The following is a 1,153,433-nucleotide window of genomic DNA, read 5'->3' as shown; positions in this document are numbered from 1 at the left end:
CTATACTCATTGGAATTCAGAAGAATGAGGGGAGATCTTATAGAAGCATATAAGATTATGAAGGAATAGATAAGATAGAAGCAGGGAAGTTGTTTCCACTGGCGGGTGAAACTAGAACTAGGGGGCATGGCCTCAAAATAAAGGGAAGCAGATTTAGGACTGAGTTGAGGAGGAACTTCTTCACACAAAGGGTTGTGAATCTGTGGAATTCCCTGCCCAGTGAAGCAGTTGAGGCTACCTCATTGAATGTTTTTAAGGCAAGGATAGATACATTTTTGAACAGTAAAGGAATTAAGGGTTATGGTGAGCGGGCAGGTAAGTGGAGCTGAGTCCACAAAAAGATCAGCCATGATCTTATTGAATGGCGGAGCAGGCTCGAGGGGCCAGATGGCCTACTCCTACTCCTAGTTCTTATGTTCTTATGTTCTTAATTGGGGTAAGAATGGATCTGGGTTGAATAAACTGGAGTCAAAGCTTGGCAGGAAAAATAATAGCTGAACAATGGAGAAAATAGTTCAGGCGCAGTCAAAGTATATTCCCTCGAAAGGGAAAGGTGGGGCTAACAAATGCAGAGCTCACTGGATGACCAGAGAGGTAGAAAGAAAGTTATGGAAGGTAGAAAGTACAATTGAGAAACAGGCTTAATCTAGAAAGCTCAGAGCGAACATCAGAAAGCAAATAAGAGAAGCAATGATTGGGACGTGTGAACCAACACTTCCAGATCCATTGCCAGATTTGATTGGTTCACTTAAAGCATTATTGGTCCTGCTCTCCTTTGCTAAAACCATTCACGATTCAAAGATAATCCTGGAATGCCAAGATAATTCCAAGTATCTCTTCTCCACTTCAAGCTGGCTTCTTAAACTACCCTCCTGTGCCTTTTCCATTCCCACCTCCAACATCAAGCACAAGGAGCTCACAAGTATCAAAACCATGCCTTCAGCTATGCTTGCTGTCACAATCCTGGACCAGATCCCCTCCAAGTTTAGTTATTATCCAGCTAGCGACCAATAACTTTTGTTTAAAGTAGTCAAAGTTTGCAATCACAGGTACTTACTAAAAGAACAAAGCCATAGGATTACAGTTTTTTTGAACAAACAAAATAAACTTTACAAAGTCAGAAAAATAAAGTAATTTACAATATCTATCCTTTATTCTCACATTCAGAGTTAACATGATGTACATGTGACTGAACAGATAACCTGTGGTTAAACACATTACACAGCACAATAAATGGTAGATGAGACCATGATTCCACAGATTTCTCAGCAAGATGTCAATGTGCAAAGAACAAAGAACAAAGAACAGTACAGCACAGGAAACAGGCCCTTCGGCCCTCCAAGCCTGTGCCGCTCCTTGGTCCAACTAGACCAATCGTTTGTATCCCTCCATTCCCAGGCTGCTCATGTGACTATCCAGGTAAGTCTTAAACGATGTCAGCGTGCCTGCCTCCACCACCCTACTTGGCAGCGCATTCCAGGCCCCCACCACCCTCTGTGTAAAAAACGTCCCTCTGATGTCTGAGTTATACTTCGCCCCTCTCAGCTTGAGCCCGTGACCCCTCGTGATCGTCACCTCCGACCTGGGAAAAAGCTTCCCACTGTTCACCCTATCTATACCCTTCATAATCTTGTATACCTCTATTAGATCTCCCCTCATTCTCCGTCTTTCCAAGGAGAACAACCCCAGTCTATCCAATCTCTCCTCATAGCTAAGACCCTCCATACCAGGCAACATCCTGGTAAACCTTCTCTGCACTCTCTCCAATGCCTCCACGTCCTTCTGGTAGTGCGGCGACCAGAACTGGACGCAGTACTCCAAATGTGGCCTAACCAGCGTTCTATACAGCTGCATCATCAGACTCCAGCTTTTATACTCTATACCCCGTCCTATAAAGGCAAGCATACCATATGCCTTCTTCACCACCTTCTCCACCTGTGTTGCCACCTTCAAGGATTTGTGGACTTGCACACCTAGGTCCCTCTGTGTTTCTATACTCCTGATGACTCTGCCATTTATTGTATAACTCCTCCCTACATTATTTCTTCCAAAATGCATCACTTTGCATTTATCCGGATTAAATTCCATCTGCCACCTCTCCGCCCAATTTTCCAGCCTATCTATATCCTGCTGTATTGCCCGACAATGCTCTTCGCTATCCGCAATTCCAGCCATCTTCGTGTCATCCGCAAACTTGCTGATTACACCAGTTACACCTTCTTCCAAATCATTTATATATATCACAAATAGCAGAGGTCCCAGTACAGAGCCCTGCGGAACACCACTGGTCACAGACCTCCAGCCGGAAAAAGACCCTTCGACCACTACCCTCTGTCTCCTAAGGCCAAGCCAGTTCTCCACCCATCGAGCCACTTCTCCTTGTATCCCATGAGCCTTAACCTTCTTAACCAACCTGCCATGTGGGACTTTGTCAAATGCCTTACTGAAATCCATGTAGACGACATCCACGGCCCTTCCTTCATCAACCGTTTTTGTCACTTCCTCAAAAAACTCCACCAAATTTGTAAGGCACGACCTCCCTCTTACAAAACCATGCTGTCTGTCACTAATGAGATTGTTCCGTTCTAAATGCACATACATCCTGTCTCTAAGAATCCTCTCCAACAACTTCCCTACCACGGACGTCAAGCTCACTGGCCTATAATTTCCTGGGTTATCCCTGCTACCCTTCTTAAACAACGGGACCACATTCGCTATCCTCCAATCCTCAGGGACCTCACCCGTGTCCAAAGAAGCGACAAAGATTTCCGTCAGAGGCCCAGCAATTTCACCACTCGTCTCCCTGAGCAGTCGAGGATAGATGCCATCAGGCCCTGGGGCTTTGCCAGTTTTAATGTTCCCTAAAAAACCTAACACTTCCTCTCTTGTAATGGAGATTTTCTCTAACGGGTCAACACCTCCCTCCGAGACACTCCCGGTTAACACGCCCCTCTCCTTCGTGAATACCGATGCAAAGTATTCATTTAGGATCTCCCCTATTCCCTTGGGTTCTAAGCATAATTCCCCTCCTTTGTCCCTGAGAGGTCCGATTTTCTCCCTGACAACTCTTTTGTTCCTAACGTATGAATAGAATGCCTTAGGATTCTCCTTAATCCTGCCTGCCAAGAACATCTCGTGACCTCTTTTTGCCCTTCTAACTCCCCGTTTGAGATCTTTCCTACTCTCTCTGTATTCCTCCAGAGCTCCATCTGTTTTTAGTTGCCTGGACTTAACGTACGCCTCCCTTTTCATTTTAATCAGATCCTCAATTTGAGTTACACAATCTGGTTAAAACTCTGTCTTCCTCACAAGGGATTTCAAGTCTTTACTTTCGAAGATCTAACATCTGAATTCCTTTCAAGGTTGCTTTGACTCGGAACGCTTCACTGACTGCTTACCTCCCAATAGTTCAACCTGTTCTGCTGAGACTTTGTTCCAGAGGTCTCGCAAAGGTGCATTCCCACTACTAATTAGCAGCACATTCAAGTTCTTTCATAGACCGTTAGGCTCACTAAGCTGACACCACTCTTGGGTTCCTGTCTTCTGGCTGCACTGAGCTATAAATGTCTTCCCAGGTTTCTTCTGAGGCCTAACCTTCCCCAGCACAGAACTAGCAAACCTTCACTATCTTCTCAGCTTTTCACAATATCTCCTGAGCCCTGGCTGCCTGGATACTGCTAATCACAGCACCTCCACCATCTCTAGCCACTTCTTCTTACTACTCAACACACCCAGTCATGTGGGCTTTCTTGAGCCCCAGCATTTGACTGTTCCAAGCTATTTATGTCTCCCAAGGCTCCTTCTAAATCTTAGCATCGTGCAACCACCAAATAGCCCCCAGGGCTTTTTCTAAGACCCTATTTCATACAGCTACCAAATGGCTCCCAGGGTTTCACTGCCCCCAAACCCAGCCCTTCAGATCTAACTACAGCACTTTAGCTGCATGGAATATCGTACCTTGCTCCTGACCCTCGAACTGACTAACACTTGAACTGATCTAGGCAACCCATCAAATCATACCAAGAGGGTCACACGCTGGTTACTGGATCAAATGTAACAGGTATTGGAATATCCAAGGCCTTATATACTACAATACCCATAGGTACTATCTTACAAAGAACACATGGACAAAAAATAATTAATTCCATGACACTGCTGCTTCCTTCCTTTCCCCTAAACAACCAGGCCGGACCTTCTTTAAGGTTCACTGCTGTCCTGGAACAGAACTCCAACTTCCTCTAAATTCCATCCCATTTTAAACCCTGCCTTTTCTGAGCTCATGTTGTCCACTTCTTGTTTCTGCTAACTAATTCCCACCAAATTGCTGAGCACTAAACCTCCCTTCCTGCTACCTTGTTAGTTTATACAGTTAATGGTTCTTTCTCCTCAAGTATCGTCCCTCTCCTTTAGATCTGCTTTTATAACTCCTTTCTTCAAATAACCAACCCTTGACCTCACTGTCCTTAAAAACTATCACCCTGTCTGCAACCTTCCTTTCCTCTCCAAAGACCTCAACCTCAAATCCATTTCCATTTTTTCTGCAATTCCAAGTTTACAATCAGAATTCTTCCCCCAACACAATACTAAAACCATCTTTATCAAAGTCACAGAATGCTTTCTTTGTGAATGTGAGGGTACTTCCTGTGGTGAACCATCGTTGGTTCCCACCAGGTAGTACTGAGCCAGGGTCTGGCCAGTACTATGAGTCTGTATATATGTTACTGTTGGGGTTAGGGTTGGGCTGTTCTACCTGTATTATAGTTATTATGGTACATCCCAGTCAGGCTCCGCCTCCTGGGAGAGGTATAAAGGTCACTGCTCTGTCTGGGATCCCTCAGTCTGGGATCATGTACTATATATGGTAGCTTCATTGTAATAGTAAATAAAAGCCTTTATTTCCTTGAGCATCTCTAGCCTTGTGAGTTATATCGCGCATCACTTCCTAATCTTCCTAACCTGACCATGGCATCCTGCTCCAATGTCTCTGCTCCATCACCCAGCAATGTGTCCAATGGCTCTTGCTTGGTTCCATCATATTTATTGAATTATAGCCAGAGAATCACCTGCTTCATTTCTCACTCCAGCACTGTTGCCGCTGGTGGCCCCCACGGATCTATCCTTGGCCCTTTATGTTTCTCTTCTACATGCTGCCTTTTGGTGATATCATCAGGTTCCACATGTATACTGATGACACTCTATCTTATCTCTACTTCTCTTGACCCCTCTGATTTGTAACATTGCTTGTCCAGCACCAGGGGCAGCACAATGGCATAGTGGTTAGCACTGCTGCCTCACAGCGCCAGGGACACGGGTTCAATTCCAGTGTTGGGTCACTGCCTGTGTGGAGTTTGCACATTGTCCCCGTGTCTGCATGGGTTTCCTCTGGGTACTCTGGTTTCCTCCCACAGTCCAAATTTGTGTGGGATTGGCAATGATAAATTGCCCCTTAATGTCAGCGGGATTAAGAGGGTAAATATGGGGCATTACGGGGATAGGACAGGACCTGGGTGAGATTGTTGTTGGTGCAGGCTCAATGGGCAAAATGGCTTCCTTCTGCACTGTAGGTTCTATGATTCTATGATTAGTAGACATTTCTGCCAACAAATATTGGAAAGATTGAAGGCATCTATTTTGGTCCCTGCCTCAAATTCCAATTTCTAAATATTGTTTCCATCCCTCTCCTTGACAACAGTCTGAAGTTGACGCAGACTGTTCACAAACCTGGAGTTGTCTTTCACCCCGATACAAGCTTCAGATCGCATATCCGTGTCATTACCTAGACTGCTTACTTCCATCTCTGCAACATAGCTGGACTTTGACTCTGCTTCAGTTTGTCTGCTGCTGGAATCCTCACCCATTGTCTGAAGAAAAAATTGTGAGGAAGGCAAATGGCAGACGCATGGGAACATGACCACCTGGATGTTCTCCTCCAAGTCATTCACCATTTTGACTTGGAAATATATCGCTGTTCCTTCACTGCCGCTGAGTCAAAATCCTGGAACTCCCTCTTCAACAGCGCTGTGGGTGTACGTACACCATGGGAACTGCCACAGTTCAAGAAGAAAGCTCACCATCACCTTCTCAATTAAGGCAATTAGGGATGGGCAATAAATGCTGGCCTAGTCAGCGACGCCTACCCCCCCCCATAAATTAATTTTAAAAAGCAAACTAATTCAAGTACTCTTTAGTTGCTCATAAGTGAGACTTGATTTAGGACTTACCTTTAGGTAGAACACAATGTATGAATAGATATGAGATAATGATATTCACGTTCGCTACATAAATGCCAACATTAGAATAATTAAAACATTTCAACAATTATGTATGTGAGAATTTGGCAATAAGATTTTTGCTATCCTCCTATTCCCACTTTTTTAAAGTAACTCTTTGTAAGCAGAAAATGATGGACATTAAAATGCCAGCCTGCAAAATACTGAATTAATACAACTTTACCTTGCCTTCTAAACTGAACCACAGCAACATCCAGGAGCCATCAACAAAGGCCCAGAAACCTAACATTATCTTTTTCTGCAGATTGTGTGTACTTCTTGTTGTCAACAGTTCAATGGTAAAGATTTTAAAAATACAGTCAACTTTATTTGATTCAGTTTTTTAATGCCATTACATAAATGGAAAATAAGTCCGCCAAATGAACACTGATTGAATTCTTATTTTGCCATTCTATTCCATCCCCATTGATTTTCATTCATCCCTTTGAGACATCTCTCTACATAAAAAACGTTTCCTGTTATTCGGCTGTTTATTCCACTTAGTGCTGGAATAGACTTCCAGGAGGTACCCGTCTGCCCGCTTGTGCATGAAAAATTACCCAGTCATTATTTACTAGCATTAAAAAAAACATAGTTTCCTTGCATCCTGTGTGGTGCATTCAGTTCTGGGGAACATACATCAGGGTAATTTGTCGTCTAACCCTAACCCTAATGTAAAAGTATTTCATCTAAATGACATATTACTGTTTCCTTTTTGAAGTCTGAGACATTGTCCATTGGAATATTTCTGGAGCAGATGCAGTTCAAAATGGTAATCCATTAAAGCAATAATGATCAAATTATATTAAAGAAATGGTCAGCAGTCTGGATTCTTTGTCCAGAGGCAAAAACCAAAATCCACTGTTTGCATTTGTGTAATTTGTATCCAGTAGGGCAGTTTTAGTGAGTTAGCAAGATTGTCATCCACTGATGCCATTGGGTGGATCTCACGTCCACTGATTTGTCTAATTGAGTCAAGTCCACACAGATTCTAACTGAGCCATTTGGTTTTGAGATTGTGACCATTTTGTTGATATGGTTAACTCTTTGCTGTTACCCAATTGCAGCCTTGACTTCATCCAAATGCGGGTGAGGGGCCTTGCTCAGTGTGAAGAGGCAAATTGGTTCAACATCAGCTCTGAGTGTAACATGGCGTTTGGTTTTCAGTTTTCCCAAGCCTGTGAATAACCTTGAAAATTCATTCCTGAATGTTCTACCATGTTCCTCATCAGCGACTTCATCAACTTTATGCACTCTCACCTTTCCTTCTCTATGCATGGTATGCTTTGTATAGCGTGCAAGAAACAATACTTTTCACTGTATACTAATACATGTGACAATAATAAATCAAATCAAATCAGATCAGAGAGCTTCCTGCTCATTGCCAGTTCCTCCATGAATTCCTTTGGTTTGAAGATTGAAGTGGATGGTGTTACACTGGAACAAATCGATAGGTTTAGAGGCAGACAATGAGAGAAGATGGCAGATATGAAGTCGAAGTCAGAAAAAGGATTGAGATAACCAAAAGTAATTTTGTGAAGGTGGAGGATGTGTTAGCAACAGCAAACCTCCAGCTTTTAACAAGGAAAAACACTCATAAGATACTGCATTCTATCCACTTTCATGTATGCCTCAGAAATCTGGGCGACAAGTAAAGATCTGTGAAAGAAAATAGAGGCCTTTGAAATGTAGATGCTGAAAATTCCATACGCAGACAGGACAAATGAAGAGGCGCTTGGAATTGCAAGAGCAAAAAGAACTCTAAGAGCAGAAGGAAAATGCCAATAATTCAACCATTTGATCAAAGCTGAGAAGCTACAGAGATCTCTTCTGGAGGATAAAGCACAGGACAGCAGAAAGAGGTGCTGACCAAGGAGTAGTTGGATGACAGAAATTACAGAGCAGTTGGAAACGAGCTATAGTGGACGTGTGAGGATGATGAATGGCAGATAAATGTGACAGACCATGACAGCAGATCTCCTGGTGGGAGTCGCTGCAAGCAGCAGCAGCAGCAGCAGCAGAAATAACCAACTATTGCGTAGTTTAATTTATTTCAGGAGAGTAAGGTTCAGTGTCTTCAATCTAAAACATTTCAACCTGCTTCTAAAAAACGTTCAGTGTTTCTAAAACTGTACAAAGTGGAGGTTGCTTTGTCTGAATGATTAATTACCAATTCTAGTGAAGTTTGAATGTCCATTCAGTGAGATCATATATGTTTGGTCCACCAGTAAATGTAATCTTTTCAGAAAATATATGTATATTATTTTATAGACTAGAATATTGAATGCATCCCATTGCATGAATAGAATTTTCTTTTATTATTTTCTTTATTCAAAGTTAGTTCTATAGTTTCAAATAGTCATTGAAATAAAAATGCAAGGGCTAATTCATTCTCCGAGCAATGGATTTGCATCTGCTGGGGTTACATCTATAAATATTTGGAAAATTGTGACAAGTGCATGCCCAATACTGAGGGACAAGATTTATGAGCATTTGAGAGGTTTAGTGTGCTCACGAATACACAGCATGGCTTTGTCAAAGGCAGATCGTGCCTTACGAGCCTGGTGGAGTTCTTCAAAAATGTGACTAAACACATTGACGAAGGGAAAGCGGTAGATGTGGTTTATATGGATTTTAGCAAGGCGTTCGATAAGGTCCCCTATGCAAGGCTTCTAGAAAAAGTGAAAGGGCATGGGATCCAAGGGGCTGCTGCCCTGTGGATTCAGAACTGGCTTGCCCAAAGGAGGCAGAGAGTGGGTATAGATGGGTCTTTTTCTAAATGGAGGTCGGTCACCAGTGGTGTGCCCCAGGGATCTGTTCTGGGACCCTTGCTGTTTGTCATTTTCATAAATGACCTGGATGAGGAAGTGGAGGGATGGGTTGGTAAGTTTGCCGACGACACGAAGGTTGGTGGGGTTGTGGATAGTCTGGAGGGATGTCAGAAGTTACAGCGGGACATAGATAGGATGCAAGACTGGGCGGAGAAGTGGCAGATGGACTTCAACCCAGATAAATGCGTAGTGGTCCACTTTGGCAGGTCAAATGGGATGAAGGAGTACAATATAAAGGGAAAGACTCTTAGTACTGTAGAGGATCAGAAGGACCTCGGGGTCCGGGTCCATGGGACTCTAAAATCAGCCCCGCAAGTGGAGGAGGTGGTTAAGAAGGTGTATGGTGTGCTGGCCTTTATCAATCGAGGGATTGAGTTTAGGAGTCTGGGGATTATGATGCAGCTATATAAGATCCTCGTCAGACCCCACTTGGAGTACTGTGCTCAGTTCTGGTCGCCTCATTACAGGAAGGATGTGGAAAAGATTGAAAGGGTGCAGAGGAGATTTACAAGGATGTTGCCTGGATTAAGTGGCATGCCTTATGAGGATAGGCTGAGGGAGCTCGGTCTTTTCTCCTTGGAGAGATGTAGGATGAGTGGAGACCTAATAGAGGTATATAGGATGTTGAGAGGCATAGATCGGGTGGACTCTCAGAGGCTTTTTCCCAGGCTGGAAATGGCTGCTACGAGAGGACACAGGTTTAAGGTGCTGGGGGGTAGGTACAGGGGAAATATTAGGGGGAAGTTTTTCACACAGAGGGTGGTGGGCGAGTGGAATCGGCTGCCGTCAGTGGTGGTGGAGGCAAACTCAATAGGGTCTTTTAAGAGACTCCTGGATGAGTACATGGGACTTAATAGGATGGAGAGTTATAGGTAGGTCTAGAAGGTAGGGCTATGTTCGGCACAACTTGTGGGGCCGAAGGGCCTGTTTTGTGCTGTAGTTTTTCTATGTTTCTATGTTTCAAATTCACTCTTGTTCCAAACAGGAACAAAAATGGAACTCAGTGGGATGGTGTTGATTACAGAACATGTCTGTTAAAGAAGTCTTTGTAATCTTCGGCATGTTAGCAACACTTGTATCTATATACATATGTACAGTGAAAAGAATAGGCAAGGCGCTATCTCCATGTCTAGATCTTTACACCAACAGCACACTGACCCTCGGTCAGTGTCATGTGTTTTCGTACACCTCTGTGTGATCAGCACTGTACTCAGTCACACCTTAACCATTTATGTGCCAGACTCTTATTCTACATCTCCCCCCCCAAGTCCTCATCCCATAGATATGGAGTTACACTAGTTTACTTCATGTCTCACATTGTTACTGGTCTTTGGCATTTACCTTGCTATTACTGTCGGCACGGTGGCATAGTGGTTAGCACTGCTGCCTCACAGTGCCAGGGACCCGGGTTCGATTCCCAGCTTGGGTCACTGTCTGTCTGGAGTCTGCACATTCCCCCCGTGTTTGCGTGGGTTTCCTCCGGGTGCTCTGGTTTCCTCTCACAGTCTGAAAGACATGTTGGTTAGGTGCATTGGCCATGTCAAATTCTCCCTCAGTGTACCTGAACAGGTGCCGGAATGTGGTGGCTAGGAGATTTTCACAGTAACTTCATTGCAGTGTTAATGTAAGCCTACCTGTGACACTAATAAATAAACTTAAACCTTAATGCTATTACTATTCCAACATTCTCACTGGCCCATCTCTTTCCTTTAAGTCCGTTCGAGGTTCAGGTAATTGGTGGCTTTATAAAACTTTCCATACCTCGTTTGCTATTCTGTCAGTGAAGTGTTGGTTTCGATTGGTTCCGATTCCTGTTTTTGATTTGGAGCTTGGAGAGGCATTTGAGCCTCATCACTAATAGCCCTCCGCCGTGTGGTGGAAAGAGCCAGTCTAGCGACTGGGCAGAGACCCCGTTTAGTCAGGCTATGCCCGCTGCTGTGCCAAACTGGAAGGACTGGGGCTGGTCCTCATTTCATCAGAGGACCATTGCTTGTTTCCCAAGGTCTGGCATCTAGTCCTTAGCACCCCATGCAGATGTGGCAAGATAGATCAATTTGACAGACCATGACATACAGACCTCAACCTGAACCTTTACAAAACTCTGGTCATGCTTCAGCTGCAGTATTGCGTACAATACGATGTCAAGACCTTGGCAAGAGTACAGAGGATGTTTGCCAAGATAAAAACATGAATGAGGAGAGATTGAAGAACCATAAAATTCTTACAGAAGGAGACCATTCAGCCCATCAAATCTCCACCTACTCTCCAAAAGGGAATCTTACCCAATCCCACCCTCCTGTGCCATCCCCATAAGCCCCCTGCATTTACCATGGCTACTCCACCTAATCTGCAGATTTTTGGACACCAAAGGAGCAATTTAGCATGGCAATCCACCTAACCCACACGTCTTTGACCTGTGGGAGTAAACCGGAGCACCCGGAGGAAACCCATGCAGACATGGGGAGCACATGCAAACTCCACACAGTCAGTCATCCAAGGCCAGAATCTAACTTAGGTCACTGGTGCTTTGAGGCAGCAGTGCTAACCACTGTGCCATCCCAAGCTGAGACTGTTCTTAGAGCAGTGGCGTTTAAAGGGTGACCTAACAGGGCTATTCAAAATTATGGGGAGTTCAGACAGAGCAAGTAGAATTCTCCAATCTCGCCCACAGCTGAGATTCTCCAGTCCCACTGGAGATTTGGTTGAGTGCGAAATTCTCCATTCTCACTGGCACCAGTGGCGGGGCATCAGAGAATTCAAGTCACTATTTCTCTGGTAAGTGGGTCAGTAAACAAAGGTCATAAATTTAAAATAATCAGCAAAGGATCTAGAGGTGAATTGTCTTCACACATAAGGCTGATGGAACACACGAACTAAAGGAGCATTGAAATCAGATTCTATCAGAACTTTTAAAAGGCAATTGGACATATTATTGAAGATGGCTGACCTGCGAGTTAGGGGAAAAAGCTGGGATGGAGGACTACATTAGACCTGATAGAGATCTACAAAATTATGAGAGGCATAGACAGGGTGGATGTGTCAATTACAAGGGGGCACAGGTTCAATGTGAGAGGGGAAAAGTTTAAGGGAGATGTGCGGGGGAGGTTTTTCATGCAGAGATGGTGGGTGCCTGGAATGCGCTGCCAGAGGAGGTAGTGGAAGCAAGCACATTAGCAACATTTAAGAGGCATCTGGATGGGTACAGGAATAGGGAGGGAATAGAGGGATACGGACTGAGTAAGGGCAGAAGGTTTTTTTTCAGTTTAGTTAGGGCATTATGATCGGAACAGGCTTGGAGGGCCGAAGGACCTGTTCCTGTGCTGTACTGTTCTTTATTCTTTGTTCTTTGCTTGCTCCTTCAAAAAGCCATCCGAGGTATGATGCTGTAAAATTTCATAAAGAATGCCAAAATTTAACCATAAGTTCCAAAATTATTCATGTCAACACAAAAGAAGGAACTAGCAATTATTTAAAACCATCAACACTCCTCAGTATGGATAATTGCATTTCACAACTGAGACATTGCATTTGAAGTAAAGCTGCTGTTATTACAGAGACCAACAAGAGACAATGGGGCTCATCTCACAATTTAATAGCAAATGTGGAATAAATTTTGCGATACATCAACAAGACGTTATTAGCTAAAGCAGCAAGGGATGTATTTCAGCGCCATAAAAAAATTCAACAAATAAAACCTACCGTATTTCATGATCTCTCAGCATCAAGCAGACCATGTACTTCCTTTCAAGCAAATTAAATTTTCAGCTCCAAGTCACTAATCTTATTTTAAGTAGTAAATATTCTCATTACTGAAAATCAGATTAACAACAATCAAGTGAACGTTTCAAGTTTCCACTCCAGTAGTGCAGAATTTTGCAAAGCAGAGCTGCCAATTTGAATGAGTAAACGTTCATTGAAAATTAAATGTGATGAATCACTCAGGATAAGTGTTTAAATCTTTTGCAGTATAAAGGCAAATAGGGTAGTGGGCTGTATTGTCAAGGCAATTAATGCAAATGAAAAGAATTTTGGATTATTACCATATAAGATGTTGATTGGGTATCTTCTGGTGTATGTTTTGCAGTTCTGGGGACTAAGGTAATTGCCCATGAGAGGACACATTGATAAGCAGCAATGGTGGCATAGTGGCAATATCACTGGGCTGGTGATCCCAGGGCCTGGGAAAAGGAGTTCAAATCCCACCAACGCAGCTGGTAGAATTCTAATTCAATTAATAAGCTGGGATTGAAAAGCTAATCTCAGGAATGGTGACTGTGAAACTATTGTCGGTTGTCGTAAAAACCCACTTGATGCTCTAAAACACTTGGAAGGAAATTTGCTGTCCTTACCTCCTCTGGCCTATACATGACTCCAGACCCCCAATGATGTGGTTGACTCTTTACTGCCCTCTGAAATTGTGTGGCAAGCCACTCTATTCAAGGGCAATTTGGGATAGGCAACAAATGCTGGCCTTGCCAGTGACGCCCACATCAAATGAAAGAAAAAAAAAGGCAATTTTCAGGTATTAGTAATCTGAGTTCCAAGGGAAGGTTTAGAAAGTTTGGCATGGTCAATTTGATCGAATTAAGTTTCACCATTGTGGAGAGTTTTCCACTGTTTATCAGGCAAATAGTGCCCAAGAGTTTGAATATTAGTGAGTGCAAGTTAAATAGAGGGAAGGGGGGAGCTAGAAGACAAAACCTTTTTACAGAAACTAGCTTGCTGAATATGTTATAAAGGAAGGCATCAGAAGTCATGTGAATGATATAAATAGGTCCAAAAGGGAAGTGGACATGTTTCTGAATTAAAGCTTGAGATACATTTTGAAAAGATGGCTGCTGGAAAGTGAGTTCATTGAAAAGGGTCTGCAGTTACGGGGGTTTATTTTCATCTTCACCGTCTGGCTTGTAATTGGCAGGATTCAGTCAAAAACCAACCCATTAAGTTATAGAATCAACTTGATTTTCAATCAGTTGAGATTGTTTTTTTTTGACTGGCAGAGATTCATGTCTCTCTATTTCATTGCCTTTTCTGCTTAGACTGGAGTCAAAGTCGGGCAATGGAAATGTCAGATTCAAGTATTTTACAGCCATACACAATTACTAAATCAGCACCAAGATAAAAACAAATTACTGTGGATGCTGGAATCTGGAACAAAAACAGAAAATGTTGGAAAATCTCAGCAGGTCTCACAGCATCTATGGAGAGAGAGCAGTTTCCAGTCTGGATTCAGGTCATCCAGACACAAAACATTAACTTCGTTCTCTCTCCACTGATGCTGTCAGACCTGCTGAGATTTTCCAACAAACCTTGGTCAGAAGATACCAATTTCCCAAGTTATAAATTACAACTGAATGCTTATTTTCCCCCTATTTCTTCCTCTCTTTCTCCATTTCTGTTCCTTTTATTCCTCCATGGGATATGGATCTCACTGACAAGTCTGGCATTAGTTGCCAAACTGAATGGTTTGTTTGTCCCTTTTCAGACGGCAGTTAAAATTCAAACACATAGCTGTGGGTCTGAAGTCACGTGTAGGCCACACCAGGTAACAATAGCATATTTCCTCCCTTAAAGGAGTCAGTGAACCAGTTGGAGTTTTACAACAAGCAATGATAGTTTGATGGCGCTATTGATGAAATTGGCTTTCAATTCCAATTAACTGAATTTTTATTAATTCATTGCATTTAAGTTCCACCAGCTGCTCTGGTGGGGTTTGAACACATGTCGTCAGGACATTACTACTATGCCACCACCTTGCCTGCCCCCTGTTTGCTTGCTGCTTGTGTCTCTTTACGTTTCTCATCTCCTGTTCAGGTGCTCTTTTACACCAAATTTGCCATTTCAGAGATTATTCTGTAATTACTATTGAATATAATTGAAAATCTAATTTTAATCAGTTCGGACAAAACCCCATGCTTGGGCTTTCTGACTGAGGTGTGGGGGGAGAGTGGGGGGAGGGGAGGTTGTCAGTTGCTTAAGGTGGGCTCTTCAAAATTATTTAGGCTTCTCCTGGGCCCTTTGGAAAATAGTGCTCTGAAAGTTCCAGTACAGGCCCCTCAATGTCATACCTTCCAAGCCCCTATTTGCACTGAGTAGTGAAAAACATGGGATGGCACAGTGGTTAGCACTGCTGCCTCACAGCACCAGGGACCCAGGTTCAATTCTGATCTTGGGTGACTGACTGTGTGGAGTTTGTGCGTTTTCCCCATGTCTACATGAGTTTCCTCTGGGTGCTCCAGTTTCTTCCCACAGTCCAAAGATGTGTGGGTTAAGTTGATTGGCCATGCTAAATTGCCCCTTTGTGTCAGGGAAATTAGCAGGATATATGTGATGTTGCAGGGATAGGGCCTGGGTGGGATTGTTGTCGGTGCAGACTCGATGGGTCAAATGGTCTCCTTCTGCCATGTAGGCATTCTATGACGAAATGGCCCTATCAGCAACCCCTGTGCCTAGAGTTCCATCAATGCAAATCACTGTGATGTTTTAAGCCAGGCCTGGGCCTGGGACCCTTCAGAGGAGTGGAATTGCAAACACATTTCCGTCCATTCTTGATCATCAGAAAGCTATTGGGACTGGAGCCAGAAAGTGGAGCAGCTTCAAAAATATCTTTCCAACACTGCTAACTTCATATTTTTTCTTCATACACTTTAAAGCTGCATCAGCAGTTAATTCAACATCAACCAATATCACTTAATGGCAAGTTGACAACAATTGCCCAGTTTGAGCTGTCAAGCCAAGAATTCTGCTCCTGTCTTTCACAAACCAGTCAAGTATATACACTCCCTTATTCTACTAAGACACTGCAGGAAGAACAACTCATAAATCAACAAAAGTGTTTGCCTCACTGTTGCTCCAATGTTTGTGTTTTTGTCTTGTATAGTATATTCAGTCACTCAGTCACTTATACATTCTTACAATCAGTAAAAGCAAACATTTACAGTTTTACAGTAAAATAACCACTGTGTCCTTTCGCATCGTTTCAGTGAGACCAACACAGATAAATACAATTTGAAAGCCACCAGAATTTAGAAATTTGCCATTTTTAGCATCCTTCCATCTATGTAAGATGAGGGAATTATAGCAAAGGATCCATTTCAGTTGGGGTGTCTTCCTATGGCGCGCCTTTGCTGATAGTTGAAGAGGCCAGTCCTTGAGATGCAAGTTCTGCCACAAATGCCCCATGTAAAACCCATGCCTCAGTACCAAAGTACCTCATTAAGCCCCTGTCAAATTGCAAAATCCTCCTAAGTGCCCTATTTCAGCACTAACTCACCCCAACAGCCCTTCACCATACCAGCAAAGTCTCACCTCAGTACTAGATCCCTTAATAAACCTCTCAACTCCAAGTCCCCCCGAACAATCCCCACCTCACCACAGTACTCAATCCTCCAAATATAATTCCTCATCACAGCAAGATTCCCCAATATTAAAGACCCTCGATATGGACTCACTGACTCAGTGCTAAAACCAGGTCAGGAAACATGCAGCCTCTGTATAGTAGCTGGTCCCTTTAAGAGGTGATGCGGAGATGCCGGCGTTGGACTGGGGTAAACACAGTAAGAAGTCTGACAACACCAGGTTAAAGTCCAACAGGTTTATTTGGTAGCACAAGCCACTTTAAGGGGTGTACAGGGGGAGGGTTATGTGACTGAGGCGCGTTATCACACACGAGGCTTGAGATGCTCAGGAAATAAAGGCTTTTATTTGCTGTTACAACGAAGCTACTAATTATATACACGATCCCAGACTGAGGGGTCCCAGACAGAGCAGTGACCTTTATACCTCTCCCAGGAGGCGGAGCCCGACTGGGATGTACCACAATAACTATAATACAAGGTGTAACAGCCCAACCCTAACCCCAACAGCAACAAGTAGAACAACCCATCCCTAATCCCAACAGCAACATATATATATATACTTGTAGTACTGGCCAGACCCTGGCTCAGTACTACCTAGTGGGAACCAACGATGGTTCACCACATTCACCCCTCCTTTGAAGACAAAGGCCGGCGGGGTACAAAAAAACCAGAATAATTTGTCATCAGTCTAAAAGTTCAGACGGTCAGGGGGACCGCACCGTCGTTGTGACCTCCTCAATACCGGCGATGACACCAGAGTAGGCACTCGCGGTGGCGTTCTCCCCAAGGCGATGTCCAACTGTTCCTCCACAGTCTCACGGGCCGGTTGACCCCGAGGTGATGGTAATCCGTTGAGTTCCGACACGCCCTGAAGTGGCGACCATCCTCTGGACTCAGGCAAGCTGTACACGGGAGTAAAAGGGTTAAGTAATGGTCCCAATGCTGCCCGCGCCGTGTCCGGAGGGGAAACAATAGTTATGGGGTTTCTAACAGGGGGTATGGGAGCGACAGGGGTTTCTACGTCCCCTGCTGGCGCCAGATCTCGGATCGAGACTGTGTCCTCTCGCCCGTCAGGGTATGCCACATAGGCATACTGAGGGTTGGCGTGGAGGAGATGGACCTGTTCGACTAAAGGGTCGGACTTGCGGGCCCTAACATGTCGCCGCAGGAGGACAGGTCCTGAGTACGTCAACCAAGACAGTAATGAGGTCCCAGAGGAAGACTTCCGAGGGAATGAAAACAGCCTCTCATGGGGAGTAGCGTTGGTTGCCGTACACAGGAGTGAGCGTATGGAATGGAGCGCATCAGGGAGCACCTCTTGCCAACGGGAGACTGGAAGGCTTTTTGACTTCAACGCCAGTAAGACAGCCTTCCAGACTGTAGCATTCTCACGTTCCACCTGTCCGTTACCCCTAGGGTTGTCGCTCGTGGTTCTACTAGAGGCAATCCCGTATGAGAGCAGGTATTGCCTCAAGTCATCGCTCATGAACGATGAGCCCCTGTCGCTGTGAATGTAGCTGGGGTACCCGAACAGGGTGAAAAGATCACGGAATGCCGTGATAACCGTGGCAGCGGATGTATCAGAGCAGGGAATAACAAAAGGGAATCTCGAGTACTCATCAATGATGTTGAGGAAGTACACATTCCGATCTGTTGAAGGAAGGGGGCCCTTAAAGTCGACACTCAGTCTTTCGAAAGGACGAGTGGCCTTGACTAATTGTGCCCGGTCAGGTCGGTAAAAGTGCGGTTTGCATTCCGCGCATACCCGACAGCTTCTTGTTATGGACCTGACATCCTCCACCGAGTAGGGCAGATTGCGGGCTTTTATAAAGTGGTAGAGCCGAGTGACCCCAGGATGGCATAGGTCATTATGGAGAGCCTGCAAATGGTCCTCCTGTATACTGGCGCTGTTCCACGCGAGAGGGCATCCGAGGGCTCATTGAGTTTCCCTGGATGATACATGATGTCATAGTTATAGGTGGAGAGTTCTATTCTCCACTGCAAGATCTTGTCGTTCTTGATCTTGCCCCTCAGCGTGTTATTAAACATGGACGCCACGGACCGCTGGTCCGTGATCAGGGTGAACCGTTTTCCCGCCAAGTAATGGCGCCAGTGCCTGACGGCCTCCACAATGGCCTGGGCCTCCTTTTCCACCGCTGAATGCCGAATTTCGGGGCCTTGGAGGGTGCGGGAAAAAAAGGCGACGGGCCTACCCGCCTGGTTAAGTGTGGCGGCCAGGGCGAAATCAGATGCATCGCTCTCCACCTGAAAGGGGATGGACTCATCAACAGCATGCATCGTAGCTTTCGCGATGTCGGCTTTTAGTTTATCAAAGGCCAATCGAGCCTCTGGTGTTAGGGGAAAAGAAATGGACTTGATGAGCGGACGGGCTTTGTCCGCGTAATTGGGAACCCACTGTGCATAATAAGAGAAGAAGCCTAAGCATCTTCTCAGTGCTTTTGCACTAGTGGGCAGGGGAAGTTCAAAGAGGGGACGCATACGGTCTGGATCAGGACCAATGACCCTGTTTTCCACCATGTATCCGAGGATGGCTAAACGGCGCGTACGAAACACACACTTCTCCCTGTTGTAGGTCAGGTTCAGGCGAGATGCAGTGCGTAGGAAATTCAGGAGATTCGTGTCGTGGTCCTGCTGGTCATGGCCGCAGATGGTGACATTATCCAGGTATGGGAAGGTAGCCCGCAGCCCGTTCTGGTCCACCATTCGGTCCATAGCACGCTGGAAGACCGAGACCCCATTGGTGACACCAAAGGGAACCCTGAGAAAGTGATACAAGCGACCATCCGCCTCAAAAGCCGTGTATTGTCGGTCCTCTGGGCGAATGGGGAGTTGGTGGTAGGCAGACTTGAGATCTATGGTGGAGAACACCCGGTACTGCGCAATCTGATTGACCATGTCAGATATGCGCGGGAGGGGATACGCATCCAGCTGCGTGTATCTATTAATGGTCTGACTATAGTCAATGACCATCCGGGGTTTGTTCCCACTCTTGACCACCACGACCTGCGCTCTCCACGGACTAGCTCTAGGTTGTATGATCCTTTCCTTGAGGAGCCGCTGAACTTCAGATGAATGAAGATCCGATCCTCATCGCTGTAACGCCTTCTCTTAGTCGCAATGGGCTTGCAGCCTGGCACAAGATTCTGGAACAGGGAGGGTGTGGTAATCTTCAGCGTCGAGAGGCTACAGGCGGGGCGCGTTGGGCAATTTGGAGGCTGCTGTTCTCCCACTGAAAGCGGAGGGAGTGGCCCACCGTACTGTAGGGTTACACTCCTCAAGTGGACCATGAAGTTTAGTCCGAGAAGTATTGGCGTGCAAAAGTGCGGCAACACCAGGAGCTTGAAACGCTCGTAAACCGTGCCTTGCACCGTTAAAGTTACCACGCAACTCCCTAGCACAGTGACAGACCGGGACCTTGATGCCATAGAAATTGTCTGTTTGACAGGTTGAACCCGGAGTCCACACCGCTTCACAGCGTCTGGGTGGATAAAACTCTCAGTGCTCCCGCTTGTCAAACAGACAATAAATCAAGTGGTCGTTTACCTGAATGTCCATCATAGACTTGTCAAGTCTATGAGGCTTGGCCTGGTCCAGGATGATCGACGCCACCGTTGGTTCATGAGCGCCACTGCAGGCAGCTGAGATTGACGAGGATGACCCCTGCTGGTCGTTCGCGGTCGGTGCCGACCAACATGGCCACTCCCATAGGTCGCACGTGGGTGATGGCGCCAAACTCAGCGACCCCTGGTGGTCACACACCTCCGACTCCGTCGACCGTAATGGCGTCGTCCTAGCCTCGTATGTGGACGAAACCCTCGACGATGCCGACGACGAAGAACTGGGCTCCGAGGAATCGCAGGCCGCACTGCTGTTCCAAGAAGCAGGTTTAGATCGGCATACTTTCGAATAGTGCCCCTTCTTACCGCAGGCGGAGCACAACACAGCTTTAGCGGGACACCGTTGCCGAGTATGCTTCGTTACAGAAGTAACACCGCGGAGCTGCTGCCGTCATCACGCCCGAGTGTGGGCACGCCATCACGCAGCTTTTCGAACCCGAGGGACGAGGAGGGATCAGCGACTGCTCCTGCCACGTTGTCTCCACGTGGTCTTCAGGATACAATACTAGGCTTTTGGAGGCCGTCTCCAACATATCCGCTAGTTCTTTTGCCTTAGTGAGGTCAAGATTACCTTTCTCCAGTAGTCTGAGTCGGATGTAAGATGATCCGATTCCTGCCACAAACGCATCTCGAGCGAGGTCGTTCATATTCTGATCTGCCGACACTGCTTTGCAGTTACAGCCCCTGGCTAGCTGTAGGAGCTCGTTCGCGTATTCTTCCGTCGTTTCGCCGGACTGCCGTCGTCGAGTGGCTAAGAGGTATCGAGCATGCATTTCGTTTGGCGGTTTAATGTAACACTTCTTAAGAAGCTCGAGGGCCTTTGTGTAGTCGGTGGCCACACGGATCGCGAGGTATACGGTGTCGCTTACCCTCACATGGAGGACCCGGCGTCTGTCATCGTCTGTGGTGACCGCTGCGGAGGCTGCCAGGTAGTCCTCAAAACATTTCAACCAGTGGTCGAAGGTGTTAGAGGCGCCCGCCGCACGTGGATCCAGTGTAAGACATTCAGGTTTCAATATCTGCTCCATACTCTCTGTATCGTTTTTTTTTCTTTCGACGAGAGTTTACTTAACAGCAAATAAAATTGATGCGCGTTATCACACACGAGGCTTGAGATGCTCAGGAAATAAAGGCTTTTATTTGCTGTTACAACGAAGCTACTAATTATATACACGATCCCAGACTGAGGGGTCCCAGACAGAGCAGTGACCTTTATACCTCTCCCAGGAGGCGGAGCCCGACTGGGATGTACCACAATAACTATAATACAAGGTGTAACAGCCCAACCCTAACCCCACCAGCAACAAGTAGAACAACCCATCCCTAACCCCAACAGCAACATATATACATACTTGTAGTACTGGCCAGACCCTGGCTCAGTACTATCTAGTGGGAACCAACAATGGTTCACCACAGTGACACAATGGAGACTGAGCACAGGGATCTCAGTGCAGAGCACGTGTTTTTGCTTTTGCGACCAGATTGGAACCTAGAGCTGGAAGTGAGATCATCGTAAAAGTACTCTGTGTATATATGTGTTTATAAATAAACCGTTATAGTTTGTTATACTGGTGGTTGCCAATCCTTGCAACTTCTACACTCTGGTTAATCAGCGAGGCCACAGGGTGGCCTGAGCTGGATCCCCAGTGTCAGAGGAGCAACTCCTGCATTGTTAGAGGGAAAAGCCCTCCCTCCCAGACTCCAAACAGCAGATCCCAGGGCAAATCCAACACTTCTAGTCGGCCCTGTGCTCAAGCCTAACACTGTGCCGTACCGTTGAATTCTACCCCCCCACCCAACCCCCACCAGGAAAACCCCATTTAAAAGTAGCACTCCCTCCCTCTAGTCAACCATTCCACTCTCCATCTCTCTCTCTCTCCTGCACACCACCTCTCTCCCACTCACTACCTTTCTCCCACTCACCGACCCTTCTGTTTGTTGCCTCTCTTCTGCTCAATGTTCTCTCCTTGTCAACTCTCCTGTCACCTCTTCCCTCCTGCACATCAGCCCTCCCACTCACTGACTCTCCTAAAACATTTTGCATTATTTTTATTTTGCCTTTGGCACTCAAATTAGCAAGCCAGGCATCAGTAATTTGTTTAATAATCCCACCTACTATAAAACCATAAGATAGAGGAGCAGAATTAGGCTATTAGGCCCATTGGGTCTGCTCCGCCATTCAATCATGGCTGATAAGTTTATCAACCCCATTCCCCCCCCCACCCTCCCCCACCCCCGTAACCTTTGATCCCCTTACCAATCAGGAACAGGGGGTTACGGGGATAGGGCCTGGGTGGGATTGTGGTCAGTGCAGACCCGATGGGGCGAATGGCCTCCTCCTGCACTGTAGGATTCTATGATCCATGATTAGAACCTATCTATCTCTTGTCTTAAATAAAGAACAAAGAACAAAGAACAGTACAGCACAGGAAACAGGCCCTTTGGCCCTCGAAGCCTGTGCCGCTCATTGGTCCAACGAGACCATTCGTTTGTATCCCTCCATTCCCAGATTGCTCATGTGACTATCCAGGTAAGTCTTAAACGATGCCAGCGTGTCTGCCTCCACCACCCTACTTGGCAGCGCATTCCAGGCTCCCACCACTCTCTGTGTAAAAAACGTCCCTCTGAGTTATACCTCGCCCCTCTCACCTTGAGCCCGTGACCCCTCGTGATTGTCACCTCCGACCTGGGAAAAAGCTTCCCACTGTTCACCCTATCTATACCCTTCATAATTTTGTACACCTCTATTAGGGCTCCCCTCATCCTCCGTCTTTCCAGGAAGAACAAGCCCAGTTTACCCAATCTCTCCTCATAGCTAAGACCCTCCATACCAGGCAACATCCTGGTAAACCTTCTCTGCACTCTCTCTGAAACCTCCACGCCCTTCTGGTAGTGCGGCGACCAGAACTGGACGCAGTACTCCAAATGTGGCCTAACCAGTGTTCTATACAGCTGCAACATCAGACTCCAGTTTTTATACTCTATACCCCGTCCTATAAAGGCAAGCATACCATTTGCCTTCTTCACCACCTTCTCCACCTGTGCTGCCACCTTCAAGGATTTGTGGACTTGCACATCTAGGTCCCTCTGTGTTTCTATACTCTTGATGGCTCTGCCATTTATTGTATAACTCCCCCCTACATTAGTTCTTCCAAAATGCATCACTTCGCATTTATCTGGATTAAATTCCATCTGCCATTTCTCCGCCCAATTTTCCAGCCTATCTAAATCCTGCTGTATTGTCCGACAATGTTCATCGCTATCCGCAAGTCCAGCCATCTTCGTGTCATCCGCAAACTTGCTGATAACACCAGTTACACCTTCTTCCAAATCATTTATATATATCACAAATAGCAGAGGTCCCAGTACAGAGCCCTGCGGAACACCACTGGTCACAGACCTCCAGCCGGAAAAAGACCCTTCGACTGTTACCCTCTGTCTCCTGTGGCCAAACCAGTTTTCTACCCATCTCGCCACCTCTCCTTGTATCCCACTCAGTGACCTGAGTGACCAATACACTCAATGGCCTGGCCTCCACAGCTTTCGGTGGCAATGAATTCCATAGATTCACCACCCTCTGGCTGAAGAAATTTCTCCTCATCTCGGCTCTAAAGGGTTGCCCTTTATTCTGAGGCTGTGCCCTCGGATCCTAGTCTCACCACTAATGCAGTCACTCCGATCAGTGTTCTCCACTATTTGTGCTTTTCCTTTTGGAAATGAGTCTCCAGCAGTAAAATCAAGGAACGACAATGTACAGTTTTCCTCACGTGCAAAAGACATCTCATAATGAGAAAAAGGAGAGCGTGGAAATCAAACATGGGGAAAAGAGAGATAGACCGAGAGGCCGGATCGGGAACTGAAAACACAATGGATGAGAACTTTGAGGAGATTTTTCAACACTGCGAGGTGGTAAGGAAGAATGGAAGTGATAGAAAATTCCAGATATTAGGATCTTTAATAAGTGCCAATTGTAGAGCTGAGGAAGATGTGATGTGAAGAAATTGGTCGTTAAATTAATATTTTAAAAATGGGAGGAATTAAAACCATTAATGTTTGATTTGCTTTCATTCTTAGACACCACGATGGCACCGGAGCGAGGCAACTGCTTCTGAGCTGTCCCCAGCACATCCCCTAATTCTATCTTTTAAACTCTTATTCTATGCTTTTAAAACTGTACTCTAACTCTAATGTAGACCTGAGCAGGGGTTTGAGAGGGATGGGAAATTTGAAAATAGCAATGCTTAAACTGTGAAGGTGTTTGAAGAGGGTGGGACTGGATGAGGGAAGCTTTGGCTTTTGGGTGGCTGGTTGCTCACACTGTCCACAATTTTGAAGCTATTAAATTCTCCCAATGAGTTGAACACTCTCCAGATTGAAGACAGTAGGTGGGATTTTATGGCCTCGCCTCGTCCCAAAACCGTAAAACCCTGCCTGAGGTCAACGGACTTTTCCACGGACCCCTTCTGGCCCGCTCTGATACCCGCAGCGGGTGGGCAGGCTGGTAAAATTGCAGCCAGTATATCAGGCCACATCAGGGTGGTGGTGACTAGGAATGGTCGGGCTCCTGTGATGACAATTTTTCCGAACACCGTGAATAGCTGGTTTTTGAAATAATTGAACACTAGCCTTTAGGAGACCTTTACTCTTCCATTGCCCATGCAACTAGTTAGATGTGCACTGCACAGGATCCAAGCAGTTCATATTTCAAATGGTAAGCTTTGTCCTATTTATGTCATAAGATCCCAATTTCCATTATTAAAGAAGGATTGCCTTGGAGGGTCAGTTGGAAGCACCTATCAGAATAGAAGTGACCTTATCACCATTGTTAATGGAGTGATTTAGTTAATAGCCCCCTGTTGAAGCTATTACTGTCCTGCAACATCCCATAATTTCAGCAAGGGCACTGAGAATCCATGCCAATGGTAATGAGGACATAAACTGTGGCATTTTAATGAGCAGAAGCTTGTGAAAGGTTGATGTGGGAGTCCAGATCATGGAATCATAGAATCCTACAATGTAGAAGGAAGCTAATCGGTCCATCGAGTCTGCACTGACAATGATCCCACCCAGACCCGATCCCCGTAACCACACACATTTACCCTGCTAACCTCTCTGATACTAAGGGGCAATTGAGGATGGACAATTAACCTAACCCACACATCTTTGCATTGTGGGAGGAAACCGGAGCACCCGGAGGAAACCCACGCAGGCACGGGAAGAACGTGCAAACTCCACACAGACAGTGACCCGAAGCCGGAATTGAACCCAAGTCCCTGGCGCTGTGAGGCAGCAGTGCTAACCACTGTGCCACCATGCCACCCTATTAGATAGAATTAAGTTAGAGAAATCAAGTATTAATTTGATAGATGCATGAAATATATATTTTTATTTTTCATTCTTGTTTAGGATATGTGTGTTATGGGCAGGTATGAAAGAGAAGTCATGTGTTAGAGTGGCAGACTTTCATTCCCAGAATGACAGTGAATGTCTTTTTAATGGCTATCTGAAGGCTTTGCTAGTTATTTTTCCAGGTCAAGTGAACAAATTAGCAGATTACCATACTACCAGTTAAACATGTGACCTCTGGCTGCCAGTCCTTTTGTCATCCTTCGGGATGTGGGCATCACTGGCAAGACAATTATTTATTGCCATTTATTTTTTATTACTGTGGTGTGGATGTTACTTGCCTTCCTGTCTGTCTCATTACCTGAAGAACTACAAACTCCAAACTAAGTGTAGGTGATGGAGTGATAGAATGATGAGTTGGATTGCCCTACTTTTTGTAGTAAGAAGTTTAACAACACCAGGTTAAAGTCCAACAGGTTTATTTGGTAGCAAAAGCCACAAGCTTTCGGAGCCTTAAGCTCCTTCTTCAGGTGAGTGAAGAAGGGGCTTAAGGCTCCGAAAGCTTGTGGCTTTTGCTACCAAATAAACCTGTTGGACTTTAACCTGGTGTTGTTAAACTTCTTACTGTGTTTACCCCAGTCCAACGCCGGCATCTCCACATCGTGACTATTTTTTGTAGACACGGCTTGGCTGAGCAATTTTCTGTACTCTATAAGGACGGCATGGTGGCACAGTGGTTAGCACTGCTGCTTCACAGTGTCAGGGACCTGGGTTCAATTCCAGCCTCGGGTCACTGTCTGTGTGGAGTCTGCACATTCTCACCGTGTCTGTGTGGGTTTCTGCTGGGTGATCCAGTTTCCTCCCACAGTCCAAAGGTGTGTGGATTAGGTGGATTGGCCATGCTAAATTGCCCCTTAGTGTCAGGGGGATTAGCAGGGTAAATATGTGGTGTTACAGAGATAAGGCCTGGGTGGGATTGTTGTTGGTGCAGGTCCGATGGGCTGAATGGCCTCCTTGTGCACTGTAGGGATTCTATGATTCTATATTGTTGGGCAAATGCCAGTGCTGTAGCTGTTACTAGAACAGCTCTGTCAGATGTACAGTTACTTCTAAAGCAGAGGAGATAAGGAGAAGGCTGATAAAGATTTAAAGAAATTGGCAAAACAATAAAAGTGATATGAGGAAAAAACTTCTCCACACAGTGAGCAGTTATGGCCTGGAAGAATTGATTGAGAGTATGCTGAAAGCATGTTCAATTGGAGCATTCGAAAGGCAATTAGCCTGTAACAATTTGGTGAATTTGTGAAGAAAGAGGAGAGGGAATTTGGGGGTAAACTAGCAAGGAATATAAAACATATTGTAAAAGCTTCTGTAGGTATGTAAAAAGAAAGCAATTAGTGAAAGTACAAGTGGGTCCCTTAGAGGCAACGATAGGAGAAATTATAACTGGGCATAAGAAAATGGCAGAGACATTAAGTGTCTGTAATCACAGTAGAAGACAAAAAAACTTTCTGGAAATAGTGGGGAATCAAGAATCTGTGAAAATGAGGAGCTTAGGGATATTATTAATGGTATAGAAATTATACTGAGGAAAAGTATGGGGCTTAAAATCGACAAATCTCCTGGACCTGCATCCTAGAAGAGGTAGCTGCAGAGATAGTGAATGCATTGGTTTTCATCTTCCAGGATTCCCTGGATTCTACAATTGTCCCCATTGATTGGAAGGTAGGAAATGTAAGCCCAGTATTCGAGAAGAGAGGGAGTGAGAAAATAGGGAACACTGGGCTCATTAACCTGGCATCAATGTAGGGAAAATATAAAATCTATTCTTCGGAACATAACAGTGAACTTAGAGAATGATAATATGATGATGCAGGGCCAACATGGGTTTATGAAAGGGAATTGCATTCGACAAATGTTTCAGAGTTTCTTGAGCTTAGGTAAGGGGGGAATCGATCCATGTAATGTATTTGGATTCTCAAAAGACATTTGATATGGGGAGACACAAGAGGCAGAATTTTTCCGTCCCGACCACCACGGGAATTGTAGCAGGTGGGGGTGGATCATGCAAAGGTCCGTTGACCTTGGGCGGAATTTTCCGGTCTTGGGGCGAGCGCTGTCAGAAATCCTGCCCAAGATGTTATTACACCAAGTTAAGGCTCCTGGATTGTTGTAACATATTTGCATGGATTGAGGATTAATTAACAGAGAAAACAGAGAGGAGAATCGGCGCTTGCCATCCTTTCTGATTCTCAGAAGCCGACTGCCATTTAACGCTCACCTATGTGTTGATTGGCAGTGGACAGGACTTTCATCCGCCATTGGAAGGAAGTCTCGTCCGTGAAGGTTGTCCGACCAGTCTGGGCGCAGTGCTGCTGTGGCCAGAAGAGGTACTGCAGTACTCAATAAAAGCAAATTACTGCAGATGCTGGAATCTGAAACCAAAAGAGAAAATTCTGGAAAAATCTCAGCAGGTCTGACAGCATCTGTAGGGAGAGAAAAATGTCCTCATCTGGACTTGAAATGTCAGCTCTTTTTTCTCTCCTTACAGATGCTGCCAGACCTGCTGAGATTTTCCAGCATTTTATGCTTTGGTTACTGCAGTGCTCTGCCTGGGACTAGGATCTGGGACGTCCTCAAGGTAAGTCCCAGAGGTCCTGGGGACGGGTAGGTAGCGGGTGAACTGGGGAGTTGGGAGGGGGACAGTTGCAGTTTTGGGGGTAGGACAGAGGGGAAGGGAGAGTTGGAGATCCAAAGTCCAAGGGGGAAGGGTGCCCCAATCTGAAGGGGCCACTTAAGGGCCTTAATAGGTGAAAGGTCAGGTTTCCTGCCTGGGACCCTGCTTTCCCAACCATGAAACTTTCTGGATTGGGGCGGGAGGGATCCTGGGGAGAATCCCATCCATACAATTTTATGTTCCCCCACTGGCGTCAGAACCGTCTTGGGGGAAGTATAAAATTCTGCCCTGTGAGAGTAGGAATACAGTAAGAAGTCTCACAACACTAGGTTAAAGTCTAACAGGTTTATTTGGTAGCACAAGCCACAAGCTTTTGGAGCGCTGCTCCTTCATCAGGTGACTCACCTGATGAAGGAGCAGCGCTCCGAAAGCTTGTGGCTTGTGCTACCAAATAAACCTGTTGGACTTTAACCTGGTGTTGTGAGACATCTTACTGTGCTTACCCCAGTCCAACACTGGCATCTCCACATCAGAGTAGGAATAAACAGGTCATTTTTGAGTTGGCAGGCTATAACTAACTGAGTACTGCAAGAACAGCCCTTAGATCTCAGCTATTCATAATCTATATTAATGATTTAAATGAAGGGACTGAATCTAATTTATCCAAGATTGCTGACAATAGAAAGTTAGATGGGAAAGTAAGCTTTGAAGAGAATGTGAAGAAGATACAAAGGGATGCAGTGAGGTTAAATAAGTGTGCAAGAACATGGTGAATGGAACATTATGTGGAGAAGGTCGAAGTTTTCTAATTTGGAAGGAAAACTTGAAAATCAGAATATGTTTAAATGGTGAGAAACTGGGAAATGTTGGTATTGAGAGGGATTTCAGTATCCTTGACATAAATCATAGAAAGGTACAACAAACAACTAAGAAGGTAATTTAGCCCTTATCCCTTATTATAGAGTTATTATTATTATTATTGTAATACAATAATTGCTTTTACTGCAATTGTACAGTGCCTTGGTGAAATCACAGCTGGAGTACTGTGTGTAATTTTGGTCTCCTTACCTAAGGAATAGTAACAAGTCTCACAACACCAGGTTAAAGTCCAACAGGTTTATTTGGTATCACGAGCTTTCGGAGCACTGCTCCTTCATCAGGTGAGTGCTCTTGTCCAGAAACAGCATCCAAAAATGCCACAAAGCCAAGATACTTGGGGACCTCTGACACAAAGTTTGGACTTATCTTTTGATGTCTCCCTGACCATTACTCTTTGATCCAAAAAGGGGATGCAGATCCAAGGACAAAAAGAGCTTCTTTGGTGATCACCCAGTATAGCTGAAGGAAAATTAGGCTAAAAGCCTTGTAGATCTCCTCGCATTTCTGTCCATGACTGTCCAAAGCTAGTGCATACTTCGAGTTAAAATGTCATTCCCCACCCATCCTCAGGGGTAGCTCTGAAAATTTTGGCACAATGGAGAAAAGAAGGCACACACAGACTAAAGGATGGCAGAAGAAAATTAGCCATGATTATTTTACTACCCCACAAATAAAATGTATTTATTAGTCACAAATAGGCTTACATTAACACTGCAATGAAGTTATTGTGAAAATCCACTCGTCACCACACTCTGGCACCTGCTCGGGTACACTGAGGAGAAATTGGCATGGCCAATGCACCTAACCAGCACATCTTTCGGTCTGTGAGAAGAAACCAAAGCAAATCCACACAGACACAGGGAGAACGTGCAGACTCCACACAGACAGTGACCCAAGCCGGGAATTGAACCCAGGTCCCTGGCGCTGTGAGGCAGCAGTGCTAACCACTGTGCTATCATGCCGCCTCAGTCTGCCATTTGTAAATTTTTCCTGAATGTATGCTTCAAAAGACATTCCTCATATTCCATGCTCCTGTTCTCACTACTCTGCTCTTTGCACAATAAATTCAAATCTGTTCTCATATTTTTGCCAGAAATTATCATCAAACATCATCTGTAAATGTGAAGCACTTGCTTAAAAACTTGGATGATAGATTAGCTGCTGTGCAGATTGGGGCAGGCACCAGTCCAAGTTGCATATGAGTTTAGAATCATTGTGCATTTTGCCTTGGATTTCTGTGATAAAATTTCTCCTTGGCCAGCCTTTGATTGAAACCCAAGTATTATTTTACTTGCCACATAGCTCTTGGCAAAAGAACAAAAGATCTGTCACCACCTGGATGACCATTGGTGATTAACCCCAGCCCTTCATTTTGCTTTTAATGTTGATTAATAAATGACTCAGATGGGCAATAATCGATTTCCTCTGCCAAATGGACATACATCTGCTTCATAACTTTGACCACAATTAAGAGCAATACTGAACAGTTGCATTAACGTCCAATGCATTCTCAAGTGGGGCATGCACCCAATATATTAATTGGCACTTTCCTTTTCCCTGGGTTGGTCAGGGGTTTTCTGTTTCATGAGTTCCCAGCCTGTGTTTTTTCTTCTAATCATTTTAATGGGTGGGATCTTGCAGAATGGTGAGAATGGGAGCAGAAAAATTTGGCTGTTGACGAACTTGTTGACCATTTCTAGCATTTTCAGCCTTTTACTCCCTTTCCACTGGAACTGCTGTGAAAAAGTACAGTCAAATAGTGTCAGCAACATCCTGAAATAAAGGCAGAATACCGCAGATGATGGATATCTGAAATAAAAATGGAAAATGATGGATAAACTTAACAGGTCGGGAATCCACATTGGATTTCAAAACGCTGTCGGTGGAATTTTACAGCTCGCTCATCCTGAAACCGTAAAATCCCGCCTGAAGTCAATGGACCTTTCCATTGTCCGTCCCTCGCCCGCTCCGATTCCCGTGGCGGGCGAGGGACGGTAAAATTTCAGATAAAAGCAAATTACTGCGGATGCTGGAATCTGAAACCAAAAGAGAAAATGCTGGAAAATCTCAGCAGGTCTGGCAGCATCTGTAAGGAGAGAAAAGAGCTGATGTTTCGAGTCCAGATGACCCTTTGTCAAAGCTTTGACAAAGGGTCATCTGGACTCAAAACATCACCCGGTAAAATTCCAGCCTGTTTCTCTCTCTACAGATGCTGCCAAACCTGCTGAGTTTTCGCAGCATTTCTTGTTTTTATTTCAGTAACATCCTGGCCCATGTTGCTCACAAATATTATAATTTTATGTTTTAGTTATCAATTTTGGGTTTTAATGTACAGTTTTAAATTACAACTGGCAGAATCTTATTTTTCATACAACCTATTCCAAATCGCAAACAGGAATAGAAATGACACAACATGGGCTGAATTTCACCTGGTAGCTCTGCTTTTTGTGGGGGCGGCGGGCGGCGGGGCGGGGCGGGGGGGGGGTGCAGGAGAACATTACGTAAATTTGGGTAGACGCCTATCCCACCACCATCCTGCCCACCACCACCAAACACTCCCCCACAATTCAGGGGTGGGCAGAAATGGGCTGGTGCTGAAATTGGCAGCCCACCTGCCATATTTAACTGAGCAATTAAGGGTCAATTAAGATTGTTATCAAATGAGTTGACCCTGAAACCGTCGCCGCACTACCAGAAGGACGTGGAGGCTTTAGAGAGAGTGCAGAGAAGGTTTACCAGGATGTTGCCTGGTATGGAGGGTCTTAGCTATGAGGAGAGATTGGGTAAACTGGGGTTGTTCTCCTTGGAAAGACGGAGAATGAGGGGAGATCTAATAGAGGTGTACAAGATTATGAAGGGTATAGATAGGGTGAACAGTGGGAAGATTTTTCCCAGGTCGGAGGTGACGATCACGAGGGGTCACGGGCTCAAGGTGAGAGGGGCGAAGTATAACTCAGATATCAGAGGGACATTTTTTACACAGAGGGTGGTGGGGGCCTGGAATGCGCTGCCAAGTAGGGTGGTGGAGGCAGGCACGCTGACATCGTTTAAGACTTACCTGGATAGTCACATGAGCAGCCTGGGAATGGAGGGATACAAACGATTGGTCTAGTTGGACCAAGGAGCGGCACAGGCTTGGCGGGCCGAAGGGCCTGTTTCCTGTGCTGTACTGTTCTTTTGTTCTTTGATGATATGCTTCCCCCATTATAAAACGTTTGGTATGCACAGCCGGGCAGGGGTAGGAATACATTTTTAAAAATTAAATGTTAGAAGGGTGAGGAGTCATGTTGAGATTTTCCACCAGCCTGGTGGGCCTGGTGAGGGGGGCTGCAGGCTAAATTTAGGAGGATGGGAGTGAGTAGGACACAGGGGTGTGGAGGAGCAGCTTGCCGGAGGTGGGAGTGGGGTGCTCCTTTGGGCACAGGCCCCTCAGCCTACAAACAGGGTGCCAGGTGCCATGTGGCATGGACAGTTCCTGCCGTTGGTAACATATCAGTGATGGATGGAGGAGGCTCTTAAGTGGTTGTTAATTGGCCACTTAAGGGCATCAATTGCTTGAAGGGCGGGTGGACCGTCTGATGCCTCCCCTGCTGCTGGTAAAACACCAGCGGAGGCAGATGGATGATGGGCACAGTGCCACCACTAGGACACCTAATGTTACAGACTCCCTCCCTGCCTACCAGCTTGCCATAGAACCATAGAACCATAGAAAATTACAGCTCAGAAACAGGCCTTTTGGCCCTTCTTGTCTGTGCCGAACCATTTTATGCCTAGTCCCACTGACCTGCACTTGGACCATATCCCTCCACACCCCTCTCATCCATGAACCCGTCCAAGTTTTTCTTAAATGTTAAAAGTTTACGCATTTACCACTTTATCCGGCAGCTCATTCCACACTCCCACCACTCTTTGCGTGAAGAAGCCCCCCCTAATATTCCCTTTAAACTTTTCTCCTTTCACCCTTAACCCATGCCCTCTGGTTTTTTTCTCCCCGAGCCTCAGCGGAAAAAGCCTGCTTGCATTCACTCTATCTATACCCATCAAAATCTTATACACCTCTATCAAATCTCCCCTCAATCTTCTACGCTCCAGGGAATAAAGTCCCAACCTATTCAATCTCTCTCTGTAACTCAGCTTCTCAAGTCCCGGCAACATCCTTGTGAACCTTCTCTGCACTCTTTCAATCTTATTTACATCCTTCCTGTAACTAGGTGACCAAAACTGTACACAATACTCCAAATTCGGCCTCACCAATGCCTTATATAACCTTACCATAACACTCCAACTTTTATACTCGATACTCCGATTTATAAAGGCCAATGTACCAAAGGCACTCTTTACGACCCTATCCACCTGTGACGTCACTTTTAGGGAATTCTGTACCTGTATTCCCAGATCCCTCTGTTCAACTGCGCTGTAAAATTTCTAACTGCTTTGGATGATGGTAAAACCTGCAATAGGTTTCTTATGCCTTCTGCAACACATGAAAGTACCTTCTTGTCATACGTTTGAAACAACACACTTATTGTCACTCAAGAGAAAGAAAATGGGTGTTGGCAGCAATGTTTAATTATCTTCACAATGAGATTCATAAATCTTTAATAAAGGAAGCGCTGGCATCGGTAAAGTTTAAGTTTAGTTATAGAGGCTGACATTCCCAACACAGCCTTGGAGACTTTTCCAATTCATGCTCACAGTGATGCAAGTAATGTGCCACAGGTGAGAATGATTTGTATATTCACGTGTCATCAATATATTCGGAAATGGCATTGTGTCGTCAAAAACAAATAAGAGTTTTCCAAATAATTCAGTATAATAAATCATCTGAAATCAACAGTGACACTTGTATGAAAATAATAAATAAATAATTTTTCTGCTGATATTCCACAGAGAGTTCACAATTTCAATATTCTTGCAGGTTATTAGAGCCTCCATAAAAATGTTATGACAAAACATCTTCTGATAGTATATTTTGTTTAAATACAAGTTAAGCACTTAAGTGGATTGAAGTGATCAGTGATAAGTGTAAACCTGCAGGAAAGAGGGAAAATGGGAATTCTTTCTGAGGGAAATATTGGAAGCTAATTGGATGCATCCTGTTGTATTATCAGTATTGTTTATCCCATTCTGCTTCTGATAGCGAGAAGCATTTTAACACATGCACAGCACAGCATGTGAAACCCTCCAGTCCTCAATCCTGTAGAGGTTCATACATTTTTAATATCAGTAGCGCTTGTGAAATAAAGGGCAAGTTTTCATCTGGAAGTTGTCTATTTTATTAATCCCTTTTGAGTACGAAGTTATTCAATTCAATCAGCTAATGGGTCTTAGCTCAGACCGTAACTACTGTAAAATGACTTACAAGTGTTTAATACGTAACCTCTCACCAATGCCTTGGCTAAAATTCCTATTAAAATTTACAAGGGCACCAGTTTTGCTCAGGACATATTTTGTACTTCTCAGGCCAAGTGTGATTTCTACAGTTTAATGTTAAGGATATTCTAGTCCCTGCATGTCCACAAAGCCACTGCCCTGCATGATGTTATTATTGTGTGTATAATAGCCACTTGTAAACAGTTTTCCTTCAGTTATTTTTCCAGTCTGCAATCACAAAATGTGCAATTGTATTCACAGTGCTGCTGCAATGGAGCCCAGCACCTGATTAAAACACCCTTTGAAAACAAAGAGTTGGAAACTAGAAAAAGAGAAAATACACATACAAGGGACGGTATTTTATGACCCTGTAAAATTCAATGAGCCATCGAAACGTCTACTGATTTGGGTGTGTCTGAAAAATCCCACCGGCATGAGGACTGGAAAATCTCGTCGCCACGAGGACTGGAAATTCCTGCCATGGAGGACTGGCAAATCCTGCCGGTGAGCGGACTGGAAAATTCCGCCGCCACGAGGACTGGAAAATCCCACTGCCAGGAGGACTGGAAAATCCCACCGGCATGAAGACTGGAAAATCCTGCCGGAATGAAGGCTAGAAAATCCCACTGGAGAGGACTGGAAAATACCACCTAAGGATGGAGAGAGGGAAACAGAAAGATCTAGAGATTAAGAGAGGAACAAAAATTCAATTCCAGGCACAATGGCCATTTGTTTTTTTTATCTTTTGCAAACAATGCCGCAGGAAATTATCTGATATAAGATTATACAAAACAATGTGACCAGATGACAAATTGTGCTGAAAATAATCAGACACAGTTTGTGACATTCTACTTTCAAGGGGCACGGAATTTTAAACAAGGTTTGAAGAAATCTGACGCTGACGATTCCCTGACTTGAAGGCATGCTGAAAAGTTCACACAAAGGAAAAATAAAATTGTTGGTTGACGGGTTCCAGGTCCTAAAGCTGATGCAAATCTCAGAAGATATAAACAATCGATTTGATTGTGGAGGAGGGGAGGAAGGATTGCAGGATAAAATTTGAAACACCTTGGGGACCATTTTCTCACAGCAGTGCCTGTGGTTTGACCTACAACACACATCTTCCTTCAGTGCACACCTTCTTGGTTAAGTGTGCACTCGGAACAGTTGCCTCAAGGCTGATGAAGCCTCTGATCACTAATTAAATTGGCTCCAAAGACTCACTAAAGAAGATCAAGCATGTGACTTTGCTGGTCAGTGCTACAGTTACTGATCTCTCAACTGACAATATTTTTTACAGACATTATCTGCGTCGTTCGGAGAATGAGTGTTGCGCACCTTATTGGAGACTTCATGGAAGTCCATAGGAAAAGGGGAATGTTTGGTCATGGGAAATGTGGGTGTCTCCCTGGGTCTGGGAGAGGCAGGGGAGGAGGACCTGAAGCCAGGCAGAGCAGCACCAGCTGCTGGAGGAGATAGAGAGGAGGGAGAGGAAGGCTCCAGACTTGTGGTGACTTTTTCAGCCTCCACAATCTGGCGATCATGAGACCTAAGCCGTTATTGTACTGGGGTCAGACTTATGAGCCGCTGGAGGACGAGGTTGAGGAGGAGGTGGAGGAGGATGAGGATGAGGTCGAGGAAGAAGAAGTTGAGGAGAAGGGAGAAATATGAGAGTAATCAGGGCAGCACTAGAGGGCTCCAGGTAAACCATCCTCACATGAGAGAGGCAATCGCTGCCGCCTAATGAAAGATTGCTTTTGAGTTAAGTCCTCCAGTTAAGTCCTCTACCAGCAGATTACAGAGCATGCTCCCATGTGTCTTACCTTTCACAATTGAGGATCCAATAAGAAGTCTGTCTACTGTGCCCAATCCTTCCAATCTCATCTCCATGAAGGACACAATAAAAACACTCCCAATTCCACTATTACTCACGTATACTGAGTTTCTATCTAGAGAAATAAAACAATGGAATGTAAAATAACAGAGCATTTACAAATATCAACCAATTAGTGGCAGTCTCTTGAGTGCTCTTTCCTACTCCGATGCTTCAATGAAGAGCAAAACGCAAGTGGCAGCTGCACACTGGGAGGTTGGCAGCTGAGGTGAGTTCAGATCCTGCAATTCCCTCCTGTTAACAGCTCTGTGGGTGTACATACTTCACCTGAATTGTAGTGGTTGAAGAAAGCAGTTTACCATCACCTTCTCAAAGGTATTTAGGGATGAGCAACAAATATTGATCTTGTCAGTGACAACTCTGTCTCATGCTTGAACAATCTGGGGCTGCCTGGCTGACAGACAGTGGTGGAGTGGCAGGGGATGGAGCAGGACTGCTACCATCCAGAGAGAGGCCAGTATGTTCCATGATTCATACCTCATTATCTCTCTGGACAACTATTCAGCCTTCCCAGTGATATCCTGGGGGACATACCTGAGAGTTGAGACATTCTGTAAGCCATTTTCAAATGAAGAGCCCATAGCCACCATGCCAGCTGTCTGAGGCTCACTGCAGCCCTTGGCCATTCCATAGAAACTCATTCACAAGCTGTTTGAAATTCCATGGAAGCTGCTACGACTGCAGTAGAAGCTGCAACCTCACTCATTAGACACTTGCTGGGATTTGTCCATCTCTCCACATTGGAGAGGATGGTGATTAGACTCCTTCTTAAACCACAGGTCAAGCTGGAGACGGGGCTCCTCCACCCCCCCAAACCACAATCTATAAACTTTCAGGCAGACTCTTCATTGCATCTCCTCTTCCTTCTGGTATTACCCTCTGGGAGGGCATTGACGACCATAGACTCACATTGGATTTGTCCATTATTATGTTTGGCAAAGTACTGCAGTGTTTTTATTTGTTCATGGGATGTGGGCGTCACTATTTGGCCAGCATTTATTGCCCAACCCTGAGAATTTTTAAGAGTTAACCACATTGCTGTGGATCTGGAGTCACATGTAAGGCAGACCAAATAAGGACAACAGATTTCCTTCCCTAACAGACATCAGTGAACCAGATGGGCTTTTACAACAATCGGAAATGCTTTCTTGGTCATCAGTAGATTCTTAATTCCAGACTTATATTTAATTCAAATTTCACCATCTGACAAGGTGGGATTCAAACCCTGGGTCCCTGGATTACTATTCCAATGACTATACCGCTACACCAGTCCAGATTCAAGGCATCATACCAACACTACTGGCCTGTGTGGGCACCTATTTCCAGGCAGGTCAGGTGAGTGAGGAAGGTCTCCACCTTCCCACCCACCAGCTGGCATCAGGACATCATGCCTGGAGGACAGCGAGCAGGGAGTCTTCATCGAAACACAGGATAGTTCTGGACCTTCTTCTCTGCTTCTCCTGGTACTCCCTTGTCTCGGATATCAATGGAAGAAAATGAACTGAGCAGCTGTTCACTTTTCAGATCTTTATATCTTGTAGATGATCAGAATTCATGCCATCTGTGTTCACTGGCAAAAACACTGAATTCTCAGCCTCAGCAGAATTTGACATATTTTTCAGAGTAGTAAGACTTACCTCAGACAATGCCTGATAATCTTGCTGAATACAAAATCTTCCTTCTGGTCATGACCTTGTGAAAATTGCTGGGTCACTTCACAGTGCCTGTGTCAGGTGCCCTTATAAATGAGTTGCCATGACCTCCTTCTGGGTCACGGCCTTTGGTTTTGACCACTGGACATCCCGCCCTCTATCTCTGATTGGGCAGCGGTGGGGGGAAGGTGGGGAGGGGAGGGTTTGACAATCCAGCATCTCGTAACACTGTGGCCATTAATTAGTATATTGCCATTTTATATGATGTGCTATGATGATGAGGGGTTGGGAGCTGGCAATCCACCCACTTTCATGTGCAAGTCCTGCCCATCAAAATGCATTGTATTATTCAGCCACCTGTTCTAACAAAGCCTCTCGGTTATGCATGACGCTGATTCCTGAGCTAGTGCCTATGACAATGTAGTGACTGATGAGGTTCCATCTCTCTTATTGTGGACTTGTCTCAGGATTCCTTTGTTTCTTTCTCTTGCTGGAGGCAATGGTCTTTCATTCAAAAGACTTAGATTTACATCACTATTTACAAGGTGTGTAATAACAGGCACACCTTGTAAATAGAACATCAGGTCATAGAAACTGTTACATTCTTTAAGATATTTATCATTTTTCTCAGTGAGTGACATCAGTATGAAATTGTTCCTTGCACACATGCTTAGTAGCCACCACTAGAGTAAACCCTTTAATCTACATCTCCCCCCGAGTCATTGTTGCATGTTATTACACACATATCTTCCCCCAAAGTCTCTGCTTTTAAACCACTTTGGTGGTTTCTCCCGCCTTCCTGAATGAGTGTGGAACTCTGTCTGCGATAGTTGGGGATCCATTTGCACTGAGGTTGGTTTCTGGGAGTTGTCACACCTGGTTTCCATCATCTGTGAATCTGTAGGTGTGGCGTTCACCTGAGGTTCAGGTATACGGCTCATCCTGTTAATGGTTTTCTGTGCATTGAAATCAGGGCAGCTCTGTTTCTTTGAATGGTTCCTGACCAGATATGATCTTGGTTGCTGTAGTTTCTCTGTCACGGTACCTTCTTTCTGCTGGTCTCTGATCCATACCCTCTCTCCTCTTATGAGAGAGAGGAAAAGTTGTGAGGCCTGTGTCTGGTTCAAAGTACGGGCTTGCATTTCTCTGTAAATTTCTTTCTTTTTTCTCGCCTGATTATGGTCTTTCACCATGACATTTGGTACCAACATGTGGGGAAGGAAAGCCAGATGGGTTTTTAGCCTTCATCCCATCAGAAATTCGCATGGGGCAAAACCATTCTGCAATGGCGTAAAGCAAACACAGAGCACAACAAACTCAAGGTTGTCATTCTCCTTTAGTAAGTCATTCACAGTGTGTACATCTCACTCCACTTCTCTGTTAGACTGAGGCTGCTTCAGCAAACTTGTGACTTTTAATTTAATTTGATTTGATTTGATTTATTATTGTCACGTGCATTGGTATGCAGTGAAAAGTATTGTTTCTTGCACGCTATACAGACAAAGCATACCGTACATAGAGAAGGAAAGGAGCGAGTGAAGAATGTAGTGTTACAATCATAACTAGGGTGTAGAGAAAGATCAACTTAATGCGAGATAGGTCCAGTCAAAAGTCTGATGGCAGCAGGGATGAAACTGTTCTTGAGTTGGTTGATACGTGTCCTCACCTTCCCGACAGAAGAAGGTGGAAGAGAGAATGTCTGGGGTGCATGGGGTTTTTAATTATGCCATATGCTTTTCCGATATGCATGAATCCGTTTGACTCTGCAAAGGTTTGGAAACACTCATTGGTAAATTCTGGCCCATTGTCAGAGGTATCTGGAATGCTATGTGTAATGAACATCCTGTTCAAGGAGGCAATTATACAGCTTCAGAGGTGAAGCCATGTGGCTTTTGCACCTCTATCCAATGGGGGTAATAGTCCACAATTACGAGAAATATTTTCCCTTTATATTCAAACAATTCCATGCCAAGGTATTCCCGAGGCCAGGGTGGGAAGGAGGAGGGCAAAAGTGACTCTTTTTGTTGCTGTCTATGAATGGTGCAAGTGACCAGTTGGAGACCATCTTTTTGATAGAGTGTGAAGCACCTGACCACCATATGAACTGTTGTGCTCTGGTTTGACACTTGATAATACCAAAATGTCCTTGGTGAATCTTCCAGGCGGAAAGCTTGCAGTACTCCCTATCTTTCATCATATACCCAGAGGTCACCTACAACTAATGTGGTGACATTGTTCAAGGTGTTGCCTCAATCTCAAGACGGGCTTCTTGGAATGTATGTGGCCGTCCATCCAGGCAGTATGTGTGAATCTGAATGCACTCTTCATCTTGTCTCTGGGCCTCATGAAATTGTTGATACTTCTGGTCTGTTGCCAACAAATATTGAGCAGTCAGGGCTGTGAAAGCTTCAAAATCTTCAATTAAAGTTTTATCTTGTACTGGGTAATTGACAGGTATCCTTGACAGAGTGTCAGCTGGAGTCTGATACTTGTACATATGCCAGAATAAAGTCAGATCGCACTTAATCTGAGTCATTGAATCCTCTCCAGCAACTTCATGATTTCTTTTGTGTTCAGCAAGGGTACAAGCAACTTATGGTCAGTCTCGGCTGCAGGCAAAGCATGAAATCAAGGAATTTCTTGCACATTCAAGTCACTGTGAGAGCTTCTTTTTCTACAACAGCATTGTGCGGTTCAGTCCCAGTTGATGACCTGGAGGCATGGTGAACAGATCTTGGTTTGCTCTCACTTTGGACCAGGAATATCACTGTTCCCAGGCTGCATCCGCTGCAACAATCATGGGAACTTCAGGATCGAAGTAGCCGAGGACCTCTGAGGATGTTAGCGTTGTTTTGATTTCTTCAAGTGACTGCTGCTGATGCTCAGTCCAGCACAAAGCCTGGTCCTGTTGTAAAGAATGTCTGAGGGGTTAATTTATCTGGACTAGGGGTGAGGTAAGAATTTACCTAATTGGTTGACCACGCCCATAAACTTTTGTAGCTTGGTTTTGGAAATTCCTTTATTGCTTTTGTTTTCAATTACAAGGTAATTGCTTGTATAAAATGACTTAGGAACTTTGGTTCCGTATTCCAGTTGCTTGTATAAAATGCCTTAGGAACTTTAGTTCCAGTAGTTCCAGTTGCTTGCATAAAATGACTAGGAAGTTTACTGTGGGGCAAGAAAACTCACATTTGTCATTCAGTATTAAGCCAGCCTCTTGCAGTAAGTCCTCTCTGATCCATATTTCTTATGTTCTTCTTTCATTGAGCTATGGATCAACATGTTGTCCATGTGGCATATGACAGCTTCCATGTCCTCCAGTATGTTGGACATTGTTGAAAAATCTCTGGGACAGATATGATGCCAATTGGCAGACAGTTAAAACAGTACCGTCCAAAGGGCATTATGGAAGTGATTAGGAGTTTTGACTCCTGATCCTGTGGAAGCTGCCAGAATCTTCTTTCGGCATCATGTTTGGGGAAGACTGTACATTTTGCAAGTTTGGCCAAGTTCCCATCTACCGGTGGCATTGAATGGATTTCTTTCTCCACCATCTTGTTGAAGTATATCAAGTCGACACAGATTTGAGTAGAGCCATTAGATTTTCAGACTAGTACTACACCAGAACAGCAATTGGTTGGTGCAGTGACTGGTGAAATGACACCCTATTGAAGCTTCACCTCTATCTCGCTCCTGACTCTTTTCAGAATGGGTGTGGAACCTTCTTTAATGTAAATAGACAAATGGGTTTAGCATCTGTTTTCAGTGTAATGTGGGATATGGCCTTCAGTTTACCTAAGTCTTTGTAAAATGTGGGGAATTCCAGATGTTGTATCCAGAATCACAGAATTGGTACAGTGCAGAATGAGGCCATTTGGCCCATCATGTCTGCATTGGCTCTCCAAATAAGCATTATGACTTAGTGCCATTCTCTTGCCTTTTCCTTGTACCCTTGCACATTGTTTCTATTCAAATAATCATCTCCTACCCTCTTGAATGCCTCGATTGGACCTGCCTCCATCACGCATTCAGACAGTGCATTCCAGAACCACTCGTGTAAGAAAGTTTTTTCTCACATCGCAATTGATTCTTTTGCAAATCACTTTACATGTGTCGTCTTGTTTTTGATCCTTTTACAAGCAGAATAGCGTCTCCTATCTACTCTGTCCAGCCCCCTCATGATTTTGAACATCTCTATCAAATATCCTTTTAGCCTTCTCTCAAAGGACAAGAGTCCCAACCTCTCCAATTTATTGTCAAAACTGAAGTTTCTCATCCCTGGAACCATTCTTGTAAACCTCTTCTGCACTCTCTCCAGTGACTTTGCACCTGTCCTGTAGTGTAGTGTCCAGAAGAGTACACAATACACAATCCAGTTTGAATTTAGGAGGAAGCTCATTTACTTCAATGTCAACACTCCAATAGCAGCTCTTATTTTCCTTCATTTCCCCAAGGAAGAGAATTCCCTGGTTATTACGATTTTGAATTTCTTGAATGGGGATTCTTCTAACAGAATTCTCCTTCTGTCTTCTAACAGAATTCTCCTTCTGTCTTCTAACAGAATTCTCCTTCTGTCTTCTAACAGAATTCTCCTTCTGTCTTCTAACAGGATTCTCCTTCTGTCTTCTAACAGAATTCTCCTTCTGTCTTCTAACAGAATTCTCCTTCTGTCTTCTAACAGGATTCTCCTTCTGTCCTCTAACAGGATTCTCCTTCTGTCCTCTAACAGGATTCTCCTTCTGTCCTCTAACAGGATTCTCCTTCTGTCCTCTAACAGGATTCTCCTTCTGTCTTATAAACACAGATTTCCTGGAAAGGCAGATCTATTTAAAATGGCTAATCTTGCCACAGCCACAGCACTGCACAATTTGGGCCAGGCATTCTGTGGACCTTCTTCCTGCCACGGCAGCAACATTCTGCAGTTTTACAGCCCACAAACTGAATTGGCGGGATTTTCCAGCCGCCCTCGCCCTGAAACTGGAAAGTCCCGCCTGACGTCAATGGACCGATGTCAATGGTCCGACGTCAATGGACCACGATTCCCGTGGCAGGCAGAATGGGAAAATTCTCCCCAATAGCTTAATTCAGCCGTTCCTGCAGGAATTCCCTCGCATTTCTTTCAAATATCTTATTCTCTACCTCCCCTTTCGATCTGTCTAGCCAAATGTACAACTACATTTGAAGTTACATTTTCTCAAGATTGTTAGAAGTCAGCGCGGTTTTGAGCTGAAACACCAACTGTCTCTGATCAGGTCACCTTTTAATGGTCCATGCTGAGAATTTTTGGCTCAGAACAACTTGTTGAAGAATGGATCAATCCCTTCACTCTCATTTTGACTGCATCAGTTAAATTTTGCCATCCCTATCACAATATTTTTCTGAAGACTGAAATATGAGCCAAAGGCTGTGACAACATCCTTGTTACTTACTTCAGCCCATCTGGTGAGCATGTCATTTGAGATATTCCTGACAACATATAGCAAACAGCTAACTTAGTCTTTGTTATCTTTATCATAGAATCCTGCACGCAGAAGGAAGCCATCTGGCCCATCGAGTCTGCACTGATCCCACCAGATCCTATCCCCATGACCCCATGCATTTACCCTAGCTAGTCCCCCAGGCACTAAAGGGCAATTTAGCATAGCCAACGCACCTAACCCGCACATCTTTGTATAGTGGGGGGAAACCGGAGCACCCAGAGGAAACCCACACAGACACAAGGAGAACGTGCAGACTCCGGACAGACAGTGACCCAAGATGGGAATTGAACCTGGGTCCCTTGTGCTGTGAGGCAGCAGTGCTTACCACTGTGCCACCGTGTTGCCTTTACTCGCAAGATGGAGAGCGTTGCAATACCCGGTGAAACATCTTTACCAATTGTTGCCATTGCTAAGCCTGTCTGGAGCCTTCAATACTTTGAAATGCTTCTGGTCGGGGTAAAGTAGTAGACATTTCTCATTTGGGTGATGGTTCTGGTTCCCCATATTACTTGCCTTCCTAGTCATTGGGGTGCTCTTGTGTTTTTTTTTTTCATTTCTGGCGTGGTTGTTGCGTTGGCGTGCTCTACCTGCTGCTCTGTAAAGTTGCTGTGTTTCTCTACGGGTGCAGTCACTGTTGTCACCATCTGCTATTGTGTGTTTGCCTTGGGATTCCTTGGTTTCTTACTCTAGAAAAGATTCTGCTGGAGTCAATGGTTTTCCATTCAAAATACCTTTATTTACATCACTATCTATTTACAAGGTTAGACGATCATAACATGGCTACAGCTAGGGTTACTCTCTGAGGTGCTTTGTACTCATCTTCTCCCAGTGAGTGGCATCACTATTATATAGCTCCTTATGTACATACTCAGTAGCTATCATTAGAGTTAACCCTTTATTCTACACTATCTTCTTCAAACTACATCTCCTCCTCCTCCTTCTGCTCTTCTAATAGGGCAAGATGGCTCATCCTCCTCTTAAAGTTAGGTTTAAGCTTACATTAACACTGCAATGAAGTTACTGTGAAAATGTCCTCGTTGCCATACCCCGGCACCTGTTCGGGAGAGTTTAGCACGGCCAATGCACCTAACTAGAATGTCTTTTGGACTGTGAGAGCTAGTTACTCCAGGATGTGAGGTGGACCTAGTTCCTGAAAGCCTGCCATGATAAAGCTAGAAAGGTTAGGGTGCAGTTTGTGTGTTCAAGAAAGGTTGTATGTGATAAAATATTTGGAGTTTGAGAGTGTGAATAGCTTTTGGTGGTTTAGGAATCAGGGATAGCATCTAAGAAAACTAGAATTGCCACATATCTCTGGGGATATACTTCTGTCTGCCACTCCTGTCCTGATTACCACCAGCACTGCCTCCTCAGGCGAAGTTCTATCATGCAGTCCTGCCTACCTTCTCCTGGTCAGGTCCTGTGAATGCCTTTTATGTGCATCTTGTCCTGGAAGAGAAAACGTGGTTGCTATGAATGATGCGGATGTGTGTGATGATATGTGCCTGCATACATTATAATGTATGTAACGACAGGTGTGTGTGTGTGTGCACGTGCATGTGCAGTGTCCATTATGTGCAGTGTGCATGTGCTGTGTGTGCTCACATGTGTTTGATGCCTCACATTGAAGAAGAGCCTTAAGCTGTATCTCACGTGTGAGTAATGCCTGTGTAAGAAGCAATAATGTGGGGTACTTGAATAGTAATGTACGTACATGGCAGCTACAGTATGTTTAGGCCTTAATGCTGATGATGGTGCAATTCTTGAGAAATTGCACCATCGGGTACACTGAGGGAGAATTCAGCGTGGCCAGTGCACCTAACCAGCACGTCTTTCGGACTGTGGGAGCTAGTCCTCCAGGACATGAGATAGAATCTTTTCTTGACCACTTATCTCAAATCATTATACTTTTTGCAACGTTGGAGCCATATCCTAGGGGCAGATCTCTTAGGTGCGACTTCCATAGTGAACTCCTTCAACATCTGCCACATCATCTGGCTCTGTGACCTCCTTCTATCATGCAAGTCCACCGGAACATCCAGTTCTGAGAACATCTCTCCCATGGTCTCTGGGCCAACCTGAATCATGCCATTGTCTGTTAGCCTGCCGGTGCCACATCACCAGTCGAAGCACGTGCATGGAGACTAAGTATAATATTCCAGGACAATCACCCATAATCAGCATTTAGGTGTTAAATTCAGGAGTCTATTTTAGGACTTTGAGCATGTTTAAATCATGGAAATCTGCAATTATCCCCAAAACTGCGGGTTAAAACCAAACTTACAGACAGGCACATCTTATGAGCATTGAATCCAGCATACGCATTTCACCCTTTCCACAATATAAACCTGCACATATTCAAGCGAGACACAGGATTTAAATCTGTTTATTCTATCAGGCAGCGGCTAAATGGAATGGAATAAGTGGCCTACACTGTGCGAATGAGCTCTTTCAATAAGTATTTTGTTGAAAAGGATATCAAAAATGTCAAAATAATTATAGTTGTATTGTTCAAATGATCAGATACCCATGGAACATATCATCCCTGTGTAGCTGAGATGTGAAAGAATTATTAGAACATAAGAACATTAAAGAAAATGGGAGCAGGAGTCGGCCATTTGGACCCCCGAGTCATCTCCACCATTCAGTAAGACCATGACTGATTTGATTGTGGCCTAAACTCTACTTTCCTGCCTGCCGCCCATAACCTTTGATTTTCTTGGAGGTCAAAAATCTGTTTAACTCAATTTTAAATATATTCAATGACTCAGCCTTCACTGCTATGAACATACATACATATGTTTTAAAGTTTGAAGTTTATTTGTTAGTGCCACAAGTTGGCTTACATTAACACTGCAGTAAAGTTACTGTGAAATTTCCCTGGTCGCCACACTCCGACGCCTGGTCAGGAACACTGAGGGAGAATTTAGCATGGCCAATGCATCTAACCAGCATGTCTTTTGGACAGGGGGATGAAACCAGAGCACTCAGAGGAAACCCATGCAGACATAGGGAGAACATGCAAACTCCACATAGACAGTGACCCAAGCTGGGAATCAAACCTGGATCCCTGGCGCTGTGAGGCAGCAGTGCTAACCATTGTGCCACCATGCCGCCCCTATTAACATACGATTTCAGAGGAGGAGTAGATAATTCAGCCCCTCATGCCTGCCTGCCATTCAATGAGAGAATGAGTTATCCCTTGTCTTTGGCAAGTTGAATAGCAGAGATTTAAGGTTGGATAAATAATCTGGAGTTTTCTTGATTCCATCTGAGAATTCCAACGCATTTAGGCATAGCATATAAGGCAGCATGCATTCAAATAATCACACCTGCAGTTTGCAAAACTCTTTGTATGCTCCACCTGCTTGTTTCTCGCAGGACAGGATAATATGAAACTTTTTATGTGTAACCAGAGCCTCAGTGACATCCTGCTATTGTGGCTGCAGCAGTTAGCAGATTTCATTCGTATTATAAGACCATAAGACATAGGAGCGGAAGTAAGGCCATTCGGCCCATCGAGTCCACTCCACCATTCAATCATGGTTGATTTCAACTCCATTTACCCGCTCTCTCCCCATAGCCCTTAATTCCTCGAGAAATCAAGAATTTATCAATTTCTGTCTTGAAGACGCTCAACGTCTCGGCCTCCACAGCCCTCTGTGGCAATGAATTCCACAGACCTACCACCCTCTGGCTGAAGAAATTTCTCCTCATCTCTGTTCTAAAGTGACTCCCTTTTATTCTAAGGCTGTGCCCCCGCGTCCTAGTCTCCCCTGCTAATGGAAACAACTTCCCTACGTCCATCCTATCTAAGCCGTTCATTATCTTGTAAGTTTCTATTAGATCTCCCCTCAACCTCCTAAACTCCAATGAATATAATCCCACGATCCTCAGACGTTCATCGTATGTCAGGCCTACCATTCCTGGGATCATCCGTGTGAATCTCCGCTGGACCCGCTCCAGTGCCAGTATGTCCTTCCTGAGGTGTGGGGCCCAAAATTGCTCACAGTACTCCAAATGGGGCCTAACCAGTGCTTTATAAAGCCTCAGAAGTACATCCCTGCTTTTGTATTCCAAGCATCTTGAGATAAATGACAACATTACATTTGCTTTCTTAATTACAGACTCAACCTGCAAGTTTACCTTTAGAGAATCCTGGACTAGGACTCCCAAGTCCCTTTGCACTTTAGCATTATGAATTTTGTCACCGTTTAGAAAATAGTCCATGCCTCTATTCTTTTTTCCAAAGTGCAAGACCTCGCACTTGCCCACGTTGAATTTCATCAGCCACTTCTTGGACCACTCTCCTAAACTGTCTAAATCTTTCTGCAGCCTCCCCACCTCCTCAATACTACCTGCCCCTCCACCTATCTTTGTATCATCGGCAAACCTGGCCAGAATGCCCCCAGTCCCGTCATCTAGATCGTTAATATATAAAGAGAACAGCTGTGGCCCCAACACTGAACCCTGCGGGACACCACTTGTCACTGGTTGCCATTCTGAGAAAGAACCTTTTATCCCAACTCTCTGCCTTCTGTCTGACCGCCAATCGTCAATCCATGTTAGTACCTTGCCTCGAATACCATGGGCCCTTATTTTACTCAGCAGTCTCCCGTAATCTCTTTTATGAAGTTAACGTGATTTATGCATTTGTCCTCGCTGAAGTTGAGGTCAGAGATTTTCCCGCTCAAGACCTTCAACAGATATGGCTACCTGTGATACGCTATCAATTAGGCAAAAGACTACTTGTGTGCCAATACAACTGTAGGCTTTTATTCATTACAGAACCAGTGTGGTGAATCATAGTTGGTTACAACTATGAGTACTGAACCATAGATGGTCAGCACTATGGGTATTTGTAGATATGTTACTGTTGTCACTGTTGGGGTTAGGGTTGGGCTGTTCTACCTGTTGATGATGATGACCCCTGCTGGTCATCTGCGGTCGGTGCCGACCAAAATGGCTGCGCCCTGGATCGCACGTGGTCGGTGGCGCTAAAAGTGGCGGCCCCTGCAGGTCGCACATGCCTTGCGTCTTCGTCGTCAGGAATGGCGGCGCTCTGGAATCGCACGTGGTGGAAGACCTCGAAGAAGCTGGAGACAAGGAGACAGGCTCTGGAGAATCACACGCCGTGCTGCTATGCTTGGAGGGTGGTTTGGCCCTGCAGACTTTGGCATAATGCCCTTTCTTTCCACACGCAGAGCAAAATACCGTTCTAGCTGGACATTGCTGCCGAGGGTGTTTCGCCAATCCACAGAAGTAACACCGCGGGCCTCCTGGAGCTGCCGCCGTCGTCAGGTCCGAGGTTGAAAGCACAATCGCGCAGTTTTTCGGAGCCGCTGGGTAAAGTTGAGTCGGTGGCTGTACTTGCCACGATGTTCCCACGTGGTCGGTGGGGTACGTTTCTAGACTTCTGGAGGCCGTTTCCATTGTGTCAGCCAATTCCACCGTCTTAGCGAGGTCTAGGTTACCTTGCTCTAGCAGCCGAAGGCGAATATGCGATGAGCCGATTCCTGCCACGAACGCATCTCGGATCAAGTCGTTCGTATACTGGGCCGCCGACACTGGCTTGCAGTTGCAGGCTCTGGCTAGCTGCTGAAGTTCGCACAGGTACTGTTCTGTCGTTTCACCGGGCTGCCGCTGTCGAGTGGCTAGAAGGTGTCGAGCATGGATCTCGTTTGGCGGTTCGTTGTACAGTTTCTTAAGTAGTTCGATGGCCCCTTTGTAGTCTTGGGCATCGCGGATTGATGAGTATACGGTGTCGCTTACCCTCGCGTGGAGGACCCGCAGTCTATCGGCGTCGTTTTGAATGGCTGTTGAGGCATCGATGTAGTCTTGAAAACACTTTAACCAATGGTCGAAAGTGTTCGACGCTCCTGCCGCACGTGGATCTAAAGTAAGCCGATCGGGTTTCAACATTTGCTCCATGTTTTTTTTTACCAAAATTTTGTTAGTAATAAAATTGACGCGCGATTAAATCACTCGGGAGGCTGGATTGTACCCGGGAAATAAAGGCTTTTATTACTAACAAGAATGGAGCACACTATATACAATACAATCCCAGACTAAAGGGTCACCAGGCAGTGCAGTGACCTTTATACTCCTCCAGGTAGGCGGAGCCAACTGGAGTGTACCACAGAACAATATCAACAGGTAGAACAGCCCAACCCTAACCCCAACAGTGACAACAGTAACATATCTACAAATACCCATAGTGCTGACCATCTATGGTTCAGTACTCATAGTGGTAACCAACTATGGTTCACCACAACCAGGAGCACATCCCAACAGATAACCGACCTGAACTGAACAATGGGGAGGAAACAGCCACCTTTATACTAGGTGACAAGGGGAGGAGCCGGCAGGGGATGTGTCCAGGCATGACAAACACACAACGGTGGTCCAGGCAGGACAAAGGCGCAACTGTAGTCCACCACATTCACCCCTCCTTTAAAAAAAAACACGGGGCGAAGCGGAAACAATATCACAAGTCCAGACGATCTGGTGGCTTGATCCGCCGTCGCGATCGTCGTAGGGCAGGTTGCAGAGTCGTCCGAGCAGAGAGCGGTGTCAGCCCAGGCTCCATGCACTGAGCGTCGAGAGGAGGCGCCAGGTGGTGTGAGGCGGACCCATCCGTCGTCCCGTCCAGTAGTCGGGTACTGCGTGGCGACGGCACCGGCGACTCAAGCGAGCTGTACATAGGGGTGAGAGAAGTGAGCTGTGGCCTTGGTGGTGTATGGAGAACAGAGGGAACTGGGGCTGGGGGTGGAGGGACGTAGTGGGCTCTGGGCGCACAACATAGGAGGCTGGGACTGAAGGGGGGAGGGGCGTAGCGGTCTCTGGGCGCACAACACAAGGGACTGGGACAGTGGGGCGGAGGGACATGGTGGCCTCAGGGGCACCTGCGGGTGCCAAGTCATGGACAGAGACTGTGTCCTCCCGCCCATCAGGGTACGCTACATAAGCGTATTGAGGATTAGCATGTAGCAATTGGACCTTCTCGACCAAGGGGTCTGCCTTATGGGTCCGGACATGTTTCCGATGCAGAACGGGCCCAGGGGACATCAGCCAAGCAGGGAGCGAGGTACCCGAGGAGGACTTTCTGGGGAAAGTGAACATCCGCTCGTGAGGGGTCGTATTGGCCGTTGTACACAAGAGTGACCTAATTGAATGTAATGCGTCCGGGAGGACATCTTGCCAATGGCTGACTGGAAGGCCCCTAGACTGTAGCGCTAATAGAACAGCCTTCCAGACAGTTGCGTTCTCCCGCTCTACTTGACCATTGCCCCTGGGGTTATAGCTAGTGGTGCGGCTGGAGGCAATGCCTTTGGCGAGCAGGTACTGCCTCAGCTCGTCGCTCATGAATGAGGACCCACGGTCGCTATGAACATAGGATGGACAACCGAACAGGGTGAAGAGCGTGTTGAGGGTCCGAATCACCGTGGCCGAGGTCATGTCCGGTCAGGGGAAGGCAAAAGGGAAACGCGAATACTCATCGATGACATTCAGAAAATAAATATTGCGGTTAGAGGAAGGGAGGGGGCCTTTAAAATCAATGCTGAGGCGCTCAAACGCGTGAGTAGCCTTTATAAGGTGCGCCCCACCTGGCCGATAGAACTGCGGCTTGCACTCTGCGCAGACCCTGCATTGCCTGGTAACCAACTGGACTTCCTCGAGGGAGTAGGGCAGGTTACGGGCTTTGACAAAGTGGAAAAATCTGGTGACACCCGGGTGACAGAGATCGTTATGGAGGGACTGTCGCTGAACCAGTTGGGCGCTGGCACATGTTCCACGGGACAGGGCGTCTGGGGGCTCATTGAGCTTCCCAGGCCGGTACATGATGTCATATCTATAGGTGGAGAGTTCAATCCTCCACCGCAAGATCTTGTCATTTTTGATCTTGCCCCTCTGCCTGGTGTTGAACAGAAAGGCAACGAACCGCTGGTCCGTAATTAAGGTGAACCATTGGCCCACAAGGTAATGGCGCCAGTGCCGGATGGCTTCCACGATGGCCTGGGCCTCCTTCTCAACCGAGGAGTGTCGAATCTCAGGGCCCTGTAGGGTCCGGGAAGAAAAGGCCACCGGACGGCCCCTTTGGTTAAGGGTGGCGGCTAGAGCAAAGTCAGACGCATCACTTTCCACTTGGAATGGGATGGATTCATCCACAGCATGCATCGCGGCCTTCGCAATGTCCGCTTTGATGTCGTCGAAGGCCAGACGGGCCTCCTCCGCCAGGGGAAAAGAGGTCGATTTGAGAAGCAGACGGGCCTTATCAGCGTAACGGGGAACCCACTGGGCATAGTAGGGGAAGAAGCCCAGGCATCTCCTCAGTGCTTTGAGAGTAGTAGGGAGGGGAAGCTGCATAAGGGGACGCATACGGGCTGGATCGGGACCAAGGACACCATTTTCCACCACGTACCCAAGGATAGCGAGGCGGTGTGTCCGAAAGACACACTTTGCCTCGTTATATGTCAAATTCAGGAGAATGGCCGTACGGAGGAATTTTTGTAGGTTGGCATCGTGGTCCTGCAGGTCATGGCCGCAGATGGTGACATTATCCAGATACGGGAAAGTGGCCCATAGCCCGTGCTGGTCCACCATTTGATCCATGGCCCGCTGGAAAACTAAGACCCCATTGGTGACACCAAAAGGGACTCGGAGGAACTGGTAGAGGCGACCGTCCGCCTCAAAGGCAGTATATGGGTGATCCTCCGAGCAGATAGGGAGCTGGTGGTAAGCCGATTTTAAATCAATCGTAGAGAAAACCCTATAGTGCGCGATGCGGTTGACTGTGTCCGAGATGTGGGGAAGAGGGTACACATCTAGTTGCGTATACCTGTTTATGGTCTGGCTGTAGTCAATCACCATGCGGTGTTTCTCCCCCGATTTAACTACGACCACCTGCGCCCTCCAGGGGCTGGTGCTGGCCTGGATAATCCCCTCCTTGAGCAAACGTTGTACTTCGGACCGAATGAAGGCCCGGTCTTCCGCACTATAGCACCTACTTTTGGTGGCTATAGGCCTGCAATCCAGGGTGAGATTATCGAATAAAGTGGGGGGGGGGGGGTAATCTTGAGGGTCGAGAGACTGCAGGTGGTGCGCGGGGGGTGGTGCAGTGACGGCGCCTTGCAGACAGAGAGCGGGGGATAAGGGCCATCATACTGCAGGGTGACGCTCCTATGATGGGTGAGGAAATCTAACCCCAGCAGTACAGCTGCACAGAGTCGCGGCAGCACGAGGAGCTGAAAACGCTCGTAGACTGTGCCCTGTACCGTCAGAGTCACCACACAGCACCCAAGGACCTCCACTGAGTGAGAATCCAAAGCCATGGAGATTGTCCGTCTCCAGGGCCGCACGGGAAGGGCATATCGACGCACTGTGCGAGGGTGTATAAAACTCTCTGTGCTCCCGCAGTCGAACAGACAGGTTTCTGCATGGTCGTTTACCTTAATCCCCATCATCGACTTGGAGAGTTGGTGAGGCTGAGATTGGTCCAGACGAATCGATGCAACCGTTGAATCCAGTAAGTATTCATATTCGTCCGCCTCTGATGATGTCACGGATGAAGGTAAACAGGGATTCAGCCATCATGGCCGCTTGCTGGAGATCCAGGCCACCCTGTTCAAGCAGGCGCTGCCGAATGTAAGTAGACTCAAAGCCCGTGACGTAGGCGTCCCGGATCAAGTCCTCCGTGTTCTGAGCGGCTGAAACAGCCTTACAGTCGCAAGCTCGAGCTAGAACTCGCAGGGCGCGCAGAAATTGGGTGCACGATTCTCCTGGCTGCTGCTTGCGAGTAGCCAAGAGATGTCTGGCGTAGACCACGTTAGGGCTCTTTCGAAACTGCTCTTTTAAGAGTTCTATAGCGTCCACGTATGTAGTAGCATCCCGGAATATACCGTAGACTGCATCGCTTACCCGGGCGCGGAGCACGTGGAGCTTATCGCCATCGGAGTCGACGACCACAGAGGCGTTGATGAAGGCTTCAAAGCAGTCCAGCCAATGGTCAAATTTATCAGAAACTCCGACCTCTTGAGGGTCCAATGTTCACTTGTCAGGCTTTAAAAGCTGCTCCATGTCGGTCAAATGTAATGAATAAAATTGATGCGCTATCAATTAGGCAAAAGACCCGCATGTGTGACCCGGGACCCGGGATGTGTGCCAATACAACTGTAGGGTTTTATTCATTACAGAACCAGGAGCACATCCCAACAGATAACCGACCCGAACTGAACAAGGGGGAGGAAACAGCTACCATTATACTAGGTGACAAGAGGAGGAGCTGGCAGGGGATGTGTCCAGGCATGACAAACACACAACGGTGGTCCAGGCAGGACAAAGGCGCAACTGAAGTCCATCACAAACTGTTGAGTTCCCTTCTCTCCCCTCCTCTTCCAGCAGCATATCCCACTCTGTGTGACCTCTCCATTCTTCTAATCACATTCAATTTCCAGAATAAGCCCTGCCAGCCCACTCATTTCTGGATGCATTTTTTTTTGCATAAGCATTTAGATAAATAGAAAAGTATTTAATCAGCAGCCAGACCCAATTGACTATTGAAACTTTAAACAAACACAGAAAGCTCTAACAACTCATGCAGTTGCTGGAAAAAAATGATCCACTCTTTAACTAACTAAACCAACTTGATCCTTTTAAATAGCACCTTTATTTTGTTTAACATTGTGTTCAGCTTAGCAAGGATAAGACAGGGTAGGTCTGGAGTATGAATGTTGGAAAATCACAGCACTGACATTAAGTTAATATTGCCTACTATCCCCCCCTCAGTGTTGATCTGCCTGCTCTGAATCAGGCCAGCAATTGCTAATTGGACATACATAAAACACTTTACCAATGTTTGAATAGATACCTTTGCATATTTTGGCTTGTGATACACACCTAATGAGATGCTCAGATATAGTTTGACCTTGGATGTCAATGTATGCAAATAATGGCTTGTCATTCATACACAACATGGAATATCATGTCAGAAGTGAGTTGCTGATATTTGAGAGGATTTTGACAGTCTCTGGATTGAGACATATCAGCTGTAAAGCAGCCAGAAAATGTGCAAAATGAGACACAACTCCTCAAGTGCTACAGGGAGTTGTGAGGAAAGGAAGGCCTGAAAAGATCATGGACACATCTATTGTTTTGTTGGGTACAGAAGGTTGATATGACCTCCCTCAAGAGCTTCTTATACAAATGGGACAAGGGTCATTATTCCAAAAGATGAGAAAAGAGATGCTGAAGCACATCCATACAAACCATTAAGGGATCAAGCCTAGTCAGAGAATGACAAGAGAAGTGCTTGACAGGCCAAGCATGAACAAAAAGATTAGGCACTGCATCTAATGCAGTGCTTATAATGAACAATAAGTTAAAGAGCCATTCTTGTTTCATGACATCCCAGACAGACCATGGATGGAGTTTCAAGTAAACCTCTCCACTGTCAATGGAATGGATTATCTCAACATGGCTGATTACTATTCAGACTACTTGAAGCTAGATGAGCTGATGTCGACAACAACCAGTGAGATGGTGGAATATCTGAAAACACATTTCAGTCATTGTGGCATTTCTGACATTGTGATGAGTGGCAATGGTCCTCAGTTCACAAATGAAGAATTTAGACACTACACAACATCGCCATTCTATTCCCAGTCAAGTGGAAAGACTGGGGCAGTGAAGAAAATGGCCAAAAGGATCATCAAAAAATCTAGTAGATGCAGAACAAATGTGTAAAAGAAAATCACAGAGTGGAGAAACACACTGACTGGCGGTATCAAAAGTAGTCCAGTCCAGCAACTAATGAAACATTGTATGCTTTCAACAGCTAAGAAAACTACTAAAGCCAGAAATAGTAATGAGAATGAGTGACAAGCTCAAAGAGCGAAACAGCAGAAAGTTAACTTGATAAAGCTGCCAAACTGTTGCCAGAGATGAGGGTTGGAGATCTGGTCAGAGCGCAAACATCCAACACCCTGAAGAAATATCAACCACTTCACAATTTGGACCGGGAGAAGTTGTCACCTTGAGCTGATTATATCACTGGTTTTCCAGCAAGTTAAAAAAACAGGGTGCAACTATTTGCACATGATATGGTTTAGAATTAGGATCATATCAATTCACTCCAAGATGATCTTCTGGAATTACATAAAGGACAGGACTAATGGGAGTTGGCATTCAATGCCAAAAATGCAATGTCATACAATACTTGAATTGTTACCAGGGTTCACACTTGAATAGAATAAATAATGATGCTGGCAAAGATATAGGATTATAAAATCCTTTAACTAATTTTAGTGATCTATGTTTCAAAATTATAAGTATATGGATAGCACATGATAGTTGATAAACAGTCCAAAAGATGTGCTGGTTAGGTACATTGGCCATGCTAAATTCTCCCTCAGTGTACCCAAACAGGCGCAGGAGTGTGGCGACTAGGGGATTTTCACAGTAATTTCATTGCAGTGTTAATGTAAGCCTACTTGTGACCCTAATAAACAAACTAAACTAAACTACAGTGGAGAAGAGGCCATTCGATCCATCAAGTCAGCACTGACACTACAAGTGCCAGAGTAATTTCCCGTCAACCCTGCCCTATAACTCCACACATTAAAATGGCTGATCCATCTAACCTACACGTCTTGGGACACTAAGCGGCAATTCAGCATGGCCAATCCACCCAACCTGCACATCTTTTTAATGTGGGAGGAAACCAGAGCACCCAGAGAAAACCCAAGCAGACAAGGGGAGAATGTGCAAACTCCATACAGACAGTCACCCAAGGTTGGAATTGAACCCTGGTCCCTGGAGCTGTGAGGCAGCAGTGCTAACCACTGTGCCACTGTGCCAATGATTAATTGCATGAAGGACACACAGTGTCATCAATGAGATAATGGGATGCAAAAATCAAGCTGTAGTTAGAACTTTTTCTGAAACAGTAACAATTCTCAAAACACTTATAAAACAATGTTGCAAAATAAACTTGTAATAAAAATAAATTTGGGACAATTTGAACTATGTCGACTTCCTAAAGAACACTTAGGGATTAGAATTTTGCTTCCAATTTTCTTCAATATTTGTACAATTCACTTTTCTTTCTCCAAAGACAAATGGTGGAATTTTCCCATCCTGCCCACCACAGGAATTGTAGCGGGCCGGACACGGAACATTCAAAGGTCTTTTGATGTGTGGTGGGATTTTCCAGTCTTGGGGCGAGGGCAGCCGGAAAATCTCACCCCGGGAGATTCAATGGCCCAGCCAGAGGTCACTTAACTTTCAGCAGAACCGGATGATCCCGCCCAAAAAACTTTGAAAACTAAAAGCAAATTACTGCCGATGCTGGAATTTGAAACCAAAAGAGAAAATGCTGGAAAGTCTCAGCAGGTCTGGCAGCATCTGTAAGGAGAGAAAAGAGCTGACGTTTCGAGTCCAGGTGACCAGCTTTGACAAAGGGTCATCTGGATTCGGAATAGCAGCTCTTTTCTCTCCTTACAGATGCTGCCAAACCTGCTGAGATTTTCCAAACTTTGAAAAATGTTGGGTCACTTAAAACGCTGAAACTTTAGGCTTCAAAACATAACTAATTACAGCTCTCCTACTAGAGTGGTCCTGTTTCAGAGAACTTACCTTCTAACAGATTGACTTCAAGTGTTCAAATATTTCACTCTCACCCTTTAGGCTTTGTAGTGACATTTACCTTTTAGTGGTCAAAGGCAAAATAATTATGAGTATCTTCATGTAATGTGCAGTGTGTTTCTGACTCATTAACTGTACATTTTTATTAGTTGGCAGCTACAAAGATGACTTGAAGGGTTCAATTCTGAAGTCTGTTGCTATCCTTCTTCAGCCACTTCTGTTAATTAGCTATGATCAACATTACAATTTGACTCCCCCAGTTTTCATATTTACATTGGTTGTATCTTTGCCTTCTTCACAGCTATGCTGGTTTCATGAGCTCTGAGATATATTGCACACATTGGGGCACTATATAAAGTCAATGGAAAGTAAAAAGACTCATTATGCATTCTTGGCTTAGAGACCAGAAATCCATTATTGAACTGAAACACCTGAGTCCCAAGACAAACAGTGCTTGATCGACATCTCTGAATCTCTGATCTCTTCTGCCACAGCAAGCCTTCTTTGCATTTACCCTTGCTGAGCACAGAAGATCATTGAACCTTCGGAGGCACTGAAGCCACGTGCAGTGCACCACATTGTGCCCACTGACCTGGGTGCTAATCTCTGGTCAAGCTTCCTTGGTTAAATGGGGCAGTCTTCTCTTGCCATTCCTGGGCATCAGTATTTCCAGCCTGGCATTGACCTCCTCTACCAGAACCCTCAGGCACCCATCTGAATAATGGGAGATGTCCAGCAACATACCCTCCCATTTTCCATGCCCACCAAGTGCTGAGGAAAAGACCACTCTAAATTCTATCTTCAATGGCTTCAGAAAACTCACTCTACCTACCCCACATCCCCTGGCTGCTGTTTGGGTGCTGTCAGCAGTGTTGTTAAACTTCCCCTGGGGTCTGCATTAAACACTGCTCTGACTCATTCCCAAACCGGCAGCACTGTCAGCCCAACTGGGAGATGCGTTTCAAGCTGGCTGGGCCTTAATTGGCGTGATATTCCGTGGAGAACATGATCTTGACCGAGAGTGTGTTCTACATCTGTTTCATGATAGAATCCTTGCAGTCCAGAAGAGGCCATTCGGCCCATCGAGTCTGCACCATCTCTCTGACATAGTATCATACCCAGGCTCCGTAACCCCACACATTTACCATGGCTAATCCCATTTCATCTACACTTATTGGGATACTAAGGGGCAATTTAGCGTGGTCAGTCCACCTCACTTGCACATCTCTGGATTATGGGAGGAAACCCGCAGACACAGGGAGAACGTGCAGACTCTGCACAAACAGTGACCCAGGAATTGAACCCGGGTCCCTGGAGCCACTGTGCAACGCCAACGTGGAGCGCATGCCAAATTTAAGACCCAACATCGTTTCTCGCAGGAATCTCACTATAAATTTAAAGTCCACTCTCATCTCAGTTTAAGGCTCTATCTGAAAAGGAGCACCTTCCATAATGCAACATTCCTTCAATGCCAGCCTAGACTGTTCCCTCACAGTGGGCATCATTGCTTCTGCAACTCAGCCAAAAGTGGTGCCAATTATGTCCAACTAATATTTCAATCCCATTTTAGGACATTATCTCGAATATATTGCTAAATGTGTGCAGCATTCCAAGGTCATTCGCTGGAATAAACCAAGATGGGCATTAAGGAGGAAATAGGAATTGAGTTCTCCTGGAGCCTCATCCAACACCACCAACATCCATACCCTCCTTGACTGTCTATTTGTTCTTGCAGTCTGCAAAATGGCTGCTGAAGCTATTTCCAGATTTCAAGGATTGCACAACTTAAAAGTCATTCATTGAGAAATGTTTCTTCAGGATCTGCTGAATACATTGCGACTTCCACAGGGGTGAGTAAGGGGAAGTGTAGAATTGTGCTGAAACAAGAGGATAAAAGCATGGTAATACAGTGGAACCCCGATTTAACATGCCCCGATTTAGCGCGAGTTCGGATATAACGCGATGGTGTCACTGGACCCTTTTTTTTCCACTAATAATTGGCAAATTTAGCGCGGCCCCGATTTAGCACAACCCCACTTTTTTCGTGACCCCTCTTTTATGGACTCCAACCATCGTGTTATAACGGGGCCGCACTGTAATATGCAGCTATTATTCCATTAAGTCACAAAGAACAGTTGCAAACACAGCAAAACATATCTTATTCTTTATAAGTACACTTTTGTCCCCTTTTCTCACGAATTTATGCCTTCCCTGACTCTCAAGCAGGAATTGACTCTTTTCTAAGATATATACTGTCCGATACCTCACCAAATGAAGGTAGCTATTTTTTTTCGCTTTGTGGTCAGGGTCACGCCAAGGCCAGTTAAAGCACCAGTACCTACATCACGCTGAATTAATACAGAATGGAGTTGAACTTGGGACCCATTCAACTTGGAACACTAGGTGCAGAGTTCAGGGGTCAAGGCCAACAGCAAATCATCATCCCCCCCATACTCCCTCACCTCCCAAATCCCCACCCCCACAGCTGCTACCCCCAACAATGAGAGGCTTGCAAAATTGCAATTCCCATTCTCTAAAGTCCAAGTAATTTAACAGTCTGTTGGCACAGTCATACATCTGTTTGATGTTGAATTGCATAAAACTGAACTATTTTCTTTACACATGTAACCTGGGAACAGTATTAAATATTTGAAAGGACAGAAGTAGATCGCAGATCCATAAAGAAAAATCAGTGAAAGTTCAATGCTTCATTAACCTTTTGTATAAACATTGCAATGCAATAATAGTTTTCAATCTAGTTGTCAAATGGTCTGTAAATTAAGAAATCAAACTCTAATAGACATATGACTGGAAAAGAGATTCTCATACAAGTCTTTAATGTCCTTTTTGCAGTTTTAGCTGCAGGCATCTTCTAGCTGAATGCACAGCTGGTGTTAAAGTCTTAGGAGAATTACAAAGTACATGTAATGCAACCTATCTTTTACTTCTCAGGGAAACCTTTGAAGACTCGTTTCACAAAATGATTTCTTTTAATCAGGTCCCTGGTCCAACATTTAAAAATACAAAGGTTTTGGTGTCTAATAGCCAGATTACAAGGATTAGTAATGTAGCACACACACACAGACACAAAGTGATTTGGCAATTGTGTTCATTTCGGATTGTGTTGACCTAACGTGATGTACAGGTTATGAAGGAAAAGAAAGCAGCGTGTCTGCCGATTCAAAGAAACAGTTATGTGGAATATTAGAGACAATAATGTGGTACCCAAATCATCACACATCTCCAGAAGTGGAATTCATTTTAGTCAAGCTGATTGGAAGAGAAAGGATTTTAATAGCATCCAAATAAACCTCGGCTGGAATGATATGAATTATTGCAAATTGCAACACATTCTTTATCTCCTTGTTTTCAATTATTTCCCATATTTGTACATGCTAGTTGCTTGCAATAAACCATTGACCGCCTGAAAAGGCCTTGGAACAAATATCTGAGTTTCAGGCACATTTCCTCACAGAAATCAGAGTAGTACCTGAAATTGCCAAGTCACATAGATACTATTGATCACTTTGATGGCTATAAATTACCAATTTTCTTTTGTCCATGTGCGGGGAAAAGGCTTGAACACAAGCACATTGATTGAAACCATTAATATTTTTGGATTACCCAGTGCCAGCCAGGCTATAAAAAGTGAAGAAAGTTTGATGGTGGCACGACTAACTGTGTAGGCCTGGTTTGAAATTGATTTCTGAGTGTTTGTAATAAATATTACTTCCAGTGCAGTTGTCAAAGGCAGAACCATTCAATGTTCACAATGGAGCTAGGAGCATAAAGTACAAAGACATCACAATGTTATGAAAGTGTACAAATTAGTTTTCAGCTTCTGAACTGTAGTGTTGAAAATAATACTAATATTACAGTAAAATTACTGTTATGATCCTGGCCCAGACCCCCATGTTTTTGGTAAGATTCAGTTTAATGCTTTGTTTAAAGTAGACAAAGTTTGAGATTCAAAATACTTGCTCAAATAATAAAGCCACAATATTCCATGGGTTTGAACAAAGAAAAATAGACTTTACTCTCCAAGGTCAGAAAGAAAAAAACAATCTACAACATCTATCTTATACTCTAAAATTCAGGGTGAATATGAGGTACATTTGAATTAATAGGCAAACACACCACACTGCACAATAAATGGCAGATGTGACCAAGACAGATTCCATGGATTTCTAACTAACCCACCGCACAGCAGTAAATACTGTAAGTCAACGAATCTTATTGAAGCTTTGTCTCTAACTTAAAGGATTCCTTTCTTCACCTTCAAAGAACTTGCGTTGGAAGTCCTTCCAAAAAGTGCTCCAACTTGGATGGTCTCAAGGCTTGTAGGGTCTCAATCTCATCTCCTGACACTCAGTTCTTCTAGATTCTTGGATATGCACTCAAACACTAAGTCACAAATACAACTTTAAATCTTCAGCTGTGCTGAGCAAAATACTGCGGCTCCAAAGGTGTACCTTTGCCCCAATGGCTCTCAATATGGAGTCACCAACTTTTTGCTGTCTTTTTGATCACCAGGGTTTCTTCTGAGCCCTCTTCAATCACCAGAGTTTGTTTTGACTCCCTTGCTATTTAAAGTATGCCAAGTCTCTTTTCTCGAGAGTTTTGAAGAATGAGAGGTGATCTAACCTACAAAATACTTAAAGGAATAGACAGGGTAGATATGGGTAAGACAGTTCCCCTGTTTGAGGAGTCCAGAACTCAGAGGCACAATTGCAAAATAAGCGGGAAGCCATTTATGACTGAATTAAGAAAAAAATATTTAATCAGAGGGTTGTGAATCTTTGAAATTCTCTACCCCAGAGGACACTGAAACTCAGTCTTTGGACCCTATTTTACTATTTGATTCTAAGTGCTAGGCAGACTTGAAACTGGGAGTGTTTCAGATCCGACTTTTAGACCTGTTTTGAGGCACCCCCATATGCACTCTGCCTGAAAAAATATCAGCAATACCGAATCATGCTTCACAAGCCTGTGGGTGCAGCTTAACGCACCCAAAACACTGCAGCTCTGAATGGCGCCTCCAACTGCGCATGCGCAGAAAAACAATGATAGAATGAGGCTCCCCTGCCACATCTCTCCCGGGCCAGATAATGCCTCCCCTTGGCCCACAAAGATATTGCCCCACCCACACAACATTACTGACCCCTTTATCCCCCCATTCCCTCCACCACACAGACCGATTGCAGGCCCTTCCCCCTTCCCCCACACCGCTCTCAGGCAGAGTGGCAGTGGACCCCAATTTCTCCCCCCATGATCTCAGGCAGAGTGGCAGTAGGCCCCCCTTCCCCTCCACTGATCTCAGGCAGACTGACAGTGGACCCCCCTTCCCCCTCACCAATCTCAGGCAGAGTGGCAGCGGACCCCCCCCCCCCCACCGATCTCAAGCTGAGAGCCGTTGGATGCTAGGCACCTACCCCCTCACTAACTGGAGCACCTGAATCGGACTTCTGTGCAGTCTGTCTGTTTTGCGCCGATTCTGGATGGGCGAATGCAGTGATAAAAGGGAAAGTGCCGGTATGGTTGGGCATGCAGCTCATTAAGTCAATTTAAATGCATGCACATATTCCCGATGGCAAATGGTCCCAATCGTGGCCATTTCCGGGCTTTCGTAAAGGGGGAACCGGTGCAGAGATGGACGTGGATCGTGCAACTCACCTCACGCCTGACTTTACCAAGTTTCCACGCCCAAAAACGGGTGCGACTTGATGGTAAAATCAGGCCCATTGAGTGTGTTTAAAGCAGCGATTGACAGATTTTTAAATACCAATAATATAAAAGAATATGGTATTAGAGTTTGGATCAGAAACCCCAAGATATATTATGAAATTAACTAGACCCCAACTATTTGCTATTTTGGCATTACTGTGAGGATATGATGTTTTATTCCACTGTTCGACTGACAAACTGGGAAGCTTTTATCAAAACAAACTTTATTTAACAATACAGTATTACTATAACAAATGAATTAGCTTGACATTTAACATTTGTATAATGTTTAAACATGACATCGTAATTTTTAACTGCTAACCTATCCCTACGAATTCCAATTCAAGCAATATTCTTCTTACAGACTTAAAACCCCTGTTAAAATCAGTTAGTACACACGTGCTTGTAATTATATTGCCAGTCCTAGAGTTCTCAGTGCACTTCTGGAAAAAGAGACAGAGAGACATGTCTTGCTTCTTTCAGAACCAAGCAGAAACTAACTTTTAAAACATTGTCTCTCCTACAAGCTTAGCTCTGCCCATTAGTACATGACACTGTCCCTGTCAATTAACCTAATCAAATCCTGCTCTGAAACCCCAGAGAAACCTAAGTAAACACAAATGCATTAACAAACACATCCCTAGCTAAAATCAGTCATTATCCTGCATTTTCAACATTTGAGTTGCCTGCTGCCCAGACAAATCGACACCTTGTAAAAAAGAGTTGACTGACAAGAAACATGAAAAAAATACATTTTTTAAAGGCACAGTATCATCACAATGGAAGTATACTCCAGTGAGAGCACAGCAGGGAATCAGAAGCAGAGCAGTCAATGTATTAATGTGTGGCATGATAGATAAACACAAATAGGCCCCACCTACAAGGAAGTGGAAAGGAAGCAATAGGAGTGGAAGGAAATATGCGTTTCTAATGGTCCTATTAAATTTAATACAGAACCTGATTTAAATATCTGGACTTTGTTTCCTAGTCAGATTGAGCCACTAGCTGGCTGTCAGGTGGGAAGGCCGGCAGCACCAGGTCAGAACTGGAGAGAGGAGTGGAGGGAAAGAGGGACTAAATATGGGTCAGTTACATTGGAGTTTGAGGTTTAGTGAATTGGATAGATTGGTGACAGAGCAGGAGAGTGAAAAAGGGGAGTGGTAGGAGCGGTAACCAATGATAGATCACTAGGACTAGGCGGGACCTATGGGATGGGTGAGATTATTGCCCATCTGATCATCTAGACTGCTTGGATAGTCATGCCAGTGAAATTATGGCCCTGTCACTGATTTGATTTGATTTGATTTATTATTGTCACATGTATTAGTATACAGTGAAAATTATTGTTTCTTGCATGGGAAACAGACAAAAAGTACCATTCATAGAGAGGAAAGGAACCAAAGGAAGTAGGAGAGATCCTAAACGAATACTTTGCATCAGTATTCACAAAGGAGAGGGACATGTTGACTGGTAGTGTCTCAGAGAGATGTGTTGACCCGTTCGAAAAAATCGCAATTACAAGGGAGGAAGTGTTAGGTATTTTAGGAAACATTAAGACAGACAAATCCCCAGGGCCGGATGGCATCTATCCTAGACTCCTCAGGGAGGTGAGAGATGCAATTGCTGGGCTCTAACATAAATCTTTGTCTCTTCACTGGACACAGGTGAGGTCCCAGAGGATTGGAGGACAGCAAATGTGGTCCCGTTATTTAAGAAGGGTAGCAAGGATAACCCGGGTAATTATAGGCCGGTGAGCTTGATGTCCATGGTAGGGAAGTTGTTGGAGAAGATTCTTAGACTTAGGGTATATGTGCATCTAGAACTGAATAATCTCATTAGCGATAGACAGCATGGTTTTGTACGAGGGAGGTCATGCCTCACAAATTTGGTTGAGTTTTTTGAGGAGGTGACAAAAACGATTGACGAAGGAAGGGCCGTGGATGTCGTCTATATGGATTTTAGTAAAGCGTTTGACAAGGTCCCTCATGGCAGGCTGGTGCAAAAGGTTAAATCTCATGGGATAAAAGGTGAGCTAGCTAGATGGGTGGAGAACTGGCTTAGCCATAGAAAGAAGTTTAACAACACCAGGTTAAAGTCCAACAGGTTTATTTGGTAGCAAAAGCCACACAAGCTTTCGGAGCTGCAAGCCCCTTTTTCAGGTGAGTGGGAATTCTGTTCACAAACAGAGCATAACGGCATCTCCACATCATGATTAGCCATAGAAGACAGAGGATAGCAGTGGAGGGGTCTTTTTCTGGTTGGAGGTCTGTGACTAGTGGTGTTCCGCAGGGCTCTGTACTGGGACCTCTGCTGTTTGTGATATATATAAATGATTTGGAGGAAGACGTAGCTGGTGTGATCAGTAAGATTGCGGACGATACAAAGATTGCTGGAGTTGCGGATAGTGATGAACATTGTCAGTGAATACAGCAGGATATAGATAGGCTGGAACATTGGGCGGAGAATTGGCAGATGGAATTTAATCCAGATAAATGCGAAGTGATGCATTTCGGTAGATCTAATGTAAGGGGGAGCTATACAATAAATGGCAGAACCATCAGGAGTATAGACACACAGAGGGACCTGGGTGTACAAGTCCACAGATCCTTAAAGGTGGCAGCACAGATGGAGAGAGTGGTGAAGAAGGCATATGGCATGCTTGCCTTTATTGGACGGGATATAGAATATAAAAGTTGGCATATGATGTTGCAGCTGTATAGAATGATGGTGAGGCCACATTTGGAATATTGCGTTCAGTTCTGGTTGCCACACTACCAGAAGGACGTGGAGGCTTTGGAGAGAGTACAGAGAAGGTTTACCAGGATGTTGCCTGGTATGGAGGGTCTTAGCTATGAGGAGAGATTGGGTAAACTGGGGTTGTTCTCGAACATAGAACATAGAACATTACAGCGCAGTACAGGCCCTTCGGCCCTCGATGTTGCGCCGACCAGTGGAACCAATCTAAAGCCCATCTAATCTACACTATTCCAATATCATCCATATGTTTATCCAAGAACCATTTGAATGCTCTTAATGTTGACGAGTCCACTACTGCTGCAGGCAGGGCATTCCACGCCCTTACTACTCTCTGAGTAAAGAACCTACCTCTAACATCTGTCCTATATCTCTCACCCCTCAATTTAAAGCTATGTCCCCTCGTGCTAGCCATCACCATCCGAGGAAAAAGGCTCTCACTATCCACCCTATCTAATCCTCTGATCATCTTGTATGTCTCTATTAAGTCACCTCTTAACCTTCTTCTCTCTAACGAAAACAACCTCAAGCCCCTCAGCCTTTCCTCATATGATTTTCCCACCATACCAGGCAACATCCTGGCAAATCTCCTCTGCATACTTTCCAACACTTCCACATCTTTCCTATAATACGGCGACCAGAACTGTACGCAATACTCCAAATGCGGCCGCACCAGAGTTTTGTACAGTTGCAGCATGACCTCCTGGCTCCGAAACTCAATCCCTCTACCAATAAAAGCTAACACACCGTACACCTTCTTAACAACCCTATCAACCTGGGTGCCAACTTTCAGGGATCTATGCACATGGACACCCAGATCCCTCTGTTCATCCACACGACCAAGTATCTTACCATTAGCCCTGTTACTCCTTCCAAAGTGAATCACCTCACTCTTTTCCGCATGAAACTCCATTTGCCACCTCTCAGCCCAGCTCTGCAGCTTATCTATGTCCCTCTGTAACCTGCCACTTCCCTCCACACTGTCTGCAACTCCACCGACTTTAGTGTCATCCACAAATTTACTAATCCATCCTTCCATGCCCTCATCCAGGTCATTAATAAAAATGACAAACAGCAGTGGCCCCAAAACAGATCCTTGCGGTACACCACTAGTAACTGAACTCCAGGATGAATATTTCCCATCAACCACCACCCTCTGTTTTCTTACAGCTAGCCAATTCCTGATCCAAACCATTAAATCACCCTCAATCCCATGTGTCCGTATTTTCTGCAAAAGCTTACCATGGGGAACCTTATCAAACGCTTTGCTGAAATCCATATACACCACATCAACCGCTTTACCCTCATCCACTTCTTTGGTCACCTTCTCAAAGAACTCAATAAGGTTTGTGAGGCACGACCTACCCTTCACAAAACTGTGCTGACTATCCCTAATCAAATTATTCTTTTCTCGGTGATTTTAAATCCTATCTCTTATAATCCTTTCCAATACTTTGCCCACAAGAGAAGTAAGGCTTACCGGTCTGTAATTACCAGGGTTGTCTCTACTCCCCTTCTTGAACAAGGGGACAACATTTGCTATCCTCCAGTCTTCTGGCACTGTTCCTGTAGACAATGACAACACAAAGATCAAAGCCAAAGGCTCTGCAATCTCCTCCCTAGCCTCCCAGAGAATCCTAGGATAAATCCCATCTGGCCCAGGGGACTTATCTATTTTTACCCTTTCCAGAATTGCTAACATCTCCTCCTTTTGAACATCAATCCCATCCAGTCCAACAGCCTGCATCTCAGTACTCCCCTCGACAACACTGTCTCTCTCCAGTGTGAATACCAACGAAAAATATTCATTTAGTGCCTCTCCTATCTCTTCAGACTCTACGCACAACTTCCCACTCCTGTCCTTGACTGGCCCTAATCTTACCCTAGTCATTCTTTTACTCCTAACATACTCATAGAAAGCTTTAGGGTTTTCCTTGATCCTACCTGCCAAAGACTTCTCATATCCCCTCCTGGCTCTTCTTAACTCTTCTTTAGGTCCTTCCTGGCTAACTTGTAACTCTCAAGTGCCCTAACTGAGCCTTCACGTCTCATCTTAACATAAGTCTCCTTCTTCCTCTTCACAAGAGATTCAACCTCCTTAGTAAACCACGGTTCCCTCACACGTCTGCTTCCTCCCTGCCTGACAGATACATATTTATCAAGGACGTGTAGTAGCTGTTCCTTGAACAAGTTCCACATTACAATTGTGCCCATCCCCTGCAGTTTCCTTCCCCAATCTATGCCAGCTAAATCTCGCCTAATCACATCATAATTTCCTTTCCCCCAGCTATAACTCTTGCCCTTTGGTATATACCTATCCTTTTCCATTGCTAAGGTAAACGTAATCGAATTGTGGTCACTGTCGCCAAAGTGCTCACTTACCTCCAAATCTAACACCTGACCTGGTTCATTACCCAGTACCAAATCCAATGTGGCCTCGCCTCTTGTTGGTCTATCTACATACTGCATCAGGAAGCCTTCCTGCACACATTGGACAAAAACCGACCCCTCTAAAGTACTCGAACTATAGCTTTTCCAGTCAATATTTGTAAAGTTAAAGTCCCCCAGTACAACTACCTTGTTACTTTCACTCCTATCCAGAATCATCTTTGCAATCGTTTCCTCTACATCTCTGGAGCTTTTCGGAGGTCTATAAAAAACTCCCAACAGGGTGACCTCTCCTTTCCTGTTTCTAACCTCAGCCCAAACTACCTCAGTAGACGAGTCCTCATCAAATGTCCTTTCTGCCACCGTAATACTGTCCTTGACTAACAATGCCACACCTCCCCCTCTTTTGCCACCTTCCCTGCACTTACTGAAACATCTAAACCCTGGAACCTGCAACAACCATTCCTGTCCCTGCTCTATCCATGTCTCCGAGATGGCCACAACATCGAAGTCCCAGGTACCATCCCATGCTGCAAGCTCACCCACCTTATTCTGGATGCTCTTGGCATTGAAGTATACACACTTCAAACCGCCTTCCTGCCTGCCAGTACACTCCTGCGACTCTGAAACCTCATCCATGACCTCACTACTCTCAACCTCCTGTACACCGGAGCTATAATTCAGGTACCCACCCCCCTGCTGAATTAGTTTAAACCCTCCCGAAGAGCATTAGCAAATTTCCCCCCCCAAGATATTGGTACCCCTCTGGTTCAAGTGCAGACCATCCTGTTTGTAGAGGTCCCACCTACCCCAGAAAGAGCCCCAGTTGTCCAGGTACACCAGCGAGTTCACACCAGGGAGAGACCGTTCACCTGCTCTGAGTGTGGGAAAGCTTTTGCTACTTCATCTGACCTGCTGAGACATGAGCGAGTTCACACAAGGGAGAGGCCATTCAGCTGTCTAGAGTGTGAAATGAGATTTAATCGATTATCTCACTCCCTCCTGCACCATCCCTGTAACCACGTGTTCAAATGCTCTCTCTCCCTATTCCTCTCCTCACTATCATGTGGCACGGGTAACAAACCAGAGATAACAACTTTGTTTGTTCTAGCCCTAAGCTTCCACCCTAATTCTCTGAATTTCTGCCTTACATCCCCATCCCTTTTCCTACCTATGTCTTGAGTGCCTATGTGAACCACAACTTGGGGCTGGTCCCCCTCCCCCTTAAGGATTTCTTCCTGGAAAGATGGAAGATGAGGGGTGACCTAATAGAGGTGTATAAAATTATGAAGGGCATAGACAGAGTGAACAGTGGGAAGCTTTTTCCCAGGTCGGAGGTGACGAACACAAGGGGTCACGGGTTCAAGGTGAGGGGGGCAAGGTTCAACACAGATGTCAGGGGGACGTATTTTACACAGAGGGTGGTGGGGGCCTGGAATGCACTGCCAATGCAAGGTGATTGAGGCGGACATGCTGGGATCGTTTAAGACTCATCTAGATAACCACATGAACAGACTGGGAATAGAGGGATACAAAAGAATGGTCTAGTTGGGCACATGAGCGGTGCAGGCTTGGAGGGCCGAAGGGCCTGTTCCTGTGCTGTATTGTTCTTTGTTCTTTGAAAGGGGAGAGTGCAGAATGTAGTGTTATAGTCATAGTCTGGAGAGCAGGTTGTCGCACATTCCCTGAACCTGCTTCTGTTACAACAGGAAGTGTGTTTGAAGTCAGAATTCCCCCGATTATTTAGCCCCTCTCTATATACCCCTTGCTTCCATCCCCAACCCACCACCCACACTGCCTACCCTGGGAGTTGAAACTCATGATGTGGAGATGCCGGCGTTGGACTGGGGTGAACACAGTAAGAGTTTTAGCAACACCAGGTTAAAGTCCAACAGGTTTATTTGGTAGCAAATACCATTAGCTTTCGGAGCGCTGCTCCTTCGTCAGATGGAGTGGAAATGTGCTCTCAAACAGGGCACAGAGACACAAAATCAAATTACAGAATACTGATTAGAATGCGAATCCCTACAACCAGCCAGATCTTAAAGATACAGATAGTGTGGGTCGAGGGAGCATTAAGCACAGGTTAAAGAGATGTGTATTGTCTCCAGACAGGACAGCCTGCAAGTCCAGGAGGCAAGCTGTGGGGGTTACTGATAATGTGACATAAATCCAACATCCCGGTTTAGGCCGTCCTCATGTGTGCAGAACTTGGCTATCAGTTTCTGCTCAGCGACTCTGCGCTGTCGTGTGTCGTGAAGGCCGCCTTGGAGAACATTCTAATCAGTATTCTGTAACTTGATTTTTGTGTCTCTGTGCCCTGTTTGAGAGCAGATTTCCACTCCATCTGACGAAGGAGCAGCGCTCCGAAAGCTAATGGTATTTGCTACCAAATAAACCTGTTGGACTTTAACCTGGTGTTGTTAAAACTCTTACTGAGTTGAAACTCAGCCACGCTTAGCAAAATTAGGAATAAGTGATTCAGGACTCAAAGATACATCAAGTAATGCTCAAGTAATAAGCACCTTACCGTGTCATATGATAAGACAGGCAGCTTTTTCATCACTCAGTGTGTGTTAATAAGCCCATCATATTTCCAACTTTGGCACTTACTTTTCTAAAGTTCGTTTCCTCCTTTCATCCTTCATCCTTACCAAACTTTCCTGAACAACAGCAGTTCATCTTCCACTTAAGTGAATTAAAGTTTGTTCTTTAGCTCTCCTCGCGTTGTGTGTTCTTGAAGAGTGGATGTTGTTCCGCCTTGCTCAGTGGGAATTACTGCGGTACCCTCGGAATCATGCTGGGATGCTGGCTCCTCATGACTAATTTTACTATTCATGTTTTGAACCTTGCAGATACATTTTCTGCAAGTTTTCTTTTTAAATTAATCTCTGTGGGGAATAAAGTTTCTGCCTTTCTTTATGCTAATATGAAAAGCAGGTTCCACTCAGCAGGTACTGAGAGACTTCAATCAGGCAATTTCAAACAAAATGCTTAAAGCTGATCATTTGTGGAGCTTTTCCAATGCCTGTGAATTAAGGCAAAGGAATTATTTCAGAAGGTTGCAAAAAAATTCCCAGCATTTTATCCTGTGCCCATCAGCCTGAAGTGCTTCTGTTTTGGCAACAAATGGCTTAATGATTTTTTTCTGATCAACTAGGGATTGGTTATATTTATTCTTCTGCAGCTTTAAATCACTAATTAAAGTATTAATCTTAAAAAGAAATTGGCAGTTTCTGAATGGGAAGATTTGTGTATATAAATATTACTCCTGTAACCTAGTTATATTGATTAGAAGTGTTTAAAATAAGAATAGTCAGATTCCCCACAGCACTGAATTGCTTTTAATTTAGTTGAATATTAATGGAAATGCAAGTTTCACACATTAAACAACTTAGAAAATCTAAACATCAAAACAACACATTGGTACAATTGAATTAATTGTGCAATTCGTATTGTGAATATTAACTAAAGTAACAAAGTCAATACAGTAGCGGTAGAAGTACTATTAATTCAGCAAATCTGTAATCACCAATGATTTTAAAGGGAACGAGGTTATGAAAATTAACTACTTGCTGTCTCAGGAGGAGTAACGGTGACGCATCTGATGTCCTAATTTCCTAGAACATTGGTGTCGTTCAACATTATGGCTGTTAAAATGAATTCAGCCTCCAGTAAATTATGGGATATTTACTGATATATCTTTGCTATGACTGTCTGCAACTTCACTCCAAATTTATTTTTATACTGTAATGTCGCCTTCATGAAATAAGATTGCCTTCAGTGCCTTCAGCTGCCAGAGACAACACTGTAATACAAATGGCCTGATGCATTTGCCATTCAATGTGGTGCAACCTTTCTGGAATTTAGATCTAATCCTGCTTGAAGCAGAGTTCCCACCTTCTCACTGGAAAATAAAGCATTGAAACTTACTGGAGTGAGGCTTTAGAACAGGAAAAGAGCTACGTTCAGGAAATCCAGAAATGTGGGTTCCCCATACATCATGGAGCTTCAGGGCAGATGTGATTGATTTTCCTCAACTAGCAGGCTCTAGACAAAGCTCGAGGCAAAGTCACAACCAAGGACCAAGTAAATTTAGTGATGGTGGGAGGAGAGATCTCAAAGCAGTGCAGGGTGTGTTGGTGTGGTGGGGGCAGGGAAGCTGACAGATCATGGTGTCAGTCATGATGGGGTGGATGGGGGTGGGGAGGAGGGCTCAAGAGAAGATCAGGGGTTCTGTGATCGTGGATGTTCACTGATTTGGGGAAAGGTTATGGAAATGAGCAGAGGGTATATAGCTTTGCTTGTTGGACCTGGAGGAAACATTTGTTCTCCTGGACTACAAGCAGTACTGCAAAGTACTTGACGCTTACGGGTCAAAGCCTTTTTGCTTCCTCTTACTTGTCAGGTTTTTCAAGGGCTGGGAAACCAGGATCAATGTGGCTTAATAATTTGATCATCAAGTCCTGGAGTGAGACTCAGACCCAGATCTTCTAGTTCAGAGGCCCACAGCGCCACAAGACCTCTCCTCAAACTCAGGCTACAGATTCACAAATCATTGAAAACAAGAATACAAGCTAACAAGGCCTTTAAAAGTAAAAATGACGCACTGATAGTCATTTCTAGAAAAATTGAATTGAAAATGAGAGAAGCTATGTTCAAGGTACACAACACTGTGTATACTACTAATCTTATACAAAAGTCAGAAAATAAGAGAATGTGGAAGAAAAATTCAGATGATACCAGAACTGAGAGAGTACAACTATCAGGCAAGATGAAGAGACTCGAATTCCTTCCTCTAAAGAATGAGAAGACTGAGAGGTTATCCAACAGCAGTTCTTAAATTATGAAGTGGGTCAATAGGAAAAATCTAGAGAAAATGGCCGGTATTTTATGACCTCGCTCAGACGAGGCTTATAAAATCCCGCCCGAGGCCAATGAAGAATTCCGTTCCGTGAGCTGCACCCGCCCCGATTCCGGGACGGGCATGGCGGTAAAATTCCAGCCAATGTTTCCATTTATGGGGAGCCCAAAACTAATGGTCATCAATCCAGGAAAATCACATATAAATCAAGGAAGGAATTGAGGGGTAACTTTGTCACTTAGTGAAATGGGTGTTTGAGGGGGAAGCTAGATAACTAAAGAGGGAGAAAGGGAGAGAAGGACATGCGAACAGGGTTAGATGAAGAGAAGTAGAATGAAGCTTATGAGCAACATAAATATTGGCATAGACCTGAAGGAGGAAATTTTCCAGAAAACCATATTTGTATCATCAAATATATTTTTATTGGACTAATTGGCACCACTCATAACGGGCCAACAATGCAGAGGGGCACCCCCGGATGGATATTCGATCGGGTCTCCCCCTGCACAGCTGAGAGACTCACGAATTTCAGAAACTACGGAAGATCCCTAATCTGCCTAGCAACAGCGCATAGCTGCATTTTAAACTGGCCAAGGAAGATCAAGATCCCTATGAAACGAGACAGAGAGTGGGTTATCAAAACCAAGCTATCACTGAAATATTACCAATTCGGCCAAGGCAGACATAAAAATCTGATAAACTAAGAGATAAGGATAAAAGGTTAAGAATGAAATACCCCAGACATCCAACAGGACAGGATGACATTAACACTCAATCTCACAAGCAGGAAACACAGACACGGAACAATAGGACCAATTTAAATAAGAGGACACATAGAGATAGTAATGGGAAACGCATTTAGACACCGGGGCAGGACCAAGTAATCCCATTAACACGAACACACACCATACAAATGCTAATCCATGAAACTTCCTAGGGACTTTTGAAACTGACAGACCACTTTATACATTGTGTAAAAAAGGGCATAATCAAATGTTCCCGCGCGAATTTTGGATCCCTATAAAGATCCAGAGCTGATGTGATTTAATTGAGATCAACGTGGCCAAGCCACTGTTTCTGAGCTGGCTACGGGGGTCTCCCTGGGATCCCAGTAATTGTACAATAAAGACACGCTTTGAACCTTGATTTGCGACTCAACTTCTATTCTGCACTGGTAAGGGATATTTCCCTACAACAAAATGGCGTAGTCACGGCAGGATTTGATATCTGACTTCTGACTGATGGCCACAGTTTGAAAGTCGGAATCAAATTTAAACGAATCTGATACAAATCCAGAGCAGTCAAAGGCGAGTGCAGGTCTCCGTTCAAAGTGAGGTACCTTTAAGGGTTAGGGTTTGTCTGTTTTAAGTATTGTTGTCTTGTAGAACTGTATAATCTTGCCTAAGTTTTTAAATTGAAACAGAAGTCCGCACTAAAGAGGTACAGGTCAGAACGACCGCGTGGAAGAAGGTAAGTAACTTTTAACTTTAATAGGAGTAAAGGACCAGAGGTAAAGATAACAGGTTTTGGGCTATTTGATAACAGGAATTAAGACTAATATAAAGATAAGTACCGCATGCAGAACTAATTGGTGTAACTAACCCAGGATTGTAAATGAAACCACTGTCTGTGCCAAGGCAATAGGACAAGGGAGTGCTTGACTCAAGGTGCCCTACCCTAAACTGGACGTTAAGAGGAGAAATCTCCCACGCTAAGGTTGGGTTTTGAAGCGGGCGCTAAGAGGCACAGGCACTCAGGGTGCAAGGCACGGACAGTGTAAATCGGGTAACAACACAGACTCTGAAGGGACGAACAACCTCAGAGTCGATACAGTTACTAACTATAACAGGGGCTTTGATAACAGAATACATGTGTGTAAGTGTTGAGGAAAAGGGGACCCGATCCATCCTGACCAAGAGACACGACGACGGAGGATCCATTAGGGACCCGGGCGGAGTTTGATAACCTTGTTCGTCTGTAGGGAACACCACAGCCCATAGCAGGATACCCGGTTTTGGGGTAACGGATCAACCCTGCTAGTGGGGGTGGTGGCCGAGCGGGAGGCGTTGTACTTAGAGGGGCTGGGAACAGGGGCGGACAAACCCACTAAACAACCAGCACACATCCCAATAAGACAACACAAAATAGTCCAAGCGTGAGGTGTCAGGAATAGTTGGGGGAGCCCAGGGGAAAGAGACCCACTGGAACCTCACTACGAGAACCTACAGCAATACAGACGGTGCTGGGGCAGTATCAGTGACAGGAGATAAGGGAGAGAGTTGAGGTACTTTTACTGTAGCAGCCAGCATACGGGGGTTGCAGGACTGCTAGACAGAAAAATGGCAGACCACGTTGTTAAGGGAGAAACTGCAGTAGCTCTCATTTTGAAGTATCTGTTAGCCAGAGAAGCGATTGTTGCAAAGATGAAACGGAATGGGTGGAACGCATCACAAACTTTAGAAGATCAAAGAAAGTGGGTAGACGGAGTTAAACGGGACAAAACAAAAGTAATGGGAGTAATATTAGTGACCCAGTTAGCTGGACTAATTGAGGAAGTAAATGCCTCTATGGAGGAGAGACACAAAGAGACAGAGCAAATTAAAGTATTACAGGAGAGAGTGAGGGAATTAGAATACAGAAACCACACTGCGGAGATAACGCAGAGATCAGAGGAAACGGACCCTCGGCGCCCATACGAGTCAGTGCAGAAACATACAGCCACTCCAGCATCAAAAGAAAACATAGACAATTATAATCTAGCGCCAGTCACGAGAGGAGGGACGTTAGCACAACCAAAGGCAACCTATAAGCCTTTTACGCCAGGGGAAAGGCAGCAGATGGATAGGAGAGATCTTAGTTTTTGTATTTCAGTGTGTTTGTGAGATCTGGTAGCTTGTCGAATGTAGGTGGTTGTTGTTGTAATTAGATTGAGAGCAGGGAGCTCTTTGTTCCTGTGGAATGTTTGCTACAGGCAGTGGGTGCAGTACATTGCACCTTGGTTTAGCCTCAGGGGGGCTGGGAGAGTGTTAAAACTGTAAAGATTCAAGTGATAGGATTTCTTGAATTTACTTCTGCTTTGAGTCAATTACAGTTTGGAAGAAAGAAGAATAAAAGCGATTGTCTTAATCAATGTTCAGTATTCTCTTTGAATGTTTTACACTCATCCCAGTCTGAAATGATAAGTTTGAATGAAAAAGGATGTACTGTGGAATGACTTTTGGAAGCTTCCATGTGTGTGTCTGTGTGTGTTTAAACAAAGTGGTTGCGTGGATGCTTTGTTGTTGTTTGTTTTAATGTTAAGAAAGGATTTAAACCTTGGAAGGAAGCATGTGCTCTTTCCTTTGTCTTGAAGTAGAAATTATAAGAGTTAGTTGAGGAGTTAAGAGAAGAAAATAAGTTATTTTGTGGAAAGGTAGAAAAGCAGGAACAAAAGACTGAGGTCTATGAATCAGTTTAAAGTGTATCAAGTCAGTGAAATACAGTATTAATCGCAGAATATCGCGATTTGCGAACGTCAGATAGTTTAGTATTCTGAACTAGTTAAAATTATGTACTGCCGTCGGAATTTCATGAGCCATCAAGGTTCAAGGTTTGCCAAATATAAAAGCACTGCAAAGCTTAAAACCTAGCCAGTTAAGAAACCAAAATGTTCCTAATCAAATAACTGGTATGTATTGTACCTGCTTTGATTTTGATTCGGCGCCTGTTACTTTTCCTAGAGTGCGGGGGTTTCGATCTGGAGCTCAGTTTAAAAAAAGAAACGGCTTAAATTAAAAGGGTTTGGATATCACGGGTACGATGTGTAAAGTGGTATGATACAACTGCCGCTTGATTATTTTTATTATACAGTATAGCACTGCCATATAGACACAAGAATAACATCAAATCCTGAAAAGCCTTAACCAACTTTGTATGATATATTCATATACTATATTGAATATTGATAAAGACATAATTATTTTGTGAAGTACTGTGGTGCGGCACTTGCACGCAAACAAATGATCAAATTAGAGATAGTGTAAGAGTACATCATATAAAGATCGGAGCTGTATGGCATGTGATTTTAATGGGGAAAGCGATGTCTTTTGATAAGATTACAGACAAATGAATGGATGTCCAATTGCAGCCAAAAAAGGCCAGTACAAAGTGTTATTTAATTCACACTAAGCTTGCTATGGATGGGGGATGCCAATTCAAGTTGATTCGGACCAGGGAACACATTTCACAGGAAAGGTTCTGAAAAACATTTGCCAACTATTAGGAATAAAACAAAAATTTCACATCCCCTATCACCCACAAAGTTCCGGGATGGTGGAGAGGATGAATCGGACTCTAAAAATAACAATGGCAAAAGCAATGCAATCCTCAGGTAGAAATTGGACAGAAGTCCTACCTGCAGTTCTGATGAGGCTTAGGGCGACCACAAATCGAACTACCGGCTTGACTCCATACGAGCTGATGACCGGGCGAGCAATGCACTTACCCGAAAACATTATTACAGGCTGGACAGATGTGGGTCCGATAAAAGATAGGATCCGACAATACATCCGAGACCTTAGCACCCAATTGAAGGGGATGCGCCGGTCCGTAATTTCTAATCAGGCACAGGTCGACGCAGAGGGGGACTCAGAAATATTACCAGAAGTCCCAAAAGCCGGGAGCCGGGTATTAACAAAAGTGCTTCCTGCAAAACCAGGATTTGCCCCAAGATGGCACGGACCTTACGAGGTCATTATTAGCGGAGATACCTGTGCCTGTATAGATATAAGGGGACAAGGGGTCTGGAAACACTGGACCCAATTGAAACTATATGAGGACAAATGAACTAAAAGATACCGTTTTGCTCATTCAACTTCCACAGGAACCAGGACCAGATCTACTATCAAGACGTCGGAACCAACTACTTTTAATTTAATTGCCTGTTTATTTTCTGTATATACTGTAATTGTAAAATACTGTTGAAAAAAAAAAAGAGCGATATGGGAACAGGGACATATCTGATAATAACCCTGACCATTGTAAATACACTCCAACATATGGGGGTTAGGGGAGCAGAACCACCAATCATGGAAGGAAACCTATTCCTGAAAACACACATCCAGATCTATGGGAATAGGACCGCTTGTTACCCCTCAGCGCGATCAGTAAACTCCCTATTCATCGCCACACCAGGGTGGCTCCCACAAGAGTTATTCACTATTGACACATCGGGGGCACCCTGCAAAGAACATATTGGGTACTTTAAGCAAGGGATACAAGGAAGGTGTGTAGAGCTCACTGAGCCGGGAATTCTAAGGGGGACGGGACCCCAACCGGAGGAGACACATGGGAACTACCCACAATGTTTTAAGGGAGAGGGATGGGGGTGCGTGCATGCCTTTGTCCCTAAAAATGATTCATGCGCTGAGGCACATTGTGCTCTCCAGGAGTGCCGGGTCCGGGAAGGACACTTCACTTGTGACTGCAAGCAACAAAAATGCATTGCAGTCACCGCGGGTAGGCAGCTTATGTGTGGCAAGTGCAACAGCACCCACGTAAGCTCAGCCTCAGGGACATATCCATTTGATTCTCACCAAGAGGTACAATCAAGTGGACAGTCCAGGGGGAGGGAAGGTTCCACAAGATGGGGCCATGCGGTCAAACGACCCCGGGGTAATGCATGTCATCGGGTTAAAGACGGGTACGTGTTTTTATTTAAAAATGTATATATGACGGCCACAGACAGGCCTCCAAGGTTCTTTTCCGTAGGGACAATCAGACCTCTCACGGTTCCATGCCCAAGTGAAGGGCATGTCCAGAAACGCATAGTGACCAGGGCCATCAGCGCAGAATTTTGCTCCGACTGGCAGGCCCCTGTCACACTAGGGTCTTCTTTAGGATATGGATTTCTGGGGACACTATCCCTGGGAGGCGCCGCAGGGGTGATCAGTGCCAGTAATAGGAACTTCTTCATATGTGGACTGACCATTTTAGGAAACAACACCCTACAAGCATTAGGCGCAATTGACCAAGAACTCGCAGAACTCAGACTATACACACAACAAACGAGATATGCGGTGGACTATCAGCTAGCCAGACAAGGGGGGGTATGCACCATCATCAAGGAAAAATGCATCACATACGTACACGACAAGACACTAAACATAACAGCAGCCATGTCCGGGATACAAAAGCAATTGGATAACTTTAAACAGGGGTTAACAGGGACTGATGGGTGGTTAGGATGGCTGTTTAACACAGTTTGGGGAGCATATATTATGAAGGGATTAATCCTAGTGGTAGCCATCCTGTTCACACTCTGCCTTGGCCTAACCTGTATTAAAGTGATATGTGCAAATATTACATCAAGAATGCTACCCACTGCCAGTATCCAGATGCAAGAACTTAACAACGACCCAGAAGAGGAGGAACAACGGCAAGGACAACAGCTGTACAAATCACAGTTCCTCTGAAGGTCGTCCATGGGGGGTCAGCCATGAATGGCACCCCCTGGACGAGAGGAGGGACTGAAGGAGGAAATTTTCCAGAAAACCATATTTGTATCATCAAATATATTTTTATTGGACTAATTGGCACCACTCATAACGGGCCAACAATGCAGAGGGGCACCCCCGGATGGATATTCGATCGGGTCTCCCCCTGCACAGCTGAGAGACTCACGAATTTCAGAAACTACGGAAGATCCCTAATCTGCCTAGCAACAGCGCATAGCTGCATTTTAAACTGGCCAAGGAAGATCAAGATCCCTATGAAACGAGACAGAGAGTGGGTTATCAAAACCAAGCTATCACTGAAATATTACCAATTCGGCCAAGGCAGACATAAAAATCTGATAAACTAAGAGATAAGGATAAAAGGTTAAGAATGAAATACCCCAGACATCCAACAGGACAGGATGACATTAACACTCAATCTCACAAGCAGGAAACACAGACACGGAACAATAGGACCAATTTAAATAAGAGGACACATAGAGATAGTAATGGGAAACGCATTTAGACACCGGGGCAGGACCAAGTAATCCCATTAACACGAACACACACCATACAAATGCTAATCCATGAAACTTCCTAGGGACTTTTGAAACTGACAGACCACTTTATACATTGTGTAAAAAAGGGCATAATCAAATGTTCCCGCGCGAATTTTGGATCCCTATAAAGATCCAGAGCTGATGTGATTTAATTGAGATCAACGTGGCCAAGCCACTGTTTCTGAGCTGGCTACGGGGGTCTCCCTGGGATCCCAGTAATTGTACAATAAAGACACGCTTTGAACCTTGATTTGCGACTCAACTTCTATTCTGCACTGGTAAGGGATATTTCCCTACAACAGACCAATTGGATTGAATGGATTGTTTTTGTGCTCTAAATCTATGTAGAGTGCCGTCTGGAACAAATATGTACATAATTCAGTGATAGCATTGCAATTAGGTCAATTGGGTGAACTCAAAATTAATGCATGGACATTAAGTATGAAGTCACATTTATGACAACTATATTTGTGACGGTTGACTGTGGATAGTTCCTTGTTCTTATAAGTCCACTTACAGTATAGCCAAGGGGATTTTTGCACAGCAGAAACTAGTACATATTGATAGACCAGCATTGCAAACAGGATATTAGGGCACTTTCTTGCAGCAAATTGTAATGTGCTGCTACTGCTACAAACATTGAAATATTCATGCCTACAAGTTTTCATTAATTCTCACTACAAATATTAACCAATAGGCACATTAAAAATAAATAATTGTTTCAGGGAAATAGACCTCCAGATTAGCTTTATTTACTATCTCCATTTCAACTCACTGGAAGGCTATTAAATCAGTATAAAAAGTGTGCCCTGGCATCCGAGTTTATTTCTGCCATGTAAAGATATTATTAGATTACTAAGAACATGAAAGAAGCTTGTTGCATTTATCATCCTGTCCTTTTAAATTCATAAATAATTCTGTGAAAGCACAGATCTTTGGGTTTGCATCACTTTCATAGCATGTGGGTTGAATACCAAGTCTCAATAAGCCATTGTCAGTCCTTGTCTTGGGAAAAATATGAGAATATTAATGCAAAACACATGCCTTTTAAAGGTTTACACCAAACAAGCAAAAACCTGAAGCTCTAAGGAGTCATACCACTGTGCTTGCTGACCTACAGTGGCTTCCAGATAAGCAATGCCTTGATTTTAAAATTTTCATTCTTGTTTATAAATTCCTCCATTATTCTCCCTATCTCTGTAATCTTGTCCAGGCCCAAAAACCTCTGCGATATCTGTACTTTTCTAATTCTGGCCTTTTGAACATGTCACCTTTGGTGGCTGTGTTTTCAGATGCCAAGGCCTGAAGCTCTGGAATTCCCTCCCTAAACCTCTTTGAATCTCAACCTCTCTTTCCTCCTCTAAGACATTCCTTAAACCCTACCTTTTCAACCAAACCTTCGGTCATATGCCCTAATTGCTCCTTATGCGGTTCAGAGTTGAGTTTTGTTTTATAATGCTCCTGTGAAGAGCCCTGGGATGTTTTATTACATTCAAGATGTTATATAAATAAAAGTTATTGTTGTTTATCCAAATCAATTAAAGAGCAGGATATTGTACCACTGTCTGGTTTATTAGCTTATTAGTCTACAAAAGTAGGAACAATGACATGATACTGTACCAGAAATCTCACAGTGGTTAGCACTGCTGCCTCACAGCGCCAAGAACCCGGGTTCAATTCCCGGTTTGGGTTACTGTCTGCATGTTCTCCCCATGTTTGTGTCCATTTTCTCTGGGTGCTCCGGTTCCCTCCCACAGTCCAAAAGACATGCTGCTTAGGTGCATTGGCCATGCTAAATTTTCCCTCCGTGTGTCCGAACAGGCGCTAGAGTGTGGAGACTAGGGGATTTTCACAGTAACTTCATTGCAGTGTTAATGTAAGCTACTTGTGACACTAATAAATAAAAAGAAAGACAGCAATTGATGTAATTTAGATGTGGAAGTTAAAACCTTGCTGCATAGATGAATTTATAGAAAGTGTTTTATTTTAAGCAATGGAAGCTGTGCTGTGTGACCTTCATAATTAGAGATTTCAATTGCAATTGTGTAAAGAAACCCAGTTGTTTACGCAAAACTGGCCTACAATTCCAATAACAAAAGACAGTTATTTATTTGATTAAAAATGGAACCTACTTAATTAACATGAGCTGTTGCAGTTCACTCACATTTAAACCACTTTGTTTACTATTTGTTCCACATCCAATGTTGCAGTTCATCTAAATTTGATGAAAGAAATCAGTTACAAATAAATTGAAATGATAACTATAGTATTAAACTGTACTTTAGTTGTAATCAATTCAATTTATTTGCTCATGCTTTCTTTCAACAAATTTAGTATCAAACTGTATTTATATAATGCTCCTCGTGACACTGCACATTTTGAGAGAAATGCTTGGAGAGTCTGAGCATTAGGCCAGAATAAACGGTATGGGGGCTAGAATTGAGAATATGACAAAGGCATTCAAAATTCTGAAGAAAGAGGGTGAGTGGGCGGTAAGGCAAAGTTTGAGTTTTCCAAACCACGGTGATGTAATATTTGATGGTAGCATCGGGGAGCAGACTGACCAGCCTGCTATTCCACCTGAGGATTATGAACATATGAACAAACAAATTAGGAGCAGGAGTTGGCCATGTGGTCCCTTGAGCCTGCTTCGCCACGCAATAAGATCATGGCTAATCTACTTATGAACACAACTCGACATTCCTGCCTACGCCCAATATCGATTGACTCCCTTGGCAAGAATCTACCTCTGCCTTCAAAATATTCATGATGTGGAGATGCCGGCGTTGGACTGGGGTAGGCACAGTAAGAAGTCTCACAACACCAGGTTAAAGTCCAACAGGTTTATTTGGTAGCAAATACCAGAAGCTTTCGGAGTACAGCTCCTTCGTCAGATGGAGTGGATATCTGTTCTCAAACAGTGCAAACAGACACAGAAATCAAATTACAGAATACTAATTAGAATGCAAATCTCTACAGCCAGCCAGGTGTTAAATGTACAGACAATGTGGGTGGAGGGAGCATTCAACACAGGTTAAAGAGATGTGTATTGTCTCCAGACAGAACAGCTAGTTAAATTCTGCAAGTCCAGGATGCAAGCTGTGGGGGTTACTGATAATGTGACATAAATCCAACATCCCGGTTTAGGCCGTCCTCATGTGTGCGGAACTTGGCTATCAGTTTCTGCTCAACGACTCTGCGCTGTCATGTGTCGTGAAGGCCACCTTGGAGAACGCTTACCTGAAGATCCAAGGATCTTGAAGATCACGGGCATTCAGCCTTGGATCTTCAGGTAAGCGCTCTCCAAGGCGGCCTTCACGACACACGACAGCGCAGAGTCACTGAGCAGAAACTGATAGCCAAGTTCCGCACACATGAGGACGGCCTAAACCGGGATGTTGGATTTATGTCACATTATCAGTAACCCCCACAGCTTGCCTCCTGGACTTGCAGAATTTAACTAGCTGTTCTGTCTGGAGACAATACACATCTCTTTAACCTGTGTTGAATGCTCCCTCCACCCACATTGTCTGTACATTTAAGACCTGGCTGGCTGTAGAGATTTGCATTCTAATCAGTATTCTGTCATTTGATTTCTGTGTCTGTTTGCACTGTTTGAGAACAGATATGCACTCCATCTGACGAAGGAGCTGTGCTCCGAAAGCTTATGGTATTTGCTACCAAATAAACCTGTTGGACTTTAACCTGGTGTTGTGAGACTTCTTACTGTTCAAAATATTCAGCAACCCTACCTCCAAAACCCTCTGGGGAAGAGAGTTCCAAAGACTCACGACCCCGAGAGAAAAACATTCTCCTCATCTCTATCTTAAATGGGAAACCCTTGATTTTTAAACTGTGTCCCCTAGTTCTGAGAAGATCTCCTGATGCAGACTGCTGTTGTTCATCCGCTACTGTAAAGTCCACTTGTAACTCCCCGCGTACCTAAGAAGAATCTAATGGAGATTCCAGGTGCCTCATTCTTTGCTCACATTAGTAATGTGATGGTTTGCAGGTCTGCATGTATCGCCAGTACCTCCTGAATGTGATGCTGGTTCTGGCCTTCCATACGAGTTGCCAATATCACAATGGAGGAAATAGCACATGCAGAAAGAGGGAGATCACTTTGTTCATGCCTTGGATGGACTCCTTCACTGTCCTTGCCAGGGTATGCATACCCGCTGGAAGCTCTACCAGATCTTCACACACCTCCCACTGTACGTTCACCACTTGTCACCTTGGGGATACCTCCAGAGTCTTATTACCAACCTGGGCTCAGAATTAATGTGCACTCCCACACTCTGAGTATTAGATGCTTTGGTTTTCACTGCCTCCAGCAGCTGCTCCAGCTCTTGTGTTGTGCAGAGATTAAACCAATTGGTGCTTCCCTTTCAGCCAACACTCGCAATCCAAAATCAAGTGAGTACCTGAGCTGGTGGAAGATGCAGACCAAGGATGGGACGGTGCATCCTCAGGGTAGCCTCCTGTTCCACAAAGATTGATGTCTGCCTCTCAGGGATGGTGGCTGCTGGGGATGATGGCTGACCTGTTGGAGAAGCCAGAGAGATGTTCAAAAAGAGATTGCTGTATTGCAAGCAGACACCTTCACTATTTAACGCTTGACACAGAGTGATGCCCTCCCTGCCTTCCACTTTCGCAGCAATAATCCCTCAGATTTTCACCTGCCACCTCAAACTCCACCCTTTCCGGGGCCAGCGAATCAATACCCCTAGTGACTGGCCAGCTGCAAGGTGTCCTCCTCCACCTGAGTCATCACTGCCCCATCAGTCTACTCTCAATCCTCAGCACAGTGATGGGAGGTGTCATTGACAGTGTTATCAAGCAGCACATACGTAGCAGTAGGCTGTTCACTGGCACTCAGTTTGTGTTCCACTAAGACAACTCAGTTGCAGACCTCATTCCAAACATGGGCAAAAGAGCTAAATTCAAGAGTGAGGTGAAAATGACTGTCCTTGACAAAAAGTAGCATTTGACTGTATGTGATAGTAAGGAGCCCCATCAAAACTGGAGTCAATGGAAATCAGGGTGAAAAACCTTCTTTGGTTGGAGTCATACCTGGTACAAAGAAAGATTGTTGTGGTTGTTGGAAGTCAATCAGCTCGGTCCCGGAACATCACTGCAGGAGTCCCTCAGGGTAGCTTCCTAGACCCAACCATCTTCAATTGCTTCATCAATGACCTGCCCTCCAACATAAGGTCAGAAATGGGAATGTTCACAATGATTGCACAATATTCAGTACCCTTCACTACTCCTCAGCAGCCCTCCTGAAGCAGTCCGTTTCAGTATGGAGCAAGACCTGGACAAAATTCAGGCTTGTGCTGATAAGTGGCAAGTAATATTTGTGCCACACAAGTGCCAGGCAATAACCATCTATCCATCTTTCCTTGTCATTCAATGGCATTACTATCACTGAATCCCCGACTATCAATATGCCAGGGAGTTGCTATTGACCAGAAACTGAGCTCAACCAGACATAAATACTGTGACTGCTAAAATAGATCAGTGTCTCGGAATGCTATGGCGAATAATTCACATCCTGACTCCCCAAATCCTGTCCACCATCTGCATGGAACAAGTCAGGAATGTGATGGAATACTCTCCACTTGCCTGGATGAGCGCAACTCCACAAGACTCAAGAATCTCGACACCATCCAGAGCAAATCAGCCCGCTTGATTGGCAGCCCTTCCACAAACCTTCACTCTCTCCACTACCGACACACAGTAGCAGCAGTGAGTACTATCTACAAGGTGCACTGTAGCAACTGACCAAGGCTCCTTACAAAGCGCCTTCCAAACCCACAACCACGAGCATCTAGAAGGACAAGGGCAACAGAGACATGGGAACACCACCACCCAGAGGTTCCCCTCCAAGCCACACACCATCCCGACTTGGAAATATATTACTCTCCTTTGCTGGGTCAAATCCTGGAATTTGCTCCCTTACAGCACCATGCGTGCACCTACACTAGAGAACGGCAACTGTTTGAGAAGGCAGCTCACCACCACCTTCAATTAGGGAAGGGTAATAAATGCTGTCCTAGCCGATGAAGCCCACATCCCAGGCCTGAATAACAAAAATTATAATAGTGGATTGAAAATCCCTCAGAATACAGTTTCAATCAGTTCATAGAATCATAGAATCCCTACAGTGCAGAAAGAGGGCCATTCGGTCCATCGAGTCTGCACTGACCACAATCCCACCCAGCCCTATTCCCGTAACCCCACATATTTACCCTGTTAAGCCCCTGACACTAGGGTCAATTTAGCATGGTCAATCAACCTAACCCGCACATCATTGGACAGCTAATGTTTGAATTTTCCCACTGACGTTGAAAACAGTATATACTAACCATACGCTGCTTGGGGCTGTTTTAAAATCGGTTATGTGATCTCAGGTGTTATAATTGAAATATTTGGGATTTACTGTCATAGTTTATGACATTATTGAAATCCTGTCATCAAGTTACAGCCTCGTAAAATAATGCAGGCAACTGTTATTTTATAAGATTTATGGTCAAATCAAGAATTTATGGTCAAATCAAGCCTCTCGGTTCAGATCCACGGTCATAAGTAACATCGAAGTGTAAATGGTGGAGATGCTGTTTGCCATTATGTTTCCAGTGGGCCCATAATTTCCTGGCATGGCTGTTAAATTCCTGAGTGCCGAGGGGTTTCCTCAAGATCTCACTCCACAGCCAGGTTTCAGGGAACACAAATCTTTATTCCGTCTACTCGCTCCATATTCCAAATGACAACCGCCCTCTCAGGGTGGTTCCCTGCCAGCTCACTCTCCACCCTGGGTCACATGACCTGTTCCCTTAAAGTGGCTACGCCCCAACATACATAACAATAGTAATGCTTTAGACTCTATGGGCCCTATTTTACCATTTTGATTCTAAATGCTGGGTGGACTTGAAACTGGGAGTGTTTCAGATCCGACTTTTAGACCCGTTCTCAGATGCCCCCATGCGCACTCTGCCTGAAAAAGTAGCAGCGATTCGGAATCGCACTGCACAAGCCTATGGGCGGGGCAAGACTTAATGCGCCCGAAATGCTGCAGCTCCGATCGGAGCCACAAACTGCACATTCGCCCTCCTGCCATATCGCTCCTGGGCTGGATAATGCTTCCCCCTGGCCCCCACAGACATTGCCCCACTCCCACAACATTAATGATGCCCTCATCCACCCAGTCCCCCGCTACCCAGACAGATTGTGGCCTCCTGCCCCCCCCCTCCCACCCACCCCCCGCTGATCACACGCAGAGTGACAGTGGACCCCCCTGCCCACCCTCCCACCGATCTGAGTGGAGCCATTTGATCCACCTCCCTCTCCCCCCCCCACCACCGACCTGAGTCAGAAGCCATCTGACCCCCTCCCTCCCCTCCACCGATCTGAGTGGAGCCATCTGACCCACCTCCCTCCCTCCCTCCCCCACTACTGATCTGAGTCAGAGAGTCAACTGACCCACCTCCCTCCCCACTCCCCCACCCCACCGATCTGAGTCAGTGAGCCGCCGGAAGCTCGGAACTTACCTCCTCAGAAGCTGGAGCGCCCGAATCGGACCTTTGCGGACCATGTCTGTTTCGTGCCGAATCTGGACGGGTGAACGTAGTGGTAAAGGGGGAAGTGCCGGTAAGTTTGGGAGTCCAGCCCATTAAGTCAATTTAAAAGCATGCAAATGAATGCCAGTTTCGGGTGCAGTCCCGACGGCGGCAATTTTCAGGCCTTGGTAAAGGGGGAACTGGCGCGGACGTGGGCGCGGATCACACTACTCGCCTCACGCCCGACTTTACCAAGTTTTCGCACCCGAAAACGGGCGCAGCTTGATGATAAAATCGGGCCCTATGTAAGAGTTTGTACTAATAAAACTGGCCTTATCAGCACTGTGTTCCCACTCGTGATAAGGATTGTAACATAACAGCAGTTTATTTTTGATACCAAATATTTGTAAGCAGAGGATGAGTGGAATTGTAAAAAGTGGCATGAATTGGTCCAGGCTGGAGTGAGAAAATAATGGCATTTTACACATTTTTACAAGGAACACTTGAGTGCTGTTAAATTTATTGCATGCGGATCTTAAACTTCGTAGACTTAAACTTAGATTTATGCTTGTACAGAAACTCTGTGAAACAAGTCGACTAAAAAAGATTTTTTTTTAACCTAAAAACAGATATAAACAAACAAAATTGTTTTAAATATTTAAATTTTCATTCATGGGCTGTGGCATTGCTGGCAAGGCCAGCATTTATTGCACAATCCTAAATGTCCTTCATTAGATGGTGGTGAGCTACCTTCTTGAATCACCACAGTCCTTGTGGTGTAGGTACACCTATGGTGCCATTGGGGGGTGGAGGGAATGCATTCTAGGATTTTAACTCAGCGACCATGAAGGAACGGTGATATAGTTCCAAGTCAGGATGGTGCGTGATTTGCAAGGGAACTTGCAAATGGTAGTGTACCCACGTACCTGCTGCCCTTATTCTTCTAGATGTTAGAAGTTGCAAGATTGGAAAGTGCTGCTGAAAGAGGCTTGGCAAGTTGCTGCTGTGCTTCTTATAGTACTCATTTTGGTGATGGATGGAGTGAATGTTTAAGTTGGTGAATCAAATGGGCAACTTTGTCCTGCATGGGATCAAGCTACTTGAATGTTATTGGAGAAGCACTCATCCAGACAAGTGGAGAGTATTCCATCACACTCCTGACTTGTGCTTTGTCGATGGTGGACAGGCTTTGAGGAGTCAGAGTTGAGTTACTCCCTGCAGAGTTGTCCTCTGCAGGGCCGGCATGGTGGACTTTGGTTAGCACTGCTGCCTCACATCGCCAGGGACCCAGGTTTGATTCCTGGCTCAGGTCACTGTCTGTGAGGAGACTGCATGTTCTCCTTGTGCCTGCGTGGGTTTCCTCTGGATACACCGGTTTCCTCCCACAGTCCGAAAGACATGCTGGTTAGGTGGATTGGCCACGCTAAATTCTCCCTCAGTGTACCCGAACAGGCGCTGGATGTGGTGGCTAGGGGATTTTCACAGTAACTTAATTGCAGTGTAAATGTAAGCCTACTTGTAACACTAATAAATAAACTTTACTTTAGAATCCCCAACCTCTGATTTGCTTTTGTCGTGTATGGCTGGTCGAGTTAAGGCTCTCATCAATAATGATTCCTAGGGTGTTGATGGTGACGGATTCAGTAATGGTAATGATGTTGAATGTTAAAGGAAGATGCATAAATTCTTTCTAGTTGAAGATGGTCAGTGCCTGGCAGTTGTGTGGTGCAAATGTTAATTGCCACTTATCAGCCTAAGCCAGAATGTTGTCCAGGTCTTGCTGCATTTGGACAGAGAATGTTTTATTATCTGTGGAGTCACAAACAGGACTGAATACTGTGCAATCATTGGTGAACATCCCCACTTCTGAGGGGGAAGGTCATTGACGAAGCAATTGAAATGATTACCCTTCGACCTTGAGAATATCCTGCAGTGATGTCCAAGGGTTGGCCTAAACAACCACAAGAATCTTCCTTAGTGCTCGATTTAATTCCATTAAGAGGACAGCATTCACTCCATTCCCATTGACTTCAGTTTTATTCCACTCCCTTATTGGCACACTCAGTCAAATTCTGCCTTGATTTCAGGAACAATCACTCCTGCCTCACTCTGGAATGTAGCTCTTTGTCCATGTTTGCCCCAAGGCTGTAAAGTAGCCGAGAGCTGAGAGGCTCTGATGAAACCATAACTGAGCATTAGACCGATGGATTGGTAATTGGCTGGTTTGGATTTGCCCTGCCTTTTGTGGACACAACATACCGGCTCTATTCTTCACACTGTCGAGTCAATGCCAATGTTGCAACTGAAATGGAAGAGTTTTACTAGAGGCACGGCTGGTTTTGGAGCACAGGTGTTCAGTGCCTCAGCTGAGATGTGTCAGGGCCCAAAGCCTTGGGTGTGCCAAGTGCACTGAGCTGTATTTTTTGATATCACATGGAGTGCATCAAATTGGCTGAAGACTGATATCTGCGGTGTAGGGGAACTCAGGAAGAAATTGAGATGGATTATCTACTTGGCACTTCTGACTGAAAATGGATGCAAACAATTCTGTCTTGCTTTTTTACTAACATGTTGTCTTCCACCATCATTGGGAATATGAATGTTCCCATTAGTTGTTTTGTTGCTCTGCACATTCATTCCTGATCTTCCAATTGTAAGAAATCAGAGCAGGAGTAGGCCATTCAGCCAATCAAGCCTGTTCTGCCATTCAATAAGATCATGGCTGATCTGATTGTGGCCAACATTTTCTTGCCTGTCCCCCCGAACCCTTGACTCCCTTGTAAATCAAAAATCTATCAAACTCAACTTTGAACATATTCAATGACCCAAACTCCTGCTTTCTGCGGAAGAGAATTCCAAAGACTAACAATGTTAAGAAATGGAATAGGAAAGAAATGTCTCCTCATCTCTGTTCTGACTGGGAGACCTATTATCTTTAAACTGTATCCCCTTGTTCCAGATACCCCCATAAGAGGAATCATCCTCTTACCATCTAACTTGCCAAGCCCCCTCAGAATTTTATGTTTCAGTAAGATTACCTTTCATTTTTCTGATGAGTTTAGAGAACCTACTCAGCTCTCTGTGTAGATGTGTAAACACTCCAAGTAAACACTCTCTGGACTGCTTCCAATGCAAGTATATCCCTCCTTAAGTAAATAGACCAAATCTGTACACATTCCTCCAAGTCTGGTCTCATCAATATCCTGTACAATTATAGCAAGACTTGCCTACTTTTATACTTCATCACCTTTGCAATAAAGGTCAACATTTAATGTGCCTTCCTAATTATTTGCTGTACCTGCATGTGAAGTTTTTGTGATTCATGTACAAGGACATCAGATTCCTCTGTACTGCAGCATTTTGCAGTTTCTCCCCATTTAAATAATATTCAGCTTACTCATTCTTCCTGCCGAAGTGGACAACCTCACATTTTCCCATATTATACTCAATGTGCAAATTTTTTGTCTACTCACCTAACCTATCTATAAACCTTTATGGACTCTCCTCAAAACTTGCTTTCCTATCTACCTTTGTATCATCTGCAAATTTGGCTACAATATTCCAATCGTTAGTGCTTGCCAACATGAAAACGATCCATTTGTTACCACTCTCCTTTTCCTGTTAGTTAGTCAATCTTCTCTCCATGCTATATCACCGGCAACATCATGAGCTCTTATCTTGTGCAATAATTCTGTTTATTTGGCAGAATGTGTCAGGACTGCAGAAGGTAATCTGTTGGTTGTGGAGTTCTTTAGCTCTGTTGATAGCATGTTGCTTCTTCTGTTTAACATGCATGTAGTCCTATGTTGGAGCTTCACCAGGCTGTTTACCTCATTCTTGGGTATGCCAAGTACTTCTCAGGCCATATTCTGCACTCCTCATTGAACCATGGTTGGTCCTTTGGCTTGATGGTAATGATAATGTGTGTGATATTCTGGTGATGAGGTTACAGGTTGTGTTTGAGTACAATTTTGCTGCTGCTGATGACCCTCAGTACTTCATGAATATGCAGCTTTGAACTGCTAGATGTGATCTGAATCTATCCCATTTAGCATGATGGTGGTGTCACCCAACACAATAGAGGGTGACCTCAGGGTGAGTACAGGACTTAATCTCCCCAAGGACTGTGCAGTGGTCATTCCTACTCATGCATTGATGGGTCTGCAACAGTTAAATTTATTAGGACAAGACCAAATTGGATTTTCCTTGCAATTCTCTCACCACCTGCCAAAGGCCCATTCTGACAGATATGTCCTCCATGATGTGACCGCCTCAATCAGTAGCGGTGCTACCAAGTCATTTGTGGTGTTAGGCTGTCACCCACAGCATATTCTTTGCCCTTGTCCCTCTTCCAGATGCATTGAACATGGATGAGTAGTGGTTCATTATCTGAGGGAGGGTAGTAAGAGATAACCAGCAGGAGGTTTCCTTGTCCATGTTTGAAATGATGCTATGGAACTTCATAGGGTCCATATACAATGTTGAGGACAGCCAAGGCCACTCTCTCCTGATTATACAATGTGGTGTTGCCACCTCGGTGGGTCTACCCTACCACTGGGACAGGATATACCCAGGGATAGTGACGGAGAAATTTGGGGCATTGCCTAGATTGTATTATTTGGTGAGCATGACTATGTTAGGCTGTTGTTTAATTGACTCATCTTTTGGACAGCTCTCCCAATCTTGACACAAGGCCCCAGATGTTAATGAGAAGGAATTTGTAGAGTCAATTGGGCTGTGTATGCTTTGTCATGTCCAATGCCTATAGACAAAGACTCGTGGTTCATTTAAAAAAAAAATCCTTAATTGAGTTTTCTTAAAGGCTGTTGAGAGTTTCAATCTCCAAAGGGCATTCTAGAATTGAGATTGGAAAGCCTCATATTCAAGGCCCAGCCTAGTTTCTAGTTCTACAATGCAGTTCCAGACAAAGTTATAGTGGGAGTCTGCTGCAACAGGAATGGGTTTTGGGGGATTATCACTTTCATTCTCACGATAAATGATGGCGGCATTACTAATGCGCTAGTGCTCATGACTAAGTGTATATTCCTATTATGCCATTTACTTAAATAACATAGATGTAGGAGTACCATTGGCTATAATTGAGAAATGGCTGCTTGGTTTTAAGAAAAAGGCTGCTCTGTCAAATCCTTCAATCAAACTGTCTACCTTCAATTATAGCTTCTGTACTCCCACACATCCATTATTACTATAGTCAGTTACATTTTTATTAACAAATGTTGACAGTTTCATTGTTAAAAGCAATAGCTAGTTCTCAGTTGAAGGTCAATGCTGTTGGAACTACTCAGAGGCAGTTAAGAAATGTCAGAGAACTGTTATTTAGCTGACTCATGGGCAGGATTTCGAGGTCAGTGGTGAATGCACAGCATCATTATGCTTGCAGCTGCCCACACACTTTTAGTGCGGCAACTTAGAGTAATTGAAGAGCATTTTAAATGTCGCACCCTCTGCAGGAGATCAGAAGTGGATACAGGGGTAAGAGTGCGCAGGGGTTAAAATATCATAAAATGCTGACATGATTCTTCTGACTGTTGTATTTGACCGGTGTGCATTGCGAGGTGTGCAGGAATCCCCTTGATGCAGGATGGGTCAGCAATGCAAAGTGACTGAGATTTAACCCAGCATTCTTGCTTTAATATGGGTTTCCCAGGCTGTCAGAGTTAACAAGGCGAGAACATGGCAAGGCTTTACAGGACATGCGAGAAAGCTTGTGCATAACAGGACAGCCGGTTCCTTACTTGAGTGAAAGGCTTTTGTTTATGGGACTTGTTCTGAGCTTTCATTGCTTTGAAGGTTTCCAACATTTTAGTGGTCACTTCTGCCACCTTGGACATTTCTGACTTTAATCTGCGCTTCCTCACTGTCAGCCTTTGGGAGCAGCTGTAGCTCTATCTGGAACTCACATCCGAGAAACAAGAGGAGCAGCAACATCAACACCCCAAGCAGCAGGAGCAACCAGTCTTCTCCTCAGCCACCTGCCCTCAACAGAACAGCGGAGATGGGTGCAGAGCTCCAGCTCGAAGGAGGAGATATTGGAGCTTAGACTGAAGATCAGCTTTTAAACCTCACAACAGCAGGCAGAAAATGACGAATGGAAGGAGCCCAAGGCGAAGATAAGACCATGGTCACCTTTACAGCCACAGGAGATACTGTTCTCACTCTGCTCCAAGGCTGTGCTTCCGCCTGCAACAGGTGACAGATTTCAATAAGCTGTGAGTTCTCGGTATTATTTGAACTTAAATTCTACTCGTGTTCATTTGAGACTTTAACCATTTAGACAACAGGTGTCAGTTTGGTGAAGTAACTTAGGAAATCTTTAATAAGTTGTAGATACCTACTAAAGACAGGGCAGGACTTCACTTTTGCTTTCCGGTTCGGCCTTGGGACACAGGTTGAGCGAGACTGGAAAGTCCCGTCCGACATTTTCATTGCCCACTCCAATTCTGTGGCAGGTGGGGCGGTAGAATTCCAGCATCGATCTCTATTCTCTCTCTGTAACTTCTGCTTCCCTCTGGACAGCTGTCACTTACAGCACAACTTGCTCAGTGAAAGCTTCTACTTATTAACTCATTCTTAGCCACAATCCACTGCATGATCAATGATGTTATTGGATTCTGATTGGTCTAAATGAGGCAAGGCTATTTTTAATTGGCTTAATAGGTGCGTGATCAATCTGTGATTGGTCTAGGTGGGCATGATCAGCTTCTAATTGGTTTCTCGAGGTTAATGATTATCTATTAATATCATTTCCCACAGTCCCCTGACTGGCCCTCTAATGTGTCAATTACTTGTGGGACCATCCCTCTCATTAAAGTTTGTTTCTGTTACTTCTTGGTAAGATAAAATAATGTTTTCATATCTTCCTTGCCCGTTTGTTCAGGATGGTGGAAATGTGCTGTCATGCCCCCATGATTGATATCTTGAGCTCATCGTCTCAACATCTCATTTAATTGGTATTAAATCAAACCCCTATCAGTGACTTTATCTTTTGGGCAGGTTATTTGCAAGTTGCTGTCGCTTCTCTCTGTTGTTACTTGGAATGAGTTATTTGACTTTTAAAACAAAGAATAAAATGGTAAAGTTGCTTATAACTTTAAAACTAAGAAAGAAATTTAGAAAGTACTGATATGAAATATTATGCATAGAATGTACATGAGAATAGTTTTTATGTCTGCTTTTACTTGAGATAAATCAGCATGCAATGTCTAAGAACATGGATTGAGATGTCTAATTGATCCGTTGGACTGAATTAAAACAGATGCTGGGAAAGCTGGTGGTGATTGTCGGGGGTGGGGTGGGGGAGAGAAGGAATGTCGGCGGTTATTGTCTGGAGGTGGGAGAAGGAGGGAATGCCGGCGGTTATTGTCAGGAGGTGGGAGAAGGAGGGAATGCCGGTGGTGATTGTCGAGGGGTGGGAGAGGGAGGGAATGCTGGCGATTATTGTCGGGGTGTGGGTGGAGGGAGGGAGGGAATACCAGTGGTGATTGTCGAGGGAGGGAATGTCAGCGGTTATTGTCAGGGGGTGGGAGAGGGAGGGAATGCCGGTGGTGATTGTCAGGGAGTGGAGGAGGGAGGTAATGCTGGCCGTTATTGTCAGGGAGTGGAGGAGGGAGGGAATGTCAGTGGTGATTGTCGGGGGTGGGGGAGGGAGAGAATGCTGGTGGTTATTTTTGGGGAGGGGATGGATTTTTGGGGAGGAGCTGGTTCTTCGGTGCAGAGGGAATACTGAGGAAGGTAGATGGCTCCATATCAGTAATCATTCAACCTTGAAATATTACATCACTGCCTTAAGGCCATATGTTCTTTGTCCCTTTGAGTCAAGTTTGAGTATGATGCCAAGACCACATCATGTGATGAGCTTGTGCCCCAGAATTCAACATGAAACCATATTGGATTGACATACTTCGATTGTGCACAAACTAAACTAAAACTAATCATTAATCATCAGGTTTCCTATAAAGTGCCTCCTTTGTGTAACAGAGGTATCACCTAAACCATTCTTCACTGTAATGGAAGTGGAAAGCTTGTTCTGTGAAGAGCCTGGGGATACGTCCTCCTGGGAGAGCTCTTCTATCCTTCCTCCTCCTCCCCCTGCAAACAACCTGTCCTCTTTTCTGTGTTGTCTCACATTTCCTGACATGCTGTAGACCAAGGAGGATAGAACATACAGCACCCATGGGTGGGGGCAAGTGGTCTGAGCAGAACAAAGGTCTTATCACATGCTGCACCACTCCTGTAGACTATGGTAATACTCAACTAGCAGCACCCCAAACACTTCCACTAACTCAACAACAGCTAGCAGAAACCAGCAGCAACTACCCTGAATGTGATCTTTTTAACTAGCTCTGCTGCGTGCTCTTTCCTACGCTGAACACGTGTTAAGATATGGTGTTAGCTGAAGCATTCAGGTCAAAAATGGCAGTGCAGGCACCAGGTCAACGTTATATTTTGGAAAGTCTTTAAAGAGTGGAACTGCATACCACTCACTGCCCTGCTGAAATGAATGATTTGTGCTCACGGGAAGAAAAGCAAAAAACAACTGGAACGACTCAGCAAGAACTGTGGAGAAACAAAACAAGAGTTAGCATTTCAGGTCACGGACCATTCTCTTTTTTGTAATGCAGGGCATCAGAAGAGTCAAAGAATCCCTACCGTGCAGAAGGGGGTCATTTGGTCTATCGAGTCTGCACCGACCACAATCCTACCCAGCCTCTATCCCCGTTACCCGACTTATTTACTCTACTAACCCCTGACACTAGGGTCAATTTAGCATAGCCAATCAACCTAACCCGCACATCTTTGGACTGTGGGAGGAAATCGGAGCACCTGGAGGAAACCCACGCAGACACGGGGAGAACGTGCAGACTCTACACAGACAGTGACCCAAGCCAGAAATTGAACCAAGGTCCCTGGCACAGTGAGGTAGCATTGCTAACCACTGTGCCACCGTGCCGCCCTAAAGTCACATATAGGTGGGAAGTGACTGGACAAAGGAAGATGGAACAGAGTCAAGGTAGGAAAAAATAAGTTCAATAAAGCAGGAACAGGATAATACATTGGGTGTTCCAGGACAGCCCTGCTGTGGATGTTGGGAAGGAGGTAGAAGCAGGCTGTTAGGGTCGGGGGATGATGAAGTGAGAGATTGTGGAGGAAAAGATTGGCAGAGGCGATAAGGGCAGTGACGGTCCTGGAAACAATGCTTTGAAGTTCAGTGGTGCAAGTATGTTTCCTGGGGAAGTAGGATTAAGCGTCAGAGAGTTGGTGCTCAGCCACTGTCAGGCAGTGGTCAATTGGGCAGGCAACAACAACACCACCCTTGTCATCAGGTTTGATATTGATGTCAGGATGAGACCTCAGCAAGCAGAGTGCATCAAGTTCAGCGAGAAACAGGTTAGAGTGAGTGAAGGGAGTAGAGAAATCAAGATGGTCGATGTCATACCAACAATTCTCAAATTAAAGATCAAAAGCAGTTAAGAGACCAGAGGACAGGCTCCAGGTGGAGAGATAATACATGAGATGGGTGAAGGGCTTGCTGATTGGGGGGAGGACTTCTGGGCAAAGAAGTGAGCAGGGCGGCTCATTGACCTGAAACTTGTGTCCCTCTCCATAGGTGCTGTGTTACCTGCTGAATCTTTTCAGCATTTTTCTGGATTAGAATTCCTGCATTCAGGAATTCTCCGAAAGTATGCTTTCCCTGCTTTACAGGTGATTCCCAAATTTTTGGAAGGCATTTTTCATTCTTTGAACTTTGTCCAATTTGATCCAGGCTTGCAGGCAGCTCCAAATCCCTTTCAGTGGGCACCAGAGACAGGTCTCTGCCCAGCAGCCATGCAATAAGGCTGGGCGGCTTTTAATGTGCTGCAGGGGCAAAGTTTCTACTGGGGGGTGGTGGGGGGAACTGACCTGAGACATGGAATGGAGCTGCACAGCAAGGGCTCCACTGGGGGATAGAGGGTAAAAGTGGGGAAGGATGCACTCAAACACATAACTGGGGGCATTGGGGCATTAAGGATCTATCTTCAGTGGCAGGATGGGGAACGAGTCAGTTACAAAAGGACACAAGTGACTTTGGGCCAGAATGGGAATATTGCTCAGTGAAGAAATGCTTCGATGGTGAACTTGCAAAGTCTGTCCTTGCCACTGTCCAGCCAGCGGGAGGGCATGTCAGTCCAGTTTCAGTCATGCCCAGGATGTTGTGCACAGTACGTTGTCATAATATCACACACACTAGATCAGGGGTTTCTGGCAGCATACTGGGCTGTAGATAGTATGCTTTGTTAGGGAAGGCATCTGCAGCCTTTAGATAGGGAAAAGGTATTTTGGGGATATTAAAGGCTGTTGGGGCAGGGCTACATGTCAGATTGTGCAAGTGTCCCCAAGATGGGGAGGAGTGAAGTCTACATAGGCACATCTACCTCACCATGTTCCAGGGTAACAAAAGGATATCCACCACAATAATGATGGGATCAGGGAATATAGGGAAAGGAGTTGGGAAAATCAAATTTGCAGAGGTAGCCATGAGGAAGAATTCATAGCATGTATTCAAGACAGTTTCCTAGAACCATATGTTGTGGATTCAAACAGGGATCAGGCTATCTTGGACTTAGTAATGTGTAATGAGGCATGTTTAATAAAAAAATCTCAGAGTAAAAGATCCCTTAGGAAATAGTGACCATAACATGATAGAATAACTTGGAAAATCAGAAATGCGTTTGCCAGCCAGGAGTGTATACGAGCTCTGAGTATGAGCTCATAGCATGAAAACCTTGCTGGATGACAGAGAGCACATGGAGTTGCACAATATATGGCCCTTCTCCATGTGTAAGCGCATCTCTCATTGGACATTACATATTCACCTTTCAAGAAATGCAGTCAAGATTGAAAAACACCTCTTGCACAACCAAGAATGAGCATAACATGACCCTGCAAAGCATGTGAACAAGCACACTTACCAATAAGATGAAGGCATCAACAATGTTGAGAATAATCTGAAAAAGGGACATTCACTGTGGTAATATACAAACACACTCATAGACAAGAGACCGGTGATAATGATATCTGTGATAAGTGGAGGCAGGCATTACAGTAACATGCCTGATTGACAGCAACACAGCTCATCAGAAAAAGGAAGCATACACAAGAGGAGATATGAAATGAATGTGATTCTATTGTTGTGAGAACTCATTCCACCATTGTGCTTCTAAATTTTTCTAATATTCCTAATCGCACTGCTACATCTGGATGCATTCCGACATCCTCAGCAGAGATGGGGCCAGTCTGCTGACAGCTAGGCCCTGTTGCCTATGATGACTTTGGTGAGTATCCTTTGGAAGGCTGAGGTCTGGAGGTCCCCAGCCTGCTTTGGATTTCGTGCTGTGTGTCAGGTAGACCATACAATCACAACCCCATCCCATGATTACCCATCCAAGCTCTCATTTCCCGACTAATGACGGCCTCCCCACGCCCGCTACTACCCTCCACCTCCCATGACCACTCAACTACCCCCCCACTGGCCTGATCACCCAACCCTCCTGGCCCCCAAACTAGTTCCGACCACCCTGCCACCATTACCCATCCTGCCGACTACCCAACCCCCGAGACCCGCCTCATTCACCTGCCTTCCTCACTTACCTTCTCTCCTATGAAAGTGGCTGGGACCTTTAAATTTACCAGTTTTATGGCAGCTAGAAAGGGGTTGTGACAGCACATTCTCAGACGCTGCAGCACTGCACAGAAAGGACTCCAGGAGTAGTCGTGCTTTACATTTCTCAGTCTCGGAAGTGCAGGCAAGAAATAGACAGTTCCAGGCTAGAGTAAATACAAAAGAACGGAGTGGTAATCCAACAGTGATTCCCACTCCATGGAAGATTTGGCCCATGGTTTCCCAACCATCAATGTGATGTTAGTGTCCCTTTAAGAAAGGGTTTTTTTTAAAACATGATTTCTGTAGCTCTCACAGTTTCAGTGATGTCATTGTCGTTGGCTTGATTACGATGAGTCCTTTTATTGCTTCCTAAATAGTTTAAATGGGTTTGTTTGTGTTTACTCTGGGATTAGTTTTATGATCCTGCATTGTTAGGAGAAAAGGTCATGTGTTTTTGGACAGTTTTTTTTCCTTTCCAGTGAGTTTATGGTTTCAGTTTTGTAAGTTAACCAACATTACTAAAATAGATGATCTGATTATTTATTCCATTGCTGTTTATGAGATTTCGTGCGCAGATTGTCTACTCCATTTTCCTATACTACAATGGTGACAGCGCTTTAGATATATTTCATTGCATATGACACACTTGTTGATTATTATCAGGGTTTTTGATATAATGATTTGGAACAGTGTGGTGAACCATCGTTGGTTCCCATTGGATAGTACTGAGCCAGGACTGGCCAGTACTACAAGGATGTATATATGTTACTGTTGGATTGTACTACTGTTGCTGTTGGGTTAGGGTGGGGTTGTTACACCTGTGTTTGTTACTGTTGTGGCACATCCCAGTCGGGCTCCGCCTCCTGGGAGAGGTATAAGAGTCCCTGCTCTGGCCGGGACCCCTTCAGTCTGGGATAGTGTACTTAAGTTCTGATAGCTTTATTAATAGTTAATAAAAGCCTTCATTTACTGAAGCTTCGAGCCTCGTGTCTAAATTGATGTGCATCAAACAGGTTTGGCCAAATGGTTTCTGGAGCCTGCTTTTCCATTCAGTAAAATCATGGTTGATCTCAGAGCTTAATTTCACCTTCGGATATTCCTTCACTCCCCTTGAGATCAAAGGTCCTCCAACTGAGCATCCACAGTCCCCTGGAGTCAAAAATTCACAATGCCCTGAGTAAAGACATTCCTCCATTTCTCAGTCTTAACTGATCAACCCCTTATCCTGATTTCCCCCCAATCCTCTTCCTGCACCCAGTGGTCCTTTCAGACAGACTTCTGCCTATTTCCCATAGCTAGTATCACTAGTCTGTCACTAGGGTTTTATAGCTCGAGGGCACCACTCCACACCAAGCATGGTTGACTAGGTTTCTCTCCCACTCTTACTGCCAACCATTGGCATGTTTGGAAGGATTTGCAGCTTGACACTCAACCTGTTTGACCGCGTATGAACTCACCTTCATTGACCATCAAGTCCTGGGGTGGGATTCGAACCTAGAGCTTCTGGCTCAGAGGCAGAGATGCTACCCACTGTGCCACACGACCTCTTCCCTTTATCCTGACACTATCCCCATAAGTCTAGATTCTCAAGTCAGGGGAAACAATCTTTCAGCATCTACCCTGCCAAGTGCTCTCAGAATCTTCCATGTGAGCCATTTTTTAAAAATCCCAATCTGACGCAATGAGAAGATCCAAAAAAAATTTCTTTCAAATGGATTCAGAGGCTGGAATGAAAAGGAGACCACCAGACTTGGCCTAGTCTTTCAAAAGTGCTAAATTATAATCTTCCATCAGCTAATTAAAACAATACACTGCATCCAACGCAACTAACATGGCTGGTCCTATTTTGAAAATGTCTTAGGAGCCCAGTGAAATGTTATAGACTCTCACCTGAGACAAATCCTTTGGAACACTCCCTTTCCTGCAAGAATATCAATACCCTGTACACTATGCTCACTTCAAATACAGGAAAGCTGATTGTGACTCAGGAATAAAACATCAGTGGTTATCTCACAAGAATGGCAAGCAATGGATTTCAGCAAAGCCTTTGACAAGGTCCCACATGGGAGACTTGTAAAGAAGGTAAATGCACATGGGATACAGGATAACCTGATAAAATGGATTCAAAATTGGCCCAGTTGTAGGAGACATGGTGATGACAGATGGCTGCTTTAGAGACTGGAATGATGTGGAGATGCTGGCGTTGGACTGGGGTAAACACAGTAAGAAGTTTAACAACACCAGATTAAAGTCCAACAGGTTTATTTGGGAGCAAATGCCACCAGCATTCGGAGCGCTGCCCCTTCGTCAGGTGGAGTCGAGAAATGCTCACAAACAGCAGTATTGTTTCCAGACAATACACATCTCTTTAACCTGTGCTTAATGCTCCCTCCATTCACATTGTTTGTACCTTTAAGACTTGATTATCTGTAAAGACTGCATTCCAATCATTATTCTGTAAATTGAGTTTGTGTCTCTGTATGCCCTGTTTGTGAGCATTTCTCCACTCCACCTGACGAAGGGGCAGCGCTCCGAAAGCTAGTGGCATTTGCTACCAAATAAACCTGTTGGACTTTAACCTGGTGTTGTTAAACTTCTTACTTAGAGACTGGAAGCCAGTGTCCAGTGGTGTACCACAGGGATCTGTGTTGGGCCTCCTGTTATTCGTCATTTATATAAATGACATAGATGACTACGTGGGGGGTAGGATTAGTAAGTTTGCGGATGACACAAAGATTGGCCGGGTGGTTAAGCGGAGTGTCTTGGGCTACGAGAAGATATAGACGGAATGGTCAAATAAGCAGATAAGTGGCAGATTGAATTTAACCCTAAAAAGTGTGATGTGTTACACTTTGGAAGGAGTAATTTGACAAGGAAGTACTCAATGAATGGTAGGACACTAGGAAGTTCTGTTGAACAAAGGGGCCTTGGCATGTTTGTCCACAGATCTCTGAAGGCAGAAAGGCAGGTTACTAGGTGTGGTGAACCATAGATGGTTACCACTATGGGTACTGAACCATAGATGGGTATCACTATGGGTACTTGTACATATGTTACTCTTGTTACTGTTGGGGTTAGGGTTGGGATGTTTCACCTGTTAGCATTGTTCTGTGGTACACTCCGTTTGGCTCCGCCTTCTTATAGGAGTATAAAGGTCACTGCCACTTCCTAGTGACCCTTTAGTCTGGGATAGTATTGTTAAGCAGTGTGCTCTATTCTTGTTGCGAATAAAAGCCTTTATTTCCCGAGTACGATCTAGCCTCTCGAGTGAATTAATCACGCATCAATTTTATTCGCAACAAATTTTGTTCAAAAAAAATGGAGCAGATGCTTAAACCCGATTGGCTAACCTTGGATCCGCGTGTCGCGGGAGCGTCGAACACTTTCGACCACTGGTTGAAGTGTTTCCAGGATTACATCGACGCCTCGACAGCAGTCCAGACTGACGCCGATAGATTGCGGGTCCTCCACGCAAGGGTGAGCGACACTGTGTATGCAACAATCCGTGATTCCCAAGATTACAAAGAGGCCATCGAATGACTCAAAAAGCTGTACCATAAACCGCCAAACGAAATCCATGTTCGTCACCTACGAGCCACTCGACGGCAGCAGCCCGGCGAAACGACGGGACAGTACCTGCGCGAACTTCAGCAGCTCGCCAGAGCCTGCAATTGCAAGCCAGTGTCGGCTACTCAATACACTAACGATCTGATCCGAGATGCGTCCGTGGCGGGAATCGGCTCATCCTATATTCGCCTGCGGCTGCTAGAGCAGGGTAACTTGGACCTGGCCAAGATGGTAGAATTGGCTGATGCGATGGAAACGGCCTCCAGAAGTCTTGAAAACTACCCCACCGACCACGTGGGAACATTGTGGCAAGTGCAGCCACCACCTCAACTGTACCCGGCGGCGCCTCGGAACTGTGCGATCATGCTCTCGACGTCAGACCTGATGGCTGCGGCAGCTCCAGGAGGCCCATGGTGCTATTTCTGTGGATTGGCGAAGCACCCTCGTCAGAGGTGTCCGGCCAGGACGGTATTTTGCTTCGCTTGTGGGAAGAAAGGGCACGATGCAAAAGTGTGCCGAGCAAAGCCCCCTTCCAAGCCAAGCAGTGGTGCGTGTGACTCCCCAGGATCCGTCTCCTCGTCTCCGGCCTCGTCGATGTCTTCCACCACGTGCGATTCACGGGCGCTGCCATTTCTGATGACGACGACGCAAGACATGTGCGACCTGCGGGTGCCGCCGTTTTCAACGCCATCGACCACGTGCGATTCGTGGGCGCAGCCATTTTGGTCGACACCGGCCACAGAAGACCAGCAGGGGTCCTCATTGTCGACTATCTCAGCTGCCTGCAGTTACACTCGGGATCCAACAGTGGCGTCAATCATCCTGGACCAGGCCAAGCCTCACAGACTCGACAAGTCCATGATGGACATAGAGGTAAACGGGCACCTGACACATTGTCTGTTTGACAGCGGGGCACGGAGAGTTTCATCCATCCGGATACCATGAAACGGTGCGCTCTCCGCGTGCAAACTGTCAGGCAGACAATCTCTATGGCGTCGAGGTCCCGATCTGTTATTGTTCTTGGGAGCTGTGTGGTAACCTTAATGGTGCGGGGCACATTTTTTGAGAACTTCAGCCTCCTCGTGTTACCGCACCTTTGCGCTCCGGTACTCCTGGGGCTAGACTTTATGGTCCACCTGAAGAGTGTGACCCTGCAGTACGATGGGCCACTCCCTCCACTTTCAGTGGGTGAACAGCAGCCTCCAAATTGTCCAGCGCGCTCCACGTGCAGTCTCTCGACACTCAAAAGTACCCCGCCTTCCTTATTTGAAAATCTCGTGCCAGGCTGCAAGCCCATCGCAACTAAGAGCAGGCGTTACAGCGCTGAGGATCGGATCTTTATTCGATCTGAGGTTCAGTGGCTCCTTAGGGAAGGGGTCATCCAACATAGCACTAGCCCATGGAGAGCACAAGTCGTGGTGGTCAAGACTGGAGACAAGCCCCGGATGGCCATAGACTATAGTCAGACCATTAATAGGTACACGCAGCTGGACGCGTATCCTCTCCCGCGCATATCTGACATCGTCAACCAGATTGCGCAGTACCGGGTGTTCTCCACCATCGACTTGAAGTCAGCCTACCACCAGCTCCCCATTTGCCCAGAGGACCGAAAATACACGGCCTTTGAGGCGGATGGCCGTCTCTACCACTTCTTAAGAGTCCCTTTCGGCGTCACTAATGGGGTCTCGGTCTTCCAGCGGGAGATGGACCGAATGGTGGACCAAAACAGGCTACGGGCTACCTTCCCGTACCTGGACAACGTCACTATCTGCGGCCATGACCAGCAGGACCACGACGCCAACCTCCAGAAGTTTTTACGCACTGCGTCTCTCCTGAACCTGACCTATAACAGGGAGAAGTGCGTATTCAGCAAGCACCGCCTAGCAATCCTCAGATACGTGGTGGAAAACGGGGTCATCGGCCCCGATCCAGACCATATGCGTCCCCTCCTTGAACTTCCCGTACCCACTAGCATCAAAGCACTGAGAAGATGCTTAGGTTTCTTTTCGTATTATGCACAGTGGGTTCCCAATTACGCGGACAAAGCCCGTCCGCTCATAAAGTCTACCTCTTTTCCCCTGACAGCAGAGGCTCACCTAGCCTTTGAAGGGATAAAAGCCGACATCGCGAAAGCCACGATGCACGCTGTCGATGAGTCCATCCCCTTCCAGGTGGAGAGTGATGCATCTGATTTCGCCCTGGCCGCCACACTTAACCAGGCGAGCAGGCCCGTCGCCTTTTTCTCTCACACCCTCCAAGGCCCTGAAATTCGGCACTCCTCTGTGGAAAAAGAGGCTCAGGCCATTGTGGAGGCCGTACGGCATTGGCGCCATTATTTGGCTGGAAAACGATTTACCCTGCTCACGGACCAGCGGTCCGTGGCCTTCATGTTCAACAAAAAGTTCTATATAAGTCAGTTAGTTGGGAGGTTAGTCCTCTTGTTGCTGTGGAGAAAGGCAGAGCTGTGACTGGTGACAGGATTTTTGGGGTAAGAATTAGTTTTAAGTACTTTTCCGCGGGTGTTATTTATTTATTTAATTTAGTTTTAAATTTTGGCGCGCAACCGGCAGTGGCCGCGGGGTTTACTGGGAAGGGTCTCTTGAGTTTTTTTTTTAGTGCACAGGAGGTTTAAAAGGCAGGTCCCACTATCTAGCGGGCAGCGTTGGGAGCGGGCAGCGGAGTGAGACGGAGCTGAGTGAGAACTGAGGGGCTTCGGCTCATCGGGCTTAGGCAGAAAGGGCGAGCAGGGGTGAGTTTCTTATTTTTAAAAAAAATTTATTTATAAGTTACTTTTCTCCGGGTACCTTGGTAGAAATAATTTGGAACAGAGAGGAATAATCTTCATTCACTTTTTTCCCTGTGTTTAAAAGGGCAATTATGACTGTCAGGCCAGTATGTTGTTCCCAATGTAGGATGTGGGAGGTCCTGGAGGCTCCTAGCCTCCCAGACGACCATATCTGTGCTGGGTGTGTTGAGCTGCGGTTCCTAAGGGACCATGTTAGGGAACTGGAATTGCAGCTCGAGGACCTTCGCCGGGTTAGGGATAGTGAGGAGGTCATTGACAGGAGCTATCGGCAGGTGGTCACACCGGGACCACGGGAGGAGGGTAACTGGGTAACAGTGAGGAAGGAGAAAGCTCGGGTGATGGTGAGCACCCCGGTGGATGTGCCCCTTAATAATAAGTACTCCTGTCTGAGTACTACTGGGGTGGACAGCCCACCTGGGGGAAGCAGCGGTGGCAGTGTCTCTGGAGCTGAGCCTGGCCCAGTAGTGCAAAGGGGTAAGGAAAGGAGGGTAGTGCTAATTGGGGACTCTACGGTGAGGGGGTCAGATAGGCGTTTTTGCGGACAAAGACGGGACTCTCGGATGGTGGTTTGCCTCCCTGGTGCAGGGGTCCGGGATGTCTCTGGTCGAGTCCCAGAAATCCTGAAGGGGGAGGGAGAGGAGCCCAAGGTCGTGATGCATATAGGTACTGCTGACATAGGTAGGAAGAGGGAAGGGGTCATGAAAAGAGAATATAGGGAGTTGGGTAGACAGCTGAGAAAGAGGAATGCAAAGGTAGTAATCTCGGGATTGCTGCCTGGGCCGCGGGAGAGTGAGAACAGGAATCGGTGGAGAATTAATGCGTGGCTGAGGGACTGGAGCAAGGGACAAGGATTTGGGTACTTGGATCATTGGGACCTCTTTAGGGGCAGGTGTGACCTGTTTAAAAAAGACGGGTGGCACTTGAATCCCAGGGGGACCAATATCCTGGCGGGAAGGTTGGCTAAGGCTACTGGTGAGACTTTAAACTAGAAAGGTTGGGGGGAGGGAATCGAAATGAGGGGACTGAGAGCGAGGAGGTTAGCTCGCAAATAGATAAGGAATGTAGACAGGGTAAGAGGGAGGTTAGACGAGTGAGGGAGAAGGGAAGTGCTCAGGCTGAAGGTCTGAGATGTGTCTATTTTAATGCCAGGAGTGTAGTGAATAAAGTGGATGAGCTTGGAGCGTGGATTGCTGCTTCGAATTGTGATGTGGTGGCCATTACGGAGACTTGGATGTCTCAGGGACAGGACTGGGTGCTTCAGGTGCCGGGTTTTAGATGTTTCAGGAAGGACAGGGAGGGAGGCAAGAGAGGGGGGGGGAGTGGCACTGTTGATCAGGGATAGTGTCACGGCTGTAGAGAAGGTGGACGCCGTGGAGGGACTGACTACGGAATCTCTGTGGGTGGAGGTTAGGAACAGGAAGGGGTCGGTAACTTTGCTGGGTGTTTTCTATAGGCCGCCCAATAGTAACAGAGATGTTGAGGGGCAGATGGGGAAACAGATCCTGGAGAGATGTAGGAATAACAGAGTTGTCGTGATGGGAGATTTTAATTTCCCAAACATAGATTGGAATATCCCTAGGGCTAGGGGTTTGGATGGAGAGGAGTTTGTTAGGTGTGTCCAGGAGAGTTTCCTGACACAGTATGTGGATAGGCCTACTAGAGGAGAGGCTGTTCTTGATCTGGTGCTGGCTAATGAACCTGGACAGGTGGAGGATCTCTCGGTGGGTGAGCATCTTGGGGATAGCGATCATAATTCTATCTCCTTCACGATAGCATTGGAAAGAGATAGGGTCAGGCAGGCTAGGAAAGTGTTTCTCTGGAGTAAAGGGAAATACAGTGTCATCAGGGAGGAAATTAGACGGGTAAATTGGAAGGAGGCATTCTTGGGGAAAAGTACCGAAGGAAAGTGGAGGATTTTCAAGGAATGTTTGTCTGGAGCTCTGCATGACAACGTTCCGATGAGACAGGGGTGTGTTGGTAGGGTACGGGAACCGTGGTGCACGAAGGTTGTGATGAACCTGGTGAATAAGAAAAGAGAGGCGTACAGAAGGTTCAGAGAGCTAGGAGGTGTTAAGGATTTAGAGGAGTATACGCGATGTAGGAAGGAGCTTAAGAAGGAAATTAGGAGAGCGAGAAGGGGTCATGAGAAGACCTTGGCGGGTAAGATTAAGGAGAATCCCAAGGCTTTCTACAAATATGTCAAGAGTAAAAGGATGAGATGTGAAGGCATAGGACCCTTAAAAGGTGAAGGGGGAAAAGTTTGTGCGGAACCGTTAGAAATGGCGGAGGTGCTTAATGAATACTTTACCTCGGTATTCACGGTGGAAAGGGATCTGGGTGGTTGTACTGCTGGATTGCGGAGGACAGAAAGGATCGAGCATGTGGACATAAAGAAAGAGGATGTGTTGGAACTATTGAATGGCATCAAGGTTGGTAAGTCGCCGGGACCGGATGGGATGTACCCCAGGTTACTGTGGGAGGCGAGGGAGGAGATTGCGGAGCCTTTGGCGATGATCTTTGCATCGTCGATGGAGACGGGAGAGGTTCCGGAGGATTGGAGGATTGCGGATGTGGTCCCTATATTCAAGAAAGGGAACAGGGACAGCCCGGGAAATTACCGACCGGTGAGTCTAACCTCAGTGGTTGGTAAGTTGATGGAGAGGATCCTGAGAGACAGGATTTATGATCATCTAGAGAAGTTTAGTATGATCAAAAGTAGTCAGCACGGCTTTGTCAGGGGCAGGTCGTGCCTTACGAGCCTGGTTGAGTTCTTTGAAAATGTGACCAAGCACATTGACGAAGGAAGAGCGGTGGATGTGGTCTATATGGACTTCAGCAAAGCGTTCGATAAGGTCCCCCATGCAAGACTTCTTGAGAAAGTGAGAGGGCATGGGATCCAAGGGGCTGTTGCCTTGTGGATCCAGAACTGGCTTGCCTGCAGAAGGCAGAGAGTGGCTGTGGAGGGGTCTTTCTCTGCATGGAGGTCAGTGACCAGTGGAGTGCCCCAGGGATCTGTTCTGGGACCCTTGCTGTTTGTCATTTTCATAAATGACCTGGATGAGGAAGTGGAGGGATGGGTTGGTAAGTTTGCTGACGACACCAAGGTAGGTGGTGTTGTGGATAGTTTGGAGGGATGTCAGAAGTTGCAGCGAGACATAGATAGAATGCAAGACTGGGCGGAGAAGTGGCAGATGGACTTCAACCCGGATAAGTGTGTAGTGATCCATTTTGGCAGATCCAATGGGATGGAGCAGCAGTATAAAATGAAGGGTACCATTCTTAGCAGTGTAGAGGATCAGAAGGACCTTGGGGTCCGGGTCCATAGGACTCTTAAATCGGCCTCGCAGGTGGAGGATGCGGTCAAGAAGGCATATGGCGTACTAGCCTTCATTAATCGAGGGATTGAGTTTAGGAGTCGGGAGATAATGCTGCAGCTTTATAGGACCCTGGTTAGACCCCACTTGGAGTACTGCGCGCAGTTCTGGTCACCTCATTACAGGAAAGATGTTGAAGCCATTGAAAGGGTGCAGAGGAGATTTACAAGGATGTTGCCTGGATTGGGGGGCATGCCTTATGAGGATAGGTTGAGGGAGCTTGGTCTCTTCTCCCTGGAGAGACGAAGGATGAGAGGTGACCTGATAGAGGTTTACAAGATGTTGAGGGGTCTGGATAGGGTGGACTCTCAGAGGCTATTTCCAAGGGCTGAAATGGTTGCTACGAGAGGACACAGGTTTAAGGTGCTGGGGGGTAGGTACAGGGGGGATGTCAGGGGTAAGTTTTTCACTCAGAGGGTGGTGGGTGAGTGGAATCGGCTGACGTCGGTGGTGGTGGAGGCAAACTCGTTGGGGTCTTTTAAGAGACTTCTGGATGAGTACATGGGATTTAATGGGATTGAGGGCTATAGATAGGCCTAGAGGTGGGGATGTGATCGGCGCAACTTGTGGGCCGAAGGGCCTGTTTGTGCTGTGGCTTTCTATGTTCTATGTTCTAACAACACGTTAAGGGGAAAAATTAAGAATGATAAAATCTTGAGGTGGAGAATCGAACTCTCCACCTACAACTATGATATCATGTACCGTCCGGGGAAGCTCAATGAGTCCTCAGATGTGCACACTCCTCCCCAGTGTGCAGGAGGACTGGCTACAGGCCCTCCACAATGATCTCTGCCATCCGGGGATCACTCGGCTCTTCCATTTTGTAAAGGCCCGGAATCTGCCCTACTCCATAGACAATGTCAGGTCAATAACTCGGAGCTGCCAGGTATGTGCAGAGTGCAAGCCGCACTTCTACCGGCCTGACAGGGCACACCTCATTAAGGCCACTCGCCCTTTTGAACGATTTCAAGGGCCCCCTTCCTTCGACAGATCGGAATGTGTATTTCCTCAACGTGGTTGATGAGTACTCCCGATTCCCCTTTGCCATTCCCTGTTCAGACATGCCCGCTGCCACGGTCATCAAAGCCCTGCGGGATCTCTTTACCCTGTTCGGCTACCCCAGTTATATCCACAGTGATAGGGGTTCGTCGTTTATGAGCGACAACTTGAGGCAATACCTGCTCTCGAAAGGAATTGCCTCAAGTAGGACTACGAGTTACAACCCCAGGGGTAACGGGCAGGTCGAAAGAGAAAACGCTACAGTCTGGAAGGCTGTCTTACTAGCGTTAAGGTCTAGGGGTCTTCCAGTCTCCCGTTGGCAAGAGGTACTTTCTGATGCGTTCCATTCAATCCGGTCCCTCCTGTGTACGGCAACCAATGCTACCCCACATGAGCGGTTGTTTACCTTCCCTAGGAAGTCTTCCTCTGGGACCTCACTGCCGTCTTGGTTGACGTACTCAGGACCTGTCCTCCTGCGGCGGCATGTTAGGGCCCGCACGTCCGACCCTTTGGTTGAACAGGTCCATCTCCTCCACGCCAACCCTCAATATGCCTATGTGGCATATCCTGACAGGTGAGAGGACACGGTCTCTATCAGAGATCTGGCGCCTGCAGGGGACCTGGAAACCCCCGTCACTCCCGCATCCCTGGTTAGGATTCCTTTGCCCATTCTCTCCCCTCCTGACACGGCGCGGGCAGCATCGGGGCCTCCACTTAATCCTCTTACTCCCGTGTACAGCTTGCCTGAGTCCAGGAGATTGTCGCCACCTCGAGGTCCACAGGTGCGTGAGGAACTGGAGGAGTCACTGGACACCACCTTGGAGAGAGGGACACCACGGTCACCAGAACCGGCACTGGCGCCAGTGCTGCGCAGGTCGCAGAGACGGTGCGGACCTCTGATACAGCTGAACTTGTGAACATATGGACAATTCGTATTGTTTTTTTTACCCCACCGGCCTTTGTTTTTAAAGGAGGGGTGAATGTGGTGAACCATAGATGGTTACCACTATGGGTACTGAACCATAGATGGTTATCACTATGGGTACTTGTACATATGTTACTCTTGTTACTGTTGGGGTTAGGGTTGGGATGTTTCACCTGTTAGCATTGTTCTGTGGTACACTCCGTTTGGCTAAGCCTTCTTATAGGAGTATAAAGGTCACTACCACTTCCTAGTGACCCTCAGTCTGGGATAGTATTGTTAAGCAGTGTGCTCTATTCTTGTTGCGAATAAAAGCCTTTATTTCCCGAGTACGATCTAGCCTCTCGAGTGAATTAATCGCGCATCACTAGGGTAGTGAAAAAGGCATATGGGACATTGCCTTTATCAATCGTGGCATAGATAACAAAAGCAGAGGCATCATGTTGGAGTTGTATAGAACTTTGGTGCGGCCACAGCTAGAGTACTGTGTGCAGTTCTAGTAGCCACATTATAGTAAGGATGTGAATGCACTGGAGGGGGTGAAGAGGAGATTCACCAGGATGATGCCTGGGATGGAAGATTTAAGTTATAAAGAGAGGTTGGATAGGCTTGGTTTGATTTCGTTGGAGCAGAGAAGACTGAGGGTCAACCTGATCGAGGTGTACAAGATTATGAGGGACATGGAGTGGATAAGGAGCTTAAGTTCCTCTTAGTTGAAGGGTCAGTCATGAGGGGACATAGGCTCAAGGTGAGGGGCAGGAGGATTAGGGGTGATGGAATGAAAAACCTTTTTATCCAGAGGGTGGTGACAGTCTGGAATGCGCTGCCCAGGATGGTGGTAAAGGTGAATTGCCTTATATCCTTTAAAAAGTATCTGGATGAGCATTTGGCACGTCATAACATTCAGGGCTATGGGCAAGTGCTGGCAGATGGGATTAGGTGGGAGTTCAGGTGTTTCTAGTGTGTCGGTGTGGACTCGATGGGCCGAAGGGCCTCTTCTGCACTGTATGATTCTATGATTCAATCTGGATGTGAACCCTCAGCACCAATATCAGCAGCACCATGCATAAGGGCCAACACAGGATTGTACACTATACACACCATACCTCACACAAACTTCACAAATTTCATCTTATTGAATCATCACAGAATCATCACAGAATCCCTACAGTGCAGAAGGAGGCCAGTCGGCCCAAGGAGACTGCACCGATAACAATCCTACCTAGGCCCTATTCCCATAACCCCACATATTTACCCTGCTAATCCCTCTAACCTACGCATCCAGGAGCAACTTAGCATGGCTAATGCACCTAACCCACACATCTTTGAACTGTGAGAGGAAACAGGAGCACCCAGAGGAAAAGCCACGCAGACACAGGGAGAACATACAAACTCCACATGGACAGTGACCCAAGCTGGGAATCGAACCCAGGTCCCTGGGGCTGTGAGGCAGCAATGCTAACCCCTGTGCCACCCGAATGACGGTTCTTGGGGCTATGGCAGAAAGGGAAGACATCCACACACATTTTATTTTTGGTAGCTCAAAGACCATGACAGGTTTTACTCTCCCAACCTTTACAGCCCAGTGCCCTCTTGACCAATTCATTTGAAGGAGAGCCTTAATGTAGATGAACTAACCTCCCCCTGTTAGCTGCAATAAGGTACATTCCACCTGCATTCATGTTCAGCCCTCACACTAACAAAAGAAACCCATGTGACATAACTCAATCCAAATTAATGAAGTTTCTACTCAGAACTTGGGAAAAAAAACATGCATTTTTGGAATTACTTGCACAGCCCCAGTGAAAGACCCCTCTGACTTTTCAGGAGGAGAAAGCAGCAGCAGTAATAAATCACCCCTCGGCAGTCAAATACAATGACCCCACCAACTTAAATATCAGCAGGAACATTAAGTGCCAGAGGTGACACATCAGTGTTTAACTGAATTGACTTTACATTATTGTGCAAGGTCAGTTCACTATACCTTCAGATTGTGGCACCAGATTACATTGTCCACTTCACAGTTTCTAGTAATAATACTGAAGAGTAGAAGTAACTTTGCCACCTTAGGTGGAGGAAGATGGAATTCTAAAACAGAAAATGCTGGAAAATCTCAGAAGCAGGTGCGGAGTGAGAATAAAGCCAACAATTCAAGTCTGATCCCACAGCTGCTGTCAGGCCTGCTGAGATTTTCCAGCATTTTCTGTTTTTGTTTCAGATTCCAGCATCCGCAATATTTTGCTTTTATCTTAAGACGGAATTTTACCTGCTCAGCTTTTTCTGCTTTTTAATTGGCTCTACATTCTATGTATAGAAAAAAGTATTAGATACCATCAGAGAATGCAAAATGCTGCAAGATACACAAGGGACATCATTAAGTAGGCAGCTGAGACCATGCACTCTTGTGCAATGACTACCTAAGTTATCTCATGCTAGAGAAACATCTCATTCAAAGTAATTGACAGAACATCTGATCTTCCTCTTTGAATAGTAAGGAGTTAGAGTCAGAGGATGTGCTCTGGGAGAATACTCACTTGCCATTATACAGACACCTTTAAAGGTGTATGCTCCCTTCCAACAATGTTCATCGTTAGTTTTAACATTACTCAGATTGTTTTGGAGCTTTTCTGAAAGAAAAGGCTAAGCAATGTTAAATTTATTTGAAGTAAATTGTAGATATTAAGAAGATATTGAAATCACAAAGTGAACACTGTGATCTCAGGAGAAAATAGATCTGGTCATTTTGTTAAGCCTTTTATCTTCTTATCTTACACACTGTGGCGAATTATAACTCACAAGAAGGTTGGTTCTGAGTGAGATGCTAAAACTTAAAAACATCTCAAAAGCAAACTTGACTCATCTCTAACCTCCCATTTTTGGGTTTTGCAAAGGCAGGGCAAGGGAGCCAGGAAGCAGGTTAGTCATTTTAATAACGCAGTGACAAATTTAATCTTGTTTTCAAGTTTAATCCTGGCCAGTTGAAATGTGGCGAGGGCAGCTTCAGGGAGAAGGTAAGCGAATTTAGCATACTGCTCGCAGTCCAAGAGGCATTGAAGTGCTGTCAACCCCCCTCACACTTGGCCATTTTCCTTGGATCAGACCCCTGCTCTCATCTCAACCATTCAAAGATGCAGCAGAGCCAGGATTTCGGCCTCTCCCTGGTGTGGAGATTCAGACACCTGCAGGATCAGGCTGCCTCGTGGAGTCAAAGATCAGACTCCCCCTCCACCCTCCTACCAGCTCCCGCACTCTCCAACTGCACCCTCCCTACCTGGGTGCTCTTTGCCAACTGGAATCCAAGCCTAATAATCAGCCTAACATCCATGATGTGGAGATGCTGGCGTAGGACTGGGATGGGCACAGTAAGAAGTCTCACAACACCAGGTTAAAGTCCAACAGGTTTATTTGGAATCACGAGCTTTCGGAGCATTGCTCCTTCATCAGGTGAGTGTTGACTCGCCTGATGAAGGGGCAGCGCTCTGAAAGCTTGTGCTATCAAATAAACTTGTTGAACTTCAACCTGGTGTTGTGAGACTCCTTATTGTGCCTAGCACCCAGACAGAGCTCCTGGCAAAAAACAAAATATCCATGTTGTGTAGACAAGACAATGCTTGTGAGTTTTAGACTTTTCACAGGGAGGCAGCCTATCACATCCACACCAGAATCCAATTTAAATACACTTCACTAATGGGTCAGGCGAATAGATGGGAAATATTCAATAGCTTTTTAATGGAGAAAGATCATTTTCTTATTTAACTTGTCAGGAGATTGCTCATCTATAATAAAGGATAGAATGACTGAAAACCTTAAAATAATTCAGCTGATCTGAGAGCCAATATGAATTTCTAAATGTAGGTTATGCCTGGCGAATTGATTGAATTTTTTGAAGAGGTGATTGATATGCACAGGGGAATATCTGGACTTCCAGGCCTGGTTTTTCACTCCCGGTTTGGAAGATAACTCAGATTCGCAAGCCCAATCCAGGAGAAAGTGGCCTGGAAGGATGGATTTTTGTTCCAGAGTGGCAGGGTTCCCTGGGAATCAGACCAGATGACCCTGGAATGAGTACAGAGGATGCCGGGCATGGATGTGCGGGTTAGGTTGATTGGCCATGCTAAAATTGCCCTTAGTGTCCTGAGATGCATAGGTTAGTGGGACTAGTGGGTAAATATGTAGGGATATGAGGGTAGGGCCTGGGTGGGATTGTGGTCGGTGCAGACTCGATGGGCCGAATGGCCTCTTTCTGTGCTGTAGGATTTCTATGATTCTAAAGGCCAACATTCCATTTGCCTTCTTGATCACCTGCTGCACCTGCAAACTGAGTTTTTGCGATTCATGCACAAGGACCCCCAGGTCCCTCTGCACAGTAGCATGTTGTAATTTTTCACCATTTAAATAATAGTCTATTTTACTATTATTCCTTCCAAAGTGGATAACCTCACACTTGTCAACGTTATACTCCATCTGCCAGATCCTCGCCCACTCACTTAGCCTATCCAAATCTCTCTGCAGACTTTCCATATCCTCCACGCAATTCGCTTTCTCACTCATCTTTGTGTCATCTGCAAACTTTGTTACCCTACACTCGGTCCCCTCCTCCAGATCGTCTATGTATATGGTAAACAGTTGAGGCCCCAGCACCGATCCCTGTGGCACGCCACTAGTCACCAACTGCCAACCAGAAAGGCACCCATTTATTCCAACTCTCTGCTTCCTGTTAGATAGCCAATCCTCAATCCACGCTAACACTTTACCCCCAACTCCGTGTACCCTAATCTTCTGCAGCAACCTTTTGTGAGGCACCTTATCGAACGCCTTCTGGAAATCCAAAAACACCACATCCACCGGTTCCCCTCTGTCAACTGCACTCGTTACATCTTCATAAAAATCCAGTAAATTCGTCAAACACGACTTTCCCTTCATGAATCCATGCTGCGTCTGCTTGATCGAACCATTTTTTTCCAGGTGTCCTGCTATTTCTTCTTTAATGATGGATTCCAGCAATTTCGCAACTACGGACGTTACCTATGAAAGATACCTTTCGTACCAAAAGCATGCATCAACGGAGGCAGCTACTAATTTATATTTCTTTTGTAAAATCACTCAGAGAAACATGAGATTATAAAGGACACTTGGAAGATAAAAGTACATGTTGTTAAAGTGCCAATTTAGGTGTGAAAGTGCTAAGCGAAAGGAAGCAAAGAGTGGAATGAATGTTCTTCGGATTGGACAGAAGCATGCAGTCGGGAGAAGTGTGCATAGAGTAGAATCACAGAATCCCTACAGTGCAAAAGGAGGCCATTTGGCCTATCAAGCCTGCACCGACAACAATCCCACCCAGGCCAAATTCTCCGCCCTCGCTTGCAGCTGCAGCGAGGTGTGAACAGCCAGTAAGATCACGCCCCCAATCCCGAGATGACTAGACACACATCCACTTCTTCAGCAGAGTGCCCTAGATATGCCACACAACCTGCTGCTGTCTGCCTTCAGAGTTGTCCTCTTACTAGGATCATCTGCTTCTTCAGGTACCAGGCAATCCCTCCTGGTGTGCATCATATGCTTAGGGGCATGAGTGCAAGCTGAGGACACCATGGGTCACCAATAAACATTACACACATTCAAAACCAGAGTCTACGGCTGGCAAGGGCTCCGGTGTACTCGTCCCATTACAGCAAACTCCTATGTACACTTAAAAAATACACCATTAAGAACCATTAAGTTACACCTCATTCAACAAGTTTGTAACTTATTTAAGGAGATTATAGTAAAACCATCAGTAAGTGAGAAAGTTCTTGTCGATTCAATTGGTTTCCATTTTTTATAGCTTGGGGTGCCTCATTAGTGAATCCTTTGGAGAAGCATTGAATCACTGACAACCTCTGGATTTGTAGGTAATTGCACTCATTTGTGGACTCGGGATGTTGCTGTCTGTTTCAGTGGAGTAGTGGAAGTGAACGCTGACAGTCTCATTGTCATTACTGCCATGGCAGTTTTCCCAACTCCACCAGTGACGGGCATTGTCGTGGACGGGACAGGAAAATCTGGAGAGCAGCCAAAGGTCAATTGACTTTTGATGCAGAGCTTCTGCCCAACCTCGAAATACAAATTGTGTGCCAAGGTCGAGGCTTCTCTCCACCAGGAATTCCTTGCTGAATCCCAGTCAGGATTGGACAGTTTATCAATCTGTTTTCATACAAGTCTATAGCTTGCTGAGGGAACATCCAGTATTAGGGTATAGGAGAAGCTGGCCAAGCATGATTCCATAAAGGTGACGATCGAGAAGTTATTTCCAACATTGGCTCTTGGATGGTAATATGTTAGGGTGGCACGGCGGCACAGTGGTTAGCATTGCTGCCTCACTGTGCCAGGGACTCAGGTTCAATTCCAGCCTTGGGTCACTGTCTGTGTGGAGTTTGCACACTCTCCCCGTGTCTGGATGGGTTTCCTCCGGGTCCTCTGGTTTCATCCCACAGCAAATGTGCAGGTTAGATTGATTAGTCATGATAAATTGACCTTACGTGTCCAAAGATGTGCAGATTAGGTTGATTGGCTATGCTAAATTGTCCTAAGTGTCAGAGGAATTAGCAGGTAAATGCGTAGGGTTACGGAGTTAGGGTAGGGTAAGATTGTTGTTGGTGCAGGCTCGATGGGCTGAATAGCCTCCTTCTGCATTGTAGGGATTCTATGATTTCAATATCTGTCTTTTATAGAGTCAATGTTTGAAAGCAATGGAATAAAAATTGGGCAAAGGGTGGACAATCTGTTCTGTCGTATTGCTGCCCAGGTAGTAAAGTCAAAAATTACTCCCAGCTATGTAACACAAAACAAAGGTCAAGACAACCATCTCAACCATGATTGGAGAAACCGGAGTATGACTCTCTTCTTCTGCAAAGGTACTCCTTGGGGAAATTCATTAATTGAGTGGCATGGACAAACATACCATCTGAGACTTGCAATTGTTCACCCCTCATCTGGAGAGTCAGTGGATATTGCTGGTTCCTCCATGAAGGATCTGCGTACAAGTTCACAACAGCCATTACCTTGACAGCTACCTATCCTGCATTTATTTTCCAGATCTGCTTTCAGGATTGGTCATTTTTACAACAGTTATCTTTAGGACTCATAGGGCATGATATTCCCAAGTTCATGCTGCCAATGGGGAACAAACTTGCAAAGTATAAGTAAAAGTTTAAAGTTTATTTATCGGTGTCACAAGTAGGCTGACATTAACACTGCAATGAAGTTACTATGAAAATCCCCTAGTCGCCACACTCCGGCACCTGTTCGGGGACAGTGAGGAAGAATTTAGCATGGCCAATGCACTTAACCGTCACATCTTTCAGACTGTGCAAGGAAACCGGAGGAAACCCACACAGACACAGGGAGAAGGTGCAGACTCTGCACAGACAGCGATCCGAGGCCAGGAATCGAACCCAGGCCCCTGGCGCTATGAGGCAGCAGTGCTAACCACTGTGCCATCGTGCCACCCACAGTAATGATAAGTAATGGTCAAGGGGAAGATATAACTGATTCCCAATGTGCTCATATAGCATTTTCCTCCTCGAACTTCTTCTCCTGAAACTACAAATGGTTGGAAAAGATTTTCTGCAGCTGCTGTTTCTCATAAAATTGCATCTACTCTTCGAACGTATTTCCTTTTTCATTAGAAACACTGAGAAGAGGAAATCTTTCTGAGAGCATTTTAAAATGTCTGTGCAATTTGCAACTGTAATAAATTTAATGGAAGCCTCCTACATAATGGACGTATAATTGGAACATTATGATGTCATGAAAATCATCATGGCACCTTTGTCAGTTCAGAAAGTGTTCCTGTGCTTTGCTTTCACTTGTGAAATGGAACTGAAAATGTCACATCTGGTTAAAGTGAATTCAGCCTGATGCCTTCTAATAATCTCCCTTAGGCTGTATATTATTTATTCACTTCACAGCTCATCTTAGTTAGTATAAGTCTTGACAGTTGCATAATACAGATAATAAGTATGCATCTACAAAGTGCAAGATGATTCATCCTGTCATAATGAAGAATTTGGGCCAGTTGCAAGATCTTTTCTGTAAAATATACACAGCAGCAGTTGCATTCTTCCTTTAATATCAGTAATTCCATATAGATCCAAAGTATCCTCTGCATACTATCTTGTAGCTAGAATAGCTTCTTGTGAATTAAGATGTGTTTAAAGCATTGTTATGATGGGTCAGAATTTCCACCACTTGTAAGATTGGTGACATGCACTGTAAATGTTGCTATCTTGCGCGTCATTCTGTTGTGAACTTCCTTCAATATTGGCCAGATTTGTGATTTGAATATATTGCAGACAGCAGGGGTGGGAATCAGAATCCTTTCAGCAAGCAATCAATGTGGTCTCAGGAATTAAATACAATGAATTGATCACAACACCTGCCACATAAACTCTTATTCTCATTTCATAAGAAACTTAATTCCTGTTTGTAATTAACCCAACAGTCGAAATTTTCCAGCTGTTCCCATCAGTAGGATATCCTGTCACCAGCCAATAGTGGGCCGTCTCTGAAAAACATGGTGCAGGGGTGAGGTGGGGGGAATATGGCGGGGGAGCTGGTGGGGGCAGAGGGAGAATTTTTATTCATTCATGGGACATGGGCGTCACTGGCTGGCCAGTATTTATTGCCCATTCCTAGTTGCCTGAGGGCAGTTGAGAGTCAACCACATTGCTGTGGCTCTGGAGTCACATGAAGGCCAGACCAGGTAAGAATGGCAGATTTCCTTCCCTAAAGGACATTAGTGAACCAGATGGGTTTTTCCGACAATCGACAAAGGTTTCAAGGTTAGCAGTAGATTCTTAATTCCAGATATTTTTTATTGAATTCAAATTCCACCATCTGCCATGGTGGGATTCGAATCCGGGTCCCCAGAACATTAGTTGAGTTTCTGGATTAATAGTCTAGCAATAATATCACTACGCCATTGCCTTCCCTTGGTTTGGTTTAATGGTTAGCTGATCTAACCATAGTAACATTTCTGAAATTCAAACCCAATTTGTTAGTCCCCTTCTGGACTCATTTTAACCAGATTCTCAAATGGCAAACAATAGGGTGCAGCATGTTTGGTGACTGTTTTACTTTCTAGTTTTGCTGATGAACTCACCTGACTGTAAAATTGAAGCTCAAGGAATAAGATCTTAGATGGGATTTTCCATCCCCGCCGCCACACGGTGTGTTTTGCAGCAGTGGAAGTGGCCCACCATCAGCTGGTGATGGGATCTTCCGCTCCCACTGCTGTCAACGGGGTTTCCCGTTGTTCGCACTCTCTGCTGCAACGGAATCCATGGCGGGAGCTCACCTTCGACAGGAATGGACGATTCCACTGCCAGGAATGGTTGGAAAATCCTGCCTCTTATTTTTCAGTTAAATATTTTACAGCCCTTCAGATTCAACATTGACTTCAACACTTGTAGATGGCACCCGTGGTGATTTCCGTGCTTTTGCATCTCCGCTGGATCCATCCTTTGTTTCTTAACTTATGCCATTACCATGTCCTTTTGTCTTGCACCCTCACCCCTTTTGTCATTTCATCACTGCTATCTTCCATCCTTTCATAGAGTCATAGAGTCAGAGAGTCATAGAGGTTTACAGCATGGAAACAGGCCCTTCAGCCCAACTTGTCCATGCCACCCTTTTTTTCTTAAACCCCTAAGCTCGTCCCAATTGCCCACATTTGGCCCATATCCCTCTATACCCATCTTACCCATGTAACTGTCTAAATGCTTTTTAAAAGACAAAATTGTACCCGCCTCTACTACTCCCTCTGGCAGTTCGTTCCAGACACTCACCACACTCTGTGTGAACAAATTGCCCCTCTGGATACTTTTGTATCTCTCCCCTCTCACCTTAAACCTATGCGCTCTAGTTTTGGACTCCTCTACCTTTGGGAAAAGATATTGACTATCTAGCTGATCTGTGCCCCTCATTATTTTATAGACCTCTATAAGATCACCCCTCAGCTCCGGAGAAAAAAGTCCCAGTCTATCCAACCTCTCCTTTATAACTCAAACCATCAAGTCCCGGTAGCATCCTAGTAAATCTCTTCTGCATTCTTTCTAGTTTAATAATATCCTTTCTATAATAAGGAGACCAGAACTGTACACAGTATTCCAAGTGTGGCCTTACCAATGTATTGTACAACTTCAACAAGATGTCCCAACTCCTGTATTCAATGTTCTGACTGATGATACCAAGCATGCTGAATGCCTTCTTCACCACTCTGTCCACCTGTGACTCCACTTCAAGGAGCTATGAACATGTACCCCTAGATCTCTTTGTTCTGTAACTCTCCCCAATGCCCTACTTAATTGAGTAAGTCCTGCCCTGGTTCAATCTACCAAAATGCATCACCTCGCATTTATCTAAATTAAACTCCATCTGCCATTCGTCAGCCCACTGGCCCAATTGACCAAGATCCCGTTGCAATCGGAGATAACCTTCTTCACTGTCCACTATGCCACCAATCTTGGTGTCATCTGCAAACTTGCTAACCATGCTTCCTATATTATCCAAATCATTAATATAAATGACTATCATAGACTTTCGCGTTTGTTCTTTTCTCCCATGCCCCACTTTCTCTGTCTCTGTCTTGCTTATAACCTGTTATAGCTGTAACTTTCTCATGTCTGTTCTCTTGATAGTATTTTGCTTTAGTTATACTGGTAGCTGCTGTTTTGGATGTGTCCTCTTCTTATCAGGCAGTCCCTCAAGATTAGGAATGACTTGCCTCCGCTCCGATCCATGAGCTCTAGAATGATAAGTCCAATGCGCGATCTACAGATTCTGCCACATGCAGGGCAAGTGATCCAGAGAACGGGAGAGAGAGGTGCACAAAGTGCAAAACACCAGGATCCGGGGAAGCCTGGCCTTGTTGTCATAAATTAAGTACTTGCCACTGTCCAGATTAAGCAGCCAGACCTTCAGACCCAGGGATCTGGCTTTAAGGAAATCAGGACAGTCAGACCAGTTTTGCCGGCAGTTGCTGCACTGCTGTTTCCAATCTTCGGACAGCTTTTTGGTTCCATTCTTTTTTTAAAGCTCACTAGACAACCATGAAGCTGTCCAGAGCTCAGTCGCAGCCTGAAATAATACCTTATAAATGCACAGAGCTGATGCTTGAAATAGTGAGGGCTGATGACAGAGGCAAATAACATCACTGGGAGTAAATTCAACACAAGGTGTAAAACAAACATCCTGAGCTTGCCATTACGAGGTGAGTTCGGATGAAACTGGGTCCTCCATTCCTCTTAGTCACAAATTCATAGATTATTTATAATTCCAACACAAACAAGAACTACAACTGCTATGTACAGGCCCGTCATTTCTGAAATAGATTCCACTTACACACACACAAAACCAGATTCTTATTAATATATACTTGACACAAACATTACCCGAGTAAAGTTTTTATAAATTCCAGTCCATATGTTCTTCAAAGTTGAAAAATAGGCAAAGAATTAATCAGAAATTGAAGAGAAGCATCTGTTGACCTGTGCTGGACAATTACAAGCACTGCTGGAGAGATTCTTTAATCTGACTTCAGTTAGTGGAATTACAGCTCTAGGCAAAAATGACTATGTTAAGTCCAAGGCTTTGGCCAGGACTGAATCCTTCAGCTGAAGAGTAACAGAAAAAATAAAAATAATTTGCATTTATATAGAACTTAAACAAGTCTTCACAATATCCCAAAATGCTTTATCATCAGCGAATTGTTTCTGAAGTGCTCCCTGTAGTAAGGTAGGTGAACCAGGGGCAGACAGTTGTAAATTGCACAGAAAGTAACTGAATGATTGATCAGAAGATCAGTTTTTGGTAGTGTTGGTTGATGCAGAAATATGATGCAGAACACTGGAAATGGTGTAATTGAACCTTATGTCCACATGAGCTGACGTGTAGAGGCCCAGATTTTCATCCCTGCGTCTGGTTCATCAAGTCATGAGATATCCTGGCTTGGCACCCAAAGCAAGGATTTTCAGTCTAATGGGGGTGCCGGCGGTGGTGGTGGTGGGAGGGTGGGGGGGGCGTGAAGGGCTGAAAAAGGAGTTTGGGGGGGGGCAGTCCCAGAGCAAATGGGGAGGCTGCTGGGTGTGGAGGTGAGCTAGGCACAAGACCTGCCTTTGTGCTATGACACAGTGTTTCAATAAACAATAAATAATAATATAGGTGGCACAGTGGCACAATGGTTAGCATTGCTGCCTCACAGCGCCAGGGTCCTGGGTTCGAATCCTGGCTTGGGTCACGGTCTGTCTGGAGTTTGCATGTTCTCCCCGTGTCTGTGTGGGTTTCCTCCCACAGTCCAAAGATGTTCAGGTTAGGCGGATTGGCCATGATAAATTGACTCTTAGTGCCAGGGGGATTAGCAGGGTAAATACATGGGGTTACGGGGATAGGGCCTGGGTGGGATTGTGGTCAGTGCTGACTTGATGGGCCAAATGGCCCCCTTCTGTATTGTAGGGATTCTATGATTCTATGAAATAAAAAAATCCCTCCAACCCTGACCTGTCTTATCCTCACACATTCCTAATCCTCATTGAGGCTAACCTATGACAACGTATACCCACCACCCTTTTACTTTACCCCTCCATGCGAACACATTTAATATTCTTGGACATTTTTTTCAACAGCTTTGACACTTCTTGGATGACTTTGACAGCTGGACGGTTCTTTAACAGTTCATTGACAGCTGGACAGTTCATTGACAGTTGGACAGCTCTTTAACATTTCCTTAACTGCTGGATGATTCATTGATAGCTGGACAGCTCTTTAACAATTCCTTGGAAGCTTGACATTTCTTTGACACTTGGACAGCTGTTTGACATCTTGACAGCCGCAATGAGTTCGTGCATTAAAAGTTGCACAATCATGTTCACTTTCAACAATTCCAAAGGGTACCTTACCTCTCTCAAAGCTGTCTCAGGACCCTATCTAAGGGGTACCTTACCTCTCTAAAGGGTTACACTGGTGATACAAATGCATCCAACATGTTCAGACTTCCTCTTACCTGTTCTAATTTGCACACTTCAGATTCAATACTCCTGTTCTTTCAAACTCCCATTTCACTGGAGACAGCTTCTGATTTAAATGACCAGCTGCCTCCACGAATTGTGCATGTGTGCACCCCATTCTGACTCCAATCCTTCTCCCACAAATATGGGAAAAGCCATATTTGAGGCAGAACTTGGAAATTTCAGCCATTTCTGGAATTTCTCACACGGCAGAGAGGCTTTCCGTTATGGGTGAAAATGTATGCTTGAGTCTCCACCTAACATCTCATCCAAAATACGGCATTTCTAATAAGGCAACACTCCCTGGGACCCAAATCCGTAACCATCAGACCCAGTGGGGAATGGTACTGTAGCTGTAGCAATTCAACCCAATGGATATTAAAAGCTGGCAAGATTAACCATCTTATCATGAAATATGTAATTTTAAATAATTCTAATTTGTTCAACATGTTGCTTTGGATCTTAGAAATTTCAAATAGTAACAAATAATATTTGAGTCAATCAACTGATCACCTTTATTTTCCTCCTATTATTGGCACGTTCTCTTGACTGGCAGTCCTGGCTTGACAGTTTTTCCTAAATATTTAGCCAACTTGCATTAGTTATTTTCTAGCTGGTTACCTTGCTTTATATTTGCCCATTGGTCTGTAAAGATCATCAAGTACTACACTTAATTTTGCATATGAAAAAGGAATGAACAAGTTATATTGTATGAACTGATCTGCACGTACGAAGCTCTCACGTTATCTTCCCTTGAAATTGCTAAGGCCTGTTGAATGCAAACTAATGGGGAAGCCAAGGAAACTAGACAAGACTTTGCATTCAGTGCACAAGTTAGTCATTACTGCAGATTATTTAAGCACAGAAACCCTCCCTCCTGCTCTGGAGACATAGGGTGGGATTTTCTGGCCACGCTCGTCCAAGTCCGGGAAATCCTGCCTGAGGCCAATGGACCTTTCCGTGGTCCATGTCTTTCCCGTTACAATTCCTGTGGTGGACGGAATGTGAAAATTCCATCCAGAATCTTTTCACTGGCCTCCATGCAGGAGCCTTTCAGCTGCACTGAACAACTTGCAACAACATCTTCTGGGAGGCCATGGAGATGAAACTGAAAATGAAAGAATAGGAGGGAAAATGAAAGAATTGGTGGCACAATGGCAAAGTGGTTTGCAATGCTGCCTCACAGCGCCAGGGACCCAGGTCCAATTCTGGCCTTTGGTGATTGCCTGTGTGGAGTTTGCACGTTCTCCCTGTGCCTGCATGGGTTTCATCCGGGTGCTCTGGTTTCCTCCCACAGTCCAATGATGTTCAGGTTTGATGGATTGGCCATGCTAAATTTCTCTTAGCTTCAGGGAGATTAGCAGGGTCAATATGTGGGGATATGGAGATAGGGCCTGGGTGGAGTTGTTGTCAGCGCAGGCTCAATGGGCCGAATGGCCTCATTCTTCACCATAGGGATTCTATGATTCTATGAGGGAGTGTCTGTTGGTACGGAAGATGGAGCATGCCTGGGGGAACCATAGCTTAGCCTCGCGCCAGACCAGAGCTGGAACTTGTCTTCTATGATGCTGATTTATCTTGAGCAAGCTAAGTGAGTGCTGTGCCATTGTGTTTTGGGAGGGTGGCGGCAGCTGAGGAAGCAACATGTTAATGTAGTAGGGAAAATGCTGGAATCCATTATTAAAGAGGAGATAGCAGGGCATCTGGATAGAAATGGTTCGATCAATCAGACGCAGCATAGATTCATGAGGGGAAAGTCGTGCTTGACGAACATGTTGGATTTTTATGAAGATGTGACTAGGGCGGTTGATGGAGGAGAACCGGTGGATGCGGTGTTTTTGGATTTCCAAAAGGCGTTTGATAAGGTGCCCCATAAAAGGCTGCTGAAGAAGATTAGGGCACACGGAGTTGGGGGTCGTGTGTTAAAGTGGATTGGGGACTGGCTATCCGACAGGAAGCAAAGAGTCGGAATAAATGGGTGTTTTTCCGGTTGGAGGAAGGTAACTAGTGGCGTGCCGCAGGGATCGGTACTCGGGCCGCAACTATTTACCATTTATATAGATGATCTGGAGGAGGGGACGGAGTGTAGGGTAACGAAGTTTGCAGACGACACAAAGATAAGTGGAAAATTCAAAACCGGAAGTCAGGCCAGGAGAGGCCAGGGGAAGTTTTTGGAGGGTTTAAAAAGGGCTTACCTTGGAGGTTCAGCTTCATTGTTCCCAGGAGCAGGCTGAGGGTAAGAGAGTGGGTTTTCTGACTGTAATTAATTATTTATTTTTTCAGTTAATTTTGGGTTTAAAATCGGAGGTTTTTTTCAAAACCGGAAGTGAGGCCAGGGGAAGTTTTTGGAGGGTTTAAAAGTGCACCAAAGTATACAGCGGGCAGCATCGTAGCGGGCAGCAGAGTGAGTGGGAAGTTGAGTGAGCTGTCAGGGCTTTGGCTCACAGGGCTTGGACGAGCAGGGGTGAGTTTTTGTTTCCTTACACTCTTATTAACTTTTCACTGTCTTACTTGACATAAAGTGTCCAGTATGAGTGTGAAACCAGTGTGTTGTTCCCAGTGTAGGATGTGGGAGGTCCTGGAGGCATCTTGCCTCCCGGACATCCACATCTGTGAGGGGTGTGTCGAGCTGCGGTTCCTGAGGGACCGTGTTAGGGAGCTGGAACTGCAGCTCGAGGATCTTAGGCTGATGAGGGAGAATGAGGAGGTGATAGACAAGAGCTATCATCAGGTGGTCACACCAGGGCCACGGGAGGAGGCCAAGTGGGTGACGGCCAGGAAGGGTAAGGCTAGGGTGGTTGAGAGCACCCCGGTGGATTTGCCCCTGCACAACAAGTACTCCTGCTTGAGTACTGCTGGGGGGGACAGCCCGCCTGGGGGAAGCAGCAGTGGCCGTGTCTCCGCAGTGGAGTCCAGCCCTGTAACTCAGAGGGCTAAGGAAAAGAGGAGGAAGGCGGTATTAATCGGGGACTCGATGGTGAAGGGGACAGACAGGCGTTTCTGCGGAGGTAGGCGGGATTCTCGCATGGTGGTCTGCCTCCTTGGGGCCGGGATCCAGGATGTCGCTAGTCGCGTCCCGGAAATCCTGAGGTGGGAGGGAGAGGAGCCTGAGGTAGCGGTACATATTGGTACCGCTGGTGTGGGTAGGAAGGGAGAAGGGGTCATGAAGAGGGAGTACAGGGAATTAGGGAGACAGCTGAGAAAGAGGAAAGCAAAGGTAGTAATCTCAGGATTACTGCCTGTGCCACGGGAAGGTGAGGGCAGGAATGGAGTGAGGTGGAGAATGAATGTGTGGCTGAGGGACTGGTGCAGGGGGCAGGGATTCAGGTTCCTGGACCATTGGGACCACTTTAGGGGCAGGGGTGATCTGTATACAAAAAACGGGTGGAACTTGAATCACACGGGGACCAATATCCTGGCAGGTAGGTTGGCTAAGGCTACTGGGGAGAATTTAAACTAGATAGGTTGGGGGGAGGGGAGCTAGAAGAGTTGACTAGGATCAAGGAACTAATTGATGGGGGGGAGGATGCAGGTGTAAGGGGAATTACAAAATTAATGGTAGAGGAGAGGGTGCAAGTGAATGAAGGCGGTAATTTAGATAAGGGAGTAGAGGGAGACGGTGTTCGCGACTCATCAAAGCGGGTTCAGATAAAAGCTGGAATAAGGACACTTTGCCTGAATGCACGAAGCATTCGGAACAAGGTGAATGAGTTGATGATGCAAATCAGCACAAGTGGGTACGATCTGGTGGCCATTACAGAAACGTGGCTGAAAGGTGACCAGGACTGGGAGATGAATATCCAGGGGTATCAGGCGTTTAGGAAGAATAGACAGGAAGGAAAAGGTGGTGGGGTCGCGCTATTAATAAGAGATAATATCAGGGTAGTACTGAGGGATGACATAGGCTCTGAGGAACAAAACGTGGAATCATTATGGGTAGAGATGAGGAATAGTAGAGGGAGAAAGACACTAGTAGGTGTGGTATATAGGCCCCCAAATAAGAATGTTGAGGTAGGGAGGGCTATAAACAAGCAGATAAGGGATGCGTGTAAAAACGGAACGGCAATAATCATGGGGGACTTCAACATGCACATTGACTGGCAGACTCAAGTCGGTAAGGGTGGAATGGAGGAAGAGTTCTTAGAATGCTGTCGGGATAGTTTCCTTGAACAGCATGTTACGGAACCGACGAGGGAACGAGCTATTTTGGATCTGGTATTGTGTAACGAGGTAGGTAGAATTAAGGATCTTATTGTGAAGGACCCTCTTGGGTCTAGTGACCACAATATGGTCGAATTTCTGATTCAGATGGAAGAGGAGAAAGTTTGGTCTCAAACCAGTGTCCTCTGTTTGAACAGAGGGAAATATGATAGGATGAGGGATGAATTGGCTAAGGTAGACTGGGAGAGCAGGCTGGCAGGTAGGATAGCTGAGGAACAGTGGAGGATTTTTAAGGAGATCCTTTTCAGTTCTCAGCAAAAATATATTCCAGCAAAAAACAAGGATTGTAAGAAAAGGGAGAACCAGCCGTGGATAACGAAGGAAATAAAGGAGAGTATTAAAATAAAAACAGCTGCGTACAGAGTGGCCAAAAATAGTGGAGAAACAAGTGATTGGGAAAAATTTAAGAAACAACAAAGAGAGACTAAGAAAGCGATAAAGAAAGGAAGGATAGACTATGAAGCTAGGCTAGCAATTAATATAAAAAATGATAGTAAAAGTTTTTATAAATATATAAAAAGGAATAGAGTGGCTAGAGTGAATGTTGGACCCTTGGAGGACGAGAGGGGGGAGTTAATAGTGGGAAATGAGGATATGGCTGAGTCTTTAAATAAGTTTTTTGTGTCGGTCTTCACGGTGGAGGACACAAATAGTTTGCCAAATATTAACGATAGAGGGTTGGCAGCAGGAGAAATACTTAATACGATTAATGTTACCAGAGAGGCAGTGCTGGGTAGACTAATGGGACTGAAGGTGGACAAGTCCCCGGGTCCGGATGGAATGCATCCCAGGGTATTGAAAGAAATGTCAGAGGTAATAGTGGAGGCGTTAGTGATTATTTATCAAAACTCGTTGCATTCTGGGGTAGTGCCGGTTGATTGGAAAACGGCTAATGTTACGCCGCTGTTTAAAAAAGGAAGGAGACAAAAGGCGGGTAACTATAGGCCGGTCAGCTTAACGTCTGTAGTAGGGAAAATGCTGGAATCCATTATTAAAGAGGAGATAGCAGGGCATCTGGATAGAAATGGTTCGATCAATCAGACGCACCATTGATTCATGAGGGGAAAGTCGTGCTTGACGAACATGTTGGGTTTTTATGAAGATGTGACGAGGGCGGTTGATGGAGGAGAACCGGTGGATGCGGTGTTTTTGGATTTCCAAAAGGCGTTTGATAAGGTGCCCCATAAAAGGCTGCTGAAGAAGATTAGGGCACACGGAGTTGGGGGTAGTGTGTTAAAGTGGATTGGGGACTGGCTATCCGACAGGAAGCAAAGAGTCGGAATAAATGGGTGTTTTTCCGGTTGGAGGAAGGTAACTAGTGGCGTGCCGCAGGGATCGGTACTCGGGCCGCAACTGTTTACCATTTATATAGATGATCTGGAGGAGGGGATGGAGTGTAGGGTAACGAAGTTTGCAGACGACACAAAGATAAGTGGAAAAGTGAATCGTGTGGAGGACGGAGAAGATCTGCAGAGAGATTTGGACAGGCTGAGTGAGTGGGCGAGGATATGGCAAATGGAGTATAACGTTGAGAAATGCGAGGTTATACACTTTGGAGGAAATAATAACAAATGGGATTACTATCTCAATGGAAACAAATTAAAACATGCTACCGTGCAAAGGGACCTGGGGGTCCTTGTGCATGAGACGCAAAAGCCCAGTCTGCAGGTACAACAGGTGATCAAGAAGGCAAATGGGATGTTGGCCTATATTGCGAGGGGGATAGAATATAAAAGCAGGGATGTCTTGATGCACCTGTACAGGGCATTGGTGAGGCCGCAGCTGGAATACTGTGTGCAGTATTGGTCCCCTTATATGAGGAAGGATATATTGGCACTGGAGGGAGTGCAGAGAAGGTTCACCAGGTTGATACTGGAGATGAGGGGTTTGGATTATGAGGAGAGGCTGAGGAGATTGGGTTTGTACTCGTTGGAGTTTAGAAGGATGAGGGGGGATCTTATGGAGACTTATAAGATAATGCGGGGGCTGGATAGGGTGGAGGCGGAGAGATTCTTTCCACTTAGTAAGGAAGTTAAAACTAGAGGACACAGCCTCAAAATAAAGGGGGGTCGGTTTAAGACAGAGTTGAGGAGGAACTTCTTCTCCCAGAGGGTGATGAATCTCTGGAATTCTCTGCCCACTGAGGTGGTGGAGGCTACCTCGCTGAATATGTTTAAAGCGCGGATGGATGGATTCCTGATCGGTAAGGGAATTAAGGGTTATGGGGATCAGGCGGGTAAGTGGTACTGATCCACGTCAGATCAGCCATGATCTTATTGAATGGCGGGGCAGGCTCGAGGGGCTAGATGGCCTACTCCTGCTCCTATTTCTTATGTTCTTATGTTCTTATGAAAAGTGAATCGTGTGGAGGACGGAGAAGATCTGCAGAGAGATTTGGACAGGCTGAGTGAGTGGGCGAGGATATGGCAAATGGAGTATAACGTTGATAAATGCGAGGTTATACACTTTGGAGGAAATAATAACAAATGGGATTACTATCTCAATGGAAACAAATTAAAACATGCTACCGTGCAAAGGGACCTGGGGGTCCTTGTGCATGAGACGCAAAAGCCCAGTCTGCAGGTACAACAGGTGGTCAAGAAGGCAAATGGGATGTTGGCCTATATCGCGAGGGGGATAGAATATAAAAGCTGGGATGTCTTGATGCACCTGTACAGGGCATTGGTGAGGCCGCAGCTGGAATACTGTGTGCAGTATTGGTCCCCTTATATGAGGAAGGATATATTGGCATTGGAGGGAGTGCAGAGAAGGTTCACCAGGTTGATACTGGAGATGAGGGGTTTGGATTATGAGGAGAGGCTGAGGAGATTGGGTTTGTACTCGTTGGAGTTTAGAAGGATGAGGGGGGATCTTATGGAGACTTATAAGATAATGCGGGGGCTGGATAGGGTGGAGGCGGAGAGATTCTTTCCACTTAGTAAGGAAGTTAAAACTAGAGGACACAGCCTCAAAATAAAGGGGGGTCGGTTTAAGACAGAGTTGAGGAGGAACTTCTTCTCCCAGAGGGTGGTGAATCTCTGGAATTCTCTGCCCACTGAGGTGGTGGAGGCTACCTCGCTGAATATGTTTAAAGCGCGGATGGATGGATTCCTGATCGGTAAGGGAATTAAGGGTTATGGGGATCAGGCAGGTAAGTGGTACTGATCCACGTCAGATCAGCCATGATCTTATTGAATGGCGGGGCAGGCTCGAGGGGCTAGATGGCCTACTCCTGCTCCTATTTCTTATGTTCTTATGTTCTTATGTGACCATCCCTCCTCCTCCTCCCCTCCCTGCCTCCATCCCTTCTACAATTCTCCAACAAGAAACAATGCGAGTTGCAGGATGGAGACAGTCTTTCCTTCCTATACAGAACAGGTAGTCAGAATATATAAAACAAAAGCTGAAAAGTTTTCTTACAGTCTGGGTTACAAGTATTGAACCTTTTCCCCAAATATGAATTTACTGTCATCATGAACATATGGCGCAATGTGCCGAACACATTAATGAGGCAGTCTCAAATTAGTGTTATCATCTGTACAGTGTTTAAATAATGGAATATTTTCCTGTCAAATTAACAACATTGCACAATACTGTTAAAATAAACTTTGTACTTTCTGGTTTGTTTACTAGTCATGATGTGGAGATGCCGGCGTTGGACTGGGGTAAGCACAGTAAGAAGTCTCACAACACCAGGTTAAAGTCCAACAGGTTTATTTGGTAGCAAATACCATAAGCTTTCGGAGCACAGCTCCTTCATCAGATGGAGTGGATATCTGTTCTCCAACAGTGCACAGACACAGAAATCAAGATCCAGAATACTAATTAGAATGCAAATCTCTACAGCCAGCCAGGTCTTAAAGGTACAGACAATGTGGGTGGAGGGAGCATTCAACACAGGTTAAAGAGATGTGTATTGTCTCCAGACAGAACAACTAGTGAGATTCTGCAAGATCAGGGGGAAAGCTGTGGGGGTTACTGATAATGTGACATAAATCCAACATCCCGGTTTAGGCCGTCCTCATGTGTGCGGAACCTGGCTATCAGTTTCTGCTCAGCGACTCTGCGCTGTCGTGTGTCGTGAAGGCCGCCTTGGAGAACGCTTACCTGAAGATCCAAGGCTGAATGCCCGTGACTGCTGAAGTGCTCCCCCACAGGAAGAGAACAGTTTTGCCTGGTGATTGTCGAGCAGTGTTCATTCATCTGTTGTCGTAGCGTCTGCATGGTTTCCCCAATGTACCATTAGTCACAGTGGGATCACCTATAGGGCGCACACAAACTAACACTGTATTATATCATTGATGCTGTTAGTATTAATGATCCATACTGCATATTGGATGATATTTGTAACCCTTTCCCTATGACAACATCAATTTAGCAGGATCTGAGATTTTGTTGGTGAATTGATTGGTGAATCTTGAAAGGAGAAAATAATAAATTGCATAATTGAGGGGGAGGAGTAAAGTGGCAGCGGGTGGGGGGGGAATGATGGAATAATGTGCCTCGAAACAGGAGGACAAGAACCAGCCAATGTTTCTCCCCCTGACCCTGAATGAAGGGTCAGCCAATAAGTGTTTGGAGGTTTGTGTGTTTTCTCTGCATGCTCCTGACAATATCTCTCAATGTGCTTGGCGTGTTCTTGAATGAACTTCTCACATTCATCAGTGACCTCAGCCACTCTGTTAGGCAAATCATTTATGAGAGAGCAGTAGATGTTGCTTATGCAGTCGTGTCGCATTGCCTTGGGAATCTGAATCATGCCACACACATTATCACCAATAAAGACTGACCTCAACCACACCACCCTATTGTTGACTACACGGCTGTGATGTCCTTTGGTTCCAGCCAAATATGAAGCATGACAATGCAATGTGTCCTCCAAAGGAGGACGTGCCAACAAATGTCCATATTGCACACAATGGACAAGTGAACAAAATAAAAATAAAACCCGCTGCAAATATTCAGCAGGTCAGACAGCATCTATGGAGAGAAAGCCTCAGGCCCTAACTTACTCAGAGGAGCAACCAGTGATGTCGGATTGCCACTTCATACCCACTTACCTGCCACATATTTCTTCAGTGCCTGTCTCACCAGACCGTCCTGACTCAGGCCAGGTGATGAGCAGACAGTGAGATGGATAGCTGGGTCCAATATCGGAGTCCAAAAGATTCGCGACAAAGGAGCACAGGCCCCTTTTATTATGGCCAGTGTCATAATGAGGGAGAAAGCCAAAGATGAATATGGGGAGCAACCTTAAAAATGCACGGGAGTTCTCCAAAGATGTGCGGTGGGGGGAAGGGGGCGGGGGTGGAATTTGCAGGGGATACTCCTTCAGAGGTTTCCAGGTAATTTTGTTTTATTAATTCATGGACACTGGCTTTGCTGGCTGGCCAGCATTTATTGCCCATTCCTAATTGCCCTTGAGAAGGTGATGGTGAGCTGCCTTCTTGAATCGCTGCAGTCCATGTTCTGTGGGTTGATCCACAATGCTGTTAGGGAGGGAATTCAAGGGTTTTGACCCAGCAGCTGTGAAGGAACAACAATCTATTTCCAAGTCAGGATGGTGAGTGGCTTGGAGGGGAACTTGGTGGTGTTCCCATGTATCTGCTGCCCTTGTCCTTCTAAGTGGAAGTGGTCATGGGTTTGAAGGTGCTGTCTAAGGATCTTTGGTGAATTGCCGCAGTGCATCTTGTAGGTAGTACACACTGCTGCTACTGAGTGTCAGTGGTGTAGGGAGTGGCTGTTTGTGGATGTGGTGCCAATCAAGCAGGGTGCCCTGTCCTGAATGGTGTCAAACTTCTTGAGTGTTGTTGGAGCTGCACTCATCCAGGCAAGTGAGGAGTATTCCATCACACTCCTGACTTGTGCCTTGTAGATGGTGGACAAGCTTTGGGGAATCAGGAGGTGAGTTACTTGCCACAGTATTCCTAGCCTCTGACCTGCTCCTGTAGCCACTGTGTTTATGTGGCGAGTCCAGTTGAGTTTCTGGTCAATGGTAACCCCAAGGATGTTGACGGTGGGGGATTCAGTGATGGTAACACCATTGAATGTCAAGGGGCGGTGGTTAGAGTGTCTCTTATTGGTGATGGTCATTGCCTGGCATTTGTGTGGTGCAAATGTTACTTGCTACCTGTCAGCCCAACCCTCGATGTTGTCCAGATCTTGTTGCATTTGAACATGGACTGCTTCAGGAGTCGCGAATGGTGCTGAACATTGTGCATTCATCGGCGAACATCCTGACTTCTGACCTCATGATGGGGGGAAGATCATTGATGAAGCAGCTGAAGGTGGTTGGGCCTAAGACACTCCCTGAGGGACTCCTGCAGAGATGTTCTGGAGTTGAGCTGACTGCCCCTCCACAACCATCTTCCTATGTACCAGGTATGAACCCAACCAGTGGAGAGTTTGTCATCTGATACCTATTAATTCCAGGCTAGGACTCCTTGATGCCACACTTGGTCATATGAGGCCTTGATGTCAAGAGCTGTCAGTCTCGCCTCACCTCTGGAATTCAGCTCTTTTGTCCATGTTTGAACCAAAGCTGTAATGAGGTCAAAAGTTGAGTGACCCTGGCGAAACCCAAACTGGGCGTCACTGAACAGGTTATTGCTGAGCAGGTGCTGCTTGATAGCACTGTTGATGACCCCTTCCATCACTTTACTGATGATCGAGAGTAGACTGATTGGGTGGTAATTGGGTAGATTGGATTTGTCCTGCTTCTTGTGTACAGGACATACCTGAGCAATTTTCCACATTGTCGGGTTGATGCGGGTGTTGTAACTGTACTGGAAGAGCTTGGCTAGGGGAGCGGCATGTTCTGGAGCACAGATCTCTAGTACTATTACCGGAATTTTATCAGGGCCCATTGCCTTTGCAGTGTCCAGTGCCTCAAACCATTTCTTGATATCACGTGGAGTGAATCGAATTGGCTGGAGACTGGCATCTGAGATGCTGGGGACCACTGGAGGAGGCCGAGATGGATCATCCACTTGGCACTTCTGGGTGAAGATTGCTGCGAATGCTTCAGCCTTATCTTTTCCACTGATTCCACAGAAGCAACAATTTCACTTGGACAATTGCCCTGTACTGAGAACCAACCGAAACTGCGATTTAAATCAGCGACTTCAGATGGATCTGATTGGGTTACATCAAGGTTTACCCAGAAACAATTACAATGATTTAAGCCCATTTTAACTTCAGGATAACTATTGTACTGACCTGGACTAACCCCCTAGGGATTCCCCTAACACCCCCCTCCCCACCCTCTAACTATACACCCTCAGCAGACTCCCACTCCCCCAGAGTCTCCCTACACTGGCCCAACGATCTCCTCGACAGGACTCACCTCATGTCCTCAATCCTCTCGGGGTTATCCCCGCCTATTGACTACACCCCCACGAGACTCTCTGACCCAACCTAACACCCCCAGCAGTCACTCCCTCAATCCCTAACTACTTCCTGACATGGTATTCCCCCCAACATCCTCCCCGACCCCTTCCACCACCCTCACTGTGAGACCCAACACCCCACGCCCCGGCACCTGGCGAGTTGCGATCCTGCCCCCTCAGGGATAGCACTGTAAAAGTGGGGTGTGGCCTCCTCTACTTTGACTCTGCTGGACTTGGACGCCAGGCCCCAGGGCTGTGCTGCACTGCCTGGCCTTGCCTGGTCTGAGATGGAAGGTTAGGGCAAATGGGGATTGAAAAAAATTGAGGTAAGTAATTGGGCACAGAGTGACAATCTGACACTGATTTCCACGCTGAGGAAATTCAGGCCCTATATTTAGACCCTGTTTGAGAATGCATGTGTCCTGAAGGATTGGAAAGTTGCCCATTTCCTCAAGGGAGCCTGGGATAACCTGTATAATTATAGGCCTATGGTATGGAATATGTTATATTCTTATTAATTAAATATAAAATAAATATTTTGATGAAGAGCAAATAATTAGAGGCAGCCAACATGGACTTTATGTGGTCATTATCCTAGCTGGTCCCCCTGACACAAAGAGGCGATTTTACATGGCCAATCCACCTAACCCGCACATCTTTGGACTGTGGGAGGAAACCGGAGCATCCGGAGGAAACCCATGCAGACACAGGGAGAATGTTCAAACTCCACACAGACAGTGCCCCTACTTCTGAGCCAGAAGATCCAGGTTTGAGTCCCACCCCAGGACTTGATGACCAAGGAAGATGTATCCATAGCGTGTCCAAATGTGTTGAGTGTCAACCTGCAAAACCCTTAGAAGATGCCAATGGCAGGCGGTAAGAGTGTGAGGCATTCCTGGCCAGCCAACGTTGATGCAGAATGCCTCGCTTCAAGCTATAAGCCTCTGGCAACAAGGTAGTGAGCTGTTCCTGGAAAAACGCACTATGGAATCAGATGAAAGCGTGCCTCGTGCACCACTAGGTGCGGGAAGAAAAACAAATCAACAAACAGAACATGGACTTTGAAAACAAAAAAAATGGAAGCTCGACCTGGGACAGTTCTCTGAGATGACAAATATGGCAATATGGGGAGATGCAATTCATATTTGGAAATCCATTTTCAAAGAGCAGGATTCTTCTCCCTCTCCACTATGTGTCTTGTAGCAGCGGGAGGTTATGCACCACTCACTGGTGACGGGATCTTACGGTCCTGGTGTTGTCAATAAGGTTTCCTGTTGAACGCACCCCTCGCTGCCGGGAAATCCGCAACAGGGATGTGCCTTGGGTGTAGCCATAAGATTCCGCTGGTGCAGATGGCAACAAGATTTTGGCGAATGTGTCACATCGGAGAAGATTGTAAATGATCAAAGGGGCAGAGAATCACATAAAAACATACAAAATAGGAGCAGAAGGAGGCCATTCGGCCCATCGAGTCTGCACCGATCACAATCCTACCCTATCCTCATAACCCCATGCATTTATCCTCGCTAGTCCCCCTGACACGAAGGGGCAATTTTGGCATGGCCAATCCATCTAACCCGCACATCTTTGGACTGTGGGAGGAAACCGGAGCACCCAGAGGAAACTCATGCAGACACAGGGAAAACATGCAAACTCCACACAGACAATGACCGAAGCAGGGAATTGAACCTGGGTCCCTGGCGCTGTGAGGCAGCAGTGCCACTGTGCTGCCCCGAGCATTCATTATGATCCCGGCTGATCATCCAACTCAATAGCCTGATCCCAACTTCCCCCCCATATCCTTTTATACCTTTCACTCCAACTGCTTCTTGAAAATATTCAATGTTTCGGTCTCAACTAATTCAGTGAAAGATAACAAATAAGGTCAAAATCTGATTAGAAAGGAGATGCAGAGTAGGATTACATTTCTCACAGTGGTTAGAAGCGGGTAGTGTGGCCCCATGGAGTTCTGCTCTGGTTTGCTTGTTAGCTATAGTTTAGTTGGTAGCCAACTCTATGTGAATGAGAAGCTTGTGGGTTTCAGTTCCAGTCCAGACACTAGAACATTAAAATTTATCTTGACATTCTACCGCAGGACTGTCAGCTGTTATGTCTTTTGGATGAAATGTTAAACCGAAAGCTCTGCCTGCACTCTAAAGTGAGCACAAAAGATTCCACAGCACTCCCCAGTGTCCTTGCACATATTTATCCCTCAATCAACATTACTAAAAAGTGGATTATATGATCATTATCACATTGCTGTTTGTGATTACATGAATTGGCTACTGCATTTCCTATGTTACAGCAATGGCTCCATTTCAACAAGTAGCTCATTGGCTGTAAAGAGATTTGGGATGTCCTGAGGTTATGAAAAGCACAATCTAGTTTGTTTTCCCTTTTTCAGTTTACGGTACACATCACTGATTTAGATACAGGGCTAGAAGGAGTGTCCAAATTTCAGACAATACTAAAATAAGAGGCATAGTAGTAAACAGCTCCAGGAGCAAAGGAAACTGCAAAGGGATATTAACAAGATAAGATAATGGATAAAAAGGAAGTAAATGGAATTCATTGACAGTAAATGTAATAATTGCAGCTTTTGGGAAACAAAAGCCAATAGCTATACTTTGAAAAGAGTTGAGAGGCTGAGCAATGTGGAGCAGCAAATTGATAAGGTTATTAAAAAATCTAATGGAGTAGCGGCTTTTGCAATAACAAGGACAAAACATAAAAGCCGAATTCCTTTGGTGACTACACTTCAAACAGACTTTAATAGATGAACCTTTGGCTGTGATTCAGTTGCTAGCACTCCTGGCTCTGGGTCAGAAAGTTCGAGGTTCAAGTCCCACTCCTGACCTTGTATGGGGGAAAGGTTTGAGGTGTTGGGGGTAGATTGAGGAGAGGTTTGTGGGGTGTTGGTAGAGAGGTTGGTAGGGGGAGGTTGGGATATTGTTTGTGAGTTGGGGGAGGTTTGAGTGAGAGGTTGGATGGTGGTTTGGCAGAGTTGGCAGAGATTGGTATGGGGATTGACGGGAGGTTGGTGGGGGGTTGGTGGAGAAGTTGGAGGGGGTTTGGTAGGGGGAGGTTGAGGTATTGTTTGTGATTGGGGGGAGGTTTGAGTGAGAGGTTGGATGGAGGCTTGGCGGAGGTTGGCAGAGATTGGTATGGGGATTGGCGGGAAGTTGGTGGGGGGGTTGATGGCGAGCTTGGAGGAGTTTGGTAGGGAGAGGTTGGGGGATTGGAGGAAAGTTTGAGGGAGAGATTGGGGAAAGAGTTGGATTGAAGTTGGTTGGGGGGGTTATTCGGGGGAGTTTGGAAGCAGAAGTTGGGGCGGATTGAGTGAGTTTGAGGAAGATTTGGGGGGAATGTGAACATATTCACCTGGCATTGATCAAAGAACAAATGTTTAGCTGCAAGAATGGCCCACGATTAGTGTGGTTTAAAGGGCAAACACCCAGATTTCTGATGGGTAATTTAGAATAGCTTCTGTTATACAAATACGCTGGAGTGTTTTTGGCGGTGTTGTGTTAAGCTGTAGGGTTTGGCAGAGAGTGTTGCTGCATCTTCACAAGGAGGGTAAAGGACATGGTGACATGTCCATTCACATGCTGCAACAGATATTGTATGGGTGCTCTGGGTCTGCAGGGTGACAGGGAGATCAAGCAGAGGGTGTGGAGAAGGCAAGCTCTGCAACATGCCCTCTGCCAACTTGGAGCCTGATTCCTCCATGTTCACTGACAGCAGCAGACCAGCCAGTGCATCCAACATCTCGTTGTGCAAGTCTATCAGCAAACCCTTGTACACTGCCTCAGAACTCCTCATCTGATTCTCTTGGAGCAGAACTCATTTGCAGTCTTGCCCTTCAGTAAGAGGGCACACTCTTGGCACACAAACCATCTACTCCCTTCAACCTACCTGCAATTTACACATGTCAAGTGACTCATCCTGTGCTGATCCCAACTCTGAATATCCTCCAAGGTACAGACAGTGACAGTATCTGAGTCGATGTCTGTGAATTTCAGGTCAAGTGACAGCATATCTTTTCATCAGGGCTTTGCTTTTGCTCTTGGTCTTTGTTCTTGGGCTTCTGTGGTTCAACAGGTGGATGTTAATGGATGTCGGAATGGAGCAAATCAGAAGGGAAAGGCTGAGGTGGAGAAGGTGGATGGCTAGCACAGTGGTTAGCACTGCTGTCTCACATGCTTGGAATTTGCATGTTTTCCCTGTGTCTGCGTGGGTTTCCTCCAGGTGCTCCGGTTTCCTCCCACAGTCTAAAGATGTGCGGGTTAGGTGGATTAGCCAAGGTAAATGTGCAGGGTTACAGGGATGGGGTGAGGGGTTGGGCCTGGGTAAGTCGCTCTTTTAGAGAGTCGGTGCAGACTCGAAGGACTGAATGGCCTTCTTCTGCACTGTAAGGTTTCTATGGTTCTATTGTTCTATGGTTCTATGGGTTGGAAACCAAGATGTCCATGGTCACAGCATCAGTGGCATTTCATGGCAGATAGCAGGTTGGGAGTGAGCTGGGAGATGAGAAGGGCGTAAGACAGGAACATGCATAATGTTCAAAGTTCACAGCAATGCTGACCGTTGCAGGCTCTGTCACAGCTGGCTCCATGACCCTGAGAACTTTTGTGGGGCTCAGGAAAGCAAGCATCATGGCCACCCCAGTGGTTCTGCTGTGCTGCTTTCTAGTGTGTCTCACTTTGTCTTCCAAGTTACAGAGCAGTGACTGTGTTTCCGTAAGACCATAAGATATTGGAGTAGAATTAGGCCACTCAGCCCATCGAGTCTGCTCCGCCATTCAATCATGGCTGATTTTTTTCTCATCCCCATTCTCCTGCCTTTTCCCCATAACCCCTGATCCCCTTATCCATCAAGAACCTATCTATCTCTGTCTTAAACACACTCATGACCTAGCTCCACAGCCTTCTGTGGCAAAGAGTTCCACAGATTCACCACTCTCTGGCTGAAGAAATTCCTCCTCATCTCTGTTTCAAAAGATCGTTCCTTTAGCCTGAGGTTGTGCCCTCTGGTTCTAGTTTTTCCTCCTAGTGGAAACATCCTCTCCATGTCCACTCTATCCAGGCCTCGCAGTGTCCTGTAAGTTACAATAAGATCCCCCCCTCATCTTTCTAAACTCCAATGAGTACAGACCCAGAGTCCTCGACCATTCCTCATACGACAAGCTCTTCATTCCAGGGATCATTCTTGTGAACCTCCTCTGGACCCTTTCCAAGGCCAGCACATCCTTCCTTAGATATGGGGTCTAAAACTGCTCACAATACTCCAAATGGGGTCTGACCAGAGCCTTAAACAACCTCAGAAGTACATCCCTGCTCTTGTATTCTAGCCCTCTCGACATGAATGCTAACATTGCATTTGCCTTCCTAACTGCCGACTGACCCTGCACGTTAACCTTAAGAGAACCTTGAACAATGACTCTCAAGTTCCTTTGTGTTTCTGATTTCCTAAGCATTTTCCCATTTAGGAATTAGTCTATGCCTCCATTTCACTCTTTGGGTGTTGTACCTGTTGCAGCTGAACAGCAGGAGATGCGAGGAAGCAGTGGGATCGGGTGTGAGATTGCCAGCATTGAAAGGTTTGTGACAGCAAAATGGAGTAGCTGGATGTTAGGCAGGAGAGCTAGGGTCTGCCATGGCAGTGCAACATCGAGCAGCCTGAGAAGCTGCTGGAGCGATGTCAGGTGAAGACGCATTTATGAGCTTTATCACAAATGTGAAATCATTAGACTTCCTATGGCACTGCCAGGTCTTCAGTGGCAGACACCTGAACCTGCTGGCCATCTGCTCTCAATCCTTTCTGAGGATTGTCCTTGAAAGCTTCTTGACATTTTGGCACTACTCTTTTCCGTCTTTCTTGCCGCTAACCTCTGCTACAGAGGCATCCAGCATCAGCAGCACGGTTGCAGCAGTAATTAACACTGTTGCCTCACAGCGCCAAGGACCCAGGTTCGATTCCGGCCTTGGTCACTGTCTCCAGGTGCTCTGGTTTCCTCCCACAGTCCAAAGATGTGCAGATTAGGTGCATTGGCCATACTGAATTGCCCCTTAGTATCAGGGGATTAGTAAATAGGTGGGGTTATGGGAATAGGGCTTGGATGGGATTGTGGTCGATGGGCCGAATGGCCTCCTTCTGCACTGTAGAATTTTATAATAATTGAATTTGGAGCTCTCTCTTTGCCTTGTTTAGTATTGCAGCAATAACATTGAGCAGCAGCCTCCAATAATTCATTGCATCTCTCTTAAAGAAGGAAACATTGGCTGCATCACACACTATCAGGACATACTGCTTGGTCCCCTCCTGAGTGCTCAGGCAGCAAGCAGCATGGGCCTCCTTTGGAACCAAATCAGGACAATGAGGAGACAACACCAAATTTGCATACTACCTACCATCACCCCGATGGGCAGAAAGAGGTTGTGACCTCGCGCCTAAAAGGTAACATGGACCAATTTTTAAGCCCAAAGTTTTTCTGGTCCATATAATTCATCTAAGCACTGTATGAAATAAATTATTGGAGAGACTCAGTCACATATCTTGAAAAGCCCCAGTGACACATGTTAAGTCTTCCTATCATCAAAGGTTGGTTATATTAGCTAACTTAGGCACACAACTTATTTGAGTAATTTTCCAACTACATACTGATGATGGTGAAATCACATAGAAACTCCATAGAGCACATCAAAAAATATCTCCATTAAGTGAACAACTTTTATGCTTGTTTACCTTGCACAGCAGTTATCTCAATGTATAAATCTCGACAGCTCACTGCAAAGCGAGTTGGCAAATTCTGTGTTGAGCTAAAATAGTAGAAAATTTATGAGATGTTTAAGCGATTGTATCTCAAGGTCACCTGCAAAGCTTCCATGAAGATATTGGAGCTTTACAGTAAGTCTGCATTGTACTTTTCATCTGCACTTGTGTTCACCTTTACTCCTGAGAACCGCATGAGCAATCGTGTCTGCAATTTTACCGTCAGATTTGATACTGCGCTCATGCCCTGAACAGTGATGGCGCTAGATTCATTTAGATAATGAATAAAGTTTTTTTCTGCCCTACATGATGGCTGGGATTGAAATTGTATACATTGCTGCAGAAGTGAGAACTCAAGTTAGATAATGAATAACAGTTCTGTGCCTCTGGGAGAGATAGGTAATTTGTGCACTCAGAATTCAATCTCCTGTTGCAAGCTCAATGCAGACAGCATCTAAAAGTCAAACTAAGAACCAACCACATACACATAGGATATCTAACAGTCCTGGCAATATTATGTACTGTTACAGCCAGAGGGCTATGAAGTGCCATCTGGAATACCTGATAAAATGATACATCATTTCTGAGACCTAATTTCTAAAGTGACTACTGGGGATAGCTGACAAAGCCTTGGCTCAGATTTTGGAATCAGTCTCGCTTAAGCTAGCTCAGACTCAGACCCATAACTAAAAAATTTGCATTCTAAAGCTAAAGGCAGCATTAGCAATGGTCTATAGTGAAAATGTGTGTCTCAGTCTCAAGTTATTTTCAGATAGAAATGAATGATCTTGCTGCTATCGCAGAAATAATTTGCATAAACAGATCAAATTCTCTCAATTACAGATTAACGTTTTCATTAAAATAGCAGAGAAATTTCATGCAAGCACATTAATCTGATCACTATGAATGTCACATTTCAACCCATTAATGAGGTTGCCATTTGCTGATGTGCACATTTGTGTGGTCACAACAATATGTAACCCTAGACATGCTAACAAAGCTAGAGGGTAAACACATGGTCCTCTCAGAAAAAACATACATCTGCTACTATACTAGTGGAAATGTACATGCAAATATCATCACAGTCAGTACGGTCTTAGAACTCTCAGCAGAAACAAATGCATTGTTTTTAGGTGTCAGCCATGGCTTTTACTCCAGAGTGAAGACATTACGGGCTCAGGTCCAATTCCAGGGCCTTGAGCACATAATCCAGGCTGACACTCCAAGTGAAGCAATGAATGACTGCTGAACTATCGGAGGTGCTTTTGGATGCAGCATAAAACTGAAGACTTGGGCTGGAATTCTTTTGGCTGTCCATGCCCCGTTGCCGTTGTAAGCGAGGATGGAGAATATGGTGCTCAAGACAAATCTCCGCTCACTGCAGCGGGACGGGAGAATCCCGCTGGCGTGAATGGCTGGGAAAATTCTGGCCCCCCTACCCCACCAGGGGTGGTTCACTCCAGCGGGGTTCACTCCTGCTCCCCACTAATGGGGAATAGGTGGCTGACTTGATCAATTGGGCCAGTGGGCTGACGAATGGCAGGTGGAGTTTAATTTAGACAAATGCGAGGCGATGCATTTTGGTAGATTGAACCAGGGCAGGACTTACTCAGTTAATGGTAGGGCATTGGGGAGAGTTACAAAACAAAGAGATCTAGGGGTACATGTTCGTAGCTCCTTGAAAGTGGAGTCACAGGTGGACAGAGTGATGAAGAAGGCATTCAGCACGCTTGGTTTCATCGGTCAGAACATTGAATACAGGAGTTGGGACGTCTTGTTGAAGTTGTACAATACATTGGTAAGGCTACACTTGGAATACTGTGTGCAGTTCTGGTCACCCTATTATATATTATTAAACTAGAAAGACTGCAGAAAAGATTTACGAGGATGCTACCAGGACTTGATGGATTGAGTTATAAGGAGAGGCTGGATAGACAGGGACTTTTTTCTCTGGAGCGTAGGAGGCTGAGGGGTGATCTTACAGAGGTCTATAAAATAATGAGGGGCACAGATCAGCTAGATAATCAATATCTTTTCCCAAAGGTAGGGGAGTTTAAAATTAGAGGGCATAGGTTTAAGGTGAGAGGGGAGAGATACAAAAGAGTCCAGAGGGGCAATTTCTTCACACAGAGAGTGGTGAGTATCTGGAACAAGCTGCCTGAGGTAATAGTAGAGGCGGGTACAATTTTGTCTTTTAAAAAGCATTTAGATAGTTACATGAGTAAGATGGTATAGAGGGATATGGGCCAAATGCGGGCAATTGAGATTAGCTTAGTGGTTTAAAAAACAAAAGGGCGGCATGGACAAATTGGGCCGAAGGGCCTGTTTCCATGCTGTAAACCTCTATGACTTTAATGGAGGGAACAGAGGCCAACTTGGCACCCCCAGAAGGTAGTGGGTAAAGGGGGTGCCCCCTTGGCAGTGCCAGCTTGGCTCCTGGCACTGCCTAAGGGGCAAACTGGCAATGCCCAAGGGTACCTCAGCACTGGATGGCAGGCATTGGGGCATGCCATGGGGGTGGGGCTAGAGGGGGGTTGAGCAGTGTGGGGGGGGGGGGGTGCATTCCTGCTGCCACTCTGCAAAAGGATCATGGGCAGAGGAAAGGAAGGGGGTGATTGGGGCTGGCCATCCGGGTGGCAGGGTGGTCGGGACTCCTGGCGGGGGGTGGAAGATTGGGGTTCGCGGGGAGAGGGGTAGGAAGACATGGGGGCTTGCCCAGAGAGATCTGGGTAGCCAGCGATCAGGAGGTGGGGGCTCAGAGGGGCAGCGATGCAGCATCACGGGGCTGGCCAGCGATCGAGTGGCCGGCAGTGCGGGGCTACTGCGCATGTGCTGATCTCCACTCTGACAGTGGCCCGCTCAGCGCTATGCTGTCAGCCTCTCCAGCGGGAATAGGCCTCGCCCACTGATTTTCGGTGTGAATCCCACTAGGGCACTCTGTGGTGCACAGAAAATCCCGCTGAAATAATCGATGGGAGTTACGCGAGCTTTCATGCAAATTCGGCACTTAGAATTTTTTTGGGACAATCGCCCCATGTTATATAAATGCAAGTCTTGGAGCTCAACACTCCAGCCAATTTCCTCTCTTAAGCTTGCACAGTCGAACATGTTTTCAGCTGCAGGAAGGACCCCACCATCAGGTCTATTTCAAAGGATGGAACTGGTGTCCAACCCCATTAACATACTTGTGGACCCAAGAGGATGCAATACCTGATGATGCTCCCTTAAGAAATGTATGCTGGCTTTCCTTCATTCAATTCCTTTGTTTATTTTATTTGTGTCATAATTAGGCTTACATAGTGAAGTTACATAGTGAAAATTCCCTAGTATGTGACTCACAGAAGCACTTAGAGGAAAGTGAGGTGGCAGTAAACACCCACCCATATCTCATCTGCACTACCTGTTTCCGAGTGTAGGGGTAGGCCCCATCCCGCTTAATGGAGGGATCCCTGGACATCCTATGGCACTGCTTCAGGACTGGAAACCTGTTGCTATGGTTCCATTTCCTCTTCAAGGTGCCAGGGGATGGAGTAATAAAGAGAAACATTTTTCATGCAAACACGTACAAAGAGTTCTTATTATCCACCTATGCAGTGCAGTGAATGGCATTGTAGGTGGTTGTAAGCAGCACAGAAATTGGAGTTATTATTTTGTGACTGCTACTGTGGGTTGATGCAGTTTTAAAAGCAATTGAGTGGACCAGAGCTTCATTAATTAGGTTGGCAAACAGTTCTTGCAATGGGAAAACTCATCAAATGATAAAAGAACAAAAACAATGACTACCTGTAATTAGCTTTTACCCAGCTAGTTTGTGGGGAATATTAGAATAGCAAGCAATCCAGTACAGTTTGAATTTTAAAAATACAGCTCTGACTGCCAGTAGCTACGAGGCACCATTATTATGGCCCAGAGGCTGCACTTTGCGTGCAGTAGGACCACTTATATTCTGGCAAAATATGTGCTAAAAATGTCAAGGGTCACACTGATAGAAGTGTAATCTGGCACTTTAGACCATTTCAACGGTAAATATGTGCCATTTATCTCACGTTGCTCCCAGTTAAAATAGCAGAGGAGTTCCAGCTCTTTTATCATCAACACAACTTGTACTGCTCTCAGTATAATTGTATATAAGTGTGCATTGCCACAACTGTGTAGCTGTGATATCATAGATTTTGTACATAAAAACGAATCTTTTTAAAAAAAACTCACAAGAGACAAAAGTCACCTGACCTTTTACAACGACAATAGGTGGGCTTTTCTGCTCTCGCCCCATGTCCCCCACACCATGTTTTCCGACAGGAGAGGCAACTCAGCATTGGCCACCAGTGGAATCTTCTGGTCCTGTCAATGTCTATAGTGCTTTGCGTTGCTCACCCATCACAGGGGGATCACCATCAAGGGAAGCAGAAGATGCCACCGGCGGGAAAGACTGGAATGGACGGCATAGTGGCACAGTGGTTAGCACTGCTGCCTCACAGCGCCAGGGACCAAGGTTTGATTCCCGGCTTGGATCATTGTCTGTGTGGAGTTTGCACGTTCTCCCTGTGTCTGTGTGGGTTTCCTCTGGGTGCTCCGGTTTCCTCCCACAGTCCAAACGACGTGCTGGTTAGGTACATTGGCCATGCTAAATATCCCTCGGTGTACCTGAACAGGCACCAGAGTGTGGCGACTCAGAGATTTTCACAGTAACTTCATTGCAATGTTAATGTAAGCCTACTTGTGACACTAATAAATAAAAAAAATCCCACCCAATGTTTGTGACGTTTCTAGAAGGCTGCAAGAGGATTGCAAATAGAAACACCCAGACATGTGAAGACATTTGAAATTTAATGTGCATTTCCACAAGGGTCAACAGAAACACATTGACACTGACTTGCCTGGAAGGATGAGAAACTTTTTTTTTATCTCCCCAAACCTGGAAGAATGAGAGCCATTCAAGTTAATGGCAAAGAAATTTAAAAAGTCAATTATCTCGGCTAAAAGACCTGGGCTGACCCAATATCTCAGATGAAAGTATAATTTGACAGTTTGGAATAACAGCCATTTTCAGTTTTGAACTGTATAAAAAGTTTGACTGAGTACAACCTTTTTGTGCAGAATCCTAGCAAAACCTTGGAGAGGCTTCATGCAAGAGGTGGCACGATGGCTCAGAGGTCAGCACTGCTGTCTCACAATGCCAGGGACCCGGTTTCAATTCCAGCCTCGGGTCACTGTCTGTGCAGAGTTTGCATGTTCTCCCCGTGTCTGTGTGGGTTTCCTCCAGGTGCTCTGGTTTCCTCCCATACAGCAAAGATGTGCGGGTTAGGTTGATTGACCATGGTAAATTGAGCCTTAGTGTCAGGGGGTTAGCAGGGTAAACAAGTGGGCTAATGGGGATTGTGATCAGTGCTGATTCGATGGGCCAAATGGCCTCTTTCTGCACTATAGAGATTCTATGCTTCTAAGAGGGTTCTTGGCCAATGGAGGCCAAAGTATTGTTCTTTTGAAAGAGTCCAGGCAATCTGCAAATGCTGTAACCACAGAATTATAGAAGAATAAATCGCCCTCTCTCTTTCCCAAAAACGTGCTGAATCCATCTGAAAAGACAAATGCTGACTAATTGACTACAGAAGCCATCACAGCTGCTGAACCACAAGTCTTTAACTGCAACATTTCACTCCCGACAAATAACACTTTAACTTTATTATATTTACTTAAATATCTTACAGCAGTAGTTTAGTAATAAAAGCAATTTTATCTTGTGTTACACTAAAGCTTTGCTGCTAGTTATTTTTAAATTGAGCCACGCCCAAGTTAAAAGCGGGTTGCATTACAAACATACAAATTCCTAGTTCACAGACCGCTTTGAGGAAACGCCTTTTTCATGGTTGTGCCAACATACTTTGTGTCCTCTGCACATATGACATAATTAATTTGCAACAATTACTATGGGATACAACTATAATGCGACTTGTCTCGTGCGTTCTCTAATTAAATCTTCAATTTTGAAGAACTTTGGTGGTTAAGTTCAACAAAGGAATGACAAAGGATGGCACTGGATCAGTTGGCTATTATGCCCCCTGTCAGTTTTTCTTTCATTGTGTGATGATGATGATGGAGAAGAAAATAAACCACAGAACTGCACAAAATATTGAACTTTAAAAAAGACCTGAGCTTTAATTTTATAAAGGCAAACAAACCCAAAGATAGCTGAAAGGGTATATACAAACCATTTGCTGAATTACTCTATACTATTTCTTCAAAGGCCAATGAACCACCCCCCTTACCCCCCCACACTAGGGGGAATGGGGTGGTCGTATCAATTGACCAGAGTGCCTTTGCATTCATTACAACTGTGCCTGTGGAAATAATGCTCAGAATTTCGCTCTGAATCAACTGTTCAGTAAATCACAAAGTGAAAAAGAGGATTACTCTCAGACAAAAAATTGACACCAAGTCACATAAGGAGATCGAAAAGACAAACAAGAGTTTGAGGCAAGTTTTGAGGAGTCTATCAAAGGAGGGGAGAGAGATAGACTGCGGAATTTTATGGCTCCGTCGCAGGAGTGGCACTGGAAAATACAGCAAGCTGTTCAAAAGTCCATTGACTTCGACAGGAGCGGAAAATCCTACCAGCGCAAAATTCCATCCAGATAGCCGGGAAAGGTTCAGAGAGGGAATTCCAGTACTTAGGTCTGAAGCAGCTTAAGGCATAGCCGCCAGAGTGGGTTAAAGGAAATTGATGGATTGAAATCCGTCGCTCGGTCACTCATGTGAAGCGCGTACCTTTCCTAGTCCCAACTGCAACAAGTTGACCAAGGACTTTTTCAGAATGGCAATGCTCCTATAATATAAAAGAAGCATAAAAACACTCGTTTGGATTTAATTCCAAGATCTGAATTCAATTCAAGTCCAGTCCACCAAACTAGGAGCCAGAAGTAAAATATAGCAGTGGTTATTTGTAATGCAATTATGATTATAACTCACAGCTCTCCAAGAACAGCTACATGTATCAGCGGTCTGCATGCAAATAAAATGGGGCCAAGGACAAGTACGTCCCAGCTTTGGATTCAAAGTAAAACACAAAGCCATTTTGATAACAATTGGATTTCACAGCTTGACTCCAAAATAGTTCCCTTCAGGCAGCCTGTTCTTTTACTGTGATCAAAGGAAAAGTTTGATTGCTATCAGAGCAAGCTCACTATTGGTTATCAGTTGAAATGCTCCTATTATTTCTTCGATCATATAAAGAAGAGAAGAGGAGCCAAATGTATCATAGTAGCTTTGAACTAAGGAACAAATCCTCTCCAGGAGGATTATTTACCTGCGGCGGATCAGCATTCTCCTCTTCTACCTGGAACGAATACAAATTTCAGTCTCCACATGGGTTGCCAGTCACACAAGCTTGTAGAATTTGTTATAATATCTTACAACGGCTGCATCACTGGCACTCTGGTCAGCCTCAGCGGAAAGAAGTATTTCTGTTGCCAACAATAAGGATAAGTCAACTTTAAAGTGAACATGCCACATTTAGATACGTTGAAATTTGATTTTTACTCTTACATAGAATCATAGAATCTATAGTGCAAAAGGAGGGCATTTGGCCCGTCAGGTCTACACTGACCACAATCCCATCCAAGCCCATTCCCGTAATCCCTCACATTTACCCTGCCAATCCTCCTGACACTAATGGGCAATTTAGCATGGCCAATCCATCTAACCCGCACATCTTTGGACTGTGGGAGGAAACCGGAGACCCGGAGGAAACCCACGCGGACAGGGGGAGAATGTGCAGATTCCGCACAGACAGTGACCCGAGGCCGGAATTGAACCCGGGTCTCTGGTGCTGTGAGGCAGCTGTGCTAACCACTGTGCCACCGTGCCGCCCCATTCACATGGCAGCGAGAAGTCAATTAGAGCAGGATTCTAGAGGGGCGATTTTGAGCCCACACTCTCTGTCTGTGGGAATGGTGGCGCATGCTCAAAATCCGGGAAGCGCAATTCGCACCGGTGAGTTTCTGAATTCCGATCTTCCAGTCCCCTCGCCAGTAGAGTGGTGTGAAACATTCCGCGGGACTGCAGAAAAACCATTTTAATACAATAGCATGTCATTAATGAGCACTCTCTCCAGGACTTTCCCCTTTCTATTTAGCGGGCGCTGGTGCGACATCACACTGCTGCCATTTACAGCAGCTCCACATAAGCATGAACCTGACACCTTCACCTCCAAGGGGGATATCAGAGGTGAGTGCTCAGGCGGCCTAAATCCTCCAGGGAGTTCACTGCGCAGGGGGCATTGGAGAGGATGCAGGGGACACAGATAAGTGCAACTCAGGGCTGGAGGAGGGGTTCCCACAATCACCATATCAGGGAGAGGGGTCACAGGGATCACTTACAGGCCATTCCTTCCCTTCATTTCGGGGTTTCCTTTGCTTTAAATGGGTTGTGAAGGCCGATATGCATGCAACGCTTCCCGTGTCCTCCTTCCTGAGTTCCTGTCCATATCACAGCTGAGAGTGTCCTTCTTTAATGGAGGTTGGCAAGAGGGTGGGAGGGTTTGAAAACAAGGGGCTCAGCATTGGGGAGATTGTGAGTTACCCAGATGGAGTCCTATGACAGGCCAGGTTGTCAGAGCAGAGTGGGGGATTCAGGAATGGGCTGCGCCTCCCCTCATGCGGCCTGAAGGGCCTCGCATTCGGGGGAGAATGACTGCAGGGTGATTGTATAGCTCAATGTATAGCTCGTCTGTGACCACACAATGCTATTCATGCTGGTGAATAAGGGGTGCCCACTCCAGAGGTGGCCGATGGCACCAGTGCAGAGACCACAAACACCAGCTGACATTCATTATAATGAGGCTAACGCTTCAATGCGCGTGCTGGTCAGGCAGGTGATTGACCTGCTGAAGATACACTTCTGGTGCCTGGATCGGGTGGAGGGTGCCTTACAATATCACCCCCAAGGGTCTCCAGCATCATTGTTGTCTGCTGTGCTCTCCACAATTTGGATGCCACCAATACCCACAGTGGAGTGTAACTACTGCAGCAGCACAAGCAATGACCATGGTCTCCATCCTACCCACTATCCTACCAGTGTTGCCCTCGGTGCACTGGCATACTAGCACCTCAGATTGAATGTGGACGGATTCTTCTATCGTACACAGGAATCTGTTGAATGCAGCTGACAACCCTGCCTGATATTGCCATGTCTGTTGACTCTGCTCCAATATCTGCTTTAAGACCAAGTCCACAGTTGCATCATTTGACTGGGACTCAGCAGAAGCCTGGCTTCCAGCTGCTCTCTGAGTGTCAGCAACCTTGGATGTCCCTGCCTCCTCCTGCTGTGGACCAGAATCTATGCTGTGTTCACTGGATTGTGACACCAAAGCTGCTGTAAATCTAGGTCCCACCATGTTGTGTGTCTGCACTAATGGAGGGTGTGTGTGAGCACTATGATGGTTCCTCAAAATCCTCATCTGAGGTGTTTTCAGGGCTGCAAATGAGGGACTAGCTCCAAGTGCCCCTCCCCGGGCACTTGTCTGGGGGCATATGAAAGAGACTCGAAATAATTAGTGCATGGCAATACACTCCAATACATAACATCACATTCAGAATCTTGCTGTCTGAAGGATCAGCTGGTGTAGTTGGGTCCTCATTTGGGTGTGCACTGCCAACCTCACCATCACCACAGACATGGGTCTGGCCCTCTGTGCCCAGCTTTCCTGCATGCAGCTCATACTGGATGAGCGCCCAGATCTCTGGCATCCCACCTGGTCTGGGGCCTCTCCCTTTTGTGATGTGCAAGCTTGGTCTCCACAAAGACAGAGGGGGAATGTGTGATCAAGAAGCATGCCAGGGTAGATGATAGGGATGCCTGCCTTGTGTGGGTGCTGAATAGAGCCATGTGAATTGCACAGGATGTGAGCCTAGATGGAGATGTCAGGGTGTGTGTGGGAGAGTGAGTGACAGTGTCCATTGTGCTGGTAGTGTGTGAGATTCCTGTGGACAATCATCCCACAAATATGTGAGGGGCTCTGAGAGTTTGAGCTGAGAGGGCTGAGATGGTTGCATTACTCTGGCTGTGTGAATGAGATCATTCATCCATTTGTGGCACTCGCTGTTCTCCTCCGGACTCACTGTCACAGACACCACCTCCCAAGCCAAGTTAATGTTGGTCCTCTGCCGGCCATCCCCAGGGTAGGGAAGATCACGGCCAATCTCAACAGTGTTCAGGATATAACACAGCGAGGCATCAATGAGCTTGGGGGCTTCACACTTCCTGTTTTTGGGGGCCATCTCCTGCCAGGAGCAGGCCTGGGCTGTAGACATTGAAAGTTCTGTGTGAAGGTGTGATTTCAATATGGCGCCCTGGGTGAAGATCTGCTGAAGCTATGGCAGGACGGGTGAATCACGGTCCACCCACCAGCAGAACAGCAGGTGCCTAGCTGATGTTTATTTAATGAGGCAAAAGGCAGACAATCAGGCACAAAAATACACCTTGGTGGTAAGTCAATTTTCCCGCTTAGTGCATACTTAGTACCTGGAGGGGAAAAACACGCCCAAATTTCAGCAGGTCTGGAAGCATCTGTGGAGAGAGAAACAGAATGAGTCCAATATGACTCCTCTTCAGGACTGAAGACAGGTAGAGAGGTGATAGATATTATGTTGTTGAAAATGAGGCGAGTGGGGTCATATCGATCAAAAGGGAAGTAAAGTAAAAGTAGTTTATTTATTAGTCACAAGTAGGCTTACATTCACACTGCAAAGAAGTTACTGTGAAAATCCCTTAGTTGCCACACTCCAGTGCCTGTTTGGGTACACTGAGGGAGAATTTAGCATGGCCAATGCACCTAACCAGCAAGTCTTTTGGACTGTGGGAGGAAACCGGAGCACCCAGAAGAAACCCACGCAGACACGGGGAGAACATGCAGACTCCACACAGACAGTGACCCAAGCTGGTTATCAATCCCGGGCCCCTGGTGCTGTGAGGCAGCAGTGCTAACCACTGTGTCACCATGAAGCTCAAGGATATGTGGGGGGGAGGGGGGGTGCAAAGGGGGATGTTTAATTACCAAAGATGTCAAGGAATGCCAGGCAAAGGGAGTTATAATGATGGTAATAAACAATATAGTGCTCAGAGGAGGTGTTAATAGCAAAAAATTCAAAATGGAGGATAGAGTTCATGGCCTGAAGTTGTTGAACTCAATGTTGAGTGCAGAAGGCTGTGAAGTGCCTAATCGGAAGATGAGGCGCTGTTCCCCCAGCTTGCACTGGACCTCACTGGAACATTGCAGCAGGACAAGGGCAGAAATATGAGCATGAGAGCAAAATGGTGGATTAAAATGGCAAGCAACCGGAAGGTCAGGGTCACTCTTGTGGACTGTGTGGAAATGTTCTGCAAAGCAGTCACTCAGTCTGTTTTTAGTCTCCCCAGTGTCGAGGTGACTGCACTGTGAGGAATGAATGCAGCAGATTAAATTAAAAGAAGTAAAAGTGAAACATTGCTTCACCTGCAAGGAGATTCTGTGTCCTTGGACTGTGAGGGGAGAGGAGGTAAAGGGGCAGATGTTACACCATGTGTGGTGATGGGAAGATGGTGTGGGAAGGGGACAAGCTGTTGGGTGTGATAGAGGAGTGGACCAGGTGGAGTCCTTGGCTCAGGAACAAACAAATATCGGAAGCACTGTAGTGGAAGGTAGCATCATCGGAACATGTGTGACAGAGATAGAGTATCTGGAAGAACGGAATGGAGTCCTTACCAGAAGCAGGAGGGTGAGGAAGTGCACTCGAGGTAGCTGTGGGAGTCGGTTAATTACAGTCTATTCCCAGAAACGGAGGCAGAGAAGTCAAGGAAGGGAAGGGATGTGTTAAAGATGGACTGTGTGCAGGTGGGTGAAGAAAAAGTGATGATTTTTTCCCCCAGTTAAGGGGAAGAGCAGCAAGTGACACCGACACTGTCTTTGGTGTGAGAGGGGACCTGAGTAGGACTGTAATAGTAAACTAAAACCAAAATACCGCGGATGCTGAAGATTTGATGAATAAAATGATCATAGAATCATTGAGTGCAGAAGGAGGTCATTCAGCCCATCAAGTCTGTACTGACCACAATTCCCCCTCCCCGCCAGCCCTATCCCCATAACCCCATGCATTTACCCTAGCTAGTTCCCCTGACACTAAAGGGCAATTTAGCGTGGCCAATCCACCTAACCTGCACATCTTTGGGCTGTGGGAGGAAACCGGAGCACCCAGAGGAGACCCACACAGACACGGGGAGAACATGCAAACTCCACACAGACAGTGACCTAAGCTGGGAATCATGGTCCATGGTGCTGTGAGGCAGCAGTGCTAACCACTGTACCAATGTGCCATCCAAATGGCCCATTTAATCGTGGAAGAGGCCCAGTCTCCCTGTGATGGTTTAACCTCCCTTGATTAAGGCAGAGGATGGCAGGGGTTGGTATGGGGTTTGTGGCTGCCCCTGGTGGGATATCAAATAGGCTCATTAATGAGCCAGTTGACACCCATTATCCCTGAGCCACTGCAAGTTATTACTAGCTCAGAAATTAAATGGAGGCATATGGCTTTTCCACCATACAGGAGGCAAATGGTAAAGCCCCAGCATTTGGCATTTTGTGCCTGATTTAAGGACCCAGCATCAGGAAGGGGTGAGGGCCCCTAAAATGCACACCCCTGTCCTTGCCTCCGACACACCAGCTCCTTTCTCCCATGACTCCTATCCCGTGACCCCCATCTTGCCCTCAATGACCTCAGGTCAGGGATCCCATGATGATCTTGGACCTCTGATAAGTGCATTGCTGCCAACTACCATCATTCCCGCTACCGGCAATGGACACTGGGCAGCCACTGATTGACCGGCCGTTCTTGGCAGGCAGGGCTTCCCTACTAGGGACCTCAATCATAGGACAGGCTCAGTGACTACTTAAGTGGCTGAAGGGCATTTGATTCTATCAGACTTCCCCCACAGAAATGACGGGGGTTCCCTGCCAGTCTCCCCACTGAGGTCCCCATATCCTGACAAATAAAATATTTTACAATATTTTAATAGCACTCCTCATATGAAAGAACGTACTCAAAACATTCAACTTTAAGGAAACAGTACAGTGGATGATAAACAGAAAGGGGGGGGGGGGGCGGAAACCAGAAGTGGAAGGCTCAGCAGGGAGAAAGGAAATGGGTTTGATTCCCAGCTTGTGTCACTCTGTGTGGAGTTTGAACATTCTCCCCGTGTCTGCGTGGGTTTCCTCCGGGTGCTCCGGTTTCCTCCCACAGTCCAAAGTTGTGCAGGTTAGGAGCATTGGCCATGCTAAATTCTCCCTCAGTGTCCCAGGATGCATGTCTTGGGGGGATTAGTGGGGTAAACATGTGGGGTTATAGGGATACCGCCTGGGTAGGATGCTCTTGAAGAGTCGGTGCAAACCCAATGGGCCGAGTGGTCTCCTTCTGCACTGTAGGGATTCTGTGAACCCAGTTCTATATTTAAAAACATATTAAAGGAAAGGGATTCTGAGGGAAAAACGGATTTCAGAAGGCTTTATTGAAATAGGAAGAAAGGTAGCCAGGTTAGCACTGCTGCCTCACAGCGCCAGGGACCCGGGTTCGATTCTGGCTTCAGGTCACTGTCTGTGTGGAGTCTGCATGTTCTCCCCGTGTCTGCGTGGATTTCCTCCCGGTGCTCTGGTTTCCTCCCACAATCTGCAGATGTGCAGGTTAGGTGGATTGGCCATGCTAAATTGCCCTTTGGTGTCCCAAGATGTGTAGGTTAGTGGGGTTATGGGAATGCGACCAGGGTAGGATGCTCTGTCAGAGAGTTGGTGCAGACTCGATGGGTCTAATAGCCTGCTTCTGTCCTGTAAGGATTATATATGAAAGTGGAACTAGTCCAGTGAGTTCCACTGGAAAAGAACATAATATAACAAGAAAAAGACTTACATTTATATAATTATTTTGATGATATCATGATGTGAGGTACGTTTGAAGCATAGGCTAAGGGGAAAGAATCACTGAAGATCCTGCATGTCTGCTGCTAGGCTAAGCTTCTGAATCCACAAAGGTATTCATAATTAGGATGTCTGTTTAAAACAGACATTTTATTATTTTATTTTCAATGCATTCAACTGTTGTAGAGTTACAGCTATTGAATGATGCTTTAACTATGAAGTTAAGTCCCATAGGCTACTCTCCCCTCTCAGTGAGCTGACTGGTGGTAATTTAGCCTGAGGGTAAGATTGAGAAGTTGGGGCCTTCATGAATAACCACAGTCAGCATGGGAATCCAACCCACGCTGTTGGCATCACTCATCATCACAAGCCAGCCGTCCAACCAACTGCACTAACCAGATATGCCTGAAGAGTTTGATATTACTTACCCTTTTCTTTCTCTCAAAGCATTCTGGTGTAACTTTGCATCCTATATATTATTTGTTTTCTATCTTACATGTTTGTTTATTAGTGTCATAAGTAGACTTACATTAACACAGCAATGAAGTTACTGTGAAAATCCTCCAGTCACCACACTTCGGCGCCTGTTCGGATACACTGAGGGAGAATTTGCATGGCCAATGCACCTAAACAGCCCGTCTTTCGGACTGTGGGGGGAAATCAGAGCATCCAGAGAAACCCATGCAGACATGGGGAGAACATGCAAACTCCACACAGACAGTGACCCAAGCTGTGAATCGAACCCAGGTCCCTGGCACTGTGAGGCAGCAGTGCTAACCACTGTGCCACCATGCCGCCCCTGCCTGCCTGCTGCACTTTCTTTTGCATTCTCACATGGAGAGGCTGCGGAGGTAGCAACAAGTGCCATTGAGATCTGAAGTGGATGATTTAACAACCGAAACTCAACTACCCATAATCATTGGGAGACAGACCTTATGATATCCATTCTTTTCAATGCTGCATGCTCTAGTTCAGTTGGAGTGGGACGGGCCAGCCACTCACAAGTAATGTGATGAATTTCCATTAATACCCACTTGAAGTTGGTCCCGATGACATGACAAAATATGGTGAACGAGTATCAAAGTTGGGGGTGTCTCTGAGGTCAAAGGTCAATGTACCATAAAATGAAAGCTCAGGGGAAAACACAAACGTAATGTTAGTGGAACTCTGTGGATGAATAAAGATGTAAGGATGTAAGAATTAGGGATTAGGAAAGAGATACTGTATATATTAAGACACAGGCAACAGGGGAGTTTCAGGTAAAGAGAGATTACAAAGAAAATAGGAGAGAAATAAAAAAAGTTAGGAAGGCAAAGAGGAAATATGAAGTTAAGCTATCAAGGAAGATAAAACGAAAAAGTAAAATATTTTACAGACACATCAATATTAAAGGAAAGCTTTGATGGGAATAGGATCATTAAGGAATAGATAGGATAATACCACAGGTAATGATAGAAAAGTGGCAGAAATAGTGAATAATTATTTTGCCTTAATATTTACCATGGAGATAGGACAGGTAGACATGAAATTGAATGATGACATTAATAATGAGATGTCTACATTTTAAAAAATGTGATGTATTGGATAAACTAAACAAACTCAGAGAGGATAAGGCCTTTTTGTCTTGTGGTTCCGAGTAGTTTGAAATAATCACAGCTTTAGACACAAATGATTGGATTTTGATCACAGAAAGGCAAGTAAAATCCAACGAGTGACCTCCTGTTATCTATCTGCCCGCCTGTCTGAAGTTTTTCTGTGGGAGAGGTGTCACACAGCCTGTTCCCTTGAGCTTATTGAAGCCGTAAGTAGCTATTAATTGGTCAATTCAGGACCTCGTCCCATTCTGTGTGGGAAGCCTGGGAGTTTTAGCTATTTGGGCTGACATTAGGAAAGTGGGTTGGGGGAGAGTGGAGACACCCTTTGAGGGTCCATAGGAGGCAGCCCCCAGGGACTTTCTGCCTGGCCTCTTGAAACTGGCCTCCCAGCATCCCCGCGCTGAGACCCCCAATTCCAGAGTTACCTGGGTGTCTTGGCATGGTGGGACTTCCTATAGTCACAGCAATGGCCATTGGCCCTGCTTGGTGCGGCTTGGACAGCAGAGCTGCTGGTCATTCAATTAGCTAGCAGCTTGTTAAGGTGGGACTTCCAACTGAGAGAGGGATAGGAGTCTCACCCTAAAGCAATGACTGCCACTTCCAGTGTTAAATTGCTCTGGGCAGCCATTGGGATCATGGATAGACTTCCTCATAACCTTATAGCCAGGGAAGTGGGGATCACATCGCCCAACAAAATCCAGACCAAATGCTGGAGATATATTCCTCAGATCTCACCATGTGGAGTGGGCTGATACATTGGCCCATAACTTCTTCCCAGCAGCCAGAAACAGGAGAATTCCTTTCGAAGTTACCTGCATTCAAAATTGCCAATCTAACTCCCGATGGGAGCAGCAGCCTTTGGCCTTCAGTGGGACAATCTCCTCAGCCCCAGTATGGCAAAGGAGGATTCTAGCCACATTCCCTAATGACGGGGAGCAGATTGAGGATGCTTGTGAGATCACATTGTGAAACAACAGTTTTAATGTGAAGACAGAGAGGTCAAAAGGATTCCCTGATATTATTAATCTATGTTGATTTTTAAAATTGATTTTAAAATTGATTTTTGCAATTTCTTTTAAGCAAGAAACTAGGATTTAAACTAGTTTGGCAGGGGGGTGGGATCCAAAGCAGTAGGGAGGCAGAAGAGAAGTTTGAGGACAGCACAGAAGTTAAAGAGAGCACATTAATTAGTAAAGGCAGTGTCAGTAATCCTAGTACCAGACAGATCAGACAAAAGCAAGACAGAGAGCAAGGGAAGTCCAGATTAAACTGCATTTATTTCAATGCGAGGCCTGACGGGCAAGGCAGATGAACTCAGGGCATTGATGGACACGTGGGACTGGGATATTATAACAATTACTGAAACATGGCTAAGGGAGGGACAGGACTGGCAGCTTAATGTTCCAGGGTACAGATGCTATAGGAAAGATAGAACAGGAGGTAAGAGAGGAGGGGGAGTTGCACTTTTGATTAGGGAAAGCATCACGGCCGTACTGAGAGGGGATATATCCGAGGGTTCGGCCGCTGAGTCTATATGGGTAGAACTGAGAAATAAGAAGGGGGAAATCACTTTGATTGGGTTGTACTATAGGCCCCCAAATAGTCAGCGGGAAATTGAGGAGCAAATATGTAAGGAGATTACAGATAGCTCCAAGAAAAATAGGGTGGTAATAGTCGGAGATTTTAATTTTCCCAACATTGACTGGGACAGCCATAGTATTAGAGGGTTGGGTGGAGAGAAATTTGTTGAGTGTATTCAGGAGGAATTTCTCATTCAGTATGTGGATGGCCCGACTAGAGAGGGGGCAAAACTTGACCTCCTCTTGGGAAATAAGGAAGGGCAGGTGACAGAAGTGTTAGTGAGGGATCACTTTGGGACCAGTGACCATAATTCTATTAGTTTTAAGATAGTTATGGAGAATGATAGGTCTGGCCCAAAAATTAATATTCTAAATTGGGGCAAGGCCAATTTTGATGGTATCAGGCAGGAACTTTCAAAAATTAATTGGGGGAGTCTGTGGGAAGGAAAAGGGACGTCTGGTAAGTGGCGTGCTTTCAAAAGTGTGTTAACCAGGGTTCAGGGTAAATACATTCCTCTTAGAGTGAAGGGCAAGGCTGGCAGAAGTCGGGAATCCTGGATGACTCAGGATATTGAGGCCCTGGTCAAGAAGAAGAAAGAGGCACATGACATGCATAGGCAGCTGGGATCAAATGAATCTCTTGAAGAGTATATGGGGTGTCGGAGTAGAGTTAAGAGAGAAAACAGGAGGGCAAAAAGGGGACACAAAATTGTTTTGGCAGTTAAGGCAAAGGAGAATCCAAAGAGCTTCTACAAATACATAAAGGGCAAAAGAGTAACAAGGGAGAGAGTAGGGCCTCTTAAGGTTCAACAAGGTCATCTATGTGCGGATCCACAAGAGATGGGTGAGATCCTAAATGAATATTTCTCATCAGTATTTACTGTTGAGAAAAGCATGGATGTTAGGGAACTTGGGGAATTAAATATTGATGTCTTGAGGAGTGTACATATTACAGAGAAGGAGGTGCTGGAAGTCTTAAAGCGCATCAAGGTAGATAAACCTGCGGGACCTGATGAGGTATATCCCAGGACGTTGTGGGAGGCTAGGGAGGAAATTGCGGGTCCCCTAGCTGAGATATTTGAATCATCGATAGTCACGGGTGAGGTGCCTGAAGATTGGAGAGTGGCAAATGTTGTGCCTTTGTTTAAAAAGGGCTGCAGGGAAAAGCCTGGGAACTACAGGCCAGTTAGCCTCACATCTGTGGTGGGTAAATTGTTGGAAGGTATTTTGAGAGACAGGATCTACAGGCATTTAGAGATGCAAGGACTGATTAGGGACAGTCAGCATGGCTTTGTGAGTGGAAAATCATGTCTCACAAATTTAATCAAGTTTTTGAGGAGATAACCAAGAAGGTAGATGAGGGCAGTGCAGTTGATGTTGTCTACATGGACTTTAGCAAGGCCTTTGACAAGGTACCGCATGGTAGGTTGTTGCATAAAGTTAAATCTCACGGGATCCAGGGTGAGGTATCTAAATGGATACAAAATTGGCTTCTTGACAAAAGCCAGAGGGTGGTTATAGAGAGTTGTTTTTCAAACTGGAGGCCTGTGACCAGCGGTGTGCCTCAGGGATCAGTGCTGGGCCCACTGTTATTTGTCATTTATATTAATGATTTGGATGAGAATATAGGGGGCATGGTTAGTAAGTTTGCAGATGACACCAAGATTGGTGGCATGGTGGACAGTGAGGAAGGTTATCTCCAATTGCAGCAGGATCTTGATCAATTGGGCCAGTGGGCTGACGAATGGCAGATGGAGTTTAATTTAGACAAATGCGAGGTAATGCATTTTGGTAGATTGAACCAGGGCAGGACTTACTCAGTTAATGGTAGGGCGTTGGGGAGAGTTACAGAACAAAGAGATCAAGGGGTACATGTTCATAGCTCCTTGAAAGTGGAGTCACAGGTGGACAGAGTGATGAAGAAGGCATTCGGCATGCTTGGTTTCATCGGTCAGAACATTGAATACAGGAGTTGGGACGTCTTGTTGAAGTTGTACAAGACATTGGTAAGGCCACACTTGGACCACTGTGTGCAATTCTGGTCACCCTATTACAGAAAGGATATTATTAAACTAGAAAGAGTGCAGAAAAGATTTACTAGGATGCTACCGGGACTTGATGGATTGAGTTATAAGGAGAGGCTGAATAGACTGGGACTTTTTCCTCTGGTGTGTAGGAGGCTGAGGGGTGGTCTTATAGAGGTCTATAAAATAATGAGGGGCAAAGACAAGGTAGATAGTCAATATCTTTTCCCAAATGTAGGTGAGTCTAAAACTAGAGGGCATAGGTTTAAGGTGAGAGGGGAGAGATACAAAAGTGTCCAGAGGGGCAATTTTTTCACACAGAGGGTGGGGAGTGTCTGGAACAAGCTGCCAGAGGTAGTAGTAGAGGCGGGTACAATTTTATCTTTTAAAAAGCATTTAGATAGTTACATGGGTACGATGGGTATAGAGGGATATGGGCCAAATGCGGGCAATTGGGATTAGTTTAGGTGTTTAAAAAAAAAATAGGACGGCATGGACAAGTTGGGCCGAAGGGCCTGTTTCCATGCTGTAAACCTTTATGACTCTATGACTCTAATTAATCCTATTATTATTGACTCATTTAAAGTGTAATTTTTAATTTGATTTTTATGATTAAAGATGATTATTATTTGATATGTACAAATGAACATAGGTTTTGGTAATTGTTTTAAATCTATGAAACTACTATTTAAATCCACATTATATTATTATATAACTTTACATTTTTCATTCTTATAAGTGTTTGTATGTTTTATTTTAGAATATGGAAACTGAAAATGTAATTGGGAAGGAGGGAGTTCGGGATGTCTCGGACCATGAATTGGATACCTTATTGCATGAGGTTGAGCAAAGGGGAGTTCACATTTTGGGCCGTGGAAAATCTAAACCGCCGTGTGTTCATCATTCTTCTGCCTTGTTTACTTCCATTATGTTATTCATTTATAATGATCTCATTTTAAAATGTGTTTTAATGTTTCAATAAAGCATTTGTATAATTTCATGTAAAATTTCATGAAAAACATTTATTAAAAACAAAGCTATAAATACAAAACGTTGATACCTGGTTAACATTTAACTGAACAATTAAACTTAGCAGCTGCAGAATGACATTTTGTTTAATGACCTCATCTTTTCCAAATTTATTGCAATACAATATATTTTTTCACTTTAAGACAAAGATCAATATTTATTTTTAACTTTAACACAACAGCTCTGTTGTCTTTGTGTAAATAAGGAGGTAAGGGAGGGAGGGATGTAAGAAGGGGCATGGCAGGGAGCGGAAGGGAAGGGGAGCAGAGGCGAAGGGAAGAGTGGGGAATGGAGGAGTGGGGACAGGAGGGGAAAAGAAGGGAAGGGAGCTGGAAGGGAGGGGAGGTGGAAGGGAGGGGAGGTGGAAGGGAGGGGAGGTGGAAGGGAGGGGAGGTGGAAGGGAGGGGAGGTGGAAGGGAGGGGAGGTGGAAGGGAAGAGAAGGGAAGAGGAGGGTTTGAACATATTAATTGTACATGTTACATGTAGCCTGACTTTTCTCTCATGATCTCTGCGCCCACATCAAAGCTTCGAAAGAACTTCAGTGATTTTAAGAAGCCAAGCTAACAGTGTGATGTACCAGTGGTGGTGGAACATGATTCCAGATTTTCAATCTGCACTGGATTCTGCAATACCTGTCCAAGAGATAGTTCACATCAGCTTACAGGAGACTTGCAGAAGTCAAATAAGGCATTAAAATTTCCTAAAACATTTGATGTAATCACTGAGGCTTGTAAGGATCAACATTACATCAGGGAGGCTCTTAAACAACACAGTTTAAAATACATTGCAAAATCCAAATGTACCTTCACGGAAGCTTATTATATACACTCAAAACCCACACTATCCATTATAGTTCCTAATATGACAAACTAAAGTCTAAAAATAATTTAAAATCTCTCTTTCACTATATGTACTTTTTAAACATTATAAACACAAAAGGTTAGCCCACTTAAGAAATCCTCTCAGATGTGTCTCGTGCCTCTGCTCGCTGATTCTAGAGGAAGAAAAATGTGCAAATAATCAGGCGTAAATACTTACTCAACATCAGGGCAAGCAGGCCAAGTTAGAGCCGTCGCGTTTATTTACATTTATCTGCTTCAACGCAGCACTTGCAGGAAAAGTTAGGATTGGAAGTTTGAATCTAGAGCATGTCCATGTGTCGGGACTTCTGTATTGTCCTGACGCGCATGTGCCGCGTACAATCTCCATATGCCAGAATTTGGTATGGAAGGTACGGCCCATTAGTTCTCAATAGCCTAACTGTAGTGCAGTCATGAGTGATTGGCACCCTACATATACATGTACACACAGGCATTATAATATTGTTCCTAAATCATAGGGGAATAATATAGCCCTTGTCCAGGTGGATTGAATTAACATATTTTAAAAGAATCTAGGGAAGCGTTAGCAGAGGCACTACTACTTATATTCAATACAACATCAAAAAGAGGAGTATTGCCAGAGGGCACCCAGATAGCTCATGTTATTCTTATATTGAAGAAGGAGTCTGAACATTTCCAGGGAATTATAGAACTCTACAGGAAAAGTAATGAAATCCTTACTAAAGAAGAGAATAGAAGAACATCTCGAAATAAGAAGTTTAATAATGAATAGTCAGCATGAATTTCAAAAGGGAAAATTTTACTTTATCAATCTTCCTTACTTTATAGAGGAGATAACATAGAAATCATAGAATCATAGAAACCCTACAGCACCGAAAGAGGCCATTCGGCCCATCGAGTCTGCACCGACCACAATCCCACCCAGGCCCTACCCCCATATCCCTACATATTTTACCCACTAATCCCTCTAACCTACGCATCTCAGGTCACTAAGGGCAATTTTAGCATGGCCAATCAACCTAACCGAAAAACCCAAAAAACCTAACCTAACAGAAAAATAGACAATGATAATGCCATTGTAATTTATATGGACTTTCAAAAGATGCCCCATAACAGACGGATGAGTGAGGCCAGAAAATGTGTAGTCAAGGGACAACTGGCAGAATGGCTTGTTAGCTGGCTTCAAGAGAGAAAGCAGAGAGTGGGAGTAAAGAGTTAGTTATTCTGGGTAGAAGAAGGTGGGAGGTAGTGTTCCACAAGGAACAGTGTAGGAATGGTGGACCACCTCTGCCAGGCCCTGCAGGATCTGGCACCACATGGAATGAGAGGACACCCACTACCTGTGGCCCTTAAACTCACAACCGCTCTGAATTTCTCTGTGAGTGACTAATTCCAGAGCAGCACGGGTGACCTGTGTGGCATCTCCCAGTCGAGTGCAGAGACGATTTACAAGAATTATGCCAGAACTGAGTGGGTTTATATATCAGGAAAGGGTTGACAGGCTGGGTCTCATTGCGCTTGGAAAAGGCTCAGCGGTAACCTATTAGAGGTCTTTAAAATTATGAAAGGTTTTGGCAGAGGGATACAGAGAGTATGGCTGGAATTTTACCTTTAAAATTATGAAAGATTTTGGTAGAGTGGATACAGAAAGTATGCTCGGAATGTTACCGACATGCCTGCCCAGATTCCAGGGCAGGCGAGGCTCAGAGAACAGCATTCTCTGTTAGCCTCGGGCGGGATCATCGTATGAACCTCGGGCGGACGTGCCGGTAAAACTTCCACGCTATGTTTCCTCTTGTCAGGAAGAGCATAAATAGAGACTATCAATATAAGAAAGCCACCAAGAAATCCAGTAGGGAATTCAGAAAAAATGTTTTCACCCAAATCATAGAATCCCTACACTGCCAAAGGAGGCCATTCAGCCCATTGAGTCTGCACCAACTCTCCGATACAGCATTTACACAAGCCAATCCCTGTAATTGCACATATTTACCCTGCTAATCCCCCTAACCTACACATCATGGGACACTAAATGGCAATTTAACATGGCCAATCCAGCTAACCTGTGTATCTTTGGAGTGTGGGAGGAAACCGGAGTACCCGGAGGAAACCCACGCAGACACGAGGAGAGTCCCTAAAACAGAGATGGTAATGGAACAAAGAAACAAAAGATTAGTCCAGGAAAGGTGTAAATGACAATAGCAGAATCGTTAAAGCTGCTTTCTGAAAAACAAAATGGTGGCAGTGTTTCTGATCTGAAATTATTGAGCTCAGTGTTTAACGTCTGGAGGTTGGAATGTGCCAAATCGAAAGATGAATATGCAGCTCCAGTATTCAGGCTTATATTGAGTTTCATTGGAACAGGGTTGTGGACTAAGGATAGAGAGGTGTGGGTTGGATACCAACAACTGATTCCTTCCTATCTCCTCTCCTTTCTCTTACTCCATTGCTTATTCCAATCTCACCCATTGCCATGTTGTCATTAACCCCATTGACTTCCCCTTGATCAGTCCCAAGCAATTATTCCTCAGCAACAGCCTGAGCTTCATCCTCTAATGCCTCTACCTCCATACGTTTCAAGTTCCGCACAACACAACACACGTCCTCTTTCATTGCCTCCATCCCAATAATTTATCGGGAAGCTTCCCTCACACAGCTGATCCTTGTCCTGTTCCCAGCTGGAACCCTCCAGCTGGCCGATTACTTCCTCCAGATCTTTTAATTTTAATTTCTCTGTTCCCCTCACCAGCCCGAATCCATTTCCTCTGAATTTTCAGTGCTCCATTCCCACAGGTTCAAAACTAACATTAAACAGTGACAAGACTGACACTGCCTTCACAGGCTGGACACTGACTCTCTGACATCTCCTCCTACCGCCCTTTGAGCAGGACCATTATTTTCAATGACTTCATCTCCTCTGAAGATCCTCCTTCTGCAGTCTCTAACCTCCGAGCCCTGCAATACAGCATAACTTGCTTCAACGTCACTCCCGTGATCCACAAACAGGGCAGCTCCAGTAGACACTTGGGTCGGAATTTAACCGGTGCGCCCGCCACGGGAATCAGAGTGGGCGAGGGGTGGAATATGGAAAGGTCCGTTGACCTCGGGCGGGATTTTACTGTTTCGGGATGAGTGAGGCTATAAAATCTCACCCTTGGTTTCAGCCTGTGATTGCCCCCAGAACTGATTCCTTCTTAGCTCAAACAGCTTTTTTTATCCTCAGGTCCAATATCTTCCCACTTACATCTGCCACTCTTGCACACTCCACCACTGCAGCAGTTCCCTGGTCCTAACCATCTTCTTTTCACCAAGGACATTCATCCCCCACCAGGACCAGCCTGAATGTCAAATGTTTTACAATTGGGCTCCCCAACTTGATAATTTCTTCACAGTTATTGATAAAGCACTAATGCAGTGCAATCGATCCATCTTCATTATATAAGTTTGTTCTTTCAACTGCAGAAGTCTTGCACCAAGGTCTCCACTGCAGCTGTTTGCCTCACAGTGTTGACCTGGTTATATTGGAGTGTCTGCACTATCTTGACAGACAGAAGATGGTAGGACTCCTCCATTCAGTCTCAATCCAAGGAGTATAGCTGACATCCCTTCTTGATGTTCCTGACTTTGCCTTTGCAGCTCAAGCAACTGAGGCATTACCGAGTCCAGACTGACAGCTGACTGGGACTCAGCAGATTCCTAACCTCCAGCAATCTGCTGTCACATCCCTGCCTCCGCTTGCTGTGGATCAGATAGAGTGAGATGCTCACCAATCTGTAACTCTGAGGCTTCTCTGAAACTTGGTCCCACCGAAGTGTGTGTCTCTACACTGGAGGATATGAGTCAAATCTGTGACAGTTTCTCAATGTTCACATCTGAGAATATTCTTGACTGTTGTCGGAACCCTCTTTGGACTCGCTTGGCTGTTCCCCTGATGTGCTGATGAGAGAAGGGAAATTTCATTAGCATCTGGCAAGGGCCTTCACATACGGGAGACATGACTCATGTCAGTTTTGTGTGATGAATGATGCTGTACTGGATCCTCACTTGTTTTATCACTGCCCACCTCACCACTGGCACAGGAGCAGTCGACTTCTTCCCTGGCCAGCTGGAGGGCTCTCTCCTCGAAGTTGGAGAGGATTTTTAAACTCAGGCGTTCCTCCGCCTGTCTGGAATCCCTCCCTCTTATTATGTGCCAGCTTGTCCTGCATGGAAACAGATGGAGAGAATGTAAACAGGACATGTACTGGGGCAGATGATAAGGGTGCCTGGCATGTGGGGTGATGAGTGGTAGCAGCGAGATGCTGAGGAGACAACCCACAAGGGAGATGAAGATGTGTGTGGGAGAGCGAGTGCCGGTGTCCCTTGAGCTGGCAGTGGGTGATTTCCCTGTGGATGTGCATGCGAGTGTGTGCATTGAAAGTGATGAGAAAGGTAACTTACTGTGGCAGAATAGAGGAGTCCATTCATCCTTTTCCAGCACTAGATACCAGTCCAATGCAACACATTGACACTGACCACTGCAGCCACCATCTCTCATGCTGGGCTGGTGTCCCAGGTAGCTGGTCTCCACCCTGTGTGAGGTTGGAGAACATCACGCTGCTTCTCCACAGCATCCAGCAGTTTGTTGAGGGAGGCAGAGAACCTGGGGGCAGAATTCCTTGCAGCCATGAGTAGGTGTGGACCAAGCAAAGGCAGTTCGTGAGCGCTGGTGTCTTAAAGTGGAGCGCCTCTTGATCGGCAGAACAGACAAATCAGAGGAGGTATGCCATGGAGCCAGCGTGAAACCCAAAACCTGACATTTTTTTTTCTAAGGGGTGGCACAGTGGCACAGTGGATAGTGCTGCTTCCTCACAGCGCCAGGAACCCTGGATCAATTCCGGCCTTGGGTGACTGTCTATGTGAAGATTACACGTTCTTTCTCAGTCCATGTGTGTTTCCTCCAGATACCCCAGTTTTCTCCCACACTCCAAAGATTTATAGGTTATGGGAATTAATGAAGTAAATATGTGGGGTCATGGAGATAGGGCTTGGGTAAGATGTACTTTCGGAGAGTCGGCACAGACTAGATGGGCCGAATGGCCTTCTTCTGCATTGTAGGGATTGTATGATAATGTCGCGGAAACCCGCCAGTGGGCTAAACGCCAATTTTCCCACCTGCCATCAAACTTTGTTTAAAGTTTAAAGTTTACTTATTATTGTCACAAGTAGGCTTACATTAACACTGCAATGAAGTTACTGTGAAAATCCCCCAGTTGTCATACTCCGGCGCCTGTTCGGATATACTGAGGGAGAATTTAGCATGGCCAATGCACCTAACGTCTTTCAAACTGTGGGAAGAAACCGGAGCACCCAGAGGAAACTCACGCAGACATGGGGAGAATGTGCAGACTCCACACAGACAGTGACCCAAGCCGGGAATCGAACCTGGGTTCCTGGTGCTGTCAGGCAGCAGTGCTAACCACTGTGCCACTGTGCCGCCCAAAATGTAGGGAACATATGCCAAATATAGGGAAATTTCCACTCTTGGTTTCTCACTTCACACATAATCCTGACCTGCTGAATATTTCCAGCATTTCCTGTTTTAATTTTATATCATAGGATGACAAACCTCATTTGGGCAATCTGTGACTTTGCCCAAGAGAACTGAAAAATAATTTACCATTGCCACAGAATAGCTGACAACGTGCTACATGTTATTTCCCAATCAATGGGACAGGCAGGTGACCTGCATCTGACTTCTGTCAAAGTAACTCAGAAGGTACTAGATAACAGATGATTTTGAATTCCTTCAGCGCAAATGAAATCGCAGCAGCATTTCTGGGTCCCCTTATCTGAATGACCTAAATACCATGAATGCAACACAAAATAACCGCGTTCAGTGAAGCACAAATGAGATCACACATCATTAATGTTGGAAAATAATATTTCTGTAACGCTTTCGCAAGAATATTATCAATGCAGTCAGTTATTTTGCTGCAAATTTAGGAAAAGCTATAGGCTAGATGTTGCTCTCAACAACATTTTTTTGCTAAAGTTGAACTCACTTTAGACTATGGGGTTTTGTATGGAGGTGTACCAAGAGCCAATAGGGGATCTGAGATCTATGCGAACAGGGTTAAAAACTGTGCCTCTCCTTAACCAATCACATTGGAGAATTGCTACTGAGCAGTGCTAAGTCTGAATCAACAGGTGTCATGATGGAGGTGAAAGCATTTCATGTTTCTTTTTTAAAATTAGATCTCCAAAAATAATTAACATCTGAGGGAATGAGAACCCATACTTGTAAATGTTAACTTTCAGAGTGGTCATTTGGCAGCAATTAAGACTTAACACACTGCTAAAAGGGAAAATGGAAAAGCTTTATTTTTTTTTCTGGCAAATTTTGTTCATAGCATCTTTCCTGATTGTAATGTATTTGAACAGGGTGCCAGACAGCAAAATGCCATTTTTAGGAAGATTTTCAAGGAACATTGCACTTTGACGGAAACTTCTGGATTTTAGCTGAGGCCAGATATAGAATCATAGAAATCATAGAAACCCAACAGTACAGAAAGAGGCCATTCGGCCCATCGAGTCTGCACCGACCACAATCCCACCCAGGCCCTACCCCCATATCCCTACATAGTTACCCACTAATCCCTCTAACTGACGCATCTCAGGACACTAAGGTCAATTTAGCATGGCCAATCAACCTAACCCGCACATCTTTGGACTGTGGGAGGAAACCGGAGCACCCGGAGGAAACCCACGCAGACACGAGGAGAATGTGCAAACTCCACACAGACAGTGACCCAAGCCAGGAATCCAACCCAGGTCCCTGGAGCTGTAGAGCAGCAGTGCTAACCACTGTGCTACCGTGCTGCCCCATATTGCTATTGGATTTCTACACAAACACCATGAGCAGGTTATCATTTTTACAGCAAAATCCAACCGATTATTTTCTTGAGCTTGTTATTGTCAAAATATAAAATATAGGATTGAATCACCATGACGTTTCTCCCTCTCATCCACATCAACTTCAGTTCCTGAGGGAATTCACCCCAGCCCCCCCATAAAGTAAGTGATATTTGTTCAAAATAAAACACATTGTACCTCCAAAAACATAATGCAATCTATGGGTGGAACCAATGGGTTCAATAGCAGACAGTTGGGGTGGTGGGGGTGGGTGAGGGGGTGTGGGAGGGGACAACTCAACAGTAGTCCAAGAATAAGTTTTACATGGCTTGAATTTTCAGTGGGATTTTCCACTGGTACGTGCCACGACGGATCAAGAAACCCACTGGAAGCCAACATAAAACTGATCAGTATCCCACTACTGGGATGCAAATGAAGGCCCGACTGGAATCTTCCATCCATGTCCATGTCACCAATAGAAAACATACCAGTCCAGATTAGGTCTGGTACAACATGATATGTAGAAGTTAAAACTTAGCTAGAAAATGCCTGGGGCTGCCTTCGAAGTTGGGGATGGAGGCCACCAGCAATCCTGAACCACAGCAGTGGGTGGGAGGGAGCATCTATCAGGTGAATCTTCCAGATTCAGTGTCATTGAGGAGGTCCATCTTCCAGCCTCAGAGTGTTCCTGGATTTCCATCTGCTTTCTTTGAAGCTGGATCAGTGGTGTGGTGCGCCTTTTAAATATGGCAGGACTCACACCATCATGTACGCCATGCCACGGAATATGCTCTTAAACTCCCTGTTGCATAACTGAGGTTAGAGCTAGAAGATATGCCATGGTTATCTCTCGGCCTCTGCTGTGGGAAACATTCCCCATTCCTGCTCCCACCACGGAACCTAGTCCCAGATGGGAGAATTCCGCTGTATCGCAATTTGTGGAAGAGGCAATTTTCAGTAACTTTTGAGGTGGCTCAGACCATAATTCAACAAGAGGCCTGAACAGTTTGTGTCCTGACCTCAATGAGGAAATCGCACTCATGTTTGCACATGGTTGAGTTTCCACCAGCTTTTTCCATGGCCATGTATCAAAGAAGAAGGCGTTAGGGTCAGAATTTCCCCAAGGTAGATGTTTCCACATCCTTGGCTCATAAAGAGCTCAGAATAAGACAGGACCACTGTGGTAACGTGGCCCCATCTGAAAGGTAACCCTTTGTGGGCCACGCTATTGGGCCGGACCCTATGGAGAAGCCGCGTAGGAAGCCGAACCAATTGGAAGTGAGGGCGTGCATCCTGGGACGGGGAGGACATTTAGTTGGAGCTGTGAGGAAAAGAGAGTAGATTTGTGTATTAATTCTGTCAAACACTTGTCTTGTATATATTACATTAGTTTAATAAGTCCTTTGTTGTTGGAGCCATATCGAGTCACCTCCAAATTCTACAACTAAAACAAGAAAGTAGACAACTTCTGTTAAATTCTGAGCAATTAACTTGTGCTAGTTGAACATTGCAGTTGAGAGTTTTTCTCTGTGACAGCTATACCGCTGTAGAATTAGTCTTCTGTCGATCCAACAGATGTGCCAGTGACCCTGATGAATGTTCGGGGATCAGTTTAACGATATAATTAAATGTTTAATTTAATAATCAGTTCAATAATATTTTGGGAGCTGGCATTGGGAAGCTGACAGGGAAAAACAAAACAACCCCTACTGTGACAGAACTCTCCTGCTTGCATCAATTTAATGGGGCCAGTTTTCTCTTGGTCAGGAAATATGTTCTCTGGCAGATCCTGTGTGATGGACTGCATCACTCATAGTGGGCCTTTACATTTCTAAAATGTCTGCATTAACAATCTCAGTTGTTTACCTATGTCCCTTATAAATACATCCTACAGTGATAATGACATAACAGGCGGAATTTTACCACCTCACCCCTCCCATCAATGGATGGAGTGAGTCGCTAAAATCGTGCGAGAGCCGAGAAGTCAGGAGCGTGCCCGATTTCTCAGCTCTCGCGATCTCACTGCAGACGGATTTCTGGAGAGGTCAACCACTCGTCCATTTCCGGCGAGAAGCTGAATAACTGATTTAAATTTATTTTAATCTTTATTTACATGGCATCAGTGAGCCCAGCTCTCAATCGTCCAGGCTCACTTGCCTTTATGGCCTCGCTGGGAGAGGTTCTCACCGGCGAGGAAAACACCTGCTCCCCATGAATGGGGAACAATCATATTGGCCTTGCCGGTAGAGCCAGAGGTCATTGAGGCACCCCCGGGGAGGCCGAGGTCAAAGGCCAGCCTGCATCTTAGCAATGCACACCGGGCACCATGGCACTGCCCACCAGTGCCAGGGGGGCAGAGCCTTTGGGGGCGGGGCCTATGGGTGTGGGGCTTGAACGGGACAGAGACTGGAGGGGGCGAGGACAGGCTTGATTGGGGAGGGAGGGAGACCCTACTGCCGCTCTGCAGCTCCGATCAGTGGGGTGAGGGAGGGGGAGCCTGCTGCCACTCTGCCTGCGATTGGTGGGGTGAGGGAGGTCTATATCAGATTGCTGGGGGAGAGGGGAGCACAATCGGTCTGGACGGCATGGAGGGCAGAAGGGGCTACATTTCCAGACAGTGTGGGGCTCGTGATCAGCCTCGGGCCCCAGCAATTGCAGGAGGTTTGGTTGAGGCCAGCTGCAACAGCAGAGGCCTGACAGCTCTCTCTCTCTCTGTGTCAGACCGGTGCTGTTGCTATGGTGAATTAAGCCCCACCCACTGCCTGTAGTAGCTAGAAATTGTCTAGCTCATTTTTACATGCACCATGTGCACAAGATTGGGTGTAAAAACTCACCCAAAAAAACATCTGCAATTTACCCACTTTCACACTAGCTGGACACTTAGAATTATCCTCATAAAATTCAGCCCAATATGTTATTTACAATGCCACTCCGTCATTACTGCCTTACGTGGGTAGCATGGTGGCACAGTAGTTAGCGCTGCTGTCTCACAGCGCCAGGAACCCAGGTTCGATTCCTGGCTTGGGTGACTGTCTGTGTGGAGTCTGCGTGTTCTCCCCTTGTCTGTGTGGATTTCCCCTGGGTACTCCGGTTTCCTCTCAAAGTCCGAAAGATGTGTTGGTTAGGTACCCCGAACAGGCGCCCGAGTGTGGCGACTAGGGGATTTTCACCGTAACTGCATTGCAGTGTTAATGTTAGCCTACTTGTGACACTGATAAATAAAGTTAAAAGTACTGAGTTACACCCATCCCTTTCTGGGCTGGCATTTCGGCATCCAGCAAAAATGGTATTGAACATGGGAGGGGCCGTGTGAGCTCCCCTCACCTGATGAAGGAGCAGCGCTCCGAAAGTTTGTGATTCCAAATAAACTCGTTGGATTTTAACCTGGTGTTGTGAGACTTCTTACTGTGCTCACCCCAAATCCAACACTGGCATCTCAACATCATGACTCCTAGGATATAAAGCTAAAGGTTTATAAAGCCCTCACTCATTAATACAGCATCTGAACTCAGGAGCATCACAGTCAAAAACAACTTGAAATACAACCTCAGGAATGTGTCACTCTAACTTTTGCTTCTAACTGTTATAAAATCAATCTGCACCCGACACATATGGGCTGTTCCCAGAGGAAGTGGAGGAATACTAGAAGCAGTTCTGATGATGTCAACAAAGGCTGTTTTCATCTAATTTTAAAAGAAACATCTGGCTGTGTCTGTGCAGTTGCTGAAACAAAACCACAGGGCAACACAAAAGCAGAGTAAACTGGGGAAAATAGCTCCATTTAAATGTTTCTTCAAAAATACACCCCCAAAAAATTGGTACAAAATAAGGAATATGAAAAATTATAAAATAATGCAAGTGATATTTTCTCAAATGATTGTGAGAAATTCAGCTTACATCGGGAAGAAGCTGTCGAAGTGCAAAGGGATGTGAGTATCTATGTAGACAAGGCACTAAAACAAGTCCACAGCCGTGACTTATGGTGCAGAATTTTCTCAAAAATGACTAACCATGAAATCTTACCAAAATATGGCAGAGTGTTGGTCCTGGCACGGAAAACAGAGGGAGGAATCTTTCGGCTGCTCATGCCGGCAGGATCTTATGGTCCTGCTGCAATGAACGGAGATTTGGCTGGGTGTCAAATTCTCCAGCCTCGCTGCAGAGGCATGGGATGTGAACGGCCGTTTAGATCACCTCCTCCCACACAGCCCCATAGATATCAGACCGCCCCCTCCCCTATCATCAGTGGCATTACAACCCCCCCACACCAATACGGGTCGCCGGCATTGGGGCAGCAGGACCTCATGATGTGTCCCCTTGTGGACTCCTGACATGCCCCCTCCCCTGTCATGACATCTCCCACCCCTGCATGGCAACCCACTTAATGACTTCCCGCTTGCAGAGCCCCCCCCCCACCTTGCATAGACCCCACGCACAACCTCCTTCTTCCATAGCCACCTGTGCACGACACCCCCTTGCATAGTGCCACTCAACAATCCCCCCCTTTCAGAGCTCGCCCTGCCAACCACCCTCTTTGCAGAGCTCCCTCCCCTGCAAAAGCACCCCCCCCCCCCCGTCATCATGCATACCCCCTGTCCTGGCCCCATCCCAACTCAGGCTGCACCCCCACTCAGGCCATACCCCCACTCAGGCCCTGTTCCCTTGGCAGTGCCCTGGCACACTTATGTTGCCCAACCTGGCATTGCCAGGGTGCCAGGTAGTCACTGCCAGGATGCCCAATTGGCAATGACCGGTCATGCCCCCAGAGGCTTCAATAGCCTCCGATCCCCCCAGCATGGCCATGACGTCTGGTCTTCGCTATTACAAGCAGTAGTGATTCTCGCTGCATGGCGTCTCACCGGTGAGGTGGGAAGCATCTGAAGGTCGGAAGCAGCCATCCCTGACACGCTAATGGCGTTTAAATGTGGGTAATCTTAAGCTAACAAGCTTTGCGCTCTTTCTGAGAACAAAACCATTCTCACTGGCAAAACAGGGCCGGGTAGAGTAAAAAACCTTTACCCTTGCACGCTATCTTCTCAGATCGCCATGCTGATCAACCAGCCCTGCAAGCCGGTGAGACTGTCTCCCTTATCTAGAATACCTTGGAGCAGCACAGTGGCACAGTGGTTAGCACTGCTGCCTCACAGTGCCAGGGACCCGGGTTCAATTCCGGCCTCGGGTCACTGTCTATGTGAAGTTTGCACATTCTCCCCGTGTCTGCGTGGGTTTCCTCCGGGTGCTCCAGTTTCCTCCTACACTCCAAAGATGTGCAAGTTAGGTGGATTGTCCATACTAAATTGATCCTTAGTGTCAGGGGGATTAGCAGAGTGAATACGGGTTATGGGGAAAGGGCCTGGGTGGGATGGTTGTTGGTGCAGGCTTGATGGGCCAAATGGCCTCGTTCTGCACTGAAGGGATCCTATGATTCTATGATTTACTTTGATCGGTATTGGACATCGAAGCACAGATTCAGAGGAATGATAACTGAATATACAGGGATAAATTATGAAGACAGGTTGCATAAACTTGGCTGTATTTCCTTGAATTTAAAAGGCTGAAGGGGAAGCTAATTGAAGTAGTTAAAATGATGAAGAGATCCGATTCCAGAGCTCACAATCTTAAAGGAAACAGCTTGTAATCCAGGAAGAATTCCTGACATTAGTTATTTTTTACTTTTAAACTCACCTTTTCACAAGCAGAAGCTCACTCATGCAGCTGGTTCTCCTGGATGATAGGTGTTGACACACCAATCAAATTCAGTAGTTTGTGTACAGAAATGTCAGGAGTAATTCTGGGTTACTGGTACTACCTATCTTGACAGCAGTAGCCATGGACACTGCTTCCAAAATGAATGAGCCCCCAATGGTTACAGCACAGAGAATTCCTGACAGTGCAGATCAGGATCACATGTGTAGGCTGCAGGCCTCCTGTATAACATGCAGCTTGACAACTAGTTCATCAGTTGATGCCTACCATTATTACTTCAGCTAAGAGAACAATTAAGACACTTCCACGAGTAATATATTGCAGTGAATTGATCACAAGGGATTATTTAAAACTCTTTAGGAAAACAGACTGTAAACTCCTGTAAGATGCTTTTGATTAGGGCAGAATCTTCCATTTTGGAGATTAAGTGCGGTGGCAGGCAGGATTCCTACTGGGTGGCAGGCTGGGTAAACATGCATGACCTCCCTCTTTTCAGATTATTAATGATCATAGAATCCCTACAGTATAGAAGGAGGCCATTTGGCCCATCGAGTCTGGAGCGACCACAATCCCACCCAGGCCCTATTCCCGTAACCTCACACATTTACCCTGCTAATCCCCCTGAGACTAATTTAGCATGGCCAATCAACCTAACCCGCACATCTTTGGAGTGTGGGAGGAAACCGGAGCACCCGAAGGAAACCCACGCAGGCACAGGGAGAAAGTACAAACACCACACAGACAGTGACCCGAGGCCGGAATTGAACCTGGGTCCCTGGCACGGTGAGGCAGCAGTGCTAAGCACTGTGCCACCATGCTGCTCCTAAAACTTTAAACTTGCCCCATCTTTGGGATTGGGGCTCTATTGGGATTTGAACCCGGGTCGCTGGGTTCCCAGACCAATACATTCCCCCTGTGCCAATGCCTCTGCACAGTTATGCGAGGAACTCGGCAAATTTCATGCTGGGACAGGCAGGAAATCGCATACCCTGCTGTTAACTCAAGGGGTTCAGGGTCCTGGCATCAGATTTGAATGGCACCTGGACAGATATTCACTCCCTGCAGGTCAGGAACCCTGCATTACTCCTCAAGAGTTCTTGCAGCCGCTGCTCATACTGGTGAAGTTACCAGATGTGAGCCAACCATTTCCTGGGACATACAAGGTGCCTCCAGCATTGCCTTATGTACATCTCTAGATAAGAACACCGCCTGCGATACACCCATTGTTGGGTGACTGCTCACTATTGCAGTGGTCCATGTTCACCAGCCTCTTGATCTTATTGAAGCCCCATTGTCTCTTGCTGCTCAGGCCATTGCTCTTCACAGCCCTGTGCTAACCAGCGACGGGCCCACCATCTCCTCATCTGGATGACAGCCATTACCAAGGCAGGCTTCCCTGTAGTCTGCATCACCAAGGTCTTGGTGGATGCATAAACTGAAATAAATGAGTACATCCTCTACTGGTTTCCTTCCATCTCAAAGCCAAGAGGCTAGGCCCTTCGGTATCCTTCATCTAGATAATGCATCCCCAACTCACCCCTTCCAGGTAAAGGATATCCTGGAGGACCAGAGAGGGATGTTCCTCCTGAATGCATATGGGGACATGATTCTTTGACTAAGGTGGTGAGAGTTATGTCCAAGAAGTCTCACATGGACACTTATCTCCACTACCCTCAAAACTCTACAGAGAGAGACCATTGCATTGGCACCATAGAAAGACTCAGCGCATGATCCTGTGTCAGCCATGACCATTCACCCAGGAGGATGGAGGTTTGAATTCATAAGTTGGCTGCCATCCAGCAGTCATGCCTCTTGGAGGCATCCACCACCCTCCATCCATCTCAGTATCTTAATATAGCTGATGGCAAATGGCACAGAATGATCAGCAGCTCCAGACCTTGCTGGGAGAACACAACTGCATCTTTGACATCTAGTTGCCTCAATTATTAGTGTGTTCTTTTTGTTGGCCCCTTGTGCTGACTTTGAACTCAACCCACCCGAAAAATTCCTGTTCCCACTTCAAGAATTCACATGTCCCAAGCAACTGTGTTGTCAAGAACAGCCTTGAGATAATGGTGTGTGTAAGTCTTCAGACAGGCTCCACCAAATTCTACCTTCCCCCTTTCAACCATGAACTTCCACCCATCACCATCGACCCACCCAATATCAGCATTCCTCTCCCTTCTGTCATCCTTGAACCTCCCCCTGTTATCCTGGACCCTATCACAATTCACCTCCACATGCCTTCCTTCTCCTCAGAGCCGACACCCGTTGCCATCCCCATGCCCAGCCTGACCCTGCCCCCTCCCATTATCCGAGCCACCTATCTTAGTCCGCCTACATGACCATCTGATGAGACCTTCATCTACTAGACTCTCACCCTGAACCTACCACCCTCCCTTCTCTGTCTCTCACTGTCCCTCCTACCAGCAGTACCCTGAGTTCTCTCACAGGACCCCACTGCCAACACCACTGACCCCACCTTCAAGACAATTCCGCCCCCCACCCCCCCGCCACCCCCCCCCCACCCCCGCCATCCCCAGACACTCTCCTCACCCTTCCCCTGTAAACCTACCTCCCCTGTCCAGCCTGGCGCAGCTTATGATACAAGCACCCAAAATCATTGTAATGAAGTTCCTAAAGGCAGGTGAAAGTCTAACATACCTCCAAATCATTGCTGAAGTGAAGTTCGCCAGGTCCACATCGCCTATGCACAGTGAGGAACATTGGAGTGGGAACATTATTCTGGTGAGTTGGCCTTTTAATGAGCATTCATGATATGTAAATTAATATGTGGTTCCCGACATAGATCAACAGGAAACCCGACCCACCTTTAACCCAAACCAATTTGCTGCCAGCGGGAAATTGATTTTTTTCATCAAACCAAACTTAGTGCCCTGATTCTTACTGCCAACAGGAGTGGAAAATTCCATCATAAATGTTCTTCTTCACGAAATAATATTATGTAAGTTTGAATCTATCCGGTAGTTTATCATTCCTTTATTTGCAAAGACGTGAAGCAGCATGTGCACTGTTTTGGCTAATTTTCCATAGTTCCCATGAATTGCTCTCCGTGGTTGTAGAAGGTAATGGGGAAATGCCCACAGTAAGTTATTATCATTATTCAATGCATTTTGCAGATTTTAGTGGGCATTTTAAACAAGCAGAAAATGGTGCTCAAACATTTCAGATAAACCTCCCAGTAAACCAAGCTCCCTATTGGTAGCAGAATGTCCAACATTACTCCCATTCGCTTTTCAAATGCAGTCACTGATGTTGCGTAGGGACAGATACTGCACGGTCCCACAAACAAGAAATAAAATAAATGACCAGATAACCTGTTGGTTTTAAGTGGTTGTGGTCATTATTAAATGAATGGCACTGCACTTAGATGATGTGATGCAGAAAAACAACAGTGAAAAGTCAATCAGATTTGTGTAATGTCATTGTCCAAATTAAAAGTCTTCCTATGCTCATTTTCAGCTGGAAAGATTATCATCTTGATAGCTGAAAGTAAAGGGCGGGTGGTGGGGGTGGGGGTGGGGGGGGGGGGTAGTTGGGGGGGGTGGTGCAGGGAATCAATGCCAATCTCTTACTAAATAATAGCAAGAACTTTAAGGCATAGTTATCCTCTATGGTGTAACCATTCATTTTCAGGAAGTAACAATTTTGGGCGGAATTTTATGAATTTCTTTGGGCGAGTTGCAAATCACAATCTTAGTGCAAAAAAAGAGTCAGGATCCAATTCTTGCTAGTAGCGGGGGAGGAACAAGCAAAGCCTAATCTCGCCAGTGAAGCTGGCTGCTGATCTCTCGGGGGCCCATTGCGCAGGCACCCAGATCTTCCAGTGTACTGGGAGATATCCTGCTCCCCTCCCACACGGACACCGGGACCCCTCCCTAGTGGGCAGTGCCAGTTTGGCTGGTGGGCACTGCCAGGCTGGCACTGCCCAAGCTGCACTGCCTGGACCTGCCCCTGACCATCTGTAATCTGCAGTGGCATACATTCCCACTGGGAGGCCATCACATCTGGTCTCCACCGATGGAGACCAGCTGTCCAGGATTCACTGATGACACTAAAATGATGTAACTAATATTTAAATCTATTTTGCTGATGAAATCAGCTTTGCGCCCAGAAAGGGTACAACGTTTTTTCAATCAGCAAAACCTTGCCAGTACAATCAGGAGAGGCAAGAAAACGGGTACCAGCTCGATTTTAAGCCTCTCACCCTGTCGCCAATCGAGCAGCATGGCAAACCAATAAGATCACACCTTTTATGTTTTCTAGGAGCCCCTATTCTCAACACAAACATATTTGAGTTGCAACCTGTGATATTTAAAAGAGATTACCTTTAATTGTTCATCTATGCAATTGTAGCAGACACAATGGAGGGTCAAGATAAGAGCAGATTACTGTGGATGCTGAAGTCTGAAACCAAAAGAGAAAATGCTGGAAAATCTCAGCAGGTTTGGTAGCATCTGTAAGGAGAGAAAAGAGCTGACGTTTCGAGTCTAGATGACCATTTGTCAAAGTCTCACAATGGAGTGTGAATTGTGCATCTGGAGTAACCAGCTAAATACATACCTGATGCATTTCAGATTCAGTGGAGTTCAGCTAGAGTTGGGTTAGGTTAGGAAGCGCCTGCCAGTGAGAGTTGGATTAATGAGTGTAATGTATTTACCTTCTTCCCTCATTCCTTCCCCTGCTCCCTACCTGTACACCAATCCACACAACCACTAATAGTGCTCTGTTAACTGAAAATTTGCTCTTTCTTAATTCAACTAACTCAATTGGTCTGATTGTAAAGTATTTTTTTAAATCTTTCCTCTTCCCACCCACAGCTGCATTTTTTTATGTTTCATGATTTTCTTAAATGTAAGATTTAACAGTTCTAGCAAGAAAAGATTTTTCTCTCGCACTAACTTTCAGAAACAAGAATCTTGTCAAAAAATGGCAAAGTTTCAGGATCTGACTGAAAACCGGAATGTTTCTCTCCAGGGAAACAAGCAGGTTTTGTCAAAAGAACAGGAAGCATTTTTCATGCTGTAATTTTGAGGGGTGGGGCCTGAACATAAAGTAAAGTTTAAAGTTTATTTATTAGTCAAAAGTAGGCTTACATTAGCACTGCAATGAAATTATTGTGAAAATCCCCTAGCCGGTAAAGCTGCTGTACTGAGATCGGGGCGCTATTTTTAAAGAGTATCCCAATCAGACTAATAAATAACCTTCCCCACCCCACCACTGAAATGTCAGAGGCTCCCACCCCCATCCCCGATCAACACCGGCAGCTCTCTTCCCACGCCCCCAACAGTCATCGCCTGGGTGCCAACCTGGCACACCGACCTTGATGTGGAGATGCCGGCGTTGGACTGGGGTAAGCACAGTAAGAAGTCTCACAACACCAGGTTAAAGTCCAACAGGTTTATTTGGTAGCAAATACCATAAGCTTATGGTATTTGTTACCAAATAAACCTGTTGGACTTTAACCTGGTGTTGTGAGACTTCTTACACCGACCTTTGCCAGGAGGCAGTGCCAGGGCATTGTCTAACAGTGTCCTCTGCCCCGGGGGCTATACACATGCTTGCACCCCTGGGGGGATCCCGACAACAGTTTCATGTCTGGGTGAATATGTTGTAAACCTCGCCGATGTGACATTAAGGGGTACAAAAGTTTAGTGAAGGGGGAAGATTTTGATTTGATTTATTATTGTCCATAAGACCATAAGACATAGGAGCAGAATTAGGTCACTGTCTGCTCCGCCATTCAATCATGGCTGATGTTTTTCTCATCTCCATTCTCCTGCCTTTCCCCATAACCCCAGATCCCCTTATTAATCAAGAACCTATCTATCTCTGTCTTAAAGATACTCAATGCCCTAACCTCTACAGCCTTCTGTGGTAAAGAGTTCCACAGATTCATCACTCTCTGGCTGAAGAAGTTTCTCCTCATCTCTGTTTTAAAGGATCGTCCCTTTAGCCTGAGGTTGTGCCCTCTGGTTCTAGTTTTTCTACTAGTGGAGACACCCTCTCCATGCTCACTCTATGCAGGCCTCGCAGTATTCTGTAAGTTTCAATAAGATCCCCCCTCATCCTTCCGAACTCCAAATTGTACAGACTCAGAGTCCTCAAGCGTTCCTCATACGACAAGTTCTTCATTCCAGCGATCATTCTTGTGAACCTCCTCTGGACCCTTTCCAAGACCAGCATATCCTTCCTTAGGTATGGGGCCCAAAACTGCTCACAATACTCCAAATGGGGTCTGACCAGAGTCTAATACAGCCTCAGATGTCACATGTGAAAAGTATTGTTTCTTGCAGACAAAGCATACCATTCATAGAGAAGGAGAGGAGAGAGTGCAAAATGTAGTGTTACACTCATAACTAGGGTGTGGAGAAAGATCAACTTAGTGCGAGGTAGGTCCATTCAAAAGTCTGATGGCAGTAGGGAAGAAGCTGTTCTTGATTCGATTGGTACGTGACCTCAGACTTGATCTGGCAAGGGGTGTGTTTAATGGCATTCAAATTTATTTAGAATCATAGAATCCCTACAATGCAGAAGGAAGCTATTCAGCCCATCGAGTCTGCACCGACAACAATTCCACCCAGGCTCTATCCCCATAACCCCACATATTTACCATGCTAATCCTCCGACACTAAGGGTCAATTTAGCATGGCCAATCAACCTAACCCGCACATCTTTGGACTGTGGGAGGAAACCGGAGCACCCGGAGGAAACCCACACAGACATGGGGAGAATGTGCAAACTCCACACAGACAGCGACCAAGGCCGGAATTGAACCCGGGTCCCTGGTGCTGTGAGGCAGCAGTGCTAGCCACTGTGCCACCGTGCCGCCCATCCATTTAAAATTTAAGTGGATGTAAATCAGGTTCTCACCCATCATGCCTGTGAACCTGACCATGCAGCCGGCGAGGGGGTGGCAGAAATCGCTATCTTGCTGGTGAGATTCAGGATTTCCGGGTTTTGTTGGATCTGCCAATCCCACAGAGTGCGGCCTCAAGATCTCCCTTGTATTTTTCGAATGGGAGTATTTTCAACCATACTACTCACTTTTGCTCTTTTGTTAAATCTAATGGAAGAGGAAGATATGGACCTAAATCTCACAACTTAACAATCTTTGCTCCTTTGTTTCATGTTTCTTTTCTAAAAATAGTATTAAAAACTGTCAGCTGGAATCAAGGTTTATGCAGCTCTCTCATGCGTTTTATCCTACCTAACCGTGTGCTCATGAAGATTTTATTTCAAGAAGCTGTTTGTTTCTTGTAAATGATCTTTTCTTCACTCTGACGCCGACGTCACAACTGATTATGTTCCCTTGCTCTCCCAGACGCAGCTCTGGAGCTGATTTGTGGGCAGAGATATCACCCTCACAGGGATGAGGGGAAAGGTCACTCTTTTGCATTGAGCCAGTCTTGAGCAGGGAATATAAAAATTAATTCACACGGGAACATTGGATCTCTTCCATGAAAATGTCAGTAGCCTTTAATCATCACAGACATCCGTATTCAATTGAGTGTGAGTAGATAAAGCAGGAATTTAAGCCAAGTCTTCTGTGTGAATTGTTTTGGACAAATGAAATGTAGCAAAGAAAGATGATCCCTGGAGCAATATATTTCAGGTGCCAGAATGCATATTGAATATCTGCTTTCACTCTGCCTCAGCTACTTATAATTTGGTTTGTACCATCACACAAACTCTTACTGGAACACCGAACAATGACTACTCTTCATTGCTCACACCCAAAATTGACAATGCTTGTTGAGTGACCTACATAGATCTTCAGCAAGCCAACCTGACATTATTCATTCTGAATACATTTTGTTTTACTTCCATAGCTTCAGGTAAGAATTAAAGTCAAATGGCAGCCACAGCGATATTTGATGACTATTTGAATCATCAGTAGAAACTAAAGTGTAAATTAAAGATTTTGTCTGTTTAAAATCCTTGTATGATACACCACAGAAGGTGGACATTTGTGCGAGAATTTTACCGCCTTGCCCACCCGAGGCTCGAAATTCCTGCCTGAGGCCAATGGAGAATGTCGTTCTGCGACCTTCCTCCAGCCCGGAATTGAGGCAGGTGGGCCGGTAAAATTCCAGCATTGATCCACCTTGCCCATGCTGTCTCTTTGAAAGGTTCATCCAATTTTTGCCATTCCCATGTCCTTTCCTCATTCTCCTGCAAATTTTCAATTTCAAGTATGTATCTAACTTCCTGTTGAAAGTTATTATTTAATCTGCTTCCACCACCCTTTCAACCAATGCATTCAAGTCCATGTCAGTTCATTGCGTAAAAGAAATCGCTCCTCATCTTGTGTCTAGTGCTTTTGCCAATCACCTTAAATCTGTGTACGCAGGTTACTGACCTTAAAACAAAATAAGTTAATACCTCAGTTAAAAATGGCAAGAAATTTTACGACAAAAGCATTAAGCAATCATACAATAACATTGATGATAGTCATTTTCAAGCTGAATTGTCCAAATATAAACTTGGATGTCTGCTTCTTTCCCAATCCTGATCCATTTCCTTGGGATGGGCTCATCAGAGATGCATATGACAGGATTCCCACAACCTAGAGGGAATCCACGAGCGCTAGGCTGCAAATACAATGGGAATGCAGCACCAGACCTGTCAGCAAAGGATTCAGAAGCACCCCAAATATATCATCAGTATTCCCACTGAAAACTCTGGATGAAATTGTATCCTTCAGCAGCTCGACACTGGTTCTGACAGGGAGGGAGAAGCTAGAGTGTCCTATCCCTCTACTGGGAGCTGCAGGGCCTGCTGCCAATTTCATTTGATGACTCTGTGAAACTGCAATAAGTGGAGTGGGCAAGAATGAAGCTTCCAGCTCTTGTGTTTCATCCCTTCTCTCCACGGTCAATGTGAATGAATGCATCTGCATGTCACACCTCAGACCCACCTCTCACACTGCTCAATGCACCACATGCCCATCATTCACTGGCACCGCTCCCTGACACTCACCTTTAGGATCCATATATTGCACCTCACCCTCACCAATCTTCCAATCATGTCAGCAGCGCACACACCTTGACCCACCTCTGTTAATATGCAGCTATTGAGCTATGGAAAGCAAGCACTTTGACACACATACCCTGCCTCCCCTTAGGCCCCGCCCCTCTCCTTAGATTCCACCCTTTGGACAGTGCCAAGGTGCCTGGTGGGCACTGCCAAGGTGCCAAGCTGGCACTGCCAAGGTACCAGGCTGGCATTGCCAGGCTGGCACTGGCAAAGGGGCACTGCCCACCTCTGTGCCTGACCACCTGGGGGGGGGGCTTCAATGCCCTCCAGTCCCACCATCACATCTGCTTCCCATTGGGAGGGGAATATATGTGATCCTCGCCGGTGGAAGTCCTCACCGGCAAGACCATTAAGGCAAGTGAGCCCAGACGATTGCGACCCTGCCTCATTAATAATATTAAAATTAGAGAATGAATAGTTAAATCAGCTTTGTGCCCTTCCCAGTTACAAGCCTGATTACACCTCTAGGGCCAATAATATTGCAAGAGGCAAGAAACCGGACACGGATCTGGTTTTTTGCCTCTCCCATGATCTTACCGGCTCTCCACGCCAATCGCAGTCACTGATGTTTTGATCTTTCATACATACATGTGAGCTACAGAACTGGTGAAGGACCAGCATGTGTGAATCCTACTCAATGCCTTTGAGAAGATGGTTCATTGAATCCTAGGGCCACAAATCGTTTTAAGGGAAGATAAATTACAGGAATTCTTTATGTTATCCAAAAGCAGGAATGCTCATCACTGAGCTGGAGAGCCCAATCAGATTTATGGTTGCCCAAATCCCAAAGTGAAACTTGGGACAAGCTATCGCAACAATTAGTATTTTATAATGAGAAAGTATCAGCACTGAAGTCAGGAGCAAAAATTTCAAACCACTTCTGGAGATAGTAAGCATTAAATTTAAAATTAAAAAAAAACTTAACAGACACAAGATTACATTGACACAGTTAACTGTAGCTCTACAATCACTTTCCAAACAGATTTCTGCTTCATTGAACTCAAAGCTAAACATCCCTTTTTGCCAATAGTTCTCATAGATTTCCTCTATTAAAAAATACCACAAATATCCACTGCTGCTACAAGGTCTCTGAGGACGGTTAGAAGTTGCTTTCTTCACAGGTCTGTTTTCAGCACACATGCTCATCAAGATCTCATGACCGCACCCACTATACAGCCTTCAATATCTCTTTAAATATGTTTCTTTCCTTTTCATCATTAACTCTATTGTTTTTACTTTCCTTTGAAAATCACTTTTCCCAGGATGTACGGATCTTTAATGGCTACTAGTTTTGGGAAAAAATAAATTTAATACTTCACCTTGTCACAGAATCACAGAATACCACAGTGCAGAAGAGGCCCTTCGGCCCATCGAGTCTGCACCAACATATGAAAGGTCCTGACCTGCCCACTTAATCCCACTTGCCAGCACTTGGTTTATAGCCTTGAATGTTATGGCATGCATCATCGAGGTACTTTTTAAAGGATGTGAGGCATCCTGCCTCCACCACCCTCACCAGGCACTGCATTCCAGACCGTCACCACTCTCTGCATTTACGATCTATACCAATTGCACATTTTCCTTACAAAAAACAATATAATTAACTTTTAGTCACCTCCCTTAACTTCCTAATGCAAATTTCCATTCATGATGCTCCCTGGTATTTCATCTTAGCCTTGCTCATCTCCTTCAAATTTCACACCTAACCACTTTTTGTTATGTTTAACCTTGCAGTCTAACTATCTCCTATCTAACTAAATTAGTCACACACTTACACAAACCTGTTTCACACAATACCACAGTGATGTTAGGAAAATATTGAAAAATATATTTTCTGTCACATCGCAACTTATTTACAAAGTGGAACATAGAACATAGAACATAGAACACTACAGCGCAGTACAGGCCCTTCGGCCCTCGATGTTGCGCCGACCAGTGGAACCAATCTAAAGCCCCTCTAATCTACACTATTCCAATATCATCCATATGTTTATCCAAGAACCATTTGAATGCTCTTAATGTTGACGAGTCCACTACTGCTGCAGGCAGGGCATTCCACGCCCTTACTACTCTCTGAGTAAAGAACCTACCTCTAACATCTGTCCTATATCTCTCACCCCTCAATTTAAAGCTATGTCCCCTTGTGCTCGCCATCACTATCCGAGGAAAAAGGCTCTCACTATCCACCCTATCTAATCTATCTGAGTAATCTAACTGGAGTAGCTAAACAACCAGCACAAACCAGATAAATTCAAGAGAGAATTTTCAAAACAATTCACAGGTCTGGGGTAGATGCAAATGATTTAACATATTACCTTAAAGCTAAATTCTGAGCCAATGTGTTCGTTTACCAAAGACACACCCACTCTTGGAAAAGGTGAGACAAGAGATTGAACATGTGTCAAGTGGTGATATCGCCGGTAGTACAATCCACTTGTCGGTGCTTCAGCACGTGCCTGTACCCAAGTGTCTCACTACATATTTGTGTGGACCTCACACAGTTGAACAAGGCAGTTGAAAGGGAGATCCAGCCAAAGCCATGAAAGCTTGACAAAGCTTACAAGAAACTCGGTTTTCCCTAAACTGATTGCAAACAGTAGATTCTGGTAGCTACAGTTAGTAAGAAGTCTCACAACACCAGGTTAAAGTCCAACAGGTTTATCTGGTAGCAAAAGCCACTAGCTTTCGGAGCGCTGCTCCTTCGTCAGGTGAGTGGGAGTTCTGTTCACAAACAGGGCATATAAAGACACAAACTCAATTTACAGAATAATGATTGGAATGCGAGTCTTTACAGGTAATCAAGTCTTAAAGGTACAGACAATATGAGTGGAGAGAGCATTAAGCACAGGTTAAAGAGATGTGTATTGTCTCCAGACAGGACAGTTAGTGAGATTTTGCAAGTCCAGGCAGGCTGTGGGGGTTACAGATAGTGTGACATGAACCCAAGATCCCAGTTGAGGCCATCCTCATGTGTGCGGAACTTGGCTATCAGTCTCTGCTCAGCGACTCTGTGTTGTCATGTGTCGTGAAGGCCGCCTTGGAGAACGCTTACCCGAAGATCAGAAGCCGAATGCCCGTGACCGCTGAAGTGTTCCCCAACAGGAAGAGAACACTCTTGCCTGGTGATTGTCGAGCAGTGTTCATTCATCCATTGTCATAGTGTCTGCATGGTCTCCCCAATATACTATGCCTCGGGACATCCTTTCCTGCAGCGTTTCAGGTAGACAACGTTGGCCGAGTTGCAAGAGTCGGTACCGTGTACCTGGTAGATGGTGTTCTCATGTGAGATGATGGCATCCGTGTCAATGATCCGTCACGTCTTGCAGAGGTTGCTGTGGCAGGGTTGTGTGATGTCGTGGTCACTGTTCTCCTGCAGGCTGGGTAGTTTGCTGCGGACAATGGTCTGTTTGAGGTTGTGCGGTTGTTTGAAGGCAAGAAGTGGGGGTGTGGGGATGGCCTTGGCGAGATGTTCGTCTTCATCAATGACATGTTGAAGGCTCCGGAGAAGTTGTCGTAGCTTCTCTGCTCCGGGGAAGTACTGGACGATGAAAGGTACTCTGTCCACCATGTCCTGGGTTTGTCTTCTGAGGAGGTCAGTGCGGTTTTTCGCTCTGGCACGTTGGAACTGTCGATCGCTGTGTCGAGCGCCATATCCTGTTCTTATGAGGGCATCTTTCAGCGTCTGGAGGTGTCTGTTGCGATCCTCCTCATCCAAGCAGATCCTGTGTATACGGAGGGCTTGTCCGTAGGGGATGGCTTCTTTAACGTGTGTAGGGTGGAAGCTGGAGAAGTGGAGCATCGTGAGGTTATCCGTGGGCTTGTGGTACAGTGAAGTGCTGAGGTGATCGTCCTTAATGGAGATGCGTGTGTCCAAGAATGCGACCGATTCCGAAGAGTAATCCATGGTGAGTCTGATGGTGGGATGGAACTTGTTGATGTCATCATATAGTTGTTTCAGTGATTGTTCACCATGAGTCCAAAGGAAGAAAATGTCATCGATGTATCTAGTGTATAGCATCGGTTGAAGGTCCTGTGCGGTGAAGAGGTCTTGTTCGAACCTGTGCATGAAGATGTTGGCATATTAAGGTGTGAATTTGGTCCCCATGGCTGTTACGTGTGTCTGGATGAAGAACTGGTTGTTGAAGGTGAAGACATTGTGGTCCAGGATGAAGCGGATGAGTTGTAAAATTGCATCTGGAAACTGGCAGTTGTCGGCGTTGAGTACTGAGGCAGTTGCAGCAAGGCCATCGTCGTGGGGGATGCTGGTGTAGAGTGCCGAGACATCCATTGTGACGAGGAGTGCTCCTGGTTCAACTGCTCCATGTGTGCTGAGTTTCAGTAGGAAGTCCGTAGTGTCGCGACAAAAGCTGGGGGTTCTTTGCATAGTGGGTTTCAGGATGCCCTCGACGTAGCTGGAGAGGTCTCATTGCCCGATACGATGGGACGGCCGGGTATGTTTGCCTTGTGTATCTTCGGGAGGCAGTAGAGATTTCCAACGCGGGGAGTACGTGGGATGAGAGCACGGAGGGTGCTCTGAAGGTCCGGATCAAAGGTCTTGATCAGTCTGTTGAGTTGACGGGTGTGTTCTTTGGTCGGATCTGCGTGTAACTGTCTGTAGTGTTCTCCGTTGTTCAGTTGTCGGTACACTTCTTTGCAGTAATCTGTTCTGTTCAGTATGATGATGGCCCCTCCTTTGTCTGCTGGTTTGATGACAATGTTGCGTTGGTCTTGAGAGCGCCGATGGCGTTACGTTGTGCTTGGGTGATGTTCAGGGCTGTCTTGTGAGTGCGGCTGATGAATCTGGTGTTGACGCACCTCCTGATGGCTTGGGCATACATGTCAAGTCGAGGGCAGCGGCCTTCCGGAGGAGTCCAATTCGACTCTTTCATCTTCGGTTGCTGCACTGCGGATCTCTCTGTCGGCTGTTCCGGTTCATTGGCTGTCTCATTGTGTTCGCTGTTGGCCTCTTTGGATTTGTGGAAGAACTCCCGCAGCCTCAACTCATTGATCGACAGTTCCAACGCGCCACAGCGAAAAACCACACCGACCTCCTCAGAAGACCGAAAGAGCTACAGTTAGACCAGGAATCAAAATTGCTAATTGCATTCATTACACATCAGTCATCTACAATTTGGAATCACCTCAGTACCTGAGATTATTCAAAGTGACACGATTGGCATTTTGGAAGGACTGGAAGGAGGCATCTATCATATGGATGATATTCTCATTCATGGATCCCAGGGTATTATGCCAGGATACGAACAGTTTTACAATGGTTGCAGGCCTTACACTCAATCATGTATGCGAGTTCTCTAAATCCACAGTCAACTTCTTAGGCCATATTGTTCACAGTGTCCAGGTGGCACTGCTGCTTCACAGCACCAGGGACCCGGGTTCAATTCCGGTCTTGGGTCACTGTCTGTGTGGAGTTTGCACATTCTCCCGTGTCTGCGTGGGTTTCCTCCGGATGCTCCAGTTTCCACTCACAATCCAAAGAATATGCAGGTTAGGTGGATTGGCCATGCCTAATTGCCTCAAAAATGTGGAGGTTAGGGGGATTAGCGGGATAAATGTGTGGGGTTATGGGGATAGGGCAGGGGCTGGTCCTTTGTAAGATGCTTCGTCAGAGAGTTGATGTAGACTCGATGGGCTGAATGGCCTTTTTCTGCACTGTAGGGACTCTATGATTCTGGAAAACCTCATTCAGCAAGGATTTTTCACTACCCTTTATGTTAATGTTTCATGGGCATTGTCAATCAGGTGGGTAAGTTCTTGCCCAATCTTGTATACATCAACGGACCACCATGACAACTCCTGAAAAAGGACCAATTCTGGTATTTTTGGCCCATTACAACCCAGACCCAGCCACCATAGTCCTGGCTGAGACATCATCCATCGGACTAGGCATCATATTGTTCCAAACTTAGGGCATCAGGGCTCACGGACCTATTCTGCCTCACAGGCACTGACAGATACAGGGCAGTGGTTATGCTGTCACTGAAAATGAGGCCCTGGCAGTCACCGGAAGTGAAAAGTTTTCAGATAACATCCTGGGACTCAAGTTTTCTATCAAAATGGATCATAAGCCATTTGGCACCCCATTTAATAATAAAGAATTAGAGACAATACCATCCTAAGTTTAAAGGTTTCAATTACAGTTCATATAATTTGACACCACAACTAAATATGTCCAAAGCGAACAAGAAATCACAGATGAAGTTTTGTCCCACTTTCCTGTGGGGATTTGATTGATTTGATTTATTATTGTCACATGTATTAGTATACAGTGAAAAGTATTGTTTCTTGCGCGCCGTACAGACAAAGCATATCGTTCCTAAAGAAGAAAAGGAGACAGTGCAGAATGTAGTATTACAGTTATAGCGAGGAGAGGTAGGTCCATTCCAAAGTCTGATGGCAGCAGGGAAGAAGCTGTTCTTGAGTCGGTTGGTACGTGTCCTCAAACTTTTGTATCTTTTTCCTGATGAAAGAAGGTGGAAGAGAGAATGTCCGGTGTGCGTGGGGTCCTTAACAATGCTGCATAATTAAACCTGGACAGAACAATGACTCAGCGATGGTGACAGTAACATTGTGCTTGGAGGAGTAGTTGGGAATGGGGGGGATACGGGAAAATAGGATGGGAGAATAGTTAATGAGTAGAATGAAAGACCTCGGGGGAAATGTAGTATAAACGGTTGATGGCTATTCTGCTAATAGCTAGTATACATCATCAGTGACATCTGATCACATGTGACCAGAGCTCAGAGAGAGATGTTTGTGTAAGAAACCTCGTGCTTATCTATCTCTGCACATGGCTGTATATAATTAATAAATATTTGAAAATTCCTTGAGACTTTGTGCCCAGCAGTCTATGTTAAACACACCCTGGGACTGTTCACGATGATACTTCAGACTGAAGGGCCGGATGTGCCATTGTTGCTTCTGGTGCCGAGGGTAATGCTAGGTGGCCTGTCCTGTTCCATTACTTTTTGGCCTCGATGTACTTTTGATACAACTGAGTGGCTTTCTAGGCCATTTCATTTATTTATTTATTCGTGTCACAATTAAGCTTACATTGACACTGCAATGAAGTAACTGTGAAAATCCCTAGTCGCCACTCTCCGGCGCATGGTCGGATACACTGAGGGAGAATTTAGCACGGCCAATGCACCTAACCAGCACGTCCTCCAGTCTTTGTGAGGAAACCGGAGCATCCGGAGTAAACCCACGCAGTTACGGGGAGAACGTGCAGATTCCGCACAGTGACCCAAGCCGGGAATCGAACTCGGGTCGCTGGTGCTGTGAGGCAGCAATGCTAACAACAATGCCACCATGCCACCCATGGAAATTTCAGAAAATATTTGAGAATCAATCATATTGCTACTGATCTGGTAAGGGTGGCAGATTTCTTCTCTGAAAGGGTGTTAGTGAACCAGGTGGATTTGTAATGAAAATCACTGAATATTGCATGGCCTTCGTTACTGGGGCTAGCTTTGAATTGCAGCTTTATTAATTAATTGAATTGAAAATCCATCAGCTGCCATTGTGGGACTTGAACCTAATTACTAGTTAGGTGACATTACCACTAAGTCGCCACCTCCTCCTAGAACATGGGGAAAGGGAAGCCATTGCGTCAGAACACCAGCACCTGTAAGTGGAACTATAATGCTGTTTCTCCACTGTCATTGGGTCAGCATTCTGGAACCCTATACCATACAGACTACAGTGGTTCAAGGACATGGCTCAAGGGTAATCAGGAATGAGCAATAAATGTTGACTTTGCCAGCGATGCTCACATCCCTGAACAAATTAAAAATAAATAAATAAATTGACCCAGAACAGGGCCTATCTTCTTTCACAATGTCTGTTGTTTCAGGATTGGGTAATGAAGACACTACCTGTAATTATGCCAGCCAAATTTAATCTGATGGCATTGCATAATTCTGTTTGGGTCATCGCACTTCCAATGTCATTAGATGCGTGCAAGAGAAGCACCTGCTTATGCCACCCAGCTTCACTGGCGTCATATGCCACGTGGAGGTGGCCAGCAGCATATTGCATGCATGAGAAGTAGGTTTTCGCAATGCCACCAGAAGCTACATTCTGCAACTAAATTTCACACCCCATTTATTTGTCTGACTGCTTATGCACTGTCAGATGGAAGCAAATCTGGCTGGGATCACAGCAAGCCGTGCCTTGAGCGTTTCCTGTTAGCTGTTAGCAAGTCACTTTCTCTTGTGGTTTCACACTTGAATGATAGAACATAAACTAACTGTAAAATAGGTAATTCTAGTTAGAAGTGTAAACATAAACATGAGCACAAAATGCAGCTCAGTGTTGAAGAATTCCAGGCATAATTAAGAAAGCAAATTAATTTTCAATACAGTTTCAATGTGCAGTGGGCATTGTACAGGAGATGGTGGATGGTGGGTGATGTGGGTTGACAGCAAGCCGTTCATAAAATGTGGTAGGCGGTAGGTGATTAGGGCAATGAGTGGTAGGCAGTGAGTGGTGGCCATGGGCAGTGAGCAGTGGGCAGAGTGGTGGGCAGTAAGTGGTGACCATGGGCAGTGAATGGTGGGCTGTGAACAGTGAGTGGTGGGCAATGAATGATGAGTGATGGGCAGTGGACAGTGAGCAATGAGTGGTTGGAAGCATGTGTTGGGCAGTGAATGGTAAGTGATGGTGGTGGCCAGTGAGTCGTAGGTGGTGAATGGTGAGTGATGGACAGTTGGCAGTGAGTGGTGGGCAGTGGGCAGTGAGTGATGGAAGGTAGGCAGTGAGTGGTGGGGAGTGGACTGTAATTGGCGAGTAGCGGGTGGCAGATGGTGATCAGGGGATGATTAACAGTGGGCAGTTTTGGCGAGTAGTGCACAGTGAGTGGTAGGCAATCAATGATGGTGGTGCACAGTGAGTGGTGGACAGTGAGTGGTGGTGCTGGGCATTGGGCAGTGGGTGATGTGTGGAGGGCAGTGGTTAGCGGATAGTGGATATTGTGGAATGGGCAATGCAGAGAGGCAGTGTGGGTCTGCAGTGGATAGTGGGCATAGGCCAGTGTGTATTGGGCGGTGGGTGATATGTGTTGGGCAGTAGCTATTTCCAGCACTGATGGACAGCTCACAGTTTGAGTGGGCAGGTTACCTGACATACATGTAGAGTGAACTTGTATCTCCTAAAGCAATAATACCTTTTCATTAATCATGCTTATGAAACACAACTTCTCATGTTTTCCAGTGCATCCTATTTTTGTGATGCTGCTGTGAAATTGTAAATGGAGGAGGTCCGGACCAGGAAGGAAGTTTTCTGTGGTTTGAATGTCAGATAGTCACTTAAACAAAATCTCAGCCAATAGGCGTGGAAGACCATGGTTGAGCTGTGAATGCAGACAGCATATTTCCAAAGTTCTGACTGCTGTGCCAAAAGATTCAATGACCTTACATGGGCAGGAGAGATGAAGATGATTTATTTACCTGTCCTTCATTCTAAATGAAGACTTGCAATAACACACTTTAGCTCCTGTGTTTCAAATCCATCCCTCTCCCTCTGCACATGCTCCCCCTCTAATCACAATGCAGCATTGCACCCACATTTTTCAGCATAGAATCGACAGTGCCTTTAGACAGGAACAAACAACGTTCTGTTTTTACAACAACGTTAATACAGCTTACTGCTGTGTCAACTCCTTGCTCACAATTGTCTTTCTGTGTTGTTTACAACTTGCTGCTTCATTCTCTCAACAGGCACTTGGGCGGCACGGTGGCACAATGGTTAGCACTGCTGCCTCACTGCGCCAGGGACTCGGGTTCGATAATGGCCTTGGGTGGACACATATCTGTGGGACCGCAGGAGAAGGGTGAGGTTTCCAATGAATATTTCTCCTCTGTTTTTACCATGGAGAAAGACATGAAGACTTGGGAACCTGGGAAAGTTAGTGGCGATATATTGGGGGCAGTTCACATTACAGTAGAGAAGGTGATGGACGTATTAAAATGTATGAAGGTGGATGAATCTCCTGGCCCTGACCAGGTATATCCAAGAACACTGCGTGAGGCTAGAGAAGAAATTGCGGGAGCCCTGGCTGAAATATTTGCATCATCGCTAGCCACGGTTGAGGTACCAGTAGACTGGAGGGTAGCAAATGTTGTGCCCTTATTTAAGAAGGGCTGCAAAGGAAAACCTGGGAATTATAGATCAGTAAGCCTAATATCTGTGGTGGATAAGTTACCAGAGAGGATTCTGAGGGATAAGATATATAGGCATTTGGAGAGACAGGGTTTGATTAGGAGTAGTCAGCACAGCTTTGTGCATGGGAGGTCCTGCCTTACAAATTTGTTCAAGTTCTTTGATGAAGTGACCAGGAAGGTTGATGAGGCCAGGGTGGTAGACGTAGTCTATATGGACTTCAGTCAGGCCTTTGATAAAGTTCCACATGGTAGGCTGCTCTGCAAGGTGGAATCCAGAAGAGCTGGCAAAATGGATATACAGTTAGTTTGATGGTAGGAAGCAGAGGGTTATGATGGAAGGATGCTTGTTGGACTGAAGGCCTGTGACTAGTGGTGTGCCTCAGGGGTCAGTGCTGGGCCCATTGCTGTTTGTTATCTATACCAACGATTTGGATGAGAATGTACAAGGCATGATCCGTAAGTTTGCAGATGACATTAAAATAGGTGGTGTTGTAGGCATTGAGGAAGGTTATCAAAAATTGCAACAGGATCTTGGTCAGCTGGGGAAATGGGCTGAGAAATGGCAAATGGAGTTCAATACAGATAAGTGTGAGGTGTTGCATTTTGGAAAGTCAAATCAAGGTAGGACTTTCATGATGAATGGTAGGACTTTAGGAGTATTGTGGAACAGAGGGACCTTGGAGTTTAAGTGCACGGTTCTCAAAAGATGGAGTGGCAGGTAGATCGGGCAGTGAAGGAGGCTTTTGGCATGCTGGCCTTCATCAGTCAGGGCATTGAGTATAGAAGTTGGGAAGTTATGTTGCAGTTGTACGGGACATTTGTGAGTCCACACCTGGAGTATTGTGTTCAGTTTTGGTGGCCTTGCTATAGGAAAGATGTTATTAAAGTGGAGACAGTGCAGAAGAGATTTATAAGGATGTTGCCAGGGCTCAAGGGACTGAGTTATGGGGAAATTTTGGACAGGCTAGGACTTTTTTCTTTGGAGTGTAGGAGACTGAGGGGTGATCTTATAGAGGTGTATGAGATCATAAGAGGCATGGATAGGGTGAATGCACTTAGGCTTTTTCCCAGGGTTTTTCCCAGGGTTCGAGAACTAGAGGGCATGGGTTTAAGTTCAGAGAGGAAAGAATTAATGGGAACCTGAGGAGCAACTTTTTTACACAAAGTGTGGTATGTATTTGGAATGAGCTGCCAGAGGAACTAGTTGAGGGAGGGACATTGACAACATTTAAAAGGCATTTGGACAGCTACATGGATAGGAAAGGTTTAGAGGGATATGGGACAAATGCAGGTAAATGGGGTTAGCTTGGATGGGCTTTTTGGTTGACATGGACCAGTTAGGGCCGAAGCCCTGTCTCTGTGCCATAGATTCTATGAATCCAAATTCCACCGTGGTGGGATTCGAACCTGAGTCCCCAGAACATTAGCTGAGTTTCTGGATTAATAGTCTAGTGGTATTACCACTCGGCCATCACCTCCCCACATTACACTGTGTTCCTCTCCTGCACTTCTCAGTGCCCTACCATTAATTCTGTATTTCCCTGCCCTTTGCAAGTGCATTACCTAACATTTCTCCAGACTGAATTCCATTTGTATCTTTCCTGCAAATCGAGTTCATTATAATCTTCCTGCAATCTGAGGCATTCTTCCTCACTATCAAACGCACAGCTAGCTTTTGTATGATAAAAATATAGAAGCCTAGAAAATTGATAGCACCAAAGGAATCCATTTGGACCGACACGTCTGCACAGGTCAAAAAAGCTTGACTCCATTTTGCAGCTCTTGGTCTGCAACTATGCTAACTACACATGGATGTTGAAGCATTTTTAACATGCATGAACATCTCTGCATCTATCAGCCTTTCTGGCAGTGAGTTCCAGATACCTCTTGGTGTTGAAATTATTTCTCCATTTCCATCCATTTCTTCTAGCAATTATTTTAATCACCCTTGATTATTGACTTCTTTAATGAAAATAGGTCCTTCCAACCCATTCAAAAAATACTCCAGAGGCTCGAAATCTGAAATCTAACAGAAATGGTGCAAATTATCAGCAGGTCTGTCAACTTCTGTGGAGAGAAAGATTTAAGGTTTCAAGTCAATGACGTTTCATCAGAACAACAAAACCTTTTCTTTCCACACGACGTTCCCAGCTGATTCAATTCTTCCACACAGCTAGAACCCTCTATTATTGACAGCATTTTCATAATCCTCCTCTGTACTCTCCCTCTCTTTTGTGATCACATTTTTCCTGTAATGCACTGTGCAGAATTGTATGTATTACTCAAGCTGGTGTGAAAGTTGTGCTTTATATAGTCTGAGCACAAGCTCACTGCTCTTATACTCCATGCCTCGGTCTATGTGATCTGCTAACACCTTAATCATGTTCCCTGTATTTAAGTCTGAATCACTGATAATTATCACGAAAAGCTGGGGACCTAGGAGTGAGCACTGCTGAACCTCACCAGAAACAACCTTTCAATCTCATAAACACGCATTGACTGCCACTGGATTTATTTTGGATCCAACTTGCCATTTCTCCCTGATTCCCACAAGCTTTTATTTTTCTGAGCCTGACCAGTCTGCCATATGGGACCTTGCCAAAACCCTTGCTAACATCTATATGGGCTGCATCAAGCTTGCTACCCTCTTGGACTGGGCGGGTTTGGGTAGGTTAGGAGAGGGGTGGAGGGGAAGGGGTGGGTTTATTGGATGAAACAGGAAGCAATGAAGGGGGACCATCAACAAAGGGCAGCCCCTGAAGAGCGATCCTCCTCCTTCCTTCCCACCCTTGAAGCATTTGATTTTAAAATTCAGGCTTCCCACTTGTGTCCTACTGCCATGCCAAATGCTTCATGACATGTGCAGCATATTATCAGGGTCAATTAGCTTGATAACAGGCCTACTTGGCCCTTGATTCTTCATTTTAATTTGCCAAATTCAATGCCTGCCCGGCGAGTATTTATATGGCTAGCCCAGTTCAGTTTCTGATCAATTGTAACTCCCCAGGATGTTAACAGTGGGGGATTCAGTGATGGAAATGCCATTGAATGTCAAGGGGCAATGGCTACATTTTCTGTTGTTGGAGATGATCATTGCCTGGCACTTGTGTGACGTGGATGCTACTTTCCACTTGTCAGCCAAACCCAGGATATTGTCCAGGTCTTGTTGCATTTGATCATGGACTGCTTCAGTATCTGAAGAGTCGCAAATGGTGCTGAACATTGTGCAATCATCAGTGAATATCCCCACTTATGATGGAAGGAAGGTCATTGACGAAGCAGCTGAAGATGGTTGGGTTTAGGACACTGCCCTGAGGAACTCCTGCAGCGATATCCTGTACCTGCTGCCTTGATGTCAAACGCAGTCACTCTTACCTCAGCCCATCTCATCTCAGCTCTTGCCACAGCTGTGATTGTTCTTCATCCTGTTAATGTACAATTCATCTGACTTGAACAGGTACAACTTCTGCCACAACCAGTCTGAATTTCTCAGAAATATAAAGGTCTCCCTCTTACATAGGGGGGAGGCGGGGGGGGGGGGGGGGGGGGGGGGAGGGATTCTCCAGCCCTGCAGGAATGGTGCTGGCCTGGAGAATCGGGTGTCAGCAGAAACAGCTGCAGGCAAGTTCAAAAACAGCTCAGTGCTTTTCAGTCCCTCTCTTGTGGAAACATTGCGGTTAGGACAATTGGGGGCTGGGGTACTTGAGATGCATTCAACCATGAAGGGATAGATCAACAAACAACCTATCTGCATGCTGTTTAAAAACCATTAACCTGTCAGTCAAAAGAGAGTTTAAAGAACTGGACTGACATTGAATGGAAACAAGGCTTTTCAAAGGGTCTAAAGGGATGTCAGAGGCTTACAGCTTTCTATGAAGGCTCAGAGACTTGAAATAAATTCTGTGTTAGTAGAATGGGGCTGACCACCCCTGCCCCCCACCCCCCTCCCCCCGCCCCTGCCATGAAAGTGACTGACTTCTATCAGTCAGAAAACTTGATCGGGGTCTTCTCATAAATGCATCTTTTTAAAGAGAGAAAAGGCAATCCCTTCTACTGAATGGAGTGCTTCTGGTGGGGGTGGGGGTAACTGAGGGGGGGGCTTGAGGGAGTCGGGAGGGTGGAGTTGAGGGGAGGCTGAGCAGGAGCTGAGAGGTGGGGCTGAGAGGGGCTTGAGGGAGTCTAAGAGGGGGCTGAGGGGGTGGGGGGGGGGGGGGGGGCGGTTTCTGAGTGGATGTGACTGATGGGGACCTGAGGGGGAGAAGGGTTCGGTTGCATGGAAAATAAGAAAATCAAAATTAAGGTAGGAGTGTAAGTGATGAGGAAGATTGTTACCAGAAAATAAAATGTGTTAACGTCATTTTGCAACAAAGAGTTATACAAGAGTAGAGAAAGTTAATAATAGAACAAACTTAAAGGCTTTGTATCTGAATTCATGAAGGATTTGGAGCAAAGTTAATGAGTTAACAGCTCAAATAAAGACAAAGGAAAATGATTTGGTGGCAATTGCTAAGACATGATTACAAGGAGACCAGGTCTGGGAATTGAATATCCAAGGGTATTTCGGAAGGATAAGGATGAGGGTGAGAAACTGGAATCCCACACTCGCATTTTGTAGTTAAACAAGGTAATCACACAGACATGAGGACAGACTTGGCCCTAGTGGACTGGGCAGGAAGGCTAAAAGGTAGGCAGTTCTTTAAAGAACTATTCAATTCCTCCCAACAAAAATATATTCTAGAGAGGAAGAAAGATTGTAAGAGGGGAAAAACATCCATGGCTAAGCAAGGAAGTTAAAGGCAACATAAAGACAAAACTAAAGCATGCCATATTGCAAAGGCCAGTGGCAGACTGGAAAAATGGGAAACTTTTAAAGATCAACAAAGAGTTACTAAAAAAGTGATAAAAAAAGGTAAAGGTCAATTATGAAAGAAAACTAGTGTAAAATATAAAAAAAGATGTCAAAATCTTATATAAATATATAAAAGGGAAGAGAGTAGCTAAAGTGAATGGTGGTCCCTTGGAGGATGAGACTGGAGAGTTAACAATGGAGAACACAGAAATGGCAGAGACACTAAATCAGTATTTTGTTTTCAGAATTGAGGACATTAGTACCATCCCAATAGTGACAGGTATTGCAGAGGAAATGGAAAGGGAGGAACTTAGAACAATCATCATCAATAGGGAAATAGTACTCAACGAACTATCAGGATTGAAGTTAGACAAATCCTCAGGGCCAGATGGCCTACATCCTCGGGTATTAAAGGAAGTGGCAGTAGAGATAGTGGATCCACTGGTTATAATATTCTAAAATTCCCTGGATGCGGGAAAGGTTCCAGTGGATTGGAATTCAAAATGGGAGAGAGGCAGAAAGTAGGAAACCACAGACCAGTTAGCTTAATATCTGTTGTTGGGAAATTGTTAGAATCCATTATTAAGGAAGTAATAACAGGACATTTGGAAAGTCAAAATGCAATACATCAGGGTCAGCATGGTTTTATGAAGGGTAAATTCTGTTTGAATAATTTGCTAGTGTTTTTCAAAGACATACCAAGCCAAGTAGATGATGGGGGTCCTGTAAATGAAGTATATCTGGAAGGCATTTGATAAGGTGCCGCACAAATGTTTAAGGTTACATGGGGTTAAGGGTATTTTATTAGCTTGAATAGAAGACTGACTGATTCACAGAAGGCAGAGAATTGGAAAAAATGAGTTCTTTTCTGGTTGGCAAAATGTAACTAGCGGGGTGCCACAAGGTTTGGTCCTCAGACCCCAACTGTTCACAATCTATATTAATGATTTGGATACTGGGATAATAGGTACTATAGCCAAATTTGCAGATGACACTAAAATAGGTGGGATACTAAGTTGCAATGAAAACATGAGAAATTTACAAATGGACGTAGGTAGTTTAGATGAATGGGACAAAATGTGACAGACGGAGTTTGGGTGGCTAAGTGTGAGGTTATCCATTTTGTCAGAAAAATGGAAAGGCTACTTTGGGGTGCTTCAGTACAGAGGAATCTGGGTGTCCTTGTGCATAAGTCACAGAAAACTGGTTTTGCAGGTACAGCAGGTAATAAGGAAAGCAAATGGAATTTTGGCATTTATAACTAAACGATTAGAGAGTTGCTGCAGAAGTGTCGCATGGATGGTCCATCTCGGCCTCCTGCAGTGGTCCTGAGCATCTCAGATGCCCGTCTCCAGCCAATTCGATTCACTCCACATGATACCAAGAAACGGTTGGAGGCACTGGATACTGCAAAGGCAATGGGACCTGATAACATTCTGGCAATAATACTGAAGACTTGTGCTCCAGAACTTGCCACTCCCCTAGCCAAGTTCTTCCAGTGCAGTTACAACACTGGCATCTACCCAACAATGTGGACAATGTGGTACGTCTTGTACACAAAAAGCAGGACAAATTCAACACGGCAATTACCGCCCAATCAGTCTACTCTCGGTCATCAGTAAAGTGATGGAAGGAGTCATCAACAGTTCTATCAAGCAGCATCTGCTCAGCAATAACCTGCTCAGTGATGCCCAGTTTGGGTTCCGCCAGGGTCACTCAGCTCCTGACCTCATTACAGCCTTGGTTCAAACATGGACAAAAGGTCCAGAGGTGAGGTGAGAGTGACAACCCTTGGCATCAAGGCCTCATTCAACTGAGTATGGCATCAAGGAGCCCTAGCGAAACTGGAATCAATGGATATCGGGGACAAATTCTCCACTGGTTGGAGTCATACCTGGTACATAGGATGATGGTTGTGGTTGTGGAGGGTCAGTCATCTCAGCTCCAGGACATCTGTGCAGGAGTCCCTCAGGGTAGTGTCATAGAGTCATAGAGGTTTACAGCATGGAAACAGGCCCTTCGGCCCAGCTTGTCCATGCCGCCCTTTTTTTTAAAACCCCTAAACTAATCCCAATTGCCCACATTTGGCCCATATCCCTCCATACCCATCGTACCCATGTAACTATCTAAATGCTTTTTAAAAGATAAAATTGTACCCGCCTCTACTACTACCTCTGGCAGCTTGTTCCAGACACTCACCACCCTCTGTGTGAAAAAATTGCCCCTCTGGACACTTTTGTATCTCTCCCCTCTCACCTTAAACCTATGCCTTCTAGTTTTAGACTCCCCTACATTTGGGAAAATATATTGACTATCTACCTTGTCTATGCCCCTCATTATTTTATAGACCTCTATAAGATCACCCCTCAGCCTCCTACGCTCCAGAGAAAAAAGTCCCAGTCTATTCAGCCTCTCCTTATAACTCAATCCATCAAGTCCCGGTAGCATCCTAGTAAATCTTTTCTGCACTCTTTCTAGTTTAATAATATCCTTTCTATAATAGGGTGACCAGAATTGCACACAGTATTCCAAGTGTGGCCTTACCAATGTCTTGTACAACTTCAACAAGACATCCCAACTCCTGTATTCAATGTTCTGACTGATGAAACCAAGCATGCTGAATGCCTTCTTCGCCACTTTGTCCAGCTGTGACTCCACTTTCAAGGAGCGATGAACATGTACCCCTCGATCTCTTTGTTCTGTAAGTCTCCCCAATGCCTTACCATTAACTGAGAAAGTCCTGCCCTGGTTCAATCTACCAAAATGCATTACCTCGCATTTGTCTAAATTAAATTCCATCTGCCATTCGTCAGCCCACTGGCCCAATTGATCAAGATCCCGCTGCAATTGGAGATAACCTTCCTCACTGTCCACCATGCCACCAGTCTTGGTGTCATCTGCAAACTTACTAACCATGCCTCCTATATTCTCATCCAAATCATTAATATAAATGACAAATAACAGTGGACACAGCACTGATCCCTGAGGCACACCGCTGGTCACAGGCCTCCAGTTTGAAAAACAACTCTCTACAACCACCCTCTGGCTTCTGTCAAGAAGCCAATTTTGTATCCATTTAGTCACCTGGATCCTGTGAGATTTAACTTTATGCAACAACCTACCATGCGGTACCTTGTCAAAGGCCTTGCTAAAGTCCATGTAGACAACATCAACTGCACTGCCCTCATCTACCTTCTTGGTTACCCCTTCAAAAAACTCAATCAAATTTGTGAGACACGATTTTCCACTCGGCCTAGGCCTAGTCCTAGGCCCAACAATCTTCAGCTGCTTCATCACTGACCTTCCCTCTGGCATAAGGTCAGAAGTGGGAATGTTCACCGATGATTGCACAATGTTCAGCACCATTTGCGACTCCTCAGATGCTGAAGCAGTTCATGTTCAAATGCAACAAGATCTGGACAATACCCAGGCTTGGGTAGACAAACGGCAAGTAACATGCGCGCCACACAAATACCAGGCAATGACCATCACCAATAAGAGACATTCTAACCCACCGCCCCTTGACATTCAATGGTGTAACCATCACTGAATCCCCCACTGTCAACATCCTTGGGGTTACCATTAATCAGAAACTCAACTGGACTCACCACATAAACACAGTGGCGACAAGAGCAGGTCGGAGGTTAGGAATACCGCGGTGAGTTACTCACCAAAGCCTATCCACCATCTACAAGGCACATGTCAGGAGTGTGATGGAATACTCCCCAGTTGTCTGGATGGGTGCAGCTCCAACAAAACTCAAGAAGCTTGACACCATCCAGGACAAAGCAGCCTGCTTGATTGGCACCACATCTACTAACATTTAATCCCTCCACTACTGACGCTCAGTAGCAGCAGTGTGTACTATCTACAAGATGCACTACAGCAATTGACCAAAGTTCCTTAGACAGCACCTTCCAAATCCACGACCACTTTTGTCTAGAAGGACAAGGGCAGCAGATAAATGGGAACACCACCACCTGCAAGTTTCCCTCCAAGCCACTCACCATCCTGACTTGGAAATATATCGCCGCTCCTTCACAGTCGCTGGGTCAAAATCCTAGAATTCCCTCCCTAACAGCACTGTGGGTCAATCCACAGAACATGGACTGCAGCAATTCAATAAGGCAGCTCACCAGCACCTTCTCAAGGGCAACTAGGGATGGGTAATAAATGCTGGCCAGCCAGCGATGCCCATGCTCCACGAATGAATTTTAAAAATCTATACAAGGCATTGATGAGACCGCACCTGGAATATTCTGTACAGTTTTGGTCCCTTTTTCTGAGGAAGGATGTAGTGCCATTAGAGGCAGTTCAGTGGAGGTTCGCTAGATTGATTTTAGAGATGAGGGGTTTGTCTTATGAAGAGAGATTGAGCAGTTTATGTCTAAACTCTCTAAAGTTTAGAAGAATGAGAGAGAATATCTAATAAAAGGTATTGACAAAGTAAACATGGAGAGGATGTTTCCTCTTGTAGGGCAATCTAGCACAAGACATCATAGTTTTAGGCTAAGGGGGTAGTAGGATTAAAACAGAGATGAGGAGAAACTATTTCTCTCGACGGATGGTGAACCTATGGAATTCACTACCCCAGAGTGCAGTGGATGCCAGGACATTGAGTAAATTTAAAGAGGAGATAGACAGATTTTTAATTAATAATGGGTTGAAGGGTTATGGAGAACGGGCAGGAAAGTGGAGTTGGGACTGAGACAAGATCAGCCATGATCGTATTGAATAGCGGAGCAGGCTCGAGGGGCTGAATTGCCTACTCCTCCTAGTTCGTATGTTCTTGTGTCCTAGACAGTGATATGGACTCAAATTGTTAACTCTGTTTCTCTTTCCGCTGGTGCTGCCAGACCTGCTGAGTTTTTTCCAGCACTTTCCTTCTTCAACTGAAGACTGCCATTGTTGAAGAAAAACATTACTGTTTACTCACCTCATTCATTTATCTTCAGAGCTCCTTATGTGTGCTCTCTGTGTCTTCATTTTTAATTCCACTTTTATCAGAATTCTGAGAATTCTCTAATGTTTGTTCCTCAATCACTTGGCGCTCTGCACCAACTGATGATTCTCACTCACTGGCGCTACCTTTTAAATACAGATGTCTCCTCTTCATGCTGATGGGAGACTCACTGCCGTTCCATTGTATAGCAAGCCAAGGAGGGTTCTTAGTTCAGAAATGAGTTGCCAGAGGCATAAAAAAGATTTCTTATTGAGGGGAGACTGCTTCAAATTCCATGGAGCCCTCGGCTTAAAAATAGGTTATATGTTTGTGCACATCTAATTGAGAAGTTAGAATTTTAGAAATAGTGGTGGCTATTTTGACAGGAGGGTAAAAGCAGAAGATAAATGGATGCAAGGCTAATAAGACATGCCTGTTTGATAGTCAGAGTTTAATGTTCTAACTGATTACAGGAATGCATGGCACCTACACTGTTAAAGAAGTTTATTTTAGTTTATTTTTCATTAGTGTCACAAGTCGGTTACATTAACATTGCAATGAAGTTACTGTGAAAATCCCCTAGTCGCCTGGGTACACTGAGGGAGAATTTAGCATGGCCAATGCACCTAACCTACACGTCTTTCAGACTGTAGGAGGAAACCGAAGTACCTGGAGGGAACCCACACAGACACAGGGAGAACGTGCAGACTCTGCACAGACAGTGACCCAAGCAGGGAATTGAACCCGGGTCTCAGGCATTGTGAGGCAGCAGTGCTACCACTGTGCCACCATATATTATGGCTGCTGGGATCATTCCAAATAGTATTGCATCAACAAAGAACAGAAGAATAAAGGCTGTCCTCCACAGAGAGCCAGGGAATGCTCTAAAGACCATGGGGACATAGAGATGGTGTGATCAGGAAGTGAATGCAGCACTGCAGTTTAATGATCTCTCACAAGTAGTCAATGGCATGGAATGTACCTTCAAATGATGTATCCCACCAACTGCACCACTAGGCTCAGGCAAACTAAACTCACCCAGACATTGGAGAAAGATGATGAAGACATGGTCACTCGATCACACTTTGAACAACTGGCATATGATTGCCTGGCTCATCCTAATGAGGAATCATAAGACCATAAGACATGAGACATAGGAGCAGAATTAGGCCACTTGGCCCATCGAGTCTGCTCCGTCATTCAATCATGGCTGATATTTGTCTCATCTCCTTTCCCCTGCCTTTTCCCCATAACCACTGACCCCCTCATTAATCAACAACCTACCTCTCTCTGTCTTAAAGACACTCAATGACCTGGCCTCCACAGCCTTCTGCGGCAAAGAGTTCCACAGATTCACCTCTCTCTGGCTGAAGAAATTCCTCCTCATCTCTGTTTTAAAGGATCATCCCTTTTGCCTGAGGTTGTGCCCTATGGTCCTAGTTTTTCCTACTTGTGGAAACATCCTCTCCACATCCACTCTATCCAGGCCTCGTAGTATCCTTTAATTTCAATAAAATTCCCCCTCATCCTTCTAAACTCCAATGATTACAGACCCAGAGTCCTCAACCGCTCCTCATATGACAAACTCTTCATTCCAGGGATCATTCTTGTGAACCTCCTCTGGACCCTTTCAAAGGCCAGTATATCCTTCCTTAGAAATAGGCAGCATGGTAGCACAGTGGTTAGCACTGCTGTTTCACAGCTCCAGGGACCTGGGTTGGATTCCCAGCTTGGGTCACTGTCTGTGTGGAGTTTGCACATTCTCCTCGTGTCTACGTGGGTTTCCTCCGGGTGCTCCAGTTTCCTCCCACAGTCCAAAGATGTGCAGATTAGGTTGATTGGCCATGATAAAATTGCCCTTAGTATCCTGAGATGCGTAGGTTAGAGGGATTAGTGGGTCAATATGTGGGGATATGGGGGTAGGGCCTGGGTGGGATTGTGGTCGGTGCAGACTCGACGGGCCAAATGGCCTCTTTCTGTACTGTAGGGTTTCTATGATTCTATGAAATGGGGCCCAAAACTGCTCACAATACTCCAAATGGGGCCTGGCCAGAGCCTTATACAACCTCAGAAGTACAGCCCTCTCGACATGAATGCTAACATTGCATTTGTCTTCCTAACTGCCGATTGAACCTTAAGAGAATCTTGAACAAGTACCTTTGTGTTTCTGATTTGCTAAGTATTTTCCCATTTAGAAAGTAGTCTATGAAAATAGTCTAGGCCCCCATTTCTTCTTCCAAAGTGAATAACCTCACACTTTTCCACATTATATTCCATCTGCCACTTCTTTGCCCACTCTCCTAACCTGTCCAAGTCCTTCTGCAGCCCCCCTGCTTCCTCAGTACTACCTCTCCCTCTACATATCTTTGTATCATCTGCAAACTTAGCAACAATGCCTTCAGTTCTTTCTTCCAAATCATGAATGTATATTGTGAAAAGTTGCATTCCACTGTTGTCAGTGGATGGGCTCCGACAGTTGAGGCAACAGACAAGGTCACTGAGGGATTCTACATCAGCCTTGAGAAATCCCTTTAAGCCCCAGCCAGCCGATCCTTGTCAGAGACTTCAACAGAGGTGGTGGGAAGCACAGAAATCTCTGAAATGGTAGGATTGGCGAGGAAGGATTATGGCAAACAAAATGTCTAGAACATGACCTTGTCATAACCACACCTCGGGCTGCTGTTCTCGCTGCATCCTGAGATCCACGCTCAGTGCTATACGCCGCAACATACACACCCTCGGAGATATCTCTCTCCAGCAGCACCGACTCACTCTTTCTCAAAGCTGTCCTGGTCCCCAGTTTCACTTCATTCTTTGTCTCATCCAAAGCATTAACAAGAAGTATTTTCTCTTTCTTTTAGGTGTTAAGGGACACAAGCTCACAAAGGGTCATCTAGACTTGAAACGTTGGTTCTATTTTCTCCCCACAGATGCTGTCAGACCTGCTGAGATTTTCCAGCATTTTCTGTTTTTGTTTCAGATTCCAGCATCCACAGTATCTTGTTTTTATCATAACCACATCTTGTTCCTCCAGTGAGACAAGCACGAGACCGCATGATGACACCCATGGTCAAAATACTGGTGTATGCTCAACTAAAGCAATGTTTGAGCAAGGGATTGCAAAGATGTCCACACCACCCGAGCAATGAGAGATACCTACGACTGCTGGACAGATCTCTACCTCCTCCACTCTCGCACCTTTATCAGTCTGGCACCCAAACAATGAAGACAACAGAAGAAATGCCTGAAGAAAATTAACGTCAAAGGCCTTAAAGATCTCATCAAGGTGGCATCGGTAGTTTCTTCAGGGCTGTCAAGATGATCTGTGGCCCAAGCACCCAAGGACCCACCCTATTAAGACTCAAGCATGAGGGGAGCTTATGAAGGACAGTGTGGCAATCCATGCTCACTGGAGAGGACATTTGGAAAAATTCCCCAAGCGAGACTCTGTCTTTGACTTGGACACACTGGCTCAGGACCCTGCCCAGCTCAGTTTTGGCACCACCCTGTTTCACAGCGACGCTGAAAAAGCCATTTGACAACTGAATGCCTCTGGAGCTGACAGAATGTCTGCAGAAATTCTGAAGCACAACAAAAATACACCCTGAAATGGTTGAAACAACCTCATAGTCCTCAGCTGGAAAGAGGAGTGCATGCTGGAGGATCTCAAGGATGCTGTGATTGTGACTATATTGAAGAAAGGAGAGAAGTCTCACTGGGGTAACTGCAGATCAGTGTCCCTGTTGCCTGCCTTAGGGAAGATCATTGCGAGGATCCTCTTCAATCCTCTCCTTGCTATGACCGAAGAGCTTCTTGCAGAATCACAATGACGTTTTCCCCCATCAAGAGAAACCATTGGCAGGATCTTCACTGCACAGTAAATTTAAGAAAAATGCAAGGTCCATCACCAATCATTGTTGGACAGGACATGTTGTTTGTATGCCTGACACCAGACTCCCGAACAACTGCTCTATACAGAACTTGATCCATGCAGGTGATTCTCAGGGAGGTAGCAAAAATGCTTTGGAGATCTTCTCAAAGCATCCCTGAAAAAGTCAAACATCCCCAGCAATGCATGGGAGTTACTGGCTTGTCATTGACCAAAATGTAGAAGGTTCATTCAGGGAGGCACCAAAACAAATTAAGAGACTTTGTTGGGAACATGCAAATGCAAAGTCAAGGCATTAAAGATAGTACAGAAACCTTCCAACACCCCATCTCCAAGCACCATTTGCCCCATATGGGGCAGAGTCTGCAGATCCTGCAGTGGACTTATCCGCCATCTCAGAACCCATTGAACCAGAGTGGAAGCAGGTTATCCTTGATCCCGAGGGACTGCTTATAATTAATGTAATAAATGTGTGTGGCAGTATGGATGTACAATATAAGCGCCCGCAGGACAAAGTGCGGGTTCTATTAGATGGTCATAGAGAGATCACAAACCCCTACCCATTCAAAGGATAAAGCTGTAATTGGTGATGAACTCTCCCTTGTAAGAGGGTCAATCAAAAACATTTCCAAGTTCTTCACGGCAATCAACCCAGCCTGGAATGCCCAATGGGCCACATTGCCATTTCAACAATGACCGAAAGGCCAGCTTCTTCCTGCTGTCCACATCGTGAGACAAAAATGGAGTGGGAATCCTTGACATATTAGTAGGTGAAACTATTGACACAACATCAGAATATTAAGGACCCTGAATGAGGCAAATGAAGTGACTGCTTCAGACTCAACAAAATAGGCAATGGGTGCTGTTCAGGTCTCAAACTCGAGCCTTTCCTATCTGCATGATTTTTCTGTCCCTCAATTTGCCTGATTGATGCTGGCAGTTCACTTTTTACCCTAAGGACATTCCGGACCATTAGCAGAGTTCAACTTGTCTGTATCAATATAAATGTTTGTTACAACATGTCGTATGCAATTTTAATATATTAACTATAATGTAGCTCTTTATGAGACCTTAATTCAAAACTTTCTGCATAACAGGAAGTAAATTCCACAAAATGATATTTCAATTAATGCATAAGTATTCAAATTACAATGACTTAATGTTACTTAAACTCTTCTTTAATTTGCAGTGATAAGTCTTCTTTTTGCACACTGATGATTTTAATTATGCTTAATTTAGATACACGAGATCATAATTGAATCCAACATCAAATGATTTTATTTTTGTTATAGATCATTGTCATGGTTAATTGGTTGAAATAGCCAAGAAGTTCATCATTACAGGATAGCTCTAAGGACATCCTTGGAATATTAAACATCATAAAGAGTGAACAGAGAAATGCAATTTCTACAATTGAATGTTATTCAGTAATGATTTATGGAAATTGGATGATGTTGCTAAAAATGTATTACACTTTCACACGACACTAGATTTAAAGTAAGACAGTGAAATTTGACTCCTCTAATTAGAATAAATAAAATTGGATGGGATAAATTCTCCTGCTGTTCATCTGTATCTTCGGTAGAAGTATAATAGAAATCCCTGGAGAAAGGTGTAAGGATGTTACATTAACCTCCATCATTTCTTGGGTGTCATGGAAAGACAGGGCATGGATTTCCTGTAGGACTTTCTAATTGCAGGAATCTTCTAGAACCAATCATTTCTGTGGAGCAAAATACAACATCAGGATTAATTTGAACAATTTAGAGTCCAGTGACAATTCAATCATTCAAGGAATCTTGCGTGGCTAGCTGATTACATTATAAAGCTGCAAAAATATTTTTAAGCATATTCTTTATCTGAAGTTTTGGGTAGGCCGTTGACTGTTTCAATCAATTGGGGCGGCACGGTGGCACAGTGGTTAGAACTGCTGCCTCACAACGCCAGGTACTCGTGCTCAATTCCCAGCCTGGGTCACTGTCTGTGTTGAATTTGCACATTCTTCCCATGTCTGTGTGGATTGCCTCTGGGTGCTCCGGTTTCCTCTCACAGTCCAAAGATGTGCGGGTTAGGTGGATGGGCCATGCTAAATTGACCTTGGCATCAGGGGGACTAGCTAGGATAAAAGCATGGGGTTATGGGGATAGGGCCTGGGGGGGAGTGTGGTTGGTGCAAACTCAATGGGCCGAATAGCCTCCTTCTGCACTGTAGGATTCTATGATTCTAATCAAGCTTCCAGCATGATCCAGAGAGAAAATCAGGGCATTTCTATAAATGACTGAAGGTTATTAGAGGGTGAATCATTCCATACTGCAATCTCCTATTCCTACTGGCCAGCTCAGAAGGAGCACTGACAGAGGGCTGTCATTCATTGTGTTTCTGCTTCTCCTCAAGGGAATAGACTATGGTACAGGTGACAAATCTCCAAGGAATTAAAGAGACAAAAAGTTTAATTTAAAAATATATATAAATATGGTCGATTGGTTGTGTAGAATTTGAGTATTGCTAGAAATAAAATGACCTGTTGAAGCTTTTCATCTTGCACTCATCAGGACACTTTGCAAGAATACCATTAAAAGATGAAAAGGACAATTTATACTGTACAAGAAGAGCGTTCTGATTGTTGGCAAGTGGATTCTGCTTAGATGAGACATTGCCATAGAGAATGCATCGGTTGATGGTGGCTGACATCAAGACTTGGCCACCACATGTAGCTCCTGGCTAGCATTGCCATCTTCGAAATTCCAGGGTGGCCATGGTGTAATTCAGTAAGCTTTGGGCAAAGCCCAGGGGGATGGGCAACTATGCGGGAACCCCCAGAGGATGATGTCATCCTCAACACTGAGCTTGTCTTTCTTTGTCAGATAAGGTTTTAGTGCATCTGAAGGCTGTCCTCTAAATCCCCCATGTAATATTGTGTTTTAATTTAGACAAGACTAGATCCTGTTGCGTCCAGGTCTTGATTTCCCTTCTTGACACTGGTAAGATGTGCAAAAAATTGAGGCTCATCACAATCTTTTCCACAGCTGGTAATGAAGCCGGACTTATGGACAATGGCAGATGACTCAGTGCATTAGTGTTAGCGATCTGGTTCCCAAGGACAAGAGTTGCCGTTTAATGCTGTTGAAAGCCTCCAGCTGAGGTGCCCTCCCCCCGCACCTCCACGCACCCCCTTCCCCCCACCCCCCCCCCCCCCCCCAACCCCAGACCACCTTTGATGTTTCCATAGTAGGGTATGCAATGGGGTCAGCAAAGAAGATAAATTAGGAATAAACTTTCCAGAATAATTCACTAACCCCGGGAAGGACTTCAATTCCATGGGGTTCCTTGGTGTTGATGCCTCCTTAATGGCCGTCATCTTGTCTTCCACTGGATAAAGGACATGCCATCCATCTGATATCTCAAATAGGTCACGGTACTTGTTTGGAAGACACACTTTTTCATTTTTAGGCATACCCAGACCTCCAAGAATCACCGTAAGTCCTCTTTCAGGTTTGCTAGGTGTTGGCGTTTCAATGTTCCTGTGACCAAGACATTGTCCAGGTACACCGCTACCTGAGGTAACCCTTGGAATATGTTCCCTATGATTGTTGAAAAATGGCGCATGTAGACAAGACTCCAAAGGTTAGGCAAGTATACTCATATATGCCTTTATACCTATTAATTGTCACATTTTTCCAGAAAGGGTCACCAAATTCAAGTTGTAGATACACATGGCTCATGTCCAACTTAGAAAATGCTTGACTACCATTTAACCTAACGTACAGGACTTCAACCTGGGCATGGGGTATCTGTCAAGTTTAGAAACCGGATTGACAGTAAGTTTATAGTCTCCACAAAGTCGAACCGACTTATCCAGCTTGAGGACAGGAACAACAGGCACAGCCCACTCTGCAAATTGTACCCAGCTTTTCCAGTCGTTTAAATTCCAACTCTACTTTTTCCAATAGGGAGTATGGAACTGGTCGTGCTCTTAAATACTTAGGCACAGCATCGGGGTTGATGCAGATTTTAGCTCTGGCTTCCTTTATTTCTCTCAGCCATCCTTGAAAACTTCAGGGTGCTTATTGGGAACTTTGTCCAGTCCCTCCACACCCAGCCTGAAGATCTCCAGCAAGTTCAGTCTGATGTGCTGGAGCCAATCTCTCCCCGTAAGGCTAGGTCCTTGTCCCCATACAATGATGGAGTGCAAGCTGGCTGACTGTTGCCTGTAAGTCACTGTGGCCACCATGGTGCCCTTTATCTGTAACAGTTCCCCCATGTTGGTGGCCAGCCTGACCTTTGGGTTTTCCGAATTCCAGCCTGGAGGCGATTAAAAGTCTGCCCCATATCCATTTCCATTTTTAATGGGTGATCATTTACTAACAACTGCATCGTTATGGCGGCAACCTTTGTTGTGGAAATGTAATTTGATTGCATTGTCCCTGTTCCTAGTAGTGGACAAACAAGGTACGGTGCAGTACTGGCTTTGGCCTCTTTTCAAAATAGCATGCGTTTGGACTGTCCATATATTCTTGTCTCAGTTGTGGTCTTCTGCAGCACTTGCAATAGTACATTGTCTGGCATCTACAACCTTCTGGAATATCCCCCCTATGAACCTGTCCCTGTCCTTCCTAGACTGCCTGGTGATGCAACTTGGGCTCCACTGTTGCAGGGGATTCTTTGTTTATTCTACTGATACCATTGCTCTCAGTTGAGGGTTGGACGTTGCATGAAGTCCCTCCTTGCAATTGGAGGACACTGCCATCTGATGTCCCCTGTAGTTCCTAAGCTTCTTTCTCTGCATTCTCCAATGATAGGGCTATTTCAATGGCCTTCTTTAGATCCAAATTGGGCTCTGCCAATAATTTGTTTTGGACTGTCATATTGCTAATTTGATCGACCAGTCTAACTTGCAACATGTCGTTCAGGGGTGGCCTGAGTTCAAAGTGCTTTGCCAATTTTCATAACATGGTCAGAAATGTAGTGACAGATTTCCCAGGGATTCGCCCTGCCATGTTAAAGTGGCATCCCTGGACTATTATGGAGGGTTTCGGGTCATAATATCCTTTAACCAAGTCCACCAATTCATTAAATCTTTTGGAGTCAGGAGCCTCCGGGTAGGCAAACCTTTTATTACATTGAAGGTCGGGACCCCGCAGGCCATCAACAAGACCGCTTCTGCTTCTCATCCCCACAATATTGTTGGCCCAAAAAAGGTAACGCATGCACTCTGCCCAGTCTTCTATGCTTGCATCCTAGGCTTCAAGTTTACCAAAGAGAGGCATTTCTCTTACTGGAGGATTATAGGTCTCGACACTAAAGATTAACATAGAAACATAGAAAACAGGACAGGAGGAGGCCATTCAGTCCTTTGAGCATGCTCCACCATTCTTTATGATCATGGCTGATCATCCAACTCAATAGCTTGATCCCACCTTCCCCCCACATATCCTTTGATCCCCTTCGCCTTAAGTGCTATACCTAACTGCTTCTTGAAAACATTCAAAGTTTTGGACTCAATTGCTCTCTGTGGTAGTGAATTCCACTCTCTGGGTGAAGAAATATCTCCTCATCTCTGTCCTAAACCATCTACCCTGTACCCTCAGGCTGTGACCCCTGGTTCTGGACATCCCAACCATCAGGAATATCCTTCTTACATCTACTCTGTCTAGTCCTGTTAGAATTTTATAAGTTTCTATGAGATTCTCCTCTCATTCTTCTGAATTCCAGCAAATACAATTTAATTGACTAAATCTCTCCTCATGCATCAGTTCTGCCATTCCAGGAACCAGTCTAGCAAACTCTCTGCACTCCCTCTAGAGCAAGAACATCGTTTCATAGATAAGGAGACCAAAACTGCACACAATCTTCTAGGTGTGGTCTCACCAAGGCCCTGTATAACTGCATCAAGACATCCCAGCTCCTGTATTCAAATCCTCTCACTATGAAGGCCAACATACCATTTGCCTTTTTTACTGCCTGCTGCACCTGCATGCTTACCTTCAGCGACTGGTGTACGAGGACACCCAGGTCTCGTTGCACACTCACCCCTCCTAATTTATGGCCATCCTGATAGTAATCTGCCTTCCTGCTTTTGCTACTAAAGTGGATAACCTCACATTTATCCACATTATATTTCATCAGCCAATCATTTGCCCACTCACTAAACTTGTCCAAATCACACTGAAGGATCTCTGAATCCTCCTCACAGCTCACCATCCCACCCAGCTTTGTGTCATCTGCAAATTTGGAGATATTACATTTAGTTCCCTCATCTAAATCATTAATATATCTCGGCGGTCTGGAGCGAAGAACAAAACTTTTTTTATTCCTTGTCACCAACTTAATAATCTCACTGAGACCAGTCTTCTGTCACCATCACCCTTTATTTACAACGTGCATGAAGTGCAGCTTGGTGGCTTCAGTGTATAGGTCAAACTCCAAAGTCTTTGGACTGCCTACCTGAGAGGAGCCAGCTGGTTTTAAACCCGCCCACTGCTCCTTCCCTGTTCGGAGAGTCTCCACTCGCTTAAATGGGGAGCTCGTATGACCATGGAGGCGGTGTATTGACGGCCTCCATGGTCATCATAATAGCTTTGCTGAGACCAATGTTCTTCACCTTACATGTATACATGATTGTTCTCAGGAGTCAGAAGAGGAGGGTCGAAACTGATTTTGGGCAGTGGTTCAAAGCAGCGATAACAAATGAGCAGCCTGTTGCACAACCTATCCAATGCTAACTTGACTTAAGCTCAGGTTAGTTCAGTTCTGTTTTCTTGTCTTCCCCCAACTTCCTCAATCATTCACAATTACACATAGAATAAAAAACCTTCATGGACAAGCCTAAATTCTTCCTTATGATGACAATGCCACCATAAATATGATAAGGCAGGACCTTCACCCTCCTGACTGGCGCACTGCTGAATTCTGAAAATTGTCTGGGGTCAGTCCAATTTCAACAATTTAAGGAGCTATCCTCCGAGCCAGGGAAAGTGTCTGACTTCTGATATTTCCAACTGCAGTCCTCGAAATTGATTGTTCCATGATCAATTACAGTCCCCGTTGACCTTAAAGAATTTAAAAGGCCTTGCTAGCCCTTGCAATGTTGAATGTGTGTTCTGGAAAGTGCCTGTTATTTTCAGCATTGCTATTGTGCTAGTAACCAAAATGTGATGGATGAGATCTGTCGTCAACACCCCATTAGTTCAGGACCTCTTTTTTAGACATGATACCGTAAAATCAATATATCCCAGTGAAAGAGTGAGGATCTGGAGCAGCATATAGCCACCCAATTCTATAGGCTTGTCTACCCAAATTACACATGAAAATTTAAGCAACTACGAATCAAAATTCTCCCTGCAGAATTCTGTAATGCAAGCTCACTTTGAAGGTATCTGTTGAAGTCAGCATTTCAACTGATATCCTTCTTCTGTCATTAAAGGCCTGACAGTGTAGCTTTCCAGCATTGCTGGGGTCCACAAGACAATACTGCCTAGTACTAGGCTTGTCTTTCCCTACAGTTGCAAGCACCAGCGAGCGCACACACGCACACGCTTGCACACACATGCATACGCACACACAAACACACGCAGACACTCATCATCCTTCTGGATCCTTCCAGGGATCTTCTGGAGACATTTGTAGGAACTCACCAAAATAAAAGCCAAATACTGTGGATGCTGCAAATCTTTAAAAAAATGCTGGAAAAACACAGCAGGTCTGGCAGCGTTTGTGATGAGAGAAAGAGATCTTAGTCTCACTGAATCTACTGATGTATTGCCAACTTTACCTTCTTTCGTCCGTGAAGAATCTTCCACAGAGAATGCCTTGCCTGAGTCCAGGTCAGAGTTCATAGAGGATCATCCTGCTAAAGAAGTGGTACTTTCCCAGGGTGAATGTCAATTGGCAGCCATATTTCAGTCCCAGCTGAAAGTCGTCTTCCCTTCGGAGCTGAAATTAAACCAGTATTTATGTTTACCTTTTAGCTTCAAGTATTTGTTTAACTTGTAAGTCTCATCCAGCGGCCTATGTAGGAGGAGAGAAGCTATCTACTGGCAGCAGCTGAAAGAGTTAATTCATTACTGGCTCAAAATGGTCTCCGCTGTACCTGGGTTTAGCTCGTCCCTTTGCTCAGAACAGACACACTGGGCGGTATTTCCCATCCCGTCCACCACCGGAATCGTAGCGGGCAGGAGTGGACCTTGTAAAAGTCCGTTGACCTCGGGCGGGATTTTCCAGTCTTGCGGCGAACCCGGCCAGAAAATCTCGCCCTCTGTGTGCAACCAGCACCGAGTGAAGCTTTGGATGGAGTGTGGAAGTTTGATGAGAAGAGGGAGTTTGGTGAAGGGGGTAGGGTTGTATCCCTTTGCTTTTCTAACTTTTTCACCCTGTAGGAGTTGGTTTCTGCTGTCCTACACGGGAGGAGATGATCTGCTGGTGAGAATCCAGTGAATATCTAATAAGTGATCAAGGACTGTTTTCCGTAGGTTTAAATTTGTCCTTCAGTTTGTGATAAGATTAATTAATGTCTAAAAGAAAATAAATAATTGAATGAAATAATTAAATGATTAGTCAAAGATCATAAATATGGCAGGATAGGTGATGTGTCAAGGCTGAAACATGTGGGTGTTCATAAATACTGCTGTTATCCAGGGCAAGGATATCTGCAGGAAGGGTCTGAGGCTTGAGGAGCTTCGACTCAGAGTCATTGAGCTGGAGGTTGAGCTGCAGACACTGCGACACATCAGAGAGGGAGAGAGATACCTGAACGCTTTGTTTCAAGAAGCAGTCACACTCCTTAATATAGAATCTTCCAGTTTGGAAAGTAGTCAAGGACAGGAGGGTGTGACTGAAGCTGAGGCAGGTAAGGGGGCCAAAGGGCAGCAGTGTCAGCCTCTGCAATTGTCCAACAGGCTTGAGGTTCTCTCAGCTTGTTTGGATGAGAATGGGGGCTGCAGGATAGATGACCATGGCATTGTGGTACAGGAAGCTATTCAAGTGGGGGAAGCACATAAGAATGTAGTGGTAGTAGGGGACAGTATAGTGAGGGGGATTGACACTATTCTCTGTAGCAAGAAGAGGCAGTCCTGATGGCTGTATTGTCTGCCCAGTGCCAGCGTTCAGGACATCTGCTCCAGGCTGGAAAAGAGTTTGCAGTGGGAGGGGGAGGATCCCATTGTGGTGGTCCATGTAGATACCAACGATATAGGCAGAATGAGAAAAGAGATTCTTCATAGAGAGTGTGAGGAGCTTCTTCATAGAGAGTGTGACTAAGCAACAGAACCTCCAAGGTTATAATCTCTGGATTATTACCTGAGCCGAATGCAAATTGGCATAGGGTACATAAAATTAGAGAGATGAATATGTGGCTCAAAGGCTTGTGTAGGAGAAGTGGCTTTTGGTTTGTGGGGCACTGATATCAGTACTGGGAAAAGTGCAGGCTGTACCGGTTGGACATCTGGCTGGGACGAGTGTTCTTGCAAACCACATATCTAGGGAAGTAGAGAGGGCTTTAAAGGGAGTGGGGGGATGGTTCTGTACAGGGGATATGTAGTTTTACACAGCAAAAGGACATGGCAACATTACAAGGCAACATTTACGTAATGATACCCAGAGTGTGACAGGAAGGGTCATGCAGCTCAAAACGCCATTCGGTGGCTACAGTGTATGGGTCCCCAAAGTCTTTTGACCGCCAGCCTGGGTGGAGCCAGCTGGTTTTAAACCCTCTGCTGCTCCTTCCATATTGGGCGAGCCTCCAGTCACCTAATAGGGCTGCTTGTCTTCTGCAAGGCTCACGGGGAGATCTACTGACCATACCCCATGGCCATCATAACATGATCCTTTGAGACAGATCTGTGCAATCGAATAAAGCTCTCCAGCCCTGGTGCACCTGCTTCATTGACCTTCCAATTTACCTAGCCCCAGTTAGAATGAAACCTGTGACATGGGGAATTCCTAGACTTCACCCTTTGATGGAACCAGAGTTCTGCTGAAATCCAAATGATCCCTTCAAGTATTGAACTTGTTCTGCTGGTCATCTTTTTTAAAAGGGAAAGATCGAATTAATCCAAGAAATTGGAGATCAGTTATTTTAACATCTGGAGTTGGGAAACCCTTTCACGGGGCTGGAAATTCATGTGCTCCAACTTTAGATGTGGGGCCTATGAATTGTGATATGCCCTTGCCCATTCAGATAGAGGTGGACATCATGCAAATTTTGAGTACACATCTCACCTGAATAACTGGCGATGGCTCGTATGCGTCCAGAGCTGTTCTCAGCTTCCAAACAATACCGGTGAGTTCTGTACAATGCATGGAGTCACTGGCTGGACCTTCTGAACCCACTGACGGTGCATCCCACTGCAGGTTTCCTGCCAATGAGATGTGAATTCAACCAGAAACCCTGTTGACAACAGCAGGGACCAGAAGATCCCACCGCTGACCAACAGCAGGCCTCCTCTTCTGCCACAAAACACATCGTGGGTTGCATGGAAAATCCTGCCACCTGTGTCTTTCGATCTTGGGTTTATGTCACACTATCTGTAACCCCCACAGCTTGCCTCCTGGACTTGCAGAATCTCACTGGCTGTCCTGTCTGGAGACAATACACATTTCCTTAACCCTGTGCCTAATGCTCCCTCCACTCTCATTGTCTGTATCTTTAAATGTAGCTGTAAAGATTCGCATTCTAATAAGTATTCTGTAACTTGATTTTGTGTCTCTGTATGCCCTGTTTGAGAGCAGATATCCACTCCATCTGACGAAGGAGCAGCGCTCCGAAAGCTAATGGCATTTGCTACCAAATAAACCTGTTGGACTTCAACCTGGTGTTGTTAAAACTCTTACTGTCTTTCCTGAGCAACATAGCAGAGTAATCTGTTGGAGGACAAATTGTTGGACTGTGGTACCACTCTTGGCAGCTCTGTGAGCTGGAATGGAAGCAAGCAGGTCTTGCATGAGAGCAGACTGAACTTGGATGGCAGCATGACAGAGTTCTGAGCTGTGAATGCAGCACCCCGACATTAGGTGGCATCTGCTTTGTGTTCCAATGGGAGCTGACATCAGCATCAGGCACTGCATGATGAATGGGTTTGCAAGTGTGTTCATCGGAGTTGGCCACCTCTTCCATGCTGAAAAGGATGGACTCCAAACACATTGGAGAGCATTGTGCCAAATTGATGCTGTACTGCCCATGCTCCTTGACAATGCAGGCTTTCTGGCAGACTTCCCAATGCGTCAAGCTTTTGATTGTACATACCCGTCAGCCTTTTTTTGTAGCCTAACTAATTGGAGTGTTCATCAGAGTCCTCTGCAACAGAATTCATGTACGGCCTCACCCTCCAGTGGGTTGGTACTTGCAAGAACCTTGCTCTCATGCATGGTGCCTGACTATGTGCAGGTCCTGCCTCTGTGCTAAACTCATGCAGTGCCAATATCTGAGCTGGTTTCTATTCAAGGTTTCTATTCATCATCAATATCTTGCTGCTCTTCCACTTATTGGCTGCTTGGCTATCTGACAGTTCTTCAGTGTCTGAAAGCATCCAATTAAGAAATGGGTGAAAGGTTATTCGGGTCAGCGGGGATGTGAGGTTGAAGCTAGAATCAGGTTAGCTTATTTTCTACATACATCTTCTCATCCTTTCTCTACATATCCCTCTATTCCTTTCACCATTAGAAAATAAAAGGCCTACTCCTTTTTTTAATTTTCTATGTTTCTATGAATCTACTAGTTTCCTCATTAGTGCATCTAATTTCAACTATTTCCTGTGAAATTTCACATTAGAACCACTCTCTGGATAAATTAATCCCTCAATTTCATTTTGGGTTTCTCAGTGACTATCTTATATTTACGAATCCTAGTTTTGGTGTGTCTCCCACAATTAGAAACATCTTAAAGATCTCTATTAGGTCACCCACCCGTCTTTTTTCTCGAGAAAGGAAACTCGATCCATCAAATCTTTCCTGACAGGAACAAGTTTTCCGTTCCGGCGTCGTTCTCATGAATATTTTCCCCAAGCTCCACAGTGTCTCTATATCTTTTTATAATCTGGAGGCCAGAATCATGCACAGCAATCAAAGTGAGATTTAAACTGAGTTCTAAACTCATTTTAGATCATTTTGCTGCTTTTTAATTCTGTTCATTTAGAAATAAACGTGAGTGTCTGGTTTTTATTTGTAATGGCCTTATTATAATCTGCATTGTTATGTTTAGTCATTTGTATCCCTCCATCCTTTCGATTGTCTATCCCGTTTAGACTTATTTTAAAGAGGATGTGGGCTCCTTCTACTTCCTACCAAAAAATAACACTTATCTGTATTGAAATTCATTCACTAATCACATGCCTATTCTGCAAGTTTATTAATGTCTCCTCATATTTTGTCACAGTCATCCTCAGTATTAACAGTACCTCAAATTTGGTGCCAGCTGCAAACTTTGAAATTGTGGTCTTTTAAATCTTATCGATTTATCAATCTTAGTTATATCCAAGGGGAAGCACAGCAAGAGGAAGGAAGGAAGACTTAATTCTATATTTATGGTCCCTTACCCCATCAAAAATGTCTCTGAGTGCTTTACATAAAATGCATTACTTTGAAATGCAGTAATTGCTGTTATAAAGGTAAAAGCATGAGGCACTGAACACTTATGATTAATGGGTAGCATTGGCATGATTGATGAGGAGTCAGTATATACAGAACGATATCCAGGTAGTTTTGCAGTGGGACAGACCTCCACCTACCTGTGGCTTTCTCAACTTTTCTCAACAAGATCATATTGTTTATGAAGGGTGAGGAGATAGTGGTAAAGTTATTGGTTTATTGCTGCTGAGAAGGAGACATGGAGCTTTCCGCTGCAGAGTTTAAAATGCTGCAACCGATACTTTAAAGAACAAAGAACAGTACAGCACAGGAAACAGGCCCTTCGGCCCTCCAAGCCTGAGCCGCTCATTGGTCCAACTAGACCATTCGTTTGTATCCCTCCATTCCCAGACTGCTCATGTGACAATCCAGGTAAGTCTTAAACGATGCCAGCGTGTCTACCTCCACCACCTTACTTGGCAGCGTGTGAAGCAGCTGAAAAGAACGACTAAGACTGAGGATGGAGTTGTATTGGTGGGTTTGGGGCAAGGGGAGACAGTAAACATCCAACCGTACAGAACAATTGTCATCACCATACTCCTGTACTGCAGTGAGGTCTGGACTTTGTATCAGGGACACATAAGAAAACTAGAGAAATTCCATCAGCAATGTCTCTGCTGCATCCTTCGGACTCAATGGGAGTCTATTGCACACACACCAGTGTCCTTCTCGAAGGTCTTTGCTGTCATAAGTTGTGGAACGTGAAGCCAGTACAATTAATCACTGTTGGATTGCCTCATCAGCGGTGACCTTCTGAGAGAAATGGCTGCCCAGATATGGGAAGTGCTCAACATATTCCAGAGTTTCTCCTTCAAGATATATGAAAGGTGGAATATTTGGCTGGCCAGGTGTGAGTTGATATGTGAAGTTTGTTTTGGCTACATTCATGGACAGGCCAAGTTTCTTCTGTGCAGAATTGAAAAGCTTGCGAATGGCTTGCAAATGTGGTGCAGATTGGGCAACCAGACTGCAATCATCAACACAGTATAGAACATGTATGTCTACGTTTAGTTCTGGCATGGAGGTAACTAATGCAACTAATGTTTTTCATCCAGATGGTATTTAATACTGTGACCAGAGGGCAGTTAATTTTTGGTGAGATGAGTAGCTTTGAGGTAAAATCCTGCAAAATCAACTTCAATGGACTGATCACTGTGTCCAGATGGCTGAAAATTGCTTCCCCCACCCGGTCTTGTTTTCTCAATGGCCCACAGAAGGACAAAGAAAACACTTGAGGGACATTCTGAGGCTCTGCATGAAGCACAGTGGCATTGACATTAATGACTGGGAGAAGTTTGCTGTAATCGTTCTGAATGAGGAAAACTTGTCCATCCAGCAGCATCGTGTTTTGAATCCTAGTCTCTTCATGATGACGAAGAGCGATGGCGGAGAAGGAAAGAAAAGGATAGATCCTGTCTTCGGATCCCACTACCTCATGTGATGACTTGCCCCATGTGTCCAAAGATCTGAGTTCACTCAGGGCAGAAACCTGCGACCTGAGTAGACATCATCCTCAAATCGAGGGGCAGCCGCTGACAATCAGTTTTTACATGTATCTTGATGACACCCAGTTCTACCTCAACAGCACCTCTCTTGACCCCTCCAATGTTGATAAATTATAAATCTCTCGATCCAATATTCAGTACTGAACCAGCAGAAATTTCCTCCAATTAATTATTGGCAAGAATCAAGCCATTGTTTTCGGTCCGTACTCCAAACTCCATTGCCTAACCCCTGACTCCATTCCAGACCCAGGCTGAGATTAACTGGACTATTCACAACCTTGGTGTCATATCTGGCAACTTAATGAGGTTCTGAGCAGTATAAATACCTACTTCCACCACAAATAAATTGCCTGGCTTTGCTCCTGCCTCAGCCTATCTGCTTATGAAGTCCTCATTCATAATTCAGTTATCTCTAGATTTGTCTATTCCAATAAATTCCTGGTTGCTCTCCCATATTCTATCTCTTGTATATACGAGGCCACCAGAATTCTACTGTCTGCATCCCTGTTCACGGTCATTCGTCCATCATGTGCTTGCTGACTTTCACCGGATCCCAGTCAAGCAATGTCTTGATTTTAAAATGCTCATCCTTAATTTCAAATCCCTCCATGGCCCCGCTCCTCTATGGTCTGAATTTCACAGCTGTCGAGTGTGTGTATTCAGCGGGGCCAGAAGCTGTTGTGGAATCTGTTCCTGGGTGACATCACACTAGGGAGCCAATAAAGACCCACCCAGTGTGAAACATGTCCTTTGTTTGGCCTGGGTGAGAGTTTGTTGGCTGCTGAATCCAATGGGGTTCTAACGGGGAGATTTAAAAAGCACAGAGGCATCTCCCAGAGGATTCCCAGGAGTTGGGGAGAAACCTCAGAGGAAATTTGTTGACTTTCCAGTTCACAGGAGTCATGGCGTCAGCTCCTGGTGGACATGCCGGATTAGAGGGCAAGCCAGTGGGCACTTAGCACCCCATTTTTCTTGTGAGTGCCTGGACATTCTGGTGGAGAGGGTACTGCCAGGTGGGACATATTAATGCCAAGGGATGGGAAGTGGAGGCCGCCATACTCACCAAGAAGACTTGGTCAGAGGTGACAACCCAAGTCAGCGGGATTGATGTAGTATGCCCCACATGGTCCAGTGGCGCAAAGGGATCTTATGAAGATGTTATCGATCGTCTGTGTTCGACAAGGGTGAGTACCAAGTTGACATGGTACCATCCGAAGGTAAGGCACGGCCACCCTTCAACACGTGGCGGTCGGGGATATAAGAGTGTGTGTACTGGAACCTGTACTGGACAAGGCTGGGAGATCTGCCCACTTGGCCTGAGTGCATTGAAGGATGAGATTTTCTACTCTGATCTGCCCTGCAACCCAGCTCTCAAAGTTAAGCAGGGTTTACAGTCATCGACGCTGCTTGCACATTTAGTTCCAACTGAACCATTGGTGGTTACATGTGATGCATCACCTTAGCATGGAAGCAATATTGTTCCACAAGATGTCAAAAGGCCAACTGCATTTGCATCAAGAACATTATCAGATTCAGAAAAAGGTATCTTCAGATAGACGAGAAAAGTCTGGCAGTAATTTATGTGGTGAAAAAGTTTCATCTATATATACATAGGGTAAACATTTCACCATAGTATCAGACCACAAGCCCTTGTTGGGTTTATTCCAAGAAGATGAACTCGTGCCACCAATCACTTCTGCGAGGGTATAGAGATGGACTCTATTGCTAGTTACTTAGTTACTCTTTCTGGCATCGTCCAAGAATACAAATATCAAATGTGGAAGTGCTGAGCTGCTTACCTCTCCCACAAACAATACCTTCACCACTGGTACCACAAGGAATTGCGTTGGCGCTACACTGATAGAGATTTTGCTGGTCTCAGCAAATCACATAATGGGCCAAAAGAGGCCCAGGATTATCAAAAATTAAGATAATGGTGAGGATGATATAAGTTGGAGCAAGGTAAGTCTTACCAACAGCATAGGATGGAGATGTGAGGATGGTGTGTTATTATGAAGGACTCGTGTTATAACGCCATCTGAAGGACAATGGATTGTATTACAGTAATTACATGACACACCCAGGACAAAACAGGATGAAAGCGCTTAGCCGAAGTTATGTTTGGTGGCCGGGTACCGATTTAACAAGCATGTAGATCATTTGAAGAAGACAGTTGGGCCTGATACTGGGGATCAACAGATACCTCCTGTGGTTGACTTGTGTTCAGCAGTTGCTGATACACTGTTATAAGTGTGGAACCGGGGCAATCAACGGTTTCTGAAACAGAGGAGGCAGTAACTACCGAAGAGGATCTCAAACCCGGACTGATGAGTTTACCTTTTGTAACAGCCTGCTCAGATGCCTTACCCACTGAAGATCAGAGTACTGAACTGAGACATTCCTCCAGAGTCCGGGAAGCTCCTGACAGACTGAATTTGTAATGGGTTTCCTGATGGTATCCCTCACGTTGTGCTGAGTTGGGCATGCCTATGTTTAATGGCATTCCTTTTGTTTTGTTCATAGGTGAGCTCAGAAGTTAGGGGAGGAATGTGTGTTGTAGCGTGGCCCCTTTAAGGGGGCAATCCTGAGGGCCACTTGATTGGGCCGGACCCTATGGAGAGTTAGTGTGGGGAGTAGAGCCAATCGGGTACATGGGCACGTTTCCTGGGTCGGGGAGGGTGCTTAGTTGGAGCTGGGGAGCAGAAGAATGTAGACGTGTATTACAGTTCTGTCAGACCATTGCTTATACATCATATCGACGTTGCTCGTAACAAACCCTTCTTAAATTGAAGTCACAATGAGTCGCCTTCAAAGTTATTACAAACTGGAAGAAAGTGATCTGAGTCAGAAACTGGTAAAAATATTTAGTGAGCGTGTACATGCGGAAGTCTACCTTCCTCAACTTTCCAGTATTGTTAGTAGGCTGTTAATCATGGCTGCCCACTCACACTATTAGTAAACTGTTGTTGGTGCAATAAAAATAGCATTAGTTCCATCGCCTTTTAATTGTTTTTCTGTGATCACAAAGATACACAAGGGAAAGAAATAGCACGGATCTCTGATGAATTTAGCAACTGTTCTTCCCCACAGAGCTCCACAGGTGTCGCTTTATTTAGCTTTATTCAAGTTTCACTGCAGTCATGTTGATCTAAATAAGACACCAAAAAAAGTTAATTGCTACAATTTTAAGTGTATTCAACCTGTGACCATTTCCTATAAACTAAATTCAACATAGCTGTTCCACATCATTACATGGGGTGGGGGGAGGTTAATGCCCAAACATAGGCGTGAATTGGTTTGGCTGTGCCAAAGTAGAAAAGGTTTCAAACCAGGTCCAACCTGTCTCAGATTAGCACGCACAACTGAGGCAGGACTGGGGACGGGTTTTCTTTTTTTGTCTCTATTTATTCATGGAATGTGGGCGTCACTGAATGGGCCAGCATTTATTGTCCATCCCTAATTCCCTGATATGGCAATTGAGAGTCAGCAACATTGCTGCGGGTCTGGATTAACATGTAGGCCAGACCAGGTAAGGATGGCAGATTTCCTTCGCCAAAGGATATTAGTGAACCAGATGGGTTTTATAATAATCGACAATAGTTTCATGGCCATCATTAGACTTTTAATTCCAGGTGTTTATTAAATTCAAATTTCACCATCTCACATGGTGGGGTTTGAACCTGGCTACCCAGAGCAGTACCCTGGTGGCTGGATTACCAAACCAACACCACCTCTGTGAGGTCATGTCCATCTTCAAATCAACGTGCTTTCCTGCACTGGCAAAGAAGGCATTGTTGGCCAGCAAGATGCAATTGTGCAGCCAAAAGTGAAGAGGTTCAAGGCCATGGTGAGTTTAACAACTATTGGCAGGGCGTGGTGACCAGTGGCTCAAGTTGTAAGTTCTTCAGTAACGAGGGCATAGATGTCAGTGACCATCTGCATGGAGGGTCGCAAGATGGAATTCTCCACCTTGAGAATAAGTGTGGTGGTGGACGACTCCAGTGGCACCTTTCCTGCTGACCAGAATAGCGGGACCCCATGCCAGATTCACTAGACTGTGCAGGATGTCAGCAACCCAGAAAAGGGAAAAGGTTAGCAGCCTCAAGAGGAAGTCTGTACCTCAATTCAACTGCCTTGCCCCGAGTCCAAAATCTGCATGGTGCCCGTGCCCTATTTGGATCTCTACATCTGGAGTCTTCATACATCCCCTTCCAGTAAACTATGCAATATCTCTTTGACTTCCTTGTTTGGGAGCCTTCCATGCAGCCTTGTCAGGGTCCAGCTTCCCTCCCCTCGATCTTTCCTCTGCTTCCTATTGTTTGTCTCCTCCATCCACCTCCTTGCCTCTCTGCATGCCATCATGAGCCCTTGCCCTCCCCCTTTCCAACCCCCTCCCCCACCCCCCCTGTTCCTTGCACAGCCCTCCTTCCACATTACTCACCCTTGTTTTCATTCATGGCTCCTGCCTCTCTTTCCTCTTCCAGACCCATCTGCGGTTGTGTCTTTCTTGCGAAGATTGCTGTCCTTCATCACCTCTGAGCTCAAAATCAGAGAGTTGTGCTCCCAATTCTGGTTACAGCCTTCCTTTTAGGCAGGTGGTTATCCTACTCGGATTTGCCCTTCGGCCCCCAGGATGCCAGGGGAGTGACGATCCCATTTGATGTCCAATTGCTAGGCCCTGAGCAAAGAAAAGGGCAGCTCCTCACAAAATGTCCCCACTTTGCCCTGTTGATTCTCTATGGGGCTGGGGTGATGTCCTGTGGTATCCTCAGTGTGCATACCCAACTGCCCTCAGCCGATCAGAAACTGACAGCTTTTAAAACCCACGTACCCCTTCAAATATTCCATCATCCCCCTCCACTCAGCTCTTAATGAGCTTTTCAATTGGTTTCATTGGCCTCAATTGAATGGAGAATGAGTTTCCTATCTGCTCCCACCTCTACCCTGGCCATGATTGGCATCTCCAGAATTGGTGCCTTGAAATTCATACATCACATGGTGCCAGTATTTTCAAGGGCCCATGCCTCCTTTCCCACCTTCAGGGGACCCTAGCAATTCATACCTCTGTTTCTGGTCAGGCTGATCGCAAATACTAGGCATCATTAAAGTGTGTTTGTGTTTTGCATATTCCATCATCAAGTGTCCCATACTTACACAAAGGCAAAGATATTTCAGAGATGGCAAGGTTCTCCTGCCAGGGCCAAAAGCCAAGGATTGCCCCACACAATGGCAGTCACTGGGACTACTGTCCCAGTAGGGATGGTGTTCCATTCCCAAGAGGTGCTGCCTCTTCAGAGGGGCTTTTGATTGGATTACATCTGGAGGAAGAGGACACGTTATTGGAAATGAGTCCTCAAAGTAACGTAAGTGGGGTCTGGGCTTGCCAGAGCTAGCTGTGTTGATGCAAAGAGGGCAACTATAATCACTAGAGCACTCCTTCATGGGCCAAAGAGTGCCAAAACAGGAGAACCTCTCCTCAATGGAGCCTTGTAGGAGACAGCTAGGATTGCAAGTGGTCTTCCTAAGCGATGGGGAATCCTATCGCTCAAAAATGCCAGTGGAGGTGGGAAGGGGCCCTTAATTAGTCTCATAAGTGGGTCAATATGCTCCTGCCAGGCAGACTGTCTATCAATTTTCCCCTAGCTGGCAAACTAGCATGATGGTGGGAAGGTGTCAAGCAGGCCACCTGAAGTCATCCTGATGTCAATTTTCCAACTTTATCACCTCCGTTGTTGTAAGTCAGGGAAGGAAGGAGGTTGCATACTTACAATACTCACAAGGACTTAGTCTGATTGTCAAGAGGAATTTCAACCACAGAGAGTTAATTAAAATAAAGGGCTGGAATAAAGCCAATGTAAAATAATGAATCAATGCACTTTATTCACAGTTGGTGATTTAGAGTGTGCAATCTCCAAAATGTACACAATGGTCAGATTATTGCATATTAATTCCATTGATTGCCAATAAGATAGAGCAAAATGGAATAAATCTTGGGAAAGGAACTGATAAAAATGTTTTGAACGATTAATCATCGCATGAAGACATAAGAACTAAGATGTGAAGTTAATTTGCCCACTCTGACACATTATTCATCATTCAGAGCGTTACAGGAATGTAAAAAAAAATAAAGTCCCATCCTATTCTCTAACCAATTTAAGTTTATTACCATTTCAATGTTATTTTCTTTCAATTAAAATCTTGAAATTTGCATACTCTATTCATATTTGGTACTTCCAGCCATACCTTTAAGGACCACTGGTTAGGCTAAGTAGAGCCAGACTGACATCTACTTCCTTCAAGGCTAAACAAATTTTGATAATAGCTCATAAAATATTCATTCAATCCCACAGTAGCATATCCAAATGTCAGATACTTGATTTAGGTGGCTGCCAGCAATACCTATGTCGTATACCTGTGTCTGAACCAATATGGCACTGGATGTGTTTTCAATGTTGTTTCGTCAGGACAGGTTGAACCCTATATTGGATACCTGTGCCCCCATTTGCTGACAGAAAAACAGCTGGAACCAAGATCAATTTCACTCCCATAATGCTGAACTTTTTTTGAATCATAGAATCCCTTCAATGCAGAAGGTCATTTGGCCCATCAAGCCTTCAGTGACAACAATCCCACCCAGGCCCTATTCCTGTAACCCCATATATATATCCTGCTAATCCCCTTGACACTGAGGGGCAATTTAGCAAAGCAAGTCAACCCAAGCCACACATAAGATCAAAGAACAAAGAAAAGTACAGTACAGGAATAGGCTGTTCAGCCCTCCAAGCCCTTGCCGATCATGATGCCCTAACTAAACTAAAAAAAATCTTCTGCTCTTACTCAGTCCATGTCCCTCTATTCCTTTCCTATTCATATACCCATCCAGATGCCTCTTAAATGTTGCTAATGTGCCTCCATCTACCACGTCCTCTGGAAGTACGTTCCAGGCACTCACCATTCTGGGTGAAAACATTCCCCCCGCACATGTCCCTTAAACTTTCTCCCCCTCTCACCTTGAACCTGTGCATCTTTGTAATTGCCACTTCCATCCCGGGAAAAAGCCTCACTTGACCCTGTCTACGCCTATCATAATTTTTATAATCTTTGGACTGTGGGAGGAAACCAGAGCACTTAGACCTAAGAACAGAAGACCATAAGACATAGGACCAGAATTAGGCCACTCGGCCCATTGAGTCTGCTCCGCCATTCAATAATGGCTGATATTTTTTTCTTCCCCATTATCCTGCCTTTTCCCTATAACCTCTGATCCCCTTATTAATCAAGAACCTATCTATCTCTGTCATAAAGACACTCAATGACCTGGCCTCCACAGCCTTCTGCGGCAAAGAGCTCCACAGATTCACCACTCTCTGGCTGAAGAAATTCCTCCTCATCTCTGTTTTAAAGGATTGTCCCTTTAGCCTGAGGTTGTGCCCTCTGGTTCTAGTTTTTCCTACTAGTGGAAACATCCTCTCCACGTCCACTCTATCCAGGCCTCGCAGTATCCCGAAAGTTTCAATAAGATCCCCCCTCATCTTTCTAAACTCCAACGAGTACAGATCCAGAGTCCTCATATGACAAGCTCTTCATTCCAGGGATCATTCTTGTGAACCTCCTCAAGACTCTTTCCAAGGCCAGCACGTCCTTCCTTAGAAATGGGACCCAAAACCAAATGGGGTCTGACCAGAGCCTTATACAGCCTCAGAAGTACATCCCTGCTCTTGTGTTCTAGCCCTCTCGACATGAATGCTAACATTGCATTTGCCTTCCTAACTGCCGACTGAACCTGCATGTTAACCTTAAGAGAATCTTGAACAATGACTCCCAAGTCCCTTTGTGTTTCTGATTTCCGAAGCATTTTCCCATTTAGAAAATAGTCTATGCCTCCATTCCTCCTTCCAAAGTGCATAACCTCACACTTTTCCACATTGTAATCCATCTGCCACTTCTTTGCCCACTCTCCTAACCTGTCCAAATCCTTCTGCAGCCCCCCTGCTTCCTCAATACTACCTGTCCCTCTACATATCTTTGTATCATCTGCAAACTTAGCAATAGTGCCTTCAGTACCTTCCTCCAAATCATTAATGTATAATGTGAAAAGTTATTGTCCCAGCACTGAGCTCTGAGGCACACCACTAGTCACCGGCTGCCATCCTGAAAAAGACCCCTTTATCCCCACCCTTTGCCATCTGCCAGTCAGCCATTCCTTTATCCATGCCAGGATCTTACGCTTAACATCATGGACACTTAACTTATTGAACAGTCTCCTATGCGCCACCTTGTCAAAGGCCTTCTGGAAATCTAAATAAATCACGTCCACTGGTTCTCCTTTATTAAACTTCCTTGTTACCTCCTCAAAGAACTCTAACAGATTTGTCAGACATGACCTCCCCTTGACAAAGCCATGCTGACTCAGTCCTACTTTATCATGCACTTCCAAGTACTCTGCGATCTCATCTTTAATAATGGACTCTAAAATCTTGCCAATGACCGAAGTCAGGCTAACCGGCCTATAATTTCCTGTCTGCTGCCTCCTTTCCTTCTTAAACAGTGGTGTTACATTAGCTTGAAGGAAACCCAGACAGACACAGGGAGAATTTATAAACTCCAGACAGTCAACCAAGGTCAGAATTGAACCTGAGTCCCTGGTGCTGTGAGGCAGCAGTGCTAACCACTGTGCCACCGTGCCATAATTGCCAGAGGTGTTTTTTTAAGTCCTCTTGACACATTCAACATTTTAACACTGCTATTCTGCTTGTTGGAGAAGGCACAACGTAACAGAAAGGTGTTAGCCTCAGCTCACTGGTAGCACTTTCACCACTGAATCAGAAAGACGTGGATCCTACTCCAGTTTCTTGAAATCTGACCCTTCAGTGAAATTCTGAGGGAAGTGCCATTTTTCACAAGGCATGTTAAAACAAAAGCCGTTCTGCTCCCTCAAGTAGATGTAAAAGATCCCATTGTCATTTGGGAAGCAGTAGGGGACTTCTCCCAGTGTCCCTGCCAACATTTATCCCTCAACCAATAACGAGAAAAGAAATGCATGGATGTTTATTTCGCTTCTGTTTGTTAGACCTTGCTGTTGCGCATTTTCCTGTATTACAATAATAAAATTTACCATGCCAAACAGGTGTCACCCACCCATTACACAATCAACTGAGCGTCAGGTACTTTGGGAAATCCGGAGGTTATGAAAGGAGTTACATGAATGCAAATTCTTTCTTCTTAACATATGGCACAACTTTGGGCTACTGAATGCATTTCAGGAGATTAGGCTGGAATGTTCTGCCACAAGGAGCATGAAGTCAGAAGCTAGTATCATCTTTTTCTTTCCTTTTCTTTTCCCCCTGTTCACGCTCTGTTTTCCAGACATACACTGAGGCACAACACCATGAGTAAATATTTGTTCTCATTGCTTGGCTGAGAATCTGACAGAGTGGGTCACCTGCCTGTTTCTCATCTGCCCAATTTTCATTCTACTCGAACTGAGGTGAAAATTTACCATGTCAAACAGGCGATAGTAATTAGCCACCTATTAGGCATCTCACACAAATCTCCTTTTCAGGAGATTTTTGAGTGAGCAGGGGACAAGATTACATGTGGTGCTTGAAACCTTCCATTGGTCAAAAAAAGTTGATTGCTCTTGTTACACTTACAGGTGCTGACAGAGCTGTAGAGATTTGGGGCTTGGCTTCAAGTCCTTTTTCAGGCATTGTACTGGGAGCCTCCTGAAGAGCAACTCCTGGACAAAGGACCAGGAATGTCCATCTTGTATGCTAAGCCTGCTCATTGTGATATCTCCAGGTCAGCACCCTCCCCCTCCATTGCTAACCATCCTTGCTACTGTAGGAAAAGTGATAATCTCCCTCTACAGGTGTTTGTCATACTTGTGGTCCTAGAACTTCAGTGTTGTGGCACTGAGTGGATTTCCACTCCACTCCTTTTTATGTACCCCAGATCTGGAGCTCACGCAGTCATCCAACCAGGCCCTGCTAAAGAATCACAGCTGCTCCTGGAGGCCCTTCTGTGTAGTGCAGCAGGGTCAGGAAGTGAAACTATGACCCTCTTTTTATGCACTAGCTGCTATTAACTGGTAAATTTAAAGGCCCCAGTCTCTTTGACAGGCAGGAAGGTAAGTGGCATCCCAATTTGTGGGAGCAACATGAATTGCAAGTAATGGATAAGTTGCCTTCATAAATAACGAGTGTTGTGAAAAGCTGAAGAGCTTTTCAAGCACCATGAGACCCGACTCAGCAAATTTTCCAAAGTGAACCAGTAATCTGGCATAAAAAAGCTTTGCATTGCTGTTTTAAGAAGCATTTACTTGTGCTAGTTTGTCCTGTTATTTACAGCTGCTGGGAGTACTCCAGTGCAAGGTGCACCATGGGGATACACATTGCAATCCCACTTTACAAAGTCTATATGAAAGACGAGGTTGAAGACAGGGATAAGGAGGGAGAACTGCTAGCTGCAAGGATGGTTAGCAATGGAGGGGGAGGGTGCTGACCTGGAGGTACTGCAATGATGTGGAGATGCCGGCATTGGACCGCAATGAGCAGGCTTAGTGTACAAGATGGACATTCCTGGTCCTTTGTCCAGGAGCTGTTCTTCAGGAGGCTCCAGTATAACAGGGGTTTTGTACAATACCTGAAAAAGAACTTGAAGCCAAGTTCCAAATCTCTACAGCTCTGTCAGCACCTGTGAATGTAACAAGAGCAATCAACTTTTTTTGACCACTGGAAGGTTTCAAGCACCACATGTAATCCTATCTCCTGCTCACTCAAAAATGTAGATATTCCTATTGCCCAAAGGTTGTTCACATGACCAGGCCCATGTAGCTTCCGTGCATCAAGAACAGCAGAAATGCCCACAAATTTGTGTAATGGTGCACTTTCCTAGTGAACAACAAAGGATTTAGTTACAAAGATCAACAAGGGCGGCAGCATGTCTGCAGCTAGTTCTGGAATGCTTCTGCCTAAGAGAACTCTGAGTCCCAGTTGGTCACCCAGGCCAGGTGACCCTTACTTCGCTGCATTGCCCTTAAAGAGATAATCACCACAATTTGCCGCTTCTTTTATTCTATACTTGAGCTGACCATGAAATATTTAAACAAAATTCTCTATTTTCCACAATGCAGATCATGCTCTGGATCAGTTGAAAATTGATTTGCTTTCCAAGCCTACAGAAAACAAAATTCTTGCACCATAATTTCCCACAATCATAATGTTGTTTGTCACAAATGGCATACCTTGCTAAACCTGTCTTGTTTGTACTTGTGTCCTGAGCTGAACTGTTACTTTCCACACAATTTTCTTCATCGGTATCTTTGGTTTGTTAAGTCTGTAGCGAGAGGCTGTAACCAATCACAGTTCACAGTAATATCAAAGCAAAATACTGCGGATGCTGGAATCTGAAACAAAAACAGAACGTGCTGGAAAATTTCAGCCAGAATGACAGAATCAGTGGAGAGAGAAAAGAGCCAACGTTTTGAGTCACCATCCTGACTTGAAACGTTGGCTCTATTCTCTCTCCACAGATGCTGTCAGACTGGCTGAGATTTTCCAGCACATTCTGTTTTTGTTACAGTTCACAGTTAACTTTTATTAACATACAGAAGACAAAAATCTCTCATTTGGCTGGTCTGGAATTTGAATTACATCGCAGAAAATAATTGTGACAGAATCATATTTGTATAGTGTCTAGTCACCTCGTCCATTCAAAACATACACTCAGTTCATATTTCCATTAATCAGATGGCACTATTAATTAGTACATTCACAGCTTATTATCTACAGATTTGTTCTTCTCAATTTGAAATAATATTTCAGCATTTCAGTTCATTAATATATTATGTTAATGTAGCTATAACTGTAAAAAGCATTATTGCAGCGTTTAATTCAGAATGCAGGATTGATTATTGCTAAAGGCAAAATCACCAGCAATTGCTTGCTCGCAATCCACTGACTGACTACTCCTAAAATATCAACATGTATAAAAAGATTATGTTTGTATGCATTGTCAATAAGTGGGTGACTTTTAAATAGTAATGGAAAATTATATTTGATACTAAAGGTTTCCTGAAGGTAAGATTATTACAGTATCAATTTTGATCGAATACAGTTTATCTCACTCAGTTAAGGTAAGTAATTCCTGCTTGAAGGATCTGATTATCATGCTGGTTGGCCATGTGGCTATGAGGCTTGGGCCATTTTAAGTTCTGAGTCTAATTTGATTAAATAAAGGAGAGGATCGAGAAAGGTAGTGCAATAGATGTATATCTGGACTTCCAAAAAGCATTTCAAAAGATAAAGGAAAGGGTGGGATTTGAGACTAAATTAAACAGCTATTCCAAAGATCTGGCACTGATACAATAGGCCAAACGGCCTATTTCTGAGGTAAACAATTCTATAGGAGTAACTAACACTCCCAAAACTGGTTGAACTGGATAATATCAGAGTTTAAAATTCAAAAAGCTGGGACAGGAACTCAACATGCCTTGAAATCGTCCACTTCCAGTTTTAAGAGATGAAATGTGGGATGGCTAACCGCGTTGTAGAGGTATGTTGATCATTTGAAGGTTATACTGAGGTTGCCATGATATTACCATGTCAGCTGGGTTTCACACACCTCAGGAAACTTGATATGTAAAAGGATGTGAGAAGGGCTGAATTCATAAAGTGCGTGTCTTTACAAAACTGCTTGTGGGCCTGTAAAAACAAGAATATTTCCTTCAGGTCCAAGAACACCATTCAGTAAGCTTCCCCTGCAATTTGTCTCCTCCCCACTGCACTATCATTTGACCCCTACCTGCTGCCCTGACACCATCAGGTGCACCCTCCACTCCCCCCATCCACCGTGAACTCCATCAGAATCCTCCAGCCACCACTTGCTCCAAGGCACTACCACATAATGCCCCAGCCCTCTCCCGCCCCTACCAATACTCTGTGCTCTGCAACGATCAGGCAGCACTCTCTGAGGGCCATCACACCCTTCCCAACAACCACCTGCCCACCCAACCAGCATTAGAAATCCCACTCAACCACAACTGCACCCCTGGCCAGCATCTACCCCCCCAATCACCAACTACTCCCATTATTACCAGTTGCTTCATCCAGCCACCATTGGACCTGACTGCCCCAATCACAATTGTCTACCTGCCTGTGATCGAGATTCCCCTCCATGATCGGGATTCCCATCCCATGATTGTGAACCTACTCCTCATCATCAGGAACCCTGCCCCATGAGGTAGAATTTGGCCTGGCAGTCACAGATTACCCAGAAAAGGTGGTTGAGTTTGTAATTGATTCTAAAGCAATTTATTCAGAAGCAACAGTTTCAATCTGATGCATGAGCTAAATAACAAAGAAAGCACAATGGTGGCACAGTGGTTAGCATTACTGCTTCACAGCGCCAGGGACCTGGTTTCAATTCCGGCCTCAGGTCACTGTCTGTGTGGAGTTTGCACTTTCTCCCATGTCTGCGTGGGTTTCCTCCGGGTGCTCCAGTTCCCTCCCACAGTCCAAAGATGTGTGGGTTAGGTTGATTGGCCATGCTAAATTGACCATAGTGTCAGGGGGGTTAGTAAGGTTAATATGTGGAGTTACGGGAATAAGGTCTGGGTGGGATTGTGGTCAGTGATGGGCTGAGTGGTCTCATTCTGCACTGTAGGGATTCTATGATCTGTGACAGGTAAAAACTGTTTATCATTTCCGGAGCACCATAGACAGATGGTGCAGAGTGAGTGCTGATCTCGATGGCTGATGATGGCAATTGCTTCTGCTCTCAGCCTTCTTCTGCTAACCAAAGTGTTGGGAAGCTCTACTGTCTTTCTCCATCTGGAGAAGGCTGAAAACATTCCTACCAAACAGCAGCTTTTAACCTTATTTCTAGAGGCTGGTGGGTGCCTCCTTGTCAATCACTTTTTCGATCCCATTTACCCGATCACCTAAAGACAGGCACTCAAAGTAAACCCTTCTATTTCCATTTGAAACCCATGAAGTCACCTGGTCAATTATCACTTGCTCGGACATTGTGCTTAATCTTTAATCAGCCGGATGGTACCATATTTTTGTCATGGGGGTAGGAATCTGGCGTTGGGAATTTTTCTGATGTCACAATTGAGCCTCCATCCTGGCAGTGCCAGTCAATGGGATTTTCATCCGGCAAAGGTGAGAGCGAGCCCCAGGCAGAGATGGAGGTGAGCCAATGCCAAGGGGGCAGGTTAAATGGCCCACCTCTATTCAAAGAGACATCATCCCCATATTTCAGGTCAGTGTAATACCTCCAACTCTCACCTACCTAACAGCCACTGTCCTCTTCTAGCCTCATGCTCCCTCACTCCCTTAGCCCCATCACCACCCTCATATTTATCCCCATGAAACTCTTACCATCCATCACCCCCTTACTCCCAGCCCCCTTAGCTATCACTTACCTTTCTTCACCTCCAACACTCTTCACCCCCCGACCCCTCTTATTCTACACTCCCGTTTATCACCTTTCCCCCTCACTCTTCAAATCCTCTCAAATCACCCAATTCACTTACCCAATGTCCACTATAAGTGGTACTCACAAGCACTATAATAATATTAGAAGTCTTTGAAAACACCTAAATCTGACAAAGTAAATAAATATTACTGGAATAGCGCCTCAAAATAATTACTCTAATCAGAAACTCATAAACTTATCAAAATAAACAAACATTCCTTGTTACACACTTAAAAACCATTATCCTCTTCAGATGCTCACAAAGTTGTCAAAATGAATGTGCCCACTTTCTCTAGGACAAATCCTGCAATGCAGAACCGATTAATGATTTGGAAGACAGCCAAGCCATCAAACTGACATTCATGAACAACTGTGTAAACAAACCCTGTGGAGCAGAATCCCTTAGAGCCTTTGAAGACAACCAAAAACTGAGGAATCCATCAAAACTTTCAGAGAGCCACATGGATAGCTGAGCTGTTCTTTAAATATTGAATGAAAACCATGGGAAGAGTGGAATCAATTGACGCTGAATCGGACATTAGACGAAGCTTTTCATATTATACAATGCAGAATAGCATTTTATCAAGTGGATGATCTGTTCCAAAGCATCTGAAGACTTTTTCATTTTTACAATGTCATTACTCCACATGGCAGCTCGCAATTGTCAGAAGTTACAACCTGACAACCAGATTATTTAATGGTCATTTAGTTTTTCCAATCACAGCACTGCCATAACTCACTTTAATGAACGTAGATAAAACTCAAGATGCAGCAGTTCATGATGAATTGTAATGGAGACAGCACCTTTTTTTCACTTTATATACTCTTTCTATCTCCAATCACATCTCCATGTGCCTCCAATCATTTAGGTGTGATTTAGAATGGCTTCCAAACTGCAGGCACCTTGCTGGATATTGCAGGAGTTCTGAAATGTCCACTTTTCGAATGGTGGCGGCAACCTCTAAACATAGAACATAGAACATAGAACATAGAACATTACAGCGCAGAACAGGCCCTTCGGCCCACGATGTTGCACCGACCAGTAAAAAAAAACTGTGACCCTCCAACCTAAACCAATTTCTTTTCGTCCATGAACCTATCTACGGATCTCTTAAACGCCCCCAAACTAGGCGCATTTACTACTGATGCTGGCAGGGCATTCCAATCCCTCACCACCCTCTGGGTAAAGAACCTACCCCTGACATCGGTTCTATAACTACCCCCCCTCAATTTAAAGCCATGCCCCCTCGTGCTGGATTTCTCCATCAGAGGAAAAAGGCTATCACTATCCACCCTATCTAAACCTCTAATCATCTTATATGTTTCAATAAGATCCCCTCTTAGCCGCCGCCTTTCCAGCGAAAACAATCCCAAATCCCTCAGCCTCTCCTCATAGGATCTCCCCTCCATACCAGGCAACATCCTGGTAAACCTCCTCTGCACCCTCTCCAAAGCCTCCACATCCTTCCTGTAATGTGGGGACCAGAACTGCACACAGTACTCCAAGTGCGGCCGCACCAGAGTTGTGTACAGTTGCAACATAACGCTACGACTCCTAAATTCAATCCCCCTACCAATAAACGCCAAGACACCATATGCCTTCTTAACTACCTTATCTACTTGATTCCCAACTTTCAGGGATCTATGCACACATACACCTAGATCCCTCTGCTCCTCCACACTATTCAAAGTCCTCCCGTTAGCCCTATACTCAACACATCTGTTATTCCTACCAAAGTGAATTACCTCACACTTCTCCGCATTAAACTCCATCCGCCACCTCTCGGCCCAACTTTGCAACCTGTCTAAGTCTTCCTGCAAACTACGACACCCTTCCTCACTGTCTACCACACCACCGACTTTGGTGTCATCAGCAAATTTGCTAATCCACCCAACTATACCCTCATCCAGATCATTAATAAATATTACAAACAGCAGTGGCCCCAAAACAGATCCCTGAGGTACACCACTTGTAACCGCACTCCATGATGAATATTTACTATCAACCACCACCCTCTGTTTCCTATCCGCTAGCCAATTCCTGATCCAATTTCCTAGATCACCCCCAATCCCATACATCTGCATTTTCTGCAGAAGCCTACCATGGTGAACCTTATCAAACGCCTTACTAAAATCCATATATACCACGTCCACTGCCTTGCCCCCATCCACCTCCTTGGTCACTTTCTCAAAAAACTCAATAAGGTTAGTAAGGCACGACCTACCTGCCACAAAACCATGCTGACTATCACCTATCAATTCATTACTCTCCAAATAACTATAAATCCTATCCCTTATAATTTTTTCCAACATCTTGCCGACAACAGAAGTGAGACTCACCGGTCTATAATTCCCGGGGAAGTCTCTGTTCCCCTTCTTAAACAATGGGACAACATTGGGGGTTGGGGGTTCTTCACTGACGCCCTTTCCCAGACCATTGAACATGGTGGAGATAGGAACGGGGACACAGCTTGTGGATCTGCAACACAGCCATCGTTTTCTCTCCCTGAACTGTGTGTGGGTTATGATATTTGTCAGGTTTAGGAGTATCTTGGGTGGAATTTTCTTAGAAGTAGGCACAGTGGTACAAAAGATGGGGAAAATATCGAGAGAGTCACCGGCCCCGAAGGCAGTTTTACCCGTCATATTGTTTGGCACATAACTGAAAAAAAATGAAGGAGCAAATCCCAGGATCTCAATTGTAAAAGATCAGGGTGCTGTTTTAAAGGGCACCCCGATACAAGAAATTAAAAATAGAAACCTCTGCCCAACAAAAAACCACCCCCAAAACACTGCGCCCACAACAACCCCCCCCCAACCCCAAAGCAACCCCCCCCCCAAAAGGCAGCCCCTTTCCCACATAACACCCCCCCCCCCCAATGCAACAGCTTCCCCCTCCCAAAGGGATACCCCAGTGCGGGGCCCTACCCCATGGCACTTCCCTCTGACATTCCCAGGGGACATTGCCTGGGTATGACCCTCTCCCCCATCAAGCCAAGCACTCACCTGAACTCTTCTGGCGGGTTCTGCTTGCCAGGTGCATACTGTGGGAGACTGTCATGATTCACGATGGTGTGCCCTTGAGGTGGGGACAATCAGAATGGGAAATCTTGTCAGTGTAAAACACATTTTGGAACTCTTGCGGGATTTCCCACTCCACTACCAATCCGGCCCTGTCAAAACAGGAGCGCAAATCCTCTCCCACCACCCGCACTCCACCCCTCCGTCCCTCCCCTCCACAACTACACCCTACCCTGCCCAGCCTTGCTTCAGAGCCTGTGCTTGAGATATGTCCTTGGCAGAGATACCAGGCCTCAGGCTTGCATTGACTATTTGCTTGGAGGGAACACTGCATTCTAATTATTGGCTGGTCTGGGATTTCTGATACTATCCATGTAAATGAACTTGACCGAGCTGCTGGGTCCGATTCGCTGAGCTCTATCATCTCTCGAACTCAGGGTCTACTTCATGAAGGTTAGTCGCGTACGTCCTCTTCCATCTTTGCTCTAGGTCAAATCTTTTTTGGGATTCAGTCTTCTCTGAGGGTGGCCTCCAGATGTCTCTTCTTATCCCCCTTCTTCGCGCCCTTCTGGAAGGTTCCCTGGCTTCAAGCCAATGAGGTTACTGGGACAGTGGTCATGGCACCCAATGGGATTGCTGATTCCATATATGGAAGATGCCATCAGCTCGGTGTCCATCCTCGAGGTGCATGTAGCCGTTTGCTATATAAAGTTACAGTGGGAATCTGAGGTACCAGAGAATCGGGTCGAAACTGGGGAATACACAAATACTGTCCTTACTTTGTCAAGATTGAGCACCTCTGGTTACAGCCTCCTGGGCAAGTCCAGAATTACCTTTGCTCGTCTTTGACCTAGGTTTGTGTTTTAAACTTGGCCTATCTGAATTCCCATCAGACCTGGCTGCGGAGGCTGTTGACCACTGTTTAACTTAGATTGTCCAATTCTGTGTCGGGCTTAGTTGCTCAGGCCACTGGCCACTTGGCCACACTTTGCCTCACTTGTTAGTGAAGAATCTATCTATGTCTGCTTAAAACTATTCAATGACCCCTCCTCCATCATTCTCCAAGGGAGAGAATTTCAATGATACATGACTCTCAAAAAGAAAACAAATTCTCTCTACTTTAAATGGGAGACCTCCTTATTTCTGTGTCCCTACTTTAGGTTCTCCCACGAAAGGAAACATCTTTTCAGCATCCACCCCATCCATTCCCCTCAGGATTTCTATGTTTCAATAAGGTCACCTCTCATTCTCCTAAACTCTAATGGAAACAGATCCAACCTGCCCAACATTTCCTCATAAGATAACCCCCTCAGCCCAGATATCAGTCGAGTGAATCTTTTCTGAACTGCTTCCAATGCATTTATATCCTTTCTTAAATAAGGAGACCAAAACTGTACACAATGCTTCAGATGTGGCCTCTCCAATGCCTGCACAGCTGTGGCAAACATCCTTACTTTTATATTCCATTTCCCTTGCAATAAATTACAACATTCCATTTTTCTTCCTAATCATTTGCTGTACCTGCATCCTAACTACTTGTGATTCATGTACCAGAGCACCCAGATCCCTCTGTACCTCAGGATTCTGCAATATCTCTCCATTTAAATAATGTGCTGCTTTTCTATTCTTCCTGCCAAAGTAGACAAGTTCACATTTTCCTCACATTATACGCCATCTGCTAAATTTTTGCCTACTCACTTAACCAAAGAATCTCTTTGCGGACTCTTTATGTAGTCTTCACATCTTACTTTCCTACCTATCTTCATGCAAATTTAGCAAGCTTCTATTTGTCCCTTTTATCGAAGTTGTTGATATAGATTGTACATAGTTGATGCCCCAACACTGAGCCCATGGCATTCTTCACATCGTGCCAACCAGAAAATGACCCATTGATATCTACCCTCTGTTTTCTGTTAGCTAAACAATCCTCTATGTCCATGCAAATGTGTTACCTCTAAGGAACTATTATTTTGCAACTTTGATGTGGCACCTTGTCAAATACCTTCTGGAAATATAAATACCACATCCACAGGTTCCCCTTTATCCACTTGCTTGTCACTTCCTCAAAGAACTCCACTCAATTGTTCAAACATGATTTCCCTTTCATAAAACTATTTGACTCTGCTTATATTGTGATTTTCTAAATGCCCCTCTATAACCACCTTAATAATAGGTTCCAGCAATTTTCCTGACAGATGTTAAGCTAACTTGCCTGTAGTTTCCTGCTTTCTGTTTTCCTTCTTTCTTGAATAGGAAAGCACATAGGAAATGAAGAATGGATGTTGCTAAAAGTTAAGTGGGAGTGATGTGATGGATTAAGCTTGGCAAGAGAGAGTGAAATTTGGGAGGGGAGGGTGGTTGCTAAATCACAGGATGCCAGGTGAATCAGCAAATGTACTCAATTTTTCTGATCTGGTTTTGTCATTAAACTACTTCCTGAATCCCAGATGAAGGGGGACAACATTCCTGCTGTTCACCTCCTCAGCTTCCTCCAACCACACCTTGGTGAGCGCAGCAGGTTTCTTCCTCCCAGTTTCTGGGGAAAGATATATCCATCCTGATCCTGATTGCGGTTGATTCCGGGGATTCATCTTTGAGTCTGGGCACTGCCTGCGATCTATGTGCTGCATCAATCATGAACACCTCCAGCCTCCTCCAATCTCCAATGGTACACTGTCTCTTTAAGTGCATCTCACATTGCCTCCTGTGGGTGTGCATCACACTCACAGAGTAGCCTAGTGATGCAAAACTTGAAAGTCATTGGCCAGAACTCTCTGGCTGTTCACGCCGGTGGGATTCTCCAGTACCACTGGCAGTGCCCCCCACCCGTGGGTTTCCCGCCAGCGTGAAATGATGTCAATGGGAATTCCCATTCACAGCAGCGGGACCAGAGAATCACAATGCTAGCAAACAACATGCCATCTCCCGCCGGCAGGAAACACGTGGCTGGGAGGCCAAAGAATCTTGCCCAATGTATATTGCCTTAACTAAGATGGGAGAACAGGCTCTGACCCACTTAGTTGACTTCCAGGTTTCACTCGCATAATTCCACACCCCTGCTCAGAATCTGTCTTCAGATTAATATCGAGATTATTATTTCCATTGGTTAGCGAATCAGTGACAGTGTTGCATAAACATAGGAATAAATTTATAAGTAAATGGAAGTCTTAATGGAAGGATAGAAGATTTACTTTTCTTGCAGAGAATTATTGGAATATAGAATGAATTACCGCAGCCGTTTTGAAACTGTCAATCACAATGTTTAAAGAAAAAATAGATAAAACCTTGAAGAAGAATACTGTAATGAGATATTGCGGAAAAAGCAGGTGAAGTAGATTGAGAGCTCTCTGTAGAGTGGTACTAACATATGCATGACATGCAAATAGCCTTTTCCTGTACATAGGATTTGCAGCATAGCAACAGGCAATCCCATCCAACTGGTCTGTGCTTTTTAAAATAATTCATAAATGCATCTTCCTACCTTATCTGACTCTGTCAACAGATCCTTCTATTCCGTTCTGCGTCATGTAATTTTCTAGATTCCCACTTAATGCACCTATGCTATTTGCCTCAACCACTCAATGTGATAGCAAGTTCAACATTCTCACCACTCTCTGGGTGAAGAAGTTTCTCCTGGGTCCCATACTGAACTTATTAGTGACTGTCTTATATTGATGGCCATTAGTTATGGACTATTCCATGTCTCTACACCTATCCTGTCAAATTGCTTCCTAAATTTAATTAAGTCTAGAAGGTCATAACTCATCCTTTTCTTTGCTAAAGAAAATGGCCCTAGCCTGTTCAGCCTTTCCAGATAAGTATAACCTGCACTCCAGCATAGATAACAAGGACTTAGGCTTGACATAGATTGCAGCCAATCAAAAGAATACAGCCTCTTTACTGTAAGAGACAGCCAGCAAAGCCCAGAGCAATAATTCAAGCTGCAGGCAAGTATGCCAAATTGACACAGGGTTAGGTCTTTCCAAGAAAAGTATGTTCTAAGATTTTCAAGCACAGACTGAATGAACCAACAAGACCGTTGGCTTGATCAAATCATAAAGTGAATTTTCTAGCCCCATACCCCCGAGTGGTGGCAGAGGTGGCCTGCCATAGGCTGGCGATGGGATCTTCCAGTCCTGCCATTGTCAATGGGTTTCCCTATTGGTTGCACACTCTGCCACCAGGGAACCTGTGATGGGGGGCTGGAGGATCACCGTTGGTGGTACTGGAAGATACACCAATGGAAATGGCCTGAAAACTTTGATCATAATGTCCAACATTAGATGTGATTCTGTGATTGAACAATACTTGATAAACACTCCTGACTGGGCCAAGAGTTACAATGAAAATCAATTTAAGATTGTCAGTGGTTCAAGAAGGCAGCTCACCACAACCTTCTCAAGGACAAGCAGGGATGGGCAATAAATGTTGACCTAGCCAATGACGCCCACATCCAATGAATGAACTAAAAAAAATGATGGTCATTTTTTGTATCAGCAACCTTTCCTCATTTCTTATAAAATTAGTCATGGATGCTTCAAAATCTTCCAGCATTCAGCACAACTCTGGTACCATTCAGTAGACCTCTATACGAAAGAATTACACCACTTTTGTAAATGATATTATCTGCATATGTAAAATTACTTCTCAAGATATGTGGTTCATTTAGACATGCAAAAAGCTACATATATTCCTGCACAGCCACTGTCCTTTGCAGACAAAAGCAACATGTCCACACATTTCATCTAAACAAAAGCTTAAGGAGGAGTCATTTCCTGGTTCATTCCTCAGGAAATGCCTTGACTAATCAGAATCTACATGTCTGGTTTAAACTCGAACAAAGATTGGCAGTTAACTGTTCCATGCCCCATTCTTCAAAGCAAAGCTACCACCAGAGACCACTTGGCAACAAATCAGCACTCTCTTTTCAAGCAGTATAAATTGTTGTTCGCTCATCACATTTTAAACATTCTTGCGAGCTATCCTGATGAGCGCAAGGCAAAAAGCTTTGATAACATCTCTCCTTTTTACAGCAATGATAATAAAAAAAAGATTCAACACTTATGTTACAGAAATTATGCAACAAATCACCTATGAGCATGATTCAAGGAGAACAAGAATACAGATAAGCTCCCACGGGGGCTTTCTAACTTTTATAACTTTGCAAACATAAGAAGGTGAATAACATTATTACATTTTCAGTTATAAATTGAAGGATATTGATGTCAGCCAGCAGACACTCATGATTATCCGCTAATTTGCTAAACTCAAACTGTCAAATGTTAATTTTTTTCAGCAGTCACATCTGATGAAATATTGATGATCTTGCCATTTGGAAAATGGAACACATCGCTGGACTAATTAGCACCCTGCCACTTCTGCCCATCATTTTAATGTATCACTGGAGTGCTTACAGTTCGAGGCTTTCTGTGTGTTTAAATGATTAGCATTATCTTGAGAAGTAATTTTACATACGCAGATAATATCATTTACAAAAGTGGTATAATTCTTTGGTATAGGGCTCAACTGAATGGTAGCAGGGTTGTGCTGAATGCGGGAAGGTTTTGAAGCATCCTTGACTACACTCATTTTATAAGAAATGCGAAGAGGGTCGCTAATACAAAAAATTATCATCATTTCTTTTTTAAATTTATTCATTGGATGTGGGCATCATTGACTAGGTCAACGTTTATTGCCCATCCCTGATTGTCCTTGAGAAGGTTGAGGTGAGCTGCCTTCTTGAACCGCTGCAATCCATGTGGTGTAGGTTTATGCTGTTACGGAGGAAGTTCCAGGATTTTGACCTAGTTAGGAACAAGTGCCAGGATTTTGATCCCGCAACGGTCACTCAATCTATGCAAATTTCAAATCTGTATGTCAAATCAAAAATATGTCATAGAATCATAGAGGTTTACAACATGGAAACAGGCCCTTCGACCCAACTTGTCCATGCCGCCCCTTTTTTAACCCCTAAACTAGTCCCAATTGCCCACATTTGGCCCATATCCCTCTATACCCATCTTACCCAAGTAACTGTCTAAATGCTTTTTAAAAGACAAAATTGTACCCGCCTCTACTACTACCTCTGGCAGCTTGTTCCAGACACTCACCACCCTGTGTGTGAAAAAATTGTCCCTCTGGACACTTTTGTATCTCTCCCCTCTCACCTTAAACCTATACTCTCTAGTTTTAGACTCCCCTACCTTTGGGAAAAGATATTGACTATCTAGCTGATCTATGCCGCTCATTATTTTATAGACCTCTATAAGATCACCCCTAAGCCTCCTACGCTCCAGAGAAAAAAGTTCCAGCCTATCCAGCCTCTCCTTATGACTCAAGCCATCAAGTCCTGGTAACATCCTAGTAAATTTTTTCTGCACTCTTTCTAGTTTAAAAATATCCTTTCTATAATAGGGTGACCAGAACTGTGCACAGTATTCAAAGTGTGGCCTTACCAATGTCTTGTACAACTTCAACAAGACATCCCAACTCCTGTATTCAATGTTCTGACTGATGAAACCAAGCATGCTGAATGCCTTCTGCACCACTCTGTCCACCTGTGACTTCACTTTCAAGGAGCTATGAACCTGTACCCATAGATCTCTTTGTTCTATAACACTCCCCAACGTCCTGCCATTAACTGAGTAAGTCCTGCCCTGGTTCAACCTACCAAAATGCATCACCTTGCATTTATCTAAATTAAACTCCATCTGCCATTCATCAGTCCACTGGCCCAATTGACCAAGATCCCGTTGCAATCCTAGATAATCTTCTTCACTGTCCACTAAGCCACCAATCTTGGTGTCATCTGCAAACTTACTAACCATGCCTCTAAATTCTCATCCAAATCATTAATATAAATGACAAATAACAGTGGACCCAGCATCGATCCCTGAGGCACACCATTGGTCACAAGCCTCCAGTTTGAAAAACAACCCTCTACAACCACCCTCTGGCTTCTGTCATCAAGCCAATTTTGTATCCATTTGCCTACCTCACCCTGGATCCTGTGAGATTTAACCTTATGCAACAACCTATCATGTGATACCTTGTCAAATGTGTGTGTGTGTCTGCATGTGTGTATGCCTTTGCATCTGTGTGGAAAAAATACTATGCCAGTATATGGAGAAAACAAGCAGGTATGTCCTCCAGGATTGGTGATGTCTGACAAGTATAGGGATAAAATGTACAGCTGCCAATCGGGTGGTCTACATGCCCGCACTTTCAAAAAATGCATTGTAATGACACCGAGTTGGCAATTCAATGTCACTCTGCCTCTTTCCAAATCACAGAAGGTGAGTGAGTTCTGAAATTGAAAACAAATCAATTAAGAAGCTATTGAGTTGATTAAAGAGGCAATGAACTGCAATTTTACGTTGCACACTCCATTTTTCGTCAGTCGCATGGAAAATCAGTGGGAGCGAGGAGGTATGAGGAGGTGGCGCAAGTCAAAACGGAAAGGGCTGCAAACGGGGCCATGGCTGCATGTAACAGCAGAACCTGCTGCTGAAGATGGCAGCATTTGGTTGGGTAGTAGACTTTATTTCTTCAGTTTTATTAGGCTGGCTTTACAAATAAGGCGAGAGTAAGAAGGCAGAGGACATTTAAATTGGTGGCCGCGACTAATTTCCAGCTTGCAGCCTGAATCCCTCTTCCACCTGAGGTCCCACTCCAGATGTGCAACTGGGCTCAGAGCCCCTCTTCACAATGCTCATTGCCTGTTTCCTTGCATAGCATCCACTAATAGGCCCTTCCAATGTTTGATTCACAGTGTTAAGATGGTGGGGCAGGAACCAGCAGAGCACACACTTCCCACTCTGCCTCCATTACCCTGCTGGAAACCATACAGCCCAGCCCATAGTTTCTCTCTCAGCTTAATATTATCCAATATTCATTTCAATGTCCAGGCTTGACCAAAATATTAACAATGAAGGAATAGTGAAAAAAACACTAAAATTAACAATTTGATTCGGGCATTGCATTTTTATTTTAAGTACAATAAATAACAAAGAAATCAACCGTAATCCAAAAGACCCCAGGATGATTGTTTTTGTGGAATCTTAAGAAAGCTTAGATTTCAATTAAAGATGTCTCTATTTTGAATATAGAAATGTGCATTCATGTGACATGCACCAGAACACAGATAATGATGGTAAATTATAGTCATGGGCACATACCCTGATGTAGTCATATAATTTGGAATTCCTTCAATAAAGATATGTTAAGAAATTAGACAAAGCTTGAAAAGACGAGATGATCTTTTATTCTTTCACTTGGAATAATAAAGAAATTGTTATTTTAATTTGTTACTGTTATAAGCCAGGTCAGAAACTCCAAGGTGTTTTACCAAGTTAGCCTAGATCATAAGTTTTGCACTTTGAATTTGGCTTGGGTGGGCATAAAGTGTTTCCCCCCAGGTATGATTCAAGTGACCCACTTTTATCAAACAAAGTTTATTTCAGAATACATTTAACATATAATAAGAAAATTAGCATAACTTTTACCAATTACAAAAAATGAACAACCATGATATTGTATAAACCTTAACAGTTTAATATACTGTTCCAAATCAAACAACCCCCACAAACATACACCTGATTCTAGGCTTAGCACAAAAAGCAAGTATGCTCACGTGATGCTGGACCTTGCAGCTTTCCAATACCTGCTGTGGATTACTCCTTTGGATGTTGAATTGAAAACAATGAGGCCTTCTCCGACCTGGAACTTCCAGCACACCTTGAGAGACACAGAGATAATGCATGCCTCTAGCTTCTAGTTGCAGGTCTCAGACAGCAGAATTTCCATTCGAGAGAGACAAGGAACACTGCTTTCAGTCTGCAGTCCAAACAGCTTTTTCCCAAACTAAAACCAAAATCTTTGGATTTTTCCTGTAAAAAAGCCTGCCCCATACTGTACCTGACTTATCATTCAGGCTCCACCTAACAATTCCAAAAGGGTCATGAAACATCAGGACACTGCATTAGGCCCAGATTAAAAATAAACAAGATGCCCATTATATTGCTTCAGCAACAATAAAAGATTCTGGTACAGATAGCATGACAACAATAACAAAAAGGCCAGGCCTGCTTAAAAGATTTGCAGAGAAACATGATGAACATACAGCTCTTAAAGGTACAGTACCATAAAGGTACAGTACCATCATCACACTACCATAACCTATTCACCACTGAATAAACTATTAAAGATCTCAAAATCAGTTCTGGTATTGTGGAGATTTTTGCTCTTCAATAGCTTCAGCTGCGAGCATAAATCCATATTTTCAGTCTTATTGTTAACTTCTTCATGAGCTCACCTTTAGCATATGTCTTGACTTCATCAGCTGTTGTAATGCAAGTATTAATATACATACGAGTAGAACTGCCAAGCCCTTGACCCCAGATGTTAACTATCCACTAGTCATGAAAAAAAATTAACACATGGCGAAACATTTAGAAGAAGTAACACCCAACAGATGCACTGGGGAATAATTTCAGTTGATGTTCTTCCACTGTAATTTTAATGATAGATTGGCAGAAACTCTGGAAAATATTCCATATTTTTAATGAGTTTTCTATGTAAGCTTGTCACCAGATGACTATGCAATCTGACAAGCTAGTTGCCACAAATCACTTAAAATGCTTTCAGACATTTTTTTAAACTGAGGTGACTGGCAGCAAGGATAATGATAGAATATGTAAGTTGAGCAAACGAGAAGTGATAGAATGATAATGTAGTTGGAGCAATTAATTGTGACAAAGCTAATACACAACCTCAGCAAGAAAAAACATACTTTGGGCAACATAAGTTATAGATATCAGGACGACAGGGATAAGGTAAATCAATTATTAAAATATAATCTAATAGTGGTGAAAATCGTGAGCACTGTGCTGTCTCGAAAATTAAGATATGGTGCTAAATATATCCCATGGTCCTAGGGGATTCTATGCACACCTTTATCATTTCTAAACTCAAGCAATCATATAGAAGGCATAAAGCACTCAGGAGTGATCATCAATCTCACAATTAAATCATTTACAGAAATATGTTATGGACGAGCATGTCACCTTGAGAGTATTGCAAGGTTTTGAGGATATGAAGCAGGAATCGTCATGGACAAATTGGTCAAATTCTGTTGATATTTTCTTTTCCTCTGCTCACCCTTAACACTTTTAAAAATGGTCATGTCAACAAAAGCTCTCATGAGTGGCATACTTTCCAGTTTAATTTTATCCACCAAATGTCCCACTCAGGTTAATACTGAAATAGCCAAATGGGCCTCATAGCATAATCAGTCTCTGGTCTGCCTCTGTCAGTGAGGAGCCACCAATATTGGGAGGATGGCTTAAACACATGTCCAGAAGTCAAAACTACATATAGTGGGACCTGACAGAAGAGGCGTGAGTAGCCTGGGGAGGTTTAACTGTTCACTTGCTCAGTTGCTGCTGGGCTAAAATCATAGCCTTAGTTCCAGAAGGTAAAGGGTGCAATTCACCTGAATCAGCGGGAAAACCAGAGTGTTTCCCAGGGGCAACGCCTGTTAGGTGTGATTCACCCACCTGATAAATTCATGCATTGCAGGTATCACACCAGCCAGCATGGATGTTCAGAGATTGGGGCACACTTTTTAAATCTCCGTATTCCTCTCCCCAAAAACGGATATGGTTACCTCCTCGCTAACAAGGGAAGCACCACCAACCTCTCAGCAAAGAGGGACATTCTCCCCCTACGACTGAAACAATGGGTCACACCCTCCCATACCATCCTGCCTCAGACCCCCTCTGATCCCCTTTTCAGGTCCCACTTCAGGCTCTGCCCCTTGACAGTGCCAACAGTGCACTGCTCCCAGTGCCGGATTTAGACTTGGTGAGGCCCTAAGCTATATAAAGCTTGGAGGCCCTTTGTTAAAAGTTACACCAAAAGGTCTCACAAAGGTGCATACCAAAACAGGACCTTGGGTCGCCACAATTTGTTGTTTCAACTGTGGATGTCGACTCTGCAATGCTCACATTTGCATCATTTCGTGTTTTTCTCAGCTGAGATTCCAGACTCTGTTGTCTCAGTAGCAGAGGCATTAGGCTGTGGTTGTTTTGGACTTTGCTGATCACCTTGGGTTTGTGGATCTTTATCTGTTTCTGGAGTAAAGTAACTGTCAACCTTTGGTAATTTTTTGAGTTGCTTTTCAAGCTGGTGCTTTCTTTTTCTTTTCTGGTATCTGCTCTTAAATTTTCTCTTCATTGTAAACCTTCTGAAGTTTTGTGAGGCCCCTACGGATTGTGAGTCCCTAAGCTGTAGATTGTTTAGCTTATGCCTAAATCTGGAACAGACTGCTTCCTACCACCAAGATACTGACACTGTGGACCCCCAAGGATTGGCGGGGGGCGGGGGGGAGGGGGGGGGGGCGTCGAGGAGGTAGATCCAGTGCTCATGTGCCATTCTGCCAGACTGCAGAGGGAGGGTCCCCAAGCATCCTGGAGGGGTTGGGTGGGCATGGGCTGGGGTCAAGGGATTGACCTCACCACTCTCCCCCAGGATGGGGGAACTCGTGACTGGATTGCCCCTTCCAGCCCTGGGAAAGGTGTTGTTCAGTTTCATTCTGCTTATTTAATCTGATAAGGCTACACAGCTGATCCTTGCTTGCACTGATTCCTCATCAGTCTGTCATGTGACTTCCTGTGGCCATCTGAGCAGCCATGTTGAATTAGGAATAGATTTTATCAAGAAAATTGAGGGGCGAGTGTCAGAAATACCATCCCTCCAGTACTCAACCTTTTGTGATATCACAGTATTCAAAGAGCATGTCTCCTCCCTCCATCTCAGCCAGAATCTGAGATGGCTGCGTTTAGCCACAGAGGTAGTCACCGAACTAAGCAGGGCAATGACGGTGCAGCCAGCGGTTATCAAGGTCACAGCGGCCCTCATTTCTATGGCTTTGATCTCCTTTTTGGCATCATTGGAAAGGAAAATTCAGATAGGGTGTACACCAGGCAGCTGATCTGTCACTGCCAGTTCTCCACAGAGTGGTGAACATTAAATTTTGCACCATAGATTGTCTTTGAGCTGTGACTGAGAAACTGATGCAGGAAAGAATCTTAACGGTTGCACATTTTTGTAGAGGATGATAGTGCAATGGTTCCACTTGAAGAATCCCTATATTTCAAGCATTAGTTATTCTTGGTTTCTGAGGGGTATTCAGCGTTTGATAGATACAGCACATGAGGATATGAGTGCAAGCCCTTTAGTTAAAATTCAATAAGCCTGTGCATCCACTGTGTTTTAAGATGGCTGCAGACTTAATGGTAAATAATGCAAATGGAATATCAGAGAGATCTTCATCCCTTTAATTTTCCCAGGTCTGCTACGTCACAGCAGATGCTGTCCATGTAATGTGTGCACTCTGGATTTGGACCATTGTGCACAGTAAACATTTTCTAAATATAGTAATAACATGAAGGCAGCTATTATGCCATATGAACAATGCCGAGCAATCCCACTGACATTGCACTAAGACCTTATAATAAGCCCTCACAGTCTCTGAGATCCTATGTCACCTTTGCAAGAGTTCAGTTGAAACTAATGCACTGCAGTGCTCATTTGCATATTTGCAGGCAATTATATTTGAAAGCGCCTACAGTATCACTGACTTTGTCACTTCCATAACATTTATTAGCAATAAGAAACAGATTCATATTCTGCTTTTCATGTCAGCTGCCAAATAGTCAAAGCATGCAAATTCTGACAGCACTCAGCAATTATTTTTGCTATTCAGCTAACATCTGATCTTATTTTGCTGCTGATCTGATTAGCTGACAGCTTCTCTTACATTGAAGTATATCTTACATGGATTATTATGAATATAATATTGCTTAGACAATAGTTCATATCTTCTAAACTTCTTCTTGGCTTTTTGGTAGGTTTTGAGGTGCATCAAGTGATAGGAATACCATGGAGAGTGAGTTAACCAACTCACCAGTCTCTGCTTCCACATCTGGAAGTTTCCGCCAGCCGTGGATGTTCTTCACTCAAGGTGGCCAAAGCGGCATCAACATAAATATCACTGCGGCATTACCACAGTTACTTCAACAAGCCTAATCCCAGGAGGTCCACTGGGGTCATAGTGGGAATGGGAATGGGCCACGTCAACCCAGTCACCAATCCAGCAGTATGCCTGTTGGATCAGAGTATCCAGGTCATTGTTTGCTAAAAACAGAAAATGCTGGAAAATCTCAGCAGGTCTGATAGCATCTGTCGGGAGAGAATAGAGCCAACGTTTCGAGTCTCGATGACCCTTCGTCAGAGCTAAATAACTTTCTGTAAGAAAAAAACTTAAAATTATAGAATCATAGAATCCCAACAGTGCAGAAAGAGACCATTCGACCCATCGAGTCTGCACTGTCAACAATCTTACCCAGGCCGTATTCCTGTAACCCCACTAATCCCTTTAACCTACGCATCCCGGGACACTAAGCGGCAATTTAGCATGACCAATGCACCTAACCCGCACACCATTGGACTGTGGGAGGAAACTTTTTGTTAAAAAAATCTTTTTGTTAAAACTGAGTGAGCTTGCAAATTACTGCAGTTTTATCGTCAGAGAAGCAATCATAAAGAAAGGTACAAGACCTTACCACATCCATCAGAAATCTCTCAGAACATTTAACAATGAATTATTTGAAAAGCAATGGCTGCTGCATAGGCAAATACAACAGTCGATCTGTCACACAGCAAGACCCCAGAAATCCCAGAGAGGTCAATGACCAGTTAATCTTCCATTGTGATATTGGTTGACAAAAGATCGTTATTCAGGACAACCAGGGTCCTCTTTTCCCTTCTTCAAATGCTATGAAATATCCAACATCTGCCTGAAGAGATGAACAAGGGAGGGGGGAGTGGATTTTATGGACCCTGCAAGAGCAGAAAACATGGTGTACAGGGTGACTGGATCAGGCAGGATGCAAAATCTCCAATTCTCAATACTGGGTTGAGATGCAGAAAATCAGCATCAAAAGTTAAAGTCAAACTCGGTGGCGTGGTTGTGGCACGTTGAGCTTCACGCTAACGTGTTGAGCCTCACGCTAGTGTGTTGAGTCTCACGCTATAGTGTGGTGAGTCTCACGCTTGTGTGAGGTTTGTGTGTTGAGCCTCACACAAGCATGCTGAGCTTCACACTGGTGTGTTGAATCTCACGTTGACATGTTGAGCCTCACACTAGCGTGTTGAGTTTCATGCTAGCATGCTGAGCTTCACGTTAATATGTTGAGCCTCATGCTAGTGTGTTAAGTCTCATATTGGCATGCTGACTCACAGTAGCATGTTGAGCCTCACTCTAGCGTATTGAGCCTCACACTTGTGGTTTGATCCTCACACCTCTCTGTAATAAATTTGAATGCCGTGATTACTCTTAGTGTAAAACATTCTTTTAAATTACATCATACATAGAACATAGAACATAGAACATTACAGCGCAGTACAGGCCCTTCGGCCCTCGATGTTGCGCCGACCAGTGAGACCAATCTAAAGCCCATCTAACCTACACTATTCCAATATCATCCATATGTTTATCCAATGACCATTTAAATGCCCTTAATGTTGGCGAGTCCACTACTGCTGCAGGCAGGGCATTCCACCCCCTTACTACTCTCTGAGTGAAGAACCTACCTCTGACATCTGTCCTATATCTATCACCCCTCAATTTAAAGCTATGACCCCTCATGCTAGCCATCACCATCCGAGGAAAACGGCTCTCACTATCCACCCTATCTAATCCTCTGATCATCTTGTATGCCTCTATTAAGTCACCTCTTAACCTTCTTCTCTCTAACAAAAACAACCTCAAGTCCCTCAGCCTTTCCTCATAAGACCTTCCCACCATACCAGGTAACGTCCTAGTAAATCTCCTCTGCACCCTTTCCAATGCTTCCACATCCTTCCTATAATGTGGTGACCAGAACTGTACACAATACTCCAAGTGCGGCTGCACCAGAGTTTTGTACAGCTGCAACATGACCTCCTGGCTCCGAAACTCAATCCCTCCACCAATAAAAGCTAACACTCCGTATGCCTTCTTAACAACCCTATCAACCTGGGTGCCAACTTTCAGGGACATACCTTCAAGTTAAAGCTAGCAGCGCATGAGAATCTCATGTCACTCAGTTCAGGTTTGTTTAAAAGGTTAGGCACTTGTCAGCTTTGTTCATTTGTCTGTCAGACTGATGCGCATCAATTGGACACGAGGCACAAAGCTTCGGTAAAAGAAGGTTTTTATTAACTAACAATGGAACTATCAGAACTTTAACACACTATCCCAGACTGAAGAGGTCCCGCCCGAGCAGGGGGTCTTATACCTCTCCCAGGAGGCGGAGCCCGACTGGGATGTGCCACAACAGTAACAACCACAGGTGTATCAATCCCACCCTAGCCCAACAACAACATTAGAACAACCCCACAGTGGGAACCAATGATGGTTCACCACATTCACCCCTCCTTTGAGAACAAAGGCCGGCGGGGTACGAAAACAGACTAAAATGTCAACAGATTATAAGTTCAGACGGTCTGGAGGACCGCACCGTCGTTGTGACCTCCTCAATACCGACGGTGACACCGGAGTAGGTGCTTGCGGTGGCGTTCTCCCCAAAACAGCGTCCAGCTGTTCTCCCACGGACTCACAGGCTGGTTGACCCTGATGAAACGGTAGTGCAGGGGATCCTGATACATTCTGCGATGGCGACGATCTTCGGGGCTCAGGCAAGCTGTGCATTGGAGTAAAACTGTTAAGCATTGGTCCCGATGCTGTCCGCGCCACGTCCGGGGGACAAAATAAGGGATAAGGGATTCGTCACTGGGGGTATGGGAGCGACAGGAGTTGCTACGTCCCCTGCGGGTGCCAGGTCTCGGATCGAGACTGTGTCCTCTCGCCCGTCAGGATATGCCACATAGGCATACTGAGGGTTGGCGTGGAGGAGGTGGACCTGTTCGACCAAGGGGTCGGACTTGCGGGCCCTTACATGTCGCCGCAGAAGGACGGGTCCTGGGTACGTCAACCAGGCTGGTAAAGATATCCCCGAGGACGACTTCCGAGGGAATGAGAACATCCTCTCGTAGGGAGTAGCATTGGTTGCCGTACACAGGAGGGAGCGAATGGAGTGAAGCGCATCAGGGAGGACCTCCTGCCAACGGGAGACTGGAAGGCCTTTGGACTTCAACGCCAATAGGACAGCCTTCCAGACTGTTGCATTCTCTCGTTCCACCTGTCCATTACCCCTAGGGTTGTAACTCGTGGTCCTACTAGAGGCAATCCCGTATGAGAGTAGGAATTGCATCAAGTCATTACTCATGAACGACGAGCCCCTGTCGCTATGGATATAGCTGGGGTACCCGAACAGGGTAAAAAGATCACGGAATGCCTTGATCACCGTGGCAGCCGACGTGTCCGCGCAGGGGACAACAAACGGGAACCGGGAGTACTCATCTATATGTTCAGAAAGTACACATTCCGATCTGTTGAGGGAAGGGGGCCCTTAAAATACACACTCAGCCTCTCGAAGGGGCGAGTGGCCTTGACCAAATGTGCCCGGTCAGGTCGGTAAAAGTTTGCATTCCGCGCAAATCCGACAGCTCCTTGTCACCGACCTGACGTCCTCCACCGAGTAAGGCAGGTTGCGGGCTTTGACAAAGTGGTAGAGCCGAGTGACCCCAGGATGGCACAGGTCATTATGGAGGGCGTTCAAGTGATCCTCCTGCGTAGTAGCACATGTTCCGCGCGAGAGGGCATCCGAGGGCTCATTGAGTTTCCCTGGACGATACATGATATCGTAGTTATAGGTGGAGAGTTCAATTCTCCACCGCAAGATCTTATCATTCTTGATCTTGCCCCTCTGCGTGTTGTTGAACATGAACGCCACGGACCGCTGGTCCGTGATCAGGGTGAACCGCTTTCCCGCCAGGTAATGGCGCCAGTGTCTGACGGCCTCCACAATGGCCTGGGCCTCCTTTTCCACCGCTGAATGCCGAATTTCGGGGCCTTGGAGGGTGCGGGAAAACAACGCGACGGGCCTGCCCGCCTGGTTAAGTGTGGCGGCCAGGGCGAAATCAGATGCATCGCTTTCCACCTGAAAAGGGATGGATTCGTCTACCGCGTGTATCGTGGCTTTCGCGATGTCGTGTTTCAATTCCTTGAAGGCCAATTGGGCCTCTGGCGTGAGTGGAAAAGTCGTGGACTTAATAAGCGGACGGGCTTTGTCCGCGTAGTTGGGGACCCACTGCGCATAATAGGAGAAGAAGCCTAGGCATCTTCTCAGTGCTTTTGCGCCAGCGGGCAAGGGAAGTTCAGCAAGGAGGCGTATACGGTCTGGATCAGGGCCAATGACCCCGTTTTCCACCACGTATCCCAGGATGGCTAACCAGCGCGTACGGAATACACACTTCTCCCTGTTGTAGGTCAAATTCAGGCGAGATGCAGTGCGTAAAAAGTTCTGGAGATTTGTGTCATGGTCCTGCTGATCACGGCCGCAGATGGTGACATTATCCAGGTACGGGAAGGTAGCCCGCAGCCTGTTCTGGTCCACCATTCGGTCCATAGCACGCTGGAAGACCGAGACCCCATTGGTGACACCAAATGGAACCCTAAGGAACTGATACAGACGACCATCCGCCTCAAAGGCCGTGTAGTGTCGGTCCTCTGGGCGAATGGGGAGTTGGTGGTAGGCGGACCTAAGGTCTATGGTGGAGAACACCCGGTACTGCGCAATCTGATTGACCATATCAGATATGCGCGGGAGGGGATACGCATCCAGCTGCGTATATCGATTAATGGTCTGACTGTAATCAATGACCATCCGGGGTTTGTTCCCGCTCTTGACCACCACAACCTGTGCTCTCCACGGACTAACACTGGGCTGTATGATCCCTTCTTTGAGGAGTCACTGAACCTCAGATCTGATGAAGATCCGATCTTCAGTGCTGTAATGCCTACTTTTAGTAGCGATGGGCTTGCAGCCTGGTACCAGATTCTGAAATAAAGAGGGTGTGGTGATCTTTAACGTAGAAAGATTGCAGGCGGGGCGCTTTGGACAATTTGGAGACTGCAGCTGTTCCCCCACTATCAGCGAAGGGAGTGGCCCACCGTACTGTAGGATCACACTCTTCATGTGGACCATAAAGTTGAGTCCGAGGAGAATTGGTGCGCAAAGATGCGGCAACACAAGGAGCCTGAATCGCTCGTAAATTGTGCCTTGCACTTTCAAAGTTACCACACAACGTCCTAGCACAGGGACAGACCGGGACCTTGATGCCATAGAGATTGTCTGTTTGGCAGGTTGAATCTGGAGTCCACACCTCTTCACAGTGTCAGGGTGAATAAAGCTCTCAGTGCTCCCGCTGTCAAACAGACAATAAATTGCACGACCATTTACCTGTATATCCATCATCGAACAATCAAGCCTGTGATGCTTAGCCTGGTCCAGGGTGATCGACGCCACCGTTGGTCCGTGAACGTCACTGCAGGCAGCTGAGGTCGATGCTGAGGACCCCTGCTGGTCGCTCATGGTCATCGTCGACCAAAATGGCCGCCCCCATGAATCGCACATGGGTGAGGGCGCCAAACGTAGCGACTCCTGGTGGTCATCCTCCTCCGACCGCAATGGCGTCATCCTGGACTCGCACGTGGACGAACCCCGTGAGTACTTCGACGACGATGGTGATGATCCCCGTTCCGAAGGGTCACAGGCCGCACTGCCGTTCTTGGGCTTCGATCTGCACACCTTCGCATAATGCCCCTTTTTACCGCATGAGGTACAGACTACCGCTTTAGCGGGACACTTTTGTCGTGGATGTTTGGCTCCTCCGTAGAAGTAGCACCGCGGGCCGCATGGGGCTGCAGCCATCGTCTGGTCCATATGGGAGTACGCCATAACACTGCACTTCAAGCCCGTGGGGCGAGGAGGGATTTGTGACTGCTCCTGCCACGTTGTCTCCACGTGGTCCTCCGGATACAGGACCAAGCTCTTCGAAGCCGCCTCAAGCATTTCAGCTAATTCCATAGCTTGGGTCAGGTTGAGATTTCCCTTTTCTAGCAGCTTGAGACGGATGTATGAAGACCCGGCCCCGGCCACAAACGCATCTCGGGCGAGGTCGTACATGTACTGCTCAGCCGACACAGCTTTGCAGTCACAAGCTGCAAGAGCTCATTGGCGTAGTCCTCCATGGTTTCGCCCGACTGCCGACGTCGTGTAGCGAGGAGGTAACGTGCGTGGATCTCGTTAGGAGGTTTCGTATAGCGCTTTTTTAAAAGCTCGAGGGCCCTCGGGTAAGTGGTGGCCGCACGGATCGCGAGGTAGACTGTGTCGCTTACCCTCGCATGGAGGACCCGAAGTCTGTCATCATCTGTGGTGACCGCTGCGGAGGCTGCTAGGTAATCTTCAAAACACTTCAGCCAGTGGTCGAAGGTGTTAGAAGCGCCCACCGCACGTGGATCTAGCGTCAGACGTTCTGGCTTTAGGATTTGCTCCATACTCTCCTTTCTTTTTTCCTTCCGTCGAGAGTTTAATGTTAGTTAATAAAATTGATGCGCATCAATTGGACACGAGGCACAAAGCTTCAGTAAAAGAAGGCTTTTATTAACTAACAATGGAACTATCAGAACTTTAACACACTATCCCAGACTGAAGAGGTCCCGCCCGAGCAGGGGGTCTTATACTTCTCCCAGGAGGCGGAGCCCGACTGGGATGTGCCACAACAGTAACAACCACAGGTGTATCAATCCCACCCTAGCCCAACAACAACATTAGAACAACCCCACAGTGGGAACCAACGATGGTTCACCACACAGACTCATGGTTTTTCTTGTTTAACTCTATGGAACAAGGGAGGGGAACAGTTGAAAAGCAGCTTGCATAGTGGCTCGGGACCAGCAAGGGAGAGTCAGTGCTGAGGGGCATTTGGTGTGGAATGGGCTGGGAGCATGAAGGAGTGAAGTGGGAAGAAACTAGTGTCCTGAGTGTGTTGGGTGGAGGGGTGATGGGAAAAGACAGTGAAGGTAAGAAAATGAAGAGCCTAAAGGGCAGTATCAAAATGGGTCATATGTGGCTCCATCTCAGGGTGTGGGCTGGCAGAGCCCTTTTAGGGCTTTCAGTTCACCTACAACATATTAATGATCCCCACTGAGATTAATCTCAGATCACGCCCTTTACAACATCTATGGAGGGCCAGCCTGTGACCTCAGCCATATCCCAGAGTGGGGAGTACAACACTGCACACGAACATCAACACCCAATAAAAAGTGAATTTTAAAAAATGCTGTTTCTTATGGTGAAAGTCCTCCTGAAGAAGAACAAGGGCTTCCTCACTGCTTCGTTCACCCAGAGGTTCACCCTCTTACAGTGCGGCATATCCTTGTCAGAGCTCCTGATGGGCAGGAAATTTTGTGCACAACTCCTGATCCTGCCAAAGAAACGCTTACGAGGGTTGATAGCTAAGATCATAGAATCATGGAATCATAGACTCCCTGCAGTGCAGAAGGAGGCCATTTAGCCCATCGAGCCTGCACCAATCATTATTCCACCCAGGCCCATTCCTGCAACCCCATGAATTTACCCTGTCAGTCCCCTGACACTAAGAGGCAATTTAGCATGGCCAATCAACCTAACCCGCACATCTTTGGACTGTGGGAGGAAACCGGAGCACCAGAGAAAACCCACACAGACATGGGGAGAATGTGCAAGCTCCACACAGACAGTCACCTGAGGCTGGAATTGAACCCGAGTCCCTGGCGCTGTGAGGCAGCAGTGCTAACCACTGTGCCACCATGCCACCCTGAAGTATCAGGCCATACAAGCAAAAGAACAGTCATGCCGACTGAAGCAAGCTTCTGCCTACAAAGATGGCACCACACTGGACACTTGCCATAATTGCAGCTGGATGACAAGATCTAGATCCCTTACATCAGAGACAAGAAATGGTCCTCCAATAAAATGAGGGCCAACCATGGTCCTAGCAGAATGTAATGCCAGAAATCACAGTCAGACACAATGGGAGTCTTCACCCTCTTCCTAGACAAGCTCCTTCTATTGCATGATGGAGGACTATTGATATGGATATAGAAATGTCAGTTTAATCCCCAAGCCAGAAACAAGAGCCAGATCCAACAGAGCCTGCCACTCTTCCAGCAGAATGGCAAACGAGATACGAAAAGGTATAAGACCTCCAGCCTGAACCTCTAACTTCAAGGGCTTGAAGAGGTGAGATGGGGTTTGGAGAATATTGTTAATGCTAATACTGTAATAGGAATAATGTTTTAATAGCATTAATGTAGACTGTAATAGGAATAATGTTTTAATAGCATTAATGTAGCACAAATAATGTGATGCATTACAGTTATTGTGACAAACCTAAAAAAAAGAGAAAACTTACCTTTTTAAAACGGAGATTGGGTCCTGATGGTCTCTACATATGTTACCTGCCCTGAAAAAGGCTGCACATGTGCATATTGTTCTTTTTATCATTTTAGTGTTTCTGTGCATGCGCTGCCAGTGAATGGCGGAACATGCGCAGTTGGTTCATTTTTCCAGTTCCAGGTCTGCAGCTTGTTTCCTTTCATTTCTTTAGATTGGAAATCAGTTCTGCACATAGAATCCCTACAGTGCAGAAGGAGGCCATTCAGCCCATCAACTCTGCACCAACCACAATCCCACGCAGGCCCTATTCCCGTAACCCCACTTATTTACCCTGCTAAACCCCCTGACACGAGGGTCAATTTAGCATGGCCAATCAACCTAACCCGCACATCTTTGGGCTGTGGGAGGAAACCGGAGCACCCGGAGGAAACCCACGCAGACATGGGGAGAATGTGCAAACTCCACACAGACAGTGATCCGAGGCTGGAATTGAACCCGGGTCCCTGGCACAGTGAGGCAGCAGTGCTAACCACTGTGCCACCATGAGGCCCCTTGTGCAGAGGAAAGAAAAGCAAAACAGTTCAAAGAGGAAGGTCATATGACCTAGAAGAGAACACCATTCCACAGAAAATGCCAAAAAAGGCAGGACAGGAGCTGCAAGGAGCAGATCCCACAGAAAAGAAGAAAGTCGTAAAAATCAGAAAGTGGTTCCAAGAAGGCACAAGGACAGGAATCAGAAACAGGTCCTGTTCAGTGGAATTGGAAGTAAAGAACAGAGTGAAGTGCTCCGAATTAAAGAGACAGAGCTGCAGAGAGCAAACTTGGAACAAAGTGGGTTTGCGAGAAGCCAGAAAAACGGAGGAGACAACTGAAGATTGGTGACTCCTTTCTGTGCAAGTGTGGAGCAGTGATGTTCTGCTTGACATGGCCAAATATCAGGGAGTGTGCAAGGATGGTGCAGTTTGAGTGCAGGGGAAAGAAAGCTTGGAAAGAGAGGCTGAAACCCTGGAGGTAGATGTTTATTGGAAACATCTGAATGAAAGTGTTGTTTGCGAGAGAATTTCAAGACAGTTTCTTGAAATGTGGAGATTAGAAGACTCTGAGAAAGACAGAGTTTCCATGAGACCACTGGCACACGGTGTGACAGGCGTCTTGGGGGTTAATGAGAAATCCATAGAAATTTAGTTTTAGAATGTAGTGTGTCTGACCACATTTCACCTATTAGTTTACATGGACTGTATACTTACTGTAAACATTGGAGTATCAGACAGATTTTGTAACTTGTGTTATCTAACAGTGGAGTCCCGTTTTAACGCGATGGTTGGGGTCCATAAAATGTGATCGCAAATGTTATCGGGGTTGCGCTAAATCGGGGTCGCGCTAATTCACTAAACCGGAAGTAGTTTTAAAAAAGGGTCCGTCGCGCGATCACGTAATATCTGATTTCACGCTAAATCGGGGCACGTAAAATCGGGGCTCCGCTGTATATCTGTAAAGGTATAGTCAGTGTGAAGGATTTGGCAATATAGTTCATATTTTCTTGTGGAATAAATGTTTTCCTCTTTTACTAAAAGCTCATCAGAAGATTCCTTTGACTGTTCAATAGCCGCCTTCCACAATTCTAAAAGTAAAAAATAAAAGTTAGTGTGCATCAAGCCAGGTTCACCATTGGGATCTGACTTGAAGTGGTGGAATACTGTCCATTTCCCTGGATGAGAGCAGCTCCAACAACACTCAAGAAGTTTGACACCATCCAGGACATAGCAGATCACTTCATTGGCACCGCATCCACAAACATCTCTTCCTCCACCACCGATGCACAGTAGTAGCAGTGTGCATAATCTACAAGATGAACTGCAGCAACTCACCAAGGCTTCTTAGACAGCACCATCCAAACCCAGGACCACTACCATCTCGAAGGACAAGGGCAGCAGATATATGGGATCACCACCGCCAGAACAATCCCCTCCAAGCCACTCGCCATCCTGACATGGAAATATATTGCCATTCTCTCACTGTTACTAGGTCAAAATACTAAATCCCTCCCTACCGAATTGTGGCTGTACCTACACCACATGGATTGCAGCTGTTCAAGAAGGTTTTTGGCCCAACTCTGTGTCGAGTACATATTGAAGCACATATTGGTGATGTAACTATGATATAATGATATATGATGAAATAACAGAGATCGGGAGGGAAAGAGAAGAATAACCTTGTGTAGAGTTGTTGAGATATACATGGAAAATAAATAAATAAGAATGTTTTTTATGAACCACAGTATAAAGTAGTTTTCTTTGGAAAACAGACAACCCCTGAAGAACTCCATCTAGACCCTGAACACAAGACAAAGCATGATGGCATCAGACAGTGAGTAAAGAATCCAGAAAAACTACTAGCAAAGAATGCAGACAGGGCAGACCTAAGAATCCTTGGGAGAAAAGTACAAAGAAAATTGAAGACTTACCTGAGAACGTGGAGCATTGAAGGTACAACAGATGCAAGCTGAGACACAGACCCTGCATCCAGACAGCAGTGAGCACTGATCAGTATTCATAAGCCAGACTACTGAAGCAGCAGGAGATCCAGAGCTTAGGACAAACATGGAATCTATAGTGCCACTCCCAGAACCATTCCAAAGTGCTGAAAGCTTTCAACTGGTTCAAAACAGGGACAACTGGTGAAATAAATTGTCTCCATATTGAATAGTTTCAGCTTTGCACAAAGAGGAATGAAAGACTCCGATCAGTACTTTATTCCATGCAGTTGGTGCTATTGCTGATGACATAGTAGTGATGATGTGGAGATGCCGGCGTTGGACTGGGGTAAACACAGTAAGAGTTTTAACAACACCAGGTTAAAGTCCAACAGGGTTATTTGGAAGCAAATGCCATTAGCTTTCGGAGCGCTGCTCCTTCGTCAGATGGAGTGGAAATCTGCTCTCAAACAGGGCACAGAGACACAAAATCAAGTTACAGAATACTGATTAGAATGCGAATCTCTACAACCAACTAGGTCTTAAAGATACAGACAATGTGAGTGGAGGGAGCATTAAGCACAGGTTAAAGAGATGTGTAGTGTCTCCAGACAGGACAGCCAGTGAGATTCTGCAAGTCCAGGAGGCAAGCTGTGGGGGTTACTGATAGTGTGACATAAACCCAACATCCCGGTTTAGGCCGTCCTCATGTGCGGAACTTGGCTATCAGTTTCTGCTCAGCGACTCTGCGCTGTCGTGTGTCGTGAAGACCGCCTTGGAGAACGCTTACCCGAAGATAAGAGGCTGAATGCCCGTGACCGCTGAAGTGCTCCCCCACAGGAAGAGAACAGTCTTGCCTGGTACGCTGATACGCTGCAGGAAAGGATGTCCCGAGGCATGTTACATTGGGGAAACCATGCAGACACTACGACAATTGATGAATGAACACCGCTCGACATCAGGCAATGCATTACCTCACATTTGTCTGGATTAAACTCCATCTGCCATCTCTCGGCCAAGTCTCCAACTGATCTATATCCTGCTGTATCCTCTGATGGTCCTCATCGCTATCCGCAAATCCACCAACCTTTGTGTCGTCCACAAACTTACTAATCAATCCAGTTACATTTTCTTCCAAATCATTTATATATATTACAAACAGCAAAGGTCCTAGTACTGATCCCTGAGGAACATCACTTGTCACAGCCCTCCATTCAGAAACGCACCCTTCCACTGCTACCCTCTGTCTTCTTTGACCGAGCCAGTTCTGTAACCACCTTGCCAGCTCACCTCTGATCCCATGCGACATTATCTTCTGCACCAGTCTGCCATGAGGGACCTTGTCAAAGGCCTTACTGAAGTCCAAATAGACAACATCCACTGCCCTACCTTCATCAATTATCTTCGTCACTTCCTTGAAAGAGCTACAGAGATTCCTAGGACTGGTCAACCAAGTCAGCAAGTTCCTACCAAATTTGACAGAAACCAATGAACTGCTGAGGCAACTGTTGAGGCAAGATCAACAGTGGTGCTGGAATGAGGACTAGCAAAATGTTTTTGAGAAGATTAAAAATCTTCTAACCCAAACGTTTAGTACACTATGATCCAAAATTCCCAACAATTGTAACAGTGGGTGGATTGTCTACAGGCTTGGTCAATTTCAAAAAGCTGGAAAAAAATGAAAAGCTTTTTACACTTCAAAATCACTCACAATCACACACAGAGAAGAGGTATGCAACTATTCAGAGAGAAACACTGGCACCTACATAAGCATGTAAGAAGTTCCCTGATTATGTGATGGGATTAAGGTTTAAAATTGAAACTGACCACAAACCTTTGATTTCTCTTCTTAACTTAACGCAGATTGTAAAAATGTCACCTGGAATTCAATGCTTTGACTCAGGCTAATGAGATACAATACAGTGACTGAGTATGTTCAAGGAAAGTACCAGACAACAGCAGATGCATGATCAAGATTACTGTGGAAGGAGTCAAACAGGAAGATTCAAATTTTATTGAGGAAGTGGAAGCAAATACTCATTACTAAACACCAGCCACTATGATGAGACTATAAGAGATTAAGTAAACACAACCACAGGGTGATGAATGGATCCAAATTATAGAGCATTGTCAGGGAGGATGATCAGTTTATACCTCGAACAACCCAGTATTATGCCAGTACTTCAAACAGGGAAAACATCCCACAATCACTGATGGTTTCTTAACAACAACTGGCTAGCCACCCCTAAAACTCTTGGACTCGAAATTCTCAAAAGTAAATCAAGGTCACTGAAGGACAGCAAAATGCTGAGCAAGAGCCCAGCAATCTGTCTGATAACCAAACACTAGTCGTTCTATTGAAGAACTAATTTACAAATTGTCTTAATTGTGCCAATAGCAGAGTGAATCACTGGCACCCTCCATTTTTTCTCAAGGCAATGGGAATCCCTCAGAATGGATTTATTTGCATTTAAAGGCAAAGGGCGAGATTTTGCGGCCTCGTTTGTCCCGTCAAATCCTGCCCGAGGTCAACAGGCCTATCCGTGGTCCGCCCCTCGCTTGCTCCGATTCCTGTAGTATGGTAAAATTCCAGTCAAAGTCTTCATCATCATCATTGATTACTACTCCTGATAGATTGAAGTGAATAGATTGTACACTATCACAGCGGAGGCATTCATTCAATCACTGAAGAGAATCTTCACGACATAAAACATCCTGGACACTGTATTGTCAGACAATAGTCCACAGTTTAAATTATTCCATAACTTTGTGCAGAACTATGGTTTCATGCATGTGACTAGCTTGCCTAGGTATTCTCAGTTGAATGGAGAAGCAGAAAGAAGTGTTGGAACAATCCAGGAATTGATTTAAAAAAAGAGACTAAATTAACCCTTTTTAGTTTCAGAACCTCACTGCTCCAAAATGGGTTCTCACCACCAGAACTGTTGATTAAAGATGGCTGTGAACACAACTTCCAGCTCTGCAATAATAACTACAAACATTGTCTCAGGTGATCATGAAAGTGTTAAAAAGTGTTAAGAGCAACCAAGACACTAGCAAGCTTGTAACTTCAACTCCAGTCACAGAGAATGAGACTTAAAATTGCTACAGCCCGTGGAGAGAGAATGAATACGAGACCAAGAGAAAGAACATTGTAATAGAAAAAGCTTCACAGTCCGAGATCTAATCCTTGGTAAGAAAGTCAATACAAGCTTTGACTTACTATTCAGATCCGGAAAAAAGATAAGGAATAGAAACAAGGCACCAGCCAACCAGGGCAAGGACACTCACATTGAATGAAGAGAGAGTGCAGATACAAATATAATAGCAGCAGAAATAAACCCTGTGGCCCCTCAAGCCTGCTCTGCCATTCAACAAGATCATGGCTAATGTGTTTCTGCTTCAGATTTCACATTCCCATTTATACCTGATAACCGTTGAATCTTTTGCCTAGCAAGAATCTATCTACCTCCATCTCTGTCCTAATTTTAAAACATTGCCCCTCAGTCTCAGCTGGGATTCTCCCAAAAAAATTCAAAGTCCCCAATTTGCGGGAAAATGGGAGTAACTCCCGCTCATTTTTTCAGCATGATTTCCAGAGCGAATCTTCAACACTCTTGTGCATCACAGAGTGTGTCAGCGGGATTCCCTCTGAAAATCAGGGGGCAGAGCCTATTCCCACCCCAGAAGCCGGCAGCATAACGCTGAGCAGGCCACTGTGCATGCACCGACCTGTCAGCGCGGAGATCTGCGCATGCTCACTGGCCCCGTGTTGCCGGCTTCCCCATCGCTGGCCTTATAGAGGCCCCCGCTCCCCTGATCGCTGGCCTCCCGGAACTCCCCGAGCAAGCCCTGATGTCCGCGCCCCATCACCCCAACCTCCACCCAGCCAGCCCCAATTTCCCGATCGCCCCTCCACTCCCCGGCAGCCTTGACCCCGCCCCCCCCCAGATGGCCAGCCCCGATCCCTCCCTCTGTCACAAATCTCAATCAGAGTGGCAGCGGGACCCTCCCACTCCCACTAATCAACCCCAATGGGACCCCCTCTGGCCCCACCCCCTTGTCACTGCCCGGTGCCCAGTGGGCAGTGCCAAGGTATCCGGTGGGCAGTGCCAGGGTGCCAGGATGGCACTGCCAAGCTGGTACTGTCCAAGGGGCAACCCCCTTACCCCTGACCTTCTTGAGCAGCCTCAATGGCCTCTCTTCCCTCCAGCGGAGTCGGCCGCCTGTTCCCCATTAGTGGGGAGCAGTTGTAAACCCCATTGGAGTGAACCATTTCTAGCGTGGGGAGACGCTAGCTGGTCGGAGACTTCAGTCCTGGGCCCACTACTCATATGGAAATGAAGATTTCCATCTTGTAATCAGCTCCGCGCCGATTTCCGGCATGGAGCAGATGATGCTGGAAATCTTTGGCTGGGAGATAAGCAGAGGCCGTGATGCACAGTGGGAAGCCCTCAAAATGGCCCCTGCTGATTTTTGCGGCTGGACTCACTCACAAGAGGGAACAACCTTTCAACATCCACCTAGTCAAGACCACTCAGACTCTTATATACTTCGATCAAGTTACCCCTCACTCTTCTAAACTGAAGTGGTAACAAGTCCAGTCTGTTCAACCTATCCTCATAAGACAGCCCACTCATTCCAGCTATCAATCTAATAAAGCTTCTCTGAACCACCTCCAACACATTTAGGTCCTTCCTTAAATAAAGAGACCAAAAGTGTACACAGTATTCAAGATGTGGTCTCATCAATGCCCTGTAAAACTGAAGCATAACATCCTTACTTTTATGCTCAACTCCTCTCCTAATAAAAGATAGCATTTAATTGTTCTTGATTACATGCTGTACCTGCATACTGACGTTTTGTGACTCATGCACTACAACATCTAGATATCCATACACCTCAGGATTCTGCAGCCATTCTCTGGTTAAGTAATACTCTACTTTTTCATTCTTCCTGCCAAAGCGAGCAGCTTCGCATTTTCCCACATTATACTCCACCTGCCATTTTTGTGTCCACTCACTTATCCTATCCATACCCTTCAGCAATGTCCCAGACACCACAATCACCATTCCTGGGTATGTCCTGTGTCATTGGCAGGACAGACCCAGCAGAGGTGGCGGCGCAGTGATATACAGTCAGGAGGGAGTTGCTCTGGGAGTCCTGAACATCGATTCTGAACTGCATGAAGTCTCATGGCACCAGGTCAAACATGGGCAAGGAAACTGCCTGCTGATTACCATGTACCATCCCCCCTGAGCTGATGAATCAGTGCTTCTTTTTGTTGAACACCACTATGAGGAGGCATTGCGGCAGTGTCCATGAATGGGTGGCAAGGGTGCAGAATGTACTCTGAGTGTGGGACTTCAATGTGCATCACCAAGTGTGTTACTTGTCCCTGAGCTGGCTGGCGCCTAAAGGACATAGCTGCTAGACTGAGACTGTAGCAGGTGTAAGGGAACCAACAAGAGGGAAAAAATATCTGACCGCATCCGCATCTGTCCATGACAGTATCGTAAGGAATGACCACTGCACAGTCCTTGTAGGGACAAAGTACCATCTTCAAATTGAGGATACCCTCCATCATGTTGTGTGGCAGGACTGTGGAATTCGCTTTCGGAAGTCGGATCAACAACTGATGAGACACAGGTTTCTCCGCAAACCTTCTTTATTGCATCGGAGGAGAGATCGCTAGACCATGCGCATCAAGCATGGGTTCGTGAGTCTCTGTCTGGCTTACAAAACAGTTTCAGTTATACACGACAGAGATACATCCACATACTTCTGTTAGCCAACAAGGGCATAGCTGTATTGTCACATTTTGATTAGATTACTTTCAAGAACAAAAGGCCAATCGATAAGGCCCTGCCCTCCGAAGCCAGAACCACAATTACCTATTAGCAGTTTCTTTAACATGATCATTAGTTTCGGTGGGCCTTGTCGCCCTCACCTCAGGCCCTTTCCATAACCAGTTTATCCCTCAACTGATTCCTAGTTACGCATCCCAATTGTAACCCTTTCCTCTTCTCAATCTACCTTATACACATTCTCATTCCCTCCTTTTGTCATTTCATGACAATCCTCAGTGTCCATGAATGGGTCAAGGGCAGGGGTTAGGGGATCGCATTCGGTTATGTTGACGAACAAGGCCCGTTTTCCAGGTAACAGATCCTGCAGCGAGGGCGAGAGCAACGATAAGATCCCACTTTATAACAATCAAAAAGCGTTGGTGAGGAACAGTTAGAAAGTCCAGAAAAAGTCTGAGATCCTGGTTTTTGAAATTGACAGGTCTTTCTTCATTAGTCATTCCGGATTAGGTGTGATCAAGCTGTCCAACGCTTACAGTCACTCAGATGTATCCATCTTTCTAGCCCTGTCACCTTCACCGCGGTTGGGGTCTGTAGCAGAACTTGGAAGGGTCCTCTCCAGCGAGGTCCTAGTTTGGGTCGTTCCCAGTCACGAATCAGCACCCAGTCCCCGGTTTCGACTCCTTCCCAATCTCCGTCCTTGTCGGGTGGAGGCCTGGTAGATTCCTTCACCTGAGTGTGTAAAAACTTAAGAGACATAGTCAATTGTTTAAAATATTGCTGGAGTTGGTCAGACATGACATGTAGATCTATCTGGGGAGGAGGAGGTGTAGCGCTATCCCATGGGGTTCTAAGTGGGCGCCCATATATTATCTCAGCGGCATTTAAACCGGTACCGGTATGGGGGGGTAATGCACATATGATAGAGTGCCAATGGTAGGACCTTTAGCCAATTCAGTCCTGTCTCAAGGATGAGCTTGGTTAGCTTATCCTTAAGGATTCCATTTGCGCGTCCCACCATCCCCGCGGCCCTTGCGTGATGGGAGCAGTGGAATTGTTGGTTAATTTTAAGCACAGAGCATAGTTCTTGGTTGATCTTTCCAATAAAGTGTGGCCCATTATCAGAAGAAAGTCTTCGTGGTATCCGAAACCTAGGGATTATTTCCTTTAGTAGGATCTGCACTACTGTGGAAGCCTTGTTGTTCGTTGTTGGGAATGCTTCGATCCAGTTGCTAAATGCATCAACAATTACCAGGCAATACTTATAACAATGCACTCTGGGTAGTTCGATAAAGTCCATCTGCAAAGTATCAAAGGGACTGGCTGGAATTGGTGTACTCCCTTTGTTGCAGCCAATAGATTTGCCGGAGTTGACTTTCTGGCATATGAGACAGTTCTTTGCTCGTTTCTCTGTCTCCTCATTGAGTTGCGGACTCCACCGTGTCCTTAGAAGGAGTCTACACATTCCCTCCTTTCCAAGGTGAGTGTCCATATGTAACTGATCAATTAGCAAAGGCAGGAGGGTATCCAGAATGCAGACTTGACCAATAGGTGTACACCAAAGGGCGGTATCAGGATCCAGACGGCAGTGGTGCTGTTGCCAGGTGTCCTGTTCCAAGGCAGGAGCGTCCCCCTGTAGAGTAAGAAGGATGGACATGTCTGGATTACCGTTGCCAGTTTGCACAGTTAAGACTCGTGTGCCCGTGGAAACAATAAGTAGCTGTGAAACCAAGGCCTGTCGAGTCGCTGCATCAGCCGCAGAGTTCCCGCGGGAGACAGGGGAGTTGTCAGTGCAATGGGCAGCGCATTTGATAATGGACAGTCGTTTGGGCAGAAGAATGGCCTGGAGGAGGTTGTCGATATACACAGAGTTAGAGAGGGGGGAGCCAGATGAAGTTTGGAAGCCCCGGGTAGCCCATAAGGCACCAAAATCGTGTGCGACCCCAAACGCATATCGGGAGTCCGTATATATGTTGACCACCCTATTAGCGGACAGTATACAGGCACGTGTGAGCACAAAAAGTTCCGCTTTCTGAGCTGAAACAGCGGGCACTAATGCCGCCGCTTCGAGAGTGGAGGAGTCAGAAACTACTGCGTAACCGGAGAGGCGGTCAACGGCAGGCGAGACGGAGGAGGAACCGTCTACATAAAGGACGAGATTGGGGAGAGCCTGGTCAGTGAGGTCGGGATGAGGAGAGGTCAGGAAGTGATTGAGCTCGGGACAGGAATGAGGGGGGTTCTGATAAATGAGTAGGGGCGGTATCCAAGAAGGTGCCGGGATTAAGGACGGAACAAAAGGCAAAGGTCAATAAGGGGTTGTGGAGGAGGGCAATTTCATATTTGCTCAGTCTAGCCTGGGTGAGATGTTGAGTCTGGTGGGTAGTGAGGAAGGATGTTGCTTGGTAAATGCGAATGGTACTCATCAAATGTTCAATAAAATCCTCGGGCTTGGTCTTTTTGTCAGGGGCGTTATTCAATATCATCCACATTTCCTGTGGTTTCCACGGGGTGTAAACCTCAACAGGACCTGGTTGCCCGCCGTCAAGGTTAGGATTAGGGACCTGCCGCATAGGGAATTGCCTAGAGGGGCGACCTGACTGCTGAGGTTCCGGATCAGAATCTGGCTCTGTTTCTGTCCCCGAGGAGGAGGAATCAGTATGGTTTGAGTCTCCCACATACATATTATGTAATCTTCTTCTATGGCCTTTTTGTTTCTTTCTGGTCGAGCGCGAGGTGTTTTTAGTCTTTGGGGCAGGGCCGGGTGTCTTATCAGCATTAACTTTAGTCTGGCTGTAGCTACGTCCGGCTATCGGATCGGTGAGTACTCCCGATGTACTGGGTCCTGGCCCACCAGAGGAGGGGGGGGGGGGGGGGGGCGGGGGGGGGGGGTCTGGGATTACTGATTGGAGGGTAAGGGGGAGGGAGTGATACCTCCATGGAAGGAGATGAGGGATATAAATTTTGGCTGGAGGTCTGAGGATGGTGGACTTGGGGCACGGTAGGGTGCAGCCGGGACATGCTGTAGTCCTCAGTCTCGGTTTCTTCCCCGTTATTAAAGAGACATATCCATGGGCCCCATTTGTTGTTCAAAATCAGTCGCGACAAGAGGCCTCGCATTAACCTTTATATTGTGATCATGGATTTCACATAAAGCTTTTAACACTTGCCAATGTCTAACATTGCCGGTATCATCCGTTGAGTGTATGTTTCTCTTTTTCGCATTAACCTGCCATGAATTTTGTTTCGATTTCTCATTTAATCCAGTAGCTACCTTAGTCCATCCAGATATAAGGTTTTTCCACTTCTGAGAGGCATTTGATTTCCATACCTCTTCCTCTGCCTTTTTACACTTCTCTAAATCCCAAGTACCTCCCAATGGCCATAATTCGTTACCCAATTTCTTATTTAGGCACGCACTTAATCTCCGATACTTCTGATCATCCTGTGGATTTTCCTTGCATAATTTCCCCAGCGGGGTGGATGGACCCGCCTTATCTAAAGTTTGACCCATACCGACTGCACAGTCTTACTCTTACGAGATTTCTCCTCTTAACAACCAGTCTAAGGCAGGACGTAGTTTCCTACATGCAGTTCTAATAGATTTCAATCGTTACAGGGAGTCGAACCCCCACGATCGCAAAATTAATTGCCTAATTCTCTGAGGACTCAAACCTCTTTCTTGTTAACCCACTTATTTCTTCTCTGAGGACTCAAACCTTTTCTTTGTTAACCCACTTATTTCTTACGAGGGACTCGAACCCTTTGGTATTGGCTCGCCAATTGTACTGAATAAACCTGTGGACTCTAACCTCCAGGCACTCCAGGGACTTGAACCCTCCTTCCACTTGCTTGTTACCTGTGTCTCTCCGACTGTCTTATGTCCAGATTCGAGGAGCCCGTAGGATAGTTACTAGTTCGCCGAAGGGATTGAGATAGAAGCACAGGATGGTAGAGAGGGACCAAGGTTAATCTTACCTTGTGGCGCCATCCGTCTCTGTCCTTCCTCGCCCCGTCTCAATCGCAGACGCCGGTTGACCAGTGCTATGCGTTTGGGCTCCTGGCTGGCTCGCCAATTGTGGAATTCGCTTTCGGAAGTCGGATCAAAAACTGATGAGACACAGGTTTCTCCGCAAACCTTCTTTATTGCATCGGAGGAGAGATCGCTCGACCATGCGCATCAAGCATGGGTTCGTGAGTCTCTGTCTGGCTTACAAAACAGTTTCAGTTATACACAACGGAGATACATCCACATACTTCTGTTAGCCAATAAGGGCATAGCTGTATTGTTACATTTTGATTAGATTACTTTCAAGAACAAAAGGCGATAGCCACGTAAGAACATGGCTATTAAAGTTTCTGATTAGATTACTTTCAAGAACAAAAGGCCAATCGATAAGGCCCTACCCTCCGAAGCCAGAACCACAATTACCTATTAGCAGTTTCTGGATGCGTTTAGCAAATGGATCAAAGTAGTACCACCGTGCTAAATAGGATACACTTCAAAGAGACCTAGCAGATCAAAACCGGGCAACCATGAGGCACTGTGGGCCATCAGCAACAGCAGAATGGTACTCAATCACAACCTGTAAACCCATAGCCCGGCATATCCCCCACTCTACCGTTACCACCAAGCCAAGAGATCAACCATGGTTCAATGTAGTGTGCAGGAGAGCATGCCAGGGGAAACACCAGGCATACCTAAAAATGAGATGCCAGCCTGGTGAAGCTAAAAAACAGGACTACCTGCGTGCTAAACAGCATAAGCAGCAAGTAATAGGCAGGGCTAAGCGATCCCACAACCAGCAGACCAGATCTAAACTCTGCAGTCCTGCCACATCCAGCCATGCAGGGTGGTGAACAATTAAACAACTCACTAGAGGAGGAGGCTCCACAACTATTCCATCCTCAATGATGGAGGAGCCCAACACACCAGTACAAAAGACACGGCTGAAGCATTCACAACAATCTTGAGTCAGAAGCGCCGAGCAGATGATCCATCTCAGCTTCGTCTGAAGATTTTCAGCATCACAGAGCCAGTCTTCAGCCAATTCGATTCACTCCACACGTGTTATCAAGAAATGACTGAATGCACTGATATTGCAAAGAAATTTGAGCAACAGTACTTGTGCCCCAGAACTTGCCACTTGCCAAGCTATTCCAGTACAGTTACAACACCGGGATCTACCCAGCAATGTGGAATATTGCCCAGGTATGTCCTGTACAGAAAAAGCAGGACAAATCCAACCTGGCCAACTACCGCCCAATCAGTCTACTCTCGGCCATCTGTAAAGTGATGGAAGGGGTCGTTAATAGCATTTACTCAGTGAACACAAGTCCTCACTCACCTGATGAAGGAGCCTGAGACTCCAAAAGCTAGAAATCATCATAGAAATCATCATAGAAATCATCATAGAAACCCTACAGTACAGAAAGAGGCCATTCGGCCCATCGAGTCAGCACCGACCACAATCCCCCCCACGTCCTACCCCCATATCCCTACATATTTACCCACTAATCCCTCTAACCTACTCATCTCAGGACACTAAGGGCAATTTTTAGCATGGCCAATCAACCTAACCCGCACATCTTTGGACTGCGGGAGGAAACCGGAGCACCCGGAGGAAACCCATGCAGACACAGGAAGAATATGCAAACTCCACACAGACAGTGACCCAAGCCTGAAATCGAACGCAGGTCCCTGGAGCTGTGAAGCAGCAGTGCTAACCACTGTGCTACCGTGCCGCCGCAAATAACTATTGCCAAATATAGCTAGTGCCAAATAAACCTATTGCACTTTAACCTGGTGTTGTGAGACTTCTTACTGTGCTTATCCCACGCCAACGTCGGCATCTCCACATCTCCAACAACACTCAGGAAGCTTAACACAACCCAGAATGAAGCAGTCCACCTGATTGTTACCCCTTCCACAAACATTCAATCCCACCACCACCGATGAACAGTGGCAACCATGTGCACCATTTACAAGATGCACTACAGGAACTCACCAAGGTTCCTTAGGCAGCATCTTTCATATCCATGCCCACTACCATTTAGAAGGACAAGAACAGCAGATACCTGGGAACATCACCACCTGGAGCTTCCCGTCCCAGTCAGTCCCCATCCTGACTTGGAAATTTCTCACCATTCCTTCACTGTCACTGGGTCAAAATCCTGGAACTCCCTCCCTAACAGCACAGTGAGTGTACCTACACCTCAGGGACTTCAGCACTTCAAGGAGGCAGCTCACCACCACCTGTTCAAGGGCAACTAGGGATAGGCAATAAACGCTGGTCTAGCCAGCGATGCTCACATCCCATAAAATGAATAATTAAAAAAAACGTATGTCCTCTTCACAACAAACATTTCTACCTTCTTTGTGTCATCTGCAAATTTAGTTATCCTGACTTTGCTCCACTCAAAGTCATTGATATAAATCGTAAAAAGCTGAGGCTCCACCACAAACCCCTGCAGGTCACCACTCGTCACATCTTGGCAATCAGAAAAAGACTCATTTATGCATACTCCCTGTTTTCTGCAAGCCAGTCCATTTTCTATCCCCCTGCACCATGAGCTTTTATTTTCTGCAACAACCTTTGATGTGGCCGATTGCCAAATGCCTTCTGGAAATCCAACTACAAGCATGTCTACTAGCTCCTCTTTATCTACTGCACATGTTACTCCATCAAAGAACTCCAATGGAATCCATAGAATCATAAAATCCCTACAGTGCCGAAGGAGGCCATTTGGCCCAATGAGCCTGCACCGATAACAATCCCACCCAGGCCCTAACCCCTAACCCTACCTATTTACCCTGCTAATCCTCCTGACACTAAGGAGCAATTAGCATGGCCAAATCAACCTAACCCACACATCTTTGGACTGTGGGAGGAAACCCACGCAAACACAGGGAGAAAGTGCAAACTCCTCACAGACAGTGACTCGAGGCCGGAATCGAATCCAGGTCCCTGGCACTGTGAGGCAGCAGAGCTAACCACTGTGTCACCGTGCCGCTCAGTAAATTGGTTAAACATGATTTCCTTTCACAAAGCAATGCTGATTCTTCCAGATTATTAAGTGTCCAACTATAACCTCTTCAGTGATCAATTCTAACATTTTCCCCATGACAAACATCAAACTAACTGGCTTATAGTTTCCTGTTTTCTGCTTCTCTCCCTTCTTGAATAGAGGGATTATATTGCCTGCTTTGCAGTCTGATGGAGCCTTTCCAGAATCTAGCAAATATTGGAAAATTAAAACCAATCATCCTCTACCTCATTAGTTACCTCTTTAAGACCTTAGCATGAAGTGAACCAAGACTCAAATACTTGTCAGCCTGCAGCTCCATCAGTTTCCACAGTACCACTTCCCCAGTGATTGTAATTTCACTAAGTTCCTGTCTCCCCTCCACCTCCTGATTTACAGCTATTACTGGATTGATTTTTGTATCTTCTCTCGCGAAAACAGAAGCAAACTATTCATTCATTTCATCTGCCATTTCCTTATTGTTCACTATTAACTCCCCATTGTCATTCCCACAAGGATAATCACTCATTTTACTGACGCTTTTCTTTTTTAAATACCTGTAGAAACTATTTCTGTCCACTGGTTTCATTTCTGTTTACCTTCCTCTCGTACTCTAATTTCTTTCTCCTGATTAACCTTTCAGTCATTCTTTGCTGTTCTTTATATTCTGACCAATTACCTGACCTGCCATTTACCTTTTGTGCAGTTATAAGCTTTTTCATTCAGTTTGATTACGGCAATGCCGTGCTATTGAGAAATGTATTCTTGTCATGTTTCTGGTGCAGATTTTTTTCAGCAGTCACTTCTATATGTTGGTGTCACTTTGCCTCTAGCTGGCACCCCTGTTGTTACTGCAGCAGCATAATTGATCTTAATTGCTGGAATGTCTGTTTTAATCTGGACTTATACAGGGTTCTTATTTAGTGTCCTCCCCTGGGGCTTTTCAGAGTGGGGTTTGATTAGAGTTTTGACAGGAAAAGTTATTTGACTGGGTAGAATCACAGAGAAACCCAGTTCTGTTGCTGCTTGGGAGCTGCAGAGAGAAGTAACTTTTTCTCTCTCTGAAGATTGGAAACTGGGATCTGTCAGAAAATAGGCATCTTTCTCTGAAGTTCTGTTGTTTGAAGATAGATTTTTCTCTGGAGACAGCTGATTAAGAGTCAGAAGACAGGTGTCTTTCTGGATCTCTTTCTGGACCAGAGGACACTGATTTAAGATGAATGATAAAAAAATGAAAGACAACATGAGAAAAGGTTTTTTTTAACTCAGCAAGTGGTCATGATCTGAAATAAACTCTCTGAGTGTGCGGTGGAAGCAGATTCAATTGTGGCTTTCGATAGGATATTGGAAAATCAACTGAAGGCAAAATCAATTGCTGGTCTATGGGGAAAAGGCAGTGGACTGGGACTAGCTGGGATGCAACACGACATGCCAAAATGGTCTCATCCAGTGCTACAACCATTCTATGATTCTATGGGCTGCATTTTGCATTCCTCAGCGGAGTGCAGAGGCAGAATGGGAACTGAATGGTCTGTTTGCTGTCCCCCCTGCCATCTCAATCTGTGCCATCTTCATTCAATCAAGCATTGGACAGCCGATTAGTGGCCGTCTGCAGGGAAAGAGGCCTAAAGGTACAAAGAGGGACTCCGCATCAATTGGCACTGTAGGCCGGGCATCATGGTGCAGAGGGACAATGCCACAAACAGACAGTCAGTGGGACATGGCTACAACTTTAAAGGCCCCTGCTCTCAGAATTAATCTTTATTTCTTCATTGAAGTCTCAAAAAGGATTTGAAAACTATTTTAAAAAGAAAGTGCAGATGCTGACCATTCCCCAGCACAAACTGACACTACATTCAACCACGACCTCAGTGGCAGGCACTTTTTTCCACCCTTTCATTGATACTTCATCGCTACCATAAAAAATTCTCAAACATTTTCTCATCCAACGTTGGAAGATTGTAGTAAGCGTCAAAAAAATTCAGACGACTGGGTTGTGACCAAGTTTTAGAGTTGTTAATTAGTAATTTCTAAGTGGAGGATGGGCTGCCAATTTTCACACCTGCATGCCTTCCATAATTTGGGAGACTAGAGCAGTGGTTCCCAACCTATTTAGTAGCAGGGCACACTTAGTAACTTAGAAACCCTACAGCACAGAAAGAGGTCATTCGGCCCATCGAGTCTGCACGACCACAATCACAACCAGGCCCTACCCCCATATCCCTACATATTTACCCACTAATCCCTCTAACGTACGCATCCCGGGACTCAAAGGGCATTTTAGCATGGCCAATCAACCTAACCCGCACATCTTTGGACTGTGGGAGGAAACCGGAGCACCCGGAGGAAACCCACGCAGACACGAGGAAAATGTGCAAACTCCACACAGACAGTAACCCAAGCCAGGAATCGAACCCAGGTCCCTGGAGCTGTGAAGCAGCCGTGCTAACCACTGTGCTACCGTGCCGCCCCTTCACACTTCAATAAGACAAACAATTCCAGTTTTTTCAACTGAATCAATTGCTCATAAACATCATATTTACTTACATTTACTATGGTTACAGTCTTACGAGAGAGGTTTGTAACATACAACTGAAATTCAATGGGTCAGAGCAAAGTTAAGTTAATAACAACTTATCGGGTTAGTGGAAAACCAAAATTTGACAAATTTATTTGTGTGTTTTGAGGATGTACCTAGTAAGGTAGATAAGGAGGAACCAGTAGATGTAGTATTATTAGATTTCCAAAATGCATTCAGACAAGTTGCCACACAAGATAAAGGCTCATAGAGAAGGGGAGATTGGGGATTGATGGTCTCCATGGAGCATCTGGCTGCCTCACTCAGCGCCTCCAACTCCATGGCAACAACCTCGGCCGGTCCCATCCACACCAGTTTCCCCTGCAACCAACCAACCCCGCACCCCCCACCACCCCCCCCCCCCCCCCCCACGCCCACACCCACCCATAAAGGGCCAAAACTACTATCCAAACAAAATGCCACAGCCGCACAACACAAACTGCTTCACTCCCTTTTGGATTTCAGATACTTGGGCTTGTTGGGTGGCTTGATGCAACGACATGCGCGCAGTAGTGCCGGTGGCCATGGCACACTTGTACGCTTCTCACAGCATGCTGTGGCACAGTGGTTAGGAACCACTGGGCTAGAGTGCTGACCCAATGACATCATGCCGTATTTTACATTGAAGTGGCGTGGGGGGGGGGGGGGGAGGGGCTTGCCTGATTTGCGGATAAACAATCCTGTCCTATGGATGGGATTTTCCAGCCCTTCCCACTGGTGGGATCTTTTGGTCCCACCAAAATCACCAGGGATTTAAATGGACCACGGGAAAACCCGCCACGGTGGGGCTGGAAAGTATCAACACATTTGCTCTTGACAAAGAAAATAATTCTTTGTCAGAGCAAGCACGTGATGCTTTTACTGATACATTTCTCTCGCACACACTGCATCAACTGAAATGATTGAAGAGCGGTTTCCGTTCCAAATGCAGGTTTAATCGAGCAATCTTTGAGGTTCTTTTGGAAAGCTCAAGCTAGATGTAAGATGGTATTTTCCAGGTTTGCAAGCTAAACTTTGCACAATTTAACAAGTTTGTGAGCTGCATCAAGATAAGGACACTTGTGGCTGAATTTTAATTCCAAAATGAATTGGTTGGCATCTCGTTGGATGTTAAAATGCAAAAGAAATCCGAAACAGAAATTCAATTCTCTTTGAATATATTCATTTCCAATATGAATGAAGATGGAGAAGGGGATGGTGACCAATCTTCTTGGGGAAGTGGGTCAGTTATATAAAGATCATATCAAAGCTGCCTATCTTGATTTTAACACTTCCTCTATTTTTAACTCATGTTATACAGGTTTCCTAGGCTTCGGGAAAAAAAACAGCAAGTGCAAGGAGACAAGAAGAGGCGAATCCATAAGGCTGCTGCCTCCAGACCCACAAGCAGTTGGGGAGATGGTGGTGTAGTGGTAATGTCAAATCTCACCACAAAAGCTGGTAGAATTTAAGTTGAATTAACAGATCTAGAAGTGAAAGCTAGTCTTAGTAATGGTGACAACCTACCATTGATTCTTGTAAAAACTCATCTGGTTTATTAATCCTCCTTCGAAAAAGAAATCTGTCGTACCCCATTCTAGCCTATATTATTTGATTTGATTTATTATTGTATATACATGTATTAGTATACAGCGAAAAGTATTGTTTCTTGTGCACTATACAGACAAAGCATACCATTCATAGAGAGGAAAGACTGATGGCAGCAGGGAAGAAGCTGTTCCTGAGTCAGTTGGTATGTGTCGTCAGACTTTTGTATCTTTTTCCCGAAGGAAGAAGGTGGAAGAGAGTATGTCTGGAATGCATGGGGTCCTTGATTATGCTGGCTGCTTTTCTGAGGCAGTGGGAAGTGTAGACAGTGTCAATGGATGGGAGGCTGGTTTGAGTGATGGACTGGGCTTCGTTCATGACTCTTTGTAGTTTTTTGTGGTCTTGGGCAGAGCAGGAGCCACGCCAAGCTGTGATACGACCAGAAAGGATGCTTTCTATGGTGCATCTGTAAAAGTTGGTGAGAGTCGTAGCGGACATGCCAAATTTTCTTAGCCTCCTGAGAAAGTAGAGGTGTTGATGGGTTTTCTTTATGATAACGTCGGCATGGAGGGACGTGAAGCTCTTGACCATTTCTACTTCGTCCGCATTGATGTAGACAGGGGCATGTTCTCCACTACGCTTCCTGAAGTTGATGACTATCTCCTTCATTTTGATTTGATTTATTGTCACATGTATTAGTATACAGTGAAAATTATTATTTCTTGCACGCTATACAGATAAAGCATAACATTCATAGAGAAGGAAAGGAGAGAGTGCAGAATGTAGTGTTACAAGTCATAGCTAGGATGCAGAGAAAGATCAACTTAATGTGAGGTAGGTCCATTCAAAAGTCTGATGGCAGCAGGGAAGAAGCTGTTCTCGTGTCAGTAGGTACGTGATCTCAGACTTTTATATCTTTGTCCCAATGGAAGAGAGTATATCCGGGGTGAATGGGGTCCTTAATTATGCTGGCTATTTTTCTGAGGCAGCGGGAAGTGTAGACAGAGTCAATGGATGGGAGGCTGGTTTGTGCGATTGACTGGGCTTCATTCACAATCCTTTGTAATTTTTTGCGGTCTTGGACAGAGCAGGAGCCATACCAAGCTGTGATACAACCAGAAAGAATGCTTTCTATGATGCTCTCGACCCTTTCTACTTCGTCCCCATTGATGTAGACAGGGGCATGTTTTCCACTATGCTTCCTGAAGCCGATGACTATCTCCTTCATTTTGTTGACATTGAGGACGAGATTATTATCGTCGCACCAGTTCACCAGATTCTGTATCTCTTTCCTGTACTCTGTCTCATCATTGTTTGAGATCTGCCCCACTATGGTCATGTCATTAGCAAACTCAAAAATTGAGTTGGAGGGGAATTTGGCCACACAGTCATAGGTGTATAAGGAGTATAGTAGGGGGCTGAGAGCACAGCCTTGTGGGTCACTGGTGTTGAGGATGATTGTGGAGGTGTTGTTGCCTATCCTTACTGATTGTGGTCTGTGGTTAGGAAGTCTAGGGGGATTCAGTCGCAGAGGGAGGAGCCGAGCCCCAGGTCACGGAGTTTGGAGATGTGTTTCGTAGAAATAATGGTGATGAGGGCTGAGCTGTAGTCGATAAATAGGAGTCTGACATAGGTGTCTTTGTTATCTCAGGTTCCATGAATTGGGAGACAGGACTAATCCCGCCATCCCTTTCCAATCCCTTTCCAAGAGTGCGAGTAAGTGGGATCTTCTATGGGTGCAAGCCCAACTTGTGTAGAGATAGGCCAGCCGATGCAGGTGAGCAGGTTAAAAGGTCAACCTCCACTGCCAAAAATCCTTAGCCCAGTGCTTCTTATGTAATCAACAACCTATCAGTTGAACCTTTTGATCACACTAAAAACCACCCCTCACTCTGCTTACCCCTTCATCTGCATTCTTTCACACAACCCACCTTCGTCATCTGTACCCCTCTCACCCATTGGCCACTTTATGAACCAAAATCGCGAGTCCTATTTTATGGAAGCCATTGAATAGCCCATAAAACTCCCTGAGTAAATAAACAGACTTTAAAACTACCATCACAACAGATGTCTCGACTGAATAAATAAAAGCAATGGGATAAGATTAAACATTTATACCGGGTGAACATCCTAGACTACATGTCCAATTGAGTGAGACTGACTCTACCTTTTTATCCGTTAGATGAACATTTTAAACACAAATGGAGACTTTTCCACATTTACAATATAGATTTTTTACTTGACAGCTTCTCAGTTGGCTGAAGTAGCAATCTGGCAAACACATTGTTTAAAAGATAATTTCATTTTCCAGGCATATCTGTCATAACTCAGCTTAATGAACATAGATCAACTCGTGCTGCAGCCTTTCACAGTGAAGTAAGGAAAACAAAACCAATTTTCTTACCTTTTAAACATCTTATGCCGACAGCTGTTGAAACTCAGCTGCCTCTGTGAAAATTAAAAGACCTACCTGGGGCCAGGCACTCAATGAACTCATAACGCAGCCACTTGCATCTTTAATGGATTCTGAGGCACATTTCCTCACCTGTCCTTGTGAAAGGGTAGAAGTAGAGATGGGAATTACAGCTGTGATCACCATCAGATCCCATGACCACCAACTACTCTCCCATCCACCATTGGTCTCCACAATTATCATCTGGGTCTGCTAACCTACTTCAACCCCAACACTCTCAGAGCTCGTCCCCCAGGCTAAAATCCAGGCTTTGACTTGTGTTGTGATAGAGAAATAGATACAAAGAAAAATAATTCACATGCAAGGAACAAATGGAATGAGGGTGGCACGGTGGCACAGCAGTTTGCACTGCTGCCTCACAGCGCCAGGGACCCGAGTTCAATTCTGGCCTCGGGTCACAGTCTGTGTAGAGTTTGCACATTCTCCCCGTGTCTGTGTGGGTTTCCTCCGGGTGCGCCAGTTTCCTCCCACAGTCCAAAGATGTGTGGTTAGGTTGATTGGCCATGCTAAATTGGCCCTAGTGTCAGAGGATTAGCAGGGTAAATATGTGGGGTTACTGGAATATGTTCTGGGTGGGATTGTGGTCAGTGCAGACTCGATGGGCCAAATGGTCTCCTTCTGCACTGTAGGGATTCTATGATCTATGACAATGATCAGTATTAATCAACAATACTGCATACACTATTTCATACATATATTTTCAACACTTTAGGCCTTTTTTTGAAGTAACAAGCGTACCTACATCAAAAAACTCTGATAATAACAGTCTTTACTGAAAGACATTTCTATTTTTATGAATTTGCAGGATGTGGGCATTTCTGGCAAGGCCAGCATTTATTGCCCATCCCTAGCTGCCTTTTGAGACCATAATTTAAGTCAGAGTGAGCCTGAGGTGAACTGTGAAGAGACATTAGTTAGCATGTCATTGGAACATAGACACGTACAAACAGAAGTCAACCATTCAGCCCCCTGAGCCTGTTCCAATATTAATTAGATCAAGGTTGATATATACATCAATTCCATTTCCTCATCATTTTTCCATATTCCTTGATACCCTTATTGAGAGACTATCGATCTCAGTCTTGAAAATGTCCATTGCCCAAGTAATCACAGCCTTTTGGTGATGGAGATTATCCATATTTCTATCTTTTGTGTGCCGAAGTGAACCGCACTTCCAGCCAAGAGTGGCCCTGAAACATAATTTCACACTGGCTGGCCAATTAAACATGGACTAGGAAAGGCTCAGTGTTGCTGGGGAAGGTGGAAAGAGGGCAAGCGCGGAGGGTGCTTCTAACATGCTTCCTCAGGGGACAGCTGATGCAAAGCTGTCTCAGAGAGCTACAGACCTGTAAAAAATAAATTACGATTGAAAGTGTATCTGGACAGCACACACAAATACAAACTTCAGTGTCCAGACACCTTTTAAAATTTTATTTGAGCCATTTCATAGAATCATAGAATGCCTACAGTGTAGAAGAAGCCATTCGGTCCATCAAGTCTGCACTGACTCCCTGACAGAGTATCTTCCCCAGGCCCTCTCCCCTACCCTATCCCTGTAACCTCACACATTTACTATGGCTAATCCATCTAGCCTAGACATCTAAGGGGCAGTTTCCCATGGCCAATGCACCTAAACTACACACCTTTGGATTGTGAGAGAAAACCAGAACATCCATTGGAAACCCACGCAGACATGGAGAGAATGTGCAAACTCCTCTCACTTACCCAAGCCGGGAATCGAATCCGGGTCCCTGGGGCTGTGAGGGAGCAGTGCTAAGCAGTGTGCCATCGTGCCACCCAATATCGAGGTTACAGCAAAAACGTAAGGGCCACCTTGCTAATCAGCCCACCCGCCAAGCGTAAAGGCAGATGGGCCACGTAACATTGAAATCAATTGTTCCCTTAATGGCTAAATTGCCTGCTTGATTGTCTCTGGCGGATGCTCTTTCGACTCTCATCTGCGCTTGCCATCTGGAATATTGCGCAAGCGAGCAATGATGACAGGATTCGCGCCCAATATCTTTTCACGCAATTTCACATGCTTCTGGATTGGGCGCCCAAGCAACATAAAATTCTGGGTTAGGTTTACACAATCAATTGTCATGGTTCAAACCTCTAGGCCGTGGGGTCATCTAGTGAGTCTGTGCTGTACCCCATGCAGGTTTGATGTCCAAAACTGAAGACCATTCTCCAGGTGAGGTGTGTCAAAGACTCAGGTACAACTCCAATATGATTTCTTTATTTTCCCATTCCTGGCCAATTGACATGAAGGGTCATACACATTTAGCATTTTTGATTAATTTGAGAACGATTTCCAAAAACTCCCTGAGAAATTTTTCTGTTTATCATTTTTCAAGTTGAAACGAAGTGAAATGTTGCATTCTCCCTATGGCCATTTTCCATGTTTCGACAGCAAATATATGCAAAGACAAGCAAGTGTGCACATCTGCTTAATATCTGCTTAATTTTGCACTACGTTTTGATCACACAGAGTTATGTTTCATGCAGTCTGCAGGGAATGTCAGAACCAGCATGTTTAATTCATTATCATCAATGTACTGTTTGACTGCTGAGCTTAAATATGCCTCAAGAAATAAAGCTTCAGGAGCTAGCGACTGAGATTTACCTGCAATTCATGGTTATCTTGTGTGTAAAGCAAAAAAACCCATTATTTTAAATACCTTTAATCAACTTCTTCCTTTCATCACAACTAACCTCCAGCTTTTTGCTGTAAAAAAGTTGTTTTATCACAAATTATCAGGCAATTAATAATGACAGCATGGCACTACATCAAACACGAGTATTATTACACATACACTTGTCTTTATATTTTCTCTTTTATTGCTTCTGTTGGATTCCATACCTATGGCATCCCTTGCAACTGCTCTGCAACCAAGCCTGGGAAAGGTCTCAGAATCGTGTGAGTGACTCTATTTGAATGTTTCGGCTATCCTAAAGGAGAGCACTTGCTGGGGGCGATGTGAGGTTTGGAGATCTTTACACATAGAATTCCTACAGTGCAGAAGGAGGCCATTCGGCGCATCAAGCCTGCACCGACAACAATGCCACCCAGGCCCTATCCCCATAAGCCCACGTATTCACTCTGTAAACCCCCTGACACTAGGGGGCAATTTAGCATGGCATAACCTAACCTATACATCTTTGGAGTGTGGGAGGAAACCGGAGCACCCAGAGGAAACCCACAAAGACAGGGGGAAAATGTGCAACACCACACAGACAGTCTCCCAAGGCTGGAATTGAACCCAGGTCCCTGGCACTGTGAGGCAGCAGTGCCAATCACTGTGCCACCACGAGGCCCTGCAGTACAAAACAGAGGGATATGATTTAGTCATGGCAAAGTCACAATCATGGCAATTACCACATACTCAGTCGTCTCATATTTCAGTCATTGATGAAATTGTGGTGAACCACTGTAGTTGTCTGTTTATGTGATAGTTTATGTGATAGGGTTCTGAAGACTGTGGAGGAACAGAGAGATCTTGGGGTCCATATCCACAGATCTCTAAAGGTTGCCAGTCAAGTGGAGAGAGCTGTGAAGAAGGCCTATAGTGTGTTAGCTTTTATTAACAGGGGGTTGGAGTTTAAGAGCCGTGGGGTTATGCTGCAACTGTACAGGACCTTGGTGAGACCACATTTGGAATATTGTGTGCAGTTCTGGTCACCTCACTATAAGAAGGATGTGGAAGCGCTGGAAAGAGTGCAGAGGAGATTTACCAGGATGCTGCCTGGTTTGGAGGGTAGGTCATATGAGGAAAGGTTGAGGGAGCTAGGGCTGTTCTCTCTGGAGCGGAGGAGGCTGAGGGGAGACTTAATAGAGGTGTATAAAATGATGAAGGGGATAGATAGAGTGAACGTTCAAAGACTATTTCCTCGGGTGGATGGAGCTATTACAAGGGGGCATAACTATAGGGTTCGTGGTGGGAGATACAGGACGGATATCAGAGGTAGGTTCTTTACGCAGAGAGTGGTTGGGGTGTGGAATGGACTGCCTGCAGTGATAGTGGAGTCAGACACTTTAGAAACATTTAAGCGGTTATTGGATAGGCACATGGAGCACACCAGGATGATAGGGAGTGGGATAGCTTGATCTTGGTTTCAGATAAAGCTCGGCACAACATCGTGGGCCGAAGGGCCTGTTCTGTGCTGTACTGGTCTATGTTCTATGTTCTACGCCCCTACTGCCTCAATCCGGGGCTCCGCCCTTTTCGGGGTATAAAGGTGGCTGCTCTCCGCCCCTTTTGCCTCAGTTCAGATTAGCTATCGGTTCAGGTGTGCTCCAGTTCTTTGTTAATAAAAGCCTGTTGTTTCACAACAACGAGTCTTTGTGTAATCAATGGTGCATCAATTTTATTAACAAAAGTTTTGGGATGGAGCAACTCCTGAAACCTGACAAATTGGACTTGGATCCACAGGCTGTTGGGGCCTCAAACTCTTTTGATCACTGGCTGCGCTGCTTTGAGACCTTCATCGCCTCCTCCTCCGCCGTCGTCGTAACCAACATCAACAAACTACACGTGCTCCACGCCCACGTCAGCGCTCACGTCTTTGCGATGATCCGAGACGTGGCAACTTACCAGGAGGCAATCGATCTCCTCAAGAGCCAGTACAACCGGCAGCCGAATGAGATCTACGCCAGACATCTGCTGGCCTCTCGCAGACAGAAGCCGGGGGAATCGACTGAACAGTTCCTGCGCAAACTGCGTGCACTCGGCAGAGCCTGCAACTGCAAGGCCGTTTCAGCCGCCCAAAACGCCAACGACCTGATCAGAGATGCCTCTGTTGCAGGCATCAGGTCGATCTATATCCGGCAGCGTCTGCTGGAACAAGGTGGACTGGACCTGAAGAAAACTGTGGAGCTGGCCAGCTCGCTGGAGGTGGCTTTCCAGAACCTTGAAGCCTACACCCCTGACCACGAGGGCGCACCGTGGACACCGTGACCGTAGCCATCTCTGTACCTGGGAGGGCCGCAAACCTACACCACGCTCCCATCCTGACGCCGAACTGACCACTGCGGCAGTCTCCGGAGGCCCAAGGTGCTACTTCAGTGGCCTGGAGAAGCACCCACGACGACGCTGCCCGGCGAAAGACACGATCTGCTCTGGCTGCGGTAAGAAGGGTCATTACCTGAAAGTTTGCAGGGCAAAATCGGCCCCCAGGCCCAGCAGCGCCGTGTGCGATCCGCGGGAGGCACTGTCTTCAACGCCATCGGCCATGTGCGATCCGTGGGAGCCGCCATTTTGGACGCCATCGGCTGCGTGCGACCTGCGGAGGCCGCCATCTTGGATGCCATCAGCCACTTGCGACCCACGGGAGCCGCCATCTTGGGTGACGTCAGTCGAGTCACGGGGGCCGCCATTTTGGGAATGGTCCACCGCATCGCCTAATCCGACTGTGGCCTCGGTCACGTTGGACCAGTCCAGGCCTCACCAACTCGCCTGGTCTATGATGGACATCAAGGTAAACGGCCACACTACTAACTGCTTATTTGACAGTGGGAGTACGGAGAGTTTTATCCACCCTAACACGGTGAGGCGCTACGCACTCCCGGTACTGCCAATGCAGCAATCAATCTCCATGGCTTCGACGTCCCGGTCGGTGAATGTCCTCGGCTACTGTGTAGCAACTCTGACTGTACGGGGCACGGTGTACGAGAAGTGCAGGCTCCTCGTGCTGCCACAGCTCTGCGCTGCTGTACTACTGGGGCTAGATTTCATGTGTCACCTTGGGAGTGTCACCATGGTGTATAATGGGCCTTTTCCCCCAATCTCCGTCCAAAATCCACAACTATTAGACCAGCCACCACGCACCACCTGTGGTCTCTCGACCCTTAAGGTTGCCCCACCCTCGCTCTTTGAACACCTCACCCCCGACTGCAAGCCCATTGCCACCAAAAGCAGACGGTACAGCGCTGAAGATAGAGCATTTATCAAGTCCGAGGTGCGACGCCTCCTGGGGGAGGGGATCATTGAGGCCAGTACCAGCCCCTGGTGAGCCCAAGTGGTGGTTGTTAAGACTGGGGAGAAACATCGCATGGTTATTGACTACAGTCAGACCATCAATCGATACACGCAGCTGGACGTGTATCCCCTTCCCCGCATCTCTGACATGGTCAATCAGATTGCACAATATCGGGTGTTCTCCACCATTGATTTAAAGTCTGCATACCACCAGCTCCCTATCCGCCCGGAAGACCGCCAATACACTGCCTTTGAGGCGGATGGCCGTCTCTATCACTTCCTTCGGGTCCCCTTCGGCGTCACCAACGGGGTCTCGGTTTTCCAGCGTGAGATGGACCGAATGGTGGATCAGAACGGGCTGTGGGCCACCTTCCCGTATCTGGATAATGTCACCATCTGCAGCCATGATCAGCAGGACCACGACGCCAACCACCAAAAATTCCTCCACACTGCGGCGCTCCTCAACCTGACCTATAATAAGGAGAAGTGCGTATTGCGCACGTGCCGCCTCGCCATCCTTGGTTGTGTTGTGGAGAACGGGTCATCGGCCCCGATCCCGACCGCATGCGTCCCCTCCTAGAACTTCCCCTCCCCACCACTCTCAAAGCACTGAGGAGATGCCTAGGCTTTTTCTCATACTACGCCCAGTGGGTTCCCAATTATGCGGACAAAGCCTGTCCGCTCATCAAATCCACATCTTTTCCCCTCGTGTCTGAGGCTCGGCTGGCCTTTGACCGCATCAAAGCGGATATCGCGAAGACCACGATGCATGCTGTAGATGAATCCACCCCATTCCAGGTGGAGAGCGATGCGTCTGATTTTGCCCTAGCCGCCACTCTTAACCAGGCGGGCAGACTGTGGCCTTCTTCTCGTGCACCCTCCAGGGCCCTGAAATTCGACACTCCTCTGTCGAAAAAGAGGCACATGCCATCGTGGAGGCTGTGCGGCACTGGCGCCACTATTTAGCTGGCAAACGGTTCACCCTGCTCACGGACCAACGGTCCGTTGCCTTTATGTTCAGTAACGCGCAGCGGGGCAAAATCAAGAACGATAAGATTTTGAGGTGGAGGATCGCGCTCTCCACCTACAATTACGACATTTTATACTGGCCTGGGAAGCTCAATAAGCCCCCAGATGCCCTGTCCCGGGGGACCTGTGCCAGCGCGAACCTAGACCGGTTACAGACTCTCCACGATCACCTCTGCCACCCGGGGGTTACCAGCTTCTTCCACTTCATCAAGGCCCGGAACCTGCCCTATTCCATCGAGGAAGTCAGGTCTGTAACCAGGCACTGCCAAGTCTGCGCGGAGTGCAAGCCGCACTTCTATTGGCCAGACAGAGCGCACCTCATCAAAGCCACCCGCTCTTTCGAACGCCTGAGCGTTGACTTCAAAGGTCCGCTCCCCTCCTCTGACCGCAACATATACTTCCTCAACGTCGTTGATGAGTATTCGCGGTTCCCCTTTGCCATTCCCTGCTTGGATATGACCTCAGCCATGGTCGTCAGGGCCCTGCACAGCCTCTTCACCCTGTTTGGTTTCCCCAGCTATATTCATAGCGACCGGGGATCCTCTTTTATGAGTGACGATCTGCGCCAGTACCTACTCTCCAGAGGCATAGCCTCGAGTAGGATCACCAGCTACAACCCCAGGGGGAACGGGCAGGTGGAGAGGGAGAATGCGACAGTCTGGAAGGCCATTTTATTAGCTCTCCGGTCTAAGGGTCTTCCAGTCTCCCGCTGGCAAGAGGTCCTCCCTGATGCGCTACACTCAATTAGGTCACTACTGTGCACGGCTACCAACGCCACCCCTCATGAACGAATGTTTGTTTTCCCCAGGAAGTCCTCCTCGGGGACCTCGCTACCGTTGTGGCTGACGTCCCCAGGCCCTGTCCTGCTCCGGAAGCACATGCGGACCCATAAATCGGACCCCCTGGTCGAAATGGTCCGGCTCCTCCACGCCAACCCCCAATACGCCTATGTGGCGTATCACGACGGGTGGGAGGACACGGTCTCCATTCACGATCTGGCCCCCGCAGGTACTACGTCCCACGGCCCCTCACCCCCAGCCCCCAACATTGTCCGTGGTGCACCAGGGTCGCAGCATGCTCATTTAGCCCCTGTGTACGGCACGCCTGAGCCCCAGGAGCAGCCTCCACACACCCGGCAGTCTGAAGGCGCTACGGACGGCTTCACCAGTTATGGACTGGTGTCTGACCCATCACCGCGGCTCCTGAACCGGCACCACGGCCGACACTGCAGCGGTCACAGCGGCGGATCAAGCCCCCGGAGAGACTGAACTTGTAACCTGAATCAATAACTTGTGACTGTCGTTCCACCACCTCGCTCCCGCCGAACTTTTTTTAAACAGGGGGTGAATGTGGTGAACCACTGTAGTTGTCTGTTTATGTGATAGTTTACGTGATATGCCTGGACACGCCCCTGCTGCCTCAATCCGGGGCTCCGCCCTTCTCGGGGTATAAAGGTGGCTGCTCTCCGCCCCTTTTGCCTCAGTTCGGATGAGCTATCGGTTTGGGACTGCTCCAGTTCTTTGTTAATAAAAGCCTGCTGTTTCACAACAACGAGTCTTTGTGTAATCAATGGTGCATCAGAAATAAAGTCAGCGTATGTTTGTCACACAGTTTGTAATTCTGTCACCAGCTAATTGTGAGCTTCCTGGCTCTCCAATCCCGACTGAGAGGGATATGGTTGTGCCACTTATCTCGAGGGTCTCATTAACATTAGCGAGCTGGATGATTTGTGATGGTCTATCTCTAGCCCCCTTCCCTTTGCACTCTCCTCTCTGGCAAAGGGTGAAAAATAGAACTGTGAAAGAGTGAAGGTCGGCTATTCAACTGATGGATGCAGTGCGTTCAGTGAGGGTGATAATACAGAATCATCGCATAGCATAACAATTAGGGTGAATGGCATTGTCAGATGGATAAACAGGGAGTTGATGAAGTGCAGAGAAAATGAAGGCTGGGTACTGCTGAAAGTTGAATGGTTGTGAGGAGTGATGTGACAGAGAATGCTAAACAAGGCAAAGTGAAGGAGGTCAGGAAGAATTAAAGTAAGCAACAAATGTACTCACTTTTCCTGACCTGGTTTAGTCATTATATTGCTTCCTACAATACATCCATGACTGGATCACAACACTCCTGCTCTTTGCTACCTCAGCTATCCCCAACCACACCTTTATGATGAGAGCAGCAAGTTTATTCATCTATTGCTGGGGAAAGGTTAGTTCATCCTGCTCCTGACTGCATTCAAAAGTAATTTCAGTGGTGTGTCATTGAATCTGTATGCTGTATTTTTTCTACCAACTACAGAATCATAAAATCCCTACAGTATAGAAGAAGGCAAATCGGCCCATCGAGCCTGCACCAACAACAATCCCACCCAGGCCCTATCCCCGTAACACCACATATTTACCCTGCTAATCCCCCTGACACTTAGAGGAAATTTTACCATGGCCAATCCACCTAACCCGCACATGTTTGGAGTGTGGGAGGGAACCAGAGCATCCAGAGGAAACCCATGGGGAGAATGTGCAAACTCTACACCGACAGTGACCCAAGGTCAGTATTGAACCCAGGTCCCTGGCGCTGTGAGGCAGCATTCCTAACCACTATGCCACCCTTTTATCCTGAACACCTTTGTGCACTGCCCCTTTAAATACAGATAACATCGTATCAAGCAAGAACACATCACATTCATGCTTAGTTTGGAGACCCGAAGCCCAAAAATCAAAGTTAATTGCGGCGGTTGAGTTGAGACCAAAGATTTGGCCCAATTGATGTCTGGTTTTACGAATGCCTTCCATGGCCCCACTCCGAAGCCACTGTCAGATTATTATTGGGGCCTTGGTCTCTGCTTGCTATCTCACCAATATGATACATTAAAAACATCAGCAATTCAATAAATGAGGAATCATAGCAATTTGCATCCATCACAGTGTATTGACACTTCAGTGCATTCCACACTGCTACTAGATACAAAATTGTTTTCCAACGAACAGCCTGACAGTAAGATAATTGATCAGCTCAGTCTTTTCATCATACTATTTAAAACCAATAGGATTTCCTTTTCCAGGAATGCCTGCCCACACACTTCCATAATTGTTTCCTCTTTGTTAGTTAGGCACTTTGTTAGGGGTCAGCACGGTGGCACAGTGGTTAGCGCTGCTACCTCACAGTACCAGGGATCTGAGTTCGATTCCCGGCTTGGATCACTGTCTATGCAGAGTCTGCACGTTCTCCCCATGTCTGCGTAGGTTTCCTCTGGGTGCTCCGGCTTCCTTCAACAGTCCAAAAGATGTGCTGGTTAGGTGCATCGGCCATGCTAAATTCTCCCTCAGTGTACCTGAACAGGTGCCGGAATGTGGCGCCTAGGGGATTTTCGCAGTAACTTCATTGCAGTGTTAATGTCAGCCTACTTGTGACACTAATAAATAAACTTTAAAAAAATAAACTTTTAAAGTTTTTCACTTTATGTCCATCATAGAACTAGTAATTGGAGAATGTTGATTAATGAGCATAACAATCAAAAAAGTTGGATTGATATAAGTGGCACTAACTCCTTAAGTAATCGAAATCACAGCTTGTGTTACATTCAGAACATTGATAGCAATCTGCTGATGGCAATATTGTTTCCCAGTTTGTTCACCATCCTTACATTGAACTGCACATGATAATAATGCAGGGCTTCTTTTCATGTCAGTTTTGATCACATTTTCAATAAGCTATTTCATATTGCACAGGGGTCTGGAATGACGACTAACATTTATTTTTTCATCAGTTGCACGTGACAGCTTTTTCCTTCTGTTACAATAAAACCTCTTTTAACCAACTTCTGTGGCTAGAATTCCCCAGATGTTCACCCCAGCGGGATTCTTTGGTCACACTGGTGACGCACACCCCCTGCCATAGGTTTCCCAGTGGCATGGGGTGGCTTCAATGGGAATTCCAATTGACAGTGATAAGATCAGAGGATCCCGCCACTTCTCACCGCCAAGAAAGACGCTGAGGGGAGGCCAGAGAATCTCGCCCCCTATTCAAAATTTGATACGGTCTTGAAAGAAAATACAGCGATCATTACATACATGTGAATTAGGAGCAAGAATAGACCATTTGGCCCTTTGGGGTCTGCTCCACCATTCAATAATATCATGGCTGATCTGATTGTAACCTCAACTCCACATTCTTGCTCAGCCCCAATAACCTTTCATCCTGTGTTCATCAATAATTCATCTAGCTCTGCCTTAAAAGTATTCTAAGACTGCTTCCACCGCCTCTGGAGGAAGCGAGTTCCAAAGTCTCACAAACCTCTGAGAGAAAGAATTTCTCATTCAGCAATATTGGAAAATACGCTGGGCAAATGTGCAAAAGAAAATTGTTTTTCATTTTTTATCTCGTTGAAATATATTGGCCAGAATTTTCCAGCCATTCACACCCCGTCGCCACCGTAAGAGAGGACAGAGAATTTGGTGCTCAGCCAAATCTCCGTTCACTGCAGCGGGACCAGAGAATCCCACTGCCGTGAATGGGCGGAGAACCCCGCCCCTTGGATCTAAAAACATCAATTTTGAAAATGTCGGACAAAGGTTGTTTAAATTATGAATTTAGCCACATATTAAAAGTCATGTGATTTCACTATATTTCTCATCATGTTTTTTGTTTGAAGGCTTCTTTAATTTTGAAAAAAAAATGCATAGAAAATTAAAGTGAAAGCAAAAACTTATGAATATTTTCTTGTAAATCTAGCAATGCATTCAGGTATTCATTTCATTAACATTCAGTTCCCACAATGATGATACAATTAATTGAACTTCAGAGGGGTGGGAGGTGGGGAGGTGGAAAAAACCCAGAAGGAGATCTTACAATTTGCTGCCACAGCAGTGAAAATAGTAACTGTATAAATTGCCTTCACTACCAATCAAATGCATTGCAAAAACCGTTACAATCATCACGTTTAAATCGTTTGGGTAACAAGTGGAACAAGATATCCACAAAAGCAAAAGCTACCAAAATTACTTTCCTTTAACAATATACTGATAGAGTGCAGCGAATAAATGGTGCTGCACTAATAAATAAACTGCATGACTGAAGACTGCCAAAAGTAATTTGAATGATGCCAGAACATTGGGTGACATGAAAATCTATGAGGTGAGTGGTACTAATAATCACAACTGATCCACATTTTCCTTTCTTTCTTCGTTCTTAAAGTGAACTTAACGTAAGCAGTAAAACGATTTGTCGCATTATGTTCCTCCGTGTGTACCGAAATTAATTTACACCCAGGTTCCTCTTATGCCTCAGATTAGGACATGTTGTGGCATGTTGCAATAATACATCTGATGTATGTGAAAGAGATGCAGACTGCGCACATTTTATGGTCATTCCTTCAAGGGATGAGGGTATTGCTGCAAGGCCAGCATATAGTTCCCATCCCTTGAGAAGGTGGCGGTGAGTGCTTTGTTGAGCCACTGCAGTCCACCTGGTGCGGGTATGCCCACAATGCTGTTTGAAAGGGAAATCCAGGATTCTGACCTGCACCAGTGAAGGAACAGGAAAATAATACCAAATCAGGATGGTGCATGCTATGGGAGGGGAATTAAAAAGAGGTGGTGTTCCCTTGTGCCTATGTACTTCTCGGTGGTAGAAGTCATGGGCATTGGAAGTACTGTTGAAAATCTCTTGGCGAATTTCTGCAGAACTTTGCACATGGTACAAACTGCAGATACAGTGGGTTGGTGTTTGAGTGAGTGAATGTTTAAGGTAACACTGGAGCCATGGTACTTTCATGGCTGGTCCAGATAAGGTTCTCGTCAAAGGTGATCCTGGAATATTAATGATGGAAGATTCAATGATGGTAATGTAACTGAATGTCAAAATAGATGTGGTTAGATTCTGTCTGGCTGGAGATTATCATTGTCTTGCACCGTGTGTCATAAATTTTATTTGCCATTTATCAGCCCAAACTAGAGCCTTTCTCCAATTCATTGTGTCCTGTTTCATCCTCCACAACCTCGTTATTGTGAAAGGATAATACCTGCCACCAGACCTCGGGAGGCTACCTTGGGGTGTGAGATAGGGGGAGAGGGGAAGGAGGAGCAGAAAGGAGACATCTGGGACTTTATCTCTCTGGGTGGGCCGTCACTGAGCATCAATACAGACTCAATTCTTTTAGGACATCATCTTATCACCACCATTGCTCTGTGATTCCCCACATTTCAATCCATCTGCATAGCATCACTGCATCCTCTGGATCAAAATCATATTTGTCATATCAGTCATATTTGCAGGCAATAATAATTAGCCCCTGACTATACTTCCCCTATCGCTACCACATTCCTTTTCACTTCCCACACTTGAATGGCACCATGGTGCTATCCACCCTGCAATCCTTGTTCTCGCCCATTGGTAGCAAGTATTTTGTACCTTTTAGGCAAAGTCAAGGCCTGAGGGTCCTCCATCACAATATACTGGATTCCCAAACCTGCCTGACTTTCAGTCAATCTCCTGCCCCTGACCATTGACTAACTCTATATATCTACCTAACCTAAGGGATGTGATTGCCTCCTGGAACAAAGTACCCAGATACTCTCCTCCTCCCTGCTGTCCTGCAATATCGCAGCTCAGCCCCGCAATCAACAATTTTAAGCTGAAGTTGCCCAAACCTCAGACTGTTGCTGCCGATATGATTGTCTGGGACTGCAATGTATTCCAAAATTGCCCTGTGTTAGCACTCCACCTGCTCTGGCATGTCTGCCTAACCTTACTTATTTATTTTATTTGAAGCAAATTACTGCGGATGCTGGAATTTGAAACCAAAAGAGAAAATGCTGGAAAATCTCAGCAGGTCTGGCAGCACCTGTAAGGAGAGAAAAGAGCTGACATTTCGAGTCCAGACGGACCTTTGTCAAAGCTAAAAGGCATAGAAAGTCAGAAAGTCATAGAAAGTCCTTTCTATGCCTTTTAGCTTTGACAAAGGATCGTCTGGACTCGAAACATCAGCTCTTTTCTCTCCTTACAGATGCTGCCAGACCTGCTGAGATTTTCCAGCATTTTCTCTTTTGGTTAGTTATTTTATCAGTTACTGGTTAAGAAAATTAAAGCAATAGCAAGTTACGGCCAAGGTTTTCTGGGCCCATCCGATGCATGTACAAATCCTGTTGTGGCCAAAAACTCTTGCGAGAGGGTTGTAATGGAATTTGGGCTGAGCAGATCTCAGAATTTGATCTTCCCCTTCCCCACCAGAAAGGTAATCAGGTTCACTCGCAGTGAGGGCTGGAACCTGATTACCATCAATTTAATGCCATACCTTCAGATGTTCTCCCCCACCAGTGTAACATCATGCCAGTTGGAATCACTACTGCTCTGCAGCAGTTGAAATTACCACGCCAGGGGACACAGAGCCCAGTGTAGCCTCCAGGTGGTCAAGGACATGGCAGGTCACTACCCTGGCACTGTCTCTGGCACCCTGGAAGTGCCAACCTGGCACCTCTGGGGATAGGGCAAGTTGGCATTGCTTAGGTGCAGGGCCAAGTTGGCAATGCCAGTGGTGGAGCCAGGGGGCAGGGTAATGGTGTGGGGAAGATTGCTGATGAATGAACTGGCAGGGTAGGTGTGGATTGGCAGTGGGGGGGGGGGGGGGGGGGGGAGAGGGGGAGAATGCCACCAGAAATGAACAATAGTTTAAGTTTAAAGTATCACAAGTAGGCTTCATTAACACTGCAATGAAGTTACTGGGAAAATCCCCTGGATGCCACACTCCAGTGTCTATTCGGGTGCATTGAAAGAGAATTTAGCATGGCCAATGCACCTAACCAGTATGTCTTTCGGACCTAGGGAGAAACCAGAGCACCCGGAGGAAACCCACGCAGACACAGGGAGAACATGCAAACTTCACACAAGGCAGGGAATTAAACCCGGGTCCCTGGCGCTGTGAGGCAGCAGTGCTAACCACTGTACCACCATGCTGCCCAATAGGGACCCCGATGTCCATTGGTGATGGAGGAATCTAGGATGTTGGCGAAAGATATGATTTGGTGAATGACTTTGCTGGGACACTGTTTGATATCTCTCCAAATTTTGGGGCAAGCCCCTAAATGTTATGAGGAGGTCTTTGTAAGGTCAGCTGGGCTGGGTATGCGATTGATGCATCTATCCTCTATCTTAGTCAATGACAAGTGATCCATTCGGTTTAATTCTTGTTTAATGTTTCTGTAGCAGTTTTCATACAATTGATTGACTTGCTTGGCCATTTCAGAGGGCAATTAAGACCACATTGATGTGGGTCTGGAGTTCCATGTAGGCCAGACCGGGTAAGTATAGCAGATTTTCTCCCTCAAAGGACACTGGGGAACGAGATGGATTTCCACCACAACTCAGTAATTTCCTGGTCACCATTACTAATACTAGCTTTTAATTCCAGATATGAAGAAGTAACTCAATTTAAGTTCCCCAGTTCTGCAGTGTGTTTGAACTCGTGCCTGCAAACCATTAGTCTAGGCCATTAGATTACAAATGAGGCAAAAAATGATGGAAAAACTCAGCAAGTCCAACCACCCATCTCCAATTCCCCACAGTGCCAGTGGGAAAACACGCTGGTGTGAAACACATGTGGAACAATGTAGCATGCAGATGTCAGGACTCACCTGAACAATACCTGGGGCTGCCTACGGAGTTCAGGATGGAGGTCAATGGCAACCCTGGAACCCTAGAACAACACAGCAGTTGGTGGGAGAAATATCTACTGGTGAACCTTCCAGATTATGTGTCCTGGAGGGGTTCCATCTTCCAGTCTCAGAACTTTCCAGGAGAATCGTCTTTATTTTCAGGGGGCCAACTTGTGGCCTCAGAATGCTCCCAGAGATCTATCTTCATTTTCAGGAGGTCCACCTTCTTTCTTCAATAGTGGCTCAGTGATGTTGGGTGGCTTTTCAATATGGCGTCCAGATAGGATGGAGAACTTTGTGCCATCAGGCCTGCCCCGCCACAGAATATGGCACAAAATACCCAGTTGCATAATTAATGAGCTTGGGGATGGAAGATTTGGCATGCTTTTCCACGGGCCTTCGCAGCGGGAAACGCTCCACATTCCTGCCCCCACCACAAGACTTAGTCCCCATAGGAGAATTTAATCTATAATTTATTTTTATACCTTTAAAGTAGTCCATATCTTTTATTTTGTAAATTAATAGGTTCTATATTTAAATTAACGAGTTTATCTGTCAGAATTAGTCACAAAATACAATTTGTTATATTTGTCAATGTCTTTAGAATGGGAACAAGTCATTGGACTGTTCAATGAACAGGAAAGCCAATGTCAACATTGATCTTAGTGTCACCCTCGCAGAGTTGATTGTGTTCTCATCTCTAAGTCACAAGATAGTGGATTCAAATCCCACCTTGGGCTGAGTGCATAATATGAGCTGCTGTTTCAGTAAACCACTGGGGGTATACTGCATAGTTGGAGTTCTGCCTTTCAGGTGAAATGTTAGCTTGAGTTATTTTAACTTGTTGAGGGAAGATATAGAATATTGGCATTATTTGAAGAAGGATGTTGGGGGCAATTCGACCATCCCGCCACACTAATTTTCTAGTGCAACGGGGTGGGAGAATCTCACGGCTGGGCATGTTCCCGCCGCGAGTGCATCTCCCAGTGCCGGATTTCTGGCGCCATTAGATCTGTGCTGGAAACCGACGGGAAGATCAGATAAGTGATTTTAATATAATTTAAATCTATTTTAAATATAATTAGCGGGCCGGGGACTGAATTCTCCAGGCCTGCTAGCCTCTCCCACCGTCAGAGTGTTTCACTCCAGCGGGGTTTACTTATCGTCCCCAATTTCGGGGAACTTTCGGGATGACCTGGCAGGAGTGAAGGGGGTAAACGGGCCCCCCACAGGGGTCCGGTGGTGAGGCTTGGTACCCCCTGGGCATGGGCAAACTGGCAATGCCAGTACTTGCCCTGGCACTGCCCAAGGGGCAAAGTGTCCATGCCCAGGGGGCACCTTGGCACTGCCCATCAGGCATGGAGCAATGCTAAGGGGGTGGCGCCTGGTGAAGGGGCAGGGCCTAGGGGTGATCGGCGGGGGGTCCCGCTGCCACTCTGCATAGGGATCAGTTGAGGTAAGGAGGGAGGCCAGCGATTGGGGAGGGGGTGTTCTGCGGGGGGGTCTGGAGGGTGGGAGTCTGCTGGAGGGGATGTGCCAGGAAGGTTGGGAGTCTGCCTCCCGGGAATCTGCACTGCGGGGAGGACAAATTGTGTGTGAGTCGGGTGGGGGGGGTGGGGTGGTGGTTTGGAGATCAGGGCGGTCTGGGATGGGGGGTTCGAGGCTGGCCCGGGAATGGTTGGGGGGGCCACGATCAGGCCATGGGGGTTTGGGAGGGCAGCACTGCGGGGGTCCCGAGCTGGCTGGCATCGAGCTGGCCAATAAACAGGGAGGCTGACAGTTTGGGGCCACTGCGCATGCACAGAGATCCGCTGATTTAAGTCCCTCCAGTGAGAATAGGCCCCGCCCTGAAATCTAATTCAGGTGGCCTGTGCAGTGCACAGAGTGTGGGAGATTCTAGTGTGAACTCCCACTGAAAAAAACAACGTGAATTACACCAGTTTCCCACAAATCCGACACTTAGAACTTTTTTGGGAGAACTCCGACCGTTTTCTTTCAACCAATATCAATAACGTAAATTATCTGATCATTTGTTTGCTTGGTGTTTGTCGACAGGTCGGTGTATAAACTGACTGCCCCACTTGCCCGAATAAAGCAGTGGCTACACTTAAATACATACTTGCTGGTTCTAAAATGCTTGGCACATCCTGAGAATGCTGTATAAATACAAGTTCTTTCTTCAATTTTATGCACAGGGAACTGTGGAATTAATTGATTTTTTTGCAAATAGATCCCATTTCCTAAAAAGCTGCAGAAATTGGAAGCAATAATTTCTCATTGGGAACTATGTGTATTTCTATGTAACAGTCTATTAAACAAAAGCTCATTTTATTCCATTATTCGTAAAGTCACCAAGGGATAACAAAGAAGCTTCACTGAGTGAAGGACACATGGCAAAGTGAATGGAGAAATATTGGAACTCGGTCAATTATTTTTTATCGCATGCATTTATAATTGGCTAATAAGACATGATGAAATGAATTGCCAATATTATTTAAAATGCATAAGGTAACAAAAAAAAACATCACAAAGAATGAAGCATTGCTTTAGCACTGAAGCCCTGCCAAAAGTCTCCCCAGACAATATTGGATTTACTTATTGTGCACAGTTCTCGTTTCCATCATAGAAGCGGGAGTATCCTTGCCAAATATTATGTTCTTCAGCTACTTTGCAGCTGTGTTAGCCAACACTTCACATTGCTGAAGATATACATTTTAAATGACAGTCTTGGCACCCAAGGTATGAGTCAAGCAATTTAAACTAAATTCTCCTGTGCATATGCTCATTTTAGTCTTTCTTTCATGAGGTAGCCAGCCAATGATACGCAAGCAGAAGCACAATTCAAAGTTGCATTTTTCTCATAACTACAGTATGGTTAAACTGATTACCATTTACACAGTGGAACCCACAATTTAAAGTTTGTACACGCATTTTTCACTGTTACATGCATAAACATACATAAAATGATTAGTGAAATGCAGTTTAGAGTTTTAATTTCATTAGTTATAAGAAATATCTTGCTCTATTAGCTCTTCCAGCAACCTAGGGCGATGATTTCCTCTGCGCTATGTTCAGTCATTATAAAGGAGTTTATGATTTCATTACACTTAGCTCACAGAGATTCTCTCTTTGAGAAATATAAGATTGCATTTTTTTTATAATTAGCTGAATGCTAACATATAAAGGACCAGTATTAGAAAATTGCATCAAAAACCAACCCTGAAATATTGTTTCTGCATATAATTCCCCAGGAAACCCCAGCAACCACATTATAGCTGCAGACCATTTTGCATTGTAACTGACTACTCAAGCAACCTGATTAGCAATTGAGGGCATAATCTTAAACCTGGTGATGTTCTCTGGTGAATTCAGCATGTTCCGTCTCTGTACTTATTCCTTTTGGACAAACAAATTGAAAACCGAACACATGGAGCCATTTGGAAAATAGCTGTAATACAGTAAGCACTGAGACTCTGGTGGGAATGTTTTTGTTTTCCTCTGAATATTAATTTAGGCAAAAGGTGCAGGTGCATAAGCAGGCAAGCAAAACTGATATAAAGTGACAGCAGAATTTGCTCCCTTTGTAATTCTCCTCTGAGCCCTGCTGTCTCTTAAAACCTGTTAATAGAGATTAGCAAAAAAGAAAAAAAAAGATTTGTTAAGGACTATTATGATCTTGTTTAAAGGCCAGTCATAAGAAATTTATGCAATATTACAAAGCAGGATAGAAACAAAAATTGAATCCTGAACTCAGGACCGACATTAATCAGATAAATGAAAGGCAATATTTTAAAATGTCACAGCACTGACAGAAGTGAATGTGTAGAGGAGTTTTCAACGCAAAGCTTGAACGTAATAGCTATTGTTGGCTACTGCAGAAAAGGGGGAGGGCAGCGCAGAAACATAGAGGTCATACGAGGCACATCACTTTTCAGAACAAACTACTCCAGACAGCACTTTCAGCACACGAGATTCAGCAATGGATAAATAGGCTCAGGGACAGCAGGGTGGCTGTGACTGAATGACACCCAACTGGTCCACAAAGACCTGTAGACAGTCAACCATCCACACTGACCGAACATCACTACAATACAATATTATGCAACAGTGTCCTGTAAAAAAATTACATGTTTTGTACTTAGTGATTGGGAGATAAAACAGAGTATCTAGCTTTTTTCAAAATAGACAATATGCTGCTGAATTTGTAAATTAAAGACTGATGACGTTCTGTACAAGACTATCAAATTAAAATAAATTCAGAAAAAGAGTTGGCAAAGTCAGATTTAGAAATTTGCAATCGCTTATAATCACAGGTACATAGTGGAACAATTTTAACAGTTGTTATAAATAGCTTCTTTCTTTATTGCTAACAGTATTTATTTGCAGACACTTGTCCAATGTATCTCAATGTGATATTAATGAATATTTCACTTATATTAAGACTTTGGATGAAACAGAAAATTGAATGGATTTGTTACAAAATATGAGAAAAACATTATCCACAGCTCTTTTACAAGTTTTATTTTAGGATCTTTTTCTGTGCGCATACACAGGTAACTGGATCTGAGGTTAACTTCTGAGCTCCCCAGTGTCGGATTTGCAGGCTACTGAAAAGGTGTGTTAGGGAATTCTTCTCGGAATTTCACAGGTAAGCATTTGCACAATAATCGCCCAGAACTGCAAACTATCCCTGGGCAATTGCCTTGTACTGTGACCCATCTGAAAATGTGATTTTAATTGCAAACTTCCGATGGTTCCGTAAAGGGTATACCAATAGTTACTCAGAAAAGCTTAGAAGACTTAAAACCTCTTCTAACTCCTGGGTAACTGCTGTAAAGGTTCAGTCCAGCTATTCCACAAAACTTCCCCCACATCCCTGAACCTCCAGAGAACTCCCCCACAAACTCAACCCACCCAGTGTACAACTGCCCCTTCCCCCACCACCACCACACTGACTAACACTCCCCCATGGTATTCTCTTCCAACCATTGGATTCACCTCACTTGCACAGTACTCCTCAACCACCCCTGTGGGCCCTACAATCATCCCCGGCTCAACTGGACTCACTCCCACACTACTTCCTAACTCTGCAGGCACAACCTGACCCTCTCCCTCTCACCCTCTCTGTTGTCCGACCCTAGCTCCACCACCCCTAAGCCAACCTTCTCTCCTCCCTTCCTGTCAGCAACACATCTCCAGCTCCGCACACCAAGGAAGGCAATACTGCAACACCCGTGTAGCATGAAAGCAGGCATGGATCCTCAAGGTCCAGGACCCCCGGGGACACCCGCCAATGTCATCTCAGGCAACAGGGTGTGGAAAGCAACAGGCTGCCTCAACCTCAGCTGTGGATCCTGGAGATACACCTAGACATAGCAGGAGGGTGAGAAAAAGTAAAAAACTTTAGGTACTTAGTAGGCAAAGGGGAACATAGGCACTAGTAGAGATAGGTCACCATTCTAATATAGCTCTTGTATTAAACATCACATTGTTCACATTTAAATCCTCAACCCTGTCATTTCGTGGTGCCATGTTCTGCAACCCCACCATGCACACTTGGTGCTTCAACCCTGTGGAGTGTGCGAATGACAGCACTATGTCTCTGCCACCTCCCACACTGATGACTCAGTAAAGATCCACCACTGTTTGCACAAGCCCCACTGGACACACTCCCCCAAACCCCCAACACCCACACCCCAATATCAAGGCTGAGGCCCCTCATGTCTGGCACTCTTCTTCAGCGATGAGGGGGCCAAGGGCTGACAAAGCGTTGAGAGGCTGCCAACCTTGGATGCAAGTTGGAGAAAAGCACCAGGACCTTTGACCTGGGAGGGGGCAGTGGATTAGTCATAGAATCATAGAATCCCTATATTGCAGAAGGAGGCCATTCGGCCCATCGAGTCTGCACCGACCACAATCCCACCCAGGCCCGATTCCCGTAACCCCACACTTTCCCCGTTAATCCCCCTGACACTAGGGAGAATTTAGCATGGCCAATCAACCTAACCCGCACATCTTTGGAGTGTGGGAGGAAACCGGAGCACCCCACACAGACACGGAGAGAACGTGCAGACTCCGCACAGACAATGACCCGAGGCTGGAATTGAACGCAGGTCCCTGGTACCACGAGACAGCAACGCTAAATCACTGTGCCACCGTGCCATCCAGCATCTCTGAACTCCATAATAAGCTCGTTCATTGTGAGTCACACTCAGCTCTCTGCCAGGCAGGAATCAAACTTATCGCCAAAGCTGAGAGAAGCATTGCTCGATGCAAGTAATCATCATTCTACTGCAGATTTTGGCCAATGGCTTTAGCACCCTGCCCATGAATGTAAGCACCATCAGGAGGGCTTCCCCTGGTATCACATTGGTGAATTGATGTTAGACCCCACACTCAGACAGCTGTGTGAGGACAAAGGGGATAAGTTGCCTGGAAGCTCAAGCCGACTGGTTATGGAGTTTTGACTGTGAGGGATTAATGTCAGGGTGGCAGGCTGTTACAGATGGATCATTTAATTTGCAGCCATTGTGAGCTGGGGGAATGAGGGGCCCTGTAAGGATAAGGTTGACATGCTAATCGCAGACTTCACACGATTCAGGTGTGCCTCGCCTGCCACAAGAGGAAGCAAGTTGCCTGATCAGCTCCCTGACGAGTCAATTATGTCACTTAAGCCATAACAGCAATACATGTGTATACCACTGACCAGAGCCCAGTTACTGCGGGGATTGAGGTGCCTTATCAATCCTCTTAATCACCTTTATTTTAATGCTTTAAGGTTTATTTGTGATTTGGTTTTGCTTCAAGTGGTTCCCCTTTAAAGGGTTGCCCCTTATATTTTGTCCCTCAGTTTATTGAATTTAGTTTAATTGTCTAACCAAAAGAGGTGGAAGTGTTGCCCCTTTCTGACCGATGCTACCCATGACTTCAAAGTGGCCGTGCTTGAACCCGACGTCACACATGGCCTCGAGGAGGCATAGCTGTGAGGTGGACTCCCGTCTGAGTGCACCCCTGCTCGACTGGCATTTTACATCAGCCCCAAACCCCGACCCCACCACCAGGGACTGGAGCCCCACAGTCTCAGCCAACTCACGGCAATGCCCTCCATGCCCTTTGCTGCTGCATGAAGAAATTTCCTGCATGGGCTGTTGCTGCACACCTTCCACTTCCTTGCCCTCGCCTGTCTCCCGGGCCTTGTTGCTGTCCAGCAGCAGTGGTCCTTAGTGGAGGTTCCTCTGTGGAGGGGTCCACCCCCTTAACATTGCGAACCTGAGGTGGAGGGTGTTTCACACAGCGCTGCCATACAACTGTAGGTTGCACCAATTCATAGACTCCCAAGAAAACTGCCCTTTTTTGCGATCTTGAGTCCGGGGACTATGTTTATATGGGGTGTTTTACACTGCAATCCCTTTTTAGTTATTAAAAAAGAATTGTTACTCTTTTGTTTGCACTTCAGCCCCATGCTCCTGATTGACGGGCACCTGGTGCGGAGGAAGGCAGGGAAGGAGGAAGACCTCCTCGTGAACCTACTCCTGGGCCTGGCCAAACTTGCCATCAACAGCTCCAGGCAGCGGGTAACCAAGGGGGTTGTCCGACCTGACTGACTGTCCCTCTATTGTGGCTACATTCACAGCCAGGTGTCCTTGGAGATGGAGCATGCGGCGTCCACGCGCATCATTGAGGCCTTTTGCACACATTGGGCACCGCAAGGATTGGAGGGCAATTTTGATCCTTTTAATTAGCTTTTGGTTTGATGTTTAAGTTTCATTTGTGCTTTGTTTTTGTTTCAGGTGGTTCCCCTTAAAAGGACTACCCTTCTTTCTTTGTCCCTCAGTTTATTTAATTTAGTTTATTTCTTTGTACTAAAAGTGTTACTCCAAGGCATTGAACTCCAAAGCTCATGCTAACGTCTACATTAGAGAGATCACACTAATGTGGACCCCAGTGCAAGGCTTGATGGTGAAGCCGCTCATCACCCACCTCATTCACAGCCATAATGGGAGACATTGTTGAAGTCCTCTGTGAGGTATCAACACTGGTCCATTGCATGCACACACCTGCCCTAACACTAAACACTTGGGGGAGATGGGGGGTTAGGTTGGGGGTGAGGTATCACTGAGACTCCCTAGGATTGGTGCACTTCGTCCAGGTGGAGTTGAGATGGACAACTGTGGGGAAATGACTATTGTGTGAAAGGGAAGAAAGGCATAGGGTTGAAAATCAGAAATCATAATCTCACCGACAAAATTTGCATTTTTTGATTCCCATCAGATTTTGCACCCGACTCGGTGGGTGGTCGAACACAAGGTTAACATGGGTTCAAAATTGCCTCCACTACATCTACTCATTCTCCTTTATCCACCCATAAAACCAAATTGGCTCTGTCCGGTTGTCTTATGATTTTCTAAATGTCCTGCTATTACTTTCTTACTAATGGATTCCAGCATTTCTTAACAATAGATATTAGTCTAACTGGAATACATTTTCCTGATTTCTGTCTCCCTCCTTTCTTGAATAGAGGTTTTCCAATTTCAGTTTTCTAGTCTGTTGGGCTCTTTCCAGAATTTTGGAAGATTACAACAAATGTATCCACTATCTTTGCATTAAGACTCATCACTCCATTAAGACTTCCTTTAAGATTATAGGATGCAGCCCATCAGGTCCAGGGATCATGACAGCATTTATTCCCATTATTTTGCCTCGTGCTTTTTCTGTGGTGATTGTGATTGTTTTAAGTTCCTCTCTCCATTCTGCCCACTGCTATTCTCCTGGGCTTAAGATATCTTTTGTGTCTTCTACCAGGAAGGCAGTTACAAATATTTGACAAAGTCTATTGCCATTTCTTTGTTTCCCATTATTAATTCCCCATTCTCACCTTCTAAGGGCCCAACACTCACCTTTGAAGTTGGCTTGGTCGGAGAGGATATTGGCTTGGATTGGAAGGATCAAGAGAGTGATGGCAGAACTCAGGAAGGTCACAGTAGCAAGTTGGAGTTCAGGTATCAGACTGGGGAGAGAGAACAGTGGTTGGTAATGGCCCATGTGGATTGTATGTGGAACCAGAATGCTCTACATTCAGGTAGTTATATTTTAGCACTTCCCCTTGTCCCAGACAGAAATTGAGTGCTTTATTGCTGTCTGTGACCCAAGTATTTTAATGTGTGAGGCTAGTGTGTTTTCTCCCCTCAGAGCAGTTTGTCCCAATTTGAATCTATCCAGCAGCAAGTTTTTGTGAATTTAAAAATAAAGATTATTTATTTTTGCATGCTTGCCCAGGAGGTTTAAATGTGACAATTCACCCATAACTATCTCACGCAAAGATTATGTACTGATGAAGGAAAAAACTATGATCGCAATCTGGAATTATTTCAGCCCCTTTCATGGCAGGGCTGCAATTTCTTAGATGAATTCATGCTTTAGGTCTTGCAAAAGCAGAGAATTCCAAGTAAGCTGTGAGGCATCATCTGGTTTAATTGGCAGGAAGTATAGCTGCACTTTGGTTGCATGGTTGACTTGCATCTGGTTTGATGGCTTAGATGGAGCTTCTGATAGTATCTGTTCCAGAAAAGCTTCTGCTGTTACATTTAAGAGCAGGCAACAAACATGGCTGCCTTACCCATGTAACCTGCTACAAGTCCAAATTTATTTTCCAAATAAGTTGGTGTGTTGGATCAGCAAACATGATGGGCAGATTTTCCAGCTGGGCTCCCCCCAAAATCTGAAAATCCCACCTGAGGTCAACAGACCTTTGCATGGTCTGCTCCCCGCCCGCTATGATTCCCGTAGTGGGCAGGATGGCAAAACTCCCCCCCCCCCCCCCCCCCAATGTGTCATTAGGGTGATCAGATGTTCTGGTATTGCCAGGACAGTCCTGGTTTTTCATTAAACATCCTAGTGTCCCAGCAATTTCCTCACAATAGTTTGAATGTCTTGTTGTTCAGCTTTCCCATTCATTCTGCAGGAGTGGAACAAGTTCAAATACTGTTTACGTTTGTAAATCCAGCCTAGATCTACCACTTTGCCCTGCTGTCGGTGCAATGTGTGTGCTGCTTTGCCCCACAACGTGACATCATACTTTGAGTTAAGAAGTGGTCAGCAATTCCGGGTGGGATAGAAAAAAATTGGGCAGCAGGAAGGCAGGAGGTACTTGTTCTAGTTGTTTACATCTACAGAGCATGGTTACCTCAGGACATGGTGGGAAATAGACTTTGAAAAGAAGAAAAGACATTGATTCATGGCCATTTCACATGTTTCTAGTCGTACAATGATAAAAATGGAGAATGTGCTGAGGAGCTGCAGAGGGAAATCTGTTCATGTTGTGAGGTAGTATTTCCTTAGGATGTCCCAGTTCTCACACCTTTAGGTTCTCAGATGGTCAAGGTTCTTGTGTTTGGGATGAGGAACCAACACAACACAATGTAAGGTTGATGAGATCCATTTCATGTTTGTCTATTATCCACTGAGTTTCGATGTTTCTATTCCGCATAGTGGGGCAGAAAAGGCAGGTTAACGGACAAGTTACCACCCTTTTTGTTGATGGTGCATCCTTCACAAAGGAATGTGTAAATTTCACAAGTGGCTGTGGTTGTCCATATTTCAGTTAAGTATTTTCTGTGTAGAGCTGAATACTGCCAGGTCACATGATATCTACCACCACCTTAAACATCCTTTGATGTCCACTTTTTTAAAATATATATTGCTTTAAAATTATTAATATCTTCACATCTGTACTGGGAGCGACACCTTGTTAGTTGTGACTTGTATTAACTAAGTGATTCCTGTTGAATTTAGGAGATATTGTAGAGTGGGTCCCAAAACAAGCAGTAGACACCTGATTTGAAAGTGGAAGTACCCTAACACCTATTTTGGCCGTGGGCTCTAGATACTTCTTTTCTTGACCTTAACTCAATAGGGCTGATGGCGCATCATCAGCTCATGCACTGCCTGTCCGTCACATTGGAGGCTTAGGCATCTATTTAAGCAGACAGCTTTTAACAGTGTAAGCCTTGTAATACTACTCTTATGATGCCAGTGTCAAATTCTTCAAACAGAGTTTAAAGCCAAAGTCCTGTAGTTGAGAGATAAGAGCACAACAAACACCCTACATGATTACTACATGTAATAGATTTAGGTTATGTAATTACCTCAAATGTAGAGGAGCACACCTTTCTTATCCCAATTTATCACTTGCAGCAGGAACAGCAATTTGAGTTATCCAACGGTATAAATTCAGTCGTGAATATTTGATTTAAACAGACTAGGTAACCTATGAAGTATAATTTTACAAAACAAATGTTAACCCAGACAAGGTGCTAAGGAGCACTCCAGTGTGTTTTGATATTTTCCCCACATACACACCGGCAAGAAGAACTCATTTACATTAAATTGAAACACACCTGTATGGAATGAGGAAAGATTTGCATTGTGGTTGCTGGAAGTGACATGAAAATCAATTAGAAAATTACAAAACACAGACAACAACAACTGCTGATATGCTTAATAACTAGCCCAACATATCCATGTGCACAAGATGGAAATGGCTATTTTACTTTACATTACAGCCCAACTGATTTTTCTTACTTAATTAAGTAATGAATTATGACCAAAAAAGATCACAGCTGCATTTCAGAGTATTAATCCCCGCTGTTCATAATTAAATTAACCTTTCTCAAGCTGCTCAAACTCCATCATTCATGATTTGCCAACAGCGAACCTGACAATTTACTAACTTTAAACTTTCTTCTGAAAATATATGACAATGCTTCAAGCTTTGCAGGTTTGGGAGAACACCAGAATCCAGTCACAAATATTTCTGGCTCCAAATTAAATTAAACTGCCTGTCAGCTTTGTTCAGTTGGCAACACTAGCCTTTGGGTCAGAAGTTGCGGACTTGTGGTCCACATCAAGGCTGAGTGCGTAATCCAATTGGCATTCCAGCACAACATTGAAGAAACATTTCACTGTGAGAAATGCCATTTTTCTGATGAGATGTTAAATGCAGCACCTATCTATTAGCTCAGGTGGATGTAAAAGATCCAATGCCACTAATAAGGGAATTCTCCCACTGTAACGGTTAACAGCCATCCTTCAATCATTAAAACAAAAATCAGATTATCTGGTCAGTCATCTTATGTGATTTGTGGTACAGAATGGCTACTGTATTCTTCTACATAATAATGACTTTGCACTCCCAAGTTAATTCATTATCATTATATTCAGAATGGTTACAGCAAAGAAAGAGGCCATTTGGTCCGTCACGTCCATGCCAGCAGTCTGCATTCCCCACCCTTTCCTCATAGACCTGCAACATTTTTTTCTGATAATTATCTAATTATCTTGAAAGCCATGACTAACTCTGCCTCCACCACACTCTCAAGCAGTGAATTCCAGATCCTAATCATTCATTGCATGAGAAAGTTTACCCCCATGTTGCCATTGGTACTTTTCCCATTTGCCTTAAATCAGTGCCCTCTGGTTCCTGATTCAATCACGTGGGAACAGTTTCTCCCTATCTCTGCTCACAACACTTATGATTAGGAACACCTGTTTCAAACTTCCTTTAAGTCCTCCAGCCCCAATTTCTCCATTATATCCTCATAACTGAAGTCCTTCCTTCCTTCATTTAACAGCCTCAATCAAATCTTCTCAGAATCTATTGGGGGAGACATTCATTTGCATAGTATCGCTTCTTTCACTCAGGGCATGCAGCACTGTGGGACTTTATCTGTGGACCCAAGTGACTTTGAGCTAATTCAAGAGTGGGTAGCATGGTGGCACAGTGGCTAACACTGCTGCTCACAGTGCCAGGGACCCGGGTTCAAGTCACTGTCTGTGTGGAGTTTGCATATTCTCTCAGTGTTTGCATGGGTTTCCTCTGGGTGCTCCAGTTTCCCCCCACAGTCCAAAAATGTGTGGGTTAGGTTGATTGCACCTTAGTGCAATTTAGTCCTAAATTGCCCCTTAATGTCAGGGGGACTAGTAGGATAAATACATGGGGTTAAGGTATAGGAAGGGATTGTTGTTGGTGCAGGCTAGATGGGTTGGATGGTCTCCTTCTGCACTACAGAGATTCTATGTTTCTAAGGTTGCCATGCAGGCCATATGGGTAGCAAGTGCACTGGTGAATCAAAGTAAATGTGCAAAGCATTGTTCTGAGGCCGTTGTGATAATTCATGTTCTTTAAATTAGGAGTCAGTGGTTCCCCTTGGAATATTTCCCAGTGAATGGGAATCTGAAGTAAACAGGATTTAAAAAGCAGATAAATTCAGAAACAGTAGACATGGACGATTATAAATCTATTAACTGTAAATAATGCATGAGAGTCAACATTGTGGGGTGCTATAAGAATAAGGGCTGCAGCAGTTTAAATAGAAAGATCTCTGCCAGTTTCTCACGGTATCTAGGGATGGCCAATAAATGCAAGTTAACCAGGATCACTCACATCTGAAAAGCACAAAGACAATTTGTCCATCCAACATTTTATGGAACTGACAACAGATATGGCAGAAAGGTGGCAGCATAGTTAGTTGTAGAAACAACAAGCTGAAGGTTTTCTTGAAGAAAGTGGCACAGTCCTATCACTCTTCAATTGCTAGATGCATTGCTTTACACTCATTGGGCTACTTTTGATTTTGTGTGGTAGTGGATAATTGCGATGGAAAAAACAAACCAAATTTATGTAAAACATGGATTTCACACTGACAAAATCAAAATTACCCTCTCTGGGTAGCGGCATATCAATGGATTTTGCAAGTTTGGGTCTGGTATCACTGATGTCTTTGGCATTTCTTATCTGCCTTCTTTTCAAGTGGGGGTGGGAAACACTGATAATAATCTTCATTTCTTACAAGTGAAATAATCTAAAGTTGTTACTTTTAAACTTCAGCTCCTGTCGTGCAAGAATTTGGCTGGCATTTACTACTCATTTGATATGCCAGGTTAGTGCACTGCAAGAGTGGTGATGGAAACAGGAAAATTGTAGGTTTCCATTCACTAATATCTTGAATGCATTTGAATTGATAATGAGGTGAGTGCGCAGCCTGTTAAAAAATGCACCGACATACAATCCCTTATAAGAAATTTCATCTTTGCACTCACCGGGCAGGAAGTTTGAGGTCAGGAATTTATAAAATGAATGTCGCCACTTGCATACCTGCCAATGGTGCGGGAAATTAAGCCTAAGAGCTATTTCCAGACTATAAAAGAACCTATTTGAAAGGTGAATCAATACCAACTATGTTACTTTTACATATTAATTTAGTTCCAAGAAGAACTATCAGTCTGTAGAGTTAAGACTAGAATATTAAATAGCTTTTTGGTATATTTTTTAAAACTTATTTTTATTCTATTTAATTTTAAAATGTTACTAGGTGCACTAGAGATGATACCTCATGTAGCACGGGCTGATTTGATGAGACATAAATAATGCAGAAGGTACAATATTTTCTGTCTAAAATATATGTCAATCAGCAACTCATAATGTGATGGAATAGTATTTAAAAAGTAATGCATTATCATAGGAGAATGATTTAAATTATCCTTGAAATATAACCAGTAACATGAACTATTTAATAAGAAGAGAGGGTTCTTTCTGCAATTTTAATAAACTTACTCTGAATAACAATTTAGAATAGATTTTCACCTTTCTTGCCTGGGCAGGGAGGATTCAATTGGAAAAGTCTGGTTGATTCTTTAAAGGGATTGGTGATTTTTAAGTCATTTTTTTTAGAGGCTTAATTAAAGAGAATGAAATACAGTGGAATTGGTAAAATGGGTGAAATCAGGCTCAATTTTTGTCCATTTTTGGGTTGTAGGGTACACTGAATGCCATGTTAGTAAAGGGGTTAGCATGTGCACAACTAACATCTGACAAAAATATGTAGGGCAGGCAGATCATGCCATCAGTTGGAATGAAATACTGATTTGACACCAGTGATGCCATTTTGGAGCTCCAAGTTCCACCCTCATGCTCTCCCTTAAGCTCATACAGCTGAACACAATGTTAAGCATTATGAAAGACCCCTACCAATGCTATACACAGGGAGCATCAAATACTTACATGTCAGTTGCTAGTTTATATCTTCTGGTTATTGCTACAAACTTACACTTTTTGTGCTTTTCATTGTTATTTCACATTCCAAAGATTTACAGGATGTGGTGTGGTAGCAACTGAAGTGCTTTTTGCTTACCTCAAGTTTCAGCAAATCCAGATTCTCCCAGGTATGTGTTCATTAGTCCTCTTGGAATCAAATATGATTGAGAGAATGAGCAGAGGTCACACAAAGCAGGACTAGCTGCCAGAGGGGGGAGGAGGAGTAAAGAGCAAAGCGTTCCCAGCAGAGGGCCATATCTGTCCTAAGTGTTCAAGGAAGAATTCTTCAGTCTGACTTTTAGTGAGAACCAATGTTTGGGATGCCTGCGTTTCACCAAGGAGGTTGTCACTGGCATCCTGGCACAACAATTCCATGGCCTCAACCCTTCTGGGGGAGCCCTGCAGTACTTGGCTGAGTGGATCTTAAGATTTGTGGTCTTATGCTGAATGCAGCATAATCTTGTGATCATGAAGGTACAGCACATGCCACTGCCTATCAGGCGAGATGCTGAAGATCAGGGACACAAGAAAGAAGATGAGGTGGTGAGGATGATGAGGAAGAGCAGGAAGCAGAAGTGGGGGGAGGAGGAAACAGGCTGTAACCTAAGCAGCTATTTTCTGCAAGACTTGTGCATAACAAGCTCACAACAGTGTGATACCAATAACCTCAATTCTCTTTTCACCAACTGCTAATACAGAGGATTTTTATGGGCAGAGGTTTTTATGTTCATTTGCATTCAAGTGATATCAAATTTTTATTTTTATGATGGGGTACAACTACTATAATCTTCCCTACTGAATACTTATGGAGGTAATTAGCAATTAGTTCAGTTATTTCTAATGTATTCTCAGTTTCATCTGCATCCTTAAGGGAATCAAATGTGTTATTGATAACCCTATTGATGTTAGAATCCTGTCACATCTGGCTTCTAAAGATGTGCTCATTTCTAATTCCTTCCTTCCTCCTCTGACCATCTCTTTTCTTCTTAACACTTTGTAGGAGACCATGGGGGCGATTTTCCCACCTTGCAGCACCTGGCGCAGATCGTGCTGATCCAGGGAAATAGCACGCGGACCTAAATATCAGTTTCGCACCCTATCTATGTCCCGTATAATTTTGTAAACCTCAGTCAGGACATAGATAACAAATGCATGGGACCACTGTTACCTGTAATTGCACCTCCAAGCCAAACACCATCCTGACTAGGAATTATGTTACTGTTCCTTCACTGTCGCTGGGTCAAAATACTAGAGCTCCCTTCCAAACAGCACTGTGGGTACCTTCACCACAAAGGCTACAGAGGTTCAGGAAGGAGGCTCATGACCACCTCTTCTGCAGTGATTAGGGATGGGCTGTTTTTTAACTGTTGATGGGTCAAAATTATGGAATCCCTGCCCAAACAGCACTGTGGATGTACCTAGACATGGATTGCAGCTCATTTCATCTTCAAGCACAATGAGGGATGGATAATCAATGCTTGCTAGCGATGCTCATATCACATGAACGAACAGAGAAAAAGGGTCAAGTAAAATTAGCAGAACAAGAAACTAGTAGGAGTGTAACACAAAGCTTGTAGATCCAGTACTGAAAATGATTCAGTGACCTGGCAGGGTGACAAAAACTCAGTGTACATCCACCTTTAGCCACCCTCAGCAATGTACCACTCCTTCATATTCATCCTACATCATTCACAACACTTGCTACCCCTCCTTCACCTCCCTCAGCACCATGGGAACAGTTAAACACACCATCTCTCATCCTGACTCACTTCACATATTCACCTTCCACTTTCTCCTCTCACTACTGCCAAAAACTCCAATTCTCATCTCATTTCATCTAACCCGATCCATCTGCATTTATTCCCATTCTATCTTGAGAATAGGCACCATAGCCACTTTCCTCAATGGAATACAATCACTACTCCTTTTACATCTGTCTGATTCTATCTTAAACTCTATGCACTCGATCCGTGAGAAGCATACATTCTTGAGACCAACTCATTCTTGAGACCAACTCATAGAACAATTGTCTCCTTGCTTGCAGGGGATTGGTACAGAATGTCATAAAGAAATTTTGGACTGGTGGAGGAGGATCTCATGATTATTGATGTGGCCCCTGCGAAGAAAGAAGCATTGGAATTGAGCAACGACTCGGGCATTGGCAGGTCATGCTGCAGCTGAACAGAATCTTAGTTCGGCCTCATTTGGAATATTGTGTACAATTCTGGTCACCACATGACCAGAAGGATGTGGATGCTTTGGCGAGGGTACAGAAGAGGTTTACCACGATGTTGCCTGGTCTGGAGGGTATTAGCTACGAGGAGAGGTTGGATAAACTCGGTTTGTTCTCACTGGAATGATGGAGGTTGAGGGGCGACCTGATAGGGGTTTACAAGATTATGAGTGGCATGGAGAGAGTGGATAGTCAGATGTTCTTTTGTAGGGTAGAAAAGTCAAGTACTAGGGAACATAGATTTAAGGTGCATGGGGAAAAGTTTAGAGGGGATGTGCGAGGCAAGTTTTTTTACACAGAGGGTGGTGAATGTCTGGAACACGTTGCCCGGGGAGGTGATGGGAGCAGGTCCGATAGCAGCATTTAAGGGACATCTAGATGAATACATGAATACGATGGGAATGGAAGGATATGGACTCTGTAAGTGCGTACAGTTTTAGTTTAGGCAGACATCATGATCGGTGCATGCTTGGAGGGCTGAATGGCATGTTCCTGTGCTGTACTGTTTTGTTCTGTTCTTTATCTATGATGGTGAGGTTGGTAGAGAAATGGGGTACTGCAACTGCATTAATCATTCAGCTCCAAATCTCACGCAAAGCAATGTCGCATTCAAAGGACTTTGGCACACCAAAAACTGTGGTAAAGTTCTTCAAGTGCACATTTAAAGCTTCTCCCTTTCTGGCATGTCATGGTATTTTTACAATGATGGAAGTAGATTCAATCATCCCCAAAGTTATTGTATAATTGGGGCATTACAATCGTAGGATCATGTGGTTTGAACTATTTGTGTATTTTATGTATGTCCTTCAATTTCATTTGAGGCGGAATGGGGTGAGCTAAGGCTGCATTATTTAAAAGTGAATGAACAGATAGCACAGCAGGCATGATAAGATTTACTAAAATCTAAGCTATAGTCATTGCATTCAGGTAATAATGCAAGGTAAAGAACATCACATGCTTATCCATTGAAGAAAGGCATCTCACTTAAGAAAGATTTAGTTCTATTTACCGTTTTCTCCTGTATTTTAACCATTTCGTATTTTTTGCTTCCTACCTTGCACTACATAGTTTTTAAAAACTGGTTTCCTTTGCAACCTTTCCTGAAGCTTGCGGTCCCATGACTGTATCTCAATTCTGATTGTAGTCCAGAGAAGGAACTGAGTGGACAGCAAGAGGGGCACACAACAGTGCACATCCCCCATGACATCCCCTAGGCAGAGCAGGAGGTAATTGGGTGGTACTTGAGGTTTTGGGAATACTCGGGCATCAGGAGGGGGAGTTGGGGGTTCAGTGGGGAGTCAGGGCTCAGTCGTAGAATTCTTTTTAATCCTTTTAACTTCTTTGGGTAAATATCGTGGTAGGTGAATCAGAACTACCTTAATTATCCAACTTTAACTCAGAATTTTGGAGCGTTCCAGAGGCAGGGTAATTTCCCAATGGAAGTTGGAACATCCAATGCAATTCGCATGGAGTCATTGTATTAGAATTTCTGAAGGGTCCCTTGGTGCATCTGCCAGGGTATCTCCAGGGTGTGGCCATCCAGAGAACTTAAGATCTTGGACTATTACCTCCAGGTTTGCAATTTAACAAAAGAAAGCCAATTAGACTTATCCACAAGTTAAGTGTGAAACATCACCATCTATTTCCTGTTGCATAGTTATGACTTTGGGCTTGCAAACAATTGGTTGGACAATTGCCAGTATTGGTAATGCAATCCAAACTAGCTTGACATAAAAGGTTTTATTGGAAGACTCAGAGAGGCCAAGGTAGACTGCAAAAGATCATTGACAACAAAACTGCTGCAAAGAAAGGCTGTGCTACCTTTGCCTTTTAGAACCACCAGTTACCAGCCAGTCTGAGAACCAGTCTATGAAACTAGCTGCAAGTCACATAACACCATAAGAAATAGGAACAGAAGTAAGCCATTCAGCCTTTTGAGCCTGCTCCACCATTTAATAATCATGGCTGACCTAAAACTCACTGGACAGATTTTACGGCCTCGCTCGGCCTGAGACTGGAAAATGCCACCCAAGGTCAACGATCATTGTCCGCTCCTCGTCCTCTCCGATTCCGTGGCGGGCAAGGTAATAGAATTCCAGTGACTGAGTCCGCTTTCTAGCCTTCTCTCTGTAATCCTTAATTCTCCTCCAGATTTAAAAAAAACTATCTGTCTCGGCCTTGAAAATGCTCACGGATTCACCTCCACAGCTTCCTGGAGTAAAGGTTCACCACTTTTTGAGAGAAGAAATTCTTCCACAATTCCATCATAAATGAGCACCCCCTTATTCTGCAACTATGCCATCTGGTCCTACACTCTTCCATAAGTGGAAACATCCTCCCAACATTTACCCTGTCTAACCCCTTAAGGATCTCATGTTTCAATCATATCACCTCTCATTCTTCTGAACTCTAAGAATTACAGACCCACTCTGTTTAATCTTTCCTCATATGGCAGTCCCTCTATACCTGGGATCATCATAAGACATCGAAGCAAAAGTAGGCCATTCGGTCCATCGAGTCTGCTCTGACATTCAATGAGATCATGACTGATCTGATATGATAATCCTCAACTACAATTTCCCATCTTATCCCCATAACTATTGATTCCCTCACTGATTAAAAATCTGTCCACTTAACCGAGAGCATACTAAATAACCCAAGTTCTCCAGTCTTCTGCAGTAAAGAATTCCAGAGACTTACTACCCTCTGAGAGAAGAAATTCCTCCTTATCTGTGTCGTAAATAGGCGACCCCCTCACACTGTGAGTATGCTGTCTGGTTCAAGATGCTTCAATAAGGGGAAACAACCTCTCAGCATCTACACTGTCAAGCCCCCTGAGATTCCTATATGTCTCAATAAGATTGCCTCTCATTCTTCTAAACTCCAATGAATACAAGCCCAACCTAGTCAACCTCTCCTCATAAAAAAACCCTCCATATCCAGGATCAACCCAGTGAACCTTCTCTGGACTGCTTCCAATGCCAATATATCTTCCCTTAGATAAGGGGCCAAAACTGTTACAGTATTCCAGGTGTAGTCTATCGAGTGCCTTGTATAGTTTTTGCAAGACTTCCCTATTTTTATACTCCATTCCCATTGAAATAAAGGTCAACATTCCATTTGCCTTCCCAATTACCTGCTGAACTGGCATACTTGCTTTTTGTAATTTATGTACGAGGATCCCCATATCCCCCTGTGCTGCAGCTTTCTGCAGTCTTTCTCCATTTAAATGATATTCAGCTCCTTTATTCTGTTATGATTCAGGTCAGAAACTCCAAAGTGTTTTATGGAGCCTGCCTGAATCATAACTTTTGCACCTTGAATTTGGCTAGGATAAGCATGATAGTGTTCACTTCAGGTATGATTCAAATGACCTACTGGGGAGCTTTTATCGAACAAAGTTTATTTAAGAATATAGTTAACATGTATAGGAAGAAAATTAGCAAGAATTCTTATCAATTACAAACAAGAAACAAAACGACCACTATAATGTATAACCTTTAACAAATATATCTAATGTGTTCCAATCAAACCAATCTCATTGACAAAAGACCCTTTTCACGGGTTTAACACAGCAAAGACTAATGCTCATGTGATACTGGACTTGAGACCTTTGGATGAAGTTTGCAGTTCTCTGGATAGACTCAGGACAGTTTGAAATCAGAACAGCTTCCCAAAACACCAGGGACTCTAGGCAAGCCACCAACAGCACGTTCCCTCCTTCAGAAAGGCAAGACCTTGCTTTCAGCTAACCAGCAGAATTTCCAAAACCAAGGAGAGAGAGAGACTTCTTTTCAGCTTGCTGCCCCTCCTAAAACTCCACTCTAACTGCAGCCAAACAGAAAGTGAAACCTTAAACTCACTGGGGAAAAAAACTGCAAAAACACATGACTGTCCTCCTAACAATGCAGGATTGTAAAACAACCCAGAGTTAAGATAAACAGGCCCCATTTAAGCTATTGAAGTAGCAATAAAAGCACATCTCCAGTCAAACCATCATGACATCAGCTGAGAAACACTGACTGAGAGAGCTGCAGAGATCATGATTTTAAAAAATCTCTTAAAAAGTACAGTAATGTCACAATTCTTCTTACAAAAGTGCATAACTTCACATTTCTCTATATTCTATCTGCCAAACTTTTGCCCACTCAGCTAACCTGTCTACCCCTCTGTAAACTCCTTGTGTCATCCTCACCACTTGCCTTCCTACATATTTTTATGTCATCCGCAAACTTTACAATAGTACATTCACTTCCCTCAACAAGTCAATAATATATATTGTAAATAATGTGTCCCCACCACTGATCCATGTAGCACTCTACTAGTCAGAGGTTCCCATTCTGAAAATGCCCCTTATCCCAACTCTGTCTTCTATTCGTTAACTAATCCTCTGTCCATGCTAATATATTACCCCTAACACCATGGGCTCTTATTTTATTAAGTAGCCTTTTGGGCGATACCTTATCAAATACTTTTTGGAAATCCAAGTGTATTACATCTACTGGTTCCCCTTTATCCATCCTACTCATTACTATCTCAAAGAATTCTAATAAATTTGTCAGACATGATTCCCCCTTCATGAAGCTGCTGCCATGCTGATTCTGCTCGATCATGTATTTCTAAATGCTCTATTACATCCTTTACAATGGGCTGAACATTATCCTGATGATGGATGTTAAGCTATCTGGCCTTCTATTCCTGTTTTTTGTTTCCCTCCTTTTTTGTACAAGGCTGTTACATTGGCAGCTTTCCAATCCTCTGGGACTTTTCCAGAATGTAAGGATCTTTGGAAGATTACTACCAGTACACCCACTTGGTTTGTGGCTACTTCCTTTAATATCCTAGGATGTAACCTATCAGTTCTGAGGGACATATCAGCCTTTAGCCGCATTAGTTTCCCTCGTACTTTTTCCCCACTGATAGTCATTGTATTTATTTCCTCTCACTCCCCTTTTACCCCTTGATTATATAGCATTTTTGGAATGCGATTACCATCTTCCACTGCGAAGACTGACGCAAAGTATTTGTTTAGTACCTCTACCATTTATTATTGCCCCATTCTCATTCTCTTTCTCTAAGGGATCTACGTTCAATCTGGCCTCACTCTTCCTATTTATATATTTAAAAATGCTCTTCCTATCTTTTTATATTACTTGCTACTTTACTCAGTTTATTTTCTCCCTCTTCATTATTTTTGGCCATCTTTTGTTGGTTTTTAAAAAAAATTCCAATCTCCTGGCTTACCACTAATTTTGCCACATTGTTTGTGTTTTTTTCAGTTTAATGCTATCATTAACATTCTTGGTTAACCATGGTTGATTTATCCCATTCCTAGAATCCTTCTTCCTCACTGTGATATACCTTTGTTATGAGTCATGAAATATTTACATAAACGTCTGCCATTGCTGATCAACTGTCTTTTCTGCTAAACTCCTTTCCCAGTCCACTACAGCCAACTCTTCCCTTATTCCTTTCCATAGAATCCCTACAGTGCAGAAAGATGCCACTCAGCCCATTGAGTCTGCATCAACCACAATCCCACCCAGGCCCTATCCCCGTAACCCCTCACATTTACCCTAATCCCCCTGACACTAGGGTCAATTTAGCATGGCCAATCAACCGAACCAGCACATCTTTGAACTGTAGTAGGAAACTGGAGCACCCAGAGGAAACCCACGCAGACATGGGAAGAATGTGCAAACTCCACACAGACAGTGACCTGAGGCCGGAATTGAACCTGGGTCCCTGGCACTGTGAGGCAGCAGTGCTAACGACTGTGCCACCGTACCACCCTTTATTTAAAATGTAGCACATTTGTTTCTGACCCAAGTTTCTCACTCTCAAATTGAATACTAAATTCTACCATGTTGTTAGATTGTTAACTAAACCTGCCTCATTACACAATACCTGGTCCAAAATAGGATGATCTCTGCTTGGATCCATAACATATTGTTCAAGGAAACTGTCCCAAATACCTTCTTCCTCATGGCTACCTCTGCCAATTTGATTTCCCCAGTCCACATGAAGATTAAGTTTGCTCATGATTAATGTACTGTCTTTTTTACATGCCTTCATTATCTCCAGATTTATTCTCCATCCTACAATATAGCTACTGTTAAGGGCCTATGTATGGACTACTCCTGCCAGTTTCTTCTTCCCCTTGTTATTTCTCATCTCCACCCGAGTGGATTCTACATCTTCTGATCCAAGTTTAGTTCCTGTTATCATACCTATTCCACCTTGTACTAACAAAGCTATGCCACCACCTTTTCCTTCTTGTCTGTTCTTACGAAAAGTCACATACCTTGGAATATTTATTTCCCAGCTTTGATCTCCTTGCAACCACATCTCTGTGATGGCAATAAAATCATATTCATTGACTTCAATTTGTGCCATTAATGTATTTACTTTGTGCTGAATACTATGTGCATTTAAGTAAAGAGCTATCAAGTTGGCCTTGATACCATTTTTCCCTTTTTGACCTTATTTGCTGCTGTTTTTTTATGTTCATACACTCTGAGTCTCCCTGTCACACTATGGGTACATTACCTAAATAACCAGCTTGTAATGCTGCCATATCCTTGTGCTTTGTAAGCTTAAATATCCCCTCTCCAGAACCAAAGTACTTAACCTGTTCCAGTTTCAAAGTTCACCTGAGAACTAACCTCTTAATTGTTTAACCACAAGAAACCTTGGAGCCTGTTGTGAACCCTTTACTTTACAAGACCTGTATTTCAACTTTGAATCATGGAATCCTTTCAAGAAACCATAGGCCTGCCACGTGGGAGACTGGAAGTCGTAAATCAGAGTGTGTGTGTGTGTGTATATATGTGTGTGTGTGTAAGAAACGGAGTGCATGACATTGCATTAATTCAGGTAAGTGTGTGGGAATAAATAACCTTGTTTATTTTAAACTGACAAAAGCTTGAATTATTTAATTTGAAATGCATACTCCAAGGTAAGAAAATCACATCTCTTTCAATACAAATCATACTGATTAAGGGCAGTGAGAGAGCAAACACATTTGCTGGAATTCTAAAGACTCGCCCGCCACGGATTCAGAGCGGACAAGGGGCGGACAACGGAAATGTCTGCTGACGCTCAAGCAAGGCCGTAAAATCCCGCCCATTCTGTCTGTGACACTATTTATGTCACCATTTCAGCCCGATAATGACCCAAAATCAGCATGCTCTTCGAATGCTGGCTTTTTTGCATTTTTATCATTCCAGCATTGCAGGAACTGCCTTCAGATACCTAGACCCGAAGCTCAGGAGTTTCCTCTCTAATCCTCTCCACCTTTCTGTCTCTCTTTCCTCCTTTAAGACATTATCTCTTTGTCATCTGTCCTAATACCTCTGTGTGATCCCCGTAAAGGTCAATAACTTTAAAGAGATATAAATTTCCTCGTGACCAATTCAAAAGATAACACCATAAAATTTCACATTTTAAGATTCTCTTACTGTCATAGATTAACCAAAAGCAACATTGACTGAACATTACATAGTAGGCAACCAATACACTCAGCTACAGGAAAGATATTACTAATTAATTTCTTAACACAACCCAAAAACCCCACATCATATTTATACATTATACTGCACCTTGTGAGATCATCCATAATCTAAATTTCCACCTGCAATCCTCCAGCATTAACTCATAGACATTGAGAACAGCCATTGTAACTGAATCATGATCACTGGATTGTATGTCTGAAAGAGCCGAGTGCACTTCAAATGTCATCCCCATGAACAAACCCCGCAACAAAATCATTCAACTTTCTCTCGGACATTGCAGTTTCTTACTAATTTTCTCAAATAAGGCTATGGGCGGGATTTACTGCGCAACCTCATGTTTTGCAGCAGCAGGAGGTGGCCCAATATTGGCCAGCAGCGGGACCTTCTGGTCCCGCCATTGTTGATAGGGTTTCTCTGTTGAATGCACTCCTCACTGCTGTGAAACCCGCGGCAGGGGTGCACAGTCAGCAGGAAGGAATATCACACCGCTATGAACAGCCAGAAAATTCTGCAATAAGTTCACAAGTAACAGGTGAAGGAAAAGGCCATACAGCCCATTGAGTGCATTCCACCATTCTAAAAGATCATGGCTTACCTAATAGTGACCAGAACACTATGTTCCTGCCTGCCCCTCCACCCACTGATCCCCCCCCCCCCCAACACTATAACTCTCAACTCCCTTGTAAATCAAACATGTTTAACTCAGCCTTGAATATCTTCAATGAACCAACCTTCACTGCTCTCTGTGCAAGAGAATTTCAAAAACTACATAACCTCAGAAAGGAAATTCCCTCTCATCTTCATCTTGAATGGGAGACCCCTTGTTTTGAAACTGTGCTCCCTAGTTCTAGGTTCTCCTGTAAAGAGAAATATCCTCTCAGCCTCTACCCACTAAAGCTCCCTCAAAATATTGTATCTCTCAGTAAGTTCACCTCTCTTCCAACTTTGAATGTGTATAGGAGCAACTTGCTCAACTTTTCCTCACAAGACAATGCCTTTATTCCAGGAATTAGCCCAGTGCACCTCCTTTGAATTGCATCCAATACAACTGTCTATATCCCTCCTTAAGTAAGGAGAGCAAAATGAACTCAATATTCACCAATGCCCTGTATAGTTGTAGCAAGTCTTCACAACATTTATACTCCATTCCTCTTGCAATAAAGATCAACATTCCATTTGCCTTCCTAATATCTTGCTGTATCTGCATCTGATCTTTTTGTGATTCATATACAAGGGACATGCAGATTCCTCTGCACTGCAGCATTCTGTCATCTTTCCCCATTTAAATAATATTCTGCTTTTTTATTCTCCCTACCAAAGTGGACAAGTTCACATTTTCCCATATTATAATCCAATTGCTGATTTTTTGTCTACTCACTTAACCTATATCCCTCTTTGTATACTTTTCACAACTTCCTTTCCTACCTATCTTTGTACCATCAGCAAATTTGGCTACAATATACTTGGTACATTCATCCAAGTTATTGATATAGGTTTTAAATAGTCAAGGTCCCAGCACTGATCCCTGTGTGACTCCAGATATTACAGTTTGCCAGCCTGGAAATGATTTATTTTTCCTAACTCAGATCCTGTTAGCTAACCAATTCTCCATCGATGCTAATGTATTAACGCCAAAGCCTTGAGCTCTTACCCCAGAAAGAAAAAAAAACAGTAAAATGAGGAAATAAGCATATTGGTCTGAACTTGTCTTCTATACTTTAAAATAGAACACCAGTAATATGGGGAAATAAGAATACTGGTCTGAAATGTTTTTTTCCTTCTGGGATATTGTACAATAACCTTTGAAGTGGCATCTTATTGAGTGCCTTTTGGAAATCCTCTTTATCCCTTCTGCTTGTTACATCCTCAAATAAATCTAATAAACTTGTCAAACATGATTTCCCTTTCACAAAACCTTGTTGAGTCTGCTTGATTGTATTATGACTTTCTAAATGTGCTACTTACCTCTTAACAATGGATTCCAGCATTTCCCAATGACAGATATTAGTGCTCCTCTGAACCAAGATAATTTCTCACTTCTGATCTCATCTTTTATTAAGAGAACTACCCCACCTCTTTTTCCTCCTTCTTTAATGTCAAATATCCTTAATATTCAAGTCCCAGCTGTTGTAATTTTGCTAATAAGTCTCTGGCTGTGATTTTCCATCCTTGTCCTGGTGGGAACTAATGCTGGGAATGTGGCATGGGTCAGTCAAAAGTTCAATGACTTTCAGCAGGATCGAATGATCCTGACAGCAGGCGGACCTGAAAATCCCACCCTTAGTAATGGCTATCATATCATACTCATATATTTCTATTCGTACGATTAAAATAGTTTTCCTGTTGTGAATGTTTCATTGATTCAGATAAACAGCCTTTAATTCTGTCTTTTTTAATAACCATTTTTCCTGACTTTTTTCTGGTGCAGGCTTATGTTTCTATGCTCCGTTCTTTCCTGTCGCACTCTGGTTATCATTACCTATATCATTACCATATATTATTGCCTTGTCCTTTCTCTTTAGTCGTTCAAAGCTCCTCTCACTATTTAGTTAATAAACCTCTCTACTGCGCTAATTATACAATTCACCATGACACAGCTTCCAGTGCAGTTCAGTTGAAGACAGTCCCATTGGTAAAGTTTTCTCTTCCCCCATTACTGATACCAGTGCCGCATGAACTGAAATCCATTTCTCCCACACCAATCTATCAGCCACATGCTCAACTTATCAATGCCAATTTGCTGATGACTCAGAGCTTATTACTGCTATGCCTCTGCTTTTTAATTTAACCCTTGGTTGCTCATACCACCTCAGCAGAACATCTTTCTTAGTTCGACCTATACCATTGGAATCCACATGACACAAAATACATCTCAACCCCTTCCCTACTAAATTTAGGTACATTGCAAATATTCGTTGCCACATTAAAATCCAACATTTAAATATTTCTCCTCTCACTAATTAACGTTCTCTTTTTCATTTCTCTTTCTTTTTGCCTAACACTTTCTAATACAACTTGATACATTTATAATTCTATGAATTTTTATGAATTCTAGTTAACTCAACCTGAGTGCGATCGGAATTGCTCTTTTCTTCCTCAAGGTTCAGGTGTTCAGCCAATACTTCAACAATCTTATCCTATTCAGACCCAACACTTAAGCCAACTGTTACTCATCACACAGATCCAGGCAATTCATTTGCATGTCACTCTTCAACCAATAAGTGTAAAGCTGCAAAATGGTCCCAGCATTAGAATTTCTCAAAGCAATAGCCATCTATATTGTAAGCAAGGTAATGTTTAAACTTTCTGGCTAATGCATATCGGCTGTAAATATTCTGATGTGTTTTTGGAAGTGTTCTGATAAGTTCCTGGATTTGCCACACAGTGTTGCTGCATCTACCCAGAGACAGCAGTGAACTTGCTGACTTGCCCTCACAAAGGCTGCAACAGGTATGGAGGCGGCAGCTACAGTGCCACTGGGTCTGTAGCATAACAGAAGATGGAGCAGAGGCCACATAGATGGCAAGCTCTGCAAAATGTCCTCTGCCATGTTGGAGGCAAATGACTCCATGATTCTCTGACCTTGCTGCAGCTGGATCACACTGATCCCAGAGAATCGCATGCAGCCTAAAAATTGGTTTCATGCCCGGCACCAAATAGTCTGTGATTTTCCCGGCCCCTTTCTAATGGCGCGAACCGGATTGCACCCAGAAAGGGCTTGCTGTAATGGGCAAGAGCATCCATTGGAGGATGGAGTCCAAACTCTAGGTAGGAGCAGTCAGAGCAATCAAATGAAATATTTGATTGTGGTTTGGACCTGTATTGCAGATGTCCCCAAAAGTGCATGTGATAAACGATACTGAGCATAACCATCCTTCCATCATTGCATAGTTTTGGATAGTAGATTAATTCACACAGTTAGCCAGGGATTGTTCGATATTTTACATAGACCCACTGAATGATAGATGAACCTGATTAGATCACAATCTTATCTTATAAGAAGGACTTATGAGGTCAGAATCCATTGCCACCACAACAGAGAAAAAACTACGCTAATCCTCTGCACTGGGGTAAAAAGGTTCTATACAAATTATAGTCCTGAAAACTGCCATATTTCCTGATAATGACACCAATGTGTCTGAAACCATGAAAAAACTTGGCAAAATCAATTCTATGAACAAATGTATAGGAGTTTCATTAACAACTGCTAAAAATAAAATGATCATTTTCAAATCACTGATGTACTATAAATATATTTCTGAAGAGTTTCTGATCTGTTTTACTGACTTTAAATTTCTTATTCTAATGAAGTAGCGAATTTTGCCTGAAAAATTGTGTAGAAAATACTGAACTGCTATTTTTCGTAGGATATTTTGTAATCTTTTTGTCAGAAAAAATAAAATCATGTTGACCTTATATCAATCTATCTTTAGTGGTGCTAATTGATATGACAAAGTTACCATTCTCATAAATTGCATATCTGTGAAACAAGTTTCAGATGTATTGCTGACATATTTCAAGAAAGTTGATTGCTGTAGTCATCTGGAGGATGACTCAAGTACACTTCCAATTCTCTGCTTCTCCCTGGAGTTGTGGGTTTTCTTCCCCTGCCAGGAGAGAAAACAGAGGGTCAGGATTCTAACCCTCTTAGGACAGCACGGTGGCACAGTGGTTAGCACTGCTGTCTCACAGCGCCAGGGATCCGGGTTCAATTCCGGCCTTGGGTGACTGTCTGTGTGGACTCTGCATGTTCTCTCCGTGTCTGCATGAGTTTCCTCCGGGTGCTCCGGTTTCCTCCCACAGTCTGAAAGACGTGCTGGTTAGGTGTACTGGCCATGCTAAATTCTCCCTCAGTGTACGTGAACAGGCGCCAGAGTGTGGAGACTAGGGGATTTGCACAGTAACTTCATTGCAGTGTTAATGTAAGCCTACTTGTGGCACTAATAATAAACCTAAACCTGAGAGAAAAGCCAACATTCCGTTAAGCTTCTTGATCACACCTTATATCTGTGCACCAGCATTTAATGATACGGACACCAAAATCCCTTTGCTTCTTTCTATACAGCTCCTCGTCTCTCCATTTATAAAATATTCAGATTTCTTCTTCCTGGGTCAAAAATAGATTACTTCACATCTTTAGTCATGAAACTGGTGTGATATGATCCACAATTAATAACTTTTTGCATTTCTATGGTTTCAGTTCTAAGTGAATATTTTCTTATCACTCCAATAATGTTGGAATATCTGAAATTGTGTGTTAACTGTTTGAACCATAAAACATCACCGTTGCAAACACCATCCCACAAATAGAACTATACATTCCAACACAGTTAAAATAGCACCATTACATCAGTTCTTATACGACAGAAATGAGAGCAAAACGAGTGGAGGAAAGAAAATTTTAGATTGCAGATTTCAGGCACCTGACAAGAAGCAAATCGGTATTGATTTTGTTGATATACCCAAGGAGAAATAGTATTGGTTGAACAACATAATATGTACGTCTTTATTCCACAGTTGTAGCATTCTGTTAGTCACTTGTTAGGGAACGGTAAAGGTTCAATCGTTTGATTAATTAGGTATTCAGGTCTAAATTGGCTGCAATGGAAGACAAGTATAAAAAGAATTTCAACATTAATAGCTGGAATACAATTTAATAAATTAGTACTCAAAAAGTGAAAACTTTAATCACATGACTTCCTTCAGGCTCAGGCAATGCCAGGAGACTGTGTCTTAGAGATGGGGCTGTTTTGAACTGCCACCAGCTTAGGGTACATTCCCACCTGTTCACTGCAAATTTCCCACTTAGCAACACTAAATTCAGTAACAAAACTGCCAGACAATGGCTGAATCAGATATGGGTCATCTTTCTGAGAAAGTCTGAGGGAAGGGCTTGCAGGCCAGCAGGGAGATTACTGTCAGCTTTATGATCAGAGGTGAGGAATTCTATTCATTCTGCATTCTGCTATGCTGCTGGCTGCTTTCAACTGTAGCAAACTACAATAGACAAATGCTTACACAAACAGCAAATTACTCTTCAGTGACTGATCTGTATGTAATGATACTTACTACATTTGAAGCCTTCAAGGCAATACTTCAATTTGTTTCTTGCCTTGGTGCACATGCTTCATTGAGTATCATTGATCCTCTATATTGTTACAACCCAAGTTGAATATGAATGAATGGGTCTTTTGCTGGTACTAACTTTTGCCTACATTGTAACAGTGACTACATTTCAATAAAATACTTCTTTGACTATAAATCACTATGGATATTTTGGATCATGAAAGGCTCCAGGTAGCCCCAAGTGCTTCGACCAGCAGGGGCATTCAAAGTAAGATTTCACAATATATTACTCATTTGCTAAATCACATCCTCACCTCCACCTTTGATTTCCTAGGCCATAATAAAACAATTAAATTTTCACTCTGATATCTGGTACGCTGGTATCCCCTGGTACAGCTCTCATCCCCGCTCCCTTAAGTTCAAGGTAGACAGACTTGAAAAGGTATGGTAGACAACTGGTTTCATCATTCACTGCCAGATCTGATTGAAGCATTATTGGATCCTGCTCTCAGCTGCTAAAACTGTTCATTATTCCAGGATCATCCTAGACAATCTTTTTTGCAATTGAAAATAGTTAACCTGTACTCTCACCTCCAACAATAGCATGAAAAGTGATAGACGCTCATGGACTTCTTGTCATTAAGATTGAAACCATCTAATCATCTGTCTCTGCTGGATCCCTTCCTTCCACCAGCTTACCATGCCACACTTCCTCTAAATATTCCCCTGCCATAACACCTTTCTCCAGTTGCTCTCCTATCTCCCCTTACGCTCTCTCCAAATCATCTTGTCCATCAGACACCATTTCCACTAAACTGCTAATTAAGTCTCTCTTCAGATGCTGTCCCTCCCTTCTTGAAATCTGCCACCATTACTCCTCTCCTCAAAACCCAACCCTTGCAAACTACTGTCTCATTTCCAACCTCCATTTTCTCCTCAAACTCCTTGGATGTACTGTCACCTCCAAGTCCGTGCCCATCTTTCCCAGAACTTGAATTTGAATCCCGTCAATCAGATTGCTGCCTTGCTACACCATTGAAATTACTTTATTCAAAGTCACAAATGACATCCTACAAGACAGTACGAAAACTAAACTAACCCAACCTTGGACACAGTTGACCACATCAACATCTAGTTGGATGGGAGTGCACATGCCTGCTTCATAACCAGGGGGCATAATTTAATGTTCTAACCTGTGGCGAGTTTGGTGATGGAGGTATTTAATCGGGTGGGAGGGGATCCTGCTCCCTTACAGCTGTGCTCTGATTAAATCTGGTGGAGGGACGGCCTTCCCACCCTAGTGCCAATTGAAGCCCTTGAGTGGGCAATGAATATCCACTAAAAGACCTCATCCTTTCACCACTGTTATTAACCCAGCAGTGGTGGAGGATAGGCCATGCACGAAGCCTGAAAAGCAAACCTTGTTGGGGTTGCTCGCAGGCGTCTGGGGAGGTGGTGGGAGGAATAAGTGTCCCTTGCTCAAAGGCGCTCTGTGCCTGAGCGAGGAATTTGGCATCGGGAAGGAGAGGACACCCACTGAGAACTACTCCTTGCACTTGCTGCTGGCCCTCCCCTCCCTATTCCTCTATGACCCTGTTACCTCTGCCACTGCCCATCATCACCCAGCTGTGCCTGGAACCCTTGGCGAACCTGGGCCTCAGGTTTATTACCAGCAACAGTAATGCTGCTGAGTGATGAAGAGCTGCCGGCCTCTGATTGGCCTGCATCTTGGTGGGGGGACTTCCACACGCCACCCCCCCCCCCCACCCCCACTCCTCCAGAGTCCTTGATCCACAGCTGCCCTGTTAAGTTCTTGATTGGCATTTAATGCAGATGGACTTCCCAAAAAGAGGCGATGCAGAGCTCTCACCAGCTCACCTACTGGTGGACAAAACCCCCATCACTGCTGTTAATTACCTCTCCTATGTCTGCTTCCACAGTGTTAACTTTCTTGTCCCCCAAGGATCTATCCTTGGCCTCCTCCTATTTCTCATCCTTATGCTGCTCCTCAGTTATATCATTCAAAGCATGCTAGTTTCCACATGTGCACTGACATACAGCTTTATCTCATCACCACTTCACTTGACCTCTCCACTGTTACTAATTATTGGATTGCTTGGCTGACATCCAGTACTCGATGAACACAGATTTCATTTAAATTTAAATTTCATTTAAATCAATTAAATATTGGGAAGACTGAAGCCATTGTTTTTGATCCCTGCTGCTAATTCCATCCCCGGCTACAACTCCATCCCTCTTCCTGGTAATTAGTCAGAGACTGAACCAGACCTTTGACAATCTTGGTGTCATATTTCACCTTAAGATGAGTTGCCAGCCAGAAATCTATGCCATCAGTAAAACTGCCTATTTCTACCTCCGTAACATCATCCAACTTTGCCCCACTTCAGTCTGCTGATGAACCCCTCATGATGTGGAGATGCCGGCGTTGGACTGGGCTAAACACAGTAAGAAGTTTAACAACACCAGGTTAAAGTCCTGTTGTTAAACCTGTTGGACTTTAACCTGGTGTTGTTAAACTTCTTCCCTGGATGAACCTCTCAGTCAGGACTTTGTCACCTCGAGACTTGATTATTCTAATGCATTCATGGTTAGCTTCCCACATACTACTGCCTGTAAACGTCAACTTATCCAAAACTCTGTTGCCTGTGTCCTCACTCACACCAAGTCCTGTCTACCTGTTAACACTGAAATCAGCAACCTACATTGGATCCTGGTGAAGCAATGTCTTGATTTTAAAATTCACACCCATGTTTACAAATCAGCCCAAGGCCTCACCTCTCGCTATCCCTGTAACCTCCTCCAGTCTCACAATCCTCCAAGATCGCTGTGCTCCTCCAAATCTCTTGCATATCCTTGATTTTCATCACTTCACCATTGACAGCCATGTCTGCAGCTGAGACCTAACATCTGGAATCAGCTCCCTATACCTCTGTACCTCTGCGTCTCACTCATTTAGGATAAATCTGCCTCTTCAACTAAACTTTTGGTCACCTGTCCTGATATATTAATACATTGTTAATATTGCATGCCATTCAGGAACTATTAAATGCTAATATGACTCAAGTTTTTATTGCCCAATTTGGTCAAGTAAGAATTTTGCATTCATTTATAGTAATATATTTTGTTAATAAGTTCAGCACCACAGGCACTGTAGCTTAGTGGCTATGGTACTCGAACAGCAACTCAGGCAATTAGTTTAAATCCCACAATGGCAAGTTGAAAATTTGAATCCAATGTATCTGAAAATGACCATGAAAATGATTGTAAAACTTACCTGTGCCTCAGGGAAGAGATTCAGGCAACCTGGTCTTTTGATGACTGCAATAATCATGGGCAATTTTAACATTTTTTAATTCATTCAAGGGATATGGCTAGGCCAGCATTTATTGTCCATCCCTAATTGCCCTTCAGGTGGTGAGCTGCTTTCTTGAACCACTACAGTCCATTTCTAGGATTTTGACTCATATCGATTGGACAAATCAAATTTGCAAAGGTAGCCTTGAAAATGAGTTCATAGAATGTAGTCAGGTCAGTTTCCCAGAGCAATACATTTTCAAACCAACAAGAAAACAAACTATTTCAGATTTGATAATATGTAATGAAACAGGAATAATCAATGATCTCATAGTAAAAGCTCCTCTAGGCCATGATCAGAACATGTTAGAATTTCACATTCTGCTTGAGGGTGAGAAACCTGGGCCAGAAACAAGTACTTTAAACTTATATGAAGGCAATCATAATGGCATAAGGAGTGGGCTCAGAAAATGTGCTAAAAAGTAAGAGGGTAGAAAAGAAATGACAGGCTTTTAGGGAATATATTTCATAACTCTCAACAAAGATATGTTCCTTTGAGAAAGGAAGATCCTGAGAAAGATACATTATCCGTGGCTCCAGGAAATTACGGATGGTATCAAATTGAAAGGAAAGACATACAATCTACTGCAGATATTAATGATTGACCAGAAGATTGAAACCATTGTAGAAATTAGCAAAGGATGACTTATTTTAGAGTGTTTTGCCTGCAGACCGATCTTTGGTAGTTATTCACCAAACAACACCAAAGTGTCATGAGTTTTACTATAGGTAGCGCGAGGAGGAAGATCCCAAATGTATCTCAGCCAGAACAGGGGTCGAATTCCATGCTGTTGGTACTAATCTGATCTAATGCTGGCCACTAGCTAACTGAGCCCCCCAAAAGATTACTAAAGAAGCAATAGAGGTGGAGAAATTAGAGTATTCAAGTAAACTAATAAGAAATATTTTTTAAAAGAAAGAGCTTCTACAAATGTACAAATGAGAGTAGATAAAGTGAGCATCGATCCCTTGGAGGAGAGACTGGGGAATTAATAATGGGAAACAAGCAAATGGTAGAGGCTTTCAGCAAGTATTTTACATCTGTCTTCAGGATAGAAGACAAATCAATTCTGGAAATGTCCCAGCAGAAAGCGAGAACTATAGCGGCCTACCATATCATTGGAAAAATACTGGAATCCAGAACATTTAGAAAATAATAATACAATCAAGTAGATTTGACATGGATTTATGAGAGGGAAATTGTGAGTGATAAATTGATTAGAGGTCTTGAGGATGCAACAAGCATGGTGGCTAACGGGGAACTAGTAGATGTAGTTTATTTAGATTTCCAAAGAGCATTCAATAAAGTGCCACATAAAAGGTTGCTTCATAAGATAAGAGTTCACGGTATTTGGTGTAATACATTAGCATGGGTAGAGGCTTGGCTAACGGATTGGCCACAGAAAATCCGGATAAGTGGATCACTTTCAGGTTGGCAAACTGTAACGAGTTGGGTGCCACAGGGATTAATGCTGGGACCTCAACTATTTACAATCTGTATTAATGACTTGGATGAAGGCACCAAGTGTATTATAGCCAAAATTGCTGATGATACAAAGGTTGTCAGGAAGCAAGTTGTGAGGAGGGTTCAAAAAAACTTTGCAAAGGGCCATAGATTAAGCGAGTGACAAAAGTTTGGCACGGTAGCACAGTGGTTACGGCACGGTAGCACAGTGGTTAGCACTGCTGCTTCACAGCTCCAGGGTCCCGGGTTCGATTCCCGGCTCGGGTCACTGTCTGTGTGGAGTTTGCATATTCTCCCTGTGTCTGCATGGGTTTCCTCCGGGTGCTCCGGTTTCCTCCCACAGTCCAAAGATGTGCGGGTTAGGTTGATTGGCCAGGTTAAAAATTGCCCCTTAGAGTCGTGAGATGCGTAGGTTAGAGGGATTAGCGGGTAAATATGTGGGGGTATGGCCTGGGTGGGATTGTGGTTGGTGCAGACTCGATGGGCCAAATGGCCTCCTTCTGCACTGTAGGGTTTCTATGATTTCTTTCTATGATAACATGGGAAAAAGTGAGGATGTCTTTTTGATGGGAAGAAAAGTCAAATAGAAAGTAGATTATTTAAATGGCGAGAGACTGCAGAACACTGTGGTATAGAGGGATTTAGGTATTCCTGCATATCAATTTCAAAAGGTTAGCATGCAGTTGCAGCAATAGGCAAACAGAATGTTGGCCTTTACTTCAAGGGGCATGGAGTAGAAAAATAGGGCAGTCTTGTGACAACTGGACTCTGCATTTGTGACATCGCACCTGGAGTACAGCGTATAATTTGGTCTCCTTACTTAGGTGGGATATATTTGCGTTGGTAGCAGTTTAGGGAAGGTTCTGAGGAAGTTTGATGTGGTAGATGCAGAGTGGAAACTAAAATGAAAGCAAAATATTGCAGATGCAAGAAATCTTAAATAAAAAACTCAAAACTTTGTGTGAAATTTGCCCCCCAAAATTCTAAGGGGGCAATCTTACCAAAAAAATTCTAAAAGTGTCAAATGAGCGTCAAAACAGGAATGTACACAGTATACTGGGAGATCTCTTGTCACCCCCCCTCCCCCTCCTGATCACCACCCCGGACTTTATTGAACCAAACCCTCCCAATATCCGTCGTGGCCGATGCCCACACCCATCCCCCCCACCATGAACACCACCCTGGCAGGTCATCACTTCCCCCCTCGATTGCCACCTCGACTGATCTCCGGCAGCCCCAAATCATCACTCCAGCAGATCCCCACCCCATCTTGATCGCCACCCTGGCCGATCCCCACCCCTTCAATTCAGAACCCCCCCCCCTACAGAGCTCCTCCCACCTCCCCTCATCATGGCCCTGCCCTTCAGACCCCATGGGTAATGCCAGGGTGTCAGAGTGGCAGTGGCAGTGTGCCAGGCTGGCACTGCCCAAGGGACACTGTCTGGCTCTGGCCCCAACCACCTGGGGGACTTCAATGACCACTGGTCCCACCGGTAAGGCCATCACTTCTGGTCCCCAATTGGTGGGGACCATAAGTGATCCTCACCAGTGAGGAGCTTGACGGATGAACAGGTAAGGTCAAGTGAGTATGACTAATAGCATCTGGGACTCACTAATTATATTTGAATTATTTAACCAATATTGAAATTAGCTTTGTGTCTTTTATGGGCACGAAGACGATTTCGCTGACAAATCATTGCCGATAACATCGTGAGAGGTAAGAAACCGGGTGTAAACCCAATACTTCACCTTTCGCCCAATCTTATCGGCTCGCCTCATTGATTGACCAGTGGAACGAGCTGATAAGATCATCCCTAAGTGTCATAACAGCATGAAATGGGAAGGTTCCACGCCGGTCTTTGGACAAGCTTGGCACTGCAATCTTTTGATATTCTGTCAGTTTTTCTGACAGCTGGGAGCTTTGCGCCAGCGGGTGGGGAGCCTAAATACATGGTGGAAGCCGGCTTCAGAGTGCTGTGCAGGGCATGTTCTCCAACCCCCACCCACTCCCACGGTCATCAGACACGGCCATCATCTGCGGCATTGTTACCCCCCCACACCAACATAGGCCACCAGCATCGGGGCATCAGGACTCTCTCGAAGAGTCCCCTTACAGACCTGACGTGCATCCCCTCCCCACCCCCATATTAGGATGCCCTCTTTGACCCATTCCTGCATGGCCCCCCCGCACATGACCACCCTTGCAGAGCTCTCCCATTTGCACCCACATTCCCCTTGCAGACCTCCCCTCATTGCAGAGCTCCTCCCCTTGCAGAGCTCTCCCACTCGCACAACCATCCTCCTTTGCAGAACTCCACCCCAGCACAACCCCCGTCTTGCAACACTCCCCCACTTGTAGCACTCCCCTCCCTTGCTGCCCCTTTGCGCAGCTCCCTCCCACTCATATTCCCCGTCATTGTGCATGGCATCCTTATCACAGCCCTATACACACTAAGGCCCATGCCCACGGCACTGCCCCATGCATACAGTGCCCAATCAGGCACTGCCAGGAGCTTCAATGGCCTCTGATCCCCTTGGCATGGCCATGACGCTTTATCTCTGCTACTGGAGAGGAGTAGCGATTCTCACTGGCGAGACGTCATGCCGGTGAGGGGGTGAAGCATCCGGGGGGGGGGGTGGAAACCGCCGTGACAGACCCACTAACGACGTGTTAATGTAGTTAATTCTATGTAAACATGCTTTGTGCTCTGAGCGTGAAGCCATTCTCACTGGCGAAGCAGGACCAGGAAGATTGCATTTGATTCACGCTGGACGCAAAATCAGATTTTTGGCCTTGCACACTATCTTCTTGGCTCACCATGCTGATCGACCAGCGAGCCAAGCCGAAACATTTACACCTGTTATTTCTGTTTCTCTCTCCACAGATGCTACTAGATCTGCTGAGTATTTGCAGCACTTTAAGTTTTTATTGTAGATGCAGAGAGGGTTCTTCCCCTCATGCGGAATCTAGAATTAGGGACACAGTTTCAAAATAAGGTATTGTTATAATATGTCTTCAAATGGTAGCAGCACATCATCACTCAAAGGGAAGTGTATCATGTGATTTCACTTTGGCCTCTGTGCACACCACAGCAGACACAGCCCTGCTGATGTCTTCAAGCTTTCTATTCATGCATACTCCTGCGCCTAGTCCTAATAAATGAATACATGTGTTTACACCATTCCTTATAAGTGATTGGTGCCTTTATAGCATGAAAAAACACGAAAGGGGTCTTCCATTCAAGTCAAAGATGAGGATGCATGTTCTTTCTCAATTGGTTGTTAGTCTTTGGAACTTGCTACCCGAGAGAGCAGTGGCAACAGGGTTAGTTAATATATTTGAGGCCAAGTGAGATAGATTTTTAATCTACAAGGGAGTCAAAGGTTAAGGGGTGCAGACAGGAAAGTGGAGTTAAAACCACAATCAGATCAACCATGATTTTATTGAACGGCAGGGCTCCTTGGTCTACTCTTCCCCTTCTTATGCTTTTATATTCGCTAGATTTTTGGCCACATCTCATGAGTGCTTATCAATCAATCTCCTCCCCTATCTCCCAGAAATAGAAGAAATGAACATTGGCACATATGAGGTGACAGTATGAAAAGTGATTATGTGTCTCTTAGTTGCAGCACTTTAGTCTTTGTATCATTAGGTAGTAAAGGATATTCTGTGTGTAGGGGGCCTGTGATTCAATTGCAGGAGAATCCAATGACAATGAAGCCAAGAGAATATCTAAAATTGACTCAAATTTTGTAACAGCGCCGTTGGAGTATTTGATCACACTCATATTCAATACCTGAAAAAAAACGGCAGTGCCAGAAAATCACCACTTTGTACTGATTTGTATCTTCACAGTTCTCAAGAGTCACATAACCTGTCAAACCTCCCAACGCCTGTGTGCAAGTGAACATGTGACTTTGAACAATAGCGTGATAATTTCCTGCAGTGTCTGAAAAAACCCTGTACAGATGCAATTAATGACTGTTATTGGTCCCAGATTACTGGAAGAAAAACAGGAAGTCCCTGAGGTAGAATTTGGCTTATATCTATGAATCCCTAAATGATTATATCATCTTGGACATTGTTGCTAAGCAAATACTAAATTATCAGCTCTGATTCATGCAGCTTTCATTTGCATATGGCCTTCTCATAATATCCCCTTCCTTTGTACTAGCCTTTCCAATTTGTTCTGCTTCCACTCATTGAAAATGATGGTTGGCACTGTTAAAAAGAAATATAATTTGCAAATGATTAGAAAGGCTGCATTTGCTTTGTTGCTTGTAATTTACCATGCTACTGGATAAAGATTTAAAGTACTTAAAAGCAATGTAGCAATTCAGCTATATGCTGGCTTCCCGTCACCAACACTGTTTATTGTGCACCAAAGGAAAAGCCCGCTCCTGTGGCTTACAGTCAGGTAGTCTTCACCTTGGGACCATCAACACCAGTCCAGGTAAAGTTACAGGCTTCAATACCCCTGATGGCTGCTTCCTATTGGGCGAGCCTCCACTCGCTCAATAAGGCAGCTCGTACTCCAAGACGCCAACTGTAGATCAATTGATGATTCCCCATGGCCTTCGTAGTCATTATAACAAGAAGAAAACAAAAATCTATAAAACCACACACCTCTGGCAAAATTAAATTATAAAGATCTCTTACCCAGAAAGCAATTGAGACTGGCTCATTGAATTAATCCAAGGCAGAGTTAGATAGATTTTTGATAGACAAGGCAATCAAAGATTATAGGGGGGCAGACAACAAAATGGAGTTGAGACCACGACAAGATCAGCCATGACCTTCTTGAATGGCAGAGCAGGCTCGAAAGGCTGAATGGCCTACTTCGTCCCTTAAGTCCTATGTTCCTATTTTCCTAAAAATGAATGTTAGCTTACCATCTGAGATCATTTATTGCTGTTTACACTGTGAACTACAGAAAAGAATTTAAACCATTAAAAATGAACAGCTATCCAAAGCAATATTTCCAAATCAGCATCAAGTGGCTTGTAATTTTTTTTTAGAAGTTCCCTTTCCAAGTTATTTAAAAGCTTCACTAGATTTAAAAACAACAAACCAGGATATTGTAGCATCAAAAATTGTCACCACATCCCAGTGGGGGAAAATAAATCTCCTTAGTTATATAATGTGTTACTGGTGATTTCAGATTCATTAAAGCTAACCAACAGGTTGGATAGCATCTCTGGAGAGGGAAACAGAGCAACACAAGCTCAGTATTTGCAGCACAGAATCAGGGCATTCAAGCCACTAGATCTAGATTCGGGTTTATTTATTATTACTTAAACTTGAATGTAATAAGATTAACCAGCAAACTTTAAAAGCTCTTATATGAAGGTGTATGTGGACGTAAAGTATTCTACAAGTGTTTACCAAACTGCTGCTGAGAGTAACTTGCTGCTTTGTCAGAAGCATTGATGATCCATGGATCACACAATTAAATGGGATATTAAAGCAGTCAGTACTGACCACTCCACATGACTATCTACCCACCTCACTTCATTTCACTGTATCAATGTTTCTGTTGATGGTTTCTGCTGATCAGAGAAAAAGACCAAGGAAATTCTGGCCTGCAGCTACTAGGAAGATACATTTTACAAATCTATTGAAAATGTTGATCAGTGCAGGTCAGAAAGATTGGGACAGGTCAGGTTGAAGGGACAGTTGCAAGGCAGCGAGAGCATACAAGATTGGAAGCAACAACAGGAACTTGAATAGCTAGTCTAACTCAGTGCAGCAGAGTGACAAAAATAATACCAGAGGACTCATGCAGCAGAGACAGTCACTAGCCACAGGAATCAAGCACGTAGAAGAATATGGCAAAGATCATTCAGCAGTGTGGAAGCAGCTAGGAACTAGCAGAAACATTTTGGACTTATTCCAACATAGGACATAAGGGGTACAAACTTCTTCACTCAGAGAGTTGGGAACCTGTGGAATTCTATATCACAGAAAGCTGTTGGGGCCAGTTCATTAGATATGTTCAAGAGGGAGCTGGATGTGGCCCTTGCGACTAAAGGGATCAAGGGGTATGGAGAGAAAGCGGGAGTGGGATACTGAAATGCATGATCATATTGAATGGTGGTGCTCGAAGAGCCGAATGGCCTCCCCCTGCGGCTACTTTCAATATTTCTATGGGGTGTAAAGCCACAGTGGAAGAGCAAAAACTGACTCAACAGAAGGGAGGAGGCCAGACAGTGGAATACAGGTAGTCCAGCAGAGAACGTGACCTCTGTAGAAAGTGGAACTGAACATTCTCAGTAAAGCCCTGAACATAAGAATATAAGAAATAGCAGCAGGACTAGGTTATTTGGCCCATCAAGCATGCTCTGGCATTCAATAAAATCATGGCTGATCTAATTGTGGCCTTAACTCCATCTTTCTGCCTACCCCCATGAAGTTGGACTCCCTTGTAGCTCAAATTATTGCCTCACTCAGCCTGAAATATCTCCAATGAACCAGCCTCAACTATTCTCTGTGGTAGAAACTTCCAAAGATTAATGACCCTCAGAAAATAATTTCTCAGCATCTTAGTCTTGAATGGGAGATCCCTTATTTTGAAACTGTACTCACAGTTCTAGATTCCTTCATGGGGAGAAATAACCACTTGGCATCTGCCCCATCAAGCCACCCTAGAAACTTATGTTTCGATAAGATCACCTCTCATTCTTCGAAATTAAAATGAGTATAGGCCCAAACTGCCCAACCTTTGTGTGCAAGACAATGCCTTCACCCCAGAATCAATCAAGTGAATCTTCCCTGAACTGCCCTAATGCAAATATATCCCAGATAAAGTACAGAGACCAAAACTATACACAGTACTCCAGGTGCAGCCACACCAATGCCCTGTACAGTTGTAGCAAGACTTCCCTACCTCTGCCAAACCCCCTTGCAATGAAGGCCAACATCCCATTTGCCTTCCTTATACCATATGTACCTGTATGCTAACTATTTTGTGATTCATGTATGAAGACACCCATATCCCTCTGTGCCACATAATTCTGCAACCCCTTTCCATTTATGTAATATCCCGCTTTTCTATTCGTCCTGCCAAAAAGTGGACAACCTCACATTATATTCTATTTGCCAATTTTTTGCCCACTCAATTAACCTATCTACGTCCCTTTGCAAGCTCTTGCTGTCCTCTTTCCTACTTATCTTTGTATTGTCAGCAGATTTTGTTACAATACGTCCAATCCCTTTATACATGTCATTTTTTTAAAAAAGTGTATGCAGTGGTCACCAATAGCTTCCACAGTGGCTAATTGGAGTTCTTTGAGCTCTCCACTGAATTTTGTCAGAGGACAGTCTTCAATGATGTGAAATGTGAAATGCATGTTCAAGTTTCAAAAATCCGTTTTTCCCCACATCTAAAGCTGCCAGCAATAGTAATGCAAGTCATAAACGTAAATTGTAAATATTTGAGGCTCCAACATTACTTCCTGTAGCACCCTACTAATTACAATTTGCCAACCTGAAAATGCCCCATTTATCCCATTAATTAGCCACACTTCTATCCATGCTAACATATTACCAAATATCAGGAGCTCTTACCTTGTGTAGTAAACTTTTTTCTGGCAAATATCTTTTGGAAATCCATATACACTACATCTACTGGCTCCCTGTAACCATCCGGTTTGTTATGTCCTCATAAGAACGCCAATAAATTAGTCAAACAATTTAGTCAGTGGCGAGATTGTATTCTGTGCAGGACTCAACACAGCAGCAATGTAAAGCAGAGAAGCCAATAAGATACTGATGTATTACTTTTAATTTCATTATGACAGAATTTTTTTGTGATATCTAATTTTATCAAATATATTGTAATTGGGTTCAATGCTTCGAAGAAAGACATGCATTTTTACATTACATGAACATTCATTTCCTTTGCAAGGACACCAATTATTATAATTTCTTGTGTGTACCTCTTTGGTTTACACATTCATGTCAAAATCTTGATTACAGTATTCGAACTGAGACTTCAGCTAAGTTGAACTAAAATACATGTGTCAAGCCCATGCATCATGACGCTTCATTAGTGGATTATTAATTATGACACTGACATTATACTTCTCTGTTTTTAAATGGAAGAAAAACTTTTAGCTCCGAGTGAACACTTGGGAAAAACGGAGTTTGTAAAAAGTGTCAATCAGTATAAATTCAGGAAAAAAGGAACTAAGTTAAATAACGTGCTGAGGTTTTTGAAAACATTGCGATCATGAACAGGGAATTTCACTTCAGTACTTAATGTCTAAGGTGAGGAAGAATGGATCAAGATGCAAAATGTGATTTAGAAAATTTGGTTAGAAACATAAAAAGAGCGGGCAGCCAAAAAATGGGAAACTTCTGGCTGCAAATGGGTGACAAGCAGGTTTCAAAACCAGAAAATGCTGGAAAATCTCAGCAGATTTGACAGCATCTGTGGGAAGAGAATAGAAGCAATGTTTCAAGTCTAGATGATTCTCTTTTTGTTCCAGATTCCAGCATGCGCAGTATTTTGCTTTTATTTACAAGCAGGGTGGTTCGGAAACAATTTTGAAACTCTTGTTACTTTGTATTTAGGTTAAACATAAGAACATAAGAAATAGGAGCAGGAGTAGGCCATCTAGCCCCTCGAGCCTGCCCTGCCATTCAATAAGATCATGGCTGATCTGAAGTGAATCAGTTCCACTTACCCGCCTGCTCCCCATAACCCTTAATTCCCCTACCGATCAGAAATCCATCTATCCGTGACTTAAACATATTCAACGAGGTAGCCTCCACCACTTCAGTGGGCAGAGAATTCCAGAGATTCACCACCCTCAGAGAAGAAGTTCCTCCTCAACTCTGTCCTAAACTGACCCCCCTTTATTTTGAGGCTGTGCCCTCTAGTTCTGGTTTCCCTTCTAAGTGGAAAGAATCTCTCCACTTCTACCCTATCCAGCCCCTTCATTATCTTATATGCCTCTATAAGATCACCCCTCAGCCTTCTAAACTCCAACGAGTACAAACCTAATCTGCTCAATCTCTCCTCATAATCTACACCCCTCATCTCCGGTATCAACCTGGTGAACCTTCTCTGCACTCCCTCCAAGGCCAATATATCCTTTCGCAAGTAAGGGGACCAAAACTGCACACAGTATTCCAGCTGCGGCCTCACCAATGCCTTGTACAGATGCAGCAAGACTTCTCTGCTTTTATATTCTATCCCCCTCGCGATAAATGCCAACATCCCATTTGCCTTCTTGATCACCTGTTGTACTTGCAGACTGAGTTTTTGCGACTCATGCACAAGGACCCCCAGGTCCCTTTGCACAGTAGCATGTTGTAATTTTTTTCCATTTAAATAATAATCCAATTTGCTATTATTTCTTCCAAAGTGAATAACCTCGCATTTGCCAACGTTATACTTCATCTGCCAGATCCTCGCCCACTCACTCAGCCTATTCAAATCTCTCTGCAGACCTTCCGCTTCCTCCACGCAATTCACTTTCCCACTTATCTTCGTGTCGTCAGCAAACTTTGTTACCCTACACTCAGTCCCCTCCTCCAGGTCATCGATGTAAATAGTAAACAGTTGAGGCCCCAGTACCGATCCCTGCGGCACGCCAATAGTCACCATCTGCCAGCCAGAAAAGCACCCATTTATTCCAACTCTCTGCTTCCTGTTGGATAGCCAATCCCCAATCCACGCTTACACCCTTCCCCCAACTCCGTGTGCCCCACTCTTCTGCAGCAACCTTTTGTGAGGCACCTTATCGAATGCCTTTTGGAAATCCAAAAACACCACATCTACTGGTTCCCCTCCGTCAACCACACTAGTCACATCTTCATAAAAATCCAGTAAGTTCGCCAAACACGACTTTCCTGTCATGAATCCATGTTGCGCCTGCTTGATCGAACCATTCTTATCCAGATGGCCTGCTATTTCTTCTTTAATGAGATGGATTCCAGCATTTTCCCAACTACAGACGTTAAGCTAACCAGCCTGTAGTTACCTGCCTTTTGTCTACTTCTTTTTTTAAACAGCGGCGTAACAGTAGCCATTTTCCAATCAGCTGGCACTACCCCAGAGTCCAGTGAATTTTGATAAATAACCACTAACGCATCCGCTATTACCTCTGACATTTCTTTCAGTACCCTGGGATGCATTCCATCCGGGCCCGGGGACTTGTCCACCTTCAGTCCCGTTAGTCTACCAAGCACTGCCTCTCTAGTAACAATAATTGTATTGAGTACCTCTCCTCCTACCAACACTCGATCGTTAATATTCGGTAAACTATTTGTGTCTTCCACTGTGAAGACCGACACAAAAAACCTATTTAAAGTCTCAGCCATTTCCTTGTTTTCCACTATTAAATCCCCCCCCTCGTCCTCCAAGGGTCCAACATTCACTCTTGCCACTCTATTCCTTTTTATATATTTGTAAAAACTTTTACTATTATTTTTAACGTTTAGAGCTAGTTTAGTTTCACAATCTATCTTTCCTTTCTTTATCGCTTTCTTAGTCATTCTTTGTTGTTTTTTAAAGCTTTCCCAATCTTCTAAGTCTCCACTATTTTTGGCCACTCTGTACGCATCGGTTTTTAATTTAATACTCTCCTTTATTCCCTTCGTTATCCATGGCTGGCTATCCCTTTTCTTACAGTCCTTCTTTATCACCGGAATATATTGTTGCTGAGTACTGAAAAAGATCTCCTTAAAAATCCTCCATTCTTCCTCAGCTGTCCTACCTACCAGTCTGCTCTCCCGTCCACCCTAGCCAATTCAACCCTCATCCTATCGTACTCCCCTCTGTTAATTGGTTTGGGACCCTACTTTCTGCCCCTCCATCTGCACCAGAAATTCAACCATATTGTGATCACTCGACCCAAGAGGGTCCTTCACAAGAAGATCCTTAATTCTACCTGTCTCGTTACACATTACCAGATCTAAGATATCTCATTCCCTCGTAGGTTCTGTAACATACTGTTCAAGGAAACTATCCCGACAGCATTCTAAGAACTTTTCCTCCATCCCACCACGTCCAACTTGAGTCAGCCAATCAATATGCAGGTTAAAATCCCCCATGATTAATGGATATAAATTTTAAAATAAAGAATTTGCATTTATACAGCAAGTGCATAACTTCTGGGTATCCCACAGCCAATTAAGATTTTTGTTTGAAGTGTAATCACTATTAACATGTAGGCAAATATGGAAAGATTCTTCAACTTACTTTGGAAAAAAGTTTAGATAACATGTTAATGAAGCTGACTGAGGAATAAATGTTAGCCAAGACACTAGGAAAAGTCATCTGCTCATCTTCAAATAGAACCCTACACAGCAGAAGGAGGCCATTCAGTCCATAGGGTCTGCACCGACCACAATCCACCCAAGCCCTAGTCGCATGACCCCATGCATTTACCCTAGCGAGCCCCCTGGCACTAAGGGGGAATTTAGTATGGCCAATCCACCTAATCTGCACGTCTTTGGAATGTGGGAGGAAACCGGAGCACCCGGAGGAAATCCAGACAGACACGGGGAGAATGTGCAGACTCCACACAGACGGTGACCCAAGCCGGGAAATGAACCTGGGTCCCTGGTGCTGCGAGTCAGCAGTGCTAACCACTGTGCCACCGTGCCAATCCATGGGACCTTTACCTTTCAATTAAGAGGGCAGATGAATCCTCAATTTAATTATCTTTCTAAAAGACAGCGGGTGGGATTTTCTGGCCACGCTTGCCCCAAAACAGGAGAATCCCGCCCGAGTCAATGGACCTTTGTGTGGTCTGCCCCCTGCCCGCTACGATTCCTGTGGCAGACTGGATAGGAGAATTCCCTCCAGCATTCCTGAAAGTGTACTATACTAAATGTTATCCCAGATTATGTGCTCAAGTCTCTGAAGTAGGGCTTAAAGCCATGACATTCTGATGCAGAAAACAGTCTGCTCCTACTGAGCTATGGCTGAAAGGTAGCTCTTACACACCTAGCTCTAGCACAATGGTTACCACTGCTGCTTCACAGCTCCAGGGACCTGGGTTCAATTCCCGGCTTGGGTCACTGTGTGGAGTTTGCACATTCTCCTCGTGTCTGCGTGGGTTTTCTCCAGGTGCTCCGGTTTCCTCCCACAGTCCAAAGATGTGCGGGTTAGGTTGATTGGCCATGCTAAAATTGCCCCTTAGTGTCCTGAGATGCGTAGGTTAGAGGGATTAGCGGGTAAATATGTAGAGATATGGGGGTAGGGCCTGGGTGGGATTGTGGTCGGTGCAGACTCGATGGGCCCAATGGCCTCTTTCTGCACTGTAGGGTTTCTATGATACCTTGCTTGTTAAAACTCATTCATAATAAATATGTGAAGCATATTTTCTACTAACCTCATTAAGAACTTATTAATGGTGGGATGTTGTGCTGTAATGGGGGTGCATAGGCATCAGGCATTTTCTGAGGCAGGTCAGGTGAAGGGAGGCAGGTATATAGTGGCAGCCCCGTGGAATTACCATGCCATAAAAGGTTGAAACACACAGAAGGGACCTTACTCATTGGGGGGCAGGTGACATTGCTCAGTGGAGGTGGCGGGAGAGTGGACAGTGGCGGGAGAGTGGACAGTAAGCACATGGACAAAGTACTCATCATCCTCCTGGCACTGCAGAAGTACAAGAGCAGGGGCAACCTACTGAGGTTGGTGGCCACATGAACATGAGGAAGACTGCAGCTGGCAATGGAGGCACAATCTCATTTTTGAGACCTTGTGACAATGCAGGCCAAGACCCTCCACAGGAAGATTAGAGCCTCGGGTATCAGGAGAAGAAAGAAATGCGGCAGGAAGGACACAGAGGCCGTACCTTCAATATAGGATCTAACAGCGAAAGTGGAGCTATCTGGGGATGACTGAGAACAAGTGTCAAAGAAGACTGTGACTCTCTAGGTGGGTGTTTATAGGCCTCTACTGACTCATCACATAGACCTCACATGTTGCAGGGGTGGAGGAACAGAAGCAGAAAAGCAAGGAAGTTATGCTAAACCTTTATAAAATGCTGGCCTGGCCTCAGCTGGAGTATTGGGTCAAATCTTCTTAAGAGTGACAATCACCATCAGATTGTCACTCCACTGTGATTTATTGATCTTGTACTGGAGCTCCACATTTCCATCCAGACTTCCAAACTAGGCTGAGGAATCCAAGCCATGTCCCTGTTTTTACAGTACCAGCTGATGTATACTATTAACTTTAAATGTCCCAAAGCCACTTTGAGAAGCTGCAGGGAGAAAGTTAGGTGTTAAATAAACATGTAAGGGGGTAGGATGGTCGCTGAGTGGGTAAGGGGCTAGGGTGGCTGGTGCATAAGTGAGGGGTTAGGATGGCAGATAATTGGGCGGATGAGGGGTAGGAGGGAATTGGATGATCAGGGGGAGTGGTAGTTGTTGGGCTGGCGGTCCAGGTGATAGTCGAATGTTGAGTCCAGGGGGCTAGTCTAGGGAGGTGACCCTGCAAAGTCTTCATTACTAACATCAGGAGGCTTATGCCAAAACTGGGAGAGCTGTCTCATAAATTAGTCAAGCAACACCTGATGTAGTCTTACTCACAGAATCATACCTTACATACAATATCCCAGACACCACCATCAAGATACAAGTCAGGAGTGTGATGGAATACTCTCCACTTGCCTAGAAGAGTACCAATCCAACAGCATTCAAGAAGCTTGATACCATTCAGGACAAAGCAGCTTGCATGATTGCTCCCCCTTCCACAAACATTCAATCCCTCCACCACTGTCAAACAGTGGCAGCCATATGCACCATCTACAAGATGCACTGCAGGAACTCACCAAGGTTGCTTAGACAGCACCTTCTAAAGCCATGACCACTCCCATTTAGAAGGACAAGAGCAGCAGATACCTGGGAACACCACCTGGAGGTTTCCCTCCAAGTAACTCACCATCCTGACTTGGAAATATGTCACCGTTCCCTAACTGTTGCTTGGTCAAAATCCTGGAATTCCCTCCCTAACAGCACTATGGGTGTACCTACATCTCAGGGACTGCAGTGGTTCAAGAAGGCAGCTCACCACCACTTTTTAAGGGCAACTACAGATATTCAACAAATGCTGGCCTAGCCGGCGATGCCCACGTCCCATAAATGTTTTTTTTCAGTTTAAAAGGAGATTTGATAGTAGTGTTCAAAATCATGAACAATTTTGATAGAATAAATGAAGAGAGAAACTGTTTCCACTGGCTAACGTGTTGGTAACAGAGGACACAGATTTAAAGAGCTTGGCAAAAGAAGGAGAAACAACATGAGAAAGCATTTGTTTTTTTTAAGCAGTGAGTTGTGACCTGGATTGCACTGCTTGGAAAGGTGGTGGAAGCGATTAAGATAAATACTTGAAGGGACAAAAATTATAGGACTATGGGGGAAGAGCAGGAGTGTGGGATGAATTGAATAGCTCTTTCTATCTGATGACACAGGCACAATAAACCAAATGACCTCCTCCTCTGTTGCATAACTCTATAAATTCAGAGTTTTTGTCACTATTTCCTTTGAAGGATTTTCCTAGGTTCAGTTTAGGTGCAGCCTGAAGTCCATCTACTATTCTATTAATTTACTATTTTACTGGTTCCTTTGACAGTCATTTTTATATTTTACTGCCTGCTATCTTTCAGTCTAGATCGGAATGAATCCACTCCATTGATCTCTTCCAAGTAAGCTGACCTCTTGATGGTGAATTAACCATGGCCTGATCTCCATAGCTTATAAAACTACCTGTTTTAATGTCTACTAGAGCTATTTTGTGTAACATTTCAAGAGGTATGATTTGAAATTTTCTAGGTGGGCCATATTTGCAGCTTATGTCTTTTAAGTATTTTTCACTAGGTAAGATCTAACTTTTGGTATGTTTCCCTCCTTGTACTTCTCTTCCATACTTTATGATTAACATCAATGCCATTAAAAAAATTAGGATTATTTTTTCTAGAATCATTTTATATCTTCTCTCCGACTAGCTTCAAAGTCGATCACTTACAAATCACTGTGGCAGAGTTTTGCTCTGGTGTCCGTGGGATAAATGATATTACCTACACATCAGCACTGAATCTTCAAAGAACAAAGAAAATTACAGCACAGGAACAGGCCCTTCAGCCCTCCAAGCCTGCACCGACCATGCTGCCCGACTCAACTAAAACCCCCTACCCTTCCGGGGATCATATCCCTCTATTCCCATCCTATTCATGTATTTGTCAAGATGCCCCTTAAAAGTCACTACCGTATCCGTTTCCACTACCTCCCCGGCAACAAGTTCCAGGCACCCACTACTCTCTGTGTAAAAGATCTGTCTCGTACATCTCCTTTAAACCTTGCCCCTCGCACCTTAAACCTGTGCCCCCTAGTAATTGACTCTTCCACTCTGGGAAAAAGCTTCTGACTATCCACTCCGTCCATGCCTTTCATAATCTTGTAGACTTCTATCAGCAAGTTAGCTTCATATTAGAAATTTAGCATCCAGCTGCCACATCTCACTTTGCCACAGAAGACTTTTTATACTTGAGGTTATCAGAATATCGAACAGACTTCTCAACCTAACTTGAGAAAATGATGTAGATTTGTCATACATGTTTTTTCAGTCAGTTAAAACTGACTTTGAGTTAGAACTCTTACAATTATCTCTATTTGGCATCCTTGGGGTTTTACTGATAAAACAATTCTCATTTATTTAACCCAGTGGGAAGCATGTTATAGTCAATACATGATGTGGAGATGCAGGTGTTGGACTGGGGTAGGCAAGATGAGAGGTCACACGACATCAGGTTATAGTCCAATAGGTTTATCTGAAATCACAAGCTTTTGGAGCGCTGCTCCGTTGTCATGTGAAATGATGAAATGACTGAACAGAGCTCCAAAAGCTTGTGGTTTCAAATAAACCTGTTGGACTATAACCTGGTGTCGTGTGACCTCTCATATAGTTAATATGGTGCAAGTAAAACAACAACTGTTTATATAGCATAATAATAGCTACATAAGGAAATATGAGGATGTGTAACCAAAGGTTTGGTCAAAGAGAGAAGTTTTGAACAGCATTTTGAAGGAAAGAGGAGGCACAGAAGTACAAAGAAGTGAAGTCCGATATTTAGGTCTATTAAGGCCAAAGATATTCATTCCCTTCACTACTGACGCACAATTTCAGCAGTACGTTCTACCAACAAATCATTGCAGCACCTTCCAAACCCACAACCTCGACCACCTAGAAGTATAAGGGCAGCAGATGTATGGGAACATCACCACCTTTCAAGCCACACACCATCTTGACTTGGAACTATATCATTGCTACTTAACTGTCGCTGGATCAAAATCGTGGAACTCCCTTCTCAATAAAAAGTGTACCTAGACTACTTGGACTGTCACAGTTCAAAGAGGTAGCTTGCCATCACTTTCTCAAGGGCATTTAACCATGGCAAAGAAATGCTGACATAGCCTGAAAGATCCACATCCCATGAAAGGATCAAAAAAGCAGCACTAGTAATCTTCTACTGAAGCACATGCCCCTCAACAGAGCAGAGGGAATGGACACCAAAATCCAATTGGAAAGAAGCAATACCCCTAACGCAGTACCTCCAGGGCCTTTTGGAAGTCCTTATATAACACATCAAATTAACTCATTATCTTTCTCTGTTACCTCATCAAAACAATTTTAAGCCCCACCCCTCCAACTTACCCCATTTGGCTTTAATAAATGTGTGCTGACTTTTCCTAATTGATCTAGACTTGTTAAAGTGAATGCAAATTCTGTCCCAGATTGTTGTTTCACCAAGATCAATTGACTGACTTGGAATTAGGGTGTATTCTTATACCTGTTCTAAAAAAATGTAAAATGTGCAATTCCCACGTCCTCTATGGCAGCATTTCTTTCCCATGGTTACTACCTCCATAATTTCCACCTTTACTTGCCTCAGCACCCTAGAATCCATGCGGCCCTGATGACTGAGATACAGCCAACTCTCCAGTATTTTAGATTTATTACTTTTTAGCTCATCTCGCATCTCAAAAGATTTTGGATTCCCTTTTGTATTAGCTGCCAGTCTGTTCACATACTATCTCTTTGACCTTCTTATTTCTTTTTTCACTTCCACTCTGAGCTTTCTTTATTCAGCCTGGTTCTTACTTGTATGAACAACCTGACTTCTTTCATTCACATGTTTTTCTTTCCTGTTTCATCTTACTATCTATCTCTTGAATCATTCAGGTGGCTTTGACTTTGGTTGCTCTACCAATGCACATGCACTCTTTTTGGGGATGTACCTCATCTGTATTTGACCTATCTCCTATTCAAAGACAAACCATTGCTCATTTACAAACTTTGCCTGCCAACCTTTTGATTCCAATTAATCTGGATCAGACCCATTTTCAGCTCACTAAAATCAGCCTCTAATAATTATCTTCGCTTTTGCTGAAATGTTTCCATACAGAGACTGGACATAATTCATTCCACAGATTCAACAATACCTCATTGGGCTAGAAATGCACTGCTCAAGAAATACTCCTGAACATGCTTAAGAAATCCTTCTCCTCTCTTCCCTTTACAGCTTTATTAGGATAATCAAAGGTCCCATTATTACCACTCTAGTTCTTGCACCACTTTGTAATTTCTCTGCAAATTTGTTCCTTTATATCTTTCCCTCAAATTCTGGCCTACAGAATACATTCAGTATCATAAAGGCACCTCTATTGTCTCTTAACTCTAACCACCCAGATTCTGTCCTAGACCCCTCCAGGACATTGTCTCTCTCCAGTTTGTAATATTCTCTTTAATCTATACTGCCAACTCTTTTGCTTTCTTACCTTCCCTGAACATTTTCTATCCAGAAATACTGCCCCCCCCCTCCCCCCCCCCCCTCCCCCCAAAGCCAGGACTCCATTATCATCACAACATCAAGTTCCAAGTGGCTCTCTGTGCTTGCAGTTCACCAAACTTTGCCATACACATTGGCATCTGTGTTGATCCAGAGATAGTTAAGTAACAATGACATAGTTCCAAGTCAAGATGATGTGTGGCTTGAAAGGGAACTTGCAGGTGGTGACGTTCCCATGCATTTACTGCCCTTATACTTGTAGGTGGTCGAGGTTGCGAGTTTGGAAGGTGCTACAATGCATCTTGTTAGTAGAACATACTGCTGAAATTGTGCGTTGATAATGAAAAGAATGAATGCCTTCAGCCTTAATAGATCCTAAGTACTGGACTTCATTTCTTTGTACCTCCGTGCCTTTCCTCTGTCCTTCAAAATGCTATTTAAAACTTCTCTCTTTGACCAAACCTTTGGTCACATGTTCTCATATTTCCTTATGTAACTATGCAATGTGTTCAGAAAGTATGATTTTGGTGCAGACATCAGAACAACTTATTTCTCAGCTGGCATTTTACACAGCACTTGGGGAATGCACTCAAAAAACTCAGCGCCTTTTAAAACTATTTATTGTGGCTCAGCTGTAAATATTTCTTAAGGATTCATAGCACTGGTTACTGAATTCGAAAGTTATAGAATGTTTATATCAAAGAAGGAGGCCAATCAGCATGTCTATGCTGTCTCTTTGAAGGAGCAATTCACCTGGTGCCACTCTCCTACCATTTCCCCCATTGTCCTGCATGCTTTTTAAAATTCTCTTTTGGAAGTTTAAATTGAACTTGCCTCCATTACTCTCTCAGGCAGTGCATTCCAGATCCTAATCACTCACAGCATGAAAAAGATATTCTTCATGTCACCAATGCTTCTTTGTCAAAAAAATCTGCATCCTCTGGTTCTCAATCCTTCCACCAATGTGAATATTTTTTTCTTATGTACTCTGTCCAGTCTCCTAATGATTTTGAATACCCAGAGAAGAGTGACCACTACTCCAATCTTTCTACCTACCTGAAGCCATTCTCAGCAATCTGTTCCACATCCTCTCTAATGCCCTTGCATGCTTCTTAAAGCATGATGATGAGAACTGGACACAATACACCAGTTGAGGCCAAACCAATGTTTGTATAAATGGTTTTCTTCCTTAATCATGGTTTTCCACCCACTGTGGTTAACAGGGCTTTGAACGGTGTCCGACCCATCTCCTGGGCCACTGCTCTCACCCTCTCCCCTCCCTCCCAAAACCAGGATAGGGCCCCCCTTGTCCTCACTTTTCACCCCACTAGCCTCTGCATTCAAAGGATCATCCTCCGTCATTTCCGCCAACTCCAGTACGATGCCACCACTCAACACATCTTCCCCCTCACTCCTGCTGTCAGCATTCTGCAGGTACCATTCCCTCCGGGACACCTTGGTTCACTCCTCCATCACACCCACCGCTAACGACACCTTCCCATGCAATTGTAGAAGGTGCAACACCTGCCCTTAGAGAAAGGTGGATACTCAGCGAGACCTTGGTGTCTTCATGCATCAGTCACTGAAAGTAAGCATGCAGGTACAGAAGGCAGTAAAGAAGGCAAATGGTATGTTGGCCTTCATAGGGAGAGGATTTGAATATAGAAATAGGGATGTTTTACTCCAGTTATACCTGGAATACTGTGCAGTTTTGGTGTCCTTATCTGAGGATGTCCTTGTTATAGAGGAAGTGCAAGTGAAGGTTTACCAGTCTGATTCCTGGATGACAGGTCTATCAGACGAGAAGAGCCTAAATCTTTGTATAAAGTTTAATGCGACCCAGATACGTGACAAATGGCTGTTAATTACCAATGTTTTTATTAGAGGATCAAGATGATTGTTAATAGCGAGACCATCAGGAAAAGGCTTTTAGGATAATATATCCTAAACCCGAGAAACGGGTGGACTCTGACACACACAGCCTGTAATATAGCGTAAATTCTTATCCCTAATTTTTGAACAAAATCTTTCGCGGTTGGACCAATAAAGTTTCCTACGTTCAGTTTGCGAATAGTTAATAAGACATGATTTAAACGAGAATATTCAATTTAAGAGAAAACGATCTGAAGCTGGAAACGCAGGGGCAGTATTGGTAACTAAGACAAACCGCAAGGAGGCGCTCATGGACCTTTACTCTGAATTTCTGAGCAAACTGTATGAGAAGCCGGGTAGGCTGCTCCTTATAGAGTACCTTTAAAAAAATCTGGCCCTTCAGTTACATAATCGCTTGGTCTGTCAAAAGAGTGACACAGTTGTTAATCAGAATTTTTTTTTAAAACTAGCAATTAGATATAACTGTTCCTTTTGAACGGCGATAAACTGTTCCAATTGCTGGATTACTCTTGTCGGCACCAAATATATGTACAAAAATGAATTGAGAGTGGTTGTAAAGCTCTTGTAACTGGTCAACGTTTGACAATTTCGGGTGACTTGCTGTTTAACGTACGAGTGGTGGAAGGCGGCGCCGAGCCGCTTTTGACTCCGATTTAAACATTTGGGAGGCTGCCAGTAAATTGATGATCGATGTTGCCAAGAATCTTCAATGCAAACAGTTGGGCTAATACGTCTTGTGACCGATACAAGTGCTCTAAATATTTCCACTGACACAACACTTTGCAAGTTGTAAATGTGTTGGCATCATACATTAAAAAAAATAACCGGTGTATATTTTTAACGTTGTTAGCTCTGAAACTCGAGAAAGCACAATTAGTTTGCGATCAGGAGATTAACATTATTGCCTTCGTACAATCACAATGCCTAAGGTCACGTTAAATCCCTTTCTGGGACAAGACTGTTGAATTATTAATTATCCTCACTGAACTCCCTGCACTCACAGGCGCTTGTAATGGTTTTGTGGTGTTGAGGCAGGGTTGTTGTAACAGTGTTATCGGCTTGTGTTAGAAACGCCAGGAGAGATTTTAGCCACCTCCTTGGCTCTTTTCTTGTCTTCACATTTATTATGGATCTGGAGCTAACTGTGTTTATCCATCAACAGGTATAAGGATTATCGGAAAGCGGTAAGCCGCTCCCCAGGGTTGAGATGAGGCATGAACGAGGAACACTACTTGCACCGAATTGTCCATTGCTGCTTTTAAAAGCGGCTTCGATGTACTTTTAATATGACAACAGATCCGTCAATGTCTCAACACGTGCGTTTTCCAGATTGAATAAGATACTGCAGTCGTCATTTAAAGTTGGCAAAACTGTTTTAAATATATGAATGGAAACAATATGAATTAAATGTTAAGATACTTAAATCAGTATGTTTTTATAGTTGGAAACTTGGACCTTGTTTTTGTTTAATTCCTTCATGTTGCTGGTTTTGTCAACCCCCTGATTCCGGGCAAGCTGAAGTGAGACGTTGGTATGTGTGACCGTGTTACATTTGGGTCTGGAAAAGGGGTCACACGCTGCAGGTGGTCGGAAAAGTGCAGCTGCGTTTTGAATGAGCCTGCGAAATGGTGAGCTGGGGGGGCTGGAATTCTACTCTTGCAAATTAATTGAACTAAATGTTTTATTTAGCAAATCATTCATGGCGTAATTACAATAATAGCAATTCCAGCACCAGCAATGACAATTAAATCCTACAGTAAAACGTTAATGGTTATTATTTAGGACAAGTATGAAAGAGTGCTGGGAATGCATAGCAGGTCAATTAACATCGGCAGAACGCTTTCGAATATGACAATACGGCAGATTTGACAAATTCTGACGCATCCTAATCGGGATGTTGGGACAGACTTTTCTTTCCGATAGGGATCGATGTAGTGACCATTCACATTTTCAACAAAAGACGATTTGTCAAGTATTTTTTGGGTGGGGGTGGGGGGGGGGGGGGTGAGAATGGGAGACGCTCGCAATGAAAACTCTCAAAGTGGCATTACAGCAAACACGACCTCGTGAAATACATAAGAGGAGAAAGTAGAACTATATTGATGTATGGTGCTAGACTTGTCTGGCCTCCGATACGTCTCTCGTATTATATAATTTGATATATTAGCTTCCCGAGTAGCGTTCAAAGCAGCAAGACACCTCCACAAAGTGGCCAATTGAATCACAACGTTATGTTGTGTATTACAATTTCACACATTACTGCTGCTTGAGTGGGGGATAAGGAATATTTTGGGGTCAAATGAACTTCGCCTCCGTTCAAGCGACCGTCAAGCTAATTCGAATCCCATCACTTAGGAAGGCACATTTTTTAAATAATTCAGTAAGGTGGTAGACGTTAAAAAAACCCTATTAATACACTACACATTGCAGAAAATTGATCGGGGAACAGTTAACTCACTTGTGAGCAAAGTCCTCGCCATTTAACACAAGCAAAATACTGTGCGGGTGCTGGAAATGGGAAATATTTTTTCCAAATGTAATGCTGGCAGTACTCAACTGGTCAGGCAGCATCTGTGGAGAAAGCGAAGGAAAGTTAACATTTTAGGTTCAGATGTCATTTCATCAGAACTGGGGGGAGCAGAGGGGTGGGATAGAAATGCAATGACTTTTATGGGGGAGGGGGATAGAAATGCAATGACTTTTATGGGGGGGGATAGAAATGCAATGACTTTTATGGGGGGGACGGGGATAGAAATGCAATGACTTTTATGCGGAGAGGGGGGATAGAAATGCAAGGGGTGTGGCAGGAATAACATATTTAAACCTGGTCACCAAAAGTGACGAGACAGAGCTCTCAGTTGCCCTCAACGCAGGCAGGGTCTATTGAACACATTTGTGTGAGTGTGCGCCACAGTAAAGTGTCAATAGGCAAATCAACCTCCCGAAGCCCGGGGGACCGCTGCCCCCCCGCGCGCCAGCACCGGCCTCGGAACGCGCGTCGGGGCTCGCGCCTTCGGAACGCGCCGGGCCGCTCGGGCTCGCGCCTCGCCTTCGGAACGCGCCGGGCCGCTCGGGCTCGCGCCTCGCCTTCGGAACGCGCGCTGCTCCTGTGCCTGTCGCGCGCACTCTCGCTGCCTGCCCCAAGTCCCGGCGCTCGAGCCAGTCGCGTGCGGAGGGAGAGGAGCTGGAGGCTGCACATTGCTGATAGCTGCAGCGAGAAGCAAGGGCAATGGTATCCCACACTCACTGGCAATTCCTACAGTATCATTTATATCAATTTGTTCTCACACCTCGCTTTTTATCCCCAGGTTTTTACTTATAGTGTTTTCCCCCTCACACCCTGCCCTCCTCTTCTTTTTACAGATGATAAAGGTCCTTATGTGTGTTGTTGCTGTAGCCTTCCTGCAAATAGAAGGCAGACAACGGGCGACGTCGGACAGCGGCAATTTTCTGGATGATAAACAATGGCTGACTACTATCTCCCAGTATGACAAGGAGCCTGGACACTGGAATAAATTCCGAGACGTATGTACCAGTTTTCAGTGCTGTTGAGTGTTAAGGGAGCGTTGTTGCTGGTGCTTCTTTGCAGCAGGAGTATGTGTGTGTGAGAGAGAGGGGGACTCTGAGTCTGTGTGCCTGTCGCTGTTACTGAACCCGGAGCTCCTGAACTCTTGGGCTGTGTGTCTACTGCGCTAACTGGTCCCGTCACCTGGCTTTTATTTTGTCTTCAAACTCCCGGAGATTTAGAATAAAATGCCACCCTGATTTATGCTGCGTTCCTGACGTTTCTTCATTCAACTTTGTCTTGCACAGGGATAAACCCAGTGGCAACTCATTTTACCAAGTGTCGAAATCAAGGACTGGTATTTTTGTCCAATTGCACTGCTCTGTGACTGCAGACAGTTGTCTATCTCTGCCCAGTTGGTAGCCCCGGGGTCTGATATGTTAGGAGAGGATTTCTGGACACACTTGTATGTGTTAGGGGCACCATCCAGCTCCAATTGAACAGGCACCGCGAAATGTTCAAAAAAGAGCTGGAAAAATTGGGATCTACCCAGCTGGTCAGACCAATAACATCTTTTATAGTAGCCCCAGTGCTACCACTCGACCCTTTAACATCTTTGTTGATCTGAATCGATTTGCTTGTTTCTCCTCTTCAGACGGTCTGCCGTCAGTTTTCTCTCGACATTCCTAGCAAACTTATTAAATGCATTAAATTGGGATGAATGTATCTGGATGGGGAAGTAACAGAATTGCTGCCTTGGTGTTTTTCGATGGGGTGCGGGTGGCAAGAGGGCGTTCGGGGAAATTAAGCTACATTCTTGACAATCTGTTCAAATGTCTTTTATGGCATTTTCATAGGGGTGCGTATAATGCTTTTTTTTTTGCAGGTTAGTAATGAGTCAGTGGAAATCAGAAAATATTAGAAACGGGGGAATATGTGAGATGAAGATGAGCACCAGCCTCTGGCTGAAGAACACTTATTTTTGAAGGACATTGGTGGGAAAAAATTGAAACTGCAGTATTTTCTTAGAACGCAGGTGTAAGCAAAATCGCGACCACCCAGTTAGTTGCAGGGACAACGTACCTGTTACTTACATCGGTGCACTTAATGACCCACACACCGATCAAGCCCCAAACCAACTTAGTGCTATGCAACATGATCCGAGACCGCCCGCACCGACAGAAAGATAAATTAGATGTGCACATTACATTTTATCTATCGAGGTAGATGACCTAGTTCTGTGGTTAGATATATTGATCTACCAAACAGAGCATACCATCATAGACGTTTTCTTGGCCAAAAAGTTCCTCCCCTCCGCCCTGACCCGACCCCCGCTCCACCAAGACAATAGAATACTACAGAGCTGCATTTATCCTGAAAGATAGTGATTTCAGTTAAGTGATTCAAAACTGATCGCGTCTATTTTAAATGTTTGTTCTATGTGTTAAATATCAAGCTATACCAAAGATGAAAAAGCTGTGAAAATAACATGCAAAATACCACAGCTGCTGGAAAACTGAATTAAAAGCTAGAAAATGCTGAACAACTCAGGTCAGGCAGCATATGTTCTGTCATCAGAACTGGGTAAAAATTGATTTTTTAAAAAGTGATGGAATTAGAAATCATGTAATTTTAAAAAAGGAACTGAGAATATCACAACAGAAGATACAATTTCTCCTATTCTTGTAATTTTTCAATATTACCATTGATTTTTATTCTGCAAGTCCATTATTAACATTTAAGGAGATGCACAGTTTTATATAAATGCATTATTACATGAGAAACATTTTTTAGGAACAGAAAAATGTAATTAGATCCAAACAAGACCACGTGGTATAGTTTTCTCCTCTATTGCATGGACAGAAATCTAATGGCATAATCAATGGAATGAAGATTAGATGGGTTATATAATGGGTTGACAATCTCTTGTGCCACTGACACCTATAAGGGAATGTTGAAAATTATCTCCATTTCTTTATCACCGATCAAACCCACCTATGGCTTTCTCACAATATCCATTAATCCTTACTTTAACTACACATCCAGTTGACTCAAACTTGTTGATGGTGTTCAGTAGCTGTCCTTGATAACATTACTAAATCACTAATTCTTAGTGAAAAACCTTTGATTGACTTCCCTTCTTCTGACTTATTAAAATTCTGTTCTCTGACATTTAAACTTTAAGCGTAGTAATTCCTTTGTAATCTGGAAAATATCTATTCAAATACCGGATATTCAAAGAAAACATGCCCAGCTATCTAGCCTCATAATTCATATATTGATACCTAGGCCTATTCTTGCTGCAAGAGCACATCCTCAGCTGAGAGGCACTGCCTTGTCTAGAATATTGTGTGTTCATTCGACCTGGCAGTCAGCATTGCTGCCGACTGAGCCTCCAGTCTCAGGTGAGCATGACGGAGCTGAGCAGTGTGGTTGTGTAATGCATCATGATGGTGAGACTTTATAAGGAACCTGCCAGGTAATCAGCAGCCGGAGCTGGTGAAATGGGGAAGTGAAAGCAGGGCTGTGAGATTCAAAGGGAGGAATGCAGGTTTATAATGTAGGTATTAAGAAGAATAACTTTGTGGAAAGTAGTTGGCTTCACCACAGTGATCATTGGATTCATCTTCTTGCACCTATTTCCTGGTTGCCCTCATCTTTTTCTGACTGTTTTCTTCTCATAACAAAAGTTTGCTATGGATAAAAAGTACAATGCTTTGCACATGCATGAAAGGCTTTTTATTATGGAAACATGCTGATTTCATTACGCATGTCTAGCTTTTGTCAAACCTGTCAAAAACATCACCAGTCGCCTGTGCTTGCTGGTTGTCTCTCTATTCTCTCAAGACCAATAATATTCCTCCCCGATTCAGTGACCAGAATTTTACTCAGTATTTTGCAGAGAATGTGAATATTGACTTGCACCACAGCAATATGAACTTTTTAGATTTGTATTTTAATCTTTGCAAATGCAACACTGTCTTAAATAAAGCAGCTAAGCATGGCAGCTTCACAGATGTATCTACTATAAAATATAGTGTCCCATTCATCTGAAAGCTGAGATTTCAGCAATGCCCTCCAACACTGATCCTATCGGAGTTTATGGGGTACTGGAAGGGAAGCATGTCACTGGAAGTCATTTTCATTATCTTGGGTGCATCTTGGTAACTATTTCAACCCACCTCCCCCAAGACTGCAATCAGTTCCAGTTTAAGGGCGATAATATATTTATTTAATTGCCTGATCTTCAGGGATGTAGATTGCTTTTGTGGCCTGGATTCATTCACCTCCTTACCGGAGGCCAAAAACTCAGCTTAATGACCTCTTATGGTACATCTTTAAATTATGAGAAAATGTGAGGTATGACTAAAGGGCATCTTGCCATTTTGTCTCATCCATCCTGACAGGACTATTCTTGTAAGGGCCCCTTATCGCAAATACAGGGAATTCCCAATGAAGGCGGAAACCTTACATTTTATTCCTGACTTTTCTCTGGTTCCATGAGACTGTAGACAGAGCTAAGCTTCTGGTACCACAAGCAGCTTGACTGTACAGGAGGGGAGGAAAGGAACAAATGAAATTAGTGATGGGGTATTCATTAGGGGAACAGACAGTCTTTCCTCGGCCGCAGAACACCAGGATGGTGTGTTACCTCCCTGGAGCCAGGATCAGAGATATCGCTGGCTGCAGGGCACCCTAAAGGGGGAGGGTGATAAGTCAGAGATTATAGTATGCGTTGGTACCAACAATATAAAATGAAGGATGAAGTTTTGCTTCAAAAATTCAGGGAGTCAGCCAGTAGATTAAATAAAAAGCAGGACCTTAAATGTTACAATCTCTGGATTACTCCCGATGCCACATGGTAGCAAGCACAGAAATGGGAGAACAGAGCAGATGAATGCTAGGCTCAAGAGTTGGTGCTGGAGGGAGGATTTTAGATTCCTAGAATATTGGGACCATCTCTGGGGAAGGTGGGCCATATACAAGCAGGACAGTCTGCACCTGAACCAGAATGGGACCATCACCTTTGCAAGTAGGTTTGCTCGAACTGTTGGGAGGAGGTTAAAATAGTTCGTCAGGGGAAGGAGCACAGAGTGTTAGTACAATAGGGACACAGTTCCTATAGTAAAGGAACCGAGACCAAGGGAGTTCAGCCATGTTGAGTTCCAAGGGAGTAAGGCAAGGCTGGATGGCCTCTACTTTAATGCTAGGATTATTATAGGTAAGCCTGATGAGTTAAGGGCTTGGATTGACAAGCGGAATTGTAATATTGTTGCCATCACAGAGACCTGGTTGAGGGAGGAACAGAACTGGCAACTCAATGTTCTGGGGTATAAGATCTTCAAGGGAGGGTGGTGTTGCATTATTAATTAAGGAGTCAGTTACTGCAATAAGGAGGGGCAATATCTTGGAAGGGTCTTCAAATGAGCCTTTGTGGGTAGAGCTTAGAAATAAAAAGGGAGTAATCACATTGCTGGCAGTGTATTATAGGCCCTAAACAGTCAGCCAGCAATAGAGAAGCAGATATGTAGACAATTCACTGAGCTGTGTAAAATAGGATAATTATATTAGGAGATTTCAACTTCCCCAACATTAATTGGGATGGTCATTGTGTAAAGGGTTTGGAGGGGGCAGATTTCTTGACATGTATTCTGGAGAGCTTTTGATGTTAATATGTAGAAGGTCCAACAAGGGAGGGTGCAGTGCTGGATCTAATTCTGGGTAATGAAGCCAGGCAGGTGTTCGAGGTGGCAGCGACCACAACACAGTATGATTTAAGTTTGTTATGGTAAAGGAAGACGGTCTGCAAAAATTGTTTTGGATTGGGGAAAAGCATATATTTAAAAAAAAAAGTCAGGATCATGGTAGACTGGGAACAGCTTCTTGTGGGAAGATCTTCAGCAGAGCAGTGGGGGCCGGGACGGGGGTGGGGTGGGGGGGGGGGGGGTGGTTGCAAAATGGAAGTGGGGAGATTATCGGCCCAACATGTTCCCTTCAGGGCAAAATGTAGGGGCAATAAGCCCTGGCAACCCAGGATGTCTAGGAATATTTAGGACTGAATAAGAAGAAAAAAGTGAGGCTTTCAGCAGATACAAAGGGAAAAAATCAGCAGAGGCCTTAGTGGATTATAGAAAGTGCAGGAAGGAACTTAAGAAAGCAATTAGGAGCAAAGGGAGGACATGAAAAAGCACTGACATGCAAGATTAGGGAGAATCCCAAGGTATTCTGCAAGTATATTAAGGGGAAGAGGATAACCAGGGAAAGAATAAGGCCCATTAGGAACCAAGTGGGGCACTCTGTGCATGGAGCCAGAGAACATTGATCGTATGTTAAATGAGTACGTCACATCTCTTCACATGGGAGAAGGTGGATGTAGGTACAGAATTCAGGGAGAGAGACCGTGAGGTTCTTGAAAAGCTTGATATAAGGAGTAAGGAGGTATTGGAGGTTTTGGTGGGCTTAAAAGTGGACAAATCCCCAGGTGCAGAAGAGTTGTTTCCCAGGCTGCTGTAGGAGGCAAGGGAGGAAATTACAAGTGTTCTAACCCAATTTTTAAATTCCTCTTAGCCACAGGAGAGGTGCCAGAGGATTGGAGGAAAGCTAATGTGGTTTCACTTTTCAAGAAGGGTGGTCGAGATAAACCAGGGAATTACAGACAAGTGAGTCTTACATCAGTGGAAGGGAAACTATTGAAAAACTTCCAAAGGAGAAAATTAGTCTCCACTTGGAGAAGCAAGGTTTGATCAGGGATAGTCAGCATGGCTTTGTTAGGGAGAGGCCATACCTAACAAATCTGAATGAATTTTTTGAGGAGGTGATCAGGTGTGTAGATGAGGGTAGTGTGGTTGACGTAGATTATATGGATTTCAACAAAGCCATTGACAAGGTCCCACTTGGGGGACTGATAAAGAAGGTAAAGTCATATGTAATCCAGAGTAATTTGGCAAGATAGATCCAAACTAGCTTTGTGGTAAGGGACAAAAGGTGATGGCGGAAGACTGTGTGTGACTGGAGGTTTTTGTTTTTCGTCCATCGTTGTTGATGAGGACCTCGACACCATTAGTCGTTATGAGGCTGGATGCGGTGTGTCCAAAGATGACTGATCAGGCCAATTCGGGCACAGAATGTCCTATGTGGTTTATTTTTTTTGTTCGACCGCAAGATGGGATGCCCGCCAGCTGCGGTAAACTGGCCAGAGTGTAGTGAAGCAGGCAATGTTTAGGGCATCTTTTCTAGCCCCTTCCTCATTCTACGGAGGTGAGCACTGCATTCCTGAAGAGGGCAGCTCATTCGCCCAGGTAGACACCGAGTTTCACTGCTGCTTCGGTCAGCAGAAAACGACCATTAGACCTGAGCTGCCTGTGTGCAGGTCCGTGACTACAGCTCCCAGTGTATCCACACCTGCTGCTCCATCGCTCGCCCATCGCCACAGGACTTCAAAGATTGAACAGGACGGTGATGATAATGATGATGATGTTGCCGAGACTAGCACGTGATTTGGATTAAAGTGAGGGAGAGTTGCACAGTGTCAGCCTCGCTCTCTCTTCCCAATTCCCATCTGGATCCAGTGGCAAGACAAAAGTCGAGATGGCTGGAGATGGGACTAGGCGCAGTGGGTGACCAGGACATCTACTGTGCCTTGTCCTGCTCTTCGCGTTCCATGACGCTTGCAGAGACCGCCTTCTTGACCGTTGGACCTTCCATTGGTCTCGTCCGCTCGATCTGCCGGAGTCTGTCTTCATATGCTGGGATAGACATCTCCCAATCTCACCGAGGGTTGTGACCCATCGGCTACCCTCACTTGGTTTAGCCGGCTTGTCGAAGCAGTTGCCCAGGGTGTGGCCGCTGTCGCATGCAAACAGCTACGGGGAGCCAGAGATGAGAGCTGAGTGCCAGGTGGGGACCAAAGATGGACAAACTGCCCGAAAAAGGACGCGACATGTTTCCCCACCAGAGGTACTACCCCTCCCTGACACCCCATACACCCCAACTGGAGGTAGGTGTCCAGTGCCTTACCACAGGGATCAGCGGTAAGTCCTTTGTTGTTCATGATGTATGTTTACGATATGGATGAAAATGTGGGGGGGGAAGGGGGGTGATGATAAGCAAATTTGTTGATGGCATGAAGATTGATCAGGTGGTTAATAGTGAGGAAGATGTAGACAAGTTGGTCAGATGGACAGATTGGTGGCAGATGGAATTTAACCCTGAAAAATGTGAGATAACAAGACAAGGGAAAACTCAATGAATGGCAGGACACTGGGAAGCTCAGAGGATGAGAGGGATCTTGGGATGTTTGTCCACAGGTCACTGAAAGTGGCGGGACAGGCTAATAGGGTAGTTAAGAGACATTTGCACAGAATTTAAGAGCAGGGAGGTTAAATTGGAACTCTCTAAAAGCATGGTTAAGCCACAGCTGCAGTTCTGGTTGCCTCACTATAGGAAGGATGTGATTGCATTGGACAGGGTGCAGAGGAGATTCAACAGGATGTTGCCTGGGATGGAGCATTTGAGCTATGAAGAGGGGCTGGATATGCTCGGGTTGTTTTCTTTGGAGCAGAGAAGGCTTGGAGACCTGGTTGAGGTGGATAAAATTGAGGGATATGGACAGGGTGGATAGGAAGCAGCTGTTCCCCTTAATTGAATGGTCAGTAACAAGGCGGCATAATTTTATGGTGAGGAACAGGAGGTTTAGAGGTGATTTGAGGAAAAACCTTTTCACCCAGAGAGTGGTGGGAGTCTGGACTGCACTGCCTGGGAGGGTAGTAAAGCTGGGAAGCCTCACAACCTTTTAAAGGTACCTGGATGAACACTTGAAATGTCTTAACATTCAAGGCTATTCAAGCTATGGGCCAAGTGCTGAAAAGTGGAATTAGTGCAGATTTAGTATAACTTTTGTTGGTGCGGATTTGATGGGCTGAAGAGCCTCTTCTGTATTCTGTGACTATATATCATGTATCATATATATGTGTGTGTATTTGTAATCTTGTCTTTGCATCCTTTCTCTTTAGAACTTCCATTAACATCTGTTATGTTTTTGTCATTTTTTTCTGTTACAATTTCTGTCACAATGGCCATCATACTTTCCTGTCACATTCTTTTCTTGGTCTATTGATATTAAGTATCACTTGAATCCTGCAATACTTGATTTGTGTTGTAGTGGTGATGCTCCCTACTTATCCTTTGAAACCTTCAATGTCTATCTTATGCTTTAATTGCACTCGGGGAACTCATTTGAAGCATTCAAGTAGGTTTAGCAGTTTTAAACTTAACTTTTAAAAAATAAACTTAACGGGTTCTTGCTTGCTTCCACCAGAGTGAGGGAATTCACAATATGAGAATATAACCAATGATAACATTAGGTCTGTTATCACGTGACCAATAGTAACATGCTGTGAGGGTCAGCTGACCCCATAGACTATGTAACCAATGACAAAATGATGTGGTGGGCAGCTGACCACCTGACTCAGTATAAATAAGAAGCAGTTAGGAATTGTGGGGAGCTTGGATGGCCCACGGTGTCATAGAGGTTTACAGCATGGGAACAGGCCCTTCAGCCCAACTTGTCTATGCCATCCTTTTTTTAACCACGAGGCTATTCCCAATTGCTCACATTTGGCCCATATCTCTCTATACCTATCTTACCCATGTAACTTTTTAAATGCTTTTTAAAAGACAAAATTGTACCTGCCTCTACAACTACCTCTGGCATCTTGTTCAAGACACTCCCCACCCTTTATGTGAAAAAATTGTCCCTCTGGACCCTTTTGTATTCTCCCCTCTTATCTTAAACCTATGCCCTCTAGTTTTAGACTACCTTACCTTTGGGAAAAGATGTTGATTATCTAGCTGATCTATGCCCCTCATTATTTTATAGACCTCTATAAGATCATAGAAACCCTACAGTACAGAAAGAGGCCATTCGGCCCATCGAGTCTGCACCAACCACAATCCCACCCAGGCCCTACCCCCATATCCCTTCATATTTTACCCGCTAATCTACGCATCCCAGGACACACTAAGGGGCAATTTTTTAGCATGGCCAATCAACCTAACCCACACATCTTTGGACTGTGGGAGGAAACCGGAGCACCCGGAGGAAACCCACGCAGACACGAGGAGAATGTGCAAACTCCGCACAGATGGTGACCCAAGCCGGGAATCGAACCCAGGTCTCTGGAGCTGTGAAGCAGCAGTGCTAACCACTGTGCTACCGTGCCGCCCTAAGCCTCTTGCACTCCAGGGAAAAAAGTCCCAGTCTATCCAACCTCTCTTTATAACTCAAACCATCAAGTCCCGGGAGCATCCTAGTAAATCTTTTCTGCACTCTCTCTAGTTTAATAATATCTTTCTGTAATAGGGTGACCAGAACTGTACACAATATTCCAAGTGTGGCCTTACTAATGTTTTGTACAACTTCAACAACTTCCCAACTCCTATATTCAAGGTTCTGACCAATGAAACCAAACATGCTGAATGCCTTATTCACCACTCTGTCCACCTGTGACGCCACTTTCAATGAGCTATGAACCTTTACCCCTAGATCTCTTTGTTCTATTACTCTCCCCAACACCCTGCCATTAATTGAGTAAGTACTCCCCTGGATCGATATACCAAAATGCATCACCTCGGATTTATCTAAACTCGGTTTGGCCTAAATGTTGGAGTAATGAAGTTTCTTAATTAAATCTTTTTCGTTGATTTATTTTTTGGACTAAGTTTTGTTTTATTGCTTGCAACTAAAGAGTTCCTTCTACTACTGGGTGAACACTAGTTCCTCATACTTGTATGGTTTTGCTGCCACTTTCTTGTTCCCTTTACTGTCCTTGAACCATCCTTTCTTGGGTGCTGGAAACAGATGACTCTCTTCCACCACCACTGGTTTAGCCTTGGTTCTTATACCTCCTCTTTGAGTAAACCCATGTCCCCATTTCATGTTTGGACCTTGGTCTGCTGTGGCTTCCCATGACATTTTTCAATGAAATTGTGTTAACATTTAACAAGTTTATTTTTTGTAAGTTTTCAGCTATTGGATTTCTTAAAATCATTGCGGAGATTTTCAGATTCAATTTTTTTTTTGATCCACAGTTTTGATATACTTGATACTGTTTTAAATTATTAGCAAACTGGCCTTTGTTCAGTTAGTGAAATAATAGATTGCTTTGTTTACAGTGTGATTTGGGAGCAGTAGGATAAAGATTAATTTTTTAAATGTTTAGATTATGAACAAGTTAAGATTGATGGGGCCCTATTGTGGTGCTGGTAAGAGGGGGTGGAGTCAAAGTTCTATAGATAGTGGGTCAACTTGGGAGTTGGGTCTATTGTGAAAGCAGCAAAGTGATTTTTCTTTTGCACAGCAACAGTATTTTAATTTTGAATGAAACTTTTTATTGCCTCACAAAAATGCCGGCAGTAATGCAACCCAAGGAAAGCAAAGTTCCCAAATATCAATATGTATTTGAAAAATTCTTTCTTCAAATCTTTGTCTCAAACATTCAGTAATAAAAACAAGCTCAGAGCTAAGCAACAAATTCCATCTTTGCCAGAATGCAAGTTCACATGGCAAGTGGTCAGAATTTTGTTTTGCAACACCCAATATGTGACAAAATTACTACAGTGCCATCTATAGGCATCACAGAAAAAAATATTGCATACAAATGTTTCAGGGTAGCTGTGGACACACTAAGCAAGGATTCATAGCAACTATTTATGTAGAAGTTTTCAAAGACAGAACACAGACGTGTGTTTACTAAAATTAGAATTTGAATGAATTTATGTTTGGCACTTTTTGGTCTATAAAATTTTTCCTGAATTGTTGCTTTAATGAAAAATTGGCAATGAATGAAAACAATTGGTATTTCGGAAAATTAATTATTAATCTTATCCAACCTTAGAACATTTATGTCCATTTATTTAAATTGTAAGTAATGAAGAATATTTCATTAATTTCAGAGCTGGAAGATAAGCTGCATTACTTGAAATTATTCTGAAAGATTTTCTACAGTAATTTTAATTAGCACATCCTTAATAATCGAATCAGGATTTTACCTACCATCAATGCCATTTTTCCCCAATAGGTCATTAAAAAAGAAAGCAATTTTTTTAATAGTCCCAACTGGAAAATTCAATGCTGAGTGCCAGTAACATGACCTCATAATGAAGAGCTGGCATGTCAGATCACCTGCCTGGAAAAATTCCATTCAGCTAATGCAAATATTAATTTTTCTTTATTACTAAAACTGATAGATACCAGCATTCCTTCTGGTCCTGAATGCAGATTTTAAAATCTTGCCATGCACAGTTATTGTGACCCACACTCCTGGAACCCTGGATCATCCTCTGAGCCACTATCAGCCTACATGTTACCTTAACTCTCCAGGATTATTACTCACCTCCTACCTACTTTCTATGTAACTGTTATAAAGTGCTGGGCATAGTTTGGTAGGTCTTATTAAGGTTTTAGTAGTCTTGGGTAGTTTAACAGGAAATATTTATTAACTATCAGAAACTATATGCATAGGTACAGTAAAGGTTCAAACAAAGAGCTGTTTCCATTCTTGTTTCTACACACGGCTCAATCCAGCACCGCAGTGCCCTCTGGGTTTTGGTTGTGTGTTCTCTTGTATCACGTGTGTTTGATACTCTGCTTAGTCCCACATTAACCCTTTGTGTGCCAGACCCTTATACTCCAGTAACCTGAGATTTTATTTAAAAAAGTTTGCATTTAACTGGTGACTTGAGACTAGATGTCTCTGAAAGAGCTTTTTGGTCAGTGAAGTAATTCTGAAATGTAGGTCACAAATGCAATTTCCAAAACACAACAACCAGTTTGTGCATAGCAAGCTCCCACGGACGATAATGCGATATTGGTCAGATCTTCGATTGAGAGATAAATATAGGCTGGAACACCCTGTTCTCTTTTGAAATAGTATCTTGGGATCTTTTATGTCCATCTGAAAGGGCAAACAGAACTTTGTTTGATGTTTAATTCAAAAGATGGCATCTCTGAGTGCAGCACCCCTTCAGTACTGCATTGGAGTGCCAGTCTTAATTTCTGTACTCAAGTCCTGAAGTAGGACCTGAACACTAAACTTCCTGACTTGGACGAGTGTCACCAACTGAGTTTTGGCTGACATCCAAGTTAAAATTAACTACCATGGTTCAAGTGAAGAATGAACAATAATCAAACCTGCTGATTTCGTTTCCACACAAATATGCAGATAATTAAAGGATTTGTGCTTAAATTATTATTTGCATTTCTATAACTATTCTAATAAATAGAAACACAGTTTGACTTGTTCAATCACTAATCAGCAAATATTAAATGTTTAGTTTATATAATATGTCAAAACAATTGAGAATACCAATTGTGTCGCCAGAACTGAATGGGACAGAATACCCACCCATCAGTAAGGCTTTTGCTGTGACTCTAATCCAAATCCTAGAATGGGGGGGCTCATTTAAATAATTTAAAGTCTCCACATGTAACAGTGCATCAGGAATGCCTAGCCCTTGGAGGCAACAGAAACTTGAGTTTTAGTGGCTGCTCAGTCTAAAGATGAAACTTGAGAAAGAAACATATTTTTCCCTCCTCTGATGATTGGCACTGATGGTAACAGCAGCCACTTCTATTCGTATTGTTGATTGCCTTTTGGACGTTAAGCCTCAATATAGGCCCACAGCAAAAATTATGCCTGTTCTCAGCAGACTTAGGACCTGTTAGAACTAGTACGATTCTGACAAAATGAGGCAGTGCTCTCAGACACCCCTTCATGCACTGTCATAATGTAAGAAGGAGGATGGACAGATGAACTGTTTAGATCATAATTTACTCTGTAGAATTAAATAAATATAAAAATTCTAACTTTGGGTTAGGTGGATTGGCCATGCTAAATTGCCCCTTAGTGTCATGGGGACTAGCTGGGGTAAATGTTTGGGATTATGGGGATAGGGCCTGAGTGGAATTGTGGTCAGTGCAGACTCAAGAGGCTGAATGGCCTCCTTCTGCACTGTAGGGTTCTATGATTCTAAAAGAATTACTTAATATTAATTCATTATGTGTAAAACATATTACTTCTGTATAGTTAATGTATTAACATTCCTGATATAGCCCACCCTTCCAGTGTTACATTCTTGTCCTCTTTCTGTCATACATTTTTAAAATCACACCTTTCAATCATGTTAATCAATGTTAAAAAGGACTAAAGAACTGAACAGTAAGGGAATGTGCAAATCCAAAGTGAGGAAAGTAGCTAGGAAATGGCTACCAAATACCAACTACCTTGAATCCACAAAATCCTGGATGATTACTCGGGAGCCCATGAATAAGTAAAGGAGCAGGAGAATGAATCAAATTGGTGAAAATTGTCTTAGGGCGCGATCTTACAAAAAATTTTCTAAGTGCCGAATGAGCGAGAAAATGGGAGAGAATCGTGCTGCTTTTTTGGTGAGCTGCAAGTTGCAATCTTATGGCACTTAGTGCAAAACAAATGCCAGGAGATAATTCTCACCATGGGACAGCCTAACTTCACCACTGAAGCTTGCTGCTGAGCTCTTGGGGCACCATTGCGCCCTGATCTCCCAGTGTACTGGGAGATCTCCTGCCACCCCCACCACACCCCACAGACATTGCCTCTTCACCCCGTAGAGTTCCCCATTTCCACTCTCCAATCATCCCCATCTGCAGAGTTCCTTCTCTCCCCGATTGCCACCCCTGCAGAGCTCCCCCTTTCTCCCCCAACCCTCTGCTGTCACTGCTGCACTCCCATTTAGGTTCTTCCCCACTCAGGCCCCATCCGCTTGGCACCGCTCCTGGCATAGTAGTTGTGCTTGGTGGGCAGGGCCAGGCACCCTGGCACCCTGCTGCACTCTCTCCTCCTCCACCCCCCCCTTCCCCCCCACCCTTCCCCCCACCCCCCACCCCAGGTGAGGCCATCATGTCTGTTATCCCCTGATGGAGACCAGCTATGATTCTCACCAGTAAGAAGCAGATAAGTTCAAGTGAGTCCAGACAATAGCGTCCGGGACTCACTAATGATATTAAAATCGGCTTCATGCCCGAAAAGGGTGTGAAACTGATTTTGCTGGTAAAGCAGAGTTGGTATATTCAGGGGAGATGAGAAACTGGGCTGTTTCTGATTTTTTGCCCCTCACCCGATCGTACCACTTTGCCTCGCTGAACGACAGGCGGGATGAGGTCATGGGATTGTGTCCTAAATCTTTTCGGCATCGTTAATTTTCTCAGTAACTAAAATTCTGGATGTTTGAAATACGGTTTCACAAAGTAGGAACCTTTACAATATGACCATTGTATTTACATGCAATTAATTTCTCAAACCATCTTGTGAAGTTTTTGCCTTCAACAACTTAGCCAATCTCAAAAGCCTGGGCTTGCACTCAATCATAGATTTCCCTCTGTGCCTAACATTTCCTGGATGCTGTTGTTTGAATATGTGGAGTGCACAGAATTTTTGACCTTGCATCAGGATGATTTTCTTTCTCAATGTACAGTGCAAATCTGTCTTCCTTTATCCTGTAAAAGATTTTTCTTTTTCCAAACTGTACAAAAAACAATTGGAAAATACATTTTAACAGCTTTATTCACTTTATCAATTATTTATCAAGTGCTTTATGGTGACCCAAAGGCCTGCTAAGGCACTGTATAAATTCACATGATTTTATCATATTTTAGAAGGTTCACATTAAAACTATTATCAAGTCCTTAATTTTTATTTCAGAGGGATGATAGGAATTTCTCTCGTTGAGCCAGTCACCTTGCAGCATTGTGTTAAAGTGCAAAGCATTGAAACAAATATATCATAAAATTTAATTGATGTATTTTGGTTCATGGCAACCTAGGAACACCGGCAAGATCAAGATTTGCCCCCTAACATTCTGGCAATCGCATGACAGGATAATTGAGTTTTTGACTAATCACAGCAATTAATCTCTATCAGTCTGCAACAGACCCCAATGTGAGAAAAAATCCAGTGGTGGAGAACCTTGGGAACCATAAGTTCAAGCTGAACTGTTCCTCTCAGGCATGCTGCATTTACAGAATGTCATATTTCAAATTACTTGTACTGTATCCCAAGATGTTTTCTTTCTCTTAAAGAAATCCATCTAATTTGTGATTGAATGAATCAATGCTAACTGCTTCATCATCTCCCCAAGGAGCCTGTTCCATTGATTGATCATGTGCTGACAGAAATATTGTTACCCTTTGAAGCGCAGATTGTCCCCTTTGGTTCTGCTCCTCAGGACAAGGTTGAAATAGCTTGTCGTTGTCTGTTAGTTGGTCCCTTTAGAATCCTGAAAACAATGATCACATCCTGTTGCAACCATCTATTTTTGCAGTGAGAACATTCTTCAATAATTTAATCTCTCCATTTCAAATCATTCCGTTTGCTCTCTTCTGAGTTGTTTAAATTCCTGCAAAATCCTTTCTGTGCTGTGGTAACCAAATTCAGACACAATATTCTATGTGCAGCCATATCAATGATTTATAAACTGACAGGTTTGCCTTTTTCTTTCAGTTCAATATTGACCTTTTCAATACAACGTAATATTGGATTTGCTTTCCTTGCCATCATCGAGTTTAGTTAGTTGTCAATCAGGATGCCCGATCACTTTCATTTTCCATGCTAATATTGTCCTTTCATTGAAGTAATAGCCTTTTCCTGGATTTTCTGTCCCATTTGAAGCACATTGCACTGGTCTGTGTTAAATTCCACCTGCTACTTGTCTGTCCAATTGTCAAGTATACTGAAAAACTCCTGTAGCTTATCTGTTCAGAGTCAACCATTTCATTAGTTTTGTATTATCTGAAACATTTAGCCCTGGATCATTTATAAAGTAATGAAACAAAAATCATCCCAAAAACAGACCATGTTGGACTCCACTCTTTGCTTTCGCCAATCCCTGTGTCAGTACCTTCTGATTTTTGTCAGTCAACCAATTATATATCCATTGTAAAATTTTCTGCTGTTCTCTGCTTTATTTTTAATACCAACCTTTACAGAGGCACAAATGTCCAACTGTACCTTGCTCTGCATTTAATTATTTTTGTTTTCTTTTTCAAAACATGAGAGGAAAGTACATTTAAGAAACTTAAAACTATCAACTTATTTCCATAAGTTAAAGATGGGTGGCATGATTGGGAAATTTGCAGATGACACAAAAATTGGCTGTGTAGGTGATGGTGAAGAAGATAGCTATCGACTCCAGATGGTTTATGATGGTTGATGATGGTTTAGTTGAGTGGGCAGAGAAGTGGCAAATTGAGTTCAATCTGGAAAAGTGTGAGGTAATGCATTTAGGGAGGGCAAACAAAGCAGTAGAATACTTAATAAACAAAAAGTTATTGCCGGGGTGGGGGGGGGGGGGGGGGGGTGGTTTGAGGGATTGAGAGACCTTTGAATGCATGTCTGCAGGTTCTTGAAGGTGGTCAAGAAAGCATATTGAATGCTTGTCTTTATTGGGTGAGGTTTTGGATACAAAATCAGGGATGTAATAATGGACCTTTAAAACGCTGGTTAGGCCACAGATGGACAGTTCTGGCCATCACATTACAGGAAGGATATAATTTACAAGAATGTTGCCAGGGCCTAAAAATTGCTGTTGAGGAGTTTGGATAGGTTTGGGGTGTTGTCCTTAGAACAGAGCTAAGTGGTTAGAACTTAGAACTAAGTGGTACTCTAATTGACAGTAGTGGGAACTTGTATATGGAGTCAGTAGAGATAGGCGAGGTGATGAATGAATACTTTTCTTCAGTGTTCACCAAGGAGAGGGGCCATGTTTTTGAGGAAGAGAAGGTGTCACAGGCTAATAGGTTGGAGGAAATAGATGTTTGGAGGGAGGATGTCCTGGCAGTTTTGAATAAACTGAAGGTCGATAAGTCCCCTGGGCCTGATGAAATGTATCCTAGGATTCTTTGGGAGGCAAGGGATGAGATTGCAGAGCCTTTGGCTTTGATCTTTGGGTCCTCGCTGTCGACAGGGATGGTGCCAGAGGACTGGAGAATGGCGAATGTTGTTCCTCTGCTTAAGAAAGGGAATAGAAATGACCCTGGTAATTATAGACCGGTTAGTCTTACTTCGGTGGTTGGTAAATTGATGGAAAAGGTCCTTAGAGATGGGATTTACGACCATTTAGAAAGATGCGGATTAATCCGGGATAGTCAGCACGGATTCGTGAAGGGCAAGTTGTGCCTCACAAATTTGATAGAATTTTTTGAGGAGGTAACTAAGTGTGTTGATGAAGGTAGGTCGGTTGATGTCATATACATGGATTTTAGTAAGGCGTTTGATAAGGTCCCCCATGGTCGGCTTATGATGAAAGTGAGGAGGTGTGGGATAGAGGGAAAGTTGGCCGATTGGATAGGTAACTGGCTGTCTGATCGAAGACAGAGAGTGGTGGTCGATGGAAAATTTTTGGATTGGAGGCAGGTTGCTAGCAGAGTGCCGCAGGGATCAGTGCTTGGTCCTCTGCTCTTTGTGATTTTTATTAATGACTTAGAGGAGGGGGCTGAAGGGTGGATCAGTAAATTTGCTGATGACACCAAGGTTGGTGGAGTAGTGGATGAGGTGGAGGGGTGTTGTAGGCTGCAAAGAGACATAGATAGGATGCAAAGCTGGGCTGAAAAATGGCAAATGGAGTTTAACCCTGATAAATGTGAGGTGATTCATTTTGGTAGGACTAATTTAAATGTGGATTACAGTGTCAAAGGTAGGGTTCTGAAGACTGTGGAGGAACAGAGAGATCTTGGGGTCCATATCCACAGATCTCTAAAGGTTGCCACTCAAGTGGATAGAGCTGTGAAGAAGGCCTATAGTGTGTTAGCTTTTATTAGCTTTTAGCAAACGCCACAGCTTTTATTAACAGGGGGTTGGAGTTTAAGAGCCGTGGGGTTATGCTGCAACTGTCCAGGACCTTGGTGAGACCACATTTGGAATATTGTGTGCAGTTCTGGTCACCTCACTATAAGAAGGATGTGGAAGCGCTGGAAAGAGTGCAGAGGAGATTTACCAGGATGCTGCCTGGTTTAGAGGGTAGGTCTTATGAGGAAAGGTTGAGGGAGCTAGGGCTGTTCTCTCTGGAGCGGAGGAGGCTGAGGGGTGACTTAATAGAGGTTTATAAAATGATGAAGGGGATAGATAGAGTGAACGTTCAAAGACTATTTCCTTGGGTGGATGGAGCTATTACGAGGGGGCATAACTATAGGGTTCATGGTGGGAGATACAGGAAGGATATCAGAGGTAGGTTCTTTACGCAGAGAGTGGTTGGGGTGTGGAATGGACTGCCTGCAGTGATAGTGGAGTCAGACACTTTAGGAACATTTAAGCGGTTATTGGATAGGCACATGGAGCACACCAGGATGATAAGGAGTTGGATAGCTTGATCTTGGTTTCAGATAAAGCTCGGCACAACATCGTGGGCCGAAGGGCCTGTTCTGTGCTGTACTGTTCTATCTATCTATGAGGTGTACAAAATTATAAGTGTGGGGGGGCACAAGAGAATATGCAGGAAAGACTTGTTTCCCCCAATTGAGGAATCTCTTACCAGGGGGCATAGATTTAAGGTGATTGGTAAAAGGTTTAGAGGGGACATGGAAAAACTATTTCATTCAGGGGATGGTGGGCATATGGAATGTACTGCCTAAATTGGTGGCTGAGGTTGAAATGCTCAACCCATTTAAAAGGTATCTGGATCTGCATCTGGCCAGCGCAGACATGATGAGTTGAATGGCCCCTCTCTGCACTGTCACTTTTCTATGGTTCTATAATCTAGCAGGAAAAAAAGCATGATTTGAACATCTGTTCTGTTTTGTTTTTGGAATGGTTAAATATAAATGGCTACTGTTTACTTTAATCATGTTGGATACAGCTGCAGTTGTTAATAGAAGCATTTTACAAGTATGTTAAGAGCAAGAGGATAAGATGTGAAGGAGTAGGACCTACCAAATGTGACGGTGGGAAAGTCTGTATAGAACCGGTAGAAATGGCAGAGGTACTCGATGAATACTTTGCTTCAGTATTCACAGTGGAAAAGGATCTCGGTGGTTGCAGTGCAGACTTGCAGTAGACTGTGAAGATTGAGCATGTGGACATTAGGAAAGAGGATGTGTTGGAGCTTTTGAAAAGCATCAAGTTAGATAAATCGCCAGGACCGGATGAGATGTACCCCAGGGTACTGTGGGAGGCGAGGGAAGAGATTGCTGAGCCTCTGGCGATGATCTTTGCGTCTTCAATGGAGACGGGAGAGGTTCCAGAGGATTGCGGATGTGCATCTTAGAAATCATAGAATTTCTGCAGTGCAGTGGTTCCGTTATTCAAGAAAGGGAGAAGAGACAGCCCGGGAAATTATAGATCGGTGAGTCTAACCTCAGTGGTTGGTAAGTTGATGGAGAAGATCCTGAGAGGCAGGATTTATGAACATCTGGAAAGGAATAGTATGATCAGAAATAGCCAGCACGGCTTTGTCCAAGGCAGATCATGCCTTACGAGCCTAATTGAATTTTTTGAAGATGTGACTAGACACATAGACGAGGGACGAGCGGTAGATGTAGTTTATATGGATTTCAGCAAGGTGTTTGATAAGGTGCCCCATGCAAGGCTTATTGAGAAAGTGAAGGGGCATGGGATACAAGGGGACATTGCTTTGTGGATTCAGAACTGTCTTGCCCACAGAAGGCAAAGAGTGGTTGTAGATGGGTCTTTTTCAGCATGGAGGTTGGTCACCAGTGGAGTGCCCCAGGGATCTGTTCTGGGACCCTTGCTCTTTGTAATTTTTATAAATGACCTGGATGAGGAAGTGGAAGGATGGGTTGGCAAGTTTGCTGATGACACAAAGGTTGGTGGGGTTGTGGATAGTGTAGAGGGATGTCAGCAGTTGCAACGAGACATAGATAAGATGCAAGACTGGGCGGAGAAGTGGCAGGTGAACGTCAACCCAGATAAGTGTGTGGTGGTTCATTTTGGCAGGTCGAATAGGATGAAAGAATATAATATTAAGGGTAAGACGCTTGGCAGTGTGGAAGATCAGAAGGATCTTGGGGTCCGGGTTCATAGGACGCCCAAAGCAGCGTCGCAGGTGGAGGCTGTGGTTAAGAAGGCGTATGGAATACTGGCCTTCATCAATAGAGGAATTGAGTTTAGAAATCGGGAGATAATGCTGCAGCTGTATAGGACCCTGGTCAGACCCCACCTGGAGTACTGTGCCCAGTTCTGGTCGCCTCATTACAGAAAGGATGTGGAAGCCATAGAAAGGGCGCAGAGGAGATTTACAAGGATGTTGCCTGGATTAGGTGGCATGTCTTATGAGGATAGGTTGAGAGAGCTAGGTCATTTCTCCTTGGAGAGGCGAAGGATGAAAGTGACCTGATAGAGGTGTATAAGATGTTGAGGGGTATTGATAGAGTGGATTCTCAGATGCTTTTACCCAGGGCTGAAATGGTTGCCACAAGAGGTCACAGGTTTAGGGTGCTGGGGAGTAGGTACAGAGGAGATGTTAGAGGTAAGATTTTCACTCAGAGGGTGGTGGGTGCATGGAATCGGCTGCCGGTAGTGGTGGTGGAGGCGGATTCGATAGGGTCTTTTAAGAGATTTTTGGATAAGTTCATGGAAGTTATTCAGATAGAGGGTTATAAGTAAGCCTAGTAGGTAGGGACATGTTCGGCGCAACTTGTGGGCCGAAGGGCCTGTTTGTGCTGTAGCTTTTCTATGTTCTAATTAATGATTTTGAAAATTATTCATCAATGATTTGCATTCTTCCTTCCCTACAGATCCTGCCCACTAAAGTAGAATCAAAATTGAATAGATATTTCTGAATAAATTATTAGAGATTACTTGGTTGTATATATGCAGTTTACATTTATTGGAGTTGCCAGGTTTTTATTTATTGCCAGCTTCTGTAAATACTGAAGTTCTTCCTTGATTGATAAATTACTTCAGCACCTGTTTTTCAATTTCTTCTACCTGGCTCCAAGCCAGAGCTGCAAAATCCCAGGGCACTGTAGCAGTGTTGCCCAAAACTGGGACACTTACCCATGTTGTAAAAGCCCCATGAGTTCCACCTAGTGCTTAAAACCCAGGATTTCCCCTTTCTCACCTATTATTTCTATACAGGACTAACCTACTGTACTGTTCCTAAACTCCACTGTTACAACTTTAGCGAGGCCTCTTGGGCTACAAGCTCCCAGATTAAGGCAGTAATGGCTTGTCCAGTCAGGGAGACCTGCATGTGTACTTAATGTGGAGCGTCAGGGTTACTGACACTCCAGGTTTGTACTCTGTACAAAGAAGTACTTGTCTGATTGTTGCTTACGATGTAAAAATATCTAAATTTGGTGAAGAACACTGGCCTCGGAGGAGTTATTTCATCCATTGTCCTCGACCCAGTATTGTTAATGCCTGAAGCCCGCACTTGTTACAACTGCAGACTCTCTCTGGGTTCAAGTCCAATGCCAGGACTTGCTGACTACAGAGGGAGCGTTCAACCTGGTTCAATGGACTGGTAACCAGCTCGGCAATCCTTCCACCACTTTTCCCCAAAAGGTTAAAAAAAACAGGGGGGCATTAAGATGTGCTTAAAAAGCAATCTCTATAAAAACCTAGGACAACTCCTAACTGCTAAATACTAGAAAACGCCTGAATACGAGGCTTAGACCATAAGACCATAAGACCATAAGACATAGGAGCGGAAGTAAGGCCATTCGGCCCATCGAGTCCACTCCACCATTCAATCATGGTTGATTTCAACTCCATTTACCCGCTCTCTCCCCATAGCCCTTAATTTCTCGAGAAATCAAGAATTTATCAATTTCTGTCTTGAAGACGCTCAACGTCTCGGCCTCCACAGCCCTCTGTGGCAATGAATTCCACAGACCCACCACTCTCTGGCTGAAGAAATTTCTCCTCATCTCTGTTCTAAAGTGACTCCCTTTTATTCTAAGGCTGTGCCCCCGCGTCCTAGTCTCCCCTGTTAATGGAAACAACTTCCCTACGTCCATCCTATCTAAGCCGTTCATTATCTTGTAAGTTTCTATCAGATCTCCCCTCAACCTCCTAAACTCCAATGAATATAATCCCACGATCCTCAGACGTTCATCGTATGTCAGGCCTACCATTCCTGGGATCATCCGTGTGAATCTCCGCTGGACCCGCTCCAGTGCCAGTATGTCCTTCCTGAGGTGTGGGGCCCAAAATTGCTCACAGTACTCCAAATGGGGCCTAACCAGTGCTTTATAAAGCCTCAGAAGTACATCCCTGCTTTTGTATTCCAAGCCTCTTGAGATAAATGACAACATTACATTTGCTTTCTTAATTACGGACTCAACCTGCAAGTTTACCTTTAGAGAATCCTGGACTAGGACTCCCAAGTCCCTTTGCACTCTGATGCCACAGGAGATAGTATTATACTGCTAGTGTGTGTGATTGATTAATTAAGGGAAAATCTGGTTGAGGTATTTAAGATTATGAAAGGAATTGATAGGGTAAATAGAGACTATCTCTCTATAGGTTTTGGTGGAGAGTCCAGAGCATTGAGGAATAATCTTAAAATGAATCTGCTCTGAAGAAGTCACACCGACTCAACATTAACTCTACTGAGGATTTTCTACTCCCCCATTTGAATTGATGGGTTCAGCGACAGGAGCAGAAAATATCACAAGATTAAATTCGTGTTTCATGATGACGTAGAAGCAGAAAGTGATTGTCCTTCCCCTATTAGTGGCAAGCCATGTTTCCTGATGATCAACATTGGAGCCTCCTTGCAATAAATGAACATTTAAATATCAGACCCATACGCTGGAATCATATCCCTGTGCCAACAAATCCATCCACAGCGTAATGTCACAATGGCGTGAAGCCCAATTGGTCTCAGAAGGCATGCACCTGGCAAACAAGACTCCCAGGGGAGCATGGAGGTGAGTGCAGCGCTCGAGGGAAAGGGCAGTGTCAGCTTGATGCTAGGGGAAGGGGGTGCACCCTGGGTGAAGCTTATTACTTGGTTTGCTAACTGTATGCTGGGGTGCCCTATAAAAATGTTGTCCGGATCATTGAATTGTTGATTTGATGGTGAGGTGGGAGAATTGAAGGCCACCCGCCAGCGATACATCATGGAATCTGTGACTGCAACTTTCTTTCCTTCAAGTTCCAGGCCACATGGTAGAAAAAGCAGCCATTGTCATTTGAGGCCTCAACACCACTTTTCCCTGACATCAGTCTTTGCCAATATTGGAGAAAATCTCACCTTCTGTTTCCCTTTTCACAAATGCTGCCAGACCTGCTGAGATATTCCAGCATTTTCCTGTTAATTTAAAATTTCCAGCAGTATTTTGCTTTTACCTTAAAATTAGAACTAGGTGTTTGAAAATTTCAGAACTGAAATAGATATAGAACCATAGAACCATAGAAAATTACAGCTCAGAAACAGGCCTTTTGGCCCTTCTTGTCTGTGCCGAACCATTTTTTGCCTAGTCCCACTGACCTGCACTTGGACCATATCCCTCCACACCCCTCTCATCCATGAACCCGTCCAAGTTTTTCTTAAATGTTAAAAGTGACCCCACATTTACCACTTTATCCGGCAGCTCATTCCACACTCCCACCACTCTCTGCTTAAAGAAGCCCCCCCCTAATATTCCCTTTAAACTTTTCTCCTTTCACCCTTAACCCATGCCCTCTGGTTTTGTTCTCCCCTAGCCTCAGCGGAAAAAGCCTGCTTGCATTCACTCTATCTATACCCATCAAAATCTTATACACCTCTATCAAATCTCCCCTCAATCTTCTACGCTCCAGGGAATAAAGTCCCAACCTATTCAATCTCTCTCTGTAACTCAGCTTCTCAAGTCCCGGCAACATCCTTGTGAACCTTCTCTGCACTCTTTCAACCTTATTTACATCCTTCCTGTAACTAGGTGACCAAAACTGTACACAATACTCCAAATTTGGCCTCACCAATGCCTTATATAACCTTACCATAACACTCCAACTTTTATACTCGATACTCCGATTTATAAAGGCCAATGTACCAAAGGCACTCTTTACGACCCTATCCACCTGTGACGTCACTTTTAGGGAATTCTGTACCTGTATTCCCAGATCCCTCTGTTCAACTGCACTCTTCAGAGTCCTACCATTTACCCTGTACGTTCTACTTTGGTTTGTCCTTCCAAAGTGCAATATCTCACACTTGTCTGCGTTAAATTCCATTTGCCATTTTTGAGCCCATCTTTCTAGTTGGTCCAAATCGCTCTGCAAGCTTTGAAAACCTTCCTCACTGTCCACTACACCTCCAATCTTTGTATCATCAGCAAACTTGCTGATCCAATTTACCACATTATCATCCAGATCATTGATATAGATGACAAACAACAATGGACCCAACACCGATCCCTGCGGGCACACCACTAGTCACAGGCCTCCACTCAGAGAAGTAATTCTCCACAACCACTCTCTGGCTTCTTCCATTGAGCCAGTGTCTAATCCAATTTACTACCTCCCCATGTATACTTAGTGACTGAACCTTCCTAACTAACCTCCCATGAGGGACCTTGTCAAAGGCCTTGCTGAAATCCAGGTAGACAACATCCACCGCCTTCCCTTCATCCACTTTCCTGGTAACCTCCTCGAAAAACTCTAATAGATTGGTCAAACATGACCTACCACGCACAAAGCCATGTTGACTCTCCCTAATAAGTCCCTGTCTATCCAAATATTTGTAGATCCTATCCCTTATCACACCTTCCAATAACTTGCCCACCACCAACGTCAAACTTACTGGCCTATAATTTCCCAGATCTACCCTTATCCACGATCAGGTTGAAACTAATGGCATTATGATCACTGGATCCAAAGTGTTCCCTCACACTCACATCCATCACCTGCCCTAACTCATTTCCCAATAGGAGATCCAATATCGCATCCTCTCTAGTTGGCACCTCTATATACTGATGTAGAAAATTCTCCTGAACACATTTTACAAACTCTACCCCGTCTAAACCTTTAATAGTATGCGAGTCCCAATCTATATGTGGAAAATGAAAATCCCCTACTATCACAACTTTGTGTTTCTTGCAGTTGTCAGCTATCTCTCTGCTGATTTGCTCCTCCAATTCTCGCTGACTATTGGGTGGTCTATGATACAACCCCATTAATGTGGTCATACATTTCTTGTTTCTCAGCTCCACCCATAGGGCCTCTGTAGACAAGCTCCCTAATCTATCCTGCCCGAGTACCGCTGTAACATTTTCCCTGGCCAACAATGCCACCCCTCCACCTTTTAAGCCTCTGCCTCTATCCTGCCTGAAACATTGGAACCCTGGAACATTGAGCTGCCAGCCCTGCCCCTCCTGTAGCCAAGTTTCACTAATGGCTATAATGTCATATTTCCATGTGTCTATCCATGCCTTCAGCTCATCTGCCTTCCCCACAATACTCCTGGCATTGAAATAGACACACCTCAAAAGATTATTTCCACCACACTCTACCCTTCCATTTGTGATTTTGCTTGAACTAACCTGTCTTTTTACCCCTGCTTCACTATCTGCTCTGGCACTCTGGTTCCCACCCCCCTGCAAATCTAGTTTAAACGCTCCCCAATAACACTAGCAAATCTCCCTGCAAGTATATTGGTCCCCTTGTAGTTTAGGTGTAACCCGTCTCTCTTGTACAGGTCCCACCTGCCCCAGAAGAGGTCCCAATGATCCAGGAATTGGAAACCCTGCCCCCTGCACCAGTTCCTCAGCCACGTGTTCATCTGCCCAAGCATCCTACTCCTGCCCTCACTGGCATGTGGCTCAGGTAGCAATCCTGAGATTACTACCCTCGGGGTCCTGATTTTTAACTTCCTTTCAAGCTCTTTGTACTCACTCTTTAGGACCTCCTCACTCTTCCTTCCCACGTCATTGGTACCGATATGTACCACGACATCTGGCTGATCACCTTCCCACTTTAGAACGCTGTGCACGCGATCAGAGACATCGCTGACCTTTGCACCTGGGAGGCAACAAACCATGCGGGAGTCTGTCCCGACCACAGAACCTCCTGTCCGTACCTCTGACCATTGAGTCCCCTATCACTACTGCTCTCCTCTTCTTCATCCCACCCTTTTGCGCTGTAGAACCAGACTCAGTATCAGAGTTCCGGCTGTCGCAGCTTGTCCCAGGTAAAGCATCTCCCACAACAGTATCCAATTCAGTATACCTGTTGTGGAGGGGTATGGCCACAGGGGAACCCTGCTCTGCCTGTCCTTTCACACTGCCATTTCCTCTCCTTACAGTAACCCAATTTCCTGTGCTCTGCTGCTTAGATGTAACTATCTCCCTAAAGCTACTGTCTATATACTTCTCATTCTCCCGAATTAGATGGAGGTCATCAAGCTCCTTCTCCAGTTCCCTAACACGCTTTGCTAGCAGCTGCAGCTGAATGCATCTTTTGCAGGTGCTGTCGTCAGGGATACCGGAGGTCTCCCTGATCTCCCACATCCTGCAAGAGGAGCATTCCAACATCTTGCCTGGCATATTTTTTTTACTCTGGGGAAATACAGGAATAAACTTTCTGAAAAAGAAAGAAAAAACCTACTCTCGCCTCTGCCTGTTCTCGCCAAAGCCCGTTTTGAGCCAAAGCCCTTCAGCTCTCACTCTGCCCCCTGCTCACTCTGCTGCCCGCTAACGACGCTGCCCGCTCAAAGGTGCGGCCTACTTTTAAACCCTCCAAAAGCTTCCCAGGCTGCTGCTGGGCCTACTTCCTGTTTTGAAAAAAAGCCTCCGATTTTTTTCACTAATTTAACTGAAAAATAAATAAATAAATAAAATGCACAAACAAGCTCCCTTACCCTCAGCCTGCTCCTGTGGAACAATGAGGCTGAAACCTCCAAGGTGAGCACTTTTAAACCCTCCAAAAGCTTCCCAGGCTGCTGCTGGGCCTACTTCCTGTTTTGAAAAAATACCTCCGATTCTTTTCACTAATTTAATGTTTTTGTTAGACAAGGATAATAAGGAACCAAAGAGAGTAAATTGTTAAAAGTACCAGACCAATTATGGTTAAATTGAATGGCAGGAGAGGCTGGAAGGCCTATTCCTATTCCAATGTCCCAGAGACAGTAATTTGTGAAACAGTTCGAAACTCTGGTAAACATTTGTCATTTTTGGTCTTTTGAGTGAGACATTTTATGGTAACAGAATAAGTGTTTATCCCATTTTGGGAAAGCTGTAATTAGTTTTATAATCACAGTAGTAGTAACAGGTAGAAGTAGAATTTGAGCCTTTGGAGAGGGCAAATTGTCTTTAGAATGACCATTCTATACCCCATGACTGCTATTTAAACAGCATTTAGTGTTTCATTTCATTGTTCAGTAAAATATGTACAGTAATGGATTTCAGCTGTGTGTTGAACTTTAATGCTCCATAAAAGAAGTGTCCTGCATGAGTGCTCACCAGATTAGAAAAATGTCTACCCCTTTTTAAAATTGATGTTTTAAAGAAATACAATAGAGCAAATGCAGATGGCAGCTTTGGAGTCTGGGATAAACTTCATGTCTCAGATTGTAGCAATGATCTCAGCTGTTCAACTGTTTCCCATGTCATTAACCTTTGGTGTTGCAAACACCATCAATTCTCTAACCCCTGAGGCAATAGTTTACCACTGTGATTATCAACTGCAGCCTATATGTCCACATACACACACAAAGGCACTGAGACCCAACTATTTCTGATGAGAAATAGTACTTACTGAGATAGCAGTAATTTGAAAATTGCAGACTAGCATGCCAAGATTCACTGTAAATTTAAATTAGTGGATGGAAAATCAAGGGCTACAGGCCAGCCAGTTCCAGACCAGAGTTCCTTATGAGTACTACATCTCATGTGGTATACCTGATTGGGAAATTAATCCTATCACAAAATTCTTGATTGTTACTTCAACAAGGTATTCTGTTTTCAGCTGGAACAATCAGTTTGGAGTAGAGAGAGAAAAAGGGGCATGCTGTACCGACATTTTCATCAGGACAAAAACAAGAATGCCAAATTTCAAAGGGAACATCAATTTCTACTGCATAAGAAAAGGCATGGTGATAGGCTGGCATGTTAGCTCTGGTTGTCATGGTGAATTCACCTTGGAGCTATTGGCCCACATACTTCTGTTTATTCAAAAAGGTGCAATGTTTGAACATATTTATTTTATCCGCAGAGAAGTGATGCTTGCAAATATATGTAGCTTCAGGCAATAGTAAGTGAACTACATTGTGAGCCCGACTGATAATCTTAAATTTGCTGTTAATGTAATTGTTAGCACACTTGAGATTATTCAGCAAGTGCTGTTCAATTGCTTAGAGATTAGAGATTATGTTCTGACTTTTCCAAGCATGGGTCGGTTGATTATGGTTAGTACTTTTCCTATTGCAAGCAGCCAAGGAACATGCTGTTTGATACGATCCACCAGTTGTTGGGATGTGTGAGTTGCATACCTGCTATTGCACCAGCACTGAAATTCATTTACCACATTGCTCTTTTTTGTGGTAGTCAGAACATTTTTTAGTTTGATAACAACATCCTGTTGGTGGAGAAAACCACTCATGTTGCCACTGCAGAGTAGCAACTTCACATGTTTTTCAAATTTCTGAGATACTTTACCATTCCAGGAAAATTTGAGATAGACTGGAAAATATTCAGGTTCAAAAGTGGTGTCTTTAGGTCCATTTGTGAGTGTGTGTGATATACAATGAGCAGTGATCTGACTAGGGTAAGGAGAGACTTGATGAGCCCTATTTCAGCATCAAGCTTGCATGGTGGACGAAAGGCTCCTGTACGATCTACAAGATGACCAGTAAGACCAATCTTGTAACTTGTGGATCTGTAGAAAACCCAAACACAGTGAGGAACATTGTCAGAGGCTACAGAAGGATATAGATAGGCTGGAAATTTGGGCAAAGAAATGGCAGATGGAGTTCAATCCTGATAAATGCGAAGTGATGCATTTTGGTGGGAATAATGTAGGGAGGAGCTACACGATAAATGGAAGAACCATAAAGGGTGTAGAGACGCAGAGGGACCTGGGTGTGCAAGTCCACAGATCTTTGAAGGTGACGTCATAGGTGGAGAAGGTGGTGAAGAAGGCATATGGCATGCTTGCCTTTATAGGACGGGGCATAGAGTATAAAAGTTGGGGTCTGATGTTGCAGATGTATAGAACGTTAGTTCGGCCGCATTTGGAATACTGCGTCCAGTTCTGGTCGCCACACTACCAGAAGGACGTGGAGGCTTTGGAGAGAGTACAGAGGAGGTTTACCAGGATGTTGCCTGGTATGGAGGGGCTTGGTTATGAGGAGAGATTGGGGAAACTGGGGTCGTTCTCCTTGGAAAGACGGAGGATGAGGGGAGACTTAATAGAGGTGTATAAAATTATGAAAGGCATAGATAGGGTGAACGGTGGGAAGCTTTTCCCCGGGTCGGTGGTGACGTTCACGAGGGGTCATAGGTTCAAGGTGAAGGGGGGGAGGTTTAACACCGATATCAGAAGGACATATTTTACACAGAGGGTCGTGGGGGCCTGGAATGTGTTGCCGGGCAAGGTGGTGGAGGCGGACAGACTGGGAACGTTTAAGACTTATCTAGACAGCTATATGAACGGAGTGGGAATGGAGGGATACAAAAGAGTGGTCTAGTTTGGACCAGGGAGCGGCGCGGGCTAATTGTTCTTTGTTTCTCGTTTCAAGGCTTCATTCTATGATCATCTTGCTGGTGCCAGTACAGAGCGAGACTGCGGATAGTTGGGAACCTGTCTCGGGGGCAGGGAATTCAGATGGTGTTCGTAAAGCAGAAGTGGAAATGAATAGGGTTGGGAAGCATTTTCTGATCAGGGCCAGTGTGATCTCCTGGACTCGTTTCGATCGCCTCAGGGGGTCGGAGAGGAATTTCCCAGATTTTCTTTTCCCCATATTGGCCCTGGGGTTTTCACTCTGGGTTTTCGCCTCTCCCTGGAGATCACATGGTCTGGAATGGGGGGGTGGGGGTGAGTTAATAGGTTGTGATAAACAAAGCATCGTAGCTGTGAGGGACAGCTCGGTGGATAGGATATTAGGATGTAGATAGGCTGGAAAATTGGGCGGGCATCCTGGATTCAGGATTCAATCCTGGACCGGGGAGCGGTGCGGGCTTGGAGGGCCGAAGGGCCTGTTCTTGTGCTGTATTGTTCTTTGTTCTTTGTATATTGACCAATTAAGGTATGCTTGTGGTCAACAGTGGTAGAGAATCCATTGGTGGATTTCCCAAGCAACATATCAAGGAAAGGAAGCAAATTAGACGACTCCATTTAAAAGGTGAATTTAAGCTCAATATGGAGAGCATTAAATTGTGTCGGGACATTCTTACATGCAGTTGCAGCTTCAAATATTGCAAATGTGTAATCTACATATTAGAAATATGCAAGGGGTAGAATTAGGGGCCATTCTGTTGAAAATGTGTTTCTTGTGAAAACCAATGAAAATGCTAGCAAGTGGGGAACCTAGAGGGGGAGCAATAGCTCCATGATATATTTGCTATGGCAACATCTCAACCAATTAGAGCCGACTTGGCAACCAATAAACACCCTATTTCTCATGCAGTATAAATTGTTGTTCCCTCTGAAATTTGTCATTCTTGCAACTGTTTTGATAGCAAGAAAGGCTTTGATAGCATGTCTCTTTTTTTTTTCAGCAATACTCAAGTTCTGTACTAGTACCCAGTGACTAAAGGGGAAAACATCAGAGCTAACAGATTAAAAATCTGTTTTCTTTTCTCTTTCACTAGCACCTCCTTTTGAGATTAGAGATTTACCTTCTTACAACAGTTGCTAACAGTAATCGCCTGTTAGTTGCACATAGTTCTCAATTGCCCTGAATTAATGACAATGCAGTTTAAGACCTTCACTTTTGTAAAGGTTGCATATTAGAGATGAGAGTAAATTTTATGAGTTTGTTGGTTCGATAAAGATGTTCACTCTTCTGACAATGCTTTTGGAGAATGGGTATGGAGGTCAGCAGGCTGTGTCGGAATTCTACTCCATTAAATCCCGAGGTCTGATATTACTCAAATGAAGGTGGGTGGATCTCTCTTTCTGAGAGTGGTATCCTGGGTTGCAGGAATGTTAGGAAAACTGAGTGAGATTACAGCATTTGTGATCACGAGGGGAGAAAGCAGTTCTGGGGACTCGGAGGTTGGAAAAAGCGGGCATTGGGGAGTTGGTGTCAGACATTATTGGATCCTTGGATCAGACAAAATTATATTACCCCTTGTGACACTTTTAGGACACCAGGCATCTTTCCCATTGTAAGCTCGTTTCCATATTAAAATACCTGCGCTGAAATACTAGTAAGTTTGCTGAAGTTTACCATCTTTTATAAACAAATTTCCATAAAGAGCAAAAATGGACTCAATGGGCCTGATTTTACCATTTTTATTCTAAGTGCCGAATCTGGGCGTAATGCAGATCCAACTTAGAAATCTGCTTTCAGGCGCCCCCATACGCTCTCAGCCATCTCCAGTCCCATTCGCGCTGTGGGCGGGGCTTAGCACGACCGCAACGATCGGAGCTCTGAACTGCGCATGCGCAGTTAGAAAAAAATTTGAAAAAGCGTGCCCGTGTCAGATCGCTCCCGAGCCGCAGAAAGCGGAGAAAGCAACCCAGGAGCGAAAAGCGGGAGGGATGGCCCCACACACACACATCACTGTCCCCCTTATCTACCCCCCCCCCACTACCCACACACATCACTGTCCCCCTTATCCACCCCCCACTACCCACACACATCACTGTCTCCCTTATCCACTACCCACACACATCACTGTCCCCCTTATCCATCCCCCCGCTACCCAGACCGATCGCCACCCCTGCCCCCTTCCCCTCCCCACCGATCGCCCGCAGAGTGGCAGCAGACACCCCTGCCTCCCCATCAGAGATCCATCTGCCCCCTCCACCAGTGAGCGATCGGGCTCCCCCCCCCCCCCCCACCCCCCCCCCCCGAGATACATCTTACCCGCCTCCTCTTCCTCCCCCCCCCCCCCAACCAGACAATGATCTGACCTCACTCCCCCCCTCTCCCCCCCCCCCAACTAGAGAATGATCTGACCCTCCTCCCCCCCCCCCCCCCACCACTGATCTGAGTCAGAGAGCCGTTGGAAACACTGAACGCACTCTTCAGAAGCTGGAGCGTCCGTTTCAGACTTTTATTTAGCAGGTCCATAACGCGCGGTTGCGGATTGGAAAACGCAGTGGTAAAAGGGGAAATGCTGATAAAGTTGGGCGGGCAGTTCATTAATTCAAGTTAAATACATGCAAATGCATTTAAATGGCCGTTGCGCCTGTTTTGGGCACGAATCGAATCGCCGCCATTCCCGGGTTTCGGTAAAGTGTCAATCTGCGCGGATGCAGGTGCGGATCGCGTTAACGGCCTCTCACTCGACTTTACCACGTTTTCGTGCCTGAAAACGGGCGCGAGGCAATGGTAAAATAGGGCCCAACGTGTAGATATTTGTTATTCAGTTGAGAAAAGATTAAGTTTAAAATATTTCTGAGCAGAATTTGTATACTGAATTTAGAGACAAGATAAAGGTGCTGGGAGCGTCTCATGATTGATTACTGTCCATGTCAATCATGCCAGACAAACCATAATGAAGAGCGGACTGAAGAGGCCAAATGGCCTAATCCTTGTGATTTTTCTTTTCTTCTATGGATTACAATGTCCATTTAGGCTTAACTTATATAGAACAAACAATAAAATATTTTAATTGTGAAGACCAATGCAAATTTGTGGAACAGCTTTCGATTCAACATTTGAGTCCAACAACTTTGGACTGTGAACTTGCTCCTCCATCTTGACTCCCCATTTTAAAAAATGCTTTGTGTGTTTCTTCTCTTCACCTCCCCCCCCCCCCCCACTCCACACACACACACACACACACACACACACACATACACATGTCCATCTGTTACTGGTTCTGAAGTTTTGCTTTCATTGAGCACTGACCTTTTTTCTTCTAACACTTTCCATTTTAACTTTTTGTCACTATCAACACCTTCTGTTGTCCTTAACACTGCCATTAAGATTTCCTTTGTCTTGTGCCATAAACATCTTTGTACAACCTCTCCTACCGCTCACTTTAATCACTGACCTGTTTTGCTCCGCTCCCTCTTAAACAGTATAAACTTCATCACGTTCCTTCCTTTCTTTAGCTCTGAAGAGTCATATGCACTCAAATCTGCCAAATGTGCTGAGTTTTTCCAGCATTTTCTATTACTGCAGATGCTGGAAATCTGAATGATTTTGCTTTTATTTACTAAATCTTCTAATTATTCCATCAATTAAAAAGTAGCCAGTTATTGATAAACAATTTTACTGTTTTCTAACTTCTAATTTTCTAACTGTTTCAAAAGATAAAGCAAAAATCTAATTAATCATAAGCCTTCCCTGTTGGTGAAAATAAAAAACGAATAATTGTTAAAAATTCCAAATGTGGACAGCTTTGCAAATTCAATCTTCAGTTTGCTTCAAAGTCTTTTGGAAGAAGCAGAGTGTGTATCAGATTTCCCAAAAGATAAACCTTTGTGCTTCAACTCAGCCAAATCTACTGATGAATTATTGGGAAATTCTCCAAATTGCACATTCTTGGATATGGCTGGTAACCTCCTTTAACTATTCTGGAGAAATATATTCAGTCGGTTTCAGTAAATACCTGCCTTTTGAAGCAAATCCCGTCTTGCTGTGAATTATCTTATTTTTCTTAAAATACTTTTCACATTTTAAATTCTTAAAGCTTTATTTCATGCAAATTACATATTTAAATTTTTTGAGACATGCTGAGACTTTGATGTAAAAATTTCAATGAGGAAAGAAGATGCACAAAATACAATTCAGTGGGTAGATTTAATAATATTGCAAGACCATTTGTATTTTGAACAATGTGCTGAATGAATTAAAGTTTTATCTGTCAACAAAATATTGGTTGGTTACTCAGGCCTTTCAAGATTGGTTATTTTCATAAGTCTTCAGTTTGGCAGCTTTTTAGCTGCTCTTGGTTTTGATTCATCTTCGATGATTTGCTTCAGTTTTACATTGAGCCAATTAATAGTGTGGCAATAAGAAGTCGGCATGAAGTTAAAGTTTATTTTATTAGTCACAAGTAGGCTTACATCAGCACTGCAATGAAGTTACTGTGAAAATGACACAGCAGTTGAGCATTCATTGTAAAACTTAATCTCATGGTAACACCTCGGAGGTCTGGCAACATCTGTGGAGGGAGAAACAGCTGATGTTTTGAGTCCAATTGAGCTCTTCTTCAGAACAGAAGAAAGGTATGAATGTGATGGTTTCGTGCTGTTGGATAAAGGTTAGGAGGGAGTTGCAGGGCGAGCAAAATATGTAGATTGATGGTAGGTAAGATTAACAAAGATGCCATGGAACCAAAAGTTAAATGAGTGATATTTCTAGTATTAAGGAAATAAGGGACTGGTCCAGAGTAAATGTGAATAGCAGAATAATGGTCAGGTCTGACTGAAAACACAATAGAATGTGTTAATCAAATTAATCTCCCTTGTGCTGCCTAACGTTAGTCAGATGAATTATGATTTGTAACATGCATAGAACTACTTCTGGAGCAACCAAAGTGGATAGGAAAAGGACAATGATACTTATGGACAAGCTATGTATGCAGACATGTTGATTTCAATGGAAAGGCATTGGATACTCTGGTGCGACTGGTGTCATAAGTGCATTAGGTGTGATACAGGAATTTTGTATATATGTATACATATAGTATGTATAATATATTCATAGTGTGAACATTAGGTAATATATAAAATGTCCAGAATTTTCTGGCCATTCATGCTCTGCCGTCGCTGCGAGGATGAAGAATTTGTCACTCAGCCAAATCTCCATTCACTGCACAGGACCAGAGAATCCCACTGTAGTGAATGCCCAGAAAAGTCCGGCCTTGTATGTTTACGATAGAAGTTGTAAATGTTGGATCCATCTTATTGTATAATTGTTTTCAATGCAATTGAGAATTGTTGGCATGATATCTACTATTTTAAAGTATTAGAGAAGCTGAACAACACAGTACCTCTCGAGTGCATTCCAAGATATATTATAGATAAATGAGAAAGCAAAGAAATAGAATTTATAATGCTTTGATTGTTTTTGTTTAATTTTATTACCCCATCCCATAACCAACTACATCACCCTGGCATTGAATCTCAACTAATTTTTGTTGCATTGAAATTTCCAGGTTTCTTGGGGACGTAGCAAAGTGGTTTTTTTGAAGCAGGCACAAGCATTCAAATTGAATTAATTTTGGCCAGTGTAATGCCACAACAATTCCTGTCACACATATCTCTCAACACTTGAAGGGAAAACCAGTAAACTGAATGCTTTGATGTAGCTGGTCTTGAACATTGAACCTGGTCCCACAGCCCTAACCGCAGATTCACAAACCTCTACCCCCGACCCAGACTTGAGAAATTACAATGGACAGGGAAGACAAGTGCTTCACTTTTTCATGCTCTTCATTGATTTTTATGATAGAAATGGAATGGTGGCTAATTGTGCTTTCGAAATTTGCTTTTGGAGAATAGCAGTCAGTTGCTTTGGCCTCTGTTGGATTTTTGTCTAGTATGTAGGTGCAAGACCTTTCTGGGGATAGAACCTTGCTTGAGATGTTTTGGATCTGGAGATGCACTGAATCTGCAAACCTGCAGGTTTAGATTTGAATGGGCAAAGCACGATACAGAGCATGCTGACTCTGTATGAGAGGGGGTAAACAAGAAAGGAAAATCAGCCCCTTTCTATTTGTTTGCTCATTACTGATTTCCTTTGAGTCTTACAGCATAGAAAACAGGCCCTTTAGTCCACCATGCCTATGCCGACCATCAAATACCAATTTATACTAATCCCATTTACCAGCACTTGGACGATAGCCTACTATGCCGTGGCAATTCAAGTGCTTGGCCAGATGCTTCTTAAATGTAGCGAGTACCTGCGTCCTCCACCCTTCCAGGCAGCGCGGTCCATATTTCCATCACTCTTTGTTCTTTACGCAGAGAGTGGTTGGGGTGTGGAATGGACTGCCTGCAGTGATAGTGGAGTCAGACACTTTAGGAACATTTAAGCGGTTATTGGATAGGCACATGGAGCACACCAGGATGATAAGGAGTGGGATAGCTTGATCTTGGTTTCAGATAAAGCTCGGCACAACATCGTGGGCCGAAGGGCCTGTTCTGTGCTGTACTGTTCTATGTTCTTTGGGTGAAAGAATGCTTCCTCAGATCTCTCTAAACTACTTACTCACCTTAAACCTATGTCCTGTGGTCTTAAGACACCTCTGAAATGGGAAAACAGTTCCTACGATGTACCCTATCTATCCCTCTTTTGTATACCTCTCTTAGACTACCCCTCCCCCCGCCCTCCCACACACACACCCCTCAGCTCCTCTGCTCCAGGGAAACAAACCCAGCCTATCCAATCTCTCCTTTATAGCTGAAACGTTCCATCCCAGGCAACATCTTGGTGAAGCCTCTGTGCAATTACATCCCTCTGATAGTGTGGTGACCAGAATTGCGCACACTATTCCATCTATGGCCTAACCAATGTTTTATAAAATTTTACCTACTCCTATATTCTATGTCCCGGTTAATGAAGGCAAGCATTCTGTATGCCTTCTTCACCACCCTATCTATCTGTGCTGTCACCTTCAGAAATCTATGGACTTGTACACCAAGGTCCCTTTGTTCCTCAAACCTCCCAGGGACCTATCGCTCACTGTGTATATCCTACTCTTATCAGACCTTCCAAAATGCATCACCTCAACGCTTATCAGGATTAAATTCCATCTGCCATTGCTCTGCCCAATTTATCAGTTGATCAATATAAATCTGTAGCCTAAGACTACTAAGACTATCTTCATTATCAACAATACCACCAATGTTCTTGTCATCTGCAAACTTAATCATTATACGTTCTACACTCACATCCAAGTCATGAATGTATATAAAAAAACAGCAAGGGTTCCAGCAATGATCCCTGTGGTACACCACTGGTCATAGCCCTCGAATCACAAAAATAGCCCTCCACCATCACCCTTTACATCCTATTAACGAGTCAATTCTGAATCCAATTTGCCAACTTACCTTGGATTCCATGGGCTCTAACCTTTTGGACCAGTCTTCCATGTGGGACCTTGTCAAAGACTTTACTGAAGTCCATATAAACCATATCAACTGTGCTATCATCATTAATTTATTTAGTTAACTTCACAAAAAACTCAATTAAATTAGTTATACAGGATCTCCCACCAACAAATATATGTTGACTATTCCTGATCAATCCCTGCTTTTCTAGATATTGATTAATCCTGTCCCTCAGAATTTTTTTCAATTATTTCTCTACCACTGATATTAGACTAACTGGCCTGTAATTACCTGGCTTATCCCTGCTGCCACAATGGGTGCACTCTGAAATGTTCTGCTGCAAGGTGTTAAAAATTGGACAGTTTATCTTCTCTGTAGGGAATGCCTGACCTCTGTTATGTACCTTGCTACAACAGCACAGTTAAAATCAGTAACACAGTAGGGTACAGAAAGTGAATCTCCATTTCAGTTTTGTGGTAGTGCATATCAATGCTCCACTGGTACATTTTAAGTTAAGACCAACAAATTCATTTGCTAATCACTACAATTCACAAGTTGTAAAAAATGCAGCAATAAGTTTAGAAGTAGAATGATTGTAACAGCAGAACAGAATCATCATATTTTAGGGTTTACGCTTTCCAAGGAACCAACAGTTAGAACTATCATTCTTTTAACATTAAATATTGAGTTACGGTTTTACTCCTTTTGGTGCACTGGTGAATAGTTTAAATTCATATTTTGTATAATTACCTATTGATAGTGACTTCCATGTTTCAAAGTATTCTAATTGTCACAGTCTATTACTAAATGTGGAAATGGATACTTCATTTTATAATTCAGAATTTTGTCACGAACGTTCATGTTATTTTATTGCAATTGCACACCAGTACAACTATAGTTATGTATACTGTTTTCATCTTGAATTTAATTTTTTGGATTTTCACTTTAACAGCCTAAGAAATCCATCCTGTACAATAAGATCCGGTGCATTCTTTTCTCTGCAAGTTCTCTTGGTATTCCCTGGCAAAAGCTGTCTTGTTCACTGACTCAAGGGTACCATCAAGTTATTAAGTACATTTTGAACAAGAAATATCTGTTGTTTAATGACCGGGGTTTGTGCTAAATGTGAATTGTGGTTAAATAGATTGCAGAGAAATGTAGTGTGGCTAGGTCACACTGTTTCAAACCCATGAGAAAGAAGGAGCTTGCATTCATATAAAGCCTTCCATGATCATGGGACTTCTAAAATGCTTCATGCTAATAAATTATTTTGAACTGTAGTCCTGTTGTTGCATAAACAGACGTAGTAGCCAATTTATGCACTGCAAGTTCCAGAAATAGCAAGAGATAAATATCTTTTTTGTAATATGGATTGAAGATGGAAAACCCCACATTCTTTTCAAATAGGACTACTTGCAAGAATGGATGGAACCTCAATTTAACATCTCATCAGAGAGATAACACCTCTGACAGTGAGACCGCACCTTTGGCAGTGCAGCAATCAATACTGCACTGGAGTGTCAGCCTAGATTTTATTCTTTAAGTCAGGTCAGAGCGTGGCGACTTCTTGCGAGCTGTCCCCAGCATACCCTCTAATTCTATTTTTAACTCTCATTCTATGCTTTTAAAACTTAACTCTAAATCTTATATACTCTCCAATACTGTTACATACCTTAAATTAAGTTGATCTTTTTCTACACCCTAGCTATGGCTGGAGCACTACAGTCTGCAACCTCTCCTTCCCTTGTCCCCATGTACTCTATGAACGGTATGCTTTGTCTGTATAGCGTGCAAGAAACGATATTTTTCACTGTATACCAATACATGTGACAATAAATCAAATTGATTTACAATGAAGCACACCATGCTGAGACATGAGGCCCTGAACAACAGGTGGATGGAGGGAGAGTATGAGGGATGGATAGCCGTGGCTAGAACAAGTGTTGTAGTAAATCAGTGATCAGAATTACAGCTTCAAACAAGAGGTAAGCTTGGATTTCAGCAAAGCAGCTATTCAGTGCTGTTTTTACAAATGAAGAAGCAGTGATCAGTAGATGCATTTTTTTGGTTTCCGTCTTCGTGTTCTGGGGCTGTGGAGACACTCTGGAACAGAGGACTGAGGTTTTTGAAATCCAGAAATGAAAGCAAGCACAGTGCCCCACAAACTGAAAATCCGTCCCTGCTTTAAGCACAGTTCTTAGTGAGAGCTGGGTGACTCTTCCAAATGAAGTGGTTTGTTAAACGGTGATGGTAGAAAGCTAGTGAGTGTGGGAATTTAATGCAGCAGGAGAACAAGGTGCTAAGCAATTTAAACCAAAGGACAGCAATAAATAAGCAAATGGATAATTACTCAGTAATTATTTAAATCTAAGGGGATAAAATTAAAATGAACTAAGTAGAAGTTAAGAATATTAAAGGCATCCAAATTGAATGAAATAAATCTGGTACACAAATGTAAAGTGATATAAGCTAAAATGTATCTACATTCGTATATGATCATAACTGAGTTAAACAATGGGACAACTAAGACTCATTGCCAATAATCCTTGTGCCCTGTAGAAACTTTTCTGGATGCTTCATGCATCTGCCTCCCGTTATTTGAACGTAAGTTCAAGAGGCAGAATTTTACAAGTCCCCAGATGAGGGGAACAGAGACTGGGCAACCTGTAAGATAGCAGGGAACTATGTTGTCATCAACCACATGCTTTCAAGAAGTTGAGCATCTATTTCCACAATTAAAGGCCCTTTTAAGGGCCATTTCATGGGGCCATCAGCATCTTGCCAAATGGCAAGGCATTGCCCTCTCCACCCCCGCCTGAGAAGCCTTTTTCCACAGAGGGATCATAAAAAATTGGAACAGAAGGAGGCCATTTGGCCCTTTGAGGCTGCTCCACCATTTATTATAATCATGGCTGATCATCCAGCTCAATATCCTGATCCGGCCTTTCCTCCCCATATCCTTTGATCCCCATTCACCCCAAGTGCTGTATTTAACTGCTTCTTGAAAACATACAATATTTTGGCCTCAACTATTTGCTGTGGTAGTGAATGCCACAGGCTGATCGCTGTGGGTGAAGAAATTTCTCCTCATCTCTGTTCTAAATGGTCTACCTATATCCTCAGTCTGTGACCCTGGTTCTGGACATCCCCTTCATGGGGAACATCCTTCCAGCATCTACCCTGTCAAATCCTGTTTGGATTTTATAGGTTTCTGAGATTTTCCCCTCATTCTTCTGAACTCGACGAATACAATCCTAACTGACTCAATCTCTCCTCATATATCAGTCCTGCTATCCTAGGAATCAGTCAGGTAAACCTCTGCACTCCCGCCACAGCAAGAACGTTCTTCCTCCGATAAGGAGACTAAATCTGCACACAATACTCCAGGTTTGGCCTCAGCAAGGCCCTGTATAATTGCGGCAAACACAGTGAGGAGTCTAACAACACCAGGTTAAAGTCCAACAGATTTATTTGGTAGCAAACGCCACGAGGAAAGATAATAAGGTTTTTTAACCAAACACAGTAAGGAGTCTAACAACACCAGGTTAAAGTCCAACAGGTTTATTTGGTAGCAAACGCCACGAGGAAAGTCCAACGCCGGCATCTCCACATCATAATTGCGGCAAGACATCCCTGCTCCTGCATTCAAATCTTCTTGCAATGAAGCCCAACATACCATTTGTCTCGTTAACCACCTGCTGCACCTGCATACTTACCTTCAATGACTCGTGTACGAGGACACCCAAGTCCAGTTTCACATTCTCTTCTAATTTATGGCCATTCAGATAGTAATCTGCTTTCCAGTATTTGCTACCATGGTAAGGGGAGGCAGCTCCCATGGCCCCAATGACTCCTCCTTGAGAGATTTGCCCTGAGGGGCTTGGGCCTCCCTTGGCCATCTAAGGGTGTCTCCATGCTAAAGTGACCTCTTGATGACTTGGAGAAACAAACATCATTAGAATAGAAAGTAGTTCAGAATGGAGATCAGTTGGAAGAGAGAGTCTAAGAAGAGCATTGATATTATTTGGGGTTAAACCAATTAAATTGGATTATGTGTGCAAATGTACAGAGCGTGGTAAGTAAGGTTGGTGAATTGCAGGCACAGGTAACTACTTGGGATTGTAATTTGGTGACATTAATGGAGACCTGTCTTGCAAAAAAAGGGCAAAAAGGCATCTAATATTCTTGGTTACAATATATTCAGGAAAGAGAGAAGAGAACAAAAGAGATAATTGGATGCTGGAAAAGGGGTGATGCATTTGAAAGTTCAAAGATATCGAAACTTTTGGTTAGAATTAAAGAACAATAGAGGTAAGATGATGACTGATCTAACTGTGACTTCATTTTCTTCCTCCCCATAACCCTCGACACCGTTGTTGATCAAAAATCTAATTTGCCCTTGAATATATTCAATAACCTAGTCACCACAGCTCTCTGGGGAAGAGTTTCACAGACTATAACCCAGAAAAATAATTTCTACTCATTTTTAATTGAGACATTCCTGATTTTTAAACTGTATCCCCTTGTTCTAGGTCCCCTATAAAGGGAAACATCCTCTTCGCCTCAACCCTGTCAAGTCCCCAAGGATCTTGTGGTTCAATAAAGTCATTTCATTCTTCTAAACTCTAATGGGTACAAACCCAACCTGCTCAATCTTGCCTCATAAGCTAACCCCTTCATCACAGGAGTCAGTCAAGTGAACCGTCTCTGAACTGCTTCCAATGCAATTATATCCTTAAGTAAGGAGAGCAAAACTGTACACAATACTCTGGATGCTGTCTCAATAAGCCCTGTACAGCTATAACAGTGCTTCCCTACTTTTTGTACTCTATTCCCCTTGCAATAAATGCCAACATTCCATTTGCCTTCACAATGTTATGAAGATGTGTTTTTGTCAAATACTGGGGGGACAATTCTCCCCCCAAAAATTCGAAGTGTCGAATTCATGTAAAAACTGGAGTAAATCCTAATGGTTTTTTCAGCAGGAGTTTCAAAATGAATTTCCCACAGTCTGTGCATTGCAGATTGAATCATGCTGAAATTCAGGGGGCGGGGCCTATTCCCACAGTAGAGGCCGGCAGCCTAGTGTTGAGTGGGCCACTGCGCATGTGCCGATCTGTCAGTGCTGTGTCCTCCCGATCGCTGGCTAGCTTGATTGCTAGCCTGCCCTGCGACCTCTTATCACTGCCCCTCCAATCTGCGATGGCCCGATCACATGTCTGGGTCAGCCTCGACCAGCCCCCATCCCCTGCCCCAAGCGCAACTCGATGTACCCCCCGACACCCAGCCCTGATCGCTGGCCTCCCTTCCTCTGTCACTCAGCCCGATTGCAGAGTGGCAGCGAGCCCCACCCCCTGGGCACTGCCTGATGCCCAGTGGGCAGTGCCAAGGTGTTCCCTGGGCATTGACACTTTGCCCCTTGGGCAGTGTCAGGGGGCCCAGGCTTGCATTGCCAAGCTGGCAATGCCCAGGGGGCACTCACCAGCCCTCGACCCTCTGGGGGGGGCCTCGATGGTCTCCCTTCACTCCAGCGGGATTGGGCTGCTAGCTCCCTGCAAGTGGGGGGGGGCTATAATAAACTCCATTGGAGTGAGCCACTCCTGGCAGGTGGAGAGTGACGTTAGCGGGCCTGGGGATTTCAGTCCCGGGCCCACTAATGATATTAAAAATATATTTAAATTAGAATTTACATAAGTTGTGCAGCTCCACACCAATTTCTGGCGTGGAGCTGATGGTGCTGGAGACACGCAGAGGCTGTGGCACCCAATGGAGAGCCCGCGAAATGGTTTCCATTAAAGTCTCCTGGCCCGCTGCACTACAAAAGCAGCACAGCAGGTTGGGAGAATCGCTCTCTGGATTTTTAAAAGACAGATTTTCTTAAGACAAACCAAAGTGATTTCAAATCTACAGCAAGACAACCAAATCCATTTACATTGCTATATCAAAGATGTGGGAGCTGCATAGTTAATTAGCTAACTGATTTAATTTGGTTACTGTAGTCCCAATTCAGTTAATTTTAGTTCAGCCTAAACAAACTGAGTGCAAGCTTGGAGTTTGGTAAGTGGAGAGTTTGGCGGGGGGATCTTTCTCAGCCTTTAGGATTAGTTCTTGCTGTATTGCAGGGAAAGGGGTTACCTGTTTGGTGAGAATCTGGTAAGTGAGTCAGTTCTACTCTATCCCTAAGGTTTAGAACAGTGCACAATTTGGTGGTAAAGTTAATAAAATATATAAATAACACCAAAAAGAAGTAAATAATTTAATTCATTAATTGTTTTAATTACATTAAGGATAGCAGGACAGGTAATATGTCAAGGCTATAGCACGTGGGTGCTCCTAGCTAACAGTATGACCAGGACAAGCAGGTCAGCAGTAAATGTTTGCGGCTCGAGGAACTTCAGCTCAGAGTCATTGAGCTGTAGACTCTGCGACAAATCGGAGAAGGAAGAAGTTGCCTGGATGCTTTCACAAAGAGGCAGTCACACCTCTAAAGGCAAGATCTTCTGATTTGGTCAAGAGCAGGAGACTGTGACTATGAGTAAGACAGGTAATGGGACCAGAAGGCAGGAGTGTCAGCCTCTGCAATTGTCCAATAGGTTTGGGCCTGTTTGGATGTGAGGAGGGCCCATTGCATCAAAGTACAGAAAACCACTCAAGTGGTGGTGGGGTTTCTTTTAAGGGAGGAGATGCAGGGAGGGCATGGGAGAAGAGAAGAAAGGAATGCATTGGTAATAGGGGACAGTATACTGAGGGTGACTTATACTGCTCTCTGCAGTAAAGAGCATAAATCCAGAAGGCTGTGTTGTGTGCCTGGTGCCAGGGTTTGAGACATCTGCTCCAGGTTGGAAGGGGAGGATCTAGTGGTCATGGCCCATGTAGGTACCAATGACATATGTAGAAATAGGAAAGACGTTCTGCATAGAGATTATGAGGAGCTAGGTACTGAATTGAAAAGCAGAATCGCAAAGATTTATAATCTATAGATTATTACCGGAGCCATGCGCAAATTGGCATAGGGTACATCTTGTATGATGTACCCTATGCCAATTTGCTAATGGGCAGCATGGTGGCAGAGTGGTTAGCACTGCTGCCTCACAGCTCCAGGGACCCAGGTTCCATTCCCGGCTTGGGTCACTGTCTGTGTGGAGTTTGCACATTCTCCCCATGTCTTTGTGGGTTTCCTCCGGGTGCTCCGATTTTCTCCCACAATCCAAAGATGTGTGGATTAGGTTGATTGGCTATGCTAAATTGCCCCTTAGTGTCCCGGGATGCGTAGGTTAGAAGGATTAGCGAGACAAATATGTGGGTTTACGGGAATAGGGCCTGGGGGGATTGTTGTCAGCGCAGACTCGATGGGCCCAATGGCCTCCTTCTGCACTGTAGGGATTCTATGATTCTATGATATTGGAGAGGTGAATACATGGCTTAACGACTGATGTGGGAGAAGTGGGTACTGGGGAAAGGGGGGGTTGTACCATTTGGACAGTCTATACCTGAACCACGCAGGGACCAGAGTTCTTTTACGGCATTACTAGGGAACTATAGAAAGCTTTAAACTAGATAGTGGGGCAAGTGTTTAAACGTGGAAAGATGTGGTATATATGAGTAGCAATGAGGGAAGAGAGGAAAATATTAATCTAGGAAATGAGGTCAGAGAATGGCAAGAAGGGACAGAGAAAAAAAACTAAAAATGCTCAAAGAATCGAGACTAGATGTTACAAATGTAGAAAAAAAGACTAAAGGCTCTGAATCCAAATGAGCATAGCATTCATAATACAGTAAATAAATGAATAGTGCGCAATGAATTAAGTAAATGTGATCTGATAGCCATTATGGAGACCTGGCTGCAGGAGGATAGGATTGGGTCCTGAGTATTGAGCATTTAATGTATGAGACATTAAAGAAGAATAGGAAGCTAGGTAAAGGTGGAGAGCTAACTCTGTTGATCAAGGATGGCATTGGTACAATAGTTAGTGATGATCTTGGTTCAGGTGATCAGGATGTGGAATCAGTTTGGATGGAGGTGAGGAATAGTAGGGAAAGAAGTCACCAATGGCAGTGGTTACAAGCCCCCCCCCCAACTGTAACCGCAATGTAGAACAAAGTATGCAGGGAGAATTATTGGATGTTTGTGATAAAGGAATGGCAATAATCATGGAATACTTTAATCTACATAAACTGGAAAAATCAGATTGGCAGCAATAGCCTGGATGAGGAGTTCTTGGAATGCTTTTGAGATAGTTTCTTAGAACAGCATGTTCTGGAACCAACCAGAGGAAAGGTTATTTTAGACTTAGTATTGTGTGATGTGACAGGTTTAATTAAGGACCTCAAGAGTAAAGGCACCCCAGGGTAGCAGCGACCACAATATCATTGAATTTTACATCTAGTTTGAAAGGGAGAGCAGTGGGTCTAAGACTAGTATTTTAAACGTAAATAAGGGCAACTATTTGGGCATGAAAGCTGAGCTAGGTATAGTGAACTGTGGTAGTAGGTTAAGGGATAGATCAATAGAGGAGCAGCGGCAGATATTTAAGGGAATGTTTCAAATTACTCAGAAGTATTTCTGAAGTCAAGAAAATTTCTAAAGGGAGGGCCCACCATCAATGGGTAACTAAAATAAGTTAAGAAAGCATCGAACTTGAGGAAAAAACATATAACTGCATAAAGACGAGTGGCAGGTCAGATAATTGGTTAGGATATAAAGAATAGCAGAGAATTACGAAAAAGTTAATCAGGAGAAAGAAATTAGAGTATGAGAGGAAGATGACTCGAAATTTAAAAACAGTAAGAGTTTCTACAGATATTGAAGTCGGAAAAGTGTAAGTAAAGTGAGTGGTCCTCTGGAGAGTGAGAATGGGGAGTTAACACTAGATAACAAGGAAATGGTGAATGAAGTGAACAGATTACAATCTTGTAATGAACTGTCCACCTTGCATTGCTTTTGTGCAAAGGATTTGGATACGCTGTTCATTCATTTTACTGTGAAGTTGCTATCCAATGTGTTATTTTTGAGCTGGCAAGCGGTGCTGTCTATTTGTTTCTCCGTACAACCGCTAGAACAACTTTGTGATACCCATCCTTGAATTCCATTCCTGTAATTGGTCACTTGTCTTTACATTCAGAAGCAAGCATTTAAGGGCTTCCCTATAATGCAACCTGTACCCCTGCTCAATTAAGCCATAAAGTTCTATTATGTGTCTTGAAGTATAATGCAATGATTTGAGGGAATTAAAAATATGAACAATTATACCTTTTTCACTTGATGCACCTTGGTGATTTCTGCAGTGACAAACAAAGCACTTGGAAAATGTTACAATTAAGAAAAAAATGATGAGCAGAATCTAAACAAAATAGAGGAATTTTTCAAATTTGCTGAAGATCAATGTAATAGTTTTGGTTATCAGCCTGTATTACACTGATAAAATTAAAATTTTATAAACACGAGATGAACAGGAACATTGCATCGCTGAAATTGATTTTAACCTTTTCTTGTTAAAAAAAAACCTAAACTGCCCTGTGAAGATTGCTTTGCAATACTTCACCCTGCAGGGTAAACTCACAGCTCCTGCAGTGCAAACTGCATCAGTGAACAGCAATGACAGGTGAAGTGTTTGACACTGCTATACCAAGAGATGAAACTATGCAAAAAAAATCCAATGAAGGATAACAATGAGTCTTTGAAATGAATCTGCAATACTCAGTTTATGTCTGTCCACACTTCTCTGGTCACTGGATTGGTTTGGTGTGCAGAGCCTGGTGCATGTGAACACGTGTGGCATGGGAAGGACTGAGTTTGTGTTGCTTGTGTGGCTGCAGGTGGTTGGTTGTGGCAGTGGGTTGGGGTTTTAGGGGTAAAGAACAGTGGGAGTTAAGTGGAGCTCAACGTCAAAGTTATCCTGTTTAGAGGGATTTGGGGATGTGTAGTGTTGGGGGTTGATTGTTTGGGTGTCTGGTGTGTGCAAAATGGCAAAAGATGGGTTATTGTTGGCAGTGACCAGATGCAGGACTGTTGGTTGAGGGAAAGTTTATTAGTCACAAGTAAGGCTGACATTAGCACTGCAATGAAGTTACTGTGAAATTCCTCTAAGCCAAGTGGACCCCAACAAAAACAAGTGCCCCACCTGGTTGGATTGTGGAAGAGCCTGCACTGTAAGGGAGTGAATGTACGGTTAAAGGTGGCTTGGTGGGCGCAGGAAAAAGAACAGGAAGGGAAGGTAGGAGGAGCCTGATGACAGTTACCCCAGCTGCAGGTATTAAGGTTGAGTGTTAAATGTCATGAGAGGATGGATGGCAAGACATGGATGGATGGTATGAGGCAATACACAGGATCAGAGGAGAGTAGTGGGTGAGATGACATGGGAGGGTGTATGGGATGGGATATCATGGGAGGCGTAGGATGGGAATGGGATAGCATGGAAGGGGTGTGGCTTCTCTCATAATTTACTTCTCTGCCATTGATTGTATACCTCTTTTTTTTCCCCTTTTGTTGAGCCTGTACAGATGATGTCTTGTAGTTTTGGACATCAGAGAATCAAGCAAACAATGGGCCCGATTTTACCATTTTGATTCTAAGTGCTGAATCTGGGCGCAATTCAGATCCGACTTGGAAAACTGCTCTCAGGTGAATCCATATGCACTCGGCCTGAAAAAAAACAATCGCGAGTCTGAATCGCGCTGTGGGCGGGGCTTATTGCGTCCGAAACGCTGCTGGTCTGATCGGAGCTTTGAACTGCACATGCGGAGTGAGAAAAAAATTTGAAAAAAACGCGCCCCTGTCACATCACTTCCGGGCTGCAAAAAACGGGAGTGATGGCCCCCACAGAGATCGCCCCACCCCCACAACATAACTGTCCCCCTTATCCACCCACCCCTAGCTACCCAGACTGATCGCAACCCTCTGCCTCCCTTTCCCCTCACCAATCGCCCGCAGAGTGGCAGCAGTCCCCCCCTGCTCCCTGCCCCCATGCCCATCTGATCCACCTCCCTCCTTCTCCCCCCGCCAAGAGCATGATCGGGCCTCCCCCCACCAGAGAATGATCGGGCCTCACTCCTGTCCCCTCTCCCCCCTCAACCAGAGAATGATCGGGCATCCCTCCTCCCCCCTCCCACCAGAGAATGATCTAATCTGCGCCCCCATCACCACACCGATCTGAGTCAGAGAGCTGTTGGAAGCTCTGAACTTACCTCTTCAGAAGCTGCAGCACCCGAAACAGACTTTTGCCGAGCATGTCTGTTTTGTGCTGAATCTGGACGGGCAAATGCAGTGGGGGAAATGCTGGTAGAGTTGGGCGGGCAGCCCATTCATTCAATTTAAATGCATGCAAATGCATTTAAATCGCCGTTGCGCCCGTTTTGGGTGCGGTTCGGATCACGGCCATTTTCTGGCCTTGGTAAAGTGGCCATCTGCGCGGACACGGGCGCAAATTGCGCTAATCACCTCACACCCGACTTTACCAAGTTTTTGCACCCAAAAACGGGCACAACGCAATGGTAAAATCGGGCCCAATGGTCAATTACTGCCACATCAGTCTACACTCAATCATCAGTGAAGTGATGGAAGGTGTCATCAACAGTATTATCAAATAGTACTTGATTAGTAGCAATCTGTTCATTTACGCTCCATTTAGGTTCTGCCAGGGCCATTCCGCTCCTGACCTCTGCAGCTTTGGTTCAAACATGGACAAAAGAGTTGAACTCCAAAGGTGATCTGATTGACAGCCCTTGACATTAAGGCAGCATTTGGCTGAGTATGGCATCAAGGAGCCCCAGCAAAACTGAAGTCGATGAGAACTGGGGGAAAAAAATCTCAGCTGCTTGGAGTCATATCTAATAGAAGGGAAGATGGTTGTGGTTGTTGGAAATTCATGATCTTAGTCCCAGGACATCACTGCATGCGTTCCTCTGGGTCGTGTCTTGGGCCAAACCATCTTCAGCTACTTCATCAATGACCTTCTTTCCATAATAAGGTTAGAAGTGGGAATGTTTGCTGATGGTTGTACAATGTTCATCACCATTCACAGATCCTCTGATCTTGCAGCAGATCATGTCCAAATGCCACAAGACCTGGACAATATCCCGCTTAGGCTGACAAGTGGCAAATAATATTTGTGCCACACATGCCAGGCAATGACCATGTCCAACAAGAGAGAATCTAACCATTGCCCCTTGATATTTGATGGCATTACCATTGTTGGATCGCCCACCATCAACATCCTAAGGGCTGCCATTGACCAGAGTGTTAGCTTTTATTGGTAGAGGGATTAAGTTTCGGAGCCAGGAGGTCATGTTGCAGCTGTACAAAACTCTGGTGTGGCCGCACTTGGGAGTATTGCGTACAGTTCTGGTCGCCGCATTATAGGAAGGATGTGGAAGCATTGGAAAGGGTGCAGAGGAGATTTACCAGGATGTTGCCTGGTATGGTGGGAAGGTTTTATGAGGAAAGGCTGAGGGACGTGAGGTTGTTTTCGTGAGAGAGAAGGTTAAAAGGTGACTTAATAGAGGCATGCAAGATGATCAGAGGATTAGACAGGGTGGATAGTAGAAGCCTTTTTCCTCGGATGGTGATAGCTAGCACGAGGGGACATAGCTTTAAATTGAGGGGTGATAGATATAGGACAGATGTCAGAGGTAGGTTCTTTACTCAGAGAGTAGTAAGGGCGTGGAATGCCCTGCCTGCAGCGGTAGTGGACTCGTCAACATTCAGGGCATTTAAATGGTCATTGGATAAACATATGGATGATATTGGAATAGTGTAGGTTAGATGGGCTTTAGATTGGTTTTACTGGTCGGCGCAACATCGAGGGCCGAAGGGCCTGTACTGCGCTGTAATGTTCTATGTTCTAGAACCTGAACTGAACTAGCTAATAAGTACCATAGCTTCAAGAGCAGGTCAGAAGCTAGGAAACCTGTGGCACGTAACTCCACCTGATGCCCCAAAGCCTGCCTGACATCTATAAGTCGCAAATCAGGAGTGTGATGAAAAACTCACCATTTGCCTAGATGAGTGCAGCTACAATAACACTCAGGACGTCATCCATGACGAAGCAGCCCACTTGATTGGCACCCAATAACCAAGTTAAAATTTCCACACAAGCACATGTAGCAGAGGTGTATATCAATTACAAGATGCACTGCAGCAGCTCACCAAAGCTCCTTTAGCAGTACCTTCTAAACCTGTGACCTCTACCACTTAAAAGAGTAAGGCAGTGGACATACAGGAACACCACCTGCAAGTTCTCCTCCAAACCAGATATCTTCCTGACTTAGAACTATTTTGCCGTTCCATTGTCGCTGGATTAAAATACTGGAAATCTTCCTAATAGCACTGTGGGTGTCCTTAAACCAGATGGATGGCAATGGTTAAAGTAGGTGGATCACCATCACTTTTTCAGGGAAATTAGGGATGGGCAACAAATGCTGGTCTTGCCAGCGAGGCTCACAGCCCCATGAACGAATAAAGAGAATTATGTTAATAACTTTATTAATCTGACTAGTCTTATATTAACATCATGTATCCCCTGTTGATGAATGGTAAAGGTGCCTGGTCCCTTTATAAGAGGAGCATTTGAAAACCAGGAGAATGCTTGTGGCAAACAAGTGAGTTGTAAGAGTGATTTTGAATAAATAACATGCTTGACCTTTAGCAGGAGTAATTTACCTGACACCTTGAGAGTTAGAGTATGATCAGTTAAGTTGCATGAATGACATGTCTTTTGGCACCAGAATCTCAACTTGCCTTGGGCAACCTTGTGAGGTCATTGAATTTATTCCTGCACAATACTAAAATAAATAATTTTGCTGTGCCAACAGAAACAGATGTGATTTATTTTGTAATCCATTCTAGTTATACCATCTGGGCTTATTCATTAAGGTCCGTTTCCTCAAACTTGCCCCTTGCCTGAGGTGTGGTTATCCTCAAGTTAAAAATCACCCCCCCGTCAGTTCTTACCTTCCACTTCCTCCCCCGCCCAAAGAGAGAGCAACCTATTGTTATCTGGGACTATGGCGACTTTACCATTTTACTATAGATAACAACAGAATTAAAATTTTATACGTTTGGAAACTTAGCCAAATTTTCTCTTTCTGGTTCAATTATTTCAAAAAAGGTTTAGAGCTGGTGCTAATTCTATTGTTGTAGTACTGTGCTAATTGTATAGCCATTTCTTTGATAAGCTGCTCTACATCTTCAAGGAAAGAATAAAAAAAGCTTGCATTTAGATAGTGCTTTTCATGAGCTCAGGACATCCTAAAGCACTTCACAGTAAGTGTAGTCATTGTTAGAATCATAGAATCCTACAGTGCAGAAAGAGGCCATTCGGTCCATCTAGTCTGCACCAACCACAATCCCACCCAGGCCCTATCCCCATATCCCGACATATTTAGCCACTAATCCCTCTAACCTATGCATCCCGGGACACTAAGGGCAATTTTGAATGGCCAATCGACCTAGCCCGCACATTGTTGTAACAAAAGGAAATATGTGCACAGCCTGCTTCCAAAAAACAGAAAAGGCATGAAATGGTCAGATAATCTGTTTTACAGTGATGCTGACTGAGGGATGAATGTTAATTGGGACAACAGGGAGAAGTCTTTTGCCTTTTTTCAAATGGAGTCTTATCCAACCATCTAAGATGGAGCTTTGGTTTAAATTCTCATCTGAAAGAATGAGCATAAATCAGGTCAAAAGTGCATTAGTAGTAAGACAGGCAAATATAAGGCAATGAGAAATAGAGTGAGAATAACTATTACAACAGAGCTTCACTCTTGACGAGCTGAGAATGTCTTTGGAGTTGCAGAGAGTGGGAACAGCACTGAGTACATTGAGCTATTGACTCATCTCCATGCATTTTCGTATTCTGAAAAAATAAAGGAAAAGGAGACCCCAGTGTGTAGAGTTTAGGCTGTATATTGAGAGTTCTATCACTGGTATGTTCATCCTGTGATGGATGTGAATACTCCATGTACATGTAGCAAATGGAATTTGATTTTACTTATCAGACCAGTAATGGTGATTGCCAAGTAGGTGATGCAATGCCTTTAGAAGTGGTTGTTGGCATCTTGATGGCCAGTCTGACTTGTTTTCTGATAATCACCCTGACATGCTGTTTCACGTGCAGTACCATGTAAAGCTCTATATGTTGTAATTAGAATTCATTTAGTGAACCATCCAGAGAAGCAGTTAGGTAGGCATTCTCAAACTTGTGCCATTGTAACTGTTACTAGTTGGGGCTTTCACATGCATTAATTTCTGCTGAAGTCATATGCTGGAAACCTCCGTCCAGTGCCACTGAAGTGAATGGAGTTTTGGCTCAATTGCCCAATTCTCCGTCCTCACTTGCAGCGGGGTGACACGGTTGAGATCGGGGAATCCCACCCAATATGTTTCCTTTTACAACTTGTAGAAGTGAGTGGTATCTTGTGCATTCTGATTCACCTGCTACCCCTTCAATGGTGGGTCTCTTCTCCAACACTTTACAATGGGCAAAACCAATTGGAACATCCACTGAGGCATGTTGCAGTGTTTTGGAATAATAAATAAAACAATCCTGAGAATATATTTGCCACAGGGGAGAAAAATACAAGTGAACCTGAAATGGCCTCAAAAAGGCAAAGATAAGTTTTCATTTTAAATTTCTTAGATTTAACTCTCTCCTCCAAAAAACTCCGAACATTTGATTATGCTTTTAAGTAAACACAATCATGACACTCCCATGTTATTTAAATATGATAGTTATTGGCTGTTTTCAGTGGGAGGTTGGTCCACTGGAAATAGACATTGGATTTCCACCGGAGTTATGCTCACTAACAGATTCTGCCCATCTATCTGTTAACATCTGAAAGTGGGCAATGTTGCCATAGTAAATCAGCACCTGTACATTGTGTTCATTTGTTGTATTTTTCATTTTAAGTATGTAATCAATATCTCATGATGCCATGTAATTGACAATGGTTTTAAAATGTACTTTGTGCCTTCATCCCTCAATGTTGTGTGGAAGTACCAGTGAGCTCCTTTTGTGTTTAAGAAAAATGATTCTGGTGGTTGTTCAGGCAAAAATTAAGCTGCCACTAACAGTTAGATTGAACATTGATTAAGTTGCTAAACAAATTTCTCTGTCCCCACAAGGAGATAATTGATAGTTTTGCTCGTCAGTGGGCAACATTTGGTCAGCAATTTCAAATGTAACATAGATCATGAGGGTTTAAAGGAAATTGCTTGTCCTTCCTCCCCATTTAGAAATTCTATGTGTAGGTAGGACTAAAGGAAGGATAAATATGTAACACAAAGTACTTAATTGAATAATTCACATGAAAAATGTTTTTTTAGCTGCCAATTAATCTCCATGGACGTCAGCAAAATGATGAAATATTGGTATAAAATTTGCAGGTACGTTAGGCAGGCAGATTTAAAAAGAATTGCATCAAAGTCTCAAATCTGCTCATTTTTAAGTGCTTTTAAATAATTCTTTGGATACTGTGGAACTTTTAATCACTAGCAACCGAGTTAATGTGTGGCTGTAGATGTTTATTTGGTGCCCTAAACTTGTATTGTAATGTATTCTACTGCTCTTTTTAAGTAATTAGGTTTGATACATATTTGAAAATTAACACCATTCCCTGTCTAACTGGACTAAGAGCTTCAGAGGAAATATTAATGAGTAATTGTTATTTTTGTTAATATAAAAACAAAATACTGCTGATGCTGGAGATCAAATACTGAAAAAACTCAGCATATCTGGCAGCACCTGTGAAGAGAGAAACAGAATTCATGGTTGGAATTTTACAACCCTGCCCACTACAGGAAGTAAGCAGGTGAGGGGAGGGACATGGAAAAGTATGTTGACCTCGGGCGAGATTTTACAGTTTCGGGACGAATGAGGCTGTAAAATCCCATCCAATGTTTCTTGTCCAATATGATTCTTCTTTGGAACCAAAGAGATTTAGAAACATGATGAATTTTATGCTGTTGCTCAAAGGGGAAGTGGGTTCAGGTCGAACAAAAGAGAAGGTCTTTAGATAGTTTAGAGGATAGGAGAGATTAAATACCAAATATGTCATGGAACACGAGGCAAAGGGATTTGTAATGGACGCAGTAAAGAAACAAACATTGGTCTGGAGAAGGTTTTAATGTAGAATTAAGGTTGGCTCTGTCTAAGGGCAGAATCATAAAACAAGACACAAACTGGCACCTGGTTGGTGGTGGTTGGGGGAGGCAGGTGGGTGGAGGAATTAAAATTGAAGACTGAGTTCATGGTTTGAAATCGCTGAACTCAAATGTTGAGCCCAAAGGGCTGTAAAATGCCTAATTGGAAGATGCTGTTCTTCCCAGCTTGCGTTTGGTTTCACTGGAACATTGCAACATGTCGAGGATAGGAATGTGAGCGTGAGAACAAGATGATGTGTTGAAGTGAAGCTGAAGGTTGGGATCATGGTTCTGGAAACAATTGTCTTTTGTTCTTTCACACTGCAACTGAAGTTTAATTCATTTGCCTTTCAAATTACTCTCATGCATCATATTGTGAAAATCTGAAATTTGAAACAAAATGGATTCAATATCTGGCAGTATAAACACAAATTCTGTGATTTTTATCTTTACTCATTTTAAATAAACCCACCTCTGAATTACGATTTACATTCACACAAAATCAAGCACAGAACAGTCTCTTAACGATTGCCATGTTTGGTAAATATATATTTTCTATCTCCTCAAAAGCAATAGTTCTCTTTATCCACTTACTGTGTATGAAAGAAACAACATATAGGACCCTGGGAGGTATTGCAAATGGGTCATATCAAATCGGCCGACAGCTCGACATACACACATTACAAAGAAAACTGGTTATTCATTTTCTATTGTCTATTTTGAGCTATCACCTCATGTGGGACAGAATTTACTGTGCCCAGTAAATGAATTGTGTCTGCTATTTGTTAGGTTTGCTCTTGCCCTTCTAATGTTCATGAGCTTTTGGAGGCAAGTTGCTCTAAGTGGAAGATCAAAATAGTGCACCATCCTGTACAAAGCATCAGGGATCTGTGTGAACCGGGTGAGTTACTGTGAACTCATTAACCAATCAGATTGAATAGTGAACTCATGCCAAATCAGATAGAGTGAAATAGAGAAACAAAAGGCAGATTAGATCGAGAGAGATTTTTGAAAAAAGACACACAAAAAGCAAAAAAAATAGTTTTGTAAATCTCCAACAAGTAAAAGCTGAAGGAATAAAAGGCACATAAAACCCATAAAAGTTGATGTTCAGTGTCAGAAGTTTTTTGAATCAGCGAGTAAGAAATGGATAAGCCCTAACTTTCTTTAGTCCATACATACCATCAAAATACAGAAACATCGTGACATTCAATTGAGTTGAAGGGAGTCAGGCAGCCAATGGTCATTTTTGGGATGCTAATGGACTGCAATTTATGGATTCCATTGTTTAACCAGGAATTGTTGTAACTTGAAGTTGCTGTGCAATTTGTGCATAAATAATATTGAATACTGTTAGCTTCACCATTATTTTGACAGTACATTCTGGCCACTCTGCACACTTCAATATGTCACTTCACATAACTGCTTACTCCAATTCAGGGTTGTGGGGAATTGGAGACTATCCTGACCGACGCTGGGTGGTAGGCAGGATACACCCAGAACGGGGCAGGTGTGCACACAACACACCATGCATGTCTATGGACTGAGAGAGGAACCCGCAGCACCCAGCAAACATCCACGCAGTAACAGGCAATGTGTGCAAATGCCCGAGGCTGGAATCCCTGGAACTGTGAGGCAGCAGCACTAACCACTGCACCACAGTTAACACAAGTTTAACAGTAGGAAGCACCTTCCACCTCTAATGTGAATCCCATTCTTCTCCACGTCCTCCTCACCTCACCCCCAATGCGCGCACACTCATACGTGCACATGCACACACACACATACCCATTCGTGTTATTTAATGGAATTGTTCACTACGTACAATTTAATTGCTGGTTGATTTCTTGAAGTTTTGACGCTTTGCTGCTTCTGTTTTGCTGCAAGTTGCAGAAGTCTAGAGGGAAAGGTATGGTGGGTGCTGAAGGAGTTTTTGATAAGTTCAAAGCTTCTGCACCAACTAGTTATTTTGCAACATTGGTACATCAGTATGGAATACAGCATGACTTGGAGAATGAACCGAAGCTTCACAAAGCAGGCAAAATCACTGGAAGAAAGAGATAAAGAAGAGCTGTCAACAGGAGACAATATTTATCTAGAATGCTCAAGGACCAATATCCTGCATCGATCTGAGTGAGGAACAATGTGCAAAAACGTCTGTTTCAATAAGAATATCTTCATTGAAATCTGCCACATGCTGCAGTCAAAACTGTAACCTTGGAGCAGGGAAAGGACTTGCATTGCCAGGAGCAGTAAAGGTGACTGTGGTGATGAACTTTGATATATTTGGCTCCTTCAAGACTGGAGATATTTTGAAATATCTTGCAGTTTTCTGTTCACTGCTGCATAAAGGAGGCCATTGAGGCTCTTGACTCAATAAGGGCTAACTACATTTCATTGCTTCTTGCCAAAGAGCAGTAGCAAGACAAAACACATGGCTTTGCTAATATTGCAGTCTTTTCCATGGTGCAGGGCACTATTGATTGCACATATGTTACTTTGCAGGCACCGCATATCAACTCTGTCCCATACCATAATTGAAAGGGATTCCACCCTCAACGTCCAGCTACTGTGAGATCATACAGGTCAGTGCCTATTATCCTGGCAACTGTGATGTCTTTCAGAGAAAGTTTGCTATGTCAGCCACATTTCAATCACCATTGCAGAAAAGGTCTAACTGCTGACCTCATGGTTAAATACTCCAGTGCAAAATATACCTGTGTGTGCACAGTACATGTCACCATTAATCAGAAACTAAAATAGACCAGCAATTTCTGGCCCACAATTACCCTGGCTGGGGAAAGTTGAGGTTGGGGAGAAGCATGGGAAAGGATGACTTGAGAGGTTGGGGGTGATGGTATGGGGTTGGGGAGGGGTGGGGTGAATGTGAGATGGGGATAGGGTAAGTGTTAGGATGGATAGGAAGAAAGGGTGGAATGAAGTTTGGATGATGATGAGAGGGATGTAAGGAAAGTGATGGGTATGGCTTGACATATTATAGGATGGGGAAAGTAGTGTTGCAATAAAAGCACTAATTGCACCGCAAATGTTTTCCAGATCTCTGCTGATTATTTTCCATGAGTGATCACTTCCACTGCCCAATATTGTTTTCCCTTTATGACATCCTAAGCATGTGTTACATCAGCTGTGTGGCATGTTATATCTGTAACAAGCTGCGACCAAAGCCAATGGGAGAAAGCAAGATGTGGGTAAATAGATAAAATGGATCACCTGTTCATTACCAACTTTTCGAGCATTCATACAAGTTGCTGAAGCTGAAAGTTATTTGCATAGTGATTTGAAATTTTTGAGATAGTTGTGCTTTGTATTTTCAATTTCAAATCAAATCAGCTATTATTAGTAAGTTGCTGACTTTTTGTAGAATGGGCATTAGTCTGAAAGAGACAAATATGGTGTTGTTCAGAGAGTGTATTTTTCCTATTGATATGAGATATGATAGCTTATGCCTCGAGGCATTTAATATACCACAGTTTTCCCTTTGGTTCAATAGGTAGTAAACCTCTGTGTGATTGTCGAGAAAGTATTCAGGAATGAGATCAGGTAATGAATTGTTTATGGACATGTCTTATATTTTCTGAAAGATTTTTTGTAATAATATGCAAATGTTTGCTGTACGAAGAGTATCTGGATCACAGCAAGGTCATATATTGAAGAGAATTAATTAGAGATTGAAAAACAACACAGGTACAGGGATCAAGTGGGAAGCTTTTGATATAAACAATTTTGCTGGAGATCAACTAAGGTGTGAAAACAGTTATGAAAATGCCCCTCTGAGAGTCATTAGTTAAACTCTGCCCCATTTGAGATATTCGTGTGAGTTTACATCGTGAGTGCAAGTTAAGACAACAAAGATTGGCCCGAACAACACCAAATGAAAATGCCTTAGTAATTATGAACCCCATGAAACAAGAATCTACTGTTCAATACCGGACATTCTCTCTTCCACTTACTTTTGTCGGGAAAAAGATACAAAAGTCTGAGATCTTGCACCAACTGACTCGAGAACAGCTTCTTCCCTGCTGCCATCAGACTTTTGAATGGACCTACCATATATTAAGCTGATCTTTCTCTACACCCTAGCTTTGACCGTAACACTACATTCTGCACCTTCTCCTTTCCTTCTCCCCTATGTACTCTATGAACAGTATGCTTTGTCTGTATAGCACACAGGGAACACTACTTTTCACTGTGTATCAGTACGTGTGACAATAATAAATCACATCAAATCAATATATTTCCCATTTTTACCTTATAACACTCAGCAGTAGAATCAAAGGTTATTTATTGTATGCTGGGAATTATATACATTTTAAAAAGCAAAGGTCTGGTCAGAAGCAAAAATCCAATACAAGCAAAGTTGATCAAATCAAAAGATTGCATGTTAATGATATTAATTATGGTTGTGGATTCTGTTGGGTAATTGTTTGCATTTGATTCTGCTAGGTGAAACTAGATTAGGACCATATAAAAACCATTCTCCTAGAGCTCATTTAGAATTCTCCAATGCAACATATCTTTGCTGATTGTGCTTGAGGCACTTTTTTTACTTGTTGCATGGATCCATATGTATCTTAATAAAAATAGTAGTTAATGTTTGGGATTAGTTTTAGTCTTGAACTATGAAATGTGTTATTACCATGGACAGCACCGATGTTACTTCAGCCAGATAGTCGGGGGAAAAGTAAAGACTTAAAATTATGGTAGCATCATTCATTATCATCAAATACTACAAAGTACTTTGCAGCGAATGAGATACTTTGAAGTGTAGTTACTGTTGAACGGTAGGTAATGCAGGAGCCAATTTGTGCGTAGCAAGCTCTGACAACCAGCATGTATTAATGACCAAATAATTTATTTTTGTGATGTTAATTGAAGGGTAAATATTGACTAAGACACCAGAGGTAACTACATTTCTCATCTTCAAAATAGTACCATGGGATTTTTTATATCTTCTTGAGAGGGTAAGTAGGATCTCGGTTTAACATCTCATCTATATTTTTTGCTCATGTTCTGGAGGTAATTGAACACACAACTTTATGACTGAAAAGAGATTGCTACCAAATGAGCCACAGCATGAAGGATCAAGGATGAGTGCACTTTTCGGGAAAAAGAGCATTAGGGCTTCTCGCATCAACCTCATGATCGACTTAATTCTCCCAGTGTCTGGATGGGTTTCCTCTGGGTGCTCCGGTTTCCTCCCACTGTCAAAAGATTTGCAGGTTAGGTGGATTGGCCATGCTAAATTACGCCTTAGTGCCCAAAATGTGCAGATTAGAGAGATTAGGAGGGTAAATATCTGGGGTTATGGGGATAGGCCTGAGTAAGATGCTCTGTAGGAGAAACCTAATGGGCCGACTGGCGGCCTCGTGCACTGAAGGGATTCTATGATTAACCAGTAAACATTTATTTGTACTAAATAAATGTTAAGGTGGGATTTGATCATAGAATCTTTTTTGCAGAGTGTCACTTCCCATTATCTAAGAAGCAACTTGACCAATTCATTATGTGGAGGTGATTTGTGTTCCAGTTTTTGGAAGGAAACAACGTACTATGCAATCATCTTTACAGATCTCACTGAGAAACTCCTGAACAGAAAGGAATGCCTTGGGCTCAAAGCCTATGTAAAACATTTAGGTCAAATCCGAGAAGTGTTTTCGAAGATTTGGTTGCTAAAGCTAAAGGCACTAACATGGGTTTTTGCAATTAACTGGTGCAGTTTCTGGAGTTGAAAGAGAAAAATGAAAGTTAGATCATTGCGACTATACTTGGGGCAAAGACTAACACTACCCATAACCCTTGTAACCATATATGCAGATGCAAGTTCCTCTGCTTGGAAATATCTGAAGACTGTCATCCCAGAACTGAGTTTCATTCAGGAACTAGTGATGGAGTTGCAACTGCTGCAATATAATTGCAAAAAAAATCCTCCACAGTGACAGCACTTCCAAAGGGAAATACAGTCATCGCAGCTCTCAGCTTCTATGCCTGTGGCTTCTTCCAAGCTACCTCAGAAATATCCTGTAATACCAGATAATATACAGGGTAAGGATGGATCAAACAAATCACTGATACTTTGTTCATAAGGCCTTTGGCCCTTTTCAGATGGATAAGCAGCAGAATCAGGTATCACTAAATTTCTTTCATTTAGCAGTGATACATAGTTTTCATGGAATCCATGTCTGTATGTCTTGAACACAGAACAATTTAGTACAATCCGTGAGGCATAAATGCACTTTATTGATGTACTAATGTTCTATGAAGATCACCTTAACAGATCTACGTTGTTGTATTTATCCCAGTGTGTTTCTTTCCTACCAAAATTGGGCAGTTTATTTCTTATCAGTTTTTGGATTTTTTTTATAGCTAGGTAGGATCACATTTGCCGAGTGAACACGAGCTGTATCGATACTACATGTTCAAGATTATGCTTTTAAAGTTATTTGTGTCTTGACTGGAGTGTTGTTGAGTATTTACAGTCCTCTTTCTCCCTCAATTCCCACCTCGCCTTAACGATTGGCTTAAGCAATTCTGAGACATTCGTCTTTAAGTTACATAGCTAAATCTTAGATCATGTTGCAGGCGATTCTCCCAAAAAATTCTAAGTGTTGAATTTGCGTAAAAACCGAAGTAAATCACGCTGGCTTTTTCAGCGGGAGCTTCAAAATGAATCTCCCACACTCCGTGTATTGCAGAATGCCTCAGAGTGAATCAGTCCAAAAATCAGTATTCCCGCTGGGGTGGCTGGCAGCATAGTGCTAAGTGGGCCACTGCGCATGTTTCAGGTGGAAGATGTTGTCACTCTGTGTATAATGAAAAATGTAAGGGAGATCACAGCCAAGTCTAGTGCAACTATTGAAAATTTCAAATTAATTTTTAGTTATGGGGGAGTTGAGCATATGATTCATGTCCCATGTGTTTGAATTAATGAGTGATTGCGAGTGGTGTTTCCTACCTTGGTGCACCTGGTGAATCTCTTTTGTTGCTGCTGTTGGCTAATGTACACTGATGGAATGTACATGTTGGCAACCTTAAGGGGGCTAAGCTCAGTAGCTCTCAAAAATAAACAAGGAGATCCTGATGTGCAATCAACTTGCATCCATTTGTTGTGATGCAGGCTGCATGTCAACTCAATACTGCCTGCTGATTGATCTGACTATGGTAGCCAACTGTGCTGTTGAGTCACTATATACTACAGTAGGGGACCTAAAGTTGTAAGAGGCTAGCACCACTTAAAGCTGGCATGCACAATATAAAGCCAGACTGCCCCTTTGAAAGGAGAGATCCATTGTGCATGGAGCAGGTGATGGAAGTAATTCTACTACTACTCCAGTTCAGAAAAGACTGAGGATTTGCATAAAATGTCAGAGCATGAATAGCATAGTTTTCAAATGCTTTATTGAAGGCCCCTGTGTAGAAAGTGGAAAGGAGGAAAGATATTCTGTATCTGCCGGGGTTCGGGAGGCACTCCAGATGTGCACAAAAGGCAGTGGGATCAGATAGCTGTGGAAGTCATTGCCAGGAGTCAAGCCTAAGGACCTGGGTGAGGCATCGCAAGAACTTCAAAGACCTCACATAAGTGATCAGTGCGTTTTCAACCCCACAATTGATTTGTGCATTGAGCTATGTTAAACAATGTATGTGTAACGTACTGCATCAGCTGGGATATAAAAAAAATCCATGGAACGATATTGTTGATTTTTAATGGATGTCAAAATTCCGTCAAAATTTGTCAGAGGTTTTCCTCACAAACAAGCTTTATGATTGCTTTTTATGCCATTTGCATGTCACTAAGCACTTTGAAGGTAATTGAATGATGACAAATTATGTTGCCTGAGCTTTGTATGATTTGATTTGATGTCTGTTGACCAAAAATTGTCAATTTATCGCTATTTAATTACTTGGAATGTTAGCTGATGATTGTTAAATGTAAATGTCATTTTTTTATGGTAGGGTTCCAAACATATCACCTGCGTCTCTTTCAATATTTAAAAGAGACTGTTCCCTCTGTGACACTCCTCCATCAGCCTCTTCTCGCTCTGACCTGTGGAAGTGCAAGACATGAAATGCATTTCCTTTCACTTCATCACTGCTCACCATGCAGGTCTCCAAATACTAGTTATATTTAAACATCAATTTACTTGTAGAATACTTACAGAACAGAAGGAGACCAATTTTCTCACTAAGCCCATGCCGATTCTCAGTGAGAGCAATTTTACAGTCCCAGTTCCTTGCCTATTCACATTACTGTGCGATTTCTTTACCTTTGTGTGCTCATCTGTTTCTGTTTTGAAAGCCCCAATTGAATCTGCATCCACAATTCTTTCAGACAATGCATTCTCGCCGTTACCACATGTTATGTTAGAATTTTTCCCTTGTATGTATCAGTCATCTTAAATCAGTCTCCTCATGATCTGGCCTCTTTTGCTGAGACTAAACTCAAATTGGGTGATCGTTTTGCTAAACACGTCTATTCGGTCTGCAGATGTTATCCAAAAATCTCGTCACTTGCCATTTTAATTTTCTGTCACATTCCCACTCTGACCTCTCTGTCCAGTGTCTCCTGCACTGTTCCAGTGAAGCTTGAGGAACAGCATTTCGTTTATCGATTAGGCACCTCACAATCTTCGGGCCTCTAACCTTTAATGCAGCAATCTTGGATCACAACCACTGCTCACCTTTTCTTAACCGGTTCTGTCGTTCTGTTTAGGCCTCCTCGACATCCATCTTTTTAAAATTTCTCCCATCCAACTCTTACATCGTGTTCTCCACTTATAAACCTCTACATCTGTAAATTCTTCCAGTTCTGACCATCATCATCTTTTGTAAACTTTAGGAGCAGAAGTTGTTGTCACTGTTTTAATGTCAAGCTCCTTTACCAGTCTAATACCCTCCTAGGGGCAAGTCTAACTCCTAGATGTCGCCATTGAACTTGAGTTGGGTGGCCACAGTGCTATGTGCTCTATAGTTTGGTCAGTGTTTCTGCAGTCACAGCCAGGCAAGGTTTTGAAGTGCTATTTGTACATCAGGTGGCCATGTTGGTCATGTCCAGGCTGTATACTGGTGCTTTGTCCCTGGAGGCTGGATGATGATAGCCTATAGAGTGGAATCTTGAACTCTTAAATCCATAGGTAAGGTCACCCAACCATCCTTTGGGGCCCCCTGGTCAACAGAACAAAGCTAAAAATCCAGTTCTGATGAAAGGTCATTTGATGTGAAATTCTGTTTCTCTCTCCATACAGGTTGTGTTACTTGTGTTTATTTTAATGTAGCAGCAGATACCGAATTTTATTTTTTTAAATACTTAAGTAAGGTGGTTTATGTAAGTTTGAGTTTCATTTCATTGTCACTGGGCATAAGATCTTTGCAATGTTGTAAACATCATTAAAAATTGTTCACAAATGGACACCACCAATGCAATATCACCAAAACAAAATACCAAATTATAAAACAAAATCTTAAATTTAACCTAGTCCCTTTTAATAAAATAATTCTGTTTCTAACACAAATAGGTGTGAACTGAAGGAAATGAATCTGTGACCAGTAAAGTGATATTTGGTGATCATAGAATTGTTAATGATTAGTTGACATTTGTTTGGAATATTGGATGGTTTGATTGATAAGGTTGGTTTGGAAATGGAGACTCGTATTATTGAATGCTCAGGGCTATTGAGCCTCCTTTGTGCTCTGTGCCTTAAAAGGCAATTTGTACGCATCATTCATGCCGAGAGCCTGTGTGCACTAGGCTCATTAAGATATCAAGAAGCATAGATGAGGCCATGGTATCATAATGTCTGAGTATCAAGCCAGAACTCCAGATGCTCAGCATTCAAATTGGCTAGAGGAAACACAGCTATGATTTTGGGTTCTTTAACTTAAAATCAACTCATCCTTTTCTTTTACTTACTGTGAGTAGTGACTCTGTTTCATGTGAATTTATTGCTTTCTCCTCCCAAGACTGTACTTGATGAGAGCTGTATATATGCCTGCTCCCTCAACTATGCTGTACCTGTTTCTCAAGGGAGCTATTGTTATAAGAGCTAAATATATTTCTCTAGGTATCCATTTCAATTCTGGAGGAAGAGGTGAAAGGCATGAAAGATAAGTGCATTTCTACTTTAGGGGATAAAGTATGATAATGACAGTGGCAGTGACTGTGTATCATGAACCTATTGTCCTCTGACAGAATGACGGGATTTGGTTTCCCACCACAGCTGTGGTACCAATGCCCTTGTCATTACCTGTTGGTTAGCCAGCCCAGACTGCTGCCACCCATGCCAATGTGGTACAGTCCAAAGCCAGGCTTTCGCAATCCAGTGCTACTTAAGGTCATTCAACAAAGCCTCCCTCTATCTCCCCCACTAAATGTCAGCTGCCTTCTATCAGCCATACTACAGCAACGAAGGCGTAACTGCAGTGGAGAACTAGGACAGCCAAAAATGCCAAATGAGTGATTAGTTGACATTTGTTTGGAATATTGGATGGTTTGATTGATAAGGTTGGTTTGGAATGTTTGTTCTAGTGGCTTTTACGTCAGCTTTGTGGCCAAGAAGACACTGTGTCAGTAACTGTGGGAAAGTTTGCAAAAGTTGGTATATGGGCATTTGGATTTGTTTGATGATGCCATAACTGGATGTGCTGATAATTGATAACACGGCTAGAAAAGCCACGTATTGGTTGTCTCTTCTCTTTTCTGCTTCCTTCCCTGGCTCCTCCTCTTCTTCCTCTTCTCCTCAGTTGCTAACCATATGTCTAATGAAAAGGGATGTGGGTTCTATTTTTTTTTTGAATTGAGAGAGGCATATTGGACCCAAAATGGCACTCGTGCTGCTTTAAAAAGAAGGCACTAGACAGTGAATTTTGCAGCCATGGAAATTGAAACAAGAAAATGAGGTTTTTGATAAATGTCCAGTTCATAAAATTGTACATAGCCAAGCTGAGTGAAGAAAGTATAGGGGAAAATTGAAAAAAGAAATAAGAGCAGTAAAAAGACTGCACGAGAATAGAGTAACAAAAACAAAACCTGAAAGTTTTTTCTAAAGATATAAATAGTAAAAGGGTCAACCAAGGAAAAGTGAGACTTTTTTGGGGCATACGGAAATGAGTTTGTGAAGTCAAAGGGTATGGCTGAGGTCCAAATTCGTACTTTGCCTCTGTCTTCACTGAAGAAGGTCATACTGTCAAAGTCACAGTAAAGGAAAGATTGGTAGAGCAATTGGATAGAATAAAATAGATAAAGAGGAGGCACTAATTAGGTTGTTGGCACTCAAAGTAAAGACACCCAGTTTCATTCGGATTTATCCTGTCTTGCTGCAAGAATTAAGGTTAGAGTTGATGGTGTATATTGACCTCAAGAGTTTAATAAATTATGAAGTAATGGATTTGTTCGCAAAATTGAAGATCATAGGATTTAAGGGAGGGTAACAGTATGGATATTAATTCAGGGAGAGTTGTGGTAAATGATTGTTTTGTTGATTGGAAGGAAGTACAGCAATGTTAGGACCATTGTTCCTTTTGCCATCATTGTCCAAAATTTGGCATACAGGACATAATTTCAAAATTTGCAGATGGAAGGAAACACAAATGTAGTGAACAATGAGGATGATTGTAATAGACTTCAAAAGTGCTCGACCAGCTAGTAAAATGGATAGAGTCGGAGCATATGGAGTTTAATGTAGAAAACTGTAAAGTCATGCCTTCTCATAGAAAAAATGAGGAGAGACAATATGAACAAACATACGAACTTACAAATTAGGAGCAGGAGTAGGCCACTCAGCTATACAAACATGCTCCGCCATTCAATAAAATCATGGCTGATATGATTGTAACCTCTCACCTACTCCTGCTTACCTTTCACCTATTTGTTTGTCAAGAATCTTTCTACCTCACCTTAAAAACATTTAAAGATACTTTTTCCACTGCCTTTTTTTGGGAAAGCAGTTCAAAGATTCACTAACTTCTGAGAGAAAAAAAAAATCTCAATTTTTCTTAAATGTGTGACCCCTTATTTTTAAAAGTGATCCCCACTTCTAGATTTTCCCAAAAAGGGAACATCCTCTACATATCCATGCTGCCAAGACTCCTCATGATCTATATGTTTCAATCAAGTCACCTTTGATTCTTATATACTCCACCAGATGAAAGCCTAGCTTGACCTATCTTTCCTCATAAGACAACCTTTCTATTCCTGGTATTACTTTAGTAAGCCTTCTCTGAAGTGTTTCTAATGCATTTACATCCTTCCTTAAATAAGTAGACCAAAACACAGTGCTCCAGATGTGGTCTCACCAGTGTCCTGCACAACTGAAGCCTAACCTCCCTACTTTTATAGTCAATTCCCCATGCAGTAAATGATAACATTCTATTACCTTTCCTAATTACTTGCTGTACCTGCATATTAGCCTTTTATGATTCATGCACTAGGCCACCCAGATCCCTCTGCATCTAGGGCTCTGCAATGTCTCATGATTTAGATAATAGACTTTCTTATTTTTCCTACCAAAATAAACAATTTGACATTTTCCAACAATACTCAATTTGCCAGATTTCTCCCCACTTGCTTAACTTATCTATATCCCCTTGTTAACCACCTCATGTCCTTTTCACAGCCTACCTATCTTTACATCATCAGCACATTTAGCAGCCATATCTTTGGTCCCTTCATCCAAGTCATTTATATAAATAAAAAGTTGAGGATCCAGTACATTTCCCCTTGGTACGTCACTTATTACATCTTGCCAACCAGGAAAAGCCTCATTTATGGCTACCCTCTGTTTTCTGGTAACTAGCCAATTGTCTGTCTATATCCAGTAAACTAAAAGCTTAAGATATGGCACCATATTCAAATGCCTTCTGAAAACTAAATGATACAACTTTAAAGGGGTGCAGGAACAGAGTCCTGGAGGTATGTTTGCAAATCTTTGAAGGTGATAGGACAAGTTGAGATTTGGTGCTGTTAAAATGACATACCAGATCTTTGGTTTCATATACCAAAGTGTAGTGTACAAAAGAAAGGAAGTTATGCTGAACCTCTTCAAATTACTCATGTGGCCCTAGCACTGCACTTTTGAAAGCATGTTAAGGCCTTGCAATGCAAGGAGATTTACTAGAATGACTCCAGATGTGTGGGACTTCAGTTACGTGGAAAGGTTTGAGAATCTATGGTTGCTGTCTTTGAAGTAAAGAAGGAATATTTCATGGAGGTGCACAAAATCATGACTCATTTTGATAGACTAAAGGAGATATTTGCTGGAATTTTACCGGCTCGCCCACCATGGAATCAGGGCTGGCGAGGCTCGCAGAACGGAATTCCCCGTTGGTCTCAGGTGGGATTTTATGAGCCTTGCCCGAGCGAGGTCTTAAAATCCTGCTAATTGTTTTCATTTGGTGGAGGGCTGTTAACCAGATGACTTGGATTTAAGATAATTGGCAAAAGAACCAAGGGTGAGATGAAGAGTTTTTTTAAGGCAGCGATTTGTATAGAATGAATTTCCTGGAAGGGTGGTGGAAGTAGATTAATCGTAACTATCAAAAAAGAAATGGATAAATATTTTAAGGTGGAATATTTACAATGCTATAGGTAATGGATAGGAATGGGACTAATTGGATAGCTCTTTAAAAGCTGGTAGAGACATATTGAGCTGGCTGGCCTTGTTCTATGTTGCATCATTGTTATGATTCTGTGCAAGTACTGATTAAGAATTTGGAATCTCCTGCATTTCTGCTGACAAAACAGTATTGCGGCATGTGTTATATTTGCTGATATCAGATATTTTATACTGGAACTTAAAGATGCTTCCATTGTACACCTCTACAAGAGGAAGGGCAATCGGCAAGTATGTGACAACCATCGAGGAATCTCGCTGCTCTCCATCGCAGGAAAAATCCTCGCAAGAGTCCTGCTAAATCGTCTGGTCACTCATCTGGAGCTGTGCCTGCTTCCAGAGTCACAGTGTGGCTTCCGCAAAGGTCGCGGGACTATTGACATGATTTTTGCCACGCGCCAACTTCAGGAGAAATGTCAGGAGCAGAATTGTGAGTTTTACACAATCTTTGTTGACCTCGTGAAAGCCTTCGTCACTGTCAGCTGACAAGGTCTGTGGAGGATCATGTCAAAGTTCGGCTGCCCCCCCAAATTCATTCAGATGGTACGCCAGTTCCATGATGGAATGATGCCCAGAGTACTGGACGGCGGAGAATCCTCTGAGGCATTCCCCATTACCAATGGTGTCAAACAGGGCTGTGTGCTCGCACCCACACTGTTCAGCATGATGTTTACTGCCATGCTGAATGATGCTTTCGAGGACAGTGTTGCTGGAATCAGCCTTAAATACAGAGTAGATGGGAAGCTCTTCAACCTGAGGAGACTTCAAGCTATTACCAAAGTGAAGGAGACTGTTCTGAAAGACTTCCTCTTTGCCGATGATTGCGCCCTGTATACTGGCTCAGAGCCAGAGATGCAAGTCAGTATGGACAAATTTTCCACGGCTTGTGACAACTTTGGATTCACCATCAACATTAAAAAGACAGAAGTCATGCACCAGCCTGCTCGTCATGCACCGTACACAGAACCCATAATCACAATCAAAGGGCAGAAACTACAGACCATGGACCAGTTCACTTATCTTGGCAGTACCTTCTCCCGAGCAGTGACTATTGATACAGAAGTTAACTGCAGAATAACAAAGGCAAGTTCTGCTTTCGGTAGACTGCGTTCCACTGTATGGGAACGTCGAGGAATCAGCCCAGCAACAAAACTGAAGGTCTACAGCGCCGTGGTACTCACTACCCTCCTGTATGCCTGTGAAACATGGACTGTGTATCGAAGACATGCAAGACAGCTCAATAATTTCCACATGACTTGTCTTCGCAGAATATTACGCATCAGATGGCAAGACAAAGTACCAGACACTGAAGTTCTCACTAGAGCAAGTCTACCATCAGTCCACACACTGCTGATGAGAGCACAGACCCGGTGGGCAGGTCATGTCATCCGTATGCCGGACGAGCGCATACTCAAGCAGCTCCTTTTTGGGGAACTCTCTGCTGGAAGACGCTCGCATGGAGGGCAGAAGAAACATTATGAAGACACACTCAAGGCCTCCCTGAAGTCGCTTGACATAGACACGATCACCTGGGAAACGCTGGCACAAAACCGCCCTACCTGGTGCTGCCTCATCCACAAGGGCTGTCAAGCTTATGAAGCAAGGTGCAATGCTGAAGCACAACTTCAGCACGAGCTGCGCAAGTCCGGAGCCACCAGCGCAACAACTACAGCGCCTACACAAGTTTGCCCAATATGTGCCAGGACATTCAGTGCCTGAATTGGCCTGATCAGTCATCTTCGGACACACCACATCCAGCCTCATAATGACTAATGGCGTCGAGGTCCTCATCGACGACGATGGACGAACAACAACAACAACATTTGCTAAACATGGTATCAGATATTTTAACCCATTATATGCCTTGCTCATTTCCTTTCTTCTATCCAAATATTTTGTTTGAAGTTTACAGCTGTCACACCCCATGAGATGATGGGGAAAATGTGCTTTCTTAATATTTTTAAAATAATGGAAATTGAACATTGATATTAACTCAGCTTATGGACATTTTTCAAATGTATCGATTCAGATGGATAAATCTTATATACAATATATGATTTGGTTCTTCTGCATGATGAATATACACATTTATCTAGGGTTCAGATAAATTGCAAATTCTCAGCTGACTTATTCGAGCTCCTTATGTAGTTTTCTGAGCATAATATTGAAGGATATAATATTCTAGCTTAATATTTCAAACTGATCAGTATTCACTTTTAAAACAATTGTCAGTTTCGTATCATTCAGCTTGGGGTTTATTCATAAATTTTGGTATTTCTACAAAGTTGGGAGCAAATCACAAATTGAAAATGTAGCAGAAATTAACACTTGTAAAAGTAAATATTAATAACTTAATTTAATAGCTTAATTCAATTCGTAAATTAGTTTGAACTAAATGTACTTGCTCAAAAATCTCAAGAAATTGTTAGAATCCATTTCCTGTATGATCAAATTCTGCTTATTGGTTTTGCCATGTGATGTAGTGGCTTAAGGTTTTATACAGTTAATGGATAGTTTTTTATGAATGGTCAAACATTGTATTTTTTCTGACTTGCATTGTAAGCATTGAATTAAAAAAAAACTAGTTATCATGGGATAGGAAATTGTTCAAACGTATGTTGATATTGTTAAAACTGCCCCCTGAGCGAGGTTCCACAATTTATGGTTCCAGATGGGATACCTCTCAGTTGTTATGTTCCCAAGTGAGGAGGGATGAGGTGGCTCCCCATCTTTATTCAACCCCCTTGTGTTGGTCACAGCAAGGTTACTTTACAAAGGACCCCTTCCCTTGTGGATACCTTTCATAACAGGTTTTTTTTTGTGTAAAAGTGTGAGTTTATTAATTACTAAAATACATACACGCAGATTATAATTGAGAAGTGAGTCCAAAAATAAAAGTTAAAAAGAATCAGTCTTTGGTTTGTCTGTGCGCAGTAGATGGTGAAATATTATGGCTGTTAAGTTGGGTGATTCTAGTAGTGCTGACTTCATCAGTTCGTTTGAGATGTCTGATTATCTGATTCTGCAAATTAGCTGAGGAGTTATCCTGCTTCATTTTTGACTGACTTTGCTGACTTGCTTCCAGCAATCAGAGAGAGACTTTACCTGCAACATAGGAGTGCTTCTTGAATGTTCTGCACAGCAAACACTAGCACATAAGTAGAACACCAGGCTAGCACACAGAGACCAGAGTGCAGTTTGTTTTTAATTCCTTGTTACTGGGGTGGTGGGGGGGGGGAGAGGGTGCGGGGGTTTGGGGGGGGGGGAGGTGTGGTGGGGGGGAGAGACAAACATGTCTGGGGTATAATTTACAGGAGATGGTTCCTGCTGATATGGTAATTAGCTTCCATCATCTCCACAGAAGATGACTGTTCAGAATCTGCATCTCTCCCTCTGCAAAGGGGTGTAACATTCCATTGTCTGTCTCTGGATTGAGTACAATCCACATACGAATTCTGGCAAGTGTTTTTTTTGAAATCTTAGCCAGTTTTTGCTTGTATGTCCATTTTTTAAAAATCCTGTCTTATTTAAAAGTTCACTATATCCATACAATTCACGGCTATGATCCATTGATAACATATGTACTCTTTTTGTTTAAGTGAGTCATGTTGGAATGCATAAATTTTACAGCTGTTGCACAGTGGTGACTTAATTGCACATTGCACTCCTCTGATGTAAATTGTGTCATCTGTATTTTGATAGAAACATGTTATGGCCATTTATTTCCCCTGAGTTTGATGAGGGTTGATATATACGCCACTTCAGTGGAATGTGAATAATGTTTCGTTGCTCTGTAGCTTTAGGAAATATCCAGCAATTTTTTGTTGCCATCTAGGAAATTGCCTAATGTAATAGATTATTTAAGTAGGAAGTTCTATCATCTCTTGAAATGGATCGTTGTATATAATTTCACCTGTGTAAAAAGTCCTTATTCTGGTGTCTGAAATGTTAATTTAAAAACATTTGGTGTATGTTTCAATTGATTGCAGATTTTAGTTTAACATTCTTGGGAACATCACAAGGTACATGGCCAGAAGGCCCTGTTTCTTATAATCATTCATCTTTGCCTAGCACTTATTCAGTTCTCTCTCTCGAATTTCTTGATGCTATCTATCCCAGCCTCCCCAAGCTATCCTTTCCATGTACTCCCCATTCTCTATGTTTAAGTTATTTAGTTGTAAGTATTCAGTACTTTTATGATACTTTTAATCTATTCTGTTAAACTAAACACAGTCAGACCAGATGAATCTAAAGCAAGACAACTATTTAAATTCTCTCATTAATTGCCTTTTTTAACCTTATATTTTTCACTGCTTCAGCTGGCAGGGTGAATTAATCATCTTCTTTCTGGGTCACTGACTTCTTCCTGCTTGCTGTCACCTTTGTTCCATCATTAGCTGACAGGAGGTGATGCCCTGTTGGCTAACCTTGTCCAGGGAAGGTTGCTGAGTTTAAGCATTGGTTGAGACTGGGATATAAACTTGACACATTTAGTTTTAGGTTTGGTTCCTACCAAGTCTTTGTGAATGCTGTTTGATTTTGTATTCTCCAGAAAAGAAAAATTGCAAGATGATCAAAATAATGCTTATCTTTTACAAGATAAAATGAACAGAGTAATTTATGAAAATGAGGGGAGGGGAGACTTTGATTTTGTCAGAAATCACTCTTTACTCAGAAAAAACTAGATGTTTTTCATATGAATCTTCAGAGCTTAGTTCATAAACATGTGAATTTTAGGTAAGCAAATAATGGGTAGGTTTGAGCTATTTATTCCTGTTAAAGGCTTAAGTAAGCCTTTTGACAATGGCCTGAATTTTTTGGCTGTTGTGAAGTGATAGCAATCGCTACTAACTAAAGGAAAGCTGCCCACAAAGATCTAGTGAACTCTGTGGTGCAAGCTTCTACTTTCCCAAAATTAGTTTGATTCTGGTAGTAATTTGAGAATATCTCCAGGCATCTAACACAGCATTGTCATCAAATAGGAGAAGCAGCCAATCACATTGAATTATTCTCATTGACAGCAAACCAGGAAGTAAAACAGATTTATTTAATTCTCTGTTAAAAGTGTGGTGTAATAAATGATTGGGACATGCATATTGAATTGAGGTAGGAGCTTAAATTGAATTGAGGTAGAAGCTTAAATTCCCTGGAGTGTAGAAGATTGAGGGGAGATTTGATAGAGGTGTATAAGATTTTGATGGGTATAGATAGAGTGAATGCAAGCAGGCTTTTTCCGCTGAGACTAGGGGAGAAAAAAACCAGAGGGCATGGGTTAAGTGTGAAAGGAGAAAAGTTTAAAGGGAATATTAGGGGGGGGCTTCTTCACGCAGAGAGTGGTGGGAGTGTGGAATGAGCTGCCGGATAAAGTGGTAAATGCGGGGTCACTTTTAACATTTAAGAAAAACTTGGACGGGTTCATGGATGAGAGGGGTGTGGAAGGATATGGTCCATGTGCAGGTCAGTGGGACTAGGCAAAAAATGGTTTGGCACAGACAAGAAGGGCCAAAAGGCCTGTTTCTGAGCTGTAATTTTCTATGGTTCTATACATTTTAAAATTATATTAAAAATAAGTGGAATTTCTTAAAATTAAGAAACTTGGCATAGAGACAGAAAGATCGTTTTACATTAATTATGAACGTAATTCATAGGATGGCACAGTGGTTAGCACTGCTGCCTCATAGCGCCAGGGACCCAGGTTCAATTCCAGCCTTGGGTGACTGTGTGGAGTTTGTATATTCAACCGTTGTCTGCGTGGGTTTCCTCCAGGTAGGTTTCCTCCCACAGTACAAAAATGTGTAGCTTGGGTGGATTGGCCATGCTAAATTGCTCCTTAGTGTCCCAAAATGTGTAGCTTAGATGGATTAGCCATGGTAGCTGAATGGGGTTGTGGGGATAGGGCGGGAAAGAGGGCCTGGGTAAGATACTCTGCCATGAGTCGCTGCAGACTAGATGGGCTGAATGGTCTCCTTCTGCATTGTAGGGATTCCATGATTCTATGTATATATTGTTTTAAGAACGCAGTAACGTCTCATTCAATAAAATGCAACTTCTTTGAGGCTTTCTACAGAGGCTAACAGTTAAAGTGGAAGTCCTCCACAGTTCAATGACTTCTAATTGATTGCAGTATACAGCATACATTATGGAAAAGTGTAGAACCACCGAAAGAAACCTCTGTGCACATATAAACTCCAGGGGGCCGAATTTTATGGGGGTGGGAGGAGGGGTTGTTGGGAAATGTGAGGCATGGGGCTGCATTGCTCACCCTCCATGTTCTAAATTTCAATTACAAAATAACCGTTATAAGAAAAGCCACCTTGCAGGAGTAACACACCGGGCAACCTACACGAGCAGAGAATGGGACTTCTGCTCCTTTTGGAGGGGGGTGGGGGAAATGGTAAGGAAAACGTGAGACCTGCGCCACCCTTGAGCTGCCAGAAAGAGTCATTGTGTCATCTTGAAGGGGTGCTGCTGATGAGCATTGGGCACCCCTCCCAGCGACCTTTTAACCTGTTGGATTAACAAATGACCTTCTACACCAACCTTATTATGGCTTGGGCAAAGTAATATTCTGGTAAACTGATTTGTTAATGAGCTCCGTTGCACATTAATGCAGTTCACGCCAATTGAAAGGGGCTGGGAAGATCATAAACATTTTGGCACCAGGTGCGAATTGGATTTTTAGCTCCTCGTGCTATTTTCCCAGCTTGCTGTCATTTTGCACCGCGGTGTATTAAAATTCTGCCCGTTGGTTTCGCTGAAAGGACAAATTCTGTTCCTGTGCTACTTTTCCCTTGTCCTGTACATTTTTCTTTTTGAAGTGCACATCCAGTTATTTTGTTACTATTGAACCTGCTTTCATCACCTTTGAGGTAGTGCATTCTAGATCATAACAATTTGCTGCCTAAAAAAATCTTCTCATCTTCCTTCTGTTGCTTTGACCAAATATCTTATGTCTTCTGGTTACTAACCCACCCATCTATGGAAACAATTTCTCTTTAATTACTCTCATCAAAACTCCTAATGATTTTGGCTATATCTATTAAATTGGCCATTACTCTTCCCTGCCCAAAGGAGAACAATGCTAGCTTCTCTAGTGACTCCACATTACTGAGTCCCTCATTTTTGGTAATGTTCTTAGAAATCTTCTTTGAACTTTTTTGAAGGCTTTGTTATCCTCCCTAAAACCTGGTGCCCAGAAATGAACACAGTAGCTAAGGCCTATCTAGTAATTACCCTTTATAGAGCAAAGGTTATCAATGCTTTCTTTTAACCATTTTGTTAACTTGTCCTGCCACCTTCAAAGATTTATTAATGTTAAGCCCTGACCTCTGTTTCTGCACCCTGTACAACATTTTACCACTTCATATACATTGCATTTCATTGTTCTTCTCAAAATGTATTTTTTGCATTAAATGTCACCTGTGTTTGCCCATTTCATTAAACTGCCCATGACATCCTGAAGTCTGTTACTATCTTCCTAACTGTTTACTACATTCCTAAGTTTTGTGTTATTTGCAAGCTTTGAAATTATATCCCCAACACCCAAGATGAAACTATTAATATGTCAAAAAAGCAGTGGTACTCTTACCAAATCCCAAGGGAGTAGCACAATATACTTTCCCTCAAACTGCAAAGCAAATTTTCATCATGACTCTCTTGTCAATTCTGTATTCATGCTGTTCCTGTCCCTTTAATCATTTGATTTCAGATAGGCCTATGAGGTGACAGTTTATTAAATGTATTTTGAAATCCATATGCACGTTAATTGCACTACCTTCACTGAAGCTAGATAAATTAATCAAAGAACCCAGTCAAGTTTAAAAACTTAAAAATAGGAGTAGGAGTAGCCATTCTTGACCTCTTGAACCGGCTCCACCACGTACAATCAGAGCATATCTATGTCAATTCCCATCTTTTCACATTATCCCCATTTTCCTTAATTCGCTTCATAATTAACAATCTGTTAACATTGTTTTGAATATACTCAACTGATTGTGGATCCACATCCCTCTGTGGTTTGAGAATACCAAATATCCAGAACCCTTTGAAGAAATTCTCCTCATCTGAGTCCTAAATGGCTGCCCCCTTACTCTGAGACTATGACATTTGGTTCCAGACTCCCCAGCCAGAGAAGACATCTTCTCCCATTTACCTAACAAGCCATAACAAATTTTATATAATTCAATAAGATTATGTTCTTCTCACATTCTTCTGAATTTGAGGGAACATAGATCTAATTTAATCAGTCTTTGCTCCCTGGACAATTTATCAATACCAGTACTTAGTTCTGGTGAATCTTTGCTCCAAAGCAAGGCATATCCTTCCTTGGCTAAAGAGGCAGAAACTGCAAACAATAATCCAGCTCTGATCTCGGGCCCGATGAAATTACAGTAAAACTTTGTTACATACTCCAATCCCTTTCTAATAAAGGAAAACACAACAACAATGTGTACTTATAAAGTGCCTTTAATATAATAAAATATTCCAGATGCTTCACAGGAGCATTATAAAGTAAAACTTGACAATGAAACACAAGGCAATAGTATGGTGAAATGCTTGGTCGGAGAGATAGATTTTCAAGAGCATTTTAAAGAGGAAAGAGAGCCATAGAGATGGAGAGACTTGAGGAAGAAATGCCAGAGTTTTAGGACCTAGGAAACTGAAGGGATGTTCACTAAGAGTTTTGGGGTTACAGGAGAGATGTGGAGATGCCGGTGTTGGACTGGGGCAAACACAGTAAGAAGTCTAACAACACCAGGAAGGACTTTAACCTGGTGTTGTGAGACTTCTTACTGTGTTTACAGGAGAGATGATGTGGAGATGCCGGCGTTGGACTGGGGTAAACACAGTAAGAAGTTTAACAACACCAGGTTAAAGTCCAACAGGTTTATTTGGTAGCAAAAGCCACACAAGCTTTCGGAGCTCTAAGCCCCTTCTTCAGGTGAGTGGGAATTCTGTTCACAAACAGAGCATATAAAGACACAGACTCAATTTACATGAATAATGGTTGGAATGCGAATACTTACAACTAATCAAGTCTCTAAGAAACAAAACAATGTGAGTGGAGAGAGCATCAAGACAGGCTAAAAAGATGTGTATTGTCTCCAGACAAGACAGCCAGTGAAACTCTGCAGGTCCACGCAACTGTGGGGGTTACAAATAGTGTGACATGAACCCAATATCCCGGTTGAGGCCGTCCTCGTGTGTGCGGAACTTGGCTATCAGTTTCTGCTCAGCGACTCTGCGCTGTCGTGTGTCGCGAAGGCCGCCTTGGAGAACGCTTACCTGAATATCAGAGGCCAAATGCCCGTGACCGCTGATGTGCTCCCCAACAGGACAATCGACAATCACCAGGCAAGACTGTTCTCTTCCTGTTGGGGAGCACTTCAGCGGTCACGGGCATTTGGCCTCTGATATTCGGGTAAGCGTTCTCCAAGGCGGCCTTCGCGACACACGACAGCGCAGAGTCGCTGAGCAGAAATCCACGAGGACGGCCTCAACCGGGATATTGGGTTCATGTCACACTATTTGTAACCCCCACAGTTGCGTGGACCTGCAGAGTTTCACTGCCTGTCTTGTCTGGAGACAATACACATCTTTTTAGCCTGTCTTGATGCTCTCTCCACTCACATTGTTTTGTTTCTTAGAGACTTGATTAGATGTAAGTATTCGCATTCCAACCATTATACATGTAAATTGAGTCTGTGTCTTTATAAGCTCTGTTTGTGAACAGAATTCCCACTCACCTGAAGAAGGGGCTTAGAGCTCCGAAAGCTTGTGTGGCTTTTGCTACCAAATAAACCTGTTGGGCTTTAACCTGGTGTTGTTAAACTTCTTACTGTGTTTACAGGAGAGTACAGAGATGGAGGATTGATGCCATGAATGGTTTTAAAAACAAGGATGAAAATTTAAAATCTAGGTCAGTGAGGGCAGGGGGTGTTGGTGAATGGGACTTGGCATCAATAAGGACGTGAATTATGTATGACCTCAAATTTACAGATGATAGAATGTGCATCAGAATGGTCAAGTCTAAAAGTAGCAAAGACCTAGATGAGTGTTTCAGCAGTGGGAAAGCTGAGTCAGGACCAGAGCTGGCTGACGTTCTGGAGGCAGAAATTGGCAGTCTTGTGGTGATGGAGACATGTGGTTGGAAGTTCACTTGGGGTCAAATATGATGACAAGTTGCAAACAATCCACCTCAGCCTCAGACAATTGCTAAGTCAAGGGAAACTAATAGCTAGGGAACAGTGTGTGTGGTGGCAACTGAAGACAATGGCTTAGGTTTTCCCATTGCCCAGAAGAAATCTCTGCTTATCCCAGTACTGGATGTCTGACGAGCTGTCTGATTATTTAACTACTTTGGAGGAACCAAAAGAAGTGGTAGTGAAGTAGAGCTGGGTATTGTTTGAAAGCTGGTGCTTTCAAAAAGGTTAGTCATGGCACAAATCAATTCTGGCCTCCCAGATTGCCTGGATCCACCACAGTTCGCCTACCACTACAACAAGTCCACAGTGGACACCATCTCCCTGGCCCTACTCTCAAAACTGGAACACCCAGACAATAAAGTCACTTATGTCAGACTCCTATCTATTGACTACAGCTCAGGCTTCAACACCATTATTCCTATGAAAGTCATCTCCAAACTGCGTGGCCTGGGGCTTGGCTCCTCCCTCTGCGACTGAATCCTAGACTTCCTAACCCACAGATCGCAATTAGTAAGGATAGGCAACAACACCTCCATGATCACCCTCAACATTGATGCTCCACAAGGCTGTGTCCTCAGCCCCTTACTATATTCCTTATACACCTGTGACTATTTGGCCAAATTCCCCTCCAACTCTATTTTCAAGTTTGCTAATGACACCACCGTAGTAGGTCAGATCTCAAACAATGATAAGACGGAGTACATGAAAGAGATGGAGAATCAGCTGAGCTGGTGCACCAACAATGATCTCTCCCTCAATGTCAACAAAACAACGGAGATAGTCATCGGCTTCAAGAAGCATAGTTGAGACATGCCCCTGTCGATATCAATGTGACGAAGTGGAAGTGGTCAAGTTTCGAGGTGTTCAGATCACCAACAACCTGATCACCTTCCATGCCGCGCTATAGTTAAGAAAGCCCACCAATGCCTCTACTTAGGAGGCGAAGGAAATTTGGCATGTCCATTACGAGACTCCAACTTTTACAGATGCACCATAGAAAGCATTCTTTCTGGTTGTATCACAGCTCGGCTCCAGCTGTATCCAAGACTGCAAAAGGGCCGTGAACGAAGCCCAGTCTACCTTGCAAACCAGCCTCCCATCTTTCTACACTTCCCGCTGCCTTGGAAAAGCAGCCAGCATAATTAAGGACCACGCACCCCGGACATACTCTCTTCCACCTTCTTCCGTTTTGAAAAAGATACAAAAGTTTGAGGTCATGTATCAACTGTCTCAACAACAGCTTCTTTCCTGCTGCCATCAGACTTTTGAATCGACCTACCTCATATTAAGTTGATCTTTCTCTACACCCTAGCTATGATTGTAACACTACATTCTGCACTCTCTCCTTTCCTTCTCTATGTATGGTATGCTTTGTCTGTATAGTGCGCAAGGAACAATACTTTTCATTGTATTCTAATACATGTGACATTCAAAAATATTTGATTTATTGACATCCCAAGGAAAAGCATGGAGGTAAGAAAGAAGAGGGATCCATGCATAGACCCTTAAGAAATCAAAGATGATGGTATGGGAGTGAGAAGAGAAGACATTGCTGAACAGTGACTACATTAAAACTGGAATCAAACAAATGCAATCCCACCCAACTGGTGACAGTGGAGAGGTATCAGAAGAGGATGATTAAGTCATCAGTGTCAATAGCTGTAGACAGGTTACATTGGGTGTAATTTGAGACTTTAATTAAAGTTGTTTTTGTTCTAATAGTCTCTTAGTACTTCAGAACTAGGACTTTTTCTGAAAAAGAGGCACATTATTGAAGCTTTTTTGTCTTGCGTTCCTCAGGACAAATGCAAGAATTTCAAAGGGAACAAGAAATTATACCACGTGAGAAAATCATGCTGATTGGCAAGTTGGCTGTGACTGACTGAGGCATTGCTTTGGAGAGGTCACCAGGGAACTATGCACGGTGACATAGTGGTTAGCATTGCTGGCTCACAGCTTTAGGGACCTGGTTTCAATTCCCAGTTTGGGTCACTGCCTGTGCGGAGTCTGCACGTTCTTCCCATGTCTGCATAGGTTTCTTCTGGGTGCTCCGGTTTCCTCCCAGTCCATAAGACATGCTGGTTAGGTGCATTGGCCATGAGAAATTCTCCCTCAGTGTATCCGAACAGGCACTGGAGTGTGGCGACTAGGGGATTTTCACAGTAACTTTATTGTGGTTAACCTAAGCTGCCTTTGTGAGAGGAATAAATAAACTTCAAACTTTAAAACTTTACTGCCATCATGCTTTTGTTTTATTTTTTAAAAGTGCAATGTTTGGGCAGTTCCTGGACAAAAAGTGATGATTCTTTCAAAGGATCATTTAGATCCAAAATGTTAGCTCTGTTTCCCACCACAGATGCTTCCAAACCTGCTGAGTTTATCCAGTATTTTCTGTTTGTTTTCATGTTCATTTAAGCTCTGTATAGGCCCACCTTGCTCAACCTTTCCTCATAAGCTATCCCCGACATCGCAGGCATTAGTCTAGCGTACAATGTCTGAAGAGCTTCCAATGCAATTATATGATTTTTTTCAAGGAAGGAGACTAAAACTGAACAAAGTACAGTTTCCTACTCCCTTACTTTTATACTCAATTTTGTTTTTAATGAATTACAGCATTCATTTTCCTAATCACTTGCTCAACCTGCATATTAACTTTTCAGATTAATGTACCAGGACACCCAGATTTCTGGTTAGGGGCACTTTTAAAAACACATATTTCTAATTGTTTGTTAAGTAAGGTGAAAATGGTTTTATTTTCATGTAAGCTTGGTTATGAGCCTTGGTGCCTAGAAATCTGGGTGGACCTGAGCTGGAGGGTCAGTCTTTTGTTTTATATACATACATTTTAATGAGGTTTTACAATTCCTGGAATTAAAGAGATGGGTTAAATACGGGGTTAGACGTTTAGTGATTTTTTGGGGAAAAACACAGTAGAAAAACTAGGCTGTTGCCTAGTAAAAATAGTCAAGTGATGCAGAGAAAAATGGGAGAGTTCAGTGCATATCAGTGAGTGAAAACAATGATTCTCCATTCTTTGAGATGAGAAATAGTACAAAGCAACTGGGAGACTAAGTTTAGATAACTCTTGTGTGTTTACTGTGTAGTTGAAGCAATCGTGAATTTAGTATGCAGTTTTGGGTGTCTTGGGGAGAGTAAAGGTTGGGTGAGAAGCGTCAAGTGAATGCTCAAGAATTCACTAGAAGGCCATTGCAAGTCCATGCAAGAAGCTTTCACGTTAAATGAGTTGTAACCCTGCACTAGTTTATGTGCCTATTAAGATATTGCTGGGTAAAGGAATATTGGAAAATTGAAATCCTCCTCTTGTGACTGCGTTGAGATGTTTCCAATATTTTTTGCCTGCTATTCATTTTTTTTGCTTTGATAAATATTTTATAAATATTTGATAAATCTTTGTGTTATAAGTTATCAGCAGACTCCTGTAAATTTGTTCAGTAACTTACCTCCATGGTTTCTAAAAAGAAGTTAGGATCTATAAATCCAGATTGAATTCTGGGATTGAACTTGTCAAGTAGTAGTAATAGCTAGGATTGTAACACCATGTAGTCTTTCTCCATTTAAGTAACATATCACTTTTCTATTCTTCCTGCCAAAGTGGAAAAGTTCACATTTTCCTATGTTATATATACTTCATCTGCCTATTTTTTGCTCACTTCACTTAACCTATCTGAATCACTTTGTAGACAATTTGTCGTCTTGAAAACTTACATTTCTGTCTATTTTTGTATCATCAGCAAATTTAGCAACCATTCATTCAGTCTCTTATCCAAGTAATTGATGTAAATTGTATTTAGTTGCGACCACAGCACTGATCCCAATGACACTTGACTAGTTACAAATTGCCAAATAATAATGACTGATTTAACTCAACCCTCTGCTCCTTACTAGCTATCCAATCCTCTACCCATGTTAATACATTACCCCCTACACCAGAAGAATATTATGAAGTAACCTTTGGTGTTGCTTATTATTGAAGACATTTAGGAAATCCAAGTATACCACATTGATGGGTTTCTCCTTATCCACTTTGCTTGTTACTTTGTCTTAAAACTCATAAAATTAGTCAAGCAGAGTTTTTCTTTCACAAAATCATGTTGACTCTGCCTGATTTTACGATGATTTTCTAAATATCCTGTTATACCTCCTTAATAATGGTTTCTAGCATTTTTCTTACAGCAGATGTTAGACTAACTGGCATATAATTTCCATCTTAATTCTCCACCTTCTTACATCGTGATCTCACATTAAGTAATTTTCCAAACTGCTGGGACCTTTTCAGTATCGAGGGAATTTTGAAAGATCACAGCCAATGTATCTACTGCCTCTGCAGCCTCTTCTTTTCAGACTCCAGGATAAAAACCATCATGTCCAGCATACCTCTCAGCCTTTTGTTCTAATAGTTTTCCCAATACCTTTTCCTACTGATTGTTTAAGTTCCTCCCTCCCTTTTACCTCTGTTTTCAACTATAATTGGAACTTTCTATGTCTTCTACAGTGAAGACAGATTCAAAATACCTGTTAACTCTTCTGCCATCTCCTTGTTTCCTATTATTAATTCCCCAGTTCCCACCTATTGGATACTAACATTTGCTTTAGCCACCCTTTTCCTTTTTGAATACTGACAGAAACTCCTATTAGTTTTTATATTTCTAGCTACCTTTTTCTCATTCTCTAATTTATTTCCCTTTTTAGTCATTCTCTGCTGCCTCCTAAAGTCTATGCAATCTTTTGACCGACCACTAAACTTCTCAGCATGGTATGCTTTTTCTTTCAATTTAATACAGCCCTTAACTTCCATAATTAGTCATGAATGACATCCTTCTCAGAGTTCCTCTTTCTCAGTTAAATATGTTTGTTGAAACTTATGAAATCTCGCCTTAAATATCTGCCATTGTTTCTCTACTGCACAACATATTTCCCCAGTTTATTTTAGCCAACTTTTTTTATACCCTTGTAATTGCCTTTATTTAAGTTTGATCCACACTCCTCACCCTCAAACTGAATGTGAAATTCTGTCATGTTATGATCACTGCTGCCTATAGGCTCCTTTACTATGAGATCATTTACTAACCCTGCTTCATTGCACATTCACAGGTCTAATATTTCCTTATCCATACTTGGCACTCAAACATTTACTGCTCGAGTCCCCTTGTCCTGGAATATCCTTATGGACTCATCTTCCAGGCTAACTTTACAGTCTGATTCTTCCAATATATATGAAGATTAAATCACTCATGATTTTGTGGTACCTTTCTTACAACCCCATTACTATTTCCTATATAGTCCGTCCTATAGCATAGCTATTGTTTGTGGGGGGGATGCTGTAGAATACCCCCACAAGTGATTTCTTACCTTTGCTATTACTTTTCTCCACCCAAACTAATTCTTGAACTTCTGAACTGAGGTCATTTTTCTCTGTTGTATTAAAATCACCTGTAATGAACAGAGCTACTGCACCATATATGCCTAGCTGTATTTCTTTTCAAAAATTTACTTTGCAAATATCAAAAATGTCAACCTAGAATCAAATGTGGCAAAATAAAAAGTATGCAATAAATTTTTGGATCAATTTAATTGCATAATTTATTACATATCATACTTCACATATTGCAACTACTGTTATTCCATATGCTTTGTTTGTTTATTTGCTTTCAGCTTCCATGTTTTGGTGATGGACGACATCATGTGACCATTTGAGGTTATGGTGGCTCAAGTTCAGGGAAATAAGCACCCACAGAAACACCTTTGATCAACAGCAGCAAATTGTATTTATTGTGGTTGTAAATCACTGAAAATAGATTCTTCGACTCTGGATAAGGCTTAGTAATGAGATTGTCGTGTTCACTTTGCTTCAGGCTACCATAGACTGAGGGCAAAAGAATTACAGTCTGTGTCTTTATTTCTATTCTAACATGTTTATTAAACTGATGGTACAATTTTATGACATTCTTACATCTCTCAGAAGATAACGGATGGCCACATATCTAATGCAGATCTGTGTCTTTTTCCTGAATTTGTTTTGGGCTTCTACTTTTTTAAAAAAAAACTGCAGTTCCAAATGTTTCTTTACATTTCTAACTGGTAAAACACACAATCACATCTGTAATATCTTTTGTTTTATAATATATACAGTTTACTGTTTTGGATTGTTATCATTACAGCTCATTTGTAACTCGTTTGGAATACTGAGCATACTATAGATAGCAACAAGCAAGTAATTGGGCAAAGTCAGGTCACAAATGAAGAACTGAAAGTGCATAGTATATACAAACAAAAGCAAAACATTTTTTGAATACTCAGGTTATAACTATCAAATCATGCAATTTGTCCAGCACACATTAGAATATGAAATATAACCCCAAAATGCTGGAAATCTCTGTAGGATCTGTGGAGAGAGAAACTGAGTTGACATTTCAGGTCTGTGGCCTTGCATCAGAGCTAGAAAACATATAGGTTTTAAGCAGGTGCAGGGAAAGGGGAGGAAAGAATAAAAGGAAGCTCCCGTGGTAGGGTAGGTGACAGGAGCATTGAAATGAACATTACCAGCACCTACTATCTGAAAATACATCATTTTGACTTTAAAGGTCTTCCAAGTAATTTATGCTACCTCACGGTGCCACAGTAAGGCGGCTTGGTGGGCAGTGTTTAGCACATCTGCCTCAGTATCAGGGACCCGGGTTCAATTCTGGCTTCGGGTGACTGTGTGGAGTTTGCACGTTCGCCCTGTGTCTGCATTGATTTCCTCTGGGTGCTCTGGTTTCTTCCCACACTCCAAAGATGCGCGGGTTAGGTTTGGCCATGTTAAATTGCCCCTTAGTGTCAGGAATTATGGGGATGTTGGTTTGTTTGTCAGTGCAGGCTCGATGGCCCAAATGGCCACCTCCTGCACTGTAGGGATTCTATGACATGTTGCTTTAGATAAATTCAGTAGCTAATGACAATTCCTTGTCATAACCCAGGGAGTTTAATTGTATACCATTGGTGAACTCTATAGAACTTCAAGACAAACCATTCGAATATTTTTCAGTTTGCTAAATATAGCCTGTATTAGGCAATCAAAGAGCACAATGTAATCTGACATGCATTCTTGCATTTGCTATTGTGATGTGTTTTCTTCCCATCTATTAAAGAGAAGCAGGTACACATACTTGATATTTATACACGCTTTTTGCACTAAAAAGTTTATTTATTAGTCACAAGTAGGCGTATATTAACACGGCAATAAAGTTACTGTGAAAATCCCCACACTCCGGTGCCTGTTCGGGTACACTGAGGGAGAATTTAGCATGGCCAATGATCCTAATCAGCATGTCTTTTAGACTGTGGGAGGAAATCGGAGCACCCGGAGGAAACCCATGCAGACACGGAGAATGTGCAGACAGCGATCCAAGCCGGGAATCAAACCCAGGTCCCTGGCACTGAGGTAGCAGTGCTAACCACTGTGCCCGCTGTGCTAACAAGTTCTCATATTCAAACAGTGTAAGTTTGATTATCCTGCCTTTTTAAAATTTTACCTCCTGATTCTATTGAGAAATGAATAGTCTTGTGACAGTGGAATTTCCACATCTATGCATTACCCAAATAGTACAAACAACACTTTTATTTTGCATTTGACATTTTTAAGATGAGCTTTATTACTTTAATCTGTGGAAGAAACTGTTCATAACCGGGGCAGCTGTTTTTATTTCCAATTTTTGTTTTGTTTAAAAAGCAATAGACAAAAGCCGTCAATGCTATCTCAGTGAGATGTGTTTACAGCTTTCTCTCTCACCTCGGTTCTCCATCTTCCTCCAATATCATTCAGTTAAGTATCTGATTTTTTTCTAATCATCATAGCAGTTAACTTAGAGAAATTAAGAAATAAATTCATTTAAATTGCTGCCTGAAAATCAGACATATGAATGAAAAATTGGAAGCATCATATAAGGAAACATCCCAGAGACTTCAATCATCCTTTAAAACCTATTCTAGTTTTAAGATGCTTTTTCATTTTAAAGATATTGCATATTTATGAGTGAAATAGTTAAAATATGCAATTAATGAGATCTAATTAGTTGTATTTAACATCCTAATTATTCAAAAATGATTTGACATCCTAATTATTCAAAAATGATGCTCCTTATCTTCTCATTTACTACTTAATTTGTTTACACATATTAAGGAAAAGGGGAAACATTAGGCTTTGATTTTAGTCTGGAGAAAAGTTCCATGTTTGTGTGTGTGTGTGTGTGTGTGTGTGTGTGTGTGCTGGTGGCAATGGGTTTTCTGAATACCCTGCAGCTTTTAACTACAGGGTTCCTTTTGATTTTCTTTCTTTGCTTCCTATCCACAAGTAGTCTGATGGACAGGCTGGAAGCCTGGTGAGCGGGCATGTATTGACCCCTGCAGCGGAACAAGCGGTCAAACTGGCTGGGGAATGCTCAGTTATGGATGGAAAGGTTGGAGTGCCAGTACAACAGAGTGAGGATGTCTCCAACCTGCTGTTGAAAACTGAACATACAAAAAGCACATCTGACACTACATTAGGAAATGGGATTGTGCATTAAGTTAATTATTTGTGTTCTCCACCACAGGTCTTCACAGCCAAGAGACATGTCATCTGCAGTCTACTGCAAGGCAAAATTCCACCTTTGAAAATGGTGACACTGAATATTCAGAGGATGCACCATCCTTTTCCTGCATCTCCACCAAAGCAGAGACTGTCACCTCGGTGAGAATCAATCCATAGTTTGGCTTGGTCACAATCTGGCGAACCACATCGCAGCAGCTGATGGACAATGTGATAGCCAGATCCCTGACAGTCTGTGAATTGCTGGAGACCAAGCCCATGCTGAGTGCCGTGCCAATGCCGGGCATCTGGGCAAGGCTGCAGGAAATCTGCTGGAGATTCAGACGGGCAGGAGAATACTTGGCACACACCTGCAGTATTCGTTTTCACTGGTGACAAGCCAGCTGCATGTTGATGGAATGAAATCTCTTTTGATTTATGAATGCTGCTGACTGTTCCAGGAAGCTTTCAGCACCATGTGTGCAATCAGCTGCCACTTATATTTGTGGAAACACAGCTATGGAGCCAAATCCAAGAGCTCTCGCTGCCAGGCTGTTGGGTGCTTTGGTTAACCTCACAAAACCATTGGTCACTTTGAACATGGCATTGGTAAACTCTGTGATGCATTTGTGCCTGGGAGTTGCCACATGTTGTGTGTGGAGCCCTGGAATGTTCTGCTGGTATAGAAATTCAAGGTGATGGTGACTTTTCAGGCAATTGGCATAAGATTGGTTCCCATTCCACAGAACCGGGTCTTCTTGCAAGTGCTGACATAGGTCTGAGACTGACTGCTGTGACATTCTCAGCCACCTTTGACATTGCTGCTCTGACTTTTGCAGTTACTCTGTCTGCACTATATTTGCTTACAAGCCATTGTTTGCTGTGGCACAGGCCCCTGGTTGCTAGCATACTAAGGACCCTGACCCTGTACTGCCACTCCTTGTTGTTCTTCTGGTCATTTGCTATACCTGACCTTTGCCCATTCTCTGCCAGTTCCTCTTATCTGCCGCAACAATAACAAGTGCTGTATACATTAAACCCATCCTATTTGCCCGAAGTGAACTGCAAACAGAAGGCTAGTAATGATCTGCTCAGCACAGTTTGTTTGGCCTTTCTTCCTGACTTGATTGTGAACCAATGAAAAGCCCACTGCTGTGCATCAACTGGCCCCTGGTCTCCTCCAGTCCCATCATGGCTAACTCTCACCTCGGACATGGTCTTCGGCCACTAGTTGTCATAACTATGTCCCTGGACACACACACTCAGACACTGGAGCTTCAAGCCATTGCCATGTATCTTCACTCACCTTCATGAACTTCCCTCCATTATCCTTTACTTGCCCACCATCACCCTTGATCAGCTATATGTCAGTCTCGAGTGGCCCTGTCACCATAGAACTACTTTCTACCAGCCTGGCCCTGGCTCCCACCATCACCATCAACCTACCAACTATTATCCTCAAATCTTTCTCTATCACCCTTGACCTGGCCTCAGTTACCGTCAACTCTCCCAATCTCACCATTGACTGTCTTGAATCAACCTTGATCTTTTTATCATGCTTGAGCTGCTTCAGTAGAGAATGACCTTCCCCCTGTCATCCAGCTCCATTCCTTAGTTTCCTCGGCCCTTCTAAGGGCAGTAACAACCCAGCCTCCTTCCCTTGGAAAGGCATATTTCCCCTTGCTGGATGGCTGCCATCCAACATCAATGCAGCAGCTCAGCTTCCTCTCCCCTAGTCCAGCAAAGTTTCCCTAGCAAAGCAATTCATATTCACTCAAAATCCTCCAGAAAGTCTGCTGCGCACCGCTGTTAACCAGTCATGAATTTGAAGGCCTATGTTTCTCAGTCACTGCTGACTTGATTGCAAAGAAAACATTCAATATTGTGATTGTGTTTTAATGAGCATGAATGATATGCTAATGGCTTAAAAATAGGCTCAGGCCATTTGCTGTTAGGAACCACACTCTGGGTGGGATTTTACTGCCTCGTTTGACCCGAGACTGGGAAAATCCCGCCACCGTGGCGGGTGGGATGGTAGAATTCCAGCTCCTTTAATCTAATTTACTTCCCAACTTTCACCCAGTTGTCAGAAAGCCGTAATTTCCACTCTGGAATAGTTTAGTGCCCCTGCTTACCTCATTTCCCATTCCTGGGAGGTTCATTAGATTCCACGCAATACTACATTCTAAAGAGTGTGCAAGGACAGAGGGACCTGGGGGTGCATGTGCATGGATCTTTGAAGGTTAGGAGATATATTGAGAGAGTGGTTAGTAAAGCATAAGAGACTGGGACTTCATAAATAGAGGCATCGAGTACAAAAGTGGGACATTATGTTGAACCTTTATAAAACTCTGTATTGCTTCCAGATCTTGTCACCTTGCTTTAGGAATAATGTGCACAACCTTGATGGGGTGCTGAGGAGATTTACTAGAATGATTCCAATAATGGGGAGTTCAGCTACAAGATTAAGTTGGAGAAGCTGGGGATCTCCTTGGAGCAAAAGAGATTGATGGGAGATTTGATAGCGATTTACAAGATTATGACAGGTTTGGATGAAGTAGAAAAGGAAAAGCTTCCATTTGGTGATGCTTCAAGGACAAGGGAGCGGGGGCGGGGGAATGTAAATTTAATGTTTTGGCAAGGGATGCAGGGGGAATACGAGTGTTATGGTCCACAATTGTGTTACTACTGGGCACCAGGTCCCAGAGTGAAACCCTGGCTTGATAGACCATAACTTTTATATTTTGTTTAGAGACATGGATGAATGGAGTCACAGGAATGTTGATTAATTTTTCACAAAAAATCAACCATTAATTAACTATGAAAAAGATTAACTTTAATACACTGCGTATTTTGCCCCATCTATATCTTTTTAAAGTTAAGTTTAAAGTTTATTTATTAGTGTCACATGTAGGCTTACATTAATACTGCAATGAAGTTACTGTGAAAATCCCCTAGTCGTCATGCTCCAGCACCTGTTTGGGTACACAGAATTTAGCATGGCAATGCACCTAACCAGCACGTCTTTCGGACTGTGTTCCACAGGACCAGGCTGAGGAGAAGGCAGTTGGTTTGTTCACTACATTTATTTATTTATTTTAAGTTAAATTTGTGTAAAAAATCGGAGGTTTTTTTTAAAACAGGAAGTGGGCCCAGCAGGAGTCTGGGAAGGTTTTTGGAGGGTTTAAAAGTAGGCCGCACTTTTGAGCGGGCAGCATCGTTAGTGGGCAGCAGAGTGAGCAGGAGGCAGAGTGAAAGCTGTAGGGCTTTGGCTCACAGGGCTTGGGTGAGCAGGGGTGAGTTAATTCATTTTTTGCTGTTTCTACCTGGTACTGGCAAGGTATCTAGAGGGGATGGGTGTGAAGGCAGTGCAATGTTCCTCTTGCACTATGTTTGAGGTGAGGGACGACGTCAGTGTCCCTGCTGATTATACCTGTGAGAAGTGCATCCATCTGCAGCTCCTCCAAAACCATGTAAGGGAACTGGAGCTGGAGTTGGAGGAACTTAGGATCATTAGGGATGCAGAGATGGCCATAGACAGAAGCTTCAGGGATACAGTTACTCCGCGGAATGAAAATAGATGGGTGACGGTGAGAGGGGCTGGGAAGAAGCAGTCGGTGCAGGGATCCCCTGTGGTCGTTCCCCTTAGCAATAAGTATTCCGCTTTGGATACGGTTGAGGGGGACGACATACCAGTGGTGAGCCGCAGTGAGAGGATCTCCGGCACTGAGTCCGTCCCTGTGGCTCAGGAGGGTAAGGAGGAGAGCGGGAGGGCAATAGTTATTGGGGACTCGTTAGTTAGAGGGATAGATAGGAGGTTCTGTGGCAGCAAAAGAGACTCGAGGATGGTTTGTTGCCTACCGGATGCCAGGGTCCGTGACGTCTCGGACCGTGTTTTCCGGATTCTTAAGGGGGAGGGGAAACAGTCACAAGTCGTGGTACACATTGGTACCAACGACATAGGTAAGAGAAGGGACGGGGATTTAAAACAGGAATTTCGGGAGCTCGGCTGGAAGCTGAGAGCAAAGACAAAACATGTGGTCATCTCTGGTACGCTACCGGTGCCACGTGATAGCGAGTTGAGGAACAGGGAGAGAGTGCACTTAAACATGTGGTTGCAGGGATGGTGCAGGAGGGAGGGTTTCAGATACGTGGATAATTGGAACACGTTCTGGGGAAGGTGGGACCTCTACAAACAGGACGGGGTGCACCTGAACCAGAGGGGCACCAATATCCTGGGAGGGAAATTTGCTACGGCTCTTCAGGGGGATTTAAACTAATTTGTCAGGGGAGTGGGAAAAGGAGTTGTAGTCCAGAAGTCAGTGTTGAGGGTGGTGAGGTATTGGGGAAGGTATCAAGGTCAAGGGTGGGTACCGGTAGACAGGAAGATGGGTTGAAGTGTGTCTACTTCAATGCAAGGAGCATCCGGAACAAGGTGGATGAACTTGGGGCGTGGATTGCTACTTGGGACTACGATGTTGTGGCCATTACGGAGACGTGGGTAGAACAAGGACAGGAATGGTTGTTGGACGTTCCGGGGTATAGATGTTTCAGTAAGTGTAGGGAAGCTGGTAAAAGAGGTGGAGGAGTAGCATTGTTAATCAAGGATAGTTTAACGGCTGCGGAAAAGCACTTTGAGGGGGATATGCACACTGAGGTAATATGGGCTGAAGTTAGAAACAGGAAAGGAGCGGTCACGTTGCTAGGAGTTTACTATAGGCCCCCAAATAGTAATAGAGATGTGGAGGAAGAAATTGCTAAGCAGATTATGGATACGTGTGGGGGTCACAGGGTAGTTGTCATGGGGGACTTTAACTTTCCAAATATTGATTGGAACCTTTGTAGGTCAAATAGTTTGGATGGGGCACTTTTTGTGCAGTGTGTGCAGGAGGGTTTCCTGACACAATATGTGGATAGGCCGACAAGGGGTGAGGCCACATTGGATTTGGTACTGGGAAATGAACCGGGCCAAGTGTTAGATTTGGTTGTGGGAGAGAACTTTGGAGATAGTGACCACAATTCGGTGTCTTTTGTTATTGCAATGGAGAGGGATAGGGCCGGACGGCAGGGCAAGGCTTACAATTGGGGGAGAGGTAATTATGATGCGATTAGGCAAGAATTAGGGGGCATAAGATGGGAACAGAAACTGTCAGGGAAAGGCACTGATGAAAAGTGGAACTTTTTCAAGGAACAAATACTGGGTGTCCTTGATAGGTATGTCCCTGTCAGGCAGGGAGGAAATGGCCGAGTGAGGGAACCGTGGTTCACAAAAGAGGTGGAATGTCTTGTGAAAAGGAAGAGGGAAGCTTATGTAGGGATGAGGAAACAAGGTTCAGATGGCTCGACTGAGGGTTACAAGTTAGCAAGGAACGAGCTGAAAAAGGGGCTGAGGAGAGCTAGGAGGGGACATGAGAAGTCCTTGGCGGGTCGGATCAAGGAAAACCCCAAGGCTTTTTACTCTTATGTGAGGAATAAAAGAATGACCAGGGTGAGGTTAGGGCCGGTCAAGGACAGTGGTGGGAACTTGTGTATGGAATCAGTAGAGATAGGCGAGGTGATGAATGAATACTTTTCTTCAGTGTTCACCAAGGAGAGGGGCCATGTTTTTCAGGAAGAGAAGGTGTTACAGGCTAATAGGTTGGAGGAAATAGATGTTCGGAGGGAGGATGTCCTGGCAGTTTTGAATAAACTGAAGGTCGATAAGTCCCCTGGGCCTGATGAAATGTATCCTAGGATTCTTTGGGAGGCGAGGGATGAGATTGCAGAGCCTTTGGCTTTGATCTTTGGGTCCTCGCTGTCCACGGGGATGGTGCCAGAGGACTGGAGAGTGGCAAATGTTGTTCCTCTGTTTAAGAAAGGGAATAGAAATGACCCTGGTAATTATAGACCGGTTAGTCTGACTTCGGTGGTTGGTAAATTGATGGAAAAGGTCCTTAGGGATGGGATTTACGACCATTTAGAAAGATGCGGATTAATCTGGGATAGTCAGCACGGATTTGTGAAGGGCAAATCGTGCCTCACAAATTTGATAGAATTTTTTGAGGAGGTAACTAGGTGTGTTGATGAAGGTAGGGCGGTTGATGTCATATACATGGATTTTAGTAAGGCGTTTGATAAGGTCCCCCATGGTCGGCTTATGATGAAAGTAAGGAGGTGTGGGATAGAGGGAAAGTTGGCCGATTGGATAGGTAACTGGCTGTCTGATCGAAGACAGAGGGTGGTGGTGGATGGAAAATTTTCGGACTGGAGGCAGGTTGCTAGCGGAGTGCCGCAGGGATTGGTGCTTGGTCCTCTGCTCTTTGTGATTTTTATTAATGACTTAGAGGAGGGGGCTGAAGGGTGGATCAGTAAATTTGCTGATGACACCAAGATTGGTGGAGTAGTGGATGAGGTGGAGGGGTGTTGTAGGCTGCAAAGAGACATAGATAGGATGCAAAGCTGGGCTGAAAAATGGCAAATGGAGTTTAACCCTGATAAATGTGAGGTGATTCATTTTGGTAGGACTAATTTAAATGTGGATTACAGGGTCAAAGGTAGGGTTCTGAAGACTGTGGAGGAACAGAGAGATCTTGGGGTCCATATCCACAGATCTCTAAAGGTTGCCACTCAAGTGGATAGAGCTGTGAAGAAGGCATATAGTGTGTTAGCTTTTATTAACAGGGGGTTGGAGTTTAAGAGCCGTGGGGTTATGCTGCAACTGTACAGGACCTTGGTGAGACCGCATTTGGAATATTGTGTGCAGTTCTGGTCACCTCACTATAAGAAGGATGTGGAAGCGCTGGAAAGAGTGCAGAGGAGATTTACCAGGATGCTGCCTGGTTTGGAGTGTCGGTCTTATGAGGAAAGGTTGAGGGAGCTGGGGCTGTTCTCTCTGGAGCGGAGGAGATTGAGGGGAGACTTAATAGAGGTTTAAAAAATGATGAAGGGGATAGATCGAGTGAACGTTCAAAGACTATTTCCTCGGGTGGATGGAGCTATTACGAGGGGGCATAACTATAGGGTTCATGGTGGGAGATATAGGAAGGATATCAGAGGTAGGTTCTTCACGCAGAGAGTGGTTGGGGTGTGGAATGGACTGCCTGCAGTGATAGTGGAGTCAGACACTTTAGGAACATTTAAGCGGTTATTGGATAGGCACATGGAGCACACCAGGATGGTAGGGAGTGGGATAGCTTGATCTTGGTTTCAGATGAAGGTCGGCACAACATCGTGGGCCGAAGGGCCTGTTCTGTGCTGTACTGTTCTATGTTCTATGTTCTATGTATATACAGATTTATAAGGGTTACGTAAGTTACAAAATATATCTTCTATTATTAAGTTCTGAATATGTACCCAGTTCCGTGTAAACTAATAAATGAAATGTGGTGAGATACACCATGCTCTGAAATCAAGTGACATATGTCACCCAAACAACTTATGTGGATTTCTCATCAAATAACCCAAGATGCTTGTTGCACTGTGAGCCAACTAGTCTTTCTGGAACTCTGGTTTCAATGAGGGTTTTCAAACTCCACTCTCAAAACCTTTGGAATCTGCTCCCAAACAACCCATACACTTAGGTGCCTTCACCGAGGATCCACATCCAGGATTGCAACCTCTCCTTTCAGATTACCTCTGCCCTGGAACACCACATGTATTCAAATTTTCACACAATCTCTCAGGTACCCTGTCACAGACCACCACTGCTTCAAAGGTTATATTAAGGTGTCACCACTCACTAGCCAACTTCTTCAGGGCTGCATCTTATAGCTCTATCTTTAACTGAGAGCCTCCCTCTGCCCCCTCTTTAAATTTGGTGATGAGTACCTTGTTCGGATTCTGGTTCTTGGTTTATTTTACTACAGTCTTCCTGGGATTCTTCTTTTCATTCCTGGATTTCTGACTGTTCGTTAGCTTCTGAGATTTGCTTTCTGACCCTTACTTTATTGTCCTGCTTAAACTGGCAGCCTCTGTGAACAGCGTCTTTCTTCTTGGTGTACCTGGTTCCAACCATAAACAATGTTTCTACTTTTCAGTGTGAGCCTTTGGTTGCTAAGGAGCAGTTTAGTTTATTTTTCCTTATAATTGCTTTTACATTGTCAACCTTTAGTTATTATGCAGGTAGGTTTAAAGTGAAATCAAAACCTATAGACATGCAGACCCCTTTTTTAAAAAGAATCTAACTGAAGTTTTAACCCTTTCTTAGCATACTAATTATGCTTAAACTTGTACCTCATTTTGATACCTAAATACAAATATAAATTGTTTAAACCAGCTGTTTCCTATAAGTGAGGCAACATTTCTTTAAGTCTGAAATGTGCTGGAACACTCTGCCCAGGAGGGTGTTGGAAGCAGAAACAATTACCTCAAAAATAAATTGACTGGGCACTTGAAGGAAATAAACTCGCAGTGCTATGGGAATCAAGTGGGGGAATGAGTGACTCAGGGAGCTGACCTGGACTCAATGGTGGAATACCTCTATAACATTGACCTTGGAGGGGTAGCAGGGCAATTTGGCCATAATGATACTGGATCTAAATAGGTTAAGGTTGAGGTCAGGTTGCATCAACGAGGAGGCTGGAAACTATTAAACTCTTTGGGTTATATGCCCCAGAGGATGTTTGACATGAAACGTGAAATGTATAATGTAAGCATCAGTTGTAATTGAATGATAGTGAGGCACCTCATGTTCTGTATTGAAAGCAATTGATCTGTATTGCAATTTATGTCATGTCGAATTTGAACTGTTATGTAACAAGCTTCCATAAAGTGAATATATAGAGTATATTTTTGAAAAAAATGCTATCTTAGGTATAGAAGATTAAGCAGTGATCTAACTGAGGTGTTTAATGTATTTGTTAGGATAGATATCAAGAAATAGTTTTCTCTGGTGGGAGAGTCCAGCACAATCTAAAATTAGTTTTAGGCCATTCAAGGCTGATGTTGGAAAATATTTCTTGTACAACAGATAGTGAAAATCTGAAATAAAAAGAGAAAACAATAGAAATATTCAGCAAATCTGGCAGCATGTGTATCAAGAAATAGTAATGTTTCAGGTCCGTGACCTTGATCAGAACAGAAAAGTTAGAGATGCAAGTACAAAGTACAAGCAAGAAAACATAAAGGACTGTGATACTGTTGAAGGCAGGAATGCTTAAATGACTAAAGGGATGATGGTGTAAGCCAAATGTGGTAGCAATGGGACAAGTGAAGATACCAAGGAAGGGTCTAGAGATTGTGTAAATGCCACGCCCTCCCCAACACTATTCCACTACAAGGTTTATGTGGCTAGGTCAATTGAACATTTCAAAACGGATTTTGATTAAGACTTTTGTTTGGCAAAGGTATTTAGAGTTACGAAATTAAGGCCAATAGTTGGAGTCAAATCTATAGACCAGACATGACCTAATTGAATGGCAGAAAGGGACCAAATGGTCCACTCCTCTTCCTATGTTTCCATTAACAGCAAAAATAAATAAAGAACTCGCTTTTATATAGAATTTGTCATAGGTTGTTCCAAAGTGCTGCACAGCCACTAAGTTACTTCTCAATATTCTCACTGGTGTTTTGTAAATAAACGTAAAAGAAGTGGACTCCATGTTTTTAGCAAATGGTAGGATTTCACAAAGTTCAGTATGTCATTAATTCACACCAGTCCTATGTGTTCTTGCTCTATCAATTGCAAAGATCACCACTCTGTTGAGTTCACCTGTAACTATACAGAATCATGCAGGCACTTGGTCACCTGAGTAACAGTGAAATCCCTCCTGTCCACTCATTTGAATTGCAAATAATTGTAAGTTTGCTCCTGGGAAATGAAGGATACCTATGAGACTGTTGATACTCTGACTGTGTACATCTGTGTTCAGCTGCCAAGCACAGGTTGAATAATGTGTATGCATCTACTCCAGCCACATTGAGCACAAGGCAACCAGAGTGAAATTTGGAAGCTTTAACAGTTTAGGGACATTCTTCAGTAGAACCTGGGCGGCACGGTAGCACAGTGGTTAGCACTGCTGCTTCACAGCTCTAGGGACCTGGGTTCGATTCCTGGCTTGGGTCACTGTCTGTGTGGAGTTTGCACATTCTCCTCGTGTCTGCGTGGGTTTTCTCCGGGTGCTCCGGTTTCCTCCCACAGTCCAAAGATGTGTGGGTTAGGTTGATTGGCCATGCTAAAAATTGCCCTTAGTGTCCTGAGATGTGTAGGTTAGAGGGATTAGTGGGTAAATATGTAGGGATATGGGGGTAGGGCCTGGGTGGGATTGTGGTCGGTGCGGACTCGATGGGCCGAATGGCCTCTTTCTGTACTGTAGGGTTTCTATGATAATTTCTAAGTCTTGCGCACCATTGTTATTTTCTGGTATAACTCCATTATACAATGAGGACACAGCATAGAGCATCCAGAGGAGAAGGACCCAAGCTACTGAGGTAGCTCACTGCTCTGTGGCCAAAAGAGGTGCTTCTCTGAACAGAAGCCAGTGATCATTTGGCTGCAGGCTGCACCATTTTTGAAGTTGCAGAGGCGACCTCGACCTGTAAATTAGAAATTTATTGCCACACCATTTCATAAATTTAAGACTAACATAGCAGACATGTACATGTCTTGTCATTTTGTTATAGCTATAAATAGAGATATGACACAGAGCCCACCTGAAATACTAAAATGATTTATTAACGTAAAAGCCTAGCACCTACCTGTCTGTGGTCCCATTTACAAAGCTGGTCTATCCTGAATGCAAGAGGTGTTAGGGAAAGGTAGTCTACAAATGGTCCTGCCAGCAATCCTTAAATTGCCATCTGAAAACAGCCACCAAAAAGATCAATTTAATTTTTAAAAAACCTTAATGTGGAGTCAGCAGTTAGAATAGGGAATGAGAATGAAGCTTTAAAGGTATGATGTTAAAATGGAGAAGCACAGTAAGAAGTCTCACAACACCAGGTTAAAGTCCAACAGGTTTATTTGGTAGCAAAATCCACTACCCTTCGGAGCGCTGCTCCTTCGTCAGGTAAGTGGGAGTTCTGTTCACAAACAGTTTATGAACAGAACTCCCGCTTACCTGACGAAGGAGCAGTGCTCCGAAAGCTAGTGGATTTTGCCACTAAATAAACCTGTTGGACTTTAACCTGGTGTTGTGAGACTTACTGTGTTTACCCCAGTCCAACGCCGGCATCTCCACAAAATGGAGAAGAGCAGAGGAACCTTGGGTGTAGAGTGGTGCATGTCATTGAATATTGCTGCAGCTGTATAAGAACATAATATGTAAACAACGTTTATTTTTATATTCTGACAAAACCAAAGAAGCATTTATGAACTCCTAGTTGAGCCATGGTTGAAATATTAAATACAGTTTTGGATACTTCATTAAAAGAATGATATAAAACAGAATGATATAAATCAATAAAAATGGAATCAGATTCAATAGAATGTAATTATAAATAAGGTTTTGTTTTTACTATGACTAAAGCCTTGAAGTTAGAACTTTTCCTTGAGAGTGCAGAAGGTTAAGGTGTGACTAGATTGAGCTTATTTAAAATTTGAAAGGCAGTGATTAGTTAAATAATAATTGGCTGTTTCCACTATTTATGATAATGGGAGAGAACATAAATCTGTTTGCTATAGGTGCACCCACAGTGTTGTTAAGGAGGGAGTTCCAGGATGTTGACCCAGCGACAGTGAAGGAAAATGATATATTTCCTATGCAGGCTGATATCTGGCTTGGTGGGGAACAGGTGGTGGTGTTTCCATGTGTCTGCCGCCCTTGTTCTTCTAGCTGGGTAGCAGTCTTGGGATTGGAAGGTGCTGTCTGAAGAATGTTGGTAAGTTCCTGCAGTGCAGCTGGTAGATGCTGCTCACTGCTACCACTGTGTGTTGGTGGTGGAGGGAGGGAGGAATGTATAAACATAACATATGCACATACAAATTAGGAGCAGGAGTTGGCCACTTGGCTTCTCAAGCCTGCACCACCATTCAATGGTTGTTCTGATTGTAACCTCAAATTCAGGTTCCCGCCACACCTGATTACATTTCAACCCCTTTCTTATCAATTATTTATCTATTTCTGCCTTTAAAATATTCAAAGATCCTCCTTCCACTGCCTTTTTAGGAGGAGAGTTCCAAAGACTCTCAACCCTTAAAAGAGAAAAAAAAATCTTAATCTCTGTCTTAAATGGAAGACCCCTTATTTATAAACAGTGACACCTAGTTCTAAATTCTCCCAGAGGAGGAAAAATACTTTCCAGATCCATCCTGTCATAAGATAACCCTCCCATTCCAGGTATTAGTCCAGTGAATCATCTTTGAATTGCTTCCAATGCACTTACATCCTTCCATAAATCAGGAGACCAATGCTGTACACAGCACTCCAGATGTGATCTCACCATTGTCTTGTATAACTGAAACATAACCTCTCTACATTTGTATTCAGTTCCCTCAGAAGAAATGATAAACATCCATAAGCTTTCTTAATTACTTGCTGTATCTGCATACGAACCTTTTGTGATTACTGCTGGAGGACACATAGATCCCTCTGCACCCAGTGCTCTGCAATCTCTCATCATAGATAATATACTTATTTTTTTAGTCTTCCTGTCAAAATGGACAATTTCACATTTTCCCACGATGTACTCCACTTGCTAGGTCTTGGCTGGCCAGTTCCCTTAACCTATCTATAATCCCTTTGTAGCCACCTTGTATCCTCTTCACCGCTTACTTTCCCACTTCTACTTGTGTCATCAGCAAATTTAGCAACCACACCTTTGGTCCCTTCATCCAAGTCATTGTGAACAGTTAAGGCCCCATCTTGATCCCTGTGTCACACCATTTGTTACATCCCACAAACCAGAAAATGACCTATTTATGCCTACCCTCTGTTTCATGTTAGCTAGCCAACTATCTGTTACCCTCTCACCACAAGCTTTTATTTTCTGCAATAACCTTTGATGAGGCATTTTATGAAACCTAATACAGTACATCCACCGATTTTACCTTTTATCCACTGCACATATTACATCAAAGAACTCCAATAAATTGATTCAACATAATTTCTCCCTCACGTTGACTCTTCCTGATTACCTTGAATGACCCAGGGACTTTTCAGACCATACCTCCAACAATTTGCTCAGTACCACTTTCCAGGTATTCATAATTTGCTTGAATGTCTCCCTCCCTTCCATTTTCTGATTTATAGATATTTCTCAGATGGGGAGTTGGTTAGTTCAATTGGCTGGATAGCTGGTTTGTGCTGCACAGCCAACAGCGCGAGTTCAATTCCTGTACCGGCTGAAGTTATTCATGAAAGCTCGCCTACTCAACCTTGCCCCTCGCCTGAGGTGTGGTAATCCTCGGGTTAAATCACCACCAGTCACCTCTCCCCCTCAAAGGGGAGAGCAGCCTATGGTCTATGAAACCAAAAGAGAAAACGCTGGAAAATCTCAGCAGGTCTGGTAGCATCTGTAAGGAGAGAAAAGAGCTGACATTTCGAGTCCAGATGACCCTTTGTCAAAGCTCTTTTCTCTGCTTACAGATCTGCTGAGATTTTCCAGCGTTTTCTCTTTTGGGTTTCAGATTCCAGCATCCGCAGTATTTGCTTTCATCTGGGACTATGGTGACTTTACCTATTTATTAACTTGTGTCCTCTATTGTGTAGACCAATGCAAAATACCTGTTCAGTTCATCTGCCATCTCATTTTCCATTATTAATTCCCTAGACTCATTCTTTCTATTGGATAACTGCTCACTTTGTTAACTTTTATTAAATTACATATTTCCTGCCATCTTTTTCTCATACTCTAATGTTTCCCTGCATATTAATCTGTTAGTTAGTCTTTGTTGTTTTTCATATTCTGTGAATCTTTTGACCTGCCACCCATCTTTGTGGAATTATGTCTAATCCTATCTTTAACTTTTTTAGTTAACCATGGATGGTGGCTCCTTTTCTTGGAATGTTCCTTTCTTGTTGGATTTTGAGTGTTCTGAAATATTCTCTTAAATATCTGCCACTGCATCTCTATTAACCTATCCCTTAACCTAATTTGCCAGTTCTATGTAGCTAGCTCTGCTTTCATGCCCACATTGTTTCCCTTATTTAAATTTAAAATGCTGTCATAATCCCACGCCTCTGATTGAATGCAAAATTCAATCATATTATGATCGCTGCTTCCTAGCAGTACCTATCTCTTTGCACAATACCAGATCTAGAATAGCCTGCTCTCCGAATGGGACCGGAACTTCCAGTTATAAGAAACTATTCTGAAAACATTCTGAATTGCTCATCGAGGCTACATTTGCCCATTTAATTTTTCTAGTCTATATGTAAATTAAAATTCCCCATGATCATCACCATACTTTCCTGACAAGCTTTCATTACTTTCTTTATGCCTACCGTGTGGTTACTGTCAGAGAGCCTGTACATCACTCCCACAAGTGACTTGCCATTATCATTACTCATCTCTTTCTAAACCTCTTCTACATCCTGATTTCCTGAATTTAGTTCATCCCCCTCTCTTATGCTAATACCAGTGTTAATTTACAGGGCTACCTTTCAAACATTTCCCAGCTTCCTGTCCTTCCTAAATGTCATGCACCCTTCAATATTGGAGGCCTAATCTATGTCATCCTGCAGCCAGGCCTCTGTAATGGCCATCAGATTGTACTTATTTATTTCTATTTCTCTGGTATCAGTTCATCTGTTTTCTTTCAAGTGCTATGTGCATTCAGATACAGAGCCTTTCATTTTTTAAAAATCATTCCTTGCAAACTTCTGCTTTATTTGCTGATTTAGGCTTGGATTTCTCTTCTGTATTCCTCTTGTGGTCCTTTTGACTTTTCCTATATTAATATCTTTCTCTCTTGCCTTGTCTCTACTGTATGATTAACCACATCTTCCCAAATTTGGCTCCTTGCCCCCACTATTTAGTTGAAAACCCTGTCCACTCTCTTAGTTATGCAGCTCACTAGAATACTGGCCCCAGCACAGTTCAATTGTAGACCATCCCAACAGGACAGCTCCACTTCCTCTGGTACTGGTGTCAGTGCCCCACAAATTGGAACCCACTTCTCCCACATCAGTCTTTGTGCCATGATGCATTCATCCCTAATTTTATTTGCCAGGGCCAATTTGCAAGTGGTTCTGGTAATAATTCAGAGACTATTATCTTTGAGTTTCTGTTTTTAAATTTTGTTCCTAGCTCTTCATACTGACTACGCAGAGCCTCTTTCTTCTTTCCACCTATGTTGTTGGTGCCTATATGTGCCACAATTACTGGATCCCCATCTCACTGCAAGTTCTTCTCTGACTCTGAGTAGATATCCTGAACCCTGGCACTGGGCAGACAACACAGCCTCTGGAATTTCACTCTTGGTTATAGAGAATAGTGTCCATCCCTCTGACTATTCTAACCCCTACTACCACTACATACATTTTTGCTTCCCCTACTTGAGTGGTTTCCTGTACCATGATACCACGACCAGTCTGCTCATCCACCCTTGCAGACCTCACTTTCATCCACACATGTTGCAAGCACCTCAAACCTGTTCAACAGTTGCAAACGCTGAGGCTCCCCCACCACTGTCTGCCTGGTCTCTCTATCTGCCTCACTCGTGGTCACACCCTCCTGTTCCTAGCCGCTGACCAAAACAGACAACCTATTTTGACCATCTTTTGGTACAAATTTTCCTGACCTGAAATTCCTCTAGCTGATTACACTTTCTGCAAAAGTATTTGACCTAAATTGTGTTGATGTCCAGGAGCTTCCATATTACATAGCTGCAATACAACACCTGTCCTGCCATTGTTACTTATATTATTTAGTTACTCTAATTAACTTGGAATAATTCCAATGCATACAATTTAATGTACTTATTAAATGCTAGTGCCACCATCAGCTAAGTTATAATTAATTTTTAATTAGCTTACCAGCTACTCGCCAGTCACCTCCTTTCACTGCACCAGAGTAAGAAAATTTAGAAAGAAGAGCAATTCCTCCCTACTCACCAAACATGACAGAAGCAAGAAGAAAACGAACCTGGAGACTGGCTTCACAGCCAGGCCCTGTACAAAAACATGTCCTGAAATTAAAAAATATTTCAATCCTTATCTCATTATCGGAAGTGTTTTTCACATGCTGTGTCTGTCTGCAAAAACAGTTCTTGCAGCTGCTGTCGTTTGCCTGAATTGTGTACCCTTCAGGAATGCAGTCAATTTTCAGCTAACCTTTAGCCTTCTGAGTTTTAAATTGTAGTCAAGTTAGCAGTGTTAGTTAACCCCTACAATCTAGCATTTAAATATAATTGTATAGGCAGAAAGATCTTAAAATGAAGTCATTGCATGGATAAAGTCTTTGCATAGACTGAAGCAAATAGGGCTAAGCATACAAAGGATGTCTCACATGGTAAATAAATACTGATGAATACAAATATGTTTACTCTTGTTCTATTTAGTCGTGGTACATTTGCTCTTATGATTGCCGAACATTGCTGCCTTGCTGTAAATCAGATATGGAGGACAGACTGTCTGCCTTTGCATCTTTTCTTCTCCTGATGTAAATTCTTTCATATCTCATTTCACCTCACTCAAAGGCTGTCAATAAACTGTCATGTAACATCCAAGTAGTACTCTCCATCAAAACAGACAAACACTTCCAACTTTAAAGCTTACACTAGTGTTCTGTTTCTGTCTTTTCCTACTTCATTGTGAAATTCTAGAGCCAATTTTCTCCCGTGTTTACTTCAGATTTGGAGATACTATTTACATGGGCACCTTCAGAACATGACTTGAGCTTTAGACATTCCTTTGGCGATATCAACCTGAAAGCCTGCCTTCTCAACCTTGCCCTTTGCTTGAGGCATAGTGATCCTCAGGTTAAATCACCACCGGTCAGCTCTCCTCCTCAAAGGGAAGAGCAGCCTATGGTCATCTGGGACTCTGGCGACTTTAACTTTTCATCACAGTATATGTCAGTTTAATTTCCTGTTACCTTTGAAGTTCTTTTCAGGAATAGGAAGGTAATGTTGCTCATAAAGGGTCACAATCAAATGGTACTTAGGAGATATATGTCGATTGCATTGTATGAAAAGTGAAAGCCTGCAAGGCAAGTGACAAAAGCATGTATAAGGGTTTCAGGGGTGGAAGGACTGAAGTAAATGGAGGACGACATGTAGGTGGGCAATTCTGGAAATTAAAGTACTTTCCTGATGAAGCAAATGTAAGGATGTTACACAGACTGATATTGATTCCTCAGGGGCCCAGGGGTGGTGGTATTTGGAGGGGCAGGCGACATTGTGGGCATCCTGATGTACTTGTGCATGTTTCACTATTATTAAAGTAACCTGTGTGAGTTGCACAGCTGGCAACCTAAGGCCCTGTCTTACACTGGAGTATCGACATAAGTCAGTGTCGTACCACTTGAAGCAGCACGAAAACAATTGTTTTCCCATCATGGTGTCTGAAGGGTTGAATAAGTGGTGAAGAAAATTGCCAAAACAACAAGAGACTGGCAGGTAGGGCGTTCAAATACCAATTGCTAGCTTACCATTCCAATTGATGACATAGTTCTGTAGATTAGTTGCAATCTTTGTTACTTGTTCATTGTGTGTAAGTTGATGGGATATCCACTCAGATTTGTTGTTGTATAGATTCTGAAATTATTGTTCAGAACATTTGTCCCAGGTTGTCTTTAGGTTTAGAATTAACTTCAACAAAATTGAGTATCTGAGAAGCTAGACTTGGCAGGTTGCCTGTATTTTTTAGACGTTAAATGTTTGTGTTCAATTGTTTTCTTGTCGAACAGTACATTGCTTGAAGTATGTTTGTTCCTACTGTCCTCTTTTGAAATAACTTTTCCATTATTTAATTTGTAATCTCGGCTGAAAGTGGTCATTTTATTCTAGCCCCATCTATTTCAGTAGTTTTCATTTTTCTTTTTCCACTGTGGTCTAATATTTTTGCAAGTTAAGTTGTTTATAGCAGGAGCATGTGGACCATTTTCTTCAAGTGTCTACTTGACACAATAATCATCGGGTTGTTGGTTTAGCTTCTGCTTCATCATTATTTTCTGCATCTAAAAGCAATCTTGGACTTTTTCTATTCTGGCACTTTGTGTCTAGTGCTTTTGAAGACGGGTTAGCATATAATCTTGTTACAATTATACACCTTTATTCTCTCTCTACTAACAATCCCTTTATTTTATTTCTGTTTTGGAAAGAAGTTTGTTTCCCACTGCCAAGATGTTTAGTTCTGTTTTTGTTTTGAATGTTGGTCAGGAAAAACTAGAAAAAGGGAAATTAATGATTTTTATGCAAGTGTGATGGAAGCCTTAAATTATCCAGAATCATGATGATGATGTCATCAGGTCTCAACTACTATTTCAACTCTGAAAAAGCTGCTGTGGCTTTCCTGCCAGTGGAAACAAAAGAGGTAATTAAAGTAGTTTTTTTTTCAACAAATTATTTCCTTTCATTGAATAGAATCCCTTCAGTGCAGAAGGAGGTCATTTGACCCATTGAGCCTGCGTCGACAACAATTCCATCCAGGCCCTATCCCTGTAACCCCATGTATTTACCCTGCTAATCCCCCTGACACTAAGGGGCAATTTAGCATGGCCAATCAACCTAATCCACACACATTTGGACTGTGGGAGGAAACCAGAGCAACTGGAGGAAACCCACGCAGACACGGCAAGCTCCACACAGTCACCCGAGGCCGGAAATGAACGTGGGTCTTGGCGCTGAGAGGCAGTAGTGCTAACCACTGTGCCACCATGCCATGGACTTGGGAAAGCAGGAGTGCATCTCCAGTTCCCACAAAGGTTGTTTAGGCCTCCCACTCCACAGGCCCATCTCCCCTCTTACTGCAATAAAATGCCAGCAGGCAGCCAAGGGTGTTTGCTGGCAGCCACTTGCCAATATAATTCCCATCTAATTCAGGTGGGAAGTCAACCTTCAGCATATTAATGAGGCCCAAGGATTAAAATTGCCATTGCCTTGTTTTGCTTAGTCTGGCAGAACATTTAACTTGGTTGTGCCTTTTTCTGTGGGCAATCTCAAAGTTAAAATCCACCACTAGCTTTCACACATGGTGGAATTGTAATCCAGAGCATTCTCGAATCAGAAGCATTGTCAACAGCAACATTTCAATTGTGTCTTACCACATTTTTTTCCTTTTCTTAAAAAAAACCTTAATCATTGTCCTTTTTAGAAAAGTTTTTCAATTGGGATATAGGTGTTTTAAGACCTTTTGGATTCTTACAGGGGAACTGCAAATAGGAACTGTCATATACCTACTCAATATAGTCAGGCAAATTGATAACCAGATTAGCATAGATACTACCAAATTCATGTTCTGTGCAGCAACTACAGTTGCCCGTTCATTGCCACTCTTGAAGTACAACTGTACAAATACTATACAACATTTTACTGTTGACCTAGCATGGGTTTTTTATTTTCCTTCACACTCCTATGACTGCCAGTTTAAACCATTCCAAAAGCATTTAACTTCTGCTTCTATGCCTCCATCAGAATTTTTCATGACAGAGCATGTTGCTCTGCGGGAAACAGGCAGTGAAATCAGTTGTCCCTAGGCAATTATTCAGACCCTGTCCACACATCATGGATCAATGTGTCAATACCACGTGGAATGACGGCAGAGGTGGGAAGGCATCTGCTGACTGCAATTAGGAGTGGTGTTAGTTAATTATAACATAATCTGGCAGAGTTGCTAGCAATTGTCAGCAATGCCTTCCTATAACCCACAAAAGAAGTGTAGATGTTCCTATTCTATGGATAACAGTTTTCAACTTGATCCAAAATTAAGCAATTTGAACAAGTGTTACTGTGACTCTGATTTGTTAACAGCATGCTAATCCCATCATTGTAACTTGAACTGTGCATTACTCGTGGTCTTTTTTCCCATGCAACTACATTTAATATTCTAAATGTTGGTGACGTGCATGGAAACATGCAATTCAGCAGCAGGGAAGCTTTTTAGCAATGAAACCCGCTGTGAGCTGACAAGGTAGAAGGTACAGGAAGCCTCTGCATCACAGACACAACTTTACTTCCCAACTCCATTGCCATTGACATAAGACTTGAGAGCAGAAAGATGGCAGATGGTATGGGTGTATTTTCAAATTTAAATTTTACTTGAAAATATTTCACATTATATTGATTTCACTTTATTATAGTGTGTATCAGCATTATTTGTTGAGTCTAACTTAATCAGAAATCTAAATGTATTGGCAAGCCTCATGTTTGGCATGTGTTGATTTACAGAGGAGTTGAGGACATTTCCTTTATTCTGGGTTCCTGCATTCATTGAATGTGCAAGTCAGTTTCCAGTGTTGTACTTGTCACTCTGTAGAACGTGGATGAACTTGCAGGCTCAGCTGACCTCCCTTCAATGCATCATAAAGGAGATTGTTCAAGATCTCACACAGTAGGGATAATTGAAATGTAGGCAAGCTTAAAGCCCTGTAAGGACTCTACCAGTCAACACTCTGAGACGGAAAGTACATTTGGACAGTACTGAGTCCACCTTTTAGGTCCCCCTTCTCTTGCCTCTTTCCATCATCCTTCCCCCACTAAATTTAGGATACCAACCCCTTGTTAATCCACTTCTCCCTGCCTCCACCTCCAACTCTATCCCACAACCTCCCTGACCAACTGAATCATCCTTGCCAGTTCCGAGCCTCCTTGCAAGTTGTAATTTTCCTGCTCTCTTCCTTTGTGCTGTCGAGTAAAACAACAGAAACCGCTGAACTTCGTCACAACTGCACATAGTTGACTGATGCACACCACCTTCAAACAAATATGAAGTGAGTTCCATGAGATTCTTGAGTGCTGCTGATTTTATCCCAAGATTAACTGTTTCACGCTCATGACTATTCCTGTTATACAAATACACTACAAGTATAAACCCACCACAGGCTGTTGTAATGCTTGACCTACCGCCACACACACATACACCACTGACATTTTGTCTCTATCTCAAACCACCATCAGGAAATTAAAATTTTGCCTCCTGCCTAATTAAGGCATGTCACTTTTCTCACTCTTGGGGGCTCCATTAAATCCTGCTCCATAACTCTAAAAATGCATATTTTATTTAGGGATTTTTTTTCTCCTTGTGGTTCAGTAGCAAGAACAGCAGTGCATAAAACAATGTTATATTACCTGTGGGATCTGGGTCACAGTTTAACCCAGATAATTGGTATGTCTCATGCCTATGATGGATGAATAGGAATTATTCCATACAGCCTGTGTTTGAGCATGGAACATTGGATGCAAAGGAAAATTGTGCTACATTCTCCAGAAGTGTCATCACTCACCTTGATGAACCCTCAAGATAAAGAAACACAGAACTCCCTGCAGAAATACCAATTACAGTCCAATAGATAGTTACATAGCTGCACCAGAACAAATATTTTCTCAGAGAAGAGGTAGCCAATTAGTTGCAATACTCGTAGCAGAGGATTAACTTTTTTGGCTGCGTAGATATTGACACACTACCACAGAACAATTGCCTTTAAATTTACAAAACAGTATGAAATATTGTGACATGATTTTTATTTTATGATCTTTAATTGTTTAGTAATCAAAAATCTCTTATCTGTGATTTATTCTAATCCTCCTCTCCCACTTCTTTCCCCCAAGTACCCCTCCTACCTGACCAAACACATACCACCATTGATTTTTGTTTTGTACGTATTTATTTTCCTGGAATCAATCAGGGATACTTATTTACTGTCTGAGGAGATGCTTCTCAAATATCTTTCCTAATCCTTTCATCATAAGTAACTTGTATTTATTTAGTGCATTTAAGGTGATTCAGAAGAACATTACCAGGCAAAATCTGACACTGAACCACATAAGGGACATATTTGAAAAAGTGACCAAAATAAAGCTTGGAGTGTTTTAAAGATGTATAAATTTAGGGAGGCAATGCCAGGCTTTGACAGCTTAAAAACATTGTCATTAATGCTGGAGGAAAGATATCAGGAATCTTTGCAAGTGGCCAGAGGAGCACAGAGATCCCAGATGGTTTTAAAACTGGAGGAGGTTGCAGTGTTAGGAAGATACAAAATTGGAGGAATTTGAGCATCATAATGGGGATTTTAGAATCCAAGTTTTGCTGAAATTGAAGACACAATAGCTCAGCAGACACATGGACAATGGGTATTCTTCTGTTTCTATACCTCAGTTATCTGCCACTTCCCCCCCTCCATTCTAGCAACTTCTGACTCATCATGAGTAATGCCACAGGAAATATTAGAATCAAGTGTTAATGTGAGATGAATTACACTACCACCCACAGTGATGCAAAAAGATTCCAGAGTCCGAGAATGGGATCAGTTCCATACCTGTAGCTTCTATAAATACGGGCATAGTCGCCAGTTGTTTATAAAGACTTGCTGTTAACATAGTCGAGACAGCAAGCTGACTTCATGGTGTCTGAAACAGAATTCTTCAACGTTGCATAGATGACCATTGTGCACATGTCACCTGCATGTAACAGCTATCGACTTGCCCCACACACCTGTTCTTTTCCCATAACGTTACAAATTTTGTATCAGTTGAAACGGGTTCCACGGTCAGTTCAGCTAAGTATTTGTTGAGTTACAGAACTTTTTTATTATAATAAATGTATACAGAGAAGACCAACATCTTGGTGTTTGTTTTGTATGTTTGTACCTATTGTGCAATAATAATGTATTGTGGTTTAATTCTTCAGTATGAGAATGTTTCTCAGAGGTTCCATCAGTACTCTTGGGAAGTCAAAAGGGTTCTGCAGCTGGAAAAGTTTGGGGAAACCCTGAATTAAAATGTTTGGTAAAATTCATAACCATATTGAAATAAGGATGTTGCCCAAATAATTGCGTCAGTAGCTCACATTGTGTAATAGAAATAGATGTTGCTAGATAAGTGAAGGATGATTCTGATCTTCAATGCTTGGACATTAACCTGACAGAACAGATTGCCCGGTTTTGTAGAAAGTACTAAACGGAATGAAAATTGGACAGCTCCTCTATAGTGGAGGATGAGCTAGCCATCCAAGTGCTGAAGATGAAAACTTAACTCATTATTTTATTGCACCAAGTAACCTTTACAAAATAAGCAGATTTCATAATATTGCACTGTAATATTTAATTCCCACTCCTGATTTTCCTGTAGTAATCTCCCAGAAATCCCTGCTGTGCATTGTTACTCCCAATGCATGATTTATTCAGCACACCTGTTTTAAAATGATCACTCTGCACATTGCTGTGCAGACATTTTAACTCATTTTAATGGGATTTCCTCACTTGATGTTTAACCATCTGTTTAATGTTATAAGACTAGAGTCTATTTATGTCCTTATCGTGAATGCCCTTCCTCTATTTGTTGCTACATTCTCCTGCCCTGTTTTGTTTTACATTTACATAAATGAAACAGAGCTTATGTTTCTTGTAGATCCCTTCCCCCAATCTCACCCCACTTATTAGCTTAAAGCCTTTGCAAACCTCCCTACTTACCCATTCTGCTTGGATATGGCCCCATCCCTGTTATTCAATGGAACAGTTCCTTCCTGTCCTAGAATTGGTGCAAGGGTCCCATGGGAAGCAACCCCTCTTTCCCATGCCAGCCTTTATCCCATGTGTTATTTCTTCTGATGTCTGCTCCTATGCCATTTGCATTGGCTTAGCCTAAAGATTACCCTCAAGGTTCTACTTTGCAATTTAGAGCTTAATGCCTGATGCTCTTTCAGCAGTCCCTTCTCCTTATTCCTACCTATGTAATTTATTTGAACATGGACCAGATTTACCCTCTCCCTTAAGTTCCTCTCCAACCATCATGAGGGAACCCTCACCCTGGTATCAACACATCTTCCTGGATTCTCCTTCTTGGCACCAGACAGTGCTACCTCGCCTCCAAATTATACAATTCCCTATTACTATTCTGCTCCGTTCCACTCCCTTGTCCTTTCCTGGATTGCTTTCTGAGCCATAGTGCTTTGCTTTGTAGACATGTTTGCTCAGGATGGTTTTGCTGTTCACAAACTCCCACGTTCTGCAGTTCAGACATAACCTGCTTTGCCATGTATTAGACTAGCCTTATTTTATTTAATTTAAGTCTTTGTTCAATGATTATTTGTATTTATACCACAGAGTTTAGCTAGTTATATTACACATTTAACACAGTACTTACACTTTCCTGGCTCAAATTTAAACTCCTGTCCCAGTTTAGAGAAAAAAAACCTTAACTCTCCAACCAATTAATTGCCCACTTAACTAATGAATGCCCCCGGACTTCAGCACTCTGGTCTCTCTGTCCCTCGTTTCCTTTCTTGGATCACTCCCTTTTTTACAAAATACCACAACAGCACCTCTTTCCTCACTATGTTGAAATCCCTTACTCAACAAATTCCCTAGTTAAATAAAGACACTGTTACAACAGTAGTCCACTGAACCTCAATTTGTGCAACTTACTCTCCTGTATTTATGCTAGCTAGGATTCCAAAGACCTGAACCACATCCTGCTTATTGGGTAACTGATTCTAACCAGCCACATGATTAGCTAACTGTGCAGCTGGCACTGACAAAGACCAAAAGAAAAAAACAAGTTAAATGTTTGTTATTTGAAAGGTTGCATAAATGTGTTCAAAGCAGGTCACATGACTTGATCATGAGGTCATTGGAGGGTTTCACAGGTTTCTGTCTTAGTTTAATTTTCTGTTCTGTGCAGAGAACATCTCTTTCAATAAACCTGTTGTGTGCTATTTTGAATCTACACGTGAAAACCACATCTTATTTTTGTTGAGAACCCATAACCCCTAATATAGGACATTACAATGTTTAAAATTACCTTAAAAACTAAACACACACTTGATTGTATAAAGAGATCAACCCTTAACATTCTCTCACTCACTAAGTTATGTAATTACCCTATTGCAGCAGGCCTCCATTCCGTTCAAAGATACAAGTGGAATAAGTGCCAAGTCCCAATTTTTATTCCTTCATGATATCGACTTGTTTCATTTTCTATCAGCAATCACTGAATGGAGAATAGGATAAGGAGCCCTTGCATTTTTTTTTCAACCATGCCTTCCCCACCCCTGCCAAAATCCAGATTTACCAAGGGTAATTGCAGCCTGCATCCACAATTAGATCATTTAACTCCACACTGATATTTGCACCTGGGACTTTTGTGTAGCTAATTGGCTGCACTGGGTGATGTATTTATTTAGTTGATGATCAGAGAGCACAGCAGTTATTTTAAAAGAATTTGAGCTATCAATTCATATTGAACCTTAGAGCTGTTAGAAGTAAAACAAAATAAGGTCATGTTCAATATTTTAAAATATGTTTCTATCTGGTTCCAAAATGTCCAGAGGCATTATTTGTGATGTAAGCAAAGCAATAACACTATTTAAAATTGATAACACACATTACACTACTTTACAAATTTTAGTTGTATGTTAATTTTTCTAATATTTCAGTGTTTGTAGCAGTTTTCTTTCAAAAGCTGAAAAATGTCTTTTATCAGTCAAAAGTGCCTCTAGTTTGCAAAGAACAGTTGTCTAATACTCAGGATTTCTTAATTGAAACATGAGTTGATCATTTTAATTTTAAATATATAACTATTTTTTATATATATATTAATTTTAATTATGTTTATGTACAAAAATCACCCATTATGTGCTAGTGAAGGTCGGTATTGAAACTACCTTTGTGATGCTCTTATCTATAAAACTGGATTACAGGTAGAATCAGGATTCTTGTAATTGATTCCATTCTTCATATGTTTGCAGCATTGATGCCCCATTGAAACTGCAGATTAAATCCAGTTTCAACATGAATGTATTTGGATCATAGAAATGCATAATTCTAATGGAATGTTAATTATTATAGAGTGGAGATTAGAATTTATTTTGCACCAAATTGCATGTCTATAATGCCGTGAAACTCCAATTTCTTAAGACATGTTCTCTCTAAATAATGTTCATTACTGGGATCACTGAATTGTGGACTTGTCCCTTTTAACTGCTGCATTCCTTAGGAATTCATACCTTGTTCTAATTGAGCTTGACATCTTTAAATTTATTTGAAGATCTAAGGTGCAGAATTTGCCTTGTTAGTACCCAAAGTTTTGGCAACATAAATGCCGTTTTGAAGCCAAAGTGGCTTTCAGGCCACTGACACTCACTTCCAGCACTGGCTGTGCTGATGACCATCTTGGCGAAGGCGTTAGTGCAGCTGTTCTGAGCATATGGCAGATGCAGGCAGATTGTGACATCAGTTAGCATTGATTTGATGCAGGTGCTGCCACTTCGGACCTCACCACTCTCATTCCCTCTCTTAAACATGCACAGCTAAACATTCATTGAGCAGCATGAAGGACTCCCTTCATTATTAAGGTGGCTTCTTTTAAAGGGACAGCAGCTTGTGAATTAGTTCATGATTACTTTTCCACAGTGTTGGGCGTGAAACCTGGATGGAGTGAAGCTTGCTGCATGTCGGGCAGACATTGCTCCCAGTCATGGACCTATTGTTGCAGTCCCCTCTTTTCCTCTTGAACTGCTGCATCGGAGAACTAGAGAAAAGGTGGCAAATAAGAGATCAAGCAGCTCAGAATGAGGAGGAGGCTCTCATCAGGAGGTTTTATCTATTTAGTGTCTTCTGGAAGTGCTTCTTTTACCTTCACCTAAGCCAGGAGCAGTGTGTTCACTGCATTCACAAAGGAGGTGGCCTTAGAATTCTACAACTTCAGACCTGAATGAGGATGGTGTTGCCAGTGAATGTGAATGAGACAACAGACCTGTATTTCTTCATGTCAGGATTCCTTCAGGCTGGAACAGGGAACATTTGTACTATTTCCAAGTTCACTGTCCACGGTGCATTAGAGGGGAAACAGAGGCTCTTTATGCCAGCAGAGGGAATTTTATTGTGTTCTCCTTGAACAGTGAGAGTTAGGCAGTGTGTGTAAGTGGTTTTGCCTGGATAATGAGCTTCCCCACAGTGCAAAGTGCCATCAACTACGTACATGTGATTTTGTGGTTGATAAATTTCAATTCTGAGATGCAATGCTACCACAAAGTTTACTAAACTCTGTGTGTGCTTGGTGTACATACAAACCCAGAAGATTATGCTGATGAATGTTTGCCATCCTGGCAGCATCATGAATCAGTCATCCTACACACTCCACCGTCCAACAATTTTCAGTCACAATGTCAAATCAAGTGACTGCACAGCACCAAGGGTGATCAACTGTACACCTTGTTTATGGCTCCCTTCGAAGCTCAGTCACACCTGGCCGGCATGCATATAACACAGCCATGCTGCCTTGAGAAACATTATTGCGTAAATGATTGGAGTGTTGAAGCAATGGTTTAGTTGCCTGGACCAGTCTGGAGTAGCCCTACAGCACTCATAGACCAGGTATCCTGATTCAAGGTTCTGTGGCAGCCATTGTAAGAATACAACCCTTGCTACCAGGGATTCAGCAAGTATCCTAGAAAAAGGAGGAGGAGCTGCAGGAGAGGACACAGCCTTCACATCCATGTTCTGGACTGGCTGGACTTGAGAGGCTCATTAAACTCCAGTTCCCATTGCACAACAGCCTTACCACCTTTCTGCTCACCTGCAATGGGAGTTATTACGGAACAACCATTTGATACCAACAAAATATCAAATTTGCAGAAAAAGATAAACTTTTCTCCCTTGTACATTTCCTTAGTCTCTGTCTTGTGGGGATCTTTGCCTTCTGTAGTGCTCCTATGCAGTGCTACCCCAGTAGTTGCACCCTGGCTGATGGAAGCCTCTGACTTTCCATGAAGAAACTAGCAGATGGCCTTGTAGAAATACCTCAAGCATTTCTGGGCCTCGAAGCGCTGGTTGCAGACTATACCACATTGGTTGGAATGCGACAATCTGGGTGGCTGGCTCAAGTCAAGCATAAAGTAGTGGTAAAAGCACAAATGCTATAATTCTGAAAGTGAACAGTTAGTCAGTGCTCCATGGAACCATTGCCACTCCTCAAGGCAATGCCTCAGCAATATAATAAAAGCAAAATACTGTGGATGCTGGAGATCTGAAATGAAAACAGGACATGCTGAAAAAGTCAGTAGGTCTGGTAGCATCTGTGGAGAGAGAAAAATAGTCAACATTTCCTCTTCCAATAGCACACTGAAGCAAATTCTTGAAAAACATGCTGTGGTGACTGATTTCAAATTATCTGTTGATTTTTGCCAACTGTCTTTTGCCAATACTTTGCTCCTAAAGTTGCATTACTGAGATTGATGGTCCTTTTAATGTAAAGGATCAGGTCACAAAATAGTATATTGCAAATGTTACAATGAAATTCATATTGAATTCAATATGATATTTTTGTTTTGTGTTTAACTGAAATAGCAACAAATATTTATCATTGTATACAGCGTCTTTAGTACATTGACAAACGATTCTATAATGGAGGTAGTGATGTAACAATGGTTCAAAACCAATAGAATAATGCAATTTTTATAATTTTATAAGTGAGTAGAATTGTTATGCAAATCAGAGTCTTTGCTAATAGCTTGAAAATGGATAAATAATCTTGTGTTGTGTAAAACTAGGGTTCAACTACTGCACAGTTTGATTGTGAATTGACTGGCCAGCTAGTTTGAGGAAAAGTTGTTGGTTGAATGTCTACAAAAATCTGTCTGACTTATAACACACAAACACATGGCATTAAATATATCTGTGTGCGTTATAAACATCAAATATTAAAGAATATTTTCTTGTAAAGACTATACAGTCTAGCCATATGAAGATTGCTATTTATTCCGGCATTGCTATTTGTGACGAACAGAATCAGAATACTTTAAGTCATAATATATTTTTGGTTCAGTGAATTATTTTGAGAACTGAATAATTATATAGCTGCAATTTTTTTTGCAATTTATTAATGTCATTAAAGTTCCTGTGTATTTTAATTCATTTACGGGATGTGAGGATCACTAGCTCGGCCAGCATTTATTGTCCATCACTAATTAGGAGTGAGGGTGGTGGTGAGCTGCGTTCTTGAACTGCTACAATCCATGTGGTATAGATACAGAAAACATGAAATTATAGGTGTTAGCTGTTTTTTAATTAATTCATTTACATAATGTGGGCGTTGTTGACTGGGCCATCACTTGTTGCCCATCCTTCAGAAGGTGGTGGTAAGCTGCCGCCTTGAACAGCTGCAGATCTTACAGTGTAGGTACACCCACAGTGCTGTTAGGGAATTCCAGAATTTTCACCCAGCATTAGTGAAGGAACGGTGATATATTTCCAAGTTAGGATGGTGAATGACTTGGATGGAAACCTCCAGGTGGTGGTGTTCCCAGATATCTACTGCTCTTGTCCTTCTAGATGGTAGTGATCATGGGTTTGGAAGGTGCTGCCTAAGGAACCATGGCGAGTTTCGACAATGCATCTTTGATGGTGTACACAGCTGCCGCTGTTGCTTAGTGGTGGAGGGATTGAATGTTTGCTAAAGGTGTAGCAATCAGGTGGGCTGCTTTGTCCTGGATGGTGTCGAGCTTCTTAAATGTTGTTGGAGCTGCACTCGTCCAGGCAAGTGGAGCGTATTCCATTATACTCCTAACTTGTGTCTTGTAGATGGTGAACAAGCTTTTGCGGGGTCAGGAGGTGAGTTATTCACCAGAGGATTCCTAGCCTTTGACCAGCTCTGGTAGGGACAGTATTTTAATGGCTAATCCAATTTAGTTTCTGGTCGGTTGTAACCTCCAGGATGTTTATAGTGGGGGATTCAGTGATGGTAATGCTATTGAATGTCAAGGGGCAATAGTGAGATGCTCTCTTGTGCCATTTATGTAGGTCAAATGTTACCTGTAACACAAGTACCAGGCACACCTGTATCAGAGTATGATTCTTTAATGCTCCTACAGTCATTTATGTCTTGTTTATGAAAAATATTGGCCCAGATTTTGTACTCAGATTTTGTACAGTTTTCTGTATCTATACCACATGGATTGTAGCAGTTCAAGAACGCAGCTCACCACCAGCTTGCTGCTGATCTTGAAGAAAGCTGTCTGCAAAGATTAAGTAATCTCTGTGACATAGATTTCACTTATCATGATGTTCATTTGAATCTTGCACCAAGTCAAAGGGGATCTCGGCATACAGGACCAGTAACATTGTCAAGCTGGGTAAGCAGGCAATCGTAATGAAGAATTCTTGTTGACAGCAAGCCAGGAAAAAAAAAATCCTTAATATTTAAAATAAATTTTGTATTACAGACAGTGAGATAGTTTGCTATATACACATTCAAAACTGAATTACAATAAACATTGACATGTTTTATATTCAAAAATGTAGAATTGTTGTAATAAAAAAAGTCACTTTTTCAGAAACAGAGAGGTTGTCCAACAGTAGTTATGACTTATCATGCTGTTAAAGCTCAGTTGTATCTCAATATGGTTCTTTCAGAATTTTTTTGAAATGCAATTACAGCATGAAAGCGGGCAATTTTTTGATTTAATGATTTCTAAAGATTGCTGTCAGCAGGGCTCAAGAGTGCACTCTGTGCATGAGCAGACAGTCACTAACAGGAAATTTTGGATTTTCACATTTAACTATGCATGTCTGGATGTCAGAAGTTGCTGTCAGTTTTACAGGGTAATGATGGCAAACGCTGACAATTTCACCATCATTATAGTCATAAAAACCTGGCTGGTGTATTTTGTTTTCATTTTTAAGTCTTTATAATGGTTACACGCAATAATGGGGGATGTTACATCAAAAATATACTTCCACTTATACGCTTTTGTGTAATCAAAAGAAGCAATTAAATATTCATTAATACATGTGGTTATCTGCTTAATAGCATAACAAGGTGCCTCAATGTCTGGTATATTCCTTTATTGCTTTAAACTAAATCTTTTATACATTCTTAGCTAGGTCAGTGATTTTATTGATTGAACTATAGTGAATTCATATTACTAAAACTGCTAATACGAAGATTATTTTATCTGACGTTGTAGATAGACAGCGGCGTGGTGGCACAGTGGTTAGCACTGTTGCCTCACAGTGCCAGGAGCCCGGGTTCAATTCGGCCTTGGGTTACTGCCCTGTGTGGAGTTTGCACATTCTCCCTGTGTCTTCGTGGGTTTCCTCTGGGTGCTCCAGTTCCCTCCCTCAGTCCAAAGATGTGCAGGTTAGGTGGATTGGTCATGCTAAATTGCCCCTTAGTCCCAAAATGTGTCGGTTAGGGGAATTAGCAGGCTAAATGCATGGGATTACAGAGATAGGGTGGGTTAGGTAGGATGCTCTGTTGGAGAGTCAGTGCAGATCTCATGGCTGAATGGCCTCCTTTTGCACCTTGGGGATACTATGATTATTAAACCTTTAACCCATATAGATCCTCAAGATGGCGAAACATAAATATAAAGACAATTTTTCTTTGCAAATCACAAAAAAATGCCAAATTTTTGGTGTACGTATAAAGCAGCTTTGACAAAGGATCATCTGGACTCGAAACGTCAGCTCTTTTCTCTCCTTACAGATGTTGCCAGAGCTGCTGAGATTTTCCAGCATTTTCTCTTTTGGGCTCTGTATCTAAATGTTCATAGCATTCATGACAAAGTAAACAAATTGATAGCACACATTGAAGTAAATAAATGTGATCTGGCGGCAGGAGGATAAGAATTGGGTCCTGAATATTCAGGAGTGTATGACATTCAAGAAGAATAGGAAGCTAGGAAAGGTGGAAGTAGCCCTGTTGCTCAAGGATGGCATTGGTACAATAGTTAAACCTTACCATGGTTCAGGAGATCAGGATGTGGGATTGTTCGGGGTGGAGTTGAGGAATAGTAGGGGAAATAAGTCACGAGTGGGAGTAGGCCACAGGCTCCCTAGCAATATAGGTAAAGTGTACAAGAAGAAATATCGAGTGCTTGTGATAAAGGGCCAACAATAATCATGGGTGACTTTAATCTACATATAAACTGGAAAATATCAGTTTGACAATAGTAGCCTGAATGTGGAGTTCTTGGAATGCTTTCGTGATAGTTTCTTCAAACAGCATGGTCCAGAGAATAGGTTATTATAGACCTAGTAATGTGTAACGTGATAGGAATAATTAATGATCTCAGATTTATGATTGTGTTTTGCATCCACTTTGAAAGGAAGAACAGTGGATCCACGACTAATATTTTAAACTAAAATGCAACTACGTGGGCATAAAAGCTGATACTAGGTTAGAGGTAAATAAATAAAGAAGTGGTGGCAGGCATTAAAGGGGATATTTCAGAATAAGTATGTTCCTGCTGGTTTTAAAACTAAAATCTAAGGGAGGAGCCACCATCCATGGTTAACTAAAGAAGTTAAGGAAAGTGCGGCGCAGTGGTTAACACTGCTGCCTCACAACACTAGTGGCCCTGGTTCAATTCTGACCTTGGGTGACTGTCTGTCTGTGTGGAGTTTGCATGTTCTCTTTGTGTCTGCGTGGGTTTGCTCTGGGTGCTCTGGTTTCCTCCCACAGTCCAAAGCTGTGCTGGTTAGGTGGATTGACCATGCTAAATTTCCCGGTAGTGTCCAAAGATGTGTAGGTTAGGGGGATTAGCGATGGTAAATGCATGGCGTTACGGGCAGGGGAGAAGGCCTGCGTAAGGTACTCTGTCAGAGAATCAGTGCAGACCCGATGGGCCAAATGGCCTCCTCCTTTACTGTAGGGACTCTATGGGAAAACATCAGACTTGAAGAAAAAATATATAACTGCTTAAAGATGAATGGTAGGTCAGGTGATCGGTCCGAATATAAAGAACAGCAGAGTGTGACTTAATGGAGAATCAGGAAAAAACAAATTAGAGTACGAGAGGAACCTTGTAAGCAAGGTAGCAAGAGTTTCTAGAAGTATTTAAACAGAATAAGCGTAAGTAAAGTGAGTGTTTGTTCTTTGGAGAGTAAGAATGAGGAGTTAATAGGGAAATGGTGGATGAAATGAACAGATATATTCTTTTGGTACAGTGGAGCCCCGTTGTAACGTGCTCCAATTTAGCGCGAAATCAGATATGACGCGATGAATCATTGGACCCTTTTTTTTGCTCTTTCCAGTTTAGTGATTTAGCGCGACCCCGATAACCCCCAACCCCCAACCATCAAGTTACAATGTGGCTCCACTGTATTCACTATAGAACAGACTAGAAACATTCCAGTCATAGCAGTAAATCGGGAGGTGGAGGGGAGAAAGAAACTTGGAAAAATTACAATCACTAAGGAAGCAATATTAAGCAAACTAAAGGAGCTGCAGGCTGACAGGTCTCTGGGTCCTGATGGATTTCATCCTACGGTTTAAAAGAGGTGGCTAATTAGATTGTAAATGCGGAGGTGTTAATTTTCCAAAGTTCATTAGATTCTGGAATGGTTCCATCAGACTGGAAAGTAACAAATATAATCCCTCTCTTCAAGAAGGGAGGGAGACAGAAAGCATGAAATTATAGGAGAGATGGATGTCATTTGTTTTGTTAAATTCATTCATTTACATAATGTGTGCATCACTGACTGGGCCACCATTTGTTGTCCATCCCTCATTGCCCTTCAGAAGGTGGTGGCAAGCTGCAGCCTTGCAGTCACTAAGGTGTAGGTACACACATGGTGCTGATAGGGAATTCCAGGATTTTGACCCAGCAACAGTGAAGGAATGGCGATGTATTTCCAAATCAGGATGGTAAATGACTTGGAGGGGAACCTCCAGGTGGTATTCCCAGGTAACTGCTGCTCTTGTCCTTCTAAATGGTAGTCGCCATGGGCTAGGAATGTGGTGCCTAAGGAACCTTGGTGAGTTCCTACAGTGCATCTTGTAGATGATACACATGCCACTGTTTGTCAGTGGTGAAGGGAATGAATGTTTGTGGAAGGGGTGCCAATCAAGTGGGCTGCTTTGTCCTGGATGGTATTGAGCTGCTTGTGTTGTTGGAGCTGCAATCATTAGGCAAGTGAAGAGTATTCCATTACACTCCTGACTTGGGCCTTGTAGTGAATGGGCAGTTTTTAAAGTGATCAGGAAGTGAGTTACTCACTGCAGGATTCTAAGCGTTTGACCTACTCTGGTAGCCACAGGATTTATATGGCTGGTCAGTTCCATTTCTGGTCAATGGTAACCACCAGGATGTTGATTGTGGGGGATTCAGCAATGGTAATGCCATAGAATGTCTAGGAGCGGTGGTTAGGTTCTCCCTTGGGGAGATGGTCATTGCCTGGCACTTGTGTGGTGCGGATGTTACTTGCCACTTGTCAGCTCAAGCCTGGATTTTGTCCAGGTTTTGCTGCATTTGGAGATGGGCTGCTTCAGTGTCTGAGGAGTTGCAATGGTGCTGGACATTGTACAGTCATCTGCGAACATCCCCATTCTGACCTTATGGTGGAAGGAGGGTTATTGATGATGCAGCTGAAGATGGGCCTAGGACACTACCCTGAGGAACTCCGGAATGATGTCCTGGAGTTATGGTGATAGACCTCCAACCACCTTCTTGCTTTGTGCTAGGGGTGACTTCAGTCAGCGGAGAATTTTCCCCCTGAATCCCATTGATTCGGTTTTGCTTGGGTTCCTTGATGCCATACTCAGCCAAATGCGGCCTTGATGTCAAGGGCAGTCACTCTCACCTCACCTCTGGCATTCAGCTCTTTTGTCCATACTTGAAGGCCGTTATGAGGTCAGGCGCTGCATGACCCTGGCAGAACCAAAACTTGAGTGTCCGTGAGCAGATCATTGCTGAGTAAGTGCCACTTGATAGCATTGTTGATGACTCCTTTCATCATGGTTGGTAATTGGCTGGGTTGATTTGTCCTGCTTCTGGCTCACTGGACATACCTGGGGAATTTTCCACATTTCTGAGTCAGTGCCAGTGTTGTGTAGCTGTACTGGAACAGCTTGGCTCGGGATGTAGCAAGTTCTGGAGCACAAGTCTTCAGGACAAATGCTGGGATATTGTCAGGGGCCATAGCCTTTGCAATATCCACAGCCTCTTGATATCACATGGAGTGAATTGAATTGGCTAAAGGCTGACATCTTTAATGCAGGAGGCCGAGATGAATCATCTACTCAGCACTTTTGGTCACTCCAAATGGGGAAGGTGGTAGAATCAATCATTAAAGAAGTTATAGTTGGGCATTTGGACAAAGTCAAAGTAATTTGGATGAATCGCATGCTTGTATGAAAGTGAAATATGTTTAACCAATTTACTAGAGATGTTTGACTGAGTAACTAGAGGGGAGCCCGTTGACGTACTGCACTTGGATTTCCAGAAAACATTTGATAAGGTGCCACATCAAATGTTATTGAAAACAATAAAAGCACACAGTGCAGGGAGTAACATATTACCATGGATCAAAAATTAGCTCGCTGGCAGAAAACAGAGAATGCATAAATGGTTCTTTGTCTGATTGGCAGGATGCCAGTGTGTGATAAGTGGAGTTCTGCAGGGGTCTGTGCTGGACCTCAACTTATAATTTACAACAATGAAATAAATGAGGGGAGCGAAGGCATGATACCTAAAATTGCAGATGATACAAAGATAGGTAGGAAAGTTTGTTGTGAAGAAGGCCAATGGATTTTGCAGGTTGAGTGAGTGGGCAGAAATCTGGCTGATGGAATATGATGTGGAAATGTGTGAAGTTGTTGACTTTGGCAGGAGGAATAAAAAAGCAGCATTAATTAAATGGAAAATGTCTGCAGAATGCTGAGATGCAGAGGGATTTAGGTATTCTCATGTATGGGTCACAAAACAGTTAGTATCCAGGTACAGCATGTAATCAAGAAGGCTAATGGAATACTATCTTTTATTACGAGAGGAATTGAACATAAAAGTTAAGAATATTATACTTCAGTTATACAGAACATTGGTGAGACTGAATCTTGAACATTATGCCGTTTTGCCTCCTTATTTAAGGAAGGATGTAAATGTATTGGAGGCAGTTCAAAGGAGGTTAACTGGATTAATACCTGGAATGAGCAGCTTGTCTTATGAGGATAGCTTGGAAAGGCTATGCTTGTTTCCACTTGAGTTTTGAAGAGTGAGGGGGTGACTTGACTGAAGTATTTAAGATCCTGAATGGCATTGACAAGCTGGATGGTGAAAGATTGTTTTCTCTTGTTGGTTAATCCAAGGGCACTATTTTAAAATTAGAGGTCACCCTTTTAGAATCAAGATGATTGGGGGGGGGGGGGGGGCGCAGGGGGGGAGTGGTGAGAGAAGGGAGGAGGATTTCTTTGGGTCTGCTCCTATGTCTGGCAAAATTGGTCATTAACAGGTTCAGGCAGTGGGGGGTGAGGGGGTCATCCACCCCAGCTGCCTTCTCCTCTTCGCTTGGCATGTTCACGGTTGGTTGTCCCTGGAAGGGTGCACCCAGTGTTCGCTGGCGCGATTGAGGCCTTCCATGACCCCCACATTGTTGACCTCCAGAACCACATTTTAATTTACATTTAAAAAAATTTTCCTTTGTGATTTTTGTCTTTTTGTTACAATGTCCCTTTATGGGGCTATTCTCTTAATTTGTCAACTTGTTACTTTGTTAATTTGACCTTTTTATTTATTTGATCTACCTATAATATAAACAGCAACTGTGATAATGGGAGGGGGTAGTTGTGTGGGAATAAAGCTTTCTGGAAGAAGTAAAAACTTGGTTTATTTATTACTGACTAGCCATTGGATTTTACATGATGGACCGTGAGCCACTGAAAATGAGTACATACGAGTGATGGATGAATGAGGCTTGGAGTAGGTTATATATGGACAGCAGAGTTTTAGATGAGCATAAGTTTATGTGGGGTGGGATGGGTGGCCAGCCAACAGAACATTGGAATAATTAAGTCTCGAGGTCACTAAGGCTTCAATGTGAGTTCCAACAGCAGGTGAGCTGAAGCAGAGTAGGAGTTGAATGTTGTTATTCAGATGGAAGTAGGCAGTCATACACATGCATTAGATCAATATCTCACTTGACAATTTCCAGGCTTCTAAATTTTACATTTTGCACATTAAAATTAGATAAAGATTAGACTTTATTTGATATTGAAAAGAGCATGACTTCCAATCATACAGTTTTACAGCTATATTTTGTAAATGAATAGCTGGGAGAATGAGTCAGAATTGGGGCTATACTGTTAAAGCCCGATTCCCATCTGGTGAGGATATGATCCGGCTGCACAGACTTATTGGATTTACGGTAATATCTGAACTTTTGAAAACTTGTTTCCAATCAGTAAAGGCTTTGGGGTTGAAATTCGCGGGGGATTCGACTGGATAATGGATCAACGAATTTATACACCGTGCCTCCTTTTCCTTTCTACTAGTTTCAAGCTGACAAAAAGCATGACCCAGACACTCTCAATAATGGCTATCTCCAACAATTCTGCATGGCTGAAGAAGTTCAGAGAGCACATTGGGTTTGGACATTCAGTCCATCTTCATTGTGCAAATCATCAAAGAGCTACCCTGCCTAATCCCTTCCTGCACCAAGTTCATAGCCTGCTTCATAGTTCATAGTTCTTGGCTTCAAGCTCATATCCAGCTACTTTTTAAGTGTGCTAAGAGTTTCGGCCTCTCCCACCCTTTCAGGCAGTGCGTTCTCTCTTGGTGAAAAAATCTACCCTCTTCTCCTGTCTAATCCTTCCACCAATTCCTTTACATTAATGTCCATTATTTTATGACGCCTCTGCTATGGTAAATAGTTTGTACTTATTTACTCAAGAGCCCTCATAATTTTATACGCTTCAGTTGCATCACTCTTCAGCCTCCTCTTTTAACTGCAGCCTTTGCAATCCTTCCTCACAGCTAAAAATTTTCAGTCCTGGCAGCGTCCTCATAAATCTCCCCTGTACCCTCTGCAGTGCAATCAGACCTTTCAGTAACATGGTGATGAGAATTATATGCAATATGCAAGCTGTGGTTTAACTAATATTGTATACGGTTATATATGTTCATACAACGCAAGGTGTGTTACAAAGAACAAAGGACTTTACAGCACAGGAACAGGCCCTTCAGCCCTCCAAGCCTGCGCTGATCATGATGTCTGCCTAAACTAAAACCGTTTGCACTTATGGAGTTTGTATCCTCCCATTCCCATCCTATTCATGTATTTGTCTAGTTGCCCCCCCTTAAATGCCGCTATCGTACCTGCTCCGACCACCTCCCCGGGCAGCGCATTCCAGACATTCACACTCTTGTGTGTAAAGAAAAACTTATCTCGCACATCTCTAAATTTTTCCCCACGCACCTGAAACCTATGTCCCCAAGTACTTGACTTTTCTACCCTAGGAAAGAGCATCTGACTATCCATTCTGTCCATGCCACTCATAATTTTGTAAATCTCTATCAGGTCACCCCTCAACCTCCATCGTTCCAGTGAGAACAAATCGAATTACATTGATGTGTTATCCTTTGTCCATATTTAAACTGCTCAGAAACTCCCAGAACTATCATGTGGTCAGTGGTGTCCATTTTATCAGTCCAGTCATTTATCCCATAATAAAATTATAAAGTAGGCAGTGATAATACATATTTCTTCCGGTCTCCTGAATGGGACAATACCCTGTCTTTGCTTTTCTAACTTCTCTTTAATTTCAAAAATCTCATGGCACTATTTGAAACAGAGAGGGTGAATTATCTGCAGTGTCCGGGGACCACGATTTATCGCTCAACCAACATCACAAGAACAGATTATCACCCTAATTGCCCTTGAAGGTGCTGGTGAGTCACCTTCTTACGTAGAAACATACATAGAAAATAGGAGCTGGAGTAAGACATTAGGCCTTTTGAGTCTGCTTCACCATTCATTATGATCACGGCTGATCATCAAATTCAATATCCTGATCAGTCTAGTAAACCTTCGCCCTCTATAGCAAGGAAATCCTTCCTCGGATAAGGACACCAAAACTGAACACCATAGGTGTGGCCTCACCCTATACAATTGCAGTAAAGCATTCCTATTCTTATACTCTCATCCACTCACCATGAAGGTCAACATATCATTTGTTGTCTTTACTGCCTGCTGTACCTGCGCGCTTTCAGTGACTGATGCATGAGGACACCAAGGTCCCACGTAGTATCCACCTCTCTCTATTTGCACCCATTCAAATAATAATCTGCCCTCCCCTATTATTCCTACCAAAGTGGATAACCTCTTCCTGATTAACTTGAACTTTTCTTAGTGCCCAACTATAACCTCCTAATGATCAATTCTAACACCTTCTCCGCAGCAGACGTTAAGCTAACTGGCCTATAATTTCCAGCTTTCTGCCTCTTAAATAGAGGGGTCACATTCTCTAATTTTCAGTCTGATGGAACCTTGCCAGAATCTAGCTAATGCTGGAAAATTAATGCTAACGCATCTGCTACTTCATTAGCCACCCTTTTTAAGACCCTAAGATGAAGTCCATCAGGACCCAGAGACTTCTCCGCTTGCAGCTGTGTCAGTTTGCTCAGTACTGCTTCCCGAGCAATTGTAATTTCACCAAGCTTCTCTCTCCCTTCCACCTCCTGATTTACAGCTATTACTAGAATGTTTTTTGTATCCTTTATAGTAAAGACAGAAGCAAAATATTTGTTCATTTCATCCACTGTTTCCTTGTTACCTACGATCAACTCCCCATTACTATGCTTTTTTTCTCTCTATTATTTCCCTGCACTTCCTGTGCTCCTCTCTGCTCTCTGCACTATTAACCTCCGGTGTCTGACATAGACTTTCCTTTTTTGTTTTATCTTGCCATCTATGCACTGTGTCATCCACAAGGCTTGATATTTTCATTAGTGTTGCTGAAAAAAGGGACATGCTTCAAAGCTTTTTGTTTTGTACTTCCGTCATCAGCATAACGCTCAAGAAATTTCCAAAGGTAACAAGAGAATGATGATTTATACTGCATGAGAAGAGAATACTAATTGTTTAGCAAATGGTTGCTGATTGGTCGTGGTATCGCCATGGAGAATGCAGCATGAAACAGTTAACTGCCAACTTTGTTCAAATTCAAAACTGGCAGGTCGACTCTAGTCGCTGCATTGTCCTGGGGAAAGAATCAGCAAATGACTGTTCTCTAAGCTTTTGTTTAGTTGAAAAAGGTGCAATGTCTGCACATGTTCTTCCTGTCTGCATACAGGGCTTGTGTGTGAATATATGTAGCTTCTAGCAAGCGTGTGCAAGCCAAAGTGACAATCTTAAATTGGTTTTCAATGTAATTCTTAGCACAATAAGGATTGTTTAGCAGGTGTTGTCCAATCCACAGAACTCAGAATCCCTCCAGTGCAGAAAGAGGTCATTCAGCCCATCGAGTCTCCACCGACTCTCTGAAAGAGCTGCCCTGGAACCTCGTGTATTTACATATACACATCTTTGGACACTAAGGGGCAATTTGGCATGACCAATCCATGTTAGATTCACATCTTTGGACTGTGGGAGGAAACTGAAGAAAACTTGTGCAGACAGGGGGAGACATGTAAACTCCACGCGGACAGTCATCCAAGGTCCGAATCAAACCTGGGTCCCTGGTGCTGTGAGGGAGCATAGGTCAATACTGTGTCACCATGCTGCCCAATCACAGAATCACATCTAATATTGGACACTATGATTTAAGTTTGCAAACACAGGCTGGTTGATGCAGTCATTATTTTGTCTGTCGTGAACAGCCAAAGAGATGTACTGTTCATACAATCTGTCAATCATTGGGATGTGCAGCTTATGAAACTGGCATCACACAAATGGACACCGAGTTTCAGTGCTGGTGTGATAGGCAGGACATTGTTTTGGCTTAACAGCTGCATTCTGTTAGTGGAGAATACAATTTGTTTTGCTGCTGCAAAGTAACAGTGTGCAACATCTGTTGCTCAAATTTTGAGACATTTTATGCTTCCCAGGCAATCTGAGCTAGACCAGGCATTTTTCAAGAGTGAAAATGGCGGCGTTAGGCCCATTCATGACTTTGTGTGATAAACAGTGAGTGATGCTCTGATCAGGGGAGCTGATATCCTGCAGGATAGCTTTAATGCATCCTATTTCAGCATCAAGCATGCATGGTGAACAAATGCCTCTGGTCCTATTTACAAATTTGCCAAAAAGGCCGATCTTCTAGCACGTGGATCTATAGGAACACAATGTGTATATTTATCAGTGATGGTAAGCAGTAGTAGGGAACCCATTGGCAGATTTCTTAATGAAACTTGTTTATCCTAAATCCCTTGACTTACCTTATTGAGTGCCTCCTATTGTTGTTTCACTGGTTTATCTTCCAGCAGCTGTTTCAGCTCATTTCGGTTAAATTGTTTATCAGCCTCCCTCTGCCCCTGCCAATTTTTAACATATATTCATATTTTCTCTGTCTTTTTCTGTAACTATGTTGCATCTAATCTGATAATGATCACTATCATAAAAATCCCACTGATATTCCTTTTACCTGCTGACCTCATTCCCTAAAGCGAAATCCAGAATTGTCCTCTATTAATGCTTGTCACATGCTGGCTAAAAAACATTTCCTGAATACAATTTAGGAATTTTGTACCTGCTGTTATGGATAGAGGAAGATGTGGGATAATTTTTCCCTGTTCACACTTCTTGGCTGACTGCAACAAGATGTATTTTTGTGCAGTGTTTAATGCAGCACTAAAAGAACTGACACTAAAACAGTCTTTCTGATAACTCTAAAAAAAACACATCGGCCAGGATTCTCCCAAAAAAACTCAAGCTCCAATGTGCAGAAAAATGGGAGTAAATCCCACTTTTTTTAGCGTGATCTCCAGAATGAATCTCTGACACTGAACACTGCAGAGTGCCTCCATGATTCACTCTAAGCAGGGGGCGGGCCAATTCCCACCCGACAGGCCAGCAGCATAGCGCTAAGTCGGCCACTGCACATGTGCAGTGACACCTCATTGCCGACCTCCCGATTGCTGGCCAGGCTCGCAAGCCCCCATCACTGGCCTTCTGACCCGACTGACCTGACCCCCCCCCCCCCGATCGCTGGCCTCCTGGACCTCCCTGGGCAAGCCCTGATGTTCCGCTACACTCCCCCCTCCCCTCTTGGGGGCGTCTCAGTGGCCTCTCTTCCGTCCAGCGGGGTCGGGCCATCTGTTCCCCGTTAGTGGGGAGCAGGTGTAAAATCCCGCTACAGGGAACCATTCCTGGTGGAAGATGCTAGCAGGCCCAGAGACTTCAGTCCCGGACCCACTAATGAAATAAAATCGCGATTACATTATTATAAGCAGCTCCGCACCAATTTCCAGCGTGGAGTTGATTATGCTAGAAATCTTAGGCTGGGAGACTTGTGGAGGCCGTGATGCCCAGCGGGAAGCCACGAAACGGCGCCTGCTGATGCAGTGCAGCGAGCTGGGAGAATCGCTCCTGTATTTTCCACAACACCCAAAATGTATGCAACAAACACCCACTCATCATTGAGTCAAGGTTCTTTCCTTTCACTGGGTGACATCTCTTCCTCTGTCAGTGTTGATTCCAGACTTTTTGGGCTGTTAGAATAAAAAATATTAGTTATCTCCAGGCAGTTTTATCCCTGTGACAATATCAGTGTACTCCATTGTCCATACAATGGGTTGATGACAGTTATAATTGACACAATGAAGAGTGAATGATATTCCATCAACATTCCAGCCATAGGTAGCCTCCTGAATGTCTTTATTTCAAATCCCACCATCATAGGGCCAGTAAGTCCTAAAACAGTCATTGTCACTTTAAGTCTCTTCAATTGAAATGGAGAGTGTGGTCATCAGCACATGGGAAGGCCATTTACATTTTAATTACTTTCCAAAGATGTGTCCAGACCTGAAATTAGTCCCTGTCTGTATAGAAACCATAAAATAAGTCACCTGATTCTCTCGGGTCCATTTTATGAGGATAATTTCCATATTTCAGGCTTCCTTTTAAGCAAAGTGTCTGAATAGGTTTTACAGGCATATGTGCGATCGTGAGACTTCTGCATCTTTCATACTGATTTAATATTAGAATGATTGAAATCTCCCACTATTAATGCTTTAATATTTTTGCATTTGTCAGAAGTTTGCTCTTCTATCCTCTTGGAATCTTTGGCAGTCTGAAGTACAGTCCCAACAGCGAGATTGTCTTTTTTTATTCCTTAAGAACATCAGAAATTGAAATGAGAGTAAGCCATTCAGCCCACTGAGCCTACTCCACCATTTCATAAGATCATAGCTGATCTGATGAAGGCCTTAATGGATTTTCCTCCCTGATGTCCATAACCCTTGACAACTTTGTAGGGAGTCTAGATCAGCCTTGAATACATCCTTGTCGTCCACACATCTAGCCTCGGTTGGTGATTCTGCTAACATATCATCCTTTCACATTGCTGTCATTGCTTCTTCAGTCAATTTTGTGACCCACGGTAGCACAGTGGTTAGCACTGCTGCTTCACAGCTCCAGGGTCCCGGGTTCGATTCCCGGCTCGGGTCACTGTCTGTGTGGAGTTTGCACATTCTCCTCGTGTCTGCGTGGGTTTCCTCCGGGTGCTCCGGTTTCCTCCCACAGTCCAAAGATGTGCGGGTTAGGTTGATTGGCCAGGTTAAAAATTGCCCCTTAGAGTCCTGAGATGCGTAGGTTAGAGGGATTAGCGGGTAAATATGTGGGGGTAGGGCTTGGGTGGGATTGTGGTCGGTGCAGACTCGATGGGCCGAATGGCCTCTTTCTGCACTGTAGGGTTTCTATGATTCTATGACTCCTATTCCCCTTTTTATCTGCTGCTCTATTTTGTCTGAGAACATTACTCGAATGTTAAACTGTCATTCCTGCCCTTCTCCAAGTTTTCATAATAATAACTTTAAAAAAAATCAAGGGACCAGGAAATAGCCATGATATCAACCAATGGAGCACAAGAAATATGTTTCAGATTTCTGCTTGCCTTGGTTTTCTTGACTTGAGTCTGCTAACCATTTCCCTGAAATACCCGTGAGGTATCACAAAAACCTTTACAGTGCCAATACTTGTTCCTTCACTCACATGTAGAGAAGCAGTGATAAACACATTAGAAGATATATGCATGCATATTTCCTGCATTGGTGATCTTTCCTTTATTCATTCATGCGATATGGACTAAGCTGGCAAAGTCACCATTTATGGCCTCTCTCTAACTGCCCTTGGGAACGAGGTGGTGAACTGTCTTCTTGACTGCTGTACTCTATGTAGGGTAGATACACCCACAGTTCTAGAGGATGTTCCAAGATTTGGATTGGGTGATGGTGAAGGAATGGTGATATTTTTCCCAAGTCAGGATAGTTTGTGATTTGAAGGGAAACTTGTAGTTGGTGGTATTCCCACATACCTGCTGTCCTTGTTCTGTTTGGTGATAGAGGTCACATGTTTGGAAGATGCTGTCAAAGGAATGTTAGCAACCTGCTGCATGTGCACATTTCTTGCATTGGGCGCTGCTAGTGGAGGGAGTGGATGTTTAGGTTGCTGGATAGGGTGCAAGTCAAACAGGCTGCTTTGTCCTGGATGGTGTGAAGCTGCTTGGGTATTGTTTGAGTTGCACTTATCCCAACAACCAGCAGTATTCATCACAATATAGACTTATGCGTTGTAGATGGTGGACAGGCTTTAGGGAGTTGATGAGGGTGAGATACTTGTAGGATTTACGCTTGTAGTCACCGTATTTATGTCGATAGTTCAGTTAAGTTTATGTTTTATGCTAACTCTCAGGATGTAGTTGGTGGAGGATTCAGTGATGGTAATGTCCTTAAATCTCAAGGGGAGAAGGTCGGATTCTTTGCTGTTGGAGATGGCATTGGTGTGGCTAGAATGTTACTTGCCACCTACCCAAATCTGAACGTGGTCCTGATATTATTGCATTTGGACATGGACTGCTTCTTTACCTGGCAATTTATGAATGGGACTGAATCCTGTCCAATCATCAGCAAATATTTCCACTTCTGGCCAAATGACGGAAAGGTCATTGAAGCAACTGAAGAAGATTGGTCTAGGACACTGCCCCGCTGAACCCTCCAGTGATCCTCTGAGCCTTTGATATTTAACCTCCAACAACCACAACTCTCCAAACTCCGATGGAGATTTTTGCCCTGATTCCCCTGACTTCAATTTTGTTCGGGCACCTTGATACCACACTTGGTCAAATGTCGTCTTGCAGTCACCCTCGCCTCACCTGTGTAATTCAGCTTTTTTTCCATGTTTGCAGCTTGAAGTTTGACATCAAGTCTGCCTGGCAGAATGTAAAGAGAGCATCGGTGAGCAGGTTATTTATTACTCTATGGGAGCCACATGATAGCTTGGTCAACTTGGTCAACCTTGCTGACAATGGCAAGTGGACTAATGGGGTCGTAAATGGCTGTGTTGGATTTATCTTGTTTTTTCACAGGACATGCCTGGGCAATTTTGCACATTCTCAGGTTGATTTCAGTCAGGGCCTCCAGCTCAGAGGGGGCCTCAAATTTAGACACTTGTTAATTTTTAGCTATTCAATAAGTTTTGCAACTTGCTTTTTTGAGCATAAGGAAATATGATAAAAGAATGCAAGTTTTGCTGTTCCATATTGTACATCAGGCACATCAGCGCAGCCTGTCTACTGGCGCAAAGTACGTGCATATGTTAAGGTAGCAGAGCTACTACACAGTTGAAGTTGCCATACTATTCACTCAGTAACTCTTTATAATGGATGGTTTTTCAGTATAAAGTCCTAAGTCAAAGAAATTGCTTCAGGAAGTACTCAAACGTGGGCTCTCTGCAGTGTTTCCTAATATCACATTTGCATTGCGTATTTTTATCAGTTTACCTTCATCAGTAGCTTCACTTGAATGGACTTCCAGTGTGTTGAAGTAGGTCAAGAACTTTCACCTTTTGACTGTGGGACAAAAATGTTTGAATGAATCCCCCTGCTTAATATCAACTGTGACATTGCATGAAAACTCGATTATGCCTCAATAATTAGTGCATTTACACAGAAAAAAGGCTAGGAAAGCATTTGTTAAATAATTTATGCCTCACTTTTTTGGTGCCCTATTTAGTTTTTATGTATCATCATTTTTGGGACACAAAAGCTGGAAGTGGCTTGGGCGTCTTTAGACCTCCGAGAAGGCCACATTTTGGAGCACTAGGCTTTAGAACTATAGCTGGAATGTTATTAGATCCCATAATCTTTTCTGTGTTCAGTGTGCTCAGCTATCTTTTGATGTTATATGGAATTAATTAAATTGGTTGAACATCATACGGAAGACTTCAGAAGGAAACTGAGCTGGGTCACTCCTCAACTTCTGGCTGAAGCTGTTGCAGACACTTCAGCCTTGTCTTTTGCTTCCAGGAATACTTTCTGACACCTGACTTCTATTGCATATAATGACAGTTACACTGCCTTCATTCTCAATATTCTTTCTGAAGAAGAGATCAGCCCTCCATCAGGGATAACAGATTGCCATTCGGTCTCCCAAGGCTCTTGCTGGAAAGAATCAACCTGCCTTCTTTGAACCTGCTGCCACAGATGAACCACCAATCGAAAGGCTACACTGTTGTAAGGACGAAGGGAAAACATGTAAAAAGAGGCAGGAAAACACAGAGACTTGGTTCAATTAAAATGTTGACTGATATGTAGCAAGTTGGAGGAATGCATGCAAGAAAAAGTAATGAATGGGAGTCACTGTAATTTGGGAGGAGAGCTACATTTTGCATATAAATGGGTTGGTGTCAATGTTAAAGGGAGAGAAGTTTGCTTTTACCATGGACATGGATCTTGGGTGGAACAGCACCTTATGAGCTGTGTTTACAGATGTATAGAAGCTTACAAGTGAGGTCCGGGGGGAGTTCTTCCTGAAGTGGAGCCTTCAATGTCTGCTTATCTTAGTGACAAACTTCACCTTTGGTAACAATGGATCTTTCATCTTCTTAATATACCAGTAGATAAGCAAGAACTTTGGTGTCCAATTTTGCCACCCATACTTCTTCGAGCAAGACACTCTGCTGCCAATAGGGCGGGATAGTAGGACCTTTTTTATTCCCTGATAGTGTGAGTATTAAGTAAATTATCAAGAGCAGAACCAAGTATAGGCCATTATGCATTGCCACATGTAAAATCTTGGGTGCAGTGGTACAATTTTCTACCCATTAAAATCAGGGAAATTATTTTGCAAGGTCTAATGCAATTTTCCACTTAAAGATTTTGGCTAAAATCCAGTGGTTAATGGAAAGGAGAAATACCAGAGGGATAAGTTAATCCAACTTTAGGCTAAAAAGCATTTAATTGATTTACCAAGTTCATGGCTTAGAAATTACAAATATTAATTATGTTTTTAATTCTTTCATGGGCTGTGGGTGCTGACTAGGACTGTAGTGAGCTGCTTTCTTGATGCTTTCCATCAAGGACGGTCACCTCAGCACTTCACTATCCTGCAAGCCCACGGATAACCTCACGATGCTCCACTTCTCCAGCTTCCACCCTAAACACGTTAAAGAAGCCATCCCCTACGGACAAGCCCTCCGTACACAGGATCTGCTTAGATGAGGAGGATCGCTACAGATGCCTTCATAAGAACAGGATATGGCGCTCGACTCATCGATCGACAGTTCCAACGTGCCACAGCGAAAAATCGCATCAACCTCCTCAGAAGACAAACACGGGACACAGCGGACAGAGTACCCTTCGTCGTCCAGTACTTCCCTGGAGTGGAGAAGCTACAACATCTTCTCCGGAGCCTTCAACATGTCATTGATGAAGACGAGCATCTCGCCAAGGCCATCCCCACACCCCCACTTCTTGCCTTCAAACAACCGCACAACCTCAAACAGACCATTGTCCACAGCAAACTACCCAGCCTTCAGGAGAACAGTGACCACAACACTACACAACGCTGCCACAGCAACCTCTGCAAGACATGCCGGGTCATCAACACGGATGCCATCATCTCACGTGAGAACACCATCAACCAGGTACACAGTACATACTCTTGCGACTTGGCCAACGTTGTCTACCTGATACGCTGCAGGAAAGGATGTCCCGAGGCATGGTACATTGGGGAGACCATGCAGATGCTCCAAAAACGGATGAATGAACATCGCTCAACAATCTCCAGGCAAGAGTGTTCCCTTCCAGTTGGGGAACACTTCAGCGGTCACAGGCATTCAGCCTCTGATCTTCGTGTAAGCGTTCTCCAAAGCGGCCTTCACGACACACGACAACGCAGAATCGCTGAACAACGACTGAATAATAATGGATTAAATCTTAAAACATTTTTAATGCTTTGTTATTTGCCTTTTTCATACAGACATTTCCTAATTTATTTCAAGTAAGTTAATCCCACAGGTAAAACAGCAAACAGTGGCTGATATACAAATGTACTGTGCATTTCCCAATTGATATCACTAATAATATCAATAGGTAAATTTTTCAGTCAATATTTTGATTATTTTATTTCAAATGTCATATTCAATTTTGTAATTAATATAATTAGGAATGAAAATTATATCCAGGAATGTTGGTGCACTAACAGCAGTATTTTTAAAAGTGAGTTTTTAAAAACTATTTCAATTGATTTGTGAGATTAATTTCAGAATTTGGTATTCAGAGGAAGAGTCTGATCTAATTGGATTTCTGTTATATTAGTTATGAAAGTTAACAGCACTGGGTATCCCGCCCGAGGACAACAGGCCTTCCCATTGTCCATCCCTTGCTCACTCTAATTCCTGTGGCAGGTGGGGCAGTAAAATTCCGGCCAGGATGTTTCAGCATGGCGCTCAAAATATTTTGTATCCAGAGGTCATTCTAAAAAATAGAAATTTAGCATAACTGCAATCCATGAAATCAAAAGGCCTGAGTTTAGAGTTTTAACAAAGATAAACATAAAGAACAGACAACATGTATATTTGAGGTAAATTGTGTTTAACTAACTTGGTGATGAAGTAGTGGAGAGGCTTGTTGAGAGTAATTCTGTTGTTGTCATGTATATGGACTTTTAAAAAGATATTTGAAGTACCACCTAATAGACCTGTCAGCAAAATTGAAGCCATGTAATTAGAGCAACGATATGGTTACTGTGATAGCCCCAAGAGCCCCATTGGGAATCACTAACTGATCTCCCTATGGAGTCATTGGTGGGAAATGTTTATGTCCCGCCCACTATGGGAATCGTAGTGGGTGGGAGGCCGACCTTGGAGGAGATTTTCCGGTTTTGGGGCGAATGCCCATTGACTCTCCCCTGGTAATGGGTAATGGCTTACCCAGCTGGAACTCATTACTTGAGCCTTTTATAAGGCAGACCTAGGACTGAGCCTGCAGAACTTAGTCCCAGGTAGGAACTAGTGTGTGTACACCATAGTTGTGGCTTTACTTTATGTTCTGTAAATAAATTATGTTCCTTTCCAGGGTTTCCCGAGTTATTGCAGTTACACAATTGGCTAAGGGACAAAAAGCACAGAGTAGCTGTGAAATAGTTTTTCAGAATGGTGTGAAACATAAAGTGGTATTTTATAGCGGTCATTATTAGGATTCCTACTCTGGTGTATTGAAGTATGACTCAAATTGAGTCTATAAGGCACAGCTTCAAAGTTTGGGGACAACATGAAAATAAGAAATGTCATAAACAACGTGGAGGATAGTAACAGACTTCAGGAAGACCTTGGTGAATTGGTGAAATGGGCAGATACATGGCAGTTAAAGTTTAGCAGAGATGTATGAAGTAACGTATTAGAGGTTTACAGCATGGAAACAGGCCCTTCGGCCCAACTTGTCCATGTCTCAGGACAAAGATTGAAGACAGGCAATTGAACCAAATACTGTTTTGAAAAGAGTGCAGGAATAGAGATACCAAGGGTTTGCATAAATTGTTGAAGGTGCCAGCACAAGTTAATGAAGATGTTTTAAAAAATTATATGACATCATTTTCTTTATAAATAGAGGCAGAGGCCAGAATTTTTACTGGCTTGACCAACAGGGCGTGGGTCAGTCAGAAAATAATGGGAGGGAACCCACAATTTGGAATTCCTTCAAGGTTTTACAGAGTGTCTCTAACATTGGTCAGTTCCCTGCTTGGAGATCAGCCTGATAGAGTGGACCACCAGTTGGATGGGTTGATAGCCACTGTCAATCACAGCAGCAGGTAGCTCTGCACTAGAAATGGGGAATGGGTGGGGGTTGACCAGATGATGGGGACTGTTATATCAGGGGTCTTGTGGTAGAATGGGTTTGGAGAGTTTCCACATGGAGGGGGGTTGCTGACGAAGCTTGGCTTGGCTGGTGAGGAGGATTGAAGTCTGGTGGGTGAATTGGGTTTTGGAGGCTTCGGGCAAAGACATGGAGGGTAGAATGCCGTGGAGGCTTTACAATCAGCTCCAGGATCCAGGACATATGTATGAAGGCACTTGCCTCCTGAATCCACCACATATTTGCCTTGAGAAAGATCTGGGTAATCTTGCGCTCAACAATTTTGACTAATAGCAGCTAACTTTGAAAAACAGAATGACAGATGCTTGCCTCGTCATTATGGTTAAAGCTGCAACTTGCTTCCTTGGATTGTGGGTTGGTCACCCTATAGCTTCGGGTTTCCGTTAAAGCTGCAAATGGGCAAGAAGTTTGGGTTGGGAAACTGATTTCTTGGACTTTAGCCCTCTCTCTTCTACCTGACCCAAAGCTGCCATTTTACAAGTTAAAATTCAGTCCCGCCCCTATGCATTACACTTTAGGAAACATGTTAGGACCTTGCAACGGTTACAGAAAATATGTATTAGAATAGTGCCAGAGATGAGAAACTTCAGTTATTGGAGAGGCTAGAGTAGCTGAATTTCCCCCTCGAAAACAGAGCGATTTAAGGGAAGATTTAATACAAAAGTTCAAAATCTTTCGAAGTTCTGATGGTACATAAGGAGAAGCCGTTTCTGCTGTAAGGAGGATCCATAAAATGAGGACACAGATTTAACATAATTAGTAAAAGCACCAATGTGAGATGGGAAGTTTGCAGATCTGGAATGTATAGTTTGAAAGGGTGGTGAGCACAGATTCAGTAGTAACTTCCAAATAAGAATTGGATAAATACTTGAAGGGGAGAAAATTGCATAGCTGTGGGAAAAGATCTGGGGAATGGGCCAAAGGACTGGTACAGGTACAATGACCCAAATAGTCACTTTTGTCCTGTTTCTATGATTCTAAGCACAATTTGAAAATAACTGTATTGCCTCAATTGGATGAGAATTGAGGGAATACTAATGATAAGTTGCAAGATCAAATTTAAGTCTACATAAAGAGGGAGGGAGGTGCATCCTTCCTCCTGTATTAAACTAAAAGTTGCCATCTAAACATAGGGAATTATCCACAAGTTCAGAACTGATAATTTGAATGATGAGCAAAACGCTATGCTGAAATGGAAAGATATCCAGAATAAAAAAATCAAATGAATACTCTGAAATATGCTATTTGATGAACTGAAGTTAAAGAAAACATTTCCTTTTTGGAGAGCTCAATATTCCACAGAATTTTAATTGCCATTGTACAAAATAAAGGCTGTTGCTATATCCAAGGTCACAGGATGCCATTTAGAAAAAGAAAATTAGACACTTATTGAGATACAAGTCAAAGAATCCAGATGATTGTGTGGTGTCTTCATAGTCATTAAGTTGTTTGAGGATAGCATCCACTTGTAGAACTGTGCAAATTGACAGCACTAAATTATGCTCCTAGCTAAGTACCACTTCTTAAATCTGGAAAAATGGAACAGTTTATATGCATATTAGCATTTAAATAGCAAAATTTTCAATACTTCAAAAAGTTTAGTTTAATCAAAGGAAGAGTTTGCAGAATATTAGCAGAAACGCAAGGTACAACCTGAAGCAGAAAGGAACTGATGCATCATGGGGGACAACAGTGACTCTGGCTGTAACATTCCTTACATAGAATGCTGATGTATTACTGTAAAGATTTGTGATCCTCTTGCACCTTTGCCACCATTAGAAATTTGAAAAATGATCCAGTAAACGAGCGAATTTCTAAAACCCAAATGAAACTGTGATGATTGAGATTATACTGCAGTTACAGGTGGTTTGAAACCCAGGGCAAAGCTGCTGCCTCAAGATTTTCTCCCACTCAACCTAAACTTTATATGGAATTGGAATTTCTAACTGTAACAAAGACATATGGGACTTTACCCTGCAAAACTCACCCAGCAGCAACAGACATAGCACAGTCAGAATATCATCTTTGCTAATGTGCAAGGCATAGAAACATATTAATCAAAAATCCCTCATCTGACTTGAGTAAATTTACCAAGGTGCAGCATGAGGCTCCAACAGCAGCACACGCAGTTGGGGAATCAGAGTTAAAAGAGTAAAATCTGATGCATGTATCTCACATCCAGACATATATACACATGATTATACCAGGAATGCAGTAAAATCTAATTTCTATGCAAACACTTGACATGTTGCAAGTTTGTAATTTAGCCAGTCTGTGGTTGCATAATTTAGTGGCTGCAGCAGAGCGTATCAGGAAAAGAAGAAAACAGTGCTGAAGAAGACACGGTCCAATTTGTACTAATGCAAGTTGCTGTCAATCATTCACATTTGCTCCAGTAGAGAGTAGCATCTGAAGCAGAGAGCTGTTAACAGTTCTCCCTTTCTAATTGTAGCTTGTACGTTTCCTTTGCTGTGGATACACAAACATTTGGTTATTAAGTCTAAGGCTTGCTTTTTTATGATGTAGTCCATTATAGGTTTGACAGGGTTTTTCTTTTTTACAAAATATCATCCAACATTCAGCCAAACAATTTGCATAAAATTTGGACTATTTAGACTTGGTTTTAACCTATGCATAGCTTGATCACATCATACAACCAATCTTGCAAGTCTGGGCTGCCAGTTGAACTTTATTCCTTCTTTCTCTTTCCAGAAGAGCACATAGAATCAATAAACATGATCAGCCAAAGCAATCAACATAGACTAAAAAGTAAATGATCTGACATTGATTTTAAACTGGACAAAAAAAGGTCAAAGAAAAGGAACAATAACTTTTGCCATTCTATTGTAGTGAATATCAATTAATATTCATTTAGTGTACAAATCCAAATGAAAACTAAGGGAAGCAAATTAAGGTACATTTTCTGGGTATAATTTAAGGACATTTCACAATTAGTAAATCTGATCAAAATCTTGTGCTTATTTTATAGGCTGCTTGGTTTTAATGCCTACATTTAATAATGACATGCTTGAAATGAGCCAAGTCAAAACTCTAGACAGATGCTGTTTTGTGCAATAGAGAAAAGAAAACAAGCAAATGTGCTGAGAATCACATTAAACACAGTTGGATAAACTGTCATCTTATGAAAAATGTAATTAAAAATTAGCCTCGTTTAGAGACATGCATGCAAACTCAAAACTGAGCATACTTTTCAGCAGTGCACACCAATAAGGAGCAGACACCTGGGTGATCTTCCTTTTCTTGACCAAATAACTAAGTAACTGTTCTTACTGTAATGGGGTGAAAATCTGTATATTTTGCTTTTATTCCAATAAAAGCTACTACTAGAACAGTATAATACCCAACTTTGTGCCTGTTGCATAGTAATGTTGCAGTGCACATTTTGTTCACTTGAAGACACCATACTGATACCAATTGTACCAGTAGAGGGAGTCTGAAAGTAGAAGCAGAGAATCTAAAGAAGTTGTTTTATTAAAAGAAGCCATTGTGCTTGTGCACTTTTAATTCAGACATTCTCTGGCTGCTTCTAGTTCCAAAAGCCTTATTGGCATTGAGGATAGTGCCAGATAAGAAGATATGCATCTTTTTGCAGGCTGTTACCTACTTTTGGAAGAGAGAACAGCGTTTTAGCTGCAATCTTAGGGAAACAGTCAGGCTGTTTCAAAGGTGCACACAATCTCAGAGCAAATAAGCAGGAAAGCTTGACAGCCAAATTCTATCACTTTTGCTAATGAAAATTGCATTGTCTACATCCAATCTGTGACCCTTTGCAGTAGATTTGGAGCCATCATCATCTGTGTTCCCCCATTGGCAAAAGTGATTGCAATCAGTTTCAAAGGGTTGAAAGCAGGATGTCTTTTCATCACAGAGGATAACGGAAAAAAGCATTATGACACTGAAGAATTAGAAGATATTTTTGAAACATTTTTGCCTGAGCAAAATGATTCTGACTCTACAGAGAAACTGATGCCCTATTTCATACCAAAGAAAAATGCAATGTACAAGGCAATTATTGTCAAAAGCATGAAGCAATAATCCAGCAAGACAATTGAACATCATTGCCTGCATTTGAATCAATTAGTAACCAAATGTGACTTTGGTGATGTCGATCATGTTGAGAGGGAAATCAAAATATAAATCAGCAAAGATTTTCTCTCCAACCAATAATGACAAACAACACAAGAGAAAAACAGAAAGCTTCCCGAGGTGTTGGAGTTAGCAAGATCATTCTCACTTTGAGTTCAGAGCTATAGAAGTTGTGGATGCCAAAAAACACACTCCAAGTTCAACTCTTGTGAGCATTGTTAATTTCTTACCTGCCAGAAACCACCTGCAAAACAACAACAGCAATTTTTCAAAAGAATTACACGTCCAAGCAATGTTTCCACTGTGGAGATGGCTCTAGACAGAGTGTTGGGCTACTAGTAAATAGTACAAAGCCTGTGGAAACCCAGCCATTTTGCTCTTGTTGGTCATTTATCAACAAAATCAATTACTATGATCAATATCAACAGAAGGGTGTCACGTATGCAAAGCACAGCTAAGCAGTGAGGGAATCCAAGCAAAGTTGAGTCAGATGACCCTGAACCTACCTATGTGCTTTCTTTCAGACATGACAAACAGCCATGCATGACGGTGACCATTGGCTACCCAAGAGTAAATGCTCTTGTAGATGGAGGCACAACTATCATTGTCATCGGAGACAAAATGTACAAGAAACCTCAGGAATGCCCCATTCTCTAAAATGATGTGGTGATGCTGGCGTTGGACTGGGGTAAACACAGTAAGGAGTCTAACAACACCAGGTTAAAGTCCAACAGGTTTATTTGGTAGCAAACGCCACTCGCTTTTGGAGCGCTGCTCCTTTGTCAGGTGAGGCCAGGTCCTTACCTGACAAAGGAGCAGCGCTCCGAAAGCGAGTGGCGTTTGCTCCCAAATAAACCTGTTGGACTTTAACCTGGTGTTGTTAGACTCCTTACTCCATTCTCTGAAAACCAGGGAATACAAAAGTTTTCCCTTACAAGAGTGAAAAATCACTGAAAATTCTCAGAATTTTCAAAGCATCAGTCTCATTCAAAGACACCAGATTGAAGGCTACATTTTATGTTATATCTGGAGACTGTGAATGTTTATTAGTTTCCACACGCAACCAGTCTTCATAAGATTGCTGTCACATATGCAGTTCCTACACAGACCAACAACATCCTTAAATTGTATGCTGACTGCCTCATTGGTACCAGCAAACTGAGAGGTGTTGCAGGTAGACACAAATGTGCCCCCTCTAATGCAACAACAAAAATGGATACCATTTCATGTTAGGAAGCAGATTGAAAAGGAACTTCAGCATCTACTTGATCTTGATGTTGTTGGCAATGAGACTAACCATTGGGAATGAGACTCCATGCATGATATAAAATTGAGCTTGCAGAAGAATCAAGGCATCTTGCAGTATTCTGCACTCACAAAGGACTTTTTGGATAGAAGAGGCTCAACTTTGCAATCATTTCAACAGCTGAGGTATTCAGCAGTTCCTTCAATCTGTGCTTCAAGGACATGAAGGTAAAAGTGAATTTGAAGCATCCCTACATGCATTGAACAAAGACAATTGTTTGTTAAATGAAGGTAGAATAAAAATCTTCAGCCATGTGTTCAGTAGTGAAGGAGTATCACCCGATCCGCAAAGTTGAAACCATGACAAGTATACTTTGGGTCTGACAAACGGAGCCTGCTTGGACTCATTATGTACTGTAGCCACTTCATTTCTGACCTTGCTATGCTATTTGCCCCCTGTGCAATCTGACAAAAGAAACAACTGTATGGGAGTAGATTACATCACACAAACAGCTGTATACAAGATCAAACAATGCTTGTTAGCAGGTTGCATAAATGCCTATTTTGACCATGAGAAAAGTACTCAACTAGTCAATGCCATTCTCATTCAAAAGGACAAAAGCAGGGAACGCAACAATTGTTTTGGTGGCAAGATGATTGCTAATACCTGGGGACAATGTTATTTACGAGCAGGGCGAGAAATGCTCTTAATAATGTTGGGTATCATACATATTCATTTGTTTGTATGGAAGGAATTTTGAAGTCATACCTGATCACAGATCATTAGTAAATGGCTTCAACATCCTGTTAGATTAGAGCATTGGATACTCAAAAGAACAAGAGTTCCATGTTGAGTAACAGCCAGATAAGCTCAACCCAGCAAATATCTTTTGTGATATCTGTTGTCAGCACTCAATCCTCTAGCCATCAGGAAAAGGTCCCCAAACAACATCTTAATCAAATAAGATCAAATGCCATGCCAGAATCATTAGTGGCAGCAAAATGAGATGAATCTTTACAACTATGTATTATGGCTATAGAATCACGAAACTGGAAAGACATGATCAAAGTGAAATTGTTCACACACTACAAGGTCTTCACAATGTTTGAAATGAGCCCACCGTCACAATCACATTTGATCTTGTGTTATGCAACACACAACTTATTGTTGCGTTGTCAGCATAGAACATGAAGCTCGCCAAGATATTGTCAAAACCAAACAATTCCTTAGGGAAAATATGGTTTCCAGGAATTGACCTTAAGGTAGAACACAAAATCAATCCGTGTTTGCCACATCAAGCAACCACAATGTCACATCTTCATCCTCTCATGATGAAAGAGAGGGGTTAGGAGAGCAATAGTGGTGGGGGATGCGTCGGTTAGAGGCACGGACAGGCGATTCTGTGGGTGAGAACGGGACTCCAGGATGGTAGCCTGCCTACCTGGTGCTGGGGTAATGGATGTCTCCAAGCGGATAGGAGGCATCTTAAAAGGGGAAGATAAAGAAACGGATGTCATTGTACACATTGGTGCAAATGACGTAGATAGGAAGAGCAGGGGGATCCTACGAGAGCAATTCAGGGAGTTGGGAAATAGACTAAAAAGTAGGGCCTCCAGGGTGGCCATCTCTGGGCTGCTCCCAATGCCTCGTGCCAGTGAGGCTAAGAATAGGGAGTTAGTACAATTGAATGCTTGGCTAAAGGACTGGTCCAGGAGGGAGGGCTTCATTTTCCTAGATCAATGGGAAGTTTTCAGGAGAGGATGGCACCTGTACAAGAAGGACGGGTCACAACTAAGTTGGAAGGGCACGAATATCCTGGCTGGGAGTTTTGCTAGTGCAGTTCAGGGGGGTTTAAACTAGTATGGCAGGGGGGTGGGGATCAAAATATTAGGTCGACAAGTGTAGAGGCTGGGGACGAGCTTGGGGCTGGGACAAGGCTGGCAAAGAAGAAGAGCACTCTGGGGGAGGATGACCTCACTGGGCCTGGAGGTCTGGAGTGCTTATACTTCAATGCAAGGAGCGTAGCAGGTAAGACAGATGAACTTAGGGCCTTAATGCTCACGAGGAATTTGGATGTGGTTGCAGTGACAGAGACTTGGTTGAAAGAGGGACAGGACTGGCAGCTGAATATTCCGGGGTACAAGTGTTTTAGGCGAGACAGAGGAGGGGCCAAAAGAGGTGGGGGAGTAGCAGTATTAGTTGGAGAGCATATCACAGCGGTGCAGAGGGAGGACAATTCAGAGGGGTCGTGTAACGAGTCACTCTGGGTGGAGCTTAGAAACAGGAAGGGCGCAGTCACTATGTTGGGGGTATACTACAGGCCCCCCAACAGCCCAAGGGAAGTGGAAGAACGGATATGTCAGGAGATACTGGATAGGTGCAGGAAAAATAGGGTTGTTGTAGTGGGAGACTTCAATTTCCCTGTTATGGACTGGAAATCGCTGAGAGCTGGGACTCCGAATGGGGAGGAATTTGTAAAATGCGTACAGGAGGGTTCTTTGGAACAATATGTAGATAGCCCGACTAGAGAGGGGGCTATACTGGACCTAGTACTGGGGAATGAGCCCGGTCAGGTCTTCAAAGTTTCGGTAGAGGAACGTGTGGCAAATAGTGACCACAATTCTGTTAGCTTTAGGATAGTGATGGAAAAGGATGAGTGGTGTTGGATTGGGGGAAGGCTAACTTTAGTGGGATTAGGCAGAAATTGGCAGCTCTTGATTGGGAGAGGCTGTTTGAGGGTAAATCCACATCTGGCATGTGGGAGTCTTTTAAGCAACAGTTGTTAGGGCTACAGGACAGGCTTGTGCCTGTAAAAAAGAAGGATAGGAAGGGTAGGATTCGAGAACCGTGGATAACCAGGGAAATTGAGGGACTGGTCAAAAAGAAAAGAGAGGCGTATGTTAGGTCTAGGCAGCTAAAAACGGAGGGAGCTCTGGAGGAGTACAAAGAAAGTAGGAAAGAACTCAAACGGGGAATTAGCCAAGCATTCAATTGTACTAACTCCCTATTCTTAGCCTCACTGGCACGAGGCATTGGGAGCAGCCCAGAGATGGCCACCCTGGAGGCCCTACTTTTTAGTCTATTTCCCAACTCCCTGAATTGCTCTCGTAGGATCCCCCTGCTCTTCCTATCTACGTCATTTGCACCAATGTGTACAATGACATCCGTTTCTTTATCTTCCCCTTGGCAGACAGGATTAAGGAGAATCCCAAGGCATTTTATTCATACGTTAGGAACAAAAGGGTTGTCAGGGAAAAAATCGGACCTCTCAGGGACAAAAGTGGCGAATTATGCTTGGAGCCCAAAGAAGTAGGAGAGATCCTAAATGAATACTTTACGTCGGTATTCACAAAGGAGAGGGATGTGTTGACTGGGAGTGTCTCGGAGGGGAGTGTTGAACCGTTGGAGAAAATCTCCATTACAAGGGAGGAAGTGTTAGGTTTGTTAGAGAATATAAAGATTGACAAATCCCCAGGGCCTGATGGAATCTATCCAAGGCTCCTCAGGGAGACGAGAGATGAAATCGCTGGGCCTCTGATGCAAATCTTTGTCTCGTCACTGGACGCAGGTGAAGTCCCAGAGGATTGGAGGATAGTTAATGTGGCCCCGTTATTTAAGAAGGGTAGGAAGGATAACCCGGGTAATTATAGGCCTGTGAGCTTGACGTCCGTGGTGGGGAAGTTGTTGGAGAAGATTCTTAGAGATAGGATGTATGCGCATTTAGAAAGGAATAAACTCATTCACGATAGCATGGTTTTGTGAGAGGGAGGCCATGCCTCACTAACCTGGTGGAGTTTTTTGGAGAAGTGACCAGAATGGTTGACGAGGGAAGGGCCGTGGATGTCATCTGTATGGACTTTAGTAAAGCATTTGACAAAGTCCCTCATGGTAGGCTGGTAAAAAAGGTTGGATCTCATGGGATAAAGGGGGAGGTGGCTAGATGGGTGGAGAACTGGCTTGGTCACAGAAGACAGAGGGTGGTAGTGGAAGGGTCTTTTTCCGGCTGGAGGCCTGTGACTAGTGGTGTTCCGCAGGGCTCTGTATTGGGACCTCTGCTGTTTGTGATTTATATAAACGATCTGGAAGAAAGTGTAACTGGGGTGATCAGTAAGTTTGCGGACGACACAAAATTGGCAGGACTTGCAGATAGTGAAGAGCATTGTCAGAAGCTACAGAAGGATATAGATAGGCTGGAAATTTGGGCAAAGAAATGGCAGATGGAGTTCAATCCTGATAAATGCGAAGTGATGCATTTTGGTAGAAATAATGTAGGGAGGAGCTATACGATAAATGGCAGAACCATAAAGGGTGTAGATACGCAGAGGGACCTGGGTGTGCAAGTCCACAGATCCTTGAAGGTGACGTCACAGGCGGAGAAGGTGGTGAAGAAGGCATATGGCATGCTCGCCTTTATAGGACGGGGCATAGAGTATAAAAGTTGGGGTCTGATGTTGCAGATGTATAGAACGTTGGTTCGGCCGCATTTGGAATACTGCGTCCAGTTCTGGTCGCCACACTACTAGAAGGACGTGGAGGCTTTGGAGAGAGTACAGAGGAGGTTTACCAGGATGTTGCCTGGTATGGAGGGGCTTAGTTATGAGGAGAGATTGGGTAAACTGGGGTTGTTCTCCCTGGAAAGACGGAGGATGAGGGGAGACTTAATAGAGGTGTATAATATTATGAAAGGCATAGATAGGGTGAACGGTGGAAAGCTTTTCCCCAGGTTGGTGGTGACGTTCACGAGGGGTCATAGGTTCAAGGTGAAGGGGGGGGAGGTTTAACACATATCAGAAGGACATATTTTACACAGAGGGTGGTGGGGGCCTGGAATGCGCTGCCAGGCAAGGTGGTGGAGGCGGACACACTGGGAACATTTAAGACTTATCTAGATAGCCATATGACCGGAGTGGGAATGGAGGGATACAAAAGAATGGTCTAGTTTGGACCAGGGAGCGGCACGGGCTTGGAGGGCCAAAGGGCCTGTTCCTGTGCTGTATTGTTCTTTGTTCTTTGTTTGTCTAAAATACCTCCAGAATCATGATTGAGATTACCGCTAATTTCAGGTTTTCACACTAATGAACATCTGCTTGGCGTCATTGACAACCACAACATATTCCCAGTCATGGAAGTAGTTACATCTACTCCAACAAAAAGTCATACCAAAGCTTGACTAGATTTTCACCTTGTTTGCAATCCCTCAAATGGTGAAAAGTGAAAATGGGCCCCTATTTAACAGCAATGAGTTCAGTAAATGTGTGAACTATCTAAATTCTAATAATCAAAAGTCACACCCCACTGGCCAAGAGTAAATGGAAAGCTAAGAGATATATGCTCATGTTTTAAAGTGATGCTGGCAGCTACAGCTGAGAGAAAGTCATGGAGTAAAAGCTCTATCATTTCCTTTACAATTACAAAATGAATCCTCACTCGACTTTTGGAAAGGCTCCAGTTACTCTTAACATTGCACATCCTTTGTGCACACGTTTTCTTGAGCTACCCTATAGAGCTAAGGATTGGCAGGTATGGAAATGTAATTGAGAGCAGAGGATCGAATGAGAGTAAATACAGAGTGAAACATGAAACTCAGAGCTGCAACTCTGAAGCCAGGATACAAAGAGCTAGTGAAATATGATGGTCATGTTGGGATGCAAGCAACCCTTTATGGCATCCAACCATTTGTGACCAACATAAAAGGATCAATGATCACTTCATAAATCATCGCATGACATGTATCATTCTTCAAAGCACTGACAACCCCATTTATAAGCATCGAATCTGATTCCAACATTGAAGGACATGAATTAGATAAGACCACACCTGAGGTTAGACAATATCATATTCGTGAGAGAGATCATCCATCATACCTGTGTTATGAAGTGAACTATTTTCAGTTGGTGAGCAAATCTTTAATCTGATTGTATATAACTGGGTGCATTTTTACAATTAATATAAAAGAATCATAATACGTAATGCACTGAATGTTCAAATTATGCTCCAGTTTATTGTATAGACTTTGGAGATGAATCATTAAAACATGCAATGCCTTTCATTTACTAAGGAGAGGATTATCGTGCAGTAATATTTTTAAATTGCAATGTACATTTTGTTCACTTGAGGATATCATACAGAATTGTACCAGCAGAGGGAGTCTGGAAGCAGAATCCTAAGATGTTGTTTTAATAGACAAAGCCATTGCGATCATGCATTTTTATTACTGGATATCTCTGGCTATCTCTAGTCCCCAAAAACCTCATAGTAGGACCTAATTAAAATCAGAGTAAAAGTTCCTACACGGTGCTTTACATTATCAAGTTTATACATGTCAAGCAAATTATAAAGACCTGGAACTAATCACTACAAAACACTACCACCAGTGGTTGTGTTTAATCTCTGTCTGTGCACTGATGGATTCTTTAAATATGCTTAAAAAAAATCTTGTTCAGTTACTGAAAATACTATGCTTAATAATTGAAATGCATTAGGAAAGTACATTATAGCCAGTTTCAGGCTAGGCTCACAACCTGATCAATGACAGCAGCCAGCTTTGAGTTTGTGTTTTACTCTCAATTATGCAGCAATTTGGTGTATAGAGTTGTCTGCTTACTGTAAATGATTAGGCTTGTGTTTTTCCATTTCAATCAGATACCAGTATCTGTCAGTTACTTTCTGGTGTGACACAACTTCTGGCCTACTGACAGTTGTTTTGTAGAAAACCAAATTTCACCATTATTTTATAGTGGGAGGAACTTGTAAAGAGAGACAGACATGACGATGGCCAGATCAAACATTTAAGGACATTTTAAAGACATCATCATGCACTGGGTATGGTCATAACATGCCTGAGAACCCACCTGGGTATGGTCATAACATGCCTGAGAACCCACATGGTGGCACAGTGGTTAGCACTGAAGCCTCACAGTACCAGAGACCCAGGTTCAATTCGGCCTCGGAGTTGTCAAGTTTTCTCCGTGTCTGTGTGTGTTTCCTTTGGGTTCTCTGGTTTTCTCTCATACTCCAGAGATCTGCGGGTTAGATTGATTGGCCATGCTAAATTGCCCCTGAGTGTCAGGGTAAAGTAACAGGGTAAGTATATGGGGTTACGGGGATGGGGACTGGGTAGGCTGGTTGTTGATGCAGTCTCGATGGGCCACATTGCCTCCTTATGCACTGTAGGGAGTCTATGATTCTATAACACATGAACACAATTAATACACTCTTATTAAAAAATAAACTATTTACAATTAGATTAACTATACAACTTTAAAAACAGATCTTTGAGAATATGAATACTTAGCAAAATAACCACTGATTCTTTTCCTTCTATAAATCAAGTCAAGTAATTAGTTTGCAAGGTGACTGACAGGGTCCTCAACCATATCTGACCCATCTCCCCTTCCTCCTAGAACCATCATGGGATTTCCCTTGTCCTCACTTTACACTTCACCAGCCTCCACATTCAAAGAATCATCCAACTCCAGCATGATTCCACCACCAAACGCATATTCCCTTTACCTCCCATGTCAGCACTCCATAGGGGCCGTTCCTTCTGTGATACTCTGGTTCACTCATCTATCACTCCACCATCCCCTCAAAAGAAAGACCTCATCCCCTTCCCATGGCACCTTCTGTTGCAAACATGGAAGGTGCATTACTAGCCCCTTTACCTCCCCACTCTCCAAAGCCCCAAACACCCCTTTCAATTGAAGAAACATTTCATTTGCATCTCCTACAATTTGCTGCACACAATGAGGTCTCCTCTACATTGGGGAGACAAAATGCAGACTGGTTGACTGCTTTGTGGTACACCTTTGCTCAGTCCACAAGCATGATCCTGATCTTCCTGTGGCTTGCCATTTTAACTCCCCATTGTATTCCATACCCCACATCTTGGCTTGTTGCAATGTTTCAGTGAAGTCCAACCCAAACTGGAGGAATAGCACTCATCTTCTGATTAGGCATGTTACCGCCTTTTCGACTTAACATTGAGTTCAACAACTTCAGATCATGAACTCTCCCCTCCATTTTGATATGTATATTTCTCCCAACCACTTCCCCCACAGGACCATCTGTAATTTAGTTTGCTTTCGCAGAGTGCTGACCCTTGTTCTACTGTTAACACATTCTGGTATCTTACCTTTATTCCATTATTAGCACCTCCTTTAGTCATAGAGGTCTATAGCACAAAAAGGACCCTTCAGTCCATTGAGCCTATGCTTATTTATTAGTGTCACAAGTAGGCTTACATTAACATTGCAATGAAGTTACTGTGAAATTCCCCTAGTTGCCACACTATGGCGCTACACCAGTCAATGACAAACCACCCAACTATTCTTATCCCATTTTCCAACATTTGGTCCATAGCCTTGTATGTCTTGGCAAAATAAATACAACATAAATGTCATGAGGGTCTTTGCCTCCACCCTCCTTTCAGGTAGTGAGTTCCAGACTCCCACCACCCTCCAGGTGAAAAGGTTTTTCCTCACAAACCCTCTTAACCTCCTGCTCTTTACCTTAAATCAATGCCTCTTGGTTATTTATCCAAGGGGAAAAGTTTCTTTCTGTCTACTATCTATGCCCCTCATAATCTTATACATCTCAATCATGTTCACCCTCAGTGTCCTCTGCCCCAAGAAAGACAACCCCACTCTATCCAACCTCTCTGCATAACTAAAACACTCCAACCCAGGCAGCATCCTGGTATATCTCCTCTGCACCCTCTCGAGTGTTATCACTTCCCTCCTGTAATGTGGATTCCAGAACTGTACACAATATTCTAGCTGTGGCCTAACACATGTTTTATATAATTCCAGAACAACCTCTCCAGTTTAAACTCTATCACTTGGCTAATAAAGGCAGGTATACCATATATCTTCTGAACCACTTTATCCGGCTGTCCTGTTACCTTAAGGGACCAGTGTACATGCACACCAAGATACCTCGGATCCTCGTTACTTCCTCGGGTACTGTCATTCATCATGTATTCCCTTGTTTTGTTTGTCCTGTTCAAGTGCTTTACTCCACATTTATCCAGATTGAATTGGGAGGAGGAGGAGTTGCACTTCTGATCAGGGAAAACATCACAGCAGTACTGAGAGGGGATATATCCGAGGGTTCATCCTCTGAGTCTATATGGGTAGAACTGAGAAATAAGAAGGGGGAAATCACTTTGATAGGGTTGTACTATAGGCTCCCAAATAGTCAGCGGGAAATTGAGGAGCAAATATGTAAGGAGATTACAAATAGCTACAAGAAAAATAGGGTGGTAATAGTAGTGGATTTTAACTTTCCCAACATTGACTGGGACAGAGTCATAGAGGTTTGCAGCATGGAAACAGGCCCTTTGGCCCAACTTGTCCATGTCGCCCCTTTTTTTTTAAACCCCGAAGCTAGTCAAAATTGCCCGCATTTGGCCCTTATCCCTCTATACCCATCTTACCCATGTAACTGTCTAAATGCTTTTTAAAAGACAAAATTGTACCCGCCTCTACTACTACCTCTGGCAGCTTGTTCCAGACACTCTCCACCCTCTGTGTGAAAAAAGTGCCCCTCTGGACTCTTTTGTATCTCTCCCCTCTCACCTTAAACCTATGCCCTCTAGTTTTAGATTCCCCTACTTATGGGAAAAGATTTTGACTATCTAGCTGATCTATGCCCCTCATTATTTTATAGACCTCTATGAGATCACCCCTCGCCTCCTACGCTCCAGAGAAAAAAGCCCCAGTCTATCTAGCGTCTCCTTATAACTCAAACCACCAAGTCCCGTAGCATCCTAGTAAATGTTTTCTGCACTCTTTCTAGTTTAATATTGTTTCTATAATAGGCTGAAGAACTGTACACAGTATTCCAAGTGTAGCCTTACCAATGTCTTGTACAACTTCAACAAGACGTCCCAACTCCTGTATTCAATATTCTGACCAATGAAACCAAGCATGCCGGATGCCTTCACCACTCTGTCCACCTGTGACTCCACTTTCAAGGAGCTATGAACATGTACCCCTGGATCTCTTTGTTCTATAACTCTCCCCAACATCCTACCATTAACTGAGTAAGTCCTGCTCAATCTACCAAAATGCAGCACCTTGCATTTATCTAAGTTAAACTCCACCTGCCATTCATCAGCCCACTGGCCCAATTGATCAAGATCCCATTGCAATCCTAGATAACCTTCACTGTCCACTATGCCACCAATCTTGGTGTCATCTGCAAACTTACTAACCATGCCTCCGATATTCTCATCCAAATCATTAATATAAATGACAAATAACAGTGGACAGCCATAGTATTAGAGGGTTGGATGGAGAGAAATTTGTTGAATGTATTCAGGAGGAATTTCTCATTCAGTATGTGGATGGTCGGAATAGAGAGGGGGGCAAAACCTGACCTCCACTTGGGAAATGAGGAAGGACAGGTGACAGAAGTGCTAGTGAGGGATCACTTTGGGACCAGTGACAATAATTCCATTAGTTTTAAGATAGCTATGGAGAACGATAGGTCTGGCTCAAAAGTTAAAATTCTAAATTGAGGCAAGGCCAATTTTGATGGTATCATAGAACATAGAACATAGAACATTACAGCGCAGAACAGGCCCTTCGGCCCACGATGTTGCACCGACCAGTTAAAAAAAAAACTGTGACCCTCCAACCTAAACCAATTTCTTTTCGTCCATGAACCTATCTACGGATCTCTTAAACGCCCCCAAACTAGGCGCATTTACAACTGATGCTGGCAGGGCATTCCAATCCCTCACCACCCTCTGGGTAAAGAACCTACCCCTGACATCGGTTCTATAACTACCCCCCCTCAATTTAAAGCCATGCCCCCTCGTGCTGGATTTCTCCATCAGAGGAAAAAGGCTATCACTATCCACCCTATCTAAACCTCTAATCATCTTATATGTTTCAATAAGATCCCCTCTTAGCCGCCGCCTTTCCAGCGAAAACAATCCCAAATCCCTCAGCCTCTCCTCATAGGATCTCCCCTCCATACCAGGCAACATCCTGGTAAACCTCCTCTGCACCCTCTCCAAAGCCTCCACATCCTTCCTGTAATGTGGGGACCAGAACTGCACACAGTACTCCAAGTGCGGCCGCACCAGAGTTGTGTACAGTTGCAACATAACGCTACGACTCCTAAATTCAATCCCCCTACCAATAAACGCCAAGACACCATATGCCTTCTTAACAACCTTATCTACTTGATTCCCAACTTTCAGGGATCTATGCACACATACACCTAGATCCCTCTGCTCCTCCACACTATTCAAAGTCCTCCCGTTAGCCCTATACTCAACACATCTGTTATTCCTACCAAAGTGAATTACCTCACACTTCTCCGCATTAAACTCCATCCGCCACCTCTCGGCCCAACTTTGCAACCTGTCTAAGTCTTCCTGCAAACTACGACACCCTTCCTCACTGTCTACCACACCACCGACTTTGGTGTCATCAGCAAATTTGCTAATCCACCCAACTATACCCTCATCCAGATCATTAATAAATATTACAAACAGCAGTGGCCCCAAAACAGATCCCTGAGGTACACCACTTGTAACCGCACTCCATGATGAATATTTACTATCAACCACCACCCTCTGTTTCCTATCCGCTAGCCAATTCCTGATCCAATTTCCTAGATCACCCCCAATCCCATACATCTGCATTTTCTGCAGAAGCCTACCATGGTGAACCTTATCAAACGCCTTACTAAAATCCATATATACCACGTCCACTGCCTTGCCCCCATCCACCTCCTTGGTCACTTTCTCAAAAAACTCAATAAGGTTAGTAAGGCACGACCTACCTGCCACAAAACCATGCTGACTATCACCTATCAATTCATTACTCTCCAAATAACTATAAATCCTATCCCTTATAATTTTTTCCAACATCTTGCCGACAACAGAAGTGAGACTCACCGGTCTATAATTCCCGGGGAAGTCTCTGTTCCCCTTCTTAAACAATGGGACAACATTCGCTAACCTCCAATCTTCTGGTACTATACCAGAGGCCAACGACGACCTGAAGATCAGAGCCAGAGGCTCTGCAATCACATCTCTTGCCTCCCAGAGAATCCTTGGATAAATCCCATCCGGACCAGGGGATTTATCTATTTTCAGACCCTCCAGAATATCCTGCACATCCTCCTTATCAACTGTAATACTGTCTATTCTACTCCCCTGCAACCCAGTGTCCTCCTCAGCTATATTCATGTCCCCTTGCGTGAACACCGAAGAGAAATATTGGTTCAATGCTTCACCAATCTCCTCCGGTTCCACACATAACTTCCCTCTGCCATCTATAACTGGCCCTAAACTTGCCCTAACCAACCTTCTGTTCTTGACATACCTATAGAACGCCTTAGGATTCTCTTTAACCCTATCCGCCAAAGTCTTCTCATGTCCCCTTTTAGCCCTTCTAAGCTCGCTCTTCAACTCCCTCTTAGCCAATCTAAAGCTTTCTAGTGCACTACCCGAGTCCTCACGTCTCATCCGAACATAAGCCTCCTTTTTCTTTTTAACCAACAAAGAAACTTTTTTGGTGCACCACGGTTCCCTAGCCCTACCAATTCCTCCTTGCCTGACAGGGACATACCTATCACAGACTCGCAGTAGCTGCTCCTTGAAAAAACTCCACATGTCGGACGTTCCCAGTCCCTGTAATCTCCTAGTCCAACCTATGTTTCCTAATTCTCTCCTAATAGCCTCATAATTACCCTTCCCCCAGCTAAAACCACTGGCCCGAGGTTCATGCCTATCCCTTTCCATCACTAAGGTGAACGTAACCGAATTGTGGTCACTATCACCAAAATGCACACCAACTTCCAAGTCTAGCACCTGGTCTGGCTCATTTCCCAGCACCAGATCCAATATAGCCTCACCTCTAGTTGGCCTGTCTACATACTGAGTCAAAAAACCTTCCTGCACGCTTTGAACAAAAACTGACCCCTCTAACGAGCTAGAGCTATAACAATTCCAGTCAATATTAGTCAAGTTAAAATCCCCCATAACAATTGCCCTATTACTTTCACTCCTAAGCAGGATTGACTCCGCAATCCTTTCCTCAACCTCTCTAGAACTTTTAGGAGGTCTATAAAAGACTCCCAACAGGGTGACCTCTCCTCTCCTATTTCTAATCTCCGCCCATACTACCTCAACAGATAAGTCCTCATCAAACCTCCTCTCTGACACTATGATACAATCTCTGACCAATAATGCTACCCCTCCCCCTCTTCTACCTCCTTCCCTACTTCGACTAAAACATTTGAACCCCGGGACCTGCAGCATCCATTCCTGCCCCTGCTCTATCCATGTCTCTGAAATAGCCACAACATCGAAGTCCCAGGTACTGATCCACGCTGCAAGTTCACCCACTTTATTGCGAATACTCCTGGCATTGAAGTATACACATTTCAAACCCTGCTCCACCCCACCTCTGCAATGCCGTGCATTGCAGTCCCCATCCATGCATCCCTCACTTTCAGCCCCACTACTCAGGATCCCTCCCCCCCCCCCCCGAATCAGTTTAAACCTCCCTGCATGGCCTTAGCAAATTTACCCCCCAGGATATTGGTCCCCTTCTGATTAAGGTGTAGACCATCCTTCTCATAGAGGTCACACCTTCCCCAGTACGAGTCCCAATTGCTTAAGTACCTGAACCCCTCCCTCCTGCACCATCCCCTCAGCCATGAATTCAAACCTTCCCTCTCCCTATTCCTCTCTAAACTATCCCGTGGTACAGGCAAGAGTCCAGAGATAACCACTCTGTCAGTCTTGGCCTTTAGTTTCCACCCCAACTCCATAAATCCCTGCCTAATATCCCCTTCCCCTATCCTCCCTATGTCGTGTGTCCCCACATGTACAATAACTTGTGGTTTATCTCCCTCCCCCCTAAGAGTCCTGAATACCCTGTCAGACACATCCCGGACCCCAGCCCCTGGTAGGCAACACACCAACCCTGAGTCCCTACCTTTAGTTCCGACCCTCCTATCTGTCCCCTTAATTGTGGAGTCCCCAATCACAAGGCCCAGTCTTTTACAGCCCCTAACCACCTGAGCTTTCTCACTCGGCTCACCCCCAGAGATCTGCTCTCTATGCTCAGTTGATTCCTCCTCAACTGTAGCCTCCAGCACCGAAAACCTATTATGGAGGGGATCCGCCCCAGGGGATTGTCTTCCCGATTGCTTCTTACCCCTCCTCCTGGCATTGACCCAAGCCTCATTTCTAGGAGTTACTATTTCTCTATAACTCCTATCAACTTCCACCTCCGCCTCCCGAATTATGCGGAGTTCCTCTAACTCCCCCTCCAGCTCCTTTACACGCTTCTCCAGAAGCTGCAATCTAATGCACTTCTTACAACTAAAATCTCCTGAAACACTACTGGATTTCCTCACCACATACATCCCACAGGAGATGCAGCATACTGCCTGAACTGCCATCCCTGAAGCCATTACCAGCAAGAAAAACCCTGTATCAGACAGGAACTTTCAAAAGTTAATTGGGGGAGTCTGTTAGCAGGCAAAGGGACGTCTGGTAAGTGGGAGACTTTCAAAAGTGTGTTAACCAGCGTTCAGGGTAAGTACATTTCTCTTAGAATGAAGGGCAAGGCTTGTAGAAGTAGGGAAAACAGGATGAGGGGCATTGAGGTCCTGGTCAACAAGAAGAAGGAGGCACTTGACATGCATAGGCAGTTGGGATCAAGTGGATTCCTTGAAGAGTATAGCGGGTATAGAAGCAATAGAAGCAGAGTTAAGGGAGAAATCAGGAGGGAAAAAAGGGGACACGGGATTGCTTTGGCAGATAAGGCAAAGGAGAATCCAAAGAGATTCTACAAATACATTAAGGGCAAAAGAATAACTAGGGAGAGAGCAGGCCTCTTAAGGACCAACAAGGTCATCTATGTGTGGATCCACAAGAGATGGATGAGATTCTAAATGAATATTTCTCATCCGTATTTACTGTTGAGAAAGGCATGGATGTTAGAGAACTTGGGGAAATAAGTAGTGATGTCTTGAGGAGTGTACATCTAACAGATAAGGAGGTGTTGGGAGTCTTAAAACACGTCAAGGTAGATAAATCCCTAGGACCTGATGAAATGTATCCCAGGATGTGTGGGAGGCTAGGGAGGAAATTGCGGGTCCCCTAGCAGAGATATTTGAATCATCGACAGCCACAGGTGAGGTGCCTGAAGATTGGAGGGTGTCAAATATTATGCCTTTGTTTAAAAAAGGACTACAGGGAAAAGCGTGGGAATTACAGGCCGGTGAGCCTCACATCTGTAGTGGGTAAGTTGTCAGAAGGTATTCTGAGAGACAGGATCTACAGGCATCTAGAGAGGCAAGGATTGATTAGAGACAGTCAGCATGGCTTTGTGAGTGTAAAATCATGTCTCACAAATTTGATTGAGTTTTTTGAAGGGGTAACTAAGAAGGTAGATGAGGGCAGTGTAGTTGATGTTGTCTACATGGCCTTTAGCAAGGCCTTTGACAAGGCCTTGCTAAAGTACCTTTGACATGGTACCGCATGGTAGTTTGTTGCACAAGATTAAATCTTCAGGATCCAGGGTGAGGTAGCCAAATGGATACAAAATTGACTGGATGACAGAAGACAGAGGATGGTTGTAGAGGGTTGTTTTTCAAACTGGAGGCCTGTGACCAGCGGTGTGCCTCAGGGATCAGTGCTGGGTCCACTGTTATTTGTCATTTATATTAATGATATGGATGAGAATTTAGGAGGTATGTTTAGTAAGTTTGCAGATGACACCAAGATTGATGGCATAATGGACAGTGAAGAAGTTTATCTCGGATTGCAACAGGGTCTTGATCAATTGGGCCTGTGGGCTGACGAATGGCAGATGGAGTTTAATTTAGATAAATGCGAGGTGATGCATTTTGGTCGATCGAACCATGGCAGGACTTACTCAGTTAATGGTAGGGCGTTGGGGAGAGTTATAGAACAAAGAGATTGAGGGGTACATGTTCATAGCTCCTTGAAAGTGGAGTCACAGGTGGACATGGCAGTGAAGAAGGCATTCGGCATGCTTGGTTTCATTGGTCAGAACATTGAACACAGGAGTTGGGATGTCTTGTTGTAGTTCTACAAGACCTTGGTAAGACCACACTTGGAATACTGTGTACAGTTCTGGTCACCCTATTATGGAAAGGATATTATTAAACTAGGAAGAGTGCAGAAAAGATTTACTAGGATGCTACCAAGTTTGATGGTTTGAGTTACAAGGAGAGACTGAATAGACTGGGACTTTTTTCTCTGGAGCGTAGGAAGCTGAGGGGTGATCTTATAGAAGTCTATAAAATAATGAGGAGCTTAAATCAGCTAGATAGTCAATATCTTTTCCCAAAGGTAGGGAAGTCTAAAACTAGAGGGCATAGTTTTGAGGGAAGGGATACAAAAGGATCCAGAGGGGCAATTTTTTCACAGAGGATGGTGGGTGTCTGGAACAAACTGCCAGAGGTAGTAATAGAGGCGGGTACAATTTTGTCTTTTAAAAAGTATTTGGACATTTACATGAGTAAGATGACTATTGAGGGATATGGGCCAACGCGGGCAATTGGGACTAGTTTAGTCGTTTAAGAAAGTGTCGCATGGACAAATTGGGCCAAAGGGCCTGTTTCCATGCTGTAAACATCGATGACTCTACCACTGATCAGTCCATTTGACCAGCCGATCTATATCCTCCTATAATCTAAAGCGACCCTCCTCACTATTTACCACCCTACCAATTTTTCTATCATCTGCAAACTTACTGATCAACCCTCCTACATTTGAGTCTAAATCATTTGTATAAACCAACAAGGGCCCCAACACTAATCCCTGCATGACCCCACTGGACACAGAGTTCCAGTATGAAAAACAGCCCTCGATCATCACCCTCTGCTACCTGTCACTCAGCCAATTCTGGATCCAATTTGTCAAATTTCCTTGGATCTCATGGAATCCCACTTTCACTATCAGTCTCCCATGTGGGACTTTGTCAAAAGTCTTACTGAAGTCCAAGAAGACTAAGTCAAATGCATTGCCCTCATCTACACACCTGGTCACTTCTTCGAAAAATTCAATCAAGTTTGATGGACACGACCTCCCTTTGGCCAAACCATGCTGATTGTTCTTGATTAATTCATGTCTCTCCAAATGCAGATTTATTCTGTTTCTCAGAATTGCTTCCAATAGTTTCCACACCACTGATGTTCGACTGACTGGCCTGGTTTATCCCTTGCTTCTTTAGCACTACCATTAACACTCCCTTTGTCTTGTGTCCATGACATCTTTGTCAATCTCTCCCACCTATCCCAGACCTTCTATTCTATATAATCCATCACATTTTTACCCCTCTTCAACTCTGAAGAAGTCATACTGACTTGAAACGTTTGCTGCGATTCTCCCAAAAGTGCTGAATTGGCAAGAAAACTGTTCTAAATCCTGACTGTTCTGTCAGTTCACCTTCTCACCTGAATCTCCGCAGTTTGTGCACTGAAGAGGTTCCAGTCGGGAATCTCATTAAAAATCCATGGGGGTGGGGCTTATTCACGCAGGAGTCTGACAGTTCTGGAACTCTGTGAAATGTCAGTCTCCCCGTTTGCTGGCCAGCTCGATAGCTACCACCCCCCCACCCTCCCACCCTGGCTAGGGTGCCCATGCCCAGGTGGCACCATTCCCCCACCGCCCGACCCCCTGGGGAGCCCCAATAGCCTCCCTTCATTCCGACGGGGTCTCCCGCTAGTTCCCCGAACGTGGGGAGCTAGTCTGATCGCTGCTGGAATGAAGCACTCCTGGCGGGGTGGGAAAATTGATCGGGACCTGATCCGCCAGTTTCCAGTGTGGTCTGACCGGCGACTGTTCACTGGCTCTGGGAGATGCGCATGCGCACAAATCGCTACTCAAGGCCGCAGATACGCTTCTCTCACCTCGACCGGACAGAAAAGCTGCGGGTCGCAATGGGAGAATCGCGGCCCTTATCTCTGTTGCTTTCTCAACAGTTGCTGCCAGCCAGATCTGCTGAATGTTTCCAGCATTTTCTGTTTCCATTTACAATTTCCAGCATCTGCAGTATTTTACTTCTATTTTAGTGGTTTATAAAGTCCTTCTGATTAGGTTTTGGTGTAGAGTCAGGTTTCAGGACCTGCAGAAGATCTAACTTTTTTTGCCGTATTTGCTGTCTTTCAATACACGTCTATATTTTTGTGGTTCATAATCTCATCAAGTTTATTAACACTCTGTGTTTTCTTGGTACATTCCTGGTTAATTATTTTTTATTATTCACTTCAATGCTCTTTCCTTTGGTTCAATTCCAGCTGCAATATCTTGTTTTTTTTTCACAAAAGTCTGCGTAGTTTTTGAAATAGGCGAATTTCACATGACCATGGCTACAAAGGAATTTAGAAGCTTATTTCTGCAATTTGATTGGAAAAGTGATGCTAAGTGTTTCCTTTTCTATTTATGAATGGAATCTTCACCATCCTAGTAGATTTGTCACTGCCATCTTGCTTATTTTGTTCATCATGGTCTCTATGCTGTTTGCTGGAAGAGATTTTGCATTTTAATCCCATTTCATTGCTACAAAATATTATATTGGGAGGAATTTGTAAAAAGAGACATAACAAGGTTACCTGATCACAAATTTAATCATGGAATTGTTGTGTTTTAGTTCAGGAGGAAAACCATTGACCTATTATAAATATATTGTTTGTAATACAGTTCATTAACTTGTCTTAAGCTAAATATATTGCCATATGATTTATCACCGAGCTTCAGTCTGTTGGAATGTATATTCAATCTGCTTTCCAAAGATAAGGGCTGGTAATTTTCTCAATTTGCCATTGTTATTTCACCACAAGTGTGGCACCATCACTTAAAATGCTTACGTGTGCAAAATCTTCTGTTTCTTGTGAGGGAAGTGTGTTAGTATCCATTACCGGACAGGAACCTGTGTAAAATGGGTAACAGTGAGAAAGGTTACACTATTCTAAGAGGAAGCAATGGCTGGGGAATGCCTTAGAGCTGCTCCCACTCCACCAGTGCTATTCTGCCTGACTTCTGGTAGTACATAAGGAAGAGTTGGATCAGAGGGATATGGTGACAGAGTGGGAAGAGGTATGTGGAATAAGAGGAGAGACATGTGGAGAATGATGACTGGCATAGATTAGCTAAATGGCTTGTTTCTGTGTAAATTGTAAAATTGCGAACTGATGATCCACTTGGTAGGTTTTTGCAGGCACTTTTTGCTTCAGCCTACATTTCAGCAAAAATTGTTGAATATGAGAACTTATGGCTAGGACAATACTTGCAAAATGTTGTTAGATTATTTGTTTCCTGTTCACTAGTCATGGTTCGTATGTGATTAAAAACCTAAATTCCTCTGCAAATAACGGCCAGCCAATTTAATATGCAACAGTTCATCAGGATAGGCTTCATTTGAACATGCACCTGCAATTAGGAGTTCTGTGGTGGACATGGTCTTGTCTATTCAACATGCTGTCACAAATAGATAACACATTGTACCCAATTGTTACAATAACAATGTGGATCAATTCAGTCTGAGGACCAGCATCCTATGACCAGGATTTAACCACCCCTCCAGCCTGGCATGTTATTATCCCACTAATTGAATGGTGATTTAAACGGCTCCCTGAATTTTCCATGAGGAGCGATGGTGCGGTGTGTCCATATAATCCTGGGCCATGCTTCTTTTCAACTTAAGGAAGACAAAACTCAATTTTAAACAGAATTGCAGGAGAATTTATGGATGGAATTTTACATTCCCTTTTGCCAGCGGGAGGGAACAGCTTGTCACATTTTGCAGCCCCGTTCCCACCGGAACAGGACTGTAAAATTCTACCCTAAATTTATTTTTAAAATATTTACGGCTGCTGGTCTACTGTCGATTTGCTTATTTCATTTGATAATCTGATTGGAATTGAACATGGAATAATGATCCTCATCATTATTAATATACTCCAGTTTGTGATATGCTCCAATGAGTTAATGAGCATTGTATTTTATTGTATCTTTTGTTCTGATCTGGTTTGTTGGAATCTGGCAAATATCAATGAAGCAAGCCATGCTGAACAGCAGTTTTCATAGACAGCTGTGGCTGGGGTAAAGACATGGCTTCACTTTGTGGAAAGAGCCAGGCTAAAATTGATGATTCATTTGTACAGCCTCTGATGGACAATTCCATGACATGGAACTACTATGCATTGGCTGATGTGTAAGCTACCCTCATCCAGCATGTCATTCAGTTTGAGGCCAATAGGGAGACAAAGTTAAGTTAGGAATCCCACAGTAGTATGAGCAGCCACTTAATGGATCATTGTTGTGTTTTAGTTCAGGAGGAAAACCATTGACCTATTATAAATATATTGTTTGTAATACAGTTCATTAACTTGTCTTAAGCTAAATATATTGCCTTATGATTTATCACCGAGCTTCAGTCTGTTGGAATGTATATTCAATCTGCTTTCCAAAGATAAGGGCTGGTAATTTTCTCAATTTGCCAGTTATTTCACCACAAGTGTGGCAGAAGCCCCATTTATGCATCTAAAGAAGTTTTCTTCAGGCAAAGTTATGTAGATACATTGAGGATTAGAAGACAAACCTGTCCATGTATACAAATAAAACTACTTTCTAACTGTTTGCCCTGTGTCTGTAAAACTTGCTATATTTCAATGGCACAGATGTATTGCAATGATGATGTACCACCTGTGCTTTTGTACACTTGTGGAGATAGGGAAAATCACTGGTGGAATGATGTATTCTTCTGGTACAAAGGCATTTTGGATTGACAGTAAGCCTTCAAGACACAGTCTAATTAACATATTTACAATATCTAGATTTAGCTTTGTTATAATTTAAGCAGTAACAATCAAAATCAATTTTTTTCACTCAACCCCATGTGCCTTTGAGCACAGCCTATCTTCCGAGCAAAAACTATTAGTATTCAGGGTTTAATACTGTATCATATAAATCTTGCACAATTTACTTAAATATTTTATTATATCATCAAATTGGTAGTATAAATGTTTTATAAGTTTTGTTAAAATACTTTTTGAAATCTTTTTGAAGGATTAAAATGAAGGTAAATCTTTCCCAGTTTAATATTTGATCAGTCCAAAGTTACATTCCTCTACATTTTTTCCTCAGTGATCGAGTTTTGATCACGTAAATTTCATATCATGTTTCTTAATGAAGAATGTCAGAAAATGAATCGCATGCTTGGTGCTATGTGGTAACGTATAAAATGGCTTATCTGAATAGTTGATCATATGGGAGTTTAACAGTTTTCATTGCAGTGATGAGAGAAGGTCTTCATTTGAAGACCTTCTGACAGGGAGTTAGAAGGGCAAAAATGGGTCACGAAATGTCCTTGGCAGACAGGATTAAGGAGAATCCTAAGGCATCTTATACATATGTTAGGAACAAGAGGGTTGTTAGGGAAAGAATCGGACCTCTCAGGGACAAAGGAGGGGAATTATGCGTAGAACCAAAGGAAGTAGGAGAGATCCTAAACGAATACTTTGCATCAGTATTCACAAAGGAGAGGGACATGTTGACTAGTAGTGTCTCAGAGAGATGTGTTGACCCGTTAGAAAAAATCTCAATTACAAGGTTTTTTAGGAAACATTAAGACAGACAAATCCCCAGGACCAGATGGCATCTATCCTAGACTCCTCAGGGAGGCAAGAGATGAAATTGCTGGGCCTCTAACAGAAATCTTTGTCTCTTCACTGGACACAGGTAAGGTCCCAGAGGATTGGAGGATAGCAAATGTGGTCCCGTTATTTAAGAAGGGTAGCAACGATAACCCGGGTAGTTATAGGCTGGTGAGCTTGACGTCTGTGGTAGGGAAATTGTTGAAGAAGATTCTTAGAGATAGGATATATGCGCATTTAGAACTGAATAATCTCATTAGCGATAGACAGCATGGTTTTGTACGAGGGAGGTCATGCCTCACAAATTTGGTTGAGTTTTTTGAGGAGGTGACAAAAACGATTGACAAGGGAAGGGCCGTGGATGTCGTCTATATGGATTTTAGTAAAGCGTTTGACAAGGTCCCTCATGGTAGGCTGGTGAAAAAGGTTAAATCTCACAGGATAAAAGGTGAGCTAGCTAGATGGGTGGAGAACTGGCTTAGCCATAGAAGACAGAGGGTAACAGTGGAGGGGTCTTTTTCCGGTTGGAGGTCTGTGACTAGTGGTGTTCCGCAGGGCTTTGTACTGGAACCTCTGCTGTTTGTGATATATATAAATGATTTGGAGGAAGATGTAGCTGGTGTGATCTGTAAGTTTGCGGACGACACAAAGATTGCTGGAGTTGCGGATCGTGATGAACATTGTCAGAGAATACAGCAGGATATAGATAGGCTGGAACATTGGGCGGAGAAATGGCAGATGGAATTTAATCCAGATGAATGCGAAGTGATGCATTTCAGTAGATCTAATGTCAGGGGGAGCTATACAATAAATGGCAGAAACATCAGGAGTATAGACACACAGAGGGACCTGTGTGTACAAGTCCACAGATCCTTAAAGGTGGCAGCACAGGTGGAGAGGGTGGTGAAGAAGCCTTTATTGGTCGGGGCATAGAATATAAAAGTTGGCATATGATGCAGCTGTATAGAACGTTGGTTAGGCCACATTTGGAATACTGTGTCCAGTTCTGGTCGCCTCACTACCAGAAGGACGTGGAGGCTTTGGAGAGAGTACAGAAAAGGTTTACCAGGATGTTGCCTGGTATGGAGGGTCTTAGCTATGAGGAGAGATTGGATAAACTGGGGTTGTTCTCCCTGGAAAGACGGAGGATGAGGGGCGACCTAATAGAGGTGTATAAAATTATGAAGGGCATAGATAGGGTGAACAGTGGGAAGCTTTTTCCCAGGTTGGAGGTGACGAACACAAGGGGTCACGGGTTCAAGGTGAGGAGGGCAAGGTTCAACAGAGATGTCAGGGGGACGAATTTTACACGGAGGGTGGTGGGGGCCTGGAATGCACTGCCAAGCAAGGTGATTGAGGCGGACACGCTGGGATCGTTTAAGACTTATCTAGATAGCCACATGAACAGACTGGGAATAGAGGGATACAAACGAATGGTCTAGTTGGGCACATGAGCGGCGCAGGCTTTGAGGGCCGAAGGGTCTGTTCCTGTGCTGTATTATTATTTGTTCTTTGTTTTTCTTGAAGTCAGAAATTTCTACAAATTCGATAGTAACATTGAAAAGAGAATTGGATAAATATTTATAAGGGAAAAGTATAGGAAAGAGCAAATGACTGGGATTTATGGAAGTGCCAGAACGGACACAATGCCTGCGCTTTGTCATTCGCTAATTCTAAGGTAATTTTCATATTTTGCCTTTTGCCTTGAATCTATTTTTGCACATTGGAGCGGTATTGATTTTTAACAATTGAATTTGAATTTTGTATAATTCTCAACTGAATTAAATGCTAGGAAAAACACCTGATCACTATGATAAGTCAGCAGTTTTTCTTTCCATGGAACAGTGGTTATTCAGTAAAGCTTAATCATTAGAGCACAGCCAAATTGTATATGTTGTTAGGATCATCATGCTACGACCATGAACTACAGTCAATCACTAAGATTTTTAAATCCCACTAGTTCCAAACGTTTAAATATACTCTATTTTTCTCAACTTCCATATATGCGCATCCTTACTATCATATAATAAAACAAAATGGATTATAAAAACTGGGAAATCCTCTCTGATGCGCGTTATCATACACGAGGCTTGATGCTCAGGAAATAAAGGCTTTTATTTGCTGTAACGAAGCAGCCAACAATTATATACACGATCCCAGACTGAGGGGTCCCAGCCAGAGCAGGGACCTTTATACCTCTCCCAGGAGGCGGAGCCCGACTGGGATGTACCACAACACTACAATACAAAGGTGTAACAACCCCACCCTAACCCCAACAGCAACAAGTAGCACAACCCATCCCTAACCCAACAGCAACATATGTACATACTTGTAGTACTGGCCAGACCCTGGCTCAGTACTATCCAGTGGGAACCAACGATGGTTCACCACACTCTCCTTCTGCTGTAACTGCTTAATTGATGATGGTATCAAAGGATAAAGGTGATAGACAGGAAAGTAGAGTTGAGAGTAGCCATGACCTTATCAAATGTTGAAGCAGGCTTGAGGGGCCAAATGGTCTACTCCAGTTCCTAATTCATGAGTTTGTTTGTCCTGCAGAGTGGGAGTTGCAACCTTCCAGGGGCCCTATGTGCATGACTCCAGTGAAGTTCTAGGTTAGGAAATTTGCATAGTGATGGCAAGTACCCATGCCAATATTAATGTATCTCGAATTAGATGGATAGGGACTGCTGGAGTACTTGCCAGCCACTTTTCAGTGAAGCCAGTAGTCCAGTGGAAACAGCTGCAAAGATTAGCTTCTTATTGAGAAAATTAATTTCACTGCGACCAACAGATTGGTCTTGGGGTGTTTTATGAACCCTGTCTGGAAAGCTTTTTTGGGCCCAAGTTCCGTCCTTGGAGATGCTCTATTTGTGAAAAGGAGAACATTGCAAGGATATAGGGAAAGAACTGTGGAGCTAATTGGATAGATCTTAAAAGAGCTGGGCAGATGTGAAGAGCACAATGGTTTCCTTCTGTTTATTTATGATTCTGGATTGTATAGTAACTCATGCTGACTGGCATATAGTACATTGGGAGCATAGAAATAGTGAAAATTCCAATACCATCCTCCTAATCCTGTTGGCTTTTACTATCAGGCAGCAATGGGCAGATGCCAGTCTCACCTGATTTCAACCATAGAATAAATCCTGACGTCCATTTACTTGAGCTGGAGACCTAACATTACCAGCTCCCACCCTATTTTCTCCTCCATTGAACTCACCTGCCTCTATTAACGCCAACAGCCTTTCCTGAACCTCAGAGAAATTAATCATTAACATGTAAATACATCAGCATTGGGAAAATAACTTTAATTAAAAGCTGAGCACCTTGCACAAGTTTGCAGCATGTGGTAAAGGGCATTGATGTCACTACAGAGTAATACCACCTCGATGCACAAAGCATTCCTATTGCTTGTGACACAAGAATATTATACTAGGTATGAAATTATGAGTCGTCTGAGTCTCCAGCGGAACAGCAATCATTGTTGGACAGTCACACCACCAGAACATTTCCATGTCCTAACATTGCTCCACATTTCTTGCTGGGTCTTCGGACCCTAACTTCTCTAGAATTGTGAAATACACCATCTATCAAAGAGCGACATTGCAACATTGTAGTGTTTGGAGGAAAGACAGGACATGTCCCCTTTATATAGTTGCGATATGGTAAGTTTAAAGATTTAGTGTGAATATTAGTGAATGGGTTAATGGACAAATGTATAAATGTAAATGTATATTACCGCATCCGCACTAATTTGCTTTTATTAAATGTATAGAGATGTTGCAATTGTAGAGGCATTCTCTATGGCAATGCCTCTACCAATCAGGGGGACCAATCAGCCCTGGTTTCTCATATAAAACTAGAGGGCATAGGTTTAAGGTGAGAGGGAAGAGGTACAAAAGTGTTCAGAGGGGCAATTTTTTCACACATAGGGTGGTGAGTGTCTGGAACAAGCTGCCAGAGGTAGTAGTAGAGGCGGGTACAATTTTGTCTTTTAAAAAGCATTTAGATACTTTCATGGGTACAATGGGTATAGAGGGATAAGGGCCAAATGTGGGCAATTGGGATTAGCTTAGGGGTTTTAAAAATAAAGGGCGGCATGGACAAGTTGGGCCGAAGGGCCTGTTTCCATGCTGTAAACTTCTGTGACCTCTGTATAGTATAAAGTTGTTGCTTCCCCTGACATTGGTATTCTTGCAATTATTTTGATGAGACAAAAAACTTTGACAAAATGTATTTTTCAGCAATACTCGAGTTCTGTACTACCACATGACTATTTAATAACTTTGTTGATAGTGCTGTAATATAGATGTGAAATAAGAATAGAAAAAGCTGGAAATACTCAGCAGGTCTGTCAGCATCTGTGGAGAGAACAAAAGTTAACATTTCAGTTCTGTGACTTTTCATCAGAATTTTCAACTGTGATATAAGTGTCAGTCTTTTATTGGGTTTAGATGTTAAATTATTTCTAATTAAGAATATTGGTCTGTGAACAACATTAATATCGTTGATGAAATCATTAAATCATTACAGAACCACATAGTTTTACTTACCAATGACTTCTCTTTTATGCAATAAATAAATTGTATATTCACAAGCAAACAATACTTTGAAGTGTGATTTAATTGGTCTATGAGTGAATGAAGAACAGGTGCATCGATGCTATCTTATGGCAGTCTTCATATATATGGATATGGATCAGGGGAAATATACAATTTGTTTATGAGAAACCAAACATTAACTTATACCCTATACTAATCTATAATATGCATCTGATCAAAACATTAAGGGTTCACTGAGCAGTAAGAATCAAATCACATCATTCGTAGAATCAATATAGTAACCCTTCAGAGGCAGTATAAATTGTTTCTGTAGAGATGAAGTGCTTTTTTATATAGATCTGCTGTTATCATGGTCCTGTTTCTATTATATTATCATTATAGGATGTTTTTGACTTGTGTATAAAACAAAATTATAATTATAGCATACCACCTCTTTTTTCGGCACATGCCTCTGTTTCCTTCTTTCCCCAGAGCTGCTTCTCCCCCACTCCAGAGTAAGCTCAACAGGAAATCTTTGTCCATTGCAAAGATAGTTTCAGCTTATATTTCCTCAACCTAATGTTGTAGGAGCTGGTGCATATAAGCATTAGTTAGATGATGATTAACCCACAAGGTTTGCGTCATGGAATACCACATCATACATCACACCTCTTTCCATCCCTTTATTGAGGTTGTAATAGTGAATTCTGCTAATTAGGCAATGCATTAAGAGTTGCTATTACAATTTATATTTCCAGTTTAAATTAAAATCTCACATATAGCATTTTGAGTCCTGTACAATTACAGGGGAATTTAGAAATCCCCAAGGAAAATTCTCCCATTTGGCAATTCCCAATTTATAACACATTGAGTGGAATGCTCCCAAAAATTTTTTCAAGTGTCATTACAACAATCCGCACCAGTCCCTTCGGTGTTCTCCATACCACAGTCCATCAACATTTAATGCACTGAAAGAGCCTCCACGTGTAACACATCATTATGAAGTCCCCAGGCATGTGACTCCACCAAACTGTCCACAGCTGTGTGCTGTCAACAAGGGGGAGCTGCATTTAAATGCTCCCCCTTTACTCAGCCAGTCACGCAGACCGCTGTTTACGGAGGGAGAGCTCAGACAGCTGCTGGATGCTGTGGTGGAAAGGCAGGACTTCCTGTGCCCCCGGCAGAGAAGATGACCAAGGAGCAGGGACTCCAGTGCGACCTGGGATGTGGTGGCTATGGCAGTCAGTGCCCAGAGCCTGACTCTGAGGACCAATACTCAATGTCGGAAGAAGATGAATGATCTGAGTGTCCAGCCGTCCCATTCTGGCATCAGTCCCATCCGTCACACCTGGAATGTCCACCTCGACCCACTCCGATGCCCCATGGCCGTCTCACACCCAATGACCCTCCCCACCCAGCATTCTCCTCAAATCTCACACCCACTCACAACCCTTAACTGGCAAGGCACGGTGCCAAGCTATGCCACCCACCCCTCATGCACTCAATCTCATGCTCATCATTCTTGCATGATGGGCTCAAACCGGTTAGCGCCATTAGAAAATGGTCAGGAAAATTGCAAACTGTTTGGTGCTGGGAGCAAAACAGATTTTTAGGCTCGCACACTCTTCTCTGGCATCGGCACAATCTACTAATGGCGCGACGAGGTCGGAGAATCGCACCTGTCGTCTCAAGTTTCTTGCTCAAGCAATTCTACACACACAGTGGTCTAAGCACTGTTTTCGCACAGCATCTAACCTATTTGTTGTTCAGGGATAGATTTCCTATTTTACTTTCTGCATCAGTCTTGTAACAGCAAAGGTGACAAATTTTCAACTGTTTCCATCAAACAGTCCAGTGAGAAACCTTCTTCCTAAATTTAATTTTATTCGGTCTACAGAGATTGTAGAAAGATTACATGGTTCTCTTAAATGCCCAAGAGCTTGACTTCATTTCAGCCTTCCTTGCCTTTTCTTTCGTTGATTTGCTCTGTTTATTAAACCTGCTCCAAGCTCCTCCAAATAGATTACAAGTGCCAGAGGCCAGCAATCCGAAAGTCTGAATTTACTGTAGTAACCCGGGCTATGTATCCTGAACAAAATATCTGTTCAGGTGAAATGCATTAAAACGTATTGCCCATTTCTTTTCAAGAACTTGAAAAAGGGGCAGCTAGGTGGAAATAGAGAGAATAATATAACTTTCTAATGCAAAATTATTAAACCTTAATTAGTTGACTTGGAATTCTCCACTATCTGCATGGTCCATCATCTTTTGGTTTTTTATTTAAGTCCATTAAATGTTTTATATTTTGCTGCATTTTAATGTATTCTCAAATAGCTTTTTTTTCATTTTCTGCAGTTCCTGTGCCCTGTACTTTCCAGTTTGGAACAACAGGCATTTGTTCTCGGGCATTTAATGTTCTAGAAAAAGTAAGACTGTGACTTGGCTGGTGAAGGTCTTACTGTCTGCAAATTTCCTTCCTCCCTAAGGAAGGTGTCTGCCCATCATTTGCTAGAATCCATTATGTCCTAGCAAAGATTAGCAATTTACTGTGTGGTGTTAACTTGATCCTGTCATTTCATGGTACCACACACTGTGCTGTGCAGTGTTGCCATTTAATTTTTCACCTTTTTTCATTCACTGTAACATTTTAAAACCATTGTGACAAATCAAGATAAATAAATTTAGGAATAACCTTGAAATGTTATTAATCAGGTACATTTGAAAAATGTAGATGGCTACATCAACTTAATGTAACTTGTTGGCATTTTGCACTGGTGCACATATAATCCATATTCAGGGTCACTGTTTTATAATGACTGGATAAATAACATTTCATATTGTTAACATGGAATTCTGGGATTTTTACCAATTTTTCAGAAATTATATTCACTGCTTACACAATTTATAATAAGGGCTATTGGTTTGTTGATAATTGAACAAATTATTTTTTAATTTCTGCCAATGTTTTGGGGATTATATTCCACAAATATTTTATTTCTGTAAAAGCTACAAATGAGTTACCTTAATGATTGTGGATAACCTAAACAGCATTATTCAGATATTATTGGCTTCATTCTAATTTAGCGTGTTAGTTTATATTGCAGTTTTAATGCATTATTATAATACAATAAATCACATTTCTTATCAGGAAATCTGACCTTGTGCATGAGTGGGACTTTGGTCTGCTGTGCTTCATTTATGTTCTGCAATTCCACCCAATGATTATTATCATGAACATTGCATTGTACAGTAATTACTGTATGACAGAATAAACCATTTGATTATTCTTCACAGAATGTAGTGAACCTCCTGCATCCTCACTAGTGCAATATATAATTTTTAAAAATATTAATATTTTCTCCTTTTGTGAATAAAGGGTTAAATTGCCTTTTTGTCAAATGTTAATAATTGCTCATCAAAATGTTACCAAAATGATTTTGTGAAACATATTTTGTGATTTGAAACAAGACAAAATCAACTAATAATGCAACTATCATTGTGAATTTAGCACGCTAAATTAACACCTAAGCTGTATAACTGATGAAAGTTTAAAATTCCAGCTAGGGAGTGCACAATACTCATGTGCAATAGCTGCAGAAAAATGTTGAGTTACTTACAAGATTCTGTATCTCTGGCAAAATGTTGTTTGGAGCGCAGCGCTATTTGTGAAGCTCATGTTGCAGGGATCGGATCATATTCAAGGTAGCAGAGAAAGAGAGCCAAACTAGTCTATGAGCTTGTTATAGTTCCATCACATTATCTGACTAATGAGTTATTAATGTTTTATTGAGGTAATAAAACATTAATGTTTCCTGCATTATAACAGTGACGACACTTCAAAAGTACTTCATTTCTGTAAAGCAGTTTGGGACATCTTTATGTCATGAAAGGCGCTATATAACTAACGTTTTTTAAAAAGGATGGTTCTGTATCCAAACACATAGCACTGACTGTTGTACAAACATATAGGGCTGACCTTGAATCTATGTTATATTCTTGATACCATTGATAGTATAGGCAGTATTTTTTGTAATGTATAATTACCAACTGGCATTGAAGCTCATTAGAAATGTTCAACATTTTTCATCACTGCCCATAATTTATTGATGAGCAAAGCATTATACTGTATTTAGGTTTCACAAAAACGTCATGACAAATAAATATAAATTAAAAATATACTTTGTAGGTCATTACCAAAGCTATTGGCATGAGCGTCATGCCAATTTACTAAGAAGGCTATGAATCTGTTGTCGTGGTGTCTTATTTAATTGTTCTTCAAAATTCTAATTATTTCTTTGCAACTCCGAAGGTGATTAATTGATTGCTATTTTTTGTGGCTTTCCCTTGAAATAAGAGCTGAACAGAAATACACAAGCAGAAATTCAGATGGCACTGTTACATCATTGGAAATATCGCATGGCAGAACTTAGGCTGACTGCTTTCTGTCTGCCATTGTTACGGACAGGAAGAATTTAATTTAAAGCAGCCTGATTTCTCCTCTCACCATCCATTGGTAAACAAAGATTTCTAAAATTTTTTGATTTCCCCTTTTTGAAGTGGTGGGGTATTTTCAGTTTTCGAGGGATTCAATCTTCTATTAAAAGCGCTACAGCAAACACGAGATAAGGTATAATCAGAGGGTTAGTTTATTTTACACACACTCAAAACGCAGAATAGAGGGTTCACAATGTAGCCCTCAGTACCTTCAGACAATAAAATAGGGATAAGGGCAAGAAAGTGGTACAGGGTAGAGACCACAGACAAAATAAGATATTTATTGCTTCACGTGAGTCTAGAATCAAAATTCCTTCAGAGAGGTTAGTCAGCTGAAACTGATGTGGGGTGATCCAGTTTTCCAGTAGCACCGACTTCCATGATGGGAGAAGCACATAGAGCTGAATCAGTCTTATAGTAGTAGGCACTGGTACAGAAGTTTAGATGTTGGCAGTAGGAAACAGTTTAGATGAGGGCCATTTAACCTGGATTGAGCTCCGTTTCAGGGCTCCTTTGTCCTCACAGGCCTATTGGCTGGAATTTTACCATCCCACTCGCCACGGGAATCGGAGTGGGCGAGGGGCGGACCACAAAAAGGTCCGTTGACCTCTGGCAGGATTTTATGGTTTCGGGATGAGCGAGACCATAAAATCCCACCCATTGTTTCTATTGACAGAACCCAAAGAAATGTAAAGGATCTTTGGGCATTTCCTTGGAATTTGTTTCCTGCTGTCACAGGGAGCAATTGTGCATCTTCAGGGATAACAAGATCCTTGATGTTTTCTGAAGGTTAGAAATTCTTTTTGTGTTGAGCAGCTAGTCGGGCTTCAGTCAGTGTAGTCTTCGCCTGCTGTTTAAAGAATAATTTTACAATGTAGCCAGGATAATATAGGCAATTATATGTTCCTTTATATCTTCTGGACATGAAACCCTGTTTACATTTATCGTGTTCCCAGCTCAAATGCCATGGATGGGGCATTTCAATATTAGTGTGTTTCTGACTAAGCTCATGGCGCAAGACTTCTCTCAAATGCATCTGTATTATCTAATGCATTGTAGTGATGCAAATTAGTTCTATGTTTATTAAGCAATAAGTGAGAGCTGTGTTTATATTTTTGATTATAGTGTTAATTTAATTGTAATGAGTTCTGGATTCACTATATTTGTTTATAACCTCCTCACCCACACAATGCTTCATAGATTTTTCAGACTGGTTCTTTAACAAGCATTTGACAGCTGTTAACAAGTAATTTGCCTTTCCTTCACACGCTAATTCAAGTTAGCAATTTTTTTTTTAACGTGGCAGCAACTCACCTCAGCAGTAAAGAAAATAAAATAGATTATTGTTTGTCCATTAGAGAATGAAAAAAGGGGCATGTTCTATCATAAGCAGACAGTCCACTCCACCAGACAATTTGCTCCACCAGTTTAATGCTTAAGTGAAGGTCAAAATTGTGTCCTGTATTTCCTGTCAAACAACCATCTTTCTATTCACGCTGCTGCATTTTCTCTTACATGTCTGACATTTTCTAAGAGGTTTCTTGTGCAACACCATATTGAACATCACTTATAAATTCAATATGCAGACCTGGCAATTGGATTTTAAAAATTCATTCAGGATATGGGTGCCATTGGCTAGGTCAGTATAATTTGCCCATCCCAAATTGCCCTTGAGAAGATGGTGAGCTGCTTTCCTGAACCACAGTAGTCCATGTGGTGTAGGTACATCCACCGTGCTATTAGGGAAGGAGTTCCAGGATTTTGACCCAGCGACCATGAAGGAATGGCAATATATTTCCAAATCAGGATGGTGAGTGACTTGAAGGAGACCTTCCTGGTGATGGTGTTCCCATGCATCTGTAATCTTTGTCCTAGATGTAATGGGTTTGGAAGGTGCTGTCTAAGGAGCATTGGTGAGTTCGTGCCATGCATCTTGTCGATGGTACACACTGTACATTGGTGGTGAAGGGAGTGAACACTTCTGGGTGAGGTGCCGACCATGTGAACTGCTTTAAAATGCACTTAGGGCAGGATTTTCCAGCTCTTCCCACCAGTAGGATCTGATCCCGCCGGAGGTGAACTCACGAGGCGGGCTCCCCGGCAGTGGGACATGGGAGCAGATTGTGTCTCCCCTTTGATGTATAAATTACCAAGTCTTGAGAAACCCAGTCTGCAGCCATTACATTTAAATCAGACTCCCAATTACATCCACTACCAAGACATGATCTTCAAAAGACTCGACCTGCTGCTGAAAACCGCAACAGGCTCATCTGCAAAGATTGGGAGCATGCTCTCTGTTGTTGTATTGGATTTGAACCCCATCCCTTTACCCTCTTCCTAATTGCAAAGCCAAAGCAGGTGGATTTTGTCTTTGGCCATTTAACTTCATAAGAACATAAGAAATAGGAGCAGGAGTAGGCCATCTAGCCCCTCGAGCCTGCCCCGCCATTCAATAAGATCATGACTGATCTGAAGTGAATCAGTTCCACTTACCTGCCTGCTCCCCATAACCCTTAATACCCCGACCGATCAGAAATCCATCTATCCGTGACTTAAACATATTCAACGAGGTAGCCTCCACCACTTCAGTGGGCAGAGAATTCCAGAGATTCACCACCCTCTGAGAGAAGAAGTTCATCCTCAACTCTGTCCTAAACTGACCCCCCTTTATTTTGAGGCTGTGCCCTCTAGTTCTGGTTTCCTTTCTAAGTGGAAAGAATCTCTCCACTTCCACCCTATCCAGTCCCTTCATTATCTTATATGCCTCTATAAGATCACCCCTCAGCCTTCTAAACTCCAACGAGTACAAACCTAATCTGCTCAATCTCTCCTCATAATCTACACCCCTCATCTCCGGTATCAACCTGGTGAACCTTCTCTGCACTCCCTCCAAGGCCAATATATCCTTCCGCAAATAAGGGGACCAAAACTGCACACAGTATTCCAGCTGCGGCCTCACCAATGCTTTGTACAGATGCAGCAAGATTTCTCTGCTTTTATATTCTATCCCCCTCGCAATAAATGCCAACATCCAATTTGCCGCCTTGATCACCTGTTGTACCTGCAGACTGAGTTTTTGCGACTCCTGCACAAGGACTCCCAGGTCCCTATGCACAGTAGCATGTTGTGATTTTTTTCCATTTAAATAATAATCCAATTTGCTATTATTTCTTCCAAAGTGAATAACTTCACATTTGCCAAAGTTATACTCCATCTGCCAGATCCTCGCCCACTCACAGCCTATCCAAATCTCTCTGCAGACCTTCCGCTTCCTCCACGCAATTCACTTTCCCACTTATCTTCGTGTCGTCAGCAAACTTTGTTACCCTTCACTCAGTCCCCTCCTCCAGATCATCTATGTAAATAGTAAACAGTTGAGGCCCCAGTACCGATCCCTGCGGCACGCCACTAGTCACCACCTGCCAAACAGAAAAGCACCCATCTATTCCAACTCTCTGCTTCCTGTTGGATAGCCAATCCCATGCTAACACTCTACCCCCAACTCCGTGTGCCCCAATCTTCCGCAGCAACCTTTTGTGAGGCACCTTATCGAACGCCTTTTGGAAATCCAAAAACACCACATCCACCGGTTCCCCTCCGTCAACCGCACTAGTCACATCTTCATAAAAATCCAGTAAGTTCGTCAAACACGACTTTCCTCTCATGAATCCATTAGAAAAGAAAGTTTGCAGGATGTCAAACTGGTTGCCAGTTCAGTATTGCTAATTTTGTTGAATTTCTGAAGACAATCTCACACATTAATAAATAGAAACAGAAAATGCTGGAAATATTCAGCAGGTCAAAGAACAAAGAACAAAGAACAGTACAGCACAGGAAACAGGCCCTTCGGCCCTCCAAGCCTGTGCCGCTCCTTGGTCCAACTAGACCAATCGTTTGTATCCCTCCATTCCCAGGCTGCTCATGTGACTATCCAGGTAAGTCTTAAACGATGTCAGCGTGCCTACCTCCACCACCCTACTTGGCAGCGCATTCCAGGCCCCCACCACCCTCTGTGTAAAAAACGTCCCTCTGATGTCTGAGTTATACTTCGCCCCTCTCAGCTTGAGCCCGTGACCCCTCGTGATCGTCACCTCCGACCTGGGAAAAAGCTTCCCACTGTTCACCCTATCTATACCCTTCATAATCTTGTATACCTCTATTAGATCTCCCCTCATTCTCCGTCTTTCCAAGGAGAACAACCCCAGTCTACCCAATCTCTCCTCATAGCTAAGACCCTCCATACCAGGCAACATCCTGGTAAACCTTCTCTGCACTCTCTCCAATGCCTCCACGTCCTTCTGGTAGTGCGGCGACCAGAACTGGACGCAGTACTCCAAATGCGCCCTAACCAGCGTTCTATACAGCTGCATCATCAGACTCCAGCTTTTATACTCTATACCCCGTCCTATAAAGGCAAGCATACCATATGCCTTCTTCACTACCTTCTCCACCTGTGTTGCCACCTTCAAGGATTTGTGGACTTGCACACCTAGGTCCCTCTGTGTTTCTATACTCCTGATGACTCTGCCATTTATTGCATAACTCCTCCCCACATTATTTCTTCCAAAATGCATCACTTCGCATTTATCCGGATTAAATTCCATCTGCCACCTCTCCGCCCAATTTTCCAGCCTATCTATATCCTGCTGTATTGCCCGACAATGCTCTTCGCTATCCGCAATTCCAGCCATCTTTGTGTCATCCGCAAACTTGCTGATTACACCAGTTACACCTTCTTCCAAATCATTTATATATATCACAAATAGCAGAGGTCCCAGTACAGAGCCCTGCGGAACACCACTGGTCACAGACCTCCAGCCGGAAAAAGACCCTTTGACCACTACCCTCTGTCTCCTATGGCCAAGCCAGTTCTCCACCCATCGAGCCACTTCTCCTTGTATCCCATGAGCCTTAACCTTCTTAACCAACCTGCCATGTGGGACTTTGTCAAATGCCTTACTGAAATCCATATAGACGACATCCACGGCCCTTCCTTCATCAACCGTTTTTGTCACTTCCTCAAAAAACTCCACCAAATTTGTAAGGCACGACCTCCCTCTTACAAAACCATGCTGTCTGTCACTAATGAGATTGTTCCGTTCTAAATGCACATACATCCTGTCTCTAAGAATCCTCTCCAACAACTTCCCTACCACGGACGTCAAGCTCACCGACCTATAATTTCCTGGGTTATCCCTGCTACCCTTCTTAAACAACGGGACCACATTCGCTATCCTCCAATCCTCAGGGACCTCACCCGTGTCCAAAGAAGCGACAAAGATTTCCGTCAGAGGCCCAGCAATTTCCTCTCTCGTCTCCCTGAGCAGTCGAGGATAGATGCCATCAGGCCCTGGGGCTTTGTCAGTTTTAATGTTCCCTAAAAAACCTAACACTTCCTCTCTCGTAATGGAGATTTTCTCTAACGGGTCAACACCTCCCTCCGAGACACTCCCGGTTAACACGCCCCTCTCCTTTGTGAATACCGATGCAAAGTATTCATTTAGGATCTTCCCTATTCCCTTGGGTTCTAAGCATAATTCCCCTCCTTTGTCCCTGAGAGGTCCGATTTTCTCCCTGACAACTCTTTTGTTCCTAACGTATGAATAGAATGCCTTAGGATTCTCCTTAATCCTGCCTGCCAAGAACATCTCGTGCCCTCTTTTTGCCCTTCTAACTCCCCGTTTGAGATCTTTCCTACTCTCTCTGTATTCCTCCAGAGCTCCATCTGTTTTCAGTTGCCTGGACTTAACGTACGCCTCCCTTTTCATTTTAATCAGATCCTCAATTTCCCTGGTTATCCACGGCTCTCGAATCCTATCTTTCCTTTTTACAGGCACATGCCTATCCTGCAGCCTTATCAATAGTTCCTTAAAAGACTCCCACATGCCAGACGCGGACTTACCCTCGAACATCCTCTCCCAATCAACATCCACCAATTCCTGCCTAATCCGGCTATAGTCAGCCTTCCCCCAATTTAGCACCCTGCCCGTAGGACAGCACTCATCCTTGTCCATTACTATCCTAAAGTTAACAGAGTTGTGGTCACTATTTGCCACATGTTCCCCTACCGAAACTTTGACGACCTGACCGGGCTCATTTCCCAGAACTAGGTCCAGTATAGCCCCCTCTCTAGTCGGGCTATCTACATACTGTTCCAAAGAACCTTCCAGTACGCATTTTACAAATTCCTCCCCGTCCGGTCCCCCAGCTCTAAGCACTTTCCAGTCTGTGCCAGGGAAATTAAAGTCCCCCACTACAACAACCCTATTTTTTCTGCACCTATCCAGAATCTCCTGACATATCCTTTCCTCCACTTCCCGTGGGCTGTTGGGTGGTCTGTAGTACACCCCCAGCATAGTGACTGCACCCTTCCTGTTTCTGAGTTCCACCCACAGCGACTCAGTACATGACCCCTCTAAGTTGTCTACCCTCTGCACCGCGGTAATATGCTCCTTAACTAATATCGCTACTCCCCCACCTTTTTTAGCCCCTCCTCTGTCTCGCCTAAAACACTGATACCCCGGAATATTCAGCTGCCAGTCCTGTCCTTCTTTTAACCAAGTTTCCGTCACCTCAACCACATCCAAATTCCGCACAAGCATTAAGGCCCTAAGTTCGTCTGTTTTACCCGTTACACTCCTCGCATTGAAGCAGATGCACTCCAGACCTCCAGGCCCAGTCAGGTCCTCCTCCTCCAGGTCTGGCAATACGTGGGCACAGAAACACTAATGACCATTTGTCAGTACTGGAATAATTTAGACCTGTAACAGGTGTTAAGCAAGAACAGAGGCAGGCAAAGGTGTGGAGAAGAGGATAGAACAAAAGGCAGGCCTGTGATAACATGCAAAGTAGGAGTGATTAAGTGACAAAAGGGATGAAGATGCAAGGAAAAAAAGGATTGTTTTGTTGGGTCTAGATTCTCTGCTTTCTCTCGCTTGATATTTTTCAACTATCTCAACTAGGATGTGGAACTGCATTGCTTTGAGTTCTGCTAAAAAAAAAAATGGAGCCAGGGTTTTGTTCCAGAATTGGCCAAGGAATTTATTGCATGCTGGAGAGCAGCACATGGAATGAACTTCCAGGTAGAGGAGAAAAAGGCCTGAAATTGTTGAAGCAGTGTTATGATCCCAGTTGATTTTAATACTGGACAAGCCAGATCTCCGAGTGAAACCTGGCTTGTTAAATCCTAACTTTTCTTTATTTTCAGAAACAATGAAGAAAAGTTACTGAACAAATCCACAGGAATTTGCTGATGAAATTTTTAAAAGAATAAAACATTTATTCATCAAGAAAAATGAACTATATTACATGAGACAAAAAGGGTGGAACGATCGCGATACCAACATAAGAAAATTATTCAAATATTGATGATTCCTTCACTCCAGCTATATTTTTACAGATACAGTGCGGCCCCGTTATAACGCGATGGTTGGGGTCCATAAAAGCGGAGTCGCGAAAAAAGTGGGGTCGCGCTAAATCGGGGTCGTGCTAAATTTGCCAATTATTAGCGGAAAAAAAAGGGTCCAATGATTCATCGCGTTATATCCAAATTCGCGCTAAATCGGGTCACGTTAAATCGGGGTTCCACTGTACATACAAATTCAGAAAGATAAAACAGTTTACCAAATCTGTCTTATACTCTAATATTCAGGGTAAGTATGCGGTATGTGTGAACCAACTGGTGAACTGTGGTTGGAAACATCTCACACCAAAACTAAATGACAGATCTGACCAAAGCAAATTCTGTGGATTTCTCAACAATCACCCAGGCGCTTGTCACACTGTGATCAAAAACCCTGTCTTTTTCATGAGAATTTTCAAACTCCACATTTGAAGAAGTCACTTTGGAATTCTCTACAAACATTTCTCCACTTGGGTGGCTTCAACATGGATCCACCTCCAAGGTTTCAATCTTACCTCTGGATTTCAAGCTTCACCTTCTAAGCACATTCAGCCTTGCCAAGCAGAACACCACTGCTCCAGAAATTGTTCTTACGGCCCGCAGCACAGAGTGACCAATCTTTAGCTGTCCTCTTGGATGTTCAGGGCTTCTTTCAAGCTCACTTTGTCTGCTTCTCACAGCTCTCTCTCTCTCTAATTCGGAGCCTATGGCTCTGCTCCTCTCTTCACAACTTTACTTAAGGGGGATCTGTTTCTCATATTTGTCCTTATCCCTTACCTGGGACATTTTTCTGAGACCTGTTTCTGCTTCACTTCCTGGTTTGGGATCATCTTTGTTTGTGACCGTCTCCCTGACCCCTCCTCATGTCCTTGTCCCCACTACATCTTTGCAATGACATTCCTCTTCAGCTCACCTGACATGCAGTTTTACACTTTCACTTTTCTGCATTTGCACAGGGCCACTTTCTGGCCCAAAGACATGAAAATGGATAACTGCACATGTGCGGCCCTTTCCCAGCAGAAGTTCTGAAACTCCGAACTTATAATCTAACCTCAAGATAAGTATCGGAGTTTGTTACAGAGCAATTAGACGATTTAACAGGTGGAATGGAGGACTATTCTGGATTGATGATATAAGTAGTTTTTCTTATCTATAATTATTCTGATCTTTTAAGATTGTATTGCTTGAGATGTATGGTTCAACATGTTTTCTGTATGATTTATATTCATTTGCTGGCTATCTTCAGAAAAGTCATGAGTTTTTAAATCTTTACCTTGAATGAGATTTCAAATAATGAGAAGCCTCCTTTTAGAACAACAATTTATTTCCCGTGAAATTGGGATTTAAATTGATTCAGGAACTTGTAGAGCAATTACCAGTAGTTTGAATACTCAGTATTTTCACAGTAACTTCATTGCATTGTTAATGTATACCTACTTGTGACTAATAAATGAACTTTAAATACTGAGGTAGCCTAATGTTAGGGAAGTTGATGCATCTTCTAACATCAATTCCTATTTAATCTTTGTGAAATGAATTTCCAGTTATGAAAAAATACCCATTTGAAGTATTTGTATATGTTATAATATCCAGCTATTGGATAGCTAGGTTTTGATAATGTCTTTCCAACATGGGTGATAGCAAAGTTTTTAACACATAACGCCTAAAAATAAAGCTCAGGTAAAATAAGATCATGGGTTTAGCAATGAAAAATGCACCTTTGTTTCATGACATTATCTGACTCTTATATTGCAGTGGTGAGAGATATTTCCCACTCTATTTGGAACAATAAACCTAATGCTGTTAATCAAGGATCAGAAATGCTGAAAAGCAAATCTTCAAGTGGAAAGTTTAAATTAAAGTTAAAACAGCTTAAGAACACAGATGTATGAGTTTGGAGTAAGTGAGTCATCTGGTTGATTGAAACAATCTGCATTCACTTTAGGGACCTGTTATAAATCCTAAAGATTCAAACAAGAGATGAAAAGTCCACTGTCTTCAGAGGCTATAATAACCTGTTGTGAAATATGCTTCAGCAGTCACAGTCATGCTTCTGGTGCTTAAGGTTCAAAGTCTGCAGCTAAAATTGCCCAAGTTCAATACCAGGTGTCATTCTCACTTAGAAATGCGAGTACGATGGGTGGTGTTAGAGCATATAAAAATGTTTTTATTGCTGCAAGGAGCGCTTCTTTAATGTTGAGAATAAGTCAAATTTCTATGATAGTGTGGAACATAAAGAACTTAAGAAATAGGAGCAGGAGTAGGCCATCTGACCCCTGGAGCCCATTCCGTCATTCAATAAGATTATGGCTGAGATGATTGTTGCCTTAGGTCCACTTTCCTGCCTACCTCTCATAACCTATGACTCTCTTGTACATCAAAAATTTGTCTAAGACAGCCTTGAATGTATTCAATAATTCGGCCTCCACTGAACTCTGATCAAGGTGGTAATTGCAGTGCCCATGTGCCCCTCTCCCCGCTGCCAGGCTCTGGAGGGAGGGTTCCCCAAGGGTCCTGTGGATCCCCCCAAAGTGGACAGCCTCACATTTTTTGCAAATTATACTCCATCTGTCAAATTTTGGATATTCACTTAACCTTTGTATGTCCCTTTGTAGTCAGTCCCATTATCCAAGTCATCAGTATAGATTGCAAATAGTTGAGGCCCCAACATCGACCCCAGTGGCAACCCATTAGTCATAATTTTGCCAACCTGAAAATGATACATTTTCCCCACACATTTCTTGTTAGCCAGTCCTCTATCCATACTAACATGTTACACCCACATAGTAGGAGCTTTTATGTTGTGTAGTAATCCTTTAGCATTTTATCTAATGCCTTTTGGGAATCCTAAATATACACCTGCTAATTCCTCATTATCCACCCTGTTTATTAATTCCTCAACGCATTCAAATAAATTTGACAAACATGATTTCACTTTCATAAAACCATGTTGACTCTGCCAGTGATTTTCTAAATGTTCTCTAATACTACCTTAATAATGGATTCCAGCCTTTTTCCAATGACATATACTTGGCTAACTCGCCTCTAGTTCCCCGCTTTGGGTTTTCCTCCTTTTTTGAATAGAAATGTTACATTTATGATTTTCTAATCCACTGGGACCTTTCCAGAATCTACGGAATTTTTGGAAGATTGCAACCAATGCATCCACTATCTTTACAACCACTTTTTTAAAAAAGAGGCTAGGGTGCAGGAGGAGTTAACCATTTTATACCCAACCGTGGGAATGCTTCATGCACAGATGGGATTTGAGAAGCGAAAAAGTCAGAGTCATGTTTAAAAGTTAAACTTCGATTCAATATAATTTCACAAGTAAGTTTATACATGATAGGAATGATTTCAGAAGCAAAATATCAGGAGAAATATGGATACAATTATCCTCCAGTGATATCCAAGAATGTTTCTGCAGGGATTGGCTATAGGGTTGAAGAATAGACTTTTTCAATGATTTCTAGCTGCGCAACTAATTACATTGGAAGCAACTCATAGGGGTTTCAGTTACAAAAGCAAAAAATCCTTTTGTTGCTGGAAATCCAAAGTAAAATCTGAAAATGCTGGGAATACTCAGCAGATCTGGTTGCATCAGCAGAGAGAGAAATAAAATTATTTTTTTCAGATTGGTGACTTTAATCAACAGGGAATGATTAGCTTTCTTTTTCTCTCCATGGATGCTGCCTAACCTGTTGAATATTTCCGGCATTTTCTGTAGATAATGGGCCGAATTTTCCAGCCCTTGCACTGGTGGGGTCTTTTGAACGGATGGTCAATGCAAAATGCCATTGACATCGGCAGGACTGGAAGATCCCGCCACAGGCCAATGGCAAGCCAACAGAAAAAACAACGTGCGGGGTGCAAAATCCCGCCTAATATTTCTGTGCAATGTGTGGAAAATTATTTTGATCTTAGAGTGTAATTCAGGGTTTCATTTAGATTTTTGCCAAAATTGATTCTCCAATTTATTATTTAACTTGTTTTTTCTTGTCTCTAATGCTTGCCCTCACAGGAGGTTGAGGTTTGTATTCATTTTTCAATTTGTATGCATTACGATAACTTATTCACGAGAAGGTTAAAACATTACTAATCCACAAACAGATAAAATGTATTTCTTAAATCCTTTTTTGTACTTTTTCAGGATGACTATTTCAGGAGCTGGAACACAGGCAGACACTTGGACCAAGGTACTGTGTCACAAATCTCTTCAAGATTCTGACTAATGTCATTTATTAAATTTGAGTTTTCAATCCAAAAAGATGTTCATAACATCAAGTTTAAAGAGTTGTAAAATCAAAAGTACTCAATGACTGAAACGTTCAACGAAGTATATAATTCAGTTACAATTATATTTTCTAAAATCTCAAAATCTAATCTTTGGCCTTCCATTCACTGCAATATTCCTGCAGTTACTGATCTGCTCAACGACACCCTCACCTTGAATGTCCGAGACCCATTACAAACATTACACTCTCCGACTTAGCCATTCCCCTGGTACGGCTCTCATTTCCGACCTTTTAAGTCCAAGGATTTCAGATTTGAACTGTTATAGAATCCCTACAGCGCAGAAGGAGGATAATTCGGCCCATCGAGCCTACACCGACGACAGTCCCACCCAGGTTCTATCCCCGTAACCCCACATGTTTACCCTGCTAATCCCCTGACACTAAGGGGCAATTTAGCATGGCCAATCAACCTACCCCGCAGTCTTTGGAGAGTGGGAGGAAACCAGAGCACCTGGAGGAAACCCACGCAGACATGGAGAATGTGTAGATGCGAACGTGGGGATGAACAGACATTCATCACATCTGGCTGGATGACATGAAGCATTACTGGATCTAATCTTCAGAATTCAAAGATAGCTCTCGGCTTCTTCTCCTTGACTGCAAACTGTCATCTTAAACTCCTCTCCCTGTCTCTTCAACTCTCAGATGAGTGAGGACATAATTACCATTAAGATTGACACAATCTAATTAGGTACCTCTGACACTTTCCTCCCTTCTGGTCATCCACCAGGCAAAACTTACTCGAAGGTTGCCTCTTGTCCTAACCCTGAGCATGCACCTTTCTCTCCTTGTGCCATCCCTGAGTTTATCCTGTCCATCAGATCCATAGCACTCTCACTCAAACCTTTTCCAACTAAACTGCTGACCACTCAACCTTGACTCCTGGCTCCAGTGTTAGCTGATATTGTTAACTGTTCCCTCTCCTTCAAATCTGCAATCATTATTCCCTTAAAAAACTACAATCCTTGACCGCTCTGCCCTTGTAAGCTATCACCTGATTTCCAACTCTCTTTCTTATCCAAATTACTTGAATGTGTTGTCACCTCTCAAATCCATGTCCATCTTACCAATTCCTCCAGTCAGGTTTCCACTCTAACACAGTATGGAAGCAGCTCTTATCAAAGGCATAAATTAAATCCTTTATGACTGTGGAAAAGTTATCTGTTTTCTGCCTTCTGAATCTGTCTGCAGTCTTTGACATAGTTGACCATACCGTTCTCCTCCAATGTCTCTCCAGTGTCATACTGTCTTTCAGATGGGTGGGACTACATTAGTCTAGTTCCATTCTTTTCTATTCTCTCATATCCAGAGTTTCACTCCCAATGGCTTCTCTTCCCGCTGTTGCAGAATTACCTCTGGAGTCCATCAAGGTTCTATCCTTGGCCCCCTGCTTTTTTCTCATTTACATGCTGCCTTTTGGTGACATGATCAGAAAGCATAGTTTACAAATGTACGCTGACAACACCCACCTCACCACTACCTTTCAACCAATTCCTGATATCTATGTTGCCAAACTACTTATCCAACATTCAGTATTGGATGAGCAGATATTTCCACTAAAGTCACTGACTTTGGTCCCTATCGCAATTTCAATGCCTGGTCTCTGACTTGATTCCTCTCCCTGGCAAATGTCTGAGGCTGAAGCAGACTGTTCACAACTTTGGTGTCATACCAAAATGAGATTCTGACCCCTTACCTGTACTGTCACTAAGATCTCATATTCGGAGTGCCAAGCTCTTCCCCTACCTCAGTTCATCTGCCCTGAGATCTTCATCCATGCCTTTGTTACCTTGTGACTTCACTATTCTAATGCACTCTGGCTGTCTTCTTTGTTCTGTCCTCCATAAACATGAGGTCTTCTGAAACTCTGCTAGCCATGCTGTAACTCACACCAAGTCTATTTCACCAATCAGCGGACTTAAATTGACTCTTGGTTAAGCAATACATCAATTTTTTAATTTTACTCCTTATCGTCAAGGCTCTCAATTGTCTGTACCTCCTTATCTCCAATCTCCTCTAGCCCTGCAACCCATCAAGATCTCTGCTTTCCTCCAATTTTGCCTCTTGAACATCCCTATTTAGTCACGCCATTATTGGCATTTGTGTCTTCAACTGCCATGGCCCTGAGCTCTGGAAATCTCTCCATAAATCTCTTGTCTTTCCGCCTTCAAGATACTCAGTAAAAACAATCCTTTAGACCATGGCTCAGTGTTTAAATTTTCATTTGTACCATTCCATGAAGTGCCTTGGGACATTTTACTAAACTAAATACTTGTATAAATAAAAGTCATTTTTGTAGCTGGATGTAACATTGATTTAAAAAAAAAATAAACACCAACAATTGATCTTGATGAAAACATTTGTTATGCAGATAGCAGAAACATTTGATAGTAATGTGTAAACTGGATGCTGTTATTATTTATATATAGCACCAACAATTGTAAAATAATTTGTAAAAATTGATTCGTGGTTACACCATTATGGTTCAAATCAATATTCTCCTACACAGAAGCTGGGATTTATCTTTCTGAATCCTGTATCATTGGTACAGATATTTGTCAAGGACACAATATGTTAGAGAAGATTTTAATTTCACGAGTACTGAAGCCATTCTTGTTAAACCCGTTAGCTAAGTGGGCAATTTCAATAGCTTTTCCTTCTGAAATTCATCTTGTAATATACCACCTTAAAAATATATTGTTTTGTTCTTTTAAGCCATTTACAGACCTTGTGAACTACATGTCAATGCTTATGTTAAGAGTCTGCTAGAAAGCAATACCCAGTATTTGTTTATAATTTCTCTGGATTATGTTTATTTATATACCTTAACAGTAGGAACTATTCGTTTGTTCAATAAAATCAAGAAGCATGCTTCTTTACAAGCTTTAACAATCAACCAGAGTCATGAGAGCGAAATTCAGAACTTGCATTGACACTGCAGATCATAGAAACCCTACAGTGCAGAAGGAGGCCATTCGGCCCATCGAGTCTGCACCGACCACAATCCCACCCAGGCCCTACCCCCACATATTTACCCGCTAATCCCTCTAACCTACACATCCCAGGACTCTAAGGGGCAATTTTTAACCTGGCCAATCAACCTAACCCGCACATCTTTGGACTGTGGGAGGAAACCGGAGCACCCGGAGGAAACCCACGCAGACACGAGGAGAATGTGCAAACTCCACACAGACAGTGACCCGAGCCGGGAATCGAACCCGGGACCCTGGAGCTGTGAAGCAGCAGTGCTAACCACTGTGCTACCAGATGCCAGTGCTAACCACTGTGCTACCAGATGCCAGTCTGGAAGCCTATGCTGCATATCACCACATACTGAGAAAGATACTAATGCAGCATTGCCTTTGTACACCAGAGGTATGTGACCTGATGTTATCATAACATCACTCAGCCACACAGACATCATTTGGCGATCAGTTTCCAAATTTGGACCATAGAATCCCTACGGTGCAGAAGGAGGCCATTCGGCCCATCGAGTCTGCACCAGCAAAGATCCCACCTAGGCCTTATCCCATAAGCCCACATATTTATCCCACTAATCCTTCTAACCTATGCATCCCGGGACACTAAGGGGAAATTTAGCATGGCCAATGCACCTAACCTGCACATCTTTGGACTGTGGGAGAAAAGCGGAGCACCTGGAGGAAACCCATGCAGACACGGGGGGAATGTGCAAACTCCACACAGACAGTGACCGAAGCTGGGAATCAAACCCAGGTCACTGGAGCTGTGAGGCAGCAGTTCTGACCACTCTGCCGCTCATGTAGGAACATTCACTAAATTTGCTTGTTCCTTGTCATTCACCAAAGAACAAGCCCTCAGCTGCCCACCACTAGTATCACTTAAAGGGACAAGCAGCCAACTTGCCGTTAAGAGAATGTTGAATCATTTCTGAGTGATTCTGGAGAAAGTGGTGAGCTCCTGGATTTTTTGAGTGTTGCTGCATCCTCATGGCGAGGGCAAAGGATTTGGTGACCTCTCCACCTATGGGCTACAATGGTAGTACCTCTTTGCCTGCAGCATGACAGGGAGATAGAGCAGAGCGCGCGGAGTGGGTAAGCTCTGCAAAATGCCCTCTGCCATATTGGAGCCAGCTTCTTGATGGCAACAGGCCAACCAATTTATCCAATGTCTCAGTGCATTGATATCAGTGCTCTGCTGTGTATTGTCTCATCAAAATCTTCATCTGAGTCTCCTGTAGTCGAACTTGTCTGCAACCTCTGGTGAGCTGGTACATGAACCACCTTATTTCCTTAGTGTGGCTGCAGTCCACTCATGTCCTATTGCCCATCACATATAGATTCCAACTTTATACTAGTCTTTTAGGTACATGAGGTGACGTTATCTGAACTGGTGGCTTCAAATTATGACCCTCACATCAAGAAAATGATAAGATCAATTTTTAGCACCATAGTTGTACATCTGGCACTCTATGCATTAAAATAAAATATATAGGCTACAAATATGCGTAACAATCATCTTTCTCATTCTGCAACTTTCCTTTATTATTTTGTGTGCCACCAGCTGTTTGCAAACAGGCAAGGAGTATGCTGCCACATATTATAGCGATTTATTCTTTAAGAAACATCATTTGCAGGGAGTCACATGATGAAGCATGTTTCTGTGAGCTCTGGTGTTGCTCATCAATAATCCTTTCATTTATCCTGCTGCACAGGATAATTACCTAATCCTGGAGTGAAAACTCTGTACTATGTCCCCAGAAGATTTCTGGCTAAGTATTGGTGCGAAAATGTGGAAAACTGTCAACATATAATCCTTGATAAAAAGGAGCATTCAGAGGCAATCAGGGTGGAGCTGAATCCTCAACATCCTTATCCTTTTAAAACCAGGAACATCCATTTATTTGTGGTGGAGTGCAGCCCTCAGTGTACTTATGGTTGAGGATAAGGCTGTGTAGGTTGTATGGTTAGTGAACAGGCTCTTGATCCGGTGCTGTCAAAGGCATTGGAGAGGATGACTGCCAATATTATTGAAGTTACCGATGACAAATTCAGCTTTTTGGCACAGAATATCAGTACTCACACTGCTGAACTGCCAAGTACCAATAAGAGATTTAATGAAGTGAAGGAAAAAATCTTTACTCTCGAATGCAAAATCCTCAATTTAGGTCTGCTTGCAATCCTTGGAAAATCAGCTCCATGGTATGTCAGATATCTTGATGGAGAACCCAGGGCCGGGGGAAGAGTGTCTGTGTATCAGTTTTCCGGAAGGAGCTGAGGATAAGCTCCCAGTTACATTTTTTGAGAGCTAATCTCGACCCAAAAACTGGTGGTATTAAACTTGAAGGGACACATTGTATCTTGTCTTCGAGGCCTAGGGGCAATCAACGACCTCGGCATGTAGTTGTGCATTTTCATAACTTCAGAGATTGCCAACGAATATTGGAAGAGGCCAGATGTGGTGAGACAGTGCTCTATGATGGAGCGATGGTCCTGTTTTTCCAAGCCTTCTCAACAGCGATAAAACAGAGGCGCAAAGGTTTTGATTGAGTTAGACAACGTCTGAAAGCTATCAGATTGCAGTATGCCCTGCTATATCCTGCTACTCTGAGGGTTACATATGATCTTCAAGGATATTCGACAATCCTACTGAGGCTTTGTCCTTTCTAAACTCCACAGAAGGCAATGATTTGGAAACACAATCTGCAGTTCATCGTTAATACTGGACTGTACCCCTTGTTAGATTTCCTTACTAATCCTATGTTGTTTCTTATCATTATTGACAGGGGTAATCTAGAAAATGAGCACTGAGGTGAATTTCGCCTATTATCCTTTTAAAACCAGGGACATCCATTTATTTTTGGTGGAGCGCATCCCTCAGCATGCTCCTTTTGTTTGAGGAGTGTGCTATGTCGGTTGTATGGGACATGGGTGGTGCGATACTTATCCGTCCTCTCTTACAATACTTGCATTTATAATGGTGGAATATACTATGTGGTATCTTTTACTGTAATAATGGCTAATATGAGTAATGCCACTTCAGAGGTCGGAAGATGGCTTAGCACAGAGATTTTGGGTATGGCCCTAAGAGTCCTCACTAATGGTGTCATATATTTTTTGTATTTCTGTTATTTTGGGGACAAAGAACTTTGACTTACTCCTGTAGCAGTACAGACAGATCACATATCCTGGGAAAATACATTGTTTTGTATCAATAGCATCTCCAGTGTATTTGGAGATGGGGAAGTATATTCTGATGCACATCCAAGCGTGGTGCGAGATCCTGTAAGTGAGGATGTGCACCGCTTTGCGATATACTCATGGCTTTATCTCTGAAGTATCCTTTCATTGTTTATATGGTGGGAAGCGCCGACTGCAATGAATAATCCAAAACAACTCTGGTGTTTTCCTGTCTTTTTCTGAATGCATGGGAAAATGATAAAGCTGTATCAATTCTTTAGGGTTTGTTGTGTTATTTGTAAAAATGGGGAAAATCTTCAATAAAAATATATATTTTTTAAAAAGCATCCTTTGTGTAGTGATATTAGGTGTGATTTTTGGGTTCTTCCCGCCAGCGGGATCTACTGGGGATTTCCTGATGGTGGGGAGTGGAATCAATGGGAAATCCCATTGACAGTGATGGGATCAGAATCATAGAATCCCTACAGCGCAGAAAGAGGCCATTTACCTCATCGAGTCTGCATGGATCACAATCCCATCCAGTCCCTATTCCCCTAACACCACTTATTTACACTACTAACCTCCTGACACTAAGGGGCAATTTAGCATGGCCAATCAACCTAACTCGCACATCTTTGAACTGTGGGAGGAAACCGCAGCACCCGGAGAAAACCCACGCAAGCACAGGGAGAATGTGCAGACTCCACACTGTCACCCAAGCCGGGAATTGAACTCAGACCCCTAATTCTGTGAGGCAGCAGTGCTAACCACTGTGCCGCCACTGCCTCAGCCAGCCAATGACAGGCTGCCTCCTGCTGTCAAGAAACATGCCATGGGGGGCGGAGGTACAGAAAATCCTCCATTGCCTTCTGATAATGTCTTCCTTTTTGTTTCATTTCACATGTCTCCTTGTCAATAGAAGGAAAATGTTGCACTTGGGTAGACAATGGTAACATGATTTATGTTAAGCACTTTTGAGTATTGGCAACTTCAGTCAATTGTGAGTAAAAACTTCCTCAACAGTCTTTGTAGAGTACAGTCGTAAATGTTGCTGAACAAAGTTGGTGTTGGATCGATTCACAGCTCCAATCATTTTTTCTTATTGGTAGAGTTTCTAACAAAAATCGTCATTTCTGAAGGAGGTTTTGGAAATATTTGAAAAAAATAAATTTCTCTAAATGAATTGTTTCAGTGCTAATATTTTAAAAGGAATCTACAGAATAGCTGATTTTGTGGCAAATATTTTGCTGAAACAGAATAAAGAAGATGAAATGCATGACATAATTTAATCTGAGCCCTGAGGAAGATGATCAATTAAAATCATGAACACCTCTCCACATGAACTGGATGTACCTACAAAGGAACTTCCTGATGAGAGAAAAAATGATCATTTATCTGAATCACCTCATTTAAAATAGGGGTCTAACATGTTTGCAGAAGTGAGGTGACTGTTCAAGTTTTAGGTAACATAGTTGCAATTCCGTGAGACTTCATCCAATTAATGTTAATTTCCCCTTTTTGAGACTTTGACCACATAGGCGATAAGAGACAGTCTGGTGTCATAATATCAGGAAACATTTATTAAATAACGAAAGATAATGGTTAAAAAGTTGGACAGTGGGTTGAATTCTATGTGCCCTGGTAGGCATGTTCCCCATCGGAGAATAGCACATAAAATGGGATCATCCCACCGGATTCCCATCCATCCCTGAGCTCATCTCTAATATGGAGTGTAGGCAAGTGCTAAAGTAGCAGCCCACCCATTGTATTTAATTGAACAATGGAGGGTTAATTAGTCTAGTTACCAAGCCAATTGACCTTGATAATATGCTGCCTATGCCATAAAATATTCAACATGGGCGGTAGGGCAGGAATGGAAAGCCTGTTTTTTTTTACCTCAAAAACTTAAAGGGCGGGAAAGAAGGGGGACACTCTTTGGAGGCTGCCCTTTGCCAGTTGTGGAGCGGCCTCCCCTTAGGGTGAATCCTCTCTTCCTTTCTACTCACTTCCTCCCTCCCTTTAACCTACATGTCTCTCTTCCTCACCCCAACCCTCCTGACCCAAAACCATTGACAAAGCTGCTCTGTGGACCTATGGGCCTTGGTCTTCTGCAGTGCCAGCGGCAGCCACATGCCTTCCTGGTGCTGCCAAACAATTTTGTCCCAGTGAGGGTTGGAAGTCCCACTTAGCTTTCATTAGTCTGCAATGTATTTTTTCTGTCACTTCTGTGGTCTTCTGTTCCTGGTTACAATTAGTCTCTTGCCTGTGTAAGTCTTCAGTTTTCAACCTCTGCATGAGTTGCTGGTGAAAGCTAGTACTTTATAAGTCATTCTGATAGACTGCTGATGCACATGATCATTGGTATTCCTGGACTGGTTTGGGCACAAGTTTGCTGATGACATCAGGGTTGGATCTCAAACAATGATGAGACTGAGTACAGGAAAGAGATAGAGAATCTGGTGAACTGGTGCGACGACAATAATCTCTCCCTCAATGTCAACAGAATGAAGGAGATAGTCATGGACTTCAGGAAGTGTAGTGGAGGACTTGCCCCTATTTATATCAATGGGGACGAAGTAGAAATGGTTGAGAGCTTCAAGTTTTTAGGTGTCCAGATCACCAACAACTTGTACTGGTCCCGCCATGTCGACGCTATAGTTAAGAAAGCCCACCAATGCCTCTACTTTCTCAGGAGGCTAAGGAAATTTGGCATGTCAGCTACGACTCTCACCAATTTTTACAGATGCACCATAGAAAGCATTTTTTCTGGTTGTATCACAGCTTGGTATGGCCCTGCTCTGTCCAAGACCGCAAGAAACTACAGAGGGTTGTGAATGAAGCCCAGTCCACCACGCAAACCAGCCTCCCATCCATTGACACTATCTACACTTTCTGCTGCCTCAGAAAAGCAGCCAGTATAATCAAGGACCCCACGCACCCCGGACATTCTCTGTTCTACCTTCTTCCATCGGGAAAAAGATACAAAAGTCTGAGGACACGTACCAACCAACTAAAGAACTGCTTCTTCCCTGCTGCCATCAGACTTTTGAATGGACCTACCTCGTATTAAGTTGATCTTTCTCTACATCCTAGCTATGACTGTAACGTTACATTCTGCACTCTCTCCTTTTCTTCTCTATGTACGGTATGCTTTGTATAGCGCGCAAGAAATAATACTTTTCACTGTATACCAATACATCTGACAATAAATCAAATCAAGTCAGCACGTAATCAGTTCCTGATTCCTTAAGGTTGGCAAGCATCTACAGATGTCTTTTGCTGTTATCTCCTAACTGGCAGTGGTGAACTTGCATTTTATGGGGCTGCATGCACACCTTCTTTCCTGGGGGCCCCATGATGTCATGCCCTGTCCCTGCGGTTTCGTGCCCAAACCCAATTAAGTCCCCAATGATATTTGCATTTCAAATGCTAAATATTGGTCGGTCTTCAGCCAATGCTTACACCTCAAGAATTAATGAAAGTTGTCTACTCCGATCAATATACTGCACTTCCAATTAATATTGCTATATGTGATGATGTAAATATTTATAAGTAGTTTGAACAACTTTCTAAAAAGTAACTTGTGTTGGTAGATGCTTACTTGTGTGTAAGTTACGTCAGGCTACAATATAAGTTGCAAAAATGATCAGATTTTTGAAAACAGTTAAAATCCATTATGTATTGTGTTAAACTCAAATTCTGTTGTTTCCCATTTGAAATATTGCTTAAATATTTTTTCCAAAAGCAAAAGTATATGAACCTTATTTTTTGGGAGTAGTTTTTTTATAGAAGAGAGTCATATTATTTTGAATGATTGCGTCCGAGCACTTTATATCCACACAGTGTTGGGGCATAGCCCAGTGATTAGGTATCAATAGCATTAGAAAGCACAATGTAAGGAAAAGTCAGAATAAAGTTGATAATTTTTAAAAATTGAGTGTTTTCTAGTGGTGGAGTGGGTTCCTCGCAAGCTACCCTTCTGAATGGGAGCCTGCTCATCCCTTCCTTCATAAACCAGTGGTTGATAGAAATGGCCAAAGGCTGGTCTGGGAGCTCTTCACCTTTAAGAGGCTCAACATTCAAACAGGAATAAAGAAATGGACCACTTAATGGCTGCATTTTTAATCTTTATCCAAAAACGCTGCTCCAAGAGTGACTGAAACTTAATTTAAACTCTTTATCAGTAGCAGTCCATAGCAGATAACAGCAGTTATTGTGCTTTACGCTTAAAATTCCCATGATGCCTTGCAGATGCCTCATTTATCCACAGAAGCTTATCCCAGATCAGTTAAAAATCTTGCTGGCATTGTTGGGTGAAGACATATGGCTTCCATGTAGATTAGTTAACTGGGATGGAATACAGAGCACCAGTCTGTAAAATATACACCAATATTTACTGCTCCTCAAGAACAACCTGGTTGCCGAGTTCTAGCTGAACAGACTGACCTTTAGAACTATCCTCCCTGGCTCTGTTTTTGTAATTCATCATCTCGAAGGTCTTTTCCATTTCTTTATCTTTTCTGGTTTCTACATGCTTGGCAGAGCTTGTAGGGATGGAAACTGTGATGGAAATTGTAAATCTCTACTGGTCCTTGTGACTGTGTTCTTCTCACATTACCCAACATTGCTGCAGGAGGTTGACAAATGCCAGATGACTTTGATTCTGGGGTTTTTTCAACCATAATGAGAGGTGCTGGGGTTATCTTGTTCCAGGTTCCAATTGTCTTCTCTCTTTCTCTATACAAGATATTCTCCACTATCATCATCCTGATCTTAATTCTTCTAATCGTCTTCTTCCTCTCTTTCATTACTGATTTGTAAGGTGTGGATATTCAAGCCACTGTAATTAATTCTGGGCGATTCTGGCTGGCTCCCTGTCCCCCTGAGTCACCTGGCCAGTATGGCCATGAATGTCCAGCTTCAGCCCAGCTCAGATTCGCTGTTTGATGAGCCACTCCAGGTCTATTTTGTTATGTTCAAGTCAAAATCCTTCCATTCTTCTTCCTCCCTGACCCATTCCTGTTTGGGATCCTGACATTCGCTCTTCGCCATTCACTCTTTCTTCTTCTTCACTTTCTTGCCACTCCAGGGAGCCAGCCAGAGTCATCTGGACAGGGTGGACAGGGGCATGGAAACCAGGGACAGCATTGGCAATGGATGGTGCACACTATTTTTCCGCCTGGGTTGCTGGAATTGCCCTTCTGAAATCTTGCTGGGAAGTTGCAACATCCACACCTTCCCATCTGTTGCCTCTGCACATCGTGATCCAAGTCCCGGATTTTAATTGGGTATTGAGTAAAACATGACCTTAATCGAGTCTCGCCCTTTAAGGGGATTTGACCAATCAGAGTCCGATGTTGCTCTGTATTGCCTGCTGATTGGCCTTGGTGGGGCCATGTGCCTCGGCACAGTGTGTTTCAATGTAAGCCCACCTCTGTTGACTGGTTTCCTAAAGTGGCAATACTGACAGAACAGTCCCTCTCATTATTGTGTATCTTTGTTCTTTCATGAAATTTAATGAAATAATGTTAATTAGGCACCTTATGATAGTTTCCTTGTCCATGTTTTTTAGATAAATAGTGTGGTGTCAGGTGCTAATGATTAACTCTGGCACTCGTCATCCCCGAATGTCTAATCGACATATAGGTAACAATATTCCATGTCCTATAGAATTCTTATTAAGGCAGATACTTAGGGCACGATCTTACGACCTCGTCCCGCACAACTTTCAGCGAGACGAGATGGTAAGAATGGGCAGGAGGCAAAAATTGAGAAATGCGCCTGGCTTCTCTCCTCCCCCAATCATATCGGCCCTGTTTTGCCAGCAAAATTTGTCCCAAGTCCTTTGCGTGTCATTAACGAGTCCCAGACGTTATGGTCTGGGTTCACTTACCATAACCACCTCGCTGGTCGTGGTTCTCCTTGGCAAGAATCACGATGGTCTCCACCAGCGGAGACCAGGAATGATGGCCTCGCCGGGGGGATTGGAGACTGTTAAAGCCGCCTGGATTGGGATGGGGCCAGTCTGTGCCAATGGGGCAGTGCCAGCCTGGCAGTACCCTCCTGGCATCCTGGCACTGCCGACTGGGCACCCACACAGTTGGGACCTGAGTGGGGGCAGAGCCTGTGTGGTGGACCTATGATGGGTGGGAGGGGAAGGAGGAACTCTGTCGGATAAGAGGGAAGGGTGTGACTCTGTCTGGGGTTGTGATTGGGGTAGGAGGAAGGGAACTCTGCGGGTGGGGACGATCAACGGGGCGGGGGTGGGGATGCGGTGATGTCGGTGGACTGGGGTAGACCAGCATAAGGGTGATCGTGGGGTCCGTGGGGTGGAGGGAGTAAACTGGCACAGGAGGCAATTGGCCTGGGTGTGGGAGTGGCAGGGGGGTCAGAGGGTGGGTCCTGATATCTGTGGGGCAGGTGGGGGTGGACGGCAGGAGATCTCCCAATACAGCTCATTGGCACTCCTAGAGCTCAGCAGCTGACTTCTCCAGCACGTGCAGGCCCCCACCCCCTCTTGCTGGCGAGAATCACATCCTGGCCCTTTTCTTTGCACCAAGTGCCATAAGATTTCATTTTTAAACTCTCCAAAAAAGGTGGCCTGAAATTCTCCCATTTTCTCGCTCGTTTGACACTTCAAACTATTTTTGTCAAATTGCCCTTAGAATTCACAGAATCCTCACTGTGCAGAAAGAGACTATTCGGTCCATCGGGTCTGCACCGACTCTCCGAAAAGCATGCCACCCAGGTCCCCAGGCCCTTTGCCCTATCTCTGTAACCCTGAGCATTTACCATGACTAATCCATCTGACTTAAATATCTTTGAACTGTGGAAGGAAACCGGAGCACCCGGAGGAAATCCACATAGACATGGGGAGAATGTGCAAACTCCACATAGTCACTCAAGGTCAGAATCGAACCCAGGTCCCTGGTGCTGTGAGGCAGCAGTACTAACCACTGTGTCATTGTGCCACCCATTCGACCCATTAGATCTGCACCGACTCTCCAAAAGAATATCTTAGCAAGGTCCACCCGCCTGCCCTATCCCTATAGTCCCGTGCATTTATCATGGCTAATCCACCTTACCTTCACATCTTTGGACACTAAGGGGCAATTTTGCACAGCCAATGCACTTAATAGAGCCTTGTTAACGAGTCCTAGGTATCGAAGCTGATAAGAGTTCATTGCAAAGGAAGTGCAGGTGGACTTTCCTTGCAATAGCCTTGCAATTAAATAATAAATGTGCAGCTTTGCATGTCAGCTTATGCTATATATCACTTGTCAAGTAAGGATCTCCACAGTCACATGGGAACAGTGTCCAACGTTGATTGCAATTAAGTCGAATATTATATTAGATTAATTGATTAATACTTGACTTGATTATTACACAACTAGATTAAAAAATAATTGTTAAACATTAATTTTGTTGCAGTTTCACTTTTTTTACTCACTGATCAACTGCTGTACCAAAAAGTTGCTTGTAAATATATATGTTAGTAAAAATTGTAAGAAGTTTATGATGTGAAAGCCTGTATAGCAGTGGACTGAACAATTATAGTGGCATATACTTTCCCTAGTGAGAGCATCAATTCTGCTGTCTTTTCAGAGCAGAATGCACTGAAACTCCCAAATGACGCAGTTCCTGCCATGTATTTTTCTGCTTCTAAATTCTGTGTATTTCATTATTATCTGTTCTTTCCTTATCTTTTTGAGATAGAGCAAAATTCCAAAAATGCATAGAATTAGAATAGGAAAATTCATTCATTCTAACTGAGAAAGGAGGCCATTTTGACTAAACACGTCGCAGTCCTGAGAGACAATTATATGAAATGGTTCTCCTGGCATGAACTTCACTTTCTGGGAGTACATATTGAGAGTTTGGGAGTATATTCCACGTGGTTTTCTGCATGTTGATTTAATGAAATTACTTTTCCTGTCTCCTGTATGCATGAGCAAAGCGTAATTGCTTTAGCCAACAAAATGTCTTGGGAAGAATGCACATGAACTCGAGAGTTTATTGGAAAAAAGACAGCTTGATATGTAAGTTAGATATTTTTTCTGTGAAAGAAACTTGTATCTCTCATACCTAATGAAAAACTCAAGAAATGAAGCTTTCGTTTCAAGCCTGATGGTGATCTCTGTAGTTAAATCCTTTCCAATTGCACTAATGAGGCAGAGATTTTGTGATGCTCTGCACTTTTTCTTCCCCTTGCAATTGCTGATTAGGTGCATTGTACTTTTGGTGCTGGCAGTCGCATGACTGCAAAAAAGAAAAGAGGGCTTTCACAAAAAAGGATATTTATGGGAAACAAAGCGGCATAAAGGAGGCATACATTGTGTGATTTGGCACACAGAATTGAGAGCAAGCAACTGCAGAAAATGTAAAAAGGAGAGAGAACAGAAAGATGATTGAAACAAAACCTCATGATGAACCAAAGTAGCGCAAGCAATTTGGAAAGAAAACGACTAAGCAATAGAAAATTTCTAAACCGGAGATAATTTGGGTTCAATCTAGACATACGTGCGTAGATGTAACGAGGTGTATCCAAAGTTGAAGACCTTTTGATGAGTGAGAAAATTCAACTGAGACTCAAAAAAGAAGCAGATGATTAATCCAGGGCTAATAATGCAAAGGAAAACAAGCTGAGTATAGAAAATACGTCTCTGAGGCAAAAGAGATTCATAAGCATTTCCTCTCACACATGCACTTTAGTGCTAGAGGTCACAAAAAGGTACAGTTACTTAGGCTAACGTGGTTACAGTGGATTTTCAAGTCTGAATGCTGTAAATTTACCAAAGGGGAAACGTAGATTAAACTAGGATTATACCACGGAAAAGAAGGTTTTAAAATGCTGAAATGCTTGAAAAATGAAGGCTTTATTCATTGGAGCGCAAGGGGTGAAGGGCCATATAGAAGTTCTGAAGCTTTTACATGGATTTAAGAGAGCAGAGGTGGAATATTGTTTCAACTGATAAGTGAACCATATACATTTAGAATTAGCATGGGAGGCATAAAAAGGCAGCTGAATGATTGTTTTCCCTTGCAAAATGTGATTGAAATATGTTATACATTACAGCATTTACGAGGGAAGTAGATAAATATTTGGGAAAGAAAAATATTTAAAAACATGGAAAAGGCAAAGGTGATTGAAATCGATGTGTCAGATAGTGAACAGTAGTACAAACACAGCGAACCAAATGATATTCTCTATGCTGAAATCTCTTCTCAATTTTGGAAACTGCTCTGAGATTTAGGGGTGAGGAGAGGACCAGTATAAAGTTAGGGCAGATGGCAGGAGTGTGAAATACTATTGGATGTTGCAGTGGTTCATTGGGGAAGGGGGAATTGTGCCCTTCAAAATCCTATTCAGCAGGTGAAATTTTATTCTATGTTTATTTATTAGTCACTAATAGGTTTACATTCACACTGCAATGAAGTTACTGTGAAAATCCCCTAGTCGTCACCTGTTCGGGTACACGGAGGAAGAATTTAGCATGGTCAATGCACCTAACCAGCATGTCTTTCAGACTATGGGAGGAAACCGGAGCACCCGGAGGAAACCTACGCCGACACGGGGAGAACGCGCAAACTCCACACAGACAGTGACCCAAACCGGAATCGAATCCGGGTCCTTGGCGCTATGAGGCAGCAGTGCTAACCACTGTGCCACCGTGCCGCTTCATGTGGGTGGGATTCAGCATTGATAATTGTTCGTTGGACAGAAGATGTTCTTCATTTGGGAGTTTAAATGGTGTAGTGTTGGACTTTTTAAATCATAGAACAGAAGAAGCCCTTTGGCTCATCGAATCTGCACCGGCACACAAGAAAAACACCTGAACTCCCACCTAATCCCATTTACCAGCACTTGGCCCGTAGCCTTGAATGTTATGATGTGCCAAGTGCTTACCCAGGTACTTTTTGAAGGATGTGAGGCATTTTGCTTCTACCACACTCCTAGGCAGCACATTCCAGACCATTACCACACCCTGGGGTAAAAAATGTTTTTTCTCACTTCTTCCCTAAACCACTTACCCTTCACCTTGAACCTATGTTCCCTCGTGATTGACCCTTCAACTAAGGGGAACAGCTGCTCCTTATCCACTCTGTCCACACCCCTCATAATCTTGTACACCTCAATCAGGTCACCCGTCTGTCTTCTCTGCACCAATGAAAACCCAAGCCTATCCAACCTCTCTTCAAAATTTAAACCTTCCACCCCAGGCAGCATCCTGGTGAATCTCCTCTGCACCTTCTCCAGAGCAATCGCATCCTTCCTATCATGTAGCACCCAGAACTGCACATAGTACTCGAGCTGTGTCCTCACCAAAGTTCTGTACAACTCCCAACATGACTTCCCTGCTTTTGTGATCTATGCCTCAATTGATAAAGGCATATTGGACAATTGCCTTTATCACCACCCTTCCAACGTGCCCTTCTGCCATCAGAGATCTATGGACAAGCACACCAAGGTCCTTTTGTTCCACGGAACTTCCTAGTGTCATGCGGTTCATTGAATACTTCCTTGTCAAATTACTCCTTCCAAAGCGAATCACCTCACAACTGTTTGTGCTTAGTTTTTCTTCTGAGTGTGGCGTTCTTCTATGGTCTGTTTGCTGTGGTTCCTGATTGAATGTCAACAGCTCTCTTCAAATGTTTTGTTTGATTAAAGTGCAGCCACTTATTCTCCTACTTGTGCTTCCTAGCCTTGGGTTTATTGTTGCTGTCAGGTGGAAATTGCATTTTCGTTCTTTCTGTTCCTTATTAATTCACTCCAAAGCCAGTTGGTGAAGTAGGAAACTAGACACCAATCTTTTTACTTAATACGAGATTTATTTGTCAGAATGCAACATTGCATTATGTCTGCCTCCTCCCTAACCAATACCCAGTGACCCAGCAGTCTTTCTTTATACTGTTCGAGTAAAAGAAATGAACAGAAAGATCAAATTAAGAATGGGAACAAATTAAGTGGGGTGGGGAGGGGAGGGGGGGGGGAGGGTAGTCCTTTAAAGGGGCACCATCCAAAAACAAATTCACAAAGGAATCTTATAAAACTTTAAATCACATTGTGGTTTTTGGGGCTGATGATGCACCCCAGCCACTGTGGTGTCCACTGGCTATGGAAGGCCTCAAATCGTGCAAGTGGACAGTGCACCCCACCTCTCCACATACACTCAGCCACAAAGGTATCTGGAAGAGGGGCAGGCAGTCGGACGAGAGGACCCCCTCAAAAGCATACAAAAGGTTCAGAGAGCTTGGCGAAGATAGGGATCTAGATGAGTATACGGCTTGTAGGAAGGGACTAAAGAAGGAAATTAGGAGAGCCAGAAGGGGTCACGAGAAGGCCTTGGCAGGTAGGATTAAGGAAAACCCTAAGGCGTTCTATAAATATGTGAAGAGTAAAAGGATGAGACGTGACGGAATAGGGCCTATAAAAGGTGAACCTCCTGTGCGGAACCAGTAGAAATGGCAGAGGTGCTTAATGAGTATTTTGCCTCGGTTTTCACAGAGGAGAAGGACCTGGGTGGATGTACTGCGGGCTTGCGGTGGACTGAAAAGATTGAGTATGTGGGCTTTAACACAGAGGTTGTGCTGGAATCTTTGAATGGCATCAAGATAGATAAGTCGCCGGGTCCGGATGGGATGTACCCCAGGTTACTGTGGGAGGCGAGGGAAGAGATTGCCGAGCCTCTGGCGATGATCTTTGCGTTGTCGATGGAGATGGGAGAGGTGCCGGAGGATTGGAGGATTGCGGATGTGGTTCCTATTTTCAAGAAGGGGAATAGGGATAGCCCATGAAATTATCGACCAGTGAGTCTAACCTGATGGAGAAGATCCTGAGGGACAAGATTTATGAGCATTTAGAGAGGTTTAGAATGCTCAAGAATACTCAGCATGGCTTTGTCAAAGGCAGATCGTGCCTTACGAGCCTGGTGGAGTTCTTCGAAAATGTAACTAAACGCATTGACGAAGGGAAAGCGGTAGATGTGGTTTATATGGATTTTAGCAAGGCGTTCGATAAGGTCCCCCATGCAAGGCTTCTAGAAAAAGTGAGAGGGCATGGGATCCAAGGGGCTGCTGCCCTGTGGATCCAGAACTGGCTTGCCCAAAGGAGGCAGAGAGTGGGTATAGATGGGTCTTTTTCTCAATGGAGGTCGGCCACCAGTGGTGTGCCCCAGGGATCTGTTCTGGGACGCTTGCTGTTTGTCATTTTCATAAATGACCTGGATGAGGAAGTGGAGGGATGGGTTGGTAAGTTTGCCGATGACATGAAGGTTGGTGGGGTTGTGGATAGTCTGGAGGGATGTCAGAAGTTACAGAGGGACACAGATAGGATGCAAGACTGGGCGGAGAAGTGACAGATGGACTTCAACCCAGATAAATGCATCGTGGTCCATTTTGGCAGGTCAAATGGGATGAAGGAGTACAATATAAAGGGAAAGACTCTTAGTACTGTAGAGGATCAGAAGGACCTTGGGGTCCGGGTCCATAGGACTGTAAAATCGGCCCCGCAGGTGGAGGAGGTGGTTAAGAAGGTGTATGGTGTGCTGGTCTTTATCAATCGAGGGATTGAGTTTAGGAGTCCGGGCATAATGATGCAGCTATATAAGACCCTCGTCAGACCCCACTTGGAGTACTGTGCTCAGTTCTGGTCGCCTCATTATCGGAAGGATGTGGAAAAGATTGAAAGGGTGCAGAGGAGATTTACAAGAATGTTACCTGGATTGAGTGGCATGCCTTATGAGGATAGGCTGAGGGAGCTTGGTCTTTTCTCCTTGGAGAGACGTAGGATGAGAGGAGACCTAATAGAGGTGTTTAAGATGTTGAGAGGCGTAGATCGGGTGGACTCTCAGAGGCTTTTTCCCAGGGTGGAAATGGCTGCTACGAGAGGACACAGGTTTAAGGTGCTAGGGGGTAGGTGCAGGGGAAATGTTAGGGGGAAGTTTTTCACACAGAGGGTGGTGGGCGAGTGGAATCGGCTGCCTTCAGTGGTGGTGGAGGCAAACTCAATAGGGTCTTTTAAGAAACTCCTGGATGAGTACATGGGACTTAATAGGATGGAGGGTTATAGGTAGGCCTAAAAGGTCAGGATATGTTTGGCTCAACTTGTGGGGCCGAAGGGCCTGTTTTGTGCTGTAGTTTTTCTATGTTTCTAACTGCTCAATGCCTGGACCTGTTAATGGCCAATTTAGCTAGGCCCACAAGGAGGGTTCCCCCCTACCCCTGCTCCTCATGCCGCAACCCCCCCCCCCCCCCCCACCCCCGCAACCCAGGTGCCAAAAGATCAGGAGCATGGGGTTGAAGTACAAACAAAAATTAAATAAAAGGTTATTGAGAAAACCAGAAAGGGGGTGCAGATACCTGCAACCTATGTACATGTGGTCCATGAACCCTATAAGACTGCAAAGAACCCCAGTGAACCAAAGGTTCACCTAAGGTTGTATGGTATTTCTTTATGCTCTTTTGGCAAAATTTTAACAAAATTAACATATCAACAAATTAAACAATCACGGGAATGGATAGCCCCTTGAAGGGATAAACAAAACCCCAAAAGGACACTGAATAATCTTCAAATCAGTCAGTTTCTAGGGAGAAATGATGCACTTCAGCCCACGTGGTGCCCACCGGTCATGGCAGAAGTCTTTCTTTCTATATGCACAAGGTACTTAGTCAGCCATTGCCCTTCACCTGTGTATTCTTAACTCCAATAATAAAATTAACATACCACTAACTGTCCTCCGAGAGAATCAGTGGAGTTTTCTAGTGACTCTATTCCGTTCTATGAGAGCTATGCCCCAAGGCATGTCCTTGAGCAATAGCCACAGTAAAAGGCTCTAAGTGGGTGGCTAGTGGTATGGGCAGCACACAGAAATGGGGTTTACAGTATATTGAACTTCTAATTTAAGGAAACTGTCCAATTGATACATAAATATTGATTTTAGGTTCTGGAGAAGACAGGAAACATAACTTAATGGAGTTATCACCTTTTAAGCATCCTGTTAGATTTTCCTTTTCACTTGACTTCACCACTGCTCATTTTTCACACCTATAAAATTTAAAATCTGTTTTATAGTAATGATCAAGTGCGAAGTGGACAGTGGCAATAATTCAGAGGAAGGTAGTTCCAGTCAATATCTTGGCATCATGAAGCATGGTGCTACCAGTAATTGGAAGGATTTAAAGGCAGGTCGCTTACAAGAATGGGAGCTCAGCAATAGTGGCAAAGTTTAAAGTTGGGGAATAGAATTTTTGTTTGCTGACTGGGAATTGTGAATGGTATGTTGAATCCTTGATGTCAAGGTGAAGATGGCCATCATGAATTGAGTAGAAAAAAATCTAATAAAGGAGGTGGATATTTGGTTCCATCCAAGTTTTTAAAGTTGTAATTGCTATAGAGTGTTTTTATTATGCATCTTCTTATTTAAATCCATTGCTGATTTCATCATTAAGTGTTGTTACAGCATCAGTTGTTGTTACCACCTGTGTATATTTGTATTTTACTGTTATTACTTCTGATTCTTTGCTGTTGCTATTATTTTGATGTTTAAGTAGCTGCTCCTGATTTTGAGTCCATACTTTATTTTAAACTTCGTTATTTTTATAAAGAAGTTTAACTTTCACAACATGTTTCGACTACCTTTTAGTGGCCAAGTTACCACAATAATGTCTGCACGGAATCTAAAATAGCCAAGTAGTCTCTGCAATTCACCTGAAAGCATTTGCAAGACAATAGAATTGTGGATTGCTGGTTTTCAGTATAACCACTGGCTCTGCGATGCAGTAGTTCTTTTGCCGGGTAGTTTTGGGTTATTTGCACACTCTAAAGTGTAATCCCACCGTAATTTCAGACCAGCCATAATTCCCCAAAAACCGGCGGTTCAGGTGATAACTTGGTCCTGGACACCTAGAGAAAGATTAATATTTTTATGACATGTTAAAGCAAACCCCTTTGTATGGTGTAGTTGGGCGAGTTCTTCTGTTCTTAAAGCAACATTTGGTAGCCCACAGGCACAGCCATTTCCTCTGAACTTAGCAACACATTTGCAATGGTTCAATAGTGAAGAGACTTCCCCAAACCTGTGATCTTTGAAGTAATCAGTGGTAATGGTTCCAGCTGGACACATCTTTGCATTTGATGCAGAATTCATTTTCCTCTTGCTGTGAATTCTTATATTTTATTCCTACGAATGTGGAGCAAGCATGGAGAGAATTTAAAGCACATTGGGCTATTACTCCAAGGCTCCCCAGTGTTGGATATGGGTGCCATGTCAATGTTGAGTTGGAGAAATCCAACTCAGAATTTCTGGGGTGAGGGTTTGCACGGAAATTGCAATACTCTCCATGCTTCGACCGCCCACATACCCAAATGGGAAGCAGGCAACTTTATTGTTTTATAAGCAATTTTTGCATACTAAATAATATCAGTAATTTGAAATGGTCAATTTGTTGTGGTTTCGAGTGTTTGTCTCAGGAGAAATCTGTATACACACCATAAGGTGCCAGAGGGAACACACAAATTGTACACATTTTCTATGCTTCGCAGCTACAAATATTGGACTATTTGTCAATACTGTGTATGTGCAATCACTTGCGTAAAAAATGTAATCATGTTGCAGATGGACAAGTGGCACTGAAAGTTGTGCATATTTATAAACAAATGTGTTCATACATTTACACATCATCAGTTTGTATAAAATTGGCAAAATCTGTCTCTTTGAAGGTCATTTTCACCTTTCTGTTGAGTTCAGAGGAAAATCATGCAGGTTCTATAATGGGTAAGTTATTTGCTCTGTCAGTTTGCTACCCAGGTGGCAAAAGTGAAAATGATGAACTTTAGGTTCCTTGTTCGCCTTGATTGGTGAAATGGAATCTGCCGAATTGTAAAACTGCCCCCCCCCCCCCCCCCCCCCCAACACACCCACACACACACACACACACCTATATTTCTTTCAATAATTCATAATGGCAATTTTTTGGTATTGTTTTATAATTTTAAAATGCTGCTGAATAGTAGCTGCATTTTGAAAAGTGATACATTTCATAATCAAAAACTAAATTTACATAACTGATGTGAAACAATATACAGCTGTATGATCAGGCAGCTTCTTCATTAACTATTCCAAATAAAAATACCACTGCAGTCTGATTGTGCATTTTCAATTAGTTGATTCAATTAAATTTAAAACAAAAATCAGAAATTACAATTAAATTCAGACCCAGGTAAGCACCGAACTCCATCACACATATAGTATTCTGACTATTTTTGTGATGCTGTTGAAATTATTCTGTGCCTGCTCCAAAGGATGATTTGCATACTTTTAGTTGACCTACCTGACCTATGGCAGCATTACATTCACTTGTGCGGAATTATGCACTAGATCGTGATTAGTTCAACGACAAATGTCAATATACAAATGTCCAAAATATTAACTTTAATCAACTTACTGAATGAATGAAATATCTACACAGAAGAGGTTTTAGGCTATATTAACATCATGCAAGAGGAAAATAATGTTCTATAGATGGAAAAAAAAGAATTGACTTGGAAACATTATAGTAAGGAAATTGCCTTAAAATATCTGTGACGTTTACAATTGTCTTCAAGAATGTTTGAACAGGACTTTTACATGTTTGCCTCGATTGTAAAGGAATGGCTGTAATTTTCATGGGTGTAGTAGCTAGCCCCTTTAAGGGGTGTGTATCATGTGACCTGATCGCCCAATGGGAAATGAGCATGGGCATCTCAGAGCAGAGAGTGAGCGTTTGCAGCCAGATTGATCCTGGAACTGAGAACATCAATTAAAGTACTCTGTATAAAGTTGTAAATAGTAATAAACCCACTGTTGTGTTAGCTAACTGGTGGTTGCCAATTGTTGCATTTACTCTATTGGTGACGAGGTAAACAACAGAAACTCAGATTGCAATGAAAAATTAAAGGAAACTTCATTTACAAGCATTGCAGAACAAGTCCAATTGAGTCCAGCCTGCAGAAGAGGGAAAAATAGACATGCCTCTCCTCGGAAAATTAGAAGCTTTCAAAGCTGCCACAGAAGGCTTGGTAGTGTATGTGGAACATTTAGAATATGTTTTCTGTGCTAATGGAACAGAGAAGGAGGATAAGAAGAATGTTATATTGCTGACTGCATGTGGCACCCAAACGTATCACTTGATCCAAATTTTAACGTCCCCAGATGCTCCCGACACTAAAACCTGTGGCGAGCTTGTTGAGCTGGCAAAGGGGCATTACCACCCTAAGCCCTGAGTGACATGACAAAGATACAAATTTAATTCCATGCAAACAAGGTCTCCCGGGGAGACCATTACAACCTTTATAGCAAGGCTATGACAAATCGCAGAGCATTGCGATTTTGGATCAACATTGAATGAAAGGGACTGATTGGTATGTGATGTAAACAATACAGCTATATAGAGAAAAATGTTAGCTGAATCAGAGATAACTTTTGAAAAGCACTGGAAATGGCGTCAGTGATGGAGAGCACTGAGAAGGGTGCCCAGGAGCTACAAAGTACACAGAGCAATGAGGTCCACCAGTTAGGGTGGAAAATGAAGGCGTTGGTTTAAGTAGAGAGATAAACGCAGAAGGTGGAAGAGTCACAAAGTATAGTAGATTTAAGTAACAGCCTAGGAATAATGCAGAGTGCTATTGGTGCGGGGGAAGTCACTCTGTGGAAATGTGCAGATTTAGAGAAGCAGAGTACTTTGTGTGTGGAAGTAAAGGACATTTGAAGTAGAAAGTATAAAAACAAGCGGGGCCTGCCCGGTACCAGCAGAATTAACAATCCAGCACCAATGTGTAGTATGGAGGATTGCCAAGCTGGTGAAGAGAGCATTTTGTCGCTGAATAAGATGAAAGTGGGCAGGGTAGTCCCCATCACAGTGGTGTTGTTAGTGAATAGCTGGCCACGGGAGGCAGACCCCCCCCACCCCCCCTCAATCATGGGAGGCAAGCCCCTCTTCCCCAACCCGCCCCCATCGCTGTCCTCCCTCCAGCCCCAACCAATCTTGTCTGCAGAGTGGCAGCGGGTTTGCCCCATGGCCCTGCCCCCCTGACACTTCCTGAAGCCTGGTGGGCAATGCCAAGGTGCCCCATGGACACTTTACCCCTTGAGCAATGCTAGGGGCACAGGCTGGCACTGCCAGGGTGCCCATACCCAGGGGGCACCACCCCTCGCTGCCTGATCCCCTGGGATGCACCAATTGCCCTCCCTTTCACTCTAGCGGGGTCTCCTGCTATTTCCCCGAAAGTGAGGAGCTACTCTAAACCCTGCCGGAGTGAATTTTGTACTGGCGGGGTGGGAGATGCTATCGGGCCCGGAAAAGTTGGTCCCGGGCCCGATAATGACATTTAAATTGCATTAAAATAAGATTTAAAGTATTTACCTGCTAGTCCCGCCGGTTTCCTGCATGATCCAGCCTGCACCGGATATCCGGCAGTGGGAGATGCGCATGCGTCGGGAACGCGTGTGCGAATCCCGCAAATTGGCGCACGCATGAATCTCCCGGCCTGACCCACCAAAAACATTTAGCGGGTCAGAAAGGGAGAATCACGCCCCCATATCTGCGGTGACTACAAGCTGATGGTGAAACAGGCTGTGAAACTGGATAGGTACCCCATCCCCAAAATAGAGGATCTGTATGTGAAATTTGCTGGGGGTCTGACAGTTTCAAATTGGACATGAACCTTGCGTACCAACAGTTAGAACTGGATGATGCATCAAGAGGATATGTCACCATATCTACTCATAAGGGGGATATACACATAGACTGTTTGGTGTTTTGTCAGCTTGCTTCATGTTCTAGTGAACAAAGGAGAGTTTGCTGCAGGGTTTTCCTGGAGTTGTTTATCTGGACAATGGTTTAATAATAGAATCCACAAATTTGACCAATTTGCATGAGGTTTTGAAGAGATTTCAGGAGGTAGGAGAAAAGAGTGCTTTCCAAGCAAAGGAGATGGCTTATCTTAATTATTGGGTAGATGGTCAAGGATTACACCGGTTGGAGGAAAAGTGAGAGCGATTAAGGATGTCGTGCCCCTAGGAACACCTCAGAATTCAGATCCCTTCTTGGAATGGTGAGCTATTAGGTGAGTCCTAAATCTGTCTACATTGCTAGCATCATTGCATGTGCTGTTAAAGAAGTGCCAGTAATGGTACTGGAAAGCACCACAAAAAGAGGCTTTACCAATTTAAGCAGGCACTTGAGTCATCATGATTATTAGTGCATTTCGCCCCCTCTAAGAAAATAGTACTTACATGCAATGCACCAGCTTATAGGGTTGCGGCTGTCTTGTGCCATACAATAGATGATGGGTCCGAGAGACCCATTGGATATGTATCAAGAACCCTATTAGATGTGGAAAGAGGAGCGGATACTTCCATGATAGAAAAAAAGGCCTAGCTGTTATCTACAGCATCAAGAAGTTTCATCAATCCACAAATGGGAGACATTTTAATATTATCACAGACCACAAGCTACTTTTAGGGCTTTTCAAGGAAGACAAAGTGATTCCACCCCTTGCTTCTGCTGGAATACAAGAATGGGCACATTTAATGTCACCCTATGGATATACCTTTGAACATTGGCTTGGGGCTCACATAGCTACCACAGAGACACACTATTATCGAGGATTAAACATATGATACTACATGGGAGGCAGGATGAGAGAGCTTTGAAGGAAATGAAGCCTTATCAGCACAGGAAAGATGAGCTTGGTTATGAGGGTGGTGTCATCCTTTGGGGAGCGAGAGTGGCTGACCCCATTTCAGGAAGAGAGTTCTTGTTTGAAGAATTGCATAGTGCCCATGTGGGCATTTCGAAGATGAAAATGCTGGCAAGAAGCTATGATTGGTGGCCTCTCATCGATGATGATATGGAAAGGATTGTCAAACAATGTGACCAGTGCCAATTACAGCAGAAGTTACCTGCTACGGCACCCTTGGGATTGGCCAGGTCGGCCAGGGGTGAGAGTTCGCGTTGATTATGTAGTCAAGTTATGGTTGCAATATTCCTTTTGTGAGTGAATGCTCATTCTAAATGGATGGAGGTATTCAAAATTCAGTCCACGACTTCATACGCCACAGTTGAGAAACTGCGCTAATCCTTCGCTACCCATGGCATACCAGAAGCAGTTATCTCAGACAATGTAACAGAGTTTATAAGTGTTGAATTTCACAGATTCCCCTCATCTAATAGACTGGCTGAGCACGCGGTTTAGACTTTCAAGATTGATATGAAGAAACAACCACCTGCATGACTAGAAACCAAGATAGCACAATTCTGTTAGCCTATAGAACCACACCACATTCCATACTGGATTAGCTCCAGCTGAGCTGCTGATGGGTCAACAGTTGAAAACCAGGTTGAGCCTGGTAGTTCCAAGTTTGGCAGGGATGGTAGAGACAAGGCAGAGTTGCCAGAAAAGGAACCATGATTCGACAAAAGTGGAAAGAGTATTTGAGATAAATAATTCAGTTTTTGTAAAGAATTTTGGAAGCGGACCAAGTTGGGTCCCAGGAGTTGTTGTGCCAGGACAGGGTCACTGTTCTATGAATTGAAAGTGCAGAACAAGTTTCTGAAGAAACACATAGATCATTTGCGGAGATGGGAGGCAGTGTCACTGCCTGATCCAATTGTACCAGCAAATAATGATGTTGTTTGTCCAAGGACTGTAAGTGACTGCTCGGCCAGTAGCAGACAAAGTGCTGCTCCCAGTAAAACCATGGAAATAGTGGAAAGTGATGGTGCTGGTACCAGGGGAGAGTCTGAGGAAAGCAAGTCCAACTGCAACTACCTCTACAGTTGAACCTCAATCAGTTGAGCTACGTTGCTCCCAGAGAAAGAGAGAGTCCCCTGACAGACTGAGTTTCTAATAAACTGTGTTAAAAGTGTTCATTATTGATAACATTTTGAAATTGTATAAGTTATAAATGCACTGGTGATAAGGGACTTGGAGGGAGGGATGTAGTAGCTAGCCCCTTTAAAGGACCCACATCAGTAGGGTCATGTGACCCAATTGTCCAATGGGGAATAAGCATGGGTATCTCTGGGCAGAGTTGCAGCCAGTTTGATCCGAGAGCTGAGAATGAACACATTGATAAAGCACTCTGTTTATAGTTATAAATAGTAATAAACCCGTTGTTGTTTGTTAGCTAACTGGTAGTTGTCAATTATTGCATTTACTACAATGGATAATATCTAATCTTGGTCCATGTGACCTGGCTACTCTTGACCTAAAAACAGTAACAACTGGAGGGAAGTTAAAACCAGAAGCCACGTGGCCAGATGTAAAGGAGAATAACAAACAGAAAGGCTGGAGGGGGAAGACGCAGCTTCGGTCACAAAGAAGAAACAGACAGAGAGAGAAGAGGATCTTTGTGAAGTGAAGAAGCGCATCACTTTCAGGAAGAAGTCAGTTTTCTGTTTGGCAGAAAAGGAGACAGGAGCTCTTGGAGGCAATGTGGGAGCTGGCTAAAAAGATCTAAAAACTGGAAAGTCCTGTGAATAGCTCAGAGATGCTAAAGAGCTGTGTTTTTTCTTCAGAACTGACCAGCTCTTGAATCGTTGTGTTATCCCTTGGTTGGTTGAAAAGGAACACTGGAAAGCTGCACCACAGGACTATCATGACCTGAAGCAAAGTGGGTTCATTGGAGTGTGTCTTGCTGAAACTGTTAGGTGAAAGCTGCTGTTGGATAGAACTTCTAACTTACCCTGCATGAATAAAAAGCAGTATGGTGTGGAACTGTGTATCTACATAGTGTCACATGCCCACAGTAAGCAATGTGGGTGATTATGATTGCGAAAATGAAATTTGTTTTTCCATGTCAAGTAAAATTTACCTATTGGTTCATGTGTAACAAATTGGAATATTGTTGGTAATTTCTTCATTTGGGGGTCATTCATTAAATTTGGATCTTGATTTAAGATTTCCCCATGGGTATTGTAACAGTTAGTGCTATTTAAAATACATTAAGTAACTTTTCATTTGTAGGGTCAGGAAGTTGTGACGACCACTTCAGAGGTATCTACAGCATGCAATGAACCCATGCCAATGGAAATTCCCGTGTTAGTCCACCCGTGCTAGTGTTACAGCACGAGGCTAGTGAAGCCCCAGGAATCTCAAGCCTACTCATTTTTAAATGTATGTCAGATTAATACTTTTTATGGTTTATGCATAAAACCTCACTCATTATATTGCTATCATTAGTAGTTCGCTATGACAGGCAGCAAATAAGTTCAAACAAAAATGAGTCATTGTGGTTATTCTTTAGATGTTCACAACTGCTGTAAGTTGTGTGCTGAAAAGTCAATATTAACATTCCTGCTGCATCCATCATGGCTACAAGGCTACAGATTATTTTTAAATGCATTAATTTGACAGACAGTGACTGACATAGAACAGCTTACACATGCAATTTACTGATGTAGGTCATGAGATTTCCCACTGAGGCTATTTTTTTTAGTTGACAAAGTATGTTTTCATCATTTGGGCTTTCATGTACAAGATTAAAAAAAACAACAGCACTGTTTTTGCTTTAGAAACATGAGCAATAGTAGTAACATGGAAGACAGTCTGCAATGGGGGAGGGCACGCTGTAACTCTGTATACATAGGGGAAAAACAGTTTGTTGGAGTATATTTCTCAAATTATGTGTCTAAAATTAAATGGATTAACTTACTGAAAGTTAAGTAAGTAATGTACATGGCCTATTGTACTAACCGAGGAAGATTAAACATGCTCAAGAACAGGCAGCCATCATTAAACTAACTTTATACTCCACTAACAGAGAGGGCAGCGTAACAGAATGCTCAGCTATTTATTACACTCCATCCCCACTTGAAAGAACAATTCACAAATTAAAATGTCGAATGGCACAGGTGCAGAATGTTTCAGGATACAATATGACTAAACCAACATCCATACTTGAAAATTTAACAGGCTTTGTTGCATACTTGTTTCTCCTGTGTTTGAACACTATCTCATTACGTAAGCAAGCTTATGTAAACTGTGGGGTTATTCTATAAGAGAATAGAAAATTGTATAGCCTGTATCAAAGAGAAATATGCAAATTACTACCTAGCTTGTCACCTAGCAAATACTTCTGCAAAGATATCTTCACAATAAAGCTATACACTTTAGAAATATTTCAACCCATTATTTGCAAACCAACTTCTAAAAACCTTTAATTTTGACATTTGTGGTATTGGACATAGCAAATGAATAAATGTTGAGGCTATTGCTATGGATCAAAAAAGATACTCTTTCACTTGCACTTCAAATAAATTGATATATACTCATTCTCACGGTTTTCTGGTATTTGGCCATTGGTTGAAAGGAATCTTACATGAATCATTTCACCTTCTGAGACACAGATCTCAACTTTTCAGCAATTCTCGAATATTTCTATCTATCTTTGAATGCCAAAGATAGTATTCTTGCTATTTTAAAAATAGTTTTCATACGAACTATCCCTGTGTGCGTTTGATGAATTTCTTTTAACAATATCTATCTAAATCATGGTAGAATAATGACTATTAAACCCCATAGGAGACAACCTTGACCTACACTCAGTTCATTTCTAAATGTGAAATACTTCTGCAATTTCTCATCATCACACTATTGAGGCCAGCTATTCAGGACATGATTGAGCACTTTACTGAGCATCACATCCTTGCGAGCTTCTTCGTTACTTTTTTTCTGACAGACACTGGCATATAATTTGCAAGAAACTCAGTGGCTAAGAATGAATCAGTCTTCATAGGAATCTTGAAAAAAATGTCCACAGTTGCATGATCTGCTAACTTATAACATTTAATATTGTACTGACAGTCTTTGTTGTTCAAGCACCATTTTGTGCTCCCTTCACACTTCCTCGATGTTAGATATGTTCTTATTGATTCTTACAATTAAACTGAACGGAGTTATTCAGAGTATTTTCTTAAACCAATTCCTTTCCATAAGGAAGCTTTATTTCCTCTGACTAACATCAATGGCAAGCAACAAGATGCATTATCATATTCCACTCTAACACTAACTTCACCTAACACTGGAATACAGTTGTTGGAATAATCACTCAATTTCATACTGATTTTACATAAGGAAACGTGGTTTAGGGACAACTTATATTATCCTTCTGAGATAACAGATAGAGTTGCTGCTGTATCAACAGTGAAACAATGTTATGGATCTCCGACTTTCGTTTCTACTGTGGGTGCTGGCATTTTATCTTCAGCTCTTTTCATTTATATTTTGCGTGTGCTTTTTTTCTGGTTCTCTGACTGAGTGCAACTCTTGATCTTTCTGCTTGAATACATCAACTTCTATTTGTACATCTGTCATATGAACATTCGAGAAATTCCAGACTCCTGAATTAACTGCCACAACCTTAACCTGGAGCATGACTGCAGCCTGGAGTTTTACGTGACCTGGAAAATTCCAGTTTCCTCAACTGCTACATCCTCCCGGTCTGCATATGACCAACTTCACAAAGGCATAGGACTTTGACTGGAAATAGGGACATATAAATGGTGGCTACCATGGCAACAACAGCATTTAAATTTCTGACTGAGACTGTGGGATCATGACTGCCATGGCCTGGATCTTGCCAAATTACAGAGGACCTCCCTTGTAATTCTCAACTATATCTCTTTCTGTCATTTCTATAGCAAGTAACATTCATGCCACACAAATGTCAGACAATACCCAGCTCCAAAAAGAGAGAATGTAACCATCGTCTCTTGACATTCAATGGCATTACCATCTCTGAATCTCCCACTATCAACACCCGGGAGGTTAGCATTTATCAGAAACTGTATTAACCATAAAAATACTGTTGGCTTCGCTGCTGGAGGCCATTCACTTCACCTCTGAACCTTCTATATTCACCTGGTTCTCACTTGTATTGTCAATGTGGCCTCTGTCATAAGCGTGCTTTTTCTTCTATATCTTATTCTCTATTTCTTTCATCATCGAGGGAGCTCTGGATTTTGTTGACCTACCTTTCTGCTTGGTTTGTGTCATGTGTTCATGTTATTTCTAATGTTTCCTCACTAACAGCCTTGCAGTGGAACAGGGGCATTTTAAGAAACCAAACATGTGATGTCACTAATTACACCATAGGCCATTTGCATGGGCGAACTGGCAGCCTATCTTAGCAGCCTGCAGTGTTAACATCTTTTCAATAAAGCTCTTTGTTTGAAACTTCGTGGCCTGCAGCCTATCTTTTAAAGCCACCACAGTAGGAATATACCTTGACTGTGCCTGAACTATCTCCTCATTAAAGGCGGCCTATTCATTCAGTGACATTCTTGCCTGCCAACTTTTGATTCCAATTTTTCCAGCCCAGATATTAACCTATTGAAGCTGGCTTTCACACTGTCAATTATCCGTTTTGCTTTACCTTCTGACTAAACTACTTGTGAAGGGACTAATCAAATCATCAAATATATATATAGATATCCTCAAGGCTATTTCTAAAATTTGTAAAACTGGACCAAGAATGCCTGAATCTATGTCTGCCTGTGACCCTCGAAGAAAAGGAACTACCTCGCAATATCAAAGAAGTTTGCACTTTGATAGCCCTAAAGAGACCTTAACACCTCACTGATGACTTCACGGACCAAATTCAAAGAGAGCTGTACAAAGGCCGTCAGCATTTCATATCCCAAGTTGGCTGGCCAACCTTGGAAAAAGAGCCTCACAATCTTCCTTTCAGTCTTTAATGATTGAGACATTTAACCATCTCGGGGACCCAGACAAAGGATACACATATCTTGCCAAAGGTAATGTGAAGAAGTAGGAGTCACGTAACATGGACCTCCAGCTTGTGTAACCAATAATATGCCTTGCTGTATTACAACATCTCAGTCCATTGTTTGCCATCCTATAAGCAGCCTCACAGAAAATGAGCTCCAGCTCAGGTTAAATACTGGCCCCCATCAGCAGCACTGTTTCTACTGGAATTATGTACTGTTGCCTACAAGACTGGTCCATCTCTCCATCACATTGTATGAAGTCAACACCACTGGAAAAACTGAATGAATCAGCATTGGTTCTCAGCTCTCAGACCTCCGTGAATTAGTGACTTGTTGGACTTAGGTTCTAGACTCTGGAACCCACATAGAATACTGTTTCTTTTCTCTGTGGTCTCTGCACTCTAAATCTTTATTTTCTCTATCCCTCTTTTACTGTAGAAATGCAAAAAGAGCAATGTTGCGACCCCCGCCCCCCACCCCACCACCACCACCCTCCATTTTGAGTGTGTGCCTATCTACGCACCCTCTTGAGTTCATCCTATCTTGAGTTTGCTGTGGGATCATTAATAGAAATTGGACCACACCAAAATGGAGGTGTTGGGAAATATGCTGTGGCTAATAAATGGAGAAGAAAATCAAAACACCTTTTCGTTTATGGCCAGTTGGTGAGAGAAGAAATTGGTACTGTTTAAATTAACTGGCCTCCTGTCCATAAAGTACTATTCTGCAGAGGGGAATGACCATGTAAGATCTTTCTTTGTATTCTGGATGAGGATTTTTTAATAGTAGTCAGCAGTTTTCCTGTGAATGTTTGTACAGTTGTGGTAGTGCTAATAATTCCAGTTGTCTGCTAATACTATTGCATCACTATTTCCTTTTCTCCCTGAGGGGCAATTCAAAATAGATTATTCAGCTTAGTCCCTTTGCTCTTGACATACTTGGGCATAGTTGCAAGGCACATCACCAGCTGCAGAACCTCTCAATTTTTGCCCTCCTACTTGTGTGTTCCAAAATGGTAAGTAGAATCAAAGAATCCCTACAGTGCAGAAGAGGCCATTCGGCCCATCGAGTTTGCGCCAACTCTCTGACAGAGTATTTTACCCATACCCTCTTCCCTGCCCTATCCCTGTAATCCCACACATTTACCACAGCTAATCTCATCTAACCTACACATCTTGGGATAGTGAGGGACAAGTTAGCATGGCTAATACACCTACTCTGCACATCTTTGGACTAATGTCTAAAGTACTATATGCATGGAAATGAACGAATTGGTATTCTGCAATGAGGGTTAGGCACTTTGATTTTCAACTTTAATTTTGATTGCTTTTGACAGAGAACATTGTGTTTCTGTATTTGTTCAATTTGCTTCCTCTATCATGTCTTACTCCACCTCCCTGCCCAATTTCAATTGGATATTGAGTCACCTGATGATAAAAATGTTTTTTCACGAATTAATTTTGTTAAAGCTACATGCAGTTGTAAAATAAGTATTTCCTCAGTAAATAAAATGCTCCAGCTATTAAGTAAGCAGCCTTCCAATTATTTCCAGAATGTTTAGACTTGGGCCCTGATTATCGCTCCTGGGTCAGATCCATTAAAGTGGGAGAATTCCTGGCTCTACAAATTTAACATTTAAAACTGGCCAATTTTTTGATTTTTGTTCCGGGGTGGAGGTTAGTCCTTTGATAGCTTTGATAGTTCCAATGAGTTTTATGCACGATCATGTTTACTTTTAACAATCGCAAAGAGTGTCTTCCCTACCCTAAAATGTGCTTAACCTCTCCCAAAGGTGTCATGCGACCATATCCAAAGGGAAACCTTATCTCTCCTGACTATCCAGATGAACCTACCAAGTTCCGACCAGCTCTTACCTGTTGTAAGCTGCACACTCCAATTGCACACTCCTGGCTTAACTCCTGTCGAAGCAGCTAGCGACATAAGTGGCCGATTGCCTCCAATGAGAGGCTCTTTGTTAAGGTGAAATCTGGGTCTTACAATTATGTGACCAATTATATAACCTTTTATATGACCTTTCATGACCAATGAAGTACTTTTAAGTGTAATCACTACTGTAATGTGGGAAACATGGCAGCCAATTTTTGTACAGCAACTCCCACAAATTACAATATGATAATAACCAGATAAAATATGTTTCTGTGGTGTTGATTGAGGAATAAATCTTGACCAGCACACAGGGGATAGATAGCTCCCCTGTATTTCTTCAAAACAGTTTTTTCTTCTCATTACAGATAACTGTGGGAATTCCACTGAAAGGGTGAGTGTTCTGTTGGGAGTCCTGAAAGGTATTACATTCAAGATGACTCCCTGTAGATTCTAAAAATGTGTTTGGGATGTGGTCTGCACCTTTAAGCATAGGCAACCAACAGTTCTACTCTTAAAAAGTAGGACTCCCAGAAGCTTGAAGGTTGTCTGATGATCACCATCAAATTATAGAGTCCATTGAGAATGTGCAGGATTTGTTGCACTATGTGATAGCCAACATAGGGGAGTTCACTACCTACACTTAATCAGATTACAGAATTGCAGTTTTCTCTAGACCACCTCCAAGGGCATCCACAAGGAGCTACTCCTAAAGGAGGTCCAGGCCTGGCCATGGGATACTTCAGAATTCTGTAACTAATGGCATGAAGATCTTCGGCTTCAATCCCTGGAAGACCTCTCTCAGGGGATTTCCTTTGCTGGTGAGTCACTTGGACAGGACCATAATGTTATTCCAGCAATCGTACTGCAGCTGTGTGCTGTGCTTCCTGTAAACGGGTAACCAAGGGTGCCAAGAAAGTGCCCAGAAACAGGCATGAACGGACGAGATGAGGGGAGCATTTCTCAAGATGACTCAGCTATCTCATTCCAAAAACTCCTGCCAACCCTAAAAATGAATAGACTAAGATAACCACCACTGCAGATTAAACACGATTGTACATTTGCAAGGGAGTTCATCTGAGTTTGTTGAAGGGCTAGATAACCTATTTTATCTTAGACCTTTGAGAAACCCAGGAAATAACCTCAACTTTTCTTAATCCTATGATTGAATTTAGAAACATTGGTTATAAGATAGTACAAAATATTCGGCATTAGTTGTCATCAAGGAAAGAAAGTGCAGCATGCAAAATAAAAAGTATATTCAATCAATAGCTTTAACACTCGTCACTAAGTTTCTAGTTAAGAGTCAATGCTTGAAACATTAATTTGTCTGTTCTCTCAGTAGCTCCTGACTAAACTGCTGAATATTTCCTGAATTTTATGTTTCTGTTTGTGTATTTGTTACGTTTTCTTTTGTTGTCATGATACTAAATAGGGTTACAGTAGTAGTCCAGGGTGAACCTGGCTGCTCTTTGTAACTAATTATCCATTTTAAGTGAATTGTTTCTGGATTATCTCTGTGTTTTCTATGCATGGTGCTCAAATGGAGCTAGACTATCTGCTAACTTTCCTTCAATGTTGCACACAATTGAACCTATTTCTGCACCTACTGCATGTTGATTTCTCTCCAGATAGTAAAATTATTACGGATTTAGCACAGCACCATAATTTTAGACCTGCACAACAATGCCTCTCTATCCCAAGTTGAGCAGTAGAATTTTTGCTTCAACGGTTCAATAACATGCTCCAATTAGTTCCTGGAGATAGGTGCCTCATTATATGATATGTGATTACACACTGTGTCATCAGCCAGATGAGATGGTTCTGTGATCTCTCAAGATCCATTCATCTATGGAGGACTCGTGAAATAAAGATGTGCTGTTGATTGTCTGTGAATGAATGAAGCAGGGAAGCATTTTGGATAGCTCATATCTGTTATACTTGTGTGGTGCAACAATGATGGTCACAGACAATCTGAACATTTATGAAGTTGAATCACTTCCTGTCCACCTGAACCTTACAAAACATACAAAATTAATGGGCATGAAAAAACCAGCCAAGCTTGTCCCACAGTCACAATTGCTGGTGTGTGGTGGACCTCAGTTGTGCCTTTGTCCTATATGGACCACCGTTGTGTGTGCTTGTCATACCTGGACACATCCCCTTCCAGTTTGGGTCCTCCCCTCAGCACCTAGTATAAAGGTGGCTGTCTCCTCCCCCTTGTCCAGTCCAGGTCGGTCATTTGTTGGGATCTGCTCCTGATTCTGTTGTGAATAAAAGCCTACACTTATATTGGCATATCGGTAGACTTTCGCCTTATTGATAGCGCATCAATTTTATTCACAACAGTTACTAGTATGGAGCAGTTTCTAAAACCCGACAAGTTAGCATTAGACCCTCAAGAGGTTGGAGCCTCTGATAAATTTGATCATTGGTTGGACTGCTTCGAAGCATTCGTCGACACCGCTACGGCCATCGACACCGACGCTGCTAAACTCCACGTGCTCCGCGCCCGGGTAAGCGAAACTGTCTATGGAATCTTCCGGGACGCTGCTACTTACGCGGACGCTATCGAACTCCTAAAAGGGCAGTTCCGAAAGTGCCCTAACGTGGTTTACGCCAGACACCTCCTAACTACCCGCAAGCGGCAGCCAGGAGAATCGTGCGCCCAATTTCTGTGCGCCCTGTGAGTCCTCGCCCGAGCATGCGACTGTAAGGCTGTTTCAGCAGCTCAGAACATGGAGGATCTGATCCGCGACGCCTACGTTGCGGGCATTGAGTCTACATACATCCAGCAGCATCTGCTGGAACAAGATGACCTAGACCTCCGGAAAACGGCCACGATGGCTGAAACGTTAGAAGCAGCCTCCCATAATCTCGGGTCTTACCTTGGATCCCGTTCCACCGATGGCTCCACTGCGACGGCTGCTCCAGCAGGGCCCAAATGTTACTTTTGTGGCCTACCTAAGCACCCTCGGCATCACTGCCCGGCAAAGGACGCGATTTCCCACGGATGCGGTAAGCTAGGCCACTTTGTTAAAGTCTGCCGAGCAAAGCCGCTTCCGAAGACTCGTGGAGCCATGTGTGCTCCGAGGGCACAGCCATCTTTGATGCAGGCGGCGGCTGTGCACGAATCGCCATCTTTGATGCGGTCACCGGAAGTGCGGGAATCGCCATCTTTGATGCGGTCACCGGAAGTGCGGGAGTCGCCATCTTTGAGACTGGCATCAAGGCGAGCTGAGCAGGAAGCTTAATCCGTGACGTCATCAGACGGCGACGAAGATGGATTCTTCTTTAATTCAACAGTGGCATCGATTTGCTTGGATCAGTCACAGCCACATCAACTCTCCAAGTCCATAATGGAGATCAAGGTAAATGGTTATGCAGAAAACTGCCTGTTTGACTGTGGGAGCACAGAAAGTTTTATACACCCTCGCACAGTGCTTCAATATGCCCTTCCCGTGCGACCCTGGAGCCAGACCATCTCCATGGCCTCGAATTCCCACACGGTGGAGGTCCTCGGGTGCTGTTTGGTGACGCTAACGGTACAGGGCACACTCTACGAGCGTTTTCGGCTCCTCGTGCTGCCGCGACTCTGCGCAGCTGTACTGCTGGGGTTAGATTTCCTCACCCATCATAGAAGCGTCATCCTGCAGTATGATGGCCCTTATCCCCCGCTCTCCGTCTGCCAGGCGCCGTCACTGCAGTGCCCCTCGCGCACCACCTGCAGTCTCTCGACCCTCAAGATCACCCCCCCCCCCCCCGTTATTTGATAACCTCACCCCGGATCGTAGGCCTATAGCCACCAAGAGTAGGCGCTATAGTGCGGATGACCGGGGCTTCATTCGGTCCGAGGTACAACGGCTGCTCCGGGAAGGGATTATCCAGGCCAGCACCAGCCCCTGGAGGGCGCAAGTGGTCGTAGTTAAATCGGGGGAGAAACACCGCATGGTGATTGACTACAGCCAGACCATAAATAGGTATACCCAACTAGATGCGTATCCTCTTCCCCCGTATCGCGGACATAGTCAACCGCATCGCGCACTATAGGGTTTTCTCGACGATCGATTTGAAATCAGCTTACCACCAGCTCCCTATCCGCTCGGAGGATCGCCCATATACTGCCTTTGAGGCGGATGGCCGCCTCTACCAGTTCCTCCGAGTCCCCTTTGGTGTCACCAATGGGGTCTCAGTCTTCCAACGGGCCATGGATCAAATGGTGGACCAGCATGGACTACGGGCCACTTTCCCGTATCTGGATAACGTCACCATCTGCGGCCATGACCTGCAGGATCATGATGCCAACCTACAAAAATTCCTTCGTACGGCCACTCTCCTGAACCTCACATATAATGAGGCGAAGTGTGTTTTCCGGACACGCCGCCTCGCCATCCTTGGATACGTGATAGAAAATGGTGTCCTTGGCCCCGACCCAGCACGTATGCGTCCCCTTATGCAGCTTCCCCTCCCTACTACCCTCAAAGCACTGAGGAGATGCCTGGGCTTCTTCTCCTATTATGCCCAGTGGGTTCCCCGTTACGCAGATAAAGCCCGTCCGCTCCTAAAATCGACCTCTTTTCCCCTGGTGGAGGAGGCCCGTCGGGCCTTCGACAACATCAAAGCGGACATCACGAAGGCCGCGATGCACGCTGTGGACGAATCCATCCCATTCCAAGTGGAAAGTGATGCGTCTGACTTTGCCCTAGCTGCCACCCTTAACCAGAGGGGCCGTCCGGTGGCCTTCTTTTCCCGGACCTTACAAGGCCCAGAGATTCGACACTCCTCGGTCGAGAAGGAGGCCCAGGCCATCGTGGAAGCTGTCCGGCACTGGCGCCATTATCTCGCGGGCCAACGATTCACCTTAATTACGGACCAGCGGTCAGTTGCCTTCCTGTTTAACACCAGGCAAAAGGGCAAGATTAAGAATGACAAGATCTTGTGGTGGAGGATTGAGGTCTCCACCTACAGATATGACATCATGTACCGGCCCGGGAAGCTCAATGAGCCCCCAGACGCCCTGTCCCGTGGATCATGTGCCAGTGCCCAACTAGACCAGCTACAGTCCCTCCATAACGACCTCTGTCACCCGGGTGTCACCAGATTTTTCCATTTTGTCAAGTCCCGTAACCTGCCCTTCTCCCTTGAGGAAGTCCGGATGATTACCAGGCAATGCAGGGTCTGCGCTGAGTGCAAACCACAGTTCTACCAGCCAGGTAGGGCGCACCTTGTAAAGGCCACTCGCGCGTTCGAGCGCCTTAGCGTTGATTTTAAAGGCCCCCTCCCCTCCTCTAACTGCAATGTTTATTTCCTGAATATCATTGACGAATACTCACGTTTCCCTTTTGCCTTCCCCTGCTCGGACATGGGCCACGGCTACAGTGATTCGGACCCTGAACAAGCTCTTCACCCTGTTCGGCTTCCCAGCCTATATTCATAGCGACCGTGGGTCCTCTTTCATGAGTGACGAGCTGAGGCAGTACCTGCTCGCCAAAGGCGTTGCCTCCAGCCGCACCACTAGCTATAACCCCAGGGGCAATGGTCAAGTAGAGCGGGAGAACACAACCATCTGGAAGGCCGCTCTATTAGTGTTACGGTCTAGGGGCCTTCCAGTCAGCCGTTGGCAAGACGTCCTTCCGGACGCATTACATTCCATTAGGTCACTCTTGTGCACAGCGACCAATACGACCCCTCACGAACGGATGTTTTCGTTTCCCAGGAAGTCCTCCTCGGGTACTTCGCTCCTGGATTGGCTGATGTCCCCGGGACCCGTCCTGCTTCGGAAGCATGTCCGGACCCATAAGGCAGATCCCTTGGTCGAGGAGGTCCATCTGCTCCACGCTAATCCCCAATATGCTTACGTAGCATACCCTGATGGGCGGGAGGACACGGTTTCTGTCCGTCACTTGGCACCCACGGGTGCCCCTGAGGTCACCACGTCCTTCCGCCCCACGGTCCCTGGTGTCGTCCATTCGGAGACTGCTACACCTCTTCCTCCCTCAGTCCCTGTCCCCAACGTAGTGCGCCCTGAGTCCGTGGCGGCTCCCCAGCTCCGGTTCCCACTGTTCCCCATATGCCACCAGGGCCACTGCTCACTCCTCTCGCCCCTATGTACAACTCGCTTGAGTCAATGGAGCCGTCACCACGCAGTACCCGACGACTGGACGGGACGACGGATCGGTCCGCTTCACACCACCCAGCGCCTTCTCTCGACGCTCACTGTACGGAGCCTGGGCCGACATTGCTCCCTGATCGGACGACTCTGCGACCTGCACTACGACGATCGCGACGGCGGATCAAGCCACCGGTTTGTCTGGACTTGTGATATTGTTTCCGCTTCACCCCCGTGTTGTTTTTTTAAAAGGAAGGGGTGAATGTGGTGGACCTCAGTTGTGCCTTTGTCCTATATGGACCATCGTTGTGTGTGTTTGTCATACCTGGACACATCCCCTTCCAGTTTGGGTCCTCCCCTCAGCACCTAGTATAAAGGTGGCTGTCTCCTCCCCCTTGTTCAGTCCAGGTCGGTTATTTGTTGGGATCTGCTCCTGATTCTGTTGTGAATAAAAGCCTACACTTATATTGGCATATCGGTAGTCTTTCGCCTTATTGCTAGCGCATCATGGTGTATCATAAGACATTTCCCATCTATCCTGACACCTTCACAACCCCTTACCAGCCATGTAAGCCATATATGGCCCAAAAGTTAAAATTCTAAATTGGGGCAAGGCCAATTTTGGTGGTATCAGGCAGGAATTTTCAAAAGTTAATTGGGGGTGTCTGTGGGAAGGCAAAGGGACATCTGGTAAGTGGCACACTTTCAAAAGTGTGTTAACCAGGCTTCAGGGTAAACACAATCCTCTTAGAGTGAAGGGCAAGGCTGGCAGAAGTAAGGAACCCTGGATGAATCTGGATATTGAGGCCCTGGTCAAGAAGAAGAAAGAGGCACATGACGTGCATAGGCAGCTGGGATCAAGTGAATCCCTTGAAGAGTATAGGGGGTGTAGGAGTAGAGTTAAGAGAGAAATCAGGAGGGCAAACAGGGGACATGAGATTGTTTTGGCAGATAAGTAAAGGAGAATCCAAAGAGCTTCTACAAATACATAAAGGGCAAAAAAGTAACAATGGAGAGAGTAGGGCCTCTTAAGGATCAACAAGGTCATCTATGTGCGGATCCACAAGAGATGGGTGAGATCCTAAATGAATATTTCTCATCAGTATTTACTGTTGAGAAAAGCATGGATGTTAGGGAACTTGGGGAAATAAATAGTGATGTCTTGAGGAGTGTACATATCACAGAGAAGGAGGTGCTGGAAGTCTTAAAGCGCATCATGATAGATAAATCCCTGGAACCTGATGAAGTGTATCCCAGGACATTGTGGGAGGCTAGGGTGGAAATTGCGGGTCCTTAGCTGAGATATTTGAATCATCGATAGTCACGGGTGAGGTGCCTGAAGATTGGAGAGTGGCAAATGTTGTGCCTTTGTTTAAAAAGGGCTGCAGGGAAAAGCCTGGGAACTACAAGCCAGTGAGCCTCACATCTGTGGTGCGTAAATTGTTGGAAGGTATTTTGAGAGATAGGATCTACAGGCATTTAGAGACGCAAGTACTGATTAGGGACAGTCAGCATGGCTTTGTGAGTGGAAAATCATGTCTCACAAATTTGATTGAGTTTTTTGAAGGGGTAACCAAGAAGGTAGATGAGGGCAGTGCAGTTGATGTTGTCTACGTGGACTTTAGCAAGGCCTTTGACAAGGTACCGCATGGTAGGTTGTTGCATAAGGTTAAATCTGATGGGATCCAAGGTGAGGTATCTAAATGGATACAAAATTGGCTTCTTGACAGAAGCCAGAGGGTGGTTGCAGAAAGTTGTTTTTCAAACTGAAGGCCTGTGACCAGCGGTGTGCCCCAGGGATCAGTGCTGTGTCCACTGTTTTTTGTCATTTATATGAATGATTTGGATGAGAATATAGGAGGCATGGTTAGTAAGTTTGCAGATGACAATAAGATGGCATAGTGGATGGTGAAGAAAGTTATCTCCAATTGCAGCGGGATCTTGATCAATTGGGCCAGTGGGCTGACGAATGGCAGATGGAGTTTAATTTAGACAAATGTGAGGTGATGCATTTTGGTAGATTAAACCAGGGCAAGACTTACTCAGTTAATGGTCGGGCATTGGGGAGAGTTACAGAACAAAGAGATTTAGGGGTACATGTTCATAGCTCCTTGAAAGTGGAGTCACAGGTGGACAGTGGTGAAGAAGGCATTCGGCATGCTTGGTTTCATCAGTCAGAACATTGAATACAGGAGTTGGGACGTCTTGTTGAAGTTGTACAAGACATAGGTAAGGCCACATTTGGAATACTGTGTGAAATTCTGGTCACCCTATTATAGAAAGGATATTAAACTAGAAAGAGTGCAGAAAAGATTTACTAGGATGCTACCGGGACTTGATGGATTGAGTTACAAGGAGAGGCTGAATAGACTGGGACTTTTTTCTCTGGAGCGTAAGAGGCTGAGGGGTGATCTTATAGAGGTCTATAAAATAATGAGGGGCATAGATCAGCTGGATAGTCGATATCTTTTCCCTAAGGTAGAGGAGTCTAAAACTAGAGGGCATAGGTTTAAGGTGAGAAGGGAGAGATACAAAAGTCTCCAGAGGGGCAATTGTTTCACACAGAGGGTGGTGAGTGTCTGGAATAAGCTGCCAGAGTTAATCGTAGAGCAGGTACAATTTTGTCTTTTAAAAAGCATTTAGATAGTTACCTTCTCTTGTTAGAGAGAAGAAGGTTAAGAGGTGACTTAATAGAGGCATACAAGATGATCAGAGGATTAGACAGGGCGGATAGTGAGAGCCTTTTTCCACGGATGGTGATAGCTAGCACGAGGGGACATAGCTTTAAATTGAGGGGTGATAAATATAGGACAGATGCCAGAGGTAGGTTCTTCACTCAGATAGTAGTAAGGGCGTGGAATGTCATGCCTGCAGCAATAGTGGACTCGCCAACATTAAGGGCATTTAAATGGTCATTGGATAAACATATGGATGATATTGGAATAGTGTAGGTTAGATGGGCTTTAGATTGGTTTCACTGGTCGGCGCAACATCGAGGGCCGAAGGGCCTGTACTGCGCTGTTATGTTCTATGTTCTACATGGGTACAATGGTTATAGAGGGATATGGGCCAAATGTGGGCAGTTGGGATTAGCTTACGGGTTTTTAAAAAAAGAGCAGCATGGGCAAGTTGGGCCGAAGGGCATGTTTCCATGCTGTAAACCTCTATGACTCTACGACTGTAACTACATAGGAGGCAAACAAAATGTAGGAAAAAAACAGGACTAATAAAAATTAATTTGCTGGTAAATTCCTTTCCTGCCCACTCATAGAACATAGAACAGTACAGCACAGAATAGGCCCTTCGGCCCACGATGTTGTGCCGAGCTTTATCTGAAACCAAGATCAAGCTATCCCACTCCCTATCATCCTGGTGTGCTCCATGTGCCTATCCAATAACCGCTTAAATGTTCCTAAAGTGTCTGACTCCACTATCACTGCAGGCAGTCCATTCCACACCCCAACCACTCTCTGCGTAAAGAACCTACCTCTGATATCCTTCCTATATCTCCCACCATGGACCCTATAGTTATGTCCCCTTGTAATAGTTCCATCCACCCGAGGAAATAGTCTTTGAACATTCACTCTATCTATCCCCTTCATTATTTTATAACCCTCTATTAAGTCTACCCTCAGCCTCCTCCGCTCCAGAGAGAACATCCCTAGTAGAACAGCCACTCAGTTGATCTAAACCAGTCCAGGACATAACATGGACCATGTTTATCTGTAAAGTCATTTCCCTTCGATTTGGTGCAATCTCTGCAGTATTTCAGGTCAGCTCTGGGATGCATTTTTTTGAGGGACCAATATGGCTTCAGTAAGGCTTTGACTATGTGTCTTCCGGAGTTTTCAGAGCTCCAGCATTTTACAGGTAAACGGTTATAATTTTCATTAAAACATATCAGGGAAATCCAAGAAATTGGAATATTTTCTGTAGGAGTTATCTGCTAGTCATATATTTTAAACTGAGGGAATATGATTAAGATAATTAAGGCAGTTACAGTGTGACTGGGAATGTAACTGTGCATTTGATAGATTACTGAGTCTAGCAACACTGCAACCAAATGTTTACCTAAGGCAATACAGTTACAATGGGTAAAGAACATGAATAGACCTGAGTAGGTTGTTAAGGATTCAGAGGAAGAGATGCAAGGATGAAGGAAAGGTGTTATAGGAAAGGTGGAGTTTACTTTTAAATTCTAAGAGCTAAAATAGAGAGATTATGATAATTAAGCCTAGGAGATGCGGTTCTAAAGAATTTAGTTAAGATAAGGGGGAGATCAAAGGGAAAAACATATTTAGGGGGATACTGAAACCTATTCAAGGGGGCTGGTTTAAATCTCAGCCAACAGCAAGATAGATGCTTAACTCCCAGCAAGAAGTCTGTGAAGGAAGTCAGATTTGAAAAGCAAATTGCTGGTTAGACCTCAGAAGCAACTCCAACAGACATGAAGGCACTGTGTGGTTAAAAAGTTGCTAGATTTTTATAGATCCTAAAATCTATAAAATGGTGTGGAACAGATTGGGGAGAGTTAGCTGTGCAGGTCGTTAAGATTGTTTGTAACTGTTTAAAATAGTAATACTATGTAAAGCCACTGTATTATCTAAATATACTTCTAGTTTAGTTTACTTTTTTCTGTTTCTTAATAAACAATTACTTTGCTGAACATCATCACAAAGAGCCGGGGACATAATTTCCAGATTTCTAATCTCTCCTCATAATATGTGAATTGCAAACACCTTCGAGGGTAGTTGTTTCAAGTTTCCCTTCTGGGATTTGAACAACTTGGCATTTGCCATCAGTCGTACCCTTAAGATAACGTTGCATCAATGATATGATGCCTCAGAATTCCTAGGACACCAAGGACAGCCCTCACAGAAACTCTGAAGGTGTACTGATAATGTCCAAGGATGTGTAGGTCAGGTGGATTAGCGATGATAAATGCATGGGACTGTGGGGGAGGGGGGGGAGAGGTGGGGGTGGTGGTGTATACCTAGGTAAGATGCTCTTTCAGAGAGACAGTGGAATTATGATGGGCAGGGTGGCCTCCTTTTACACTGTAGGGATTTATGGTTTTGCAGCTTAAGCCAGGGAGCAGCAGAGCAATCCCAGTGATAATTACAAATCCTGTTTTTGACACTGAGACACCAGTCTAATTAAAAGTACATGGGAGCATAACATTAACTTCTATTTTGCACTATATAAAAATAGACCATTACAAAGAAGAATTTAGGTCATAAAACAAGCTTTAATACTGTTTGATTTCTTGTAAAGGTGGTATATGAAGCAGCACCTTGGCATTCTACAACTTTTAGCTATAGATCATATAAATTCTTCTCGGTTTCTGAAGCAAGTTGAGTAAGTAGTCGATGCAGATTATTGATTTAATTTTGTAATCAATATTTGCTATACTGACTATTTCCATTTCACAGTCAATCTCTTGTTTGATCCCAATAGTACTGGAGCCATAATAATACATTTGCTTTTCTGTGCGTAAGTCTATTCTTTCTTTCTAATTCAAAACCAAAGATTTAACCAATTTTTTTTAAGAATCAACATACATCGTATTCTCTATCAACTTGTGTTATAATGGAAAATGTATGGGGTGGCTGTTACTTATAGCAATCGTGAGTGTTTTAAGCTGATGCCATGGGAAGAAATGGTGAAGGGGATTTTCGGGGTCTGTTCACCATGGGTTATGGCTGAAAACTCTTGTTTGAGATCTTCCTCACCCCCTGCTGGCAATGTAATCACGTTAATGCTCTGAAAGGGTGGGGACTGGGTGGATTGGTGGGGGGGATACATGTATGTTGGGGGGTGACCCAAACATGGTGGAGGTGGGGAAGTTGCCGCATTTTGGCCAAAAGTTTGGGGGTGTTCCACTTGTTTGCGGGGGATCAAAAAGTCCAGGGTGGGGGGGAGGGAATCTGAGACTTAAAGGATGCTGCGAACTCTGTGGAGCCTATGAGGCCCCACCCTACCAAAATGGTAACACAAGATTCTCCCCAAAAAGCACAGGCTTTTTTTTTTACATAAGTGTCGGAAAATCTGGAGTGAAAACCTGACTGCGTTTCTGGGGGAAAACAACATGCGAGTTTTCATTCAGAACCTGACACTTGCCATTTTTTTTTTGAAAATTCCATACACTATTCTGCAAATGTGGGTGGGTGTGTGTCTATGTGGGGAGATTGCAAAAACACTAAACGTCAGTAGGTCAGGAGCCCATTGATTTTCACATTTAAATGGTTGTTTTGGAACAGCGTGGGAAACCCCTGGGGAAGCAATTAAAGTATGTTTAAAAAACCATTGACTGAAGATTTTACAATGCATTCAGGCTTTAATGTCGGCACATGGGTTTGCCAGTCTCTGTAAATTCACTGGGGTCAACAAGGCAAGAGGAAAGTGGGGATTGATGGAACTGTGAAATTGACAGGCTACAAAGTGTTTAAAAATACTTATGCTGGGGCAGTTACTTTTTTGCCTAAGGCTTTTGCTCAGAGGATTTGTTCTGGGAGTGTGTTTTCACCACCTCAGAGGTGATTTTCAACACTTTGAAGGTCAAGAAGAAATTAGATATAGTTCTTGGGGCTAAAGGGATCAAAGGATATGGGAGGAAGGGGGGAATCAGGATATTGAATTCGATGATCAGCCATGATCAAAATGAATGGTGGAGCAGGCTCAAAGGGCTGAATGGCCTACTCCTGCTTTTAGTTTCTATGTTTCTATTCCTGCCATCTTGGACTTTTTCTTACTTCGATCTGCGCTTTCCAGTTGCCCACTTTCACAGCAGCAATGGGAAACAGCTCCACCCTGGAATTCTGATGATGAACAAGCGAAGCAGCAACCTTCTTCTAAGCCACCGGCTGCTACACAAACAGTTATTGGGATAATTGCTGAAAAAACTCAGCAGGTTTGGCAGCATCTGTGGAGAGAGAAACAGATGTAACATTTCAGGTCCACATGACTCTTTTCAGTGCTCTCTTTAGCTTTGAAGAAGAGTCACACGGACTCAAAATATTAACTCTTCTTCTGGCTCCATAGATATTACCAGACCTGCTGAGTTTTTACAGCATTTTCTGCTTTTATTTTAGATTTACAGCCCCTGCAGTGTTTTGCTTCTATCTCAAGAGTTATTGGAGTTATTTAAGGATGTAACAGGTGGGATGGATAAAATGGGGGGGGGGGGGGGAACCAGTAGATATAGTGTAAATGGAGAGAGAATGCAGAAATCTGCATACAGACATTTCTGGGTATCCTCAAACTTTAGCATGCAGTCACAGCAATCAGTTAGGGAGGTGAATGAAATGTTGGCCTTTATTGCAAGGGGGTTGGAGTATAAAAATAGGGAAGTTTTGCTGCAACTTGATAGGGAGTTGGTGAGACAACATCCTTATTTAAGGAGGAATATACTTGCATCGCAGGCAGCTCAAAAGGGTTTCACTAAGTTGATTCCTGATTCAAACAGATTTGACACTATAGGAAACTTCAGAGATGATGATGTACTGCAGCTCAGAGAAGATGTAATTCTGAAGATCAGCCCTCCTAGAAGGTCCAGTGTGCACATACAGGAGAAACTCAGACAATTTGGACAACCTGGAACATAGTGACATCAGCACACTGACTGGTGCAGTTCTATCACGTGAGTACTGAAAAAAGATGGCACATCCTGCGTATGCTTGGACCCAAGACATTTAAATATTGCTTTAAACGGAACCCAAGGAAAATTTTTTCATATTTTATGACTTTTACAGTGACAAATAAATTAAAATCAACATGAAACAAACATTACTTAACAAGCAGCTAATATATTGAACTAAATAAAGATACCTCTGTATTAATTAATGCAATCAAGGTACACCTTAAAGCTAGTTTTGCTGTGCACCACGGCTCTGGCAGATGTACAGCATTATAAGAACACATCCAATGTTACTCCCTTCCTGGCCAAGTTGGAACTTCAGTGTCCTTCAAAAGTTGATCCACTCAGCCTGGGTAAAATTTGACTTCTACCAGCAAGGTCCAACTCAGCGACTCCTTGTTCCTTGAATCCCCGAAAGTCCTGTGTGTTCTGTTCCCTTCCTTTTGAATGGGAAGTAAATTTTTGTAAGTGATGCACATCAATTTAGACACGAGGCTCGAAGCTTCAGTAAATGAAGGCTTTTATTAACTATTAATGAAGCTATCAGAACTTAAGTACACTATCCCAGACTGAAGGGGTCCCGGCCAGAGCAGGGACTCTTATACCTCTCCCAGGAGGCGGAGCCCTACTGGGATATGCCACAACAGTAACAAACACAGGTGTAACAACCCCACCCTAACCCAACAGCAACAGTAGTACAATCCAACAGTAACATATATACATCCTTGTAGTACTGGCCAGCCCTGGCTCAGTACTATCCAGTGGGAACCAACAATGGTTCACCACATTCACCCCTCCTTTGAGAACAAAGGCCGGCAGGGTACAAAAACAGAATAAAGTGTCAGCAGTCTATAAGTTCAGACGGTCTGGAGGACCGCACCGTCGTTGTGACCTCCTTAATACCGGCGGTGACACCGGAGCAGGCACTTGCGGTGGCGTTCTCCCCAAAACGGCGTCCAGCTGTTCTTCCACGGACTCACAGGCCGGTTGACCCTGATGAGACGGTAGTGCAGGGGATCCTGACACGCCCTGCGGTGGCGACCATCTTCGGGGCTCAGGCAAGCTGTGCATTGGAGTAAAATTGTTAAGCAATGGTCCCGATGCTGCCCGCGCCATGTCTGGGGAAGAAATGAGAGATAATGGATTTGTTACTGGGGGTATGGGAGCGACAGGAGTTGCTACGTCCCCTGCAGGCGCCAGGTCTCGGATCGAGACCGTGTCCTCTCGCCCATCAGGATATGCCACATAGGCATACTGAGGGTTGGCGTGGAGGAGGTGGACCTGTTCGACCAAGGGGTCGGACTTGCGGGCCCTTACATGTCGCCGCAGGAGGACGGGTCCTGGGTACGTCAACCAAGCTGGTAAAGATATCCCCGAGGAAGACTTCCGAGGGAATGAGAACATCCTCTCGTGGGGAGTAGCATTGGTTGCCGTACACAGGAGGGAGCGAATAGAGTGAAGCGCATCAGGGAGGACCTCCTGCCAATGGGAGACTGGAAGACCTTTGGATTTCAACGCCAGTAGGACAGCCTTCCAGACTGTAGCATTCTCTCGTTCCACCTGTCCATTACCCCTAGGGTTGTAACTCGTGGTCCTACTAGAGGCAATCCCGTATGAGAGCAGGAATTGCCTCAAGTCATCGCTCATGAACGACGAGCCCCTGTCGCTATGGATATAGCTGGGGTACCCGAACAGGGTAAAAAGATCACGGAATGCCTTGATCACTGTGGCAGCGGATGTATCCAAGCAGGGGACAACAAACGGGAACCGGGAGTACTCATCGATTATGTTTAGAAAGTACACGTTCCGATCTGTTGAGGGAAGGGGGCCCTTAAAATCAACACTCAGCCTCTCGAAGGGGCGAGTGGCCTTGACCAAATGTGCCCGGTCAGGTCGGTAAAAGTGCGGTTTGCATTCCGCGCAAATCCGACAGCTCCTTGTTACCGACCTGACGTCCTCTACTGAGTAAGGCAGGTTGCGGGCTTTTACAAAGTGGTAGAGCCGAGTGACTCCAGGATGGCACAGATCATTATGGAGGGCGTTCAAACGATCCTCCTGAATACTAGCGCATGTTCCGCGCGAGAGGGCATCCGAGGGCTCATTGAGTTTCCCTGGACGATACATGATATCGTAGTTATAGGTGGAGAGTTCAATTCTCCACCGCAAGATCTTGTCATTCTTGATCTTGCCCCTCTGCGTGTTGTTAAACATGAACGCCACGGACCGCTGGTCCATGATCAGGGTGAACCGCTTTCCCGCCAGGTAATGGCGCCAGTGTCTGACGGCCTCCACAATAGCCTGGGCCTCCTTTTCCACCGCTGAATGCCGAATTTCGGGGCCTTGGAGGGTGCGGGAAAAAAATGCGACGGGCCTGCCTGCCTGGTTAAGTGTGGCGGCCAGGGCGAAATCAGATACATCGCTTTCCACCTGAAAGGGGATGGATTCGTCTACCGCGTGCATCGTGGCTTTCGCGATGTCGTCTTTCAATTTCTTGAAGGCCAATTGGGCCTCTGGCGTGAGGGGAAAAGTCGTGGACTTAATAAGCGGACGGGCTTTGTCCGCGTAGTTGGGGACCCACTGCGCATAATAGGAGAAGAAGCCGAGGCATCTTCTCAGTGCTTTTGCGCTAGCGGGCAAGGGAAGTTCAGCAAGGGGGCGCATACGGTCTGGATCAGGGCCAATGACCCCGTTTTCCACCACGTATCCCAGGATGGCTAAACGGCGCGTATGGAACACACACTTCTCCCTGTTGTAGGTCAAGTTCAGGCGAGATGCAGTGCGTAAGAAGTTATGGAGGTTTGTGTCATGGTCCTGCTGATCATGGCCGCAGATGGTGACATTATCCAGGTACGGGAAGGTAGCCCGCAGCCTGTTCTGGTCCACCATTCGGTCCATAGCACGCTGGAAGACCGAGACCCCATTGGTGACACCAAAGGGAACCCTAAGAAAATGATACAAGTGACCATCCGCCTCAAAAGCCGTGTATTGTCGGTCCTCTGGGCGAATGGGGAGTTGGTGGTAGGCGGACTTGAGGTCTATGATGGAGAACACCCGGTACTGCGCAATCTGATTGACCATATCTGATATGCGCGGGAGAGGATGCGCATCCAGCTGCGTATATCGGTTAATGGTCTGACTGTAATCAATGACCATCCGGGGTTTGTTCCCGCTCTTGACCACAACAACCTGTGCCCTCCACGGACTAACACTGGGCTGTATGATCCCTTCTTTGAGGAGTCGCTGAACCTCAGATCTGATGAAGATCCGATCCTCAGTGCTGTAACGCCTACTTTTAGTAGCGATGGGCTTGCAGCCTGGTACCAGATTCTGAAATAAAGAGGGTGTGGTGATCTTTAACGTAGAGAGATTGCAGGCGGGGCGCGTTGGGCAATTTGGAGACTGCAGCTGTTCTCCCACTGCCAGCGAAGGGAGTGGCCCACCGTACTGTAGGATTACACTCCTCAAGTGGACCATGAAGTTTAGTCCGAGAAGTATTGGCGCGCAAAGATACGGCAACACAAGTAGCTTGAAGCGCTCGTAAACTGTGCCTTGTACTTTCAAGGTTACCACGCAACTCTCTAGCACGGCAACAGACCGGGACCTTGATGCCATAGATATTGTCTGTTTGGCAGGTTGAATCTGTAGTCCACACCTCTTCACAGTGTCAGGGTGGATAAAGCTCTCAGTGCTCCCGCTGTCAAACAGACAATAAAGCACATGATTGTTTACCTGGATATCCATCATTGAACGATCGAGCCTATGAGGCTTAGCCTGGTCCAGGATGATCGACGTCACCGTTGGTTCATGAACGCCACTGCAGGCAGCTGAAGTCGATGCTGAGGACCCCTGCTGGTCGCTCGTGGTCATCTTCGACCAACATGGCCGCCCCCATGAATCGCACGTGGGTGAGGGCGCCAAACTCAGCGACCCCTGGTGGTCATACTCCTCCGACTCTGTCGACCGTAATGGCGTCGTCCTGGACTCGCACGTGGACGAACCCCGCGACGACTTCGACGATGATAGTGATGATCCCAGCTCCGAAGAATTGCAGGCTGCACTGCCGTTCCTGGGTTTCGATCTGCACACCTTTGCATAATGCCCTTTTTTACCGCATGCGGTGCAGATTACCGCTTTACCCCACTTTTGTCGGGTATGTTTTGCTCCTCCGCAGAAATAGCACCGTGGGCCGCATGGGGCTGCAGCCGTCGTCTGGCCCAAATGGGAGCACGCCATAACACAGCACTTTGAGCCCGAGTGACGAGGAGGGATTTGCGACTGCTCCTGCCACGTTGTCTCCAGGTCCTCTGGATATAAGACTAAGCTCTATGAAGCCGACTCGAGCATTTCAGCTAATTCGATGGCCTGGGTAAGATTGAGATTACCCTTTTCCAGCAGTTTGAGACGGATGTATGATGACCCGACCCCAGCCACAAACGCATCTCGGGCGAGGTCGTACATGCTCTGCTCAGCCGACACAGCTTTGCAGTCACAGCCCCTGGCTAGCTGTAAGAGCTCATTGGCATTGTCCTCCATGGTTTCGCCCGACTGCCGACGTCGTGTAGCGAGGAGGTAACGAGCGTGTATCTCGTTAGGTGGTTTTGTATAGCGCTTCTTTAGAAGCTCGAGGGCCCTAGGGTAAGTGGTGGCCACACGGATCGCGAGGTAGACTGTGTCGCTTACCCTCGCATGGAGGACCCGGAGTCTGTCATCATCTGTAGTGACCGCTGCGGAGGCTGCTAGGTAATCTTCGAAACACTTCAGCCAGTGGTCGAAGGTGTTAGAAGCGCCCACCGCACGTGGATCTAGCGTCAGACGTTCTGGCTTGAGAATTTGCTCCATACTCTCCTTCCTTTTTTTCTTCCGTCGAGAGTTTAATAATAGTTAATAAAATTGATGCACATCAATTTAGACACGAGGCTCGAAGCTTCATTAAATGAAGGCTTTTATTAACTATTAATGAAGCTATCAGAACTTAAGTACACTATCCCAGACTGAAGGGGTCCCGACCAGAGCAGGGACTCTTATACCTCTCCCAGGAGGCGGAGCCCAACTGGGATGTGCCACAACAGTAACAAACACAGGTGTAACAACCTCACCCTAACCCAACAGCAACAGTAGTACAATCCAACAGTAACATATATACATCCTTGTAGTACTGTCATACTGGCCAGCCCTGGCTCAGTACTATCCAGTGGGAACCAACGTTGGTTCACCACAGTAAGCATCCTGCTTTTCCACAGCTGAAGCTGTGTTGTTCCTCCACACACCAGGTTCATCCTCTCTCTGTTTCTGTGTTATGCAAAAGTGGTTGTTCCTTCACTGTGAGTCACTGTGGGAAGGTGTGAAGCCATCACTTGATTTCAATAGGTTTCTGTTTAAGTTTCATTCCCATGGTCACATACTTCCGAGCCACTGTACCTCTAAGGTTCCCAATTATAAAGAAATTCTTTCAACATAACAGTCATAACAAGGATGACTGTGAGAGATGGGTGTAAGATGACACGATGAAGGTAGGGATGTATGGACGTGTCAAGAAAGACAAATGGCCACTCTGCAGACTCTGATGAAGGGTCATCTAGACTCGAAACATTAGCTCTATTCTCTCCCCACAGAAGCTGTTAGACCTGCTGAGATTTTCCAGCATTGTCTGACTTTGTTGCTGTCTGATTTGGTTTAATATTTTAAAAACAGAAAATATTTAAAATGCACAGCAAGTTGAACAGCTTATAAAAACATAAAATTCTAATGTGCTTGTTAAAAATGAATGAGCAACCTCATGTGCCCAGCAGGGTGCGGAGAATGCATGATTTTTATGTCCATTAAGGTTTTGAAATTCATCATTGCTTTAAAATTAAGCCGTTATGCACTTGTTTGGTTTGCATTCACTTGTTGTAAATTAGTAACTCAAAGGTCAAGGCTCGTGCTCTGGGGACATAGGTTCAAATCCCACCACATTTAGATTCCAACATGGTTGACTGGTGGAATTGAAAATCAATATTTGAAGATGACAGAGCAAGTTGACAAGAATTTTATAAGCATATGGGATCAATAACTTTATTAATAAAGTACAAAAGAATGGAAGTTATGGTAAGACTTTACAAAGCACTAGTTAAGCCTCAGCTGGAATGTTGTGACAAATTTAGGAAAGATCATAGAATCATAGAAACCCTACAGTGCAGAAGGAGGCCATTCGGCCCATCGAGTCTGCACCGACCACAATCCCACCCAGGCACTACCCCCACATATTTTACCCGCTAATCCCACTAACCTACACATCCCAGGACTCTAAGGGGCAATTTTTTTAACCTGGCCAATCAACCTAACCCGCACATCTTTGAACTGTGGGAGGAAACCGGAGCACCCGGAGGAAACCCACGCAGACACGAGGAGAATGTGCAAACTCCACACAGACAGTGACCCGAGCCGGGAATCGAACCCGGGACCCTGGAGCTGTGAAGCAGCAGTGCTAACCACTGTGCTACCGTGCCGCCCGATGTTGAGGCCTAAGAGGGGGTGTAGAAGAGATGTACTAGAGTGTTGATGAAAAAGGAGACATGCTGTCGAAGCTTTTAGTCTTGCACACATCTGGACAGATTCACAAGAATACCAAATCTGAAAGGGAACAACAATTTATACTGCATGGGAGGAGAGTGCTGATTGGATGACAAGTGGACTCCTGATTGGTAGTGGCATTGCCATGAAGAACGAATCAGAGAGTGGCTGTCCCCAAGCTTTATACGGAGATGTATTATTTCTGTTTGCAAAGAACAGGGCCCTGTTTTCGAATACATGTTCACCACTGAGTCCACTTGACAATGAATCAGCACCCACTTCTCCTGCAGTATTAATTGTTGTTCATTTATTTCATATTCTTGAGAATCGGCCCTGATGAGCGCAGGGCAAAAGCTTAGACAGCCTGTTTTTTTTTTCAGCGAGATTTTCTGGCATGGTATGGGGACTGAGGGTCCTCAGTTACGCGGAGAAATTGGAGATGCCAGGGGTGCTCCCCTTAGTACAGATTTGAAAGAAGTGCTCAGAATCATGAATGGTTTTGATAGAGTAAAAATGGCAAAACTGACAAAGATTGGTAACTGGAGGGCCTAGATTGGCAAAAGAACCAGAGACCCCATGAGCGAGCAATTTGTACGAGTTGTCATCTGGAATGCATTGCCTAAAAGGCTGATGGAAACAGATTCAATTTTGACATTTAAAAAATAAATTGGTTTTTAAAAAAAAGGTGACGGGGAAAGATTGAAGGAGTGAAATGTATTATATAGCTGTGCTACGCACTGACACAGGTCTGATGGGCTGAATAGCCTGTTTGGTTTCTGTGGGTTTCATAGCATTCTATGATCCTACGACTTATGTTGCTGTAAAGCCTCAAATCTTGCTGTTATACTTTTGGAGAGAACCACACTGTTAGTTTATTTATGGATGTATTATTAATGGAATTCACTTTGAAAATTATTGGCCTGAATATATTCATCGGTTTTAAATTTAATTTCTGATTTTAATCACAAGATTCTGACACCTTTGACCAACATAACGTGAATTTGTTGCATGCTATGTATTTTTAATACATTTATCTGCACTTGTTTGAGACAACACATAATATTAAATAAACTGTTAGTGTATGGAAGCACTCACTAAATTGGAGAGTTTGTATGTTAGCTGCTGGAAATATTCCCTTGCTATTTTGCTCAGTAGAAAATATATTGGTAGGTTCCCAGGGCATTCTACTTTGCATCTTGCCCTGATCCTAATTAAGACCGAGTAACTAGCAGTGTTATTTTTCCTGACAGCCTGATTTGTTGCTGTTAAATTTGACAGCAGGCGAGCAGCATCTGCTGGAGCTCTCTCCAGGTTTGGAAACTTGACATCTCATTGCAGAAGTGGGAACTGAATGTCATTTTACCATCAACCTGCATGATCACCTTTGCGATTAAAGGCTACACAAGAACACACAGTTTTTCTGCAGAATGGCTAATACAGTTATCATGGTGCTGTCTTCAAATACATTTTTGTGCCTTGCTACTTCAAATTTTATTGAATGACTGTGGAGATATTAGATTCTACGTTACAAGACTATAGAGTACCTTTGAAGCCAAACATTTTAAAAAATGAAGCATTATCTTGTGGAACTCAAGAAGGGTAATCCCTTGGCTCCCTATTTTTATTATGCTGCTTGATTCCTACTTCTTAGAACAAATAAATATTTGATTATACTGCATCAAAATTTAGGGTTTCTCTGACTTAATAACACAGTATTATTCACAGAGGATTCCTAATGCAAGAAGATGGGACTGAAAGAAAATTCAGCTTGATTGAAATGGATGTAACATCTCTTTAAGAATTGCTTTTCTGCAAATATTTTGTATCTTGTCAATACCCCTGGATTATTCTTGAATTTCCAGGAGTTAAAGATTAATCTCCTTGCTGTGAGCACCTCAGGAGAAAGATTATTTAGGCATAAAAAAAGGGTGAAAGTTCATTTGACCGAAATTCAAGAATCATCCAATCAGGTAACAAAGGGGGGCTGAATAATACTCTTCCAAATCAGGAGTATTGCCCGCATCTAGAAACATTTAATTGGACATGACGTTGTGGGTGGCATTCCCGACATCATTATTACACGGCAGACTGATGGGTTTAAATACCGGGAACCTACCCATATTTAAATAGTATTAAAGTGGGTGTTTAAGGTCATTGATGACCCAACTGACTGTCATAATAGTGTGCCAGCAATAATACATCTACAGAATTAAATTCATGCCATGTGTGGTTCCTATTTTTTTTAAGGGAAAACTTGTAAGGGTAGATTGAAAAGCTTCAGCTGAGCCCCGAGTCTCCGTTTAGCAGTTCAGAGATCTGTAACTGCTGAGAGTGCTTAATGCAATGAAAACAATTTCCCTTTCAAAAACATATGAATTGGAAGCCTTTCCTCGGCCTCTGAATGTTCTACTTAGATCCTAGCCATCAATGTAAGAGAAGGCTCAAGCTATCAACAACCATAGTCACATCACTCTATGACAAGCTCACAGAGGGAATTACATCTCCTTCACACTGGATGACAAGAATCAACAGAGCAGAGTCAAAGGGTTTTCAGTGATTGTATGTTTCCCTAGGGTGCAAGGAGCCATTGATTGCACTCATGCTTTCATAAAGGATCCTGTAGGACAGCCCTACACCACCTTCCACCTCCACCTGGTCTCTAATTATCATCAGTGGATTATTCAGGTTTGCACCAGGTACAAAGGATCCTTCATCCTTTGTAGCTCACAGGTGCCAGACCTATTCAGTGGCCCCAATTCCTTGGATGGATGGCTCATAGGTGACAAGAGGTATTAATTGAAGAGATGGCTAATGATGCCTGGGTGTGTGTCCAGAGTATAGAGGAGAGGAGGTATAATGAGAGATATGAAAACACCAAGGCCATTGTTGAGCAGATCATCGACCTCTTGAAGATGAGTTTCAGATGTTTGATGGGGCATTGCAGTATCCTCCCTCATGTGTGCCCCTGATGATTGTCTGTGCTGTGCCCGCCATAACCTTGCTTTCCTAAGAAGGGATGTCATTGAGGATAAGGGCACGAGAGGTAGGGGCCAGTCCTCAGATAATGAGGGTGAGGATGAGGTGAGGGAACATGACAACATTCCGATCGACGACCCTGGCCATGATTGCGTGGATGATCGTGATAACAGGGATGCCTTAATAAGGTAGAAATTGCAATCATTTCAAAAGTCCCAGCATCAGAGATGTACACTGTGCACAAACCGTTGCCCATGTGCACTGAGTGAATCCTGTCGTGTCTGCGCACTAGCCCTTTCCAAACATTAATACATGAGTCCTCTTGCCCTGCATCAATTTTATCAAGCTTTCTTCCACCTCCGATAGCAGTACCACAGTTACAGCATAGTATTAAAACATCAGCATGATGTGTGAGATGTGATTTTATTTACAAATGTGCAATGAATATTTACAAACCCAGCAATAAGCTGCTTATCTCTCTTGGTGACGACCGTGGAGTACTTTTTAACGTGCTTCCAAGTTCTCTGCTGCAGTGCTCCCTTCGCTGCTGCATTGGAGAGTGGCTGCTGATCTGCCACCTCTTTTGCCCTGGATGACTTCAGCAGGCATCCTCTGTGTGGCTGTGGCTTTGGGTGGCCTGCCACTTTAGAAGACCCTTGCTGAGAGCCAGGAGAATCTAAGTCACTGCAGCACTACTTGAGGATGGTGTCAATGGTGCATAGACAGAGGAGATGCCGTCCCCATCAGAATTGCCCTGACAGATGGTTCCTGATGGCAGCAGCTGCTGCTCATCCTCCAACAGTCAACTGCCAACCGATGTCCTCTCAGGTGTTGGGTATGTAACCATACTCCCATATGCCCTGTCACCCTTGTAATATATGTATATAATGTATGTTGGGGTTTGGGTTGCATACTGCCCCTTTAAGTGTGCGTGTCAAATGATCCTTGAGGGATTAGCTCCTCCCAGTGTGGGACCCAGTTGTGCAGTCTTAGATCTGACTATGGAACAGTGCACACCTACACTAAGGAGCTCCCAGTGTTCAAGTTACCAAGCCTACCACATGGTTCTTTTGGCACCATAATTCGATAGTTGCATACATAACAACCCTGGCTCTGGATTCGAGTTCAGAGCCTGTGCGATGGTGTACAGTCGGGGCACATACTGACAATTGCATCTGCAATACCCTCAGTTTGCCCCTTCAGGTCAAACGCCCATCTGTCCTGGAGGAAGCTTGATACTCCAAAGAATGGGTGATCACGGTACACATGGCTTGGATGGACATATCTACAGTCCAGGCCAGAGCACGTAATCCTCTGGCATACCCCCAAAATCTTCACGGACCTTGCATTGGGCATCCAGCATCTACCACTTTACGGAATACTCCAGAAGCTCTTTATCTGACTCGGAATCATTCTGGATCACCCTGGACACTCATTTGACTGCCCATGGCCTGCTCTACCACAGTCTCAGGCAGCTGCACGTATGATTGTGAAGTGCCCTCACCAGTCTGTGCGTGTCCACGATCTGACGTCCTCCGCCCAGCTGCCAGTGTCTGCAGTGGTGCTTGGGGCAGCGAGAGGTTGTAACTTTGTATCCTCTGAGGGTTTTTCCTCTTCCTCCTCCGAGGAGAATGGTGGTATGGCAGCAGAACAGGGTTAACGAAAAGGCTTCACCTATGACAATGAGACATAAGTCAGGGGTTAGTGGACATTAAGGACCTTGCCACATCAGTGCATTGACAAGCTCTGCAACATTATTTATGTCCAACATAAGGAATGAAATTCTGCAGACACAGTGGACACATCATTTGAAGCTTCCGATAATGAAGCTTGATAAGGTTCCAGTGTCTGAACTCTATTAGCAAGGTTCATTGAATCATGTTGACCCTCCATTCGTGTTCCCCCCCCCCCCCCATACCAGCGTATTTTCCCATTGATGCAATAGGGGGAAGATTCCAGTTGGGCCTTTATTTGCATCCCATTAGAGGATTGCAAATTGGTCTCACACTGACCTCCATTGGGATTCCTGATCCTCCATGATGGGCACTGGCGGAAGATACCGTGAAAAATTCACCCCGGAATAAAACTGAATTTTGAGTGTCCTGTCAATCTCTCTCTCTCTCTCTCCCCGCCGCCGCCGCCCCCCGCCCCCCCCCACTTTCTCTCTTCCCTTTTCTGTCTAATTGAGCCTTTTGTCATCTCACCAGACCCAGGCCTTCTTCCAATCTCACCTCTGCCAGTGGTCCAGGAGGACTGTGTGTCCATCAGCATTAGCACCTTCTCTTCAGAAGGACTTGGACTGACTAAATTTGGAACATGCCCTCCTGTCTGGGCTCGCTCACAGGCATCGTGGGTTCACTTCTTTTAAAAAGATATACAAGTGTGCACTCATTAACAATTTTAGGTTATGTCACCAAACCTTTATTAGCAAATTGGATGGCAGCCTAGATGCTGTGCGTTCACCAACTGCCCACAACTGAACCAAAGCTTTAAGCACACAATAACATAATTGCTTACAGCACTGTCTTTATGCTGCTTTGAAACTCCAGCCAACTCACATTCCTCCTGCATTTGAGATGGCACCCTGGAGCACACTGGTATAGTATTGTACATATTGAGGAATTACTCGCTCTGGATACCCTCATGAGGTCCTTGAGCCTTTTCTGGCATTGGGACCATGTTCTCCTGATGAGTCCCACACTGCTGATCTCCTCAGCCATCTGCTTCCAGACAGCAAATTTTTGGTTTGACTTCCTCCTCTTCCTCTAATGTTGGGCATAAGCTGCTCACATTGGTTGGACACTGCACTGCTCTGTAAGTGTCCTCGTTGAATCGAGGGGCTGGTTTAGCATATCTCCTTTGCCTCTCCCCTTGCTCCAATAATGTAGGCCTCCGTGGAGGAAAACGTGCAACAATTAGACCACAGACCAATGCAGATATGTGGAAAATGTGTTCAGGTTGTGAAATAATGCCGCCTCTGCTCAGTGCCAAAGTTTAGAGACAGCAGACCTCAGAATAATAAACATTCACCTTAGAAGCCTGAATATAGCTGAACTCCAAATGATCCTGCAAACTGTGAACAAAGCCAGCATTTGCTGGGCTCCCTGATGCTGTTCCATACCAGGGGACCTCAGATACTGGACATCCTGCCTCCATCACTGAATTGGGTGGGATGAAGGCCTCAAAACCTCCCTGGAAATTAACAAGCACCAATTGATGCATTATTGATTGCATTTTGAAGGTGGGCCCAGAAGTTGGAACATAACCCTGTGATCGTCACCATCTACCGCCAAGCTAGGCAGTCACAGTGAAACCCTTGGGCTGCCATCATTCCAGGCCTTCCATCCCCAGATCCTCCCTTGCAGCTGTCACACAGCCTTAAGGGTCACTGGAAGCTATTATTCCTCCACCTCCAATACCCCTGCACACCCCAGGCAGTGGGTTGGACCTGAATAAGTACAGCTAAACCCTATGAGCCTCAGTCATGGCACTGTCAGGCTTCCTCTTTTGGAGTAGACAAGAGCCCAAATTTTCATGAATGTACTGACTGGTCATTTCTGATATAAAGCCCGAAACTCTCTGTTGTGATGGCCAGAATTTTACCGCCATGCCTGTCCCGGAATTGGGGTGGGCACAACTCGCAGAACGGAATTCTCCATTGGCCTTGGGCTGGATTTTACGAGCCTCCCCCAAGAGAGGTCATAAAATACCAGCCGATGTGTAGAGATCTTTGGAGCTTTTTGCATATGAGCTTAAATTGTTGCCCCTTTACAGTTGGATCCTTGTGTCCTTTTCATATTGCTATGAGAAGGATAAATGGTCATTCAGATCCAAGCAACAGTTGGCCCCAAGCCAGCATGATTTCTCGAAAGAAAGAGCAACACGAGTTAAGGTGCCCAAATCCTTCAATTGACATTTAAGTCTGGCTAACATGTCTCAGCTGAGCTTGCTTTCCATGTCCTGAAATTAAAAATTAGGGTGACCATTCAATCGGCTCAAAAGTGCAACAGTCAACTCCTCCCTCATGCCCTCAGACCTATCCAATGGATTTTTTTTCTAACTCATTTTTCATCAACTTTTCATTAGCCAAAATAGTGCTGTTCTAGTTCTGTTATGAGGCCCGACATACAATGAGCTACTGAGACGTTCCCATGAGACCATTGAGTGCCCCCAGCTGTGTTACCAGTTCCCCTTTTACAGGCTGAAGATGCCTCCCCTCACTGTGACTTTGCCATATACTTTTCCACCGAATACCAAGCCACCAACCCCCTGGACCAAACTTTGTGAGGGACTGACTTTCCTTTTTCGTCCTGACTGTCTGATGTGCACAGCCCCAGGATTGCCTTTGCTTTCTGCTAGCCCCGACTATGTGGTGCGCACAGCCCAAGGACTACTTCAGACTTATGCCACCCCCCCCCCGCCACCGCTCAACTTCATTCCCTCCCCCCCAGGTCATGTGTTTCTGTCCACCCCTTCCCTCCTGAACTTCAGGCAACACCTCCCTGCACCCCCCCGCACCCCCCAATCATGTGTCTCTGTCAACCCCTTGTTTTGCCTCTGCTTTGCCTCTACTTCCTGCTTGCCCCCCACCACCCCTCATGTAACCCTTCCAACCTCTTCCCTTGTCTCAGTATAGCCATCCCCACCCCCACCTCCCAGTCAGGCATGACTTACAACCCCTTTCCTTTCCCTCTGGTCTTGCCTGAGCATCCTTGACATAGAGTCAGAACAGACCGAACACAGGGGGAATTTTACCATTTTGAGTCGAAGTGCCGGATCCGGGCATCAAATAGATCCGTGCCTGGAATCCTCTTTCCAGCGCGCCCGTACGCGTTTTGCCGGCTCCAGCCCGATCCGTGGTGTGGCCGGGGCTTAGCGCTGGCGGACCGATCGGAGCTCTGAACTGCACATGTGCAGTTCAAACAAAATCTGACAGAGCGCCCGGGCGCGAAAGAAAAAGCAGAAAGAGCGGCTCTCTGACGTTCATCCTCTGGTCGGGGGTGGGGGGGGGGGGGTGGTGTGACCGATCATCCCCTGGGGAAGGGGGTGGAGAGGGGGTGTGACGTATCATCCTCTGGTCGGGGGGGGTTCCGCTGCCCGTCGGCAGCCGATCCCTCCTGGCACCATCACTGGTACACTAACAGCCACAGCCATTTCTCCCGCTCTCTCGCACCTGCAGGGAAGAGTAATCTGTGGCTGGTAGTGTACCAGTGATGGTGCCAGGAGGGATCGTCAAACCCCCTCCCCACCCCCCCCCCCCCCCACCAGGGGATGAGACGTCACACCCCCTCTCCTCCTCCCGCCCCGACCAGAGGATGACCTGGGTCAGAGAGCCGTTGCAGTCTCTGACTCTGCTCTTCGGAGGCTGCAGCGGCGACTTCAGACTTTTATTTTGCAGGTCGGTTACAGCGCGGACGTGGATCGGGCCAGAAGACGGTAAAGTGGGATTTGGCAGTAGAGTTGGGCGCGCATGCAAATATATTTAAATCATCGGGCTGCCCGACTGCGTCTGAATCGGGTGTCGGTAAAGGCACGATCTGCTCGGATTCAGGTGCAGATCACGTTAAAGGCCCGACGCCCAACTTTACCGTGATTTTGCGCCCGTTTGTTTTGGTAAAATCAGACCCACAGTACAGTGAAAGGTAGAAAAGGGCTACATGCGAAAAACCACAAAGTCACGAACAAAGTGCAGTTCACCGGGTGCACATTTGTTATATCCAGTCATGATTCACGATGATCTAATTAGCTGCTGGTGTGGCCATTTAATTTGGAGTAGGGGGCATGATTCCTGCAAACTGGATTTTTAATGAGCATTCTTGAGATGCAAATGCAGTTCTCGACATGTTGCGGCAAGTAGCCGGACTGGACATGAAATTTCGGAGAGCAAAATTACAATCCATTTTCATGCCAGCAGAAACCTGACTTTGCACACCAAATTTTTCTGGTTCCACTTGCCATGATGCTTGCCGCTGGTGGGATTGCAATGCCCACCCTTACTCTTTCTGTCACCTACAGCCAGAGTCTTTGTGCCGCACCTCTGGGGATCCATTGACCAATGTGGATGGAAATTGCCTTCCAGCACCCCTGCTTCTTCCAGTCATACCAACTGACATACCAGCCTAGGAACTTGCAATTTCACTGTCCATGCAGCCCAATAATAGTTTCAGCTGATCAAATCTGAAGCTCCGAGATTACTTTTCAGACATCATAAAGCCAAGGGTTGAAAACTATATGCCCACTTAGTCATTGTGCCTTTAAGTCACAGCATACCTTGCCTTCCCCAAACATGGGTAAATATCCAGTGACAGGTGCTTCGAATGAGTAACACATCCATTTTGTGTAAAGCACCTGAACCTGGAAATATAAAGTGGGTCAGGTGCTTTCATCTGCCTATTTCCAATTCACTCCACAGCAGTTTTGTCTGGGTGCAGGAGAGATCCGGAATATCAGAACCACTAGCTTTATTGTTCTTTGCAGAGTACTGGAATAGAAGATAAAACCTTTCTCCTGCAGCAGTTTAAGCAACTAATTGTGATACTTGTATTACAAAGGAAAAAATAATTAATCTTTTTTTCAGGCAGTGTTGTTTATTCCATCATACCATGTCTGTCATTTGCTTTACAAGTAGCTTTATTAATAGGATGGAATTATCTTAATTGTCCCTTATTGTAATTTTAAATTTTCAACAACTACTGCAAAATGAATTCTCTTTCAACTCGACTAAAGCTTTCTGCAAGGATTAATTTCGAATAAAATTGCAAACTGCTCTGTATCATTGGTAATGATCATCTAATCTGAACTCATTGGAACCATTTGGGATTCTTTTCATTGCTGAGGTCACAGCAGCATGTTACAAAGATGTCTTTATGGTATACTTCAGCTGAACTGACTTCTAATATCTGTTTAGTACATCTAAAGCCAGATTAATTGCATTAATTGGTATGTATGAAAGCATGAAGTGAAGTCTTTGTAATCAACTTGTATAGTAATTGCCACTTTCAGACCTAATACTGTACCTTTGGGGTGCATTTGAAGCAAGCATCGGGGACATTCAAAAGTATTTAACTCTGTTGGATCCTTACTGATTTGTACTTCCAAATGAATCTAGGTCTTGGGTGAGGATTAAACTCATTTGGGCCAATTTAACACTATTCTGTGAGAATTCCTCAGTCATTCAGTTCAGTATAGTACAGAATCTGCTCCTGTATATAGTACAGAAGTGTCATGGGAACATCAGTGCAGAAGCTTTCTTTTCTCAATTTAGGTTGCCATTTGAGAAGGAGTCGAAAAGGGATAGCATTATTTATATATAATTTAGTTACTCCTTTGAGGAATGTTGCACTATTGTAGGAACTCCATTTATGTTGTGTTTATACTTTGATGAAGTCAATGTTAACTCTAACCATCTGGTAGCTACAATCACCCAGTGCCTTGGAATGCCAGGAAAAGAGCTGCTGTTATTTTCACTTAATCTCTTGAGCTCTCAACAAAAACACCAATCCAAAGTTGGTGGGCTTCTTTTCAATATCTGCACATCTGGTTTTGATGTCATTAGGACCTGATTGCAATTTTTCCTAGATGGCCCACGTGGGAAATGAAAGTAAATATTCCATTGGCAAGCAAATGTGAAAACGGACCAGGAGATAATGGATAGAATTTTTCCAAGAAATGACAAAGTGCACAATCTTATGAAAAGATTCTAAGTGCCGAACAAGTGAGAAAACAGGAGAGAAAGGCACTGGTTTCTTCGGCGAGCCGCGAATCTCAATCTTACGGCACTCAGTGCAAAAAAAGAGCCTTGATGCAATTCTCACCAATGGGGTGGGGGGTGGGCGGTGTGGCAGTGTGCGGAGCCTAAAGCCCGATGAAGCCTGCTGCAGAGCGCTTGGGGCGCCATTACACAGGTGCCCCGATCTCCCAGTGAACTCGGAGACCTCCTGCCACCCCCCCTGCCCCCATGAACATCTATCTCTTCTCCTCACCCCGCCAGCTGATTGCTTCCTGTGCACTGGTCCCCCGCCGATTACATTGTGTGCTGATCCCTCTCACCCTCGGCCATTAGCCCCCCCACTACCACCTTCTGAGTCTGCACAGTTGTGTGCTCCCCCGCCCCTCCCGGCCAATCACCAGCCCTGTAGAGCTCCTTTGCAAAGCAGTATGATAGTGTTTCTAGCAAAGGATTAGTCAGGATAGACAGAATGAGACTGTTTCCTAATGTTGAGGGGCCTAGAAAGAGGCGTCATTGATATCAGTTTAATTTTAAATGTTTTAGAACAGAGAAGAAAACTAAAATTTCATTCTTGATATTTGCAAGTCTGTGTTAATCTTGACACAGTAACCACATTAACCATTAACTTTCAGAGTTAATGGTTAATGTGGCTACTGTGTCAAGATTAAATTGGATAGTTGGATGAAGGAAAAGGATTGAAGGTAGATTGGACCAGGGTGAATAAATGTGATTAGGACTGTTTGATTACATATTGGGTAATAATAATATCCACTGGTTGGGTAAGGTGGCCTGTCTCCGAGTTGTAACTTCAATGTATTTGAATGTAGGTATTCTCTTGTGCAATCGGGGAAGAATAACATGAGAGTCAAACTTCATTAATTTACAAAAATCCTAAGGTGATTTGTTTCACATATTCAATAAATCCATAGTTTATTGTTAAGTCACTTGCTTTATGGTGAACAAATAAATAAAGTCCCTTTTGTTATTAATATGGAATTACATATTACTCTAAAATTGAAGTTAATTATTTTCCTTTCATTGCAAAAATACAAAGTCCAAGATCTTCTGATCCTGCCAAAGTCAGTGGCTTTTGGGTTGCTAACCGGCCATGCCACTGGGAAACCTACCACAGGAAGTCCTCTTCGGCAGGACCGCAAGATCCCGCTGGCAAAAAGGGCCAGAAAGTCCCGGCCAAAAACTGTGTGTAAAATCAGAGTTGCTGCAGCAACTTCATGAACATTTGTGTCCCTGCTGGAATGAAAGATTTGTGCCTCAAGACAGACACGGTGCATAAATTGTCACCTTGTACAATAACAAAGGGGATCTCAGCGACTGTAACAATTACCAAGGCATCTCCTCGTTAAACAGAGTAGGAATGTTCTTTGCTTGTGTTGCTTTGACCAGGTTGCCGAATCTGGCATCACCCATCTACTTTGAGTGAATTGCTGTTTGCTGATGATGCCGCACTGGCATCCTGCATTGAAGTTGATTTGCAACAGCTTGTAGATTGCTTCTCAATGGCCTGCAAGGAGTTTGGAGGGACAGTCAGTGTCAGGAAGATCTGGCAATGACATCCTGAGGATAAGATTGGAATCTTTTGACTCGTACTTCAATCTTCTTAAAAATATTGTTATTGAGAGGGCAAAGTTTAACCAGAGCTGTCAACAACAGGGTGAAGAGATTGACTCATTCACCAATGAATTGTATCACCTAGTCGTAAATTGAGAGTGTGGAACGTTAAAAGATGACCTGATCAGAGGCCAAATAGTCGTTGGTATTTTAGATAAGAATCCCTGTCACTCCTTACAACCTCAGGAAGATTTAAATTAAAGAAAAGCTGTGCAGCTCACCAGACAGGTCGAAGAGCAAAGGCAGAAAAATGCTTTTGTGTGAGATAGGAGGGAAATTTCCCAAGATCAACGCGATGAAGTCATTCAATTTGTGGGTTCTAAAACTGAAAGTATAGGAAAGCAGTGTTCAGAGAAATGCCCTGAAAATGTGCCAGTGGCCTTTTTCCAATGGAGAAGGTCCACAGGGGAGAATGCCCTGCCCAAATTATGCAGTGTCATGGATGTGGCAAGTTAGGCCCTTAAAAAAGTAGTCTGCCGTTCCAGGAAATCTGTGTTTACAAAACAGAAGGTGAATTATGTCAAAGGAATCCCCATCCAAGAAATTCAAGACCTTGACATTCTGGAAAATACTTTTTTTTTTAGAAGGAAAAATATAAATTGCAGGTAATGAAAACCAGTTTTGGAATGTTCTCATTCAGGTAAATGAGCAGGTGTCCCAGTTGTATCTGACAAAGTTTCATGGCTAATTCACTCTGCAACCTTCCTCTAAACAACTTCAAGGTGCAGGAGATATCACAGTCAGAGCATGAGGGCAGAAGGAAGTTATCCTTCGCTCTAATGGGAGAGAGATCATTGATGCACTCGGGGTGATATTGCGCATGTGTTCACCATGAGATGTGGATGCAAAAATCTCATGAGAATCAGAACATGCAATTCTCATCAACAAGATCTCGTTTTCTGATTTTTCTCGCCCTTTGCCAGTGAAGTCATGTGGGCGTGAACCTCATTTCAATACATTTTAATAGATTATAAAATAATGAAAAGAGCTTCCTCACCATATGTTCCCCCCATTTTTAGAATTCCTCCAGTGAGGTTTACAACAGCTGTTTAAAAATGTGAAGCAATCAAGGGGAACCTACAGGTACACAAAGATGTCGCTCTCCAGGGGAGAGGGCCAGGTCCACATTGCTCTCGGGAACCCTGGCATTTCCTCCTGGCATTTCCCCCCAGCACAGCCTTTTTTACAAAGGAACCGAAATGTCAACAAATAAGTTACTGAATTTTTAATCGACTAACGATGATTAGACCTAGATCCCTAGGTGGGCCACAGAGCCGAGTTTGATGGCTTGGTACATACGAGTTATTTTGTCACAAAAATGCAGTATGAAGCTCCTTCTGCTACAACATGCTGCAGTTACAATGATAGATGATCATTTTATACTACAGTAGTGCAGCATGTTTTAATTTCTCATCCTTAGGCACCTCAGGGTAAATTTTCACAGGTTAATTTATATAGTGAGTTTGTAAGTTTATTTGTGAAGATTTTATGTTTGCCTTTCCCAGTAAAAATCCTAAACGCGTTCTAGAAATAATGAACAGAGGAACTCTTCATAAGCACATTAAAAAGTGTGGTTTTGCTTAGCGCCAAGGAATTCTTACTCGTTTATTGCTTCTTTGGGTGAGGCTGCCAATTGGTGCTGATAGTGTTGTTAATTTTGAAGTACTGATATGAATCCAGTGGGAAATAAGTTGAGTTAAATAGATTCATACAGCTACTGGATAGAGATTTTTATTTTGGGCAGGGTGCTAACCAAGTTTCAGAATTGTTAAAGTTGTTGTACCATGAGTCCAGCCAGGCAAGTGATTCTTTCCCAACTTTTCTTATTCCGGGATATATTTCCACTTTATCATGGCAGAAATAAAGAAAAACACTAATTCATCAATAATAATTTTTATTTGTTTGTCCACATAACTGATCGCATTTGAAAGTAATTTCATTTGTGTGATGTGCTGTGGAACATTTCTAAAATGTGCCATGTAGCACAAAGTAATTTCTTTTTATTTGGCAAAATGTTTTTGGTGGAACTGTTTTACAATTCTTTCACAACAGTGCCAAATTGCAGCATACAACCCTGCTCATGCTACTTTGTATTTAACAGAATTATATTGCTTTTTATTTTTTCACTTAGGAATTTTAATATGCCAAATAAATGTTTGATCTGTCATTTGCATTTATGCAATTTTGGAAAAACATTAATAAAATTTAGTCCCTAATTGACTGAAGTCACTGGGTTGTCATGTCTCATAAATACTTCGAGACTCAAGGTCATAGCCGTTAGCTTATAAACTGTGCATAATCATTTGGACTTCACTTTTGCACAACAGACACAAAATGACAGACATTAGTAAGTACCTCAATATGTTTTTATAAATAGATATCCTGTAGGTTATTTTAGAAAGTTAATGGCGTCAACTTTCACCCTCACTATATGGGTGGTAATCCAGCAGAGAGGATCTTCTGCTGATTATTGAATCTGCCCAATTTTCATTCCACTGATTAAATGGAGATGATTAGGTTTTTTAAATTCTAGAATCAATGGTCTAAACGTTACTGGGGTGGAATTGGTCAGCAGAGCAAAACAGGCTAGTCATGAAACAGCAGTGATATTTCACTGTGCAAAATCTTCTTTCAGCTGAAGTTCACAGAATGATAGTTCAAACTCTTTAATGTATTGGTCTTGCTGCCAGTTTTCTTTGATTTAAAATGAAAGATCTTGGCCATATTCTCCAAGGAAAATAGAAATCGGTACAGTACAAAGCTGACTGCTGATTTGCTATGAACTAGTTTGCACTGCTGTCGTGGGTGGCACAATTTCACCCTGGCTATAATTTTACGTTTTCTTGCTATTTTCGTCCCTTCTAAATAAAGGAGAATGATTTGTACATTAACGCCTTAACATGGCAGCAGAATGATTTAAAATGTTTGGCAATGTACTATTGAACCATGCCTCAAATGCCTGAGATAGGCTTCCAGGCCTGTGCTGAGTTAGTTGATTTCTGGTAAGCTGACAGTTGAACAATGCAGTTGGCATTGCTCCTGTGTTAATGAGGAGAAAAAATTTCCAGGGTTAATATTTCAGATTCCTATCCAGTGAAACTGTTGGAATGTGCTTTTGCTTACTTCAGATGAGGACACATTGGTCTCACCTGAAGTTTTTGTTCAAATAATCTATCAAACAACTTCCTGGCCAGGTTCATATTTCCATGAGGTATGTAAAGCTTGTGCATGAATAGCACAAGTTTTTTTCAAATTCATTTTCAGGATTTGGGTGTGATTGGCTTTCATTGTCCAGTTCTGAGAAGGGGTTGGTGGGTAGCCTTTGAAACATTGCTTGAAGTTCTGAAACAAATGATTAACTTGCTTTAGGCCATTACAGGGGAGAATTAACAGTCTACTATGTTCGTTTGGGACTGAAATAAGATACAAGCCAAACCTGTTAAAGGTGGCAGGTGTCCTTAATTCTACAAAGGAAGTTAGTAAACCAGAGAATGTTGGAAAAACAGAGCAGGTCTGGCAGCATCTGCAGGGAGAAAAAACAAAGTTAATGTTTCAAGTCCACTGCTGCTTCACAGCTCCAGGGACCTGGGTTCGAATCCTGGCTCGGGTCGCTGTCTGTGTGGAGTTTTCACATTCTCCCTGTGTCTGCATGGGTTTCCTCCGGGTGCTCCGGTTTCCTCCCACAGTCCAAAGATGTGCGGGCTAGGTTGATTGGCCATTCTAAATTGCTCCTTAGTGTCCCGGGATGCATAGGTTAGTGGGTAAATATGTAGGGATAGGGCCTGGGTAGGATTGTGGTTGGTGCAGACTTGATGGGCCGAATGGCCTCTTTCTGCACTGTAGGATTCTATGATTCTATGAAATCCATTTGACTCTTCATCAGAAGTAAAGAGAGGGAAAATGTATTGGATATTTAACTGTAGCTGGGAGACATTGCAACAAGATATAATGAACTTAAAAACAAGCGACAGATGACCCGGTGTGGATGGGGGGAAGGGAGGGTTTTTGAGATGATAAATGTACGAGATATTTTTAAAAAGAGTTAAGATGGAGGAGAAAGGTCACAGACTAAAGTTGTTGAACTTAATGTTGAGTCCTGAGGGCTGCATTATGCCTAATCAGAAGAAGAGATGCAGCTTCTCCAGATTGCGTTGGACTTCACTGGAGCTTAGCAGCAGTGATGTGGAGATGCCGGCGTTGGACTGGGGTAAACACAGTAAGAAGTTTAACAACACCAGGTTAAAGTCCAACAGGTTTATTTGGTAGCAAAAGCCACACAAGCTTTCGAGGCTCCTAAGCCCCTTAGAGCCTCGAAAGCTTGTGTGGCTTTTGCTACCAAATAAACCTGTTGGACTTTAACCTGGTGTTGTTAAACTTCTTGCTTAGCAGCAGGCCAAGGATGGACATGCGGGCATAACAGCAAGGTGCTGAGTTAAAATGGCAAGTGACAGGAAGGTTTGCGAATGTGAATGTGGAGGCTGCTGGGGTGGAAAGTGATGATGGGGGATCCGTTCGTGGTTCTGGGAGGGAGGCAAAGGGCAGAGGTGCAGGAAATGGGTCAAACCCAGTTGAGTGCCCCGGGGCGGGGCGGGGCGGAGCGGATCTCGAATAAGTTAAAAAACAGACATGTCTGAAGTGCCATTTTCAAAGGTGGTGTCATCAAAACAGATGCTACTGAGGCAGAGAAACTGGGAAAAACTAGTTAAACAATCTAACACCTTCATGGTCACATTTACTTCCACCAGCTTTTTATATCCAGACATTTAAATTTATATTTAAAAACTGTCTGTGGGATTTGCATTATTAATCAAGGCATCTGGATCACTAGTCCAGTTAAATGGCCATTATGGTACTATACCCAATATTGATGAAGGTAAGATTGGGAAGGCTTTAAAAAAACAACAAAGAACTACTAAGAAAGCAATAAAGAAAGGAAAGATAGATTATGGAAGTAAACTAGCACAAAATATAAAAACTGATAGTAAAAGTTTTTACAAATATATAAAACGGAAAAGAGTGGCTAAAGTAAATGTTGGTCCCTTAGAAGATGAGAAGGGGGATTTAATAATAGGAAACGAGGAAATGGCCGAGGCCTTAAAAAAGTTTTTTGTGTCGGTCTTCACAGTGGAGGACACAAATAGCATACCAATAATTGACGGTCATGGGACTGTAGAGGGTGAGGACCTTAAAACGATCACTATTACTAAAGAGGTAGTGCTGGGTAGGCTAATGGGACTAAAGGTAGACAAGTCTCCTGGTCCGATGGAATGCAACCCAGGGTACTAAAAGAAACGGCAGAAGTAATAGCAAATGCATTAGTTGTAATTTATCAAAATTCACTGGACTCTGGGGAGGTGCCAGCTGATTGGAAAACAGCTAATGTAACGCCACTGTTTAAAAAAGGAGGTAGACAAAAGGCAGGTAACTACAGGCCGGTTAGCTCAACATCCGTAGTTGGGAAAATGCTGGAATCTATCATTAAGGAAGAAATAGCAGGACACCTGGAAAAGAATGGTTCAATCAAGCAGACGCAGCATGGATTCATGAAGGGAAAGTCATGTTTGACTAATTTACTGGAATATTTTGAGGATGTAACGAGTGCGGTTGACAGGGGAACCAGTGGATGTGGTGTATTTAGATTTCCAGAAGGTATTCGATAAGGTGCCTCACAAAAGGTTGCTGCATAAGATAAAGGTACACGGAGTTGGGGGTAAAGTGTTAGCGTGGATTGAGGATTGGCTATCTAACAGAAAGCAGAGAGTCGGAATAAATGGGTGCTTTTCCGGTTGGCAGTCAGTGACTAGTGGCGTGCCGCAGGGATCGGTGCTGGGGCCTCAACTATTTACCATATACATAGACGATCTGGAGGAGGGGACCGAGTGTAGGGTAACAAAGTTTGCGGATGACACAAAGATGAGTGGGAAAGCAAATTGCGTGGAGGACACAGAGAGTGTGCAGAGAGATTTGGATAGGCTAAGTGAGTGGGCAAGGATCTGGCAGATGGAGTATAACGTTGGTAAGTGTGAGGTTAACCACTTTGGAAGGAATAATAGTAAAATGGTCTATTATTTAAACGGTGAAAAATTACAACATGCTACTGTGCAGAGGGACCTGGGGTCCTTGTGCATGAATCACAAAAACTCAGTTTGCAGGTGCAGCAGGTAATCAAGAAGGCAAATGGAATGTTGGCCTTTATCGCAAGAGGGATGGAGTATAAAAGCAGGGAGGTCATGCTGCAACTATACAGGGTACTGGTGAGGCTGCACCTAGAATACTGTGTACAATTTTGGTCCCCTTATTTAAGAAAGAATATATTAGCTTTGGAGGGGGTACAGAGAAGGTTCACCAGGTTGATTCCGGAGATGAGGGGGTTAGCTTATGAGGAGAGATTGAGTAGACTGGGCCTGTACTCGTTGGAGTTTAGAAGGTTGAGGGGAGATCTTATAGAGACATATAAGATAATGAAGGGGCTAGACAGGGTAGAAACATCGAGATTGTTTCCACTTACAATGGAAACAAGAACTAGGGGGCATAGCCTCAAAATACGGGGGAGTCAATTTAGAACAGAGTTGAGGAGGAACTTCTTCACTCAGAGGGTAGTGAATCTTTGGAATTCTCTGCCCAATGAAGCAGAAGAGGCTACCTCGTTAAATGTGTTTAAGTCACAGATAGATTTTTAACCATTAAGGGAATTAAAGGTCATGGGGAGCGGGCGGGTAAGTGAAACTGAACCCACTATCAGATCAGCCATGATCTTATTGAATGGCGGAGCAGGCTTGAGGGGCTAGATGGCCTACTCCTGTTCCTATTTCTTATGTTCTTATGTAACGGGGAGAAGTGTGTGGAAAATGTAAGAATACACTCAAATGCAGATTTTTCCACCATTTAAAAAAAAAAGTACAAAGGTATCATATTTTTCATAGGACATTGTCTCTTGATGGTGTTTATGCAGTTTTACTTAAAATGTCAATGTGCTTACAGAGAACATGTAACACACAAAGGAATCATGTGACACATATAATTCACACATAAGCAACCTGTCTGGATGAGTGCTTCTTGTGTATCTGTGAAATATATATTGTCATAATTCCAGCCTGGAGCCTTGGAGATGAGAAACAGTTTTTTTAAATCTAAAGTAATTTAAAACTTGTCTGCATACAAAAGTAGCTGCTTGGGACAATTGAAAGGTTTTGCTAGCTTGGTAGACACCCATCCTAGTGATCTGAGTGCGCACCATTGCCAGGCATATAAACAAACTTCCCTGACCTTGGAGGTTTGCAACAGACAAATCGTGATAAATAAACTAGAAGTTGCCCCCATCACAGACTTTTGAGGCTTCACCGTTCTGCATCCAGTCTACTCTGCCACTGTTTAAAAAGTTGTCATTTGAAATTACATTTTTCTTTTTCAAAAAATATACCACTTCAGTGACAGGCCTTCACTCCACTAGGTTGCTGTAGATATGGCTCGTGACAACATGCTTGCTATCACATATTACTAATGTGATCTCCACTGACAGCATTGGTGTTGCCACATGCCCAGTAGCAGAAAACCCTTTGCTTGACTTGCTCATGCCACCTTGGATTGGCATATGTATGGAGGAATGTTACTGTTAAACATGGTGCATATGTACCAATATTTGTTAAAAAGGATTAACATTGCCATCTATACAATTCTGAGGGACACTAGATATGTACTGCTGACTCTGCACCACAATGTGTGGATTGTGAGTTGTGTGTACAAGGTTTTTTTCTTATTCATTTATGGGACATGAGCATCGCTGGCTGGTGAATATTTATTGCCCATCCCTTGTTGAGAGTCAACCACATTGTTGAGGCTCTGGAATCGCATGTAGCCCAGACCAGGTAGGAACGGCAGATTTCCTTCCCTAAAGGATTTTTGTGAACTAATGAGTTTTTCCGATAATCGACAATGGTTTCATGGTCATCAGTAGATTCTTAATTCCAGATTTTTAAAATTGAATTCAAATTCCATCATCTGCTGTGGTGGGATTCGAATCCGGGTCCCCAGAAAATTAGCTGAGTTTCTGGATTAATAGTCTAGTGATAAATACCAAGAGGCCATCACCTCCCCAACAGTGCTAAATGTATGAAGGTGTGGTAAATGGATATGAATGGTAATTTTTGAGTCCTGATTGATAGAGATGGGTGGATGTGGGTGTAAAGAATTGAGCAGTGGAAGAAGTAGTAGTGCATTTGGTTGGATATGACAATTGAAGATGAACTCACTTAATTTGACGATATGTGACAGGTTTAACAATTTTTCTGTACTACATTCAGGTGCTTGGAGAAACAATCTTGGCATTGACCTCCTCTGCCATAACTTGTTCTCATTGCCTCCTCCCTAATGGAGGGATTTTTACCTGCCCTTTAGATACAGGGGCCAGAATTTTACCAGCCCGCCCACCACAGGAATCAGAGCAGGCAAGGAGCAGTCCATCGAAAGGTCCATTGACCTCGGGCAGGATTTTATGGTTTCCGAATGAGCGAGACCATAAAATCCCACCCAGGGTGTCTTTCTTCCTCTTATTATTTGTTCTGTCAGAAGTTTTTAGTGCTTAATCTCGTGCATGATCAGCCATTCCTCAAAGAATCACAGCCCAAATTCAATTTTCAAACAATTCCCACCATTTCTTGCAGTTGCAACTTCCCTTTTAAGGGATGTAGGCATCTTAAGGAATACAAGACACTTGTGATATTAGATCCTCATGATGCATGCAACCAGTTGAACACAATGGGGAGTGCTGGCTGCACTAATTTTTAAAGAAGGCAGCACCATGTTAATCACCACACCCATTTTCGGAGTTTAGCCAAATTGATTCTCACTTAGTTTCAGTGCCACAGGAACCTGAGATTTATTAAAGGCCTTAATGATTTAATAGGTTTCTGGATAATGAATCATGCTACAGCAGAATGTTAAGGATAAGCATTTGAGTGATTTTTATTTAATAAGCCACTTTAGTTTGGTCACATATGAAAGATTCATCTCCTTTCATAAGAATATTTCTTTCATAATACAATAATTGAAAAATTGTTTTTCACCTGGGAAGAGAGGAGATTAAGGAGAGATCATTTTGATCACATCATCGGATTCAATAGTAAAATGAGTAATTCATCGTGTTCCATTGTTCGTAAGCAAATGTAAAATGATTTGTTAAACAAGTTTTTCACTGAATTCGATGCATCCTTTGTCAATGGGATACAATGGGTGGAATTCTCCCATACTCCACCAGCGAGTTCGGGGGTGGGGGGGGGGGGGGGCGGCGGCGGGGAGAGAGAGAGAGAGAGAGATTGACAGGACACTCAAAATTCAGTTTTATTCCGGTGTGAATTTTTCACGGTATCTTCCGCCAGTGCCCATCATGGAGGATCAGGAATCCCAATGGAGGTCAGTGTGAGACCAATTTGCAATCCTCTAATGGGATGCAAATAAAGGCCCAACTGGAATCTTCCCCCTATTGCATCAATGGGAAAATACGCTGGTATGTCCATGACTTGCAAAAGTTGGGACTCACCTTTAGGACCTTACTCACATCACGGACATCCGAGGACAAGATGATGTTGGAGGCCTGCAGCTCATGGCCACTGGAGGAACACATCATGCCTACAAATTATGGGTGATTCCTCAGGTCAATGGTGCCACCATGAAGCAGCTCTCAGAAGGTCTCCATGCAGCAGGTTCTTCACTGATGTCAGATCTGCTTTGGAACTTCATGGACTTTGCCATGCACTGGCAGCATCTTCCATGGTCTTTGCTGACTTTTTGGACTTGCTATGGAACATTGGGTTCATTGCCATGGTAAGGATGCAACAAAGGATGGGTGGGGGTGCAAGGTTGGGTATGGGTGGGAGAGGAAGGTCTTAGGGAGGGTGTGGTGAAGCTGGAAGGGAGGGTTGAAAGTGTTGGGTGGGGTGAAGCTGAGAGAGGGTACGAAGGTGTTGCGGGGTAAAGCTGGGAGAGGGTGGAGGAAGCTTATAGCAGTGAAACTATCGGGAGGAAGGAGTAATGGGAGAAGGATGCAAATGGAAGGTAGGTGTTACAGGAAGAAAGGAGTAAGAGAGTGAGTTGAGAGGGGTGAAGGAGTGAAAGGGAGGAAGGTGTAATGTCCAGGTGAATGTGCAAGGGAGGGCTTGCAGAGTCAAGTATACTCCTGGGGAGCATACTGAAGGTGGGCGTGGAAGGAAGGAATAGTGCGAGGAGACAGAGTCAGGAGAATGGAAGGATAGGATGCATGTGTACTGCTAGAAGGGGCAGCAAGGGTGGTTGGTGAGGATTTGGAGTCAGACATAGATCCTGGGAGTAAGAAAGGGAATGTAAGGGAAGTCAGTGTGGATGAGGGTAACTTCTTTGGGGAGAAGGGAATGTATACGTTTACTTGAACATTTTTGATGGAGAAAGGTTTGGGCTGAAGGATTACTGAAGGGGAGGTCAAAGGAGATGTTGAGGGTCAGGAGTTTATGGTGATGGAGGAAAGGAAATGGGTGATGGGATGGATAAATAGGGGAGAGCTGAGAAAATTGTTGCAAGTCAAAAGTGAGCAGACCCTCATGTTGGGAGGACACAAGTGCTGTATTGGAATGGGTAGGCGGAGACACCGGTCAGCTTTGATGAATCTGTGTGCATGGGGGAGTGCTTGCAACTGGCTGTGAAAGACTCTGCCACAACCCTTGCAAGGCCTTTATAATGATGCTGAAAGACAACACTAGACATATTATTTAGTGACAGTATGAATATATTTACGTGTAATAAAATTAGTGTTCACCCGTGCAGTCAGTTGGTATCAAACATTCTCAATTTTCTTGACCTATTACTTCTAAGTACTGCCAGGAGATCTGTGGTGGGATGGAGGCAGCATGTGGCGTTGTTAGCCCCATTGCCTTTGATGACATGGGTGGCCATCATCTGGAGCATTGACGCCTGGAGGGCCCTGGCTGACTTTGGCCTTCCACTTGTAGGCCAGATGCTCTCTCTGCAGTGACAGGGGACGAGGCTGAAGCGATCACAAGCCAAGGGGATTCAGAAGGAGCGGACAACCTCAGAGTCCTGAGTAGATAACCCAGGGGTGTCCAGCTACTGCTCCTCCTCCCTTTGGGTGACCGAGAACCCGAGCCTGCCTCCTTGAGGGAAAGGGGCACCTGGAGGAATGTTAAGGTGCCCTCTTTGCCTCTCTCATTGCCATCCAAAGCAACAGTGATGGAGTGCAAGCTTGCACACATCTCCAGCAGAAATTAGGCATTCTGCTGGACAAGGAACTCCATGGCTTCTGCTACCCTTCCCACAGAAATCTTGATGTGGGCATCACTTCAGAGAGCAGGCGGACAGACTCCTTTGACTTACGTGCCACTCTGTTGAAGGCTTTCTAATGTCTAATGTTCCCCCACTTCTTGTTGACTCTCTCCACCTTGAGTGGAGGCCAATTCCAGAGGCTCATCATCAGGCTCAGAACTCATAGATGCCCCTTTCCCAGCAGCCCTGAGAGCTAGGGAGCTTTGCTTAACTTGCCTCTTCAAACTCTGGACATGCATTCGTGCGATGACCACCAAATTCTGAGACTCTTCCACTTCCACTAATACCCACAAAGTTGTGTGTACCTGAGCTGGTCGAGGGTGCAAGTGAGTGTTGTGATGCCTTGAACAGTGTGGAGTTCTTCTCTTCTGCTCCCTTATAGCTCCATTATGGGCTGGGGCTGGGGCAGGAAAGGGTATCCTCCTCCTCTTTGGGCCTTGGTCTCTTCCTGGAGTCATCTGTAAGTGAGAAAGAAGAACACAAGTGACAGCATTAGCTGCCTCCAAGATAGAGGTTTGTTCGACCCTCAGTTTGCATGGATGAATCCTTAGCGGGTGGATGGCTAAGGTCAAGCTCCCCATTGCTGATAGTTCTTTCGTGCACAAGTCCTGTGAACTCAGATGCCCTCTCTTCGAACTTTGTGAGAACCCTCAGGTGTGGCTGCCCCTCCCCCACCAGTACCTGCAGTAACAGCAATGCTCACTGCAACTGGAGATTTTTATTAAAAATAACAGTTTTTGGGACGGTATTTGATCATTATGATCAAGCATAGCTGTTTGATGGTGGTGACACTGGGAGCAAGAAAAGAGATTTCAAACCATCAACATGGAAACATTGGATGTCAAGAACAAGCTGGCATTGCTATGGTTGAAATAACAAGAAATATATTGTGTGGTATTGTAATTAGCACATCATTTAAATATGTCTACTCATTGCTGGGCAGAAATATTCAATGATTGCCATCACTTCTGGTGAAAAATTCCCAAAGTGTTAGTGACCTGTCGGAAGAAATCTAGTGGAATGGGTCTCTGTCCTCCTCAGTACTGGTCAAAATCTAGTCCAGTATTTTACAGTGAAAGAGTCTATAATACCTTGGAAAGAGTGGAGACAGTGGAATAAGGAACTATTTATTAACAGGAATAACCATATACAGAGAGTGAGAAAGATGTTACTGTTTACTTTGACTGCAGACTGCTCAGCCTCAGGATTTGCATGCTTTGGCCCGTTGGCTGGAGGAGTCATATGACTTTCCAAAACCTTGACCCTTAAAGGGGCTTGCTGCTAGAGAGTCATTATACAGTGGGAAGCTAATATTCAATACAGGCAACCCTCGCCAATGGAGGCAGAAAAATCTAACTATCTGGCACATTCACATAGCACATTGAAAATTTCTGGAGCTTTGGAGAACATTTATTTGTCGGACACAAAATACCTTGATCCTCACCTCTCATTCCTCAAGATAATTATATATAAACTCATTTTCATGCTGTCTTATTTGGCAGTGTTTTAGCGCTGAAATCAATGAACAAACAACACAGGCAGCCAATTAAATTACTCAATCTTCAAACTGCTTTTGGCAACCTTGTTGCTTTTCTCACTCATCGAGCTTAATATAGCTTAGCAACGTAGTAAATACACAAAAACATTCTTCAAAAAAGTTTTTCAACATAACCTTAAACCTACAACTCGTGACTTAAAAACACATTTTTATCTGCATTATGGTTTTTGGAGAGCAGTGTTCCCCAAGGGTCGGCACTGGGGCCACTGCTTTTGTTAATATTTATTAATAACTTGGACTGAGGTGTACAGAGCAACATTTCAAAAGTTGCAGACGATGCAAAATTAGAAGTGTGGTGAACAGTGAGAAGGTAGTGATAATCTTCAAAAAAGCAAGGACAAGCTGTTGGAAATAATGTACACGTGGCAAATGAAAGTTAGCACATTGAAGTGCAAAGTGATATATTTTAAAAGGATGAACAGGGAAAGGCAGTATAAATTTATGGGTACAATTCTAAAGGGAGTGCAAGAACAGAAAGACTGGGGTGGCAATAGTTGTGATAGCGGCATATGCACACACATCATTTAATGTGGCAAGACAGATTGAGAAAAGCATATAGGATCCTGGGCCTCATAAATAGGGTCACCTATAGAATAGTAAAGCAAAGAAGTTATGATGATGTATGATGTATAAAATGCTGGTTCTGCCACAACTGGAGTATTATGTCCAATTGTGGGCACCACACTTTAGGCAAAAACTTTAGCAAAGAGATTTTGCAAGGGTGTTAAAGAATAGTTCCAGGGTTGAAGGACTTCTGTTAGATTGGAGAAGCTAGCACAGAGAAGATTGAGAGGAGAATCAAAATAGGTTTTCCAAATCATGAGGTTTCTTGACAGAGCAAATAGAAAGACATTGCTTCCCTTGGTGGAAGGGTTGAGAACCAGAGGACACAGATTTATGGTGATTGGCAAAACGACCAAAGACAACATGAACAAACTCTTGTGCAGCATGTGATTATGATTTTGAATGCACTGCTTGAAAAGGTGGTGAAGGCAGGTACAATCATGCTTTTCAAAATAGAATTATATAAGTATTTGGTGGAAAGAAATTAAGGGCTACAATGAAAGGGCGGGGTAGTGGGAATACCACGATCGCTCTTTAAGAGTATTTGAAGGACCAAATGGCCTCCACCTGTGCTGTAATCATTCTATGATTCAGCATAGACCTAGGGCCAGATTCTCAGGCAGTCAGAAGGACTCTGTAACCATTTGAAAATAGTGGGCAGGTCCCAATTCCAAGATTCCTACCCTTTCCTAAACCCATTTCTGCATCTCCCACTTTCTCTTGGTGCATGATAAAGGTGCGGTAGTGAACCTGCACCCTGCACTCCTCACCTGCTGTGCTACATTGTGAACATCGGCATCGCCAAGCCCTTGGCAATTTTAATGGAGTCAGGTCAGCTTCTCCATGACTTGTGTTTCATGGCCCTCAGGGGAGTCATGAATGATAGTCAGGATTTGGGAACTTTTTGAAAGGTAACTTTAAAGCTCTTACCCATGCCCCCCCCCCCATGCCAACTTAATACAAACTTATGCCCCCACCTATGCCTATGGTTCCTTATAGCCCTCTTGCCCCCCTCCTCCACCCCAGCCCCTCATACCCTCCATGTCAACCCATGACCCTTCCATGCTCATTCCCCAGTGCACACAATTTGCAGAATGAATGAACTGAACAGTAACAATGGTATTGTGAAACTGCTTAGAAAAAGTACCATTTATAATTTTCTGAAAGCAAACTGGTGTTCCTATAACCCTATAACAGTATCAATCACACAGGACATTAAACTATCAATAACAGAAGCTCTAAGCATTTGGTGCCTTTTAAGCTTGTGTAGATAAACTTTGAGACATTGACAAAAGATATGACAGAAAAATCAGCTTATTACAAACTCTCAGAGATGGGCGGCACGGTGGCACAGTGGTTAACACTGCTGCCTCACAGCATCAGGGACCCAGGTTCGAATCCTGGCTTGGGTCACTGTCTGTGGAGTTTGCACATTCTCCCCGTGTCTGCATGGGTTTCCTCCCGGGTTCTCCGGTTTCCTCCCACACTCCAAAGATGTGCGGGTTAGGTGGATTGGTCATGCTAAATTGCCCATTAGTATCAGGGGGACTTCGCATGGGGTTATGGGGATAAGACCTGGGTGGGATTGTGGTTGGTGCAGACTTGATGGGCCAAATGGCCTTCTTCTGCACCGTAGGATTCTATGAGATGTCAATCAAGCAAAGTCAAAATTTCCCTGCCCATGGATCAAGAAACTCATCAAAGTCATTCTTTTTTGAGTCTGGGTTCTCAGCCAAGACTCTCATGCATTCTTCAGTTGCAGCAAATCACATCTGCACATACACACACTAGTATCCCAATATTTGCCATCCAATACTATTACCCACAACTCCTTTTTCCGAGCCCTAACCTTGTAAGGGAAGGGACCAATGCGTGGTCAGGTGGTGACGTCTTCCCTGATCCGAGTGAATGAAAATGGTTCTTCATCGTTCCTCCCCCTCCTCTTCAGTCTTGGCCTCACCCCATCCTGTGACCCTGACTCAGGTGATCACACACACTGGTATTTCGTTGATTCATGTGAGAGGCAGAGCAGAGTTATTAGCGTTCTCTAGTATATTGTCCTAACAAGGAGCAGGGTCACCTGCTCTAGATTTTGAGACAGCAATCACAAATGCTTGCTCATGGCCAATTAGTGCCTGAAGCTGTCGGATTTTATTGAACACTGGATGTAGTCTGCTTCATGGAGGCAACTGTCTGTTGCCCTGACTCCTTCAAAGCTGCTCTTGAATCTTCCACTTTCTCATTTAGTCTTGACTTTCTGATTGTAACTCAATATTTTGTTCCAGTGTTTGTTCTATTTTTTGTCTTGTATAATGCACTCTGTCATGTGCTTCCTGTTCCAAGCATAATTAATTGTGCAGGATAGCAGTGCTCTCCTACCTATCATCTCTTCCTTTTTTAAAACTTATCTTCGTCTTCCTTTAATTATTTGTGCTCTTATTGAAACTCGTGAGATTGAGGGAGCTTTGACAGGGTGGACGCTGAGGGGATGTTGTGAGGGAATCTGTGCTTTTAAATTAAATTATATTTTTTGAGGCAGACCTTAACTAAAATGAACTGAAAAGGGTAGCAGAAAGGGAACTGGAACAGCTTAACATACATAGGGAAACTGACCCTCCTAGTTTCTTTAAAAAAAACAAAAACAATTTGTTGGCTGGGAATCAGACTTTCTCCAAGAAGGTTTTGAGCTGAAATTCTTTGTGAGGAACAAAGGGTTTTGGAGGACTTTATAATCGAGTGTGATCATGAAAAATCTGAGTGGACAGCTGAGCCGATTTGTAAGTCTTGTTTTAGTAGTTTCTTCCATTTCATGCAAAAGTTGTAGTTTATATTTGACCACAGTTTGCTTGTTAATTCATAATTAATTCATGTTAATTCTCGATGTTAGAGTATAGGATAGATAGTATTTAATTTTCACTTTGTTGGCTCTTGAATAGGAAAGGTTCTTCTGTTTTATATCATGGAATCTTGTGGTTTCATTCTTTTAGTAAAGAACTTGGATTGTGTATTTAGATTTTTAAAAATAGTTATTGGTCTCTATCAAGATAATAACAATATTCCCACCATGAGGAAGTATAAAACCAGGGGGCACATAAGGGATCTCTCATTTAAGGGAGACGAGGAGGATTTTCTTTCTCGCAGTGGGTCAATAATATTTGGTATTCTCTATCGCAGAGAGCAGTGGAGGCTTGATCATTGAATGTATTAGGGGTTGAGTTAGACAGATTTTGATCTACAAGGGAGTCAAGGGTAATTGCGGCAGGCAGGAAAATGGAGTTGAGGCTGCAATCAGACCAACGAAAATAATCTCAAATATATTCCACCTCCACAAGGTCAGTGCCAAGAGGGAACGCAACATCTCCTTGAATGCAAGAGACTGAATCATGAACAACACCTTGATGTTACCCTTGATTGAACTCTGACATACAAAAAACATCTGTGTAAAACAGCAGCAAAGACCAAAATGGGAAACAACCTCCTCTGCAAACTTGCTGGCTCGTTATGTGGTGCGATGCTCAAACCTCAAATACCTCAGCTCTTGCCATCATTCACACGACTGCAGAGAACTGGTGCAACTCATCCCATAACAGTTTTGTAGATACCCAGCTCAACATAAAGCTTCGTCTCGGGTATCCTCTGATCAACTCAACTCTTTTGGCTCCCAATCCTGAGCAACATCCCATCCCCTCACATAAGGTGGAAAATTGCAACAAGAAAGCTGCTGTAGAAGGTTTACATCAAACCAAGCTGCCACCACATTAGGACCTTACTAATCCACCTACTACTACTCCTCCCATCACGCCAGCCTGTATGGCCAAAACCACCATGCTAAGGAATAACAGCAGAGGTCCTATGGCAGCAGGAATGGAATCAACATGCCACCATTAAAAACCACTTCCTCTTCACAGGTCCCACAGCCTGCCCACCTGCTTACAACCTGTTACACCAACATTGGGCACTCTTCAACCGTTTCGCACTGGCCAAGACCTTTTTCCAGCCAAGTGGTACAAGTGGGGCCTTGCTGGGAACCCAAACTGCAGCTGTGGTGCACTCCAATCAGTGACTCAGATCATTGAAGACTGTTCCCTAAGAAAATTCAGTGGAGGGCTCTGAAAGGTCCATTTAGGCATTACAGAAGCTATTGCCTTGGTTAGTGATTACCGCGCACGCTTAAAAAAAAATGGCATTGCAGGTTCAAGAGGCTGAATAGCATACTCCTATTTCTTGTGGTCTTAACACATTTAGGCAGACTTCATTGTATTTGAATTTATAAGTCACAGGAAGGGAAATATGCCAACATTTTCTGAATTTTCTGCTGCTCTCAGTCTATTTAATCAGCCTGTGTGCATAAAGGATAAATATGAATATTTACATTGATGCCATCATCCCATAGAAAACTAAACTTGCTGGAAAAAAAAATGTTTAGTAAAGGTCTGTTGACGGGGGTTTTCTTTTGAGGGTGGGAGAGAGATGCAGGAAGGATTCCAACTTCTCTCTCAAGTTACATCACATGAACATAATTGATATACCATTTTCGAAGGTTTTTATTCCCCGCCCAATCTGTCATACAGACTGGATAGTCCAATTACATTAATACACATTATTTATCTTGGCCAGTAACATTCTACCTCCTGGCATTATTAGGAATTCATTGGCTAATTGGACCCAATCGCTTAGCAACCTGCTTACGTACATCAGGCTGTTGTCAGACCATGAGAATTGTTAAGGAGTCACTTTCCCTGTCTGGCTGGCCATATCTTTATCAGCAAAAGCTGAATACTTCCATTCATTGCAATTAGCACTTGAACACTTCTATTCATTTATAATCTCAGCAATTCTCCAGCTGCAACCGGAGACTTTGGTCTAATAATTCTGTATCCTATCATTAACAGAAAATGCAGTCTGTCTGATTTCACATTTTCCCATTACGCTGTGGGGCAATTGCTTTTGATCAAAGCTCACAAATATCTTTAAAACTACATTTCAAAGTTTCAATACTTGTTAAAAATCTATTACTGCGGTTAATAAATAATACTTTTGCATAATATATGTAAGAGGCACATCATGATACCTTTGGTATAAAGCACAATATGGTCTCTAACTAACCTACTTTGATTTAAAAGCCGTTTAAGTAGAGGTTACAGTATCCTCTGCTACAGTTCCCCCTCTTGGCCCTTGGCTAGCCCAAGAATAGACCACAAAATAGATGTATCCCAATAAACATCCTTTTGGATGACCTGACTTCTGGTACCCTTACTTCCCTACTCTGACTGCCATCACTGATGCTGTGCTTTCCACGGACTTAGAAAGTCACATACATCCACATTTGATTAGTATACAATTATTACTAACACTAGGATCACAATGAAAAATAATATAATCTCTTGCAGAATCAATGTTCCCAAAGAGTCTAGCCAGCTTGTGTTGGGGTATGTTCACTTACACCTAAGGTAAATGGTTAATGGTTTTTAAGTTTTTCCACCTCCTTCTTGGTGTGTTCAACCAGATTAGTTATGTTTTCTGAACTGTCTGGTATTTAGGTGCAACATTCTGATCCAATTACTGCACGTCCCTCTCCTTGCTGCCAAGACATAATCCAATGCCATTCTATGTTGAGGCACCACAGTACGCGTGGCAACAATTTCATCATTGATCTGCGTGAGGGCAGTTGCTGTATTGGCAACTTATTCCAAAATGGGGTGCACAATCATAGTCTCTCACATTGTTTTAGCTACTCCATATTGGGGAAACTTTATGCCAAAAAACCATTCTGTCTCTGTGATATCTCGCCAATGTCTTGGCAGCCGAGGGAGTTCAGGAGTGTGATATATGTACGGAATTACATATCCAATGTAACAGACCTCTTCCATATGACAGGAAGCTAAGCATACACTCTATCGCCACAAATCCAATGTACCAGCTCCACTAAAGCAATACGATATATTACATGACTGGTCATTACTGGTGGACTCGGGCATAGCACACTCCTTGGGGTTACTGTATAATCACATTCGCTTACACCTAAATTTTTCCCAGAACCTCCCAAATTCTCTGTGCAATAGATTCCTCTTGGTTTTGGTGTTGGCTGCTTCAAAGCTAGGCTAGGAGCTGATCTTATTAGATTAGGTGTGTACGCCTCATATAATTTAACCTTCCTGCACAGGCCTCACTGTTGTAAAACTCTTCCCTTACCTCCCAGCTTGAAAATCCTGGTATGTAGGCATATCCCCTCCCACATGAATGGGAACGTGTGAACATACCCAACACTTTGCCTGATCGGTCAATCTAACGTGTGTGCGCCAAATATAAGTAAGTATTAACACGTACCTCCCGAGGGGAATGCTGAAGGACCTCAGTTGCTGGTCCTACCCGAGTCAAAATCTGTACATTCAATACTAAAAAGATAAAAACACATTTATTCATAATGAGTTCTTACAGTCAAATCCCAACTGTTGGTCAATGTCAAGTAAGTAAAACTTATTTACAAACTCGCGTAGCAACCACGTTACACTCTGTTCCATGCTCTTGTCTTGCTTCTGTGTTGGGGTATGTTCAGTTAATTTTGATTGTAGCTGTAGATGTTCAAAAATCTTCGCTATAGCAGATATTCTGTGAATATAAACCAAAGGTGCCTTCTCGTCCTTAAAGTTAGTAACTTGTTAATTAAATCATTTCTACTTCCCCTTTTCTAAAAACTCCGCTACAATTAACGCCATGATCCAGCCCAATCTAATAATTTGCCTGCAAATTCAGATTCTCTTTATTAACATTGCTGTAAATATAAAATTTCAGGATTGCTCGTTTGAGTAAGGTTTTATCTGGGTCCAGTGTCGCCATTGTACCATACTTCTCATTAATCAGGGCACATGATTGTCCTGTGACCACCACCTCACAACGCCTTTCCCAATGACATCCAAGCCCTTTTTTGTCTGTCATTAATTTCACCATTACCTTATCTTGTGTGTAGACATTTAGGAGTATTCTCTTTTGCCAGTTTAGTCCAGTCTCTGTGCTGCTGCTGAGTGATTACCTGCTCTTTGAGAGAATGTAAATGATCTATTAAATTTCTCATACATTGAAATACTGCCCCTTGGCCTGTCTCATGTTCACCTCCACCTGTAATTGCATCCTCTGGGAGGTGCATTGTTCTGCCTGTCTTCATTTCAAAAGGGGTTAGTCCTGTTCTATGAGTAGCCCTTTGTCGCAGCAATATTGCAGGCAAAGTTCGCACCCAATTGTTTTTTTCTTCTAAAATAGTTTTAGCTAGACTGTTGTTCAGTGTTTGGTTCATACGTTCCACTATCCCTGAGCTCTGAGGGTGGTATGGTATATGAAATCTTTGCTTTATTCCTAACATTCAACAGACTTCCTTTAAAATTCTACCCGTGAAGTAGGTTCCTTGGTCTGAGTCTAATTGAAGAGACCTTCCCCACCTAGGTATTATCTCATTTATAGAATCCTACAGTGCAGAAGGAGGCCATTCGGCCCATCGAGTCTGCACCGACCACAATCCCACTCAGGCCCTATCCCATAACCCTATGCATTTACCCTAGTTAATCCCCCTGACATTAAGGGGCAATTTAGCATAGCCAATCCACCTAACCCACACATCTTTGGACTGTGGGAGAAAATCAGAACACCAGGAGGAAACCCACACAGATACGGAGAAAATGTGCAAACTCCACACAGACAGTGACTCCAGCCGGGAATCGAACCCAGGTCCCTGGCACTGTGAGACAGCAGTGCTAACCACTGTGCCACCTTGCCGCCCCAAAGACATGGGACATTAGTCCAACAAAGACATTAGTCTACTATTTGCCAATAGTAGACTAATCTACAATTACCAAACAATACGTCTTTCCTTGGACCCTTGGCAAAGGCCCTGTAAAATCCATTTGTAAATTTTCCCATAGTCCTTTGCGTCTTGGCTAACTTTCCATTTTAATGTTTAATTATCCTGCAGGGATGATCTGGCTCCACTAGGGTGCACTGCAAACATCTCTGACAAAACTTCGCCACATCTCTTCCCATCTGCTTCCACCACCAACATTCCCTTAACAAATTAAACATTTTGCCTCTGCCTATGTTAATCTGTGGTACATTTTCAACAACGATTGCTGTATTACCTCGGAGACTATTATTTTTCCTTCCCTTCTCCATAGTCCATCTGATCTTTCTGTCTCCTGTCATTATCCCGTGTTTCCTTTTCCTCATCACCTGCTTGTTCCTGCATTTGTTTCACATCAATATGTGGTTGTACTACAGGATTGAGGCGGACAGAAAAGATTGAGTATGTGGACATTAAGAAAGAGGATGTGTTGGAAATTTTGAATAGCATCAAGATAGATAAGTCGCCGGGACCGGATGGGATGTACCCCAGGGTACTGTGGGAGGCGAGGGAAGAGATTGCAGAGCCTCTGGCGATGATCTTTGCGTCGTTGATGGAGATGGGAGAGGTTCCGGAGGATTGGAGGATTGCGGATGTGGTTGCTATATTCAAGAAAGGGAATAGGGATAGCCCAGGAAATTACCGACTGGTGAGTCTAACCTCAGTGGTTGGTAAGTTGATGGAGAAGATCCTGAGGAACACGATTTATGAACATTTAGAGACGTTTAGTATGCTCAAAAGTAGTCAGTACGGCTTTGTCAAAGGCAAATCGTGCCTTACGAGCCTGGTGGAGTTCTTTGAAAATGTGACTAAACACATTGACAAAGGAAAAGCGGTAGATGTGGTTTACATGGACTTCAGCAAGGTGTTCGATAAGATCCCCCATGCAAGGCTTCTAGAAAAAGTGAGAGGGCATGGGATCCAAGGGGCTGCTGCCCTGTGGATCCAGAACTGGCTTGCCCAAAGGAAGCAGAGAGTGGGTATAGATGGGTCGTCTTCTAAATGGAGGTCGGTCACCAGTGGTGTGCCTCGGGGATCTGTTCTGGGACCCTTGCTGTTTGTCATTTTCATAAATGACCTGGATGAGGAAGTGGAGGGATGGGTTGGTAAGTTTGCCGACGACACGAAGGTTGGTGGTGTTGTGGATAGGTTGGAGGGATGTCAGAAGCTGCAGCATGACATAGATAGGATGCAAGACTGGGCGGAGAAGTGGCAGATGGACTTCAACCCGGATAAATGTGTAGTGGTCCATTTTGGCAGGTCAAATGGGATGAAGGAGTATAATATCAAGGATAAGACTCTTAGCAGTGTAGAGGATCAGAAGGACCTTGGGGTCTGGGTCCATAGGATTCTAAAATCGGCCTCGCAGGTAGAGGAGGTGGTTAAGAAGGCGTATGGTGTGCTGGCCTTCATCAATCGAGGGATTGAGTTTAGGAGTCGGGAGATAATGATGCAGCTTTATAAGACCCTCGTCAGGCCCCACTTGGAGTACTGTGCTCAGTTCTGGTCGCCTCATTACAGGAGGGATGTGGAAATGATTGAAAGGGTGCAGAGAAGATTTACAAGGATGTTGCCTGGATTGGTTGGCATGCCTTATGAGGATAGGCTGAGGGAGCTCGGTCTCTTCTCCTTGGAGAGACAAAGGATGAGAGGTGACCTGATAGAGGTGTACAAGATGTTGAGAGGTATAGATCGGGTGGATTCTCGGAGGCTTTTTCCCAGGGCTGAAATGGCTGCTACGAGAGGACACAGGTTTAAGGTGCTGGGGAGTAGGTACAGAGGAGATGTCAGGGGTAAGTTTTTCACTCAGAGGGTGGTGGGTGAGTGGAATCGGCTGCCGTCAGTGGTGGTGGAGGCAAACTCGATAGGGTCTTTTAAGAGACTTCTGGATGAGTACATGGGACTTAATAGGATTGAGGGTTATAGGTAAGCCTATATATAAGCCTAGGTAGGTAGGGACATGACTGGCGCAACTTGTGGGCCAAAGGACCTTTTTGTGCTGTAATTTTTCTATGTTCTATATCTGAGCTGTCCCTGACTACTATAGTTGCTACTCCTTTAGACTGTTTCCATTCCCAATCCTGTCCCACTAAAGCCTTAGCTGCTTTATCAGCTATGCTGTTTCCTTCCTGTGCCTGACTCGTAATTTTTCAGTGGGCTTGAAATTTTGTTACTGCTTCTAGGGTGCTGTGAGCTGCTCGCAGTAAATTCCTAATTAAATCCTCATGCTGTACATGTCCCCCACTAGAAGTCACAAAACCACAACTGCTCTAGGTTGTAATCATGCACTATTCCAAATGCTTATCTATTGTCGGTATAAATATTGACCCGTTTTCCTTCGCTCCATTCTAAAGCCTTAGTTAAAGCCAACAACTCCGCTACTTATGCTGAATTATTCCTGGGGATTTGTTCTCCTGCAATCACCGTTCCCTCATCATCTACCACCACCATGCTGTGTGAGGTTCTCCATTGACATACTTTTTTGCCCCATCTACATATTGGTTAATTACTCCTTCACCTGCAAGTGGCTCCTCCGCTAACCGTCCACTTGCTTCCTCAGTCACTTCCTCAACCCATTCATTTTCCATTCCTTGCACTCCTGCGGGATTCTTCCTTACATCTCTGCTGATCGCTACATGTCTGTCTCCTGGTAGTCATGGCTTGTTTTAAATTCCTTCTCTCCCCATTCCACTCTCTCGCATCTAGCTCTTCCTCCTTTGATCAGCTCCTGTAAAGACTTTACAAGCACTGCATAATCTCTTACAAAATTCCTGCAATAATTAAAAAGACTCCAATACTTATCTTACCCCTTTTCCGGTGAGAGGCCTTTGCACACAAAGCATAACTTTCTTCCAATCCTCTGGAATTTCTTTTTCACTAAATTCTACAACATAATAACATCTTTGAAAAGAGATCAAACCTTTCAATTTGATTCCAGGCAGTAACTTATTTTTGTTGCTCATTCTTTATCTTAGGTAACATTATTTTATTAAGGTAGCTTGCTTACAGTACATTTTCTTATATCAGAATTATTCCAAACTCAGAAAAGAGTGTTGTGGGCTTTCAAATGTTCATTAGTGTCTATCTTATCTCTTTATAAAAAAAAATGTTGTCGTCCATAGCTACCACCTAAACTTTTTTTAGAATCTCTTCAAAAGTTTATTTTCTTGTATCACCATTGTTGTTCCCTATATCCATCAAATGAATCCCACCTTTAATCCTGTCCTCCTCCATTTACTATCAGCTCTTCTAAAATGTCTCTTTTACCCTGTTCACTTCCCATATCTCATCTGTACATCGCATGCCTGTTCCTTTCCTTTAATGTTCATTTATTCCACTGGATTATTTCCCTCATCTCTAATTATAATAATCTGTTAGTTTAGTGGTGAGAGCTGGCTTTCCCTTTGAGCCCATCTGGCATCTAATGCAGTTTTCAACCTTCCCAGATCCAAAATTTACAACAGGGTGTGCATGCCTCTGAACTAGTTCTCTCAGCCTTGTGATTGATTCACTAATTTTAAACATCCATTGCTCACAATTCCACTAAAATGCTGTTAGGTCACTATCATTGTTGAACAGCCCTAATTGAGCGGTGCTATTATTACAAGTTATCCATTAGGGGTGAATGTACACTTTGCATTCCCCCACTCATTCTATCTTGTGTAATCTCCTCACTAAATATTCTCCTCCCTCTGCTGGATTTTGATTTGAGTTAACAATTTCTACTATATTGGCTTAAAGTTACTGCAAATCTTTAAAACACAAAGATCCATCCTGTCTGGGACAGAATTGGTTAATTGTCTGCTTGTTTCAAAAGGGGCGGAGTAAGTTTTCTCAACTGGACGTCATAAGATCATTCAAAAAACTCCGTACTGACTCCTTTTTCAGAAACTAATTCTAAATTTGACAAGAAGTTTTAATCCAGATTAATCCAAAACTAGATTTATCCTGCACTATTCCCAATCTAAGTTTTACTTTTACATATTCAATTATGTCTACGACTCTGCTCCCAGCATCAGAATGATACAAAATCAAATCAACTGTTTGCTGAAATGGTTAAATCTCTTGCAACTTTGCAGATGTAACATAATGCCATTTTGAGATTGATGCAGTTTTCAAATTTCCTTTTCCAAAATGGCAGAGCTCAAATCTCTGTCAAATTCCTATCCCTTCTATTGAAAATGATCGTGGCCACCGACCATTTCCAAGATCAAGGAATTTCAAAAATCTATATGCATTCCAATCTCTTTGATCTTAACTCTTTTTCAATCTCACTATCATAAGATCCCAACGGGGGAAAAGTAATTTATTATACTCACACACATAAACATAAAAAGAAACCTTTGTTTTATTTCGTCCAACCTATAATTAAATTCCAAAGATAAGATATCTGCCATACTGTACTCCACCACACGAGGGCGGTCCAACCCCTGTAATCTCACACCCTCTCTAAACAAACAGACTGTTTGCATTTCTATCTCTTTTTAACTCCTTGAGTCCCGCTCTCAACACACCCAAGACTCTCACTACTCTTTTGTCCCCCATGGGGACCTCTAGCGCTTCCTCCAGCACTCTCACCACTTTTCTATTTTACCAAGCACCCCTTAGCACTAACCTTTCTGTCCTTCTGTGAGGACCTCTAGCGCCAAAACCTCCATCAACTCTTGGCGCAGCTCTCTCTCCAAGTGCTTCACCATTGTGCAGCTTTTTAGCTCTGATGGGCGGAGTGTTCCAGGATCTTTTTGGTCCTCCGTATTGAGCGCAACCAACCTCTCACGTCGTTCCCCACTGCGCAGCTTTTCACTCTGCTGTGCAAGGCGGTAGTGTGTGTCCGTCCATGCACCCTCCCCCTCCCCCTGCAGTTTAGCATTCAGTGACACTGTATCGCAACCTCTCATGTCGAGTCGGGTGAGTCAGTTTATTGCTCTGATGGCCCAACATGCACTCCTCTGACTACTTGGGGTGGTTAAAATAAAACATACTCACCCTCTCTTAGAAGTCACGTCCTGCTGCTGGAATCCAGTGACTTCACCCTGCTCGCAGCGCCAAAGTGGGTATTTTCTTTTGAGGCTGTGTATCGCTAAAACATAAGGTAAATACAAAGACTCGTGAACTCAGTTCCTGATTCAAAGACGTGTCTTTATTTGACGAATACATATTGGGAAGGAGATGCATGAAGGATTCCAACTTCTCTCTGAAGTTACAACACATGAGCACAATTGATATACCATTTTTGAAGGTTTATATTCCCCGCCTGATCTGTCATACAGACTGGATGGTCCAATTGCATTAATACACATTATTTACCTTGGCCAATAGCATTCTATCTCCTGGCATTATGAGAAATTCATTGGCTAATTGGACTCAAAAGTCCTTCCTCTATCGCGTAGCAACCTGCTTACATACATCAGGCTGTCAGACCATGAGAATTGATAAGGAGTCACTTTTCCTGTCTGGCCGACCACACCTTTATCAGCAAAAGCTGAATACTTCCATTCATTGCAATTAGCACTTGAACACTTCTATTCATTTATAATCTCAGCAATTCTTCAGCTGCAAGGACTTTACTCTAATAATTCTATCCTATCTTTACCAGAGAATGCAGTCTGTCTGATTTCACTTTTCCCCATTACGCTGTGGAGCAATTGTTTTTGACCAAAGCTCACAAATACCTTTAAAACTACATTTCAAAGTTACAATACTTGTTAAAAATCCATTACTGTGGTTAATAAACAATACCTTTGCATAATATATGTAGGAGGTACATTGTGATATCTTTAGTATAAGGCACATTATGGTCTCTAACTAACCTACTTTGGTTTAAAGGCCCCTTAAGCAGGGGTTTCAGTATCTCTTGCTGCAAGGTCTAAATAGTATTAATGCTTTCACAGGTCTCATTCTCAGCAGTATTCTGGTGACTTGTGCTTGAATGTTTGTGCTGTTTGCCATTCGTGTTACGCTAAAGTTCAAATATAATGAACATCATTTGTGGTGTTGCTTATACTTGAAGAATAATGCATTATCTTAGAGATTTCTGACTTTGCTGTGATTTTTTTAAAGTTTATTTATTAGTGTCACAAGTAGGCTTACATTCACCCTGCAATGAAGATACTGTAAAAATCCTCTGGCGTTAAAAAAAACTAGCAATTAATGCCACAGAACAGAGAGGTACATAGCTTTGATACTCATCTTATTTTGAAATTGTCAAACAGAATAACATCAAATGGAATTTGTGGTATTACAGGTTATGCAGGAAAGGGCTGGTGAAATCTGAAGGTAGCAGAAATCTGAAGGTAGCGGTCACGGGCATTCAGCCTCTGATCTTCGGGTAAGCGTTCTCCAAGGCGGCCTTCACGACACATGACACCGCAGGGTTGCTGAGCAGAAACTGATAGCCAAGTTCCGCACACATGAGGACGGCCTCAACCGGGATCTTGGGTTCATGTCACACTATCTGTAACCCCCACAACTTGCCTGGACATGCAAAATCTCACTCTCTGTCCTGTCTGGAGACAATACACATCTCTTTAACCTGTGCTTAATGCTCTCTCCACTCACAATGTCTGTACTTTTAAGACTTGATTAGCTGTATTAGCTTTGATTAGCTTGATTAGCATTCCAATCATTATTCTGTAAATTGAGTTTGCATCTCTGTATGCCCTGTTTGTGAGCACATCTCTCACTCCACCTGACGAAGGGGCAGTGCTCTGAAAGCTAGTGGCATTTGCTACCAAATAAACCTGTTGGACTTTAACCTGGTGTTGTCAGACTTCTTACTGTGTTTACCCCAGTCCAATGCCGGCATCCCCACATCATGAAATCTGAAGGAACAGACATGGCTGGACCACTTTTGGTACCTTCTGATGAAGGCCACAGAGCTGAAGATAAAATCTTTTGGACAAACAATTTGTCCACTATTTCAGCCTTAGGCATCATGTGGGCCAAAAAATAAATTAAAGCAAGAGGAAACTTTGTCAAATAGGAAAATAGAGTCTTATTAAAAGATATTTTGCCAGCTAATCGACTTAGGTCGTGGCTCATAGGTATCAGAGCATTTTGCAAACATTATTATTTCTTTATATCTGAGTTATAAACATTAAAGCACAGAAACTGGCCATTTGGCATTTTATGTGAGTCACCTAATCTAGTTCTACGTTCTTAATAGTTTCAAATAACTTTTAACAATTCCTTTTTGCCAGCATTTATCAAATTAATTTGAAAGCATATTTATGGACTTGTTTCCATAAAAATTTCCGTCACAAAATTCCACCATTCTCACCGTCCTCTCTGTCAAAATAAAGGAAATCAATTTCTAAGCTTATCTTTATTTTTGGACTGGGAATGACAACTGGTTTTGATACCCCCTTGTTTTGGTATTTAAAATGACAGTTGAAGTTCTACTTCATTTGCACAGTACTTAGTTTCTTTTTCCAATTATTTTCTCTAGGGCTCGATTCTACCAAAGATCCATGCCTAAATGTGAAATGTAGTCGACACAAAGTGTGCATCGCACAAGACAACCACAGAGTGGTTTGCATTAGCCATAGGCGACTAACACACAGGTAAAGTACTTTATTTAAATTTACCCCATTTCATACATTGTCAATATTTTTCACTTGAATTATTTACTTTCAGTCCTTTTCAAAAATATAAGGCTCGTATGCTTTGTTAATCTTGCACAATTAAAATTCAAATAAGGCATCATGTATGTATCCTATGCAATTACAAAATCTGATCCACTCCAATTTTATATAGCGGCTAACATAAGGTAGATGTTGCTTTAAAGAGCATATTTTATGTAGTGAAGGATTGCTTTCTTTAATTTTCAAAGATTTAGTTTCAGTGACTAAATACATTCAAAGGCTTTAAAGTTCCATAAGGGTCATACATATTTTTGCTATTGCCATGGGTTCCACCAGTCTCCTCGAGGAATGGTGGGAGATCTGTATAACCCCCCACAGAATTTCAGCACCATAATTCTTTATGTAAACTTTGGGGAATAAATGTAGTATTCTGCAGAACCATAATACTCCCTCGATTGCCTGACAAACTTAAATCAACTTAATACAATTTCCAAATAGATAATGACATGATGAAAGGAAAAATAATTTCAAAGCATGCTGTATTTATTCTTTCTTGTGTGTGTAGACAGTTATGCATAATAATCATGGAAGGTCTGTGCAATACAACTTTGTCTGGCGGTGAACATATCTGATAACAAGTGCTTCTGAGTTGTGTTACATTGCAAATAATTTATACAAGGATTGGCTATGTTAATAATTAAAACAAAATATAGCCTGAATCCTCTGAGGAGTGGCAACCACTGTTGGTTTGCCACTCTGCTTCTACCTTTCTCTGCCACACCTTGCCTCTATATTCCTGACTGGGACTTCCGACCCCAGCTTCTTCAGAAATGTGGAGCGTACCTTCAGTCAGACTGCTTTCTCACAGCACTGGATCATCAGGGGAAAATGAACCCAAAGTTTTTACAACACAAGCTGCATGGGTGAGGAGGGTAAGAGGGTAGGATGGCAGGTGGGTGAGGTTAGTAGGTGGAACATCGTTAGGGTGACAGGTGCGTAGGGTGGCAGTGGGTAGAATAGTGAGGTCAAGTTGAGGGGAGTTGGGGTAGTCACAGTGGGGTAATCATTCAGGGGGCTAGTTATGGGGTGGAGGTGGGAGTTGGAAGGTTTGGGGTGAGTTTGGGTTCACTGTGTGTAATGGGATCGGGGGTTCTATTATATAGCTACCCAGGATTTAGACTGGCATTCTTCTGTCTGATCTCTCCTGGTAACCATCCAATTAGGTATATCAGAACTATCCATTAGAGTTGGAGACTTTTTTGGAGGAAGCCAGGGAGTATGGGAATTGCCTATCGCAAGTTCAAATCTCCCAGGCAATTTCCACAGAGTCAGTACATTGGGAATTCCTAACACATATCTTGGAGGTATGTCCAGTATCTGACAATTTGAAGACTGTAAAATCTGGGACTAGGATTCTAGACAATTACTAACATTCTTTTATGGTCAAATGTTTTATTCGCTAGATCATCCAGTAAAGTCCCAGTAGATACTATAACTTGTATGCATCAATGTTTTAACTTTATTAGATATATATTTAGGTAGTGTATTATTGAATTAGCCACCAGTTTGATTTGCTGCTGAGATTTTTAAATCAGCATTTAGATATTTAGCATAATGGTCAATCAAGTCTACCTCAAAAAAACTGCTGAGAGCAATCCATATATCGGACAGAATCTCCCGTTCCTGCCAGCAGTGGGAATTGTGGTGGGTAGGGGCACTAGATTTGCTGTGATTGGAAAAAGATACTTTCCTGCCAGTGGAACATTATTTCAGTATTTTGTTCTCCCGAACTTGATGGCGAGTTCGAGGCGGGTTGTGTTTCAGGAGCCACATTTGCATCTCGTTAACGGGCCAATGCGCTGGAATAATGCTCCCCCTCCAAATTAAGTGCCCCACTTAATTAGAGTGGTCAGTTTTACAATGTCGATGGCCGTAGTGAAATGGCTGGAGCTGATGGAGTCAGCGACTGTAATCTGTCAATATCAGTTCAGTGATGTATCGTTTTACACAGTGGTGTCGTTCGATTGTGAATTTCTAAATCTGTAAAACTAACCTGTAGGAAACTGCAGAAAGTGAAACCTCATCCCTAACAGGATTCAAAAAGATGGATTGCAGCTACAGCGACTTCTGGATTACAGTGTACTTTGTGCTGATATCAGAATGCTATATTTCAGAAACACAGCATCTTTAATATAACTGTGCATCCATTTATATATAAAATCTACCACTTCAAAATTTAACGTAATTTGTAATTTTTCCAACCCTTTCTCCTAAAACATAGTATTTAATAATAAATACTGGATCAGTGATTTGTAACAAATGAAATACAATTGTCAATCATGGTTACTTATGTATGGGGTGGGAGGGGGTGGTGCAACATGAGAGGAGGGGGTGAGAAAGATGCAGGACTGGGTGTTGGGGAACACGAGGGAGGGGTAAGATGGAAGCAGTACAAGCGGGTATAAAGTAACATAGTGGAGTAATGAAAGACTGTCCTGGGGCAAGAGTTATAAGATTATCCAAAGAAGAGTCAGAGACTGTCCTGGGGCTGAGGGCATGTAGTTGGGGGGCATTGGCATATTGAAGAGACTGTCTTGGGGCTGAAGCCATGCAGTCGGGGTGGCACAGTGGTTAGCACTGCTGCCGCAGAGTGCCAGGAACCCAGGTTTTGAACCAGGGATTCCAGCCTTTGGTGACTGTCTGCATGGAGTTTGCACATTCTCCCCATGTCTGTGTGGGTTTTCTCCGGGTGCTCCAGTTTCCTCTCACAGTCCAGAGATGTGCAGGTAAGGTGGATTGGCCATGCTAAATTGCCCGTAAATATCCAAAGATGTGTAGGTTAGAGGGATTAGTGGGGTAAATGTGTGTGGTTACAGGGATAGGGTGTGGGGTAGGCCTGGTTAAGATATTCTGTCAGAGAGTCAGTGCAGACTCGATGGACTGAATGGCTTCCTTCACTGCAGGGACTGTATAATATTGAAGAGACTGAATGGGCTATGTGAGGGGGCTCTGCTTGGCATGCATGTCTTGGTCCTGGTCTTGAGCAGGGGAAAGCCTCTTTGTGATGATGGTCGTGCATAGTAAGGTGTGCAGGGCACGGTCAGTCACATAAGGCATTTGGTCTGTGTATTCTAGTCACGGTACTGTTAATCAAACAGTAACATTCAGGGGAGACATCTGGGATCCTGTAAGTCGATAGTTAAAAGGTCATGGGTGGCTATTGGATGGTTCTATGATGGGGAAGTCCTGAATGTAAGGGGTCAGGTTGAAACTTGCATGGGGGAGCATCAATATTAAAGGATTCAGTGGAGAGAACAGGAATATGCACATGAACAGTGATAGGGTCAGGCGGAATGGGGAGGCTGGATGGTGACAGGAGGAATGAGAATTAGGAGATGGAGGAAGATGGGAGGAACTTGGTGGATGATGGAAGGTTGGAAACTGGTCTCATGAAAATCAACAGCACTATTTTCACATTTACCTAAGAATGACAGTTTGAAAAACAAGCTTAAAAAAATCGATTGGAGAGGGGTCTCTGGGCACATGGGAGGATTTCAGCCAACCATTGTTTGGCTGATTGAAGGGGCATCCTATAGAATTCCTGCCCAAGCCATGGAGAGCATGGCTCAGCTGAGTGTTAGACCAGAGGGTCTACTGCACAATGAATGAGTTTGGCTCCTTTAATAAAGTTGCACATTTAGGCAGCAATTCATTAATTTTAGGTGCTGCAATGCATATGGCCTTAAAGGCATCTAATCCTTAAAGAGGCATGTGAAAATGGATATAAGGTCAATCAATCAAGGGCCATGGTTGCTATGCAAAAGCAGCATGGACCCTACAAGCCTCAATGTTCCCACTCTTTTGGTCATGGCATCAAGGCAGCATGCTTGCAAGTATGACACATGTGCAAGGATTGGCTATTGACAGTAATGGTCAAGACCACTGGAGGACAACCAACAGAAGCTTGACTGTGAGTTACACGTCATGGATCTTTTGACCCTAATTAAGACCATCATTGTGAATGTGCAGTCACGTCTGAGGGGAATGTTCAGCTACTTGCCATCTTCCAGGATGGTATCACCCTGCGAGGGGTGGTCTTGGTATGCAATGTACAGACTGAGAGCAAGTCAGGGCTAGAGATTGGGTTCCTGTCATGTACATGGAGGGAGATCATTCAAAGGGAATAACTATTGTATCCAATCACAGATACAAGGAGGATTGGAGAATGCAGGTTGTAGGCGACACTGTCTTGTTAATATCAATGATTAGAATGAGGATAAGGCCTGTTGCTGCTTGGCGCAGAAGACCATTGTCCTGAGAATCAAGAGTCAGCAGGGCCCTACAAAGTTCCAAATGTTGCTTAGGAGAGGTCAAGTACATGAAGATGTTTGCCGCAAGCTATGATCTATAGAAGTGGAGCTCATACATGGAGATAAATGAAAGACAGTGCCGCAGGTATCTTTGCTTTGCTAGGGATGCAGTAGCTCACATTTGCCAAATTTCCCATGCCACACAGACTTATAGAGCATCCAATGCCAGTTATTCTGAAGGTTACCGCAGTAGTGAACTTTTAAGTCAGCTAATGCTTCCAGGTCTCCACCGGGAACCATTGCGAAATCTTGCAATCAGAAACACATGGATGCATAAGGGTGGTGACACATGTCCCAGCATTTTCAGTAAAACTCATTATTACTTGCAGTTCTGTAAAGATGAAGCATGCCAAGCTGTGGGATTTTACTGGCAAGTTGAGAGCACCATTGACTGCTGATATTTGACCTTGGAAGCTCCCTAGATTCTTTAATAGAAAAGGATTTTGTTCACTAAACCTCTGGCTATCTGTGATCACAGAAGGTAGATCCAGCATGTTTGTGCTATGTACCTAGGGAGTTTGCATGACTTTTAGATTTTGAGTCATTCACAGATGCCAGAGATATTTAGACACTTCAGCTCTTAGATGTTTGGCCTCTGTTGTCCTCTGCATTGAAACTTGTAGAGAACTTTGATTGTGAAAACTTGCCTTCATCTTATTCCTCTTGAAATTTTGCGACTAAGAAGACGGCTTGGGCGTGTCTGCCACATCGTCCCCATGCAATGGAATCTTCATGTGGCTCTTCTGAATCCTTGTTCTGTTTAGATTCATCCCATTGCAAGTCCTCCTCATCTGAGGAGATGACCTCCCTCTGACAATACAACTCCCCTTGCAGCTCAAAGTTGTGCAAGGCACAGCAAACAGTAATGAAGCACGAAACTCAAATGATACTTGGTTGTCAGTCACAGAGTGCATCCAAGAAGGGATACAATGCTGCACATTCCACTGCAGGGTTCTTAAAGAGCAAACTATTGACCTTTTAAAAATGCATTTTTAATGTTTGGACAGGTCAGGTGGGGCTCTCCAATACTCACCGCAGAGAGTTTATTGCATCATCGCAGGGGACAAAAAAAACCTTCATTGTCAACATATCAGGAAGATTCATTAATCTCCCAGTGATCATCGAATTAGTATAAGTCACCTTCAGCCCTAATGATGGAATCTTCCTTGGAAGGCACAGTAGTCTTGAGATCATGTGGCCACTGTGGAATGTGATTAGCACTCTACCAGCACACCTCCCTAAGCAACTACACAGTTCAGCCCTACCATGGCATCAACAAGCCAGTGGGCACGGCAGCCTTCAAGCAGCTGAAATGCCATTGAACACATGGATGTACTCGAGCCAGTAAGGCAGCAGCTTATCAAGGCAGCATTAACATTTGTTAATGGTTAGTGCTTGACCATCTCAAAAGGAAGCAAAATCCAGACAGCAACATCTCTCCAAAATCCACAGAGCCAAGCCTCATCTTGCTACTGAGCTGTCTTCAGACATCAGGAAGCAGTAACCCGTTTCTCTACAGCATGCACTCAAAGCTGCGAGTTACATTTGCATTGTCCTCACAGAGAGTGGCTCAGAAGATACCGTTCATAGAGAAGGAAATGAGACAGTAGTGTTACAGTCATAGCTGGGTGTAGAGAAAGATCAACTTAATGCACGGTAAGTCCATTCAAAAGTCTGACAGCAGCAGGGAAGAAGCTGTTCTTGAGTCGGTTGGCACGTGACCTCAGACTTTTGTATCTTTTTCCCGACGGAAGAAGGTGGAAGAGAGAATGTCCGGGGTGCGTGGAGTCCTTAATTATGCTGGCTGCTTTGCCAAAGCGGCGGGAAGTGTAGACAGAATCAATGGTTGGGAAACTGGTTTGCATGATGGATTAAGCTACATTCATGACCTTTTGCGGTCTTGGTCAGAGCAGGAGCCATACCAAGCTGTGATACAACCAGAAAGAATGCTTTCTATGGTGCAACTGTAAAAGTTGGTGAGAGTCGTAGCTGACGTGCCAAATTCCCTTAGTCTTCTGAGAAAGTAGAGGCGTTGGTGGGCTTTCTTAACTATAGTGTCAGCAAGGGGGGATCAGGACAAGTTGTTGGTGATCTGGACACCTAAAAACTTGAAACTCTCAACCCTTTCTACTTCATCCCCGTTGATGTAGACAGGGGCATGTTCTCCTTTACGCTTCCTGAAGTCGATGACAATCTCCTTCATTTTGTTGACATTGAGGGAGAGATTATTGTTGCCGCACCAGTTCACCAGATTCTCTATCTCATTCCTGTATTCTGTCTCATCATTGTTTGAGATCTGACCCACTACAGTGGTGTCGTCGGCAAACTTGAAAATCGAATTGAAGGGGAATTTGGCCACAACAGTCATAAGTGTATAATCAGTATAGTAGGGGGCTGAGAACACAGCCTTGTGAGGCATCGATCAATGAGGATGATCGTGGAGGTGTTGTTGTTGCCTATCCGAACTGATTGTGGCCTGTGAGTTAGGAAGTTCAGGATCCAGTCGCAGTGCAGGGGCCCAGGCACTATTATTTCGTGGGAATAATAGTGTTGAAGGCTGAGCTGTAGTCAATAAACAGGAGTCTGACATAGGTGTGCTTGTTATCTTGGTGTTCCAGAGTTGAGTGCAGGGCCAGGGAATTGACGTCTGCTGTGGACCTGTTGCGGCGGTTGGCGAACTGTAGTGGATCCAGGTAGTTCGGGAGGCTGGAATTGATTCGTGCCATGACTAGCCTTTCGAAGCACTTCATAATGATGGTAGTCGCTTTTCTCATCCATATTGTTCAACCTATTTTCTTAATTCAGTTTAAAGGTTAAAACATTTTTTTCTTCTCTGATCATTGTTCTAAGCTGAACCTGAACTGGTGTTAGAACAGAATTAGCCAAAGAAAACGTTCAGTTGCTCACTCGGAATTGAAACCCTAAAATTGATCAGTAGAAAAGGTGCTGCCTGAACCCTTCCATTCACACAACCAACATTCCTTCACAGCCATCCCGCAGACCAGGAACCCAGCACCCTGAAACAAGTTATTCCCAAGCTGCCTTTCTCTGCTGCCTCTTGACTAATATCCCCATCCATCTCCACTGCACCTCAAGTTACCCTGGCAAAGCTCTTCAAAGTTAACAAGTGAAGGTAATAAAGAGATGGGGAGGAGAGAAAAGGAGGTGGATGAGAGGAGATGGGAATGAGCAGGAGAAGGACAGAGGAAAGAAGAGAAAAAGGATGGGTAGGAGAATAAGAGAAGGATGGAAAAGCAATCAGTCGGGAATACTTGTATTACTTCCTCGGAAATGTCATTAGCGTAAGTTTCATAGCTGTCTGAATTTAAGGATACCTTTTAATATGGCTTTCAGCCCCTTGAATGCTGAGCTGCAGGGTATCATATCACTGAGACAGTATTTGATGTCTCTAATATTTTCAATAATAGATATTTCTGAAACTTATTTTTGTTTTATAATCTTTTAAATTCATAGGAAAGATATGATGCAAATTTTTTTAACCTGGCAGTAATTGTTCTTCACCTTTACTGAGTTCACTGTGAAAAATGATGTAATGCCTTTCTTCGACAATAATTTATGAAGTTTGAATTGCAACCAATTATTTTCTCATGTAACGAGTTAAGCAATTTGCAGAGCTTTTGTTAAAAAATCAATTAATATTAGAGTTATCCAGAAAAATCATTCAATATTGTTCCAGTGAATACTTTACTAAGAGCATAGTTTATAATGGATTCTTGCCCATAAGAAGCTGGTACATGCAACATTGTACAGGAAATAACATGGATTAAAATTGTGGGGCGGGTTTACACTAAGTTAGAAGTGGGAGGGTCACTAGAATAATACGTTAGAGAAGAGATAAAAGGTGAACAGAGGACTGAAAGAGACAAGCAGCTTTAGAATAGAAAGCATTTCAGAAATAAGGATCAGATGAGAGTAAGTACTAAGCAAACCTAGATGGGTTAATTTTGCATGTGCTTGAATACCTGAGTGTGGTATCTATGGTTTGTGAGCTGCAATTGCAAGTGGTGACACGGGATTATTATTCAGTGGCGATAATAGAAAGTTGGTTTAAACAAGGGGAAAGATGTGCATGCAATGTACCTAGGAAGGAAATTAAAAAATGACATTGATCAGAGATAATGTTGCAACATCAGAAAGGGATGATATACAGGTAGTTGATGAGTCAAAATCTATTTTATTTGAATTTATGGTATGGTGGAAGAGCTATCATAGTGGTGGTGGGACCCATCATGTGCCAGTAAAACTTTGTCACAGAGAGGTGGTGAGCAGTTACTTTTTGGACTGGAGAATGGTATTCAGTGGGATTCACAGATAGCAGTATGAGCATCAAGGATTTTCTTGATGTATATGTTAAAATAACTTAGACTTGGATGTACAGGACCCAGTTTCATAAATTGTTGATGACACAAAACTGGAAATAACAAAAATGGAGAACTATTGAGAACTATGAAGAGACAGTGATAGACTTCATAAGCATATGGATAGACTGGCCAAATATATGAACATGTATGATTGCCTCCTGAAATAAAGTGGCCAGCTAACTCTCCCCAACCGTGATGCCTTGCAATGTCTGCCAGTCCGACACTAGCTCAATAACTCTGAGCCACAATTCCTTGTGTTGTAGACATTTTACCATGGATCCAGTTGTCCATGATCAGAATGATGTTCTCAAACTCTCACATGCTGCAGCTACAGCACATCAGATGCCCTGCTATGTCTAGCTTTCTTATTTTATTTGGTTAGGTAATTTTCTTTTCTTTTCCCTGTTGGCCATCTAGTAGAAAATGGAGAAAAAATATGTTGATCAGTTCCTTTCATTAAATTCTCACAGCTTGAGGGAATCTCTTTCTCTAGTTTCCTGACCCGAGTCCAGTGACTGACCATGCCCCCCCCCCCCCCCCCCCAGACCACCCTCCTCCACACACATACGCTTGCCTTCCCACCTCTAAGTAAAATATCCAGCCCAGAGAGTACAAAAGCAAAGGAGTTAGTTATGCTATTACCTTCATAAAATACGAGTTAGGTACTAGCTGATGCATATTTTTCAATTTTTAGCACATCACTTTAAGAAGAATCTTAAATTCTTAGAGATTGCACAGAAGAGCGTTGCTAGAATGGTAGCAGAAATGAAAGACTTAGTGATGTGAATTGTGTTGAGGGGCTAAGGTTGTTCTACTTAGAGCAGAGTTGAGGATGTGTTTATAGAGAGGTTCAAAATCATGAAGAATTTTTATAGAATAAATAAGGAGAAACGGTTTCCCATGCCAGAAGGATCAGTAAGCAGAAGAAGATTGAAGTAACTGGGTAGGAACCAGGATCAACCAAGTTTTAAGATCTGGAATACATTGTCTGAAAGGATGGGATAAGCAGATTAAATCATAACTTTCCAAAGGAAATTGGGTAAATATTTAAAGGGAAAAATCTGAACCGTTGTGGCGTAAGAGTAGAAAAGTGGGACTAATTAAATAACTCCTTCAAAATGTTAGCACAGGCATGATGGGATGAATGGCTGCCTTCCGTATTGTATAATTCTGTACATAGAATTGGTTTTGTAAAGTTCTGCAGAACTTTAATGCATTGTAAATTTGGCAGAATGTTTTGTAAAACTGACAGGATTTCTAAAATGTCTTACAGGGGCAATCTTTAAATTGGTAGGGAACCAGGTACTTTAGGTCATAGCCAAAGATTAACCAACAGGTTCATACAAAGTGCTTAATACATCTTTTCCGAAACATTGTTTCCAAACCTGCTCAACGGTGGTTAAGTAATCCACACAGTAAGATACACAATTAGTGCCACATTGAGCTAACCCTGTTAGTATAGCTCTCTTTCAATGTCCCTTAAACAATTACATACCTTCACTACCATCACTGCACATCAGCCGTATTCCTTCAAATCATCACAGAAGGGTTGTAGCACCTGCAACTGCACAATGCACTATACAGCTGCGATATCTACCAAGCTACAAAACTCAAAAAAAGTGATGAACAAGCTTAAGAAAGCTGACACAATCTAACAACTCAAAAAAAAGGAAAGACTGGAAACCATCCCTTAGTTAAGGCATGGCTTTAAAATGACCAAATAATTTACATTTACTTTTACCTAGGATTTCAGGATTTTTATCGGGATCACTTTCTCCAAATCTATCTGTGTTTCGGTAAAGCTTAAACTCAATTTCCTTCAGTACATAATGAAAAATGATGAGTTTCCAAGACCTTGTTTGTGAACTCTTCAGAGGCTTATTCTTAACATCACCATTGGCTCCAACTGCATTTCATTACTGATGCCTGACTCATATTCAATCTTTTAATGACCAAGTTTGTCTGGTGTTTTTAAATCTGTAAAGCATAAAAACAATTAGGCAGGACTTTGTTCATTGAATAAATTTCATCCTTTATCTTAGGGAGCAAAGTCTAACAGGAATTTTAAACTAAAATATTCCACTGGCAAAATTTAACTTTGGATAGAGCACAAAACAAGTGGTAGTGAATTTTGTTTTATCCATTCACAGGGTGTGAATATCGCTGGTTAGGCCAGTATTTATTGCTCATGTCTTGTGAAGGTGGTGGTGAGCCACCTTCATGAAACTCTGCATCCCATATGGTAAAAATATACCCTGTATTTCTAGGGCGAGAGTTCCAGAACTTTTACTCAGTGACAAGGAAGGAACATTGATATAGCCCCAGGCCAGATTGGTATGTAACTTGGTAAGAAAACTTCTGGTGGTGGAATTCCGATGTGTCTGCTGCCCTTCAATTTTCTAGGTGGGAGAGATGGAGAGTTTGGAATGTGCTGAAGTTGCCTTGGTGATTCACTAAAGAGCATCTTGTGGATAGTACACACTGTTGTCACCGTGCGCCAGTGGTGGTGGGAGTGAATATTTAAGGTGATGTCAATCAAGCAGACTGCTTTGTCTGGCATGGTGTCAAGTTCATTGAGTGTTGTTGGAGCTGAACTCATTAAGGCAAGTGGGGATCATTCCATCACATTCTTGACCTGTACCTTGTAGATGGTGGATAGGCTTTGAGCAGTGAAGAGGTTAGCTACTCACCACAGAATCCCCAGCCTCTAACCTGCCCTTGCAGCCAAAGTATTTCTGCACCAGTTAAGTCTTAGGTCAATTGTAACCACCAGGATGTTGATGGTGGGGGAATTCAATGATAGTGCTGCCATTGAAATCTTTCTTGTTAGAGATAATGATTGTCAGCACTTTTGTGGCCATAATGTTATTTGCCATTTATGCGCCCAAGCCTGAATATTCTACAGGTCTGCATGCAGGCATGGACCACTTTAGTATCTGAAAAGTAACAAATGGCACAAAACCCAGTAATCGTCAGCAAACATTCCCACTTCTGATCTTGTGATGGTGGGAAAGTCATTGGTGAAGCAACTGAAGAAAGTTGGACCTAAGGATCTTTTACAGCAATTGGTTGTCAGCTATCCATCTGACTTGACAGTCGCACATTACATCCTCCATGTTAAAGAGACTATACAAATGGAAGTGCTGTTGTCAACTCCATGATGGAGAGAATCAGAGTAAAAAGGATACTTTAGAGGACTGACGTAGAAGTGGGCACTCGCCAAAAACTCTTTATTCACCCTGGGTTTTTTTCCATTGACTTTGATAGAAAGAAAAAAATTGGGCAGGGAATTTAGCGGATGGCTGATTTGCAATTGTGTTATTTTGTCGAGACAAATTTTGACTCCCATGTTAGCCAAAATAAAGGTTGCATTCCCATCTTCCATTACAAATGGCTTCAACTATGACTGTTAAAAAGGCAAACAATTACTGTTTAGATTTCACATTTCGAACCACCTGGAACAGGAGTTGGAACCTTTCAGAAGTGGCCAAACTAAGTCTTCATTTATTCACTATGGTTTATGGTTTTGAATGCCAGTAATAAATTGAAATGTTTTTAAGATCTCTATATATAAGTAGAGCATTGCTGTATGTAAAGTAAATAAGTTTTTTTTAAATGCTAAAGAAACTTCACTCAAAATTAAATTAAAATGCAGATCATACCAGTTTCAGGAGCAGGGCAATGGATGATGCAGTGAGGGCTTGGGAGGAGATGGCAAGCAAGTGGGGCGTGAAATGGCAAACGCTCGGGAGGGGGTGGCAAGTGTGCATTAAATTAGCATATTCAGATGTTTGGGCCTACATCTAATATTGTTGCTCCAGAAGAGGATCATTTTTTTTGTTTGATTTGGTGCTCTCACCAGGAGATTGTTTAATAAGTGTCATGGCCATGATCTTACAACCTCGTCCTGCCCGATTCTTGGTGAGGTGAGGTGGTAAGGTCAGGCGAGAGGCAAAAAAATCGGGTTCTTGCCCACTTTCTGCCTCTTCTGATCGAATTTGACTGTTGCTGGGTTTTGTGCCATTTGTTACTTTTCAGATACTAAAGTGGTCCCATCCAGTTAACTGTAATTTGATTTGTGTGTCTGTTTGCACTGTTTGAGAACAGATATCCACTCCATCTGACGAAGGAGCTGTGCTCCGAAAGCTTATGGTATTTGCTACCAAATAAACCTGTTGGACTTTAACCTGGTGTTGTGAGACTTCTTACTGTGCTTACCCCAGTCCAACGCCGGCATCTCCACATCTCTTCTGATCGTGCCAGCATGGTTTTGTCGGTGAAATCGGTTTCATGCCTAGAAAGGGCGCAAAGCTGATTTAAATATTAGTGACATAATTTGAATGTCATTAATGAGTCCCGGATGCTATCGTCCAGGCTCACTTACCTGTACCACCTCACTGGCAGAGGTTCTCCCTGATAAGAATCGTGTATGGTCCCCACCAACATCGCCTGTCTGGCACCCTGGCACTGCCTGCCAGGCACCCAAGGTCTTCAGTGGCCTCCAATCCCCCTGGCGAGGCCATCACATCTGGTTCCCATTATGTCATTAATATTTAAATTGGGGGGGGAGAGGGAACACAACCGGGGGGGAGAGGGGGCGATCGGCAGGGAGTGGGGTGAGTGGAATGGTGGCGATGTCCATGGTGGGGGAATGTCCATTGGGGGTTGTGGTGTTAAGACCCAAACCAGAAACTTTATGAAGTTAGCCTCGACTAAGTTTTACATTTGATTTTGGCACGGGTGAGCATTAGGTGTTTTCACTCCAGGCATGATTCAACTGACCCACTAAGAAACTTTTATCAAACAAAAGTTTATTTTAGAACACTGTTAAAATATAGCAAAAAGAATTAGCATCATCCAATTAACTCAGTATTTTCATGTTCATGTCCATTCAGTGCTCTCAGGCACCCATCAAGATCTTTATCTGAGCCCTTTGCAGCAATACTCATCTGCCATGGCACCCTCGGTGTGCTTGCAAATGAACTATCTTTTACCTCTAACTTGATTGCCGGCCACTCATGCCCAGAGGATTCACCACGTGCAGCTAGAAACCCTATGCTGGCCTCCAAGGCAGGGACCTTGGTATCTAAACTGGTATCTGCGAGTGTCAAATCAAGTGACTGGGTCACTTCATTAGTGATGTGCTGTTGCTCTCTTTTCCCTCAGGCCACGTCTGGGCAGGCAGCGTTAATTACCTGAAAGCAGTAACCAAAAGAGAAGATAGTTATGAGGGATGTAGATTGGGGGGGGAAACCAAGAGATCGATGGTCACACCATCAACAGCTTGCTTACCATGCGAGATAGCAGGATGACCATGCCCTGGATGTTGAGAAGGGACATAAGGCATCATCATCCTCAATGCTCTTTAAAAAAAATTACTCACTGACGTTCAGTCTGCTTTCCACCAGGTCTTTTCTGTCCTAATCTGATTACAGTCCGGATCCAAACATGAGAAAAAGAGGTGAGGTGAGAACAACTGCCTTGACATCAAAGCAGCATTTGACCAAGTGTGGCCCTCAAGGAGTCTGAGCAAAACTTTGAAGCCAATGGAAATTAGGGGCAAAACACTTCATCAATTGAAATTGTAGCTAGCACAAAGGAAGATGGCTGTGGTTGGTGGAAGTCTATCATCTCAGTCTCAGGACATTGCTGTAGGAGCTCCCCAGGGTATGTTTCTAGGCCCAGTGACGTTCAGCTGCTTCATCAATGACCTTCCTTCCAACAAAAGATCAGAAGTGGGGATTTGATACTGAAGCATTCCATGCCCATATGCAGCAATAGAATATTCAGGTTTGGACTTAAAAGTGACAAGTATAGATGGTGGAAAGCAAGTAACATTCATATTACACAAATGCCAGGCAATGACCATCTCCAACAAAAGTAAATCCAACCATTCCCTTTTGACATTAAATTATGTTACCATTGCTGACTGTCCCACTATCAATATCCTGGGGCTTACTTACCATTGATCAGAACCTGACCTGGACCAGCCATATAAATACTGTGGCTATGGTCAGAGGCTGGGAATTTTGTGGTTAGTCGCCCACTTCCTGACTATGGAAAGCCTGTCCACCATTTATGTTCTTGTGTTTGAAAGGCACACGTCAAGATTGTCATTAAATACTCACTACTTAACTGGATGGGAGCAGCTTCGACAACAGTCAAGAAGCTCAACATCATTCTGGATATAACATCCAGTTTGACTGACACCTAATCAACCACCTTAAACATTCACTGCCCCCAGCATCAGCCTACATTGACAGCAGTGTATGCCATCTACAAGATGCACTGCAGCAACTCACCAAGGCTCATTTAACAGCACCTTCAAAACATGTGATCTCTACCATTGAGAAGGAAAAGGGCAAAAGTTGCATGGGAAGACCACTACCTGCAAGTTCCCCTTCAAGCTACTCACCATATCGACTTAGATCTATACTGCCATTCCTTCTCTGTTCCTTCTCTGGATCCTAGAATTCTCTTCCTAACAGCACTGTGGGTATACTTACACCGCATGGACTGCAGCGATTCCAGAAGGCAGTTCACCAGCACCTTCTCAGGGGCAATTAGGGATGGGTGACAAATGCTGGATTAGTAAGCAATGCCCATGTCCTGTGAAAGAATGAAAAAAGTAGGCTGACTGTAACATGTGATTGGCAAACAGTGCTGCAACCAGACACATGCTGTCCCAACCACATACCATGCACATGAGTAACAGGAAGCTTGGAGGAGCAGGGAGCAGTGCAGAATTCACTTAGGACAATGCTGCAATTATGCAGCTGAGGTGAGTACACTAAAATAGTGTGGTAACCATCCTGATCTGCAAACTGTGACCCTGATTCCAAAAACCAGGGCAACCCAAACTTTAGCCTCAAGCATCAGTGAAGACTGTTCAATCTGGTTAAGGAGAAATCTTGTTGCTTTCCTTGCACTTGTATGCCACACCTTGCCTGTGGGGGGGGACTTAACTCTTCATATGACTGGGGCATTCTATTTGGCAAAAGTGGTCTAGAAGATGAGTTTGTCAATGTTTTGCTGACAGTTTCTTGGATAAATACATTGTGAACCAACTTGGGATAACCTTGTCTTAGACCTCCTATTGTGTAATGAAAGATGGCTGATTAGTAATGCCATTGCAAAAGATCCACTGAGAAATAATGATCATAATACCATTGAGTTCCATGTTAAGTTTGAAAGTGATACACTTCAGTTACAAACAAGAATCTTACATTTAAACAAAGCCGATTACATAATTATGAGGGGATAAGTGCCAAAGGTTAATTGGGTGGAAGACTGAAAATTATGAATGTAAATTAACATTTAAAGAAACAATTCAAAATGTTCAAACAAAACTCAGCCTTCCATTGATCATTTCAAAGATTTGTGTATTAGGTTCATTGGCCATGCTAAATTGCCCCTTAATGTCAGGGGGACTAGCAGGGTAAATACATGGGGATACGGGGGTAGGGCCTGGGTGGGATTGTTGCTGGTGCAGACTCAGTGGGCCGAATGGTCTCTTTCTACACTGTGGGGATTCTATGGTTCTACAATCCAGGAAGTTAAGGATAGCATTACCTTAAAAGAAGAGGTTTACAATGCTGCAAATACAATAGCAAGTCTGCGGATTGGGAATGTTTTAGAAACCAGCAAAGGGCCACCATTAAGATGATAAAATGGAAAAAATAGAATGAGAGTAAACTATACAGAAATATGACGACAGATTATAAGGACTTGTATCAGTATATAAAAAGGAAGAATGTATCCAAAATAAACAATAATCCCTTAGAAGCAGAGACAGGAGAAACTACCATGAAAATGAGAAGATGGTAGGGATATTTCTCAAATATTTTGTGACAGTGTTCACAGTGGAAGACACAAATTTCATGCCAGAAATAGATGGTAATCTACAGTCGAATATGAGTGAGGAAATTAAGGAATTTAATACCAGCTGAGAAAAATTATTGGGGAAATTTAAGGGATTAAAATCTAACAAATCCCTGGAACCTGATAGTCTACATCTTAGGGTTCCAAAAGAGCTAGCTGCAGAAATATTTGAATGCGCTAAATATGCTTTTTCAAAATTCATTAGCTTCAGGAATGGTCCCATTAGATAGGACGTTGGCAACCATTAAACCACTTTTCAAGAAAGGAGGGAGAAAGTAAACAGTCAACTACACTGTTAGCCCAACATTAATTATTGGGAAAATTCTGGAATCTATTATTAAGGAAGTCTTAACAATACATTTAGAAAAGTATAGTATGATTAGAACAAATCAACATGGTTTAACGACAGGATATCCTATTGACAAATTTATTGGAGCTTTTTAAGGATGTAACTATTCAGTAGATAAAGGGTAACCAGTAGATATAGTATACCTGGCATTCCAGAAGGCATTCGATAAGGTGTCACACAAAAAAGTTAAATGGCAAGATAAGGGCTCATGGAGTTGGTGGTGATGTTACCATGGACAGAGGATTGGTTAATGGACAGGAAGCAGAGGAGAAATAAATCAAACATTAATGAGTTGGCAGGCAGTAAATAGTAGAGTGCTGCAGATATCAGTGGTGGGGCCTTAGCTATTTACAATCCATATGAATAATTTGGATGAATAGACAGGGAGCAAGGTATCTAGTTTGCTGATGGTACAATGTTTGATGGAAAGTGTGCTGTGGGGAAACCTTTTGGAAAGGTTAAATGAGTGGATAACAAGATGGCAGATGGAGTATAATGTAGGGAAGTGTGAAGGTATTCACTTTGCTTGTAAGAAATATTTTTTAAAGAGTTGTGAAACTTATAGGTGTTGATGTTCAAAGAGACTTGAGTTTGCTCATGCAAGGAACACAAATTTGGCATGCAAGACAACAAGCAGTTCAGAGGGCAAATGCATTGTTGGCCTTTATTGCAAGAGGATTGCAGTACAGTAATGATCGCTGGAATTAGAATCATTTTTTTATTGTTCACTGAAAATCTTGTACTTGGATTAGGTAGATCTGGTTTTGTCTATGTTAGTAACCTTACATTATGTTGATGAAAGCGTTCATGCATGGGGTGAGCTATGCTAATCAGCTAAGCATCAATTGAACCCACTGAGTATCTAATGCTGTCATTCCTTTGAGAAAACCATATTGGTGTCTTTTTAACATGAGTTTGGGATGTTTTGTATTCTGTTCCATTTTTAGATTTGGATTGAAGATAAATCATTGCTTCATTTTAGTGTAGCTGATTAGTGCATTCAAAGGTCTTGTCCACTGAAGTCTGCGACTATTCTATTTAACAACTTATTTCAAATTGACATAACAGTCAGGAGTTCGTTAGTTATTTCTTCTGCTCATGTGAAGAGGTGTAATAAATTATATTAACTGTCCTTTTCATAGCTCAAAAATATTTACTGTGGTTTTAAACTAAACACTGAACAATAAATCAATGCTGACAGTGCACTTCTTCATAAATAGCACTGTATCTTCGCATGGTTAAAATTATTCCTATGAGGCTACACAATGAAACCGGCAAAACTAGCAAATATGTTTTATTAATAGCACATTCTCCTGCTCTGTTATCATCCAATTTCAAATTGTGGTGGGGGAAGCAAAACTTGGGACCTAACTTGAGGGTGCCCTCTTACATCCTACAGGATCACTGTGAGCCTCTCCTGTCCACCCTAGTGCATGTAAATGGTCTGGGAACGAAGTCCCCATCATTCACAATGAATCCTCCTCCTGTATACCCACAATACCTCTTTCAAATGGCCACCATCAAAAAGGTAATGTAGGCGCAGTGAAGCAGCGATAAATGCTGGAAGGGATTCTCACATCTCCCCAAATCTTAACTGAGTGTTTTACTGGGACATCTGATCAGAGACCAAAGGTACTTCTGTCTCTTTGGCATACTTTTGCTTCTTATGATTCAGCAGCAATGGTATCAGCATTGTTACCCTGCCAAAGTGAGTTCATCTCGCGAGGAACCTGTTGTGCATGCTTCGTAATGCCTGTCCAAGGAGATTGAGTTACGTGTCAGTCGTAGTGTTTGTACCAAGAGGCAGTGCATTGTATGCCAGCAGATTTGTTCTGTTTGGCACCACTAATCCAGAGGCCTGAGCTAATGATTTAGAGACACAAATTTATATCCGACCATGGCAGCTGCAGAATTTAAATTCGGTTAATCAAATGAGAAAAAAGCGAGAACCAGTAATAGTGGTTGCAGAACTCCGGATTGTCATTAAAAAACAATGTTTGTCAGGGAAAGATATCTACCATCCTTACGCAGACTGACCTATATGTAACTCCAGATTCAATTACAATGTGGTTTACTTTAACTGTCTGCTGGAATAGCCTAGCAAGCCACCCAGGTGTATCAAGCTGCTGCAAAAAAGATAGGAATAAAGTAGACAGAACATCAGATTTGACAAAAGCATACTCAGCCCAGCAAATCCTGTGAAGTCCTCCTCAATAATATCTGGGGAGTTAGGCCGAAATTGGGAATCAACAATCTGACATAGACATGTTCACAAAATCATATCTTTCAGCCATTGTCCCAGACACCTCCATCACCATCCTTGGTGTTTTCGTTCTACCAGCAGAAAAGACTTACCAGAGGTGGCAGCACCTCTGGTATACATTTGTGAAGGAGTGGCCATTGGAGTCCTCAATATAGACTTTGAACCCTATGAAGTCTCATGAAACCAGGTCAAACATAGGCATGTGAGCTGCCTGCTAATTACTACCTACCATCCTCCCTCATCTGAGCAATCCAAACCTTCCCTTGTTCAACTTCTGCAGTAGAGATTTTCAAATATTCACAATACTTTGAAGACTTTTTCGCCTTACCTCAATCTTAACTGGCTGGACCTTTATATACTGAGACTACTTAACTCTGACACTCCAACCAAAGTTCCCTTTAAAATGTATTTGTTCTAAACAACCAGTATTTTCAGTGCACAGTAAGCTTTAACTATTCTTGTGTGGCTGCCCATGTCCTCGAACAAGGCTGGTACAGTACCTCCCCAGCTGTTGTATAATCATGGATCTGCACAGCTTGATGGAAACATTGGTCAGGATTTCCGTTCTCCATCCATGCTGGAATGGACAGAGGGACCATTTGAAAATGGTAGTTGGAAACAGATTCTTGGATCCCTATCCCCATTCCTGAGTGGGATTTCTATGGCTTTGGGATAACGGTGCAGGTAGCGAATCTGCCCTTGCCCACTCTTTTGTGCGGTGGGTACTTCAGAATCCCCACAATTCTGATGGTGCCAGGCAGTTTTTTTGCAGGTGATGTGGTTCACATCTCCTCAGAGGAGTTGTGAATGATGGGGACGTCTAGACTGGAGTTAGGGCTTTTGACAGATGAGTTAAAAACTTTTGCCTATCTCCAATGTAATACTTAGATGGTATATTTTATGTTTTATTGCAGTGACTTATGAAAGTGTTACTTCATAAAAGGTAATTTTCCATTAAATTGACCAGCATTGTGTAAGTGGTCATATGCATTGGAATACTTTATCCAATGGATAAAGGGTTCTTCTGCATTCAACATGATTGAGAATCTAACTTTGGTATATCAACTAGACACTTTGCTTTCACCTTAGGTTGATTTAAAGTCTGGTGAATTGTGAGCCTTTGAAGCATTCTTCCATTATCCACTATGGGCAGAACTCGTGAACCTTATAATAGCACAGACAAGTCTTTGAAATACTAACAAAACTATCAAAATAAATGAATATCCACTCAAAAACCACTTCAAAGAAACATTGGGCGAAGTTTTCAAATTTTTCCTCGATGTGCTGACTCCAGGTAGAAAACTGATGTGTAGCTCCCAGGCTGCACAGTCAGGTTTTCTTGCCAGATACTGCAACATAAAGAGAAAAAGTGCTGTAGGCACCTCTGACGCGTCACCCTGGTGGGGTGGGGCCTGATAGTGCCTGCAAGACCGGATGCACAGAGATCGGGGGAACCCTTTTTAAAGGGCGTCCTGATCAACAGTAAAATAACTCCCCCTTACGATGGCTATGGAAGGAACTCCTTCCGGCCACAAGCACCAGGACAACCTCCTCCCACACAACACCGGGGCAAAGCTCCCTCCCACCCCAGACAGGCACCGGAGAACCCCACCTTCATACAGGCACCAGGGAACCCCCCCGCATCCTCCTTGCCCCCCAACACAAGTCGCAGGGCAGCAGCTTCTCATACATATGGGCACCCCCACCACGGATCTTCCCAGAAAGACCCTCATGGCACTGCCCCTGGCAGGGCCGTGCTAGGGTGGCTTTGATTTGATTTATTATTGTCACATTTATTATTATACAGTGAAAAGTATTGTTTCTTCCATGCTTTACAGACAAAGCATACCGTTCATTGAAAAGGAAAGGAGAGAGTGCAGAATGTAATGTTACAGTCATAGCTAGGGTTTAGAAAAAGATCAACTTAATGTGAGGTAGGTCCATTCAAAAGTCCGACACCAGCAGGGAAGAAGCTGTTTGTGAGTTGGTTGGTACGTGACCTCAGACTTTTGTATCTTTTTCCTGACTGAAGAAGGTGGAAGAGAGTATGTCTGGGATGTGTGGGGTCCTTGATTATGCTGGTTGTTTTTCCGAGACAGTGGAAAGTATGGACAGAGTCAATGGATAGGAGGCTGGTTTGCGTGATGGACTGGGCATCGTTCACAACCCTTTGTAGTTTCTTGCGGATTTGAACGGAGCATGAGCCATGCCAAGCTGTGATACAACCAGAAAGAGTCCTTTCTATGATGCATCTATAAAAGTTGGTGAGAATGGTAGCGGACATGCTAAATTTCCTTAGCTTCCTAAGAAAGTAGTGGTGCTGGTGGGCTTTCTTAACTATAGCATTGGCTTGGAGGAGCCAGAACAGGTTGTTGGTGATCTGGACACATTGAAACTTGAAGCTCTCGACCATTTCCACTTCTTCACTGTTGATGAAGACAGGGGCATGTCCTCCACTATGCTTCTTGAAGTCAATGACCATCTCCTTCATTTTGTTGACATTGAAGAGAGATTATTGTCGTCGCACCAGTTCACCAGATTCTCTATCTCATTCCTGTACTCCGTCTCATCATTGTTTGAGATCCGACCCACCACGGTGATGTCATCAGCAAACTTGAAAATCGAGTTGGGGTGGGATTTGACCACACAGTCATAGGTGTATAAGGAGTATAGTAAGGGGCTGAGGAATCAGCCTTGTGAGGTATCGGTGTTGAGGATGATCATGGAGGAGGTGTTGTTGTCTACACTTACTTATTATGGTTTGTGTGTTTGGAAGTCTAGGAACCAGTCTCAGAGGGAGGAGCCAAGCCCTCGGCCATGGAGTTCAGAGATGAGTTCTGTGGAAATAATGGTGTTGAAGGCTGAGCTGTAGTCAATAAATAGGAGTCTGACAAAAGTGTCTTTGTTATCCAGGTGTTTCAGAGTTGAGTGCAGTCCCAGTGAGATGGTGTCTGCTGTGAACCTGTTGCGGCAATAGGCGAACTGTAGAGGATTCAGGCAATCTGGGAGGTGGAATTGATTCGTGCCATGACTAACTTTTCAAAGCTCGTCATGACAATGAATGTCAGAGCCCCCACCGGATGATAGTTGTTAAGACACGCTGCCTATCTTCTTTGGTACAGGCATGATGGTCATCTTCTTGAAGCAGATAAGGACCTCAGATTGATGTAAAGAGAGTTTAAAGATGTCTGCAAATACCCTGGCCAGCTGGTCCGTGCAGGATCTGAGTGCACGTCCAGGTACCCCATCCGGGCCGGTCGCTTTCCTTGGGTTGATTTTAAAGAAGGCTGCTCTGACTTCTGTGATGATGACCTCTGATAGTGAGGCTTCCAGGGTGGAGAGCGTGCTCTTGCTGACCTCGTGCTCAAAACAAACATAGAATGCATTGAGCTCATCCAGGAGGGGTGCGTTGATGCTGGCGATTCTACATGCCTTCATGCCGGTTATGCCTTGTAGACCTTGCCATAGTTGGTGGGAATCCATGTGGCTAGCCTGGACTCTAGCTTGGTTCGGTATTGTCTTGTGGCATCTTTGATGGATCTCCGTAGATCATATCTGGATTTTTTGTATAGGCCTGGGTCACCTGACTTGAACGCCTCAGACCTGGACTTCAGCCAGCAGTGGATATCCCTGTTCATCCATGGTTTCCGGTTGGGAAACACATGGATTTACTTCTTTGGCACACAATCTTCTACATACTTAGTAATGAAGTCAGTTACTGTAGCGGCGTACTCGTTCAGGTTGGTCACTGAGTTTTTAAATATTGGCCAGTCTACTGACTCGAAGCAGTCCTATAGGAGATCATCCAATTCCTCAGACCAACATTGACCCCTGCCTTTTTAAAGAAAATCATGCAATGTCCAGGCACTGCCCAGGCAAGTTCTTCTATCCCCGGACTTTCATTTGCACCCCGTTAGGCTCTTCTCAGCGGCTTCACATTTTAAAATACCTGTTGTAAACCTTGCCAAGTCTGGTGGCGGGAAGGGGGGGGGGAAAATGTATGATGTATATTATAATTCATTAAAATGTACCTTTTAATGTCACTGCTGAGGGGTGGGAAAAATCGGAAAATGAGATCTTGTTGGCACAAATCTCATTTTCTGAATCTCGTGGGAGTTTGCGCTCATGTTGCTGTGTGCGCTCCAGGAAAAAGCGAGTGCAAAATTACCATCATTATTCTGTCAGCAGCTGATAAAACTGCCAATCAAACATGGTCCCATTGAAAAAATGTTTAATCCTCTTAACACCTCTTTAATCTTGACCAAATAAACAAACAGGCATTCAAAACCACTTCAATGAAAATTTACTACAAGCTGATAAAACTGTCAATGAAACAAGGCTAAAAGTCACCTTGACAGCCAAGTAACTCTCTACAGAATTGAATCTATTAGTGGGTTTGGAGCTCAGCCATGCATTCATATTGGAATTCAGTTGCTGTGTAAACAAAAGTTATAAAAGTGAATGTGTTGCAGTGACAGCACTGCAGTGGACAGAAGAATAAATGCAGGAGGACACCTGAGACTAAGTCTAGGTCCAGGTAAGTTCAAGAGGTTCCAGGGCAGGTTGGGTATAGAAGGCTGGGGGAGAAGTGATGTTGGAGGTTTAATTGGGGTCTTGGGTGAAGAGGCCATGGAACTCATGGGGGAGTTGTCACCAGACCTCAGAAGGGGGCTTCTGATGGAGATGACCCCCCATCCTACCCGAGATCTAACTCATTTTTGGTCAGCCCCCACACAAGTTCAAACCTCCTGCCAGCCTAAAAATTGAAATTGGACAAAAATGGCCTGTAAGTGGGATTGGCCACTTAAGGGCCTTAACTGGGGCAAGAGTGAACTTCTCAGCCATTACCTTGTCGTCGTCTCTCTCTCTCTCTCTCTTCCCCCGCCCGCCCCCCCCCCGGAGGGAATACCGTCCCTTCAATTTCAAGACTACCCACCTACTACCCCCTGCTTAAAAAGCCAATATTGAATAAGCATAATATCCTAGCCCATGTTTTCTCTCTCCTTACACTCCTGAATTGGAGTGTTATATTTGTTACTTTCCAATCCACTAAGGTCTCTCCAGATTCTGGGGAATTCTGGGAGCTCACAACTAATTATACCCACTATATCTGCAGCCATCCATATTAGAACCCTAAGATGTAGACCATTCGGTCCTGCAATTATCATTGATTTCTGTGGTACATTTTCTTTATTAACATTAGTTATTTTAAATTCCTCACTCTCATTAGATGCTTGGTTGCCCATGTCAGGTATGATTTTTCAGTCTTCTACTGTGAAGTCAAATATAAAATTTTTGTTTAATATTTCTTCCATTTCCTCCTTATTGATGGTTCTTGACTTTAGGATATTATAAAGAATAAATTTACACATACATAGTTTAGCTCAACTACAAACTTGTTTATAAAAACACTCCTGACACCCTAATACAAGAGCTCTAAACTAGTGTAAATGACACGAAACAAAACTTAATTGGTTAGCCTAATTTAAATCCCTCCATGATTTAACCTTGGCTTCTCCATACAGGCTTACAAAATGCCTTTTTAAAAAGCCTCTACTGAACCTGTGTTTCTGCCAAAACCTTCCTCAAAAAACTCAACCCAAACCCCCTCAGGATTTGATTGTTACCCTAAAATTGTCTTCTAAATCTCAGCCCCAATACCCCTCAGATTTAGTTGATAACTCCCAATTCCCCACATGGTCATTTTGATGAAAATTATAGGTGGGCGAGTTAGGTTGACCATTCTGACCCTCTTTCTTCACTGTAGTCCAAACCATCAGGCCTGTGTGGAGTTTGCACATTCTCCTCGTGTCTGCGTGGGTTTCCTCCGGGTGCTCCGGTTTCCTCCCACAGTCCAAAGATGTGCGGGTTAGTTGATTGGCCATGATAAAATTGCCCCTTAGTTTCCTGAGATGCGTAGATTAGAGGGATTAGTGGATAAAATATGTAGGGATATGGGGGTAGGGTCTGGGTAGGATTGTGGTCGGCGCAGACTCGATGGGCCGAATGGCCTCATTCTGCACTGTAGGGTTCTATGATCTATGATCAATGTCACCACGATATTGTTGAAAGCACTTACAATCCCCAGCATGGCTAGTCTGTCCAGTGTTGAATGTAGGCCTGAGTCAAGGTGACCAGCCCTGATCCTCTTTCCAACTGCATTGCCAGACCCTACAATTTTATTACAATTCCTATCGAAAATATCAAAAACACATTTCCCAAGACATTCTGCTGAATGGGGAATATATTTCCTGAAGTCAGCTGTTGGATGCTTTTAATCTCTTTAGTCTGTTACATGCCTTGGTCCAGTCAAACCCATATTACTGATATTGTTTCCACAACATGGACCCCATTCAGGTAACATACCCGGGCCCAGTCTGATATGCTTGTAACAAATTCCTTTCTTTTTGGCTGTTATTGATGTTGTTTGTGTGATAGCTGTTGTCTGGGGCCATTTGTTACAATCACCTCCCCAGCTTAACTGAGTTGTCTGAAGGCAGCTATCTTGTATCATTGCTGTGATAATGTCCTTTTGTAGTATCAGTTTGGTTTTGATTTTGGAATATTTTGAAAATTAACCCCTGACAGTATAGCCTGCCTCGAGTTTTGAGGTTTAACCCGTATATTTGCAGTATTTGTGTCTGTGGGTTTTGCTGTTTTTATATTTCATAAAGACCAGTTGGAGGGGATTCTGACCCTACAAATCCCCAGTATAATTTCTTCTGCCTCGGCCTGTATTTTTGCTTATCTCTTCCGTTTTTACATACTTCTAGAAGCTCTTACAATCTGCTTTATTCATAAAATTTTCAATCTTAGTCCTGAAAAAATAAGACATTCAAAGTTTTTACATTTACACTTGGAATGGTTTTGTTGAATATTTCAGCTGAAACATACTTGTGCTTTATCTTCCCCATCTGCACCAATAAACTCAAAGAAATGGCTGGCACATTGATGAAAACGACAATCTGTTTGCCAGCAAAAATTAGTATAACAATCATTCTTTCATGTTACAATACAAATTGCAACCATTGATGGTCCCAGCTAATCAAATTCACCTCATCAGCCAAATAATATGTGGAACAATAAAATATCGAGTTGTCACCAATTTAAACAAAAAGTTAGTTAGTAGGATGGTTTCTTGAAAAGCAATCACTTCTTTGTTCGCTAAAAATCATTTTTTTAAAAATTGACCATGATAAAGAGATTGGGATGGATTTTCTCTTTCAGTGCACTTTTGGCAACAGACTGGCATTGTCTCAGTTGGGGGCCCAGTTCATTTTAAGGGTCCAGCCTCATTAGATATTGGGCCAGCAGACGACGAGCAGAAATTGAATGCTCCTGGAGCATTGTGACAGTTTCAGCCATCACAATACTGGGCAGCATGGTTTACCACCAGGCTGGACAAAGTTTAAGGCCATTGGTGGGGGGCTCTGATCTGGGAGTGGGGGATAGTCAGAAGTATTTTGTGGAGCCTGATAGAGCATTTTGGCTCCACATGGGCCTACCAAACTAAAATGGAATGTATCTGTTACTCTTTATCATGCTCTTCCCAGTTCAGTCCTAAAATCATATCTGAATCTCATTGACATCATAGGACCCCGATTTGAATATTCAAGGCTGCCTGTCCGATACACTTGAACAAAGTGTCGATAACTGCAACAATGGCCGCACCAGGACAATATATATTTTTTATTAATTCATGGGACGTGAGTGTCGCTAGCTGGCCAGCATTTATTGCCCATCCCTAGTTGTCCTTGAGAAGGTGGTGGTGAGCTGCCTTCTTGAATTGCTGCAGTCCGTGTTCTGGGGTTGACCCACAATGCCACAATATGCCCTTCCTGACAATTTTCAGGAGGTCACCTCCTTGTTTACGCTGGGTGGAATTTTTCTAAATTCAGCCCAATGTTCTACAAATTTTATAAAAGGTAGCCACAGATTATGCTGCAGTTTTCCTACAATGTGGGTCGTGACTGGAATTCTGAATATGCCCAATATAACGGTAAGAACAATAGACTAATGATGAAAAATTCCCTTCTCATACATGAATATTTTAATAATTCAAAATATAATCATTATTTTTGGTGGACTAGTAATGCAGGAACTGGAATAATTGCATGTTACTGGCTAATTAAGAATTATGGTTGATTTTCTTCCTATCTAATTTTGTTTTAGTTGATGATTTTGGGTTGCTGGAATCAGTAAAATAGGTGATGTGATCCATTGTTACAATATCACCAAAAATAGTTTGCACCAAAATAGTTAAACTCTGCCAGTCTGTACGACCATTCACTTAAAGCCCACCTGCCATACAAAATTGATTGCAGGTGGGCGTGTCCAGGGCCTCCATGAGATTTTTTCCAATTACTTTCCAAGCCTGGCTTCTGAGAGCACTGCCATTTAGAGGTGGAGACCTGAGCAGAACACAGTTCATAGAATCCCTAAGCTACAGAAGGAGGACATTCGGCCCATCGAGTCTATACCGACCACAATCCCACCCAGGCCTCATTCACGTAACCCTCGTTTAACCTGCTAATCCTCCAGACACTAGGGTCAATTTAGCATAGCCAATCAACCTAACCCGCACATCTTTGGACTGTAGGAGGAAACCGGAGCATCCGGAGGAAACCCACGCAGACACAGGGAGAATGTGTAAACTCTACAAAGACAGTGATCAGAGGCTGGAATTGAACCTGGGTCCTGATGCTGTGAGACAGTAGTGCTAACCACTGTGCCACCGAGCTGCCCATGGATATGCTGTTGAGCAGGCCTTCCCAATTAATATCCTGGAAGCTATATAAAACTTTCTCTGGACATTGATTTTTCGCTAAAATAAACAAAATTGTTTGCCATTTGATGCTCTGGAATTTCTTTAATGGTTTCTCTTCCAACTAGTGAATGTGGAAAAGCATTATTTTAATACTTGGAGAAATAGAGTTTCCTTGCTAATTTATGAAGTGGAGAGGAAATGAAAGAAGCTGGATTAGTATCTGAAAGCATGTGGCATCTCAGAAGATTTTGTTTCTGACTTTTAGTTTATTAGTTCAAGTAACGTGGGTTTCATTGGAAAGGCCATAATTTAGTACCCATTCTTAATTGACCTTCAGAAGGTGATGGTGAACCGCTTTCTTGAAATACTCCCACAGTGATGTTAGACGGGGAGTTCGAATATGTAGTCCCAGTAATACAGTTCTAAGGCAGGTTGGAATGTTAGATGAAGGGAAACTTCAATATTGGGGTGCTCCCATGGAAATTTTGCCCTTGTCCTGTTAAGTTTGCAGGTTTGGGGGATGCTGTTGAGAAAGCCTTGGCGAGTTGCTACAATGCAGTTTGTAGATGGTACACCCTGCAGATACAATACATTAGTTTTGGAGGGAGTGAACATTTAAAGTAGTGAATAGGGTGCCAGTGAAATGGATTGCTTTGTCCTGGATATTGTTGAGCTTCTTGAGTGCTGTTGAAACTATGCTCATTGGAGGAAAGTGGAAGATGTTCCACCGCATTCCTAACTTATGCCTTATAGTTGGTGATATGTTTCTGGGTCACTGGGAGGTCCTGTTGGACGAGGTCCTGGGAAAGTGGGGGTCATCCTCTACCTGCAGGGGATCAAGATGATACCTTGCTGTACTGTCCCTCTCTCCTGCAGTAACTGGTGCTGTTCTGCCTGACCACATAACGTTCTCCCATCCCTCATTCAGAACAAAGATGTCAATTAACAAGACTCCCTTTTCTCCTGTTGATTCCTATTCAGTGGAGTAGCACAGCACTCGGTGAATTTCCAGAATAAATGTTGATCAAGTGTTGGTGAAGTCTTGACAAAGTTTCCCAGAAAGCTTCTTGGTGTGTTTCAGAGGTCCCCTTCGTAACTCCAGTAGCAATTAACATGAAATAGTATCACTAAGTAGTGATAGAAATCAACACAGTGTTGTACTGAATTTCTTCCCAAAACCAGGTTGCTGTTAAGAGAGGGCATTAGTTGAAGTGCCAGTCACCAAAAGATAGTTTCATTGAATACTAGCCGACATTTTAAATGGCAATAACTGTTTAATGAGTCTCCAAGTGACTGTCCCTCATGCTGGATTCAACTGCCTTACCAAGATGACAGGCACAATTTTCTCAAAAATCTTTTAAGTGCCCAACGGGTGGGAAAAGAGGAGGTTTTCCCGCCTGTTTTTTGGGCGAGTTTAGTAAAACGAATTTGCGGCACTCTGCAACACAGACGCCGTCAGGTGATTCACGACAGTAAGGGGCCTAACGCCCTCCCCACCCCCCCAACCACCTCCACCACTACCACCACTGATGGCTGGCCTCCCGATGGCCGGCCCCAGCCTCCAATCACCGGCCCCACTCTGACCCCACCCCTTCAGGCCCCACCCTCTTGGCATTGCCTGGCGGGCACTGGTAGTGCCAGGGTACTAGGCCAGCACTGCCCAAGGGGCACTGCCCCTCCCTGCCCCCAGCTTCCCAGGGGCTCAATGGTGTCTGGTTCCACCAGCAAGGCCATCATGTCAGGTCCTGATTGTTAGGGACCATCTGTGATCCCCGCTAGTGTGGACTTTCACTGGCGAGGTCGGAAACATAAGTGAACCTGGACAGTTGCGTCCGAGGCTCACTAAACAGGCGTAAATGACATTATAAATATTTAAATCAGTCTCGCACCATTCCCTGGCATGAGGCTGAACACCTCATAAATAATGATCTGGGAAGATCGCGACCGGCTGGAAGCAATTCCTGTTTTTGGTCGCCCGCTTAAATTTCCCGGCCCATAACAATACTCGACTAGCGCAGCGGGCCAGAAAAATTCTGCCCGGCATCTTTTGCTGAATGCCAGCTAAATTGAATTCATAGGTTTAAGATATTGCCTTGACCATTTCACAGGCTCTTAGTGTATAAAATATTAACCAAGGAATGTCCCTAGATTTTTCAGAGCGTTAGCTGGCATAAGTTACAGAGATAAGGCCATGGAGCAATTTTAATATGAGGAATTGTGGAGGGGGAGCCAATGAAAGTCAAAGAACACAGGAATGATTTGTGGAAGGGATTTCATGTAAATTAGACAATAGGCAGCAGATTTTTTGGATGAATTCTAGTTTACGAAGGATGGGAGATGAGAGGCTGGCCAGAACAAATATTGGAATTATCAAGTTTGGAGTTAACAAAAAATGGATAAAAATTTCAATTGCATATATGCCTCAGGGATGGGGGGTTTTATGTTGGTGGAAATAGGTGATCATTGCGATAGAGAGGAAACGGAGTTGGAAACTAAGCACAGGTTCAGTTAGAATAACAACATTGTGAACCACCTGGTTCAATCACAAACAATGGGCAGGTAGAGTGATGGGGTCAATGACTTGGAGACAAAGGCCCAGATTTTGATGTCTGGACCAGATTCACCGAATTAGGAGATTTCCTGTTTCAGTCAACACGACTTTTATAAATGTCCACCAGCAGGTCATATTTTTGATTGGGGGTGGGGCTGTGGAAGAGAAAGGGGGCCTGGGCTGAAATAAGAGTTGGGATGGACAACCCTAGAATGATTGTGTGCAGAAGCAGGTGTGGATGCAAGTCCTGCCTCTGTGCTCTGGCAGTGTTTAAATAAGTAATAAAACTAGAAACATCCCACAAGTCCTTACCCCACACTTTTCCTTACATTCCCTATGCCCCATCCTACACCAACCTATGCCCCCACCCATCCCTTTTGGCCCTTCACCCCCCCATGCCAACTTAATGCCCTTTGGCCCTCTGGCCACCCTTTGCCACCATAAACTCTCTGCTGACTTCATGCCAACTCATGTACCCCACACAACACTCTTTGCCATTACCCACTCCATGCCAACTTACCTAGTAACCTTGGACAATTCCTTAACAGCTTTGATACCTCCTAGATGATTTTGACAGCTTTGACACTTCTTGGATGATTTTGACAGCTTTGACATCTCCTGGATGACTTTGACAGCTTTGACATCTCCTGGATGACTTTGACAGCTTTGATACTTCCTGTACAACTTTGACAACTGGACAGCTCTTTAATAGTTCCTTTACAGCTGGAGAGTTCTTTGACAGCAAACTGTTCCAATGAGTTTGGGTGTAAAAAAAGTATAGTCATGTTTACTTTTAACAATCACAAAGGGTGCCTAACTCTCCCAAAGCTATCCCAGGACCCTATCTAAAGGGGTACATTATCCTTCCAAAAGGGTGGCCTAGTTATCCAAACAAACCCACAAGTTCAGACCTCCTCTTACCCGATTTGTATACTCCAGATCCCATACACCTGGCCATCCAAAAACCCATGTAAATGGAGCTGGCTGGTGATTTGAATGACCAGCCAGCTCTACGAATTATGCAAGTGTGAATCCTAGCCCCACTCCAGTCTCACCCCAACAAAGATGGCAGATGCTAGGTTTGTGGGTGGGATTTAGAATTTTGAATAATTTCTGGGATTCTTCCCAATATTTAATTGGAAAAAATTTAGACCTATCTTGTACTGGGTGTTAGAGCAACCAATGTAAGGTGATGGTGAAATAGAGTTTGGGTGTCATCATCAGTGATATGCAGAAACTGACATCGGCTGCAGAACTTTTCATGCAGTTAAATTTCCAAGGTCGCTATTTATCCCCTAGTTACAGTTGTTATGCTTTATGTTTTCCATTGCAATGTTAACAAACTATGACTGGCAAGAACACCTTCCGTCATCCATATGTCTGTCTGGTTACCTTCATATTTGCTGGCAAGCTGCCGGCTTTACTTGAACAACTCTTTCAAGACTAGAAAAACCCATTGTGGCAGAAACATGAGTGTTCACAGTAGGTTAGAGTTAACATAATAAATTTGCTAGTGCCAAGGCCTCCCTTTGGATAGATTCTTGTCACTAGGTGATGACACTGAAAGGACAGTGAATCACGTCTGTGTCATTCATAGATGTTCATGGGGAACAGGTTCTTCACTTACTTTGGCTAGTTTTGTTAATTGAGTAAACTTTCTGTATTCTGGGACAAGTAGGAACATAGATGGGAGCAGGAGTAGGCCATTCGGCCCCTTGAACTTGCTTCTCAATTCAACTAGATCATGGCTGATCTTCTACCTCAAGGTTATTTTCTAGCATTATCACAATACTTGTTGATATCTTTACTAGAAATCCATTGATCTCAGTTTTGAATGTACTCAATGGCTGAGCCTCCATTGTCCTCTGGCAATGAAATTTCTAAAGCTTTACCACCTTCTGAATGAAGAAATTCTTCCTCACTTCAGTCTTAAATGGACCACGCCCAATTTTGAGACTTATGTCCCATGGTTCTGGGCCTCCAGAAAGGGGCAACATCCTTCCTGCACCTACCCTCTGAAGACCTGTAAGAATTTTCAATGCTTTGATGAGATTACTTCTTATTCTTCTAAGCTCTGGACAATATAGGCTCAGTCTCCTTAATCTCTCCTCAGAGGACAAACTTGCCATCCCAGGGATCAGTCTGCTGAACCTCATTTCACTCCCTCTATGGCAAGGCTCTATTCAATTGTAGCAAAACATATTTACTCTGGTATTCAAATCTTCTTGCAATAATGGCCAATATACTATTTGCTTTCCTAATTGCTTGCTGGATCTGCATGTTAGCTTTCACTGACTTATGAACAAGATCCATTTGGATATCAACATTTCCCAATCTCTCCTCCCATTTAAGAAATACTCTGCATTTCCACTGAAATGGAAAGCTTCACATTTATCCATATTATTATCCATCTGCCATGTTCTTGCCCATTCACTCAGCCTGGCTAAATCCCTTGAAGCCTCTTTGCATCGTTCTCACAACCCACATTTTGACTTACTTTTCTATCATCAACAAACTTAGAAATGTTACATTTGGCCTCGACATCCAACTTATTCATGTGGATTGTGAATAGCAGGAGCCCAAACATGGATCCTTGTGGTACCCCACAAGTCATAGTCTGACAACCTGATCATGACCTGTTTATTTCTACTGTCTGTTTTCTGTCTATTAACCATTTCTCAATCTATGCCTGCATATTATCCCCAGTCCCATGTGCTCTAATTTTGCTTGCTAACCTCCTGTGAGTGACTTTATTGAAAGCCTTTGAAAATCCAAATATACCGCATACACCAGTTTCCCTTTATCAATTCTACTACATCCTCAAAAAACAGCTTGTCAAACAGGATTTCCCTTTCATGAATTCATACTGACTGCCTAATCCTACCATTATTTTCTAAGTGTCCAGTTATCATATCCTTTATGATAGAATCTAGCATTTTCCTTACTACTGATCTTAGAGTAACTGGTGCTGAACTTTCATTGTACTCCTTCTATGGCAAGTATACTCTTCCATAGGCAAGGTGCTCAAAACTGTGCACGATACTCCAGGTGCGGTCTTACCAAAGCTCTATTCAATTGCAGCAAGACATATTTACTCTTGTACTCAGATTATTTCTACAAGAGTGGGATAACATTTTCTACCATCCAATCTCCAGGAAACATTCCCAAATCTATAGTATTTTAAAAGATGATGACCAATTCCATCTGCTATCTCGGCAGCACCCTCTTTCAACAGCCTGGGATGTAAATCATCAGGTCCAATGGATTCATCAGGTGAAATCTTACCAAACAAATGGCAGCGCGTTGGTTCCAGCATGAAAAATGGAGTGTTACCCGCTGACAGTATTGGCATGTTTTTGGATTGAATCTTATGTCTCATTAGCGATAATTTTTATGCCCATGAGTTTCACGCCACTCAAGCGGCACGTTCCCTTTGATTCACCTGTCCCGCAATGATTTAACTGTTGTAAGCACTGGGGAATGCCATATAGAACGGCTCTCCAAAACTTGATCCACAACAATTGCAGGAGATGGCAGGCAAGAAGGCAGCACCTCGCTTTGCACAGGGGGCCTGCACAAGGTTGCTGGATAAGTGGATCAGAGAAGGGGAGACACTCTTTCTCCGTTCTAAGAGACAGCCTTCCAGCAAGGTCACAACTGTGGAGCTGTATCAGGAAGGGAGGACAGCAGCCCTCCTTGGAGTGCAAGACTGATTGGAGGAGTCCCATCTTCTTCTATCTGAGGAGATGGTGCCATCACTGCAGCACACCAAGACCAACACTGCGTGTTTGGTATCCACATGATGTCCACACCATGGTGCAGGATTCCGACTGCATGGTGCAGGCACTGGTGGGGATCCTCGAGTATCAGTGCCAGAGGAAGGCGGGGCTTCTGAATCTCAATTCAGCTGCCCCTCAATCCCATGGAGGAGCACAGTGGCCCCCAAGAAACACAATCAGCAAGAGTACAGTTGGGAGCCCACCAGCCAGTGGACATTGATGTCTCCAGCCCATCTGATACACCCCTCCCAGTGAACGACACAGTTCCAGCCCCTAACACCGAGGAGGGGAGCAGTAAACATCCATGCTGCCTGAAAACAGGCCTGGATCCTCAAGGGGACAGCTGCCAAGATCATCTCAGACAAAAGGGCGTGGACGTCAGCAGGCTGTGGGAAATCATAGGCACTTAGTGGCATGGGTGAATATAGGCACCAGTGTAGATGGGTCACCATTTTGTTTTAAATATTTGGCAATAAATTTCACTTTGTTCACCCACACTGTCATGCCACCAAACATGGGGGAACCATTGCGCTTACCTCGCGCCTTATCCCTGTGGAGTGTGCAAATGGCAATGCTATGTCCATCCCGTCCTCTTGCCAGCCCCCAATGAGGAAGGGCACTCCATCACTGTGATATACACAAGGGCACAGGAAAGAGAACACAGGAAGCACTGCCTGCATACCAGTCTTCACAACCCCCTTAAAGCAAGGGACACCCCGACATGAAGGGAAAATAAAACCAGCAAGCAACCCTTCTCCCTGAAATGACGATTCTGGGACGCCCACCTCTGACCCTGAGTTGAACTTATCTGTGTCCCCCAAGTCCTCTCTTGTGCGCCCTGAACAGTGCACATCGTGAAGGGTATTGGTTGCCTGAGCGCTCACCTCCAAAATCACTCTTGGAGGTGAAGGTGCTACTTTCACGCTCATGTAGACTTGTAAATGGAACCTGTGTGACATTCCAGAGAGAGCACTCACTAATCACATGCAAGTGTTTTAAAGTGAGCTTTCGGGAGTCCTGCAGTGTGTTTCAGATCACTCCACCGGCGAGGGGCCAGTAAGATTGGAACTTGGAAACTCATTGGCACGAGTCGTGCTCTCCGGATTTTGAGCATGTGGCGCCATTCCCGCAGATGGAAAGTGCGGGCTCAAAATCACCCCCATCAACTTTCGGTCCCATTAATTTCTCCAGTGCTACTTTTTACTTAACACTAGTTTCTCACTAGTCCCTTGGCTCGCTAGTATTCCTGGGAGTTTTTCTATGTCTTTCTCCATAAAGACAAACACAAAATATGTGGCAGTGTTTCTGGCATGTTAGTTATAAATTCTGCTGTCTCTGTCATAGTGAGCCCAGTTTGAGTTTTTGCTAATCTTTTCTGTTTTACGTGCCATTTTCTATGTTTCTAGATAATTTATTTTCATATTCTGTTTTCTCTTTATCGGTTTCTTGGCTCTCATTTGCTGAATTCTAAAATACTCCCAAAGCTCAGACCTACTGCCAATTCCCTCTTTAAATCTAAACATCTTGGAGCTTCCTGCCCACAGTCCCTGAGAGGACTTTCAGACCATAAGACATAGGAGCAGAAGTAGGCTATTTTGTCCATTGAGACTGCTCCATTATTCAATGAGATCATGGCTGATCTGATATGACAATTCTCAACTCCATCACCTTATCCCCATAACCCTTGATTCCCTTACTGATTAAAGACCTGTCTTTTTTTTTAGGATCCTGTTGTTTGCGGCAACAATATCAAAAAAAACCCTGTAAATTTGGGAGCTCTTCCTTCTGGTGAACCAGAGCTCCAGAAGCTGCTGCTTCCTGACTTATTGCTGCAATGTTCTGCTGCTCCCCAGCAAACAACCTTATGCTTCTTGGTCAGCAGCTTTTTAAAAGTGAGCACAACACTGAATTTACTCCCCTGCCAATGGTGGTAAACGAATAGGCAACAATATTACTGCCACAAACATGCCCGCGTTATATGATTTTCTTCAGTTCAGGAAAGTACAGTGGGTTAATAGCAGTTACGCATGGATGAGGGATCAGTTCCACCACAGCTAATCCATTATTGGTTATTTATTACAGAATTGTCAGTGTGTACAAAAGTGCAGGAAATTGGGATCGAAAAGCTACAGCTTGTTGTGGCTAATAAAAGCAGTAGAGTAGACTCCAACAGCTGACTGGGCTTCTTCAGTTCATATATATTCTTACTGAGGACATAAATACAGTGGACATCTTGTATAATTTCTGACATGCAATTAATAATTTTGCTATGAATGTGGTTAAATCAGGCATTTTGCAGTCTTTGTGTCATTCTATTAAAGCCACCAATATCCATTATATAATTAACATTTTTTGCCAGTCAGTAGTGTTACCTGATTCTACGCATCTCCTTTTTCACAAATTATTTAAATAGATTTTATTTGCTGAGAATTTAGGATTTCCCAGCCAGAGTAACGTTATCTGGATTACAGCTGGAACAAGATGTGGAATCCAACCCAATTTCTTGTTCAAGGAAAGTGGACACAATTATGATGCTACCATTTATAATATGTAAATTGGAGTTCCTATTTATTCAGCAAGAAAAACACATGAATTATGAATGATTGCTTAATTAGTCATTAGATAATTAATTGTGCCCAACTTTATGTTCTTTGGAAATTTTGCTCTAAATGTGGTTAAATCAGGCATTTTGCAGTCTGTGTGTCATACTATTAAAGCCACCAATATCCATTATATAATTAACATTTCTTGCCAGTCAGTAGCGTTACCTGATTCTATATATCTTCTTTTTCACAAATTATTTAAATAGATTTTATTAACTGCAGGTTTTCAGATTGTTAACTTCCACACTTGTCTGCTCCTAATCAATATGTTGCCCAATATTTTACCGTCTTTGGCTATATTGTGAGCTCAAGAGGAGGAAGATTTCCATTGTTGGTTATTTATAACAGAATTGTCAGTGTGTACATAAGTGCAGGAAACTGGGATTGAAAAGCTACAGCTTATTGTGGCTAATAAAAGCAGTAGAGTAGACTCCAACAGCTGACTGGGCTTCTTCAGTTCATATATATTCTTACTAAGGACATAAATACAGTGGACATCTTGTATAATTTCTGACATGCAATTAATAATGGGGAGACTGAGAATTTAGGTTTTCCCAGCCAGAATAACATTATCTCCCTAAAAGATAAAAAAAAACATTATTTGGATTACAGCTGGAGCAATATTGGATAAATTACCAGAGACCAACTTTTGTTTCTCTCTCCATTTGTTCCTTTTGGGCTTTATACTTGGAAAAACACCAAGCTGCATTTCAATATTTTCCTCGCGATTACACTGGGAAATTAAATAGAATGAACAGTGGGAAAGTGACCAAGATTTATTTCCCAAAAGAGTCGAATGTTGTAAGGGAATGTGTCGAAACAGCGAGTTTTCAATCTATTGGGAGCAATATGGATGAGAAAGGGAATGTGAATGAGAATAGGAACCAGAAACCCAACGTAGGCTGGAAATCAAATACTGCTGTACTCCTCGACTTGATTAGATGCAACAGAGCCTAGTTTTCTCAGATTCTTTCGAAGAATATTTTGCATTTGGAAAAGCTTATCACCTGCAAAATAAAAATAAAATGAACGTAACTGATTTGCAACGTAAAGGTAAAGAAAATACCTGCATTCATATATTGACATTCACTACCTCAAGACATCCCAGATCTTTTCATAGCCTGTTCTGTATTAGTGAAGTGAAATCATTGTCGTAGAGAAACTTGGCACCCACCTTGAAAACATAACAGTGCTGCAAACAGAGCAATGAGATACTATCACATGAACTAGGAGGAGTAGGAGTCGGCCATTCAACCCACGGAGTCTGCTCTACCATTCAATACGTCTTCTTACACAGCTTGGGATTGTTACCACTGTAAAATTATCACATCAGTCTGTATTGTTGATTGGAAATGTCTTTGGATTGGTAATAGAGAATTATCATGTGGCAAAAATGAATCTCCCAATTCTGATTTCAGCTTTTAAGTTTGGGATTCATCCCTTCAAATAGGGACTGGTTTCTTCTTCTTTTCCTAATGTCTGTTCAGAAACAAGTCTGGGAAACAGCCCATAAAACACATTCCTAAGGTTTGCAAAACTTCTTCTCTTTCAAACTGCAATGTTTTAAACAGAACACTGATATTTTATCCTCGCCATGAGTATTCTTTGGGTGTACTATTACTTTTTCTGAGCAATTAACATGATTTAGAGTGAAGATTTTATAATGGGCTACCATCAAACTTGTCACTTTCCATCTAACAAACAATTTGTTAAAGTTAAAAATAAAATTACTGAAGCTGCTTTTTAAAGAAAAAAATGTCTCCATTGTGTTTTATTTCAGTGCTACTATAATGTGAATAAGTAATATAGCAATCAGTTAGACATTTTGGTACACTTCTGTGCTTGTGGATGTTTAAGTATGGCACCAAAACATTTCTCCACTCAGCAATAAGTGTGTCAGGTATTGCACAGCTGAAATGCAAAATAATGCTGCCTTGACAATGCATTAACAACATGCTTTAGTCCCAACCTTAGAAGAGCACCTGCAATATCAGCGCTGCAAGATGCTACAATATTAAGATAGTTTTTTGCTGTGATATTGCCTGCCAATTTATTCCCATTTTATGAGAAAGCAATGGCCACATTGTATATAGAAGATTGGATTCGATCTTCAGTCTTGTATTGCACCATGTTCTTGCAGTTGACATTGAGAGAAATTTAGTCCCATCATTCTGGGTTGGATTCAAATCCAAACCCATACTAGGAAATTAAAATGTTTGGCCGAGTTCAATAACAGACAGTTGTGAGCCCGTGTCCTCTCCAGTAACAAAGTAGGCTGGGATTTCAAAGCAATACTGAGGGAGTGTTATACAGTTGAGAATGCAGATCTTTAATAAGACATCTAACCAAATTGTATTTATCTCTATTTCTAAGGTGGATATAAATATCCCACACTATTTGAAGAGGAGCAGGGAAATCTTCCCAGCATTCATGCCAGTATTTATCCCTCAGCCAGCACCACGAAAATAAATGATCTGGATATTTACCTCATTGCTATTTGTGAATCTGGCTGTTTGAAAACTTTGCCTGTGTTGCTATATTTCAAAGGTTACTTCATTGATGGTGAATCATTTAATATGTTGTGACGATGAGAAAAGTACTATATAAGTGCAAGTTATTTCATAACCTTACTGCTTTGTCATGTCTTCACAGGTAAAATTACTATTAAATACACATCTCGCACTAGAGAAAGTTTAATAGATAAAATTACCTTAGTAAATTTACCAGTGTATCTGATTCCTAAAGCTCCCCAAGTTATCTATAATGACATCATTTTCTGATCTGACGGTAAAGAAATTTTGCACATGAAAGTATTGCAATAACTAATGAATGAGCCAGATTAAATAATTAGCTTTTCAAATCAACTTTCTGTAAAATAGGAGCTTACTGGTAAACGTTTGGGTATACTTCATTCATCCAAGGTGTTTGCATGTGAAATTTTGTAAAAATCATGGTAAGCAGAAAATTATTATAATCAGTTCTAATTAAGCACATGCTGTAGAAACAAAGAAATAATGACAGATTGGTACATATTTGCAGTTTTACAAGTCTTAAGAATGGCGTGGGCATAGAATTCAGTCACCAATTCAGTACAACTCAATCCCTATTTTAAGTGCTTGTGACCATGCACAAATGCACATTTCTCAATTTATATATAAGGAACTTGCAATCATATATTTATATAGCTGTTTACCATGTCATCGAAATATTTTGCAACCAAGTCATTATTTATAAAACATAAATATGGTTTTGTAAAAATAACAATTTTTTATAGCACTATTCATGACTTAATATAATCCACTGCACAAAAAATGCTATCACTTAGGCAAATGTACTAGCCACAAACAAATGAAACCATTGAACTAGTTGTCACTTGGTCATACAACCTCCATATTGCAGAAAAGAGGGACATGTTTCCAAAGCATTTTGTTTTGCACTCACCAGGACAAACAAAGGAACAGTAAACTTCAGAAAATCAAGCCTTTTATACCACAGGAGAAAAGGATGTTTATTGGTCGGCAACTTGACTCTGGCCAAAATATTGTCATGGAACAGAGAATGAGGCTTCCTGAGCTCCCAGATAATGCAAATAAGCAGCAAGGCTTGAACATACTCCTTTTGTTTGCAGTGAATGGGTCCCTACATATGTGTATATGCTGGTAGTTAATCTATTTTTGGTCAGAGTGAATTTTCATCTTCAATGCATAGGCAGAGTGGATTGCCCATCTTTTGTAGAAACAAGGAGGAATAAAGGCAAGTTTTACAATGGACATGCAATCCTGTGGCCTGGATTGTAACTTAGAATGTGAAGTCAGAAATTTACCTGATTGTATTGGCTGAGGAAAGAATATAAGCCAGACGCAAGAAAAACTGCATGCTGGTCTTTAATGGGACTTAATAAACTTGCAAAATGGGTCTATAAATAGCAAATAATTTTCAAAATAGTTGTGCGAGATGTTGCAATTTTGATCTGAATAAGAAGGCTGCATATTCCTTGGAAAGTAATAGTCTAAATGGGGTAGAGAAACAATAGGGCCGAGGTTACAGATTCACAAATCATTTAAAGTTGTAACAGGTTATAAAGGCCATAAAATGCAAATAGAGCACTTCTAGTGGAATAGAATTGAAAAACAGAAAGGTTATGGTAAACTTATGAGACAACAGAGAATATTATGCACAGTTCTGGTTTCCATATAACAAAAAGAAAAGAAAGACACAGGAGAAGGTGCAAGAAAAATCAGAACCGAGTGGTTATAAACTTCAGGAAAGACTGAACAGGCTGAGGCTCTTTTCTCCAGATAGGAAAAGGCAAAAGGTGACTTCATAAGGGTTTAATAGGATAGACATAGGAAAGATGTTTCCACTTGTAGGCGAATAGAATATCATAGAATAGAATCCTCACAGTGCAGAAGGAGGCCATTTGGCCCATCGAGTCTGCACCAACTATCCGACAGAGCATCTTACCCAGGCCCACCCACTGTCCTATCCACATAACCCCATGTACCTATCCCACTAATCCCACAAACCTACCCATCTTTGGACACTAAGGGGCAATTTAGCATGGCCAATCCACCTAACCTGCACATCTTTGGACTGTGAGAAGAAACCGGAGCACCTGGAGGAAACCCATGCAGATGCAGGGAGAACGTCAAACTCCACACAGCCACCCAAGGTTGGAATCCAACCTGTGTCCTTGGCGCTGTGAGGCAGCAGTGCTAACAATTGTGACACCATACTTTAGTGATTCCAAAAATGGCAATTATAAATATAAGATAGTAATTAATAAATCCAGATGAGGAATTTAACAAGAACTTATTCAACCAGAGAATGATTAGAACGTGGGAAATGTTGCCATGTGGAATCATTGAGGCACGTTGAATAGATGCATTTAAGGGGAAGCTAGATAGATATATGAGGGACAAAGGAATAGAAGGATATGCTGATGGGGTTAAATGAAATAGAGTAGGAGAAGTCTCATGTTGAACATTGTGATAGTGTGGTCGCTTTAAGGGGCAGTTGTTCGTAGGTCACAGACCTTCCTGAAGCGTGCGAACCTCGCCCTATCGAGTGTTGGAGTGCAGGTCCGGATAAGTGAAGCCTGCAGTGAGAGTCCGGGTGGGTATAGACCTGTATCTGTGCTGAGCTTTTCCGTATCTAGTTATTGCTGTTGGTTAACAAATTACCGTTGTAATTTGAAGTTTCCTTGTTGTATTACCTCACACTACAACATTGGCGAGGAGATATTATTAAACTAGAAAGAGTGCAGAAGAGATTTACTGGGATGCTACTGGGACTTGATGGTTTGAGTTACAAGGAGAGGTTGGATAGACTGGGACTTTTTTCTCTGGGGCACAGAAGGCTGAGGGGTGATCTTGTAGAGGTCTATAAAATAATGAGGGGCACAGATCAACTAGATAGTCAATATCTTTTCCCAAGGTACGGGAGTCTAAAACTAGAGGGCATTGGTTTAAGATGAGAGGGGAGATACACAAAAGGGTCCAGAGGGGCAATTTTTTCACACACAGGGTGGTGAGTGTCTGGAACAAGCTGCCAGAGGTGGTAGTAGAGGTGAGTATAATTTTGTCTTTTAAAAAGCATTTGGACAGTTAGATGGGTATAGAGGAATATGGGCCAAATGCGGGCAATTGGGACTAGCTTAGGGGTTTAAAAAAATAAGGATGGCATAGACAAGTTGGGCTGAAGGGCCTGTTTCCATGCTGTAAAACTCTATGACTCTATGAGAATAAATCAGCCAACAGTCACACAAAGTCAGTGTTCGGAGGGATATGGACGAGCTCCTAAAACCTGTAAATAAAGTAAAAAGTCATCTGTGCCAACCATAGTTGAATAGCTATGCCATCAGGAAAATGGATTTGTTTGATCCAGAGGTTGAAAATTGGGGCTAGTACATTGAAAGGCTTCAATATTTTTTTTGCTGCCAGTGAAATACTTCCAAAGAAAAGCAGAAAGTTATTTTACTCTCATATTGCGGCCCACGAGCGTATAACGTAAGAAATTAAAATCTTTGGAAGCACCAGATACTAAATCTTTTGACCAGTTAGTGACACTAGTGAAGGGCCACTACAATCCCTGACCCCCCATTATTATACAGTGATATAAGTTCCATTTAGTCCTGAGGGACCCATGGGAGACAGTTTTAGCTTTTGTAGCCAGGCTTCGTTAAATGGCAGTTCACTGTGAATTTGGTCCATCTTTAAGTGATATGTAACACAACTGTCTGGTCTGTGGTATCAGTAATTTGGATATTCAGAAGAAATTACTGGCAGAAACTGAAATATCCCTAGACAAGGCAGTTGAATTTGCTCAAGTGACTGGAAGTGCTGAACAAAGTGCTTTTGAACTGCAAGGTGTGTAAAGCAATATGATGGAAAATGACTGTCGCTTGATTACGAGTAGTGAGAAAAGGAAGAGAGGTCATCAGCCACATGGGTTCAATGCATGCTATCATTGTGGGGGAGACCATCCCCAAGACAGATGCAGATGTAAAGAGTTCATTTGTTTTAGGTGCAATAGGAAAGGCCACATATAAGCCAGATTCAGAATTACACATACTGCACCCAGTTTCCAAAAAAAAAACAATGACTCCAATGAATAGAGTTGAGGAAAATCTGGAAGAAAAGTCTGAAGTTCATAAACTCAACGTTGTGAAGTTAAAGAAAATCCACCAAAATCATTCATATGGTTAAGGGGTGTCCATTAAATATGGAAGTCGATACAGGCATTTCAGGCATGGTGGTAGGAGTGCAAACATACTAGTATTTACAAAAAAGGTTTCCAACCCTTGAAGCTTAGTAGTCCAGATTAGCAACCTATACGTGGGAGGCACTAAAGATAATGGCACAACGTCAACACTGGTGTCATATCAGCACCAGTGTCATATCAAAACCAGTCTGCCCAGCTACCCCTGATAGTTGTGAAAGGACAGAGGTCTAGTCTTATGCTTCATTTAGATTTATTGACCGCAAGTATCCAGCTATAATGAGCAGCAAACCCAACAACTATTTAAAGAGTGTACACATCTTACAATAAGAAGTCTCTCAACACCAGGTTAAAATCCAACAGGTTTATTTGGTATCATAAGCTTTCGGAGTCACTCACCTGATGAAGGAGCAGCGCTCCGCAAGCTCATGATTCCAAATAAACCTGCTGGACTTTAACCTGGTGTTGTGAGACTTCTTACTGTGCCTACCCCAGTCCAACGCCGGCATCTCCACATCATGGCTACACATCTTACGGCAAGGTGTCATTCAACTCTACAACTCTATGCAAATCTGTGGTGCTACTCAAAGATTGCTGGAGAAATCCGTTGGATCAGAGAACATGTGAGCAGGGACAAGGACTATTGGAATGGACAGCCAGGAGGTGACGAACTGCATGCTACTTCTGCTTTTTACTGTGAAAATGTTTTTGGGTCCTGTTGGTGTTGTAAAATTTAAATAATTTAATGAGGCTCCCACCTGCTTCAAGTGTAAGTGTTGGCACCTTAAAGAACCCTAAAGATCCCAAGCAAAGCTTTGGCAGACAGGATGAGAACAGCAAGTGCAACAGTATGCTTATCAGGCCACAATTACTGGACAGATTAAGTTAAAATTGGACTTAAGCAGCATAAAATCTGGATTTGTAATGCCTGTTTTTTGTGCAGTAATGAATAGCCCTGAAGGTCCAAAATGGCATCCGTAGTGTGTGCACATTAAGTATAGGTTGTGTGGTGAACCATCGTTGGTTCCCACTGGATAGTACTGAGCCAGGGTCTGGCCAGTACTACAAGTATGTACATATGTTGCTGTTGGGTTAGGGATGGGTTGTGCTACTTGTTGCTGTTGGGGTTAGGGTGGGGTTGTTACACCTTTGTATTGTAGTGTTGTGGTACATCCCAGTCGGGATCCGCCTCCTGGGAGAGGTATAAAGGTCCCTGCTCTGGCTGGGACCCCTCAGTCTGGGATCGTGTATAGAATTGTTAGCTGCTTCGTTACAGCAAATAAAAGCCTTTATTTCCTGAGCATCAAGCCTCGTGTATGATAACGCGCATTAATTTTATTTGCTGTTGTTAAACTCTCGTCGAAGAAAAAAAAAAGAGTATGGAGCAGATACTGAAGCTGGAACGCCTTACACTAGATCCACGTGCGGTGGGCGCCTCTAACACCTTCGACCACTGGCTGAAGTGTTTCGAAGACTACCTGGCAGCCTCCGCAGCGGTCACCACAGATGATGACAGCCTCCGGGTCCTCCATGCGAGGGTAAGCGACACTGTCTACCTCGCGATCCGTGCGGCCACCGATTACACAAAGGTCCTCGAGCTTCTGAAGAAGTGTTATATCAAACCGCCCAACGAAATACACGCTCGTTACCTCTTAGCCACTCGACGACCGCAGTCTGGCGAAACGATGGAGGAATATGCGAACGAGCTCCTACAGCTAGCCAGGGGCTGTAACGGCAAAGCTGTGTCGGCTGAGCAGAGTATGAACGACCTCGCCCGAGATGCGTTTGTAGCGGGAGTCGGATTGTCGTACATTCGACTTAAACTACTGGAGAAAGGTAACCTTGACCTTACCCAGGCAATCGAGCTAGCGGAGATGCTAGAGACGGCCTCCAAAAGCCTAGTATTGTATCCTGAAGACCACGTGGAGACAACGTGGCAGCAGCAGTCGCCAATCCCTCCTCATCCCTCGGGTTCGAAATGCTGCGTAATGGCGTGCTCACACTCGGGCCAGACGACGGCAGCAGCTCCGGGCGGCCCGCGGTGTTACTTCTGTGGGGAAGCGAAGCATACTCGGCAATGGTGTCCCGCTAAGGTTGTGTTGTGCTCCGCCTGCGGTAAGAAGGGACACTATTCGAAAGTGTGCTGATCTAAATCTAGGAACGGCAGTGCGGCCTGCGATTCTTCAGAGCCCGGTTCTTCGTCGTCGAAATCATCGAGGGGTTCGTCCACGTGCGAGGCCAGGACGACGCCATTACGGTCGACGGAGTCGGAGGTGAGTGACCACCAGGGGTCGCTGAGTTTGGCGCCATCACCCACGTGCGACCTATGGGAGCGGCCATGTTGGTCGGCACCGACCGCGAACGACCAGCAGGGGTCATCCTCGTCGATTCCAGCTGCCTGCAGTGGCGCTCATGAACCAACGGTGGCGTCGATCATCCTGGACCAGGCCAAGCCTCATAGACTTGACAAATCTATGATGAACATCCAGGTAAATGAACACTTGATTTATTGTCTGTTTGACAGCGGGAGCACTGAGAGCTATATCCACCCAGACACTGTGAAGCAGTGTGGACTCCGGATTCAACCTGCCAAACAGACAATTTCTATGGCATCGGGGTCCTGGTCTGTCACTGTGCTAGGGAATTGCGTGGTAACTTTGACGGTGCAAGGCACAGTTTACGAGTGTTTCAAGCTCCTAGTGTTGCCGTACCTTTGTGCGCCAATACTTCTCGGACTCAACTTCATGGTCCACTTGAGTACAGTGGGCCACTCCCTTCACTGTCAGTGGGAGAACAGCAGCCTCCAAATTGCCCAACGCCCAGCCTGTAGCCTTTCGACGCTGAAGATCACCACACCCTCCCTGTTCCAGAATCTTGTGCCAGGCTGCAAGCCCATCGCGACTAAAAGTAGGCGTTACAGCGCTGAGGATCGGATCTTCATTCGATCTGAGGTTCAGCGGCTCCTCAAAGAAAGGATCATACAACCCAGCGCTAGTCCGTGGAGGGCGCAGGTCGTGGTGGTCAAGAGCGGGAACAAACCCCGGATGGTCATTGACTATAGTCAGACCATTAATCGATACATGCAGCTGGATGCGTATCCCCTCCCGCGCATATCTGATATGGTCAATCAGATTGCGCAGTACCGGGTGTTCTCCACCATAGACCTCAAGTCTGCCTACCACCAACTCCCCATTCGCCCAGAGGACCGACAATACACGGCTTTTGAGGCGGATGGTCGCTTGTATCACTTTCTCAGGGTTCCCTTTGGTGTCACCAATGGGGTCTCGGTCTTCCAGCGTGCTATGGACCGAATGGTGGACCAGAACGGGCTGCGGGCTACCTTCCCGTACCTGGATAATGTCACCATCTGCGGCCATGACCAGCAGGACCACGACACGAATCTCCTGAATTTCCTACGCACTGCATCTCGCCTGAACCTGACCTACAACAGGGAGAAGTGTGTGTTTCGTACGCGCCGTTTAGCCATCCTAGGATACGTGGTGGAAAACGGGGTCATTGGCCCTGATCCAGACCGTATGCGCCCCCTTTCTGAACTTCCCTTGCCCACTAGTGCAAAAGCACTGAGAAGGTGCTTAGGCTTCTTCTCTTATTATGCGCAGTGGGTTCCCAATTACGCGGACAAAGCCCGTCCACTCATTAAGTCCACTACTTTTCCCCTAACGCCAGAGGCCCGATTGGCCTTCGATAAATTAAAAGCCGACATCGCGAAAGCTACGATGCACACTGTTGATGAGTCCATCCCCATTCAGGTGGAGAGCGATGCATCTGATTTCGCCCTGGCCGCCACACTTAACCAGGCGGGCAGGCCCGTCGCATTTTTTTCCCGCACCCTCCAAGGCCCCGAAATCCGGCATTCAGCGGTGGAAAAGTTGGCCCAGGCCATTGTGGAGGCCGTCAGGCACTGGCGCCATTACTTGGCGGGAAAACGGTTCACCCTGATCACGGACCAGCGGTCCGTGGCGTTCATGTTTAATAACACGCAGAGGGGCAAGATCAAGAATGACAAGATCTTGCGGTGGAGAATTGAACTCTCCACCTATAACTATGACATCATGTATCGTCCAGGGAAACTCAATGAGCCCTCGGATGCCCTCTCACGTGGAACATGCGCCAGTATACAGGAGGACCGTTTGCAGGCTCTCCATAATGACCTATGCCATCCTGGGGTCACTCGGCTCTACCACTTTATAAAAACCCGCAATCTGCCCTACTCGGTGGAGGACGTCAGGTCCGTAACAAGAAGCTGTCGGGTTTGCGCGGAATGCAAACCGCACTTTTACCGACCTGACCGGGCACATTTGGTCAAGGCCACTCGTCCCTTCGAGAGACTGAGTGTCGATTTTAAGGGCCCCCTTCCCTCAACAGATCGGAATGTGTACTTCTTCAATATCATTGACGAGTACTCTAGGTTCCCTTTTGTTGTTCCCTGCTCGGATACATCCGCTGCCACGGTTATCAAGGCATTCCGTGATCTCTTTACCCTGTTCGGGTACCCCGGCTACATTCACAGCGACAGGGGCTCGTCGTTCATGAGCGATGACTTGAGGCAATTCCTGCTCTCATACGGGATTGCCTCTAGTAGGACCACGAGCTACAACCCTAGGGGTAACGGACAGGTGGAACGTGAGAATGCTACAGTCTGGAAGGCTGTCTTACTGGCGTTGAAGTCAAAAAGCCTTCCAGTCTCCCGTTGGCAAGAGGTGCTCCCTGATGCGCTCCATTCTATTCGCTCACTCCTGTGTACGGCAACCAATGCTACTCCCCATGAGAGGATGTTTTCATTCCCTCGGAAGTCTTCCTTGGGGACCTCATTACCGTCTTGGTTGACGTACTCGGGACCCGTCCTCCTGCGGCGACATGTAAGGGCCCGCAAGTCCGACCCGTTGGTCGAACAGGTCCATCTCCTCCACGCCAACCCTCAGTATGCCTATGTGGCATACCCTGACGGGCGAGAGGACACGGTCTTGATCCGAGACCTGGCGCCAGCAGGGGACGTAGCAACCCCTGTCACAAACCCCTTAACTCTTGTTTCTCCCCCGGACACGGCGCGGGCAGCATTGGGACCATTGCTTAACCCTTTTACTCCCGTGTACAGCTTGCCTGTGTCCAGAGGATGGTCGCCACTTCAGGGCGTGTCGGGACTCCATGGACTACCGTCACCTCAGGGTCAACCGGCCTGTGAGTCTGTGGAGGAACAGCTGGACGTTGCCTTGGGGAGAACGCCACCGCAAGTGCCTACTCCGGTGTCACCGCCGGCATTGAGGAGGTCACAACGACGGTGCGGTCCCCCTGACCGTCAGAACTTATAGACTGATGACAAATTATTCTGTTTTTGTATCCTGCCGGCCTTTGTTCTCAAAGGAGGGGTGAATGTGGTGAACCATCGTTGGTTCCCACTGGATAGTACTGAGCCAGGGTCTGGCCAGTACTACAAGGATGTACATATGTTACTGTTGGGTTAGGGATGGGTTGTGCTACTTGTTGCTGGTGGGGTTGTTACACCTTTGTATTGTAGTGTTGTGGTACATCCCAGTCGGGCTCCGCCTCCTGGGAGAGGTATAAAGGTCCCTGCTCTGGCTGGGACCCCTCAGTCTGGGATCGTGTATAGAATTGTTAGCTGCTTCGTTACAGCAAATAAAAGCCTTTATTTCCTGAGCATCAAGCCTCGTGTATGATAACGCGCATCAGGTTGTACCAGATGCCACATTGGTGTGGGCTGTAGCGCACATGTGCAACAAGTGAACATCCAATAGAAATCTGCGGAGTCGGCAGATCATGACATTAAACAGCATGTAACACTAATTCACCCAAGGACATCTATTTTGGAGTTAAACACTCAAACTAACACCTTCTCAATTATGCGCAGCAGAACACATGTTCAGAAACATGAGGAACCTTACCAATGCTATTTAAAGGGATCATTAGTTACTTTCAAGTTAGCTCTGATTGATTTTTGCTGGTTGCTGCTACCATTGCATTTTGTGTTTTCTATGCTTTTATAAAGTTGCTCTACCGGGAATAGTGCAGCAGGTGCTGAAGGGTTTGTGCTGACATAAAGGCTTCTGAAAAAGTCACGTACTCCCAGGTGGTGTAGTAGTCAGTATTCCCTATGAACTACGGCATGACTGGGAGAATGAGCAGAGACAACACAGAATAAGACATCAGCAAGGAGACAGGAAGGAAGGTCTCAGTGGGACATCATTTCCAACCAGGGGGGTTCAGGGAGCAATTCTCCTACTTGAACCTCAGCAAATCCACTATCTCTTACTTCGGCATCCTGTCACAATAATCCTGGTCATATGCACAACTGCAACTTCAACAGGACATGGAATGTCGTGCAAATAGCTGTGAAAGTGACAGTGGCTATTAACCGATGCATTAGGGCTCCTTGCATGCTGTAATCATAGATATTAGCATCATTGTTCCCCTTTGCATCCACTGCTGTGTAAAGGAGGCCACTGACACACAGCTCAAAAGCAAACTGACTACATTTTATCTTCTCTTGCCAGAGGGCAACAGGCATAACAATTTTACAAAGATTGTAGGTTTCACCCTGGTGCAGGGTGCCATTGACTGCACAGGTAGCTTTGCAGGCACTGCATTAACTCTGAGATGTACACAACTGAGAGACATTCCATTCTCTCCTCATCTAGCTTGAGTGCAGTCTGATAGAACAAATCTGCTCATACCCTTGCAGTAGTCACAATGCCATTGCTATGTTGCAGTTTCTGTGCCATCTGCATTCCAGCCACCATGTCACATCAAAGGGTGACTATTGGCTGACAAAGGCTAGCCTCTGAAGAAATAGTTTACAACTCTGGTGTTCAACCCATGCATGTACACATTGTAAGCCATGCTGCCACATGAAATGTGATCGAGCAGACCACTGGTATGCCAAAACAATTTGCCTGCTGGCTGGACCACTCTGGAGGTGTCTTACAGTACTCAGCAGAGTAGCTGTCAAGGTTTAAATGACTGCTGTGTGCAGTACTCCTTCACCATTATGAGAACATGGCCCATCATAAGCTATAGGACGAGAAAGAAGAGGCAGGGAGGAGACAACTTGGACAGCACTTCACAGGCCAGATTGTCTGTGATCAGCTTGTTTTAACAAGTGGACTGTAGTTTGGTAGGTCTGATTAAAGTTTTTGTATTCTTAGGTAGTTTAACAGTAAATATATATTATCTACTAGAAGCTGTATACGTAGGTACAGTAAAAGTCCAAGCTAGGAGCTGCCTCCATGCTTGAATCATAGAATCCCTACAGTGCAGAAGAAGGCCGGAATTGAACCCAGATCCCTGGCGCTCTGAGGCAGCAATGCTAACCACTCGCTTCTATATGTTGCTCTGTCCAACTCTACACTGACCCCGAAATGTGGGTCAAGTGTTCTACATCACTATGTGGGCTCAGTCGACATTAATCCTTTGTCTGCCAGAACCTATACTATACAACTCACCTCACACTGATGGCTGGTAAATACATTTCAATTCCCCATTAATCAATAGTCTTTCATTTCCCTTCTCTCTATTACAGCATCTGGAATCATAGAATGCCTACAGTGTAGAAGGCGGCCATTTGGCCCATCGAGTCAACACTGACCAGGCCCTACCCCCAAAGCCCTACTTACCTCCTGACACTAAGGGGCAATTTAGGATGGTCAATCAACCTAACCTGCACATCCTTGGAGTGTGGGAGGAAACCCACGCAGACACGAGGAGAATGTGCAATCTCCACGCAGATAGTCACCCAAGCCAGGAGTCGAACTTGGGTCCCTGATGCTGTGATGCAGCAGTGCTAACCACTGTGCCACAGTGTTTGGTCACAATGCAAAAATTAAAGCCAATATAAAATTAACAATCCAAGCTGAATTTATAAATCAAATCATGTCAAAATATGTATAAATGTCAGTTAATCATCCTTGTACATTCATTTAGTGCCTGAGGTCAGTGTGTTTTGCCTGTCTTAGTGCTCCAACACAGTGCTACCCCAATGGCTGCAACATCACTGGTATAATGTCGCTGACTTTATAGGGCAACTGCAGATGGCTCTGGAGGTCAACCTCCAGCAGTTCCAACACAAGAAGGCCTGGCTTTGGACGGCATCATCTTGGCATGCATTATAACAATCTGGACTGACTGGCAGCCAACAACAAAAGTTCTGGTGGGTTGGCTGTGGTAGGAAGACGAATGCTGTCATCCTGAGAGGAGAGACCACATTCATGTACCACGGAGCCAGAGCCACTTATCTGGCACAGCACCTCAGCAAATCTGGTACCTTATAAAACAGATTGCTGGATTACTATGACACTTTGCAAGCCCTTTTGAACATGGACATTTGCAATCATGATGCAGCATCAACCTGAGATTGTCTTTCAGAAAACTGGGTTTGCATGAAAGCATTCAGGCATTAGGTGGCTTCTGCTTCTGCTGAAAAGGAAGCTGAGATTCAGTCATCAGAAACTGTATCATGGTTGGATCCACAAGTGTGCAAATCAGATTGGCCACCACTTTCAAGTTGGAAAGGATGAACTCCAAGCTGTGTGCAAAACCATGTGCAAAGTTGATGCCAGCCTCCTCACATGTTCGTTGACGTTGAAAGCAAACTTTCTGGCAGACTTCCCAATGCACCAAGGATTTTATTGTCACTACCCAAGAGGCTTGGACCTGCTGCATTGCTATGCTCATCTGAGTCCTCTGCAGGAGAACTAATGTGTGACTTTGCCCTTTAGGGAGCTGACACAGACATTCTGCTGCTCACTGCTCTGACTGCAGGCTGTTCATGCCCAGCGGCCCACCATGTGCAAATTCTCCCTAAATTACATGCTTTACAATGATCCGAGCTGGTGGGTGGAAGTGTGAGATCAAGTGATGGTGTTTCTTCATTATCACTGTTTCCTGCTTCTTACAGTACTGCCTGGCTAGATTACAGTTCTTGGTCTCTTAAAGGGATAAAGCACAAGTATACATTGTAATGAAGGGAGGGAAGAGTACATGCAAATTGGAAGAGAATGTGAGATGAGTGGAATGTGAGATGAATTATTTCTGTGTTTAAAGTTTATTGATTAGTGTCACAAGTAGGTTTACATTAACATTGCAATGAAGTTACAGTAAAAATCCCCTTGTTGCCACACTCTGGCGCCTCTTTGGGTATGGGGAGGGAGAATTTAGCATGGCCAATGCACCTAACAGCATTTCTTTCAAACTGTGGGAGGAAACCGGAGGAAACCCACGCAGATTCGGGGAGAATGTGCAAACTCCGCACAGTGACCCAAGCCGGGAATCGAACCCGGATCCCAGGCACTGTGAGGCAGCAGTGCTAACCACTGTGCCACTGCTGTCCATCAGAGGATCCTGACATTTATATTTTCAGTCCTGCCATTGGTCATGGCCTTAGCAGTGGCTGCTCAAATGATGGCAAGCACCAACTCCTGCATGGTAATAGGACATGCAGCCATGTCTGTCCCCTGCTTGTTCACATCTGCTGCCTCTGGTTGTGTGTCACCTTGTCCTGTGAGAGAGAAGTGCATCAGTGAGCGCGGTACAATTTTTGGGGGTTTGTGGCAATCACAGTTGAAGAGGTGGAAGTCTGTTTAAGCTGCGAGATGTGGTGTGAGGCTTGAAGCAATACGGAGTGAGTGAAGGTGAGGTGAGTCTGTGAATATTGGGTATTGTCCTGATTTGTTGAGATTGTTGGTAAGTGAATGATGGTTCTGTGGTTCATTAAACAGTTGGTGTGATATGATGTTTTAAAAAGCATTCACTGATCTTGACCACTTGTGTGAGACAATTAAACGTTTTGCAGGACTGCATCCAGGTTCTTGGGTCTTGTTTCTAGTATTGACCACCCCAGCCATCTGGTTCCATCACTTTCAGAGAGTTTGACTGGAAGTCTTCCTGTGAATAGAGTACAATCTCGCCTCCTGTGCACCTTCTAGATCAAGGTTTCCAGTGCAGTTGGAACACTTTGGAGGCTGTTATCACCTACTATTACATCCATTTCCATATCAGAAGGAGTTCCATTCATCACCTGCTGTAACCACGATGCACTTACCATTTAAGAGGTACAGGCTGACTTTAAGTAGCACTAGCCTCTCAGCATTTGATCCCTGCTGAGTATGAATAGTCTGGTTGTCCGCAAGCTGCAATCATGTTAATTAGCAGGTAGCATGAAGTTGGTGTGCTACCTGCATCAGAAGCAATGGAGTAATCCCATTTTGCTATTCCCATGCCTATTTCAGAGGCCATCGAATTTAGCCAATGGTTGGAATTTTCTGGCCATTCACACCCCACTGCCACTGCAAGCAAGGACGGAGAATTCCGCTGGCGTGAATGGCTGGAAAGTTCCAGTCAATACGGCCAGCAGCTCAGGATTGCAGTCTCGTCTTTGTATTTATGCTCAACTCTTGCAATGGGACTTATATCCACAATTTACTGCCTCAAAAGGCAGGTGGTCACTTAACAATAAGTGGTTGCCTATAGCAGGAGAAAAGTGTTAGATCACATTTGAAGTGTCAGAAAGGGTCACAGTTGTTTTCAACCTTTGGAAAAGCTGCATGCGGGTGGGGAAAGAAAAGAAGTTGCATCCAGGGTCAAAAAGAAAAATAAACAATGTGCATACGAAAAGCAGAGCTTGTTGAGAATAGAATCCTGGATCATTAATCTGAGCATACCTCGGTCTGAGAATAATCCAGGGCCAGCTTCACTTCACCTAGTGCCAACTCAAATATAGATGGTTTATTTATTTTCCCAAAATGTTAATACATATTAACAAAGCCACAAAAGTATTAAAGGAAAAATCTGACCATATATTATTTAGAAACTGCTGCTCTCATGGATCTTTTTTATTTATTCCCACACCCAGTGGGACTAGAGTCATGAAGGTTTACAGCATGGAAACAGGCCCTTCGGCCCAACTTGTCCATGCCTCCCTTTTTTTAAAGAAACCCCGAGAATAGAAGAAAAAGAAATTAAACCTGGCACAATTACACCTGAATTATGCTCAGTGTGCATTTACATTTCTTTTGCATTAAATCTGGGCTCCTTTTGAGGGTTTCACAGAGAAACATAGGGGTGTTGGAATGTAAGGCAGAAAGAATCACAAAATCCCTACAAGGCTATTTGGCTCATCGAATCTGGACCGACCACAATCCCACCCAGGCCCTATCCCCATAACCATGTATTTACCTTGCAGGCTCCCTGACACTAAGGGACAATTTAGCATGGCCAATTGAAGTTGGTTCATTGCCTGTTTTCCTAATTCAGTACTTCCTTTGCACATTCTATCCCAATATGTAGGACTGTGAAAATGTAAGCTACTTCCTTCACAAGTTTTACAAGCTGGAGCATGTCCTCTGCTGTTCAGACTGGCATTGCTTTCAGCCCAAGTTCCAACCTGGCACTCTTCATCTCTAGTGCCTCTCAGTTAACCTTCCACTATTCTTCCTCTTACATTCTGTTCCTTCTCTATGTTGCTATTCATTTTCAAATTTCTCCCTTCATCCCTCAGAATCTGAATGCTTTTGCTCCCAAGCACTGCTTACTGCAGGCAAGAATCCTTGTTGATGATTTTCAGCTGGAGCATCTGAAGGCTGGAACCTACCCCTGCCATTAACAGGAATGGTCTAAGGAGAGATGAGATCTGTCCTGTTGTTTCGTAGACCAGGTCCTAAAATGTTATGGATTGTTGTGAAATGCAGATAATGGGCATCTTAACACATGGTCATTATTTATATAAATAAAGATCTTTTTTTCTGGAAGTCAAGAACAACAGTTTCTACCATCCTCACAGGTGCAGCAAATAATCAAGATGTCATGCAGTTAAGGTTATTAAGAACCATTCTTTGAAATGTGACATGAAGACACTAACATCAAATCTCGCACCTGCGATTTGGTGAAAGAGGGAAATTGCGATGCCTCCTGTGGACTGGCGTGCCTTACCACGTTGACGAGTTTGTGGCAGCAGCCTGGCAACAGGCACCATCATTGAAAACAACAATCCACAGTGTCACAAGGCAGCTTCATGGGCAGCATCTGTGGCAGAAACTGCCTCTCAAGTATTGGTCCAACAGTTATCAGCGTAGGTGAACTAAGTAAAGAAATGGATTGCTGGTGTGGGTCCATCATCTCTCTTAACTTAAAGGATGACAACAACATTATATTGTCATTTTGCAAGGCAATATTGTGATTTGGTGTCAATATCAGCTGTACCTGTAACAGATTAAAATTTAAAGAGGAATAATCTAGAGAAGGTGACTTTATAAATTTCTCTATGCTTCAATAATTCTAAACTCAAATTCCATGAAACAAATGAATGTGAAATAAATTATATGAATTTATTATTCAGGGCAAAATTACAGAATCGCAGAAGAAGTCATTTGTCCAGTTCTGAAAGCAACAGCTCTCTATTGGAGCAATTTACTTTGTGCCCACTTCCCCACCCTTCTCCTCCTATCCCTAAACATTCTTCCTTTTCCGATAGATTATGTAAGAACAGCTAATTTTCTCTTTCATGCCTCTATTGAGCCTGCCTCCACCGCATCCTCCAGCAGTTCATTCCAAATGCTAACCACTCGCCGCATGAAAAAGTATTTCCTCATGTTGTGATTGCTTCTTTTGCCAATTATCTTCAATCTGTGCCACATTGTTTTCAATCTTTTACCAATGGGAGCATTTTTTCCCCTATCTACTCTATCCAGACATTTCAGGATTTTGAATATTGAATACCCTATCAAATCTCCCCTCGTCCTTCTCTTCTCCAAGTAAAACAGTCCTAGTTTCTCCAACCTATCCAGAGTCAGAGTTTTACAGCACAGCAAGAGGCCCTTCAGTCTATCATGTCAGTGATAGCCATCAAGCACCTATCTATGCTAATCCCATTTTCCTGTAGTTGGTCCATAGCCTTCTTATGCAATGGTATTTCAATTGCTCATTTAAATGTTTCTTAAATGTTGAGGGTTCCCGCCCTCTACCACCCTTTGAGGCAGTGAGTTCCAGATTCCCACCACCCTCTGGGTGAAGATGCTTTTTTCTCAAATCCCCTTTAAATCTCCTGCACCTTATCTTAAATCTATGTTCCCAGTCACTGACCCCTTTACTAAAGGGGAAAAGTTCTACTCTGTTTATGTTCCTCTTAATTTTGTACACCTCAATCAGGTCCCCCTCAGCCTTCTTTGCTCTAAAGAGAACAACCCCAGCCTAATCAGCTTCTCTTCATAGCAGAAATGTTCCAGCCCGGGCAACATCTTGGTGAATCTCCTCTGTACCCTTTCTAGTGCAATCACATCCTCCCTATAGTGTGATAACCAGAACTGCACACAATATTCTAGCATTGGCCTTCCGAGCATTTTATACAGCTCCATTATAACCTCCCTGCTCCTTTATACCATGCCTCAGCTAATAAAAACAATTATTCCATATTCCTTTCTAACAACCTTATCAATCTGTCCTGCTACTTTCAAGACCTATGGACATGCACTCCAAAGTCCCTCTGGCCCTACCGTTCATTGTGTATTCTTGTGCCTTGTTTATCCTCCCAATAATCATCATCTCACACTTTTTCAGGATCAAATTCCATTTGCCACTGTTCTGCCCATCTGACCAGCCCATCGATATCATCCTGCAACCTAAGGTTTTACTCGTCACTATTTACAACAGCACCAATTTTTGTGTCGTCTACAAACTTTCTAATCATACTCCCCACATTCATGTCTAGATCATTAATGTACACAACAAACAGCGAGGGACCCAGCCTGCAGTACACCACTTGACACAGATTTCCAGTCACAAAAACAACCTTCGAGCATCACACTCTGCCTCCTGCCACTAAGCCAATTTTGGATCCAAATTGCCCTGGATCACATGGATTCTTATCATCTTGACCAGTCCAAAGATGTGCAGATTAGGTGGATTGGCCATGGTAAGTTGCCCCTTAATGTCCCAATACGCGTAGGTTAGATGGATTAGTCGTGGTAAATGTATGGGGTTACAGGGATTGGGCAGGGGATAGGGCCTGGGTAAGACACTCAGAGATTTGGTGCATACTAGATGGGGCTGAATGGCCTCCTCTGCACTGTAGGGACTCTACAATTCTATGATCAATCTCCCATCTACCTTGGCTGAAGTTCCTCATTCCTAGGACTATTCTCGTAAATCCTTTCTGCAATCTCTCTAATGTTTTGACATTCTTCCTAAATTTTGGTGCCCATAACTGGATTAATCTTCCAATTGAGGCCAAACTAGAGTTCTATACAAGTTTCACCTAACTTTCTTGTTTTTATACTCTTATGACTTTATTAACAAATCCTCAGATGCTACATGCTTTATTAACCACTCTCTCAATCTGTCCTGCCACCTTTAATGACTTATGCGCACATGCACCTAAGTTTCTTTGCTCCTGCATTTCCTTTAGAATTGAACTCTTGATTATATGTTGTCTCTCTGTGTTCTTCTTACCGAAAAGAAATACTTCACACTTTTCTGCATTAGATTTCAACTGCTACTTGCCCACCCATTTCACCAACCTGTCTCTGTCCATTTGAAGTTCCACATTGTTCACCCCACAGTTTGCAATGTCTCCAAGTTTTGTATCGTCCACAAATTTGGAATTTAAACCAAGGCCCAGGTCATTAAATATATATCCGGAAGAGAAAAGGATCCCAACACCGATCTTTGGGAACCACCGTTACAAACATTGCTCCAGTCAGAAAAACATCCATTAATCATTACTTTCTGCTTCCTATCACTCAGCCAATTTTGTATCCATGTTACCTCTTTCTCTTGAATTAATAGTCATTTTAGAAAAATGCAGGTTAAATCAGGGAAAGCTAGCATGGATTTAGAACATAGAACATTGAACAGTACAGCACAGAACAGGCCCTTCGGCCCACGATGTTGTGCCGAGCTTTGTCTGAAACCCAGATCAAGCTATTTCCTCCCTATCATCCCGAAGTACTCCATGTGCCTATCCAATAGCTTCTTAAATGTTCCTAAAGTTTCTAACTCCACTATCCCTGCAGGCAGTCCATTCCACACCCCAACCACTCTCTGAGTAAAAAACCTACCTTGGACATCCTTCCTATATCTCCCACCATGAACCCTATAGTTATGCCCCCTAGTTACCGCTCCATTCACCCGAGGAAATAGTCTTTGAACGTTCACTCTATCTATGCCCCTCATCATCTTATAAACCTCTGTCAAGTCTCCTCTCAATCTCCTCCGCTCCAAAGAGAAAAGCCCAAGTTCCCTCAACCTTTCCTCATAAGACCTACCCTCCAAACCAGGCAGCATCCTGGTAAATCTCCTTTGCACTCTTTCCAGTGTCTCCACATCCTTCTTATAGTGAGGTGACCAGAACTGCACACAATATTCCAAATGTGGTCTCACCAAGGTCCTGTACAGTTGCAGCATAACCCCACGGCTCTTAAACTCAAACCCCCTGTTAATGAACGCCAACACACTATAAGCCTTCTTCACGGCTCTATCCACTTGAGTGGCAACCTTCAGAGATCTATGGATATGAACCCCAAGATCTCTCTGTTCCTCCACATTCTTCAGAACCTTATCTTTGACCCTGTAATCCACATTTAAATTTGTCCTACCAAAATGAATCACCTCGCATGTGTCAGGGTTAAACTCCATTTGCCATTTTTCAGCCCAGCTCTGCATCCTATCTATATCTCTTTGCAGCCTACAACAGCCCTCCACCTCATCCACTACTCCACCAATCTTGGTGTCATCAGCAAATTTACTGATCCACCCTTCAGCCCCCTCCTCCAAATCATTTATAAAAATTACAAATAGCAGAGGACCAAGCACTGATCCCTGTGGCACTCCGCTGGTAACCGGTTTCCAGTCCGAAAATTTTCCATCCACCACCACCCTGTCTTCTGTTAGATAGCCAGTTACCTATCCAATCGGCCAAACTTCCCTCTATCCCACATATCCTTACTTTCTTCATAAGCCGACCATGGGGGACTTTATCAAACGCCTTACTAAAATCCATGTATATGACATCAACTACACTACCTTCATCTACACACTTAGTTACCTCCTCAAAAAATTCTATCAAATTTGAGAGGCAAGACTTGCCCTTCACAAATCCGTGCTGACTAACCCGGATTAAGCTGCATCTTTCTAAATGGTCGTAAATCCTATCCCTAAGGACCTTTTCCATCAACTTACCGACCACCGAAGTAAGACTAACCAGCCTATAATTACCAGGGTCATTTCTATTCCCTTTCTTAAAACAGAGGAACCACATTCGCCACTCTCCAGTCCTCTGGCACCACCCCTGTGGACAGTGAGGACGCAAAGATTAATGCCAAAGGCTCTGCTATCTCATCCCTTGCCTCCCAAAGAATCCTAGGATATATTTCATCAGGCCCAGGGGACTTATCAACTTTCAGTTTATTCAAAATTGCTAGTACATCTTCCCTCCGAACATCTACTTCCTCCAGCCTATCAGCCTGTGACACCATCTCTTCCTCAATAACATGGCCCCTCTCCTTGGTGAACACCGAAGAAAAGTATTCATTCATCACCTCTCCTATCTCTTCTGACTCCATGCACAAATTCCCACTGCCGTCCTTGACCGGCCCCAGCCTCACCCTGGTCATTCTTTTATTCCTCACATAAGAGTAAAAAGCCTTGGGGTTTTCCTTGATCCGACCCGCCAAGGACTTCTCATGCCCCCTCCTAGCTCTCCTAAGCCCCTTTTTCAGCTCATTTCTTGCTAACTTGTAACCCTCCATCGAGCCAACTGAACCTTGTTTTCTCAACCTAACATACGCTTCCTTCTTCCTCTTGACAAGACATTCCACCTCTTTTGTGAACCATGGTTCCCTCACTCAGCCATTTCCCCTCTGCCTGGCAGGGGCATACCTATCAAGGACACGCAGTATTTGTTCCTTGAAAAAGTTCCACTTATCATTAGTGCCTTTGTCTGACAATTTTTGTTCCCATCCTATGCTTCCTAATTCCCGCCTGATTGCATCATAATTACCGCTCCCCCAATTGTAAACTATGCCCTGCCATATGGCCCTCTCCCTCTCCATTGCAATAACAAAAGACACCGAATTGTGGCCAAAGTGCTCTCCCACAACCAAATCCAACACTAGGCCCGGCTCATTTCCCAGTACCAAATCCAATGTGGCCGCACCTCTTGTCGGCTTATCCACATATTGTGTGAGGAACCCCTCCTGCACACACTGCACAAAAACTACCCCATCCGAACTATTCGACCTATAAAGGTTCCAATCAATATTTGGAAGGTTAAAGTCCCCCATGACAACTACCCTGTGAACTCCACACCTGTCCATAATCTGCTTAGCAATTTCTTGCTCCACATCTCTATTACTATTTGGGGGCCTATAGTAAACCCCTAACAACGTGACCGCTCCTTTCCCATTCCTAACCTCAGCCCATATTACCTCTGTAGGCAGATCCCCTTCGAAATGCCTTTCTGCAGCCGTTACACTCTCCTTGATTAACAGTGCCACTCCTCCACCTCTTTTACCAGCTACCCTACACTTACTGAAACATCTATACCCCGGAACTTCCAACAACCATTCCTGTCCCTGTTCTACCCATGTCTCCGTAATGGCCACAACATCGTAGTCCCAAGTGCCAATCCACGCCCCAAGTTCACCTACCTTATTTCGGATGCTCCTTGCATTGAAGTAGACACACTTCAACCCGCCTTCTTGTCTGCTGGTACCCACCTTTGACCATGATACCCTTCCCAGTACCTCACTAACCTCTGGACTACAACTCCTTTTCCCATCCCCCTGACAAATTAGTTTAAATCCCCCCGAAGAGCCGTCGCAAATTTCCCTCCCAGGATATTGGTGCCCTTCTGGTTCAGGTGCACCCCGTCCTGTTGGTACAGGTCCCACCTTCCCCAGAAAGTGTTCCAATTATCCACTTGACTGAAATCCTCCCTCCTACGCCATCCCTGCATCCATGTGTTTAACTGCACTCTCTCCCTGTTCCTCAACTCACTATCCCATGGCACCGGCAACATACCAGAGATGACAACCTGTTTTGTCCTGGCTCTCAGCTTCCACCCAAGCTCCCTGAATTCCTGTTTTAAATCCCCGTCCCCTCTCTTACCTATGTCTTTGGTGCCGACGTGCACCACGACTTGTGACTGTTCCCCTTCCCCCTTTAGAATCCTGAAGACACAGTCGGAGATGTCATGGACCCTGGCATCCAGGGGGCAACATACCATCCATGAGTCTCTCTTGTTGCCACAGAACCTCCTATCTATCTCTCTAACAAACGAGTCCCCAATAACTATAGCTCTACCGCTCTCCCCCTTTCCCTTCTGAGCCACAGGGACAGACTCAGCCCTGGCGATCTGGTCACTGCGGCTTACCACTGGTAGGTCGCCCTCCTCACCTGTATCCAAAGTGGAATACTTGTTGCTAAGGGGAACGACCACAGGGGATCCCCGCACCGACTGTTTCCTCCCAGTCCCTCTCACTGTCACCCATCTATTTTAATTCCCTGGAGCAAGTATATCCCTGAAGCTTGTGTCTATGGCCCTCTCTGCCTCCCTGATGACCCTAAGCTCATCCAACGCCAGCTCCCTAATGCGGTCTTGGAGGAGCTGCAGATGGGTGCACCTCCCACAGGTGTAATCAGCAGGGACACTGACGGTGTCCCTCACCTCAAACATTCTGCAGGAGGTACATTGCACTGCCTCCACTTCCATCCCCTCCATATAAAACTTACTGCTACAAAGAAAAAGAATTGCTCCAATGGAACACTGAACCCTTTTTCCCCTTCCTCAGAGTGCACTGGGAAAGAACAAGGATTCGAAATTGAAGGGTAACAGAATGAATTTAAACCTGTCCTGTGTCGCCCGTTTCCGCCCAAGCCCTGCGAGCCAAAGCACTTACAACTCTCATTCTGCTTCCCACTCACTCCACTGCCCACTCCCGACGCTGCCCGCTGTATAGTGCGGCCTGCTTTTTATGTTCCAGTCAAACAAAGAGATCGAACCCCCCAGGTAACTGACTTTTATACTAAGAACTCAACCTCCCAGAATCCCCTTCAGCTGACGTCACTTCCCTTAATTTAAAACCTTGAAAAAAGCCCGCGAAACAAACAAGGAATATAACAAATAAATAAATCAGTACTTTGCTTACCCTCAGCACTCCTGCTAAGAATCTCTCCCTCTCAGTCCTGCTCCAGTCGAACAAAGAGGATTTGTTAAGTTTAACTAACCTGCTAGAGATTTTTTATGAGATAGCAGAGAAGATTGATGAGGGTGCTGTTCATGTGCTGTACATGGACGTTCAAAACATTATTTGATAACTGGCCGCAGAAAAGACTTGTGGGCAATGTTATAGTTCACTGGTTCAAAAGCACACAAGGAAAATCCTGCTCCAGGATTCAAAATCTCCTGGGCCTTACAATCTGGAGTAACCAGACGATTTGCTGCCCTTAGACTCTGCATCCTGATTCCTATCCTGTGTTAAATATCGGTCGTAACATATTTTTAATAAACCACTAATACAGGTAAATGGAGAAAGGACAAAAGTGTGAAATCTCACATTTACATATGCTAACATTTGCAGAAGCATCTGTTGAAGGTCCGTGTAAATAAATGGATTGATGTTCTACTTGACCTTCATATACCTTCAAGATATTTACATTCACTAACTTACATTCTTATCAAAAGCCATGAATCCATAGCAAAACTCATCAATATCTCAAACATTTACAACAAACTCTTTGCACACTGTTGCAATTAGAAAATTTTACCTTTTTAGTTCTCTCTCTTTCTCCCACCTTTCTATATCTTTAGAAGATTTCATTGGCTTAATCTACTTAACTCCATTTGATGCAGCTGCTTTTGAACTTGTTAAAATGAAGCATTGAAAGGAATTAGCAGTGACGTTTCAATCCTCTAAGTTCTCAGAGCAGCTGCATGTATGTCTGAATTAGTTGAGATTTATGCTAATACTAGAGAAGTCCTTTATTTGATTAAATAGGCTTGAGATTGCCACTTGAAAAATAAATCTATAATTTTAAAGCAAAATCTGCAGCCTATATTGCTATCATAGTTATGACTTTATTAATACATAAATTAAGAAATTGATACAGTATTTGTTTGGTTTAAAAAGATGACTTGGGGGGGCGGGGGAAACAAAGTATCCTTTTTAATCGTCAGTAATGCTTGAAGCAGGGAAATTAATATGGGGTACTCCCAGGTCTACAAACTGTCTTGACATCCCATCCCAATTACCTTCAGGGTTTCTACAAATTTTAACTAAATTTAGAAGTTTCATCGTGAATTTTCAGTGCTGGTAGGACTGTGATTTGTGGGGACTGGGGCAGGAAGCACCAGCATGAGGCAGTTTTAACTTAGAGGCCACAATGGGAATGGCAGCCCAGGAGTAGAGGGAAGCCCTAAGCAAGAGAGGCCCACTGCTTCATTGTAGGCCTGAGAAGAACACTCCTGATTTACTAAAAAATGTAACAAATCATTTATCCAGGGCTCCTCTGGCCCTGAACGTATCTGCTGTCAGCTTTCTTTGGTGACTGTGACACTCTGCCATAATCCCCAGTTAAAATAGTGCAGAGCCTGAATGATGGCAGATGTCAACATTTCATTATTAATGAGGACCTAGGCTGTGTGTGGCGGGTGGCTTGATGCTCCCAGGAGTTAAAATGGCACTGTGCACGAATGCATTAGGGATGTAGCATGTTGTATATGGCTGCTGTTTTTAAACTCCACTTACATTGTCTGACAAGTGCACAGGATTAGACTTGGACTGCTGAGTTGAAAATAGGTCAGCTTGCAACTACCATGTTGTGTTGAAATATTTTTAAGAATTCAAATTTCAGCTCAGTTGCTTAAACATTCAGCCATGCCCTTAGTTTTCCGTAAAATTGCCAACATGGTTTCATCTCCACTGGAATTTTTGGAAATGGACCATACTGAGAACTATTCAAGGCATCAGGTTTTGTAACTGTAAATATCCTACAACTGAATTCTAAATTTAAATATTTAAAGTTATCAGTAATATATTTAAAGATCTTCAACTACATTAGGTAAACATAAATATACCTGTGTATTTTGTAAGTATAATAAAATTTTTAATCATTGCTTAGACTTCTATGGCATTGCTCAAAGCTAATCTTATTCTGAGACTGTGCCCTCATGTTTTCGATTCCCCAACCAGGGAAACCAACCTCTGTCTCTACCTTGTCAAGCCCCTTCAGAATCTTGTGTATTTTAACGTAATCGTCTCATATTCTAAACTCCAGAGAATATAGTCATATTGTATTCAGTCTCTCATTACAGGACAACCCCTTCAATTTAATGAACCTTTGCTGTAATGCCTATAATGTATGTACATCCTTCATTAATATGGAGACTAAAGTTCCACTTAGTATTCCAGATGTGGTCACACCAAAACCAAGTACATTGTAGCAAGAATTCTTTAGTCCTCTACTCCAATCCCTTTGTGATTGTTTGCTGTACCTGCATGCTAATTTTCTAATTTCTTTAAGTGAGCACCCAAATCTCTCTGAACATCAATACTTAAGTTTCACACCTATTGAAAAATATTCTGCTGTTCTATTACAACCAAAATGATTAACTTCACACTTCCTCACACGATAGTCTATATGCCAGCTTGTTGCTTACCCACTTAACTTGCCAATATAAACTTTGCAGCCACCTTGTGTCTTCCCCACAGCTTATATTTCCACGTAGCACTGTATCATCAGCAAAATATAAATTGTAAATAGCTGCTGCCACAGCGCTGATCTTCATGGTACTCCACTAGTCACGGCCTGCCAACCTGAGAATGCCCTGTTTATGTCCACTCTTTGCCTCCTGACCATTAACCAATCATCTATCCATGTTGAGTTCCTCAGGGTAATGTCTTAGGTCCAACCATTTTCAGCTGCTTCATCAATAACTTTCTTTCTATCATATGGTCAGAAGTAGGGGTTCGCTGATGATTGCACATTGTTCAGTGCCATTCAAACTCCTCTGATGCTGAAGCAGACAATGTCCAAATGCAGCAAGACCTGGAAATATCCCAGATGGGCTGACAAGTTGTGGTGAACCATCGTTGGTTCACCACTGGGGTTGTTATTGTGTTACTGTTGGGCTAGGGTGTTGTTGTTATGGGGGTTGTACTATGTTGTTGGGATAGGGTGTTTACCTGTCCTAAGTGTTATCATGGCACACTCCAGTGGGGTCCCGCCTCCGGTGGCAGGGTATAAGACCCCCTGCTCCGGCAGGACCCCTTCAGTCTGAACGGGTGAATTTGTGTTAGTAGTTTCATTGTTAATGTATTAAAGCCTTCAGTTCTAAAGCCTTGTTTCCGGGTGCTCATTGAGGTGCATCAATTTAATACATTAACTGAGAATATGGAACAGATCCTAAAACCGGATCGTCTGACACTGGACCCACGTGCGGTCGGTGCAGCTAACACGTTCGAACATTGGTGGAAGTGCTTCGAGGACTACCTGGCAGCCTCGGTAGCTATCACTACAGACAGTGATAGACTCCAGGTCCTCCACGCAAGGGTAAGCGACACGATTTACCTAGCCATTCGTGCAGCTTCCACTTACCAGGGTGCCGTCGAGCTCCTAAAGAATAGGTACATTACGCCACCCAACGAGATTCACGCTCGTTATCTCCTCGCTACACGACGTCGGCAGTCGGGCGAGACCATAGAAGACTACGCCAATGAACTCCTGCAGCTTGCCAGGGGTTGTGACTGTAAGGATGTCTCCGCCGAGCAGTACATGCAAGACCTCGCCCGAGACGCGTTCGTAGCAGGGGTAGGGTCCTCGTACATCAGACTTAAATTATTAGAAAAGGGGAAACTCAACTTGACCCAGGCAATGGGGATGGCCGTGAGGTTGGAGGCGGCGTCGAAGAGCTTGGCGCTGTACCCCGAGGACCACGTGCAGTCAACGTGGTTGGAGCAAGCTCTGCTCCCTCCTCGCCCCGCGAACCCGCGCTCCCAGATCGATTCGACGACGGCGGCAGCTCCAGGTGGCCAGCGATGCTATTTTTGCGGTGGGGCCAAGCATCCACGGCAACAGTGTCCGGCAAGAACGGCAATCTGCAGCCAGTGCGGTAAAAAAGGCCACTACGGCAAAGTCTGCAGGTCCAAACCTAAAAACGGCAGTGCAGCTTGTAACCCTCCAGAACGGAGACCATCTCTTTCGGCGCTGCAGTACCCACGAGGTCCGACCACGTGCGATCTCAGGACGGCGCCATCGTGGCAGACAGAGGAGGAGGAAGACCACCAGGAGTCGCTGCGCTTGGAGCCCTCGGCCACATGCGATTCATGGGGGCGGCCATCATGGTCCACGACGACTAGGAGCGACCAGCAGGGGTCCTCAGCATCCACATCGGCAGCATGCAGTGACGCCCAGGGGCCAACGGTGGCGTCGATCTCTCTGGATCAGACCAGGCATTTCAGACTGGAACATTCCATGATGGAGGTAAAGGTTAGTGGCAGAACTGTAAATTGTCTGTTTGACAGTGGGAGCACCGAAAGTTTCATACACCCTGAAACTGCTAAAAGGTGTGGACTCCGGGTTCTCCCTGCCAAGCAGACCATTTCCATGGCATCACAGTCCCGGTCTGTACCGATCCAAGGACAATGTATGGTAACTCTTGAGGTACAGGGCACAGTTTACGAGCAATACAGGCTCCTTGTGCTACCTCACCTTTGCGCGCCAATTCTCCTCGGACTAAACTTTATGGCCCACATGAGGAGTGTGATCCTACAGTACGGTGGGCCACTCCCTTCACTGGCAGTAGGGAACCAGCCGCAGCCTCCAAATTGCCCAAAGCGCCCCGCGTGCAATCTATCCACCCTGAAGATCACGACACCATCCCTTTTTAAAAATCTGGTACCTGGCTGCAAGCCCATCGCTACTAAAAGTAGGCGTTACAGCGCTGAGGACCGGATCTTTATTAGATCTGAGGTTCAGCGGCTCCTCAAGGAAGGGATCATACAGGCCAGTGCTAGTCCGTGGAGAGCGCAGGTCGTGGTAGTCAAAAGCGGGAACAAACCTCGGATGGTCATCGACTATAGTCAGACCATTAATAGATACACGCAGCTGGATGCGTATCCTCTCCCGCGCATTTCTGATATGGTCAATCAGATTGCGCAGTACCGAGTGTTTTCTACCATAGACCTTAAGTCCGCCTACCATCAACTCCCCATCTGCCCAGAGGACCGACAATATACGGCTTTTGAGGCAGATGGTCGTCTATACCAATTCCTCAGGGTTCCATTTGGTGTCACCAATGGGGTCTCGGTCTTCCAGCGTGCTATGGACCGAATGGTGGACCAGAACGGGTTGCGGGCTACCTTCCCGTACCTGGATAACGTCACCATCTGCGGCCATGACCAGCAGGACCACGACACGAATCTCCAACACTTTCTACGCACTGCATCTCGCCTGAATCTGACCTATAACAGGGAGAAGTGCGTATTCCGTACGCATAGGTTAGCCATCCTCGGATACGTGGTGGAAAACGGGGTCATTGGCCCTGATCCAGACCGTATGCGCCCACTCACTGAACTTCCCTTGCCCGCTAGCACGAAAGCACTGAGGAGATGCCTCGGGTTCTTTTCGTATTATGCACAGTGGGTCCCCAACTACGCGGACAAAGCTCGTCCGCTCATTAAGTCCACGACCTTCCCACTTACGCCGGAGGCCCAATTGGCCTTCAAGGTTTTGAAAAGCGACATCTCGAAAGCCACGATGCACGCGGTGGATGAATCCATCCCTTTCCAGGTGGAGAGTGATGCATCGGACTTCGCCCTAGCCGCCACACTAAACCAGGCAGGCAGGCCCGTCACGTTTTTTTCCCGCACCCTTCAAGGCCCAGAGATTCGGCACTCAGCGGTGGAAAAGGAGGCTCAGGCCATTGTGGAGGCAGTCAGACACTGGCGCCATTACCTGGCAGGTAAGCGGTTCACCCTGATCATGGATCAACGATCCGTGGCGTTTATGTTCAGTAACACGCAGAGGGGCAAGATCAAGAACGATAAGATCTTGCGGTGGAGAATTGAGCTCTCCACCTATAATTACGATATTATGTATCGTCCAGGGAAGCTCAATGAGCCCTCGGATGCCCTCTCGCGCGGAACATGCGCCATCATGCAGGAGGACCGCTTGAAGGCTCTCCACAATGATCTGTGTCATCCTGGAGTCACCAGACTCTACCACTTCATAAAAGCCCGCAACCTACCCTACTCGGTGGAGGAGGTCAGGTCAGTTACTAGAAGTTGTCGGATTTGCGCAGAATGCAAACCACACTTTTATCGACCAGACCGGGCACATTTGGTCAAGGCCACTCGCCCTTTTGAGAGGCTGAGTGTAGATTTTAAGGGCCCCCTTCCCTCAACGGATCGGAATGTCTATTTTCTTAACATAATAGACGAATTTTCCCGGTTTCCGTTTGTTTTCCCCTGTGCGGACACGTCGACTGCCACCGTCATCAAGGCATTCAGTGAGCTTTTTACCCTGTTCGGGTACCCCTGCTATATTCATAGCGACAGGGGCTCATCGTTCATGAGCAACGACTTGAGGCAATTCCTGCTCTCATTCGGGATTGCCTCTAGTAGAACCACGAGCTACAACCCTAGGGGTAACGGACAGGTGGAAAGGGAGAATGCTACAGTCTGGAAGGCTGTCCTACTGGCACTGAAATCCAAGGGCCTTCCAGTCTCCCGGTGGCAGGAGGTCCTTCCAACTGCGCTCCATTCTATCCGCTCCCTCCTGTGTACGGCAACCAATGCTACTCCCCACGAGAGGATGTTCTCATTCCCTCGGAAGTCATCCTCGGGGACCTCATTGCCAGCCTGGTTGACGTACCCAGGACCCGTCCTTCTGCGGCGCCATGTGAGGGCTCGCAAGTCCGACCCCTTGGTCGAACCGGTCCAACTCCTCCACGCCAACCCTCAGTATGCCTATGTGGCATATCCTGACGGGCGAGAGGACACTGTCTCCATTAGAGACCTGGCGCCCGCAGGGGACGTAGCAACTCCTGTCGCTCCTATTCCCCCAGTCACAGATCCACTACTCCTCATTACTTCCCCAGACGTGGCGCGGTCAGCACCGGGACCAGTGCATAACACTTTTACTCCCATGTACAGCTTGCCTGAGACTCGGAGATCGGCGCCACCATCATCACCACCACCACCACCACCAAACGTTCCAGGATCCCCTACACCATCGCCTCATCAGGGCCGGCCGGCCCGGGAGTCTTTGAGGGGACAGCCAGATGTTGTTTTGAGAGAGCCACCGCAAGCACCTGCTCCGGTTTCGCAACCGGTGTTGAGAAGATCGCAGCGTCGGTGTGGTCCTCCAGACCGTCTGGACTTGTGAATCCTGTTATTTTTTTTGTCATTGTCTGTTTTCATCCACCCCGTAAGAAGTTTAACAACACCAGGTTAAAGTGTCGATATGCGCGATCTTCTTGGCGATCCTGTTGTTAAACTTCTTACTGTGTTTACCCCAGTCCAACGCCGGCATCTCCACATCACGTTCATCCACCCCGCCACCTTTGGTTCCTAAAGGAGGGGTGAATGTGGTGAACCATCGTTGGTTCACCACTGGGGTTGTTATTGTGTTACTGTTGGGCTAGGGTGTTGTTGTTATGGGGGTTGTACTATGTTGTTGGGATAGGGTGTTTACCTGTCCTAAGTGTTATCATGGCACACTCCAGTGGGGTCCCGCCTCCGGTGGCAGGGTATAAGACCCCCTGCTCCGGCAGGACCCCTTCAGTCTGAACGGGTGAATTTGTGTTAGTAGTTTCATTGTTAATGTATTAAAGCCTTCAGTTCTAAAGCCTTGTTTCCGGGTGCTCATTGAGGTGCATCACAAGTGTCAAGTAATATTTGTGCCATATAAGTGCCAGGCAATAACCATCTCCAAGAAGAGAGAATCTAATCATTGCCCCTTGATATTCAATGGCATTATCATTACTGAATACCCCACTATCAAAATCCTGGGGGTTACCAATGACCAGAAACTGAACAGGACGAACCAGAAAAATACCGTGGCTACTTGAACGTGTCAGAGCCTTGGAAGCTTGCAGCGAGTAACTCACCTCCTGACTCCCCATAACCTGTCCATCATCTACAAGACACAAGTCAGGGATCAAAGACAGAGATAGATGGGTTTTTGATTGATAAGGGGATCAGGGGTTATGGGGAAAAGGCAGGATAATGGGGATGAGAAATTAATCAGCCATGATTGAATGGTGGAGCAGACTCGATGGGCCGAGTGACCTAATTTTGCTCCTGTGTCTTATGGTCTTAAAGGAGTGTAATGGAATACTCTCCATTTGCCTGAATGAGTGCAGCTTGACCAACACTCAGGAGCTTGACACCATCCTGGACAAAGCACTCTGCTTGATTGGCGCCACATTCATTCCCTCCACCTGACAAGCAGCATGTACCATCTACATGATGCACTGCAAGAAGTCACCAAGGTTCCTCAGACAGCACCTTCAAAACCCACAAACGCTGTCATGTACAAGGACAAGAACAGCAGTCAAATGGGTACACCATCTCCTAGAGGTTCCTCTCTAAGTCACTCATCATTGTAACTTGGAACTATATCACTGTTATTTCATTGTCCCTGGGTCAAAGTCCTGGAACTCCCTCCCTAACAACTCTGTGGCTCTACGTGCACTACATGGACCATAGTGGTTCAAGAAGGCAACTCAACATCACTTTCTTGAGGGCAATTAGGGATCAATAATTGATCAATAATAAATGCCCCAACAATAAATGCAGGCCATTAATATGAATGAATAACAATATGTATTACCCCGCTAAGTCCCTACCTTGCCTACGAGTCATTTTGTTTCGCAACTTATTGAATGCCTTTTGGAAATCCAGGTATACATCATCAACTGGTTCCTCTTTATCTACCCTAATAGTTACTAGCTCAAAAACACTAATAAATTTGTCAAACAGGGTTTCCCTTTAGTAAAACCATTTTGACTTGTTCTAATCATACTATACTTTTCATTGCATTGTTAAGACTTCCTTAATAATTCCAGTATTTTTCGAATGACTGAGGTAACTAACTGGCTGGTCGTTCTCTTGTTTTTTCTCTCTCCTTTCTTAAAAAGCAGTGTTACAATTGTCAACTTCCAAACTGATGGGACCATTCCTGAATCTAAGGAATTTTGTAAAATCATAGCTAGCGCATCCAAAATCTTTGCAGCTATCTATTTTAGAATGCTCCTGTGTAGGCCACCAGGCCCCATGAATTGGCTGGATTTTAGTCTCTTTAGTTTCTGCAATATTTTTGCTTTGCTGATATTAATTACCTTAATGCCCTCGAACCTTTCAGCTCTTAAGCAAACCTGTATTTCTGGTCTGTAACTTATGTCTTCCACTGTGAAGACAGGTACAAAATATTTGTTTGTTTAATGCCTCTGCCATTTTTTCATTTTCTTTGATAATTTCCCCTGTCTCTGCTTCTACCAAAGTTTAATTTAGCTATTCTTTCCTTTTTATATATAAAGGAAAGCTGTTGCAAGCTGTTGTTATATTTCTGGCAAGTTTACTCTTATATATTGTATTTTATTCCATTTTTATCAACATTTGGTAGCTGTTTTCTGGTTTCTAAAATATTCCCGATCCTCAGAATTGTTTCTGTTCCTTGTCTCTCTTTTAATCTAATTTTGCCCTTAACTTTCTGAGTGAGCCATGGATGGGTCTTTCTTGCTGAATTTTTGTTTTTCAATGGAAAGTATTTTTGTTAAACATTGTTTCTTTAAATGTGTCCTACTGATCATTTACCCCCATACATTTCAATCTATTAATTCAATCAACCGTAGCCACTTCTTCCCTAAAACCTACGTAATTGGCTTTGTTTAAGTTTAAGATTATTGGAATTCAGTAGTATTATGATCACTATATCTCGGTGGATCTTATAACATTAAGTTACTAATTAACCCTGTCCCATTACAAAATACTCAAACTAAGATAGCTTTATCCCTAGTTGGGTTCCACAGCATATTGCTCCAGGAAACTGTCACACAAACACAAACACATACAAATTTATCTTCTAAACCACTCTTGGCAATTTGATTATCCAAGTCTGTATGAAGATTAAAACCTCCACAATTTTTACATTGCCTTTGTAACAAGCTCCAATAATTACTTGTCTAATGCATTGTCTAACGGGATAATGACTGTTAGGAGCCTATAACTTATTCACATTGCTGTATTGTGCCTCTTGCTATTCCCAATTTTCACATACTGATTAGAATCATAGTCTTATGAGACCATTTCCTTTCTCACAATGACCATATGTCATCTCTTACTATCAAGGCTACGCCTTCGCCCATTGCCATTTTGTCTGTCTTTCTGACACATTGTGCACCCTGACACATTTATTTGGATGTGGGACTCAGAATCGCCATAATGATGGGAGGGGTCAAGGGAGATCACTTGCAGACTTTACCTTCCCTTCTTATCAGGCCACCCCTTGCTTTAAAGGGCCTGTGAAGGCTGATAAGCAGGCAGTGCTTCCCGTGTCCTCCTTCCTGGATTCCAGTCCGCATCACAACTAAGGGAGTGCCTTTCCATAGTGGGGGCTGCCTAGAGGTTGGAGGGCTCAAAACGAGAAGCTCAGCAGTGACTGTGAGTCAGTGTCCAATCTCTCTTCGTAAGTCAGACCGCTAATCTCTGGAATCGATCTAATGAACCTTCTCTGAACAGCCTCCAATGCACTCCTCAAATAAGGGGATCAAAACTGTACATAATATTTTAAGTGTGGTCTCAGTATACAGTAGCAGCAGCATTTCTCTACTTTTAGATGCTATTCCTTTAGCAATAAATGCCAAGATTCCATTTGCCTTCCTTGTTACCTGCATACTAGATTTCTGCAATTCATGCACGAGAATACTCAGACCCTCTGCATCAAAGCACTACGAAGTTTTCTACATTTCGATAATAATTTGCCTTTACATTTTTCCTACTACGCAGATAACCTCTCACTTATCCACGTTAAACTCAATCTGTCACATTTTGCCCCATTCATAATCTAACCTCATCCATTTTTAAATGTCTTATTTTATTATCGCAACTTACGATCCCACCTATTTTAATGTCATCTGCAAATCTGGCTGTGGTACCTACTATCCCTGCATCCAAGTCATTAATATAGATGTAAATAGTTGGGGCCCAAGGACCGAACCCTGTGGCATCCTATTAGCTACATCTTGCCAACCCAAGAAAGACGCATTTATCTCAACACTCTGCTTTCTATTGGTTAGCCAATCCTCTATCCTAGTTCCATATCAGCTAACCTTGCGTATTAACCTTTTTTGTGGTACCTTACCAAATGCCTCTGGAAGTCTAAATATACTACATCTACAGGATCACCATTATCCACCTTGCTTCTTACATATTCGAAGAACTCAAGCAAATTAGTCAAACATGATTTACCCTTCATAAAGCATGTTGACTCTGATGGATTGTATTCTGACTTTCTAAATGTCCTGTTATTACCTCCTTTATAATAGATTCTAACAATTTCCCAACAACAAATGTTAAACTAATTGGCCCATAGTTTCCTACGTTTTGCCTCCTCTCTCCACCAACCCCCCCCCCCCCCGACTTTTTTTTTAATAAGCTTGCTGTATAGCATTTTTCCAATCCACTGGAACCATTCCCACATGATATGGAGATGCCGGCGTTGGACTGGGGTAAACACAGTAAGAGTTTTAACAAAGCCAGGTTAAAGTCCAACAGGTTTATTTGGTAGCAAATGCCCTTCGCTTTCGGAGCGCTGCTCCTTCGTCAGATGGAGTGGAAATCTGCTCTCAAACAGGGCATACAGAGACACAAAATCAAGTTACAGAATACTGATTAGAATGCGAATCTCTACAACCAACCAGGTCTTAAAGATACAGACAATGTGAGTGGAGGGAGCATTAAGCACAGGTTAAAGAGATGTGTATTGTCTCCAGACAGCACAGCCAGTGAGATTCTGCAAGTCCAGGAGGCAAGCTGTGGGGGCTACTGATAATGTGACATAAATCCAACATCCCGGTTTAGGCTGTCCTCATGTGTACGGAACTCGGCTATCAGTTTCTGCTCAGTGACTCTGCGCTGTCGTGTGTCATGAAGACCGCCTTGGAGAATGCTTACCCAAAGATCAGAGGCTGAATGCCCATGACCGCTAAAGTACTCCCCCACAGGAAGAGAACAGTCTTGCCTGGTGATTGTCGAGCGGTGTTCATTCATCCGTTGTCATAGCATCTGCATGGTTTCCCCAATGTACCATGCCTCGGGACATCCTTTCCTGCAGCGTATCAGGTAGACAACGTTGGCCAAGTTGCAAGAGTAGGTACCATGTACCTGGTGGATGGTGTTCTCACGTGAGATGATGGCATCCGTGTCGATGATCCGGCATGTCTTACAGAGGTTGCTATGGCAGTGTTGTGTGGTGTCATGGTCACTGTTCTCCTGAAGGCTGGGTAGTTTGCTGCGGACAATGGTCTGTTTGAGGTTATGCGGTTGTTTGAAGGCAAGAAGTGGGGGTGTGGGGATGGCCTTGGCGAGATGTTCATCTTCATCAATGACCTGTTGAAGGCTCCGGAGGAGATGCCGTAGCTTCTCCGCTCCAGGGAAGTACTGGACGATGAAGGGTACTCTGTCCACCGTGTCCCGTGTTTGTCTTCTGAGGAGGTCGATGCAATTTTTCGCTGTGGTGCGTCAGAACTGTCGATCGATGAGTCGAGCGCCATATCCTGTTCTTATGAGGGCATCTTTCAGCATCTGGAGGTGTCTGTTGCGACCCTCCTCATCCGAGCAGATCCTGTGTATACGGAGGGCTTGTCTGTAGGGGATGGCTTCTTTAATATGTTTAGGGTGGAAGCTGGAGAAATGGAGCATCGTGAGGTTATCCGTGGGCTTGCGGTACAGTGAGGTGCTGAGGTGACCGTCCTTAATGGAGATGCGTGTGTCCAACAATGCAACCGATTCCGGAGAGTAGTCCATGGTGGGTCTGATGGTGGGATGGAACTTGTTGATGTCATCATATAGTTGTTTCAGTGATTGTTCACCATGAGTACAAAGGAAGAAAATGTCATCGATGTATCTAGTGTATAGCATCAGCTGAAGGTCCTGTGTGGTGAAGAAGTCTTGTTCGAACCTGTGCACGAAGATATTGGCATATTGAGGTGCGAATTTGGTCCCCATGGCTGTTCCGTGTGTCTGGATGAAGAACTGGTTGTTGAAGGTGAAGACATTGTGGTCCAGGATGAAGCGGATGAGTTGTAAAATTGCATCTGGAAACTGGCAGTTGTCGGCGTTGAGTACTGAGGCCGTTGCAGCAATGCCATCATCGTGGGGGATGCTGGTGTAGAGTGCCAAGACATCCATTGTGACGAGGAGCGCTCCTGGTTCAACTGCTCCATGTGTGCTGAGTTTCTGTAGGAAGTCCGTAGTGTCGTGACAAAAGCTGGGGGTTCTTTGTACAATGGGTTTCAGGATGCCCTCGACACAGCCGGAGAGGTTCTCACACAGGGTCCCATTGCCCAATACGATGGGACAGCCAGGTGTGTTTGCCTTGTGTATCTTCGGGAGGCAGTAGAGATCTTCAACGTGGGGAGTACGTGGGATGAGAGCACGGAGGGTGCTCTGAAGGTCCGGATCAAAGGTTTTGATCAGAGTGTTGAGTTGATGGGTGTGTTCTTTGGTCAGATCTGTGGGTAACTGTCTGTAGTGTTCCTCGTTGTTCAGTTGTCGGTACACTTCTTTGCAGTGATCCGTTCTGTTCAGTATGACGGTGGTCCCTCCTTTGTCTGCTGGTTTGATGACAATGTTGCGGTTGGTCTTGAGAGCGTGGATGACGTTGCATTGTGCTTGGGTGATGTTCAGGGCTGTCTTGTGAGTGCGGCTGATGAATTTGGTGTTGACGCACCTCCTAATTGGCATACATGTCAAGTCGAGGGCAGCGGCCTTCCGGAGGAGTCCAATTCGACTCTTTCCTCTTCGGTTGCACTGCGGATCTCTCTGTCGGCTGTTCCGGTTCATTGGCTGTCTTATTATGTACGCTGTTGGCCTCTTGGGGTTTGTGGAAGAACTCCCACAGCCTCATTCACCACATGAGGACGACCTAAACCGGGATCTTGGGTTTATGTCACACTATCAGTAACCCCCACAGCTTGCGTCATGGACTTGCAGAATCTCACTGGCTGTCCTGACTGGAGACAATACACATCTCTTTAACCTGTGCTTAATGCTCCCTCCACTCACATTGTCTGTATCTTTAAGACCTGGTTGGCTGTAGAGATTCACATTCTAATCAGTATTCTGTAACTTGATTTTGTGTCTCTGTATGCCTTGTTTGAGAGCAGATTTCCACTCCATCTGACGAAGGAGCAGCGCTCCGAAAGCTAAGGGCATTTGCTACCAAATAAACCTGTTGGACTTTAACCTGGTGTTGTTAAAACTCTTACCATTCCCACATCCAGGGAATTTTGGAATATTGTAACCAATGGATCCATTATCTCCTTTAAGGCCCTAGCATGTAGGCCTTCTGCCCTGGGGACTTAGCTGCCTTCAATTCCAATAGTTTGCTCAGAACTATTTCCGTTGTGATGATGTTAGTTTAAGTTCCTGCCTTTCTATAATGTTTGCATTTTTCTGTTAATATTAGGATAATACTCATGTGTGCCACTCTAAGCATACCATGCTCTGACCAATACCAAAGATGGACGAAAACTGAGGTAAAATATTGATTTAGTGCCTCAGCCATTTCTGCATTTCCCACTATTAACTCCCCAGACTCATCTTCCAAGGAACCAACATTCACTTTAGCTACCCTCTTCCTCTTTATATACTTTTAGAAGCTTTTGCTGTCCATTTTTATATTTTGCTCTCGTTTTTTTTCATAATTCACCTTTGTTTTTATTTTGTTTGTGCCACTGGCCTTTGCAATATAGTACGCCTTAGTTATTGTCTTTATGTTACCCTTAATTTCCTTACTTTTATTTTGCCCCCTCTTACCACCTTTCCTCCTCAATGGAATATATTTTAGTTGGGAGGACTTGAATAACTGCCACTGTTCATCAACTGTCCTATCTTGTAGTGTTCCTGCCCAGTCCACAGGGGCCAAATCTGTCCCCATGCCTATGTCATTTCCTTTGTTTAAATCCAGAATGCTAGTGCGGGACTCCAGTTTCTTACCCTCAAACTGAATTTGAACTTCTAGTATGCTATGATCACTCTTGCCGAGGGGTGATCATAGCATACTAGAATTTTCTTTATCTATGAGATAGTTTATTAGCCCTATCTCATTACATAATACCAATCTAGAATAGCCTGTTCCCTGGTTGGTTCCAAGAAACAATCTCTAATACATTCAATGAACTCTCTCTTGAGGCTATGCTTGCAATTTAATTATTCTAGTCAATATGCATGTTAAAATCACCCTTGATTATTGCCGTACCTTTCTTCCAAGCCCTCAGCATTTCTTGGTTTATACTGTGTGCCACTAAGGAACTACTGTTTGGGGAACGATACATTACTCCCACCAGGGACTTCTTTCCATTGATATTTCTTATTTCCACCCAGATGGATTCTACATCTTGGACTCCAGTGCGTGCATCATTTCTCACTACAGCCCCTTAACTAACAAAGTTACATCGCCTCCTTTTCTTTCTTGCCTCCCCTTCTGAAATGTTGAATACCCTTGAACTTTCAATTCCCTAACCTGATTTCCCTGCAACTGTGTCTCCGTAATCACCACTAAATCATACCCATTTGTCTCAATTTGCACCTTGAACTCATTAAGGTTGAGGTGACCTGCTGACTTCCATGACCTGTTGCCTGAGATGACCTTGGTGGATGTCCCCTGGGGATGGCAGGACCTGGCATGCTTTCAGGCAGCACAGATGTTTGACTGCTTCCCTGTTCAGTGTCTGGGGCTGGAGGTGTGTTGCTCACAGGGAGGAGGTTGTCAGATGAACTAGCGGCACCCAGGATCACCTGGCTGGAGGGCCCCGGGGTGATCTCCTGCCGATCCTCTTCCCTTTTGGTTTCCGGGGGCTCCTGTGCTCCTCCATGGGATGGAGGGGCAATTGGAATGAGATCCAGAAGTGTCGCCATCCTCTGGCGCTCACACTCATGGATTCCCACCAGTGCCTGCACCATGCAGTTGAAGACCTGAGCTCACACACTCAGATATAGAGGTCATAAACTGAGCTATGGTGCGGACAACTCCTGCCATGGAGTGCACATCCTGTGCCGAGATCTCCACTGTGGACATCACCCTCGCAGTATTGGCCTCATTGAGCTGAAGCGGCAGCACCATCTCGTCAGATAGAAGGTGCTGGGACTCCTCCAGTCGGCCTTGCAGTCTGAGGAGGAATGCTGTCATCCTTTCCTGATGCCAATGCAGAAAAAGTTAGGGATGATACATTCAGGTGTAAGTGAATTTTTAACGGTGTGACACGTCACTATTGTCCAACAACCTCTCTGAGGTCACTAACATGAGGGGCGATTCTCCCAAAAAGATTCTAAGTGTCGAATTTGTGTAAAAACTGGAATAAATCACGCTGTTCTTTTCAGCAGGAGTTTCAAAATGAATCTCCCACACTTCGCACAGCTGGAGAGGCTGTCAACATAGCGCTGAGTGGGCCACTGCATATGTGCTGATCTGTCAGTGCCGAGATCGGCGCATGCACAGTGGCCCCGCACTGCCGGCCTCCTGATCGCTGACCAACCCCGTGACCCCTCGCATCGCCAGCCATGCGAACCCCCAAGGCCCGATCACTGGCCTCCAAACATGCCTGGGCCAGCCTTGACCCGCCCCCAGCCCGCCTTGATGTCCACATCCTCCCCCACCCCCCAACCCGGTGCCCAGCCCCGGCCATTGGCCTCCCTCCCTCTGTCACTCAGCCCAAATGCAGAGTGGCAGCGGGACCCCCACTGATTGCCAACAGAGCCACTGCCCCTCATCAGACCCCAATCCCTTGGCACTGCCCAATGTCCTGGACATTGGCACTTTGCCTCTTGGGCAGTGCTAGGAGGTCCAGGCTGGCACTACCAAGGTGGCAATGCACAGAGGCACTCCTCCAGTGCCCGACCTTCTGGGAGGTCTTGATGGCCCCCTTCACTCCAACGGGGTTGGGCTGCCATCTCCCAGCAAGTGGGGAGCTATACTGAACCCTCCTGCATGCACGCAGAGGTGGGGGGAGAGGGGTGGGGGGTGGCGGGGGGGAGGTGGGTGGAGTTGCGGGGGGGGGAGGTGGGCGGGGTTGCGGGGGGGAGGTGGGCGGGGGTGGGGGGAGGCTCACGGGCCCAGAGATTTCAGTCCTGGGCCCGCTAATGAGGTTTAAAAGAGATGGAGATGTGCATTTACATAAATTATGCTGCTCCACGCCAAAAATCGGTGCGGAGCTGATGGTGTCAGAAATCCGGCTGCCGGAGATGCGTGGAGCTGTGGCTCCAGCGGGGAGCCTGTGAAACAGCTCCCGCTCGAGTCCCCTGCCTCGCTGCACTACAAAAGCCGCGCAGCAGGATGGGAAAATTGCCTCTTAGAATCTTATTCACAAAATATGTCGCACAGAAACAGACCCAAAATGATATTTTGGTTGAGTGGCCTTGAGAAGTGGTAAGTTGAATTAAATCTGAAAAAGTGTGAAGTAATGCAACTGGGAAGGCCAAAAAATCAAGGGAATACTCAATTAATAGGAAGATCTTGGGAGGGGTAGAGGAAGTGTGAGACCTTGGAGTTCATGTCAATGGGTTCTTAAAGGAGGCAGGACAGGTGGAATACTTTCCTTTATTGGGCTGTAAATTGAATACAAAAGCAGGGATGTAATGATAGAACTGTATAAAATGCTGCTTATATCACAGATAGAATTTTGTTTTCAGTTTTAGCCACTACATTACAGAAAGGATATGATTACTCTGGAGAGCGTGCAGGGAGGAGATTTATAAGAATGTTGCCAGGGCTTGAAAATTGCGGCTATGAGGAGAGATTGGATATGCCAGGGCTGTTTGCTTTAGAACAGAGGCGGCTCAGGAGTGACCTAATTGAGGTGTAAAAAATTGTGAGGGGCCTAGACAGGGTAGATAGGAAAGACTTGTTTCCCCGAGCTGAAGGATCAATTACCTAGTTACCTGACGTGGTACAAAAGTTCTGCACAGAATTTAAGATGATTGGTGGAAGGATTAGAGGGGACATGAGTAAAAACCTTTTCACCCCAGAGGGTGGTGGGCACCTGGAATTCACTGTCTAAGTTGCTGGTTGAGGCTGAAACTCTCAGTTCATTTAGGAGGTACCTGGATCTGCATCTGAACCATGAACCTGGTGCTGTAAAATGGGATTAAAATGAGTGGCTAGCTTTTTTTTCTCTTTTTTGGCTTGACGCAGTGGGCTGAATGGCCTCTTTCTGCACTGTAACTTTTCTACGTTTCTATGATCATTCAGGTCAATGATTCCAAGTTAATGTTTATGCTCTATTCCAGTCTGCAGAATTTAACTAGTATTGGAAATTCTAGAAAAGAATAATCTTTCAGTACTTTTTTTGTCTGTTTTATCTCTCTTAATCCCATCATTATTCTCCAATCCTTATTTCACTTTCTGTACATGATTTGAATCTAATTTATTCTTCCCAGTTTGCATGTGTCAGTGAGATTCCTCAAACTGATTAATAGAACAGCCTCGCTACCTTCCCTGCTCACAGGGGCCACAGATGCCCTGTAGAGAATGTTGTGTCCGATATCAGCAATTCTCCGCTCAAAAGCCTGTAAAAAGCTTCAACAGTTGTCAGCTTAGTGAACTGGCATAGTTAACATCAACAATGGAGGTGTTCAACGTAATAGTTATTATAATGCAAGACCTGTACATACCCCTAAAGTAAAAGAGTTCCACTTCTGTAATTAAATTACATGGATCATGAAAAGAGATGAGAGACTAAAACGAAAAGACTGGTCTGATATAAATGTAAATAGTGAAAGTTCTGACTATTGAGAGAGATATAAAGAATATCAAAAGGTCAATGGCTGGGGTTTAACATGAAGGTGGTGGCCATGCTCACAGGGGAGGAGCCTGCCTCCACAGGCTCTGAAGGCCACAATGCTATTCTATGTGGTTCAGGCATTTAGTTGCCCAATGTCATGGTTTCTGTCCCACCGAGGATGTCCCACTCGTCTACAAGCTGCCTCTTTGAGGAGTTGTAAAATTTTAGCCTTTGAGATAGCAAAGGAGAATGAGAAAAAATCTTACTGAATGTGAAAGACAGGCCTAGGTGGTATAATGAAAATAAGGGAATGGCAGACTTACTAAGTAATTGATTTCATAGAATCCCTACAGCGCAGAAAAAGGCCATCTGGCCCATCGAGTCTGTATCGAAAAAGCATCCCCACATAGTCCCCCTTCCCACCCCCCCCTTCCCCAATCCCCATAAACCCATGCATTTGTCATGGTTAATCCATCTAACCTGCACATCTTTGAACACGAAGGGGAAATTTAGCATGCCTGCTCCACCTAATCTGAACATTTTTGGACTTTGGGATGAAACCAGAGCATCCAGAGGAAACCCACACAGACATGGGGAAACTCCACACTGTTACCCAAGATTGAAATCAAACCTGGGTCCCTGGTACTGTGAGGCAGCAGCACTAACCACTGTGCCACCATGCCTCCCTACTTGAAAGCAATAAAATGCCAGAGATAGGAGGAAAAATGAAAGTAATTAAAGGGAAAGAACATATTAGGTCAATACAAGTAATATAAGGTAATGGAAAAATAACGTGAAAGTTTACAAATCTCTAGGACTTGATGGTTTCTATCTCACTATTAAAAGTAGGTGAGGAAATTGCAGGTGCTTTACTCAAGATCTTCCAAAACTTTCCTGATTCAAGAATTTTCCCTTTGAATAGAAAATTCAAAATGTCAGTGTAACATTTTCATATTTACTGTATTTTTTAAATGAGTCCAGCTACCTCTCAGATACCTTCCCTTGTACAATTACTGTAATAAGCTCGATCTTGTATTTTTACTCAATCATTAAGAATGTCTTTTGTTAAGTTACTTCTTGTTGTCCAGCAAGTGATCTCAGCTAGTTAGTTACCAGACTCCATTATTCACTGATTCTTAAATTATTTTTATTTCTCTCTCTTTTGTACATTTCAACTACTTAACGATTTTAAGTAGTCAAGCCTGTGAAACAACTTGGTTGTTATGACAGATAATTTAATAATACACAAAACCCATGACAATTGGTTTGGTTTTCGGATGTTGCTCTGTGCTTGCTTGCTCTTTGTTCATATTATGATGAAAACTTTGAGGGTCTGTACCACTCTTTCCTTCCTGAATTCCCTGTTTCTAGTTCTGGCAGAAGGTCATGCCAGGAGCAAGAACTAGCATACCTAAAAATGAGGTGTCAATTTAGTGAAGCTACAAAACAGGATCACTTGCATGCCAAACAGCATAAGTGTCAATAATCGACAGCGCTAAGCAATCCCACAACCATTGGATCAGATCTAATCTCTGCAGTTTCAGCAGTGAATGATGCTTGACAATTAAACAACTCACTGGAGGAGGAGCCCAGCACATCAGTGATAAAGATAAGGCTGAAGCATTCATAGCAATCTTCAGTCATAAGTGCTGAGTGGGTGATCCATTTTGGCCTCCTCCGGAGGTCTCCAGCATCACAAATGTCAGTGTTCAGCCAATTTGATTCCACGTGATATCAAGAAACTGCTGAAGGCACTGGATACTGCAAAGGCTATGGGCCCTGACAATATTCCAGCAATAGTACTGAAGACTTGTGCTCCAGAAATTGCCACACCACTAGCAAAGCTGTTTCAAAACAACTAGAACACTGTCATCTACCCAGCAATTTGGAAAATTGCCCAGGTATGTCCTGTACATGAGAAACAGGACAAATGCAACCCGGCCAATTACTGCCCCATCAGTCTACTCTTGATCATCAGCAAAGTGATGGAAAGGGTCATCAGCAGCGCTAACATGCGGCATTTACTCAGCAATAATCTGCTCACGGATGCTCAGTTTAGGTTCCACCAGGGTCATTCAGCTCCTCATCTCATTACAGTCTTGTTCAGACATAGAACAAAGAACAAAGAACAATACAGCACAGGAACAGGCCTTTCGGCCCTCCAAGCCCGCGCCGCTCCCCGGTCCAGGATTGAATCCTGAATCCAGGATCCCCGCCCAATTTTCCAGCCTATCTACATACCAATATCCTATCCACCGAGCTGTCCCTCACAGCTACGATGCTTTGTTCATTACAACCTATTAACTCACCCCCACCCCCCCATTCCAGACCATGTGATCTCCAGGGAGAGGCGAAAACCCAGAGTGAAAAACCCCAGGGCCAATATGGGGGAAAAAAAATCTGGGAAATTCCTCTCCGACCCCCTGAGGCGATCGAAACGAGTCCAGGACAGAAGAGCTGAACGCCAGAGGTGAGGTGAGAATGACTGCCCTTGACATCAAGGCAGCATTTGACCAAGTATGACATCAAGGAATCCTAGCAAAATTGGAGTCAATGGGAATTGGGGAAAACTGTCCTCTGGTTGGAGTAATAGCTGGCAGAAAGGCAGGTGATTGGAGGTCAATCATCACAGCTCCAGGACATCACTGCAGAAGTCCCTCAGGATAGTGTCCTCTGCCCAACCATCTTCAGCTTCTTCATCAATGACTGTCTTTTCATCATAAGGTCAGAAGTGGGGATGTTTGCTGATGACTGCACAATGTTCAGTATGATTCTTGATTCCTCAGATACTGAAGCAGTCCATGTCCAAATGCAGCAAGATCCTGGACAGTTTCCAGACTTGGGCTGATAAGTGGCATGTAGCATTCGCACCACACGTGCCAGGCAATGACCATCACCAATAAGAGAGGATCTAACCATCACCCCTTGACATTCAGTGGCTTTACCATTGCTGAATCCCGCACTACCAACATCCTTGGAGTTACCATTAACCAGAAACTGAACTGGACTGGCCGCATAAACACTGGTTCTTAAAGCAGATCAAAGGCTAGGAATTCTGGGGTGAGTAACTCACCACCTGACTCCCCAAAGCCTATCCATCATCTAAAAGGCACAAATCAGGTCTGTAATGGGATATTCTCTACTTGCCTGGGTGAGTGCAGCTCTAACAACACTCGAAGCTTGGCATAATCCAGGAGGACAGCCTGCTTGATTGCCATTTGGCCCATCGAATCTGCACTGACTCTCCGACAGAGCATCTTATGCAAGCCCACCCCTATCCCTGTAACCCCACACATTTATCAAACTAATCCCCCTCAACTACACATCTTGGGACACTTTAGCATGGCCAATACACCTAACCTGCACATCTTTGGACTGTGAGAGGAAACCGGAGCACCTGGAGGAAACCCATGCAGATACGGAAGAATGTGCAAACTCCACACTGACAGTCACTCAAGGCTGGAATCAAACCCGGGTTCCTAGCGCTGTGAGGCAGCAGTGTGAAGCATTGTGCCATTGTGCTGCCCAGAATAACAAAGACCAGTTCCTGAATGATTTCTAAAAAATATTGTAACAATAGAACTATAAAATAACATCTGGGCCAGGTTTTCTGGCTGTTCTTGCCATTGGGAAGTTCCAGTCCCTCTGTCGGCAAGCCCCTGCCCCTGCGTTTCTTGGGAGGAGCAGTGGTGTATAGAAGCTTCTGATCCTGAAGCTGGCCAATGGCCGGCTTCTCCACCATGCGAAACATACCACAGGGGCACGTGGAAAATCCCATCCTCGTTTTTATCACAAAAAAGATGCTGCAAAAGTCATAGTGAAAGTGGAAGTGCTTGAGACACTAGATGGGTTACAATTGATAAAATACAGGAGGGATTAGAAAGGTTGGTTATACTAAAAGTTGATGATTCACCATGACTTGATGGAATGCATCCGAGAATAGTGAGGAAAGTAAGAGAGGATAACCATAATCTCCCAATTCTCCTGAGAGAGAGGGGAGGTTTTAGAAGACTGGAGAATTGCAAATGTGACATCCTTGTTTTTTTTAAAAAAGTTAGAAGGATAAACCCAGCGATGACAGGTCAGTCAGTTTAACCTCAGTGTTGGGAGAACTTTTAGAAAGACTAATCTAGGACAAAATTAACAATCTCTTGGACAAGTGTGGATCAATTAAGGAAAACCAGCACAGATTTGTTAAAGGCAAATTGTGCTTAATTAATTTGATTGCTTTTTTGATCAGATAAGAAAGAATTGATGATCTTAATGAGGCTGGTGTGATGCATGTGGAATTCCAAAAGCTGTGAGATAAAGTGCCACATATTAGACTAACCAGAAAATTTGAAGCTCATGGAATAAAATGGACTGTGGTAACATAGGTGCAAAGTTGAGTAAAATGAAAGAGGAGGAGTGGCAAATGGTTGTATTTCAACTGGAGGAATATATATAGTGGGGTTCACTAGGACCACTTCTTTTCTTGATATATGTTAATAACCTAGACTTGGGTGTACAGGCCACAATTTCAAAATATGCATATGGCAAAACTTGGAAGCCTTATGAACTGTGAGGAGGTTAGTGATAAGACTTTAGGTAGACACTGTTGTAGGGTAGAATTGGCAAACACATGGCAGATTAAGTTTAATTCAAAAAATATGTGGAAGTGGTACATTTGGTAGGAAAAATGAGGCAAGGTAATATAAAATACCAGTTACTTGGATAGATGGGTGACGCTGGGGTTGTTCTTGGAGAAGAGAAGGTTGAGGTGAGATTTGATACAGATGCTCTAAATCATGAAGGGTCTAGACAGAATAGATAGATATAATATGTTCCTATTGGTGGAAGGTTGTGTGCAGCAGAGAACACCAATACAAGGTGAATGGCAGTAAGAATGATGATGAAATGAGGAAAAATCTTTTTTATGCAGCAACTGGCTAGGATCTGGAATGCACTGCCTGAAGTTATGGTCGAGGCAGATTCAATCTGGGATTCAAAAGGGCAATAGATAAGCACCTAAAGGAATAGGATTTGCAGGGCTACTGGGAAAGCATGAGGGAGTGTGTAAGCAACTGAGCTGATCTTGCAGAGAGCCAGATGGACAGAGCGGGCCAAGTGGCATCCTGTGCTGTAACCATTCAATGATTCTAACTTCTCTATCTCATTTTGTCTTTTCAACCCTTCAGGGGGTTATGGGCTAATTAGGGGTCAATGCGATTGGAGGATCAGTGAGTGATTATGCATAGAGTTGGATTTTCTTTCTGCCTAAAATTTCCTGGGTAACTAGTCAGGTAAGTAAGTTGGATGCCTCTGATCCTAATGCTTTTTTGGAGGTTCCAGACATGGGAATTATCCATTCGAAATCTAAACTTCCTAGACAATTACCATGTAGACAGTTGTTGGGACTTCCAAGGGATCCCACAGTGCACCTAGCAGGATACCTTCAGGATATGACCTTCTGGAAATCTGAAGTTCTGGACTATTGTCTCTTTTAGTATCCTATGCACTACAAAGGTACATAGATGCAATCTTTCATTGCTGTAACATGTGTAGACTTAAGTGCAATATCATGAGTCAGTGAGTCCAACTTACATTCAGGTATGAAATTGCAATTTTCTGACCAAGTCATCAGGGATGGCATATTTATATGCATTAGCCTTGAAAAAGCGACATGTGTATTAAAGCATGTTGAACAGTCCAGTGTTAAGTGTAAAAAGGATGAGTAGACACAGAAATATCCATTCATGTAAATCACAAACTCTTCAATGAGCAGTGAAACAGAACTTGTCAATTATTCTTTGCCTGAGTGTTCAGGTGATGGGGCTGCAATAAACAGTATTAACATTTTAGTGAAGAGATCCAGTTGGCCCAAGCATATGCATCAATTCAAGCAGTGATGATGTGTAGCTTAACTAAAAAATAACACAATACGATATAAAACTGGAGATAGGGCCTGGGTGGGATTGCTGTCGGTGCAGGCTCACTGGCCTCCTGTTTACTGTAGGGATTCTATGGATTCTACTGTGGATGTTGAAGTCTGAAACAAAAGCAGAAAATGCTGTAAAATCTCAGCAGATCTGACGGCATCTGCGGAGAGAGAATGGAGCTAACGTTTCGAGTCTAGATGATCCAGACTTGAAACATTGGCTTTATTCTCTCTCCACAGATGCTGTCAGATCTGCTAAAATAACACAGTGACCTTTTCAAACTGCTTCAGCTGGAGGATTTCAAGTGTCAACTGCAGTTATGCTAGTGATGCCAGTTCCTCAAACACAAAGGAATATTGTGGACCTTTCTATAAATGTTTTTGGAGCTGTTCTCTTTTCTGTGAATCAAATTTTCTTTTAACAAAATTAAATTTTCTTAAAACACTACAAACAATCATTACAATTTTCTAAAACTCTATCAGACTAAGTATTGGACAGAATGCTAATAAAAGTTGGTACAAATCCTGAAGGCAGAATTATGATGGAACAAACCCGCCTATAGCAGAGTGGCTTACAAAGGATTGAGAACCTGCTTGTTGCAGCCTTGAGCTTTCTTATGGTTCTTTATCTTTGCCATGTTATTAGCATCTCACCTCCTGATTTCCTGAGCGTTACAGGCATGATGATGACCTTCAACGATCAACGCAATGGTTATTGATTATTAAATAGGGGGCCAAAAGAGAAAATGCTGGAAAATCTCAGCAGGTCTGGCAGCATCTGTAAGGAGAGAAAAGAGCTGATGTTTCAAGTCCAGATGACCCTTTTGACAGATGCTGCCAGACCTGCTGAGATTTTCCAGCATTTTTTTTTGGTTTCAGATTCCAGCATCCGCAGTAATTTGCTCTTATTAAATAGGGGGACCTGAGCAGGGGTACACCTGGCTGAATTCTGTGGTGATTTTTGAAGCTTCAATAATCACAGGAATGGAAATGAGATATGGGAAGCCAGAGGCTTGTGGATCATTGGTGAGAGATTGGAGGAGGCCATCTCCGCAGGCAACAGAGTATATGCTGGTCCAGATCGAATGCCTGCACACTTAGTTTGGCAGTTTAAATTGGATGGAACCAAAGCCTCTACCTGTGTGTTCAGCACCTCACTGAAGTGCAGCAAAATGCTTTCCAGCCAATAGCTAGCAAGAAAATGCAGGTGGGCATGATAGAGAAGAGAGAGAGTGCACATTGAAATGGAGAATCCGTTTAATGTACTCCCTATTCTCATGTCTTGTAACATTCTCCCACATCAATGGCAGGGCTCCTCATAGGTGTTATATTAATGTCCTGAAGAGCATAGTCCTTATTTCCAAAGAGCCACCCACTAACTCTGCTTGGAGGTGTAGCAAACACAGTATCCAACTGTGGCTTCAAGACTCTCATTTTCCCCCACTTTGCTTCTTACTTTTGTCTAGCACTACTTGTGTGCGCTGTAACAGTTGTATGTACTTCTTGGGGACTCTACAAATCTTACTTAGTCCTTCTGCTTTGCCATTTTCATTCAGTGCTGTTGTGATTTCCTCCTGATTGGTGTTAGTCGTCCTTCCATATTTTGCAGCAACCTCTTGTTTTTCTCAGGTTTTCTTCATTCATAAGCTGATTGAAGTATTGGCCTCATCTATCTTTGATTTCATCCACTTTTAATAAGGTTAATTCACTTGCATCCTTGATTGTATGGATATTTCCCACATCTTTTGTTAACCTTATCTCAAGCACCGAATATTCTGAAGATATCACCTTTTGTACTAGATCCTTGGAAACTGCTGCTGCACTGATTTTCCATCCTCTTCTCACCAAAGATGGGACAACCACACTGAAGGCAGGAGTTTATATAGACTAGGCCTTGCTTTCAAAATCTTGCCCTGGAATTAATCACACATCTGAGAAGTTTGCTTCTAGCAATCCTGAAAACTAAATTTGAAACAAATATTAGGAAAATGTTCTTTACTAAAAATAGTAAATGGTGAAAATAATCTGCTGGACATTGTAATAGAAATAATAAATATTAACAATATTCAGAATGCAATTTTTGTTAAAGAAATAGGTTGGCTAACATGAGTCATGAGCTTTAATGAAAGTTATGCCTTATTGCAATATTATATTACGCATCGGGAATGATTTGACACTGAAGAAAGTGACAATTTTTACACTTATTTTTGACATAGCATGAAAGAAACTGACCTGGCCCACAAGCAATGGAAAGGAGCAAACTGCAAACCATGTCCAGTAGTTCATCCTCGTCCTGTATGTGGAACAGATGGCCATGTCTACTCTTCTCCGGTAGGATATATTTACATGGAAAACATAAGATGTTTAATCATTTTTATTTTAAAAGTTTTAATTATGTGGGAGTGCACTTGTCAACCTCGATTCAGAATTTGTTTGTAAAGAAAGGATGGAATAATTCTGCTCATAATATATTTTTCATTGTACAGTGAAGCCCCATTGTAACGCGCCCCGATTTAGCGCGAAATCGAATATGATGCGATGAATCATTGGACCCTTTTTTTTACTATTTCCGGTTTAATGATTTAGCGCGACCCCGATAACATTCGTGATAACATTTTATGGACCCCAACCATCACGTTACAACGGGGCTCCACTGTATTTAAAAAGCACACAACTTGTGTTATTTTTAAACCTTTAACTCAAGCCCACCCGAGCTGTCGAAGTTGGCGGATATTCCATGGTTACGATTGCAACAAAGAGTTGTTAGTTCTGCAACAATAACCTCTGTGTAATTCAGACCTAGTTGATTTTAAACAAAATATTTAACCCACATTGATTAAGAACAGTATTGTTCCCGTACAGATATTCTGCAATATTACATTAATTGATGAATTAATACAACCTGTTTCTTCCACAAAGTACAAGCTGATATGATTTGCAGTTTCATGGGCTATCATGAAAGTGAAAAGATTTCCAATTGCCCCAACGGGCACTTTAGCTTTTAAAGGGAACAGGTTCTATCATTCTGTTATTTGGCTACCTTTGACTGCAAGTATCCCACCAAGATAGGTTAATGGTAGGGCGTTGGGGAGAGTTACAGAACAAAGAGATCTAGGGGTACACGTTCATAGCTCCTTGAAAGTGGAGTCACAGGTGGACAGAGTGGTGAAGAAGGCATTCGGCATGCTTGGTTTCATTGGTCAGAACATTGAATACAGGAGTTGAAATGTCTTGTTGAAGTTGTACAAGACATTGGTAAGGCCACACTTGGAATACTGTATGCAATTCTGGTCACCCTATTATAGAAAGGATATTATTAAACTAGAAAGAGTGCAGAAAAGATTTACGAGGATGCTACTGGGACTTGATGGATTGAGTTATAAGGAGAGGCTGGATAGAGTGGGACTTTTTTCTCTGGTGCGTAGGAGGCTGAGGGGGGATCTTATAGAGGTCTATAAAATAATGAGGGGCACAGATCAGCTAAATAGTCAATATCTTTTCCCAAAGGTAGGGGAGTCTAAAACTAGAGGGGACAGATACAAAAGAGTCCAGAGGGGCAAGTCCAGAGGGGCAATTTTTTCACTCAGAGGGTGGGGAGTGTCTGGAACAAGCTGCCAGAGCTAGTAGTAGAGGCGGGTACAATTTTGTCTTTTAAAAAGCATTTAGATAGTTACATGGGTATGATGGGCATAGAGGATATGGGCTAAATGTGGGCAATTGGGATGAACTTAGGAGTTTTTTTAAAAAAAGGGCGGCATGGACAAGTTGGGCCAAAGGGCCTGTTTCCATGCTGTAAACCTCTATGACTCTAAGATGATGTTACCTTTGAGCTGTTTGCGAAATAAACTAATCTCTTCAGCCTCCAACTCTAACCTGTAACCTTTGTTTAATGTATTCACCAATGCACAGACCAATTTTTTTCTACTTATAGCCTTGCAGGCATCCATAGTTCTCAGTAGTTTTTCAGTGTTATCAATTACTGTGGTATGTTGGTGCCCTTGAGCAACGAGCCCCTTTTCTAGGTATGAGCCATCTCCTAACCTGAGGTTTTTTTTTGAAACCTCAGCATTCACTATCTTTTAGCTTCCAAATTGTCTTGTTCTTGTTGCTTGCCTTTACTCCACATTTCTCTCTGGCTAGCATGCTGCGATACTTGACTATTTAACCCTTCGAAAAAGTGCCTGAGTGGAACCATTCTTGGTCAATTTTCATTTGTCCCATTAATTTTCTTTCCGGCCTTCTCTTGGATCATCTTGGAGTTTGCAGCTGGTTAATATTGCACTTGCATAAGAAGCCATAGCATAAACATATTGCTTTAAACGTTCCTTTGGCCATTTTGCTTTTGTTGATTATGATTCATCAGTTCCCCTTTACTCCACATACAAGAGAGCCTTCTCTGACACATTTCCTTGTTTTCCTGTTTAATCTTGTATTAGCTCATCTAAGCAATCTATAATAATAACTTGTCAAAGTTTTATTTGACCAATACTGCCATCAAATACAGACCGAGGGATACGGAAAGCTACAGTGCACTATATTATCAGTAAATCATGAAGACACACACAGATGCATGAATTCAGTACAAGTCATTCTTGGCTACCACATTATCCTATCCACAGATCTTGGCATTGGATGGTCAAGTGATCTTTGCTCACCTCCTGTTGCATAGTCCTGATATTGAGGATAATATCCAGTGTATTTTTTTTGCTCTGCCTGATATAGGCAGGTACACGAATACTTTCTTAATTAACCATTCTCACCTACACTTTCCTGACTTTCACTCAAACATGTACATGTATGACTCCCAGATTAATATCTTTTGGTGAATTGTGCCCAGGTGATTTATTCCAATTCACCTCTGGACAGTCCCAGTTGGTGATCTAATTTTCCTGTTTCTATCTTGTGTCATCAATCAGTTCAGTTTTACAAAGTTTACCATTATTATCTCATTCATAAACCCTAAAGGAACTTTACTGTCCAATAATATATCATCATCTTTAAAGCATGGATCAAATGTACCCATTCGGTTTGTTATGACTTAACCAAGCCTCCTCTTGGACCATTTTTATTTCCCCAAATAACCTTTTATATTGTGCTTGAATCCGTTTTATCATATCAGAATTGTCCCAAATCCAGACAGTGGTATTGTTGACTGATTGGACTTGACCAGTTTAATTTTATTTCCCAAAACGTATTTTATTTCATACAAAGCATTGGGAGGGAAGACTACAATGCTATCTTTTCATTCAATAAAAAATTGTTATCCCCTTAAACATCGGATGAATTTGCCCTCTTGAGTGCTTGAAAAAACAACACATTTCCAATTTCAAGAACAAATGGTGTTACAACAGGACTAGACAGGATAGATGCAGGGAGGATGTTCCCGATTGCAGGGGAGTGCAGAACCAGGGGTCACGATCTAAGGATACGAGATAAACATATAGGACTATGATGAGGAGAAATTTCTTAATCCAGAGAGTGGTGATCCTGTGGAATTTTCTACCACAGAAAGCAATGGAGGCCTCATCAAGGAGTTAGATAACTCTTGGGGCTAAAGGGATCAAAGGATGTGGGGGGAAGGCTGGAACTGGTTACTGACTTGGATGATCAGCCATGATCACAATGAATAGCAGAGAAGGATTGAAGGCTAAATGGCCTACTCCTCCTATTTTCTATGTTTCTATGTCTACATTTCTATGATTTTATACCACTGTGCCGCCACCATTACTGGGTATGTTCTGCTGGTGGAACAGGATAAAACCTCAGAATGATGGTTGTTTATGTCAGGTTGCTGTTTGATTAGTATGTGAGATAACTCTCCCAGTTTTGGCACATGTTCGCAGCTGTTAATAAGGAGCACTCACAGGGTCAACAGGGCTGAGAGGCCAATGCGGTGGTCTGTCTGGTTTCATTCCTTTGAGACTTTTTAGCGGTTCAATACAACTGATTTGGCTTTCTAGGCCATTTCAGAGGGCAGTTAACATTGCTCGAATCACATGTTGGCCAGACCAGGTAAAGACATCAGATTTCCTTCCCTAATGGATATTAGGGAACCATATGGGTTTTTATGACGATCGACAGTGGTTTCATGGTCATGACTTTTAATTCCAGATTTTTTTTATTGAATTCAAATTCTACTATCTGCCATGATGGGATTCGAAACCAGGTCCCCAGGGCATTGCCATAGGTCTTTGGATTACTCGTCCAGTTACAATACCACAACACCACCACTTCCTCCATTCAATGAGATATTAGTTGATCTGGATCTTAACTCCATCCACATGCTTTGGCTCTTTATCCTTGTATACCTTTGGCTAGCAAAAATATATCAATCTCGAGTGATTAGTTGAGTCAGCATCCACTGCTTTTTGTGGGACAGAGTTTAATTTTCATAACAGAGAAGTGTTAATGTTCCTCAAGGAAGGAGAAATTCACCCTCTTTATCTGGCATAGTCTACAAATGATTCCAGTCTTACAATGTGTGGTTGGCTCTTCATTTCCTCTTCATGTTGACACTTGCATAACAGCTAAACAGAACAATAATAGAATTCACTACAAGAAATTCTGTGGCTAAAAAAGGCCCATCTCCACTTTCTCAGGGCAACCAGGGATGGGAAATAAATGTTGACCTTGAGAACACTGTCCAGATCACAATAAATGGAAGGAAAATAGGTAATCCAATCAGTGGGATTAAAACCAAGCATGTGCACATTAGATAAAATTACCTAGAATTTTACAGGATAGGGACAGGCCATTCGGCCTGACAGTTCTATGCCAATTTATGATCCACACAAATATCTTACTATTTTACCTCACAGGAACACGAGACCAGGAGGGGACCATTCAGTCTATTAAACCTGTTCCTCCATTGAATGAGATCAAAGCTGATCCATATCTTAAATTCATCATCTGCCTTCGCGTTTTACCCTTATATATTCCCCATGGCTAGCAAAAGGCTCGAGTTTAAATTCTATATTAATTGGGGCGGCACAGTGGTTAGCACTGCTGCCTCACAGCGCCACGGACTGGGTTCGATTCCCAGCTTGAGTCACTGTTTGAGTGGAGTCTGCACGCTCTCCCCGTGTCTGCTTGGGTTTCCTCCTGGTGCTCCGGTTTCCTCCCACAGTCTGAAAAACATGCTGGTTAGGTGCATTGGCCATGCTAAAATTCTCCCTCAGTGTACCTGAACAGGCGCCTAGAGGATTTTCACAGTAACTTCATTGCAGTGTTAACGTAAGCCTATTTGTGACACTAATAAATAAACTTTAAATGATGAATTAAATTCCACCACCTGCCATGATGGGATTTGAACCAGGGTCTGCAAACATTAGCCATTACAGCCACCTTCCCTATCCACACATTTGACATTGATGAATTGTTAAGATGGCAACCAGGGTTCAGCTGACCTTTCCAACTTCAACACAATATATAAGAAACTCCTAAAAAGTTCAGAATTGCATCACATTGGGTAGGATCGGCCCTTGGAATGTAAATATCAAGGTTATTAGGGGCAGAATAATACCTTGGGTGGGTTCTGCATCAAGAAGTCAACGGTATTTTGATTTCCAGGCCTGATTTTGGAATGCATCCAATAGTACCTTGATTGGGGCTAATCAATCTAAAAGCTGGGTTAGAGGCCTTCATCCTGCCCAATGAGTGCTGAGGAGCGTGGTGACCCACCAGTGAGATCATGGCCAATACTTAAAGGGTCCCCTGACATGGGACAGTGTACAGGGACTTGGCAAATGTAGGACCGAATACAACTTCTCTGGGTAATTTGACATTGAACATTGTGCAGACTGCTAAGATGATTGCCTATATTTTGAACTCTACTGTCTCCAAAGTGTGGCACAGTTCAGAGGTTCCATTCTTTTTAATCCAGAGCAATTCCTCACTCCTTAAATGGAGGAGTTGTATAGTTGTTACCAAGTTTCCCAACAGAGATAGCAGTGCCGTTGGAGTGAGGGAAGATGTGGGGAAGATGGGCCAAACCAGCAGCTAGATTCACTTGGAGCTCTCCTGGGTGCAGGCATCCCTGCGAGATGTGAACAGCTAATGCCAACCCCTGGCAAGGACAGGAAGCCAAGGAAGACATATGCAGTGTGGGAGGAGATGACGAAGTAGGTCAATGATGTCAGAGATACATGATCCCAATGCCAAAAAAGGCTCAAGGACCTAATGAGGGTGGTCAGGGTGAGTAAATTCTCAGCATGTGCAATCCTGGGCCAGTGCTACAGAGCGTGCTTGCAATTGTAAGAGAAAAATGAGTTTGGCTGGTCCTCAAAGGCAGCATGATTCTACAAGGACACAGCTGTCTTCAACAATGTCATTGCATTTCAAGCAATGCTCCAACTGTAGGGTGGACTTTCACAGAATGAGCATATTACGCACGAGCACAGCATCCAAGCTGTCACACACTCAGCTGATAGTGGATTGGAGGCATACCATAGATATTTTAAAATCATTACTGAATGCGTATTTACAAATCCTTTCAAGAGAAGATTGGTGAGTACCAAACCTGGAAGTTCACAGTCGTTTCGAGGAGGAGGCGCTGATGGTCCTCCTGGAGTATAGGCAGAGGCAAGATTGGAAAAAGGCCTGGGTCTGGTGAGATGGCAAAAGGCTTATGCAGATAGAGGAAGAGGCAGGGACGGTGGTCGGCATCATTCAATGAAGCTGGTTACATAGTTCAGATATTGAAACCCTGACAAACCTCATTATCTGTAGTATCAGATTTTCATTCAAATGTCCACTGTGTCTGTAGAGTCTTATCATGCATGTTGAACATTAAACCGCCTTGTCCTCGAGCTAATGTGCAAGATCTTTGATGCCTACTCATCCCCCTTACTTTTGTCTCTTTTTTAAAGGAGAAGCCTCTTTCACTCACCCTCTACCAAAGGCCATGCCGCCACTCCCCTCTGAGGAGGAGAAAAATCCCTCAGACAATGCAGCATCACATCCTCTCTCAGCACAAAGCACCATCAGAGATATTGGTACCTCAGCAATCACATTAAATGGGTCCTGCCAATACTGGTGAGGGCACCTCACGGTTGCATGTTCAGCTTCCAGACAGTGTGGTGAAGCAGGTCTTTGGAGGACTGAGGAGTGTCAGGGGTGATCTGGAGTCTGATCTCAGGTCAGAAGGTAAGCCTCCTGTAAGGTGGAACATGCTCAATGTCCAGGCTGAGGTACTTTGAGTTTTGGCTGGTATGCCAGAGGGGATGCGTGTTCTGGCCTGGACTGTGGAGTGCCCAACCAGGCCGTGAGCACTGTGATCACCCACTCTTCAGAGCGACAAGCTTCTTAGGTGGACAGATTGATGAATATCCTGGAGGGACATACTGAGCATCTAGTGAACATCATTATATGCTCTGACCTGGACACCTTTGCTCTGGCTCTGAGCTCAGAGAGCCAAAGCCAGGGCAACAAGGAGAATGGGCATTTAGCCACAATCCCAGCTCTGGGGGCTTCACCGGTTGGTAGGGAGGACCAGCTGGTCCTTGTGCCGGAGGATGAGCAGCAGCTGCCTCCATCTGGAAGCATCATTCTGATGAGGGAAGCATCTTTTCCATTCACCCGTTATTTATACAATCCCCGAGTAGTTTTGCGGTGATTGAACAGTCTCAGCAGGAGTCTTCTAAAGTAGCAGGCCTTTCAAGGCCACAGTTGCTCTAGGACACTTGCTGAGGTCATAAATGATGAGTCATACCTCTCCAGTGCAGCACCAAGTGAGGGGGAAGCATTGCATTGGAGAACCTGTAAACGCACTAAACAAGATCCACATTAGTCACCAAGAGGGACAGCTGGGTGAGTTGCATATTGTTTGCTAAAAATCCTTTCACATTTGTAAATAAACACACATCTCACAAACCCTCATGCTGATGCTTTAATTGTGGGCTGTGGCACTTGTATCAAGAGGTTGAGGAAAGCTTGATAATGTAGATGCAGGGCAGGAGGGCTCCTGTGTTCATATTGGAAAGTAAATGATGTGTAGGTATGATGGTTATAGGACTCAAACATAACACATGAGCAAAGGATCTTACTGACGAGCACTGTGTATCATTACACGGGCATGTGAGACATATTGAAATATCTGGTGTACTAAAACTTCCCTGGTATCATGGCCATCCATGTGATCATGTCCAGGGCCTGCCACCTGAACATTGGTGTATTCCCTTACCTCATCCTCTCCATCATCCTCTGACTATTGACCCCTATCTGCCTTGCCCTCATCCTCCACAGCATCTCCTTTTTGGATAGTTATGGAAGGCACAGCACACCATTACCATCAGGGACAAGTGTGAAGGAACTTACTGCAGTGCCTCTCCAGATCTGTCCAGGGACTGAATCCTATCTTCAGGATTCCGATGGTCTGCTCGACTATTGCCCTGGTGCGTCTGTGACACTCATTGTATCTCCTTTGTCCCTCAGTCTGGGCACGCTCACAGGTGCCATTAGCAATCTCTTCAAGGCTACCCCTTGTCACCTTCATGAGCCATCCAACCAAAGAATCAGAGCTACTAAATAGTTCTGGCACCTGTGAGTTATGAAGGGTGAAGGAGTTGTGGCTGCTGCTCAGGTACCTGGTGCAAAGCTGTATAATCCGCTGTTGGTGGTCACAGGCCAGTTGGAGGTTCAGTGAGTGGAAGCCCTTCCTGTTGATGAAGGTGTAGGGCTGTCCATCAGGAGCCTTTATGGTGACGTGAGTGCAATCAATGGTCTCTACACCTTGGGGAAACCTGCAATTGCCCTAAATCATCAGGCTCTATGCAGTTAACTTTGGGTTTTTTGTGTGATGGCGATATAATTCTCTCCCCTTCAAAACATTGCACCAATGAAGACCTTTATGAAGTGGTATGCAGTAGATTGTGTAATGTCACTGCGGCCTGCTTGTAAAAATCCTGTGCTGAAGAAGTTAAGCATGACAGTAACATTCAAAGCTATAGGCATCAAGGGCCACCTTACAAAACTTGGAGCTGATCTCCCCTCTGAGCATGTTACAGAGTGATGTGACTGTGACTCGTGGTAACCTGCATCTTCTGCAGATAGCTCAATCTCTGCCTGTAGACTCTAGGGGCTGCATAAGATCTTCTATGCGTTGACTGAGGATTTTGATGTGCCGCTTGACCCTCTGGGCCTCTTTTACATGCAAAAACAGTGCATCCTGGACCTCCTGCTCTGCTCATTTTCCTGTCACTCTCCTCCTCCTGATCCTCCTCTTTTCACTGGAGGTTGTTTATCCGACCAAGACTGCAATGCCCATATACCTCAGAAACTTCACAGCCCTGGGGGATGACCAAGAAAAAAAATCTGAGGAAAGGCCTCTATTTCATGATTTTTAAATGGATTGTCTGCTCATTAAAATAAGCATTCCTGATGTTATACAAGTACTAACTACTACTCTGGGCCTCTGGGCTCAGCTGTAGTTTTGAAACCCATCCTACAAGCTTATCCATGAAAAAAACAGATTTCACATATGTCGCGATGCTGACTCTATAAAGGCATATTATGATCTTCAGAGCATATTATGGTGATCAGTTAGTTTAGTTTAAAGTTTATTTATTAGTCTAACAAGTAGGCTCACATTAACATTGCAATGAAGTTACTGTGAAAATCCCCTAGTTGCCACACTCTGGCACTTGTTCGGGTACATTGAGGGCGAATTTAGCATGACCAGCAAATCTTTTGGACTGTGGGAGGAAACCAGAGCACCCGGAGGAAAGCCACGCAGATACGGGGAGAACATGCAAGCTCCACACAGACAGTGACCCAAGCCAGGAATTGAACCCGGGTCCCTGGCTCTGTGAAGCAACAGTGCCGGTCAGTAGGTCAGCAACAGTCTTAAATACAACTTGGAAATTAACATAATGCGGGTGGGGCTCTGACTTTTAAGTCCACAAGCTGCATCATTCAAAACCAGTTTGATTTTGTAACTGCAGCCCAACGTTATCACACCTGACAATGTCTCCTGAGGCGGGGAACGCTCCCTATTTGGGAGCACCTTATTCAGGCTTATATGTGGAATTCACGCTTGCTATTGTTTGAGGATATACCCAAAACACAAATCCTGATTCCACGTACAGAATTTTCCCGTCCCTCCTGCCATGTGAATCGTAGCGGGTGGGTCACAGACCCACGCAAAGGTCCTTTGACCTCTGACGGGATTTTCCAGCATTGGGACGAGTGCAGCTGAAAAATCCCGCCCCATGTCTCCCAAGTGAGAACCCTAACACAGAGCTTGGCAGAAACAAAATCATCCTGTGTAAGTGTAAAGAACTCGTCCATTATCTTAATTCTATAGCAATGGCTTTCCGCTCAGCCATTCCAGGTGGACAATACCAGTATGTGTCATGATACTAAAACTGCCTGGAAATATCAAGTTTTTATCTGAAGATCCAGATAGACCTCGACAGAAAACAACAAAAGAGACAACAGCTGCAGCCAAAGGCTGTGTAATCTTTGCCTTTGAGGATCTGGAGGCCATACATCTTAAAAGAGCTTCCCAGCTTGATTCAAGTCCATCTGTAAAAAGAAATTGACCCCCAGATACCTAAATCACAATTGCCCAGCTTTGTGACCTACTGCACACATTCATCCTTTTAAGGGAATCCTCCAACAATCTGAATATCTAATTTTAGTTGCTCGAACCCATCTGAACTGCAATTCAAAAGTGGACAAAAGACTCTTTTCTTCTTTGGGCCCACAACAATTGTTCTACTATGAACTAACATATGAACTATGAACTATTCTTTTGGTTTACAACTTGTAAAAGTATACTATTTGTGTTAACTGTACCTTTCTTGTGTGTATGGAGTGATTGATGTGGCATTTGGGCTTTAGGGTTGAATGTGTGAAAATTGACAGTTTTTATTTGAACCCACAAAAGCTTGCTGATGCTATTTATAATTGACCACATACCTTGGAAGCTAAGAACCACACATCTTTCTCTCCAAAACAACAGTGAATATGGACAAAAGGGAATAGGTTCTTCAGTTTATGTCTCCTCCTCTGTCTATAAGAATACTGTATACTGAAAACAAAGTAACTTATAAAGCTTGTGACAGTGGAAAAGGAACCAAATATTTCCCTTTCTCCTTGTTTATTTCATCAAATTTATTATTTTTCTCTCAAATCAATCTACAGTTTCTGATGATTGTTAATTCGTCCATTTGGAAAAGATCAATTTTAACCAAGATATACTGGCTACTCTTATGAATTCTTTGAAATAGATCATGAATTATGCTAACTGTGGGTTCAGGATCATACTGGGCATATGTGATGATGTTATTAATACTAATTGATAAAATTACAAGTTATGTTGCTGAACAGAAAGACATGGTCTCAAAGCTTTTTCCCCTTGCACTGAGGATAACTGCAAGAATGCCAAATTTCAAAAGATCACAACAACTTATACCACAGGAGAAGAGCTGCTGATTGATTGGCAAGTGACTCTGGCCAAGGCATTGCCATGGAGAAAGCAATGGGGACCTATTGGCTCTCCAAGCTCTTTGGCAATTCAAAAAGGTACAAGGCTTGAACATATTCCTTTTGGTTGCAGAGAACAGATCCCTGCAAATGAATGTATATGTTGATATAGCAAAGTGAGCTCAGAATGAGTTCAACTGATTATCTTAAATTGGCTTTTAGTGTAGTGTTTAGCACACTCAAGATTGTTCAGAAACTGCTGCCTAATCACAGGATCGCATCTAACAGTCGTCATTTTATTTTGGTTTTAAATCTGCTTGCTGATTAAGTACATAGGAGCATATGAATGAAAATCAGGAGTAGATCACTCATCCCCTTGAGCCTGCTTGCTCATAAGACTATGGCTGATTTGATTGTAACCTCAATTCCACTTTTCCCCCGATAACCTTTCACTGCCTCGCTTATCGAGAATCAATCTACCTCTGCCTTAATTATATTTAAAGATCCTACTTCCACCAGCTTTTGAAGACGAGTTCCAAAAAACTCATGACCGTCAAGGAAAACGTTTCTCCACATCCCTGTCATAAATAAGTGACTCTTTATTTTTTAAATGATGACCCCTAGTTCTAGATTCCTGCACAAAAGAAAACATCCTTTCTGTATTCAACCTATCAAAACCCCTCAGGATTTTGTATCATTCAAGTTTCCTCTTACTCTTCTAAACTTCACCAGATACAAGCCTTACTTTGTAAGGCAACCTGCCCATTCCAGGTATTAGTCTCTGAACTGCTTCTAATGCATTTACATTGTTCTTCAAATAAGGAGGCCAATACTGTGCACAGTAATTCAGATGTGGTTGCACGAATGCCCTGTATAACTGAAGCATAACCTCCCATTCATGGTGTAAGGGCTAACATGTTGGCCTGGATTGGCTGGCTAACAGTAAATGGAGAGTCAGCATAAATGGGTAATTTTTGGGTTGGCAGCATGTGACAAGTGGTGTGCCACTGGGATCAGTGCTGGGTCCTCAACCACTGTCATTGTGCATAATCTCCCTATTTTTGTATTGAATTCCGCTCGTAGTATACGATAACATTCAGTTAACTTTCCGAACACTTGCTGTGCCTGCGTACTAGCCTTTTGTGATTAATGCACCAGGGTATCCAGATTCTTCTGCATCTCAAAGCTCTGCAATCTCTCACCATTTAGATAATTTATTCTTACTTCCAAATTGAACAATTTCACATTTTCTCACATTATACGCCATTTGCTAGATTTTTGTCCACTCAACTTTGTATATTCTTTTGCCCTTTGTAGCCTCCTTATGTCCCCTTCACAATTTACTCTCTTACCTATCGTTGTGACATCAGCAAACTTAGCAACCACACCTTGACAGTGGTTGACGTCCCAGCACAGATCCCTGTGGCACACTACTTGTCACATGCTGCCAACCCAAAAAATACCCATTTATGCTGACTCTCCATTTCCTGTTAGCTAGCCAATTCTCTATCCATGCCAATATATTAGCCCTTACACCATGAATGGGGGCCAGTTTGGCTCAGTTGGCTGGACAGCTGATTTTTGATGCAAGACAATGCCAACAGTACAAATTCAATTCCTGTGCCGGATGAGGTTATTCATGAAGGCCCGTCTTCTCAACCTTGTGCCTCGCCTGAGGTGTGGTCATCCTCATGTTAAATCACCACCCATCGATGGTCATCTGGGACTATGGTGACTTTACCTTTGCCTTTTACACTATGAGCTTTTATTTTCTGCAATAACCTTTGATGTGGTGCCTTATTAAATGCTTTCTGCAAATCTGAATACAGTACATTCACCAGTTCCTCTTCACATGTGACTCCCTCAAAGAACTCCAATAAATTGGTTGAACATCATTTCCCTTGCACAGAAACCTGATTACACAGGATTTTTCTAAGTGCCCTTCTATTATGCTTTTAATAATACCTTCTGATATTTTCCCCCATGACAGATATTAAGCTAACTGCCTGTTGTTTGCTGCGTTCCATCTCCCTCTCTTTTTGAATAAAGGAGTTACATTTAGTACCTTCCAATCTAATGGAACCTCTCCCAAATCTAAGAAATTTTGGAAAATTAAAAGCAATGCATTAGCTATCTCACTAGCCACTATGTTTAAAACCCCAGGATCAGGTCCATCAGGACCCGAGGATTTGTCAGCTCACAGATGCAACAATTTGCTCATTACCACTTCCTTGATGATTGTAATTCTCTTGATTATCTCCTTCCCTTTCATTTCCTGACTTACAGCTATTTCTGGAATATTACTTCTGTCCTCTATAATGAAGACTGATGCAAACTACCTGTTTGCACTTCCACAGAGGGTTTATCCTCTCCTTGGAATTTTTCTTTCTCATTGGAATGTATTTATTCTCTGTATTCTGAAATATTCCCTTAAATATCTGCCGCACCATCTCCATTGACCTATCCCTTAACCTAATTTGCCAGTTCAAAGAGTCCTCTTTTATTCTGAACAACTTCCTGTTTGTCAAACTCTTAAGGGGTAGGTAAGGAGCAATTGACAATGATGGGTCTCAGACTTTCAGTAACCAAATTAAGAAAATAGTGCATTTTAAATGTTTGAATTGATTTAAAATGAGACCACGCATTTTTAATTTAAACTGTATAAAGCCATTGCAATTTTCAGCTGTAATCCCATTGCAACAATGTTATCAGAAAAGTTCAAATGATATAATACCAGACCCAACAGCAACTGTAACTGTAACAGTGGTTAGCACTGCTGCCTCACAGCGCCAGGGACCCGGGTTCAATTCCCTGCCTTGGGTCACTGTCTGTGTGGAGTCTGCACGTTCTCCCCATGTCTGTGTGGGTTTCTTCCGGGTGCTCCAGTTTCCTCCCAAAGTTTCAAAGATGTGCTGGTTATAGGATCATAGAGGTTTACAGCATGGAAACAGGCCCTTCGGCCCAACTTGTCCATGCCGCCCTTTTTTTTAGGTGCATTGGCCATGCTAAATACTCTCTCAGTGCACCTGAACGAGCGCCAGAGTGTGGGGACTAGGGGGATTTTCACAGTAACTTCTTTGCAGTGTTAATGTAAGCCTATTTGTGACACTAATAAATTAACAATAATAAACAAATCATAAACCTGAAAGTTTTCAAAGCATAATTTTTTTTTAAATCAAATTTCCTTTGCTTTTCACAGTTGCTCAATTTAACTTCAAGTAAAATGTATCCACACTGGAGTCTTTATATTACATCGCAAATAGCAAGCTTTCCACAATTCTGGCTGCTAAATCATAAATGAAAATGAACATTTTCAACAGCCATATTCAGACTTTCATGAACCTTAAAAATATTGATGTATGTAATGGGTTATGGATACCAGATTTTTTAATAATTCCAGGTCATGACCCAAGTTTAAATCAGTTTAAACATGACTCTGACCTAAAGTATCTAAAAAGTCATACCATATATGTACATAAAATAAAAAATCAACCTACTTAAAATAGCATATCCTTAATGAAAATTCATTGATTAAAATACTGATTTTTTTTGTTAATTTACATCTTAAATTTGTAGCTCAGCAAATGTTAAGACATTCACGTGCCCTTTTATCCAGGGAAACCCAGAGAATATTAGAGAAATTCACATCAATGCTTGTTGTGTTCCTTTTCACTATTTGAACAACTCTTCAACAGTTTGGGCTGGATTTCCTCCTCAGGAAACAGGAAGCCTGCTCAATTCTGGCTTGTGAACTCACCTCCATCTTTAGCCTGAAGGGAGGGGTATTTCCTGGGACTCTGGGCCTTCATTGGTCTGGAGACAGGTCTGCCATTCAGTGAGGCAGACCCAAGGTGGGAACATAGTCTCTGGAATAGGAAAATCAGGCCTGTTTTCTAATTAACATTGTACCCAAGGCAATCTCAGATTAGGCAATTTTATAAGATTAAAACTTGATTGATACCATCCTCAAAGAAGTGCTGCATTTCAAATGATCAGCAATGGTACTCTGCGCACTTGTTTTCCGGAGAATGGGTACAGATGAACTATTAAAATATCCTTAATTGTGCATCAGTTCAATAGAGCTAGCACACAAGAAACAATCACAGCAAATTTACTTACTACAAATATTCTAATTAAAAATGTAAATTATTACCAAAAGGTACATTGAAACATAAATTTGACAGTTATAACATGACTCTGTTAAATTCTGAAAGATAAAAACATTTTACTTGTAAAACTCTTCTCGCCTTCATTTCATGGTTTTCTTCCATGCAGCTGGTCTGAAACCCAACAGCTGCTGAATGCAGCTGCCTCATTGAAAATTTAAAAAATTCATACTGGAGATGAGCTCTTTATGAGCCCACAACAAATGTAAGTTAGCTCCTTAATAGGAGCAAGCCTGTTCAAGGCCCAATCCCTCCAACCCCCACCCCCCCAGCTCTCAGGAAAATGACAGGGAGGTGGGATTTCTAGCCATGCTGGTCAATGGTCATTTTCTTCTGCCTTTGTTCCCGTCCAATTGAAAAAGGGACTATTCCAGCCCACGAGTTCCTGATTCAAGGGTCTGGTCCTCTTGGCCACGTTCATACTTGATAACACCCCCTGCCATCTTGTCAGGAAATGAGTTTGGCAATTGTGGCATGCGTGATGCCTTTCTTTTGCTTTAAACTTTACTGCAGTTTGTGTACTTTGTTTTGATAGCATGTATGCTGTATTTGAGTGTGCTGTATCTGCAGCACTATATGTTGCTTCCCCTATTGTTGTTTGAGGACCACACTCAAGACACTGGTTAACTCACCCACCTTTTTAATCCTGCTTTTCTCCTGCTGTTTGTGCTTGACATGTCATGCTTCTAACTGCTCAGACTTTGAAACTAATTTAGTGACATGGCTAAAGTTATGCACTTTTTAAAATCTAATTGGGTTTTCAAACTTCTAATTCTAATTGATCTCAGTTTGTGTATTTGTCTAACTATGCCCGTGATAGCTCCCTAAATCTAATTGGTTAGTTTTAGAATTTTCTGTCCTTGCCACAGATTTCCATTATCCTTTTTTAAACCCTCCTCTGGCTCATCTCTGTTTATTGTTTGCTGATTTAAGTCTGTGCATGGCCTGAATGATTTGTTTCACATACATATGTATGGTAGAACATACATCTCCGGTGCACCTCAGTCTTATTTCTCACACGATTGTCCATCTTTTGTAGGTAGAATAAAAACCAAATATATCCAACTGTTTTACCTTTGTTTAATGGATCAATTACCATTTATAACTTGGTCATAACTTAAAACCCCCTAAATTATCAAGTCTGAACCAGTCATTGCTTTACACCTAGATAAAAGCAAATTACTGCTCTGATGTAGAGCCATCCAGACTTGTAACAGATGTTGTCAGACCTGCAGAGATTTTCCAGCATTTTCCTTTTTTGCTGTGATCTCTTTACACTTGTTATTTTCAAACCTTTAGCTCAAGTGCACCCAGACAATGCCAATGTTTCCAGACTTTCCATTAAATGGGCGCAACTATGAGCTATTATCCATGTGATTCAGACAAAAATACTCTTAAACAACAAACTTAGTATATATTGACTAACAACAACATTGTCCTCATGCAATGATTTACGTTATTACAATACTGAGCAATTAATACAGTTTGCTTCCTCCATGAAGTCTAAGTTAATCAGCCTTGTAGCTTCATGGGCTACCATCTGACTGTCCACAAGAGCACTGTAACACTTTGAGGGAAAATGTTCTATCATTCTGGTGTTTGGCTACTTTGTGTTGCATGTACTCAAACATTATTTTACCAAACTGAACCCATGCTTGAGCTGTTTACATAATTTCCTACTCAAAGCTATTATTGTCGTGGATTATGAGTGGCTGAGGTCCAGATGCTGGTCCTTGTAGCTTGCCAGCCAGACGATGACCCTTTTATTCCTTCTGTATCTGAAAACCATTTCTCATTCCATGCTTGTGTGGTGACCCCAGTCCCATGAATTTTGACTTTGTGTGACATTGCGTGGCAGTATATTTATGCTTTATGAAGTTAAAAATGTATGATTCCCCCTTGTCTAACTTGCCAGTTACAACCTGAAAACACTGAACACCTCTGTCAAACCTGATTTTCTTTTTCATAAATCTGTATTGACGCTGCCTAATCATACCATGATTCTCTTAGTGTTTCTTTACCAAGTGCCAGATTAGAGTATTTTCCCAAATTATGATGGCTAACTGGCCTATAGTTCTTTCTTTTCTCTCACCTTTTGCAGATTTGAAATTGTTTCACTGCCCGGAAGCAAAGCTGCTTGTTGCTGGGTGTTTTTGTTACTAGAAGGCTGGTTTTCAATGTTGGTTCCACAAGACTCAGAAATAGGACACTTGTTTTTGTAGTATATTAGGCTGGAGTTTTCCTCTCTTACCTGTGGCAGGTTCTATGGTTCTTGGGCCTGTAAAGTTTAGAGAGAGGCCAAAAATGATATTCCCGCTGGTGGGAAAACAGTTTGGAATTTTCCCCTTACCACTTTCGTGGTAGCTGATGGCAGGTTGGGTTTCCCGCTGAGCCATGGTGGGAACGCCCTTTGCATGTATACACTACAATATGAGGAAGTTGTGTTAGTGTGGCACAAAGAGGGATATAGAACATAGAACATTACAGCGCAGTACAGGCCCTTCGCCCCTCGATGTTGTGCCGACCAGTGAAACCAATCTAAAGCCCCTCTAATCTACACTATTCCAATATCATCCATATGTTTATTCAATAACCATTTGAATGCTCTTAATGTTGACGAGTCCACTACTGCTGCAGGCAGGGCATTCCACGCCCTTACTACTCTCTGAGTAAAGAACCTACCTCTAACATCTGTCCTATATCTCTCACCCCTCAATTTAAAGCTATGTCCCCTCACAGAGACTCATGGAGGGGGTAGGGGAGGGACACTGTGTTGTAATCAGTAAAGAAGGAACAGAAAAGCTCATTGAAAGAGAGTCATAGCCCCTGGCTGGGACCAAGAGGTTGGGTTGAGAGATTAAAGACAGTCCTGCGCATTCGAGAGCCATGCTACAGGGCTGTGCATGTCATGGTCCCACTCCAGGGAGAGGCAAGGGCTGTGTAATCAACTAGAATAAGGCACAGTTTGGTGTGGTCATGATCTTACTGTTGTTGGTCATAGTCTTTCCTGACTTAGTACTGAGCTGCAGGTGTGATGATCAGAGTTAGGGGAAGCATCTGCCACGGGGGCATACGTACTACAGAGGTGGGTATTCAAAAGATTCCTGGAGTGGGTATCTCCTCTATACTGACTGTGCACACAGACTCGAGATGAGGAGGGGTGAGGTCCATAGTGGCCATTGGCACATCTACAGTGAAGGGTTCAGGTGAGACCACAATGGCAATGGGATTCAGGATTACTGGATAGACTGAATGGTTATGGAAGCAAGCTCTACCCGCACACCATGGGATACAGGAAGATTGGAGGGGCCAGAACATTCTCAAAGAGGGCATCAGAGCTGGTCTTAAAATAAAATCTCAGCACCACTAGCTTGCATTCTTGAAGTTGTGTTACGGTTAGCAATTGAAACTGGAATAGGGCAGGGAGATGCTCCTGTGTCAGTGTGGGAGGAGTCCAGGGCTGGACTCAAAGGCCCATTTCAGGGGCACCTCAAACTGCTTGGATGTCAAACATTGGAATGCAGCCAGCGCTGAGAGACAAGAGGAAGATGTCCTTGAGCAAGGTGCATTTGGAGCCATTGCCTTTTATTGTGCTTTAACAAAAGGTTGGAGGAGTCATTAGCTTCACAATACAGTCACTCCATTTGAGTTTAACAAAGAGGTATGTGAGAATAGAAAATGCAAGCAAATGTCAAGAGAGCACAAACTGCTGCATATCTGCCACATCAGCAATGAAAACCTGTAATCTGCCTTCTTCAGTTGGCATGGGAAATGGTCCAAAGAGCATCCAGTCATTGCTGAAGTATACATTGAGCCTTTGGTAAGGTGGCAGGCACATTTCATGAATGTGTCCAAACATCTCTGAAGCTCTGTGCGAGTGCCAGGTTTGGCATCTTTGTCCCTAGATATGTGACTGGCCTCAGCTAGTGGTACAGATGTAGCTCTAGGGCATGACATTAGCTTTGTGTGTGTAAGTGGGAGGACCAGTATATTTGCACAGTGTTCATTAATCCCTTGGACCAATCAGTCCCGAGGAAGAAAAGGGATTGAATAACGGAGCCTGCATCCAATACTGCCACCTTGATGGCAGTAATCCAATTGAGGAGGAGGAGAATGTCTCCATGCAGCCTAGCCCAGCTTCAAGAGGAGGCCTGGCATGAAGACCATTGTCCAGAGGATCCCCAGGAACTCCCAGAGGTTGAGGAGATTAGACCAATTTTGTGGAGGCAACTCGCACGACCAAGGGTCTACTGAAGATGACTCTCCTGTCCAGAGATGAATGACAGACAATGCCATGGCCAGCTGTGCTTGTCAAGAGAGGTAGAGGGTCACATCTGCCACATTCTGTGGGAAGCTCTAAGCCCCATGGACTGGGAGGATACCCCCTGCAAAGGCCCAAAGATCATTCCAGGGATCTATAGGGGACCCATGCAGCATCTCACAGTCCTCAGCACATAAATGTATCAAGGAGGTGACAGATGCCCTCTACAATAAGAACCATCGTTATGTGAATTTCACATTCGATGAAGCTAGCCAGGCTGCTAGATTTTGAGGGTTTGCAGCTATCTCAAGCTTCCCTGGACTTCAGGGTGCAATCAATTGCACACGTGGCATTGAGAGCTCCATGGCAGCAGCCCCTGATGTTCCACTCCCTGAATGTTTAACTATTGTGCAATCATCAGAAGCACATGATGCATGTTTGTGCCAGTGACCTTTGGGCCTTTGCATGTTTGTGCCAGGTACCTTGGGAATTGTCGTGACTCATACTTCCTGAGTTACTCCCAATTACTCATATATTAGAAGGGCCTCAGCAAATACACGAATGTCTGTTTGGGGTTAAATGGTATCTGCTCAAAATTTGCCTGATGACACCAGTGCGTCATCCTCTGAGTCACTCAGAGAAGAGGTACAACGAGGCTCATAAAGCAGCACAATCCAACATCAAGCAGAACATTGGCATCCTGAAGGTGCATTTCCAATGCTTGGACCATTCAGGTGGGTCTCTGCAGTACTGTCCACAGAGGGTGTCTTGTATCACTGACGTTCCAAAGGGAGGATCTCTTGCCAGAAGGAGACATGGAGGAGGATGAGAACTCCTCAGGTGATGAAGAGGCAGAAGGACAGGAACCTGAATTGGGAGATGGGGGTCTGCTTCCACATGACAATGCCCCAAGTATGACATGGAAGATGTTCCTATGCCACACTGATAGCTACACGATTCCAGGATGATTAAGGTACAGGCAACAGGACATTGCCACATTCCTTCTGTCACTTAGTGCCATGCCAGGAGACTGAAAGGCCATTGCAACCACTGACATTGAGAGCAATTTTAGCATTCAGCCTTGTGTCTAGAAATCTCATGATTCACTTGGCCTTGTTCACTGGAAAGGTCAGTGGCGAACCCTCCATTAGTGCACTTCAAGAAATGGTAGACATCACAACAGTGCACATGCTGCATTATATGGCCTGATTCCGAGATGCCCAACTTTATGAGAAGCTTTTTATGGATGAGATGCCTACATGGTCAGAGATAGCATCATTGCTGCCGTTCTTGTATATTGACACTACCAATGAAGACAGCCTTCTCAACTGGAAAGACAATAACAGCTATTCCTCCAAGGCTAGTGAGGATGCCAAATATAATGCTGTCTTCTGAGGAGTATGGTTGCTCATGCATTTTACAGACACTTCAGTAAAGAATTTGATGCATCTCCCTGACACACACAGTGGTTGAGTAACTACAATGAGTCATCTACACATCACATGTGAGACTCGCAAAGGGAGGCAAACATTGAGTGGGAGCATGGATCACCCTTGCAATAAGAGGGCAAACAGATGCGTATATGACAATGCTTTCAAATGATGACTCCATTCTCATGAAAAGCAAATGTATTTACAAAAGTGCATTAAGTTAACAGTGATTCAACACCCATGATGCAATGTGCTTTCAAAGAGTATTTTTCTAAGCCTCCAGTTGACTCTGGGTGCATTCCCACTATCGGCAGCAGAGATGGAGGCAGCCTGCTGACTGGTATGCCCTGTTGTCATTGATGACTTTGGCAGACTCGTCTCGAGGCTTGAGAGCTGCAGGACTCGAGCCTGTTTTGGGTGTTCTGCTGTGGGACAGGTCCAGCTTCCTCAGCCTGTACAGGTGGAAGTGATGGAGTCAAAGGCAGAGGGGATTGGAATCAGCTGGACTCTCTCAAAGTTTCATGTGTGGATGGTCCCAAGGTGTCAAGCTGCTGGTTGCCCTCGGATGCCCAAGCCCCTGCCTGATTCCCTGAGAAGAAGGGGCACCATTCAACAATGGACAATTCCACCCTTAGACTTAAAATGGGCATGATTTTGAAGTTTGCAGATGATGTGAAAATAGGCCGTGTGGTTGACAGTAAGGAAGAAAGCTGTTAACTATCGCAAAATATCAATTAACTGGTCAGGTGGGCAGAAAAGTAACAAATGAAATTCATTCCATGAAGTATAAGGTATTCATGTGAAAAGGACAAACAAGGGTGGGAATGCACAATAAATGTACAATACTGAGATGAATGTTGGCATGAGTTCAATAGGCTGAATGGCATTTTTCTGCACTGCAATGACTCTGTCCTACAAGATTTTTAAAAATGCATTTAAATGTATAGACTAGTCTTGATTTAAAATGTTGCTGGTTTCCATGCCTCTGACAGCATTGAGAAACTGTTAAGGCAATCTGTTACTGAAGTATGCTGGTGTTTTCTTGCAATTTGTCCCTTATCCAGGTATGGCCCATCACTTGACCTGGGTGCTTATCATAGTTTTGAAAGTTCAACATTCTGTCTTTTGGCTTCCAAATTATTTTTGTTACACACAGACAATACACAAATTCTCCACATTTATTTTCTGGCTAATATGTTAAAACAAAGCATTACTTGGATACTTGATCACATAAACCATTTTAAAATAGTCCAGCATAACCTCGATCATTATTGGTTGGATGTGCTAAGCTTCTCTTCATACTTGCCCCTCTCTAATTTATCGGCAGTGCTATGTGCTACTTATCTGAACTTTCTTTACATCATTTTGCTAAGCTGAAAATATGCATCCATACTTGTTATTTATCCTACCTATATCTTCATTGTAATAAAGTAAAGACATCTCAGTCTTCTTGATTTCATTCTTTCCAAGAGCCTTAAAACTGTATAACTCCTTACCTCCCATATCCCTTGAAATAACATGATATAGTACTGGTAACAAAAATGTTAGTACGTCCACTTTAACGGGCAGTGGAGTTTTGTATAAACATGTTAATACCGTTGTTGCTAATATATTCATGACTTTTTTGTCACAATGCAACCCCTTCATTAATCCTCTGAATGTTGAACAAGACATATATCCTAGTCCAAATATTTTGCTTTCCCTCAGTTGAGAGGGAAGGAGAGCAAAGAGATGTGTCTGAAATGTGATGCTAGCAGCATTATCAAGCCAGGTCAGTCATGCAGGGCAGCAGAAATTACCTGAAGTCGCTGGTATGCTGATTACTGATGCTACAAGTCAAGGATAGGCTGTATTGTCCTGTTGATTCATGTATTTATTTGACTATTCTGCCAATATTGTAGCTTAAGAAAAATAAGATATCACTAAAGGACTCTTTCTTCTGTGGTAAACAACATAGAAAGCTCTGTACTCTGAGCAAAGAGAAACATCTGTTCTAGTCTCCAGGACCGAAATTTTGTACTGTGGTAAGCACTATCTGGATTTTAAATGAAAATAAATTATAAAGCACCTTAACGAGTTAACGGCCAGAGGGATGCACTATTAAAATATATGCATTTTTAATTGATATTTAGCAAATAATTTTCAAATTGAAAATTCCTTGTCCGGAACACATGTCAAGATAGAAATGAACGTTTTTTTTTCTTGCCTTCACAATTCATGTTAGTTCAACACAAAAAACTAAAAACTTTTTATACTTCTTATACTTATGTATACATATCAGCAACATTGGCAGTTTTCTGTAGAATTATATCTATTGAGAACTGGTTTGAGATCATCTGACTCATTTCAAGACAGAAATTTAAGAGCTAACAGAAGCCTTTTACTCTAACAGTTTGGTCTATGTTCAAATTGAGATTTCAAACATGAAAGAACAAGAGTCCTATAAACCAACCTGCCACACAGGTCCCAGAAAAAGAAACACTGTTCATTGTCATTTTAAAATAATTTGTCATTATGAGTTGATCATATCTTAATACAAGTGTGTTATTAAAGATTTTCCAAAGGCGAATGTTTCTGCAATTGGAGAAGTGACATTGAAGATCAGAGATCTGATTCTTGCTATTTCAGGCATGAATTATTTTGATTATGCATTCAAATTACGCTATCTTTGCAGTGTTTTACAAGATAGCAAACATGTTTCATTGTCAATGTATTTCTCTGTGTCTGGGTACGGCAACTAAGTCTGAAGTCAACATGAAATACTGGTGCTTTATATTGAAGGTATATCAATATTTTTAATCCTGGATGTTTTGTTGCTGGCAAATCTTTGCAGCAGTGTTAATTGATATACCAGGAGCAAAAATTGGGTCGGCAGTCTGTTTCTGTGGTTTGAGTATTGGAAGCACTCATCTTAAATACATAGGCCTTGCATTAAGATATGCATTTGTATATGTCCTGCATACCAACCTCCTGTGTTCAGATGAAACGAGCATCCATAGTTTCTGGAAAGTCGGATGTGCCATTAGCTGCTTTAAAGGACATGGATAGATAATGGTAATATTTTGGTTGTTTCTTGACCATTCTCTTCATTTTTGTCATGTTTTTCTTGCTGGTATTTGAATTGTTGTAAACCATTGTGTTCATTTATTTCGCCCCTCAGCAGCATTGTTCACATTTGTGCATTTCAAAGTGGGAGTCCCCCTATTTGTTTGCAAGAGGAGGAACAGCTGTGGAAGGGTGCCAGATCATCAGGCTCCCCTAGAACCCATTTGATGGGATTCTCATGTCCCCATCCACAAATAATTAGCGCCTGAGAAAGCTTTCGTTCCCAAAAGAAATGGCTAACCTCCTATCCTACACATCCTTGGACACTATGGAGCAATTTAGCATGGTCAATTCACCTAACCTCACTTAACCTTCACATCTTTGGACTGTGTGAGGAAACCGGAGCACCTGGAGCACCGGTTTCCTCACACAGTCCAAAGATGTGAAGGTTAAGTGAGGTTAGGTGAATTGACCATGCTAAATTGCTCCATAGTGTCCAAGGACATGGGGAGAATGTGAAAACTCCACACTGAGAGTGACCCAAGGCCAGAATTGAACCCGGGTCCCTGGCGCTGTGAGGGCAGCAGTGCTTGCCACTGTGCTGCCCCAGCTGAAGTGAAAGTTCAAAGATAAATCCTTATCTATTTTTGCAGAGCCAGAATAAACATAAGTGCCAGAAACTGGGCCACAGTCACACCTTGCCCCCACCTCCCAGGAACAATCCCTGTGCTCAACACCTGGCCCACCTTGTTCGCAGCTCAGAGCAAATATTAAACATTACTTTGTCATGTATTTGCATGACGTGGTGAGATCAGTGGGTCTGCTGCCTGTTGGTCCTCTACAAGCAGGAGCCGCATATAAGCGCTGCCTTCAGCACCCACTCTCATTCCAGGCATCAACAGGGCTGCAAGAAGAGCTGCCCCAAGATTCCTGATGCAGACTTGAACACCATGGCAGAGAGATGGATCACCCTCTTTCCAAGGGTTGTCAGGAGACGATCTGCCAATGTGGTGATGGAGGCCTGGGATACAGTTCTGGCAGCTTCACCACGAGGACTGACTTCAATGCCACAGGAAAATGGATGACCTGCGAGCTGCAAGGGTAAGTATCCACCTGTCTGCCCCTGGCATCACTCCCATCCCTAACCTCTGGCATCTCACTTTAAACCCTCATAGCCCTGAGGAAGTGAAAGTCTATTGAACCTTTATCCACATGATCTATCTCATGTGAGTCTCTCACCTCGCACACTAAGTCCAGGACAGCAGGGCCCAGTCTCACACACACACATGGCGCAGGTGGACATTGCTGAGGCACTCCAGAGCTTAGCCCAGTCACACAGTACCGTAGCTGAGGGCATCGACAGCATGGCCCAATTGCTGAGGGACATGTCCCAGTCACAGAGGATAATGGCTGAGGGCATCACCACCATGACTTGGATGTTGGCGGTCCTCCAGGACTGGCAATGCCAGATGTCATTGAGCTTTTGGCGCTCACTCCAGCTGCCGCTCTGTCCCATGGAATAACCCAGGGACCACCGAGCACCCCAAAGAAGGAGGAAGCGATGGAGCCCATCCCGGGGCCTTCTACCAAAGACTCTGGCAATCGCTAGCCCTTAAATATCCCCCCCCCTCCCCTTCCTGACCCCGGTGCATCTCATTGGCAGCAGGCACAACAGATGGACATGGCATCATCTGTGACACCCGAGAGTTGGCTGGGGCCCTCCCGAGGACATCTGTCAAGGGCATCATAGGCCATAGGGTGTGAGAAGCAGCAGACCACCTCCACTTCTGATGTGCTATCTGGGGAAACATCTAGAAGGAGCAAGGGGCTATGGAAGATTAGGAAGATGCAGGACCACTGAGTTGGCATGGGTACAATCACACAACTTTAGTTAGGGTGAAGGGGGCACTTAATTTCAAACTTACGCGATTAAACCACTTTTCACATCTAAACTGTCTTGACTCTCTCTCTCTCACTGCTTTCCCTCAGCTGTGGAGGGGGTGTGTGGATGGGGGGAGGCCTCAGTCTGCATATTGGACTCTGAACTTCCCACAGGCTCTCCAGCCTCAGCCGCAAGTGGGAGCCCATGAGTGTACAAGTTTGTGACATCCTAGTATCGCAGCATCACCAGCCTAAGAGGCTGAATCTCACTCCCTCCCATACTGTTGCTCATAAGAAAGTCTTCCCGTAACACACTCAGGAATGAGCCATGAGATCAGAATTCTGTCAACAGAATGATAGGAATCAGAATTTCTCAGTGTCTTAGGAGCACCACAGCTTTTCTCACAGCGAGTCTCCACCCTTCTGCCTTGCAATCAGATTGGATGTTAAGGTAGTGGTATGCCTTCCTATTTATGAAGGGCTCTCCATGTTGAGACAGTGCTCACAGGATGAGAAGGGTGCCATTGCTTGCCTCCTGGACCTGGGCATCCCAGCGATGTTACAGAACCCTGCCGCCCAGGCATCCTGGTAGGCTTGGTCCAGGTGGAAGGTGATTTAGTCTGATGCCTGGCATACAGGGCATCTGTTACTTCGCAGATGCATCTGCATGCTGATGGTTCTGAGATCCCGCACAGGCCCCTGCTCGAGCGTTGGGAAAACTCTGTGGTGAGGAAGTTTAGGGAAGCTGTCACTTTCATGGTCACCGGGAGTGGTTGGCCTCCTCATCCTTTTGCTCGGCGGGTGAGAACCTTGCACAGGTGTCACACAGTTTCCCTGTGAAGGTGCAGTCTTCGGCAGCACATATTGTATGACAGTTCATGATTGGGTGCCACTTGAGCCCCTTGATGTTCCGGTGCTAGGTCATGTGGTGCTGGATCAAGCCTGGGTTGGCCTTGGCACTCTCGCCACTGCCTATCTGCTTTGTCAGCAGGAATAATGCATGCTGGCCTGACTGTATACTGATATTAATTTCAATCTGTGAGGAGGTGGAAAGGAGAGAGAGAGAGAGACTGTCAGCAAGGTCATCCATCCTTTACCTCTCAAGTCCTCGCTAATGCCATTGTGATTCAGCATATGAAGGCTAGCTTGCATGGGCACAGACACGGCCCCACGGCCTTTGGCCTGGCTGATCCCTCCCTTCACCTCACCAGTTATGGAGCACATCATGTTCTGGTGCAAGAGAATGACCCTCGGGGCCACATAGCCGTGAGCCGCATGGCCCTGCCCGTGACTGCCTCTTCCCCAGAGCCATACTTAGATTTTGTGCCTGGGGAACTAGCTGCTTTAGTGGTGATGAAAGACAGTTGATAGAAGGCTAAGGGCTACCAGGAATGTAAGAGGGCACAGGTGCTCTCAGAGGCAAAGACAGATGCCAGGTATATGATCTGGAGTGGCCATCGTGTCACCTTCTTCCTGGATAGTTGCCACACTTCAAAGAGGTGTTCAGCCATAGTGTGAATTGGCATTTTCAGATCAAATGGCAGACCATTTTTTTGCCCCCTCGCCCCGTCCAGGAAATAGAGTTGACACCACGTCCCTTCAATGAAGGACACTTGTGCCTTCTTGTATGAGCTGTGGCAGCTGTTTGTTGGGTGCAGATGCTAATTCTGGGCAGGCATGTGGCTCCTTCTGAAAATACTGAGCTGGTGCCACAGACTGAAGATTATTGTTACTCAGAGATGTGTGCCTTTGATAGAAGCCGCACAACATAGAGTGATGAAGCCAGTGTTTAAAATGAGAGTCCTGTCATAAAGTTGTTGTGATCTGTCGGAAGGGTTTGCGATTGTAAATGTTATCCAGTTGCAAAAAGATGAGGGCAAAGTGAGCAGTTGCAGGGCAGAGCAAGAGTGCATAAGCCATCATGGAGCATTGAGTGATAGTATCAACAATGAAGTCTTTCATGTGACGTGGGTTGTCTGGCAACACAGCTGTTATCTGCTACTGGTGCATGTGATCCTTGTGCGGAGTAAGGGTTAGCAGACCTCAGCTATACTGCTCCCTCATCTGCCATGGGGCTGTCAATGAAGGGAGATCAAAGAGGTGTGCAGACAACTTGGACTCAGTGAAACCTGAAAGAAAAGGAGCCTTAGTGGAAGTGACATATCCTGTAAGGGAATGGTGTTCAGAAAGCAGAGGCAACAGCTGTGGCTTGTTAGATGAAGCAAGGGTAAGAGCACATTGTGACTGGATTGTTATAGGAAACATTCTGGATTGAGTGCGTTACTATTGTCTAACTGCACCATGAGGGAGTCCCGTCAAGGCATCCCTGTCCCGGGGACCGCGAGGTCACCTTCTTCACACCAGCATGCGCCCCCATCCCCCGGTGATTTGCAACAGCCCTGCGCAGTCCAAAATAAAGTTGCAAAGGGTATTTACCTCCTTGTGCCTCCTCGGATTCCATGGCACCAAGTCCCCAATTTTCAGGGCCTGATCGAATCACACCTGCGTGACTTCCGGCCGGAGAGGTGGGTGCATTGCAGGAGGCCGCTGAATCGGGCTTCCAGAACGCTAATGACAGTACAATGAGGGTTTGTGCAGCAGGTTCCTGTCTACTCTGGGCTGAACCTGATCGGGGATGGTGGGGCATGTCAGGAGCATTGCAACAGGTTTGCTGCCTGGTTGGAATCCCATTTTATGTCCAATGCCCGATTGAATGAGCCGTTGGGATTCCCGGCAGGTGCTAGCGGGCCTGGTGAATCCCCGCTCATACTTCATTTTCAAATGTGTACATACAGAAGTTTGTCTTGAATAAGACCCTAATAAAAATCTGCCAAGTATGACAAGCAATTACCAACGTAAAGTAGATAATGAGTATTAAGGAGTGATAACTGCTATACTTACATGTTGTGGCGTAGAGTTTCCACTTTGAGCACAGTCGTAAAACTAGGCAGAAATTCTGTTGTCTTTTTCAAAGTGAAATAATGGGTGGAATTTAATGTAACTGATGTGGTTCAGTCCACCATTTGGAGGAAGGGTCAGAGACACGGGCAGTGAAATGCCTTTCAGTGGTCATCCCCCTGTCTGATGCTGGGCCCCTTGATCGGTACTCAGTCTCTTTGAAAGAGAAATGACTGTGAACACTATCAGTTTTATCGTCATTACAATTGTAAATTCTAGATAATTATTTTGATCAGTTTACAAGGCCAGTTGTGTGGATTGGGCAGAGTTGGGTGAAATTAGTTTTGGAAGTAACGTCAATGATAATTAATAGCTCAATTTGTACTTGGCATAACTCGTGTTTCTAATTTCCTGATCTTTTGCTTGCTTTCATGTATTTTCGGATAATGATACTAGAGCAAACTAGTGAATACTCTATCCCTACAACCTATTTGTCAGCTCGAAGCCATGTGGTCTTCAATTAATGAAAATGACTTATCTTACAGTTGTTAAAATCGGTTTAAAATAATGGGCTTGGCTATTCCATTAAAATCTTTTGACCTGTATCCATGAAGGAATAGAATAATAATAAATCCTAAGTAACATGCAGATTATAATCTATGAGCCAAATGCTACACCCATAGAACAGAAAACTAAATTTTGCAATGGGAAGCCAATCCTCATTTTTAAAAATATGTATATTTCTACCAAGTATTTAAGTTTAGATCATAAGTGCCATTTTCTGATTAGAACTTTTTTGACATTTTGTGAACATAATGATCAATTAGTTACATTGTACATCATGTCACAGACATTCTTTTAATGCTATGGTCTATTGCAGTTGAACATCAGTCCCAATAAATCACCAATCTCTTTATAATAGATTATGAGGACTCGATAGTTATCACAAGAACAGTGTAATTATCTCAGTGAGCAAACTATGATGCTTTTAATATTATTGAAGGGTCTCAGTATTCATGGGAATGCTTGAAGAGTTACCCATATTTAGGAGAAGGAAAACTGGGAAACTGATCATCCTCGATCTCTCAAAATAAATAGTTAACTTTCTAAGTAGCAGAGTTCATCTCGGTCAAAAAATTCACAGTGTCAAATATTTTGTGCTGCTTGATTCTGGAAACATGAGTAAAAATAATCCAGAACAAAGCTGAATTAAAGTCAAAAGCTATGTAACAATATCGTTCAGACAGGGACTTCACTTCAAGCAATCTCAAATTCAAACAGATGCACTGAAAAGATGATAGTACAGCAAATGACAACTTACATTTTGTCTGGATTTCCTTTGTTGCATTCATTAAAATCAGAATATTTCTGTAGTTCTAGTTGAGCTTGCTAATGGTTAGCTCCCAAGGTTGCAGGTAGCATTGTTTTTGCAGCATTCAGCTCACTACATGGAACTTAGGAGGCAATTCCCTGCGACTGCAAGCCCCAGCCGGGAATCCCATTGGCCCGTTGAATCAGGCAAGAGGGCTGAATCGGGTGAGAGGGCCAAATCGGAATTCTCGTTGGGTGTCCAACTCATTGCAAGTATTCCATTCTGCTTTGGCTGCCCTGATCAGGTTCTCACCCAGAGCAGGTGAGAATCTGAACACTACTGATTTAAATACATTTAAATGTAACTATTGGGTTTGAGGCTGGATGCTCCCGCTTCCTTGTATGTTACCTCCACCCCCCACCACCCAACCACCACTACCACCCCCTGTCGGAAGTCGGGAAGTCAAGTGGGTGCCAATCTCTTATCCTGACAAATGGGGACCAGGTACCGTGGACTCCAAGTGTGGTGGGGGGAGGGGGGAGGGCAAGGGCAAGGAGATGTCCATTAACCCATTTGCCACTGTCAGGCTGCAGATGTAGGATCCCTCAAGGGGCCTGGTGGTTGGAGGGGCTCAGGCTGGGAGGAAGGATTGACCTCAGGGTTGTTCCTCAGGATGGGGGACGTCACTCATGGGGATGTCCCTCATGGCTGGACCCCTCCTTCTTGCTCTGGGAAACTTGGAAGTCACTCTTAGGCAATTGTCTGGTCAAAATCTTTATTGTCTGTGTTCTGTAAAAACTTTAAAATGGCCTGATATCTATACCCACCTTAACATCTGGAATCCTTCAGAATCACAGCAGCCCTCCAATCTACTGTATGCCTTTGTTGATTTCAGAATCTCCAGGTGTTACCAGACCTCTTTGAAGTGCTTTGATTGATAGAAGATAACAGTTTCTCGAGGCAGATCCCTTTGCTTTCTCTCATGATCTCCAGATGCTCTGGAAGCTCTTTAAAGCATTGTGATTGGCAGATTTGAATTCCTGTAGGAGGATTCCTCTTTATTAGCTTGAATGAACCTCAATTGCTCTAAAAGATCCTTGAAACACTCTGATTGACTGGAGCTTTGAATTTCACGAGGGGGATCCCCCTTTCTAGCTTAAACAGGCCCCAGCTGCTCTGAAAGCTCTAGAACTGCTTTAATTGACAGTTCCAGAGCAGTTCAAAGAGGGGATTAGCTGAGGTTTGTTTACGCAAGGAACTAATATTACATTAACTGCTAAAAGCTTTTCTGACTGACAATTCTAGGGCAGATTCAAAAGTTCATTGTTTACACAATCACCTCGTACTTCATTAAGCCTGATATGCTTCCTCTTTTTGAATTTTTTTTAAACATGCTTTCTCTTTGATCTGAAAACCCTCCTCGAAAGACCAAGTGCATACTTTGACTGCTCTTTTTATATTGGGTGTTTTCAACCTCTTATGCCAGAAGAGCATGCCTGTACTGGTTGTTTTCAGCCATAGAAGATGGCACAACTCAGATTGGGGTGGGGGGGGGGTCCTCAGAGGCCTTTGGAGCCCCTGAATGGTTAGATAAATGGCTGGACAGTGCCCAGGCTCTATTATCTCTCACCATGCCAATGCCACCCTGACAGTGAGGCTGTCAAGCTGGCAATGCCCCCTGTGCCTCATTCCTCTGGAGGGGAGGGGGGCGGTTTGGAAGGAAGCGGGGTGCGGCGGTGTCGTTGGCCCGAACATTTAAAAATGGTGCCCCAATTTCTATGGACATTTAGTGGTACGCTTTTAAAAACAGCACCCCAATTTCTATGAAGCCAGATTTGCTGCCGTGTTTGATATTGAGAATTTATTTGCAACTAAAGAGTGTTGAATCCCACCTGGTTAGCACTACCAGTGCCAGCAGGAAATACTCCAAATTTTGGCCTGGTGGAAGCACTTAGTTTTTTTCTGGGAGGATCACGGCCTTAGTCTCCACAATAGTGACTTATAATACTTATTAACTGCACAGATGTAGGTTTGTCAGGTAGTGTGAAACACCACATTGTTGTGAAAGGATACCTCCTTGTGATACCTGATACAATGTCATCCTTTTTCATTAGTACAGTGGCAGTTTACCTTTATGCCCGTACAACAGAGATGCTGTGACAGACTCTATCAGGTCAGAAAGAGTGGAAAACATGGCGGGTGCTAACTGGTGGACTTTATTTGGTGCAAGACAAAATTTCATTTTTTGACGGGGGCGGGGGGCGGAGGGAGGGGGGGTTGGTTTAGATGCAGTAATTAAGTTAGTAGCATGGCAGTAGCGAGTCAGGCCTCATACTGTCCCTTTGTAGTTTCCTGCTTACATTGCGTCCCATGAATATTCATTATTTTAAGATCTTTGTAATCAAGACTTACCATAAAGATTAAGTTAACGGGGCTACTGTATGAAAATAGTGTGCAATAGTCGGCCTTGTACAATTGTGTCTTGAGATCAGCAGTTTTATTTGTTGAACTCTGTAGCACAAGGTCGTGCTGCAGGAGAATGGCAGCTTGCATGGAGACACAGAAGAAGCCAGGGTGAGTCGGGTGAAGGGAGAGGTTGGGAGGGATAGATACTCTGGCAGGGGGCTGGATTGTGGAGGGAAGTTTGCAGACAGTCAGTCAAGATAAAAAACTGAGAGGCCTAAAGGGCAGTATCCACACTGTACATACATGGGCACATCTCAGGGCATTGACTGGCAGAGGGAATGTTCAAAGTCTCAGTAGGAAAGTTGAATTGTTAGGGGGGTAGGTCCAGTTTGAAGTTGGGACAATTGAAGGTCTCGTAGGGATCTGGAAAAGAAAGCTCTAAGGATGACCAAGGGGAGTGTCTGAGATCAAAAGGTGGATGTCAACAGGGACAGTTGAGGGCTCAAGGCAGAGAGATGGGATTCACTGGCCTCCTAGCTGATTATTTCTTGGCACTGCCCGCTGGCATCAGGATCTTCTGGTCCCACTGCTGTCAATGGGATTTCCCGTTGATTCCACATCACACCCCCGGAAGCCTATGGCAAAGGAGCTGTATCAGCGAGACTGTAAGAACCCGCCAGAGTGAACGGCCAGAGAATTCCAGCCAACATTTCCAATTGAAGGGTGACAGGGTCCAGGGTAATCAGAGGAGGTTGAAGGGTGACAGAATGATGTTGGGAAGATCAAGGGTGATGGGGACAAGCATAAAAGGGAAATGGGTGGATGGTAATAGAACCATAGAGAAGTTACAGGACAGAAAGAGGCCATTCAGCCCATCATGCTTGCGCTAACCAAAAAAATAAAATTGGCTGCCCATTCTAATCTCAACTTCCAGCATCCTGCCTGTTGCATTGCAGATTACAGGACTTTAAGTGCAGATTCAGGTACCTTTTAAATGAGTTGAGTGTTTCTACCTCCACCACCAAACCAGGTAGTGACTTCCAAACATGCAACATGCTCTGGCTGAGGAAGCTTTTCCTCATGCCCCTTCTAATCCTTTTACAAATTGCCTTAAATCTGTGCTCCCGATAATTGACATCTCCACTAGCGGAAACAGGGCAACCCCATCTAGGCCCCTCATTTGTACACCTCAATCACGTCATCCCTCAGCCTTCTCAGCTCCAAGGAAAATCCTATCCAATCTTTCCTTATCGCTGCAATTTTCCAACCCTGGCAATACTTTTGTAAATGTCCTCTCTACTTTCTCTGTGGCAATTATGTCCTTCCTGTAATATGGCGACCAGAACTGTACACAAAACTCCAGCTGTGGCCTAACCAGCATTTGTATAGTTCCATAATGAGTCCTATTGCAAAGTTTCTGCAAATTCTCCAAAAACATATGTGGTGATTGAAGTAGGAGAAGCTCAGAGTTCTGGGGGCATTTTGATTGTGGATAACAGAAGGAGCTGAAAATCTCACTGTCACCAGTGAAAGTTTCGCTATGGGTGAAATCCATGGGCACGCATGTTCTCATAATATTCACACATTTGAGTTGCTGGAAAACCATTGGGTCTCATATACCTCAAAATCCCTGCAATCTTGGGGTAGGAGGTGAGGCTGTGAGAAAGGGGATCTGTTACCAGTCAACAAGAAAGGGCTGCAATGCTAGTGACAAGCAGCACCAGAGAGAGTGGCTAGTCAGGATGCAGCCATCCAGGGAACACATCGTAGATGACAGGCACTAAAGCATAGTTTTGGCCATGATGCCGAGACTCATTGTTTATAGCCAACCCATAACTGCTGCATTGTCAGTTGAAGGCAGCTTTCGCCAATGAAAAACTTCACCTGACGTGATCGCACCTCTTTCTTATATCTGCCCATGGCACTTTAAATTTTAATTCGATTCGCATGGGAACTGGCAAAAAGAAAGAGAACAGAGGTGCCATTCACTTCCGGTTCGGCCATCGAGCACAGCACACCATGAATAAAATACGGCCCAGAGTCTCACTTTATAACAGTAATTTTGATTGACAGCTCTTTGGGATGCATTCCCATTTGTTAGCCTTTGTTGTGTTCCTGAAGCTATGAGTCCTGACAATATCCCAGCTGTCGTGCTGATGGCTTGTGCTCCAGAACTAGCTGCATCCATAGCCAAATTGTTCCAGTACAGCTACAACATTAACACCTATGTGACAATGTGAAAAATTGCTCAGCTATGTCCTGTACACAAATAGCAGGACAAATCTGATCCAGCCAATTACCATTCCATCAGTCTACTCTCAACCAACAGCAAAGTGATGAAAGGCATCATTGACAGTGCAATCAAGTGACACATCCTCACCAACAGCCTGCTCACTAATGCTCAATTTGGGCTCTGCCGGAACCATTCGACTCTGGACCTCATTACTGCCTTAGTCCAAAAGATGAAAGAGTTGATTTCCAGAGGTGAGATGAGAATATTTGCCCTTAATGTCAGGGTACGACTTGACCGAATGTGCCATCAAGGAGGCAGCTCGTCAAATTAAAGCCAAATTGCATAAGGGGACTTCCAGCCTGCCCTCATCACAATAATTGGCAAGCTCCTCCCAGATAAATATTTAATTAACTGAACAGCGTAAGATCACACATTCTGCTCCACAGCAGAAATCACTCCCACTTCTGCGCCTGACAGTGAACTTAAGACTCCAGAAGGGAACATTCCTGCCAGGAGCTATATTTGGTTTTCAATGTAATATGAAAGTAGTTATAGTAAGAGTATGGATTATGTCAAGTGTGTTAAATTATTTAAAAAGTGGCACACTTTGCCACCCATTCAAGTGATGCAATCTTTGAAATCAATATTTATTATAATATAATATTCAAATCCTTAAAACTGATTTGATTTGATGTTGCTGCGTCTGAAAATTTTAAGCACTCTTTGATAACTATCAGGGTGAACAATAATCTTTTGACTTTGAGCATTAATTGTTGTGTAATGTTTTTTTGAACTAGTTTGGATTATATCTTAAATTGTAGTATTGTAATATTTTTAAGAACTCTATGAAAACAGATAACAGCTCGAACACACTGATATTTCAAATACTTTCTCAAAGGATTTACCGGTAATGGACTTTAAAAAAAAATCAATGCAGATTGTAGAGGATGAAATTTATTGCCCACAAGCTTTCCACAGGAATATGTGGTTGGGGGTGGGGGAGGAGGGGGGGGTTGAGGCGTTCCCAACCCTGGTGATCTCCCTGGAGGCAGGTCATCACCAGCAGAAGCTATCCACCCGGTGCACCAGGGAGCCAATCTGCGGAATTAAATGCTGATTTATGGGCTGATTAGAGATCTATAATTCTGGCAAAAAAAAAACCAAAATTACCTCAGATGATTGCGGGAACGTTAGGAAGTGTGTGGAGCAGCAAAGAGACAGTCAGGCTGGCAATTTCAACTTCAAACACAGAGCACAAGAATTGAAAGTGCTACAACCCAGGGAGAAAGACTGGATATGAGATCACCATTGTAATAGAAAGTACTTCACAGCTGGGATCTTATTGAAACAATTGAAATGGACCGGGGAATTATCAGAAGGAACTGAAGAGCCTGGATACCATTGGGATGGAAACCAATAGAATTTTGGATGTACTGTTTAAATCTGGATGAACACAAGGAACCAGAAAGAAGTAGAAAGGATACAATCTCCCAGCTGGAAGATGCTCCTATCATATAATGAGATCAGTCCAAGTCAACATGGATTCACTGAAAGGAAATCATACTTGACAAATCTTCTGGAACTCTTTGAGGATGTGACCAGTAGAGTGGATGGGGTGAACCAGTGGATGTTGTGTATCTGGACTTTCAAAAGGCTTTTGACAAAGTCCCTCACAAGAGATTAGTGAGCAAAATTAAAGCTCATGATTTTGGGGGTAATGTTTTGATGTGGATAGTGAACTGGTTGGCAGACATGACGCAGACAGTGGGACTAAATGGGTCCTTTTCAGAGTGACAGGCAGTGACTAGTGGGATACTGCAGAGTTTAGTGCTAGGACCCTAGCTATTCACAATATACATTAATGATTTGGATGAAAGAATTGAATGCAATATCTCCAAATTTGCAGACGACACTAAGCTGGATGGCAGTGTGTGCTGTGAGCAGGATGCAAAGAGGCTGCAGGGTGACTTGGACAGGCTGGCTGAGTGGGCAAATACTTGGCAAATGCAATGTAATGTGGATAAATGTGAGGTTATCCACTTTGGTGGCAAAAACAGGAAGGAAGATTATTATCTGAATGATAGCAGTTTAGGAAAAGGGGAAGTGCAACGTCACCTGGATGTCATGGTGGAACAGTCGCTGAAGGTTGGCATGCAGGTACAGCGGGCGGTGAGGAAAGCTAATGGAATGCTAGCCTTCATAGCAAGAGGATTTGAGTATCGGAGTAAAGATGTCTTGCTGCAGTTATACAAGGCCTTGGTGAGGCCACAGCTTGAGCATTATGTGCAGTTTTGGTCTCCTAGTCTGAGGAAGGACATTCTTGCTACTGAGGGAGTCCAGCAAAGGTTCACCAGACTGATTCCTTGAATGGTAGGACTGACATTTGAAGAGAGACTGGATTGACTGAGCTTGTACTCACTGGAATTTAGAAGAATGAGAGGGGATCTCATGAGACTGGACAGGCTGGATGTGGGAAAAATGTTCCCAATGTTGGGAAAGTCCAGAACTAGGGGTCACAGTCTAAGAATAAGGAGTAAGCCATTCAGGACTGAAATGAGGAAGAACTTCTTCATTAAGAGAGTTGTGAACCTGTGGAATTCTCTACCACTGAAAGCTGTTGGGGCCAGTTTGTTAAATATGTTCAAGAGGAAGCTGGACGTAGCCCTTGTGGCTAAAGGGATCAAGGCATATGGAGAGAAAGCAGGAGTGCGATACTGAAAGTGCATGATCAGCCATGATCATATTGAATGTTGGTGCAGGCTCGGAGGGCTGAATGGCCTACTCCTGCACCTATTTTCTATGTTTCTATGCTCAGCCTCAACCTTGAAATTGAATAAGGACTGAATCAGGGAGATTGGTAAAGGCACCACAGGGACTAACCCTGTGAAGTCCAAGACTTTGGGGGAAAATGTAGGAATATGCATATAGTTAAGATAAAGACTTAGAGCACGATGTAGAGTAAAGGAACACCTGATACTGATGTAATTATGATGCAATGTCAACTGATTAAAAGGTTAAGATCTTGGGAAGCGGAAGTACAATCTTGTGTAAAGTACCGAGCTTTGACCTGTAACAAAACAATAATTTTTTTTTTACGAGTAAGTCTTTTGTAGCATTCTTATGGTAACAGGCAACCCCTCCAAAAGAAATTTAGACCCCAACCCAAGAAGAAACAGGTGGTAATGGGTTGATAATTTTTTTTACACCACTCCCAATTTTGAAATTCAATATGAAAAGAGGTAAAACAAGCTACTGAGTCACATTCACCCATTTTACGTTATTGCACAACATGAAGGTCTACTCCAAAGATTAACCAGTTCACAGAATAGCTTTATAGCAAGAGTCATTAGGAACCTTGAGTGACACACAGGAAATGTCAGAAAATGATATAAATGAATTGCCCTTGCACTGCTCACAGAGAAATCACCACTTGTTTGCAGGTACACACAACACTTAATACTGCTGAAATAATCTGTGGCTGTTGTATTGGTTTCCATATTTATCCCAGTATAATATACAAAAATATGAAAAAGTTTGTAAGCTATATTTTATTCAATATTTTGTTTCTTTTTAAATGATTGTTGGATTAATTCTTTCCCTTTCTCATAGTGCAAACTGGAATATCAGGCATGTGTTTCAGGCAAGCAGATCTCAGTCAAATGTGAAGGACGGTGCCCTTGCTCCTCAGATAAATCATCAACTGAAGGAAAATATGGAAAAAAAGGTAAATCTTAATATTTTACTGGCTCTTTAAATTGACATTTTGCAGAATGAGCTTTGTACTCCCTAGTTTAGTGAAGATATTGGAATAGAAGGGTAAAGAATGATAATTCCATACTTGTCTCTTTTCCTTTGTGTTGAAAATACAACATATATGCAAGTTATTTAAGTATGATTTTTTTAAGATTCTAACATTTCAGTCAATTTGTTTCACAATAGTTTCAGTATTAATGAAGCTTCAAAGAACACTTCCTTATGCAAAAACTAAAGAAATAGACTTCAGGCTGGAGTTTATTATCCCAATATGGGACAAACTGGTGTTAGGTGATTAGAAATGGATACATGCTGGCCATTTTGATAAGTACAGGAGAGGGAGCAGGTCTTGACTGCACATAGCATTCCTGCTCTTGTCGACTCCATTGCTAGGTGAATATCTTAGACTCCACAATTTTCATGGAGTCAGGCTAACTTCTAAAAGTGACATGGAACATGAAAACTCCGAATTTTTATGAAGCGTGGGACTAGTTTGGAGTCATGAATCTTTTGACAGGTAAGTTCAAAGGGTTTGACAACTTAATATATCATGATGAAATGCTGTATGATAAGTTAATTATGTTTTAATGCAATAATAATGATGGGGCTGTGTTCATAAAAGTAAGTGACCATTAAATTAATCAGCATTGTGAAAGTATAAAAGTATTCAGATGTATTACAGTACTTTATCCAATGGCTAAAACATGTTTTTCTGCATTGAACAGTAATACTATTCAGATTTGACTTTGTGAATTGACCACTATGATTCATTTTTTGATTAAATATCAGCTCAGGAATTTGTTCGTTTTTTAAAAACAAAAGCATATAAGCAATTAGAGCAGGAATAGGACGTTCAGTACCTCAAGTCTGCTCCACCAGTAAATAAGATAATCGCTAATCAGATGTAGACTTTACTCCATTTTCCTGCCTGCCCCCATAACCTTTTATTCCCTTGCCCATCAAAAATCTCTCTAACTCAGCCTTGAATATATTTAATGGCCCAGCCTCTCCTGCTCACTGGTGGACAGAATTCCAAACAGCAATGACCATTTGAGAGAAGGAATTCCTCCTCACTTCCATCTTAAATGGGAGATCCCTTATTTTGAAACCATGGCCCAGTTCCAGATAGTCCCATGAAGAAAAGCATCCTCACCACATGTACCCTGTCAAGCACCGTCAGAATGTTGTATGTTTCAATAAGATTATGTCTCCCTCTTCTAAATTTCAATGAATATTAGCCAAGCTGCTCAACATTTCTTCATAACTCCTTCTTACCAGGAATTAGCCTCGTGAATTTTCTCTGAACTGCTTCCAATGCAAATGTCCCTCTTTAGATAAGGTGACCAAAACTGCACATAGTCCTCTCAGTGTTATCTCACCATTGTCCTATGCAGTGGTAGCAAGACTTCCACACTTTTATACTCAATTCCCCTTGCAATAAAGGTGAATATTCTGTTTGCCTCCTTAATAATGTGCTGTACATCCATGCTTACATTTTGTGATATTTGTACAGGACACCAAGGTCCCTCTGTACCGCAGCATTCTGCAGTCTCACCATTTCAATTGTACCCTGTTGTTGGAGATATCCATAGTAGGTTAGAAAACTTTTAAATAATCAAGGATTTAAGTCACTAATAAAACTACCAGCAATAAGTGAAATGACCCCAGATCAGACTCTCAGTCTAACAGGGAACTGTCTGCAAGAAGGCGGTATGAACACAGTAAGAGATTTAAGTAAGTATGAGATTTGAACAAGTATTTCTGATTTAAACATATATTTTGGATTTTAAAATGTATTTTAGCTGTATTTTTAAAGCAATTGTACATTTTAGCCAAAGGCAGGCTGCTGCGAGGCATGATTGAATGAAGGCTTAGCTGACAAACCACATTCTTTGGAACAATGAAACCACCGAATGAGCATAGTTTTATCAGCAAAAGTTACGAACAGTATGATTCCCAAAGCCACCTTATGAATAGGGCTGTTCAAGTTTCTCAGATGTGAGAATGTCAGCTGTCTGGATTGGCCATTGATGTAAATGAGAGTTGGTGGGAACAGTAACCTTGACCTTTGTAGCTAAGCGTCTGGGGTTGCTAAGCGACAGGGGGAAGAAGCATCCAGATTCTACGGACCAATGAAATCCCATGGTGTCAGAGAGTAGAATGCAATTGGCTGAGGTATATGACAATGTTAATAATGTTGACTTTTACTAATAATGACTGGTTCATAACTACTGGATGGGCAAGAAAAGTAAAACTTGAGAAATGTATAATTGATCTGTTTGACGCATTGTAACTTCAGAGTGGTATTGGAATGCTCAAGGCCTTCTCTTCTAGAAAAGGTATTAGACTGCCCAATGCTAACCTCCCCCATCGATCCTTGGTAAATAAAGATACACTTTTAACCAGGCCACTGGCTTCGTGAGTCTTTGTATTAGCTGAAGTTTTGGCATTTCTTAGTCTCTGAAAAGACCCTCAACACCTGTTTTTCTATTCATCCTGCCAATGTGGACTACCTCATATTTTTCCATAACATACTCCATTTGGCAAATTTTTGTTCACTCACTTAATCTTTCTAACCTCTCAGACTCTGGGTGGGATTTTCCAGCAGTGGGCTAAATATGGTAAGGCCATAAGTTAACTGACTAACTGCTCTAACAGATTTATATCCTTTCTTTAATAAGGAGACCAAAACTGCACACAGTGCTCCAGATGTGGTCTCACCAATACCATATACAACTGTAGGAAAATATACCTACTTTTTATATTCCATTCCACCTTGCAATAAATGACAACATTCCATTTGCCTTCCTATTCACTTGTTGCATCTGTATACCAATCCTTTGTGATTCATAGACCAGGACACCAAATCCCTCTGTACCGCAGAGTTTGGCAGTCTCTCTCTATTTAAATAAGGTGCTGATTTTCCATTCTCTGCCAAAGTGGATAAGTTCATATTTTCCCATATTCCATTTACCAAATTCTTGCCCATTCAGTGAACCTATCTATACATCTTTGTAAACTCCTTTTGTCCTTTTCACAACTTAGTTCCTACCATGATGACATGATGCTGTGTCATTAGCAAATTTAGTGACCATACTTTTGGTCCCATCATCCAAATCATTGACATAAATTGTATATAGTTGAGGTCCCAGCATCGACCCATGTAACACTCCACTTGTCACATCTTTCAAACAGGAAAATGTGCCATTTACGCCGACTGTCTGTTTCCTGTTGGCTAACCAATCCTCTGTCAATGTCAAAATGTCAACAACCAAGGCCATGTGCTCTTATTTTGCAGAGTAACTGGTGGCAGTAGCAGCTTATCAAATGTCTTCTTGAAATCTAATTGTAGCACATCCACAGGTTCCCCTTTACCCATGTTGTTTTGTTACTTCCTTAAATTACTCAAATATTGTTTCTCACTATTGCACTGATCTCATTCTTTATTGACAGAGTTACACCACGACTTTTCCCTTTCTTCCTGTCCTTCTGAAATGTCAAATATCCTTGAATCTTCAGGCCCAATCTTTGATCACTTTATAACCATGTCTCTGCAATGGCTATCATATATTTATTTATTTCAATTTGTGATATCTATTCATCCATCTTGGTGTGGATGTTGCAAACACTCAGATAAATAGCCTTTAGTTATCTCTTTTTGCTGTTTTTTTAAACATCTCTGACCTCATTTGCTGTAGCTCTCTTATGTTTGTATGCTCTCTCCCTTACTGTCACACTCTGGTTATCATTACCTATATTGTTTTGCTGCACTATTGCCTTTGCCCTTTCTCTTATACTTTCCAAATCTCCATTCACGTGAAACATTCCCCGCCACCACACTATTTATTTTAAAGCTATGGATGCAGCCCTTGTTACATAATTCCCCAGGACATTGGTTCCAACTAGGTTCAGGTGAAGGCCATTCAAGTGGTATACCTCTCTCTTTTCCCCAGTACTGGTGCCAGTGTCCCATGAGTTGAAACTTATTTCTCCCACTGCAATCTTTGAGCCATCCATTCAACTCTCTTCACATTTACCCTATGCAAAACAGACAGAAGTTCTGCACCTAAGCATGGCCAGAGGAAAATTCACTATGATGTGTAGAGGTCCCAGCCTTGTTTACAATCATGCTGTTAAACAAGAGATGCTGATGGACTGGCTGAGTCATTTCTGTCCCAAAATCTGTTGCTCTAGCTATGTTGAAAGAATTTTAAAAATTTGTGTTGATATTGTAATTAAATGTAGCATTGTCGATAGTGAAGTTGCTCCATGATATTTACATGTTGTCAATCTTTTTGATCATTAACCTATGTCTTTAGCTGCAAGATAATTGCTACTGACTGCTTGTTAGTAGGAGTAGAGCTTCTTTTCTTGTATTTTCAAATTTGGGCCCTGTATTCCTACAAACGACTATCAGACATCTTCCCTCAGCAATAATTAAGTTTATTTATTATTGTCACAAGTAGGCTTACATTAACACTGCAATGAAGTTATTGTGAAAATCCTACTTGCCACAGTCCAGTGCCTGAATTGAACCCTGGTCCCTATGAGGCAGCAATGCTAACCACTGTGCTGCTCCTGAATCATCAGACTAATAATTCTGATGATTCTGTTCCTTCAAACTGCCATAGACCTATAGGTCCTGCAGCAGTGAACAATATCCTGCCTCCCAGTAGGTGAGTTCCCAGTCACAGTTTGTTTCTGACAGCAGGCACTTGCCTTAATTATTATATTAAAGCAGATCCCTTGTGGATCCTTAACCCATCTTTCAGAGAAAATGCGGGTCAGTAACCCACAGATACCAGTTTCAGGAGCCAGATCATGAGGTGACTAACCAAGTGCTATAACCTCCACCTCTCTGCCACTCCCACAACCTGACCCTTCAAATATAGCCCTGAGGTTGGACCAGACCAGACCAGAAAATCTTCATACCTACCAATGATAGAAAATTGCAAGCCTATCTGCCTCCACTCCTGTGGTCGTTTTTAAAAAATTGGCCCATGAGACTTAAACTGTACCCCACTCATTTAACTTGTTTTTAAATTTTTTATTAATTTGTGGGACATGGGCATTGCTGGCTAGCCAGCATTTATTGCTCATCCGTCATTGGCTTTGGAGGGCAATTGAGAGTCATCCACATTGCTGTGGCTCTGGAGTCACATGTAGACCAGACCAGGTAAGGATGGCAGATTTCCTTCCCTAAAGGATAGTATTGAATGAGATAGGTTTTTCTGACAATCAACAATGTTTTCATGGTCATGAGTAGATTATTAATTCTAGATATTTTTTATTGAAATCAAATTCCATCATCTGCCGTGGTGGGATCTGAACCCGGGTCTCCAGAACATTAGCTGAGTTTCTGGATTAATATTCTAGCGATAATACCACCAGGCCATTGCCTCCCCTGTGCCATTTATTAAATTCTCCATATGTGAGGTTTCATATGCAAAGTTCCAGGTGGTATCTTATTATGTGACAGGCTACAGCTGGACACATCTTTCATTTGCCTGATGGCAATGTCTATGGAATGCAAAAATAAAAAAACCTTAATATTGAGAAGGTCTTCACTAGGATATAGTGTAACACATTTCAATCTATTAAGCCATCAAAACATTTATTTCACTATCCCAATGACTATAGACTTTGGGTGTGTCTTATTTTAATGTTTGTACTGCCTTTATTCCAGACTGATTCAAGGGATAATGAGCCAGACCTGAAATTCTATATACCAGTGCTGTGTTGTTTGCTCAGTGCTATCTAAGGCAGCAGTGCTGCAGTTCTACTATAGTATGTTCATAGAGTATCATTAAGTTTGCTGAAGAATTTTAGCCTCATCTGTGAACAGTTATCCGTGCAGTCTTCCTGGCTGTTAAAATAATGGTGTAGCATCATTTGTTCTGAAATAAAGGAATTGTGACTGCTACCAAGGTAGCAAGTATTCAAATGTTTCTCTCAGTACCAGTAGCCATAGACCAACTTAATGTCTGTGCAAATAGTAAAATTGAAAAACACGGCCTTTGGATACTATCTGCATTTTGAGGAAACCTGACACATTAAATGTGGTGGAATGTATCTTGTTTCTGGTGGAAGAAATCTATCACCTACTTTATGCATTGGTATAATGCTAGTTGTGAGGTTTGACAGATATTTGGCAACCTGCTGTTATTTGGAAGGAGCTCGTAGTATAGAAGTTCAAAGTACTTTGCAGCCACTGACAGATCCATTCTTGAGTGGAACTGATCTGAAGCTCTAGCTTGAAGACACTATATATTTCTGCTGCTGCCTCCATCATTGCAAATATTCATGGCCAATACTCCAATAATATGTCAAGGTAGATGCTCCTTGGTCTATAATATACACAGTTGAATGAAGGCAAGTGTAACATGGTCTGCTAAGGTGTAAAATTAGCTCCCTTCCAGGACTCCTCCGATCCTTCTGATCCCTGCAACCAGCAAACTTAATGATATTCCTACTAACATACCATAGTTAGAGCTGCAGCACCACTGCATTAGATAGCACTGAGCAAACAACACAAAACTGACAGATAAAATTTCAGCAGCAAACAAATTTATTAAGGTAAAAAAAATCAAGAGGTCTACAAAAAATCTGCCACAAATTAAATTTGCCTCGACATCTCTTCCAAGATTGGATCCTGCAATAGCTGACTGGGCATTTCAATACGCATTTTCAGCTAGCAGTTCTTTCCTGGTATTGTGACCAGGTTATGAATAAAATAGGTGATTTAAATACATTTGCCATTTCTATTAAATCAAATTAAAATTAAATGATTTTGCCACCTTGTTTTGAAGGTAGCATATGTTGTATGAATTTGGAAAGTGCTCTCTGACACAACTATTATGTAGTGAAATGCATTGCACTTTAGGGAATCAGCAAGCGTAAGATCTGCCCAATACTGGACACCACCCCAGTGGAATTGGTTTCTGTAATGCAGTTGGGCTTTTCTGTACATATGTGGTTTCTCTTAATCCTGTTTCTTTGTGTATGTTAATTTGTGATGTGCCAATATCCCTGCTGTAACAAGGCACAAGCAAACACTCTGAGGATTAGAGGAACTAATCATTGAGCAGTTATAGACAGTTCAGCTGATGGAAACGAAATGGAGCAAAGCAGGAGAAGGTGGGGAAATGAGAAATGATCCAACCAAGGAGGGAATTCGGTAAGAGGATGAAGAGTAAGGAAAAAGATTGAGGTTGAGTGTGCTGAACCTCATTTCTGTTTCTTTCATTTCATCTAAACAAAATCATATCCAAGCATATCTGTTGTAAAAATTGTAGCTAAAAGACAATAGTGGAATGCTCCCATTTGAGATTAAGTCCCAGCATCGGAAAGTGGAGTGTTTCCGGCTGTGGAGGCCAACAGGAAACCACGCCATAGCTTCCGACCCCAACCTAATTAATTACGCAACCAGGTGTTTTATGCCTTATTCTGTGGCCAGATCGGCATGTAGTCTGCCATTTTGAAAAAAATGCCCAACATCACTGACACTTTATTGAAGAAAGAAGATGGACTCCTGAAAGTGAAGATGGATCCCCAGGAACGTTCTGAGACTGGAAGATGGACATCCTTGCTGACACTGAATATGGAAGATCACCCTGTAGATGTTCCTCTCACCCACTGCTGTGATGTTCCAGGGTTGTTGGTGGCCTCCATTCTGAACTTTAGAGTAGCCCTAAACATTATTAGGTGAATCCTGGCATCTGCATGCCACATTGTTCCAGATGTGTTTTGGACCAGCATGTTTTCCTGTTGGCATTGTGGAGAACCAGGCGTTGGTGGATGATTCTAGTCAGGCCTTCATTTGTATCCCATTAGCAGGAAGCAAATCAGTTTGACGACGATCTCCAATGTGTTTCCTGAACCATCATAGAAATCATAGAAACCCTACAGTACAGAAAGAGGCCATTCGGCCCATCGAGTCTACACCGACCACAAACCCACCCAGGCCCTACCCCCATATCCCTACATATTTATCCATTAATCCCTCTAACCTACGCATCTCACGACACTGAGGGCAATTTTTAGCATGGCCAATCAACCTAACCCACACATCTTTGGACTGTGGGAGGAAACCGGAGCACCCGGAGGAAACCCACGCAGACACGAGGAGAATGTGCAAACTCCACACAGACAGTGACCCAAGCCGGGAATCGAACCCAGGTCCCTGGAGCTATGAAGCAGCAGTGCTAACCACTGTGCTACCGTTTCCTGCAGTATCTTCTGCAGGTGCCCACCGTCATGGTGGGCACCAGCAGAAGATACTGCAGGAAATTCATGCCAGCGTGAAACTGATTTTTGTACTCACACCAAATTCTCTCAACTGCAGCCCATCATTGAACCCACCGGCGGGGCCATGGGAGAATTCTGTCCAATGAGTATTTCGAAGTGCAGAGTCAGGTTCAGCTGGAACGAAAAGAAAATGACAACAAAAGAAATTGGGTCCAACATTTCAGCACACTTTTAAAATTGGCTTTAGTTGCATATTTCGAAACCTTTCACTTATTGAATAATGAATTTGGTTAATTGCTTGCAGAACTGAGAACAACCTTGAGCTCCTTTATGTATTATTAAAGCGGTTAATGCATTGGTACATCTTATTTCTCAGAATTTCTTAATAGTTTTGTATTTGAGGCAGTTACAGTTGGATATGATTTTCAGATCTTTTGGTCCCAATGTATGTATTTAACATTTAATTGTTTGTTCAGTTCTTTTATCCCTACTGACTTTAACTTCAGCTGTCAATAAATTAATATTTAGTTAAAATAATTGCTTGTCTCTTTTGTTGGTGAAGAAGGGTCATAATTACATTTACTAAACGCTATGTTGGAAGGGGTATTATAAATTCAGTGATAAAGCAAGATTCTTCATTTCCGTCATTAAAAATTTTAATTTAAAAATGTCGGACTAAAAGGGAAGATTGAAGCTTTTAAAAAGGAGTGCAAACATGCAAATTCAGTTGAGTGTGACTGCACTGACAATGTAAACCAATCTGTCTGTAACAGATTATCAGGACAAACAAAATCAGTGACCTTGCAGTCTAATGTGAATAAAAGGTGAAAAGATGTTTGGAGACCAAAAGCCATGAGTCAGTAGAGATGTAGAAATAATCTGTGTCACTGCTAATCTTGGCAAATAACTTTTACTTTACAGGAGTATTGGAAGTGCAGTCCCCAACGCCTCAAAATAATAAGCAGTTCACTTTCCTGACAGATTTCTGTAATGGTGATTAAGAGTTTGTGATGTAGATTCAAATTGGTACCCTAGAAAACCATTAATAGCTAAACATTTGTGCTCACATTCACTTTGTTCTAAGATGTGAATGTTTCAAAAAGATATGACATTTAAATGTAGCAGCACAGCATTTTCCAGGCACTAACTGACTTACTGATCCCCCAAAGTGGCGGGTAGGAAGTGGGTGCACATTTCTAGACATGCATAGCCTACCCTTGAAAAATGTATTACGTTGTTTGCATTTCCAAATAAGAGGCTTAATACCACTTTGAGGCCCAGTTGCATGATTAGACTGAGGTAGCCAGCACAAACCCCAGATGCACTCCGAAATACCAAAACATGCAGTCTCCCCAGCTTCTGTCTGGGCCTCGTGGTAGCTGCCAGCTGGATCTGCTGCAGCCCACTGGCTGATGGCAGTAACAATGAAGTGTGTGGGGTAAGTAGACTTTACTGTGTCTGGGGCTCCCTTGAGATTTTTGAATGCAGTTTCAGTGGGCTTGCTATGTGTGGAGCTAGTGCTGTGGGCACAAAGCAGATGGCAGTGGGCCCTCTCAACTGTACATTTTAAGGGTTGAGCTCTCAACATATTTGGTTTTTTTGGTCTCGTTGAGGTAACTCTTTTTATACTGAATATATTTGGTGCCAGTAGAATAAAGAATAATTGAACTGGAACGCTCATGCATTTAGTGTGCTTTTTTCCAGCCTTACATTCCCAACCCCACACTTCAATTACTTTCTGCCAGCTGTTTTTCTTTTGTAATATGCTGGCTTGAAGGAAATGTGGCCCACTGGCCAATATTGGGCTGACACGGACCTCACCATTCAGATGGAGGGATTGTACCCTGAGTCCCTGCGTGTTTTAAAATGGGTATATTCAAATGTCCCCTCCTACTTAGGGGCCTGATAATGATGAGGTAACATATTCAAAAGATGTTCCCGATGTTGCATGTTGGGAAACGCATCCTGTCAGTGTTGGGGGCGGGGGGGGAAACGGACATTTATATCAATGTAGAATGTGACTTTGCAGTTCCTGCACTATTTTCCACTCCCATCATCGAACCTGCCCGATGCGAACAGGAGTGGAAAGTCCCAACTATAAATATGAGAATGCATCCCCAACTTGCAGCACATGTGCACACTAACTATTGACGGCAGAAGATGCCAAGACATCTGAATGTTTTTCTATGAAGAGGAGGGTCAGCATTTATATTTTTAAATTAGGCTTCCACTGTGCAACTGGTAAGCCATTTTAAATTTGACAATTGTTGTGCGAGTTATCCTGGGGTTTGGAAAGCTGGAAATAAAACCAAGATGGGGATTGCTGGCTCCACAAGCTAAGTCTCATTTTTAGCACTGCTTGTTGGCTAGGAGTACAGGAGCCTCTGTCCATCATGAAAACCTTTGAGTTCATCTGTACCAATGCAGACTCTACTACAATCAGCAAGCTCTCTCCAGCCCTGATTGCTGACCTTTGCTGCCACTATGGATCATCATCTTCTTGCCCACTCTCTACCTCTGGTATTCACCCATTTATTGCTGGGTCTGTCCACGAGGGTTCCCAACATCAGCCTCCTGACACATGGTTACTGATTTTCCCTCCCAGCTGCCTTTAATATTTTAAGCTAACAGTCAGCTTGTTGGTGTTAACAATTGAAGGTTGTCTGTTTCAATGTATCAGTTCGGTTGGAGTGTGGGGCTAAAGGCTGTCAGAACCATTCAATTCGATTTTTCTCCTGCTTTGACTGCATGTGAACTTGTCTAAAAAGGTTTTAAGATAACTGGTGAATTTTTGAATCACATTAAAGACTATAAAAAATAACTTGTATATAAGTAACAAAAAGTTCCTCAAATGTAACTTTTAATGACTTTTGTAAAAGGAACATTCTGGGCACCCCAACTTAAAATAGTTTTTTCTTCGAGGCTAGTTAGTCACTTTTAAGATAAGTAAACAGTTCCTTGAGGTGAATCCATTAGCTGGTCTTATTTGTTGCTGACACTACACTTGCAAAATTGCTGGATTTTGAAAATAAAACGGAGTTGGATTGATGCAATGACATGTTTTACTGAATTCTGCTGAGATTGCCATTTTTAAAATGTTCTTACGGTGCACAACTGTGATGTGTGTTGCAAACTGTGGTGCTGTTTTATGTGAATGCAGTAGTTGATTATGTTCCATGACTTTGATAGCTGTTTGATTAACACATCCATTGGGGAAATCCTTATGTTTCCATGCAGTTGACAGCAGAAGAGGTGGTATTTGCCTCATAAATACCCAAAGAGATATGTGAAGACTGATATTAATGTGCAATAACAGTATGATCAATTATTAACTCTAGACTCAAGGTATATCAACCTAAGACTACATTATTCAGTTCTCTATCCATGGCACCTCCATACGATGCTGTTGTTTCCCATCTTTTTTCATGATTGCATTTCTTAATTCCAAATCAACTCTTTTGACAAGGTCAAAGTTGATTGTAGATCATTGCTGTGCACAAATTGACTGCATTGTTTGTTCGCAGTGACTATACTTTGACAGTATTTCATTGATTGTGAAATAGTTCACAATATCCTGAGGTCAAGAAAGGTACTGTATAAGCAAAAGTTCTTATGTATGGCAAGTTTTTATATGGCTACGATCATCACCAATTGATGAAAGCAGCTCCAATAACATTCAAGAAGTTTGACACCATATAGGAAAAAACCCCATTTGATTGGCACCCCATCCATTCTCTCCTCCACCGGCAGTGTGTGCCATCTTTAAGATGCACTGCAGCAACTCCTTCAACAGCAGTGTCTAAACCTGTGACTCCAATCACCCAGAAGAGCAGGGACAACAGAATCACCACCATTTCGAGTTCTCCTCCAAGGCACATTCCATCCTGACTTGGAATTATATTGCCTTCACTGTCACTGGATCAGTGTTGTGGAACTCCCTCTTTAAAAGCGTTGTGGTTGTACGTGTACCACATGGACCACAGCATTCATGAAGTCGGCTTACCTTCTCAAGGTCATTTAAGGATAGGCAATAAATACCGGTCTGGCCTGCGATGATCAAATCCCATTAATGCATAAAAAAAGTCAAATGCTTCTTTGTTAAATCAAAAATTAATCTAGATTCACGTCTTAAAGTTTTCAAATCATAAAATGCTTGTAATAATTTATAAATGTAAATAATTTATAAATGTAAATAATTTATTCTCCAGAATTGGTTCTGGTGAAAGGTCATCAACCTGAAGCGTTGGCTCCATTTTCTCACCACGGATGCTGCCTGGCCCGTTGTGTGTTTTTAGTATTTTCTATCTTTGTTTCAGATTTCCAGCAAGCACAGCATTCTCCTTTTCAACCAATTTCAGTCTTTTTGTATCTATAGCAGTAGTTCCCAAAGGGTGCGACGCGCCACACTGGTGCGGCAAGAGAGGATGGCAAGTGTGGCGGGAAGATTCAAGGACAATCAAAGAAACATTTAAACATGGATAGATATTTTTTCAAAGTGAGAGCAAGAGCATCAAGTGATGCTGAGGACGATCCGAGTCCACGTTGTGATCCAGAATTGCTGCTCGAACAGAGTGCTGAAGAAGAGTCGTTTAATTCTACACCAGTAGCAGGCCCAAGCAAACCTCCAAAAAAGAAAGTTTGTCAACAATATATGGATAGCTATCTGAGTCTCAGTTTCACATGGACTGGAGATGAAAACGTACCTCGGCCTATGTGTTTGATCTGTGGTGAGAAGCTTTCCAATTCCGATATGGTCCCAAGCAAGATGAAAAGACATCTGTTGGCAAAACATAGAAATCTGTTTAATATTTTGAAAGGCTTTTGGAACAGCAGAAATGCCAACGATCATATTTCGAAAAACGAATGACAGTCTCAGATAAGATGCAGATTGTACCTTACCAAGTGGCTGAATTGATTGCTCAACAGACAAAACCACATACAACAGCTGAAAAATTGATTCAGCCTGCCTGCAACTTGATTGTGAAAACTTTGTTTGGTGATGATGCTGAACGAGAAGTTATGGAAATTCCTTTGTCTGATAATACAATTCGCAGAAGAATAGTTGATATGTCAGCTAATATTGAGAAGTGTGTCTCCGAAAGTATGAAGAATTCTAAATTTGCCAATCAAGTTGATGAATCGACCGACATTAGTGGAAAAGCACAGTTGCTTGCCTATGTCAGATTCATTCACAATGACGAAATAATCACACAGTTTCTATTTTGCAAGGAACTTGAAAAACATACCAGAGGACAAGATATTTTCCAAACCTTGTCTGAGTATTTGGAAAAAGTTGAGATTTCATGGGATTCTTGTATTGGAATTTGTACGGATGGAGCGCCATGTATGATAGGGAATGTGATAGGGCTTGTATGATAGGGCTTGGCAGCACTCATCAAATAGAAAAATCCAGATGTAATATCAACTCACTGTTTTTTACACAGAGAGGCATTAATCACCAAGACCCTTGAAGTTGGTTCTAGATCAGATTGTGCGCATTGTGAACTTCATCAAAGCAAAACCACTAAAGGCGCGGTTATTTGCTCAACTCTGCAAAGACATGGAATCAAAACATCAATGCCTAATTCTGAACTCGGAGGTTCGCTGGATGTCCCGCGGAAAAGTTTTAAATCGGGTGTTGGAACTGAAGAACGAATTAAGAGAATTTTTGGAACAAGAAGGGAACCGATTGTACCACCAACTGGATGACAATGACTGGTGTGCAAAGCTGGCATATTTGGCCGATAGCTTTTCCCGGTTGAATGTGCTCAATGCCAGTATGCAAGGCCGCGATGACAATATCCTCACAACTACAGACAAACTAACTGCATTCAAAAAAAAGCTTCAGCTCTGGCTCGGAAGAGCAATGCAACATAACCTCGAAATGTTCCCACTGGTAAAAAGTTTTAAAACGAGCAATGAATTGTACAGCCTCATAGAGGAACATCTTGCAACACTGGTGGAAAAGCTTGATCATTACTTCCCATCGTTATCTACAGAAAAATTCGACTGAGTTAAAGACCCCTTTGCGAATTCCAGCTGTTCAGGTCTGACATTGAACAAGAACAAAGAACAGTACAGCACAGGAAACAGGCCCTTCGGCCCTCCAAGCCTGTGCCGCTCCTTGGTCCAACTAGACCAATCGTTTGTATCCCTCCATTCCCAGGCTGCTCATGTGACTATCCAGGTAAGTCTTAAACGATGTCAGCGTGCCTGCCTCCACCACCCTACTTGGCAGCGCATTCCAGGCCCCCACCACCCTCTGTGTAAAAAACGTCCCTCTGATATCTGAGTTATACTTCGTCCCTCTCACCTTGAGCCCATGACCCCTCGTGATCGTCACCTCCGACCTGGGAAAAAGCTTCCCACTGTTCACCCTATCTATACCCTTCATAAACTTGTACACCTCTATTAGATCTCCCCTCATTCTCCGTCTTTCCAAGGAGAACAACCCCAGTCTACCCAATCTCTCCTCATAGCTAAGACCCTCCATACCAGGCAACATCCTGGTAAACCTTCTCTGCACTCTCTCTAATGCCTCCACGTCCTTCTGGTAGTGCGGTGACCAGAACTGGACGCAGTACTCCAAATGTGGCCTAACCAGCATTCTATACAGCTGCATCATCAGACTCCAGCTTTTATACTCTATACCCCATCCTACAAAGGCAAGCATACCATATGCCTTCTTCACCACCTTCTCCACCTGTGTTGCCACCTTCAAGGATTTGTGGACTTGCACACCTAGGTCCCTCTGTGTTTCTATACTCCTGATGACTCTGCCATTTATTGTATAACTCCTCCCTACATTATTTCTTCCAAAATGCATCACTTCGCATTTATCCGGATTAAACTCCATCTGCCACCTCTCCGCCCAATTTTCCAGCCTATCTACATCCTGCTGTATTGCCCGACAATGCTCTTCGCTATCCGCAAGTCCAGCCATCTTCATGTCATCTGCAAACTTGCTGATTACACCAGTTACACCTTCTTCCAAATCATTTATATATATCACAAATAGCAGAGGTCCCAGTACAGAGCCCTGCGGAACACCACTGGTCACAGACCTCCAGCTGGAAAAAGACCCTTCGACCACTACCCTCTGTCTCCTATGGCCAAGCCAGTTCTCCACCCATCTAGCCACTTCTCCTTGTATCCCATGAGCCTTAACCTTCTTAACCAACCTGCCATGTGGGACTTTGTCAAATGCCTTACTGAAATCCATATAGACGACATCCACGGCCCTTCCTTCATCAACCGTTTTTGTCACTTCCTCAAAAAACTCCACCAAATTTGTAAGGATGAGGAGGAGGAAATGGCCTGCATTTCGAGTGATCGCACCTTGAAAATGAAACACGGGAGTATGCCACTGGACTCTTTTTTGGATATACAACCAGAAACAGTATCCACGCATCTCTTCAAGAGCATTAGCTATTCTTCTACAGTTCCCCACGACATATTGTTGTGAACAGGGATTTTCAGCTCTGACAAATATCAAAGACCAGAAAAGAGAAAGGCTTCTTTGTGTTGATGTGGAGCTGAGAGTTTGTTTGTCTTAAATTAGACCTAATATAAATGAGATTACCCGACAAAAACAAGCTCACATCTCTCATTGAGTTTGTATACTTACTTAAGGTTACATACGTAAGAGGCTCGTCTATAAGTATATTTTGGGAATGAATCATGTTTTTATGTAGCTGCATTGTTTTATACTTTCTGGATGTCCCATGATCATATTATAAAGTAGTTGTGTTCTATGTTATGAATCAAGCACTTCTAGGAGTTGCTTTTTTTTGTTTTTGAATGTATTTCTTATCAATAAAAAATTCGGTGTGGCACGAGCAAATTTTTATTCCGAAAGTGCAGCCCAATGAAAAAAGTTTGGGAACCACTGATCTATAGAAACACAAGTGAATCTCAACTCAATGCTCACAATCTGCACACAACACTTAAATGCAATTAATGTACAATTAACAGATATTCTTTTCTCTCTTTAAATAAAAATTAGAACTAGTGTGTACAATCACAAAGTTCTATGTTATGAAACAGCTTTCCTGCAGGATCCCTAACAAGTTCTGTGCACATGTGTTTCTTCTTTGTAAAGCTGCTTGATAATTGATGCAATGCATTCAACCATTTGATTTTGGAGATTTGCTTTCTTTCTGGCATTTGTTTCAAGCCAGCAAGGTTAATCTGTAACTTTTTCCTCACTCAGATTTTCCATTGAGCGTGCATTATCATGCAAGGAGCAATTTGTCAACATAACTGGTATACTATCTTCTGTATGCCCAGCGTACAAAATGTTACTTATAATATTTGACATGGTCCAGTTTTGCTAGCCCCGAGTACTTTTAACCATCATTTTAATTTTCTTAATTTTTCAAGCTAAAGGGCAACATTTGCCATTCTCACCCATCAGAAATATTTTGAAACCAGCTGTATTAGAATATTCACCAGGAAGGTTAGCACAGGAAGCATTGCTAAAAATGACTGGTTTCATGTTCTTTGGGTCACCTAAGGATGGAACTTAAGGATGCATTTTCCATATTTAACTTTCTTACTGATCTATTTGCTTTTAAAACATTTTTTACTTTTGGGTGTTTCATTGTAGTATTTATTTCCAATACATCAATTCTGCCATCCAGCATAGTTTGAGTGCCTAACCAGTTCAACTGCCCAATGGAACTTCATACTTGCTATGTCTTTTTTTTGTATCACCTTCTTCATGACTTAGTATAATTAATCCAGATGCGAGTAACCTTCCCTAAGTAGAATTGTTGATTTAAAGTTATCTACTTGTTCAATCTCTAAACCTAAAAATTTTGATATGTGTCATGATCACTCACATTACCACTACCAAGTTCTTGATGGACCACATTCCATTCCACAAGACCTTCATCACAAAACACATGCATTTCAGAGGTGCAGTATATGTTGCTAACTCCTATCAGTTGTTTAGAGTCCAAGATGTTTTAATTAATTCCTATTAATTGTGAGGATTAATAGGAATCCTTAACAACTGGATTACCAAATTTGATAAGCACTGACTTACCATCATGGCCTATTACCCAGTAAGCCTTTCCATTTCTTAGTATGCCAAATCTCCAGGATTTAACATTTCAATACCTCTGTACTTCTTCCGAATTTTCTCAGAGATCTCAGCCTTAATGAACGTCTATCTCCATGCATTTAACGCATTCAAATTTACAGAAAAATTGATACTAATTATAGGACTATAGCGCAAAATATAAGACTATTTGGAATTTCATCCATTGACTAATTGGTGGGGACTATATCCTTCAATTATCTGGAGTGAACTAGTTGCATCAACCGCCAATGCCAGGACAGTTATCAATTCACAGCCTGGTTGAAACTTTCTGCAACATTTCATTACCACAGCTTGATTCCTGTCACAGGGTAGATTGCTGAAATGACTTTCAGCTGTGGCATCATGATCATGATGTTCATGTTTCTTCACGTGTCTCTGAATTCTGAATTCATCATTGGTAAATTCCCCTCCATTACCTGACAAACACTGCTATTTCCTCAATATATTCTCTATTCATTACTCCATGATTCCACATAAGAACCCTTTTGTTCTTATTAAATAATATTATCTGGAAGCCACATCTACAAAATGTAAAATGAAAATATTTGTGTCTTTGGCCATACCTTAGCTGCATGACAACCAGCCCATTAAAGTCATGTACAAATGGAAGGCTCAAATAAGACATGATGGTATCCTTTGATAATTTATAAATTTCGTTATTGTCACTAATCTCTTTTATTGGCCTCATATACATTGTCATCAGCTACACCGGCATCTTTGAGCAGGATTTTTAACCTTGGACACATAGGACGAACAAATTATCTGTGTAATTTTAAAAAAATTCTTATCACTCACTGCTATACTTCTCTAACACAATGATGAGAAATATCAGGCCTGAACTTCCATGCAGTGACAATCAATGTCAGATTGCCACTCTGTGCTCAATATCTTACCTGAAACAGTATGATGATACGGTGCCTTTAAGAAATTGATTTATGTCATGTTTCTTGTAAAGGGGCTGTTTTATATTGCAGCTCTGATTACGATGCCGATTGTCTGCTGCTGGCAGCCCACCTGCTGAACATGCAGAAGACTAATTGCTCCAAGCTACTGGGGTGTTTGTTTTAATATGAGTTAATGAAATTTTGTTATTTTTTTGAGTTGCCCTCTGGGGTTTCAAAGTAGAGTTTAATTAGGTTGATTTACATGTGCATGTCATGTGTTACTGGGAGGAGCTAAGCTTACACAGAGATAAGCAGGCAATTGCTGTTTGAATTTGAATGGAGCAGCAGCTCTTTTTTTTTTCTCTGGAAGTCTGGGATCTGCTAGAAAAGTTTTCTCCCTCTCTCTCTCTCTCTCTGGAGTTCTGATGTGTGAAGACAGGTCTGTCCTGAGTTCTGCAGTGTGTTTAATGTCAGGTCTTTCTATGGAGGCTACTGCCTGAGAGTCAAAAAACAGGTGTCTTACTGGATCTCTGTCCAGAGGTGGTAAAAGGCTGAAAGACTAGCAACCCATGTAACCCTGTGTGTTTTTGCTAATTGATTCTGAAGAGGAGTTTACATCTATGAGAAATATTGCTTAAATTGGAACAAATAGAGCTAGCAGTTAAGAATTATATCTTGTCATGTTTAAGTATTTCAATTGGTAAAAATTATACTAATTTTGTTATAGTTCAACTGTACTATTAAATAAAGTTTGTTTTAATAAAAATTTCCTATTGCGTCAGTAGAATCACACCTAGAGTGAAGTACCTTATGCTCACACTAATGCCATAATCAAAAAACAGTGGGGGTCTATGCTAACTTCATAATATACCTTGGAGTTTCTAAGCTGGTCCCTAACACCAGCCTGACCTTCCAACGCAGGCTGGGTGATATCCAGGCAGTGCAGCACATCCCTGAAGCCCAGCATTGAAGTGAAGCTGAGTCGAAGGGAAGGAGGCCACATCCATTCCTTTACAGCACTAGCTGCCATAAGCCAGGTAATTTTAAAGGTCCATAGGACTTTAAAGATCTTTGACCAGGGAAAAGGTAAGTGTAAGTGGGTAGGAGGTCAGGGATGGGGATATCGGAGGCCAGGAGTTGGAGGTTGGGGATCAGAGGTTGGGGTGGAAAGGTCGGATGATGGGAGGTTGGGGCATGAGTTTGGTCAGGCCTGGGGCTGTCATGGGGAGGGTGTCGGGTGAAGGGACAGATAGAACCTCAGGTTGGGTTGGGCCTGGAGGGTAGAGGATGCGGAGGGAATACCATGGCTGTGAACTCATTATCAAATCTAAAGCATGTTGTGCTTTCATATTATTTAAACATGTATTGATTCTCATTATTTAGTGAATCTGGATAACAGCCAGGATTTCACAGGCGTGAACGTCAACATTGGTGCAAAATTCCACGAGGCCAAAAGCGAGATCCTCGTCAGCGAGACCTCACAGCCCAATCATCCCAAGCCCCGTCATTGAAGTGACAAGGTTCACATCAAGAAAGATGGGAAACCTCATTTAAATACACTTAAATGTCATTAGCGGACTTCCCTGCTTTATCATCTCCCCATATTGGGATTTCCCCCATCGCCACCATGTCAGTGAGGTTTACAACACGCTTTTAAAAATGTGAACAAGTGAAGGATACCCACCAGGGGCACAACCCCCAGGGGGAGAGGTACATGCCTGGCCAATACCCTGGCACTGCTCCCTTACACTGTCCCTGGCACTGCCCCCAAAAAAGGGCATTGCCAGTGGGTCATGCCAGGGGACAGTTCCAGGTGGATGGTTCCGTTGGGGAGTTCCATGAGAGGGTTGTTCCCAATGTCCGTTTGGGGGGGGGGGCTGCTGGGCTGGGCTGGGTCCCGTTGTGGAGATGGTTACCTTGTGCAGGTGGGGGTGTCTGCATGTACATGGTGGCGGGGGGGGGGGGGGGGGGGGTGGGGTGGTTCCTCTTTTTATTTAACCAGAAATCTAGGCATGTTTTAAAAAGTGCTTCCCAATCTCTGGAAACTCATATTGCTGGCTTTTTTAGGCCCCACCCACCAGTGTGATAGCATGGGGCATGCCTCCAGGACGTTTTTTCTCTAAATGTTAGATAACATGGCAATAAATGATAGATGCTCAACTTTTCTCATGCCGCTTTTCTCACCTGAGCCAGCAATTGGAAGAAAGAAAGGAAAATTCTGCCCAACATGTTAACCAGTCCGTCCTATATAGCATTCAAGTAGAAGTACTATCTAGTACTATACAGTTAAATGAATCCCACCATTTGCATACAATTTAGAAACAATTAATATACAATTAACAGAAAAGACAATACAAATGGAATGAATGACCAGTTAATCTGCTTTTGGTGAAGGTGGATCAGGGGGGAATCTGGGCCACAACGCCAGAATGTCTTGATTTTCTTGTGAAAAGATGCATGAAATTTTCTACATGCAGCTGAACTGATGGATGGTCCACAAGATTTAGTATCCCATCATAAAGACAACACTTCCAACCACTGCAATGTCGAGCAAGTGCTAACAAGTGACTTGAACCCCAGTCTACTGACATGAAGTAAAAGTACTATTGGCTGACCCAATCTGACACAAAAATAACAAAATGTCAAAATTATGTGGAAAAAATAAAAATTTCTTGGCCAAGAGGAGGAGTGATTTTTACCCGCACTTCTACAGGAAAGTAAATCCCACGCTTTCAGCTCTTGCTTTCAGCAATATCTAACTTCATAACAGCTGCAAACAGTGTTTCTTTTAGCATACTTTCATTTTTTATCCCCGACAGTAATAATGTAAAATGTTATCATTACCGGCAATTTCAGCTATCACGAGCATGTCATGCTACAGCTTCAATCTTATTCCCTTTCTTCACATGCTGTAAGCCATGTTAGGTGTGTTTTGGGGCTGTCAGCATTTTTTCAGTTGATTGTCTGTTTTCACTCAATGGGCCCAATTTTACCATTGGTAAAGTCGGGCGTGAGGCCATTAACGCGATCTGCGTCTGCGCAGATGCCCACTTTACCAAGGCCTGAAAATGGCCGCGATCCGATTCGTGCCCAAAACGAGTACAACGACGGTTTGCATGCATTTGAATTGAATTAATGAACTGCCCGCCCAACTTTACCAGCATTTCCCCCTTTGCCATCGCGTTCACCCGTCCAGATTCAGCGTGAAACAGACATGCTCGGACAAAGGTCAGTTTCGGGCGCTCCAGCTTCTGAAGAGGTAGGTTCAGAGCTTCCAATGGCTCTCTGACTCAGATCGGTGGTGGAGGGGGGAGGGAGAGGCGGGACAGATCATTCTCTGGTGTGGGGTGGGAGAAGGGAGGCCCGATCAGTTTCTGATGGGCAGGGCAGAGGAGGAGGTGGGTCAGATGTATCTCTGGTGGGGGGAAGGGGAGGGAGGACAGATCATTGTCTGCTGAGGGGGGGGGGGGTGGGGGCAGAGGTAGGCCAGATTGTTGTCTGGTGGGGGGGGAGGAGGTGGGAGGTCAGATTGTTGGCTGGTTGGAGGCGCGGAGACAGAGGGAGGCCAGTTCGTTGTCTTGGGGGGGAGGAGAGCAGAGGGAGGCTAGATTGATGTTTGGTGGCGGGGGGCGGGGGGGTAAGAGGGAGGCCCAGTCGCTCTCTGGATGGTGGGGGTGTGGTGGGGGGGGGAGACAGAGGGAGGCCAGATCATTCTCTGGTTGGTTGGGGGGGTGGGGGGGGACACAGCTGCCACTCTGTGGGTGAATGGTGGGGGCGAAGTGGGGCAGAGGCTCGCAATCGGTCTGGGTAAGTGGGGGGTGTGGGTGGATAAGGAGGACAGTTATATTGTGGGGGTGGGGTGATGTCTGTGGGAGCCATTGCTCCCACGTTTCGCTCCCGGGCCACTTTATCTGCTTTTTGCAGCCCGGGAGCAATGTGACAGCAGCGCGTTTTTCAATTTTTTTTTCTCACTGCGCATGTGCAGTTCAGAACTCCGATCGTTTCAGGCGCAATAAGCCCCGCCCACAGCAAAATTCAGACTCGTGATTTTGTTTTTCAAGCTGAGTGCGTATGGGGGCGTCTGAGAACAGGTTTCCAAGTCAGATCTGAATTGCGCCCAGATTCAGCACTTAGGGCCCAATTTTAACATTTTCATTCAATGTTTGTGACTGACAACTTAATAGTTGATGAATAGAGAATGATAGGTCTGTCCCAAAAGTAAAAATTCTAAATTGGGTCAAGGCCAATTTTGATGGTATCAGGCAGGAACTTCCAAAAGTTAATTGGGGGAGTCTGTGGGAAGGCTAAGGGATGCCTGGTAAGTGGCATGCTTTCAAAAGTGTGTTAACCAGGGTTCAGGGTAAACACATTCCTCTTAGAGTGAAGGGCAAGGCTGGCAGAAGTCGGGAACCCTGGATGACTCGGGATATTGAGGCCCTGGTCAAGAAGAAGAAAGAGGCACATGACGTGCATAGGCAGCTGGGATCAAGTGAATCTCTTGAAGAGTATAGGGGGTGTAGGAGTAAAGAGCGAAATCAGGAGGTCAAAAAGGGGACACGAACTTGTTTTGGCAGATAAGGCAAAGGAGAATCCAAAGAGCTTCTACAAATACATAAAGGGCAAAAGAGTAACAAGGGAGAGAGTAGGGCCTCTTAAAGATCAACAAGGTCATCTATGTGCGGATCCACAAGAGATGGGTGAGATCCTAAATGAATATTTCTAATCAGTATTTACTGTTGAGAAAAGCATAGATGTTAGGGAACTTGGGGAAATAAAGAGTGATGTCTTGAGGAGTGTACATATTACAGGGAAGGAGGAGCTGGAAGTCTTAAAGCGCATCAAGGTAGATAAATCTGCGGGACCTGATGTGGTATCTCCCATGATGTTGTGGGAGGCTAGGGAGGGAATTGCGGGTCCCCCAGCCAAGATATTTGAATCATCGATAGTCATGGGTGAGGTGCCTGAAGATTGGAGAGTGGCAAATGTTGTGCCTTTGTTTAAGAAGGGCTGCAGGGAAAAGCCTGGGAACTACAGGCCAGTGAACCTCACATCTGTGGTGGGTAAATTGTTGGAAGGTATTTTGAGAGACAGGATCTACAGGCATTTAGAGATGCAAGGACTGATTAGGGACAGTCAGCATGGCTTTGTGAGTGGAAAATCATGTCTCACAAATTTGATTGAGTTTTTTGAAGGGGTAACCAAGAAGGTAGATGAGGGCGGTGCAGTTGATGTTGTCAACATGAACGTTAGCAAGGCCTTTGACAAGGTACCGCATAGTAGGTTGTTGCACAAAGTTAAATCTCACAGGATCCAGGGTGAGGTATCTAAATGGATACAAAATTGGCTTTTTGACAGAAACCAGAGGATGGTTGTAGAGAGTTGTTTTTCAAACTGGAGGCCTGTGACCAGCGGTGTGCCTCAGGGATCAGTGCTGGGCCCACTGTTATTTGTCATTTATATTAATGATTTGGATGAGAATATAGGGGGCATGGTTAGTAAGTTTGCAGATGACACCAAGATTGGTAGCATAGTGGACAGTGAAGAAAGTTATCTCCGATTGCAACGGGATCTTGATCAATTGGGCTAGTGGGCTGACGAATGGCAGATGGAGTTTAATTTAGACAAATGCGAGGTGATGCATTTTGGTAGATTGAACCAGGGCAGGACTTACTCAGTTAATGGTAGGGCATTGGGGAGAGTTACAGAACAAAGAGATCTAGGTGTACATGTTCATAGCTCCTTGAAAGTGGAGTCACAGGTGGACAGAGTGGTGAAGAAGGCATTCGGCATGCTTGGTTTCATCAGTCAGAACATTGAATACAGGAGTTGGGACGTCAAGTTAAAGTTGTACAAGACATTGGTAAGGCCACACTTGGACTACTGTGTGCAATTCTGGTCACCCTATTACAGAAAGAGTACAGAAAAGATTTACTAGGATGCTACTGGGACTTGATGGATTGAGTTATAAGGAGAGGCTGAATAGACTGGGACTTTTTTCTCTGGCGCGTAGGAGGCTGAGGGGTGACCTTATAGAGGTCTATAAAATAATGAGGGGCACAGATCAGTTAGATAGTCAATATCTTTTCCCAAAGGTAGAGGAGTCTAAAACTAGAGGGCATAGGTTTAAGGTGAGAGGGGAGAGATACAAAAGTGTCCAGAGGGGCAATTTTTTCACACAGAGGGTGGTGAGTGTCTGGAACAAGCTGCCAGAGGTAGTAGTAGAGGCGGGTACAATTTTATCTTTTAAAAAGCATTTAGATAGTTACATGGATACGATGTGTATAGAGGGATATGGGCCAAATGTGGGCAATTGGGATTAGCTTAGGGGTTTTTTAAAAAAAAGGGCAGCATGGACAAGTTGGGCCAAAGGGCCTGTTTCCATGTTGTAAACCTCTATGACTCTATGAGAATAAGAATAAATTGGTACATAATTTTTTTTAAATAATTTATTTGTCCGTGGGATATGGGCTTTATAGCAAGTTGAGCATTTATTGGCCTTGAGAACGTGGTGAGCTGCCTTCTTGAACCTTTGCCACCCATGTGGTGTTGGTACTAACACAGCGTTGGTGGATAGGGGCTCCATAAACAAAGGAGACTCTGATCTGGGAATTCCTGGGCCCCATCCCACCCACCCTTGCCGAAGGCTGGAGACCCCATTCCAAAATTCCAGAGATGGGGTCATTTACACAAGTGGCATGACCTTCTAATGCCTACAAGGGAAGCATCTTGACCTCATCTTTCTTCCAAAATGGACTGTGAAAGCATCTTCATAAATGGTCCCAGGGTGTGTTTACCATAGACTACTGGAAGCAAGGCTTCTAGGAACCTTCAAACATTTGTTTACTATATACAACTATGTGCAGGAATAGATAAGCATGAGGCTCTTTCCAGAACCATCTCTCTGTCTGAACTCGGGTCACATGTGACCTGATATCCGTTGTTTGCATAATAGCTTTACTGCAGACTGTAGTTCTCTAGTGGGCTGAAGATTTTTTTTAGCTCCTCAAATGAGGCAATTGCTCTCCACTAAGGCACCATAAAGTTGAAAGGGAAACAATTTTGAGGGAAGATTTGGAACTCATACAGACTTGGCCATTTGATGATGGAGAAATTAGAATTTTGAGCTCTAATAAAAATGAGATGAAATGCCTCTATTTCTCTCCCACCTACCAAACTCCCTTGGAAGTTGAGGCATTTCAGGGCCTCCATAACTACACTTATCGGTGGTGTAAGAAGAAAATTAGAGGCTGAGTATTATCCACCATGCTGCTGAATCTTACTGCAATTTGAAAGTTTGTCCTCTGCTTGTGGTTGGTCTTTTTAATCTCCATACAACATTGATAGTACATTTCTACTACATGCAATAGGTTAGAGAATTCCAAAAATGTTGGCATGTTATGTTAGTTGATAAATGCTAGTTATATATCCCTTAGGAGTAGATCACTTGCACTTGTGATTAAGTAATAACTGCATTTGTACAAAATGTTCCATGCATTAGCTTTCAGCAATATGTGGATAATAGGGAATACAGATGTACAGGATTGAATTTTTGATTACTAAATATAACAACAAGAGAAAGACACCACCCTTGAGTATATGATCTCAATACACATTTCCATAGTGCATGGACCTGTACATAAAGGTTTTTGTGCACTTGATAAAACAATAAGCCAAAAGCAGAGCATATATAACTGTTTTTTGACTATTGGGTTTCCTTTACTTCCTTCATTACTGCTAAGATGGTGTGTGACACAAGTGAAAGTGTACCATTGTATAGAGAGAGTAGCTGGCACCATGGTCAACTCAATCAATTAGAAGTGACATCCCAAGACAACAGAAAATGAAAGCAAGACCAGCCAATAATAAGCAAGAGAGTATATCATGGTAAAGAGCTAGCAGCATTCAACCTCGGTCTGGATAGGGAGCAAAGGAAAGTCTGGTGTCAGGCTGAACAAAACAAAAACAAAAAGAAGCACTTGTTGAATTTCAAGATTTTTCACACTTAACAGTAGTTGTTTAAGTATGTGCATGTGTCATGAACCTGGCTGATGTTAACTACGAGGGTATCCCAACTTGGAAACACCGGTTTGTGGTGTGAGGAGTCGCGTGTGATACCCGGGGAGAACAGAACTATAGAATCCTTACAGTGCAAAGGAAGCCATCTGGCCCATCAAGTCTGCACTGACCCCCGAAAGAACTTTTCACCCAGGCCCACCCCCATGATCTTTCCTTGTAACCCCACATATTTACCATGGCTAATCCACCTAACCTGCACAACTTTGGACTGTGGGAGGAAACTGGAAACCCACGTAGGCACAGGGAGAACACGCACACTCTGCACAGTCACCCAAGGCCGGAATTGAAACCAGGTCCCTGGCACTCTGAGACAGCAGTGCTAACCACCTTGCCACCATGTCAACTCATATTGTACCACTTATTAAAGACGATTACAATAAAGAAAAGACGCATATATACTAACAGGACTATAATGAGACGTGCTGGTTAGGTGCATTGATCCGAACAGGTGCCGGAGTGTGGCGACTAGGGGAATTCCACAGTAACTTCATTGCAGTGTTAATGTAAGCCTTATTGTGCCTAATAAATCAATAAACTTTTAAAACTTTACTTTAAAAACTTTATAATGATCTAAGACAGTTACATCCAAGACTACTAAGCCTTCTAATCTGAAGTACATTTACAAGATCCGAACTTTTTCAGGACTTCCCTCTTCCAAAACACTAATAGATCTATAAGTAAAGGCCAGCTTATAGTTACCACACTGTATACGATTGAGTAGTTATTCTGGAGAATGTCTTCTTAGTTCAGTGAAGATATGGGTTTTTAACTGCCTCCACAAAAGTGTTCTGCACTCTTGCTTCTGGTTTGCTAACTAGAATCAGCTTGCAGGCTGGACTTTGCCCCTCAGGCTGCCACAAAAAGGTTGCAATTATATCCTTGTTTCCTTTTGAAGATTCTCTTTCCCTATATTTGGCTGTCTGTCCTCTCGGCTTCTGTTAGTCCTCAGAGTAATGTATGTGTGGCTTCCCTGGATGGTGCAAACATCTAGCCCAAAGTGTTTTCTATCAGCAGAGCAATGTATTTTGTTTGGTCTGTGTATAACGACTAATCTTGTTATTGGGATTCAAGTCCTGTGAAAATACCTTTTGAAATGCTGGTGGCTTTGGACCTACTGGCACATTTATGACACCTGAAAGCAAGGCATAAATTTGGTGAATGATATCAAAACGGTGTCATCATGGCTGGACTTTGAATTCTGTTGGACAACACTGATATAGATGTTCTATTCTTCAGGAAGAGAAATAACTAGCATGTCTTCATTGCACAACTGGAAGCAATAGTGAATTTGTTAACACTGAATTGGCATTGGCGGCACTTGCATACATAGAAGTGTCTGGAACTTAGACCTAACTGAAGCAAGCTTCCAGGTCACTATAGTGAAAAAACAGTAGGTCCAAATAACTATCATGGAGTGGGGGTGGAGGAGGATGGCATGGATGGAATTTTGTCACATTTGTCATAGGCCCAATTTGATTATAAAGATTAGCATTTAATATCCATGGGGTTCTCATAGTCCTTGTCATAAGGAATCCAAAGAGAAAGATGCGACTGGAAGACTTTAGCCAGTTAAACCGCTATGGGGATTCCACTGATCTTTCTTCAGAGAATCATTGATGCTTACAGGCAATCATGTAGCTGTCAGGTACAGCAGTTTACGTTGGGCAGTCAATTTTGTGCATATTTGACTGAAACAATAGTTTATCTAGTTGCTTATTTGAAAATCAGTTGATTTAAATCAGAATAAGATTTTGCATTGGTGTAATAACCTGTCGATAATGAACTAGTATTAACTGAACAACTCAAATTGGATGAAATTTAACTGTGATCTCTGATGAATTAAGAAAGGTAAGTGCTCCAGGGGTTTACTGTGGTATAAATATAGGAACAAGTATTTGGTTGCATTACTAAAACACAAATTTAAAAGGAATAGGCCCCTGATGAGCTGAAGAACAATAAGCAAGGTATCTTGTTAATGTATACCTGCAGAATTTTGACTTAACTGACATAATATTGTGATTGGGGTCTGATATAAAACTCATTCCATAAATTCAAACTAATTTCTATTTGGCTGGTTTAGTTATGCCACATGTCAACTTGGGTAAGATTGAATGCTTTAAAATACCAGAGAGGCACTTGCTGACAGCAAAAATACATTGCAAAATATTACAGGACCTAGACTTCACTCACAGGTTAATTTGTCACATGAACAGTTTTGTAAGATTAGGAGTTCTTTTTTATTTGATGCTTAATCTTGGGAATACATTGGGATAGATTTCTTCATTTAATGCCTGTATATTGCTTCGGCAGAGGACCAAGAAACGGATTAGGTGAGGAAGGTTGCATGTTCCTAACAGAACAATCCCAATGTTGTTCCGTTCCTATGTTAATGGGAGAAAAGTTAATTAAAGAAGGCTTTCTACTGAAAGTTTATGGAGATATTTAAAAATATTAAGTTTCAATGGGGTGAATAAAGAAAGACTATTTCCTTAGGCAGTCAAGTCACAGGAATTGAGCCATCAATTTAAAGTGATAACCAAGGCAGTAAGGAGGAATTTCTGTACACAGCGGGTTATTGGAGCCTGGAATGCTTTATCCCAAAATATAGTAGAGACAGTTACACATTAAAAGAAAAAGTTCGATCAATATTGGAAGTAGAGGAAGCTATGAAGCAATGACAAGAGAACAGTGTAGAAGTGCTGAGCGCCAATGACTGGCAACCAAGGATAGAACAATGACAGTTTTTTATATACTCTGAGCAGTTTGTACATGCTGTGTTTACCCACACTCCAGGGAGAGGTCCCATGCTACTGACAGCTGGGGAGGGGGAGATGACCTTATCAAAAAAATTCTAAGTCCAGAGCAGGTGGGAAAACTGGAGAGTTTCAGATCTGTTTTTTTTTAGACGAGTTCAATTCTGCTTTCTTATCCACTCAGTACATGAAAAATCAGCAGAAATGGTTCCTCGCCTGTAGAGGGAGGGGGCGGGGCTTGAGTCACCTGAACGCTAACTGAGATCAGCAGAGGATATCATTGTGCCTGTGCAGGCCTCTACCAGTTGTTTATCAGCCTCTTGCACGATCTCCCTGGCTCGCTCAGCCCATTGGCCGGCAGGACTCAACGGTAAGATCACTCCCACCACCACCACCCCACCCCACCCCACCCCAATCTCTTATGTACCTACAAAATCGCAGCATCCATGTGACCACCTGGTATCTTCCCCGTTTACGTTGGGACAATCAATGGTACTGAGGTGTACCAGTGCGCGAGAACAGTCATTGGATGCAAGTTATTTGCAGCATACAAATTAAACATGCTAACAACATGTAACTATTTACATTGTGCAAAACATGGATTAGGCTGCTGATGCATAGCCCGTCGTGTTTTCTTCCCCCTATTTCCAAAAAAAAGGAAGGCTGGTCGTAAACTAATCCATGACATAATTCTAGAACCTTGTATTTGGTCATACACCCTGAGCATGCAATTATGCCAGTTGGTTAAGTTGAAGATGCTCTCGGTTTGGTGTCCTCAGTGTGGATGACATCAGGTATCCTTTTGGTGTACCCAGTGGTGCAGGGTTTGCTGCATTGGCCTCTGGAGGATCCTCATTTTCATTGGTATTGAGGGCCTAGATTGTAGGCTGGATGGCAGTTGATTGTGCTGGTTCCAATACCTGCAGTAGATGACACTAGTTTTGTACATAATGGGCACACTCAAAGGCTACCACATAGCTGTTTGGCTACCACATAGCTGTTTGTGGAACATGGCTGTTTACCATTGTCAATTTGTCATGGCCATATATGGTCTGGATCCAGACCGTTTGACCAGGTGTTAAAGGGCAGAGTCTGTGAGCATTTCAATCATTGTACCTTTCTCCCTTTAGTCGGTACTCCGTGGGGGCACCACTCATGTTGGTTTCAAGAGGGCCTTGACAATGTTGTTTGTGGTCCTAGTGCACTTTCTTAAACTGACTTGGCTCCTCCCTTGATGCTTGGCAATGACTGTTTTCTCCCTTACTGTCCCTCCTTTTTAAACTGGTCAGTCTCCTCCCTTTATGTTCTACACTGACTGGGATACTGTTGCTCATTTTTAAACCATCTTGGCTCCTCCCTTGATGCAGCTGCACTGACTGGGGTTCCTCCCTTCCTGACACTCCTTTTTTATGCTGATATTTATATTCCCTTTATATCCTGCACTGACTTGGGTACTGCCTCTCCTTTTTTAAATTGGTTGGGCTCCTTCCTTGCTGCTCAGAGTTTACTCCACATTTTCCATATTGTCAGGTAGATGCCAGTATCGTAACTGGACTGGAACATCTTGCCTTGGGGCACAGTTAGTTATGGAGCTCATGTCTCCCGTAATATAGCAAAGATGGTTTCAAAGCCCAAAGCCTTTGCTGTATGCAGTGCATTGAGCTGACTCTTGGTATCATGAGGAGTGAATCAAATTGGCTGAAGATTGGAAACTGTGATGCTGGAGACATTGGGAGGGGTCCAAGATGGATTATTCAGGCAGCACTTCTGGCCATAAGTGTTGCAAATGCTCGATAGTAATGCCTTTGTATATAACTGAAAAGTTTAAGCCTTTTACTTACCACTGATAGATGATTGGTTAAGTGTAGCTGCAGGCTTAAATGAAGGAGCCAGGCAGACAATTCGTTAGTTCAATGGACATGAGAAATAAAGCATTTTTTATTGCAGCAATGCATAACTCGGATTCATTTACAGAATTCAAAGGCCCATAAATCATGAACGTTTTGGTCAAATTTGGGTGATGGTCCTAATGAGAAAAGCACGTGAACGCATTTTCATCAACATGATGCTTGAATCATTCTGTGGAAATTTCAAATAATCTATAGAAACATCAAATAAATTTTGAGCACAGATTTTAAATGATAGCTTAACTTCACCCTAAACTTAACTTCACCATAAGCTTAACTTCACTGGAGTACATTTTATAAGCTAAGTATTTGTACAGTACAACAAGAAATATGCCAGCATGAATAAACAGTTAAATAAATTATAACATTAAAAGCCGGGAGTAGGTCAGAATTCTGTCTTCGAGCTAATACTTACGATTATAGTGTCCATTTCTGAAGTTATGCCACAGCATCTAATCATTATTTGTGCTTGCAACCATAAGACATTAGAAGCATGTTGATATTATATCAATTTTTATCCGGGGTAGAAAAATGTGAACAAACACTCCAGGAGTCGGTACACAATATTGTAATTTAAATAAGCAGACAGATATATCTACACACCAAGTGTAGGTTAGAATTTTTCCTCTAGACCTAATTAAATCTTTCTTCACTCCTCATTGATGGTCAAGAAATGAAATAGAATTGCCTTGGCTGATTTCAGCAAGTACTTATCTGAATGGAAACATCTTGTACAATAAACCATTAAAAATGCAGCAATATTGTTGGTAAATGTTCAATGTTGAGCTACCCTGCCTGAGGTTATCTTGAATATCCTTCAAACAGCAACTACACAGATGATGTTTTTAAACAATTCTGACTGATATTGAATTGATGACTAAAACATTTCACTAAAATGGAAGTAACTCAACAATGCACATTTCCTGTGAATTTTCATAGGCTGCTGATAAACTAACACTCTCTTTACAGTAGACTGCAGTTTTGACAATTATCCTCAGCTGTAGTCAACTATTTACTGCATTAGCCATCATCCATTAACCACCATCCATAGTTAACTAAAAAAACTAAACATAGTATCAAACTTAAAAAAAGTGTTTATCGTGCAGGTCCAGAAGATAGAATATGAATAGCAGCAAAGAATGATCAAAAGATTGATAAGAAACAGAAAAATTAGAGTACTAGCGAAAGCCAGTGAGAACTATAAAGACAGATAATTCGGGGGCGATCTTACTGGCTCATCATGCCGGTCGATCGGCGTGGCAAGCTGATAAGATAATGAGAGGCAAGAAACCCGGCTCATATTCGGATTCTCGTGTCTCGTGATCTTACCAGCTCTGGATTGCTAGCATGATTAGCCCAACGTAAATATTATTAGTGAGCCCGGCATGCAATCGTCCGAAGGTCCTCACTAGTGTGGAACACGTATGGTCCCCAGCAACAGGGACCTGATGTGGTGGCCTCACCAATGGGACTGAGGCCACCGGGGTGATCAGAGGGGCATTGCCTGTTGGGCAGTGCCAGCCTGGCACTGCCTACCGGGCACCCCGGCACCAGGGCGATGCCATGATAGGGGTGGGGTCTGAGGGGAGGGACAGGGCCATGATAGGGGCAGAGCCTAAGGGAGGTAGGGGGAGCTGTGCGCTCAGTAATCGGGGGATCAGGCAGGGCACCGATTTTCCGGGTCAGGGCAAAATCAGCCGGGGGTTGGTGGGGGGTTGGGGAGGGGTGATGGTGGATATGATCAGTTGGGGCGGGTATCTGAGTGGCGATCGACTGGGGGTGGGGGGGGGGAGGGAGGCAATATCTTGGTGGGGGGGGGGTGTGGACTGACAGATCTCTATTCTGTTTCACAGAACACGGAGAAATCTGCGCATGTATGATAGCGCCATCTAGTACTTCTGACGAGAATAGACTCCACTGGCATGAATTACACTTTGCCTCTTTTTTTGCACCAGGTGCCATAATATTGTGTCTGAAAGCTAGCTGAAAAAATTGGTGCGATTCTCTCCCGTTTTCATGCTCGTTCAGCACTTGGAATTTTTTTTGGTAACATCGCCCCTAAGTGTTTCTACATGAACATACAAATTAGGAGCAGGAACCATCATCTGGTTGCAACCTCAATTCCACATTCCTGCCTACCTTCCCCCCCCCCCCCCCCCCCCCCCCCCCCCCCCCCCCACCCCCCGCCCCTCCCAATAATCTTTCATCCCCTTATTAATCAAGAATCTGGAAATATTTTTTAAAAAGAATTAACAAAGTGAGCTCTATAGAAAGTGAAGGGCCTTATAGAAAGAGGGAGAAAACAAACTGAGGATAAACTAGTAAGTAACATAAAAATGGACATGAAGCTTCTTTAAATATATAAAAAGGAAAATAGAGGCCAAAGTGAATATAGGCCCCTTATTAGATGATACTGAAGAATAATAATGGAGAACCAGGAAATGGCAGCAGAATTAAATAAATACTGTATGTCAGTCTTCACAAAAAAGAGACTAATAGCATTCCAAAAATACTAAATAATCAAAGGGCAAAAGTGTGAAGCGGGGTGGGGGAATAAATGCAATGCCTATCACTAGAGAAATGTATTAGGGAAACTGATGTAGCTAAAGGCTGATAATTCCCCTGGGCCTGATGGGTTGCATGCTAGGATATTAAAGGAAATAGTTACAGAGATAGTGGATGCACTGATAGTAATCTTCCAAGAATCCTTAGCTACTGGAGAAGTCCCATCGGATTGGAAAACTGCCCATGTAACAGCATTGTTCAAAAGGAGGGAGACAAAAAAATGATAACTATAAGCTAGTTAGCTTAACAACCATCATTGAGTGAATGTCAGAGTCCAATATAAAGGATCAAAGCATAGAGCATTTAGAAATATAGATATAATCAGGCAGACTCAGCATGGCTTCTTGAAGGGGAAATCATGTCTGACAAATTATTAGAATTGTTTGAGGTCATAACAAAGAAGATAGATAAAGGAGAACCAGTAGATGTAATATACTTGGATTTCCAAAAGGCATTCCATAAGATACCATAAAAAAGTTTACTTAATAAGATAAGAGCCCATGGTGTTGGGGGTAGTATATTAGCATAAATGGAGGACCGGCTAAATTATAGAAGACAGAGAGTTGAGATAAGAGGAGCATTTTCAGGATGGCAACCTGTAAGTAGTGGAGTATCACAGGGATCAGTGCTGGGTCTGCATTATTTACAGTATATAATAATTACTTGGATAAGCTAAGCAAATGCACTGTTGCCAAGTTTGCAGATGACACAAAAATAGGTGGGAAGGCAAGTGGTGTGGATGACACAAAGAGTCTACAGAGGGACATTGACAGTTTACGTGAGTGGGAAAAAATTTGGCAAACGGAATGTAATATAGGCAAATGTGAAGTTATGCATTTTGGTAGGAAGAATAAAGGAGCTGAATATTCTTAAAATGGAAAGAGACTGCAGGCAGCTGTAGCAGGGAGGGATTTGGGATCCCTGTGCATAAGTCATAAAAAACTGACATGCAAGTTCCGCAGGTAATAGGGAAGGCAAATGGAACTTTGACCTTTATTTCAAAGAGAATGGAGAATAAAAATAGGGAGTCTTGCAAAAACTGTACAAGGCACTAGTTAGACCACACCTGGAATACTGTGAACAGTTTTAGTCCCCTTATTTAAGGAAGGATATACAAGTTTTGGAGGCAGTTGAGTCCAGACAATATTCACTAGGTTGATCCCAGATATGGAGGGATTCTCTTACGAGGAGAGGTTGAGTAGGTTCGGTCTGTGCTCATTAGAGTTTACCAATAAAAGAATAGGAGTTATCTCTATCCAATCATAGTTAAGGTTACATCATGCGTACATAAAGGTATAATGTCCAACTAAAGCTTTTGCATGCTATATCATCACGAAATGATAACTATATCTCTGACCAAAGTTTCACTGGCTGTCTTGTCTGGAGACAATACACATCTTTTTAGCCTGTCTTGATGCTCTCTCCACTCCCATTGTTTTGTTTCTTAAAGACTGGATTAGTTGTAAGTATTCGCATTCCAACCATTATTCATGTAAATTGAGTCTGTGTCTTTATAAGTTCTGTTTGTGAACAGAATTCCCACTCACCTGAAGAAGGGGCTCAGAGCCTCGAAAGCTTGTGTGGCTTTTGCTACCAAATAAACCTGTTGGACTTTAACCTGGTGTTGTTAAACTTCTTACAAAGGTATCTCAACCTCCCTTTCCATGGTTCCTTGTTCTAATGCGCAGACATGAACTGCAGTTGCACATCATTCGATTAAATAGTCCTTGAGCCTTATCTGGGCTTACTTTAATCAAAACCTGTCATTTGCACAAAGCTTTCCCTGTGTGACTGAGGTTCAGCTTGCAGTTTATGTGATTTTTAAAGTTGTGTGATTTTTAACCCTTTCAAGAGGATACTAGTAACATCCCAGAAATAGCTGCAAAATCAGAAAATGGAAACGAGGGAGAAACTCAATGAAATTGCAATCATTAGAGAAGTGGTCCGAGTAAACTGTTCGAGCTGTGGAGTGACAAATCCCTGGGCCCTGATGGACCTCATCCAAGGGTCTTAAAAGAACTGGCTAGTGAGATAGTTGGTGGAAGGGTGGGAGGAACTCAGGAAAATTATGTTAAGCAGGGGAGTTTTAGGTTATCAGCGATAGGAGTGAGTGTAGACTTGAGGTCATAATCAGATCAGCTATAATCTCATTGAATGGTAGAGCAGCCTTGATGGGCTGAATAGCCTACTCATGCTCGCAATTCATATGTACATATTTAATAGATCTCGGCAATCTCCTCCAGCCCTCCAATCCTCAAAGACTCACCTAACTCTGGCCTCGTGTGTGTGCTTGCGTGCATGTCGAGGAGATGTGGAGGGAGGGAGTCTGGCAAGAGGGGCTACAGAATGTGGAAGGGCATTTGAGAAGGATGGCTGCTCTGTTTCTGGGGAAGGGGTGGATGTCCATGTGTCTGCAGTGGGGGGGGGGGGGGGGGGAATGGCGGGGAGATGCTTCACCGAATTTCCTGTCACCTGGGAACACGGCAAACTTGGCTGAAATCCACATGATTTCATAAAATAATAAATTTTTTCCAACAGATTTTAAAGCACAGATTTTCACAATTAAGTGATGATCTATGATGTATGAACTTTATTAATTATATACTGATTGTTACTACGCTGCTTTGTTGGTATTTTGTTTTCGCTAGCATCTGGGGTCACATTAATATGCAGGTGTTAAAATGGAATCACATTGGACAATTGTGTGGGAAGCAGTGCCTTAAAAGCAAGCTTTTAGTTACCTGACCTAATATCTCCTTGTGTGACACGGTGTCATTTTGTGCATTTAGTAAATTTGATTTGCTTCTGGGTCACGTCAACAAATTAAGGAACAATTAACAAAACAAATTTTAAAAATAAATAATTCCATTCAAAATGTTTATGTAGTGTAATCCAATTTTAATGAAGCATTTGATAAATTATTTTTTTAATATTAAGAAGTACCAAAACCTGCCACCCAATTGTTGCAATTCACAGCTTGGAATAACATTAAAATAATAGAATTGACCAAACGTCTTTCATTGTGTTTTAATGATAGAGTTACAGTCAGTTTATATTCTTCATATAAAACTCAAAAGGAAAGACACTGTCCTGTGTGTGGGAAGGTAATGAGCATGGTCTGGTGGCAAGGAAGGGGTAAATACTGTTTGGCACACAGGGAGAGGGTGAGCATTGTGTGGCGCGTGGGGAGAGAGTGAGCACTGTCTGGGGAGAGAGGGGTTGAGCAGCACAGTCCTCTGGGTGGGGTGAGGGGCGGGGGAGGAGGGGGGGGGGGTGGGCAGGGGATGGTGAGCACTGTCCAGCTTCAGTGAAGATTGTTGGGAAGGGAGGTGAATGTTGTGGTGATTGCTGGAGTGCTTTGAAACACCTGCTGATTTATTTGGAGTTATGCTGGCTTTACACCTTCTACGAAAAAACTTTAAAGTAAATCCATGTAAAAATCTGGGTAAGCAGAGCACAAACAGACCCACTCTCATCATTCACGCCAATTACAGAGCAACTTGGACAAGCTCAAATCAAGAATCGGGAGTTTAAACATCCCACCACCACTCCCCCAAGTACCAGGAGACGTGCACACATCAGGACCTATGAGGGGGTCCCGACACATATCTTTGGGGTATGTCCTGTCTCTGACCATCTGGTGAATGGAGCATCTGGGACATAGAGTCATTAACAGCCCAAAAGGAGGCTTTATGGCCCAGTAAATCAGTGCCAGTTCTGTTTGGAGCAAGTCAGTCCCATTCTCCCACTCTATCCCTCACCCCCAGGAACCATACAAGATGTAACAGCAATCATTCAGATCAGGAGGAAAGCGAGAAATAAGCCCACAATCATAAATTTGCAGCTGAAACTTGATACTAGAGCACAGAGTAACATCTCATACAGACTATACCAGCAGAGCTGTTCCTGAAAATAAGAAAAAATGGTTAACGAATGAAAAGTGCTTTGAAACCAAGCAATATCATGTGGTCGAACGGAGATTCAACAGTTAGGAATGACCCAAATCAGAATGACATGGAAAAAAAAGCCATTAACTGCATGTCCTCTGTCACTAAAACAGATGGACCTGCTATTCTGAGTTTGAGCAGTTACAAAGAGCTGCAGCTGATCTTAATAAATCATGAGATGAAGGAGGCATCACTGAAGGTTGAAGGTAGTACAACAATTTAAAAGTGTTCTCCAATCATAAGCAAGAAATCTCTAGTAAAATTTATCCAGCACATTTTATTGAGATTGTAAAGCAGTGTGGACGGAAAAAGAACGGCTAACAACAATAATGGCAATAGCGGCTTTAAAATGGCTATGCGGACTGAGAGCTAAGCATGCTGGGAATTTTGGTCAATTTATAGATTAAAACCAGATACAGATTGTAAAGACGCTCTGGTTTGGGAGCTGTGATCTGAAGCTTCCTGTGTTGGTCAGATCAGGGAAGTTGTTTACATTAACTGAGATATCATGGCTCCGATTTTTATGGCTGCTATGTATGGGATGTGTAAAATGAGCTAAGCATCATGGCATCGTTCAAAAGTAGGTTCACTGGATGTTTGTGTCATGTGATCCATCTCTGAGTCTTCACATGTTTGTGTCATGTGATCGATTTCTGGTTGGCTGGATGACAGAGAATCTTCCGGAAGCAAGTGGAGAATTGTGGATAAAAGACGTGTAAGTTCTTTGTTTGGCAGCGATAACTCGGAAGAGACCAACCATCGCAACAAAGCTTGTACCCTGAAGAATGCTTCAGAGAGAAGAAAATTGATTCTACTGTGGGGATATTTCTTGGCCAAGGTTTTCCTAACTCGGTAGTGTCTATTTTCAGTAGTTTAAATAGTTAAAATTGATGTTCAGTTAGAGTTAAAGTTCAGTAAAGAGTTAATGAGTTGCAACTGTTTGTGTTTGAGTTGGTACTAGAAGTGTTAAGTAAAGAAATAATTGAATTACTGTCCTTGTTTGTCTCATTAAACTGGAATGCTTGGAAAGTGTTTAAATTAAAGCTGTATAACAGGAATAGAAATAAAAGGAAAGTTTGAAAGAAAATGAAGTGATTGTCAGAGTTTCAGACCCTGGAGGTTGGGGAAATTCCATTACTGTGGGAGAGAAACCAATTGGGAGATCTGGATTTTCCCTGATCCCAAAGATCTTGAGCAATAAAGAGTAATCACTGCCTTATTCCAAAACTGGGAGAGATCATTGGTAGGGGTGGAAGATTTTAGCAAGCTTGATTCGAGAAATGGCTACTGGATGGTGAAGCTTGATGAAGAATCAATATTTGACACACCCTCTAATGGTACAAATCCCTATGTCTACCTTTCAATCTTAAAGTGAACTGTGATATTTTCCAGCAGAAACTAGATAAGACGTTCAAGGGGCACAAAGGAGCAGTCAGCATTGCTATTGATATCCAAATCAATGGTGCAGGCACGAGGACCATCTATAGGAAGTCACGGGGAGAACCAGGAAAGCTGGTTCAACAAATTCAGACGAATGTGTTGTGAAAATGGCAGAATGCTAGTTCTTTGGAATGGTGTACACACCTCATGGAGTCAAAGTGAATCATAAAAAAAGCCATAGCATTCTCTGATTTGGAAGTTTCAAGAGACAAAAAGAGTTGAGGTTATTTCCTTGGCTTGAGCAGAATGAGTTCTTTCATACATCAGGTTTTAGAACATACAACAAACCTACGAGAGCTGAATGAAAGAAGATGCTGAATACCAGTATCGGAGTCACATGAGAGGTGTTTCAGCAGACTCAGAGATGGAATATGCAAGGAGACAAGACTACCACAAACATGTTGAGTATCCTTTACCCAAAACCCTTGGGCTGATTGTATTTCAGAAATAAGATAATTTTTGTTTTCAGATACAACATATAGGCTGAGACCTGCTTACATTACAGTAGTTGAAATCTAGGCTAGCTATAATCTAAAGTAAATAAAATGGCTGAAAACGTAAGATGTACCATTGAACAATAAATACAGAGTACCTGTAATAAGCTCCCACTCTTGGCGCTATCTGCGATTCTGCTTCTGGGAGAGGGTTCGGAAGGTAAACAATGCAGATAGAAATTGCAAAATAAACAGTGCAAACAACTAGACATCCATTGCTAAAGGTTGGGTGCGATCGGTGAGGTTCATGTTGACTTAGGTCACAGACTTCTTCCAGGAAATGTTGATGAGATGTTTTTTTAAAAGTGCAGTTTTTGGACGTGTTCAGCTTTCGGGTTTGTGGATTAAATTCACTCGATCAGTACCTGTCACTCTGCAAATAGATGCTGCTACAAAAGGTCTGATCATGATTCTGGTAAGAGCAAAAACCAATAGCATTTACATTGAAAGCGCTAACATCAGCTTAGACCAAAAATGCCAACAGAGAAAACGAGCTGTTGGCAGTGAGTATGGATGTGAGAAATTGCATTCATATCTCTGTGGAGAAAAATTCATAAATGAGAGTGACATTTGTCCACAAGAGCAAAAATGTAAGACAAATTTGCATAGGTACCAGCAAGACTATAAGGGTTGCTCTTGAGGCTTCAGAGGTATGATTTCACTTTGAAATGCAAGTCAGGAAGAGAAATGAAGACAAGTCAAGAAAGGGAAGGGAAATGTCAAAGATGGATCATGTGAAGATGATAGAGGGGTGGAAATTGGAAGCAAAATTGATAAATTTTTCCAGGTCCAGCCAAGAGCATGAAGCGGCACAGAAACAGTCGTCAATGTACCAATAAAAGAGTTGTGGGAGGGGACCGAAGTAGGGCTTGAACAAGGAATGTTCCACATACTCCATAAAGAGACAGGTATAACTAGGACCCATATGGGTACCCATAGTCACACCTTTTGTTCAGAGAAAGTGAGACAAGTTAAAAGAGAAATTGTTCAGCTAGAGGACAAGTTCAGCCAGATGGAGGAGAGTAATAGTGGATGGGGATTGTTCAGGCTTCTGAGGAAAAAGCAGGGAGCTCCCAGATCATCCTGCTGGGGAATGGAAGTGCAGAGGAATTGGAAATCTATGGTAAAGCGGGGGGCGGTTAGGGCTGGGGAACTGGAAATTATTGATATGACATGGGGGCATCAGAGGAATCGTGGATATAGATGGGAAGGGACTGCACAAGAGGAGAGAGAGGATGGAATCCAAGATAGGAAGAAATGAGTTCATTGGAGCAGGAACAGGCTGACACAATGGACCAACCAGGACAGTCCTGTTTTGGATTTTGGGAAGGAGGTAGAAGCGGACAGTCTGAGGTTAGGAGAGTGTGAGATTGGAAGCGGTTCAGAGGGAATCGCCAGAGATGAGGTCAGAGACAGTCCTGGAAACAATGGCTTGATGCCAGGGAGAGGAAGAAGGAAGTGTCTGAAAGTCAGTGCTCAGCCTCGGAGATAGAGGTCAGTATGCCAAACAACAGCCCCACTCTTGTCGGCAGGTTTGATGACAAAGTCAGGGTTGAACCTGAAGTGAGCAGATTGCAGCAAGTTCAGAAGGAGAAAGGTTAGTGTGGGTGAGAGGGGCAGAGAAAATGAGATGGCTGTGCCACGCCAACAGTTCTCAAATGAAAAGTTCAAGAGCAGGTAAGAGGCTGGAGGGAGAGATGATGTCCACTGGAGTAGCACCCAGACTATGACATACTATGGGAACTGATTTGTTCACACTCAATCAAGAATGGTAGCTTATAGTAGCAAAATATAATTCAAAATTCCCATTGATCAGAAAGATGAAAGATTTGAGAGCTACAACATTCACCACAGCAGCATAAGCTGTGTTTGCTAAATAAGGGATTCGTGAAAATGGAACCAAATTCACCCACAGAGTGTTTAAGGAATTTATTGAACAGTAAAGGTTAACAACAGAACATCATCACCATGTCACCCAAGGATTCATAGAAAGACAAATGGTCAAGAGGACTTATTATGAAATGCTGAAAGAAAAAGAAAACTCAAGCTTTGCCTTACGGTCATGCTGAGCTACACTTCTCAAGCTGACATGAAATCTCCTGCAGAGCTGCTGCTGGCATAAAGTACAAGTCAACCCTGCCAAGCAAGGTACATCCTCCAAATGACTAAGGAAAAGAGGAAGGAAGATAAGAATTCACTGATTTACTGATGTTGCTGGTGAGACTGGAAGATTGCGCCTCATAACAAAGAACAGTACAGCACGGGAACAGGCCCTTCGGCCCTCCAGGTCTGCGCCGATCACATTTATCTATCTAAACCAACCGCTTATATCCCTCTATTCCCTGTTTGTTTACATGCCTATCAAGGTAAGTCTTAAATGTGGCTAACGTAACTGCATCAACCACCTCACTTGGCAGTGCATTCCAGGCTCCCACCACCATCTGTGTAAAAAAACCTTTCCCCGCACATCTCCACTGAACCTTCGCCCCCTATCTTGAACTTGTGCCCCTTGTAATTGTCATTTCTGCCCTGGGAAAAAGCTTCCAACTGTTCAGCCTATCTATACTCCTCATAATTTTATAAATTTCTATCAGTTCGCCTCTCAGCCTCCGTCTTTCCAGGGAGAACAATCCCAGTTTATTCAATCTCTCCTCGTAGCTAATACTCTCCATACCAGGCAACATCCTGGTAAACCTTTTCTGTACTCTCTCCAAAACCTCCATGTCCTTCTGGTAGCGTGGTGACCAGAATTGGAGTAAGGAGTCTAACAACACCAGGTTAAAGTCCAACAGGTTTATTTGGTAGCAAACATTTGGTGGCATTTGCTACCAAATAAACCTGTTGGACTTTAACCTGGTGTTGTTAAACTCCTTACTGTATTTACCCCAGTCCAACGCCGACATCTCCACATCATGACTACCAGAATTGGACACAGTATTCCAAATGTGGCCGAACCAACGTTTTATACAACTGTAACATAATTTGCCAACTTTTATACTCGATGCCCAGTCAGATGAAGGCAAGCATGCCATATGCTTCCTTCATCAATTTTTCTACCTGTGCTGCCACTTTTAAGGATCTGTAGACCTGTACTCCCAGATCTCTCTGTGTGTTTATGCTCCAGATAGTTCTGCCATTTATTTTGTAGCTCCCACCTGAATTGGATCTTCCAAAATACATCACCTTGCATTTGTCTGGATTAAATTCCATCTGCCACTTCACCGCCCAATTTTCCAGTCTGTCTATATCCTGCTGTATTCTCTGACAATTTTCATCACTATCCGTAACTCTGCCAATCTTAGTATCATCCGCAAACTTGCTAATCAGACCAGCTATGTTTTCTTCCAAGTCTTTATATATATTACAAACAGCAGAGGTCCCAGCACTGATCCCTGCGGAACACCACTAGTTACAGATCTCCATTCAGAAAAACACCCTTCCACCACTACCCCCTGTCTTCTATGGCCAATCATGAACTTGATTAGTTGTAAGTATTCGCATTCCAACCATTATTCATGTAAATTGAGTCTGTGTCTTTATAAGCTCTGTTTGTGAACAGAATTCCCACTCACCTGAAGAAGGGGCTTAGAGCTCCGAAAGCTTGTGTGGCTTTTGCTACCAAATAAACCTGTTGGACTTTAACCTGGTGTTGTTAAACTTCTTACTGTGTTCTATGGCCAAGCCAGTTCTGAATCTATCCAGCTAGTTCACCCCTGATCCCTTAAATTTAATCTTTTGCACCAGCCTGCCATGAGAGACCTTCTCAAATGCCTTACTAAAGTCCACATTGACAACATCCACAGCCCTTCCCTCGTCAATCACTTTTGTCACCTCCACAAAAAACTTAACTAAATTAGTGAGACATGACCTCCCATGTACAAAACCATACTGTCTGTCGCTAACAAGACCATTCAGTTCCAAATGTATATAGATCCTATTCCCCTATTCCAAAGAATCTTCTCCAACTTGAGCATAACAATCCCGGTTGACAATCTAGTACGGTACTGAGGGAGTACTGCATTTTAAGTCATGTCTTTCAGTTGAGATGTTAGACTGCTCCATCTATGAACTCAGGTAGATGCAGAAGATCCCATGGCACTAATGTAAAGAAGTGCATGGGAGTTATTGCTGATGTCCTAACCATTTCCCACTTCCACCCATCAACTTCTCTGCTTTTTTGCCACTTCAAGACCCAATGATTCCAATGCTCTTGCCAACCCTTTGCTATCCCTTTGCTTGCTGACCTATATTGGCTCCTAGTTCTGATGCTGAGGACCTCAGGAGAAGGCCAGGATGGATCATCCACTCGGCACTATGGCTGCAAATGTTTCAGCCATTTCTTTTGCATCACAAAAAACAGATTATCTTGTCATCATCACAATGCTACTTGTGGGAATTTGCTATGCACAAATTAGCTGCTGTGTTTTACTTCACGACAGTGACTACAGTTCAAAAGTACTTGATGGACAGCAGGTGCTTTGGGATATCTGGTGCATGTGAAAGACGCTTTATAAATTAAATCTCTGTTTATCCTGACATGCAATACTCTGTTAGACTTACCTTGTCAGATTCTATAAGGTGTTTTTTTTGTGTCTGTTCCCAGCTTGTGTGTGTAATGTCTACAGCACTTTCCTGATCAGGATATTCTAAAGTACCATATGGAGCAGTCCTCTTCACAACCATCTTATGACAGTTTACCACTTCTCTGTCAGGTCATTTAAACTGCACTTTTAATCTTCTAACCACCATTTGGCCTTCCATTCATTTTGATACTTATTTGCAGCCGATCTTTTGATCAACTATTCCTTCATTACTATTCCTCAGTCTCCACATCCATCAAACCCTTTACTCTTTTGCACCCCAGTCATTCCCATCCCTCAAGCATTGCTTCCTCAGCTACAAGGGGTGCAGACTTGAGCCTATATGGTGCACAAGCATCTGAGTCATTCATCATCGTCTGATAAAGCTGGACCATTTAAAGCTCTGTCAACAAAACTCTAGAAAATGGCCACTACTCCAGGATCCTCAAATAATTTTAGAATTAGCATTGTCTGTTCTCATCCACAAAGTCTGACAAGTATTTTCAATTCATTTTAAGCTTTATAATGGTTGGAATAATGTTTGTCTCCACATGCAGCAATTTACCTTTAATTCCCATGTCCCTTGAAATGTTATGTATCCATCATTAAACTAGCTCTCTGCACAAAACTAAAACTGCACAGGCAGCGATGAATAATTATTCAAATGAGCTGACTATGGAAAATTGTAGGCAGTCAGCTTGCTGCACTTTTAATGAGTTTTGCACGAGCCACTACACAGAAAAGCCTTTTTGTCCGACATTCAGACACAAATAAGCTGCAATTTACTCCAGTTAATCATTTGGGAAGATCAAAGCCAAAGACTCCGGATCTCTCCATAAATACTGCATCCTCATCACCAATTCTGTTTCCTCTCCCATTGTTACCAGCTGAAGCAGACTATTTGCAACCTTGTCATCCGATTTGACCCCAAGCTGAACTTCTGATCCAAAGCATTTTCCATTACAGAAACATCCTATCACCAGCTCTCTAACATTTTCCACTTCCACCCATCAACTTCTCTGCTTTTTTGCCACTTCAAGACCCAATGGTTCCAATGCTCTTGCCAACCTTTAATTTTTCACCCTTCATAAAGTTCAGCTCATCCAAAACCATGTTGGCTGGATACTATCCTAGAACCAGGTCCTGCCCATCTGCTATCCCTTTGCTTGCTGACCTATATTGGCTCCTAGTTCTGATGCTGAGGACCTCAGGAGAACATAAGAACATAAGAAATAGGAGCAGGAGTAGGCCATCTAGCCCCTCGAGCCTGCCCCGCCATTCAATAAGATCATGGCTGATCTGAAGTGGATCAGTTGCACTTACCCGCCTGATCCCTATAACCCCTAATTTCCTTACCGATCAGGAATCCATCTATCCGTGATTTAAACATATTCAACGAGGTAGCCTCCACCACTTCAGTGGGCAGAGAATTCCAGAGATTCACCACCCTCTGAGAGAAGAAGTTCCTCCTCAACTCTGTCCTAAACTGACCCCCCTTTATTTTGAGGCTGTGCCCTCTAGTTCTAGTTTCTTTTCTAAGTGGAAAGAATCTCTCCATCTCTACCCTATCCAGCCCCTTCATTATCTTATAGGTCTCTATAAGATCCCCCCTCAGCCTTCTAAATTCCAACGAATACAAACCCAATCTGCTCAGTCTCTTCTCATAATCAACACCCCTCATCTCTGGTATCAACCTGGTGAACTTTCTCTGAACTCCCTCCAAGGCCAATATATCCTTCCACAAATAAGGGGACCCACTGCACACAGTATTCCAGCTGCGGCCTCACCAATGCCCTGTACAGATGCAGCAAGACATCTCTGCTTTTATATTCTATCCCCCTTGCGATATAGGCCAACATCTCATTTGCCTTCTTGATCACCTGTTGCACCTGCAGACTGGGATTTTGCATCTCATGCACTAGGACCCCCAGGTCCCTTTGCACAGTAGCATGTTATAATTTCTTTCCATTTAGATAATGATCCAATTTGCTATTATTTCTTCCAAAGTGAATAACCTCGCATTTGTTAACGTCATACTCCATCTGCCAGATCCTCGCCCACCCACTCAGCCTGTCCAAATCTCTCTGCAGACCTTCTACACCCTCCACACGATTCACTTTTCCACTTATCTTTGTGTCATCTGCGAACTTTGTTACCCTACACTCAGTCCCCTCCTCCAGATCGTCTATATAAATGGTAAATAGTTGAGGCCCCAGTACCGATCCCTGCGGCACGCCACTAGTTACCATCCGCCAACCAGAAAAGCACCCATTTATTCCGACTCTCTGCTTCCTGTCGGATAGCTAATCCCCAATCAACGTTAACACCCTACCCCCAACTCCGTGTGACCCAATCTTCTTCAGCAACCTTTTGTGAGGCACCTTATCAAACGCCTTTTGGAAATCCAAAGACACCGCATCCACCGGTTCCCCTCTGTCAATCGCACTAGTCACATCTTCATAAAAATCCAACAAGTTCGTCAAGCACGACTTTCCCCTCATGAATCCATGCTGCGTCTGCTTAATCGAACCATTCTTATCCAGATTGCCTGCTATTTCTTCTTTAATGATGGATTCCAGCATTTTCCCAACTACAGACGTTAAGCTAACCGGCCTGTAGTTACCCGCCTTTTGTCTATTTCCTTTTTTAAACAGCGGCGTAACATTAGCCGTTTTCCAATCCGCCGGCACTACCCCAGAATCCAACGAATTTTGATAAATAACCACTAATGCATCCGCTATTACCTCTAACATTTCTTTCAGTACCCTGGGATGCATTCCATCCGGACCCGGGGACTTGTCCACCTTCAGTCCCGTTAGTCGACCAAGCACTGCCTCCCTGATAACATTAATTGTATTGAGTACCTCTCCTCCTACCAACCCTCTATCGTTAATATTCGGTAAACTATTTGTGTCTTCCACCGTGAAGACTGACACAAAAAACTTATTTAAAGTTTCAGCCATTTCCTCATTTCCCACTGTTAAATCTCCCCTCTCGTCCTCCAAGGGTCCAACATTCACTCTTGCCATTCTATTCCTTTTTATATATTTGTAAAAGCTTTTACTATCATTTTTTATATTTAGAGCTAGCCTAGCTTCATAACCTATCTTTCCTTTCTTTATCGCTTTCTTAGTCGTTCTTTGTTGTTTCTTAAAGTTTTCCCAATCTTCCGATTCTCCACTATTTTTGGCCACTCTGTACGCATCGGTCTTTAATTTAATACTCTCCTTAATTTCCTTTGTTATCCACGGCTGGTTATCCCTTTTCTTACAGCCCTTCTTTATCACCGGAATATATTGTTGCTGAGTACTGAAAAGGATCTCCTTAAAAATCCTCCACTGTTCCTCAGCTGTCCTACCTACCAGTCTGCTCTCCCAGTCCACCTTAGCCAATTCAGCCCTCATCCTATCGTACTTCCCTCTGTTCAAACAGAGGACAGTGGTATGGGACCCTACTTTCTCCTCTTCCATTTGTATCAGAAATTCGACCATATTGTGATCACTTGGCCCAAGAGGGTCCTTCACAAGAACACCCTTAAGTCTACCTACCTCGTTACACATTACCAGATCTAAGATAACTCGTTCCCTCGTCGGTTCTGTAACATACTGTTCAAGGTAACTATCCCGACAGCATTCTAAGAACTCTTCCTCCATCCCACCCCTTCCAACTTGAGTCAGCCAATCAATATGCAGGTTGAAGTCCCCCATGATTATTGCCATTCCGTTTTTGCACGCATCCATTATTTGCTTGTTTATAGCCCTCCCCACCTCAACATTATTATTTGGGGGCCCATAGACCACGCCTACTAGTGTCTTTCTCCCCCTACTATTCCTTATCTCTACCCATAACGATTCCACGTTTTGTTTCTTAGAGCCTATATCATCCCTCACTACTACCCTGATATTTTCTTTTATTAACAGAGCTACCCCACCACCTTTTCCTTCCTGTCTATTCTTCCTAAATGCCTGATACCCCTGGATATTCATCTCCCAGTCCTGGTCTCCGTGCAGCCACGTTTCTGTAATGGCCACTAGATCATACCCATTAGTGCTGATTTGCACCATCAACTCATTAACTTTGTTCCGAATGCTTCTTGCACTCAGGCTAAGTGTCTTTATTGCAGCTTTTATCTGGACCCGATTTGATGAAACGCTATCAACCTCTCCCTCGCCCTCTACTCCTTTAACTACTTGAATGCCCTCATTCACTTGCACAGAAGGCCAGGATGGATCATCCACTTGGCACTATGGCTGACGATCGTTGTAAATGTTTCAGCCATTTCTTTTGCACAGAAACTCAACTGGACACAGCACATTAACACAGTGGCTACAAGAGCAGGCCAGAGACTAGGAGTACTGCGATAAGTAACTCACCTCCTGACTCCCCAAAGCATATCCACCATTTACAAGGCGCAAGTCAGGAGTGTGATGGAATAGTCCCCACTTGCCTGAATGGGTGCAACTCGAACAACACTCAAGAAGCTTGACACCATCCAGGACAAAACAGCCTGCTTGATTGGCACCACATCTACAAACACCCACTCCCTCCACCACCGAAGCTAAGTAGCAGCAGTGCGCTATCTACAAGATGCACTGCAGCAATTCACCAAAGATCCTTAGATTAGACAGCACCTTCCAAACACACGACCACTTCCATCTCGAAGGGCAGGAGCAGCAGATACATGTTAACACCACCACCTGCAGGTTCCTCCTCAAGCCACTCACGGTCCTGACTTGGAAATATATTGGCATTCCTTCGCAGTTGCTGGGTCAAAATCCTGGAATTCCCTCCGTAACTGCATTGTGGGTCAACCCCCAGCACATGGACTCAGCAATTCAAGAAGGAAGCTCACCACGATCTTTTCAAGGGCAACTAGGGATGGGCAATAAATGCTGGTCAGCCAGCGACGCCCATGTCCCACGAAAGAATTTTTTAAAATGTGCTGGGGCCCCCGTCATTGAAGATGGGTATATTTGTGGAACCTGCTCCTGTTAATTGTTTATTTGTTCACCACCGTTCATGTGGTAGGAATGCAGAACTAAGATCTAATCCATTGGTTGTGGGATCACTTCGCTCTGTCTTTTGCAGTCTGCTTCTGCTGTAGTCCTGTGTTGCAGCTTCACCAGGTTGACATCACATTTGGTGTTGCTTCTGGCACACCCTCCTGCACTCTTCATTGAACCATGATTGATATCCCAGCTTAATGGTAATGGAAGAGCGTGGGAAATGCCAGGCCATGAGGTTACAAATTGTAGTTGTGCACAATTCTATTGCTGATGATGGGTATGGAGGGGAAATCCTATGAGGAGAGGCTGAGGGATTTGGGATTGTTTTCGCTGGAAAGGCGGCGGCTAAGAGGGGATCTTATTGAAACATATAAGATGATTAGAGGTTTAGATAGGGTGGATAGTGATAGCCTTTTTCCTCTGATGGAGAAATCCAGCACGAGGGGGCATGGCTTTAAATTGAGGGGGGGTAGTTATAGAACCGATGTCAGGGGTAGGTTCTTTACCCAGAGGGTGGTGAGGGATTGGAATGCCCTGCCAGCATCAGTTGTAAATGCGCCTAGTTTGGGGGCGTTTAAGAGATCCGTAGATAGGTTCATGGACGAAAAGAAATTGGTTTAGGTTGGAGGGTCACAGTTTTTTTTTTTTTTAACTGGTCGGTGCAACATCGTGGGCCGAAGGGCCTGTTCTGCGCTGTAATGTTCTATGTTCTATGTTCTATGATGATGGCACACAGCACCTCATGGATGCCAGTTTTGGTTTGTTCGGTCTGTTAGAAATCTATGCTATTCAGCATGGTGGTAGAGCCACACAACACAGTGGAAAATATCCTCAATGTGAAAATGAGTCTGTCTCCACAGCAAATGTGCAGTGTTTACCAATATTCTGACAGACAGATGCATCTATGATAGGTTGATTGGTGAGGACAAGGTTAAGTCGAGTCTTCCCTCTTGTTGGTTCCCTCATAACCTGCCACAGTCCAGGTCTAGCAGATGTGTCATTTAGGACTCAAGCTAGCTTGGTTAGTAGTGGTGCTACTGAGCCATTCTTGGTGATGGATGGTAAACAGTGAAGTCCCCCAATCAGTGTACATTCTGTAACCTTTACAGCCTCAATGCTTCCTCCAAGTAATGTCCAACATGGAGTGGTACCGATTAATCAGCTGAGGGGGATGGTAGGAAGTGACCAACAGAATGTTTCCTTAGTCATATTTGACCAGATGTCATTAAACCTCATGGAATTCAGAATCGATGTTGATACATCCCAGTAAGAAGTCTCGCAACACCAGGTTAAAGTCCAATAGCTTTATTTAGAATCACGAGCTTTCAGAGTGCTGCTCCTTCATCACCTGAAGGGGGTAGGGTACAGTCGTAGGATCAGGAAGGTAGTCAGGAGTCAGAAGGGTAGTCAAGGGTGTGGGGGAATTAGTCGGGGAGTTGGGAGGGTATTTGGGGAGTGGGCGATAGCTGGGAGTAGGGCAAGTCGGTAGCTGGGAGAGGCAAGAGGATAGTTGGAGAGGTGAGAGGGTAGTTGGGGGCGTGGGGAGTGTAGTCAGAAGATTGGGAGAGTAGTTGGGGATCAGGAAGTTAGTTGGGGGCTGAGGTTAGTCGAGGGGTCAAGAAAGTAGTTAACGGTGTTGGGGTGGTCGGGGAGTTGGCTGGGGTAGTCAGGGAGTGGAAGGTAGTGGGAGGGGGCGAGGATAGTTGGGGTGCAGAAGGGGAGTGCAAGAAGATAGTTGGGGGTGGGGGTAGTCCAGGTTTTGGGAGGGTGGTCAGAGGTCAGAAGGCTAGCCAGAGGGTGGGGTAGTTGAGGAGTCGGGAACGTAGTCAGATGTGTGCGGGTGTAGTTGGGGAGTTGGGAAATGTGAGGCATTTGATGATCAGCCATCATCTTAATGAATGGCGGAGCAGGCTTGAAGGGCCGAATGGCCTACTCCTACTCCGACCTTCTATCTCAGGTGGTTACAGGGTAGGGGATAGTCAGGCTGTCTAGTGAGGGTTTGGGGTTCAGGGGCTATTACCATAGTTATCCATGAGTTAGAAGTAGTTTTAATTCATATAGGTTTTCCTGGGTAACTATTTTGTCAGGAGAGTCAGAACCATCAAAAGTGTCTGATTTTAAACTGGAGTATCAGATATTACCAGTGCAGAGTAACAAGCCCATCAGAAGTTTAAACTTGCTGGGCAAATCCTGTGCAGTACTTGTTTGGAGGCTTCAGGCATCCCAAGCACGTCTTCTGGGATATCCCCTGGGTACAAGTCCCCAGGTAATGGAAATTCTGGGCCAATGTTTCTTATTTCCTTGTTGGCTGTCTGTGAGAATTTTTTTAAGTGATTGGCAGCTGAGACACCACTTAATGCTGGGAAACCTCAGAGATCACTAGATCTCTCAGTGAAACTTCCTTTGAGATCACTGTTGAGCCCCCCGGTTCATCGCTGATCACAAAGTCTGGATCAGTCTGATAGCTTCCTAGACACTTATACTAATACCAATGTTTTTTTTATTCCCATATCTGAACGTAACATTCTCAAACTGCCATGGAGGTATTTGAACTTGCATTCTCTGGATGAATAGTCTGGGCCATGGCATTGTGGTTAAGCAACATAACTAATGTTCTACTATACCAGTTGTACAAGTTTTTAGGTGTCCAGATCACCAACAAACTGTCCTGGTCCCCATGCCGACACTATAGTTAAGAAAGCCCACCAATGCCTCTACTTTATCAGAAGACTAAGGAAATTTGGCATGTCAGCTATGACTCTCAGCAACTTTTACAGATGTATCATAGAAAGCATTCTTTCTGGTTGTATCACAGCTTGGTATGGCTCCTGCTCTGCCCAAGACCGCAAAGAACTACAAAAGGTCGTAAATGTAGTCTAATCCATCACGCAAACCAGCCTCCCATCCATTGACTCTGTCTACACTTCCAGCTGCCTCGGCAAAGCAGCCAGCATAATTAAGGACCCCACGCACCCCGGACATTCTCTCTTCCACCTTCTTCCTTCGGGAAAAAGATACAAAAGTCTGAGATCACGTACCAACTGACTCAAGAACAGCTTCTTCCCTGCTGCTGTCAGACTTTTGAATGGACTTACCTTGCATTAATTTGATCTTTCTCTACACCCTAGCTCTGACTGTAACACTACATTCTGCACTCTCTTGTTTCCTTCTCTATGAATGGTATGTTTTGTTTGTATAGCGCGCAAGAAACAATACTTTTCACTTAATACATGTGACAATAATAAATCAAATCAAAATCAGTTGTTGCAAGTTGTCTGATCCAAACTACTTGGTATTTAAAGAAGCTTACTTTCAACCATCTATTCAACTTTTTTCCCATCAAAAAATACCTTTGATGTCATAAAATTGGCATGGTCAATTTAAATTACTAAGAAGGATTGATTTATTTTTGCAAAGATGACTTTTACTTCTATGTATCGGGAAGCTGGTTACAAAAAGGTATTTCTGAATTAAAGAGCAGGATTTCTTGGCCCCATCATGGTGTCCAGTCTCAGGTTCCAAAGTGGAGCATCTAGGCCTTTTGGCTAAGGTCAAGTCAGATCAAGCCCAAGATGGGGTGCAATGCCTTGGATCTTGTTTGTCTCTCTTGAGGGGAACTTGAATTGTATTCAATTGGATTTTGGAGCAAGCAAGAAAAGGATTTGGGTTTGCCCAGTCCACTCTGAGCATTGGCTTTGTCACTTAAGGATGGGGTAAAACCTTTTTAAAAAATCAAGGTGGACCTGTCATGGGGGGTTCAACAGCTCAGCCATAGGTCTTTTGATTGGATGATCCTGGCAGAGGGCAGACCTCAAAAATACCATTCAAAAGTACAATGAATGGAAGAATGTGCTGTGTAATTTACAATTGTTATAGAAAATGCAGACTATTGAAATAATAAAACTTAGTTTGCTGGTTAGTTATTTACATCCACAGACCTTCAGCTTTCATAGTACTGTTCTGATTAAATTAAGAAACCTTTGACATTCTTTTTGTGACAAAAGCTTTGCCTCTAGCCATTTAAGTGAACTGATGTGATTGTAATTGTTTAGGGAAAACATGTAATTGTAAGTGTAATGGCAATTTCCTGCTGTAAACTGCACAAAGTCTGACATGGTCAGCTTATTGTGTTCAGTGGAAGAAATTAATTTGGGGAGGTCAGTTACCCTTGGATTTTATGAAATAAATTTCAAAAAGGTGATTGATTATGAGAATAGGCTACGTAGGCAGAGATAGGGGGCAGACTTTTCCCCATTGTGAAAAATGGGCCTCTTTCCTATCGTTGTATCATCTGCTCCCCACCTCATTAGTTATGCAGACATGTGATTCATGCCAGGGCTCTGATAGGTGGCCACTGTTGCACCCACCCTGCCATCAGCTCACAGCTTCCTCACTCCAGGCACCCTGTTTAACTGGCACCCCTGCACAGCTTTGTCAGTGTCTGCAGCACAGATCTGCTCCCAAAGGGAAGAAGCATGCTGCTCCGAAATTCAGTGGCGCCTCACTGGAGCACCTGTTGGACACATTCAAGGTCCGCTGTGATGTCCTCTACCCCACTCTGGCTGCAAGAGGTCTAACAAGGTCACAAATCTGGCTTGGGAGGCAGCGCAATGATGAGCAATGCCACCACCATGCAAAGATGAATGATCTCATCCGTTCCGCCAGGATAAGTCAACCACCTCATCACTCACAAGCCCATCACACATTCACGGGCAAATCACTCAGTGCCAACTCAAGGAACATCATCACTAACTCTCACACACTCCATCAGACCCCATCTTCTCTGGAACTTGCATCATCATTCCATCCATGACTCTACTCTGATCTGATCGAATGGTGAAGCAGGCTTGAAGGACTGAATTGCCTACTTCTGCTCCTAGTTCCTATGTACCACACACACATGCCGGGCATTCTTATCATCTGCCCTGGCATGTGTCTTGCTCACACTCTCTCCGCCTGTCTTCATACGAGAGAGGTCCGCATACAATAAAAGGAAGAGGTCCCAGACCGAGGGTGGAGTGCCTGACATCAAGGTCCTCACCAAGTTCAAAAACCGTGCTGTAGAACTGGCAGGAGAGGACATTGACCGTACCTGCATTCACAATGAGGCGGACGGTGCACACCTAAGTGAGGATCCTGTACCAGCTCATCCATCAGACAACCATACTCTGAGTATTTGACCTGTTTCAGAGTTGTCTGCCATGCAGTGATGATCACTCCCTTTTATAGGCACCTCTGGAAAACTCCCCACGGCATCCACATGCTAGGCCCTCAGCTCCAGCCTTGCTGACACCTCAGATGAGGAACCAGAGGACACCACAGCAGAAGTCCAGTCACTGAGCTCACCCACACCCTCAAACAGGGCAGAGAAACACAGCTCGATGGGATCTAGTTCTAGAGAAGCCTTGACATCACAATCTGATGAGCACAGCCCACAGTCTGGGCCACAGAGGGTGGAGGTAGGGACTTCCAAGATCACCAGCATTTGGGAGGACTGCTGGAGGCCATGATTCTGCTGAGCCCAAGTCAGATGACAAGCCTCAAAACTCAATCCTAAATCAGTTATTGGAGCCACAATGACAATCATTGGAACATCAGGAAGGATTGGCAGTATTCCTCAGAATACAACAGATGATAGAGGTCTCCATCCGCCTTCAGTCCAAGTTGATACCACTGGCATGCCAAGGATCCAAGGTCAACACTGGCTGATTCGTGGCTGTTGTGGTCCTGCATTGCTGCAGGAGCAGCACTCCAATGTTGTAGCCCTTGGTGGCATCCATCAATGGCTGTCTGAGAGTGGTATGTGACATCTAGATCTTACTCCATCTGCCCCTCTCCTCAAGGAGTCAGCCAAGGGCACTTGGACACGCATAGGGAGGAGAATCAGCTGTTTGATACCCTGGGTCCTTCCAACCAGGTGACTCTAGGACTCTCTGGCCAATCCAAATTCCCCTCTCCTGCAATTTCATCACCTTGAACTCCATAGGATAAGGAGAGCGAACCTGCCCCATGGCAGTTCACCCAAAGCAGGCCTTGTCCTTCCAGGTCTCCACCCTCCGGTGGATACCCATCAAGATCATCACAGACATCAGGATGTATCAACAGCAGCAGGCCGCCTCCGCTGTGAATGTCGTGGGAAAGCACCAAGATGTAGCGGTAGGGTTAGGAAAGTTAAAAATATTTATCAATACTACGTTGGCATGGGTATTCACAACTTGTACATAATGCCCACAAATGTAAATGGAATCACTCTTATTCCACATCTCCTCTTGTGTATGCCTCCTTTTTATGATGAGCTGTGTTGCTCACAATCAAGTGGATTACTGTGGGTCTTCCCCTACTTATTGCAGATTTTGCTACCATAGGCCTCTCTTTTGTGCAGTGTGCTTCCATAGTAGCACCACAGTTTGTGGTACTCTGTTAGATCATTTTCCATAGCACTAATGCCTCCACCTTAATGTTAAGTGTTCTTGTGCAATGAATGATATATGAGGCTACTCCATGCGTGAAGACATCTCTCCTTGGACAGCATACCTTCACCTTTCAAAAATGCAAGTGAGATTGGAGAACCTCACTGCCTCAATCTTACACAGCCAATGTTTATTCTTGGCTGTATAAGATTGATGGAGAGGTGTTCTCCAATCTCATTTGCATTTTTGAAATTGAAGGTATGGTGTCGAAGGAGAGATGTGTTCATGCACAGAGAAGCCTCATATATCATGCTACTCCATGTCCTCTCTGTCTCTCTGCAGGGTTTTCGTGCTATGAGGCAATCCTCAAGAGTTTGTGTGCGCTGCTGTCAGCCAACCGCATTCTCCACTTTCAAAGTATACATCTGCTAAGCTCACCAATAGGTGGGGGCATCTTCCCAACTCAAGGTGATTAAGCTCGGCCCCTCTTGGCCACGTTATTGACCTGGGGCTCAAAAGTCCACCCCTGAGCATCTTTTATCCTGCAGTTCTTTGCCTTGTGGTAACATGGCTCTCGTCAGAAATTAGGGATGCAGCACTATGTGTCCCCTCATCTGAGCACCCTCTGGGGTCATTGATGCTAATTCCAAATGGTGAGTTCTGGCTGCAAATAGAGACTTTAAGCTTGCTCTGGAAGTGCACATGGTTGCTTTAGACCAGAGCTGTCCAAGACGTTGATCATGGTAGTCTGATCGATCGGGATCTAGGTTCTAGTCAACCGCCCTATTTCTGCACACCTCGTGTAGAATCAGAGAATGCATGGTATGTATGCATGCACAGAATCAGCACAGGTGTGGTGTGCATTTTCTGCATGCCGTACTTGCGCAAAGCTGGAGCATATGCTTTTCGTGCACACTTTCTCTGTGGAAAAGGTGAGAGTAATCTTTATAATATGGTGTTACAATAGAAACTTAAATGGTATACTTACTGTTGTGCATTTTTGGTGAAGGCAGCTGCATAAATCCTGCATAAGCTGCTTTCAGTGAGTTGAAAACTATATATTACACAACATTAAACCTTTGCTATTTAGGGTACAGGAACATATGTTATTTCATAGGAGTTGTAATCCAGAGATTTGGATTAATGATTTGGAGGACAAGAGTTTAAATCCCATTATGCAGTTGGAGAATTTAAATTTAATTCACTACACTGGGTTAAATTTCTGAAACCGGTGACCACTAAAGTACGAGATTGTTGTAAAAACCAACCTGTTTTGTTCATGCCCTTGAAGAGAGGAAATCTGTCATTCTTCCCTGGTCTGGCCTTTATGACTTCATATCTACAGGAATGTTTTTGAATCTTAACTGCCTTCTGAAATAGCCTATTTTGTACTGAAGAAGACAGCTCATCACCACCTCCTCAAAAACAATTAAAGAAAAGCAATAAATGGTGGCTTTGTCAGTGATGTCCACATCTGTTGAATGGATAAATAAAAAAGACTTTTGTCCTTTAAAATACGAAAACAAAGTAAACAGCAAATGAATGTTCATTATAAATCTTCAAAAATTCAAATAATTGTTAAAGTTTAATATTTCGGTAGAAAAGGTAGTATAAGGTTGTAAAGCCTATTGTGTAACATTTAATATCCCTGTGGGGGATGGTGGGAAGACTGTGCTGCTAGATTGAGTAAGAAGTCTAACAGCACCAGGTTAAAGTCCAACAGGTTTATTTGGTAGCAAATGCCACTAGCTTTCGGAGCACTGCCCCTTCGTCAGGTGGAGTGGGAGATGTGCTCACAAACAGGGCAACAGAGACACAAACTCAATTTACAGAATAATGATTGGAATGCAGTCTTTACAGATAATCAAGTCTTAAAGGTACAAACAGTGTGAGTGGAGAGAGCATTAAGCACAGGTTAAAGAGATGTGTATTGTCTCCAGACAAGACAGCCAGTGAGATTCTGCAAGTCCAAGCAAGCTGTGGGGGTTACAGATAGTGTGACATGAACCCAAGATCCCGGTTGAGGCTGTCCTCATGTGTGCGGAACTTGGCTATCAGTTTCTGCTCAGCGACTCTGCACTGTCGTGTGTCGTGAAGGCCGCCTTGGAGAACGCTTACGCGAAGATCAGAGGCCGAATGCCCGTGACCGCTGAAGTGCTCCCCAACAGGAAGAGAACAGTCTTGCCTGGTGATTGTCGAGCGGTGTTCATTCATCCGTTGTCATAGCGTCTGCATGGTTCCCCCAATGAACAATGCCTCGGGACATCCTTTCCTGCAGCGTATCAGGTAGACAACGCTGGCCGAGTTGCAAGAGTATGTACCGTATACCTGGTGGATGGTGTTCTCACGTGAGATGATGGCATCTGTGTCGATGATCCGGCGCGTCTTGCAGAGGTTGCTGTGGCAGGATTGTGTGGTGTCGTGGTCACTGTACCCCTGAAGGCTGGGTAGTTTGCTGCAGACAATGGTCTGTTTGAGGTTGTGCGGTTGTTTGAGGGCAAGAAGTGGGGGTGTGGGGATGGCCTTGGCGAGACGTTCGTCTTCATCAATGACATGTTGAAGGCTCCGGAGGAGATGCCGTAGCTTCTCCGCTCCGGGGAAGTACTGGACAACAAAGGGTACTCTGTCCACTGTGTCCTGTGTTTGTCTTCTGAGGAGGTCAGTGCAGTTTTTCGCTGTGGCGCGTCGGAACTGTCGATCGATGAGTCGAGCGCCATATCCTGTTCTTATGAGGGCATCTTTCAGCGTCTGGAGGTGTCCGTTGCGACCCTCCTCATCCGAGCAGATCCTGTGTATACGGAGGGCTTGTCTGTAGGGGATGGCTTCTTTAACGTGTTTAGGGTGGAAGCTGGAGAAGTGGAGCATCGTGAGGTTATCCGTGGGCTTGCGGTATAGTGAGGTGCTGAGGTGACTATCCTTAATGGAGATGCGCGTGTCCAATAATGCAACCAATTCCAGAGAGTAGCCCATGGTGAGTCTGATGGTGGGGTGGAACTTGTTGATGTCATCATATAGTTGTTTCAGTGATTGTTCACCATGCTAAGTCAGGATGACTGTCGTGAAAGCAGAACCCAAGTTCCTGCCTTAGACATTGTGGAAAGGAGTGAGGATGCACTGAAACTGAGGTCTACTCTTTGTTACCAATAATGCATGCCCTTAGGGGGTTAATAGTGTGTGTATTGTGGACTTGGCAAGGATTAAGGCTGGCCATGAGGGCACAATGTCTGTGTTAAAGAGGAGGCATTTTAATGTGTGACAGGCAAGTGTTGAACATTATCATGCTCAGGTAGTCCATGTCCATATTAAACTGAGGATAAATGCAACCATGGCATCAATTCTTGAAGAATGTGGCAAATGTGAGTCACCCGATGCCTGGACCTGTGGAGCCATCGGCGACACTGGGTCTCAGTCATCTGCAGACAGGACGCACAAGTTCTGTAGACCCTGTGTCTTGTGAACTGCTTATGTATGAAGTCTCCATGAGCCTCATCCCCTGTGTCTGGAAAAGGCCTTGCTGATCTTTGGTCTTCAGGATGTTGTCCTCCCTTTGGCAATCCAGGCACCTCCGTTGTAATCTTCTTCTTCTCTTCTGCCTATAAGCAATAATGCAGGCAGCAATAAATCCAAAGTCCGTCTCCCTGATGGTCTCCTCTCTGCAGTATCAATGAGAAATAACCAAGTTGTGGAGATGCCGGCCTTGGACTGGGGTAAACACAGTAAGAAGACTCACAACACCAGGTTAAAGTCCAACAGGTTTATTTGGTAGCAAAATCCACTAGCTTTCGGAGCTAGTGAATAGAACTCCCACTCACCTGACGAAGGGGCAGCGCTCCGAAAGCTAGTGAATTTTGCTACCAAATAAACCTGTTGGACTTTAACCTGGTGTTGTGAAATAACCAAGTGTCACCATTGGTCTCTAAAGGTCCTTTCTCTCAATGACTCATCAGTGAATGGTGGTTCAAGGGCTTTGTCCCCATGTCGGAGAGTACACACCCCTGAAATGATGGCCTTTGTGGGATGCATATCAAGACATCCACCCCACCACCCAACTAACATAATCGACTGCTATGAGATTGCTTTGGCCAGTTGCTTCGTGGATGTGCTACATTCAGCCCAGGCACTGGGAGCCTCGTTCTCTGCAATTTAATACTACACTATCAGGAATAAGCATGTGGGTAAATGTTCATCCAGGAAATGAGATTATTTGAGGGGGACCTGAGGCTTCTCTTTAGTGCATCATCCAGTTCAACTTTCTAAACAGGCTACTGGATCTTGTCCATCTGCGTGATTGTTCTGAAGTTCATATTGACTCATGGGAATTTCTATGACCGAGGAGTTAAAAGAAGGCAAACAATTAGAGCCACTCTGTAGGATCAGTTTCACATGAGGCATTATTACTTCCTGATTTCCTGTACTGTGATTGAAAGGTTCCTAACATGTCCCAGCTGTGCCTCTGTCCTCATTTGGGAATGCACAGCTCAGTTGGGTTCCACTTTAATTAGCCAGAGAGAAGGCACCTCAGGGCAAATGCTACAGTGCAAGGGGGTTCATAGCAGCACGGACTGAGAGTTGCACACAATCAAATGCCAGGCAAATGGAAAAACATATCAAAGATGAACACTCTTCCTCTGCTGAGACCGATTAGCTTGAGCTCAGTTGACATGGTTGGAGTCACGCTATTCAAGCTATTTTGTCCACTCAAGCAGCACTAATTCCTGAGAGTGCCAATGATTGCTCCTGTACTTTTAATCCTGCGCACATAATTTCAAAATCAAAGAGTGCTATGTTGCTGCAGAACCATTGGTTATCTGGGCAAGTTTGAGGATCCCCGTGGGAAATGTAGCCATGGAACACTGATGGAGGGTGTGCTCCCAATTGCTTGCATTATGTTTAAGTAGACATTGAAAAGTCTCCCTCATGGTCCAAGCAAAACTCAAAGTGTACAAGATTATGAAGGGTATAGATAGGGTGAACAGTGGGAAGCTTTTTCCCAGGTCGGAGGTGACGATCACGAGGGGTCACGGGCTCAAGGTGAGAGGGGCGAAGTATAACTCAGATATCAGAGGGACGTTTTTTACACAGAGGGTGGTGGGGGCCCGGAATGCGCTGCCAAGTAGGGTGGTGGAGGCAGGCACGCTGACATCGTTTAAGACTTACCTGGATAGTCACATGAGCAGCCTGGGAATGGAGGGATACAAACGATTGGTCTAGTTGGACCAAGGAGCGGCACAGGCTTGGAGGGCCGAAGGGCCTGTTTCCTGTGCTGTACTGTTCTTTGTTCTCTTTGTACTTGGAGTACAGGTTAGGGCAATGCCTGCCCTTGCGATGAGAGTTGTGGCTGAAGTTATTGCCACTTAGTTATGTGGCATGGTGGTGTTGGATGGAGGTTTGGCCAATCACCATGCACACAAAAGACTGGACATCCGCATGGTGGCTAGGACTCTCTGGCAGGCATAAAAAGGGTTTGAGAGGCAGCCGAAGATGATGACCAAATGTGGTCCTTTGGAGACAATTGTTGACCCTCACTTACATTGCTTTGATTCTGCAGTGAGGAGACCATCAAGAAGATGGAGCTTGGGGATCTCGTTGTCTGTCTCATTACCTGTAGGCAGGATAGAAGATGGAGAAGATTGCAATGGAGGTGCCTAGCTCACCAAAGGGAGGAGCAGAACCCTTAAAACCAAGGGGCAGTAGGGACTTCTCTATACACACAGGATGAACCCCAGAGAGTCATCATTCATAGGCACTTCACTGTTCCCAGGATCTATAGACTATGCATGTACTACCTATAGATGAACTAGAACCAGTGCAACTGATCACTGTGCATGCCAAGGGAGCTGGTCACTCACGTACGCCACTTTCTGCAGGATTTGGCAGTGTGGAACTCAGAGGGTTTCCACTGTCAGTGACAGTAGCTCCTTCCAGGATTCCGCTGCAAATCTGTGTGGGATCTTGCAAGACTCAGCAGGTTACACACTGTACAACAGAGAGGTCCTGGATTGTGATACTTGCCTTCATTTTGTGCAGGAACCAAAATTTCATATCTGATTGACACATAAACTGCTCATCATAACAGGAAGCCATAGGCAAGGAGACATTATTGGGGTATATTTACAATGATCAACATTACATACAAGGTTTAACACTGTATCCGTGTTGTGAACCACATCTTTTTGGCCTTTCTAACGTTGCCATTTTGTTTTGGTGCATCCCTGACATCCACAGCAGAGGTGGAGACCACCTACTGGCTGCTATGCCCTGTTGTCTCTGCTGACCTTGACGGGTGTAATCTGGAGGGCCCAGGTCTGCTTTTGGGGTCCTGCTGTGTGGTAGTGCCACCCTCCTTGGCCTGTAGAGCTGGAGCTTGGAGTCCAGGAAGAAGGGCTCCTCATCTGACTCAGACTCAGCCACCAAGCACCAACACCCTTGGATATCCCTGCCTTTGCCTTCTGTGTGTTGGACAGTGTGATGTGCTCACCAGATTGCAACCCTAGTACTAGTTCCCAGGAAGGTTTTATGTCTCCGCGCTGGTGAAGGATATGGATGAGCGCTATGACGGCCCTTCGCTATTGGTGTCTATGAATTCCTCTTCCACGTGTCCTTGGGGTTGAAGTCAACTTGGACCCACTTGGCTTCACGGATGTGTCTGCGAAAGAAAGCAGAGATAATTAGTGCATTGATAATAAAGTTCCATGTAAAATTGCAAAAAGTAACATGCCTGAGGATTGGGAGCTGTTTAGAATTCCGGAAAGGAGGACCAAGTGATCGATTAAGAGGCAAAAAACTGAGTAGTAGAGTAAACTTGCAAGTAACATAAAAGCAGACTGTAAAAGCTTCTATATGTATGTAAAAAGAAAAAGATTAGTGAAAACAAATGTAGGTCCTTTGCAGTCCTAAATGAGATTGTTTATAACAGAGAACAAGGAAATGGCAGAATAATTAAATTATCTTAGTTCTACCTTCAGGGAAGAAAATCCAAATAACTTCCCAGAAATGCTAAGGAACCAAGGACCTAGTGACCTTTGAATTGAAGGAAATCAGTATTACTAAAAAATATTGCTAAAGAAATTAATGGGACTGATAACCGATAAATCCACAATGCCAAATAATCTACCATTCCAGAGTACTAAAGGAGATGGCCATGGAAATAGTGGATGCATTTATTGTTACCTTCCAAAATTCTGTACATTCTGGAACAGTCCATGTAAATTGGAGGGTGGCAAATGTAACCCACTATTTAAAAAAGGAGGGAGGGAGAAAACAGAGAAATCCAGACCAGTTAGCCTAACAAAGAAAACAAGGAATTGTAATATTTTTCTTTTGCTCTATCACTGTTATATTTCTTATGTACTGGAACACAGGCTGTTGGGGGTTGTGATTATGGTAATGGAGTAAGAGACGGGGGAACTGCATGAGTCTAAACTAACAGTAAGTAGTGATTTTTGATATGTTAATGAACCAAGAAGAACTTCAATCAGAATTTATGTATGACAATAAAAGAAGAAGTTTTGAAATAGATGTTTTAGTTCACATACTGGTTGTAAAAGGTGTAATTTAGTCAGGTAAAGATAGGGTAAGTTTACTTTTAAATCATAAGGGCTCGAGTAAAGAAAGGAGTTTAATTAATTCTGGGAAGAAAACACTTCTGAAGAGAATGGGTAAAACAATAGTGAAATCAAAAGGAAGGAACGTATTTAAGAAATGCTGAAGTCTATGTGAGGGGTAACTGCTTCAATCTCCCAGAAGACAGCAGGATAGCTGATTAGAACTCACAGAAGACAGTGTGAACTAGGCCAGACTTGGAAGAACCAGTTGCTGTCAGCTTCAGAGGACACCCCAAGAGAAAAGGGCACTGTGTGGTAAAAATTACTGGAATTCTGTAAATTTTAAAATCTATTAGGATAGTTGCTAAACAGGAAAGGGGAAGGTTAGCTCTGAGGGTAGTTTAAGTTAAAAATCTTTTGCAACCATTTTGAAGTACTGTTTACTGTGTGAAGCCATTCTTATGTTTAAGACGTAATGCTGTTTTATTTTTTCCTATATTTTTTAATAGATGTTTACTATAAAATAGTCACAAGTAGTTCGGACAAGTAGTGATTTCTGGATTTCAGAATGTCTTCTCACAGCATACAAATTGCAAAAACAATTTTGGCAGCTGTTTCAAGTTTCTCTGGGATTTGGGCAGCTTAGTATTTACCATCAGCTCTGCCATAACATCAATAGTTGTAAAAATACTGTAGTCCATTATAAAGGATGTGGTAACAGGACATATTAATAGGATTAGACAAAGTCAACTTGGACTCATGAAAGAGAAATTGGGCGGAATTTTTCCCAAAACATTTCCTAAGTGTCATAACAAGATGAAAATGGGAGTCCTCCACGCCAATCTTTTCGGCGAGCTCGGCACTGCAATGTTCCAACACTCTGTCAACTTATTTGGCAGTTGGAAGCATTCTTTGTGCCGGGATGGTGGGGGTGACCCTAAGTGCAGTGGTGAAAGCCAGCTTCAGAATGCTTGCATGCCATTGCGCAGGGCACCACAATCTGCCGGTGAACTGAGAGACCTCTTCCCACCATCCACCCACCCCCCCAACGGACATTGGCCCACCCCGCTTCGTCGCTGTAATTGTTAGCCCCCCCCCCCCCCACACTAACATTGGTTACTGGCATTGGAGCATCAGGACCCTCCAAACTGTCTCCAGGCAGACTGCCCCCGCCAACCCCCCATCCGCAACCCACTCCTGTACGGCTACCCTGCTGCATGACCCCACCATATGCGAAGCCTCTCCTTTCATGACTACCTCCCTTGTGTAGGCCTACTCACTGCTTATGTCCCCGTCATTGTGCATAGCCCTTTCCACCATGGCCCCATCCCCACTCAGACTTCACCTCCACTTAGGCCCCACCCCTTGCTACAGCCCCAGCACACTTATGGTGCCCAACCGGGCATTGCCAAGTTCAACGTGGACACTGCCAGGTGGACATCGCCCAACCACCCGGGGACCTTTGTCGCCTCCAATCCCCCCGGTGTGGCCATGGCACCTCATCTTCATTACTGCAGAGCAGTAATGATTCTCACTGGCAGGACATCACGCCGGCAAGGTGAGAAGCATCCGGGAGGGCGGAAACAACCATGCCAAAATCGGTAAGCACATTTAAATGTAGGGAGCGACTCCGTTCTTGCTGGTAAAAGGAGGGATGGGGGAGGGGGGTGTTGCAGGAAGATAACAATGGCGTGAATCAGATTTTTGGCCTCTATCTTCCCAGTTGAGTGAATGTGTGAATACATGGCAGATGTAGTACAACATGGATAAGTGTGAAGTTATCCACTTCGGTAGGAAAAACATAATGGCAGAGAATAAAATGGTGATAGATTGGGAAGTATTCTTGTTGATGTATGAAGGGACCTGGGTGTCCTTGTACACCAATCACTCAAAGCAAGTTGCAACAAGCAGTTCGGAAGGCAAATGGTTTGTTGGCCTTCATTGCAAGAGGATGTGCGTCACGAGCAAGGAGGCCTTACTGCAGCTGTACAGGGTCTTGGTGAGACCACACCTAGAGTATTGAAGCTTTGATCTCCTTACCCAAAGATTATATTTGTCACAGAGGGAGTTCAGCAAAGGTTCACCAGACTGATTCTTGGGATGGCTAGATTTTCTTATGAGGAGAGATTGGGTAAACTACGCATTTATTCGCTGGAGTTTAGAAGAATGAGAGGGAATCTCACCGAAACATAGAATTCTGACAGGGCTGGTCAGACTGGATGCAGGGATGTTGTTTTCTCTGGCTGAGGAGTCTAGAACAAGAAATCAGTCTCTGGAGATAGGGAAGGCCATTTAGGAATGAGAGGAGGAGAAAACTTCACTCAAAGGGTGGTGAACCTATGGAATTCTCTACCACAAAAGGTTGTGGAGGTCAAGTTACTGAATATATTTAAGAAACAAATAGATTTCTAGACTCTGAGGGTGTAAGGGAGTATGGGGAGAGTGCAGGAGTATGGTGTTGATACAGAGAATCAGCCATGATCATATTGAATGGCAGAGCAGGCTTCAAGGACCAAATGACCTCCTCCTGCTCCTGTTTCTATGGCTGCGGCCTGTGAAACAGGAGACATCACTCACAGCATGGTTGTCTGATGGATGTTGCAATGCTGGATCCTCACTAGGTTGAGTGCCGCCAACAGCACACAAACCATTCAGATGCTCACCGGCTTGCTGAATCTCTGTCTTCAAAGTCTGTCAGGACTTTGAGTTCAGCCATCCCACACCAGTCTGGAACCTCTCCCTTTGGTGAGCCAGCTCTTCCTGCATGAAGACAGATGGAGAGAGTGCAAGCAAAATGCCTTCCAGACCAAATGAGAAGGATGTCTGGCATGTGTGTGGGTGGTGAGTGGTGCCATGGACTGGATAAGGTCACGATCTGCAGGGGAGACGAAGGTGCGTGTGAGAGAGTAAGTGGCGATGTCTCTTGAGCTGGCAGTGAGTGAGGTCCCTTTGTCTGTGTGATGGTTTTGTGAGTGTGAGAGTTGAGAGTGATGAGAAGAGTAACTTACCCTGGTGAAATGGAGATCATTCAATCTCTTACGGCACTGAGTGGTTGTCCTCTTTTGGAATGTGCTGATCGTTTTTGCCATCACCTCCCATGCTAAATTGGTGATCTTGCTTGCTGGTCTCTCAAAGTGGAGGTAGAAGACCTCAACTGCATCTAATCAGCACTCGAGGGAGGCATCGCTAAATTTGGGGGCAGCATGTTTCTTAGCTTTGGCAACCATCTGTTTCTAGCAGCTTCCTATGACTGGAGCGTGCTAGCTCTGTTAATGGTTGGCCTTTAAGCATGGTGCCCGCATTACTGAACCTCTGAGGTCATGGCAGGATGGACAAATCAGAGGCCGCCCTGCCAGCATTCCAATGTAAAACCCTTGTCTTTGATTTTTTTTAACAATGTTCCACATGATACGGAATGAAGTTCTATCATTGCCATTGGTGGGTTGAACACTGATTTCCCCGCCTGACATTGGCCTTTGCCGATTTCAGGGAAAATCCCATGCTATTTCTCTGGACAAAATCAGTTTTCCACCTTAGGAGATAGATGGTGGCCATTAGCAATTCTGCAGGTCTAACAAGATAGCAAGTTTTGATGGTTGTCTCTTTGTAGTTAATCAAGGCTAGGGAAACAGACTGTCTCTTGCTCCCTTACTTCATTGATTGTATTGGGTCCAAGCAATGATAGGTGTGGAATTCCATAAGGATAAAGGTTGAACTTTGCCGTACAATTACTGTTGGAAGTTTTCAAAACTTGCAAATCATGTGACCTGTAGCAGACATTTTTGGCCCAGCAAAGTCCATTTTTAATTAAAGAGAAATTAAGGTTCGATTTACACAGTTTATGATCTCTTTCATGTCTTATGGACATAACAGTGTCTAGAAACTAAAATTTTTGGGAACAAGAGATGACTATTTAGTTAAAAAAGTACGGTGCCTTTGTTACCATAAAAGTCACTAAACAAATTTCTCACTATATCCTTTCATAACTCCCAACATGTTAATTGCTTATTTTCTGACTGCAGCTAAGATTTATACTGATGATTTATTGATTATGAGCTGTAGATATCTCTCCTAATAGTCCTGCTGTACCACTATTCAAGTTAACATATATTTTCTCTCCCTCCATAATACCTTCAGTTGTCCATTCTCCATTTCCACAATCTGCTTCAGTGATTTTTCATAGTAAACTATTGCACAGTTTTTATTTTTTGGGGAGAAAGTTTCCACGTGCTTTACTTCTTACTACTAATGAACTACGGCGCAATTCTCCCAAAGAATTTCTAAGTGTTGTCGCAAACGGGAAAACTAATGAGATTCCTGCTGGGAGGGTCGGTGCAATTCAGTTCGCAATTCAAGAAAATGCAGAATTATTTTTGGAGCCTGGGAAAATTATCACTGAATTCTCCCATATTTAGAATTTTTTTTGAGTGGGGACATAAAAATCCTGACAAAATCAGTTCCTCAACGATCTAAAGGGTAATCTCAAAGTTAAGTCGAAGTCCACCCCCAATCCCGCATTCTCCCATGGACGTCATGACCCCCCTGAAAACATGGGGAACACCCTTAACCCTGGGAAGGCAATCAACCAGCCTGATCTGCACATGAGGCTCACCCCCTAATTCTTTGACCTATGTCCATGATATTTTAACATTTTCCTACAATGAACACTTCTAATAAGTTTTGTCAGTTTTTAAATAATCTTGAGCATAAAAAAGTCAAAGAAGAATAATTTCCTTCATCTTTTCTCAAACTAATATTTTGCTTTCTGAAATCATCTTGGTTGCTCATCTCTAATCTTTTCATGGGCAATAATGTTTGTCATTAAGTGACCAGAACTGCATAAAATATATTGCATGGTGTATGAGCAAAGCTGTCTGCAGCAACAATACCTGTATTGATTTGTACTCTAACCTTCTGTAAGCATATCAAAGGACTTTATTTGCATTTTTATTGCATCTAAGGGTTTATTTTTCATTACAATTGCTCCATTTCTTTAGTGATAAGCTAAAAATGCCACCTCCATTATCTCATAATGGGTGATATTGGCTTTTGCCTGTAACGTGAAACAGGCTCATAATGAATAACCCATTTTACATCTCACCCAATTCTATTTTCCAGTGAAATGTCTTTTTCATGCAACTGGCAAAGACCAATTTTCTGTCTTTTTAGAGAGTCAATTACCCACCATGGTACTTTCAAAACACTGCTGGAATACTTGCTAGGAAATTGCACACTCCTAGCCCACGATTTTCCAGTCTTAAGTATTACTGGGCAGGAAATTATGGACTGTGGCAGCAGAAATTCCCATTGTCTGGTCTCTGCATGTATGAGGAATGTTAAAATGGAAAATCTTTCCTATGATTCCTCGTGACCATGTTGATTATTTTACACTTATCCTTACTGAATTGCAATTTTCAACCCTCCCACCCTCCCCCCCTCCCCCACCCCCACTGAAATTTTGAGTCACTCTGTGAGAAGCAATGTGCATATCAGTGTAGATGCATGAGAAAGGGGCAAGGCATAAGAGAAGACATGCTATGCCTGAGTTTCAGAGAAACTTCTTCTTTCATATTTCCCTATTTCTACCATGATCTGACATGGGCATCTGGTTGAATTTGTATGAGGGAGTGAAGAGTCCATGATTTGAGAATCCTACTTTTTTTAAATTCTTTTTTTTACAGCATGTAGGTGTCCTTGGCTGGGCCAACATTTAATGCCCATCCTTAACTGCCCTCCATTATAGAGGGCATTTGAGAGTCAACCACATTGCTGTGAGTCTGGAGTCATATGTAGGCCAGACCAGGTAAGGATGGCAAATTTCCTTCCCTAAAGGACATTAATGAACCAGATGTTTTTTTTACGGCAATCAACAATAGTTTCATGGTCACCATTAGACTTTTAATTTCAGATTTTTATTGAATTCAAACTTCCATTTGCCATGGTGGGATTTGAACCCAGGTTCCCAGAGCATTACACTGGGTCTCTGGATTGCTAGTCCAGTGATAATTCCACTGTGTCACTAGCTCCCCTAGTCAAGATTATGTCTTGCAATATGTACCGTGTAATTCTCCATTCAGAAAACTATTTTTGCAATTTTGTAAGTCGAAGTAACAATTGTACCAACCCTGTGTGTCAGATGGTGCCTCATACAGTTTTGTTGTGATATCTCTTATTTCTCTCTTAAATGTGCACTCTACTTTTGTGGAGGTGGATGGGATGTTCTTTCGGAGAGTCGGTGCAGACTTGATGGGTCGAATGGCCTCCTTCTGTACTGTAGTGATTCTTGACAATGATGACTTATAAATGTGGAAAAGGTTGACAGGCAACACATTGTTATTTCAACCTTGGGCTCCCTACACAATGCATGGTAACTTGACACATCTTATTTTGCAATGTATCTTAAAGTGTGTAATCTTCTGTGTCTGTCCCCAAACCATACATACAATGTAAACAGTATTATGCTGAGGCACTACAACCTTCTGTGCACCGTGTATACCTGCTTTAGAGAATGCTGTGTTGTGTCAAACAACACTCATCAGAAGCAACTTATACAGCAACATCTCTACCTCATCAACCATTGAACATGTTCTCCAGACTTCATATCATGTCTACAGATCGGATTTTCTTTGACTTAATTTTTCACCTTTGAATTATTTTCATCTTTCAATTTGAAAAAAGCTTGCCAAAGAGTTGAATTTTTCTCCCCATCCCAGTATGACCATGTACCTTTAAGTGAACGTACACCTTTAAATTTGACTTGCAGCCTGATTTTGCATTCTCCTCATTAGGCTAGCTCTCCACGCATGACCAAAACTTCACAGGAGGCTATTATTTATTATGTAAATGAGCTGACCCTGAAAAATTGCAGGCAGTCAGTTCACTGCACGGTTGGCCTGCTTTGTGCCGGCAGCCAGTCACTTCCGTAATCTGTTTAATCAGAACAGCAAGTTCACCCCTTTAAATCATTATGAATGGGCTGGCATTGTTCTTGCATTACTGAGTATTTATTGTTTCTCTTGTTTTGATTTCATGTGCAAATTTGCACATTTTTCTTCCGTTTAGCAGAAGCGTTCTGAGAATTACAAAGATCAGTTGTAAAAGAGAAATGATTTGAGTGTTTTTAGAAGTGCTTTCATAACAAGTACTAAAAAAGTAAAATGGAAAAGATGAAATATTTATTGTTCTCTAACTGTATCGTGACTTCCATCAAATGCTGTCAACCACCCGGCAAACTGTTGATTCAGGCAATGAAGGCTTAATCTGTCTTTGTTCTTCCATGAATTTTTAAAGCTGTGCAGAATAATCACAGAGCAATTACAGGCAATTCTTTTTCCACTATCTTGATTTAGTAGGAGGACATTAATATTAAATCAAAATCTATGGAGAATGAAAATAGTGTGCGAGTAATCACGTTTTAGTATACACTAGCAAGATCATTTTAAGTTCCCTCATCATCTGGCTTTTCTCAGTAAAATGTGTATTCTAAGCAAGTAGTCTAATTCTCCCCTAAGTTTTCATCTTCTGAGAAGCAACATTGAAGGAAGAATTTTACGCTCCCCCCAAGGCAGGTCGGGGATGGGAGTAATGGAGTGTAAAATGAACAGACGGGATTCCCCAAACCCAGATGCAATTTGGCGCTTGGGCAGGCAGGACCTTGGGTGGAAAATCCGCCCCTTCACCTATTAAGGCTATTAAGTACTGACTGCCCACTTAAGGGTATTATCCTGCCCAATCTCAATTTTTAGGCTGGCAAGATTGGATGTGGTTAGGCTGTACACTTTTCCCCATTTCGGGTGAGAAGTGGGGGTTGGAACCTCACTCTAAAGGACCCCTCAGAGTTGGGGCGTCTTCCCACCTGGGAATTTGAAGCTCTGGGACCCCCTTCCCCCTGACCTATCCCTCAACACCACAATCACTCACGGGCTTGTCCTACCTTCCCGCCCTCAGGACTTATCTTTTCAAAGGTCCTGGAACTTAGTCCCAGGCAGAGCGCTGCAGTACCACTTTTGGCCACTGCAGCACTGTGTCTGGGTTGGCCATAGGCTCTCACGATGAACGTAACATGGCAGTGGGAGATCGAGAGTCGGCAGCTGCGTGTTAGGCAGGATGGCAAGGGCTGAGCACTCAACATCCTTAAAATTCTGCCCTCACATTGTATTTCTTATGTGTTTATATTTTATCCTAAATTAAAATGTAATTCTCCAAGGTAGATGATTATTCTTTTGCTTGAACCATAGAAGCATAGAAAATTACAGCTCAGAAACAGGCCTTTTGGCCCTTCTCGTCTGTGCCGAACCATTTTTTGCCTAGTCCCACTGACCTGCACTTGGACCATATCCCTCCACACCCCTCTCATCCATGAACCTGTCCAAGTTTTTCTTAAATGTTAAAAGTGACCTCGCATTTACCACTTTATCCGGCAGCTCATTCCACACTCCCACCACTCTCTGCGTGAAGAAGCCCCCCCTAATATTCCCTTTAAACTTTTCTCCTTTCACCCTTAACCCATGCCCTCTGGTTTTTTTCTCCCCTAGCCTCAGCGGAAAAAGCCTGCTTGCATTCACTCTATCTATACCCATCAAAATCTTATACACCTCTATCAAATCTCCCCTCAATCTTCTACGCTCCAGGGAATAAGGTCCCAACCTATTCAATCTCTCTCTGTAACTCAGCTCCTCAAGTCCTGGCAACATCCTTGTGAACCTTCTCTGCACTCTTTCAACCTTATTTACATCCTTCCTGTAACTAGGTGACCAAAACTGTACACAATACTCCAAATTTGGCCTCACCAATGCCTTATATAACCTTACCATAACACACCAACTTTTATACTCGATACTCCGATTTATAAAGGCCAATACACCAAAGGCACTCTTTATGACCCTATCCACCTGTGACGTCACTTTTAGGGAATTCTGTACCTGTATTCCCAGATCCCTCTGTTCAACTGCACTCTTCAGAGTCCTACCATTTACCCTGTACGTTCTACTTTGGTTTGTCCTTCCAAAGTGCAATATCTCACACTTGTCTGCGTTAAATTCCATTTGCCATTTTTCAGCCCATTTTTCTAGTTGGTCCAAATCCCTCTGCAAGCTTTGATAACCTTCCTCACTGTCCACGACACCTCCAATCTTTGTATCATCAGCAAACTTGCTGATCCAATTTACCACATTATCATCCAGATCATTGATATAGATGACAAACAACAATGGACCCAACACCGATCCCTGCGGCACACCACTAGTCACAGGCCTCCACTCAGAGAAGCAATCCTCCACAACCACTCTCTGGCTTCTTCCATTGAGCCAGTGTCTAATCCAAGTTACTACCTCCCCATGTATACCTAGCGACTGAACCTTCCTAACTAACCTCCCATGAGGGACCTTGTCAAAGGCCTTGCTGCAATCCAGGTAGACAACATCCACCGCCTTCCCTTCATCCACTTTCCTGGTAACTTCCTCGAAAAACTCTAATAGATTGGTCAAACATGACCTACCACGCACAAAGCCATGTTGACTCTCCATAATAAGTCCCTGTCTATCCAAATATTTGTAGATCCTATCCCTTATCACACCTTCCAATAACTTGCCCACCACCGACGTCAAACTTACTGGCCTATAATTTCCCGGATTTCTTTTGGAACCTTTTTTAAACAACGGAACAACATGAGCCACCCTCCAATCATCTGGCACCTCCCCCGTGAATACTGACATTTTAAATATGTCTGCCAGGGCCCCTGCAAGTTCAACACTAGCTTCCCTCAAGGTCCGTGGGAATACCCTGTCCGGTCCTGGGGATTTATCCACTCTAATTTGACTTATTTTTGCCAATGTTTTGGAAAATGGAAAAAAAAGTGTTAATTTAGGAAACAAAGGAGAACTTCACATTTTTGTAATATGTGAAATCAACTCATCTACACATATTTAAAATATTCTCTGAAACCATTTTAGGTTCATTGTCTATTATGCACTGATCATTGGAATTTGATTTATTCCAATTACCCCCAAGATTGAAAGATAAATTTGGTTGCATAAGGTCCTTCAGTCCATATGATCCCATCAGTCAAGAAAACAAATCCTTACAGAATCTTAACTCAATCCTGACTTCCATTCTTACTGGCAACTACTTCCAGCATTGGTCACTCTTTACATAAATAAATGTAGACTTTACAACTCTTTTTTTCATGGTGGTTCCAAAAGTAGCATTTCGGATTTATTTTCTCTACCTTTTAAAGCCACGGTAAGGGCTCTTCTGAAATATATCTTTTGAAACGTCAATAGCCATAATTCTTCATACTTTCTTTGCGAGAGATCAGCCTTACTTCTCTACCTTTAGAGCCTGATAGGCCATGACAGAATCTATCAGCAGACTGTAAGACTTCATATGACCCTAAGAATTTCATGTCAATTATTTTGATAACATTACTCAGCATGCCATTTGCTTCATTTATTGCCACCAAACTATGTTTGACAACAGCCAGTGCAATTGCTAGAGTGTTGCTAAAACAAGCAAGGGGAAACCAATTCCTCTGATAAGTGGTTCAGTGACCAAAGTTCATAAATTCAAAATAATTGGCTAAAGTAATAAAGGGGAAATTAGGAGAAATGTCTTCATATGGAGACTGGAACACTTGAAAGTGTGATGAAATCAGAATCCAGAGGAACTTTCAAAAGGCAGTTTAACAGGTACTTGAATAAGACTGATATATAGGGTTCCAAGGAAAAAACTGAGGTGTGGGGCTAAATTGGGGCAGTTCTTTCAAAGAGCCAGCACAGGCAGACTGGGCAGAACAGCCTAATTCTGTGCTGAAAGATTCAATAATCAGGATTCTCTGGCCAACCGCACCGGGTTCACTCGGATGTCTGTTGACTTTTGCGGGGCTGGAAAATTAAGGCAAATGAGTGATGGAGTTAATTAATATTCTTCTTTCTACTTCATACTTGGCAATTCTGTCCTCTGCATGAAGTTCTGCTTTTACTATCAGTATGCAGAACCTCACATTTTTATGTAGAGTGATGTAGAATTTACAACATAGAGATAGGCCATTCAGTCATACGTGTCTATGCCGATGTTCATGCTCCAGTTAAGCTTCCTTACATCACCTCATCCAAACAACACACCTTTCTATTCCTTTCTCAGGTGCTTATCTAGCTTCCACTTAAATGCATTTATTCCTCAACCATTCAGTGTAGTATCATGTTCCTTGTTTTCACTGCACTGTGTAAATAGTTGTCTATTTTGAACCCCATTTATCATGTTCCAGTTCAGGTGCAAACTCAATTCAAGATCTTGTTTGCCTCCCATGAATCCACAATCCTGTGGCTTGGTCTAAAATGTTCCTGCTATCATTCCAGCCAGAGAACCACTATTAAATCACTCATTACTTAATTAATGGAAAAAAAATAATCAGTTGTTTTTTTCTTAAACAATGATCAGTCACCTCTGAACCAAAAGCTAATAACAAGTGTAGTAATTAGAAACTTTTACATGGTTTGATTTATAAAACCATATTAACGATTGATAGATGTGACCACATGGCAACCAGCTTATTGGTTGATGTCCACCATGCAGACGCAATGGGGCGAATAGCCTCCTTCCACACCTGAACACTTCAGTGATTCTGTCTTCTGAGCCATCAAGAATTACCTTAGAACTATTTTCAAAGCTCTTGGGAAACAGAATGTATGGAAAGCAACAAAACATTCCTGGAATCCTGTTTAATATTTTAGTGAAGTATTCAGGGAAATCTAAGTACGTCAGTCAATTTTTCATATGGAAATCCCAAAACATGTAGAATCCTCCTCATATGACCTTTGTTTCCTAATGATATTTTATCCTAACTTTCAGCAGCTTAATCTCTAGTGGCTATATATTCAGGGATAAAGTTAGAATACAACTTCATTCTAAATTCCTACTCTTGATATTCCCTGAGTTTTGGCTTTATTTTTTTTCTTCTAGCTAAGATGTGGAATGATAGTTCCCCTGCACAAGGTAATATTCATCAGAAAACTCAGTGAGGAGTCATCCTTCAAAGGGGCAAATTGTAAATTGGCCACTTCAATTGATTTTCCATTCTTACTAGTTAAGATGAAGAATTTGCCAGAGATAATCCATCTGATTGATGACCCCTTTGCAGGTTACCTTAAAAGCCATTCTCCCAAGAGATTGCCACTTAATGGAGAGTTATTCGTAAACAGTATTTAGATATTAATGTGTTCACCTGTCTTGAGAGAGCCAAAGGTTGATTGACTGTTTTTTCCTCCTCAGTTATATCTGCGACCATCCATTAAAATTCCAGGCAAGGTTCTCTCATAAGAAGATAATGCTTTTGCGTACACAAACCAAATAAATACACCAGTATTTGAAAATTAAAGAAAAGTACTTTGGTCGCATCTGGTAAACGAATGTTTATTCTCCACATGAGGATACACTCAAATACTGGCATCCCATTTTCCTCTACATTCTGACCTACTGAACATCTAAAATTAGATAATAGAGTAAGTGCATGTGGTTGCACTGAATTTTTAATATAGTTGGTATAGTAACCAAAGCCCAAGGGGCATTTTGTCAGTTTTGTATTTTTATAAATAAGAATCTTATAGTTCTACTTCAATTTTCATTTGTTTTCAGAATATAAAGAGATTAATGATTTTTCTCAATTTCTAAAAGAAGGTAGGTTACCTTTTGGTGTTGTTTATGTATGTGTGTAAAATGCAAATACTAAGAACTGAGGCTTAACTTTGTACACAGGAAAGTTGAGTAACATGAGAAATGGAAATGGTTTCTGAAGGGAGCTGAAGATAGTCACCAGCTACATTGAAAGAACTGCCTAGATCATTGGTTCCCAACCTTGGCACACTATAAAAAACTTTTGAGGCACAGTTCCTATTTTCTCTGAACTACCCTCTAGCAAAAGATGTTTTTGTGGTGATTTTCAGCTCGTGTTCGCCGTCACGGAGAACGGCGATGCAGGTCGAAAATCTGGAGAGAATCAGAAAACACGCATTTCCAGATTTTACTGTGCATGTGTGAGTGCCAAAAATCTGATTTCCATCATGATGAAGCTGAGTACTGATAGCTTCAGTTGTAGCTATCGCAAAACATGGGCCATTGACTTGGAAAATGTAAACACGGCAACACAAATGTAAACTGTATAAAGGGAACCTAGATTTCCTGAAAAACATAGTTCACAAAAAATTTTGTCCAGTTCATACAAGATTTAATATTTGAAACAGTCATCAGCATGAATGTTGATTGTTTCTCTCCACAGATGCTGCACGATTATCTGAGTTTTTTCAGCATTTTCTTTCTCTTTTGTCAGATTTCCAGCATCTAGTATTTTGCTTTTGTATTAATATTTTGGGTACTATTATCCCAGGCAGAAAAATGAATTATGATAAAGCAGTAACATAATTAAAAAAGAAGGGAAAGCTGAAGTGCAGGATAAAAGTCTCAGCATAATGCTAATCTCATATCTAGATATTAGCTAAATTTAACTCTCGATACAAGTTATATAGTTTCAACATTGTGATTTTCAGAACAGCATATGCCACTTTTTACCTCTGTCTTGCTTGCTTATCCCAGGGTTTATGCTCCCTTTGAGTTTTTGATTTTTGTGCCGGCGCATGGGGCTTCAGTTCCAAGTCCCTTTGGTCATGCGCATTGGCCTGACCAATATAAAACATCTAAACCATGCATGTGCAGCTCTTTCCCAGCCAGCGCATATGTGGAAGGTCTGCGGTTCATCGGGTCTTGGAGATGCCGACCACAGAGCTGAAGATGAAGGTTAGTTTTAGTTTAATTACATAAGTTTTTTTATCATTTTGAATCTTTTTTCACGGCACACTTGGGGGTCTTCGTGGCAAACCAGTATGCTGTGGCACACTGGTCGGAAACCACTGGCCTAGATACACTTCACAAAAATCTTTAGAGAGGCTGGTACATTATTTTTATTTTAAGTAGTGGTTTTGGCACTATGTGATGTAAAATGTTTCCTCAGAAAAATGAGGATTATTTCACTTTAAAGTGAGTAATCTATTTTTTTTAAGATTTCCTGCTGAAGCCCTTAGAGGACGATCAAAAATTATGATTTGTTTGTTTGGGCTTTCATTGTTGTCAGCTTCATTTGGAAACATTCTGCTGTCTACGTGTTGTGTTACCATGGAGGCAAAATGTGTGTAGGAGATGCATGGATATTTTGGATGTGGCCTGAATAGATTTTGTGCACAATGTTCTTCAGTATTCACATAAATGTATTGAAGCAGAAAAATAGCAAATTATTATACAAGAAATTTACACAAATACATGAATTTTTTTGGGGGGGGAATTGCTGCCATTAAAATTCAATGACTTTGTTCAAGCACATTTCATTAAATTTAAACACAAGGTGCAGATTTCATATTTGTAATATATATTTCCAACAAGAACAAAATATATATATTTTAATCTGGTTAAGCAAAATGTTAAAAATGTCAACATTATTTATGAATTTACAAAGTTAGAAGTTTCCATTAAAATACACATTTCATCAATCATCATCTATTGGTCTCAAATTTCTACACAAAAAACTCAGATTAGATATATTTTATTAAAAAAGCAGTTTAAGTGAAATCATTCCATATTTTCTGAGACATTAATCAGGAGGAGTCTGGTGTATGGAACATTAATTTTGTGGCAGAATGAAAAAGCAGCTGCAGTTTCCTGATATGATATCTAGGGCTTTTATATTAATTATGTCATACCACAGGTTAACTGGAGTAGAAAATTCATTACGTTTAGCTAAGTACTAAGGGATTCAAACTGCAGTCATTTAGTGTTATTTTAAAACATAAAAACTTCTGAAATAACTCCTATGTTTTTTAGCACTATTCAGACTTTATTTGAGACCTCACCCTTTTATATAGCCTACGTCAACTAGAAAACGAAGTGCCCCTAAGTGTGGATTCCCACAGTTGTCACTCATGTTGATGGTTAGCCAACTAAGATTTAACATTGCAACTGAAAACGCTCAGCAGGTCAGTCAGTGTCTCTGGATAGAACCTACAAGCTGAGGTTTCCAGTGAGGACTCTTCATCAAAACCAAACACTTTATTTCTTTTTAAGAGATATATAGGAAAATATCCCTGGCAGTCTAACGTTCACACCCCACTGCTGCTGCAAGTGAGGACAGAGAGTTTGGCACTCAGCCAAATCTCTCTTCATTGCAGCGGGACCAGAGGATTCTGCTGGCATGAATGGCCAGAAAATTCCAGCCCATAAATATTAAACATGGCATTTTTCTACTGTGATCAGTTTCTGTTTTCTTTTAAGTTTACTGGTGAAACATCAGGGAAGTTAACAATCTCTGGCAAGCAGCAGACTCCCGTAGCTGAGAAAAATGCTTAACTGTAACAACTGCATTTCTATGATGCTTTATAAAATAGGAAGGGTTTTCTGGACTTTTCTACCAGTGGGGTCTTCTAATTCCATCAATGACAATCCCACAGCAGAGGATACAAAAAATGGGAAACCCCATTGACAGCAGCAGGACTGGATGCTCCTGCCGCTGGCAAATGGCAGGCTATCTACACCGCTGCAGCACAAATGCCAAATAATGAATTTTAATCCACCAGCTGGAAAACAGATTTTTTTAAAACACAGAAACTGAAGTGATTTGAACCTACAACCGCAGGTGGCTAACCCCAGTTCGCATATATTCCACATTCCAATTCATTGGACTAGAGTCTTCTGTCTGCAAAACCATCAAAGCCCATGACTTCAGGGGAATGTGAAGGACTGACATCTCCTGCCTCATTAGAAAAGCATCTGTGGTATCACCTGAGGTAGTCAACTGTTGGAGACAGGCCATTAAAACTATTTGGACATCCTGGCTAGGTTAGCTTCCAGTCATGAGCTAATAACGGCATCTTTGGAATATGCTGACAATTTTTTTTGAACTCCCTGGGAAGGATGGTCAGATGACAAGCCAACCCTTGTTTTAACCATACAAAGCATATGTTTTCCCAGCAGCAATGAGGACAAGCAGTTTAGGGAGACCTAAGTGGGGTCCTTCCTGCTTCCTTTCTCACCAACTCAACCGGTAAGCTTTAAGCTCTGGATAAAAGCAAATTACTGAAGATGCTGGAATCTGAAACCAAAAGAGAAAATGCTGGAAAATCTCAGCAGGTCTGGCAACATCTGGAAGGAGAGAAAAGGACTGACGTTTTGAGTCCAGATGACCCTTTGTCAAAGTTTTAAGCTCTGTTTGCTGGCTGTGATCATCTAGGAATGCCCTGCTGCAGACAGAGATTTCTGAAAAGAATCCAACCCAGTACTACCATTTCCCGAAGAACAACCAACTCAGCTGCCAACAGCTTTCAAATTTATCCTGAATCCAGCAGAGTACAGACTGTGTACTCTAATGGACTCTAATTTGGTCAATCTATCTTTCCCTTCTCTGTAATCTGTATGTGTATGTGAATGCAAACATCAATGTCTATTTTATTATTTTTTCTTAAATAGGTTTAAGTATAATAAAACTAACCTTTTCCTTTTATTATAAAGCAGAGGTTGATCCTCCCTCTGAAAACTAACACCAAAACACCCAAGGAGGAGTACCTCGCCTTATAATCTGTAAAAGGTGCGTGTGAAGTGGTGTGACCTGCGCTTCAGCAACTTCTAGTGGTTAAATACAAAATAAATCCCTGACACTCGCTCTAAAATCGACACGTAACAATTCATTTATCTAACTAACAGTGAATAAATTAACTAAAACTCTGAGCAAATCAGATAAATCCCTACTAACCAACTATTCCCAAATAAGACAAAATTCTAAAAGTACACTGTTCCAATAAATACAATTCCCACTCATTAACAAAAATAGAGTTTAGTCACTGTCTAAATTACAACCAGGTTTTGTGGTCTTCCAGAATATTTTGTGCCTTCTCTGTTGATTTTTCTGTGTGGAACTTCTTTCTTCTTTGATACCTTTGTATCTAGATGGTACTTTCTCTAATACATAGATGAAGCTATGAGAGCCAGCGATTCCCTCTCTGAGAGCTGTGAGCTGTTATCTCTGGCAGGTGGCAGTTGCTCTCTCTTTTTATCCCACTGTTCCCCTTCTTTTATACCTGTGATGACATATCAATATTTCCCACAATAGGATTGGTCCGAGGTTGTCAAAACCATCAGATTTAAATTTAATAGGTTTTTGATATCCAAGTGCCTGATTTGAATCGATTGGCTAAATTCAAAAGTCTGTTGTCTTGGTAAAAACTGCTGCTTGGCCTTTCGATATAATTGTTTCAGTTTGGGGCTCCCTATGTGCTTGCATTTTTTTTTAACTAAGCACAGAAAAAGCACCACCTTTTAAAGGGACCATGCAATACTTTCTCCCTAGCATTTTACAATTTTACAAACACCAATCTACAATTACACTATTCAACTGTACAACACTTCTTTAAACTGAAGTAAACCTGTCCTCTTGGTTCTTTTATGATCACAATGCATAACTAGCTGATTATTTAGAATTGGCAAGTATATCCTTTTTCACAAAGTTGCTGCATTGCATCTGGTAGGTGATGCACACTGCAGAAACTGTACTGGTGCAGAAGTGAATGAATGTTTATGGTGGTAAGTGAAATGCCAATCAAGGAGGCTGTTTGACCTGGATGGTGTTGAGCCTCTTGAGTGTTGGAGCTGCACTCATTCAGGCAAGTGGAGAGTGTTCCATCACACTCCTGTCTTGTGCTTTGTAGATGGTGGACAGACTTTGAGAAGTCAGGAGGTGAGATACTTACCATAGGATTCCCAGCCTCCGATCTTCTTGTAGTCACAGTATTTATATAGTTAGTCCAATTCAGTTTCTGATCAATGGTAACCCCCCCAGGATGTTGAAAGTGGGGAATTCAGCAATGGTAATGCCATTGAATGTCAAAGATGATGCTTAGGGCCCAATTTTACCATTTGGAGTCTAAGGGCCGGATCCGGGCGTAGTGCAGGTCCGAACCCGGAATCCTCTTTGCAGCGTGCCCATACGCTTTTTGCCAGCTTCAGTCCGATCCGCGCAGTGGGCGGGGCTTAGCGCTGCCGGAACGATCGGAGCTCTGAACTGCGCATGCGCAGTTCCAAAAAAAATCTGAAGCAGCGCGCCCGGGCGCGAAAGAAAAAAACAGCAGAGAGAGCAGAGAGGGGGGGAGGATGGGGGGGAGGATGGACTTGGGAGAATCTTGCAAACTGAAAATAATGTAGCATCTTCTTTGTGCTGCCTAATTATCTATGGGAAAGGTAATTAAACTACAGTGTCCTAGTGAGCAATTAGTGACCTGTGTAATACATTTGTGATCTGTAACTGGATTGTTGATGTCCCTGTAGCCATGAGCCAGGTGCTCAAATGTTCAGAGTCATGTGGTGAACTTGGAAGAATTGTCCCCGTGGTGGAACTTGGTTGGAAATAAGATTCAAGGAGATTACTAAATCTGGGAAATCAACCATAATGAAAATAAGTTTGTATTGGCAACTCTTCTCTCACATTCCATGGCAGATGGGCCCCTACTTATGAATGTGATTTGCATGGGCAACGTTGGGTGCAGCTAATCTGCCTCTGGAGCAGCCTTGGATCCTTTCTTTCATCTTGTTTTCATCTGAACATTGCACAGAATTAGAGGAATTCCCTTTGGAAGATAATGTCAAAATTATAATCGCAGGAATTAAAAACCTGACAGTCAAAAATTTGGGAAAATATTTCAAAATATATATCCCCAGGGACATCAACAATCCAGTTACAGATCACAAATGTATTATACAGGTCACTAATTGCTCACTAGGACACTGTAGTTTAATTACAGCACAAAGAAGATGCTACATTATTTTCAGTTTGCAAGATTCTCCCAAGTCCATCCTCCTCCCCCCAACCAGAGATCCATCTGAGCCCGCCCCCCTCCTCCGGCGGACGCCAGCGGAAGGCCAGGAAAGTGCTGCAGGCTCTCGAAGGACTGCAGGTCGGAAGGATGGTGGAGGGAGACCAGCGATCGAGGTAGGTTGGGGGTGTGCTCTGCCGAGGGGGGCCTGCCTCCCAGGGGTGTCCGATCCCGGGGGGTCCTGCCTCCCACAGTGGTCTGGTACGGCGGGGGGAGGGGGGGGGTCTGCCGGGGGAGGCCTGCCTCCCAGGGAGGTCTGATCCCGGGGGGTGGGGTCTGCCGGGGTGGTTAGCGGGGGGGTCTGTGAAGGATGGTCGAGGGGGATGGGCTTTGGGGGTTCCCCTGCAGAATAGAAATCCGCTTTGGATTTTTATTCTGCAGTTCGCTTACAGCGTAGATCCGGAACGGACCAGAAGACGGTAAAGTGGGATTTGGCGGTAGAGGTGGGCACGCGGTTCATTAAGTCAATTTAAATGCATGCTAATGCATTTAAATTGTTGGGCCGCCCGATTCGGGCGCAGACCAGACCCGCGCCCGAATCGGGTGTCAGTAAAGCCGCGATCTGCTCGGATTCGGGTGCAGATCGCGTTAAAGGCCCGATGCCCAACTTTACCGTGATTTCGCACCCGAAAACAGGCGCAAATGTTTGGTAGAATCGGGCCCTTAGATTCTCTCTTGTTGGAGATGCTTATTGCCTGGCAATTATGTGGCATGAATGTTATTTGCCAATTGTTAGCCCAAGCCTGGATATTGTCCAGGTCTTGTTGAATTTGGAGATTGACTGCATCAGTGTCTGAGGAGTTGCGAATGGTGTTGAACTTTGTGTGGTGAGTGAGAGCCATGCAGAGAATGGTAAGTGGAAGAATCGGGCAGTGAAGAGACGAGTGAGAGAGTCGGGCAGAAAAGAGGTGAGAGGGAGATTGATAATATTGTGCCTTTTAAGAAATGTATTTATATCATGTTTCTTATGAAGGGTATGTTTAGAATTCAGCTCTGGTTTTCACGGGGTTATTTGTCTGCAAACCAGGCAGCTCCATGCTGAGAATGCAGGAGAATATTTGGTTTTAGATAATGAGGGGCTTGTTTTAATCTGAGTTATTGCATCTTTGTTTATTTTGTTTTTTCCCTCTGGGGTTTCAGAGTGGGGTTTTGATTAGGTTTATTGACAGAGGCAGTGTCATGTGAATGGGCGGAGATAAGCTTGCAGGAAAAAATGCAGTTTTGTTTTACTTTAAAAACTATTAGTTTCTGCCTGACCCTGAAAGAAGCAAGAGGTGTCTTTGTCTCTCTCTGGAGGCTACTGTTTGTGTGTCGGATGACAGTCTGTGTGGAGTTTATACATTCTCCCTGTGTCTGTGTGGGTTTCCTCCGGGTGCTCCAGTTTCCTCCCACACTCCAAAGATGTGCAGGTTAGGTCGATTGTCAATGGTAAATTGTTCCTTAGTGTCCCACGATATGTAGGTTAGATGCATTAGCCATGCAGACTCAATGGCCGAATGGCCTCCTTCTCCACTGTAGGGATTCTATGGGCTCTATTTTACCATTGCATTGTGCCCATTTTCGGGTGCGAAAACGTGGTAAAGTGTGAGACCATTAATGCGATCCGTGTCCGCGTCCATGCAGATGGCCACTTTACCGAAACCCGGGAATGGCCGTGATCCGATTCGCGCCCGAAAACATTTGCAGGCGTTTAAATTGAATTAATGAACTGCCCGCCCAACTATATCAGCATTTCCCCCTTTACCACCGCGTTCGCCGATCCGGAATCGGGCCGAAATGGACCTGCTAAATAAAAGTCTGAATTGGGCGCTCCAGCTGCTGAAGAGGCAAGTTCAGAGTTTCCAACAGCACTCTGACTCAGATCAGTGGTGCGGGTGGGGGGAGGGGGGGGGGGGGGGCGACGGGGGGAGAGGAGAGAGGCGGGTCAGATCATTCTCTGGTTGAGGGGGGGAGGGGTGGGGGGTAGGGGAGTGAGGCCAGATCATTGTTTGTTTGAGGGGGGGGGGGAGGGCCGATCGTTGTCTGGTGGGGGGGGGGGGAGGGCCGATCGTTGTCTGGTGGGGGAGGGGGGGGTGATCGTTGTCTGGTGGGGGGGGGAAGGCCGATAGTTGTCTGGTGGTGGGGGAGAGGGCCGATCATTGTCTGGTGGGGGAGAGGGCCAATCATTGTCTGGTTGGGAGAGGAGGGCCGATCGTTGTTTGGTTGGGGGGGGAGGGGGTGTGGGCCAGATCATTCTCTGGTGAGGGGTGGGGAGGGAGGAGGAGGCGGGTCAGATGTTCCTCTGCGGGGGTGGGGGGGGGGAGTGAGGCCAGATCATTCTCTGGGAGGGAGGGGGAATGAGGCCCGATATTCTCTAGGGGGAGGGGTGGGGGGGGAATGAGACCAGATCATTCTCTGTGTGGGTGTGGGGGGGGGGGGGAGGACCAATCCACTCACTGGTGGGGGAGGGCAGATGGATCTCTGGTGGGGAGATCAGGGGTGTCCGCTGCCACTCTGCGGGTGATCGGTGTGGGGGAAGTGGGCAGGGGGTCGTGATCAGTCTGGGTAGTGGGGGGGGGAGGTGGATAATGGGGACAGTGATGTCTTTGGGGGCCATCGCTCCCGCTTTTCGCTCCTGGGCACTTTATCCGCTTTTTACGGCCCGGGAGTGATCTGACACGGGCGCATTTTTTCAAATTTTTTTCTAACTGCACATGCGCAGTTCAGGTCTCCGATTGTTTCAGACGCGATATGCCCTGTCCACAGCACGAATGGGACTTGCAATTTCTTTTTCAAGCAGAGTGCGTATGGGGGCGCCTGAAGGCAGATTTCCAAATCGGATCTGAATTGCGCCCAGATTCAGCACTCAGAATGAAAATGGTAAAATCAGGCCCTATGGTTCTAATTTCTTGATGTCATGTGGAGTGAATCGAATTGATTGAAGACTGGTATCTGTAATGTCGGGGACCTCAGGAGGAGGCCAGAATGGATCAGTATAGTGTAAATAGTGTGCATTCTCTGGACTCAGAGTCAGCCCTGTCTGCTCTCTGATATCAGTACGAGAGGTCACATGATACCAGGTTACAGTCCAACAGGTTTATTTAAAATCACAAGCTTGAGGAGCATTGTTCCTTCATCAGGTGAAGTGGAGAAAGGCCTGCAGGCACAGAATATATAGGCGGAGTAATAATAACGCAATATCATCAACCAGCATCTCCACATCATGTTATCAGTAGAGTGAGCCTCTGGGTGATTCACTTTTTCAATAGAGGTGACTTCCATAATGATAGACATGCAAAGATGAATTAGTCTTGTAGTCATTAGGCAATGGTATCGAAGTTCGAATAGAAAGAATGTGGGGGCCAGGCATTTAAACCTGCACATAGCCCCTTTTCTGAACAGCTGCTTGGTAGATGGAAAAATGGTAAACTGAGCTTTGCAGCTCCTCAAGGCACTATTTTCTAATATTTTCCTGCACTATATTCGTCAGGTCAACATATCTTATAGCTTCACTCATTCCTTTCTCTCCAGGCACCTTTTCACCTTACCATATAAGCAGCCAAAAAAACTCAGCTTTCTGTCAACTCACACCCATGTCTCATACTTTTCTCTATAAATGTTGTCCTTCCTTCCTCTCTACCCTGGCCATTTTTCGCACTCATAACTCTTTCTTTGCAGAAAAAGAAGCATAGAATTCCAGGAAGAGGGAGAGGACAGAGTGCAGGAGGGGGGAGTGCGATTGACTCTCCAGTGATGGCCACCTTGATGAACAGTGGCATTGTGTACCCATCTGGTTCATTGGGATGGAGGTCTTTTTATAGTAGGCCATAGATATCAACAGTGAAGTGCTATGAAGCTTCAGCCACCTGAATCACTGTTGCACACACATGTTGAGAGAGTTGTTTCTCTACCTTTACATCCTGTGTTGGGAGGTCTTGCCTCCGTAGAAACCATAGAAACCCTACAGTGCAGAAAGAGGCCATCGAGTCTGTACCGACAACAATCCCACCCAGGCCCTATCCCCGTATCCCTACATATTTACCTGCTAATCCCTCTAACGTACACATCCCGGGACACTAAGGGGCAATTTAGCTTGGCCAATCAACCTAACCCGCACATCTTTGGACTGTGGGAGGAAACCGGAGTACCTGGAGGAAACCCACGCAGACACGGGGAGAATGTGCAAACTCCGCACAGACAGTGACCCAAGCCGGGAATCGAATCCGGGTCCCTGTGAAGCAGCAGTGCTAACCACTATGCTACCGTGCCGCCCAGTTGATCTTGGAGTTCTCCTTGGAGTCTGATCTCTATCCTGTGAAGTGACATGTAGCTGAGGAGAAGGAAGTTGATATTGCTGGTGGTGTGACTTGTGCTGCTCTTGGTACTATTGGAGTTGGCGGTGCTATTCCTCTTGTTCCTCATCAGAGATTCACGACTGAGCTGCATAAACTGCTCCCATCCTAAAATGAAAGCTGACAGCAGAGAAGTGCAGATTAAGGTGCGAGTTGTTCAGGACAGATGAACTGACTGCCAAGAAAATGCAAATCACCTGTCAAGCAGAAAGAGCACAATCTGAGAAGAAATGTTGTAAGCAGCAGTCTCTCATCTAGGCATGGCTGCAACCCTTCAGTTTTACTGTTTGAACATTTCCCAGCCTGTCATTTTCACTGAAGAAGCAGTTCTCGTTTCACTTGCTTCATGGACCCTGGCAAGATGCAGAAAGTTCAAAAAACCTGTATGCTTGCTGTTAAAGCTAGAATGTTGGGTTAAATCCTCAATTAATTGCCTCTGAATATTTTAATTGCTTAACTCATGGCTCCAAGGGGGTTTTCCACCTGTCTGCAAACCCACCTGAGTTAAGCTTTGCAATGGGAGGGGTTTTAACCACTGCTTGTCCCCAAACCCAACCCCTCCTTCACAGTTAAAATTCTGCCCCTTGAATTACTCTGCAACAGAGCGGATCAAATTATAGATTCCAGACAAACTGTTAGGTATGCCTTGTTTTCAAAGGGACCAGTCAGAAATCTGGTCCAACCCACTTCTGTTGCAAAGAAGGAGTGATTCCACACTTCAGTGCTCCCATGGTGAGTTGTGGTACTCTAATGGGAAGTACAATAAAATTTTGCTTCAGTGATATTTCCAAGATGCACTTTGAGTGTCAGATTATGGAGTAATTAGACTAATATATATTGTTATCATTGTAGCCACAATCTTCATTTTATTTAATATGTGAACTGGCAATATAATCTAATTGGCAATTAATTCTCAGGATTTTTTTTTGGTTTTGGCTATGGAGAGCCTTATTGAGTACTCTTGAAGCTGAAAAATCCTGAGATATGATATTGGTACACAAGTGCTTGTAAATCTCAGAAAGCATGGACATATCCATCCTCCTCCTCCTCCCTCCCATTTCCAGTCTTGACACAAGCGTGGTATTATGTTGACAGAGTAAATAATCCATTTTATCCAAGGTATTTTGGGATGTTTATATTTGTTTTCAGGATCATGTGATACAATTCTGCCCATTTATATTGTAACCCACTTGTTTATGATGACCGAATACGTTTTAATACTTAAAATTATGGGATGTTTCAGTATTTTTATAGTGTAATCTGCAGTTCTGTCCATATTTATACAAAACAAGTAAAGGGACCTTACTCTTGGTCAGCAGGATTACATAAAGCACAGGTACAAAAAGGTGAACTTCCTCAATCATAATTTTAAAATGTCTGTCAAGTTGATATTCAGCAATGATGAAGGAATGGCGATAGGATTCCAAGTCAGAATGATGTATGAATTGGAAAGAAACTTGCAGATGATGATGTTTCCATACACCAACTGTCCATGTGCTTCTTGATGATGGAGGTCCTGGGTTTGTGAGGGTCTATCAATATTGAAAAAGCCCTGGCGAGATGCTGCAGTGCATCTTGTAAATGGTACATACTACAACTATGGTTCATCAGTGGTAGAAGAAGAGATTGCTTAAGCTGCCTTTTTCGATATTGATAGCAGCTCCCAAACACAGGGCCTCTAACACCAAGAAAGACATGGGCAGCTAGTGTATGGAAACACCATCATCTGCAAGTTTCCCTCCAAGTCACATGTCATCCTGACCTGGAATATTATTGCCATTCCTTCATCATTGCTGTATCAAAATTCTGGAACCCGCTAAATAAGAGCACTATGGGAGTACATTCACCAAAATGACTACAGTGTTTAAGAAGCTGGGGGTGCCAGTTAATTTTTATTGGGTCATATCAAAGTCCTTGAGTGTTGTCGGAGCACATATTGATCCAGGCAAGTGGAGTATCATCCTTCATACTCCTGGTTTATAACTTGTAGATGGTGGAAAGACTTTGAGGAATCAGAAAGTTAGTTACATTCCATAGAATACCCAACTTCTGACCTTATCTTGTATCTACAGTATTTATGTGTTGGTCCAGTTACATTCCTGGTCAATGATGATATCATCATAGCAAAAATAATCCTGCAGACCATCAAGAGGAGGTTGGTATACATGGAAACAAGGAGCACGCCATTCGGTCCTCCAAGGCTGCTCCACCATTTGGTATGATCATGGCTGATCCTTGATCTCAATGCCATATACCTGCTTTCTCCCCATAACCCTTGATGCTATTAAAACCTAAAAAAAATCTTTCTTGAATATATTCAGTGACTTGGCCTCCACAGCCTTCTGTGGTAGGGGTTCACTACTCTTTGTGCGCAGAAATCTTTCCTCATCTCCGTCCTAAATAGTCTACCTTGTATCCTGAGGCTGTGTCTGTCCTCTGATTCTGGATTCCTCAGTAAGAAGTTTAACAAGATCAGGTTAAAGTCCAACAGGTTTATTTGGTAGCAAAAGCCACAAGCTTTCAGAAAGCTTTCCGAAAGCTTGTGGCTTTTGCTACCAAATAAACCTGTTGGACTTTAACCTGGTGTTGTTAAACTTCTTACTGTGTTTACCCCAGTCCAACGCCGGCATCTCCACATCTAGATTCCTCAACCAGGGAAAACATGCTTTCTGCATCCAGCCTTGTTAGGAGATGGTTGTTAGCTGGCACTTGACTGACAAGAATGTTACTTGTTGCTTATCTGTCCCAGGCTGAATGTTGCCCAGATCTTGTTGCATGCAGTAAAAACTGTTCCATTATCCAAACAGTAGTTAATAGAACTGAACAGTGTGTAATCATAGTGGACATCATTACTTCTGCTGTTATATGGAAAGAATCATTGATGAAGGAGCTGAAGTTGGTTGGGCCTAGGAGGTGGTGAAGATTAACCATCCCTTCAGCACTCTGGCTGAAGATGATTGTAAATGCTTCTGCCTTGTCTCTTGCACTCACACGTTGGGCTCTGCTTTCAATGGAGATAGGAATTGTCATGCGGTCTCTTCCTCCCATTAATTGTTTAATCATCCATCAATGTTCATGACTCAATATGGTAGGAGTGCAGAGTTTTATGATCCATCAGTTTTGAGATTGCTTAGTTCTGCCCAGTAGCATGCTGCTTCCACTGTTTAGCAACCATGCAGTTCTGTGTTATAACATCACCAGATTTGCACTTCTGGTGCTGTTCCTGCAATGGTCTTCTGCACTCCTCTTTGAACCAAGGTTCATCCACTGGCTTGATCGTAATGGCAGAGTGAGGAATATGCTGGACCTTGAGGTTACAGTTGCTTGAATACAAATCTCTACAGTGCCTCATGGATACTCAGTTTTGAGCTGTGTATGTTCTGTATCTATCCAATTTAGCACAGTGGTAGTGCTATGACGGAAGATGTCCTCAGTGTGAAGTGCAGCCATCACTCCTACCAGTACTCTTAAGGACAGATGGATCCGTATCAGGTTGGTTAGTGCGGATGAGATAGAGTAGGTTTATCCTTGGTGTCGATTCTTTTACCACCTGCCACAATAGCTTAGCAGCAAAATCCTTCAGTCAGTAGTGGTGCTACCAAGCCACTTTTCGTGATGGACATTGAGGACCCTACTTAGAGCATGTTCTGTGCCATTGTTGCCTCAAGTGATTTCCAACATGGGGGAGTCCGGTTCATCATCAAAGGGGGAGTGATGGGTGATCACAGCAGGACATTTCCACGCCTGTGTTTGGCCTGATGCCATGAGACTTCATGGAGTCTGGAGTCAATGTTAAGGACTCTCAGGTCCACTCCCTCAAATCTATATACCATTGTGCTCCCACCTCGGGGCGGCACAGTGGCACAGTGTTCAGCACTGCTGCCTCACAGTAGCAGGGACACGGGTTCGATTCCCGGCTTGGGTCACTGTCTGTGCGGTGTCTGCATGTTCTCCCCATGCCTGCGTGGGTTTCCTCCGGGTGCTCAGTTTCCTCCCACAGTCCGAAAGACATGCTGGTTAGGTGCATTGGCTATGTTAAATTCTCCCTCAGTGTACCCAAACAGGCGCCGGAGTGTGGTGACTAGGGGATTTTCACAGTAACGTCATCACAGTGTTAATGTAAGCCTACTTGTGACACTAATGAATAAACTAAACTTTAAAACTCTAATGGGTCTGTCCTACAGATGGGAAAGGACATAGCCAGGGATACTTCTGGAGGAATCTGGGACATTACGTGTGATTCAGTGAGTATGATTATGTCAGGCTGTTACTTGAGTACCCTGCGGGACAGCATTCCCAATTATAATACACACTCCCAGATATTAATGAAGAAGACTTTGACCTGGTGTGCCTTTAATGTGTCCAATGCCCGGGTCACTAACATCAAGTCTGCACGACCCTTCCCTATATGTTATTGGCCTCAGATTTCCTTGACAAGTCCGAGTAACACATTTTGTACAGAAAGACATTACAATCAAACATCAATACCAACAGTCTCCAGAGGCAATTTTTCTGATAACCATTTTCCTGCTGTCAGGCTAATGCAGTTGATTTGGTCAGTGATAGCTTTCGATCCCTTGACTTAATTCTGTGATGAGGAGAGGGAATTCAGCATGATCCTATTTCTCACTGAAGTGAAGTAATATTAGCAGTACCCATCCTAATCAGCCTTTCACTTTTATGATTTATTTTTAGAATTGCTGGTAGTTACTGAGGTCTTGCTGTTTGGCATACTGCTCTGATTTTTAAAAAGGACAATGGGAAAAAGCAGTTTGCATAATACAGTATTGTAAGAGAGACAAAAAAAATTTAAAATACCACAATAGAAAGGTCAGATGAGAGAAAGTTAACACGGACCCCTTACAGGCAGGGATTGGTGAAATTATAAGTGGAATAAGAATTTGGCAGAGACATTAAATGAGTATTTCGGCCCAGAATGTTTCTCCCAAGGTGCATGTGCAGAGTTGGGAAAATTCCCAAGGCCTCGAAGAAACTGCCCTGAATAGCAGGATTGCTATTCTGTGGGGTGGGGACAGCGTACTGAAGTAATGTCTACTGTCCCCAAAACAATTCAGAGGCCAAGTGCCGAGGTGGACTGTTTAAAAAGCTTATTTTGGTGGTCTGGGCTTATCCCAGTGGTAATAAAAGTAGTTAGAACCTCTAGATCTCAACCCTCACTGCCCAAGTTCCTACCCACTCCCCATATCCCATCTATATCAACACATACTCTCACCCAATTCCCATGGCCCTGTGCCAAACTAGTGCCAGCCCAAGCCATTCCATGTCCCTCACTTTATCTCCATAGCCCCTACACTGACTTATGCCAACCCAAGAGCCCCTACCCACCACCCTTTGCCTGACATCTTCCATGTCAACTCGCCCAGTATCACCATGAACGGATCTCTGGAGCCATGCTGAGATTAAATAAAATAAAGTTTTAAGCATCTTTTAGTTATCACTAGATGAAAAACACTCATTGATAAAAGTCCATTTAATACATTTAAATCTCTTCAAAAACTTATAAAGATCCTTTATAAAACAGTCATTTGTATTCATAGTCTATGTCAAAGATAGCTAATCCCTTAATAGCCTCTTGGAGCTGTCAGTCAAACTGTGCAATTATAAACCCACCACTATGATGATAATAGGTTGTGGAAGCAGTCAATACTAAAATGACAACCCTCAGGCTTTTGTTAACAATCAGATATTGAAATTGCAAGCACTGATTTTGATTTGATTTGATTTGATTTATTATTGTCACATGTATTAACATACAGTGAAAAGTATTGTTTCTTGTGCGCTATACAGACAAAACATACTATTCATAGAGAAGGAAACGAGAGAGTGCAGAATGTATTATTACAGTCATAGCTAGGGTGTAGAGAAAGATCAACTTAATGCAAGGTAAGTCCATTCAAAGGTCCTTAATTATGCTGGCTGCTTTGCCGAGGCAGCGGGAAGTGTAGACAGTGTCAATGGATGGGAGGCTGGTTTGCGTGATGGATTGGGCTACAATCATGACCTTTTGTAGTTCCTTGTGGTCTTGGGCAGAGCAGGAGCCATACCAAGCTGTGATACAACCAGAAAGAATGCTTTCTATGGTGCATCTGTAAAAGTTGGTGAGCGTCGTCGCTGACATGCCAAATTTCCTTAGTCTTCTGAGAAAGTTAAGGCGTTGATGGGCTTTCTTAACTATAGTGTTGGCATGGAGGGACCAGAACAGGTTGTTGGTGATCTAGGACACCTAAAATTTGAAGCTCTCAACCCTTTCTACTTCGTCCCCGTTGATGTAGACAGGGGCATGTTCTCCTTTATGCTTCCTGAAGTCGATGACAATCTCCTTCGTTTTGTTGACATTGAGGGAGAGATTATTGTTGCCGCACCAGTTCACCAGATTCTCTATCTCATTCCTGTACTCTGCCTTGTCATTGTTTGAGATCCGACCCTAAGGTCAGCAAACTTGAAAATCAATTTGGAGGGGAATTTGGCCACACAGTCATAGGTGTATAAGGAGTATAGTAGGGGGCTGAGAACACAGCCTTGTGGGGTACCGGTGTTGAGGATGATTGTGGAGGAGGTGTTGTTGCCTATCCTTACTGATTGTGGTCTGTGAGTTAGGAAGTTCAAGATCCAGTTGCAGAAGGAGATGCCGAGGCGCAGGCCATGGAGTTTGGAGATGAGTTTTGTGGGAATAATAGTGTTGAAGACTGAGCTTTAGTCAAATAGGAGTCTGACGTAGGTGTCCTTGTTATCTTGGTGTGCCAGGGCTGAGTGCAGGGCCAGGGAAATGGCATCTACTGTGGACCTATTGCGGCGGTAGGCAAACTGTAGTAGGTCCAGGCAGTCGGGGAGGCTGGAATTGATTCATGCCATGACTAACCTTTCGAAGCACTTCATAATGATGGATGTCAGAGCCACCGGCCAATAGTCACTAAGGCACACTGCTCGGTTTTTCTTACCAGGATGATGGTCGTCTTCTTGAAGCAGATAGGGACCTCAGATTGTTGTAAAGAGAGGTTGAAGATGTCTGTGAATACTCCCCCAACTGATCTGCACAGGATCTGAGTACATGTCCGGGTACCCCATCCGGGCCGGTTGCATTCCATGGATCGACCTTCAAGAAAACTGCTCTGACATCTGCAATGGTGACCCCAGATACAGGTTCATCCAGGGCTTCCAGGGTGGAGAACATGCTCTTGCTGACTTCTTGCCCAAAACGGACGTAGAATGCATTGGGCTTATCAGGGAGGGGCACGTTGGAGCCAGCGATTTTACCTGCCTTCATCTTGTAGCCTGTTATGTCTTGCAGACCTTGCCATAGTTGGCGGGGGTCAGTGTGGCTAGCCTGGGACTCCAGCTTGGTTAGGTATTGTCTTTTGGCATCTTTGATGGATCTCCTTAGATTGTATCTGGCTTTCTTGTTTAGGTCAGTGTTGCTTGACTTGAACGCCTCTGACCTGGACTTCAGCAAGCAGTGGATATCCCTTTTCATCCATGGTTTCCGGTTGGGGAACATATGGATTTGCTTCTTTGGCACACTTACTAATGAAGTCAGTTACTGTAATGGCGTACTCGTTCAGGCTGGTCGGAGAGTTTTTAAATACTGACCAGTCCACTGACTCCAAGCAGCCCTGTTGGAGATCATCCGATTCCTCAGACCAACATTACACGGCTTTCTTTGATGGATTCTCCCGCTTCAGTTTTTGCTTGTAAGCCGGAAGCAGGAGCACAGCCTTGTGATCTGATTTGCCAAAGTGTGGGCGTGCAATAGACCAGTAGGCATGTTTGATATTTGATTTGAATTTGGCTAATTAGAGACAGAGGAGACTGTTTTCTCAAAATTTAAAGAGCAGATGTTATCCACCTTTTGCACATGTTTACATCTACTTTTAAAAATCATAATATAGTGCAGAAAATGGACATTGCTCCAATAAATGGTTTGGAAATGGTTCGAAGGCCAAGGGCTGAGGCAGACTGTTTAAAATTCTGGTGCTCTGTGACTTTGTCCCAGTGGCAATATAAGTAGTTAGGCCCTCTAGCCCTCACACCTTGCTGCCCAACTTCCCACCTACTTCCAATACTCCATCTATGCCAACTCATACCCACACCCAACCCCCATAGCCTCCTTCAGCCCCTGTGCCAAACTAATGCCAGCCCAGGAGTTCTGTTTGAACTCAGCACTGAGTTCAAATAGCCCTGCTGAGTTCAGGTTTCCTCCATGTGTGATTTATCATTTCGAGTAGGAATTCAAAGGTTTAATGGGGATGAGGAACTTAAGGAAATTATCTCTTTAAAAAAAGTGCTTGAGAAATTAATGTGACTTAAAGCTGAATCCTCTACACCTGAAAGTCCGCTTCTTAGGGTTTTCATAGATACAGACATAGAGATGGTGGAAGTATTGGTTTCAATTTTTCAGAAAGAAAAAAATATATGTATTTATATAGCAATTTTCCTGATCATCAAACATCTCAAAATGTTTTATATTTATGAAAGCGAAAACTTTATTTAACAAATCTAGAGTTTTTTGAAGATGTAATGAATAGGATGGATAAAGGAGAACCAATAGATGTAATGTATTTGGATTTTCAAAAAGCCCTACAGGATAAATTATTGCACCAAATTAGGGTTCATAGGATTGTGATAATATATTAGCATGGATTGAATATTGGTTATAGGACAGAAACCAGAGCTGGGAATAAATAGGCCATTTTTAGTTTGCTGGCTGTAACTGGCAGGGCACTGCAAGGATCAGTGCTTGGACTTCAGCTATTTACAATCAGTATCAGTAATTCCAATGAGAGGACTGAGTCTAATACATTCAATTTTGTTGATACAAAGTTAGATGGCAAAGTAAGCTCTGAGGAGGACCCAAAAGACTGCATTGAATAGATTGAGTAATTAGATTGAATGGACAGGATTGGAGATGGAATATAATATAGGGAAATATGAAGTTGTACACTTTGGGAGGAAAAATAGAAACAATTATTTTTAGATGATAAGACACTGAGAAACATTGATACTCAGAGGAACCTGGGTGTCCTTGTACCTGAATCACAGAAAGCTTACATTCAAGTATACTAAGAAAGCAAATGACATGTTAGTTATTATTACAAAGAGATGAGAATATTAGAGTGCAATTGTTGTACAGCAATTATATAAGGCCTTGTTGCAGTACTGTGAACGGTTTTGGTCTCCAGATCTAAGGAAGGGAGCAACAAAGATCTGCAAGTCAGAATCCCGGGATGGGAGAATTGTGTCAGGAGAGATTGAGTAGACAGGGGACTACATTCCACGAAATTTAAGAGAATAAGACGTGATCTCATTGAAACATATTAAATACAACAGGGTAGCTGCTGGAAGGAGCTTTTCCTCCTCAGAGTTAGAGGTAACACTCTCAGAATAAAGAGTTAGTCATTTAGGACTGAGATGAGGATAAATTTCTTCATTCAAACGATTGTGGATCTTTGGAATTTTCTACTCCAGATGTTCAGCAATTGAACATATTCCTTTGTCACATATACTAACATACAGTGAAAAGTATTGTTTTTTGTATGCTATACAGACAAAGCACACCGTACATAGCGAAGGAGAGAGCGCAGAATGTAATGTTACAGTCATAGCTAGGGTGTAGAGAAAGATCAACTTAACGTGAGGTAGGTCCATTCAAAAGTCAGACATGGATCGATAGATTTTTGGATACTAAGAGCATTAAGGGATATGGGGATAGTGCAGGAAGGTGAAATCAAGGTAGAAGATCTGTCATGATCACATTGAATAGCAGAGCAAATGACCTTCTCCAACTCATATTTGTTGTTGTGTTCTGGACTTGATATGCTGGCTGGAAGAATTAACTGGACATAATTTGCAGTAGTGAAATTGGAATTATGCACTGAAAAATTGTATAGTTCAACAAAAGGTAAACATGTTGCTTTCATAAAAAGATACATTTAACAAACATGGGTTCCATATTTAATTGTATGATCATTCAGCATTTGGCTAATTGCTAAACTACAAATACAATTTACATGACATTACTATGCTTAATATTGAAATTAATATTTATGTTGGGAATTTGATGGTCCATTGTGTTAGCACAATAAAATTTTCCTTTTGAACCTGTTTACAAATGCAGCACAGGCTGATGGGATCGTATTACCAAATCCATGATGATCACGAAATATTGTGGATACTGGAGATTGGAATGCTGGAAACACCTCAGTGGATAAGGCATTATCTGTAAAGAGCTAAATATAGTTCAAAGGCTGATTTTAACTCCCATGTATGGGCGGGTGGGGTCATGTGAGAGATGAAAACATCAAAAGTCTTGAACAGGAATGAAATCCGTCCACTTACAGTTTTAACACAGGCAGGAAGCCAAACTACTTGCAGGAAGCATGTTGATGTGAATATTATAATGAGGCTATGTGTCTTTAGCAGTTATTCTCTAATTAACCACAAGCAGCCAGATTTCCTGGCACTCAGGAGTAGCTTGAAAGAAGACAGAGGGACTGATGCCATGAGGTTACTGTCTTTACAGCACTGTTTGTGGGCCAGAAGAAGCCAAAGTATTTCCCTCCTGCCTTACAAGCTACCCAGTAAACAGCGCTCCTCTGCCCCCTCCCCTGTCCCTATCTCGTCTATAATCTGCCTGGTCCCCACTCTGCATACCATCAGATCTCTGGGTAAACCAGAAGGAACCCTTTTTTCCCCGCAAACCAGATTCCCCTGAACACTCGCCCCTCTCCCATGATCGTTCTTACTCAAGAATCCAAATTTTGCACATGACACAAGCAAGTTCTCCTTTCCGTATTTACACTACGGAGACAGTAAATAATATTTCTAATAAGTCTCCCAATGGAGATATTGGGAGCGATTCTCCCAAAAGTGCTGAATTGGCGGGAAAGGTGTTCTAAATCCCAACTGTTTTGTCAGTTCAGCTGCTCACCTGAATCTCTGTACTCTGTGCACTGCAGAGGTCCCAGTCGTGAATATTAAAAACCTGGGGGGGTGGGGCAGGGCCTATTCACACCGGAGTTTGACAGTTCCGGAACTCTGCGCATGCGCAGTGGCTCTGATCTGTCAGTCTCCCTGTTTGCTGGCCAGCTCGATTGCTGGCCAGCCGGGATCCCCACAGTGCTACCCCTCCAGCCTCCCCCAGGACCCGATCACGGCCCCCACAACAATTCCCAGACCAGCTCTGACCCCCCCCCCCCCTTGTCCCGGAGCGCCCCGATGCCCAGGTCCCACCCCCCAGCAGTGGCGATCCCCCCTAACCCCGGCAGCCCCCCCGGGGAGGTAGGCCTGCACCCCCTCGGCAGACCACCCCCCACCACCCCAATCACCGCCCTCTCCCCTACCCAGACTGATCCTGGGCGGCAGCAGGACCCCCCTAGGCCCCACCCACAATAGGCCCCGCCCACTTGGCAATGCCTGATGGGCAGTGCCAAGGTGCCCCCTAGGCATGGGCACTTTGCCCCTTGGGCTGTGCCAGGGGCACAGGCTGGCACTGCCAGGGTTCCCATGCTCAGGTAGCACCACTCCCCACCACCTGACCCCCTGGGGGACCTCTGATTGCCCCCCTTTCATTCCAGCGGTGTCTCCCGCTAGTTCCCCGAATGTGGGGAGCTTGTCTGAACCCCGCCGGAATGAAGCATTCCTGGTGGGATGGGAGATTCAATCGGGACCTGAAAGATCCTGATAATGAACTAATAAACATATTTAAAACATATTAAAAAAAGATTTAAATTACTTACCTGCCTTCCCGCCGGTTTCCAGCGTGGTCTGACCGGCGACTGTTCGTCGGCTCTGGGAGATGCGCATGCGTTCCCGGTGCATGCGCAAATCCCGGTTCAAGGCCGGCAAAGCACATCTCCCACCGCGACCCGACAGAAAAGTTGCGGGTCGTGATGGGAGAATCATGGCCGGGATTTCTGAAAAGCGTTACACCTTATGATAAAAATTAAGAAAGGATTGTTAATTAGGTTAATTAATTTGTTAATTAACAACAAACCGACCTGCTCTCATTGGCTTCCTGCCTGTCAGGCAGATTCCACTGGACAGGAAACTGATTCAAAGGACCCCTGCAGTTAAATTATACAAGACATTCAGGAGACCTATTCTCTCTCCTTGTAACCTGAATTCAAAGTGAGTTCTTAGGTTTCCCAACCTTGACAACACCCCAACACCAAACTAACTCCCTGGCTGAAGTTTCAGGCCAATGACCTTTCATCAGAATTGTCATGAACCCTACTCTTGTTTAAAGTAATTTTCTTTACAAGAATCTTAAATTTAAGTAAGGTAGCATAGGTTAGGTACATTGGCCGTGCTAAGGCTCAATGATGATAGTTCTGCCTCTGATTTGGTAGATTGTTAGGTTAATCTCCACTCCAGAGACTTGAGTACAAAATGTAAGCTGACACACTAGTGCAGTAGCGAGGGACGGTTTAATTATCAGAGGTGCTGTCTTTCAATGGAAACATTAAACTAAGACCCGATCTGACCTCTCAGGATCAAGTGGCACAATTTTGAAGAGCAAGGATATTCTCACCAATGTTCTTGCCAATATTTACCTCTCAAACAGCATCGTGATGAACAGATTATCTATTCATTATCACAAAGTGCTCTGTGTTGCTGAAGCGACCCAGGTGGACTTCGCCACCAACTCTTTCAACGCCTCCATCTTTGAGTTTGTTTTATTTCTTCAAGGGATGTGGACTTTGCAGGCTAGACCAACATTTATTGCCCATCCATAACTGGCCTTGAGAAGGTGGTGGTGAGTTGCCTTCCTGAACCACTGAAGTCGATGTGGCATAGGTACACCCACAGTGCTATTAGGAGAGGAGTTCTGCAATTTTAATCCAGCAGCAGTGTCACACTGTTGGTCCGACATCCAGTAATGGATGAGTAGAAGTTTCATCCAACCAAATATTGGGAAGACCAACGCTAATGTTTTGAGTCCCTACCACAAAATTCATCCCTCGTCATAGACGTTGTCTGAGGCTGAACCAGATAGTTCAGAACCTTCCATGTCCTTTTAGTCACAGCAGCAAATTATATTTCCCTCCCCTTGTTGGGAAAGAGTATCTTTCTCTCTGTCAACTCAGAACATCAGCAGTACCACAAATGGTATGTTATAAAATTACTCTGCAGCTGTTGACTATCCTGAATCAATAGTGAAACGTCTTCCTTTTTTTCATACTCCTTCACATTCTTTCTTTGAATTGGCCCTTTAAATATTCCAGCTGTGATTGTGTCATACTATCTACATCATACCACTGCCATGCATTTGACGCTAAATCAAGAAGTAATATTAGAATTAAGTAGCTGCATTACAGACTGACAATGCTGTAATAAAAGCAGAAATCATTGAAAATGCTCAGCAGGTCAGTCAGCATCTGTGGAAAGAAAAACAGAAATAAGGGCAGAATTTTCCCAAATTCTGGCAGTGTCAGCTTCAGTCTGAAAACCGGTGTGTGTCTCTCCAGTCACATTGTCACTCCAGATTTTCTGGCACTCAGTGCACAGAGATTCTGGGGGCACGGTTTATGCCGTCACCCTGGCGGGGAACATAAGAACATAAGAAATAGGAGCAGGAGTAGGCCATTTAGCCCCTCGAGCCTGCCCCGCCATTCACTAAGATCATGGCTGATCTGAAATGGATCAGTTCCACTTACCCGCCTGATCCCCATAACCCCTAATTCCCTTACCGAGCAGGAATCCATCTATCCGTGATTTAAACATATTCAACGAGGTAGCCTCCACCACTTCAGTGGGCAGAGAATTCCAGAGATTCACCACCCTCTGAGAGAAGAAGTTCCTCCTCAACTCTGTCCTAACTGAGCCCCCTTTATTTTGAGGCTGTGCCGTCTAGTTCTAGCTTCCTTTCTAAGTGGAAAGAATCTCTCCACCTCTACCCTCTCCAGCCCCTTCATTATCTTATAGGTCTCTATAAGATCCCCCCTCAGCCTTCTAAATTCCAACGAGTACAAACCCAATCTGCTCAGTCTGTCCTCATAATCAACACCCCTCATCTCTGAAATCAACCTGGTGAACCTTCTCTGCACTCCCTCCAAGGCCAATATATACTTCCGCAAATAAGGGGACCAATACTGCACATAGTATTCCAGCTGCGGCCTCACCAATGCCCTGTACAGATGCAGCAAGACATCTCTGCTTTTATATTCTATCCCCCTTGCGATATAGGCCAACATCCCATTTGCCTTCTTGATCACCTGCACCTGCAGACTGGGTTTTTGCGTCTCATGCACAAGGACCCCCAGGTCCCTTTGCACAGTAGCATGTTGTAATTTTTTTCATTTAGATAATAATCCAATTTGCTATTATTTCCTCCAAAGTGAATAACCTCGCATTTGTCAATGTTATACTCCATCTGCCAGATCCTCGCCCACTCACTCAGCCTGTCCAAATCTCTCTGCAGACCTTCTACGCCCTCCACACGATTCACTTTTCCACTTATCTTTGTGTCGTCTGCAAACTTTGTTACTCTACACTCAGTCCCCTCCTCCAGATCGTCTATATAAATGGTAAATAGTTGAGGCCCCAGTACCGATCCCTGCGATACTGATACCTGATAGAGCCAGCAAGACCTGCTCTACATAGATCGGACTGCCACCTTTAAAGGGCACTCCACTCTGCGCTAAAATAACCCCCCCACACGAATATAGAGGACACCCCAAAAGCATTGGGGCGACCCCACCACAATCACGCAAGCATCAGGGCATTCTCCCCCACCCCACCAAGCAAGCATCGGGGCATTCTCCCCCACCCCACCAAGCAAGCATCAGGGCATTCTCCCCCCACCCCACCAAGCAAGCATCAGGGCATCTGCCACCCGTTGCCCCCCAAACAAGCAATCATCAGGTCATTCACAATCCTTCACCTCGTCCCCCCACCAAGTAAGCATCAGGGGATTCCCCCCTCCTCTAACATGCAAGCATCGATGCACTCCCCTCATAGGCATCATTTCCCCCCCCCCCCCCCGCATAGGCATCAGCCTTCCCTCTCACAGGCATTGGTGTGTGTTCCCCCCACCCCCCTACACATGTGGAATCGCTCCCCCCCTTTAATGGGTCCCTAGAGGGCCTTCCCCTGGCAATACCAACCAGGTTGGCACTGCCAAAGGACAGTGCCAGGGCACTGCCCAGCCATGTCTCTCACCACCCAGGGGCTATACTTACCTCTGCACACCCAGCGTGGTCATCATGACTGGTTTTCATTTTTGGAAATCAATAGTGGTTTGTACAGGCATGACATCGTTCTGGCTGGGTGGGTAGATACTGTGAAGGCAGAAGTAGGGGCATTGAGACCAATAATTAGATTCAAATTTATTTTAAAATATGCTATTCATGCTCATGTCCTTCTTGGACCTCAACCTGATTATGTCATGGAGGGGGGATGAGGAAGACCTGAAACCAAAATCTCGCTGGTGCAAATCCCATTTTCGGTCTCTCATGAGATTCAGCAGCCTGAGGTTTGCACCTGCGCCTAGCGAGGCCACTAATTTGTGGCCAACATTGCAAGTCTTGACATTTCTTGTTCTTGTACCCTGCAAGGGGAAAGGGATATAAAAGTAAGGACCTTTTGATACAGTTGCACAGGTCTCCTTACTTAAGAAAGGATATAATTGCATTAGAAGCAATTCAGAGCAGGTCCATTTGACTGATTCTTAGGATGAAGGGGTTATCTTATGAGGAAAGGTTGGGCTTCTAGTCATTGAAGTTTAGACGAATGAGAAGTGATCTTATTGAAATGTTTAAGATCATGGACAGGGTGGTTCTTGAAGGGATGTTTCCCCTTATGAGAGAGACTCGAACTGAGGGACATAATTCAAAAATAAGGGGTTTCCTTATAAAATGGAAATGAGGACAAATGTTTTCTCTCAAAGTAATTAGTGTTTGGAATTCTCTTCGCTAGACAGCAGTGGAGGCAGGGTAATTGAATATCGTTAAGGCTCAGTCACACAGCCTTTTGATTGAGGGTGTCAAAGGGTACAGGGGATCAAGTAGAGTTGAGGGTACAATCAGATCAGCCATGATCTTATCAAATGGTGGAACAGGCTTAAAGGGCTGACTGGTCTACTCCTGCTCCTAATTCATAGTTTCTAAGTAACCCACTAGCCGCCCTCTCTACCCCTCCCCCCCACCCCACCCCCAACAATCACTCCGAAGAACTCTAAATTTAAAAGTAACTAGTTGTCTGTAATATTCTTTGATATATCCTAAGTTTGTGCAAATTCAATATAAATCCAAGTCTTCCTTATTTTTGATAAGTGTACGAGTAATAATAGAAAATCAGCCACATCCTTAAATGTAATAGAGTGTATAATATGTTACAAGTTTTATTACTTTGTTGAGATACCCTAATTCTTGTTGTGTAGCATCTCTACAGAGGCTAAAAGGCAATCAAAAAATAAATCTGGCTTTGTAAGCAGAACTGAAATCTGGAACATTTGATTACAATTTTAAATTGAAGTAAATTTTATTTTCAATGATGAAAAAAGGTAAGGTAGCCATGAAGCTGTCAGTTTCACTCTGCTGTTACCTAATTCTACTCATGGCTAAACAATTAAATGTAATATCAAGGATAGTTTGAGCTGGCATACGGTCTGATCTAAAACACTTCCTGTCAAGTTTATGTGGGAAGCTTTTGATTTGTTATGCATATTTTCTATTAGGCCTGCGTTACAGCAATCTTTCATGTTTGTCTTTTCCCATTAAGGCTTCATTTATCAGTTCATCAGATATAGTAATGGTTTGGTTCTGAATTACTTTAGTTCCATTTATTTTACTGTTTATGTTAAATTGCTTTATTACACATTGCTGTATAATGATTTGATCTTATATTGGTATCCTACCTGAATCAAATACTCAGTTAGAACCAGACACACTGAGAAAAAGCTAACTGTTAGAATTGGGTATTACAATGCCTCAGACACTAACCGTTCTCATCTCTGAGATCCAGATATTAATCCAGCCCAGCCTGTCTGCTAGACATACAGATTGCCCGTGAAATGAGTTTAGGCAGTCTGAAAACAGTTCCTTGTGGGCACGAGCTGCGCAATACAAAAAGATCCTAAATTGGCAATTTCAATTAGGTTACCTATAAGAATTGCTCAGGGAAATAGCAATAAATTGTGCTGGTGCAGGAGAGTGCTCTCCTGACCCTAGGCTGAGGCATGTTGCTGCAATAGAGCAAAAGGAGTTTTACTCTGTAATCGATTGTGCTTTAACTGAACTAAAAGTCCTTGATGTTGATACCGTGTACATCTGAGTGACAAAAAAGAAAGTAAATCTATTCTCCAACACTAATCTGCCTACGCTATGATATGAAAGGCATTCAAATCCAACATTCTGCTATAAACAGGCTTGGATTTTCACTCCCACAGGGTCTTGAAAATTGCTCACTCGACAAACCTGACTCGGGAGAAAGTGCCTTGAATTATCTCATTTTTGTTCTGGGGGTGGGTCAGGATGCAGTCAATAACAATGCTCCAGCGTGATGTGAAGGCGAGCTATGTGAAAGGCCTGCCTTGGTGCTCCAGAACTTGTAAGAAAAAGAATAAGACAAAAGACAGCCCTCTAGCCCTCACACCCATCCAACATACTCCCCAGATCCCATCCATGCCAAATCATGCCACCTTATGGCCCCACCCACCTCCCCATGGCTCCTCATACTCTCCTTATCAACTCATGCCCCTCGAACCATCCCCATGGCCATTATAGCCTTATGCTAATTTAGTGCCAACTCATGCGAACCCATCAGCAGAAATGTACTAATGCCATTTCTGAAAGTGACATCTGTACTTCCTATTAGTACCATGTTTGACAATGCTTAATTTTTTACTGTGCTTTGTGCAGAGAAGATAGGAGAATGTTACATACAGATGGGAAGCAAGAAATCCTGTGCCAGTCCTATAAGTTCTGGGAATCTAGCATCATAATTGAATTCAGACGAAAGAAACAAATAAACATCCAAATAAATGTAACATAAAATGATGTAATGCCAAGAAACCAAAAATGGACAAAAAACAAATTAGGACTAATTCCATCAAAACATCAGTGGAAATGTTTCAATGCTATACTTCTCGTTACTGTACATCTGCAGGAGTTTGTTTGCCTCAGCTTTTAAAGGTACAGAGAGCAAATTTAGTGCCAAGGATGTAACTCTAATTCCAAGAAATGCCCTAAATGAATAAAATAAGAAGGCAGCTGCAAAAGCTTTCTGCACCCACAATGTAACATCATCAAAACAATAAATCATAGTTACAACAAATCAAATGCACTGACAAACATCCCAGTTCTTTGAGACAGCTGTACCCAATATGTATCTGTGCTGACTATAATGCATGGGAGAGGCTTTTCTACCCCCTGGTTTGCATGTTCTGTTTTCTATTTGCCAGTCAATTTATTTTAAATGAATTAACATCTGTGAAAACAGCAAACAGAAAAACTGTTTCTAGACCAAGAACCAGTACATAACAAAGTAAGGGCAGTGAAATTTCAACAAAGTCTTCACAGAAGCTCTATCTGTATGGAGTCTATTAAACCAGATTGCATTTTCAAAGCAAATCACCGCTGTTACATATTCTTCATATTTGCACTTAAATATTCTCCGCCCCAGTTTTCGGCAGGCAGGAAAGCCGGTGGAAGCGGAAAATCTAACAGGAATCCCCAATCAGGTTTTACACCGTGAGGATATCCCGTTCCAATTGTCCCCACCCTCTGCCAATGGCATAATGGGTTCCTGCCATGAAAGGTCAGGAACCCCACTACGATACATTTTAATATCATCACTGGGCTTCTCCACTCTATTATCCCCACAACCCTCCCCAGCTGACATGACATCATGTCGGCTGGGGTTTATAACAACTTTTAACAAACAGGGACTTGGCAAACGATCCCTGTCGAGGGCGCACTGGTAAGTACAGAACCTAGGGGGGAGTGGGTCATTGTGGCCGCTGCACCTGACATTGCCCCGGGCACTGTTCCTTGGCACATACCCCAGTTCACCGGCACAGTGCTGGGGAAGGGCTGCTTCATTTGGGGTGGTCTGGAGGTGGGGGGGGGGTGCATTCCCTATGTCTGTGGGAGGGCATGTTCCCCATGTCTTGATGAGTGTTTTCTGGTGGGGCAGGGATGGGGGGTTGTGAAGGGGTGCATGGCCCCATGTCCATGGAGGCACCCTTTTGATTTCTTGAAGATTCCCTTTTAAAAACAGTGCCCTGATCTCTGGAAGGCTGAGGTTACTAGCAGGGCTGCTCATTAGATCTCCAGGATTTTTTAAAAATTGAATTTCTGAAAATATGATGAGAAAAGTTGTCAGTGGAGCCAGTGGCTCCACACCACTTTTCTCACTTGAGTTGACAGTCAGTAAAAAAAAAGAGAGAAAATCCCAATAATTGTCATGAGGTTCTGAAGTGTATTTGTATGGAATGTGAGATACTGAGACAAAGTAACATTTGTGTAGTAACCTGTGCTTTTAGTTGAATGATGGTGCTGGGGTTGGGGGCATTTGAGCGGGGGTGGGTGTGGTGGGGTGGGGACGAGTGTTTATTGCTTGACCCCCTGCACAAAAAGTCGGATTCAAACTGGCTGACTTTAAAAAGGCCACCTCGGAGTGATAATGCACTGCGGGTGGTCTCAACAAGCCTAGGATTGGATTTAGGCCTTCAGTGGAAGGACGTTACATCCTCGAGAGCTGCTGACCAATCCAATTGACTGGTGTCTCTTGCAGATGAGAGCATTGGGCACTGCTAGGAATGCAAAGAGGTTCACAAAGAAGTGTTATTAACATCGGAGACTGGTAAGTCAGGTCTGTTTAGGAGAGGAGGGAATAGGCACAACTGGGGACTGAGTTTTGGAGGCCAGTCTTTCCCACCTTTTCACCAACTTGTGAAAATACATCTGTCCCATTCTTGCCCATCTTCTACTGCCCAGTCTATTATGGCAGTGGAATGATTAAAGTCCTTAAGTGACCATTAATTGGCCACTTTAAGGGTCTCAATAGGCCAAATGGAGATTCCCCCCCCCCCCCCACCCCATTCTCCCTCCCCCACCCCACATAATAAACTTGGTGGGGGACCAGAAAATCCAACTCTAAATCTAAAAGGCTTCATTTTACTGTTCTTGAGCAGAATTTTCTCATTTTTCTGCCACAACAGCTGAAAAAAATGACATTGAAGCCACCAGCTCCAAAGATGGCTTTCTCCGCTGTATATTTAGGATCATAGAAAAAAGTTAAGGGGTGGGTCCCATGACATCACACTTGCAGGGCAGGCTCTGATTGAACTTCGCCTGTCATTATCATTGGCACCCCAATTTTAAAAAAAACCCTCCCCCATCCTCCCGATCCCCACACCACCACCACAGAATACTATCCTCCCCACAGAACCCCTGAATCATAGAACTCCCCTACAGGACTCGACTCACTTCCCCCTCGCACTTCCTTCTTGCACTGCCCCATGGCACTGCCTGGTGTACACTGTGGGGGCCTGTTGTGATTGGACAATTCAAAGGGAGGGACCTATCAGACGTAAAGGCCTGATAATCATATGTGAAACATTCAAATGTGGATCTCAACGTTCAATGTCCCAAGGCTTTCCATTTGTTATGACAATAAGAGCAGTTCCTCTGAGTGTGAAGCCCTGTAACTGTCCCTCTCACTTGATCCATCTTCATTCATTTTATTCTTTAAGACCAGCCTACCCCTCACATGCACAGCAGGATAGGCAATTGAATATCTGGATGGTGTGTATTCTTCATTTTAGACAGAATCCTGGGAAACTGCTCCACAGTGACTGCGTGGTCTGTGATATGCCTACTCACTTCCCATTCTGTAATTTTCTTGGCATCCCAATTTAAAACAATATCAGCAGCCCTGTCACAATTTTTAAATTGAGTTACTTTCTAATGCATCTTGATGTTGGTCAGGCTTTTTGTTACATCGTGATAGCAGTTCCTTGTAATTCAAACTGACGGATTACCTCTTAAATGGGAAATAGGAAACCTGGCTTGATCAACGTGAAGCATTACTTTAATCTTGCTTACTTTTCTTGTGTACGGTGACAGAGCAAACTGAAATTTGATTTTTCATGGAATATGTGATCATTCTATCTTCTGCTATTTTAACTACAAACAGTGCCAAGTTGATCAACGTGAAAATCAGCTTTTATTAGTTCTACTCATTTTTTATGAAAGCAAGCTGGAAGAGAAAGGTAATGGTCAATTTTTTTTAAAAATTGAAAGAATCTCTGGATGTATGTTGCAAAATTAAGATGCACATGCCTGTTTTTTGGACAGTGTGGATAGTGTTAGTGATCCAAAAGGTGCCTGTGTACAACTCTGGTGTGAGTTGTACTGATGCCATTTTGGTGAGGACATTACAGCTGCACATAGTGAGCATCCACCAGTAATCCCAGAGCAGACAGACAATGCTCTATATATATAAAGCTGATTTGATGCAAGCTTTGCTATTTTGGAGCTCAATGCTCCAGCTGATGTTCTTGCATAAACTTCAACAGTGGAACATGCATTAAGTAGCAAGAGGAACCTCTCACCCGTGCAATTTAGAGGGATTGTCAACTTCATTCAGATTAGTTTCTGATTAATGAGCTTTTTACTGATGTTGCTGCGGTTGCCAAGTATTTTGTGTTTCACGATGCATCAGGAAAGGGAAAAATTATATGGGCAGTTTGTTCCAGGAGGCAGTTACATCCCTTTGTTTGGGTCATTTGATTTGTTTCATTGCCATGTACTGTGAGTGATGTGACTGTGAATGAGGCAGGTATGGGGATCAAGAAAGTGGAGGTAGAGGAGATTCAGCTTTTGTCCAACAAGTTTAAGGTTCCTGCAGATTTTGTGGATGAAATCTGGGGCTGCTGGGTAGGTGAGCAAGCTGACCATGGCACAGGAAGCCATTCAAGCAGGGGGAGTTATTAAGAATGCAGTGGTAGTAGGGAATAGTGCAGTCAGTGGCTAGGTATAGTTCTCTGTCACTGAGCGTGAGAGTCCAGAAGGCTGTGCTTCCTGCCCAGTGCCAGGGTTATCTGCTTTGGGCTGCAGTAGGAGAGGGAAGATCCAGTTGTCATGGTCCACATGGATACCAACAACGCAGATTGGACTAGGAAAAAGATTCTGCTTCGGGAGCATGAGCCGCTAGGGTCTAAATTAAAACGCAGAATCTTGAAAGTAATTATCTTTGGATTATTTCTTGAGCCACAAACAAAAGAGTAAATAAGCTTAAAGAATTGAATGCATGGCTTAAAAACTGGTGTGGAAGAAATGGGTTTGGTTCATAACGCACTGACACCAGTGCCGGGGGAAATGGAAAATGGGAGTTGTACCTTTAGGATGGTTAAGATCTTAACCATGCTGGGACCAGTGTTCTGGCAAGTTATATAACTAGGGCAGTAGAGAGGACTTTAAACTAAATAGTAAGACAAGGGATCAAGTGAGAGATGATGTGACAAGACAATAAGGGTAATGATAAGAGCACGGCAGGAAGGACAGAGCATACGCACTTAAGAATATGCTAGCTGATAAGGTTAGAGGTTGCAAAAATAGTGTTCTCCAACTTGAACCTCCCACCAACTCGGCCCCGCCGCTGACCCGGCTCCACTCCCCGCCCCCAATCCCCCTGATGTGTGATACCAACCCACAATGTCCAAACCCGATGTCCAGATCCCCCACATGTCCAGATTCCCTATCCCTGATGTCCATATCCTCCCCCCCACCAGCCCTGGATCCCGCCCCACCGATGTCCAAACCTTCACCCCCACATCCCATTCACTCACTTCAGAAACTTAATGTCTCTGTTTCAATGGGATCTTATGCCTGATGGCAGCTGGTGCGGTAAAGGGACATGTCCTCCTTTACTCCACTCCTTTTGTACTTTGCTACTGGAGCCGTGGACACACATCATTTCTTCAGTCTCACCCAGCCTGAGCCAGGAAAGTCCGGTGAGTCAGGTGCTTTACAATTTAAGCAGGTAAGTCTCTATGGAGTAGCAATCTGCCACTGATTGCCACTCTGAGGAAGCTATGGGCCGTTATGTCTGATCTAATAGCCAAATACAGTTATGTGGCTGCAAGATGACAAAGGCTGGGACCTAAATATTCAAGAGTACATGACATTTCAGATGGTCAGAAAGCTCAGAAAACATGGTGGGATAGCTCTGTTAATTAAGGATAACATTAGTACAGTAATGAGAGATGATCTTAGTTCCACAGATCAGGATGCAGTATCAGTTTGGGTAAAGATAAGGAATAGCAAAGTTAAGAAGTCCCTTGTAGGAGTAAAGAATCACAGAATCCCTAAAGCGCAGAAGGAGGCCATTCAGCCCATCGAGCCTGAAGCAACAACAATCCCACCCAGGCCCTATCCCCATAACCCCATGTATTTACCCTGCTCGTCCCCCTGAAACTAAGGGGCAATTTAACATGGCCAATCAACTTAACCCACACATATTTGGAGTAGTTTTATAGGCTTCTTAATAGTAACTACACTGTAGGACAGAGTACGCAGAAAGAAATAATGGGAGCTTGTAAGAAAGGTATAGCAATAATCATGTGTAATTTTAATCTACATATAGATTGGATGAATCAGATTGGCAAAGGTGGCCTGGAAGATAAGTTCACAGAGTGTTTTGGGGATGGTTTCTAAAAACAGCACATTCTAGAGCCAACCAGAGAGCAGATTAATGTGCAATGAGGCAGGATTAATTAATGACCACATATTAAAAGGGCCTATATGTAGCAGTAATCATAATATGATTGTTTTCCGCATTCTGTTTAAGAGAGAAGAGTGGGTCTAACACAAATGTTTCAAACTTAAATAAGGGCACTTGAAAGGGTATGATAATAAAGCTGGCTGAAGTGAATTGGGAAATTAAGTTAAAGGATAGGTGAGTAGAGATGCAGTGGCAGACATGTAAGGAGAAATTTCGTAACACATTGCACTGAGAAAGAAACACTATGGGATGGATGCACCATCTGTGACTAACTGAGGAAGTTAAGGCATAACGGTGTGTGAGAGGAGAATATATTGCGGGAGCAAAAAGAGTTTCTCATTGCCATAAAAATAGGTGGTGACTGGCCTCTCTTACCTTCCCGCACCAACTCAGGAACACTATCTGAATACGTCAGAATATCGTGAATGCTCATTATTGAAACAGCTTACCAATATCACGCTCCCACGCTGGACCAAAAGGCCACACTGGCATCCAGTGTGATTCACAACCGCATGTAAGCAACATGCACCTAGCGACCTGTACTTCACTCTTGACTTTGAAGTTTGTTCACCTATGTTGCATCATGCAGACTTTGCAGGCAGCACCGCTTCGCCTTCAAGAGGGGGTTACAGAGGCAAGGTACTTTATACCAGACCTACAGTACGGCGAGGGTAGGTCGGAATGTGCTGTCGGGAAAAATCTCTACTGAGTGATGGCAGGTGCGGTGGAGGAGCAGGGAGACAAGTCAGAGGCATGGGAAGGGGCTGGAGGGCCAGGGCTCAACTGGGGAAAACAAGACACAGGTAAGGGAAATGCAGCTGGAGGGCAAGGGTTTGACTGGGGTAAAGGGGAAAGACTGAGGAAGATTGCTCTCAGACATATAGGGTGAGGAGGGAGGCAGGTGGGGGGGGGGGGGGGGGTGGTCTTCTTGGCCAGATTTGGGCTAGAGTCTCTTACAGAAGAATATAAGCCAGTTGGGGGGGAGAGTGGGAGGATTGAGGAGTGAAGAAACACTTCAGCTTACATTTCTGAGTTTCCAAAGTCAGTCATTGTCTCAGGGAGGGGTGGGCATGTCAGTCCACTGTCAGTCATGCCCAGCATGGTGCACACGGCATGGTCATCACCTCACATGTGGCAGTCCAACGGGTTTCAGGCATAGTACTCATCGTAGTGAGGGGATGAATCTGCAGCCTCTGAATCAGGGACAGGTAGTGCAGGAAAGGGCAATTCAATAGTCTCATGGGGTGAGGGGGGGCATCCCAATATGTAATGGTACAGTAGATCTCAAAATGGGGAGGGGTAAAGTCTACATGGGCCATTGGCACATCCATCTCAAACAACTCAGGGGGTAACATAGGGATATAGACATAGAAAGATTTTTTAAAAGGTAGAAGGAGCAAACCATTCAACCTTCAAGGTGCACCACCATTCATTATGATCACGACTGATCCACTATCTCAATAACATATTCCTGCATTCTCCCCATACCCTTTGATGCCTTTAGAGTCCAGAAATCGATTTATTTTGTTCTTAAATATATTCAGTGATGAGGCCTCCACAGACTCCTGTGGTAGAGAATTCCTCAGGTTCATCATCCCCTGAATGAAGAAGTTTCTCCCCATCTCAGTTCTTTAAGACCTACCCCATAACCTGAGGCTGTGATCCCTTGTTCTAGACGTCCCAGCCAGAGGAAACAACATCCCTGTGTCCAGTCTGTCCAGCTCTGCCAGAATTTTATACATTTCAATTAGATCCCCTCTCTTCTACATTCAGTGAATACAGGCCCAGTTGACACAATCTCTCCTCATACGACAATCCTGCCAACTCCGGAATCAGTCTGCTGAACCTTCACTGAACTTCCTCTATGGTAGGTATACCCTTTCTTAGATAAGGAGACCAAAGCTGCACACAGTACTCCAGGTGTTGTCTCACCAAGGCCTTTTACAGCTGCACATGACATCCTTGCTCCTATACTCAAATCCTTTTGAAATGAAGGCCAACATATCATTTCCTAAATACTTGTACCTGCATGCATGCTTTCAGTGACTGGTGTACAGGGACAACCAGGTCTCTTTGTATGTCAACATTTCCCAATCTATCACCATTGAAATAATACTTTGCCATTCTGTTTCTCTGTCTGAAATTGATAACTTCATATTTATCCACATTATACTGCATCTGTCATGTATTTGCCCACTCACTCAACTTGTCCAAATCACTTTAAAACCTCTTAACATCCTCCTCACTACTTACATTCCCATCAAGTTTCATCTCATCAGCAAACTTGTAAATATTACATTTGTTTCCTCAACTAAATCATTGGTGTATATTGTGACTAGCTGGGGCCCAAGCACCCCTGTGGGACCCAGCTTTTATTGCTGCTCCCAGCTTTTAATTGCTGCAGCGCAAATGTTGGGATTGTAGGCAGACTCTCTCCTGGCTTTTTAGCTGATGAGTGGGGAGGGGGGTGCGTATGCCATAAAATCTAGCCCCAGGACCAACATTTTCCAAATCGGTTCATGATCCCGAAGTCGACCACAATTCCAGTTTGGGAACTTTATCATGGGCAAGAGAGGATGTTGCTTATGAGCTCCCCTGAGGTGCCCAATTAAGAAATCTTATCCAAATAAGAAGTGAGGCTCTTATCAAAACTGGCAGGCCCATTAAGAGCGCACAAGTTGGAGGTGTCCTCTGGAGAATTATAAATTTGTAAAAAACAACAACTCATCTACAGGATGGCCTGCAGCCCGTGCCTGTAGCCTTTTGATCTGTGGCAGAGAGGAAGAGGGATTTAACGGTGCCATCAAAGGATCTCTGGCCTGCTGCCAGGTGGCCACCTCCAGACAGTTGCTGTGCTGTCACTAATTTGTCCCTAAATGGACACTCAAACCTAATTAGCTAGCAGTCCGTGCCAGGTAGAATCATGTCAGAAAGCTGGCCTAATCCGGTATTCTCCAAATTTGCTGCCAGACCCACATTCAAACTCATCCCTGTGCGACCAGGGAAATTCAGTTCCTGTTGTTCAGTACAAAGATTCTCAACCTAGTTTCCACAATTAATGTAACAGCTTGAATTTTAGCAATGCTTTGCTGAGGTTTGCGGATTTAGATTGATGCTGTGAGGTAGAATAATGGGGCTTGTCCATTGCAGAGAAAATCGGTTTCAGCTTCTCATGGATTGGCCGAGAGATGTTGGCAAAAACATTCGTGATTATATTCTGCGGGTAGCACATCATTTATTTAATGTAGTTATTTAATGTGGGAAATGGCTGGTTAGCTTAGTTAAGTCCCCAATAATTGGTTTAATTAGTGTTTTAGTTGCTGTGTGCTAATTCATTAAGCCACGCTTAATTCATCATGGAAAATGCAAACTGACAGACATTATGCCGAAAGTAGGATTACTTCTAAAAGAATTACACTGCTAAAACAGTAACTGAATGACTATGCTTCCTTATACAGGATGATCCTGGCCCATATCTTTAAATCTGATTATAACTCTTTGTATAAAACCCATGAACACCTTCCAGTGCTAAGTATGCAGGGTTATCCAGGGTGCTAGATTAAATCAGTTCAAAGACATTGGCAGGTAGAGTTTGTGGCTTCTTCCACTCAGCAGGGAGTTGGGAGTAGACAACACAGAGCTGTAGTGGAATATCTTGATGTTATTGAAATGCAATTGCAGTGTTTGCACTGTGTAGATATGAATGTAGGATACGCAGTTACAAAGCTGATAAGAATCACATTAGCCTGGATTTTTGTGGAGTTGGGTCAACTCCATAGTCTAGTTTGGGAATTTTTTGAAAAGTAAGTTCAACAGGTCTTGCCCATGCACCCTATGCCACTTCCATGGCCTCCATAACTCCCATGCCCCCTTCATGCCCATTCACCCAGTATGAACAGGGTACATTCGCAATGATCCATATAATAATAATGGCAAGAGTTAAAATGTTGAGAAAAAAATACCCAATCATAAATCTTTGAAAACAACTGCTATTCCTATTTAAGTGTCAATCGGGCAGGACAATTATAGTCTCAATAACAGAGGCTTTAACCACTTCACACCTATTAATCTTGTCCAAATAACACTCCGACAAAAGAAGTCACAGAGAAAAAATAATTTATAACCACTTAGAGATGTCAATCAAGCAGAATGAAAACTCCACTCAGTTGTAAAAACAGAACCCCCTGCTGAACTAATGCATTGGAGAGACTTGGAATTTAGGCAAAGATTCATAATGAGATGATCTGCCAACTGTTTCAATGGAAACAAATGGAGCACAGGTGGAGAACCCAGATGTCTAGCCATCTGTTTCTCAAGCATTTATGAAGTTACTTATTCAATCTAAATCTCCAAATTTTCTGTCTGTGCAGTTATCAATTAAACAACTGTAGAAGAAAATGCCTATCCAAAAAAAAATCAAACATTTACTGGATATTGTTAATGGGCCTTTGTGATGAAATATATGTTGATCAAAGCAGGATATACATAAGCAGAGATGAAGAATGCATAGGAATACATGGCATAGATGGTGAAATTAGCTTTCAGATCTAAGAAGAACAGCGATAAACTGAGGTAATAAGTATGTAGTTTTCTATTTCTTCTGAAAGTCAGGGACCTCTGTTCCCTATGCTCTTTAAAATGAAGGTTGATCATATAATCTAGACTAACATATCTATATAATATTGAAGATACCTGCTTTCAAATGAAATGTTAAACTCAAGCTTTCATAAAATATTTGTTGAGTAAGGTAAGCGTGAAATATCCCACAGCACTGTTGATTGATCTCATTGCTGCCAAGATTGTCTACACAACAATAGATACTACACTACAAAAGTAATTCATGGGCTATGAAGACATTAACCAAAACAAATCTTGTCTTTCTATAACATCCTTGTTCATGCAACAAGCATACCGTGAACACTTGAGATCTTTTGAGTGTTTAAATTAAAACTGAGACTGGACATAAGGCAGGCTCACAGTCACCCCCACACACTCAATCTCTGGCACTCATCCACCCATGGTTTTGGAGGTAGTATATTGGCATGGATAGAGAATTGGCTAATGGGCAGGAAACAGTGAGTAGGGATAAGGGGTTCTTTCTCAGGTTGGTGACTGTAACCAGTACGGTTCCACAGGGATCAGTGCTGGCACCGCAACTGTTTGCAGTATGGTGGCACAATGGGCAGCATGATTGCCTCACAGCGCCAGGGACCCGGGTTCAATTCTGGCCTCGGGTGACTGTCCGTGTGGAGTTTGCACATTCTCCCATGACTGCATGGGTTTCCTCCAGATGCTCCTGTTTTCTCCCACACTTCAAAGATATGCAGGTTAGGTTGATTGGCAGTGCTAAACTGCCCCTTAATGTCGGTGGGGGTTAGCAGGGTAAATATGAGGGATTGCGGGGATAGGGCCTGGGTGGGATTGTTGTCAGAGGATGTTACCCCTCATGGGAGAGTCTAGGACCAGAGGGCACAGTCTCAGAACAAATTGTGCCAATTTAAGACTGAGAAATTTATTCTCTCCGAGGGTTGTGAGTCTTTGGCGCACCTTGCCACAAGAGGGGTGTGGGGGCAGAGTTATTGTGTAAATTTAAGGCGGATAGATAGATTTTTCATCAGTCGAGGAATCAAGGGTTACGGGGAAAGAGCAGGAAAGTGAATGTGAGGAATGTTGGATCAGCCATGATCCTATTGAATGGTGGAGCAGGCTCGAGGGGCCGAACAGCCTAGTCTGTTCCTGTTTCTCTTGGTCTCATGACTCTGTTCCACTTCCCTTAGCCCGGCAGCCCTCAGCATGCTCACCAACGTGGTGTTTGCTGCTTCTCCAGTCAATCACTGTTTTGCTTCCTCATTTATTGCTGATAGGCTCACAAGTCTGCCTATCAGCAGGAGAGAATTGGCCTGTGATTGGAGGAGTAGCTCCAAGAATAGTCTTCCGTTGAAACTCACCAGTTTGACTGGGAGTTTTGAAAACTGGTGCCAGGGCTGCACCGAGGAGTTTGCAGGCTGTATCCAGCCCAAGGGCAAGCCTGAGTAGAACAGTTCCATAATCTCAGCAGGAGGGAGGTCTTGTGGTCCAGTTGTAGCATCCTTACCTCTGCCAGGACCTGTTGACCATGGAAGGTGTATTCATAACATGCCCATTATCCATCTATAAACCCTTCCAATATGCCTCTAGCAGGTGGTAACAGTGGGAAAGTTTCCTGGTCAGCCAAGTGTAGGCAGCAACAGCAAACCACTGCAGTACTCTGCCAAGCATGGACCAATAACAGAAGTCTATGCTCATCAACATCGTTTCAGGGTAGGGTACCTGAAGAGAGAGAAGGAAGTCTCAGAGTGTTAATATAAAAATCAAGTGTTTTACTTTAGTGTGAACATCTTTAATGTTGCAAGTGTTGTGAGTAGTGGAAAAAATTGCTAAAATTAGAAATGTAGGGTGGCATTTTCTCACTTCTTTCAAACTGTCAGGCTTTGACTGAAAACTGGCATGTAACTCTCCACCTACTCAGCCCACTTTTCACTCCAGATCCTGAGCCTCTAAGAGTTAAAAAATAACATTATTGGGTGAGGTTTATGGCATAACTCTGGCAGGGTGGGGCCGACTCCATAGAGATCGAGGTGTCATTTTTAAAGGGTGCCCCGATTCCTCTCACCTCAACCCTGCCCCTACAGGCATCGAGACGATCGCCCGTTCCCCATCACCGCAGTTTCAGGGGCACTCGCCCCTCTCACAGGCATCATCCCCTTCCAACTAACAAAAAGGGGACCTCTCCAGTGGGGCTGCCCTGACCTGGCATTTCCCCCTGGCACCGGCTGGCACTGCCAGGTTAGTACCATGCCAACATGGAAGTGTTAACCTGTACCAAGTGGGACAGTACCCTGTCCTCTCCCCCTCGCGGCCATACTAACACTTGTGCCCATGGATGGGATCCCCTCGATTGAATCTTGTTTTTCAAAACCTGTTGTAAACCTCGCTGATGTCATATCGATGAGGTTTGAATATTCAGTGAGAGGGCTTCATGTGGCGGGAGGGGGGAGGCAGGGGGAGGGGTGGTGTTGGCTTGTTACTTTAAATTTGATTGAAATCCATTGAAATTAGGTTCTTGCCATTTGTGGGCGTGAACCTCATCATGTCACCAGCGTGGAGAATGGAAAATTGGGAAATGCGATCTCTCTGCAGAGAATCGCGTTTCCTGATTTTCTGCGCCAGCAATGCTGCAAACCATTAACGTGGGCTCAAAGTTGCCCTTGTACTTGCACTCCAATAATTGTTAATGGGGGTGATGGCCTCCCCTCCCTTTATAAATGGGGCTGTACATTTCAATTTGAAAGCACATATATACAAAACAAGTAAGTGGTCTTATACTTCATTTGTTCCTAACCTGGAAGTTACATTTAATTCTCAGTGCTGCTTGATACTCAAATCTGGTTGCTTCAGTTTATCAGTTCTGAATTAAAACCTAAGTGGCATACGACATCAGGAGGGCAAGTGAAAGCTAACATTTTAAATCAACTCATTTTTATCCTCAATCGATCAGTTTGTGAAGTCTTGAAGTATATTGTCAAAATTGTTGCATCCTTGAGGAGGTTAAACAGTGCTTGATGTTTTGGATGTAGTGTCACCAAAAGGACAAGGCAAATCTATACACATTGATAAATGTATTATTTGGTCACATTCTTAATGTCTAATGTTTGTTTCTTTAGCAGAATGCAGTGACAGGGAGTTCAGAGAAGTTGTGTCGAGACTAAAGGACTGGTTCAAAGTGCTCCATGAAAATGGAAACCACAACAAAAAGACTCGTGGGCTTCAGAGACAAGACAAGGACAGAGTTAGTGAGTGACTTCACTTTTTTGAATTGAATTTTGTACTTCGCAAAAAATTGCAAAACAAATCACGTTGTACTATAATTAGAAATACTATATTTAACCAGCTGCCAAGTAATCTTTTTAATTTTGAACAAATTAACTCTTCAAAATGTTCTCCTTTCAAATGATTTAATTCCAGAAAAATATACATTTGTGACACAAAACATTTCACACATAAGTTCATTTGGCTATTTGATAACCAATTTACAGGTATATACCTCGGGCTCAAGCTGCTATTCCCCAGTCATTGTCTTCCTTCCCTGTGCCCCCATTATCTTGTCTCCACCTCTTCCATATGTGATCTTTTAAAATCTTGGACTACTAAGTATACGGCAATTGTTTGAAATAAAGTTAATTAATTCCCAGATTGATTACTTATCTTTTCAAATCTTTTAGAAATCATCCTAAAGTCTTCAGTGGAAATCACAGCAGCTCTCAGTGGAGAGCATTCTATTGTGGCCTCTCGTGTCAGCCATGGGTCAGTGATAGTACTCTCATCTCTGAGTCAGAAAGTCATGGGTTCATGCCCCACTCCAGAGACTTGAATTCCTCAGGGGAAGTCATGCGGACCAGGGCTAAGGGGGTCATCAAACTGATCCTCCTCACCATGAGGTATGGGAAGAAAAATCCCCATAGACCAGTTAGTCTCCTAATCAAGCATGGTTGTAAGTGCTAACTAGCTGTCTTTCAGCTGAACCATTAAACTGAGGCCATGTCTGCCCTCATAGGCGAACATACAAGATCCCATTGCACTATTTGAAGAGGAACAGGAAAGTTCACACGATGGGCCTGATTTTACCAACCGGGCACGAAATCGCGGTAAAGTTGGGCGTCGGGCCTAAAACGCAATCTGCACCCGACTCATGGCAGATCGCGTCTTTACCAAGCCCCGATCCGGGCGCGGGTCTGGCGCACGCCCAAATCGGCCGGCGCGATGATTTAAATGCATTTGTATGCATTTAAACCGACTTAATGAAGCTCACGCCCAACTTTACCAATGAATCCGACTTTACCAGGTTGCGGCCCATTTCACGTCCGCACATTAAACGACCTGCTAAATAAAAGTCCGAATGGGACTCCAATTCAGCAGGGGAACCGCTGAAGCCAATCCCACCCAACCATCCTTCGCAGACCCCCCCGCCCGCAAACCACCCCGGCAACCCACCCCCCCCCCCCCCCCAATCGGGCCCCCCTGAGAGTAGGACCTACCGACGGACCCCCCTGGGAGCAGGCCCCGCCGGCAGACCACCCCCCCCCCCCAGGATTGGACCCCCCTGGGAGGCACACCCCCGACCTAGCTTGATTGCTGGTCTCCCTCCACCATCCTTCGGATCTGCAGTCCGTCGACAGCCTCCTGCACGTTCCTGGCCTTGCTCTGCCTTTCCCTGGCGGGGGGGGGAGGGGGGGGAGGGGGGGGGGGGGGCTGGAAGTCCTCCCCACCGGAGGAGGGATCAGAGGAGGGATCCCCCCCTCCCCCAGGGGAGACATGTCACTCCCCTTCTCCATTTCCTCCCCCCCCCCCCCCCCCCAGGGAAAGGCAAAGCACCACAGACAGCAGAGAGGATGAAAGGAATTCCCTTTGGAGGATAATGTCCAAATCACAGGAACTAAAAACCTGACAGTCCAAAATCTGGGATCATATTTCAAATTGTATATCCCCCCATCCCTGTCCTGTAATATTATCCCAGATTTTGGACTGTCATGTTTTTAGTTCCTGTGATTATAATGTGGACATTATCCTCCAAAGGGAATTCCTTTCATCCTCTCTGCTGTCTGTGCTGCTTTGCCTTTCGCGCCCGGGCGCGCTGCCTGCAGTCTGTTCCAAACTGCACATGTGCAGTTGGAGCTCCGGCCGCTCCAACAGCGCTAAGCCCCGCCCAGTAGACCGGCGCCAAAAAAAGGTGTATGGGCGCGCTGGAGCGCGGCTGCCGGGCGCGGATCCGTTTGACGACCGGACCCAGCACTTAGGGGCCGATTTTACCAAATCGGGACTATGTCTTGAATAATATTTATCCCACAAACAACACCATTAAACAGATTATATGACCATTTAGTTGATTGCTGTTGTGGGATCTTGGTGTGTGAAAAGTATCAGCTTTGTGCCTACAAAGCAACAACAATAACACTTCAAAATTGGTTGTAAAGCATTTTGAGACATTCTGAGCTGTTAAAGGCACTTATAAAATAACAGGTTCTGCCTTCCTTTCTTCCTAAGGATATAATGGGTGGAAATCTTGGGGTAGCCTAGCTACATCCCCAGACACAACAGCCTCAAGATTCACCACTCCCTGGTCAGAATTTAAAATGATAAGTAATTGGGATTTTAAAAAAACAGTGGAATTTGATTCCATCCTAAACTTTAGCACCTGTCAAAGAATGCACCAACTTTTGTTGGCCATAAGAATTTCAGATCCTAGTTTTTCGTGTAATCTGAAGTTGGTACATGTGCTATTTGTAGATGGAAACTGATATGGTGACAACAGATATCCATTGTTGATTTCCCAATTTGTGTTTCAGTTTCACACTGCTCAACACGAGCAGTAAGTTACCATTAATTTCTGTTGGTGAAACAATCCTCTTATAATTCATCACCAGCAGGGGGATTAAATATAAACATCACATCAAAAGAAGATGGGCCTCTGTATGTCTTTCGACACGACTCAGTTTTGCTTTTAGGACCTGAGCTTTCACGCTGTATGCTGCTGCACAGACTGTGCAGAAGAAGCAACAAGCCAAGAATTTAATCCCTCTTGCAAGTTTGCATCTGGTTTGGATATTGCATTCGCAGCACTGGAGGCTTCTGTTGCCTCATGTCACGAGCATCATTAGAGTGTTTTGCATTCTAGGGAAATACTGAATCTTCTAGCAATTGCACTACTTTGTGCAATGGGGTACAGCGCCGACTGATGCATCAAAGAAAAGGTAGAGTAGCAAGCTGTGTAGCTACCCACTGGTACCTCATAAAATGTAGTAGGTTCATAATTCTCAGCGATCTGTTTCATATCGGGTCTAATTTTTCTTTGTGGAAAAAATAATTGGTTCGGGTATCTAATGGAAGGAAATTCACCACCACCAGCCCAAGAAAGTTTGAATGTATTCCTTGTTTTCATATCTATCGCTGATGAATATAATGATTGTTTTTTGTCGTGCTAGTTTTTGTGAACTGCTGGACCCTTGGAATTTTTGGGTGATTTTTTCTAATGTGGAGGGGAGCAGCCATTTGAAGACATTTGTTTAGGACTTTGGCCTCTCCATTGCTGGACTTTCAGACACCTTTCTTGAACAAGGGAGATGACCTGCATGATGGGCATTCATTTAGGGACTTTGTCAACTCTTTAAAAATGGATAAGAAACAGGGAAGGGCAGAGATGAATACAAGCAAGAGGTATTGCATGATTTATCAGCACTCCTCAAGCAGCAGGACAAAGATAAAGCTCCAAACATTGCACTGCAGAACTATTTCTGGATCAGATTTAAATGTGCAAAAGGTGAAACCTACCAAACAGTGAAAGGGGTGTGCAACGATTTTTTAAAATGTGCCTCTGTTACATATAAAGCTGATAAAGGTGAAAGTCTGCATTTGTTGTATTTTTCTTTTTTTCATGGGATGTGGGCATTGCAGGCTAGGCCAGCATTTATTGCCCATCCATAATTGCCCGTGAGAAGGCAGTGGTGAGTTGCCTTCTTGAACTACTGCAGCCCAAGTGGTATATTCCTATCCACAGTGCTGTTAGGGAGTTACAGGACTTAATCCAGTGTTGGTGAAGGAACGGCAATTTAATTCCAAGTCAGGATGGTGTGTGACATGGTGGTAGAACTCCTATGTTTCTGCTGCTCTTGTTCTTCTTGGTGGTTTAGGTTGCTGGTTTTATTTAGAGCTTTTCTCTGTGAGAGATGGTGTTGGCAAGTATGAAGGCTTTTTGTATATCTGCATTTTTAATGAGGTTTTAAGACTCTCAAAGTGGTTTAGGGAAGCTAAAACAAAATAGAAAAAAAAACTGTGCTGTTGTCTAACAACAGGAGACCGAAAGAGACAGGGGGAGACACAGAAAACATTTAGTTCAGTTGGATGAAGATACCAGGGCAAACTGGACCCAGGAGAGGGAACTGCACAGAGCAGATTCCTCAGAAGAAGAAAGTCCCCAAAACCAGGGAGTGGAACAGGAAACAGTCCCAAGAAGACAGCTATATCAAATGACAAGGAACAGATCCTCTTCAGTGAAGCTCAAGTAAGGAGCAGAGAAAAATGATCTGAATTAAAGAGAAAAGGCTGCAGGCAATAGAATCAAGGCAAAGTGGGCCTGCGGGAAGCCAGAAGCTCCAAAGAGACGGCTAAAGGTTGGTGATTCTTTACTACGGGCTTTTGGAGCGGTAGTATCCTGCTTGACACAGCCAAATACCTGAGAGTGTGTGTGGAGGGTGAAGATGAGTGTCCGTAGGGATCCAGGGGAGGGCAACATTGGAAGGAGAGTTCAAAACCTTGGAAGTGGATCCTGGTTGGAGATGTCCAAGTGAAAGCATCATTTGAGAGGAAGTGGATTTTATGAAAGTGCAGATTATAAATCTTCATGTGTAAAACAGAGTTTAAAATGATTGGTTCACAGTGTGACGAGTGTCTAGGGAGAGTTGATAAGAGATCCATAGCGTCTGTTTTGGGTGGCATCTTTCACTTGGTTTCAGAGTGTGGTGCATCTGACCATAGGTTGTCTGTTGATTGACATGAATTGCATACTTAGTATGAACATTAGCGTATAAGGTAGATTTTGCAACTTGTGTTATCCTTACAAATCTGTAAAGGTAGAGATGGACAAAGGAGTAGTGTAACATTAGTTAATCTTTTCTAGTTTAAGAAACGTTTCCTAACAGAATATTAATGTTAGGATCAACCAGGTTCCACACTGGAATTTGACTTGTCCAGCAGTAACATCATCTGGTATCGTAACACTGTCATTGTATGCTCATTCTGATGTTTGACATGTAAATAGTCCTGTGTTGTAGCTTCATGAGGTTGTTTCTGCTGGGTTGATGATTTCCAGACATAGTGTGCAATTGCTTGTGGTTGAACCTAAAAGATTTCACAGATCATCAACTTCTTGCAGAAGGAGGTCAGCTCTCAACAGCAGGTAATTTACTTCCTTGGATGAAGAGCTTATCTTATAAAGAAAGGTTGAACAGATTGGGCCTATACCCACTGGCCTTTAGACGAATCAGAGGTGGTCTTATTGAAACATATAAGATCCTGAGGATGCTTCCACTTGGGGGCCAGTGAGAACTAGGAAACACAGTTTAAGAATAAGAGGTCTCACTTTTAAGATGGAGATGAGGAGAAGTTTTTCTCAAATACAGTCGTTAGTTTGTGGAATTCTCTTCCCCATAAAGAGCTGTAAGCTGGGCCATTGCCGAGACAGACCTTGACAGATTTTTGATAGACATGGGAGTCAACAGTTATGTGGGGCTGATAGGAAAGCAGAGTTGAGACCACAACTGAGACCACACCCAAATCAGTCATCATTATATTGAATGCTAGAATGGGCTCAAAGAAACAAATGACCTACTCCTCCTGCTCCTAAGTCCTATGGTCGTATGTTCCCCTGCTTGTACTTCATTTCCAAGAGATATCTGTGCAAATAAAGTAACATTCTGTGCAAACTCTTTGGAGCAAATAGAAGTAGTTTGAAAAATATGCTTTGAAGTTTTTTGTGATCAAGCCCTGCCTTCACTTTCTCTCTCACACAAACAGTTACTGCTGAAATGCTCAAAAGCAAAGATACTCTTTCTCAATCGTGTATAACGTTGTTCAGTTTTCAACTGGTTATTTTCATTGCAGGTGGGCTGCTCCTGGTCCATTTTCAGTGGCATCACACAGTAGGGTGACTTAATTGTTGACACAATAATATCTCAACACTAGTATTGCCATGACAAGTTAGGTTGATGCTATTTGAAAACTGCTTCTTGTTTTGTGCCCCAATGCCACTGTGCAGCCTTTACAGTGAGCTTGCATAGAGATTCTCACTTTGACAACACATTGGGGAAGAACTTATCTAAATAGTTCACAAATCCAGCGTATCGTTGTGCTGCATTCACATCTGTTAGTTACTGCATGTCTACTACAGCCCACACTTTATCAAGATCAGGACGAAGTCCTCTCGTTGTAAGTACATGACCTATGTACTTGACTTCAGTTAACTTCAGCTGCAAGCTTTTCTTGTTCAGTTTCAGGTTCATCTAGCGAGCTCTCTGCAGTTGTCGCACTAGATTCCAGTCTGTGAGAGCTGAAATCGTTGAAATATCATTATGCTCATGCCTAATCCTCCTCCTCCTCACAATCTACTCACCTCTCATCGCAGAATCTCTTCTAATTTACAACTGTTTAAGTGTATGTTTGTCCTCTTTCTACCCCAATCCTCTCATCACAACCCTACCCTTGTGCCATTCTCCTTTCTGATATCCAAGAACTCCAACCTGACCAGGCAATGATGGAAAAACAGGAGGTGACAGAGCAACAAGACACTAATGAGGCAAAATCAGCCTCACTCACTCTCACACTCGCAGCCACTGGTTCACATATTGACACTTATAGAGGATAGGTTAAGATGTGGACTTGCACATGGTGGGACAACTGACACCTGAGGGCTTCTGCTAGGGCAGGGAATAAGTTTGATACAGATACCAACTTACCAGAGAGGGAGGATGTATATGAGTTCTGTTGTGGAAGACTTAAATGAAGACTTTAATGAGAAGACCTTCAACAAAAGGTTGATGGGCATGAACGGTGAAATTATTGATGCATTGGCAAGCCTGTGCTCACTGTCAAGGAGCATGGAGGCCAGCCCTAACTCGCTAGGGGCTTTGTACAGGGCCTGAAGCCCATCCTTTCCAGTGTGGAGGTGGTGGCCAGCTCCATTTGCTTACATTTGAACCCAATCATGGAGCAATATTAAATGGCTGATTTCTCAGCTTCTGTCTCAACATAAGCTGAAGACACCCAACATCTGGCTGCTGCAGTGGAAGACCTCTGCCATCATTGCTGTCAATTTTAATGCTCACAAGAGCTTACAGGCTCTCACGTCAACTCAGCAACTTGCACTTAAGCATATTTCTAGGATTGCAAGGTACAGCCCCATTGGGAGTGACTTAGTGGAGCATAAGATTATTGTTCCCCCTCAAGATGACAGCCTTTATCATCCCACCACTCCTGCTGTTGCTTGTCAACCAGCTAGCTCAGACTGCTACCACTGGTGCAGCCTGAAACCGGGTGCTAAGGACCAGAGCAGATTGAGGTTGTCCTGGAAAGACATCTGCCATCTCCCCCACTGAATATCAGCAACATTCCACCGACTCTGCTGCGCCCACTGGGTAGCGTATTGTAGGAATACGAGGATATGAAAAGAGAAACAAAAGAGAATGCACAATTAATTGACCTTTTTCTGGAATGTAGGTTTGAAATGTTTGTTTTGTTGTAGATTTTATTTCAAAATTGTAGCCAAGCGACCATTGTTTTGCTCAGTAACAGGGGAATTGGAATATGTGGCATTGTTGGTGAATGCGGAATTGGGGTTACAGTCACCAATCCCAGTCAGATGAGCAGATCATTGACAAGCTAGACCAGAAAAGGAATGTGTTGTTTGCCTCCTCCGTCGTCGTTCTCTTGCTCAACTGCTTGCCTTATACCCGGTGAAAAGACTGTGCAGTCATGCGGTTGTACAGGATGCAATACAGCATGATGACTCATGACAAACACCCTGGTGAATACTTCAGGACTCTTCCAGAGCAGGTCTGCTCAGTGTGTGGCAGCATGGCTTTTGCTTTTTGCATCCTGACCATCTTTGCATAGATTATGTGTGGATTGTGGATAGCACTTGTCACTCAGTAGCCATTTGGCATAGTGGCTGAAATGCAAATGGAGCAGTAGACTGCTGCAAAATGAAGGCATTGTGACTGCTGCAAGGATAGCAGGCATGGTTCTCTGAGAATCTCTGAGATCTCAGAATTCAAACGCTGCACCCACAAAGCAGCATTGCAATCAGGATGAACCTGCATGCTTTCTCCAAATGCTTCTCACTGGCAAAAACAAACAAAATATATTCAGCACTTTTTGTGTACAGAGCTGCAGTGATGTCCCTTACTCAACAGAGAACAGCAAATTGAGAGCTATTGTAAATATTAGAGTCTCCAGCCAGGAAGGAAGCGGAGACATGGTCACTGTCAACTTCATGGCCACTGCCGATGCCATCCTCACCCTGCTTTAAGGCTGCAGCTCGGCTACTACATGTAGCATATTTCAGTGAGCATCCCACAGTTGTTAGTGGGAACTTGCTGTGTGAATATTTGCCAAATAACAACTGACTGCATTTCAAAAGTAATTCACTGGCTGTTGTGTAGCATTTTTGAATGTCCTGCGGACAGGCAAGTGTCTGTATAAATGTCATTTTATTTCCTTCCATTAAGTGAGGTAAATTCAAAATCTGGGGAAGATCTCGATGAAAATTACATCATGAACTGCAAAGGGTAGAGCTTCTGATTTGGTGCAATTGGCACAACAAAGGTTAGTTTATAGTTCAGATTTCTGCTAAAAAATCACTTGTATAATCAGAAATACAAAAATCTGCCCTGAACTAGAGCATAGAGGCAACATAATCAAATGTAATACATGTTCTTTTATCATCACTTGATATTCCTTGAATTATTTAAGGAGTTAACCTGATGCAGTTTTATTAAAACCTGTCTTCAGGGCATGAGTAACCTGGTTAAAGTATCAGAGAAAATTACTTAAAAAATGATATTGAACCATTTAATAGTTTGGTTGATGTATAGTTATCAATATCCTAGCAAATTAGGTATCACTTGAAATGTGCACTATTTGAAGAGCCATTCTGATGCGTGCCAAGTCATGTGGATGTGTCCTGATTCAGGCTGATTGAATCTTGAACCAGCATACAAGGTTCAAGGTGGAAAACAAGAAGGTAAGGTAAATTTTAAAAAGTAAGTGAATGAAGGACACAAAATACATCAGAAGTGAAAAAACAATGTTTACAAAGGATTACAAAGGATATACAGCATAGAAACAGGCCATGCAACTCAATCAGTCCATGCCAGTATTTTTGTTCCACTCAAGCATCCTTTCATCTTTTCTCATCTACATCGACTATCAGAACCATCTATTCCCTCTCCCTCAGGTGCTTGTCTAATTTCCCATTAAATTGAAATATAGGGGGGAATTTTACCATTTTGAGTCTAAGTGCCGGATCTGGGCATCAAATAGATCCGTCTTTCCAGCGCGCCCATACGCGTTTTGCCGGCTCCGGCCCGATCCGCGCTGTGGGCGGGGCTTAGTGCTGGCGGACCGATCGGAGCTCTGAACTGTGCATGCGCAGTTCAAAAAAAATCTGACAGCGCACCCGGGCGTGAAAGAAAAAGCAGAAGCGGAGAGAGCGGCTCTCTGACGTTCATCCTCTGGTCGGGGGGGGGATGTGGGAGGAGAGGGGTGTGACCAATCATCCCCTGGTTGGGGTGGGAGGGGGAAGGAGAGGGCTGTGTCGTATCATCCCCTGGGGGATGGAGAGGGGATGTGAGGTCTCATCTCCTGGGGGGCGGGGGGAGGAGAGGGGGGTGTGACGTATCATCCCCTGGGGGGGGGGGGGGGGGGGGGGGGGAGAGGGGGTGTGACGTATCATCTCCTGGGGGAGGAGAGGGGGGGACCATCTCCTCCTCTGGTCGGGGGGGGGGGGGTTCCGCTGCCTGTCCGCGGCCGATCCCTCCTGGCACCATCACTGGTACACTACCAGCCACAGCCATCTCTCCCGCTCTCTCGCACCTGCAGGGAAGAGTAATCTGTGGCTGGTAGTGAACCAGTGATGGTGACAGGAGGGATCGGCCGCAGACAAGCAGCGGAACCCCACCGACCAGGGGATGATACATCACACCCCCTCACCTTCCCCCCCCCCCCCAAGAGGATGATACGTCTCACCCCTCCCCCCGCCCCCCCCCCCCCCCCCCGAGGGGATGAGACGTCACACCCCCTCCCAGCCCCCCGCCCCCTCCCACCCCCCGCCCCCTCCCCTCCCCAGGAGACGATACGCCACACTCCCTCCCCTCCACCCCCCCCCCCCCCCCAGGGGATGAGACGTCACCCCCCCCCCCCTCCGTGTTCAGAGTGCCAGTGTGTCAGGCCATGCCCCGACCACCTGAGGGCTTCAGTGGCCTCCGATCCCCCTCGACATGGCCATCCAAAGATGTGCGGGTTAGGTTGACTGGCCAGGTTAAAAATTGCCCCTTAGAATCCTAGAAACTGCGTAGGTTAGAGGGATTAGCGGGTAAATATGTGGGGGTAGGGCCTGGGTGGGATTGTGGTCTGTGCAGACTCACTGGGCCGAATGGCCTCCTTCTGCACTGGAGGGATTCTATGATTCTATGGTGCCTGGTCTCCACTCTTGGAGTCCAATAGCTATTTGCTCTGGTGTGCGTTCTCGCTGGCATGGTAGGAAGCGCCTGGAAGGGGAAGCAGCCATGCCATACTCGATGATATGGAGATCCAGACTCTCTGGTGCTAATAAGCTTCGTGCCCTTTCTGAGAATGAAGCCACTCTTGCCAGTAAAACGGGGCCGGGAAGCACAAATTGGATTTTTGGCCCCTCGCGCTGTCTTCCTGGCTTGTCACGCTGATCAATGGATGCGGCAAGCTGGGAAGATCGCGCCCATTATATTTGCTTCACTAACTCCTTTTAGTGGAGAGTTCCATAGGCTTTAGGAGAAGTTTCGTCTGAATTCTCTATTAAATTTCTTGGTGACTATCTTATATTGATAGCCTCTTGCTATTCCCCACAAGAAACATTCTCTCAGTACCCACTTTATAAGAGAATGTGGTGCATGTTCATTATCTTTATTTGTTACATTCCTCCCTTTCCAGTCATAAGTTTCTATGGTTGGATGATAGCGTGAGGGGCCAAGAATCCACACCGCTGGTTAGGCCTTCCTAACCATTAGAAACCTATTTAGCAACCTATTAGAAAATTGTGGATGCATTGTTCAGTTTTTCTCCTCGTAGGGAAAAAGAAAATCATGGACAAAGCATTTGTGGGCATATTTTTTCAATTGGTTAGTCAGTGTGTGTGAGCTACTTTCCATGCTATGAACTCTCAGAAAATGCCGCCCGTTAGTGTCCTCTAATCCTATTAGCTTCCTCAGTTAAAAAAGTAACAATGGCCAGCCTTCTGTATATGCTTTGAAATGTCCACTTTCCAGTATCTGTGACCTCTCTTAATGTATTCAGACCAGTGTCATAGAACATAGAACATAGAAAGCCACAGCACAAACAGGCCCTTCGGCCCACAAGTTGCGCTGATCATATCCCTACCTCTAGGCCTATCTATAGCCCTCAATCCCATTAAATCCCATGTACTCATCCAGAAGTCTCATAAAAGACCCCAACGAGTTTGCCTCCACCACCACCGACGTCAGCCGATTCCACTCACCCACCACCCTCTGAGTGAAAAACTTACCCCTGACATCTCCTCTGTACCTACCCCCCAGCACCTTAAACCTGTGTCCTCTCGTAGCAACCATTTCAGCCCTTGGAAATAGCCTCTGAGAGTCTACCCTATCCAGACCTCTCAACATCTTGTAAACCTCTATCAGGTCACCTCTCATCCTTCGTCTCTCCAGGGAGAAGAGACCAAGCTCCCTCAACCTATCCTCATAAGGCATGCCCCCCAATCCAGGCAACATCCTTGTAAATCTCCTCTGCACCCTTTCAATGGCTTCAACATCTTTCCTGTAATGAGGTGACCAGAACTGCGCGCAGTACTCCAAGTGGGGTCTAACCAGGGTCCTATAAAGCTGCAGCATTATCTCCCGACTCCTAAACTCAATCCCTCGATTAATGAAGGCTAGTACGCCGTACGCCTTCTTGACCGCATCCTCCACCCGCGAGGCCGATTTAAGAGTCCTATGGACCCGGACCCCAAGGTCCTTCTGATCCTCTACACTGCTAAGAATGGTACCCTTCATATTATACTGCTGCTTCATCCCATTGGATCTGCCAAAATGGATCACTACACACTTATCCGGGTTGAAGTCCATCTGCCACTTCTCCGCCCAGTCTTGCATTCTATCTATGTCTCGCTGCAACTTCTGACATCCCTCCAAACTATCCACAACACCACCTACCTTGGTGTCGTCAGCAAACTTACCAACCCATCCCTCCACTTCCTCATCCAGGTCATTTATGAAAATGACAAACAGCAAGGGTCCCAGAACAGATCCCTGGGGCACTCCACTGGTCACTGACCTCCATGCAGAGAAAGACCCCTCCACAGCCACTCTCTGCCTTCTGCAGGCAAGCCAGTTCTGGATCCACAAGGCAACAGCCCCTTGGATCCCATGCCCTCTCACTTTCTCAAGAAGTCTTGCATGGGGGACCTTATCGAACGCCTTGCTGAAGTCCATATAGACCACATCCACCGCTCTTCCTTCATCAATGTGTTTGGTCACATTTTCAAAGAACTCAACCAGGCTCGTAAGGCACGACCTGCCCTTGACAAAGCCGTGCTGACTACTTTTGATCATACTAAACTTCTCTAGATGATCATAAATCCTGTCTCTCAGGATCCTCTCCATCAACTTACCAACCACTGAGGTTAGACTCACCGGTCGGTAATTTCCCGGGCTGTCCCTGTCGGGACTCTCTGTTCGAGTTCCTCAGAGCTCACAATGGGAGAAAGTTAACTCTATAGGATTGGGGATTGTGGAAATAAGAGGAGGACAGACTGTCTTAGGCATTGTGCCTGATCAAGTTGACAGTGTGCTTGCATATACTGCATTAATGCAATAATTGATGTATGTGAATATGTACTCAAAATATTCCATTTGCTGTCTTCACAGAGCAAGGAGAACCAACTGGTCAGCACCATGTACCTGAAGGGCATCAGTTACCAGGGCGCCAACTTGAAGCAAGCATCAGGACAGATACAGACACTTTGCAACATTTGTACAGTGATGTGGATAAGGAAGCACGCAGTAAAGCACAGGGCACTGATGTTGGAGGTGGGGTTTGATAAGTGTTTTGGAAGTGCGAGGCTGAGTTGCGTGTTATATACCCCTGACGTGTTACTGCTACTGATAGTAAATATTTACTTTCTGACAGTAATGTTAGAATACATGAATCATGTTGAGTAGTCTGTTGCTTTTGCATATGCTGTACAGGTGGCATCAGTAAGTCTTCTGAATAGCTGGAACCAAACAATCAGGGACTACTTCAACTTGCTATTTATAGACAACAATAGCAGAAGGGGTAAGAGATATTCCAATTGTTACCTGTTCATTGAGATTAGTGGACATTGTGAGGACATTCCCTCCAGCATTAGCATGTGTAGCAAAGTACATGAGCGGGTTGGGTGCTACTCATGTTTCTTTCTAGTAAGTCTCTACCAAAATAAAGCACTGCATAAGTGGACTCTGTCTCTAATACGCAGTGAAGCAACGCGTCAAGACTCCTTCAACAGCATTTTTCAAACCCATAATCTCTACCAGCTCGAAGAGAAAGCAAATGTGTTGGAATTTGCCTCCAAGTCACTTACCATCCTGATTTTGGAACTATATCGTCATTCCTTTACTGTCACTCAGTCACATATAAGGAGGATATTGAACTTAGGCTACTCATCCAGAACTGAAGGAAATTTGATTAAAAGATTGAAACTTTAATGAGGAGATTAGAAAAAACTTTTATGAAAAATATAAGTTCATGATGAAAGCAATCGAAGCTGAATTGATTAATATCTTTAGAAGATATTTGAACAAATATAGGGTTAGTGAAAGGATTCATACGAAAAATCAAATACTCCATTGACCTGCTGATTCCTTTGCTGCTGCGGGATGAGAGGGAAAAATAAATGCAACTGGGTTAATGGACCAGATATAAGAAGATTAGGTGGGTGGATATAGATACTTGCAAGAGAACCTTGTCTGATTTTATCTGAACTTCACTCACTAATCCGTTATAGCAAAACATCTGAGATTTTCCACTCCCGTTTTCAGGGGATGGGATCAGCAGTGGGTACGGACAATCCTGTGGGAGTACCAAAATACATTTTACGCTGACGGGATTTCTCATTACGATTGTGCCCACCCCTGATCAATGACGTAATGGATATCCAACATTGAAAATCAGGCTCCCAGTTTGAATATATTTAAATATTATCAGGCCTTTTCGCCTGATAATCCCCCCACGTTAAATTGTCCATTCATGTTGGTGGGAATCACAACAGGTCCCCATGACGTGCACCTGGTGAACAAAACCAGCTAGAATTGAACAGGTGAGTACAGCCCCCAGGGGGCAGTGGGTGGGTGGGGGGAGGGGTTGATGCCCAGGCAGTACCCTGGCACTGCATCTTGACACTGTTGTGTGGGTATAAGTTCCGTGGAAGGAGTGGTGCTTCTGAGTCCATGGGGAAAGTTCCGCGGTTGAGGCTTTCAATGGGGGCATGTGTGTTCTGTGGTTGGGGGCTTCCCCTGGCAGGGGGGAGAGGTGGGTTCCATGCTTTGATGGGTGGGTGGTGGTTCCGTCCAGGGAGGGCGTCTATTTTTGTTTTATTAATTCAGGGCACCTTTAACAACAGCGCCTCGATCTTTTGTGAACCTAAGTTGCTGGTGGGTGGGCTCATTCAGGGGTCATAGTGTTGTGGCACCTCTCCCTTGTCTTTTGTTTCATTAAAAATACTGTGGAGCAAGCTGTCCCTGGGGCAGGTGCCTTCCTCCCCGTTTTTCCCACCCACTGCGCTACTCTGCACAAGAATGATGAAATTCCACCCTGCGACTCAGCTGTGTATAGATGAGAGATGCAAACCCACCTCTATCACTCTGTGATTGTGTGCATTAGGTCTGTAATTGCCAACTGCTTGCAATTGATGTTCATGGTCCACATTTTCTGGCCCTTTTCTACTGCTGGTGGAATCCAAATGTCTGCATATTCCGTTACAGTTTAAACGGACCAATTAAATATTGCAGCTAATGTCTCTTCTGCATGGTTAAGCAAAGGCATATATTCTGGCCAGTCATACTTTGTTAAAAAAGTTCACCCAATTGTTACAAAACAGTTCTGGGAATCAGAATATATTGTTCTCACAAATTATGCTATACGATGGTTAACAAGCTGTAATATCATGGAAAGAGAGGCAACCATCACGTGGAGTAACTAAAGAACTATTTATTAATGGGAAAAATTATATAAAGAGAGTGAGAAAGATGCTGCCGATTACTTCGACTGCAGACTGCTGGGAGAATCCATGCGCTTCAGCCCAATTGGCTGAGCAGGTCACATGACCATCCAAAACCTCACCCCTTAAAGGGGCTCACTACTACATCTCTCCCCCTTTAAGTCCCTTATTAACACATACCAACAAAAGTTAGAAACAGAAAATGCTCGTAAATCCAGCAGATCTGACAGCATCTGTGGAGTGAGAACAAAGCTAACCTTTCACGTCTGGATGACCCTTCAAAGAGCTGAAAAGAATAGAAAATAGGATTTAACAAAAGTTAAACTATTCACAATATAACAACATAAATGAGTTCATTAGCACACTATCCGACCCTTCCTCGGGCTAACTTGTTTCCATACTGCTTTCAACCACAACAATTGGTGAGCATGTTTGGAGCAGACTGCCCCAATGCAACTCCCTTCTTCTCAAGTCATCTAGAGGCTTCTTCAATACTTTACTTTGAACTACTACTTCATATGATACCAGGCCCATCCTGATCACGACACACTTGTGACTCAACTCTGACTAATCCCAAAACTTTTAGCATATACTACATCATCCACTTTGAAAGCAGGCTTTGTTGAATGATGATATTTCTTTTGCACACTCTGCTTTGCCTCCACTCTTCCTGCCAAATTTGGAAACACCAGGTCCAACCTGATTCGAACACACCTATCAATCAACAACTGGGCAGGACTTATTCCTGTGGTCATGAAGGGTGTTCTATAGGTTATTTTTTAAAATCCACTAATTTGGACTGTAGGAATGCTGGTGGTTGCTTTTTCATGGCTGCTTTAAGAATTTGGACAGCCCTCTCCACCAACTCATTTGTGGAGGGGTGGTCAGGTGCAATACATATATGCTTAATGCCTTTTGAAGACATGAAATGCTGGAACTCCTCGCTGGTAAATGCTGTCCCATTATCTAAAAACACCTCCAGCAAACCCTGAGTAGCAAAGGTTTGCCTTTCCTTTTGCAATAGTAGAAAAGAAGTTTTGGACTTCACTTCATAGCTGTTTCGCCATTTTGAGTGTGCACCCACTGAAAGTAGGAACATTTTGTCCATAAATGGGCCTACAAAATCAACTCGGAATCTCACCCATGGCCGATCTGGCCATTGCCAATGGTGCATCAGGGCTGCTGACTAGCTTTATTGCATCTGGCATTCGTCACACTGTTTAATCATGCTTTCTATGTCTGTCTTCTATGTCTGCTACCACACATAGCTGTGAGCCAACATTTTCATCTTGGTCATCCCTGGGTCGGCGCTGTGTATTTCCTCCATTAATAACTTCCTGCCAGGTGTTGGAATGACGACCCTCACTCCCCACAGAAGGACATCGTCTTCACAGCTCAATTCATCCTTCCTTGTTTGGAAAGGTTTTAGTTTTCAAACGTTCGATCGTAATGCCAGCCATCGAGAACCATATGCTTGACTCTGAACAATATTGGATCCTTCTGAGTCCAGTATTTGATCTATTGTGATGAAGCAGATAGTGTATCAAAGAAATTCAAGGCAAGGATAATTTCTTGTGGCACTAATAGGGGCAGAATACTTTCATGGTAAATGGAGACAGCTCAAGGTGTATGCATTTGACATATGTGTGCCCAGTCTGTGTTGAAAGGTATATTCATAAGCGGCCAACTCTAAAGCCCAATGCTGTATCCTTGCAGATGCTATTGGAAGGTTGACTTTGCCTTCTCTAAATAAGACTAACAGGTGTTTATGATCAATAATTATGGTGAATTGCTATCCAAAAACATATTGGTGGAATTTATTTATCCCAAAGATGATGGCCAACCCCTCTTTCTCGATCTGTTAGTATTTCTTTACTGCGTTAGTTAGGGTCCTTGAAGCATAGCCGATGGGCTTTTCTAACTTCCCCAAGCCTCTTGCTGTTGAATTAAACTTGTATCTCTGCATAGTCACTGAGGACTTCAGGTGATAATTAATGCCCTTTTACTATTTCTGTGAGTCCTTCAAAGGTTTTAGTGTCAGGGGTGACCAGAGAAATCAAGCTCCTTATCAACATATGAGTTTGGGCATAACAGAATTACCCTCTGTACCTGCCCCCCCCCCCATTTTGTTTGCTTTGAAGGCATATCACAGCAGTTCAACGTATTGAACCTAACCCTCCTGAGTTAGGTTTGAATGGCTCAAGCTTTCCGAATAGAGGCATTGTGATAACCCGCTGACTGCTGAATAGACGTGCTTCCAATGACTTGCACACGAGGTCTGCTCTGCCTTCTCCATGGCAAATGAAAAGTGCTCCCTTGATCCTAGTCGCCAAATACAATATTTTGGAAAGAGCGGTGACTAAGTGGAGTAACTAAAGAACTATTTATGAACAGGAATAACTATATACAGAGAGTGAGAAAGATGCTACCAATTACTTTGACTACAGACTCCAGACTGAATGGGAGAGCCCGCACTCAGCCACAGGATTTGTGGGTTTGAGCCTGATTGGCTAGATGGGTCACATGACCCTCAGAAACCACGCCCCCTTATAGGGGCTCCCTACTGCACAAGTAAAACTAGTAACTGAAAAGCAGAGCTTTTCATTAAATTCTAACTAATTAAGATATTGAATGCAATATTATGCAACTGCAGCATATTAATCAATAGCATATGAAGAGCTTGAGCCAGGCCATAGTCATAGAGTCATAGAGGTTTACAGCATGGAAACAGGCCCTTCAGCCCAACTTGTCCATGCCGCCCTTTTTTTTAAAAACCCCTAAACTAATCCCAATTGCCCGCATTTGGCCCATTGCACGATTGAAACAAAGACTGCATCGTTTACAGAGCAGCTTGAACCTCCTGTATCAGGAAATACCACCTTTAACATTCTAGAATAAACTTAAAATGTTCCCATTAGATACCTACTGAAAATTGCTGAATCATTTACAGATCTCCACCGCTGTTGACATCTGCGCAGTTTAATTTTTATAAAATGCTGTGTTCCGTTTCCACATGGTGTAGCCCTAATTCTGTCGTCAGATGTCATCTGCCTGATTTCTAATGCTGTTGGTCGCTTACCCTGAACAGAGCTGACTCGTCACACTAACCTGAGTACAGCTCCCATTCAGGCTTGTTTGAGAGGACAGACTGATTTGAAGCACAATTGCTGATTTAAAACTAATAGTGTAGTTTTTGAGCAGTAATGAGTGATTTTCTATATGTTGACAGTAGTTTCTAATGTTCGTTGGCTTCACGGTCTACTACAACTGTGCTGGGAATTCTTGAGAATTTTTTTTTCCAATCTGGTCCGCTGTTAAACCAAGTGGAAAAGTGTTCAATTCTGTTCGGTACAGCCACCCTTTGCCATATATCTTTTCTGAAGGAATTAACTATGTAAGGTGTGAGGTTTATAGACTTGTTTTAATTCTGGTTTTATGATAACCTTATAATTAAGGTGTTTACAACGCTGACCTAAATTTAATCTTGTGCTATTAAACTGCTGTTACAAATGTTATGACATGCCCCCATATTATTGGTAAGATCTGGTTAGGGACCAATAATATTTTATTAAAAGTAGAGGAAGTTTGAGACTCAAGACACCTGCTAAGAGAATAAAGCCACAGAATCCCACAGATTTTAAACAAACAAAAATGAACTTTACTGCGCAAGGTCAGAAAGATAAAACCATTTACAATCTTGTATTGTAACATTCAGGGTTAATATGAGGTACATGTGAACTAACAGGCAACCTGTGGCTGAATACAGCGCACTGCACAATAAATCTCAGGTGCAACGAAGACAAAGACCACAGATTTTTCAACAACCCACATGGACATCAGTAAAGACCATGAGTCAACCAATCACATTGAAACTCTATAAACACGATTTTCCCACCCCATTACACTGGTCGAGCAAAGCAGGATGGGAAATGTAAGCAGGAGGGCAAAAATAGGAATCATGCCCGGCGTCCAGCTGGCCGCAATCTTCCCAGACCACTTTTGTTGACATAATCAGCCGGTGCGAGGCTGATTCAATGTTAAGTGGCTGATTAAATCTGTTTAGCATGCCCAGGATGCTATGTTCCGGGCTCACTTAGGTTTCCAACCTCACCAGTGAAGATCTGCACCAGCGGGGATCATAGCAGTTCCCCTGCAATGTGAACCTAATGTGATGGCCTCACTGGTAGGACCGAGGACAATGAGGCCCCCCCCCGCCCCCCCGTGAGTTTGGGGCAGGGGATACCACTTGAGCAGTTCCAGCTTGGCACCCTGGCATTGCCACCAGACATCATGACGCTGCCAGCCTGACACTCTGGCAGTGCCCACCGGGCAGTGCCATGGGGGTGGAACCTGAGGAGATGGGCCTTCACGTAGAGGTGGAACCAGACAGAGGCTGAGCCAGACAGGGCGGGGGAGGTAGGAGGGGAGGGAGGACTTAGCACTGGAGGATTAGGGGCTAGTGGTGGGGCTGGCCATCGCAGGTCAGGGCCGGCGATGTCTGGGGAGGGGTGGGTCGGGGCCAGTGATCGGGAGGAGGTTGTCTACCAATCTCCCAGTATACTGGGCAATCGGTGCATGCCCAGTGGTCTCCTGACCACTCTGCTGAAGGCCTCTCCAGTGGATTTAGGCCCCCCCACTGGCATGAATCACCTGATGGTCTCTATATTGCACAGAGTGCTGTAACTCAGCTCACCCAAGAAACGAACAGGAAAGCCACCTGTTTTCCCACCAGTTGGACACTTTTAGGAAAATCGCCTCCTGTCTCCCTCATCAGTAATTCCAGTCTTTGCCTCAAAAATCTCATCTTGGAATTCTTTTCACAAGACGCTCCAACTCAAATGACCTCAATGATGACCCGCCTCTCAGGGTTTCAAACTCAGTTCCCGAGATTCCATTCCCCTGGATTCCCAAGTGTACAATCAAGCACTGAATCATAAGCACAACTTCAGCTCTTCGACCACACCAAGCAGAACATTACTGCTCCAAAGGATACATTCGCACCGAGTCAGCAACCTTCTGCAACCTTCTTGGATCTTCAGGCCTTCCCCTGAGCCCTGGTCATTATAGCCTACTAACCACAGCTCTTTTCCTACTTGGCGCTTCTTCTGCTCCTTTATTTTTAACTTAACTAGGATGTCTTCCTGTACCTGTCCCTGTTTGGGACTCTTCTTTTGGGACCTCTCCCAGTCCGCTCTCCCTTTAGGCTCTCTCCACGGGCCAGACTCAATGTCCTACCCCACCCCGGACAGTCCCAACATCCCCCTCCCAACCCAATTGCCAGCCCCGATTACATCCTGGACAACTTCAACCACCCCACCTCTTACCCCAATGACCAGCCCCCATCACCTCTTCCCTCCCTCGCCCAGCAATCCCGATTGCAAAGTGGCAGCGGGTCATACCCTTCCCCACCGATCATCTCCCAATAAGCTCCACTCCCTTGGCACTCCCCAGTGCTCAGTGGGCAGTCCCAGTTTGCCCCTTGGGCAGTGCCAGGGTGCCAGGCTGGCACTGCCCAAGGGGCACCCCCTCACCCTTAATCTCCCTGGGGACCTCAATGGCCTCTGTTCCCTGTTCCTTCCAGCAGGGTCAGGGCACCTGTGGGGAGCAGTCGGGAATGCCGCTGGAGGGAACCACTCCTGGCACTGGGGGTGGGGGGGAACAGAGACGCTAGCGGGCCTGGAGAATACCATCCCGGGCCTGCTAATCATAGTGAAATCCCCATTTGTGAGGGAAGAGACAGCTTTGAATAGGGGTAAATAAAAAAACTGCATTTTACAGATTAAATTGATATTATTCCAAAACATAAATAAAAATGCTGAAATCCAATGTGATAAGAAAGATTTTAACTTATGTAAGCCCCACTTTTACCTCTAGGTGCCTTTAAATTGAGTGGAATGAAGGATGGGAGTTGTTTTGACTTCGGGGCCTTACTTAATTTTGTTTGCAGTGTCTCAAACCCAGCAGAAATCAAGTCAGTGGCCAGGAACTGAGTAGGGTACCAAGATCACAGGGGGCCAAGGGAAAATTCCTTAGCATGCGATTAGAGTTTGGTTGGGAGAGAGGTGCTTCAAAGATCTACTGGTGAAGGAATGGAGATTGAAGCCTAGATATTGGAAGGCCCAAAGATTCTGCTTAGACCTCTTCCTGCTCAAAAGGAATCCTCCCAAATTCAAAAAATATCTGCTTACCTTGGCCTCTTCTGACCACTCTGCTGCCTTTTTCCAGATGGCCACCTGGTACCATTACAGGCGAATTTGGTACCATGCAACCGTGCCTCGGTTTTAAGCTAAACTTTTGTTTGAATTCAATAACATCATTGGCATCAATAACATTCATACTTCCATTAGATCTCCACCTGCCTGTGGTAAGTGAAGTCCACAAAATGGTGGGCATGTGGGTTTGTTGGGGGGGCAGTGACACAGGAACAGTGGGGAGGAAGGCTTCCATCTCATGGTCATTATTCATACCCTCCCCCCATCATCCACACAATTCCTCCTAGGAGAGCTATTGTTAAGTTGTGTTGTCTTCTAAGTGTCTTTATTTAGTGGTGCTGTATCAACTTGTTTGAAGATACCTGTTTGCTTTTCCAACTTAACGTATCTGTAAGGCATTTCATCGATACAGCACCGGTATCCCATAATTTAATGGCAATTCTGCATTGAAATCAGTTTGATCCTTCACAGGACTTTGAATAAACTGAGAGCAGGCTGAGATGTCACTAGAGTAATCATTCTGTGTGCCCGGACTCCCAGTGATGACTGGCACTCGTAGTAAGCACATCTCAATGAATCACAAGCACGTAGCCCATAGTCCTCTATCCATTAAAATGAAAAGACTTCATGCTTCTAACTTCCCAAGGTGCTACCTGCAAAATCCACTAGGAAGTTCCAATCACAAAATCACCCCTTAAACCTATTCTGCTGGAGGGTATTTGATTACAGGTTTCCTTGCAAATGGATAGGTACAAAGTACCCAGTTACTATCGATCTTGATGTATAAATTGGCCTTTGAAACCTCGGAATATCCTTCCACAAAGGATTGTTGACTTATACACTGAGAAGTAAACACAAATTGCCATGTATATATGTCAATTGGTGTTGACGCAAAGAGTGGGCATGTCTTAAACGCTTGAGGACCTTTGCAACATCCCATATTTCCTGCTTGATCTTTTATGTCCCAGTATAAGGTCATGATGTGGAGATGCCGGCGTTGGACTGGGGTAAACACAGTAAGAAGTTTAACAACACCAGGTTAAAGTCCAACAGGTTTATTTGGTAGCAACTTGTGTGGCTTTTGCTACCAGTATAAGGTACCAGTGAGTGAAACATGCATTTGCATGGAAAAAGATTGAGGCTGAATATTAATGCGAGTTTCACATGTCATGGTTGAAAAAGAGAGTCAACATGTATGCCAAGTATATGCAGAAACATGGGGCAGAATTTTATGGCCTCTCCAACCAGCAGGATATTCCAATCCCGCCAAAGTCAATGAACTTTTGAACAGCTTGCTGCATTTTCCGGTTCAGCCTCCACCACAACAGGATTGTTAAATTCAATGCATGATTTTTGAGTCTGGAAAAATGCAGTTATCTTATATGGCAGGCCAACTTATACTCTGCGATTTACGGTATATATTGCCATTGGGCTACAAATCACAGTTCAAATTGATTCTGTTCAAATCATGAACAACATCTAGGTCAGCTTCACAAGGCTGATGGAACCTATTTAAATCACACTGGGATAATAACAGACACAGATAAGAATAAGAATGTGCAATAGTGAGTACAAAGCAGTCTCAACCCTCCCAGGTGTAGCTAATCGTTGAATTCCTGTAAGATTTTAAGATATAATGACCACGTTTTTTAAAGTGAATTATATGGCCTTGATCTTCCACAGAGATGCACACATATATTGGTCCAGAATATAGTGAAAGAATAATGGTGGGTTAAATGCACACACTATGCATAAATCGTCCAGCAGTTTGTGGCAAGGAAAAGATACAGTGCAAATTCTAAATCACCTCAAATTACTGGACAATTTGCACTGCCTTGCCAAGAATCAGCCCTACAAAAACCAGAGCTCATTATCAACTTGCCTGTGTCTTTCAAGAAATTGCTGGATTTGTATTGTAAAAACATGTTAAACTTGTTGCAGAAAGTTAGGACAGGTATTTAATGATGTACGCTTGCAAGATGCCTGACTCCAGAAAATTCTGGGCCATTGTTACTCAATCCGAAAGGTAGGTTTCATGGGGCATAATTTACACAACTGACATCTACACACCAGTCATCTAATGGCATTTGCTGTTCATTAAACTTGCCCTAGCAGCGTTCAATTTTTAATTTTTTTGCATGGAAAGTTGCTGAAAGTATGAACTGATAACGCAGCAAAGGAAACTGGCTATCTGGGAACTAAGTGGGGAGACAATTGTATCTATCTTTAACCAATCAGATTGAAGGATTCTGAAATGAACAGCACGAGGACTGAGAAGGAAGTGTAAATCAGAGTGTCTGAATTTAACCTCAAATCAGGTACAGAAAGAGAGAATGAGGAAATATTGGATTAGAAGAGCGAGGAAGAAAATTTTACATTCCAATAAGAATGGACTCCACACTTGTAATTTTCAAAGCCAGAAAAGTTGTTTGGCATTAATTAACTCATAAAATTGTTAAAAATGTACTTGGACTAAAATGGACATGACTTAATTTGTTGGAGGAAGCTTGGTTTGTATTGTCTGCACAAATGTAGGAAATGAATGCCATTCAACGCATTTCACCGGTGAGCCAGACAATGAGAAGCAATATATAGGAAGCTTACAGCAGAATGGCACAACCTAGACAGTAGTTTTTGGATTTCAATGTTTAACCACACATCTTTCCTTGTCTGAAATTACCTTGCATTTGTAATTAACTATAGTGAATACTATTAGTTTTGCCATCATTTTGAAAACAAATCATGGATCCATGTTATTTCAGTTTGAGTAATATAGAAACTTCAATACATCTGCCATGGCATACCCGAGGTTATGTTTTATTGGCATAGTTCTAAGTTTTCTTCCTCGTGCAAGGTTTCTGATCTTGTGTATGTGTATAATAAGCAATAAAGAAGAGTTTAAAATGACAGCATATTTAGGTACTCAGTTATGGATTTTGATCTTGGCTGAATCCTAATATTGCATTATTACTGTGTAACATACTAGTGGGTATCAATTGGATAATGTTAACTTTGATACAATTATCACTAATGTAAATAATTTATATTATACCATTAACTGATAATATTTTTTATTCTATTTTAAAAATCACTTGTCCTTTTCCCTGCTGTTCCTTAGGATTTGACACCAGCATTCTGCCCATTTGTAAAGACTCACTTGGATGGATGTTCAACAGACTGGACACAAACTATGACCTGCTGCTTGATCAGTCAGAGCTGGGAAGCATTTATTTTGATAACCATGACCAGTGCATGAAACCATTTTTCAACTCATGTGATACATACAGAGATGGTCGCATTTCCAATAATGAGTGGTGCTATTGCTTTCAGAGAAATCAAGGTGAGAGGTCATAAGGTTCATAATATATTGGTTTTGGTCCCAGTGTGTAGCTTTGCTAAATTGGATTGCAGGGCAGATATGGACCTATAACATTCTTGCCTAGTGAGGCTTCACTGCGGCAGAGCCTCACAATGTTAACTCTTATTGTTTGATTTCCAAGTTTACTGCACAATGTAAATGTTCACTTCTGTTGAAACTTTATTTTTATGATTCATATCTGAATTTCATAAAATCTGCTTGATACCAGTGATATTTTTCAATTTCAATACTTAAATTACGATCTAATTTTCTTTCTTCAGTTTGAATATATGTAGATGCTCAGTATTTTAATTGGTTGCTATTGTGAATGATAAACATCCATGAAATTAAAATCCCAGTACCTATTTACCATTATACAACAAAATTAAAATTAATTGAAAACAGCAAACATTGCATGACTGAAATTAAATTCAATTATTTTATAGTCCTATTTGCATTAGTAGCATTCTCTGGGGAATGTTTTGTTTTTCACATAAACTCGAAAGATGAAATTTGCCATAGATGGATGCACGAGATGCATCTACATGGATTGGGTCTATTTTTACCTACCTACACCCTGAGGAAGGTTCCTTAAAATATGAAATACTGGCTGACTACCCTCTTATTCTCCTAAACAGCTGCATCACCATTTTTATATTTATAGCACTTTCTGTTTCTGCTTTCAAATAATTCTCCATTTTATTATGTAGTACACTGGATTCCAGTACATCTGACATTGTTTCATCCACCACTTGTGTACTTTGTATGCAGGCTTAGTGTGATTTTGCATGACTCGAACTGTTATGGGAACAAACAACATATGTGAAATATTAAACAGTCCAATTGGTACTAGAAAGGCAGAACCTTTAGCTGGTGAGAGTGTAAAACGAGTGGCTGAAGATGCTCGCCAATTATGTATCCCACCCAATTCTCCTTTCCATTGATTTCTTAGAAAGGAATAATCAGTTTTGTTTCTCTACAGAGTACAGTTAACTTTTGAGTTACATAATTCATTCCCATACCCTTTGGTAAGACTAAGTAAAGTTTACAGTTTTGTAATATTTCTGCCAACAGTTTCATTTTGATATAAAAGCAGTTTCCTCGAATAAGGTTATGGGGGATTAATTATTTAGAAAACAATCTAAAAAGGTAATGTACAGTCTGGCTATTTCAATTGAATATTTAACAGGAGATGTTCATGTGATAAAGCAACTCTTCAAAAAAATATGTGTGTCAAAATACTTTCCCCCATAGTTGAGATACTGTAACTGCAAACAGACACGCACTGGCTCATCTCAAGTGGATAGATAATTCTTCCTGCCAAAATCAATGTGGCTGATGTGTTTTCAGCTGATTTGCATATTGATTGGTGGATGTCCAGATAATGGACTGGAATGTTGAAGGAGGCAGGAATTCGTGGCTGGAGCTATACTTTAAAAAATAGAAAGCAGAAAAACAAGAGCAGTCAACGACACGTGTGGAAAAGGGCGGCAATCAAAAGAGAGGAATAAGAAGATCTGCCAATTTTCCTGCCAGAATTGGCAGAATTAATAAGGAAGGAAAATGTACCTGAAAGAAGTGGGAACAAGTAGCTTGGTTGGTAGCGGCAAGAAATGGACAGCAGTTGTACTGGATGTTAGTACCACCTTCTCCAAGAAATTTGTTGACCGGACAGAAGGGTCCTAAGGTAGGTCTCATGCCTACTTTTCCCTGGGCATAAAGGCACCATTGCATGCACATAGTTGGAATAATAATGCAAAGCACCTGAAAGCTATAAGTGAGCCTTCACCATTCCCACAAGCTATAGGTTTTTGCAAATGCATTACTCATTGAAACATCCCAATGATTCTCGGAATTGTAATATCAGCATATCCATTAGTATATGTTCCAATTTTTTTTTGTCTAATAACAATTGCCCTATCCTTTGAGAAGGCGAGTGCTCTCAGTACAAGAAAACAGAAGGTTGGGGAATCAGGCTTTCATGAGATCTAAATTCCTCCCCATGTAGAAGAAGTAATTCAGATCCTGCGGAGGTCTGTCCTGGAGACATTGAAAGAGGAGAAATAAGATGTGTGGCATGACACCAGAGGATTAGATGTCCTATACTAAATAGAACTGGTCATCAGAGAGTCCAAGGCCACAAAGTCTTCAACAGAATTATTTAGATGAGGGGTTCATATGTTCAGTGTTGTAGTTAGCGGTACTCATGTCTGTCCAATAAGGAGCCAGGTGTATAAACACAGCCCTGAACTATGGCTGGCATTTGAACAGAAGGATTTACATATTTTAAAATTCATTTTATGGGAGATGAGCATCACTGGCCAGTATTTATTACCCGTCCCTAACTGCCCACCATTTCAGAAGGCATTTAAGAATAACTGTTTTGTTCATTCATGGGACATGGGAGTCACTGGTTGGCCAGCATTTATTGCCCATCCCTACTTGCTCTTGGATTGATACAACTGAATGGCTTGCTAGGCCAATTCAGAGGGAAGTTGAGAGTCAACCACATTGCTGTGGTTCTGGAGTTACATGTAGGCCAGACCAGATAAAGTCAGCAGATTTTCTTCCCTAAAGGACATTAGTGAACCAGATGAGGTTTTCGACAATTGACAATGGAGGCAGATACAATTTTGTCTTTTAAAAAGCATTTAAACTGTTACATGGGTAACATTGGTATAGGGAAATATAGACCAAATACGGGCAATTGGGACTAGTTTAATTGTAAAAACTGGGCGGCATGGACAAGTTGGGCCGAAGGACCTATTTCCATGCTGTAAACCTCTATGACTATGATTTCATGGTCATCAGTCGATTCTTAATTCCAGATATTTATTTTTTATTGAATTCAAATTCCACCATCTTCCATGACTGGATTCGAACCAGGGTCCCCAGAACATTAGCTGAGTTTCTAGATTAATAGACCAGCAGTAATACCACGAGACCATCACCTCCTTTAGCATCTTCTGTCAAAGGCGACCCCCTCCAGTGGGTTCCCTTGCGATGGGACGGGTAAACAGTGCAATATGTCGTAGACATATTGCTGTGGGGTGGGACAGAGGCAGAAAATCCCATGGGTGGTATTCTCCCATTTTGGGACTAAGTCCAGTTGTGGGGGGGCGGGGAGCGTAGAGCTTTTCCCACTGTAGAGGCCGGCAGTCAAATCTTCCAGCCCCAACTTTATTAATTAAGCATACAGATGTTTTGCGTCATATTCTGTGGCGGGGCAGGCTGCCCTCCTATCTGAATGCTATATTGATGCCTAACATCATTGACCCACAATTAAAGAAAGATGTGGATTTCCTGAAAATTAAATAGGCCTCTGGGAACATTCTGAGGCTGGATGATAGACTCCCTCCAAGACACCGAATCTACAAGGTCCACCTGCAGATGCTCCACTGACCTATTGTTGTGGTGTTCCAGGGTTGTGGGCAACCTCCATCCTGAATTCCCAGGGCAGCCCCGGGCATTGTTCAGGTGAGTCCCAATTTCTGCATGACACATTGTTCTGAATATGTTTCATGCTGGTGTGTGTTCCTGCCAGCATTGCAAAGAATCAACTGGGGGTGGTTGTGTCTTCATCTGCATCCCATTAACAGAATACAAATTAGTCTCATGCTATCCCCTGGTGGGCTTTCCCACCCACCATGGTGGACGCCAGAGGAAGATCTGGCTGTAAATTGATGTTGGCATGAAACTGCTTTCTGTGCCTCCTGCCATATTCTCCCCACGCCACCATCGAAGCTGCCAGGCCACTCTTGGGAGATTTCCACTTGAAGATACAGAAATATCGGGAGAGAACAGAGCAGCAAGATTTGTCTTGGACAGCCACGGATAGTTTTTTTGTTTAAATTAAAAATGGGAACATTCAGTACCATGGGAGTACAATTGGTGACTGATTAGTGGTGTCTTTAAAATTGAACTTCCCATCACTAGGCCATGGTAATGCAGAATGGCGATAATATAAGTCACTGGCTCAAATGATTCTATGTGGGGAAATGGTCTATGGCATTTTGATCAGTCTGGACTTTAGTCAGTGTCAAAATGGATGTTTACAGTGTTCTATGTTGGACTTTTATAAATGAGCGTACCTTTGAAACTAATCAATTTGAAAGAAAGAAAACAACTTCTTGGGACATGCAAGGGTAAATATTATCTGTCAGGATAATTGCTCCTCAACATTCTATTTCTTGAAGTACAACATATCAACGATTATTTAAATAGTTGGCACAGTGATTAGCACTGCTGCCTTACAACAGCAGGGACCCAGATTCAATTCCAGCCTTGAGTCTGTGTGGAGTTTGCACATTCTCCCTGTGTCTACGTGGGTTTCCACCTGGTGTTCTGAGTCATAGAGATGTACAGCACGGAAATAGGCCCTTCAGCCCAACTCTTCCATGGCGACCAGGTTTCCAAAACTGAATTAGTCCCATTTGTCTGCATTTTGTCCATATTCCTCTAAACCTCTCTTATCTATGTACCTATCCAAATATCTTTTAAATGTTGTCATTTTACTTGCCTCTACCACCTCCTCTGGCAGCTCATTCCAAATACACACCACGCTGTTTGTGAAACGTTGCCCCACAGGTCCCTTTTAAATCTTTCCCTCCTCTCCTTAAACTTATGCCCCCTAGTTTTCGACTCCCCTACCCTGGGGAAAAGACCTTGTCTACGGTGTCCTCCCACAGTCCAAAGATATGCTGATAAGGTGGATTGGCCATGATCAGTGTACAGGGTTAAGGAGTTAGTGCAGGGGATTGGGTCTAGTTAGGGTGCTCTTTCAGAGAGTCAGTGCAGACTCGATGGGCCGAATGGCCTCTTCTGCATTGTTGGGATTCTGTGATTTCCATTTCATTAAAGCAGCTTTGTAAAAATAACAGAGCTTTTCTGTTTTTTTTTAACCACTTGGCTACAAATATATTATCAACTAAGTTATTTTGAGATTATGAGATCCTTAATTCAACAGTACTTGAAAAGGAAAATTAATTACAAGATTCTCCCACTTGGAAAGAATTAAGACACCGAATAATTAAGTGACCCCAAGTGTGCTACCAAAATTTTGCATAATTCAGTTCTTGAAAGTGAGTTCAAAAACTTGGATTTTTGAAATCCAAAGGGGCAAACAGAATTAACAGGATACGTACAACTAGAACAAAGAACAATACAGCACAGGAACAGGCCCTTCGGCCCTCCAAGCCCGCGCCGCTCCCTGGTCCAAACTAGACCATTCTTTTGTATCCCTCCATTCCCACTCCGTTCATATGGCTGTCTAGATAAGTCTTAAACGTTCCCAGTGTGTCCGCCTCCACCACCTTGCCTGGCAGCGCATTCCAGGCCCCCACAACCCTCTGTGTAAAATATGTCCTTCTGATATCTGTGTTAAACCTCCCCCCCTTCACCTTGAACCTATGACCCCTCGTGAACGTCACCACCGACCTGGGGAAAAGCTTCCCACCGTTCACCCTATCTATGCCTTTCATAATTTTATACACCTCTATTAAGTCTCCCCTCATCCTCCGTCTTTCCAGGGAGAACAACCCCAGTTTACCCAATCTCTCCTCATAACTAAGCCCCTCCATACCAGGCAACATCCTGGTAAACCTCCTCTGTACTCTCTCCAAAGCCTCCATGTCCTTCTGGTAGTGTGGCGACCAGAACTGGACGCAGTATTCCAAATGCGGCCGAACCAACGTTCTATACATCTGCAACATCAGACCCCAACTTTTATACTCTATGCCCCGTCCTATAAAGGCAAGCATGCCATATACCTTCTTCACCTGTGACGTCACTTTCAAGGGTCTGTGGACTTGCACACCCAGGTCCCTCTGCGTATCTACACCCTTTATGGTTCTGCCATTTATCGTATAGCTCCTCCCTACATTATTTCTACCAAAATGCATCACTTCGCATTTATCAGGATTGAACTCCATCTGCCATTTCTTTGCCCAAATTTCCAGCCTATCTATATCCTTCTGTAGCTTCTGACAATGCTCCTCACTATCTGCAAGTCCTGCCAATTTTGTGTCGTCCGCAAACTTACTGATCACCCCAGTTACACCTTCTTCCAGATCATTTATATAAATCACAAACAGCAGAGGTCCCAATACAGAGCCCTGCGAAACACCACTAGTCACAGGCCTCCAGCCAGAAAAAGACACTTCCACTACCACCCTCTGTCTTCTGTGACCAAGCCAGTTCTCCACCCATCTAGCCACCTCCCCCTTTATCCCATGAGATCCAACCTTTTTCACCAGCCTACCATGAGGGACTTTGTCAAACGCTTTACTAAAGTCCATATAGACGACATCCACGGCCCTTCCCTCGTCAACCATTTTGGTCACTTCTTCAAAAAACTCCACCAGGTTAGTGAGGCATGACCTCCCTCTCACAAAACCATGCTGACTATCGTTAATGAGTTTATTCCTTTCTAAATGCGCATACATCCTATCTCTAAGAATCTTCTCCAACAACTTCCCCACCACGGACGTCAAGCTCACCGGCCTATAATTACCCGGGTTATCCTTCCTACCCTTCTTAAATAACGGGACCACATTAGCTATCCTCCAATCCTCTGGGACCTCACCTGCGTCCAGTGACAAGACAAAGATTTGCGTCAGAGGCCCAGCGATTTCATCTCTCATCTCCCTGAGCAGCCTTGGATAGATTCCATCAGGCCCTGGGGATTTGTCAGTCTTTATATTCTCTAACAAACCTAACACTTCCTCCTTTGTAATGGAGATTTTCTCCAACGGTTCAACACTCCCCTCCGAGACACTCCCAGTCAACACATCCCTCTCCTTTGTGAATACCGATGCAAAGTATTCATTTAGGATCTCCCCCATTTCTTTGGGCTCCAAGCATAATTCCCCACTTTTGTCCCTGAGAGGTCTGATTTTTTCCCTGACAACCCTTTTGTTCCTAACGTATGAATAAAATGCCTTGGGATTCTCCTTAATCCTGTCTGCCAAGAACATTTCGTGACCCCTTTTTGCTCTTCTAATTCCCCGTTTGAGTTCTTTCCTACTTTCTTTGTACTCCTCCAGAGCTCCCTCCGTTTTTAGCTGCCTGGACCTAACATACGCCTCTCTTTTCTTTTTGACCAGTCCCTCAATTTCCCTGGTTATCCACGGTTCTCGAATCCTACCCTTCCTATCCTTTTTTACAGGCACATGCCTGTCCTGTAGCCCTAACAACTATTCCTTAAAAGACTCCCACATGCCAGATGTGGATTTACCCTCAAACAGCCTCTCCCAATCAAGAGCTGCCAATTTTTGCCTAATCCCACTAAAGTTAGCCTTCCCCCAATCCAACACCTTACCCTTGGGACACCACTCATCCTTTTCCATCACTATCTTAAACTGATACTAAATAAACCCATTGCTGCAGTTGAAAGTCATTAAGAGTTAGGTGAAAAGAATTATAGTTTTTAAAAATCTTTTCATAGGATGTGAGCATCACAGGCATGGCCTGCATTTATTGTAAGAAGTCTCACAACACCAGGTTAAAGTCCAACAGGTTTATTTGGTAGCAAATACCATAAGCTTTCGGAGCACAGCTCCTTCGTCAGATGGAGTGGATATCTGTTCTCAAACAGTGCAAACAGACACAGAAATCAAATTACAGAATACTGATTAGAATGCAAATCTTTACAGCCAGCCAGGTCTTAAATGTACAGACAATATGGGTGGAGGGAGCATTCAACACAGGTTAAAGAGATGTGTATTGTGTATGTGTATTGTCTCCAGACAGAACAGCTAGTGAAATTCTGCAAGTCCAGGAGGCAAGCTGTGGGGGTTACTGATAATGTGACATAAATCCAACATCCCGGTTTAGGCCGTCCTCATGTGTGCGGAACTTGGCTATCAGTTTCTGCTCAGCGACTCTGCGCTGTCGTGTGTTGTGAAGGCCGCCTTGGAGAACGCTTACCTGAAGATCCAAGGCTGAATGCCCGTGACTGCTGAAGTGCTCCCCCACAGGAAGAGAACAGTCTTGCCTGGTGATTGTCGAGCGGTGTTCATTCATCCGTTATCGTAGCGTCTGCATGGTTTCCCCAATGTACCATGCCTCGGGACATCCTTTCTTGCAGCGTATCAGGTAGACAACATTGGCCGAGTTGCAAGAGTAGGTACCGTGTACTTGGTAGATGGTGTTCTCACGCAACATTGTCATCAAACTAGCAGACAAAGGAGGGGCCATCGTCATACTGAACAGAACGGATTACTGCAAAGAAGTGTACCGACAACTGAACAACGAGGAACACTACAGACAGTTACCCATAGATCCGACCAAAGAACACACCCGTCAACTCAACACTCTGATCAAAACCTTTGATCCGGACCTTCAGAGCACCCTCCGTGCTCTCATCCCACGTACTCCACGCGTTGGAGATCTCTACTGCCTCCCAAAAATACACAAGGCAAACACACCCGGCCGTCCCATCGTTTCAGGAAACGGAACCCTGTGCGAGAACCTCTCCGGCTATGTCGAGGGCATCTTGAAACCCATTGTACAAAGAACCCCCAGCTTTTGTCGCGACACTACGGACTTCCTACAGAAACTCAACACACATGGAGCAGTTGAACCAGGAGCACTCCTCGTCACAATGGATGTCTCGGCACTCTACACCAGCATCCCCCACGATGATGGCATTGCTGCAACGGCCTCAGTACTCAATGCCGTCAACTGCCAGTTTCCAGATGCAATTTTACAACTCATCCGCTTCATCCTGGACCACAATATCTTCACCTTCAACAACCAGTTCTTCATCCAGACACACGGAACAGCCATGTGGACAAAATTTGCACCTCAATATGCCAACATCTTCATGCACAGGTTCGAACAAAACTTCTTCACCACACAGGACCTTCAACTGATGCTATACACTAGATACATCAATGACATTTTCTTCCTTTGGAGTCATGGTGAGCAATCACTGAAACAACTATATGATGACATCAACAAGTTCCATCCCACCATCAGACTCACCATGGACTACTCTCCGGAATCGGTTGCATTCTTGGACACACGCATCTCCATTAAGGACGGTCACCTCAGCACCTCACTGTACCGCAAGCCCACGGATAACCTCATGATGCTCCACTTCTCTAGCTTCCACCCTAAACACGTAAAAGAAGCCATCCCCTACGGACAAGCCCTCCGAATACACAGGATCTGCTCGGATGAGGAGGATCGCAACAGACACCTCCAGACGCTGAAAGATGCCCTCATAAGAACAGGATATGGCGCTCGACTCATCGATCAACAGTTCCGACGCGCCACAGCGAAAAACCGCACCGACCTCCTCAGAAGACAAACACGGGACACGGTGGACAGAGTACCCTTTGTCGTCCAGTACTTCCCCGGAGCGGAGAAGCTACGGCATCTCCTCCGGAGCCTTCAACATGTCATTGATGAAGACGAACATCTCGCCAAGGCCATCCCCACACCCCCACTTCTTGCCTTCAAACAACCACGCAACCTCAAACAGACCATTGTCCGCAGCAAACTACCCAGCCTTCAGGAGAACAGGGACCACGACACCACACAACCCTGCCACAGCAACCTCTGCAAGACGTGCCGGATCATCGACACGGATGCCATCATCTCACGTGAGAACACCATCTACCAGCTACACAGTACCTACTCTTGCAACTCGGCCAACGTTGTCGACCTGATACGCTGCAAGAAAGGATGTCCCGAGGCATGGTACATTGGGGAAACCATGCAGACGCTACGACAATGGATGAATGAACACCGCTCGACAATCACCAGGCAAGACTGTTCTCTTCCTGTGGGGGAGCACTTCAGCAGTCACGGGCATTCAGCCTTGGATCTTCAGGTAAACGTTCTCCAAGGCGGCCTTCACGACACACAACAGCGCAGAGTCGCTGAGCAGAAACTGATAGCCAAGTTCCGCACACATGAGGATGGCCTAAACCGGGATGTTGGATTTATGTCACATTATCAGTAACCCCCACAGCTTGCCTCCTGGACTTGCAGAATTTCACTAGCTGTTTTGTCTGGCGACAATACACATCTCTTTAACCTGTGTTGAATGCTCCCTCCACCCACATTGTCTGTACATTTAAGACCTGGCTGGCTGTAGAGATTTGCATTCTAATCAGTATTCTGTAATTTGATTTCTGTGTCTGTTTGCACTGTTTGAGAACAGATATCCACTCCATCTGACGAAGGAGCTGTGCTCCGAAAGCTTATGGTATTTGCTACCAAATAAACCTGTTGGACTTTAACCTGGTGTTGTGAGACTTCTTACTGTGCTTACCCCAGTCCAACGCCGGCATCTTCACATCAGCATTTATTGCCCATCCCTAATAGCACTTGACAAAGTGTTGATAGGCTACCATCTTAAACCACTGCAGTCCATATGGTTTAAGTACATTCACAGTACTGTTAAGATGGGAGTTCAAGAATTTTGACTCATAAGATGTAGGAACAGAAGTAGGCCATTTGGCCCATTGAGTCTGCTCCATCATTCAATGAGATCATGATCGATCTGATATAACCCTCAACTCCACTTTCCCACTTTATCCTCATAACCCTTTATTCTCTTACTGATTAAACTGTCTTTCTCAGCCTTGAATATACTTAACAACCCAATCTCTACAGCTCTCTGCGATAAAGGATTCCACATATTCACCACCTTGTGCGAGAAGAAATTCCTCTTCATCTCTGTCTTAAATGGGTGGCCCCTTATTCTGAGATTATGCCCTCTAGTCCTAGATTCTCCTACAAGGCGAAACAATCTCTCAGTATCTACCTGTCAAGCCTATGTGAATCCTATATGTCTCAATAAAGTTGCCTCTCATTTTTTTAAACTCCAATGAGTACAGGCCCAACCTAGTTAACCACCCGTCATAAGAAAATCCTTCCATACCCAGGATTAACCTAGTGAACCTTCTCTGGTTTGTCTCCAGTGCCAGTATTTCTTTTGTTAGGTAAGGAGACCAAAACTGTTCACAGTGTTCCAAGTGTAGTCTAACTAGTGCCATTTAGCAAGCCTTCTCTATATTTATATTCCATTCTTTTTGAAATAAAGGCCAACATTCCATTTGCCTTCCCAATTACCTGATGAACTCTCATGCTAGCTTTTTGTGATTTATGCACGAGAACCCCAAAATTCCTCTGTGCTGCAAATTTCTGCTGAGTTTCTCCATTTAAATAGTATTTAGCTTTTTTATTCTTCCAACCAAAGTGCATTGCTTCACGTTTATTCCATCTGCAAGTTTTTGCATACTCACCTAACCTGCATATATTGCTCTGTAGACTCTTTGTGTCATCCTTACCATTTACCTTCCCACCTGTTTTTGTGTCATCCACAAACTTGCCAACAGTACATTCACTTCTCTCGTCCAAGTCATTAATACATATTGTAAATAATTGTGGCCCTCGCACTGATCTTTGTGGCACCCCACTAGTTACAGGGCTAGTGATCAAGCTTTGTCCTGGATATTGTTGAGCTTCTTGAGTGTTGTTGAAGCTGCATATATCCAAGCAAGTGGAAAATATTCCATCCCACTCTTGATTTGTCGATCGCAGACAGGATTTGGGGAGTAAGGAGGAGTGAGTTACTTGCGACATGATCGCTAGCCTCTGACCTGCTCTTGTAGCCACAGCATTTATATGGCTAGTCCAGTTAAGTTGCTGGTCAATGGTAACCCTCCAAGATGTTGATAGGATTCAGTGATGATAATGCCATTGAATGTCAAGGGGAGATAGTTAGGTTCTTTCTTGCTGGAGATGGTCATTTCCTGGCACCTTTGTGGTGCATATGTAACTTGCAACTTATTATCTCAAGCCTAGATGTTGTCCAGATCTTGCTATATATGGGCACAGATGGCTTCAGTTTCTTAGGAGTCGCTAATGTTGCTGAACGTTGTGCCACATCAGCGAGCATCCTCACTTCTGACCTTATGATGGGAAGGAGGTCATTGATGAAGCAGCTGAAGACAGTTGGACCTCAGACACTACCCTGGCGAACTACTGCAGAAATATCATGGGTCTGAAATGATTGAGCTCCAACCATCTTCCTTTGTGTCAGGTATGACTGCAATCACTGGAGAGTTTTCTCAGATTCCCATTGACTCTCCAGTTTTTCTAGGGCTCCTTGTCCCATCAGTCAAAATCTACCTTGATGTCAGGGATGGTTACTCTCACCTCACCTCTTAAGTTCAGCTCTTTTAGCCTTGTTTGGACCAAGGCTGTAATGAGGGCAGGAACTGTGTGTCAGTGGTGAAGGGAATAAAGGTTGAAGGTAGTGGACGGAGTAATGATCAAGCTTTGGTGGAACTCAAACTGAGTGTCACTAAATAGTTTATTGCTGAGTAAGTACCACTTGGTAACATTGACAACACCTTCCATCATTTTGCTGATGATGGAGAGTTGACTGATGGGACAGTAATTAGCTGGGTTAGACTTGTCCTATCTTTTGTGGACAGGGCATATCTAGCCAATTTTCCACATTGCCAGGTAAAATCCAGTTTTGTAACTGTACTGGAACAGCTTGACCATATATGCAGCTTGTTCCAGAGAATCTCCAGTACTATTGCTGGAATATTGTGAGTCCTCGCAGCCTTTGCACCATCAGTGCCTAGAGCCATTTCTGAAGATCACGTGGAGTGAATCAAATTGGCTGAAGACTGGCATTTGTGAGGCAGGGGGCCTCAGGAGAAGGCCAAATTGGATCATCCACTGTAACTATCATCAAGCAGCATTGAACTGATCTGATTTGCATCATGTACCACCAAATTAAAATCATGCACAAAGGGGAAAAGTGTTCCATTTTAAATTGATTTCAATTCCAAGGACACATTTTCTTGACCCGCTTCCCAGGGACACTGAATTGTCTGGGCACAAAAGCAAAAAATCAGCAGAGTGGAGCACATGTCTGTTTTAGAACTCACTTGATTTTCCTTTCTTTTGAATTTATGAAAGAAAAATCAGACAGGTTTCTTTGGAGGTATGCACTCCAACCTACACAGTTACCCTACACAAGCATGAGATCCAGCACTTGAATGAAGACCCAGGAAAATCTCCCCTCAGATTTCTTTACTGTAACTCTTGCCACCTCAAATTCTGATATTGTTGAACACAACTCCAGCTCTTCCTTCATCAAAATCTACCCCTTATTCTGGATAACCCCATTTCTTATCAGATCTTTACAACCTACAGAAAGAGAATCTTATACTCGATCACAGTGTGTTGCTTTCCACTAAAGCACTGGAGGTGAACGATAAATGTTTTTAACTCCGTGCACCATCATTTAAAAAATAGTTTTCATTTTTAAGATTATCTCTATTACAGTTCTTCAGTTCAGCACTATTCCAGTTCCTATCACTGTATTACAACTAAATATGTTGAAAATCTAGCAAAGACATTGTGCCCAAAGTTGGCAGAGCAATGGTTCTATTGCTGCCACTTTTTCCACAGAATGTGTGTGATTTTTTAAAATCAGAAGAACTGGTGCCTGCGCATGCCCAGATCTGAGTTTTGGTTTATATCCAGTGTAAATCACAATTTCTGAAACTGTATTAAATGCCTGGCAAAAACAGTGATAAAAAGACTAAAGAAATTCACATGGCATCATGGGAAGTAATAAAACATTTTTAAAGTATTATTGTTCACATAAGGACATTAAAAATATATTTTGAGCTGAATTTTATCCTCTGAGATCTGATCAGAAAGCAAAGTGGAGATCTATTTGATTTATAGAGTTTGCTTCAAAACATTCCTCATGTCACACCTATTTATAGAGACTTCAATTTGTTTTCCATGATATAATAAACAATTTGATGACACTGCTATTTGTTTCTTATCTCGCCTTTGAGTGCCTTTGTTAAATTGAAAACATTTTAGCTAGAAACGAGCAACACCATCTGTTGCTTACTTGCCTCTTCAAGTTGCAAGTTCTTTGATGTGATCTGTATTTATCTTACAAATTGGTTTTGGCCAACGTGAGCTAATGCTTTATAAGCGTTTTGTAAGTATTGTGGTGCTGCTTCAAAGTATTTTCATTTGATTCTCTCAGGTCTTCACAGGTACTTCATGTGAAGAAATAAAAACTTGGCACATTGTGCGCTGAATTTCAGCAAAGAATTATCAGAGATGAGCTCAAAATTCAAAAGCATATCAGGATGGTTTTTGCCCCTGAAGCCACTTGTAAATTTTGGAAGGTCTTCTCAACACTTATTACTGTCAACTTGAACAAATAGAAACCTTTAGATAATGCTTCTATTATCATGATTTATAAACTTGATAAAGATAGGTTCTAAAATTGCATGGGTGTTCCAGCAATCTCCCAATGTGTGCCTTGTGGAGATGTGCCCGACTGATTGGAATCCACGTACACCAGATCATAACCTTGCAAAACTTTTTCTATTGGCATTATGAACTGGAGCCTCCCCCTGCCTTACCATTCTATTAGTATAAGGGGACTGGTCCATAGGATGGAACTCCCTTAGCTGGGGTGGTTTCCATTTCTCGGACCTGAATTAGGACTCGGTGCACATTAAGTGCATGTATTCTTGTTCTCTCAATATTTAGCTGGATAGTCCTTGTTCAGTACTTACCTAGACAGTCCGAGTTCAGTACTTACCTGAAGTCCTAGTTGGGAGTCCAGACTGGAGTTCAGATCAAGATCTTCAAATATGAAGACAAAACAAATTTTGGCCGAGGGAATTTGATTAACCAACCCATGTTTGTGAGGAACCCCTGTAGTGACATTCAGATTCCTCTTCATGGGTGAGGAAACTGTACACATTTCCCCACTAAACCGTGTTCACCTGGCAGTAAGGATACTCCAGTAGCAAAAAAAAACTTCACAAAGTAAATCAAAGTAAAGTTTTAATTAAAAAACTTAATTACACCATCACCTGAGCCACCAATGATACCCCCAGTCCCCATCTGCTTTCTATTTATACCAGGTCAGCTGACCACCATAGCATGTTAACATTGGTTACATTGTAACAAACTGGATAGTAATCATTGATATTCCCAGGGTCTTTGAGGGGGATGTACCATGAAACATCCACTCACAGAGGAACTTCACCAATCCTGCAAACTTTAACAAGGTAAGTTAAAAATTCCACTGTAGATGCAAGCACAACCTAACTGCCATCACAGTTATCATGATTCATTTTCTAAGTCATACAGTAAGCAGGAATTCAAATTACTTTGTGTAAGACACTCGTTAAAACCTACCTATTTGGCCAAGCTTTCGATCAACTGACCTAATTCTCCTTAAGTGGCTCAATGTCATATTTTGTTTTATAATGCTCGTGGGAAGTGTCTTGGGGCATTTCCCTACATTAAAGGCATTGCATAAATGTTGAAAACTTGCTCATGTGAAGTGGCACCACACAAGCTACTATCTATACAGCCTTGTGCATGACTTCTCAGCTGTATCAATAAGGAACTCGCACAGAGCATGCGGGCTTCATCAATGATATCAATGGGAAATGCATATCAGTAAGGGCCCACATTGCTGTCTGCCCCTGGATATCAACCTTGTCTGCATAGCAAACAAATTTGCTTCAAGCAAACAAATTTTCTTACATTATGTCAATCAATTTATTTCCACCAAGGTCAAATACTCTGCTAAATTGTAATTATAGAAACATCTTGCGGGTTGTGGATATGGTTCCTATTTTCAAGAAGGGGAATAGGGATAGCCCAGGAAATTACCGACCGGTGAGTCTAACCTCAGTGGTTGGTAAGCTGATGGAGAAGATCCTGAGGGACAAGATTTTTTAGCATTTAGAGAGGTTTAGTATGCTCAAGAATACTCAGCATGGCTTTGTCAAAGGCAGATCATGCCTTACGAGCCTGGTGCAGTTCTTCGAAAATGTGACTAAACACATTGACGAAGGGAAAGCGGTAGATGTGGTTTATATGGATTTTAGCAAGGCGTTCAATAAGGTCCTCCCTGCAAGGCTTCTAGAAAAAGTGAGAGGGCATGGGATCCAAGGGGCTGCTGCCCTGTGGATCCAGAACTGGCTTGTCCAAAGGAGACAGAGTGGGTATAGATGGGTCTTTGTCTAAATGGAGGTCGGTCACCAGTGGTGTGCCCCCCAGGGATCTGTTCTGGGACCCTTGCTGTTTGTCATTTTCATAAATGACCTGGATGAGGAAGTGGAGGGATGGGTTGGTAAGTTTGCCGATGACACGAAGGTTGGTGGGGTTGTGGATAGTCTGGAGGGATGTCAGAAGTTACAGAGGGACATAGATAGGATGCAAGACTGGGCGGACAAGTGGCAGATGGACTTCAACCCAGATAAATGCGTAGTAGTCCATTTTGGCAGGTCAAATGGGATGAAGGAGTACAATATAAAGGGAAAGACTCTTAGTACTGTAGAGGATCAGAAGGACCTTGGGGTCCGGGTCCATAGGACTCTAAAATCGGCCCCGCAGGTGGAGGAGGTAGTTAAGAAGGTGTATGGTTTGCTGGCCTTTATCAATCGAGGGATTAAGTTTAGGAGTCCGGGGATAATGATGCAGTTATATAAGACCCTCGTCTGACCCCACTTGGAGTACTGTGCTCAGTTCTGGTCACCTCATTACAGGAAGGATGTGGAAAAGATTGAAAGGGTGCAGAGGAGATTTACAAGGATGTTGCCTGGATTGAGTGGCTTGCCTTATGAGGATAGGCTGAGGGAGCTCGGTCTTTTCTCTTTGGAGAGACGTAGGATGAGAGGAGACCTAATAGAGGTATATAAGATGTTGAGAGGCATAGATCGGGTGGACTCTCAGAGGCTTTTTCCCAGGGTGGAAATGGCTGCTACGAGAGGACACAAGTTTAAGGTGCTGGGGGGTAGGTACAGGGGAAATGTTAGGGGGAAGTTTTTCACACAGAGAGGGTGGTAGGCGAGTGGAATCGGCTGCCATCAATGGTGGTGGAGGCAAACTCAATAGGGTCTTTTAAGAGACTCCTGGATGAGTACATGGGACTTAATAGGATGGAGGGTTATAGGTAGGCCTAAAAGGTAGGGATATGTTCGGCACAACTTGTGGGGCCGAAGGGCCTGTTTTGTGCTGTAGTTTTTCTATGTTTCTATCTTGTTCTGTGCAAAATCCCCTCCATCATCTCAGGCTCCTATTTTATAAACAAATATGTTAATTTTATCACAGTGCAGAATAACCAGGAAGTATAAATGTTTTGGAAGTTTTACATCATATGTATCTGGTGGACGCAGCTGAGCACTTTTATCTTTAATCATCTGGAACCCTTTTCAGATAATATGTTGAATTCATTTCAGACCCACCCTGCCAGATGGAACTGAGCAATATTCAAAGACAACAGCGGGGAAAGAAACTGCTTGGTGAGCTCTGATTATTATTTTAATAAGATGTTAATTCAAATAATGGAAATAATGTGAAAACAAATAAACCAACAAAACCTTTTGAAATGATTTACCAATTATATAGGGTATGTTTAATTTTGCAATAATTATTTTAGGCTTTTCCAACATACTGATCTGAAAATTCTTTTATACTTGTCAAGAAAGTTAAAATGAGAAAATAGAAGATTAGTTATTTGATGCATATTTTAAATGGTTGCATTATGCATTTATTTAAATATTAAGTGCACATTTTTGTGGCATGCATATTAGTACTGTCATTTCATAAGTATTTTTATATTAACATTTTGATGAAATATTTGCTGAAATTTATTTATTTGGCCATTTTTTCACCGCAAAAACACACGAGTTGTTTGTGTGGAATCAGTGATAACTTTTTTTATTCAGCAATGTTTAAAAAGCATTGAGTTATATAACTGATGACAACTGATTGTGGCAATATAATCTGGTGACTGTTTCCACATCTGAGACTAGTCGTGGCGCCATGCATGGAAGCAAAAGATGGAATATGGAGGGATGCCATGAACAGTGTTATGTCCCCAACTGTTCATGCATGTACAAACACATTTGCGCACCCACACCTGCAGACAAAAGTATCCAACCCTCATTTTGACAGAAGATTAGTGAAATTGAAGTCATTACAATTAGAACATATGGTTGTGTGTATGTTAGGCATAGGATATGGTTAATGCAACCTGCCTTATGAACATGCACCCTATCCATTACTTCCATACATGTCAGTTTGAATTATTGTCATTGGGAAACCTATTGATACTAATAGTGGTACTGAGGGCAAAAGATAAATTAACAGTATTGGAATAGTACACAAAACTAAATCTTTTCCTGTTTAGGTTCCTACTTTGTCCTTTAATTTTAATACAATTGGATTTAAATTTCCTAACCCCAACCCTTCTGCTCCCCATTCAGCCCCTTTCCCCAATTTGTCAAATTTAGAATTCTTGACCAACTTTACAAATCTCTCAGTTGCTTTACCTTACATATATTTTCAACCTATATCTCAGCTTGTAATCATTTGTCCACTGACTGTAGACTCCTCTACAGCCCTTCTCTTTTGTCAGAGAGCTTTCAGCTATTTAAAATCCATGCCAATATTCTCTCGAGATCCCTCAACCTTGCTTTATTTCTTTCTCCTGATGGTCTGGTTGACACTTATCCCTCAACCAGAATCACCAGAACAGATTATTTGGACCTTTATTTCTTTGCTGCTATGGGATGTTGATATAGCCAAACAGATTGTTGATTTTTTCCAACTTTGCAACAATAACTATACTTCAAATATATAGTTAAGCTGTAAAGCATATTGGGATGTTCTGGGGTCCTAAAAGGCAGTGTATAATGCATGATCTTTTCTTTAAATTTTCCACAAAGCTTACTTTTCATCCCTTTTTTTGTTATTTCCCAAACCTTCAACTTCTGTGTTTTGTTAGTTGAAGCATTAATGACCTTTGTATTGTCTTCTCAAATAGCTTCCTGCAACAAAATGTTAGGATCCTGTTAAAATGAATGTATAAATTTTTTTGAACATGTTAAATCAAACTGCCATGTATTTTGTAAACCATGCCTGGGCAGCACTTAACAGAATGGAAGGAAAAGGAAAAAATAGGGAACAGGATGTTCTTTGCAATTGATACAATTAGTAGTCAGAGCATTATGAGCCAGGAAGCAGTTTAAACACAGATGAGGTGTTGAAGAAGTAGCAGCAAGAGAGAGAGAGTCGGCCATCCTTAGGAAACAGCTCAGTTAGAAATGAAGCATTGAAGGAAAAGACAGTTTGTGCAAAAGATTGTTTTCTTCGCTGAACTGGAGACCAGTCCCAAGTTCTGGTCATGTAAGTTGTATGAAGTGGTAATCACTGGCTAGATTTGACCAATAGATTGAAAGTTGATGTTTGGGAAAGGCGCCTCAGCAAAGTTTAGGATTATGCGGGGGGAACAGATACTTTTGGATTTTCAGTCCTTGAGGGACTAAGTGCTTACTGTTAATTTGCTGAGGTAAAAGATTGCTCTTTTGTAGCGTTTTATTACCTTGATTCTATGTTAATAAATACTCTTTTTTTGTTCAACAAAAGAAATGTTTGAGTTCTCACTGTTTCCACAAACATTTCTCACTATTATCGAAAAGAAAACACCATATGAAACCAGTATTTCAGGGTGGAACACTTTGACATATAATATCAGCGGGGTTTAAAACATTCCTCTTTAGTCTCGCTAACTCCATCCGTTATAAATTTCAACACATCCAGAAATCCATAGCCCATGTCCTCTCCTGTACTTTACCCTCAGCCTTCCCAAGTTCGACCAAATCCATGTGGTCCATTGAGTCAAATTTATGATCCCTGCTCTCATCTTTCATTGCATTTGTGACCTTCCTTCATCCTTTAAGAAAACTTCCACACTCTTCATTCCCATAGCTTGATATAGCTGTTTGTCCCTGTACCATTTTCAGAGGCTGATCACTGATGTCCTTGTCCCGGGAGTTCTTCCCAAAAGCCACTATTCTTGACTAGTTCCCTCTTTTTCCTTTGAAAATTCCTTAAAAACTCTTCTTTCACTGTTCCTGTGGTTTCCACCATGTCATTTTACTTTTATGGTTCAGCCTTCATTTCTCCACATTTTTAAGCACACTGATACATTTCTTTTACATTCAGAGTGCAAATACTTTTTGTTCACATGACAAGTCGCAGAAAACCTTTAAACAGCCTATATAATTCGTTATTAAATGAACAAATAGTTGAAATGAACTAAAGCCAACTCAAGGTGTACTACAAAGAGCCTGACTGACACTTTAGAAAAACTTGAGCCATCTTTGGGTCTGATAAACAGAAAAGGAATACACATTGCATCGTTGAAATGGTGACCTAGATATTAGCCCAGGGATTATGGTGAATGGCGTTATTTCCTCAATTCTTGGTATGTTTTTATTTATCAGTTTCCTTTCTTCAGTTTTACAGAAGATTTAACCTGTTTCAATAAATTAACATATCCATTAAAGCAACAAAGAAAGATATTTTAAATGATTGTACTAAAAGTCACAGCAATTTTCAGGGCTTTCTTTTCAGGAGATAGCAATAGAATACTGACAGGAATCAAATAAACCATGGCTGAGTGATGTGGTTGACATTATTGCAGATGATTTTAGAAGATGGGACTATTGGAAGCTACCAGAAAATTCTGTAGCCATGTACTCAATTACCTAATTCCTTTCTTGGCAAGGCACTAATGCTAGAATTAATGCCAGAATTGTTGAACCTTATGGTTATTATTTTTTATATTGGTAAATAACCTCAAATATCACCTTGAAAAGAAAACTGCTTTGATTTTTTAAGTGCTCTTGATAGAAAATTGATAGAATGTCTTCAGCAGCATCTCATTGTGAGTGTCTTGAAATTTGTTTGGTTCATAATCGCATTACCATTTCACCAGAGAGAACCAAGGGGATTCCAGGGTCCCGAGGCCAACTTTTTCTTTGAGCAAGGAGCAGGTGGAAGTGATACAATATATAACCTTTGCTGCAATCAGAGTGTTAAGTTAGTTCCAATGTTCTCATGCATACTTAATGACATGTGTTTGGTTACTTCAGGAATTTTTCTTCCAACCTGTGATGAAGATGGTTATTATAAGGCAACCCAATGCCATGGCAGTGTGGGACAATGCTGGTGTGTTGACCGTTATGGGAATGAAATGAGAGGATCTAGATCAAGTGGATCACCAGACTGCGGTATGGATAAAAGCCAAAATAATACTTTTACACCAAAATCTTGCTGGCGTTTGCGTCAGTGGGATCTTATGGTCCCATTGAAGGCATATCCCCGTCACAGGTTTTGTGGTGGCGAGGGCTGCATTCAATGGGAAATCCCATTGATAACAGCAGGACCATAAGATCCAGCCGCCAGCGAGTGGCGCACTGCTTCCAGTCGCCGCGAAACACACCGAGGAGAGCAGGGAAAATCCTGCCCTTTGTCTTATAATTTTTTAGTCTCATACTTAAAACACATGCAATTTCCAAAGCTATGCATATCACATTTTACTTAATTAAAGCATCCACTAACACTTCCATAATCTGATACTAAGCTGTTATTCTATTTTGGTGACGTAGAAGTTCTCAGTATAGCAGGCCTAGGGCTGAATAATATTCTCCACGATTGTAAGCATTTCCCGCTTCACATAGCGTGTTATGGGGCACGATGTTGGATGCCGTTTAGGACATCATTGTGCTGGTTTGCCATAATACGTACGCAAGCAGGCCAAAAAGTTGGGAAACTACCTGTGTTATTTAAAGATCTATTTAAAAGACAGTTCAGCTAATTAACTACTCATCTCACTACAATAAATACAGTCAGACAGCAATAATACACCAACATGGTGAGATTTTAAAAAGGTGGAGAATGCATTTTTTTTAAGGGCAAGCCCATTTGGGCAAGACCAGAGTCTCAGCTTTGCAGGTCAAAATCACTTGCCTGCAAGGATTGCTCATTTGAGTGTGCGGAGTGACATTTTGGATGTTTTTACATCAAGAGGAACCTCCTCATTGGGAAGGGCCTTTTGATTGGTCATTGAATATTCTCCTGTCCATAACCCAGGGGTGAGGAGCGAAAACTCTCAGAGACAAATGGGGATTGTGTTCTCATTTGGAGACACAACCTCCAGCGGGGAGGAGAGAAAGATTAGGAGGAGGGTGAGAGGAAGAAGAGAACACAGGAATGCTCAGATATTTTGGTTCCTCAGGAAGGGAATAGAGCAACACCAGACCACGATGGTCTGGAGGAGCCTAGAAACCCTCATTGGAGGGACAAAGGAGCTTATGGCGCTCTAAGGGTCTATAGGCAGTGATTCAGCTAGCTGCAAGAGAATGAGACTCAGTGCAGAAGAAGACTTGGGCTTTTAAGGGTGACTAATAGATCAAAATGTTACATGCTTGCAGGGGATCTCATCCAGCTGGCTTGGGAGCTACCCAATGCTTGCCTCATTGAAGCTGACAATGGTGATTTACTTCTTTGCAGCAGGCTCATCCCAGGCAGCCTGTGGAGATTTTAGTGGCATCACCCAGCCTGCTGAACACCATTGCATCAAGGTGTTCACAGATGCAATGTTCCAAAGGGCTAGGAATTACATCTCCTTCACACAGGATGTCCAAGGTGAAATGGATAGATCACAGACCTGTTACAGAAAGAAGATACAATGAAAGCCATGTCAGCAACCAGGCCATGGTGGAGCAGATTCTCGGTCACCTAAAGATGCAATTCCTATGCTTGGATCTGGAGATGCATTATCTTACTCTCCCTCACATGTGTCCCTGATGGTCAAGGTTTACTGTGCCCTCAATAACATCGCCATCTAAAGTTGAGATGCACTCATGGATGAGAACATGCCAGATGGCAGCCATTCCTCTGAGGACATGGTTGATGATGTTTTGATGGGCCACAGTATTGCTCCTGCTGATGGCCCTGGCTATAATCAAATGTGACACCAGGGATGCTTTGAAATAGCAAAGGTTTCTATTCTATGTCTTGCTATTGATGCAGAAGGGGGTTGATGAACTCTTGGCCCTCCTTTTCCCAGTTCTAGGCATGATCTGGTCATGTTGATCATACGCTGCATGCAGGAGGACACCAAGGGCAGCCTCACTGAATCTGGGGGCAGCTTTTGTAGAACACCTCTCCCCCCACTCCAATGGTGCAGACATTTATGCTTAGAAATATGGAATAAATGTACAACTCCTCAATGTCAAAAGGTGGGACACTTGTTTATTTTTAAAAACATTTCTGCCACCTACGAAGATTGACACAGTTGGCCGAGATTAGTTAACATTTAAATTGATTTGCCTGGCCAGGCTCAAAAACGCACATAATTTCACAATATTTGTAGATCGATCACCTGATAGATCACCTGGCTGTCCCATGCCACGGGGCCCTTTAAAGTGCTGGCCATTACCTTGTTCCAGGTCACGTCCTGCCACCTCAGATTTGGGATATCCCACCCTCAGCACTCATTGGGCGAGATGCCTGTCTCACTCGGCACACTCAAATGAGCAATCCCTGAAGGCAACGGCAGACCCAGGCAATGTCCGGACACAGAACCCTCCATCAGTGAACAACTGTATTATTCACCTCCTAGTTTTCTCAAATTATTTTGAATAGTGCAAACTACTAAAAAGAATTCTATTTTTATTCACTGATGTATGATTTTGTCAAAATTCCTTTTGAGTTGCATCTAAATTACATAATTTAGTTAGAGAATGTCAAACAAATGTGAAACTTCTTAGCTAGAAAATGCATTGGAAACCAAAATCTGGATTAATGTGATCTGGAGTGCAGTTTGTTCAAACCTGTACGTTAAGGCTTGTAAAAAGATTAATTGAATGTTTCAGCAGAGTTAAATGTGCATGGCTCCAGGAACACACAGCACTTTACAGCCCATTAGATTTCTATGGAAATGTAAATTGACCAAAATACACCACAAAGCCTACAACAAATATCTTATGCAACAGTGACAAAGTGATTTTACATTCCAGAAGAATGAAAGATACTATTCTCAGAGAGGTAACCAGAGATTCTGATTAAAATATGCATTTAATTCAATGAATAAATAGTAATGTGAGCCATAACATCTTATTCATTTTCTTCAACAAAATCTACTTGTTGCATCCTACCACCAGCGATTTATGACAGGATTTTTTCAGTTTTGTGTCATTATTGTTCACCAGTGCTCACTTCACATTGCTTGAGCATCACTCACAACAGCATACATCTACTGCCTGTTTTTCTTCCCAGAAGATTGATTCCTATGGATCGCCACTCCTGTCTGTCCTGTGCTTCTCTTGCATATTCTACATAGGCCAACTGCATCCAATCCATTATATCCATCATCCATTTTCTCCTCTGCTTCCTTCTCCCACATTTTCTGTCAATCTTCACTTCCAATAATTGTCTCTATCTACCATCTGCTCAAATGTTGTGACCAAAATATTACATACCTTTCTCTCTTATGTTATGCACTAATTTCCTCTTTTCTCCATCACAGTTACTAGCACTTCTTCATTAATCTGTGTAGGATATGCAGAACTCATCTATGTCATAGAGTCAAAGATGTGTCCACATCTCAAATGCATTCAGCTTGTCAATTGTCACTTTGTTTGTTGGTCATGCCTCTGAGACATATACATGAAAAAATGTACCATTTCAACATTCCTTTCCTTAGATTCAAGTTCAGTTTCTTTGATGATAATGCATCCTTCATTCATGACAAAGCTGGTCTTGGTTATCACAATTGTCCTTTGGATAGAGTCATAGAGGTTTACGACATGGAAACAGACCCTTCAGCCCAACTTGTCCATGCCGTCCAGTTTTTACCATTAAGCTAGTCCCAAATGCCTGCGTTTGGCCCATATCCCTCTATATCAATCTTACCCATGTAAATGTCTAAATACTTTTTAAATGACAAAATTGTACCCGCTTCTACTACTACCTCTGGCAGCTCGTTCCAGACACTCACCATCCTCTGTGTGGAAAAGTTGTCCCTCTGGATCCTTTTGTATCTCTCCCCTACACACCATTAATGTTTTGTGGCCTATAAACAAATCCTACCCATTTTTTTTCTCCCTTGCTTATTCTTAGCTTCACCCAAACGTATCTAAATTTTGTCCTTCCAATCTAACTAATGTAATGATCTCAACCATGATTGAGATTACCCCACTTGTTTTTTCTTTTGTGCGTTCTTCCTAAATGTCAAATGTCCTTGAATATTCAGTAGCCAGCCTTGGTCACCCAGCAGTCACACCTCCATAATGACAATTAGATCATACCCATTTACTTCTGTTTGTGCCAGAGATTCACCTGCCTTATTGCGAATGCTGCATGCATTCAGTAGAGTGTCTTTAATTCTGCCTTTTTAGAATTGAATTTCGTAAATAAAACATTGTTGTCTGACTAGGACAAATGTTTTCACAAGCAAATATTTCATTGATGGATTATTTTCTAGGTGGTGATGTAGAAATTTCAGGTGACTTTGGCAGTGGTGACTTCCATGAATGGTCAGATGATGAGGACGATGAGGAAGATGTCAATGATGAGGAAGAAGAGGATGAAATTGACAATGAAGATGATGAAGATGATGATGATGAATATGATGTGGGTGGCTACATATGGTAGTCTGGAAATGTCATGAACTTCAATATTTTGCACGTTTCTATAGTGAAATCTCATGAGTTACTAGACACATTAAAAAGAGAACAAGAGATATTCGGTCAACGTGTATATTTTGTACAATTATACCCTCAAACATGGTTACTCCGGAAATAGGTCTACATCCCTTTAAAAATTGTTGCAGTACATCTTAACTATGTCATTTTGAAAACATAAATTAAATGTTATAATCCAAACCAGTTAAGAAAATTAAAATACTGGAACACATGAAAAAACCTTGAATATGTTTTGAAAAACAGTTTCCTTTAAATTGTGTTCTTTCATTGTAGATTATCACAGTGATGCAGTAAACCTAGGCTCCTCCTCCTCTGCAAATGGTTTGTGTATGCTGCTCATTGGCATTGCCACTGAAACCACTAGCCACAGCTTTGATTTGTTTTGTTTTGGAAACTCTTCATTATCCAGATGACAAAGGCTAAAATGTACTTATGTCATCAATATATAAACAAAAATAATTTGTCAGTAATTAGTTTTTACATATGAACATTATTCTGGTGGAATTTGAAGCAGTTAGAATTTTTAGACAGAGATGGTTATGGCAACAAAACATTCTTGCCATATCTCGACGTAAGCATTGCTAAAGAATGTGGATTCCTTGACTACGAGTGATTTTTTTTCTTTTTTCTTCCAATAAAATATGATCATCATTTTCAAGGTATGTATACTTTTAATTACTAGTTTAACAATGAATAAAAGTCACATTACGATGTGCCTTTCAACTTAAAAATAGACATATTTTTTCTTTGCCTATGAAAGATAGGAGTTCAGGTACATTTAAGCACACCTGATCACAGTTTAAGTACTGCAGCTGCAAACATGGGGTAAAAGAAAAATAATTTTAAATAATTAATTTTTCAATAGTTATGGCAGTCATCCTATGGACAATGAATATATACCAGTAACGTGTAGCAGTAGCACTTAACAATTTTGCTATAGACTAAATTGCCCTGTATTTATGTTAGCATGTTAATTGATTGTATAGACATGTTGAAATTCCACCGCCTTGATGCATATTACAGTTGAGTCTTTTAAGTCCTTTGTCAACTAAAATCAATGTTGTTTGTAGTCACTAACATAACATTACATTGCGTGCTGTTTATTTGGATCATTTGATTGTCAGTTCTTAAATGTCTCTTCTGAAATCTGGACTAAAATATTATAACTCATTTTCATTACTTTTTCCTAATAGACTGAATTTGCATTATAAAATGAGAAGCTATGCTGCATTTTTTTTTACTGTATGTATAGTTTGCAATAATAAAGGACTCCTGTAACCAATCACACTGATGGGTGTTATTGCTGTTACTTAATATTAGTGACTTTTCTAGTAATCTGAAAAATTCACATGCCAGAGACAACATTTTGCTTTACTTTTTGTTTGTTTTGCAAAGACAAGAAAGCAGATATGAAACAGGCAGAGCTGATAGACCTGAACTATATCACTAGTTCCTGTTTCGTTCTTTGACTAGGGAACAAAATCCAAAATGTATATGCTTGAAAGAATATACACAGCAGCACTCACTAGCTTTCAAATAAGCTATCATCTCAGAGACATCTGTCTAAGTGACTAGCCTCTTATCTCACTGCCCTGAGAGGTGTGCAACCTGGATGTAGCCTAAAATCTCTTCTTAATGTGGAGTCATGCAGCATAGAAGGAGATAGATCATCAAAACACGTTACATAAAATCATTTCTCCTCAACTTCCCCTGGTTCTCTTGCCAATTATCTAAGGGCCATTAATTATTAATAATTACTTTGAATCCCTTAATTAATATTCATTCTCTGGTTGTGAGCATCTCTGGTAAGACCAGTATTTATTACCATTTCTCGTTGCCTTTGTGAAGGTGGTGGTGGGCCTTGTTTTTGAACGAATGCTGTCCATGTGGTAATATATGTCCAAGGCCCTATGCTATGTAAGTTGGTGGAAGCTAGGAGGTGATGTTGTTCCCATGTATCTACTGCCTCTGCCTTTATCATTCTATGTGGTGAAGTTCACTTGTTTGGAGGCTTAATGCAGATCAAAATGCCAAAAATGTCCGAGTTTTAGTACTGATTCTGAGTGATCAAACTCTGCTTTTGACACTTGGTAGAAAACAACTACACTTGAAAAAAGTCTAACCATCTACTCCTGTCCATCAATTGACAAACACTCTGCTTTCACATTGGAATAAGCACCTTATGTTCTTCTTAGAGACCAATCTGTTTGGACAGCTGTAGCCATTACGAAAGCTTGGCTGAATTGTCAGTGCTACTGGGCTTCAGCACAGTAGATATTACATTCAACTGAGAATGAATGACAATTTCAAGACATTGTAACACCAGATTGTGACTTTGATTTCTGGTTTGTTCACACCAGCTAATTGGATTACAAGTATTGCAATTTTTTTTTATATGGCAGAATGCGTTTTTTCAGTTTCAGTGTTAATGTTTTTTAAAATTCATTCATGGGACATGGACGTCGCTGGCTGGCCAGCATTTATTGCTCATTCCTAGTTGTCCTTGGAGGGCAGTTGAGAGTCAATCACATTGCTGTGGCTCTGGAGTCACCTGTAGGCCAGATCAGGTAAGGATGGCAGATTTCCTTCCCTAAAGGATATTAGTGACCCAGATGAATTTTCCTGACAATTGATAATGACTTCATGGTCATTAGTAGATTCTCATTTTCAGATTATTTTTCTTGAATTCAAATTACACCACCTGCTGTGGTGGGATTCAAACCCAGGTTCCCAGAACATTAGCTGAATTTCTGGATTAATAGTCTAGCAATAATACCACTAGGCCATCACCTCCCCTGTACTATAAGGGTATAATGTTATAACTATGTTGAGAGGTTGTGTGTTTTAAACAAAAGGAAAAATATGTGGTTTGCACACACATTCAAAGTAACACACATGGGTTTATTGAAAGAGATGCTCTCTGCACATAACAGAAAAAATAACTAAACAGCAGCCTGTGAAACATCCTAATGACGTCACCATCAAATCATGTGATCAGCATTTAAAGAAATCATGCAACCGCTTAAATATAACAAAGTGGTTGATTCCAACTGTGTAATACAGTGACACAGTGTTCATCATCACAAAAAGTGATGCAATGTTTCATGATCTTGCTATCTCTTGTAGAACTTCATGGCAAGATAAGTCACAGTTTCTTAATACAGTTAGTGTTTTTCTCATCTCAGTAGTCTCTGTAAATATTATGTGTTAACACAAGCTAGACCAAGAATAATATATGGTGTAGCAACAAGTATGGAAAAGGCTCTGACAGTGCCAAACAGCTTCGAGCAGATCACAGGTCTCAACTGTGCAGAAGTATGGCTGAATTGGAACCACAGATTTGCCAGATACCTTACTGCATCGGGCTTCATTGCAGTGGAGAGCAATGAGCAGGTTAGCACGCTATTATACATTATGGGCGGCTGTACAGACAATATCCCAATCAGGCAAGGAATAAATGAAGAAAAAGCTATGTATGATGAAATAATAAAAGCACTTGATGCCAACTTCAGTCTGTACAAAAATACCATTGTCGATTGGGCTAAATTCAATGAGTGTATCCAATGTCAAGGGGGAAAGTATTGACACATTTATCAATGTTCTATGTAGACTTGCAGAGAACTGAGTATGGCAACTTAAAAGATGAACTAATCAAGGACAGAATTATTGTTGGAGTCGTGGATGAAGCATTGACCACTTGTAGCCGTAAGATGATTGAATCGTAACAAAGGCAATTCAACTGAGCAGACAAGCTGAGGACAGGAACTAAAATAAATTGGTGATTCGGGGTGAGAGGGAGATTCATATCCCAAAGCTGACTTTCTCAGTGGAGTAAGTTAAATGTAAAAGCAAAGAGGTGGCCATACAAAAGCAGGGGAGGCAGAGATAGCATTCATCAACCACCCCAGCTAACTGTAATCGGTGTGGTGGGAAAAAACACAGGCATGAAAACTGTTCCGCCAAAGAGGTTGAATGCCATTTTTGAGAAAGAAGGGTCACTTCCAAGCTGTGTGTGGAAGCAATAAGCCTGTATAGTATAAGCAAAAAGAAAAGCCTCCAAATTGTGAGAACATCCATGAAATTAAAGACATTAATATATATTATGTGGAGGGATCCAGAAACCAAGAGGAAGCTACTGAAGTGCTGATGTCCTAGCAGAGGGGAAACAAGGCATGCTTGAAGTTAGACACAGATGCAGCAGTCTTGATTCTTTCTAATGCTGAACTATAGTTGGAAAAAAGTTTTTTTCGACCATCATGCAACGAACAACGTGGGCCAGGAGATATAAAAATCAAGTCATTGGACAACTGAATAGAACCCTTCACTAGATAGAAAGAAAGATTACAGCAGCCTCACTTTTGATCTTAAACCACTGTTCACTGTTAAGCAGGAAAGCCTGTAATGACTTCAATCTGATTTGCGGAGTAGAAGAACTAGAAAGCTGAGGAGAGCAGCCTAAAAACTCGAGCTGAATTCCCACAAGCGTTCACAGGACTAGGAAAACTAAAGACAACATCACATCACTTTACATCCTGAAACAAAGTCAGTGGGGGCGCTTCTCCTAGCCCGCTGCACAGTTTTTGTAGTAAGAAGTTTAACAACACCAGGTTAAAGTCCAACAGGTTTATTTGGTAGCAAAAGCCACACAAGCTTTCGGAGCTCCAAGCCCCTTCTTCAGGTGAGTGGGAATTCTGTTCACAAACAGAGCTTATAAAGACACAGTTTTTGTAGAACAGCGACGCAGGAGACTCGCGCGGAGGCCGTTTCACAGGCTCCTCTTATCTCCGGCAGCTGGATTTCTGGCGCCGTCATAGATAAGACCCAGCTGAATAATGCACTTGAATGTGAAATTCATCCAATGTCATAATCCTTAACAAAATTGGGGAAGAATTCAAACTTCACAAATCTAGGTGCAAATAGTGGTCATTGGCAACTATCCCTCGATGAAAAGTCAAAGTTGCTCACAACCTTCCTTACACTGTTTGGAAGGTTTTGCTTCAACAGATTCCCTTTCCATTTCACACCAGTGCCAGAAATCTTCCAGAGGACAATGTCAGGCCTCCAGAAGAATTGGGTGCAGAGAGCAGATGTGATGCAGCACCCTCTGAGGCTTCCTCCTCCTCAGAGGAGAAGGGAGGTTGCTGGATGGTATCTGCTGCACTTTGTCCTGAAGAGGCTTTTCCTGTAACAGAGAAAAATCAGCAAGGAGGTAAACCTACTCGCTTGACATTTCGCATTATCACATGATGCACATCAACCATTTCACAGTCCGACATGAATGATTAAAATGCCACAGACACAGTGAACCCTTGAATGGTGATTTAAAACTTGATCATGAAGCTTGTCAATGTGCCAATGCGTGAACGGTATTCACTGGAAACATTGCATAATTCCTAAACTCCATTAAGCAACCACTAACCATTTCCTCTTAACAATCAGTTTGATACATTGGTTATTTTGCCAGAAATAGGCCTTCCTCCAATTTTGCCACTGTTGCGAGTTGGTCTCTAACGATGCCAGCACTTCATCCTCATAAGGAGTCGGGATCTCCAGATTGGGTAGACCCGCAGAACAGTCATTGTGGGCTCACTTCTCCTGAAAATATTTGATACAGAGATTTCATCACAAATTTTAAACTCTCTTGATTTGATTTATTATTGTCACGTGTATTGGGATACAGTTGAAAAGTATTGTTTCTTGTGCACTATACAGACAAAGCATACCGCTCAGAAAGTACATAGAAGAGAAGGAAAGGAGGGGTGCAGAATATAGTGATACAGTCATAGCTAGGGTGTAGAGAAAGATCAGCTTAATATATGGTATGTCAATTCAAAAGTCCGATGGCAGCAGGGAAGAAGCTGTTCTTGAGTCAGTTGGTACGTGATCTCAGACTTTTGTATTTTTTTTCCCAATGGAAGAAGGTGGAAGGGAGGTGCGTGGGGTCCTTGATTATGCTGGCTGCTTTTCCGAGTTAGCGGGAAGTGTAGATGGAGTCAATGGCTGGGAGGCTGGTTTGCATGATGGACTGGGCTACATTCACAACCCTGTGTAGTTTCTTGTGGTCTTGGTCAGAGCAGGAGCCATACCAAGCTGTGATACATCTAACATGGATGCATTCTATTGTGCATCTGTGGAAATTGGTGAGAATCGTAGCAGACATGCCGAATTTCCTTAGCCTCCTGAGAAAGTAGAGGCATTGGTGCGCTTTCTTAACTATAGCATCAGCATTGAGGGACCAGGACAGGTTGTTGGTGATCTGGATACCTGGAAACTTGAAGCTCTCGATCATTTCCACTTCATTACCGTTGATGTAGACAGATAAGCGTCCAACCCATAAGAGCATGCCTGCCTCAAGCCTATGCTCATGCGTCATAAGGCGATCCTGCCAACCACCTGTCGTATAACTAGATCATTGCTTGAAATGCAAAGTGGCATGATATAGAACAGCTGTGTCCTTGTGGAATCATGTTACTTTTGCTAAGCAACGAACCTCAAATGCCTCCTCCATTTGCTAGTGAGATCTGTATTGCACAGGGCCAACATTGCTCATACTCATGCCATACTCATCCTCAAGAGGTCACTGAGCCTCTTGAGGCACTGGGACCAAGTCCTTCTCATCACGCTAACACTGTTGACCTATTTGGCCACATCCTCTCATGCAGCACTAGTCTGGCCGTGTTTCCTTCTCTTGCCAGCTTTTAACATGAGCTGGTCATGTTAATCATATTGTGCACACAGGAGGGTATCAAGCGTAGTCTTGCTGAATCTCCAGTAGCTCCAATAGCTCAGACATCCATCATCAATGCTTGGAAATATGTAATAAATGTACAACTCCTCAATGCCTAAATGTGGGAGACTTGCCAATGTTTAAAATTTCTGCCACCTATGAAGATTGACATGGTTTGCAGAGATTAGATTAAATTTAAATTGAGTTACCTGACCAGACTGGAAAATGTATAAATCTTCTCACTGTATAATATACACTCGATTGATCACCTGTTGGGTCACCTGACACTGCCCCTTGCCAGGGAGCCCTTTAACATTGGTCGTGACCTTGTTCTGGGCCACACCCTACAACTTCAGAGAACCGACATCCAGCTCTCCAGTGCTAACTGGGTAGGATGACAGTCTATAACCCACCCCTGCTGATAATTTGGCAGCAATTAATGCTTTTTTGGGCATGCTCCAATGGCAGAACCAGACTTCAGAATACCACCGATGCCCAGGTGTGGGACCCACTGTCAGCGTGTGACCATATTATTCAGCCTCGAGTTTCAAATAGATATAATTAAGTGAATGGGGAAAACTGTGACAAGTAGATTTCAATATCGGCAAGTGCGAGCTAATTCATTTTGGACTCAAACATGATTGAACAGAGTACTTTTTAAATGGTGAAAAGCTCAAAATAGGGGAAACCCCAAGAAATTAGGGACCCATGTACATAGATCATTAAAATATCATGAGTAGGTACAAAAAATATCATCCAAAAGGTGAAGGGAATGCAAGGCTTAATCTAGAGGATTAGCATGCAGGAAAGCAGAAATTATGCTACAGCTATACAATGTGCTCTAGCATACCTGGGACACGATCAGTTCACTTCAATATCTAGTTCACATCATTTAACTCTTGACATCCAGGGGCAGGATTTAGTAGTATGTTTAATGTAATAGAAAGTCCCAAGATGCTTCACATGGCATTATAAAGTCATGTATGTCACCGAGACAGATAAGGCAAAATTAGGGCAGATGACCAAAATTAGGGCAGAGGAAGGTATGGGAGACAGGCAGCTCAGTTTCGGAAGGATTTCCAGAGCTTAAGGTCCAGGTCGCTGAAGGCAAGGCCATCGATTGTGGAACAATTAAAACCGGGGTGCTCAAGTCCAGAGGAGCAGAGATATGTTGGAGCATTGTGTGGTTGGAGGACATTATGAAGAAAGTGGAACTCGAAGAACAATCTTTACTTATTGGCATTTAACGACATCTTTACTCTTGTCAATGCCCAAGAGAGAAAGTGTGGGCCCTGGTGCTTCTCCTGTTTTTGGGCCCTTGTTCCCCCCCCCCCCCCCCCCTTTCCCCCGCACCCATTCCCCAATCTCATATTTAACCTTCCCCTTCCATCATGCATTTTTTTTCTATTGACTTAAGTATATTTGACATCTTAAGCTGAAGCTAATATATCTAAAAGGTAATTTTTATGTTAAGCATATTTTGACAAGCAGAGGAATGTGCAATTTTTAACTGCCACCAGTTGTGCACGTCATTTATATCATTGCAATGTGGCACACATTGTCCATGTTTCCTTATAGACTTTATAACCTGAGGTGAGATAAATTGGCACTTCTGCCTTCTTGACAGTCTCCTCTTGCAGTTATTATTGTGCAGAATACTCTGCCTGAATTCCAATATATATTACTTTGCAGATTCTTAACTGTACTTTCTATCTGCCCTGTGAAATCTATTGAAGTCTTTATTTCCAAAAGACTGTGATGCGAAGATGTTGATTAATTTACAACTATTTAATTTAGCTTGCCGAGCTCTGCATTAGAGTCTCATTACAATTTGTGTAAATTTGGATACTTCTTCTCAGCAGTCCCTCAGAGTGGAGGATGATTTGCTTCCATGCTAAAATTGTGTTCTCAGGTGACTAAAGAGTCCAATGCATGACCTGTAGTCTCTGTCACAAGTGGGGCTAATGGTGGCTGAAGGAATGGGTGGGTAGAATACCCAAGTTGCAGCCGCTGCTTTTATTGTCGCACTTGGCTTCAGCTTGCTCTCAGCACTAAAACTGAGGGTGCTCAGCTCCTTCCCGGATGCTTTTCTGCCACTTCAGGCAGTCTTGGGTCAGGGATCCTCAGGTGTTGGTGGGAATGTTGCATTTTTTCGAAGAAGACTTTCAGGGTGTCCTCGAAGCGTTCTCTTTGCACTCCTGGGGCTCACAGTGTCGAAGCTTCGAGTACTTGTTTTGGGAATCTCTTGTCAGGCAGGTGGGCGACATGGTCAATGGTCCGATGCTGAGATTGTTGGCCTGAGTGAGAACACTGATGTTGGTGTGTCTATCCTGCCAATGGATTTGTAGGATCTTGCCGAGGCAGCCCTGCTGCTACTTCTCCAGGGTTTTGAGGCGGCTGATCGTACATAGTCCACATCTCTGGGCCATATAGGAGGATGAGTATCTCTACTGTTTTGTAGATCATGAGCTGGGTGCTGGGTATGATGTACTGGTTTTCAAATACTCTCTTTCTCAGTTAACTAAAGGTTGCATTGGTGGGGTTGAACCTTGTCGTTGGTGTCTGTCCTTGTTGACAGTTGGTTCCCAAGGTATGGAAAATGGTCTATGTTGTCCAAGGTCTCAGCATGGATTTTGATAACTGGGCTACAGTGCTGTGTGGTGGGGGCAGGTTGGTAGAGCACCTTTGCCTTTCCCGTGTTTATTGTAAGGTTCATATTCTTGTATGTTTCGGTGAAGATGCTGACGATGATTGGAGCTCGGCCTCTGAGTGTGCGTAGATGCAAACATTATCTGCACACTGTAGTTCAATGACAGTGGATGGCGTGACCTTGGATCTGGCCTGCAGGCAGTGCAGGTTGAATAGATTCCCATTTGTTGGTAGATAAGCTCCACTCCAGCGGGAACCTTGCTGAGAGTGAGATGGAACATTGCAGCAAGGAAGATCGAGAATAGCGTTGGTGTGATGACACAGCCTTGCTTGACCCAGTGCAAATGTGCATTGGGTCTGTGGTGGATCCATTGGTCAGGATCACGGTTGGCATGCCATCATGGAGTAGGTGGAAGATGGTGACAAACTTTTGGAAATGGAGGAGGACTCTCCATAATCCCTCGTGGGTGACAGTGTCGAAGGCCTTTGTGAGGTCAAAGAAAGCCACGTACAAAGGTTGTTGCTGTTCCCTGTATTTTATTGGAGTTGTCGCACAGTAAATATCATGCCCATTATGGGAAAATCCAGTTGGCATGAATGGTGGTAACATTCCGGCCATTGTCTTAGTTAAAATACCATGAAAACAATTTGTTTCCCGTTTTCTTCACAAAGTGTGATGGGCATCATCATTAAACCCATCATCCAGTGCACCTTTACAATGCTTTTTCATCATTTATCATGTCTGTATTTAATATTGTTATGTGTGTGAGGAAATTAATCAAGTGTTCCCATAAATCAACATGTCAGGATTACAATAATCCCAACCTCCAAGTTTAATTTCCTCACTATTAACTCTCAATATTATATTACAAGAACACAAAATATTACCAGGAGGAGACCATGTGGCCTTTCAAGCCTCCTGCAGTATTCAATATGATCATAGCTGATTTTGGGCTCTAACTCCACTTTTCCCACCTACTCCACATAGCCCTTGTTTCCCTGGTAAACCAAAAATCTCTCTATCCCAGCCTTAAATGTGAGAAATGAGTATTAGCAGCTATTAATCCATTCTGCTTAAAAGGGAAGGAGTGTTTGAAGAAGGTACTTTTTATTCAAAGTACTTTCCCATCCAATGAATAAATGATTGTTCCATAAAAATGAGCAACGTACTTTTTAAAACTCAAATCTCTACCTCTAATACAGATCCTACCAGATTGAATGCCTATATGCCAGGACTTTCTGTAGCATTGCAAATCAGAAAGCACTTGGAACAGCTCCATTGAAAGTGTTGGAGACTCAGATTGTGACTTTAAACTAACCTTATACTTTCATTAAGCCAAATCCACCCAAACCCAGAAAATATTATTTTAGTACTGTAGTGTGCGGTACTGCTTCACGGCTGGAATAACTGCAGCAGCTTAAATCAGCAGCTTTCAAGGTTTCTTGTAACAGGTAGACTCTGCAAATATTGACATTCAGCCTGGCATATCCTCCATGCTACCATTCCCATCAAGTCAGGGGATCAACCCTGCTTCAATGAAGAGTGCAAGAGTGCATGCCAGGCGCAGCACCAGACATATCTAAAAATGAGGTGTCAACTTGGTGAAGCTACAACACAGAACTACTTGCATGCCAAACAGTCAAGGCAGAATGTGATAGACAGAGCTAAGCAATCTACAACCAATGGATCAGATCTAAGCTCTGCAGTTCTCCCACAACCAGTCATGAATGGTGGTGGGGAATTAAACAACTCACTGGAGGAGGAAGCTCCACAAATATTCCCATCCTCAGTGCTGGGCTAGCCCAGCACATCTGTGAAAAATACAAGGCTGAAGTATTTGGAATAATCTTCAGCCAGAAGTGCTGAGTGGATGATCCATCTCGGCTTCCTCCTGAGGTCCCCAGAACACAAATGCTAGTCTTCAGCCCAATTCGATTCACTCCATGTAATATCAAGAAATGGCTGAAGGCACTGGATACTACAAAGGCTATGGGCTCTGACAGCATTCTGGCAATAGTCCTGATCACTTGTGCTCCAGAACTAGCTGCACCCTCAGCCAAGCTGTTCCAGTACAACACTGTCATCCACCCGGCTATGTGGAAAATTGTCCAACCATGTCCTGTACACAATAAACAGGACTAATCCAGCCTGGCCAGTTACCACCTCACCAGTCTACTCTTGATCATCAGCTAAGTGATGTAAAGAGCCACTGACAGTGCTAAGACGCAGCAGTTACTGTGCAATACCCTGCTCACTGACACTCAGTTTGGGTTCCGCAGGGCCACTCAGTTCCTGACCTCTTTACAGCTTTAGTCCAAATATGGACAAAACAGTTGAACTTGTGAGATGGGGTAAGAGTGACTTCCCTTGATACAAACCAGCATTTGACCAAATGTGGCATCAAGGAGCCCTAGCAACACTTGAATCAATGAGAATCAGGAAAAACAAATTCCACTGGTTGGAGATCTACCTAGCACAACGGCTGGTGACGGTCAATCATCTCAGTCTCAGGCCATCACTGCAGAAGTTCCTCAGGGTAGTGTCCTAGGCCCAACCATCTTCAACTGTTTCATCATTAACCTTCCCTCCATCATAAAGCCGGAAGTGGGGATGTTCACTGATGACTGCATAATGTTCAGCATCATTCGTGACTCCTCAGATACTGAAGCAGTCCATGTCCAAATACAGCAAGACCTGAACAACATTCAGGCTTGGGCTGATGAGTAGTAAATGACATTCATGCCACACAAGAGCCAGGCAAAGATTATCTGCAGTGAGAGAATCCAATCATCTCCCCTTAACATTCAATTACCATCGCTGAATACCCCACTATCAACATTCTCAGGGTCACAATTGACTAAAAACTGAACTGGACTAGACATATAAATATTGTGGCGACAAAAACACATCAGAGGCTGGGAATTCTGTGAAGAGTAACTCGCCTCCTGACTCCTCAAAGCCTGTCCACCATCTACAAGGCACAAGTCAGGAGTGTGATGGAATACTCTTCACTTGCCTGCATGAATGCAGCTTCAACAATACTCAAGTAGCTCAACACCAACCAGGATAAAACAGCCTGCTTGATTGGCATGCTGACCACCAACTTCAACCTTCACTCCATCCAACACTGATACACAGTGGCAACAGTGTCTACCATCCACGAGACGCACCACAACAACTTATCATGGCTCCTTCAAATGCACTTTCCAAACTTGCAACTCTAGAATAAGGGTAGCAGATGCATGGGAAAACCACCAACCGCAAGTTCCCCTACGAGCCACACACCATCCTGACTTGGAACTGTATCGCCATTCCTTTACTATCACTGGGTCAAAATTCTGGACGTCTCTTCCTAACAGCACTGTGGGTGTACCTACACCACATGGACAGCAGCAGTTCAAGAAGGTAGCTTACCACCATCTTCTCAAGGACAATTAGTAATGGGCATTAGATGCTGGCCTAGCCAGCCATGCCCACATCCTGTGAAGGAATTAAAAAAGAACAGTGAGCACCATTAGAGCCATCATTATTTTAACAAGAAAGTCTGGGCCAATGATAGAATGTAGCTTTAAAAAAAAATCAGCTTTCAAAATCCAAATGCTGCTCAACATCATCGCGAGACAATCTTTGTTCCAATAACCAACTAAAATGTCACACGATGTTTCTGTTCAATTCTTGTCAGTTAGTTTGACATGTTTTACCACTGCCCAAACTGTGCATGTTGAAATATTTTGTTGCTGCAAAAACACAAAAAATAATCAATTCTTAACCCTTTATGTTCAGAAGAAGACACTTTATTTTGCATGTACTGCCACGAGAAGAAGATTGTGGCCTTACATCACCCAGAGGATGAAAGTAGTCGACACATTATTTAACCAAGGGCAAGAGCAGTGAAAGGCTAGAGCAGGCCTTGAAGATTTGTCAGAGAGGAGTGTTGGTTGAGGGATGGCAGAAAGCCTGATGTTTATCTTGACACAGCAGCCTGCAAGAAGAAACAACCAATATTGAGAAGGTGGACAGTAGAAGTGGAGGTAAAACATGAAAAATAAACGGATTTTATCAGGAGCATTTCTGGCAATCCATTATCAGATTATATCTGTATCAATGTGTGCCTGATAATGTCTGTCCTGGGCTCCAGCATCAGATCATATCTGTATCAGTGTGCTTCTGATGGTGTCAGATTATATCTGTAACCGTGAATGTCTGTCCCTAGCTCCAGCATCATTCACATCATATCAATATCCACGTGTTTTGGATAGTGTCAAATCATATCTCTATCAGTGAGTGTGTGTCCCAGGCTCCAGCATCAGGTCATATCTGTGTCATTGTGTTTCCAGTATTTATCCCAAAAGTGGTGGACAGATCCAAAAAATAATTTAAAAAACAAATGGAATGTTACTTTTTCTTTCAAGGAACACAAATCGTTGGAAATTGTGTTCCAGTTATTTTGAGTTCTGCTTAGACCACAACTGGAGTTCTGGGCAATGGACCTCAATATGGGGGAGCAAATGCAGCTTCGATGCACTAGGATTCTAGGAGGCATCTGAGATTTTAGAGGGTTAAATAATGAAGGCACGTGGCACAGGCTGACTTGTATTGTCTCAAGTATAGAAAGGTTAAGGAGAGATCTATTGGAAGTTTTTTTAAATGATTAAAGAACATTATATAAAATAAAGACAGGGTCTATTTTTTTTCTGGTGAGTGAGTCCAGAACAAGATCAAAGATGTAGTAAATCTGAAAGTGACTCCTTATGGCTTCAACAAGGAATGGCTTATTAACTAATATAATATATCAAAATAAGGGTCTGATGGAAGTAGTACATAAGTCTCCTCTCTTCTCCTTCCTGGCTCCAATTGAGGTTCCTCCCCATCCCAGGATGCACGTCCTTGTTCGCGATTGGCTCAGTTTCCCACGCAACCTCTCCATGGGGTCCAGTCCAATCTCATGGCCTGCAAAGGATCACCCCTTAAAAGGGGCCATGTCACCATGCTCCTTCCCTCCATAACTCTTGAATCCACCTGTGAACAAAAGCAAAAGAACCATCATTATACATAGGCATATAGACACAGTAACACATTAGGGACACCCAAGAGAAAAGTCCATTCACAAAGTCAATCAGTCTGGAGACGTCCGGACTCTGGACGAACATCTCAACTCGATATTGGATCTATCAGCGAGGATTCAATCCAGGCCGGCAGATGCAAAAGGCAAACTCATCAATCCAAAGTTGACATCTTCCTCAGTAGCTGCTGCTTCCTTGGCTTCAGAAGCTGCAGATTGCCTCAACTCCACATTAACCACAGGTATCCCTGGATCAGCTACTGGTGAACACAAGTCCACTGCAGAACACACCTGCTGGTCCCTTGTATCAGGCCGGACTCTCTTCCTCAAATGATCCACATGTTTTTGTACACGATGACCTTGTACTTCTACAACATAGGAGACAGGTCCTGTTCTTTCCATAATTTTGCCTGCCACCCATGTCGGTCATCCACCAAAGTTCCTAACCATAATTCAGTCATCAACCTGGAACACTCTGTCCCTTTTTCTCAAATCATGGTTTTCTTTCTGGGAGGCTTGATGAGATTCCACCCTCGCCACCAAATCTGGAAATACAAAATCTAAACGGGTCCGCAGGCGGCGTCCCATTAATAATTCAGCTGGCGTAACCCCTGTAATAGTAAGAAACCTGCCAGGGGTAAAGACTGTGGCCTCTGAACTTGCTTTTCCATAGATGATTTACATGTCTGTACGGCTCATTCTGCTAAGCCATTTGAAGCTGGGTGGGAAGGGTCTGACCGAACGTGGCGAATACCATTTGAATTGACAAATTTTCAATGGATGGCATGACACTAGAAAGTTCTGTTCAACAAAGGGACCTTGGTGTGTTTGTCCATAGATCTCTGAAGGCAGAAGGGCATGTAAGAAGGGTGGTGAAAAAGGCATATGGGACACTTGCTTTTATCAATCGACACATAGATTACAAAAGCAGGAAAGTCATGTATAGAACTTCAGTGAGGCCACAGCTAGAATACTGTGTGAGGTTCTGGTCACCACATTATCGGAAGGATGTGATTGCACTGCAGGGGGTGTAGAGGAGATTCACCAAGATCTCCTCCGCACCCCCTTTTAAGTTATGAAGAGAGGTTGTGTAGGCTTGGGTGTTTTTGTTAAGCACAGTAAGAAGTCTCACAACACCAGGTTAAAGTCCAACAGGTTTATTTGGTAGCACAAGCCACAAGCTTTCAGAGCGCTGCTCCATCGTCAGGTGAGTGGGAGTTCTGTTCACAAACAGAGCATATAAAGACACAAACTGCTAAAGACACATCTCTTTAACCTGTGCTTAATCCTCTCTCAACTCACATTGTCTGTACCTTTAAGAGTTGATTACCTGTAAAGACTCGCATTCCAACCATTATTTTGTAAATTGAGTTTGTGTCTTTATATGCCCTGTTTGTGAACAGAACTCCCACTCACCTGATGAAGGAGCAGCGCTCTGAAAGCTGGTGGCTTTTGCTACCAAATAAACCTGTTGTGAGACTTCTTACTGTGCTTATCCCAGTCCAATGCTGGCATCTCCACATCATGTTTTTGTTAAAGCAGAGAAGACTGAGAGGCAACCTGATCGAGGTATACAAGACTATGAAGGACATGGACAGAGTGGATAGGGAGCAGCTGTTCCCCTTAGTTGAAGGGTCAGTCATGAGGGGACATAGGTTTAAGATGAGGGGCAGGGGGTTTAGGGGTGATGTAAGGAAAAACTTTTTTACCCAGAAGGTGGTGACAGGCTGGTATGCGCTGCCTAGGATGATGGTAAAGGCGGGTTTAAAAAGTACCTGGATGAGCACCTGGTATGTCATAACATTCAGGGCTATGGGCCAAGTGCTGGTAAATGGGATTAGGTGGGAGGTCAGGTGTTTCTCATGTGCTGGTGCAGATTCGATGGGTCGAAGGGCACTGTACGATTCTATGATCCTATGATTGTGCTGTAGCGTGTTAAATCATTGTAACCTAAAAGAGGCCCAAGAGTATGGTTTTTGTTGAATACTTTAGTCGCTAAAGGGACGGCTATGTCTTAAACTGAAATGCCCATCTTTAGTGGATGACACAACCTTGGTAAAGGATTGATGCCCAGCAGCTTGTTAAACAGCTGATCACCAATTGAAAATGCCTGTTGGTGGCATTTTAGTGGCTGCTGCATCAATGAATGCCCTCTCCCAACAGTGATCAGCTGTTTGGAATAAATGTAGCATACAAGAGAGAGGGAGCGCTAGTTTCTGCACGTCTTGTTTCGGATCCCCCTTCATCTGGACTAAGACTAAAGGAGAAAATGCGGTCAGGCAGAGGAGAGAAGATCAGGAGGGTGAGGAGTGGTGAGGCTCTTCCCCTTCGAGGTATAACACATCCTTCCTCTTCTGGACCTTGTCCACTTCAGTTGTGCATCAGAGAGCCTGAGCACGTTGCCACTCGGTCCCGGAGCCATCCTGCAATGTGCCATTGTGGCCTGGAATTAGATGGAACATTTCCTTACTCCATCAACCCATCCCAGTAAAGAGTCCCAGAAGATCATCATTCCTTTCCAGCAGATGGGGCTAGATTAGGAGTCAGGCCCACCACTCTGAAATGAGTTTGGAGGAGGCTGCTGGGTGCAGAGGTGGGCTGGGGTGGAAAGGTTGTCTCTGTGCTTCTGCACTTTGTTGAAGTTAATTTTTAAAGTGATTAGAACAAAAATCATCTCTCCAGCCTCACTCCTTACCCCACACATATTACCCATGCCCCATCCATGCTAACACATCCACCTACCAAACCCCCATGCCACCCTCTGCCCCTCTACGCTCCTCCCCAATCCCATGTCCCTCTACCCAGTGCTTGGTCCCTCTTACCCCTTATGCCCCTCTACCTACCACACTGGCTCCTCATACTCCCTATGCCAACATATGGCCATACCAACCCTCCATGGCCCCTCATACCCCTGATGTCAACACATACCCACTCATTCCCATTGCCCTTTATAACCCTCTGCCAATTTAGTGACAACTGATGTCAATTCATGCCCCCCCTTTACCCTTGCCCCCTCCATGGCAACTCACTTAGTATCCACGATGAGCAAACTTCTGGAGGCATGTTGACATAAAATAAAGTTACGTTTCTATTGATAATGTCACCATTTTAAAAAGCACACTCATTGATAAAAACGATTCAATACATTGAAATCCATCCAATTAATCTCTTCTATAAACAAACATTTCTATTCTATAACTACTTGGAGCCATCAAGCTGCTCACTTAACAAGCAGCCCACTGTGAGAATGTTAGGTTGTAAAATCAGTCATGTGGCACAAATCCTATAATGATAGTTAATAGAACATAGAACATAGAACAGTACAGCACAGAACAGGCCCTTCGGCCCACGATGTTGTGCCGAGCTTTATCTGAAACCAAGATCAAGCTATCCCACTCCCTATCATCTTGGTGTGCTCCATGTGCCTATGCAATAACCGCTTAAATGTTCCGAAAGTGTCTGACTCCACTATCACTGCAGGCAGTCCATTCCACACCCCAACCACTCTCTGCATAAAGAACCTACCTCTGATATCCTTCCTATATCTCCCACCATGAACCCTATAGTTATGCCCCCTTGTAATAGCTCCATCCACCCGAGGAAATAGTCTTTGAACGTTCACTCTATCTATCCCCTTCATCATTTTATAAACCTCGATTAAGTCTCCCCTCAGCCTCCTCCGCTCCAGAGAGAACAGCCCGAGCTCCCTCAACCTTTCCTCATAAGACCTACCCTCCAAACCAGGCAGCATCCTGGTAAATCTCCTCTGCACTCTTTCCAGCGCTTCCACATCCTTCTTATAGTGAGGTGACCAGAACTGCACACAATATTCCAAATGTGGTCTCACCAAGGTCCTGTACAGTTGCAGCATAATCCCACGGCTCTTAAACTCCAACCCCCTGTTAATAAAAGCTAACTCACTATAGGCCTTCTTCACAGCTCTATCCACTTGAGTGGCAACCTTTAGAGATCTGTGGATATGGACCCCAAGATCTCTCTGTTCCTCCACAGTCTTCAGAACCCTACCTTTGACCCTGTAATCCACATTTAAATTAGTCCTACCAAAATGAATCACCTCACATTTATCAGGGTTAAACTCCATTTGCCATTTTTCAGCCCAGCTTTGCATCCTATCTATGTCTCTTTGCAGCCTACAACAGCCCTCCACCTCATCCACTACTCCACCAATCTTGGTGTCATCAGCAAATTTACTGATCCACCCTTCAGCCCCCTCCTCCAAGTCATTAATAAAAATCACAAAGAGCAGAGGACCAAGCACTGATCCCTGTGGCATTCCGCTAGCAACCTGCCTCCAGTCCGAAAATTTTCCATCCACCACCACCCTCTGTCTTCGATCAGATAGCCAGTTACCTATCCAATCGGCCAACTTGCCCTCTATCCCACACCTCCTTACTTTCATCATAAGCCGACCATGGGGGACCTTATCAAACACTTTACTAAAATCCATGTATATGACATCAACTGCCCTACCTTCATCAACACACTTAGTTACCTCCTCAAAAAATTCAATCAAATTTGTGTGGCACGACTTGCCCTTCACGAATCCGTGCTGACTATCCCGGATTAATCCGCATCTTTCTAAATGGTCGTAAATCCCATCCCTAAGGATCTTTTCCATCAATTTACCAACCACCGAAGTAAGACTAACCGGTCTATAATTACCAGGGTCATTTCTATTCCCTTTCTTAAACAGAGGAACAACATTCGCCACTCTCCAGTCCTCTGGCACCAACCCCGTGGACAGTGAGGACCCAAAGATCAAAGCCAAAGGCTCTGCAATCTCATCCCTTGCCTCCCAAAGAATCCTAGGATACATTTCATCAGGCCCAGGGGACTTATCAACCTTCAGTTTATTCAAAACTGCCAGTACATCCTCCCTCCGAACATCTATTTCCTCCAGCCTATTAGCCTGTAACACCTTCTCTTCCTCAAAAACATGGCCCCTCTCCTTGGTGAACACTGAAGAAAAGTATTCATTCATCACCTCGCCTATCTCTACTGACTCTATACACAAGTTCCCACTACTGTCCTTGACCGGCCCTAACCTCACCCTGGTCATTCTTTTATTCCTCACATAAGAGTAAAAAGCCTTGGGGTTTTCCTTGATCCGACCCGCCAAAGACTTCTCGTGTCCCCTCCTATCTCTTTTTCAGCTCATTCCTTGCTAACTTGTAACCCTCAATCGAGCCATCTGAACCTTGTTTCCTCATCCCTACATAAGCTTCCCTCTTCCTTTTCACAAGACATTCCACCTCTTTCATGAACCATGGTTCCCTCACTCGGCCATTTCCCTCCTGCCTGACAGGGACATACCTATCAAGGACACCCAGTATTAGTTCCTTGAAAAAGTTCCACTTTTCATTAGTGCCTTTCCCTGACAGTTTCTGTTCCCATCTTATGCTCCCTAATTCTTGCCTAATCGCATCATAATTACCTCTCCCCCAATTGTAAACCTTGCCCTGCCGTACGGCCCTATCCCTCTCCATTGCAATAACAGAAGACACCGAATTGTGGTCACTATCTCCAAAGTGCTCTCCCACAACCAAATCTAACACTTGGCCCGGTTCATTTCCCAGTACCAAATCCAATGTGGCCTCACCTCTTGTCGGCCTATCCACATATTGTGTCAGGAAATCCTCCTGCACACACTGCACAAAAACTGCCCCATCCGAACTATTTGACCTGCAAAGGTTCCAATCAATATTTGGAAAGTTAAAGTCCCCCATGACAACTACCCTGTGACCCCCACACATATCCATAATCTGCTTAGCAATTTCTTCCTCCACATCTCTATCACTATTTGGGGGCCTATAGTAAACTCCTAACAACGTGACCGCTCCTTTCCTATTTCTAACTTCAGCCCATATTACCTCAGTGTGCAGATCCCCCTCGAAGTGCCTTTCCGCAGCCGTTAAACTATCCTTGATTAACAATGCCACTCCTCCACCTCTTTTACCAGCTTCCCTACACTTACTGAAACATCTATACCCCGGAACTTCCAACAACCATTCCTGTCCTTGTCCTACCCACGTCTTCGTAGTGGCCACAACATCGTAGTCCCAAGTACCAATCCACGCCCCCAAGTTCATCTACCTTGTTCCGGATGCTCCTTGCATTGAAGTAGACACACTTCAACCCACCTTCCTGTCTACCGGTACCCACCCTTGACCCTGATACCTTCCCCAATACCTCACCACCCTCAACACTGACTTCTGGACTACAACTCCTTTTCCCACTCCCCTGACAAATTAGTTTAAATCCCCCTGAAGAGCCGTATCAAATTTCCCTCCCAGGATATTGGTGCCCCTCTGGTTCAGGTGCACCCCGTCCTGTTTGTACAGGTCCCACCTTCCCCAGAATGTTTTCCAATTATCCACGTATCTGAAACCCTCCCTCCTACACCATCCCTGCAACCACATGTTTAACTGCACTCTCTCCCTGTTCCTCAACTCGCTATCACGTGGCACCGGTAACGTACCAGAGATGACCACATGTTTTGTCTTGGCTCTCAGCTTCCAGCCCAGCTCCCGAAATTCCTGTTTTAAATCCCCGTCCCTTCTCTTACCTATGTCGTTGGTACCAATGTGTACCACGACTTGACTGTTTCCCCTCCCCCTTAAGAATCCTGAAAACACGGTCCGAGACGTCACGGACCCTGGCATCCGGTAGGCAACATACCATCCGTGAGTCTCTTTTGCTGCCACAGATCCTCCTATCTATCCCTCTAACTAACGAGTCCCCAATAACTATTGCCCTCCCGCTCTCCCCCTTACCCTCCCGAGCCACAGAGATGGACACAGTGCTGGAGATCCTCTCACTGCGGCTCACCACTGGTATGTCGTCCCCCTCAACCGTATCCAAAGCGGAATACTTGTTGCTAAGGGGAACAACCACAGGGGATCCCTGCACTGATTGCTTCCTCCCAGCCCCTCTCACCGTCACCCAACTATTTTCAGTTAAAAGGATTATGTCAATAGATAGTGAAATAACAGGCACTAGGTGGGATTTTCCACCCCCCCTGTAGCATTTCTTGTGGTGGCAGAGGCAGCCTGCCACTGGCTGGTGACGGGATTTTCCAGTCCTACCATGTCAGCCGGTTTTCCTGTTGTTTGCACCCTCCACCATTGAGAAACCTATGGTGGCTGTGTGTTGGGGGGGGGCGGGGGTGGGGGGGGGGGGCGGGAGTGGGTTGGGGGGGTGGAGGGGGTCGCTCTTGGCAGGACTGGAATATCTTTGGCCCCTGTGCTTTTCAATTTATATGCATTTGTTAAAAAAATAAAGCCCAGAAGAGTTAAATCCCTTCGCAGTATTAACAATTCCAATGAGCTTTGACTGTTCCAATTAGTTTATGCACTTTTATGTATCATCATACCTACTTTTAGCAATTGCCTGACCTCTCCCACAGGGTGTCTTACCTCCCCCAAAAGTGTCCGGGGACCATATCAGAAGGGGTACATGACATCTCCAAACAGGTATCCTGGCTATCCAAACAAACCCACAAGGCTCAGACCTGCTCCTACCAGACCTCACCTGCACACTTCAGGTTTCACACACATACTTCACCAAAATCGCCAATGATTGCAGGAAGCTGGTGATTTATATAGACAGTTGCCTCCGAGAACCACAGATGTGTCCAAATGCCTCCCCCCCATCCCCCCCCCGCCCCCCCCAACCTTCCCCCAACTCCCTGTGAAAATGGTGCAGGCTGGGTTCAGGGGTGGGATTCCAGATTAGGCTTCTGTCATAATTTTCCTGTAGATCGAGAGCCTCTTTCTGCACAGAATTTCAGTCTGTGTGTCAAATAGCTCTCTCTGTACCTTCAGTGATAGCAAGTGTAAGGAGCCCATACATACTGCTCCATGAAAACTGTATTTAATCAACATTTGAGAGCTGAATTTGCAGGTTGCCCTTTAGGCACCTCCAGGCAAATTTACATTATGATAATCAGCAATTAGACCCAAAATGATTTGTTAAATTCAGACTCTCAAACAGGCTAGTCTGTTTTCTCTTTTTGTCACAATTTCTTTGCTGAATTCTTAAACCCTCCCAATATAAATAAACTATAACACTACCTCCTGAGTACCAGCTGACCATAAATATTTCCATTGCTCATAATTCCTTCACAATACAAAGCTGTTCAGATCCTCCACTTGACCAGATTCACACCTAGATAGATCAACCAATTAGTCACAAGCTGGAGATGCCGACATTGAACTGGTGGGTAAGCACAGTAAGAAGTCTCACAACACCAGGTTAAAGTCCAACAGGTTTATTTGGGATCACAAGCTTTCGGAGCGCTGCTCCTTGATCAGGTGAGTGGAGGTTAGTTCACAAACACGGCATATATAGACAGAGACACAATTGCAAGATAATTACAGATTGGAATGTGAAGAATGGTTGGAATGCGAGTCTTTTCAGGTTTACATACTCCACCTCATATCATAATACAGGATCAAGGGCCTTCTGTCTGCACAAACTCCAAACCAGCACGAGATTATCCTTCCCTCCTGAGATGAAATGGCTGCTGTCATCAGTGAAGCGAATGCACGTCAGGTCCTGGTAATGCCTATTCAATGTGAGCAGGAGATTTCCAGTAGATGCCTCCCACAAGTAGATGCTCTCTACAATCCCAGCAGCAATGTGAATGCGATGCAGCGAGACAGCTCAGAACCCCAGGACAGATGATCTTCTGCTGCAGTTTTTCCTTCCTCTGCAGGAAGTCACAGAGCACAAAACCTATCAGTTCTGCAGCACGGGGAAAGAGAATGGATACGAGATCACCAGAAAGAAGCTATAGTAATAGGAAGAGCTCCACACCCAAGATCTAACAGAATTGAGATGGACCAGGGAAAATCTAAAGAGAAATGGCAATGCCTTAATATCCTTCGAAACAAAGCCAATAGAAACTTACTACTCAGATCTGGAAGAAGACAAGGAACAAGAAACAAGACAAAGTTTTATAGTCAGTCAGGAGAAGGACAGTCATTTCGAACAGAGAGAGCATAGAATGTGCTCAGAAAGAGATCAGAATAAGATCAGGGATATTGGTCCATGCGCATCAGAGACTAACTCTATGAAGTCTGAGACATTGAGGGAAATGTAGGAGGATGTATATGGTTGGAAAAAAGACTTGGGGGAGATACAAAGGGTTAGAAGCACCTGATGCTGATGTAACTATGCTGTAATGCTTAAGTTTTAAAGTTTATTTATTAGTGTTACAAGTAGGCTTCCATTAACACAGCAATGAAGTTACTGTGAGAATACCCTAGTTGCCACACTCCGGCGCCTGTTCGGACACACTGAGAGAGGATTTAGCATGACCAATGCTAACAGGAGGCTTTCTATGAGGAATATAGAGTAGCAGGAGTACCTGCTGTCTAGGAAAGATTTTGTGGCAGGTGGGCTGCCAAGAGCATGCAGGAGGAATGGACTCCGATGGAAGGGATTGATCCACCCAGTCTTCATGGTACCTCCTGATGAGGGGAAGGAGGTGTAGCACAGAGGGAATGAGGACCAGGTAACACGGGTTATATCAAACATAATATTTATAACATAGTGAAATGTCACAAGATGTTTCCCGAGAGAATGACAAAACAAAGTATGATACCAAGCCACGTAAGGAGATACTAGACTAAATAACCTGAAGCTTGGTCAAAGTGGTGGGTTTTAAGGAATAACCAAAAGGAGGAAAGCGAGATAGAGAGGTGAAATTCCTGAGCTAGAGGCTGAGGCAAGTGAAGACAAGGCCAACATTAGTGGAGCTGGGACCACTGGGAACACACAAGAAGCCGGAATCAGTGGAGTATTGAAATCTCAGAGGGTTGTAAGGAGGTAACCGATAGGGAGGGGCAAGGCCAAAGAGGGATTTGAAAACAAAGATGAGAATTGTAAGTCAAGGGGCAGATTTTACAGCCTCACTCATCATAAAATCCTGCCTGAGGTCTACAGACCTTTCCATGGTCCGTCCCTCACCCTGCTCCAATTCCCGTGGTCGGCAGGACAGTGAAATTCCGGCCAAGATGTTGCAGTTTTGGTCCCCTTATTTGTGAAAGGATATATTGGCCTTGGAGGGAGTGCAGAGAAGGTTCACCAGGTTGATACCGGAGATGAGGGGTGCAGCTTATGAGGAGAGATTGAACAGATTGGGTCTGTACTCGTTGGAGTTTAGAAGGATGAGGGGTGATCTTATAGAGACATATAAGATAATGAAGGGGCTGGATAGGGTAGAGGTGGAGAGATTCTTTCCACTTAGAAGGGAAACCAGAACTAGAGGGCACAGCCTCAAAATAAGGGGGGGCCGGTTCAGAACAGAGTTGAGGGGGAACTTCTTCTCTCAGAGGGTAGTGAATCTCTGGAATTCTCTGCCCATTGAAGTGGTGGAGGCTTCCTCGTTGAATATGTTTAAATCACGGGTCGATAGTTTTCTGATCGATAAGGGAATTAGGGGATATGGGGAGCAGGCAGGTAAGTGGAACTGATTCGCTTCAGATCAGCCATGATCTTGTTGAATGGCGGGGCAGGCTCGAAGGGCCAGATGGCCTACTCCTGCTCCTATTTCTTATGTTCTTATGTTCTTATGATTGGGAGCCAGTCTAAGTTGATGAGCACAGGGGTGATGTGGTAACGGGATTTAGAGGGAGATAAGACATGAGCAGCAGTATTTTAGATTGCCTCAGGTTTATGGAGGTTGGAGTGTTGGAGATCAGCCAGTAGTACATTGGAATAGTTGAGTCTAGAGGTGAAGAAGACATGGTTGAGGGTTTAGCAGCAGATGAGCTGAGATGAGGTGAAGTCGGGCAATATTATGCAGGTGGAAATAGACAGTCTTAGTGACGGCACAACTATCAGGTCAGAAACTCACCTCAGAATCAAATGTTGCAAACACCAAGGCTGGGAACAGACTGGCTTAACCTCAGACTGTTGCCAGGGAGAGGGGTGGAGTTAGGAGCAAGGGAAAAGAGTAAGTCTAAAATTAATTGATTAACACAGAGCTGTAGTGATCCTGACGGCCCGGAGGAGTGCATGTCCACTTGGAAGGAAGACTTGTTCCAGAAGGCCACAAATGTTAGTAACCATGACACAGAAAACTCTGAACCTCCTGAGGCACTGGTGCTCGGTTACATCTAGAAAGCCAATCTTCTGCCTGTATATCCTGGAAGCTCGATGTTCATTCCCTCTGTGCTGTGGAATGGCAGGGAGTTGAGGAGAAGGATGCTGCTGCTCTGATGGATTTGCTGTTCCTCTTGCTCCTTGTCACGGAACCAGATTGCAGATTGTGGTGAACCATCGTTGGTTCCCACCAGGTAGTACTGAGCCAGGGTCTGGCCAGTACTATGAGTCTGTATATATGTTGCTGTTGGGGTTAGGGTTGGGTTGTTCTACTTGTTACTGTTGGGGTTAGGGTTGGGCTGTTCTACCTGTATTATAGTTATTATGGTACATCCCAGTCGGGCTCCGCCTCCTGGGAGAGGTATAAAGGTCACTGCTCTGGCTGGGACCCCTCAGTCTGGGATCGTGTACTATATATGGTAGCTCCATTGTAATAGTAAATAAAAGCCTTTATTTCCTCGAGCATCTCTAGCCTTGTGAGTTATATCGCGCATCAAGATCCATAAGTGGCTTCCATGCAGTTTTGCAGGATGACTGCTGGGAAGCGCAGATCAAAGTCAAAAACTTCCAAGGTGGCAAAAATGACCTGCAAATTATTGCAAATCACCTCCAAAGAAGTGAAAGTATATGCTTAGAACAAAATCTGTGAGTGTTAGCCTTTGATTTAGTCATGTCTCAGTATTTAAAACCATTCTGGCCTCTTATTTGCTCAGCCCCTTAGTACTCACTGTCCTCCCCGTGGCCAGGGTTATTTTTTGGACGGTGGAGCTCAAAGTCCCAGAGTCCAGGAACAGGTAAGTGTGGAGGTCTCCGGGTGAAGAGGGGAGATGAGGCCCCAGGAGGTGGACAGAGGAGGGATGGGGGTGTTGGTGGAGAGGCGAGAGGCCATGGGGGAGGGAGAACCTGCGGGGTCAGTTCTGGAGTGGAGATAACCGATGATGAAAGGAGGCTATTGATGAGGCTTGGGAAAGCTGTGCACTCAGAGTTAAAATCTGAATTCTTCATTAAAAGTGCAGTTAACGACCATTTAATATTTTTAAATGTCAGTTCCGCGGGGGTTAGAGGTGGAAATCAGCAGGTTTCTGCTGACTCCCTGATACACCGAGAGTTTTAGGTGTTTTAACCTGCTGTTTATACAGAAACTCACCCACCTCGACAGGTTAAAATTCCCCCAAGTTAATCAATGATTGTTGGGTTGGCAAGATGAGCCGAATGGTGTCCCCTCGGGAAGTTTGTGATGGGACTTTTCATTCACTGAGGCATCGAGAAAGATAAGAACAAGAGAATAGCCTGTTCAGCTATTCAATGATTTCAATTCAATCATGATGGATCTGCACCTAACTCCATCTACTCACCTTGCTTGTCTAATACGTAACAAACATCCTTACCTCACTAAATCATTTCAGTTTGAAATTACCAGCTGACCTCAGGAGAGAGATATTACATTTCCACTACAGGGAAGCACTTCTTCGCATGAAATAAATTCATGAAATAAGCTGCAAATTATGCTCCCTTGTTTTGAACTCCCACCAGAGAAAATATCTCCTCTCTACCTAGATTTTATAAATTAGCAGCGCCTGTGCAGAGCTTCGTACAGCCAGGCTTCAACCGCAAGGATCACTGAGCCCTGCGAAATTTTCCACTCATAAAGTGTAAAAGACTGAAAATTACACCAAGTGTTCTGACTTTTCTGGTCAAACTCCTGAATGAGCACCCTTAATTGTTGCACAAAACACAATGCATGGATTCTTTATTTGAAAAAAACACCCCAATGCGCTTAAGAACTTGGACTTAGGCAAGGAGGTGAAAAGCACAAAATTTACCATGACAAATTCTGGCAAGGTAAACTATGTAAGAGGTTTAACAACACCAGGTTAAAGTCCAACAGGTTTATTTGGTAGCAAAAGCCACACAAGCTTTCGGAGCTCCAAGCCCCTTTTTAGCACATCTTTTTAGCCTGTCTTGATGCTCTCTCCACTCACGTTGTTTTGTTTCTTAAAGACTTGATTAGTTGTAAGTATTCGCATTCCAACCATTATTCATGTAAATTGAGTTTGTGTCTTTATATGCTCTGTTTGTGAACAGAATTCCCACTCACCTGAAGAAGGGGCTTGGAGCTCCGAAAGCTTGTGTGGCTTTTGCTACCAAATAAACCTGTTGGACTTTAACCTGGTGTTGTTAAACTTCTTACTGTGTTTACCCCAGTCCAACGCCGGCATCTCCACATCAAGGTAAACTATGCCAAAGAGTGCAGGAGATGGCAAGCCACCAACAAATCAGAATGGTGGATGGCTATGTCCAAAATAAAGTTTAACAGAGATAAATATGAATTTTATAAATAGGAAAAGAATGACAAACAGAAATTTGTGAACGTGGAACTTCCATTTAACACTAAAAGAAAAGAACGTCCATATTTCTGTTAAATATGTAAAGAATTTTCATTTACGTCACACCACTAACAAATTCAAATGGCCCATAGCACTTCACAGTCATTGAAATGTTTTTTGAAGCGGAGGCACTGATGTTATGTTGACAAACAGCAGTAGCCTATTTTGCACATAACACGGTCCCACAAACAGCAACAATGTAAACAACCAGATAATTGGTTTTAGTCATGTTTGTGCATGGGATACATTTTGGCCAGGGCACCAGGAGAACTCATTTGCTCTTCTAAAAGTTTTGCATCCATCTGAGAGGCCAGGCAAGGCCTCTATTTAACATCTTATTTAAAAGGCACTACTTCTAGCAGTATAGCCTTTCCTCAGTCAACACACAAAATTTCAACCAAACTTTGTTAGCTAGCTTGTTCTAAAACTCAAAACTTAAAACTGCTTGAACACGTATCCAGACCCCAAATTTACTTACTCCATAATTAATATATGTCAGCCCCTTTTTTCCCCATTGCTTATCTCCCAGGCAACTTAGTCACCTGATCGTGTATTGGAAGCCAAGCGTTTTATCATAAATCCCCTTTCCAAGAAACTTAGTCTCAAAAGGACAACTGCCACAGAACATATTTTCCCCCAAAAGCACATGGGATAAAACCCTATACAGAGAAAAATATGTCAACAAATAGAATATTCATGATTCTTCCTTTTGATTTTTAGAATACCTGCAAGATATGAATACAAAAGGATTGGAAGAACAAACACTGCATTTAAAAGTAAACAAGTTGGCCATAATCTGAAGTTAATTAGGGTAATGGATAGAATTTTACAACATCAATAAAACAAGTGAATTGATTTCAACACAAATTAGATTTGGGCGGTTGTATAAATAAATTAGTACAAAGATTGAAGCAGATTATTGGGAAAAAAATAGCGGGAATTAATTTTGTAACTAAGAATCACAGATGTTAAGACATTTTAGTAATTTTTAAATAACGAATTTGACTTGCATATCAATGTTTAAGCAGGGTAAAGTTCAGTCCTAAATAGACTATTGAATTCTCAATAAAATTAAGCATTTCTTCATTGTTAAATTCTAAAGTAAAATGATTTTGTTTTCATATTATAATGATGACTTTTACCAACCGGACAAGATGCTGCTAGGTTTTTTTAAATTAAAAGTTCTCAGCTCAAAAAAATATTCTCCACTTATTCCCAAAACAAAACTATTAATCTTATCACATTGCCAGCAGAATATTAAGAAATGTTAGTCACATCCCTTTTTACCAGAGGCCTAAAATCAAACATTATTTCATTTAACATACTTTAAATAATACATTCACAATGTTTTATTCTTATAATTAGCTATGTTTATTAAATACACTTCAATTCATTAGAATAATAGTTAGTGTTCCGCATTTGTGATGTTGCATGTCAATAACATGGAGATCAACACTTATGAACTATTTGAGCTCCAATCTCGAGGCATATCACCTCATCATGTTCTTTTGATGGGATAGCTCTTGACTTGGATTTATGATACATGATTCTTCTGGGTACCACATTCTTTATATTATAAAAGGATGATGCAGAAGATTATTATGGGGACGATTCTCCCCCAAAGGTTTTGAAGTATCGAATTTGTGTGAAAACTGGAGTAAATCCTGCTGTTTTCTTCAGCGGAGGTTTCAGAATGAATCTCTCACACTCTGTACACTGCAGAATGCACTAGCGTGATTCACTCCTGAAACTGGGGATGGGGCCTATTCCCACTGGAGAGGCCGGCAGCATAGCGCTGAGTGGGCCATAGCGTATGCGTTGATCTGTAGTGCCGAGATCGGCGCATACGCAGTGACCCCAGTCTGCTGTCCTCCCAATCGCTGGCCAGCTCAATCGCTGGCCAGCCCCACGAGCCGGCATCACTGGCCGTGAGACCCCCCCATGGCCCAATCGCTGGCCCCCAGATCATGCCTGGGCCAGTCTTGACCTCCCCACCCCACCCTGCGGTCCTGATCTCAGGATTTCTCCCCCCCGATATCCCACCCCCACTGGCAGCCCCAACCGCGCCTCCCTTACCACCCCTGCTGTCCTGACACTCCCCCCCCCCGCACCCCTCCCTCCAGCAGCCATATCCCCAGCAGGCTGCCACCCTTCCCACCCCGATGGCCAGCCCTGATCGTTGGCCTCCCTCCCTTTGTCACTCAGTCCAAATGCAGAGTGGCAGCAGGACCGCCCCCCCCACCTTCACTGATTGCCCCAAGGCCCCACCCATCAGACCCTGATGCCAAGGCATCCCTCAAGGGGGCACCCCTCCAGTGCCCGGCCCTCTGGGGGGGCCTCGATTTCCCCCCCTTCACTTCAGCGGGGTCAGGTCACCAACTCCCCAATACTAAACCCGACTGGAGTGAACCACTCTGGCGGGGTGGGGGGACAGAAGGCTAGCGGGCCTGGAGATTTCAATCCTGGGCCCGCTAGTTATATTACAGTGACATTGGAAGACACGTGGAGGATGTGGTGCCTAGTGAGGAGCCCACCAAACAGCCTCCGCTAGAATCTCCTGGCCCAGTGCGCTACAAAAGCAGAGCAGCAGGATGGAAGAATTGCCCTCCATATGTTTTGAGATAATAATCTCATTGAGTGGTTCAAGTAGCAATACCATGCAAAACCTAAATGCTTATACGAATCAGACATTTTACATCCTGCCCATCATTTGTTATATTGATGTTATAGAATCCCTACAGTGCAGAAGGAGGCCATTCAGCCCATCGAGCCTGCACCAACAACAATCCCACCCAGGCCCTATCCCCATAGCCCCATGTATTTACCCCAGCTAGTCCCCCTGACACTAAGGGGCAATTTCCCATGGCCAATCCACCTAATTCACATATCTTTGGATTGTGGGAGGAAACTGGAGCATCCGGAGGAAACCCACGCAGACACAGGGAGAATGTGCAAACTCCACACAGACAGTGACCCGAGGCCAGAATTGAATGCTGGTCCCTGGTGCTGTGAGGCAGCAGTGCTAACCACTGTGCCACCATGCTTCCCTCATGCAATCCTTCCGAACAAATATTCATCTATGTGCCACCAAAGCAATTATTTGGCATTATAAGATAAATTATTTAACACCAATAGAGGAAGATCTGCCCCAGTTCTATTATGATTATTAATTTCTAGAACTGCTCTTTGCAAACACTGTTCAGATGCTTCGACAATCCCATTTCCATTTCTTGCTGCAAAAATTAAAGACAATAATATCTTATGAAACAATGTTCTAATTTTCAAGTATGAGGTATACTCCCCTTCTTGCATTTTAGTTATTCCACCCCATTTTTGATTATCCTTATGATTTTATGTACTTTTAAAAGCCCCCATCTTTATGTTGACTACCAATATTCTTCAATACAACCTTTTATCCTTCCTTAACTCCCCTTTTCCATTTATTTAATATTTGTTTCCTTCTATATTGTTTCTTCTTTAATTATTTTTTAAGCCTCTTTTTTTCTCTCTACTTATTTATAGCCACCCTGATTACCCATAATGAGAATGTATTTAACTGGTGTGTATGATCCATTTCATGATTAAAAATCTTTCTGATGCACTTGTTAGATCTTCCATTTTTTTTGCAGCCATTCATTCTTGGCTCATTCCCCTTTAAGTTCACCGGAATTGGAAAGTTTCAGGTCCAATGCCTTTGACTATTTGGCCAGAATGTTTCCAGTGGGATTTTCCCATCCCGCAGCAGCGAATGGAGATTTTGATTTGATTTGATTTGATTTATTATTGTCACATGTATTAGCATACAGTGAAAAGTATTGTTTCTTGCGTGCTTTACAGACAGAGCATACCGTTCATAGAGAAGGAAACAAGAGAGTGCAGAATGTAGTGTTACAGTTATAGCTAGGGTGTAGAGAAAGAGAGAGTTTAAAAGAGTTAGAATGAAGTTTTAGAAGCATAGAATGAAAGTAAAAGATAGAATTTGAAGGTACGCTGGGCACAGATTGCAAGAAGTCGCCTCACTCCGGCGCCATCTTGGAATTTGTTCTTTGGCTGGGCGCCAAATTCTCCAACTTGGCTGCAGTGGAAGCATGGCATGAGTAGTCAGTTAGATCATGCCCTGCTTCATTATTTTCAAATTCAGGTCTAATTAAGTATTATTTTCAAAGAACTCCCCCGTCTTCAGGTCATTTACTTGTCATGTTTTGTTACCCAGAGCCAAATATAGTGCTTGTATTCCTTGCTATCAAACATTGTCAAGAATAGCTTCCAAAAACCCTCTCACCAAGTTCATCACAAGGTTTTTCTTTCATCACAGTCCACTTTTGAATAGTTCAAATCTGCTGTCATTACAAATCTGTTGCAGCGGCAAACTTCCCTCCACTGCCTTCACCGACATGGTAACTGACCCCTTACTGTTTCTTCAACAAATCTCAGTGAAATCGATTTGAGCACCGCCTCTGAGCTTCTCTTTCTAAAGCAGTGGATTTACAGTTTTGCAATGCATGATAAAATGATCTGCAATTCAGCCACATTCTGCTCCTAGTTATACGTAGCAATACGTACTTTTACCTGAGAGAATAAACTGTTCATCAAGATGAAAGAAAAATTATTATATTTTAGCAATTCAATCACCGCTCCATAAAATATGCATCATTCAGTTGCCAGCAGCTGACATGAGCTTACATTCATGATGTATTATCATAATCTGTCTAATAGTCTGCTCTGACATATTTTTCAGAAAAGCTTGGCTTTGAGGCAATGTGAATATAGTGAATACAAGTTACAGGATCGAGGCTAATAAAATGATGATGCTCACTCTTCCATTTATTGGTTATTTTAGCTCCTCTCTAAGGATCTCGAAGAGTTCCTGTGTTAATCTAAAGCAGGCTTCCCAACCTTTTTGCTCATGGAGTCGCCTTTGCATATTTTTCTCATTCAAGGAGCTAATGAGCAAATTTCAGAAAGACAAGGGGCAGGATTGTCCCAAAAAATGTCTCACTTCCCAATGTGAGGGAAAATTGGAGTAAATCCCTCTGGGTTTTCTTCAGCATACTTACCAGAGCGAATCTCCGACACTCTGTGATTCACTCTGACAAGTGGGGGGGAGGGGGGGGGGGCCTATTCCCACTCGAGAGGCTGGCAGCATAGCGCTGAGCAGGCCACTGCGCATGCACCAATCTGTCAGCACGGAGATTGGCGCATGCACATTGGCCCCCCACATTGCAAGCCTCCTGATCACCGGTCAGCCCCACAACCCCCCATCGCTGGCCTCTTGGACCTGCCTGGGCCAACTATGAATGTGATTGGGTGTCCACTCAGTCTCTCCCAATGCTGCCCACATCCTCATTCAGTGTCTCACACTGACCACCAAACACTCATTTACACACATACTCCTTACACTCTCCTCGACATGTTTCCTGAGTCACTCATCAACACTCACTCCCACACACACACTCAGTTACTCATTCTCACTCCCAGCCATACTCTCAGTCATTCACTCTCACTTACAGGCACACACAGTCATTCACTCTAATGTGCACACAACCAGTCACTCACGCTCACTCCCACGCACACTCTCTTTTATGCAGAGTCTCCCTCTCCCACACACACTCTCTCCCACACGCACTCTCCCACACACACACTCATCCAAATACACACACTCTCTCCCACACACACTCTCTTCCACACACACACACACACTCTCTCCACACACACTCTCTCCCACACACACTCTCTCCCACACGCACTCTCCCACACACACACTCATCCAAATACACACACTCTCTCCCACACACACTCTCTTCCACACACACACACACTCTCTCCACACACACTCTCTCCCACACACACACAGACACACTCTCTCCACACACACTCTCTCCACACATATTCTCTCCCGCACACACTCTCTCCCACACACATTCTCTGTCATATACATTCTCTCCCACACACACTCTCCCACACACACTCTCTGCCACACACACACTCTCTCACACATATTCACTCCCACACACACTCTCTCCCACACACACTCTCTGTCATACACACTCTCTCCCACACACACTCTCCCACACACACTCTCTCCCACACACACTCCCACACACACTCTCTCCCACACACACTCCCACACACACTCTCTCCCACACGCACACTCATCCAAATACACACACTCTCTCCCACACACACTCTCTTCCACACACACACACACACTCTCTCCACACACACTCTCTCCCACACACACACAGACACACTCTCTCCACACACACTCTCTCCACACACACTCTCTCCCACACACACTCTCTCCCACACACACACATCACACTCTCTCCACACACACTCTCTCCCACACACACTCTCTTCCACATAACCACACACACACACACACACTCTCTCTCCCACACACACACACATACATTCTCTCCCACACACCCTCTCTCCCACACATACACTCATTCACACACACACACTTTCCCACACACACTTTCTCTCACACACACACTTATCCACACACACACTCTTTCCCACACACAGACACACTCTCTCCACACACACTCTCTCCACACACACTCTCTCCCACACACACTCTCTTCCACATAACCACACACACACACACACACACTCTTTCCCACACACACACACATACATTCTCTCCCACACACCCTCTCTCCCACACATACACTCATTCACACACACACACTTTCCCACACACACTTTCTCTCACACACACACTTATCCACACACACACTCTTTCCCACACACACACACTCTCTTACACACACACACACTCTCTCCCACACACGCACTCTCTCTCTCACATATGCACTCTTTCCCACACACACACACACTCTTCCACACACATACACACTCTCCCACACACACACACTCTCTCTCTCCCACACACAATCTCTCACACATACACACACTCTCTCCCACACACTCTCCCACACACACTCTCTCCCACACACACACTCTCTCCCACACACACACTCTCTCCCACACACACAATCTCTAACACACTCATTCTCTCCCGCACACACTCTCTGCCATACACATTCTCTCCCACACACTCTCTCCCACACATATTCTCTCCCGCACACACTCTCTCCCACACACACTCTCTGTCATATACATTCTCTCCCACACACACTCTCCCACACACACTCTCTGCCACACACACACTCTCTCACACATATTCACTCCCACACACACTCTCTCCCACACACACTCTCTGTCATACACACTCTCTCCCACACACACTCTCTCCCACACACAATCTCTCCCACACACACTCTCTCCCACACACACTCTCTGTCATACACACTCTCTCCCACACACACTCTCCCACACACACTCTCTCCCACACACAATCTCTCCCACACACAATCTCTCCCACACACACACTTTCATCCACACACACACACACACTCTCTCCCATACACACTCTCCCACACACACTCTCCCACACACACACTTTCATCCACACACACACTCTCTCCCACACACACGCACTCACACACTCTCACACACACACACACTCTCTCCCACACACACACACTCACACACTCTCACACACATACTCTCTCCCACACACACGCACTCACACACTCTCACACACACACACACACACACACACACACTCTCTCCCACACACACACACTCACACACTCTCACACACACACACACTCTCTCCCACACACACACAATCTCTTCCACACATACACACTCTCTCCCACACACACACACAATCTCTTCCACACACACACACACACACACACACACACTCACACATACACACTCTCTCCCACACATAGGGCGAATTTTATGGCCTCACACGTCCCGAAATCATAAAATCCTGCCCGATGGACCTTCCCATTGTCTGACCCTTGCCCGCTGCGTTTCCTGTGGTGGGCGGGGCAGTAAAATTTGGTCATGCACTTTCTCCCAGTACTCAGTCCCCTGCCACCTCCTATCCAGTACTCACTCTCTTGCCCCTCCTACATGGTACTCAGTCTGTTGCCCCCTCCTCCCCGGTACTCTCCCTGTGCCCTCCCAGCCTCTGACCAGCTCTTGTAGCCACAGTTATGAAGTGGCTGGTCCAATTTGGTTTCTGTGATGCTGGGGACCTGAGTGGGGGGCGGGGGGCGGGGGGGGCGGCGGAGATGGATCATCCACTTGGCACTTCTGGTTGAAGATAGTTCTGAATTTTTCAGCCTTGTCTTTTGCACAGATGTGTTGGGCTGCCCTATCATTGAGGGAGGGGATATTTGTGGAGTATCCTCCTCCAGTCACTTTTATAGTGCGGGTCGCAGTGGTTGCTGGTTAAGTGTTTTATTTTTACCTGTATATAAGTTGGGCGGTTCCTAAACCCGAGACACTACACTTGTAGTGTCCCCCACCCTTCCACCTCCTCCAACCTAAAGGGGGTGAGTGAATATCAGGTAAGCTCTTTCTTTTTCTTGTTTTATCCGCAAGTTATCTAGAGGGGATGGGTGTGAAGGCAGTGCAATGTTCCTCTTGCAGAATGTTTGAGGTGAGGGACGCTGTCAGTGTCCCTGCTGATTTCACCTGTGGGAAGTGCACCCATCTCCAGCTCCTCAAAAACCGCGTTAGGGAACTGAAGCTGGAGCTGGATGAACTTCGGATAATTCGGGAGGCAGAAGTGGTCATAGATAGAAGCTTCGGGAATGTAGTTACTCCGAAGAATGAAGATAGATGGGTGACGGTGAGAGGGGCTGGGAGGAAGCAGTCAGTGCAGGGATCCCCTGTGGTCGTTCCCCTCGGCAACAAGTATACCGCTTTGGATACTGTTGAGGGGGATGACCTACCGGTGGTAAGCCACGGTGACCGGATCTCCAGCACTGAGTCCGTCCCTGTGGCTCAGAAGGGAAGGGGGGGGGGGAGCAGGAGAGCAATAGTTATTGGGGGCTCGATAGTTAGAGGGACAGATAGGAGGTTCTGTGGCAGCGAAAGAGACTCACGGATGGTATGTTGCCTCCCGGGTGCCAGGGTCCCTGACGTCTCGGTCCGTGTTTTCAGGATCCTTAAGGGGGAGGGGGAGGGGGAATAGTCACAAGTTGTGGTACACATTGGTACCAACGACATAGGTAAGAGAAGGGATGGGGATTTAAAACAGGAATTTAGGGAGCTAGGGTGGAAGCTGAGAGCCAGGACAAACCATGTGGTCATCTCTGGTTTGTTGCTGGTGCCACGTGCTAGTGAGTTGAGGAACAGGGAGAGAGTGCCGATAAACAAATGGCTGCAGGGATTGTGTAGGAGGGAGGGTTTCAGTTACATGGATAATTGGAGCAGATTCTGGAGAAGGTGGGACCTGAACAAACAGGACGGTTTGCACCTGAACCAGAGGGGCACCAATATCCTGGGAGGGAAATTTGCTACGGCTCTTTGGAGGGATTTAAACTAATTTGTCAGGGGGATGGGAAAACGAGCTGTAGTCCAGAAGCCAGTGTTGAGTGTAGTGAGGTACTGAGGAGGGTATCAAGGTTGCAGGAGTGTACCGGCAGACAGGAAGGTGGGTTGAAGTGTGTCCACTTCAATGCAAGGAGCATCCAGAATAAGGTAGGTGAACTTGGAGTGTGGATTGTTACTTGGGACTACGATGTTGTGGCCATTACGGAGACATGATTAGAACAGGGGCAGGAATGGTTGTTGGAAGTTCCGGGGTATAGATGTTTCAGTAAGAGTAGGGAAGGTGGTAAAAGAGGTGGAGGAGTAGCACTGTTAATAAAGGATAGTTTAACGGCTGCAGAAAGGCAGTTCGAGGGGGATCTGCCTACTGAGGTAATATGGGCTGAAGTTAGAAATAGGAAAGGAGCGGTCATGTTGTTAGGAGTTTTCTATAGGCCCCCAAATAGTAATAGAGATGTGGAGGAAGAAATTGCAAAGCAGATTATGGATAGGTGTGGAGGTCACAGGGTAGTTGTCATGGGTGACTTTAACTTTCCAAATATTGATTGGCACCTTTACAGGGCGAATAGTTCGGATGGGGCAGTTTTTGTACAGTGTGTGCAGGAGGGTTTCCTGACACAATATGTGGATAGGCCGACAAGAGGTGGGGCCACATTGGACTTGGTACTGGGAAATGAACCCGGCCAAGTGTTAGATTTGGTTGTGGGAGAGCACTTTGGAGATAGTGTCCACAATTCGGTGTCTTTCATTATTGCAATGGAGAGGGATAGGGCCATACGGCAGGGCAAGGTTTATAATTGGGAGAGGAGTAATTATGATGCAATTAGGCAATAATTAGGGAGCATAAGATGGGAACAGAAACTGTCAGGGAAAGGCACTAATGAAAAATGGAGCTTGTTCAAGGAACAAATGCTGCGTGTCCTTGATAGACATGTCCCTGTCAGGCAGGGAGGAAATGGCCGAGTGAGGGAACCATGGTTCACAAAAGAGGTTGAATGTCCTGTCAAAAGGAAAAAGGAAGTGTATGTAAGGATGAGAAGACAGGGTTCAGTTGGGTCGCTTGAGGGTTCAAGGTAGCAAGGGATGAACTAAAAAAAACGGCTTAGGAGAGCTAGGAGGGGTCACGGGAAGTCCTTGGCAGGTCGGATCAAGGAAAACCCCAAGGCTTTTTACTCTTATGTGAGAAATAAAAGAATGACCAGGGTGAGGTTAGGGCCGGTCAAGGATAGTAGTGGGAACTTGTGCGTGGAGTCAGAAGAGATAGGAGAGGTGATGAATGAATACTTTTCTTCAGTGTTCACCAAGGAGAGGGGCCATGTTTTTGAGAATGAGAGTGGGATACAGGCTGATAGGCTGGAGGAGGTAGATGTTCTGAAGGAAGCTGTATTAGCAATTTTGAAAAACCTGAGGGTCGATAAGTCCCCTGGGCCAGATGGGATATATCCTAGGATTCTTTGGGAGGCAAGGGATGAGATTGCAGAGCCTTTGGCTTTGATCTTTGGGTCCTCACTGCCCACGGAGCTTGTGCCAGAGGACTGGAGAGTGGCGAGTGTTGTTCCTCTGTTCAAGAAAGGAAATAGGAATGACCCTGGCAATTATAGGCTGGTTAGTCTTACTTCGGTGGTTGGTAAGTTAATGGAAAAGGTCCTGAGGGATAGGATTTATGACCATTTGGAAAGATGCAGCTTAATCCGGGATAGTCAACACTGATTTGTGAAGGGTAAGTCTTGCCTCACAAATTTGATTGAATTCTTTGAGGAGGTAACTAATTGTGTAGATGAAGGTAGAGCAGTTGATGTTGTATACATGGATTTTAGTAAGGCATTTGATAAGGTTCCCCATGGTCGGCTCATGAAGAAAGTAAGGAGGTGTGGGATAGATGGAAATTTGGCCAATTGGATAAGTAACTGGCTATCTCATAGAAGACAGAGGGTGGTGGTGGTGGATGGAAAATTTTCAGACTGGAGACCAGTTACCAGCGGTGTACCACAGGGATCAGTGCTGGGTCCTCTGCTATTTGTGATTTTTATCAATGACTTGGAGGAGGGGGCTGAAGGGTGGGTCAGTAAATTTGCTGATGACACTAAGATTGGTGGAGTAGTGGATGAGGTGGAGGGCTGTTGTAGGCTGCAAAGAGACATTGATAGGATGCAGAGCTGGGCCGAAAAATGGCAGATGGAGTTTAACCCTGATAAGTGCGAGGTGATTCATTTTGGTCGGACAAATTTGAATGCAGATTACAGGGTCAACGGCAGGGTTCTGAGGAATGTGGAGGAACAGAGAGATCTTGGGGTTCATATCCACAGATCTCTGAAGGTTGCCACTCAAGTGGATAGAGCTGTGAAGAAGGCCTATAGTGTGTTAGCATTTATTAACAGGGAGTTTGAGTTTAAGAGCCATGGGGTTATGCTGCAACTGTACAGGACCTTGGTGAGACCACATTTGGAATATTGTGTGCAGTTCTGGTCACCTCACTATAAGAAGGATGTGGAAGCATTGGAGAGAGTGCAGAGGAGATTTACCAGGATGCTGCCTGGTTTGGAGTGTAGGTCTTATGAGGAAAGGTTGAGGGAGCTGGGGCTTTTCTCTTTAGAGCGGAGGAGGATGAGAGGCGACTTAATAGAGATTTATAAGATGATGAGGGGGATAGGTAGAGTGGACGTTCAGAGACTATTTCCTCGGGTGGATGTAGCTGTTACTAGGGGGCATAACTATAAGGTTCATGGTGGGAGATATAGGAGGGATGTCCGAGGTAGGTTCTTTACTCAGAGAGTGGTTGGGGTGTGGAATGGACTGCCTGCTGTGATAGTGGAGTTGGACACTTTTGGAACTTTCAAGCGGTTATTGGATAGGCACATGGAGCACACCAGAATGATAGGGACAAAGCTCGGCACAACATCGAGGGCCGAAGGGCCTGTACTGTGCTGTACTGTTCTATGTTCTAATTGTCCACCACTGTTCATGATTGGATATGATAGGATGCCAGATCTTGGATCTGATTAGTTGGTTGTGGGATCACTTAGCTCTGTTTATCGGATGCTGCTCTTGCTACTTGATGTACAAGTTATCCTGAGGTGTAGATTCACCAGGTTGACAGTTCATATTTAGGTGCCTGGTGTTGCTCCAGGCATGCTCTCCTGCACTAGTCATTGGATCAGGGTTGATCCCCCTGTTTGATGGTCATTGTAAAGTGGAGGTAATGAGGTTACAGCTTGTGGTTATATAAAATTCTCTTACTGCTGATGGCCCACAGTGTCTCGTGGCCCAGTTTTGAGTTGCTGGAGATATTTAACTCTATTTCATTTAGCACAGTGGTAGTGCCACACAGTATGATGGGAGTGTCCTCAATGTGAAGGCCAGACTTTGTCTCATAGAACCATAGAATCATAGAATCCCTACAGTGCAGAAGAGGCCACTTGGCCCATCGTGTCTGCACTGATTCTCTGACAGAGCATCTTTCCCAGGCCCTCTCCCCTGCTCTATCCCCGTAACTCCACATATTTACCATGGTTAATCTATCTAACCTAGCCATCTTGGGATACTAAGGGGCAATTTTGCACGGCCAATACACCTAAACTGCATATCTTTGGACTGTGCAAGGAAACCTATGCAGACACAGGGAGAAAGTGCAAACTCCACACAAACAGTCACCCAAGGCTGGAATCGAACCTGGGTCCCTGGCGCTGTGAGCCAACAGTGCTAATCACTCAGCCACCATGCCGCCCTTATGCCACCATGCCACAACCACAACGGCTGTGAGGTGGTCACTCCTTCCAATACTGCCACGGACTGTTGCATTGGCAGCAGGTACATTGAGGGGATGAGATCAAGCACATTTTTCCTTCTTGTTGGTTCCCTCACTACCTGGCACTGTTCCAGTCTAACATCTATATCCTTTAGGACCTGGCCAGCTTGGTCTGTGGTAGTGCCACCGAGCCATTCATGGTGATGGACATTCCCTTCCAGAGTACATTCTGTATCCTTGCCACCCTTGCTTCTTCCAAATGGTGTTCAACATGGAGGATTCCTGATTCATCAGCTGAGGGGGATGCGGCAAGTAGTGATAATCAGCAAGAGTTTTCCTTGCCCATGTTCGACCTAGTGCCATGAAACTTCATGGGGTCCAGAGCCAATGTTGAAGACTCGCAGGGCAACTCCCTCCCAACTGTATACCACTGAACCACCCACCTCCGCTGGATCTGGTTTGCCAGTGGACCAGGGCATATCCCGGGAGGGTGCTATGGTGTCTGTGACATTGTCTGTAAGGGAAGATGATGTGACTATGAGTTTGTCAGGCTCCTACTTGACTATTGTGTGGGGCAACTCTCTAAATTTTGCCAAAATCCCCCAGATGTTAGTAAGGAGGATTTTACAGGGTTGACAGGTTTAGGAATGTTGTTGTCTTTCTAAGTGCTGGTGGTCTATCTGATTTTGTTCCTCTTTGACTTTTCTATGTCAGTTTGATACAACGGAGTGGCTTGCTAGGTCATGTCAGAGGGCATTTAAGAGTCAACCATATTGTTGTGGCTCTCGAGTCACATGTAGGCCAGACCGAGTAAGGACAGCAGACTTCCTTCACTAAAGGACGTTAGTGAACTGGATGGGTTTAAGCGACAATCAACATGGTCATGGTCACCATAACTGAAACCAGTTTTTAATCTCAGATTTATTAATTGAATTTAATTTCCACCAGCTGTCACGGTGGGATTTAAACCTTCCGCCACACTTTAAATTTTGTTGTGTCAGCAACCTAAAGTAATGGTAAAGTAAAAACAGCCGTTCACATTTAAAGTTGCATACTCTGAGGTAAATATTGGCCTGAGTCAGTGCTACGTAACAATCATGCACCTGAGTCAAGGTGCTTGAGGATTGATGGAACTTGGTCCTTAGACCTTGTCAACAATTCACCCAGAGCTACCAGCACTGGTTACGCCATCACAAGCAGCTCGCCTGAAGAAAGTGATCAATGTCAGGGCTGCCTGCCTCATCGGTAGCAGCTCCCAGGAAGTCTCGGGAGAAGGGAGCAGAGCAGGCTGACAACGGGAAATGACTGCAAATTCTATGAAGTTAGGGCGGGGGGGGGGTGCTCCTGTTCCTCAGAGTTTCCTAGAAATGTTTTTTGTTGATTAAATCATGGTTAATTTTTCATTGGCAGCGCCGGGAGTCATTGAAGAATCTTGAGGCCTCCCATCTGCCCTCTCATCATTAACTAATTGCAGCAAGAGGCCCTTCAACAGCTGTTAACCTAATTTACTGACTCAAGGAGCCTAATTTCCTTTTAGGCGTCCAGTCACGGACCTTGCTGTGTTTGGCTGTGACAACATTTGAAAAGTACTTCAGTCGCTCCAACACATTCTGGGATTAATTGAGACAGTGAAATGTACTATATAAATTCAAGTTCTTTCTCTTAATTTACCCTAATTGACATTGTAAGTGAAAAGTATAATGGCACCCCCACCCACCCTCCTTCCTCATGGTGTGTTTTCCGACAGTGGAGGGGTTTCGCTAATGGTCACCTGTGGGATCTTCCAGTCCTGCCAAAGGCAGTGGAGTTTTGCATGGCTCGCCGACTGCGCTATCAGGGAAGTGCTGGCCAATGGCGACTCACCTCTGCTGCTGGAAAGCCTGCCATGATGAGGGGTGGGGAGGGGGGGGAGCTGCCAGAAATTCCAGGCAATGTCTTCTATAATTAACCATTCGTAGCTAGCCAACCTCTAGCCCCTTGGTACCAAGAATGCCTCCAAATGTGTTCAATCCTAATGATGCATTGTGGCACGGCCTGCAGCAAAATGATAGCTCTGAGCAGTATCCATCAGAACTCAATCAATCTGGAGCTCTGTATAGAAAGTAAAGAGTTAATATGTTCACCAGCCAACTTAGAAATACCCATGCTGTGGGAACCTAAGAATGAGACGCAGCTGTGTTTTGCACCATATGATGGCATCGTTTTAATCACAGCTCAAGTTGCGCTGTCACTGCTATCTTAGTTTATTCTTTTCCAAGTCTCACATAAGGTTGTTTGTGCCACGCTGTAAAAGCGGGGGGCTTCGACCCACGTACGTTGGACGTCATCTCAGACTGGGACCGTGAACGGTGCCAGGACCACTCAAGCCCCAGACCAGCCATCGTTACCAAGGTCCCCGATGGGCAGAAGGCCAAGAGACTGGTTGTTTTCATTTCTCTTGTATTATTTACTCTTTTGCAATCAACCATTATAATAGCTTAGAGATTATAATTCTAGTCTGTCTCGTATTTAACATTCTCCTGGATCATTAAAAGAACAAAAGGGAACTAGGACCTTCTGTGTTGCAGTTCCACTGAAACTAGATAATTCATGCAAAATGCAATGTATTTAGTCATGACTTTTTTATCTTTGTCTCATTGATTAAAATGGTTTTAACAATCTGAGAACGATTGAAGGAGGTCATGTTGGTAGCTCATCATGCTTATATAAAGACAGTATGTTGGAGACCAGCCTGTCCTCTTGTTCTCTTATCCAAATTTCAGTGTTAAATGAGGATTTATCGACTGCATATGTACTTTAATGATTTGATACTGATACCTGAAACTGATAGATGTCCAAAACCAGCCGAGATGACAGATGTGATCATATCTACAAGTGGCACCAATGTGGACATAGTAATGTAACTAAATTAAAAGCTATCTAATTACTCAGTGGCCTTGACATTTTGAAGGGAACAGGATTGCTATCAGAATGCACCATGACCAAGCAAACAAAACATATTTAAGAAGTTAATCATAATTTTGGGCACCAATTTGGGAGGAAATATTGAGGAGCTCATTACTAAGTATTTTGGGGGTTAATTTATTAAGCACAGCTTCGAAGTAATTCATTGAGAGGAACTTGTTATATCATTGATTCCAGCTCTAGGGTAATTTAATGAGGGTGATAAATTAAATGTTGAAGGGCAGAACTGTGGTGACTCATTAAAGTAGACTGACCAAATAATTGAGAACAGTTCAGTAATGCTGTATCCCAGAAAACTGAAGAAATATTAATGAGAATTTATGGCAGAGAATCTATGCTGAATTTTAAACACCAATTAATTTAATATGGATCATATGTTACAAGTTCTCAGTAATCTTTAAAACAAAACATTCACTTAAAGGGACTTGTTAGAATAAATATAACACTTAAAATATACCTCTGAGGTATACTTAGATCAAAATCCACTTTACCATGCTGAAATTTAACATGTTAAATACAAGAAACTTATTCATCTGAGTCTTAGAACCTAAAAGAAAAACAATGTCATACCATTACTGAGATGTGGTGATTCATTCTGTCTCTCAGGGTGCATTCGGTCCACATTAGACAAAGCAAAAACCAAAACAGAAGCAATGAACAGAAATAGTTGCTGCTTGAAAGATAGACAGGGATCCATTAAGTTGATCTTTTTCACTTTGGAAAAATCGCAGGGAATTTGCTCCATTGGAATGCAAGATATTTTGGTGTTTTATAAATGTCCCCGATCTATGCAAGTTTAGAAATAATCTGCTAAATAAAAGAACCCATACTGTTTGAAGACGCTGAACTGCATTTGCAGTCTTTAGTTGAATGAAGTTGAGGGATTCTCTGAGAACACTAATTGTTGTTCATCATCAGTAATACTTTTGTTCAATTATTGCAGGCATGTTTTTTATTCATTTACAGGATGCGGGCATCGTTGGCTAGACCAGCATTTATTGCCCATCCCTAATTACCGTTGAAAAGGTCGTGGTGCAGTCCATGTAATGTAGATGCACTCACAGTGCTGTTAGGGTGGGAGTTCCAGTATTATGCCCTTGCGGCAGTGAAGCAATAGCGATATATTTCCAAGTCAGGATGTGGCTTGGAGGACATGGGTGATGTTCCCATGTGTCTGCTGCCCTTGTCCTTCTAGATGGTAGCCTTCATGGGTTTGGAAGGTGCTGCCTAAGGATCCTTGGTGAGTTCCTTCAGTGCATCTTGTATTAAGAAACTTCATGAATGCATTTAGGTATAACTTTGACTCTGGGTGACAGCGTAAGTTGGGTGATTTTGGACAGAATCTCGTGCCCTCCACTATGGCGGGTTTGGTGACAGGGAGGCATTTAATTGGGTAGGAGGGTGATGGGTGGGGACCCACTAAATTCCCATTTCTAACCCGATTAAGATTGTGGCAGGAAGGCCCGTGAATATTCTTCAAATCCTGCTGCAAACTGAAGTCCTTAAGTGGACAGTTAATGAACACTTAAGCGTCCCATCCTGCTAGCGCTGGTATTAACCGAGCTGCACGCTGAGGGCTGGCCATGTGGGGAGCAAAACAAGTGAACTTTGATGTATTTACTTAGGCTCTCGGGGCGTGGGATCAGTGTGGTGCTCCCTGGTTCAAAAGCATTCAGTGCCTGATTGAGGGACCCAGCATCAGGAAGGGAGGCCCTTGCTTCTGAGCCCCTCCCCTGCAAACTACTCCCCACCCCCCGTCTCACCCCTATAGGCCCCGTCCCTTGACCCACAACCCATAGGCCCAGCCCCCAGTGGGCAGTGCCAAGGTGCCCAGTGGGCATTTCCAAGGTGCCAAGTTGGCAGTGCCTAGGTGCCAGGTTGGCAGTGCCAGGCTGGCACTGCCCAAGAAGCACCCCCCCCCTTTGCCCTCATCCTCTCCGGGGAGACTCAATGGCCTCTGGTTGAACTGGGGAGGCCAACATGACTGTTCCCCATTCATGGCAGCAGGTGCTTTCCTCGCTGGAGAGAACCTCTCCCGGCAAGGCTATAAAGGCAAGTGAGCCCGGATGATTGAGCGCCGGGCTCATTAAAGACATGTAAATTAACATTAGAATGAATTACCTTAATTTATTCAGCCTTTCGCCCCTATCCGGTGAGGGGCTGATCTCACCTGAAATCCGACACTCGTAAAACTGAGAGCTGAGAAATTGGGCGTGATCCTGATTTCTCGGCTCTCGCGCGATTTTACCGGCTCGCTCCAACCATCGATTGTCGGGACGAGCTGGTAAAATCCTGACCAATGTCTCCACCATAATGAGAAGTTACCACGTAAGAAACCTTTCCACAAAATAGAATCTTTGGGATTAGTTTGACTCTGTGGTGGTGGATTGAGAATAGGCTGAAGACTTGTGGACAGCAAATTATAATCAATGGATTTGAATCTGCTTGGAGCCCAGTTGGCAGGGATCAGTGTTCAGACCTTTGCTACCTAATATTTGAATTGATGGACTAGATACAGGTGTTCTGGGAATGGTCCACAACTTTTCAACCATACTAAGTTAGGTTCAAGAGTCAGAAAGATCAGTTAAAATTTAGTTATTAGTCACAGGTAGGCTTACATTAACACTGCAATAAAGTTACTGTGAAAATCCCCGAGTTGCCACAATCTGCTATTTGTGATATATATAAATGATTTGGAAGAAGGTGTAACTGGTGTAATCAGCAAGTTTGCGGATGACACGAAGATGGCTGGACTTGCGGATAGCGAAGAGCATTGTCGGGCAATACAGCAGGACATAGATAGGCTGGAAAATTGGGCGGAGAGGTGGCAGATGGAGTTTAATCCGGATAAATGCGAAATGATGCATTTTGGAAGAAATAATGTAGGGAGGAGTTATACAATAAATGGCAGAGTCATCAGGAGTATAGAAACACAGAGGGACCTAGGTGTGCAAGTTCACAAATCCTTGAAGGTGGCAACACAGGTGGAGAAGGTGGTGAAGAAGGCATATGGTTTGCTTGCCTTTATAGGACGGGGTATAGAGTATAAAAGCTGGAGTCTGATGATGCAGCTGTATAGAATGCTGGTTAGGCCACATTTGGAGTACTGCGTCCAGTTCTGGTCGCCGCACTACCAGAAGGACGTGGAGGCGTTAGAGAGAGTGCAGAGAAGGTTTACCAGGATGTTGCCTGGTATGGAGGGTCTTAGCTATGAGGAGATATTGGGTAAACTGGGGTTGTTCTCCCTGGAAAGACGGAGAATGAGGGGAGATCTAATAGAGGTGTACAAGATTATGAAGGGGATAGATAGGGTGAACGGTGGGAAGCTTTTTCCCAGATCAGAAGTGACGTTCACGAGGGGTCACGGGCTCAAGGTGAGAGGGGCGAAGTATAACTCAGATATTAGAGGGATGTTTTTTTACACAGAGGGTGGTGGGGGCCTGGAATGCGCTGCCAAGTAGGGTGGTGGAGGCAGGTACGCTGACATTGTTTAAGACTTACCTGGATAGTCACATGAGCAGCCTGGGAATGGAGGGATACAAACGATTGGTCTCGTTGGACCAAGGAGCGGCACAGGCTTGGAGGGCCGAAGGGTCGTTTCCTGTGCTGTACTGTTCTTTGTTCTTTGTTCTTAATCCAGAGCACCCGGAGGAAACCGGCGCAGACACGGGGAGAACGAGCAGACTCCACACAGACAGTGACCCAAGCCGGGAATCGAACCCAGGTCCCTGGCGCTGAGAGACAGGGACCCAAGATAGCTACCATCTAGCAGGACAAGGGCAACAGACACATGGGAACACCACCACCTGGAAGCTGCCCTCCAAGCCTTTCAAAGTTCATTTATTGGTCACAAGTAAGACTTACATTAACACTGCAATAAAGTTACTGTGAAATTCCAGGAGTTGCCACAGTCCAGCACCTGTTCGAGTCAATGCTCCTAACCAGCATGTCTTTCAGACTGTGGGAGGAAACCGGAGCACCCGGGGAAACCCACGTAGACACAGGGAGAATGTGCAAACTCCACACAGGCAGGCTAGACCCTGCCTTCCCCAATCCTCAGCAATCTCCAATCCTCTCAGATTCTCATCCCATCTCTTTTGAGCCATAGAACTCTCTCCCTATTCTGGGATCTTCCCTCCCACAAATCTTTATTTTTTTTCCCATTTGTTCATGGAATGTGGGTGTCACTGGCTGGGCAAGCATTTATTGTGGTTCTGGCGTCACATGTAGGCCAGACCAGGTAAGGACAGCAGATTTCCTTCCGTAAAGGGACATTAATGAACCAGACGGGTTTTTAACGTCAATTGACAATGGTTTCATGGTGATTGTTAAACTTTTAACTCCAGATTTTTATTGATTCAAATTTCACCATCTGTCCTGGTGGGATTCGAACTCGGGTCCCCAGAGCATTAGCTTGGATCTCTGGATTACTAATCCAGTGACAATACCACTACTCCACCACCTCCACTGGAGCCAGAACCAGAAAAATGTTCCTAAGCTCCAGGACATCCATCTGCATTATTAAATTCTATTACTGCATCCTTATGTTTGAGTTATTAGTGATGTTTTTCTTCTTTATTTGATGAATAAACAGGTAGAAGTGAAAGGGGATCAGAAATTCTATGCTGTCTACTAGTCCAACACTGTTTTATTTAAATTGTCTAATACTTCCTTTTTTGCATTGAAATCCTATTTTGTTGTGTTATTTGCATAACATAATTCAAATTGATTTTTTCCAAGGAAGAACTGCTTCAAATTCTCATTACTAGACTGTAAGGGCTCTGGTCAGGCCAGATCTTAGGCAGTATGCCAAGTTCTGGTCACTGAGACACCATTATCAGTATAGATACATCAAGATTTGGAGGCAGCTTAGAGCAGGGCTTGAAGAATGATCCCTATCATTAGAGAACTGAGTTGCAAGATGAGACTGAAGAGAGTTGAAATTTTCAGCCTTGAAGTCTGTCACCATGAAGTAATCTTGAGGAGCCATAAAATATAGTAAATGGTACAGAAAATGGATCCATAGACAACTTTTTAGCTTTACTTGCAATCGTTTATAGTTTTCAGTACAGTAAACCATACCCAGATAAGAAGAGAAATGTTCCTTTACAATGCTACAGACATGTATTAAAACTGACAATAAGCATTATATTGATGGGCATTACAACCTTGTTACTTCTATGTGATTAATTTTACATTAACTTCTAATTTGGTAAATTATTGGAGAAGCCTGCTCAGGCAAAATATTAGGGTAGGCCAAAATGGCACAGATTCAAAGTAATAAAAGGCAAATTTAGGATTTGTGTCAAAAGCTTTTCATATAGAGAATGATCAAAGTATGGGATGGGCTTCTGGGTATTGTAATGAAGGCAAAAACCTGAGAACTATTAAATATGCAGTTGGATGCCCTCACAAAGAGATTACAAGATTTTTCTGAATGGCAAAGTTATAATGGTTTGAATTATGTTATCCATCTCTGTCATCTGTTCTGGTAAGTCTGGCTATTTTCATAGCGTAGTCTTAGCAGCACAACTTTATTAATGATTTGATGCGCGACAATCAAGCACGAGGTACAAGGCTTCAGCTATTGAAGGCTTTTATTAGCAAACAATGGAACTAACTAACACGAGTACACCAATTCAGACTGGAGGGGTCCCGCCTGAGCAGAGGGTCTTATACCTCTCCCCAGGAGGCGGGGCCCGACCGGGATGTGCCATAACAACATCTACCACAGGTAAACACCCTAATCCAACAACATTATAACAACCCCCACAGTGGCAACACCCTAACCCAACAGTAACATTGGAATAACCCCACAGTGGTAACCAACGATGGTTCACCACATTCACCCCTCCTTTAAAAACAAAGGCCGGCGGGGTGCGAAAACAGGTCACATATATACAAAATTCACAAGTCCAGACGGTCTGGAGGACCGCACCGTCGCTGTGATCTCCTCAACACCGGTTGCGACACCGGAGCAGGTGCTTGCGGTGGCATTCTCTCCAAAACAGCGTCCGGCTGTCCCCTCGAGGACTCCCGGGCCGGTTGACCCTGGTGAGGCGATGGTGCAGGGGATCCTGGAACCTTCTGTGGTGGCGCCGATCTCCGAGTCTCAGGCAAGCTGTACATGGGAGTATAACTGTTATGCACTGGTCCCGGTGCTGACCGCGCCACGTCTGGGGAAGAAATAAGTGATAGGGGATTCGTGACAGGGGGTATGGGAGCGACAGGAGTTGCTACGTCCCCTGCGGGCGCCAGGTCTCGAATGGAGACTGTGTCCTCTTGCCCGTCAGGATATGCCACATAGGCATACTGAGGGTTGGCGTGGAGGAGTTGGACCGGTTCGACCAAGGGGTTGGACTTGCGGGCCCTCACATGTCGCCGCAGAAGGACGGGTCCTGGGTACGTCAACCAGGCTGGTAAAGATATCCCCGAGGACGACTTCCGAGGGAATGAGAACATCCTCTCGTGGGGAGTAGCATTGGTTGCCATACACAGGAGGGAGCGAATGGAATGAAGCGCATTTGGAAGGACCTCCTGCCAACGGGAGACTGGAAGGCCCCTGGATTTCAGCGCCAGTAGGACAGCCTTCCAGACTGTAGCATTCTCCCTCTCCACCTGTCCGTTACCCCTAGGGTTGTAGCTCGTGGTTCTACTAGAGGCAATCCCGTATGAGAGCAGGAATTGCCTCAAGTCGTTACTCATGAACGACGAGCCCCTGTCGCTATGTATGTAGCAGGGGTACCCGAACAGGGTAAAAAGATCACTGAATGCCTTAATCACTGTGGCAGTCGACGTGTCCGCACAGGGGACAACAAACGGGAACCGGGAGTATTCATCTATTATATTGAGAAAATAGACCTTCCGGTCCGTTGAGGGAAGGGGGCCCTTAAAATCCACACTCAGCCTCTCGAAGGGGCGAGTGGCCTTGACCAATTGTGCCCGGTCCGGTCGATAAAAGTGCAGTTTGCATTCCGCGCAAATCCGACAGCTTCTTGTTACTGACCTGACATCCTCCACCGAGTAGGGCAGGTTGCGGGCTTTTACGAAGTGGTAGAGTCGGGTGACTCCAGGATGGCACAGGTCATTGTGGCGGGCCTTCAAGCGGTCCTCCTGCATGATGGCGCATGTTCCGCGCGAGAGGGCATCCGAGGGCTCATTGAGCTTCCCTGGACGATACATAATATCGTAATTATAGGTGGAGAGCTCAATTCTCCACCGCAAGATCTTATCATTCTTGATCTTGCCCCTCTGCGTATTACTGAACATAAACGCCACGGATCGTTGATCCGTGATCAGGGTGAACCGCTTCCCCGCCAGGTAATGGCGCCAGTGTCTGATGGCCTCCACAATGGCCTGAGCCTCCTTCTCCACCGCTGAGTGCCGAATTTCGGGACCTTGAAGGGTGCGGGAAAAAAACGCGACGGGCCTGCCTGCCTGGTTTAGTGTGGCGGCCAGGGCGAAATCCGATGCATCACTTTCCACCTGAAAAGGGATGGATTCATCCACCGCAATGTCGCTTTTCAAAGCCTTGAAGGCCAATTGGGCCTCCGGCGTGAGTGGGAAGGTCGTGGACTTGATGAGCGGACGGGCTTTGTCCGCGTAGTTGGGGACCCACTGCGCATAATACGAAAAGAAGCCGAGGCATCTCCTCAGTGCTTTTGTGCTAGCGGGCAAGGGAAGTTCAGTAAGGGGGCGCATACGGTCTGGATCAGGGCCGATGACCCCGTTTTCCACCACATATCCAAGGATAGCTAACCTGTGCGTACGGAATACGCACATCTCCCTGTTTTCGGTCAGATTCAGGCGAGATGCAGTGCGCAGAAAGTTTTGGAGATTCGTGTCATGGTCCTGCTGGTCATGGCCGCAGATGGTGACGTTATCCAGGTACGGGAAGGTAGCCCGCAACCCGTTCTGGTCCACCATTCGGTCCATAGCACACTGGAAGACCGAGACCCCATTGGTGACACCAAATGGAACCCTAAGAAACTGGTATAGACGACCATCCGCCTCAAAAGCCGTGTATTGTCGGTCCTCTGGGCGGATGGGGAGTTGATGGTAGGCGGACCTAAGGTCTATGGTGGAGAACACCCGGTACTGCGCAATCTGATTGACCATATCAGATATGCGTGGGAGAGGATACGCATCCAGCTGCGTATAACGGTTAATGGTCTGACTGTAGTCGATGACCATCCGAGGTTTGTTCCCACTTTTAACCACCACGACCTGCGCTCTCCACGGACTAGCACTGGCCTGTATGATCCCTTCTTTGAGGAGCCGCTGAACCTCAGATCTGATAAAGATCCGGTCTTCAGCGCTGTAACGCCTACTCTTAGTAGCGATGGGCTTGCAGCCTGGTACCAGATTCTTAAATAAAGAAGGTGTGGTGATCTTTAGTGTGGAAAGATTGCATGCGGGGCGCTTTGGGCAATTTGGAGGCTGCGGCTGATTCCCTACTGCCAGTGAAGGGAGTGGCCCACCGTACTGTAGGATCACACTCTTCATGTGGACCATAAAGTTTAGTCCGAGGAGAATTGGCGCACAAAGGTGCGGTAACACAAGGAGCCTGTATCGCTCGTAAATTGTGCCCTGCACCTCTAGGGTTACCATACAACGTCCTTGGATCGGTACAGACCGGGACCGTGATGCCATGGAAATTGTCTGTTTGGCAGGTAGAACCCGGAGTCCACACCTTTTTGCAGTGTCAGGGTGAATAAAACTCTCGGTGCTCCCACTGTCAAACAGACAATACACAGTACGACCATTTACCTTGATGTTCATCATGGAACTGTCAAGCCTGTGATGCTTTGTCTGGTCCAGAGAGATCGACACCACCGTTGGCCCCTGGGCGTCACTGCATGCAGCCGAGGTTGATACTGAGGACCCCTGCTGGTCGCTCCTGGTCGTCGTCGACCATGATGGCCGCCCCCATGAATCGCACGTGGGTGAGGGCGCCAAGCGTAGCGACTCCTGGTGGTCTTCCTCCTCCTCCGTCAGCCACGATAGCGCCGTCCTGGATTCGCACGTGGTCGGGCCTCGTGGGTACCGCGACGTCGAAGGAGATTGTCTCCGCTCTGGAGGGTCACAGGCTGCACTGCCGTTCTTGGGCTTCGACCTGCAAACTTTAGCATAGTGCCCCTTTTTACCACACTGACTGCAGATCGCCATTTTTGCAGGACACTGTTGCCGTGGATGCTTGGCTCCGCCGCAAAAATAGCATCGCTGGCCGCCTGGAGCTGCCGCCGTCGTCGGATCGATATGGGAGCGCGAGCCCGTGGGGCGAGGAGGGATTTGTGCTTGCTCCTGCCACCTTGTCTCCACGTGGTCTTCGGGGTACAGAGCCAAGCTTTTCGACGCTGCCTCCAGCATCTCAGCCATCTCCATCGCTTGGGTCAAGTTGAGGTTCCCTTTCTCTAATAGCTTAAGCCGGATGTACGAGGACCCTACCCCTGCTACGAACGCATCTCGGGCGAGGTCGTACATATATTGCTCTGCCGACACATCTTTGCAGTCGCAGCCCCTGGCAAGCTGCAAGAGCTCATTGGCGTAGTCCTCCATGGTTTCGCCCGACTGCCGACGTCGTGTAGCGAGGAGGTAACGAGCGTGGATCTCGTTGGGTGGTCTCGTGTATCGTTTCTTCAAGAGCTCGATGGCCCTCGGGTAAGTGGTGGCCGCACGAATCGCAAGATAGACCGTGTCGCTTACCCTCACGTGGAGGACCTGGAGTTTGTCGTCGTCCGTAGTAACAGCTGCAGAGGCTGCCAGGTAGTCCTCTAAACACTTCCACCAGTGGTCGAAGGTGTTAGCGGCACCGACCGCACGCGGGTCCAGCGTCAGACGCTCTGGTTTTAGTATTTGTTCCATACTCCCTTTACTGTCGAGAGTTTTATGTTTGCTAATAAAATTGATGCGCGACAATCAAGCACGAGGTACAAGGCTTCAGCTATTGAAGGCTTTTATTAGCAAACAATGGAACTAACTAACACGAGTACACCAATTCAGACTGGAGGGGTCCCGCCTGAGCAGAGGGTCTTATACCTCTCCCCAGGAGGCGGGGCCCGACCGGGATGTGCCATAACAACATCTACCACAGGTAAACACCCTAACCCAACAACATTATAACAACCCCCACAGTGGCAACACCCTAACGCAACAGTAACATTGGAATAACCCCACAGTGGTAACCAACGATGGTTCACCACATGATTACAAGCAACCTGCAATGAAATTCTAAAACACTTATCCTTTTCTGTTGGTAGCGGGTTCAATTCCTGGCTTGGGTCACTGTCTGTGTGGAGTTTGCACATTCCCCCCGTGTCTGCGTGTGTTTCCTCCGGGTGCTCCGGTTTCCTCCCACATTCTGAAAGACATGCTAGTTAGATGCATTGACCCGAACAGACACCAGAGTGTGGTGACTAGGGGAATTTCGCAGTAACTTCATTGCAGTGTTTGTTAATGTAAGCCTTACTTGTGACTAATAAATAAACTTTAACTTTTAGTCCTGGGCTTCTCATATATCAAGCTGTTTTGTCAAAGCAAGCTTAAGACAAAATTATAACCCTCTGAAGATAACGTATGAAACTAAAAGAGGGGGTTGCAAATATATTTGAATATTTCGTGTTGTCAGATTTTCCTCCATTCTGTGTTGTACTTGTTCCATCATCTCCTACATTGTGTGTTTTTAAAAAATATTTTTGACAACATTTTAAATAAACCACACAGGCAAAGTGAAGTGTCAAATTGGTAAAACCCATAGTTACATTGGAGTACAGAATAACCATAAAAGGTTGATTGGAATGGACAGTGAACCAGCCTAAATTATGTGACAGATGTAAAACCTGCATTATCTGTGTTATGTATTTAAAGTGGTATAACATCATGTGACCTGTAGTGACATAAGCAGAGGGATTCAAGGGCTTTTGAGGCTCTTCCATCTTGGACCTGGAACAAGCAATATCTCCTAAATCAACCTGAATCATGCTTGACTTAAACCTACAATGAGGAAACTGGCAATGAGGATGGGATTAAAGAATCTTTTTGGCCAGATTCGAAGAAAATAAAATCCAGCACTTCGGATTGAAAAAACAATCAAAGGCAAGGAAAAGAAACCTCCGATGCACTTCAAAAGGGTTTAGGATAAAATAAGCATGAGACAAAGGGTAAACTTACCATTAAATAAAATGCAGAGGTTACACACTAGTGAGGCAAAACGGGCTGCAGGAATGGAGACTCGCAGGACAATGAAAAGAAAACTACTACTCGGGGAAAAGAAAAAATTCAGGGCAAAGGAAAATAGTTGCATTGTTAGATAGGGTGATCTCTTACATTGTATGAGAACGAGGAAGAATGCATCACCTATGGGGCAGGCGCAGTCATCTTGCACATCATGCCCTTGGGAAAAGAAAAAATGATAGCCTTCACTTCATGAACTCTCACTAGTGTAAAACTGAATTATGCTCATTTGGAAAAAGAAGTTCTGAGTATTTTTGGAGTAAGAAGATTTCATCAATACCTTTATGAGCATTGTTTAACACTTTTGATGGATCACTGAACCCTGACAACAATCTTCGGGCTGTATAAATGTTTCCCTCCTTCAGCAGTTAGTAGTTTATAGAGATGGTTTTGTTATTATTGGGCACTGCCCAATGATATGAAGTAGTGTCAATCAGAGCAACGTGAATGCTGATGCTTTGTCAAAATTACCATTACAAACCAAGCAAGAACCTGAAGAAAATTTTGTCAACATATTAAATTTCTCACAAATGAACAGTGTACCTGTGATTTCATCCCAAGTTCAGAGACACACTAGAACTGATCCAGTGATGGGGAAGATTATGGATCTAGTCCTAAAAGGAATGATGACAGAAGTACATCATAAAATCGCAGAGCTCAAGTCTTGCAAGAAGGCTTGTGTTGACAGTCCAGAGCGTAGTCGTATAATGGGGAATCCAAATGATTATTCTTCTGTGCCTGCATGGAGGAATCATTGGACAGCCACATGAGGAGTATCCAGATGTGGCGAGAATGAAGCTACTGACATTTTTTGGTTATTTTTGGTGCCCAGAGAAAGTGGGGCAATGTCAGTCCTGATGAAGAAACACGCCACTGTTCCCACCTTTACATGCATGTGAATAGCCAAAACAACCATGACAGAGAGTATATATAGATTATGCTGGTTCGATAGAGGGACACACATTCCTTGTAATTGTAGATGCACATTCTAAATGGCCAGAAGCAGTGATCATGAAATTCACGACAGGAGAGCAGATTACTGAGAAACTGAATGAAATATTTGCTCAATTTGGGAGACCAGAGCAACGTTACACATGCAATGACACAGAGTCCACCAGCAATGCTGCTTTTGAAGAAAGCTCAGAACAAAGTTTGACCTCTTGACACCACCTGATACTTCAGAGATTGTCAAACGACAACATAAAGCACAGACTGCTAGGAGGGAACAGATATCTAAAAAGAGGATATTTACTCAGGGAGAATGAGTGCTAGCAAGAAGCTACACTGCCATAGACAAATCCAGATCCTGTTTCTGAAGAATCTTCAACACCAATGGAAACTGACACTGGAATAATTTCACATGAAGAATTACCAACAGAAGAAAAGGAGGACACTTCAAAAGTCTCGAGTATCCAAATTCCAGAGCATTGACTACAACCCAAAAGAAATAGATGTCCCGTCGAGAGACTGTCTTATTAATTATGTATATGGGAAATTATGTATAATAATGTATCTACCATTTAATTAGGTCTGCTGTTGAAACATTAAGGAAAGTTGTTGATTATGGACTACAGAAGAAAAGGGGGAGGGATGTTATGAATTTAATGTGATTGCATCTCTGCTGGTATAATGTCACGTGATCTTTAGTGATGTATGGAGAGGGATTCATGGACTTTTAAGGCTCTTCAGTCTTGGACCTGAAACAAGCAATATCGCCTAAATAAATCTACATCGAGTTTGACTTAAACACACAAGTGTGACACCTTATTACCTTTCTCTTTGCTGTAGTTCCCAGTCAATACATAACAATCTGCAACCTCAATAACTTTTTTCATTGTTTCGTTCGTCTGCAACCTCAATAACTTTTTTCATTGTTTCGTTCGTCTGTTGTGAAATTGGATAGACTGTGGAAAGCTTTTTATTTTAATAACAACAACCTGTAATAATGCACAGTTTATGTCTCCACGTTATTCTCACTGGTCCATAGGTTAATTTGGTGGCTGGAGTCTGGCACACAGTGATAAATGTGGGTGCACAGCAGACTGCAGCAATGGAGCCAGCCAGGTTCGGAACAAATGGGGCAGTCTTAGCTTCTCATCTCGCTGGTTGATAGGCGGGACGAGCCGGTAAGATTGCGAGATAGGTGGAAATTCGAGTTTGCACCCGATTTCTCACCTATCGGTATGGTACTGGGCCGGGATATCCAGTGAGATCAGCCTTGTGCCCGAAAACGGCTCAAGGCTGGTTATAAAATTTAAATCTATTTTAAATGTGATTTAAAATTATTAGTGAGCCTGGGGTGCAATCCTCTGGGTTCACTTGCTTTAGCGGCCTCATCAGTGAAGATCCTCACTGGTGAGGATCACATATGGTCCTCATCAATGGGGACATGTCATGATGGCCTTGTCGATAGGACAGAGGGCATTGGGCCCCCAGGGAGGCCAGGGGCAGCAGGTGCCCCTTGAGCAGTGCCAGCCTGGTACTGCCAACCTGGAACCCTGGCAGCCACTGGGCCCTGGACAGTGCTAAGGGGATGGGTCCTGAGGGGTGGGGCCTGGATGGGGTAGGGCATAAGGTGATCAGCCATTGGAACCGGGGGTGGGATCAGCATGGACGGGACAGGGGGGGTGGTGCAATTGACCGGGGGGTGGGTGGGGGGCAAGTCGACTGTGGAGGTCATCAATCATGGGGGAGGGAGGTGCATGATCTGCAGGGGGATGGGATTACACAGACTACACAGAACAGAGTGATCTTAAAGTTTAAAGTTTTAAAGTTTATTTATTAGTGTCACTGTGATGAAGTTACTGTGAAAATCCCCTAGCTGCCATATTCTGGTTCCTGTTTCGGTACACTTGAAGGAGAATTTAACATGGCCAAGCACCTAACCAGCACATCTTTCAGACTGTGGGAAGAAACCGGAGCACCCGGAGAAAACCCACACAGACTCGGGGAGAACGCACAGACCCTCCACACAAACAGTGACCCAAGTCAGGAATCGAACCTGGGTCCCTGGTGCTGTGAGGCAGCAGTGTTAACTACTCTGCCACCATACTGCCCCTATCTGTGCATGCCCAATAGCGCCCTCTCGTGTGAGTAGCTGGCTTTCCGGCGAGCTCAGGCCTTGTCCCCTCCCCTTACTGGCGGGAAACAGAGTGAGCATTTTCTTTTCAGAGTGGCATAAGATTGGACGTGTGGCCTTGCCGAAAAACAGATCTGAAACTTTCCCATTTTCACGCTCATTTGGGACTTAGAATTGTTTTGGTAAGATTGACCCCCCCACCCCCCGCCCCCCACAGGTTTTTGACTCAAAATAGTCTGCAGCATTTAAATGCACTACTGAGAATCGGAAACTCTGGGAATAGTTTTGGGAATCCTGGAATTAGTTCCCAGGTGTCATTTTTAGTGAGATCCCATGTCATCCTGACTTGGTGAAAATCTAACCCAGTAATTTCACTGCAAATGTTCTGTGGGCCTCTGTGAGTTATGACCTATCAGGAATAATAAATGCAATGATGTTAAAACCCGCAGTAACCAAAAAAACTTCTCATTCCTAAAAAAATAAGTCGACCAACTGGGGATGATCATAGACATACTAGCTGGCATGCTAAGGGTTAATAAAATAACAATCGTAAAGAAAAAGTATTACAGTGAAGTGTAAAGCATTTGTAACTGAAGTACTGCATTGCTTACTTGGCCTCTTGTGAGTTATTTGTAACCGAATAAAACTAAACTCCACACTCAAACAGGATTCATTTGATTGATTGCTTCTGTCGAAAACTTGGCTGGCTATGGCCACTCTGTATCTCATCTGATTATGGGTGGAGAGAAATCTTATTGCGACATAGGTTATATTCATAAACACTCTCCCACCTCGATTATTTCTGCATATATAAACGACTCACCTTTGATTTTAATTTAGAGCAGGCAAATCAATTCACAAATTCTCTTTGCTATTGTCAAAACACATGTCCAAATTGTACCTTAGGAAACTGCAAGTTTATTCTCCATTACAATATAGGCACAATTTATTCAGTGCAACTCGGCACTCATTAGCATGTCTTTTAGTAGGCAGTGACTTCAAGGAGTAAGTTACCTTTGACAAGCAAAGGTTAATACTATGCTAACGAGGTGTTCCTCAGCTAATGAATAGGCTGCTACCATTGGCTACACAACATAAAATGCAGTACATCTTTTTGTTAATAAGTTCAAATGAGTATCTGCAGAGGACAAATTATAACCAAGCATGACACAGCTGGCCCCAGTTTGTCTTTCCCTGTGGAGATTGGATTGAAATGAAAATCTAATTTTATCAGCAGAATATTGCTCCTTTGTGTACCTATGCTTAGTGCAGTGATGGGCCACGGTTGTTAAAATGCACACCGATGTAATGATTTGTATGTGTACTATACCCAATATGCGATGCTCAACTTTGTGCATGGAATTTGAGGTTTTTTATCACCACAGAGCTGCAGGTTAAGAGGCAGTCACAAGTCCCTTCAGTCAGTTTAACTGGATAGCTTCTTTTTCATAGCGAAATCACATTAAAACACTGTAAAATCAATGTAGCACCATTGGAAATCTCTAAGGAGGCATGGGACCCACAATAAAAAAGCAGGGTAATGTCTTTATTTTTATCTTTTAAGAAAACGGTGAACCGATTAAACTATTCAAACAAACTAAGGGCAAGTATTTACTTTTATCTAAATCACAGTTCTTTGATATGTAATCTAGGTTACCACATTAAAATAAGTCAGATTGAAGGAATTAGTTGATTCTTTCTTTGACAGAAAGGTTAGATAACAGTTGATGTCCTGGGTTTTGTGAGCATTCCATTGCAGCCAGGCAAGTTGATTAGCCTTGTAATAGGCAAAAGGTTGTAAGTCTGATAGAAACATGATCAGGACCAAACTCAAACCATTTGGCACATCTTCATGCAAAAGCTTGTAATTCCACACGGCAACATAACCTTTTATTGATTTACATGACAAATAGCAGCCTAGATTTCACAATCAGTTGTTGGCTCAAGAAGAAGTGGGGCAGGGAAGGAACAGAACCCACCCAGCCTTAGTTGAGCTGTTATCATATGTATTTGAAGGGTCAGCATCATGTTCATTATATAGTCCCGTGCCTGCCATAGAAAACACATCGCTCATTGGTGAGAAGAAAATCAGATGCAGTGCAGATCTGCAGCAGCGTAAAGGGGCAGTCATGGTTTATATTCATCTTTGGACGTCAGCAATTTTCTTTAGAGGAACATTTTTTATAATCGCATAAAGCATTGCCAGGTTGACACCTCTGAGGATATTTGCAGTGAAGAAATGCATGCCAAAAGCCCTAAAATTAATACTTGTCCCAGGAATGCTCATAATCCTACCACATTGACCTGGAATTCTAGAGTTGGAACAATAAGCCCTTAGTAACTCTTGTGGCGAGCAATAAAGACAGACCCAGGCCCATTTTAGTTCAGTGGTCTAATTTAAATAACTAGAACCAACTCCCTCTACAGTCAGGTATCAGTGATAGGTTTGGGAGTATGTTTCTTCAGGTGATATGAATAGGAGTTTAATGAATTGCGTAGAAGATTTAAGGCATTGAAAGTGGGCCTTTATTTGTGCAGGACTTTGAATGAATGTTAACAGGCCCATTGATGCACTGGGACATTTTCCAATTAAGAAAAGACTTCCTGTATGACTGCTTGATAAATGGTTCTTCAAGCTACTTGTGGTTCCTTCATAGAGCAGGATGGGTTTCATCCTCTGGGACTTCCATAATGATGCTTCTTTGCAGATGAGGTCATGCGATATGAAACAGATTACCATAATCCTTGAATCCTAGGCTTGACTGAACGACCCCAGATCTGCCCAAGCATTTGATGCACTATGCCACATGTCATGTTTTGTTGTTATTGTTATCACAAGTTGTGTGTGCAAACAATGTTTTGGCATAAATTTGGGAGCGCGTTTAATGAAATTCTTAATGATTCCTATGATGCATGTACCTTCTTATGTCTGTGTTCAGTTGGTGCCCTTGAATGAACAATAGTGTCATGAATCATGGCAGCTATGGGCAGCCCTAATCATAAAATATCACCTCGATTCAAATGTTGCTGGGGTGGTGGACTGCCTTACAATGAAGGCATCATGTTAGTTAGCTGGGAAATGGGAGCTACAAGAATGGGTCTTCCTCTATTGCGCTTCTGAGTAAAGGATACAAATTGAGTGGGAAGCTAACAGATGTAATACCGTCCATCTGATTTTCTATTCCTCTAAATTCTGATCAGATTTCCCTCCATGCGATGTATCTAGTCAATCTGTTATTGGCCTAGAAAATTTGCTGTGCTGGTTGCAAAAATGTTAAACTTTGAGAGGATATATGTACGTACAGATGAACAAGGAGCAGGAGTAGACCATTCAGCCCCTCTTGTCTGTTCTGCCATTTAATACCATGATGGCTGATTTGATTGTAACCTCAAATCTACATTCCATCTAGACCCCATAATTTATCACCCATTTGCTGACCAACAAACTGTCCAACCCTGCCTTAAAAATATTCAAAGGTACTGCTTCCACAGCAAATTTGGTAACCATCACTTCAAACCCTCCATCCAAGTCATTTATATAGATTGTAAACAGTTGAGGCCCCAGCACTGACCCCTGTGGCACACCACTCATTACATCTTGCCAACCTGTACAAGACCTATTAATGCACAACCTCTGCTTCCCGTTACCCAGCCATTCTTCTATCCATGCCAACATTTTGTCCTGTATAACATGAGCTTTTATTTTCTGCAATAACATTTGATATGGCACGTTATCAAATGCCTTCTGAAAATCTAAGTACAGCACATCCACCAGTTCCCCTTTATCGACAACACTGTTTAATCATAAGACCATAAGACCATAAGACATAGGAGCGGAAGTAAGGCCATTCGGCCCATCGAGTCCACTCCACCATTCAATCATGGTTGATTTCAACTCCATTTACCCGCTCTCTCCCCATAGCCCTTAATTCCTCGAGAAATCAAGAATTTATCAATTTCTGTCTTGAAGACGCTCAACGTCTCGGCCTCCACAGCCCTCTGTGGCAATGAATTCCACAGACCTACCACTCTCTGGCTGAAGAAATTTCTCCTCATCTCTGTTCTAAAGTGACTCCCTTTTATTCTAAGGCTGTGCCCCCGCGTCCTAGTCTCCCCTGCTAATGGAAACAACTTCCCTACGTCCATCCTATCTAAGCCGTTCATTATCTTGTAAGTCTCTATCAGATCTCCCCTCAACCTCCTAAACTCCAATGAATATAATCCCACGATCCTCAGACGTTCATCGTATGTCAGGCCTACCATTCCTGGGATCATCCGTGTGAATCTCCGCTGGACCCGCTCCAGTGCCAGTATGTCCTTCCTGAGGTGTGGGGCCCAAAATTGCTCACAGTACTCCAAATGGGGCCTAACCAGTGCTTTATAAAGCCTCAGAAGTACATCCCTGCTTTTGTATTCCAAGCCTCTTGAGATAAATGACAACATTACATTTGCTTTCTTAATCCCTCAAAGGACTCCAATAAATAAGTTAGTTAGACCTGATTTCCCTTTCATAAAATTATGTTGACTCTGCTTGATTACCTTGAACTTATCCAAGTGCCCTGCTATAACTTCTAACTTCTAACATTTTCCCTATGACATATGTCAAGCTAACTGGCTTGCAGTTTCTTCCATTGTATCTCCCTCCCTTTTTGAATAATATGTAGGACAACAGGTAATGGAACATGGGTAAAATCTATAATCTCCAGAACTTCAGGAATCCTACCACTATCTAAAATTGCGCAGCCTTCTCATATTACTCTCAGTGGGGAAATAAATAGAATTGCTTGCTCAAGCAAATAAGATGTCAATAATGAAACAGAAAATACTGGAAATACTCAACAGGACTGGCAGTATTTATGGAGAGGGAAGCAGAATTAACAGTGCAGGTAGACGACGATTCTTTAGAACACAGCAAGGCATCAGTAATTTGTTTTATCTGATTTTGTACCGCTTGTGTCTTAGGTTGCTAGTGTGGTATCCTGGAATGAATCTGAAATGCAAAAGATCAAAGGTGTTATAATGCTTCACATTCATGGTGCTGTGGAAGATTTTGGCTGCAGATTAGCTTGCAGCCTGTGCCACAATTCAGTCATGGCATCCATGTCAAATTGAAACCTCCAAAGGCACTGCTTCTCTGGATAGATCGGTACTCCTGTTTGTAGATTCTGGCAACTGAAAACAAAATGGTATGCAATGCCAAAATGCCTTCCTAATGTTCATACCAAAGTTACATTCAGTGCTTTTTAAATGTATTTCTGTGAGGTACACATTCATTGGCAATCCTGGGTGCCAATTTTGTATGGCATATACAGTCCTACCCAAGCATGAACTTTGTCAAATGACAATGTTATGTGGTCATTTTGACAGCACTCGCATGGATACAGCCATTAATGGGCAGATGTTATTTAAATAATTCAAAGTAGGAATTGGACAGTTGGACACAGCAAAATGGTCAGATTCACCTGAATGGTTTATTTGGCGATACCAGCTGGAAGATCTAGTCTAATAAATAGACTACTGAAGGACATAGCCAGATCCAACCCACATAAAATATTACAGACAGATGACTACTGTGTGAGGGGATTCAACGTAAAATGAATAGAACAATCAATGATGTTAGCAATGGTCTCACCAGATGATAACTTTGTGCCAGAAATGTTGACATTAGACAAGTATTTATACAATCAGAAAGAACTCTGAACTTCAGAGATCATGAACACCCTTAAAACCTGAAACATTCACAATAACAACTCAGGTTCCCATGAGGGGCAAGTCACATTGACAGTCATTGGCGATATTCTTAGCAACACTATTTAATGAGAATCTCAAGTTAAGTGCTATTTTATCACCTGCATATCTCAGTCCTAATTGGACTCGAGTTTCCAGCATTAACAAGGCTTAGATGTGTTTGTATTACAGGCATCAGATTTCACATCCTTTCTGCTAAATCAGTGAAAGTATAGTCGCTTCTGTAAGAAGCATTGACACTAACAGATCCCGATATGATAAGAAATGTTTCTAAGACTGTGGCAATCTCTGATGCTCATTGGTAACCACAATGTGCTTGAAATCATTACAGTGCCATATTATCATTCATTCAGCACCTCAGGGAGGCAGAGATGCAATCACAACACGGCATAGTCTTTGCTTCGACTGCTAAACACTACCAGAATATTCTGTTTTGGAATTCCACAGCTCACCTGCTGCTCTTTGCATACAGCTCTCATGAAAAGTTGATGACCGAATGACATGTCAATACTGCAGTTTTACACTTGGGTAAGAATAATGAAAAAGGTTAGTCAGCATTAACTTGTGCTCAGAGCAAAACTGGAGGATTGGACTGCATTTTTATTCAATCTTGTTTGCTGTTTGACTGCACCAGGTAGACAGAGTAATAACCGACTAGAATGGAATACAGATATCCTGTGGATGGAAATTGTCTGTCTCTGACCAAGTACCATTATGCAAACTAAATCAGATTTCACGTGAGAATCGTGGCTTTCTTTTTATATTCACAGCCCCCATTACTGAAATGAGAAGGAAAGTGTAAATAATAAGCTGTTGGGATGTTTAGATAAGTGGGAGAGATAACCAAGTGTCGGAACACTGCCAACGCGTTGGGCAAGAAAACTTCATTTTCATTTCCTCCTAACAGACATCATCATCAAGCACCAGGGAGAAAGATTGGTCTACATCCAACTTCTGCCTTTGCGTTTAGCTCAGCCCATCAAAGCTGCTATCAGAACCCTGAAACTCACAAGCTAGAAACTCAGGTGCCAGACAGCTGCCAAGGGTAGGAAATGCACTCTCATTACAAACTGGATGTTGACTTCCCACCACATAGGTACGGCCACAAAAAAAGTCATCATCTGAAAACTGCATTTGGATCTTCGCTTCTGCAAATAAGGAACAGGACAGCTTCACCAAACCTCATGTTGAAAGTACGCCGGCCACTGCTGGTCATTAGTCCCCAAGTGACACCCTGACCTCCTCCACCTCCAATCACCGTCACCTGTTCCTGATCACAGTCACCGCCCCCGTCCCCGATCACTACCTTACTCCTTTCCTATATGCCGGGGGAAGGAGATCTGTATATAAATTCAAGTCTTTTCGTAGCTGGCCAGTTTTGGTAAAATATACTTTCATCTCTCTGAAAGGCACTCTTTTCAAAATAAAATAAGTTGACCAAACACAAGCTTAACTCAATTAATGTTGATCATCTCCCTCCAGGTCTGCTGAAATGACAAAACATGATTGGATTTGATTTGGTTTATTATTGTCACACGTATTAGTATACATTGAAAGCTATTGTTTCTTATGCGCCAGACAAAGCATACCATACATAGGGAAGGAAAGGAAAGGGTGCAGAATGTAGTGTGTCAGTTGCTTTAGAAGCATAGAATGAGAGTAAAAGATAGAATTAGAGGGTATGGTGGGCATAGCTTGCAAGAAGTCACCATGCTCCGGTGCCACCCTGAATGATAGATTGTTTTAGTAGTTCCAAGTGTTAACTGGAAGTGGTTTAAAATCGATGGCAGCCAGAATTGCACACTCCAGCAGACTGTTCAGTTCTCCCCAGTTTCAACATACTGACCTTGGTAAAGTACCAGAAAGATTATAAAATTCAAAATCATTAATCATATTGGCCTTGAAATTACATCATGAGATACTAGTTTCTGAACATCGACAGTGTCTAACTGAAATTCCCTTTCGGTTGTTTCGTCAGCGTTATTTTAAAAATGTGTTCATGCCCTTCCTGAGTATCAGTGAGGGGCATCCCAGATGGACGCATTGAATATTTATACCACGGTCTGGTTTCAGGGTCTGTTTTAATTATTAGATGAATGAATTTCTTCTCTTAGAGAGTTGTTGGTATTTGGAATTCTCTTCCAAAGAGAGCAGGGGAGGTTGGGTCATTGAATATATTCAAGGCTGAGTTGGACAAAAGGGGCGGTACAGTGGTTAGCACTGCTGCCTCACAGCGCCAGAAATCCGGGTTCAATTCCCCTCTTGGGTGACTGTCTGTGTGGAGTCTGCACGTTATCCCCATGTCTGCGTGGGTTTCCTCCAGGTGCTCCGGTTTCCTCCCACAGTCCAAAAATGTGCGGATTAGGTGCATTGGCCATGCTAAATTGCTCCTTAGTTAGAGGGATTAACAGGGTAAGTATGTGGGGTTACGGGGATAGGGCCTGGGTAGGATTGTTGTCAGTGCCGACTTGATGGGCCAAATGGCCTCTTTCTGCACTGAAGGGATTCTATGATTCAATGACAATAAATTACACGCTGTCAACACTACTTGTTTACCCCTGTCGAAATTCTACTTATAAAGTTTGTGTGCTGCTTGAATTAAAGCAATATTTGATTTGATTTGATTTATTATTGTCACATGTATTAGCATACAGTGAAATATATTGTTTCTTGTGTGCTATACAGACAAAGCAAACCGTTCATAGGGAAGGAAATGAGAGAGTGCAGAATGTAGTGTTACAGTCATAGCTAGGGTGCAGAGAAAGATCAACTTAATGCAAGGTAAGTCCATTCAAAAATCTGATGGCAGCAGGGAAGAAGCTGTTCTTGAGTCGGTTGGTACGTGACCTCAGACTTTTGTATCTTTTTCCCAACGGAAGAAGGCGGAAGAGAGAAGGTCTGGGGTGCGTGGGGTCCTTAATTATGCTGGCTGCTTTGCCAAGGCAGCGGGAAGTGTAGACAGAGTCAATGGATGGGAAGCTGGTTTGCGTGATGGATTGGGCTACATTCACAACCTTTTGTAGTTTATTGCGGTCTTGGGCAGAGCAGGAGCCATAGTAAGCTGTGATACAACCAGAAAGAATGTTTTCTATAGTGCACCTGTAAAAGTTGGCAAAAGTCACAGCTGACATGCCAAATTTCCTAAGTCTTCTGATAAAGTAGAGGCATTGGTGGGCTTTCTTAATTATAGTGTCGGCATGGGGGGACCAGGTCAGGTTGTTGGTGATCTGATGATCTGAACACCTAAAAACTTGAAGCTCTCGACCCTTTCCACTTCGTCCGCATTGATGTAGACAGGGGCATGTTTTCCACTATGCTTCCTGAAGTTGATGACTATCTCCTTCGTTTTGTTGAGATTGAGGGAGAGATTATTGTTTTCGCACCTGTTGCAATAGGCTAGGATAAAACTGCATTGTGATCCCCATGCCAGTTTTCTGGCCCTATCTAATTTTGTATCCACATGGCAGGATTTTACGACCTTTCTCGGATGAGGTTCGTAACATCCCGCCCGAGGCCAACAGAGAATTCCGTTCTGTGAGCCTTGCCCGCCCCGAGTCTCCAATCCAGTGTTTCTGTGGTGGTTTTGAATAGAAACAATAAGATTCAACCACTTTCAGTAAAAGAAAAACAGAACTGCTACATGCCCTCTGTTCACACCCTCTGCTGGGACATCTATGTATGGTAGCCTCAAGTGGACAATGGAATGCTCAATATACTACAATCCCCAGGTTACATTAACAAAGCTCGACACTTAGAACATGAGAACATAAGAACATAAGAACTAGGAGCAGTAGTAGGCTATTTGGCCCCATGAGACTGCTCCGCCATTCAATAAGATCATGGCTGATCTTTTCATGGACTCAGCTCCACTTACCCGCCCACTCACCAAAACCCTTAATTCCTTTACTGTTCAAAAATCTATCTATCTTTGCCTTAAAATCATTCAATGAGATAGCCTCAACTGCTTCACTGGGCAGGAAATTCCACAGATTCACACACCCTTTGGGTGAAGAAGTTCCTCCTCAACTCAGTCCTTAATCTGCTCCCCCTTATTTTGAGGACATGCTCCCTAGTTCTGGTTTCACCCGCCAGTGGAAACAACCTCCCTGCTTCTACCTTATTTCTTTACTTCATAATTTTATATTTCAATAAGGTCCCTCTCATTCTTCTAAATTCCAATGAGTATAGGCCCAGTCTACTTAGTCTTTCCTCATTAGCCAGAGTGAATCTCCTCTGCACCCCCTCCAGTGCCAACATATCCTTTCTCAAATATAGAGACCAAAACTGTACACAGAAGTCCAGGTGTGCCCTAACCAGCACCTTATACAGCTGCAATATAACCTCCTGTTTTTAAACTCCATCCCTCGAGCAATGAAGGACAAAATTCCATTTGCCTTCTTAATTACCTGCTGCACCTGCAAACCAACTTTTTGTGATTCATGCACAAGGACACCCAGATCCCTCTGCACAGCAGCATGCTGCAATTTTTTACCATTTAAATAATAGTCCATTTTGCTGTTATTCCTACCTCACATTTACCAACATTGTAATCCATCTGCCAGACCTTTGTCCACCCACTTAAACTATTCATATCCCTTTGCAGATGTTCAGTGTCCTCTGCCATTTTTCCTCTTAGTGTCATCTGTGAACTTTGACGCACTACACTTCTTCCCAACTCCAAATCATCTATGTAAGTTGTAAACAACTGCGGTCCCAACACTGATCCCTGAGGCACACCACTAGTCACTGATCGCCAACCAGAAAAACACCCATTTACCCCCACTCTTTGCTTTCTGTTAGTTAACCAATCCTCTATCCATGCTAATACATTACCCATAACGCCATGCACCTTTATCGTACACATCAGCGTTTTGTGCGGCACTTTGGTGAATGCCTTCTGGAAATCCAGATACACCACATCCACCAGTTCCCCATTGTCCACCACATTCGTAATGCCCTCAAAGAATTCCACTAAATTAGTTAAACATGACCTGCCTTTATGAACCCATGCTGTGTCTTCCCAGTGTGACAATTTCTATACAGGTGTCTCGCTATTTCTTCCTTGATGATAGATTCAAGCATTTTCCCCACTACGGAAGTTATGCTAACCGGCCTATAGTTACCTGCCTTTTATCTACCTTCTTTTTTAAACAGTGACGTCATATTTGTTGTTTTCCAATCTGCTGGAACCGTCCCAGAGACTAGCAAATTTTGGTAAATTACCACTCGTGCATTTGCTCTTTCCGCCGTCATCTCTTTCAGTACCCTGGGATGCATTCCATCAGGGCCAGGAGACTTGTCTACCTTTAGCCCCATTAGTTTACCTAACACTGCTTCTTCAGTGATAATGATCATTTCTAGGTCCTCACCTGCCATAGCCTTCTTGTCATCAATTTTTTTCATGTAATTTGTGTCTTCCACTGTGAAGACCAACACAAAATACCTGTTCAATGCGTCAGCCATTTCCTCATTTCCCGTTATTAAATCCCCCTTCTCATCCTCTCAACGACCAATGTTTACCATAGCCACTCTTCCTTTTTATATATTTGTAGAAATTTTTGCTATCTGTTTTTATATTCTGAGATAGTTTACTCTCATAATCTATCTTACTCTTCTTTATAGCTTTTTTCATGGCTTTCTGTTGACTTTTAAAGATTTCCCAATCCTCTAGTTTCCCACTAATCTTTGCCACTTTGTATGCATTTTCTTTCAACTTGATACCCTCCTTTACTTCCTGAGATATCCATGGCTGACTTTTCCTACAGTCCTTCCTTATCACTGGTATAGATGTTTGCTGAGCACTTTGAAAAATCACTTTGAAAGTCCTCCACTGTTCCTCAATTGTCCCACCATAATTGCCCCATTGCCCCCAGTCTACCTTAGCCAGCTCCTCCCTATCCCATTATAGTCTCCTTTGTTTAAGCACAAGACACTAGTATTGGATTTTACCTTCTCACGCTCCATCTGTATTTTAAATTCAACCATACTGTGATCACTCCTTCCGAGAGAATCCCCAACTGTGAGATAATTAATTATTCCAGTCTCAGTACACAGAACCAGATCGAGGATAGCTTGTTCCCTCGTAGGTTCCACTTCAAAGCTAATATCAACATGGGACTTGTACAGCCTCCAAAATACAAAGGTCACATTACCCAGTATGCCAGAGATAAACTTGCTGCGTTGCAACAAAATGTGATGACCTTGAAAGGCTTGTGTACAGGTCTCCGAAAAATTGTGTAGGGGAAAATCTTCTGACAGTCCACGTGTCACGACCTGCAAAGTGCAAGGAATCTTGACAAGAGCAAAAGTCGATCAGCTTTGAAGACTTCAGATGAAATACCATCAGGACTGCAGGTATTTTTGTTTTTCATCCATTTTATTGCTTGTTGAAGCTCTCTCATTGATGGTGGATTCGACCATAGGATCCTGGAAATAGCCGGGAGCATATCAGCTTGGATTCCCAAGCTGAGGAGTTGTTGACAATGTTATTTCCAGCACTGAAGGATGACGTTGTCGTGGTTAAAAAGAGAAACACCATTCTGTGAGCAAAGGGATTTTTTCCATTTGATCTTGGTCTAGTTATGGACCTGATGGCTTCAAAAAAAGTTTTAAAGTTAAAGTTTATTTACTAGTCACAAGTAGGCTTACATTAACACTGCAATGAAGTTACTGTGAAAATCCCCTAGTTGCTCCGGCGCCTATTCGAGTACACTGAGGGAGAATTTAGTATGGCCCAATACACCTAACCAGTATGTCTTTCAGACTGTGGGAGGAAAACAGAGCACCTGGAGAAAACCCATGCAGACACGGGGAGAACATGCAAACTCCACAAAGACAGTGACCCAAGCCGGGAATCAAACCCGGGTTCCTGACACTGTGAGGCAGCATTGCTAACCACTGTGCCACCGTGCCGCCCCAACAAAGCTTTGCAAGTCAACATATTGTATCTCTCGGGCCTTTGTTTCCCACTACATATCCTTTATTTTCCAGATTTGGGCGTCAGCTTGAGTTGTTGGAATGTTGCCTTCTTGACTTGCATTCTTGGGTTGTTCTGCCAGGCAAGTAATTTACTTTTATTTTATTATAATAAAAGTTATTTCCTTCCCTTTCTTGACCTCTCTGGCACTATTTCTGATAATAGACAGACCATCAGTATTCATTACAAACCCACCACCTCCACAGCTACCTCGACTACAGCTCTTCACACCCCATTCCCTGTTAGGACTCCATCCCATTCTCCCAGTTTCTCAGCCACCGTTGCACCTGTTCCAAGTATGCTGCCTTTAAAAACAGCATTGCTGACACGTCTGCCTTGTTCCTCAGCCGAGGATTCCCACCGACTGTGACGGACAAAGTGCTCAAGCATGTCCGATCATCCCCTGCACCTCAGCCCTCACCCCTTCCTCCCAGAACCATGACAGGGTCTTTCTTGTCCTCAATTTTCACCCCCCCAGTCTCCATACTCAATGGATCATCCTCCGCCATTTCCATCAACTCCAGCATGATGCCACCACCACTAAACACATCTTCCCTTCATTCCCCCGTCAGCATTCCTCAGGGACCATTCCCTCCCTGACACCCTGGTCCACTCCTCCATTGTCCCAAACCCTTCAACCCCTGCCACCTTCCTCTGCAATCACAGAAGGTGCAACAGCTGCCCCTCCTCACAGTCCAAGGACATTTCTTTCAGGTGAAGCAGCGTTTCACTTGCACCTCCTTCAGTCTGGTCCACTGTATTCACTGCTACCAATGCGGCCTCCTTTACACTGGGAAGACTAAATGCAGACTGGGCGACCGCTTTGTGGAAAACTTCGCTGATCCACAAGCATGCTCCCAACCTTCCGGTCACCTGCTATTGCAATGTCGCACCTTGTTTTCATGCCCAGATGTCCATCCTAAGCCTGCAGCAATTCCAGTAATGCCCAACACAATCTTCTGAATCGGCACATTCCAGCATTCTGGACTCAATATTGAATTCAACAACTTTTAGACAATATCTTCCCCCCTCCCCCAGCCTCAGTAGTTTGTATTAATTGTTTCTCAGTTCCCCCAACCGGCTCCAACACAACTGCATCCCTCCCCCTTGGCCACCTGTCCCTTGCTGTTCAGTTGTTCCCGTTAAGACATTCTGCTATCATATCTTTTGCCACCATTAACACTCTCTTTTGTCTTATGTCCATGACAAATTTGTCAGTCTCTCCTTTGCCCTGACCTATCCTTGTTTTTCTATTTTGCCCCACCTCCTATCCCCTTTCCAACTATATAATTCTGTATATTTTGACCTTACTTTAGTTCCCTAGAAGGATCATTTAGATCTGAAATAACTCTGCCCCACCTCACAAATGATGCAAAGTTTATCCACTATTTTCTATTCTTATTTCTGATTTCCAGCATCAACAGTAGCCGAGGAAACAGTGTGGGAACTGAAGGAGAAGTCACGTGAAAGCCCTATCACATCTTTGGCCCTGTCAGAAAGGATTACCATTCAATTCTTTCTGCGGGAGGATGATGGACACAGAGGGCCCAATTTTACCATCGCGTTGCACCTGTTTTCGGGCACGAAAACTTAGTAAAGTCGAGCGTGACGCGAGTAGCGTGATCCACACCTGCCTCCATGCCGGTTCCCCCTTTACCAAGGCCTGAAAATGGCCGCGATTGGGACCGCGACCAAAATGGGTGCGACGGTGGTTTGAATGCATTTGCGTGCATTTAAATTGACTTAATGGGCTGCACGTCCAACTTTACCGGCACTTCTCCTTTTACCACCACGTTCGCCCATCCAGAATCGGCGCGAAACAGACATGCTCCATAAAAGTCTGATTCGGGCACTCCAGTTAGTGAGGAGGTAGGTGCCTAGCATCCGACGCTTCTCTGCTTGAGATCAATGGGGGGGGATGGAGGGTCCACTGTCACTGCCTGAGATCAGTGTGGGGGAAGAGGGGGGTCTGTTGCCACTCTGCCTGAGATCAGTGTGGGAGAAGGGGGGGTTCACTGCCACTCAGTCTGAGATCAGTGAGGGGGAAGGGTGGTTCGCTGTCTCTCAGTCTGAGATCAGTGAGGGGGAAGGGGGTTTCGCTGCCTCTGTGCCTGAGATCAGTTGGGGGGAATGGGGGTCCACTGCCACTCTGCCTGAGATCAGTTGGGGGGAAGGGGGGTCCGCTGCCACTCTGCCTGAGATCAGTGGGGGGAAAGGGGGTGTCCACTGCCACCCGGCCTGAGATCTGTGAGGGGGAAGGGGGGTCCACTGCCACTCTGTTTGACATCAGTGGAGGGCAATGGTGGAGGGGCCTGCGATCGGTCAGGGTGCCGGACGTGGTGGGGGGATAAGATGGTAGTTATGTTGTGGGGGTGGAACAATGTCTGTGGGGGCCATGGGGGGGCATTATGTAGGGTATTCAAGTTTGCTGATGACACGAAGGTGAGTGGGAAAGCGAATTGCGTGGAGGACGCGGAAAGTCTGCAGAGAGATTTGGATAGGCTGAGCGAGTGGGCGAGGATCTGGCAGATGGAATATAACGTTAGCAAATGTGAGGTTATCCACTTTGGAAGAAATAATAGTAAATTGGAATATTATTTAAATGGAGAAAAATTACATCGTGCGACTGTGCAGAGGGACCTGGGGGTCCGTGTGCACGAATCGCAAAAACTCAGTCTGCAGGTGCAGCAGGTGATCAAGAAGGCGAATGGAATGTTGGCCTTTATCGCGAGGGGGATAGAATATAAAAACAGGGAGGTCTTGCTGCAACTGTACAAGGCACTGGTGAGGCTGCAACTGGAGTACTGTGTGCAGTTTTGGTCCCCTTATTTGCAAAAGGATATATTGGCCTTGGAGGGAGTGCAGAGAAGGTTCACCAGGTTGATACCGGAGATGAGGGGTGTAGCTTATGAGGAGAGATTAAACAGGTTGGGTCTGTACTCGTTGGAGTTTAGAAGGATGAGGGGTGATCTTATAGAGACATATAAGATAATGAAGGGGCTGGATAGGGTAGAGGTGGAGAGATTCTTTCCACTTAGAAGGGAAACCAGAACTAGAGGGCACAGCCTCAAAATAAGGGGGGGCCGGTTCAGAACAGAGTTGAGGAGGAACTTCTTCTCTCAGAGGGTAGTGAATCTCTGGAATTCTCTGCCCATTGAAGTGGTGGAGGCTTCCTCGTTGAATATGTTTAAATCACGGGTAGATAGTTTTCTGATCGATAAGGGAATTAGGGGATATGGGGAGCAGGCGGATAAGTGGAACTGATTCGCTTCAGATCAGCCATGATCTTGTTGAATGGCGGGGCAGGCTCGAAGGGCCAGATGGCCTACTCCTGCTCCTATTTCTTATGTTCTTATGTTCTTATCCGGCTCAGGAACGATGTGGCAGGGGAGCAGCATTCTATCATTTTTTCGACGCATGCGCAGTTGGAGGCGCCGATCAGAGCTGCAGGATTTCGGACGCATTAAGCCCCGCCCACAGGCTTCTGTAGCGCGATTTGACATTACTGATACTTTTTCAGGCAGATTGCATATGGGGGCACCTCAGAACGGGTCTAAAAGTCGGATCTGAAACACTCCCAGTTTCACATCCGCCTAGCACTTTGAATCAAAATGGTAAAATACGGCCCAGAGAGACCAGTTCACCAATATGCAGATTTCCCTGTCAATTGGCCAAGCCATTGAGATGCAACATTGCCTCCATCAGGTTAATCACCCACACAGTCAAAAATCTGAGGTCTATCCTCGGAGTACAACCAATACCCACCTCAGCTGATGTTGGTTTACCTTCATGCCAATGACAGGCAGCACGGTGGCATAGTAGTTAGCACTGTTGCTTCACAGCGCCAGGAACCTGGGTTCAAATCCCGGCTCGGGTCACTGTCTCTTTGCACATTGTCCCCATGTTTGTATGGGTTTCCTTTGGGTGCTTTGGTTTCCTCCCACAGTCCAGAAAATGTGCGGGTTAGATGCATTGGCCATGCTAAATTTCCCCTGAATGTCCTGGAATATATAGGTTAGAGGGATTAATGAGGTAAATATGTGGGGTTACGGGGATAGAGCCTGGGTAGGGTTGGTGTATATGCAGGTTTGATGGGCCAAATGGCCTCTTCCTGCACTATAGTGATTCTATGATTCTATGACAATAAATTACAGGCTGCCAAGACTACTTGTTTACCTCTGTTGAAGATAGCTGGTGCAACATTCACAAGCTCATCAGTTCAAAACGACATAGCCCAACTTATCAAGACAAGAGATTTGAATTCTACAATGTATTACATGGCCATGGGCGGCACGGTAGCACAGACGGGCGGCACGGTAGCACAGTGGTTAGCACTGCTGCTTCACAGCTCCAGGGACCTGGGTTCGATTCCCGGCTTGGGTCACTGTCTGTGTGGAGTTTGCACATTCTCCTCGTGTCTGCGTGGGTTTCCTCCGGGTGCTCCGGTTTCCTCCCACAGTCCAAAGATGTGCGGGTTAGGTTGATTGGCCATGCTAAAATTGCCCCTTAGTGTACTGAGATGTGTAGGTTTGAGGGATTAGCGGGTTAATATGTAGGGGTCTGGGTGGGATTGTGGTCGGTGCAGACTCGATGGGCCAAATGGCCTCTTTCTGCACTGTAGGGTTTCTATGATTTCATGTCCCTTTATTTTTGAAAATATTATTTTTAAAACTTCAACTTTGCAATTTGAAATAAGACATGGAAAACTGCTTAATAATACAAGGTCATTTTCCAAGTTGAAGGTGAGAAACCCACATATCACCCTCCAATAATCCAGACACTCATCAAATTCGTAACAGTCAAAGGAAGAGACATTAAAAAAAATGTGAAGCATTGGATATTGAAACAATGGCTGCTACACTCAAAATCTCTTGGAAATACACAAGGGGTGAAGTATTTCAAGGCAATGCTGCCAGCCAATGGAGAGGTTTAAAGGCAATTTTGTCAGACTGCAGAAAACATCAGAGGAGGCATAGGGAGCGCTCCAGAAACTGTGGCAGCAGCATCTGGGGGAGACACACCAGGTGGGAGGGCAAGGCAGCTGAGAACCCAACTGCCTGATTTTCTAATGACTGCCTGCGTGCTGTTGTGGAGTCAGTGAGTGCCAGGCGGGACATACTTATGCTGCGGGATGACAAAAGGAGGGCCATACCACCAAACCAAGAAGGCCTGGGCAGACGTGGCCACCGAAGTCAGCGGACATGACGTAGTGCACTGCAGATCGATACTGTGCCAGAAATGTTTCAATGATCTTCTTTGATCAGCAAGGGTGAGTACCAAATTGGCATGGTCCAGTGTGGAGAAGTCTGCAAGGTTGCCTATCCTTAGTGTAGGGATGTAGAAATTAAAGTTACAGAAGACACATCTGTGTGTGCTAAAGCTATACTTACCTTGGTACACCTGGCAGGATCCTCTCAACTGAATCCCATTTTTAATTACCTGTTCTGATATTGAATATTTAGTGGGGGGGGGGAGGGGGGGGGGTGGAGTGAAATCATGTAGCAGGGAGGCCCGTTATTAATGTTAGAAAGTAGTCAAATGTATTTAAATGAAGTTCCTGCCCATGAGGCAAAGGGCAGGGAAAATCGGGAACGAAATCTCACCGGCAAGAATCATATTTCCCAACTCTCACCTGATTTTGCACCCGGGTCACCATTTAAGCTCACGTGCGGACGCAGGCACAAAGTTACCCCCCCCCCCCCCCCCCCCCCCCACCCCTCTCCCCATGTGTTTATTTTCAGCAATATACAAGCTCTGTACTAGCAGACAACTATTTTAAGATTATTTTATGCCTGGTGTAAGGTGAACCCATGTTGGAAATTGGTATATTGGGAGTATTTCACTGTTTATTTTTAATTTTCATCGTGTCATACCAAAAGACATAAAGAAGATATCAGGAATTGTGGAGGGCAAGGGTTTAATAAGAGTGACAAACCTAAAGTAATTATATTGGTAAAGAAAAAGTATTGGAGCAATTAATGGACAAAAATAACTAAGAATCCCTTGAACTTGATGGCCTATTCCTCGACTTTTGAAACAATAACCACAGGCATTGCGGATACATTGATTTTGATCTTCCAAAATTCTTAGATTTGAATTGAACATATTGAACATATATAGCTCTGCTATCCAAGAAAGGGTGAAACAAAAACAGGGAACTATGTTAGTGATAGCAAATTGAGTATTGTTCCTCCATTAAGTCTTGAATCAAGTAAAGGAATGCTTATGTTAATGCTTATTCCAGGAATTAGTGCTGACTTTTTGTCTATATTCACTAACATCATTTTATTCCAATACATTCTTTATGCTCTCATTTTGTTTTAATATAAAATAATTTTTAGTAACTAGCATAATAGGAAATTTCATGAATTTACCCTCTCACATCCATTTAAATGTTTTAGTAATTAGAATTACCAACAAGGGGTATGATAGCATAATAGTTCTATTTCTGAACTGATTATCTTGTGGCCCAGACTAATGATCTAAACAACATACAATTAAATCCCACTATTACCGCTGAGAAGTTTAAACTCAATTAATTAAATAAATCGGGAGTAAAAAAGCTAATGTCAGTGATGGTAATCATGAAAGTACTGGGTTGTTGTAAAAGCCCATCTGGTTCACGAATATCCTACAGGAAAAGAAATCTGCTTTTGTCTATCTTTGATTGCAGATCCACAGCAATGTAGTTGACTCTTAACTGCCCTGAAATGGCCACTCAGTTGTCATCACAACCTTCTCAAGCATATTTAGGGATGGACAATAAATGCTGGTCTGTAAATGACACCCACATACTATGAAGGAATACCAAAAGCTTTTGTTTTTTCATCCACTTGTGAAAGATAACATTGATAGCATTTTCTTTCATTAGTTCTGTTTTCCTCATTCTAATATGTTATTAGTGTCCTAAAATCTCCTATTTGCAGCTGTCTTGTGTGCTTATTATACATTACAGTGCAGCAATACGTCCTCTCATGTTATATCTGGATGCAGAGTAGATTTGATTCTCTCTATGTTGCTGCTGGTTGTAAGTGAATGCGATTGTGGAACGGACACCAGATTCATTCTGGCATCATTTGTTTTGTTCGATTCAGAGTTGAGAGATCTCCAGATTAGATTTGATCACGGAAATGTTCTTTTTATGTCAATCTTTTTTTATTGAAAAGTCAAGGTGAAGGAACAAGCTCATGACACTGGGTGCCATATGTAAAATATATTAAAAGACATGTTGGAAATTAAATTTAAAGCTGCCAGTCCTGGTTAATTTGGCACCAGACTTTTCTTTGAGTCAGAGGTCTGTGGGTGCATGTTGCACTCCAGGGATGAAGGACTTGAAAGGCCAATAGAGTATGTCTCAAGAACCCTCTCAGAAGCTGAAAAAGTCTGCTCACAAATTGAGAAATAAGGATTATCAATGGTTTTTGGTATCAAGGAATTGCACCAGCATTTGTATCGTAGGCACTTTACCATTGTTTCTGATCACAAACAAGTTTTGGGTCTTTTTAAAGAAGACAAGGCTATTGTCAATTGCACTGGTAAGAATTCAGTGTTGGGCATTTATCCTCTCTGCTTACAAATATACTTTCAAGCATAGGCCTGGAAAACAGATAACGAATGCAGATGCACTTAGTTGCCTACCTTTACGAAAGATTGTTTCACCTTCCCCAGTATCACAGGGAATTGTTATAGTGTTGAATTTCTTGAACACGTTTCCAGTCTTGGTGAAACAGATCAAGTACTGGATCAGTTGGGATCCATTGCAGTCCAAAGTGAGGCAAAGGATACTAATGGGTTGGGCTAACGAGCCAGTTGCTGAAGAGATGAAACTATATTTTATACAAAAAGTTGAGTTGCCAAGATGACATCATACTTTGGGGAACAAGAGTAGTTGGCCCTGTACCAGAAAGAGAGTTACTCCTAGCTGAATTACGCAGTGCACAACCAGGTATGTCTAAATGAAGATGACTTGCCAGGAATTATACTTAGTGGTCTGGTCATTGACGCCAACATTTACAGCCTAGTCAAACACTGTGAGCACTGCCAATTACCAACAAAGGTTGCCTGCTGCGGCCCCACTGAACTCTTAGGAGTGGCCTGGCTGGCCATGGGTATGAGTCCATAAATATGAATATTGGTCCATTCATGGGTATAACATTTTTGATCCTTGTTGATGCATGTTCAAAGTGGATAGAAGTGTTTGAGGTAATGTTTCCAACATCACACACTACAGTTGAGAAATTATGCCAATGTTTTTCCACCCATAGAATAATTGAGGCCATAGTGTTTGATAATGGAACAACCTTCATGAACGCTGAGCTTCATGACTTCATCACCGTCAATGGAACCAAGCTCATTATGACGATGCCTTACCACCCAGCATCCTAAGACTAGCTGAGTGAGCCATCCGAACTTTTAAGTCTGGCCTAACGAAGCAGTCAAGAGGAACCCTGGAGACTAGAATCTCATGTTTCCTTTTTGGCTGCTAGACTACTCAACATGCAACAATGGAAGACCTACCAGCAGAGTTGTTAATGAACCATCATCTCAGAACGAGATGGAGCCTCATGTTTTCAAATTTGCCAGGAGGGTAGGGGCCAGCCAAAGCAGTCAGAAGGCAAGTCATATTTCATGTCAGTCAACATTGTTGTTTATAGTGGATGATGTCATGTATGTGGGGAATTTTGATAGTGTCTCCAGTTGGGTCCCTGGAATTATTGTCTCTAAAACTGGACCGCTATCTTATCAAGGGGACCTGGAAGGAAGACCAATCCAAAAACACAGACTATTTGAGGTAAAGAGACATGCCCCAGCAACCAGTTTTGCAATCAGGAAGTATATTGCCATCGGGAAATGTTGCTGACTATTTTAGCACTGGTTGTGCTGTGACACAACCGATGTCTCCATGGAAACAGATAGAAGTGAATTGCCTCTGCCTGTAGAGACACTTGTCATTGTGATTTTGGTTGACAGCAATCCTGTGGAAGCATCTCACACAGAGGAGTTAAGCTGTTCCACAAGGTTTTGGAAAATCTCAAAAGACTTGTTTTATAATTGACTAAATTCATTTGCTGAAAGTTTAATTAGCTGGGACTGTTTAAATCAAGTATTGACTTTTAAATAAAGGGACTTAGAGGGGGAGGGATGCGGTGATTGTCCCTTTCAGGATCAGTCTGAAGCAGAAGGGTCTCATGACCCTGGGAAGCAATTGGGGAGCAGGATGCGGAATCAGCTGCTATGCATGGACTTCTGTACTCAGTCACAAGGCTTCAAGCCTCTGTATAGATTAATCTCTAAATAAATGTGTTGTGTTTTCCCTAAGATAAAGGCAAAATACTGTAGATATTGGAATCTGAAACAAAAACAGAAAATGCTGGAAAATCTCAGCAGGTCTGAAAGCATGGCCGGAATTTTACCGGCACGCCTGCCCTGGAAGCGGGGAGGGCGAGGTTCGCAGAACGGCATTCTCCATTGGTCTTGGGTGGGATCTTACGAGCCTCGGCGGGTGAGGTGGTAAAATTCCGGCACATGTGTGGAGAGCGGATGAGTCATCCAGACTCAAAGCGTTAGATCTATTCTCTCTCCACAGACCTGCTGAGATTTTCCAGAAATTTTCTGTTTTTGTGTTTTCCCTAAACTGGTGAACGAGGATCCTTATAAAATCCATGCTGACTGGACTTGATTAATCCATGCCTTTCAAATGATTACTTGTTTTGTCCCTCAGAACGTTTCAAGCAGATTACCCACCCCTAAGGTTAGACTGATTGACCTGTCTTTATTTGGCCTATCACTTCTTTTTAAACAACAAACAGAGAGGATTGGATAACGATGATCTGAGCCTCCACTATATCCTCCCTTGTTTCTCTGAGCAGCCTGTGACAGTTTTCACCCAGGCCTGGTGTTTTATCCACATTCAAAGATGCTGAACTCCTGAATATTCCTTCTTTCACTATGTTTATCCTATTCAATATTTAACATTCTACCTCCTTAATTATAGTGTCTGCATTGCTCTGCCCTTTTTTGCAACGGATGCAATGCATTCATTAGGAACAAGGCCAAGATATCCGCCTCCACACACAATGATCTTTTTGGCCTCTTATTGGCTCTGCTCTTTTCTTGAATATCCTCTTTTCATGTACTTATAAAGCATGTTTGACTTTTCCTCCATTTAATTACTGATTTTTTAAAGTCTGCTCTTTGCTCTTTGCTTCCCTAGTTTTCTTTTTTTCACCCCTGCACTTTCTGTACTCCTCCAGACTTACTGCAGTATTGTGCTCTCAGATTCTGACATAAGATTTCCTTTTTTGGCTCATCCTATTGTGTGTGTGATATATTTTGCACTTTTATTGAGTGACTGATAAAAAAGGAATACAAACCATATGGAAACAATGGGCAGGATTTTATGGCCTCGCTTGACCCAAGACTGGAAAATCCCACCCGAGGCCAATGGACATTTATATTGTCCGCCCCTCACCCGCTCTGATTTCCGTTGCGGGTGGGGCAGTAGAATTCCGGCGTACATGTAGGTTCCTTATTATAGCTTGAATTGGGAACATATATACACACCACAAACACAGGAGCATGTTTACGCACCTCTTACTCGTAAGGCCTATACCCACAACTCCTACATGAGACGTAGCTTTCTTCAGTGATTCTTCACTTACAATCTCTTCGGGGAGGCAGTGGTGTAGTAGAATTGTTGCTGGACTAGTAATCTGGAGACATACGGTAATGCTCTGGAGACCCAGGTTCGAATCCCACCATGGCAGATGGAGAAACTTGAATTCAATAAAATTCTGAAATTAAAAGTCTAATGATGATCATTAAGCCATTGTTGATTGTTGTAAAAAACCCATCTGGTTCACTAATGTCCTTCAGGGAAGGGAATCTGCTGTCCTTACCCCGTCTGGCCTACATGTGATTCCAGATCCACAGCAATGTGGTTGACTCTGAAATGCCTTCAGGGATGGGTGATAGATGTTAACCTAGCCAGTGATGCCCACATTCTGTGAACGAATAAAAAAAAATCTCTTAAAGTGATCGCACAACACACACCCCCTTTGTTTTCCATATCCCATTAGTCAGAAAACAAATGTAGAATCTACAATGTGGTTGTGATTCAGACTAATTATACAGGAATAAGGTACAACATTGCACAAAACCAAGAATCTCAAAAACTTAGAGGAGGTCTGCTTAATCAACCCAATCTTGTGATTGTATACCTCTGCTTGGAACTGTGATCATAGAAATCATAGAAATCATAGAAACCCTACAGTGCAGAAGGAGGCCATTCGGCCCATCGAGTCTGCACCGACCACAATCCCACCCAGGCCCAACCCCACATATTTACCCACTAATCCCTCTAACCTACGCATCTCAGGACTCTAAGGGGCAATTTTTAACCTGGCCAATCAACCTAACCCGCACATCTTTGGACTGTGGGAGGAAACCGGAGCACCCGGAGGAAACCCACGCAGACACGAGGAGAATGTGCAAACTCCACACAGACAGTGACCCGAGCTGGGAATCAAACCCGGGACCCTGGAGCTGTGAAGCAGCAGTGCTAACCACTGTGCTACCGTGCCGCCTTCACGACTCTTCACGACTCTTCTGATTCACTGACAGTTCAGAATTTTTGCTCATCTGTATATGTCGCCTCCAAGTTTTCATCCTTGAACCTTGTTTCTGACCTTGTCCTTGACACAATAGGAGTATCCGATGCATCGTATAACTCTCTTTGGTTCCGTCTAAGAATTGGATCATCTGATGTCTTGACCTTGAAATAACTGGGCTGGTGGCACACCCTAGCAACCTCTACAGGATCATCCTGATGAATGATTGAGAACTCTGACCTTCTGACCTACTCGCGTTAGTACCAATTCTGGTCCTGCTTTCCTGTCATGCGACATCTTCATCTTCCCTTGCTTTGAAAAAGTATGTCTGTTCCTGTGGAAATCATAGGAAGAAGGCCGGGTGGAGCAGTTCTTATCTACATGTCATGCTCATCTTTTAAGGATTGAACTTGCTGTTCAAATTTATGTGTTTGTTACTTTTATCTCGGCTAAATGCAAAAGAATTGCCTCCACCTTTTTCTCCACTTTAACCGTTCCAGTGAGCAGTTGCTGATTTACTGCTGCTGTACTGTTTAAATTTGTTTGTGGATCAACACGTGGGTTTCTTAAGCTTTCGTTCTCACAAAACATACAGCGGTGACATTTCTGTATTTGTCTATAATCAACATTCGACTTTCCAATTTGCAAGTGAAAATTCCTGTTGGCAGCCTCTGTAAGTTGTCAGTGATTTTTTTTTCATTCCAATTTTCACTGTTTCCACTGTAGCTTCAATTGTGTCAAAGGAATAAAGGAATAGAATATAAAGGTAAGGAAGTATTGTTACAACAATACAAGGCATTGGTAAGGCTGCACCTGGAGTATTGTGCACAGTTTTGGTCCTCTTATTTGAGGAAAGATGTAGTGGCATTGGAGGCAGTTCAGAGGCGGTTCACTAGATTGATTCCAGAGATGAGGGGTTTGTCGTATGAAGAGAAATTGAACAGTTTAGGCCTATCCTCTCTGGAATTTAGAAGAACAAGGGGAGATCAGATTGATTTGATTTGATTTGATTTATTATTGTCACATGTATTAGCATACAGTGAAAAGTATTGTTTCTTGCGCGCTACACAGACAAAACATATCGTTCATAGAGAAGGAAACGAGAGAGTGCAGAATGTAGCATTACAGTCATAGCTAGGGTGTAGAGAAAGATCAACTTAATGCAAGATAAGTCCATTCAAGAGTCTGACAGCAGTAGGGAAGAAGTTGTTCTTGAGTCGGTTGGTACGTGACCTCAGACTTTTGTATCTTTTTCCTGAAGGAAGAAGGTGAAAGAGGGAATGTCTGGGGTGCGTGGGGTCCTTAATTATGCTGGCTGCTTTGCCGAGGCAGTGGGAAGTGTAGACAGAGTCAATGGATGGGAAGCTGGTTTGCGTGATGGATTGGGCTACATTCACGACCTTTTGTAGTTTCTTGCGGTCTTGGGCACAGAAGGAGCCATAGCAAGCTGTGATACAACCAGAAAGACTGCTTTCTAGGGTGCATCTGTAAAGGTTGGTGAGAGTGGTAGCTGACATGCCACATTTCCTTAGTCTTCTGAGAAAATAGAGACATTGGTGGGCTTTCTTTACTATAGTGCCGGCATGGGGGGGGATCAGGACAGGTTGTTGGTGATCTGGACACCTAAAAACTTGAAGCTCTCGACCCTTTCTACTTCATCCCCATTGATGTAGACAGGGGCATGTTCTCCTTTACGCTTCCTGAAGTCGATGACATTCTCTTTCGTTTTGCTAACATTGAGGGAGAGGTTATTGTTGCCGCACCAGTTCACCAGATTCTCTATCTCATTCCTGTACTCTGTCTCATCATTGTTTGAGATCCGACCCACTACGGTGGTGTCGTCAGCAAACTTGAAAATCGAATTGGAGGGGAATTTGGCCGCACAGTCACAGGTGTACAAGGGCTGAGAGCACAGCCTTGTGGGGCACCGGTGTTGAGGATTATCGTGGAGGAGGTGTTGTTGCCTATTCTTACTGATTGTGGTCTGTGAGTTAGGAAGTTCAGGATCCCAAAGGTATGGATAAAGTAGACGTGGAGCGGATCTTCCTCTTGTGGGGCATTCTAGGACGAGAGGATAAGGGGTAGCAAATTTAAAACAGAGTTAAGAAGAAATTACTTCTCCCAAAGGGTTGTGAATCTGTGGAATTCGCTATTCCAAAGTGCGATGGATGCTGGGACAGTGAGTAAATTTAAGGAGGACTTAGACAGATTTTTAATTGGTAATGGGTTGAAGGGTTATGGGGAGAAGGCAGGAAAATGGGGATGAGGAGCATATCAGCCATGATCAAATGGCGGAGCAGACTCGGTGGTCTGAATGGCCTAGTTCTGCTCCTATGTCTTACAAACTATGAACTTATAAACTTGCCTGTTCCAAGCAATTTCAGGTATTTAACTGACTGAATGCATTCCGTGTTGCCACTTTCCGTACATTGCAGTATGGTGCCGACTTAATCTGTTGTGATGACTAATAAAGCTAGGCATGCTGGAAGTCCTATTACGGCTGGTCCAGCTATATCCACATACAAAACAGTTGTGCCACACATTTTGATTTCCCATAGCAGCATTGCAAGTTTATTGTTCCAATGCATTTGATTGGTGAGCAATTGCAGGCAGTCAGCCTAGCCATAGTTGGTCTTACCATAGGCTCCCATTTCTCTACATACATGGCCTTCAATGTACAAAGAAGTAAGGTATTAGCATTTGCTTCCAGATCAATTTTAACCTTAAGTGAATATTTACCTCTCTTTTGCGGCCATATAATCACAATCGTGGTGAATATGTCAGGTTGCATAAGAACATCAACATGTTGATCCCCATTGACAAATGAAAAACTTGTTCAATCAGCACCTGAGCATAGTTCTCATTCAGGTCCTTTTCTCATTTCACTTCCTCTCTAAACTGGTGTGTCTTCTTAATCTTCTGCCATGTGTTGCCATATCTTTGACTGCCCCCAACACTTGTACTAATGACAGCCAGCCACGATGGCTTCTCATTTTCTTTTATTGTGAAGTAATGTGACAATGCTTTCCCCTTTCTTCTTCTCTATGTGGTCTTTTTAATTGGTCTGTACTGGGCGGACACAATGCTTAATTCCAAAATCCAATATATCAAAAAGGTCATTTTCCTGGGCTTTGTTTTGACACCGTGCAACAAACTGGCCGATTGACTATCTTGTCATTGTCACTATATTATTATCTCCAACCTTTGGATCTTTACTTTAAGTGAATTTCCAGGGATATCCATGGCTGGAATGTCATGCATCCTGCCAGCACTGCCAGTGAGAATGGAGAATTTGACACTCAGCCAAAACTCCATTCACTTCAGCGGAACTGAAGAATCCTAGCTGTGGGCGAAGTTGGAGGATTCATGCCCATATCTTGCCAGGGTCCTTCTGATCCTCATCCCTCAATCTTGACTTGTTCAGTGCAGTGTGATCTTTAGTTTTACAGTCTGTTTCTCTGGTTCACTTACTCCTTGATCTAGATGGAACACATTCCATCTGTTGGTGAAAGAATTTGAACTCCTGTACTATTGATGATGCTTTCCAAATTCATGACTGTGTATTGAAGTGCCATTTTCTTGCTGTGCCAATCTTCTTCACAGGTTTTCCTGCTATAGTGTTTCCTCAGCCTTGTCTTTTTTGTTAAACTTGCTTCTTCACAGGCTGTTGTTTTATTTTAGAAACTGTTTTTTTTAAGCTCCAGTGTTTCTAAAACTCTTTTTAAACCTTCATTTTATTTAAAACTCCTTTTTTTAAGTGTTCTGGAACCACAATTCCTCTAATGGCATTATGGATCATTCCTGTACTTTCAGAATAGGCTCCTAGCCACAAAGTGAGTTCACATGGGAATCCACTGACAGTAATGGTGATGTTGTTTCTGGCCTGTTGCCAGAACACACTGATCCCATGACTATTCAGCTTGCCCCTTGAACTCCAACCCGGCTGCCAGGTGGCTATGGTACTACCTACCTCTTCAAGCTCCCAGAGGCCTGTCTGTGGTGGGTTTTCTGCACTGCTGAACTTCTGGCGTATCGTCAGCCAGTTCAGAAAGTAACCAGCCGGCAGAGTTTCTCCAGCATTGTCACACTTTTGTATGTGGTATGCCTCAAAAATTCTCAAATGCTGCCACCATGTTCTGATCTGTATTTCTTTGCTGTGTGACTGATACGGGACTCAGACTAATACAAACAATATATGGAATTGCTTCTTCATTATAACTTGAACCAGGTCACATATACACACAGGAACATGCTTGTACACCTCTTACTCAGTCAGTCTACACCCACAACTCTGGGCATGTGAGGCATGACATCACTTCCTTCAGTGACTGTTTACTTTCGGGGGGGGATTTTATGGCTTTGCTCATCCCAAAACCATGAAATCCCACCCGAGGTCAACGGACCTTTACACGGTCCGTCCCTCGCCCACTCCAATTGCCTTGGACCCTCTGACCGTAGTATTTCTGGAAGGTTATTTGTGTCCTCCTTAGTGAACACAGTAAGAAGTTTAACAACACCAGGTTAAAGTCCAACAGGTTTATTTGGTAGCAAAAGTGTGGCTTTTGCTACCAAATAAACCTGTTGGACTTTAACCTGGTGTTGTTAAACTTCTTACTGTGTTTACCCCAGTCCAACGCCGGCATCTCCACATCATGACTCCTTAGTGAAGACAGATCTCGTATTCTATTTTCCCCTTCCAAATTAAACCCATTGTCCTCCTCTGCTGAACTTTAAATTTCTCTCAGTCCTCAGGTTTGCTGCTTTTTCTGGCCAATTTGTATGCCTCCTTTTTGGCTTTAACACTACCCCTGATTTCCTTTTATATCCATGGTTGAACCACCTCCCCATTTTACCCTTACGCCAGACAGGGATGTAAAGTTGTTGAAGTTCATCCATGTGTTCTTTAGATATTTGCAATTGCCGATCCACTATCAAACCCTTAAGTATCCTTTGCCAGCTTATCCTAGCAAGTGCATGCCTCATACTATCCCAGTTAATCTTCCTCAAGTTCAGGACCCTAGTCTCAGACTTGATGTCAGAATAAATTAAATTTGTGCCGATTACAGGTTTGAGAATTTTTTCAAAATCAGAATTAGAGAAAAGTGCCCAATTCCAGATCATTTCATAATTTCCATTATTTATTATTGCCTGAGAACACTAGTCTGCCTCACTTTTGATACCAGTTGAAGTCTTCAAATGATTAATTAAACTCTTTGGGGTAAATTTTCCAGTCCTGTCCGCTATGGAAATCATCGTGAGTGAAATGGAGAATTGTCCTTTGATCTTGAGTGGGGATTTCCCTTGCTGGGGCTGGCGCAACTGGAAAATCCCTTTTTTTGATTTGATTTATTATCGTCACATGTATCAGTGTACAGTGAAAAGTATGTTAGTTGTACGGTATACTGGCAAAGCATACCATACATAGAGAAGGAAAGGAGATGGTTGAGAATGTAGTGTTGCAGTCATAGCTAAGGTGTAGATAAAGATCAATTTAGTGTGAAGTAGATCCATTCAAAAGTCTGATGGCAGCAGGGCGAAGCTGTTCTTGAGTTGGTTGGTACATGACCTCAGAGTTTTGCACCTTTTTTCTGATGGAAGAAGGTGGAAGAGAGTATGTCTGGAGTGCATGGGGTCCTTAATTATGCTGGCTGCTTTTCCTAGTCAGTAGGAAATGTAGACAAAGTCAATGGATGGAAGGCTGGTTTAAGTGATGGATTGGGCTACATTCACGACCCTATGTAGTTTATTGTGGTTTTGGACAGAGCAGGAGCCATACCAAGTTGTGATTTAACCAGAAAGAATGCTTTCTATGGTGCACCTGTAAAAGTTAGTGAGAGTTGTAGCGGACATGCCAAATTTCCTTAGTCTCCTGAAAGTAGAGACGTTTGTGGGTTTTCTTAACTATAGTGTCGGCATGGGGAAACCAGGACAAGTTGTTGGTGACCTGAACACCTAAAAACCAGAAGCTCTCGACCATTTCTACTTCACATGAGCAGCCTGGGAATGGAGGGATACAAACGATTGGTCTAGTTGGACCAAGGAGCAGCACAGGCTTGGAGGGCCGAAGGGCCTGTTTCCTGTGCTGTACTGTTCTTTGTTCTTTGTTCAGTCCCATTGATGTAGACAGGGCCACATCATCCACTATGCTTCTTGATTTACCATCTTTGTTTACATTGCTTTATAAACTCATTTATTAGGGAAAATGAATAGCGTCAATGTATTCTGGTTGTATTGCTTTGTAGTTTGGATATGTTTTTGGTCAAAATTCAATAAATTTCTTGTCACTAACGTGTACATTGATATGACATTGTGGAAAGAGAAGTTTGCAAATTTATCACAAATAATTTTTTTAAATGATTATTTCTAACTTCTGAATTTCTTTACTGTTACTTTTATATAAACAGAACCAGTCTGGGTTGAATTTATTTTACAAGTTGCGGGGGTTGAGTGATGGTGGTGGGGAGATAAATTTTATGGTGCGCATTGTGTCTAATTCAGTAAAACAAACATTAGTTCTGCACCTGACAACCCTCATTTCATTCAGAAAGGACAAGAACTTTCAAGGAGTTTTATAAATTAATGCTTGCATTCTTGCAAGAAGTAAATATTGATTTAGAATTATGTGCTAAACAAACAAAAATCCCAATTGCTCCCAGTTGATTGAAATCTGGAGATACTAATTTAATTATTATTGTATAATATATATTACCTTTACACAGTTGATGAAGGAGAACAACACAGCTTTATTGAAAAATCAAAGTGTTTCAATATTTTGCAGGGAAGTCAAACATATTTCTGTATTTTGTCCGCTGCCTACGAATCTTACTCCAGACTGTGTCGTCACTTGGATATTTTGGAGAGAAATTTCCTCTTTTATTCTTTAACATTGAAACAGAGCAAAGAGATCAATTTGGGAGGACTGCACACCTCAAATGGAGCCTACCTGATATCTCTCCATGGACAATTACTTAACATCAAAGCAGTCCATGTCCAAATGCAGCAAAGCCTGGCCAATATCCAGGCTTGAGCTGACAAGTGGCAAGTAACGTTCACGCCATACAAGTGCCAAACAATGACCATCTCCAACAAGAGAGCAGCTAACAGTCAGCCCTTGACATTCAATGGTATTACAATCACTGAATCCCCCACTATCAACATCCTGGGGATACCATTGACCATAAGCTGAACTAGACTAGTCATATAAACACTGTGGCTGCAAAGGCACAGCGGCACAGTAGTTAGAACTGCTGCATATGAATGCCAAGGACCCGGGTTCGTTTCTGATATTGGATGACTGTCTATGTGGAGTTTGCATGTTCTCCCCCATCTCTGTGGGTTTCTTCCAGATGCTCCAGCTTCCTCTCACAGTGCAAAGGTATGCAGAATAGGTGGATTGGTCATGCTAAATTGTCCCTTTGTGTCTCAAGATGTGTAAGCTGGGGGATTAGTAGGGTAAATACATGGGGTTACAGGTGATAGGGTCTGGATGGGATGCTCTGTCGGAGAGTCGGTGCAGACTTGATGGGCTGAATGGCCTCCTTTTGCACTGGGTTTTATGGAAGAGAGGGTCAGAGGCTAGGAATTCTATAGTGAGTAACTCACCTCCTGACTCCCCAAAGCTTCTCCACCATCTGTAACGCATAAGTCAGGAATGGGATGGGATACTCTCCATTTGCCTGCATGAGTGCAGCTCTGACAGCACAGGAGAAAGCAGCCCACTTTATCGACACTCCATTCATAAACATTCACTGGCTCAACCACCACGGACACACATTAGCAGTAATATGGACCATCTACAAGATGCACTTCCGGAATTCACTAAGGCTCTTTAGTTAGCATCTGCCAAACTCATGACCACTAACATTTAGAAGGACAAGAGCGGCAAACAGATCGGAACACCACCACTTGAAAGATTCCCTCAAAGCCACTCACCATCCTTGGAATTATATCGTTGTTCCTTCACTGTTGCTGGGTCATAATACTGGAACTTCCTCCCTAACAGCACTGTGGGTGTACCTACACCACGTGGAATGCAATGGTTCAAGAAGGCAGCTTACCATCAGCTTCTCAAGGGCAATAAGGGATGGGTCAGGTTGACTTAGCCAGTGACACCTACATGCCTTGAATGAATAAAGCAAAATCCAAACCTGGAGGATGACAAATTTCAAATTCAAAGTTAGTTATCACTGCTAAACCACAGTTGCTTGGGCACATTTGAACTCTGAGAAACCTCGAGCAGCTGATTGTGACTTTTGAAATGCTTCCATGTCTCCAGAGAAAACCATTCAGCCCCTCTTTACTCCTTCTACACCTATGGGTAACATACACAATTTCAACCATGAACAAACATATTTAATTCCTTGAGGGAGCAGAATAATGTAGAAACTTTATCTGATAAAGGGAAGCTTGATATTAAATTGAATTCAGCATGTTTAAAGAAAAAGAGCTTTAAAAGCGCACATTATCAAAGGCCATTCATCAGAGGATAGACCTCCATAGCAACAAGAATGAGTCCAAGCCAGCCGGAGGTCATTCTGAACAAATGCACTCGTTACATTGTGGACATTGAGAGCAAGTAAGTATGTTTATCAATTGTGGATTATATTTGTAGGAACCTATTTTTGACAAGCCACCACCCCATGCGTGTTGTTCTATGTTAAAGTCTTTTTACACTGGGCAGAATTCAGATATGAATTGGGTATACTCCAAGTGTCAGTCCCACTTCGCATGGTAATTTCCTGACTGCTCACTAGCCCACAGCTTCATCTCTGTGCAGACTTACAGACTCTCTCTGAAGAATCAATATAAAGTCATGCTACATTACAATGGGAAGCATCAAAAGAATTGGAATCTTCTCAAGTGGCACGGTGGCACAGTGATTAGCATTGCTGTCTCACAGCACCAGGGACTCACGTTCGATTCCCAGCTTGGGTCATTGTCAACGTGGAGTTTGCACATTCTCCCTGTTTCTACGTGGGTTTCCCTCGGGTGCTCTGGTTTCCTTCCACAATCCAAAGATGTGCGGGTTAGGTGGACTGGCCATGCTAAATTGCCCCTTAATGTCAGGGGGACTAACTAAAGTAAATGCATGGGGTAATGGGGATAGGGCCTGGGAGGGATAGTGGTCAGTGCAGACTCGATGGGCTGAATAGCCTCCTTCTGCACCGTAGGATTCTATGGATTCTAAGCAGTTTGAGACAATCTTGAGTCTGTAACTTTCATTGTGGGATTATGTATTTTGGTAACTCAGCAAGCATTATTGTAATCATTAAAGTAATTTGAATTTGTGCATGAACCCAAGATATTGTTGAGATTTTAATATTCGTTTTTTATTATATTAACAAGTTGATGCTTGGGGACAGTGTGAAAACTGCAGCAAGTTCAATACTCTGGCCAGAACCTTCCATTGTGGAGTCTAAATTCATTTGGGGTGGGAAGTAGGAGTGACTTTCACTGTGGGGTTGGGGAGTGGGGGTGGGGGTGCATCGCGAGACAGCTGACCATGTCTTAATGATCATCTCATTAAGTAAGCATCCAGAAGGAGTTTGCCAATGCTCCACACAGTTACCTCATGTGGTCAATGGCCAGGGTGCCATATTTAAAGGGCACCTAGACAGCCTGTCCGATCCATCCACTTTTGCCCACTAAGCCTCCCTCCCTTCCTTGGTCATCCTCCACACAACTTGCACTGCCACCACTTGCTCTTAAACATAGGCTGGTATTTACAGATGGTCCCCAAAGAAGATATTCCCCAAACAGCAGCAACTCACCATTAATCGTCGGTAAAGTCTACCTCATCAGGTGCATGCCACTTATGTGCAATCATATACGTGAATGTTCTAATTTCTTGCTGGAGGGGTCTTTTAAATAGCAAGTATGATTTGCATGTTCGTCGGGAAGGGTTAACTCACCTTTAAAGTCCTGAGAACTTAATTCCTGAAGTTTATCCCTGCCATTGGGAAACTGATACTTGGCCTCACACCAAATGAAGTTCTCCTGCAGGCGGGACCGGAAGTGTTACGTTGTGGCATTCTAGCGTCGTCAAGAGATTTCAGTCTTTGTTAGGAATGAAGGGTATTTATTGATAGGAGAAATTTGGTGCAAGAGTTTGCATCCCTTGGCTACCTGGAGCAGCAGCTCCAGACTTTACATACTTACTACATGACTGCTCAATGACTCTGCCTGAGAGAGGACTCCACCTCTAGGGTGATCATTCACTCTCAGTTTCCATTAGTCCCTCAAATCTGGTGACCCACTTCTGCTGTACTTAAAGAGACAGACACCACACATACAACAGGAAGATTCTGCCCTCTATACCTATTGTGATAGAGAAGTAGATGATTCAGAAAATTAATTGTGACTGTATTAAAATTTAGATGGCAGGAGACCAAAGAGAAGCATGCAAGCCCAATGTATTTTATTCACTGATAATTGTCAAAAAGTGTCCCTGAGATAAATGACAGCTTCAATTTTTTTGGATTCAAGAGAGCTTGGCTCTCCAGAGAAATTATAGATCACAGAATAGATCATAGATCATAGAATCCCTACAGTGCAGAAGGAGGCTATTCGGCCCATCAACTCTGCACCGATCACAATCCCACCAGGCCCTATTCCTGTAACCCCACAAACAGTGGACGGAAATTTCAATTCCTGTGGTGGAACATGATCACCCATCAGCTTTATTCCTTGTCCATTACATACACCTTTCATATACCCCAATTGATACACATCTCACCAGATATACCTATTGTACATCCTGCCCATTAAAATCTAACCCAATTTTTGAAAATTGGGTAAGGTATTAAGATGGATGATCTAGTGTTGCCAGTGTTACACCTCTGGTGTCCAGTAACACTCTGGTGAAAGTCTTCATGTGTTTAGTGCAGTGCTGGGTATAAGTTCCTCGGAGCCATTTCAGCTTGGTTGGTGTTATTTCATTCATGTGGTTTCTGCCTCATATTACCAGCTGGTGATGGTGATGGGGCAGAAGCAGCTCCACGGAATTTCCCAGCCTGTGTTTCCGAGAAAATATTGAAAGCTAACATTGTGTTTCTCTCCTGTGAACCTTGTAAATGTTAAAGTGCAAGGCGGGCTGAAGCAGTTCCTTTGCATGTCCAGTTTAAGAGAGTCAGAATTGTGAAGGATAAAGTGCTCAGAAATTACTTTATTAAAGAACGTGACAGGAAGCATGTTAAGTCCTTTCGACACTGATTAGTAATCTTGTGCTTGAGAGTAAGCAACCATGCTGCCATCTGTTCAATCTCTTGTATGTGGCTTGTTGGCCTTTATTGGAGGTTAACACTGTTCTCCAGGGTTGAAAATTGCCTTGGAGCTGTGTTCTAACAAAATAATATTAAAAAACTGCCTGCATCTCTGCCTGTCAATGCGAAAGTGGTATACAGATATATATATATATATTTATATATTCACTTATGCTTTGGACTGGACTGATTTTGTTTCTAAATTAGATATACTTATATATATGAAGATGTTTAAAATATTGGAAATGTTCTTGTATTTTATTTCAATGGACTTGCTTTGTTGCTGCAGTAAAAATGTTTTGTTTTTTTGTTTTATTTGAATCTGTATTGCTGCTGAACCCATTTCTTATTATTCAGAAAGAAAAGCCCTTTGAAACAGCTATTTGTTCATTCACAGTGAGCGCCGAGTCACATACAGTGTGGCAGGTATTCACAACTTCAGCTTTCTACTCCAAAAATAGGTGAAAGCTGAGGGATAGAGGGAGGATGTGATTTTAACCCTACTGACTGTGGGCGTAACTGGCAAAAGGGGGACAAAATATTGTGGGAGCTCAAAAATGGGACTTATCCAACGGGATTGTCCCCACAATGTCAGGAACAGCATTTGCACTCATTTTAATCTCAATAGCAGGCCTCCCTGCAGCAACTCTCCACGCAGCAACCCTCTCCGCAGCAACCCTTCCCGCAGCAACCCTTCCCGCAACAACCCTCTCCGCAGCAACCCTCCCCCACGTTGGAAAGTCTGCCCACTACGGCTTGAAGTCACGCTGACACCTTTTACGATATCTATTTAAAAATGGCAAACTGGCGTGTTTGCCTCTGAGGGGAGCTCAGAGGTCAGCATAGGTCGCCATGGGCTATCGCTTCGTAAGAGGGCACTGGAAAGATCAGGTGGAGCCAGCTACGGGGTTCGTGGTTCAAGGTAGATTCTGCCTTAAGCAGGCATTACTGCTGGGCGGTCTGGGGGGATTCTACCCCGAGCAGGCACTGCTGCTGGGGAGTCCGGGGGGATTCTGCCTCGATCAGGCACTGCTGCTGGGGGGTCTGGGGGGATTCTGCCTCGATCAGGCGCTGCTGCTGGGGGTCTGGGGGGATTCTGCCTCAAGCAGGTTCTGCTGCTGGGGAATCCGGGGGGATTCTGCCTCGATCAGGCACTGCTGCTGGGGGGTCTGGGGGGATTCTACCCCAAGCAGGCACTGCTGCTGGGGAATCCGGGGGGATTCTGCCTCGATCAGGCACTGCTGCTGGGGGGTCTGGGGGGATTCTACCCCAAGCAGGCACTGCTGCTGGGGGTCTGGGGGGATTCTACCCCGAGCAGGCTCTGGTGCTGGGGGGTCCGGGGGGATTCTGCCTCGAGCAGGCACTGCTACTGGGAGGTCTGGGGGGATTCTGCCTCGAGCAGGCTCTGCTGCTGGGGATCGGTGGAGGGGGGGGGGTTCAGACCTGAGCAGGCACTGCTGCTGGGTGGGTCTGGGAGGATTCTGCCTTGAGCAGGTACTGCTGCTGGGTGTCCGGGGGGATTCTGCCTTGAGCAGACATTGCTGCTGGGGGGTCCGGGAGGAGGGGGGTGGATTCTGCCCCGAGCAGGCTCTGCTGCTGGGGGGTCTGGGGGGATTCTGCCTCGAGCAGGCACGACGGCTGGGGGTGCTGCCTCCTGCAGGCATTGCACCTCGAGGTTTTGGGGAGGGACAGTCAGCTAACCATGTAATGGTTTATGGAGGGGCAGGGGGGGTGGGGGAGTTGGGGGGGGGGCTCGTGATGTTCAACTATGTGTGCAAGCATGAGGGAAGCCGATCGGAGGCAGAGCAAGGGGGCAACTGGCAAGACAATCTGGGCAGGGGCATTTGGCGGGGGTGTAGTTGGAGGGCTTGGGGAATGTTGAGCTGCCAGACTACTTCATTCTGAGGGGGAAAACTGGGATGTGAGGGGGTGGTCACAGGCAGGCAATGGGAAAGGGAAATAGATGAAGGACTTGTCGTGAAAAGGGGAAGAAAACCAAGTGTAAATCCCTCCCTTCCTGAGACTGCAGTCTTCAGCTGCTGGGCCTCTGCCTCCTTGATGGGTAATGCCACCAGGGAAGGAATCCTGGTCTAGTGAGTTTGTTGGGTGTCCAGTTGACATGGCCTGAAGGATCCACTAAGATGGGCAGCAGGCCAGGTGGGTGGGTTTTGCCTATGAGTTAATGACTGAGCATGTCCAGCTATAGAAAGATCTTTGCATATCAGATCAGTGATCCATTTGACCATTAACATTCCTTCAGTCTGACAGCTAAGCAGTTATGCCCATCAACTTATCACTATTGTGTGAGAGTGCGACTGATCACCAATTAGTAGTTAACCCTTTGCAGACTGATCTCTCTATTTTGTGAACATAAGAACATAAGAACTAGGAGCAGGAGTAGGCCATCTAGCCCCTCGAGCCTGCCCCGCCATTCAATAAGATCATGGCTGATCTGAAGTGGATCAGTTCCACTTACCCGCCTGATCCCTATAACCCCTAATTCCCTTACCGATCAGGAATCCATCTGTCCGTGATTTAAACATATTCAATGAGGTAGCCTCCACCACTTCAGTGGGCAGAGAATTCCAGAGATTCACCACCTTCTGAGAGAAGAAGTTCCTCCTCAACTCTGTCCTAAACTGACCCCCCTTTATTTTGAGGCTGTGCCCTCTAGTTCTAGCCTCCTTTCTTAGTGGAAAGAATCTCTCCACCTCTACCCTATCCAGCCCCTTCATTATCTTATAGGTCTCTATAAGATCCCCCTCAGCCTTCTAAATTCCAACGAGTACAAACCCAATGCCATGGTGTCCCTGCAACATTCTCTGTGAGGGCAAGAACTTACACCCTCCTAGGGCATAAAGGCTGATTGGAAATCCCTGGTCCACCAGCTATGGGTTCTGTGGCTTCCTTATAGGGCCCTGCCACTCCCCCTTTTGACAAGGTAGTGCACAGGGCCTTAGAGTGACTCATGGGGCAAATGCCTGTGCCCTATTTGAGAGCTCAGGAGATAGGAGGGTTTCCAAAGCTGGAAACCCCCAGGTTGAGTGAGGAAAGGGTGGTGTGGGATCCTGTCCATTCTGGGAGACTATCAGGAAAAGGTCCTCAGTGTGATGGGTGACAATCAGGATGCTGCTTGTGGTGAACCATCGTTGGTTCCCACCAGGTAGTACTGAGCCAGGGTCTGGCTAGTTCTATGAATCTGTATATATGTTGCTGTTGGGGTTAGGGTTGGGCTGTTCTACCTGTATTATAGTTATTATGGTACATCCCAGTCGGGCTCCGCCTCCTGGGAGAGGTATAAAGGTCACTGCTCTGTCTGGGACCCCTCAGTCTGGGATCATGTCTTATATATGGTAGTTCCATTGTAATAGTAAATAAAAGCCTTTATTTCCTCGAGCATCTCTAGCCTCGTGAGTTATATCGCGCATCAATTTTATTTACTATTAATTGAACTCTCGTCGTTGAAAAAAAAAGGAAAACGATACAGAGAGTATGGAGCAAATGTTAAAACCCGAATGTCTTACACTGGACCCACGTGCAGCGCGCGCCTCTAACACCTTCGACCACTGGTTGAAATGTTTTCAGGACTACCTCGCAGCCTCTGCAGCGGTCACCACCGACGACGACAGACTCTGGGTCCTCCACGCGAGGGTAAGCGACGCTGTATATTTAGCGATCCGTGCGGCTACCGACTACAAAGGGGCCCTCGAGCTTGTTAAGAAGTGCTACATTAAACCGCCAAACGAGATGCATGCTCGATATCTTTTAGCCACTCGACGACGGCAGCCCGGCGAAACGACGGAACAGTATGCGTGCGAGCTCCTACAGCTAGCCAGGGGCTGTAACTGCAAAGCAGTGTCGGCAGACCAGAGCATGAATGACCTCGCTCGAGATGCGTTTGTGGCGGGAATCGGATCGTCTTATATCCAACTCCGACTGTTGGAGCAAGGTAATCTCGATCTTACTAAGTCTATAGAGCTAGCGGATACGCTAGAAACGGCCTCCAAAAGCCTAGCGATGTATCCCGAAGAACACGTGGAGACAGCGTGGCAGGGGCAGTCGCAGATCTCACCTCGTCCCTTGAGTCCGAAAAGCTGCGTGATTGCGTTCCCACCCTCGGGCCTGACGACGGCAGCAGCTCCAGGCGGCCCGCGGTGTTACTTCTGTGGGGGAGTGAAGCACACTCGACAGCGATGTCCCGCTAAAGCGGTGTTGTGCTCCGCCTGCGGCAAGAAGGGGCATTAGTCGAAGGTATGTCGATCCAAACTTACTTCCAGGAACAGCAGTGCGGTGTGTAACTCCCCGGAGCCGGGTTCCTCGTCGTCGGCATCGTCAAGGGTTTCTTCCAGGTGCGAGGCCAGGACGTCGCCATTACAGACGATGGAGTCGCAAGAGACGTGCGACCACCAGGGGTCGCTGATTTTGGCGCCATCGTCCACGTGCGACCTATGGGAGCAGCCATTTTGGTCGGCACCGACCGCGAATGACCAGCAGGGGTCATCATCATCCATCTCAGCTGCCTGCAGTGGCGCTCACGAACCAACGGTGGCGTCGATCATCCTGGACCAGGCAAAGCCTCACAGACTCGACAAGTCCATGATGGACATACAGGTAAACAAACGCTTGATTTATTGTCTGTTTGACAGCGGGAGCATGGAGAGCTTTATTCACCCAGACGCTGTGAAGCGGTGTGGCCTCCAGATCCAACCTTTCAAGCAGACGATTTCAATGGCCTCAAGGTCCCGGTCTGTCACCGTGCTAGGGAGTTGCGAGGTAAATTTAACGGTGCAGGGCACGGTTTACGAGAGCTTCAAGCTCCTGGTGTTACCGCACCTTTGCGCGCCAATACTCGGACTAAATTTCATGGTCCACTTGTAGAGTGTAACCCTACAGTACGGTGGGCCACTCCCTCCGCTTTCAGTGGGAGAACAGCAGCCTCCAAATTGCCCAACGCGCTCCACCTGTAGCCTCTCGACGCTTAAGATTACCACACCCTCCCTATTCCAGAATCTTGTGCCAGGCTGCTAGCCCATCGTGACTAAGAGTAGGCGTTACAGCGCTGAGGATCGGATCTTCATTCGATCTGAGGTTCAGCGGCTCCTCAAGGAAGGGATCATACAATCTAGCGCTAGTCCTTGGAGAGCGCAGGTCGTGGTGGTCAAGAGTGGGAACAAACCCCAGATGGTCATTGACTATAGTCAGACCATTAATAGATACACGCAGCTGGATGCGTATCCCCTCCCGCGCATATCTGACATGGTCAATCAGATTGCGCAGTACCGGGTATTCTCCACCATCGACCTAAAGTCTGCCTATCACCAGCTCCCCATTTGCCCAGAGGACTGACAATACACGGCTTTTGAGGCGGATGGTCACTTGTACCATTTTCTAAGGGTTCCTTTTGGTGTCACCAACGGGGTCTCGGTCTTCCAGCGTGCTATGGACTGAATGGTGGACCATAACGGACTGCGGGCTACCTTCCCGTACCTGGATAACGTCACCATCTGCGGCCATGACCAGCAGGACCATGATACCAACCTCCTTAAATTCCTACGCACTGCATCTCGCCTGAATCTGACCTACAACAGGGAGAAGTGTGTATTTCGCACGCGCCGCCTAGCTATCCTCGGATACGTGGTGGAAAACGGGGTCATCGGCCCTGATCCAGACCATATGCGTCCCCTCCTCGAACTTCCCCTGCCCACTAGCGCAAAAGCACTGAGAAGATGCTTAGGCTTCTTCTCTTACTACGCACAGTGTGTTCCCAATTACGCGGACAAAGCCCGTCCGCTCATCAAGTCTACCTCTTTTCCCCTAGCACCAGAGGCTCGTTTGGCCTTTGAAAAACTAAAAGCCGACATCGCGAAAGCCACGATGCACGCTGTTGATGAGTCCATCCCCTTTCAGGTGGAGAGCGATGCATCTGATTTCGCCCTGGCCGCCACACTTAACCAGGCGGGCAGGCCCGTCGCCTTTTTTTCTCGCACCCTCCAAGGCCCCAAAATTCAACATTCAGCGGTGGAAAAGGAGGCCCAGGCCATTGTGGAGGCCGTCCGGCATTGGCGCCATTACTTGGCGGGAAAATGGTTCACCCTGATCACGGACCAGCGGTCCGTGGCGTTCATGTTCAATAACACGTTACGGGGCAAGATCAAGAACGATAAGATCTTGAGGTGGAGAATCGAACTCTCCACCTATAATTACGACATCATGTATCGTCCAGGGAAACTCAATGAGCCCTCGGATGCCCTGTCACATGGAACATGCGCCAGTATGCAGGAGGACCGTTTGCAGGCTCTCCACAATGACCTCTGCCATCCAGGGGTCACTCGGCTCTACCACTTCGTAAAAGCCCGGAATCTACCCTACTCGGTGGAGGATGTCAGGTCCCTAACTAGAAGCTGCCGGGTATGCGCGGAATGCAAACCGCACTTTTACCGACCTGACAGGGCACAACTCGTTAAGGCCACTCGTCCCTTCGAAAGACTGAGTGTGGACTTTAAGGGCCCCCTTCCCTCGACAAATCGGAATGTGTACTTCCTCAACATCATTGATGAGTACTCGAGATTCCCTTTTGTCATTCCCTGCTCTGATACAACCGCTGCCACGGTTATCAAGGCATTTTGTGATCTTTTCACCCTGTTCGGGTACCCCTGCTACATCCACAGCGATAGGGGCTCGTCGTTCATGAGCGATGACTTGAGGCAATACCTGGTCTCATACGGGATTGCCTCTAGTAGAACCACGAGCTACAACCCTAGGGGTAACGGATAGGTGGAACGTGAGAATGCTACAGTCTGGAAGGCTGTCGTACTGGCGTTGAAGTCAAAAGGCCTTCCAGTCTCCCGTTGGCAAGAGGTGCTCCCTGATGCGCTCCACTCCATACGCTCACTCCTGTGTACGGCAACCAATGCTACACCCCATGAGAGACTGTTTTCATTCCCTCGGAAGTCTTCCTCTGGGACCTCATTACCGTCTTGGTTGACGTACTCAGGACCTGTCCTCCTGCGGCGACATGTTAGGGCCCGCAAGTCCGACCCTTTGGTTGAACAGGTCCATCTCCTCCACGCCAACCCTCAGTATGCCTATGTGGCATACCCTGACGGGCAAGAGGACACGGTCTCGATTCGAGACCTGGCGCCAGCAGGGGACTTGGAAACCCCTGTCGCTCCCATACCTCCTGTTAGAGATCCCCCAACTATTGTTTCCCCTCCTGACACGGCGCGGGCAGCATCGGGACCATCACTTAACCCTTTTACTCCCGTGTACAGCTTGCCTGAGTCCAGGAGATGGTCGCCACTTCAAGGCGTGTCCGAACTCAACGGATTGTCATCACCTCGGGGTCAACCGGCCCGTGAGACAGTGGAGGAGCCGTTGGACACCGCCTTGGGGAGAACGCCACCGCGAGTGCCTACTCCGGTGTCATCGCCGGTGTTGAGGAGATCACAACGATGATGCGGTCCCCCTGACCGTCTGAACTTATAGACTGATGACCAATTATTCTGTGTTTTATTTTGTACCCCGCCGGCCTTTGTCTTCAAAGGAGGGGTGAATGTGGTGAACCATTGTTGGTTCCCACCAGGTAGTACTGAGCCAGCGTCTGGCCAGTACTATGAGTCTGTATATATGTTGCTGTTGGGGTTAGGGTTGGGTTGTTCTACATGTTACTGTTGGGGTTAGGGTTGGGCTGTTCTACCTGTATTATAGTTATTATGGTACATCCCAGTCGGGCTCCGCCTCCTGGGAGAGGTATAAAGGTCACTGCTCTGTCTGGGACCCCTCAGTCTGGGATCGTGTATTATATATGGTAGCTCCATTGTAATAGTTAATAAAAGCCTTTATTTCCTCGAGCATCTCTAGCCTCGTGAGTTATATCGCGCATCACTGCTCCTGGGGATGGATGGGCAAAGGGTCAACCCATAAAGGCAAATCCTCACTGGCCATTCTCTCTATTTCTCCCCTTGCAGTGAGTAGTGCAAAAAACGAGAAAGAACCTGTGGAATTGGCTCTCATTTCTCCAGCACTTTTCCAGAGACAGGAGCAGAATCCTGCTGCCACAGGAGGGTCTCCAGAGAACAGCTACTTGGAGGCGCCTTCTACGGCCCAGGGTCTACAGATGGCATTTAACTTCCTAGAGATGAATGAGAACCAGTTGATGATTACATTGCCTGTCCAAGAACACAGTGGCTCATCTGTGTAACCTTCCGCAGAAGTTGGTGCCACATGGACCTGGAGGGCATCCACTATCTGTGGCTTTGAAAGTCACAGCACCCTCAGCTTTTACACACCTGGCTGCTTTCAGAGCTTCAAGGGTGACTTTGCAGCATCTCGCAAGCCTCCACTTATAAGTACATCAAGAAGGTGACAGACATACTCTTTGCAAGTGCTCACAAATACATCCATTTCGAGCAGGACCAGGCTGCCAGGATTCAAGAGCCATGTGATTCACCCAGATAGCAGACTTTCCACAAATGTAGTGAGTCATTGGACTGCACTCATGTGACTATCCGATCCTCATGGCCTTAAGGAGTGCAGTTTATCAACCGCAACTTGTCTGCAGCCTCCAGGTACGTGCCAGGTTCCGAGGGGGTGTTCACGATAGCTACATCCTTAATCTCTCTCAGATCCCAGACATTTATGAGGGAGCTACAGGATTGGCACCTTGGGGACAAAGGGTACTCCCTGAGAACACGATCGATGGTGTCTGTGCGGAGGCCACAGAGTGCAGCAGACACCAGATGTAACGAGGCTCATGCTGCAACTCCCACTTTGGTGGAATAGACCATTGGGAATTCCAACTGGAAAATAATGAGGGAAGAGTTACGAAGGCAAATGATTATACTATTAAGGAAGACCCTGGAAAGTACTGAAGATTATTGGGACTTGGAGTTCATAGCCACAGATCTCTGAAGGTGGCAGGCAGGTCGATAAGGTGGCTAAGAAGGCATATGTGGTACCTACCTTTCTTAGCTGAGGCATAGAATGCAAGGGCAAGGAGGTCGTGCTGGAACTGCATAAAAAGCTGGTTAGGCCACAACTGGAGTACTGGCAGTTCTGGTCACGGCATTATAGGAAGGCTGTGATTGCACTGGAGAGGGGGGAGAGGATGCTGCCTGGACTGGAGGGTCTGAGCTATGAGGAAAGATTAGAATGGCTGGGGCTGTTTTCCTTGGAGTTGAGGAGGTTGAGAGGGGACCTGATAAAGGTGTGTAAGATTATAAGGGGCATAGATAGAGTGGGTTGGAAGGCACTTTTCTATTAGTAGATGTGTCAATAATCAACGGACATAAATTTAAGGTCATCAGTAGAAGGCTGAGAGGCGAGTTAAGGAGAAACGTTATCACTCAGTGGGTGGAAGGAGACTGGAACTCACTGCCTGAATGAATGACTGAGACAGGAACTCTCATAACATTATGAAGTATTTAGGTATTCACTTGCACTGCTGTAACCTCCCAGACAATGGGACAAACTCTGAAAAATGGGATGATTGTAGTCAGATCTTTGTTGACATGATGGACCGAATGGCCTCCTTCCATGCTGTAAATGTACATGAATCTAACCAACTCTATAAGCTGTCTGTGGCAGGACAGGTTGATCAAGAAAGGGAAAGGCTGGGAAGGTCTCTTCTTGCATCACTATTATTATTCCAGAAATTCCTCTTTGGATTATTTTTAGTGCACTAGACTTGTATCAAATTAATTGCTGTGCTGTTTTAACCAAATTATTATGCTGTCATTTTAAATAGATAAACTTCTTTAAAATTAAAGACTCAGGAATTTGATGTGAAGCCGATTAGAAGCTCATGACGAATATCACATGGCAAAATTTCTACCATGAATAAACCAGTAAAGGAGTGATGAATTTCTTCACCTTACAACTTCCCTGAAATTAGGATTCATTACTTTCTGCCCTTGTCAGGCACATTGTTGGAATTCACCACCTCTCTCAGTCTTTTATTTCCTTTTCATTTTGCAGACAACTTAAACTTATCATTATTTCCTGATCTACTTCAGTCCCTCTCTGATTGTTTTCAATTTTGTTGTTATCTGTGGGCTTTGGCTCTTCACTCAGATTTCTTTATTAAGAAGGAAAGGGCACAGGATATGACATGGGGAAGTAAAAGGAAAACTTTGTATGGGTGGGAAGATAGAATCATATATGTTGGTACATCCACTGCTCTAACCACTCAAGACTTGACTATTCCAATGCACTCCTTACCCCTTGATCACATTTGATGCATTGTACGATTGAAATTGTGGCCAAGTGGCCAATGGCCTGAGCAACTAGGCCCGACACAGAATTGGACAATCTAAATTAAATAGTAGCCAACAGTCTCCACAGCCAAGCCTGATGGGAATAGGCCAAGTTTACACACAGACACAGGTCAGACGTGAGCAAGGGTAAGTCTGTTCTTCCTGGAAGTTGGAACCGGAGGTAGTCAGCCCTAACCAAATAAGGTCAGCATTTGTGTATTCCTCAGTTTCAGCCAGACTCTCTGGCATCTCAGATTCCCATCATTACCATATATGGAAAGGACTATGTCCACCCCGTGCACCTGAGGATGGACATCTAGGGGGCTCTGACATTCTCCATATATGGAATCAGTTACCCATTGGATGCTGTAACCCCACCCGGTGACCTTATTGGCTGAAAACCAGAGAATCTTCCAGAAGATCATGAAAAGGGGGAATGCCATCATCATTTCAAGGGTAATTATAGATCAGAAATGAATGCTGACCTTGCCAATCCTGTGAACAAATAAAAACATTTTTGCAAAGCAGTGCATCTGGATGAAATCACACTGCACAGTTTCTGAGATGTATTTAACCCCATGGGGTCAACATAAGCATAGTGGGGAGGAATTGAATAGCAATAGGACCATAAGACCATAAGACATAGGAGCAGAATTAGGCCACTCAGCCCATCGAGTCTGCTCCGTCATTCAATCATGGCTGATATTTTTCTCATCCCCATTCTCCTGCCTTTTCCCCATAACCCCTGATCCCCTTATTAATCAAAAACCTGTCCATCTCTGTCTTAAAGACACTCAATGACCTGGCCTCCACAGCCTTCTGCGGCAAAGAGTTTCACAGATTCACTACTCTCTGGCTGAAAGAATTCCTCCTCATCTCTGTTTTAAAGGATCGTCCCTTTAGCCTGCGGCTTTGGCTCTTCACTCAGATTTCTTTATTAAGAAGGAAAGGGTACAGGATATGACATGGGGAAGCAAAATAAAAACTTTGTGTGGGTGGGAAGATGCCCTCTGGGGTGCCCTCTGGTTCTAGTTTTTCCTACTAGTGGAAACATCCTCTCCATGTCCACTCTATCCAGGCCTTGCAGAATCCTGTAAGTTTCAACAAGATCCCCCCTCATCCTTCTAAACTCCAATGAGTACAGACCCAGAGTCCTCAACCGTTCCTCATACGACAAGCTCTTCATTCCAGGGATCATTCTTGTGAACCTCCTCTGGACCTATTCCAAGGCCAGCACATCCTTCCTTCGATACAGGGCCCAAAACTGCTCACAATACTCCAAGTGGGGCTGACCAGAGCCTTCTACAACTTCAGAAGCACATCCCTGCTCTTGTATTCTAGCCCTCCCGACATGAATGCTAACACTGGGCTAACATATGGGCGGCATGGTAGCACAGTGTTTAGCGCTGCTGCTTCACAGCTCCGGGGACCTGGGTTCGATTCCCGGCTTGGGTCACTGTCTGTGTGGAGTTTGCACATTCTCCTCGTGTCTGCGTGGGTTTCCTCCAGGTGCTCCGGTTTCCTCCCACAGTCCAAAGATGTGTGGGTTAGGTTGATTGGCCATGCTAAAATTGCCCCTTAGTGTCCTGAGATGCGTAGGTTAGAGGGATTAGCGGATAAATATGTCGGGATATGGGGGTAGGGCATGGGTGGGATTGTGGTCGGTGCAGACTCGATGGGCCAAATGGCCTCTTTCTGCACTGTAGGGTTTCTATGTTTCTATTGCATTTGCCTTTCTGACTGCCGACTAAACCTGCACGTTAACCTTAAGGGAATCTTGAACAAGGACTCCCAAGTCACTTGGTGTTTCTGATTTCGTAAGCATTTCCCCATTTAGAAAATAGTCTATGCCTCCATTCCTCCTTCCAAAGTGCATAACCTCACTCTTTTTCACCTTGATATATTCCATCGGCCACTCCTTTGCCCACACTCCTAACCTGACCAAGTCCTTCTGCAGCCTCCCTGCTTCCTCAATACTACCTGTCCCAATGGCCTAATCCTGCAACATATGTGACAGGATTTGTAGGCCAGAGATCCATTCACAATTGGACTGCATTTGGAATGCATTTAAATTAGACCGTCAATCTGATCAATCTTCTATGAAATCAGTAGCACCTCACTTGTAAAGTGGTGTCAATTCAGGTTGCTACATGGGAGAGAAGGTGATCAATATAGGAGTTGACCAGGTGCCATAAATGGTATTTGTTGTGGGGCCCCAGACATACCAAATGCATTCAATTCACATGCTAATCTCAGAAAGAGTTCTAAAATAAGTATTAGCCCCTGGCACGGTGGCACTGTGGCCTCACAGCGCCAGAGATTCGGGTTCAATTCCCAGCTTGGATCACTGTCTGTGTGGAGTCTGCACATTCTCCCCATGTCTGCGAGGGTTTCCTCCAGGTGCTCTGGTTTCCTCTCACAGTCTGAAAGACGTGCTGGTTAGATGCATTGGCCATGCTAAATTCTCCCTCCAAACAGGGGCCAGAGTGCGGCGACTAGGAGATTTTCACAGTAACTTAATTGCAGTGTTAATGTAAGCCTTCTTGTGACACTAATAAATAAATTTAAACCTATTAGCATATGCAAAGGAGCCTAAAGCCGAGTTCAGGTGCAGGCTCCGAGCTCCTATACTGGTCAAGGTTAGGAGTTAGATGTGGCCATGAGGGGATGTTGGGAGTGGGAGGAGTAGAATGGCAACAAGGATGACCTCTGTCAATATGGCAGACAGTGCACTTCCCATACAGAAAGCATACACACACGCTGCTCGCCATCTTGGCTGCTCAGAACCTTATGTTATGCCTATAAAAAGGATGCAGCACCAATAAATTTCTAGTCCTAGCATTCTGGATGTTGATGAGTAATTAGAATATTTCTGAGACCTTGCAGATTTAAAAGGCGAAACCATAAATTTCTATTCAAACTTCGGTCATGTACGTATGTATACAATTTTGATATCATTCATCCAAGGGAGAAATCCATCAATGTTGCGTGGTCCATCAGCAACTATGACAATAACATGAATTTATATAGCGCCTTTAATATGGGAAAACATCCCAAGGCGTTTCAAAGCTGTGCAATCAGGTGAAGGTTGGCACTGAGGCAAAAAAGGAGACATTAAGACAGGTGACCAAAGGTGTACTCAAATAGGTAGTTTTTATGGAGCATCTTACAGGTGAAGAGGGATGTAGAGAAACAGAAAGAATTCGGGATGGAACTTCAGAGCCTTAGGGCCCGATTTTACCATCGCATTGCGCCCATTTTCAGGTGCAAAAACTTGGTAAAGTCGTGTGTGAGGCGAGTAGCGCGATCCATGCCTGCCTCCGCGCCGGTTCCCCCTTCACCACGAAAACGGCCGGGATCGGGACCACGCCCGAAACAGGCGCGACGGCTATTTAAATACATTTGCATGTCTTTAAATTGACTTAATGGGCTGCACGCCCAACTTTACCAGTACTTCCCCCTTTAACACCGCGTTCGCCCATCCAGAATCGGCACGAAACAGACATGCTCCATAAAAGTCCGATTTGGGTGCTCCAGTTAGTGAGGAGGTAGGTACTTAGCATCCGACGCCTCTCTGCTTGAGATCAGTAGGTGGGGGAAGGGGGTGTCCACTGCCATTCTGCCTGAGATCAGTGGAGGGAAAGGGGGTCCGCTGCCACTCTATTTGAGATCGGGGGGGGGGGGGGGGGTGTGGAAAGGGGATCCACTGCCACTCTGCCTGTGATCAGTGGAGAGAAAGGCGGGTCCGCTGCCACTCTGCCTGAGATCAGTGGGGGGGAAGGTGGGTCCACTGCCACTCCTCCTGAGATTGGTGGCGGGGAAGGGGGGAGAGGCCTGCGATCGGTCTGGGTGGCAGAGGAGGTGGGGGGATAAGGGGGTCAGTAATGTTGTGGGGGTGGGGCAATGTCTGTGGGGGGCAGGGGGAGGCATTATCCGGCCCAGGAGGGATGTGGCAGGGGAGCATCATTCTATCATTTTTTTCTGCACATGTGCAGTTAGAGATGCTGATCGTTCAGCCCCACCCACAGCTTCTGCAGCATGATTCGGAATCGCTAATACTTTGCAGGCAGAGTGTGTATGGGGTCGCCTGAGAACGGCTCTAAAAGTCGGATCTGAAACACTCCCAGTTTCAACTCCGACCAGCACTTAGAATCAAAATGGTAAAATAGGGCCCTTAGAGCGGGGCAGTTGAAGATATAATTGTCTATGGTGGGCCTTGTGATGGGCTGAGATTAGGCCTCAAGAGGGCAAGCAATCAGCAACCCAGCAACGAGCAAGAGGAGAGGTAGGAATAGCTGACAGTGACCTGTATTCTATTAAAGTGGGGTCAAGTGAAGCACTCTTTGATCCACACTCAAATAAGTGAGAGGACCTACCTGCTGCTAAGGGCCATGTTGCACTGTGCAAGTTCAGCACATGGTAAGTGAAGTGCTGAGCCATTTGAAAATCAGGGGCAAGTCAGCAAGAGGGGCAGAGTCAAATTTAAATAAATGAGTTTGCTCCCAACATTTGCTCTAATTGCTAAAGTATTCAGCTGGAAATGTGTGCATACTCGCCATCCGCCATTTTGGAAGCTCCTTGGTGATTATTTGCTGGACCACAGCAAAGTGCTGTGATTTTCACCATGGGTAAGACAAGGAGGTAGGCCTTCAATCTTCTTCAGTTGGAAGGAAGATCAAACCCCATGTTTCTGGCACTAATCCGATCCACAAGCTAGCTGTCAAACCAACAGAACTAACCTGCCCTCATCTGAAAACATTAGGAGGCCAGTTAGAGCCTGAAAAATCATGTGTTGCATAACGCAGTTTTGATTTGATTTATTATTGTCACATGTATGGTATACAGTGAAAAGTATTGTTATTTTTGCGTGCTATACAGACAAAACATACCGTTCATAGAGTACAAAAGAAAGAAGGAAAGGAGAGGGTGCAGAATATAGTGTTACAGTCATAGCAAAGTGTAGAGAAAGATCAACTTAATATAAGGTAGGTCCATTCAAATGTCTGATGGCAGCAGGGAAGAAGCTGTTCTTGAGTCAATTGGTACGTGACCTCAGACTTTTGTATCTTTTCCCAACAGAAGAAGGTGGAAGAGAGAATGTCTGGGGTGCGTGGGGTCCTTGATTATGCTGGCTGCTTTTCCGAGGCAGCGGGAAGTGTTGACAGAGTCAATGGATGGGAGGTTGGTTTGTGTAATGGACTGGGCTTCATTCACGACCCTTTGTAGTTTCTTGAAATCTTGGTCAGTGCAGGAGCCATACCAAGCTGTTATACAACCGGAAAGGATATGAGTTTTAACGAGCCTTTGAAAAGGGTAGAACATCAAAAGTACCAACACTGCAGCACCAAACAATTAGCAACGGATTCCTTTTATTTTCCTGTTTCACAATCATTGCTGCATTACCTTTTAGGGAGGAAATACTTTATTGCAGATTAAATTATTACGATCATGGAGATGTTATTTTCCACAATGCAAATGGCAATTAAAATACAATACTGTTTGTGTGGACTTAATGATTACTCAGTATTAAAGACTTTGACATTACACTTGGACAGGGCAAAGAACAGCCTATGGTCACAGTATTGAGAAATAGAAGAAAGAGATGATCTTGCCAATCATGAGTCCTTCCATCCTTTATAATTGCTGGGATTCTTCAGTTTTGAAGCAATTTTGCTTCACTTTGAAAGGAATTGCTCTTCTAAAATACTTATTGATCAGTTCATATTCCAGAGCTCATGCATTGAAATATTGATTCAAACGTATTAAAAATCCTGGATATTGATACCAAAAATAGAGTCCTTCTGCAAGGGCTTTTAGGCTTAATCAACTATCTTGGGAGTTAAATTGAAGTGAACAATCCCCTGCACTACTGGGTAGGCTAAAGGTACATTCATACTATCAGGCCTCAAGCCCTTTTTAAATGAGGCCGGTATGTTGCAGACTCCTGCTGCACAGCTATTGGCAACCTGCCGGAGGCTGCACTCGAGTAAATTCTGGGAGGGGAGATGATTGGAAATAGGCCAATTCATCTTCCGGACTGCTCTGGAGTTGAAAGGAGCTCTTCAGCTCTTCCTAGCTTCCCATTCAGATACGTAATTTATTTTCAGAAATATACCTATTGAGTGGCAGCCTCCAATAATTCCTTCCAGGACAGCTGGTTAGACAGCAGAAGGGCTTGGCTATTCTGGTCGTACCCAGCTCAGCGCGCCAGCAGCATTTAGACCATTCCCACTTTGAGATGTAGGTGACATTGAAGTAGGCATTTGCATCTGCTATTGGTTTAATACATGTTGATATGAATCCTGTGGGTTTATACTCCTACGTGAAATGTGTCCATTGCTGCCTGTTATATTAGAAGCTTAGATGCCTATCTTGCACCCTAAAAGTCTTTTTTCAGATATTGGGACAAGAACAAGGTCAGGTGCCACATAGCCCAAAACCTGATATAAGTTAGCAGTCATTAGGGAAAATGAAGGATGAAGCTTTGGCAACCTGGCACTGTTGAATTAGTTTGATACAAGCATAAGCTTCCTTTAGATAGGCCAAGCGTGCATTCTTAAATCCCGGATCTGGAAACATGGGGTCCCAGCCTAATTTATGGCTTTTCTGTTCATTTTGGTTGAAGTTATAGCAGGAATGCACTGAGACTACAGATCTTGTTGTAAAATGTTCAAATCATAGTCACAGTTGTAACTTGTAACATGGCCAGAATTTGCAATGTTTGAGTGATAAATAGGGACCAAGACGCTGGGAGAGCTTCACTGATCTTCTTCAGATTGTGTTATGGGATCACTTAGATCCATCTGAAAGGACAGACAGGGCTTTGATTTAGATGCCAAAAGATGGTATCTCTGATATTCCCTCAGCACTACCCTGGAGTTCAGCATAGATTTTGTGCTAATGGTCCTGGAGTGGGGCTTGACCTTCTAGCTCTGAGGCGAGAATGCCACTATCATGGCAAATGGTTGGCACTTTGAAAGCAATGGGCTTTCTGCATCACAAGGCAGTTCACCAGAAATAAAAATCGCAATTGAACCCTTCATCACGGTACAAATCAAAACGCAGATCGAGCCACGCAGTATAACTAAAAAATCCATTTTGCGAGCAAAAGTCAAAAAGTACAATACATTTTTTAAAAACCAATTCATAAATGTCAGGTCACCAAAACAATTTAGTGTCTTTCTATACGGATGAACAGCTCTAGAGGAGAGAAGGCCTCCCCAGAATTGTAAAATGGGAACCAATTACCATATATCACCATGGAAAGTGAAGGCAAAATGAGGTTTTAAATGTGTCTGCCACAAGGCCTCAAAAGTAGTTAAAAGTTTCCTGAACCTGAAATTTGCCACTTCACAAATCTCTCCACCTGATGTGCAACCAATTCTTCTGTCCAGTGACGCACTGCACCAGGGTCAGAGGTCTGACAAATAGATGTGTGTACCTGTTATGGAGCAAGTGGAAGATATGTTCAAGAGAGAAGAGGATGACCAGAACAGAGCACAGAAAATAATAAAACTGCAGGGGTGAATCGAAACGAAACACCACAGAATAGGGAGGATAATATATATGCTGCATGCAAAATTTAATATGCTACATTCTGAGCACCTTGGTGGAAGAAGCAACTAAATAAAATATGAGCTGCTTGAGTTAGCAACCAATTAATTGTTAAATGTTAAACACAATGCATAATTTGCTATGTGTTTAATGGAAAATTCATGCACCTGATGTTGTTGCCCATCATTTACAATATAGAATCTGTTTTCATTAGTGTGAATCATTAGACTTAATTAAAATTTCACTTACTTTCACACTTCTAATTAAACAGCACCACTAAAATGCAGAAACATTTACATTTACAGTCAGGCATCATCTATGAGTCTAATTAGTCCATTAATTTATAGAATTTAAGAGATGTTTGTTTGCAAAATTTTACAATGTATTAAATATTGATCACGTCATGCTTCTAAGCAAGCAAATGGCGCCGACAATATTCTGTTCAAAGTGATAAAGAAGCCTGGGAATGTAGGGCCGCAAGTTGTCACAATGCTGGATCTTTGACTATTTTCCACAGCAAGACTGTTTACTGCTGAGTCGTAAACACAATTGATATCCTCACAGCCTGTTAAAAATGAGGCACTAGACAAAAGATGGCTAACACACTAATTGGAAGTCAATTTTCCTTCAAACTAAATAATGAAAGCTTTGTCAGCTTGGCTGCATGTTTGGAATGATACCTGTCACCACATGTTTGCTCTCCTTTGGTAAGTAGGTTGAGAACTGGCAAAGGGGGAGGCTTTTTTGACAGTGAGATAGGGTTTTTATAAAGTAAGGGCACGGATAGCTGAAAGTCTCTCAGCCAGCAAATTGTTGCCAAAGGGAAGCCGACATCTGTCGGAAGAAATGCTCTTGCCTTGGGTTGTAGGTCAAAATGCAGTTAGTGGGGGCTAATTGCACCATGTAATAGTCATTTTTAGGAGCAGTGCCGTAAGGAGTAGAAATGGGGTATGAGATGCATGGTCACACCTCTGACAGGAAGTGTGCTGGACACCAACTGATTAGGCCCAAACCTAATGGCCACTGAATGGATTTGACACAGTTTTCCTATGTTTGGCTTTGAGTCATCTTTAGGAAGTCGTCTGGCTGGTGTTGAAGTACTTTGTGTTGTTGTGTTGCGGAAGTGCTTTCAACTCATTTAAAAGCTTGCATGAAACAAATTACTTCCAGTAGGGCTCCTATCTGCCTTCAGAACATAAGAACTAGGAGCAGGAGGAGGCAATTCAGACCCTCAAGGCTGCTCCGCCATTCAATACGATCATGGTTAATCTCATCTTGGCCTCAACTTCACTTTCCTGCCCGCTCTCCATAACCCTTCAACCCATTATTAATTAAAAATCTGTCTATCCCCTCCTTAAATGCACTCAATGTCCCAGCATCCACCGCACTCTGGGGTAGTGAATTCCACAGATTCACGACCCTTTGAGAGAAATAGTTTTTCTTCATCTCTGTTTTAAATCTGCCATCTCTTATTCTACAACTATGACCAATTGTTCTAGATTGCCCACAAGGGGAAGCATCCTCTCTACGTCTAATTTGTCAATACCTTGCCCCCATATCCCTTAATACCTCTGGTTAACAAAAATCTAACAATCTCAGATTTATATTTAAAAATTGACCTTGCATCAAATGCCATTTGTAGAAGAGAGTTCCAACTTCTACCAACTTCTCTGTGTTAGAAGTGTTTCCAATTTCACTCCTATAAGGTCTGGCTCCAATTTTTAGACTACGCTGCCTAATCCTAAATTCCTCATCCTGAGGGAAGAACCCTTGCTACCACTTAACAGGTCACAAGCTGAGGAGCAGCAGCATGAGGAGGAGGAGGAAGAGCAGGAAAAGGTATGGGCATTCCCTTTCTGCCCAGGCTCCACATGATCGAATAATTACTGAATAATACCAGTAACCACAACCACATCACCCCATTCATCAATAGCCCCAGGCTCCTTGCCTTTCATCTATCACTGATCATCACATCATCCCCATTCCGATAGCACAATAAAAACAGGAAATGTATATAGGAATTCAACTTTATAAATTCACTCATTAAGGAATGTTACAAAATAAAACTATGCCCCTTGTGCATTCCCTTAGTATCTGCTTTGTCATGTGCCTGTTCCTAGAAGGTGCTTCCCCAGATCAGCTGCAATTTGGAAGGCTGCTGACCTCTGATGGCTGATGGCTCCTGTGAGGTAGCAGTGCTGACCACTGTGCCGCCATGCCAGTTGATGGTGATGATTCTGCTATTCCTATTTAATCTGCTCTTGACCTATCTTTTGTTCCTCCATTTGTAACATCATCATCCCTTTTGTCATTTAATCTCTCCTGCTTTCCAATTTATCACAAATCTTCTCTTTTTTCTTGTTCCCACCAATCCCTACCCCCCAGCATGCTTTCCCTGTCTCTCTGTCTCTTACTTAAATTCCTTTACATCACTAACTTTTACCAGTTGTGACAAAAAGTTATTGACCTGAAACATTCGGCAGAATTTTATCTGAACAGACCCACATGGAGTGGGGAGGTTGGTAACCAGTTGGGAACCGGATTGTTCTATCAGCAGGCTTTACCCTGGCTCTGCAACTCAGCCAAGGCATTAGCAACCCGTTTCTCCCGACCAATCAGAGAGGTGAGCTGAGATAAGATATGATATCTGTCAAAAGGAGGCTTCCTAGTCAAAGGAACAACAGAGATCAGAATGGCTTAAATAAACAGCTTTGGAACTACACGAATGGTGAGGGGAATGGGAAGGCTGCCTCCCCACCACCCCAGTGCGGGATCTAAAGGATGTTCCCCTCAGTCAAAACAAAGAGCCCAGACTCTCAAACCAAGCAGGTATGGATGGAAGTGGCCGAGGAAGGCAGCAGCAGGTGTGTGATTCCTTGAACCTGCTGGTGGCACACCAAGAGGTTCCAGGTCTTCAGGAGGGCAGCAAAGGTGATTGTCAGAACACTTCCAGTTGCCAAGTCCCACACTCTGACTTGCCCAGCATTCTCCTACACCACACTCCTCTGGTAACAGACTGGTAGCTCCACTCATTCCTCTCTTTCGCCCTTTCCAGGCACATCCTCACATCCTCATCTGAACCTCCAACACTCACACATTTGTATCATTGTCACCATCTAAACAACCCATTTCTCACACTTACTCCTCTCTGCTTTCTCTTCTTGCAAGAGAAGAAAATGCAGAAATTCACGGAATGGCAGGGAACTGGGTAGGAGTAGGGTTGGCAGAGGTGGTGGCGCCCTTCAACATCAAGTACCTTGATGGCCACCAACAATCCATGCTTACCTGGTCCACTCGGTAGGTGGTCTTGTTCCAGGAGGCTGCAATGAAAGCTTGAGCCTCCTGAGGGGCTCACGCATGTGAAGGGAACTGAATCTTTGCCCCTTTATTTCTTTATTTAACTTCAAATCTTTTAGGAAAATTCTCAAATAAAGCTTTACATTTTTTCAATTAAGGAGGATGCATAACTAATCATTTCCAAATTCATCATGATAATTAAAAACTCACTGTTAAGCTTTCTGAGTACTTTGTACACCTCTTCCTCGGGATTTTGTTCACCGTCCGTGCTTTCGTTCATTCTCATACATTGAACCGCAGCTCCCTTTGCCTTAGAGAGTGTCTCTTCTTGCCTTGATATCGAGGTAAGTGTTTCATAACATATTCAGAAACAGGACAACTTATTTATTGATTACCTTTAAGTCTCTAGGGCAATTCTCCTAGCTGCAATACCAGATACAGAGTCCAACTTCTTGTTTTTAAAGCTTCAATTATTGAGTAAATTAATTTTACAAAAGGATGATCAAGAAAGTGACTAAAAAAATATATACTTTTTTTGTGTGGAAATCTTTTTGTCCAGCACATTACCAAAGAAGCAATAATACCAAACTCTGCCTCCACTGTCTACTCCTTTCCCACCTGCTACAGGCAAATGGTGTTGGGGAGGGAAAGACTTACTTTCCAGTGGGTTTCCATTCTGGTTCAACCATTTACTGCCACCTTACATGTCTGTTATGGTGAATATGGGGATAGTTCCTGGGATAACCATGATTTCCCATAGCAGAAGGAAATGTCTTTGTAATGCTTCAATCCCTTCCGTTCTGGCTCCCACTTACCTTATACTAGGAAACCAATGTTTCATTGTTTGCACTGTTTCTGTTCCACTAACTGCCTGACCACTGCTTGTAATCGTGTACTGATAGTCACGCTACAGTATCACTGGCATTTTGAACATTGGGCAGGATTTTCCTCCTTCCCTGCGGCATGTTTTCAGGTTGCAGAAGTGCCTTGCCAATGACTGCTAGTGGCATCTTCCAGTCCCGCTGATGCCTATGGCATTTTATATTGCTCACCCATTCTGCTGCTGGGGAACCTGCTGCAGGAAGTTGTCTTCAGCAGGATCAGAAATTCCCACCCATGGGAAGGGCCAGAAAATCCGACCCATTGTGTAATGATTTCCACAGCAACAAATAACTTTCTTTATAGAAGATGCTTTTCCCAGCAACTGACTGAAATAAACCAAAGGACAATATTTCATGTTTTAAGACTTGTACTGTAACAAATAAAATAAAATCATTGTAAGTCAAACACTATTTGGCTTCTTGACAGAATGTCTTCTTGACAGAAGCCAGAGGGTGGTTGTAGACAGTTGTTTTTCAAACTGGAGGCCTGTGACCAGCGGTGTGCCTCAGGGATCAGTGCTGGGCCCACTGTTATTTGTCATTTATATTAATGATTTGGATGAGAATATAGGAGGCATGGTTAGTAAGTTTGCAGATGACACCAGGATTGGTGGCATGGTGGACAGTGAGGAAGGTTATCTCCAATTGCAACGGGATCTTGAATTGGGCCAGTGGGCTGACGAATGGCAGATGGAGTTTAATTTAGACAAATGCGAGGTAATGCATTTTGGTAAATTGAATTAGGGCAGGACTTTCTCAGTTAATGGTAGGGCATTGGGGAGAGTTACAGAACAAAGAGATCGAGGGGTACATGTTCATAGCTCCTTGAAAGTGGAGTCACAGATGGACAGAGTGTGAAGAAGGCATTCAGCATGCTTGGTTTCATCGGTCAGAACATTGAATACAGGAGTTGGAACGTCTTGTTGAAGTTATGCAAGACATTGGTAAGGCCACACTTGGAATACTGTGTGCAATTCTGTTCACCCTATTATAGAAAGGATATTATTAAACTAGAAAGAGTGCAGAAAAGATTTACTAGGATGCTACCAGGACTTGATGGATTGAGTTATAAGGAGAGGCTGAATAGATTGGGACTTTTTTCTCTGGAGCGGAGGAGGCTGAGGGGTGACTTTATAGAGGTCTATAAAATAATGAGGGGCATAGACAAGGTAGATAGTCAATATCTTTTCCCAAAGGTAGGGGAGTCTAAAACTAGAGGGCATAGGTTTAAGGTGAGAGGGGAGAGATACAAAGGTGTCCAGAGGGGCAATATTTTCACACAGAGGGTGATGAGTGTCTGGAACAAGCTGCCAGAGGTAGTAGTAGAGGCAGGTACAATTTTATCTTTTAAAAAGCATTTAGATAGTTACATGGGTACGATGAGTATAGAGGGATATGGGCCAAATGCAGGCAATTGGGATTAGTTTAGGGTTTTTTTAAAAATACAAGGACGACATGGACAAGCTGGGTGAAGTGCATGTTTCCATGCTGTAAACCTCTATGACTCTATGACTATTTAACAGGCAACTTATATATCGAACAAAAGAGGAGCTTTTGCATTAGCTAACAAATACAATGAGATATGTCTTCCAATTACTTTCACTGTGTACTGCACATTGTCAGATATATAGGGGTGAATTTTCTGGTCCTGCTTGTCCACTGCAGGAATCAAGATGGGCAGGATGGAAAATTTGGCAGAACATGTAAAGGTCCGTTGGCATCAGGTGGGAATTTCTAGTCTCAGGGTGGGTGGAATTGAAACATGCTCCCCATAGCATTATAAGAATGATTGCCAAATCACTCACAGCTTTCCAGCAGGCACACTTCTCCCTGTCACACCACGTTATAACTTGTAGTGTTCTTCGAAAGTCAATCCATTCACCGTTAATCTCCCAGATCCGACTTTCACCCCAAGGCTCAACTCTGCAACTTTTTGTTCCTTAAATCTCCAAAGATCCAAACCATTTTTGACCTATCTCTCAAACAGAAAAGCAGATCCTTGCCAAAATCTGCTTCCACAGCCTATGCCTCACAAAAGCAGCTACCGCTATATTGTGTTAAGATGTGAAAACTGTCATTTGATTTTCAATATATTTCAGTTTGAGTTTCTGCCCTAAACAGATTACATGAGCCTATCTCCAGACAGAAGTTTAGTAATGTCACAATCACTCCAATACTAAACATTCTGCTTCACCTTAATTTATGGGAGACATTTTAAAACATTATTTTTTTATTCATTCATGGCAAATGGATGGCGTGGGCTTGGCCACCACTTATTGCCAATTCCTAATTGCCCTTGAGAAGGTGGTGGTGCGCTATCTTCTTGAACCTCTGAAATCCATGTGGAGTAGGTAAAGGCACAGCACTGTTAAGGAGAGAGTTCCATGATTTTGGCCCAGTGATAATGAAGGAACAATGATATATAGCCAAGTCAGGATGTTATGTATTTAGCTTGGAGTGAACTTCAGGTGATGATGTTCTCGTGCATCGGCTCTCTTTGTCCTTGTAGAGGTTGTGGGTTTGGGAGGTGCTGTCGAAAGAACTTTGGTGAGTTCCTGCAATGCAGCTTGTAGATGATGCACACTGCTGCTAGAATGCATCGGTGATGGAAGGAATGAATATTTGTGGAAGGGATGCTCATGAAATGCGTTACTTTGTCCTGGATCGTGTCAGGCTTCCTGGGTGTTGTCGTAGCTGCATTCATCCAAGCAAGTGGAGAGTATTCCATCACACTCCTGACTTGTGCTTTTGGATGATTTACTCACTGCAGGATTTCTAGCCTCTGACCTGCTCTTGTAGCGACAATGTTTATATGTCTAGTCCAGTTCAGTTTCTGGTCAATGGTAACTCCCGCAATGTTGAGAGTGGGAGATTCAATGATGGTAATGCCATTGAATGTCAAGGGGCGATGATTAGGTTTTCCGTTGTCGGAGATGGTCAGTGCCTGGCACTTGTGTGGCGCAAATGTCACTTGCCACTTGTCAGGCTAAGCCTGGACATTGTCCAGCTCTTGCTGCATTTGGACATAGATAGTTTCAGTATCCGAAGTTGGATATGCTCTCCAAAATCGAATATTTTGCTGAATCAATTTACAGACATTTAAATTCAAGATAATGCCATTATTATAGAAGATGATTAATATATCATTTGCCTTTTCCTATGCCTACATATTTCTGAATACGGTTCTGTTGGCATTTGAGGATTACGACGCTTCGTTTCATTACTGAGTTGTAAAAGAAGTGCTTAATCCTTAAGTCTCTGGGTTTTTTTTGAAGAGTTTGCTTTGAGAGTCTGTTACATCAAGTAAGTACGTTTCTGCAAGTGTTACAATTTTCAATCCTCCCAGTCATTTTTGAGAACCACATGTATACAAAATGTGCACCTTGAGGATCACGGGCAACAGACTAGATGGGAACTATTTTTAGATAGTTCAGTAAATGAGAGATAAATTGTTATCGAAACACTGCAATTGTAATGGATTGCCACATAGGCCCTCCTACAGCTATGGCTTCATTGTTACCAAATGGGGCTGAGCTGAACCACCATTACCAATCACAGGCTCTAGGTAAGAAGAGTGACTAAAGAGGTGGGTAAATCAGTCATTAAAAGAAAGAAGTTGTTTTTATATATTGCCTGCATTAAACTCAAGAATCCTGAAATAATTTATACCAGTTAAGTACTTTCTGAATTCAAGTCACTGTTGAGGTGCAGATAACGCAGCAGCCAATCTGAGTATAACAAAAATAGCAAGGCTATAGTGATTGGATAATCTGTTTCAGTGATGGTGATTGAGGAATAAATATTGGCTACGACAATTGGGACGGGATTTTCCAGCCACGCGCACCCCGAAACCGGGAAATCCCGCCCGAGATCAATGGGCCTTTTCATGGTCCGCCCCTCGCCTGCTCCGATTCCCGTGGCCGGCAGAACGGGAAAATCCGCCCCTAGGGATAACAATCAAGCTCTTCCACAAAATAGTGCCATGGGATCTTTACCATCAGCCTACGAGGATGAATTAACTTCTTATCTGAAAGTCGGTGTCTCAGTACAGCGCTGAGTGTCGGCCTGGGTTTTGTAGTTGAGTCATTTAACTGGAATTGAGCTAAAAATGGTTTGAGCCGGGAGTGAGGGTATTATAATGAGGCATGACTGACGCTGACATTAAACCAAAGGTATCTTTAAAAAAGGGTGTGAGAAAATAATTTGCACTGCCTGTACTACACCACTCTTCCTCTGCTTTCAAGTTTCATTAATAGGATAACTCTGAATTTTCTGGGCCTTCCTGCCATTATATCATGTGGCAGAGACCTTTCTTACATGTGCAACCAGGGTTTCTGTCATGTTTCCAATGAAGTGTCGGCATTGCAACAGCTGTGAGCCTGGGCTTAAACCATTCGTGCTCTAGAGATCAATTCTGCAGCCAGGTGGTTTTTAATTTCTGATAGCTTTGATCATGGAGTTTTTTAAAACAGATTTATTTGAGAAAGTTATGGTGCTTTAGTTTTAAATTTTAACTTTCTGCCACTAGTTGAAAAACTTGCCGATATCAGACTGTTAGCCTGTTAGAGACTCCACCTATAATTCCTTTTGTGATGTATATCGCTGCAAACTAATTCACTACTATGCGTTTACCACCCAGCAAGTTAAAATCTACCTCATAATTTTTAGCCAAAGTTAGTGAAAAGCTTACGAAAATACTATGGTATAGTTGTTAACAAAAGGGCTCAGAATGATGCAAATGTAGAGGATTTTGTTAACTCAGTTAGTACGTCCACTTGGCATTTACCTGTCTGCTATATCAACAGGGATATTAATCAATGTATTTAAATGGTGAAAACCTCCACTGAAATAGCGGATAGAAGAATGGCATTATGAGGACTTAATGTGCTTGAACACTAATATCGCAAACAATAACTTCTAGACTTCAGACTCCCTGATAGAATTTACCTTATAAATGATGGAAAGACAGATACAGTATCAGGAAGTACCATTTAATGTTTCCATGGGTTTAGGAACTGTTCTACTGATTTTGAATATTCATTCAGCTTTAATCTGATGCCAACTCTAATTGTCAGTGTATACTGAATAATGGATGACTGTGTCTGGCCATCTGACTCATTAACCAGGCAGCATCTTTCGTTCTGGAGTATAAGTTGGGCAACGAGAGCAGAAATGCAAGTGACTTCTGCTCGGGGGTGGGACTGCAGGCCACACGCAAGCTAGAGCTATATGTATGCCTGCATAAGGAGGAAAATATAGGGAAGCCTCTGGTTTTCTATTCTTCAGACCACGGACACCTTCACTCCTTTTCCCCTCAAACTGCTTTGACTATGTTCCTTGCTGCTCACACAGCCTGTTTAACTCTCCTTGAGTATTCTCTGCATCCACCCACATCTCACATCAGGCCAACAATTTCAGCAGATGCAATGACTTCGCTGCACACTTTATGCAGACATCATTCTCAGATCTCAAAACCTGGTGAGCTGCAAGTTGTATAATGAGTGATGGCCAGTGCTTAAGTATCTTCATGTCAGAATAATCAGTAATTACCATGTTGATAATGTGAGAGACGTGGTTCTGTAGGCAGACGTTATTGGACGCTGATCAGATACAATGCCCTGAAAAGCTTGCGGCCATTGAAGCAACTAGCAGCAAGACGAGAATCCAGGACTCTTCCAAACAGTGCAATATATTTACAAGTGACAAAACCACAAAGGATGGTTGTACACCCATGTCACCTGTATGCCTTCAACATAGGAGGAATGGCTTAGTCTGAAACTCACTGTGAGCTGCCTGTGAGATCACATCTATTCAAGCTGCTGCCTTGAATGTATTCATTCTTACCGCCATTGAATGATGCACATTGCCCAGTGGTCTCACTGTCCCCTTCAAAGGCCTTTGCAGGGCGTTGCCTGTCCTCCATCCTCTAAGGGGAATAGCCCACAGTTGCCTCTGCCTCTCTCACCTCTTCATGGACACCTGAACTATGCTCTACCACTCTATGCATGGTCTTCTAAGTGTCTGTGCTGCTGGAGGATACGCTTGTTGGATGTGACACTGCTGGCTCTGCTATCTTAGATTCTTGTGATGGTGCCAATGCTGTGACTGGATTCTGGTGCTCTCTATCTATTGTACACACAATTGGAGACACAAAGAGGAGATAGTAAGAACGATCATTTGACAGCAGAGATCAGTGCTTCCCAATGCAGCCAAGGCTTTGACATACTGTCAGATGGGGAGACATGCACTCTACCCTTTTCACCGATAGATCGCCAGTTCTTTTCATCCTCTCCTTCAGGTATGCCCATCTCTCCTTCCCTGACTTTGTGCTGCTGGTGTTTTCTAATGCTTCCCCCACCCCGCTCCCCTCTCCATGGCAGTCACAATGACCACCTGGGACACTCCTCCTCCAGTGAGAGCGCTCTGCCTGACATCATGTACAGTTTTCTCCTGCAAAGACACAATAAAGAGAGCTAAGGCTCTGCTGACTTCTCTGACAACGCCAGTGGCTCTCATACATGAGAAGCTGTATGTATCTGTGCTAGCAGGTCCTCAGCACTGCAAAGGATCTGAGTATTACTGAGCAGACAGTAAATACACACATTTTTTGCATGTTCAGGAGCAGCGTGTGCGTTTAGGCTCCTCAGTTGGTGTTTATGCTGGAGGTTGAATACCCAGAGGCCTGTCAACAGGCTTTCTTGTTGCATCCACTTTGCCAGTGTGAAGGGGATCACTGAACGTTTCACAGCACTGGACCCAGTTCCTTCAGATTACACTTCTGCTGCAGGCTGTTGTAGCCACCTCCAGCCATGTCTGTTCCGCTAGGTAGCCTTCTCCTTCCACCCACTGGAAAAAGGATCTATTCCCTCTTCATCACAGCCTCAAGAAGGACCTCAAGAGCAGAATTTGAGAACAGTAAAAATTCTCACAACACCAGGTTAAAGTCCAACAGTTTTATTTGGAATCATGAGCTTTCAGAGCGCTGCTCCTTCATCAGGTGAGGGGCCACTCACCTGATGAAGGAGCAGCGCTCCAAAAGCTTGTGATTCCAAATAAAACTGTTGGACTTTAACCTGGTGTTGCGAGACTTTTTACTGTGCCCACCTCAGTCCAGCGCCGGTAACTCCACACCATAGCATTTGAGAAGTGAGGGCAGCCCCTTTCCCTCCTGCCAACACATTGCCTCTTCTCCTCTCTTGCTGGTTCTTGTGGTTCTTCTTTCAAATGGCTGCCTGTGGTACCTGTAAATCAGTCCTACACTGAAGCAGCAGTCCTGCCTCCATCTCATACTTGTGGCCACTAACTGCCCAATGCTCCCCACAACTAATTTCCAGTCTGCCTCTGCAAAAATCAGAGGTTCTGCCCCCTGGGGCTGGAAGGGATCCAGGAATAGTCCTGACATTGGTCCTCTGATTCCACAGGCCAACTACCCTTGAGCTTTGTATGAAGCCAAAGAACCTAATCACCACATTATTTTGCAACTTATTGTTCTGATTGATTAATCCCAGGCACGGTAGCACAGTGGTTAGCACTGCTGCTTCACAGCGCTAGAGACCTGGGTTTGATTCCAGGCTTGGGTCACTGTCTGTGTGGAGTTTGCACGTTCTCCCCGTGTCTGCGTGGGTTTCCTCCGGGTGATCCAAATCCCTCCCACAGTCCAAAGATGTGTGGGTTAGGTGCATTGACCCGAACAGGCACTGGAGTGTGGTGACTAGGGGAATTTCACAGTAACTTTATTGCAGTGTTAATGTAAGCCAACTTGTGACTAATAAATAAATAATATATTATCAATACGCTAATTTTTAAAATTATTTTCGAATGTGAAATGCTCATATTCTGAAAATGAAATAGCATAAGAATCCCAGCTTTTTTTTTATTGGTACCTTATGGTACTTTATTTCTACTCAGAAAAGCCAGTTCAAATCAATTCCAATCCTGATCCCCACATGAGGAACAAACCAGATCCAAGTTGACAAGACAAGATATTGCATCCCATTTTGGGCCCGATCAAACAAGATCCAAGTTGACAGGATGAGGCATTGCACCCCCTCCCAGGCTTCATCTTAGCCAAAAGACAAAGATGGCGTTCAAAAATTGCATCAGGTAAAGCCTTGGTTTTACCTCATTGGCCACCTTGATCCTTCACTCTACCTTAGCCAGAGCAAACCACGATTGCAGGCATCAGCACACCCCCAAGTGCAATGGGCTAGCCTCGTCTCCTACCTGATTATGGTTTCACCCCGCCAAGTAATACTTTGCTTTGTTTAATGAACTAATAAAGACAAGAAATCTAATTGATGAAGTAATTAACAACATAACTTTTCTTAAATTATAATAAGTGGAATATTGCATGTTTTCATGGGTCAGAGAGCCATATCAGCCAATAGAGATCTGTTGAAATTTCTCCATGTGTTACTTTTAGTCTGTGCACCAAGTTCCTGTGTCTGCCGTTTATACTAACATTAACCATAACGCATTATAATCATTATTGAACAGACTTGTACTAAGGTTTACAATGACTTACTTCTGGGTTAGAACTGAAAGAAAAAATATATCTCAGGTGCAAACTCTTTGATACCAGCTTTTTGATGACAGGTTTCCATCTGAAATACAAACCGTTTTCTCTCTTTTCAGATTCTGGAAACCTGCTGTTTTCCAGCATTACAGTCTACCGCCTTCTCAAGGGCAACTAGGGATGGGCAATAAATGCTAGTCTAGCCAGTGACACCCACATCCCATAAATGAATATTTAAAAAGTGCTTATTTTTATCTCTTGATTGAACTCATTTGCAGACTAAGTTGAAGCTACTAATTTCACATATTCTTTTAAATAACCAGGTTTTTCCTGGTTATTGCCTGTTCACCGGTTTTGGCTGCTCTGGTTTCTCAACTAGTTTTTCCATATACACACAGCAGTCTCCACTACAGACGGTGAACTGGGTCAAGAAATTATGACAGGAGCCTGTTATTCCAAGATATGCTATTGAATGTGGAATCTGCTTGACTATAGCAAACCTATGCTCACAGAAATTCCACTACATTAATTCACTTGTGCATAAACGAAATGAAATAACATTTTTGCTATAATGAAATTATTAACCGCTTACAAATCTTACAAATCTTCCACATTTTAGCCCATAAGGAGCAGTGAAATGTGTCCAACAGATCAATGAAAATTGGTGCCTTCGGTCACAAAGCACTTAAACTTTGTCCACATGTTCATTGAATTGCCCAAGTCAGTATATGTAATGAATAAATTATTTTTACTTTTGCCACTAATTAAGACTATTACAAGAATGAAAAATATTTTCAATTTCCTAAATATGAGCTACCTTAATAGATTTTAATCCTTACGGACAATGTAAAGCACCAAGTTGCACTTATTCCAGAAACCGTTATCTTACATGCTCCTTTATTTTTAAGATCTGGTTACAATCAACAACCAAGGGCGAGACAGAAAATTTGGTAGAACATTGAGTGCAGGCGGGTATTTCCGGTCTTGGGGCGCGGACAGCCGGAGAATCCCGCCGGAGCAGCTGGAGAATCCCGCCCCAAATCTCTTCAATATTAAGGGGATAATTTTAATGTAACCCACACATGATGAAACTGAAACATTAGATGCAAAGCTACTTTTACACCTCAACTAATTTTATGTTCCATTGAAGTCAAAATATTTATTCAGGAAAGGAGGGAGACAGAAGACAAGAAAGGACAGGCTAGTCAGGGGAGGTGATGGCCTTGTGGTATTATCACTAGACTATTAATCCAGAAACTCAGCTAATGTCTTGGGGGCCCAGGTTCGAATCCCACCATGGCAGATGGTGGCATTTAAATTTAATTTAAAAAATCTGGAATTAAGAATCTATTGATGACCATGAAACCATTGTTGATTGTTAGAAAAACCTACCTGGTTCACTAATGTCCTTTATGGGAGGAAATCTGCCGCCCTTAGCTGGTTTGGCCTACATATGACTCCAGAGGCACAGCAACGTGGTTGACTCTCAACTGTCCTTGAAGGGCAACTAGGGATGGTCAATAAATGCTGGCCAGACAGCGATGCCCATGTCCCACGAATGAATGAATAAAAAAGTTAGCATAACATCCTTCATTGGGAAAATACCAACATCCATTATTATGGAAGTAATTGCAGAGTGTTTGAAAATCTTAATACAATGAGGCAGAGTCAACATGGTTTTATGAAAGTGAGATTGTTTTTGACCAAATTATTAGAGGTCTTTGAGGATATAAAAAGCCAAGTGGATAAAGGGGATCTAGTAGATGTAACTAACACGAAGGAGAAAGTTGGGATAAATGGGTAATTTTTAGGATGGCAAAACCGTAACTAGTGTAGTGCCATGGGAATCAATACTGGGCCGTTAGCTATTTATGATCTATGTTCATGAATTGGATGAAAGGAATGAGTGCACCATGGCTAAATTTGCTAATGTTAGGGAAATGATTTTAAGGAGGACAAAGAGCACAAAATGTTTACTCTGGCATCCAGTACACGAGTTGGGAGGTTTCCCAACTCCGCAAACCTGACTCAGGAGAAAGTGTCCCACGTGGTCAGATTTTCCCTCTGCAGGAGAGGGTGTTAACTGGTATTGGCCCACCAGTCCGGGAAATAATGCAGAGGCTGCCCAACTGTGCTACTGCTGGGTTGTTGAAGCAGTCCAGCAGAAATTATGATATAATGATAGCACTCAGGCTTAAGTCAATGACACCTTTTGAAATTGCAACTAAGGCATGGTGGCACCATGGTTAGCACTGCTGCCTCACAGCGCCAGGGACCCGGGTTCAATTCCCGGCTCTGTGAGTTTGCACACTCACCCTGTGTCTGCATGGGTTTCCTCCGGGTGCTCCAGTTTCCTCCCACAGTCCAAAGATGCGTGGATTGGCCATGCTAAACTGCCCCTTAGTGTCAGGGGGACTAGCTAGGATAAATGCACGGGGTTATGGGGATAGGGCCTGGGTGGGATTGTGATCGGTGCAGACTCGATGGGCCGAATGGTCTCCTTCTGCACTGTAGGATTCTATGATTTCTTCAACTGCAGGCTGGCTGTTATTTTTTTCAAAAGTGAAAGGGCAAGAGATGTAAATGATTTGACAGCTTAACAATTCCAAAGCCCTTATCCATTTTATGCACATTTATGTCTTCTCTTAACAATCCCACTGGAGTACTGGTCTTTCCCAAAGGGGTACCTAATCTCTCCAAAAGAGTACCTTACCTCTCCAAATAATTCCAGCAGGTTTTGACCTTTTCTTCAGATGGCGAACTGTGTTTGAGAAAGAGTGACCAAAATTGATTTTGTTTGAAGGCAGCTGCACTTTTAAACTTGAAGCTGCCTCCATGAGCCGTAGGTTTACGAAAAATGTCCTGGCCCCATTTGATAAGCTAACCAAAAACACATTCGGTTTGCTGAATTTAAATTGGAACTAAATCTATAGGCACAAAATTGCGAAGGTGCGAAAAGTGATTTAAAAAAATTATTTTAAAAAATGCACATCTTTCTGGAGAATCAGAAAACAAACATGGAATTTTAAAAGCATGATTTCCAACTTGAGAACAATTTGTTATTTTGTCAAAATTCAGGCTTTAAATTCTCCATTCGAGAACTGATTTTATTTTCTGGTTGTAATCGTACTGCACCAACTCATACCTGAAGTGACATGCTGTCAAGTGCAGCACGGCTGTGTTTCTTTCTGCACTGCAATGAATCCTATATCCTTATATTCTTAGCTGACATAGTGGAGACACAAACTTGATTTAGACAATATCCATCATCTCCACAAGTTCCTATGTGACAAAACCACTTCGGGCCATCATCAAATTAGCCTGGGAAAGGAAGAGAAAGGAACACAGATGTGGATCGAAAAGTAATATAACCTTACACCATGGAGGATAATTGATTTCTAAAAACAGCAAAGAATCCATTTTGTTTTACCAAAAATAGGTGCAGAAAAACATTAACCCAGATTTTCCTGTCAAAGTGATGGTGAAGCTAATCGTGCTTACCATTATTTATGATCAAATGCTACAGCAACTTCAGGTGAGAGTAGATAAGCGGTTAAACTCAAAAATCAAAACGTTGCCGAAGAATATAAAACCTTGTCTAATTCCTTTTAGTCATCTGTTAATGTTGGTTATTGTTATCAATCCCTCTCGCACTTAAAATTAGTTACAGCAAATGTGGAATCTCATTCCTTCAGATTTCAATTAATGTTGGAGCTTTTTAAAATGTTAAATTTTAACATTTATTTTCTGTCTTTTGCTCTCTCTCTCTCTTAAGGGGCGGCACGGTGGCACAGTGGTTAGCATTGCTGCCTCACAGTGCAAGGGACCCGGTTTGAATTCCGGCTTTGGGTCACTGTCTGTGTGGAGTTTGCACGTTCTCCCCGTGTTGCGTGGGTTTGCTCTGGGTGCTCTGGTTTCCTCCCACAGTCCAAAGATATTCAGGTTAGGTTGAATGGCCATGCTAAATTGCCTCTTAGTGTCAGGGGATCAGGAGGGTAAATACGTGGGGTTACTGGAATAGGACCTGGGTGGGATTGTTGTCGGTGCAGACTCATTCTGCACTGTAGGGATTCTATGAATCTATTTCTTGTTCTAGCCTGGGCTTGGTTTTGGATTCATCATTTTAATTTATGCTTCCTTTTCCATCTTTGTAATGTTAATTTCACAATCAGATTTGGTAAGGAGATGCACACACAGGTCCTGGATATCCTGTTTTCCTTGCTGCAGTGTTAGCAAATCCCACTTTCAGCAACTTGCCACCCAAAAGCCCAAAAGGGCAAGTCCAGTTAATGGTAGACATCATTAAATGCTTTGCTACAGTAATATTTGCCTAGCTTTCTTCCTTATAGCATTTATATAGTAATCGTTACTCTTTGAATTTTGCTTTAGTTTTAGAATCATAGAAATAGAAACCCTTCGGTGCAGAAAGAGGCCATCTGGCCCATCGAGCCTGCACCGACCACAATCCCACCCAGGCCCTACCCCCATATCCCTACATATTTACCCGCTAATCCCTCTAACCTATGCATCTCAGGACACTAAGGGTCAATTTTAGCATGGCCAATCAACCTAACCCGCACATCTTTGGACTGTGTGAGGAAACCGGAGTACCCGGAGGAAACCCACGCAGACACGAGGAGAATGTGCAAACTCCACAGACAGTGACCCAAGCTGGGAATCGAACCAAGGTCCCTGGAGCTGTGAAGCAGCAGTGCTAACCACTGTGCTACCGTACTAATAACTTTAATGGCTTAACTAGTTTTGTGAATAGGAAAATGTGATTAAAAATTACTATCTGCTGTATCACAGAGTTTCCGCTAAGGGCAAATTTGATAATGTAGAAAAATAAGCAAAATACTGCAGATACTGGAATTTGAAACAGAGAATGCTGGAAAAACTCAGCAGGTCTGGCAACATCCGTAGGGAGAGAGAAACACAGTTATCATTACAAGTCTATTTTGCTTAATATCCAACAGATTTTTCCTTTCTCTCAATGCTGACAAAGAGCAAAATGGACTTGAAACGTTAACTCTGTTCTGTCTCCCTACAGATGCTGAGTTTTTCCAGCATTCTCTGATTCAGATTCCAGCATCCACAGTATTTTGGCAAAGTATTTATTTCCTTGAACTTTTGTTTAAATTCATATGCATGAGACTAATTACAGAGCCTGCCATGATCAAAACAATTGGACAGTGGTTTTTAATGTAATTTTTGGCTTTAAAAATTGTTTCTTGATATTTTTAAGGGAGGTAACTTGGTGAAGTTTGATTAATACAACTGAAACTAGGTTCATCACAAAAAAATAAACATTTTTGATGACTGTCAATCTACTACCTGTAAACAACTTGATTATAAGTATGGTAACTGAAAATGACTTTAAAAAACTATAAAGAAATATTTACTGATTATATCTTGGTACAGTGGTCAGTTCCCTCGTATGTTCACTCCGGCGCCATCTTGAGACCATCAGATGCACGACGGAAGGCATTTTTTCTGGTTGTATCACAGCTTGGTATGACTCCTGCTCTGCCCAAGACCACAAGGAACTACAAAACGTCGTGAATGTAGCCCAATCCATCACGCAAACCAGCCTCCCATCCATTGACTCTGTCTACACTTCCCACTGCCTCAGCAAAGCAGCCAGCATAATTAAGGACCCCACGCACCCCAGACATTCCCTCTTCCCCCTTCTTCCGTCGGAAAAAAGATACAAAAGTCTGAGGTCACATACCAACCGATTCAAGAACAGCTTCTTCCCTGCTGCTGTCAGGCTTTTGAATGGACTTACCTTGCATTAAGCTGATCTTTCTCTACACCCAAGCTATGACTGTAACACTACATTCTGCACTCTCTTGTTTCCTTCTCTATGAATGGTATGCTTTGTCTGTATAGCGCGCAAGAAACAATACTTTTCACTATATGTTAATACATGTGACAATAATAAATCAAATCAACTCAAATCAAAATCAAAGTTACAACAAAAAATCAAAAGTTTTTAAGATGTGCTTATTAGTAACCTTACACTCAAAAGAAATGGGCTAATTTTTACAGCCTCCTCAAAGGCCTAAAAACAAACACAATTAGAGGAAACTCACAATGGTGATTAAATCAATCTTGGTACATGGCCAGTTTTTGTGCCAATGTCTGCTTGTGCCGAACTTAATTTTTTCTTTAAAATTCCCTGAGCTTTTATGTGGATTATACTAATTTCAGGTGAATTATACTGAAAGAAAGGAGTGGCACAATATGGGGGAAAGTCTCCCCCGATATAGCTGAGTCTCCAGATCTCAGTGATCCAGGTGCAAACTACATAATTGTTACGCTTAAGATAAAGTACTGAATTCAAGCTACCCGCTTGGTGTGGGCCTCCTCCTGCTGTAGCTGAAATAGCAGTAAGGGCAGGATGGGACACATAAGTGGCCATTAATTGGTACTGCCCATCATAAGGTGAGGGACAGGTCAGGTGGGTGGGTGGACTGTGCAGGTGTTGTATTTTATGTGCAGTCTCTACCTTCATGCCCTCCAGTGGGAGACCATTAAACTCCGCTCTATGTTTAATCTGACATGCCAGTGCTAGAATTCTCCAGCCTTGACCGCGGCTGGGATTCTCCGGTCCTGCTGCAGTGAATGGAGCTTTGGCTGAGCGCCAAAGTCTCTGTTCTTCATGGCAGTGGGGGGAGGGAGGAGATGAATGACATCGTAGAATCCCTGCCCAGGTTAAATGGGGACAAGACCACAGATGCAGAACTGATGGCAATCCTTTGGGGTAATTCTGATTCTGTACACTCATGTGACAGGAAATAGACAGTCTTTTTACACACCTCCTGAGTCTTACTTCAATTGAAATGAAATTTGGGAGAGGTGTAAAACTGACTGTGGATTTCCTATTGCCCGTTCTACATGATTGCACCAATTCAAAATGACTCCCGAGTGGAAAGGAAGTTTGACCAGTGGCTTATTGGTGAAATCCATGAGTTAGTGTGGTATGGAAGTGGGTGAACAAGGTGGCAATAGCCGGGAAGCTATAACTGAGTTAGGGAGGGGAACCATTTAGGGAGATTCACTCGCCTAATTGCCAACCAGTGACAAGTGCCCACGTGTAGACATTAGGTGAAAACAGAGTCAGCTTTGGTTGTAAGGTGCCCCGAAGCTGAATAGCTGCTGACATTGACCAGTTAGGTTTACATGGGAAGACCAGCCACTCTAAATGTACCAGAGGGCTTCCTGCACCCTTGGAATGGCACCTCAGTCAAATTCAGCAAAAGAGATCAGGAAAGAAAATTGGAAACTAAGTGTGGGAAAGTTAATGTTGCACCAACCCCCACAGTGAAGGGGTGTCAGAAACAGCACGGTATAATTGTTATACCGTGTCTTTGCTGGCTGAAAAAAATCTGATACTAAGAATTTTCACAACACCAGGTTAAAGTCCAACAGGTTTATTTGGTAGCAAACGCCACTAGCTTTCGGAGCGCTGCCCCTTCGTCAGGTGAGTGGGAGCTAGTGGCGTTTGCTACCAAATATACCTGCTGGACTTTAACCTGGTGTTGTGAGAATTCTTACTGTGTTTACCCCAGTCCAACGCCAGCATCTCCACATCATGAAAAAATCTGATCCGGCCTAATTCCACTTTAAAGCTCTTTGTGAGAAGCCTCCATAGATTATGGCATTTTGTATCTATGTCCACATAATTTTTAAATGTGGAAAAGGTTTCTGCCTCATTATCCTTTCAAGCAGTGAGCTCCATTCACTGGTTGGAAATAAAGTTCTCACCTCTAATCCTTTTGCCAATTACGTTAAATCTATGCCCCCTAGTTATTAAACTCTCTACCAAGGGAAGTTGATTCTTCCTATCCACTCTATTCTTCCTATCCACTCTATCGAGGCCCCCTTGTAATTTTATGCAGCTCAATTAAATTCCCTCTCAACCTTCTCTGTTCTAAAGAAAACTCCAGCCTATCCGATCTTTTCTCACAGCTAAAATTCCACTTCCTGGCAATATCCTCGTAAATCTCTTATGTATCCTCTCCAGTGCAATTACATCCTTCCTGTGTTCAGAACTATAAGGAGCACTCTAGCTGTGCTCTAGCTAATATTTTGTACAATTCCTGATTGAGCTCCCTGCGCTCCTGTATCTCAACTAGTAAAGAAAATTATCCCATGTGTCTTCTTAATGACTCTACCTCTCTGTCCTGCTACTTTCAAGATTCTGTGTTTTTAAATTCTTTACTGTGATGTGGGTGTCACTGACAAGGCTGTCATTTGTTGCCCAGCCCTAATTGCCCTTGAACTGAATGGCTTGCTAGGCCATCGCAGAGGACAGTCAAGTGTCAACCACATTGCTGTGGGTCTGGAGTCACATGTAGGCCAGACCATCACCAGAATCTTGCTGTCGTTCATGCTGGCAGGATCTAACAGTCCCGCCTACAGCGCATCCCTGACACAGGTTTCCCAGTGGCGAGGGGTACATTCAATAGGAAACCCTGTTGATAACAGTGGGACCATATAATCCTGCCGCCAGTGAGTGGCATGCTGCCTCCCTGCTGCCGCCAAACATGTTGCAGAGAGGGAGAAAAATACTGCCACATGAAAGGATGGCAGATTTCCTTCCTTAAAGGACATGTGTGAACCAGATGCGTTTTTACAACCATTAATGACAGTTGCCATGGTCACCATTATTGAGATTAGCTTGATATTTGATGCGCGATTGATTCACACAGGAGGCTAGGACGTACCCGGGAATAAAGGCTTTTATTCACAACAAGATTGGAGCACACTACTTAACAATATTCTCCCAGACTAAGGGCTACTGGGATGTAGCAGTGACCTTTATACTCCTGTAAGAAGGCGGAGCCGAACGGAGTGTACCACATAAACAATAATAACAGGTGGAACACCCCAACCCTAACACCAACAGTAACAAGAGTAACATATGTACAAGTACCCATAGTGGTAACCATCTATGGTTCACCACAATATTCCAAATTTATTAATGGTTTAAACCTCCCTAGCTGGCGAGGTGGAATCTGTGGACCAATATTTCCTTTAAACTTTTATTATTATGTACGGCCTTTATTTTTCAGTGTGCTGTCTCTTTTAAATTTGTTGCATGTATCCTGCATATATGTTATTTATCAGAGAACTAAAGGCCTGGGTGGTTCTCTTCAGATGTTTCTGTGGCCACACACCCATGCAGATTAGCGGGAACACTGCTGTGGACTTGCACTTTAAAGTCCTTCTGTTCCTTTACACTTATGAGTATTCCACTATTTATTGTGTATTCGCTTGTCTTGTTTGTTCTTACCAAATGCATTACCTCACACTTCTCTGTACTGAATTCCATTCGCCACTTTCCTGCCCACTTGAGCAGTCCAATAATATTTTCCTTCAGTTTTCTCCCTCATGATCAACTACAGGGTCAATTTGTGTGTCATTTGCAAACTTCCTGACCATGGACCCTACATTTAAGTCTAAATCATCAATATATACTGCAAACAGCAAAAGACCCAGTAGTGAGCCCTGCTGAACCTCACTGGAAACAGCCCTGCAGTTACAAAAACACTTGCCAACTATTACCCTTTGCTTAATATCAGTATTGGATCCATTAGCTGACATCAGCTTCCAGATATAGCAGTAACATTTTTAGAATACTTACGCTAACTGCATTACTTTCTCGTAACTGACTTGATTATAGTTTAATAAATTTACTGTGATTATCTCAGAATTGTTCCACCATCAGTAAATGTCACCATGCGTCAGCAGCAAGGGAGAACACTGGCTGGTAGAATAATTCCTGCCAGAAAAAATTAACATGAAGCTTGTTACAAGTTATAATGATGTCCGTGTATAATAAAGGAACAAGTTTATGAGTCATCCAAAACCCACAGGGAGACTAATGTCTTGTAATCTCTCTTGTGCGCCCTTGCATTGTTGACTAAAGAAACTAAATACACATCAACCACTGTTGGTGTTCTTACGGTTGCATGTTGCAGCTGCTTTGCCTGTATAAGCACAATTACTCACCTGCCCTTCATCCAGCTGGATCCTGCTACAATGAAATTTTATCATTGCAAGAAGGGTTTGGGGTTAGACAGGAAACAGTGATGCTCAAACAGCGGTCGTAACTTGAACTATTCCAGTGAGACTAGTTGGCCAATTCTATCCTAACACCAACCGCAGGAAGGTAATCATCTTCAGAAACATACTTACACAAAATAGATCTGCTTTTATTTGGAAAGACAGCAATGTCAAATAGTTAAAATGGCTAACAAACTAACACTTAAATGCTGCTATTGCTTTACCATGAAGATGTTAGATGGGTAGTCACAATATAGATGAATATACACAATTGCATTGTTCATTTGGAAGTTGTTTCAACTCATTTCTGATTTTGGAAATGAAAGCAATACATATATTTTTCAAATTGTCATGGATATTTCAAATCTTTTTGGCTTACATTGAATTCAGGAGGCAGAAAGCTTGTGATGAATTGATCATTTTCTACTTTTTGCATCCCAGTCGATCAATTACTGAAGACATTGGGAGGGCTTTTCTGACCATTCACACCAACGGGATCTTCTTGTCCCACTGACAGCGAACCCCGCTACTGGGGAAGACACAAGGTGGGTGCAGACAACAGGAAACTCTGTTGACACTGGTGGCACCATGTAGTAGGGCAAACTCAGGGGGTGTGGACTGCAGCAGGAAAGGGATGTATGGAAAAGGTTAAACAGACAGCAGCACTGTCGTATCCACACTCACTGCAGGCAGACATAACAAATTACAAATAACTACATTTCAGACAGCACGAAAACAGTCACACCCCAGGTGAGATCATTCCAAGGTTACAGCAACCATAGGAGAATTGATATCACTTATCAAGGCTCCAAAAAGTCAGAAGAACCATTGTAGCTCTGAAAAACTAATCAAATATCCGGGCGATGGGACATTAACACACCATCGAAATCAGTTTGACAAACATAAAACTTTGATATTGTAAATAGGTAGGCAGGAGATGTCTAGAAAATGTCTAAAGCACACAAGACAATGGAACCGTATAATGTGATCAAAACAGAACTGTAACCAATTCAAAGTAACAATACTATGACCTGATGTAAATGTAATGCTTTGCAATGTAAAGAAAGGGGTATAAGAATATGTAAGAACCAATGATCAGTAGAGTAGCTCGGAAGCAAGCTGGAGTTACAGCCACGAATTCTGGATAAAGCCATTTTTGTTGACATTTTACACAGTCTCGAAAGACTCTGTTCGTTTATTCCCTCCTACACATCAGAAGATCCCACCCCAGCCAATGGGGGACCACCTCCACCACCATGAAATAAGACAGAGAGGTACAGAAAATCCCACCCATGATGTGGGACTCACTCAGGTTCTCCAACTGGTGGACAAGCTCCATGTCACACTCGATATATTTTGCCCATTGCTTTTTTATTTTATCTGAACAAAGTGATCTGTCCTCCTCCAGTTGGTCTCCTAAAAGGTGTTCAGACTATCAAGGAAATCAAATGATAGACAATGAGGACGGCAGGCTAATTTCCTAGGAAGCAATAGGTGCTGGCAATGTAGGATAGGTGTGTATTGGGCACCTTGGAGGATAGAGGAGGCAAATGGCTTGATGCCAGGAGTGAGGACCCTGCTCCATGTTGATGGCACGGCTCTGGGGTCATCAGCAACATGACAACATAGTTAGGGAACATATGGTGGAACTGGCAGAAGCCACGTGCATCTGAAAGGGGAAGGGTATGGGGTGGGGGGGAACAAGTGTTGGACATTATATTGTAAAATTTAGTTTAAAACCTCCATATACCTCCATTTATCATCTCCGCTATTTACTAAAAGGGTTTGAAAATCTTCAGTTCAGTCTGTGAGAGGCAAGTTGTAACCTGCAAGGAGGCACAATCAGCCATGGGTCTAGTTCCTAAGCAGGACTTCACAAGTGTTAGATATCAAGGTATGTAAAAACAATGTGGGGTTGCTCTACCATCAACTCTGACAGCCAAAACGTCTGGAGATAACTCAGGGAGGTAACGTTATGGAATACATTAAGCACTGGGAAAACCGGACAAGGGAGTGTAATTGATGTCCACAAGCCAGACACAAGTTATGTTAAAAAACAATTGTAGCTGGTTGCAAATCAGAATAGATAGCATGTACGAGTCCTTAAACAGATTGGATATTATAATCAAGTAAGTGTGCACATGTTGTAATTGATCAAATGTATTCACACTATAGGTATGATGTAAACCTAATTGATAATTATGAGTATATATTGATAAGCTCCTGTGCAAATGTACATCTTTTGATTGGCATATGCTACTTTCTTGGAACTGAATCTTAACTATAAATATCTGTATAATTCTTGAAACAGGGCTCTCCCTGGTGAACCACTAGTTGGAGCACTGGGGCCAGCCTGCACTATATTTCATAATGAAGGCCTGGTCTGAAACTTCAAGGCCAGAATCTTACCAACATTCACACCAGCGGGATTTTCCCATCCCGCCGCCGCAGTGATTGAGATTTGGCTGGCCACCAAATTCTCTGAATTCACTGCGGCGGGAACGTGGCATGAATGGCAGGGAAGATCACGCCCCAAGAGCCTTCTTCGGGTTTTCTCAGGAGTGAGAGAATGAAGTTCACTACAGCTAAACAGCTGTATTTTTCTCCTTAACAGCACCCATGTATGGGCAATGAAGGTCCATCCAGGTATCCATAGAGAGATTGATAATCCTCAGGGAAAGCCTGATCCAATGGACCATCCAGTGGATATTGGAAATGTACACAGAAGTGCAAACCATTACCTTCTCCAAGAGATCTTTGCAGCAGGATGAGCGAGGGACGGGTCCCTTGGAGTCTCCTGCTGGTCAGCTGGGAGGGAGAAACAAGCCTTGGAAGGGAAGAGAGGTGGCTGCCTTCTGCATCTGTGCAGGAGGCCCACAGCCTATCGGGGGTCTCAAGCCTCAGCTACTCTGGAGGCGTAGACTATTTTCTAAATGAGAAAGGCTTTGGAAATCTGAAGCACAAATGGACTTGGGAATCCTGGTTGAGGACTCTCTTAAGGTTAACATGCAGATACAGTTGGCAGTTAGGAAGGCAAATTCAATGTTAGCATTCATTTCTCGGAGGCTAGCAAGAGCAGGGATGTACTGCTGAGGCTGTACAAGGCTCTGGTCAGATCCCATTTGGAATATTGTGAGCAGTTTTGGGCCCCATACCTAAGGAAGGATGTGTTGTCCTTGGAGGGGGTCCAGAGTAAGTTCACAAGAATGATCCCAGGAATGAAGTGTTTGTCATATGAGGAGCAGTTGAGGAGTCTGGGTCTATACTCGATGGAGTTTAGAAGGATGCATCGTAGCTGTGAGGGACAGCTCGGTGGATAGGATATTAGGATATAGATAGGCTGGAAAATTGGGCGGGGATCCTGGATTCAGGATTCAATCCTGGACCAGGGAGCGGCGCGGGCTTGGAGGGCCGAAGGGCCTGTTCCTGTGCTGTATTGTTCTTTGTTCTTTGTTTGTTTGATGAGGGGGAATCTAATTGAAACTTACAGGATACTGCGAGGCCTGGATAGAGTGAACATGGAGAGGATGTTTCTACTAGTGGGAGAGGTTAGAAATTGAGGGCACAACCTCAGAGTGAAGGGGTGCTCCTTTAAAACTGAGATGAGGAGGAATTTCTTCAGTCAGCGGATGAATCTGTGGAACTCATTGCCACAGAAGGCTGTGGAGGCAAGGTCATTGAGTGTCTTTAAGACAGAGATGGATAGGTTCTTGATCAATAAGGGGATCAAGGGTTATGGGGAGAAGGCACGGGGCTGGGGATGAGAATTATATCAGCCATGATTGAATGGCAGAGCAGACTCCGATGGGCTGAGTGGCCTAATTCTGCTTCCATATCTTATGATCTTATGGTCTATTGGCTGTCAAGATCATCCTGGTGGTGTGTGTGGGGAGGGGGAGGGGGCTGCGGAGGGGTGGGGGGGTGACATCTAAACATCAGTCTATCTGCATGCTCAGGGGCCACACCTTATCTGACCCCAATGTGATTTAAGAAGAGCACCCAGCTGCACTTGGATTCATGGGCGGAAATAGTAGCTCAATGTTAAGTTTTGTGTTTGTTGTACAGTTCAATAAAGGATTCATAAATTGTTCCTACATTTCTGTCTAATTCCTGCTGTCAATTGAGACTTCATTTATAGCCTTGTTCCCTCAATGGGCTGCAAGTCATGGACTAAGCTGTTTTGGGTTACTGCATCAGCCTTGCCGGTGTACACCTGGGCACTGGGCGATGGAGTGCATGAAATGAAGGAGTCAACAGCAGGGTTGCATGAAGTAAAGGCTTTATTGGAATGTTTCTCCAAGGAAATAAGGGTCATATGAAACGTCTCTATTAATACATCCTGAGAATCGCTTGTACAAATCTCATTTTTACCTTAACTCTGGTTCATGGAGTCCATCAACTTGCATTGCCTGACCAGCTGCCTCCTCCACATTATAGAAAATAGAAGCAGTGGTAGTCATTCAGCCCCTTGAGCCTGCTCCACCATTTAATGTGTTCACGGCTGATCTTCCATCTCAATGCCATACTCCCGCTCTCTCCTCATACATCTTGACACTTTTAGAGTCTAGAAATCTATCTATTTCCTTCTTAAACATATTCTGTGCTTTGACATCCACAGCCTTTGTGGTGGAAGGGGCAGCATGATCCACAATATCTTCAATGTTCAAATGACTCCTCCTTCTGCAGCACCAAGTTGCAGTGCACAGCAGACTAGTATGGTACAGAAGACCACACTGGGCTATACTGAAGGACTCTACTGGATTAACCTCGGCATCTGAATTGCATCTTCAATAGACCCATGCCTGCTAATTGGTCACTCAGGAAGACACAATGGGTTAACTACTGCTGGTTGAGCTGGTGCCTATTTGGCTGCAAATTGTATTGATCTGTGTCTGGAAGAGTGTTAAAGTATTAAGCCAGAAACGAAGATCAAGAGGGTGCTATTGAAACTGATGGAAACTAGTGTGTGACAAGGACAGTATAAATATCAGCCTGGCTTTGGGTTCGGGGCTGAAGACCTGCAGTGTAGTGAATGGAGCCTAGTCAGCCGGTTCAGACCTATACCCCGACGGAATGATTACCTAGGAGCAGTTTTAAGTATAAACTCGAATAAAAAGAAAGGAAAACTAGAGAGAGACCCACAAGGGAAATTTATGGGAAACTGCAAGTTTTGAATTCATGTTTAATAAATACTACTGTATTTTAAGCACAGTCAGCATGTTGAGAAGTTTGTTGTTTAGCTCAGATGCATATTCACCGGAATTTAGAGCATGGATTTAGGGTGGAATTCTGCCAAGTTGGGTTTGATGGAGGATGTGGGGGCAGAATATTGCGGGAGGCCCGGAGGTTGGTTTTATACTGGCGTGAATTTACAACTGGTGCCTGCCATGGTGGATCTGAAAATCTAGCAGAGGCTAGCGTGAACCTCGTTTGCATCCCATCAAGGGGTTGCATGTGAAGGCCTGGCCCCCTCTGCCGGATTCTCCGTGAGGCCGGTGGGAAAACATGTATGGAACAACATGGTATTCAGACGTTAGGACTCATCTGAACAATGCCTGAAGACAGCAGGAAGAAGCCCACCAGGCATCTCCAGGACCTGCCTGCAACATACCCCGCAACGCTGGTTGCATCTCCCAACCAGAAAAAAATGGGGCTGCCAGAATCGCGCAGGAAACCAGCGTGCTGCTGATTTGCATTACATTCCATACCTTAGCATGCCATTATCAGGATCGACATGGCAATCTCTGCCCATGTTTGTGTCTCCCACCTCTTTGGCATGATGTAACTTTGGCGTGAATCAGAATAGGTATATAAAAGTCTCAACCTGGCGTGGCAGCCTTTAACTGGCGTGAGGAGGTAAATGCTGCTAGAGGAGCGCAGGGGATGTTGCAGGCAGGCCCTGAAGATGCCTGGTGGGCTTCTTCCTGCTGTCTTCAGGTGTTGGCCCATGGACCAGTGATATCTGGGGTGGGGGGCTGGGGGAGGCTTCTATTTTCTCAGAGCTCTCTGGGTGAGTGTGATGACTTCAGCTCGGCTAATGAGGTTGGCTTGCTAGAGTATGAAGTATCTGATGAGTCCTAATTGATGGTTAAATCAGGGAGACTCATGCTCCCTATTTAAAGCAGGTGTGTCAGATTCCCAGCCTGCATTCAACAGGGAGCAACTAGAGAGCTGTGTACAGATGTATGGTGTAAATAAAGTAACTTAGTGATGGGACTTTCGCCTCCGTGGAGTTATTACAGTGAGGTTCCGTGAAGGAGACCTGCTCGGCCCTCCCCTCCAGAGCAGCACTGTAGCTCAGTGTGGGAGGCACCCTCAAGGAGTCCTGCTCACCCTTCCCCTCCAGGGCACTTTGCAGTAGCATTGTGTTGCCGCAGGGTGTGGTCAGGGGCTCGACTGAGTGCAGGTGTTCTGGGGTGGGGGAGGAGTGCACCATATGCTGACTGAGGCCTAACCAGATGAAGCAGCTGCTGCTTCAGGCCGGGGTGCAGAGGTTCAGACATGGACTGCATGGAATCTGCTGTCACTGGGCACACATCTGGTGCTGATTTGCAGACTGTCCCTGCTCTGTGACACGGACCAGCAACACATGCCTGTAATGGATGCTGCAGTTGCACAATAGCAATGGCTCAAGGGTGCGCATTGCCCATGGCTGCACACCGACCTGCATAATCTTCGCCAGCATTTGTCATGATGGGAATCTCATACAACCCTAATTGGGCTACGCATGGCACCATGGATTGTGTGATGTTGCCAGCACCCACAAGTAGGGGTACTGGCCCAAGTGAGGGATTGGGGTGGTGCTGGGACTATGAAGCCAATGATAATAATCCGTCATTCTATGTTCTTTCCAAACCCCACTGCGCAGATGGATTTCGGTTTGCTTGATCTGGAGCCGGCCATTACGGTGGCAGCAGGGGCGGAGGAGGAGGAGGAGGCGGCGGCTCAGGAGGTGGCTGGTGTGGAGAGACCATCGCAAGAGCAGCCACTACCAGACCCTCAGGGAGGAGAGTAGGAAGCTGCCGCTGAGGGCCAGGAGATGGGTGAGCAGGCTCCCGAGAGGGTGCACAGAAGGCGGAGAGTACCGAGGGCAAGGAGGTATAGGCCCCACAATTCCTTCGAGGCCCTCTCAGAGGAGATGTGCTGTTGCCGGCTGCGGCTCTCCAAGACCACGGTGCGACACCTTTGTGAGGTGCTCTCACACCTGCACCTCAGGGGAGGGGCAGCCAACCGCTCCCTGTGGACGTGAAGGTTACAGCTGCCCTGAATTTTTATGCCTCCGGATCATTCCAGGCTCCCAGTGGTGACCTAGCTGGGATCTCCCAGGCCTCCGTGCACAGATGTGTGCTGCAGGTCACAGATGCCCTGTACGCCTGGGCAGTTCATTAATTTCAATGTGGGCCGTGCACAGCAGGAGACCCAGGCTCCCGGCTTCGCTTCCATTGCTGGGATTCCCAATGTCCAGGGAGCAGTGGATGGGACACACATCACCTTGCGGGCCCCACATGCAGGACCGCAGCAATTTGTGAACAGGAAGGGGTTCCACTCCCTGAACGTCCAAATTGTCTGCGACCATCGAATGAGGATCATGCAGGTCGATGCACGCCACCCAGGGAGTGTCCGCGACAGCTTTATGCTGAGGCAGTCGGACATCCCTGGGGTCTTTGAAGACCAGCCCAGGCTCCCGGGATGACTACTGAGTGACAAAGGATACCCGCTAATGTCATGGCTGATGACGCCTGTGCGGAGGCCCGAGACCGAGGCGGAGACCCACTACAACGAGGCCCATGCAGCCACCCGGTCCATCGTAGAGCGGTGCATCAGCCAGCTTAAGATGTGGTTCGGCTGCTTAGACCGCTCTGGGAGGGCCCTCCAGTATGACCCTGTGCCTGCTTCACTCATCATCATGGCTTGCTGCGCTCTGCACAACTTTGCCCAGCGGTGGGGAGACCAGCTGGAGCAGGAGGGGGAGGAGGAGAAGGAGGAGTGAGGTGGACATCCTGCCATATGAAGAGCCGCAAGAAAGAGGGTGGGTGGCGATGGTGGTGTCTGGCAGGGAAGGGCAGCGAGGGCAGCCGTGATTGCTGCCCGCTTCACCTAGCTGGTGCTGTGCAGTGAGGGGGCTGCAACCAACACACATCCACCACACCCTAGGAGCAAGTGCAGCCGCCTCCAAACCGACTTGGGCCCTCAAACCTCTTCCCCTGCTCCTGTGATCCCACCACCCAGAAACATCCGAACATGTTAATGTGCCTGGGCTGGCAATGGTTGCGAGTCTTGGTTGAAGGCTGGAGGATGATGACAACTCACTGCTGTGCAGACTGGAAACCTGCCCCTGGTGCCACTGAGGTCTGACTCCTACCTGTACTCCGATTGCACGCTGTCATCCTGGCCCATGCAGCTGTAAGGGTTGGGGACACATGTTTTTTGGCCAATGGGGAGGGGGGGGGGGGGTGGGGCACTTGCACCAAGAGTCTGGTGGATGTTGGATGTCGGGGAAGGTAGGGCAGGCACTCTGAAACATGGGCTGAGTCTGCAAGGCTCAACAGACAGCACCTCTATGCATGGGAATGGGGGCCACTCAACCTGTGTGTGGGTTTGGGGGGGGGGTGGAATCAGAGACACATTAGTCACAGCTGTGAGGTGCGATTAACAGTTTATTATGTTCTTAACATTATTGATTCATAAACCCTGACTACTGGTGACCTTCACCCGTGCCCTCTGAGTGAACTACAACTTTCTTACTTGGTGCTGTCTACTGCTTCTTCTCGGTGCTCCCCCAGGATGCACATCAGAGGTGGAGGTGTCCAGCTGTGATGCACGCCCCATTGCCTGTGATGCCCTTGGCGGACGTCCCCTGGGTGGCCGGGACCTGGAGGGCACCGGCTGACTTGCGGACGGCACTGTTTCAATGCCACCTGTCCATCTCGCTGGCCCTGAGATGCCCCGGTGTGAGGAAGGGAGGAATCGGAAGGTCTCGGGGCATCCGGGCTCTCCTGGGTGGAAGGCCCCGGCATGGGCTCAAGCCCTTCCTCCTCCCTTGGGGTGCCCAGAGGCCCCGGAGGCACTCCATGGGACTCCAGGGTAGCTGGACCGAGGTCCAGAAGCTCCAGCGTCACCTGGCCCTGCCAGTCGTGGAGGCCTAGATGCGTCTGTCCCATGATGTGTGATCCCTCAGCCCTGGCCTTCTGAGACTGGGCCAAGCTCTGGAGCCCCTCCGCTACAGCATTCTGTGAGCGAGCCAGGCTCTGGAGCCCATGAGCAGTAGCCCTCTGAGCCTGGGCTAAGCTGCCGAGGCTCACAGCCACGGCCTGCTGTGTCTCCAGAATGCCAGCGAGAGTCCTAGCCACGGCTAGCAGTGTCTCCCACATGCCCCCGACACCCATGGCCATCGAATGCTGTGCCTCCTGGATGCCGGAAACACACTTGCCCGTGGCCCGTAGTGTCTCCAGGATGGCCTGGACCCTGTCACCCATGAGGACAGACCCCTGAGCCAGACTGTCCACTGCGGTCACCACCCTTGCAGTTTTGGCCTGGGTCTCACACTGTGTCGGCACCACCTCCTGCAACAGCACTCTCCCTGACTCCCCTAAACAGCCTTGCAGTCGCAGCATGGTTGCTGACAGCCCTTCCACAACTCCCCGGGTTTCCTGATGCATCTCCACCAGCCTTGGGAGCAACAAACCCAGAGGCCCAGCAGCTGGCTTGGGGACAGCTGAATCCTGGCCTCCGGCAGACCTCCGTGTGCCCGAGCCTTCGGATGTGCCCGCCTCCACCCGATGTGCATCAGCGGCTGTGATGTGCTCAACAGATCGTGACCCAGAAGCCTCAACACTAAAGGTACCCACCGTGGTGATAGTCTCTGTGTTGGTGGGTTGTGTGGTACATGCCGGTGCCGCTTCAGTGGTGCTGCCCTCGGAGGATTCCTCAGTGCCTCCCTCCGAGGTGTCATCCAGGAGGTTGTGGGCAGTTTGCTCCAGAGCAGCAGGAGCGGCGGCAACACCTGAAGGGCCGGGTTCCTCTGGGTCCAGAGCTGCAATAAAGATCACACATTAGGGGGAGGGAGGCAGAACATTCTATGCAGCATCGCACTTACTTAGAGGAGGACCTAGGTTGAGGGTGTGCTTCTGCTCACTTGCATGCTGGATGCTGACCTGGCTGTCGGTGACCAATTGGGAAGGACTATCATCCCTGCCAGCTCTATGGCACGCTCCTCGATGCTGGTCAGCTGCTGCAGGTCAGGCACACCACCACCAGTCTGTGTCGTCTCATGTACATTGCGGATGTTCTTTTCCTGTGGGAACATGAGGTGGGTAGCAAGCATTAACACATTGCAGTGCATGGTGCGCAATGCATGCCTGTTTCTCGGGCTTTGTGCTGACAGTTTTGGGGAAAGCGGTCACCACTGAAGGGTACTTGCTGAGGGGTGAGGGGAAGGGGTTAGATTCTGTTCCTGGGGGAAGGGTAACTTGTTGCACGCCCTTCAGGTGTCTAAGCAAGATTTGAGATCCGTGCCAAACATGCGCGGGGTTCCAAGTGGGATGCTCACTCACCCTTGCTACTTGAAAAATGTCATACATTTTTTTCCGACACTGCCTTCCAGAGCACAGGTGTCAGGCTCCTGCATTCACCACTTCTGCCACCTCCTCACACAATGCCGTGGCAGATGCACCCCTTGGGTTAGGGCCTTGGCCGGGGAACAGGGAGAGAGGGGGTCAGCGAGGTCTGTATGGGGGAGAGGGGCCAGTGATGTCTGTGGGGAGGTTGTGGCGGCCAGCGATGAGGCCAGCGATGTGTGTGGGGGGGTTGTGCAGGCCAGCGATGAGGCCAGCAATGTCTGTGAGGGGTTTGTGGGGGCCAGCGATGAGGCCAGCGATGTGTGTGGGGGGGTTGTGGGGGCCAGCGATGAGGCCAGCAATGTCTGTGAGGTTTGGGTGGCAGTGATCTGGATGCTGGGAGGTCTTTTCTGCAATCTCCCAGCGATGTGCGCATGCGCGGGTTCCCGCTCATCCCGCCGATTTCAGGCTCTTCGGTGCGAATAGGCCCCACCCCGGAGCTTTTAATGATGTTCACGATTGTGCAATGCAGAGGTCACAGAGTGCAGAGATTCGGGTCTGAATCTGCACTGAGAAAACAGTCGTGATCTAGACCAGTTTTCCCGCCAATTCAGCACGACTGGGAGAATCGCCCCCATAGCATCCCTACAATGCAGAAGGAGGCTCATTGAGGCTCATTGGCCCATTGAGCCTGCACCGACCACAATCCCACCCAGGCCCTATCCCTGTAACCCCACATACCTACTCTGCTAATCCCCCTGACACTAATGGACAATTTATCATAGTCAATCCACCTAACTCGCACATCTTTGGACTGTGTGAGGAAACCGGAGCACCCAGAGGAAACCCACGCAGACACGGTGAGAACATGCAAACTCCACACAGACAGTGACCCAAGCCGGGAATTGAAGCAGCAGTGCTAACCAGTGTGCCATCGTGTCGTATTTAAAGCGGTGATTTTTAGGAACACAATCACCTCTCGAAGTGAGGACTCCCTGTATGTGTCCATTTCCACTCCATCTGACGAAGGAGCAGCGCTCCGAAAGCTTATGGTATTTGCTACCAAATAAACCTGTTGGACTTTAACCTGGTGTTGTGAGACTTCTTACTGTGTTCTTGAGAGGAGTCATGAGCTATGCATACAGTGGGTAGCTCTTAGTCCCAAACAGCTAGCTTTTCATCATCTACCTGGGGCATTGGAAAATTGCAACAATATAACAGTCATAGCAGCTGTCAAAAACCAAGAACAGGCCTGCATGATGCACTGCTGGTTATCACACACAAGTTGCGTGTTAATTAAGTGGGGCCTTATTCTCCATAAAGGCTTATCTGAAGATGCCCATGGGGCAATGCAAATGAAGAGTCCATAGGCTTGGGGGAGTCCTACAATCTATGCAAAACTGAGAGTCCTATCCTGTTGCTTCCAGATACCAATGGAGAAAGTGATGAAAGATGTCACGTGCTTAATGCATGCATCAACTGCCCACTGGCTAATGTTAGCAATATGCACTGTGATAACCTGAGAAGGAACCAGAGGCAAAGAGGTTGAGGACAACTGTGACTTCGACTCCTGTGGTAGTTGGTTGGTGGTCTTGCTGTAGAAGATGGTCTAACTCTGTCACAGCCTCCCTGGAGAATTTAACTTTCCTTAAGCACTGTTTAACACAGCACTGTAGGCGTGTTGTCCTGGGCTCTATGTTCTGTTGGGAAGGTACAGCTGCCTCCTTCCATTTCCTGCAGATCTGTGTGTTCCTCCCTCATGATCCTCCTCTGCAGAAGATCAGAGGGGGCCAACGATGAGGCTAGCGATGTGTGTGAAATCATAGAAATCATAGAAACCCTACAGTACAGAAAGAGGCCATTCGGCCCATCAAGTCTGCACTGACCACAATCCCACCCAGGCCCTACCTCCATATCCCTACATATTTACCCACTAATCCCTCTAATCTACGCATCTCAGGACACTAAGAGGCAATTTTAGCATGGCCAATCAACCTAACCCGCACATCTTTGGACTGTGGGAGGAAACCGGAGCACCCGGAGGAAACCCACACAGACACGAGGAGAATGTGCAAACTCCACACAGTGGGGGCATTGTGTGGGCCAGCGATGTCTGTGGGGGGGATGAAAAGAAGTGCACTGGCAGAATCCTGTTATGAGTTCAGAATGTTTTACAGGCACTGCAGGCACTTTGAAATTGTCTAAGTAGCCAAGAAACCACAGTGTAATAAAAGCAAAATGTGTCCCAAATCTTCCCAGTGCTTTAACTAAGTAGGAGCTGAGGATTCCATTAGCTCATTAATTCAATAAATAAATGCAACTCCTTTTGGTTTAAAAATTGTATAGTTGATTGAAAAATGCATGTGACAGCAATTTTAAACCACATTTAGAACCACTTAATTAACCTTGCGGAAGTTAATACATACTGCAACTTTGCATATCTAATTGGCCATAAGGAGAGGTCACTGATCTGCACAGCTAATAAACAATCTGTTCAATTTTTGGTCATTCTGTAGAACCATCTGGCTTTGATGAGCTTTTTAGCCAACAGTAATGGATATTTCAGTCGACCAGTTTATGTTGCATTGAACTGGATTGATTAGACCAGGCTACTGATTCAGAATAAACAGAAAGATAAGGTGGTAAATATCTGGGGATGGAATTTTGTTGTGGCTTTCTGGAGTTTATAACTAGCGTTGCACAAACGGTGAACACCCCAAGCCAGTAGGCCAAAGGCCAGCTTGATATTGGTCCTTGGACCTCATCAAAATATTTGCACAAGCAGCCAGTGCATACTGTGTCTCCACAGATGGCTTGCGGATTTTATTACCAAGGATATTTGGTCATTTGCTGGCCAGGAGCTGTGGGTAAATCCTGGGAGATGGATTTCAGGGCAGTAATGGGAGGGGGTGGCATAGAGGGAGATTGGTTAGGGGGTTTCTATTGTGAGGACATTAGAATCATGGGAATTCTCTTCCTCCTTCTGGTTCTACAGCAACAATTTTGGAGTTTAAATAAGAACACAACATTCACTGGTAGCTGCAGGGCCCACTGACACATCCTAAGCAGAGCAGCATTATCTTCTGTTTCACTGATTGCCAATGAGTTTTGGCAAGGGGATCTGTTGGCAGACTTTCCATGGTTGTGCTAGTACCAGTGGGCTGTCGGTTTGCCAATAAGCACTTCTCAATTCAGGCTGTCCACTAAAATTAATAATATCCAGAGCACAAGTGCAGATTGGATTTGGGACATCCCACTGTTAAACTTGTCACCATTGTTCCCATTTTACACCATAAATTGGGTTTAACCCACACAAGTTTGTACCCCCTGGACTTTAAGTTGTGCCTTTTGAGATTCAATCTTACAATATCACACAAAGTAGACATTTAATTGGAAAACCTTTATACATAGACCCAGGGTTGAACTTAGTATTTGCATCAGATGTGAGGCAAAAGATTATCTGAGCGTAAATATGATAAAGGCTAGGGATGATTTTATGTTATTAGTATAGAAACTGATGATAGTCCAGTTCGCGAATGTTGGTTGGGAACCAAATTAAAAGATATTTGATGCAATGGCAAACATTTAAAGAATTAATTCATAATTTGTAATTAATTATTGTTATGATCCCCATAGAGATTAATAACCTTTCAAGAGGAAAACCCCATGATGCCAATGGAAAGAAAACTGATGGACAAGATTTCACTTTTGAATGCTTTTATTGTAACAAGCAAACTAAAATCAACATAATTCAAACATTAATTAACAGGTGAAGGCTATTTCAAATAAAAGGGTAAATTTCATTTTAAATAGTCAATACAATAAAGATAAGCCTTGTGTAGTTATAAGTGCTCTAATTACTTCTTGCAGAGCTCTGAGGTGCAGCGAGATCTGGGTGTCTTAGTGCATGAATCACAAAAGGTAAGTATGCAGTTCCAGCAAGTAATTAGGAAAGCGAGGGAAATTGATTACAGAAGTAGGGAGATTATGCTTCAGTTATATAATAGACTAGTGAGACCACACCTGGAGTACTGCGTACAGCATTGGTTACCGTATTTAAGGAAGGATGTAAATGCATTGCAAGAAGTTTGGAGAAGATTTACCGGACTAATACACGGAATGGGTGTGTTGTCTTTGTGGAAAGGTTGAACATTGCTTATGTCCGCTGGAATTCAGAAGAATAAGAGATGATTGAAACACAAAAGGTCCAAAGGGATCTTGACAGGATGGATGTGGAGAGGATGTTTCCTCCTGTGGGAGAATCTAGAACTAGGTGTTACTGTTTAAAAATAAGGGGTCACAATTTAAAAACAAAGATGAGGTCCACTTCCTCAGAAGGTGGCAGAAGCAAAGTATTTGAATATTTTTAAGGCTCAGGTAGATAGATAGCAAGGTGGTGATAGGTTATTGGGGATCGGAGGGATGCAAGTCTGAGGTTACTATCAGATCAGGCATGATCTTGCTAAATTGCGGAATAGATTTGAGGAAGTCAAATGGCCTAACTTGCTCCTTGTCCGTTTCTTCGCACATATGAGACTGTATAAAATTGCAGTCTTTCCAACTCAAGCTCAATTATGTAGGGTCTCTTCTCACTTCTGACTCAATATTCTCAGCCCTTGAGTTACATTCACCAGCGGCTCTGCTCCATGTAAAGTCCCTGGACATGGTTACCACCGACAAGGTGCACATCTATGAACCCTCTCACACTCTGGTTATGACAGTTCTGCTGGTACAGAATGTGTTTCTTCTCCTCTGAATTTGGCAATTTCCCCTGGTTTTCTTCAAAACCGGGCACCAGACCACCCTTGGGGATATTTGGTGCTGGTTTCAGAGATTTCACCTTTTAAAAGAGGTTCTGGATAGTCCTGTTTAGATTTCAATTCTTGATCTCCATTTCCTTCCCTGTCTATTCGTTTTTTAATGTCCAAGTCTCTGAAAACAAAAGTGTCAGGCAACCAAACAGCTAAATTGTTTTAAAGGAAAATTGAATTCACACCATCCTGTTTAAATGCAGGATCCTTTTCTCACTAAGTTAGAACTTCAATTATGATCTGATCAACAAGGAGAGTTTGATAATCCTTTTTATTCGGTTCACAAATTGCCTAAATCTCCTCCTGTTTCTCCGTAATCTACTGAACTCGGACTCTGTTCAATTCCATTTTGGTAAAAGTTTCATTTCTTCTTTCTGAAGCTGCATACTATTAGTACTGGACTCAGCTTTTCCATTGCATTTTAAAGCATGCATTTCATAGAATCATATAATCTACAGTGGTTAGCACTGCTGCCTCACAGCGCCAGGGTCCCAGGTTCAATTCTGGCCTTGGGTCACTGTCTGTGTGGAATTTGCACATTCTCCCCGTCTCTGCATGGGTTTCCTCCGGGTGCTCCGGTTTCCTCCCACACTCCAAAGATGTGCTGGTTAGGTTGATTGGCCATGCTAAATTGCCCCATAGTGTCTCGGGATGTGTATGTTAGAGGGATTAGCAGCAGTAAATATGTGAGGTTACGGGGATAGGGCCTGGTTAGGATTGTTGTTGGTGCAGACTTGAAGGGCCGAATGGCCTCCTTCTGTACTTTAGGGGTTCTATGATTCTACAGTGCAGAAGGAGGCCATTTGGCCATTCGAGCCTGCACCGATAACAATCCCACCCAGGTTATATCCCCGTAACCCACATATTTATCTTCCTAGTCCCTCTGACATTAAGAGGCAATTTATCATGGCCAATCAGACTAATCTTTGGACTGTGGGAGGAAACCCGAGACCCGGAGGAAACCCATGCAGACATGTGGAGAATAAACAAACTCCACACAGACAGTGACCCGAGGCCGGAATCGAACCTGGGTCCCTGGCGCTGTGAGGCAGCAGTGCTAATTACTGTGCCACAGTGCCACCCTTTCCTTTATCTCATTGTGGTTGTGGTTCTTTATAAATTTTTCCACATCTTGCACGCCCTTTCTCTGCATTTTTGATTCTGGCTCTTTTACAACTTCTCTAACCGTCCTTAACATTTTCTCCTTAGCCTGAAGCTCAACTGTCCTTTTGAACCTAATGTTTTAAAGTTTTAAAGTGTATTCATTAGTTTCAAAAATAGGCTTACATTAACACTGTAATGAAGTTACTGTGAAAATCCCTTAGTCGCCACGATCCGGCACCTGTTCAGGTACACTGAGGGAGAATTTAGCATGGCCAATGCACCTAACCAGCATGTCTTTCGGACTGTGGGAGGAAACCGGAGGAAACCCACATAGACATGGGGAGAACGTGCAGACTCCGCACAGACAGTGACCCAAGGCCAGAATTGAACCCAGGTCCCTGGTGCTGTGAGGCAGCAGTGCTAACCACTGTGTCACCGTGCCACCCTAACGGGTCAGGTTTCTAACTCTTTCAATGCAGAACATCAATTTTAACATGAGGTTTACACAAAGTAATTGTTTTTTCCAAGTCACTCTGCTTTCCCTGTCAAACTTCTGTTTCGGCAGTCTTGGCAGGCTTTCCGAAAATCACTCAATATGAATGCCATGACATTTCCCAATAAGAAATCCATTTCTTCCATAGGTAAATTAGGATCAAACCCCATGGTAACAAAACCATTAGCATTGTCTTATTTTAAATTAACCTCATGCAAAGGAATGGGTAAACAATTTCCTTCAATACTCCATACCAATACTTCTTTATTCAGGGAATCCCTTGGAGAGAGCTGTTACCTTCACTGACTGTGTTGCTCCCGTATCTCTGAAGGTAACAATTGACGTGCCTGCCTCATCAGATAAAATTGAGGACATTGCACCCTTAATCAGAAAACTTCTCAAATTTCCTGCACCCTTTACTCCAGTAAATACATGAAAACCTATTGGTTTGTTATAAACTTTACCCACTAGGACAGGATTCCCTGGAGGGTCACTGTCAATTCTACCAGTGCAGCAGGTTTGCTTTTCCACTTCCATTTTCAATTCGCCCTCTACATGTCCTCCTATATGACAAGAATAATATATCGGTCCCTTCAAATCAAACTTATCATCTGGACTGGAAATCATATTTTAAGTTTCTTTTAAAGATGTTGTTTTCGTTACAGTGCATTAATTGTGCCCCTTTCACATAAGACAACTAATTGGTTTATTGGCACCAAAAAGAGATATAAATAGGCATTCAATTAAACTGTGGTTGTTAGGTTACATTTTATGCGGCATTTCATCAATCATCATATACTTCCTTTCACAGAGTTTGTTGCTGCAGCATTCCTAACTATAGTGTTCATGTTTACACATTGACAAATACCCATCCATTATCAGACATAAATTTAGCTAGTTCCATTTCTCCATGATTTTATTTGTGTTCATGCTGACTATGTATTGCTATAGAAAGATTCAATTGGGATGCCAGATCCATACATTGTACAATGAAAATATTTTGGTTTTTGTCCCATACTTTTAGATCCATAGAAACAACCTCATTAAAGTCATGTGCCAATAAAGGGTTTACAATAGAATGTGGGGTCATGCTCCAATACTTTTCATTAATCTCTTCCATTAGCCTCATATTTTCTTCATCAATCACATTTGCATCTTTTGGCAGGGTTTTGAATCTTTGGCAAGTAGAATGAACAAATTGCCCATGTAACTTTAAGACAAATTGATTCTTTTACTCCCCCAATTCTTATCACTTTATCATGAATACCAGTCTAACATATCAACAAGAAACATAACATTTTCCGAAAGAGTTACAATGGCTCCAATCGTCCGGCCTCTGGATTGTCAGAGACTGGACATCTCGAAAATCCCAATGCAATAGCTCTGTGGGAATTTCCCAGAAGGTTTGATCTTGCAATAGGCAATTCCCTGCTCCCTGGGACCCCCTGAAAACATCTCCAATTCCGAGTTAGGAGTCAAAGATTTTGAATAGTTCTGACTTACTTACCTGGACAGATACCCTGGCAATGTTCAATAGTAAGAAGTCTAACAACACCAGGTTAAAGTCCAACAGGTTTATTTGATAGCAAATGCCACTAGCTTTCGGAGCGCTGCTCCTTCGTCAGGTGGAGTGGGAGATCTGCTCATAAACAGGGCATACAGAGACACAAACTCAATTTACAGAATAATGATTGGAATGCGATTCTTGACAGCTAATCAAGCCTTAAAGGTACAGACAATGTGAGTGGACAGAGCATTAAGCACAGGTTAAAGAGATGTGTATTGTCTCCAGACAGGACAGCTAGTGAGACTTTGCAAGTCCAGGCAAGTTGTGGGGGTTACAGATAGTGTGACATGAACCCAAGATCCCGGTTGAGGCCGTCCTCATGTATGCGGAACTTGGCTATCACTTTCTGCTCAGTGACTCTGCGTTGTCGTGTGTCGTGAAGGCCGCCTTGGAGAATGCTTGGGTTCATGTCACACTATCTGTAACCCCCAAAACTTGCCTGGACTTGCAAAGTCTCACTAGCTGTCCTGTCTGGAGACAATACACATCTCTTTAACCTGTGCTAATGCTCTCTCCACTCACATCGTCTGTACCTTTAAGACTTGATTAGCTGTAAAGACTCGCATTCCAATCATTATTCATTATTCTGTAAATTGAGTTTGTGACTTTATATGCCCTGTTTGTGAACAGAACTCCCACTCACCTGATGAAGGAGCAGCGCTCCGAAAGCTAGTGGCGTTTGCTACCAAATAAACCTGTTGTACTTACCTTACCTCTGCTAAGGACATGCTTAATGTGGGATAAAACTGCTCCAACACCATAAGACGATGTGTCACATGCCAACAGGGGTAGGGTAGGATTGAAAGGCATGAAGACTTCAGATTTGAACAACACTTCTTTTGCTCGCATGAAAGCATTATTGCATTGATCCAACCACTTCCATTTCTTGTTTTGACACAACAGGTTGTGCACTAGTTTTAAAATGGTTGCCAAATATAAAACAAATCTTTTGTTGTGATTCAAGAATTAAAGTTTATTCATTAATGCCCTAAGTAACACTGCAATGAAGTTACTGTGAGAATCCCCTAGTCGCCACACTCTGGCACCTGTTCGGGTACACTGAGGGAGGATTTAACATGGCCAATCAACTAACCAGCATGTCTTTCGGACTGTGGGAGGAAACTGGAGCACCTGGAGGAAACCCATGTAGACACAGGGAAAACATACAAACTCCACACAGACAGTGACCCAAGCTGGGAATTGAAACCAGGTCCCTGGCACTATGAGGCAGCACTGCTAACCACTGTGCCACCGTGCTGCCACAATTCTAGGAAGGATTGCAACTGGTTAATATTCTGAGTTGTGGCTGCCACTGTGATAGCTATGACCTTTGAAGGAGATTTGTGAAGGCCCACGGCAGCAATCACGTGTCTCAAATACTCGACTGAAGACTTGAAGAACTCACACTTATGGACTCTCAGACAATAGTGTTCCAATCTCTGGAGAGTGGCATCCAAATTCCAAAGCTCCTCCTCTTCATCTCTTCCAGGGATTAGGATGTCACCCAGATAACACTGGACTCCACTCAGTCCACTCAGGAACTGATACCAAACGGTAATCTTTGGTGCTGTAACAAACCTTTCTGTGCCACAATTGTCAGACGTTCCAGTGACTTCTGGTCTACATTGATCTGTATGTATGCCTGGCTCATGTTGACTTTGCTAAAATGTTGGCCTCCTGTCAATCCCGCAAATAGGTCATCAATATGGGGCAGAGGGTGTTGTTCCACACACAATACTAGATTAAGGGTAAATTTGAAGTCTGCAAATCCATATGGATCCATCCTTTTTGATGGCTGGTACGATTAGTGTAGCCCATTCACTAATACTGACAGGCTCCAAGACTCCTCTATGTCAATCCTTCAGACGAAGCACTTCACCAGTGTATGTCTTCAACACTATTCCTGAAGCTTTCAAGGGAATATGTCTGGGTTTTTCCTTACTGTAAGAAGTCTCACAACACCAGGTTAAAGTCCAACAGGTTTATTTGGTAGCAAATACCATAAGCTTTCGGAGCGCTGCCCCTTCGTCAGATGGAGTGGATATCTGCTCTCAAACAGTGCGCAGACACAGAAATCAAGTTACAGAATACTAATTAGAATGCGAATCTCTAAAGCCAGCCAGGTCTTAAAGGTACAGACAATGTGGGTGGAGGGAGCATTCAACACAGGTTAAAGAGATGTGTATTGTCTCCAGACAGAACAGCTAGTGAGATTCTACAAGCCCAGGAGGCAAGCTGTGGGGGTTACTGATAATGTGACATAAATCTAACATCCCAGTTTAGGCCGTCCTCATGTGTGCGGAACTTGGCTATCAGTTTCTGCTCAGCGACTCTGCGCTGTCGTGTGTCGTGAAGGCCGCCTTGGAGAAGGCTTACCTGAAGATCCAAGGCTGAATGCCCGTGACTGCTGAAGTGCTCCCCCACAGGAAGAGAACAGTCTTGCCTGGTGATTGTCGAGCGGTGTTCATTCATCCGTTGTCGTAGTGTCTGCATGGTTTCCCCAATGTACCATGCCTCGGGACATCCTTTCCTGCAGCGTATCAGGTAGACAACGTTGGCCGAGTTGCAAGAGTAGGCACCGTGTACCTGGTGGATGGTGTTCTCACCTGAGATGATGGCATCCGTGTCGATGATCCGGCACGTCTTGCAGAGGTTGCTGTGGCAGGGTTGTGTGGTGTCGTGGTCACTGTTCTCCTGAAGGCTGGGTAGTTTGCTGCGGACAATGGTCTGTTTGAGGTTGCGTGGTTGTTTGAAGGCAAGAAGTGGGGGTGTGGGGATGGCCTTGGCGAGATGTTCGTCTTCATCAATGACATGTTGAAGGCTCCGGAGGAGATGCCGTAGCTTCTCCGCTCCGGGGAAGTACTGGACGACGAAGGGTACTCTGTCCACCGTGTCCCGTGTTTGTCTTCTGAGGAGGTCGGTACGGTTTTTCGCTATGGCGTGTCGGAACTGTTGATCGATGAGTCGAGCGCCACATCCTGTTCTTATGAGGGCATCTTTCAGCGTCTGGAGGTGTCTGTTGCGATCCTCCTCATCCGAGCAGATCCTGTGTATTCGGAGGGCTTGTCCGTAGGGGATGGCTTCTTTTACGTGTTTAGGGTGGAAGCTGGAGAAGTGGAAGCTGGAGAAGTTTTTCCTTATAGGCAGCAGCAAGACTGCTCCCCCAGTGTCGACTTCCATCCACATTGGCTGTCCATCCAGCAGTGGAGTGAGTGACCCACTATCTATTTGTAGCACCAGCAATGGTTAGCACATTCAGTGACAATTCATCATCAAAATGTGAGTCGCTTCATTTCTCTCAATCTTTTTGTACAGCATGAACATTTCTTCTTTTATTCTGTTTGCATGCTGCTTTGGTTTGTTCTTGCTTCTTACTACTTTTGCTTGTAGTTTGCTTTTTCTTCCAGCAGGCACACTGTATATAAAACAAAAACAGAAAATGCTGGAAAATCTCAGCAGGTCTGACAGCATCTGTGGAGAGAGAACAGAGCCAATGTTTTGAGTCTGGATGACCCTTTGTCAGAGCTGAGATGAAGGATCATCCAGACTCGAAACATTGGCTCTATTCTCTCTCCACAGATGCAGTCAGACCTGCTGAGATTTTCCAGCATTTTCTGTTTTTGTTTCAGATTCCAGCATTCGCAGTATTTTGCTTTTATCACACTGTATGTGACTTTTTTTTCCACAGCTTCTGCATATTCTCTGACGCAAATCTTTGTCTACTCTGACGCAAATCTTTGTCTCGTCACTGGACGCAGGTGAGGTCCCAGAGGATTGGAGGATAGCCAATGTGGTCCCATTATTTAAGAAGGGTAGGAAGGATAACCTGGGTAATTATAGGCCGGTGAGCTTGACGTCTGTGGTGGGGAAGTTGTTGGAGAAGATTCTTAGAGATAGGATGTATGCGCATTTAGAAAGGAATAAACTCATTAACGATAGTCAGCATGGTTTTGTGAGAGGGAGGTCATGCCTCACTAACCTGGTGGTGTTTTTTGAAGAAGTGACCAAAATGGTTGACGAAGGAAGGGCCGTGGATGTTGTCTATATGGACTTTAGTAAAGCGTTTGACAAAGTCCCTCATGGTAGGCTAGTGAAAAAGGTTGGATCTCATGGGATAAAGGGGGAGGTGGCTAGATGGGTGGAGAACTGGCTTGGTCATAGAAGACAGAGGGTGGTAGTGGAAGGGTCTTTTTCCGGCTGGAGGCCTGTGACTAGTGGTGTACCGCAGGGCTCTGTATTGGGACCTCTGCTTTTTGTGATTTATATAAATGATCTGGAAGAAGGAGTAACTGGGGTGATCAGTAAGTTTGCGGACGACACAAAACTGGCAGGACTTGCAGATAGTGAGGAACATTGTCAGAGGCTACAGAAGGATATAGATAGGCTGGAAATTTGGGCAAAGAAATGGCAGATGGAGTTCAATCCTGATAAATGCGAAGTGATGCATTTTGGTGGGAATAATGTAGGGAGGAGCTACACGATAAATGGAAGAACCATAAAGGGTGTAGAGACGCAGAGGGACCTGGGTGTGCAAGTCCACAGATCTTTGAAGGTGACGTCACAGGTGGAGAAGGTGGTGAAGAAGGCATATGGCATGCTTGCCTTTATAGGACGGGGCATAGAGTATAAAAGCTGGGGTCTGATGTTGCAGATGTATAGAACGTTGGTTCGGCCACATTTGGAATACTGCGTCCAGTTCTGGTCGCCACACTACCAGAAGGACGTGGAGGCTTTGGAGAGAGTACAGAGGAGGTTTACCAGGATGTTGCCTGGTATGGAGGGGCTTGGTTATGAGGAGAGATTGGGGAAACTGGGGTTGTTCTCCTTGGAAAGACGGAGGATGAGGGGAGACTTAATAGAGGTGTATAAAATTATGAAAGGCATAGATAGGGTGAACGGTGGGAAGCTTTTCCCCGGGTCGGTGGTGACGTTCACGAGGGGTCATAGGTTCAAGGTGAAGGGGGGGAGGTTTAACACAGATATCAGAAGGACATATTTTACACAGAGGGTCGTGGGGGCCTGGAATGGGTTGCCGGGCAAGGTGGTGGAGGCGGACACACTGGGAACGTTTAAGACTTATCTAGACAGCTATATGAACGGAGTGGGAATGGAGGGATACAAAAGAGTGGTCTAGTTTGGACCAGGGAGCGGCGCGGGCTAATTGTTCTTTGTTTCTCGTTTCAAGGCTTCATTCTATGATCATCTTGCTGGTGCCAGTACAGAGCGAGACTGCGGATAGTTGGGAACCTGTCTCGGGGGCAGGGAATTCATATGGTGTTCGTGGAAGTGGAAATGAATAGGGTTGGGAAGCATTTTCCGATCAGGGCCAGTGTGATCTCCTGGACTCGTTTCGATCGCCACAGTGGGTCGGAGAGGAATTTCCCAGATTTTTTTTTCCCCATATTGGCCCTGGGGTTTTCACTCTGGGTTTTCGCCTCTCCCTGGAGATCACATGGTCTGGAATGGGGGGGTAGGGGTGAGTTAATAGGTTGTGATGAACAAAGCATCATAGCTGTGAGGGACAGCTCGGGGATAGGATATTAGTATGTAGATAGGCTGGAAAATTGGGCGGGGATCCTGGATTCAGGATTCAATCCTGGACCGGGGAGCGGCGCGGGCTTGGAGGGCCGAAGGGCCTGTTCCTGTGCTGTATTGTTCTTTGTTCTTGTTCTATTATATCCATGCACCATAGCTGAACGCCCTGGCTTCGCACATCGGTAAATGTATGAGTCTCAAAACTTTGAAGTGTCGATTCAGCTGACATTTTGTGTATTTGAGTATTTGAATTCAGCTGTTGAGTTTTTTTTGCAGCCAGCTCCACCATCAAAATAGTCATTTCCATGGTCTTTTTCAGAGTACGGTTATTCTCGGTTAGCAACTGTTTCTTTATTGCCTCACTTCGCAGACCACGGACCAAGCTGTCCCGAATTGTAGCATTCAGCACATCAGCGAACTCACAGTCTTTTTAATACAGCCATGAATTGTGCAATTGATTCCTCTTTTTCTGAAGTCTTTTGTGGAATCTGAAGCACTCTGCGATCACCAAATTCGGGGAATAGCGTGTTTTTAGGATCCTTATGATTTGTTTATATTTGTTGATATCATAGAAGCTTACAGTGTAGAAGGAGGCAATTTGGCCCATCGAGTCTGCCCCGACCGCAATCCCACCCAGGCCCTATCCCCACAACGCCATGAATTTACCCTAGCTAGTCCCCCTGACACAAAGGGGCAATTTAGCATGGCCAATCCACCTAACCCGCACATCTTTGCACTGTGGGAGAAAACTGGAGCACCCGGAGGAAACCCACACAAACATGGGGAGAATGTGCAAACTCCACACAGACAATGACCCAAGCTGGAAATCGAACCCAGGTCCTTGGCAGTGTGAGGCAGCAGTGCTAACCACTGTGCCCTATGTTTTCGTACCTGGCTTCTCCAGTTACACTAAACCTCTCAGGGGATTGAACATTTTCCCCCATCATGCTCAAGAATTAGGAACCCTAACATCTTCTGCTGTTTTGTTTGCCTGTACAAAATAGTCAAAATGCTCAGCATAGGAGCCCCATTGCTCTACATTTTCATCAAAGGGTCCCACGGTGCTGAAAATTCCCAACATTTTCTTCCTAATGGAGGTTCCCCATATGCACACTTTGCAATGTGCTTCCAGCAGCTACATTGCATGGTTTCTGATTGGAAGATTTGGGCCAACAACGTCCTTCTTGAGTAAACTGCAGATCCACTGACCTTCCAAAAATAATTGCCTTATCATGTTCCATATCAAGTTTCATTTATGTCTTTTTTTATAGAAAGTTTGTTCAACAGCAAATGTATCTCACTCGAGGCTACATGAAGTGACCTACCCTAGCTATTTTACGTGGAATGGCAACTTTTTAGTAACCAGATCAAGTACCAGTGTTTCTTCCACCTCAATCTGCTCTCCCTCTGGGTCTTCAGACTCAGGCCCCACTGGCTGACCAGACAACAGTTCTAGAGTATCTGAAAATATAAATGCACAACAGGAAGTATGGATCGTGAGATGGGGTGTAAGGGGAAAGCAACAGGTGGACGGTATCTATAATCTACTGTTTGTACATCATAACAGTTAGAGAGATGAGGGTGAAGTGGGATTTTAAAAGACCCATTAAGCAGGAACATACTCTCACCCTGGATGGCCCTCGTCATGCTACTGGCTATTGTTTTAGTGACGGTTGCTCTAATTACTCCCAGCAAAATCTCTTCCATGAGAGCGAGCACATGAAGCCTTGTCTGCCCACATTGATTTGCTGATGCAGCTATCGACTGCGTGCCAACTAGTTCTGAAAGAGAAAGGGAATTCTGTCAATGAATGTGTTGCATCGTGTTTGGGTGATTTGCAACAGTTGAATAGCTGGCAATATGTGCAATCTGTGTGATGTGAGTCTGCAGCATTCAGCAGTACCAAGTATCTGAGGGTGAGACAAAGCATTTGACAGTGAATTTTGAGTCGCAGTTGGTGCAGATTGTTGGTAGGTGAGTGAAGAGGGAGTGGTGAATGGGCAGGTATGTGAGGCTAGTGGTGCATGTATTGATGGATTCACTTACCTTGACCATTCAAGTGAGTTCATTAAACTTCTTGTGGCATTGCAGCCAGATTCTCAGTGACAGACTGATGGCATTGACTGCTCCATCTATCTGCTCCCACAAGCTTCTAAGCACTTGTCTGAAGGATCCCCTGGTCTTGTTGGGGAAGTGAGTCTCTTTCCATTGGTTCCCCTCCAGCAACACCAGCAGGACATCAGAACACATGAGAGATGTTCTATGGTCCGTTGTGACATCTTGGGGCCTTCCTGAAGGACTTCAAGTACTGTTCAAGCATTTTCAGCCTCTGTTGTAGCCAGAATGCATCTTGCCTTTAAGAGGTGCGGTCCGGCTTTAAGTAATGCAGCTTAGCATTAAGTGATGGCACAGTGGTTAGCACTCCTGCCTCACAGCACCAAGTTCCCAGGTTCAATTCCAGCCATGGTCACTGTCTGTGTGGAGTTTGCACATTCTCCCCGTGTCTGCATGGGTTTCCTCCGGATGCTTCGGTTTCCTCTCACAGTCTAAAGATGTGCACATTGGCTGAACTGGCTATGTTAAATTGTCCATTAGTATCCAAAGATGTGTAGGTTACATGAACAAAGGCCCACCGCTGAGGCGTGCAGTCCCTCAGCAGCACATCAAATATTTGACTGCCCGCCAAAATCATGGAAATAAATAGGCAGATTTAATTTAAGTGATGGAGGTCTTGCCTGTTGGCTAGAGAGCCGAGCCAGCAAGAGTCCCACATAGCCTCTTTTCAGGAAGGCCCACTGAATGGGAAGTGGCAGATCATGGAATCCAGGGGCATAGGACCAGAAGCTGCATGCTAATCAGAGGCCAGCAGCTTCATTGTTTGGTAGCATCGCTAAGACGGGTTGGCAGCTTCTGGTAACGCACCCATCTGAGGTTCCAGATCACTGGAGGACTCTAGCCACAAGTGAATGATGGTGGGGAGAGGTGTAGTGGTTTGGGGGTTGTGGGGAGGAGTTTTGGCAACAGGGTCACAGTGGGTTGCTTTCATCAGGCTACTCCCTTTCCTAACTCTGGGTCCCTTGATCAGGCAATAAGTGCCTTTCAACAAGAATATACTTGTCATGGAGGGTGTGCAATGAAGTTTCTCCAGACTGTTGTGGGGTGAGAGGGGTAGACTGGGCCTATATGCTCAATCACTCAGAATAATGAGAGATGATCTCAGTGAAATGTACCAAATTCTTAAGGGACTTGGCAGTGTAAATGCTAGGAGGATGTTTCCCCTGGCTAGTGAGTCTTGAAATAGGGTTGCAATCGCAGCAGAAGGGGTCAGCAATTTACGACTAAGATGAAGATAAATCACTTTGCTCACAGGGTTATGAATCGTTGAAATTCTCTACCCGAGCGAACTGTGAATAGTCAGTTATTGAGCATATTTAAGACTAAGATTGATTGATTTTTGGGTGTTAAAAGGAAATGAAGAGATTTGGGGATAATATGGGAAGGGACAGTTGAAGCAGATGTTTAGCCATTATTATGTTGATTAGTGGAGCAGGCCTGAGGGGCTGAATGGCTACCTCTGCTCATATTCCATATATTCTAAGAAAAAATGGTTAAATGACTGGCAACTTGGAGCTGTAACAGGTCAAACCTGACCATATAAATGGCAGATAAAATTTCAGCTAATATAAGTCATTTTCTCTTCTTAAATAACATATTTGCATTGCTTCTAGTGTTCAGTATCTTGACTAACATAATATTAATTTTACCCTATATTAAACTGATCATTGAACTTCACCCAGAAGTCATAATTCTAGCTTAATCATGTTTTTCCTGCACCTTTAAGTCCTAGACACTGATGTATTGCAGTGTGGCCATGGCCACAAGCTAGCAGTGTGGCCATGATGGAGAGCCCGTTACTCACTGGAACAACACCACTCATTCCATTGTTCATCATTTGTTGTACTCACTCAAATAGTACACTTCACAAATAGTGTTTTGGCATTGTGGGAAAACTCTGCATCCAATAAAATAAAATCTATCAAAGCACTGTCAAACTGCGGCCTGAGATCTTCTATTCAGCAGCCTGTCTAAGGCTGACACACATTACAGATAAGTTTGGCCCCTCTGAAAGATGAATTCTTCTGTGTAGTTAGCTGTCTAATGCTGATCTATCCGGTTGGTTACTTACAGGCTCCTTTGTACAAGCAGGCAGAATTTGACCCACCTCAAAGAGCTGTTTGAAATTGAAGCCATTACATCCTTCTTTGTTAAGTGAAATTGGAATCAATCTCTAAGTTGCTGGATCAGCATTGTTAAGCCATCAGATAACATGAATTGAATCTTCCAAAGAAACGTTTATGTTGTCCAAGCTGAAAGGTAGACCAGAAGATATTTCCTTTTTTAAAGTGTTCTGGTAACTTTGTAAAATCTAACATAATGTGCGGCTTAAGCATCAAGGGATCGTTTTCACCACTGCGTTCAAATTGCTGGCATTGATTTGCTCTTAACCATTTTTCTTAAAGAGGGGGGAAAAATGGCCGTTCATGAATGATGCTGCATTGAAACTGCAATTCTTTACCTTGATCAAATTTACCACATAATTTATTTTTCTCTTGTTTCCAAAGCTGCTAAAATTGGAAAATTTGCTAACTGTATGATCAAAAAAAATGCAGACTAAAAGTTGTATCTTACTCAATTATGAGCAAAAAAATCTACCAAATTAGTGAAAAATGGTTTATTTAATACAGAGATATGAGACTCAATGGGTCCATTTTTATTATTTCTTTTGAGGAAATAGGTCAAAGCCACTTTACTGTTATGAGGTTCATTAAAAATAATTGAAAAGAATCTGAATTTGAGCTACTTCTGCTTATTTGACAGACTAATTAATCTCAATTTTGATGAGTTTTTTTGGCAGGCAATTAAAGCCAACAAATCTTCCTTTTATTGAAATTGTTATTTAATTGTAGAATTCCGTTCCAATTGATGGTCAGTTTGCTGCTGCGTCTGGAAATTTCCCTGACCCAATGCTGCTCCATATTCCTACTGGGATCTTCCAAACCCGGCTGTCCCACAAATGTGGAGCGCAGCGTTCCTCGGGGAACTCCATCAAATCATAACAGAGTTTGGGGAAGATAAAACATGCCATTTTTACAGCACTAGTTGCCATTTGGTAAGTTTAAGTGTCCAGTCTGAATGTTAGTGAATGTGTGAATGATTGGGTGACTGCGTGGTTGTGATGTGGGTGGGTGACTAAGTGGATAGATGGATAAAATGGGTAAATGGTAGGGGAGTAGGTCAGTAAGGTGGCTCGGTGCACCAGGTGGATAATGTAGGTGGGTGGGTGAGGTGGGTAAGCATGTAAGGAGTAAGTGGGTGAATGGACTGCCAGGTCTGGAATAATCTGGTCAGGTCAGAATTTTAGTTGGGTCAAGTTGGAAGGGTAGCCATGGCTTTGGGTGGACGGGGGTGGGGGGTGTCAGTGAGATTGATTCAGGGGCCAGTTGTGCGGTTATCCAGGAGTTGGATTAGATTTTAATCTGTTTAACATTTTTGGTAACTATTCATTGGATCTATCCCAAGCTTCTGACTCTAGCTCAGAGTTGGGGATATTTGGGGAGGGCCCCAGGGAGCAGAGAAGTTTTTTCCCATAGAGATCTGCAGGTCAGGACTTGCACAGAGTTCCGAGTTGTACATCCAATCTCCGACAATCCGGATACTGGATGATTTGGCCCAATATTATTTCCTAATCTGCAATGGATTATGTGATTAAAGAATAGCTGTAACTACAAAAGTTAGGAAACATGAATGTCATGGAAAATGTCTCTGTGGAGATAAAATATACATTGATTTATATTTTCATGAATGAAGATATTTCATAAGTGATAAAGAATCACTTTTACTCCCCATATAAAATTAATATAATGGCACAAAATCTAGTTGCATTTAAAAGTTTCTGCATAACATATATGATTGTAACAATGAAAGCAATTACTCTGTTGGAACCTTTTATAATGTGGGTGTATGTTTTTGCATCATCCATTTTCCATTGTATTTTTATTTTGTTTAATTCCACATCATGTTAGAACAGATTAAAAGTTATTGTTAATAATTATATGATTAATAAAATAATGGATGATGTGTGGGGAACCTTCAGAGCTGAGGAAACAGTGTGTGACTTGTTGCCATTCAAAGTTCAAAGTATAGATCTGTCCTGTGGTGACATGTCATGGCTGTGGATGGCAGGCAGCAGAGAAAAATTCTATTACGTGCTAGTCCTCTCCAAAAGTCATATAGATAAGTGGACTTGATCAGATGGCCTATCCTATCATGCAGTCCAATCTCTACTACAGAGAAAAAGATGTGAGCGGGTTGCCAGTCTTAGACAAAGTTACGACTTAGCTGCAAAACAAGAAATGTCAATGATAAAACCTGAACTCTACATTTATGCCAGAAAAACACAAGCTGCTGTAAATATTCCACAATGCCCTGTATTAATCCAAAGACTCCACATGAATACTGGCTGCAAAGCTTCACTAAACATTTATGTGTCTGCTACTCCCTCCCAATCAGTCTAACCATCTGGATCATTGTTCCCTGTTCCGAGGAGCTCACGCTAGCCATCAGTTGCTGAGACAGGCCGATGAAAATGTGCACTCAGCTGTGGGAATCTGTAATTTTGTCAAAGTGATTATGTGGCCCCCAGCAAACACTTTCTCAATTTCAAAAACAACAGCTTGCACTTTTAATATAGTAAAACATCCCAAGGCACTTAGAGGCAACAGTCCTTGATTCTATCACTTTACAATGGTTTCAGGCCACTCCTTGTTATGGTCTAGCAGGAAGAAAGGAGGTGGGGAGGCTGCAGAAAGATTTAGACAGTTTAGGAGAGTGGTCCAAGAAGTGGCTGATGAAATTCAACGTGGGCAAGTGCGAGGTCGTGCACTTTGGAAAAAAGAATAGAGGCATGGACTATTTTCTAAACGGTGACAAAATTCATAATGCTAAAGTGCAAAGGGACTTGGGAGTCCTAGTCCAGGATTCTCTAAAGGTAAACTTGCAGGTTGAGTCCGTAATTAAGAAAGCAAATGTAATGTTGTCATTTATCTCAAGAGGCTTGGAATACAAAAGCAGGGATGTACTTCTGAGGCTTTATAAAGCACTGGTTAGGCCCCATTTGGAGTACTGTGAGCAATTTTGGGCCCCACACCTCAGGAAGGACATACTGGCACTGGAGCGGGTCCAGCGGAGATTCACACGGATGATCCCAGGAATGGTAGGCCTGACATACGATGAACGTCTGAGGATCGTGGGATTATATTCATTGGAGTTTAGGAGGTTGAGGGGAGATCTGATAGAGACTTACAAGATAATGAACGGCTTAGATAGGATGGACGTAGGGAAGTTGTTTCCATTAGCAGGGGAGACTAGGACGCGGGGGCACAGCCTTAGAATAAAAGGGAGTCACTTTAGAACAGAGATGAGGAGAAATTTCTTCAGCCAGAGAGTGGTAGGTCTGTGGAATTCATTGCCACAGAGGGCTGTGGAGGCCGAGACGTTGAGCGTCTTCAAGACAGAAATTGATAAATTCTTGATTTCTCGAGGAATTAAGGGCTATGGGGAGAGAACGGGTAAATGGAGTTGAAATCAACCATGATTGAATGGTGGAGTGGACTCGATGGGCCGAATGGCCTTACTTCCGCTCCTATGTCTTATGGTCTAAATCATCAGGGAACAGTTGGGGGGGAGATGGTGGCAATAAGTTTCATATCATTTGTGGAACTCCTGTACATTTACAGAGATACCTATGAGATTTGCACATACTGGGTACGAGGGTAGCGCAAGTGGTCAAAAAACTGATTTGCGCCCGACACGAGTCATATTGCTACCTTCTTGGCCCCGTTTTACTAGCGAGAATGGCACAAACTCATTACCATCAGAGTGCCTGAATCTCCAGATCATTATGTGGGGTTATGGGAATAGAGCCTGGGTGGGATTGTGGTCGGTGCAGACTCGATGGGCCATATGGCCTCCTTCTGCACTGTAGGGATTCTATGATTATGGAGTCCGACATGGCTGCTTTCCCCCCTCCGGGATGCTTCCCGCCTCTCCAGCATGACGTCATGCCGGTGAGAAACCCTGCTAGTCTCCACCAGCAGAGACCAAGTGCCATGGCCACGCTGACGGCATCGAAGGCCATTGAAGCCCCTGGGTTGTGGAGGGCATGGCCGGGGTGAGTAACTTTGGAGAGGAGTGCTAGTGAAGACAACTGGCCATGAAAAGAACTGAATGAAATTATATAAATTTGTATCTGTGGCTTTTGTTTTTGATGAATTTGATGAACTTAGTGTACACAAATGAATGCCTGTCGCCATGGAAATTGTTTATTTATAAATGAAAAGTCAATAATGAAAATACATTTTGGTTTCTTTTGCACTATTGGGGCCGGTTTGGCAGGGTGAATCTCTGACCCGGCAACTTTGGAATAGTGCGAGAATGGATTTCAACCCTTTAAAAATATTACTTGTATGAAAGATGACCATCTACGTTTTGGCTAAAAATTTATTAGAAACTCAACTTTTATATGCGAAAATATGGTACATTTATACGTGTGTATAACAATATAGTTTCTAACTCTGATCAAATAATATAACAGCATGATATCACTCATTCTTTAAAAAAATGTCTTTTGATATCAGGCGGGACTTTACGGCCTCGCTCGGGCGAGACCAGAAATTCCTACCCGAGGTCAACGGAGATTTCCGTTGTCCCCCTCTCTCCCCCTCACCTGTGCCGATTCTGTGGCGGGCGAGGTGGGAGAGTTCTGGCCATCAACACAACCTTTTGATGCTTAACTTTTTAATATTATTTCTAAACTAGAAATGATTATTCATCAACTTTTATAATAAAGCTGAACATCTTGTACAGCTTGTTTCCTTTTCTCAAAAATATTATTCATGGTATTGTTTAGGTGATAGGTTGTTGTGCCTTCATCTTGTGGTTTTGGCATTTATTATTCTGACGGGTCGGTACACTGAATTGGCAATGATGTGTGTTTTACTCCTGGTGTGGTAAGAGTTGTGTTTGCTGTTGATGATGTTGTGTCACCGGTTGTTGATGCTGCTGATGTTGTCTTGCTTGTTAGTAATGTTGCTGTTGTGTCTATTTGCCCTCTCTGCTTTACCAGCTCGGGTGTAGATCAAATGTGGACTCTGTTCCTTTCAATCTGCTTACTGAATTCAGTTTCAATGATGTACAATCTTGAGGTCTCAGTTTCACCATCAATTTTGGTGGGTTACAGGTCCTCAAAGTTGGTTGAACAATTACATGTATAGTTTGTTTCCTCAACTGGTGGCACAGTGGTTAGCAGTGCTGCCTCACAGTGCCATGGACCCGGGTTCGATTGCAATCTTGAATGACTATCTGTGTGGAGTATTCTCACCGTGTCTACGTGGGTTTCCTCTGGGTGCTCCAGTTTCCTCCCATAGTCCAAAGATGTGCAGGTTATGTGGATTGATCATGCTATACTTCCCCTTAGTTTCAAGGATATTAGCAGAGTAAATGCGTGAGGTTATGGGGTTAGGTCCTGTGAGATTTTTGTCGGCACATGCTCAATGGGCCGAATGGTGTCTTTCTGCACTGTAGGGATTCTATGATTCCATGAACAACTTTGGCAAGGAATTCCTGAAATATTTGATAATGGAACCCAATTAACCTCCACAGAGTCTAAGGAATTTATTGAAAGGTATGGGTTCAACATAATCATCACCACAAGTGGTTGACATTTTGGCCTCCTCCTACCTGTGCATCAGTGTTGCCTTACTCCCTCTTCATGTGGAAGATGTATTTTGCTTGACAAAGTTGTCTTTGCCACTGAGTAGCTCTGAGGTGATTCCATGTCAGCTTTGGGAAGTGTAGCACGGAGTCACGATAAAACAGGATTTGGGTCTTCCTTCACCTCTTGGCATTTAATAGCGATTCTCTTGACCGTTTGGATGTGTCTTCTATACAACTGTGTTCTCTTGGGTAATGTGGTGATGATTATGTTGAACCCATACCACTCGATAAATTCCTTAGACTCTGTGGAGGTTAATTGGGTTCCATTATCAAATATTACCTTTTCAGGAATTCCTTCTTCGAAAATATAACTTAAACTGCTGAGGCAATTATTGCTCTCAAACCTTTTATCGTTATGATAAAAGGAAACTTTGAGTAGTAGTCTGCAACTCTGAGATACTATTCTTGCTTGAGTGTGAATAAATTGGCTCCTACAGTATGCCATGGTTTAGGTGATAATGCAGTAACTATCTCCTCTTTCTCTAATGTATTCCTATACTTCTGGCATCTTCCATGCAGGGAGACACCATTCTTTTGATATATTTGTAGATATCTTTCCTGTACACAGCTGATCTGTCCCTGAGCTTAAACTTTTCCATTTCCATGTGGCCTTCATTTATCTTTTTGAAAAGATCTTTCTGCATCATCCTGGGTATAATTATTCTGGATCCAGCTAGCAGGACACCTTCCTCTCCTGAGACATATCTCTGATCGACCAATACAATGATCTATGTTTGCTGTATCTTATCAAGCCATCCCTGGATCACTTGCGGAGAAGGCATCTGTAACTCTTCATCTTTGCTTGTCTTGTCCCTAATTTGACTCAGTTTTGGTGATGTTGCATTCACTAGGTGCTTTATTTTTTAATGGAATGTAGGCATTGCTGGCAAGGCCAGAATTTGTTGCCCATTCTTAATTGCCTATGAAATGAGTGGCTTGCTTGGCCATTTCAGAGGGCAATTAAAAGTCAGCCACATTGTTGTGGATCTATAGCCACATGTAGGCCAGAATGGATGAGGGTGTAATATTTCCTTCCTTAAAGGACATCAGTAAAGCTGGTGGGTTTTTTTTAACGACAATCAATGATGGTTTCATGGTTGTCATTACAAAGTCTATGATTATAGAGCTGATTTATCAATTGAATTTAAATTCCACCAGCTACCATAGTGGGATTTGATCCCATGAGTATTAGCCTGGGTCTCTGGATTACTTGTGGAGAAATTGTGGGCGGCATGGTGGCCAAGTGGTTAGCACTGCTGCCTCACAGCGCCAGGGTCCCGGGTTCAATTCTGGTCTCGGATCACTATCTGTGTGGAGTTTGCGCATTCTCCCCGTGTCTGTGTGGGTCTCCTCCGGGTGCTCCGGTTTCCTCCCACAGTCCAATGATGTGCGGAATAGGTTGATTGGCCATGCTAAATTGACCCTAGTGTCAGGGGGATTAGCAGGGTAAATACATGGGGTTATGGGAATAGGGCCTGGATGGGATTGTGGTCAGTGCAGACACGATGGGCCGGATGGCCTCCTTCTGCACTGTAGGGATTCTATGAAAGAACAGAATTCATGTTTTGAGTCTATTTAGCCCTATTCTCTCTCCACAGATGCTGTCGGACTTGCTGAGAGTTTCCAGCATTTTCTGTTTTTGGTTTTTGTTTCAGATTCCAGCATCCTCAGTCATTTAATTTTACCTCTGACTTATTTGTTCAGTGACTGTGCCACCATTCCACCCCCCCCCCCCCCCCCACCGACTGTGCCACCATTCCCCTCCCTCCCTCCGCCGCCCCCTGCAATATTGTGAGCTTGTCCTGTTCAGTCAGAGATTTTGTACATCAGGGTGTGTAGAGCCCCAAATTAGCTTTTATCCAATGCTTTGAATTTACTTTAGACTACATTTTTCAATCTCAAAGGAATTGTCAACAGGCTCACCTGGTTCCCGCCTCAGGTTTTGAAATTCACATTCATGGATCTGATGGTTTGACTTTGGCTGGAGATGTCTTCTGAACTCCTCAAAAAAATTTGTTTGGGGTTTTTAACTGTCATTATCACTCATCTTTCAACTATTGAAAAGATCTAAATCTTTCTCTCCTTCCTACAATAGGATGCAGCTGATCCTTTCCACTTCACTGGTGACTTTTAGAAAAAAATTGTATGTCAGTCTACACTTTTGTTTAAACTTCTCAAATGCCAATACAATATCATTCGCTTTCCAATCCACACTGAGCTGTAACTTTACATTCATTGCTATGATTGCTATCATTGCTATTTCATTTTCACACAATTCACTCTGTTCTTTTTCTCTCTCTCTGGCATTAATTTTGGTTGATTTGTCTCCATCTAATTTGGCATTTGTTTTATCAAATGCTATGGTTTTATTCAAATGCCAGCATGCTAGTTTGTTTTTCCCCAAAATTTGAAATAATTTAACTTTTAGACACAGGTACTGAAGCTAACATTAACTGTATTTCTCCAGATCTCTACCTATCTGCTGCAGAATTATACATTGTTGCTTTGGTACATTGGTTGGACTGTATTAATAAGTGATATGGAATTCTGGATATACACGTATCCATGTGTATAACAATATACTTCCCACATAATTTTGAATAATACAACATACATGTTCAGAAAATCCAATAAAAATGAGTCCTTGTTATCAATGTCAGCAATAGGGACTTTATTATCAAAATAATGGTTTCAAAGCCTCACGTAGCCAAATGGGAGCAATCTACATCATTTCAGATGTCATGGCTTTCAGTTGCAACCAGGCATATTAAATATATGATGGTTATACAACATTATCTTTGCAAATTGGTAAAGCTTGTTGCTGGGCCCTGTTAGCTGTTCAATCCAGGAATGCATCTGTGAACTAAATTAGCATCCGCAGCAATACAATATTCAGAAAAATACAATTTGCTTACAATTAATCTGTGTCCATATGCATACAAGTTATAGAATAATGAAGAGCAGCTTCCGATTTATTGATTGTTAAACATTAAAAAAATCTCCAATGGTTTTGGTTAGTGGTGGCTTCAATGACCAATGTATCATTGACAGTATAAATCACTCTCTATCCCTAAACAAAAATGCAGAAAGTAACCTTACACCAAAGTTAATCAAAATGTTTTGAAAAGGGAATGTGAAAAGGTCTTTTCAGAATAATGACTTGGGTGGAGGGGATTTTCAACATTCTCCATAAAAAAACTGGATCGTTTCTTGAATCACCTTGTTTTGATTGGATTGATTATTGTCACATGTATTAGTATACAGTGAAAAGTATTGTTTCTTGCGTGCTAGACAAAGCATACCGCACATTGAGAAGAAAAGGAGAGGGTGCAGGATATAGTGATGCAGTCATAGCTAGGGTGTAGAGAAAGATCAACTTAATGCAAGGTAGGTCCAAGATATTAATGATATCAATGTGACATCAATGGTTCTTTCATCTTGTTAACTTAACTCTAGGTACTCCCTTCATGAGAGTAACACATTGTGAAACTACACTTGGAATACTGTGTATAGTTCTGGTCACCCTATAGAAAGGATATCATTAAACTAGAAAGAGTGCAGAAAAGATTTACTAGGATGCTACTGGGACTTGATGGTTTGAGTTATAAGGAGAGGCTTGATAGACTGGGACTTTTTTCTCTGGAACATAGAAGACCAAGGAGTGTTTAATAGAGGTCTGTAAAATAATGACGGGCATAGATCAGCTAAATAGTCAATATCTTTTCCCAAAGGCAGGGGAGTCCAAAACGAGAGGGCATAGGTTTAAGGTGAGAGGGGAGTGATACAAAAGGGTCCAGAGGGCAATTTTTTCACACAGAGGGTGGTGAGTATCTGGAACAAGCTGCCAGAGGTAGTAGTAAAGGCGGGTACAATTTTGTCTTTTAAAAAGCATTTAGACAGTTACATGGGTAAGATGGATATAGAGGCATATGGGCCAAACGCAGGAAATTGGGACTATCTTAGTGGTCAAATACAAAGGGGCAGCATGGACAAGTTGGGCCGAAGGGCCTATTTTCATGCTGTAAACTTCTATGACTCTATGACTCTGTGACTTCTGGCATATTATTTGAAGGGAATCTTCTAGACTGTCTGGAGAAGTCTACAAGATTATGAGGGGCATGGACAGAATGGATAGTCAGAAGCTTTTTCCCAGGATGGAATAGTCAATTACTCAGGGGCATAAGTTTAAGGTGCGAGGGGCAAGGTTTAAAGGCGATGTACGAGGCAAGTGTTTTACACAGAGGGTGGTGGGCGCCTGGAACTCGCTGCCGGGGGAGGCAGTGGAAGCCGATACAATAGTGACTTTTAAGGGGCGTCTTGACAAATACATGAATAGGATGGGAATAGAGGGATATGATCCCCGGAGGGGTAGGGGGTTTTAGTTCACACGGGCAGCATGATCGGTGCAGGCTTGGAGTGCCGAAGGGCCGGTTTCTGTGCTGTAATTTTCTTTGTTCTTTGTTCTTTGGAAATCAGATCAGCTCATTATTACAAACAATGCATTGGTTATCCAGCCATGGTGGCCTCTAGTAGTCTCTTTAGGGACAACTGGTTAGGCCACCCACAACAGCACGACACACGTTTCATCCATTTGTACCTGAAACTGTAAATTCCCATCTTCAAGCAGCCTCCAGTTTGTTTCAAATGGTCATGCTGAGCATCTATTTAGACTTCCAACTGAAAATTTCATCCAGTGGAACTTGGACACAGAAGGGTAGCCGAGGAGCAACACAGATTTTCAACCACTTATTGTCCCTGTTTATAGATCAGGAGCATCATCAACAGTTGAAAATCACCTCCTCTCCCCCTCAGGTCATTGTAATTGGTCACAGTGATTTTAAAGACAAATATAAATGGAAAGGGCCGATTACCATGTCATTCTTTGTGACATAATGGGTCAAAGGAAATAAATTATATTTACATAGCGCCTTTCACAACCCTCAGGACATTCCAAAGGGCTTTACAGTTGATGCAATACTTTTGAAGTGTGGTCGCTCTTGCAATGTAGGAAACGCAGCATCTGATTCACACCCAGCCAAGGCCCACAGAGACATGGCTGACACCTTCTGGATAACAGTAATCCCGAATCTTGGTCAAAGGTGCCTCATCACTGTTAAGAAATACACAGCTGGAGAAAACTGATTGAACATCTGAAAAGTGTAGGGGCGTCCATTGGCTCCATTCCCCAATGATTGGGAAGATGATTGTCTGGTTAGAGTCGGTGTTTGGTGAGGCACTGGCATCCTTTGAAAGTACAAGGTTTGCCACATGGTCAGCTGTTAGAAATTCCGAAGTACAAGGCTTGGTGCAAATGAGGAAATTCAATTCTTTCACGTCACAGAAGACTTCCCTATAAAGATGCAGACTCTGCCGTGCTCCCGCAACCACCTGCCAACATCTAATGGTTTCTTGTTAGTAGTTCTGCAGTACATTCTCCATCATCCTGTTTCTTCTCACTGCCTCTCATTATGTGAAACATGCAGAACACAGTAACTGTTCTTTTAGCTTTTATAATGGAATATGGCAAAGTTCCACCTGAGTTTTCCAAATATGTTGCTCTCTGCTTTCATTATTTCTCTATCGGGACTTAACAAATGGCAGAAAGTGACTTTTAAATTATTGGCAGCCATACCATTAGCTTCTAGCCACTAAGCACTGGAATTCCCAACGTAAGTGTCTCTGCTTGTCTCTCTGCCTTTAAAATGCTCCTTTGAAGTTTCCTCTTTGATCGCCTGTCCTAATATCTCCTTATGCAGTTTGGTGACAAATTGTTGCCTGATTACACTTCGGGGAAGCATTTTGGGCTGTTTTACTATGTTAAAAACATTACATAAAAATAAACTGGTGTTATGCTAAAGTTCAATTGCGATGTACAAGAAAAAAATAATTTATTAATTAATCGAAACAATGCTCCTCCTTTACTTTCAAACACGAAGAACAATAACTTACTGAAACAGCTCCACAGAACACCACTCCACTTGACCTTCACAGCTTTTCAAGTCAGAGATTGACTCAAGTAGAGATCTTGTCGTGCACTGGGTAGCGTCTCTGCCTCCGAGCCAGAAGCTCTGGGTTTGAGTTCCACCCAGGACTTGATGGCCAAGGAAGGTGCATTCGTAACAAGGCAAAACAGGGTTTTGCAACCTGCAAAATCCTTCCAACACGCCAATAGCAGGTGAGACTCCTGGTCAGCCATGCTTGATGGGGAGTAGTGCCCCTCAAGCTATAAGACTAGCAACCTGTTCCAGGGGTAACAAGTTATGGAAACAGATGAAAGTCTGTCTTAGTGCACCACCATGTGCTGGAAGAGAATTGGAATAGACTCAAGTCCCATTTCATTACCAAGATCAAACATAATTCTGGGCAAAGTGACAGCACTGCAAGTAGAGGCAGAGGCTTCATGAAATATAGAAAATTAGTCAGTGGCCCTGTGCTGGGAATCTGGGGCTTGAAAGAGATAGATGACACACATGTGTGTGGAGTATGTCAGTGACTGATAGCATGAGAGGAGTTAATGGAGTCTTAAGTGGAGCAGCTAATCTCCGGGAGCAGGTTGGAGCAAAGGTGTGGGTCGGGCTGGGGACAACAAGCTAAAGGAAGATTGAGCAGCATAGAGTCATAGAGATATACAACATGGAAACAGGCCCTTCGGCCCAACTAGTCCACGCTGACCAAACTTCCTGAACTGAACTAGCCCCATTTGTCTGCATTTGGCCCATATCCCTCTAAACCTTTCCTATCCATGAACCTGTCCAAATGTCTTTGAAATATTTTAATTACACCTATCACTACCACCCACTCTGGCAGCTCATTCCATAGATGCAGTGAAAAAGTTGCCCCTCAGATCCCTTTTAAATCTTTCCTCTCTCAACTTAAACCTATGCCCTCCAGTTTTTGACTCCCCTACCCTGGGAAAAGACCTTGGCTGTTCACCTTATCTATGTCCCTCATGATTTTATAAACCTCTATAAGGTCACCCCTCATCCTCCTATGCTCCAGGGAAAAAAGTCCCAACCTATCCAGCCTCTCCTTATAATTCAAACCTTCCAGTCCCGGTAACATCCTTGTAAATCGTTTTTGCACCCTTTCCAGTTTAATAATATCCTTCCTATAGCAGGCGACCAGAATTGTACGCAGTGCTCCAAATGTGGCCTTACCAATGTTCTGTCCCGTTGTAACATAACACCCCAACTTCTGTACTCAATGCTCTGACCGTTGAAGGCAAGTGAGCCAAATGCTTTCTTCACCACTCTGGCTACTGTGACACGACTTTCAACAAACTATGTACCTGCACCCCTAGATCTCTCTGTTCGACAACACTTCCCAGGGCCCGACCATTAACTGTGTAGGTCCTGCCCTGGTTTGTCTTACCAAAATATAACACCTCGCATTTGTCCATTCATAGTCTGCAGCTGCCTCTCTATGCCCACTGACTCATGTCTTGGCCAATCTTTACTTTAGATGTTGATTGGACAAGACCCCACATCACCCCATCCCACACCACATGACCAAGTGACAACAGATTTGGCCACTCTACTCCATCCCGAGCTCTCTTGTCAGGTGAGGGCCTTATTCTAATCTTCACTTCCAGGCCTTATGCTCAGCTTGGCCCATGGTGGGGCATTTGTCAATGGGCACTTTAAAACAGAGGGAAGGATTAGGAGCACTGCTCTTGGACAATTTGCCATAACCATTTTTCTACAGGGGTATTGTAGCTTTCCCAGTCAGGCAATGGTACAGCCTCACCATAGCAGTCATTGAATTTGGAAATCCATGCACCAATCATTGGTACTCTCACACTCAAGTGCTGCTTGAGTGGGCACAATTGCTTGATTAGTCTGATTCCAAGCATGTCAATTGACCCCAACTGAACTGTCTCAGTTGCAATGGGATACTGATCACTGATATATTTTTTCATTAGTCTTGCCCTTGTCTACATGCTGCCTCCATAAGCCCCCCCACCATGATTGCGTGGAACCTTCAATCCATGCTGACTGCCCACACCTACCATACTGAAACCTGTGACCTGGCTTCCTTTCCCTCTCTCCAACCCTTCAAAGAAACCCATGGCCTGAAACCAGAAGGCAGCCTTGAATACGCTGCTGCTCAGAGTTGCCCCCAATTCCCCCACCCTTCTCTCCAAATCCTTTCCACCTTGAAGATGTAGAGCCGCTCCATGAGCACTTTGCCAGCTTGATGAGTGCCCTCACCTCCAAGTTCCCCTTGGGCCCTGCTTGCCAGGTGCACGTCTATTGAAAGCAGTTGTACATCACGCCGTTCTGTCATCATACCGCTGACGTAAGGGTGTGATTCCAGCAAATGTGCCCCGCTTTGGCCCAATAGAACAGCCAAAGGTGGAGAGGGGCTGATTGGGAGCAGCAAGAGTGAGGAAATAAACAACAGAATACACTGAGTGTGACAGAAGTAGGAGGACTGGTTGGGCAATGTGACATCCAGGGCAACCCATGAGGAGGGGATGTACAGGAGAAGTGAATGGTCTATAGGAAAGGCATAGGCCAGAATTTTACCGGCCTGCCCACCATGGGAATCGGAGTGGATGAGGGACAGAGATTGGGAATATCCATTGACTTCAAGCGGGATTTTACAGTTTTGGGACGAACAAAACCATTAAATCCCTCCCATAATCTTTTTATGAACATCATTGAATAAATAATCTAAAATTTAAGCATATAATTTTATTTTAACTATCAAGCCGCATGAAAATAGAGAAGAAATTGAGAGCAATGAAAAATATAAACAAAAAGAAGTAACCATTCTGAAAAATCAGCTTCATCTAAAAACTTAAAAACCTCAGCAGAACCTCTGACCTCAGGGGAAATCATTTTTGACTCCATAGCACCACCCTTCGTCCTATTTGTGCAACTGCAGCTGAGGATTTACAGGAGGCACTCCAACTATGAATGAATTTGTAATTAAAAAGAGGCTAACAGAGAATAGTGATAAAAACGTATCGGAGGATGTAAGATTTTATAGGCAGGCATTAAATTATCTACCCTAACCCTGAAAGAAGAAATTAAGACCAAATATAGTTTTCAGATGAAGGGGGCTTTGAGGGAGGGAATAATTGGACAGGGCAGACAAATATAATTAATTCCCCATTTTTAAGGTCTGTATGCTGAAAATTAATAGAGGTGAGGCATTATGGGGAGGGAGCATTACAATCACACCACTGACAGTGTGGCCACATTTGGGGTACTCACACAATGAGGGGCCGAGAACTAAGCTTTCATCCTGAGGGTGGGCTGGGGAAAGGGGTATCAGTTCCTCTCCTCAGCTGGAAACAGAATCATAGAATAGTGCAGGAGGCCATTTGGTGCAGAATAATGCAGAAGGAGGCCATTCAGTCCATCGAGCCTGCACTGACAACAATCACACCCAGGCCTATCTCTGTAACGCCACATATTTACCCTACTAATTCCCCCTGACCCTAAAGGGCAATTTAGCACAGCCAATCCACCTAACCTGCACATGCTTGGACTGTGGGTGGAAACTGGAGCACCCGGAGGAAACCCACACAGACACGGGGAGAATGTGCAAACTCCACACAGACAGTCACCCAAGGCCGGAATTGAACCCGGGTCCCTGGCGCTGTGAGGCAGCAGTGCTAACCACTGTGCCACTGTATGGAAGAACTTATCTCCAGTAGCCCATTGTTAATGAGACCGGGACTTGAGAACTTTTGACTTAGAAAGCCTCTGCCCAGTCCTGTGATAAGATTGTCAACAGTGTAGATGGCAGCAATTACAAATAGACATTGATACATTAAATAAAAACTGTGGCAAATGGATTTCTATAATTGGCAAATGTGAGAACATCCACTTTGGACCTAAAAAGGTACTTCCTTAACTGTGAAAAAACGAGGAACAATGGAGGACCAAAGAGACTTTGCAGTCCAGGTACACAAATGACTATAATGTCATGAGCAAATATAAAAAATAATGAAAAAGGCTAACAGAATGCTGGCCTTTATATCGAGAGGAATAAAATACAAGGGGGCAGAAGTCATGCTCCACTATATGAAGGCATGATCAGACCAAGAGTGCTGTAAGCAGATGTCAGCACCTTAGGAAGGATATATTGACCATGGAGGGAGGGCAGCTTTGATTTATTCGAATGATACCTGTAATAAATTGAAGGTGACTCCTTGTGGCTCAGAGAATAAAAAGGTTTTACTACCAACAATAAATAGTTATTAACAACAAGGGTCTGACAGAATGAAATAAGCAACTATTCTCCGCTGCTCCCTGGTTCCAACTGAGGATCCTCCCCGACCCGGGATTCGCTCCTTTGCCCCCAATTGGCTCAGTTTTCCACCTCGACACTCTACAGGGTCTGGTCCGATCACGTGGCCCACAGGGATTTCTCCCTTAAAGGGACCACACTATCACGCTGTGGGGCAATCCGGATCTGCAACAAGAGATCACAGGTATAGGTTGAGAGGCGGTAGATTTAAAGCTGAGATGAGGCGAAACTACTTCTTGCAGAGGGTGGTGAATTTGTGGAACTCGCTGCTGCAAAGCACGGTAGAGTTTGAATCATTGAATGGTTTCAAGGGGGAGCTAGATATATTTCTAATTAAAAAAAGGGATATGGGGAACAGGTGGGGAGGTGGATCTGAGACCAGGGAGAGATCAGCTATGATCTGATTGGATGGCGGAGCAGGCTTGAAGGGCTGAATTTGCCTACTTCTGCTCCTAATTCCCATGTTCTTATTTTCCTGCACTCCCTTCTCCCCCTAACTCCTGAGTTCACCTACGGATGAAACAAAAAGAACATAATTAACATAGGCAAACGAATTACAAAAGACATCAGGAATAATCCAGGGAAACTCATCATAAATTAGGTCAGTCCGGAGACTTCTGGATCCTGGTAGAATGTCTCAATTCTGTGCTGGCTAGTTTTGGAAATGAAAAATGTGATCTGACAGATGCGAAAGGCCAACTCATCAATCTGGGGTTGAAATCCTCGGGAGCTGCTGTTTCCTCAGTTACAGCAACCACTGGTAGCTCCGGTTCCACATTTGCAACCGGGATCCCTGTAACCAATCCTGGTGAATCCAAATTTACTGCAGGCGTTTCCTGTTGCTCTCCTCCTCAGATGATCTACACGTTTCTTGACAGAACAATCTTGTATCTCTGTGACAAAGGAGATCGGTCCTGTTCTTTCCACAATCTTATCTACCACCCGTGTCAGCCTTCAGGTACCCAGTGGGCCCAATGCTCCCCCATGGGATAGAGGGGCAGTTGGAGCGATGTTCAGAAACCCCGCCATCCTCTCGCGCATGACACTCATGGATTCCCACCAGTGCCTGCACCATGCAGTTGAAACCCGTTCTTTTTCGCCAAGTCAAATAAACTGAATCAAAAAAAACTCAGGGACAAAGCAAGTAGGGCAGCCTAAAAAAGAAGGGTACTATCCAAAACCACCCCCTCCCTGCTATCACATTATCTCAACTTCCAAGGGTTAAATTACAAGAAGAAATTCATAGAATCCCTACTGTGCAGAAGCAGACTATTTGGCCTATCAGGTCTGAACCAACTTTCCAATGGGGAATCCCACCCAGACCCTATCCATGTAAGCCCACATATTCACCCCATTAATCCCCCTAATGTTCCCATCTAGGGACATTAAAGGTCAATTTAGCAAGGCCAATCAACCTAACTTGCTCGTCTTTCAACTGACATAAATCAAGTTTGTATTTCTTGGGATGTTAAGGGATAATTTGCTGAAAGCGTTTAAGATATTAAGATGCACTAATAGAGGAAAGGAGTGCAACAGTTTGTGATGGTTTGGGAGTCTAAGATCATAGGAAGCGCAATTTCTAAAGAAACTGGAGCCAGACCTTTCAGGAGTGAAATTAGGAGACACCTCTTCCTACAAAGGGTTGTGAACATGTTTAAGGGCTATGTGACCTATTAATTTTCTTGTCTTCTTGCTTCCTTTAAATTGAACCTTAAAGGTGTAGGTGAAGACTTTGGATGTACATGGGCAAGCAGGATTTGGTGCTGGGCAGGAATAGAAGTATTTCAGTCCCAATTGATCTTGTAATCATTCGAGTGAACATTCAGTCAAACACTCAGGTCACTGGAACGCTTGAGGATTTTTGCCTCCATATATTCTGACCTTATTTTTATGCAATGCTTTGAAGCAAGTATTTATGTGGTAGAATTGCCAACAGTAGTTTCCAGAAATTGTTTTGCAGTTTTAATCACACATTTTGTCAGTCTCATGCAGTGGATTAGAATCCTTCTGTACCTCACGCTTGTTTCTATTCTTACTGCCAGAAAATAAATATACCCAGTACTTACTACAGGTCTGAACCTGTCTTAATAAAAACAAAGCTCCAGAGAGAACAGAAAGCAGCTGCTGCACATAAATCTAAATAATCACACTTGCTGACTGCCTTAAAGGTCATTAAAAATTGTCTTCTGAATTATGATGAGTGGAAACAGATAAATCAGGCCTCCACCTACTTTCAATTGCAGGGATGGTCCACCTACTCTGCTATCAGACCTGAAGTGTTTTAGCTGCAATGTGGAAGTCAATTGTTTTCAATCACATATTTATGAAATAAGAGAATAAATTTGAATAAGCCTGGCTAGCATGAGATTGCCTCATTTCCAGAAGCTCACAGTAGAAGGAGGTGGGCAAGACTATTCTTGATTTGGTTATCTTGGAATCACAGAAATCCTACAGTGCAGAAGGAGGCCATTCAGCCCACACTGACAACAATCCCACCCAGGCCTGATCGCCGTAACCCCACACATTTACTCTGTTAACCTCCTTGACACTAAAGGTCAATTGAGCACGCCAATCAACCTAACCTGCACATCTTTGGACTGTGGGAAGAAACTGGAGCATCTGGAGGAAACCCATGCAGACACGGGGAGAACGTGCAAACTCCAAACAGACAGTCACCCGAGACCAGAATTGAACCTTGGTCCCTGGCGCTGTGAGGCCAGTAAGAGTTTTAACAACACCAGGTTAAAGTGTTAGTACTGCTGTGAGGCTGTCCGAAAATTATCATGAAAAATGACAAAATCATGAAAACTATTTTGTTATATAATAGCTAGCTACTGTACATGACCAATATAAACAGTTAATTATTTTCACTAGGTGAAGCCTTTCTTTTGCTCACATGTTCATTTTCTATTCCCTTTTATGTAGAGAACACTGAGGGCCTGATGCAACATGTTTTCTGTCACATGTTTTATCTTATGGGTCCTGCTTTTATTAATATATTCATGGGCAAAACAGTACCATGTGAAAGACAAGTCATTTTCTCTACATAATTCTGCTGTTACAACAGGCATGATAGACCGAATGGCCTCCTTCTATGTTGTATCATTCTATGGTCCTAAGCCAATGTAAAAATGTAATGTTCATCATTGGCTGAGAAACGCAGCTTTACAGATTGGTAACATGCACACACCCATCCAATATTTTTTTGGATTAACTCAATGAAAAGGAAGATCAGAGGAGGTGTATGACAGACAGTCAGCCCACAGAACTGATTTTACAGCACAGTGGTGAAAAGTAAATCTATTCAAATGTAATGCTGTTAAATTTGAAGCATGTATTGGGCTGTTGCTGGGAAACTCATTCATTTAGATTTGTTGCATCAGTGGAACTTAAACACTTTACTTGTGCTATTTACCACCTATTCAAGAGGTGGAGATGCTGGCGTTGGACTGGGGTGGGCACAATAAGAAGTCTCACAACACCAGGTTAAAGTCTAACAGGTTTATTTGAAATCACGAGCTTTTGGAGTACTACTCCTTCATTAGATGAGTGATGAACATGTTGGACATTCACCTGGTGTTGTGAGACTTCTTACTGTTTATTCAAAGCTACTTAATTTAAATTTGGGGATTGGTTGAACTAAAATTGCACTAAAAAGGGCCACCACGTCATTCTAGTTTAAGTACCTGACTTGAAATTATGAATCATGTTTCTTACATTTTAGGGACAATATTCAATTTATCTGCAGCTGAACCTGATGAACAAGGGGTCCACACAAACTCATCTTCTCGTATCATCAGGACATTGTCAAGTGGTCCTTGGGTTTCTCATTTTGCTTCCCTGGCGAAGGGTTTTCCAGTTCTTTATCTTAAATAAAAGGAGAGGACCAGATGGTGTCCACTCCACTAGGTTTTATGTAATTCTACTCCTTGATTTTCAAAAAATTTGGAGAAGCTTTTTTTTTACTCTAGAAGGGATCATTTTCCTTCAAAACTCTTTTATTTACCTAATTATCCATATACGAGGTTACAGACCATCAGGAGGTAATGACAGCTCCTCTCTTAGGTATTTCTCACTCATCTTCTCTCTGTGTAAGAAGTTTAACAACACCAGGTTAAAGTCCAACAGGTTTATTTGGTAGCAAAAGCCACACAAGCTTTCGGAGCTCCAAGCCCCTTCTTCAGGTGAGTGGGAATTCTGTTCACAAACAGGGCATATAAAGACATAGACTCAATTTACATGAATAATGGTTGGAATGTGAATACTTACAGCTAATCAAGTCTTTAAGATACAAACAACATGAGTGGAGAGAGCATCAAGACAGGCTAAAAAGATGTGTATTGTCTCCAGACAAGACAGCCAGTGAAACTCTGCAGGTCCAGGCAGGCTGTGGGGGTTACAAATAGTGTGACATGAACCCAATATCTCCGTATACACAGGATCTGCTCGGATGAGGAGGGTCGCAACAGACACCTCCAGATGCTGAAAGATGCCCTCATAAGAACAGGATATAGCGCTCGACTCATTGATCAACAGTTCCAACGCGCCACAGCGAAAAACCGCACCAACCTCCTCAGGAGACAAACACGGGACACAGTGGACAGAGTACCCTTCGTCGTCCAGTACTTCCCCAGAGCGGAGAAGCTACGGCATCTCCTCCGGAGCCTTCAACATGTCATTGATGAAGACGAACATCTCGCCAAGGCCATCCCCACACCCCCACTTCTTGCCTTCAAACAACCGCACAACCTCAAACAGACCATTGTCCGCAGCAAACTACCCAGCCTTCAGGAGAACAGTGACCACGACACCACACAACCCTGCCACAGCAACCTCTGCAAGACATGCCGGATCATCGACACAGATGCCATCATCTCACGTGAGAACACCATCCACCAGGTACACGGTACATACTCTTGCAACTCGGCCAACGTTATCTACCTGATACGCTGCAGTAAAGGATGTCCCGAGGCATGGTACATTGGGGAAACCATGCAGACGCTACGACAACGGATGAATGAACACCGCTCGACAATCACCAGGCAAGACTGTTCTCTTCCTGTTTGGGAGCACTTCAGCGGTCACGGGCATTCGGCCTCTGATCTTCGGGTAAGCGTTCTCCAAGGCAGCCTTCACGACACACGATGGCGCAGAGTCGCTGAGCAGAAACTGATAGCAAGTTCCGCACGCACGAGGACGGCCTCAACCAGGATATTGGGTTCATGTCACACTATTTGTAACCCCCACAGCCTGCCTGGACCTGCAGAGTTTCACTGGCTGTCTTGTCTGGAGACAATACACATCTTTTTAGCCTGTCTTGATGCTCTCTCCACTCACGTTGTTTGTATCTTAAAGACTTGATTAGCTGTAAGCATTCGCATTCCAACCATTATTTATGTAAATTGAGTCTGTGTCTTTATATGCCCTGTTTGTGAACAGAATTCCCACTCACCTGAAGAAGGGGCTTGGAGCTCCGAAAGCTTGTGTGGCTTTTGCTACCAACTAAAACTGTTGGACTTTAACCTGGTGTTGTTAAACTTCTTACTGTGTTTACCCCAGTCCAACGCCGGCATCTCCACATCATGACTAACACCACTGTAACATTGCTCCTTGCGCACACGCTCAGTAGCTGTTATTATAGTATCATAGAATCCCTACAGTGCACAAGGAGGCCATTCGGCCCATTGAGTCTGCACCGACCACAATCTTACCTCGGCCCTATCCCTGTAACCCCACATATTTACCCTGCTAATCCCCCTGACACTAGGGGCAATTTAGCATGGCCAATCCACCTAACCTGTGCATCTTTGGACTGTGGGAGGAAACCGGAGGACCCGGAGGAAACCCACGCAGACACGGGGAGAATGTGTAAACTTCACACAGACAGTGACCCAAGGCCGGAATTGAACCTGGGTTCCTGGCGCTGTGAGGCAGCAGTGCTAACCACTATGCCACTGTGCCGCCCAAAGTTAAATTATTAGAGTTAAACCTTTACTCTACAATCTCATTTTTCATGTCTTGCTGCTTAAGGATGGGGAATCCACAAAATTACTTCTCAGTGACAGTAAGAGATTTGAAATGTCAGGTATGGGGTTAAATTCTTTCAAATTCTGGCTCCATTTGGTTTTGCAATTCCTGCCACACAATGACAAGAGGGGCGGGTTTGATGAATGTGGACACAGATTTCCCATCTTCTCTCTGGCCCAGCATCTCTTTTTGGTTTACTTTCTTCTTCCATTGTGGTCAAAATATGGAATCCTTGTCCTGTGGTTGGGCTGAGAGAGAGAGTGCATTTCTACTTTTTAAAGTTTATTTATTAGTGTCAAAGGTAGGCTTACATTAACGCTGCATTGAAGTTACTGTGAAAATCCCCTAGGTGCCACAGCCCGGCATCTTTTCGGCTACACTGAGGGAGAATTTAGCATGGTCAATGCACCTAACCAGCATGTCTTTCAGATTGTGGGAGGAAACCAGAGCACCCAGAGGAAACCCACGCAGACACGGGGAGAGTGTGCAGACTCCACACGGACAGTGATGCAAGCCGGGAATCGAACCTAGGTCCCTGACACTATGATGTAGCAGTGCTATCACCATGCCACCCTTATGAATATGGGCCTCATTATGGGCAAGGAGTATGACCCTATTCCTTTTCTTTCGGGGAAACAAATTCAAAACATCCATTCATCGATCCGGTCAACATTATTTTAAAACATATCCTCTGTTTATTTCCATGCTTTGTGATTATTGGCTGTTACTGTTCTGTTTCTTCCTAATTCATGTAGGACTACAATAGCATAGTGGTCATGTTACTGGACCAGGAACGTGGAGGCCCGCACTAAAGAACTAAGGAGTGAGAGTTCAAATCCTATCACGGTAGCTTGAGAATTTGAATTCAGTTTTAAACAACTGGAAATATAAAGCTGAGCATGAACTGTTGGAAAAGGCCACTCGTATGGTAAGGTCCTTTGGGGAAGGAACCATTTTGTCCTTACTGGGCCTCTCTTATAATGCGACTCCAGTCCCACACCAACTTGGTTAAATCTTAACTTTCCTTTTAAATATTACAGAGAATGAAAACTTATTGAAGCAACTTCATCACACAGACTGCAGTAGTTTAAGAAGAACACCCACCGACACCTTGCCAGGTCAACAAGGATGGATAAAGAATGTTAGCTTTGCCAGCAATGCCCGAATCTCAAGAATCAACAAATAAGAAAATGTAATGGAAGATAGTTAAGGCAGATGTCATCATCTGGCATTTTCCCTTCAGGCTCTGTGCTTTTCTTTAATCACTGTCCTTTTTCACTTGGGTTGATTTCTGCTATGATTAGCATATTAAATAAAAGCCAACTTCTTCTTCTGACATTTCCTGCTTCCAACAGTTCTCACTAATCTTGCTTGCACTGACCCTTGTCTACACATAAACTTTCAGTTGGTCGGTAGACAGACTTTGAATAGCTCATGTTCACTTTGCCCAGCACAATGTCAATATGCAATGACAGGCACTTCCAAATTGCTTTACTATATTTGAACCTTTGTTCTGCTCAACGTACATGTCTAGGATGCCTGGAACTGTTGCTGATGTTACATTGATGTTAATCAGAAGAGAACAATGGAAGTTTATCAGAAACACAGATCACTAGAAGTGACGATGCCAATTAATGCGGTCATAAAAATAATCAAACAAAGCATTGGAGTTCATTCAGGTAGAAGGATAGATTTGATAAGTAGGAAAGTTATGTCACACTTGTATCTAATGTTGGTTACACAACATGTGGAGTACTGGGAATAACTTTAGTTTCCATGTTATAAAAACAGATAGAGATACTGGAAATGATACAAATAATTACATGGGTGATATCAGAACTGAGAAATCAGAACTGTCAGGAAAGATTGATCAGGCTGGGATTTTTCTGTAGAAAAGAGAGAGCTGAGGTTTGGCCTATTAGAGGTCTTTTAAAATAACAAAGGGGTTTAAAAGGATATAGAGAACTTGTACTGAGAGATTGTTTCCCCTTGTGGTAGAGTCTAGGACCAGAGGACATAATCTCAGAGTAAGGGGTCACTTATTTAAAACAGAGATTAGGAGGAATTTCTTCTCTCGGAAGATAGTGAATTTGTGGAATTCTTTACTGCAGAGATCTATGAAGGCTGAGATGTTAAGTATGTTCAAGGCTGAGATGGACAGATTTTTAATCGTTAAGAGGATCGAGGGTTACTGGGATAAGGTGGGAAAGTGGAGTTGAAGATTATCATATTAGATCAGTTAAATTCTCATTGAATGGCGGAGCAGTCTCGAAAGGCTGAATGGCAAACCTCTGCTCCTATGTCTTATGGTCTTATGGTCTAGAACTGTTTCCACTTGTGGGAAGACCAAAGCTAGAGATAGTTCCCAATCAATCCAAAAGGGAGTTTGGAAGAAACTTTTCATCCTGAGAGTGGTTAGAATATGGAACTCACTGTTGAAGGGAATAGTTGAAGTGAATACATAGATGCATTTAAGGTGCAGCTGGAAAGCTAGATTAGCTCATGAGGAGAAAGGAACAGAAGGATATGATGATGGGGCTAAATGAAGGAGGAGGAAGGCTGTGAGGAGGTTCATATGAAGTATAAATCCTGCCACAGATCAGTTGACAATATGGCCTACTGATAAGCTGTAAATTCCATGTAATTCTATCAAATAATTTTAGGTTCAGCCCTAATACTCAACTAATGACATTGCATTATCTTAACAGTACCACTTACAGAGGATGTACATTGGAATCTTGAGAGCAGTCTGCCCTTAATGTGAAATAAATGTCCAAATTGCCTGATTAGAATTAAACCACAGCAAAATCACAGAAATGTAGATTTTTGATATGTATTTCCTGTAATGGCAGTTTTATCGCTTGTATCAAAAAACAAATCGGCAACCAAATAAAACACAACTTCAATTATGATCCCAACATGGTGGCACAGTGGTTTGCGAGGGACCTAGGTTCGATTCCCAACTTGAGTCACTGTCTGTGTGGAGTCTGCACGTTCTCCCCTGGACTATGTGGGTTCCCTCTGGGTTGGATGCTAGTTAGGTGCACTGGCCATGCTAAATTCTCCCTCAGTGTACCCGAACAGGTGCCGGAGTGTGGCGACTAGGGGATTTTTACAGTAACTTCATTGCAGTGTTAATTTAAGCCTACTTGTGACAATAAATAAAAACTTCAAGCACTTTTTTAAGCAGTGAGCCAATTGATCGGTACAAAAGTTATAAGCTTATTATTTCAGGCTAAAAAGAGGAGAAAAACTCAGCAGCAACAGAGAAAGTCATCTTTCATCCGGCAGGTCCTGCAAGCCCCGAATGAACTGTTATCAAGTGTCAGGAGAACCCCCTTCTGGAGATGAAGGACCCCAAATATAAAAGATCAGAGGCAACGGGAGAGGAGAATAGAAAAGGTGAACTCTGCCAACCATCAGAAAGACTTGGAAAAAATACTGAAAGCAGTTTAAAAAGAGCTCCAAAGGTTGTGCTTATTAAAGACGCAAGCAAACCATGCTGAACTGCTGCGGAGAAATGCTAATGAGGAAGTACCTATGTAGGATACTGGAATTGCAAACAGCAGGATTTTACAAATAGTATGACACATGCTAAGGTAGCAAAGAGAAAGTACTGCAGGGAGAAATTCCAACCAGCTAAATTGCATGTCTTCATTTACACTTACTCTTCCACTTAAAGGCAAAGCTTGTACATAAAAGAGTCCTTGCGTACTGGCAAGCACCCAGACCATAATGTTATTTGAGGAAGCAATCTGATGGAGATCTCCGGAGGTGTAAGACTGCAAGTTCTATCCATAAACAGAGATTGAACTCAAACACATAATAGAACATTTAATAACAATGCAACAACCTTATGGGTTAGTGCTTCTTCCTTACTCAGTGTACCATCTGCTCTTCTCACAATCCAAGCAGACCACAACATTCCAACACCAGAATCCGAAGATCACGACTCACCAAAGCAAATATCAGTATCCCAACCCTATCAAAACATTATAGGGCAGCACGATGGTACCATGGTTAGCACTGCTGCCTCACAGTGCCAGGGACCCAGGTTCAATTCCTGGCTTGGGTCACTGTCTGTGCGGAGTCTGCACATTCTCCCTGTGTCTGCGTGGATTTCCTTTGGATGCTCTGGTTTCTTCCCACAGTCCGAAAGATGCGCTGGTTAGGTGCTTTGACCATGCTAAATTCCCCCTCAGTGTATCTGAACAGGTGCCAAGGTGTGGCAGCTAGGGGATTTTCACAGTAACTACACTGCAGTGCTAATGTAAACCTACTTGTGACTAATAAATAAACTTTACTTGAAGATATCATAGAATAGAGAACGTTTATCTGCTGCAGCTTTTTCTGTGCCAATGAACCACGCTGAACCATTTTTGTAATTATAAATTTTTATTCCTGGTATTATAGTGAAACTGCTCTAATCTTTCTAGAACCCTATTATCCTTCCTGTGATGATGTGCCCAGAACGTCTTCCAATACTTCAATATCTTGAACAGATTCAATATTATTTTCTTGCTTTTATATTCAATTGCCCTTTTTTTTGTCTTGAAACAGTCAATGGCGCAGACACACATAGCTTTGGGAGAGCTCGATAAGGTTGTTCAAGAGGAATCACAAGATGAGACACTGAATACCAGTGACAAAGAGGATCTGTACTCGTATTGATGTCAAGTGCAGATCAAATATGCTGAATGACTCATTACCAAGATCTGCAAAGTCCTCCTATTTGATTTGACTGTGGAATTGTAGAATACCATGATATAGTCATTAATGAAGAAGACATTAAGAAACTAAAACTGGTAATTTTACTAATATTTTGAAACCTACTTTGGTGACATCTCATGGTCAATCGCATAGATTTGTGAGATATCCTGTGATGTTTGTTAATCCTTTTGTCCTCTGAGGGGACTCACAGCGATGCAAGGTATGACAAAAGTCATTTTTTTGAAAACCACGGATGAAACTTGATCACACATGTTGAAGATTGAATTTTTGAATAGACCAGGCTGAAATAAATGCTTTGCTACCAAGTAACAGATGTGCTCCAGTGGGATCCTCTGTCATTATCTGGAAGTTCATTAATTACTTTATCAATTAACTAAGCATCTTTCAGTTTATGCAACTAACCAAAATCCTCAAGCAGTGCACTTCACAATTTTCCCATCCGATATTTAAACCATGTGATGATATTCACTGCTAAAAGCAATCTTCACACTGATTAAACCCCACAACATCTGGTGGGTGGAGTGGAGGTTAAATTGGGCTGTGCATTTTATTTTGCTGCTACATGGCTACAAAAGCTATGAAAGTGGAATATAAATGAATGCATACAATTCCTATGGGAAATGCACAGGGCGGTATGTTTTGCACATGCTTAATGATCACCGGCAGCATACAGAACAGATATTTAAGGCGGCACATTGGCACAGTGACTAGCACTGCTGTCTCACAGCTTCAGGGACCCGGGTTCGGTTCTGGTCTCGGGTGACTGTCTGTGTGGAGTTTGCGCGTTTTCCCCGTGTCTGCATGGGTTTCCTCCCACAGTCCAAAGATGTGCGAGTTAGGTGGATTGGCCATGCTAAATTGCCCCTTAGTGGCAAGGGAAGTAGCAGGATAAATTTGTGTGTTTATGGGGATAGAGCCTGGGTGGGATTGTTGTCAGTGCTGGCTCAATGGACCAAATGGCCTCCTTCTGCACTGTAGTGATTCTAAATATCATAAAGTGAATCAGTGTACAACTTCGATTTGAAGCCACTGCTATAATTTTCAAACTCCACACCCCTGCCAATGCCATGCCAATCTCATGCATCTGCATACCATTGATACATCAATAAGACAGGAAAGAAATCAGAACTGCCTACATCAAACTTTATTTTATTTTAAAATTGACTTTTGTTGAAGCAAAATATAGCTGCTACAGCACTCAAGCTTCCAACAAGAGTTAGATTAACAAAAGAGTTCTTCTTTCAACCTTGTGGAATATTATAGCTCATTGTAAGGACATTATAATCACAAAACCAGGGGACTTACAGAGATTGAAAATCATTATTCCTGCATGGTTGTTAACAGATCCATCTCACACCTGGGACTGTCCAGGTCAAAAGGGGGGCATTGAGGGGAAAATGTATGTAATTTGTATCTTGATAAGCTTATCCTTCTAGCAGAATCACAGAGCCTGACCAGACAATGGCTTCCTGAAACAAGGTGTTCAACACAGATGGTAGCCGGAATTTTACCACCAGGCCTGCCCAGGAAACGGGGTGGGCGCGGCTCGCAGAATGGAATTCTCCGTTGGCCTCAGGCTGAGCGAGGTCGTAAAATACCGGCCGGTGACTCAGAGGCTAATGACTGGGACATTATAAGCATAAAACAAAAGCCAGACCCTGACACCAGATGAACATCCTTTTTGAAATCATTGTGGAGGAAGGGGGGTCACATGACCCAGATGACCATTTTGAAATCTCCATATTCAGTTGAGAACAAGCAGTCTGCTGATTACCTCCAACCTGTAAAGAACAACAGCAGGTCTCCTTGCTGATCAAGCAGGCAACATACCTCAGCTCCTTAAAGCCAGTTTTACTTTAAAAGCATCTGACCGTCACCTGCCAAGCAGTCTATGTACAGAAACCTCAGTATGCTGTATCATCATTTGCTGTCAAGGACTTTTGTGCTGCTGTTTCCAACCAGGGACGCATCTGAACTGAATTTCTCCTTGAAGGAAACTTCCTCTGAACTTTGACTTTCTGCACTCTGGAAATTATGTGCACTAATATTCCTTTCTATGATTCTTTTATTGCTGTTATTCATAGTTGTAAAACTGCCTCTTTTCCATCTCCTTTACTGCAAGTTTGTGTGAGGTTGCAATTATCCCCACTATCCGTCTCCTCCCCCAGGTTTGAATGTGAAATAAACTAAAGTTCATCGGAAGGAGAGTTTGCTGTGAGTTGCTTATGAAATCGGACCACACAGAGTGAAGGTTTGGAGGTACCTGCCACAACCTAGTTTTAAAACAATTAAAAACACATCTGCTTATCGACAGACAGTGAAACAATTTTAAAAAATCAGTTTGCCTGTCTCTCCTTTCCATAATAGCATACTTAATGGAATGAAACATCCCTGACATGTGGTCTTTAAAAGGATTATGAACTATTCACCGATTGGTGATTCTTTTCTTTCTGATTGGTGCAATTGTATCTGTTTTTGAAGCTTTATTATACTTGGATAATGTTTGAATAATTTGCACGGAGTGGTCTGGCTGGTCCTGAGGTACTTTCTTTGTTATTTAAAATATTGTGCAGTCAGTAGTTGCTTCCAAGCAGCATGTGACAGAAAAAGCTAAGCGACCCCACAACTAACAGATCTGATCTAAGCTCTGCAGTGGTTGTGGATGGTGGTAGACAATTAAACAACAGGAGGAGGAGACTCTACAAATACTCCATTATCAACATCCTGGCAGTTACCATTGACCAGAAACTGAACTGAACTAGCCATATAAATTCTGTGGCTACACCTCACCTTGACTCCTTGCTTTGAATTCCTAACTGGAAGTCCTCTGAATCAAGGCCTCCCTGGTCTCCTTGCCTCCAATAAGCATCCTTAATTTGGAATCTTGATCCTCACCCTGGGGCTCCTGAGGTTCTATCTCAGATTCAGCACTGGAATCGTCCACTGCGGCCTGTGGACCAACATCACTTCCTTCATCCTCCAATGCGTCCCTTGACAGAGTAAAGTTGTGCAGTGTGCAACAGACAACAATAAGGGAGAGTGTTCAGGAGGATATTGAAGTGATCCCCCTGAGTAGTCCAGGAAGCAAAGTCTCATCTTGAATATGTCTATGGACCCTTCAATTACTGCCCTTTTGGAAGCATTTCTGTAGATATAACTCTTCTTGGCTGCAGTTTTTGGATGTCTCTGTGGCATCATCAGCCACCTTAGTCCTCCAGGAGCCAGCCATCCAAATGTTCTGAAGCCTTGGCACCCGGAGTGATGGAGGACGTAGGCATCATGGCAGCTTCCTGGATACCTGGCACAGACCTGTAGCATCTCACTCTTCTGGTCGCACACAAATTGGAGAGTGGAAGCCATTTCTTTGGCAAAGGCACCCAGCTCACCCACTGGTGCCTTGATGGGCACATGTGTGCAGTCATTGGCTCCCTGAATTCAGGGAAATTCTGTAAGTCAAGCCTCTGGCTCATTTTGTCTGGCTGACCTTATCTGTCCTGAACTGAACAAAGGTGTTGACTCTTTGGAACAGTCAATGACTGGCTTGATGCAGCTGTGGGCTGCAGATTGTGAGATTCCACAGACCCCCGCAATGAACTTGAAGCAGAAAAGTTCAGGCTCACTGTCACCTTCAGAGCCATTGGCAGACGCCGGCCACCTATAGAGTTGGAGGCGATTTTGGGACCAATCATTTGGCACATGGAGAGGATAGAATCCCTGGAGAGGTGGGGAGCCTTCTTCGGCATTGAACCTCAGACATGTCTGGGTAGCATGTACACTAACAGTAAACTCTACCTGCTGGATAATGTCACCTTCTCCGAACCCTTCTGTCCTGTACTTCCTGCGAACCCTGTACCCCTTCTGGCTGTGTCCCTCATTCCATTGGTCTGACCCTGAGGTGCTGCCTGTGGACAACTGGCCCCCTCTCCCTCCAGACCCTCACCTCCTTTTCTGAGATGGTCCCCTCAGCAGAGAATGCAATCTCCATGTCCATACAGATGGTGGCACATGTTTCTACATTAAAGGGGCCTCTCAGCAGAAAGCTATTGCAAATGCTAAAAAATCAGAGAGCTTTCCAGAACGCCAAGACAATGCCAGAAACTATCTCTAAAGCAACTCCAAGCAACTCACAGCAGAACTCCTAACTACTCTCTTTAGTAACATCTTGTGGGCCTTTTATCCCACCCAACCTGGATATAGAATGCATGAAAAAAGTGAAGGCAGCCTGGTTGAGTGGCTAGTGCACCAAAAGGCACACAGGCCACTTAAGATCACTGTCAATTGCTCTTTAAATGGGCTTAATTGGCCCTTTAACTGTTAGTGGGCACAGTTCCGACTTCCACACGTGCCACCAACAAAATATCGTGAGGTGGAGCAATGAGGTTAGGAAACTCTCCCAGTGTCATTGCGTTCCATTTTGTGATCGTTCATGTCAGCGAGCACAAAGTTCTGGTTTATATTGCTGCTCCTTCATTGGACCAGTATCATAGAATGCCTACAGTGCAGAAGGAGGTCATTCAGCCCTTCAAGCCTGCACTGACAATCCCACCCAGGCCTTATCCCCATCACCCCACATATTTACCCTGCTAATCCCCCTGACACTAAGGAGCAATTTAGTATGGCCAATCAACCTAAAGCGCACATCTTTGCAGTGTGGGAGGAAACCGGGGCACTCGGAGGAAATCCACGCAGACACGGGGAGAATGTACAAACGCCACACAGACAGTGAACTGAGGCCGGAATTGAACCTGGTTCCCTGGCGCTCTGAGGCAGCAGTGCTAACCACTGTGCCACCGAGCCGCCCTTGAACTCCCTTCTGTGGGTGTACCTACATCACGTGGACTGCAGCGGCTCCAGAAAGTGGCTCACCACCACTTTGATTTGATTTGATTTATTGTTGTCACATTTGTTAACAAACAGTGAAAAGTATTGTTTCTTGTGCACTATACAGACAAAGCATACCGTCCATAGAGAAGGAAACGAGAGAGTGCAGGATGTAGTATTACAGTTATAGCTAGGGTGTAGAGAAAGATCAACTTAATGCAGGGTAGGTCCATTCAAAAGTCTGATGGCAGCAGGGAAGAAGCTGTTCTTGTGTTCTTGGTACGTGACCTCAGACTTTTGTATCTTTTTCCCGATGGAAGAAGGTGAAAGAGAAAATGACGGGGTGCGTGGGGTCCTTAATTACGCTGGCTGCTTTGCCGAGGCAGCGGGAAGTGTAGACAATGCAGTAAGGACAATACAGGATGAGTAATAAATGCAGGCCTAGCCCAACGATGCCCATATCCTGTGAGAGAATAAATAAAATAATTAAAAATACCATTTATTAGGCCTCCTCTTTAAGAGGTGCAGGTTGACTTTATGTAGTATTAGCCACTTGGGATATAGGCCCATGCTAAAGTGTGCAGCCTCTGAACAGCACAAGGAGTGGCATCTACATGCAGGAATAATTTAAAACCACAGCAGCTCAAACTTAATGTGCTGCCTGCAACACAATGAACAGGGGCAGGTTAATCTTGTACACAATCTTCATGCCTGTTCTTTGGAGATATCTCACTTAAACCCCCCAATTTCCAACACATCCACAAGGATAATTCACTTGTTAGCATAGCAGTGATAAGAAAGGTTACATTTTTCATGTAAGCACATGCAGGTTTGGACATATCACAATAACCATTTCTCAATTTGGTTTGCAGCAGTAACATTTCTGAAATAGGTGCAAAGAAAGGGTGAAGCAATATGATCTATGGACAGGTTCGACTGAGATTGTGGCTGTCCTTGAACTGGTTGCAAACAGAAAATAAATCTTTCTTCTCCACAAACACATGCACAAAAGAAAATCTTTCCTGTGAACTGATAAAAATTAATTGAGGAAATGTGAAATGTTAATTATATAATGAATGGTTTGCAAGATACAGAAATAATGGTTCTGGAGTGCTCTGGGACGCATGTTATACCAAAATAATAGAATTGCTGGTGTAGATGGGTCTAATTTTGATTTCATCGTAATTGCCAGATTTGCACTGGTTTTCAAAAAGCTCTTTAAACGGGGTCAGATAACTAGTTTTAAATCCTTTGGTCTCTATTTAGTAATTTATTGATCTGCCTAGGTTTTGTTTCAAATCAATTTAATCACTGCATTACATGGATCACAATGATTCAGATTAGCATCCTGTAAACTTAAATATAAATCACTAATCTCAGCAAGTGATAATAGTTAGCCTTAAAGCCAGAAATAATCACTTCTTTTTCCCCAACCATATTACTCATTGGTTCACGATGAATTTGTGCCCTCCCACTTGTCCACCGTAATATCAATGAAAGAGCAATGGAAACTAGAGGAGCAATGTAAACCAGATTTTGGGCTCTCTCCTGTTGAAATTACAGAGGACAAGTGGGAGAATCTTGGATCCTGGGGTAGGTTCACTCCTATAATTTAGGGTGACATATCAGCCCAGCAGTTCCGGTTTCCAGGGCATCATACTCAGAGGTCAGATGAGGTGGTGGGGAGGTACCCCAAGGATGAACTGGGGTCACGCTCCTGGAAGTCCCCACAAAAAGATTGCACAACAATTTTCCAGAAAGTTCACACTTCCGTTAGGCAATTGTTCAGCACTGTACAACTGACCCTCCATGGTAGACCCAATGGGACTACCTCTGTGACCCTCCACAGGAATCCATGACGAACACCACCCACTCCCCAAATACACCCCATTCCTGAGTTTATGATCGCTTGTATTCCCATGGAAGTATTCCAGAAACATAGACACACCCAAAACATATAGCATCAAAGAGCTACTCCAGTATGGACATAAATAAGAAGCAATCCTCACAGGTTGACAAAGATTAATGGTCCTGTGTACAACGCAATTATTGCCACACTCACTAGAACACCCAAACCTAGCAAGGCATGTGGCAGAAAGGACCATTGGTAGTGGAAATGCTCCAGAGCAATGGCTGATGTAGATACAACGCCGGCATCTCCACATCATGATGTAGATACAAACAGCCATGCATTGCAAAAAGACCGTACTAAATGGGTATCTTCAAACAATAAGAACGACCATTCGGCATCTCATCAGTAACACACATGAGGTGACTGACAAGCCAGAAAATGACAATAATCATAGAATCATCGAATCCCTACAGTTCAGAAGGAGGCCATTTGGCCCATTGAGTCTCCATTGACACTCTGACAAAGAATCTTACCCATGGCCCTCTTCCCCACTCTATCCCTGTGTATTTACCTTGGCTGACCCATCTAACCTACACATCTTGGGACAATTTAACGTGGCCTGTCCACCTAATATGCACATCTTTGGTGTGTGGGACTAAACCGGAGCACATGGAGGAAACCCATACAGACACGGGGAGAATGTGCAAACTCCACACAGACAGTGTGTGCACAATGAGATGAAGAGCAGTGAACACAAATTTCACACCGTCAATCACATGGAACACATAGATGCCATCACACTGTTCAAAGTGTTTGACAAGATTCAAACTAACTGTCCTAAGAAATTTGGTAAATATTCATACTGGCCAAGATTGACATAGGGCAAGACCTAATGTAACATTGTTATAGTACAACCACTCATTTGTAGATCAAAAATCTGTCTAACTCAGTCTCGCATATATTCAATGACCAAACCTTCATTGTTCTCTGGGGTAGAGAATGCCAAAGACTGACAACCCTCTGAGAGAATAAATTCCTTCTTATTTCCATCTTAAATGGGAGACCCCATTGCCGGAATTTTACCGGCATGTCTGCCCCGGAATCCGGGTGGGCGAGGCTCGCAGATCGGAATTCTCCGTTGGCCTCGGGCGGGATTTTACGAACCTCACCCGAGCAAGGTCATCAAATCCCAGTACATATTTTTAAACTGTGTCCTCTAATTCTGGGCTCTCCCACAAGCAGAAAGATCCTCCCAGCATCCATCGTGTCAAGACACCTCAGGATTTGATACGTTTCAAGAAGATCACCTAAGCATTCATGATGAACTATAAAAGAGGCAAGACCATTTTTTACTCACCTTTCATTCTCTTCCCACCTCCAATCCATGGTTAACACCTCCACCTTTAGCAGTTAAAATTCTGTCTCTCATCTCAAAGTAATCATTCGCAGTGAGGTCATGGAGGAAAGAGCCTAAAGAGCTGAACATTCACAAGAATTTTTAAAAAAGAATTAGAAACCTCAAGCTATTTGTCCCCATTAAATCTGACCTGCAGACACCTAGTACATTGCTCATCAAAGCAATAAGCGTACAAACTATTTGTGCATCTGGAGAAACTGACAACCCTCTGAGATGTGCAGGAAATATTGTTTCATTCAGTGTGGAGCCTTCAGGCAATGCCTGAGGTACTTCAGGCTGTCACAATTAACAAAATTGAAAGCTACCTGGGATCTTTCAATCAAATCAAAAATCATACAACTGAACTATATTTAAATATTAATTATATGGAAATGTCTGTTTCACATCACTGTTTTATAATCAAAGTAACTTTTTGAAGCAAAATAAGTTGTTGGCTGTGTAGAAAGATTTGCATTTTTATAGCACCTATCATGATCTCAGGACATCCTAAATTGAATGCGTTTCCAGGGATTGGACTCTAAATGGTGGAGCGTTTTCCTTCAATTCCCATCTACTTCAGTTGTTATGGACTCCTTGACGCCACGCTCAATCAGTTGCTACCTTTGTATCAAGGATGGTCACTCTCACTTCTGATCATCTCTTATTCTCCTAAACTCTGATGAGTATAGGCCCAAACTGCTCAATCTTTCCTCTTCGCCCCAGGAATTAGCCTGGTGGATTCCAAAGTAAGGATATTCATCCTTAAGTAAAGAGAATAAAACTGTACATTGTATTAAAAAGTGGGGTAAATTCAGCAAGTCTGGCCGAATCTGTGGCGAGTGAAACAGAGTTAATGTTTCTAGTTTGTATGACTCTTCTGCAGGGCTGAAGGGGTGCTGAAATGTGATGGATTACACTGTTGGGGAGGGGCTGGAGAAGGTGGATCAGTAGAAGGTCAGAGCTAAGGAGATGGTGTCAAAAATGCCATGGACACAACACAAGGAAATGTTAATGGTAGCATTTCAAGCAAAGCAATATTTCACTTGCACCTCCTTCAGTTTAGTCTATTGTATTCATTGCTCCTAATGCTGTCTCCTCTACATTGGGAGGGAGGGGGGCAGATTGGGTAACCACTTTATGGAATAATTTCACTCAGACTGCTAGCATGACCCTAACCTTCCTGTCACTTGCCATTTCAACTCACCAACTTGCTCTCATGCCTAGTCCTTGGCCTGTTACAGAGCTTCAGTGAATCCCAATGCAAACTGAAGGAACAGCACCTCAACTTTCGATCAGCCAAGTTACAGCCTCTGGACTCAACATTGAGTTCAACAACTTTAGACTGTGAATTTTCTCCTTCACCTTGACTGCTTTTTTGTTTTTTTTATTTTATTTGTTTGTCCCAAAGCAACCCCTTTTTCTCCACCTTGCATTCTGTCACTTGTTCTTTAGTTTTGCTTTCACTGACCACTGACCTTAGTTCTCCTATTAACATATTTTGCTATATTACCTTTATGTCACTATCAGCTCCTTCTTTAGTCCTTAATGCTACCATTAACACTCCTTTTATCTTCTGACCTAAATATCTTTGCCAATCTGTCCTGAGTGATAAACTATCCCTGACCCTTCTTCTCTGCTCCATCTTCTCTATCTCCTCTCCAATTATATAATCAATCGCATTTCTACCCCTAAAAGTTTAAAGTTTTTATTTATTGTCACAGTAGGCTTACATGAATACTACTGTGAAAATCTCCTAGTCGCCACATTCTCCCTGACCGTTTCAGCTTCGTGCTCTCATTGCCTGCCATTGGCATATTAGAAGCATTTTGCATGTTAATGATAACCTATTTGGCTGTGATAGGAACTCACCTTTCTTGGCCATCACAACCTGGGGTGGGCCTTAATAAGAACATAAGAACTAGGAGCAGGAGTGGGCCATCTGGCCACTCGAGCCTGCTCCGCCATTCAATGAGATCATGGCTGATCTTTTCGTGGACTCAGCTCCACTTACCCGCTCGCTCACCATCACCCGTAATTCCTTTACTGTTCAAAAATTTATCTATCCTTGCCTTAAAAATATTCAATGAGGTAGCCTCAACTGCTTCACTGGACTGGGAATTCCACAGATTCACAACCCTTTGTGTGAAGAAGTTTCTCCTCAACTCAGTACTAAATCTGCTTTCCCTTATTTTGAGGCTATGCCCCCTAGTTCTAGTTTCACCCGCCAGTGGAAACAACTTCCCTGCTTCTATCTTATCTATTTCCTCCATAATTTTATATGTTTCTATAAGATCTCCCCTCATTCTTCTGAATTCCAATGAGTATAGCCCCAGTCCACTCAGTCTCTTCTCATAAGCCAACCCTCTCAACTCCGGAATCAACCTAGTGAATCTCCTCTGCACCCCCTCCAGTGCCAGTATATCCTTTCTCAAGTAAGGAGACCAAAACTGTACACAGTACTCCAGGTGTGGCCTCACCAGCACCTTATACAGCTGCAACATAATCTCGCTGTTTTATAGAACATAGAACATAGAAAGCCACAGCACAAACAGGCCCTTCGGCCCACAAGTTGCGCCGATCACATCCCCACCTCTAGGCCTATCTATAGCCCTCAATCCCATTAAATCCCATGTACTCATCCAGAAGTCTCTTAAAAGACCCCAACGAGTTTGCCTCCACCACCACCGACGTCAGCCGATTCCACTCACCCACCACCCTCTGAGTGAAAAACTTACCCCTGACATCTCCTCTGTACCTACCCCCCAGCACCTTAAACCTGTGTCCTCTCGTAGCAACCATTTCAGCCCTTGGAAATAGCCTCTGAGAGTCTACCCTATCCAGACCTCTCAACATCTTGTAAACCTCTATCAGGTCACCTCTCATCCTTCGTCTCTCCAGGGAGAAGAGACCAAGCTCCCTCAACCTATCCTCATAAGGCATGCCCCCCAATCCAGGCAACATCCTTGTAAATCTCCTCTGCACCCTTTCAATGGCTTCAACATCTTTCCTGTAATGAGGTGACCAGAACTGCGCGCAGTACTCCAAGTGGGGTCTAACCAGGGTCCTATAAAGCTGCAGCATTATCTCCCGACTCCTAAACTCAATCCCTCGATTAATGAAGGCCAGTACGCCGTACGCCTTCTTGACCGCATCCTCCACCTGCGAGGCCGATTTAAGAGTCCTATGGACCCGGACCCCAAGGTCCTTCTGATCCTCTACACTGCTAAGAATGGTACCCTTCATATTATACTGCTGCTTCATCCCATTGGATCTGCCAAAATGGATCACCACACACTTATCCGGGTTGAAGTCCATCTGCCACTTCTCCGCCCAGTCTTGCATTCTATCTATGTCTCGCTGCAACTTCTGACATCCCTCCAAACTATCCACAACACCACCTACCTTGGTGTCGTCAGCAAACTTACCAACCCATCCCTCCACTTCCTCATCCAGGTCATTTATGAAAATGACAAACAGCAAGGGTCCCAGAACAGATCCCTGGGGCACTCCACTGGTCACTGACCTCCATGCAGAGAAAGACCCCTCCACAGCCACTCTCTGCCTTCTGCAGGCAAGCCAGTTCTGGATCCACAAGGCAACAGCCCCTTGGATCCCATGCCCTCTCACTTAAACTCCATCCCTCTCGCAATCAAGGACAAAATTCCATTTGTCTTCTTAATTACCTGTTGCACCTGCAAACCAACTCCTTGAGATTCCTGCACAAGGACACCCAGGTCCCTCTGCACAGCAGCATGCTGCAATTTTTTACCATTTAAATAATAATCCATTTTTCTGTTATTCCTACCAAAACAGATGACCTCACATTTACCAACATTGTACTCCATCTGCCAGACCCTTGCCCACTCACTTAGATCATCTATATCCCTTTGCAGACTTGCAGCGTCCTCTGCACACTTTGCTCTTCCACCCATCTTAGTGTCATCTGCGAATTTTGACACACTACACTTGGTCCACAACTCCAAATCATCTATGTAAATCGTAAACAATTGCCGTCCCAACACTGATCCCTGAGGCACACCACTATTTGCCAACCAGAAAGACACCCATTTACCCCCACTCTTTGCTTTCTGTTAGTTAACCAATCCTCTATCCATGCTAATGCATTACCCGTAACACTGTGCACCTTTATCTTAAGTAGCAGTCTTTGGTGCGGCACATTGTCGAATGCCTTCTGGAAATCCAGATACACCACATCCCCAGGTTCCCCATTGTCCACTGCACATGTAATGTTCTCAAAGAATTCCACCAAATTAGTCAAACATGACCTGCCCTTCATGAACCCATGCTGCGTCTTACCAATGGGACAATTTATATCCAGATGTCTCACTATTTCTTCCTTGATGATAGATTCAAGCATTGTCCCTACTACAGAAGTTAAGCTAACCGGCCTATAGTTACCTGCCTTTTGTCTACCTCCTTTTTTAAACAGTGACTTGAACCTGCAGCTTTTGGCTCAGAGGCAGGGATGCTACCCATTGTGCCACAAGACCTCCCGCATGATAAAGTATTGGCAAGTAAAATTAAGAAAAACCCAAACATATTTTATAAATACATAATGAGCAAGAGAATAAGAACATAAGAACATAAGAAATAGGAGCAGGAGTAGGCCATCTAGCCCCTCAAGCCTGCTCCGCCATTCAATAAGATCATGGCTGATCTGATAGTGGGTTCAGTTCCACTTACCCGCCCGCTCCCCATAACCCTTAATTCCCTTAATGGTTAAAAATCTATCTATCTGTGACATAAACACATTTAACGAGGTAGCCTCTACTGCTTCATTGGGCAGAGAATTCCAAAGATTCACTACCCTCTGGGAGAAGAAGTTCCTCCTCAACTCTGTTCTAAATTGACTCCCCCGTATTTTGAGGCTATGCCCCCTAGTTCTTGTTTCCATTGTAAGTGGAAATAACCTCGCTGCTTCTACCCTGTCTAGCCCCTTCATTATCTTATATGTCTCTATAAGATCTCCCCTCAACCTTCTAAACGCCAATGAGTACAGGCCCAGTCTACTCAATCTCTCTTCATAAGCTAACCTCCTCATCTCCGGAATCAACCTGGTGAACTTTTCTGGGTACCCCCTCCAAAGCTAATATATGCTTTCTTAAATAAGGGGACCAAATTGTGCCGTGGGCGGCACGGTAGCACAGTGGTTAGCACTGCTGCTTCACAGCTCCAGGGACCTGGGTTCGATTCCCGGCTTGGGTCACTGTCTGTGCGGAGTTTGCACATTCTCCTCATGTCTGCGTGGGTTTCTTCCGGGTGCTTAGGTTTCCTCCCACAGTCCAAAGATGTGCGGGTTAGGTTGATTGGTCATGCTAAAATAAAAAAATTGCCCCTTAGTGTCCGGGGATGCGTAGATTAGAGGGATTAGCGGGTAAAATATGTAGGGATATGGGGGTAGGACCTGGGTGGGATTGTGGTTGGTGCAGACTCGATGGGCCGAATGGCCTCTTTCTGTACTGTAGAGTTTCTATGAAAAATTGTACACAGTACTCTAGGTGCGGCCTCACCAGTACCCTGTACAGTTGCAGCATGACCTCCCTGCTTTTATACTCCATCCATCTTGCGATAAAAGCCAACATTCCATTTGCCTTCTTGATTCCCTGCTGCACCTGCAAACTGAGTTTTTGTGATTCATGCACAAGGACCCCCAGATCCCTCTGCACAGTAGCATGTTGTAATTTTTCACCGTTTAAATAATAATCCATTTTACTATTATTCCTTCCAAAGTGGATAACCTCACACTTACCAACGTTATACTCCATCTGCCAGATCCTTGCCCACTCACTTAGCCTATCCAAAACTCTCTGCACACTCTCTGTGTCCTCCACGCAATTTGCTTTCCCACTCATCTTTGTGTCATCCGCAAACTTTGTTACCCTACACTCGGTCCCCTCCTCCAGATCGTCTATGTATATGGTAAATAGTTGAGGCCCCAGCACCGATCCCTGTGGCACGCCACTAGTCACTGATTGCCAACCAGAAAAGCACCCATTTATTCCGACTCTCTGCTTTCTGTTAGATAGCCAATCCTCAATCCACACTAACACTTTACCCTCAACTCCGTGTACCTTTATCTTATGCAGCAACCTTTTGTGGGGCACCTTATCGAATGCCTTCTGGAAATCTAAATACACCACATCCACCGGTTCCCCTCTGTCAACCGCACTCGTTATATCCTCAAAAAATTCCAGTAAATTAGTCAAACATGACTTTCCCTTCATGAATCCATGCTGCGTCTGCTTGAATGAACCATTCTTTTCCAGCTGTCCTGCTATTTCTTTCTTAATGATAGATTCCAGCATTTTCCCAACTACAGATGTTAAGCTAACCGGCCTGTAGTTACCTGCCTTTTGTCTACCTCCTTTTTTAAACAGTGGAGTTACATTAGCTGTTTTCCAATCAGCTGGCACCTCCCCAGAGTCCAGTGAATTTTGATAAATTATAACTAATGCATTTGCTATTACTTCTGCCGTTTCTTTTAGTACCCTGGGATGCATTCCATCTGGACCAGGGGACTTGTCTACCTTTAGTCCCATTAGCCTACCCAGCACTACCTCTTTAGTAATAGTGATCGTTTTAAGGTCCTCACCCCCTACAGTCCCATGACCATCAATTATTGGTATGCTATTTGTGTCCTCCACTGTGAAGACCAACACAAAAAACTTGTTTAAGGCCTCGGCCATTTCCTCGTTTCCTATTATTAAATCCCCCTTCTCAACTTCTAAGGGACCAACATTTACTTTAGCCACTCTTTTCCGTTTTATATATTTGTAAAAACTTTTACGATCAGTTTTTATATTTTGTGCTAGTTTACTTTCATAATCTATCTTTCCTTTCTTTATTGCTTTCTTAGTAGTTCTTTGTTGTTTTTTAAAGCCTTCCCAATCTTCTAGGACAAAGGAAAAAGTAGAGCCACTTAGAGATCAGAAAGGTAACTTAGTTAGAGACCGGTCAGCCTAACCTTGGCAATGGGCAAATTATTGGAAACAATTCTGAGGGACAGTATAGATGGTCATTTAGAAAGATATGGATTAATTAATCCATTGAACATTATGGGCTTAGCCCATGAGATGCAGGAGACAGCAGGGGGAAACCAGTGCTTTTGGGCACAAGTAGGTTTAGTGGAGTCTAAATTCTCATTGCGACTGATGTGTTTATGATTGGGTTATATATTGCAACCAGAACCATTTCTGTTCTCATCAAGATGGCGAAAATATAAATATTGAGGAATGAAACATTTCCATTTTGACAGCAATTATCAAGCATTCCACAATTGCATGGGCCAGATATGTCAACGCTGAAAAATGAAGAAATCTGCGGTGGAAGAAGGTTTTATGCAGTGAGCTCATTTATATTGATTAGAATCAGTGCATGTGTTTATTGGAGTCATTTGTGGGGAATTTAATTATCATTAAAGTTCCTGATTAAGGTGCTGTCTCTTTTATTAATGCATCGATTGGGATGAATATACACACTGTGGTGGCATTTTAAAGCACTGGTGTTTATCACAGTGACAACCAAAAATGTAATGCTGATTTATCAAGGCATCATTTTAGTATTCCATCCTTACAGTGTTTAGCAGCAGAAATGTTCCCTGTAAATACACGAAAAGACACATTCACACTCCAGGGCTATATTTATATTCCATAGAAATAGATTTGCAGCACTCGATTGTGATGCTGCCGATTTCTTTATTCCACCCTTTTCTTCACAGCGAAAAGAAACTCCCATATCAGCAGATCAGGAGAAAAGTTCTCCCATAGTTCAGGGGAATTATGTCAATTTGGTGCAAGTTTCTCTTCAGTTTTTTGATGCATTGAAAACATAGCTTTGGGCTGGTGAGTGAACTGAACCACAACAGAAGAATAATACAAACATTGTTCACATTGCATTCCCAAATTTAAAGGATGAATTCATAGAACCCTACAGTGTAGAAAGAGGCCATTCGGCCCATCGCGTCTGCACCAACCACAATCCCACCCAGGCCCTACCCCCATATCCCTACATATTTTACCCGCTAATCCCTCTAACCTACTCATCTCAGGACACTAAGGGGCAATATTTTAGCATGGCCAATCAACCTAACCCACACATCTTTGGACTGTGGGAGGAAACCGGAGCACCCGGAAGAAACCCACGCAGACACGAGGAGAATGTGTAAACTCCACACAGACAGTGACCTGAGCCGGGAATCGAACCCAGGTCCCTGGAGCTGTGAAGCAGCAGTGCTAACCACTGTGCTACCGTGCCGCCCTGAAGGCAGCTGACAAAGGCCATTCAGCCCATCTTAGCCTGTTTATCCGGTAGGAGAAACCCACAGTTGCTCTTAAATTCACAGCATTCAAATGCCTTTTGAAACCTCATGCCAATATGACCATTTTGATAGAACTAACAAGGAGATATTAATGCCATTAGCATCTTGTTCTGAGGTCAGTACGTAGTATTAAATTCTGGGGTTGAGCATTATCATCATACTTAATAACTGCAATATCAACATTAAAACTTTACTTTATCTTTGAGTTAGATACATATAACACCGGAGACCCACCAGCACTGTTATCATCAGCAGCATTCATGGTATTACATATGCCCAACAAGTTAAAAGAACATTTTAACATATCTGACTGTAGCTTCCAATTACTTTGTTCTGTTCTGATCCGTCCCAGTTTTTGCTATCATAAAAGCAAAATACTGCAGATGCTAGAAATCTGAAATAAATGCAGGAAATATGAACACACAATCATATGAGTTAGGAGCAGGAGTAATCTGCTTAGTCCCTCGAGCATGCTCCGCCTTTTAATAAGATCCTGGCTGATTTGCTTGTAACCTTAACTCCAAATTCCCGCCTACCCCTGATAAACTTCACCCCCTTGCTTATCAAGAATCTGTCTACCTCTGCCTTAAAAATATTCAAGACTCTGCTTCCACTGCTGTTTGAAGAAGAGAGTTTCAAAGACTCACGACTTTCTGAGAGAAAGAATATCTCCTCATTCCGTTAAATGAGTACCCCTTATCTTTAGAAGTGACCCCTAGTTCTGGATTCTCCCACAGGAGGAAACAGCCTTTCCACATCCACCTCAAGACCACTCTTGGCCAGGATTCTCCTAAAAAAATTCTAAGGCCTCGATTTGCATGAAAACGGGAGTAACTGCCGCTGGTTCTTTTAGCGGGAGTTTCAGATTGAATCTCCAGCACTCTGAGCACTGCAGAACGCCTGTGGTGAACCATAGATGGTTACCACTATGGGTACTGAACCATAGATGGTCAGCACTATGGGTACTTGTACATATGTTACTGTTGTCACTGTTGGGGTTAGGGTTGGGGTGTTCTACCTGTTGGTATTGTTCTGTGGTACACTCTGGTTGGCTCCACCTACCTGTAGGAGTATAAAGGTCACTGCACTGCCTGGTGACCCTTTAGTCTGGGATTGTATTGTTATATAGTATGCTCCATTCTTGTTACTAATAAAAGCCTTTATTTCCCGGGTACGATCCAGCCTCCCGAGTGATTTAATCGCGCATCAATTTTATTAGTAACAATTTTGGTTAAAAAAAAACCATGGAGCAAATGTTAAAACCCGATCGGCTTACCTTAGATCCGCGTGCAGCTGGAGCGTCGAATACTTTCGACCATTGGTTGAAGTGTTTTCAAGACTATATCGATGCCTCAACAGCCATTCAAAACGACGCCGATAGACTGCGGGTCCTCCACGCAAGGGTAAGCGACACTGTATACTCATCAATCCGCGATGCCCAAGACTACAAAGGGGCCATCGAACTACTTAAGAAACTGTACAACAAACCGCCAAACGAGATTCATGCTCGACACCTTCTAGTCACTCGACGGCGGCAGCCCGGTGAAACGACGGGACAGTATCTGCGCGAACTTCAGCAGCTAGCCAGAGCCTGCAATTGCAAGCCAGTATCGGCGACCCAGTATACTAACGACTTGATCCGAGATGCGTTCGTGGCGGGAATCGGCTCATCCTATATTTGCCTGCGGCTGCTAGAGCAAGGTAACTTAGACCTAGCTAAGATGGTGGAATTGGCTGACACGATGGAAACGGCCTCCAGAAGTCTAGAAACCTACCCTACCAACCACGTGGGAACATCGTGGCAAGTACAGCCACCGACTCAACTCTACCCAGCGGCTCCGAGAAACGGCGCGATCGTGCTTTCAACCTCAGACCTGATGACGGCGGCAGCACCAGGAGGCCCGCGGTGCTATTTCTGTGGATTGGCGAAACACCCTCGGCAGCGATGTCCGGCCAGAACGGTATTTTGCTCCACGTGTGGGAAGAAAGGGCACTATGCCAAAGTATGCAGAGCTAAACCACCCTCGAAGCCGAGCAGAGCGGCGTGTGATTCTCCAGAATCTGTCTCTTTGTCTCCGGCTTCATCGAGGTCTTCCACCACATGCGATTCATGAGCGCCGCCATTCCTGACGACGACGACGCAAGACACGTGCGACCTGCGGGTGCCGCCACTTTCAGCGCCACCAACCACGTGCGATCCATGGGCGCAGCCATTTTGGTCGGCACCGACCGCAGACGACCAGCAGGGGTCATCATCATCAACCATCTCAGCAGCCCGCAGTTGCACTCAAGACTCAACGGTGGCGTCAATCATCCTGGACCAGGCCAAGCCTCACAGACTCGACAAGTCCATGATGGGCACAGAGGTAAATGGACGCCTAATACATTGTCTGTTTGACAGTGGGAGCACGGAGAGCTTCATTCATCCTGACACCGTGAAACGGTGCGGTCTCCGAGTACAGACTGTCAGACAGACAATTTCTATGGCGTCGAGGTCCCGATCTGTTACCGTTCTTGGGAGCTGCGTGGTCAACCTAACGGTGCGGGGCACAGTTTATGAGAACTTCAGGCTCCTTGTGTTACCGCACCTTTGTGCTCCGGTACTCCTGGGACTAGACTTTATGGTCCACCTGAGGAGTGTGACCCTGCAGTATGATGGGCCACCCCCTCCACTTTCAGTGGGAGAACAGCAGCCTCCAAATTGCCCAGCGCGCTCCACGTGCAGTCTCTCGCCACTCAGAATCACCCTGCCATCTTTATTCGAGAATCTCATGCCAGGCTGCAAGCCCATCACATCTAAGAGCAGGCGTTACAGCGCTGAGGATCGGATCTTTATTCGATCTGAGGTTCAGCGGCTCCTCAGGTAAGGGATCATTCAACCTAGCACTAGCCCATGGAGAGCACAAGTCGTGGTGGTTAAAAATGGAGACAAACCCCGGATGGTCATAGACGATAGTCAGACCATTAATAGATACACGCAGCTGGACGCGTATCCTCTCCCGCGCATATCTGACATGGTCAACCAGATTGCGCAGTACCGGGTGTTCTCCACCGTCGACTTGAAGTCAGCTTACCACCAGCTCCCCATTCGCCCAGAGGACCGAAAATATACGGCCTTTGAGGCGGATGGTCGTCTCTACCACTTCTTAAGGGTCCCCTTTGGCGTCACTAATGGGGTCTCAGTCTTCCAGTGTGCAATGGACCGAATGGTGGACCAAAACGGGCTACGGGCTACCTTCCTGTACCTGGACAACGTCACTATCTGCGGCCATGACCAGCAGGAGCACGATGCCAATCTTCTAAAGTTTTTACTCACTGCGTCTCACCTGAATCTGACCTATAACAGGGAGAAGTGTGTATTTAGCAAGCGCCGCCTAGCAATTCTCGGATACGTGGTGGGAAACGGGGTCCTTGGCCCTGATCCAGACCGTATGCGTCCCCTCCTTGAACTTCCCTTACCCACTAGCATCAAAGCACTGAGAAGATGCTTAGGCTTCTTTTCGTATTACGCACGGTGGGTTCCCAATTATGCGGACAAAGCCCGTCCGCTCATAAAGTCTACCTCTTTTCCCCTGGCAGCAGAGGCTCGCTTAGCCTTTGAAGGGATAAAAGCTGACATCGCGAAAGCCACGATGCACGCTGTCGATGAGTCCATCCCCTTCCAGGTGGAGAGTGATGCATCTGATTTCGCCCTGGCCGCCACATTTAACCAGGCGGGCAGGCCCGTTGCCTTTTTCTCTCGCACCCTCCAAGGCCCTGAAATTCGGCACTCCGCGGTGGAAAAAGAGGCTCAGGCCATTGTGGAGGCTGTCCGGCATTGGCGCCATTACTTGGCTGGAAAAAGATTCACCCTGCTCACGGACCAGTGGTCCGTGGCGTTCATGTTCAACAACACGTTAAGGGGTAAGATCAAAAATGATAAAATCTTGAGGTGGAGAATCGAACTCTCCACCTACAACTATGATATCATGTACCAACCGGGGAAGCTCAATGAGCCCTCAGACGCCCTGTCGCGTGGAACATGTACCAGTGTGCAGGAGAATCGATTACAGGCCCTCCACAATGATCTCTGCCATCCGGGGATCACTCGGCTCTTCCATTTTGTAAAGACCCGGAATCTACCCTACTCCGTAGAGGATGTCAGGTCAATAACCCGAAGCTGTCAGGTATGTGCTGAATGCAAGCCGCACTTCTACAGACCTGACAGGGCACACCTCATTACGGCCACTCGCCCTTTTGAAAGACTGAGTGTGGATTTCAAGGGCCCCCTTCCTTCGACAGATCGGAATGTGTACTTCCTCAACGTGATTGACGAGTACTCCCGATTCCCTTTTGCCATTCCCTGTTCAGATATGACCGCTGCCATGGTTATCAAAGCATTGCGGGATCTTTTCACCCTGTTTGGTTACCCCAGCTATATCCACAGTGATAGGGGCTCGTCGTTTATGAGTGACGACTTGAGGCAATACCTGCTCTCAAAAGAGATTGCCTGAAGTAGAACTACGAGTTACAACCCCAGGGGTAACGGGCAGGTTGAAAGAGAAAATGCTACAGTCTGGAAGGCTGTCTTACTGGCGTTGAGGTCTAAAGGTCTTCCAGTCTCCCGTTGGCAAGAGGTACTTTCTGATGCGCTCCATTCAATTTGGTCCCTCCTGTGTATGGCAACCAACGCTACCCCACATGAGCAGATGTTTACCTTCCCGAGGAAGTCTTCCTCTGGGACCTCACTGCCATCTTGGTTGATGTACTTAGGACCTGTCCTCCTGCGGCGGCATGTTAGGACCCGCAAGTCCGACCCTTTGGTTGAACAGGTCCATCTCCTCCATGCCAACCCTCAATATGCCTATGTGGCATATCCTGACGGGCGAGAGGACACGGTCTCTATTCGAGATCTGGCGCCTGCAGGGGACTTGGAAACCCCTGTCGCTCCCGCACCCCTGGTTAGGGACCCCTTGACCTTTATCTCCCCTCCTGACACGGCGCGGGCAGTATCGGGACCACCAGTTAATCCTCTTACTCCCGTGTACAGCTTGCCTGAGTCCAGGAGACTGTCGCCACCTCGGGGCGTGCTCGAGTCCAGGTGATTGTCGCCACCTCGTGGTCCACCTGTCCGTGAGGAACTGGAGGAGTCACTGGACACCGCCTTGGAGAGAGGGTCATCACGGTCACCAGAACCGGCGCTACCGCCAGTGTTGAGGAGGTCGCAGAGACGTTGCGGCCCTCCGATACGACTGAACTTGTGAATATATGGACAGTTCGTACTGTTTTTTTTGCCCCACTGGCCTTTGTTTTTAAAGGAGGGGTTAATGTGGTGAACCATAGATGGTTACCACTATGGGTACTGAACCATAGATGGTTAGCACTATGGGTACTTATACATATGTTACTGTTGTCATTGTTGGGGTTAGGGTTGGGGTGTTCCACCTGTTGATATTGTTCTGTGGTACAATCCGGTTGGCTCCGCCTACCTGTAAGACTATAAAGGTCACTGCACTGCCTGGTGACCCTTTAGTCTGGGATTGTATTGTTAGGCAGTATGCTCCATTCTTGTTACTAATAAAAGCCTTTATTTCCCGGGTACGATCCAGCCTCCCGAGTGATTCGCGCATCAATGCCCTAGCAGGATTCCTTCTGTAAATCTGTGGGCAGGGCCTATTCCCACTGGAGAGGCCGGCAGCATAGTGCAGCATTGTGCGTGTGCAGATCTGTTAGCGCCGAGATCAGTGCATGCGCAGTAGCTCCGCATTGCTGGCCTCCTGATCGCTGGCCTGCCCAGTCACTGGCTAACCCCGCAACCCCCATCGCTGGCTTACTGACCCCTCCACTCCCTGATTGCCGGCCTCCTGGACACCTGTAGGCCAGTCCCAATGTCTCTCATCCCACCCTCCCCCTCCCCCTGGCCAGCCCCGATCTCCCTGACCCCTGGCCGGACTCGATCTCCCCAACACCCTTCCCCACCCGGCAGTCCTGACCCCCCCCCAACCAGTCCCAACCCACCTCTGCCCCCCCGGCAGCCCCAACAACATCCCCTCAATTGGGATGGCCAGCCCCAATCTTCGTCCACCCTCCCTCTGCCGCTGATCTGGAATGCAGAGTGGCGGCGGGACCCCCACCTCCACCAATCACTCCCAATAGGTCCCGCCCCCAAATAGGACCCACCCCTTCTGGTCCCACCCCCTCGGCACTGCCAAGTGCCCCTTGAGCATTGCCAGTTTGCCCCTTGGGCAGTGTCAGGGGGCCAGGCTGGCACCTTGCGAATTCCTCATGTAGGCGACCTTTGTCCATCTGATTTTTGCAGTCTATAACGTGGATCAAAATTCTCCATGATTATCACTGAATCATCCGACAAGCCCTCATTATTTCTCCCTTTAAATTGCATCCTACCATGTGGTTAATGTTAGGGGGATTCAACTCCACTCCTACAACTCCCTGCTTGCCTTTATCATTTCTCACCCCTACTCAAACTGCTTCTACATCCTGAACTTAGATCATTTCTCACTATTGTGCTAATATCGTCATTAATAAACAGTGCTGCCCCTCAACCTTTTCATAGCTTCCTGCAGCAGAGTGCAGCCACAGACCTGAGCACAGTGCTAAAGTGGAGTGTGGGGACTGAGAAGGTTCGGTGAGGTCAAAAATGAGTTGATCCTTTCCTTTTCTACCTTTCCTCAGAAAGAAGAGCAGAAGCTTTGGTAAGTAGGATCTGGTGAGTATTTCTACGGTTCTTGATATACCTAAACTAGAGGAAGTAAAAGTAAAGGGAGTGATCTAAAATAATAATTAATTAATGGGACGTAGGTGTTGCTGGAAGGGCCAGCATTTATTGCCCATCCCTAATTATCCCTAACCGAGTGTCTTTGTTGTGGATCTGGAGTCAGATGTTGGTCAGACCAGGTAAGGATGGCAGATTTCCTTCCCTAAACAATATTGGTGAACCAGGTGGGTTTTTACAACTTGGGTGCCCAGATCATTGCCCCAAGTCTTTGGATTACTAGTCTAGTGAGAATACCACTATGCCACCACCATTATTCAAGAGTAGGTCATGGCAAGGAAGCTTAAGCATGTGGAATGCTCCTCTTGCGCACCCTGATCGACATGATTGTTTACCAGCTCCCCTCCCCACAAAAAATAAAATGGTGCTCTCCCCCACCACTGACCAAGGGAGCACCACCAGCCCCTCACCAAAAGGAGGGCGTCCTCCCCCCGCCACCCCCCCCCTCCCCCCCCCCTCCCCCCCCCCCCCCCCCCCCCCACACACAGACAAATAACAAGTAATCCCCCAACACATGACACAAGCATGTGGGTGGCCTGATTCGAACCCCCTCCCCTCAGACCCCCACTCAGACTCCTCTTCCACCTTAGATCCCCACTTAGGCCTCCCCTTCCCCCTCAGATCTCCCATTTAAACTCCCCATCCCCTCAGATCCCCACTCAGCCTCTCTCCGGGCCACGTACCTTGGCAGTGCCAACAGTGCACTGCCTTCTGGCACGCTGGCACCTTCAGCCCCGAGGGCACACAGGAGTCATTATGGAACAATGAGACTGTCCAATCTGGAATTTCACAGGGTACCTTTCAGTGTGAGACTAGCTACAGGTTAACTGGTAGAGGGGGGTAGGGGGTGGTTATTCTTGTAGATCTGTTCCCTTCACCCTGCACTGCTGAACAGTGAGGGAGAAGTTGGTAAAGAATTTTCAAGATTGACAGATCAGTCACCTGCTTTTCTTGTGACCTCAATGTGACCAGACAATTTAAAATCTTGTCAGCTTAACTGCAATCTCTGCCCAGAGCACTGCCTGAGCAAGTGTTAGTCCTTTAAATGTGAGGCCACATTCTCTTTCCGGGTCATTGCCCGACCTTGCTGCCTCTGGACTCCCTGCCCTTGGGATATAATTCACCAGGATCACAGACTCTGCCGTGTTAATTGGCTGGCAGTCCCTCGGGCAGGCTTTAATTGGCTGCTTGGCATTTAGTGGGACCAGGAGACGAATATTGGGAGAGAGTGGGCACGTTGCACCCTTCCACTTCTGCCAGCAAGAGCACTAGTCCTGCTGTTAAATTCAGCCCACGATGCCTGGAGGACACATCACAGTTACACACTTCATTTCACACCACACCACAGCTCAGTGGCACAGTGATTAGCACTGCTACCTCGCAGTGTCAGGAACCTGGGTTCGATTCCCGGCTTGGGTCACTGTCTGTGTGGAGTTTGCATTCCCCTTGTATTTGTGTGGGTTTCCTCTGGGTACTCCGGTTTCCTCCCACAGCCCAAAGATGTGCACGTTAGGTTGATTGGCCATGCTAAATTGCCCCTTAGTGTCAGGGGAACGAGCAGGATAAATATGTGGGGTCATGGGGATAGAAGTTGGATGAGATTCTGGTCAGTGCAGACTCAATAGGGCAAATAGCCTCCTTCTGCACTGTCGGGATTCTATGATATGCACATCCTATAGTCATGTATCTCCTAGGAGAAACAAAGTAAACCTCGTTAAAAATCTAGGAATTTTTCTTTGACTCCCTCAGGTAATTAAAACCTACCCAAGGAGATCATATTGACCAAGCAATACTAAAATCTAAAATAAAATCAAAAAATGCCTGAAAATACTCAGCTGGACAGGCAGCATCTTTGGAGAGAAATAATATTAACCTTTCAGGTCGATGAACTTTCATTGGAATAGAAGAAAGATGGAAATGTAAGAGTTATTAAGGCAGTAGAAGGGGAGAATGCTGAAAGAGAAAAAGAGAAATGTCTGCTGCAGGATGGAGAGTAGGGAAAACTAACTAATAAAATGTTTGATGATGTGAAAGTCAAAGAGAATGGGAATGGATATAGTAAAGAAAAGGTTGCATGTAGATGAGGAGTGAATAACTATTCAGCAGACAGCTAAATGCAACATAAAAAAAACAAGCCAGCAAAAAAAACTACATAACGAACAAGATGGAGGCAGAAATTATGATCTAAAGTTGTTGAACTCAATATTAAGTCCAAAAGGCTGTCGAGTGCTGAGGTGAAAGATAAGGTGCTGCTTCTGGAACTTGCATCGAGCTTCACTGGAATACTAAAGCCGGTCATGGACAGAAAGGTCAGAGTGGAAACTAGGTGGAGAATTAAAATGGTAAGCAATAGGAAGTTTGTGGTCATGCTTGCGGACTGAACAGAGGTTGTCCGCAAAACAGTTACCCAGTTAGTCTCGATCTCCTCAGCGTAGAGGCGATGACATGGTTGATGCGTGATTAATTCACTCGGGAAGCTGGATCGTACCCGAGAAATAAAGGCTTTTATTAGCAACAAGAATGGAGCTTACTGCTTAACAATACAATCCCAGACTAAAGGGTCACTAGGAAGTGCAGTGACCTTTATACTCCTATAGGAAGGCGGAGCCAACCGGAGTGTACCACAGAACAATACCAACAGGTGGAACACCCCAACCCTAACCCCAACAGTAACAAGAGTAACATATGTACAAGTACCCATAGTGATAACCATCTATGGTTCAGTACCCATAGTGGTAATCATCTATGGTTCACCACATTCACCCCTCCTTTAAAAACAAAGGCCGGTGGGGCAACAAAACAGTACGAACTGTCCATATATTCACAAGTTCAGTCGTATCGGAGGGCCGCACCGTCTCTGCGACCTCCTCAACACTGGCGGTAGCGCCGGTTCTGGTGACCGTGATGACCCTCTCTCCAAGGCGATGTCCAGTGACCCCTCCAGTTCCTCACGGACGGGTGGACTCGAGGTGACGACAATCTCCTGGACTCATGCAAGCCTCGAGGTGGCGACAATCTCCTGGACTCAGGCAAGCTGTACATGGGAGTAAGAGGATTAAGTGGTGGTCCCGATACTGCCCGCGCCGTGTCAGGAGGGGAGATAAAGGGCAAGGGGTCCCTAACCAGGGGTGCGGGAGCGACGGGGGTTTCCAGGTCCCCTGCAGGTGCCACATCTCGGATAGAGACCGTGTCCTCTCGCCCGTCAGGATATGCTACATAGGCATATTGAGGGTTGGCGTGGAGGAGATGGACCTGTTCAACCAAAGGGTCGGACTTGCTGGTCCTAACATGCCGCCGCAGGAGGACAGGTCCTGAGTACGTCAACCAAGATGGCAGTGAGGTCCCAGAGGAAGACTTCCTAGGGAAGGTAAACATCCGCTCATGTGGGGTAGCGTTGGTTGCTGTACACAGGAGGGACCGGATTGAATGGAGCGCATCAGAGAGTACCTCTTGCCAACGGGAGACTGGAAGACCCCTAGACCTCAACGCCAGTAAGACAGCCTTCCAGACTGTAGCGTTTTCTCTTTCGACCTGCCCGTTACCCCTGGGGTTGTAACTCGTAGTCCTACTTGAGGCAATCCCTTTAGAGAGCAGGTATTGCCTCAAGTCGTCGCTCATAAACGACGAACCCCTATCACTGTGGATATAACTGGGGTAGCCGAACAGGGTAAAAAGACTCCGCAAGGCTTTGATGACCGTGGCAGCGGACATGTCTGAACAGGGAATGGCAAAAGGGAATCGGGAGTACTCATCAACCACGTTGAGAAAGTACACATTCCGATCTGTCGAAGGAAGGGGGCCCTTGAAATCAACACTCAGTCGTTCAAAAGGGCGAGTGGCCTTAATGAGGTGTGCCCTGTCAGGTCGGTCGAAGTGCGGCTTGCATTCAGCACATACCTGGCAGCTTCGAGTTATCGACCTGACATCCTCTATGGAGTAGGGTAGATTCCGGGCCTTTACAAAATGGAAGAGTCGAGTGATCCCCGGATGGCAGAGATCATTGTGAAGGGCCTGTAGCCGGTCCTCCAGCACACTGGCACATGTTCCACGCGACAGGGCTTCTGAGGGCTCATTGAGCTTCCCCGGACGGTACATGATATCATAGTTGTAGGTGGAGAGTTCGATTCTCCACCTCAAGATTTTATCATTTTTGATCTTACCCCTTAACGTGTTGTTGAACATGAATGCCACGGACCGCTGGTCCATGAGCAGGGTAAATCGTTTTCCAGCCAAGTAATGGCGCCAATGCCGTACGGCCTCCACAATGGCCTGAGCCTCTTTTTCCACAGTGGAGTGCCGAATTTCAGGGCCTTGGAGGGTGCGAGAGAAAAAGGCGACGGGCCTGCCCGCCTGGTTAAGTGTGGTGGCCAGGGCGAAATCAGATGCATCACTCTCCACCTGGAAGGGGATGGACTCATCGACAGCGTGCATCGTGGCTTTCGCGATGTCAGCTTTTATCCCTTCAAAGGCTAAGCGAGCCTTTGCTGCCAGGGGAAAAGAGGTAGATTTTATGAGCGGACGGGCTTTGTCCGCATAATTGGGAACCCACTGTGCGTAATACGAAAAGAAGCCTAAGCATCTTCTCAGTGCTTTGACGCTAGTGGGTGGGGGAAGTTCAAGGAAGGGACGCATATGGTCTAGATCGGGGCCGAGGACCCCGTTTTCCACCACGTATCCGAGAATTGCTAGGCGGTGCTTGCTGAATACGAACTTCTCCCTGTTATAGGTCAGATTCAGGCGAGACGCAGTGCGTAAAAACTTTAGGACGTTGGCATCGTGGTCCTGCTGGTCATGGCCGCAGATAGTGACGTTTTCCAGGTACGGGAAGGTAGCCCGTAGCCCGTTTTGGTCCACCATTCGGTCCATTGCACGCTGGAAGACCGAGACCCCATTCGTGACGCCAAAGGGGACCCTTAAGAAGTGGTAGAGACGACCATCCGCCTCAAAGGGCGTATATTTTCGGTCCTCTGGGCGAATGGGGAGCTGGTGGTAGGCTGACTTCAAGTCGATGGTGGAGAACACCCGGTACTGCGCAATCTGATTGACCATGTCAGATATGCGCGGGAGAGGGTACGCGTCCAGCTGCGTGTACCGATTAATGGTCTGACTATAGTCTATGACCATCCGGGGCTTGTCTCCAGTCTTAACCACCACGACTTGTGCTCTCCATGGGCTAGTGCTAGGTTGAATGATCCCTTCCCTGAGGAACCGCTGAACCTCAGATCGAATAAAGATCCGATCCTCAGCGCTGTAACACCTGCTCTTAGTTGCGATGGGCTTGCAGCCTGGCACGGGATTTTCAAATAAAGACGGCGGGGTGATTCTGAGTGTCGAGAGACTGCACGTGGAGCGCGCTGGGCAATTTGGAGGCTGCTGTTCTCCTACTGAAAGTGGAGGGAGTGGCCCATCGTACTGCAGGGTCACACTCCTCAGGTGGACCATAAAGTCTAGTCCCAGGAGTACCGGAGCGCAAAAGTGCGGTAACACGAGGAGCCTGAAGTTCTCATAAACTGTGCCCCGCACCGTTAAGGTTTACCACGCAGCTCCCAAGAACGGTAACAGATCAGGACCTCGACGCCATAGAAATTGTCTGTCTGACAGTCTGTACTCGGAGACCGCACCGTTTCACGGTGCCTGGACGAATGAAACTCTCCGTGCTCCCGCTGTCAAACAGACAATGTATCAGGCGTCCGTTTACCTCTATGTCCCTCATGGACTTGTCGAGTCTGTGAAGCTTGGCCTGGTCCAGGATGATTGACGCCACCGTTGAATCTTGAGTGCAATTGCAGGCAGCTGAGATGTCGATGATGAGGACCCCTGCTGGTCGTCTGCGGTCGGTGTCGACCAAAATGGCTGCGCCCATGGATCGCACATGGTCGATGGCGTTGAAAGTGGCGGCGCTCGTGAATCGCACGTGGTTGAAGACATCGACGAGGCTGGAGACGAGGAGACAGATCCTGGAAAGTCACACGCAGCACTGCTTAGCTTCGAAGGTTGTTTTGCTCGGCACACTTTAGCATAGTGCCCTTTCTTCCCACACGCGGAGCAAAATACCGTTCTGGCCGGACATCGCTGACGAGGGTGCTTCGCCAATGCACAGAAATAGCACCGTGGGCCTCCTGGAGCTGCCGCCGCCATCAGGTCCGAGGTTGAAAACACGATCGCGCAGTTCC

At 43.9% G+C, this 1,153,433-nt stretch overlaps 1 protein-coding gene across 2 annotated transcripts; it reads left to right on the top strand.

Annotated features, from left to right (window-relative positions):
* The first annotated feature begins 357,772 nt into the window (after nucleotides 1-357,772).
* On the top strand, nucleotides 357,773-935,874 carry spock3 (SPARC (osteonectin), cwcv and kazal like domains proteoglycan 3). 2 transcript variants are annotated; one of them, XM_078212462.1, is made up of 12 exons: nucleotides 357,773-357,865; nucleotides 357,997-358,158; nucleotides 542,524-542,569; nucleotides 637,876-637,990; nucleotides 727,833-727,947; nucleotides 766,283-766,397; nucleotides 884,061-884,189; nucleotides 897,102-897,263; nucleotides 908,762-908,983; nucleotides 926,272-926,334; nucleotides 929,974-930,111; nucleotides 934,371-935,874. In XM_078212462.1, exons 1-12 carry the CDS (start codon nucleotides 357,863-357,865, stop codon nucleotides 934,538-934,540), a joined length of 1,440 nt encoding a protein of 479 aa, XP_078068588.1. In that variant the 5' UTR covers nucleotides 357,773-357,862; the 3' UTR covers nucleotides 934,541-935,874. The 2 variants fall into 2 exon arrangements, with proteins under 2 accessions (XP_078068588.1, XP_078068685.1); XM_078212559.1 differs by lacking the exons at nucleotides 357,773-357,865; nucleotides 357,997-358,158; nucleotides 897,102-897,263 and having other exon boundaries at nucleotides 884,064-884,189; nucleotides 934,371-935,870.
* The last annotated feature ends 217,559 nt before the right edge of the window (nucleotides 935,875-1,153,433 follow it).

The sequence above is a fragment of the Mustelus asterias genome, chromosome 1 (genome assembly GCF_964213995.1).
Source record: "Mustelus asterias chromosome 1, sMusAst1.hap1.1, whole genome shotgun sequence".
Classification (NCBI taxonomy): domain Eukaryota; kingdom Metazoa; phylum Chordata; class Chondrichthyes; order Carcharhiniformes; family Triakidae; genus Mustelus; species Mustelus asterias.
Note: the sequence above shows the minus strand (reverse complement) of the source record. Positions and strands in the feature narration are given on the sequence as shown.

What these genes read in the sequence shown, in the direction of transcription:
- spock3 (XM_078212462.1), top strand. An exon ending in CATAGGCGACTAACACACAG is followed by an intron (nt 637,991 to 727,832) that starts GTAAAGTACTTT and finishes TTTTTGACATAG; the next exon opens with CATGAAAGAAACTGACCTGG. An exon ending in GCGGGGAAAGAAACTGCTTG is followed by an intron (nt 926,335 to 929,973) that starts GTGAGCTCTGAT and finishes TGGTTACTTCAG; the next exon opens with GAATTTTTCTTCCAACCTGT.